The following is an 811,309-nucleotide window of genomic DNA, read 5'->3' as shown; positions in this document are numbered from 1 at the left end:
AGCGAAAATTTAAGAAAATAATTGAATTTTAAATTTAATTACAGCGAAAATTTTTGAAAATAATTGAATTTTGAAAAGATTTCAGATTAAAATCTTTAAAAATTTGATTGCAATTAAATAAAAATTTGAATTTTTCATATTTTTAACTAAAACTTCTCTGTGAAAATAATTTTTTTTTTTTTGAGGAACTTTAATTGCGGATTTTTTTTTTGAAATTATTTACAATTTTTATTTTCTAATATATATATTTAATTGAAGAATTTACGAATAATTGAAATTTTGTAAGATTGAATTTTAAAAAACATTTAATTATTCAATGAATTATTTGTTTGCATTTTCTTTTTATTTAAATAAATTGAATTCTAGTAGAATTTTCTAAAAACAATTGATTTAAAAATTAATTTCAGTGGAAATTTTAGATTATAATTGAATATTAAAAGCAATATAGCGTGAATTTTTGAAAATAACTGAATATTGAAGTTAATTTTTTTGAAAAAGTTTAATTGAATTTTTAAAAATATTATTTTAAGTTTTTATTTTCTAAAATTTATTTAATTTATTGAAGAATTTACGAATAATTGAAATTTCGTAAAATTGTATATTGTAAATAAATGGATTTGAAAATTGTCAAAGAACTTTTTCGAAAATTATTTAAAATAATCGATTTAGAGAAGAAGTTTAGTTAAACGAATTTTTATTTCAAAGAATTTAACGAAATAGAAAAAAATTAAAACTAATTCTAATTTTTTTCCAAAAAATATTAATGAGGGTAGGGTGAAAGAAAGAAAAAACCCCTTTTTTTTAGCTACAAAAGGCACCCATTATAGTATATTTCATAAAGTAATAAAATACAACGGTAGTACAATACTGAAATAATAGTGTTATTCAAATATATAATAATATGTACAATTGACGACGAAGTTGCGATAGATTTTTAAAAAACGTAGAGTTTTCAGGAAAAAGGGGTGTTCATAGGGGGAAGAAGGGGAGGGGGGCTAATAAGATTAGCTACTTAAAAAATAACATTAATAAATATTTTTAAGAAGAATTAGAGATAAAAAATGACTATATCTGTATAATTCGAAAGGTACACTCTGTTCATTGTTTTCTTTTCTTCTTTTTTTGCTTTCTTCTTCATTTTTTTTTCTTCATTTTCAATTATGAATGACAGATAATTAATTAATAATTCGATTATGCTTCAGAAAATTCTCTTTCTCGAAAATAATCAGATTTTACTAAGTGACAAAAATTCGCAGAAAATATAAAACATTTACAATATTCGATTGCTCAGTAAAATATGTATTATTTTCGATTTTTGAGAATTCTGAGAATTTTAAGAATTTAAAAAATTTTAAGAATTGTAAAAATTGAAAAACTGTTTTCCTTTTTTGCGTCGAAAAAAAAGGAAATTGTATAGATCACATTTTTATCGAAATTAAATTTCAAGAATTTGACATTTTTTGTTTAAACGCTAATAAAAAGAATTTAGATCAAAAAAATAAATAAATAGAAAATTAAAAGTAATTTATAAAAGTCATGGTATACAGCAAGTTTTGTGTATAAATTGGGTGCATTAGACTTGGGTGTCAAAAGCTCGCTGCAACTTCTAATTCATCTACGAGACTATATGGATTTTTTTTTCTTTTTTTTTCGTTTTTTTTTCTTTGTTAAAAAGGTACTTGAAAATTAAAACATTTGACTTATTTAAAAAAAAGGGAAAATAATTATCTTCGGTCATTATCCATGAAGATATCGTTCGCAATATCTTGGCAGACCGTGGCTTTTTTTTTTTTTTTTTTTGAAAAAAATGGCTATACGCAAGCAACTTTTCTTTCTTGGAAAAAAGAGGCGATGACTTCTTTTTTTTTTTATTCCCCATCGCTATTTTCCAATTCTTTTTCACAAATTTCACTTAACTTTTTTTACTTTACTGAAATTCGTGAAAAAAATAATGCTGATTTATCGTAAGTTCTCTATTTGTGGTTGTTTTTTTTTCTAACATTTTAAGATTGTCTTTAAAAATATTTGGATTTAGAGAACATTCGAAAATATCATTGCACCCTAAAAATTCATCATCCGTATAAAAAATACATTTATGAAAAATAATTGTATGCGTGTGGAACTTTGCCTTGAGATGAGCTTTGTTTTTTTTTATTCAAGCCCTTCTAAAACGTACCCACATCGCCTTAAAATGTATAATTATAGAAAAACTAATTATTTTCGAGGGACAAATTTTTGCTTACAGGCCAAAAAAATAAGAGATAAAATTGTATTATTTAATATTTTTAGATTACGATTAAAAAAAATGTTTTCTTTTTTTGACTTGACGTAAGAATATATATTGTATAATATTTCATATTTGATATACATATATATATTCTGGAAATTATAATATATATTTATAATATATATGTATAGCAAGTGGTTGTATTATGTTATATAAACCTTTAATAATATTACATTATATTACAAGAATGGTATGTGTGCGTTGATTTTTTGTGACATTCTTGAGAATAGTCCCGATTTTTTCTTGTTTGACTAGGGACGAAAATTTATTTTTAACGCTATTATTCTCAAGAGTGTCAGTTGTTTTTTTTTCGTCAGTAAATCGGTAACCGATGTTTAAAAAGAAAAAATTTTTCTTCAAATTGTTCGATTTCGAGTATGAAAGTATTCTGGAAAATACATTCTTTTTTTTAAAAAGCTTGTGACTTACTACTTTCAATACACGAGGAACAATGAATAAGTTTCTGATTTTTCTTTTCTTTTTTGTATAATTAATATTATTTAATAAATGACTATATTTAAAAAAGTTGACCTTGTTTCTATTTTTGCTTTCTTTTTTTCAGGCTGATTAAACATTACTTTCAAATAGTACCTGATAATGAGAAACGTGGTCTTTTTCTAAATTCGCTTGTTCTCAGAGATTAATGGACATGTCTTGATCGTAGGGAGTGAGATTGGCGTCGGACGATGAAGGTGAGGTAACTGGCGTCGAGGTTGAACTGATGGGCGATTGAAGTGGAGTTGAACTTGATGGCATTTGTGATGTTGGACTCTCGAGTGTTGAATTCCAGTGGCTTCTGTCCGTTCCATCGCCACCGTCGTCCGAGACAATTGAAATGTCCGCGATTATTCCACTTTCTGTAATTTAATTTTCAATTATTTATTTAATTTCAATTATTTTTTATTTTAATTATTTAATTTTGGATAATTTAAATATTAGTTAATTTTAATATTTGATTTTCTTTTGTTGAAGAATTGTTTATTAATGATTATTTTTTAAAAATTGATGACTTACCGACACTACATTGACTATTAAGGGTAGTGCTTCGGTGATGAGGTCTGGGACTCGCGTCGAGACCGAGATTGAGAGTATTTGGTGGACCACTGCTGCCTCCGCTGCTAGATGACGAGCTCACTGATATTACACTGTGAGGTCGTCGACTGTAACGACCGGAATCATCCGACATCGATATTGCAATCGAATTCCTGAACCTTGGAGCTGAAGCGAGAAAATTTATTCAATTAATTAACAATTGAAATTAAATTAAATATTGATCAAAATTTATTAAATTAACGAAACGATTGAAAATTAAATTAACCAGCGCGCGAAACGCGTTATTACATTTATTATTATTTTGTAAATTAAAAAATTGTATATTTACAAGAATAAACATAAATTTTTGAATGATTAGGCAGATTTAAAATTTAAAGAATTTACTTTTAAGTACATAATATTAATATTAAAAATTTTTAATAAAATTTGTCGCAAGAATTTAATTATTCTCATAAATAATAAAATTCTTTAAAGCAATTCAATTATTTGAAAACAATTTTAATAAAATTTCTCGAAAGAATACAATTCATTTCAAAAAATATTAATTAAACTCGATTATATTCAAGAATTTTAAAATAAATTCAGTTATTTTCAACAATTTTTTATGAAATTCTTTTATTTTTAAAATTTATCAATAAAATTCCTTTAAAAAATTCAATTATTTTCAAAAATTCTGATTAAATTCTTCGGAAAAATTCAATTATTTTTATGAATTGTAAAATTCTTGGCATGAATTCAATTATTTTTTTAAATAATAAAATTCTTCTGAGAAACTAAATTATTTTCAATACAATTTTAATTAAATTTATAGGAAAAAATTCAATTATATTCAAGATAATTTTAATAAATTTTCTCTAACAGATTCAATTATTTTTAAAAACTGAAGAAAAATGTTTCTAAACAATTCAATTTCTCAATTATTTTAAAAATTCTCAATTAAAATTATTAAAAAAAAATCCACTATTTTTAAGAAAATTGAAATAAATTCTTTAAAACAAATTCAATTATTTTAAAGAACTTTTAATAAAAATCTTGACAAGAATTTTCAATACAATTTTAATTGCATTTTCTCTAAAGAATTCAATTATTGAAAAAAATGTTGATAAAATTCTTGAAATGAATTCAATTATATTCAAATTTTTCTATAAATACTTCACAGAAATGCAATGATTTTCAGTACCTTAATTTAAAAATTTTAAACATTTAAGAAGAAAAATTATTTGAAAAATTAGGAAACAAAATCAAACGAATTGAATTAACGTTTGAAAATTAAAAAACAAATTAACGATTGAGAAATTAAGTATTAATTTTCGGCAAATAATTAAATAGCAACGAATTGTAATAATTAAATGACAGCTAATTGCGATAATGGAGTTTAAATTACAAAAATCGAATGTAAATTAAAAGTGAAATTCTTACTTTTCGATAACTGAGCGACGCTGATTGATCGATCATTAATTTGATCAGCGCTAGGTCGAATATCCAAACAGGGTTTGTTTCCTATTCCCATACTTGACATTTCCGCCAGGCGCACTTCTGCAAAATTTTTAATTTGACAAATTAGTTAAAAAAAATTCACAAAATTGTATTTTTATATTCTATGATTTTATAACCCTTAAATAATTTTTTTTATCCATAAAAGAATTAATGTTTTAGTTTTCTTCTAAATTTTCTTTCAGTCTTTTTAATTTTCGTTTTAATTTTCTTTCTAGATTTTGTAATTAAAATTTCACCTCTGTTTCGAAGCGCCTGCTTCCAGAGAAGTTTACTAAGTTCCTCGGTCCACGCCTTCTTGATATCCTCACTGGCACATTGCAACGTGTACGTATCACCGGGTTTTCTCTTTCTGAACCAAATTTCAAATTTCGTCGGCGAATCAGCAATAACCGCTGTCAATCCAATGTCCGTCGTTTTGATACTGTGCTTATAAATATAAATATCGAGATTCTGAAAGAAAGAAAGAGCAAAATAATTATTAATTATTTTCCATTATACGAGTCTTTATTATTTTTTTTCTCCGATTTGAATTTTTTTTCTCACCTTTCGATCGGGAAAACGTCTGGCTTTACTAAATAAAATTAAATCCTCGAAGAGGAACACTTGTCGCAGGCATTTTTTACCCTTGCCCTGCCAAACCAGGAATTCATTTTGCCTCAGCAATCTCCCCTGTTCCTTTACATTCACCTAGGAAGACAAAAATCGATATTTTAATTTTAATCAACTTTTTGTAACGATATTTTTTTTTCTGACAATAACTTTCGTTATTATAATAACGAATAAGTAAATAGAGTAAATAAAAATACAGAAAAGAAAAAAAGGTAAAAAGAAATAAAAAATAAAAAGTAAAAGTAAAAAATAAGAATAAATAAGGATAAAAATAAAAGTGAAAAAATAACATTAAAAAAGTGTAAAAGCGAAAGCAAACAACAAAATGAAAGAGTTAAAGTAAGATACAAGATAAAAACGATAAATAAATAAATAAATAAATAAAATAGATAAAATAGAATGAATTGCAGAGAAATATGATAAATAAAGTTGCGCAACTTACGTCGCAATCTCGAAGTGAATCCATTGCAAGAAGATCATTTCCATGTCGAAGTTGAAATCGCACCATTTGTTCGGCTGCTCTTAAATCGGCTTCACCTTCAACCATTGGTTTTGCCTCATCACTGTCGTCTTTTTCATCCTTATCACCATTGATTATCTGATCCGATAGATCAGTACCGGCTTTCACCAATTGCTGAAGAAGCAATGCATATTTTCCCATTCTTTGCACTGGTTTCAAAAGATAACTTGCGAGATCCATTTTATCACCGAGCTCCATTTGTTTTGCTTTAAAAAAATTACTTCCATATTCCGCCATAAGGGAATCTGAATTCGGCTTATTTTTATTGTACAAGGCGTATAGGTAAAACTTCTTTTCCTGAAAAAAAAACAAAATTTTTGAATTTAATTTATATTAAAATATTAATAAATAAAAAATAAATATTGAAAACAAATTTCTTTAATTATAATTAAAAATTTAATAGGAATAGAATTGATCTCTCTTTGATTTAATTATTTCTTTAGTTTTTAAAAATTTAATAGAATATAATTTATATTTCTTAGATTTAATTATTTCTTCAGTTTTGATTTTTCTTTTAATTTTTAATTACGATTTTTCACAGTTTTTCTACTTTTTGAATTTTATTAATTTTAGTTCTTTTTTGTCTTTCATTTTTTTTCCCCTATTTTTCGGAAACATTTTTTCCTGATTGTTGGTGTATTAATTATTTTTTCTGCTAATCTTCATTTGTCATAATCGGCAAGTTACATAAATTTCATTTTTTCCGAGTCTGACGTACGCGATCTATTTTCAGAACATCAATGCAGTTAAGAAATATGCAATTTATGCAATTTGACGTATTATTAAAATATTGCAGATTAGAAAAATAATTGTTTGTGCGATTCGTTTATTATTTAAGTATTTTCGATTATGAAAATAAATTAAACTGGGAAATTTAATTTTTAAATTATAAAATTCAAATATTAATTTTAAAATTCAATTTCAAAATTTTTATCATTTAAAATCAATTTTTAAGATTTGTATTCAAATTCTAAAGTTAAAAATTGATTTTTTTATTTTTCCATTCAATTTCTGATTTGAAATTCAATTTTGTTAATTTTGCTTTTAATTCTTGAATTTAGAAATTCAATTTTTAATTTTTCCATTCAATTTCTGATTTAAATTCAATTTTTTAATTTAGAAATTGAATTTTTGAATTTAGAAATTGAATTTTTTATAACTTTCAATTTTTGAATTTAGAAATTGAATTTTTCATTTATTTTCAGATTTGAAATTCAATTTTTCAATTTAACTTTCGATTTTTAAATAAAAAAATTGATTTTTGAATCTAATAGTTGATTTTTTAATTTTTCCATTCAACTTCTGATTTAAAATTGAATTTTTTTATTTTACTTTCAATTTTCGAGTTTAGAAATTGAATTATATATTTTTCCAATTAATTTCTGATTTAAATTCAATTTTTGAATTTAGAAATTGAATTTTTAATTTTTCCATTCAATTTCTGATTCAGAATTCTATTTTCTAATTTTACTTTCAATTTTTGAATTTAAAAATTGATTTTTTATAATTTTTCTATTCAATTTCTTAATTTTACTTTCAATTTTTGAATTTAGAAATTGAATTATATATTTTTCCAATTAATTTCTTATTTAAATTCAATTTTTGAATTTTACTTTCAATTTTTAAATGTAGAAATTGAATTTTTTATTTGAAATTCAATTTCTGATTTGCAATTCATTTTTTTAATTTAAGTTTCAATTTTTGAATTTAAAAATTGATTTTTTTTATAATTTTTCCATTCAATTTCTTAATTTTACTTTCAATTTTTGAAAAAAAAATTGTTTTTTTAATTTTTCCATTAAATTTCTGATTTGAAATTGAATTTTTTAATTTTACTTTCAATTTTTTATTTTTTCATTCAATTTCTGCTTTGAAATTGAATTTTTTAATTTTACTTTTAATTTTTTAATTTGGAAATTGAATTTTTTATTCTTTCATTCAATTTCTGATTTGAAATTCAATTTCTTAATTTTACTTTCAATTTTTGAATTTAAAAATTATTTAATTGATTTTTTTAATTTTCTTTCAATTTTTTAATTTAGAAATTAAATTTTTTATTCTTTCATTCAATTTCTGATTTAAAATTCAATTTTTGAATTTTACTTTCAATTTCTGAATTTAGAAATTTAATATTTCAATTTTTCTACTAAGAAATAAGTCTACTGAAATAATTCCAAAATTAGAATTAAAAAAATACAAAAATTTTGAAGCAAAAATACCAAGATTTAAATTCAAAAAGTAACAAAATTTGAAATTGAAAATTGAAAATTTCAGTTTAAAATGCAAAATAAATTATTCTTTTTGAAAATTAAATAGAAGAAAATTTATCAATGAAAACTCACATGTCGGAGGAAGCATTGACCAACCATCATCGGTGATTGTTCACATTGTTCCAATTCGCGCAGAAAATGTTGACTATGAAACTCATAGATTTTCTCCACATTACCGAAAATAACATTTCTTTGGCCTCTCAACGATTGTGGAATGTCCTCACGCACCAATTCCGGTATGTAATTCTAAAATAAATACACATTCTATTTGTACTTCTTCTAACTTTGTTTACCAAATTTTATAATTAATTATAGAAAAGATAAAAAATTTTTATTTACAGTTTCTTGCAAAAGTAGGTAATAAAAATATTAAAAGTTAAATTAATAATGAATTTAATATAAAATTTGTTGAAAACTATAAATGTCGTAATTTTTAAATTAAAATCTCTATTATTTTTAATTTCAGTAATAAATGTCGTTATACTTTTTTAAATTAAATTTTCAATTAAATTATTAATCGATTTGATATAAAATTTGTTGAAAATTATAAATGTCGTTCAAAATTTTTATTTTACATTTTTTCGAAAACTAAAATTATTTGTAAACAGTAGAGAATATTTTTAATACGTTAAAATCTTTTGTTATCTACTTTTTATGCGCTGACAATATTTTTTTAATATGAAATTCTTTTCTCTACATTAAATTTTCTTTTTTGTACCTTAAATTTTTTTATACATTAAAATGTACTTTTTACGCATTAAATTTTCTTTTTTAAACATTAAAATTTCTTTTTACATATTGAAACTTATTTTACACGTTAAAACTTTTTTTACACGTTAAAACTTTTTTTATACGTTAAAAAATTACATTAATGATCCACTAAAAGAAAATAAAAAACACGAAACCAATAATACTAAAAAGAGAAGAATTAACTTTTAAAGACTGTCAATTACCTCTATTATGTATTCAAGGGACTTGACGTAGTCGCGTTCAGTCTGTATCATTTCCCTCATTATGAGCAGTATTGTTCTGCAAGAAGAAACATTTCATTATAATAGAGAAGCGCGGCGACAATTATATAACGGTCCGAGAGAATCTTAATTTACTTTAATTCTCCATTATAGAGAACAAAAAAAAAAAATTCCTAAAGATTCTAATAACGGAAATTAAAGTTTAAAACAAAAATTTCTCTCTCGTCCTTTGTTTCTTCGATTTCTCTCTTACTTTTTAGCCTTCATTCCTGGAGCGATGCTGGGAGCACGATGAAGATGTGAATTTACTGGAGGCTTCACCAATCTTCTTGGTGCTGGACTTCGTGGCGGTGTTCTCGGTGGTGAACAATCCAAAAGTTGCTCGGCACTCTCACGAAGTTCCGCAATATTATCTAGAACTGGTCGTCCACCACTTCCGGAACCAATGCTCTCCATTGGTCCAGCGTATGATGCTCCACTGTCACTGTCGTCCCATGAAGTGCCTGCAAAATTATTTTCATTGTTAAAATTACATTTCAGCGTTAATAATAAACGGAAATTTATTAAATTAATTTATCATTTTTATTAATTAAACACTAAATTTATTATACTAAACTTAATTAATTAATTAAACTTATTAATTAATCAACTAAATTTTCTTAATTAACTAAACACATTTTACTTAAGTTGTTATACTTGAAACTAAAATTTCTAATTTTCAAATATAAACTTCAATTTTTGAATAATTTTAGATTCATAATTTAAAAAATTCACTTATTAGTTACATAATTAATTAGGTATTAATGTTTATTATTTTTAAAAATTCAAATAAAATTCTTCGCAAGAATTCAATTATTTTCATCAATAAAAAAAATTCTTCCGAAGAATTCAATTATTTTTATAAACAGCAAAATTCTTCGCAGGAATTGAATGATTTCAATTATTTTCAAAAATTGTAATACAATTTTAAAATCCAATAATCAAATTTTAAATTATAATTATTATTTCTCTTATTATCTTCGAAAATTTTTCAAATATTCAATTATTTTTAATAGAATATAGAATGTTAGAAAATTTCAATCACTTAAAAAATGTCTAATTATTTGCATATATAAGAATTCAATTATCTTTAAAAAGTGGAATTTAAAATTATATTTAAAATAATTGAATTCTTTTAATGAATTTTATAACAATTTTTGAAAATTATAAATTATAATTGAATATTTTAGGTGATTTTTATCACAATTCTTTAAAAATAATTGGATTTTTTTGAATATATTTATTAAAAATGAAAAAAAGTAACAGAATTAAAAAAAATAGTTGAATTTTTTTGTTGAGAAGTTTTATTAAAATTGTATTAAAAATAATTGAACTCCCGCAATGAATTTTTTTATTTATGAAAATAATCTAAAAATTTATTTATGAAAATAAATTTAAAAAGAATTTTAAATCCATTTTCTGAAAATAATTGAATTCATTTGAAGAATTTTATTAAATATTTTGAAATAATTAAATTCTTTTTGGGAATTTTAATAAAATTGTTATTAAAATAATTTAATTTTTATAAAGAATTTGATTACAATTTTTGGAAAATAATTGAATTCTTAAAGAATTTTATTCAAACTTTTAAAAAAATAATACATTTCTTGCGAGAAATTTTATGAAAACTGTATTAAAATTAAAAATAATTGAATTTTTCTCAAAGAAATTTGTTAATTAAAAAAATTGAATTCTTGCCAAGAATTTTATTTAAATTGTCAAAAATAATTGAATTCCTGCAAAAGAATTTTATTATTTTGAAAAAAATTGAATTCTCGAAGAATTTTATTAGAATTTTTTAGAATAATTGAATTCCTTCGAGAAATTTTGTTGAAATTGTTTTGAAAATAATTGAATTTTTAACACATTTGTGTTACTTATAAAAAATAATTGAATTTTTTTCAAGAATTTTATTAAAATATTCAAAAATAATTAAATTCTTTGGATGAATTTTATTCAAACTTTAACAAAAATAATTCAATTCCTGCCAAAAATTTTATTAAAACTTTATTGAAAATAATTGAATTTCTTTCAAAGAAATCTATTATTTAAAAAAAAATGAATTCTGGACAAGAATTTCATAAAAATCTTCAAAAAAAAAATTGAATTGTTTAGAATATTGCTAAAACTTTTGATAATTAAAATTAAAATATTTCTAGGAATATTATTAAAATTGTATTAAAAATAATTAAATTTCTGCAAATAATTTTATTATTTATGAAAATTATTCAATTCTCGAAGAGTTTTTTTTAGAATTTTTTAGAACAAATGAATTCTTTCGAGAAATTTTGTTGAAATTATTTTGAAAATAATTGAATTTTCTTCAAAAGAAATTTGTTACTTACGAAAAATAATTGAATTTTTCTCAAAGATTTTTATTAAAATATTCGAAAATAATTAAATTCTTTGGATGAATTTTATTCAAACTTTAAAAAAAAAAATTCAATTCCTGCGAAAAATTTTATTTTAATTTTATTTAACTTTATTGAAATTAATAAAATTTATTTCAAAGAAATCTATTATTAAAGAAATTAATTCTTGACAAGAATTTCATAAAAATCTCCAAAAAAAAATTGAATTGTTTAGAAGAATATTGTTAAAACTTTTGATAAATTAAAATTAAAATATTTCTAGGAATATAATTAAAATTGTATTGAAAATAATTAAATTTCTGCGAAGAATTTTATTATTTATGAAAATAAATTGAACTCTGGACGAATTTTATTAAAATCTTTTAAAAATTAATTTAATTCTTTCGAGAAATTGTGTTGAAGTTGCATTGAAAATAATTGTCTTGAAACAAAATTTATTATTTATGAAAAATAATTGAATTTTTCTTAAAGAAATTTATTAATTAAAAAAATTGAATTCTTGCCAAGAAATTTATTATTTAAAGAAAAAATGGAATTCTCGAAGAGTTTTATTTGAATTTTTTTTTTAAGAATAATTGAATTATTTCGAGAAATTTTACTAAAATTGTATATTTTCTTGAAAATAATTTAATTCTTGCGAAGAATTTTATTAATATTTTTGACAATAATCAATATAATTAAATTATTTCGAAAAATTTTTAGTAAAATTTTAGAAAATAGAATATAATAATTATTAATTAGTTAATAAGTATGTTAATTAATTAAATAGTAAATTTAATGACTAATTAATTAATTAAATAGTAAATTTAATGACTAATTAATTAATTAAATGGTAAACTAAATGGCTAATTAATTAAACTGTAAATTCTAATAATTATTTAATTAATTAGACATTGTACGTACTATTTAATTAATTATTAAATTTAATGACTATTTAATTAATTAAATACTGGATTTAACGGCTAATTAATGAAATAGTAAATTAATCGCTCGATGAATGGAAATTACGTTTATTTAGAGAATCATCCCAGGAGTTGGCCGAGTCGGACGCGCCATAGGATCGTCTTCGGGCAGGACTTCCGGGCGCGGAACACGCCCTGGTGAATTCGAGTGCCTCGTTGCATTTGCTCTTTGCAATGCGACATTGCTCGAGGAGTATTTCGTTGCCAAGTTTCTCCGCTAATGCCATCATTTCGGTGAAATGTTCGGGAGGTGGCGGCGGTCTTGCCATGAGGAATTGCTGTGCCCGTCGTTCTCCGGCTAATTTCGCCTCTTGGGCCCATTCGTACGCCCTGTCCTGGAGCAAACAGCATCTCGATGTATCCTCAAGATATTCCCTTCTGTCCTCCAATCTCGCGCTAAATCCACGCAAATGATGCTTCAACGATCGAGCGAGCTCGCGAAGTCCACTTGCGCTCGCTGCCTCTGCAAGGTCGCTTCCTTTATCCAAATGTCTCTGCAAAAATTACAAGAGAAAAAAGAAATTAATTTCAAAATTCATTTTCACCTTTATTCAATTATTGTGACAATTCATTTACATTTCTCGGAAAATAGAATTTTAATTAAAAACGCGATTTTGACATTTTCTTTTTCAATTATCTACTTAATTAAACTTTATTTTAGTTTTACAATTAAATTTTTTAATTTTAAAATTCAATTATTAATTTTAAATTCAATTTCTTAGATTTTAATTCCATTTTAATTCAATTTTCTAGATTATAATTCAACTTTAATTGAATTTTGTAATTTAAAAAGTAAATTATTAATTTTATAACATTCAATTATGAATTGTAAAGTTCAATTTTTGGATTTGAATTCAATTTGAATTTAATTATTAATTTGGAAATTCAATTTCCTACATTTTAATTAAATTTTAATACAATTTTCTAGATTTCAATTCAACTATAATTGAATTTTGTAACTTTAAAAGTCAGATATTAAATTTAACATTCAATTATGAATTGTAAAATTCACTTTTCCAGATTTACATTCAATTGCAATTCAATTTTTTTTTACTTTAATTCAACTTTAATTGAATATTTTAAATTTAAAATTCAATTATTAATTTTAACATTCTAATATGAATGGTAAAATTCAATTTTTCAGATTTTCATTCAATTGCAATTCAATTTTTTAGATTTTAATTCAATAATAATTAAATTTTTTAATTTAAAATTCAATTACTAATTTTAACATTCAATTATGAATTGTAAAAATCAATTTTTTAGTTTTAAATTCAATTACATTTCAATTTTTTAGACTTCAATTTAACTTTAATTAAATTTCTTGAATTTGAAATTCAATTATTAAATTTAACATTCAATTGTGAATTGTAAAGTTCAAGTTTTTAGATTTTAATTAAATTATTAATTCTATTATTAATTTTAAATTCAAATTCTTAGATTTTATTTAAATTTCTAGATTGTAATTCAACTTTAATTGAATTTTGTAATTTTAAAAGTCAGTTATTAGTTTTAAAATTCAATTATGAATTGAAAAATTCAAGTTTTTTGATTTTAATTCAATTATTAATTCAATTCGGAATTTTAAAGTCAATTTCTTAGATTTTTTTCAATTTTAATTCAAATTTCTAGATTTTAATTCAACTTTAATTGCATTTTTTCAATTCAAAATTCAATTATTAATTTTAACATTAAATTATAAATTGTAAAATTCAATTTTGCAGATTTTAATTCAATTGCAATTCGATTGTTTAAATTTTAATTAAACTTTAATTGAATTTTTTAAATTCAAAATTCAATTATTAATTTTATCATTCAATTATGAATTGAAAAATTCAAGTTTTTTGATTTTAATTCAATTATTAATTCAATTCGGAATTTTAAAGTCAATTTCTTAGATTTTATTCAATTTTAATTCATTTTTCTAGATTTTAATTCAACTTTAATTGAATTTTGTAAATTTAAATGTTAGTTATTGATTTTAACATTCAATTATGAATGGTAAAATTCAATTTTTTAGATTTTAATTCAATTGCAATTCGATTGTTTAAATTTTAATTAAACTTTAATTGAATTTTTTTAATTCAAAATTCAATTATTAATTTTAACATTCAATTATGAATTGAAAAATTCAAGTTTTTTGATTTTAATTCAATTATTAATTCAATTCGGAATTTTAAAGTCAATTTCTTAGATTTTATTCAATTTTAATTCATTTTTCTAGATTTTAATTCAACTTTAATTGAATTTTGTAAATTTAAATGTTAGTTATTGATTTTAACATTCAATTATGAATGGTAAAATTCAATTTTTTAGATTTTAATTCAATTGCAATTCGATTGTTTAAATTTTAATTAAACTTTAATTGAATTTTTTTAATTCAAAATTCAATTATTAATTTTAACATTCAATTATGAATTGAAAAATTCAAGTTTTTTGATTTTAATTCAATTATTAATTCAATTCGAAATTTTAAAGTCAATTTCTTAGATTTTATTCAATTTTAATTCATTTTTCTAGATTTTAATTCAACTTTAATTGAATTTTGTAAATTTAAATATTAGTTATTGATTTTAACATTCAATTATGAATTATAAAATTTAATGTTTTAGATTTTAATATTGCAATTCGATTGTTTAAATTTTTATTAAACTTTAATTGAATTTTTTTGAATTCAAAATTCAATTATTAATTTTAACATTAAATTATAAATTGTAAAATTCAATTTTGCAGATTTTAATTCAATTGCAATTCGATTGTTTAAATTTTAATATTAAACTTTAATTGAATTTTGTTTTATTCGAAATTCAATTATTAATTTTAAATTCAATTTCTTAGATTTTAATTCCATTTTAAATTCAATTTTCCAGATTATAATTCAACTTTAATTGAATTTTGTAATTTAAAAAGTAAATTATTAATTTTAGCATTCAATTATGAATTGTATTCAATTTTTTACATTTTTATTCAATTTTAATTAAATTTTATTAGATTGAATTATTATAGTAATTATTTATTTATAATGTTAATATTAATTTTTTTGACATTTTTTTTCCTTTTCTTCACGTTTCTTTTCTTTTCTTTTTTTTTTTATTAAAACAATAATAATTAAAAAATGTATGAATTGGAAAAAAGTGTCTCGAATTTCCCCAAAAATATCGCTTAATAGCTTCATTGAGAGGAAGAATAGTCGGCAACACGTGTCAATGAAGAAGGATCCATAAATATCCCTTTGGACTTTGTAATTGACGACGGATCATCCCTTTTAAACACGGAAGGTTACTTAAACTTCAATCAAAAAGCCCAGAGATGGAATATTATCGCCCCCTTTATTCCCACAAACTTCATTAGCCCGCCCCTTCGAAATATTTCCTGGACAAACGAAGGGAGAGTATTAATTAGACTCTTAAATGCTTTTTTCTATAAAAAAAAAGAAAAAAAAATGAATTGAGGAACAAAAAATTCGTAATGGAGCAAAAAGTCCTGCGCTATTACTTACAGTTTTAGTTTCTTAATTGTATTACTAATTGAATTAATATTTAATATATTAATAATAATAATTATACTAATTACTAACAATAATATTACGATAATAATAATTATACTAATAATAATATTACGATAATTAGCAATAATTAGTAATATTTAGTAATAATTAGTAATACAACTAAAAAACTAAAACTGTAGGTAATAGATTCTCGACTAGGTGAATGATACTTATAGTCCATCGATTCTATCTCGCTTTCGAGAGAGTTTTCATGCCCCCTAGGCGGAAATCACCAGAAACTATTGGCGCGAAATTCAAATTCAGGTAATTTACAATTAAGATTTGGGACAACAAAAGTTATTTTTATAAAAATTATTGAATTATTTTAAATTATTATTATTTTTTATTATTATTTTTATTATTATTATTATTATTATTTATTATTTTTTAAAATTATTCTCATAAAATTAACTTTTGTTGTCCCAAATATTAATTGTAAATTACAAATCTGAAGTTTTTACAGAATAGGGAAAATTAATATTACAAATCTCAATTATCATTTAAGAGGAAAAATATAAATTCATGTACCTTCGCTTTGGATTAATCTCTTATATTCGTTCAGGATACTTGTCGATTCGTTATAAGTACAAATTGTGACGAAACGAATTTTTCCGCTTGTATGATCATAAGTAGAACCACGAGTATAGAATAGGGAACATTTTGTATTATATAAAGAACTGGTTCATTTGAGGGAAAAAAAAAATCCTCGGCACGATTATCTTGCACCACCCCATAAATTAAATATATCATCTCTAATGTGACACACGCCACCAAACCATAAACTGACGCATATTAGCTACGCCCATATGGCGATTTATGTTGTGTAGAATACATTTGGGTACATGGGGGAATACATATTTTCAAAACTCTCTCACTCTTCTTAATATAATATATGGGGTTGAAAAAAATTAATGGGAAAACCTGTACAAATATTACTGTCAATATTCATTTCGACCGCAAAAGAAAATTACGAATTTAATCTGTAATCAAATTATTCCTAGACATAGAAATATTATTTATTTAATTAAGTTTATTTTTTGAAAACTAAAAAACTAATTTTTATGGAAAATAACAAAAATTGTTTTATTAATAATAAATAGTTAATTAGAGGTTTATTATGAATATAATAATTATTACTAATAGTCTAATACTACAACAGAATGTATTATTTAATTATTAATTTATTATTAATAAAATTTTTTTGAAATTTAATTATTTTTATTTTTTTCTTTAGTATATGACAATTTTTTTTATTTCTTCTGTTCTTTTTTCTTGTTCGCGCAGTGAATTTTAATGTTCACGCATTAAATGAATTATTTTTATTGTGAAAGAATAAAAATTTGCGCAGAAGAATTCCTGTAGCATCCTGTTACTTTATAAAAGATCTCATTTACATACATGAGACCTTTTCCATGCAAGATTTCTTGCGTAGGAAACTGATGAGTGGAAATGATGTACAACCATATTCATTTTACAGGAAATTATCATTTTTCTATTAAAATTCTTACGAAAGAATATATTGGCGAATTGAGGTCAAAAATGCTTAAGCGACAAATCAATTGGGAGGAAAAGAAAAATAATTTATCGACTAAAAATAAGAATTATTTAATTACAATTTTTCTTTTCTTTTTTTTTTTTGCAACATGAAAGAAGAAAAATTATTTGCAGTATTTTTGAGAAATTTAATTCTTTTTTAATTTTTTTTTCAATTATTCATTTTCTGAATTAAAAAGTTCAATACTTAATTTTCCTTTCAATTTTTAATTTACCTTTCAATTAATGAATTAAAAAATTCAATTATTTATTTTCGTTTTCAATTTTTGAACTAAAAAATTCAATTTTTCAGTTTTCCATTTAAATTTTGAGATGAAAATTCAATTATTCATTTTGTTTTCAATTTCTGAAGTAAAAAATTCGATTATTCATTTTTCCTTTCAATTTTTGAATTAAAAAGTTCAATTTTTAATTTTCCTTTCAATCTCGATTGAAAAATTCAATTATTTATTTTCGCTTTCAATTTTTGAACTAAAAAAATTCAATTTTTCAATTTTCCATTCAAATTTTGAGTTGAAAATTCAATTATTCATTTTCGCTTTAAATTTCTGAAGTAAAAAAATTCAATTATTCATTTTTCCTTTCAATTTCTGAATTAAGAAGTTCAATTTTTAATTTACCTTTCAATTACTGAATTAAAAAATTCAATTATTTATTTTTGCTTTCAATTTTTGAACTAAAAAATTTAATTTTTCAATTTTCCATTCAAATTTTAGGTTGAAAATTCAATTATTCATTTTCGCTTTCAATTTCTGAAGTAAAAAATTCAATTATTTATTTTTCCTTTCAATTTCTGAATTAAAAAGTTCAATTTTTAATTTTCCTTTTAATCTCGATTGAAAAATTCAATTATTTATTTTCGCTTTCAATTTTTGAACTAAAAAATTCAATTTTTCAATTTTCCATTCAAATTTTGAGTTGAAAATTCAATTATTCATTTTGTTTTCAATTTCTGAAGTAAAAAAATTCAATTATTCATTTTTCCTTTCAATTTCTGAATTAAGAAGTTCAATTTTTAATTTACCTTTCAATTACTGAATTAAAAAATTCAATTATTTATTTTCGCTTTCAATTTTTGAACTAAAAAATTTAATTTTTCAATTTTCCATTCAAATTTTAGGTTGAAAATTCAATTATTCAATTTCGCTTTCAATTTTTGAAGTAAAAAATTCAATTATTTTTTTTTCCTTTTAATTTCTGAATTAAAAAGTTCAATTTTTAATTTACCTTTCAATTACTGAATTAAAAAATTCAATTATTTATTTTTGCTTTCAATTTTTGAACTAAAACCTTTAAAAATTCAAGTTAAAACAAAAGAATTGAATTTTAAAATTAAATATTTAATTTCAATAAAGAATTTCAATGAGAAAAGTAAAATATTAAATTTCTAAATTCGAAAAAGAAATTTTTAATTCAGAAATTGAATGCAAAATTATAGATAACAACAATAATAATAATAATAACAATAATAATAATAATAATAATAATAAAAAAGTAAATAAAAAAATTAAAATAAAAAAGAAGAATTCATGAAAATAAGTGACAATTAAATATATAAATTGAAGGGGGAATATTTTTTTGGGAGTGAAAAATGAAATTTGAAATTAAATTATCAACTACTTGATCCAAAGATTCTTTGTAGCCTTTGACACATGTACGAAGATTCCATGAAAGTACCATAAATATTTCAGATTGTAAATTCACGGTTTGTACTCTGGGGATCATATATTTTCATTTCCTCTTCTTTGATCTTTTACAACATGGTGAAACATGAATTCCAAGCGTTCGAAAATTGTTTCTTAATACTTTTTCCAGTTAAACATATATTATCAAAACTTTACTGTCTAAAAATTTTTTAAAAAAATACTGTTTTGTAAATTGCTACAGTTTAAATTAAATAATTATAAAATATTAATTAAATTAAGAAATTAATAAACAAATTAAATTAACTAGTTAATAAAAACCAATTAAATTAAATAGTTAATAAACCAATTAAATTAAATAGTTAATAAACCAATTAAATTAAATAGTTAATAAACCAATTAAATTAAATAGTTAATTAACTAATTAAGTTAGATAATTAATAAACTAATTAAGTTAGATAATTAATAAACTAATTAAGTTAGATAATTAATAAACTAATTAAGTTAAATAATTAATAATCCAATTAAATTAAATAATTAATAAACAAATTAAATTAAATAATTAATAAACTAATTAAATTGAATAAATTTTGATTAATTTAATAAAAAATTATTATCACTTTGTTTCTATTTTCAAAAAAAATTCTATTCTATCCTATCCTCATTATCACTCTGTTATCATAATTATAATTATAAAAATGACAATGAACAAAAAATAATAGAAAGGCAAAAAATAGAGTTTTAAAAATCAAAAGCTTTCTCCCACTTTTACAACTGGTTTTTAATCGAATAATAATCGGAAATTTTTTTATACTCAAATTGTAATAATATTATCGAGCTATGAATTGTTTATGTGGCGTGAAAAATCTGGATTAATTAAATTATTATATTAATTAAGAAAGTAATTAAACTTTCAATTTAAATAATAAAAGTATCAAAATTAGTAAAAATAAATAAAACAATAAAAAAAAACAGTAAATTGAAAAAACTTGAGAAAGAAAATAAACAAATTTTAGAAAACTTGTACATGAGATTTTGAAAAAAAAAATGAAAAAACATTTTCAGTGCAAAGCGCATAAATTATTATTATAATTTATTGGATATTTTGTAAATTTAGATTTGAAGACAATTTTTGCATTTGAAAAAATTACAATTTTCCATTTAATATTTAATGACAAAGTAAAAAATAGCAAAATTCATGAAAATTTTATTCAGTCAGTAAATATTCAATGGATATTTTTATTTTTTTATCGACTAGATAATTTATTGAATATAATTTTCATAGGTAAATAATTTAGTTAAATTAATGGTTAATTTATTTATTTTTTTTTTTGCATTTTTGACATTCTTTATTTAGTATTTTATTACTTTTATTAATTTTTATTAATATTTTTTATTTTGCTGTTTTTATTTTTTATTTATTATTTTGTATTATTATTTATTATTTTTTATTTATTTATTATTAAGTGATAAAAATTTTTTTATTTAATATTTATTATTTTATTAATTGATAAAAGATTTTTTATTAATTATTTTTATTAAATCTATGAATTACAATTCATAACATTAATAACGTTAATTAAATAATTAATTAGCTAGGAGATTAGCTTTAGTTGGGTAAGCTGACTAATTAAATTAACTAATTAGCTAAATATTATTGAATAACGAACCAATTAGCTAATTTATAATTAATTAATAATTAATTAATTAATAAATTAATTAACTAATTAGCTAAATATTATTGAATAACGAACCAATTAGCTAATTTATAATTAATAATTAATTAATAATTAATTAATTAATGATAAATAAATAATAAATTTATTAGTAAATTAGCTAATTTTATAACTTATTCACTAATAATAAAGTAGATAATTAATATATAAATGCATTCTACTACTTAATTGACTAATTTATTTATTATTTAATTTAATTATTTATTAACTCATTAATTTTTTTGAAAAAAGACGTAGTTCAATAACAAATGTACTGTTAATTTTATAATATTTCAAAGAATAATAGAAGAAAATTAAAATTTACACCACACTTTAATAGAAAATAGTAAATTAGTGAGTAATATTGTAAAATATAATAAAATTTTGATTAGAGAAGAAGAGAATGAAAAAAAAAAAAAAATTGCAAATTGACTCTAAAATTGTAATTTTGTTATAATATTAGATGCTTGCACAAGTGATCGGTTAATAAACACGAATTCCTTTCCTATGGGAGATAACTAAGATTATACTTTCTAATTATGGCGATATTGGATCATGGTAATTGGCAGTTTATTTGCAGTGTCGCTACCAAGTTGGAAAGTCGTTAAATGCGCGCTTATGCTCACACATATGTATGTATTTATTTATTTATGTATATTACTTGAAACATGCAAGTTTTTATTTTTTTTTCTCTCCCTCTCTCTCTCTCTCTCTCACCTTCTATACTTTTAAAATGCTGCGAGAAAATTATCGCCATATAATGATATAGAGAGGCTGTGAATTGTTAACAGAAATTACGAAAGAATTCAATTTAGATTTTTAAAAAGGGGGAAAAAAAAGAGTTTTTTTTTTGCAGCAATTTGAAACAATATTAAGGAAATTAAAATGATTTTTAAAGTGCGAACAATTTTTTTCTTTAATTAAAAATGATTTTTTTTTAATAATAAAAATATTCTTTTTACGATTAAAAAAACACTGTTTTTATAATTAAAAACCATTTTTTTTTTAAAGTAAAAACAATTTTTTTTGGAAACAATTTTTTCAAATTTATTAAAAAATAAATGATTAATTTATAATTAATTTATAATTAATTATAATTAATAAAATTAATAAATTAAAATTATTAATTAAATTATTTAGATTGATTATTAAATTATTAATTTAATTATTAATAATCAAAGAGAAAATATGTCTTAATTAATTAATTATTTTAATTAATAATAATTATATTTAGAATAAAAAAAAATAAAAATTAAATTAATTATTAATTAGTTATAAATAATTAATTATTTTAATTAATAATAATTATATTTAGAATAAAAAAAATAAAAATTAAATTAATTATTAATTAATTATAAATAATTAATTAAACATTAAATCCAATTGTGATTTATTTAAATACTATAATAAATAAATAGTTTCGGGAAATTTTAACGAAGGTCAAGAATCAATACAATCGCACATAAATAATGAATAAACGGGATTTAATTTTGAATAATCAAAAAGTATATAAAAGAAGATTAGTGAAGAAAAAGAGGAAGATAAAGAAGAAGAAGAAGAAGAAAATGCGAAATGAATGGTGAATAGCGAAAATTCCCTAGAGGTGTAATTAATTATAATCGAGTCCCGAGAGGGAATTTTCAACGATGTAATGAATTACGCTTTGTTAGCGCCCCTAGCCGGACGAATAAATTGACGCTTCCGTCACGCCTCTTTACGTATAAAACATAAATGTTTTTTTAATCATAGTTTATCCTAATAATAAGGTGAATCTACTTTTCGAGTTTCAAAAATTAATGTAAATTGTAAATTGCATCTCATTTATTTCATTATTATATTTTGAGTATAGATTATTAAATTCAAAGGCAAAAAAAAAAATTAAATGAAAAAGTTTACTGGGAAATTAAGTATAGAGTAAATTACTAGACGATTTAGTAGGTGTTTTACTCGGTAATTTGCTCTGAGAATAAAGTTTTACTTCGTAATTTAGTGAGAATAAATTTTTACTCGACAATTTAGGGAGAATAAATATTTTGTAAGACATTTTGTAAAACATTTTGTAAAATATTTGGTAAATTGAATAGTAAACTAGCAGGTAAAGTAATTAGTAAACAAATAGACAAATTGGTTACTAAATAAATTGGTAAATTAGTTTCTATAAATTATTTGACAAAATGAATGGAAAACTAATAGGCAAATTAATTACCAAATAAACTAGTAAATTACTTAGTAAATTATTTAGTAACCTTTTTTGTAAATTAGTTGCCAAATTATTTAGTAAATTTGTTGATAAATTACTTGGTAAATTAGTTGATAAATTACTTGGTAACTTAGTTAACAAATTAGTTGCCAAATTATTTGGTAAATTAGTTAATAAATTACTTGGTAACTTAGTTGACAAATTAGTTGCCAAATTATTTGGTAAATTAGTTGATGAATTATTTGGTAAATTAGTTGACAAATTATTTGATAAATTAGTTGCCAAATTATTTGGTAAATTAGTTGATAAATTACTTGGTAAATTAGTTGAAAAATTATTTGATAAATTATTCGGTAAATTAATTTATAAATTACTTGGTAAATTACTTGTCAAATTGATTGGTAAATTTATCTATAAATTACTAAGTATATAGTACATAATTTACATGTAATTTAGTGAGTAATTAGTAGATATAATAATAATTAATTAATTAATTGAGTAGATGATTATATTGGTAATTTACTAGATAATTTAGCAGGTAAATGATTCATTAGATACATTAATAGAAAATTTACTAAGTAATTCACCAGTAATTTTAACAGTAATTTACCAGTAATTTACTAGCAGTTTACCACTAATTTACTAGGAAATTTTTTTCGTAATTTAGTAGTCTATTCAGTAGGTAATTTAATAATTTTCTAGATAATTTTTTTATGTAATTTACTTGGTAATTCAGATATTATTGTAAAAGATAATTTACTAAATAATTTGCTAGGTAATTTACTAGGTAATTTACTAGGTAATTTACTAGGTAATTCATTACATTTCTTATATATAATCTAGTGAGTAATTTAGTAAGTTACTTTGAGTAATCTAGTAGGTAATTTACTAGGTAATTTTCTAGATAGTTCAATTAGCAATTTAGTAGGTAATGTAGTTGATAATTTACTAGGTAGTTTACTAGATAATTTATTGCGTTTTTGGAAGACAATATTAATCAGTAATTTAGTCGGTTATTTTTTATATTTTAGTCGATACTTTAATAGATAATTTTCCAGATAATTCAGTAGGTAAGTTAATTGCTAATTCAGTCAGTAATGTAATGATAATTTAGTAGGCAGTTTACTGGGTAATTTAAAAAGTTGTTCACTAGATAATTAAGTAGACAATTTATTAGCTGAAATATAGTAGGTAAATTAGTAGGTAAACCAGTATATAAAATTTACTACGTTTTTCTACTGATAATTTAGTAAGTACTTTAGCAGGTTACTTGTAATTCAGTCAGTAATGTAATTTAGTAGATAATTTACTAGGTAATTTAATATATAGTTTAGTAGGTAATTTACTATATAATTTAGTAGGTAATTTGCTAGATGATTTAGTAGGTAACTTAATAGGTAGTTTAGTAGATAATTTACAAGGTGATTTAGTAGATAATTTAATAGGTAATTTAATAGATAATTTAGTAAGTAATTTACTAGATAATTTAGTAAGTAATTTACTAGATGATTTAGTAGGTAACTTAGTAGGTAATTTACTAGGTGATTCGGTAGATAATTTAATAGATAATTTAGTAGGTAATTTACTATAGGTGATTTAGTAGCTAACTCAATAGGTAATTTAGTAGGCAGTATACTAGGTAATTTAGTAGATAATTTAATAGGTAATTTACTAGATGATTTAGTAGGTAACTTAATAGATAATTTAGTAGATAATTTACTAGGTGATTTAATAGACAATTTAATAGGTAAATTAATAGATAATTTAGTAGGTAATTTACTAGATAATTTAATAGGTTACTTAATAGATTATTTAGTAGGTAGTCTACTAGGTAGTCTACTAGGTAATTGAGTAGGTAAACCAGTAAATAATTTATTTCGTTTTTTGTTAACAATTTAGTAAGTAATTTACTAGCTAATTTACCGTATGAATTATCAAGTAAATTTTTGTCGAATTTACCAGAAAGTTTACCAAGTAAACCACTAGATACTTAAATTAGATTAAAAATTAACAGATACAGTTAAATGTACACATAAATTTCTCTCTCCAAAAAGAGAGAAAAATTCTACACAAAAAAAAACAATTGGAAGAATTCTTTTTTGGGGCAGAAAAAATTTTTCTCTTATTACTTTTATGATGTTCAGTGTATATATATACATACATACATATATGATTTAGAAGAAATGGCAGATGTTGAACGAAGCAATAATTCTCACGAAAGAATTTTTCGTTTATAAGTGTATATATATAAATGGACAAAAAAGAAAAAAAACACTCTAGTACTTTATTTTTAAGTCTGCGAACGAGGGGTTAAAATGTTATTTTTCAAAAAATGGTTATTAGAGTCACGCTATATGGCCATTTCAATGTGGTGAAAATAGAGCCGTTTTGTTTCGCGTTAATTTTTACGCAGTAATTTACTGTTTCCAATAACCAATAATCAACGTTCAAAATCTATAAAAATTATTGTCTGTATATTTATTTCTCTTTTTTTATTACTCTCTCGAGGGATATTTTTCAAACTGTACAAGAGTGACCCTTGTCCATTAGACCCAATGGCTAAATGGACCAAAAAAGAGGGAAAAAAAAAATTCGTCCGAATGTAATTATTTTCTACAGTCTGTTTTTTTTAGGAATATTTTTTTAATTTGGCACTTTTGTTTTTTTAAAATTGACACATAAAATTGGGCAGAAAATTTTTCTTTATTTATTAAATGCTAAAATTAAAAAAAGGGTAAATAATTTGATTGTATAATTATAAACAAGTTTTGCAGATTTTTAAAAGTAATATTTAAAAGAGTACAATAAAAAATTTTAGTTTATAAAAAATAAATAAAAAAAACCTCAAAATTATTATTACCATTTTCTGTATTTATTATACCATTTTTAGTATTTATTATAGGTACACAAAAAAAAATCAAATATTTTTAATTAAAAATAAATTCTTATTTAATTACTTCATTAATTTGCTAATTAAAATTAATTACGTAATTTATTATTAAGGCCTATTATTATTATTAAAAAATCATTATATATTGCAACAATAAATAAATAAATTTATATATTTATAATTTATATATTTATTTTGCATAAATAAATAAACAAATAAAAAAAATTAAATTATTTTTTAAAAATTATTTAAATTATTATTTTTACTTTTATTCTATTTATTTAATTATAAAGCTACATTTTAATACATATTTTATTATTTATATAAATACTTTATTTCAAATACATTAGATTTCTCCAATAATAGAAAGAGAATTGATAAAAGAAAAAAATTTTTTTTTCCACTCATCGCAATTTCTAAACATGTACATAGTTTGTGTCGGAAACATTTGTAGGAACACGCGTCTACTCACTCAATGACGAGAGCGACAGTTTTCACTATAAACTTGCTTTTACAGAAAGCAATTTTTTCCCTCGAATTTAAAAAAAAAAAAAAAAAAACAAGAAAAAGAAAAAAATCTGACAAACTTGCTAGACATTTGCGTGAACGAATGCACTACGTTAGGTTGCTGACCAGAATGGAATGCTGTGGCATAAGAAAGTTGCACCTACGTATATACACAAATACTATATTTTATATATATGTATGACAATGTGCGTAAACACTTTGCAATTTATAACATTGCTCTTGTGTGTGTGTGTGTCAAAATTACAATGCACCTTCATTTAATAATCGTTGTCACTAAAGATCACATACGTAATAGTGAATTTATTTTTTCTTTACAAACTTATAATTTATTTCCCAAAAATCTTTACCTTTTCTTCAATTTTGAAAATTTTTTTTTAAACTCAATTTATTATTTTCTAATTTTTTAAATTTTAATTTGTTTGTGTATTATTTAAACAAATAGAAAACAGAAGAAAAATAAATTACAATCGACTTGGATTTTCTATTATTATTTTCATTTTTTTATCATTTTTTGATTTTATTTTTATTTATTTTTATTTATCCATACTTGTATTATTATCGAAATGATAATTATCATAGTAGTAATAATTATTGCTGTTATTATTATTATTTCTCCTTATAATATTGTTATTATTAATTATTACTTATTGATAAATAAATAAATAAATAAATAAATAACTAAAATAATACTTTTATTATTATAATTAAAACAATATTTTTATTATTATAATCATATAAATAATAATTATTATTATTATTGCTATTTTATTAATATTTTGAATTATTTTGCTTAAAATTGAAAACAAAATTTTTATTAATTTGAATTAGTAGAAATTTTTACTAATTTCAATTATTAGAATCTTTACTACCTAACTTCAGTTAGTAGAATTTTTTTTACAAAATTGAATCAATCGAAATTTCTACTAATTCGTTATTAAAAATTTTATTTATTAATTTTAATTAGTAGGAATTTTTACTGAATTGAATCAGTAGAAACTATTATTAAATTAAAACAGTAGAAATTTTTACTATTTTTTTTATAAAACAAAATTTTTATTACTTTTAATTAGTAGGAATTTTTACTGAATTGAATTAGCAGAATCTATTATTAAATTAAAACAGTAGAAATTTTTACTATTTTTTTTATTAAAAAAAATTTTTATTAATTTTAATTAGTAGGAATTTTTACTACATTTAACTCAGTAGACAATTTAACTAATTTGTTCTTAAAATTAATTTATTAATTTTAATTAGTAGGAAATTTTGTTATTAATGTAAATCTTTACTAATTACAATTAGTAAAATTTTTTATTAATTGAAATAAGTAGGGATTTTTACTTAATTGAATTAGTAAAAACTTTTATTATTTTGAATTAGTAGAAATTTTTGACTAATTTCAATTATTAGAATCTTTACTACCTAACTTTAGTTAGTAGAATTTTTTTTACAAAATTGAATCGATCGAAATTTCTACTAATTCGTTATTAAAAATTTTATTTATTAATTTTAATTAGTAGGAATTTTTACTGAATTGAATCAGTAAAAACTTTTACTAAATTAAATTAGTAGGAATTTACTATTTTTTTATTAAAAAAATTTTTTATTAATTTTAATTAGTAGGAATTTACTATTTTTTTATTAAAAAAATTTTTTATTAATTTTAATTAGTAGGAGTTTTTACTAAATTTAACTCAGTAGACATTTTTACTAATTTGTTCTTAAAATTAATTTATTAATTTTAATTTGTAGGAATTTTTACTTATTTTTGTTCTTAATGTAAATCTTTACTAATTACAATTAGTAAAATTCTTTATTAATTGAAATTAGTAGGAATTTTTACTTAATTGAATTAGTAAAAACTTTTATTAAATTGAATCAGTAGAAATTTTTCCTATTTTCTTTTTTTCTTTTTAAATTTTTATTAATTTTAATTATTCGGAATTATTACTAAATTTAAATCAATAGACATTTTTACTAATTTGTTCTTAAAATTAGTTTATTAATTATTATTTATTATTATTTTTATTATTTATTATTTTTACTAATTTGTTATTAATGGAAATTTTTACTAAATTAGTAAAATTATTCTTTATTAATTGAAATTAGTAGGAATATTTACTGAATTGAATCAGTAGAAACTTTTACTAAATTAAATCAGTAGAAATTTACTAATTTTTATTATTAAAAAAAATTTTCATTAATTTTAATTAGTAGGAATTTTCACTGAATTGAATCAGTAGAAACTTTTACTAGACTAATTCAGTAAAAATTTTTAATAATTTTTTATTAAAAATATTTTTATTAATATTGTAGTTAGAATTTTTACTAAATTTAAATCAGTAGACATTTTTAATAATTTAACTCAGTAGAAATTTTTACTAATTTGTTATTATATTTTGTTTATAATTAAAAATAAAAAAAATCATAAACTTAATTTGTTTTTAATCTTATTAGTTATACTATTTTTAATGTTTTGAATTATTTAATTAATTTCTTTATTTAAGTGGAATAAAAATTAACTAATAATTATAAATATGAAAAATAATAATAATTAAACTTTATAATTATATTGAAGTAAAATACATAAATAATTTCATTGAAATAAAACAAATAAATGTATATTAAATTTAAATAAAAAATAATTAAACAATATACAATAAAAAATAAGAAAAAAACCATAAGATTAATTTGTTTACAATCTAACAAAAATATATATTCAATGTCACAGAAATTTTCATTTCTTTCTAATTTCCGAGTGATGATGAAATTTAAATTTATAATATTCCCCCTCTCATCTCTAATGACTCGAAAAATCTCTTCAGATGATTTCAAGAGAATTTCAAAATGACATAAGTAACCAATTTTTTTTTTCCTCAATTTATATTCAAATAAAATGTCTTAATTTCATTGAAAGTGTTTCCAAATTACATAATGATGATAATGAAGATGATGATGATACTACAGCAAAGAAAGTTGTTTTGAAGAAAAAAAAACTTATATTTAAATTCATTTTCTATATAATATTTACAAAATATAATATTAGTGCGGAAATAATGACATAAATGTTTCCAAGTGAGTAAAAATAAAAATAGAATGCAAATTTTATCTAGACGCAACCTAGTGTGACTAAAAGAGGGTCTTTAAAAGTAATCACACGATAGCTTTATTGTATTCAGTTTTTCAATGAGTTTATTTGTATGTGTGTGTGTCTGTGTTTGTGTTTGTGTAGTACTTTTCTTTCTAGATTCCAAGTAACAAATCACTTGTCGCGATACTTTCTCTCCTTCTTCTTATATACATGTATATTGAAAATGTGATTTTACAATGAAGATGGGTTAATAAAAGAAAAAGTATAAACAAATATCTCCTTTTTCACGTTTGCATAAATAATGTGTGGGGGAATTTTTTTTTTTTTTTTTTGTGAAAATGCCTCACGAAGTTTCGTTTATTTAGTTATTTATTATTTGTTTAGTGCAAATAAATAGTCTTTCACTTCTACTTCTTCTATTTCTATTTAATCTCTACTCTGCTCTTCAATCAGAGGAAAGAGAGAGACAATAAAAATTTTGAATACTTTTAAATACATTTTGTTAGTAAAAATTCAGTAATTTTTTTGTTGAATTTTTTTTCATACTACCACTAATAAAATTATTTTTAAAATTACTACTAATAAAATTATTTTTATTAATTTTTACTAAATAAAATTATTTAGAACACTCCAAATCTGAATTATTAAAAATTAAGCCAATTATTTATTTTAGTAATGTTTTTGACTAAATTTAGTTATTTTTTATACTACTCTCTAAATTTAATTAGTAAAAATGTTTATTAATTTGAATGAACTTTTGCTTTTGAATTAGTAAATTTCACTAATAAATTAATAGAAATTACTATTTTTAGATTATTATTAGTAAACTTAGTATTATTAGTAAATTAGTATTATCAGTAAATTAGTATTATTAGTAAATTTATTTATTAGTAAATTTATTTATTAGTAAATTTGTTTATTAGTAAATTAGTATTATTAGTAAATTTAGTATTATTAGTAAATTCGTATTATTAGTAAATTCGTATTATTAGTAAATTTGTTTATTAGTAAATTAGTATTATTAGTAAATTTAGTATTATTAGTAAATTCGTATTATTAGTAAATTTATTTATTAGTAAATTAGTATTATTAGTAAATTTAGTATTATTAGTAAATTCGTATTATTAGTAAATTTATTTATTAGTAAATTTGTTTATTAGTAAATTAGTATTATTAGTAAATTTATTTATTAGTAAATTAGTATTATTAGTAAATTTATCTATTAGTAAAAATATGTTCTAATTTGAAATAGTGACTGACTTTTTGCTTCTGAATTAGGAAATTATACTAATAAATTAGTAGAAATTATTATTTATTAGTAAAACTATTTGCTATTTACTAATTCAAAAATCAAAAAGCAAAAAGTCAGTCACTAATTCAAATTCATAAACATTTTTACTTATTCAAATTCAGAGAGTACAGAAAAAATAATGAAAAAAGTATTTAAACATTAAAAAAAGTTTATATTAATCAATTTGCAATTTACAATAAATAAATAATTTAAACTTAGCAGAAATGTTTACTAATATGAATTAATACTTTTTACTAATTCCAATCAGTAGAAATAAATAAATTTTTACTAATTTGAATAAATAGAAATTGACAAATTGTTACTAAATTCAATTAGTAAAAATTTATAAATTTAAATTGGTAGAAAATTTTACTGAACTGAAACAGTAGAAATTTGTGCTAATTTTAAATTAGTAGGTAGATATTTTTACTAATTTAGGACTAATAGAAATTTGTAAAATTTCTATTAGAAAAAAATTTTATTAATTCAAAATTATTTAAAATTTTATTAATTTAAATTATAGTAGGAATTTAAAATTTTTTTTTTACTTAAAAATAAATAATACATATAATAAATAAAATACAATTTTTATTAATTTAAATTAGTAGAAATTTTTTTACTACATTAATTCGCTGGGGATTTTTTTTACTAAATTGACTCAGTAGAAAATTTTACTAATTTGTTATCAACAGAAATTTTCACCAATTACTTTAAATACAAGTAGAAATTTTTAACGAAATTGATTTTAGTAGAAGTTTTTACAAAATTGAATAAATACAAATTTTTACTCATTTTTACTAAATTGTCACTCAAAATAAATTTTTGCTAATTTGAATTAATCAAACTTGTTATTATTTTTAATTAAGTAATAATTTTCACACTAATTTGAATCATCAGAAATTTATTATTATTTTTTAATAATTAATTAATTAATTTGTTATGAATAGAAATTTTTGGTTATTTTAATTAAAAAAAAAAAAAATTGATTACGAAATATTGTACTTTGAGTTAGTAAAAATTTCTATTTAATAGAATTTTTTGAAATGTTTACTAATTTGTTATTGTAATAGAAATTAAAACTCATTTTAACTGGTAAAAATTCTTTATTATTTGAGTTAGTAGAAATTTTTGATTAAATTGAATCGGTGGAATTTTCTACAAAATTGAATCAGTAGAAATTTTTACAAAAATTGAACCAGTAGAATTTTTTATTAATTTTTTATTAATAGAAACTTTTACTAATTTTAATTAGTTGGAATTTTTATTAATTTAAATTAGTAGAAGCTTTTAGTAATTTAAACCAGTAACAATTTTTTCTAATTTAAATCAGTAAATGTTCTCCATAATTTTTTTATTTATTTACATTTTTACTAATTTTAATTAGTAAAAATTTCTTCGAATTAAAATTAGTAAAAATTTATATAAATAAAAGATTATGAAGAACATTTACTGATTTAAATTAGAAAAAATTGTTACTGGTTGAAATTACTAAAAACTTCTACTAATTTAAGTTAATAAAAATTCCAACTAATTCAAATTAGTAAAAATTTCTTTTAATAAAAATTAATTTAAAAAAAATTAATAAAAAATTAATAAAAAAAAATTAATACAAAATTAATAAAAAAATTCTACTTGTTCAATTTTAGTAAAAATTTCTACTGATTAAATTTTGTAGAAAATTCCACTGATTCAATTTAGTCAAAAATTTCTACTAACTCAAATAATAAAAAATTTCAATTAGATGAAATTTTTACTAATTTGTTATTAATAGAAATTTTTACTAATTCGAACCAATCAAAATTCTCATTAATTAGAATAAGTAGAAATTTTTAATTTCAATCCATAAAGTTTTTACCAATTTTAATTAATAGAAATTTTTATTATAATCTCTGAGGCGTTGGGGATCGAACCACTGACCCCAACTTCAAACTCACTAATTCACGTGCCTTAACGACCACAACCATCGCCAATTTCAGTAGAAATTTTTATTAATTCGAATAAGTAAATATTTCTACTAATTCAAATTAGTTTACTCTTCACTAATTCAGAGGTAAATTACAGATTTGTTTAGAGATAAATGAAAAAACATTAAAAAAAGAAGAAAATTTCAAAAATAGTGTTAAAAATGATAGAAAAAGAGTGAAAAATTTTTTTTTTGAGAGGCAAATTGGTAAATTACTAATTTATTTAAAGAAAAATGAAAAATTATTAAAAAAAGAAGGAAAAGAAGAAATTTCCAAAAAATAGTGTTAAAAATGGTAGAAAAAGAGTGAAAAATTTTTTTTTTCAGAGGATTTAAAATAACAAGTGCAGTAAGGAAGAAAAAAATTTGTTTTTCATAAACGGTTCACAGACATGAAATATTAAATTGACATGTTACGAAGTTAACAAAGAATTTATCGGTGATGGTTCAAAGTATAGTTAAACGAAAAGATCTTATACACCTGTATAATGCATTTTACATCGAAGCGATAATGACTTTCACTTGGAGCCTTTTATATTGATGAAAGAAGACTCAACTTGCTATTAAGTCTCAAAAAATGAAGATGGTTGTACATTACTCTCACATAAATATATACATATACACAAGCACACTAGAGATCACGTCTATAATCCATAAAATTAGTATGTAAAAGTTTCTTTTATAAAAAAATTATGTACTTTCCCTGTTGCTGTGTGTATCTATATACATATATATATAAATTACGCCAGGCGCATTTAATTTAAAGAGATCAGAGTATAACTTTTGCGCCTTGAACCTTTGTATATTAGAGACTTTTCATTTTACATCAGAGGATATTATATCGACATTTATTATATTTATTCAACACGTATTTTTTTTTATTAAATGGCCATGAATTCTTACGATTTATTATATTACAGTTTATTCGTTTCTTTTTATTAATTCATTTTTTTATTGCACTTTATTCATTTATTATTACACTTTATTCATTTATTTTTACACTTTATTTATTTTTACACTTCATTCATTTTTACACTTTATTTATTTTTACACTTTATTTATTTTTACACTTTATTTATTTTTACACTTCATTCATTTTTACACTTTATTTATTTTTTACACTTTATTTATTTTTACATTTCATTTATTTTTACACTTTATTTATTTTTACACTTTAGTTTTCTATTATTAAACATTATTTTTTAAATGTATTTTCAAACCTTTCCTTCTGAATTGAAGAAAATATTTTTTCTGAATCATCTAAAAAATAGATTTTTTATTAAATTATTAAATATGATTAATTTATTGAATAAATTTTGAATTCTTTTGTTATATTAGAAACGATTTTCATTTCTTGTTTTCTATTGATTAGAAATACTTTTTAATCTTTAAAAATTTTCTCCTAGTTTGCTTTTTTCTTTTTTGAAATTTGAATTTCGCGCTCTTCGAGTTCTGTAAATTGCCGCCTAGAGGGCATAAAAGTTCTCTCACAAACGAGATGCGAGAGAAAACATTAACGATAAATTAAATTGTTTTAGTACCGCAAATAATATTGTTAATAATAGTAATAAAATAAATTAATAACAATAGTAATAAAATAATAATAATAATAATAATAATAATAATAATAATAATAATAATAATAATAATAATAATAATAATAAATAAAAATAATATTAAAAAAAAAAATAAATAATAAAAATAATATTAAAAACAAAAAAAATTAAATAATAAAAATAAAAGCCAAATGTTAACGTTTATTAGAAAAAAATAAATAAGAGGGAGAAATTTACTTGAAAATAGAGTTGAATTAAAAATAAAAATTCATCTTGAACTCTCTCGTTAAGGCGGCATACATGAGAAGAAGGAAATTTCGAAGTCAAATTTTTCTAAATGTATTATTTTTCAGCCACACCTTATAGACCGGCCACTGAACCATATCACAGCAGCCAACCTTTTCAAATATAAACTTTCTAGTTTCTATTTGTGACCCTGTTATATATGTATGTACACTAAATTCACCAAATCTCCCGAACCAGATAATCAGCATCGTTTTTTTTCTCTCACCAATTTCCAAAGTCTTCCGGTAACGATAAACAAGTAAAAAAAAAATTCTACGTGAAATATTTTTAAAATATCAGAATTGGGGTGAGAATTTTTTTTTAATAATTTCTTTTTGGTAAAAAAAATGTTTAATTAATAATAATAAATAATAAATAAATAATGGAAAATAAATAAATAATTAATAATAATTTAATAATAACGATTTTATTAGTAACTAATTTAATAATTAATTTAATAATAAATTTAATAATAAATTTAGTAATTAATTTAATAATACATTTAATAATAAATTTAATAATAAATTTAAAAATAAATTTAATAATAAATTTAATAATTAATTTAATAATAAATTTAATAATTAATTTAATAATGAATTTAATAATTAATTTAATAATAATTTAAATAATAATTATTCATTAATAATAATAAAAATATTAATTAAAATTGCATTCTGTTGATTTATAAAGAAAACACTATAAAAATTAAATCATTCAGTGAAGTATTTTCTGAAATTAATACTGAAATGATTGATTCAGCGTTTGATTGCTTTAAAAATTTCTAACTAGTCGCTGTAGTCTAGTGGTTAAGGTTCGTGACTCGTAATGCAGAATCAAGGGTTCGAAACCATGTAACTTTAGATTTTTTTTCCTGAATTAAAATTATTTGGAATTAAATATATAAGTGAATGTATAAAAATTATTTAAGGGACAACAATTGAATAGGCGTTAAAAATAATCGAAGCACTAATTAACAAATATTAATTAATATAATAAATAAAAATTATAAATAAATAAATATGAATTATAATTAAATAAATATTATGTTAATAAATTGAAATTTCAAATAAATAAATAATTACAGTTAAATAAAAAATACAGTATAAATAAAATAATAAATTAAATAAATACACAAAATGATAAATAAATAAATATAAACAATAATGACTAAAATAATAATTACTGAAAAATGCACAAGAAAAATAATTGAAATAACCGAGTGAAAGGGTAAATTTGAAATATTCATTACTTTCAATTTTATTATTTAAATGTAAAGACAGTGACAAGTGATTGACTTGGCACATGCGAAATTTTTGACATTGATTAAAGCAACTGTTCATATGTCACAGTTGAGATGAACTGCGTGGCTAAGTGTCTCGAAGATTGCATTCCAAGACTGCAAAGGTCAAAATACTCCTTTCCATCTGGCAAGTGCATAAGATGCCTTGCTTCAAAACCGCCTTCTCTCTCTCTCTCTCTTTCTTAATTTTTCTTTTTCTCCTTTACCACTCGATAATAATCGCTTCGATATATAATTTTTGTTCAAAAATTTCCATTAAAAAATTCTCTTATTTTTTTTTTCATTTATTTATTTATTTCTTTTTTGAATTACACGGCAACCGCTCTTTAGAGGGGGAGGGGGGGATTTTAATTACAATTCTTCGATAAAATGAGCAAAAAAAAATGAATTCCACGATCTGAGAATAATTATTCAAAAATAAAAATATTCTGTTAATATTGGGAATTTTGTAATGAAGAAAGAGAAAAATATTATATTCAACAATTAAGTGAATTTATTATTTCATTCACTATTTTATTATTTTGATAATTTTATTATTTTACTATTTTATAGTTTTGATATTTTATTATTTTGCTATTTAATTATTTTGCTATTTTATTATTTTTCTATTTTATTATTTTGCTATTTTATTATTCCACTACTTTATTATTTGGCTATTTTATTATTTTGCTATTTTATTATTTCACTATTTTATTATTTTGCTATTTTATTATTTCACTATTTTATTATTTTGCTATTTTATTATTTCACTATTTTATTATTTTGCTATTTTATTATTTCACTATTTTATTATTTTGCTGTTTTATTATTTTGCTATTTTATTATTTCACTATTTTGCTATTTTATTATTTCACTACTTTATTATTTTGCTATTTTACTATTTTGCTATTTTATTGTTTTATTTATAATTATTATTTCGTCGTATTTTTTAATAATATTATTATTGTTACTTTATTATTAACAAGACGAACATTAGCTCAAGAATTATTTTTACTTAGATCTCTTTTTTCTGTTTTGAAATTTGAATTTCGCGCGGTTTTAATTCTCTAAGTCGCCGCCTAGACGGCGTGAAAACTCTCTCACAACCGAGATGCAATAGTGACGTAATATAAGTATCAGTGGTTCTTCGGACTTTTACCAGGGTTAGTTTTAATTATTACTATTACTAATACTATTATTACTATTATTTCTATTATCATTATTTTTATTATTATTCTTTTGTTATTATTTTTATTATTATTATTTTTTTATTTTTTTTATTATTTTTTATTATTATTATTATTTTTATTCTTACACGAAAAAAATTTATTTGATTCAAATTACCGATATATATATATGTATATACAAAATCCGGTTTTCTCGTGTGTCATTCTTTTTCTCTCTCTCTCTCTTTCTCCTTCTCTCTTTTCTTTCTCTGCCTCCTGGAGAAATGTCTCGACATCAAAAGATATAAATCATGAATTCTAATTCTCTATATGTGAATGTAGCATAGGAAGAAGGAAGAGGAAAATAAGATATAAATAAGGAAGGATAAAAGATGCGAGGTGAATAGAGGGTATAAGTGTACACCCATTTGGCTTTACATAATCGCCTAGAGCCAACTATATGTATTTTTCTTTTCAGTTTGTTTATTTTTTTTTTACTATTCGCTTTATATTGGCCGCGTGTTATACTTATTGCAACTCGTGTCTATACAAATGTTGCATATAGAGAATATTATAAAGCAACAGGTTCAAAACGCTTTCACAAAAGTCGAATATTATTGAAACATATCCCTAAATTTTAAGTCACTTAATTAATTATATTACAATATTAATATTAATTAATTATATTGCAATATTAATATTAATTAATTATATTACAATATTAATATTAATTAATTATATTACAATATTAATATTAATTAATTATATTACAATATTAATATTAATTAATTATATTACAATATTAATATTAATTAATTATAGCATTAGTAATTAATAGTAATTATATTAATAATTAATTAATAAGTCTTTTGGCTTTAAGTGTAAATTTACTAATGATTAAAAAATTCGAAAGCGGAAAAATTTGCAGTCATAGGGATTCGAACCCAGGACCGTACTGTTAGAAATCCAGTAGCTATGCCCCTCAGCCATCGCGCTTGTTAATTTACTGAGAATACAAACAATTATTTAATAAAAATAATAATGAAATTAAATCAAAAATAATTACAAAAACATTTTTAACAACAATAACAGCAAAATAAATTAAACTGAAAATAATTAGAAGGAAATTTTTACAACAATAATTAAAATTAAAAAATTAAAAGAAATTAAAAGAAATTAAATAAAAAATAATTAAAAGAAAATTTTTAAAAACAGTAACAGAAATTAAATCGAAAATAATTAGGATATTTTTACAACTCAATAATAACAGTAATAAGAAAATTTTAACAACAACAATAGTAAAGAAATGAAATCGAAAATAATTAGAAGGAAATTTTGCAGCAAAAAGTAGCGAGAAAAAAAATGAGAATTTTTCTAATGGGTGAAGGGGGCGGGTGAATAATGAACAGCCTGATTATTTGTTTAGGTAAATACATAGTTTCGTGTCCGGTCTTAATGTGTCAAGATTGGGGCAGCTGTAATTTTCACACTAAACGAAAATAATGATGATGATAATAATAATAATAAAAATATCGGATTTGTTGAGGAGAGGAGGGAAAAACTTATGGGCATGACTGCCCCCAGTAGTGTGACTCGATGGCAGATGCGTGACCTTTTGTCCATGCGCTTAAAAACCATTGTGGTAATATTTGTTTCCTCCTGAATAGGAGAAATTACAGGCCGTTTTTGCTACCAAACGAGTCGTGATCATTGTCTCCTGTGTGTACCTTGTTCACTCGTAGGAGGGCAAAAATTGCACATGTCACGTGTGTTCTTTTGCTTATGTCACTCTTTTCTCTTCTCTTAAAATTTCTTTTTTCTTTCTCTCTCGAAAATATAATAATTTTCATTATCACTCTCTCGGAAATTTTTTTTTGTTTTCTTTCATCGTAAATATTTTCCAATTTCTTGAACAAAAATAATTTCCTATTTCTTTATTGAAAATATTTTTTATTTTCTTCATCGAAAATATTTTCCTCTTTTCTTCAATCGAAAATATTTATTTTCTTCATTGAAAATATTTTCCAAAATTTCTTCAATCGAAAATATTTTTTATTTTCTTCATCGAAAATATTTTCCTCTTTTCTTCAATCGAAAATATTTTTTATTTTCTTCATCGAAAGTATTTTCTATTTTCTTCAATCGAGAATATTTTTTTCATTATCTTCTTTGAAAATATTTTTCATTTTCTTTCTGGAAAATATTTAAATATTATTTTCCTTCTTGAAAATATTTTTTTTCTGCAAAATATTTTTTAACTTTCCTTCTTTAGACACATTCTTCATTTTCTCTATTGAAAATATTTTCCACTTTTTTTCACGAAAATACTTTTTTATTTTCATTTTCTTGGAGAGAAAAAAATTCCATTTTTCTATTTAAATAAAATGATTATACTTTACTTGTGGAAAACAATGAATATGGTTTCAAATTAATAAAATTTCAGAGAAATTAAATAATTTTTAATTAAAAAATTTTTAAATTCGAGTGTGAAAAAAAATTTTCTGAATAATCCGACGGGAATCGAAACTAGGACCTAGTGTACTTAACAGACAAACGCACTAACCACTAAGCTATGACACTAGAAAAATTTCCTATGTACCGTAAATTTTCGTTTAGCACTTTATTTATTACTTTATTATTTATTCATTACGATTTAATTATTAATATTTACTTATTATTTATTTATTATTATTTACTTATTATTTATTTATGATTTTTTATTTATTGTCTTATTATTTACAACAATATTAGTTTTGCATTATTATACCTATGACTAATTTTATTCTCTATTTATGATTTTTTATTTATTGTCTTATTATTTACAACAATATTAGTTTTGCATTATTATACCTATGAGTAATTTTATTCTCTATTTATATTTTTAATTTCTATTTTTAATATTTATTTTTTACATTCTCTTTATAAATAGTGCCTAACAAGTCAGAAAAAAAAATTACAATTATTTTACCATAAAAATGAGAAATAAGAAAATGATTTGCACTTAGAGGTGAAATGATGACATAAACGCTCGAAAAGGACAAATTTTCGATTAAAGATCAAATATATGAAGGAAAGAACAAGAAGCCACAAGTCATCATTTTGCATTTTCTGAGGCAAGAAAAGATCATAAATCATATTACAAAGAAAACGAGTTCGTCATTACGAAACAACTATATTTTTTTCCATATTCGAAAAGGCATTGTTTCAACATAAATAAATAAGCAAATAAATAAACATAAATAATAAATAAATATTTATTTATTTCTACTTTATATTTATTTATAATAAATAAATAAATAAAAAAAATAAATAAATATTTACTTATTTATTATTAATTACTTCTAATATTATAACTGCTAATTACTAAAAATATAATTACTATAATTAACTTATTATTATTATTATTAAATTTATTTATTTATTAACATAAAAAATAAAAATAAATAAAAATACAACTATTTATCTATTTTTTAATTATAAGTTATATTTTGTGATATCTATTTTTTATTTCCTTATTTTCCCAGTTATTTATTTTTCCAGTTAATTAATAATTTAAAATTAATAAAAAAATCGAAATAATAAGAAATTAAAAAAACTACCTTCGTTAAACTAAAATATTATTCTGGTATTGTTATTTTATTTTTAATTCTCCAAATTATAATGAAGAAAATAAAAAAGAGAAAAAAAAGCTATCGCAGAGTTTAAAGACGGAAGCAAAAAAGAAAAGGGGGGTCTTTCGTGAGCATTATTTCTTTTTAGAGCGAAACACTAGAGTATATAATTTTTGTAATAAAGAAAATGAAATTTATGATTGATATCAGAGTGAGCGGACGTGAGCTGAATTCGACACTGTGAAATATATTTTTGTGTGGTGTCGTTTACTAAATTCTTTTGATCTCATTAACCAGGTGCAAGTGAAGAAAATAAAAAAATAGAAGGGGGAGGGGGGGTTGAACTGTGACGAAACTTGAGAACAGTCACTCGCTCTCGATTTAAATGGCTCTCGAGGTAAACGAAACGTCCTTTCATCACTGAATTATATAGTATGTTATAAACTCTCTCAATGAACTATTATTACATACCGAAAATCTCCAAAGTGAATATAATGTATTTTGACAGGGCGCAATAATAAAAAAAAAAATAAAAAAAAATAATAATTATAATTATTAGGACTGAGATTTAAAAAAATAAATAAATAATTAACTCTCTTATAATTAATTATATCTAGTTGTTTTATTTTTTTATTTTATTAAAAATATGTATTATTTATTTTATTATTTTATTTTATTATATTTTATTTTATTATATTTTATTTCTTTATAAATTTATTTTTTATTTATTATTTTTTATAATTATAGTTATTTTTATTCATAGAATTTTGTATAAAAAATAGATTTTTTAAGAAATTTATTTATTTATAAATTATTTATTTTTCATTTACTATTTTTTACAATTTTTAGTTATTTTTATTCATAGAATTTTGTATAAAAAAAAGGTTTTTTTGAAAAATTTATTTATTTATAAATTCTTTATTTTTTATTTACTATTTTTTATAATTATAGTAATTTTTATTCATAGCCTTTTTTTATCAAAAATAGAAGATTTTTTATACCAAAAGGCTATGAATAAAAATGACTATTACTATAACTATAATTATAATAAATAATAAATAATAAATAAAAAATAAATAAAAAATAAATTAAATAATAAATAAAAAATAAATAAAAAATAAATTAAATAATAAATAAAAAATAAATAAAATAATAAATAAAAAATGAATTTATAAAGAAATAAAAAAAATATTTTTTAATACAATAAATAAAAAAATAAAACTAGATATAATTAATATAACCATTAATTTAAAAAAAATGTTTAGTTTTTAACAAAAAATAGTATTTCTACAAAAAATAAAACTTATTATTGTATAACTACCATTATATTCCCGCCGCAATAATTATCAATTAAAATTACCTCATTATTGTAAATTGAAACAATTTCCATATTATAACGACACACACGAAAATTTGCATAAAATAAAGGAATTTCTAAGTAGGCTTTTTGATTGAAAATTTTTTTTTTCTCGGAAATAAATTTTTTTTTTTTTTCTAAAAAAAAAAACTCGATTACGAAACAACACTTCCGAGTCGATATTTCTCACATGTCGAATGAGCGGCATTTGTGAGAGAGAATCCACGTGATCGCAAAAGATATGCGCGAATCGTTATGGAATGTAAGGCGACCTTCAAAAATAAATTTCATTGAAACTGTATAGACATTCAGACAGTTAGTGAGAGGTTTCTCATTGTCTGTGATCAGTGTTAACATTCCACAAATATATAATTATAATATGTATATATAAATGAAAATTAATTGAATTTCTATTCAACAATTTTAATTTTAATTTTTTTCTTTTCCAAGTGGAGAACATTTTTCTAGTTTTGAAAACGTAATTATCTTACTTTTAATTACTTGGATAATTATTTAATTTACTTATTTAATTACTTATTTTTTAATAAATAATAAATAAATAATTAATAATTTATTAATAATTAATAAGTAATAAATAATTAACAATTAATAAATAATTAATAATTAATAAATAATTAATAATTTATTAATAATTGTTTATATATTTAAATACACAAATAAATAAATCTTCAATTAATCGAATTAAACTAATTTTTATATAGATGTAACTTTTAATTTTTTTCTCTTAATTTTTTATTTAATAATTTTTTTTATCATTTTCAATTATAATAACTGACGTGTATTGATTATAACGATTTTACAATTTACCAGATTAGAATTATTTCGCATTATCAATTTGATAAATTTACAATATTGCGTCAAATGCAACGAATGAAAATTATTAATTCGTTGAAAATTGATTTAACAAATTTTTACCGACAGTAAAAATATTTTTAATATCTAAACACTCAATGAATGGCTTATTAAGTTTTTAAAAGAAAAATTAAAAATTGAATTGAATATTTTATTTTTAAAATATGAAGATTTTGTTAAATTTTTTATTATTTATAAACTAAAAATATTGTTGCAGCTGTTTTTTATTTTATTTTAATTTTATTCAAAATTTATTTTTTTTATTTCTTTTATTAACATTTTTTTTTCAAATTTGTATACTTTAAAATTTTCAATACAAAAAAATGTAATATATATAGGTACTATAATTATAAACTAAAAAAAAGTTTAACATTTGCCTATATTTGAATGGCTGACATTTAAAAATATATTTATAAGTTTAACATTTTCTTAAATATTTCAGATTCATGTTGAATTACCATTATAATAATTAAATTTCAGTGTGGCATTAATCAACGTTCGTCCGATGAAATAAGATATTCTTGAGCAATTTTGATAAATAGACAAAAAAAAAAAAAAAAAAAATACTGGAAACTGAATTTGAAAATAAAAATTAATTTCAAATATTTTTGTTTACGCCAAATATTGTTATATAGGCAAAAGATGATAAATTTGTTTACGAGAATTAAAATAAATTTAACTGACAATTTTAACCGCAGTGGAAATTATAATTTTGAAAAATATAATTATTTTTCAAAATTATAATTCAAGTCTTTTTATTTTAAATAAAACAGTAGATTATAATTTATTTAATAAAATAAATCAAACCAGAAAAAATAAATATTTGACTCAGAGAGTTCTAAACATTTTTATTTGGTTCGAATAAATTTATTTCGTTCAATTAAATTTATTTGGTTCGAATAAATTTATTTCGTTCAAAAAAACATTTTATTTGGTTCAAATAAATTATTTTTTTGTTCGAATAAATTTATTTGGCTAAAAGAAACATTTTATTTAATTCGAATACATTTATTTGGTATAAATTAAATTTTATTTTGTTCAAATAAATATATTTGGTTTAAAGAAACATTTTATTTGGTTCGAATAAATTTATTTTGTTCAAAGAAATATTTTATTTGGTTCAAATAAAATTTTATTTGGTTCAAATAAAATTTTATTTGGTTCGAATAAATTTATTTGGCTCAAATAAATTTATTTGGTTCAAATAAATTTATTTGGTTCGAAAATATATTTTATTTGGTTCGAATAAATTTATTTGGCTTAAAGAAACATTTTATTTGGTTCAAATAAATATATTTGGTTCAAAAAAACATTTTATTTGGTTAGAATAAATTTATTTGGTTCAAAGAAACATTTTATTTTGTTCTAATAAATATATTTGGTTCAAAGAAACAGTTTATTTGGTTGGAATGAATTTATTTGGTAGAAATAAATTTATTTAGTTCAAATAAATATATTTGGTTTAAAGAAACATTTTATTTGGTTCGAATAAATTTATTTGGTTCAAATTAAATTCTATTTGCTTCAAATAAATTTATTTCGCTCAAAGAAACATTTTATTTGCCTCAAGAAAATGTATTTTGTTCAAAGAAACATTTTATTTTTTTCACAATAAATTTTATTTACTATTTGATTCAAACAAAATTTCATTTGGTTAAAAAAAACATTTCATTTGCGTCGAATAAAATTTTCATTCAAAGCAAACAAATAATTTAATAGCTTCTGTGACTAAAAAAAAATTTGACAGTTACAGAAGTGTCAAATTTTTTTTACCACCACATATTCTGCACTATCATTGGATAAATTATTATTATCGACTACCATAATAATTGTAAGGAACAAATAATTAACGTTAATTTGTTCGAAAAAAAAAATATTTGAAAACTCGAAAATTCCCATCCAAGTGAACAATAAATTCTTACATCTCATGCCGAACGTGAAAAAAAGGCGCACTATTTCTATTCGGGGTTTTTCTCCAATAAAACATATGTCGAAAATTCAATTTATAATCTCTTACAGAAGCAAATGAAATTCTTAATAATAATTAGAACTCAATGCGAGGGAGTGAAGTCAATTGAGGGTTCTAAAATCAATTTCTCTGACATCTGTCTTTATATATATACTACATAAGCTATCAGACAACAAAAGTGTTCTCTAAAAAGATATGGATCCCTTATGCTTGGTCCCCCCCTCCCCCCACAGTGAGAGATGCACATTTAATTCTATCGATCAACAAACGAAACTCATACTTTTTTCTCCTTCTCTTCCGTTCTTTTGATAATCGGAAATTGAAGTTTTTTTTTAAAAAGATAATTTTTTTTCCAAAAAGATAAATTTTTTTTTTAAAAAAGATTATTTTTTTTCCAAAAACGATCATTTTTTTTTGCAAAAAAGATCATTTTTTTCCAAAAAGATAAATTTTTTTTTTGCAAAAAAGATAATTTTTTTCAAAAAATAAAAATTTGTCTCTATGACGAAAAATTGTGCATACGTATATGTAATAATTGTTATTCGAGAGAGGAGCAATTTAGAGAAACGCGCTTGTGATTGGCAATAAAAATACTTTTCTACTTTCTATCATCAAACAGGAAAAGGTGATTTTCACGAGATCGAGAGACGAGAGGGAATGTGTTTATAAGCGCATTTGAACTTTTGTGTATATTTATACATTTATATATTAGACAATTTCAGGAAATTAATGAAATTGTTGATCATTGTGAAGTATGTGTAGAAAATGTCAAATCAATTTATTTCGCGTGAACATTTTTTTTCTAATTCAATAAATAATTTTGTGAAAGAAAAAAAAAATTCGTAATATTTCCGTAGAATTTTTCTTTCATTTTACTTTCTTCTATACTTATTATTTCTTATTATTTATTATAATTGTAAATATTTGAATCAAATAAATTTTTTTCTCGGTGTAATTATTTATAAAATCTATATTTATTCTTATTTTATTAAATAAATCCATTTTTTATTACCTATATTAATTTTTTTTGTATTTGTTGATTATGTTTTTCTTTTCTTATTAAAATATTTATAAAAAATAAGTAATTTAAAAATTTGAGTGAATAATCTTACCGCTATGATGAAGATAATGTAAATTATTGAAGGAATCGTCAAAGAAACTTACCTGAAACAAAGAAGAAAAATATTTGTTATTAAAAATATTGTTTAAGCGCGTTAAGAAAAAGTTATTTATAAACAATAGAAATAATTCTTAATTAATTATTCGATAATTTGCTGAACTAATTAGATAAAATTCATGATATGGAAACTATTTAATTTGCAATTTTATTAAGTAGGATATGAAAATTTAAAATTGATATAAATTTTTTCTTTTATAAATAAATTTTTTACTTATTTTATTTAATAACAATTTTTTTGTAATTGAAAAAATACCTAATATTAACAATAATATAATACTAATTATAATTTTTTCTCTTAATATTTAAGATTAGTAAACATTTTCATTAGAATCTAAATTTGAAATTTGAATTAGCAAAAATGTTTAATAATTTAAATTAGTGACTGACTTTTTGCTTCTGAATTAGTAAATTTTACAAGTAAATTAGTAAAAATTACTAATTATAAAAAAATAAACTAAACTTCTACTAAAATTCACAAATTTTACTAATAAATTAGTAGAAATTACTATTTGTTAGTAAAATTCATTAATTTTCCTAATAAATCGCAATTTAATAAATTAAACAATAAATTTACTAATTAGTAAAAATAATTAGTAATTAGTAAAAAAAATTACTATTTTTATAATTATTTACTGAGTTTACTCTCAAAATTTAAATTAAAGGAAATATTTACTAATCGTAATTAGTAAAAATATTTCCTAAACATAATTAGTAAAAATATTCTCTACTCATAATTAGTAAAAAATTATGGTAAGTAAAATATTTATTAAACACAGTAAAATTTTTTACTAAAAATTATTAAATATTTTTACTAATTTTAGAAATACTTTTACTAAGATTAGTAAATATTTTTACTACCCTCTAAAATTGAATCTAAATTTGAAATTTGAATTAGCAAAAATGATTACTAATTTAAATTAGTGACTGACTTTTTGCTTCTGAATTAGTAAATTTTACTAGTTAATTAGTAAAAATTACTATTTATTAGTAAAATTCACAAATTTTATTAATAAATTAGTAGAAATTACTATTTGGCATTAAAATTCATTAATTTTACTAAAAAATTACAAATTAAATAAAGAAATTAATTAATTTACTAAGTTTACTCTCAAAATTTTAATTTGTAAAAATATTTACTAATTGTAATTAGTGAAAATATTTTCTACTCATAATTAGTAAAAATATTCTCTACTCATAATTAGTAAAAATAATTAGTAATTATGTAGAAAAAAAATTAGTATTTGTATAAATATTTACTAAGTTTACTCTCAAAATTTAAATTAATAAACTTCATTAATTCAAAAGCTGACTAATTAGTGAATTAGTTAGTAACTGACTAATCAGTTAGTAATTCAAATTAGTAAACATTTTTACTAATTTAAATTTTGAGAGTAAGCTTCGTAAATAATTATACAAATAGTAATTTTTTTTACTAATTACTAATTATTTTTACTAATTATGTTTAGAAAATATATTCACTTACGGTTAGTAAATATTTTTACTAATTACGGTTAGTAAATATTTTTACTAAATACGGTTAGTAAATATTTTTACTAAGTACGGTTAGTAAATATTTTTACTAATTACGGTTAGTAAATATTTCTACTAATTACGATTAGAAAAATCAAAACTAATATTTTTTGAGTGTAAAAAATATTCCTTTTTATTTAAACAAAATTCCCAAGATAATTAAATAATTTTCCGGTAAAAAATTCTAAATAAAAAAATAAATAAATAAAATAAAATAAAAAAAAAAAAAAATTAAATTAAAAAAAATTTAAAAAAAAATTAAATTATTAAATTAATTAAATTATTAAATTAAATTAATTTAATTAAATTCTAAATAATTTAATAATTTGCTAATACACATAATATGCTAAATTGCCAATTTGCTAACGAACAATAAAATTGTCTATTAAAGTATTAACACACTTAATTAACAATAAAATAACAATGAAAAATTCATTGAAAAATCAATTCAAATTAAATAAATATGCTAATGAACTGCAAATTATAAGAAAACGAAGATTTTTTTTCGCCTATAAATAATTGCAAATGAAAAATTTTGCCTTTAATCCCCAAGGGAGTTATGCAACAAAAAATAGAATGCGACCAATATATATGTATATATACATATATAAATATATAGAATGAATATTTAGACGTAAGTATACGTACAATAATTTTGCAATACATCAATAGAAAATTTATATACGCTTTCGATTATCCGCGTATGCCTCTCGCTCCTATAGATGGAAGAAAAAAAAATCAACTCCCTGACACAAATGGATGTCTATCACTCTCGTTTTCTTTCGAGTCATTAATCCGTCTCTTTATTCTGTATATTTATATGTGTGTGTATTCCGTCTTTCTATACTCTCTCAGCGGGAGATCTGACGTTTCAGTTGTATTCTGTTTCTCTCTTTTTTTTTTTTTTTTTTTAAACACACGTGACACACTCTGCACGATGTTCAAACCAAGAGGGGTTGTAATTTTCCCGACACATGGGGTGTGAAAAAAAAACAAAAGAACACTAATCTTGTGGCTTTTTAATTTTAGATGCAGCATCATGTGTGATCTATGAGAGAGAGGGAGAGGATCGCCACGTTTTAAAAATTTAGGGAATTAAGGAAAAGTTGAATCTTAATCCTGAATTATTTTTACAAACCTGTAAATTTTATCATTGCAACGTATTGTTACCAAAAAAATGTGGATTATATAAAAAATTATTGATCGAAATTTTTGTCATCAACATGATTCAACTTCAGTATCAATTTGCTTAAGAAAACTGTGATCCGAAAATAGTAAAAATTGCTAAAAAGGGGAAAAGTTTCTCTCAATGTAAATTTTAGTTTGTAAATAGTAAAAGCTACCAGAGTAACTTTTACTATTTACAAACTAAAATTTACTAAAAATACTGAAACTAAAGTATTTTTTTAAGTTACTCTATAGTAACTTTTACTATTTACAAACTAAAATTTACATTGAGAGAAACCGTTGCCCTTTTTGGCACTTTTTACTATTTTTGGATCACAGTTTTCTTGAGTAAATTGATTGCAAAGTATGAATCATGTTGATGAGAAAAATTTGGATCATAATGTTTGATTTGATCCAGATTTTCTGGTAACAATTCGTCGCAATGATAAAAATAGAAGGAATAAAGAAATCTAGAGGGAAAATTATGGAAATGAATCAACTGATCATTGTCATAAAGGAGGACAGAGTTTTTAGAAATAAAGAGGCCACGAATGGGAAATTTAGACCAACATCCGGACAATTTGTTTCTTTTTCTCTTCTCTTCTTTATGTAAATAGGTTAATTTTTGTCGACTATTCAGTTTTTGAACTTAAAATCAAAGCACGTAGTTTATACGGAGAAGTCCTTCCCAATTCGTTCCGTGAATATCAATACATCACATTGGTGTTTTTTTGAATGTTTTCATTTAAGTATTATTGGTATAAAATATAAATTGTGTATGTCATCGTTCATAAATAAAAGAGAGAAGAAAAAAGAGAAAAAATAAAGAGAGAGAGAGAGAGAGAGAGAGAGAGAGAGAGAGAGAGAGAGAGAGAGAAAGGAAAAAAAGAGAGAAATGGAGAAATAAAGAGAGAGAGAAAGAGAGACGTTTAGAATAAAATTTGGGACAAGAGCCAGGGATGAATATAATACTAGAATAACATGTGTTTTACTCGTGGTTAGGTATTCAAGTACCGCTTCAGTTACACTTGAATTTTATGAATAAACCCTCAAAAGAGAATAATGTTCGCACGTCTTCAAAGCAAAAAAAAAATAAAAAATAAAAAATAAAAAAAAACTAAACAACCATAAGTATTAAAATCAACGACATAAACGATTCTTTTTGTAACGGAACGTTGAGCATGTTCGCACAACTACTTTCGGATTATTCAAATTTGTTACTGAATTTTTTTGCTTTATTATCTAATAAATTTATTATTTAATAAAGGCAACAACCATTAATTGCAAACTATCACTAATTGTAGTTGTCGCTAATTGTAACAATCGCAAATTGTAACCATCGTAACAATCACTAATTTTAACTATACTAACATCTGTAACTGCTGCTAATTTTAACAATCATTGAATGGTACTAAAAATTATTGCAACTACCAGTAATTGTAAGTACTGCTAATTGCAACTATAACTATAATTGCAACTGCTGACAATTTTATTTTTAACTACCATTGACACAAAAATTAAATACTAAATTAACCAAAAATATTTCGAACTATACTGGTAATTGGCACTATATAACTAATTGTAACTGCTACTAATTTTAACAACCATTGAATGCTACCAAAAATATTTCGAACTACTGGTAATTGGCACTATAACTATAATTGTAACTGCTACTAACTTTAACAACCATTGAATGCTAGCAAAAATATTTCGAACTACTGGTAATTGACACTATAACTATAATTGTAACTGCTACTAATTTTAACAACCATTGAATGCTACCAAAAATAATTGCAACTATCAGTAGGATGTCTACTATTAAAAGCAATTAATTAAATAGCAAAATTTTTCAGATTTACTAATTTCTTTTGAATATTATTTTAAAAAAAAATTCTTCACAAGAATAAAATTATTTTTATAAATTTCCATAAAATTCCAAAAAACAATACAATTATTTTTAAAAGTAATAAAATTCTTCGCAGAAATTCAATTATGTTTAAACATTTTTTTTTAAATTCTTCTCAAAATTTCAATTATTTCCATAAATAGAAAAATTCTTCATAATTACTAAAATCTTTTGAATATTATTTTTAAAAAAATATTCTTCACAAGAATTCAATTTTTTTTTTTATAAATTTCCATAAAATTCCAAAAAACAATACAATTATTTTCAAAAGTAATAAAATTCTTCGTAGAAATTCAAATAGGTATTTTTAATAATTTTAATAAATTTCTTCGCAAGAATTCAATTATTTTGATTATTAATAAATATCTTCCCAAAAATTAAAATAATTATTTTCATAAATTGAAATTAAATTCTTTCCAGGATTTCAATTATTTTCGTGAATAAATAAATTCTTTTCTGGAATTCAATTATTTTTTATAAATAATTAAATTCTTTCCAGGATTTCAATTATTTTCAAGAAAAATAAATTCTTCTCTGGAATTCAATTTTATTTTTATAAATAATAAAATTCTTCGCACAAATCAATTACCTACTTTTAAAATTTTTTAAAAAACGCTTTTGAAGAATTCAATTATTTTCAAAAATTTTGTTAAAATTCTTCGCTGAAATTCAATAATTATCATAAATAATACAATTCTTTACAGAAATTAAATTATTTTTGGAAAAAATAATAATTATTTTTTGCAGGAATTCAATTAATTATAAAATATTCAATACAATTTTTTTGCAAAAATTCAATTATTTCCATAAATGATTTCTTTACAGAAATTCAATCTCTTCATAAATAATAAAATTTCTTGCAAGAAATCAATTATTTTAAAAAAATTTTAATAAAATTTTTGCAAAGCAATTCAATTATTTTCAAATATAACAAAATTCTTAGCAGAAATTCAATTATTATTCTTCGAAATTTAATTAAAAATCTTTCGCAAGAATTCAATTATTTGCAAAAATAATAAAATTCTTCCTAGAATTTCAATAATTTTCGTGAATAATAAATTTATTTTATTTATTATTTGTTTATTATTCACGAAAATTATTGAAATCCTGAGAAGAATTTTATTATTCACGAAAATTATTAAAATCTTTCGCAAGAATTCAATTATTTGCAAAAAATAATAAAATTCTCTTCCTAGAATTTCAAAAATTTTCGTGAATAATAAAATTCTTCTCAGGAAATAAAATTTTTATTTTTAAAAATTTTGATAAATTACTTCCCACGAACTAGGAATTTTATTTTTAAAAAAATTTAGAAAAACTCTTCTGAAGAATTAAATTATTTTCAAAAATTTTGTTAGAATAGTAAAAATTAAATTATTTTCATAAGTAATATAATTGTTTACAGAAATTCAATTATTTTTGTAAATTATAAATTTCTTAGCAGGAATTTAATAATTGATTTTAAAATGTTGAATAAAATTCTGCCTATAGAAATTCAATTATATGTTTAAAAATAATATTTTAAATTCTCCTGAAAATTTCAATTATTTCCATGAATAATTAAATTGTTCTCCACAATTCAATTATTTTCATAAATATTTAATATTTAGTTGCAAAAGAATGTTATTACATTCTTTTGAAGGATTCAATTACTTTTATAAATTGTAAAATTCTTTGCAAAAATTCAATTAGTATTCAATACATTTTAATAAAATTAAATTAACCAAATTTTCAATCAAAATTAAAAACAGACAAGATTATTTTTAAAAAAATTGAAAAAATTCTTTCTTTAATTCAATTATTTTCAAATTTTTTAAATTAAAATTATTAAAGAAATATTATTATCTAAAAAATTTAAAGAAACTTGTCAAAAGAATTTTATTATTCATTAAAACTGTAATAAAAAATTTGGAAGCCGCATTTGTAGATTTATTTATGTTCGAAATCAAATTAATTTAAATTTGATGAGGAAAAAAACCGGGAAAAATTGTAACTTTATTAATTTTTTAGTATTTTTTATTATTTTGTTTTTATTATTTTTTTTTATTTATTTTTATTATTTTTTTAGTATTTTTTAATTTATTTTAATTTTATTATTAATGTATTAATGAATTAATGAATTAGTGAATTTTAATGAATTTTAATTGAATCTCCACATTTTGAGTTAGAAGTGAAATTAAAAGATTATAAGACTAACAAAGAAATTCACTTGAAAATATTTTGCAGTCAATAATGGAGAAAAAAAACAGTAAATTTCAACAACATCGTCTTCCTCGGCAAATTGAAAACCGTTAGAATTGTATAAGAGGCGAATAAATGAATCTCCATTGTTGATTTTATCGCAAAAGGGAGAAAGTCGCATTTGGCTCGTATAGAGTTTGAGCAAACACAACCCTTTTGAATGATGGGCAAAATTAAATGCTTTCCTGCCAGTATGTATATTCGCCGAGAGTTGCTCTATACAAAAGTAAAGAAAAATATTTTGACTGAATCATCCTTTCTGTATTATGGACCACACATGCAAAATGGGGAGAGAGAGAGAGAGAGAGAAGAATATAAAGATGCGGAAAGTTATATATTTGTGCGTCGATTGAAAATCGTAAAACGGTGCATATAAACACATTCCATACTTTGTGCATAGTATATTCCATCTCATTAGAAATTTAAGTGTTTCAGTATATATATATATATAGAAGTAAAATTTCCTCTATTATTTCTTTCCTCTATTTTTTTTTTCTATTTTTTTCAAAATTCGTGGTTCGTTCTTCGTTACAAAAAAGTTTAATTACACCCAGAGAAATATTTTATTTAAATTAAAGCAAATATAATTTTTTAGAGTCAAATATAATTTTTTAGAATCAAATATAATTTTTTAGAGTCAAATACAATTTTTTAGAGTCAAATATATTTTCATTTGAGTCAAATATATTTTCATTTGAGTCAATGAACTTTTTATTTGTTGCAAAAATGAACAAAATATAATTGTTTTGAGTCAAACAAATTTTTATTTGCGGCAAAAATGAACGATATATAATTACTTTGAGTCAAATAAATTTCTATTTGAGGCAAGTAAAGAAAATATAATTTTTTTTAAGTCAAATATTAATTTTGGTTAAAATCATTTTTATTGTTCGGAAAACATTAAATAGACATTTCAGAAATATTTTCCGACTACAAAAAAAAATTATTCCTCAACAATTGATTTTTTAGCAGACAATAAACTTGAAATAACTCAAAAATAATTATCGGCTAACTTTCGGCTAACTTTTAAAAAGACTTCAGACAGACGTAGTATTTTTTTTTCTTAAAGCAAAATAGAGCAAATTGGCAATAATTTTTGTATAGTGAAAGAAAAAAAAATTGAGTCTGTCAATTTGTATCGAATTTACATTTTAAAATGTATATCTGTATATAGTGCTTATTCACGTAGGTAGTTTTGACACACCCATTTGCGTGCTAAAACGTCATTATATCTCGCGAATTTATATACCTGTATATACTTCCAATGTGGGACGATATACTCGCGAAGAATTTATTCTTATCCAATAAACTTAAAATGAAAATCAAACTTAACTACTTGTTTTATCAAATTGCAAACGCGCTCGTACAATAGAATTTCTTTTTTTTGCATATTTACTTGAAAAATTTTGCAACTGATAGTACTGAAAAGCTTTTTTGATATTTGCCTGATTTTTATCTTGAATTTTAAACCTGATTTAATTTTTTTAAGTCAAGCAAACTTTCATTTGAGGAGAATAAATAAAATATAATTTTTTGAGTCAAATAAATTTTTATTTGAGTCAAATAAATCAAATATAATTTTTTTTTGATTCAAATAAATGTTTACTTAAGTCAAACAAATTTTTATTTGCCTCAAATAAATTTTAATTGAGTCAAACTAATTTTTATTTGCCTCAAATAAATTTTAATTGAGTGAAACTAATTTTTATTTGCCTCAAATAAATTTTAATTGAGTCGAACGAATTTTTTTTTGCCTCAAATAAATTTTAATTGAGTCAAACTAATTTTTATTTGCCTCAAATAAATTTTAATTGAGTCAAAGAAATTTCTTTTTTATTTAAATATTTATTTATTTTAATGTCAGATCTTTGAATTAAATAAATTTTTGTTCATTGTAATATTTTTTATTACAAACAAAAACTGTAGTTAAAAATTTGGTTTATAAATAAAAGGAATAAAATACAAATAAAAAGTGTCAACTATTTTTTTTTAATTTTTTTTTATGCATCTAGACGTTTTCGATTCTTAATTATTGTTAAACGGGAATTTACATTTTGAAAATAACTTTTATCTATTTACGCGATAATTAAATTACAATCCACGTATTCGCAGCTGTTTATATCGCGATTCATGACGTCAAATCAATAAACTCTTGTTTTATATAATCCGAATGAATATTTTTTTTCTATCATTAACCTCAAAAAATTTATTATTCTTTGCTATAAATATTTTTGACAAAAAAATATTTTATACCAATAAGGAGTATTTTAATAAATAATTAAGTAATAAAAATAGCAGTTAATAAATAATTAAGTAATAAAAATAGCAGCAATGATAATTTTTATAACTCTCTAAATAATACTATAATAACATTGCACAACAAGAAACAAATAATTAATTACCGAAAAATACAAATTCTGAATCTTCTGATTTTTCAATTTTCTTAAGTAATGAAATAGAAAGTTAAAATTTGAAATTATTTGAAGAATGCTTTTGTTAAGTTCGTATGGCACAAGTGGAGGCATTTTGGAATTGAAAAATGACCAACAGCAGTGAGAGCAGCAGCATCAGCAGAGCAAGCAGTGAGAGATGCAGAAATGCGAATGGAAGGAATGAACCAAGACCATAAAGGGCGAAACAAGAGGTAAAAAAGATGTGTGGAAGAGCTATAAAGAAAAAGAGGTCCGGCTGAGAGGGATGAAAGGAGAGAAGAGAGAGAGAGAGAATGTTGACTATAGGCTAAATATATATGTGTGTATGCTCTTGGAAAAAGGTGAGGAGAGAGGAATAACACCGCTTTGCTTTTACTTTCGGATTTTGTCAAAATAACTGAAAAGGAATGCACAACGTGTTTGTCTTCTTTCTTTCTTTCTTTCTTTTTTTTCTTGTTATTTCATCATTTCTCTGTTTTACGTGTGCTTTTAATTTCAATTCGAATTTTATTTTTTTATTTATTTAAACAATATATTTATTTTTCCATTTATTTATTCATTTATTTATCCATTTATTTATTAATTTGTAAATTAATTAATTTACTTATTTATTTATTTAAACAATATATTTATCTATTTATTTATTAATTTATTGATTAATTAATTTACTTATTTATTTAAACAATATATTTATCCATTTATTTATTAATTTATTAATTAATTAATTTACTTATTCATTTATTTATTTATATATTCATTCATTTATTTATTTATTTAAACAATGTATTTATTTATTTATTTATCCATTTATTTATTAACTAGCAAAAATTCGCGCGCTAAAGCGCAGGGCTAACTTTTCACTTCATTTTTTAGAATAAAATTAACAATTTTAAAAATAATAGAATTTGAAAATTTTAAATTCAAATTTTTCTTGAAAACACTAAAATAATTCAATTTTGGAGAAATTGCAAATAATTTATTGCAGAAATTCAATTATTTTCAAAAGTAATAAAATTATTCTCATAAAATTCAATTATGTTCAAAATTAAAAAAAAAAAATTTCGTCAAAATCCCAATTATCTTTGTAAATAACAAAATTTTTCCCCAAAGTTCAATTATTTTCAAAAATAACAATAAAATTCTTGTCCTAATTTCAATTATTTTCAATATCTACCATTTTTAATAAAATTTTCCGAATTTAATTATTTTAAAAAAAATTAATAAAATTGTACAAAAACATTTAATTATTTTCAAAAATAATAAAAATTCCACTGGAATTCAATTATTTACAATTCTTTTTTATAAATTTCTTCGCAATAATTCAATTATTTTTGATAAATTTTTAATTATTATAAATTATTATAAAACATAAAGAAATCGATCACTCCGAGTCTTCGACTCGGAGCAATCAATATCTTCATGTTTTATAACAAAATACTTTTATAATTTGTTTAATTTCAAAAAAGATTTGAATTTGGAATTTTTGAATGCCTTAATTCCTGTGGGAAAAATAATAATAATTAAATATTTATTTAATAAATAAATTATTAATTTTTTGAATAATTTTACAATTAAAGAAATTCGTAAAAATGTAACGGAATATTTTTTTTGAGTAAAATTTTTTCCTTTATTTTCTAAAAAATTCAAAAATTTTCATTTTTAATAAAATCGACATTTGATAAAATTTTAATTTAATAATTGAAAAAAATTTAATTTTACAAACAATTTTCCATGAAATCGATTTTTTATAGAATTTTAATTTTATAAATTGAAAAGAAATTGAATTTTTTTAAAGAATTTTCCAAAAAATTGAGTATTGAAACAATTTTAATTTTATAATTGAAAAAAAATTGAATTTTACACACAATTTAACAAAAAATTGAATTTCCAAAGTATTTTAATTGAATAGTTAAGAAAAAATTAAAATTTTCCAAAAATTTTTTCTACAAAATTGATTTTTCAATGAATGTTAATTTAATAATTAAAAAATAATTGAATTTTAGAAGAAAAATGTTCAAAAAATCGACATTTAAAAATATTTTAAATTAATAATTGAAAAAAATTAAATTTTGCAAACAATTTTACATGAAATCGATTTTTTAAAGAATTTTAATTTAATAAATTGAGAAATAATTTAATTTTTAGGGATTTTCCAAAAAATTGAGTTTTGAAAGAATTTTAATTTCATAATTGAAAAATAATTGAATTTAACGAATAATTTTCTTAAAAAATAGATTTTTTTAAGAATTTTAATTTAATAGTTGAGAAATAATTGAAATATTCCAAAAAATTTTTCTGAAAAATTTATTTTTCAAAGAATTTTAATTTAATAATTGAAAAATAATTTAATTTAAAAAAAAAATTCCCAAAAAGTCGATTTTTGTAAACATTTTAATATAATGGTTGAAAAATAATAGAATTTTAGAACAAAATTTTCAATAAAATAGAAATTTCAAAGAATTTTAATTTAATAAATTGAAAAGAAATTGAATTTTTAAAATAATTTTCCAAAACATTGAGAATAATTTTACAATTAAAGAAATTCGTAAAAATGTAACGGAATATTTTTTTTTGAGTAAAATTTTATCCTTTTTTCTAAAAATTCAAAAATTTTCATTTTCAATGAAAATTTGTAATTGACAAATAGAATTTATAAACATTTGTTTCGTTTATTTTTAAAAAAAACTGAATTTTATTAAAACAATTGTAATTAAAAAATTGAAATAAAAATTATTCCCTAATTTACTTTTATTATTTATTTATTTTTATTAATGCGCCCATTTATTTATCTACATCTTTTAATCTATTTACACATTTATTTATCGTTAATTATTATTTGTTTATTTAGAAAATTTTTTATTTATTTAAAAAATAATTTATTTTCCTATTTAATTGTTTCTATTAATTTCTTGTTTACTTATTTCTTTACTTTTTTCAATTATTAATTTATTTACTTATTTGTTAATTTATTTATTTACTTATTTGTTAATTTATTTATTTGCTTACATGTTTATTTATTTATTTACTTATTTGTAGATTTATTCATTTGTTTATTTATATATTCCTTTACAAAAAATGTCATAAATTCGAAGATTTTTTCTGCTTTTTTTTCAGCTGATTAATAAATAAATCAAATAAATAAATAAAAAACATTCGAAGATTTTTCTCTTCTTGTTATAATAAAAAAATTGTTATTAACAGTGCGATGTATATATATGAAATTCCCGCGAGGAATTTCGCGTGAAAAACAAAATGATTGTTTTTTGCGAACGAATATAATTTATAATAATGATTTGCAACTGTTTTGAATGTTTTCTCGCGTAAATATTACAAATGAGTGATTAAGAATTTTTTTCCTCACATCTAAATAAAAATCTCTCAGATTTTTGCAAATATTCCTTGACCTTATCTCTTTCGAATAAGTGGCAACGAAACGAAAAAAAAAATTTAAGAGAATGTCTTTTATCGTTAAACAACTGATAAAATTATTTACGTTCAAGAGCGCATAATTTATGACCAGTGGCTAAGAGATAATGCGAGAAAAGTGAACGTGTATATCTCACTCTATCTAACTTCTAGTTTTTCAGTTAAAATTAAAATTTGTGATTTTTGGAAAAAATATCCAATTGCTACAAAAATTATTTACAAATTTTTTCTATACACAAAAATAATTATTACTAAATTTAGAATTAATTTATAATTAATTATTTATTAATTATTTATTATTACATTTCGACAAATTCCTTATATAAATGAAATAAGTAAACTTTAATTATATAAATATTAATTAAATTACAAAAAAGTCACACATATAACGCACAATTTCTTCCAAAAAGCGTCCTCACGCATTATAATAGCGATGCGTATAAAATTGCAAAAGATAATAAACTTATATTATATGAATATATTATATTGTGGGAAACGAGTGAAAACTGGTTCGTGAATTGAGAGCATTAAATAAATAAAATGAGGTGGCATACTCACGGAAGAAATACCGCGCATAATTACACTATTGATGTGATCATATATGTGCCAATAAATAATTGCGCGAGCTTCTCGCGAGATATTATAGTCGAACCACAATTATTATTCATGCGAACTACATAATTATAAATTAATATCGTTTTACAATTCACACACGCGCATAACTTTTTGTGAAAGTATAAATTTATTATATTAAGAATTTTATATTTAGTCGCGCAAAGTTCTCTAATATAGATAAAAATCGAGAAACATGAAAATTGTTCAAGAGACAATGTAGAAAAGGAAAAGAAAAAAGAAAAGTAAGAGGCGAAAATTAATAAGAATAGACATAGAAAGTAGTGCAAAGAAAATCACGCATTTATAATATAAAAAAATGATAATTTTATTCACATTTTTCTAATTCATTCATTTAATTTAACGTCCATTGTTATTTGTTATTAATTAATTGTTTTCGTTACTGAAAAGAAAAATTATTTTTCCATTTATAATTTCCAATATTATTTAATTGAATTCTTTTTTGAATTTTTTCCAGAATGAAATTTATTAACATTTCTCGACAATAGTTTTCGTTACTGAAAAGTAAAATTATTTTTAATTTATTTTAATTTATAATTTTCAATATTATTTAATTGAATTTTTCCCCGAAAGAAATTTAATTTTTCGACAAATGACAATTTAAAAATTTCGTCAAATTTGTCATATTTTTTTACACAATTGAAATTCTTGAATAATTATTTATTTCCCCTTGTCACTAATATTATATTTTTTTGATCTTTTGTGCGCCAATTAAAATTCTTATCTCAAAAAAGTGAAAATTTAATATATTTTTAGTTTAGATAATTAAAATAATTTAATTAATGAGACTAAATGAGAGTTTCACTTTTTCCAATATCAGTTGTTTTTAGAAAATTGACGCAAGATTTTTATTTTTTTTCTTATAAAAGAGGGGGAAAAACTTGTTTGAAATGATAAGCGCGTGAATTTAATTGTAATTATATGCCGCATGTTGTGTGTGAAAGATTTTCACTCTCTTAAAATTAATAATGAATGTGAATCGGAAATGAAATCTTTTGCTTTTCAAGAAATATTATTATCACTTTCCGCTGAACTTGGGGAGCAAATAAATTCAACATTATCGTTAATATAACTTTAAGTGTCATTTGATTAAAAAAAAAAAAATATTACATCTGTAGTTTTCTTAGGGAAATTTATGAAAAAAAATCAAAAAGAAAAAAAAATACGTGACACACTTTAATTTCTCTTTTGAATCGATTTGAAATGTTCTAAAAGTGGTGAGTGAAATTTTTTTTGTCGTTAAAATAGAAAAATAGTCATCGAAAAAAAATTTACTAGGAGGAAAAAAGTGGAAGAAAAAATAGAGAAAGAGGAAAAATTAAAAAGAGAAAAAGCTAAAAAATGAAAAGAATTAATGAAATAAATAATAAATAAATGATAATAAATAAATAATAATAAATAATAATAAATAATAATAAATAATAATAAATAATAATAAATGAATAATAACATTGTAAATAAATAGAAAATAGAATAATTAAACTAATTATTTAAATAGTTTTTATAATTTCATAAATTAATAAATAAATAATAAATAGTAAATTATAAAATTAATTAAAGAATTAGAAAAAAAAATTAATTAATTAAAAAAATTAAAAATTGAAAAAAAACTAATTAAAAAATTAGTTTTTAATTAAGCTTCGCCCCTCCTGTTTGTATAAATAATTCTATAAATAAATAAATAATAAAAAAATATTTTTTAAATAAATCAGAGAAAGTATCTTTTTTTCTTCTTCTAATGATGCATTTAAAAATTATTTTCACATTAAATTTAAAATAGAAAAAAATCAAAGTGTCAAGTCAAGTGTGTAGACGAAGGAAAACAAAAGCAAAAGAAACGATAAATTGAATGCGAGAAAGTTCACTGTGTATATATATAAATTTATAAGAAAAGAAGTTCTGTCTCTATACATAAAATGTGCGATTCATATATGGAGGAATAGAGTCATTATATAGTTTTATTTCGAAATCCTCATTAAATTGATGTTCGAAAATCGTGGACATTATATTGCTTGAAAGAAAAAAAAATAATGAATGATAATGTGAAACATTGAGTAATAACGGACGTGGACAATCCTTTACCAAACGGGGCATGAACTTCGTCACTCAATTGTAAGAAACTATCAACTATTATTATTATTATTATTATTATTATTATTATTATTATTATTATTATTATTATTATTATTATTATTATTATTATTATTATTATTATTATTATTATTATTATTATTATTGTTATTGTTATTCGGAAATTACTCTGGAGAAAAAGAAAACGTTATTTATTCGAAGATGAGAAATTATTTGATAAATAAGAATAACATATTATAATATTTAATAGTGTTTAATAATTTAGAAAGAAAAAAAAATAGTTAATAAATTTAATAAACAAAAACGAAGATAATAAAATCAGTAGAAAAATAAAAAATAAATAAATTAGTTTATAGAGGAAAAAAATTATTCACTAAAAAGAAATTAAAAAAAGTTAAATTAGTTCATAGGAAAAGAAATTATTTACTAAAAATAAATAAATAAATTAGTTCATACGGAAAGAAAATTGTCCACTAAAAAAAATAAATAAATGAGTTCATAAGGAAAGGAAATTTGTCCACTAAAGAGAAAAAAATATATAAATAAATTCATAGAGGAAAAAAACCCACTAAAAAGAAAGATTATAATTAAAAAAATAGAAAAATTGAAATTATAATTAATTAAAAAAATTAATTCTTAAAAATAAAATTCATTAGCAAAATTTTTATACAAAATAAAAAAAAAAATTTAGCAATAGCAGAAAGGCAATTTTTTTTTTATATTCAAATTTCCACATTCGCGCACAGCAAAATTTCTCAACAATTTACAGTGCAACGAGAGAACCCGGAAATGAACAAATGGTTGATTAATTTATAAAAATGTAATTAAGAGGAATGCGTATTTATTAGAAGGATGCGAAATTCGGAAGAATCTTTATATTACACTGTTACGTATATATGACAATTTAGAATTGTTACGTTAAAACTCTTTTTTTTATGACCATAATCTTTTCCTTATGTGTGTAATTCTCACATTGTTGGTGAAAGAAGAAGAAGAATTCGGTTCTTTTTTTTTCGTCTATTTGAAAGTGAATTATTGCCCGCGGTAAAAATGATGAAAAATTCTTGAGAAACTTCGAAAAAATAATGATAATAATGTTTCTTTTTATAGTTTAACGAAAAATTATTATTTTATATTAATTAATAGCCAGTAAATAATTAAATAAAAAAAATAATAAAAATAAAAAAAAATTATAATTATTTCATAGTTATATTATTTATATTAAATTATTATTATTTTGATAATAACTTATTTTCAAAACAAAATAAATAATATTAAAATAAATAATAAAAATAAAAAAAATAACTTAAAGTAAATATAATAATAAATATATAGTAATAATGTGAAATAGAAATAAAATAAATTAAAAAGTTTTCTTTGTCTGAACAAATTATAAAAAAAAAACTAAAAAAACTAATTAATTATTATTTCTTCTATAAAAAATTTACAATTATTGTCTTCAAGCAAAGAATGCTTGGCCAATTTGAAAAATCAATTTTTACACAACTGCCGCGATTACAAAATATTGAAAATATCAATTTAATCAATCGTTTGAATTTGACTGTAAATATATATATTTCGTCGTGGAAAAAAAAAATTTAATAAATTATTATGTACATAATTTAGAATGATGCAACAAACGTATATATATTTTTACAAAATGACATTTTATTTTAGAGGCAATTTTCAGAAAACTGTTATGTAAAACTTTTTATATAGTATATGTGGAAAAAAAATCAATTGATTTTTTTTTGTTTACTTATTTTCATCATATTTTCTTGTTTCTAATTATCTATATTACGTATTTTAACCGGATTTAAAAAAATATACGTTAGGATACATTCAGGTCAGATGACATAGAGGTGCTAAAGAAGCCTTTTATATTGAAATATCACAAAGGATAATTATATCATATTTGGGAAATTCGGTTTTTATAAGATTTTGATTAAAAAAATTTTTTTTAATTAAATTAATTTAAAGTCGGATTAATTTTTTTTTTTAAATTTAAATGCAAATATCAAGTATTTATTTGTCTTGTTTTAACGGGCCTATGAAAAAAAACGCACTTGCAAAAAATAGAAATAAAAAAACTGTCAGAGTATATTTTATAATAAATATAATATTTTTACAAAAAAAAAATTTTTGAGTTATTTAATTCTATATAAAATTTACTGTGCTGGTTTTTTTTTTGCAAAATTTGTATATAGAGTCAATTTACCGGAATAAATAGGATTTCGACTAAATTTGATCCTCTTAATCGGATAGAAAATGAATTTAAAATTCATAGAAATATTTGTATAGATCATTAAAATTTCTCTTCATGAATAGATCAGATTTACATAAATTACGACCACTTGTGACCGAACGGCAATGAATTCGCGAATACAATTGAAAACATGGGGCGAAAACTAGTCTTAAAAATTTCTATCACTTCCGTTTTGATTTAATTTTCATATTTTGCTTATTATTTATAATAAAAAAATTATTCTTTTCCTCTGTATTTATTTTATTTTTTTTTTTATTTTTTCTATTCTCTTTTTTTGCATTTCATTTTTCGTATTTTATTTTTTCCGCATTTCATTTTTTATTATTATTATTATTATTATTATTATTATTATTATTATTATTATTATTATTATAATTATTATTATTACTATTATTATTACTATTATTATTAATTATTTGCTTTTTGTTGAAAACGTTCAATTATTTTTTAATATAAAAACTGTATTTAGACTTTTTTGTTACAAAATAATTATCAATTATTATTAATTAATATTAAAATTATTTTTTTCCCTTTTGTTACTATTATTATTTTTATTATTCTTCTATTCTTCTATTCTATTATTTATTGTCATGGTTTTTTTTATTATTATTGTCTTTATAATGTTAAATTAAAAAAAAATTTTTTTTTATTATTTTTACCATTGCAAGTATTGTTAATATTTCCATTATTGTTATTTTTATTATTTACATTTATTCCCCAGCAGACCAAAAAATTATTTTCATCAATAATTCACTGAATACATAAACTGTTTTCTATTAAAATAATTGAACATTTATTTACTATTATCATTATTATTATTATTATTATTGAATTTCGCGAAAATGTGAGAATTTTAACCTATCGTTGAAAATTAACTTCTAAACTTTCTTATTTTCTGCGTTATTTTACATGAAAAATAAACGTTAAAAGGAACAATTTTCTCTATTATATTTTTTGCTCAATCATAATATACAGTGTATATTATTTACACGAACAATTTTTATTTTTTCATAGAAATAAATTATATTATTTAGAGAAAATTATAAACTGTGCTAGTTATTGAATAAATGTTTATTCAATTCCAAGTGAAAATTTTATTTTCTTTTACTATTTTCTTTTCACTTGCGAAAAATATATTTTTAATAAAATAATTGAGTATTTTAAATTAAATTTTTGATTCGAAAATAATTATGTAAATAAGCTTTCAATTAGGGGGCGGGGGAATTTTAATTGAAAATAAATAAATTTGAAAAATTTCCTAATTATTATTTCTTAACATATTATTTATTACATGAAGAAAAGTTTTGCCTTAGATTCAATTTATTTATTGATTTTTTTTTATTTTATTAATTTTCATTCATTTATTTATATTTATTTGTTTACTTATTTGTTTATTTATTTTTATTTATTTTTATTAATTTTTATTTATTTATTTTTATTCATTTTTATTTATTTTCATTTATTTTTATTTATTTTCATTTATTTATTTTTATTTATTTTATTTATTTTATTTATTTATTTATTTATTTATTTATTTATTTATTTATTTTATTTATTTTATTTATTTATTTATTTATTTATTTATTTATTTATTTATTTATTTATTTATTTATTTTTATTTTTATTTTATATACTATTTCGTGTACATTTTATTTTGCGCGTCGAAAGATTGGCAAAGTTCGATAATAAATGAAATTGTTTTGCATAAAACATAAAGTTTGTCTATACATAGAAAAAGATATGTTTGAATGTTTCACATGAGAGGAACCGATTTGCATCGTTATAATCGCTCGAATGTCTCAATAATTATTGAAAGGAGAAATTGTCGGTCGTGAATTGTATGCATAATATAATAATATTCTCATATTTGCAGTTAATTGTTTCCGTGACCGATTTATTAGTCATGATACACCTTCTCGTGAGAAATCAGATTCCATTTTTCATCGACATTCATAATAATAACCACAGTAACAATAATAAAAACAATAATAATAATTAATAATAATGATAATAAATAGTATCAAACAATCCTAACAGGCTTCTTTGTAATACAATAAAATGATAATCTTTCATAAAAATAAAAAAACACTATTTAAGTTTTAAATTTTGGTAAACAAAAATTTTTTTCACTATATCATTTTTTTTCCAAAAATTTTCCAATGTTTGTCAATGAATTTTTTCAATGTTTCTCAATGAATTTTTTTTTCAATAAATTTTTCTCAATAATTGTTTTTTTTGAATAAATTTTGGTCAATAAATTTTTCTAATATGTTTCTCAATAAATATTTATAAATAATTTTTTTTCAATAAATTTTTTTTTCGAATCTTTTTGTCAATAAATTTTTCGAAATATATTTTTCTCGAATTTTTTTTGTTAATAAATTTTTTTCGAATCTTTTTGTCAATAAACTTTTTGAAATAAATTTTTCACGAATTTTTTTTGTTAATAAATTTTTTTTCAATAAAAATTGAATTCATTTTTAGAACAAATACAAACATTTTGTACAAAAGAAACAAGAATTTGTTTTTTCAATTAAATAAAATTGGGATAAATGAGAAAAAAAACAATAGACTCCTTATCAGAGATATCTTATCATATGAGAAGAATGCATTTTTTTTTCTCTTTGCTTACGGTAATTTACATAATCTCGAAAATTACCGGTTGTAAAGGGCCTCGGAATTAAAGGTTCCAGGAGCATTTTTTCTGCCTTCCAATTTTTTTTTATTTTTTTTTCATTTTATTTGAAAAAAATATTGTAAGCGATCGCGATCAAACCCCAAAATTTACGATTCCTACTTTTACCCCCAGGGCTTTTGGGAATGGAAAAAAAAACAAAATAACAAAAACAAAAAAAGGAAAGTAAAAATTAACGTACAAAATATTGAAATAAAAATTGCACTCAAATACGGATTTCGTATAAATATAAAAATAAAAGTATTTACGTTCGAGTGTATACCCGAAAATACGAGAGAGAAACGTATTTTCGAGTATAAATAAGAGAGAGAGAGAGAGATATTTTTTTTCGTATATATACACATATAGAAAATTGAGAAGATTCTCTCGAGCAATGCAGCATCCGAGAGCCAGTGAAGAATCGTAAAATGAATTTTCGTAATGATACGCTCTATTCAAAAGTTAAATATATACACGTTGGGGCATCTTTCGTCGAAATGATCATTAAAGGCCAAGACAGGCGAGTTTAAAGCAAAAATTTTAGGAATTACCACGCCATTATTTTGTAATTCAATGGTCGTGTTATGAACGTTCAAAAAATTTCGCCTCTGGCAAAAACGAGATATATTAGGTATACTCTTATTTTCACGATCATCGTGTACATCTAAACTTTTTGTCTCAACAACAATTTTAATTTTCCCGAAATCAGAAAAAAAATTTGCAAAAAAAAAAAATTAATTTATTCAATTTATTAAAAATTTTTAAATAAAGAAATAAGCAAATAAAAGGAAATAAAAAAATAAAACGCTTCCTGTAAAGGAAAAGAGGAAGGAATTTGTTTCTTCATTTGCTTGAAAAAGAAAATTAATTTATTCATTTTTTTAAATAATCAATAAAAAAAAAGATTTCTTGTCAAGAAGCAATGAAAAATTAAAGTAAATAAAATGATTGAATATAAAAATGTTATTATTATTAATTTAATTCATGTTATTATTAATAAATAATACAATATTATTTTTTATTATTCTCGTTTGTCATTATTTCGAATTCCTTGATATTCATGTAAAAAAAAAATTTTTTACATTTCAATATACACGCATATTTATTGCAAATATTTAAAAAAATTTTTTATTTCCTTTACTGGGAGTTTCTTTTTCTGTTTTTTTTTTTTTTTTTTTTTTTTGTAATTTCGTGATGAAATTTTTTGTAAAGAGATTGAAGTGTTCTCTTTTTTTTTGCGCACACAATCCACACGTGAAATGAACTTGTAACTAAAATGATTATTCAGTTTCTCAATCTTGAAGAAACGATATCAAAAGAATAAAAAGAAAACAAAAGGAAAAGAAAAAAAAAATGAGATGATTCACGAAACATGAATATTCGTAACGAATTGATTAAAAATTTTTTTTCTATGAATAAAATAAAATATATAAAGTAATTTTAGAGCGATTATTATTTCATTGAAAAGAAAAAAAATATTGTTATTATTTCATTAAAAAGAAAAAAAATTAGTGTTATTTTTTTCTGTAAAAAAAAAATATTGTACAATATGGAAATAATTCACTATTTGTAGGTACTATTTTACACAATATTTATAGTATAATAAATAATAAATGTTATTTTATATTTTATATTTTTTATATTTTTTATTATTATTTATTTATTGAATGTATTTATTTTTCTTTAAATCATTTTTTTTCAATTTATTTCAATTAAAATAATTTTTACTGAAAATTCCCATTTTGACATTTTAATAATAAGAAAATATTTTTTCAAATATTAATAAATAAAAGGGAAAAATATAGAAATATTAAAATTAATATTATCAGTTATTAATATATAATAATGGAAATAACAATATTTGTTAATATTATTAAAAAAAAAAAAAAAAAAAAAAAAAAAAAGAAATTTTTTTAATTTATTCCTATAATATTATTTATAATTATATTATATAATAATTTTCCTCAATAACAATAATAATACACGAATTAAAAATTGATGCACAAAAAAAATTTTTACCTAGATAAACAATTTTTTATTATTTAATTGACTCCAATAAATATTATTTGATTCAATTAAATATTTAATTGATAATAGTCAATTAATCGGTATTTATATTTAAATGATTTAATAATAATAATTAATTATTCATTAATATTAAAACAATACGATAATAATGATAATAAAAATGATAATAATAATGATAATAATAATGATAATAATAATGATAATAATAATAATAATAAAATATGTAATAAGTAAAATAATAGTGAAAAAATATTTTAATTACGAAAAAAAATTACAAATTTCCTGTTGTTTGCAATTCTCCGACGAAAAACACACTTATTTGTGTTTGTGTAAACAAAAAACAAAAAAATTAATGTTGCAACTATTATTATTTTTTTTTTTAAATGCAATTCTACAAATGTCAATGAACTTTCAAAGATATATAATCATTACATTGAGATAATACTCCTTCGTATGAATCTTGTGATACATATTGTATACATTACACTAAAGGACATTCAATATTTTCAGAGATAACATCTCTCGGGGATTTTTGATTAAATTGGTACAAGAGATGAGTGAGAAATGAAATGAAAAAAAAAGAAGAAGATTCTTTAGAATCCGGAAGCTTATAAAGGACCGGCTATCATTCTTTCCCGTTTTTTTTTCTCTTTCTCTCTCTCTCTCACTTAGAATATGGATTCAAAGTTGTGTAGGCTGTTTGTATAATGTATATAGTCAAAGCTATAATCGTTAAATGATTTTTTCAAAAATTATCGGCTTTTAAATGCAGCGATAAATCACGGAAGCGCGTGTCATGATGTACAGTCACTTTATGTATAGATAATGAAAGTCCGACGATGTTTTTTTTTCTTCTTCTTCTTTCCGACGAAGAATTGTGGAAAACAAAGTGAAATATTGTAAGTTTTGTTTTATTCTTCTATAGAATATATTTTACTGATCTTTTTAATATTATTAACAATAATTTATTAGCGTTATTTTTTTCATTATTAATTAATGAATTAATTTCATCATTAATTCATTACTGTTATTCTTTATTATATTTACTATTTTATTAACTAATAATTAATTATAATTATTTAATTTTTATTATTTTCTTTAATTGTTATTAAATTAGATTAATTTTAATTATTGAATTAAATTCTTTAATAATTATTTACTGATACTTTTATTAAATTGATAATAGGTGATAATTTAATGAAAGTTGATAATAAGTGATAATTTAATAAAAGTTGATAATTAAAAATAGTTGATTTTATTGGTCAATTGAAATATTATTAAAATATACATAATTGAAGAAAACATCAATTGCTTTGCTCCCAATGAAATATAATAAAAATTTTTTTTAATACATATTTTTTATCAATTAATAAAATATTTGATGATTCCTCTGCTAAAGGTGAACAACCTCCATTAACTGTTACATTAAAATTTTTCAATTAATAATTTTTACTGAAAATTCCATTTTGACAATGCGTGATAATAAAAAGACATGTATAACTGTTTACCTAATCATTACTTCAAGTTTTCGATGAAAAATGATTCCACAATTCTTGTCTATTGAGAATAAAGAAAAAAAATAATTCATTTTAAGAGACGATTTGAGAATAGAATTCAATCAAATCTTAAACTATTTCCAAAAGAATTCTCCATCGTCATTTTTTTAATAATTTAAAAATCATCTCACAAACGGGAATGTCTTGGAAAATTTTTTAAATACAACAACGAACTAAATACCGTTTATCGATATAATGAATTTGTTACTTGTTGTCCTAATTATTACAAGGAAAAAAATCATTTTTAAAGTTAAAAGTAATTTTTAATATTAAAAATTACTTTAAACATTAAAATTTACTTTTAATGTTAAAAGTAATTTTTAATATTAAAAGTAAATTTTAATATTAAAAGTAATTTTTAATATGAAAAGTAATTTTTAATATGAAAAGTAATTTTAAATATTTAAAAATAATTTCCAATATCAAAAGTATTTTTTAATATTAGAAAATAATTTTTAATGAAAATAGATCAATATTACTAATAATTAATTAAATTTTGTGATTAATTAAATTATTAAAAAATTTAATCATAAAAGAATATTTTGAGAAAATTTAGAAATAATTTTTATACAGAAGTTTAAAAGAATTTGAGAAACTTTTCTAAATAAACAGAAATATAATCTAGATTCAATGCTATATTATAGATTTAAGAGTATTTTTTGGATTAAAAAATATCTTCTAGATTTAAAAATATAATTTCAGGTTTAAAAGTATTTTTTAAATTGAAAAGTATTTTTAAAGCTTAAAAATTCATTCCCGATTAATCTAGAGTGTATTTTTTATTTTTTATTTTATAATTTTATTCTGGATTAATAAATTCAATATAGATTAAGGAGTCCAATTGAGATTAAAAAATACTTTGTGAATAAGAAATACACTCTACTTTAAGAAAAATACTCTATATTAAAAATACTTTTTACATTAAAAAATACACTCTTGATCAAAAAGTAATTTCTAGATTAAAAAGTATTCTAGATTACAAAATTAAATTACATAAAAATACACTCTAGGTCAAGAAGTATTTTCTAGATTAAAAAGTAAACTCCAGATTAAAAAATACACTTTCGATCGAAATATCAAAAAATACTTTTTGTTTTTAATAGATTAAGGAGAATATTCTAGATCAAAAATACACTCCAGATTAAAAAACATACTTTCTATGGAAAAATCGAAAATAATTTTTGTATTTTCTAGATTAAAGAGTAAATTCTAGTTTAAAAATACTCTAGATTAAAATTAATCTGTAGATCAAAAGGTTTTTTCTCTATTGAGGAGTAAATTCTAGTTTAAAAAATACATTTTTGATCGAAAAATCAAAAATACTTTGTATAATATATAGATTAAGAAGTATATTCTAGATAAAAAATACACTTTCGATCGAAAAATCGAAAACATTTTTTGCATTTTCTAGATTAAAGAGTCAATTCTAGATTAAAAATAGACTATACATAAAATTACTCTAAATTAAAAAATACTTTATAGATCAAAAGGTTTTTCACGATTGAGGAATAAATTCTAGATTAAAAAATACACTTTCGATCGAAAAATCAAAAATACTTTTTGTATTTTATAGATTAAAGAGTATATTCTAGATGAAAAATACACTCCAGATTAAAAAACATACTTTCTATAGAAAAATGGAAAATAATTTTTGCATTTTCTAGATTAAAGAGTCAATTCTAAATTAAAAATAGACTATACATAAAATTACTCTAGATTAAAAAATACTTTATAGATCAAAAAGTTTTTCTCGATTGAGGAATAAATTCTAGATTAAAAATACAGTTTCGATCGAAAAATCAAAAATACTTTTTGTATTTTATAGATTAAGGAGTATATTCTAGATCAAAAAAATACACTCCAGATTAAAAAACATACTTTCGATGGAAAAATGGAAAATAATTTTGGCATTTTCTAGATTAAACAGTAAATTCTAGATTAAAAATACTCTGGATTAAATAATACTTTATAGATCAAAAGGTTTTTCTCTATTGAGTATATTCTGGTTAAAAAAATACACTTTCGATTGAAAAATCAAAAATACTTTTTGTATTTTATAGATTAAGGAGTATATTTTAAATTAAAAAACACTTTTGATCGAAAAAAAATATTTTTTGTATTTTCTAGATTAAGGAGTATATTCTAGATCAAAAAAATACACATTCGATCAAAAAATCGAAAATACTTTTTGCATTTTCTAGATTAAAGAGTCAATTCTAGATTAAAAAATACTTTATAGATCAAAAGATTTTTCTCTATTGAGGAGTAAATTCTAGATTAAAAATACACTTTCGATTGAAAAATCAAAAATATTTTTTGTATTTATATAGATTAAGGAGTATATTCTAGATCAAAAATACACTTTCGATAAAAAAATCGAAAATACTTTTTGCATTTTCTAGATTAAAGTGTCAATTCTAGATTAAAAATACACTATACATAAAAATACTCTAGATTAAAAAATACTCTTTAGATCAAAATGATTTTTCTCGATTGAGGAGTAAATTCCAAATTAAAAAAATACACTTTCGATCGAAAAATCAATAATACTTTTTGTATTTTATAGATTAAGGAGTAGATTCTAGTTTAAAAAATATACTATATTAAAAATACACTCCAGATTAAAAAATAAATTCTAGATCAAGAAGTATTTTCTAGATTAAAGAATACAATCTAGATAAAAAAATTCATTTTGGATCTAATAATTACACTCTAAATTAAAAAGTATTTTTAAAATTAAAAAATTGTTTTCTACAGACCAAAAAGTATTTTCTAGATTAAAAAAATACTTTCTATAGATCAAAAAGTATTTTATGGATTAAGGAGTAATTTCTAGTTATTCAATTTAATTTAACTCCCGAAAAAAAAATAAATAAGGAAATCGAAAATAAAAAAAGGAGAACCAAGAATGAGATAACATTCACGAATTGAAACCGGCAATACCACGTGAACATGATGAAATAAACGAGATATATATTCAATTTGGAAACTCACATTGAGTCTTGGCACAGACACGGATCTGCTATTGATTCTCCTCCGTCTAAGGATTCTGGCTCGTTCTCGATCTCGTCTCGTTGATCTGTCATCCTGTCGCACCAAGCACATTCCATCATGAACAAATTGTTCACTATTATTATTATCCTTCATCTCCATCCTATCCTCCTCATCCTCATCCAATGATCGAACACTCAATAGAACACAACCGTCGTTCTCATCGACACTTGCCACTTCGTCACAATGCATAGCATCAAATTCACGCTGATAATTACTATTCACTTTATACATTCCTGCTTTATAATAATCCTGTGTATTTCCCTCATTTAATCCATAGGTGCCGAATGATGATGATCTCTTTCGAAAATCACGATTTTTACAACGAAATGAATTTAATGAGCGTCTTGCGATTAGTTTCTCGGTTTTTGTTATTGTCTCTTGTTTTGTTGTTGATGATTTTGAATCGATTCTTTGACGGTATCTTATTGGAAATATTTCGTTTGATGATGATGACGATGATGATGATGATAATGATGATGATTTTGATGGTGATGTCGATGATGAAATCGAATCGACCTTGGCAACAACCTCCTCTTTTTTCCTTTCCTTCCAAGTACTTTCCCTTCTTTTCAGCAAGTCAATCGAGTCGCTTGCTCTCAATGGACTTATGATGATCCAAGGCAGGAGACTTCCTTCCAGCTTTTCGCCTTTTCTCCTTTGGTCCTTTTCTTCCTGCTGATTCCTTTCCTCTATTTGTATTTTTTCTTGTTGCTGATTCCTTTCCTCTTTTTGTAGCTTTCGAATTATTTCTTGTTGTTGCTTCTTTTGGTGTTCTTGTATTTTTTGTATCTTTTCTATTATCTCTTGTTGCTGATTCTTTTGCTCTTCCTGTATCTTTTTTATTCTTTGTATCTTTTGTCTCTTGTCTTTTGTCTCTTGATGCTGATCCTTTTGCTCTTCTTCTTTTTGCTTCTTTTCTACTTTCTCTTCTTGCTGATTTTTTTGCTCTTTTTGTACCTTTTGTATTCTCTCTTGTTGTTGATTCCTTTTCTCTTTTTCTATTTTCTCTTGTTGCTCACCACACTGCTGATAACTCCGATCACTTTGTTTATCACTCTGATCGTTTAAAGATTGATCGTTAGTTGAAATCTGATCAGTACGATCTAAAATTCTCCGACACTGAAAATTCTGATCTACTTTTTTACTAAAGGAAGAATTGTTTGTTTGATAACTGTTTTCTTGACGGTTCTTTGCTTGATAACCGTTTTCTTGATGACTGTTTGCTTGATAATTGTCTTCTTGATGATTGTTTGCTTGATAATTGTTTGCTTGATGATTGTTTGCTTGATAATTGTTTGCTTGATGATTGTTTGTTTGATAACTGTTTGTTTGATAACTGTTTGTTTGATGATTGTCTTCTTGACAATTATTTGCTTGACAACTGTTTTCTTGATGAATGTTTGTTTGACAACTGTTTTCTAGAGGACTTTTTGCTTGATAACTATTTGCCTGACAACTGCTTTCTTGATAATAGTTAATGCTTTTCTGAGAACTGTTCTCTTGATAACCCTTTTTTTGATGATCCTTTGCCAAAGGACTTTTTGCTCGATGACTGTCTGCTTGATAATTGTTTGTTAGATAACTGTTTTCTTGATGATTCTTTGCTTGATAACCGTTCTCTTGATTACTCTTTGCTTGATTATTGTTTTCAAGAAGACTCGTTGCTTGATAACCGTCTGCTAAAGAACTTTTTGCTTCATAACCGTTTTCTTGATGACTCTTTGCTTGAAAACCATTTGCTAGAGAACTTTTTGCTTGATATTCGTTTACCGAATGGTTGTTTGCTTGATAACCGTTTTCTCGATGACTATTTGCTTGATAATCCTTTGCTACACAATCTTTTGCCTGACAACCGTCTTCTTGATAAACCGTCTCCTTTTCAAAAACCACATTCACCTCCTCAGTTAATTTAGAACACTCCTGACCTTGCCTACAAGAATTTTGCAAACTTATCGCGTCACCGGGCACAGAGGCGATACTCCTCCTCAACATTGGACTTGAACCCCTGACATAAATTTCTCTACTGGTCCATAAATCTTTGGTGTGATCCTGAAGGTTAACGACTGTGGAGTACCTCATTCGTCCTTGAGAGCATCTCTCGAGGCAAATCAAGTTTCCATTCGAGCCGTGAGATTCCTCAACTTTCGGCTGGGTTAACGACCCTAACAATAATGATGATCTTCTATCATCATCATCATCATTGTTGTTTCCCACCAAAATTTTATCATCATTTGCAGTATCAATCAAATAGCACGTGACATTTGGTAGAATTTTCACTTTTGTTTTTTGTGCCTGCTCTTGTTTAGTGCTACTTGGAGACTTCTCTTGTATTAAGCTGTTTAGAATCCGCTCTTGTTTTAAGCTACTTGGAATTTTGTTTGGAATATTCTGCTCTTTAAAGCTCTTGTTTTGAGAATCTTGCTGTTTTTGCTGCTTCTGCTGTTGATAGTGATGAAGATGATGATCGACAATGATCTTTCGTGTTTGATTAACGTCGTCACACTGACGCACGGAGATGAGACGACATCCGCCGTCGTTCTTCTCTGTGATGAACATCCGAAATAGCTATGTCTCGGAATTCATAATTGCAACACTCACAAATATATACACAACCGACGACACGTACACTTAAAAAAAAATTCCTTCTAAATTTAATCCTCCTGCTCTCAAATTCACATTTTTGGTTCAACTCCTTTTTCTTTTATCCAACCGAATAAATGTCACATTTTGTTTTCGAAATTAAAACTGAAAATTTTCTATAAAGCAAAAAATCAACTACAACTTTTAATTGAAATTAATTTTGAAAATGAAAATTCTTATTCAAATTGAATTTTTCGTAAAATAGAAATCCAATGATAAAAATCACCTTGAATACAATTAATCTTGAATACAAGAATTTTTGCTTTAAATTCTTGGGACAAAATCTTATTTATTGGGACAAAAACAGCCGGTATTCGCGTGGAGAAAAATTTTGTATATTTTCAAACAGAGAGAGAGACGCACAGCTCGCGAGCGCTGTTGGCCTACTGCGGTCTCCTCCTAATACCGTGTGGAGGGAATACAGTACTGCACACACCAAAACGAATACACTCGTCTCGAGAATGTACAGGCTCACACACACACACACACAAGGAGAAAAATTGAAGTGTGCTGAACCCCCTCTGATATACTCGATTCCATTTCATTCCTTATACTATATTCTGTAGCCGGCATGCTGGATTTTACTCTCTCTCTCTCTTGTTCTCTCTCATTTTCTCCCTTTCTCTCTCTCTTTCACGTTTTTTTTCCTATTGGGTTTGAATATACAACACAACACACACGAATACATACACAAGATGTGTAATATAACGTGTAATCACTCCAGTTGTAAATGCTCCAGAGCATTATTGTTATTGTCCAATTTGTGTTACTCGAGTTCTGCACGATTAACATTAAGAAATGTAACTCATACCTTTCCGCATAATTGGAATTTTTTCTCCTCCCCGCAATATAAATTCTCGTTATGTTTTTGTGAAAAAAAATTAGCTTTGCAATTGTTTCAAATTAATAACAATAATAATAATGACAGTATGAACTATATATTGATAATTATAATAATTATCATCAAAAAGGGCATAGTCCGTATTTTATTTATTGATTTAATTTAAACTATATATTTATTAGTCAAGAATTTTAATTATAATAATCGTAACTTTAATTAGAATTTTAATTATAATAATCGTAAGTTTAATTAGAATTTTAATTATAATAATCGTAAGTTTTGTTTCCGTTAGCAAATTCTCTGCATTCATTTATTTGTTTTGAAAATTAATTTTTGTGGGTTATTGTCATTCTTTTTAATGTCTAAAAAAATAAAAAAAAAAAACTCGTTTTATTCACTTTATAAAATTGACAAAATTTCCATTCCATATTTTTTATTTTTCTGACTTTTTCCCAATTTTCATCAAAAATATATTTTCTTCTTTCTTATCCTGCTAATAAATTGAATTCCTGCAACGAATTTTATAATTCATGCTAAAGAATTTCAATATTTATAAAAATAATTTAATTCTTGCGAAGAATTATATAAAAAATTTTAAATACTTTATTTCTTTCGAATAATTTTATGCAAATTCTAATTTAAATAATGAAAATTAAAATTTTTTAAAATTAAAATTAAAAAATTGATGAAAATTTTTATTATTTATGAAAAAAATTGAATTCTTAGGAAAATTTTTACAAACCATTTTTTAAATAATTGAATTCTGTTTGGCAATTTTATGAAAATCGTAGATATTGAAAATCATTGAATTGGGAAAAGTTATTAAAGATAATAAAATTTTACAAAGAATTCTATTTAAAAATTTGGCAATAATTGAATGTCTGGGGCAAATTTTATTAAATTTTTTTTTAAAATAATTGAATTCCTAAATAGCATTTTATTATTTATGAAAATAATTGAATTCTTGCGAACGATTTATTAGAATTCTTTTAAAATAATGGAATTTGCGAGAAGAAATTTATTACTTTTAAAAATAATTGAATTATTGCGATGAATATTGTTATTTATGAAAATAATTGAATTTTGAAGAGAATTTTATTAAAATACCTCAAAATAACTGAATTTTCGGGAGTAATTTTCTTATTTATCTTTAATAATTGAATTCTTTCGAAAAATTATTTGTGTAAATAATTAAATTCTTAGAAAAAATTTTATTATAATCATTTAAAAAATAATATAACTATTTCAAAAATTTTTTATTAAAATTGTATTTAAAACAATTAATTTATTTCGAACAATTTTATTAAATTTTTGAAAATAATTATTCAATCGTTTCAAAAAATATTATAAAAAACATTTTTTTAAATAATTGATTTTTTCGAGGAGTTGAAATTAAGTTTTTAATAATAATGACATTTTTTGAGCAATTCCTGTAAAATTGTATTAAAAATAATTGAAATCCTGCTATGAATTTTTTTATTTATAAAAATAATTGAATAGTTGCTAGGAATTTTATTATAATTCTCAAAAATAATTGAATTACAGAATTCAATTATTATTTTCTACAATTTTTAATTATTTTCTATGAAAATAATTGAATTCCTTAAAAAAAATTTTATTATCTATGAAAATATTTGAATTATTGCAAAGAAATTTATAAAAAAAATTTGTTAATAATTGAATTCCTGTCAAATTTTTATTATTTATGAAAATAATTAAATGTTTGCGTACTATTTTTGGGAATTTGAAATTGATTTGAAAATAATTGAACTTTGGGGAAGAATTTTGTTATTTATAAAGATAATTGGGATTTTGACGAGATTTTTTTTTTAAATTTGAAAGATAATTGAATTTTATGAGAAGAATTTTTATTAAACTCTTGAAAATAATTGAATTTCTGCAATTATTTGTAATTTTTCCAAAATTGGATTTTTTTTAGTGTTTTCAACAAAAATTTGAACTACGAATTTTTAAATTTTATGATTTTTAAAATTACTAATTATTTATATTTCTATATTTACTTACTAAATAAATTCGGCAGGAAAAAAGGTTGTTTAACTCACCTGAAACAAAAAGAATAGAAGACACATTAAAATTTATTTAATTTGAATTAAAATTTAAATAAATTTAATAAATAATTTTATTAAAGTACTTTTGTTTAAAAATTCCAAAAATTTTACTATAATCTGTATTAAAAATTAGTAAAATTTTACTTTGGACATAGTAAAATTTCCTCTAAAAATAGTAAAATTTGTACTTTCAAAAAAAATTTTTTGAAAAGTTTAAAATTTCCATAATACAGTTTTTATTATTATTTCCAAAGAAATTTTTTTTTTTATAAAAATTAGAATGATTTACTTTAGAAGTAGTAAATATTATTTTGCCAATAATATTTAATAACAAATTTTACTGCGTTTGAAGAAAATTAAAATAATTTTTTCAAACAGAAAATTATATTATAGTATAGTGAAAAAATAATACGAAAGATTTTTTAATAGTAAACAAATTAATGATGAAAATTAAAAATACTCAAATAGTTTTAATAAAAAGTAGTAAAAATACTAAAGTAGTAAAAAAATAGTATTAAAAATACTAAAATAGTAAAAAAATAGTATTAAAAATACTGAAATAGTAAAAAAATAGTATTAAAAATACTGAAATAGTAAAAAAATAGTGATAAAAATATTGAACTAGGAAAAAAATATTGAAAAAAATACTAAAATATAGTAAAAATCGTGAAAAAGAATAAAAATCGTAAATTACTTAAATATTATTTAAATAAATTAATAAGATAATAATAAATTAATTAATTTCACATTATAATCCAAGTAAATTCAATATTTTTTTTTACTTGAATATTTTTTTCCAATTTTCTAATTTTGATCTAACGAATTGACCCATTTTATTACAAATTAAGATCTTCTCTATTTTCTTCTTCAATTTCCATTAAATGAGTTTTGAAAAACTAGCTCGACATTGACCTAAAGAATAATTAGTCAATTTTTTTTTCTTTTTGTGTCCCAATTTCACCTGAGTTTATAATCTTAATTCTTAATCATCTTCCAACTAATTATGCCATTAATACAAGATTTAAATATATATATGTATAAAAGACGATTTATCACAAAAGTCTTAAAATTATAAACACTTTTTTTTTTGTTCTCGATGATTTTTACACTTTCATATTATTATATATTGCTTCGGAGAATTATATAGACTGTAATTTCTCGTTTATTATGGTCAGCATTATAATGTTAGTGCTTCTAAAACCGTTAATTCACTTTTATTGTATAATGACTTTCAATTTATTTATTATATTTATATGGTTTATTTTCAACTATAGATATTATACATTTTGTGGGCAGTGACTTTATATAATATATGTGTAACATATTTTTTTATAGAAAATATTTTATTTTATTTTCATTACTTTTTTTTAATAATTAATTCAAAATTTTAATAATTTATTTTTTTTTGCCACTTGTAATATATTTTTTTTCCTTTAACAAAATAATAATATACAAAAAGAGAGTGATTTTAGCAAAATTTTATGATTTGCAAAAATTCAAAAAGGAAAGTGACCCCTATTATTATTGTTATCAAATCACTGCCGCATATTTTAATATAACAATAAATTTATGCGAAGTGCGTAATTTATAAAAAGGAAAAGAAAATCGAGTGTAATATTTGATAACAGATTTGAAATTTCTCGTATAGTATTTTGTTATGCGGGCAATTATTATTAATGAGTTCAACTCCAAATATATAAAGAAAAGAAAAAAACATTTACCAATTTATAATATATTTGATTTCACACTGAAAAAGAAATTTTCTTGTTTGTGCGCGCATAAAATTATAAAAACTATTCATATTATGAATATGAATATTAAAAATTAACGATTTATGATTCTCTAATTATATAATATTTAAAAATGGAATATTTTGTCATTCTGCAATTAAAAATTACGATAAATGAATAGAAAAAAAAAATATTACAATTTGTCGGGATAATTATTAGGAAATTAATTTATTAAAAATAATTGAAAATTCCAAAATAAATGTTAATTATTTAAATTTATTTAAAAATTAATTTTATGAATACTTTTATAAAGCAGCATTTTTATTAATTGTTTAATTAGTTTGTCTATCGACGTGTTTATTTATGTTTCTATTAATTTACTTTTTTATTCATCTATTTGTTTATTTTTTTATTTATCTATTTGTTTATCTGTGTATTTATTTAATTTTCCATTTAATTATTAATTTTTTTCCTTTTTATTTATTCATTAACTTATTTCTCTTATATTTTTATTTGTTTATTTATTTACTTTTCCGTTTAATTATTTATTTTTTGGTTTATTTATTTCTTTGTACATTTATTTGTTTATTTGTTTATTTATTTGTTTATCTGTTTATTTATTTGTTTATTTATTTGTTTATTAATTTGTTTATTAATTTGTTTATTTATTTATTTATTTGTTTATTTATTAATTTATTTATTAGTTTGTTTATTTATTTGTTTATTTACTTGTTTATTTCTTTATTTGTTTACTCATTTTTCGATTTATTTATTTATTTATTAATTAATATGCGAAATTCTCCAATTAAAATTGCGCAAATTTCCGCCGACACGACAGAAAAATATTCACATCGACAAATTATTATTAACGAACTCACTTGTCGTTAAAGAAAAAGGAGGAAGGAAAATGCAAACATAAAACACGCACTATGCACTTGAAAGTGCGAAATTCGAAGTTGCACGTGTCGTTTTTTTTTACGTTAAGCTATTGGTTAACGCACGTGCGCAAGCGGGTTTGATTAATTAAAGACCTCCACACCCTTTTCATTTTGCGATCCTCGCCACGTGAGTTGATTCCGCTCCGTTTATTGAATCAAACTCGCAGTCTCAAATAACAGAAATGATGACCTATTCAAAAACTCGTTTCGATACGTTTTCTTCTCTTGTACCATATCTTCTATATTGTATAATATCATTTCATCAAAAAATAAAAAAAAATTTCCTTTTTTTTTAAAATCACAATAATAATAAAAATTTTGTTCTCTTTTTTCGTTCTTTTTTTTTCTTATGAAAATATTGTAAATCTTAATTTTTTAGTGAAGTTTTGTTTGGTTTATAAAAAAACAGTTTTATTATATTCTTCTATTTATTATATTATTAATGCCCTAGGGCAATAATAGGCACTTTATTGACCTCTGGGCTATAAGGAGGAACTTAAAAATAATTATCACTATAATAATTATATTATTTTAATTATATTAATTTTAATTATATAAATTAATTTTATTTATATTAATTAATTATAATATTATTATAATTATAATAAAATTATAATATAAAAATAATTCTTACGACTGCTTTAAAAAATTATTATTTGAAAAAAAGAAAAAAAAAATTCTTTATAGAGCAAATAACGTGAAGTATAAATGAGAAATTATTTTACAAATTATGGGCGTGGAAATAATTGTAATAAAGTCACTATACACGAGTGTATATATTTTTAATAATAATAATAATAATAATAATATAAGAGAGGCAAAGAAATAATCTGTATATGTATATAAGGATAATCAGCGGTCGCCTTTTAATGCTAATTGCTCTCGTCTAAAAGCGCGGGACGCGATTCAACTTCAAGAACGAACAATTTTAACGCGTGAAAGATCTCTGAAGGTCTTGACTTTAGGTCAAAGGCTATCTCTCTCTCACTCACTCTCTCTCTCTTTTATTCTGAATGCATGTTACGTCTTGATCTCATTCACACAATCAAAATCAATTTCTCTCGAATCACTTTATTTTCATTGAATCATCTCATCATTAAATTTATTATTATTTATTATTTCAAGAAGAGAATGATAATTATTTATTTCTTCTGCTACGAAAAATGTCAATATTCATTTTTTTTCTACACCCATCAAGTTATTATTTTTTAAATTGTATAATCGAAAGTAATTTTTAAAATTCGTTTATAATAATAAATATTGTTTTGTAAATTGTATATTATTTCGATTTTAATGTAAATAATATTTAATATTAATAACAGCAATGTCTAATTAATATTTGTAATTTGATAATAAAAATATATTAGTAGTAATAATATTATTATTTAATAGTAGGTAATAATATAAAAAATAATAATAATAAATAATAAAATAATTATTATTTAATTATTATTATTATTTTTTATATTTCTATTATTGTTATACTAGCAACAATTCACGCGCTAAAGCGCGCGGCTATCTTTTTACTTCATTTTTTAAATAAAATTAGCAATTTCAAAAATAATAGAATTTAAAAATTTTAAATTCAAATTTTTGTTGAAAACACTAAAATAATTCAATTTTGGAGAAATTGCAAATAATTTATTGCAGAAATTCAATTACTTTCAAAAGTAATAAAATTCTTCTCATAAAATTCAATTATGTTTAAAATTAAAAAAAAATTCTCGTCAAAATCCCAATTATCTTTGTAAATAACAAAATTTTTCACCAAAGTTCAATTATTTTCAAAAATGACAATAAAATTCTTGTCCTAATTTCAATTATTTTCAATATCTACTATTTTAATAAAATTTTCCGAATTTAATTATTTAAAAAAAATTAATAAAATTGTACAGAAACATTTAATTATTTTCAAAAATAATAAAAATTCCACTGGAATTCAATTATTTACAATTTTTTAAATAAATTTCTTGGCAATTATTCAATTATTTTCAAAAATTTTTAATTATTATAAATTATTATAAAACATGAAGAAATCGATCACCCCGAGTCTTCGACTCGGAGCAATCAATATCTTTATGTTTTATAGCAAAATACTTTTATAATTTGTTTAATTTTAAAAAAAGTTTGAATTTGGAATTTTTGAATGTCTTAATTCCTGTGGGAAAAATAATAATAATTAAATATATATTTAAAAAAAAAAATTATTGATGTTTTTGAATAATTTTACAATTAAAGAAATTCGTAAAAATGTAACGGAATATTTTTTTTGAGTAAAATTTTTTCCTTTATTTTCTAAAAAATTCAAAAAATTTCATTTTTAATAAAATCGACATTTGATAAAATTTTAATTTAATAATTGAAAAAAATTTAATTTTACAAACAATTTTCCATGAAATCGATTTTTTATAGAATTTTAATTTTATAAATTGAAAAGAAATTGAATTTTTTTAAAGAATTTTCCAAAAAATTGAGTATTGAAACAATTTTAATTTTATAATTGTAAAAAAATTGAATTTTACACACAATTTAACAAAAAATTGAATTTCCAAAGTATTTTAATTGAATAGTTAAGAAAAAATTAAAATTTTTTCTACAAAATTGATTTTTCAATAAATTTTAATAAAAAATTAAAAATTTCCAAAAATTTTTTCTAAAAAATTGATTTTTCAATGAATTTTAATTTAATAATTAAAAAAAATTGAATTCTACAAACAATTGTACATTAAATCGATTTGTTATATAATAGAATTTTAATTTTATAAATTGAAAAGAAATTGAATTTTTTAAAAAAATTTCCAAAAAATTGAGTATTGAAAGAATTTTACTTTTATAATTAAATAAAAAATTGAATATTACACACACAAAAAATTGAATTTCAAAAGTATTTTAATTGAATAGTTAAGAAAAAATTAAAATTTTTCAAAAATTTTTTCTAAAAAATTGATTTTTTAATGAATTTTAATAAAAAATTAAAATTTCCAAAAAACTTTTTCTAAAAAATTGATTTTTAAATAAATTTTAATTTAATAATTGAAAAATAATTGAATTTTAGAAAAAAATCGACTTTTGAAAGCATTTTAATTTAATAATTGAAAAAAATTAAATTTTACAAACAACTTTACATGAAATAGATTTTTTGAAGAATTTTAATTTAATACATTGAAAAATAATTGAATTTTTTAGGGATTTTCCAAAAAATTGAGTTTTGAAAGAATTTTAATTTCATAATTGAAAAAGAATTAAATTTAATAAATAATTTTCTTAAAAAATCAATTTTTTGAAGAATTTTAATTTAATAGTTGAGAAATAATTGAAATTTCCCAAAATTAATTTCAAAAAGGTTTGAATTTGGAATTTTTGAATGTCTTAATTCCTGTGAAAAAATAATAATAATTAAATATTTATTTAAAAAAGAAATTATTGATGTTTTTGAATAATTTTACAATTAAAGAAATTCGTAAAAATGTTTTGGAACATTTTTTTTTTGAGTAAAATTTTTTCCTTTATTTTCTAAAAATTCAAAAATTTTCATTTTCAATGAAAATTTGTAATTGACAAATAGAATTTATAAACATTTGTTTCGTTTATTTAAAAAAAAACTGAATTTTATTGAATCAATTGTAATTAAAAAATTGAAATAAAAATTATTCCCTTATGAAAATTGAAAATTTTCTACAAAAATATTAAGAAACGGGAACACGGAGAGAGAATATATATTAAATTTTGTAAAAATATTTTCAAATTGGGGAAAAAGTGCGACAAAGCGAAATTTTGATATCAAAAAATACTAAACTTTAAAAAAACTTATGTGAAATTTAGTATAATTATATCAAATATCAAGAATATTAATTAAATTCTAATATAACTTTACTAAATTTCACATAAGTTTTTTTAAAGTTTAGTATTTTTTGATATCAAAATTTCGCTTTGTCGCACTTTTTCCCCAATTTGAAAATATTTTTACAAAATTTAATATATATTCTCTCTCCGTGAATATGTAATGTTTTTTTTCCCAAAATAAAAGAATAAGTTTGTGAACAATATCAAATTGTTTTTTCAAAATGTTATTTATTATATTAATCTTTTAAAGCCAAACTAATTATATCGCATGTAATCAGCATAATATTATAATAAAATTAATAATAAAACAGCGTTGATGTTTGTATTTAAAAGCGATTTGAGAAATATTACTTATTGTATAACTTTTAAACTATTATATCATTCTTTCTTTCTTTCTTTCTTTTTTTTTGAATTGAATAAATTTTAACGTTAGATAACAGATTTTATTTGTTTTTCTTTTAGAAGAAAAATGACTTATTATTATCAGCTGATAATTTTTTCGACCACACTGTCAAAATTTAAGAGAAAAATAATGGCAGTGACCTTGAAGCATTTACAGTTTTACACATTCATAATATTCATGAAATTTCAAAATTAATTAAATAAATTTACACTTGCATATTCAAATCGAAAAAAAACTTGAGAAATTAAAAATTTATTAATATTCAAAGAAAAGAGAGAGAGAGAGAGAGAGAGACTCATTTGTAATTATATTTTTCAGCATTTAATCATAAAATAATAAATATTTTTTTGATATTAGATCATAAAAAAAATTTAACAGTTCGATTCGATATTAAAATTTATTAGATAATATATAACTTTAGTTGCAATATTACGAATTTGTTAATTTTATTAAATAAGAAAATTTTCATTTTTATTGACGATATAGTAATATATAGTAAAATAAAATTTTTATGTTATGAACTTAGAACTTACAAAATTTAATTAGGTTCGGTTATTTTTATGCTCTTTATATTTATATTATTATTATAAATGTGGATGAAAAGCGTTTAAAAATAAATAATAAAACTAACAATGATAATAGTAAAAATAAACATAAATAATAAAATTAATAAAATTTATAATAATAATAATAGAAAATAATAATAACAGTATTAATAATAAAAATAATTTAATAAAAATGAATTAAAAATTTGCAAATGAAGGAAAACTGCTTGAAATCGAATGAAATTTTTTTTGTTATTAAAAAAAGGAAAAATTTAATTAAACGAAAATCTAAACGAATTAAATACGAGAAACTTGTTTGATTTAATTTTTCCTCTCGCGAAAGCAATAAAATTCTGACAGTTATAATAAAATGTCAAATTTTCCTGAATAAATATTGCACAGATGGAAGATATGTTGTTTAGACTAGGTTAGTAATTATGCAACTGCACTACCGTTTTATTCATTAACTGTATAAAGTTAGAAGACGCAAAAGTGTGTCTCTCATTAATTAGCATTTCTAAACTTTCACAAAGATATTTTTCTATTTTATTTCATTTTTTTTTCTTTCTTTCTTTATTTAAACGGTCATGATTTTCAATTTTAATGGTCTCAGCGCGCAAAATTATGATTTATATTAATAAAAACAAAAATTGTTATTTCTCTTCTCAAAAAAGTAATAAAAATTTTACAGAAAAGTTACTAGTTACCAGTCGGAAATTTACAAAACTAGCCGAAATTTTTTTTATTTTTAAATTTGTATATTTAAACTATTTTATTATTTTATTTATTTTTATTTATTTATTTTTTTTTTTGGTAAACTTGATAATAATGAAAAGTATTTTTTTTTTGAAATAATTGAGAATTTCTATTTTCACTGTAAATTCTACTTAGTTCTTTCCAAAAATGGGATAAGCGATTAGGTAAACATTCCACAGAGCACGATAGGAGTTTTTAACGTTGTTGAGGAGAAGAAAAAAAAAAGGATCAATATAAAGTCAAGACGTGATAAGAAGACTTAAGTGGGTATCATGGGTCATGAGAAACGTTTCCTATCAGACTGAGGAAATATTTAAACAGCAACCTCATTCCGAAATTTTTCAATTACTACGTATAGAAATTTATAAATTTATAAACACCATTACAGTAGTTTAATCTACTGAATTTACTTTACAGTATTTTTTTTGTAACTTTTCTGGAAAAAAATAAAATTCCTCCCTAAATCTACTATTATTATTACAAATCTTGTTTTTTCTTCAAATTGTACTTAATTGCTAGCTATAAAGTTTAAATATTAAGAAAAAAAATTAACAAAAATCAATTTTAAAGGAAACAATTAAAAAATAAATATATTAAGTTTGTTTTGTAAAATTTACTACTGAAAAGCAAAATGTTCTTTTTGAATTAGTAAATTTTACTAATGAATAGTAATTTCTACTAATTTATTACTAAAATTTACTAATAAATTTTTTGAATAGTAATTTAATTGAATGAATAGTAATTTCTACTAATTTATTAGTAAAATTTACTAATAAATTTTTTTAATAGTATTTTTTACTAATAAATTGTAATTTCTATTAATTTATTAGTAAAATTCACTAATTCAAAAGCAATTTATTTGAATTAGTAAATTTGAATAATAAACCAGTAGAAATAATATTTATCAGTAAAATTTACTAATTCTACATCAAAAAAATAAATCACTAATTTAAATTATTAAACATTTTTACTAATTCAAATTCAGAGAGTGTTGAAATTCTCATGATAAATGGAAATAAATATATAACGACTAATATTGGTTATAGTTTGAAATTCTAAACAAATGAGTGTTTTTAATTCTATAATTGGAAATTGAAATTCTTTCAAATTGAAGTATATGTATGCTCATTATGTGTAATAATCGGCAATCGATTATTGAAATGTACACAGAGTAGGCGTCCACTGAACACTCGAGGAGATTGAGTGCAAAAACAGGTTTACTCCCTTTCTCATTTACATCTAATGCCAAAGGGGTAGAGAGAGAGAGAAGAAAAAAATTGCAAATTTCCAATTTATCAAAATTGAATAAAGTACGGGTACAATTTTTCTTTAGCTTTCAAGGAGAGAATAATTAATTTCCACTTTATGTAAATTCCCATCGAACCAGAAATTGTTATCGGTGTTAATAATAAATGAAAAATCCAAATGACGATTATTTATTTTTAATTAATTTTTTATATCATAATATTTTGGTAGCAATTATTATTAACTGTACCATAATATTTTGGTACCAATTATTATTATTAACGGTACCATAATATTTTGGTACCAATTATTATTAACTGTACCATAATATTTTGGTACCAATTATTATTAATGGTACCATAATATTTTGGTACAAATTATTATTATTAACGGTACCATAATATTTTGGTACCAATTATTATTAACTGTACCATAATATTTTGGTACCAATTATTATTAATGGTACCATAATATTTTGGTACCAATTATTATTATTAACGGTACCATAATATTTTGGTACCAATTATTATTAACTGTACCATAATATTTTGGTAGCAATTCAAATCAAACTATTTTTGTACCAATTAATGTCGAAATCAATCAACTATTATTATTTATTGAAAGGATCAATTATTATTAATGGTACCAATTGTTAACAAAACCAATTATTATTACCAATTGTTATTGGTAACAATTATTAATGGAACCGTTAAATTTATTCTTATGAATAGGACTAATAAATTCTGGTATTATTAATGGTACTAACTTTCAAGCATTAATTGGTTCTATCAATAATTGGTTTCATCTAAAACTGGTGCCATTAATATAATATATTTGTTCCATTTTATAAAACAATATAATTATAGTGGTACCAATTTCTGGTTGTCAAAATTTAATAATAATTAATAGGAGTAATTATTATTGGCACTAATTGTTAACGGAATCAATTATTAATGGTATTATTAACAGAATTACCGAATAATTTTTGTAGCAATAATAGTGGTACCATAATTATTTGGTACCACTGCTAGAAGAAACTAAAATTTACTATTATGGTGCCTAATAGTTGTGGTACCAATTAATAGTGGTGAAAATTAATCCTGGTACCACTTAATAGTGGTATCAATTAATCCTGGTACCAATTAATAGTGGTACCAATTAATCCTGGTACCAATTGTTAACAGAATTAACAAACAATGTTTGTAGCAATAATAATGGTACCACAATTATTTGGTACCACTCCTAGAAGAAACTACAATTTACTGTTATGGTGCCAGATAATTGTGGTACCAATTAATAGTCGTACAAATTATTCCTGGTACCAATTGTTAACAGAATTACCAAATAATTTTTAGAGCAATAATAGTGGTACCACAATAATAGTGGTACTACTCCTAGTAGAATCTACAATTTACTATTATAGTACCAAATAATTGTGGTACCAATTAATAGTGTTAAAATTTAATCCTGACACCAATTTATAATAGTAAAAATTAAACCTGGTACCAATTAATAATGGTAAAAATTATTCCTGGCATTAATGATAGGGAACAAGAAATAGTTATTTTAATTAGAGATGCTTTGAATCAGTGGTGGTACCAATTGATTTTGGACCACTAATTAATGATTAATGATAGTCCCACTTGATGGTAATAATAGTAAATGGTATTTACAATTAGTGCCCATATTAAATGATGGAAGTACCAATTGATTGTGGTATTAATGGTAGTAACAGAAAATTTTAGACTTAATTATTTTTGGTAGAAATAAATAACAGTAAATGTTAATGATAGTATAAGTTGGATCAAGTACTAATTAATGATAGTAAAAGTAAATTATAGTTTTAGTTTGAGGTTTTGAAAATTAATAGTGGTACCAATCAGTGGTGATACCAATTAATAGTGGTACCATTCAGTGGTGATACCAAAAAATAGTGGTACCAATCAGTGGTGATACCAAAAAATAGTGGTACCATTCATTGGTGGTATCAGTGATGGTACCAGTTAATAGTAGTATCATTAATTAGTGGTACCAATTAGAGGTGGTATTAATAGTGGTACCATTCATTGGTGGTATCAGTGATGATACCAGTTAATAGTGGTACCATTTATAGGTGAAATTAAAAAACAGATGTACCATTCAGTGGTGGTACCAAAAATAGTGGTACCAATCAGTGGTAATACCAATTAATAATGGTACCATTCATTGGTGGTATCAGTGATGATACCAGTTAATAGTGGTACCATTTATTGCTGATACCAAAAAAAAGTGGTACCATTCAGTGGTGATATCAAAAATTAGTGGTACCATTCGGTGGTGATACCAAAAAATAGTGGTACCATTCAGTGGTGAAACCAATTAATAGTGGTATCATTAATTAGTAGTACCAATCAGAGGTGGTATTAATAAAGATAAGAATCATTGGTGGTACCAATTAATAGTGGTACTAATTATTTGTGATACAGGTTAATATTGGTATCAATCAGTGGTGATACCAATTAATACCAGTACCAATCATTGCTACTATTAACGTACTCCCTCCTTAAATTTTTTCCCTTTTTATATAAATTCACCACATTCTTAAAACAGCAATTGGAAATGTAATAAATTTTTCCATCAGTTCCCCTTTTTTTTACGTAAACAAAAAAAGTTGCTCTACACTCGAGTGAGAGTCGATAGGAAGTGGAATCAAAACCAGTTGCATGTTCAGAAAAAGGAAACTAATTACAAAGGTAAACGAATGGTTTAGATCATTTTGCACTCAACGATCTTGAAGGATTGATTTCAATTGATCAGATTAGAATGCCAATGTACAAGAATTGTTTACTATATATAACCATACGAGCACAGTTGGTATTTTATTTATATACAATATAAATGTGTATATAAATCCATAAGAGGTGTTGGGGATATAATCACTAAACCGATGTTGGTCCATTAGATCGGAGGAAAATGTAATTTACAATTACTGCGTAATGTGCGTGTAATGCTCTCTTGCTATATATATTTATTCTCACAATGGCATAGTTGCGATGAAAGTGCCGCGTGTAATCTGGGCTAAAGCAAAGTACAAGGATCGTGTTTAATCTCCTCGTTAAAAGACGATTCCCATCTGTATAGACATTTTTTGGCATTATCTTTACACTTTTCTTCTCTAAAAGTATTTTTTTTTTCATTTTGTTTGCTTTGAATCAAGAAAAAATCCTAGGAATTATATCTTTGAGAGATAAATCATCGATGTTTGTTTGTAGTTAGAAATAGTCGAGTAATATATTGGATCTGTTGAAATTATTAAATTTGTTGGGACGAATTTTTATTTTCTGAAGATCTATTGATCTTAAAAATTATTATTTTTCCGAAAAATTCTATTTTAATTATATAGAAAAATATTGTATGGAAAAATTAATTTTCAAAAAACTGATATTTTTTTCTTGTGTTCAATTTTTGAAATGGAGTAATAAATAAATTTTGCTTTAATTAACGAATGCCAAATGGCGATATAAATGTTTGAAAGACATGTATAAATGCTTTCGAGTCGAGTGTAATATATGTAAAATATTTGTGCGTCACTGGTTCATTACCACGCGGCTGCGATTCAGGTTCTTTGGCATGCAGATCTTGTGGTTTCTTGGGGTCGTGTTACATACGCGACAATCATAAAAAGTGAAGTGGGTGACCCAACCACAATCACACCACCCACCGAGAGACCATCGTACACATGCAAACTCTATGTATATGTCACATGTAACTTCAACAAGGTGAGATGATGAAACTACTAATGGAAATTGTAACTATTCTCTTTCTCTCTTTTTTTCTCTTTCTTTCTCTCTCTCCCTATCTTTTCTTCTTTTTTTTCTCTTTTTTTTATTTTTTTCTCTCTCTAAGATCGCTTTTGTTGACGACAAGACTTTCCATTCAAAATATGCGTACACGAAATCAACAATTCATTCAACATTTTCTGACCCGTTTTTATTGAGAAAAAAAATTTGCTACACTTTCTCGATAAAAAGAATTTTCTATTTTCTTTATGTAAATAATAAAATTATTTTATATTAATATTTTAATATTCTGTTTATTAAAATTACAAATTACTGTCACATCACCGTGACGTATTTTTAATAAAGAATAATAAATAATTAACGATAATAATCGTCTTATTCATTCTTTCATTCTGTCCACACCTGAAGTTAGTTTTTGTGCACTCTTTTGTTTTTTTTTCTTTAAAAAAAAATTTGTTTTGACAAATCGAAAATATGCAGGTATTTTTTCATGATTCATAATAAAATAATATTTGAAATTAGAAAATTTTAAAAAAAATTATGATTAACAAATGAAAAATTTACCCATTTTGTTTATCATATGCTTTTTTTATAACAAATTTCGTTTTACTGATCTAAATTATGCAAATTTTTCTCTTCTTTATTTATAAAAAATAGAAAATTTGTTAAAAAATTATGATTAAGAAATAGTAAATAAATACCCATTTTATGCAAAATTGTTATTTCTCAATAACAATATTGTTCACAAACTCATTCTTTCATTTTGGGAAAAAAAACATTACATATTCCCGTTTCTTAATATTTTTGTAGAAAATTTTCAATTTTCATAAAGGAATAATTTTTATTTCAATTTTTTAATTACAATTGTTTTAATAAAATTCAGTTTTCTTTGAAAAATAAACGAAACAAATGTTTATAAATTCTATTTGTCAATTACAAATTTTCATTAAAAATGAAAATTTTTGAATTTTTAGAAAATAAAGGAAAAAATTTTACTCAAAAAAAAATGTTCCGTTACATTTTTACGAATTTCTTTAATTGTAAAATTATTCAAAAACATCAATAATTTCTTTTTTAAATAAATATTTAATTATTATTATTTTTCCCACAGGAATTTAGACATTCAAAAATTCCAAATTCACACCTTTTTGAAATTAATTTTGGGAAATTTCAATTATTTCTCAACTATTAAATTAAAATTCTTCAAAAAATCGATTTTTCAAGAAAATTATTTATTAAATTCAATTATTTTTCAATTATAAAATTAAAATTCTTTAAAAACTCAATGTTTTGGAAAATTATTTAAAAAATTCAATTTCTTTTCAATAATTTATTAAATTAAAATTCTTTACAAAATCGACTTCATGTAAAATTGTTTGTAAAATTCAATTGCTTTCAATTATTAAATTAAAATTCTTTCAAATGTCGATTTTATTGAAAATTTTGTTCTAAAATTCTATTATTTTTCAATCATTATATTAAAATGTTTACAAAAATCGTCTTTTTGGGAATTTTTTTTAAAATTAAATTATATTTCAATTATTAAATTAAAATTCTTTGAAAAAAAAATTTTTCAGAAAAATTTTTTGGAATATTTTAATTATTTCTCAACTATTAAATTAAAATTCTTTAAAAAATCGATTTTTTAAGAAAATTATTCGTTAAATTCAATTATTTTTCAATTATGAAATTAAAATTCTATCAAAACTTAATTTTTTGGAAAATCCCTAAAAAATTTAATTATTTTTCAATTTATTAAATTAAAATTCTTCAAAAAATCTATTTCATGTAAAGTTGTTTGTAAAATTCAATTTTTTTCAATTATTAAATTAAAATGCTTTCAAAAGTCGATTTTATTGAAAAATCAATTTTTTAGAAAAAATTTTTGGAAAATTAAAGTTTTTTCTTAACTATTAAAAAAAAATATAGACATTCAAAAATTGCAACTTCAAAACTTTTTTAAATTTAACAACTTATAAAAATATTTTGCTATAAAACATGAAGATATTGATTGCTCCGAGTCGAAGACTCGGAGTGATCGATTTCTTTATGTTTTATAATAATTTATAATAATTAAAAATTTATCAAAAATAATTGAATTATTGCGAAGAAATTTATATAAAAAATTGTAAATAATTGAATTTCTGTGAAATTTTTAATATTTTTGACAATAATTAAATGATGATTTGTGTATTTATTATTTATTATTTATTTATTATTTTTTTTTATTTATTTATTTATTTTTTTTATTTATTTGTGTATTTTTTAAAAAATTTTTTTTTAAATAATTGAATTTTTCTCGGAAAATTTTATTAAAATAGTAGATATTGAAAATAATTGAAATTAGGACAAGAATTTTATTGTTATTTTTGAAAATAATTGAACTTTGGGGAAAAATTTTGTTATTTACAAAGATAATTGGGATTTTGACGAGAATTTTTTTTTTAATTTTAAACATAATTGAATTTTATGAGAAGAATTTCATTACTTTTGAAAATAATTGAATTTCTGCAATAAATTATTTGCAATTTCTCCAAAATTGAATTATTTTAGTGTTTTTCAACAAAAACTTGAATTTAAAATTTTTAAATTCTATTATTTTTAAAATTGTTAATTTTATTTAAAAAATGAAGAAAAAAGTTAGTTTTTGAATTGTTGCTTGTTGAATTAATAATTGATAATAATAATTTATGATTTAAATAAATTTATTTACTAATTTTTTAACATTTTTCAATTATTTACACTAATAAGCAAGAAAAAAAATATGTCTATAAACAATAAAGAAGTTAATAAATTTAAAGAAAAAGCAAAATAATTAAAATGAAATTAATTATTATTTTGTGTTAAATAATAATTTATAAACCAAATAAATAATTTATTTACTTTACTCTATTCTTTTATTTATTATTTTTATAGATATTTTATTCATTTTCAGTAATAAACTGTAAAAAAAATGTCTAAAATCAACAAAGAAGTAAATAAATCTAAAGAAGAAAGAAAATAATAAAAATTAAATTGAAATTCAATTTCCATTACATTACTAAATAATGATACTAATTAAAAATTTTTTTCTTCCCAAAGAATCAGTTTCTAAATTTAAAAAACAAAGAAGACTAAAAATAAGGAAATTAGCTCACAATGAATAAGTTAAAAAAAACCACACAAAAAAATAACAAAACCTACGTTTATAAAAACAAATATATAAAAAAACTTAATTACAAATTGTAATTAGAAAAAAGAAATAATTACATTCGTACAAATTGGATTCTATTCGTGAAATTAAATCCTTTTCTCCCCCCCCCCCCTTTTTTATGTAATTTTCTCCGTATAAATAAATAATAAATTACTGCATGCAAACAATGTGAATGATATAAATAAATAACGGATATTAGATTTGTTTCTTTTTCTTTTGTGATAATAATTTACAAGAATTTCGAAAGTATACTATTTTTATATATATTTTACGTTTCGTGTATTATTTTTCGTACGATTATCATACTAATTAATTAGTTAATTAATTATCAACGTGTGTCAGAGGGAGAGAGAGAGAGAGAATTATAGTGGCGGGCATTACGCCGTATTTCCGGCACATGCTCGCAGGCATATATGATTTTCGATAAATCTATACCCATGTCCGTGCTGATATAAACACGTGACGTGAATCTAAAATCGAGAAATCATTTCAAAATCGCGATTGCAAAAGTCCGGAATCGGCACAAGGCGGTTATGCTCGTTAGTTTGAACTCTTGTTTCTCTCTCTCTCTCTAATGCGGCAAATAATCCCTTGCAACTTTTCCTTCATATTTATCATCGAGATCCTTTCGATCTACAATTCCCTAAAGCTATGTATATGTATTGTGTCGAAAGAATTGAAAAAGTGTGTTCGGAAAAAAATTTTAATGGAAAAAAAGAAATTATTTTGGGTTTGAATTTTTGAGGGAAAAAAATTTTGACTATGCTATTGATTCTGACTACTATTGATTTTAACTACCACTGTTCCGACTACTATTGATTCTGACTACTATTGATTTTAACTACCATTGTTCCGACTACTATTGATTCTGACTACTATTGATTTTAACTACCATTGTTCCGACTACTATTGATTCTGACTACTATTGATTTTAACTACCACTGTTCCGACTACTATTGATTCCGACTACTATTGATTTTAACTACCACTGTTCCGACTACTATTGATTCTGACTACTATTGTTCCGACTACTATTAATTCTGACTACCATTATTTCGATTACTATTGATTCTGACTATCATTGTTTCGACCACTATTGATTCTGACTACTTTTGATTTTAACTACCATTGTTCCGACTACTATTAATTCTGATAACTATTTTTTCGACTACTATTGATTCTGCCTACTATTAATTTTAACTAGTATTCTTTTGACCACTATTGATTTTAACTACCATTGTTTCGACTACTATTGATTCTGACTACTATTTATTCTGACTACTATTGATTCTGACTACAATTGTTTTACCACTATTGATTCCGACTACTATTGTTTTTAACTACCATTGTTCAGATTACTATTGATTCTGACTACCATTATTTTGACTACTATTGATTTTAACTTTTAACTACCATTGATTCCTATCAATAAAATATAAATAAATATAAAAAATAAGAAATAAACAAATAAAAATTAACTATAAATAAAATAATAAAATTAAGAATAACTGACATTGTTTTTCAATTACCAAATTTCCGACTATTATTTTTTTTAAAATTCTATTCTGTTTAACATTGTCTGTAAAATTGAAAAAGTGTAATTGAACTTTGTGTAACAAAAAAATGTGTCAACTTCTCATGCGAGATAAAAATTAAATTCCTCATTTTTTTTTTCATTTTACTTTTGTCACTATGTGACGGAGTTAATTTTTTTTTACAAGCGTTCCATACATAACCGCAAATGCTTTCACACACTCTTTCGATTGCGCTCTCGATAATATGCATTGCATCATCGCAGAATCCATTCGGATCAGAATTTACTATATAACGGATGAAATCAAATTCAATACATCAATTTCTCAATTTTCCATTTTTTTCTAAGCGTTAACGGAGAGAAATTTCGTAATTTCGGGAAAAATTTATACCACGCACAGTAAATAAAATTTTATTAAGTTTACTTAGAATTCGGTAATTAATTAGGTATTTGATTAAGTTAATTGTTAATTAATTTGCTCATCACTTGACGAATTAATTATTTAACTTAATACTTGATAAAGATGATAATTAATTAGATAACAAATTAATTACTTATTTATAATTAACATTATGATTTAATAATAATTCCTTTATAATTATAATTTACTTTAAATTAAATAATTATTTAGCTAATTAATTATAATAATTATTTATTTTTAAAATCAGTTTTTTTTTCGTAATTACAAAGAACAAAAAAAGAAAAATTTGAAATTATATTCACAAAAATGAAACAATGTTTAAACATTAAAAGATAAAAATTGAAACTCAAAGAAATGTTTTCACAATTTAACATACAGAACAATATTTAAATGTAAAAACAAAACAAAACAAAAAATTTTCTCTGACATCAATAAGTGAACTTTAAAATATGAAATTGCATTTTGTTATTGTAATGTCATTGCACTTTACAAAACGCCTTTTATACTTTAACTCACGTGTATTGCGACATAAATTCACGATAGACGAGAAAGAGAGAGAGAGAGAAGGAGAAGCAGAAAAAAATACACGCGTAGGTGCAAAGAGAAGAAAAAAAAATAAATAAACGTTTCACGTACTCAAGAAAATGTAGGTTAGCGCACGTTTTAAAGTGGAACGAAATAAGGTAGTTAACCAAAGTAGTTATAACCAATAGAAAGGCAACTTGACGATTTAATGGTAACGAGAAATATCAATCAACCTTGGCCAAGCAAAATATGTCTCGCCCTTTTTTTTTCTCTCTCTCTCTTTCTCTCTTTCTCTCTCCCTCTCTCTCTTTCTTTTTCTTTCCTCCATTTCCGCATATCGTAACTATGCTATAATTATTGCATATAAATATAGCCAATAACTTATTATTATACTTATTCACATTCAATTTTTTATTATTTTAAATAAAATTTTTCACTCAGTGATTTTTTTCACTTTTTTTATTTGTTTTTTTTTATTTATTTTGACACTGGCTCTAAATTTAATTAGTAAACAATCTAATTTGAATTAGTAATTGACTTCTTGCTTTTTTACTAATAATTTTATATTAATTATAAGTATTATAATTATAAGTATTAATTATAATTATAAGTATTATAATTATAAGTATTAATTATAAGTATTATAATTATAAGTATTAATTATAAGTATTAATTATAAGTATTATAATTATAAGTATTAATTATAAGTTATAATTTATATATATTATTTTTGTTATCTTTTTTTTTGTAAAATAAGAAAATAATTATAAGTAGTGTTGGTCACTTATAGTCAGACGAAAATCGTTTTTTTTCAGAAGAAAATAGAGGTGAAAATATTAATAAATAATAAAGTGATAAACAATTAAAATCCACTTTTTAAAATAAAAAAATAAGTATAAGTAGTATAGGTCAATTATAGTCAGACAAAAATCGTATTTTCATTTTTAAAAATGTAGAAAAAATAGCGAAAGAAAAATATAGATAGAAACGTAATTTTTATCTAGTTTTTACTTTTTAATGAAAAAATAATTCTTCAGTAGTAGTGGTCGATTATAGTCAGACGTAAAACTTAATTTCAATAAAATAAACCTAGAGGAACAAGAAGCATTAAAAATATAGTTTATTGTATAACAGAATAATAATATTAATTAATAATTTGTTAGTAGAAAACAAGTTTTCAGTAGTAGGAGTCAATTATAGTCAGACAAAAAAATCTGTCAATTTATTCCTTTTAATTTAAGTAATTTCGCAGTAAAAATACAGAAAGAATTATATTCATCGTTACTTTTTATAAGAAATCTTTTATACTTTAATTGCTCGAATTTTCAGTAGTATAGGTCGATTTTAGTCAGACAAATACATTAATTTGCATTAATAAAATTTTATAGAAGAATATTTTCATTTTTTTTCTCAAAAAAAAAAAAATGTGCAAAACTGTGAAATTGGCTATTTTTTGTCAAACTTCAAAGCCAAAAAAACTTCACGAAGACCATGCTAAATTTAAAAATTTTTCCAACTACTTTTTTATGGAAAAAAAAGTTTCTAGTACTACTGGTCAATTAGTAATTAATTATTAATTTAATTATTTAATTATTTAATTATTTTATAATTTTTAATTTTCTAAAATAAATAAGTGCGGAAATAATTGAAATATACTTCTAATAACGAATGTAGAATAATACGAAATATAAAAATAAAATAGAAATAATAAAATAAGAATAATAAAATAAAAAAAAAATAATAAGAATAATAAAATAAAAAAAATAATAAGAATAATAAAATAAAAAAAATAATAAGAATAATAATATTATTAAAAAAAAATAGTAAAATGCCAAATAAATAAAAATAAATTTTTTCATCAATTAACAGCAGTTTTCTATTGTAAATGAAAAAACAGAAAATCTCATTTTCTAAAGCAATTTAATTTTCGTTAATTAAACGTATACTTTATTTGCAATTAGAAATTATTGTTCCACGATTGTCGCAAGAATAGAAAAAGCATGTTTTAGAAATTCATTACACACGACTTTTAAGTAAATTAACAGATTTCTGATAACATTTGGCCGGTTAAGTGTTCAAGTAAAAGTTTATTTTATTATTTCTTTTTTTTGCAAAGCAATTCTTTCGAATTTTTTTTTTATCTCTTTCTTTTTAGTCGTACAAACATCCTTTATAATCAAGTTGAATGGAAGTCAGTAGATTAGTAATCGTTAAGAGAAAACTCGATTCGTTACTTTACCTGACGACGACGATATAGAACTTATCTGCGAGAGAGTACCGTTTTCGTATCAATTCGAAACTTTCAAGAATAATTCCAAACTGTGTCCTCAATTTTTTGTTTTTTTTTATTTTACGCGCCAAGTTTCACTTCACATATCTATCAATTTTTCCAATTTTTTTTTTTGTCTTTTCTTTTTGAAAAAAGCGGAAATAGACATAATATCTATTAACTCGAGTGTAAAATCTTGCACACGGCAAAAAAAATTGAAGGAAAAATATTCTCCGGTTTGGTGAAATTTTATATATGTGAGAAAATTAGAGAGAAAAATATTTTTCTGGTTAAATAAATAATAAACGAATAAATGAAAAAATAAATAAATCAATAAATAACTAAATAAATAAATAAATATGTTAATTAATTAATTTCTGCTCTGTTTGAAAAAATTCCAAATCGACAAAAAAATTAATAAAAATTATTTTTATTCTTTTATTTATTTATTCTTTTGTTTATTTTATTCTTTTGAAGAAATAAATAAACAATTAAAGGAAAAAATAAAGAAGTTAGTTAATAAATTTCTGCTCTATTTAGAAAAATTTCAAATCGACAGATAAATTAATAAAAATTGTTTTTATTCTTTCGTTCAATTTTAATTTATTTAATAAATATACTGATTAATAAATTAAACAATTAATTAACTCAATAATAAATTTAGTTACTAAATATCATTTAATGATTGTAATAATTAATTAGTTATATTTTCGAACTTTATGAAAAAGTGATTACCTATTTAATTTTTATTATTATTTTCTATTATTATTTTCTATTAATTAATTTATAATTTAATTTATTTATGTTTTTGATTATTTAAAATTTTATTATTATTATTTCCATATTACTATCGATTGCAAAAATATTGACAAATATATAAATCGAGATATAAATATTGAATAAATGAATTAAATATTGACAAATAGATTTAACTATATTTTTATTTCTATTTTCACCTATTTTCTATTTTCTTCAAAATCATTTGGTTAATGAAAAATACGCTTTTCGTCTGACTACAATTGACCTATACTACTTATACTTATTTTCTTATTATTTTAAAAAGTCGATAAAAATTGTTTATAAATTTTTGTTCATATTTTCAATATTATTTTCTTCGGCAAAATTTGTTTAATATAAATTCTATTTTCGTCTGAGTATAATTGACCTATACTACTTATAATTATTTTCTTATTTTAAAAACTGAATTAAAATTATTTTTAACTATATTTTTATTGATATTTTCATTCCTAGTTTCTTACGAAAAATGTGTTTAATAAAAAATATTATTTTCGTCTGACTATAATGGACCTATACTACTGAAAATTAAAATAACTAAAAATAAAAATGGATTTTTATTAAAATTTAAAAAAAAATCGATAAATATTGTTATAAACTTTTTCGCTATTGTAATTTTTCAACAAAAAAAAAATTTTTTTTTAATAATAGTTTGTAATTGTCTGACTATAGTTGGCTACAACTACTGAAAATTTCAATTTCGCCTTTTTGCACATTTTACATTTAATTCGAAATTTTCTATTTTATCGTCATGCTAAAAGTTGATAGAAATTATAAAGAGAGAAGATTATAGAGAATTTAAATTTCAACAAAAAATTATTGTCTGATCAAAAATGTCTTTCACTACTTCAAATTTCTTAGTGCCGCTGTCGGTTAAAAAGGATTTCCACGATCAGTTATATACTTTCACTTACTGACTTCAATGCAAGATCGTTTGGCGTCGCCACTAACTTGATATTTGGATAATAATTTTCTACCTTTTTTCAGATAAAAAAAATTTATGTTTAAAATTAAATTAAAGTTAGAAATTTTCTAGAAATTAGTTTCTGATTTAAAAATTATTTTGTATCAAGTGACAAAAATTGTTTTTTAATCGTAGATTTCTGAATTACCAACAGTGTTTTATCGATCTATGTCGGTAAGTAACGATCATTGATAAATTTATCATCGATCTCACACTCTCGTTATCCCCGGTCGGTAAAATCGGAAACTGTATTTTACATTTGAAATCGTTACTGTTAATCGGTAACTAATTACAATTTTCGTCTTTTTTAAAAACAAAAAATAAATTTATTTTTACTTTTAATTTTTATTTTTTATTAGGCTCACTTACTTTTTTTTTATATTTACTTTATTTTTTTCTTTACTTTATTTTTTTCTTTACTTTATTTTTTTCTTTACTTTCTTTATTTTATTTACTTTCTTTATTATCATTATTTTCTTTGTTTTCTTTATTTTCTTTATTTTTTTATTTTCTTTAGTTTCTTTATTTTCCTTATTTTCATTATTTTCTTTATTTTGTTTACTTACTTTATTTCCTTTATTTTCTTTACTTTCTTTATTTTTTAAATTTTCTTTATTTTCCTTATTTTCTTTATTTTATTTACTTTTTTTATTTTCTTTATTCTCTTTATTTTCTTAAATTTCTTTATTTCTATTATTTTCTTTACTTTCTTCATTTTTTATATTTTCATTATTTTCTTTACTGTCTTTACTTTCTTTATTTTTTTACTGTCTTTATTTTCTTTAATTTCTTTATTTCCTTTACTTTCTTTATTTTCCTTATTTTCTTTATTTTATTTACTGTCTTTATTTTCTTTATTTCCTTTATTTTCTTTATTTTCTTTATTTTTATAGTTGATTTATTTTATTATTTTTATTAAATAATTTATTTATTTATTTTGTTATTATTACTTATCTATCATTAATTCTCTCTACTTTTTAAACTAAAACAAAATTCTTTAAGCGATTAATTAAAAATTTGAAACGAAATAAATGTAAATAAATAAGTTAACATTTTTTGAATTCAACTATAATTACATAATTTTTCAAAGTAAAATTAACATTTTTTTTATTAAAAAATTAGACGATTTTCTACCAAACTCAAAATTTTTTAAGCGTTTAATAAAATCGACGAATTTTTTTTAACCGAAAACAATTTTAATATAAAGAAATTTATATTTTTGAACAAAATAAACATTTTCTTTTAACTAAATCAAAAATTTATAAATAATTTAAACGCCTTTAAAACGTTAGCTTTTATAAAAACGTTTTTTATATTCAGTTTATTTTTATCGAAAATAAAGAAAAAATTTATTTTGGAAGAAAAAATCAGGGAATGTTAATTTTTTGTTTAAAAGTTAATTTTAAAAACGTCAAGTTTTTAAAATTAACTTTTAAACAAAAAATTAATATTCCCTGATTTTTTCTTCTAAAATTAAAATTTTTTTTTGAGTTTTTAGTTAATTTTAAAAACGTCAAGTTTTTAAAATTAACTGATTTTTTTCCTGATTTTTTTCTTCCAAAATTAAAATTTTTTTTTGAGTTTTTAGTTAATTTTAAAAACGTCAAGTTTTTAAAATTAACTTTTAAACAAAAAATTAACATTCCCTGATTTTTTCTTCTAAAATTAAAATTTTTTTTTGAGTTTTTAGTTAATTTTAAAAACGTCAAGTTTTTAAAATTAACTGATTTTTTTCCTGATTTTTTTCTTCCAAAATTAAAATTTTTTTTTGAGTTTTTAGTTAATTTTAAAAACGTCAAGTTTTTAAAATTAACTTTTAAACAAAAAATTAACATTCCCTGATTTTTTCTTTCAAAATTAAATTTTTTTTTTTGAATTTCAATAAAAATAAACTGAATATAAAAAATCAAAATAAAAAAAAAAAACGATTTTATATATAATATATATAGAGAGTCATCGTTCACCCCATGAACTTTTAGGAAATATAAATATAGAAATGATTGAAACTAATATGAGAAACCGACCAGTGAAAGTAATCAGCGAATAACAAACGACCAGCTTCTTCTCCATTAATTTCTTATTATTTATTATTGAAAATTCTACAACCTTCCCATGAATATGATACCGAATAGGTAAGGGATCAAAGAGTAATATTAATGACAGTTTATCGGCTACGTCTTCGACGTGTGTGTTTCGAGTGAGAGAAGGAATTTAAATCTATTCGTCTTTAAAATAATAATAACAATGAAAAAAAATAATAATAATAATAATAATAATAATATAAATAAATAATAATAATAATAATAATAATAATAATAATATATGTATAATATGAAGAAGATAAAGGACCTTCAAAGATCAACTACATAATATCTGATCTTTATTTCTCAGTCTCGAGATATCTCTATAATTTATACGAAATCAACTATTCTTTTTTCTTCATTGTTATTATTATGTGATTGTTTGCAAAACTTAAATTTTTGACAAGCTTGACAGATGCTCAATGAGTCGTGAAAAAAAAGAGAAACCCACGAAAGTGTTGACTATATCAGGCGACACATTTCAATTTCTCAAGGGCAATTCCCCTTCCTGCCCCCTCTCACTCACTCTCTTTTTTTTCTCTCTTTAAATTTCGAAAAAAAAAATTTCGGTATTTAATTTTGATAAACTAATTTATATAAATTAATTTATTAGTAATTAATCAAGTTTATAATATTCATATTATAATTTTTCGATTTTTATTAAAAGTATATTTCATTTATTTTATTTTACTACTTTTGCAAATTTATATTAATTATATTAATTATATTAATTATATTTGAATGAAAATGATTAATGTAAAATTAAAAAATAAAAATTCTTGCACTCACCATGGACGTGAAGTAGAACTTTTCGAATTCCCTCTCGTGGTCTCGTGCGATTGTATGTGTCGAAGCCGCGTGTTGAGCGTGTTTCGAAAGAATGTCTTCACCTTTTTTGCAAAGCCAGGACAAAATCTGCAAAACAATAAAAAAAAGAAAATGGTCAGAAATAAATTCTTTCGGATCAAAAAACTCGATTCTTAATTAAAAGTTATTTGTTTTACACACTAAAAATTGTAGTCGTTTTACTTTCATTTAATTTTAATGTAAAAAAATTGATAATTAATTAATTAAATTAATTAATGACAATTTAATAAAAATTAATTATAATTTAATAATTATCAAGTATAATTAAATATTTATTAATTATAATTTGATAAATTGTAATTAAAAATCTATTAATTATTAATTATAATATAATAAATTGTAATTAAATATCTATTGATTATAATTTAAGGAGAAATTAATAATTATTAATTAGAATTTAATGAGAATTTAATAATAATTGTTTATCAATTATTTATCAATAATTTACTCAAACTGAATATAATAGAATTTGAACGCACCACTGATATTTATACTGTGACAATTCTATCTCATTTACGAGAGAGTTTTTTCTCCATCTGAACGGAATTTTTGCGAACTATTTTGGCGCGTAATTCAAATTTAAAGAAAGAAACAAAAAATAATTCAAAAAATTAAATTGAATTCAAACGATAAAATTATTAAAACAAAGCTTCCTCCACTAGGAAGCAAATAGAAAATGAATTGTTTAATAATTATTATTTATAATTTAATGGTAATATGATAATTATTAATTACTAGCAACAATTCTAATTTCTTACTTACTTTTTAAAATAAAATTATCAATTTTAAACATTTTTAATTCAAATTTTTGTTGAAAATACTAAAAACATTCAATTTTTGAGAAATTACAAATAATTGGAAAAATTCAATTATTTATTTATTTTCAAAAAAAAAAATATGGATTATGTTCAAAATTAAAAAAAAAATTCTCGTCAAAATCCCAATAAATTAACTTTAGAATTAATTAAATTCTCCTCTGAAATTCAATTACTTTTAAAAATTTTATTAAAATTCTTGTGAAAATTAAAATTTCAATTAATTTCAAAAATTTTAATAAAACTCTTGTCAAAATTTCAATTATTTTCAAAAATTTTTCGCATTTCAATGATTTTCAGAATTCTACTATTTAAATAAAATTTTTCAAAAAAAAAATTCAATTAATTAAAAAAATTTTTAATAAAATTTTACCCACACAAAGAATTAATTATTTTCATACAACAATAAAAATTTCACATGAATTCAATTATTTATAAAATTTGTTTACAACTTTCTTCGCAATAATTCAATTATTTTCATGAATAACAAAATTTTTTTCATGGAATTCAATTATTTTCATAAATAACAAAATTTTTTTCATAGAATTCAATTATTTTCATAAACAACAAAATTTTTTTCATGGAATTCAATTATTTTCGTAAATAACAAAATTTTTTTCATGGAATTCAATTATTTTCATAAATAACAAAATTTTTTTATAGAATTCAATTATTTTCATAAATAACAAAATTTTTTTTTTATAGAATTGAATTATTTTCATAAATAACAAAATTTTTTTCATGGAATTCAATTATTTTCATAAATAACAAAATTTTTGTTATGGAATTCAATTATTTTCATAAATAACACAATAATTTTTTTGAATTCAATTATTTTCATGAATAAAAAATTTTTTTTATAGAATTCAATTATTTTGATAAATAAAAAATTTTTTTTAATGGAATCCAATTATTTTCATAAAAAATAATTAAAAATTCTAGAAAATAATAATTTTGAAAATTATTAATGATAATAATGAAAATAATTTTGAAGAATTTACAGTAACAATATTATTATGATATAAAATAATTATTTTATTACTCGTTAATTATTAATTATTATAAGTTATTGATGTTTTTGAATAATTTTTCAATTTAAGAAATTCGTAAATAAATGTAACAGAACATTTTTTTAAATAAATTTTTTCTCTTTATTTTCTAAAAATTTAAAATAATTTAATAATTAACAATTTTCTTTAATATTTTTATGAGAATAAAAATGTGAGAAAAATTTTATATAATTTAGATCAGTAAAACGAAATCTGTTATATAAAAAAGCACATAATAAACAAAATTTATTGGTTAATCATAATTTTTTAAAAGTTTTTTATTGATGTCTAATAAATTTTAATTGTTTGTTTAAATTTAAATTTTAATTGATATTGTTTAACTTTTGGCATTTTCTTCAGGACAGGAAAATGAATAAATATAAATGAATAAATGAATATAAATAACATTTAATTAATTGAATTAAAATTGTCAGAATAGATTTGTATGTAAATATTTAAAATAAAAATTGTAATTTTCTTTTAAAAGAACTTAAAGTTAACAAATTGTGAACAAGTATAAAAATTAATAATTTAAGAATAAGTATATTATTTTATAAATTAAATAAATTCTGATGAGGAGAAACCGGTACCGTTTTCGAAACGTTAATTAAATGTTATAAACATTTTCCTAAAAAAATACAAAAAAAAATAATATAATTTTTTTCAAATTTTCTAATTTCAAATATTATTTTATTATAAATGTTATAAATCATGAAAAAATACCTATTTTCGATTTGTCAAACAATATTTTTTAAAGAAAAAAAAAAACAAAAGCATACATAAAAAATAACTTCAAAGTGTGGACAGACATGAAATACGAAGATATATTTAATTATTTAAGGAAAATTTAATAATTATTAATTGTTATTTAATAAGAATTTAATGATAATTATTAACCGGAAAATACCTAAAAATAAACATAACAGACTCTCAACGCATCACTGGTACTTATATTGCAACAATTCTATCTCACTTGTGAGAGAGTTTTGTCGCCATCTGAACGGTAACTTCGAGAACTATTTTGGCGCGTAATTCAAATTTACCGAAACAAAAAAAGACTAATTCGCTTTCTACTATTAATTCAATACTTAAATTCGTCACTTGGCAATTGGTTTCGATATTTACAATACTCTACTCAATATTGGCAAAGCTATTTTAATCCCTAGGGAAAAAATAACCACGTCATGTAGATTATATTTTTTTTTTGGTTTTTTTCTAAAAATTTCCTTTAACAATTTATTTTCAAGAGAAAACTCTCTCGAATGATGATTTGCAGTAAAGAAAATCGCACACACAATCACGTATCGCACAAATTACGAATGCAAAAGTGAAGAAATAAAAAGAAGACGAAGAAAAAATTGCAAGAGGGCGTAACAATTCAGACGCGCGCCCTCAAGGCGTATAATTGCAGAAATTCGGGTCGATTTGCGAGCAAGTGCGCATCTCTCTCTCTCTCTCTCTTTCATATATGTATAGTTGTAACGAGGAAGAACAGAAACCCAAGTGCTTAATTAGATCGCATTTGGCGCTATTAATCATCCGACAGGTTTCGCGATTACACACAAAGAGAAAGAGAGGATGGGAGAAAAAAATCAAGGCGAATAATTAAGGGGCGCGCATCACCAGAGAGTGTGATGAAGAATAAAATAAGAAAAGGCGGAGGAAGATCCAAGAGAGAGAGAGAGAGACAAAGGAGGGAAGTTGTTCTTTTTCGATTCACACAAGACTAAGGGGGAGGTCTTTTGATGATCATGAGTAACGTCTTCGTGAAGCCCGAGGGGCTTTTTTGGCAAAGAGTTTCCTCTCTTTGCATGATTCAATGTATGTGAAGAGACGCCATCTTGCGTGAGAATGAGGGATAAAGATCGGCCAAAAAAAGACCGAAGGCGAAAGAGAGAGGAAGCGAGAGTTCGATTATAAAGTTAACCATTCGGGTTATTCGGGTCACTGGGGCATGTTAAGAATCCCAAGAGTAGTGATCCTCTCTGAACAAGTATGTATATGCATCTCAACATCATCAGTTATAGACTAAGCTATAGATGTATATACTTGGAATCCCTTGCAGCATCCGTGCTGTGCGAATCTGCGAACATGACCTCCTCCCGCGCTATGAGACTCAATCTCGCGCCTTTTTCTCTCTTTTTTCCTTTTTTGCTTGCAAAAAACTTGATCTTCAACATCCCAACGGCACTTTGCAGCCACGCGACTTGTCTACAAGACGATTTTCAATTTCGAATAAAAATAAAAAAACATTAGTTTGGTTTCCCAAACTAATGTTTTTTTATGTAAAATAATAATTAAGAGTTGAATCGTTGACTCTTGAAGTGAGCGAAAAGGTGTGTCGTTAAAGGGAAAAAGTTCGGAGAGAAAGAGATTGAGAAAAGAAAGAAGAGAAGTGACAGAATTTAAGGGAAAAAATTTAGATCCTCACTGTAACGATGCTCAGTGATGAGTGAGACGCTCCACTCCCGGGAGCGTGGTATTTATACTCGTGCTTAGGTGGCGCGCGATTGGTCAGTCAAGCGCCGGCGGGGTCGCGGTAGTGGGGGAGAACGACTCTGATTGGTGCGCGCTCTTCCACTCTCTACGTGGCGCGACTCTTTCTTTTGCTCTTTTTCTTTTTAGAAAGAATTTTTACTCGTTACTTTCCGGAAATGTTTAATAGAAACGAATTGAGGCAATAAAGAAAGCATCGCAGTAACTAGAGTGAAATACAAAAAGAAATAAAAGGAGGGGGAAATGAGAAATTAAAAAAAGTAGAAGAAGTGGGAAAAGAAGATATTAAGTAAGATTACGAAGAATATAAAAAATAAATGGATAACAATAAGAAAATAAATACTTCCTCTATGAGGAAGTAATATAAAAAAATAGATAAATGAATATAAAAAAGTATAAAAGTAAATATAGACAAATAGAAAAATAGAAAAAAGTATATATAAAAACAGAAAAATAAATAAAAGTATAAAAGTAAAGAAACAATAGTAGATAAGTAAAATAAATAAAAATACAAAAGTATTTGTAAAAATAAATAATAAAAACAAAAACTACATGATAGTAGAGAAGTAGAACAAGTGAAAATACAAAAATAAATAAAAGTAAATAAATAAAAATAGAAAAATGAATAAAAATACAAAAGTAAAAAAATAAATAAAAGTAGAGAAGTAGAACAAATAATAATGCAAAAATATAATATATAAAAATACGAAAATAAAGAAATAAATAAAAATACAGAAGGAAAACAAATAAAAAAACGAAAATAAATAAAAATACAGAAGAAAAAGAATAAAAAATACGAAAATAAAGAAATAAATAAAAATAAAGAAGGAAAACAAATAAAAAAAACGAAAGTAAATGAAAATACAGAAGAAAAAGAATAAAAAATACGAAAATAAAGAAATAAATAAAAATACAGAAGGAAAACAAATAAAAAAAACGAAAATAAATAAAAATACAGAAGAAAAACTAAAATAAATAAAAATAGAAAATAAAAAAATACGAAAATAAAGAAATAACTAATAATACAGAAGTAAAACAAATAAAAAAACCAAAATAAAATAGAGAAATAAATAATAATACAGAAGAAAAACAAATAAAAAAACAATAAATAAAAATAGAAAAAGAAAATAAAAAAAGACGAAAATGAAGAAACAAATAAGAATACAAAAAAATAAATTGAAAAAAAAGGGAAACTAAAATAGAGAAATAAATAAAAACAAGAAAAGAATGAACTTGGATTCTAATTGATCTAACGAAACTCGTAAATTCATACATATAATGGATCAATGTGTTGACAAGAGATTTTCTCCGATATGTTGGCACAGTGTAAAAGCGTAACTGATTCAGTGAAACGATTTTCCGGAGTCATAAACATATCTTAAGGTCAGTTAAGTGTTTTCCCTCGTAGCAATTAGAAATCAATTTCATTACGCGCCTAATGTATATTTCAAATATCAATGAAATATTTCTTTCTCTCTCTCTCTCTCACTCTTTCTCTCCACGCGAAAGTAAATATCAAATACGAATTAAAAAAAATGAAGAAAAAAATTTATCGTACAATCGGATCTGTCTTCACTTCGATAATGAAACGATAGTTTAAAACAACAGGTTTTTAATATATACTGGAGTTTAATAAATATTAAATATTACACGAAAAGGAATAAAAAAAACAAGAAGAAGTAAAAAGCAGTAAACAAATGCATTCAAAAATATATTATAATGAATAATTTAATAACTGGTCGATAAATGAATAAAGTAGCTAATAAGTGAGATGAATAGTTGAGAAATTAAGTGAATAAATAACAAATAAGAAATTAGCTGAAAAATGAGATAAATATAAAAAAATGTAAATAAATATAAATAAAAAAATACTGTTTAGTAATTAATAAGAAAATAAATAAACTAGATTACAAAAGAGATGATGAAATAAATTATTAAGAAATTTACTAAAAAATAAATAAACAAATTAAGTGGTAGCAATAAATTAGCAACAATTTATTTAGTTAAATAATTAAATAGTTTGATAATTAATCAACGAATGAATAAACAAATTAGCTGCGAAATGATATTGCTTTGTAACTAATTCAATAACTAAACAAATAGATAAACAAATTAGTAAATAAATCAGGAAATTAAATAAATAATATAACAATTGATTAATAAATAAATAAACAATTTGTTAATAATTAAGTAAATAATTAACAAATAAATAAACAATTTGCTAATAATTTAGTAAATAATTAACAAATAAATAAACAATTTGCTAATAATTTAGTAAATAATTAACAAATTTATAAACAAATTAGTTAAGAAATGAAATAGGAAAATTAATAATTAAATAATCAACAGACAATAAACAAAATAGCCAGTAAATCACAAAATTAAATAAATAATAAACTAATTAATCAACAAGTAAATGAACAATTTGCTAATAAATTAGACAAGTAAATAGTTCAGTAATTAATCAATAAATAAACAAACTAAGCAATAAATTAGATAATTAAATAAATAATTTAGTAGTTAATGTTTTAAATAATCAACAAATAGATAAACAAATTAGTAAATAAATCAGAAAATTAAATAAATAATATGATAATTTATCAACAAATAAATTCAATTTGCTAATAAATTAGCTAAATATTTACATAAATAATTTAGTAAATAATTAACAAATTTATAAACAAGTAAATTAAGAAATAAAATAAGAAAATTAATAATAAAATAATCAACAGACAATAAACAAAATAGCTAGTCAATCACGAAATTAAATAAATAATAAAATAATTATTCAAAAAATAAATAAATAATTTGCTAATAAATTAGACAAATAAATGAATCAGTAATTAATCAACAAATAAATAAACAAATTAGCTAATAATTAAGATAATTATAGAAATATTAAAGTTAGTTAATAAATAATAAATATAGTAAATTAATAAACAAATTAGTTAATAATTAAGAGACTAATTTATGATCTATTTTAAATCGCGGGATCTTACGTTGTAAATAAATAAATAAATAAATAAATAAGCTAATTTGATAATGAATTAGACAAATAAATAATTCAGTAATTAATCAACAAATTAATAAACAAATCGACTAATATATCTGACAACTCGTCTGACAATTAAATAAATAATTCAGGAAATAATCAACAAATAGATAAACAAATTACCTAATAAAGTAGATAACAAAATAAAATCAAACTAAATAATGAATCAAGTAATTCACAAATAATTCATGTTATCAACAAATAATTAAACTAATTAGCCAATAACGCGGTTAATTAAACAATTAACCAAATCAGCAAATGAATCGAAAAATTAAGATTTTTCGCACATCTGAAATATTTTAATGAATTTTTTTTTTTTTTTTTGCAGAACTAAAAGAAGAAAACCAAGTTTCTGTGGTTCAATTTGCGTCTGAAGATGAGGGAACTTGATTGTCTCAAGGAGTGCGGATTCCTCTTTTTTTTCTGTGGCACGCGGATTATTTGCTCTTTCTCTCTCTCTCCCTCTCTTTTTTTATCTTTTTTTCACTCTCTGTTTCTCTTGCGGTCTCTGCAATTTATTCGATCTACGGTATAATATAAACGGAGGGAGGGGAATTTTTCCAACCGATTTGAAAACGATAATATCGCCGGTATACTGTGGCGCGACACGGGTTTGCGTGTCTCAAACGGCAAATCGCGAACTCAGCACAGATTAATGGACCGAGTTATCCCGCTCGTGCGGGTCGCCCACGCGCGATCTAAAGTTCACTATCACTCAACTCTCTGACGCTCTCTTATACGGTATGACGCGACTTTTAGAGGTACATTAGAATCGCACGCGCAATTTGTCACAATCTATAGTTTCGATTCAAAAAAATAAGAGAAAAAAAAACTATTTTATGCATCAACAAACAAAAATTATTTTCATAACAACAATTTTTTTTTCTTTTATAAACATTTTTCTGTTTATAACTTAAGAAATTTTTTTATTAGTAATTTTTAATTTACTATTAATTTTACTTTTATTTTTCAGTATTAATTATTAAATTATTGATTAATTTATCAATAATTTATTATCATACCTACACTACCTGTCAAAATTTTTTATTTATTTTGTTAACTAATTACTGAATTATTAATTTAATTGTCTGATATATTAGTCGATTTGTTCATTAATTACTGAATTATTTATCGAATTTATTATCAAATTAATTTATAATTAGTCTCTCATTTTTTAATTAATTTGTTTATTAATTTATTTTATTTATTATTTATTTACTAACTTTAATATTTATTTAATTCTCTGATTTATTAGCTAATTTGTTTATTTATTTGTTGATTATTTATTACATTATCTATTTAGTTAGCAAATTTATTAGCTAATATATTCAATAAATAATATAATAATATTATATATATAATATAATATTATAAATAATATAATTATATTAATATAATAATATAATAGCTAATTTGTTTATTTATTTGTTGATTATTTATTACATTATCTATTTAGTTAGCAAATTTATTAGCTAATATATTCAATAATTTGTTTATAGCAAATAGCTAGATTATATTTATTTTTTGATTAATTACTGAATTATTTATTTAATCAAATAATTTATTTATTGAATTATTTATTTAATCAAATAATTTATTAATTAGTTGTTTATTTATTTGTTGATAAATTACTATATTATTTATTTAATTGTTAAATTTATTAGCTAATTTGTTTATTTAATTTATTGTTTAATTTGTTCATTAATTTGATGATTATTTATTGAATTATTTATTTAATTGTCTAACTGATTAGTTAATTGCTTATTTATAAATTGATAAATTACTTTATTATTTATTTAATTATTTGATTTATTAGCTAATTTGTTTATTTAATTTATTGTTCAATTTGTTTATTTATTTCCTGATTATTTACTGAATTATCTATTTAATTGTCTAATTTATTAATTAATTGTTTATTTATTTGTTGATAAATTACTTTATTTTATATTTAATTATTTGATTTATTAGCTAATTTATTTATCTTTTTTTTTGGTGATTATTTATTAAATTATTTATTTACTCATCACTTTCACTAACTGAAATATTTAATAATTTTTTTATAACAAACTGCTAGTTTTTCAATTTATTTTTTGATTATTCACTGAACTATTTTTTTAATTATCTTATTTATTTGCTAATTATCTGTAAAATTATTTATTTTGTTATTTCTTAGTAATTTGTTTATAGATTTGTGAATTATTTACTATGTTATTTATGTAAATATATTACTAATTCATTAGCAAATTGTTATATAAATTAATTTCTAATTATTTATATTATTTTATTATTTTATTATTTTATTATTACCTTAATTAGTTTCCAATTTTTTAAATTAATTTATTATTGCCTAAATTAATTTGTCATTAATTTATATTATAGCAAATTATGATGAATTAATTTCTAATTATTTTATTATTATACCTAAATTAGTTTCCAATTATTTAAATTAATTTTTTAATGCCTAAATTAATTTGTCATTAATTTGTTTATATTAATTTATATTATAACAAATTATGATAAATTAACTGCAATTTGTTTAATAATTACAATTTTGTTTAATTAATTAAAATTGTTCGATTACAAAATACTGTAATTGAAATTTAAGAAAACAAAAATATTTTCCACAAAAAATTTCTCTATACATAAATTTGAAAATACATGTAAGAAAAAAAAATTTGGAGAAAATTATCATCATTTGTTTATAAAAAAAAGTCTGAACTTTCATTGAGAAGAACTTTCTGGTTCAATATTTATTTTATATATTTAATCGAGTCAAAACATGGAATCCTTTCGCTTTTCAAATGCTTTTCACACTCGTTGAGGGAATATTCCTCTCTAAAATAAGAATCTCTCCATGAACACAGAGAGGTCTCTTTTCTCATGTGCGTAACACGCTTTTGCTTTTAGTGATAGAAAGAAAAGTGTATATGGCGAACAAATTTTTTTTTTTTGTTTTTTTCGTTGTCAATTAAAAAACAAACACTCATTCCCACGGAATTTGTTTTCTGCGCTTTACAAATTCTCTGCACAAAACTAACACACACACACACACAGAAACACATAAATGAACACAATATCCGAGTTATTAAATCATTTAATTAAAAGGTCAAAAATCTCCAACGCCGCGCTGTAATCAATATGACAAAATAACATTTCCTCTATATTAGATCTTTTTCCAATTTTTTTATTCATTGTAAATATTATCTAAATTTTTTAATATTTATTTGGAATAATATTAACAACGAAATAATAATTTTCTATTTTTATAAATTATATAATTATTTTTGTATTCTTTTGCAAATAAAAATAATAATAATAATAATAATAATAATAATAATAATAATAATAAATAATAACAATAATAATCATTATTAATTATTATTGTTACTTATTATTACTTATTATTATAATAATAAAAATAATAATCATGATAACAAAAATAATAAATAATGTAGTTACGATAAATAATAAAAAATATAGTAATTACTATTATAAAGATATTAACTACGTCCCTTTATGGAGGGGGGGCGTAATGTAACGGCCCCATTGAAAGGGGGCCCTTAAAAAATCCTGACTCATTAACGTCTGATTTATTAATTATTTTTTTATTATTAACGATTATTAATTTTCTTCTATTATTAGTTTTTCAATTAATTTTCTTTTTAAATTAATTTTCCCTCATTATTAATTTCTTTTATTAAAATTCTTTCAGAAAAACGACATTTCTCGAATATAATAGTAAAAAGAACAAACAAACAATAAATCTTTATTGCTGTAATATAAATATGATCTCACGACTGCTTCAAGTTTTTCGCTCCCCCTCATTTCCCCCCTCGCCATGTTCTTTCTAAATCCAAGTGCCCCCCACTCACCCCCTATACCTATATATATATATATATATATATATATATATATAGCTAGAATTATAATTCATGAGCTACCGAAGTATGAGCGCTAATCTTTTTATAATACAACACTAACTGTCCGACACAACCTTTTACGATTTGTATAACTAGCTCGTTTTCTACTTTATAACCGATTAGCACGCTAAATTGATAAATCATAATTCAAAAATTATACAATCAAATGAACACAGACAGCAAGACACAAATATATATATATATATATACATACATAATTTTTCATGATCGATATCATTTTATATATTATTATTTCATTGCAAACAGTTTTATTGCTTGTGGGAAATGAACTTATATATTACTTACGATTTCCTTGAAGTTGATAAATTATCCTAAGTGTTTGAGTTTATAATTATTGTTTTTTTCTATTTTTATTTTAATTATTTTGTATTTTTGAATTTTTGTATTTTTTTTGTATTTTTATCATTTTGTATTTTTGTACTATTGTATTTTTGTCTGTTTGTATTTTTGCCTTCTTGTATTTTTGAATTTTTGTATTTTTGCCTTTTTGTATTTTTATATTTTTGTACTTTTGTATTTTTGAATTTTTATATTTTTGTACTTTTGTATTTTTGTACTTTTGTACTTTCGTATTTTTGTACTTTTGTATTTTTGTATTTTTGTACTATTGTATTTTTGTACTTTTGTACTTTCGTATTTTTGTACTTTTGTATTTTTGTATTTTTGTACTATTGTATTTTTGTATTTTTGTATTTTTGTATTTTTGCATTTTTGTATTTTTGTATTTTTGTACTATTGTATTTTTTATCCTTTTGTATTTTTGAATTATTGTATTTTGTATTTAGATAGATTTTTTCTTTTGTAATTATTGCGATAATAATAATTGTAATAAAAAATAATAAAAAATAAAAAATAAAAAATAAAAATACTAATAAAATATTAAAAATAGTCAAAATACGTAGTAGTAAAAATACATGGTGTCACAAATAAATAGTATCACAAATAAACAACACACAAATAAATAATAATAAGAAAATACTAATAAAAAATAATAAGAAAATATTAATAAAAAATAATTAAATTTAATAATAATAATAGAAAGAATAAAAATAAAGCAATGTTTTTACTCAAATTGTTGCGAGTTTTGGACGTTATTTAATTGAAAAGGGAATTCTTCGTCCTCGTTAAGGGCGAACTCACGCCTCTTGAATGTCTCGGTTATAACCAGAATGCAACTGGTTATACTCATGGAATACTCACGCCAAACATGGTACGGAAGCGAGGTGCTTTTGCTCATAAAATATGACGCGTATTTTCTTATTAGGAGTAAATTGTATCCTCATTATATCCCATGCACTTCTCGCGCAATGCTTTACCATCAAGTCCAACATTCATCGAACAATATATATATATATAGATACCTTTCTCAAAATTTTTTTTTCTCTCCCTTAAATTTTATCTTTCTTGGCACGTGCATTAAAAACATGAAGGAAAAAAAAATTTATATATATAAATATATATTCTCGCTAATCAAGAAAATCTTTTCTTCAGGTCACTTTCTTTCTGTGATCATAAATATTATTATATACAAAAGAAAGTGTTCTGACAATTATTGCGAACTTTAACTTCAAGCGCGATTGGGCGTTTTTCTTCTTCTTCTTCTTTTATTACTTTATTATTATTTTCTGACAGTGTATAAAAAATCATTTCGATTTTTTTTATACGAAAAAAAAACCATAGAATAAAAAACCATTTGGTTTTTTATACAAAAAACAATACAATAAAAAATAATACAATAAAAAACCATTTAGGTTTTAATAAAAAAAAACAATACAATAAAAAATAATACAATAAAAAACCATTTGGTTTTTATACAAAAAAAAACAATACAATAAAAAACGATTTGGTTTTTATACAAAAAAAAACAATACAATAAAAAACCATTTGGTTTTTTGTACAAAAAACCAATACAATAAAAAACCATTTGGTTTTTTATACAAAAAAACAATCCAATAAAAAAATCAAACAATAAAAAACCATTTGGTTTTTTACACAAAAAAACAATACAATAAAAAAAATTAAAAAACATTTGGTTTTTTATACAAGAGAAACAATACAATAAAAAAAATAATACAATAAAAAACCATTTGGTTTTTTATAAAAAAATACAATAAAAAACCATTTGGTTTTTTATAAAAAAATACAATAAAAAACCATTTGGTTTTTTATACAAAAAAAACAATACAATAAAAAACCATTTGGTTTTTTATACAAAAAAACAATACAATAAAAAACCATTTAGTTTTTTATATAATAAAAAACAATACAATAAAAAACCATTTGGTTTTTTGTACAAAAAACCAATACAATAAAAAACCATTTGGTTTTTTATACAAAAAAACAATCCAATAAAAAAATCAAACAATAAAAAACCATTTGGTTTTTTACACAAAAAAACAATACAATAAAAAAAATTAAAAAACATTTGGTTTTTTATACAAGAGAAACAATACAATAAAAAAAATAATACAATAAAAAACCATTTGGTTTTTTATAAAAAAATACAATAAAAAACCATTTGGTTTTTTATAAAAAAATACAATAAAAAACCATTTGGTTTTTTATACAAAAAAAACAATACAATAAAAAACCATTTGGTTTTTTATACAAAAAAACAATACAATAAAAAACCATTTAGTTTTTTATATAATAAAAAACAATACAATAAAACACAATTTTCGTGTATTTTTTATAAAAAAAAACAATTAAAAGATTAAACACATAAAAAGCCAAATGGTTTTTTATTTATTTTTTTTTATTCATAACCAAATGATTTTTTATACTTATTTCTAAAAAAATTTTATAAACTAAATAAAATAAATAATGTCAATATAAAAAAATATTTAATATAAAAAAAAAATGAAAAAAAAATTCCTTTACAACCATTAAAGTTATTTTTTTATATGTACGAAAAGATTTGTCCCGTTTATAAGTAAATTTATTTAAAATTTTAATATTTATTTGATAATAAAGTATAATCAATTATATTTGAATCAAATAAATTTCCTTCAGTGCATGACTTTAAGAAGTGGCATGAGCAAGAAATCATTTTTTTTTCTATAATTACTAACTGTAACGAGTGTTACATTTTTTATAATTAGAAAAATTATCTATAATGAGTTACTAAATAATGACAAATTAAAAAAAAAAAAAAGTAACTTTCCCCAACACTGTTATTTCTATAATATCAAGTATAAATAATGTGGAAAAACTATTTACAATATTAATATTCTAGTTTTTTAAAAAAAAGAAAAGAAAGAAATAATAATTGATACAGTTGGCTCTTGATAACTGTATATTATGAGTGAGTGTATATATAGTTAATAATAGTTATTATATCAATATTGTCGAGAGTTTATTTTTCTCTAACACACCACTCAATTGAAAATGATAATTTAACTCTCGGTAAATACATTCAAACACTCTGTTTTCTATAACTGTAAACTCTTTAAAAATAGTCCTACATTTACATTGCAGTAAACTTTCGATAACTTTATATACAGTTGTTAATCATTCTTTACTTTTGTTTTTTAAGTAACAGCACTTATAAAGCCAAATAAATTTTTTTTCGACGCAAATTCTTTTATTTCCTTTGGGAAATTAATTTAAATTAATTAATTTAATTAATTGAGTATTAATTATTAATTAATTAAGTATTAATTATTAATTAAGTATTAATTATTAATTAATTGAGTATTAATTATTAATTAATTAATTATTAATTATTAATTAAATAAATTAATAAATTAATAAAACTCGTTCTCTAAATTATTTTCCAATAAATAAAAATAATCGAAAAGAAAAGAAAATAATAAAAATAAATATGAATAAAATTAAAAGTGTATAAAATACAAAAATTTAAAAAAACCGATAAGAGAATAGAAGAGCAATGAATGGAAAAATTTGTAGTGGGCAGGTGATGGTAAATTTTTAAATAAATAATTTTTATATATTGCGAGAGCAGATGAATAGTGTAAAAGCAGGTGAGTTAATTTTTGAGTGTAAATTTAAACCTGCATGGGAAGTTTGCATTAAGGTGAAGCAATGAAGACATACATATAATTTCAGAGAACAAGACTCACGGCAAGTTGCTTATCACACATGCTCTGGATAAGATAAGTAAGCGACAGGATGTTATACACACATATGACAAGACAGTAACAGAGTAATATAATGTTAGATCGTTTATAAAGAAAAAAAAGACGATCAAACAAGCGCTTAAATCCAATTTAAAAAAAAAATTTACTCTCTTTTCCAAAAACCCTCATTCAATTTTTGAAACTGACAATCTTAATTGACAAAATGTTCCCCTACCCTCTTATAGCCTTTGTATTATTATTTCTTCTCAAGTTCCATTAATTTTTAATTTATCGTTTTTTTAAAATTTTTTATTTTTTCAATTTTCATTCAATTATTATTTTCTTAATTTATTTTATTTTTTTCAAATTTTTATTTCAATTTCAATATTTTACTCACTTTTTTATGTATTTTTATTTTCTCAATTTTCATTAATTTTTCTTTATTCATTTCTTTTAATTTTTATTTTCTCAATTTTTAATTATTTTCCTCTTGTAAATTTTTCAGCAATTTTTATTTTTCTCTATTTCTAGCAATTATTTATGTAAACGGAGAAAAATATTAAGTAACTTTAAATGTATTTATTTAGTAAAGAACTAAACTGTTTTTTTTAATTTTTTTTTTTAATACTTCCGAATGAGTAAATTTTTACTATATCCAAAGTAAATTTTTAATTTTAATTTTTTATCAATATTTTAAACCAAAAATTTACTTCGAACGTTGTAAAATTAAAAAATTTATTGAATTGTAAATTGCAGTAAAAAAAATTAAAAACAAAGAAGAAAATAATATATTGTGAGACAAAAAGGGCTTTTTGCCCTTTTTGTCTCACAATGTATTATTTTCTCAAAGTTAAAATTTTACCATGATAGTATAATAAAAGATACTTTATTTTTTTTATCATGTATATTTCGATTTATTAAAAATATTTTTAAAAAAAGTTCGAAGAGAAAAATACAAAAAAAATAGTTGTTATAACAATAACATAACAATGATTGTTAAAAAATGATAAATAACAATGGTTGATAAATAAAAAAAATAATAATAATAATAATAATTGTTAAACAATAGTTGATAAATAATAATAATTGGTAAACAATAGTTTTTAAATAACAATAGTTGATAAATAATAAGAATTGATAAACAATAGTTATTAAATAACAATAGTTTATAAATAATAATAATTAATAAACAATAGTTATTAAATAACAATAGTTGATAAATAATAAGAATTAATAAACAATAGTTGATAAATAATAAGAATTATTAAAGAATAGTTATTAAATAACAATAGTTGATAAATAATAATAATAATTGATAAACAATAGTTGATAAACAATAGAGAGGAAACAAAAAAAAAGAGAGAGGGGTAAAAAGAGGAGAGAAAAAAAGAGAGGGGAGAATTTTTTTTCATCATATGTTATCGCGAGTTGATTTAAGTTTTATCGAGAGGGACCTCCTGGCTAAACAAAGGGTTTCATCAGTTAGACGTAAATCACTTTTAAAAGAGACCGTGGGGAGAGGAGGATGTGCCATGCTCAAAGAGACTCTCAAGAGAGGCCGAGAATGGACCACACACAGCAAGATCCCGAAAAATAAGAGTGAGAAGTCCTTCAGGACTTGTCGAACATTTTATGTGGGCGGATATACATATATATGTGTATACATGTTTACCGAACCATCATTCCAGCAAGAAAAAACCAATTTCGAACGAGTTACAAATTTTTTCGAGTCCCCCCCCCCTCTCTCTCTCTCTCATCTCAAAAACTTTATCTCACATTGCCGAGAGCCACTTATTATCGCTTTAATGTATCAATAATTAAAATTCAATTTTTACTCTCACCTTATCGAGGCCCAAGAATTTTTTTTTTTCAATTGAAAATTTGTGAAAAATGTAACATTGTTTGGGAATTTTTTCCTTAAACTTTCATTAAGTCAATAGAATTTTTTAATTACTAATTACTAATTAATTAATTACTTTTTTAATTAATTAATTTATATATTTTTCTATTCAACATAAAGTTTATTTATTTATTTATATTTATTACGTACTATTTGTTTATTTATTTTTATTTGTTTACATATTTATTTATTAACATTTCGATTATATATTTTATTTATTTGTTTATTTTTACATTTATTTATTTTATTTTCTTATTTTTACATTTATTTATTTGTTTCTTTTGACATTTATTTATTTGCTTATTTTTACATTTATTTATTTGTTTATTTGTTTATTTTTACATTTATTTATTTGCTTATTTTTACATTTATTTATTTCTTTATTTTAACATTTATTTATTTGTTTATTTTTACATTTATTTATTTCTTTATTTTAACATTTATTTATTTGTTTATTTTTACATTTATTTATTTATTTATTAACTGTCGACTATTTATTGTACTTATTTATTTTTTATTTGATTTATTACGTTCATTACATTTAACATTTGTTTATTGATTTATTTGTTTATTTACATATTTTTTTATTTATTTGATTTTGTTTAAATTTTTTATTTTTTATTCACATTTCTGCTTCATTTCTCAACTATTTTTAATAATTACAAATGTATTTTTTGTTTACATATTTTTTTATCCATTAATATATTTGTTTATTATTAACTTTGAATTATTTTACTTATTTATTTAGAATTATTTTTGGGGTCCAATTATTTATCTCTTCTCTTACCTACTTTCATTTTTTATTTACTTTATTTATTTAATTTCCATTTACCTATCAGAGAAAAAAATTCCTGGACGCCGGGAATTGATCGCACGACCCTAACATTAGCAAACCGATTACCTAACCACGATCGCACGCTGAGTTATTTTACTTATTACCTTCATTATCATTTATTTTCTTTATTCCCTGAATTTTTATATATTAATTTTTATCACTACATTTAATATTCGTTTATTAGTTTAATTGTTTATTTACAAACTTTTAATTAATATATTATTTACCTCTATTGTTATTTAAATATTATGTTTATTATGTATTTACGACCTCTATTATTATTTATTAAAACTGCGCTTATTATTTTTGATATGTAGTTATTAATTATATTATTAATTACATTATTAATTATATTATTAATTATTTTATTAATTATTTTATTAATTACATTATTAATTATTTTTATGCAATGTTTACTTTTTATATATTTAGTTTGTTTATTACTTATTTGTTTTATTTACAACTTGTTAATTTTTTTTATTAAGTTTCACAGTAATTATTTCAATTACTATTATCTTATTTATTATTAATTCGTTTTGTTATATTTAATGATCGTTTACAGATTTCTTTATTTATTAACTTTTGATTATTTATTTTATTTATTAGTTATTCTGTTTGTTTATTACGTTTATTATTATTTATTCATTATAATTTTATTCCTCTTGTTACATTTAATTTTCTTTAGTTGGTATAATTTAATATTTATTAACTGTTGATTATTAATTTTATTTCTAACTTCTTTATTTTATTTCTAACTTATTTACTTCAATTACTCATTTATTCTTTTTATTGTTTATTTATTCTATTAATTACTTATTTATTCTATTTTTCAGTTATTATATTATTTGTTTGACAATAATAAATAACTCTAATTATTTAATTTAAATCCCCGACTATTTCCATCTCTATTATGAGCAAATAGTGCGCTCGCCACCTGCCGGAAGCGTCCCTGAAACTATTGGCGCGCGAAATTCAAATTGAATACAAGAAAAAATGGAAAACTCCCCAAAATAAATAAGAAATAAATACAAATTTGTAAAATTAACTAAAGAATAAATAAAAATGAGCAAAATGAAACGAAAACTAAATACAAATGAAGAAAAATAAAAATTAGCGAAGATAAAATAAAATTATTTAAATGAGCCAATTGACAATAATTCGGATCATCTTTGGAGAAGAGAAAGAACAGAAATCAAGAGTAAAAAAAACTTGTCAGGGGAGAAAATTTTCCTGCAAGTGAACTACATTGTAAAATACTGGTATTACCTGAGAGTATAGCAGTAAATTTTTTTTGCCCCCTCGCCTCTCAGTATTTTATTGACTCTTCTCTGATAATTAAATAAAATCACAAGTCTACATGTTTATTTTTCTTTTGCAAAAATAATTATCTCACACAAATACACAATGACGATTTCTGAATGAAAATCGTCATGAACACGCGCTCACTGAAAATATTATTATTGAATTTGTCAAAAATAATACGTGAATGCAAAATAATAAAGAAAAGGTGAGTCATTCATTGATGACAGAAATGGTCACATCCCACACGTAATCCGCAGGTTGATTGCAATCATTACACAATTCACTCTCACCCGCGAGATGATAAACTTCTACCGGTTTATTTTTTTTCGAATTTTAATTCCAGTAATTATGATTTTTTTTTTTTTAATTCAAGGTTTTCTTTTCTTTTCTTTTTTGAGTATTTAACTTGTTTTCTTTTGGAAAGGAGTTGAAAGCGTGTTCGGATGCTGCGGGAGAGAAAGAGTTACTGATCCCTGGATCTGATCTCAGGTTAAGGCTTACCCGTAGCGTAACCCCCTTCCCCTCTAACCGGTCGCGACACTGACACTTATTTTCCTGCCGGCTCGATTATCAAAAAACGCCCCTTCATCCGCTCGCTCACCGCTCAAGTCCTGATGAAACTTTAGGATCCTGACATAAAGAATAAAAAAAAAAAAAAAAAAAAAAAAAAAAAATGGAGAAAAAAATAAGAAACGAGAATTGACCCTCGGATATGCAGTCTGCATATTTTTTATTTTTAAATGTCGATAAATCATCGTAGAAATTTCTTCGAGCGTTAAATTAGGGTTTTATTTTAATGATAATGAGTGGACCATTTGTCAAAATTCTAATTTATAATGTCTGATTTGAAAAACACTTGAGAAAATATTTATAATAAATAAAATAATAAATAAATAAAAAAAAATAATAAATGAATAAAATAATAAATAAATAAAATAATAAATAAATAAAATATTAAATAAATAAAAAAATTATGCAGTTAGTAAAACATTTATTTATAATTGAATTTGTCCATTTATTAATTAATCAATGAATTATAAAATCATTAAATCCAATAAATATTTTTTAAATATATTTTTTATATTTTTATATATTTATTTATTTATTACTTATTTACTTTATTTATTTTATTTATCACTTATTTTATTACTTATTTATCAATAATAACTCTAATTATTTAATTTCAATCCCTGATATTAATACCCAGCGATTACGAGTGAAAAGTTAGCTCGCCATCTGTCGGAGGCGTCACTGAAACTATTGGCGCGAAATTCAAATTCAATTATACGAATTAATTGAATAAACATCTTTTAATAAATATCGTGAATAAAAAACAAAAGAAAAATAAAAGAAAAAAATAAATAACCACAATAAACAAATAAAATCAGTAATTTATTAAAAAGGAAATGAAAAAAACATTAAAAAAACATTTTAAAAAACTAAATAAAAACACAAAAGCTAAAAAATGAAGAAAACTAAATAGAAATAGAAAAGTTAAAAAAAAGTGTAAACCTGAATAGAAAAAGTACTAAAAAATATAGAAAAAAAAATAAAAAAAATAAGTAAATAAAAAAAATAAAATAAATAAAAAATACAAAAGGTAAAAGGTGTAAAAAACTAATTAAAAAAAAACAAATGAAGAAACTAAAAATAAAACAAATTAAAAAAAGGATAAAAAATATGAAAAATTAAATAAAAAAGCTAGAAAATTTATAAAACTAAATAAAAAATACAAAAAGCTAAAAATGTAGAAATCTAAATAAAAATAAAAGAAAACTAGAAATTTAGAAAACTAAACAGAAGAAAAATAAAAAACATAGAAAACGAAATAAAAAAAATTTCTTTTTCAAAAAAATACCGAAAACCAAATAAAAAATTTGACTTCGGGGAAAGAGGCTACTGAATAAAAGAATTCATATGACGTATTATAATATAAGATGCTCTTTTAACCACACAAGGTAAATGCCCACGAATTGAGACTTGCATACATGATGTCATGTTACGCAATACTGTTTCCTTTAAAAAAAAAAAAATACACAAGATCTCGAGCAGGGATAGAAAATTTATTCAACATTTTCAGTGGCCATTGCCCCTCACATGACCGAGAAAAAGAAAAAAAAATAACGTTACATCTTCGTAACAGTTTTTCTTTTTGGAAAAATTCAAATTTAAGTTCTTTTTTTTGATGGATTAGTGTGTCTCTTAGATAAAGTCAAATAGAAAAATATATAGTTTTACATTATATGGAGTGACTTTTAAAGAGGCACAACAGTGATACCCTAATCTGTCAAAATTTTTTTTCTCTCTCTCTCATTCGAGAAAATAAAAAAAAAAACTTAAAATACCAAAAGAATTTTTAGAGAATATTTTCAAATTTCCGTTTTTCAACAAAATGTAAGAAAAATAATATTTCAGGAAAAAAAAATATTTCTTTTACTCACTAAACAATAAATATTTTCAGTAAATTATTTTTAATAATTTATTTCTTAATATTAATATTTTATTTCACTAAACAAATATTTTCGTATTTTATATTTATTTACAAAAATAAAACAAAGAAATTACGTTTGTATTTATCAAATAAGTTCAAGTTAATTTTCGAATTTTATTTTCTAAATAAATAAATTTTCATTCAACAAATTTTTTTCTATCAAAAATAGTATTTCAGTTTGAAAATAATATTTTTATTTAATTTATTTAAATTGGTTTCTGTCCTTTCTCAAAATATGTTTTTATAGCAACAAAAAAAAAAAAAAAAAAAAAATTAAACAATAAAATAAAATAGAATAAAATTAAAAAAATTAAATTATATATAAAATTACTTATCGAAAAAGAGAATTGTTTTTTAATTCATTTCCAACAAAAAAAAGAAGAGAAAATTAGAGAAATAATAACAAAGATTTGATTTTTTTTTATTATTTAAAAAATAAAAAAAATGAACAAGTATTTTGTTTATAGAAAAAAAATTTTCCTTCGAAAAACTACTGAAAATTAGTCTAAAAAAAATTTTAAAAAACAAGATAAACAGTTAATTTATCAAAAAAAAGAACTACAAATACCGTTAGTCATTCGTTTTTCCCTTTGAATTTCAAAGTAGCTTAAAATTGTATCTAATAGAAAAAAATATTTAATTTCATTTGAGAAATACAAAAATAAACCAAAAAATAAATGGTTAAATCAAAAGGAAAAAGAAAAAAAAAGAAAATTTACAGTTTTGGATTTTCATATTTCTCTCGTTTTATTTAAATTTCTCAAGAAAGTGTGTGAGTAGAGATTAATTGCAAGTGGCAAATGCAATTTCTGTGCCACCAGAGTCTCATAACGGGAAATTATATATTTTCTGCCTTTCGATTTGCGGGGGAATGAATTAACATGATCATGATCATGATGATGATGATGATGATTCACGAATCTCTTAATTAAATAGATACTTATGTAATTTCACAAGATTACGAAGATTAGCGATCGTTTATATATGCATATATAATATATGTTAGAAAAAATTTATCCGACAATTTCACGACTCTCAATTTATTTATATACTTTAAACTAATTACAAATAAATTCATTATTTGCTGAAAAAAAAAATTGTAAATTGTAATATTTCATATAATACCGTATATTTATTTAATATATCAATCATATTTTTTTGCTAAAAAAAATTTTCTAATCAAAACCAATAATTAATTATAGTTGTAATTAATAACAATTACCAACAATTAATAACAATAATTGTAATTTAGTTCATTAATTTCACTTCATTTCTTCTTTTTTAATTAATTTGTTATTTAATTACTTAATTTGCTGTTATTTATTTAGTTGATAACAATTTAAATTTTTTATTAATTTATATTTTATAATAATAACAATTTAGTTTTTTAATAATTATTTATAATTATAATTATAATAATAATTGTAATAATTACAATAATAATTGTAATAATTACAATAATAATTGTAATAATTACAATAATAATTGTAATAATTATAATAATAATTGTAATAATTATAATAATAATTGTAATAATAATAACAATAATTGATATCACTAATTAATTACAACAATTAATACCAATAGTTAATAATTAATAACTAGAACGAATAATTATTGAAAATAAAAAATATTTCTGTAATTAATTTATATTCAATTGTTGAATATTAATTAATATTTAATATTTATTTTTACTAAAAAGTAATTACACTGCAGTTAAAATTATATTTCCGAGTATTTTTTATCTATCGAGTTATAATTAATATTTCCCATTCATTTCCTGGATTTTAATGCATATTTAAAATTTATTTACTACGAGAATTATAATTATTATAACTATTAACTAACAAATAATTATTATAACGAAATTAGTAAATAATTACCAGTAACAATTAATAAATTAGTAATTACGTAGTTACAACTTTGAATCAAAAAGTAATTTCATTGTTTTTCGCTAATAACAAATTAATAATTAATTACTATTCACTAATAATAAATTTGTAATAAATTATTATTCACTAATAACAAATTAATAATTAATTATTATTCACTAGTAACAAATTAATAATTAATTATTATTTACTAGTAACAAATTAATAATTAATTATTATTCAATAATAACAAATTAGTAATTAATTATCATTCACCATTAATAATTAATTATTAATAATTAGCGAATTTGTTAATATTAATTATTATTTATTTTGTTAAAAATAGAAAAATATTAAAAATAAAAAATTTACAGTTTTGTGATAAATTTCACTATTATAAGTTAATTTTCAATTAATTGTAAATTAATAATAAAAAAAATAGTATCAATAAATAGTAATAACAAAAAAAGCAACATGAATCTCCATGTATGGATTAATGAAAAAGAAACTAATTTAATAGAAACAAAAAGAGAAGATAAGAAGGAAAAAAAGTGATTAATCGCGAGAACCGGGTGTCAGGCGGAACAATGTGAGCGGAGGTAAGAGATCTGGAGGAGCCGTTTAATTATTCATTGACCGTTTAAAGCCGAATGAGTCACACACCATCAAGAGAGATCACACAATGCCTCGCGTGCCGGTCAATCGTTTAATAATGACGATCCACACGATCAGGTCTCTCTTTCGGTTTTTCAAAGTCTGTGCGCTGCGCTGCACACTTATGTAATCGACCACATGCTCTCGCGCACCTTTATATTATTACTATTATTATATTTAGTCGTACTGTAATAAAACAATGTCGCCAACGTTTTAGAACAATAAAAAAAAAAAAGAAAAATAGTAAAGGTACAATATACAATCGAAAATCGTCTGCTATATAATTATCTCAGCAAAATTGCGTTACGCACTTTTTTTTATTTATTTTTCAACTATTTTAAAAGGCAATTGGAATTGATATACGCCGGAAAAGAGTAAATATTTATATGTATTTATTAATAAAAAAAATAATAATAAAAAATTATAATAATAAATCATAATAAAAATTAATAATAAAAAATTATAATAAAAATTAATAATAAAAAATTATAATAAAAAATAATAATAAAAATTAATAATAAAAATAATAATTAAAAATAATAATAGTTATTATATATTAATAGTAGTTAACAAATTAAAAAAATAATCAAAAGTTCATAAATAAGTATATTATTGAACGAATATTAAGTATTATTTTCATAGAGACAACTTTTGGTTTTATTTCATTTGAATTTGGCGCCAATAGCTTCAGTGACGCCTCCGACAGATGGCACTCGTCATGAGACGGCGAGTTACTCGCCATCTGACGGACGCGTCATCAAAACTATTGGCGCTAAATTCAAATTAATAAACGAAAATATTAAATATAATAACAATAATAATAGTAAATAATTATAAATCATAATAAGTGAATTAAACTTAATAATTGTAAATAATAATAAGTAAATTAAAATTTAATAAATAAAATAATGATAAGTGAATTAAACTTTTAATAAATAAAATAAAATAGTAATAAATAAATTAATAAACAAATATTAAATATTTGTTTTCTGCTCGCTATCAACTAGTGTCAAAAAAAAATTGTCAATTTGCGTACAAGCAGATGAATTCGATAAGAATAAAAAATTAGTGGAGCAATTTTGTACAATGGAATCTAAACAACGTTTATTTTTTTTCTCTTTCACTCTCTCTCTTTTCGTCGAATCCTTTGTCCCGTCGTGACACGGACGTGTAACCGATAAGAACGAATCACGAGTCCTGTTAAACAGATATATTTCCTTGACAGTTGATTCTTGTGCAATTCTCTTTGAACCCATATAAATTATCGTCGCGGCAAATATTGCGAAACGCTTTATTCCCGAGGTTCGGGCGCGACTTTATTACGAATGACCTGTTTTAATAGTGCATATATATATATATATATATACAAAATAACTTTTGTATATTAATAATTTAAGAAAAAAAATTTTTTTGAATGGAGAGAAAGAACAAAAGTCTCGGACGATTTAAACTCATTTGTCAAAACATGATTTTGAAATGATTGCCGCATGACTTGATATTTGCGCAAAGGAAGAAGAAGAAAGAGTAAAAAATTTCAGTTTTAAATGCCAGACAAAATCGATTTTATATACTGTGAAGTTTCTTTATATGTGTTCATTGTATGGAAAAGTGGAGTTTCATGTTGAGGGGAAATTTGTTTTTTTGCAAATTGGAAAATACTATTGGCGATTGAGAAGATATTAAATGGACCTGAATGGACAATATTGGGCCAAGGTTGCGGGAAGAGAAACTAAAATTTCTCGTTCATGGAGATTTAATGTTGTTACTCGACATCTAGCGGAGGCGTCATAGAAACTATAGGCGCCAAATTCAAATTGAGTAAAACCAAAATTTAATTAAATTAAGAAAATAATGTTTCTTCGATTCTATTAATTTATATTAATACAAATATTTAAAATAAAAAATATTTCCTATTAATTTATATCAATAAAAATTAATAAAAAATACGTTCTATTAATTTGCATTAAGAATAATATTTTTCTTGATTAAAAAAAGTATTGTTTTCACATCCCTCGTTTTACAAAGTGGGAATAAATAATGTCTAAGCAATTTACTCATCGCCATCTGTCGGAGGCGTCATAGAAACTATCGGCGCCAAATTCAAATTGAATAAAACCAAAAGTTGAGTAATTTAAAAAAATGTTACTTCGATTCTATTAATTTATATTAATACAAATATTTGAAATACAAAATATTCTCTATTAATTTAAATATTTTTTTAAAAGTATTTTTTGAAAGTATTTTCTTAAAATTACTTGAAAAATTACTTTCTATTAATTTATATATTTTGTTTAATAAAAAAAAAACAATATTTTTTTTGTGCACACCCTCGTTTTACAGCGTGGATATAAAGAAAGAAAGTGATGTTCGCCTAAACATTTGAAACGTGACTCGAGAAAATTTCAGAATTAAACGGAACTTGGCATAAATTTTCTTTTATCGGCGTTGTTCCAAGTGGAAGATGCTTTTGAGTGTTATGGCAAGTGCGGTAAGGAGTGTAATAATGTGGTATAGTGGATGGCTCTCGTCTATATATAAGAAGAAGAAGAAGAAGAAGAGAATGGTTACAAGCGATTCAAGAAGCTACCGCGCGCGGCATAATCTAGTCTCACAGTTACGTTGTGGTTACTACCAAACAGCCAGTGTATTACGTGCGCGAGCTATTTTGCAAAGTAAAAAGGAGAAGAAAAAAAAAAATCTCAATTTCACGTGGGCGTAAAAAATAAAAAAATAAAAAATAAACACCAAGCATTGCCGATGGCGCCGCCGCTTATGACACGTTATTCCCAAGGGAATAGAAAACCTATCTATATCGCAATAAGATGAGAAAATTCATATACTCGTTAAAGAGATATAATACACCTTTCTCGTGTTTATAACAGCATCCGCATATAAATCCCAACATCCCCTCCCCCCCTTCTTCTTTTCTCTATGAGAAGTAAAATCCGAAAAGAAAATTACATTCAAAAGTAAGAATTTGACAGTTAATTAAATTATATTCTTGACATTTGCATATAAACACACCTCACGATTTTCGTTTGATTTCGAATTTGAATGTATAGCGGAAATAATATGTATTGTTTTATCGTGACAAAGTTGTACCACTTTGGATGGAATTGATTTCAATTAAAGGTATTTTTTTCTTTGACTTTATAAATCGGTGGGAAATTTGCGATTAGACGAGAAATATTGGAGGAAAACTGTTTGCCAATAATGACCATTTTTTCTAAAAATTTTTTTAAATACTAAGGAAAATAAAATTTTGTTTTAAAATTCCCAAAACATGGGCCTAGTTTGGCCAAATTTTGCCCTTCCAAGATTATGTGTTCAAAGGTAGATTTTATTTTGTTTTATTCAATTTGAATTTGGCGCCAATAGTTTCTATGACGCCTCCGACAGATGGCGATGAGTAAATTGCTTAGAAAATATTTATTTCCATGCTGTGAAAACGAGGGGCGTGAAAAAATACTTTTTTTAGTTATGCAAAACATTATTCTTAATGTAAATTAATATAAGGTATTTTTTATTCACGAAAATATTTTTAATCTTTTAAATAAACAAGGAATTTTTTTATTCTAAATGTTTTTAATAATACAAAGTAATAGAATCGTAGAAATTTCATTATTTTCTTTAATTAATTTAACTTTTGATTTAATTCCATTTGAATTTGGCGCCAATAGTTTCTATGACGCCTCCACCAGATGGCGAGTAAATTACTTGCTTCTAATCGAGAGAGAAAATAGAACAAAATAAAATTTCGTTTTAAAATTCCCAAAACATGGGCCTAGATTGGCCGAATTTTGCCCCTCTAAGACTATTTGTTAAAAACTAAATTTTCTTTTCTTTTTTTAGTGAATAAAAATTGAATAAAATATTAAAATAAAAAAAATCAACAAGTGAATGTCTCTATATGAATATTGAGCTACTAATGCAATTGGAATTTGAATCTTGTGAATTGTGCGCGTGACATGAAACTGGAATCAGGTGACAAGAATAATATAGCGAGGGTAGAGGCCATTAGGTTTTGTTTACCGCATTATCCATCTAATCGTTAACCGACAGAAACCATGTTAAACGGAGCTTGCGGATTGGAGAAGGGTCAAAATAGAGATAAATATCAAGTGTCTCTCGTTCATGCAATCAGAATGAAACCAAAGATTAATGGGATTAACCGCGCTTCATACTGTCGCGGCATTTGTGGTTTCACGGATAACGCAATTTTCATCTCCTTTTTTCCTCAAAAAAACAATAAATCCACCCACAGATTTTGCAAATTAATGTTGATTTTTTCTCTCTATTTTAAACTAAGAAAATTTTGTCTTAGTTTCTAAAACAAACTAACAATAAATAATAAACTGAATAAATGATAAATTAAATAAATAGTAAATAAAATAAAAAAATAACGGAAATAAAATTCTAATTTAAAAAATAAAACCTAGAAAAACACAGGAAATTATTTCTGTGGTAAATTTTCACAAATGAAATCCAGATGCATAATGATTTACATAATGGATCATATATATGGAATCTGATGTTATGAGGAATTTATAATTATTTATAAATCCAAGGGTCGTTTAAAGTATCGCGAACACTTGTTTATACGCGAGTTGGGTGTAAATATTTCTGATGATGCACGGCCAGTGCCTTTCTCTAATCTTAACGCCATATCTTTATATCCAATCTTCTACAAGTTATAATCTATGTTTGATATCGTGCCAAAGCAAAATTGTGTTAACCGTACTGCGAAATAAGATCATTTTCAAAACAAAATTATAATTTTTTGCGCAATAAACAAACGTTTGTGATTGCCCTACAATCTCTTCTTTCGGCTGCTGCTTTCAATTTAACAGTTTTTCTTCTTTTTCTTTTTAATTTCTGTAATTTTTTTTATTTTGTATTTTTATATTTTATATTTTTTATTTCTTATTTTTTATTTCTATTCTATTTTCTATTCTATTCTATTCTATTTTTTAATATTTGAATTAAAATAAATTAATAGAATCGAAGAAACATTATTTTTTGATTTTATTCAATTTGAATTTGGCGCCAATAGTTTCTATGACGCCTCCGACAGATGGCGATGAGTAAATTGCTTAAACAATATTTATTTCCATGCTGTGAAACGAGGGGCGTGAAAAAATTCTTTTTTTTACTCAGAAAAATATTTATCCTAATGTAAATTAATATAAAGTATTTTTTATTCACGAAAATGTTTTTAATCTTATAAATTAATACGAAATACTTTTCTACTCTAAATATTGTTATTAATATAAATTACCAGAATCGAAAAAACTTGATTAATTATTATTAATTATTTATTTTCTTTAATTTATTTAACTTTTGGTTTCCTTTTATTTGAATTTGGCGGCAATAGTTTCTATGACGCCTCCGACAGATGGCGAGTAAATTAATGCTCCTAATCGAGAGACAAAAAAGAACAGAATAAATATTACAATTTAGAAATATTTATATATTTTTACAATAATAAATAAATGATAAATAAATGTTAAATAAATGATAAATAAATGTTAAATAAACAATAATTAAAAAAGAAATCTTGTTTTTTAAAATTGAGAAATTATCAGATTTGCTTTTCAATTTTAATATAATTAAAATTCGGAGAACAAATACTATATATTGAAAATATAATTTAAGAAAAAATCTGCTTCCTTTTTTCCTCCCTTGGGTTCCCTTGCGTTCCCTTGGGTTAAATACGTGAGGGCAGTAAATTTTATCGAGAGAATTAAAAAACGGGAAAATTATTCATATTGACCGAGGGTTGAGGATGAGGACGAAGAGGAGAAGGAGGATGGTAAAGTTGATTGGAGATGATCAAAGTGGATAAGGAATCTTCAAGTACCTACTGCCCGTGAAGGAATTTCTGGACCGGGAGCAGGTGTCGTACTTGAAAAATATAACCAAAGAAGACGTGCAACCTGTTTTTAATACACTAACTTGTTGGGAAAGCGTAAGCAGCCTGCTTGACGCCTTTTCGTCATTACATGCGCATTTTTATTTATACCGTGGGACTATAAATAAATTTTTGTGATACAACAATTTTTAAAAACTCTGTTCCCTCCCTCTGTTTCTCTTTTTCTAAAAATGTAACGATCAAGATATATTCGTATAAAGAAAAAAAAATTCGCATAAAAAAATTCAAAAAACAAAAAAAATCTCTTTGGACGTTTTTGCGGACCGATTAATCGAAGATAAGTGAGATAATCACGTGTAATTAGGGTCGTTGTAATTTCAGTGATTTTCTCATAATGTATAAAATGAGGTCTCATGTCCTGAGAATTTAATGACTTTGTAAAAAAAAATTTTCTTTTTTCTCTTCTTTTCTTTTTTTTGTTTCTTGTAAAATATATTATTGTTGAATTAATTTTACTTTTTAGTAATTATTTTTTTTTTAAATAAAATTTTAGTAGTTCTTATTTGTTATTCACTATTATTCATATTATGTCAAATAGAACTATTTTCATTTCTATTTAGAATAGGAGAAAAAAATTTTTTCCTCGCCATCTGTCGGAGGCGTCATAGAAACTATCGGCGCCAAATTCAAATTGAATAAAACCAAAAGTTGAGTAAATTCAAAAAATGTTTCTTCGATTTTATTAATTTATATTTATAAAAATATTTTTAAAAAATATTCCCTATTAATTTCTATTAATAAAAAATTAATTAATTAGTATAATTAATTAAATAGTAAATTAATACTCTATTAATTTACATTAAGAATAATATTTTTCTGAGTAAAAGAAAAGAATTTTTTCACGCCCTTTGTTTCACCGAGTGGAAATAAATATTGTCTAAGCAATTTACTCATCGCCATCTGTCGGAGGCGTCATAGAAACTATTGGCGCCAAATTCAAAATTGAATAAAACCAAAAATTGAATAAATTCAAAAAATACTGTTTCTTCCAATCTATTAATTTTAATTAGTGATAATATTTAGTATTCTAAATATTATCTAAATATTATAAATATTTTATAATAACATAAAGTTAAATTATATTTGATAAATTCCAAATAATAATTTACTAATCAAGAAATAATTACTGCAGCATTATTCTCTCATAACTTGTATGCTGACTCAAAAGGGAATTTCAACTATTTTCCTATTGCGAAACATTCTACTAGAAGAGAAAAATGAGAAAAAAAAATGAAAAAAAAATTGAAAAGAAATAAAAGGAAATAAAAGAAATTAAAAGGGATTAGAAGAAAAATTAAAAAGAAAATTAATCTCGAAGTAAAATAAAATACATGTGATTTGACACTAATTATTATTAGTGGAGAGATTTTAAATGATAAGAATTAGAAAAGAAAAAAAATCTAAATTGATTAATACAAACAATTCTCGAGAGCGGGGTTTTATAATTTAATTAAAATCAATTTTCTATAATTTTCAATTTTCTCTCTCTGTCTCTCTGTTGCATACAAATAATATTGTTATTTGATCAGTTGATCTTGATATGAGAATCAATAAAACATCATTTAATCGTGTGTGGGCAAAATATGTCGCCATTTTACGGTAGTTAATAAGTAGGAGAGTCATGTATATATATCAACATATTATTTTATAGTTAACAGATTAGTAAAACCTCCTCTCTTGTTCAGCCAACTCACAAACACAGTGGTCAATTATTTCACAATCGTTCGCATTACAAAATCTCAGCAACACGATTTATATTCACAGTGCACAATACACGTGAGATAGGTGCGAAAATTAAAATACCTCTGTGAGTCACGTGAACATAATTTCCCCCCTCAAAATTATTGTTTTTATTATAACTTTTGATTTAATAAAAAAAAAATTCTTTTTTTAAATTTAATTTAAAAAAAAAATTAAATTTAATATTAATAATATAAAAATTGTTTATTTTACTACTATTGCTATTATTGTAGTTTATTATCACTATTTTTATTATACTATTGTTACTATTATAATTAATATTTTTTTAATTTTTATTATTATTATTATTATTATTATTATTATTATTTTATTTTTATTATTATTTTATTTTTATTATTATTTATATAAATTTTTTACTTCTAAATTTTTATTCATATAAATGTGTGTGTGTGTATCAAAATAATTATGTGAAAAATAAAGAAACCCTTTGAACTGTGGCCTTCAAATAATGATTTACGGGCAAAAATAAAATTTCAATACGATCCTTGTTGGTCCTTCCAAAGTGTTCCACAAGTGGTAACATAAATTTATTTTATGGACAAACCATATTTCATGGACGTACTGTTACATATCTCATATACATATATATTATTACTATTCAGGTTCAAGTTCAGCTTCTATTTTTTATTTTTCTTAAAATCTCGTCAATTTAACTTCAAAACTGAATTGACTTTTATTATTTCTATTTTCTGAATGCTGCCCTGGTGAGAGCGAGAAAATTTTTATAACATTTTTTTTTTTTTTTTTAATATATATTACCGCATAAAAATATTTTATTTATTTTATTATTTATTTTATAAATAAAATATTTATTAGATATCAATGTTTATTATTTTACTTATTTCTAAGTGTTTTTGATTTGGTTTTTTTTCTTGGTTTTGTTTTTATTTCTTATCAATAAATTTATAAATAAAAAATAAAAATAAAAAACCAAAAAAAACCCAAAAACAAAAATTTATAAAAAAGAAGTAAAAACAAGACAAAATACAAAACCAGAAAAAAGCAAAAACAAGAAAAAAAGATTTTAAAAAGTAAAAAAATAAAATTCTGGAAAAAAGTTAAAAACACAAAAAGTATAAAAAACGTAAAAGAGATTAAAAAAAATAAAAATACTTTTCTCGACTACGTATTGTAAGTTAGTGTCTGTGTTGTGAGAAGGGGGGAGGGAGGTTTTTTTTTCAAGGGCCAGACTAAACCTTCTTGGAAACGATAAAAGCCTAAAGAATTGCCTCTCTTGTCGTCAACATCGCTACTCGATCTGTTACCGCCAGGAAACGTGTTTTCTACCTATAAAAGGCGTTATGACGCTAAAATGGTTCCTGTGCGCTAATTTGCATAAGCATTACTTCATACAACAATGCTATCAAAGACCGTATATAGAGAAAAAAAAAATACCTAAAGAATCTATTATACAAAAATAATTTTTCCTCTTTCTAAACTAAAGATAAAAAATTTTTTTCCTCCACAGAAAAAAAATTTAGTCAATGATTATTGTACTGAGAAGAAAATAAAGATAGAAAATAATAAATGTAAATTAGGGAGGAAATAAAATTATCATTTCAATTGTAACTGTAATAAAAAGAAATAATATAATTTTCCCTATTGTGCCAATATTAGGCCAAGAATCGACGAAATTTTTTTTTTTTCAAATACTGTACTGTAAGAAATATTGTACCAATCTTGTTGACAATAGGCGGACAAGATTTTCTAAATATTTTTCTAAAATATTTTACCGAATATTACACCGAATATTGTACCGGATATGTTACTGAATATTGCAACAAATATTGTACTAAATATTGTACCGAATAATTTACTGAATACTGTACTAAATATTTGTACCAAATATTTCTTAAATATTGTACCAATTATTTCACCAATCATTTCACCAATTATTTCACAGAATATTGTACTGAATATTTTATTAAATATTGAACCAAATATTGCACAATTTTTTTTTAATATTGTCGTAAAATTTGGCTAAATATTTTACCAAATATTTGATAAATATTGGACCAAATATTACAACAAATATTTTACCGAATATTGTACTAAATATTATACTAAATATTGAACCAAATATTGCACCATTTTATTCTTAATATTGTCGTAAAATTTGGCTAAATATTTTACCAAATATTTGATAAATATTGTACCAAATATTACACCGAATATTGTACTGAATATTATACTAAGTATTGAACCAAATACTTCACAATTTTATTTTTAATATTGCTGTAAAATTTGGCTAAATATTTTACTAAATATTTTATAAATATTGTACAAAATATTGTACCAAATATTTCACCGAATATTATACTGAATATTATGCTAAATATTGAACCAAATATTGCACCATTTTATTCATAATATTGTCGTAAAATTTGGCTAAATATTTTACCAAATATTACACCTATTATATTTTTAAATATTGTACTGAATATTATACTAAATATTGAACCAAATACTATACCATTTTATTTTTAATATTGTTGTAAAATTTGGCTAAATATTTTACTAAATATTATACCAAATATTGAACCAAATATTGCTAAATAATGAACCAAATATTGTACTAAATATTGTACTAAATATTTTTCCAAATATTGTACCAAATATAACACCAAATATTACTCCACCTATTTCCCAAGATTGACCAAAAAATTCTGCAAAAATTCTTTAAAATATTGCTAAAAAATAATGCGACCAAAAAAAAAATCGAATAAAATTGCAATTCATTATACAACTATCATTAAACCATATTATTTCTCACAACTATTATTCGTCTGCAAAAGTGTTAAATTATATAAAATAAAGATGAAACAGATTAATACCATTTTTTTTTCTCTTGTAATGTATAATATTATAAAAGAGAAAACTGTTCCAACATGATTCATTTTTTTTTTAAACTGATGATCGAGTAACCGAAATTCTGATCAGTACATAATGTACACTTTATAAAGTTTATATATCAAAAGAAGCCCGTAGGTTCTTCGCTCTCAATGTGGCCAATACCAGTTAAAGTTTCTTATCCGATAGAAAGAAACCGCTTTTAATCGCGATTTCAGTTCACTAAAGGAAAGTATGTTGCATCAAAAATGCATTTTCTTTTTCCACCGGAGCAATTTTCTACTCATTGAATAATTTATTTATCCTTTTCTCATAAACAAATAGAAATGAAATGAATTTTATTTTCAATTTATTTATTATTAAATTAATTTCAATTTATTATTTATTAAATTAATCTCAATTTAGTAATTATTCAATTAATCTCAATTTATTAATTTCTAAATTAATTTTAATTTATTATTCAATTATTTCTAATTTCTTAATATTTCAATTAATTTCAATTTCATTAATATTTCAATTAATTCTAATTCATTAATTTTTCAATTAATTTCAATTTTATTAAAATTTCAATTAATTTTAAATTATTAATTTTTCAATTAAATTTAATTTATTAATTTTTTAATTGATTTTAATTTATTAATTTTTTAATTGATTTTAATTTATTAATTTTTTAATTGATTTTAATTTATTAATTTTTTAATTAATTTGAATTTATTAATTTTTCAATTAATTTTCCCTTAAAAATAGTAATATAAAATTAATTTTTTCATTGAAGAAATAATTATGTAACTAAAAAAATAATTGTACAAGTAGCAAAATAATTTTTAATTGAAAATTAATTTATAATTGACAGCCAAGTTAATTGTTTAAATAATAATCAACAGAAACTAATATAGACTCATTAATAGTAGTGGACAGTAACTGATAGTAGCTAACTAATGTTGTTTAATACTAAATAGTAGTAAATAGTAAATAATCATAACTAATAGTAGCTAATAGTAGTAATTAATAAAAATTAATTGTAGGTAATAGTAGCTAATAGTATTTAATAGTAGCTAAAAGTAGCTAAAAGTAGCTAATAGTAGCTAATAGTAGCTAATAGTAGCAAATAGTATCAAATAGTAGATAATAGTATTTAATAGTAGCAAATAGTAGCTAATAGTATTTAATAGTAGCAAATAGTAGCTAATAGTATTTAATAGTAGCAACTAGAAGATAATAGTAATTAATAGTAGCAACTAGAAGATAATAGTAATTAATAGAAATTCATTGTAGCTAATAGTAGTTTTCAGTGGTAAATAGTAACTATCAATGGTAAATAGTGGCAAAAAATAACTACCAACAGCAAATAGTACTCAATAGAAATTTGCAGTGGCAAATAGTAGCGAATGACTTCCAATAGCAAATAGTAGTTTTTAGTGCCTAATAATAATTAAAAATAGCAAATAGTACTTAATAGTAGTTTTTAGTGGTAAATAGTAGCTACCAATGGGAATTAATAGTAAATAATAACTACCAACAGCAAATAGTACCCAATAGTAGTTTTCAGTGGAAAATAGTAACTACCAATGGCAAATAGTATCGAATAGTAGTTTTTAGTGGAAAATAGTAATTACCAATGGCAAATAGTAGCGAATAGTAGTTTTTAGTGGCAAATAGTAACTACCAATGGCAACTAATAGTTAATAATAACTGCAAATAGCAAATAGTATCCAATAGTAGTTTTCACTGGGCAAATAGTAACTACTAATTCGAAATAGTACCTAATAGTACTTTTTAGTAGAAAATAGTAACTAATAGTTGCCAATAGTGACTAATAGTGTTTAATACCAACTTTTAGGAACCAAATAATAAAATTAAAAGAACAATAATGAATCTGACGTAAAAAAGGACAAAAAAATTGCGATAAAATTTAGAGTTTATTAATTTTAAGCAAAAAATATTTCTCGAGGAAATAAAAATTGGCGTTGGTATATAAATAATAAATGTAATAATGGAGAGAAGATTTAGTCGATTTGCGGATAAAACTTGGTTATTACGATTGACACGCGCATCTTACCGTGAAATAATGACGTTCACGCTAACGATCTCTCTAATATCCTGTAAAATCAGCGCGTCTCTCCTATCATTACTGGTTTTAATGTTTTTTCAAGTGAATGAAAGGCCTCAGCATTGCTTTTATATAGCACGTGCGGTACTTGTCTTGATGTTTTCTGCCAATTGCAAAATGTCATTAACAATTTTCATGATATATATAAAACTTTCTTTGATCCAAAAGGGACCAAAAAAAAAACAGAGGATATTCTTCTCTCAATTAAATATTATGTAATTTGTTTTTTTATTTTATTCAACTTTTAAATTAGTAAATAAATTAAAAAATAAATTAATAAATAAATAAATAAATAAATAAATAAATAAATAAATAAATAAATAAATAAATAAATAAATAAATAAATAAATAAATAAATAAATAAATAAATAAATAAATAAATAAATTAATTAATTAATTAATTAATTAATTAATAAATTAATAATAATTTTGAACTAAATTAAAATCATTTAAAATTATTATTAAACTACTAAATAATTAATTTATAAATAATTAAAATTGTAAATAAACTGAATTAAATTTATTAAAACAAATTTAATTAAAACTATTTTTTTAATATTCTTCGCACGTGTTTTCTTTTTTACATTTTTTTTTGTTTTTCTTTCTTTTTTTCAAAAATAAATTATATTGAATAACAATTATAGCAAATTTGTTAGCCTAGTTTTTTTTTAATTTTCGAAAATAAATTATACTAAATTACAATCGATCAATGGGTCAATTATTAATTAACAACCGATCAATCACAATGATGAATAAATAGTCAATCAAAATATAATAAACGATCGTTCAATTTATTAATCAATGTGAAAAACGTAAACTAATTATAATTAAACATGAGCTTTCTATGATTAAAATGTTTGAGATTCGCGTATCATTATCAATTTGAAAATGATTAAGCAAACGACAATATAAATTAGTTGAACATTTGTTTAATGACAAAGGGGAAAAAAAAATTTGTAATGTCTTCCTTCGAAAGGAAAAGTTGCTTCTGAATTATTATAAAACATTAGTTTTTCACTTCTCTCTCTCTCTCTTTCTCTCATGCAGATGTTTGGAATTTTTTTTAAAATTATATTCTCGATAAAATAAATTATCGTATTATTTATTTATTATTTACATTATTTATTATTTTTTTTATTATTTTTTTATTATTTTTTATTACTTAATTTTTCAAAATATTAATAAAAATAAATAAATGATAAAATAAATTTCTTTTTTCGCTCTTTTATTTTTTGGTTCAATTTTAAAGTTGAACAAAAGTTCCTTAACGGAAGAGTAAAATTATTATCATTAAGGATTCTAAAAAAGAATTCTCGTTAGAATTTGACATTGGCGCTTCTTGGAAAAATAATTTGCGGAAATTTCAAGTAACCAAAAAATAAGAAGAGACGCGATTTCAGAAATTAGGGGGCAAAAGACTTGTCATTGAAATAATGTTGCGGCAATTCTTAGTTTCATCTTATTTTTTCATGTTTCGGAAGTTATATTATTTTTTTCTTTTTTAGCAAAATTATAACAGAAAATAAAAATTAAAAATTTATTTTACATTTCTTTCAAGATTTTTTCAGTTGAAAAATTTTGTTTTTTAACTGAAATTATCTCGAAATAAATAAATGTTTACTAAAAGAAATTCAAAAAGTTGACTGAAATAAATAATTTGCCATAGAAAAAATTAAATGAAAAATTTAATTTGAAAATATTAATTAAATATTTTATTAATTTTATTAATATTTTTATTAATATTTTTACTAATATTTTTACCCTATTTTTATTTTTAATATATTTTATTAATTAATGCACAATATTTAAAATACTGTTTTGTAAAAAAAAAAAATTTCCATAATTGTATAATTAATAATATTATGGAATCGAGATGTGAAAAAAGAAGAAAAGATAAGAAAAGAAAAGAGAAAAAAAGAAATTGAAATGTTATACATTGAACAGTCGATTTGTAGCGCCGGAATAAATATATATATATATATATATATTGAAGATGAGAAGAAGGTGATAAAAAAAAGGCAATTCGCGATGGTTAAAGTATAATAAGAAGAATCGAAGAAAACGTGGAGATTGTATTTAGTCGGGATGCTGTATAAGTGCGTGATTGTTGGAGCCTTTTGCGTCACGTTCTCACGTGTTTCACGCATTCTCGCATATATTTATTTTCTATATCTTTCTGATGCGATACGATTCACCTGTACTGCGTGCACGTGCAGCTGACACGTACAAGATCACATCCGAGACGATAGAATGATTAATAATAACTGATTCTGAGATATCACGATTCTGAGGCAACCACGATATTAAATCATGTCACTTTTTTTAGTTTAGTTTATTTATTTTATTTATTTAATAATTTTTTTTTCAATTCCTGCATTTAAGACGAATTTTTGTAATTATTCACTAATTCACTCAATCATAAATGGATTTTACTAATTATTTGTTAATTTACTTTATAGTAAATTAATTTTTATTAATCGTTTATTATTTCACTGCGTCATAAATTAATTTTATTAATTTACTTTATTAGAAATTAATTTGTATTAATTGTTTACAAATTCATTGCGTCATAAATTAATTTATTTGTTAATTTACTTTATCATAAATTAATTTTAATTAATTGCTTTAATTAATCGTAAGATTAATTAATTATAACTAATAGTGACTACTTTAATATCAATTAAATTATGTTCAAAATTTTTTTTAAACTATCGTCAAAATTGCAAATATTTTTAAAAATAATTAAATTCTTCTCTGAAATTCAATTATTTTCAAAAATTTTCATAAAATTCTTAGCAAAATTTCAATTATTTTCAAAAATTTCCTTCAAATCAATGATTTTTAATATCTACTATATTTTAATAAAATTTTCCAAAAGAATTCAATTCTTTAAAAATTTTTTAATAAAATTCTACGCAAACCTTTAATTATTTTCATAAAATAATAAAAATTTCATGGGAATTCAATTATTTACAAATTATTTATAAATTTCTTCGCAATCATTCAATTATTTTCATAAAAAATAAAATTTTTACAGGGATTCAATTATTTTCGAAAACAATAAAATTATTCTTAAGAATTCAATTATTTCCAATACAATTCTTCTTAAGAATTCAATTATTTTCACAAATAATACATTTTTTTATGGGAATTCAATTATTTTCAAAAAATTTAATAAAATTCTTATCAAAATTACAATTATTTTAAAAAATGTTCCTTATTTCAATTATTTTTAATAACTACTGTTCTATAATAAAATTTTCCAAAAGAATTCAATTATTTAAACAAAATTCCCACCAATTCAATTATTTTTAATTTTTTAATAAAGTTTCTTGAAAGACTTCAAATATATTCAGAGGATTGAAAAAAAAATTTAAAATAGTTCTGAGAAATTCAATTATTTCGAAAAATTTAAATAAAATTTTTTTAAAAATTCTATTATTTAAAAAAATTATGACAAAATTCTTTACAAGATTTAGTTAATAAAATTTTCCTATTCAATTCAATTATTTTCACTACAATTCTTTTTAAGAATTCAATTATTTTCACAAATAATACATTTTTTCATGGGAATTAAATTATTTGAAAAAAATTTGAATAAAATTCTTCACAAGAAATCAATTATTTTCAAAATAATAAATAATAAAATTTTTCTCGAGAATTCAATTATTTAAAAAGATTTTTATAAAATGCATTATAAATTTGAAAAATTATAATAAAATTGAAAATAGAATACAATTATTTTCGTAAAAAATATAACATTCTTTCTAGGAATACAATCATTGTCAAAATTCATCATCATTGAGAAATTCAATTATTTAAAAAAAGTTTGAATAAAATTCTTCACAAGAAATTAATTAATATCATAAATAATATTTTTTTCCAGAAATTCAATTATTTTCACAAATAAAATTCTTCACAGGAATTTAATTCTTTGAAAAATTTTTTAATAAAATTCGTTGCAAGAATTAAATTATTTTTATATAAAACAAAACTTATCGCAGAATTACAATTACTTTTTGTACAATTTTAAATAAAATTATAGAAAATTGCATTCATTCTTAAATTTTTTTTTAAATTCGCCGAAAGAATTAAATTATTTAGAAAAATGTTTCATAGAATTCTTTATAAAAATTCAATTATTTAATAAATTATTTATCTTTGTATTCACATAAAATTGAATTCTCGAATAATTTACTAATAAAAATTGATTAAAAAATTAATTTCACTTAAAATTTTAAATTATAATTGAATATTAAAAGCATTAGAGCGAATTTTTTTTTTAAATTATTTGAAATTTTTATTTTCTTATATAGATTTAATTGAAGAATTTACAATTTATTAAAATTTTGTAAAATTGAATTGTAATGAAATGAATTTGAAAATTTTCAAAAAACTTTTTTAAAAAATTTTTAAAAATAATACATTTATAGAAGAATTTTAGTTAAAAACACAAAAAAAATTTAATTTTAGAAAAGTTACAAATTATCGCACAAATTCAATTATTTTGAAAAGTAATAATATTTTTCGCAAAAATTAAATATTGTTAAAAAATAATAAAATTCTTCTTAGGGATTCAATTATTCTGCAAATAATAAAACTCAACCCAGAATTTCAATTATTTTTATTACAATTTTAATCGAATTTCTCGAAAAATGTAAATTTATAATAATTAATTTAATTTAACTCTTCAAAATTTTATTAGAATTCGTCGAAAAAATTCGATTATTCAAAAATTTTTTGAAAAAATTCTTTATGGGAATTGAATTTTAAAAATATTTAGTAGCTGGAAGTAAAAAATAGCAGTTACAAATAGCAAAAAAAAAAAAAAATAGCAATTGCAAATAGTAGCTGATAGTAAAAAAAATTAAATTGAATTAAATTAAAAGAAAACCTGATTACTAATAGTAATTACAAATAAAAAAAAATACTGGCACAAATCGTAAGTGGATTTTTTTTTCATTCGACATCCAGCATCATCGTTGAATTTATAAAATAAAAATTGAACAATTAAACAATTGTCATATCGAAGTGACACACTTTTATATTTATTTCGTGATGTCCGAAAATAAATTTTTAACCTATATGTAAAACAAGAGTGACGTTGTTTTGTATACGGTGAATCTTCCTGTGAGAAATCAATTTCTAACGGTACGATATTATTTCTGCATCATCTTTCAATGACTGGAAAGAATTATCAGAGCGTTGGAACAATTTTTATTTTGTTCGCAACAATTTATTATGTCTAATAAAAATCAGGAAATAGCGTGATAAGTATAAATTTTTTATTTGTTCACTTTTGAATTAGTTAATTTTTTTTTTGTTTATTTACTCGATTTGACACTAATTGTCTATTAACTTTCACTAATATTCACTAAGAGTTACCAATTTGGAGCCGTCTTTGAATTCCCTAAAGCTTACTGCCAAGATTGGGCCACTTTAGGTCCAAGAATGACTCTTGGAATATCTAGTCGACTATTTGTTTAAACTAATCGAAATAATTTAAGTAACTAGTCTGGACTAAAGCTAGACTGCCAAGCTTACTACCAAGCTTACTAGCCCTAAAGCCTACTGCCAAGATTGGGCCACTTTAGGTCCAAGAATGACTCTTGGAATATCTAGTCGACTTTTTGTTTAACTAACCAGTCTAGACTAAAGCTAGACTGCCAAGCTTACTACCAAGCTTACTAGCCCTAAAGCCTACTGCCAAGATTGGGCCACTTTAGGTCCAAGAATGACTCTTGGAATATCTAGTCGACTTTTTGTTTAAACTAATCAAAATTATTAAACTAACCAGTCTAGACTAAAGCTGAACTGCCAAGCTTACTGCCAAGCTTACTACCAAGCTTACTAGCCCTAAAGCCTACTGCCAAGATTGGGCCACTTTAGGTCTAAGAATGACTCTTTCCCAAGACTAGATATTCCTATCTAGTCGACTTTTTGTTTAAACTAATCGAAATAATTAAACTAACCAGTCTAGACTAAAGCTAGACTGTCAAGCTTACTGCCAAGCTTACTAGCCCTAAAGCTTACTGCCAAGATTGGGCCACTTTACGTCCAAGAATGACTCTTTTCCAAGACTAGATATTCCTATCTAGTCGACTTTTTGTTTAAACTAATCGAAATGATTAAACTAACCAGTCTAGACTAAAGATAGACTGCCAAGCTTACTGCCAAGATTGGGCCACTTTAGGTCCAAGAATGACTCTTGGAATATCTAGACGACTTTTTGTTTAAATTTAAACTAATCGAAATAATTGAACTAACCAGTCCAGGTAGAGCCAACTTTGAATCTATGGAAACCAATTTAACAATTTTTCGAAAAATTCCATCACCAATTGAAAATGTCTCGACAATTTTGTGCCCCCTCGCCAAAAATAGATAAACATAGATGAGAAGAAATGTCGTTATCACTCTGATTATTTTGTGTCCCATGAAATGTTGAAATACAACTCAATTCCTTGCATGGCTCCCCTTTCTTGCGTCAAGTCGTTAAGTTTCTGAATGGGCAAAAGTTGCGAGTGCGGTGCGGCTTCCTTCACGCACAAAAGCATTCCTTGGTAATTAGATACGTGATGCGTTCCACGTGAGTTTAACTTACTAACGCACACGTGTGTGTGTGTGTGTATGCGAAAATAAATGCGTGTGTCTATATAGAAATAAAACCTCGTTTCTGCCTAGACACACATACACACACATATGATTCTATATAGAAGAGTGAATCGAAACTTGTGATGCAAAAACCTACATTTTACGACTATATACACGATGTGAGTCTATAACTTCATCTCCGGGGCACAACTCACTGCGATTCTCACTGTGCAGTTTATTGAAACTTTCTTAGGAAATCGTGTCTCGGAACTGGAACACAACAGAAACTTGACGACTGCTCTGTTTCTTACAAGCTCTCTAATTTTTTTTTTTTGTTTTACATCTATTACAAGTGGCGAGACATTTTTTTCATGGGATTGGACCATTGTCACTTCTAGTCACTTTTCGCCCTTTTTAGTCACTTTTAGTCACTTTTAGTCACTTTTAGTTCCTTTCAGTCACTTTTAGTCACTTTTAGTCCCTTTTAGTCCCTTTTAGTCACTATTTGTCACCATTAGTACTGCCAGGCTTGGAATGTTTGAATCTACTGTTTAATGCCAGGATTGGACCAGTTTATGTCCACGGATGGCTCTAGGAATATTTTGTCGTATTTAAAATAAATTGAAATGATTAAACGAACCAGTCTAGTTAGAACCTAGTTAGAGCCATGTTTGTATCTATTAAAGGTCACTGCCAAGAATGGAGCACTTGAGACCCAAGAATGACTAGGAATCTCTTATAGATTTTTTGCTTGAACAAATTGAAATGATTAAACAAACCAGTCTTGTTACAGATTAAATGAATCATTATAGTTAGAGCCTAGTTAGAGCCAAGTTCGAACAACGTTTGAATTTATCGAAGGGTATTGGCAGGATTACTACTCTTATTACTAACTACTATTAATTATTATTAATGATATTAATTTTATTCTTGGTTGAAAATTGTTTTTAGTGAACTTGGACCATTCTAGAATGTATACTAAAGAGTAATGCCAGGATTGAACCAGTTTAAGTCTACAATATCAGGTTTACCACAAAAATGTAATTTTGTTTTTTCCTGATTTTTTACACTTTTTTCTGACAGATTTTAACTTTTTCCCTGACCCTGAAGAATATTCTGATTCACTCAAAAAAATATTAGATACTTGAAAAAATATTCTATTACGTTTATTTACGAATTTCTTTAAGTGAAAATTATTCCAAAACATCAATAACTTCTTTTTTTTAAATAAATACTTATTCATTATTATTTTTCTGTAGGAATTAAGATTTTAAAATTCAAACCTTCTGAAATTCAATAACTTATAGTAAATTTAAAATGACAGAGTAATACAATCATTATTTCGTATCATAAGAATATTGTAACTATAAATTCAAATTTTCAAAGATTTTAATTTGAACCCTTTTCAAAATTCATTTATTAAAAATTTTTTTTTAAATAATTTAATTCTTTCGGCGAATTTAAAAAAAAAATTTAAGAATAAATACAATTTTCTATAATTTTATTTAAAATTGTACAAAAAAAAATAATTGAAATTCTCCGATAAGTTTTGTTATTTATAAAAATAATTTAATTCTTGCAACGAATTTTATTAAAAAATTTTCTAAAGAATTGAATTCCTGTGAAGAATTTTATTTTTGAAAGTAATTGAATTCCTGGAAAAAAATATTATTTATGATATTAATTAATTTTTTGTGAAGAATTTTATTAAAAATTTTTTTAAATAATTGAATTCCTCAGAATTTTTTGAAACTTTTTTGAAAATAATTAAATTCCATCGAGAAATTTCAATAAAAAATTGAAAATAATAATTAAAATGTGAAGAATTTTATTAATTTTTTTTTTTAATAATTGAATTCCTGTAAAAAGTTTTATTTTTAAAAAGAATTGAATTTTTGGGAAGAATTTTATTAACATTTTTTAAATAATTGAATTGCTTTGAAGAATTTTATTTTCTACTAAAATAATTCAACTGTTTGGAAGATTTTTACAAATATTTTTGACAATGATTGTCATTCTAGAAAGAATGTTATATTTTTTACGAAAATAATTGTATTCTATTATCAATTTTATTATAATTTTTCTAATTTATAAAGTATTTTATCAAAATTTTTCAAAATAATTGAATTGTATTGAAAATGATGGAATTGAATAGGAAAATTTTATTAAAATTAAAATTGCAATTTTATTAACGAAATCTTGTAAAGAATTTTGTCAAAATTTTTTTAAATAATAGAATTTTTAAAAGAATGATATTCAAATTTTTCGAAATAATTGAATTTTTTGGAACTATTTTTTTCAATTCTTTGAATATATTTAAAATTCTTTCGAGAAAGGAGAAACTTCATTAAAAAATTAAAAATAGTTGAATCGGTGAGAAGAAACTTTCAAAAATTGGTAAATAATTGAATTCTTTTGGAAAATTTTATTAAAATAGTAGATATTGAAAATAATTGGAATGAGGAAAATTTTTGAAAATAATTGTAATTTTGCCAAGATAAAAATTTTTGTTTTATATTTTTAACGTTAGCAACTAAACAAATTTGCTTTTTACTGCAAAATTATTTTTTTATTTTAGAACCTAGAGCCAAGATTGGTCCAAGATGTAAATCAGATATTTTTTTGGTTAAAAAATAGCATTTTGTAGAATCCTGGAGCAAAATTAGTTTAATATTTATATTCAAAGCTAGGGAATAATTTTTACTTTTTCACTCTTGTACCAATCTTGGCAAAAAGAATATTTTTTGATAGAAATTAGTATCTTTTATAATCCTGGAGCAAATTTGGTTCAATATTTATATTTGAAACTATAAGGAATAATTTCTACTTTTACAGTCTTGGGCCAATCTTGGCGATACGAATATTTTTTATAGAATTTGGTGTTTTTTCCAATCCTGGGACAATATCGGTTCAATATTTACATTTGAAACTAAGGAATAATTTCTGCTTTTACAGTCTTGGGCCAATCTTGGCAATACGAATATTTTTTGTAGAACTTGGTGTTTTTTACAATCCTGGGACAAAATCGGTTCAATATTTACATTTGAACCTGAAAAATAGTTTCTACTTTTGCAATCTTTAGCTAACATTGTCATTACAAGTATTCTATTCTGAAATCTAAGGTTTTTTTTTGAATCTTGGTCCAAACTTGGAACAGAATTTAAATTCGAAACCTAGCATAGCTTTTTAGACGTAAAATTGGTTAAATATAGTCAATTGAATCTTGGGCCAATACTGACGATAGTTCACCAAGTTAAAAATCCCTCGTTATCGAAATAATTCCAATCCTGGGCCAATACTGGTTACTTTCTTAAATAAAATAATTCGAAACACGGGCAAATATTGGCAGGGGAAATCCAACGAATATTTATCGCTAAAAAAGGAAATTAATCATTACTAAAAAATAATTCGAAACACGGGCCAATATTGGCAGGGGAAATCGAACGAATATTTATCGCTAAAAGAGGAAATTAATCCCAACTAATTATTTTCAACACTACAAATATATCAGAGGAGGAGAAAAGACCAATAACGTGATTATATCAACTCGAACAAAGTAGCATATCTCAAAAAGTTCTCGAAGGTTTAGGTCAATGACGTGGTTGGATATAAAGGAGGTCGACATCACGAAAGGTCGCTTAAGGCGAGGGGCCGAACGAGGTTATGGATCTTTAAAGTAACGTCGCGGAAAACCATGGGATCCGGATTGACGAAAGGCGGAGTCAAAATGAGAGAGAGAGAGAGAGAAACCCATAGAGATTGATGCGCGAATTATTATGCTGATTCTCACAGAGAAAACGCACTCGAATCTACATACATAATACAATATTACGACGAACATTGAAAATCTCGAGTAAACTTGTCCTCAAGTGTCATTATTGATAGTTTTAACGGTAAACGAGAGTTGAGGCCAAAGAATTTTATTGCCCATCCAATGGGGTAATTTTAGAATTTTTTTTTTTTTTTTTTTTTTTTTGATATACAAGAATAGAAAGATATTTTCTATCTAACGATCATTGATCATAAGGCGCTAACCGATGACTTATGATTAATAAAATATTACACTTTTCTAGGCGAAATATACAGAGAGTGTACAGAGAGACAAATAGAAGAGAGGAAGAAAGGAATATTTTGACATTTATTGCTTCGAGACATATAACGCTCACGCAATGAGTTATTAATTCAGACATTAATGGTGAGAAATTTTTTTTTCACCTTCGCTATTTTGTCATATCTTTTAAAGGAAGGTTTTGGAAAAAAAAACTCTTTTTTGCCCCGTCATCTCGAGATACTGTTATAGGCTTGTTAACTCTAAGTGAATAATCATCATCTATGGAGAAAATATTTCAATAAACCTAGAAAATTTATCACTTGACTGTTTCTTTTTTTTTGCTTTTAGAATTTACCGAGGTTTTTTATAACATTATTATTCAAGTTTTTCTGTATTGCTCTTATTATCGCAGTATTCAAAAAACAATTTTTTTTTGTTTTTCAGTAATAAATTATTTCTAAATTCTATCGAAATTTTTAATTATCACAAATAAGGTGATTAAAAAGTAATTAAAATTTTAATTATGCAGAAAAAAATTAAACTGAATATATAACAATCGGAGTAATTATAAAAATATTAATTGAATTAAAATTTAAATTCAATTGATTTAAGTTAAAATAAATTCAAATTAATTGAATTCAATTCAATTTAATTGAAAATTCATTTAATTAAAATCAAAATTAATCGAATGAAATTGAAAATTTATTCCATTCCAATTAAAATTATTTAAATTGTAATTAAAATTAATTGAATTTAAATTATTACCATAAAAATTAATTGAATTAAAATTAATTCAATTTAAATTATTACAATGAAAATTAATTGAATTGAAATTGATATTAATACTGAACTGAATATAAAAATGGAATTAAAGTTAAAATTAAATTTGAATTGAATATAAAATTAATTGAATTAAAATTAAAATTAATTAAAATTAAAATTATTACGATAAAAATTAATTAAATTGAAATTGAAATTAATTGAATAATTCAAAATTATTTTAATTAAATTAAAATCAAAATTAATGCAATTAATATTAGGAATTTATTTAAAATTAAAATTATTAAAATTAAAATTGATTCGATGAAATTAATTGAATTGAAGTTAAAATTAATTGAATTGAAATTAAAATTAATTCAATTTAAATTATTACGATAAAAATTAATTAAATTGAAATTGAAAGTAATTGAATTGAATTTTAAAATTAATTAAATAATTGAAAATTATATTAATTATATTGAAATCGAAATTAATACATTTAATATTAGAAATTCAATTAAAATTAAAATTATAAAAATTAAAATTGATTCGTTGTAATTAATTGAATTGTAATTAAAATAATTCAATTTAAATTATTACCATAAAAATAAATTGAATTGAAATTGACATTAATTGAATTAAATATAAAATTCATTCAATTTATATTATAACGATAAAAATTAATTGATTCTACATTAAAATAATTTAATTAAAGTTAAAATTAAATATTTTGAATTTAAAATAGTTAAATTAAAATTGATGAAAAGAGAAATTTTTTTCATTTCGTGCGTTTTCACAAATATTTTGTCATCACTTTTTTTTTTTAAATTCAGTTGATCGTGTTTAAATTTTTGCTTCAATTTTAATTCTGAATAATTTCGTCAATTATTTCTCATTCGCGATGAGATTAGTGAAAGTGATAATCTTTTAATATTTGAATAAAATGGAAAGGCAAACTCTTCCTCCCGGAAGAATCTAATATTTAAGGTGAATAAATCGTCAAAGTAATTGAATGTCGCTTAGATTAAAAAAAAATATCAAAAAACTAATAAAAAAGAATAGAAAATAAAATAAATGAAGATAAACAAGAAGAGAAATAAACAAAAAAGTAAAAAAAGCAGTAAGAAAAAATAAAGCAAAAAAAAATTGGAAGTAGCAAAAAAATTGAAAGAAGCAAAAAAATTGAAAGAAGCAAAAAAATTGAAAGAAGTAAAAAAATTGAAAGAAACAAAAAAAAATGAAAAGAAACAAAAGGAAACAAAAAGAAACAAAGGAAAACAAAAAAAGCAAATAACAAAAAAAATAAGAAAGAAAAGGAAAAAAAAATAAAAAGAAAAGAAAACGAAGAGCAAAAAGGAACAAAAAATCGGAACGAAAAATAAAAAAGCAACAGGAAACAAGAAAATAAAAAGAAACAAAAACAAAAAGCAAACAAACTGTAATAAAGTCAAACAATAAATTCTTCGAATTTCAAATACTTTCCAATTCATTGACTCCAAACATTGATTTAAATTCCACTTTATACAGACAATTGCAATGCTATAAAATTACATAAAAAAAAGAACTGTAAAACTTTCGATCTCTTTCCCCCTTATTTTTTTCCAAACTTTTGATTACTATTTCAAAGCAACATAAAATTTAAATCTAAATAAAAAATTTATTTTCAAGTGCAAAATAAATTTTGTTTTCTCTATATATAACGAAAAAAAAATACGTGACAAGATTGATTCACATCTTTATATATATATATAAATAAACTTTCGCTAGAGTAGATTTATTCGTGACAGTAATATTCCAAAGCGATTTTATAGCATTCCATATACATATACATACAATCTTACTTTTATTAATGAAAACAATTTGTTTGTCTCTTCGAAAGATTAGAAAAGCACCCAGTTATTTAATTTACGATAGAAAAAAAACAAGAAAATAACAAGGAAAATAATTGCGCTTAAATTTTCTAATGCAAATTTATCGTACGCAAAAATTATAATCTACTGTCAAATAGTAATAATAAAATAAATTAGTTTCTTCGGTTAGGAGAATAGAAAAAATAAAAGAAAAAAAAAAAAAAAAAAATGACAAAAGACACTTTTGTCAATCGCTATTGGTTATACTAACTATATAGTGTAATAGTAAAAAAGAAAGTTGCCTCGTAATTCATGAGCATGAAATGGCAATGAAAATGAAATAATGAAACGACTAGAGAGTTATATTCGTTGGGTGGAAATTTAGAAGCGTCCCTTGTATGGGAGGCTAAGTACATATATACACATTGGAATAATGAGCACACGTCCTGAAGCGAAGGATCTTTTGGTTCAAGGGCACGGTCATTGTGTATATACACATAAACCATTTCTTTCCCATATGAATCATTTCAAAATGTCTCTTTGCAAATTTTTTTTTTTTTCATTTCTTTTCTTTTCTCTCTATCAAACAGGAATATTATTTCGTGTCGAAGTGGAAAAAGAAAAAAAATTCAATAATAATTATTGAATTATTATTGTCATATTGAAAAAGAAAAAAAAAATTAATTCCACTTACCTCTCGTGCTTGGTCTTCAATACTGCGAAGAACGGCGAGATTTCTGATGGTTGCTCGTCGTGATTCGAATGATGATTCCAATCTCGAGGCGACTGTTCCCACTTCCTCCAATAGTCTCTGCGCTCGCTCCAAAGATAATCTGCAATTTTTTTTGGAAAATTAATTTTTTTTGTTAAATTTGTTTGCAAATTAATTTAAATTACTTTTTTCTTTTATAAAAAATAATTTTTGTTATTTACAAAATTACTGGAAATAAAATTAAAATTACTATAAATAGAATTAAAATTACTGGAAATAAAATTAAAATTAATTAACAGTAATTTAATTACTAACTTTATTGGAAATTTTATTAATTGCTATTTAGAAATTTTATTTCACTGTAAATTCTTTATTCAATTTTTTTATTTATATTTCATTAATTTGCTGTAAGATTTCAATGAATAATAATAGTAACTAATAAAATTAGTAGAATTAATTACCAAGTAATTTAATTTGTTAAATTAAATTTTAATTTATCATAAACAAAATAATTAAAAAATGAATTAAATTACTTACTAAAGTAAATTGAATAAAATAAAATAATAGAATCAATTCAATTCAATAGAAAATAAATTAAAGTAAAGAATTGAAATTAAATAAGAAATTAAATAAAAAATGGAAAAAAAATAAAAAATAAAACAAATTGAAAAAAAAATTTAATAAATTCAATAGTAAAAAATAACTGCAAAGAAATTTAAATTTCAAGAGAAATATTTCCTGAAAATTAAGTGTGAAAATAAGAAAAAATGTAATTAAAAAAAAATTGAATTCTAAATAATTTACCATTTCGATTAAATGAGAAAAATATGCGCACATATTCAAATCTATCACTAAATTCGTCGAAAACGAAAATTAAAAATTTTCTTTCACTATATTTCACTAATTATATATAATTATCATCAAAATTAAAATTTTCAATCACTACTAGTGAACATTCACTTTCTACCAATAATATTTCAAAATCTACAAGTGAAGAAAAAGGAAAAAAAAATTTATAAATTTTCAAACACTAAATTTTTATTCAAAAGAAAAAAACAAACACTTTCTATTCAAAATACTTAAAAAATCATATTTTCACTGTATCACTAAATTTTCCAAAGTACTAATATAAATCATAATAAATTTCTGGGAAATAACTATTTATAAATTTCGGAAGATAAATAATTTTTTTCTGTTTTTTTTTTCAAAAAGAGAGAATTTATTGTGAGACACAGAGAGAAGTTACCTCAACCATGGCAATGGAAAGACTGACAGTGACCTTCAATTTCACAAAGTTCTGCACAATACACGCCAAAAGAAATTTATTTCTGTATTTAAAATTTTCTTATATATATTTATTAACCAATAAAATTCATTTATTAATTTTCCGTAAATATATATTATTTTCTACTGAATCAAAATAATAAGTGATTTCAAAGGTCAAAGTCGAATGGAAAAAAAAATTCAATATTGAGTACCTACCAAAAAAAAATATGGGGGAAATTGTCACACATTGATCGTAAAAGCAAAAAATAAGTAAATATTACTAATTAAATAATAATAATTTAATATTAATTTATACAATGGAAAAATAAATATTAAATACTATTCTGTTATTATTCCTACAAAGAAAATTATAAGAAAAGAGAAAAAAATGGAATAATAAACCAAAAATAAATTTTTTTCGAAAAATTACTAAAATAATTCATTAAAATTAAAAATTGAATATTATTAATTTTTTAAGATTAAAAAACTGAAATTATTAATTTTGTAATACAAAATAATATAGAAATAATAATAATAATAATAATAATAATATTTATTAGTTTCACTATAGTTTTTATTATAATTAAAAATTAAACCTAAGAAATTAATCTCTGGTCAAAACTACAGAAAATCTAAAATAAAAAATTTTAATATTATTATTATTATTATTATTGAAGAGCGATCATAAATATAAAGGAAGGAAAGGTCCTCTATTCTTATTTACATATATCATAAAATGACAATCCATTCTTTAGGGTTAAATGGAACGAGAACTCTCGACTTTTACTTCTTGCCTTTTATATTGAGTCTCTAACAATAAGTACAGTAAAGATTTCTCATTTGTGTTTCGCGAACGACTTTTTAGTTCATCTAAATTCTTTTCTGACGAGAAGAGACAAAGTAAACGATTCACAACTTGAGTTTCCAGGATGTCCTTTTCGAGAAAGTATAACGACTTTGTCGGGTGCTTTTTTTTCATCTCTCAAACACTATGACGACAGTGTATTTCATTATACATGACAATATTAAAAAAAAAGAAAAAAAAAAATTTCAATCTCAATATCATAATGACACCACTAATCATATTATGATTAATGATAATCCAAATGATAACTGTCTTCAATTGTTTTTGATTATAAAAATTATTTAAGAAACTGGACAATAAATAAATGTTTCGTCTTTATTTTACACAAAAATAAAATAAACAATTTGTATTTTTTTATAAAATATAAAATAAACATTTAATATTTTTTATAAAATATAAAATAAACATTTAATATTTTTTTATAAAATATAAAATAAATATTTAAAAATCATAATTATTTCAAATAATTAATTTTTGTTTAAAATAAATTTCCAAATAATGAATTTCGTTTAAAATAAATTTTTAATTAATTAATTTTCAAATAAATATCCAAATAATCAATTTTTTTTACCAAAAAAAAATTTTTTTTCCCTCTCTGCTATTGAATAAAGTAGGATGTTCGAAGAAAAAAAAATCCCCCCTCCTCAAAAAAAAAAGAAGAAACTGGTCGAAAATTAAAATTATTCATCAGAAAAGAAGGTTACGCTTTATGCAAAATGAGAAAAAAAAATAAAAAAGAATTTTAATATTTGGCTCACCTGACGTTGTCCACATGTGATAGTGGAACAGCACGTTCCTCGAGGGAAGTCATCGTCTCATCGGCATCACGGGCTGTTCTTCTCGATGTGGGGTCGGCAAGTAGTCGGCTCAGGGATGTCAGACTTCCGGACAGGTTTGTACATTCCTTGAGTTCAGACATTTCCAGAGCTAACCGTCGTCCTGCAGCCTGCCACTCGGTCATCAGGCTGTCGTACTCCTATGTGTAACATTTAAATCCAGGTCAACAACAAATTCACCCAAAAAAAGAAAGAAAAATAATATATATACAACCAATCATGATCAAAATTTACTCTCAATAATATTTTCACTAAATTTTTTTTTCACAGAAAATTTTTTATTTCACAGAAATAAATAAAATTTATTTCTGTACGAAGAAATAATAAATAATTTATTTGTTTATGAATAAATAATAAAGAATTTATTTATTTATGAATAAATAATAAAGAATTTATTTATTTATGAATAAATAATAAAGAATTATTACTAATTGAACAAATAAATTTTTACTTAGTTGTAAATAAATAAATTATTACTAATTATTGAAAAAATAAATTATTTACCAAACATTAAATAATTTTTTTTATCCAGAAATAATAAATAAATTACTATCAAAAACCGCAATGGACAAATTTCACTTGATCGATTAATTAAAAAATTGAATGCAGCATAAAATGAGATTGTGAGGGAAAAAAGAAGAAGAGGAGGAGGAAGACAGAAATCTGAAATGAAACTGATGAAGGTAGAGAGAAGAGATAATTTTATATCATTAAAATATGGTGTATTGATTGGAATTCGTTTGGACAACTCGCATGTTCCAAACATAAATCATATAAAGCTTGTACATCTCGTTGACTGTCAAATAAGGTTCGATCGTCGACACACGAGACTGGAATGTGGAAGAGACTTACACCTGCCGTCTACCCACTGTCTGTTTTAATACACTCACGTGCGTGTATCACACTTTTCAATTCACTATTATTATAACGCACCAAGAAAAATGTTCAACAAAATTATTTCTATTCCTCTCATTTCTCTACTAAAACTAAATTATTCCATTTCATTAAAATAGCATTTTTTTTAACCATTTCTATTTATTTAACAAAAATTTTTAATTGCTTTCGACTAATTTTGCAAAATTTAACTATTTATTTATTTAACGAAATTTTTATTTGTAACTATTTCTATTTATTCAACACTAATTAAATTTATTTCTATTCATTTATTTAACATTCCTTAAAGAATTCCCTTTATTTCGCAAATTTCTAAATTTTTATCAAGCAAAGTTTTACCAAAAATTCTAGTTATTCAATAAATTAATTACTGGTACTAATTAGAACCTGTAATTAGTGGTACCAAGCATTTATGGTAGCAAAGATTAGAAATAACAAGAATTGCTAGCATTATTAATTAATGGTACCAAAAGGGTACCAACTTAATAAGGGATTATGGAAACAAAGTTTAATAGTACCAAGGATCAATGGTACCAAAGTTAATTGTACCAAAGATCAATGGTACCAACCATTATTTGTACCAAAGATTAGTGGTACCAATCATTAATGGTACCAAAGATTAGTGGTACCAATCATTAATAGAACCAACGATTAATAGTTCCAAAACTTAATGGTACCAAAAATTAGTGGTCTCAAGTATTAATAGTAGCAGTTATTAACTTTATCGAGCATTAATGGTACCAAGAATTAATATTGAAAAAATTTAATAGTACCAAGAATTAATGGTACCAAGGATTAATGGTACAAAGCATTAATGGTATCAAGAATTAATGATACCAAGGATCATTGGTACCAAGCATTAACGGTACCAAGGATCATTAGTACCAAGCATTAATGGTACCAAGGATCATTGGTACCATGCATTAATGGTACCAACGATTATTGGTACCAATCATTAATAGTACCAAAGAACAGTGGTACCAAGGAATAATGGTACCACAGATTAGTGGTACCAAGAATTAATGGTACCAGGGATTAATAATTCCAAAACTTAATGGTACCAAAAATTAGTAATCTTAAGTATTAATAGTAGCAGTTATTAACTATATTGAGCATTAATGGTACTAAGAATTAATGGTAAAAACCATTAATGGTATCAAGAATTAATTATACCAAGGATCATTGGTACCAAGCATTAATGGTACAAAGGATCATTGGTTACAAGCATTAATAGTACCAATAATAATTGGTACCAAGCATTAATAATACCAAGGATCACTGGTACCAAGGGTCATTGGTACCAAGCATTAATAGTACCAATGATTAACAATAACAATTAATGGTACCAAAATCATTTGTACCAATCATTAATGGTACCAAGGATCATTGGTACCAAGCATTAATGATACCAAGAATCACTGGTACCATGGATCATTGGTACCAATCATTAATAGTACCAAGAATTAATGGTACCAGAGGTTAGTAGTAACCAGCATTAGTGGTACCAAAGATTAACAATATCAAAAATTAATGGTACTTAGTATTAATAGTACTAAGTATTAATGATACCAAAATATTAATAGTACGAAATATTGATGGTAACACATATTAATGGTGTTAAATATTAATAGTAGTAAAAATTGTTAGGACCAAATATTAATGGTAACAATTACCAATGGTACTAAATACCGAAAATCAACTCTATTTTCAATCTTGAATTTCTAAAACCTAAATCCTTCGGCAAGAATCTACTATCATTATTTTTTCTAAAAATAACTAACCTATCTAAATTCCCGGCAATAGAAAACGTCGTTTAAATGCAAAATGAGAAGAGAAAAATAAAGACAGAAAAAATACTGTCTAGATCGACAAGAAGGATAAGATTCAAAACAAAATGTAGAAAGAGAAAAAAATTTTTAGAGTTTTTTTCCTTTTTTTTGAGTAAAAGATTGTAGACTTGAACTTGATTCGGAAAACAAAGGAACGGCTCGATTGTTGTACGGAGATTAGATGAAGGGGATTATATTTACCTTGTAAAAGGCTACCCATTGAGCATGACTGTAATTCGTTTCTCGCCTAGGGATGTATTTGTCCAGGGTCGATTGGTCCAGGACGATGGTCTGAAAAAGAGAAAAAAAAGGAAAAATATAGAAAAGAAAATTTAAAAAAATTCAGAAAAGTAGAGATAAAAAACAAAAAGAAACAATGCAAAATAAATAAAAAGGAAAAATAAGCGAATTACATTTCTAGTTCCCTTTCAGTTACAAGAGACGACACATTTAGACGCGACAGGAAATCTAAAGTCGTGAATTAAAATGGCATACACGGAGAGTGACACGCCTATATATGTATACATTCATACAAAATGTATTGTTTGTGTGAATTTAAAAGGGGGAGATATGTTAGAACTCGTGGGGAGAACAAATCGACTTGAATTACCCCGTGTTAAATACCAAATGGGTACTTTATTGCCGTCACAATTGCATTACGTCGAAATGTTTTACAATTGCAAAAAAAGGCCCGAAGCCATAACAAGGAACTCTACTATATAGTCTGATTAAAACAAAAATAGAAAAACAAAAAGGTAATGGTACTTTTGTATTAAACAAAAAAAAACAGAAATGAAACCTTAGCATTGTTCAAGAGTGAAATATTTTTTTCCTCTTACCTTGATTTGACTACGTGGGAAAGGATTGATCGCACCTTCCATTGGTTGCAGAAGGAGGACCTGAGGTACTTTGATTTTGGCCTTTAAACAAAAGAAAAATTTATTTTCACTTTAAGAAATTATTTTTCAATTTTTACTTCTCTTTGTGGTTCAATTTTTACCTGTACTAAAAATAGGGCCCGGTCTAGAAGTTCCACATTTTCATTAAGTTTGCCTAAGAGAAGAATCGTGAAGCCATCTTTTGTTTGGTCGGAGCTGAAATGAAAATAAAATCATTACCCTTTTTTAAAGCAAGTTTAAATTTAGTTATAATTAAAAATTAATTATTTATTGTTGTTAGTTATTATTAACGACAAATATTTTAATATTATTATTATTATTATTTTCTTTTATTATTAACATTAATATTCTTTAATATTTAAAAGATTCTAAATCCCAGAGCAGGAAAAGGATGCGTGCATCTAATAATATATAATATATTGTCGAAGATGCATCTACATTTATATTATAGGAATTCAAAACTAGAACACATAAATCGAATATAATGCAGAATAACACACATACACATACACAAAATATATCTTGAACGATTCCCACGTTTCAGTAGTGGGTTACTATAACTTCTGTCAACTGTGTGTTTATATATAAATGGAGATAAAATCTATATAAGTTGACTTGGCGATGAATCGATGAGATTTGCGATGAGATCTTTAAACAACAACAAAAAGATGAAGAAGAAGAAGAAGAAGAAGAAAAAGGAGGAAAAAAATGTGTAGAATAAACATTGCTGGCATTAGAGTTATGACACGTGGGCGGTTTCACCTATGTGTTCTACGTTTCTCACGCGGCTCCTGTGTCACTACTGAGAGGCCCTCTCACCCCTGCACCTGCAAATCCATAAGTAATCATACTCCAAAACTGATATCCCTCAACGGCGTGTGGAATATTTCACTTCCTACTTTCAAAAACTGTTGTTTTCTTCAATCATTTCTTTTTTCTTCATTTTCTTTTTCATTCTCCATTCATTTTCCTTTCCTTTACGTTTCCCTCTTCTATTTTTTCTCTTCTTTTTCCTTTACTTTTCCCCATTCCTTTATTAACTTTTCCTTTTCATTACCATCTTCTTTTTCTTTCTCCGAATTCTATCGTGGTACCAATAACTAATGGTACCAACGTTTAATGGCACCACAGATTAATGGTAATAGTAGTTAATGATACCAACGACAATGGTACTAATAATTAATGGTACCAATGATCAATGGTACTAATAATTGATGGTACCACAGATTTATGGCAATAGTAGTTAATGATACCAACGACTAATAATTAATACTAATAATTAATTGTACCACAGATGAATGGTACTAATAATTAATGGTACCACAGATTAATGGCACTAACAATTAATGGTACCAATGGATACTAATAATTAATGGTACCATAGATTAATGGTACTAATAATTAATTGTAACAGTAGTTAATGATACCAACGACTAATGGTACTACAGATTAATGGTAATAGTAGTTAATGATACCAACGATTAATGGTACTAATAATTAATGGTACCAATGATCAATGGTACTAATAATTGATGGTACCACAGATTAATGGCAATAGTAGTTAACGATACCAACGACTAATAATTAATACTAATAATTAATTGTACCACAAATGAATGGTACTAATAATTAATGGTACCACACATGAATGGTACTAATAATTAATGGTACCACAGATTAATGGCACTAACAATTAATGGTACCAATGAACACTAATAATTAATGGTACCACAGATTAATGGCACTAACAATTAATGGTACCAATGGATACTAATAATTAATGGTACCACAGATTAATGGTAATAGTAGTTAATTATAGACTCCCCTGATTTCCCCGACCTGTGGCATCCCTGCCATGGTACAAAGAAATTAGTGGTACCGAAACGCAATAGTAATAATAAGAAATGGTACCAAGGATCATTGGTAATAATTGGCATTGATATCAACGAATAATGGTAACTATAATCGATGGCATTAAATATTAATAGTACAATCTTTGTCACTAGAAATTTATGCTACAAAAGAGAAATGGTATCAAAAGTTATAGATAAGAATATTAATGGTAGAAATAATCAGTGGTACCAATCACTTAAAAGTAAAAAAAAATATTGAAACCAAATTTTTTGTAGTGAATAAGTAATAGAAATAAAAAATAGAAACAGAAAATGTTGAAAAAAGGAGATAGAAAATATTAGAAAAATCAGAAATAGAAAATGTTGAAAAAACAGAAATAGATGTTAGAAATAAAAAAAATAGAAATAGAAGATGGTAAAAATAGAAATGCTAAATAAAATGCAAAACCGAAGAAAGCGGTGTTTGAAAAAAGAAAACGAACTTGGAAAATAGAGTCGAATAGAGAATAAAAATGGCAATGTTATTGGTCGTCTAGTATACATAGAAATATATATATATATATACATATAAATAAATACAGTGATAGTTGAGTCAAGAGTGTTTTGTTCAAGTTCATGTGTATACAGTGAGTATATCGCATATGGAAAAGATCCACGTGGTTAGATATATAATTCATGTTCATTATACAAGTGTTGTTACGCCATTGCGTTGGTTATATCGTAGAAACTCATGCATTAAGTAACCTCATTGTAAACCTAGACCTTGCAGTGCCGGTAACATTCGTATCGCAACATCTCCTCGAATACCTTGTTACATTGGATAGTCAGTAGCCTAAGGTACGAATAAGAACTTCCAAGCACCTCTTATAGTCCTCACATTTTCCCTCATACAATTTTTCTTTTCTTTATATTCTCCTCTCTACATTTACCAGCAATAAATGCATTCACCCACCATCCCCTTCTCTCTTTCTTTCTCTCTCTTTCTCTCTTTCAGCTTATCTGATTCCATACAATAAAATCATATAATTTACAATTACCATTTTATCTCACTGGGTCAAAGGTAAATATGCTTCTACGATTGTTTACATCGGTGAATTTATCACGATTTTATTGTTTATTGGTTTTTTTTCTTCTCGATATTTAATATTTAATTAGTGGATTTATTGATGGTGGGGCATTTTTTTAATTGTTCGTACCAGTAATTAATGGTAGAAGGTACCAGGGTACCGATTATTGGTAGAATTGACAATTAATAGTACCAAATAATAATGGTGTCAATTATCACTGGTACCAAATATTAATGTTACTGGTTATGGGCAGAGTTGATAATAAATGGTACCAAAAAAATAATTGTGTCAATTGTCATTGGTAAAAATAATGATAGCAGAAATCGTTGCTACCAGAAGATAAATGATTCTGTTTAGCTTTAGAGTTAATAATAATTAATAGAACCAAGAATATAAGTAGAAATTAGTGTTGGTACCAAGCATTAACGATACCAAGAATTGATGGTACCAAACATTAACAGTACTAAGGATCAATGGTACCACCATTATTGTTATCAAAAATTACTGGTACCAAACATTAAAAGCACCAAGAATCAATGGTACCAAGCATTAATAGTGTCGAGGATGCATGGTACCACACATTATTGTTATCAAGAATCACTGGTACCAAACATTAAAAGCACCAAGAATCATTGGTACCAAACATTAAAAGCACCAAGAATCAATGGTACCAAGCATTAATAGTATGAAAAATTAATGGTACCAGACATTAATATTATGAAAAATTAATGGTACCAATAATTAATATTACAAAAAATAAATGGTAGCAAGGATCATTAGTACAAAGTAATAATGGTACCAAATTATTTAATAGTAGATAATATTAGTGGTGCCAAAGATTAATAGTACCAAAAATTAATGGTACCAAATTTTAATGATACCAAAAATTAATAGTATTAGTGGTACCAATTACCAATGGTACAAAGAATAGCTAGTACCAAATATCCAGGCTAGTAATGATTAATGGTAGCAATTATAAATGTTCCTTAAAATTAATGCTACCAAGAATAAAATAAAAAAGAAGAAAAAATAAAAAATAAAAAAGACCAAAAAATAAAAAAGAAGAAAAAATAAAAAGGAGGAAAAAAAAAAAAAAGTCGAAAAAATAAGAAAAAATAAAAAGGAGGAAAAAAAAAAAAAAGTCGAAAAAATAAGAAAAAATAAAAAGGATGAAAAAATAAAAAAGAAGAAAAAATGAAAAGGATGAAAAATAAAGGCCAAAAATTAAAAACAGAAAAAAATAAGGAAGAGAAAAAAAAATTTGACTCGTGAATAAAGAATGAGTTTACGATTTCACCGCTATTATCCTATAAAGCAAAATTCGCACGCAATGGAGAGAGGATGAGGAGGAAAAAAAAGGAGGGAAACACATTACGAAAGACACACCAAAGTTTATTGGGTGTTATAACTCATCAGAAAATGCGGTCAGGTGCACAACTAGATCAGCGAAAGATCTCCCAAGTGATCCTCTATCGTTGAATCTTCATCGTGACTATGTCTGCACGTTGTCATGATATACGATACATGATGAGGTGCTACGTGAGGCAAAGATATGAACTCGACCGTTACACTCACTGTCCTATAATATTAATTACATTCGCAAAATGCCCTCTCCTTTGAATCAATATTATAGATATCGAGGAGAGATTTTTATATTATAATATTAAATTGTGCAGTCGCTTCGAGCCATATTTGGAACCAACGATTTTTTATAATTTTAATCTTTGGTACCACTAATTCCAGTTACTACTAACCTTTGGCACTATTAATCCTTGACATTATAATTCTACCTACTGTTAATATTTGGTACCATTAATTCCTGGTACCATTAATTTTTTTTTAATATTTAGTATTGGTACCATTTATCATTGATATTGTTTATTTTTCCTGATATTAATATTTGATACCATTTAATTTTGGTACCACTAACTTTTGATACTATTAATCTTTGGTACCACTAAAACTACTTGCTAATAATGTTTGGTACCATTAATAGTAGTAAAAATTAATGGTACCAAGTTTAATGGTACCAAGGATTATTGGTACCAAGGATTATTGGTACCAAGGATTATTGGTACCAAGGATTATTGGTACCAGGTATTAATGGTACCAAGTATTAATGGTACCCAGGATTATTGGTACCAGGTATTAATGGTACCAAGTATTAATGGTACCAGGTATTAATGGTACTAAGTATTAATGGTACCAAGGATTATTGGTACCAAGTATTAATGGTACTAAGTATTAATGGTACCAAGGATTTTTGGTACCAAGTATTAATGGTACCAAGATTAATGGTACCAAGTATTAATGGTACCAGGTATTAATGGTACCAGGTATTAATGGTACTAAGTATTAATGGTACCAAGGATTATTGGTACCAAGTATTAATGGTACTAAGTATTAATGGTACCAAGGATTTTTGGTACCAAGTATTAATGGTACCAAGATTAATGGTACCAAGGATTATTGGTACCAGGTATTAATGGTACCAAGTATTAATGGTACCAGGTATTAATGGTACCAAGATTAATGGTACCAAGGATTATTGGTACCCAGTATTAATATTAAGTAGCATTAGTACTCAGTATTATTAATATTTGGTACCATTAATTAATATTATTAATTTTTTGTATACCATTAGTTTTTAATAGTGTTAATTATTGATAAATTGAATTAAATAACTAAACCCCGAAAAAATACAATAAAACATAAAGATATCATTTGGAGAAATAATAAACAAAGAAAAAAAAGTGACATAAACCAGCTACTAATAGGAAGAAAATTTCTCGCGTTTACTGCAAAGATATGTAGTATACACCAGTGAATGACGATCGTAAAGAAGAGAATTCCAATTCGGTTCGGTATTATTTCTAAATTGGAATTTAATAGCAGCTTGTTAGTATTGACAGCTTCTTTTACTCCACGAAAGACTTAGAGTCTATAAAACATGTATTGAGTGTGTCTTTTTTTCTCTTTTCTTTTAACTATCTAAAAGCATAAGCTGTTCTTTTTTTTACAATATTTTCTTTCTTTTATTTACTGTCTTTAAAGTGGCAAATGCAAATGTAGCATATATATATGTATACGCGAAAAGAAGCTGTGAAAACTAATACAGACATTTTGGCACATTGCTCGTAAATTGTTTTAAAAGCTTTTATTTATGTACTCCATAATTTTGCCTATTAAGTTCTCGCGAGAGCGCGCTCGAGCGCGATTGAATATCAAGAAAGATAAATCAATGGCTATTAATTCGCGCTTTGAAAATATATATATGTATATATGTATACAAAATCAAATGAAGACAGGGAATTTTGCTTGGCATACGAGAGAGCATTTATATACTTTTATGGGCACATTGGAAGTCTAACATCGTTTCTGTTTAGATTTTATGATATCGTTAGGGAGCATATAAAGTGACACGCTGCTAGTCTTATATTTTACTTATTGACAATTTCTTCTAGGCGAATAAGCAACAAAATATTTGCAAATATTAATTCTCTTTTCTTTTTAATTATTAATTTTGTTTTCTTTCTTTGAAAATCAATTCTACTTTTTGCTCTTCATAATAAATTTTGTTTCTTGTTCTTAATAATCAAGAATTAATAAGATCAATCATTAATTGTGTCATTAATTAACGGTATCAATAATTAATGCTATCAAAAGTTAATGGTACCAATAATTAATTGTAAAAATAATTAATGGTACCAACAATTAATTGTAGTAATGATTAATGGTACCAATAATTAATGGTACCAACAATTAATAATACTAATTATTAATGATACCAATAATTATTGGTATCAAAAATTAATGATACCAATAATTATTGGTATCAAAAATTAATGATACTAATAATTAATGGCATCAAAAATTAATTATACCAATATTTAATGGTACCAATAATTAATGGTACCAATATTTAATGGTACCAATAATTAATTGTACCAATATTTAATGGTACCAATAATTAATGGTACCAAAAATTAATTGTACGAATTGTCACTGCTACCAACGATTAAGGGTACCAAGGATTAACAGTAGTAATTATCGACTTCAGCTAAAATTAGTGGTACCAATTATCTCTGCAACTAAAAATTAGTGGTACCAATTGCCTGTGTTACTAAAAATTAATGGTATCAAATACCTGTGATGCAAAAAATTACTGGTACCAACTACCAATTGTACAAAAAATTATCCGCAATAACAATCCAGACTAGCAATTATAAATGGTAGCAATTATTAATGTTATCAAAAATTAATGCTACTAAGAAATAATCGTAGCAAAAATTTACCAAAACAAAAAAAAAAAGATAATAAAAAAGGATAATAAAAAATTTGAAACAAAGATAAAAAAATATTTTTGAAATATTTATGATATAAAGATTAATGGCACCAGTGATTAATGCTACCAATAACAAAAAAGAAATTAATGATAATATTGCTACCAATGATTAATGCTACCAAAGACTAATGCTATCAATTATAAGCGTTAGTGAGGATTAATTGTACCAATAATCGTTGGTAAATCTTCTAATTTTGTTGTCTGACGTGAAGATTGCTTTATAAGCAATTATCGACGCCCACTAATTAGCGTCCCTCTTATAACTTTCTCGAGACATTATATGATCTTTTACTACTCTTTGCAATGCACTCAAGTTAAAATTTACCTTTTTTCCACATTTTATCGTGCGTCTAATATGTGTACATATATACGATTATAGAAAACTCAAAGTTGTATTTCTATTTATATACTTTGTGTACACGTGGAGAAAGTAGAGCTTCCGTGTATATCACATCATTATTTTCGCTTTAACAAACGGACATTAATAGCCGGTATAATAATAAATTATTTATTTATTAATTTGTCCAGAAGAAACAAAAAAAAAATTGCGATAAAAATGGAAAAGAGAAAGAGAAAAATAGGTTTTGTGAAGTGTGCCTTGAAGTGGTAGATTGACTTTAAGTATTCATATCGATATACATTCGTTTATGGTTATAAATTATTTATGTATAATATTTTTTTTCAATTTTATACCCTACTGATAATAATTATGATTCACAGCAACTATGCAAATTCAAGATCCGGTGGCTTTGGATCTATCGTGTTGCATGTTCCGTCGAACTCTAATCATCAGTTCTGCTAAAATTACAGGCAGCCATAATAATCAGCACACTTAAGCAACACTATCCGAAGTGATCCAATGAGGAGAAAAATCGTACACGCTCAATCTTTTATAGAGCACTGAAGTACGTGGCGTTTATCTTTAAGGAATTTTTATTTCTTGAATCACTTCACCAATGCTATTTGGATACATTCTCAAATACATGCATAAATATTTCGAATGATGAAATTATTTTAAAATTAAATTATACAGGTCTGATATTATTAAACTTACATTTAAGAGAAAATTGTTTTTACTAAACAAATGGTACCAAGCATCAATGGTACCAAAGATTAAAAGTATTAATAATAATTAATAGTACAAAAATTTAGTGGTATCGAGTATTAATAGCAGAAAAAATAAATTATATCAATGATAAATGATAATAATTAATATTTTATACAAGAAATTAATTAAAATAATCATTAATAACACCAAGGACCATTGGTACCAAGCATTGAAGATACCAAGAATCACTAGTACCAAGCATTAATGGTACCAAGGATCATTGGTAGCAACCATTAATGGTACCAAGGACCATTGGTACCAAGCATTCATGGTACCAAAGATAATTGGTTCCACACATTAATGGTACCAAGGATCATTGGTACCAATCATTAATAGTTCAAAGGATTATTGGTACCAAGCATTAAAAATACCAAGGATCATTGGTACCAAGCATTAATAATACCAAGGATCATTGGTATCAATCATTAACGATAACAATTAATGATACCAAGTTTAGTGGTACCAAGGATTAATGATAGTAATAGGCAATGGTAACAAAAATTAATGTCCAAAATAAGCAATAGTGTTAAGAATCAATGGAACCACGCATTTCTGATAACAAAAATTAATGGTAGCAACCATTTTCGGTAAAAAAAAATCAATGGTACCAAAGCTTTACGGTAACAATAAGCAATGGTACCAAAAACGTAACAAGAATTGATGGTACCAACGAATAATGGTAATTATAATTTATGGTACCAAGGATTAATGCTACTATTAATGGTAATGCTAGGTATCAATGAATAATGGTAACAATAATCAATGGTACCAAAGATTAATGGTAATAATAAGCAATGGTACCAAGGATTATTGGTAATACTAGCTACCAACGAATAATGGTAACAGTAATCAATAGTGCCAAAGATAAATAATAGGCATGGTATCAATAGAAAAACGCCCAATTATTTTTTGCCATAATTTAAAAATAGTAGAAGAACTTGAAGAAGAATATAGAAAAAAATCCCATTTTTCCAACTCCCCAATATTTATACATATGCACATGAAATATTTTATGGTTTAGAGAGTATGCGAATGCGGTTAAACGAGCGTCGAGGAGGGCGAGTAACGTAATGTCGATGCGGGCGCGCACACACCATACAAAACCATATTTTACGATCCATCTAGGACTTTCGCGAGAGAGAGAGAAGGAAGTCTGAAAATGATCGACCATGTTATACCGTTTCTTCCTTTTGTTGGTTTGCTTCTTTCATCATTTCGTTCTCATTCGCACAATATTTCTTTTTCTTATTCTCATTCTTATTTCTTTCTATTTATTTTGTTGTTGTTGTTGTTGTTTTAGATTTACATGATGTTTTTTTAAGGTTTACATGATTTTTTTTTCTTTCTGTTTGCCTTATTCTTACTGATTTAAAAATGCGCTCTGGTTATATTTGTGTTAATATACAGTAGGAGGAGACGAAGGAAAAAAGAAAAGAAAGAAAAACATCATAAATGGTCAAAAGACGAGACGCCTTTTGTGGTGTACAGTACTTTACGACACTTACCTTGGTAAACGAGTGAGGTAGAGGAGAAAGGACGCCACTTCCCGTGCGGAGAGAGTCTCTGTCCTTTTAACATTACTGTCGAACTCCAGAACTGGTCGCCCTGAAGAATCCGAGTAGCCTGAAATTTAAAAAAATGAGGTAATTTAATTTTCAGGTTATAATATTATTGTGAATTATTTTTTTACAATTTACAATTTTAATAAAACTGAGAATTCATTTGTTTGCCTATTTGTTTACTTATTTGTCTACATGTTTATATGTTTAATTCATTTTCATTTGTTTATTTATTTTATTACTCTTTAATTATTTAAATTGTGTATCTATTTATTTATCTATTTGTTTATTCTTTTATTTATTTGTTTATCTCTTTGTTTTCTTTTATTTGTCTATATATTTATTTGTATTCTTTTATTTACTTTTTTATTTTTTCACTTTTTGTTCTATTTATTTATTCATTTATTTATTTATTCACTTATTTGCACAACTGGAGCAGGCGGAAGAGACAATTTTCGAACGAGAGAAGACACTGTGTTTGAACTAAAATGCATAGAAACTTTGCGCCGTCTAAATATATCTATATAAATAGTCGAACCCTTTATACTGAGAATTTATGATTGGAGTGTATTCAACTATAGTATATTTATATTCAAACACTAGGTTTTCCCATTAAAACGCTGACAATGCCTAAGTATTGTTTAACTCCGGAGAAATATTCTCACCGCGAAGTTGAAACAGCTGGGAAAATCACGTGCGCAAAAGAAGGGAACATGCGTTGATAATACATTGGGTTGCACTCAGATGGCAACGTGTGGGTTTTTGTTGGTACGATAGCCACTGTCTTTGAAAGCCATAATACCTCTAAAAGCGGTATGGAGTTCGCGATGCGTCCTGGAGACAAAGACAGAAAATGTACACATATATAAAATAAAGAGCCACGTGCCGCAACACTGTTCTCAACATTTCTATATAATCATTTCATCTCAAATTCTTTTAAGCATAAATTTTAATTTACATTAATGATTTTATTAGTTTTTACTTATTTACTCGTTCATCTATTTGTTTATCTATTTGTTTATTTATTTATTTATTGATTTAAGAATAACGAAGTTCCTAGGGCTACGAAGCCCTAGTTTATCAATTTGTTTATTTATTCATTAGTCTTTTTGTTTACATATTTGTTTATCTATTTATTTATTTACTGTTTTGTAAGATGGTTTATATATTTGATTATTTATTTATTTGTCTATCTATACATTTATTAGTTCATTAATAAATTTTAATTTAAATAAACAATACTCTGCATTTCTCTTGAAAAAAAATAGATCTATTTATTTATTTTTATCATCTTCGGCATTGAAAGCGATCGTTGACTCTTTAGTAATTTTCTACAGAGAGAGAGATAAAGAGACAGATATGATTGTACATGAAGAAAAAATTGTCATTGATTGTAATTAATACACACGGACTATATATATGCAAGGGGAGAAGAAAAATTAATTGAGGAATGCGATGGCATTTGAAAGTTAAAATAACAAAGTAATGAATTTTTTTTTATTGTTGCTGCTGCTATTATTATTATTATTATTTCAAAAATTCTTATCAAAGTGTCAAGTTTGAAACTGGTCTCTCGAGAGGAATGCTAAACACGTCTTTCGAGATAAGCTTTCAAACGATAAAACACTTGCCGTCTATAAATCTCTCTGCAGTAGAGAAGATTCTATTTCTGTTTTTCTTCGTCCACTGCAAATACTGCCGCGCTTCTAAAGTGGTCAGCTAAATTGCGCTCCAGTTAATCCCTGGTAGCTCTAACTTTAATAATTTCTCAGTAGTGAATTCTATTTTTAATTTCGTTGACGCACTTTAGAAATTTTCGAAAATTGCACTTTTGATCTTCGCACCTCTTTAACTTTTAATTAGCTTAATTGTTAATTCAAGCAGCAGTTGAGTTTTCTGGAGAGTATTTAATTATGATTCTTTTGAAATTTATGGTGCAAATTATAATTAATTCTTTATTTTCATATTTTTGGAATTTTTGTAATCGGTAACTCAATGTGGCAATAGTGGTACCATCAAAATCAGTGGTACCAATATTTACTGGTACCAAAATTAGTGGTACCAATATTTAATGGTACCAAAATTAGTGGTACCAATAGTCAGTGGTACTAATCATTATGGTTACCAACAATCAGTGGTATGAATATTTACTGGTACAAATAATTTGTGGCATCAATAATCACTGGTACCAATAGTCAGTGGTACTAATCGTTATGGTTATCAACAATCAGAGGTACCAATAATTAGTGATACCAACAATCAGTGGTACCAAACATTACTAGTACTAAAATTTGTGGTTCCAAAATTACTGGTAACAAAATTAGTGGTACCAATATTTACTGGTACCAAAATTAGTGGTACCAATATTTAATGGTACCAAAATTAGTGGTACCAATAGTCAGTGGTACTAATTATTATGGTTACCAACAATCAGTGGTACCAAAAATTATTGATATCAACAATTAGTGGTACTAAAAGCTACTAGTACTAAAATTAGTGGTTCCAATAATTACTGGTACCAAATATAAGTTTGCAGCAAGTGGTACCAAGAAATTCGATCATACTAAAAATTAGTAAAACTAATAAATACTGGTACCAACAATCAGTGGTACCAAGCAGAAGTGGAACAAAAATTAGTGGTACCAATAATTACTGATAATTGCTGGTAACATTTCCATTTACCGTTACCACTACTATCGATAATAATCGTCCGTTAATAAAAATACTTTTGTCTTCAACTAAAAATACTAATTAATGTATCCATCTTTCTGATAAATTTAAAGCACGCCATGAGAATGTAAATTTAATTTTTTTCTTCTCTTAATTATTTCAACAATAAAAAAAAATTACCAACCAGTTCCTTCATCTTCCTGGTTGGCAAGTTGTCGTTGTCGTTTCTTGAAGACTTTTCAGCCGATAATCGATCAGTTATGGTAATATATAAGCTTCTGAATCGACTTTTTCGAGAAAAAAAACAGGGGAATCAACTTAAACACGATATTAAAACACGTGCAATTCAATTAGCAATAAGAACGAATATTTCCTGTCCGTTATCGTGTTCGATATCAAAATTTTTCTCTCAATTATGACTTTATTTTATAAAAATTCTAAATGTGATAAATTTTCATTATTTAACACGTTTACTGTAAATTTTGTCATTAGTTTTCTTTTGTACTCTTCCTTAAGATATGAAAAATAATTTTTTATATCAATAAATCAATAATTAAAAGTAAAATCACATTGATAATTACTGGTACCAAGAATTAGTGGTACCAGGAACTGTTGGTAACAATAATTATTGGTATCCCTGATTATTGGTAACAGTACTTATTGGCGCCCAAAATTATTGGTATTACTGAATATTGGTACCAGTAATTATTGGCACCCTAAATTGTTAGTACCAATAATTATTGGTACCAAATGTTAGCGGTACCAATAATTACTGTTATCAACAACCAGTGGTACCAATAATTAATTGTAGCAATTGTTAAGAGTACCAAAAATTAGTGGTACCAATAATTACTGTTACCAAAAATTAGTGGTACCAATAATTACTGTTACCAAAAATTAGTGGTACCAATAATTAGTGGTACCAATAATTACTGTTACCAACATCCAGTGGTGCCAATAATTAATGGTAGCACTTTTTAACAGTACCAAAAATTAGTGGTACCAATAATTACTGTTACCAACAACCAGTGGTACCAATAATATTAATGGTAACAATTGTTAACAGTACCAAAAATTAGTAGTACCAATAATTACTGTTACCAAAAATTAGTGGTACCAACAATATTAATGGTAACAATTGTTAACAGTACCAAAAATTAGTGGTACCAATAATTACTGTTACCAACAACCAGTGGTACCAATAATATTAATGGTAACAATTGTTAACAGTACCAAAAATTAGTGGTACCAATAATTACTGTTACCAACAACCAGTGGTACCAATAATAATTATTACCAACAATCAGTGGTACCAATAATTAATATCAGTAATTGTCAACGGTTCAATAATAAATAAAAGTAACTAAATAAAAAAATTATAAAAAATGAATGAATAGCAAAATAAATAATTTAATTAATTTTTACCAGAAAATAACGATCAGTTAAAAAAGTTATTAAAAAGTTATCTAATAAATTTTTAATTGACTAAATATTAAATTGAAAAAGAAAATCGAAGAAAAAAGTTCATAGAAATTTCCTGAATGAACAACAAGAATGATAGATTAATTTTCTGAATGAGTAAACAAGCAGAAAAAAACAGAAATTTGATTTCAATTAATATGTAAGTGAACGAAAGATATTTGACGATAAAATGCATAATAATGCCTTGAGCATATATAATTACAACTATATAAATGTACAAATATAAACGTAACTCGTGAGAAAGATAGACGATTGGTAGATAGAAACGTCAAATGCGTATGGCCATTTAGCCATTTCATGGGGATTTATCACAATTGTAAAATTGTACGTAATACACATTATCTTTGTATTATGCGCATATAGCATATATAGGTTAGAAAATGCCGTTAATCCTGTGTGTGTGGATTTCTGCGCGATTATATGTTGTGGCTTTTAAAGTCGTAGGTTTTACGAGAATTAATTTTTTCCTTCTTTTTACATTTTTTTTTTTTTTTTTTTTTTATCAAACTTAGAAGAAAAAAAATGGCATTTACAGAGAAATAAATACCAAATAGGAAGTTACGCCTTTTATCACACCAGGGATGTGTATTTATATATATATATTCATCCCATTTAACTGTTGTAATCAAATAAGGCGATAAATTTGCATTTTCATTCGATGATTACATTCATGTTCTTTCACGTTTATTGAGTAATGAAACAAGAAAAATTCTCTTTACGAATATTTATAAGTGCCGAGTTTGATGGCATCTTTTTCTATTTTTATTTATTTAAATTTATAAATTTTATAGTTGTTGCTATTAATATTTTTATTATTATTATTATATGAGAGTGAGAGGGAGGATTTTTATTTTTCTAACAAGTCCGAGTCAAATATGATGGGAACATTTTATATAAAACTAAATTAAAATTTTTAAAACTATAAAACATGAAGAAATCGATAACTCCGAGTCGTCGACTCGGAGTCATCGATTTCTTCATGTTTTATAATAATTACAAATATTAGAAAATAAAGACTTCAAATAATATAAAAAAAATTCAACTAAACTTTAAAAAAAATTACATTTTTAATTTTCAATTTTTAAATAAATAAAAAGAGAAAGAAATAAACAAATACGCGGAAAGAGAATCCTTGACTTTCACGGATTAGAGATTATTAAGAAATAAATAATTTTTTCGTTTTTTGAAAAAAATAACAGAAGAAATTGCATTCATTAATGGCAAATAAATTTCAGCGCCTGTGTCTCACCGTAACTTGATTTTTCTACTTACAAGTGGAAAAGGTCAACCATTCACTTTTACAGAATGGAAGATCTCTTTACCATAAACATATATATATTTATTTATTTCTAGATAATTAAAATTAATAAATAAACGTAAGTAAAGTAAATATAAATAAAATCGCAAAGTAAAAATTTGTTTTTTTTTTTGCGAAACGAATGCAAAATTAATTGAAATGAATAACTAATTAATTATTATTAGATGAAATATTGGACTCTCGTGACTGGAGAATTAAATTTTAATCAGTAACCTTTTTCAAAATTTCTTTTTAATTACATTTAAATTTAATTTAATTAAATTTAATTATTTTAAATAATTAATTTAATTAATTTATTTATTTAATTAATTTTATTTATTTAATTAATTCTGTATTTGAATCAAATATAATTTACTTGATTCAAATAAAATTTAATCGATACAAATAACAAATTTGATAATCGTTGATTAAAATCAAGTACATTTTTTTTAATACACTGCACAAATTTTATTGACTCAAATTAAGGATTAAATAAATAAAAGAATGAAAATGTCATTAAATAAATATTTATTTGAATAGAATTATTTTATTAATAAATTTTCTACAAACAATTGCAATAATTTGGTAATTGTTTTCATATATCTTTCATGTGACACATTTCTATTCGAAATAAACTATAAAATTTAATTAGACACTTAAAACTTACGAGGAAATTAATTTTAAACAATAAAAGAATTTTTTTTTTTTGAAAAAGAAAATAATAGTCTTTAAAATAAGAAAGCGCGCAATTTTATTTTACATTCGCTAATTTAAATAAAAGACACATAGGTGAATATTGTAAAAATGCAAATTTTTTCCACTTGTAATATATTTTCAATTCTTTTTCTTCTTTATTTCTTTATTTCGTTTTTTATTTTTTCAATTCTCCTTTTTCTTCTTTCTTTTTTTTGGCAGTTGTTTTGCTATTCTTTCTTTTTTTCTATTCTCTTTTTTTTTCATTTTTCAGTTCTCTTTTTTTCTATTTGCTTTTTTTAATTCGCTTTTTTTTGTTTTTTTTTTTTTGTTGTTGTTGCTTTGTTTCTTTTACTTTGACATTAAGAAACGGCATAATAGCCATTCATACTAATTATTCCTAACGGACAAAGGAAAATTTTTCGCCTTTAAGAGAGAGAATGTTTAACGAGAAGAGGCCCTAAAGAAATTCATCCTCTTTTCCCTTTCACCGTTAGCGACCGGCAGAAACGTCATTAATTATCGTGTATACCGATCTTTCCTGGATCCTGAAGCGATCCTGCCGCGGGTGAAAAGCAGGCCGACACATTTATATGTATATACACTTATTTTTTTTCATGTACAGACAACAAAAAAAATAATAGAATTGTTGGCAAAATTTAGTTATTTTAAAAAAATTTTAATAAAATTCAAGCCCAAATTTCAATTATTATCAAAAATTTTCCTCAATTCAATGATTTTTTAATATCTATTTTAATAAAATAGAATTCTTTTTCCAAAAGAATTCAATTATTTAAAAAAAAAATTTAATAAAATTCTACGCAAACCTTTAATTATTTCCATAAAATAGTTAAAAATTTCACAGGAATTCCATTATTTACATATTTTTTTTTATAAATTTCTTCGCAATTATTCAATTATTTTTATAAACAATTAAATTGTTACAGGGATTCAATTATTTTCGTAAATAATAAAATTCTTTTCAGGAATTCAATTATTTTCATAAATAATAAAACTCATTTGTTGAATTTCAATTATTTTTAAATTTTTAATACAATTTTAATCAAATTTCATCGAAAAATTATAATTATTCTTCAAAAATTTTATTAAAATTCGTTAAAAGAATTCAATTATTTTTAAAAGTTTTCCTCAATTCAATGATTTTTAATTTCTACTGTTTCAATAAAATTTTCCAAAAGATTTCAATTATTTTCAAAAAAAAAATTTAATAAAATTCTACGCAAACTTTAAATTATTTTCATAAAATAATAAAAATTTTACAGGTATTCAATTATTTACGAATTTTTTTTAAAAAATTTCTTCGCAATCATTCTAGTGACTAGATGCAATCATTCGCAATCATTCTAGTCAAATTCTAAAGTGACTTTTATTATTTATTAAAATAATTGAATTCCTTAAAAGAATTTTATTATTTACGAAAATAATTGAATCCCTGTAAAAATTTAATTGTTTATGAAAATAATTGAATGATTGCGAAGAAATACAATTATTTTCATAAATAATAAAATTTTTACAGGGATTCAATTATTTACGCGTAAATAATAAAATTCTTTACAGGAATTTAATTATTTTCATATTTCAATTATTAACTAAAATTTTTACTAAAAATTCATTTTTAAATAAATTTTTATTGGAATATTCTACGAGAATTCAATTATTTAAATACAAATAAAATGCAAATAAATTATTTATTGAATAATTGAATGTTTCTTAAAATTTAATTTTTATAAAGAATTTTATTGAAAAATTTTTAAATAATTGAATTCTTTTGACGAATTTTAATAAATTTTTTAAGAATAGTTACATTTCTCAAGGATTTTGATTAAAATTGTTATAAAAATAATTGAAATTCTCCGATGAGTTTTATTATTTATGAAAATAATTGAATTAGGTACTAAAAAGGAACTTAAAAAAAATTTGTAAATAATTAATTTCCTGTGGAATTTTTAATATTTATGAAAATAATTAAACGTTTGCGTACAATTAAAAAAAAAATTTTTTTAATAACTGATTTCTTTTGGGTAGTTTTATTAAAATAGTTGAGATATTGAAAATTAATAAATTATCGAAATGTGGGAAATTTTTGAAAATAATTGAAATTTTGACAAGAATTTTATTAAAATTTTTGAATATAAGTGAATTTTGAAGAAAAATTTGATAATTTATAAATTTATAATGATAATTGGGATTTTTATGAGATTTTTTTTCAATTTTGAACATAATAATAATAATAATTTCACAGTTTGTGAGGCGAACAAAAAAGGCCCAAAAATTCAATGCTTTCTTATGAATTCTAAAAATTTAATTTTTTTCAGTACTTTTAGATATTAAAAATATATTCCAATTCATATTTTATATTTATGAAAATACAGAATTAAAAATTTTTAATTCTATTATTTTTAAAATTGCTAATTTTATTTTTAAAAAAGTATGTACCTAAGAAGTTAGCCGTGCGCTCTAGCGCGCGAATTTTTGTTAGTTACTTGTAATTTTACTAATTATTCGCATTTAGTAATTATTTATAATTACTGACTATTCATACATTTAGTAATTACTTGTAATTCCTAAATATTCACATTTAGTAAGAATTATAATTTATAAATTAATACTAAATTAGTAATAATGACTAATTATTTATAATATGAAGAGTAATTGAGAATAAGGAGAGAGTAACCAGTTTTATTATGTCACTGGGGAAAATTGCCTGACACACATACCAATGAAACCTTTCGGACATGTCGGATAACCCTGAGGCGTGGCTCTCTAATGTTGTTTAAACGTCGCACAGTGTGTGAGCATTGCAATATCTCCGTCTCCTTTTCTCTAACTCACCATGTCTCATGAGGTTCAAAAGGGCAAAACAAAGTTTATCGCGGGAGAAACACACCTGGAAGACAGAGACACTAATATCTGAAAGTGGGTAGAACGTGAAAGATTTCGGGTTAATCGAGGTGAAATTTTCAACGGCATTTCACGTAACATCATCTGACGTCATTTCATCGAAAAACCGTTTATTCGCAATTTTTTCTTTCCCAGTACCATAATTATTATCTGTAATAACTACCACACGAAGTTTATCAGCAATAAAACTATGATAATACTATCGGAAAATAGAATTCACCACATTGTTTTTGTTTTCACCACTTTAACAACCATAAAAAAATGTTACCATTGTCTCGAACTGCCAAGGAACCAAATTTACCATTTTTGTGACAGCCATAAATAAAAACCATAAAAAACTAATAAGAAAATGAATAAACCATTTAATAAACCATTTTTTTTGACAACCATAAATAAAACTACCAACGAACTGACTTTACCATTTTTACAACAACCAAAAATAAAAGTTACCATTGTCTCAAACTACAAAAGAACCGAATTTACTATTTTTTGTCAACCATAAGTAGAAGTTACCATTGTTTCTAACTACCAAGGAATTGAATTTACCATTGTTTGAACAATCATAAATAAAAACCATAACAAAAATTACCAAGAAATTAAATTTATCATTTTTTGTGACAAACAAAAATAAAAGCTACCATTGCCTCTAACAATCAACGAATTGAATGACAAATATTACTAAGAAGATGAATTTAAAAAATAATTTGACAACCATAAATAAATGTTACCATTGTTGTCTACTACTAAGGGATCAAGTTTACCACTTTTTATGACAACTATAAATAAAAATAACCATAAAAAACTACCAAGGACTTGAATAAACCGCATTTTTTTGACAACCATAAATAAAACTACCAACCGAACCAAATTTACCATTTTTTCTGACAACCATAAATAAAACTACCAAGAAACTGAATTTACCATTTTTTGCAACAACCAAAAATAAAAGTTACCATTGTCTCGAACTACAAAGGAACCGAATTTATTATTTTTTTGTCAACCATAAGTAGAAGTTACCATTGTTTCTAACTACCAAGGGATTGAATTTACCATTGTTTGAACAATCATAAATAAAAACCATAACAAAAATTACCAAGAAATTAAATTTATCATTTTTTGTGACAAACGAAAATAAAAGCTACCATTGCCTCTAACAATCAACGAATTGAATGACAAATATTACTAAGAAGATGAATTTAAAAAATAATTTGACAACCATAAATAAATGTTACGATTGTTGTCTACTACTAAGGGATCAAGTTTACCATTTTTTATGACAACTATAAATAAAAATAACCATAAAAAACTACCAAGGACTTGAATAAACCGCATTTTTTTGACAACCATAAATAAAACTACCAAGAAACTGAATTTACCATTTTTTGCAACAACCAAAAATAAAAGTTACCATTGACTCAGAATACCACGAGACTGAATTCACAACTTTTTGCAACAACCATAAATACAAATAACCATTAAAAACCATAAACAGAATTGTCAAGAAGCAGCAGGGCTCGATTGCAGAAATTCAAATATTTTCTAAAGAAAAATTCTTGGCAAAATTTAGTAATTTTAAAAAATTTTAATAAAATTCAAGGCAAAGTTCCAATTATTTTCAAAAATTTCCTACAATTCAATGATTTTTAATATTAATTTTAAGAAAAATTTCCAAAATAATCCAATTATTTAAAAAAAAAATTTAATAAAATTCTACGCAAACCTTGAATTATTTTCATATATATATATTAAAAATTTCATAGGAATTCAAATATTTACAAATTTTTTTATAAATTTCTTCGCAATCATTCAATTATTTTCATAAATAATAAAATTTTTAAAGGGATTTAATTATTTTCGTAAATAATAAAATTCTTTTCAGGAATATAATTATTTTCAAAAATAATAAAACTCATTGCGAAATTTCAATTATTTTTAATACAATTTTAATCGAATTTCTTCGAAAAATATAATTATTCTCCAAAATTTTATTAAAATTCTTCAAAAGAATTCAATTATTTTTAAAAGTTTTCCTCAATTCAATGATTTTTAATATTTACTATTTCAATAAAATTTTCCAAAAGAGTTCAATTATTAAAAAAAAAATTTTTTTTTTAATTCTACGCGAACTTTCAATTATTTTCTTGAAATAATTAAAAATTTCACAGGAATACAATTATTTACAAATTTTTTATAAATTTCTTCGCAATTATTCAATTATTTGCATAAATAATTAAATTTTTACAGGAATTCAATTATTTTCAAAAATAATTAAATTCTTTACAGGAATTTAATTATTTTCAAAAATAATAAAACATAGAATTTTAATTATTTTTAATAAAAATTTAATCAAGTTTTATTCAAATTACTCTGAAAATTTTCATTAAAATTCGTCAAAAGAATTCAATTATTTAAAAATTTATTGATAAAATACCTTTCTGAAAATTTAATTTTAAGAAACATGTAATTATTCAATAAATTATTTATTTGCATTTTATTTGTATTTAAATAATTGAATTGTAGTAGAATTTTCTAATTAAAATTGATTTAAAAATAGATTTCAATTAAAATTATTTAATTGAAGAATTTACGAATAATTGAAATTTTGTAAAAAATTGAATTTTGAATTAATGAATTTGAAAATTCTAAAAAAAACTTTTTCACAAATTTTTAAAAATAATGCATTTATAGAATAATTTTAGTTAAGAACACGAAACAAAAATTTGATTTTAGAAAAATTACAAATTATTGCAAAAATTCAATTTTTTTCAAGAGTAATAATATTCTTCGCAAAAATTAAATATTGTTCAAAAATAATAAAATTCTTCTTAGGGATTCAATTATTTTCACAAATAATAAAACTTATCGTAGAATTTCAATTATTTTTAATACAATTTTAATCAAATTTCTCGAAAAATGTAATTATTTTTAAAAATTTTATTAAAATTCGTCAAAAGAATTCAAATATTTAAAAATTTGAATTTTAAGAAATATTCAATGTATTCAATTATTTATTTATTTTTTATTTAAATTATTGAATTCTCGTTGAATTTTCTAATAAAAATTGATTCGAAAAAAATACGAAAAAAACAAAGTTCAGTTAAAATTTTAGAATTGTAAACAAATAGATTTAAAAATTATTGTCAAAGAACTTTTTCGAAAATTATTAAAAAATAATCGATTTAAAGAAGAATTTTAGTTGAAATTAACATTTCACGTAAAATTGAATTGTAAACAAATAGATTTAAAAATTATTGTCAAAGAACTTTTTCGAAAATTATTAAAAAATAATCGATTTAAAGAAGAATTTTAGTTGAAAATTCTTGAAAATAATAATAATAATAATTCAATAATTGATCATGATTTTACTACTGTGATCTTCATGTTTTATAAAGTTATGAAAAATTTATTTGTTTGAAATTTAATTTCTAAAAATAGAAAAGAATTAGCATTAACAATTTTCCCCTCTTCTCTCAGTATTGTCTTTCTCTTTCTCTCTTTCCAGTCTCGATGTAATTTTGAGTACTCAATTGGCAATAGAGAAAAAAAATGAAAACAAAAGAAAAACAAAAAGCTAGAAAATAAAAAAAAAGATGAGTCAGTTCTTGAAGTCGAGCGTACAAGCCCCTGTGGCGTGTCTCACGCCCCCATGCTAACAAATACCTATTACTATATTTACGAGTTGGAAAAGATCTTTTACTGGCCATTCACAGGGCGTTTATTAATCAAGTATATATTGCAGAATGGTGCCATTGCTCGCTGATCTCAACAAAACAATAACGGTCACAACTCAACATCAACAACAGCATAAAACAAAACATAAAAAAGAAACCAAAAATTAGACACAAATAATGAAATTATAATAGTGAGAGTCAATTCATCTTTTCATGCAATAATTTCGCATATTAATTCCATAATTATTCTAGGCATTCATGTCATTTCTCTAATTTCACACTCTCTCAATTGTTATTCATTTATTTGCGCGAAACATTGCTTTGGATGAATTTTGAAATTAATTTTCAGTCGCGAATCACAAATTGGGAAATTACAGAGTTGTGCGTTTATAAATTTCTCTCTTTTCTTCTTTATTTCTCTCTCTCCCTTTCTCTCTTCTTTTCTCTCTCTCTCTCTCTCTCTCTCTCTTTCTTTTTTTTCTCCTCTCTCTTTTTTCTTTTTTTTTGATTGAGAATTTACTTAAACAAATTTTTTTTCACTATTATTATTATTATTATTATTATTATTATTATTATTATTATTATTATTATTATTATTATTATTATTTTCAATATTATTATGATGATACAATATAATTAATTATTATTATTATTTTCAATATTATTATAATAATACAATATAATTAATTATTATTATTATTTTCAATATTATTATAATAATACAGTATAATTAATTATTATTATTATTTTCAATATTATTATAATAATACAATATAATTAATTATTATTATTACTTTCAATATTATTATGATAATACAATATAATTAATTATTATTAAACACTATGAATTTTTTTCAACTTTACAATTATTAACCTCGATAAAAAGATAGAAAAAAAGTAACTAACAATTCTTTCACGAATCATTATTTAAAAAGATAATAATTGAGGTGAAAAATTATTAGATATATTGTTATTAATGGGAAATTTGTAGTTTGCACTTTACGTAAAGGTGGAGTAAGCCACTAAATCTTGGATTATAATTAGTGTCATATTAAAGGTCACTGGAGGCTAGGTTAAAAGGAAATGAAAAGTTCAGTCAGTAGACGCAATGAAATTGTATAGAAACAATATATATATATATATATATATATATATATATATATATATATATATATATATATATATATATATATATATATATATATATATATATATGTATGTAGAGAGAGAAAGAGAGAGAAAGAGAGGTTTTTCCAACATTGAAACGATTCACGGCTCAATCCGCTGCTAAAGAGCTTCAACAAGCGTGACTCGCGTTAATTACCATTCGAGGAGGCGAAACATTTTCGACTCGAAGGTCTCGTGATCTCCCCGCTTATTCTCTCATTAATCAGAGAGAGAGAGAGAGACTGCAATTAACGCCCTGAACACACTTTGTATGTCTCGCTAATATGTATATATAGTCACACAAACTCAACTATAAATCGGTAACCGTGAAATTTAATAATTATCAAGACTCCGCTTTTATACTGTCAATTTTTGACAGTTTCCCATTTTTCTCAATAAAACATTAATTTGTATTTAATTATAGAAATTTTCGTCTTCCAATTAACTTACAATCTTTTTATGCGCGGCGCGTTAAATTACAATTTTCCTTCTTTTCATTTAAATGATTGTGATTTCTTTTTGCCATTACTATAACAAAATAGTTATACTTTCTATATTTTTCAACAAAAAAAAAAATAATAAATAAGTTTCAAACGTATTTTTACACTTCTTTTTAATTTGGGTTGATAAAAAAATTATTTCGTATATTAAAAAATTAATTCTCAACTAAGAAAATTATTACATTTTTCTTTTTCGTCTAGTAATTTTTTAAAGAATATTTCATATATTAAAAAATTAATTCTTAACTAAGAAAACTAGTACATTCTTCTTTTTCGTCTCGAAATTTTTTTTTTCGAATATTTAAAAAGAAAAAATTTTTCTTTATGTTCAAAAGTGGAAAAATAAAAAATTCCAGGGAAAAAGAGAATTTCAGGCTTCGTACTCGATAATTAAATTTAAAAATGTAGCAAAAAGGAGCTTTAAGACAAAAAAAAGTGTTAAAAAAATAGCTATCGAAAAATTAAACTTAACGACTCAACTTTTTTCTAATTTCTTAATTATACATTCAAAAATAAAATAATTTTTTTAAATAAATATTTAAATACCAGTTTATTTTGTCTACAGGAATTAAAAATTTTTAAACGATTTCAATGTAACGCATTTTTTAAATTTAACTGTATTTCTAAAAATTACAAAAGTAATTCTTTCAAAATTCAATCATTTTTTTTTTGTTCAAATTTATAAATAAAATTATTTGAAACTTTAATCATTTTATTCAATTCTAAATCAGTTCTTAATAGAAAGTTCTACGAGAATTAAATTATTTTAATTCAAAAATAAATAATTTATTGAATAGTTAAATATTTTTTAAATTTGAATTCTTATAAAGAACTTTATCGACATTTTTTGAAATTAATTGAATTTTTACGAAGAATTTCATTCAAATTTTTGATAATAATTAAATTCATTTTCAAGAAATGTAATCATTAAAATTCTGAGATGAGTTTTATTATTTATGAAAATAATTGAATTTTTGACACCGAACTTTAATAAAGTTTTTAAAATAATTGAATTCTTGAGAAGAATTTAAAAAAAATCTTTTTAAAGAAATGATTTTTTTCAAAAAATTTTATGCAAATTGTGTTTTAAATAATTGAATTTCTTTGAAAATTGTATATTATTTATCAAAATAATTGAATTTAAAAAAAAATGTATTAAAATTATTGAAATCAATTCAATTATTATAAAGAATTTCATTAAAATTTTTAAGAATAGTTGCATTTTTCACGGAATTCATTTAAAATTTTATTAAAAATAATTGAAATCCTGCAATGAGTTTTAATATATTTATAAAAATAATTGAATTCCTGAGAAGAATTTTATTATTTATAAAAATAATTGAATTCTTGTGAAGAATTTTATAAAAATCTATTTCAAATAAATAATTTTTTTCGAAAAATTACAGAAAAATTCTGTTTCAAATAATTGAATTCCTGTGAAAATTTTTTTATTTATAAAAATAATTGAATTCTTTGAAAAAATTTTATTAAAATTATATTGAAAACAATTCAATTATTATAAAGAATATCATTAAATTATTTTTTAAATAATTGAATTCTTTTAAAGAATTTTATTAAAATTTTTTAAAATGTTGCATTTTTCTGCGCAATTCATTTAAAATTGTATTAAAAACAATTGAAATTCTGCGATTAGTTTTAATGTTTATAAAAATAATTGAATTCCTGAGAAGAATTTTATTATTTATAAAAAATAATTTAATTCTGGCGAAGAATTTTATAAACATTTCTTTTAAATTATTCAATTCTTTGGAAATTTTTTTATTAAAATAGTAGATATTAAAAATCATTGAATTGAAGAAAATTTTTTTTGAAAATAATTGAAATTCTACAATGAGTTTTAAAATAATTTATGAAAATAATTGAATTCCTAAAAAGAATTTTATTATTTACGAAAATAATTGAATCCCTGTAAAAATTTTTATTTTTTATGAAATTTTATTATTTATGAAAATAATTGAATAATTGCGAAAAATTTTTTTAAAAAATTGGTAAATAATTGAATTCTTTTGGCGAATTTTAATAAAATTTCGAAGAATAATTACATTTTCTAAAGGATTAAAATTGTATTGAAAATAATTGAAATTCTACAATGAGTTTTATTATTTATGAAAAAAAATAGAATTCCTGTAAAGAATTTTATTATTCACGTAAATAATAGAATCAACGTAAAAATTTTATTATTTATAAAAATAATTGAATTCTGGCGAAGAATTTTATAAACATTTTTTTTTAAATTTATTCAATTGTTTGGGAAATTTTTTATTAAAATAGTAGATATCTGAAAATCTTTGAATTGAGGAAAATTTTTGAAAATAATTGAAATTTTGCCAAGAATTTTATTAAAATTGTAAATTGTAAAAAAAAATTGTAAAATTTCGTTGATTTAAATATTCGAAACCATAAAAATTACAAAAATTGTAACAAAACTTATAAAAGAAAACAAGAATAATAAATATATTATAAAGAAAGTTAAAAAAAAATTCTAGATTTTTTTTTGTCTTTTCTTTCAATTTATTAATTAATTAAAATTAATTTGTAATTAAATTTACAAAAAAAAAAAAAAAAAATGAAAATTGTTAAAATAAATTATATAATTTTTTGTGAAAAGTGAGAAAATTTGTGAAAAAAAAACTGATAAAAAGATACAGAATTGAGAGAAATAAATAAATACAGATAAAATAGTTTGCACGTGCAAATAAAATCTATTTGTCACAGATTGAAAATTTATTCATCTTAACTCCTTCTAATCTCATGTAATCTGAGACGAGAAATCGCGATTTCCTTTTCCCAGTTTGTGTGAAGAATTGATCGGCATTAAAATTGAAATCGTCGTTTTAAAAGTGTCAGCGAATTGAGTCCCATTGATCACTCTGAGATAAGCTCAATAAATAATTAACGATTGGTCACGGCGAAACTTGACCAGAGCGCCGCGGCTATATTCACAGGTGAATATACACGATCACCTTTCCTGGGATCTAGGTCGCATCCTGAATTCAACTTTTCTGTTTAGAATCTGTCTGTCTTTTTTTTTTCTTCTTCTTTTTTTTTTTTTAAACACGAAGAAGCGGGGAAAAAATTTTATAAACACACATTTGAAAATTCTCTCTCTCTCTCTCTCTTTTTTTTTTTCTCTCTCGCTCGCTTGTGTATATTTGTATTTGTTTTGCGAGTGTATTTTGCGCTCTCTTACAGGATGGAACTTGTCACGCGTTTTATAAGTCTTTATATGCGAGTTGACGCGAAAGTCGAAAATCAGGAAACGTGAGAAAAAATTCCCCTCGCGACATATTGAGAAGTCAATAAATAATTTATTAGACGCGGGTATAAAATTTTCTAAATTCTCTCATTCTGACATACGACTTCTTTCTTTCTCTGTCACTCTCTCACTCTCCTTCTCTCCATCAATCTGTCATGTCTTATTATGTCTCGAACGTTTCAGTTTTATTGCGGCAGTGACATATTCTCGAAATGATTGCAGAAAATGGTACATACGAATAAAAAAAAAAAATTATAAATTAACGACTAAATATAGGTGAAAATAATTAGAAATAAAGAAAAATAATAAATAAATCACTAAATAGGGGAAAATAATTAGAAATAGAGAAAAATAATAAATAAATGACTAAATAGGTGAAAATAATTATGTCCCTAAAGTTTCGAACGTTAAAATGAACGACGTTATTTATTATTATTTTTTTAACGTGAATTTAATTAAAAAATATTGTTTTTTCAAATTAAAAAAATATTGTTTACTGAATAAATAATTTAACTAGAATATTTTTCAATCCAGTTCATTAACTTTTTAAAAATATTAAAACTCAAAAAAATATTTCGTTCATTTGAACGTTCAAATCTTTAGGGAAATAAATAATTAGAAATAAAGAAAGATAATAAATAAAAAATAGAACAATAATTAAAAAATAACATTATTATAATATATCAGTTAATAATAATTAAAATTAGTTAATTAACTATATTAATCTCCGTATTCTTTCACGATTTATAATAAAATAATATTACAAATTAGAAAATTAAAAAAAAAAAATTAATAAAAAATAAACTCATTTTGTTTGTTATATTTTTTCTATAACAAATTTCGTTTGAATGATCTAAATTATTATGCAAAATATTCTCCTTTTTATTTATAGAAAATACTTGAAAATTGTTAATTGTTACAAAATTTTTATTAACAAATAGGAAATATACCCATTTTATGCACAATTTTTATTTCTCAATAACAATATTGTTTACAAATTCATTTTTTTCTTTTGGGAAGAAAAACATTAGATATTTCCGTTTCTTAATATTTTTCTAGAAAATTCTCAATTTTCATAAGGAAATAATTTGCATCAATTCTATTTCTTAATTTCAATTATTGTTTAAAGAAAATTAAGTTTTTTAAAAATAAAGGAAAAAAAATGTTTATAAATTATATTTGTCAATTGGAAAATTTAATTGAAAATAAAACTGAAAATTTTTGAATTTTTAGAAAATAAAGGAAAAAATTTTATTGAAAAAAATGTTCTGTTAAATTTATTTATACGAATATATTTAATTGTAAAATTATTTGAAAACAATAATTTATTTTTTAAATATTTTAAATATTTAATTATTATTATTTTTCCGTAGAAATTAAAATTCTTATCGATTTCTTCATGTTTTATAATAATTGAAGAGGATCGAGTGTTAAAATAATTATTTTATATTATAAAAATTACTCTGTAACTTCTTAAAAATAATTTTCATATTCTATTATTATCTAAAATTTAAACTAAAATTCATTTTCAAATCAATTTTCATTAGAAAATTCTACGAGAATTTTATTATTTAAATAGAAAAGTAAATTATTTATTGAATAATTGAATGTTTCTTGAAATTTAATTCTTATAAAGAATTTTATTAATAAATATTAATAAATTGAAATCTTTGGACGAATTTTATTAAAAATGTTAGAATAGTTACATTTTTCAAGGAATTTAATTAAAATTGTATATTAAAAATAATTGAAATTCTGCGATGAGTTTTATTATTTATGAAAATAGTTGAATAATTGCGAAGAAATTTATAAAAAATTTGTAAATTATTGAATTTTTTGCGAATTTTATTAAAATTTGTAAGAATAATTACATTTTTTGAGAAATTCGATTAAAATTTTATTAAAAATAATTGAAATTCTGCAATGAGTTTTATTATTTATGAAAATAATTGAATTCCTAAACAGAATGTTATTATTTACGTAAATAATTGAATCCTTTGTAAAAAATTTTATTAATTATGAAAATAATTGAATAATGGCGAAGAAATTTGTAAAAAAAAATTTGTAAATAATTGAATTCCTGTGAAATTTTTATTATTTATGAAAATAATTGAATAATTGCGGAGAAATTTATAAAAAAAATTTGTAAATAATTGAATTCCTGTGAAATTTTTATTATTAATTTTATTTTTATTATAAATTTAATTTTTATTATTTTTATGAATAATTGTTTTTAAATAATTGAATTCTTTTGGGTTAATTTTAAAAAAATTCTAGATATTTAAAATCATTGAAATAAGGAAAATTTTTGAAAATAATTGAAATTTTGACAAGAATTTTATGAAAATTTTTGAAAATAATTGAATTTTGAAGAATTTTTTTTATTTATAAAGATAATAATTGGAATTTTGTCCAGATTTTTTTGTAAATTTTTAACATAATTGAATTTTGTGATAAGAATTTTATTACTTTTAAAAATAATTGAATTTCTGCAATAATTTCTAACTTCTTCAAAATTCAATTTTTTTTTTAGTGCGTTTTTAACTAAAATTGTTCTACAAATACATTATTTTTAATAATTAATTAAATATATATTGACAAATTTAACTAATTTTAGAAGATTTTGAATTATTAAAATATTAAAATTTTTCAAAAATCTAAGTTAATTTCATTTTTTAATTAAATTCATTCAACATTGATATTTTATAAAATTTCAAATTGAAAACGTTTAAAGTTCACTTTATTTATGAAACTTGTAAACGCAGCTCTTTCAAAATTGAATTGAATTTGAAATATTTAAGTAAAATTATTCATTAAATAATTTATTTATTTTATAATAGCTGTTCAAGATTTAAGTTATTAAAAAATTTTCGTCAAAAATTTAAAAAATTAAAGATTTTGTATTAGAATTCGTGATAATTAAAGATTTTGTATTAGAATTCGTGATAATTTTATAGTTTATGTGTCAAACAAAAAAGACACAAAAATTCAGAATTTTTTTTATTAAAACCATATATATTCCAATTCATATTTTATTTAAATAAAAAACAATTTGAATTAAAAATTTTTACGTTCTATTTTTAAAATTGCTAATTTCATTTAAAAAAGTAAGTGAAAAGTCAGCCGCGCGCAAATTGTTGCTAATAAATTATTTTCTTTAAATTTATGTTTTTACTGTTAAAATAAAAAATAAAAATACTTTAAAAAACAAAAATGCACTAAAGGTAATTTTCTGAATTAGAAAAAATTTTTCATTTCATCTCGCACGTTAATTTGATTTACTTGACTGATAAAGTTTTCGGAATATGTGTGTAACACTTGACGCGGGCAATTTTCTAAGCTCTCTCTATAGTGTCTAGTATTAAAGAGCCAAGAGAGTGTGCAGAATATAACGATACAGTAAATTTTCTCGGATCTGATTTACGATTTATGTTGGCAGGGCTGTCGAGTGAGGGAAGATCATAGTGTCAGAATATGGAGGGTGGAGTACATCGTTTTTCTTCACTTGTATGAAGAAGAGAAACACGCACGACTAATACAGTGCTTAGACTGGGGCTTAGTCTGCTCTCCGCTCGTATATAGGATTGACCATAGAGGCGAAATGTGTATTATAAGTTTGCCTAAAGGAGAGTTTCTTCAGGAAAAGAAAAAAAAAAAAAATTTCTTGAGAGGGGGCTAGCGATGAGAAGTTTTTCAAGTACTTTACGAGAAGCTAGTTTCGAGATAAAGACGTCCTAAGGTTCTTTTTTATTTTATTTTTTTTTCTTTCGGGTATTTTCCCCCAAGACTTTGTGTGAGCGCCTATCTCTCGTTTGCAGCTTTTTGTTTTCCGCGCACTTTATCTCATTTTCCATCCCCCTTTTATCTTTTGAGATTCTTATAATATAAGAGCTTGACTAACCGCACATTTCAAACTAAGCCACGTTTCGTTTTTCTTTCTTTAATAGATATTTTTCTTTGTCAATTCCTTTTTTTAACAACTATTTCTATTTTTTATGGAATTATTTTTTTGATTACGGTCTCGTTTTTTTTTTTTCATTCAAAACAAAAATGAAACTTTTAAAAATCACTAATAATATTTTTAAAAAATATATTCAGAAAAATATACCTATTTAGAAAAAAAATATATTCAGGAAAAAATGTTTAGAAAAAAATATAATTAGAAAAATTTATTTAGAAAACGTATGTATATATGTTTCGTAAAAAAAATTGATTTTTAGAAATAAATGAATGAATAACAAAGATCAATTAATTCAAAAAGGAAAAAAAAAAGATTGAAACAGAAGTTTATATTGAGAAGAATAAAAATGACCAACTTTTATGCACTGTGAACTAGAATCTAATAGGTCAAATAGATGGATATTAGATACCTATGCTCTCTTGGTTTTAACTTGGCGAAGTGCATTAGAGATATCGATCGCGCGTTCGACTTTGAAGAATTTCTTCACAAGTAAAGATAAACTAGCCATTTAAAATTCACTCTCATGTCAATTGAATATTTGCAAATTAAAAAAATTCTAATAAATATTGCTTTATATATATGTATATACATATCAGTGAGTATATATATAGAGTTCAACATTCACTCGCCATATATACAATCGGAATGTAAAATTGTTTCATTCATGTGGAACAAATAATTTTCGAATATTTGTTCATCCAAGTGCCGCTTTTAAATAATTTACATTTATTCTAATTATTTTTATTATATTTTTTATATTTTATACTCTAAATTATTTTATATTTATTTTATATTATACTAGCAGCAATTTGCGCGCTAAAGCGCGCGGCTAACTTTTAACTTTATTTTTTTAAATAAAATTATCAATTTTAAAAATAATAGAATTTAAAAATTTTAAATTAAAATTTTTGTTGAAAACAATAAAATAATTCAATTTTTGAGAAATTGCAAATAATTTATTGCAGAAATTCAATTATTTTCAAAAGCAATTAAATTCTTCTGATAAAATTCAATTATGTTTAAAATTAAAAAAAAATTCTCGTCAAAATCTTAATTATCTTTGTAAATAACAAAATTTTACCCCAAAGTTCAATTATTTTCAAAAATAGCAATAAAATTCTTGTCCTAATTTCAATTATTTTCAACATCTACTATTTTAATAAAATTTTCCGAATTTAATTATTTATTTAAAAAAAAATTAATAAAATTGTACAGAAACATTTAATTATTTTCAAAAATAATAAAAATTCCACTGGAATTCAATTATTTACAATTTTTTTTATAAATTTCTTCGCAATAATTCAATTATTTTTGATAAATTTTTAATTATTATAAATTATTATAAAACATAAAGAAATCGATCACTCCGAGTCTTCGACTCGAAGCAATCAATGTCTTCATGTTTTATAGCAAAATACTTTTATAAGTTGTCTAATTTCAAAAAGGTTTGAATTTGGAATTTTTGAATGTCTTAATTCCTGTGGAAAAATAATAATAATTAAATATTTATTTTAAAAAGAAATTATTGATGTTTTTGAATAATTTGAATAAATTTTAATTTAATAATTGAAAAAAATTAAATTTTACAAACAATTTTACATGAAATCGATTTTTTATAAAATTCTATTTTTATAAATTGAAAAGAAATTGAATTTTTTAAAGAATTTTCCGAAAAATTGAGTTTCAAAAGAATTTTAATTTCATAATTAAAAAAAAATTGAATTTTACATACAATTTAACAAAAAATTGAATTTCTAAAGTATTTTAATTGAATAGTTAAAAAAAAATTTTAATTTTCCAAAAATTCTTTCTGAAAAATTGATTTTTCAATGAATTTTCATTTAATAATTGAAAAATAATTGAATTTTAGAAAAAAATGTCCAATAAAATCGACTTTTGAAACCATTTTAATTTAATAAAAAATCGATTTTTTAAAGAATTTTAATTTGATAAATTGGAAAATAATTGAATTTTTTAAAGATTTTCCAAAAAAATGAGTTTTGAAAGAATTTTAATTTCATAATTGAAAAATAATTAAATTTAACGAATAATTTTTTTAAAAAATCGATTTTTTGAAGAATTTTAATTTAATAGTTGAGAAATAATTGAAATATTCCAAAAAATTTTTCTGAAAAATTTATTTTTCAAAGAATTTTAATTTAATAATTGAAAAATAATTTAATTTAAAAAAAAAATTCCCAAAAAGTCGATTTTTGTAAACATTTTAATATAATGATTGAAAAATAATAGAATTTTAGAACAAAATTTTCAATAAAATTGACATTTTAAAGAATTTTAATTAAATAATTGAAAACAATTGAATTTTACAAAAAATTTTACATGAAATCGATTTTTTAAAGAATTTGAATTTAATAAATTGAAAAGAAATTAAATTTTTTTAAATAATTTTCCAAAACATTGAGTTTTCAAAGAATTTTAATTTCATATTTGAAAAATAATTGAATTTAATAAATAATTTTCTTAAAAAATCGATTTTTTGAAGAATTTTAATTTAATAGTTGAGAAATAATTGAAATTTCCCAAAATTAATTTCAAAAAGGTTTGAATTTGGAATTTTTGAATGTTTTAATTCGTGTGGAAAAATAATAATAATTAAATATTTATTTAAAAAAGAAATTATTGATGTTTTTAATAATTTTACAATTAAAGAAATTCGTAAAAATGTAACGGAACATTTTTTTTTCCGAGTAAAATTTTTTCCTTTATTTTCCAAAATATTCAAAAATTTTCATTTTCAATGAAAATTTGTAATTGACAAATAGAATTTATAAACATTTGTTTCGTTTATTTAAAAAAAAAATTTTGAATTTTATTAAAGCAATTGTATTTTTTGAAAATTTTCTAATTTCTAATATTATTTTATTATGAATCATGAAAAAATTCAATTTGTCAAAACAAATTTTTTTTAAAGAAAAAAAACAAAAGAATACACAAAAACTAACTTTAGGTCTGGACAGAATGAAAGAATGAATAAGACGATTATTATAATAAAATTCTAATTTATGCTTCTTTTCATAAAAGTTTATTTAGTTTATTTTACTCTTTAATAGTTTTACTTTTGTTTTTCAAAAACTAAAAAAGAAGTAATATTTTGGAAGATTTATTTAATTTTGGTAATAATTATATTTTTTTAAAGGTACCTCGAGTGGTACGATTTGTAATAGAATGTGAACAAAAAAATTAGTGTGTGACGTAGTCACGTGGTTAAGCCAGCAGCTTATGAGGCTCAGGGTCCTGCGTTCAATTCCTGGCGTCTGGGGATTTTTTTCTATAGTAGTTATTTATGAATTGACAAGTTTTCTTTGAAAAAGGAAAAAAAGAATGAAACAGGGGAAGAAAAAAATAAATAAATGCAAAAACGAAAGGAAAGAAAAAAGGGAGACACAAAGTAGAAAAGAAGGGAAATAAAGAATATAAGCAAATAAAGAAAGGAAAAAAGAGACGAAATTAAGAAAAGAGACAAAGAATGAAATAAGAAACAAAGTAAAAAGAAGAAATAGAGACAAAGAAAAAAAAGAAGAGACAAAGAAAAGAAAAAAAGAAATTAACAAAGAAGAAAAAATAAATTAACAGAGGAAAAAAGAAAAAAAAGAAAGCAAAAAAAGAAAAAATAGAGGCAAAGAAAAAGGAAGTGGAGACAAAAAAAGGAAGAGAAGTGATAAAGAAGGAAAAAAGAAAGTAAAAGGAAAAAATAGGTCAAAGAAAATGGAAGTAGAGACAAAGAAAGAAAAAAAGAAAGTAAAAAGAAAAAAAAGGAACAAAGAAAGGAACAAAAGAGATAAAGAAAGAAAAAAGAAAAAATAGAGGCAAAAAAGAAGAGAAAGAAAAAAGAAAGAAAGAAAGAAAGAAAGAAGAAAAAGAAAGTAAAAAGAGAGACGAAGAAGAAAAATGTAAGAAACAAGAACAAAAATAGGGAGAGAAGAAGGTGCGACACACGTAATCGGGAAAAAAAGGGAATCACGCGAAACTTGTGTGTAAATGTGCGTACGCAAATAGAATTTAGTCGCGAGGATGTTTGAGGGCGTGTGAATTGTGTTTTGAAGATTCAACACGTTCTTTGGGTGTGTCCTTGCTTCCGCATACTCCTTCGCGGTCACCACATTATCTCCTACCTACATTAGAAAGATGTTTATATATACACACACACACACACATTTTTTTTCCAAATAACATTCTTCACGCTCTCGACTATTTTTGCCAAAGTGTGTGTGTGTGTGTGTGTGAAAGCATTTTGACGTAGGTGGCAAATACAAGTGAATACAGTAAATACTATTTAGAAGTTATTTTACCGACAGTATATACTGTCCCTTTTCTGATATAACTACACTGGCACCGTTCTATGAAATTCCCTGAGTGACACCTATGTCCATTCGCACAGTTGATTTACTTCGCAAGGTGTTATTGCCATACACCCAAAGAACCGGAATTATGATAAGAATTCTCAATATTAAAAACCTATATTTAATACTGGTTCCAAGTACCATATTCGATATTTATTTTTTATTTCATTTTTTTCTTTTTGACAAAAATTTATTTTAATGTCTTTTGAAAATACTTTTTTTTATTGTTAATTTATTGCTCAAAGTAAGTAATTATCGTTAATAATTTACGAAACTGTGAATGGATAATTATTACCAGTATTATTATTATTAAATAATAAGTGATAAATAAATAATGAATAAAAATAAATTAAATAATAGTAAATAAATTATAAATAAAAATAAATTAAATAATAATAGATAAATAAATTATAAATTGAAGAATAATAAAAAGAAAATAATAAAAAATTAAAAAAATAAAAAGATGATAAAAATAATAATTAAATATAATTTACAAAAATTAAAATTAATTAATTTGTTATTAACAAATTTGGGAACAAATATTAATTAAATAATAATTATTATTTGTATACGAAATAAATAATGAATTGAATAATTACAAACCAACTTTGAAAATTAATATTAATTTATATCAATTAAAAAGAAATTCCTCTTGATTGAACTATTAATTAAATTAATAAATAAAATATACAGTAATTAATAAATAATTAATTTTTCTACTCACCAGGCAGTGTGAGACCACAATTTAAAATATGCTCGGATATATCGTGAATGGTCCTGGGAGGTGAAACGTCTTCTATTTTCTTCTTTGTACCTGCAACAAAAAAATAGAGAACAAAATTAATCAAAAAGTATACAAAATGCTAACACATTCATTAACATCTCGTGTATTAGATTATATCAAAAGATTGGTACAATTAATCAAAAAAAAAATTTCAAAAAAAAAAAAATGAAACATTCATTAATATCTCGATTTAGTTTCACAGTAATAATTATTCTGTCAATTATCTGTCCATTCGGTTTATTGATACCTAAATTACTTTACGATATCATTAAACAATAATAAAATCAGTTCACATACCAATAACGAGCGAGTCAATTATTTTCAATCGTAAGTCATTCGACAACTGAACTATATATATATATATATATATTCTCTGGCACGCTATTAATAGTAATTGTAATTTTAATTAATATAGTGAATTTTTTTCTTTTCAATAAATTATTATTTTTAAATTATATTGAATTATTTATATTAACGGGACTGTTCTGTTAATATTTAAATAAATAAAAAATATTTATTTATAATACTTTTAATTATTTATATTTATAATTATTATTGTTTATAAATATTATTTACAATTTTATAAATAAATAAATAATTATAATTAATTATAATTATAATTATAATTATATTATAATTATAATTTTAATTATAATTATAATTAAATAAAATTATAATTATAATTAGGTATTAAATAATTAATTGATGTAACTGATTAAAAAATAAATAATATTGCTAATTATAATAATTTAATTTTTAATTATTTATTAACAATAATATTGTTCCTTGTGGAAAGAACATAATAATTGTTTATGATACAAAATAAACAATAGAGACTAGAATAAATAAAGGATTATAATAATTTATTAAAAAAAAATATTAAATCTAATTAATTATTAAATTTAAATTAAATTTATTTAAAAACTATTGTTTTTTGTTACAAGAAAATAATAATTGTTTATAATACCAAATAAACAATGATAATTAGAGAAAAATAAATAATTATAATAATTTAATTATTAATTAATTTATTTATTATTAATTAATTTATTTATTAATAATAATATTTTTTCTTGTTGGAAAAAAAAATTGTTTTCAACACCAAAATAAACAATAGAAATTAGAGCAAATAAAGAGAAAAAGAATAATTAAAAAACCATTTTGGCAATATGAAGCCCCACAAAATGAATCGATCAATCAAATCAATCAAATTACATTTCAATGTTTGTGAAACGTGTTATTTTTTTTACGTGTGGATTCAAGAGTAATCGGATCTGACTTGTATGTACGCAAAGGGTTCGGAGTGCAGAACAGCTGAATAAATTGTAGTTTGATTTCATCACAAGTATCGAATAACCGGATTGACAAGCGAGGCTTTGAGAATATATACTCGCAACTGTACTATTAATTTGATTGATGTATTAGTTTAATCTAATGGACGTGTGTATAACTAAAAACACTAGTTTTATGAAATGTGTTGAAATGCAATTAATTTAATTATTAAACTTGTTCTCCACAATTCCAGTTTATTTGTCGTTTCACACTAAAATTCACGCAGTCTACTGTTTTATACTGAAAGTGGAAGGAAAAAAAAAATAAGCTCTCAATATATTCGAGGAATCTTTTCGCTTTTATGCAATATTCTCTTATTGCATAATAAATATTATCATGTAATTAAATATTATTGATTAACAATTAATAATTGACTATTATAATAATTACTAACTTAATTTACTATAATTATAATAATAATTATAATTATAGATTATTAATAAAAAAAACAAAATTAAAATATTAATTTTTTTACTAATTTAGTTAATTAACAATTTTTTTCAACTAAATTAATAAAATAATTAATATTTTAATTTTGTTTTTTCTATTTAATTAAATTAAATACAATTAAATTAAATGTAATTAAACATAAATTTAAATAAGCAATATTCTAATTAAATAGTAACTTAGGAATTCATCTAGATAATCTGACCAATAAGTCAATAAATTATTATTTTAATTAATAATTTTGTCAATTAGTAGGTTTAATAATTTTGTTAATTAGTAGGTTTAAAAATTAATTTGGCTAATAAGTAACTTGAGAATTTAACTAACAAGAAACTTAATTATTTAATCAATTGGTAACTTAAGTAATTATTACTGTAAGTAAGAAACAACCTATTAATTTAATTAATAAGAAACTTAATAATTTAGTTAATTAGTAGTTTAATAATTCAACTAATAAGCAACTTTCTACTTCAACTAAAAAGAAACTTAAAAATTTAATTAGTAACTTAATGTAATTATTATTTTAACTAATAAACTAATAATTAACTAATAAATAAATCAATTTAACTAATCAGACATTTAGTAATTTAATTAATTAATAGTTTACTAATTAATAATTTTTATTTTTTCTTAAATAAATAAATAAATAAATAATTCGACTAACAAGTAACTTGATAAATATAACGAATGAGAAAATTAACTATTTTTATAATTATTAACCGAACTTATTAATAATTTAATTGATTAGTACAATATACCTAATTAATGATTAAACTAATTAGAAATTCAGCAAATTAATAATTTTCCTCACAACTAAATGGTAACCTAATTAATAATATAAAACTGATAAATATTAAATAAACAATAATTGAATTGGTGACTTAATTATTTAATAATAAATTTATTAGTTTTTCTTTTTTAATTTATCCATTATCTTCCAATAATAAAAAAAATTTCTTTTTAAATAAATTTATCCAATTTGATAATTTAATAAAAAAAATAAATAAAAACATAAGTTTTTCAATGATCGAACAAAACTAAAATCGCAAAATTAATAATTTAAAAATTTAGTAAAAAAGTGAATAATTTAATATTTTAAAATAAAATAAAAAAGTTAACATTCTAGGATAAAATTTTGTTTTAGACTCGAGATGTGGATTTTTAAAAATAGTTTTTTTGACTTTCTAGTAAAGAAATGACAGAGAATTTCTAATTAGAAGAAAGTGGAGAGAATTTCTAACAATAATTCAAAAAATTTCCAGAAATAAAATATAAAAACAAAGGTTTGACATTTTATAAAAACTAGAAATTTTATGTGCATAAAATGTAAATTGAGAAATTTCGCAAAGGAATTTGGTCAAATTTTTTTATTTTTTCTTGTCGCGTTGCATTTTTTTGTTCTTATCTATTTTATATATTTTCGTCCTTTTTTGTATTTCTATTCTTTCTATTTATTTTTATACTTTTCGTTTATTTTTTAATTTTTAATTTTTATTCTTTTTTATTTTTTCCAGTTTTTATTTTTCTAATTTTTATATTTTATTCTTCTTGTTTATTTTTTTTATTTTTTATTTTTATACCTACTGTTTGTTTATTTTTCTCATTTTTTATTTTTATCCATTTTGTATATTTTTTCATTTCTTAATTTTGTACTTTTTCTTTATTATTCTCATTTTTTATTATAAAAATTTTTTTATTCTACAATTTTTTTATTACAACAATTTATTATTATACAATTTTTTTATTACAAACATTTTTTATTATACAATTTTTTTATTACAAAAGTTTTTTATTATACAATTTTTTTATTACAATAATTTTATAAAAAATAAAAATTATAAATATAAACAAACAAAACAAAAATGTTTTGTTTCCTTATGTTTCTAATTTTTATTTTTTGTTCATTTTTCGAATTTTTTTATTTTTATCCATTTTGTTTATTTTTTTATTTCTTAATTTTGTACCTTTTGTTTATTATTCTCATTTTTTATTATAAAAAGTTTTTTATTATAAAATTTGCATAAAAAATAAAAATTAGAAACATAAACAAACAAAACAAAAATGTTTTGTTTGTTTATGTTTCTAATTTTTATTTTTTGTTCATTTTTCGAATTTTTTGATTTTTATCCATTTTGTTTATTTTTTTATTTCTTAATTTTGTACCTTTTGTTTATTATTCTCATTTTTTATTATAAAAATTTTTTTATTATAAAATTTGCATAAAAAATAAAAATTAGAAACATAAACAAACAAAACAAAATTTTTTGTTTGTTTATGTTTCTAATTTTTATTTGTTTGTTCATTTTTCGAATTTTTTATTTTTAACCACTTTGTATATTTTATTTCTTAATTTTGTACTTTTTGTTTATTATTTTCATTTTTTATTATAACAATTTTTTTATTATAAAATTTTTTTATTATACAAATTTTTTTATTTGAAAATTTTTTTATCATAAAAATTTTTTTATTATAAAAATGTTATAAAAAATAAAAATTAGGAACATAAACAAAGGAAATATTTTTATTTTTATTGTTTATGTTCCTAATTTTTATTTTTTTGTTCATTTTTCGAATTTTTTATTTTTATTCTTCTGCTTTATTTTTTTTCAATTTTATTCTTTCTATTTATTTTATTTTCTTCTTTATTATTCTTAATAAAAGAATTTTTCTTTTTCTTCCTTTTTATTCATATTTCTTTGAATTTTTTTCGAAAAATTAAAGTGATTTGTATGTCTGTACGTGTAAAAGTTTAGTATGGACAACTTGTTGGACAAAATAAGAATAATGCGTTCATTTAAAGTGAGAGCACGTCCATATACACTATACACCTGAGAATTGGTAAAAGGCCAATTTTATTACCCATTTCATACGCATATATACCTAACGAAAAAGTCAGTAAAAATTTTTAAGGCTATTAAATTATCCACTTGCCAACAGAGAGTATATATTCGTATCGCCAAACTAAAAATCATTTCCAAATAAAGAAGATGCACTTGACACGCTCGCAAAACGGTTATAAGCAATAATGCTTTCTTTTACGTGGAAATTACTCATCGTGCGCTATTCTTTAACGTGTACTTAACGTTTTTTTTCCACTTTTTTTTTGCTTTCTATACAACAGCATCAATGATCCAAATTCAAGACAAACATTAACCTCAATAATCAATGAAGATAATGCCAATTTAAGCTAATAGACTCAGTTTTTCTCTTACGAGCATCGCAGTGTTGAGAAGAAATGAATTTTATTTGCGTGAAATATTTTTATGCTAAAAATATCCACTTTTTTCCATTTAATCAATCAATTTATTTTAATTAATCAATTGAATTGTAAATTAATTATTTAACGTTTATTTAATTTAATGGGAAGTAACTTTTTTATTTAATTACTTTCAATTTTTTTTTATCGCCTTTGCTAGGAAAATTTATTTTCGAATTATTATTATTATTTTCGAATCAAAAGCAAAACTAAAGAATTGAGAAAATAAAAATTTTTTTTTTTTTTTAATTTTAGATATTTTGAGAATTTATTTTTTTTTTGCAATGAGAGAAATTAGTGGGGAAATAATTGCGTAGAGAATTATTTTCTGAGTATTTTCTAAAGTGGTTTTGAAAAAAAGAAATTTTCGCAAAGTGACATTGTGCGACATTTTATCCTTGAAGAAACGGCGGAACTGAGAGGGAAAATTATATACATTATTGTGGCACGCATCGTTGATAACAATGATGTTAGCAACAACAACAAAAAAAAGAAAGAAAAAGAAGAGGTCTACCTTGACATGAATGAATCTTTGAACCGTCTTGATTTATGTTAATTATTAATTATTATTTTTCTTTTTATACTTTGTCGTTTTAATAGACCCTTGAAAGAAAGAGAGAAAGAAGGAAAGAAAAAATTAGAAAATGAATAGAAACACGCAAAGCAACAAAATTAAGTTATGAAATTTAATATAAGAAAATAGATACGAGGGAAAAAAAAATTTAATTTGATAAAATAAGTACAGAAAAATTGTTATTTTTCTGCACTTATTTTATCAAATTAAATTTTTTTATTTGCATTTTTTTTAATTAATTAATTTTAAATTTAAAAAAAAAATTTTTAAGTAACACAACAAAAATAACACAACAAAATTAACACAACAAAATTAACAGAAAAAATTAGCATAAAAATTAACACAACAAAATTAAAATCACGCAATTAAAGAAATAAAATTAATAGAATAAAATTAGAACAAAATTGTCGCAACAAAAATAACAAAATAAAATTAACATAACAAAATTAACAAAAAAAAAAATTAGAAAACAAAATTAGCATAAACAAAACAGAATAAAATTAGCATAATGAAATTAGCAAAAAAATTTAAATTAACAGAATAAAATTAGCGCAATGAAGTTAGCCCCAAAACATTAACGCAACAAAATTATCAGAATAAAATTAGCATAACAAAATTAACAGAATACAATTAGCTCAACGGAATTAACGCAATAAAATTAGAACAAAATTGGCGCAATAAAATTAATACAAAAAATTAACAGAATAACATTAAAAAACAAAATTAACAGAATTAAATTGAAATACAAAATTAGCACAACGAAATTAACCCAAAAAACTTAATTCAACAAAATTAGCGAAATAAAAATTAATACAACAAAATTGGCACAACGGAATTAACCCCAAAAAAGCAACAAATTTAACGAAACAAAATTAATACAACAAAATTAACAGAATAAAATTAGCTCAACAGAATTAGCGCAATAAAATTAGAACAAATTTGGCACAACAAAATTAACAAAAAAAATTAACAGAACAAAATTAAAAAACAAAATTAACAGAATGAAATTGAAAAACAAAATTAACACAACGAAATTAACCCAAAAAAAAATTCCAACAAAGTTAGCGAAACAAAATTAACACAACAAAATTAACAAAATAAAATTAACATAACAAAATTAACAGAATAAAATTAGCTAAATGCAATTAGCGCAATAGAATTAGAACAAAATTGTCGCAATAAAATTAACAAAACAAAATTAAAAAACAAAATTAATAGAATAAAATTAAAAAACAAAGTTAGCACAACGAAATTAACCCAAGAAACTTAATTCAACAAAATTAGCGAAATAAAATTAATACAACAAAATTGGCACAACGGAATTAACCCCAAAAAAGCAACAAATTTAACGAAACAAAATTAATACAACAAAATTAACAGAATAAAATTAGCTCAACAGAATTAGCGCAATAAAATTAGAACAAATTTGGCACAACAAAATTAACAAAAAAAATTAACAGAACAAAATTAAAAAACAAAATTAACAGAATGAAATTGAAAAACAAAATTAACACAACGAAATTAACCCAAAAAAAAAATTCCAACAAAGTTAGCGAAACAAAATTAACAGAATAAAATTAGCTCAATGGAATTAGCGCAATAAAATTAGAACAAAATTGTCGCAACAAAATTAACAAAAAAAATTAAAAAACAAAATTAATAGAATAAAATTGAAAAACAAAATTAGCACAACAAAATTAACACAAAAAAATGAGTGCAACAAAACTAACGTTAAAAAATTTTAATTATTTGAAAAAAATTAAAGATTCATTTTCTTCTCTGAACCTTAATATCTATATTAAAAAATCAAAATTTGTAAATTTTTTGTTCCAGCTCTCACAAAAAAAAAAAAAAATTGTGAATTTGCGCGAGGAAGATTCACCTGTACGAAATATCTTTCTCATTTTATCACCGCACCTCACTCTCTGCATTCTTCAGCAGTAAATGCAAATTTCGTCGTTCAAAAACGAAAACAAGCAACAAAAAAAGAAAAAAAGGAAAATACAGTTTACTAGGAAGGTGAGAAAAAAAATCAAAATACCAAAGATGCCGCCTAAGTTATTTTTCTTTGTCTCTAACATCCCTTGTTTCCTTTATCTTCCTCCCTTGATTTACATGACAAAATAGCCATGAATGGTAGTTATAAATAAAAAATAATCTTGTTTTCCTTTTTATTACACTTGGCCCGCATTTTTTTATATATATAAAAAAAGTAACGAATCGTTCTTGTTGGAAAAAATTAAAGCCAAATGCGACTGAGGTCTAGGTGGGAGAGAAGAAGAAAAAGAAGAAGAACGGGGAAGAGTTAAAACGAACGAATAAATAGTGGGAAAAAATAGAAGAAATAGAAGAAAAAAATAGAGGAAAAAAGTGGAAGACAAAATAGAAGAAATAGTAGAAGAAATAGAAAAAGAAAAAATAGAAGACAGAAAAAGGAAAAATAGAGGAAAATGGAAGAAATAGTAGAAGAAAAAATAAAAGGCGAGAAAATAGAGAAACAAAAATAGAAGAAATAAAAGAAGAAAAATAAAGGAAGAAGAAATAAAAGAAAAAAATAGTAGAAGACAAAATAGAAGAAAAAATAGAGAAAGAAAAATAGAAGGTAGAACAAGAAAAATTAGAGAAAGAAAAAAAGAAGATAGAAGAAGAAAAAGTAGAGACGAACAAATAAATAAAGAAAAATAGAAGAAATAAAAGAAGTAAAATAAAGGAAGAAGAAATAAAAGAAAAAAAATAGAAGACAAAATAGAAGAAGTAAAAGGAAAAAAATAGTAGAAGACAAAATAGAAAAAAAGACGAAAAAATAGAGAAAGAAAAATAAAAGAAATAAAAGAAGAAAAATAGAGGAAGAAGAAATAAAAGAAGAAAAATAGAGGAAGAAGAAATAAAAGAAAAAAAATAGTAGAAGACAAAATAGAAGAAAAAATAGAGAAAGAAAAATAGAAAATAGAAAATAGAAAAAAAGAGACGAAAAAATAAATAAAGAAAAATAGAAGAAGTAAAAAGTGAAAAAATAGTAGAAGACAAAACAGAAAAAAGACGAAAAAATAGAGGAAGAAAAATAGAAGAAATAGCAGAAGAAAAAATAAAAGGCGAGAAAATAGAGAAAGAAAAGTAGAAGAAATAAAAAAAGAAAAAATGGTAGAAGACAAAATACAAAAAAAGACGAAAAAATAGAGGAAGAAAAATAGAAGAAATAGTAGAAGAAAAAAAAAAAAAAGAATAATAATAATAATAATTATTATTATTATTATTATTATTATTTTTTTTTTTTTTTTTTTTTTTTTTTTTAGTAGACAAGAAGAAAAAATAAGAGACGAAAAAAAATGAAGAAAAATAGAAAAAAATTTGAAGAAATAAAAGAAGAAATAGAGGAAGAAATAGAATTGAAAATAGAGGAAAAAATTGAAGAATAAAAAATAGAAGAAAAAGAAAATGGAAGTAGGAGCAGTTTTAGTAGAAGAAGGTGAGAAGAAAGGGTCAGAAGGTGAATTTAGAAAAGCCATATCGGCCCTTGGTCTACGATCGAAGGGGCTCCCTGAACTTCTCTCACCGGAAGAATGCGCCACGACTGTTAGACACATTTACGCACAAAGTGCATTTGCATGCCTCTCAAGAATATATAATTATCCTCACTTATTGCGCTTTCTTGTTATTTATTTGCTTAGATTCACATATAAGCTAAAGATTTTCTCAGATTCAGTCTTTTTTATGACCGATAAACGGTGCTATTTATGTCCATATATATCGGACTTTCCATAGAATTTGCCTTCAAGCCTAAAGAGGGAACACATTTTAACGAATGTCGTAGCTGCAAAAAAAAAAAAAAAAAAAAACAGAAAAAAAATCTATTTCATAATAAATATCGTTCCATTATTGGTGAATTTTTTAAAGCCTGCTCTTAAACATTCAGAATTTATTTTCATAAAATACGAACAATTTTCAGTTTTTTTACGAATACAATTTTTAAATATTATAAGGACTACATATTATTATTTATTTATAATTAGGACTATTTCATTATTATTCTTAACTTCAAAAAATTTTTTCTTAAAATAGAAAAAAATTCTTAAAGTAAAAATATAATTTTCCTGAATTTAGAATATTATTTTTGAGTTAAGAATATTTATTTCTAAACAAAGAAAATTATTTCTAGAACAAAAAATAATTTTTTTTCAATTTAGAATATTCGCAAAATAAATAATACTGCCCAAAAGTTAAAATATTTTTCCCAAAATTAGAAATTCAGAATATTTTTTTTTAAATTCAATTAGAAAATAAATAAAAAATTGAAGAACAAAAAGAATTCTTTCACAAAAATTCGTAACTGTACGCGGGTTCTTAAAAAAAATTTATCTTTCATCGTTTGCAAAAAAAAAAAAAATAAAATAAATCTCCCAACTTTATCTCATTTTATAGTCCGCGTCCTTAAAATTGACCAAAAGAATTATTTCCACATACGAAAATATATACAATAAAATTGTCGCGTCATAAAATGCGTTGCATTGTATTTAAAAAAAAATAAAGAAAAAAAAATATTATTTTCAAATTATATAACATTTTTTCTTGACGAAATCGCCTATATATTATTGTGCCGTAACATTTTCAACCAGAACGTATATATTTAAATAAAAAGAAGAAGAAAAATAAGCGAAACGAATGCTGACAAGCTAACAATAAAATAAGACAGAAAATTGAAACCTCGACCTTATGTATATTTCATTTTGTTTAAGTATCACTTCAATATTTTTTTAAATAACAATAAGGAATTTGTCATAAAATAATAATAAAATCCCTCCAATGTCTCTAAAATTAAATTAATTATTTGTTGTTGATATTTATAAATAAAATTATTCAAAACATTAATCATTTTATTTTATTCAATTCTGTTATCAGAAAAATCTACGAGAATGAAATTATTTAAATATAAAAATTAATAATTTATTGAATAATTAAATAGTTCTTAATTTTCAATTTTTAAAAGAACTTTATCAACTTTATTTTTTTAGATAATTGAATTTTTACGAAGAATTGCATTAAAATTTTTGATAATAATTAAATTCATTCAAGAAATGTAATTTAACATGAATTGAAAATAATTATTACACTTTCAGAAACAAATTACATCAACAAATTACAACAAATTACAAATTAAATTTTTTTTAAATTATTTAATTTTTTCGAAGTATTTTATTAAAATTTTTAAGAATAATTGCGTTTTTAGCGGAATGAATTTAAAATTATATTAATAATAATTTAAATCCTGCTATGAGTTTTATTATTTCGGAAAATAATTGAATTCTTGTCACTGAACTTTAATAAAATTTTTTAAATAATTGTATTCTTGAGAAGAATTTTAAAAAAATCTTTTTAAAGAAATGATTTATTTCAAAAAACTTTATGAAAATTGTGTTTTAAATAATTGAATTTCTTTGAAAATTGTATATTAGTTATGAAAATAAATGAATTCTTTCAAAAAATTTTATTAAAATTATATTAAAAACAATTCAATTATTATAAACAATTTTATTAAAATTTTTTTAAATAATTGAATTCTTTCAAAGAATTTTATTCAAACTTTTAAAAATAATTGAATTTTCAAAAAAAAAATATATTTCTTTTAAAAATAATTAAATTCTTCTGATGAATATTGTTATTTATGAAAATATTTGAATTTTGCAAAGAATTTTATTAAAATGCCTTAAAATAATTGAATTTTCGGGAATAATTTTATTATTTACCGACGTAATTGAATTCTTTCGAAGAATTATTTATGTAAATAATTAAATTCTTGGGAAGAATTTTTTTTTAAATCTAAATGAATAATTGAATTATTTAAAAAAAATTTAATTAAAATTGTATTTAAAATAATTGATTTCTTTCGAACAATTTTATTTAAATATTTAAAAATAATTGAATTCCTGTGAAAAATTCTAATACTTTTGTAAACAATTAAATTCTTCCAAAGAATTAAAAAAAAACATTTTTTTAAATAATTGATTTTTTAGAGGAATTGAAATTAAATTTTTAAGAATAATTACATTTTTTTGAGCAATTCTTGTAAGATTAGGTATATTAAAAATAATTGAAATCCTGCGATGAATTTTATTATTTATGAAAATAATTGAATAGTTGCAGAGAATTTTTATTTATTTATTTATTTTGATTCATAACGGGATTTTATTAAAATTATCAAAAAAAATTGAATTCCTGAAAAGAATTTTATTAATTAAAAAAAAAATTTAATTCTTGGAAAGTTTTTTAATTTTTTTTTAATTAATTAAATTTTTGGGAAGAATTTTTTAAAAACTTCTGAAAATAATTAAATTCTTGCAACGATTATTATAAAAATTGGTTAAAAATAATTGAATTTCTCAGAAGAATTCTATTATTTATGAAAATAATTGAATTTTGGCAAAGAATTTTATTAAATTTTGTAAAAAAAATAATTGAATTCTTGGGAATTTTATTAATTTTTCTTTAATAATTGAATTCTTGGGAAGAATTTCATTATTTTTAAAAATAATTGAATTCATGGGAAATTTTTTAATTTTTTTTAAATTATTGAATTCTTGGGAAGAATTTTATAAAAATTTGTGAAAATAATTGAATTCTTGCAACGATTATTATAAAAATTGTTTAAAAATAATTGAATTTCTGAGAAGAATTTTATTATTTATGAAAATAATTGAATTTTTGCAAAAAATTTTATTAAATTTTGTAAAAAAAATAATTGAATTCTTGGGAAGAATTTTATTATTTTTAAAAATAATTGAATTTTTGGGAAGTTTATTAATATTTTTTTCCAATAATTGAATTCTTGGGAAGAATTTTATAAAAATTTCCGAAAATAATTGAATTTCTGAGAATAATTTTATTATCCGTGAAAATAATTGAATTTTTCCGAAGAATTTCATGAAAATTATTGAAAATAATTAAATTTTTTCAAAGAAACTATAATTAAAAATGAAATTGAAAATAATGATTAAATTCTAATAAACAAATTATATTAAAATCATTTTAAATAATTGCATTTTTCGCGGAATTCTTTTAAAATTGTATTAAAAATAATTGAAATCCTGCGATGAGTTTTAATATTTATAAAAATAATTGAAAAACCTATGGCAATTTTTTTATTCATAAAAATAATTGAATTCTTGCGAAGAATTTTATAAAAAATTTTTTTTTTTAATTATTCAATTCTTTTGGAAAATTTTTTATTAAAATAGTAAATAGTAAAAATTATTGAATTTCAAAAAATTTGTGAAAATAATTGAATCGTTTTAAAGAATTTTATTAAAATTTTTTGAATTTTTTCCAATAACTTCATTATAATTTTTTAAAATAATTTTTTATTTCAACTGTTAAAAAATTTAAAGTATTATAAATAACAAATAAAAATAATAAATAAAAATATAATAATAAAATAATAATAAGTTACAATAATAAAAAATTAATAATAAATAATAATAAAATGTAACAAATAAAAAAAAATATACAATTAGTAACAAATAGTAAAAAAGTAGTAAATAGTAGATTTTAGTAGATGAGTACGAGGCCTGCTATTATTATTTTCATTATTATTGTTATTATTGTTATTACTTTTGTTATTCTTATTTTTATTATTTTTGTTATTATTATTATTATTATTATTATTATTATTATTATTATTATTATTATTATTATTATTTTTAATTTTTTTGTTTTTGGTTTTGGTTTTTTTTTATTATTAAAAAAAATGATTTTACACGAAGGTGTAAAAAGCAGTGCAAGTATGTATATTATTCGTGTTTGTGTATCATTTTATGAATGGTAGTTTGTTACTTTTATGAGCATCGGGCAGCAGTTACGCAAAAACGTACAAGCGATTTCTTGTTAAAGAGAAACGTTAATGCCGCCTCCGTGGCCATTTGCAAAAACTCGTGGGCGTTAATAATTGAAAATTGTTTTACGAGTCCCATATGAACTCAAAAGCATTTCTTTTTCGGCGCGCAAAACTTGAGAGTTTTTTTTTTCTTTTTTAAAAAGGCAATATAAAGAAATGAACTCAAGAATGTATATATGCACTTGAAGAAGCACCTCATATATCACCTTATCCCTCGACTTGTTCAATGTTAACTTATACACTTCTTCGTATTTCACTTTGTAACTTTGTTACAAGAATTTTAATTTTTAATATCTCACTTTTATTGTAAAATATTAAATAAATTTTTAATACCCAAAAAATATTTATTTTTTTGAAATAAAAAATTTATTTTTATTATAAAACATGAAGATATTTATTACTCCGAGTCTTCGACTCGGAGTGATTGATATCTTTATGTTTTATAATAATAAAAATAATTAAAGATGATCGAGTGATAATTATTATCAATTATTATCAAATTAAAAAAAAAATTATTATTTTATATTTATTTCTATTTTTTAGTAAAATTATTAAAGTAAGTTATTGAAAAAATAATGGAATTAATAGAAAATAAAGTCTTCGAAAATTAAATTTAATTAAATTTCTGTAATAAAAAAATAAAAATAGATTTTCTTTTCTCGAAGGAAAAAAAAAAATTTTCCTCTAAAAAAAAAAGAAAAAAACTCAGTTTTCAATTCTTCCATATCATTCAAAGCAAAAACAAAGATTAATGAATTTCAGTCACTGAAAAAAAAGAAAAAAAAATTAATGATTATAATACATTTAAATTTATTATGCACGATGTGAGAAGTCAATTAGAAGTTAATGACCTTTCGCCAACTGTGACAGGGAGAATATTACGCAAGATTATAACGACGAACTAATGCATCGTCGTCAATTATGATGCATATATCTACATAATGTAGTTATGGGAATTCTCGCAGTTTCATTATTATTATTATTATTATTCACGACTACAATGAAAAAATATGAAAACAAAAAAAAAAAGAGAACAGACTATACACTTTATTATAATTTATAACAAAGAAGAAGAAAAAGAATAAGAAGAAGAAAGGATTGCATGAGAGATAAAAGAAAGAGAAATAAATGAAGAAAAAAAATGAAGACAGAATTCGATCAACACTTATCACTCGAGCGTTATACGGTTACTAGGAAACAATTAATCATTTTGATTATTTGCAATTAACAAATGCGAATTGCAAAATTCATTCATTAGAGAAAAAAAGGAGAATTTTTTTTTTCAAGTGATCTACTTACGATGTGCACTCTGTCAATTATTATTATTTTATCGATTTTGTCCTGATTTATGGGCGTAAAATAAATTAAGACGAAATAAATTCCAAAAATATATATATGTATTCACTATTTTTTTGATTTTTATTCTTACTATTCTTCCATTGTTTTAATTATTATTATTATTTGTTATTATTTATTATTAAAATAATAATTATTATTATTTGTTATTATTTATTATTAAAATAATTAATTAATTATTATTAAAAATACTACAATAATTATTATATAAAATTAAAATTATTATTTGTTAATTTGTTAATTATTTGTTAAATAACGTCTCGGACGTTAAAGATTATTTAACTAATTATTATTTGTTAATTATTATTAAAATTACTACAACAATTATTATATAAAATAAAATAGATTCTTACTCTAATTATTGAATTCTTTTATTAAATTTTGTTACTATCATTTTTTAAATAAATGTTTATTAGTTTATTCACTTTATAATTGTAATATTAACGAATTAAAAATTAAAATCATATTTTTCTTAATTTTTATTATTTCTGTATTTTATTACTTTACTAATCTTTGTGATTTTTGTTATTTTTACTAATTTTTATTGTTGGTAATAATAAAAATAATAAAATAGTCAAAAAATAGTAACAAAAGTTCGTAATTTTAGCGAAATTACAAACAATTGCAGAAATTCAATTATTTTCAAAAGTAATACAATTCTTCTCAGGAATTCAATTATGTTCAAAAATTAAAGAAAAATTCTTCTCGAAATTTCAATTATCTTCAGAAATAAATAAATTCTTCTCCGAAATTAAATTATTTTCAAAAAATTTTAATAAAATTCTTCGCGAAATTTCAATTATCTTCAAAAATTTTCCTTATTTCAATGATTTTTTAATATCTACTATTTTAATAAAATTTTCCAAATAATTTAATTATTTAAAATCATTTTTAATAAAATTCTAGGAAAACATTTAATTATTTTGCTAAAATTATTTACAAATTTTTTATAAATTTCTTCGCAATCAGTCAATTATTTTCGCAAATAATAAAATTTTTACAGGAATTCAATTATTTTCATAAATAATAAAATTATTTTTAGAAATTCAATTATTTTCATAAATAATGAAACTCATTGCAAAATTTTAATTATTTTTAATACAATAATTTTAATTGAATAATTTGAAAAAATTCTTAAAAATGTTATTTAAAATTCGTCAAAAGAATTAATTTATTTAAAAATTTATAGATAAAATTCTTTGAGAATTCAATTCTAAGAATCATGCAATTATTTCAATATTTTTTTTTGTATTTAAATAATTGAATTCTAGTAAAATTTTCTCATAAACAATACTTTAAAAATGAATTTCAGTTCAAATTTTAGATTATAATCGAATTTTCAAAGCATTAGTTCGTAAATTTTTAGAAATAATTGAATTTTAAAAAGGTTTCAGATTAAAATCTTTGAAAATTATGAAAAATTTTGGAAAAATGTAATTATCTTCACGAATAATAAAATTATTCGCAGGAATTCAATTAATTTTAGAAATTTTTATAAAATTCTTCGCAAAAATTCAATTATTTTTAAAAATAATAAAATTCTTCTCAGAAATTCAATTACTTTTAAAAATAATAAAATTCTTCTCAGAAATTCAATTATTTTTTACAAAATTTAATAAAATTCTTTGCTAAAATTCAATTATTTTCATAAATAATAAAATTCTTCTGAGAAATTCAATTATTTTTAACAATTTTTATAATAATCGTTGCAAGAATGCAATTATTCTTATAAATAATAAAATTCTTCTCAGGAATTCAATTATTTTTTTAAATTTCAATAATAATCGTTGCAAGAATTCAATTATTTTTATAAATATTAAAACTCATCGCAGGATTTCAATTATTTGAAACAGAATTTTCCTAATATTTTTCAAAAAAAATTAATTATTTAAATAGATTTTTATAAAATTCTTCGCAGAGAATTCAATTATTATTATAAATAATAAAATTTTTTTCAGGAATTCAATTATTTTTAAAAATATTAAAATTCATTGCCGAAATTTAATTTTTTTTAAATGCAATTTGAATCGAGCTCCTCGAAAAATGTTATTATTCTTAAAAATTTTATTAAAATTCATCAAAAGAATTCAATTATTTAAAAATTTATTGATAAAATTCTTTATGAGATTCAATTATTTAAGAAACATTCCATGATTCAATAAATTGTTATTTTTGTATTTAAATTTTCAAATTCTTGTAGAATTTTCTAATAAAAATTGATTTGGAAATGGATTTCAGTTAAAATTTTAGATTATAATTGAAATAAAAAGCTTTAGTGCGTCAATTTTTAGAAATAATTGAATTTTGAAAAGGTTTCAAATTACAATCTTCAAAAATCTGAATGTTTTTATATTTTTTACTAAAAATTCTGTGGAATTAATTTTTTGAGAAAGTTTAATTCTGCATTTTGTTTGAAATTATTTGGTTTTTCTTTTTTTTTATATTTAATTATTAATTGAAAAATTTACGAATAATTGAAATTTTGTAAAATGGAATTGTAAACAAATGAATTTCAAAATTCTCAAAGAACTTTTGTAAAAATTATTAAAAATAATGCATTTATAGAATTTTATTTGAAAAGATGAGGAAAAAATTTAATTTTGGAAAAGTTACAAATTGTTGTAGAAATTCAATTATTTTCAAGAGTAATAATATTCTTCGTAAAAATTAAATATTGTTCAAAAATAATAAAATTCTTCTTAGGGATTTCAATTATTTTCACAAATAATAAAACTCATCGCAGAATTTCAATTATTTTAAATGTTTTAATCAAATTTCTCGAAAAATGTAATTATTCTTTAAAATTTTTAAATTCGAAAAAAGAATTCAGTTCTTTAAAAATTTGTTTACACTTTACGATTATTATATTAAAAAAGTAATTTAAAATTCAAAAAATTAATTTACCTAATAAAAGGTAATTGATAAAAAATAATTATTAAAAAAAAAGGAAGATTATCTTTAAAGAATGAAGTCATAATTACTTTCCTCTACTATGCACCACGGTAGGTTTACTTTACAAGATACACAAGACATTAACTCGCCTAAACTTCCATTACAACAATATAAGCGATCGAGTAAATTGATAATTAATTCCTAAAACACGACAAGCATTGTTAATTAAGTGACTACCATAAACTAATGTCAAAAACACGCTTGAAATTTACTCTTTGACATTTGAAGGCGCATTTGAAGGTGAAGATCGTGAAAATCGAAAGTAAAATTTGTGATGATAATAATAATAATAATAATAATAATAATAATAATAATAATAATAATAATAATAATAATAATAATACAAAACCGTTTTCTATATTATACATACACATGTTTATACATGTAATGACCTGTGTGGTGTATAATAAGCTTTAGGCAATTTTGTCTATCGTAAATCTAGGCGTTTAGTATATTTATACAATATGGGATATATAATAATTTAATAAGGAAATCGATGCGTATCGCAAGATTAATGTGATAATTGCTGTGAATATATCATTAGCGTGAAAAGATCGCTTACTTTGATATCAAAACATATTTACTTCGGACAAAATACTATTTGTGTATTTCTCCACATGTGTTCGTGTGTTGAATAGTCGACGGCGTTTTGAACATTTAGAAAACAATTTCCTCCAGGCGTATAAATGTATAAAAATAATTTTCATATTATACCTAAATCACTAATGTATCGACGTAAATTTTTACAAATTCAAAAAAAATGACAAATTTTTTCTTGAGTGAAACTTTGTAATTTTTTTTAATAATTAGAAAATTCGGAATTTTTTAGAATTTCCGGCCTTGCACTCATCTATACTAAAACCTACTATTTACTACTTTTTTCTACGATTTGCTACTATTTGAATACTTTTTTTATTTGTTACACTAAAAGCTACTTTTTTCCATGTTTGAGAATTTACGCCTACTTTATTGTTAACAGTTGAAATAAAAATATTATTTAACAAATTTTTAATAAAGTTATTGGAAAAAACTCCAAAGATTTTTAATAAAATTCTTTAAAACGATTCAAATTTACAAAAAATTTTCGTAATTCAATAATTTTTATTATCTACTATTTTAATAAAAAATTTCCCAAAAGAATCGAGTAATTTAAAAAAAAACGTTTATAAAATTCTTCGCTAACATTCAATTATTTTTATAAATAAAAAAATTTTCACAGAAATTCAATTATTTAAAATTAAAACAAAATTTTTCTAAAATTTTTCGAAAAAAATCAATTATTGAAAATGGATTTTTCTAAAATTCTTCGCAAAAATACAATTATTTTCTCAGATAATAAATTTATTTGATGGAATTCAATTGGGTACTTATTTGTAGAAATTTCTATCAAATTCTTGGCGAGAATTCAATTATTTTTATAAATAATAAAACTCATTGCAGAATTTCAATTATTTTTAATTAAGTTGTAAATGAATTTCTCGAAAAAAGTAATTATTTGAAATAATTTGTTTATTAGAATTTAATCATTACTTTCAATTTCATTTTTAATTATATTTCTTGAATGAAATTCATTAATTTTAAAAATTTTAATGAAATTTTTCGGAAAAATTCAATTATCTTCACGGATAATAAAATTATTCGCAGGAATTCAATTATTTCCAGAAATTTTTTATGAAATTCTTCGCAAGAATTCAATTATTTTAAAAAAAAAAATTAATAAACTTCCCAAAAATTCAATTATTTTTTAAAATAATAAAATTATTCGTAGGAATTAAATTATTTCTAGAAATTTTCATAAAATTCTTCGCAAGAATTCAATTATTTTTAAAAATAATGAAATTCTTCTAAGAAATTCAATTATTTTTTAAAAAATTTAATAATATTCTTTGCAAAATTTCAATTATTTTCATAAATAATAAAATTCTTCTGTGAAATTCAATTATTTTTAAACAATTTAATAAAATTGTTTGCAAAAATTCAATTATTTTCATAAATAATAAAATTCTTCTGTAAAATTCAATTATTTTTAAACAATTTTTATAATAATCGTTGTAAGAATTCAATTATTTTCATATATAATAAAATATTCTTCTCAAGAATTCAATTATTTTTAAAAATAATAAATGATTAATAAAAATAAAATTTTAAAATTTTAAAAATAATAATAATATTATTAATAAATAATTTTTTAGAGTGATTTCTGTTATTTTTTTAAAAAATTTTAATAAAATTCTTTGCAAAAATTCAATTATTTTCATAAATAATAAAACTCATCACAGGATTTCAATTATTTTGAATATAATTTTGTATTTATTGCGCTAAAAAAGGAATTCTTAAAGATTTGAATAAAATTCTTCGGAAAAATTCAATTATCTTCACGAATAATAAAATTATTCGCAGGAATTCAATTATTTTCAGAAATTTTTATAAAATTCTTTGCAAGAATTCAACTATTTAAAAAAAAATTAATAATCTTCCAAGAATTCAATTATTTTCAAAAATAATAAAATTCTTCTCATAAATTCAATTATTTCTTACAAAATTTAATAAAATTCTTTTCAAAAATTCAATTATTTTTATAAATAATAAAATTCTTCTCAGGAATTCAATTATTTTTTAAAATGTTAATAATAATCGTTGCAAGAATTCAATTATTTTTATAAATATTAAAATTCATAGCAGGATTTAAAAATTATTTTTAATACAATTTTAAATAAATTCCGCGAAAAATGCAACAATTCTAAAAAATTTTAATAAAATTCTTTTGGAAAGAATTCAATTATTTAAAAAAATTTAAATGAAATTGTTTATCATAATTGAATTGATTTTCATATAATTTTAATTCAATTTTTTTTTAAAAATTCAATTATTTTAATAACTAATATAGAATTTTCAAAGAAATTCAATTATTTAAAACACAATTTTCATAAAATTTTTTGAAAAAAATTATTTCTTTAAAAAGATGTTTTTTAAATTCTTCTCAAGAATGTAATTATTTTAAAAACTTTATTAAAGTTCAGTGACAAAAATTCAATTATTTTCATAAATAATAAAAAATTACGCAGAATATCAATTATTGTTAATATAATTTTAAATTAATTCCACTAAAAACACAATTATTCTTAAAAATTTGAATAAAATTCTTCGAAAAAATTCAATTATTTGTAACAATTTAATATAATTTGTTTCTTAGAGTGTAATCATTAATTTTAAATTTATTTTTAATTACATACACGTCTTGTATTTTTATTTCTACAATTTTTGGAGTCGAATATAAAATTTGGCCTTTTTTTTACCAAATCGAAGTTATTTTATTAAAGAAGAGCTTTTTCTGAAACACATAATCAATCGGAACTTTTTTTTTTAGAATTTATTTATGATTCAAATAAAAAAATTGTGTCTTGAAAGACGACGCTGTTCTTAACTATTTTTTTTAAAAATAATTTTTGTAGGCGATTATCAAATTTGGACTTTTTTTTTATCAAATTTGAGCTTTTTTTTAAATCAAAGAACATCTTTTTTCGAAACAGGGTGGTACTCAAAACTTTTTTTTAGAATTTATTTCCGATTCAGAAAATAATATGTATTTTAAAAAACGAAGCTTGCTTTGTAGATTTATTTTTACTATTTTTGGAGTCGAATATCGAATTTGGTCTTTTTTCATCAAATTGGAGCTTTTTTTTTTTATTAAAAAAGAGCTTTTTCGAACTTCTTCATAGAATTTCCGTGGAGATTCTATGGAAATTCTGCAAGTTTTTTTTTTTTTTTTTTTTTATTTCAACTTTTGCAAATAAATTGCAGCAAAGCTTATTATTAGACTCTAATCATAATAGAAATGTTAAAATAAGCTTGTCTAAATTAAGCTTTTTTGCAATTTTTTTTCTTTTGCAAAATGCGTATTTTGTATTTCAATCAACATTTTCGCAAATAAATTGCACTAAAGCTTATTATTAGACTCTAATCATAACAGAAATATTAAAATAATATTAAAATAAAAAACTTGCAGAATTTCCATCAAAATTTCCATAGTGTTTACTTCCGTGGAATTTTTCGACCTGGGAATTATTAGTGCGCGACAGTATTAATTACCGGCTAATCGATTTATAATCTTTCCTCTCCTCCCCCCGAAAAGAGACTTCTTTTTTTTCGCGTATCACTTTTCCATACTGTGAATGGCACAAGTATACGATATTATAATATACAATGGACTATTCATGCGGAGCGAAATCGCGATAGGAATTCCTGCTGAAATGGACAAATGATTTCTGAACACGCTATATGTATATTCTTAGGTATATATATTGAAAACTTGTTCTCGAAATAAATATATATATATGGCGTCGACAAATTGTTAATCTTTATCACACATACGTCTTATAATAAAACCCAATAATTTTATTTAATATTGCCAGTATATATTATTGATTTATTAAATGACTTTTTTTTTCCTCCCTTCTACGCTTTTGTCTTTTGGATTATAAAGCGATGAAATTAAGATTTCTGTCGAGAAATTCCTTGAGAAATGAGGTAAAGGTATATATTTAAAGAAGAAAAAAAGAAAAAAAAATGGAAAACATAAATTATAGACATAATTACATTCGTTCGATTTTGCGGGGATATTTGATCAAAGTATAAAATAACATTGTAATAGAGAGTAAAATGAGAAATTAATTATCCATAATGTAGATACAAATTGAAATACACAATCATGATTGAAAATCTTCTCTGTCTTATTTTCTCTCTTGTTTTCTCTCTCTCTCTCTCTCTCTTTCGTTCTCTACATTACATGTGGAATAAAAGTTTTATTTTATGAAAGGCTATAAGTTCATTTTTTTCTCTTACGCAACTTCCGTTGCCTTTTATAGAAATTTTATCAAAAGTATAATGATCTCTGAAAATAAATTTCTGATTGTAATTGTCAATAATATTTTTGTGTCTTCCCTCTTTTTCGAATACTCGTTCGAATGTGTCGACTTTAACATAATAGAAAAAAAATTATGTTGTTGACATAATAGAAGAAAAAAAAGAAGAAACATGCGATGAGGTGTGGAAAAAATTGTCAAATAGCTGAAAGATGAACTCTTAAACAATTTACAAGATGACAATTTATTATGGTTACCACCTACAGGTATTCAATTGTTATCAATACAGTTAACTTGAAATCAATTTTATCTCCTATCATCATCATCATTATTATTCGTTCCCCGGGACTTATTGTCCAATATTGAAAATACAGTTTTAATAAGACTTTATAGGAGTTTTTCAATTTGATTAATGGTGTTTATTCCCCGAAGATGTGAATTTTTGTCTCTTCTGTTGTCAATTTTTTGAAGAAATAAAATTTTTTCTTTTCTGCTTGATTCATTAATAAAAGTTATTAATAAAATTCTTTTTTCACAAAATCGGGTGTTTCTTTTTGGAATTTGAAATTGAATAGGATTTATTCCAGGGTTGACACAAAAATTTAATTTTCTTTTTCCCTGACTTTTACCTGATTTCCAGAAAAAATTTTCTATTTTTCCCTGACCCTGAAGAATATTTTGAATCACTCTAAAAATAATTAGATACTCAAAATAATGTTCTATTATACATTTATTTACGAATTTCTTTAATTTTCAAAAAAAATTCAAAAAAATTACAATTATTAGTAACTTTTCTAAAATTCAATTATTATCTGACACATTAACTGAAATTAATTTTTAAATAAATTTTTATTAGAAAATTCTACGAGAATTCAATTATTTAAATACAAAAAACAATAATTTAATGAATAATTTAATGTTTCTTAAAATTGAATTTTTATACATAATCTTATCAACAAATTTTAAAATAATTCAGTTCTGTTTGCGAATTTTAATAAAATTTTTAAGTATAATTACATTTTTTGAGGAATTCGATTTAAATTTTATTAAAAATAATTGAAATTCTGAGCAGAAAGTTTTATTATTTATTAAAATAATTGAATTATTGCGAAGAATTTTATAAAAAAAAAGTTTCAAACAAATTAACTTTTTTCAAAAAAATGTATGCAAATTCTTATTTTTAATAATTTAATTCCTGTGAAATTTTCATTATTTTAAAAAATAATTGAATATTCTTGTAGAATTTTCACTAATTTTGTCAAAATTGTTTTTTAAATAATTGAATTTCTTTGGGAAATTTTATTAAAATAATTGATATACAAATTATTGAAATTATTTTGCAATGAATTTTATAAAAAAATTTTTGAAAATAAATAATAATTGAATTTTATTACTTTTGTAAATAATTGAATTCATGTAATGAATGTTGTTATTTATGGAAATAATTGAATTTTGGCAATGAATTTTATTAAAATTTTTAAAAAATAATTGAATACCTGAGAATAATTTTATTATTTTAAAAAATAATTGAATTACTGCGAAGAATTTAATGATAAATTTTACAACATTTGATTTTTTCGAACAAATTTAAGCATAATTCTATCTTAAATAATTGAAGTCCTGTGAAATTATTATTTTTTTTTTGGAAAATAATTGAATGTTCGTGTAGAATATTATCAAAATGTTTGTTTAACAATTGAATTCTTTTGGATAATTTTATTAAAATAGTAGAATATTGAAAATCATTTAAGTAAGAAATTTTTTTTGAAAATAATTAAAATTTTTCCATGAATTCTATTAAAATTTTTAAAAATAATTGAATTTTTGTGATGAATACTATTATTTATGAAAATAATTGAATTTTTCAATGAATTTTATTAAAATCCATGAAAATAATTGAATTTTATCGAAGAATTTTGCTATTTATTTATAAAAATAATTGAAATGTTGACAAATTTTTTCAGATTTTTTGAAAATAATTGAATTTCTGCGAAGAATGTTATTAATTTTGAAAATAATTGAATTCTGATGATGAATACTATTATTTATGAAAATAATTGAATTTTGCAATGAATTTTATTAAAATCCCTGAAAATAATTGAATTTTATGGAAGAATTTTGCTATTTATTTATAAAATTAATTGAAATGTTGACAATTTTGTTTTAGATTTTCTGAAAATAATTGAATTTCTGCGAAGAATATTATTAATTTTGAAAATAATTGAATTCTTGTGATGAATATTGTTTTTTATGAAAATAATTGAATTTTGCAATGAATTTTATTAAAATTGATGAAAATAATTGAATTTTATTGAAAAATTTTGCTATTTATTTATAAAAATAATTGAAATGTTGACAATTCTTTTTAGATTTTTTCAAAATAATTGAAATGTTGACAATTCTTTTTAGATTTTTTTAAAATAATTGAGTTTCTGCGAAGAATGTTATTAATTTTGAAAATAATTAAATTTTTGTGATGAATATTGTTGTTTATGAAAATAATTGAATTTTGCAATGAATTTTATTAAAATTGATGAAAATTGAAAAATTAATAAAATTTGTGATAATTTTCCTCATAGCAAACAAAAAGACACAAAAATTTAGGATTTTCTTATAAATTCTAAGCATTTAATGTTTTTCAATACTTTTAATTTATCCTAGGAACTACCGTTACTCATAACAAAGAATAATTAAAACTACCGTCACTTAAACCAATAAAAAATAAATACTACCGTCACTGCCAACGATCAATTTGCAGAAACTACCGTTAATTATAATAAAAAATAAATACTACCGTCACTGCCAACGATCAATTTGCAGAAACTACCGGTAATTATAATAAAAAAATAAATACTACCGTCACTGCCAACGATCAATTTGCAGAAACTACAGGTAATTATAATAAAAAAATAAATACTACCGTCACTGCCAACGATCAATTTGGAGAAACTACCGTTAATTATAATAATATTAATTTCTTAATTCTTAATTTAATAATAAAGTTAAATAATAATTAATTTCCTTAATTATCGAAATTTTCCCTTATAAAAATTTATTTCTCATTATACTAAAAATAAAATTAAAATTCTTAAAATATCTTCCCTATTGTTGAATTAAAAAAAAAATTTATTTACGCGAGAAGAAACATTGGTGTTAACAAATCACTTCGGTTTGTATGTTGTCTTGATTAAACTGACTCAATCAGAGAGGAATCATTTGGTCGAGCTGTCGAGCACGAGCTTAAATAAGAAGAACCTGTTTCTTGAAACATTCTGAAATCATTAAAATTGCTAGATGAAAATCTCACTCCCTTTCTTTCTTTCTTTCTCTCTCTCTCTCTCTCTCTTTTTCTATATATAGTTCGAATTTTTTTTTCTCTTCTTTAAATGTATAATGAAAAACATACATATAAAATGAAAAAAAAATTTTTAACAGCTTGAAGCAAAAATTCTTGAGTTTGACTCTTCAGTTGAATAAAGATTAAGAGATAGGCAAGTGTTCGATATCATATATAAATATGGTTATTAAAAAATATAAACGCACAGCTTCAATTAAAAAGGTAATGGCAGTAATAAAGAGATGGAAAATATCTCACGTATATACTAATATAAAAGTTATTTGATTCAAAGAGAGAATGCATTCAATCATAATAATATTTAAAACGTGAGATAATTTGTTGATTTAATCGAAATTATCCGTGACTGTTAATTACACTCGTGAGTATAGTTTACTTTCAATTTAATAATGTAAAAAAATTTTAATGCGTCATTAAAATCAATTTTGTATTTTTATTTTTCTTTTCTTTCTAATGTCAATGCTTTTAATTGAATAATTCATATTGATTGTTCTAATAAAGTTATATTGATAGTTCACTTTATTGATAAAAAAAAAGAAAACTTTTAATTCACTTGTTTATTGATTGTCTTTTCTTGTCATTTTTCATTACTATATTAAGTTTACTAATTAATTAAATCAATTTAATTAGAAATTGAATTTTTACTTAATTTTTTTAAATTCTTTTTTATATTAATTATTTTTTTATAGTTAACTCAAATATCTATTTATATCAATAATTTTAATTTGATTATTCAAATAATTTTTAATTCAATAGACGGTAGTTCTACTCCTGGCGGTAGTTTTGCTTCTTGGTATTTACGACTGACGGTAGTTTTAATTCGGGGTCGTTATGGCTGACGGTAGTTTTAATTACTATTACTAACTACTATCGGTAGTTAAAAACTACAGAAGTTGTAATAATTCATAGTTATAATAAACGGTAGTTTTACTCCTTGGTTTTTACTCTTGACGGTAGTTTTAATTCGCGGTCGTTATGACTGGCGGTAGTTTTAATTACCATTACTAACAACTGACGGTAGTTAAAAACTACAGAAGTTGTAATAATTCGTAGTTATAATAAACGGTAGTTTTACTCCTTGGTTTTTACTCCTGACGGTATTTTTGATTCACGGTCATCACAACTGACGGTAGTTTAATTAATTTAAAAAACATTATTTTATAAATTATTTTAATTCTAAATTTTTATAAATCGTTTTAATTCAATTATTAATTTAATTTTCAATTTACTTAATAGTTTAATTGCTTACTTGAATTTATTTATCGATTTTAATTATTAATTTAATTCTCAGTGCAATTTATTTGTATTTAAATTATTATTACCTAATTTAATTACGATCGTGTTTATAGTAAATTGTTTTTTTCCGAAGATTGGATAAATATTGGTGTAAAATAAAATGAGAAGAAATTTGATGAAAAAAAATATTTCTCCTCTTTTATTGTAATTTTCGGGAACATTTTAAATTGCTAATTAAATGTTCATATTACTTTCGATTAAGGTAAATCACAATACATATTATAAAAATATATGGCAACCTTTCTCTCTCTCTCTCACTCTCTCTCTCTCTTCACGATCGTAAATTTAATCTTTGAAGATGTTCTCCATTTTAAATGTATTATTATCTTAAATATTTTCTTAAGAGATTATATTCTCTTTAACTGGATAAAAATTGATGATTTAAGTGAAGAATCGTTTTCAGAATGCGTATATTCTTTTTTTTCCCCCTGCGTTCTTGTTATAAAAGAGACGAATGTAATGCGATGAAATGATGAAAAAAAAATAAACGTTTTTTTTCTTGTTTTTTCATTCTATATCAGATTGAAGCTAATTTTGAGAATATTGCGGTTTAACCCGAATTTCAAAAGTTAAGTGTGTGTGTGAGTAATGTGCCACTGTGGAGGCTTCTTGAAAGATCTATATGTTTCCTCGCACCTTTTTTTTTTTTTTTTTTTTTTTTTTTGATGAATATAAATTGATTCCATTCTCTTTCGAATTAAATTTTAAAAAGAGAAAATTAAGCTGTCTTCGTCAGAAAAAATTTTAATTGACTGCTGGTCTTATTTAAAATTGATTACGTATTTACATGTTTTATAATATTAAAAAACGTTTAAGTTTTTTTGCAAGAATTTTTTTTTATAATTCCAATTTTCGTTTTTTTAATTTATTTCTTTAAACGTTATTTTAACTATCTGTAGTTATTAGTACCGTCAATTATTATTATATAATTATTATTATACTACCTTTAGTTATTACAACCGTCAATTATTATTACCGTCGGTTATAACCTCCATTAGTTATTACTATCGTCAGTTATTATTACCGTCGGTTATAACCTCCATTAGTTATTACTATCGTCAGTTATTATTACCGTCGGTTATAACCTCCATTAGTTATTACTACCGTCAGTTATTATTACCGTCGGTTATAACTTCCATTAGTTATTACTACCGTCGGTCATAACTACCCTTAGTTATTACTACCGTCAGTTATTATTACCATCGGTTATAATTTCTATTCGTTACTACTACCGTCGGTTATAGCTACCTTTAGTTATTACTACCGTCGGTTATAATTTCTATTAGTTACTACTTCCGTCGGTTATAAATACCTTTAGTTATTATTACCGTTGGTTATAACTTCCATTAGTTACTACTACCGTCGGTTATAATCTCTATTAGTTACAACTACCGTCGGTTATAATCTTTATTAGTTACAACTACCGTCGGTTATAAATACCTTTAGTTATTATTACCGTTGGTTATAACTTCCATTAGTTACTAATACCGTCGGTAATAACTACCTTTAATTATTACTACCTTTAGTTATTACTACCGTCAGTTATTATTACCGTCGATTATAACCACCGTCAGTTATAATTACAGCTCATTAAGAATGCAGTCATTTTTAAATCACCTTCGGTAGTACCGTCAGCAGTTTTTGCCGTTAATTAATTAATTATTCCTAGTAAATATAGTAATAAATATTTTCAGTTATATTTATTTTTAGTTCTTTGAATCATAGACATTTATTTTTATTTAAAATGAAATTTCCGGCTGCATGCGATAAAAAGTGAACATCATTAGGAAAGAGGTTTTATTTTTACCCCATGTATATAAATATATATATGTTTTGTAAAGTGAATTTTATCAAAGACCGAAGTTGGTGTCTGCGGTACGAACGTTGATAACAAGCACGTTGCTTGGTCTTTGCGAAGCTTTAGCCCCCTCTAATTTTGCGCCGTTAAGAAGTTGCTTTGCGTGACGCAATCTTATATGACCCGAATAGAGAAACGAGCTGAAAATAGCAACTCGATGCACATCTGTATTGTGCTATGAAACTATTTTTGAATCTCGAGATAAGGTATAACAAAATGCATTCACCTCATTTACGCTGAGAATTCAAAGATAATGGTGACTACTTATCAGTATTATTTTCCGATTCGATTTAATTTCAATTTCAACCGATTCGAACAACCCACGCTTTGAAATTTCTTTTTTAGTTAAAAATTACTTCGCGAGCATTTTTTTTTTCTGTAATAATTGTATGGAAATTGCGATTGACGGTAGTTATAATATCGCTAGCTACAAATACCGTCAATAATAACTGATAATAGTTATTATTACCGTCACTAATAACTGATAATAGTTATTATTACCGTCACTAATAACTGATATTAGTTATTATTACCGTCACTAATAACTGTTATTAGTTATTACTACCGTCAGTTATTATTACCATCGGTTATAACTTCCATTAGTTATTACTACCGTCGGTTATTATTACCGTCAATAATAACTAATATTAGTTATTATTACCATCAATAATAACTGATAGTAGTTATTATTACCGCCAGTTATTACTTTTGTCAGTTTGACTTACAGTCAGTAATTCTTACCGACAGTTAGAATTACAGTTAGTTATTATTACTGTCAGTTATAAATATTCAGTTATTACTACTGTTAGTTAGAAATTCAGTCAGTTATTTCAATGGTCAGTTATAATTACTGTCAGTTATATCACTATATTACTATAGTCAGTTGTCACTACCAGCCGTTATAATTACTGTCGGTTATAGCGAACTGTAGTTGTTACTATCGTCAGTTATCATTTCTCACGGTTATGGCCTCCATTAGTTATTATTACCGTCAGTTGTAAATACAGTCAGTTATTACTAAAGTCGATTATAATTACCATTTGTTATAACCATCGGTTAAAAGTTAAAACCATTGTCAGTTATTATTCCCCATGGTTATGACTACGGTTAGATATTATTACCGCCAGTTTCAAATACAGTAAGTTGTTATTACCGTCGGTTATAATGGCAATTAGTTATTATTAGTCAGTTATAATTGCAATTAGTTATTATTACCGTCGATTATAACTGTTGTTAGTTATTATTACCGGCATTATAAATACATTCAGTTATTACCAGTTATTATTACCGTATTAGTTAAAAATACAGTAAGTTGCTTCTACCGTCAGTTATTATTACTGTCAGTTATAACTCTAGTTAGTTGTCACTACCGTCAGCTACAACTATCGTTGATTATAAAGAACATCAGTTTTTACTACCGTCAGTTATTATTCCCCAGGGTTTCAATTTTTGGTTATTTGGATCGTTAGAAGTGACGGTAGTACTTATTTTTATTGGTATGAGCTACTGTACTGTCAATTATTTGCTGTTAGTGACGGTACTTTCAATTATTTGTTACTAGACAATTGTTTCAATAAATGTTCGTTAGGAACGACGGTAGATTTATTTTTATTGGAATGAGCGACGGTAGTTTTAATTATTTTCGAATATTTCATTTCGAAACGAACAATAAATATTTTGTAAAAACGAAAAAAAATGAATTTTAAAAAGATTTCTTAACAAATTCGTATTGATTACAAAATTCAATATTTCGCTTATGAAAAAAATACTTCACGCAGCAATAATCCTGAGAGAAAATGACCAGTTGGTTATGACTACATAATAATAAAAATGAAAAAGACAATAAACTTAACGGTATAATTATTGTTGTGGAAAATTTACGATTTTTTTTTCATATGATTGTTTTTAGAAAGAAAATGTTTTCATTTACAACTGTAAAATTTTGCAAGTGGGTAAAAAATTTCTTTTATAATATATTTAAACATATATACATGTTGCCCGCAAACATTAGCATAAATCAAACATTCTCATAGGTCGATTGACTCGTAGCCGAAGGTCGATTGGATCTTGGCTTTACGACGTTGTTTTTTTCTCTCTCTCTCTCTTTCTCTCTCTTTTCCTTGCATTTTAAACACATATCTATTTATTCTCAAACGGAACTAGGAAGATGCACATTCTCGCGTGCTAGGACTTTTTCTCTCTTTCTCTCTGAAAATTTTTCTTTGTTTCTGCACACAGTTCAAAGGTTCGTGTGCGAAGAGCATTTGTGAAATTCTCGTAATTCTCAAATGAAAATTTTTATTATTTCATAAACAGTTCAGAAAGAAATCTTAAAGTATTATGAAAATTTTTTTCTTCATTTTCAACTAATATCGATTAATGTGAAATTAAATTATTGTTGGTGAAAAACATTATTAGTTATTATTATTATTAAATATTAATTTTATTAATATTCCTTTAAATTTTGTTGTTTTTTGTTTTGAAGAACTTGGAGATATAGAAAATTGTTTTTCTTTTTTGCTTTCTTGCAAATTTGGAAAAAAATTGTAAATTTGAACGTGAGGTGAATTCTGGGTGGCCTCTTATATATATGACGTGTCGCTTCTCTTTGCGTGTTTTCCGGCCGAGTCGCGAAAGTTCCCAGAAGTCGAGGGAAACTTATTCCACGAGATCCAGCTGACAAAGATGGTTTATAAAAAAAACGGAGAAGAAAAAAAGAGGAAGAAGAAGAAGAAGAAGCTGTCGCATGACCCGCTTAGTAAACTCACGTACAGGCAATTAAAAATTTTCCTTATACAAATCGATTAATCATTATTCTTGAATCGCAACGCGCATTCCATTTGGATTCGCTTTTTGTACCAATTAAAAATTTCTACAAAGCAGATGATGCACTATATCGTGCGTTCCATTAGCATATGATTAACCTGCGCGACATATTTACCGCAATGTGAAAATAAATCAAGAAAAAAAAAGTAAAAAACCGACTACCGTCGGTTATAATTCCTTTAGTTATTACTACCGTCAGTTATTATTACCGTCGGTTATATAATTCCTTTAGTTATTACTACCGTCAGTTATTATTACCGTCGTTTATAGCTTCCATTAGTTACTACTACCATCGGTTATAACTACCTTTAGTTATTACTACCGTCAGTTATTATTACCATCGGTTATAATTTCCATTAGTTACTACTACCATCGGTTATAACTGCCTTTAGATAAAACTACCGTCAGTTATTATTACCGTCGGCTATAATTTCTATTAGTTACTACTACCGTCAGTTATAACTACCTTCAGTTATTACTACCGTCAGTTACTATTACCGTCGATTATGACCACCGTCAGTGATCATAATCTCACAAAAATGTGAGAGAAATACGAGACGAAAAAAGAGGATTTACAAGAGAAACATGTGTTTTCCAAACGTGAAATAAGTATGTCCCTAAGATCAACATTACACACGTATAATGTAAATAAAATGTAAGGAAAAAAGAAAGAAAAAGAAAAGCGAGTTTGACAACTCTGCTTGAAAAGGCGCCATGTATCATCGATCGTTTATATTGCGACAGGGACTTAAACGAAAGACACGGACCTCCTGAAGCGAGTGTGCAATCAGTTCCGTATACGAAAAATCAACGAAACAAAATCCGCAGCTGGAAATCGATATCGATTCTTGGCGCGATCAATCTTCGAATTGAAAGATTAAATCGCATACAACATATATATGTATATAAATAAATGTATAAAGTATTTTCAATATTATATTACAAATTATTTTTTTCTCACACAATTCGCACGGTGTGAGGTATCCGTTAACGAATAATCAGAAATGTGTAATTAAATTTATATCGCAAGTACTGTGGATGTTAATTGAGAGTTATTACAACTACCGTCAGTCCTAATCTGTGAAAAAAGACATTAATTTTAGTTATTACTATTATTTGATACAATTACCGTCTCTAAGAATTAACATTGACGGTAGTTACAAAAAAATACTATAAATAATGACAAATATCGTCAGTTGCAATTGAAATTAACAGTAGTTTGAAATAAATGCACCAAACTACCGTCAGTTACAATTATTGTTCTCACGGTTATGACCACCGTTAGTTATTATTACCGTCATTTATAAATACAATCAGTTATTACTACCGTTGGTTATAACTACCTTTAGTTATTACTACCGTCAGTTATAAATACAATCAGTTATAACTACCGTCGATTATAAATACAATCAGTTATTACTACCGTCGGTTATAACTACCTTTAGTTATTACTACCGTCAGTTATAAATACAATTAGCTTACTACCGTCCGTTATAGCTAACTTTAGTTATAACAACCATTAGTTATTAATACCGTTGGTTAGAACTTTTAGTTCTTAATACCGTAGATTATAAATATCCTTAGTTATTATTACCGTCGATTATAATTGCCATTAGGTATTATTACCGTTAGTAATAATGATATTATGGTCAGTTATAACCTCCATTACTTAGTATTATCGTCGGTTCTAACTATTAGTTCTTAATGCCGTAATTATAAAAACCCTTAGTTATTATTACCGTCGGTTAAAATTACCATTAGTTATTATTACCGCCAGTTTTAAGTACAGTCAGTTATTTATAATAAAAAATCAAATAATAATAATTAAAAAATAATAATAATAATTTATTAAATATTGTCGGTACTTATGACAGTGGTTATAACCGACAGTTATAATAACTGAAGGTAGTTATAATCGACGGTATTAATAACTGACAATAGTAATAATTAAAGTTAGATATAACGGACGGTAGTTGTAAGTAATGGTAGTTATAACCCACGATAATAATAACTGACGGTAGTCGAAACTAAAGGCAGTGATAACCGACGATAATAATAACTGACGGTAGTTATAACCGAGGGTAATAATAACTAACAGTAATATTAACTAAAGATAGTTATATCTGACGGTAGTTGTAACTAATGGTAGTTATAACCCACGATAATAATAACTGACGGTAGTAGAAACTAAAGGCAGTGATAACCAACGGTAGGAACAATAATAACCGACGGTAGTAATATCTACAACCAATTATAATGAATAGAAAAAATAGAAAAACAAAAAATTCTAAACAGAATAGAAATATATGAATAGAAAAAATAAAAAAACTGAAAAATCTACCAGAATATAATAGTAAAACCCTGGAATTTTTTAAAGAATGCAAAAAAGCACGATTCGAAAAATTTTTTATCGTGTAGAACAACATTATCAGACAGAGTAGTGTGGGCTTGCATGCGTTTACAAGCGTCTCCCTTGGTGGTTGTGCTTATGTTTGCCAGTCAGACACAGACGCGAGTGGGTTGCGCAGAACTTACGTGCAGACTATGAATGAAGTGAGGATCGAAAGCGTCAATGGCAATCAAGTGTTAATGAAGCGCGACAGTTGGTGCGAAACAACAACTGCTCGGTTCGTTGTACTCTTCAACTTCGAAAAATAAAGCAAAGAAAAAAAAAGAATTTCACTCACCACTGCAACAGAAGAGAGAACTAAAATCATTTGAATTTAATTCATTCTAAATCGCGAAAAAAAATGCTATCACTTATTTTTTAAATTCAAGACAATTATAATTGGTAAAAAAAAATTTTTTCATTACCGTCGATTATCTTGACTATGAAGTCGTAGTCTACGTAGACTACGACTTCATAGTCAAGATAATCGACGGTAATGAAAAATTTTTTTTAAAATTGAGACAAAAAACGTATATGAAAACGTTGCTTCTCAACTATTTTGATACGTTTTTTGTCTCAATTTCGATATTCTTTGAACGAGAATTAAAACTACCGTCAGGAGTGAAAACCAAGGAGTAGAACTACCGTTTATCATAACTACGAATTGTTACAACTTCTGTAACTTTTAATTACCGTCATTTTTAACGAATGGTATTTCAGACTACCGTCAGTTGTAGCAAATAGTTCAGATTACCGTCAGTTCTAACGACCACGAATTGAAACTACCTCGAGTCAAAAATACCGTCAGTCTTAAATATCAAAATTCTTTTCGATTATGTGACGAATTATTATAACTTCTACAAAATTTATTTACCGTCGGTTCTCTAATATAATTATTAAATCTACCGTCAGTCATAATGCCCGCTAAATAAAACTACCGTCAGGGGTAAAACCCAAGGAGTAAAAATTCGAATTATTCCAAGTTCCGTTAATTTTAATTACCGACAGTCGTTAGAAATAGTAATTGAAACTACCGTTAATTGTAACAAATTAAGACTACCGTCAGTTTTGACGACCACGAAATTAAAAAAAACTACCGTCAGGAGTAAAAACCAAGGAGTATAACTACCGTTTATCATAACTACGAATTATTACAACTTCTGTAAATTTTAATTACTGACAGTTTTAACAAATGGTATTAAAGACTACCGTCGGTTGAAACAAATAATAATTAAAACTACCGTCAGTCGCTACGAGCACGAAATTAAACCTACCGTCAATTATAAATTTTATATTATAAATTTTATTGTAAAAATATAACAACCGTCTATTATAACTACAATTTTTATAACTTCTGTGATTTTTAATTGCCGTCAGTTTTCAGAAATAGTACTTAAAACTACCGTCAAGAATGAAAATCAAGAAGTAAAACTACTGTTACAACCACGAATTATTATAACTTCTGTAAATCATTATTGTCATTTGTTACAAATAGTAATTAAAACTACCGTCAGTCGTAATGACAACGAATTAAAACTACCGTGTAAAAATCAAAGAGATTGGTTGAAAGTAACCAAAATTACCGTTAATTTCTTTCCACCAAAGCTTCGGTAAAATTTTAATAACCACTTTAAAGATATTTAGTAAAATTCTACCAGAAAATTGTTAAAATTTGTAGTAATTTCAATTAATGAACAACTTTTCAATTCTATTTATTCATTTAAAGAGTATTTATTCAAATTGAAAGAGTAATTTTCAAAAGACAAATTTTCTATATAAATAGAAAAGAACATTTGTACAGAAAGAAGGTGTTGTTTTAACACAACGTTTGGTGTTAAAATAACACTTTCTTTTTTTTCCCTCTGCACATTCAAGACAACATTCGAAAAAGGAGAGAATATTTATAAATTCTGCAAAAGAAAAAGAAGAAGAAGAAGGAAAAAAATGGGTAGCTTCTCGCAAGATGCAAATTAAGATGAAAGATAGAAATATTCTCTTGTGGCATAGTGAAAGTGTTTGGAATTATAATTCACTACAATTTATCCTTCACTCATAACAAGTTTTCGCGAGTTAAATAAAAAGCGCACCATGTCTGATACACTTCAAAGGGCAATGTATATATATATGTATATATGAGAAAAATATACATCCAGCTATAATATCCTGTCACTATGGATCGTTATATTTTGCTACTAATGTGAAATGGGAAGCCCGTTCGCGTTCCCTGTCACGTTTCACATATATACACTCTCGGGACAACTTAACTTTTTAAAATGTAGACATAAAGCCAACATGAAAGTCAGAATTGCGATCGAACTGATGATCTTTACGATCATGATGCTTCATATATGTGTGTAATGGCGGTAAATGGAAATTATATACACACCGGTATTAAAATATATAATATATTTAACTTGTTAAATATATAAATATCGCAGAAATTACACACGACTGGTTTTTTAAAAAAAACTTTATATATTTACATTATATTATATTTGTGTGAAGGTTGTTAATTTTAACTAATATATGTAATAGCGAATGTAAGTATATACTTTGAAATGATTAAAAAGCCAAAAAAAAAAAAAATAAAAAACAGTTTAGAATAATTAGCCTCTTCCGTCCATTATAGGGCGAGTTGTTCGCTTTATGCACGCCAATTCACGCGTATTCACGAGTTCGCTTTCCTTCGTCTAAACGACACTCAATAAATTTATTATTAAGAAAAGAAATAAAAAAAAATTTGCCTTCATTTCACTTGGTATTAAATTATAAATTATCGGAATAATGAGATCTATTAATCAATTCAATTATCATTTATGAGATCTTCGTGTATAATTACAAAAATTAACGGAGATTTTTTAACGAACTGATAAATATAAAGGCACTTGGTAAATAATTTCTCGCTTTATGATTTTTTTTTCAATTTAAAATTGTAATTAATTTAAAAAAATTCACGGTATCGTTGTATTTAGTGTTTTTAATTTATTTTTGAAAATTTTAATTGATAATAAACTGAATCATTAGGCATTATTAATTATTAATTATTTATTAATTATTAATAAAGGTAATAATCATTAATTAGCAATTAAGGGAAATTGACAATAATAAAAATAATAGTTATTAATTAGCAATTAATGTAAATAATTGAAATATTAAAAAAATCATTTTTTATTATTAATACAGCATTTCTGGTTAATTGATAATTAATGTTTTTTTTATAATAATTAATTAACAATTAACGAAAATTTAATTAATAACTAATTATTAACTAACCATGAACAGAAATAATATATTATTCAAAATAATTATTAGTAATTGGTACTATTAATAAAAATTATTATAAATACTGGTCATAATAATAATAATAATTTAGTAAAGGTAATAAAAAAATAAATGAAAAACAAGTGAATAAATAAAAGAAGAATTTTTTATTTATGTAAAGAAGTAAATAAATAAATATTTAAAGAAAGAAAGAAAGAAAGAAAGAGAAAATAAATACATAAGAATAGAAATAAATAAAGAAATAAAAATTGAAAAAGTAATAAAGATATAAAACAATTAATTAATTAATTAACAAGTCAATTAATTAGTGAATAACTAAATACTAGAAAATTAGTTTTAAAAAAATATTACTAATTTGAATTACTAAACGAATTCCCATTAATTCAGATTTAGAGAAAAAATTTAATAAAATTAACTATCAGAAAAACATTAAATGAAAAGTAATTACTGAAGTTAATTACAAAAATCTCTAATCTTATTAGCACTGTAATTACTAATTACTATAATAAAATTACCTTAGGAATGAAAGGAATTCAGTACCTTATTGTGAAAAAAGTAGTAAATTATTCAGAAGAAGTAAAAGAGAAAAAAGAGAAACAAGAGAAATCAAAGAGAAAAAGAAGACAAAATACAAAAGAAAAAAACCAATTCTTTTGAATCAGAAAAAAAACAGTAAAATATTCACCATATTTTAGAGCAAAGAGAAGTAAACATAAATTAAAAATTATTAGCAAATTTCACACGATAAAAAAGTTGTAAAGTGAAAAGAGAGAGAGAGAGAGAGAAAGAGAGAAATAGTAATATTCTCGTTTGCAAAAAAAAAAAAAAAAACCATCGCATCGTAAAACCCACATAAAAATATAGTTCGGTCCATTTACACAGCATCAGCTTGACAATCTGGCACATTACCCCATGAAGTTTACTCCACGGAAGCGATTAGGGCCACAAATGGAAACTTGACTCTCTCGGTTGCATTTCGATTTAAAAGGGGGATATATACCTCTTTTATTCTCGCGAATCGATTATAACGACTATTGGCGGTGAATACGAATCGTCTTGTTATCTGCCCCGGAGTCGAGTTTCCAATGTCAACGCGCCGCCATATGTAATTAGTTAAAAACTACTTAGTTAACTAAACTCAAAGTACCTAATTAATTTTGATTATGGCCGATATATATTTAACTCGAGAGAGATACACCTCTCATTCGAACATTTCCCTCTATACAAAGTCACACGCTGCGCGAATATTTTCTCTAATATTCAAAATACTATATTTTAATTAAATTCGGTCGTAAATTTCATTTACAAGTTCTTCTTACTCTTAAACTACTGTCACTTTTCTTTAATTTATTTAATTCTATAATTTATTTATTTAATTACATAATTTATTTCTTTGATTCTATAATTTATTTATTTAATTCTATAATTTATTTATTTAATTCTGTAATTTATTTCTTTAATTTCTTTATATATTTTGTACATTTTATTTATTTTATTATATACTTGTTATAAATTCTGTAACTTTTATTTACCGTCAGTTGAACAAAATAGTAATTAAATCTACCGTCGGTTATTAAAATCGCGAAATAAAACTACCGTCGGTTGTGAAAAATGGTATTTCAGACTACTGGCAGTTGTAACAGGTAATAATTGAAATTACCGTCAGTTTTAACCACCACGATTTGAAACTACCGTCAAGAGAAAAAACAAGGAGTAAAATACCGTTTATTTCAATTGCGAATTATTAGAACTTCTGTCATTTCTACCTACCGTCAGTTGGAACAAATAGTAATTAAAAGTACCGTCAGCTTTAACGATCCCGAATTAAAACTACCGTCAGGTGTAAAAACCAAGAAGCAAAACTACCACCAGGAGAAAAAAAACCAAAGGAGTAAAGTACCGTTTATTATAATTGCAAATTATTACAACTTCTGTAATTTCTACCAACCGTCGGTTGAAACAAATAGTAATTAAAACTACCGTCAGCTATAACGACCTCGAATTAAAACTACCGTCAGCTATAACGACCTCGAATTAAAACTACCGTCAGCTATAACGACCTCGAATTAAAACTACCGTCAGTTGTGACAAATAGTAATTAAAACTACCGTCAGCTATAACGACCTCGAATTAAAACTACTGTCAGTTGTGAAAAATAGTAATTAAAACTACCGTCAGCTATAACGACCCCAAATTAAAACTACCATCAGTTGTAATAAATAGTAATTAAAACTACCGTCAGCTATAACAGTCCAAAATTAAAACTACCGCCAGTCGTAAATACCAAGAAAAACTACCGCCAAGAGTAAAACTAAAAACTACCATCGTTCATAATTAACGGTACCTGACGGTAATTAAAAAGAATTCAAAAAAACGGTTCTATTAATTCGGAGGAATAATAGACTACCGTCTATTATTCCTCCGAATTAATAGAACCGTTTTTTTTTTGAATTTTTTTTACCCCAGGAGAAAATCTCAGGTCAAAAACACTCGGCATGGTAACAGAGACACAAGCGGGTTCTCTTTTTTTTATGCTAATCTAAAAACGTTAGTGGCATAACTTGAAAACTATTATGAGGGCGCGATTGTGAATGAAAATACATGGAATGGACACGTCAATGGGAAACCCTCTCTTGATAATGAAGCACGACTCAAAAGACCGGCTTTGAGGGACATGGTCAATCCCACGTCTCGTCAGGTGTCATTGCTGCCACAGATAAGGGGCCTTGAATAAGCTCTTCAATTCTTGTTTGCCATCTAAAAGATTCGCCCCACTTCTATATGTACATTATATAAATGCTCCTCTTGATTGTGCGTAACTAAATAAACTTTTCTTTATCAGCAAAATTTACAGTACAGCAACTCTACATTTTATCGCATCAGAGAGGACGAGAAAAATTATCACGGTATCGTCATTTCACTTCACTAAACGTCAAGTTCCCCTTGAGGGGAATATTGGTTTTGTTTAAGTGGAAATTACTTGTTGAGAGTTGGAAATTTTACTGATAGTATGCTTTATATTATTAAATAATTAATTAATTTTAATTATTTGCTATTGTGGAAAATCGATATTTCTAAGTACCGTCGCTTTGCTACTGGGAATGTTTGCAACTACCATCAGTCGTGAGTAAAAGATTCTGTCATTTGAGACGAGTGTTAATTTTTCCTACCGTCAGTTGTACTGTTAAATACAACTACCGTCAGTTGCAACAAACATTATTTACAACTACTGTCGGTTATAACGAACTTTAGTTATTACTACCGGCAGTTATTATTGCTCATGGTCATAGCAAACGTTAGTTATAACTACCGGCAGTTATTATTTCCCACGGTTACGACCACCGTTAGTTATTAATACCGGCAGTTATTATTGATTAGAGTTATGACCACCATTAGTTCTTGCTACCGTCAATTATACACAGTCAGTTATAACCGACGGTAGTAAGAACTGACTGTATCTATAACTGACGGTGATAACAACTAACGGTTATTATAACCGTGGAAAATAATAACAGTCGATAGTAATAGCTAAAGACTACTATTAGTTCTTATTACCGTCAGTTATAATTGCCATTAATTATTAGTACCGTCAGTTATTACTACTGTTGGTTAGAAACAACTGCCATTTAAAACGAGCGTTAATTTTTCCTACCGTCAGTTGAAACTACTATTAATTGCAACTACCGTCAGTTGAAATATCCACAAATTACAGCTACCGTCAGTTGTAAAAGTCATCAATTACAACTACCGTCAGTTGCTAACTTGCTACTACCAAAAAACCGAAAAAGAAAATAAAAAATACAGATAAAACAAGAAAAAAAAAGAATCAAATATTGAAAACAAAAAAAAGTAGAAAACAAAACAAGAAAAAAGAATAAAAGAATTACAGAAAGAAGAACCAAAAAAAAAAATTAAACAAAGAAATAACAAAAGAAGGAGAATGCAAAAAAAAAGCAGGAGACATAATTTAAATTCAATTCGCTGTAGGTCTTACTTAAGTCAGTCTTATCCCTTAACACGAAGACTCTTGAAAGGATCTTTTCATTCGCGATTCTTGCGGCATGTACCACAAGGTCTTTCGACTCTAAGTACATCGTAACGGCATGTCGCGACGAGTCTCTTGAATAAATGATAATTCCCGTCTTTTGCACTTGTACGCAACAACTATCGTCGGAAGAGGATATTTTCTAAAAAGCAAACGCACACACCCACTCACACACGCGTATATATATATATATATATATTTATGTATTTATAAAACCTATACGTATATTGTATATGAGGATTAAAAACTATGAAGAATCGAAGCAACAGAAGCGAGGTGAATAGCCTCCCGCACAGTTTCTATGGACGCGCTTTTATCTTTCCAGTTAAGTAGATGATTAAGGGGGCGCCGCACTCTATACAGATGCAACCAATCGAACCAACTAAAGAACGTGTAGTTCACGAACTATTATAACGTTCAATCAACTCTCGTGTTTGCTCTCAACGCAACCAGAAAAGGAATAAAGGCAAGAAAAGAAAGGACACTTTTCGTTTTCTATTTCATTTGCTACTTTTTTTAATTAAAAAAAAATTGTTAATGTTTCTCTTTTTTAGTTTTAACTACCGTTGGTAATAAATACTTAGTGTTGTAACTATTACTAGTCATAACTACCGTCGATTATACCTAATGTCGGTTACAACTACCTTTAGTTATTAATACCGTCAATTATCACCGAAATATCGGTAATAATAACTATACTTACTAATAATAACTATATTTAGTTTAATAGTAACTATAGTTACAAATACCGTCAATAATAACTGATGATAGTTATTATTACCGTCAGTTATTACTACTGTTAATTATTATTACCGTCAGTTATTACTGCTGTTAGTTATTATTACCGTCAGTTAGAATTGCAGTCAGTTATTATTACCGTCATAAATACAGTAAGTTATTTCTACCGCCAGTTATTATTACTGTCAGTTATAACTGTAGTTAGTTGCCACTAACATCAGTTACAACTATCATTGGTTGTCACGAACTTTAGTTTTTACTACCGTCAGTTATTATTCCTCACGATTATGACCTCCGTTAGTTATTATTACCGTCAGTTATAAATACAGTCAGTTATTACTACCGTGGGTTATAACTATGATTAATTATAACCATTTGTTATAACCCCACGGCTATAACCACCGTTAGTTATTATTAGCATCAGTTGTAACTACAGTCAGTTCTTTTTACCGTCAGTTCTATCGACAGTCAGTTATTAGTGCCGACAGTTATGACCACGAATAACATTAGTTACCATCACTCAGAACAGCTATTAATTACAATTAACGTCAGTTGTTATTACTACCGTCAATAGTTATTGTCATAAGTAACTGACTGTATTTATAACTTGTGGTAATAATAAATAATGGAAATTATAACCGACGGTAACAATAACTAAGAGTGGTTGTAACTAACTAGGGTGTTAAGAACAAATAGTTATAATCGACGGTAATTCTAAGTGATGGTAGTTATAACTGAAGGTAATAAGTAATTGTAGTTATAACCGACGATAGTAAAAACTATGTTTACAACTGACGGTAATAATAACTAACAGTTGTTATAACCGTGGGATATAATAACTGCCGGTAGTAAAAACTAAAGTTAGGTATAACCGACGGTAGTAATAACTGACTGAATCTATAACTAACGGTAGTAATAACTGACTGAATTTATAACTGACGGTAGTAATAACTGACTGAATCTATAACTGACGGTAGTAATAACTGAATGAATTTACAACTGACGGTAATAATAACTAACGTTGGTCATAACCGTAGTTCAAATTCTATTGAATGTCAGATAGATACCGTCGATATAATATTTGAACAAAAATTAATCAAATACGACAGTATTTGATTAATTATTGTTCAAATATTATATCGACGGTATCTATCTGACGGTTTACAACAAAAACATCTCTCACGTGACAGAAAATACACGTGGACACTGAGCATCATCATATTTACAATAAAGTGTGCATATCTATATAAATAGGGAGTATGTTGAACCCTATTTATATGAAAGTTAAAAAAAAGAAAGAAAAAAAGAAAGAAGTACTGAAGAGAAGGCGGTGAACATGAGCAAAAACTGCCATGAATCCCTGGCGGGCACGCACAGGGTGTGGCCTCAACGAGTATGTGTGGGCGAAATTGAGCATTTTCTGTAAACCAACTCTTTGAAATTGTGCATTTCCTAATGTGAAACAATGTATTGAGTAGCGAAACAGAAGCGAATTGTAACAGGTTTCTTGTTACAATATCCTTTATTGCAAAACAAAACCATTGTCCTGACAAGCGATTGTTGCTTTTATCGTCAAAATAGTGTCCTTATAATTTTCCTCTAAAGTATTTTCAAGTTGGAAATTTTATTCGCACATTCAAAACTGTCATCCGTTGCAATTTTAATTTTTTATTTACAATTAGCAATCTAAACTGTACAATTGGGAATTATAACTAAACTGCATTTTGAACCAAAGTCAAAAAGAACCAAAACAAAAAAGCAGAACCAAACCAAACGGAATCAGAATTGTTTGATAAATAATATTTCTGGTGGTTAATAATACCAGTGCTAAATATTGCTAACAACAATAAAAAGAATAAACCACGAACAAGAAAGCAAATAACAATGAGCTGCAGGAATAGAGAAATGAAACAGAAATTTCTAAAAACTGAAGAGATTATCTCTCGTAGAAGAGAAACGACCTTGAAAGGGAAGTTGAAGTCTACGAGGAATTTAGAGGAAAGTATGTGGGAGTATAGTGAAAGAAAGGTCCTTGATTAATCACAAGCGATACCATGTACGTCTTTTCGCTTTCTCAACGTTCCTCTTTCTCTTCGTCTGACATTAAATGTACACATCAGTGAAACCTATATGTATGTTTTCCTGACTCAGCTTCTTACTTCACTTTTCAACAACCATCGTCAATGTGACACGCGAATTCATATCAAAACATTATTGCGTCTGGTGCATTGCCACAATTACGCCCTCGCAAAATAATAATGTCGAAAGATGTACTAAAAGATAATAATTTTTTAGTTCTTTTTTAGCTGCTGTTTGCCATACTATCCGTAAAGTAATTATTAATTTTTTCGGTTTCGTCTGTCATACCATCCGTAACGTAATTATTAATTTGTTCTGTTCGGTTTGGTGTACTATCCGTAAAGTAATTATTAATTTTTTCGGTTTGGTTCGTCATACCATCCGTAAAGTAATTATTAATTTGTTCTGTTCGGTTCTGTGTACTATCCGTAAAGGAATTATTATTTTGTTCTTTTCGGTTTGAATTTTCGATTAGGTTTGGAAATAGTTTGGAATAGTTTTCAGAGGGACTTTCAGAAGCAGTAGCATCAGGAACCGATTTTAGTTGTTGTAAATAATGTTTCCTACCGCATGTATGAAAAATACTGGTCAAAATCGGGTGGCGAAAAATTTAGATAAATGATTACAAGTGGTAGAAAGAGCTTTTGGTTACTACTATTGTGGAGGAGATTTAAATTCCTGTGGTTTGTTTGCTTACTTGCTTTCTCAACCGGCACGAGAAGATAACAAGTAAACGGAAGTAGTACATCTGCTACAAGTACATCTGCTATTTTGCCTACAACAGTACAAGGCTGCTTTCAGTTCCAGACAATGTCGAACTGCAGTACTAGAGACAAGCTTTCAACGAACCTACTTCAGATGGAGTCGAACCCTCGCACTAAACAACCAACACTTGTTCTTATTTACAGACCTGACACGACACTTCTAGTATTTTTAGAAACATCTGTAGGGAATTTTTATGCTCCAAATGTACCAATGGGAATAAATTTTATTCCACTTGCTGGAGTATTTGCTTCTTTGACTCTAAACCAAAAGTCAAATCCAAAAATCAAGATCGAAAACTGATTTGAAGTCGGTTGGAGTACAGATTAAAAATTTGTGTTTGGTATAAAACAAAAGTGGTACTCACCGAAACCCATCCGCACTTCCTCCTCGTCATCACTGTCAATATGCTTGATCCCAGCGACCTCGAACGTCCTGGCTTCCTCCTTTTCCGAATTACACTCACAATTATCGTTTCCACAATCACAAGACTCATTACCGCAACGACATCCAAGTAAAGGATCATCAGTGTCAATATTTCTGCACGCAGTACAAGGGAATGTTAAATCATCCAATGAAACTCTCTCAATTTTCCTCTCGACAGTAACAAGAAGCGATTGTATATAAGCCGGAAGTTCATCGTCAGCAATCTGATCGGGATGAATATTCTCCAATCTCTCAACAGCCTCCTGATACCTGGCCGACTCCTTACAAATCAAATTCTCCAAATATGACGGCGTTTTAATATCAACAGCATGAAGTATTCGACATCTCGTCTCACATCGACTTGTCTCCTTCCACTTTTCCATTGTTGATGATGAGACAACTTTGGCGTTCCTCCTAACACGTGATCTTGAATCAATGCTGCTGCCGCTATTATTATTGCTGTTGATAAATTCACTACCACTTGTGAGACTAGATTTATTATTTGTGCCACTGCATCGACTGCTACTTGTTGAACGACGACTTTCGCTATTTCTCAAATCGTCCCTCCACGTGTCAGATACACTTGACGATGATTTTGATTTGACAACAGCAAGATCGTGATGATGGTGATTATGATGATGATGATGATTATTTTCGAGTACACGTGAGCATTCAAGTCTCTCTGATGACCTGCTACTCTCGTGGGGATTATTATCGGCGCTCGTCTCACGTGTTCGCGTACGAGTTTCCTCGCGCGATCTTCGACGTGGTCGCCACTTTGATAGACCCGATGTTGTTTGATTATGATGATGATGATTTGTATTGTGGTGGTGATGTTGATGATGATGTTGGACCACTGTACTCGATGAGGAGGAAATTTTGTTCGTTGTATCGCGCCAATCCATGAACTCGTCCTCCCGGTCCCAGCCGAGGAACCCCGGGGCCCGCATCGACGAGGCTCGCCACACAAGGGCTATCTAAACACAAATAATTTGCAAAAATTAATTAATTTACTGAAATTAAGAAAACTTTTTATCTATCGTTTATAAAAAAAAAATTACCAAAGTTGTTTAATTAATCATAAAAAGAAGTTGTCATTCCTGTTTTTTTTCAGTAATAATTGATGTCGCGCTCTTGCACACTTCCTCGTAAGAGAATTTCAATCTTGATAAATTCGAATCGATTTATCACATTCATTTTATATGGAATTATTTTCTAGTTTAAACTATTCAATTAGGAGAATGAATGTAAAGTTATTAAAGGTGTTATGCTAATTTATGGACACAAGATTTTTTCTTTTGCTTTCATAATCCCCAATAGATATATATTTATTAATGTCGTTGGTTTTGCTATAGGGATAAAATTAACCCACAATTAAGAAAACATTGATTATATTACGGTACATTTTATACACTCAATGATAAAGTGAATAAAACCTGCTTAGCCAGTATAATCCCATTCAAATGGCGTTTAATTTTATTTCTAATTAAAAATTCTCCATGGATGAAGAAAGTAGAGATGAGGGGACAAAATTTAAACATTAATCTCAGACATTTAAAACAGGAACGTTTTTAACAAAATTTTGTCTTGCAAACAAACAAAAATTTGATACGTACAAAACTTTAGTTTTGTTATTAATATTAATTTCCAAATAACTGTTAAGATTATATCAATTCTTTTATATAATAGAAAATATTTTTATCTAACTGTAATTTTCTAGACGAAAAAAAAAGAATTCTTCTTGAAGATTGAAAAGCCTCATTCCTATTTCCCTTTGTTTTCGAAGTGAACAGTAACATATTCTCATTAGGTATTGTCAAGAGATCAGTTATACCAATTTTAGTATAACAGGCATTACAAACGATAGGAATTTAACCGACGTGTTTCAACCGTGCACAGAGCACAACACAACAAACTCTCAGGAAGTAATATCAAAACAAAGTAAACAAGGACAACACTCACACTAAAACACAAATACAACTCTGTGGTCTCATATATAGCGTTTAAAAGCTCGTGAGAAATAAAAAATCCCCACACACACACCAACACACCCTCCTCCTCCTCCACTGTGTACCGCATATCACAAAAGGAAAGTCGTGCTCGCATGTTTAAAACTAGACTCACCTCAACAGTGTTTTCTTCCACGTTTTCAGCGTCTGCTGATGTTGCCGTTGCGGAAGGAGTTTTCGCAGTTGCAACCGCAGCAGCTGCACTCCTGATGCAAAGGTAACATTCCCCAAGACGTAATGATGAAGCCTCAACTTCGCCTAATCGCAGGACAAGACCGCTTCCATTTAAAGTCAAAGGCCAACCCCTAGGAACCACAGATTCATTTCCCTGCAAGCGGACAAAACGAAATGGAAATTAATTTCTTTGTCTTGTTTTTAATTATCAAGTAAAAAGTAAAATAAAGACAGTAAGTATGGATAAAAAAATTAACTCTTTAACGCTAATAGTCGAATAAATAGTAACAGGATACAGTAAATAACACTAGTAGTAAATAAAACTAGGGGTATGTAGTACTAGGGGTAAATAGTATGAGGAACATAAATTTTTAAATAACTGCTTAACAACCGTTGAGAGACGAAAATAGTTTAAAACAACAGTTTAGAAAATGATTGTGGTACTATTTACCCCTAGTATTACTAACCCCTAGTAATATTCAATTCTGGTACTATTCACCCCCAGTATTACTCACTCCTAGTAATATTTATTCCTGGTACGATTTACCACTAGTAATACTAACTCCCTAGTATTAGCAAATAATATTAGTGTCAAATAATGGTGAAAAATTCTACTAGTGGAAAATAATACTCAGGGTAAATATTACTAGGATTAAGTAAAACTAGTGGTACTATCAGTTTTTTCAAAAATTCTCAGAAAAGTTATAATTTTCAGAAGTTAAAAAAACTTTGTACTAATTGTTCATATTATGCAAATAAATAAACAAACATAAATGCATATATAGGGAAAAGTGAATCGTGAATGTTTCATCCTTCACGTTCACTTTCACCGCCAACAACTTTCATATCAAAAGGCCCCGATATCGGCAAAATAGAGCAGCATCGATTAAAGGACTATTGAAATTGCACAATTTAAATCTCGATTCTAATGTTGTTGTTGTTGTTGTTTTTTTTTTCTAATTCATACATGAGTGAAAAAAAAGAAAAATGTTAGCTTTACAATTGTGGTAATACTTATTGAGTGTTAATGATTTAATAAAATACTGGAGAAATCTACGCAATGAATCAAACTTTCATAAGGCTATGAATCACCTTTCAAGCGTGAAGTTTGAAAGCATATATATATATATATATATATATACACATATAAATACATATATGAAGATTTTAAGAACATCACAGAACATTGCACCAGGAAAAGGCCTTTTCAAAAGTTGTAAAGCAATGGGAGTAGTAAAGATAGTAGTAATTATACTGTGATTTATACCATTAAGAAGTCTAATTATGCAATATTTTTACAAAATAAACGCAAAAGCGTGTTAAAGTTATATGTGGGAAATTTGTATTTTTCAGAATTCGGCTATTTATAAATGGTTTTATAATAAGACTTTCAATTAGTCTTTTAGTCTATAGTTTATTGAAAGTGATTAAGTGACTAATTAACGAAATTTTTTTTATTTTTGATGCATAATGTCGTGACAAATATTTAGGAAATTTTTAACTATTTTCCACTAGTAGTGTTATGACACTAGTTTTATTTACCCTTAATAATATTAACACCTAGTATTGTTTTCCACCAGTATTTTACACCATTCGGGTTATTCACCATTCGGGAGATTGGATTCGGGTAATTGACCGGGAATCGTGTTTGCCACTAGTTTTATTTGACCCTAGTAACATTAACACATAGTAGCGTTTGTCACTAGTTTTATTTACCCCTAGTAATATTAACACCTAGTAATATTAACACTTAGTATTATTTTTCACTAGTAGTGTATTCCACTAGTTTTATTTATCCCTAATAATATTAACACCTAGTAGTGTTTGCCACTAGTTTTATTTACCCCCTAGTAATATTAACACCTAGTATTATTTTCCCCTAGTAGTGTTTATCACTAGTTTTATTTACCCCTAGTAATATTAACACCTAGTATTACTGGGGAAAATTAATTTAATAGTAATTTTACTAGGGGCAAATAAAACTAGTGGCAAACACTACTAGTTTTATTTACCCCTAGTAATATTAACACCTAGTATTACTAGGGGTATAGTTAATTTATTAGTAATATTATTAGGGGTAAATAAAACTAGTTTATTTTAATACAAAAAAGGAAAAAAAAATATTTGCGAGTAATTTAAAGAAAATTTCGAAATGTGAGGACATTTATTCGAAAAGTACAAACCACGGGGACTGTCTCAAGCTGAAAAGCGAGCTGAAAAAGACACATTGGAATGCAGTTGGAATTTAATCAGATCGAAATTGTGTCTCGTATGCAGAATGAGTGCTGAGAGTTTATTTTAAAACGAAGAAATTAACGGTCGTATAAAAACAGGAGAATGTATAATATTTATATATAGATATAGATATAGATATATATATGTATATCAATAAGTTGGTAGCACTGGGTGAGGTTTTCTTGCTGGTAACTAGCAAACATGCGAGCACCATGTGACAACTACAGGGTGGTCGTCAAGAAAATATCCGCACAAGATCAAAATCCAAGACTGGTAAGACTCGTTTCAGAAAGAGAGAAAAGTTTAATTTTTTTCCTCTCTCTCTCTCTCTTTCTTTGAAAAAAAGAGGGCATTATCCAAGTTAGCATCCATCTTTATTGCTTTTTGCAATGTCCTTCCGTGTGTATAACCGGATATTTTATATTTTCCCTTAATCATCATTTCAATCGTTAGGAAAAAAAAATTTACACTTGTTTTAACAATTTTATCAAGTTGTTTATTACTTGTCCTTGTGCTTTAATTTTATTTAATGTTACTCGTTTTTTTTATTCATCCGTTGGATTTTAATCTAATTTAGCAGGATATTTGATATGAATAGCAAAAATTTATTCAATTTAGTCAGTTTATTATTCTTTACTTTTCAGAATTTAGTTTATTTAATTTATTAAATAAATTTGTTAAAAATTTATTTAATTTATTTAATTAAATTAATTTATTTAACTTAATTAATTTAATTAATTTTATTAATTTTATTAATTTAATTAATTTTATTAATTTAATTAATTTAATTAACTTAATTTATTAATTTAATTTATTTAGTTTAATTTAATTTAAAAATTAATTCATTATTAGGTAACTATAAACAGTAAATAAAAAATAATATAATAATTACTAACAATTAGATTATCATAAACAATAAATAGCAAATATAAATTATCGTAAACAATTATGAATTATTAGGTAAATATAGACAGCAAATAATTATTATTATTTATTAGTCAATTATAAGCAGTAAAAAAAATTATCATCATTAGGTAATTATAAATAATAGATAACTATTAATTAATTAATTGCAAATAATTATTATAGACGAGATTACTAGAACTAACAAACAATAATTATTAATTATTAGGAAATTATAAACAACAAATAATTTGAAATTAATGAACTACAAATCAATTGTAAATAATGGTAGGTAGGTATCTGGACAAGAAGTCCAAAAAAAAATCCAAACCAAAAAATCCAAAAAAGTAAAAAAAAAATAGTTTCACTTTGAACTTAATTTTTGGATTTTTTGTCCTGGTATTTTTGAAAATCCAATTAAAAAAATTGAGATATAAAAATTTAAATGGCTGCCTTGAATGAAATTTTCTTTTATTTTTTAGCTGAAATTTTTCTAAAAATTTTTTTATTTATGTAAATAATTGAATTTTATTATTTATGTAAATAATTAAAAATCTGCGATTTTAATATTAACATTTTAAATTCCGATTTTATAGCGTAAAAAGTAAAAACGTGGCTTTTTCACATGTTTCACTATTTATATTTTATTTATTTTGAATTTTTTGACTTTGGACATATTTATTTTGGATTTTTTGTACTTCCAACGTTTTTTCTTGGATTTTACGGTCTAAATTTTTTGTATTGGATTTTTTGTCCTGTATAATAATTATTATAATAATTATTATAATAATTATTAATAATAATCAGACTATTATGAACAACAAATAATAATTAAAAAAATAATTCATAATAAATAATTATGAATTTACAAATAATCATTAATAATCAGGCTATTATAAAGTATAAACCACAAATAATAATTAGTAATCAATTAATAATAAATAATTATAAATAATTAGGTTATTGTTTACAAGCAGTAATAATTATAAATCAATTATGTAATTGTAAATAAATATTAATAACCTCATTACCAGAAAGAACAATAATTACCTAATAATAATTATTATTGGTCCCGTTTATTAATAAATAAATTATTATCAATTATTCGCTAATTATAAACAACAAATACTAATTGGAAATTAATTAGTTATAAATAATTACCGCAATTATGAATAATTTTTAATTGTAAATAGTTGTAAATAATGATTAATAATTAAATTAGGCTGTTATAAACAACAAATTATAGTTATAAATAAATTAATCATAAATAAGTATGTTTTATCATTAGGTTGTTATTAACAAATAACAACAAATAATAATTGTAAATTAATTAATCCTAAATAATTATTATTTATATATTTTTTTACTTTTTTGAATTTAGTTAGTTAATTACTTTGTGCTTTCGAAAATTTAGTTAGTTCAATATTTTATTAATTATTAAATATTGCACTGTGAAAAAGGTGTTAATATTTTATTAATTATTAATTATTAAATATTGCACTGTGAAAAAAGTGTTAATATTTTATTAATTATTAATTATTAAATATTGCACTGTGAAAAAAGTGTTAATATTTTATTAATTATTAATTATTAGTTATTAATTATTAAATATCGCCACTGTGAAAAATAGGTGTTAAAACTTAACTTCAAAAGTAGAGTCTAATTAAGTTTTGCAACCTTTTTCGATTTTAGGGAAAATTGAAATTCGAATGTCAAAATTCCAGCTAAATTCCCCAAAAAAATAAAAAAAAAGAGGAAAACCAAAAAAAATTGTGAATGGCATTTCACTGACTACTGTAACAACAACAACTCTGTAAATGTCAATTTAAGAATCTGGTACTGTGGTGAGTTGTGCTCCCACGTTTCTTTGCAGCACATACATAAGCAATTAGGAGGTGTTTCAGGTTACTAAAGTGCATACGTGTAACACACCTCGCCCACGTACTCCAGATATATAAGCAATTAGGCAGCAGTGGATATGACATAATTATTGTTACAGCAAACACATATATACATATATACATATACACAGAATGAGAGAGAGAGAGAGAGAGAGAGAGAGAACTTGATCGTAAATCGCATTGCAATTAGGCACATTCGCTAGTCTGCAAATTAATTACCCTTCGCATGCAAAAGACGCAGTAGACGTCTGCATCTTGGCTCTGATGGTTTAATCTCAAAGCTGACAGATGGGAAACGCCTTCTCATTTCTTTCTTTCGGGAGAAAAATTTTGATTGTTTAAAATAAAACCTGCCTCCCACGCACACATTTTTTTTTGCAGCAAGAATTTTTTAATTATATTATTATTATTATATTATATATTAAATAATATTAATTAATTTATTAATTTATTAACTTATTAATTAATTAACGTATTAATTTATTATTAATTAATTAATTTATTATTAATTAATTAATTTATTTATATTTTATATTTACCTAATTTTAATTACACACCTTCTTATATTTCCATTAATTGATTAGAATTTTTTATTTACTGAAATTGAGTTAATTTAATTCTAAACAAATTTAATTTTAATTATTATTAATCATCATCTAATTAAACGTACCTAATATTTATTCATTAAATTAAATAAAAATTTTTACTGAATATATATTTAAATAATTATATAAATAAAATTATATACATTTTGTTTAAGAAAAAAAACTTCCAACATTGTATATAGATAAAATTATATACCAACATTTTGTTTTAAAAAAAAACTACAAATATTGTATATAAATAAAATTATACACATTTTGTTCAAAAAAAAATTTTTTAATTTAAAAAATACACCTTTACATTTTACTCGAAAAGTCTAAAACTTTCTATAAGATGATTACTTGTTTGCGAATAATAATAATTATTAACTTAAAGAAAACTAAGTTCATTGACAGTGATGATTTTGCAGTTTATATTATTATTTTTAGCCTTCAATCAAGTGTGATATTATTTTTGTTTTTCTGCATTTTTTTTTTTTTTTTTTTTTTTTTTTTTGCTATATGTACATATATTTATATATATAGAAAAAGATATGCAAAAACACAAAAAAAAGGAAAACAACGAAAAATGTAAAAGAAGAAGAAAAAAAGAACTAGTCTAACAAGTTTTCTTGATTAGATTCTGACTTGTAGGTCTAAGGCATATTATTGACTAGATGATAATTTATCGTTGTCATAAATTATAATTTATCAGTTTTCTAAAAGGATTATATTACCGATGAATGTTAATTGACGGCTCTCACTTTCTTTCTATCAAAATGTACAATAAATAAATTGATACCACATATATGTATGTGTTTGTGTGTATTTTAATATAATAATATATACAATTATTACTTCTTAATTTGCGATCATATGTCAGACGCAATAATTATTAAATTATTTTTTTTTATTTAATAATAATTTGAACTTTTCTGGAATTATTCCAGAATTTATTAATAATAAGAATTAAAATAAAAATAAAAATGAATATGAAAATGAAAATGAAAATGAAAATGAAAATGAAAATGAAAATGAAAATGAAAATAAAAATAAAAGAAAAAAAATAAAAATTAAAAAAAAATAATAATAATGATAAAAATAAAAGCAATAATAAAAATAAAAAATAATAATAATAATAATGATAAAAATAAAAACAATAATAAAAATAAAAATAAAAAAATAAATAATAATAATAATAATAATAATAATAATAATAAAAGAATAATAATATCAACATTTTAATTTATTAATACTTCATTAAATTCATTAAAAAAAAATGCTCGTTTATTATGTAGAGACAAAAATATCGACTTGATTGATTTTGATTGAGAATGATTTCGCGTTGAAAAATTATTAAACAATGATTAAACCACGCCTTGAAATGCTTCAATTATACCAATCCTATTTCCTGTAACTATCTCACCATCTACTTATCTGTTTCTCTTTTCCTCTCTTTTCTCTCTCTCTCTCTCTCTCTCTCTCTCTCTCTCTCTCTCTCTCTCTCTCTCTCTCTCTCTCTTTCCCTTTCATCGTATGACATTACAATGGCCAATCTTGCCTTGACCTTAGACTACATTTCTAATTTTTTTTTGCAAAAAATTCCTTCATATTTTAAAGAATTCTTATTGCCAATATTACCCCAAGATTGCCAATCTGAAAATTAAAGTACTACGATTTTAATTATTGACCTGATTTTATCGACAGAATTTGAATCAAGTTTTTTAATTTGATTTTAACATTTGAATTTAAATAACAAAAAAAAAATAAACATTGTTCAACTATAAACATTGCCAGTATTAGCCCAGGTTTCCAAATATAACAAAATTAATTGTTTCAAATATAAAAAATTTGAAAAATGTTAAATTTAAATAAACTTATAGACAAATATTTGCCAAGATTGTAAAAATGATAGGAAATTTGTTTTAATTTTAAATTTTAAATAGATGAAATTCTACTGTCAGTGTTGGCCCAAGCTTGAAAATATGAAGAAAAATCTCCAAATTAAAGTATATTACAACTTTACTTTATTTTTTATCGACATTGCTTTAAAATCGATTTTAAGCTTAGAATTTGAATAATTAACGAAATATTAATTAATATTGTCCATTTGCCAATATTGATACAAGATTGTAAATTGCCAAGTTTAGAATTTACTTTCGACCTTCTAGCTCCATTATTGGCCCAAGTTTCCTATTGTAGAAACCACCTTTAAATCTAAATTGTAATTTTCTTGCTCTAGACTAGTTGAGCCAATCGTTTAAAAAAAAAATTCCCAATCCTGGTGGAATATTGGCCCAAACTTGGCAACAAGTTTCCCAAGAATGGTTCAAACTTGGAACAATCGTATTTTTTCCATTCGAAGAACAATTTACTCCTCTAACTATTGTCAATTCGTTTGGTGGGAAAGGAGAGGGAGGAAGTAATAAAATCTTTTATTTTAATTAAAATTAATAAAATTTTTCCTAGTGACGAAAACAATAAAAATCATTTAACATCATCAAAATCATTGATAACTTCTTATATATATATTAATAAAAATCATTGTTTCGTGTAATGATTTAGCGAAATGAATTTTTTTTCCCGCAAGATTAAAAGGAAAATAAAATATTCTGTGACGATCGAATCGAATGTGTCATTAGAGGACAATGCGTTTCTGTATATAAAATATAAGAAACGTTGTGTATCACGTGAAATGCAAAAGTGCGTTTTGCAAACAAGTCCCCCGCATGGAGAGAACATCAGTAAAATATATATATATCTGATGAAAGTTGCCATAAAGTGTTGATCTTGATCGGCATCTTTTACCGATCACAGAGAGTTGAAAAAAAGAGAGAGAGAGGGAGAGACTTCGTTGTAAGATATCAAATCGACCCGAGATGGAAAAAAAGGCCAAGATACGACATTGGAAACTTTCATGCTCGTGTTTGTACTTGCGATCAAATTAATCGGCATGACACGAGTTACTTCTCTAATGTCATCGCCTTGTAATGTGTTTGCTTTCATTTGGCTTAATTCGAATTTTTCATGTACGCCTAATTGTAATCTGAACTTAATACAATTTTTTTGTCTGTCCTGGTTGGGCCAAGCTTGGCCCAAGCTTGGAACTAAAAATCTGTTTTACTTTCGAGCTTAGTTCAAACTGAAGTCAGTTCTATTTTTTTGTGCTAATTTCTGTGTTTAACACAATTTTTTCGTCTGCCCTGGTTGTTCCAAATTTGGCCCAAGCTTGAAACTAGAAATCTGTTTTACTTTCGAGGTTAGTTCAAACTAAGCTGAAATGGGCACAAAAAATAAAACTGACTCTATAGTCAGTTCTTTTTTTGTGACCATTTCTGTATATAACGAGTTTTCTGTCTGCCTCGGTTGGGCCAAGTTTGTCCCAGGCTTGGCACTGAAAATTTGTTTTACTTTCGAGGTTACTTCAAAATAAGCTGAAATGGGCGCAAAAAAATAACGCGACTCTAGTTTGAGCTAAGTTCGAAAGTGAAACAGTTTTCCAAGCCATGGGCCAAACTTGGCCCAAACCAGGGCAGACAGAAAAATGGTTATATGGGCAAAAAAAGTACTGACTCCATAGAGTGCCCATTTGAACTTACTAAGCTTGAACTAAGCTCGAAAGTAAAACAGATTTTCAGTTCCAAGCCTGGGCCAAACTTGGCCCAAACCAGGACAGACAAAAAAATTGTATTAAGTACAGAAATGGACACCAAAAAAAATAACTGACTCTAGTTTGAGCTGAGTTCGAAAGTGAAACAGTGTTCCAAGCCATGGACCAAACTTGGCCCAAACTAGGTCAGGTACAAAAAGAACAGAAATCGCCGTAGAAAAAACATAATTTATTCATTAATTATAAATACAAAAAAGAGAAGATTGCAAAAAAAAATTAATTGGATGAAAAAAAAGGAAGGTGGATATTTTCATCGCACAGGCGCGAGCGCGCGTGCATGCATGAGAATTTATTGAATCTCTTCCGGGACTTCCTTTGTAAGGAAATTACGGTATCGCCGTATATGTTTAAAGTTAAGGCGATATCGCACAATACACACGGTGAACATCAAGGAGAAGTGCTTTTATAAAGCCGCCGCGTTTACTCTCTCAAACTATATTATGTCTGTGTATGTTTACATGTACACATAATGACAATAGAAAGCGTCGTCGAATGCGCTTGTAAAACCGGCTTTTATAACATATAAGGCACATACAACTTCACTGTCAAGATGAAAACACACCTTCTTCGCTTTTTGCGGAAGTGTGGGTGTCAGGTGGACGACGACGGTAGGCCTTAAGGTCACCGAGTTTTGTCATCTTGCTTCCTTCCTTCCTTTTTTTTGGTTTCATTTTATTTTTTTTTTAATTTAGGACAGTATTTTTGGTTGCGGGCCAGTCTTGGGCTCGAGCTGGCTCTATCAGGGCTTAATAAGGGCCTGATTATAATTAGGCTAAAACGTGAAGAAAAAAAATTTCATTTTATATTTTATTTTCATGACTTTTTCCTAATTTTCATCGAAAATATTTACTTCTTTCTTATCCTATGCCAATAAATTGAAGTCCTGCAACGAATTATATTATTCATGAAAGAATTTTAATATTTATAAAAATAATTTAATTCTTGCGAAAAATTTTATTTTTTAAATAATTCATTTCTTTCGACTAATTTTATGCGAATTCTAATTTAAATAATTGAATTTCTGTGAAATTTTTATTATTCATAAAAAGAATTGAATTCTTACGGAGATTTTTACAAAAATTTTTTTAAATAATTGAATTCTGTTTAGAAATTTTATGAAAATAGTAAATATTGAAAATCGAATTACGAAAAGTTTTTAAAAATAATTCAATTTTATAAAGAATTCAATTAAATTTTGACAATAATTGAATGTCTGTATGGTACTTTGTTAAATTTTTTTTGAAAATAATTGAATTTCTTAAAAGCATTTTATTATTTATGAAAATAATTGAATTTTGCAAAGAATTTTATTAAAATGCCTTAAAATAATTGAATTTTCGGAAATAATTTTGTTATTTATCGACATAATTGAATTCTTTCGAAGAATTTTATTAAAAATTTTTAAAACAATTGAATTTCCAAGAAAAAATTCTCAATTTTGAAAATAATTGAATTTCCAAGAAAAAAATTCTCAATTTTGAAAATAATTGAATTCTTGTGATGAATATTGTTATTTATAAAAATAATAATTGAATTTTGCAAAGAGTTTTATTAAAATGCCTCAAAATAATTGGAAAATGGAAATCCAGGCAAACAAACTCTATTGTTAATAAAGAAAACAGATTAGAAAAAAGTAAATAATAATTCGCCACTTTATTGCAAACAAGAAAGTAATTATCTTTTCGAAAAGAAAAAAAAATATAATTGAATAAGAAATCAATTAATCATGGTAATAATTTTCCCGTGCTGCAAGAGACATTTTGCCACCAGTGAATGATTTAATCCGTCTCGCTTTATTGAATACTAGACTATTATAATACTGTTCTGGATATTATCCATATTGTTGGTATTACGTATTTACGTAAATACGTAACAATAGAAGTATATAACTTTGTATACAGTATATATAATAAATGGCTAATAATAATAGTTGTTTATCGAGTCGTTGTGTCTATAAAAATAGTAAATATAAAAATGGTAATAAATATTAAAATGGTAAAAATAAAAATGGTAACAAATATTAAAATGGTAAAAACAAAAATGGTATTAAATATTAAAATGGAAAAACAAAAAATGGTAAATATTAAAATGGCAAAAATAAAAATGGTAATAAATATTAAAATGGTAAAAACAAAAATGGTAAATATTAAAATGGTAAAAATAAAAATGGTAATAAATATTAAAATGGTAAAAACAAAAATGGTAAATATTAAAATGGTAAAAATAAAAATGGTAATAAATATTAAAATGGTAAGAACAAAAAAGGTAATAAATATTAAAATGGTAAAAAAATAGTATATATTAAAATGGTAAAAATAAAAATGGGTAAAAACAAAAATGGTAAATATTAAAATGGTAAAAATAAAACTAGTAATAAATATTAAAATGGTAAAAACAAAAATGGTAAATATTAAAATGGTAACAACAAAAATGGTAAAAATAAAAATGGTAATAAATATTAAAATGACAAAAATGAAAATGGTAAATATTAAAATGATAAAAATAAAAATGGTAAATATTGAGGTAAATATAAAAACCTGGTAAATCTAAAAATAGTGATTAAAGTTAATAATAATATTTAAACAGTAATGTTTTATGAACGCACGTGTCCCTATGGAGCAATAAACAATTTATAAAATTTCACGCTATTTTAATATATTGTCAGGAGAGGTTAAAAATTTGCACTCACGAGAGAGGGCGAAAGAGGGAGAGAGAGAGACAATAGGGCAATAGTTTCCTTTGTGACACCGAATCATAAATCATTGAATCGATTATTATTATATGCGAGAGCTGGAAAACGGGACTTGTATATGTGGAACTTATTATATTTAACACTCTCTTTGGAACGCAACTTTTGCAGATCGTAATTCACAAAATGCAGACTTGGCTTTTGTGTATTGTATACAAAATGTAATGTTGGTATTTTGTTGTTCACCAGAAGCAAACACATTGTATGTATGTATATGTGTGAAGATGCCACGATAATGAATTGCATTACTCCCATAAATGAGGCTTCTTTACAAGTTACAACTTTTTTTTTTCTCCCCCGCATCCCTTTTTTTTCTTATAATCACAAAATTATTCTACCTGCATTGCTGTACAAGAAATAAATTTTATTCTTTAAAAAAAAAAAAAAAAAAAAAAAAAAAAAAATTCTTTTTCACGGAACACTAAATTCTTTATAGAGTACTTTCATTAGTAATTAATTAATTTGCAGTGAAAAAAAAAGCGGTTGATATAAAAGTGAACTATTAATTTTCGTATTTGTGTGAATAATGATAGTTTTCGTCTTTGCGTGAATAATTAATTAATTATTAATTAATAATTATTTTTTACTTTTTATTATTTAATTTTAATTTTTTAATTTTTATTATTTATAATTAATTTTTTCTATCCACCAAGTAAATGGGATAAATATATATTATGCTAATGAAGTGAACGTTTATCGATTGATGTGGCAATCGATCGATCGCATTATTGACATTACCTAGCTATATTATTATTTTTCATTTTTTTTTTTTTTTTTTTTTTGCAATTTCCTCCCTAACGCCCACCAAACGTTGCAGGAAGCCCGCAATGTTATTGGCAATATTCGAACCAATTAATAAATCGCAATGAAAAAAAAATGCACTTGCACTTTATACACTCACCTGTGCGTCAACGTTTACAATCCATTTCGCTCTATCGCAAATTTTATACACGCGTGGGAAGTCGTTTCAATCGCAGTGTCAATGACAGTGCACGCCGCAAGAAACTTCATTATAAATACTTGACACACTGACAAAAAAAGAATTTTTGTTAACAGAAATAAATTTTTTTTTTACAAAGAATTTTCTTCGTCAAAAATCAATTTTTAATTCAAAAAAATAAATTGTTTCCTAATAATTCAATTTTTTTACTTAAATAAATAATTTTCTTCGACAAAAATCAATTTTTTATTTAAACAAATAATTTTCTTCGTCAAAAATCAAATTTTTATGTAAAATAAATAATTTTCTTCGACAAAATGTAATTTTTTATTTAAACAAATAATTTTCTTCGTCAAAAATCAAATTTTTATGTAGATAAACAATTTTCTTCGTCAAAAATCAATTTTTTATATAAATAAATAATTTTCTGAGTCAAAAATCAAATTTTTATGTAAAATAAATAATTTTCTTCGACAAAAATTAATTTTTTATTTAAACAAATAATTTTCTTCGTCAAAAATCAAATTTTTATGTAGATAAACAATTTTCTTCGTCAAAAATCATTTTTTTATATAAATAAATAATTTTCTGAGTCAAAAATCAAATTTTTATGTAGATAAACAATTTTCTTCGTCAAAAATCAATTTTTTATATAAATAAATAATTTTCTGAGTCAAAAATCAAATTTTTATGTAAAATAAATAATTTTCTTCGACAAAAATTAATTTTTTATTTAAACAAATAATTTTCTTCGTCAAAAATCAAATTTTTATGTAGATAAACAATTTTCTTCGTCAAAAATCAATTTTTTATATAAATAAATAATTTTCTGAGTCAAAAATCAAATTTTTATGTAAAAAAAATAATTTTCTTCGTCAAAAATTAATTTTTAATTCAAAAAAATTAATTGTTTACTAATAATTCAATTTTTTTACTTAAATAATTTTCTTCGCCAAAAATTAATTTTTTATTTAAACAAATAATTTTCTTCGTCAAAAATTAATTTTTAATTCAAAAAAATTAATTGTTTACTAATAATTCAATTTTTTTACTTAAATAATTTTCTTCGCCAAAAATTAATTTTTTATTTAAACAAATAATTTTCTTCGTCAAAAATCAAATTTTTATGTAGATAAACAATTTTCTTCGTCAAAAATCAATTTTTTATATAAATAAATAATTTTCTGCGTTAAAAATCGAATTTTTATGTAAAATAAATAATTTTCTTCGTCAAAAATTAATTTTTAATTTAAATAAATAAATTGTTTACAAATAATTCAATTTTTTTACTCAAATAAATAATTTTCTTCGCCAAAAATCAATTCTCTATTTAAACAATTAAATCTTATTTTAAATTAATTCAGTTTTTTTATATAAATAAACAATTTTCTTCGTCAAAAATCAATTTTTTATATAAATAATTAATTTTCTTCGTCAAAAATCAAATTTTTATGTAGATAAACAATTTTCTTCGTCAAAAATCAATTTTTTATATAAATAAATAATTTTCTGTGTCAAAAATCAAATTTTTATGTAAAATAAATAATTTTCTTCGACAAAAATAAATTTTTTATTTAAATAAATAAATTTTTTTAAATAATTGAAAATTTTAATTTGAATAATATATTAATATTTAAATAGGTAAATTATTGCGAAAAATTTTAATAAAATTTTTAAAAATAATTGAATTTCTGTTAAAAATTTTTGTATTTTTGAAAATAATTATTGAATTCTTTATAAAAGTTTTTTTAAAATGCCACAAAATTATTTAATATTCTGGAATAATTTTGTTATTTATCTTTAATAATTGAATTCTTTCGAAGAATTATTTGTGTAAATAATTAAATTCTTGGGAAGAATTTTATTAAAATTTTCGAAAATAATTGAATTTCTGAGAAGAATTTTATTATTTATGAAAAATTTGGTAATTATTATGAAAATAAGTGAATTATTGCGAAAAATTTTATTAAAATGTTTGAAAATGTTTTAAAAAAAATTGAGTTTTTGTAAAAAATTTTGTTATTTTTGAAAATAATTGAATTCTTTATAAGAATTTTTATATACATTGTTTTAAATAATTAATGAAATATATAATAAATATTATGAAAATTTTATTTTAAATAATTGAATTCTTGTGAATAACTTTATTTATGAAAATAATTATCCTTTTCGATTAATTGATTTAAAATAGTATTTAAAAATAATTGAAATTTTTCGATGAGTTTTATTTGTTTATGAAAAGAATTGAATTCTTGCTTAGAATTTTATCAAAAAATTTTTTTAAAAAATTGAATTTCCATGAATAATGTGAGAGTAATTGATTTATTGTGAAGAATTGCAATACGAATTTTGTTAAAGAATTGATTTTTCGAAATTTTGTTTGAGAATGCTATTCTAAATTATTTGAATTCTTGTGGAAATTTTATTATTTATGAAAATAATTGAATTTAGGATGAAAAATTTAAATTTAAATAAATTAATACCTATATTTAAAATTTAAATAGATAAATCGATTTTTGTATTGTAATTTCTCTTTTTTTTCAAACTTTTCACTTAAATAATTAAATAAGTTAGTTATTTAAATAAATGAAATTTTTGAAGAAAACAAATATAATTTTTAGAAATGAAAATAATTATTTAACTTAAAAATGTGCCGATAACACTTCTGTGTGCCCGATTATAAAACCGATGCACGTGATCAAGTGATAATAAATTATTGCCTTATTGCATTAATTACTTTCGCAGTATAACATCGTGGGAACGATTTCTATGTATAACCCCAAGACGTGAAAAACTTTTCATTGACATTGAATTATAACACTGTTTGCCAGAGGTAAACATCATTTTACACTACACTATTTTATTCAGTGCGAAAAAAGGAAAAAACTCCTGTCGTGTTAATTGGGATGTTTAATTTTATATTACATTCTCCAACAATAAGAAAAAAATTTATAAATAAAAAATTAGAAAGAAACAATTTTTATTTATCAATATTTATAATTTATTTTTAATTTATCCCTATTCGTTTTTACTTCTTATCAATTATTTAACGCTTGAGAGGATTCGAACCTAGGACTGAAAATCTTAAATCCAATGCGCTATCCACTAACCTACGACACTTACACTATTTTTTATTCATTATTATTGTTATTATTAATTATTATTACTATTTATATTATTATTTTTAATTTACCTATTATTATTATTATTTTTTATTTATTATTAATAATTATTAATTTATTATTAATTTATTATTAATTTATTATTATTAAGTATATTCGATCAATAAATAATAACTAATAATTGTTTATAATTATTTATTATTAATTTAATGTCGAATTTCATAAAAATGACTAAATATTATTATTAAAATAATAAATTAAGAAATTTAGTTTAATTTAATCGATAGTATCGATAAAGTTATACAAAGAAAATGAGAGAAAGAGAGAGAGGGAGAGAGGACTCAAGTAAAGTACATCATCGCTTAATTATGCGACTGTCAATCATTATATATTATCGGCTTCTTCGTTAACGAGCCAGACTCCCTCAGATAAGAGCATCCTGTTTCTGATTGGTTCCTTGTTATTCTGAGCAATAAACATACCTATATATACACATTCGAGATTCTTCAATCTGGACACAAAAAAGAATTTTTTTTATTCCTAGAAATTCTAAACAATTCTTTTTTAAGTGTCAAATTTTGCCGAAAAAAATTTAATGAAAAAAAAAATATTTTTTGGCATAAAGAAACAAATTAAAAGAAAACATATTATTTTTTGCAAAAATTGTCTATAATTATTAGTGAATGTGATATTCAATTTATTATTAATATTGTTATTATGCAAATTACAAAATTTTTTATTTTCAAATATGAATTTTTGAATAATTTCAGATTCAAACTTTAAAAAAATGCAATTATTAGTTAATTTTCTAATTAATTCTTCTTGTTTATTAATTTCGAAATTTTTAATAAAATTCTTCGTAAAAATTCAATTATTTTCATAAATAATAATATAAATTCATCGTAAGAATTCAATTATTTTTATAAATAGTAACATTTTTTGCAGAAATAAAATTTTTTAAAGAAAAATTTTATAAAAAAATTTTCTCAAGAATTCAATTCTTTTCACAGATAATAAAGTTTTTAACTGGAATTCAATTATTTTCAAAAATTTTAAGAAATTCTTCGCAAAAATTCAATTATTTCCATAAACAATTATTGTTACTGGTTTTATAAAATTCTTTGTAAGATTTCTTCACTTATTTTCCCAGAAGTTCTTCACTGGAATTCAATTATTTTCAAAAAAAAAATTCACAAAAGAATTTAATTTCTTTTATAATTCATTATATAATTTTTCGAAAAAATTCAATTATTTTCTAAAATAATTCAATTCAATTATTTTCAAAAAAAATTCACAAAAGAATTAAATTTCTTTTTATAATTCATTATATAATTTTTCGAAAAAATTCAATTATTTTCTAAAATTTTAATACATTCTTCGAAAAAATTCAATAATATTTTTAATAGTAAAATTCTTTGGAAAAATTCAATTTTTTTTTAAATACAATTTTTATAATATTTCATGAAAGAATTCAATTGTTTTTTTAATTTTTAATAATACTATTCGAAAAATTCAATTATTTTTTAAATATTTTAATAAATCCTTCGAAAAAATTCAATTATTTTCTAAAATTTTAATACATTCTTCGAAAAAATTCAATTATATTTATGAATAGTAAAATTCTTTGCAAAAATTCAATTATTTTTAAAATAATTTTAATAAAATTCTTCTTCATAAAATTCAATTGGTTTCAAAATTTTCAATTAAAATTATTAAACAAACTCCATTAGTTTAAAAAAAAATTTAAAGAAATTCTTTAAAAGAATTTAATTAGGATTTTCTAAAATTTTAATATATTCTTTAAAAAAATTCAATTATATTTATGAATAGTAAATCTTTTTGCATAAATTCAATTATTTTTAATAACATTTCATGAAAGAATTCAATTGTTTTTTTCAATTTTTAATATTATTTTTCGAAAAATTCAATTATTTTTAAAAAATTTTAATAAATCTTTAAAAAAAATTCAATTATATTTATAAATAATATAATTCATTGCAAAAATTCAATTATTTTCAAAAAAATTTCAAGTTAGAATTTAATTTTTTTCTTAATTCGTTATAAATTTTTTTTAAAGAATTCAATTATTTTTTAAAGTTTGAATAAAATTCAATAATGAAATGTTCAATTTCAATTATTAAAAAACACGATTATTTTAAAGATTTAAAAGAAATTGTTCATAAAATCCATTTATTTTCAAAATGTTTAATTAAAATTATTTTTAAATCAAAATAAGAATTTAATTGGAATTTTTACAGATTTTAACAAAATTCTTCGCGAGATATCAATTATTTTCCTAAATAATAAAATTCTTCGAAGGAATTTTATTATTATCAAATTTTTTGATAAAATTCGTAACAACAGTTCGATGATTTTAAATACAATAATTTTTAAATTGAAAATATTTGAAAAGTAAAATTATTATAAAAAAGTTAAGAAACAAAAAAGCAAACAACTAACTTCAAACTGCGAACAGATTACAAGAATACAACGATTTATTAATATAGATTTTGATTATATGAAATTTAAATTATAATTAATTCCAAAAAAAAAAAATTATAGAGTAACCTTTTCGGTTGGAAATCATAAGAAAATTATTTTAAAAAATTCTTTAAAGAAATTTAAAAAAATTTTCCAGTATTATGATTAACAGTCAATTGGTAGAGTTAATTTATTATTTATATATTATAAATTCAAGAAAGTTTTAAATTATTTTTTAAAATTAATTAAGTGTCTAATGAGCAAAAATTTTTCCCTCATCGCACACCTTTCTTATCGTGTCGAATAATGTTATATAATTGAAAATATTATATGCGATAATGATGGTATAAAATGCTCGTCGCGCAAAAGTGAAACTTTCTCAGGTTAATTACTTTTGCTGATATTTTTCTTTTTTTTTAATCTCATCGTTCAATAAATTTTACCATGATATTGTATATGATATAAAATAACAAAAAAAAAGAAAAGAAAATAAAGCAATATTAAAAAAATTACGAAAGGAAGATTTTGCGATGATCCGGAAAATCATGGCGTGTCTTTTATGTTTTTGACCTCATACTCGACCTCATCCGAGTCAAAAAGATAACAAATAGTGATAATTATAAGGTTAATTATAACTCCCGCGTATAAAGTGTCACGTGCAGCTATATACATTATATTCTCTCTTTCGAAATTTACAGCTCGAGGCGTGTCATACAATTTTCACCTGAAATGTCATATCAGATAATGTGTCAAGTATTGCGACATTAAGAAAGAAAAAAAAATGGAGGAAGGAGAAAAAAAAATTAGTTTTTTAAAAAGACACGCGCGTGACCTGTTGCTTGAAGGGAGTTCAAAAAAAATAAAAATAAAATAAAAAGTAGAGGGTGACTTTTAGTTTAAAATCATTTATTGTATATATGAATGTCCGGTGAATGACCCGCGAAGATTAACGACTTTGGGCGGTTTCATATTTCATCCCATGTTCGAAAACGAAAGTGTCTTTTCCTGACAACTCGTTAGTCCTTTTCAAGAACAAAATAATAATCTCTTTCTTTTTTTTTTCTTCACTTCATATATATAGGTATATACATTCATCATTTCTTTTCATCTTCCACGTATTATGTCGTTCGATGAACGAAATTGAAAAAAAAGAATATCTTCAAACAATTTTTTCCCGGAAATTGATTTAAATAAAGGGAGAAAATTTTAGGTATTCAGAAAAAAAATTATTATAAATTATTATTATTATACTAACTAAAATAATTCGCTAAAGAGCATTAGAAATTTTAAGGGTTACTTAGGTTTTTAAAAATTTTAATAATTCAAATTCTTCTGCAATTTGTAAAATTTTTTAATATATATTTAATTAATTATTAAAAATAGTGGATTTATAGAAAAAATTTTACTCAAAAACACTAAAAAAAACTGAATTTTGGAAAAATTATAAATGATTGCTGGAAATTAATAATAAATTATTGCATAAATTCAATTATTTTAGAAAATAATCAAATTTTTTTTCAAACTTCAATTATTTTAAAAATTTTTTAATGAAATTCTTTTTTTTTCAATTATTTTAAAAAATAATCAAATTCTTTTCCAAAATTTAATTATTTTAAACAATAATCAAATTCTTTTCCAAAATTCAATTATTTTAAAAATTGTTAATAAAATTCTTTCCCAAAATTCAATTATTTTAAAAACTAATAAAATTCTTTTCCAAAATTCAATTATTTTAAAAAATAGTCAAATTCTTTCCCAAAATTCAATTATTTTAAAAAATAATCAAATTCTTTCCGAAAATTCAATTATTTTAAAAAATAGTCAAATTCTTTCCCAAAATTCAATTATTTTAAAAAATAATAAAATTCTTTCCCAAAATTCAATTATTTTAAAAATAATCAAATTCTTTCCCAAAATTCAATTATTTTAAAAAATAATCAAATTCTTTCCGAAAATTCAATTATTTTAAAAAATAGTCAAATTCTTTCCCAAAATTCAATTATTTTAAAAAATAATAAAATTCTTTCCCAAAATTCAATTATTTTAAAAATAATCAAATTCTTTCCCAAAATTCAATTATTTTAAAAAATAATCACATTCTTTCCCATAATTCAATGATTTTAAAAAATAATAAAATTCTTTCCCAAAATTCAATTATTTAAAAAAATTTTAATAAAATTCTTTCCACAAAATTCAATTATTTTAAAAAATAATCAAATTCTTTTCCAGAATTCAATTATTTGAAAAATTTTTAATAAAATTAAAAAATTTTTTATAAAATTTGTTCGCAATAATTCAATTATTTTCAATAAATAATTAAATTTTTTATAGGGATTGAATTATTTTCATAAATAATAAAATTCATCGCAGGATTTCAATCATTTTTAATAAAATTTAAATCAAATTTCTCGAAAAATGTAATATTGTTCTTAGCAATTTTATTAAAAATCGTCAAAAGAAATCAATTATTTAAAAATTTTTATATAAATAATTTTTTTCGTCAAAAGTTAATTTTTTTTATTAAATAAATAATATTTTTCGTCAAAAATTAATTTTCTAAGTAAATAAATAATTTTCTTCGTCAAAAATTAAATTTTTATGTAAAATAAATCATTTTCTTCGTCAAAAATTAATTTTTTACTAAAATAAATAATTTTCATCGCCAAAAATAGAAAATTTTAAGAATTCAAATTCTTCTGAAATTTGTAATATTTTTTAATATATATTTCACTAACTAACAAAAACACTAAAAAAAATTGAATTTCGGAAAAATTATAAATGATTGCATAAATTTAATTATTTTAAAAATTTTTTTAATTAAATTCTTGACAAAATTCAATTTTTTAAAAATTTTTGGCAAAATTTCAATTATTTTCAAAAGTTTTCCTCAATTTCATTATTTCATATGAATTCTATTATTTACAAATTTTTTATAAATTTCTTCGCAATAATTTAATAATTTTCAATAAATAATAAAATTGTTTACAGGAACTGAATTGTTTTCATAAAAAAAAAATAAAATTCTTTATGAGAATTCAATTTTAAGAAATAATCAATATTGTTTATTTAATTATTTATTCTTGTAATTAAATAATTGAAATTTTTCACATATTTCTGACCAGAATTGATTTAATAATTAATAAATGAATATCAGTTAAAGTTTTACATGATAATTGAATATTAGAAGCGCCATAATATGAAAAAAATTTTATTAAACTTCTGAGAAGCAATTCAACAAATTTTTCATAAAATTCTTTAAAACAATTCAATTCTTTTCAAAAATTTGCAACTAAAATTCAATTATTTTTAAAAATTAATAAAATTTTTAACATAAATAAAAAATTATTATTAAAAAAAATATTATTTAAAAAAATTGTTTTAAATTCCACGCAAATATTTAATTATTTTCATAGAATAATAAAACTTTCACAGGAATTCAATTATTTAAAAATTAATTTAAAGTTTTAAATAATAAATTAATTATTTAAAAATTTAATGATGAAATTCTTTATATGAGAATTCAATTTTAAGAAACATGCAATTATTTAATAAATTTTTTTTTTATTTAGGTACATAATTGAATTCAAGTAGAATTTTCTAATAAAAATTGATTTTTAAAAAATGAATTTCAGTTAGAAATTTATATTTGAATATTTATTATTCAAATTATTGAAATAATATTTGAATATTAAAAGCATTATTGCATGAATTTTAAGAAATAATTGAATTTTGAAAATACGTTTTGAAATTAAATTCTTTGAAAATCTTAATTTTTCACACTTATTACCAACAATTCTGTAGAATTAATTATTTTGATAAAGTTTAATTGAATTTTTTTCTGAAATTATTTAAAGTGTTTATTTTTTAATATGTATTCAATTGGAGAATTTTCGAATAATCGATGAAATTTCAGAAAATTGAATTGTAAACAAATGGATTTGAAAATTCTCAAAGAACTTTTTCAAAAATTATTAAAGATAATTGATTTAAAGAAGAATTTTATTTAAAAATTCTAGAAAATAATAATTGAATTAAAATGATGGAAATAATTTTGAAAAAATTACATTAAAAATAAAATATTAAAATACATATTAAAAATATTAAAATAAATATTAAAAATAAAATATTACATTAAAAATATTTCTATTATATAAAATAATGATTTTATCACTCGGATATCTTTAATTTATTATAAAACATGAAGAAATTGATTATTCCGAGTCTTCGACTCGGAGTAATCAATTTCTTCATGTTTTATAATAAATATTCTGAAAACATTTTTGATTTATTTCAAAAATAAAAATAATATTATTAAATTAAAAAATAGTAAAAAAAAAATGTAAATAAATTTAATATTTACTTGTATATTATTTTTCCGATTAAAATAAATAAATAAATATTATATAAATAATAATCCTCCGCATGCGGAATGAGAATTGAAAGAGGAAGAAGTAAGAGGAGAGAATGTGAAGAGAGAGGAAAAAAAAGAGTAGTCGGGAAAAGAAAAAGAGGCCAACTGGGTGGTATCTCTTTTTTGGGCCCCGAAGGTGTTCTCCAGGTGCACGCAGATAGACTTAGGTCCCCAACGGCGGATCTCTATATAGTCATTACAGTAATTTTTTTATTTCCCCTTTTCCCTCTCTTCTTTTTTCATCTTTTCTTCTTGTTTTTATTTTTTTCTTTTTTTTTGCTCTTTTTTCTTGTTTATTTCTTTTTTTTTTCGTGTAAGTCTATCGCGTGCTGGAAACTGCGTCCAAGCATGACCACAAATTGCTCAAAGACTCTTGTACACTTGAGATTATTATGCAGCCTCACTGTGCGCGCCTCACAAACGGGGAGAGGAAGCTATATTGGACTTACCACTAGTCTCGCGTGCTACGTGTTCCGGGTTTGATTGTCCGTTTACTTCGAGGCGATCAACTCTTGCTTCTGGCTATATAAAGCAACAAAGTCTCTACTATACGCGAGAGAATCTAATGCATATACTGTGGGGGACCATTTCTCGTGAATGTCTCCCTGATAAGCGACTTTATTTTTTTCTGCAATTTTTTTTTCTTCTTTTTTTGGCAATTTTTATTTATTTTCTAGGGGGGGAATAATTGTAAATATTTTCTATTTTTGTTAATTTTGTTTTATATTTATTATTGTTTAATTATTAGTTAATTATTAGTTAATTATTAGTTAATTATTGTATTAATTAATTAATATTAAGCTCATCTACTGAAACCTACTATTTACTACTTTTTTTTACGATTTGCTACCATTTGGATACTTTTTTTTATTTCTTACAATAAAAACACTTTTTTCCATATTTCTCCTTTTTTTCATGTTTGAAAATTTACGTTACTTTTAATTTGTTAAAAGTTGAAATCAAAAAAATTATTTTAAAAAATGTTAATATTTCAAAAAATTTTTTTAAAATTCTTTAAAACGATTCAATTATTTTCACAAATTTTTCGTGATTCAATGATTTTTAATATTTACTATTTTAATAAAAAATGTCCCAAAAGAATTGAATAATTAAAAAAAAATGTTATAAAATTCTTCGCAAACATTCAATTATTTTCATAAATAAAAAAAACTTCACAGGAATTCAATTATTTAAAATAGAAGTTTCCTAATATTTTTCGAAAAAATTCAATTATTTAAATAGATTTTTATAATATTGTTCGCAAGAATTCAATTATTTTTTTTAAATAATGAAATTCTTCTCAAGAATTCAATTATTTTTATCAATAATAAAATTCTTCTCAGGAATTCAATTATTTTTTTTGAAATTTTAATAAATAATCATTGCAAGAATACAATTATTTTCATAAATAATAAAATTCTTGCCAGGAATTCAATTATTTTTGAAAATTTTAATAAACTTCTTTGCAACTATTCAATTATTTTCATAAATAATAAAATTCATCGCGAGGCTTCAATTATTTCTAAAAAATAATAAATTCTTCGCAAGAATTTAATTATTATCAATAATGAAATTCTTCTCTGGAATTCAATTGTTTTTTTTAAATTTTAATAATAATCGTTGAAAGAATTCAATTATTTTCATAAATAATAAAATTCTTCTCAGGAATTCAAATATTTTTGAAAATTTCAATAAAATTCTTTGCAACTTTCAACTTTCAACTGCAATTTTCATGAATTTTATTGGAATTGCTTAAAAACTGTAATTATTCATAAAAATTTAATTTCAATTTCTAGAAAAAATCAATTATTTGAAAAAACGTTTTTTTCAATTCTTCAGAAGAATTTTATTATTTACAAAAATAATAATAGAATTTTCACAGGAATTCAATTATTTTCAAATATTTTAATAAAATTGTTCGAAAGAAATCAATTATTTTAAAAACAATTTTAATTAAATTTTTTTTTAAATAATTCAATTATTATTTTAGAGTTTAATAAAATTCTTCCCAAGAATTCAATTATTTACATAAATAATTCTTCGAAAGAATTCAATTATTAAAGATAAATAACAAAATTATTCCCGAAAATTCAATTATTTTAAGGCATTTTTATAAAATTCTATGCAAAATTCAATTATTTTCATAATTGTAACAATATTCATCACAAGAATTCAATTATTTTCAAAATTAAGAATTTTTTTCCTGGAAATTCAATTATTTTCAAAATTTTTAATAAAATTCTTGGAAAGAATTCAATTATGTCGATAAATAACAAAATTATTCCCGAAAATTCAATTATTTTAAGGCATTTTATAAAAAAATTTCTTGCAAAATTCAATTATTTTCATAAATAACAATATTTATCACAAGAATTCAATTATTTTTAAAAATTTTAATAAAATTCTTCGAAAGAATTCAATTATGTTGATAAATAACAAAATTATTCCCGTAAATTCAATTATTTTAAGGCATTTTAATAATATTCTATGCAAAATTCAATTATTTTCATAAATAACAATATTCATCACAAGAATTCAATTATTTTCAAAATTAATAATTTTTTTCTTGAAAATTCAATTATTTAAAAAAATTTTAATAAAATTCTTTAAAAGAATTCAATTATTTAAAAAAAATTTAATAAAATTCTTTAGAATAATTGAATTGTTTTCAATATAATTTTAATAACATTTTTTGAAAGAATTCAATTATTTTCATAACTAATATACAATTTTCAAAGAAATTCAATTATTTCAAACACAATTTTCATAACTTTTTTGAAAAAAATTATTTTTCGAAAAAGATTTTTTTTTAAATTCTTCTCAAGAATGCAATTATTTAAAAAAAAATCAATTTAACTAACTTGTTACTTACTTTTTAAAATAAAATTTGCAATTTTAAAAATAATACAATTTAAAAATTTTTAATTCAAAATTTTGTTGAAAGTACTAAAAACATTCAATTTTAGGGAAAATTACAAATAATTGCAAAAATTCAATTATTAAAAAAAAAATTACCATTTGAAATTCAACTACTATTTTACGTTTTGCAATTATTTTTGTTACAATTATTTTTGTAAATAATTGAAATCATGTGAAATTCTTATTGTTTATGAAAATAATTAAATGTTTGTGTAGGTACAATTTCTTCTCCAAAATTCAATTATTTTCAAAAATTTTAATAAAATTCTTGTCAAAATTTCAATTATTTTTCAAAAATTTTTCTCATTTTAATGATTTTCAAATACCAAAAATTCAATTATGTTCAAAATTTTAAAAAAATTCTCGTCAAAATTCCAATTAATTATCTTTTGAAATAATTAAATTCTTCTCTAAAATTCAATTATTTTCAAAAATTTTAATAAAATTCTTGTCAAAATTTCAATTACTTTTCAAAAATTTTTCTCATTTCAATGATTTTCAATATCTATAATATTTTCCAAGAAGAATTCAATTACTTAAAAAAATGTTTAATAAAATTATACCTACACAAACATTTAATTATTTTCATAAACAATAAAAATTTCACATGAATTCAATTATTTACAAAAATAATTGTAACAAAAATAATTGCAAAACGTAAAATAGTGGTTAATTAATTAACTGTTATTATTAATACAAAATAAAACAAAATAAAATAATAATTTAAAAATACGAATAAAAAATGCAAAAATAATAGTTGTAGTACTTAATTAATTAATTAATTAGCTGTCGTTATTAATAAAAAATAAAAGAAAATAATAATTGAAAAATACGAACAAGAAATGCAGAAATAGAAAAAAAGAGGGAAAAATGCAAACAGAAATCGAATGACGAAATACTAATTGGAATGCGCCGAGTTTTTAAGCAAATTAATCATATAAATTGTGTGTGACTCGATTATTATTATCGCGAAAAAGAACAAAGTGGAATTTCCTCAGTAAATCAATGACCGATCATGTATATATAAAGTGCCCCAAGTACCGTATAGTTGTGAAGGCGACAGAATTTGCGGTTAAAGTCACCTCCAATCAGGCATGAGGCTAATTTATTGTTATTTAAATGCGCACCCAGTGTCAAGAGAAGGTTTTCCTTTACATCGGTTAATCTCCTTAGGGCGATAAACGTAAACTAGATGCTTTAGTCTTCCTCTGATACCAATACATTTATATTTAAATATATATATGTATACGAGAACGTGTCTCAGATTCTGTTACAGTTAAAGTGTTCACTGGCACAAGTGGATCACACAATTTCAAATGGGCATGAGAAATATTGAATTATTACTTTCTGCGGGCAAGTAGCTTTCGCATATACATATATATATACACTTTTAGTTATGAGACGAAATCGTTTCAGGCAATTCCAACAAGTTCGCAATATTGATTAATGGCCGCTGTGCTAAAGAATAATTTTACCGTATATACTTTTCGAATCAACCGTTACGATTCTTTGTCAATTTCCTTCAATCGCCGAAAAAATATATATGTTTATTTGCATAAATCTCTTTTTGTAATATGCGAAAAATTACTTTCGTTTCTTTATTTTTCGTTTGGGTGTTTTTATTTTAAGTGCGAGTTAATAACGTTCGATTTTTTTTTCGAAAGTTGGCAAAAAGAGAGATGAAAAATTTTAATTCGAAATTAAAAACTCGAACTAAAAATTTTATTTAGTTAAAATTAAAAGTCATCCACTAATTAAAATTAGTAACAAATTTTTACTAATTAATAGTTAAAATTCATTACTTTATTCAGCATTCGGTTTTTTAATTTATTAATATTAATAAATAATAATAAATAATAATAAATAATAATAAATAATAATAAATAATAATAAATAATAATAAAAAATAACAAAAAAAGTAAATGATAATAAATAATTGTAAAATAATAAATAATAAATTAGTAGAATTTATTAGTAACATTTACTAATGTAAAAGCAAAAAGTCAGTCACTAATTAAAATTAGTATCAAATTTTACTAATTATTAGTAAAATTAGTACAATTTTATTATCTTATTTAGTAGCAAAGAAAATTTTATTTTTAATTAAAATTTTATTTTTAATTTAGTTGTTAGAAAATTTACTATTCTCTAAATATTTTTGTTGTAAACACGAGGGGAAATCACTAAAAACATTTAATTTTGTAGAAATTACAAATAATTGCAGAAATTCAATTATTTTCCAAAAAAAAAATTCAATTATGTTCAAATTTAAAAAAAATTCTCGTAACAAACCCAATTAATTATCTTTATCCATTAAATAAATCTGGAAAAAATTTCCCTGCCTCGATTTTTATAATTTATGGAAAATTGTTTATAATAAATAAGATTAGAAAAAAAATTCATTTTTTTTTGTTACAATTCTTTTGAAAGTGTGTGAAAAAAAGTGATTTCAACAGTCAATATTGCAAACTTATGGACAGTTTGTGTCGACAGGAAGTTAATAATTTAGAAAACTGCACACACAACGTTTGATAATGCCGAGTTTACGCATTCTAACTCGTATTTAATTTCACTGAAATGTCAGCGCAATAAACGATCATTTATACTCGTGTCTGTGTGTGTGACTTTAAATGATTACGACATTCAATGTCAAGTTTAATTTTTTTCAATTTTTTTTGTTCACTTCGATTTTTTTTAATCCATCAATAATATTTTACACTCATATTTTTATTATTAGTATTTTAATCTTTCTATTATTTTTATTATTAGTATTTTAATATTTTTACTATTTTTATTATTAGTATTTTAATATTTCTACAATTTTTTATTACTTTTAAGTATTATTGGTTCTCTCTAAAGTGGAGTTAGTAAAAATTACTAATTTTACAAGTGACTGAATTTTTTGCTTTTAAATTAGTAGATTTTACAAATAAATTACAATTAAAAAATGTTTATTTAATTCAAATAACCGATTAATTGACTATTATCTTAATTAAATATTTACTTCAATCAAATAATATTTATTGGAGTCAATTAAATGGTATTTGCTTCAAATACTGAAATTATTGGTTCAAATACCATTTAATTGACTGCAATAAATATTATTTGATTCAATTAAATATTTAATTGATAATCGTCAAGTAATCGGCTACTTGAATCAAATAAATTTTTTTCAGTGTAATAGAAATGACTATTAGCAAAATTTACTAATTCAAAATTTTTTAACATTAAATTAATTGTTATTATTATACAATTATTATTATCATTATTATTGTTGTTGTTCATGTTGTTAGCAGACCTATTATTTGGAAAATAATAACAATAATAATAAAAGAGAAAATAAATAAATACCACTGGTATAACCAAAATTCGAGAATTTTAATTATTATATTTTTTTTTTCAAAGGATCGAGTCAATTTTAATATATGCAAAAATTTCGAGAAGAGGAAAAAACATTTTTTAAAAAAAAAATTGCCTTCTTATACAGAATGAACACACTGAGAAGCGTAATTAAAGCTTTCGTTCCATCGCAGAATCACGCAAGTTATCCAAGGACAAGCAATATTATATCTAGAACTAATTCAAGAGAGAAAGAGAGAGCACTCGTTGTCATAATTATCCAGTAGACTGCATAATGAACACGAGAATCGAAGCTCATTTAATATTCATTCCAAGTTTCAATGTGCAATGACCCTTAATTCCTTCATTTTCCTTAAAAAAAAAAAAAAAAATACAAAAACTCATTTTGTCATTTTCTTTTCTCTTAATCGAGCAATTTTTATGCACTTTCTTTTTTTTAATGTTTTTATTTCACTTCTCGTACTAAACAAGTTCTGTAATTTAAATTGTTTTTTATCTAATAGGAAAAATTGTGGTTGTATAAATTTCTGTTACTGTTACTAATTAACTATTACTGGCAATTAATAAATACTGTTACTAATTAACAATTACTGTTGCTAATTAGTTATTATAAGCAATTAATTATTACTAGCAAATAATTAACAATTAGTAAAAATTAATAAAGTATAATTGCTTTGAAATGAGGAGTAAAATGCAGTAAAATTGTAGTAACTACAAACACTAGGGACTAAAAGGACAACTTTAAACCCTAGGGACTAAAAGAACAACTTTAAACCCTGGGGACTAAAGGGACAACTTTAAACCCTAGGGACCGAAAGAACAGCTTTAAACCCTAGGAGCAAAAATTGACGACTTTAAACCCCCGGGACTAAAATCCTCGCTTTGAACACGAGGCATAAATTTCAAAAGTACCTTTTTGTCCTACCTGCACGAAAAGTATGTCATTTCGGGCACTTAAAGTGGGCGCAAAGTAACTTATTCTCGCCCGGGGCCAGGGAAGCGGTCGCAAAAGTTCTTTTACGCCCGCTGACGTCACACAAGCGGGCGCAAAAGTACTTTTGCGCCCGCTTCATCTAGCCCGAGCGGGCGCAAAAGTACTTTTACGCCCGCTTGCTGTACTTTTGCGCCCGCTTCGCTCGTGCCCTCGATGCCATACTTTTCATGCAGTTAGGACAAAAAATTATGTTCGCAACATGGGCGCAAAGGAGATTACGACTTTGGCGAGATTTTGGGACCTCAGGGACACTTTCGCACCCTCGGCTTCGCCTCGGGCGCGAAAATGTCCCCTCGGTCCCTTCATCTCGCCATCGCCGCAATCACCTATTTTGCGCCCTTGATACGATAATAACTATTTGTATATATTTTCAAACGACACTCAAAAATTCACTAAAATCTAAAGGCATTTATAAAAAATAAAAAATCTCATTAAATACATCACCTGTCGATATAAATAATGAAGAAAATTACCGAGACACGTTTTATCTTCAGTTATTTATTCCTTTTTTTTCGTCGATTATTTTTTGTACGTACAGTGAAACAAGTCTATAAGCATAATATTATTATCGAACACTAAACGCGCGCAGCTGTTTTATTCTCAATAATAGCGTACAAAGATTTTTTTTTTTATTAACGCACAATGATGCAATATAGCGAATTTGCATGGATAATATTTAACCGAGTCTCTTGTGGGACACCTTGCTTGCCGATCAGTAACGGTCAAACACGTGCCCAGCCAGGTGTGTTACCATGCAGAAAAAAAAATTAAATTGCATTAAAATAATAGGTATTCTAAATTCTCAATTCTCTCAATTTTCTCCTTTTTTTCTCCATTTTCTCCACTTTAATAATAAAAGAAATTTTTTTCTAATTAATTTAATTTTTTCGTTAAATAGTAGAATGTGGAGAATGCTTTTTTTTTCATTTAGAATTAATTAAGAAGAGACGTGAGAAATTTGTCGTTAATTGGAATAGTGAAATAATTCTTATAGAAAAAAAAAATTGTTGCGGTTAATTATTTTTGAGAAAGGAAAGAAGAAGATGTATTAAAGAAGGGAAAAAAAAAGTTGCGAAAAGAGTGTCGCGATGTTTGATTGCGTGTTTTACATTGCGGATAGGAAGAAAATCAGCGGCAACGAGTTTCGCTTTATGCCACTACTTTACACTGTGAGCACAAGATTAACAGTGAAAGAAAAAAAAAATTAGGACGCTCTCCCTCTGTGATAAAATGGAACACGTTGCTCATTATCGCGTTTTTATTGAGAATAAAGTTTTGTACATGAACTTTTATAAATAACACATGTGCGGGCATTCCGATAAGTCACAGGAATTCTCTCTTCTCCTCAATGTTAATATATGTATTTAAATATTTCTGCGAATATTTTTTTTCTTTTATTTATTTCAATTTTTAAATAATATATTTTTTTACTTCTTTACATTTTATTCCTAAAGTCCTTTCTTCTTCTTTTCTCTTTTCTACTTATTTCTTTTCTTTCTTCTTCTTTTTCTTTTTTTATTTTGTTATTTCTTTAACCGTAATTAATAATAATTACTTCCTCATTAAGGAAGTATTTTGTTAAGTAAACAGTTGAACATTTTTGTTCTGTATTTAAAAATAGAAACAATTTTTCATAAATATAAAACATGAAAATATCGATAAATCCGAGTCTTGGACAAAATTAGAATAAAAATTCCATTAATTTATTAAATATAAATTATGCTAATAAAAAGAACCCGATAATCGGCATTTTCGAATCGTTTTAAAACAGAAAATAAGAAAATAAATTTCCCCAACGCAGAGTTGAAATTATCAAAAGAGTAAATCGTTTTTGTAAACTTTCTTTCCCTTGAACGTCGAAAACTATGCTCATATATTTATAAATACATTATTATGCATGAAAAAGTATTTTTTTTTCTCCTGCGACTATACTTTTTCTTGTGTAAATGGGAAAATATGAAAAGTGTCTACATATATAAAGATATAAAGGGAGAGTCTCTTATTTCATCGAGTCATATAGTGTCCTGGGGCTTGCCAACATCACATCATGCGATTTGCTCACCTGGCACTTTCTGTATCGTTAGAAACGAGTCAAGTACCTCGTTGATTGGTGCATGCGCATAATGACTATCACAACAAACGAGGATTATGGTCCCACATGTATTTTGTCTTGAACCGCGCCTCGAACTTGTATGTCAGTACTAAGTGGCGATTTCATCTCTCTTATAATCTCCTTTTTTTCTCCTCTCTTTCTCTCTCTTTCTCTCTGACTCTTTTGGTCCATGCTTGTAATTTGTCCTCTCAAACCACCTTGACTTTCATTCTGAACATTTCCAGGAAACAAAAGTGATATTGAAAGCGAAAGTTTCGTTAAGGAAAAACGATTCTTGTTGGTTTTAAAACGGTAATTCACTAAATTGGACATTTTTTTTCTTTTTTATTTCAAGCAATCTTGTCAAGATTAATTCATTCTTTACCTTTCGTTCAAGTATTTTGTGAATATCGACGCAAAATACTCCCTTTGACATGAACTTGTTTCAATTGTCAAAATAATAAAATCGGTTTTGGAGCTCAGTTCAATATGATCTCTATTCAATTGTCAATTAATTATTTTTATTATAATAATCAAAATAATTATAATTATAATAATTATAATAATTATTATAATTATTATATTATAATAATTCATTCTTTCATTCTGTCCACACCTGAAGTTAGTTTTTGTGTATTCTTTTGTTTTTTTCTTTAAAAAAAATTTGTTTTGACAAATCGAAAATATGCAGGTATTTTTTCATAATTCTTAATAAAATAATATTAGAAATTAGAAAATTTAAAAAAAAATTATGATTAACAAATGAAAAATTTACCTATTTTGTTTATTATATGCTTTTTTTATAACAAATTTCGTTTGACTGATCTAAATTATGCAAATTTTTCTCTTCTTTATTTAAAAAAAATAAAAAATTTGTTAAAAAATTATGATTAAGAAATAGTAAATAAATATTCATTTTATGCATAATTTTTATTTCTCAATAACAATATTGTTCACAAACTCATTCTTTTATTTTGGGAAAAGAAAACATTACATATTCCCGTTTCTTAATATTTTTGTAGAAAATTTTCAATTTTCATAAGGGAATAATTTTTATTTCAATTTTTTAATTACAATTGTTTTAATAAAATTCAAAGTTTTTTTAAAAAATAGACGAATGAAATGTTTATAAATTCTATTTGTCAATTACAAATTTTCATTGAAAATGAAAATTTTTGAATTTTTAGAAAATAAAGGAAAAAATTTTACTCAAAAAAAATGTTCCGTTACATTTTTACGAATTTCTTTAATTGTAAAATTATTCAAAAACATCAATAATTTCATTTTTAAATAATTATTTAATTATTATTATTTTTCCACAGGAATTAAGACATTCAAAAATTCCAAATTCAAACCTTTTTGAAATTAATTTTGGGAAATTTCAATTATTTCTCAACTATTAAATTAAAATTCTTCAAAAAATCGATTTTTTAAGAAAATTATTTATTAAATTCAATTATTTTTGAATTATGAAATTAAAATTCTTTAAAAACTCAATGTTTTGGAAAATTATTTTAAAAATTCAATTTCTTTTCAATTTATTAAATTAAAATTCTTAAAAAAATCAATTTCATGTAAAATTTGTTGCAAAATTCAAGTGTTTTCAATTATTAAATTAAAATTCTGTTAAATGTGAATTTTATTGAAAATTTTGTTCAAAAATTCTATTATTTTTCAATCATTACATTAAAATGTTTACAAAATTCGACTTTTTGGGAATTTTCTTTTTAAATTAAATTATTTTTCAATTATAAATTCAAATTCTTTAAAAAATAAATTTTTCAGAAAAATTTTTTGGAATATTTCAATTATTTCTCAACTATTAAATTAAAATTCTTCAAAAAATCGATTTTTTACGAAAATTATTCGTTAAATTTAATTATTTTTCAATTATGAAATTGAAAATCTTTCAAGACTCAATTTTTTGGAAAATCCTTAAAAAATTCAATTATTTTTCAAATTTATTAAATTAAAATTCTATAAAAAATCGATTTTATGTAAAGTTGTTTGTAAAATTCAATTTTTTTTAATTATTAAATTAAAATGCTTTCAAAAGTCGATTTTATTGAATATTTTTTTCTAAAATTTAATTATTTTTCAATTGTTAAATTAAAATTCATTGAAAAATCAATTTTTCAGAAAAAAAGTTTTGGAAAATTTTAATTTAATTAAAATACTTTGAAAATTCAATTTTTTGTTAAATTGGATGTAAAATTCAATTATTTTTCAATTATAAAATTAAAATTCTTTCGATTTTGTAAAATTCAATTTTTTTCAATTCAATTTTTTTCAATTATTAAATTAAAAGTCTTTCAAATGTCGATTTTATTAAAATTGAAAATTTTTGAATTTTTAAAAAATAAAGGAAAAAATTCTACTAAAAGAAAAAATGTTCCGTTACATTTTTACGAATTTCTTTAATTGTAAAATTATTCAAAAACATTAATAATTTCTTTTTTAAATAAATATTTAATTATTATTATTTTTCCACAGGAATTAAGACATTCAAAAATTCCAAATTCAAACCTTTTTGAAATTAAACAACTTATAAAAGTATTTTGCTATAAAACATGAAGATATTGATTGCTCCGAGTCGAAGACTCGGAGTGATCGATTTCTTCATGTTTTATAATAATTTATAATAATTAAAAATTTATCAAAAATAATTGAATTATTGCGAAGAGATTTATAAAAAAATTGTAAATAATTGAATTCCAGTGGAATTTTTATTATTTTTGAAAATAATTAAATGTTTCTGTACAATTTTATTAATTTTTTTTTTAAATAATTAAATTCGGAAAATTTTATTAAAATAGTAGATATTGAAAATAATTGAAATTAGGACAAGAATGTTATTGTCATTTTTGAAAATAATTGAAATTTGGTGAAAAATTTTGTTATTTACAAAGATAATTGTGATTTTGAAGAGAATTTTTTTTTTTAATTTTAAACATAATTGACTTTTATGAGAAGAATTTCATTACTTTTGAAAATAATTAAATTTCTGCAATAAATTATTTGCAATTTTTACAAAATTGAATTATTTTAGTGTTTTCAACGAAAATTTTAATTTAAAATTTTAAAATTGATAATTTTATTTAAAAAACGAAGTGAAAAGTTAGCCGCGCGCTTTAGCTCGGGAATTGTTGCTTATTAACTAATAAATGAAAGATGACCGAGAGATAAAATCATTATTTTATATTATAAGAATATTGTTACTGTAACTTCCTCAAAATTATTTTCATCATTTTAATTCAATTATTATTTTCTGGAATTTTAAATTATTTTTGATGAAAATAATAATTGAATTCTTTTTAAAAAATTTATTATTTATGAAAATAATTAAATTTGTGTGCAATTTTTTATTATTTATGAATATAATTAAATGTTTGCATACAGTTTTATTAAACAAATTTTGAAAATAATTGAATTCTTTTGGGTAAATTTTAATAAAATAATAGATATTGAAAATCATTGAAATCAGAAAAATGCATTTTATTTTTGAAAATAATTGAAATTGGGACAAGAATTTTATTGACATTTTTGAAAATAAACTTTAGGGAAAAATTTTGTTATTTACAAAGATAATTGGGATTTTGACGAGTATTTTTTCAAATTTTAAACATAGTTGAATTTTATAAGAAGAATTTCAATTTTTTTTAAATAATTGTATTTCTGCAATTATTTGCAATTTTTCCAAAATTGAATTATTTTAGTGTTTTCAAAAAAAATTTGAATTTAAAATTTTTAAATTCTATTATTTTTAATATTGCTAATTTTATTTAAAAAAAGGTAGTAAGAAGTTAGCCGCGCGCTTTAACTCGCGAATTGTTGAATTTTCATGAATTTTCAAATTCAAAAAGGTTTGAATTTGAATGTTTTAAAGAATTTTAATTTTAACGGAAAAATAATAATGATTAAATATTTATTTAAAAGCGAAGTTATTGATGATTTTGAATAATTTTGAATAATTTTGAAGAAATTTGTAATTAAATTGTGACGTAGAAATTAACTGATGAATCGAATTAATATATTTAAATATTCAACCCGAAACATTTGCATCGAATCCCGTCCAAGAACACACTCTGCTACTCGCAACTCTCCAGCTTCCGCAAAACACAAAATCTCATCGGGGAATTCTTCCAAGACGATGCCGTGATGCAAACCGGTCAACTGAACAACGAACAACCAACGAACTATTCAAACTCGACCGTTGAGACGCTACCAATTTTCTCTACTCTTTGGCACTCTCCTCCGGTCCACAATGAACGCAAAACACATTAAAACACAGAATTAACAAACAATAACTATTTATTAATAAAACTCAAAACTCGAAATTAACAAAATTACAAAATTAATAAATCATATTCTCAACTATAACTCTCGTCTCTGACACTCGTCAAAACCGCGTCACGACTTCTCGGAAACCCGCAAGTAAGTGTCGAACCATCTGATTGTCCCCAAAGGCTTTTCCGCTATCGAAATCGTTTCCTTGTTTTTCCTTCGCAATTTTCGGAAGAACCCTTCTTCTTATCCCCACGGAACGGCACCTAGAAGAAACCTGGAAAGGGTCGCTGACCATGTGACGTACGCTGACAGTTAATCATGCGCAAAATCATTTAAATTCTGATTTCACGAAAACCACAGCTCCTCACACGCTGATACGAAAGGAATACACAAGAGACTTGACAACAAACGAGACAGACCTCTGATAAGAAAGAGACAAACAAACGATTCTCTAAACTCTGAAAATACCTTTTCTACACATTGTAAATTAGGCCGAGTAAGTAACGAAACACTTCGTTACAAAATGTAATAGAACATTGTTTTCAAGTATCTAATTATTTTTATAGTGAATCAGAATATTCTTTAGGTTTAGGGAAAAAGTGAAAATTTTGTCTGAAAATAAGGGAAAAAGAAAAAATAATAACACTGGTAGTAATGATACTGCCTAATGGTAGCATTACCAAAAATTACAGTCAGTAATAAAAAAAAAAAGAAAAAAAAAGAAAAAGAGACTGATTGATTGACTGATTGATCGATCGACATCGTGTTATCGACGGTACTTATCGGGGTCATTTGAAATGCTCATATTCTCCAAGATTACCGGTCTAACGATCGTTTATAGCGCGCTCTCGACACCATTCAATTTTACACGGGACCGAGAAATCTCGAGTTCCCACGCGCGTTTTACCGACATTAGTTTCCTAGAGTGTGGTCCCCGCAGGAAGAATATCTCTCTCTTTTCCTCACGTTCTTGGATTAAGCACAAAGTATCACTAGGTTAGCCGCACAATAATTGTCGTCATTTGCAATAATAAATGTCTCCTCTTCTTCTTCTTCTTCATTTCTATTTTTATTATTAAAAAAAAAAAAAACAATTTTAATTTCACACGTACGTATATATATATATATTTATTCTACGAATGATGAACTCTCAAATAACGTTAATTCTTCATCTTAAAGTCACGATTTAACGTGTGATGCGCGGCGATATAAGACTCTTGTTACGTGAATATTGTAATACAAATCTCATCCATAAAATGTCAGAAGTTCTCAAATTCACACTTTTCCAAAGAGCAATTTGTAAATGCGCATTTTATGCAATTATTGAATTTTATGCTGAATTTTGTACGTGTGTATTTACATATATGTATGGATGTAAAATAAATGATATTTTCGAGTAAATGTCATGAAGGTGAAGTTTACTGTAATTTCAAATGCAATTTAGGTTTTTTTCTTCTGCTAATATTCACGATATTGAGAATATTATTTCTTCAAGTGCAATTTGTTTATGGAATTGTTGAAAGGGAATTGAAAATGTAAAATATTAGATAATATTTATATTATTTTATTTTTCTCCAACAAATTTTATTTCGTTGAAACAGATTTTATTTTCGTCAAATAAATTTTATGATCCACAAGTTTTGATTATGTTCAAATGAACGAAATATTTTTCAAAGATAATTTTGGAAATTAGATAATTTCAGATAGAAATTAATTATTAGATAGAAAAATAAATTGAAAAATAAATATATAAAGAATAATATATTAATATTTATAATTAATATAAATTAATTATAATGAATTATAATTTATAAGAGGGAAATAATTTTTTGCAGTAATAAAAAATTGTCGTTCGCACAATCATGTGGTATATACATAGACTGCATATTTAAACAATGAGTGAAATCTGCAAACACTTTCGTGGAAATTTCAGAACATGGCAAAACTCAAGACTCTTCGAGAAACACTTGAGAGTATTTTTCAAGATTCTAGAAAATATTTTAAGTATCATTGGAGAAAATTCATACAATCTTTGTACGACATTTTTTTCTGAATGTGTTAAATTTTTACCGCACTCGGGATTATTTCGCCAAGAAGAGTTAGAAAATACTTGAAAAAAAAGAAAAAAAAAATACTTACAACAAAATAAAAAGAAAAAAAAATACTTGAAATAAAAAAATAACTTCAAACAAAAGTAACGAAATAAAAATTAATTCATTGATAAATATAATAAATATATTTTTTATTTAATTCTACATTTAATTATTTTTATAAAATAATAAATTTTACAAAAATTCAATAATTTACAAATTTTTTTTTACAAATTTCTTCGCAATATAATTCAAATATTTTTCTACATAATAACATTTTTACGCGGATTCAATTATTTTTCTAAATAATAAAATTCTTTATAGGAATTCAATTATTTTCATAAATAGTAAAACTCAACGGTTGAATTTAAATTATTTTTAAATTAAATTTTAATCGAATTCCTCGATAAATGTAATTATTATTCAAAATTTCATTAAAATTCGTCAAACGAATTCATTTATTTCAAAAATTTGTTTTGACAAATTTCTTTATGAGAATTGAATTTTAAGAAACATTCAAATATTCAATACATTATTCGTTTTCTATTTAAATAATTGAATTCTTGTAGAATCTTTTACTAAAAATTAATTTAAAAATGAATTTTAGTTAAAAACAAATGAATTTGAAAATTCTCAAAAAACTATTTTAAAAATTATTAAAAATAATGGATTTATAAAAAAATTTAAATTAACACTAAAAAAAATTTAATTATGTTCAAAAATAGTAAAATTCTTCTTAGGAATTCAATTATTTAAAAATATGTTGATAAAATTCTTTATGAGATTTGAATTTTAAGAAAGATTCAAATATTAAATGAATTATTTTTCTATATTTAAATAATTAAATTCTAATAGAGATTTCTAATAAAAATTAATTTGAAATTGAATATTCGTGTTCATTTAATAAAATAAAGAAATTTCGTAAAATTAATAAAATTAATAAAATTTATAAAATTGAATAAAATTGAATAAAATTGAATAAAATTTAATAAAATTTAATAAAATAAATAGAACAGAAATTCGAAGATTCATACAAATAAATAAAGTGAAATTCATCGAAATAGAGAACAAACATTTACAATAATAATAATAATAATAATAATAATAATAATAATAATAATAATAATAGTAATAATAATAATAATAATAATAATAATAATAATAATAATAATAATAATAATAATAATAATAATAATAATAATAATAATAATAATAATAATAATAATAAAATGAACATGATATCCTCAATACAAATTCGATGTTCACACGCGCATTTATTTAGCGAAAACCTTTGCTCTCGATCTATCATTTTGTTTATAGAGTGTATAAAACATTTCGTGACAACAAACGAAGATGGATTTCATATAATATATATTTATACGCATTTGTGTGTTGCTTTGAGAAGTGAAAAATAATTTACAGCAATCTAGAGCCTTTCAACTCTTCAATAAATCATGCAATCGATTGTAAATCTCTCTTTATTTCTTGCTCTGTTGCCTCTTGCTTGAAAATTTATTATTTATTTATAAACGAACATATAATACATACATGTATATAAATATGCATATACATATGTCTGTAATTGGTCTCTTGGGCCAAAAGTGGTTGAATATTTAAATAAGTTTAAAAATTCTTTGGCTAAAATTTTACCAAAAAAATCATCATTTCTTTCGTTAAAATTTCACCCAAAAAAATCATCATTTCTTTGGTTCAAATTTTAACAAAAAAATCACCATTTCTTTGGTTCAAATTTTAACAAAAAAATAATTTATTTTGTTCAAATTTTACCAAAAATATCATCATTTCTTTGGTTCAAATTTTACCAAAAAAATCATCATTTCTTTGGTTCAAATTTTAACAAAAAAATCACCATTTCTTTGGTTCAAATTTTAACAAAAAAATAATTTATTTTGTTCAAATTTTACCAAAAATATCATCATTTCTTTGGTTCAAATTTTACCAAAAAAATCATCATTTCTTTGGGTAAACATTTTACCAAAAAAATCATAATTTCTTTGGTTAAAATTTTACCTAAAAAATTGTGGTATTTAGAAAATTATTATTATGAATGGAACCGAATTTTATTCTCGGGATTTTTTTTTTATAATTTCTCACATGTTGTCAACTTCCGATTGTTTGGTTATAAATCAGTCTTTCGATATTAACAAAAAAAGAAAAAAAAAAAAAAAGAAGAAAAAAAATTCTTTCCCGTTTCTTGACAATTACTATAGACTCGTTCGAATAGAAATGACTCATAATTTGTATGTTGCGTTGGGTGCGTATAGGAAAAATAAGCCAAGTTGTTGGTCGGGGGGAGGGAGAGGAGGGCAAAATTGCAAAGGACCACACACGTTGCATAAGCATTCTTAGGAGAAATAAACCTTCAAATACGAATACGGCCGCGACGTGACTGCGAGAATTTACCTCGTCGTTGCATCGACTCTCTCTCTCTCTCTCTCTCGAACCCTTGAATTGCTCGTTTAGGATGAAAAGGATCAGTGGCTGCTTTGACGAAGCCTAACTTTTCTCTCTCTCTCTCTCTCTCTCTCTCTCTCTCTCTCTCTCCTGATTTTTGTTCTCTCTCTGAATTTTTTTCTCCTTTTTTCTCTTGTTTTCTTTTTTCTTTTTTTTCTCTCTCTTAAGTAGAAAGAGGAAAAAAATCGTGAGAAAAGAAAACAAGAGAGAGAGAGAGAGAGAGAGAGAGAGAGAGAGAGAGAGAGAGAGAGTAAAAAATCGAGAGAGAAAGAGGGAGAGAGAGAGAGAAAGTAAAAAATCGAGAGTGGAAGGAGAGAATAATAATTGATAGAGAAAAAAAATCAAGAGATAAGGAAGAGAGAAAGATTCGGAGAAAGAGAGAAAAAGAAGGATTCACGTGGGTGGCTGGACCTCAAGAGCCGGAAGGATCTCACTGAGGCTAAGAATCTGAAAGATTATGCGTCTACATAGAATATTCTCTCCCTGATGTTGATCCTGCTGCACTCACTCGGACTATAAAAAATTTCAAATCACACTTTTCCTAACGGGAATCCATTATATTGGTGTCATTTACAAGTAGCGTATAAAGTACCATTTCTCCCTTTTATTATCCTCCTCCTTTTATCAATATTCTATTATCAACATTCCCATCTCTCTCTCACTCTCTCTCTTTTCTTTCAAAGCTTCAAAAAATTTTTACTCAAAGCGTTTATATTTTCCAAAAAAAAAAAATAAAAATTCTTCTCACAAAAATACATTCTGTTCATTGAGTCTAGAAATTATATTAAAATGCAAGTAGACTGAACGTTTAAAATAATCTGCGCAGATAAAAATTTATCCACAAACTACTGCGCAGTAGAAAATGAACCTGCGCAGAAAAAATTAAACTTTACATTACTGCGCATCGTGAGTGTAAAACATGCGGAGGATTTTATTTTATTCAAATATTTTGATTTAGTGCGAAAAATACTTTGTCCCTCGATTTGAAAATTAAAATAATGAAAAAAACAACGGAAAATTTAAATTAAAAAAGAAAAAAATATAGAAAACAATTTTTATTCTTATTCATTTTTATTGTCATTATTATGTAAAATATTAAGTGCAAAATAAAATAGAAGAAATAACGTCGACATTCACGCGACTATAATAATATATAAATAATAATTTAAGAGCTCGTTATAAATCATTTAACCATTGTTTATTGTACAATAAAAATTTTTTATCACTCACTAAACATATAGAAATTTAGTATTTCAAATTTATATTTTTTTCCATATAAATATATATATATATATATATATATATATATATATATATATATATATATATATATATATATATATATATATATATATATATAAGTAACATGTACACTAAATGTACTTTAAATTTGCAGTTATATAGAGTCATAAGACGTTCAATTTCATTATTCTCTTTCTCTCTTATGGACAAAACGTTTTAGGAATTGAATTATACAAGCGGAAAGAAAAGAAAAGAGAGAGAGAGAGAGGGAGAGAGAAAAAAAACAATAATTTATAGTCAAGTAATGATTTCATGAATATTTTATTTTATGATCCATTCCCATAGGCAAAACAAGTCGAAACATGTGAATTTTATATTTTCATTATTATCCATTTATCACCAATATATTCTTTCTTTATTGTCAATCTTATTCGTTTATCATCTGTATAATAGACGTTGGAAAGCTCGTCACGTTTTTTCCTCTTAACAATTTAACTTGAAAATATATAATAATAATAAAAATAATTTGTCATTTATTTCGCGAATGATTTATAATAAATACTTTGATTATTAGCAGTAAATATTATATTTATATATGTAATTATGTAATTTTTTTACTTTCTTTTTTTCTTACTTTAATTGTACGTATTATATACCATTATTGCAATTGTTATTATTCTAAAATTATCAAATTTATTATTGTTATTATTTTTATTACTACTACGATTGTTATTTTTCTATTATTACTTTAATTATTATTTTTCACATTATTATTATTAATTTTTTATTACTGCGATTTTATTTATTTTTTTATTTGAATAGTACACTGGACAATGTTATTATTATTATTATTATTATTATTTTATTATTACTATAATTAACATTTTCAATATTATTTTATTGTTAATTCTTAATACATTAATAAAGGCCAATTAATTATTATATTATTAATTAATTATTTAACATTGTTACTAATGAATATTTTTTTTCAAATAACTTCCTCGAAAAAAAATAATTTTTTATGTAAATAAATAATTTTCTTTGTCAAAAATAAATTTTTTGTGAAAATAAATAATTTTCTTCGTCAAAAATCAATTTTTTTATTTAAATAAGTAAACTTTTTTAATAAATCAATTATTTATGGAAATAAATAATTTTCTTCGTCAAAAATTAATTTTTTATGCTAATAAATAATTTTTTTCGTCAAAAATCAATTTTTTTATTTAAATAAGTAAACTTTTTTAATAAATCAATTATTTATGGAAATAAATAATTTTCTTCGTCAAAAATTAATTTTTTATGCAAATAAATAATTTTCTTCGTCAAAAATCAAGTTTTTATGAAAATAAATAATTTTCTTCGTCAAAAATCAATTTTTTTATGAAAATAAATAATTTTCTTCGTCAAAAATCAATTTTTTTATTTAAATAAGTAAACTTTTTTAATAAACCAATTATTTATGAAAATAAATAATTTTTTTCGTCAAAAATCAATTTTTTTATTTAAATAAGTAAACTTTTTTAATAAATCAATTATTTATGGAAATAAATAATTTTCTTCGTCAAAAATTAATTTTTTATGCAAATAAATAATTTTCTTCGTCAAAAATCAATTTTTTATGCAAATAAACAATTTTCTTCGTCAAAAATCAAGTTTTTATGAAAATAAATAATTTTCTTCGTCAAAAATCAATTTTTCTATGTAAATAAATAATTTTTTTCGTCAAAAATCAATTTTTTTTATTTAAATAAGTAAACTTTTTTAATAAACCAATTATTTATGAAAATAAATAATTTTCTTCGTCAAAAATCAATTTTTTTATTTAAATAAGTAAACTTTTTTAATAAATCAATTATTTATGGAAATAAATAATTTTCTTCGTCAAAAATCAATTTTTTATGCAAATAAACAATTTTCTTCGTCAAAAATCAAGTTTTTATGAAAATAAATAATTTTCTTCGTCAAAAATCAATTTTTTTATGTAAATAAATAATTTTTTTTCTTCAAAAAACAATTTTTTTAATTAAATAAGTAAACTTTTTTAATAAATCAATTATTTATGAAAATAAATAATTTTCTTCGTCAAAAATCATTTTTTTATGAAAATGAATAATTTTCTTCGACAAAAATTAATTTTTTATTTAAACAATTAAATTTTATTTTAAATTAATTCAGTTTCTTCATGTGAATAAATAATCTTCTTCGCTAAAAATTAATTTTTTATTTAAATAAATAAACTGTTTTTCAATAAATAAATTTTTTTATTCAAAATTAATATTTTTCTTCGTCACAAATCAACTCTTAATTTAAATAAATAACTTTTTTTTAAATAAATTCAGTTTTTTCATGTAACTAAATAATTATTTCGACAAAAATAAATTTTTATATTTCAATAAACAAATTGTTTTTTAATAAATCAATTCTTTATTTAAATAAATAAAATGTTTTTTAATAAATTAATCTTTTTATCACAGTAAATAATTTTCTTCGCCAAAAATCAATTTTTTATTTAAATGAATAAATTTTTTTTAATTTATTAAAAATTTAAATAAATTAATATTTAAATTAATAATTAATATTAATATTAATATTAATTAATTAGGAAAGGACAACTTATTCTTAGAAAAGAAATAAATCAATTTTTTATTTAAATGAATAATTTTTTTTTTAAATTATTAAAAATTTAAATAAATTAATATTTAAATTAATAATTAATATTAATATTAATATTAATTAATTAGGAAAGGAAAACTTATTCTTAGAAAAGAATTCAAGAAACATTGAATTGGAAAGTAAGAAATTTCTTTGGCATTTTTTCTATTTCTTTTTTTATATTTTTTTGTATTTTTAAAAATTTTTTTTGCATTCTTTATTTGTAAGTCGAGCACCAAAAAAAAAAATTGCATTTCGTGGCCACGCGACGACCCACAACGAATGTGTATAACTACACTTTGAACGCGTGTGAAAGCATTGCAGTGGCCGGCTTTTTTTTTTCCTTACAGATATCTTTGCCTGATTAATCGTCCCTCTCGAAAATGCAATTTACCCAGGCGCAAGATTTCTCCTTCGTATACGAATTTGAAGAGAGAGAGAGAGAGAGAGAGAGACACGAAGGGACGAGAGGAGGAAAAAAATTGCACAGCGATTCAATGTGATTACTTGCAAAAAAAAAGAAAAAAAAAGAAATTCTTGTTCACAAGAAAAAAATTACTCGCAAAGCAAGTTTCATTTCAAAGATGGCACACAAGTGATTAAGTAAAAGATTTGTTCTTGTATTTTAGATATATCAAAACTGTTCGGAATGTGGAATATTTTATTAAATTTTTTTGTTTTCGGAAAATTTGAATTCTCTCAATAAAAATTCAAATGTAATTTTAAATAATTTATTTTTATTTATGTAATTAAATTCCTTTGAATTTAATTTTACTTTCTACGAATTTTGACTCTAATTTATTCGAATCAGGTATCAAAATTTTGAAATTTGATTTTAATTCCTACGAATTTGATTTTAATATCTTCGAATTTGAATTTACATTTTTTCGAATTTGATTTTAATTTCTTCGAATTTGAATTTACATTTTTTCGAATTTAATTTTAATTTCTTCGAATTTGAATTCACATTTTTTCGAATTTACTTTTTAACTTTTTCAACTTTGATTTTATAACTTTTCGTTACGAATGCAAAAATTCTAATCGATTACGCGAAAGAAAATAAAAATGTCAATAATCACAAGTTTGAAATTGAAATTACGGTAATTACTCAATTCAACGGTTATATATATATGTTGTGCTTATACAGTTCTAGGGAAAATTTTCTCGCGAAAAGTGAATTTTGATTGCAATGCCCGCAATCCTAATGACTTAGCTATTAGATTCGCATTAAAGAATACGAAAAGAAAAATTAGAACTATTCCTTCCATTATATCAAAGGTATTACGAAACTTGATAATTTACTCGAAAAGTAAAAAAAATAAGCCAGGGAATAATTTAAAAAAATAATAATTAAATTATTAAATTTCAATTTTTATTTCCAAGTATTTGCGAATTTATTTTAATTCTCCGAATATTATTTATTAAATAAATAATTTGAAAATAAATAATTTATTCCATCTGTCAATGATTTTTTAATTTTTTTATGGACAATTTTAATCCATAGCTAAAGTTTAGAAAATTCCTAATATTTTTTAATATTCTCGAGTTAATAATATTAACTTTATTGTAAACACTCACCCACCAAAAAAAAATGTAGACTTACTTTTTTTTTAGAGAAAAAGTAAAAGAAAACGAAGAAACTTTCAAGAAACTCACCTGAAACAGAAGAAAAAACATTTGGTTAAAATCTTTGTAAATTTTACTTTTATGTACGTAAATTTTACTTATAGATAAGATTATAATAAAATAAAATTAATTTAGACTAATTAAGACTAATTAAGACAATTTTAATTTTTTATCATTTAGATTAAAAAGTGAAAAAAGGGATTAAGAAAATTATCAAATACAACAGTTTGAAATTTAAAAGTAAATTAAAAGAAAATCAAATGGCAAACAAAATTCCAAATTAAATAATGAAATTAAAAAATAAAAAAGGATCATAAAAGTTTCAAATTTACATGTAAATTAAAAAATAAAAAAGAAGGTACAACAAAGATTCGAAATTAAAAATTAAATTAAAAAATAAATACAAAGCAAAAAGAAATTTTCGAATTAAAAAATTAATCAATTTTAATTTTGAAAACCTCTTGCTCCATAAATTTCATCTTGAGAGACTATATGAGATTCCAATAAGAAATTTTGCAGATTATATGACGTTAATCATGGTTCATGGTATAATAATTAACGAAGGACAGCGAAAAGCTCCCTTTTACAGTTGAACGATCATAAGTTATAAAGTGACGAGGGATTACTTTGGTGTTTCAAGGTCGCCGCGAACATTCGCAGAAGATTTGCATAAATCAAGTACACGATATATTTTCTACACCTGCATATATATATATATAGGATATATAAACACGTTCACTTAGAGTCTTCATTAATTCCTTAAATATTATCGACGAATGAGATTATCAAGAGTCGCGCAATTCAAAAATAAAATAAATCTGTATTTTTTTCAAGCGAACAGGAATTTTAATTTTTAACTCACCAGATTCATTCGAAATTTTTTAATTATCGAAAATATCGTAAATATTATGAATATTATAAATATTTTAATTATCAAAATTAAGAACAAGAGAAAATTCTATATTTGTTCGTTAAAAATAATTTTTCAACGAAGTTTTGTTTTTTTTTTATTTTTTTTATTGTTTATTTTATTATTGTTTTTTTTTATTTAATTGTAAACTATTATTATAAGTATATTTATGTATAAATATTAACAAATTATAATCATATTTATAAAATAAATATATGAATATAAACAAATAATAATTATAGATATTATAAATAATTATAAATAAATAATAAAATAAGAAAAATTCATTTTTAATTTTATTTAAAACTTAAACATTTTCCTTAAGAATTAGTAAATAATTAGTTAATAATAAATTAATTAGTAATTAGTTCTTAGTAGAAAATTGTTGAAAGTTTCAGAATAAAAAAATAAATTTTACATTTAAATAATAAAAAATAAAATAAAAACAAATAAAAAAAATGAAAATAGAAAAAATAAATCGAGAAAATAGAAAATAAAAAACAATAAAAATTAAATACGAAAAAAAGAAAATAAAACAATAAATTTATGATAAAAGAAGAAAACTAATAAAATTCTACTAAATAATATTGTCGATGGCCGTAGTCGCTAAGGCACGTGAATTAATGAGTAGAACTTTTAGGGGCAGTGGTTCGATCCCCAACGCCCGGAGGTAAAAAATATTACAAAATAAGAAAGTGAAAACAAAGCTTTAAATATTTCTAAATTAATAAATGAAATAAATAAATTATTTATAATTCTTTTAATAAAATTCAAAGTTTTTTTTAAAATAAACTAAACAAATGTTTATAAATTCTATTTGTCAATTACAAATTTTCATTGAAAATTCTATTATTTTTCAATCATTATATTAAAATGTTTACAAAATTCGACTTTCTGGTAATTTTTTTTTAAATTAAATTATTTTTCAATTATTAAATTAAAATTCTTTGAAAAATAAATTTTTCAGAAAAATTTTTTGGAATATTTCAATTATTTCTCAACTATAAAATTAAAATTCTTCAAAAAATCGATTTTTTAAGAAAATTATTCGTTAAATTTAATAATTTTTCAATTATGAAATTAAAATTCTTTAAAAACTCAATTTTTTAGAAAATCCTTAAAAAAATTCAATTATTTTTAAAATTTATTAAATTAAAATTCTTTAAAAAATCGATTTTATGTAAAGTTGTTTGTAAAATTCAATTTCTTTCAATTATTAAATTAAAATGCTTTCAAAAGTCGATGTTATTGAAAATTTTGTTCTGAAATTCAATTTTTCAATTATTAAATTAAAATTCATTGAAAAACCAATTATTCAGAAAAAATTGTTGGAAAATTTAAATTTTTTCTTAACTATTCAATTAAAATACTTTGGAAATTAAATTTTTTGTTAAATTGTATGTAAAATTCAATTATTTTTCAATTACGAAATTAAAATTCTTTCGAAACTCAATTTTTTGTAAAATTCTTTAAAAAATTCAATTTCTTTTGAATTTATAAAAATAAAATTCTGTAAAAAATCGATTTCATGTAAAATTGTTTGTAAAATTCAATTTTTTTCAATTATTAAATTAAAATTCTTTCAAATGTCGATTATATTGAAAATGAAAATTTTTGAATTTTTAGAAAATAAAGGAAAAAATTTTACTCAAAAAAAATGTTCCGTTACATTTTTACGAATTTCTTTAATTGTAAAATTATTCAAAAACATCAATAATTCCTTTTTTAAATAAATATTTAATTATTATTATTTTTACACACGAATTAAGACATTCAAAAATTCCAAATTCAAATCTTTTTTAAAATTAAACAAATTATAAAAGTATTTTGCTATAAAACATGAAGATATTGATTGCTCCGAGTCGAAGACTCGGAATGATCGATTTCTTCATGTTTTATAATAATTTATAATAATTAAAAATTTATCAAAAATAATTGAATTATTGCGAAGAAATTTATAAAAAAGAATTGTAAATAATTGAATTCCAGTGGAATTTTTATTATTTTTGAAAATAATTAAATGTTTCTGTACAATTTTATTAATTTTTTTTTTAAATAATTAAATTCGGAAAATTTTATTAAAATAGTAGATATTGAAAATAATTGAAATTAGGACAAGAATTTTATTGTCATTTTTGAAAATAATTGAACTTTGGGGAAAAATTTTGTTATTTACAAAGATAATTGGGATTTTGACGAGAATTTTTTTAAAATTTTAAACACAATTGAATTTTATGAGAAGAATTTTATTACTTTTGAAAATAATTGAATTTCTGTAATAAATTATTTGCAATTTCTCCAAAATCGAATTATTTTAGTGCTGTCAACGAAAATTTGAATTTAACATTTTTAAATTCTATTATTTTTAAAATTGATAATTTTATTTAAAAATTGAAGTAAAAAGTTAGCCGCGCGCTTTAGCGAGCAAATTGTTGCTAGTAAGTAAATATTTTATTAATACAATATAAAATAAATTAAGAAAATAAAAACTTATTAAAAAAAAATAAAAACTAATTTAATAAAATAAAAATTAATTTAATAAAAAAAAGAATTTAATAAGAAAAAAATTAATTAATAACGAAAATTAATAATCTTCCAAAGTACAATATTTATCACATTATATTTAACCATGTTTCAAAGCGCATATCTAATTTACTTGATTCTAAGGTTTATAATTATTTAATTATCATTCGACAATTTTCACGATGTATTTCCTTTTTTTTATTCTCTCTATGATCGTTAATACGTGTGTGAAATTAGAAACAAACTGTATCCACATATATACCTATATATTTACTATGGTATTTACACTCAGCCATATAGTTATTATCTATATACATATATGTAAGATATAAAACAAGTTTCCTCTCGTTACAACTAAACTAATCGAGCAGATAATCAGGATGCGATCGAGTCAGAAGCTAATGAAGAACGCGTCTATAAAAAAATTTTTTATACGATTTATGTTAATTTCGGTGATTTGCAGTGAAAAAAAAAATATGTGTTATTTTTTTTTAATCATTTAACTGATGGAATTTATTGCTGACCAGAGTGTTAAAACGCCTACGTGATTTTTTTCATTGAAAATAAAATTTAAAAACTAAGTATAGTTTTTGAATTTTATTTTTAAAGAAAGAATTTTTGAGAGAAGAGAAAAATTGTGAATTTAATTAATTTTGATAATTATTCATTAAAACGTAATTATTAGTGTCTGAAATAATTCATTAAAACGTATAAGCATTAATCAGTAATAATTATTATATTGATTATAGCTTAATTATTAATTTTAATTTCTAATCTTCTTGGAGAAAAAAAAGAACAAGGAATTACATGAAAATCTTCGTTGATAGTATTAAGGAATTTGTTGTTAAAATTATTCACACGTTGAAATTTGAATTATTACAATTATCGTCTGATAAGATATAAAATGTTGGTAAAAGTGATTACAAAAAGGAATAAATATACATGTTTAATCACTAATCAGATAACAGTGGTAATTGAAACAATTAAAGAACACCAGCGAACTTTAATATTTAATTTCCGTGTTTATCAAAAATTGTTTACATTCTTTAGCAGTCGAATAATAAAAATTACATACTTTCCCTACCAAAATCAAAAAATACTTTTCTAATAATAAATCTATTTCAAAATTAATTTGACAGTTGCAAAAAAAAAAATTTAGCAACATAATATTTTGTAAAAAAAAAATTGTTGCGATTGAAGGGAAAATACTTTTTTCACTTTGAAATAATAAAAATAAACCCCAAATATACTTCAAAAATATATAAATAAATTATTAAAAATTGGAAATTGCGATCAATTTCGGAAAATTTTCCGACAGAATTAAAAATGAAAATAAAAAAATAAAAATCACAAATTAGAAATTACCGTTTAAATTTGTCGTCTGGTGCGGTGTGAGGCTTAATGTCGAGAATGAGAATAATTCGCCTTGGATAGTAAGTTAAGAGGTAACAAACGATCGTTAGGGGATTAAACAGAGGCGTATAAAGTCGGCAAACGGCAATTGAATATATACATCTAAACGGCGAAGGAGAGCTCGGGAGTCGACTCGAGGCGATGATAAATCTATGAGAAACGCCATAAGGAAAAAGGAAGGTAGCACAGAATCCACTGGCCTTCCTCCCCCCAACAACAAAAACAACAACAGCAACAAAACTGTCTATAGAATCAAAAGAAAGGGAAAGGAATATTTTATTATTATTATTTTTATTCTTTTTATTATTATTATTATTATTATTATTATTATTATTACTATTATTTATCGTTTACTATTTTTCTCAACGCGAACACCATTTATCACTCCCCTAATTAATCTCGTTATCAATAATCTCTTGCAAAATTACACTTATTAGCTTAACAATGCTCCAATAAAATCTCACTATATTAGTTCGATACGATCTCTATTTCACTCAATTTAATATTATCATCATTACTAATTTGACTCGAATAATAATAATGATAATAATAATAACAACAATAATATTAATTTTCAATAATTTAATTTTAATTTATTTGTTACTAGTACTTTTTATTTATTTATTTATTTATTTATTACTAGTACTATTTAATAATTTATTATTATTACTATTTATTTATTTCTTTTGGTAGGAATTATTATTATTATAATGTGAAAAAAAAAATTTTTCGTTCCAACCGCAAAAGATTTTTTTTTACAAAATATTATTTGTTACCGAATTTTTTTTTGCAACTGTCAATTAAATTTTGAAATTGATTTATTATTAGAAAAGTATTTCTCGATTTTGGTAGAAAATAATTTTTTATTATTCGACTGTTAAAAGTATTTTTGTTGATTGACTTTTAATAGTCGAATGACAAAAAATTATTTTCTACCAAAAAAATTTAAAAGTATTTTTGTTGATTGACTTTAAAAGTCCTATCAACAAAAATACTTTTAACAGTCGAATAATAAAAAATTACTTTCTACCAAAAGTCGAAAAATACTTTTCTACTGTTGATAAAAATATTACAAAATTACTTCGAAACTTTCAATAATGAATAAAACGAATTAAATTAAATTTATAAAAAATATTTAGAAATACCCTTTTTCTTAATTATCGGAGTAATTTTTGTCAAACATCTATTTTAGTACGAAAGTATTTTTTCGTATTTGGACGTAAAAAATTAATTTTTATTATTCGACTGTTAAAAGTATTTTTATTGAGTGACTATTATTTATTACTATTCATAAAAAATAGTAATTAACTAATTACTATTTTTTATAGGTAACAAATAAAAATACTTTTAATAGTCGAATAATAAAAATTAATATTTTATGTCCAAAAACGAAAAAAATACTGTTTCTTTAATAAATCGATAACAAAATTACTTCGACAGTTACAACAACAAATAAAATATAAAAGATTAATTAATAAATTTTACTAAAAATACTAAAAAAAATACTTTTTTCACTAACTGTCAAAGTAATTTTATAATTGATTTGTCATTAAAAAAATATTTTTTTTGTTTTTGGACGTAAGAAAGTAATTTTTATTATTCGATTGCCAGAAAAATTTTTATTGTTTGACTATCAAATTATTATTTACTATTTTTTTATAGTTAATAAATTAGAAATTACTTTTACCAAAAAAAAATTAAAACGTACTTTAACAGAAAAAAATTTTAAAAAATACTTTGACTCAACTAAGAAATGTAAATTTGCCATAAATAATAAAAATACTATTGAAAAAATAATTTCATAAGAACAAAAGAGGAAAAATACTCCGATAGACAAAAAATAAAAATACTTTTTTAGCAAAAAATAAAGAAAAAAATACTTTTTTTGCAAAAAATAAAGAAAAAAATACTTCCATAGGAACAAAAGAGTAAAATATACCCCGACAGTTAAAAAATAAAAATATTTTTTTTGCAAAAAATAAAGAAAAAAAATACTTCCATAAGAACAAAAGAGTAAAAAATTAAAAATACCCCGACAGTCATAAAATAAAAATACTTTTTTAGCAAAAAATAAAGAAAAAAAATACGTCCATAAGAACAAAAGAGTAAAAAATACCCTGACAGACAAAAAATAAAAATACTTTTTTAGCAAAAAATAAAGAAAAAATACTTTTTTATAAGAAATTTTTTTCGCACGCAAAAAGAAAAGAGGTAAAAACAACACCTTTTCTTAAAAAAAAAAAAAAAAAAAAAAAAAAAAAAACTGAAAACTGAAAACTGAAAACAGTCGTTTTCTGAGAAATCTCGTGATTCTTTGACCCACACACCTGTGTACACGAAGACAGTGTATAAAAAATGCGCAGGTGAAACGAGTATAGTGGTCGTTTTTAACTACACATATAGCACCTCGTTGTCTTCCGTACTTGGATTTGTCTTTAGAGGCGAACTTTGAACCACAAGTCAACTAACATATAGGAAAGTAACTGTATTCTACAAAATACAAGTAACAAATATTCCAAAAAATAAGGACATTCAAAATTTAACCCAAAAATTATTTAAAATTTTATTTTTTATTTTTTTATTTTCTTTTTTTTGTTATAAAAGAAAATGATTTTCAATAAAAATGACTCAAATAAAAAATATATTTTTTCCCCTTTGAAACACTTTCTTATTCACTGAAAAAAATTGTTGATTCAACTAACCGATTACTTGTCTATTATCGAATAAATATTTATTTGAATTAAATAAATTTTATATAAATCAAATAAATTATATTTTGCATCAATAATTTGATTCGAATACCATTTAATTGATTTAAATGTAGATTTATTTAATTCAAGTGATGCAAGTATTTGATGCAAGTAAATATTTATTTGATTCAAGTAAATGTTCATTTAATTCAAGTAAATGTTTATTTGATTCAAGTAAATGTTTATTTGATTCAAGTAAATATTTATTTGATAATAGAAAATTTCTTCGAAACAAATAATTTTTTTTCAGTGCAAAAGAAATTTTTTATTTATATTTAGAAACACGTACTGGATTTTTTTATTGTTTCTATTTATTATTAATTTTTCTCTACTATTTTTTTATTTATTATTATAAAAGAATAAAAATAAGTTAAAAAAATTTATTTTGATGAAAACTAGAAAACTTTTTTATTGTTTTTATTTATTACTTTTTTATTTTTTTTTATTTACTTTTTTTTTATTTTTTTTTATTTATTTATTTTTTTTTATTTAAAAGAATAAAAATAACCGAAACAAAAAAATTCATTTTTCTGAAAACTAGAAAACTTTTCTATTGTTTATTGTTAATTTTTATTTATTATTTTTCTATTTACTAATTATAAAAGAATTATAAAACAAAAAAAAATTTAATTTTGCTGAAAACTAGAAATAAATATAAATTTTATAGTTCAGGGAATGTTCCGTGGTTATATTTTTTTTTTTTTCTCCCGTTTTTTCTAGCAATTTCTTTTTTTTTTCAGTGATATTTTCTTGATTTAACAAGGTGATATTCTTTTGTCGATAAGGATAACGAGCACAGGTATATGTGTGTGTGTGTATTTTTGTGTCTATGTGTAGGTGAGTAGGCACGAAGTCATGCTTAATAAATCACGTTTTCCCAGGAACGATAATCGGCAAGATCATCGATACTGTCTCTGTATAATATTATATGGAATTCATTTCCCCCACTGCTTTTTACTAGTTGTCGGTCCTAAACTTAATTTCACATTATTCTAATTGCTTTTATATTCCATACATTTAATTTCTACTCGCGATCACTTTGAGAAAATTTCTAGTATACATTTTTATATACAAAAATATTCAATTATAACTGTTTCAGAAAATTCTGCACGTGTTTCTAAAAATAAATTAATTAAAAAATAAATATGTTAACAAATAAGTAAATGAACAAATAAATAAATAATTAAAAAAAGTAAATACAAGAAAATTAAATAAATAAAAAAGTAAATCGATTTATTTATAACATTTTTTTATTTTTTTATTTATTTTATTATTCTTTATTTATTTTTTTTTATTTCGTTTATTTATTTTATTTTTCTACATTTTTATTTTACTACCTAGTGTTTAAAGCGGTCTCTTTGGTCTTCAGTGTCGAAAGTGTTTATTTTACTCCCTAGTGTTGAAAGTAGTCCCATTAGTGCTCAGTGTTAAAAGTGGTTACTTTTCTCCCTAGTATTTAAAGCACTTATTTTACTCCCTAGTGTTTAAAGTACTTATTTTACTCCTCAATATTTAAAGTCGTCAGTTACTCTTTTATTTTACAATTTATTTTATTTACTATTTTATTTTTCACTTATTTGTTTTATCTTTTAAATTATTTATTTTATTTTTTAATTTTTTTTTTTTTCTATTTTATTTTTCAACTCATTTGTTTTATTTTCTATTTTATTTTTCAAATCATTTGTTTGATTTTCTATTTTATTTTTTAACATATTAATTTTATTTTTTTTACAACTTACTTGTTTGAATTTTTAACATTTTTCATTTGCTTTATAATAATACTGATTGATTTATTTACTAATTTAAATTTACATACAAGTGATAAATATGAATTTTTCATTTCTTTTTTTTTCATTATAATTTTAATTAAATGTATATGATCGTATACATATAATACGTAACATGGAGACTAAATCTTAACGAGATTTCCTTGTAGACATAATAAGACTATTATTATAATTTATTGTCCACCCACCTAATATAAACGAAAGCTTTAATTTGATTCATTTTAGAAAGCGCTATTGCGCTTGCTACTGATTTTCAATTCAATTTCTTTATAAGGTTCTACTCTCACAATCACTATATGTGGCACATATATATGTATGAAAACTGACAATTTCAGAACGATACATTATTTGTCAATTATTTATTATCGACACTTAGGATTCAAATGAGAAACAATAAATCGAAGAAGAAAAAAATTGAAAGTTTAATTAATCGTCAAAATTGTACTGAATAGTTAACTAATTTCCTTTGGCATTTAATTTCTCCAATTATTTACCAATAATTACTTGAGAAAAATTTAATTGACAAGACGAACGATTTTTTGTTGCTTCTTTCAAAAAATTTTTTTTATTAGAAAAATAAATTAATAAATAAGGAAAAAAAATAATAAAAATTATAAAAAAGACAATGAAAATAAAAGAAAAAATAATTAAAATAATGAAAAGAAAATAAAGAAGAAAATGAGAATAAAAGAAATAATAACAAAAATAATAAGAATAATGAAAATAAAATAAAGAAGAAAATAAAAATAAAAGAAATAATAACAAAAATAATAAGAATAATGAAAAGAAAATAAAGAAGAAAATGAAAATAAAAGAAAAAATAATAAAATGAGAAATAATAATAAAAAGAGAAAAAAATAGAATGAATGAAAAATAAAGAAAAAAGTGAAAATAAAAGAGAAAATTATAAATAAATAAAATAAAAACTTGAGAAAAAAAATATTCTCCGTAATTTATTACGGAAAATATTTTTTTTTCTCAAGTTTTTATTTTTCATTAATTTAATTCAATTTCATTTTCCCTAATAAATGAAATTTCGTTCATTACGTTTGCAATTTATATTCAAAGAAGAAGAGAGAGAGAGAGGAAGAGAAATGTACATGTAATACATGAACTTTTGCGAAAGCATTTACAACCGAAATTGAATTTGGACTGACGTAAGTGAATTTCATCACGTCCTACAAGTCAAGACTGATTTACAAGACGGCATTTGAGGGAAAAAAAAAGAAAAAAGAAAGAAAAAAAAAGAAAATAATAATATGAGGTATCTTGTGGAACCGTTCGTGAAATGTTAATCGCATCTGTGGAAACCTGTTATTAGTATTATAGCACGTGGGTCATAAGCTAATAAGTTTGTACCTCCCCCCACCCTAAAGGAGCAATACCGAATGTAACCGCGAGAATTATTATTCAAAGTGCGCTCGTTTTTCATAAAAAAAAAAAAAAAAAAAAAAAAATTTCTCATCGTGATGATTTGTATTAATAAAAAAGGAAAGGAAAATAATAATATGTTAATATCTTTCTTTTCTTTTTGAAATATAGGAAATATTATAGTAACAGAAAAGAAAATGTTAATAGAAAGAAAATAATAACAAAAAGAAAATAAAGAAGAAAGAAGAAGAAAGAAATGAAAATAAGAGGGAGAAACAAATAAAATAAAAAATAAAAATGAAAGAGAAAATAAAAGAAAATAAAATAAAAAAGAAAAAAAGAAAATAAAACAAAAAAGGAAAAAAGAAAATAATAATAAAAAAAGAGAAAAAGAAGAAAATAAAAGAGAAGAAAATAATGAAAAATAATAAAATTAAAATAGAAGAGAAAATAAAAGGAAACTAGTAATAAAAATAAAAGAAAATAAAAGAGAAAAAAATAGTAAAAAGAAAATAAAAGAAAATAAAAGAAAGTAAAAATAAAAGAGAAAAAAAATTTAAAATACAAAGTAAAAGTAAAGAAAGTAAAAAACAAAAGTACAACAAAAAAACTAAAAATTACCTAACGTAGCATTTTAAATTATTACTATGTCAAATTAATACATAATTGATGATAATTTATTACTTTCATTTTGATCAACTGTTAATTAGTTACTTCATCGATTACTCATTTTTAATTTTTTTTTTTTTTACTTTTTTTTCATGTCTGACAAATACATTAGTCTCAATTATATCTCCATTAATTATTACGTATGTAATTTTATATGTTAGTGGCAAATAACATTGAATAACAGTTACAAATAAAAATAATTATAACAAATAATGAGAATAAATAAAAATTACAAATAATAATAACAAATAATAAATGACTGTGCAATTTTGAATCAGTAAAAAATCACTAATTATTATTAAAATTTTTACTAAAATTATTAAAATTATTAAAATTTTATTTTTGTCTCAACAATTAGTAAAAAATAATTTAATTATTATTAAACTCTTGGCTAAATTTTTGCTTCAATAGTTAGTAAAAAAAATAACTAATTAAAATTAACTAATTATATTAAACTCTTTGCTGACCTTTTGCTTCAACAATTAGTAAAAAATAATTTATTATCAGTAAATTTTTGGCTGACAATTTTTTTCAACAATTAGTAAAAAAATAACTAATAAAAATTAATTAATTAATTAATTAATTGTTTAAATAATTAAATTTTTAAGCAGAATTTTATTACAATTTTATAAATAATTGAATTCCAGTGAAAAATTTTATTATTTGTGAAAATAATTGAATTCTTGCGAAATGTTTTCTAAAAACTTTTGAAAATAATTTATTAAAAATTAATTTAGAAAAATTTTTGTAAATAATTAATTTCATGCAAAAAATTTTAAGAAAATTGTATTCTAATTTAAAATAATTGAATATCAATAAAAATATTATTTATGAAAATAATTGATGATTTTTTCCTTCCACAATTAGAAAAAATAACTAATTATTGTCAATAACAAATTTAACTAATTATTAGTAGAAAAATCACTAAAGAGTCGTTAAATTTGACTTGGAAAAAAAGAAAAGAGGAAAAAAGAAAGTAAACTGAAAAAAGAAAATATAAATAAAAAAAACAGAAAGAAAAAAAAGTCAGAAAGAAAATTTTTTCAAAAATTTAATTTTTTCGTATTATTTACCTTAGAAAAAGAATTTCAGTTATTTAGATCAACAACTTTCATTCTCACTATGTTTCTCTCGATAGGACTTTGAAGTATTCAGAAAATTTACATATCGCACCGATGCTAAATTTATAATCAGATTGTAATTCTTGTAAATGTTTAATCAATTTACCCATGCGAAATATTCAGATAATTTTAAAAGTGCTAAAAAAATTATCAAAGTTGAATTGAAATTTTATTTCCTTCCTATATTGTATATATAATATATATTTATCTTGAAACGTAGCTATATTTTAATAAATCCCGAAACTGTCGCAACTTTCACGCATATTTGCGACGCCGACAACGACGACGCCTCTAGATATATAAATTACAAAACTTTAAAGCAATTGAAAACTATTCAATCTGATTACATATGCTTGTCTTTTTCCCTCGTAAATTTCTTTCTTTTTGAATAAAGAAAGAAAAAAGAAAATAAAAAAGATTCTTTTTTTCTCTATTTTTTCTTCGTTCTGTCTTTTTTTCTTTTCTCTCTGTATTTATATACTTTCTGTATTTTTTCCCCTTCTTAAATTATTTATTTTAGGAATTTTTTCTCAGGATATCTAATTAAGACAAAAAATCGAATCAAAATATTGCTTCGCAACACTTTTGATTCGTTTTTTGTCTCAATTTGATATCCTTAAATTTCGAAATAAAATCAGCAATTAAACTTTAGAAAAAATTAGTTCCACAGAATTTTTAGTATTTTGTTGTAAAATTATTTTTTATATTAAAAAAAATTTATTTATATAAGGGTAGGAAATTTTTTTTTTATTTTTTAAATTCTGTTTTTTTTTTTAGGCAAATGGACCAGTTTTGGAAAAAGAAAATTATCAAATAAGACAGTTGAAAGAAAGACAAGTTTCTCGAAACTGTTATTTTACAGTAATAACTGAATTGAGTGATCAATATTAACAACATTATTTGTCACTTTGATAAGGAAAAGTGCTTTTTATTAAATAGAGAGAATGTCACTGGTGTAACGGGTCCTTGTTTATAAAGTCCAAGTACTTGAATAAATGATAAATATCCTTTAGGAAGTGCTGCGAACAGAATCATTTATTATTTTCACGCACACTTCATGAAATGAAATGCTATTTTCACACAATATTTATCAAAAGTTTCTTTTTTCAATTACTTACAGTCATTTTTCTCAGTATTATAATAATTATTTTAAAGTTTTCTATATATTAATTAATTAATTTATTTATTATTCTTAATATTATTAATTAATACTTTTATGTTAACAAACGAGCAAAAAAATATTTCTACAGTCTAAATAGTTTTCGTAATGGTAATAATTATCATTACATTATATAATTATTTGTTTGAAATAAATTTTATTATATTTATTATTTTTATTTTTTTTTTCTTCGAATAAATTCTATTTATAGTTCGAATAAGAATATGAATGAAATTAATTAATGAGTAATTTGATTAATTGGTCGAAAAACAAAAATATTAATTCTATTGAATACAATTTTTATTTATTAAATATATTTTATTTATTAAATAAATAATTTAGTAGGCGAAAAAAATAAAGAAAGGAGAAAAACTATAGAAAGGAGAAAAAATAGAGAAAAAAGAAAAATACAGAGAAAAGAAAAACTACTGAAAGGAGAAAAAATACAGAAAGAAGAAAAATACAGAGAAAAGAAAAACTACAGAAAGGAGAAAAAATACAGAAAGAAGAAAAATACAGAGAAAAGAAAAACTACAGAAAGGAGAAAAAATATAGAATGAAGAAAAATACAGAGAAAAGAAAAAGACAGAAAGAAGACAAAAACAGAAGGAAAAAAATGTTGAAAGAAAAAGAAATATAGAAAAGAGAAAAAGAAAATCATTTGTTTCGTCCACCACAAGATTCATTGCAAAAATAATGAAGAGGGTATTTTTTTCCCCCTCGAAAAACAGAGTCAATTCTTTCAAACCGAAAAAAATAATAAATTTATTACTCAAGAAAATTGTGAATTAAGTTCCCATTCAAAGAAAAGGTAAAACTATTTTTGAGAATAAAAATCTAGTTTTTCATTATTCAATGTCGAGAGTTTGTCTTTTTAAAGAAAAAAAAACTCTAAGTGTGTGTATACAATGAGAGAAGACTTATTACAATTTTTTCCACCCTCTTTTTTATTATTATTCTTACGAAACACACAGCGCTCGAAAAATGTTTGCCAAAAGGCTGAATGAGAAATTTAGACAAGTATTTGTTTGCATTTTCTATACGCGTAAATAAAATATAAATATATCTTTCACCTTTATTTTCAGAGTCCCCACAAGTGCCCACATAATATAAAACCCACACGTAGTATGATGACTGCAATATAACCGAGTGTCATCGACGGTTCTCTCTTTCTCTGTATATCCAGCTGCCGGGATTTTATTTTCTATAACCAATATATGCAGCTGGCAAATCTTGCATTCGATTATTCATACCAAAGAGAGGGGGGGGGGAGTTTATAGTCTTAGGTCAAGTTTTGCGGCGGGAAAAAGTAATTTAGCGGTTTTGTGCACTGCAATCATTCAGTGAAATCTTCTCTTTGGAAAGAAAAAAGGAAAAAGAAAAAAAGGAAAAGAGAGAGAGAAAGAAACAAAGAGAGAGAGAGAGAAAGAAAGAAAGAAAGAGAAAAAGAGAGAGAAAGAGAGAATAAGAGAGAAAAAGAAAAAAAGAGAAAAAGAGAGAGAAAGAGAGAATAAGAGAGAGAAAGAAAGAGAAAAAGAGAGAGAAGCAAAACGTCTATTAGATGATTTCTACCGAGCCACTGATTTTTTTGTTTTATTGTTTTTTTCTTTTTAATAATTTATGATACCCTCTTTGATGTTTACTGCTTGCTACGTAAATTTACCCTGACCTTCGTGTCTGTAATTTACGGATCCTTCCTACCCCTTACCGAACCTTACCGAAGCAACGGTGTAAAATAGAGTACAATACGGTGAAGAAAATAAGTACGTACGCGCGTTGATGTATTTATTACGCGAACCAAATATATCAAGTCGAAAAGTTTTAAGCAACTGCCATTTTCCTTCCTTGCTTTCTTCTCTTTTTTCCCTTTTTCATTTTGTCAAAAAAAAAAAAAAAAAAAAAAATTGCAAGTCTTTGGAATTTTGATACATTTTTCAAAAAAATAATATAAAAAAAAAATTCTCGTCAAAATTTCAATTATCTTTAGAAATAATTTAATTCTTCTTTAAAATTCAAAAATTTTAATAAAATTCTTGTCAAAATTTCAATTAGTTTCAAAAATTTTCCTCAATTCAATGATTTATAATATCTACTATTTTCATAAAAATTCCTAAAAGAATTTATTTAGTTGAAACAATTTTTACTAATAATTCTACGCAAACATTTAATTATTTTCATAAATAATAAAAATTTCACAGGAATTCAATTATTTACAAATTATTTATAAGTTTCTTTTCAATACCCAATTCAATTATTTTCATAAATAATAAAATTTTTTTCAGGAATTCAATTATTTAAAACAGAATCTTCCTAACATTTTTTGAAATATATAATTTCTGAAAAAAGATTTGGTTAAAATTCTTTGCAAGAATTCAATTATTTACACAAATAATAAAATTCTTCATAGAAAAATTCAATTATTTAAAAAAATTTTTAATAAAATTCATTGCAAAAATTCAATTATTTTAATAAATAATAAAATTCTTGGTAAACATTCAATTATTTTTTATACAATCGAAAATAAATCCATCAAAAATTCAATTATTCTTCAAAATGTTATCAAAATTCTTCACAAAAATTTAATTAAGAAATTATTGATGTTTTTGAATAATTTTACAATTAAAGAAATTCGTAAAAATGTAACGGAACATTTTTTTTTGAGTAAAATTTTTTCCTTTATTTTATAAAAATTCAAAAATTTTCATTTTTAATAAAATCGACATTTGAAAGAATTTTAATTTAATAATTGAAAAAAAATTGAATTTTACAAACAATTTTACATGAAATCGATTTCTTAAAGAATTTTATTTTTATAAATTGAAAAGAAATTGAATTTTTTTAAGAATTTTACAAAAAATAGAGTTTTGAAAGAATTTTAATTTCATAATTGAACAATAATGGAATTTTACATACAATTTAACAAAAAATTTAATTTCCAAAGTATTTTAATTGAATAGTTGAGAAAAAATTAAAATTTTCCAAAAATTTTTTCTGAAAAATTGGTTTTTCAATGAATTTTAATTTAATAATTGAAAAATTGAATTTCAGAACAAAATTTTCAAAAACATCGATTTTTAAAAGCATTTTAATTTAATAATTGAAAAAAATTGAATTTTACAAACAACTTTACATAAAAATGATTTTTTAAAGAATTTTAATTTAATAAATTTGAAAAATAATAGAATTTTTTAAGAATTTTCCAAAAAATTGAGTTTTTAATGAATTTTAATTTCATAATTGAAAAATTATTAAATTTAACAAATAATTTTCTTAAAAAATCGATTTTTTGAAGAATTTTAATTTAATAGTTGAGAAATAATTGAAATATTCGAAAAAATTTTTCTGAAAAATTTATTTTTCAAAGAATTTGAATTTAATAATTGAAAAATAATTTAATTTAAAAAAAAAATTCCAAAAAGTCGGTTTTTGTAAACACTTTAATATAATGATTGAAAAATAATAGAATTTTAGAACAAAATTTCCAATAAAATTGACATTTAAAAGAATTTTAATTTAATAATTGAAAACAATTGAATTTTACAACAAATTTTACATGAAATCGATTTTTTAAAGAATTTTAATTTAATAAATTGAAAAGAAATTGAATTTTTAAAATAATTTTCCAAAACATTGAGTTTTTAAAGAATTTTAATTTCATATTTGAAAAATAATTGAATTTTATAAATAATTTTCTTAAAAAATCGATTTTTTGAAGAATTTTAATTTAATAGTTGAGAAATAATTGAAATTTCCCAAAATTAATTTCAAAAAAGTTTGAATTTGGAATTTTTGAATGTCTTAATTCCTGTGGAAAAATAATAATAATTAAATATTTATTTAAAAAAGAAATTATTGATGTTTTTAAATAATTTTACAATTAGAAAAATTCGTAGCAATGTAACGGAACATTTTTTTCTTGAGCAAAATTTTTTCCTTTATTTTCTAAAAATTCAAAAATTTTCATTTTCAATGAAAATTTGTAATTGACAAATAGAATTTACAAACATTTGATTCGTCTATTTTTAAAAAAACTTTGAATTTTATTAAAACAATTGTAATTAAAAAATTGAAATAAAAATTATTCCCTTATGAAAATTGAAAATTTTCTACAAAAATATTAAGAAACGGGAATATGTAATGTTTTTTTTCCCAAAATAAAAGAATGAGTTTGTGAACAATATTGTTATTGAGAAACAAAAATTATGCATAGAGTGGGTATTTATTTACTATTTCTTAATCATAATTTTTTAACAAATTTTCTATTTTTTATAAATAAAGAAGAGAAAAATTTGCATAATTGAGATCAGTCAAACGAAATTTGTTATAAAAAAAGCATATAATAAACAAAATGGGTAAATTTTTCATTTGTTAATCATCATTTTTTTTTAAATTTTCTAATTTCAAATATTATTTTATTATGAATCATGAAAAAATACCTGCATATTTTCGATTTGTCAAAACAAATTTTTTTTAAAGAAAAAAAACAAAAGAATACACTAAAATTAACTGCAGGTGTGGACAAAATGAAAGAATGAATAAGACGATTATTATAGATAACAGTTAATTAATTAATTAACTAATTAATTAATTAATTAATTAATTAATTGACAATTGAATAGAGATCCTATTGAAATGAGCTCAAAAACGATTTTATTATTTTAACAATTGAAACAAGTTCATATCAACGGGCGTTGATTTGTTCTTAAGAATTTTTAAGAATTTAGCTGACATCAAAGGTATTTATAAAGTCGAAGCCATAAATTAAAGAAAGAGAAATAGAAAGACAAAGAAAATAGGAAAGGATTTTCGAAAAAAGGAAAAAAGAAAAAGGGAAAAAAAGGAAGAAAAAGAAGAGACTCTGAAATTTGATGAAATCTAACGCCAATTGTACTTTTAGCACTGGATACATTCTCGATAAGAGTAAATTTAATTGACTCGAGGGGAATTTTTTCTTCTAATTTTTTTCTTTTTAGTATACGTGCCACAATGTTGACAATCTATACAACAAGTCTCTCGATGGTTAATGGACACTTGGAGCGGAGAAAACATTTCTAGTGTAGGTGATTAACTAGATATATACATACATAATGCATACGTGTTTGTTTTCCAATATAGACCATCTAGCACAACAACTATATAGTACTACTACTGTATAGATTTTTTTTTATTTTTATATATAACGAATATTGTATACATATAGTACTACTATACTATATGGTACTACTATGTACTATATATATATTCGTCTACATATAAATACACGTGTGTATATATAGGACCCAATAAGATTTCTTGAGACTCCAAGAGCATCACGTTTATCCACGCGTACCGCGTGCACTTTCGCCTAATTAGCCTTGCACACTGGTACGACTTAATTACCAGCACGATCTATCTTTTGCTACTTTACTCTGGTTAGAGTTCATAGCACTGATCACGAAATCCCATTCGTGTCAAGTTACGAAAAAGAAAAATGCCAATTTATTTCCAACCAATATAGGCCAACGAGGTATACATATATATACTGGTTAAACACCACATTTAACATATTGACGTTCTAATATTCTCAATTATTTTTATCCTCAACATTGACTTGAGAATTTGTTTTCCATACAACAAACTGAAAATGCGGAAAATATCCCCATTTATTTCAGAAGAGAAAAATTAAAAACAATTTCCGTGTTCGATAAATGTTACACATTAAAAAAAATTCTCCCTTTTTATATTTACCCCTGATGACAATTTACCTCGGTTACTTCGAAGAAATTTTATTTCAAAAAACCGTCAATTGACGGTTTTTTGAAATAAAATTTTTTTTTCCCATTCTTTTGGGTTAAAATATTCGAAGTTAATTTTTTAATTTTTTTTTTTTTAAAGAATGGAAAAATTTGAATAAAGAAAAAGTTCTTTATAAATTGTAACATGTGAGATTGAAAAAGAAAAAAAATGTTTGAGAGAGAAGGAACTTTTACTTTGAAGAAAAAGAGAAAAATTTTGTTTTCTTTCTTTTCATTTTTTTTTCTTTCACTTAAAAGACATGTGTGTGCTTAATCCGATTACGAAGACTCAAGAGATTATCGTGTTATTTAACCTCTCAAAGAGACTCTATATACCTGAATGGATATCAAGTTTCGGAAATGTTCGAAGAAATTGTGTCTTTTCGAATTTTCTACATTTCACGCGCACTTAATTTACGATCCGAAGGAAGATTAATTGTTTCAGAAAGAAAATTTTCTACAAACAAATCCACGTTTTCAATTTTTATATAATTTCAAATGCGATGAACAAATTTCTTTACACTAGAAAATTGAAAAAAAAAAATTCATTTGTCATTGTTGTTAATAAATTTATGTAATAAAAGAATATAATTAAATTAGACAAAAAAGAAAGAAATAAAAATTATAGAGAAGTTCAAAAAAGAAAGGAAAATTTGTAGAAATAAAAAATTTAAAAAAAAATTTAGAAAAAACAAAAAAATCAATTTTTATTAGAAAGTTTTACGAGAATGAAATTATTTAAATACAAAAATAAATAATTTATTGAATTAAATTAATTATTAAATTTCTTAAATTTAAAATCTTATAAAGAACTTTATCAACATTTTTTAAATTAATTGAAATTTTACGAAGAATTTCATTAAAATTTTTAATAATAATTAAATTTATTTTCAAGAATTTTCAAAAATAAAGTTATTGTAAATAATTTAATTTTATCAAGAATTTTATTCAAATTTTTAAGAATAATTTCGTTATTAGCGAAATTTAGTTAAAATTATATTAAAAATAATTAAAATCCTATCATAAGTTTTAAAATTTATAAAAATAATTGAATTTTTGCGAAGAATTTTATTAAATTTTGTAAAAAATAATTTAATTGTTAAGAAGAATTTTATTATTTCTAAAAATAATTGAATTCTTGGGAAGTTTATTATTTTTTTTAATCATTGAATTCTTCCGAAGAATTTTATAAAAAATTTTGGAAAATAATTGAATTCCTCATGAGAAGAATTTTATTATTTATAAAAATAATTGAATTTTTGCAAATGAATATTATTAAACTTTGTAAAAAATAAATTTGAATTCTTGAGAAGAATTTTATTTTTTTTAAATAAAATTGAATTCTTGAGAAGAATTTTATTTTTTTTAAATAATTGAATTCTTGGCAAGCTAATTATTTTTTTTTTAAATAATTGAGTTCTTCAGAAGAATTTTATAAAAATTTTTGAAAATAATTGAATTGCTGAGAAGAATTTTATTATTTTGTAAAAATAATTGAATTTGTGCAAATGAATATTATTAAATTTTGTAAAAAATAATTGAATTCCTGAGAAGAATTTTATTATTTATAAAAATAATTGAATTTTTGCAAATGAATATTATTAAACTTTGTAAAAAATAAAATTGAATTCTTGAGAAGAATTTTATTTTTCTTAAAATAATTGAATTGTTAGCAAGTTTATTTTTTTTTATAAATAATTGAGTTCTTCAGAAGAATGTTATAAAAACGTCTGAAAATAATTGAATTCCTGAGAAGAATTTTATTATTTATAAAAATAATTGAATTTTTGCAAAGAATTTTTTCAAATTTTGTAAAAAATAATTGAATTCTGGGGAAGTTTATTATTTTTTTTTAGATAACTGAATTCTTGCGAAGAATTTTATAAAAATTTCTGAATATAATTAAAATCCTGCGAATAATTTTATTATCCGTGAAAATAATTGAATTTTTCGAAGAATTACATTAAAATTTTTGAAAATAATTCAATTCTTGCAAGAAATATAATTAAAAATGAAATTGCATTTTTTGCGGAATTAATTTAAAATTGTAATAAAATAATTGAAATTCTGCGATGAGTTTTAAAATTTATAAAAATATTTGAATTCTTGCCTTGATTATTATTAAAATTCCAAAAAATAATTGAATTCCTGAGAAGAATTTTATTATTTCTAAAAGCAATTGAATTCTTGGAAAGTTTATTAATTTAAAAAAAAAATTAAGTTCTTGGGAAAGATTTTTATTAAAATTTTTAGAAGATAATTGAATTCCTGAGAAGAATTTTATTATTTATAAAAATAATTGTATTCTTGGGAAGTTTATTAATATTTTTTTTTTAATTTGAATTCTTGCGAAGAATTTTATTAAAATTTTTAGAAAATAATTGAATTTTTGAGAAGAATTTTATTATTTTTAAAAATAATTGAATTCTTGCGAAGAATTTTTTAAAAATCTATTTAACTAATTGATTTTTTTTTTAAATATTAGGAAAATTCTGCTTTAAATAATTGAATTCCAAGACAAAATGTATTTACAAAGAACAAAATTTAATTTTCATAAAAATTTCATTATCTCCCTTCGTTTAAAATGAAGTAAGAAAAAAAAACCTTTTTCACATTAATTAATAACATATCCAAACGATATAGAAGCAGATGATGAAAAAGTGTAACATATCGAGAAATTCTTTGGAAGAAATAAATTTCTAGGAAGGGGGATCCTTGATATGGAAGGAAGCAACGTGAGGACACAAAGTTTCATGTTAAAAAAAGAAACTGAAATGAAATAAAAGAATGACAAGAGAGAGAGAGAAAGAGAGAGAGAGGAGAGAGAAGAAAAGGTGCACACAGTGGATAAACGTGTCCTGTAGGTAGCAAGTCGCGTGGCCTTCGACGTGCATTGCATGTGATGTATGTTTCAAATCGAGGCTTTCAAGAGAAGTCTCAGTTGAAAAATAAAAAGAAGCAACTTTCTACTGTTATAAAAGCCTATATCGAGTTAGATTCAAAAAAAAAAGAAAGATCCAACTCTGTAAATTCTCAGCAATTTCTTTCAATTAATTCTCCACGTGTGTTTTTAAAAATCCCGTAAATCAGTAATTCTCGAAAAATAGTTTTCTTTCTTCTTCAAATTTTTTTTTTCAAATTATATTTTATCGTAGAATTTTATCGAAAAAATTTGAAGAAGGAAAAAAAATAATTTTAGGGAAAAATTTAATATATTTATTATTATTATTTTATTATTAGTGTTATTAATTGTAGTAACCATATAAAATCAAAGTTATGTTCAATTAATGTTCAATTAAATTTGAAGCATATGAATCTTGAATTAAATTGAAGCAAATAGAAACGACCTGTAAATACCAATTACCAATATTACTATAGTAATATTTTGTAATCACGGGAAAATTTATTATCACCCCTAACTAAGGATTTAAAGAAGCTTCTTTGTAAATTAGTGACTCGTTCGTTTAACACTGGTTCACACATGAGACATTTATTTTCAATATATAAAATAAAAAAAAGAAAATTGATATAATTTAGAGTTATTTCGTTTGAAGAATGATAAGGGGCGAAGAAAAAGAAGAAAGGAGAAGAAGATAAAGAATAAGAAGAAGTTAGTATCATGAATCAATACTTCCTGCTGATCTATCCCAAGTATCATGGGGATCATGCAATATTTATTGATTTCTGAGTCTAGTCGCGAGGACGCGCCGTTGTCGCGGCTTATAGTATAACGAACCGTGGAAATGCGGCTTTCAATACTTCTTTTTTTGCCCCTAGATCGGCAACTCGAGCGACTATAATGCTTTTTTCTTTGCGGCTAAAGCTTTATTCATCTTCGATATATACAACCTGTTTACAAATTGATCGCGACAGTAAATAAGTAAATAATTACGTAAATAACTAAACTAATAAGAAAAAGAGATATTTAATAAGTAGGTAAATAATTAACTTCATCGAATAAGTGAATAAATAATTGGGCAGTTAGGTAAATGAATAAGCGAGAAAATAAGTTAATAAATAATTGAGAAAATAAGTAAATAAAGTTAGTGACAAATAAATAAAAATAAGAGAAAAATAGATAAACAAGTATATAATTCAATAAGTGAATAAATAAACAGGTAAACAAATTAATAAACAAATAAATAGGCAAGTGAAATAATCAATAAACAAATTGATAAACAAATAAAAAAATTAAATGAAAAGAAAGAAATAAGTAAATAAATAATTAACTATAATAATCGTCTTATTCATTCTTTCATTCTGTCCACACCTGAAGTTAATTTTTGTGTATTCTTTTGTTTTTTTTTCTTTAAAAAAAATTTGTTTTGACAAATCGAAAATATGCAGGTATTTTTTCATGATTCATAATAAAATACTATTAGAAATTAGAAAATTTAAAAAAAATAATGATTAACAAATGAAAAACTTACCCATTTTGTTTATTATATGCTTTTTTTTATAACAAATTTCGTTTGACTGATCTCAATTATGCAAATTTTTCTCTTCTTTATTTATAAAAAATAGAAAATTTGTTAAAAAATTATGATTAAGAAATAGTAAATAAATACCCATTTCATGCATAATTTTTATTTCTCAATAACAATATTGTTCACAAACTCATTCTTTTATTTTGGGAAAAAAACATAACATATTCCCGTTTCTTAATATTTTTGTAGAAAATTTTCAATTTTCATAAGGGAATAATTTTTATTTCAATTTTTTAATTACAATTGTTTTAATAAAATTCAGTTTTCTTTTAAAAATAAACGAAACAAATGTTTATAAATTCTATTTGTCAATTACAAATTTTCATTGAAAATGAAAATTTTTGAATTTTTAGAAAATAAAGGAAAAAATTTTACTCAAAAAAAAAAATGTTCCGATACATTTTTACGAATTTTTTTAATTGTAAAATTATTCAAAAACATCAATAATTTATTTTTTAAATAAATATAGAATTATTATTATTTTTCCACAGAAATTAAGACATTCAAAAATTCCAAATTCAAACTTTTTTGAAATTAATTTTGGGAAATTTCAATTATTTCTCAACTATTAAATTAAAATTCTTCAAAAAATCGATTTTTTAAGAAAATTATTTATAAAATTCAATTATTTTTCAAATATGAAATTAAAAATCTTTCAAGACTCAATTTTTTGGAAAATTATTTAAAAAATTCAATTTCTTTTCAATTTATTAAATTAAAATTCTTTAAAAAATCGATTTCACGTAAAATTTGTTGTAAAATTTAATTGTTTTCAATTATAAAATTAAAATTCTTTTAAATGTCAATTTTATTGAAAATTTTGTTTTAAAATTCTATTATTTTTCAATCATTATATTAAAATGTTTACAAAAGCCGACTTTTTGGAATTTTTTTTTTAAATTTAAATTTTTTCTTAAAAATTATTTAAAAATTATTTAATTATTTATTTATTCAATTAAAATACTTTGTAAATTAAATTTTTTGTTAAATTGTATGTAAAATTCAATTATTTTTCAATTATGAAATTAAAATTCTTTCGAAACTCAATGTTTTGTAAAATTCTTAAAAAAATTCAATTTCTTTTCAATTTATAAAAATAAAATTCTATAAAAAATCGATTTCATGTAAAATTGCTTGTAAAATTCAATTTTTTTCAATTATTAAATTAAAATTCTTTCAAATGTCGATGTTATTGATAATGAAAATTTTTGAATTTTTAGAAAATAAAGGAAAAAATTTTACTCAAAAAAAAGTTCCGTAACATTTTTACGAATTTTTTTAATTGTAAAATTATCCAAAAACATCAATAATTTTTTTTTTAAATAAATATTTAATTATTTTTTTTCACAGGAATTAAGACATTCAAAAATTACAAATTCAAACCTTTTTGAAATTAAACAACTTATAAAAGTATTTTTTGCTATAAAACATGAAGATATTGATTGCTCTGAGTCAAAGACTCGGAGTGATCGATTACTTCATGTTTTATAATAATTTATAATAATTAAAAATTTATGAAAATAATTGAATTATTGCAAAGAATTTTATTAAATTTTGTAAAAAATAATTAAATTCTTGGGAAGTTTATTAATTTTTTTTTAAATAATTGTATTCTTGCAAAGAATTTTATACAAATTTCTGAAAATAATTGAATTCCGGCGATGAGTTTAAAATTTTGTCAAAAATAATTGAATTCCTGTGAAGAATTTTATTAGTTTTAAAAATAATTGAATTCTTCAGAAGAATCTTATTTAATTTTGTAAAAAATAATTGAATTCCTGAGAAGAATTTTATTATTTTTAAAAATAATTGAATTTTTGGGAAGTTTATTATTTCTTTTTAGATGACTAAATTCTTGCGAAGAATTTTATAAAAATTTCTGAATATAATATTAAATTCCTGCAAATAATTTTATTATCCGTGCGAAGATAATTGAATTTTTCAAAGAATTTCATTAAAATTTTTGAAAATAATTTAATTCTTTCAAAAAATTGAATTTTTTTGTTGAATTTAAAAAAAAAATTTATGAATAATTACATTTTTCGAGAAATTCCTTTAAAATTGTAATAAAAATAATTGAAATTCTACGATGAGTTTTATTATTTATGAAAATAATTGAATTATTGCGAAGAAATTTATAAGGATTTTGTAAATAATAGAATTCCTGTGAAATAACAAATAAATAATTGAATAATTAAACAATTGGATAAACAAATTGATGAATAATTGAAAAAATGTAATAAGTTAATAAATAAATAAGTACAGAATTCAATAGACAAAAAAATTAACTAAATAAGTTTGTAAATAAATAATTAAACAAAATAAAAAATAAGTAAACAATTAAATAATTAAATAAGTGTATAAAGTAAGTAAGGAAACAATTAATTAAAAGGTTGAAATCGAGTTTACATTATACCCACATTAGCAGTATGATGACCTTCGATTCGTGAACAATAATTTTCGCGCGCACCAAAAGAAGAAATAACCACCTTTTGATCTATTAGAATTTTGCACGAATAATAATCATTGTGTATAGTGTAGATATAAATGTATATTCACACAAAAAGGAAAAAATAGACGTAATTTAAAGCATAAATCGACTTGCACTTTACTCCATTATTTGAATCGCATTATCGTTTATTATTGTCGACAGAGATAATGCAATTCTCACAAGTCTTCCCAAACTTTTTCTTTCTCCATTTTTTTTATTTTTTTTTTTTATTTTTTTTTTTTTTGTGTGTAAAAATATATCAACGCAAATTATATCGTTTAAGTCGTTATTGTTCGATTTATGATCGTTTTGCCTTTGGTATTTTATTGGATATCAAATTCCACTTCGGGGATTATTCTCAACCTTGAGTAGTATAAAGCACACGATACGAAAAATTTGAAAAAAAAACGTAAAGAAAAAAAAAGGAAAAGAAACCAAAAAATTAGTGTTAAAATTTGCCACAAATAAAAGGGTATAAGAAAAAATTATTATGTACAAAAATAAAGAAATAAAAAATCTATTTTTGTACAAAATAAAGAAATAAAATTTATACACAATAAAGAAATAAAAAAATTTATTTCGTACAAAATAAAGAATTTCATGGCAATGAAATTGAATTTTCCACGCGACTATTAATCGTGTAGTTTCTTTGTGTGTGGGAGGGGGAGAGTGCAGGTTACTTTCTACACGATTCCATGGGTCGCGCATCTTCATTGGGGGACACAAACACTCGAGTCTTAGGTGCTTATAGACTTGGACGTTAACTACAATGTATAATGGTTGTAGTTTAGATTAAGACTTATCCCCGATCGAGTGCGCTGTCCCCTTCCTTATTTCACAGGTTATATGCGGGCAACATGGCAAAAGAAAAACCGCCGCGATCGCGAAGAAGAGCTTCCGTATCCGTCACGATTCTCATTTACTTATTCAAGGTCTCCATATATACTTTCCCAAATGGCTTTCTTCATTCTTGAATTAATTTCTGGGTTTTTTTTCCTACTATTTTATTTAGTATTTTTTTACTATTTTTTTTACTATTTTTTTTACTATTTTTACTCTTTTTTCTATTCTTTTACTATTTTTTTTACTATTTTGTTACTATTTTTTTTACTATTTTTTACTATTCTTTCACTGTTCTTTTACTATTTTGTTACTATTCTGTTACTATTTTTTTACTATTATTATTCTTTTACTATTTTTGTTACTATTCTTTTACTATTTTTTACTCTTTTTTTCTATTCTTTTACTATTTTTGCTACTATTTTTTGTTACTATTTTTTACTATTCTTTCACTGTTCTTTTACTATCTTGTTAGTATTCTGTTACTATTTTTTTACTATTATTATTCTTTTACTATTTTTGTTACTATTCTTTTACTATTTTTTACTATTTTTTACTATTCTTTTACTATTTTTGTTACTATTCTTTTACTATTTTCTTACTATTCGTTTACTATTTTTGTTACTATTCTTTTACTATTTTTTATAATTCATAGAATTGAGAAAAAACGAAAAACCATGAAATAAAAAAAAATAATGCACGAGGGGAATCGAACCTAGGACAGACGATCTTAAATCCAACGCGCTAACCACTAAGCTACGACACTTGCGCAACGTTTGAAATTTTGAAAAAAAAAATTCGGCACGTTTCTTGTAACAATCTTAACAATATTGGAATAATTTTGCACTTATTCAACAATTTTAAAATAGAAATACTATAAAAAACATTGAATTTTCAGTAAATAAAGAGCAAAATGAAAAAAAAAGTTTGAAAAGGCAAAAAGGAACAAATTCAAAGGGGTGAAAAAACTCTGAAGTGATCGGTCAGTGAGGATGGTGGAGTTACAGAGAATCCTTTTCTCTCTTTTCCATCGGAAGTCGAGGAAGGTCAAAGGACGAAAGGAACCACCACCGTGGGATCCACGGTGAGATAACTACAGGTCATGAGACTCGAGAGGAAGGAAACAAGTGCGAGAACCTCTTCCCAAGCTTCAACTCGATTCGACAGAAAATCAACATAAATACATTATTACGCAACAAAAAAGCGCATGCTATGCTACTTTCACTCTTATAAATCAAAAAGAAAAAAAGAAAAAGAAAAATAAACGAAGCAGAAAAGAAAAAATTTCTTTTTCCATCCTTTTTTTCTTTTCTACTTCGTTTATTTTTCTTTCAATTTTTCTTTTTATTTTCTTTTTTTTCAGCAAAGTTAAAAAAGAATAGAATAAAAAGAGAAAAAATATGAAAAAAGAAGAAACAGAAAAATAGGAAAATAAACTAAACAGAAAAGAAATAAAAAAGACAGAAAGGAGAGAAAAAGAAAAAAAATAGGAACGAAAAAGAAAAGAGACGAAAGAAGCAAAGAAAATGGAGAGAAACAGAAGAGAAAAAAGAAAATAAAATCAAAATAAAAGAAGCAAGTTTTTTTTCCGTTTGGTAATTTTTTTTTTTTTGTCAATTTGTCAACAATTTTTTTTTTATTGGTTTTAAAGTTAATTGTAAAATTGTCTCGTGTGTCCCCCCCCCTTTGTGCTTTGCGATAATGTGTCGCGTTAACTTTCATTTCGATCCAATTTCTCGATAGTTATCAATACAACAGTCTACTTGGTATACTGTTTTTCCACGTGGTTCTCACGAGCGATGACACCGTACGCCAAATGGACACGAAATAGATCGAAATCGGTCAGGGAAATTGGAACAACATTGTAGCTGTATAGCTGCAATACAGTAGAGCACGCCAGTTTTGCAACTATGTTTATACTTAGGGAAAAAAATAATAAACAAAAAAAAATATAAAATAAAGTAAAATAAATAAAAAGAAAAAAATAAAAGAAAAGAAAAAAACAAAAAATAGTATAAAATAAAAAGTACTATAAAGTACTATAAACCCTACAAAATACTATAAATAGAAGAAAAATAAAACAAAAATACAAGAAAAGAAAGACAAGACAAATAAAATAAATACCATAAAAAATATTTTTTAAAAATGCAATAAAAAAATAAAATGTAGTATAAAATAAAAAGTACTATAAAATACTATAACCTAAAAAAATACTATATGGAGAAAAAATATAGAAATAGAAAAAATAAAACAAAATAGAGAATAAAAATATAAAATAAAAATAAAAGAAAAAAATAAATGATAGTATAAAATAAAAAGTACTATAAAATACTATAACCTAAAAAATACTATATAGAAAAAAAATATAGAAATAGAAAAAATAAAACAAATTCCAACAAAATAAAAAATAAAAAAAAAATAGAGAATAAAAATATAAAAGAAAAATAAAAGAAAAAATAAATAATAGTAAAAAATAAAAAGTACTATGAAATACTATATACCCTAAAAAATACTATAAATAGAAGGGAAATAAAACAAAAATACAAGAAAGAAAAATAAAACAAAAATTAAATAAATACAATAAAAAATAAAAAAAAATGTAATAAAAAATAAAATATAGTATAAAATAAAAAGTACTATAAAATAAAATATAGTATAAAATAAAAAGTACTATAAAATACTATAACCTACAAAATGCTATATAGAGAAAAAATATAGAAATAGAAAAAATAAAACAAAATACAAAAAAAAATGAAATAAGTGCAAGAAAAAAATAAAAGAAGTAAGTTAAATAAGTAAAAAGAATTAAATAAAAATAAATAAAAGACGTAAAATAAATCAAAAGAATTAAATAAATAAAAGACGTGAAATAAATAAAAAAAAATTGTAGTAGAAAAAAATACCATGAAATACTATAGTACTATAGTATTTAAATATTTTATACCCTATAAAATATTTATAAATAAAATCATTTCTTTATAAAATTTCACATGAATAAAAAATCATTCTCATTTTGTTATCCTTCATGTCACGAAAATTTAAATATTTTAATGAAGATTGCATCTAATCGTATCGACAATTCGCAATAATATAGTTTCCCTCCACGATAACTATATATAAATATATGCGAGTATACAATTGAAGAAAAAAATTTAATTGCGCCAATTTCTTAAAGGGACAAATAATAATAGACTTGTAGATTTCTTTTTCTTTTTTTTGTTATCTGAAAATTACATTCACGAATGCTACAATTTTCTACCAGTTTCTTTTTTTCTTTTTTTTTTTTGTTTGTTATTTTACATTCTATGACAATAGAAAGAATGGGAGGGAAAATTACTTTCAAACTTGTGTATATCATTCTGTTAATTTCACTTTCTTTACTCTTCATATAAAATGACAATTTAAATTAGTTTAAATTAGTTGGACTTTTGAGTTTATGAAATCACGACAGAACATTCAACGAGCATTGCAAACATAGAAAATTGAGTTGCTTCGAAATAAGAAAATTTATTTTAATATTTCATAATTTATTTATTTATCTATTTATTTATTCATTTTTCTATTTTTCTATTTATCTATTTATCTATTTATCTATTTTTCTATTTTTCTATTTTTCTATTTTTCTATTTTTCTATTTATCTATTTTTCTATTTTTCTATTTTTCTATTTATCTATTTTTCTATTTTTCTATTTTTCTATTTTTCTTTTTTTCTATTTTTCTATTTTTTAATTAATTAGTTTATTTATTTATTTAGATTTATTTGTAAAAATACGAAAATGTAATTACTTTAAATATTGTTTCCATTGAAATAAGTATTTATTTAAAACAAATAATTTTTATTTAAATCAAATAAATTCTATTCGAATCAATAATTTTACTATTTTTGTTTTTAAAGCAAATAGAATTTAATTATAACTAGAGTAAAAAAATATTCGATGCAAATAAATATTTATTTGCAAATTTATTTATTTTTATTGTTCCAGCAAATTAAATTTAATTAATATGAATAAAAATTGTCCGTTGCAAATAAATATTTATTTGCAAATTTATTATTATTTTCATTGTTCCAGAAAATTAAATTTAATTAATATGAATAAAAATTTTTCGAAGCAAATAAATATTTATTTGATAAAAATAAAAGTTTATTTGATGCGAATTAAATATTTATTTGACAAATATAAATGTTTCTTCGATGCAAATAAATTTTTATTCGACAAAAATAAATGTTTATTCGGTAGAAAAAAAATATCAATTGGTTGAAAATAAATATTTGTCCATTTATACATTTATTGATAATAAAAAAATATTTATCCGCACTAAATAATAAATATTAATTATAAAAATAAATTATAAATATAAATATTTATAAATATAAATATTTATTAATAATAAATATTTATTTAATAATACACAGGTATAATCAATTATTTTGAATCAAATAAACTTTTTTCCCAGCGTATGTAGAATAAGAGATAGAAGATAAATATAACAATAAAATCGTATAAATCGAAAAGAAACAGTGGATTTGAAAGAATAAGGGAAAAAGAGACACTAATAGGCTAAAAATAATTTAATAGATATGGACAATGATAAAACCGTATTATCCAGAAAAAAATCCAGATTCATTATTTCTGCATTTAAATTCATCTCCAATGTCCTTGAGTTTATTTATATAAAATTGCAAAGAAAAAACAAAAATAAAAAATAATTTTTTTCGCGTCGTCGGAGGAATAAAATTTTCCAAACAAAATAAAAGTGAATTAGCATTTATAAAATTTTCTTTTTTCTACTATATGCTTGCATTGGAAATTTTCTGCTAAATTAAAACATGCCACGAACCTGTTTCTTATTTTATATACGACAATATATATATATGTGTATACACTAAACGGATGTTCTAGTTGGTAAAATTATCGATTGTGAATCGCGACTTTGAATATAATACGTATCGAACACGGCATCTTGTTAAACGAATGAAACTGGAGCATGTTTGATTCTTTATTTAATCAAGGCGCACTTTATACTATAAACACGATTCCTGTAATCATGTCCTCTCTCTCTCTCTCTACCACTAAATTTTTTTACTAATTTAAAATTCACGAAATATGTTACATCGATGAATGATAAATTGATAATTGCACTTTATCGTTTTGTTTCACAAAAATATTTTCAATATTTAAATTTATTGCGGCAATCTGATTTTATAAACAAAGTGTGCTGGAAATATTTATGTTTTGATTTCCTATCAGTAGAGAAGGTAAAATTTTTTTCACATTTTTTTTACTAATTTTACTAATTATTTAATAATAATAATAATAATAAATAATAATGAAAAAATTTTCTTATTGTCGAAAAGAATCAAGAGTAAAATTTTTTTAGGCATCGTACTCGATAATTAATTTTAAAAAAGTAGTTTAAAGACAGAAAAAAAGTAGTAAAAACGTAGCTATCGAAAAATTTGAACTTAACGATTTAATTTTTTTATAATTTCTTAATTACATTCAAAAATTAAATAATTTTTTCAAATAAATATTTAAATACCTATTTATTTATTTATTTATTTATTTGTCTACAGGAATTAAAACATTTCAAATGATTTCAATGAAACGCATTTTTGAATTTTAACTATTTCTAAAAAATTAAAAAATTAATTCTTTCAAAATTCAATCATTTTTTTTTTTTTTTGAAATTTATAAATAAAATTATTCAAAACTTTAATCATTTTATTTTATTCAATTCTAAATAAATTCTTATTACAAATTTACGAGAATGAAATTATTTAAATACAAAAATAAATAATTTATTGAAGAATTAAATTTTTACGAAGAATTGCATTAAAATTTTTGATAATAATTATATTCATTTTCAAGAAATGTAATTAAAAATTAATTGAAAATAATTATTAAACTCTAAAAAACAAATTACAGCAAACTTTTTTAAATAATTGAATTTTTTCCAAGAATTTTATTAAAAATTTTTAAGAATTGCGTTTTTAGCGGAATTAATATAAAATTATATTAAAAATAATTGAAATCCTGTTATGAGTTTTAATATTTATAAAAATAATTGAATTCTTGCAAGGATTATTATTAAAATTTCTGAAAATAATTGAATGTCTGAGAAGAATTTTATTATTTATAAAAATAATTGAATTTTTGAAAAGAATTTTATCAAATTTTGTAAGAAATAATTGAATTCATGAGAAGAATTTTATTATTTTTGAAAATAATTGAATTCTTGGAAGATTATTAATTTTTTTTTTAAATAGTTGAATTCTTGCAAAGAATTTTATAGAAATTGCTGAAAATAATTGAATTTCTGCGAATAATTTTATTATTCGTGAAGATAATTGAATTTTTCCGAAGAATTTTATTCAAATCTTTAAGAATTCCTTTTTTAGCGGAATAAATATATAAAATTATTTTTAAAATAATTGAAATCCTGTGATGAGTTTTATTACTTATGAAAATAATTAAATTTTTGTCGCCGAACTTCAATAAAGTTTTTAAAATATGTAATTGCATTCTTGAGAAGAATTTAAAAAAATATTTTTAAAAAAATGATTTTTTTGAAAAAATTTTATGAAAATTGTGTTTTAAATCATTGAAATTCTTTGAAAATTGTACATTAGTTATTAAAATAAATGAATTCTTTCAAAAAATTTTTTTAAAATTATATTAAAAACAATTCAATTATTATAAAGAATGTCATTAAAATTTTTAAAAATAATTGAATTCTTTGAAAGAATTTTATTAAAATTTTTAAGAATAGTTGCATTTTTCGCGGAATTAATTTAAAATTGTTATAAAAATAATTGAAATCCTGCGATGAGTTATAACATTTATAAAAATAATTGAATTCCCAAGAAGAATTTTATTATTTATGGAAATAATTGAATTTTTGCAAAGAATTTTATTATTTATGAAAATAATTGAATTCTTGCAATGATTATTATTAAAATTTTAAAAAATAATTGAATTCCTGAGAAGAATTTTTTTATTTAAAAAATAACTGAATTTTTGGGAAGTTTATTAATATTTTTTTTAAATTGAATTCTTGCGAAGAATTTTATAAAATTTTTTAGAAAATAATTGAATTCCTGAGAAAAATTTTATTATTTTTAAAAATAGGTAATTGAATTCTTGGAAAGTTTATTAATTTAAAAAATAATTGAATTCTTGAAAAGTTTATTAATTTAAAAAAAAATTAAATTCTTGCGAAGAATTTTATTAAAATTTTTAGAAAATAATTGAATTTTTGAGAAGAATTTTATTATTTATAAAAATAATTAAATTCTTGCGAAGAATTTTATAAAAAATCTATTTAAATAATTGATTTTTTTCGAAAAATTTTAGGAAAATTCCTTTTTTTAATAATAGAATTCCTGTGAAAATTTTCTTATTTATGAAAATAATTGAATGTTTACATTTTTCTGGAAATTCTCGAGGGAAATTAATAAAGAAACAACTTTGAGCTCGATGAAAGGTGAAAGAAAATAATGAATACATTGGGAAGAGAAGACAAGTTTAAAGGCAAAAAAAAAGAAAAAAAAAAAATGATTCGATCTTGTTTTCAGGTTTGTCAAGTAGAAGTGCCTTCGCGAATCGATCCTCTTTTGTTTCAGTACTTAGTGTCGCCTCACGCAAGAAACTGGTCCACGTGATTTACGTGATACTGAGAAACGATAACGGCTACCTGTGCCGGAAACCAAGAAACTTAAAGAACGAAATGATTGCCCGACTGGTTTTAGTGGTCACGAACGCACTTTTATTCCACAATCCACTTGAAACATGTTCATTTCAAATGAAATCGACCAAATGAAGTTATCAACATTTTTCTTCCCTTATTCTCTTTAATTTTAAAACTATAGTCTATTAAAGTATATTAACTCTATTTATCGAAAATTTAAAATAATGTGCAATTTTTATTTCTAAACAAAATTTTTACTAACAATTGATTTTACTAACAATTATTTTTACTAACAATTCTTTTTACTAACAATTCCTTTTACTAACAATTATTTTTGCTAACAACTGTTTTTACTAACAATTTCTTTTACTAACAATTATTTTTGCTAACAACTGTTTTTACTAACAATTATTTTTGCTAACAACTGTTTTTACTAACAATTATTTTTGCTAACAATTGTTTTTACTAACAATTTCTTTTATTAACAATTGTTTTTACTAACAATTTCTTTTACTAACAATTATTTTTGCTAACAACTGTTTTTACTAACAATTGTTTTTACTAACAATTTCTTTTACTAACAATTATTTTTGCTAACAACTGTTTTTACTAACAATTATTTTTGCTAACAACTGTTTTTACTAACAATTATTTTTGCTAACAATTGTTTTTACTAACAATTATTTTTGGTAACAACTGTTTTTACTAACAATTATTTTTACTAACAATTATTTTTGCTAACAACTGTTTTTAATAACAATTATTTTTGCTAACAATTGTTTTTACTAACAATTTCTTTTATTAACAATTGTTTTTACTAACAATTCCTTTTACTAACAATTATTTTTGCTAACAATTTCTTTTACTAACAATTGTTTTTACTAACAATTCCTTTTACTAACAATTATTTTTGCTAACAATTGTTTTTACTAACAATTTCTTTTATTAACAATTGTTTTTACTAACAATTCCTTTTACTAACAATTATTTTTGCTAACAATTTCTTTTACTAACAATTGTTTTTACTAACAATTCCTTTTACTAACAATTATTTTTGCTAACAATTGTTTTTACTAACAATTTCTTTTACTAACAATTATTTTTGCTAACAATTATTTTTGCTAACAACTGTTTTTACTAACAATTATTTTTGGTAACAACTGTTTTTACTAACAATTATTTTTACTAACAATTATTTTTGCTAACAACTGTTTTTACTAACAATTATTTTTACTAACAATTGTTTTTACTAACAACGTTTACTAAATAAATTAGTAACCTTATCAAATAAATTAGTAGTTTTCTACTGCAAATTAGTAGAAGTTATTTCGAGTTTTTTTTCTGAATTTTGTGACTGTGAATGAACTGATACAAAAAATAAATCTGAGAATTTTTCCCTAAATATCGTTTAGTACAAGAATGAATGTTAAGAGAATTAAAATCCGCCCCTCCCCTCCTCACAGCAGATTTGATAACAAAAAGGATATATTAAGTGTTGGAAGTGAAGAAAGGTGTTGAATGATAAGATGCCGATTAGGATTTTTTTTTGCGGCAGAAGTCAAATAACAAGAACGTTATTTATAAGGAGACATTTGTGTCTGTATATATATGTATGAAAGTTGCTGTTGTCTATATACATACAAAATGGTAATTTCCGCTTTATACAAACTATATATAGGTAATAGACAAATATTGCCTGAAATGCATTGAGATATTCTTTTGAAAATTCCATCGATACACTTTCAACGAGAATCGAATGCTTTTATTTTAATTCTGTGTATATGTGTTTGTGAGTTTGAGATTTTCTAGATTTTAATCATTCTGATTTAAATAACATTATCAACAATAATTTACATTCAACAAAACGAGAAGAAAAATCGAGGAATTCGATTTCACTTTTCAAATTCACATTTCACTTTTAGATGGTGAATTTTTTAAAAAATTTAGACAATTTTTTAAACTTGGAGCTATTTTTTTAAATCGTTTTCTTATTATACTCTGAACACGGAAACCATTAGTTACAGCTATTGTCAGTTGTGACAAGTGATAAAATTATTATCAATTCAATTATTATTATCAAGAATTTTTGAACTAAAATTCTTCTTTAAATCGATTATTTTTAATAATTTTCGAAGAAGTTTTTTGACAATTTTCAAATCCATTTGTTTACAATTCAATTTTATAAATTTTCTATTATTTGTAAATTCTTCAATTAATTATATTATATATATTAGAAAATAAAAACTTCAAATAATTTTTAAAAACTAATCAGCAATTAAACTTTCTCAAAAAAATTAATTCCACAGAATTTCTAGTTAAAACGATGAAAATTTTTGATTTACGAAGATTTTAATTTGCAACCATTTCAAAATTCAATAATTTTTAAAAGAATTTTTAAAATTTTCTAGTAGACTAGAATTCAATTATTTAAATACAACAAAACAATTTATTGAATACTTGCATGTTTCTTAAAATTATATTCTCATAAAGAATTTTATCAACAAATTTTTAAATAATTGAATTCTTCGAAAGAGTATTATTAAAAATCTTATATATAATTGAATTCATGGGAAGAATTTTATTAAAATTTTATAAATAATTGAATTTTTGGGAAGAATTTATAAAAATTTTATAAAAATAATTGAATCCCAGTTAAAAAAATATTGTTCAAATAATTGAATTATTATGAAGAATTTTATTGCAATTTTATAAATAATTGAATTCCAGTAAAAAATTTTATTATTTGTGAAAATAATTGAATTCTTGCGAAATGTTTTCTAAAAACTTTTAAAAATAATAGATTTCTTACGAAGAATTTCAGAAAAATTTTTTTAAATAATTAATTTTATTCAAAAAATTTTATGAAAATTGTATTTAAAATAATTGAATATCGATAAAAATGTTATTATTTATGAAAATAATTGAATTTTAGGGGGGGAATTATATTAGTTTTTTTTAAATAATTGACTTATTTTGTGAAATCTTATTAAATTAGTAGATATTGAAAATAATTCAATTCTTGTGAAGAACTTTGATAAAATTTTTAAGAATAATTGAATTTTTCGATGGATTTGTTTCAAATTCTATAGAAAATAATTCAATTTTTACTAAGAATTTTATTTTTTATCAAAATAAAACTATAAAAAATTCAGATTTTCAAAGATTTTAATTTTATACCTTTTCAAAATTCAATTATTTTTAAAAATTCACGCTACATGCTTTTTTAATATTCAATTCTAATCTAAAATTTTAACTGAAATCCATTTTTAAATCAATTTTTATTAGAAAATTTTACTAGAATTCAATTATTTAAATATTTATTATTAATGAAAATAATTGAATTCCTGAAAATAATTTTATTTATTTACGAAAATAATTGAATCTCCGTTAAAATTTTATTATTTATGAAAATAATTGAATCGTTGTGAAGATATTTATAAAAAAATTTGTAAATAATTGAATTTCTGTGAAATTTATATTATTTTATGAAAATAATTAAAGATTTGCGTAGAATTTTTATTAAATAATTGAATTCTTTTGGAAAAATTTTTGAAAATAGTAGATATTAAAAATTATTGAATTGAGGAAAATTTTTGAAAATAATTAAAATTTTGCCAAGAATTCTATTAAAATTCAAATTTATTTTTGAAAATAATTGAATTTCGAAGAAGAATTCAATTATTTCTAATGATAATTGAAATTTTGACGAGAATTTTTTAAAGAAATTTGAATATAATTGAATTTTTGCAAAGAATTTTAGTACTTTTGAAAATAATTGAAGTTCTGCTATCATTTGCAATTTCTCTAAAATTCCCCAAAATTTTATCGTACAATTTACGGAATTTCTGCAAATATTCCACGTTGTATATTTTTGTAGAGTTTTCGATAACTTTTAAGAACTGTTAAAAACTGTTACCAACTTCAATTAGAGTTGGTAACAGTTTTTATATTTTTTTAATATTATTTCCTTAGTATATTTTTTAAATTTTTCATTCCTTTTTTATTATTTCTACACGGAAGAAAATCCTTAGCTGATAAAAAATTGTTAAACTATTACCAACTCGAATTGGAGTTGGTAACAATTATTTATACGTTTTAATATTTTCTTATTATTACATTTTTTTAATTTTTAATTTTTTTTAATTAATTTTACACGGAAAAAATCCTCAGCTGATAAAAAACTGTTAAGCAGTTACCAAATTCAACTGAAGTTGGTAGCATTTGTCTTTTTTTAACAGTTTTTTAAAAGTTATCGAAAACTCTAAAAAAATGTACAATATTTGCAGAAATTCCGTACGGAAATTCTTTACGGAATTTCACACAAAATTTCCGTAGATCGGTTTCTGTAGAATCGTTTCACGTGGGCTTACGAGATTTACAGACCCAGTTCAAGCCCTGTCAAATTGAAACGAATGAAAATAATTGACCGGCTTTTCTCTAGTCGTCAAGGAATTATTATCGGCTTAAATTTGAATTTACGATACGAGGGGAAAAAACTACCGTCTACCAGACTGGAACTATACGCCAAGCCAAATCTGCTGAATAACCCAGTGAAATGAATGACAAAACTGAAAACTCAGTAAATTATTCCCTCGAAATGCAAATGAAAGGATATGGATAAAATGGATAAAATGGATAAAATGGATAAAATTGAAAAGTGAATTCGAAAGTGCAAATTATGTAAAACGAAATGGTCACGGTGTGAACATTGAACAATGACCTTTAATGAGAATAAAGTTAAAAGCACATTGGCGCTTTGCGTCGATTCCCATGAAACTGTATGCATCAGCATCAGAAGCAGTAGCAATAGCAGCAAACAGCAGCAGTAACGTAATTAGATCGTTCATCCCTATGGTAACTGTTTTCTGTCGAGTCATGCACATATTTGTATAGTCCAATTAGTCCTTCTATCAGTTCTCAATGCATTGCCCAGGCGCACCAGTTGGTTTTACAAACTCGACTTATCCATTTCAAGTATAATACTCGTCTATCTTTTTTTCCCTCCACCAGTCACTTGACTCTCGACCAAAGCAACATTCAATCCCATTTAAACGAGATGAAAACAAAAAGAAGAATCACACATGAGAAGCAAGTGAACACTATTATACACTATCACTTTCCGACTTTTGTCCCTCGTGACATAAACCAACGGTGGTTTTCTAAACAAACAGTTTTACAAACATTGAATATCAAATATATGCAAAAACCCCCGAGAGTGCGCATTTTTTGATGATAATTGATGATGGAAGAAAAAAAAGCTCTCTAATGTTAAAACAGCGCGAAAACCTGTTTAGAGAGAGGAAACGAAACGTCGTCATGCCGTTGATGGTAATTACTCGTTACAAAACAGAGACACGACGTCGATGACCCTTCGTGTGACCCGTTTCCCTCTCCCCTAAGATTACGCTAAGCGATCACGAGGAACCTCTTTTGTTTTGTGTCCGTGTGTGTGTTTTGTAAACATGGATATATGTGAAAAAGGATCGTCGAGGTCGAATTTCGATTTCGACGAAGATCAAGATCTCCGGGGGCTTAATTAGAGAGAGGAAGCAAAACAACGATATACGGAATTCGCGCAGTCTTTCTTGCTTATAAAAGACCATCTGGAGTCAGGAGAGTACACGTTGCTAATGTTTTTTTTTTTTGCTTCAGTCCACGATAGTAACGAGTTTGTGTGTATGTTTTCCAACAGCTGATTACGCGATTTCAACGCGAAAGTATTCTAGTTCCTGAAAATGGTTTGACAATATTTTCTACTGTGCTACTTTTTTTACTACTAATTCTTTACTATTTATTGTTTACTACTTCTTGTTTGCCACTAATTTTTTTACTATTTATTGTTTACTATTGTCTACTATTTATTCTTTACTATTGTTTATTTAATGTTAACTATTGTTTACTACCGTCGATTGCGATTATCATTAATTGCAATTACCGTTGGTCATGATTCCTATTACTTACAATTACCGTTAGTTGTGACTTCCATTAATTATTGCAATTATGATTAATTCTGACCATCGTCGATTGAAAAAACTATTCATTGCAATTACCGTCAGTTATGACTCCCATTAATTACAATTACCGACGGTTGTGACTACCATTATTTGTAATTACCGTCGATTGTAACTCCCATTCATTGAAATTATGATAAATTTGACTACCGTCGATTAAAATTACTATTAATTGCAATTACCGTCAGTTGTGTCTAACATTCTTTGTAATTACCGTCGGTTGTAAATATGATTAATTGTGAGTAGCATCGACAGAAAATACAATTCAATACAATTACCGACGATTGACTCCACAATTAATTACAATTACCGTCGATTGAAACTACTATTAATTGACATTACCGTCGATTGAAACTACTATTAATTGCAATTATCGTCAATTGTGACTAACATTGTTTGTAATTACCGTTAGTTGTAAATATTATTAATTGCGACCAGCATCGACTAAAATTAGTATTCATTACAATTACCGACAACAGAAACTACTATTAATTGTAATTACCGTCGATTGCAACTACTATTAAATGCAATTACCATCAGTTGTGACTCTCATTCATTCTAATTACCGTCAATTGCAAATATGATTAATTGTGAATAACTTGAATTGAAATTTTTATTCATTACAATTAACGACGATTGATTCTACTATAAATTACAATTACCGTCGATTTAAACTAATATTTATTGCAATTACCGTCAGTTACGACTACCATTATTTGTAATTACCGTCGATTGTAACTCCCATTCATTGCAGTTATGATTAATTTGACTACCGTCGATTAAAACTACTATTAATTGCAATTACCGTCAGTTGTTACTAACCGTCGATTGTAACTCCCATTCATTGCAATTATGATTAATTTGACTACCGTCGATTAAAATTACTATTAATTGCAATTGTCAGTTGTTACTAATATTTTTTTGTAATTACCGTCGGTTGTAAATATCAATTATTGTGACTAACATCGACTAAAATTACCATTCATTACAATTACCGACAATTGAAACTACTATTAATTGTAATTACCGTCGATTGAAAGTACTACTAATTGCAATTACCGTCAGTTGTGACTCTAATTCTTTGTAATTACCGTTAGTTGCAAATATGATTAATTGGTAATATCATCAATTGAAGTTACTATTCATTACAATTACCGACGATTGACTCTACTATTAATTACAATTACCGTCGATTGAAACTATTATTCATTGCAATTACCGTTACCGCTTTTGATTCCTAATAATTGCAGTTACCATCGGTTATGACTACCATTAATTACAATCACCGTTGGTTGTGAATTCCATTAATTGTAATTATAATTCATTGTAAACACCGTAGATTGAAAATACAATTACAATTACCGTCAGTTGATCTCTAAATAATTACAATTACCGTTAGTTGTGACTGTCATTGTTTGTAATTACCTTCGGTTGAAAATATTAATTGTTACTCAAATTACTAATCATTACAATTACCGACGATTAAAACTACTCTTAATTGTGACTACCGTCGATTGAAACTACTATTCATTGCAATTACCGTCTGGTGTGACTACTATTTTATGTAATTACCATCTCTTGTGACTATGATTAATTATGACTACTGTCGATTGAAACTACTTATAATTGCAATTACCGCCTGTTGTGACTTTTGCAAAATTACCGTCAGTTGTATTTACAGTTACTTCTAGTTACCTTTAGTGTAAACCAATATTAACGCAAACTGTTGTCTATATAACTGCTATATATAGGAATTTAAATCTAAATATTGTAACTACAGTCGTTTATAACTACCGTCAGTTGTTTTTGTCACTAATAGGATTTACCTTTAGTTGTATTTACTATTAATTATAACTACCGTCGACTGCTCCTACCATTGCAGACGAAATAATTTAGATCTACCAAGAAATTTTAATTAATTATAATTAAAAAATGAAAATACAATCGCAATTATAGTAACCAGTTGTGTAATCTTTAAACGAAAACTACCATTATTTGTAACTACCGTCAGCTGTATTAATTAAAAGTGGTACCCAGAATTGTTATTACCACTTATAACTAGTTATCCGTATGTATATATCAAAATAAGTTGTTTTTTTACTATTAATAGAAACAAATAACGCTTGTAATTATTGCTACTGGTAAGTACCGTTAGTCAATATCGATTAATATTGTCTCTATTACCGGTTCGAACTATCAATAACGAAAAAAGTACCGTTCTTTGTAACCAGCATGGATTGTAGCTGCTGTTAATTATGAGAATTGTTTAACATTAATTGAAACTACCGTCGATTGTGCCTACTGTTAATTGTAATTACCGTCGAGTGTGACTACTATTAATTGTAAATACCATCGACTGTGGCTACAATTAATTCTAATCACTACCGACTATGGCTACTATTAATTGTAATTACCGTCGACTATGACTACTATTAATTTTAACTACCGTCTACACTGATTATTGTTAATTTCAGCTACCGTAAATAGTTTAAATACCGTCGGTTGTGTCTACCATTAATTATTACTTCTATCAATTGTGTCCACCATTAATTGTTAACACCGTCTGTTGTAAATACTATCTATTGTAACTACCGTCGACTAGGACTGTCATAAATTAAAATTACCGTCAGTAGTGTCTACGATTCATTGTAACTACTGTCAAGGGTAAGTACTGTTAACTTTAACTATCGCAAACGGTAACTACTGTTAATGTAAACTATCGTCAACGGTAACTATTGTTAATGTTAACTACCGTCAACGGTAACTTCCGAGTAATGTCAACTACCGTTAAAGTTATGTTGTTCAGTGGTCACGTGACTTATAGTAAAGTATATGGGGCACGTGACCAGTGAATAACATGACCTTAACGGTAACAACTGTTAATGTCAAATACAGTCAACGGTAACTACTGTTAATTTTAACTACCGTCAACGGTAACTACTATTAATTTAAACTACCGTAAACGGTAACTAATATTAATCTTAACCGTAAATATTTTGCAAATACCATCATAAATTAAAATTACTTCAGTGTGCAAAAAAACAGACGGTAGAAAATATAATACAATAATTCCATACACAGTTTTTCTAAGGATATCAAATTGAGACGAAAAAACGTATCAAAACGTTGTTGCGAAGCAACTTTTTGATACATTTTTTCGTCTCAATTTGATATCCTTAGAAAAATTGTGATACTTGAGAGTGGAAAAAAATAGACGGTAGAAAATATAATATAATCTTTCCTTATTTCAGTGTAGAAAAAAATTGAACGGTACAAAATTAGAATCAAACTTCTTTTGCAACAAAGAAAAACAGATCATATGACTACTTCCATAATACCAAATAACATTCAATATCCAATTTAGAAACCGAAAGAAAACATTATAATGACACACGGGCGCAGGTGATTGCTCGCCTTTTGTTTCATTTGCAAAAATAGTTTCACGACTGAGTCACAATTTAGTCATTAGATTCGTGAATAAAAAGCAGTTCCTGGTAACGATTGTCAATAAAAAAACAAAGAGGAAAAAAAAGATTCAGGCAAATCTCATTTCCATGAGGCAAATGATGATTCCATCGCATTTGAGAAAGTGAAGATCATAGTGAAATGGTTCAGGCATAATGCACAAGGAAGAGTAAAAAAGAAAATAAATAAAGTTGATGTATAAAAGACACGAGATAATGAAAGAAGAAATTGAAGGTGAAAGGAACAAAACAAATATCTAATATATAAATACAATTCAATCGTTTTTTCTTTCCACGAACTTCTAAAAGTCCATACTTTCGTCCGTCATGATTTTCAAAAGAGTCTCTCTTATAAATCTAACGAGATGTTCTCTATGAATTCAATTATGCTAACGATCGATACATATTCATGACTGAATTTATTTTCTGGGAACCTTCAGGGTAACTACATCTCATCACCTTGGTCCAATTTTCTTCTGATTCTTCCTGCTATATCAATTACAAACTCATATTTATTCCAGAAAAAAAACCAGGGAAGCAATTCTCTGTAAATTCTAGTATAATTTTTGCATAATTGAATATCAAGGAAATTTGAAAAAAAAATATATTCTATGAATAATTTTATTCGCGATTTAATTAGAGAAATTTTGATCATTTTTTAATTTCGTTTTCTTTTCATTTTTTCTAGACTCAATTGGCAATTATTTCTTGATCATCAACAAATTATTTATGTTGAGGATAGTAATTAGATTTTAATAAATGTTAATTTCTATTTAATAATTAATAATTAATAATTAATAATTAATAATTAATAATTAATAATTAATAATTAATAATTTTTAAAGATAATTTTATTAGTGATTATTAATTGCTTATAATTATTATTGTCAAGCTAGTTATTTAAAAGTCAAATAAAATTATTAATTTTTATTATTAATATTTTATTATTTTTTAATATTTTAGTATTTTTAATATTTTCAATATTTTAATTTTTTAATATTTTAATTTTTTAATATTTTAATTTTTTAATATTTTAATAATAATTTAATATTTTTAATATTTTTAATATTTTCAATATTTTTAAATATTTTTCTAAATAACTTTTTTGAAAATTTAAAGCAAACTAATAAATTTGAAAGCTGGATTATAATTTTCTTTTTTTTCCCCAACTTTCTAAAAAATGCTTCAAATTTCAGGGAAAGTGGTATATGGACATGTAAAATTATGGATTTCAAAATATTATGAAAAATATTGATTATGAGTTTAACGAAATGAAAAGTGAGTCTTTGGGTGGGACTGATGGTTAAATTATACGCAAGATAATAGGAGTCATCGATCAAACTAATAGAACACACATCAGTTGACGATAGTTTAATATATAAATAATTCATAAATCCTTTCTTGAAAACCTATTACTTTAAAATCACTTACCAATTACACGGAACGGACAATTATGTATAGTATACGTTGACACTCACCTGGAACAGAAAATAATGGAATTCATTTAAAAAAATTCTTGTGGTTAGAATTCAAAAATAAATTTTTAATTTTTATAATTTTAAATTAATCATTTTTTGTCAAATTTTTATTTGTATTGATTATTTATTTGTAAATTTTTTAATTTGAATTTCTTGAAAATTTGTCATTTTTATTTGTAAATTTGTAAATATGTAAATTTCAAAATTGTAAATTTGTAAAAAAAAACAAACAAAAAAAAAATCAAAATAAAAAAAAAACAAACAACACTTTTTCTTCTCTTTTTGCAAAAAAAGAAATTTTGGAGAAAATATTGAATAAATTTCGAGAGAGAATAATGAAAAAAAAAGGATTTTTGATATTTCTATTTAAAATTCAACTGGAATATTCGAATTTGGTCAATTGGTTTTTGATCTTCTGCCGATTGGAGGGAATTATTTACGACCTCCAATTAATCCTGACACGCAACTGAGCATAAACGACTGTCACTTCAATCGGATATAACTAAATGGATGGCAATAATTTGTTCGTTCCTTTCTTTTTTCTTCCCTACCATTCCCTCTCACTCTTTTTTTTCATTTCTTTATTTTTTTTCGAACGAGAGACCGCCTACGTTGGACAAAACATATTCAAATCAATTCCAAAAAAGAATATCCCCCATCATTATATGAATTTTTTTCATCAATAAATTTTTTTAACTATCTAAAATTTCTAATTTCAAATTATTAAATATTATTTTCATTTAGTTTCTAATCTTACTGGACATTTTTAATTTGTACCAAAAAAATATTGGGAGTTATTTTTTTTTACTTCTCGATCACGAATTTTTTGCAGAAAAAACCGGGGCTCGAATTTTATTTATATAAATTAAATTTTTCACTTGTATAAAACATGAAGAAATCGATAACTCCGAGTCTTCGACTCAGAGTGATCGATTTCTTCATTTTTTATAATATAAATAAAAAATTTATTAAAGATGACCGAATGATAAAATTATTAAAAATTCAATTATTATTATCATCAAGAATTTTTTAACTAAAATTCTTTTTTAAATCAATTATTTTTAATAATTTTCGAAAAAGTTCTTTGACAATTTTTAAATCTATTTGTTTACAATATTCAATTTTACGAAATTTTAATTATTAAGAAATTCTTCAGTTGAAAGTATATTAGAAAATAAAAACTTCAAATAATATAAAAAAAAATTCAATTAAACTTTTTCAACAAAATTAATTTCAAAATTCAATTATTTCTAAAAATTCAAGCTATACTGCTTTTAATATTCAATTATTGTCTAAGATTTTAACTGAAATTCATTTTTATGAAATGAAAATCAATTTCTATTAGAAAAATCCAACAAGAATTCAATTATTTAAATAAAAAAAAAATTTATTGAATAAATTGAATGTTTCTTAAAATTCAATTCCAATAAAGAATTTTATGAACAAATTTTTAAAAAATTGAATTCTTTCGACAAATTTTAATAAATTTTTTTTTTTCTTGTTTTTAACTAAAATTGTTCTATAAATGCATTATTTTTAATAATTTTTAAAAAATTTCTTTGAGAATTTTCAAATTCATTTCTTTACAATTCAATTTTAAAAAATTTCAATTGTTCGTAAATTCTTCAATTAAATATATATTAGAAAATAAAAACTTTAAATAATTTTATTAAAAAAATCAGCAATTAAACTTTCTTGAAAAAATTAATTCCACAGAATTGTTAGTTAAAATTATGAAAAATTCAGATTTTCAAAGATTTTAATTTGAAACCTTTTCAAAATTCAATTATTTCTAAAAATTCACGCAATATTGATTTTAATATTCAATTACAATCTAAAATTTTTACTGAAATTCATTTTTAAATCAATTTTTATTAGAAAATTCAACGAGAATTCAATTATTTAAATACAAAAAAAAATTATTTATTGAATAATTAAATGTTTCTTAAAAAGTTAAAATTCAATTTTCATAAAGAATTTTATCAACAAATTTTTAAATAATTGAATTCTTCGTAACAGTTTTATTAAAAATTTATATATAATTGAATTCTTGGGAAGAATTTTATTAAAATTTTATAAATAATTGAATTTTTGGGAAGAATTTATTAAAATTTTATAAATAATTGAATCCAAGTTAAAAAATTATTGTTCAAATAATTGAATATTTACGAAGAATTTTATTACAATTTTATGAATAATTGAATTCTAGTGAAAAATTTTATTATTTGTGAAAATAATTGAATTCATGCGAAAAGTTTTCTAAAAACTTTTAAAAATAATTGACATCTTATTAAGAATTACAAAAAAATTTAAATAATTAATTTCATTCAAAAAATTTTATGAAAATTGTATTTAAAATTTTAAAATAATTGAATATCTGTAAAAATTTTATTATTTATGAAAATAATTGAATTTTGGGGAAAAATTATATTTTTTTAATACTTGAATCCTTTTTGTGAAATCTTATTAAATTAGTAGATATTGAAAATAATTAAATTCTTGTGAAGAATTTTGATAAAATTTTTAAGAATAATTAAATTTTTCGATAGATTTATTTGAAATTGAATAAAAAATAATTGAATTTTTGCTAAGAAGTTAAAAAATTATGAATTTTATTTATCAAAATAATTGAATTTTAATTCAATTATTACTTGACTTTCATTAAAAATTTTTTTTTAAATAATTGAATTTCTATGAAAAATTTTATTATTTGTGAAAATAATTAAATTCTTTTGGCGAATTTTAAAAAAATTTTTTAAGAATAATCACTTTTTTTCATGAATTTGATTAAAATTGTATTAAAAATAATTGAAATGCTGCAATGAGTTTTATTATTTATGAAAAGAATTGAATTTCTAAAAAGAATTTTATTATTTACGAAAATAATTGAATCTCTGTTAAAATTGTATTATTTATGAAAATAATTGAATGATTGCGAAGAAATTTATAAAAAAATTTGTAAATAATTGAATTCCTGTGAAATTTTTATTATTTCATGACAATAATTAAAGGTTTGCGTAGAATTTTTATTAAATTTTTTTCAAATAATTGAATTCTTTTGGAAAATTTTGTTAAAATAGATATTAATAAAAATCATTGAATTAAGGAAAATTTTTGAAAAATAATTAAAATTTCGACTTGAATTTTATTAAAATTTTCTGAAAATAATTGAATTTCAGAGAAGAATTTAATTATTTCTAAAGATAATTGAAATTTTGACGAGAGTTTAAAAAATTTTTTTAATATAATTGAATTTCTGCGGGAAAATTTCCTTACTTTTGAAAATAATTGACTAACTTTTTAATTGACTGACTTTTGCGGACTTCAAGCAAATTTCCAGACCTTTGCGGGATTTACGGACCTAGTTCATGCCCTGCACTTTTTTTTCTTATCAAACTAACTGCAATCTTAATTCAAATCTAAATAAATTTTTCATTTAAAGAAAAAATTTTTATCTTTTTGGGTTAAAAATGAGACGATACCTTCGGGTATTTTGAAACTAAACACTGTTAACAAAACACTCTTAGAAACAGAAAGTTCTCCTCTACAATGTTGTGCATATTTCAGAAAACTATAAAATTCTATGGGATTCGAGACCAGGGAGTATAATAGAGAAAGAAAACGAGAGGGAAAAGGATGAGAATGAAAGAAAGAAAGAAAGAAAGAGGGAGGGAATAAGAAAAGACTAGAGGTAGAGGAGAGATCGGAGGATCGCTAGAAATTTTTTAAAAAAATTGAGACTCGTGCGAGGAGCACGAGAGTACGATTAACATACAATACGAACATAATTCTCTGGTTGCCTCTCTTGAAATTCTGCAGTCTACCTTATGGACTATGTAGCGGTGCGAGGCTGCCCTTGTTGGCCCTTTTCATTTTGCCCTACTAGAAAATCCTACCAACTTCTCTATATACACCACTTCTCCAAACAAAGGGCTCTCATATTCTCCATCATCTCCTCTTGATTAAATCAATCACAATTTTTATTCATTCACGGGAACAAAAAATTTCACTCTATTTTTACTATATTTGGAAAATTTTTAGTTGTTTCCCTTAAAAATTCAGTTGGTCCAGAGAAATTGATCACTTCAATAAATTTTTAGTTGCTTCAGTTAAAAGTTAAGCAAAAAAAAAAATTTAATTATTATTTCTCTCTAAATTTGAATTAGTAAAAATGTTGATTATTGTTTTACTAGTGACTGACTTTTGCTTTAGAATTAGTAAATTTTGCCAATAAATAGTATAGTAATTTTCACTAATTAGTAAAATTTTTTTTATTAGTGAAATTGACTAATTCAAAAGCAGTCAAGTCATTCATTCAGTCAAACACTATAATTTAAATTAGCAAACATTTTTATTAATTCAAATTTAGAAAGCAGCAAAAATCGTAACAAAATTTTGCCAATAATATTAATTCATATTTGTCAGAATAAAAAAAAAAAAAAATAAATCTTGATAATATTTCGAGTTGAAAGAAAAATGTCCACACTGCTATTGACCTTTTATTTATCAAATAAACGAGCCTTTTGACATATTCAATAAATGAGTGAGCAATAATCGCGAAACTGTCATTAAACGCGACGTGTGCGCCAATTTCTCAAAAGTTACTATCGTCAGTCATCATTGTTGTTGTTGTTATTATTATTATAATAATAATAAAGAAGGCGGTAAAACTCGATCATAACGCGGAACATGAACTCGAGCAATCTGATAAAGTCCTGAAATTTATTGAGAGCATTCGATTGAAATCAAAGGACGAACTTTCGAATAAAAAAAACATATAAATATAACGCGAGAGACTATTTTAAAATAACACTTTCGATTAATATGCAATTCACCAAATGAAAGTCTTTGCCAAATATTAATTGCTGTTTTTTATCAGTGAAAGTATTGTTCCCTTCGATTTTTACTTTTTGTTATGTTAAATATTTAATTTTTATTTTTTTATTCAGATGGTGATTTAAAATGCTTAATTTTTATTACTTAGGGAAAAGGAATTGTTAATTTTTTATCATTTAACGGAAAAAATTGTTAATTTTTATCATTTAACGAAAAAAATTGTTAATTTTCATCATTTAGCGAAAAAAATTGTTAATTTTAATTATTTAACGAAAAAAAAATAATTTTTACTATTAAAGGAAAAAAGAATTGTTAATTGTTATTATTTAACGAAAACATTGATTTTTACAAGTTTTTTGGTATTAAATATTAATAGTAAAAATAAATTATTTATTTTCTGTTATCCCACATGGAAATTTATTGGTTGATTTTTATTATTTAAAGGCAAAAAAATTTCAGAACGAAAATTATCGAATTAAAAAATTAGAAAACCAAAGAAACCAAACGAAGCAAATTAAAAAACTAAAGTAACTAAATAATTAAACAGTCAAAATAATTGAAGAACCAAAAAGCTCGAAATTAGGAAACGAACAAAATTGCAAATAATTAAAAAATCAAAATTACAATAACAGAAAACCAAAAAAATAAAAAATTTAAAAAACCATAAACTAGAAATTATTAGAATCAAAATTATAAAAAAAGAAAATCAAAGAAAACAAATAATTAGAAAACCACAAAATGGAAAATAATTTTAAAAAACCCAAAATTATGAAAACAGAAAACCAAAGAAGAAACCAAAAATTAAAAAAAAAACATAAATCAAAATTGTAAAATTAGAAAATTTCGAACAAGAAAATCAAAGTAACCAAATAATAAAAACCCTTATAGAATCAAAATTATCAAATTCGAAAATCAAATTAACAAAATGATTGAAAAACCAAAATTGCAAAATTATAAAATCAAAGTAACTTAAAAATCAAAAAAAAAATTAAATAATATAAGAACCAAAATAACAAAATTAAAAAAACAAATAATTAAATAATCATAAACCAAAAATAATTAAATAATCATAAACCAAAAACAATTAAAGAACCAGAAATTAAGAAAATAGAAAATCAAAGAAACCAAATACTTAAAAAAACAAAATTACGAATATAAAAAACCAAATAAAATTAAAAAATTAAAAAACCATAAACTAGAAATTATTAAAGAACCAAAATTATGAAAATAGAAAATCAAAGAAAACAAATAATAAAATAATCACAAAACGGAAAATAATTAAAGAACTAAAAAATATGAAAATAGGAAACCAAAGAAGAAACCAAAAACTTGAAAAAACATAATTTAAAATTGCAAAATTAGACAATTTCAAACAAGAAAATCAAAGTAACCAAATAATGAAAACCCAAAATATTTATAGAATCAAAATTATCAAATTAACAAAGTAATTGAAAAACCAAAATAATATAAGAAGCAAAATTGCAAAATTATAAAATCAAAGTAACTTAATAATAAAAAAAACCAAAATAATATAGAAACCAAAATAAAAAATTAAAAAAACCAATATAATACCTATAGAAACCAAAATAAAAAAATTTTAAAACCCAAAATAATATAGAAACCAAAATAAAAAATTAAAAAACCAAAAATTATAAAAATAGAAAATCAAATAAACCAAATACTTAAAAAAACAAAATTACGAAAATAAGAAATCAAAGAAATTAAAAATCCATAAAACGGAAAATTATTAATGAACCCAAAATTGCAAAATTAAAAGTAACTTAATAATTAAAAAATTAAAAATAATATAAGAACCAAAATAAAAAAATAAAAAACCAATAATTAAATAATCATAAACCGAAAACAATTAAAGAACTAAAAATTAAGAAAATAGAAAATCAATGAAATGCAAATACTTAAAAAAAACAAAATTACGTAAATAAAAAACCAAAGAAATTAAAAAATTAAAAAACTGTAAACTGAAAATAATTAAAAAATCAAAATTATAAAAACAGAAAACTAAAGAAACCAAATAATTAAAAATACCATAAACAAAAATTGTAAAATTAGAAAATTTCGAAAAAGAATATCAAAATATACAGAAAAATAAAAAACCCAAAATAAATAAAGAATCAAAAGTATAAAAATTAAAAAATCATACTAACCAAATAATTAAAAAACTAGAACAATTAGAAAACCAAAATAATGCAACAGCTAAAATTACAAAATTAGAAAATCAAAGTAACCAAATATAAAATGAAAAAAATAATAAGAACAAAAATTGGAAAATCAAACTGAAACCAATTAATTACAAAACTCAAACTATAATTAAAATTTCGAAATTATAGAAGAACCAAAATTGCAAATTTAAAAAATCACAGAAACCAATTAATTAAAAAAATCAAAATAATATAAGAGACCAAATTGGAAAATAAAAAAAAAACTTATTTTCGAACCAAATTTTCGAAATTAGAAAATAAAAAACCAAAATAATTACAGAACCAAAAGTCCAAAAATAAAAAGTAAAAAACCAAAATAATAACAGAACCAAAAGTCCAAAAAAAAAAATAAAATTCTGAAATTATAAAATAAAAAACCAAAATAATTACAGAACCAAAAGTCCAAAAATAAAAAGTAAAAAAACCAAAATTCTGAAATTGGAAAAAAAACCAAAATAATAACAGAACCAAATTGACGAATAAAAAAAACAAAAATACCAAATATTTTTGGTTTCAAAAATTGCGAAAGTGGCAAAAAATGTAAACCATTGCAAAATACAATTCAAAGACGACAGAATTGCAAAAGAATACACAAAAAAATTACAGAAACGTAAAATTACAAAATAGTTATTATCACATATTAGAAAAAGTGGGTAAAGTAAAGAAAAAAAAGAAAATAAAGTTGTATGAAATGGGATTAAATTTGTACATTGCAATGTGAAACACGTACGCGGTGGCTAAATACATATTCATTGTGAGTAGGCAAGCCAGCAGCCGGGGTAATATCAAATATTCTCGGAAGTTCCATTGCATAATATATATATATGTATACATATATATATAAGAAAAATGGCGAATGACTTGTGGAACCAAGAGAAGTTATGCGACAAATATCCAAGTGTAGAACTTGGAGACAGTGCCTTGTCGGGAGTGTTGGCGCCGATAGAAAACTGGTATAATATTGAAACAGGTTAGAAAACAGGTAGTCCATCTGCGTCATATTCAGTCAACACGCAATATTCTTCTCCCTCTAATCATTCACATCTATAGCAATAATCTTTTTTCCCTTTCTCCTTTTTTTTCTATTTTTCATTTTAAACGAAATTGACAAATTCGTAGAATTTCTTTCTCTCGATTCTCTCTAAATTTGGATATAATCAATTTTCCTTTGGAAATCTCTCTTTCATGGCAATTAAAAAAAAACTTTTAGAAAAAACGGTTGCATTAAAAAAAAAGTAAATTTAAAAAAAAGTGGTAATTAAGAAAGTAATTATTTCGAAACAAAATTTTTCTGGTTTCGAAATAAATTTTTTCAACGATAAGGGAATTAATTTGCTTGGCTAAAGTCGTTTTGGTCAGTTTTCCTTCGGTCTAAACAAATAGCTCAGTGGGTAAAGTGCTCGACTGGAAGTAAAAGAGGCAAGCGTTCGATTCCTGGCGTGGGTGAAATTTTTCTCAATTAAAGAAAATAGGAAAATATTTAAATTGAAACAATATAAATGAAATAATTTAGCAAAAGGTAGAGAAAATAAAGAGAAACGGAAAAAATATTCAAATAGGGAAAATATAAATCGAATCCGAATTTCATAAATAATAGAATAAAATAAAATAAGAAAGTAGGAAATAAAAATTTATGTAATTAATAATTTAATAATAAATATTCGACTAAATAAATATTTATTCAAAATAAATATTCGACTAAATAAATATGTATTCGAAATAAATATTCGAGTAAATAAATATTTATTCGAAATAAATATTCGACTAAATAAATATTTATTCGAAATAAATATTCGACTAAAAAAATATTTATTAAAAATCAATATTCGACTAAATAAATATTTATTCGAAATAAACATTCGACTAAATAAATATTTATTCGAAATGTAAAAATTTGACTAAATAAATATTCGACTAAAAAATTATTTAAATAAATAAATACGTAAATATTATAAACATAAACAAATATAATTCAATAAACAAATTTTCCTACGTCGAAAAAAATTAAATTCTCCTTTAAAATTCCAGAACGATCGTGGACCAAAAAAAAACACCCAGTGAAAGTGTATAAATTCGTTTAGAAATTTAAAAAAAACTTTCCCCTCAGCGAAAATTTAATAAATGGAGAAAAGGACAAAAAGAAAAGAAGGCAAAAAAAATAAAGAATAAAGAAGAAAAGACGGCTATTTACTGTAACGAAGAATTTATGCGACACCTTTTCTTCAACTATATAATCTCATACTAAAAGGGACATTAGAATAAAAATAATGAAGGCGAGACTAAATTCATTTGCATAAAATATGCGTGAGACGAAAACATATCGCAAGACACGCGACATTTCGGTATATAGTTGCCAGCGGATCTATAAATATACACACACACACAGACGTTGTCGCGTAATATAGGAAAGATATATCTCGATATCATATATTTCGGTTTTGCGCTGGTCAAGAATCTCGCGTACATCTCATTTTTATTGTTTAAATTTGGTGAAATTATTTAAAAATAATTTTTTTTTTGAAAAAGGAAAAAAATATATTTTTTTACTAAAGTTGCAAAAAAGTTATACATATTTTTATTTATTGGAATATTTTTTACTCGATTATTTATTTATTTGAATATTTGTTTACTCAAATATTTTTTACTCGAATATTTATTTATTTCTTTTTATTTTAATCGGAAATAAATATTCGACTAAATAAATATTTATTCGAAAAAACATTTATTCGAAAAAAAAATATTCGGCTAAATAAGTATTTATTCGAAAAAAATGTGACTAAATAAATATTTATTCGAAATAAATATTTGGCTAAATAAATATTCGACTAAAAAAATATTTATTCGAAATAAATATTCGGCTTAATAAATATTCGACTAAATAAATATTTATTTGAAAAACATTTATTCGAAATAAATATTCGGCTAAATAAATATTCGACTAAAAAAGTATTTATTCGAAAAAAAATTTGACTAAAAAAGTATTTATTCGAAAAAAAATTTGACTAAATAAATATTTATTCCTAAAAAAATTTAACTGAATAAATATTTGTTCGGCTAAATAAATATTCGAATAAATAAATATTTATTCGAAAAAAAATTTGACTAAATAAATATTCGACTAAATAAATATTTATTCGAAAAACATTTATTCGAAAAAAAAATTTAAATAAATATTTGTTCGGCTAAATAAATATTCGACTAACTAAATATTCGAATAAATAAATATTTATTCGAAAAAAAATTTGACTAAATAAATATTTATTCTAAATAAATATTCGTCTGAATAATTATTTTTATCGAAAAAAGAATTTTTCAAAAAAAGTATTAAATTTAACAACAATCTTATGTTCTCCCTTTTCCCATAAAGAATCCCCTAATTCTAAAATTAAAATAAAAAACTACTTTCTCTCAAAAAATATTTTTCCATACAATAAAATACAAGCAATTCACAAAAAAAAAATTAAAAAAGAGAAACGAAAAGTACATAAAACGATAAATTTAAAAAAAAAACTAAATTCCCAATAAATATTATTTGCTGTCAATAAATTTAATATTTTCTCAATAATTTTCATATAAATATATAGTAATAATAACATAGAAATATCATTAACATACAAGATGTTTTAATACCAATATTAAACTCGTTACACTTTCACTAATAATAATAAAAAAAAGAACATAATTTGTATACAAATTACGAAAAAAAAATCATAAGTCCATCAACTTTTTTTTTCTAAATCAGTAAATCCTCTTCAAATAATCATAAAATACGTTCCAATAAAAATAGTCATAAAAACTTGACAACTTTACATATTTTGAATTTTGGATATTGTAATTTTTTTTTTCTTCTTTTTTTTATGTTTTTTTGTGTGGGTGGTTTAAATTTTGACTCGCCGCACACGGAAATGGGCTGTACTTATATTATATTCAAGCGCATGGTTCCTAAATTCGTTCCGCGGTGCATCAATAAGAATATATTCTCGAGAAAAAAGAAGACTCACGTATCGACCAAACATCCATATAAATATAAAAGAAAAAAGAAAAATATCACATATAAATTTTTTTTTTTTTTTTAATATTGATTATGATTTTGGCACTTGGGGCAATATAGACGTTCAAAAGAGAGAAAGAGATTTTTTTTTCAAACAATATAAAACTACGCTTGAATTTTTTACGCTTCCATCTGAATATTATAATTTTCGAATTTCACCATTAATTTAATGCGGTCTCGCTTTTTATTTTATAAAATCCCTTTTCAATTTTTTTACATTTATTTTTTCTTTTATTAATAATAATAATATGTTTTTTTCATTCGCTATTGTGTAGAATAACGTATCTTTTATCGATCATACTTTATTGAAATTTGAAAAAAGTATAAATATTAGTTATAAATTAATTATTTAATTTAAATTATTTAAAATTTCAATTAGATTATTTTTATATGTTTATTTATAAATATTTGCTTTTACTTTGATATTTGTTATAATAATTATTATTATTATTAGTATTATTATTATTATTATTATTATTATTATTATTATTATTATTATTATTTTTTTTTTTTTTTTTTTTTTTTTTTTTTGTTATAAAGCAAGTTTAGGAGAGGAAAAAATTATTATTATTATTATTATTATTATTATTATACTTAATTAAATAATTATTTTTTGTTTTTATTTTTTTAATAACTAGATATTATAAATTTATATATAAAAATAATTAATTCAGTAACAACATTATGGAAACATAAATAATTTTTATCTTAACAGGAGAAATTCCTGAGCTATTGAAAATAATTTTTTTTTCCCATTCTAATCATAGTGTATAATTAGCATTATTTACATTTTATAATTACTTCATAAATTATATTATTAAATAATCGAGTCAGGTTCAAATATTTATGTCTCATCAAATCACACACGAACATCGAGATGTATATATTTTATTCCAGGAATAATTAATTTTCCCGTAATTAATTAGGGGGGAAAAAAATTTTTACAACTACAAGTCTCACGATAAATTGACTTTATTAGTTCAATAATTAGAATTTATTTTTATTATATAATTAATGAACAAGTGTAATAATAAAATTAATAAATTATCGTTGTTTTTTTGTAATCTCGTTTATAAGATAGAAAAATATTTTATTTTTATTAAAAATAAAAAATAATTAATTAATAATTAGGTGCCTATATTAATAATTAGTATAAATAATATTATTAATAATATTTTTATTAAATTTTTAATATTCACACTGCTTATATCTTTTAAAAATATTTGTAAAATTCTTACCGCTAGCGGGATCGAACACCTCAACCTGACGCTCAATCTGACCTCAACCTAACACTCTGACCACTCGGCTACGCTGACTTACATTACTTATTATAAAAATACCGATAAAAATAATAATTAAAAAATTTTTTATTGCTTTAATTTTTATTATTATCGTTAATAATAATATTTCTACTCACTGTTTTTCCAAGGATATCAAATCGAGACAAAAAACGAATTTTTGTCTCAATTTGATATCCTTAGAAAAATAGTAATAATAATAAAAATAATAATAGTGATAATTATAGTATTATGTATATAAGCTGAAATGCAATTCTTTTTCGGAATTACAAATAAAAAATGCGAATGCACATTTCTGTTAACGTTCATATAATTAGTGCGTTATATACACTATGTACAGCTGTAGACATTGAAAATTATTTCGACCTCACATGCAAGTAACGTCATTCTCGTAATAATGTGTGTCTATTACTCGCGTGTTGCGCGAGACTATAATGGTGTCGGGCATGAATCAACTGAATGCCAACATTGTAAATGTTTGATACCCGCAACTACATTTATACATCTCTGCATAAAAACACACATACACATAAATATAAATGAATTTGTATTACCTATATCCATGCGGCGAATAATGATTTCGCGAGACCTAAATCATCAGACTAATAAACGTGTTACGCTCATTTGCATTCGAAGAAAATATTTTCTCGCTACTCAACCTTTTTCATATAATGAGAGAGTTCAAGAACAAATTGGAAAATTTTTCAATTTTCTCACCGTACAATTCTCTGTGTACATACAGTTTAAAGATACTATTGTTCTTTTTTTAGAAAAATTATAATTGGTATTAATTGTGATTTGTAATTATTTGTCCTTGCTGGGAGGAAAGGGATTCCTGAATGTGATTATGTATGTGTATTTATTTTTGCTATCTAAAAAAAAAAAAAATTGTTGTAAATAGTATTAGATTTTTGCTAACATTGACAGGAACTACCATTGATTTTTCTTGCCACTAATTAGAATTACAATTTTTTTGCTACCACCAGGACCCGAAAAGGGTCCAAATCTCGTAAAGGTCCGTAAATTTGCTTAAAGTCCGTAAAAGTCTGTTTTTTTAAAAGGTCCGTAAAGTTCGTAATTCGATTGAGAAAAGACGAAACATTGGTAAATTGTACGATATAATTTGGAGAATTTTAGAGAAATTACAAATGATTACAGAAATTCAATTATTTTCTAAAGTAATAAAATTCTTCGCAGAAATTCAATTATGTTCAATAATTTTTTTAAATTCTAGTCAAAATTTCAATTATCTTTAGAAATAATAAAATTCTTCTCTGAAATTCAATTATTTTCAAAAATTTTTATAAAATTCTTGGCAAAAATTCAATTATTTACTAAAATTTTCCTCAATTCAAAGATTTTTAATATCTATTTTCATAAAATTTTCCAAAAGAATTCAATTATTAAAAAAAAAATTAAATAAAATTCTACGCAAACCTTTAATTGTTTTCATAAAATAATACAAATTTCGCACGGGAATTCAATTATTTACAAATTTTTCTTAATCATTCAATTATTTTCATAAATAATAAAATTTTTACAGGGATTCAATTATTTTCGTAAATAATAAAATTCTTTTTAGGAATTCAATTATTTAAAAAAATTTTTTAAGAAAATTCGTTGCAAAAATTCAATTATTTTTTATACAATTTGAGACAAATCCATCGAAAAATTCAATTATTCTAGAATAATAAATTTTTAAATATTTTAAATATTAAATTTTTTACAAACATTTAATTATTTTCAATATCTACTAATTTAATAAGATTTCACAAAAGGATTCAAATATTTAAAAAAAATCTAATATAATTTTCCCCCAAAATTCAATTATTTTCATAAATAATAACATTTTTACAGATATTCAATTATTTTAAATACAATTTTCATAAAATTTTTTCAATGAAATTAATTATTTAAAACAATTTTTTTTAATTCTTTGTAAGAAGTCAATTATTATTAAAACTTTTTTGAAAACTTGTCACATTAATTAAATTCTTTATAAAATTGTAATCAAATTCTTCGTAAAAATTCAATTATTGGAAAAATAATTTTTTAACTTGAATTCAATTATTTATAAAATTTTAATAACTACTTCCAAAAAATTCCAATTATTCATAAAATTTTAATAAAATCCTACTAAGAATTCAATTATATATAAAATTTTAATAAAACCCTTCCGAAAAATTTAATTATTTAAAAATTTGTTGATCAAATTCTTTATGAGAATTCAATTTTAAGAAACATGGAATTATTAAATAAATTGTTTTATTTGTATTTAAATAATTGAATTTTAGTAGAATTTTCTAATAAAAATTTACTTAAAAATAAATGTCAGTTAAAATTTTAGAATATAATTGAATACTAAAACCTTTAGAGCGTGAATTTTCAGACATTATTGAATTTTGAAAAGGTTTCGAATTAAAATCTTTGAAAATTTGAACTTTTCATACTTTTAATTAAGAATTCTGTAGAATTATTTTTTTTTAAAAAGTTTAATTGGATTTTTTTTTTTAATTATTTGAAGTTTTTAATTTCTAATATATATTTAATTGAAGAATTTACGAATAATTTAAATTTTGTAAAATTGAATTGTAAACAAATGAATTTGAAAATTCTCAAAGAATATTAGTTAAAAACACGAGAAAAAATTTAATTTTGGAAAAGAAACAAATTATTAATTAAATATTAAAGTTACAAAAAATCAATTATTTTCAAGTCTAATAATATTCTTCGCAAAAATGAAATTTTGTTAAAAAGTAATAAAATTCTTCTTAGGAATTCAATTATTTTTACAAATAATGAAACTCATCGCAGAATTTCAATTATTTTTAATACAATTTTAATCAAATTTATCGAAAAATGTACTTGTTCTTAAAAATTTTATTTGAATTCGTCGAAAGAATTCAATTATTTTTAAATTTGTTGATAAAATTCTTTATGGGATTTGAATTTTAAGAAACATTCAATTATTCAATAAATTATTTATTTTTGTATTCAAATAATTGAATTCTAGTAGAATTTTCTAACAAAAACAGATTTAAAAATGAATTTTAGTTAAAATCTGAGATAATAATAATTGAATATTAAAAGCAATATAGCCTGAATTTTTAGAAATAATTGAATTTTGAAATTAATTTTTTTGAAAAAGTTTAATTGAATTTTTTTTAATATTATTTGAAGTTTTTATTTTCTAATATATATTTAATTGAAGGATTTACGAATAAGTGAAATTTCATAAAATTGAATATTGTAAACAAATAGATTTGAAAATTGTCAAAGAACTTTTTCGAAAATTATTAAAAATTAATACATCATCACTTAATATTTTTTAACTCAAAATTTAATTTTTGTTTTAATAATTTTTGTCCACTTTCCCCACACATTAATTTTAATAAAACAAAAAAATTAAAGGAGAGAAAAAAAGAGAGAGAAAAGTCATACAAAGAATTGAAAATTAGCATTAAAGTGTACGGCAAAGCAGATGTAAGTAACATTTCTGCATACGTACATGGTTTTGCACATGAGTTGTACATGCACTTATATGTTGTTCATGGAGAACAGAGCATTTCATTGTTTCAGCGACACTCGGATGAAACGTATGTAACAATCCGGTTTGCAACTTCGAAACTAGACCTTTGGCTTATTATACGTATATATGTATACTTGACTTCTAGATTCACTGCGCTAATAAATTTCGTATCATTTTTTTCTTCTTCCTCCTCCCATTCATCAAAAAGCGTTTATCAAGAAACTAATCAGAAATTTGTATACAATTAATTTTCTATAAATTTCTATACAATTAATTTTCTGTAAATTTCTATAAATTTATAGTTCCATCTGTATACTATAAGAATCAAATCGTAAAATTAGTACTTCTGTTTTTTTCCAGAGGAAGCAAAAAATTTTTTCCTTCTGTATTAATAAATAATAATATCAGACTGTGAAATTAATAACTCTGTTTTTTCATCAGAGGAAGCAAAAATAACTTTCTGCCCACTTAAAAAATTCATCTGTGAAAATAAAGTAGAAATACTTTATTTTCCCAGATGAATTTTTCATTATTCCTTTCGTGCAGTATCTAAATTTTTCCAATTCTAAATTTCTCTAATTTTATCACACGGTTATCAACTGTATATACTATTAACGAATTCCCTTTTTTCAGTACAATTATTATTAGCCTCGAAACTAATTATTATTTCCAGGGTAGATGAGATAATTATAATTATCCAACGTTAAAGGGAATTTTTACTTTAGTGAATTAAAAATGTGCACGTTATGTATGTTTAAAGAGCATACCCTCACTGACCCAAATACCTTTCTTCTAAACTCTTTACTTTACTTTACTCTTCAAACAGTACTCGTTTTATAGTATAATATAGTTTACAAATATAGTATATTTAGTATATTATATATTTAGGACAAAATAAATTTACTATGTAATAGCATAATATATTTTTAGTATGTAATATATAGCACACAATATATTTAGTATCTAATACATATAGCACACAATATATTTAGTATATAATATACATTGTTATATATAAATATATAGCAAACAGTGTACAATATGTATAACAAGGTCTAAAAATACTCGACCAGTCATTCAAAAGACTATATAAATTCAATAACTCTTCCTATGTCTATGAATTATTACTTTTTAAACATAGAAGGTAAAAAAAGCAAAATAAGCGCTAAAAGGTTATCCATAATCGAGTCTAATGATTTACGAGGCAATAAAAAAAAAGAAATTCATAAAAGCAATAATGATACAGTGCAATGAGTGCAAGTGGACGTAATTATACATTTCACATGTATAAGAAAAATGTTACAAAACCTTTTTTCTATTCTTTTAATACCTCATCTCATGTATACCACAGGTAGTAAATACAATATGCTTTTTTTCAAAAAAACGAACATGTGGGAACATTGTTTTTGAAGAGTGTTTCTGAAAACACTCTGTTAGTTTTTTAAAGTACGCACTCCACTTCAATAATTATTAAAATAAAAAAAAGCGAAGCTCTATTTTTTTCTTTTTTTATTGAAGGAGAGGGAAATTGTGCCGAGACAAAAGAAAAATGTTGAGATGACACAAAAGAGTTTACTCTTTTAAAAGAAAGAATGTTAGTTGTATCATGTTACACTGATGTATCCAGAATGATATGTGGATTTATCGGATGCATTTCTTCTAGGAAGAAAAAAATTCATCACGAAAAAAATTCATCACAATCTTTTAGTAAATTTTAACGAGAAAATAAAGTATAAACTGTGAAGCTTAGTGAGTAAAATGACTGCTTCTTAAAATGTAATCTAAAACAAATTCTAACTGTATTCCAAGTGGAAATTTATTATGATGAAAAAAGTTTCTTTCTATTTCTTAAAGAACTAAATTTATTTTTTCGTCTTTACTTGAGTTGTGAATTGAGCTTAGCTAACTATTGGGTTTTAATTAATTTCTAATCACTAAATTTCTAAATTTTAATCACTAATTTACTGAGAAAAAAAAATCTATTTTTTACTTAACGAATTTTTTTATAATTTAACGCCCTGATACTTGGAATAAAGAATGTTTCTAGAAATATAATAAGATGATAGTATTACCAACTCGAGAATTGCATTGCGTTTACTGTCATCAATTGGCAATTGTTATATTCTTCATTACTGTTGTGATGATAAGATCTCGAAAGAAAAGAAGTTAGTGATGACTTCTCCTTATTGGCTGCCTCTTGACTTCATCCACGAATGAATTCTCAAAGACTTTGATAATTTATTGAGAAAACGATCGATTACAATATTTATTTGTAGAAAATGAAAATGAATACACGTGAATCTTATTTATATTCTATAGAAGACTTGATCGCGTCTCGTTACGCGCTTATTCAACCCAAACAATAATAACATTACGTCATCGTATCTTGATCACGATTCACTTTATATTTACGATATTACCTATTTTCGCGATCTTGATTTTCACACTTTTATATTATATGTATATAAAGAGAGAAAGAGAGAGAGAGAGAGAGAAAACAGAACGAGAATCGAGCGCACGGAGAATTTACTTTCATTATTTCGAGGGTGAAGGCCACAATTACTGCTGTTGTTTTTATTATCACTACTATTATTATTATTAATAATTAATAAATAATATAATAATAATTAATAAATAAATTCAATTCTTATTTTCAAGAAATTTTAACTAAAATTCTTCTTTAAATCGATTATTTTTAATAAAATTATTCGTAAATTCTTCAATTAAATATATATTGTAGAAAATAAAAACTTAAAATAACATAAAAAGAATTCAATTAAACTCTTTCAAAAAAATTAATTTCAAAATTCAATTATTTCTAAAAATTCACGCTATATTGCTCTTAATATTCAATTATTATTATCTAAAATTTTAAAATAAATTCATTATTAGATCAATTTTTATTAGAAAATTCCACGAGAATTCAATTATTTAAATACAAAAATAAAAATATTATTAAATATTTAAATAAATTGTATTAAAAATAATAGAAATTCTGCGTTAATTTTTATTATTTGTGAAAATAATTGAATCCCTAAGAAGAATTTTATTATTTTTGAACAATATTTAATTTTTCCGAAGAATATTATTACTCTTGAAAATAATTGAATTTTTGCAATAATTTGTAAATTTTACAAAATTAAATTTTTTTTTGTGTTTTCAACTAAAATTTTTCTACAAATGAATTATTTTTAATAATTTTTGAAAAAGTTCTTGGAGAATTTTTAAATTCATTTGTTTACAATTGAATTTTACAAAATTTCCATTATTTCTAAATTCTTCAATTAAAAAATATTAGGAAATAAAAACTTCAAATAATTTTAAAACAATGCGCAATTAAACTTTCTCAAAAAAATTAATTCCACGGAATTTTTAGTTAAAAATAAGAAAAAATTCCGTTTTTCAAAGATTTTAATTTCTAACCTATTCAAAATTCAATTATATTTCTAAAAATTCACGTTCTATGCTTTTAATATTCAATTATAATCTAAAATTTTAACTAAAATTCATTTTTAAATAAATTTTTATGAGAAAATTCCACGAGAATTCAATTATTTAAATACAAAAAAAAAATTTATTGAATAATTGAATGTTTCTTAAAATTCAATTTTCATAAAGAATTTTATAAATAAATTTTTAAATAATTGAATTCTTTCGAGGAATTTGATTAAAATTGTATTAAAAATAATTGAAATTCTGCGCAATAAGTTTTATTATTTATAAAAATAATTGAATTATTGGAAAGAATTTCATAAAAAAGTTTCAAACAATTGGCATTTTTTAAAACAAAATTTATGCAAATTTTTATTTAATAATTGAATTCCCGCGAAATTACAATTATTTTAGAAAATAATTGAATATTCGTGTAGAATTTTGTCAAAATTTTTTTTAAATAATTGAATTTCTTTAGGAATTTTCATTAAAATAATTGATAAACACATTATTGAATTAAGAAAATTTTTTGAAAATAATTAAAATTTTGCAATGGATTTTTTTAAAATTTTGAAAATAATTGAATTTTATTACTTTTGAAAATAATTGAATTCTTATGAAGAATAGGTATTATTATTTATGAAAATAATTGACATCCTCATAATGATTTTATTATTTATGAAAATAATTAAATCCTCGAAAGGAATTTAAAAATTTATAAAAATATAATTGAATTACTGCGAAGAATTTCATGCCAAATTTTTAAAACATTTGATTTTTTTTTTGAAAGAAAATTATGCAAATTCTATTTTAAATAATTGAATTCCTGTGAGAATTTTTATATTTTTGGAAAATAATTGAATTTTCGTGTAGAATTTTATCAAAATTTTTGTTTTAATAATTGAATTCTTTTGAGAAATTTGATTCAAGTTGTAGAATATTGAAATTCATTAAATTAAGAAAAATTTTTAAAAATATTAAAAATTTTGTAATGAATTTTATTAAAATTTTTTTAAATAATTGAATTTTTGTAATGAATACTATTATTTATGAAAATAATTAAATTTTACAATGAATTTTATATTAATATTCCTAAAAATAATTGAATTTTGTCAAAGAATTTTGCTATTCATTTATATAAAGATAATGTTGAGGACAATTCTTTTTAGATTTTTTTGAAAATAATTAAATTTCTGCGAAGAATGTTATTAATTTTGAAAATAATTGAATTCTTGTGATGAATATTGTCATTTATGAAAATAATTGAATTTTGCAATGAATCTTATTCAAATTCCTGAAAATTGAAAAATTAATAAAATTCGTGTTAATTTCATTGTCATAAAAAAAAAATTTCATAAAATTGTAGTAGTACAGTAGCAGTTAGCACTAGTATAGTACGAGTATATTACTAGTATAGTAATAATTAGTAATAGTATAGTAATAATTAGTACTAGTATAGTAATAGTTAATAATAGTATAGTAATAATTAGTAATAGTATAGTAATAATTAGTACTAGTATAGTAATAATTAGTAATAGTATAGTAATAATTAGTAATAATACAGTAATAATTAGTACTAGTATAGTAATAATTAATAATAGTATAGTAATAATTAGTACTAGTATAGTAATAATTAGTAATAGTATAGTAATAATTAGTACTAGTATAGTAATAATTAATAATAGTATAGTAATAATTAGTACTAGTATAGTAATAATTAGTAATAGTATAGTAATAATTAGTAATAATACAGTAATAATTAGTACTAGTATAGTAATAATTATAGTACTAGTATAGTAATAATTAGTACTAGTGTAGTAGCAGTATAATAGTAGTAGTAGTAGTCAGTACATGTACAGAGCAGAAATATTGCTTATTACCAAAAGAATTGCAATAATTGTCAATAGACTTTTCCGCACGACTGCCTTTGTTTATGAAAAACCGAAGATAATTTGATATGCGCATATAATGCACAAGAGAGAATTCGATTGAGTGAATAGAAAAGATAATTGAGCACACATGTTGTGCGCAACTGAAGCAGTCAGTCTTCGGCAGTCAATTCAGTATCTGTCTCTACTCTACTCTACTATACTCTACCATACACATTCATATGGATGTGATGGTAATTTACTTGCATGGCTGAAATGAAGCATAGAGTGCACAGTGGAGAGAAAGAGTTCGTGGCCATAACGAAAATAGAGTGAGAGATAAAGGCAATACACTATGGAATGGAATTGGAGGGCGGAGTGGAGAGACAATGCTTGTTATGCATTGTTCAACGGGGCGTGTATGTGTTTGTGTTTTCCTCTATATATATGTAGTGCTAGGCTCCTCGTTGGTATGTACATGCGTCGTCGTAGTCGTCGTAGTCGTCGTCGTCGGTGCGATTGTTGCACTGTAAGCATTTGAATTGTAACGAACGGTACTCTCCCGGTATTGTTCAATTTCTTTGTCGCTTCTTCTTATTCGCCTCTTTCTTTTTATTCTTATTTTTCTACTTCTTCTTTTGCTTCTTTCTTTCTTTCTTTCTTTCTTCTTTTTATTCTCCTCTTTCTTTTCCTCCTGCTTCTTCGTTTCTTTCTCCTTCTTGTTATTCGTCTCTTTCTTCTTCTTCTTCTTCTTCTTCTTCTTCTTCTTCTTCTTCTTCTTCTTCTTCTTCTTCTTCTTCTTCTTCTTCTTCTTCTTCTTCTTCTTCTTCTTCTTCTTCTTCTTCTTCTTCTTCTTCTTCTTCTTCTTCTTCTTCTTCTTCTTCTTCTTCTTCTTCTTCTTCTTCTTCTTCTCCTTCTTCTTCTTATTCGCCTATTTCCTCTATTTTTCCCCTTCTTCTCCTGCTTCTTGTTGTTTTGCCTCTTTCTTCTTCTTCTGCTTCTTTTATTTCTCCTTCTTTTCTTATTCGCCTCTCCCTTCTACTTTTCCTCCTTCTCCTGCTTCTATTTTTATTTTCTTATTATTATTCTTCTTCTTATTCATCTCATTCTTTTTATTCTACTTTTTTCCTTCTTGTTATTTACCTCTTTGTTCTTCTCCTTAATCGATTCTTTCTTATTTTTCTTCATCTCACAAATGAGTGCGGAAATTCAATTATTTTCAAAAGTAATCAAATCCTTCGCAGAAATTCAATTGTGTTCAAAAATTTTTTAAATTCTCGTCGAAATTTCAATTATCTTTAGAAATAATTAAATTCTTCTCGAAAATTAAATTATTTTTAAAAATTCTCATCGAAATTTCAATTGAGGGGACGGCTTCTAAAAGGGGATACGCGTGGATTCTCGCGTTTAAGTTTTGTCCACTTGGTCAATTTTTGAAAGTATTACAAATTGCAATTTGAATTACCGAAGTTTGTGGAAAATGGAAAGGCGCATCTTTTTTCTTTAAGAAATAAATTTATATCTTTTTTAGTTTATGAAATAATGAGAAAAAACTAAATTTTTGAAAACCAAAAAATTTAAATGTTTTACGTCTTTAACTCGTGCTGGTGTTTTTGATTTTTTATATTTTGTAATCAAACAAAAACAAACTCACAGATTAAGGTTTCCTGAATCCAACTATATTTTTAAAACTTCAAAATCTTAATTAATAAAAAGGTTATTAATTTTTTCGAAAGGCATTGCAAAAAATGTTTTTTTTCAACTTTCAACGCTTCGTTTATCTAGGAAATTTCAAGGTACGAAAAACTTTCAGTGAGAAAGTTTTTTATTACGATACGGACAAGTTTTCTCTAAAATTTTATTAAAATGATATGGATATTTACAAAGTTATTAATGTTTAAAGCGTATGGTGCGTCAGATTTCTTGCGCCTGGAACGCATTGAGTACCGAATTGTTCATTTGCATGGAACATATTAAGACTATTTTAGTTTATTCATTTGTTTACTTAAAAGAAATACAATTTTTAGTAAAGTCACTAATAAATTTTTGCAATAGCAATTTAGTTAAAAACGATTAATTATTATTAAAAAGTAACCAATAATAATTAGCCAAAATCGGCTGGAAATAGTTAAAATTTACTGACATACAAATAATTAGTACACAGTTATTTTGACATAAATGTAATGTTAATTTAACTAATAAAAGTTTATTAAGAATAGTAAAAATATTATTATTTTAATTTTTGACTGGTTTTTTAATATCAAAGTAATTATTTTTAAATAATATTTAACTATGGATTATGACGATTCATCTAACTTTATATAACAGTAGCATCAGTTTATTTATTCTAACATGTATTGTACGTAAAGATATATGAAATTATTTTTAAAAAAATATTGCAGAATTATTCGCAAAATAAATTGTACAATAATTCCATATTGTATTTAATAATTGAAGTTAAAACATATTTTATTTCATTTATATCTATATTTTGGCAAACATTTTCATACAATAGATTTTTTTTGTTATCATGTACACTTTTCAAGGAAGTAACCCTTTTTTATATGCTATTTTTCCCAAAGTTGTCATTTGTTTTCACTCTACGGAAAAATATGGTGTCCAGATGAGTCGCGGTTGCCGCGACCGTTGACTGCAAAAAAAAGGGTTCGGTAAAACCCAATACAATTTTCCCAGGATTTCGAGATTTTTTTATCACAATTAAGGAAATCGATATCTTTCTCCAAACGGACAGGAGTTTTTTAATAATTATTTTAAAAACATTAAATGTAGTAAACGAGATCATTTTGACGAAGAGTGGAAACCTTGAACTAAATGAAACAAGAAACTTAAAAATAAGAAATATTATTTTAGTTGACTTTTGTACATATAACAAAATAAAATATTTAGGTTAAAAATAAATTTCAATAAATTTTATTATATATATTGACAAAATATTTTTAACGCGTTGCAAACGAACAATTTGGGACTCAATGCGTTTCAGGCGCGAGAAATCTGACGTACCATATGCTTTAAACATTAATAACTTTGTAAATATCCATATCATTTTAATAAAATTTTAGAGAAAACTTGTCCGTATCGTAATAAAAAACTTTCTCACTGAAAGTTTTTCGTACCTTGAAATTTCCTAGATAAACGAAGCGTTGAAAGTTGAAAAAAAAACATTTTTTGCAATGTCTTTCGAAAAAATTAATAAACTTTTTATTAATTAAGATTTTGAAGTTTTAAAAATATAGTTGGTTTCAGGAAACCTTAATCTGTGAGTTTGTTTTTGTTTGATTACAAAATATCAAAAATCAAAAACACCAGCACGAGTTAAGGTCGTAAAACATTTAAATTTTTTGGTTTTCAAAAATTTAGTTTTTTCTCATTATTTCATAAACTAAAAAAGATATAAATTTATTTCTTAAAGAAAAAAGATGCGCATTTTTATTGTGTATAAATTTATTTCATTGAATTTGAAAATTGAAAATGTTTTAAAATCACACTATTCGTCAATACTTATACGTGAGAATCCACGCGTATCCCCTTTTAGAAGCCGTCCCCTCAATTATTTTTAGAAATAATTAAATTCTTCTCGAAAATTAAATTATTTTCAAAAGAAAATTTGAATTTTAATAAAATTCTTGGCAATGTTTCAATTATTTTCAAAAGTAATCAAATTCTTCGCAGAAATTCAATTATGTTCAACCTTTTTTTTCAAATTCTCGTCGAAATTTCAATTATCTTTAGAAATAATTAAATTCTTCTCCAAAAATTCAATTATTATCAAAAATTTTAATAAAATTCTTGTCAAAAATTCAATTATTTTCAAAAATTTTCCTCAATTCAATGATTTTTAATATCTATTTTAATGAAATTTTCCAAAAGAATTCAATTATTTAAAAATTTTTTTAAAAAATTCTACGCAAACCTTTAATTGTTTTCATATAATAATAAAAATTTCACTGGAATTCCTCAAAAAATGTAAATGTTCTTAAAAATTTTATTAAAATTCGTCAAAAGAATTCAATTATTTTTACAAATAATAAAATTCTTCATAGAAATTCAATTATTCTTAGAAATTTTATCGAAATTCTCCAAAGGATTTAAGTATTAATTTAAATATCTACTAATTTAATAAGATTTCATAAAAGGATTCAAGTATTTAAAAAAAAAATTTAATATAATTTTCCAAAAAAATTCTATTATTTTTATAAATAACAACATTTTTACAGATATCAATTTATCTTAAATACAATTATCATAAGAATTTTTGAATGAAATTAATTAGAAAAAATTTTTTTTTAATTCTTAATAAGACTTTTCGTAAAACTTTTCGCATGAATTCAATTATTTTCACAAATAATAAAATTTTTACTAAAATTCAATTATTTATAAAATTGTAATCAAATTCTTCGTAAAAAGGAAATTATATGATAATTAATTCTTTAACTTGGATTCAATTATTTACAAAATTTTCATAAATTCTTCCCAAAAATTAAATTATTTATAAAATTTTAATAAAATTCTTCCCGACAATTCAATTATATATAAAATTTAAATAAAACTCTTACTAAGAATTCAATTATTTAAAAATTTATTCATAAAATTCTTTATGAAAATTGAATTTTAAGAAACATTCAATTATTCAATAAATTTTTTTTTTGTATTTAAATAATTGAATTCTCGTGGAATTTTCTAATAAAAATTTATTTAAAAATGAATTTCAGTTAAAATTTTAGATTATAATTGAATATTAAAAGCATAGAACGTAAATTTTTAGGAATAGAATTGAATTTTGAATAGGTTAGAAATTAAAATCTTTGAAAAACGGAATTTTTTCTTATTTTTAACTAAAAATTCCGTGGAATTAATTTTTTTGAGAAAGTTTAATTGCGCATTGTTTTAAAATTATTTGAAGTTTTTATTTCCTAATATTTTTAATTGAAAAATTTACGAATAATTGAAATTTTGTAAAATTAAATTGTAAACATATATGAATTTAAAAATTCTCAAAGAACACGAAAAACAAATTTAATTTTTGAAAAAGTTAGAAATTATTGCAGAAATTCAATTATTTTTAATAGTTATAATATTCTTCGCGAAAATTAAATATTGTTCGTTAATAATAAAATTCTTCTTAGGGATTCAATTATTGTCATAAATAATAAAACTCATTGCAGAATTTCATTTATTTTTAATACAATTGTAATCCGAATTCCTCGAAAAATGTAATTATTTTGAAAAAAATTTTATTAAAATTCGTCAAAAGAATTTCAATTATTTGAAAATTTGTTGACAAAATTCTTTATGGGAAATTGAATTTTAAGAAACATTTAATTATTCAATAAATTATTTTTTTTTTTATTTAAATAATTGAATCCTAGTAGAATTTTCTAATAAAAATTTACTTAAGAATGAATTTCAGTAAAAATTTTAGATTATAATTGAATATTAAAAAAGCAATATTGCGTGAATTTTTAGAAATAATTGAATTTTGAAATTAATTTTGAAAAATGTAATTAATAATTATTCTTTAAAATTTTATTTAAAGTTTAAACTCGCCGAAAGAATTCAATTATTATTTAAAAATTTATTGATAGAATTTTTTATGAGAAATTGAATTTTAAGATAAACATTCAATTAAATTATAATAATTATTCATGGAATTATTTGAAGAATTTTAATTCTTACGGAAAAATAATTATTAAATATATTAAACAAAATTAAATTTTTGTCGCAACCCTGAATAAGGAATAAAGAATAAGTAAAAAGAATAAGGAAAAGGAATAAAGAAAAGAAAAAGGAATACGGAAATGAAATAAGGAAAATGGACATGAATCGCTGTCGTCAAAGGAGTAAATGCAGGTGAGCTACTTTGATTGTAGTTGCAGCTGCGTGCACTTATTTAATGCACCGAGAGCGGTTCATTGTACAAATATATATATATATATATATATATATATATATATATATATATATATATATATATATATACATTTACGTGTAAACACCGCAGTGTGTAAACAAGAGCGAGTCAGTAAAGCACCAGGCAAATGTTAGCCATTATCTCTGCTCGTGTGCTCCAATTGGATATATAGAATGCAGTGTGCAGTATATACCTCCTCTCGACGCAATTTCTGTTAACTTTCTTCCAAAACAAGAATCGATTCAACAACTGCTACAATTATTGTCGAATCAGGCAAATTAAACTTTTGCATAATAAGCGCCAGATGCCTCGCATTATTCCACTTAGTGAAATTTCACTTTCACTGATAGTTACAGTTACGCAATCAATGTGCATACGATCTTCATAATTATCGACAAATTTTTCTTCTTGCCAAAAATGGTTTTACTCTCTAATTTAAATTAGCAGATAATTAGTATAGCCTTCTAGCTAATTAGTTGCTTTTCCTATAATAAATTGTATAGATTTCTAGCTAATTAGTAGCTTTCTAGTTAATTAGTCGCTTTTACTAATAAATTGTATAGATTTCTAGCTAATTAGTTGCTTTTACTAATAAATTGTATAGATTTCTAGCTAATTAGTAGCTTTCTAGTTAATTAGTCGCTTTTACTAATAAATTGTATAGATTTCTAGCTAATTAGTCGCTTTTACTAATAAATTGTATAGATTTCTAGCTAATTAGTCGCTTTTACTAATAAATTGTATAGATTTCTAGCTAATTAGTTGCTTTTACGAATAAATTGTAGATTTCTAGCTAATTAGTTGCTTTTACTAATAATTTGCAGATTTCTAACTAATTAGCCGCTTTCTAGCTAAATAGTTGCTTTCCAGCATTAGTTGCTTTAACAAACCATTTTTTTTAATAATAAACAATTTATTATATGTTATTTCATTATTTGTTTACGAACTCCAAATTAATTACAATAATAAATACCTTATTTTCAGCTTCGCGTCAATTGCCACTAGGTAAGAAAATTTTGATAAGTTTCACTCACCTGTAACAAAAAAATAGAACTTGATTAGAGATCATATATTCAAATAATTAAAAAAAATATATTTTTAAACATCGAAACTAACAGATTTTGATACATTCACCAACCATCGCAATTCGCAACAACAAATAATATAATATAGAAATTTTCAAATAAAACATTCACCGACTTCTCTTACCTGAAGTCAAGGTGAGTCCCTAATACATTAAATAATAATAGAAATAATATAATTTCACTCTGCAATGATTCATAATTGAGAAACTTTCGACAAAAATCCATTGGTCTTATATGGCGAGCGGGACAAATTGTTATTGAATTACTAACTTCCAGACAAGACACATATATACATTACATACACCACTGACCTAATTAGCATTTGCTGATAAGTTAATTAGGTGTTTGAGCAATCAGTCTATATGTAGTGAAGTAGTAGTGAAGTGAACTTTTGATGATTTATTACATGTTAGTTTGATGAATAAGCTGTTTGGTAATAAACGGGATATTTGCAGTTTTAATTTATCAATTATATACGTGTTATTTTTTGTGTATTTGTGTGCGAAAGTGTATTATTTTTTGTATGTGTCCGTGTGTGTGTGTGTGTGTATAATTAATGATTTTTCAAACGTAAACGTTTACATTTTATAATCACGAAACTTTGTTTCTTTTTTTTCTCTCTCTCTCTCTTTATGTTTCCACCATGTCTCGGGACATTTCTCGCTCGTGACTCATTAATGGAAAACCTGGTATAAAATGTAATGCAGTAGAATTTATGACTTTTTGTGAATTTATATATATAAATGTATATTCACCTGTGACTTAATACTTTCCTGTTGATTTGAAAGAAGAAGAAAAAACGGTAACTTTATTCTTTGCGGTATTTTTACTATCGCAGTTTTTCTAAGACTATCAAATCGAGAGGAAATTAATTTATAAACTTCGTTAATAATTTATAACAAAACTATTGTTTCTGGTTTTGAAAAAAGTTTGTTGATAATTTTTACCGAAAGTATTATTAAGTTTGTTAATAATGTTTACCGAAAGTATTATTAAGTTTGTTAATAATTTCTACCAAAAGTATTATTAACTATTTGCCTGATGCTCAAAAATTAGGTTTTCTACTCAATTTCAATTTTTCTTGCTCAAAAATTACATTATCTACTTTATTGGAATTTTGTCTGATCAGAAATTACTTTTTTTTACTGAGCTTAAATTTTGTCTCAACTAAACGGAATTTTTCAACTTGTTTTCAATTTTTTCTGATCAAAAAATTAATTTTTTCTACTTGAAAATTACTTTTTCTACTTCATTGGATTATTGACTGTTCAAAAATATTTTTTTTTCTACTTAATTTGAATTTTGACTGTTTAGAATTTACTTTTTCTACTTCATTTATATTTAGTCTGCTCAAAAATTACTTTTTCTACTGAATTTAAAGTTTGTCTGAAAAAAATTACTTTTACTATATAATTTCTATTTGCCTGCTCAAAAATTATTTTCTCTACTCAATTTAAATCTTATCTGCTCAAAAATTAGGTTTTCTACTCAAATTCAATTTTTCTTGCACAAAAATTACATTATCTACTTTATGGAAATTTTGTCTGCTCAGAAATAACTTTTTTTTACTGAGCTTAAGTGTCATCTGAACTAATCGGAATTTTTCTATTTATTTTCAATTTTTTTCTGATCAAAAAATGACTTTTCCGACTTCAGTTGAATGTTGCCTATTTCAAAAATACTTTTTCTACTTCATTGGATTATTGACTGTTTAAAATTACGTTTTTGCCTAATTTAAATTTTGTCTTAGCAAGAAATAACTTTTTCGACTTAATTATAAATTTTGACAGCTTCAAAAATTACTTTTCTAATTAATTTAAAATTAAAATGTTGCCTGCTTCGAAATTACTTTTTTGCTTAATTTGAATTTTGTCTGTTCAAAATGACTTTTTCTACTTAATTCATATTTTGTCTGCTCAAAAATACTTTTTCTACTAAATTTAAATTTTATCTGTTCAAAACTTACTTTTTCTACTTAATTTAAATTTTGTCTGCCAAAAAATTACTTTTACTATTTAATTTCTATTTGCCTGCTCAAAAATTATTTTTTCTACTCAGTTTGAATCTTATCTGCTCAAAAATTAGGTTTTCTACCTAATTAAAATTTTTCTTTCTCAAAAATTACATTCTCTACTTTATTCGAATTTTTTCTGCTCAGAAATTACTTTTTTTACTCAGCTTAAATTTCGTCTGAACTAAACGGAATTTTTCTACTTATTTTTAATTTTTATCTGTTCAAAAAATAACTTTTTCTACTTCAGTTGAATGTTGCCTATTTTAAAATTATTTTTTCTACTTCATTAAATTATTGATTGTTCAATAATAATTTTTTTCTACTTAATTTGAATTTTTTTTTTGCTTAGAATTTACATTTTTCTACTTAATTTATATTTTTACTCATCAAAAATTACTTTTCCTACTTAATTTAAATGTTGTCTGCTCAAAAATAATTTTCCTACTAAATTTAAATTTTGACTGTTTAAAATTTTCTTTTATTACTTAATTTGAATTTTTTCTATTGTAATATTCCCTTTTTTACCTATTTTTAATTTTGTCTGTTCAAAACTTACTTTTTCTACTTAATTTGAATTTTGTCTAATCAAAAATTATTTTTTCTACTATATTTAAATGTTGTCTGTTTAAAATTTTCTTTTACTACATAACTTGAATATTTTCTATTGAAATATTAATTTTTTTTACCTCTTTTGGATTTTGTTTGTTCAAAACTTACTTTTTCTACTTAATTTGAATTTTGTCTGTTTAAAAATTGCATTTTCTACTTCAATTGATTTTTAAATGCTCAAAAATTACTTTTTCTACTAAATTTAAATATTGTCTGTTTAAAATTTTTTTTTTACTTACTTAACTTGAATTTTGTCTGTTCAAAACTTACTTTTTCTACTTAATTTAAATTTTGTCTGCTTAATAATTACTTTTTCTACTAAATTTAAATTTTGTCTGTTGAAAATTTTCTTTTACTACTTAACTTGAATTTTTTTTTATTGAAAGATTCCTCTTTTTTTACCTACTTTGAATGTTGTCTGTTCAAAACTTACTTTATCTACTTAATTTAAATTTTGTCCGTTTAAAAATTGCTCCACTGATTAAAAATGAAATATTTCACAAATATTGTCAACAATAATTAATCAATATTTTTGGAAATAGTGGAAATCAAAAAACCATTGATTATTTAATTCTAAAATCAGTCAATTATCAGTAAATATTTTTCAATATTCCCTTAGCGGAAACGGAAGTCAAATGGGTGTTAAGAGAAAAAAATCGCCAACACACGTGTGCAAATTGTTGAATTCAGGAAAAATAAAAAATTTCCGATTTCTTCCTTTATTTCCCACAAGTGCACATAAATATACAGTTAATCAACTCTAATTATATAGAATAGCAAATCGAAAGAGTATACATAAAGCAATAAATAAATGTCACAAAACAACTAAACGTGAATACCGGCGTTATAATCGCTTATATACATATACATATAAATGGTAGTTTTCTCGATGTAACCGTAATTTTCCCTTGAATTCGTATCGCAAGTAGTCAAGGATCTCTTTATCCGTTCTCAATTCATGCAATAATCTCGTCGTGCATGTTAAGCATATATGCGCGGCGCGTAATCATTACTCAGAGTTGTAGGACGTTTTCCGGATTGTTTTTCACCTCACCTTAAAGCTCTCCTTCGACTATATACATATATACAATATACACACGTTCTCACGCGAGAGAACTAACCTTTTTCGTATGGTCAGTGAAAGCCCTTGTTCTGTGTGTGTGTGTGTGTGTGCAAAATACGTGAAATACTATCGAGAAGTCGATGATTTCCCTCAGGTCTTCTCTCTCTCGGTTCAAGGTGTTTATATACATTTATTTATTTATATAGTCTAGAAAGTAAATCGATGCGATACCGAAAACATTAAACAGTGTTAGCTTGTGGTCTTGTTTGACTTTGTCCCGCGATACGAAACCGTTATCAGTTTTAGAGTCGATATTTACACGCATGTGAACTCGATAGAAGAAATTTAGTCGAGTTTCCTCAATCTTTCTCGATACACATATAAATTCCCTTTCCTTGCAAAGCTTTATTATCGTAGGTGAGGGAAAGTTATATTGGATCATTTTTTTGAGGGAGTGTGATTATTGCTGTCTAAATCTGAATTAGTATAATAATAGTTTAACTACTTAATAATTTTTTTGTTTTAATTTCTTCTTATTAGTTTATTACTATTAGAAAAAAAAAAATTTATTCGTAAGTCAGAAATCAATTTAAGGAGAAAATGCAATTTTTAAACAGACAACATTTAAATTAAGTAGAAAAAGTATGTTTTGAACAGACAAAATTCAAAGTTGGTAAAGAAAAAAGAATATTTTAATAGAAAAAAATTAAGATAAGTAGTAAAAAAAATTATAAACAGACAATATTCAAAATTTAGTACAAAAAGTTATTTTAGAGCAGGCAAAATTTATAATTAAGTAGAAAAAATAAATTCAGAACAGACAAAATTCAAATTAAGCAAAAAAAGTCATTTTGAAGCAGGCAACATTTAAATTAATTAGAAAAGTAATTTTTGAAGCTGTCAAAATTTATAATTAAGTCGGAAAAGTTATTTCTTGTTAAGACAAAATTTAAATTAAGTAGAAAAAGTAAGTTTTGAACAGACAAAATTCAAAGTAGGTAACAAAAATTAATATTTCAATAGAAAATATTCAAGTTAGGTAGTAAAAGAAAATTTTAAACAGACAATATTTAAATTTAGTAGAAAAAGTAATTTTTGAGCAGAGAATATTTTAATTTAGTAGAAAAAGAAATTTTTGAGCTGTTAAAATTAATAATTAAGTCAAAAAAGTTATTTTTTGATAAGACAAAATTTTAATTAAGCAAAAATGTAATTCTTAACAGTCAGTATTCCAATGAAGTAGAAGTCATTTTTGAGCAGAAAAAATTCCAATAAAGTAAATAATGTAATTTTTTTAACAAGAAAAATTGAAATTGAGTACAAAACCCAATTTTCGATCAGGTAAAATTCAAATTGAGTAGAAAAAATAATTTTTGAGCAGGAAAATATAGAAATTAAGTAAAAAAAGTAATTTTTTAGCAGACAAAATTTAAATTTAGTAGAAAAAGTAATTTTTCATCAGTAAAAATATAAATTAAGTGGAAAATGTAAATTCTAAGCAAAAAAAAATTCAAATTAAGTAGAAAAAAATTATTATTGAACAATCAATAATTTAATGAAGTAGAAAAAATAATTTTAAAATAAGCAACATTCAACTGAAGTAGAAAAAGTTATTTTTTGAACGGAAAAAAATTAAAAATAAGTAGAAAAATTCCGTTTAGTTCAGACGAAACTTAAGCTGAGTAAAAAAAAGTAATTTCTGAACAGACAAAATTCGAATAAAGTAGAGAATGTAATTTTTGAGAAAGAAAAATTTTCATTGAGTAGAAAACCTCATTTTTGAGCAGAAAAAATTTAAATTGAGTAGAGAAAATAATTTTTGAGCAGGCAAATAGAAATTAAATAGTAAAAGTAATTTTTTGTCAGACAAAATTTAAATTCAGTGGAAAAAGTAATTTTTGAGCAGACTAAATATAAATGAAGTAGAAAAAGTAAATTCTGAACAGTCAAAATTCAAATTGAGTAGAAAAAAAAATTATTTTTGAACAGTCAGTAATCCAATGAAGTAGAAAAAGTTATTTTCAAGTAGAAAAAGTTATTTTTTGATCAGAAAAAATTGAAAACAAGTTGAAAAATTTCCTTTTAGTTGAGACAAAATTTAAGCTCAGTAAAAAAAATAATTTCTGATGAGACAAAATTCCAATATTGTAGATAATGTAATTTTTGAGCAAGAAAAATTGAAATTGAGTAGAAAAAGTAATTTTTGAGCTGTCAAAATTTAAATTCAGTAGAAAAAGTTCAGTTTCAGGCAGACAAAATTGCGTTCAAGTAGATAAAGTATTTTTTGATCTGAAAAAATTTTAACAAAGTGGAAAGGAGAGGACAAAGAATTAGACTATCTCGTCAAGATAATTTATTTTATGATATAATTTAAATTGTAATTATTAATAAAATTAGAAGAAAGTTTAATTAATAACGCAGTTAACAGTCGTTTCAGTAAAAATTATTGACGAAGTTAATAATGGTTTCTGTAAAATTATTAACAAAGTTAATAATACATTCGGTGAAAATTATTAACCCAGTTAATAATACTTTTGGTAAATATTATTAACAAACTGAATAATACTTTCTGTAAAAATTATCAACAAACTTTTTTCAAAATCAGAAACAATTATAGTTTTGGTATAAATTATTAACGAAGTTAATAATACTTTCAGTAAAAATTATTAACAAACTTTTTCAAAAACATAATTCACTACAATTAAGAAAACAAACGAATTTGTTTATAATTATTAAAAAAAAACAAATTTTGTTCATAATCATTAGAAAAACAATCGATTTTTGTTTTGAATTATCAGAGAAATAATCAAAATTGTTTATGATTATCAGGAGAAAAGAAAATAATTTGTTTACGATTATCAGGAAAAAAGAAAATAATTTGTTTACGATAATTAAGAAAAGAAAAATAAATTGATTTTAATTGAAATTTCTTCGAAAGATATATGTATAGAATTAATGCTGAGAGTATAGAGACGGTGTTTTGCATTTTACACGTAGTCAACAAGTTATTATATATGCGCAGTCAGGGGGGCTGGCTTTAGACGCATTTTCCACCCTGCGATTGTTTTTTGTTTTACACTCTATTGCAGCGGCTTATCAGTTCTTGACGCGGAAGCACTCGCAACGGTAAAATCTTGTATTCACGCGCGAAACGTAATCTGCTTTCAATAACCTGAAGGCTTATAAGCTTAGCTTGTGTTCTCGTTTATCATACTCTGCACATACACTCACACATTTATGCATACATACAACTTTGATATTCGTCTAGTATTTCAATGTTCATTAATATAATTGTTTAATGCAAATTGTCTATACACTATAGGTACAGCAAAAAAAAATTCCTTGTTTTTAATTATGTCTCTATTAGTTAATTTTATATTTTAACTAAATATAATACAATTATTAATAATTAATTAATTTTATTAGATATTTCCCGGAATTATTTATTATTAATTAATAATTATTAATAATTAATTAATTATATTAAATATTTTCCGGAATTATTCATTATTAATTGATAATTATATAGTTTTATAAACAAATAAATTTTTGTCCCCTTTTTGAGGAAAAAAAATTCACCTTTTTTCCACAAAAAAGGTAAAAAGGTGAATTTTTTTTCCTCAAAAAGGGGACAAAAATTTATTTGTTTATAAAACTATTATAATTCAAATTTTTTATCATATTGCTTCTATAAAATTTTTTACAAATGATTTGATTTTAATCAGACTTGTCACAAAAATTTAATTTTGTTTTTTTCCTCACTTTTCCCCTAAAGAATATTCTGCGATTCACTCTAAAAATGATTAGATACTCAAAAAAATGTTCTATTACATTTATTTACGAATTTCTTTAACTGTAAAATTATTCGAAAACAGTAATAACTTCTTTTTTAAAAATATATTTAATAATTATTATTTTTCCATGGAAATAAGGATTTTCAAAACATTCAAATTCAAATATTTTCGAAATTCAACAATTTATGAGAATATTATTATAAAACATGAAGAATCATGTGATTCTTTATCACATAAATTAAAATCTTAGGAAAATAGTTGAATTATGTATAATTCATGTTAAGAGTATTATTAATATTTTTGATAATCATAAAATTTCTGCAAAGAATTTTATTAGTTTTAAGTTAATTGAATTTTTGGGAAGAATGTTATGAAATTTTTTGAAAATAATTGAATTAAACATTTTATTAAAATTTCTGAAAATAATTGAATTATTTAGAATTTATGCCAAGAGTTTAATTAATATTTTTGATAATAATTCAATTTCTATAAAGAATTTTATTAATTTAAAGATAATTGAATTCTTGGGATAAATTTTATGAAATTTTTTGAAAATAATTAAATCTTGTTGAGAATTGCACTAAAATTATACAAAATAATTAAATTGTTTCGAAAAATTTTATGGAAATTTTTGAAAATAATTGAAATTTTGTAAAGAAATTTATTAAAATTTTTGATAATAATTGAATTTTGAGTGACAAGATCATTATTTTCTACTGTAAGAAATATTTTTACTGTAACTTCTTCAAAATTATTTTCATCATTTCAATTCAATTATTATTTTCTAGAATTTTTTAACAAAAAATCTTCTTTAAAAATCAATTATATAGAATAATTTAAAAAAAAATTCTGAGAATTTTCAAATGTATTTGTTTACAATTGAATTTTAACGAAATTTTTAAATAATTAAATTCTTTCGACGAATTTAAATAAAATTTTTAAAAATAATTATTTTCGAGGTGTTTGATTCAAAATTGTACTAAAAATAATTGAAATTATTCGATGAGTTTGAATATTTCAAATATTTGTGAAAATAATGGAATTATTGCGAAGAAATTTATAAAAAATTTATAAATAATAGAATTCCTGTGAAATTATTTTATTATTTATGAAAATAATTAAACGTTTGAGTAGAATTTTAATAAAAAATTTTTTAAATAATTGAATTCTTTTGGAGAATTTTATTAAAATAGTAAATATTAAATATCATTGAAATTAGGAAAATTTTTTTGCAAATAATTGAAATTTTGTCAAGAATTTTATTAAAATTTTTGAAAATAATTGAATTTTGAAGAAGAATTTTATTATTTATAAAGAAAATTGAAATTTTGACAAGAATTACTTTAAGTTTTTAAATATAATTGAATTTCAGCGAAGAATTTGATTACTTTTGAAAATAATTGAATTTTTGCAATCATTTGAAACTTCTCCAAAATTCAAAATTTTTTTAAGTGTTTTTAACTTAATTTCCTTGTTAATTTCTTTACTTTTAATAATTAATTAAATATACATACAATATTAAAAAATTGAACTAATTTCAGAATAATTTAAATTTTGAGAATTTTTGCAAAAATTTATATTCTTTAGAATTTCTAAATGAAATTCATTCAAAATTGAAATTTCATAAAATTTGAAATTAAAATGTTTTTAAGTTCTTCTATTTATGAAAATTGTAAACGCAAATATTTAGAAATTTAATTAATTTTAAAATGTACCTAATAAATAAAATTATTCATTAGATAATTTCTAAGATATAATTTTATGATAGTTTTTTCAAGAATTAAGTTATTTAAAAAAAAAAATTATTGTCAGAAATGGAAAAAAATTGCAGGTTTTGTATTAGAATTTTTGTTTTTCTATGAAAAAACTATTAATAATAATATTTTAATTATTTGAATGTTAATTAATTATTTTTCCAAAGGTCTGCATTCTGTTGAATGAACCACCTTATAATTTATAAAATTCTTTACGATATCTATATTATTTAATAATCATTAACATAAAAAAACATATTTATATTATGTTTTGGTGTTAATAATCTAAATCAAAAATAAAAATCACTGTATTCTATAACATTGAGTCTAAATTTTATGATTACACTTTGAAAAAGATTTCAAAAAAAGAAAAACTTATTTATCTTTGATTAAAAAAAGGTGAAAAAGGGGACAAATCATCAAAGAAAGGGGGAAAAAGGTGACAAATCGTCAAAAAAGGTTTTAATTTTTATTTCACAGTAATCCAAGCATGTGTATCAAGTACGAAAATTAAAATTTTATTCAATCCATCAATGATAAAAGTCTGCTAAATATTATCTTGACAACTTTTTTTTTTATCAAATCCGAAAAAAATGCAATTGTTCAGATAAAAAGTCAAGAGACTACCTCACTCGGTTTTTTATTAACGAAAAATGAAGAATATTTTGCAAATAATTTTCCTTCTCTTTGGAACAACATTTGGTGAGTAATTTAATTAACTATTTAGTTATTTTTCTATTATTTATTCATTTTTTGTTTTGTTTATTTAATTATTGAGGAAAAAATGAAAATTAAAAAAATACATTTTGCTTGATTAATTTGGACTATATTGTAGAGAAGAAATATTTATTTGCTGACAAAATTTAAGAATAATAAATAAAAAAAAAAATTTCAGTAAAATCTGACGTGGTGCAGGATTTATCAGAGAATGCAAATCGGGAAAGAGAAATTGATTATGAAAAATTATGGCGTCCGGACGAAAATGAGAAAGAACTTATCGACAATGAGGAAATTAATTCAATATCAAGAATTAAAAATTTGGATAAAAAGATAACTTTTCGACTCTATACGAGAGAAACAGGAAGTAATTATGAACTATTGAAGACCAATGATATCGATAGATTAAAAGCGAGCCATTTTAATCCTAGAAGACCCACGAGATTTTTCTCACACGGCTGGAGGACTGAGATAAGTAAAAGAAATAACTTAAGAGATATGATTCGTGAAGGTAAATATTTTTAACTACTTTCCACAAAGTAAACAACTTATTCACTAATAAAAATAAAAATAAAAAAATATAAATAAAAATAAAAATAAAAGTAAAAATAAAAATAAAAATAAAAGTAAAAATAAAAGTAAAAATAAAAATAAAAGTAAAAATAAAAATAAAAGTAAAAATAAAAATAAAAATAAAAATAAAAGTAAAAATAAAAATAAAAATAAAAGTAAAATAATAATAATAATAATAATAATAATAATAATAATAATAATAATAAAAATAAAAATAACAGAACAATACTTTTTAAAAGAATAGAATATTTTTTGCAACAATTTTTTTTCTCTTGCAGCATTTTTGGAAAATGAAAATAGTAATCTAATAATGATAACCTGGTATAAATTGTCCTTCAAACCGTATTTTATACTAAGAAAGAACATTGACAAAATGGGTAAATTTATTGCTGAATTTATTAATTTTTTGGAAACGGAGGGAATGAATCTAAATAATACAACTCTCGTTGGTCTCTCGCTTGGCTCACATGTCGTTGGAGTAACGGGTTATCATACAAAACGAAAAGTGAAAAATATTATCGGTATGTTTATCAATAATTATCCATATTATTATAATTGTAAACACAGTAATGAATTTCAATTTTTTTTTTTTTTTTTATCAAAAAGTTAATTAATTTCCAACAAAACTAATTTCATGACAATGAAAATTGTGATTGTATAACAAATTCGTTTCTGACAAATTTAATTAATTTCAATTAATTACATACATGACAATTAACGAAATGTATTTTTCGTTTTATTAATTATTTTTCTTTTATTTCTAATTTTTTTTTAATTATTTTTTTAACTGTATTTTTTTGATTATTCTTTTTTTATTTATCCTTTTTTAATTATTCTTTAATTATTACTCTTTTTTTATTTATCCTTTTTTTAATTATTCTTTAATTATTCTTTTAATTATTCTTTTAGAAATAAAATAATTTCCATACATTAAATTGATATTCTTTTTTTTATTAAATTTTATTGAATTTACTTTTTTCGAATTAATATTTTCATCAAATAAATAAAATTTATTTTATTTGATAAAAATATTAATTTATTAATTGAAGAAAATAAATTAAATTCCGCACTTTTAAACTAGGTTTGGATCCCGCTTGGTTTCTGTACGACTCCTGCGGTACGAGATGTCGAATTTCAACGGAATCGGGCAAAAATGTGGAGATTCTGCACACAAATGATAGAATAATAGGAAATCCAAATCAACTGGGACATTTGGATTTCTATCCAAATGGCGGAAGAAAGCAGCCGGGTTGTATTTTTGATATATTTGGACTTTGCTCACATCATAGAGCACTTCTCTACTATTTAGAATCTCTAACAACGAAACGTGGTTTTTATGGAATGCAATGCAATTCCTATAAACACTTTCAGTCGGGCGAATGTAAAGGACAAACGGAAATTATGGGCGGCGTTGAACTTTCATTCAAGAAACGGGGCTCTTACTATTTGACGACAAATTCACGAAAGCCCTATGCCAAAGGGGAGATAAATAAGAAGAATTTAAATTAATTTAAAAATAAATTCACCTTCCAATTATCAAATAATATAAATATTTATCATTAATTTATACCGACAAAAATTATTCATTAAATATCTATGACAGAAATATATTAATTTATCATAATTTATAATAATAATATTTAAAATATTTAAATTCATGAATAATTATGTAATAATTAATGATCTATTAATTAATTTCCTAACGCAGATGTAACATATTTTATTTATCCAACTAAATTGGAAACTATCGAGAGAAATAAAAAAAAAAGTAAATTAAAGTGATGAGTAAATTATTCGCAAAATTCGAACTGGAAAAATCGATAAAACTTTCAAGGATGTCCTCAATTTACTTTGCCAATTACGATTCCAATTTGAATTGTTCCGCACAATTTAAATTCGGTTATGTTCATTTCTTCTTTTTTTCAATGTTGTGTACATATGTTTATATACACAGTATCGATTAGATTAATTTATGTTTCGGTATTGATCAAATTCTGTGGACAATTAAGTGAAAGGAAATTTATTCATGCCGATATCCTGTGACTTTTGTTGTAAAAAAAGAAATTGCGGTTAATTAAAAAAAAAAAAATTTGCCAAATTTAATCTTATGAAAAAAATTTCTTTACATTTTTGATAAAAACAAAAGAAAAAATAATAGTTGAAAAAAAGGGAAAAAAAACCAGACTGAATTTATATTCTTGTTATTATTATCGAAATATTGAATTTTAATTCTGTAATTGTGTATAATTAATTCAATTAATTAAAATATAATTGTAAAATATTAATTAAACTCAATAAGAATAATAATTATAATTTAAATATCAAAAATAATTTATTTATTATACTGATTATTAATTTAATAAAAATATCATTGCATCCTTGCGGATAATGAGTTTATTTTAAAGAGGAAAAAAACAACACTTGGAGAAATAAAGTCATAAAGGGAAAAAAATAAAAATATTTTTCACTCGATCTCGCGCCGTCTTTCCATTAATACCGTAATCGTGCTGACAATTAATTATTCTGTCGAATCGAACGAGAACAGAGAGATAAGTTTGGGAAAGAAAACTTTTGCAAATATGATCGTATAATAACGAGTCTGTCAATTAATAATGTACAATCATCGTGTATACCAAGAAGTGTATTGCGCTATCAATTCCAGTCTGCTCTGAGAATTTTGTCAGTAATAATAAAGCATCGCTATTTTTTTTTTTTTATTTAAATGTAAAACGGGACAAAAAAATGAGATCAGATAATTGAAAAAAAGTTGCAAGAAAAAAATTTGCTTATATTTTATAAACGATGAGATAATTAATAATATAATTAATTAATACAATTAATTATTATAATTTATGACTATAATTTATTAATTATTATAATTTATGACTATAATTTATTAATTATTATAATTTATTACTATAATTTATGATTATAATTTATAAAAATAAATTTAAATATAAATTTAAAAATTCGATTATAATTTTTAATAATAATTTATAATTGCAATTTTTATTTTTGTAAATATAATTTAAAATTACAGTTGTATTTTTAATTATTATTTTTTAATTATTATTTTACTATAATCGTTTAATTATAATAATTAATAATTAATTAACTGACAACTTTATTAAAAATTACAATTTAAATTATTATTAACTATAATAATCGTCTTATTCATTCTTTCATTCTGTCCGCACCTGAAGTTAGTTTTTGTGTATTCTTTTGTTTTTTTTTTCTTTAAAAAAAATTTGTTTTGACAAATCGAAAATATGCAGGTATTCTTTTATGATTCATAATAAAATAATATTAGAAATTAGAAAATTTAAAAAACAAATGATGATTAACAAATGAAAAATTTACCCATTTTGTTTATTATATGCTTTTTTTATAACAAATTTCGTTTGACTGATCTAAATTATGCAAATTTTTCTCTTGTTTATTTATAAAAAAATAGAAAAGTTAAAAAATTATGATTAAGAAATAGTAAATAAATACCCATTTCATGCATAATTTTTATTTTTAATAACAATATTGTTCACAAACTCATTCTTTTATTTTGGGTGAAAAAAAACATTACTATTATTTTTCAATTATTATATTAAAATGTTAACAAAATTCGACTTTTTGGGAATTTTTTTTTAAATTAAATTATTTTTCAATTATTAAATTAAAATTCTTTGAAAAATAATTTTTTCAGAGAAATTTTTTTAAATATTTCAATTATTTATCAACTATTAAATTAAAATTCTTCAAAAAATCGATTTTTTAAGAAAATTATTCGTTAAATTTAATAATTTTTCAATTATGAAATTAAAATTCTTTAAAAACTCAATTTTTTGGAAAATCCTTAAAAAATTCAATTATTTTTCAATTTATTAAATTAAAATTCTTTAGAAACTCAATTTTTTAGAAAATCCTTTAAAAAATTCAATTATTCTTCAATTTATTAAATTAAAATTCTTTAAAAAATCGATTTTATGTAAAGTTGTTTGTAAAATTCAATTTTTTTCAATTATTAAATTAAATTGCTTTCAAAAGTCGATGTTATTGAAAATTTTGTACTGAAATTCAATTTTTCAATTATTAAATTAAAATTCATTGAAAAATCAATTTTTCAGAAAAAATTTTTGGAAAATTTTAATTTTTTCTTAACTATTCAATTAAAGTACTTTGAAAATTCAATTTTTTTGTTAAATTGGATGTAAAATTCAATTATTTTTCAATTATGAAATTAAAATTCTTTCAAAACTCAATTTTTTGTAAAATTCTTTAAAAAATTCAATTTCTTTTCAATTTATAAAAATAAAATTCTGTAAAAAATCGATTTCATTTAAATTTGTTTGTAAAATTCAATTTGTTTTCAAATATTAAATTAAAATTCTTTCAAATGTCGATTTTATTGAAAATGAAAATTTTTGAATTTTTAGAAAATAAAGGAAAAAATTTTACTCAAAAAAAAATGTTCCGTTACATTTTTACGAATTTCTTTAATTGTAAAATTATTTAAAAACATCAATAATTTCTTTTTTAAATAAATATTTAATTATTATTATTTTTCCACAGGAATTAAGACATTCAAAAATTTCAAATTCAAACCTTTTTGAAATTAAACAACTTATAAAAGTATTTTGCTATAAAACATGAAGATATTGATTGCTCCGAGTCGAAGACTCGGAGTGATCGATTTCTTCATGTTTTATAATAATTTATAATAATTAAAAATTTATCAAAAATAATTGAATTATTGCGAAGAAATTTATAAAAAAAAATTGTAAATAATTGAATTCCAGTGGAATTTTTATTATTTTTGAAAATAATTAAATGTTTCTGTACAATTTTATTAATTTTTTTTAAATAATTAAATTCGGAAAATTTTATTGAAATAGTAGATATTGAAAATAATTGAAATTAGGACAAAAATTTTATTGTCATTTTTGAAAATAATTGAACTTTGGGGAAAAATTTTGTTATTTACAAAGATAATTGGGAATTTTTACGAGTATTTTTTTTTTTAATTTTAAACATGATTGAATATTATGAGAAGAATTTTATTACTTTTGAAAATAATTGAATTTCTGCAATGAATTATTTGCAATTTCTCAAAAATTGAATTATTTTTGTGTTTTCAACAAAAATTTGAATTTAAAATTTTTAAATTCTATTATTTTTAAAATTGATAATTTTATTTTAAAAATGAAGTAAAAAGTTAGGCGCGCGCTTTAGCGCGCGAATTTTTGCTAGTTATATCGTAAAATAGAAAATCTCGACGAGACAGTCTAATTTTTTACCCCCTCCACTGGTCTTCTCGCCACCTATCGTCGACCGTTAGAAAAATTACGTTGGCGGGAAAATTCAAATTAAAATAAAGCAAACTCACGATTGGTCCAGTATTATTTTTTTCTTTTCGTTTCAAGTGCCTATAATTCCCACGGAAGTGACACTGAGAGAGAAATATTCGAAATGAAAGATTGAAACATGAAACAATTTGAAGTAACAATAGAGGAACAAACAATATGTTCGCTTCCAGGCTCGTGACTATGATGCAGTTACATGGCAAATAAAGGTTACTAGCCTCTCTCATCAATAACTCTCATACCCCTGTCTTCGTATATATATATATACAATCGTCTTACGTCATTCGGATCATGATTTGTTTTGTTTTTCTGTCACAGAGAGAAACTGTGTTCGCGCGGGGACCACCATGCTCGCATTCAATACGCCCTCGAGAGTTCATTTCAAAATTGTTGCATTACCTATTTCATAAATTTCATAATATTCCTCCATTTCCGGTATTCCTTATATTCTCTTTTTTATTTTCAAGTCAAGAAACTATCCCGTACCTTAGACTTGATGAAATCTGTCTTATAATTTATCAATAATAATAATAATAATAATAATAATTTTTATATTAATTTATAACTTGTATCTTTATTTATTTTTTTTTCTATATTTATTTATAATTTTTGAATGCGATAAAATTTCACTTTTGGGAAAATTGAGGGAGAAAAAAAAAACGTTTGAGTGGTGTCAATTAAAAAATAGGCGATATAATTTGACGAGCGTTTGACATTGTAATGGAACGTGATCTCTTTGCGGTTGAGTCGTTTTAGCTATTACCGCATGTTTTTGCACTTTATCGAGATCTATAATATATATATTTCACGAGTCTTTTACACACAAACATTCCTGGTGCAACCCTGTCGTTTCTAATTTAGGTCACTTTCACTGAAATTCTCTTCGACAAAACTAATTTTTTTTTCCTTTTTTTTAGTTCCAAGATGCTAACAACCTTGCTTCTACAAATTGCGCGAATTAAATTGGCGAAAGGATATATTATGTGGAAAAATGGGATCAAACCTACCATCATAAAAAGTTTCACCACCAAATTGCGATGAGGTGCTTCGATTTTTTTTTCTCTTTCTTTTTTTTCTTTAAGGAGCGTTGCGTCAGTTCCTTCTCCTTGAACTTGCAATTTAATATAGTAATAATGAAGAGAAAAAAAAAATGTTTTTCAAGAAGCAAAAAAGAAACGGAAACGAGTGGAACCTCCTTCCAACTTCCGGACTACTTGGAACTCGAATTTACTTTATCCAAACTGCATCGCTACTATAGCAGAGGATTATTGTTTCAAAATTTTTTTTCCTTTTTGCTTTATTTAGCGGGGAAAAAAATTTACTGCTTGGCTAAAGTTCACAGTTTTTGGATTTATTTCGGAAATTTAGTTATGGTAAAATTTACTACCATAATTCGGAGTAATTTAAATTATCATAACATTTTTTTAAAAAAAGTTAATTATTTACAAAAATCCTAATAAAATCCTTCGTCAGAATTCAATTATTTTTACAAGTAGTAAAATTTTTCAAAAAAATTCAATTATTTTTAAAAAATGTAATAAAATTCGTTGCAAGAATTTAATTAGTTACAAAAATCCTAATAAAATCCTCCGTCAGAATTCAATTATTTTTACAAGTAGTAAAATTTTTCAAAAAAATTCAATTATTTAAAAAAATGTAATAAAATTCGTTGCAAGGATTCAATTATTTTCATAAATAATAAATCGAGTATTCGGTAATTCATTTTTAAATCAATTTTAATTAGAAAATTCTAGAAGAATTCAATTATTTAAATTAAAAAATAAATAATTTATTGAATAATTGAATGTTTGTTAAAATTGAATTTCTGTAAAGAAGTTTATTATTTCTACAAATAATTCAATTCTTGCAACGAATTTTATTCAAGTTTATAAAAATAATTGAATTTTGATGAATAATTTTATTATTTATAAAAATAATTGAAATTTTGACAAGAATTTTTTTTTAATTCTTAAACATAATTGAAATTCTGCGAAGAATTTTTATAACTTGTGAAAATAATTGAATTATTTCAAAGAAATTGAATAAACATTTTTGTAAATAATAAAATTCTTGTGAAATTTTTCCAAGAATTTTATTAAAATTTTTAAAAATAATTGAATTTTCTTACTTTTGAAACTAATTGAAATTGAATATTCTTGTGATGAATATTATTATTTATGAAAATAATTGACTTCCTCCGAATGATTTTATTTTTTATGTAATGATGAAAATAATTAAATCCGGGAAAGGAATTTTTAAATCTATGAAAATAATTGACTTTAATGAATTTAATACCAAATTTTTAAAACATTTGATTTTTTCGAAAAAATTTATGCAAATTCAAGTTTAAATAATTGAATTCCTGTGAAATTTTTATTTTTTTGAAAATAATGGAATTTTTCTCTAGAATTGTATGAAAATATTTGTTTAATAATGAATTTCTTTTGAAAAATTTTATTAAAATAGTAGAATATAGAAAATTATTGAATTAAGAAAATTTTTTGAAAATAATTGAAATTTTGCAAATGAATTTTATTAAAATTTTTGAAAATAATTGAGTTTTTGTAATAAATAGTATTGTTTATAAAAATAATTGAATTCTTGAAAAAAACTTTGTTAAATTTTTTTAAAATAATTGTATTCTTGTAAATGAATTTTATAAAAATCTTTTTAAATAATTAATATTTTTCAAAAAAATTGTACGAAATTTTGTATTTTAAATAATTGAATTCCTGTGAAGATTTTATTACTTATGAAAATAATTGAATTATTTCGAAGAAATTTATTAAAAAAGTTTGTAAATAATTAAATTCTTGTGAAATTTTGCCAATAATTTTATTAAAATTTTTGAAAATGATTGAATTTTGAAGAATTTTTTTTTATTTATAAAGATAATAATTGCGATTTTAACAAGAATTTAAAAAAATTTAACTATGTTGCGATATTGTAGAAAAAAGGGATTATATCGATTGAGAGAATAAAAAAGTTAGAATAGAAATATGTAGAAAAAAATAAAAAATAGAATAAAAATATAAAAAAAATACAATAAAATTTTATTAAAATAAAATAAAATAAAAGAATAGGAAATCATCAATTTGGATTAGAAAGAAAACAGCAGAGTTGATTTTGAAAAAAAAAACAACAGTAAAGGGTTCCGATGTTTATTTAAGGGTGTGTGTGAGTGCAGTTGCATTATATACCTACCGCCGCAAAGCGATATCAATGATATGAATTATCTAATGATGTGGGCGTTGTTGACTGCCTACCAAACAACCATAAGATGCTCGTGCGCTCAACAGCAATGATAAAGACGACTTTCGTGATTCCTTTTTTTTTTTTTTTTTTAATTTCTTCCTGATCGTTTGCATTTATATTTTGCGGGCAAATGCGCGAGCGCGCGCGTGGTATTAGGGACAACGATAAAATACACACATGCGCACGCACGTGCACCATAACTGGCATTCCAAACTGCCCACAGTCTCGCGGCAGGTAGTGAAATGCTACCTGAAATGCATATGCAGCTCGCATGCAATATCGCAAGCTTTTATATAGCAGAAAGAAAATTTATTTTATACATATATATTTTTTTTGCTATACAACTTTTCTTTTTTCTTTGCTATTCGATATATACATTTTTCTACGCCAAACATAAACCTTATGTATATTTGCGAATCCAGCGGATATTTTAATGTTTTCGGAGCACTCTCACAAAATTACTTGAAAATTGCGGGAATATTGTAATTATTACTATACTTCGAAAAAATCGACTTTTTGTATTTTATCTTTTACAATATCCCTAAAGTTTTGAACGTTCAAATAAAAGGCCAAAGTTTTTTTTATTTTTTTAATTTGTATATTTTATTATTTTATAAACAAAATTATTTTGTTTATTAAAAATGGTACAATGATCATTCGGTAAAATGATCGGGAACCAATTTCTTCAAAAGTAAAATTATTCAAAATCATTAATAACTTCTCTTTTAAATAAATATTTAATCATTATTATTTCTCCGTACGAATTAAAATTCTTCAAAACATTCAAATTCTAATCTTTTTTTAAATTCAACAACTTTGGAGAATATTTTAATTATAAAACATGAAGATATCGAAATCTTCATGCATGTTTTATAATAATTATAAAGATGACTGAGTAAAAATATAATTATTTTATACTATAAGAATTGAAGGGCTACATAAAATAAGGGGACGAACGCGTGGTTGAAAGGGATAATACCAGTCAGGTAGCAGTGAGCGGCTCAAGGCTTGTCACTGCTACCCGACTGGTAATATCCCTTCCAAGCCTCGCGTTCGTCCCCTTATTTTATGTAGCCCTTCAATTTTATATTATAAAAATTTAGATTTTCAGAGATTTTAGTTTGAAACCTTTGCAAAATTCAATTATTTTAAAAATTGCAATTATTGGTAACATCTCCAAAAGTCAATTATTATCTAAAACTTTTTAACTAAAATTAATTTTTAAATCAATTTTTATTAGAAAATTCTACTAGAATTCAAATTATTCAAATATAAAAATAAATAATTTATTGAATAATTCAATAAATTCTTAAAATTAAATTCTTATACATAATTTAATCAATAAATTTTTAAATAATCGAATTCTTTCGGCGAATTTTAATAAAATTTTAGGCTTCGTACGACTCGATAATTAATTTTTAAAAAAATCTTTCAAAATACAATCATTTTTTTTGTTGAAATTTATAAATAAAATTATTCAAAACTTTAATCATTTTATTTTATTCAATTCTTAATAGAAAGTTCTACGAGAATTCAATTATTTAAATACAAAAATAAATAATTTATTGAATAATTGAATATTTCTTGAATTTTAATTCTTATAAAGAACTTTATCAACATTTTTTTAAAATAATTGAATTTTTACCAAGAATTGCATTAAAATTTTTGATAATAATTAAATTCATTCAAGAAATGTAATTAAAAATGAATTGAAAATAATTCATACATTGTGAGAAACAAATTTATTTTCAAATTCAATTATTTAACAAAATTTTATATAATTATATCCAATTTTTTTTTTAAATAGAATTCTTTTGAAGAATTTTATTCAAATTCTTAAGAATAATTGTGTTTTTAGCGTAATTAATTTAAAATTATAATAAAATCAATTGAAATCCTACGATGAGATTTATTATTTAAGAAAATAATTGAATTGTATCAAAAAATTGTATTAAAATTACATTGAAAACAATTCAATTATTATAAAGAATTTCATTAAAATTTTTTTAAATAATTGAATTTTTTTGAAGAATTTTATTCAAATTTTTAAGAATAATTAAAAATAATTGAAATTTTACAATAAGTTTCATTAGGTTTATGAAAATATGTGAATTATTTAGAAGATATTTTATAAAAAAAGTTTCAAACAATTTTTCCAAAAAAAAATTTATGCAAATTCTATTTTTAAAAAATTAAATTCCTGTGAAATTTTCATTATTTTAGAAAATAATTGAATATTCTTGTAGAATCTAGTCAAAATTTTTTTAAATAATTGAATTCATTTGGGAAATTTTATTAAAATAATTAATATACAAATAATAGAATTAAGAAAAATTTTTTTACAGTAATTGAAATTTTGCAATTAATTTTATTAAAATTTTTGTTAATAATTGAATTTTATTACTTTTGAAAAATTGAAATTAAATACTTGTGAATTGAATTATTTCGAAGAAACATATTCAAAAATTTTGTAAATAATTGAATTCTTGTGAAACTTTGCCAAGAATTTTATTAAAATTTTTAAAAATAATTGAATTTTATTACTTTTGAAACTAATTAAAATTGAATATTCTTGTGATGAATATTATTATTTATGAAAATAATTGATTTCCTCCGAATGATTTTATTATTTATGAAATGATGAAAATAATTAAATCCCTGAAAGGAATTTTTAAATTTATGAAAATAATTGAATTGCCGCGAAAAATTTAATGCCAAATTTTTTATACAAATTCTATTTTAAATAATTGAATTCCTGTGAAATTTTCAGTTTCTTTTAATAAATAATGAAATTTTTGTGTAGAATTATAATGAAAATTTTTGTTTAATAATGGAATTCTTTTGAGAAATTTTATTAAAATACTAGAATATTGAAAATCATTGAATTAAGAAATTTTTTTGTAAATAATTGAAATTTTGCAAATGAATTTTATTAAAATTTTTGAAAATAATTGAATTTTCGTAATAAATATAAATAGTAGAGAATTTTGCCATTCATTTATAAAGATAATTGAAATGTTGAGGACAATTTTTTTAAAAGATTTTTTGAAAATAATTGAATTTCTGCGAAGAATTTTATTAATTTTGAAAATAATTGAATTCTTGTGATGAATATATTGTTATTTATGAAAATAATTGAATTTTGCAATGAATTTTATTAAAATTTCTGAAAATGGAAAAATTAATAAAATTCGTGGTAATTTCATAGTTTATGAGGCAAACAAAAAGACAAAAAAGTTGAGAATTTTCTTATAAATTCTAAACATTTAATTTTTTCTACTACTAAATATTTTTAAGGCACATTTTTTTATCTTAAACTTAAAAAAAATTGTTTTATTTATTTTTATTTTATTTTCGCTAAAAAAATCAATTTTCCGAAACTTGATCCGAATAAAAGCAATTTTCAAGTAATTCAGTGAGGGGTGCTCCGAAAAAATGAAAATATCTCCTGGCGAGTCGCACACACATATAGATTTATTTCCTTGCCGTATATATGTGCATAAAGACACAAGACCAGATTAATATGGTTCATAATCGTGCAAAATATGCGTAGGCGATATGAGAAACTATAAATATACAGATACATAAGAAATCATTTTCATTCTCGGGCATATAAAGTTTTGATATTGAATGGCTGTAATGAAAACTGATGAAAGGAATTGCTGAGATTTGTTGCTTTATCGTTTTCCTTTGGCAAGGTGCCATTTCGTTATGCGATTTAAATTTTTCCACTTCTTTTTTTTTTTATTCTGCACATTCAGTCCGTAATTTCCCATTGCGTTCCGAAGTACTGTGTAAATATATTCCTAATGTTAAAATGACCATAAATCTTAATTATTGCGTGGTCAATTTTTCAAAACGGAAATTGGTTTGTTTTATAACTATATATATATTGAAATAGTAAAATAGTTCGTGTTTTGCAATTATGCATAAAAATTTTTTTTTGAAATGAATAAATTTTATTTCGTTCGAAGGTAACTGTTTTTTAATAATCAGTCCAAGGTGTATATTTTTGTCATACTTTATTCTTCTGATCATAAAAATAATATATAAAAATTTATTTTTATTTTTGTAAAAGTTCTTTGAGAATTTTCAAATTCTTTTGTTTACAATTTAATTTTAGATAAATTTCGATTATTCTGATATTTTTCAAATTAAATATATTAGAAATTAAAATCTTCAAATAATTAAAAGAATTCAATTAAACTTTTTAAAAAAAATTAATTCTACGGAATTCTTAATTAAAAGTATGAAAAGTTCAAATTTTCAAAGATTTTAATTCGAAACCTTTTTAAAATTCAATAATGTTTAAAAATTCACGATATGCTTTCAATATTCAATTATAATCTGAAATTTTAATTGAAATTCATTTTTAAATCAATATTTATTAGAAAATTCTACGAGAATTCAATTATTATTTAAATACAAAAATAAACAATTTATTGAATAATGGAATGTTTGTTAAAATTGTATTTTCATAGAGAATTTAATCAACAAATTTTTAAATAATTGAATTCTCTTGACAAATTTGAATAAAATTTTTAAGAATAATTTTATTTTTTGAGAAGTTTGATGACAATTGTATTAAAAATAATTAAAATTTTGACAAGATTTTATTAAAATTTTTGAAAATAATTTAATTCTTTGACGAAACTTAATTAAAAAAGTATTGAAAATATAGGCTAAGGTTTTTAAATAATTAAATTCTCTAGACAAATTTTAATAAAATTTTTTAAAATAATTTCCTTTTTCGAGAAATTTAATAAAAATTGTGTTAAAAATAATTGAAATTCTGCCAAGAATTTTATTAAAGTTTTTCAAAATAATTGAATTTCGGAGAAAAATTTTATTATTTATTAAAATAATTGAAATTCTGACAAGAATTTTATTTAAATTTTTTGAAAATAATTGAATTTCGGAGAAAATTTTTATTATTTATAAAGATAATTGAAATTTTGACGAGAATTTTGTTAAAATTTTTGAAAATAATTGAATTTTGGAGAATTTTTTTGCGAAAAATTATATATTACTATTGAAAATAATTGAATTCTTGAGACGATTTTTATTAAAATTTCTTTTTAAATATAATAATAACTTATTATAAATTATAATAATTTTGACAAATTTTTGAAATTATTTAAATTTCTACAAACAATTTTATTAAAATTATTTTGAGAAAATTGAATTATTACAAAGAAATTTATCTAAATTTTTGAAATTAATTTAATTCTTTGAAACAATTTAATTAAAAATGTATTAAAAGTATAGGCAAAGATTTAAAAATTTTTTTTTAAATAATTGCATTTTTTTGATAAATTTTAATAAAATTTTTAAGAATAATTACATTTTTCAAGGAATTCCATTAAAATTGTATTGAAAAAGTAATTGAAAGTCTGCGATGAGTTTTATTATATTTATGAAAATAGTTGAATCACTGTAAAAAATGTTATTTTTGAAAATAATGGAATGTTTGCGTAGAATTTTATTAAAAATTTTTTAAACTAATTTTTTTTTTTTTTTTTTTTTTTTTTTTATTTGCATGATTAACAAGCCCACGGTAAAAACCATCAAAGGGCACTACAGAGAAACAAAATTACAAAAGTTGTAATGGTTACATAAGTATAGTAATACTAATTGAATTCTTTTAGGAATTTTTATTAATTTTATTTTTGAAAATAATTGAATTTCTGAGAAGAATTTTACTACTTTTGAAAATAATTGAATTTCTACAATCCTTGTATATTCAAAATATTTAACTAAGTTCAAAAGAATTTTAGTTATTAAAATTTTTTTAAAATCTAAAATTTTAAAAATTTCTAATTAAATTCATTTAAAATTGAAATTTTACAAAATTTCTAATTAAATTCATTTAAAATTGAAATTTTACAAAATGTCTAATTAAGTTCATTTAAAATTGTAATTTTGTCAAATTTCTAATTAAATTCATTTAAAATTAAAATTTTACAAAATGTCTAATTAAGTTCATTTAAAATTAAAATTTTACAAAATTTCTAATTAAATTCATTTAAGTTCATCATGAAAATTGTAAACGCAATTCTTTTAAAATTAATTTAATTTTGAAATCCTTAAGTAAAATTACTTTTTAAAAATAAATACTATAACTTTAGAATAACTTTAGAATTTTTCAGGATTTCGATCAAAATTCCCTGACTTTTCAAGGTTTTTAAAATTCCCTAACATTTCCAGGTTTTAAGATTTTCGATTCTAGGATATCCTTACAAAAAATGTGAATAAGCGACAACTGTCATATCTAAAAATCTAGAGTTTTCTGTTAACAAAAAGAAAAAAAACTAGAAAATATAGTAAAAATTTATTTTTTTATTTTTCGCTGAAATGCGTATAGAATGAAATAGTTCAGGATTTTTTTTTCCTACGGATACAAAATTACTTTTTATATATACTTTTTTTCCTCATGTAAATTAAAACCACATTTCCGTTCAGTATTTCCTCTCAATTTTTCATTTTACCTCAAAAGCACGCATATACGTGATTCTAGTTGAGAGTTAATTTTTTTTTTTGTCTTCTTTCTCTTAAACTTGTATAAATCGCTCGCCGGCATAATAACCCTATGTTTTAGTCGTCAGTGTAGGTCCAGTCGAATGAGCGTTTAAGAAATTAACCCCCTTAAGACGAGCGCGCACTCAACCTTAAAATCGCCCTCACGAAGAATAGGTCATGCCGCACAGGAATACATTTATACCAACGTTACGCCTCATACTTTAAGACAAGAGGATGAGGCTCTTTCTTTTTTTCTCTCTCTTTCTCTCTCTCTCCCTCTCTCTCTCTCTCTTTCTTTATTTTTTTATTTCCCCCCTCTCTCTCTCATTCTTTCTTTTTTTCTTTCCCTCTCTCTTTCCTTTCTGAAAAGAGAAAAAAAGAAAAAAAATAGAAAGAGAGAGAAAAAGGAGAAAAAATAGAGAAAAAGAGAGAGAGAGTGAGAGAGAAGGAGAGAGAAAATCCGAACATGTAAACGCTGATCCTTGAGTGGAATAACGCCATACAAGTTGGAATTTTTTTTTTTTTTTTTTTTTTTTTTTTTTTTGTAAAAAGAGCGACTCTCTGACAACCGGACTTTAGGGCTCATAAAAATAAAAAGGAATCGCGACGAGAACTTTGTGGCAGCTGACGGACCAATCACTATAATTTCCATGACGTAAAAACGCCATTTCTGCCAAAATCTTTCAAAGCTAAGGACTACTAGCAAAACCGCTCAAATGAAAATTACCCAGAAGCAAGTCAATTTTTTTTGTTCTTAAGAAAAGAGAAAAAAATTCCTCCCCCCCCCCCCCCCCCCCTTCTGAACAGAAATATTCCAAAGTTATAAAATTTAAATTCATATTTGAAATTCGTCTGAGCGTTTGAATTTTTTTCTTTTCCAAACTATACAAAATTTTTATGAAGAGAAAATTTTTCTTTTTTTTTTTTTTATAGTATGGGTGATAAACTTATGAGGCAATTTCAAAATTCCCATTTGCTCTTTTGAGTCGCGGTTAAAAAATTTTCGTTTCTTTTAACCGCCTTCACAGCACAATATGTATGTATAAAATAATGCGTGTATAAAGTTTTAAAGCTATTTCGATATATATTGCTTATTTTACGTTCGGGGAAAAAAAAGTAAAATCACCGACGTTTAAAAATGCATTTTGAATAGTGATCATAAGTATTTTACGACTTAATCGGCGAGCTTTTGTGTTTTTTGATGAATCGAGCCGCGTGCGCTCGTGAAGGGAAAGTGAGGAAAAAAGTGAAAATGGAAAATAATACTTGGGAGTAAAAAATAATTATAAAAAAATAAAAAAAAATAAATACTGTTTAAACAAAAAAAAGAAGTTTTCTTTATAAATAAAAAAAATTGTTCCACTAAATTATTTGTTTCAATTTCTTTGGTTCAAAAATAAAAATCGTATTTGTTACATAAATAAAAATTTTATTTGCTTCAAATAAATTTTATTTCGTTCAAAAAAAATTTTTTTTAATTAGAAAAATTTTCCATTACTTTCCAGTAACTAAAAAAAATATTTATTTGGATTTATTAAAAAATTATAATTTTTAATAAATCCAAATAAATATTTTTTTTAGTTACTTTTTTCTATTTTCAAAAATAAAACTATGAATTTTATATAAATAATTATAAAGTTTTCATATATATATCCGGTTACGTAATTACATTTTATAATTGTGAGAAAGAATTCGAAAAAAGGGGAGAAAATTATCACAACGAATATTAAATTATATAATTTAAGAGCGCGCATATAAATCGAACCAATAAATTCTCATTTTAAAATGAAAGAAGAAATAATATTTTAATTGCTCATTATGAAAGTTTTCGTTTTCTTTTTTAAGAGAAATAATAATATAATTATCTAAAATTATGACTTGTGAAGAAACTTGATGGAAAAAAGAATAAAATCGAACGCACATTTATTTAACATTTGGGAAAAGAGAAAATTTGTGTTTTAATTAAATACTATATAATTAAAGCGACAACGAATGAAATGATATCAGAAAAAAGTGAAATTCATATTATGAGCATCAAAATGTGAAAAATAACAAAATAGTAAATAAAAAAATAGATTTGAATTTAATTTCAATTATGTGATAATTAAATATTTAAATAGTAAAAATAATAATAATTGAATATTGAATAAGTGAATAACAAGTAATTTAATCATTACTAAGTACAATAAATCAATAAAATTGGAAAAATAAATCTTCCCTAACGTCTCGTAAACTTTTTCTTCAATTTGTTTAAATAAACAATTTAACCTTTATTTCTCATCTTGAGAAATTGGAAAAGTAAAAAAAAATTCAGTGTAATTACATTTGAAAATCTCTGTTTAAAAAAAAAATTGTTGCACGATTTCTGCTAAATAGAGGAGGAGTACCTTTATATTATAAATATATTGTTTCGCAAGTTTAGAAAATTTTTATTTGTAAAATATAAAATATATTTTATACCGAGGCCTTCAACTGAAAGAAAAGGCTATCTATCGGTTTAATTGAAAGTTTCCATGAAATGCCTTGTCAACTTTCCATGAAATGCGTCAGAATTTATGTCAGATTATTAATCGCATTGCCTATCGCAAAGAGAGTTCTTATAAATACATTATATGAATACATTTATATTACGATTAAAAGAGTTCAATGAGAGGGAAAAATATTAAAATATTGCTCAAGGGAATACAATTTCCAATGAAGCAATTGAAATAAATTAATTTTCCCTGCAATGATAGCAAAAAAGTGGAAATTTTTTTTTCTTCTTTTTTCATTAATATAATGAGTCCTTGCAAAATGTTGTTTGGCCTTTTCATTTGTTATTAAGCCTTTTTTTATGGTTATGATTAAAATTGTTAATAATAATGATAATAAAAAACAAATGATAATATTTGCTATTTTGGAAAAATCGATTTTTTAAAATTATTTCGTAATAAAAATAATAATAATTGCTTTTGTTAAACAAAAATCACAAAATAACTTGTTTTTTAAAAAAATATTTAATAATTATTATTTTTCCATAGGAATTAGAATTTGTAAAACATTCAAATTCAAATCTTTTTGAAATTCAACAATTTATGAGAATATTATTATAAAACATGAAGAATCATGTGATTTTTTATCACATAGATTAAAATTTTAGGAAAATAGTTGAATTCTTTATAATTTATGTTAAGAGTATTATTAATATTTTTGATAATCATAAAATTTCTGCAAAGAATTTTATTAGTTTTAAGTTAATTGAATTTTTGGGAAAAATATTATGAAATTTTTTGAAAATAATTGAATTAAACATTTTATTAAAATTTCTGAAAATAATTGAATTATTTAGAATTTATGCCAAGAGTTTAATTAATATTTTTTTGATAATAATTCAATTTCTACAAAGAATTTTATTAATTTAAAGATAATTGAATTCTTGGGATAAATTTTATGAAATTTTTTGAAAATAATTAAATCTTGTTGAGAATTGCACAAAAATTATACAAAATAATTAAATTGTTTCGAAAAATTTTATGGAAATTTTTGAAAATAATTGAAATTTTGTAAAGAATTTTATTAAAATTTTTGATAATTGGATTTTGAGTGATAAGATCATTTTTTTTACTGTAAGAAATATCTTTACTGTAACTTCTTCAAAATTATTTTCATAATTTCAATTCAATTATTATTTTCTAGAATTTTTTAACTAAAATTCTTCTTTAAATCAATTATTTACAATAATTTAAAAAAAAATTCTGCGAATTTTCAAATGTATTTGTTTACAATTAAATTTTACGAAATTTTTAAATAATTAACTTCTTTCGATGAATTTAAATAAAATTTTTAAAAATAATATTTTTCAAGGTATTCGAAATAAAATTGTACTAAAAATAATTGAAATTCTGCGATGAGTTTGAATATTTATGAAAATAATGGAATTATTGCGAAGAAATTTATAAAAAATTTCGTAAATAATAGAATTCCTGTGAAATTATTTTATTATTTATGAAAATAATTAAACGTTTGCGAAGAATTTTAATAAAATTTTTTTTAAGTAATTGAATTCTTTTGTAAAATTTTTTTAAAATAGTAGATATAGTAAATAGTAGATATCATTGTATTTAGGAAAATTTTTGCAAAATAATTGAAATTTTGTCAAGAATTTTATTAAAATTTTTGAAAATAATTGAATTTTGAAGAAAAATTCAATTTTGTAGAATTTTATTATTTATAAACAGAATTGAAATTTTGTCGAGAATTACTTTAAATTTTTGAATATAATTGAATTTCTGCGAGAAATTTTATTACTTTTGAAAATAATAGAATTTCTGCAATTATTTGAAACTTCTCCAAAATTCAAAATTGTTTTTAGTGTTTTTAACTAAATTTCCTTGTTAATTTCTTTATTTTTAATAATTAATTAAATATACAAATATTATAAAATTGAACTAATTTCAGAATAATTTAAATTTTGAGAATTTTTGCAAAAATTTCAATTCTTTAGAATTTCTAAATAAAATTCTTTCAAAATTGAAATTTCATAAAATTTGAAATTAAAATGTTTTGAAAAGTTCATCTATTTATGAAAATTGTAAACGCAACTATTTAAAAATTTAATTAATTTTAAAATGTATAAATAAAATTATTCGTTAGATAATTTCTAAGATATAATTTTATGATAGTTTTTTCAAGAATTGAGTTATTTAAAAAAAAAATTATTGTCAAAAATGGAAAAAAATTGCAGGTTTTGTATTAGAATTTTTGTTTTTTTATGAAAAAACTATTAATAGTAATATTTTAATTATTTGAATGTTAATTAATTATTTTTCTAACGTTCTGAATTCTGATGAAATTGAAATAAGGGGACAAAAGGAGATTTATTTATTATTATTAGAAGAAAAAAACAAAAATAGAGAAAATAGTATAAAAATAGAGAAAATAGTATAAAAATAGAGAAAATAGTTTAACCCGTCAGCACTCGCGCTATAGAGAAAAAGTCTCACTCTAATTTTAATATTTAAAAATTTTAAGGTTAAAATTTATATATATTGCCGAGGTTTTTTCTATCTTCATAAAACGTATTCTATTTTCATACAAAAATAATAAAAATAATTCAGAGAATACCGTTTATTAAAAAAAAATTGTTTATTTTATACTTGTCAATTTGATCCATGAGATTTTTTCTCTACACGATACTAAAGTAAGCTGGGAGAGTGGGACTTCGGCAATTGTCGGGAGGTGTTCGGCAAAACTCGTTCGCCTATGGATATTCTAGTGAAATAGAACTATACTGAAAACTGTCATGGCGTCGACGTGCAAATTGTAAACAAACTGTGGTAAGTTGCTCTGATAATTTTAACGTTAAAAATAATTTTATTATTATTTATTCATAAAAGAGTTTTACGTTGTGTTATATTATATCATATACAAAGTATATTTACATTCATATTGTTTAATTTACACTTTTTTTTTACACATATATGCATATTATTATTTTGACGTTTTTAGGTTATTTCGAATGTTTTCTAATCATGAGTAGAAACAAGGAAAAAGATTTCGATTGGTATTCAAAAGAAAATGTATCTGACCAGGAAGATTTCGAGCTTTCTGGAGAAAGCGACGATAATATCGAACAAGTTTCGAATGACAGTTCCACTGAACAATCAGGTTCCGAGAGTGAGGACATTAGCTGCAATGATACTAGTGAAAAGTTTTTCATAGGCAAAGATAAAACGACAAAATGGTTTTCTTCTCCTGAAAATAAAAAAGTAAAAACCAGAAAGCATAATATTGTCATCAGGTTGCCAGGAGTTAAAACTGCTGCCAAAAATGCTCAAAGTATTCTCGAGTGTTGGGAATTATTTTTTACTAAAAATATGATTGAAAAAATAGTTAATTTCACAAATATTCAACTTGATAAGCTTCGAAGAAATTATAAAAACGCAAAAGATGTTCGTCCGACTTCTGAAATTGAAATTAGAGCCGTTCTTGGTTTGTTGTATATGATTGGTGTAAAAAAAGGCAATCATGTGAATTTAAAAGAATTTTGGGCTTCAGACGGAACAGCACCGGATTTTTTTCGAGCTTCAATGAATCTTCAGCGGTTTTATGTTTTGATTAATGCATTGCGTTTTGACAATATTCATACTCGAGATGAAAGAACGAAATTGGATAAATTAGCGGCAATACGAGAGATCTTTGATATGTTTAACGATAAATGTAAAGAATGCTATACACCTGGTCAATATTTAACAATTGATGAAATGCTGGAAAGTTTTCGAGGGAGGTGCAGTTTCCGTCAATATATGCCAAAGAAACCAGCAAAATATGGTCTAAAAATGTGGGCTTTGGTGGATTCTCGTTTATTTTACACCTCCAATATTGAAATTTACGGAGGAAAACAACCGAATGGACCTTTTAATATTTCTAATTCCGTAGATCAAGTTGTTAAACGTATTTCCGCTCCAATTTTAGGCACAGGTAGAAACATTACGATGGATAACTATTTTGCATCTATACCATTGGCTGTTGATTTATTAGATCACCACAGAACAACTGTTGTAACAACTTTGCGCAAGAATAAAAGAGAAATACCTCCTCAATTTCTTCAGACCAAAGGAAAGGCTGTGAACTCTAGTATGTTTGGTTTTACTGAAAAATGTACTTTAGTTTCATATGTTTCAAAAAAAAAACAAAAATGTGCTGATGTTGTCTTCCCTGCACAATTCTGGTGATATCGATAAGGATAGTGGACAAAGAAAAAAACCTGAGATAATTACCTTTTATAATTTAACGAAAGGAGCTGTAGACGTTGTCGATGAATTAAAAGGTACCTACAGTGTAAGTCGAGAAACTCGTCGCTGGCCTATGGTAATATTTTATGCCTTATTAAATATTGGTGGAATAAATTCCCAAATAATTTATCGAGAAAACACTGAAAACAAAATAACTCGTCGCTCTTTCTTGAGCCAGTTAGCAAAAGATCTTGTTATTCCTTTTTTAAAAGTCCGAGTAATGGAGCCTTCATTAAATCTTGAATTACGATCACTAATTAAACGAATAGGAAACATTAGAATTGAAGAAGCAGTCAAGACATCCCAAGGATTTTGTGAATTTTGTCCTCGAAAACTGAACAAGAAAACAAAAAAACGATGTGTTACTTGCTCTCAATTTATATGCCCATCACACACTTTGCTGTACTGTGATGATTGTTATAATGTTTGATTTAATAGAGTAATACGAATAATAAGATTTTAAATCTATTCTTTTGCTTTAAAAATTTATATTTGTTTAAAATGTAAATGTTTACAATTTCGTAAAAACGATGTAAAATACTATTTAATAAATTCTGAATCTTCTTAAATTTGCATTAATTAATGTTTCATACAAATTCTTTAATATTTTTTAAAATAATACATAAACCATGTATAAATATAAATTAATAATTGTAAAATTATTCTAATTAAATTACAACTGTTTAATTTTATAAATAAAATGATTAATAATAGTAATATATTATATAAATCATTAATAATAAATACTTAAATCGTTATTAATTAATGTAATAAATGGTAATAAGTAATTTTATACTTTTGCAAATAAGAATAATATGTTTATAGTAAAGAAAGGTAATTTGAATATAGCCGCCAAAAAAGTTACTAGACGCATGCGCATAACAGTGAGAAAATCTCTCAACACGCGAGTAAAGAAAGTTGTTAAATTAGCGCGAGTGCTGACGGGTTAAAAATAGAGAAAATAAATAATATAACAAAAATACGAAAAACGGAGAAAATAGAAAAAATAAAAATCGAAAAAAATAGTTTATCGAATAAAAATAAAAGTAGGGGAACATAGTCTAGGTCGGCCACCTTTTTGACTTTTGTTTATAACTTTTTTTTAAAAATGAATTTGGACAATTGAAGTATATGGTTGGAAAGTCCTGTTTAATAGGAACATTTTTTCTGTACAAAGTAAATTGACAGGTTTAAAAATGAAAAAGTTATAAAGATTTAAAAAAAAAAAAATTTGTAGTCCAGGTTGGCCATTACAGTCAAGGTCGGCCATGTTTAAAATTCAAAGGGCATTAATCGTTAAAAAATAAAATAACATGTTTGGAGTTACGGAAAATTGATTCTTTATTGTTTACAGTTTGTAACTTAATGAAATAACAAAATAATAACAATAAACAATATAAAAAAATAAATATAAATAAAAAAAAGTTTTGCACTAAAATATTAATAAAATTAAATAAAAATATTAATAAGATGATCAATTATATTATGAGTTATACAGAATTGCAGTTTTTGCAAATGAAGTAGCTCGTCCTCAACTTTGCGCATTTTAAACACATAGTGGCCGACCTTGACAGTAAGTAACATTACCGAATTGTTGTAACCATAAAGAAATACGTTTCGGGATTCAATTTTTTACTTTGTTTTCCTTTCAACCATGAGTCCCACAAATTTTCTGCATACTTGCCTTGACGATTCAATTTGTTTTTTATCTTTTATTAATGGTTTTTCACATTATGCACAAAACTTTTTTTCAGCTTTTTTTGTACCGACGTCACAGAAAACACAATTTTCGATTTTCCGAAAATGTAATTGAACAAAAAGTTAGGTTTCACTAAGACAAGCTTCGACAAAAATGCGCGTAGGTGGCGCTAGTGAACTTGACAAAAAAACGCGAGTGGCCTACCTAGACAGTAAGCCAACCTTGACTACATTCCCCTACAAATTGCTAATAAAAAAAAGCACTGAATCAGAATGAAAGGAATCTTCTCACACTGATTGAGAAAAATTTTTCCCTCAACAAACATGAGAACCTATAATGCCGCATCACAAAGAAATGTAACAATTAACTGAAATAATTATTTCTTATCGATACAGTAAATTTCAAAGTTGTACGGTAATCGCGCCTAAAGGTGATCACAGAAAGAAAGAAAAGAGAGAGAGAACGATAAACGAAGGCTTCCGGCAAATTTGTTTTACACTTTTTCTTTTTCCTAGTAAAAGAGAAGCACACACATAGAAGGACGAAAACGACGACGACCTGTTTCGTTAACAATATATGTACACCACACACAACATTGCTGGTAATTATGCTCTCTCGACGACGAGTTACTTGCCAAACTCGTTCTCGCGTAACTTCACGTTAGGATTGCTTGTGACAACTGTCTTTCGTATATCAGCAGAGAAGAGCAGAAACGAGAGAATATATATTTACTTCAAATGGGAATAAGTTTTAAAGATAAGAAGATGAGAACTATTTTTTTACATTAGGGGAAATTTCAGAAAATATTTTGTTTTTAGTTGTTTCTACTAATTTACTAATTTGTATTTTTTTTTGCTAATTTTACGAAAAAGGATTTTTTTTATTAATTTTGCTGACTATTGTATTTTTCTACTACTTTCACAAACTTGTAATTTATACTAATTTTGCTGACTACTAGTTTTTTTTTCCTTCACTGACTAAAAGTTATTTACTAATTTTACTAACTAGTTTTTTTTACTAATATTTCTAAATACTAGATATTTTACTAACTTAGTTTACTATTAGTTATACTATCTAGTAATTTCCTATTAATTTTATTAACTAGTAGTTTTTTGCTAACTTTACTATCTAGTTATTTTTTAATGATTTTACTATCTAGTAGTTTTCTATTACTACTACTATCTACTAATTTTACTATCTAGAATTTTTCTATTAATTTTACTAATAGTAGTTTTCTACTAATTTTACTAATAGTAGTTTTCTACTAATTTTACTAATACTAGTTTTCTACTAATTTTAGTATTTAGTAGTTTTCTATTATTTTACTAACCATCAGTTGTTTTCTATTAATTTTACTAACTAGTCGTTTTCTACCACCAGGCTTCGTACTCGATAATTAATTTTTTAAAAAAAGTAGGTAAAAGCCAGAAAAAGTAGTAAAAAAGTAGCTAACGAAAAATTAAACTTGACGACTCAATTTTTTTATAATTTCTTAATTATATTCAAAAATAGAATAATGATATAAAATAAATAAATATTTAAATACCTATTTATTTTGTCGACAGGAATTGAAATATTTTTTTTTTTTTTGAAATTTATAAATAAAATTATTTAAAACTTTAATCATTTTATTTTCTTCAATTTTAAATCAATTCTTATCAGAAAGTTCAACGAGAATAAAATTATTTAAATACAAAAATAAATAATTTATTGAATAATTGAATATTTCTTAAATTTGGATTCCTACAAAGAACTTTATCAACATTTTTTTAAAATAATTGAATTTTTACCAAGAATTGTATTCGCAAATTTTTGATAATAATTAAAAGTCATTTTCAAGAAATGTAATTACAAATGAATTGAAAATAATTATTACACTCTAAGAAACAAATTATATCAAATTTTTTTAAATAATTGAATTTTTTTTGAAGAATTTTATTCAAATTTTCAAGAATTGCGTTTTTGGCGGAATTAATTTAAAATTACATTAAAAATAATTGAAATCCAGCGAAAAGTTTTATTATTAATGAAAATAATGGAAGTTTTGTCACTAAACTGTAAGAAAAGTTTTCAAAATAATTGCATTCTTGAGAAGAATTAAAAAAAAATCTTTTTAAAGAAATGATTTTTTTCAAAAAATTTAATGAAAATTGTGTTTTAAATAATTGAATTTCTTTGAAAATTGTTTATTATTTATGAAAATAATTGAATTCTTTTAAAAAAATTTTTCAAAAATATATTGAAATCAATTCAACTATTATTTTAAGAATTTCATTGAAATTTTTAAAAATAATTGAATTCTTTTAAAGAATTTTAATAAAATTTTTAAAAATAATTGAATTTTCAAGAAAAAATTTATTACTTTTTAAAATAATTCAATTCTTGTGATGAATATTGTTATTTATAAAAATAATTCAATTTTGCAAAGAATTTTATTAAAATGCCTTAAAATAATAATTAATAATAAAATATTCAGGAATAATTTTGTTATTTATCTTTAATAATTGAATTATTTCGAAAAATTATTTATGTAAATAATTGAATTCTTGGAAAGAATTTTATTAAAATCTAAATGAATAATTGAATTATTTCAAAAAAAAATTTATTAAAATTGTTACTGAAATAATTGATTTCTTTTAAACAATTTTATTAAAATATTTGAAAATAATTGAATTCTTGTGAAAAATTCTAATATTTTTGTTAATAATTAAATTCTTCTAAAGAATTTTAAAAAAACATTTTTTTTTAAATAATTGATTTTTCCGAGGAATTGAAATTAAATTTTTAAAAATAATTAAAAGTTTTTGAGCAATTCCTGTAAAATTGTATTAAAAACAATTGAAATCCTGCGATGAATTTTATTATTTATGAAAATAATTGAATAGTTGCAAAGAATTTTATAAAAATTTTGAAAAATAATTGAATTCCTGAGAAGAATTTTATTATTTACAAAAATAATTGAATTCCAGAGAAGAATTTTATTATTCATAAAAATAATTGAATTCTTGCGAAGAATTTTATAAAAAAATCTATTTAAATAATTAATTACTTTCGAAAAATATTAGAATAATTTTGTTTTAAATAATTGAATTTCTGTGAAAATTTTTCTATTCACGAAAATAATTGAATGTTTGCGAAGAATTTTATAAAAATTTTTTTTTAATTATTCAATTCTTTTGATAAATTTTTTATTAAAATAATAAATATTAGAAATCATTGAAAATTTACTAATTCAAAGTCTACAGTATTTTTTGCAAAATTTTTTGTCTTTTTGCAAAAAAATAATTTTATAATTAATGGCGCAATGAAATTGTAACCGAATTGAGAGGTCGGAGACATTTATATATGCATATATTATTTACAGCAGGAGCTTCCTGACGATTTTAATGAGACCATGAGAGAGAGAGAGATAGAGAATATTATAAATGAGGCGTGTAACACGCCTCGTTATGTAATATATAGCCAGGCAAGATAATTTGATCATTAATATTTTTGTCTCGTTATCTATATCCAATTAATCGAAAAAAGAAAAAAAAAAATTTCTACACCTTTTGCTCCTGGTGAAAAGTGACAAATCATTTCTCATTTCAGAAACAAAAATCAAATAAAGGGACTTATTAGAAAACTACCAGATTATCGTTGTTTTTTACGGTCAAGATTTTCGTTAGAATTAAATTCAAGTAAAAATTAATCTAAATTAGTAAAAAAATAATTATTAACGAAAATAAATAATTAATAATTTTTAATTAGTGACAAAATAATTATTAACGAAAATAATAAAAAATATTAACTAATAGTAAGTAATAATTATAAAATGATAATTATAATAAGTAATAAAAATGCTTTTTGGATATTCGAAACGAAATTTGATCGCTTTATTTTTCAGAGCGATAATTTTCGAGAGCACAAGTATACTTGAGTAATGATTGCCATTTGCTTTTTGGCAATAAAATGCAATTACGTTTATCACTAATATATGGCAATTCACACCTTTTTGAATAGCGATACGAGAAAAACTTTCATTTTAAAGGGCAGATATATAAAAACGACGGAAATGGAGATGAACTTTCGCCAATCGATCTTATGGATATACTTATATTTTCATGTTTTTTCTCCTTTTTTTTCTTTTCTGCTAAAAAATGATATTATAACTTTTTCCTTTATTATCTTTATTTTTCAGTACACTTCGTGACGATATAATTTCATTAAATTAGGAATTATAAATTTTAATTTAAAAATTAAAAGAAAATTTAAAAAAAATTAAAGTTAAATAAAATTAACTTGAATAAACATTTAAATTAAATTAATTAAAAATTGAATAAAAATTGAAAATTACCAAATCACTTTAGTATTTTTCTCATTCGAGAAAATCCCAGAAGAGTTTAAGGTACTTTTACAAATGAAAATCTTTTAGTTATTTTTTTTTCAAATTCATTCAAAAAAATTGACAAAAACGTTAAGGTACATTTACAATTACTTTAAATTTACATTTACTTTCGACATTTTTATTCAAAAAAATATTTCTTTCCAATTCGTTCGAGAAAATTCTAAAGAGTTTAAGGTACTTTTACAAAGGAAAACTTTTCAATTATTTTTCACCAAATTTGTTCGAGAAACTTCTCAAAAAATTTAAGGTACTTTTACAAGAAAAACTTTACAGCTATATTTTTCTTCAAACTCGTTTCAAGAAAATTCAAGAATTTTTTATTCGATATTTTCCTTAAATAATTATTTGCAAAAAACAAGTATTTCTTTAAATTCGTTCGAGAAACTTTCAAAAATGTTTAAGGTACTTTTACAAGAAACACTTTTTAGCTATTTTTCTTTAAACTCGTTCATGAAAATTCCAAAAATTACAATTTACTTTTACAAATTTAAAAATTTAAAATAATTTAAATTTATTTTATATATATTTTTTTAAATTATTTTTCTTCAAGTTCATTCGAAAATTTCCAAAAACTTTAATGTACATTTACAAGTAATTTAAATTTAAATTTACTTTCTATATTTTTGATATTCTTCCCAAGTCGTTCGAGAAAATCTCAAAGAGTTTAAAGGTGCTTTTCCAAAGGAAAAATTTTCAACTATTTTTCACCAAATTTGTTCGAGAAACTTTTTAAAAAATTTAAGGTACTTTTACAAGAAAAACTTTATAGCTATTTCTTTTCAAATTCGTTTTAAGAAACAAGAATATCTAACCTGATATTTTTCCAGTAGTAAAAAATTGCAAAAAAAAGGCACTTTGCCAAAAAAAGTTAAGGTACTTTTACAAGAAAAACTCTTTTGATATTTTTTCCGCAAAAACGATTCTTTAAAGTTCAAACTCATTTGAGAAACTTTAAAAAAAAGGTACTTTTGCTAGGGGAACTTTTTAGCTATTTTTCTTCAAATTCGTTCGGGAATTCCCAAAATTTTAAGGTACTTTTACAATGATATAGATAAATATCTATAAAATTGATAACTTTTTTTCGCTCTTATTCATAAATATAAAAAAAATCTAACCTGATAATGTTCCAATGGTAAAAAATCCCAATAAAGGCACTTTGACAAAACACAACAGTGAATTTCCAAAAAGGCACCAAAGATTCCAAATTTATTAAGACACTATTATTTCACAGTACAAAACGAGTAGTCACACACTTTTTTCTTCCTTTTATTATTAATCACAAAAAAAGGCACGTTAGTCACGAAAAAAAAATCTTTCAAAACAGTCACTGATAATTTTTTTACTTTTCCTTAACTTTTCTTTTTCACTTTGTTTCCTCTCGTTTTTCCCAAAACTTCAAAACTTGTCAAATCACACACACACCACACGACAAATGAAGGTCAGGGTCCAATTATTGATATATCCAAAAAAATTCTCCCGCAAATTATAATCGATTGAATCGCCACGTAAAAGGTCAATGTCGACACGCACCTCCCCGTGTGTCTTGCTGGGACAAATGCCGGCGGCGCTACCGCGTTACAAGAGAGTCACGCCGGTAAATATATATACTTGTCTGTATATGTATATATATTTGCCTTTAATCGACGATGGCCTCGCCTCGAGAAAACTGACCTACGACGAATCGTTCACCTCGTTCTTGTGGCGTGCTAGTGCGAATGACCCTTCATTCACGACATGCACGAGAAGAGGAACTCACACCAAAAAAAAAACAAAAAACAAAACAAAAAGACACAAGGGAACAAAAGTAAACAAAAACAAAAACACTTGTCACGATCAACACGAGCGATTCTCAGTTTCGTTCCGTATCATCATGTAAACACTAATTTTCCAAAAAAAAAAAAAATCTCAGTATTTTTTTCCCCAAGGAAAGAAATAAGGGGAAAAAAATTTTTCTTCTCCCCGAGATTATAAATCCAAAAGGCACGTGGTTAATCTCAAGGGAAAATTATAAAAACGATACTGTAAAGATAAGTGACAGAGAGAGAATTGAAAATAGTGAACGTGCAGTCGTGCGGTTGCGACGGCAATGCCCCCGCGTGTCGGTTTGGTTTTGAGCGCCGCGGTCGGAAACCCCGAGATTCCCCTTCTCCTATAAGGACTCTATGGTTAGCAGTTTGCTCTCTTCTCCCCACCACTATTTTTCGAAGAACAACACACACAAACGGAACGTGCGGCGCGCCATCTTCAACGGCACGGAACCGGTACCCACAAACACACACACACACATACACTCTCTTTCTTTGAAAATATAGGAAAACCACTGTGTGTTGTTTGAAGGGAGGATCGAAACCGTTCTCCACAGTCTGGTGGAGACCAGTCGCCGCCGGATGTTGCGCTGGACCACACTCGATCTTTTCCTCCAACATAATCGATATCTCTACAAAAGCGAATTAGGAGGGAAAAGAGGAAACCGCAATATTGTAATTTACCACATGGCAGTGTGGTTCTCTTTTGTTTTTGTTCTCGTCGCATTGGGATTATTGATTTTTAATTAATATTTAGTGAAAATTAATATTTAATATATGTAGTAAATTAAAAAATTAATATTTATTAAATGCGATGTATTAAAAATTAATATTTATTAAATATTAAATATTATGAAAAGAAAAATTAAATATTAAATTGCTTACTCTCTAAATCTGAATTAGGACTAATTCCACCAACCTCAATTAAAAGTTAATCAATGATTAAAGCCAATTTAAAGGCTTATGATTGGTTGATTGAGGATTTAATCATTGATTAACTTTTAATCGGTATTGGTGAAAATGGACCTTAGTAGTTTTGCGACTAATTTTTAGTAAAAAAAAAACTACTAATTGATAGTAGGAAACTACTAATTCAATAGCAAGTCGTATTTTTTACAATTTCGTAAGGCTTACAATTAGTAAGCCGACTAACTAAATGAATTAGTAGATTTCTACTAGAAATTAATAGAAAACTAGTCTCTAAATCTAAATTAGTGGGGATTCGTCTACCAATTTGAATTATTAACATTTTTTACTAATTTTTAGTAGTTTTCTACTAATTGCTAGTAGAAAATTTTTAGTTTATTAGTTTGACTAATAAACTATTACAACTATCTTGTAGGGTATTTAAAAATACATTGATTGACCCAAAAAAGTTAATTGAAATTTTTAAACGCTTTTAAATATTAGTAACCACAGCCGGAAACCAGCAGAAGATCAAAATTGGCATAAAGAAAAGTTTAAGTTAAATTCTTTACAATTTTCAAAATTTTTTATGGTTCTTTAACAACCTAGATTAATGCTAAGATATTGCTGAACAACACCCTGAAGCATAAAAAATGTTATGGGAACTTTTAAACCCATTTTCAATATATGTAACCACAGCCGGAAACAAGCAGAAGATCAAAATTGTGATAAAGAGAAGTTTAAGTTAAATTCTTTTTAATTTTATTTAATTTTATGGTTTGTTAACAACCTAGATTAATGCTAAGATATTGCTGAACAACACCCTGAAGTATAAAAAATTTTATGAAAACTTTTAAACCCTTTTTAAATATTAGTAACCACAGCCGGAATCCGCGGTTTTATTTTTGTATTTAAATAATTGAATTCTAGTAGAATTTTTTAGTAAAAATTGATTTAAAAATGAATTCCAGTTAGAATATAAGATAATATTTGGATATTAAAAGCAACATATCGAGAATTTTTAAAAATAATTGATTTTTGAAATTACTTTTTTTGAAAAAGTTTAATTGAATTTATTTATATTATTTTAAGTTTATAGTAATAATAATAATAATTATTATTATTTAATAATAATAATAATATTAATAATATTAATTTAATAATAATAATATTTTAATAATTATTAGTAGAGAAATTAACTAATTTTCTATTTCAAAAGCAAAAAGATAAATTTAAATATAGTAATATCTACTAATTTATTAGTAAAATATAAAATTTACTAATTCAAAGGCAAAAAACCACTAATTCAAATAATTAGTAAACATTCTCAATTATTTTGCCTCTATTTTTTGTATTTTTGATTTCAACATTTATTTCTCGCTTTTTTTTAAATATATAGTTTTAAAAAAAAAATTACAATTGATTAGCAGTCACTATACATGACAAATCAATGATGTCATAAAAGTATGCAGCCAATTATCTGAATTGAATTACTGAAGTTAATTGAACTCGCATATTAATGCAATTGGCGGCAATGAGCTATGCTCGCAAGTCTTGATAAGACTATTAATTTGTTGAAATCTGGCTCAATTATTCTTGTCGTTTATATATATATATATATATAGAGAGAGAGAGAGTCAAACACATGGTCACGGTTTCAATTTATTGTTATCAATAGGACAATCACTTCTTCTTTCGCGTGACGTCATTTTCGTCGACTAGCAAATTTTACATGCATTGATGAATTTTTGACAAAAAATAAATTATTTAAAAAGAAAACCGACATTTTTTTCTGTGTACATTTTTTTTCGTCCGTTCGGACCAAAGACTTTCTATTCACTAAATTCTAATTAGTTGAAAAAAATTTAACTAATAATTTTTGGTGAATAAATGACTAAAAAAACACAAAATGAATTTAATTAATAATTATTAGTGAATAAATGACTAAAAAAATACAAAATGAATTTAACTAATAATTATTAGTGAATAAATGACTAAAAAAAATACAAAATAAATTTGACTAATAATTTTTAGTGAATAAATGTCAAAAAAACACAAAATGAATTTAACTAATAATTATTAGTTAATAATGACTAATTGGTAATTATTTGATTACTAAAAATATTTTTCATTGAATTACTGACTAGATTTTTACTATTTATTTATTTTTACCTAATTAAAATTTAGAGAGTAGTCTTTCCGGTATTAAAAAGAAGAAATGGACCCGCAAAAAAATAAATAAAGAATTGAACAATAGAAATAAAAAAAATATAAATTCAAATAGAACTAGTATAAAAATATAAAAGTGTAGTCCAAACGACTTTATGTAAATTTGAAACTAAAAAATCTAAATCACTTTCAAAAATAATTTCAAGTTTGCGAAACCTTTTCATCTCGAGTGGCGATGAAAATATTTCGAAATCAATTATTATATTAAATTTTATTACACAATAATTAATTTTATTTTAAAACTTACGAAAAGTCCATAGTTGATTAGTACATATTCCACTCACCTGAAACAAGAAAGAAAAATATTTTTATTACATATAATCAAAACTGGATTTTATTTTTTTAATGTCTTTTTTTTCTGTATAGAATTAAAAAATTAATTTTTAGAAAGTTCCCAGTACTTTTATTCTAATTCAGATTAATTAGTACCTATTTATATATTAATTTAATTTTTATATAATTAGCAAAAAAAAATCAGAATATAATAAAAATTTAAGTAAATAAACAAATAATAACTTAGGAGCATTTTCTATTTTTTATATAACAAAAAAATAAATTTATATACAAGTCGAAAATATTTATAATTCAAGAGACGCCCTAAGCCAACAAGAAATCTCCATTTAATATTCCATAATATTTTCAGAGAAATTATGTCATTCTTATTCTCTTTTTTTTCCTTTCTTCAAAGACACATTAGATAAAAATCTTTCAACACAGGTCAACGATCGCCCCCGGAAAAGAAGGAAAAAAATTACATCAAGACTCGTGTCGCTGCACCGGTGTGTTTTTTGTGTATATACATGGTCCACACAGACAATTCTCCAATAATACCAAGATGAGATGCGGTCTCATTCCTCTCGCAAACGACGAAATGTAATATGTATCAAGGTAAAGTAAGAAAGAAAGAAAGAAAATCCGAAAAAGAAGAAAAAAAAGTGAGAAAAGGGAAACAAGAGAAAGAAAATGTAAAAAATGAAAGAAAAGGAAAAAATGAGAAAAGAGATAAAATAGAGGAAAGGAAAAAAAGAGAAAAAAGGAGAAAAGGAAAGAAAAGATAAAAGCAAGCTTTGTACTAGATAATTATTATTTAAAAAAGTATCAAAAAGATACTTTTTGCTAATGAAAAAAAGGATATAAAAGTATCTATCAAAAAATTAAATTTCACACCTAAAAAGATTCATTTTAATCGATTCGTGAAAATTTAATTCTATATTTCCCTGACCTTTTTTATAAAATACAATCACAGAAAAATTTCCACATATATTCTTATCTAACTTCCATTCTAATTTTAAAATTTTTCTAAAATTCAATTATTTTCTAAACTTTTGGTTCCAACTCTTCAAAAATACGATTATATTAAAAAAATAATTTTTCAAAGTAAAAAAAAATAAGATTCTTTAAAATTTAAATTTATCACAATAAAATTTGAAGAGATTTCTAATTAATTAGAAATTTAATTCAATCTTTTTAAATTATTCTCTAATTATTTTCAAAAAGAAAACTTTAGTTACAATTTTTCAAAAGACTAATTCTTTTAATAATTTTTAAATTAAACTATATTCAAAACTTGAATAATTTATGTTAAATAAATATTTGAATTAATAATTTAACTAACTTTACAAAATAAATATTTAAATATTATTAGCTTTACAACAATTAAAATTTTCAAAGAACTTCAAATATTGAAAATCTTTTAAAATTTCAAATATTTCTAAACATGTAAATACTATAACGCTTCTAATATTTATAATAATTATCTAAAATTTTAACTAAAATTCCTTTTAAAATCAATTCTAGTCCGAAAGTTCTAAGAGAATTTAATTATTTAAATACAAAAATAAATAATTCAATTTTTTATTATTTCTTAAAATTGAATTCTCATAAAGAAATTTATCAAAAATTTTAGAAATAATAAAATTCTTTTGAAGAATCTTAATAAAATTTTTATCAATAATTGCATTTTTCGAGAAATTTGTTACAAATTGTATTAAAAAATAATTCAAGTCCTACGAAAAATTTTATTAGTTATAAAAATAATCGAATTCTTGGAAAGAAATTTTATTAAAAATTTTTTTAAACAATTGAATGTCTTTGAAAAAATTTATTATTTTTGAGAAAATAATTGAATTCTTGCAAAGAATTTTATTTTATTGGGAAAATAATTGAATTATTGGGAAGAATTTTATTAAATATATTTTTTGTTAAATAATTCAATTTTTTTGTAAAATCCTTTTAATAATTGAATTCATGCAAAATATTTTTTTGAAAATAATTGAATTGTTACAAACAAATCTTCATTTTTTAAAAAATATAATTTTTCTAACAGTTTTTCTTTAAATTTAATTATTGAAGATATTTTTAACAGCAACTTGAATATTTTTTATTAAATAATTGAACTTTCCAGGTGGTACTCGAGTACCACTGAAACTATTCTGATAATAAGTAAATTCTAAATTTTTTCAAAATTCAATTATTTTCCAAATTTTTAATTAGAATTCTTCGAAAATACGATTATATTTCAAAATAATTTTTAAAAGTAAACAAATAAAATTCATTAAAATATTAAATTTATTTCAATGAAATTTGACAAAATTTTCAATTGTTTCAACTTTTTAAAATTATTTTTAGAAATAAAATTAATTTTAAAAAATTTTCATTACAATTTTTCAAGAAACAAATTTTTTCGGAATTTTTAAATTAAAATATTCAATAATTTTTGTTAAAAAAAATAATAAAAACTTATTCTTATTTATTTTTTCACAGGAATTAAAATTTCAAATAATTTCAATGAAAAATCTCATGAAATTTAATTATTTCTAAAAATTGCAAACTGTAAATCTTTCAAAACTCAATTATTCTTTTAGAATTTTTCAGTAAAATTATTGAAAAACTTTAAGAATTTTAAAGAAAAATAATGTAGTTAATAATTTTTTAAAACAAAAGATTTTAATGTTTTTAAACTTTTGCTTTCCTTACATTTTTAAAGAATTTATTTTTTAATTTTTTTAAAATTTAATTAACTCCTAAAATTTCTATATTATAACGCTTTAAATATTCAATTATTTTCTAAAATTTTAACTCTAATTTTTTTAAATCAATTCCTGCCAGAATTCAACTACGAGAATTGAATTATTTAAAAAGAATAATTTTTGTAAATTCATAAAATAATGTATTTTCAAAAATACAATTATATTTATAGATAATTTTTAAAGATGAAAAAATAAAATTCTTTAAAATATAAAGTTTTATAAAATTTCCAATTGTTTCAATTTTTAAAAATAATTTTTCTGAATTCAAAAATAACTTTAAAAAGTTCCAATTACTATTTTTCAAAAACATAATTTTTTTCAGAATTTCCAAAATAAATCTTTAAAATTTCAATCATTTTTGTAAAATAAATATTTAAATACTTATTGTTTTTATTTATTTGCTTAAATTTTCGAAATACAATGTAAAACCATTGGAAATTTTTTTTATGAAAATTTGAACTGCAAGTCTTCCACAATTCAATTATTTTAGAATTTTTGAATAATATTATTCAGAACTTTTAATTTTTAATTAAGCTAACAAATTAATTTTATGTCCACAGATTAAAAACATTCCGTCTGACATAAAAATTTTTTACTACTGAGAAAAGTATCAATTAACAATTTTTCTCGAATATTTTAGTGTTGCATGTCGAACAGTTTTGAGTCTTGATCAGTTTTGTCTGACTATAAAATACCTGTACTACTTAAAACTAAAGTAGTTAAGAATTTTAAAACAACGTATTTTATGTCTGACTAAAAATGACATGTACTACTAATTTGCAAATACAAAGCGGAAAAAAAGCAAATCCGGCCTAAAAACTCACAGAGCAGTTTTGAACAAAATAATTTCCGGTCTAAAAAATTATTTTACTCTCTAAAGTTTAAAATATTATAGAATAAAAATGCCTGTCTGACTATGATGTTGACATCTACTACTTATTTTCTAATTAAAAGAGATAAAAATCTTCAGTCTGTCTTAAAAAAAAAAAATTTACTAAAAATTTAGTAAAAATGCCTATTTATTAGTAAAATTTACTAATTTAAAAACAAAAACTCAGTCACTAATTCAAATTAGTAAACATTTTTACTAATTCAAATTTTAGAGCGTAAGTAAATTGTAATCAGACTTTTTCAGTCATTTTTATCAGTGATTTTTGCACTTATTAGCCAATTAAAAAATTTCTGTCACGAATATTGAAAATTTCAGTTATTATTTAATTGGCTATTTTATAGTAATTATTTTTTATTGTTATTTTTTTGTGAAAAATGACTGAAATTTCAATCATTTTTTATAGATCGTCAATGAAATGTCACTGATTCAACTCGCGAGAAGAGAATCACTGATAATCAGTCAAATTTCACTGATTCAGTTGAAGAAAGGGACATTGTCCCGTTTTTTCCTGCGATAAAAGTACAAAATAATTTTTTGAAATTTTTTATTTTCTCTTTAAGAGTCAGAGAAAAAGCGAAGGATTAAAAAAAACGTTACGTCATTACCCCCCCCCCCCCTATGTCATCTATTTTGTACCATTTATTACGCGTAAAATATGTAAAAAATAATTTAAAAATTTTTCGAAAATTTTATTTTTGAAATTATAAGAGAGAAAAATGTGTAAATTTTGAAGCAATTAAAAACTCATTAATAATCAATTAATGGTAATTAACGGTAATGGTTAACGACAGGACAGACATTTCTTCAGTTATTAATGAACCTCGGGCCGTGTAACACGTCGCTGTCGGATTATTTTCGGGCCGTTTGGATAAGTTTGGATAATCTGGATATTTCTGGATATCTTTGGTGATATGTTTGGATACGTTTGAAAAGTTTGGAAACGCTGGAAATTTTTGTACAAATTTAAATATATTGGACGTTTTTCGATAAATTTGGATGTTTTTGGATATTTTCCCAAGAAAAGTGCATTTTATCAAAAACCTTGGAAAGTGTCTGGGGCAGAAACAACGTTATCAAGTTCGAAGAAATTAAAATTTTTGTTTTTTTATGAGTGTTAGCTTGGAAAGTGCGTCATCGAACGAGAGCAGCTCCAGGGATCGCAGTAAGTTAAAAAAAAGATTTTTCTATTTTTTTAAATTGAAATTTATAATTTTAAATGGTTTTTTTTAAAATTCTCAGTGATTTAATTTTTTCAAATGTTAAATTATTTGTATTTTAATTGACTTTATTTTTTCCAACTTTAAATAATTTTATTTTAATTTTTGCAAATTCAAAATAATTTTATTTACATTTTTCCAAAATTTAAATAATTTTATTTACATTTTTCTAAAACTTAAATAATTTTATTCACATTTTTCCAAAATTTAAATAATTTTATGTACATTTTTCTAAAACTTAAATAATTTTATTTACATTTTTCCAAAATTTAAATAATTTTTATCTCATTTTTCCAAAATTTAAATAATTTTTTTACATTTTTTTGTCCCGTTTATAAAAAAACAAAAATTAAAATTTTTGAAAATTTGACTAAAAAGTGAATTTGAAAAATTTTTTTTTCTCCATAAGTGTAAGAGAGAAAGAAAAGAAAAATATTTACAAGAAATGTGACGTCACTAACTCCTCTACGTCATTTTCATTGTCCTTTATATTTCCTGCGAAAAGTAGAAATAATTTTTAGAATATTTTTGAAATTTTTTATTTTCTCTTTAAGAGTCAGAGAAAAGGCGAAGGATTAAAAAAAAACGTTACGTCATTACCCCCCCCCCCCTATGTCATCTATTTTGTACTATTTATTACGCGTAAAATATGTAAAAAATCATTTAAAAATTTTCGAAAATTTTATTTTTGAAAATATGAGAGAGAAAAATGTGTAAATTTTGAAGCAATTAAAAACTCATTAAAAATCAATTAATGGTAATTAACGGTAATGGTTAACGACAGGACAGCCATTTCTTCAGTTATTAGTGAACCTCGGGCCGTGCAACACCTCGCTGACGGATTATTTTGGGGCCGTTTGGATACGTTTGGATAATCTGGATATTTCTGGATATTTTTGGTGATATTTTTGGATACGTTGGAAAAGTTTGGAAACACTGGAAATATTTGAATAAATTTCAATCTATTGGACGTTATTGGATGAATTTTGATGTTTTTGGATATCTTCCAAAAAGAAGTGCATTTTTTCAAAAACAGTGGAAAGTGTCGCTGACACTTTTTTTGTGAGTGCTAACTTGGGAAGTGCGTCATCGAACGAGAGCAGTTTCAGGGATAATCTGGAGAATGGGCTGAGACATCGCAGTGAGTTAAAAAAAATTTTGTTTATTTCTTTAAATTGAAATTTATAATTTTTGAATGGTTTTTTAAAAATTCTTAGTGATTTAATTTTTTCAAATGTTAAATTATTTATATTTTAATTAACTTTATTTTTTCCAACTTTAAATAATTTTATGTTAATTTTTGCAAATTTTAAATAATTTTATTTACATTTTTTCTAAATTTAAATAATTTTAATTTTTGCAAAGCTTAAATAATTTTATTCACATTTTTCCAAAATTATTTTCTGGAAAATTTAAAAAAAATAGTAACATTTGAGAAATTTTTTTTTCTCCATTAGTGTGAGAGAGAAAGAAAAAGAAAAAATTTACAAGAAATGTGACGTCACTAACTCCTCTACGTCATTTTCATTGTCCTTTTTATTTCCGGCAAAAGTGGAAATAATTTTTCAAATATTTTTGAAAAATTTTATTTTATCAATAAGAGTGAGAGAGAGAGACGGAGTAAATTAAAAAAAATTTAAGTCATTACCCTCTCTACGTCATCTCTTTTGTCCCTTTTCTTACACGCGAAAATTTTGAAAATTTTTTTTTTTTCTCATAAGTGTGAGAAATGACTAAATTTCCAAGAAATTTAAAAGTCATTAACAATCAATTAACGGTAATTGATAACGAAGTGAAAGACATTTCTTCAGTTGTGAATGAACCTTGGGCCGAGTAACACCTCGCCGTTTGGAAATTGTGGTTGGGGCTGAAACCACGTGAGATAGTGTTTTTTAGTGCCCAAAGATGACATCAACAAGTACCACTCCAGTATAAAGGTCAGATATAGAGTGTGATAGTCCGCAGTAAGTGTGAAAAGATTTTTTTATTTTTTTAATTATTCTACAATCATTATTTTACATTGTGAAAAAATTTTATAAACTTTAAATAATATTATTTTTTCAAAATGACGTCATAATCTCCTCAACGTCATTGCTATTGTCTTGTATATTACCTGGGACTTTTCTCCCTTTTATTACTTGCGAAAGATCTAAATAATTATTTAAAACTTTTCAAAAATTTTATTTTAATTTTTTCAAATTAATTCATTTTATTATAATTATTATAATTTTTTCAAATTTTGAATATTTTTATTTTCATTTCTCAAAAATTTATTTTTTTTTCTTTTTTAAATTTATTTATTTTTTTAAAAGTTTAGTTAATTTTTTTTCAAGTTACAATTTTAATTTATTTTTTCAAATATTAATTAAATTTATTTTTAAATATTTTAATTATTTTACTTTCATAATTTTACATTTTGAAAAAAATTCATAAACTTTAAATAAATAATTTTATGTCAATTTTTGCAAATTTTTTTTTTTCTAAAATGACGTCATAATCTCTTCAAAGTCATTGCTATTGTCCTGTACATTTCCTGGGACCTTTTCTCCCTTTTATTACCTGCGAAAGATCTTAATAATTATTTAAAACTTTTCGAAAATTTTATTTTAATTTTTAAATTTTAATTCATTTTATTTTCATTTTTTCAAATTTAAATAATTTTATTTTCATTTCTCAAGAATTAAAAATTTTTAAATTTACAATTAATTAATTTTATTTTTAAAAATTTTAATTATTTTACTTTTCATTACCTTTACATTTTAAAAAAAATTTTATAAACTTTAAATAATATTATTTTTCCAAATTTAAATAATTTTTTTTGAATTTTATCAAATTTTCAATAATTATACTTTTATTTATCCAAATTTTATTTAATTTTTTGTTCATTTATTTAAATTTTAATTAATTTTATTTTGATTTGTGTAAATTTTAATTCATTTTATTTTTATTTGTTTAAATTTTAATTCATTTTCTTTTTTCAAATTTTAATTAATTATATTTTTTAAAATTTTTAATTATTTTAGCTTCATTTTTTTAATTTAAAAAAAAATTTATAAACTTTAAATAATTTTATTATTATTTTTATTTTATTAAATTTTAAATAACTATACTTTTTTCTTAAATTTTAAATATTTTTTTTCCATTCCTTCAAATGTTGAATAATTTTATTTTCATTTCTCAAAATTTAAATATTTTTACTGTCTAAAGAATGTTCGAAAATTTTTATAATTTCGTAGTTTTTTAACACGATTTTAAAACAAAATTACAGTTTTAAGAACATTGTAATGTTTTATTTTATTATTAATTTTATTCTATGAAGAATTAAAGAACAATGGGCACATGTGCTTTAAAGCGCATATCTAGTGCTAAATTATAAAAATTGAAAAAATATTCCAGTTAGAAGAAGTTTTGTTTTTAAAATAAAAATTATATTCACACTAAGAAAATAATGAGAAATATTGTTGCAGAGCGCGAACGTTCATAAGAAACTATATTTGTCTTTGCTAAGGACCAAAAATACGTTATAGCATGTAAACCATCGAAGGCGATATACAGGTCATATTGGCATGTAACCCTTGCAGAAGTAGTTTGTGCTAGAAATTGGTTTTAAGCAAATGACTTTTTTCTTTCTTTGTTGTTTTTTGTTGCCTAAAAAACATTTGTGCAAAATTTAATATTTAGTCTCAGTCTCCCCTACTATTAAGCATTAGAATATTGATAAAAAATAGTTTCCAATGACAAGAAAAAAGAAGTATAATATTTATAACCAACAATGCATTGGTTTTATTATCTTATATCTACAAACTTTATTATATTCATACATTATATGTAAATATACATTTATTTTAAAATTGCGCTTAACAAAAGATTGATAAAAAATAAACGGCATTTTTCCTGGTCAAAAGAATGATTTCCGAAAAAAGGAAAAAGCGGACTCTGCGTGGCTAGGTCTAGCCACCCCAGGGGGTCTCACGCAATGCCATACGTTTGGTGATGATTGTTTGACATTCTTCATCTAATGATATTCTTGTTAACTTGTGTACGTCAATTCATTTGTTAACAAAATGTCTAAAACAAAAAATGACAAAATGAGCCTTTTGACGGTGATGCACTGCAAAGATGTGAAGCGATGGTATCAATTCACATTCGGTAGAGAATAGTATACACTGACGAGTACTTGAAGAGGTTACGTTCTTTTGACAAGAATTAATGTCGTTTTTTGTAAACTAATTCCGGTTGACTCTCTTATCTTCTTTCTCTTGAGAAAGAAATTTTTTAATAAGAAGCAGAGAAAAAAATAATCATCTACTGCTACTTAACTTTCTATTTATTCATATTTGTATATTTTACATTTTTGTCTTGAAAATAACAATAGTGAAATTTCAACACGCTTGTGATTACTTATTCTTGTTAGAAACAAGTTCTATTTTTTGAAATTAAAAATTGTATTCATACTAAGAAAAATACTTTCAATATTTATATCTTACTTTTTTCTTTTTACTTGTCAATGTAAACTTTTTTCATTAATGTTTTATTACTTAATAGTAGATATGCTTACAAAGTTGCCTCTATGCTTGTCAGTAGCATACAAAATCATTTTTTCAAAATTCAAATAAAACTAGAAAAAATACTATAAAAGTATAAATAATTTTGATAAACAAGTATATACTGTTTACATTAATTTTTACATTATTACTGAGACTGAAATTATCAATGTTTATGATTATATAAAAAAGTAAATTTTTCGAAAGTATAGAATAACTGCAACATTTTCGATCAAATTGTTATTCGATGTTTTGTAATTCAATTAAAATAAGCATTCGATGTTCTTAAAATTCGTTTAAATTAACATTCGACGTTTTGAAAATTCGTACAAATAATAATTTGATGTTTTAAAAGATTATCATATAAATTATTCAATATTTTTAGATTCAATCTAATAATTTTTTGACCGTTTAAAACTTTAGAAAATTTCATACAACCGTAAATTTAATTAAATGTTTATATTACTTTCAAATTTCACGCATTTTTATACCTAAGTTTACAAAAGTAATGTCCTTAAATAAAATTTTTTTTTGCTTTATTAAACGCGAAAAATAATGTAACTTCTTTTAGAAAAAAAAATTTCTTCTTTTAAAAGAAATTAAAATGAATTAAAATAAAATGAATTAAAATTCAATTACTTTCAAATTTCGCGCTTTTTTATACCTAAGTTCACAGAAGGAATGTCCTTAAAAAAAATTTTTTTGCTTCATTAAACGCAAAGGATTATTTAACTTTTTTTTATCTCTTAAAAGAATTAAAATTAAAATTAATTAAAATTCAAATGATTTAAAATTGAAATGAATTAAAATTAAAATTAATTAAAATTAAATTTGACAAAAACATTGATTGTCCCTTAAAAGTCAATCCGATACCTGCTTTTAGTGAAAATTTCATGTTAGTTTCAAATCAATATTCGCAAATTCCATTTTTTTCTCTGAGGTATACAATTTTTTTATTTCCAATTTTTTCACTGTTTTCTAATTAAAGTATGCTTTCTGTTGTAGGTAAACGCTTTTCAGTTGCTGTTTAACATACTTATTTCTTTTTTGTGTAAAATTTTCTTTTCATGTTTTTTTGATAAATTTTGTTTCTTCTATTTTTGATTAATGTGTTTTTTTAGTCTATTTAATGTTTGTTTTTTCTCCGTTTTATTTTTTATTTCAGGTTGCAAGATGTTGCAAACAATTTAGAAAAATTATTTATATACTTTACTATTTTAAAATAATTTTCTTATGTTTGTGAAAATATTTGTTTCTGTTTCAGGTCAACATGTTTCTTTTATGTTTTGTCAAGAAAATATTTTTGATTAATGTTTTTTTTATTCTGTTTAATATTTATTTTTCTGTATTAAGTTTTTTCTTCGTTTTCTTGTTTTATTTGATGTTTTATTTCATGTTGCAAATAAATTTAAAAAATAAACATATACTTTTCCATCTTAAAATCTTTTTCTTATGTTTGACAAAATATTTGTTTTGTTTTAGGTCAACATAATTATTTGTTCTGTTTAATGATTATTTTTTTGTATTACGTTTTTTCTTCGTTTTATGTATTATTTCATGTTGCAATATATTGTAAACACTTTAGAAATGAAACAATATATTTTTACATTTTAAAATCTTTTTCTTATGTTTGACGAAAAATTTGTTCTATTTCAGGTTAAAACATAATTTATTTGTTCTGTTTTAGGTCAACATGTTTCTTTTACGTTTTGTTAAGAAAGTATTTTTGATTAATATGTTTTCTTATTCTGTTAAATGTTTATTTTTTCGCATAAAGCAATGTTCTTAAATAAAAATTTTATTTGTCCCTTTGACCTAATATTAAGGGTATGTTTTTTGCCCTCTTCCCTTCGACCTAATATTAAGAATATGTTTGCCCACTACCCTTTGACCTAATTTTGATGTTATGTTTGCCCTCTGCCCTTTGACCTAATATTGTGGATATTATTGAGGATGTGTTTGCCCACTACCCTAATTTTTTTTACCTAATTTTGATGTTACGTTTGCCCTTTTCCCTTTGACCTAATTTTGACGTTATGTTTGCCCTCTGCCCTTTGACCTAATATTGAGGATATGTTTGCCCACTACCCTTTGACCTAATTTTGATGTTATGTTTGCCCTCTGCCCTTTGACCTAATATTGTGGATATTATTGAGGATGTTTGCCCACTACCCTAATTTTGTTACCTAATTTTGATGTTACGTTTGCCCTTTTCCCTTTGACCTAATTTTGATGTTATGTTTGCCCTCTGCCCTTTGACCTAATATTGTAGATATTATTGAGGATGTGTTTGCCCACTACCCTAATTTTTTTACCTAATTTTGATGTTACGTTTGCCCTTTTCCCTTTGACCTAATTTTGACGTTATGTTTGCCCTCTGCCCTTTGACCTAATATTGAGGATATGTTTGCCCACTACCCTTTGACCTAATTTTGATGTTATGTTTGCCCTCTGCCCTTTGACCTAATATTGTGGATATTATTGAGGATGTTTGCCCACTACCCTAATTTTGTTACCTAATTTTGATGTTACGTTTGCCCTTTTCCCTTTGACCTAATTTTGATGTTATGTTTGCCCTCTGCCCTTTGACCTAATATTGAGGATGTTTGCCCACTACCCTTTGACCTAATTTTGATGTTATGTTTGCCCTCTGCCCTTTGACCTAATATTAAGGATATGTTTGCTCTCTAACCTATCATCCTGTTCTAATTTTGAGGTTATGTTTGCTTTGTGACCTATTATTTTGAGGTTATGTTCGATTCTTAAAATAGCGGCGACAGCTGCTATGTTTTTTGAATATAGTCAGATATATATTGAATAATAATTTTGAGGAATTGCTGGATAATCATATTTAATTGAATAATTTATCACTCACGACGATGTTTTTCATCTAAACGTCGTGAGTGACGAATTATTCAAATAAATATATGATTATCCAGTAATTCCTGAAAATTATTATTCAATACATATAAATTATTATATTTCCTTCGTAACACAATATATTTCTGTCAATGTTATTAATATTGTCGCAAATAAATTGTGCTCCACATTAAAAACAAAGTCTCAAAAAAAGTTTTATTTTTCGAACACGAAAAAAATTAGAATTTGTACTAATTTTAATTTAATAATACCAAAAATCTGCAAATAATCTGTAAGTGTAAATTTGTAATTATTTACATCATAGATTCAAACTCAATTGAATTTTAAAGACTTTGCTTTTATTGTGTTCAATCTGAGAAAAAACATATTTTATCAAAGTTTTCAATATTTATTTTATAAACATAAATATTGAATTACTAAGACAAATATTTATTTTTATTTGATTCAAAGAAATTATTCTTGATTGAAATAAAAACTTTTCTCTCGTTTGAAGGGAGGAGTGGATTAGGCCTATGACACATTAGCCCAATTTACAAATTCAAATGCGTTAAAATTGTAAACGTGTTTTGCTATAAATTTTGTAATTGGAAGAACTGTGTGTAATGGGGAAACCATACAAAAGCGCGTCTGATGTTCAACCTCTTGGGTGACGCGGAATAGAACATAAAATTTTATAGTTTTTTTGAAAAATAATTACAGTAGTGCATTTTTTGCTTTTTAAAGTCTAAGTAGTACAAGTCAATGTCAAATAGAAAAAGAGTCAAGAAGACAGAAAGAGTCAAAAATAGAGAAAGAGACAAAAATAGAAAAAGAGTCAAAAAGACAGAAAGAGTCAAAAATAGAGAAAGAGACAAAAATAGAAAAAGAGTCAATTCAGTGGTCCAGTTTACTTTCATAAATCAGTGGAATTTAATTGACAATTACAGTGGTTTTTACTGATTCTCAGTGAACTTCCATTGATAAATTAAATAAAAACTAGGCCACTGAATTGAAATCAGTGAAATTTTCATTGATTCAGATTTAGAGTGCTTGCTTTCCTTTTTCCCTGTTTTGTAAAATTTGTTCGTCTTGTATTTCGCGCCGGTTTCAATGAACTTTCGTCGTCTTCGTTGTCGTCGTCGTCGTAGTCTTATGTATGTACAACCCCGAGTTAGGTGGTGCTAGGTACTGCCTTGCCTGACCTACCACTAGGAGAAGTAAAATATGCAAACACAGGAAACATTGAAAAATATGTAAATAACCGGGTTCATCCATTATCCGACACGAAGTCGTGCTACATGGGACTATGCGCTTTTTGTTCTATACACTGCCTTTCGCAGAAGCTGATACTGCGCGTCTGCCTTTAAATACCCTCGAGACGAATATCCTTGCGAAGAAAAGAGAAAATAGAAAAAAAAACAGAGAAAGAGGAAAAAATGTTCCTTTTTTAATAATAATAATAATCGTTCGTATTATAATTAAAAATTATAAGTTCGTATTATTATAATTATCATCGTCAAAAATTAATAATAGTTCCCCCCTCGAGTAACAGGGCTCGGATCGTCTTTAAGACTCAAAAAAAGTCGCTTTAGTCGCATAAATTTACAACAAAAGTCACGAAAAGTCGCATAAAATTTCCAAAAAAGTCGGAAAAAAGTCGCATGAAATTTTAGAAAAAACGAAAAAAAACACGAAATTGTCAAAATTGTAAAAAAAATCACATTTCTCGACAACAGATACATTAATATCACACAATCAGGAACAAAATTTTAAAAAATTAAATAAAATTCATGTAGCAAAATTTTAATTAGGTATTTTTAACATTTTTTTAAAAAAAATTCTCTTTAAGATGTCAATTATTTTTATAAATAATAAAATTCTTCTCCGAAATTCAATTATTTAACAAAAAACTTAATAAAATTCTTGTCAAAATTTCAATTATCTTTATAAATTATAAAATTCTTCTCTGAAATTCAATTATTTTCAAAAGTAATGAAAATTCTTCACAGAAATTCAATTATCTTCAAAAGTAATGAAAATTCTTCGCAAAAATTAAATTATTTTCACAAATTTTGAAATAAAATTCTTCTTATGAATTCAATTATTTTCAAATATTAATAAAAATATTTGCAATAATTCAATTATTTTTAAAATGTTTAAAAAAAAATTTTACGCAGAAATTCAATCCTTTGCCAAAAATTAATAAAATTATTCACAGGAATTCAATTATTTTTTTAAAATTAATAAAATTCTTTACAATAATTCAATTATTTTTTAAAAACTTGAAAATTCTTGACAGTAATTTTTTTTTTGTAAATTAATAAAATTCTTCAAAGGAATTCGAAAATTCATCAAATTTATCGTAAGAATTCAATTATTTTCAATTATTACTAAAATTCTTCTCAAGAAATTCAATTATTTTGAAAAATTTTGATTAAATTAATGATAAGAATTGAATTGTTTTCAATAAAAAATTTTCTTCGCGGAAGTTGAATTATTTTATTAAGGAATTTTAATAAAATTCTTCGCAAAAATTCAATTATTTTCAAAATTCAATTGAATTTTTTACGATAAATAAATTTTTTTTTCAAATATTAGTAAAAATCTTTGCAAGAATTCAATTACTTTCATATAACTTTTAATAAAATTCTCCACAGAAATTTAATTATTTGCCAAAATTAATAAAATTATTCACAGGAATTCAATTATTTTCAAATAATTAAGTTTCAATAAAATTCTTCTCTGAAATTCAATTATTTGCAAAGGATTTTAATAAAATTCTTGTCAAATTTTCAATTATCTTTATAAATAATAAAATTTATCCTAGAAATTCAATTATTTTCAAAAGTAATAAAAATTCTTCGCAGAAATTAAATTATTTTCAATTTTTTTTTTTAAATTTCTCGTTAAGATTTTTATTATCTTCATAAATAATAAAATTCATCCCGGAAATTTAATTTTTTTCAAAAGTTTTGATAAATTTTTTTTGCAAAATTTAATTATCTTCAAAAGTAAAAAAATTCATCACAGAAATTAAATTATAAATTAAATTTTCAAAATTTTTTTTAAATTCTCTTCAAAATTTCAATTCTCTTTGTAAATATCAACATTCTTCGGCAAAATTCAGTTACTAACTAATGTTTTATAAATTTGTTCCCAATAATTAAATTATTTTCAGAAAAAATAATTAAAAAAATTTTTTTTTTATAAAATCTTATAATATAAAATAATGATTTTATCACTCGGTCATCTTTAATTATTATAAAGCATGAAGACATCGATTGCTCCAAGTCGAAGATTCGGAGTGATCGATGTCTTCATGTTTTATAACAATTATATTTTATTTTTCATAACTTGTTTAATTTCAAAAAGGTTTGAATTTGAATCTTTTAAAGAATTTTAATTACTGTGGAAAAATAATTAAATATTTATTTAAAAAAAAAGTTATTGATGTTTTCAAAAAATTCGAAAGAAATTTGTAAATAAATGTAACAAAACATTTTTTTGATTCAAACTTTTTCCTTTAAATTAAAAAGAAAAATTTTAATTTCATTCGCATTTTACTAAAAAAAAGTCAAAAAAGTCGATTAGTCGCATTTTTTCCCAAAAAAGTATTAAAAAGTCACATTTCGAAAAAGTCGCACAATCCGAGCCCTGAAGTAACAAAAAAGGCACAAAAATTCTGAATTTTTTAATGAATTTTAAGAATTTAATTTTTTTTTAGTATACTTTTAATAAAAATTGCTGCCTTTTTTCCTGAATTCCTCATGTCAGAATATATGATTATTATAATTATAATATCATTAAAACCTATATATTCCAAGCCATATTTTATTTTTAGAAAAAATAATTTGAATTCAAATTTTTTACGTTCTATTATTTTTAGAATTGCTAATTTTGAATAATAGTTATACTGACGACTTTAAATTTTCGAATTTAGACTATAAGCGAAAAGAGTGTAATGAAATTCTTATAATTAAGTGGAAATTAATTCAATTGCATGCGTCGAAGTATGCGCTGTATTTCAAGTCTCATGTATGCGAAAAAGGAGAAAGAGACTTAATTAGGGTACTTAATCTTAAGCCCGTCCCCAATTTCCAACCCCTTTGACAGTTTTCGCCATTTTCAAGCCCTTGCACTGAATTCGCGTTGGCTCACAGTTTGTGGCAACCCACCCACCCACTGCACCGGAAACCATGTAATCCAAGATGGCGCAAACAGAAGCTAAGCGTAGTCCCAAACGAGAAACGAGAAGTCTGCGAAATTCGCTATCTATATTGCAGAAGGGGTGGAAAATTGTCTCTGACTCGAGGAGATAGCTTTAGAGAGTTTCGACTCTCAGCTTCTTGGGTTCTTTTCTTATTCTTCTTCTTTTTTTTTAGAGAAAGTTTCAGATAACTGGAAATTGCGCAGCGCGACAGTGAGAAAATACTTCTTTTTTGTCTCTAGAATTTTTTCCTCTTTTTTTCTCTTTTCTTTTTTATCTCTTTTTTCCCTTTTCCTATTTTCTGTTTTCTCTCTTTCTCCATTTTTCTCTTTGTTTCCCTTTTTCTTTTTTATCCCTTTTCCAGAATTCACACTCATCTAGTAAAAAAAAGAGTGAAAAGAGATAAATGAGAGAAAGAAAAAGGAGAAGAAACGGCAGAATAAAAAGAGAGACAGAGAAAGAACAAAGAGAGAAAGAGTCAAAAAGAGTGAAAAAGTCAAAAATAGGGAAAAAAGACTCAAAAATGGAGAAAGAGACAAAAAGAGAGACAGAGTCAAAAATAGAGAAAGAGTCAAGAAGAGAGAAAGAGTCAAAAAATAGAGAAGAAGTCAAAAATAAAGAAAATGTCAAAAAATAGAGAAAGAGTCAAAAATAGATAAGGAGCCAAGAAGACAGAAAAGGTCAAAAAATAAAAAAAAGAGTCAAAAAATAGAGAAAGAGTCAAAAATAGATAAAGAGTCAAGAAGACAGAAAAAGTCAAAAAAGAGTCAAGTAGCCAGAAAGAGTCAAAAAATAGAGAAAGAGTCGAAAATAAAGAAAGAGACAAAAATAGAAAAGGAGTCGAGAAGACAGAAAAAGTCAAAAAATAAAAAAAGAGTCAAGTAGCCAGAAAGAGTCAAAAAATAGAGAAAGAGTCGAAAATAGAGAAAGAGACAAAAATAGAAAAAGAGTCAAGAAGACAGAAAGAGTCAAAAATAGAGAAAGAGACAAAAATAGAAAAAGAGTTAAGAAGACAGAAAGAGTCAAAAATAGAGAAAGAGACAAAAATAGAAAAAGAGTCAAGAAAACAGAAAAAGTCAAAAAATAAAGAAAAAGTCGAAAATAGAGAAAAAGACAAAAATAGAAAAAGAGTCAAAAATAGATAAAGAGTCAAGAAGACAGAAAAAGTCAAAAAAAAGAGTCAAGTAGCCAGAAAGACGCAAAAAATAGAGAAAGAGTCGAAAATAGAGAAAGAGACAAAAATAGAAAAGGAGTCAAAAATAGAGAAAGAGACAAAAATAGATAAAGAGTCAAAAATAGATAAAGAGTCAAAAATAGATAAAGAGTCAAGAAGACAGAAAAAGTCAAAAAAAGAGTCAAGTAGCCAGAAAGACGCAAAAAATAGAGAAAGAGTCGAAAATAAAGAAAGAGACAAAAATAGAAAAAGAGTCAAGAAAACAGAAAAAGTCAAAAAAATAAAGAAAGAGTCAAAAATAGAGAAAGAGAGAAAGAGACAAAAAAGAGAAAATCAAAAGGAGAGGAAAAACAAAAAGAGAAAAAGAGACAAAAAGGGAGAAAGAAACAAAAAGAGAGAAAGAGAGAGGGAAGAAGTCATTGAACGAGAGAATTGCCGCAACCATCCGGAGAAATCCCATGTGGCTTATATATATACTCGAAACAGAGCAGGAAATTATATTTCGGGATTATCTCTTATGGAAAACAGAACTCGAACTTTAATCGGTTTGCTCCCGATAATAACCTATTAATATGCAGCAATAATTACTCGTATTAATCAGTTTTTAATTAATTTTCGTGTATATATATATAAGCGGGCAATTCTTATACACATTGATTCTTTTGTCGAATTTAATTAACGTGCGCCTTTTGGTAATTAATTTTTGTATGAAATTGCGATGCAATATTTTTTCCACTGCACTCACACACAGGCAAAAAATCGAAAAATAAAATTTCGGCACTAAAAGTATATATTTTATTATTTCCGAATAAGTTCATTGGAGTTAGTTGTTTTTTAATTACAAAGAGGACTCTCTAAATTTAAATTAGTAAAAGTGTTTACTTATTTTGAGTTAGTAAATTAGTAGAAATTACTCTTTAACTTTATTAGTTAAATTAACTATTCCCATGTAGAAATTTCCCTACTTGTCCCTACCAAATGTTGGATTCTGATTAGAACCATCCTAGAAAATCTACTCTAGAAAAATCTGTCTAGAACCTCGCTAGATTCTGACTAGAATCTCTAGTCTACAAAAACTAATCGGTTTCCAATCAAATTCTAGTTAAAGAATTATTATTACTAATTTTGTATTATAAAGAATTATTATTAATTGACATTATTATTTATTATTTTAATAATTTAAATAATTTAATAACTTTATAATTTTTTAATTTAAATTATTATTAGATTATAAAGAATTATTATTAATTGAAATTATTAGATAATTCAGACTAGAAAAACTCACTAGGACCTTATTGATTTCCAACTAGCGACAAACTAGTGTACAAGTAATATACATAAATTGTCTTTCTATAAATAAATATTTTTATGAATTGTCAAAAACATTTTAAAGTATAATTGCACTTACATATATTTTTAAATAATTATTTTTACGGATAATATTACAATATTTAGGTAATAAAAATTAATTATACTCACATAATTAATATTTATTTGTGTCTTATTCTTTTAATTTACTTATTAAATAAAAGATTTTTATTTAATAAAATTGTTTTATTGGAATTTTATGTAAGAATGTTCTACAATATTAAAAATTGGGTTTCAAATATGTTAAAAAATGAAATAATTAAATAATATGCAAAATTTTTTAAAAAATAATGCTGGTAAAAATTATTTAACTAGAATTTGATTGGAACCCGACTAGTTTTTCTAGACTAGAGATTCTAGTTAGAATCTAGCGAGAGCCCTACTAGAGATAGGGGCAAATGGTGAATTGCTGCACGGGATGTTATTTAAGCGGAGGTGCTTCCAAGCTATCACGGCCGGGAGGTATGTGTATCCGACTGGAGTCCCCAAGGTCCAAGGTTCGATCCCCCATGGGCACGAGATTTTTCAACTCAAGTTTCAGGTTTTTCGTGTACAACATTCATTAATAATGTTAATATGAATGAAGAATTTAATTATAAATAGGTTAAGTTGAAAAATAATAATTTTTAAAAGTCAACTAGAAAATTCTAGTCGGGGCCCTATCAACACACAGCTAGTTTTAATACTAGTTCCCGACTAGATATTCTAGTCTATACCCCATCTGCCGACCGTTATGAAAGTAGTTGGGTTCTAACGATTTTCTCTAATCAGTTCCCCACTACAGATAGGGAATTCTGGCTAGGACCCCATAAAATTCCAATCTCAATTTCTGCATGGGTTAATTAATTCATTAATTAACTGTTAATTCATTAATTAACTGTTAATTAATTCATTAACTATAATAATTTGAATGTTCTTACATTCATTCACTTTTTCTGTCCCTCACACTCTGAAGCGAGCTCTGAAGTTGTCTTTTGTTTATACTTTTGTTTTTTGATAACTTTAGATATAGATTGTATATTATATTATTAGGTTACAATTATTTTTATTTTATAATTAATTCAAAATTGTAATGACAAATAGAAATTATCAGAATTTTTTGCCACTTCTTTTCATTAAAGGATTAAAATTTTGTTAAATTTTATGTTTTGTCAAATTGGAATTATGCAGATTTTTATTCTTTACTTCTAAACAAAAATAGAAAATTGTTAAACAACTTTGGTTAAGAAATAGAAAATTTATTTATTTTTCTTTATGAATCACAATTTTTTTAACAAAATTAATATTTTGTTTTAGAAAAAGAAGAAAAATATTTGCACAATTGAAATTCAATTATGCTCAAAAATTAAGAAAAAAGAAAATACTAATTTGAATTAGTAAATTTTACTAATAAAATTAAAGACTAACTTCTAATATTTTACTAACTCAAATTAGTAAACACTAGCAACTTCTTCCTACCTTTTTTTTAAATAAAATAAGCAATATTAAAAATAATAGAATTTAAAAATTTTCTATGTAATTTAAATTTTTATTGAAAACACTAAAAAAATTCAATTTTGGAAAAATTACAAATAATTACAGAAATTCAATTATTTAAAAAAAAATTAAAATTCTTCTTATAAAAATCAACTATGTTTAAAATTTGAAAAAAATTCTCGTAAAAATCCCAATTATTTAAATTATAAAAAACAAAAATCTTCTTCAAAGTTCAATTATTTTCATAAATGTCAAAAAAAATTTTGTCCTAATTTCAATTATTTTCAAAAATAAAATGCATCTTTCTAATTTCAATGATTTTCAATATCTACTATTTTAATAAAATTTCCCAAAAAGAATTCAATTATTTAAAAACTTTTTCGATAAAATTGTATGCAAACATTTAATTATGTTCATAAATAATGAATTTTTTTTAAAGAATTCAATAATTAAAGAATTCAAATTTAAAAAAATTTTGGAATATAATTGAATTTCTGTGAAAAATTTTGTTATTTTTGAAAATAATTGAATTCTTTAGAAAAATGTTATGAATATTGTTTTAAATAATTAATTTTTTCGAAATTAAATAAATATTATGAAAATTTTATTTAAAATAATTGAATTCTTGTGGAAAACTTTATTTGTGAAAATAATTGAATTTTTCGAGTAATTGATTTAAAATAGTATTAAAAGCAATCTTTTTACAATGCAAAATCTAATAATTATTTTTAGTAAAAATTGAATTATTTTCAGTAAAAATAAAAAAAAAATTTAGTTCAAATAATCATTTTTAGTAAAAATCTAATAATTTTGATTAAGAAACTAATTTTTTTTTTTAGTAAAAATCAACTAATTTTTGCAATAAATCTAGCACGAGTCAATAATTATTCATAAAATCTTTTATATGCGCATATATGAAAATTATTATTTCATATAAAATATAAAATTATTCACAATTAATTAGCGTGAAATTTTCTACATTTATGAGAATAATTTTCTTTATGTATATTTAATAACCAGTTTAGAAATATATGTATATTGAACTTGTACGTCAAAACGTCATCAATAATAATAATTAACGTATATATAAACGTGTTTTCTGTATATATATATATATATATGTATGTATTTGAAAAATTTCTCTAAACTTCAACGTCTCGATGCGAGAATTTAATGACGAGAAATTTATGCAGTCACTTGCATTCAAGTTAGGGTTAAAAGGACAGGTTCCTGCCCTCTCAAATATCACGCTCTCATAATCTCGAATCTAATTTCCAAAGTGAAAATGCATATTTCAAGTTGCCGCTGAGAAAAAGCACTTTCTTTGCAAAATGAAAAAGGGAAAATCGAGAAAAAGAAAAACACGAGCAGAAGAAGCTGGAAACCAAGAAATAGGAGAAAGAAAAAAGGGAAACAAAAACAAAAGAAAAAAAAGGGAAACAAAAACAAGAGAAAAAAAGGGAAACAAAAACAAGAGAAAAAAAAAGAAACAAAAACAAAAGAAAAAAAAGGGAAACAAAAACAAAAGAAAAAAAAGGAAAACAAAACCAAAGGAAAGAAAAATGTGAAAAAAACCAAAAGAAAACAAAAAAGGATAAACAAATAACAAAAGAAAAAAATAAGGCAAAAAAGGACAAAAGAAAAAAAAAGGAAACAAAAATTAAGAACAGAAGAAACAGAAAGAAACAAAAATAAAAAGCAGAGGAAAGAATAAATAAAAAGAGAAACAATAAAAAACGTAACAAAAATAAAAAACAATGAAAATAAAAATAGAAAGAATTAATAAAAAATGGAAGAAGAAAAAAAACAAAGGTGTCAAAAAAAGAAGAAGAAAAAAACTAAGAACAGAAGAAACCGAAACAAAAATAAAAAAATAAACAGTGAATAAAAACAGAAGAAACAAAGACAAAAAACAAAAAATAATAGCAGAGAAAAACAAACAAAATAAAAGAAGAAAAACAAAAATAAAAAACATGAGAACCAAAAAGTAGACATAGAAGAAATAAAACCCCAAAAGAAGCAAAGAAACGAAAGAAACAAAAATAATAGAAAAAACAAAAAACAGACAAAAGTAAAAAATAGAAAATGTAAACAAATATTACAGGGTCGCCACAAAAATTTAATTTTCTGTTTCCCTATTTTTGTTTTTCTGATGGGAAAATAGAATACTAACACTATTATTAAAATCGAGAAGAAATAACGTAAAAAGAGAGAAAGAGAGAGAGAAAATACAACTAGACAAGAAATTAGACGACTTGAAGGCGACTTATTATAAAAGACAATTTCATATATCGACTCTCTCCTTTCTCGAGACTTTGAGAGAATATTGAAATCATTGGTTGTACCCACACCCGGACAAGATATTCTAATCGGCGTGACGACGTGATACGCAATTAATCCATCGTACGTCAAGTCGTCACGGTGAATAATGCATATCGGCGCCACGATGCATTTCCCTACGATTCGAGCATTAATAAATAAATAAATATATATATTGAATACATGTAAATATTCCAAGTGTATTTCCATGGCTCTATGATTAATGACACCGCTATCGGTGCATGAACGTTGCAAATAGTATTACAAGAGGACCTTGTAAATTCTTATAATTTATAGAAACTGTTCTTTTCATCCCGTGTGGAAATTTTGACTTGGCCCTATTTAACACCAGGTCGGACCATGTCTCTGATTTTTTTTTTTATTAAAATATTTTCAGGCATCGTACTCGATAATTAATTTTAAAAAAAAGTAGAAAAAAGTAGAAAAATTAGTTATCGAAAAATTAAACTTGACGACTCAATTTTTTTATAATTTAATTTTTTTAATTTTAATTCAAAAAAAGAATAATTTTTTAAAATAAATATTTAAATACCTATTTATTTTGTCTACAGGAATTAAAATATTTCAAATGATTTCAATGTAACGCATTTTTGAAATTTAAAACTATTTCTAAAAATTACAAAAGTAATTCTTTCCAAATTCAATCATTTTTTTTTTGTTGAAATTTATAAATAAAATTATTCAAAACTTTAATCATTTTATTTTATTCAATTTCTAAATCAATTCTTATCAGAATGTTCTACGAGAATTCAATTATTTAAATACAAAAATAAATTTATTGAATAATTGCGAACATTTCTTAAAATTGAATTCTTATAAAGAACTTTATCATTTTTTGAAATAATTGATTTTTTACGAAGAATTACATTAAAATTTTTAATAATTATATTCATTCAAGAAATTTAATTAAAAATTGAATTGAAAATAATTATTACACTCTAAGAAACAAATTATATCAAATTTTTCAAAGTTATTGAATTTTTACGAAGAATTTTATTCAAATTTTTCAAAATAATTGCGTTTTTAGAGAAATTAATTTAAAATTACAGCAAAAGTAATTGAAATCCTGCGATAAATTTTATTATTTATGAAAATAATTGAATTTTTTCCCCGAATTTTAATAATGTTTTTAAAAGAATTGCATTCTTGAGAAGAATTTAAAAGAAATCTTTTTAAAAATATGTTTTTTTTCAAAAAATTTTTATAAAATTTGTGTTTTAAATAATTGAATTTCTTTGAAAACTATATATTAGTTATGAAAATAATTGAATTCTTTCAAAAAAGTTTATTAAAATTATATTGAAAACAATTCAATTATTATAAAAGATTTCAATACAATTTTTTTAAATAATTGAATTCTTTCGAAGAATTTTATTAAAATTTTTAAAAATAATTGAATTTTTAAGAAAAAATTTATTACTTTTAAAAATAATTGCATTGTTGTGATGAATATTGTTATTTATGAAAATAATTGAATTTTGCAAAGAATTTTATTAAAATTTTTAAAAAATAATTGAATTCCTGCGAAGAATTATTTGATTATTTCTAAAAATAATTGAATTCTTGGTAGTTTATTAATCTTTTTTTAAATTGAATTTTTGCAACGAATTTTATTAAAATTTTTAGAAAATAATTGAATTCCTGGGAAGAATTTTATTATTTCTAAAAACAATTTAATTCTTAGGAAGTTTATTAATTTTTTTTTAAATTGAATTTTTGAGAAGAATTTTATTAAAAGGTTAAAAAATAATTTAATTCCTGAGAAGAATTTTATTATTTTTAAAAATAATTGAATTCATGGAAAGTTAATAATTTTTCTTTTTTAAATTAAATTCTTGAGAAGAATTTCATTAAAATTTTTGAAAATAATTAAATTCTTTCAAGAAATATAATTAAAAATAAAATTGAAAATAATGATTAAATTCTAATAAACAAATTATATCAAGATTATTTTAAATAATTGCATTTTTCACAGAGTTCATTTAAAATTGTATTGAAAATAATTGAAATCCTGCGTCGAATTTTAATATTTACAAAAATAATTGAATTCATTCAACGATTATTATTAAAATTTTAAAAAATAATTGAATTCCTCAGAAGAATTTTATTATTTATAAAAATAATTGAATTCTTGCAACGATTATTATTAAAATTTTTAAAAATAATTGAATTCCTGAGAAGAATTTTATGATTTATAAAAATAATTGAATTCCTGAGAAGAATTTTATAATTTATAAAAATAATTGAATTCCTGAGAAGAATTTTATTATTTATAAAAATAATTGAATTCTTGCAAAGAATTTTATAAAAATCTATTTAAATAATTGATTTTTTTCGAAAAATATTAGGAAAATTCTGTTTTAAATAATTGAATTCCTGTGAACATTTTTTTATTTATAAAAATAATTGAATGTTTGCGAAGAATTTTTTATAAACATTTTTTTAAAATTATTGAATTTTTTTGAGAAATTTTTTATTAAAATGTAAGATATTGAAAATCATTGATTTACGAAAAATTTGTGAAAATAATTGAATAATTTTAAAGAATTTTATTAAAATCTTTTGAATTTTTTCCAATAACTTTATTAAAATTTTTAAAATAATTTTTTTATTTTAACTGCGTTAACAAATTTAAAGTAGTGTAAATTTTCAAACATGGAAAAAGTAGCTTTTGGTGTAACAAATAAAAAAAAAAGTATCCAAATAGTAGTAAATCATATTAAATAATAATGATAATTATTGTTATTCTTGTTTTAATTTAGAACCGTTGTGTTTAATTGTTTAATTAATTTGAAAAATTAAACAATAATTATCGAGGCCTTCTCATTACTCAACAAATTAATTAATACGGTCAAACAAAAACAAAAATTACAAAATAATTATTATTATAAATAAATAATAATTAATAATATTTTTATATTTCTTTTTATTAATATGAATTTACTATTAATTATAACATAATAAATTAATATTAAGAAGTTATAATTAGTAATTTTCTCCTCCCAAATGGAAATTCGATTCTGTAACAGCAATTTCTTATTGCGAAATAGCAGTTAAAGAAAAAAAAAAAAGTATATATATAATAAATTTTGATTCACGAGCTACAATTTTTTAACACCTACGATGCAAATATTTCCGTAATATTTGCTTTGCAAAGTCCTCATTGTTACGCAAACTATATTTCTTACATATTCAATTAGCCTAAATAGGAAGTTGAACTGAAAAACTTTTCGGAGAGAATATTCAAATATTTCTGTTACATAAAAAAAATTCAATTTCTCAATTTTTAATCCCACGTACATGAAACAAAATTTTTTGATGATAATAATTAAATTTGACAATCTATTATTTTTCTTCATGCCAAGAAAAGAAATTTTATTTTCTTTAAACTAAATTCATTATTATGATTAAAGATCTTTTATTATTATTTTAAGAAAATTTATCCAACTGTGACTATTGAGAAAAAGTCGGAGATAGAGAAAAAAAAATTTTAGACGCGACAGTTTCTTGAATTTATTGCGACATTTAAATCAGATCATTGGCAATTCTACTTTCACTGTACCATTTGTCAGATTTGAAATCATCTAATCGTAGCATCGTTTATTATGCATTATGCGTCATCATAAATTATGTATTATCGATCTTTATTTCTATTGTGTCAATATTTTACACACACATAAAAAAAAAAATAATAAAAAAAACCAGGTGGGTGGTTCTTTTATGAAATGTAAAACTATATTATATAACGTTACGCAGGAAGTTGAAAAACGTTTTCGGGAATATTTTACGGAAATAATGAAAAATATTGTCTACGATTCTTCCTATTCTTCCTATTCTTCCTATTCGAAAACTATTCAATTATTATCTAAAATTTTAACTGAAATTCATTTTAAAATCAATTCTGGTCCGAAATTTCTAAGAGAATTTAATTATTTAAATACAAAAATAAATAATTCAAATTTTTTATTATTTCTTAGAATTGAATTCTCATAAAGAAATTTATCAAAAATTTTAGAAATAATAAAATTCTTTTCAAGAATCATAATGAAATTTTTATCAATAATTGCATTTTTCAAGAAATTTGTTACAAATTGTATTAAAAATAATTCAAGTCCTGCGAAAAAATAATTGAATTCTTGCAAAGAATTTTATTTTATTGTGAAAATAATTGAATTATTGTGAAGAATTTTATTAAATATATTTTTTGTTAAATAATTCGATTTTTTTGTAAAATCCTTTTAATAATTGAATTCATGCAAAATATTTTTTTGATAATAATTGAATTGTTACTATTTTTCAAAAACCTAATTTTTTTCAGAATTTCCAAATTATATCTGTCAAATTTCAATCATTTTTGTAAAATAAATATTTAAATACCTATTTTTTTATTTATTTGCAGAAATTCAATTATTTTCAAAAGTAATAAAATTTTTCTCATAAAATTCAATTGTTTTTAAAATTAAAAAAAGATTGTCGTCAAAATCCCAATTATCTTTTTAAATAACAAAATTTTTCCCCAAAGTTCAATTATTTTTAAAAATGACAATATAATTCTTGCCCTACTTTCAATTATTTTCAATATCTACTATTTTAATAAAATTTTACGAATTTAATTATTAAAAAAAAAAGTTAATAAAATTGTACAGAAACATTTAATTATTTTCAAAAATAATAAAAATTCCACTGGAATTCAATTATTTACAATTCTTTTTTATAAATTTCTTCGCAATAATTCAATTATTTTCATAAATTTTGAATTATTATAAATTATTATAAAACATAAAGAAATCGATCATAAAGAAATCAAGCAATCAATATCTTCATGTTTTATAGCAAAATACTTTTATAAGTTGTTTAATTTCAAAAAGGTTTAAATTTGAAATTTTTGAATGTCTAAATTCCTGTGGAAAAATAATAATAATTAAATATTTATTTAAAAAAGAAATTATTGATGTTTTTGGATAATTTTACAATTAAAAAAAATTCGTAAAAATGTAACGGAACATTTTTTTTTGAGTAAAATTTTTTCCTTTATTTTCTAAAAATTCAAAAAATTTCATTTTCAATAAAATCGACATTTGAAAGAATTTTAATTTAATAATTGAAAAAAATTGAATTTTACAAACAATTGTACATAAAATCGATTTTTTATATAATAGAATTTTAAATTTCAAAATTTCTGACATAATATAAAATTTCTCATTTCTTGACCAAAGACCACAACATAAAAAACCTCCAATTTATTTATAAATAGAATTTTAATTTTATAAATTGAAAAGAAATTTTATTTTTTAAAGAATTTTCCAAAATATTAAGTTTTGAAAAAATTTTAATTTCATAATTGAAAAATAATTGAATTTTACATACAATTTAACAAAAAATTGAATTTCCAAAGTATTTTAATTGAATAGTTAAGAAAAAATTAAAATATTCCAAAAATTTTTTCTGAAAAATTGATTTTTCAATGAATTTTAATTTAATAATTGAAAAATAATTGAATTTTAGAAAAAAATGTTTAATAAAATCGACTTTTGAAACCATTTTAATTTAATAATTAAAAGAAATTGAATTTTACAAACAACTTTACATAAAATCGATTTTTTAAAGAATTTTAATTTAATAGATTGAAGAATAATTGAATTTTTTAAGGATTTTCCCAAAAAAATTGAGTTTTTAAAGAATTTTAATTTAATAAATTGAAAAATAATTGAATTTTTTAAGGATTTTCCCAAAAAAATTGAGTTTTTAAAGAATTTTAATTTAATAAATTGAAAAATAATTTAATTTTTTTAAAGATTTTCCAAAAAATTGAGTTTTGAAAGAATTTTAATTTTATAATTGAAAAATAATTAAATTTAACGAATAATTTTCTTAAAAAATCGATTTTTTGCAGAATTTTAATTTAATAGTTGAGAAATAATTAAAAATATTCCAAAAAATTTTTCTGAAAAATTTATTTTTCAAAGAATTTAAATTTAAAAATTGAAAAATAATTTAATTTAAAAAAAAATTCCCAAAAAGTAGATTTTTCTAAACATTTTAATATGATTGAAAAATAATAGAATTTTAGAACAAAATTTTCAATAAAATTAACATTTTAAAGAATTTTAATTTATTAATTGAAAATAATTGAATTTTACAACAAATTATACATGAAATCGATTTTTTAAAGAATTTTAATTTAATAAATTAAATAGAAATTGAATGTTTTAAATAATTTTCCAAAACATTGAGTTTTCAAAGAATTTTAATTTCATAATTAAAAAATAATTGAATTTAATAAATAATTTTCTTAAAAAATCGATTTTTTTAAGAATTTTAATTTAATAGTTGAGAAATTATTGAATTTTCCCAAAATTAATTTCAAAAAGGTTTGAATTGAGAATTTTTGAATTTCTTAATTCCTGTGGAAAAATAATAATAATTAAATATTTATTTAAAAAAGAAATTCTTGATGTTTTTGGATAATTTTACAATTAAAAAAATTCGTAAAAATGTAACGGAACATTTTTTTTGAGTAAAATTTTTTCCTTTATTTTCTAAAAATTCAAAAATTTTCATTTTCAATGAAAATTTGTAATTGACAAATAGAATTTATAAACATTTGTTTCGTTTATTTTTAAAAAAAACTTTGAATTTTATTAAAAACAACTGTAATTAAAAAATTAAAATAATGTAAATTATTCCCTTATGAAAATGGAAAATTTTCTACAAAAATATTAAGATTAATTTTTTTAAAATAGAATTTTGGAGAAAAATTTTAAATCAGATTTTAGTAAAAATTTCAAGTTTAGAATAGAATTAATTATTTTTCACTGATCGACTCGATGAAAGTGTCGATTTTTGTTAGAAAGTATTTATAATGTGCAAAAAAAAAGAGTTTATATGGTGGATTGCGTGCAAATTTCTTCTTTTATTTCACGGTGAGTTTTTCCAAAAGTTTTTTTCCCCATTTTTTTTCTCTCTCTCTTTCTCGCACACTCTTTTCTTTCTCTGACTCTCTGGTCGATTTTATAACACTCTTTTACACCACGATAAAAAGTTGGTGAAAGGGTGGTTGGTCCGTGCGAAGGTGCCTTTAATTATTGCTCAAAATACTCTTTTCGTTGAGGAAGCCACAGCAAAAGAGTTTTTGGTTTTCGAAGTTTTCGAAAGTCAGAGTGTGTGTGTTCAAAATACCCCCCACACCGTTTCCATATACTACGAGAGAACCTTATCTCTGTTTTTCACGTGAGCTTTTGTGCGCGCCTTTAAATCACGAGTGTAATTAAAAGTACGCCGTCGTCTCCACGCCCTTATGTCTCCGTTTACGCTAATCACATTCAAAGCGCGCAATTGTAAAAAAAAAGTGCCCGAGAAAAAGTTTCATCAAAAAAAAAAAGAAAAGAAAAGAAAAAAAATCTCCTAGGGCAAGTATTTATATAAGTTTTATGCGGACAATCGACCGAGAGCGCCCTTTAACTTCTTTAGGATAGAAAAAAAGGAAAAAAAGGAAAAAAAGTCCCTTTTCTTTCCTGACCTTTGTTTTTTTTACTGCCCTTGGGCAATTAGAAAAACTTGAAAAAGTCCGATCAATTTCAGTTTTATTCAATTTATTTTCCTTCTTAATTATTTTATTTGTTGATTATTTTTATTATTTTCAATGACAATTAGTTTGCTAATCAATATTAAATTATTTGTTTAGTAATTATTAAAACATTATAAATATTAAAATATTGTAAATATTAAAATATCGTAAATATTAAAATATTGCAAATATTAATTTATTAAAATTCACAATAAATTTTAATACTAAAGCTATAATTGAATGGATCATATGCAGAAGGGAAATAATAATTTTGCCGATTGGGGAATTTTTAAAGTGCTTTTTGAAAGTTATAAACGTAAAGCTGCGCGTGCACAAATATGGTCCTATTGAGAAAACGGAAATTGTACGCTCTATCGATTCTATAAACTCTGACCCTTAAAGTCATTATGTATATTATGTGCGTTTATGAAAGGAACATATGCGCAAACATAACTGAACCCACTTGTTTGCAATCGGATCAAAAATACCCGGAAAACTCATAAAAATTGTTCACTTTTACTGTGTCGAATCAATATATTTATTGCAACCATCGAGATTGCTCCAAATAGAAAACAATAAAATCTAGAAATTATTTCATTATGTTCGTAATTCGTTATATTTTATCTTTCAAACATTAAAATGAAATTTTTATTGCTAATTGTTTATCATTTTACTTTGCATTTCTTTATCATTTTTATTTCCATTTGTCTATCATTTTTACTATTTTATTATTTTATTTTATTTACCTTTTTTATTATTGTATTTCTATTATTTTATTTTAAATAAATTTTTTTAGTAAACAATTATTATTTTATTTTTTAATAAATAAATAAATAAATAAAATAAGGATAACAAACAAAATAAATTCAATTAATAAAATGAATAAAATGAATAAAATGAATATAATAATTTATTATAAATTAGTAAATAAATAAATAAATTAAATTAAATTAAAAGCAGAGTAAGCAATAAAAATTCAAGTGTCACAAAAAAATTCATAAAACATAAAAAGAATAAAATAAATGAAAAAAAGAAAATTAAAGCAAAAGTTTCTCGCTTTCTACGAACGGAATTTTTCCTCTCATCTCCTTCTCTCTCTCGCATTATCGCATCGCAACAACATGATGTAAAATTATCGCGAGAATTTGTATTTATTTAATAAGTGTTTTTAATTAAAAAAGAAAAATTCTCGAAAAAAAATATAATACACCAATTACTTTTGTGAAAAACCCTCATCAAAAAAGAGTGGGAGGTCATAAATCACGTCAGGTGCTTTAATTACGCGAACAATCGACGTTATGTACTTGACGTTGAAAGCATTTTTACAATTCCAAAGATCGAGGATCGATAACCTAATTACTAATTACACTCGAAACCGTTACAAAAGTAAGTAAGAAACGACCGCAAGCGCTTGAGGATGTTCATTTATACAAAGAGCGCCACATCCTTCTCCCATTTTTCTTGCTCGACCTACAGTCGCAAAATATACGTTTGATTCTCTCTCTCTCTCTCTCGAAAAAAAAGAAAAAAAAAAAGGAAAAAAAATTAACGAAAAAAACCGAAAACAACGAAAAATTAACGAAAAAAGAGCGAAAAATGAACAAAAAAAAACAAACGAATGATGATTGCAGAAATTCAATTATATTCAAAAGTAATAAAATTCTTCGCAGAAATTCAATTTTGTTGAAAAATTTAAAAAAATTCTCGTCAAAATTTCAATTATATTCAAAAGTAAAAAAATTCTTCTCCGATTATTTTCAAAAATTTTAATAAAATTCAAAGCAAAATTTTAATTATTTTTCCAAAAATTTCCTCAATTCAATGATTTTTAATATCTACTATTTTAATAAAATTTTCTAGAATTCAATAATTTAAAAAAAAATTTAATAAAATTGTACGCAAACCTTTAATTATTTCCAAAAAATAATAAAAATTTCACAGGAATTCTTTATTTTATAAATTTTTTTTATAAATTTCTTCGTAATCGTTCAATTATTTTCAATAAATAATAAAAATTTTACAGTGATTCAATTATTTTCGTAAATAATAAAATTCTTTTCAGGAATTCAATTATTTTCCTAAATAATAAAACAGAATTAAATTATTATTGAATTGCAGAATTTTAATTATTATTTTTAATACAATTTTAATCGAATTCCTCGAAAAATTTAATTATTCTTTAAAATTTTATTAAAATTCGTCAAAAGAATGCAATTATTTAAAAATTGATTGCAAACTCTTTAGGAGAATTCAATTCTAAGAAACATTCATGAATTCAATAAATTTTTTATTTTTGTATTTAAATAATTGAATTCTAGTAGAATTTTCTAATAAAAATTGATTTAAAAATGAATTTGAGTTAAAATTTTAGATAATTGAATATTAAAAGCAATGTAGAGTGAATTTTTTAGAAATAATTGAATTTTGAAATTAATTTTTTTGGAAAAAGTTTAATTGAATTTTTTTTATATTATTTTAAGTTTTTATATGAAGAATAAAAGAATTGACGAATTTACGAATAATATTAAAATTTTGTAAAATTAAATATTGTAAGCCAATGGATTTGAAAATTGTCAAAGAACTTTTTTGAAAATTATTAAAAATATTATTAAAAATAATCGATTTAAAGAAGAATTTTAGTTAAAAATTCTTGAAAATAATAATTAAATTGATGATTTCGTAGATAATAGAATTCTTTTTAGGAATTAAATTATTTTCATAAATAATAACTATTTTTACAGATATTCAATTATTTTAAATACAATTTTCATAAAATTTTTTAAATGAAATTAATTATTTAAATTTTTTTTTAAATTCTTAGTAAGAAATCAATTCCACAAATAATAAAAATTTTCACTGGAATTCAATTGTTTATAAAATTGTAATAAAATTCTTCGTAAAAATTCATTTATTTAACTAATAATTTTTTAACTGAGATTCATTTATTTATAAAATTTTAATAAAATTCGCCAAAAGAATTCAATTATTTTCACAAATAAAAATATTCTTCATAGAAATTCAATTATTTAAAAAAAATTTGTTAATAAAATTCGTTGCATAAATTCAATTATTTTGATAAACAATAAAATTCTTAGCAAAAATCCAATTATTTTTCATACAATTTAAAATAAATCTATCAAAAAATTCAATTATTCTTAAAAATTTTATCAAAATTCTTCACAAGAATTTAATTATTTTCAATATCTACTATTTTAATAAAATTTTCCAAATGAATTAAATTATTCAAAAAAAAAAATTTAATATAATTCTTCCCAAGAATTCAATTATTTTCATAAATAAAATTTTTTTCAGGGATTCAATTATTTCTATAAATAATAAAATTCTTTTATAAGGAATTCAATTATTTTTACTACAATTTGAAAGAAATTCGTGGAATTTCAGTTAAAATTTTAGACAAAATTGAATATTAAGAGCATTAGAACGTGAATTTTTAGAAATAATTGAATTTTGAAAAGGTTTCAAATTAAAATCTTTGAAAATCTGAATTTTTCTTATTTTTAACTAACAATTGTGTGAAATCAATTTTTTTGAAAAAGTTTAAATTGCGGATTTTTTTTTAAAATTATATTTAAAGTTTTAACAAGTAGAAAAAAATTAATTTTATGAAAAGTTACAAATTATTGCAGAAATTCAATTATTTTCAAGAGTAATAATATTCTTCGCAAAAATTAAATATTGTTCAAAAATAATAAAATTCTTCTTAGGGATTCAATTATTTTCACAAATAATAAAACTCATCGTAGAATTTCAATTATTTTTAATACAATTTTAATCAAATTTCTCGAAAAATGTAATTATTCATAAAAATTTTATTAAAAATCGTCAAAAGAATTTAATTATTTAAAAATTTGTTTGGAATTGAATTTTAAGAAGCATGCAATTATTCAATAAATTATTTATTTTTGTACATATTTAAATAATTGAATTTTGGTAAAATTTTCTCATAAACATTGATTTAAAAATAGATTTCAGTTAAAATCTTAGATTAGAATAATTGAATTCTTTCGAAGAATTTCATTAAAATTTTAAAAATAATTGAATTTTATTGAGACATTTTTTTAAAATTGTCTTTAAAATAATTGAATTTCTACCAAAAAAAGTATTATCAAAACATTTTGAAATGTTTGAATTTCTGCTAAAATTCTGATATTTTTGAAAATAATTGAATTCTTGCGAAGAATTTTATTAAGACTTTGGAAAATAATTTAATTTGGAAAATGAATTTCAGTTAAAATTTTAGATAATAATTGACTATTAATATAGCAATATAGCGTGAATTTAAAAAAAATAATTGAAGTTTGTATTTAATTTTTTTTTTTTTTAAAGTTTAATTGAGTATTTTTAATATTATTTTTAGTTTTTATTTTCTAGTATTTATTTAATTAAAGAATTTACGAATAATTGAAATTTCGTAAAATTGAATATTGTAAAGTAATGAATTTGAAAATTGTCAAAGAACTTTTTCGAAAATTATTAAAAAATAATATAGATAATCGACTTAAAGAAGAATTTTAGTGAAAATTTTTTGATAATAATAATTGAATTGATAATTATTTTATCTCTCGGTCATCTTTAAGAAATTATTATAAAACAATTTAATTCATAGTTTTAAGTAAAATGTTCTCTTATTGGACTTGGAAAATATATAATATATTATATATTTTTGTCCGTAATTTTTTATTTTTTGGCCATAAAATCCGTATTTTTAAATACTTTCACTGGTTCGAGCCCTGAAAAGTAAGTGAATGAAAAAAATCGCATTTTTTAATAAATCTTGAAATTATAATTTTTTTAATGAACATTTTAACAATCGGTGGACATGATACGACCGTAAGAGAAGGGAGGGGAGTGTGAGGGGCGTTTTTTTACACACATAATACTAATTTGAGAATATAAGCACAGAAGTGTAATCACCCGCATGTACAATAAAAAATAACTGTAAAACTACATTTATAACGAAGTCAAGAGAGGGGGGATGGAGATTATATTCGAATTACGACTGGTATACATATAGATGAATAAAGGGACCAAAATCCAACAACTCATATATGTATTAATTAAATTGCTCTTTCTCTCTCTCTCTCTCTCTCTCTCTCTCTCTTTCTCCTATATACCAAAGCCGCTATATAATCTCAATTGACGAGAATCACATAAATAAAATTTTTATAACGAACCAAGCGCGTCATCTTCGTCGGAAATCATCTCGTATACATATAGAGAAAGATATATATATATGTATATATATAAAAGGGGCACAAAATGTAAGATGGAAAAGTCAAATAAGTTTTTACGAGCACTTGGAAATTTCAGTGAAATTTAAAGCAGCTACAAAACCAACATGTCAATTGCACGTTGACATGAGTGCAAGGAGAAAAAAAACACAGAGGGAGAGAGAAAGAGAGAGAGAGAAGTTTATGTATCCGCTAAGAAATCTTTAAACATTTTCTTTGACATTGAAAAATATTTTATTTGAAAATATTTTTATTAGCCATAATAATATTATTGTCATTATTTTTAATAACTAATTTCTGTATTATTTTTAATTTGGTTTTTATTAAGAGCAGGAATTTCAAATTAATGGGGAATAATTATTTATTTGTTCATAACAAATATTTAATGTGTTCATAATAATGATTGAAACAATTATTCGAGTAATTAATTAATTAACTAATCAATTAAAATAATTTATAGACTAATTATTTAACTAATTTATTGACTAGTTAATTAACTAATATATCAACTAGTTAATTAACTAATATATCAACTATAGTTAATTAACTATTTTATTGGCTAGTTAATTAAAAAATTTATTGAATAATTAATTAATTTAGTGACTAATTAATTGACTAATTAATTAAGTACTAATTAAAATAATAATTATTTAATTAAATTATTATTATTAATGGAAAAGAATTGTACTTTTCATTGATATTATACAATTGTTTTAATAATTATTAGTATTATAATTACTAAAAAATGACGCCAAATATTAAAATTATTAATTAATAACAATTCTTATTATTGTAATTTTACTAATTAATAATTTCAAATGTTAGTTATTAATTATTAATTGTTAATTGATAATTGAAAATTGAAAATTGAAAATTTCAATTATTTTTAATCATTAAAATATTTATTATATTATTAAGTATGAATATTAATTATTAATAAAATAATAAATGTTAATTTTTAATTGCTGTCAAAGAAAATCAGTAATTAATAATTAATTTTATTAAATTTTCTAATTAATATTTACTGTTTCAAAAAATTTATAATAATTATACATTCATGTCATTAAAATTACTAATTAAGCATAAAAGTAGAATTGTTAAATAAAAAAAAAATAAAAATTTGTATAGTATGTATTTTTGAATATTACACTATGTAATTTGGTTTGCAATTTTCACTAATTTTTTTATTACCAATTATGTACGCCTTTTGATTAAAGATATAATTTTTTTAATTAAAAACGTAATTTTTGTATTAAAAATTTAATTAAAAAAAAAATTAAAAACGTCATTCTTGTATTGAAAATGTTATTTTTTTATTAAAATAATAATTTTTTTAATTAAAAACGTAATTTCTGTATGTTAAAAACTTAAAAACATAATTTTTTGATTAAAAGTATAATTTTTTTAATTCAAAACATAATTTTTGTATTAAAAACATAACTTTTTTAATTCAAAATGTAAATTTTGTATTAGAAATATTATTTTTGTATTAAAAATGTAATTTTTGTATTAAACATATAATTTTTAAATTAAAAACTTAATTTTTGTATTAAAAACCAATTTTTTTTAATTAAAAATGTAATTTTTGTATTGAAAACATAATTTTTTAAATTAAAAATGCAATTTTTTTAATTAAAAACGTAATTTTTGTATTAAAAAATAAGTTTTGTAAAAAAAAACAATTTTTTTAATTAAAAATATAATTTTTGTATTGAAAACATAATTTTTTTAATTAAAAATGCAATTTTTGTATTATAAATTACATTTTTTGATTAAAAACATAATTTTTGTATTAAAAAATATTTTTTGTATTAAAGACATAATTTTTTAATTAAAAACGTAATTTTTGTATTAAAAAATAAGTTTGGTATTAAAAATATAATTTTTTTGATAAAAACGTAATTTTTGTATTAAATTGCTAATTAATAATTAAAATTACTAAATTATTGATTAAAATTATTAAATACTAATTACTGTTTAAAAATTAAATTGCTAATTAACAATTACTTTTAAAAAAATTAATAATGATGAATAATTTCTATTATTGTAATTTGCCTATTATATTATTTAATAATTAAAATTGTTAATTAATATTTACTGTCAAAGGAAAATTAGTAATAATTGTAATTTGTAATAATTGGTGTTAGAAAAATTGTCATAAATAATTCCTGTTATTAACATCGTTAATTAATAATTATTGAATTTTAAAGAAAATTAATAACGTTTAATTACTCATTTTATAAAAATTGTTAATTAATAGTTACTGTTAATATTAATTTTTTTAAGAATATCTTAAAACATATTTAATAAAATTTTAATTAATTTTGTAAATTGTTATATTCTTGTTTCGTTATTTTTTTATTTACCTAAAAAAAATTTGTATTCAAGTTAAATAAACTTCCCTCATAAACGATGAAATTGCTTCTAAAAAATTTGAATTTCTTAAAATAATATTAATTTAGTAATTTTTTATTAACTTATAATAAATTTTTGGTACTTAATTTATTGAATTAAATATATTTAACTAAAAAATCCCAGGATTATTTATCTATCGATTTTGAAACACTGATAAAATCTTTTATGTCAAGAATAAATAAATAAATAAATAAATCAATCAATCAATAGATAATAAATTGAATTATAATTGCTAATTCTATTACTAATTATAAAAATAAATTAAAACAGTAAATGAAAGTAAAGTAAAAAACAGAATAAAGAAAGTAGAAATAAAGAAAAACGAAAATAAAAAAGACATGAAGGAACTAAAGAGTAAATAATGTAAATATTATAAATAAAAATAATAATTAGTCGTAAAAAAATAATAGTAAATGATATAAAATAATATTAATAATATTAATTAATAATTCTATTTATGTTATTAATTAATACTGTTAATTATACTAATATTTAAGAAAAGATTATTAAGAAAGTAAAATCAATAATCAAAGTTGAAGAAATAGTGAAAATAAATCAAATAATAATTATTATCATAATTATAGTTAAATAATAATTAAAATTATTGTTTCTATAATAATTGAATAAATTACTATTTATACAATAATTAAATAAATTGTTTATTTCAACTATTATTTTATTATTTATGTAATAATTCATTCAAGTTAGTAATTAAATAAATTGTTCATTTTAATTATCATTTACATAATAATTGAATAATTATAATTATAATAATTATTCGTTTGAATTATTATTTTAATACAATAATTTCTAAACTGAAAAAAAAATTTAATTTTTTGAATAAATTATCAACCCCCGTAAGGGTTTTCAAAAATTGCCGTAGCCGATGATATTTCACATCGTCTTGGCGGGGTATTGGTAAAAGTTTTCAACTAGCAATAATCGCACCTCGGTAGAACCTCATTGGTTACGATATCGCCACTGCGCAAAGCTGACGAGTCTGTTGAGACGAGGTGCTTATATACCCTACGTGGAGCAGGTTCAATTGCGAGTGAACGAAATCCCAACCATCTGACGTGACGTTCAGGAACTAACTTTCCCCAATGCTGCGCGCACAGAACAAATGAAAACTCAACCGGCTATGTCGATCGACAGCGCTCTGCAGGTATACGTGTTGTACACACGAACGCACGAGAGCATTCATTTCGAGAGAGGCGCCAAGATTCACATCAACATTCCGTACATCTTTCACTCCTTTACTCTCGTGTGTCCTGTGTTTATAATCACGTATAACTGTAACAGTGCGCGTAATATAAAACCTGTAATGATTGATAATGTTTCCTTCCTTGACGAATCATTTTCTTTTTCTTTTTTCTTTTTTTTGATTTAATCGCGACATTAAGTCTTATGCATTTGCTTCTTTTATATTTACAGCTTTTATGTATTTCCTTCTTTTTTTAAAATTACTTCTTTTTCTGAATTTACTTTTTTTTACAATTACTTCTTTTATATATTTACTTCTTTTTAGTTTACTTCTATTTTTATATTTACTTCTTTTTAGTTTACTTCTATTTTTATATTTACTTCTATTTTTATAATTATTTCCTTTTAGTATTTACATATTTTTTCTATTTACTTCTTTTCTACATTCACTTCTTTTTAATATTTACTTATTTATTCTATTTACTTCTTTTCTGCGTTTACTTATTTTTTTAATTAATTTTTTTCTTTATTTACTTCATTCTTTCAATTTACTTCTATTTTATATTTACTTCTTTTTAACATTTACTTATTTTTTATATAATTACTTCTTTTTTGCATTTACTTCTTTTTACATTTCCTTTTTCTACGTTTATTAATAATTTAATTTAATTTTTTATTTATTATTATTTATTTTTTTTTATAAATAATTATATAAATATTATTAGCTTTACAATAATTATTAAAATTTTACTAACAAAAATTTTATAAATAATTGAATTTTTTCCACGAATTTCTTTCAAATTGTATTAAAAATAATTCAATTTCTTAAAAGAATTTTATTATTTATAGAAATAATTTAATCCCTGAGAAGAATTTTATTATTTATGAAAATAATTGAATTCTTGGGAAGAATTTGATTAAAATTTTATAAATAATTAAATTCTTGGGACGAATTTTTTTAAAATTTTATAAATAATTGAATCCCACTTAAAAAATTATTGTTTGTGGAAATAATTGAATTCTTACGAAGAATTTTATTAGTATTTTATAAATAATTGAATTTTCAATTTTATAAATAATTGAATTTCAGTGAAAAATTGTATTATTTGTGAAAATAATTGAATATTTGGGAAAAATTATATTAAATTTTTTTTTAATTGTTGAATCCTTTTCGGAAATTTTGTTAAATTAGCAAATATTGAAAATAATTTAATTCTTGTGAAAGAATTTTGAGAAAATTTTTAAGAATAATTAAATTTTTCGATGGATTTATTTCAAATTGTATAAAAAATAATTGAATTTTTGCTAAGAATTATATTATTTATCAAAATAAATGAATTATTGCAACGAATTTTATGGAAAATTTTTTCTTAAAATGTTTTCTTAAAAATTTTATTAAAATTCATCAAAGAAATTCAATTATTTTCAAAAGTTATAAAATTTTTCGCAAAGATTCAATTATGGTCAAAAGTTTAAAAAATTTATCGTCAAAATTTTCAATTATCTTTATAAATATTTAAATATTTTTCTCTAAAATTCAATTATTTTTCAAAAAATTTTAATGAAATTCTTTTTAACAAATTCAATTTTTTGTCAAAAATTCTCCTCCAGTCAATGATTTTCAATATCTACTATTTTTAAAAAAAATTTCTAAAAGAAATCAATTTTTTTATAAATTTCTTCGCAATAATTCTATTATTTTCAAAAATATTAAATTTATGTTTACAGAGATTCAAGTATTTTTATAAATATGTAATACAATTTTTTACAGGGATTCAATTATTATTTTCATTAATAATAAAACTCATTGCAGAATTTCCATTATTTTTTATACAATTTTAATCGAATTCCTCGAAAAATGTAATTACATTTCATATTCTTAAAATTTTATTAAAATTCGTCAAAAGAATTCAATTATTTAAAAATTTGTTAATAAAATTCTTTATGAGAATTCTATTTTGAGAAACATTCAATTATTCAATAAATTATTTATTTTTGTATTAAAAATAATTAGGTATTTAAAAAGAAATATTATTAAAAAATTCGTCTCAAGAATTCAATTATTTTCAAAATTAATAAAATTCTTAGCAGAAATTCAATTATGGCTAAAAGTTTAATAAAAGTTATAGTCAAAATTTTAATTAATTTTATAAATATTAAAATTTTTCCCTAAAATTCAATTATTTTCAAAAATTTTAATAAAATTCTTGGCAATATTTCAATTATTGAAAAAAATGTTAATAAAATTCTTGACAAAATTTCAATTAATTTACTTTTCTCAATTCAATGAAATTTTTTTACAGAGATTCAATTATTTTTAATACATTTTTAATCTAATTTCTCGAAAAATTAAATTGTTCTTAAAAATTTTATTGAAATTCGTCAAAAGAATTTTAATTACCTATTTAAAAATTTGTTGATAAAATTCTTTAAATGAGAGTTGAATTTTAAAAACATTCAATTCTTCACTAATTATTTTTTTTTGTATTTAAATAATTGAATTGTCGTAGAATTTTCTAATAATTGATTGAAATATGAATTTCATTTAAAACTTTATAGATAATAATTGAGTTTTGAAAAGGTTTCAAATTATAATCTTTGAATGTTTGATTTTTTTATACTTTTAACTTAAAATTGTGTAGATTTAATTTTTTTGTAAAAGTTGAATTGAATTTTTTTGAAGTTATTTCAAGTTTTTATTTTCTAATATATATTTGATTGAAGAATTTCCGAATACCTGAATAATCGATGAAATTTCGTAAAATTGAATTGTAAACAAAAGGATTTGAAAATGTTGAAAGAAATTTTTCAGAAATTATTAATAATAATTAATTTACACTTTATAAAGAAGAATTTTAGTTGAAAATTCTGGAAAACAATAATTGAATTAAAATAATGAAAGTAATTTTGAATAAGTTACAGTAACAATATTCTTATGATAGGTATAAAATGATGATTTTATCAGTCCAACATTTTTAATTATTATAAAACTTGAAGACATCGATTGCTCCGAGTCGAAGACTCGGAGTGATTGATATTTTCATGTTTTATAACAATTTTTTTATAAGTTGTTTTATTTCAAAAAGTTTAGAATTAAAAATTTTGTAAAATATAAATGTAGTTTTAAAAACCTGGAAAACCTGGAAAAGTCGGGGAATTTGAAATGAGCAAAAGCATGGCAACCATGATAATTTAATTTCTGTGAAATGTATATTATTTTATGAAAATAATTAAAGCTTTGCGTAGAATTTTATTAGGATTTTTGAAAATAATTGAAGCTTTGCGTAGAATTTTATTAGAATTTTTGAAAATAATTAAATTTCAGATTTATGGTTTCAGTGTAGTAGTGATTAGTAGTAGTACTGGTAATAGTAGTGATAGTAGTAGTAGTAACAGTGATGGTCATTTAACGACAACGGTTCGATTTCGAATTTTAAAAAATTTTATAAGCATACATAAACAGTGTACACATATAAATAGTGGGAAGTGTACGTAGAAGGGAAAAAGAAAAGAAATAAAAAAGAATAAAAAAAAATGTGACTGTTCCGTTGGAACAAGCTTTCACACGAGTCAAGTCATTAATGAATCGTCCTGTACCCTGTTACTGCTGACAACACGAGTATCTTACATACCTAAGAGTCGACACCAAACCAGGGAGGGTCTCCTAGATGGCTCACCCACGACCGTCCTGTTTCTATAACGGGTTTAGTCGCGCCGCGTTATAATTACTAACGCCCGTACAAAACATCTTTATACGCCTGCCCCGTAAATTAACTCATTACGAGGAATCGGAATCGGTGGAATCGTTAATTAGCATGGTTAACCGCAGGGGCTTTTATATGCATTTGCCATCTCGCCATTGACTGTATCGAAAAGTTTTCTATGGCGCGCGGCAACACACGTGCAGAGCTATATTCACTTCCTTGATCACCACTTCCACTGTGAGGAAAAAGACTGTACGATTAGAATAAATTAACATATATCAAAGACCTCATTGGTATATAAAGGTGGTAAAGCCGAGCACCTCTATCTCAACTTTGAAAAAAGGAGAAGAAAATAAATATATAATTAATGAAAAAGGAAAATATTGGAAATCTGATTGCCATCAAGGGTTTTGCGATTAAGAAACGGGTGATTATTTTTTTTTTTTTTTTTTTGTTTTGTGTTCATTGATTATATTTGAATTTACATGTAGAGATAAATGAGCTTGTTTATAACGCCTATAAGTCACTTAATGTGTCAATTAAACACGAGTTCATTGACGTACATTACGTAATTTTATGCACATTAGTAGAATTGCTCGCTGATGTTTAATGTGTCTTTATTTCATTTGAATTGAGAGCAGTGTAAATTAAATTTGTTTTCATTTCTTTTTAACGTTTTGTTTGTATTATTAGAAAATGTCTTTTAGTCCATAAATCCGAATTAGTTAAATATAATTAATATGGAAATTATTGATTCAAATATAATCTACTTGATTCAAATACAGAATCAAACATTAGATTCTGTAAAAAAGGAGAAATTTGAAGTTGAAGTTGAAAAGAAATTTTCCAAAATTCTAAATTTTAAGGCATTGAAGAGTCAGTAGAATTATAAATTCAAATCCCTAATCTATTTAGGAATCATATAAACGACTTTTTGAAAAGAAGTTAAAACGAAGAAAACAGTGTGATTAAATAATTGAAAAGAAATGACACACACGACTCATTCATATGCGGGATTCAGTGAGACTAATGTCACTAACCTATGCCACCTACTCTTTTCAATAACTCGAAGGTTCATGAAGTACAAACAATGACTGGCAGAGGCTTTTATTCTTAAACTGGTTTTCTTAGCTCGCGACAGCAGGATGCCAACTATGCCATCATAACTCTAATTGTACAACTAAAGCCTACACTTAATATTACTCTTTCTCTCCCTCTCCCTCTCTCTTTCTCTCTCTCTTTCTCACTCACTCTTCATCTTTAGTCCCTATGAAAAATTCTGATTTATGTGAGAAATATATCATTCCAGAAAATATTCAACTCTTCAGATTGTAATGGAGATACTTTAGAGTGTTTGATTCATTCATTTTGCGAGAGGAGAAAAATGAATGAAAAATTCTCCTTTTAATATATTCGTCAAGACGTAAAAATGCCATTGACAATTAAAAATGTCACATGTTGTCTGTTCTCACGCTTTTTATTGGGGGAAAGATTTATTTCTGAACTTTTTTTTTGCTACGGAAGATGCTGTACAGTAACAGAAAGTACAAGCTAAACTGAATCAAACACAAAAATTTAAAGCTAAAGAGAAATAGAAATTCTTTTTTAGAAAAAAATTCTTTCTGTTTTAGAAAAAACAGAAAGAAAAGTAATAAACAAAAAATCCCTTAGAATTATCTGAAGTAATTATGCAACAATTGCAACTATTTCAAAAACCATCTAAAAATAAAAACCATTAACAATTTCCATTACTAACATGCACTCGAGTATTACAAACCAGGAAAATACGAATTACAAGGTAATTTGATTAATTAATATTACAACTAAACAAACCGTGACTTTGCAAAAAAAAGGGGAAAAAAATCTTAAATTCTTTAAAGTCTGATTAATTACTAAAAGGAGGAAACACTGTTGACAAATTAATCAGCAAACTACCATTAGCTAAACAAGATTATTCTTCATAGTTGCCCGCTCGCGCGCACATATAATGTGACAAACCGCAGGCAATTAAAATATTAGCCATCTTCCGGGGTCTAGAATCTCTAGCGATCATTATCATCTGATTAAGTATGCAGAGAGAGAAGGAGAGAGAGAGAGAGGTGAATTTTCACAATTTCTCCTTTGTAAATATATAGACACATACCTCGTTGACTATAAATGTGAATAAAAGGAATGACTCTGAATACTTATAGATGGTACATACAATCAAATACGAAGTCTCTCAACAGGCGAGAACAGCACGCACCTTGTTACCTGTTGGTTGTCTTGACACACCTACCACCAACGAGCGTGGGATAATACGACCTTCGCAAAGGTAAGCTAATATAAAACGAGCAGATGCAGGCAACTGGGTCGACGATGCCAGAGCCAATTAAGAAGGATTCTGCAAAGGAAAATGATTCCGTGGACCTAAGTCGTATACACCAAAGCAATCCAGAAACGTGATTCGAGAATCGCGATTGGAACCCCGCTAACTCCAGCGACGAACTACGACCTCTTGTCTCTTTCTCCTATATGCCCATCCCCTATACTCAATAATACTTGTTCTATTCCGCTTCAAAATTCTACTTTTTCTCTGAATCAACAGTTTTGAAAATTTTTTGCTTTTCCGGTACAAGGGAAACAGTAATTAGAGGATCAAACTAAACAGAAGAGAAAGTGATAAACTGAATGTAGAATAGAAAATTAGATTCTAAACACAAATGGTAATTTTAAGCTAATGCTGAAAAGGAACAAAAAATTAGGTGCTGTGCAGAAATTACCAGCTAAAGTGAATCAGGCGCAAGAATTTAAAGCTAAACAAAAGCAAAAGTTTCAAATTACAAGCTAAACTGAATCAGACACAACAATTTAAAGCTAAACAAAAACAAAAGTTTTAAGCTAAACATATTTAAAGTAACAAACTAAATTCAGAATTAAAAATCTGATTATAAGCACAAATATTAATTTTAAGCTATGCTAAACAGAAACAAAATATTAGATGCTGTGCAGTAACAAAATGTACAAAGTAAACTGAGCCAGACGCACAAAAATTTAAAAATATACAGAAACCATAATTTTAAGTTGAAGCCAAACTGAAATAAAAGTAACAAACTAAATCCAGAATTAAAAATCTGATTCTAAACAGAAGTAGAAATTTAGAGTTAATGCTAAACAGAAACAAAAAATTAGATGATATACTGTATCAAAAATTACAAGCTAAACTGAAACAGTTAAAAAAATTTAAAGCTGAACAGAAACAGAAATTTTTATTTAATGCTAAACTAAAACAAAACATTAGATACCGTGCAGCATGAGAAATATCCTCTTCTCCAAAAACAATACAATTTTTCAAAAAGCAATCCTCTAAGATAAAAATATAAAAATTTCCAGATAAAAGCGTATAAAAATTCACGAGGTCGAAGTTGATTTCGTTTCTTGAATAACGGTACAAGTTTGACCTTCGGCCCTATGAAGGAAGGAAGTTTGTTGACATCTCTTACGGTTTTGTGTATATGTACCCAGCGAGAGGGAAGAGAAGAAAGAAGAAAAAGAAGAAGAAGTAGAAGAAAGACTCTACCTAGTGAGTCGTTGATGGGCACATAAAATACCTTATACGCACACTGCCACCGATTGGAGATTCCTGATAAGATTATAATCAATGCCGGTTGTCATCGGAAAGTATCGTGAAGTTCGGTAGCACATTGAAAATCTCGCTTGCTGATTTCAACTATCCTTTACTTTCGCGAATACAACTTCGTGCTGGGAGAGTGTTTCCCTATTTTTTTGATGCTGTTTTTTTTAATTTGTATATATATATATACCTACACCCGAAGAAAAGCGCGAGTGACTTTTTTTTTGCGCGCACATTGTATACACGAGAAGAAAGGAGTATATAAATGAATCTTGAAATCATGTGGCAAAAAAGAGGCATAATTTCTCCTCGTTTACTTGAAATTTATTTAATCCGAGGGGGATTTTTTTGCTGGTATATGGGAATTTATAACTGTGTACTGTCTGCATTGTCATTGACACTGAATAATTAGCTGTAAAATTTATTAACTCAAAATTTCTACTTCTGCTTGGAATCAGATTTTTAATTATGCTTCTAATTTTGTTACTTTTCTTTCTTTTTAGCTTTGGTTTAAAATTTCTGATTATGGTTTATAAACTTTTGAGCCTGGTTCTGTTTAGCTTGTAATTTCTGTTAGTGCGCAGCATCTAATTTCTTGTTTCTGTTTAGCATTAACTCTAAATTTCTGCTGATGTTTAGCTTTAGAATCAGATTTTTAATTCTGCATTTAGTTTGTTACTTTTAATTTATGTTTTATTAATCAATAGAGAAATAAGACAATAGTTACTGAATTAACAAAGCATTTAATTTGTTTAATTTCTTTTTCTCAGAGTAATTTATGTCGACAATGTTTAATTTATCTGTCTCAACTAAAGAAGGAATATTTCCGGCAGCATTTTGAGCATTTGTGCGGGTACCGGCATTGATTATTAATTGAATGATTGGCACCCTCGGTCATTTATTAAACGCACTTTAATTTCGCTCTCTTCCTACACGCTCTCGTATATGAAAACGTCTCGTGGAAGCCCCATTATGATTATAATAAGCACCTACGGATTATTTGTACCAAGCACTTGAATAAGAGTTTCAATATCGACTCATCTTTCGGAAAGGCGGCAGTATTGGCTCTGCCAGCGAGTTTTTAATTTTTAAACAGTCGTTGCCCTACCTTTATTCATGACCTTTTCGAATAAAGCATCAATCGCGATATTAAAAATGTTCACTTAAGAAAAAATGCAGTTTAGCTTTAGTGTAATTAAAATCCAATTGCAAATGTTCAATTTGGACTATTCAGCAATTCTTGTAATTTAAGATGCTGTTAGAAAAACATAACATTAATTCTAATGCACCGAGTAATTTGGAAAGAGAAAATAAATCTTGTCTGACTGGATGGGATATTTGAAATGTTTATGTGAAGACGCTAGAGAGGCGCACTGTACAAATATTTCATCACATATGCGCCATACCTTAAAACTGAGACACGTGGTTATCAGTCGAATGAAAATAGACATTCGAAGTCAAATAGAAACAGAAATTGAAAAGCCAAATAGAAATACAAAATGAAAAGTTAAATTGAAATACAAAATGAAAAGCTAAGAAACACAACGTGAAAAGCTAAATAGTAACATAAATTTCAAGCTAAAGTTAAACAGAAATAAAAGTAGCAAAGTAAATCCAGAATTAAAAATTAGAAACTGAATTTTATACTAATGCTAAAAAATTAAATTAATCCAAAAAATTAAAAGTTTAGAAATTAGAAGCCAAACAAGAATTAGAACCTAATTCTAAATTGCCAATTTCGAACAAAATAATTCATCTAATATAGAAAATTCCAAAGATAAAAAAAAGACAATCCTTTCTCTTTTGCTTATAATTTTCATCGGCCACAACAGAAAGAGAAAGAAATAAACAAAAGAAAGAGAAAGAATGAAACATTTTACTCTCACACTCGCGGGAATTGTTCTTTGAGACCTTGCAGGTTTCAATCATTGTCAATCAATTCGTACGAGGCACCGTTACTACCATCAGACTTTGTTGATCAGCTTATGTATTTTCTGCGCCTAATACACCATTCTTTAACAACATTCCTCAGCTTCTCATATGAACCATGTCCCGTTTTTCCACAATGCCACTTTTGTACCAATCTTTAAAATAAAAAAAAAATATACTGCCGCCGTATATACAAAAAAAATCTGACCGTCATTCAAAGCAACACATTTTATAAATTCAACAACTTCATTTTAACAATCCTTCTCATCATCATCGAAACAAAATAAACCTTCTCATGTTTCCAGCTAAACTCGATGAAATCAGGTCAAAAATTTACTCGATCGAAATTTTTTCTTTTATCATCATTTAATTGTTATTTGGGATGTGTAGTGTAGCATTGAGTTTTAATTGTTTAAATAATTCAGAATTGGAAATTTTAGTTTGGGTTCAAGTTAAAATTATTGTTTCTGTTTAGCTTTAAATTTTTGTGTCTGATTTAGTTTAGCTTGTACATTCTGTTAATGCCCAGCATCTAATTTTTTGCTTCTGTTTAGCATTAGCTTAAAATTACTATTTCTGTTCAGCTCTAAATTTTTGTATCTAATTCAGTTTAGCTTATAATTTCTGATACTGCACAGCATATTAATTTACTTTTTTGCTTCAACTCCAAAGTGGTGCTGCGACTATTATGAAATCCGATTAGGAATTAAAATCTAACTCCCTTTTTTTACAGAGCAGGCACACTAACCAATATTATGCATATTTTTGTCTTTCACCTAATATATCAGGAAGTAAAGTGTTTTGTCCCTTTCAAATGGAATATGCGCAAGAGAAGAGAAAATTGAACCTCGACCATGACCCATGGAGACCACCAACTGGTTGCATTGACCAGAATGGCAAATGAAGAAGGAGGAAAGATATTTATTCTTGGCAAATAGACTTTACGTTTTCACTGTAACGACTCTCGTAACAGTAACCTCACTTGGCTGCTGTCTCCGTGACACCTTTTCTTTCATATATGTAATGACGATCGCTGTGCAGGCATATTACGAGAAGAAGAAAAAGATAAATAAATGCAAAACACCGAGAAGAAGTTTAACTGCCGTTAACAACACACGCTCTTTTATCTGTATGTATATATATGATTCGAAACTGCAAAAGTAGAATATGTCAAATGATTTTATGGAAAATAGTGTGGTCAACAACTGAATTAAAAAAAAATACAAGAAAAAAAAGACATTTCTTTGAGGATTATAATAACAAAGGATTATTCACATTATTATTAATTCTTTCTAAGGATAAATTGAGACAAAAAAAACGGATCATATTTGATTCGCTTTTTTTGTCTCAATTTATCCTTAGAAGAACTGTGTTTGAAAAAACTTCCTCAACACTATAATAAACCTATTACCCAACCGCAATTTAAAAAAAGGGGGGGGGGAATTATTAAGAGCCAACGAACGAATATAATTGACAGGAGAGGAAAATGAAATAAATAGGAATCAAGAGAGTGCGAAGAAATGCCATTTTTAATCTGCTTTTTCCCCCTTTTCCTTTTTTCTTCCATTCCATTTGACAAAATTGCTCCGAGTGAGCAATAATTGCCAATATAAAGTGTCCACGAGTTGATCGTTTGAAAAAGGGAATTTACGGCAATGTAGAAAATGAAACGACACACTACATGTGTATATGTGACAAGAAGCGCGCTGGAGAAAATAAAGAGAGAGAGAGAGAGAGGAGAGTTGCTTGAAAGCAGACCGCGGCCACAACTCTCCATAAAGACAACAGTATACAGCAAGTCAAGTTCGAGATCAATCTACGCTTGGCATTATTGCAAGAGAAATTATTGTCATTATGCCATACACGCGTAATCTCGTTAGTGACACTAAATTAATCTTTCTCCGTATATGTATAATGTTCAATTATTTATATTTATAAATTATATAAATTATCTGTATTATCTGTATAATTAACTATATTATCTGTATCTGTATTGTCTGTATTATATCTATATTATATTTATAATATCTGTATTGTAATATAATTATAATATAATTCTCTAAATTTTAATTACAGTCTTCGTACTCGATAATTAATTTTAAAAAAAAATTGCAAAAAGTAGTAATCGAAAAATTAAATTTGAAGACTAAAAAATTCATTTTAGTCGACTGTAAAAAATAAATCTTACTTTCAGTCACTTTTTAACTAAACCCGTCTACATTAGAAACAATTTTATTTTTAACTAAGTCTCCGCCTTGAGAGTATTATTTTAAGTCGTAAAATGCACTTAATCTATAGTTTTCAGCTTTAAAATTTTGTTATTTTTCCATCATTTTGGTTTTAAGATGTAAATCGATTAAGACTTTATTTTTTCTGTGTCGATTCACAAAAATTTGATTAGCTGTATTTCCCTAATTTTCATAAAAAAAATATTCACTTTTTTTTCATCTATAATATTCCAATTCTAAAAGGTTTCTAAAATTCAAATATTTTCCAATTTTTTGCTTCAAATATTTTTCCAAAATACAATTATTATATTTAAAAATCATTTTTGAAAGTAAAAAAAAAAATTAAAATACAAGAACAAAAACATTTTTTTTGAGGATTATAATAACAAAGGAATATTAATTCACATTATTATTAATTCTTTTAAAAAAAATTCTTATATATTAAAAAAATAAAATTCTTCAAAATATAAAATTGATTTGAATAAAATTTTACAAAATTTCCATTTATTTCAATTTTTATTTAATCTTTTTCAATATTATTCACTGGAAATTGAAAATTTTCAAAAAGTTTTAGTTACAATTTTTCAAACGACTAATTTTTTCATAATTTCTAAATTAAACTAGGTATTTGAAAATTGAATAACTTTTGCTAAACAAATACTTAAATTAATAATTTAATAATTTTTAAAAATAAATATTTAAATATTATGAGTTTTACAATAATTAAAAGTTTCAAAGACTTCAATTTAAAAAAATTGTTTAAAATTCAATTATTTCTTGAAATTTTTATTGAATTTCTCAGAAGAATTTTATTCTCTTTGAAAATAATTGAATTCTTGTGAAAAATTTTCTAAAAATTTTTGAAACTAATTGATTTTTTTTCGGAAAATTTTAAAAATAATGTCATTTCTCGAAGAATTTCTTTCGAATTGTATTAAAAATAATTGAATCCATGAAAAGAATTTTATTATTTATAAAAATAATTGAATTGTTGGGAAGAATTTTATAAATAAATAAATCCCAGTGAAAAAATTTATTATTTGTTAAAATAATTAAATTCTTGCCAAAGATTTTCTTAAAATTTTATAAATAATTGAATTCCAGTGAAAAATTTTATTATTTGTAAAAAATAATTGAATTCTTGTGAAAGATTTTCTAAAAAATTTTGCAAATAATTGATTTCTTTCGGAGAATTTTTAAAATAATGTCAAATTTTCGAAGAATTTTTTCAAATTTTATTAAAAATAATTGAATTTTTTTCAAAGATATGCATAAAATAATTGAATTCACGAAAAGAAATCAATTATTTATAAAAATAATTTAATTCTCAGGAAGAATTTTATAAATAATTGAATCCCAGTAAAAAAATTTTTTTTATTTGTTAAAATAAAATGAATTCTTGCCAAAGATTTTCTTAAAATTCTCTAAATAATTGAATTCTAGTGAAAAATGTTTATATTTGTAAAAAATAATTGAATTTTTGTGAAGGATTTTTAAAAAATTTTTGCACATAATTGATTTTTTACCGAAGAATTTTACACAATTTTTTTTTTTTAAATAATTAATTTCATTCAAAAAATTATATGAAAATTATTATATACATTTTAAGTAATGAAATTTCTGTGAAAATTGTTAAAATTCTTTGAAAATAATTGATTTTTTTTCGGATAATTTTATAAAAAAAATTGTAAATAATTAATTTATTTCAACAAAATTTATGAAAATTATTTTTTAAATAATTGAATTTATCTAAAAATCTTATTTATAAAAATAATTGAATTTTTAGAAGCGGAATTTTATTAAATTTTTTTTTAAATATTTAAATATTTCTTTATGTTTTATAAGAAGATTATTATCTTATAAGTTGTTGAATTTCAAAAAGGTTTGAATTTGAATGTCTTCAAGAATTTTAATTCCTACAGAAAAATAATAATGACTATAAATATTTATTTAAAAGAGAATTTATTGATGATTTTGAATAATTTCACTTTTGAAGAAATTTGTAAATTTGAACGTTTATAAATTTTACATTTGTAAAAATGTAACAGAACATTGTTCTGTTACAAAGGGGCCCTTCAAAAAATACGTAACGCTTTTTGTGGGGAGGGGGGTCAAGCTATTTGTTACGGTCAGCAGAAAAAATGGCGCTAATGTATACAACATTGCGTTACATGGGGGAGGGGTGGGGGGGGTCCAAATTTCCGAAAAATAGCGTTACGTATTTTTTGAACGGCCCCAAATGTACAGAATAATATTGTTAAATGTATAAATCTAATTTGTAAATAAATGTAACAGTACAACATTTTTTTTAGTATAACTAATAATTTTTAGAGTGAATCAGAATATATTCTTTAGGGTCAGGGAAAAAATAAAAATTTTATCTATGGAAATAAGAGAAAGACAAAATTAAATTTTTGTGTCAACCCTCTGATGCGTTAAAGCTCATTCGGTTAAAAGTTATCAACAATAATATCTGCGCCTTATGCTCACAGAAGGGTTAAATTAAAAAAAAAATTTTCCGTTATCCTGACACACGGAACAATACTCATAACTGTATTTAAATTAATAAAGTTTTCATCCTCAGATCACAATATATATACGTGTATACAAATACATATATGAGTGCAGTTATTAAGCCCCTCTGGTTATCTCCGCGCATTTCCCGTTTGGCTGAATATAATTTGGACTCGATCCTAACATTCTAACGTTGTTGAACTATTCTATTTTGCATTGCTATGCATGTATATATGCGAGAGGTCTCATTTCAGTATTATATTCGTATACATGAGAGAAGAAAGACGGTAGAGGGCCTTCGATTTATCATATCCCCGCAGCGACGTTCGATTAAAACGTTTCCTGGCGAGACGAACTTGTGTGCGGGGGTGTGAGAACCCCTTCGCGAAACATAATAATCTCTTCTTGTGGTTAACCTTATATATATATATGTATATATATTCTCCCCTCCCCCCCTTCAAAGTCGAGTTTGTTGGCGTATTGAGAGCACGTGGCACTTGAAGTGTTAATCCAGTTTGTGAGAGTTTGTCAAAAGGGGTGAGTATGTATGTGTGTGTGTGTGTGTGATGTTACTATTTGTTCAAGAGTATACAAAGTACGGAATTAACTTCCGACAGAAATTCAATTTTCAAAAGTATGCTCGACTAAACTCAGATTTAAGTATGAAGACGGTTATCTCTGGTATTTAAGTTTACTTAATCAATTGGAGAAATTCTGCGGCAGTGGAACTTTTTGCATTTGTTTTTGTCAAACCCTAATATCTCTTGATAGAATGGACCGAAATGAGTGATCCTTGGACCAAAATAAAGCTAGATAAATACAAAATAAGAAAAAATTATGGAGAAGTTTTTTTCTAATTTTTCTGGTCCAGGAAATATTCGCTGTCGTAGGTACAATTTTTTTCTGCTATCTTATCACTATAAAAAAAGGTTCTAAATTAGAGCTGATTTCAGTACTAAAATACACGGAGAAAAATTTATTCGTACTGATTACAATAGTCTATATTACTGCTCGGATATGTGACCACTTTTTGTTATGATTACTATAGCTGTTGTAAGGAGTACAAACGTGAAGGTATCCCTTACAACAGCTATAGTAATCGTTCCTACTAAATTCTTAACACATTACATAGTCTTCGTAATCATTCCAAAAAGTGGTCACATATCCGAGCTGTAATGTAGACTATTGTAATCATTAAAAATAATTTTTCTCCGTGTAGAACCAAATTACGATTTAGTACCACTTTTGGTACTAAATTAGTACCTTTCTTTTTACAGTGTAATGCGATACACTTAATGTAGTATTCTCGAAAAATTAATTACGTTGTACATACCCTAATAAAGGTGGAAAAATTTTTCGCAACCATATAAAATATTTGAGAGGAAAAAAGTCTTTCATGTCAAGAGAATGGTTTGCGTAATGGGTTTTAAGGCGATTACGGTCAGTTACAACGAGCATTTTCCCATTTCAATGGGTCATCGAGCTTTGGCATTTTTTTTTTTTTTTTGTCCTCTTAGTAAATCGAGTTAATTTCCTGTGTTGGAATTCAATTAAAGGCGAGCACACTTCGTCAAAGTCTTAAGGGAACTGCACGTGGACTATATTAGGTTAGGTCTACCTACCTACTTTCAGAAATCCTGCGCTAACGAGCATATATACGAACTTTATAAGTGTATATGTGTATATGTGCACATGTATTCACATATACACATATAAGCAGATGTATATTTTGTATATATAGATATATACGTATATAAATATATTTTTGTGTATATATATAGTGTACATGTGAATATGTGTATATTTATATATGTATATGTGTATATTTATATGTGTATATGTGCATATGTGTATGTCTATATGTGAATATTTCTATATGTGCTCCCTGACTTTTCCAGGTTTTCCAGGTTAAAAAACAAAATTTTTCCAGATTTTTAAAACTATTTATATTTTACAAAATTTTTAATTCTAACCTTTTTGAAATAAAACAACTTATAAAAAAATTGTTATAAAACATGAAAATATCGATCACTCCGAGTCTTCGACTCGGAGCAATCGATATCTTTATGTTTTATAATAATTAAAAATGTTGGACTGATGAAATCATTATTTTATACCTATCATAAGAATATTGTTACTGTAACTTATTCAAAATTACTTTCATTATTTTAATTCAATTATTGTTTTCCAGAATTTTCCACTAAAATTCTTCTTCATAAAGTGGAAATTAATTATTATTAATAATTTCTGAAAAATTTCTTTCAACATTTTCAAATCCTTTTGTTTACAATTCAATTTTACGAAATTTCATCGATTATTCAGGTATTCGGAAATTCTTCAATCAAATATATATTAGAAAATAAAAACTTGAAATAACTTCAAAAAAATTCAATTCAACTTTTACAAAAAAATTAAATCTACACAATTTTAAGTTAAAAGTATAAAAAAATCAAACATTCAAAGATTATAATTTGAAACCTTTTCAAAACTCAATTATTATCTATATAAAGTTTTAACTGAAATTCATATTTCAATCAATTATTAGAAAATTCTACGACAATTCAATTATTTAAATACAAAAAAAAAATAATTAGTGAAGAATTGAATGTTCTTTAAAATTCAACTCTCATTTAAAGAATTTTATCAACAAATTTTTAAATAGGTAATTAAAATTCTTTTAACGAATTTCAATAAAATTTTTAAGAACAATTTAATTTTTCGAGAAATTAGGTTAAAAATGTATTAAAAATAATTGAATCTCTGTAAAAGAATTTCATTGAATTGAGAAAAGTAAAATAATTGAAATTTTGTCAAGAATTTTATTAAAATTTTTTTCAATAATTGAAATATTGCCAAGAATTTTATTAAAATTTTTAAAAATAATTGAATTTTAGAGAAAAATTTTAATATTTATAAAAATAATTGAAATTTTGACTATAACTTTTATTAAACTTTTAACCATAATTGAATTTCTGCTAAGAATTTTAGTACTTTTGAAAATAATTGAATTCTTGAGAAGAATTTTTTAATAATATTTCTTTTTAAATACCTAATTATTTTTAATACAAAAATAAATAATTTATTGAATAATTGAATGTTTCTCAAAATTGAATTCTCATAAAGAATTTTATTAACAAATTTTTAAATAATTGAATTCTTTTGACGAATTTTAATAAAATTTGAAGTATAATTACATTTTTCGAGGAATTCGATTAAAATTGTATCAAAAATAATTGAAATTCTGCAATGAGTTTTATTATCAATGAAAATAATAATTGAATCCCTGTAAAAAATTGTATTACATATTTATAAAAATAATTGAATCTCTGTTTAAACATAAATTTAATACTTTTGCAAATAATAGAATTATTGCGAAGAAATTTATAAAAAAATTCTTTTTTTTGGGAAATTTTTTTTTAAAATAGATATTGAAAATCATTGACTGGAGGAGAATTTTTGAAATAAAATTGAATTCGTTAAAAAGAATTTCATTAAAATTTTTTGGAAAATAATTGAATTTTGGAGAAAAATTTTAATATCTATAACGATAATTGGAAATTTTGACGATAAATTTTTTTAACTTTTGACCATAATTGAATCTTTGCGAAGAATTTTATTACTTTTGAAAATAATTGAATTTCTTTGATGAATTGTAATAAAATTTTTAAGAATAATTATACATTTTTCGAGAAATTCCATTAAAATTGTATTAAAAATAATTGAAATTTTGCGATGAGTTTTATTATTTATGAAAATAATTGAATTATTGCGAAGAAAAATTGTAAAGGAAACTCTTTTAAAATTGAATTAAGAGAATTTTATTAAAATTTATGAAAATAATTGAATTCTTTCAAAAAATTTTATTAAAATTATATAGAAAATAATTCAATTATTATAAAAAATGTCAATAACATTTTTTAAAATAATTAATAACATTTTTTAAAATAATTAAATTCTTTTAAAGAATTTAATTAAAATTTTTCAGAATAGTTTCATTTTTCGCGGAATTCATTTAAAATTGTATCAAAAATAATTGAAATCCTGCGATGAGTTTGAATATTTATTTAAAAATAATTGAATTCTTGCGAAGAATTTTATAAAAAATCTATTTAAATAATTGATTTTTTTTGGAAAATATTAGGAAAATTCTGTTTTAAATAATTGAATTCCTCTGAAATTTTTTTAATTTATGAAAATAATTGAATGTTTGCGAAGAATTTTACAAAAATTTTTTTAAAATTATTGAATTCTATTGGTAAATTTTTAATTAAAACAGTAAGTTTTAAATATCATTTAATAACGAAAAATTTGTGAAAATAATTAAATTTTTGAAGAGAATTTTATTAAAATTTTTAAGAACTAATTGAATTCCTGCGAAGAATTTTATTATTTCTAAAAATAATTGAATTCTTGGGAAGTTTATTAATTTTTTTTCAAAAATTGAATTATTGTGGAGAATTTTTTTTAAAAAATTTAAAAAATAATTGAATTTCTGCAAAGAATTTTATTACTTTTGAAAATAATTAAATGTTTGCGTAGAATTTTATTAAATATTTTTTTTAAATACTTGAATTCTTTTGTGAAATTTTATTGAAATATTAGATATTGAAAATAATTGAATTTTGATAAATTATAGAAATTAATGAAATTTCTACGAAGAATTAAATTAAAATTATTTTGAAAAAAATTTTATTGTTACAAAGAATTGAATTATTTATGAAAATAATTCAATTTTTTTGAAGAAATTCAATTTAAAAATGTATTGAAAATAAGACTTATATTCTAATAAATAAATTATAGGAAGGATTTTTAAAATAATTGAATTTCTTAGATGAATTTTAATAAAATTTTTAAGAATTATACATTTTTCGAGAAATTCCATAAAAATTGTATTAAAAATAATTGAAATTTTGCGATGAATTTTATTATTTATGTAAATAATTGTAAATCTATAAATTTTTTTATTATTTATGAAAATAATTGAATTTCTGTATAAAAATTTGATTATTTATGAAAATAATTGAATCTCTGTGAAAAATTTGATTATTTATGAAAATAATTGAATCTCTGTAAAAAAATTTGATTATTTTTGAAAATAGTTGAATTATTGCGAAGAAAAATTGTAAAGGCAACTCTTTTAAAATTGAATTAAGAAAATCTATATGTGCATATATCTACATGTGTATATTTCTACATGTGCACATGTCTATATGCGAAATACACATATAAATATAAAACGAATGCTGCAATGTGTGTGTGTGTGTGCTCCGCTTTCCATCGAAGATGTCGCGCTCAGTGCCCTATATCTGCCAAAATGTCGCGAATGCGCGGCATGACGCGTATATAAGTATTTCGCATTGCCTTTTTCGAGGCACATCAAGATTTATTACCCTTGTGGGTGGATGGGTGGTTCTCCTTCGCTTTTAATCGCGACAAGAATTGTCCCGACTGAAGTTTCAGTTTGACAAAGAAAAAAACAAACACAAACATAAAAAAAAAAAATTGAAAGAAAGAAAAAGGAAGACACAAACAATCGAAAGTTGAGACTTTTCTTTTTTTTTTGCTCATTTATTTTTTTTCCCCCCCTTTACTTTCATTGTCAGATGAATCAAGTGCTAACTGTTTGTATAAAACAGGAGAAAGGGTCCTACAAAGAGAAAAAGGGGGAGTAGAATTCAAAAAAAGGAAAAAGTCTTTTCCCTCTCTTGATGAAATGGAAAAATATTTTTACAAGCGTGACTTAAAACTGTTTGAGAAATATGAAATATGAAAATGCGAATAGACAATATTCTCTCTTCCTACTTTCTTTACACTTTTCACAAGACGAGAAAGTAAAAAATGACGACAAGAAGAAAAAAAATAAAAATAAATTAGAATAGTGGCAATATATCTTCCCTCTTCCTATATGACACGCCTCTTTTGTAAAAGCCGTGACTCTTAAATACGTTTACCTATCAGTTCCATCTACACTTCTAACAATTCCGAGGCGCATTAAGCGCGTATGTTCAGGTTGTGGATTTTCTGTTATATGCGCTCACAAACCAAAACAGAATCACTAAATGAAATGAAATAAAAAAAAAAAAAAAGAAAAACTTTGCAAATCACTTAACCTTTTGTGCCTTAAAGCGTAACGCATACGCTTTTCCCGTACCGTGACCACACACACATACACAAATAATAAAAGTCACTTGTATTTTTTCAATATATTATACGATTTCTTTGTTCCCTTCCATTTATTATTGTGTTTTTGTCCCATTAGGCTTTCATTGTAAGACAGAAAGGGGCACAAATGAAATAAGTACTTTTTATCTTTATTAACTTTCATTAACTTCATTAACTAATTATCTGGTCGGAAATTGGAAGAATTGTATGGGATTTGCTGAATATTGAAGCGAATTGTATTTGCCAATATTGCGCCAAGCTTGGAAATATGATTGAAACTTAGTCAAGAATTTTATTAAAATTTTTGAAAATAATTGAATTTCGGAGAAGAGTTTTATTATTTTTAAACAATATTGGGCCTAGATTACGAATGTAAAAATTAATTTCCTTTTGATACTATTTTTCCCTCTCGATCACATTTTCATTCCTGGGCCAAAATTGGCGCCCAAAAAAATCCAAGCATTGCCACGCAAAATTCTTATTAAAAAATTAAAAATACAATATTTTTTCCACAGTGACGAATTTTTGTCTCCTTTTCATTTTTTTATTTTGTTTTTGTAAATTTGATTTTTAATTATATTGCCTTTACTCACCCTTTCGGCTGCAATCCGCTTCACTTCCTCGAGTAGATTGGCTGCAGGTGACAGGTAACTCTTGACAAAGTTCTCGAGATTTCCATGATATGCACACACCAAAATATCCCGAGCTTGTCTCGTTAAAAGGTCGAGCACATCTTCACCGTAAATTGGACCCAGATAAATGCGCACCAATGAGGCGGCGTCTCCCCGAGTCTGAAACATATATTTATCAATTATTTTTCTGTTTTTTTTTGTTTTTTTTTTGTTTTTTTTTGTGTTTATAAGTGAAAGCGCATAATATCAGTTTTGTAAAAAAGAAAATATTTCACGTTTGATGCGACCGTGTATAATTTCATTTTTGCTTTAATGTTATTTATGGATTGTTAATGTGTATTTATACTTTCAGTTATTGCATTATATACGTTTTCGAAAGGATAATAGTAGAACAAAGAAATACAATTAAAAAAAAAAATGGGACAGACACACAGGAACTGAAACGAAATGTAAAAAACGGTAAAACAAATTAAACAAATTGAAACACAATTAAAACATAATAAAACAGAATAATAAAAAAATGGCAACAAAAATAAAACAAAGTGAAACAAAAATGAAAGAAACCAAACAAATTGAAACAACAACAAAACAAATTGTAACAAAAATAAAACACAAAAACAAAACAACATGGAACAAGAATGAAATATAAACAAAACAAATTGGAACCAAAATAAAACAAAATTGAAACAAACAAAACAAATTGGAACAAAATTAAAACAAAATACAATAAAAATAAAACAAAAAAAGTAAATTGAAACAAAAAAATATAATAAAATGTTACAAAAATAAAACAAAAATTGAAACAAAATAAAACCAATTTGCAACAAAGATAAAACAAAACAAAATGGATCAAAATTAAAACAAAATAAAACAAATAAAACAAATTAAAACAAAAATAAAACAAAATTGAAACAAAGTAAAACAAACAAATACAAAAAAATGTAATAAAAATATAACAATATGGATGGAGAATGAAATAAAATGGAACATCAATAAAATAAACGAAACAAATTGAAACAACAACAAAACAAATTGCAACAAAAATAAATTAATTAATTATTTAATAAATTATTAAATTAATAAAAGGAACAAAAATGAAATAAACAAAACAAATTATAATCAAAATAAAACAAAATTGAAACAAACAAAACAAATTGGAAGAAAATTAAAACAAAATACAATAAAAATAAAACAAAAAAAAGTAAATTGGAACAAAATTCAAACTTTTGAAATTAATTTTGGGAAATTTCAATTATTTCTCAACTATTAAATTAAAATTCTTCAAAAAATCGATTTTTTCAGAAAATTATTTATTAAATTCAATTATTTTTCAATTATGAAATTAAAATTCTTTCAAATATTGATTTTATTGAAAATTTTGTTCTAAAATTCTATTATTTTTCAATCATTATATTAAAATGTTTACAAAAATCGACTTTTTGTGAATTTTTTTTTTAAATTAAATTATTTTTTAATTATTTAATTAAAATTCATTAAAAAATAAATTTTTCAGAAAAATTTTTTGGAATATTTCAATTATTTCTTAACTATTAAATTAAAATTCTTCAAAAAATCGAGTTTTTAAGAAAATTATTCGTTAAATTCAATTATTTTTCAATTATGAAATTGAAAATCTTTCAAGACTCAATTTTTTGGAAAATCCTTAAAAAATTCAATTATTTTTTAAATTTATTAAATTAAAATTCTATAAAAAATCGATTTTATGTAAAGTTGTTTGTAAAATTCAATTTTTTTCAATTATTAGATTAAAATGCTTTCAAAAGTCGATTTTATTGAACATTTTTTTCTAAAATTCAATTATTTCTCAATTGTTAAATTAAAATTCATTGAAAAATCAATTTTTCAGAAAAAAAGTTTTTGGAAATTTTAATACAATTAAAATACTTTGAAAATTCAATTTTTTAAGAAAATTATTCGTTAAATTCAATTATTTTTCAATTATGAAATTAAAATTCTTTTAAAACTCAATTTTTTGGAAAATTCTTTAAAAAATTCAATTTCTTTTCAATTTATAAAATTAAAATTCTAAAAATAATCGATTTCATGTAAAATTGTTTGTAAAATTCAATTTTTTTCAATTATTAAATTAAAATTCTTTCATATGTCGATTTTATTGAAATTGAAAATTTTTGAATTTTTAGAAAGTAAAGGGAAAAATTTTACTCAAAAAAAATGTTCCGTTAAATTTTTACGAATTTCTTTAATTGTAAAATTATTCAAAAACATCAATAATTTATTTTTCAAATAAATATTTACTGATTATTATTTTTCCACACGAATTAAGATATTCAAAAATTCCCAATTCAAACCTTTTTGAAATTAAACAACTTATAAAAGTATTTTGCTATAAAACATGAAGACTGATTGCTCCGAGTCGAAGACTCGGAGTGATCGATTTCTTTATTTTTTATAATAATTTATAATAATTAAAAATTTATCAAAAATAATTGAATTATTGCAAAGAAATTTATAAAAAATTGTAAATAATTGAATTCCTGTGGAATTTTTATTATTTTTGAAAATAATTAAATGTTTCTGTACAATTTTATTAATTTTTTTTTTAAATAATTAAATTCGGAAAATTTTATTAAAATAGTAGATATTGACAATAATTGAAATTAGGACAAGAATTTTACTGTCATTTTTGAAAATAATTGAACTTTGGGGAAAAATTTTGTTATTTACAAAGATAATTGGGATTTTGACGAGAATTTTTTTTTAATTTTAAACATAATTGAATTTTATGGGAAGAATTTTATTACTTTTGAAAATAATTGAATTTCTGCAATAAATTATTTGCAATTTCTCCAAAATTGAATTATTTTAGTATTTTCAACAAAAAATTGAATTTAAAATTTTTAAATTCTATTATTTTTAAAATTGATAATTTTATTTAAAAAATTAAGTAAAAAGTTAGCCGCGCGCTAAAGCGCGCAAATTGTTGATAAAATGTTACAAAAGTAAAACAAAAATTGAAACAAAATATAACCAATTTGCATTAAAGATAAAACAAAATGGATCAAAATTGCAAAAATAAAACAGAATGAAAAAAAATGAAACAATTATAAAAGATAAATAAAACAGTCAAAACAAAAAGGGAGAAAAATAAATTAGAAAAGACATTTTGAAATAACAAAAAAAACTGAAAGTACAAAATTTAAATAAAATTTCCAGTATGTAATAATAAAATAACAGAGGGTTTTAAATTTAGATGAAGAGGAAAATTGAGCGAAAGGTTGAAATGTCATAAACGTCACGTGTTAGTGACACGAGAACGGAAACCGGAAGATGGAGAAACGGTTAAGTTAAATCGAGGGGTCACCGCACTTACCTAGAGTCGTTTATGGCGGTGATTTAATAAGTACATTGTGGTGACGAATTATTGTGAGCGATTAATTTTTTTTTTCCTTTTTCTCTTAATACATTATCACATTTTAAACTGTCGCAAATTATCATAAATAGCAATAAAGACTCATATTATGACCATAGTAAATTGACATTATGGATAAATGGCAATTTTCATTTTCTATTAACATACATAATTATGTTTTCGAGATTATCAATTAGAGTCCAATTTAATTTTCTCCAAGTAGATAAATTCTTCCTTGAAAAATATTTCAGTAAAAATTTAACTTTAATTATGAACTTATTAAACCAAATTTACTGTTTTATTAATATTATATTTATTTTTTTATTTTATTTATTTTTTTATTTTATTTATTTATTTTATTTTATTTTATTTTATTTTTTTATTTTATTTATTATTTATTTATATTATTATATTTATTCAGTTTTTCTAAGGATATCAAATTCTGTTTTAAATAATTGAATTCCTGTGAACATTTTTTTATTTTTAAAAATAATTAAATTCTTTTGGAAAATTTTTTATTAAAATAGTAAATATTATATTATCATTGAATTACGAAAAATTTGTGAAAAGAATTGAATTGTTTTAAAGAATTTCATTTAAAATTTTTTCTAGAAACTTTATTAAAATTTTTGAAAATCGTAAAAAAAGTAGTAAATAGGTTTTAGTAGATGAGTGCGAGGCCTGCTTTTTTTCATAAGGGATTTTCACTTGAAAATTAGGGTAGAAAAGAAATCACAAACTATAAAGTCACCTTGTGAGTACAAATCCTAATGAAAAAAGTACAATTTTTTTTTTTTGACTCAAAACGCGAGTATTTATGTAGACATTCCAACATTGCTCGGCACTTGGCCTTATCTCTCTCCAGTTATCTATAAAGTGAATGGATTCATCTAAAACCTAATTTCTCTATAAGGTCATAAAAAAAAGATTGTTTTCCTACTTTCCCCATATCATTGCGCACTAGTGCAGAGATGCGTACACGGTTGAAAAAAAAGGAGGAAAAAAAAAAAGTTGATGAGACGAGTTTCGCACATCGTGTGTGTATGCCCAGACTCTCTTATATGTCTCATGTTATGGTCAAACTCGCAGTACACGCAACCATGAGGGCGGAAATACACGTGGGCGAAAGAGAGTAAGAGAGAGAGAGAGAGAGAGACTTCAACGAGCAGACAAAACTCGCACGAATATAATAGTTACATCGGAGAAGCGGTCTCTCCAATCTGCCACACTAAAACCACGATGTTTATGCACTTTATGCTCGCCAATCGATACACAATACACCCACATGGAAAATGTATTATGCGTATAAATGTACACTTGTGATTCAGAATGCGAATTTTTTTTTTATCCCTATTTCCCTTCATTCTCTCTGAATAATAAGAGAAAAAGAGAGTAAACGAGATTTTTCTCTTTCTTTCCTCAAAAACCGAATAAACTTTTTTATTTTTTGCTCCAAAAAGAAATTTGCTCCAAAGTTCAATAATTTTCATAAATGTCAACAAAAAAATTCTTTTCCTAATTTCAATTATTGTCAAAAATAAAATGCATTTTTCTAATTTCAATGATTTTCAATATCTACTATTTTAATAAAATTTCCCAAAAGGAATTCAATTCTTTTATAAAAATTTTAATAAAATTGTAAACATTTCACACAAATTCAATTATTTTCATAAATAATAAAACTCTTCGAAGAATTTCAATTATTTTTATTACTATTTTAAATGAATTCCGCGAAAAATGAAAATATTCTTAAAAATTTTAATTAAATTCTTTAAAACAATTCAATTATTTTAAAAAATGTTATTGACATTTTTTATAATAATTGAATTATTTTCTATATAATTTTAATACAATTTTTTGAAAGAATTCAATTATTTTCATAAATTTTAATAAAATTCTCTTAATTCAATTTTAAAAGAGTTTCCTTTACAATTTTTCTTCGCAATAATTCAATTATTTTCATAAATAATAAAACTCACCGCAAAATTTCAATTATTTTTAATAGAATTTTAATGGAATTTCTCGAAAAATATATAATTATTCTTAAAAATTTTATTAAAATTCATCAAAGAATTTTAATTATTTTCAAAAGTATAATAAAATTCTTCGCAAAGATTCAATTATGGTCAAAAGCTTAAAAAATTTATCGTCAAAATTTCAATTATCTTTATAAATATTAAAATTTTTCTCCAAAATTCAATTATTTTCCAAAAAATTTTAATGAAATTCTATTTAACAAATTCAATTTTTTTTTCAAAAATTCTCCTCCAGTCAATGATTTTCAATATCTACTATTTTTAAAAAAAATTTCCAAAAAAAAGAATTTTTTTTATAAATTTCTTCGCAATAATTCAATTATTTGCAAAAATATTAAATTTATGTTTAAACAGAGATTCAATTATTTTTTTAAATATGTAATACAATTTTTTACAGGGATTCAATTCTTTTTAAACATTTTAATAAACTTTTCCGCAATAATTCAATTATTTTCAAAAATAATAAAATTCTTCTCTGCAATTCAATTATTTATTAAAATTATAATAAAATTCCTAGCAACTATTCAATTATCTTCATAAATAAAAAAATTTTCAAAGGAATTTAATTATTTAAAAACAAATTTTCCTAATATTTTTGGAAAAAAAATTATTTAAATAGATTTTTATAAAATTCTTCAGAAGAATTCAATTATTTTTATAAATATAAAAATTCTTCTCAGAAATTCAATTATTTTTATAAATAATAAAATTCTTCTCGGGAATTCAATTAATTTTTAAAATTTTAATAATAATCATTGCAAGAATTCAATTATTTTTATAAATATTAAAAAACTCACAGGATGACTTCAATTATTTTTAAAAACAATTTTAAATTAACTCCGCGAAAAGTGTAATTATTTGAAATAATTTTGATGTAATTTGTTTATTAGAATTTAAACATTATTTTCAATTTTATTTTTAATTATATTTCTTGAAAGAACTTAATTATTTTTAAAAATTTGAATGAAATTCTTCGCAAGAATTCAATTATCTTCATGGATAATAAAATTTTTCGCAGGAATTCAATTATTTTAAAAAAATTTTAATAAAATTCTTTGCAATAATTCAATTATATTCAAAAATAAGAGAATTCTTCTCTGTAATTCAATTATTTTTGAGAATTATATAATAAAATTCCTAGCAACTATTCAATTATTTTCATAAATAATAAAAATAATTCATAGCAGAATTTTAATTATTTTTAATACAATTTTACAGGAATTGATCAAAAAATGTAATTATTCTTAAAAACTTAATTTCAATTTCTTGAAAAAATCAATTATTTAAAAAAATGTTTCTTTAATATTTTTTGGAAGGATTGAATAATTATTTTCAAAAAATTAATAAAATTGTTCGAAAGAAATTAATTGTTTTAAATACAATATTAATTAAATTTTTTTGGAATAATTCAATTATTTTTTTAAATTTAAATAAAATTTTTTCTAAGAATTCAATTATTTATATAAATAATTTTTCGAAAGAATTTAATTATTAAAGATAAATAAGAAAATTACTTCCGAAAATTCAATTATTTTGAGGTATTTTAATAAAATTCTTTTCAAAATTCAATTATTTTCATAAATAACAATATTCATAGCAATAATTTAATTATTTTTAAAAGTAATAAATTTGTTCTTGGAAATTCCATTAGTTTAAAAAAATTCTAATAAATCGTTAGCAAGAATTCAATTTTTTTCATAAATATTTCCCACAGACATTCAATTATTGACAAATTTTTAAATAGAATTCTTTGTAAAATTTAATTATCTTTAAAAACTTTTCGCAATTAAATGATTTTCAATATTTACTATTTTCATAAAATTTTCAAACAGAATTAAATTATTTAAAAAATGGTTTGTAAAAATTTTCGTAAGAATTCAATTCTTTTCATGAATAATAAAAATTTTCATCAATTCAATTAATTTAAATTAGAATTTGCAAAATTATTCGAAAGAAATGAATTATTTAAAAATTTTTTAATAAAATTCTTCGCAATAATTAAATTATTTTTTATAAATATATTTTAAATTCTTTCTGGAATAATAAAATTCGTAGCAGGAATTCAATTAATTAGCATCAGGATATTTAGAAATTTAGTAATTAGTAAATATTTTTGATGAAAATTAGGAAAAAGTCAGGAAAATAAAAAATATTGAATGGAATTTTTGTCAATTTTGTAAAGTGTATAAAACGAGTTATTTTTCATTTTTATTGACATTAAAAAAAATTTCAATAACCCACAAAAATTAATTTTCAAAACAAACTAATAAATGCAGAGAATTTGCCAACGGAAAGGGAAACTTACGATTATTATAATGTATATTTTTGAATTCTTTCTGAGAATTTTATTAAGTAATATTTTTGAGAATAATTTTTTTTTTTCAACTTTAGAGGAGTTAAAGAAGTGTCAATTTTCAAAAAGAAGAAAAAAGTAGCTTTTAATGTCACGAATCTAAAAAAAATTATCCCCAAATACAATAGCAAATCGTAAAAAAGTAGTGAACAGTAAGTTTTAGGAATTGAGCGCGAAGCGAATAAGATTTTTCTTGTTCGCCTAAAAGAGAAGAAAAAGATTGAGATTTTTCTCTTTTCTCCCATCCAAAAAAGTGCAAGAGAGCAATAGCTGTATCATTTGAGGAGAGAGCAAATATGCCAATAACAAATACCTGTAAAACGAGTATATATACAACATTACCCAACGATCGGAGGGATTAGGCCAATATGTTAGGAAATGAAATAGCAACTAGTTCAAATATAAGAGAGAGAAACGACGACGACGACGATGCTGCTCGAATGTTGTTATAAGATCGTGTTTTCAGAGAGTTGCCAGGGAAAATTAACATTCTTCGTTGATCATCGAACGCCCATAAAGATCACAGATGAAGTAATCTTTTGCTTTTGGTTTGTGTTAACGGAATTTTCAGAGATATCCATCGATAAAATTTGTGCGACTATTCGTATATATATAAGTGTGTAAGGCGAAATTAGATTTTATATTGTTGTTTTGTATATATTAAATATTTATATACACGTGACCTCTTGTTCAAAATTAACATAATCGTATTTTAGCCATATGAGATTCTTGAAAATTTGTGCCAATTTGATTTTATCTTGTTTTATCGGAATTAAAAAAAAATCCTAGTCCCATGAAATTGGATCTGGTAATTTGAATTTTACAAATTGAATATAACGTTTTCGTATGATCAGTGACCCAGAAAACCCCCCCGAGGAGCCATTTTCAAACGGTTTTAAATTAAACAATTTTCTTAATGTTCATAATTATAACACTTAATAAATGTACTTTGAACTTCTTCGATTTTGGATCCGCCAATTAAAATTTTGAAACTCATCACTGTCCGAATCAAATTTTTACCAAAATCTTAATAGAAAAGTTACTAATAGGAATTAGTAATATGAACTTTTACTGTAATTTAAACTATTTAGACTTTTCATTCATTCAGATTTTGAAGAGCAGAGTAAATTTTATTAATTTTTGTGTAAAACTGTAAATTAGTAAAATTTACTTTATTCAAAATAGTTAAAAAAAAATAGATTCTCAGAAATTCGATAGATTATTATCGAAATTACCCAAAAAAAAAATTTTTGAATAAAGTTTTAATGTGTATCAACATTCTTTTTTCCACCAAAAAAAAAAAAGTATTGAATTTCACTCTCGATATTTCGTGTTTTCTCCAAGAATGTAGTAATGTTGTGTATGGGGAAAAAAGAGTAGAGAAGGATAATATTAAAAAGAGCATTGGGATAATGGTGGGCGCCATGTGTGTTGGCGTAAGGATGCGTTAGCGGGCCGTGAAGATTCAAAAGGTGTGCTCGAGGGTGTAACCGGATACAAGTGACGAATAATAGAAGCGACTGACGACCTTGTCCGATAAAACGTCACATTTACCTATACCATGCGCGTGTCGTTACAAAGAAAAAAACTAATTTTTTAATTCTAAACTGTAAATATAAAAATAAAATTAATGCTAATAATGATCTTATACAACTAATTTCACTTCTTCTAATTTTTGATAATTGTTGATCAAATTTTGACCGGAAATGGGGCCAATTGTTTATAGAAATTGGGCACAATCGGGACTCTACTTAGGCTCTAGTGTAATTACTAAATACAGACTTCGTAATTAATTTTAAAAAAGAAACAAAAAGTAGCTTAAAGACATAAAAAAGTAGAAAAAAAGTACCTATCGAAAAATTAAACTTCACGACTCAATTTTTTTTATAATTTCTTAATTACATTCAAAAATAGAATAATTTTTTTAAATAAATATATAAATACCTATTTATTTTGTCTACAGGAATTAAAATATTTTAAATGATTTCAACGTAACGCATTTTTCAAATTTAACTATTTCTAAAAATTACAAAAGTAATTCTTTCAAAATTCAATCATTTTTTTTTTGGTTTAAATTTATAAATAAAATTATTCAAACCTTTAATCATTTTATTTTATTCAATTCTAAATCAATTCTTATTAGAATGTTCTAAGAGAATTCAATTCTTTAAATTAAATACAAATAAAATGCAAATAAATAATTTATTAAATAATTGAATATTTCATAAATTTGAATTCCTATAAAGCACTTTATCAACATTTTTTAAAATAATTAAATTTTTACAAAGAATTGCATTAAAGTTTTTGATAACAATTAAATTAATTTCATTTTATTCAAATTTTTAAGAATGACTGCATTTTTAGCGGAATTAATTTAAAATTATATTAAAAATAATTGAAATCCTGCGATGAGTTTTATTATTTCAGAAAATAATTGGATTTTTGTCACCGAACTTTAATAAAGTTTTTTTAAATAATTGTATTCTTGAGAAGAATTTAAAATAAATCTTTTTAAAGAAATGATTTTTTTCAAAAAATGTTATAAAATTTGTCTTTGAAATAATTGAATTTCTTTGAAAATTGTATATTAATTAAGAAAATAATTGAATTCTTTCAAAAAATTTTATTAAAATTATATTGAAAACAATTATTCAACTATTATAACGAATTTCATTAAATTTTTTTAAAATAATTGAATACTTCTAAAGCATTTTATTAGAATTTTTAAGAATAGTTGCATTTGTCGCGGAATTCATTTAAAATTTGTATTAAAAATAATTGAAATCCTGTGATGAGTGTTTAGTATTTATAAAAATAATTGAATTCTTGCAACGATTATTATTAAAAAATTTTTAAATAATTAAATTCCTGTGTTGAATTTTTATAATATTTATAAAAATAATTTAATTTTTGCGAAGAATTTTATAAAAAGGTTCTCAAAATAATTGAATTCCTGCGAGCAATTTTATTATCCGTGAGGATAATTAAATTTTTCCGAAGAATTTTATTAAAATTTTTAAAAAATAATTGAATTCTTGGGAAGTTCATTAATTTTTCTAAAAAAATTAAATTCTTGCGAAGACTTTTATAAAATATTTTGAAAATAATTTAATTCCTGCGAAGAATTTTATTATTTTTAAAAATAACTGAATTCATGGCAAGTTTATTAAAGTTTTTTTAAATTGAATTCATGCGAAGAATTTAATAAAACTTTCTGAAAATAATTGAATTCATGCAAATAATTTTTTTTTCTGTAATAATAATTGAATTTTTCCGAAGAATTTCATTAAAATTTTTATAAAATAATTAAAAATTGAATTCCTGTGAAGAATTTTATTATTTCTAATAATAATTGAATTTTTGCGAAGATTATTAAAATTTCTAAAAAATAATTCAATTCCTGAGAAGAGATTTATTATTTTGAAAAATAATTGAATTCTTGGGAAGTTTATTAATTTCTTTTTAAAAATTGAATTCTTGCGAATAATTTTATTATCCGTGAAAATAATTGAATTTTTCCGAAGAATTTTATTATTTTTTCAAAATAATTAAATTATTGCGAAGAATTTTATTATTTTTAAAAATAATTGAATTCTTGAGAAGTTAATTAACTGTTTTTTCAAAAATTAAATTCTTGCGATGAGTTTTAATATTAATAAAAATAATTGAATTCTTGCAACGATTATTATTAAAATTTCAAAAAATAATTGAATTCCTGAGAAGAATTTTATTGTTTATATAAATAATTGAATTCGTGCAAAGGATTTTTTAAAAATCTATTTAAATAATTGATTTTTTCGAAAAATATTAGGTAAATTCTGTTTTAAATAATTCAATTCCTGTGAAAATTTTTTTATTTATGAAAATAATTGAATGTTTGCGAAGAATTTTATAAACATTTTTTTAATTATCAATTCTTTTGAGAAATTTTTTATTAAAATAGTAAATATTAAAAATCATTGAATTACGAAAAATTTGTGAAAATAATTGATTCGTTTTAAAGAATTTTATTAGAATTTTTTGAATTTTTTTCAATAACTTTATTAAAAATTTTTTAAATAGTAGCAAATCATAAAAAAAGTAGTAAATATTAGGTTTTATTAGATGCGTGCAAGGCCTGTAGATAATTAAATAATAAACAAATTTCTATTCACTCATACAAATAAAAAATTCGACACTACAAAGCCAAACAGTATTTTACAATACTCATTGGCTTTGTAGTGTCGAATTTTTTTTTGTTTGTTGAAAAAAGTCACCCCTTTATTTTAAAGAACTTCGAATTCATAGATCTCCCTAGAGCACTATTATTATATGCACTTCAAATAAAAACCGAGCAAATAAGCAAACATCAATATTTGTTCACGGATATTTATGTTTTCAATGGGAGGTAAAAAAGAAAGGGGGAAATTTTAAGTAGCAAAACAAAAAAAGCAGGAAAACATTTCGACTGATGAAAGAAGCAAAAAAGAAAAAAAAAGCGTTTGGTCAAAGGGTGCGCGCTTATTTAACCCCATTGTGTGTGTGTCTTATTATGGGGTAGCATGTAATGCTTAACTAGAGAATACTCATAAATTAAGTGTTCGCGATTCACGAAGACAATTTTAATCGACCGCCTTATGGGCAGGCGTTTGTTTATTAATGCGTTTTCGCCGTGCGTCGACCTTGATTTATGGCACCCTCTCACGTATGTGTACGCACATATGGGAACGGGTGCTAATGTATGGTGATTTATATGCGACTGGTAAGGAGCAAACTTTTCTGATGGTCTTTAAGTCCAGTTACATTTGCATCGAATATCGTTGGGAATTTCTCTATTGTTTAATCAATAGATTGTCTGTGGAATTCAAATTTATTTGGGAAATTTTATTTATTTAATGTCAAAAAAATAACTGAAATTTTTTGTAACAAGTTTAATTATAGTTGAACTTGACTATTTTCTTAGTTACTCATTAAATAATAATAATTGATTAATTTCTACTTAAAATTAAAAATACTTTATAATAATCTTAAGTTTTCTTTCCGTTACCAAATTCTCTGCATTCATTTGTTTGTTTTAAAAATTAATTTTTGTGGTTTATTGTTTTTTTTTAATGTCAAAAAAAAAACCAAAAAAACTCGTTTTATACACTTCACAAAATTGACAAAAATTCCATTCCATATTTTTTATTTTCCTGTCTTTTTCCTAATTTTCATCAAAAATATTTACTTTTTTCTTATCCTGCTAATAAATTGAATTCCTGCTACGAATTTTATTATTCATGTGAAAGAATTTAAAATATATAAAAATAATTTAATTCCAGCGAAGAATTTTATAAAAATGTTTAAATAATTCATTTCTTTCGAATAATTTTATGCAAATTCTATAATTTAAATATCAATTATTATTTTCTACAATTTTTTATTATTTTTTATGAAAATAATTGAATTCCTTAAAAAAAAATTTATTATTTATGAAAATAGTTGAATTATTGAGAGGGAATTTATTAAAAAATTTGTAAATAATTGAATTCTTGAGAAACTTTTATTAATTATTAAAATAATTGAATGTTTGCGTACTATTTTTGGGAATTTTAAATTGATTTGAAAATAATTGAACTTTGGGGAAGAATTTTGTTATTTTTTATTTATAAAGATAATTGTGATTTTGACGAGAATTTTTTTTTTTTGAAATTTGAAAGAAAATTGAATTTTATGAGAAGAATTTTATCACTCTTGAAAATAATTGATTTTTTGCAATTATTTGTAATTTTTCCAAAATTGGATTTTTCTAGTGTTTTCAACAATAATTTGAATTACAAATTTTTAAATTCGTTTATTTTTAAAATTGCTAATTTTATCCTAAAAAGTTAATTTTTTTAGCGCGAACTGTTGCTAGTCTTTAAATAATAATTAGTTATTTTCTATCAATAATTAGTTTCTTTTTACTTTAGCAATTTTTTTTAATTCTAAATAAGTTTCTTTCTACTATTAATTAGCCGTTTTTTTACTACTAATTAGCTATTTTTTTGCTATTTAATTAGTTTCTTTCTACTACTAATTAGCTATTTTCTACTAAATTCTTTTAAAATCCAAATTCAGATTGAAAAAAATCCATCAAAAAGATTCTTTAAGGAAAAAAACTATAATTTTTAAAAAAAAGAAAATCTCGTCTGGATATTTTTTTTAGAGAAAGAAAAATCTTTTGAAAATATTCTCTAGAGAAAAAAGTCTGTTTTAAAAATTAGTTAGAAAGTGAATCGAGAAATTGAAATTCAATTAAATCGTACATACAAGAGTATATAAATGAATAAATATATATAGATTGACGTTGTAAATTATTGAAATAAATTCAATTATTTTTTTTTGTTCCTGTAAATACATATATGAAATAATAATTAAATTAATCCACGATGGTGGTAGTAGCTTGATAATTCAAAGTTGTCCTGACAGAGGCCCTCAGGCGTCGGTTTCACTATGAAGGGAGAAAATCAATGAGGTTACTGACAGAATGGAGATTTATGTTCAAGTCTACAAAAGTTCATCTTCGCACAAGTATCAAAAGAAGCAACGAGGGAATTTTTTTTCCCCCTTCATTTCTTTTTTTTTTTTTTTTTTTGCACATTCGACACTTGATAGTCAATAAATTTTCCCCTTCAACTGAAGAATTACTTTTGACATGAATTTCAAAAAGGAAAGAACAAAAAGTAAAAAAAAGAAAATACCGATCGACAGATATTTGTGAAATTTTTCATCGAATGTATAAAAATAACGGTTGGAAATTTTTTCTACTTTTAGGAAATATTGAAAAGATTTTAAAAAAAATTCTTACACTCGTAGGAAAAAATTATATTCGAAATTTTAATTTATTTGATTGATTCAACAAAAATTTGTTTATTTCAAATAAAATTATTTTATTGTTTCAAACCAACTTCTCTCTGAGTACAAAAAAAGTACAAAAAAAGCACAAAAAAAGTACAAAAGAATCTTGAAAAGATTACAAAAAGATCTGTAAAATAAATCGCAAAACGATCTTAAAAAGAAGAACAAAACGATCTTTAAAAAAATACAAAAAAAATCTCAAAGGAAAAAACCTTTCAAAAAAACTGTAGATTTGAAATTAAACTGTCTGCACTTGACGATTTTTTATTTGTCTCCTCTTATGGTATAATTATATTCACGAAATTACAAGTTAGATTGCTAATTAAAAATGTTGGCAAGCGAGGAGCGTTAATAATTAAGCGAGAAAGGAAGCGAATTAAGAAAAGGTAAAAAGTTCTTTGCCCTTTGAAACATTTTTTTTTTTTTTACATAAAACACAAAATGAAACCAAAAAAAAGTGGAAGTTTCTACAATTCAATTTTAATGTCAAATTGCATTAGGGGCGAGATTGAATAGAAATTCACGAAAAAAAAGAAAAGGGTGAATGAATCACCACAAACGGATTTGACAAAATTCAATTACAATTTAATACACGTTTGATGTTCCCGCGAAAGGAGACGGATTTTATTCAACGTCGATTATTTTCCATTTCCCTTCGTTTTCTTTTTTGTGGTTTCAAATTGGAAATCTCATATTTACATGTAAATCAATTTTTCAATTTAGAATAAAATATTCTCTTATATTCGGGTGCAATTGCTTCAGTAATTAGTAGAAATAACTTAATTATTAGAAGAAAATAACTAATTATTATTTCAATAAAATATTTCAACTAACAATTAGTTTTACTAATTCTGGAGAATTTTATCGCTGATCCAAGTAAAACAGGGTGGCCACTTTTTTCATAAAAAAAATTCACTGTCATTTTCCGGTCAAGAATTATTTTCAATTTAAATAATTGAATTGATGAAATTTTTTTATTACTCACGATAAGAATTGAACTATTTAACTATTTGTTAGTAAAATTAATACTAAATCATTTGGTGGAAGACTTTTCGTCATTTCATTAGTAACTTTCTACTAATTCAAATTTAGAGAGTGTAAAACTTTTTACTAGTGAATTATTTTAATTTTACTAATAATTATTGAATATTATTACTAATGTCAATTACACTGAAAAAATATTCTACTTAATTCAAACATATTTTCTGTTTTGCTTTAAAAAAACAAGTTGTTCATTTAATGATCATTTAGCTTCCTCAAAATAATATATACGAATATACGACCATAATACAACAAAAAATTTTATCAAAATCCATCAACAGATGATTAGAATCATTAAATTCAGAAGAAATAAATTTTCAATTACTTTTCCACAAAATTTTGATTGTCTGATGGCGTTCGGGTGAAGGTGCTACTACTTAAAAATTGGAATAAAATTTTTTATTCTTCATGATTGGGTAGGGCTCAGTCCCTACTAGAACTCAGGTAATTTTCAGATGATTAGAATACCTAAATTTGGAAGAAATAAATTTTTATTTTCGTTTTTACCAAATTTTGATTGTCTGATGGCATTCGGGTGGACCTGCTACTACTTAAAAATTGAAATAAAATTTTTTATTCTTTAAGATTGGATAGGGCTCAGTCCCTACTAGAATTCTGGTGATTTTCAGATGATTAGAATACTTAAATTTGGAAGAAATAAATTTTTATTTTAGTTTTTACGAAATTTTCATTGTCTGATGGCGTACGGGTGGACCTGCTACTACTTAAAAATTAAAATAAAATCCTCTAATCTTTAAGATTGGGTAGGGCTCAGTCCCTACTAGAACTCAGGTAATTTTCAGATGATTAGAATACTTAAATTTGAAAGAAATAAATTTTTATTTTCGTTTTTACCAAATTTTGATTGTCTGATGGCATTCGGGTGAAGGTGCTACTACTTAAAAATTGGAATAAAATTTTTTATTCTTCATGATTGGGTAGGGCTCAGTCCCTACTAGAACTCAGATAATTTTCAGATGATTAGAATACTTAAATTTGGAAAAAATAAATTTTTATTTTCGTTTTTACCAAATTTTGATTGTCTGATGGCATTCGGGTGAAGGTGCTACTACTTAAAAATTGGAATAAAATTTTTTATTCTTCATGATTGGGTAGGGCTCAGTCCCTACTAGAACTCAGGTAATTTTCAGATGATTAGAATACTTAAATTTGGAAGAAATAAATTCTTATTTTCGTTTTTACCAAATTTTGATTGTCTGATGGCATTCGGGTGAAGGTGCTACTACTTAAAAATTGGAATAAAATTTTTTATTCTTCATGATTGAGTAGGGCTCAGACCCCACTAGAACTCAGGTAATTTTTAGATGATTAGAATACTTAAATTTGGAAGAAATAAATTTTTATTTTCGTTTTTACGAAATTTTCATTGTCTGATGGCGTACGGGTGGACCTGCTACTACTTAAAAATTAAAATAAAATCCTCTAATCTTTAAGATTGGGTAGGGCTCAGTCCCTACTAGAACTCAGGTAATTTTCAGATGATTAGAATACCTAAATTTGGAAGAAATAAATTTTTATTTTCGTTTTTACCAAATTTTGATTGTCTGCTAGCATTCGGGTGAAGGTGCTACTACTTAAAAATTGGTATAAAATTTTTTATTCTTCATGATTGGGTAGGGCTCAGTCCCTACTAGAACTCAGGTAATTTTCAGATGATTAGAATACTTAAATTTGGAAGAAATAAATTTTTATTTTCGTTTTTACCAAATTTTGATTGTCTGATGGCGTACGGGTGGACCTGCTACTACTTAAAAATTGGAATAAAATTTTTTATTCTTCATGATTGGGTAGGGCTCAGTCCCTACTAGAACTCAGGTAATTTTCAGATGATTAGAATACTTACATTTAAAAGAAATAAATTTTTATTTTCGTTTTTACCAAATTTTGATTGTCTGATGGCGTACGGGTGGACCTGCTACTACTTAAAAATTAAAATAAAATCCTCTAATCTTTAAGATTGGGTAGGGCTCAGTCCCTACTAGAACTCAGGTAATTTTCAGATGATTAGAATACTTAAATTTGGAAGAAATAAATTTTTATTTTCGTTTTTAATAAATTTTCATTGTCTGATGGCAATCGGGTGAAGGTGCTACTACTTAAAAATTAAAATAAAATCCTCTAATCTTTAAGATTGGGTAGGGCTCAGTCCCTACTAGAACTCAGGTAATTTTCAGATGATTAGAATACTTAAATTTGGAAGAAATAAATTTTTATTTTCGATTTTACCAAATTTTGATTGTCTGATGGCATTCGGGTGAAGGTGCTACTACTTAAAAATTGGAATAAAATTTTTTATTCTTCATGATTGGGTAGGGCTCGGTCCCTACTAGAACTCTGGTGATTTTCAGATGATTATAATTATTAAATTTGGAAGAAATAAATTTTTATTTTCGTTTTTAATAAATTTTCATTGTCTGATGGCGTACGGGTGGACCTGCTACTATTTAAAAATTAAAATAAAATCCTCTAATCTTTAAGATTGGGTAGGGCTCAGTCCCTACTAGAAATCAGGTAATTTTCAGATGATTAGAATACTTAAATTTGGAAGAAATAAATTTTTATTTTCGTTTTTACCAAATTTTGATTGTCTGATGGCATTCGGGTGGACCTGCTACTACTTAAAAATTGAAATAAAATTTTTTATTCTTTAAGATTGGATAGGGCTCAGTCCCTACTAGAATTCTGGTGATTTTCAGATGATTAGAATACTTAAATTTGGAAGAAATAAATTTTTATTTTCGTTTTTACCAAATTTTGATTGTCTGATGGCATTCGGGTGAAGGTGCTACTACTTAAAAATTGGAATAAAATTTTTTATTCTTCATGATTGGGTAGGGCTCAGTCCCTACTAGAACTCAGGTAATTTTCAGATGATTAGAATACTTAAATTTGGAAGAAATAAATTTTTATTTTCGTTTTTAATAAATTTTCATTGTCTGATGGCGTACGGGTGGACCTGCTACTACTTAAAAATTAAAATAAAATCCTCTAATCTTTAAGATTGGGTAGGGCTCAGTCCCTACTAGAACTCAGGTAATTTTCAGATAATTAGAATACTTAAATTTGGAAGAAATAAATTTTTATTTTCGATTTTACCAAATTTTGATTGTCTGATGGCATTCGGGTGAAGGTGCTACTACTTAAAAATTGGAATAAAATTTTTTATTCTTCATGATTGGGTAGGGCTCAGTCCCTACTAGAACTCAGGTAATTTTCAGATGATTAGAATACTTAAATTTGGAAGAAATAAATTTTTATTTTCGTTTTTACCAAATTTTCATTGTCTGATGGCGTACGGGTGGACCTGCTACTACTTAAAAATTAAAATAAAATCCTCTAATCTTTAAGATTAGGTAGGGCTCAGTCCCTACTAGAACTCAGGTAATTTTCAGATGATTAGAATACTTAAATTTGGAAGAAATAAATTTTTATTTTCGTTTTTACCAAATTTTGATTGTCTGATGGCATTCGGGTGAAGGTGCTACTACTTAAAAATTGGAATAAAATTTTTTATTCTTCATGATTGGGTAGGGCTCAGTCCCTACTAGAACTCAGGTAATTTTCAGATGATTAGAATACTTAAATTTGGAAGAAATAAATTTTTATTTTCGTTTTTAATAAATTTTCATTGTCTAATGGCATTCGGGTGAAGGTGCTACTACTTAAAAATTGGAATAAAATTTTTTATTCTTCATGATTGGGTAGGGCTTAGTCCCTACTAGAACTCAGGTAATTTTCAGATGATTAGAATACTTAAATTTGGAAGAAATAAATTTTTATTTTCGTTTTTACCAAATTTTGATTGTCTGATGGCATTCGGGTGAAGGTGCTACTACTTAAAAATTGGAATAAAATTTTTTATTCTTCATGATTGAGTAGGGCTCAGTCCCTACTAGAACTCAGGTAATTTTCAGATGATTAGAATACTTAAATTTGGAAGAAATAAATTTTTATTTTCGTTTTTAATAAATTTTCATTGTCTGATGGCGTACGGGTGGACCTGCTACTACTTAAAAATTGGAATAAAATTTTTTATTCTTCATGATTGGGTAGGGCTTAGTCCCTACTAGAACTCAGGTAATTTTCAGATGATTAGAATACTTAAATTTGGAAGAAATAAATTTTTATTTTCGTTTTTACCAAATTTTGATTGTCTGATGGCATTCGGGTGAAGGTGCTACTACTTAAAAATTGGAATAAAATTTTTTATTCTTCATGATTGAGTAGTGCTCAGTCCCTACTAGAACTCAGGTAATTTTCAGATGATTAGAATACTTAAATTTGGAAGAAATAAATTTTTATTTTCGTTTTTACCAAATTTTGATTGTCTGATGGCATTCGGGTGAAGGTGCTACTACTTAAAAATTCGAATAAAATTTTTTATTCTTCATGATTGGGTAGGGCTCAGTCCCTACTAGAACTCAGGTAATTTTCAGATGATTAGAATACTTAAATTTGGAAGAAATAAATTTTTATTTTCGTTTTTACCAAATTTTGATTGTCTGATGGCGTACGGGTGGACCTGCTACTACTTAAAAATTAAAATAAAATCCTCTAATCTTTAAGATTGGGTAGGGCTCAGTCCCTACTAGAACTCAGGTAATTTTCAGATGATTAGAATACTTAAATTTGGAAGAAATAAATTTTTATTTTCGTTTTTACCAAATTTTGATTGTCTGATGGCATTCGGGTGGACCTGCTACTACTTAAAAATTGAAATAAAATTTTTTATTCTTTAAGATTGGATAGGGCTCAGTCCCTACTAGAACTCAGGTAATTTTCAGATGATTAGAATACTTAAATTTGGAAGAAATAAATTTTTATTTTCGTTTTTACGAAATTTTCATTGTCTGATGGCGTACGGGTGGACCTGCTACTATTTAAAAACTAAAATAAAATCCTCTAATCTTTAAGATTGGGTAGGGCTTAGTCCCTACTAGAACTCAGGTAATTTTTAGATGATTAGAATACTTAAATTTGGAAGAAATAAATTTTTATTTTCGTTTTTAATAAATTTTCATTGTCTGATGGCGTACGGGTGGACCTGCTACTACTTAAAAATTAAAATAAAATCCTCTAATCTTTAAGAATGGGTAGGGCTCAGTCCCTACTAGAACTCAGGTAATTTTCAGATGATTAGAATACTTAAATTTGCAAGAAATAAATTTTTATTTTCGTTTTTACCAAATTTTGATTGTCTGATGGCATTCGGGTGAAGGTGCTACTACTTAAAAATTGGAATAAAATTTTTTATTCTTCATGATTGGGTAGGGCTCAGTCCCTACTAGAACTCAGGTAATTTTCAGATGATTAGAATACTTAAATTTGGAAGAAATAAATTTTTATTTCCGTTTTTACGAAATTTTCATTGTCTGATGGCGTACGGGTGGACCTGCTACTACTTAAAAATTAAAATAAAATCCTCTAATCTTTAAGATTGGGTAGGGCTCAGTCCCTACTAGAACTCAGGTAATTTTCAGATGATTATAATTATTAAATTTGGAAGAAATGAATTTTTATTTTCGTTTTTAATAAATTTTCATTGTCTGATGGCAATCGGGTGAAGGTGCTACTACTTAAAAATTGGAATAAAATTTTTTATTCTTCATGATTGGGTAGGGCTCAGTCCCTACTAGAATTCTGGTGATTTTCAGATGATTAGAATACTTAAATTTGGAAGAAATAAATTTTTATTTTCGTTTTTACGAAATTTTCATTGTCTGATGGCGTACGGGTGGACCTGCTACTATTTAAAAATTAAAATAAAATCCTCTAATCTTTAAGATTGGGTAGGGCTCAGTCCCTACTAGAACTCAGGTAATTTTCAAATGATTATAATTATTAAATTTGGAAGAAATGAATTTTTATTTTCGTTTTTAATAAATTTTCATTGTCTGATGGCGTACGGGTGGACCTGCTACTACTTAAAAATTGGAATAAAATTTTTTATTCTTCATGATTGGGTAGGGCTCAGTCCCTACTAGAACTCTGGTGATTTTCAGATGATTATAATTATTAAATTTGGAAGAAATAAATTTTTATTTTCGTTTTTAATAAATTTTCATTGTCTGATGGCAATCGGGTGAAGGTGCTACTACTTAAAAATTGGAATAAAATTTTTTATTCTTCATGATTGGGTAGGGCTCAGTCCCTACTAGAATTCTGGTGATTTTCAGATGATTAGAATACTTAAATTTGGAAGAAATAAATTTTTATTTTCGTTTTTACGAAATTTTCATTGTCTGATGGCGTACGGGTGGACCTGCTACTACTTAAAAATTAAAATAAAATCCTCTAATCTTTAAGATTGGGTAGGGCTAAGTCCCTACTAGAACTCAGGTAATTTTCAGATGATTAGAATACTTAAATTTGGAAGAAATAAATTTTTATTTTCGTTTTTACCAAATTTTGATTGTCTGATGGCATTCGGGTGAAGGTGCTACTACTTAAAAATTGGAATAAAATTTTTTATTCTTCATGATTGAGTAGGGCTCAGTCCCTACTAGAACTCAGGTAATTTTCAGATGATTAGAATACTTAAATTTGGAAGAAATAAATTTTTATTTTCGTTTTTAATAAATTTTCATTGTCTGATGGCAATCGGGTGAAGGTGCTACTACTTAAAAATTGGAATAAAATTTTTTATTCTTCATGATTGGGTAGGGCTCAGTCCCTACTAGAATTCTGGTGATTTTCAGATGATTAGAATACTTAAATTTGGAAGAAATAAATTTTTATTTTCGTTTTTACGAAATTTTCATTGTCTGATGGCGTACGGGTGGACCTGCTACTATTTAAAAATTAAAATAAAATCCTCTAATCTTTAAGATTGGGTAGGGCTCAGTCCCTACTAGAACTCAGGTAATTTTCAAATGATTATAATTATTAAATTTGGAAGAAATGAATTTTTATTTTCGTTTTTAATAAATTTTCATTGTCTGATGGCGTACGGGTGGACCTGCTACTACTTAAAAATTGGAATAAAATTTTTTATTCTTCATGATTGGGTAGGGCTCAGTCCCTACTAGAACTCTGGTGATTTTCAGATGATTATAATTATTAAATTTGGAAGAAATAAATTTTTATTTTCGTTTTTAATAAATTTTCATTGTCTGATGGCAATCGGGTGAAGGTGCTACTACTTAAAAATTGGAATAAAATTTTTTATTCTTCATGATTGGGTAGGGCTCAGTCCCTACTAGAATTCTGGTGATTTTCAGATGATTAGAATACTTAAATTTGGAAGAAATAAATTTTTATTTTCGTTTTTACGAAATTTTCATTGTCTGATGGCGTACGGGTGGACCTGCTACTACTTAAAAATTAAAATAAAATCCTCTAATCTTTAAGATTGGGTAGGGCTAAGTCCCTACTAGAACTCAGGTAATTTTCAGATGATTAGAATACTTAAATTTGGAAGAAATAAATTTTTATTTTCGTTTTTACCAAATTTTGATTGTCTGATGGCATTCGGGTAAAGGTGCTACTACTTAAAAATTGAAAAAAAAATTTTTATTCTTCATGATTGGGTAGGGCTCAGTCCCTACTAGAACTCAGGTAATTTTCAGATGATTAGCATACTTAAATTTGGAAGAAATAAATTTTTATTTTCGTTTTTACGAAATTTTCATTGTCTGATGGCGTACGGGTGGACCTGCTACTATTTAAAAATTAAAATAAAATCCTCTAATCTTTAAGATTGGGTAGGGCTCAGTCCCTACTAGAACTCAGGTAATTTTCAGATGATTATAATTATTAAATTTGGAAGAAATAAATTTTTATTTTCGTTTTTACGAAATTTTCATTGTCTGATGGCGTACGGGTGGACCTGCTACTACTTAAAAATTAAAATAAAATCCTCTAATCTTTAAGATTGGGTAGGGCTAAGTCCCTACTAGAACTCAGGTAATTTTCAGATGATTAGAATACTTAAATTTGGAAGAAATAAATTTTTATTTTCGTTTTTACCAAATTTTGATTGTCTGATGGCATTCGGGTAAAGGTGCTACTACTTAAAAATTGAAAAAAATTTTTTTATTCTTCATGATTGGGTAGGGCTCAGTCCCTACTAGAACTCAGGTAATTTTCAGATGATTAGCATACTTAAATTTGGAAGAAATAAATTTTTATTTTCGTTTTTACGAAATTTTCATTGTCTGATGGCGTACGGGTGGACCTGCTACTATTTAAAAATTAAAATAAAATCCTCTAATCTTTAAGATTGGGTAGGGCTCAGTCCCTACTAGAACTCAGGTAATTTTCAGATGATTATAATTATTAAATTTGGAAGAAATGAATTTTTATTTTCGTTTTTAATAAATTTTCATTGTCTGATGGCGTACGGGTGGAACTGCTACTACTTAAAAATTAAAATAAAATCCTCTAATCTTTAAGATTGGGTAGGGCTCAGTCCCTACTAGAACTCAAGTAATTTTCAGATGATTAGAATACTTAAATTTGGAAGAAATAAATTTTTATTTTCGTTTTTACCAAATTTTGATTGTCTGATGGCATTCGGGTGAAGGTGCTACTACTTAAAAATTGGAATAAAATTTTTTATTCTTCATGATTGGGTAGGGCTCAGTCCCTACTAGAACTCAGGTAATTTTCAGATGATTAGAATACTTAAATTTGGAAGAAATAAATTTTTATTTTCGTTTTTAATAAATTTTCATTGTCTGATGGCGTACGGGTGGACCTGCTACTACTTAAAAATTAAAATAAAATCCTCTAATCTTTAAGATTGGGTAGGGCTCAGTCCCTACTAGAACTCAGGTAATTTTCAGATGATTAGAATACTTAAATTTGGAAGAAATAAATTTTTATTTTCGTTTTTGCTAAATTTTCATTGTCTGATGGCATTCGGGTGAAGGTGCTACTACTTAAAAATTGGAATAAAATTTTTTATTCTTCATGATTGGGTAGGGCTTAGTCCCTACTAGAACTCAGGTAATTTTCAGATGATTAGAATACTTAAATTTGGAAGAAATAAATTTTTATTTTCGTTTTTAATAAATTTTCATTGTCTGATGGCGTACGGGTGGACCTGCTACTACTTAAAAATTAAAATAAAATCCTCTAATCTTTAAGATTGGGTAGGGCTCAGTCCCTACTAGAACTCAGGTAATTTTCAGATGATTAGAATACTTAAATTTGGAAGAAATAAATTTTTATTTTCGTTTTTGCTAAATTTTCATTGTCTGATGGCATTCGGGTGAAGGTGCTACTACTTAAAAATTGGAATAAAATTTTTTATTCTTCATGATTGGGTAGGGCTTAGTCCCTACTAGAACTCAGGTAATTTTCAGATGATTAGAATACTTAAATTTAGAAGAAATAAATTTTTAGTTTTGTTTTTACCAAATTTTGATTGTCTGATGGCATTCGGGTGAAGGTGCTACTACTTAAAAATTGGAATAAAATTTTTTATTCTTCATGATTGGGTAGGGCTCAGTCCCTAATAGAACTCAGGTAATTTTCAGATGATTAGAATACTTAAATTTGGAAGAAATAAATTTTTATTTTCGTTTTTGCTAAATTTTCATTGTCTGATGGCGTACGGGTGGACCTGCTACTACTTAAAAATTAAAATAAAATCCTCTAATCTTTAAGATTGGGTAGGGCTCAGTCCCTACTAGAACTCAGGTAATTTTCAGATGATTAGAATACTTAAATTTAGAAGAAATAAATTTTTAGTTTTGTTTTTACCAAATTTTGATTGTCTGATGGCATTCGGGTGAAGGTGCTACTACTTAAAAATTGGAATAAAATTTTTTATTCTTCATGATTGGGTAGGGCTCAGTCCCTAATAGAACTCAGGTAATTTTCAGATGATTAGAATACTTAAATTTGGAAGAAATAAATTTTTATTTCCGTTTTTACGAAATTTTCATTGTCTGATGGCGTACGGGTGGACCTGCTACTACTTAAAAATTAAAATAAAATCCTCTAATCTTTAAGATTAGGTAGGGCTCAGTCCCTACTAGAACTCAGGTAATTTTCAGATGATTAGAATACTTAAATTTAGAAGAAATAAATTTTTAGTTTTGTTTTTACCAAATTTTGATTGTCTGATGGCATTCGGGTGAAGGTGCTACTACTTAAAAATTGGAATAAAATTTTTTATTCTTCATGATTGGGTAGGGCTCAGTCCCTAATAGAACTCAGGTAATTTTCAGATGATTAGAATACTTAAATTTGGAAGAAATAAATTTTTATTTTCGTTTTTACCAAATTTTGATTGTCTGCTGGCGTATGGGTGGACCTGCTACTATTTAAAAATTGAAATAAAATTCTCTATTCTTCAGGATGGTTTACGGCCAAATCCCTACTAGAACTCTGGTGAATTTGAGATGATTTTATTTATTTTATTGATTCAAACTTAGTCGATTATAAATAATTTGCAATCAACCACAACTTATGTTTTGAATTAAATACATTACTTTTTTAAATGTTGAAAAATATGTTTCAATTAAACTTGAATTTGACTGTATAGCAAAAATATTTTAAAATATAAAGAAAATTTGTTTGAATCAAATCATTTCCTCAGTAATAGCTCATATTTTTGACTATATTTCAGATTCAAAGGAATTAAATTAGCAATTCCATCAGATAAACACAATACTCGACAAACGCATTTGTCATAAAATTTCCCCTGCTCCAGAGAACAAGAAATAATTGCACAGTCTGATTGAATAAGACTAAAGAACAAAATGCGTTTGTATCCCCCTCAAGGCTTTATAGCGGATTAAGAAGCGATAAAACATTTTTTTTTCTCTCTCGAAAAGAATAGAGAAAAATATTTCCAACATACACAAATCCTACTTGTTACAAAACAATTATATAAGATATGAAATGGGGTATACAGTTAATTGGATTATGGGTAGTTTTGCATAGAGGATATAACGGCGGATATACAAACAACATACAGTTAATATCATAAAGCGAGGAAACTGTTGGGGAGTTACACAATATACAAACACAGAAATGCCACAGGAAGGACTTTACTGGCATTATCCATCAATGCTTTTGCGATTCGGTTAAGGATAATATGGTGGACCACCGCGGGGGCAAAACAGTATAAGAGAGAGAGTTTAACCGAGAGACACGATGAAAACGCGCATTAATCAGAGGTCCCAACGTCGAAACCGTGTGTATATAAACGTGCCTTAGATGAACTGCCAGCTTCTCTTTGCCAGCTCACGAGAAATCGTTTTCTTCATTATATACATATAGTTCTCTCTATAGCGATGAAATTTTAATTTCCTCAGAGAAGAATGAATTATGAATTTAAATTCTTAAAATGACTGTCGATGACTCTATTTCTGTTTATCTGTTTGGAAAAATATAATCATCTTTCAAAAGGGGAATATTATTATAAAACGCAGTTCACTTGCTCGCATATTACTCAATCTGTATGATTGTCGATGAGAAATTTCAAAAGATTTATTATTATTAGTTTATTCATTTTTCATGTTAGGAACAAACTTGATGTACCTTGAGAGTTCAAGTACTATATGGTTTTGATGAATTGAAAATGTTTTAGTACTCTGTAATATATCATGCGAGCGAATAGATATAAACAATATGCAATAGTATTCGAAAGACGTTTTTGTTGTCTTTTATACATTCCAATTCCATTTATATTTTACCAAATTTTATTTTTAATTTTTAATTTTATTTTTAATTTTGAAACTCCCTGATTTCCAGACAAAACGAATTGTTGAATTTTTCCCTGTTCTATTACATTTATTTACGAATTTCTTTAATTGTAAAATTATTCGAAAACATCAATAACATCGTTTTTAAATGAATACTTAATCATTATTTTTTTTACAGAACAATACCAACAATAGTAAGGACCTATCACAAAAATTATGGAACCATCACGGACAAATAGTACGGAACTAGCACCTAAAAATAGTCCTGAACCAGTACCAAAAAACTTCCAAATTTTCATCCCCTAAAAATACAACTTAAATTTAGTAGTAATTTTTTAATTTATTTTCAACCAAAAAAAAAACCAATTCGCTAAAAAGGAGAAAAATAGCCAAACTACATAAGACAAGAGATTACTGTTTGAACAAGAAAGATAGTTTAGCGATTGATCGGGATAGTGTTCAGTAATCAGAGTTGAAAACTTTCGGTTTCTCTTTTCGTAGGTATATAGTACCCAGTGGAGCGCATGCATTTTCCGGCAAATGAAATTGATTTCACGTGAGAGAGTGAATGTGTGGGTGTATCGCGGCGCGCGCTTGCAATTTAACCGCAAAAGGATGACGACCTGATAGTTAACGGCGATAAAACCGGTCGCATGTCGATCTACAGGTCACGGCTATGTGACACTCTGTTTTATATAGGGCGATGACGTCATTTCAGGTTACCTACGAGAAAACGAGCATATAAAATGCATCCGGTGGGTGTGTCGCTCCCATACCCTTTTGTGACTCTCTGCTTGGCGCTAGGAGCGACGAACGAGGTCCATTACAAACGCCAATGTCGATGTGTGTGTGTGTGTGTGTTTCAAACAACTTATGCAGTAAACAGACGTGCGCGCACGAAAGGGAAGGTAATCGTGCCGAGGTTAATATCCGATTCATATAATATTTATTTTTGACCAATCTATACATGTTGATTAGTCAAAATTAATTTTCCAGTGCGAAAGTAATTTGGATCGTTTGTTTTTCTGGTTCTGACTATAGTCTAGATTCAATATGTCGATTAGTAGATGTTTTACTAACAAATTAGTAGCATTTCCCTAAAATAGTATACGAAGAAAAATATAAAGTAACTTTTACTACTTTTATAGTAAAAAATTTCCGGTAAAGCATTTCTGGTAATTTTTACTAATTTTGAAGTAAATTTTCCTACGTTGTACGTTCGAAGTAAATTTTACTAATTTTTATTACAAATATGTACTTTCGAACGCGAACGTAGCAAAATTTACTCCGAAAGTAGTAAAAATTACCAGAAATGCTTTACTATAAAAGTAGTAAAAGTTACTTTATATTTTTCTCCGTGATAGTTAAAATTAAGTAAGTTTAGTTAAAAATTTAGTTATTTTTAGTTTAAAATTAAATAAGTAAAAGTAGTTTTTTGCTATAAATTGACAAGTTTTCTACTATCAAATTGTTGCTTTATACTAAATATTAGTCGTCATTTTACTATTAAACCAGCAACAATTCGGCCACTAAAGCGCGCGACTAATTTTTTAGAAATTAGCAATTTTAAAAATAAACGAATTAAAAAAATTTGTAATTCAAATTTTTGTTGAAAACACTAAAAAAAATTCAATTTTGGAAAAATTACAAATAATAATTGCAGAAAATCAATTATTTTCAAGAGTGATAAAATTCTTCTCATAAAATTCAATTATCTTTCAAATTTAAGAAAAAAATTCTCGTCAAAATCCCAATTATCTTTATAAATAACAAAATTCTTCCCCAAAGTTCAATTATTTTCAAATCAATTTCAAATTCCCAAAAATAGTACGCAAACAATTAATTATTTTCATAAATAATAAAAATTCCACAGGAATTCAATTATTTACAAATTTTTTAATAAATTTCTTCGCAATAATTCAATTATTTTTATAAATAATAAAATTTTTTTTTAAAGAATTCAATTATTTTCAAAAGTAATAAAATTCTTCTTATAAAATTCAATTACAGTTCAAAATTAAAAAAAAAAAATCTCATCAAAATTTCAATTATCTTTATAAATAACAAAATTCTTCCCCAAAGTTTAATTTTATTTTCAAAAATGTCAATAAAATTCTTGTCCTAATTTTAATTATTTAAAAAAATTTTTTTTATTTCAATGAATTTTCAATATCTATTATTTTAATAAAATTTTCCGAAAAGAATTCAACTATTTAAAAAAAATTTAATAAACAATAACATTGTACACAAAAATTTCATTATTTTCAAAAATAATAAAAATTCCACAGAAATTCAATTATTTACAAATTTTTTATTAACTTTCTTCGCAATAATTCAATTATTTTAATATTTTTTATAAATAATAAAATTTTTTTTAAAGAATTCAATTATTTTAATAATTAATAAAATTTTTATACAGAATTCAATTATTTTAATAAATAATAAAATTTTTTAAACAATTCAATTATTTTAATAATTAATAAAATTGTTTTAAAGAATTCAATTATTTTCAAAAATAATATCATTCTTTTCATAAAATTCAATTATCTTTCATATTAAAAAAAAATTCTCATCAAAATCCTAATTATAAAAATTCCACAGGAATTCAATTATTTACAAATTTTTTATAACTTTCTTAGCAATAATTCAACTATTTTAATAAATAATAAAATTTTTTTAAAGAATTCAATTATTTTAATAAATAATAAATTTTTTTTAAAGAATTCAATTATTTTATTAAATAATAAAATTTCTTTTAAAGAATTCAATTATTTTAATAAATAATCAAACTTATTTTAAGAAATTCAATTATTTTCATAAAAAATAATTAAAAATTGTAAAAAATAATAATTAGTTTGAAATGATGAGATTTTATAAAAATATTCTTATAAGTTATTAAAAAAAAAAAAAAAAAAATTAGGTTTCTTCTATAAAATTAGTAGCCTTCGACTGAAAGATTTCCTAGCTTTTTTTTACTATAAAATTAGTTGCTTTTTTCTAAGAATCAATAATTTTCTACTATTAAATTAGTAGCTTTCTACTAAAAAAAATGACTAATTTTCAACTATTAAATTGATTGTTTTCTTCTAAGAATTAGTAATTTTTTACTATTTACTAGTATTTTTTTCTATTAAACTAGAAGTTTTCTGCGAAAAAAAATTACTATAGCTTTCTACAATTAAATTAGTAGTTTTCTTCTAATAAATAGCAATTTTCTACTATTTAATTAGGAGCTTTCTACTTAAAATTATAATTCTACTATTAAATTAAATTTTTTTAGTAGTAGGAGTTTTTTATTAAAAATTTATTTTTCACTATTAAATTACCTATTTTCTACTATTAAATTAGTTGATTTGCACTACAAAGTTAGATTTTTACTATTGAATTAGTAGCATTGCACTAAAAAAATGACTAATTTTCTACTATTAAATTGTTTTTTATTATGAATTATCAATTTTTACTGTTTACTAGTAGTTTTCTTCTATTAAAATAATAGCATTCTACGATAAAAAATTACTAGCTTTTTACAATTCAATTAGTAGCTTTCTGCAAAGAATTAGTAATTTTCTACTATTTAATTAGGAGCGCTCTACTATTAAATTAATTTTTCCAGTAGTAGGAGCTTTCTACTAAAAAATTATTTTTAACTATTAATTACTTGGTTTCTACTGAGAATTAGTAATTTCCTACTATTAGTTTAGTAGCTTTCTATTAAAAAGTCAGACTTCTACCTACTATTTTCATTTATCAATTAAATAGTAAATATTCTATTAATTTTAATCCAAATAATAATTTTTATTAATAATTTTTAGTAATACTAATTTTTAGTAGAAAACTACTACATAGTAGTCGTTAGTAAAATTAGTATTTAGTCGAAAAATTAGAAATAAATCTAAGAAATAATAAATAAATGCAAATAGCAAGTAAATAATAAAGTGAAATTAAAAGTAATGAAATAGTAATAAAAAATAAATAAATAGTATTTAGTAGAAAACATTTGGTCAATTTTCCTACAGTATTAGATTAAAGGCTAAAAATTCCCAATCCTGGCCCAACACTGGCAACAAGAAAAAAAATTCCCCACAAACGTAAATATTGTCATTTCTGGAAGTTTCACGATAAAAACTATATCGAGAAACTAAAAAAACTAAAAAAAAAAAAAAAAAGTAGATATTAGGTGTGAGTTTCTGATTAGTCCGATTGCATTACTGTCAAGCTTTTCTACATACACAATTTAAACATGTTTCTATTATGTAAGAGAGACAAGAATAAAGATGTAAATAGTTCCACATGCCTGTCTGCTAACTCCTGTCGTGTAAACGCAATACCTTGCAAATTGCCTGTAATATCGCGTCCATTATTTACTGAATAAACCCAATCAGAACGACTATTCATTGTTTTCCTATTGCACGAGTGTGCATATATGTGTATACTCTCATTTCACATATACATTTATGTTTAATACAATAAATAAAATGTGTATTTTATATCTCATTGCACGTGTGCACGTTTTATTTCGCTACTGTTCGAACGTTTAATTAATTATAAAATGAGAGAGAGAAAAAAAAAAGAATCGAAGAGAACCGTTATAGAGGCAAGTCAATCAGATGCATTACCTAATCCGTGACTTGACTATATGCACTCAACCCAACGATGCGAGGGAGAAATGTTTTTGTTAATTGAAAATTTCGATTAAATCAAAGCGATATACCTGTTAATAATTCAATCATATATACTACTCGTTTCTTTCAATCTAAATTGTTCTGTTTTTTTTTCTTTTGTGAAAATTTTATCTTTATCTTTTATTCTTTTGAGAAAATTATTATCTAATACGATACATTTCTTCTATGCTTTTCTTTGAATTCGATTTTTATTTATAGAAAAAATAACATCCCGTTTACATTATTCAAAATTGCCACAAATATTTAATTTTATTTTCCCCTGACTTTTCCCTGATTCCCAGACAAAATTTTCACTGTTTAAAGAATATTCTGATTCACTCAAAAAAAAATTACACTCAAAAAAATGTTCCACTACATTCATTTACGAATAAAATAATAAGATATCGATCACTAGGAGTGATCAATAACTTCTTTTTTAAATAAATATTTAATCATTATTATTTCTCTGTACGAATTCATATTCTTCAAAACATTCAAATTCAAACCCTTTTTGAAATTCAACAATTTATAAGAAGATAATAATCTACTTATAAAACATAAAGAAATATTTAAATATTTTTAAAAAAATTAATAAAATCCCTTCTAAAAATTCAATAAGTTATTTTCATAAATAATAAATTTTTTACAGAAATTCAATTATTTAAAATACAATTTTCAGAAATTTTTTTGAAATAAATTAATTATTTACAATTTTTATAAAATTATCCAAAAGAAATCAATTATTTTTAAGGATTTCAACAATTTTCATAGAAATTCCATTACTTGAAATACAATTTTCATAGAATTTTTTTAATGAAATTAATTATTATTTAAAAAAAAGTGTAAAATTCTCCGTAAGAAATCAATTATTTTCAAAAATTTTTTTTAAATCTTTCACAAGAATTCAATTATTTTAACAAATAATAAATTCACTCTAAAAATTATTAGATACTCAAAAAAATGTTCTATTACATTTATTAATAAATTTATTTAATTGTAATATTATTCAAAAACATCAATAACTTCAATTTTAAATAAATATTTAATCATTATTATTTTTTCAAAGGAATTAAAATTTTCAAATCAATATTTAATTTAATTAGGTATTTAAAAAAAAATGTAATACACTGAGAGAAATGGATAGTCAGATTTTGATGTTAAAAAGATGATGTTACACGATACTATCATTATGCTACTGCCAACCATCACAGAGGCTAAAAAAAATATAGTTATGCTACCCCGTACTACCAAGATGTTACTCCTGATGATATTGATGGTAACGGTGACTATCTAGATAGCTGTCTGTATACGTAGCATTAAAGATGGTCACCCTAACAACAATTAAGTTACCCACTACTATAAATTTCTCTCCGTGTAAAATTCGTTATTGCAATAATTCAATTATTTTCATAAACAATAAATCGATTATTCAGTAATTAATTTTTAAATCAATTTTTGTTAAAAAAAATTCTACCAGAATTCAATTATTTAAATAGAAAAATAAATAATTTATTAAATAATTGAATGTTTTTTAAAATTAAATTCTCATAAATAATTTTATCGACAAATTTTTAAAAAACTGAATTCTTTTCAATTGAATTTTGAAAAAATGAAATTATTCTTAAAAATTTTGTTAAAATTGTTTTAAAAAATTTTTAAGAATAATTACAATTTTTCGAACAATTCGATTAAAATGAGTTTTATTGTTTATGAAAATAATTAAAATTTTCCCAAGAATTTTATTAAAATCTTTCAAAAAAATTGAAATTTCGGTGTTAATAATTGAATCCTTGCGACGAATTTCATAAAAAATCTTTTTAAATAATTGATATTTTTCGAAAAAATTAATGAAATTTTGTATTTTAAATAATTTAAATCCTGTGAAATTTTAACAAGAATTTTATTCAAGTTTTTAAAAATAATTGAATTTTGATGAAGAATTTTATTATTTATAAAGATAATTGAAATTTTCACGAGAATTTTTTAAAAGATTTTGAACAAATAATTGAATAATTGAATTTATGGAATCATTTGTAACTTTTTCCCAAAATTCAATTATTTTCATAAATCTTAAAAATTTTTCTAGAAATTCAATTATTTTTAAAGATTTTAATAAAATTTGTTTAGAATAATTCAAATATTTGTAATGCAATTGTGACAATATTTATAACATTTTTTAAAAATTTTTTTACAAGAATTCAATTTTAAGAAATCAATTATTTATTCATTCCATTTAGTTATTTTTCATTCAATTATTCATTTTTGTATTTAAATATTTCAATTTCTTGGAATTTTTTTACCAGAATTGATTTTAACATAATTCCACAGTTAAAATTTTAGAAATAATTAAATTTCTTAAGATTTTTAAATTGAAGAATTGTAAGAATTTTAATTATTGTATAATTAAGAATATTTAATTATTCATTTTAAAAACATTAAATTATTAATTTAAGTATTTATTTAACAAAAATTATTCAAGTGTTGAATAGAATAATTTAGAAATTGTGAAAATAATTAGTCTTTTGAAAAAATATAATTATAACTAAAAGTTTTGGAAAATGAGTTGTTGAAAATTGAAAATAAAATATTGTTTATTAATTTTTCTTTATTTATATAAATATTTCTTTATTTATCATTATTAATTAATCATTATTATTAATTTAGTTAATAAATTATTTAATAGATTATTTAATAGATTATTTAATAGATTATATAATAGATAAAAAGATTAATTAAATATAGATAAATAGAATAATAAGATTATTTAATAAACAATGTTTCGAAAATAACAAAAGGAAATAAACAATAACAACAGTGAGAACAATTTTCTCGAGGAAAAAAAAATTATTAAAAAAGCTGCCTTCATTTTTTTTTCTTTTTGAAGAATATAACCCTTAATTGTTAAAACTCCATTAAGAAAATAATCAATTCTCAAGTCTTTGCCGACAGGACTTTCTCTGAATCCTTTAGGGTTCAAAACCCTCTCTCAGGCAATTTTACTAAAGTGGGTTTCCTTCCGCTTTACAATTCAGTTTCATTCCACCCAAGAGTCGTGAACTTTCTTTCTTTTCAATTTTTTTTTCTTCATTCTTATACTACACGTATATTTTTCTTCTCCTCCCCCCCCCCTTTCTCAAACTTCTCTTTTTCCTTCTATTGAGTTCTCAATTTTTACTGCACTTCGTTCTTAATATATACAAAGTATAAAATAAAATAGCAAGTCTAAAATATTTTTCTTTTAAACGCAAACTTGCAAGCATTCAAAGAAATAAAAAAAAAAAAAAAAAATGTCGAGAGTTTATCGAGAAACCACGTCATATTAGTAATTAGTTAATAATATGTATACTTAATTTGTCCTGAACGCGACAATATTCGCGTGACTATTGTATCAAAGCGCATGGGGTGCATTTAATTTAAGCTAGTTACATTCTTAATTTTTATGTTATAGCGATAAATCAAGGAGCATGCGAATTTATTCTTAGAAATTAAAAGCAAAAATTTCCAACAAATACAAAGATATTTATTTATTATATACTTTTTTTCGTTTTTATTTATTACTTATTATTGTTCACTACTAACTTTTTTTCTTTTCTTTACACTGGAAAAAAAATTTATTTGATTCAAATAACTGATTAATTGACTATTATCAATTAAATATTTACTTGAATCAAATAATATTTATTGGAGTCAATAATTTTAATTATTGACTCAAATAATATTTATTGGAGTCAATAATTTTAATTATTGACTCAAATAATATTTATTGGAGTCAATAATTTTAATCATTGACTTATTATTAATAATTTTAATTTTCTAATTGAACCACAAATTTCAGTATTTGAAGCAAATATGAATTTAACCATTTAATTGCCATTAATAAATATTTTTTCATTAAATTAAATATTTAATTGATAATAGTCAGTTATTTGAATCAAATAATTTTTTTTTTTAGTTTTAAATGAGTGCGAGTCTTGGAAATAGAAAATTTTGATATGGAAAAGAAAGAAAATAGTTCTAATTAGGGAAAATTGGGGTCGGAAAAAACGTAGACTCCTATATATATTTGGTCTCACGGACAATTAGTGAGAGGAAGTTACGCTTAGATAATTTCGAAGGTCAAGTGCAGGGGATATTATGTTTCACCGTTTTTGTATATGTATATATATACGTTTCACGAATAACCCTCAAGGGACTTCAGGGATTCATTATTGAAATTATCTACTGGCCACTTAAGAGGTCACGCGATCCATTGACAATGTGCCGCGCTGCTGACTTCAACTATCTATAATGCAGAGCGAGAGAGAGAGAGAGAGATAGAGAGACAAGCCTTTTGCTTTAGCTGCTGACTCATCAAACCATAGACTCGCAAACAATTTTTTTTTTCTTCTTCATTTTCTTCTTATTTGCCGAGCTTTCTTTCATTCCCTCATTAAAATTAATGTGAAAGTGAAGACTTACTGTTATATTCCATTTTTCTTCCTTAATCTCATTCTAAATCTGAATTAAAGTAATTACTAATTTTTAGCAGGATAATTTTTTTTGTTCTTGATAATTTTTGCTTTGGCAAAAATTATCAAGAACAAAAAAAATTATCCTTCTAAAAATTAGTAAAAAAATTATTCTAAAAATCAACTACAACAAAAAATTTGGCAAAATTGTGTCATTCTGGTAAAAATGATTCACGTATAGATATTTGTACTTAAATTATTATTAGTCACGTAGTCCATTAGTTGAAACAAGGAAATTTATTTTTTTTTATCGCCTAAAGTTCTTTGAAAATCAAAAGTTTTTTTTTTCTCTCAATTAATAATTCCCATTCTTTCAATGTCCGACTTTTCAATAAATTGTTTCTTGTTTTCAGAGAGAAGAATGAAAGAAAGAAAGAAAAAATATGTTGAAATTATATCTTTTATATATTTCTTTGAAAATTAAATAATAGAGAAATCATTTATTGGCAAAAATTGCTTTGATGAGAAAGTTTTGCCAAACGCAATTTTCTCGACACGAAACTCAGTTATACTTTGCACTTCCGCACGTTGAGAGTATAATATTTATTTTTAATAATAATAATAATAATAATAATAATAATAATAATAATAATAATAATAAAAATATAGTTTATAATAATCGTAAGTTTCCTTTCCGTTAGCAAATTTTCTGCATTCATTTGTTTGTTTTGAAAATTAATTTTTGTGGGTTATTTTAATTTTTTTTAATGTCAAAAAAACCCCCAAAAAAAACTCGTTTTATTTACTTTACAAAATTGACAAAAATTCCATTTCATACTTTTTATTTTCCTGACTTTTTCCTAATTTTCATCAAAAATATTTATTTTTTTTCTATCCTGCTAATGAATTGAATTCCTGCTACGAATTTTATTATTCATGAAAGAATTTAAATTATATTTATAAAAAATAATTTCATTCTTGCGAAGAATTTTATAAAAATTTTTCAATAATTCATTCATTTTAATAATTACTTTCATTATTTTAATTCAATTATTATTTTCCAGAATTTAAAACTAAAATTCTTCTTTATAAAGTGTAAATTAATTATTATTAATAATTTCTAAAAAATTTTTTTCAACATTTTCAAATCCTTTTGTTTACAATTCAATTTTACGAAATTTCATCGATTATTCCGATATTCGGAAATTCTTCAATCAAATATATATTAGAAAATAAAAACTTGAAATAACTTCAAAAAAATTCAATTCAACTTTTACAAAAAAATTAAATCTACACAATTTTAAGTTAAAAGTATAAAAAAATCAAACATTCAAAGATTATAATTTGAAACCTTTTCAAAACTCAATTATTATCTATATAAAGTTTTAACTGAAATTCATATTTCAATCAATTATTAGAAAATTCTACGACAATTCAATTATTTAAATACAAAAAAAATAATTTATTGAAGAATTGAATGTTTTTTAAAATTCAACTCTCATTTAAAGAATTTTATCAACAAATTTTTAAATAGGTAATTAAAATTCTTTTGACGAATTTCAATAAAATTTTTAAGAATACAATTTAATTTTTGAGAAATTAGATTAAAAATGTATTAAAGATAATTGAATCTACAGAAAAGTTGATTGAATTGAGAAAAGTTTTTGAAAATAATTGAAATTTTGTCAAAGAATTTTATTAAAATTTTTTTAAATAATTGAAATATTGCCAAGAATTTTATTAAAATTTTCGAAAATAATTGAATTTCAGAGAAAAATTTTAATATTTATAAAAATAATTGAAATTTTGACTATAACTTTTATTAAACTTTTAACCATAATTGAATTTCTGCTAAGAATTTTATTAATTTTGAAAATAATTGAATTCTTGAGACAAATTTTTTAACAATATTTCTTTTTAAATACCTAATTATTTTTAATACAAAAATAAATAATTTATTGAATAATTGAATGTTTCTCAAAATTGAATTCTCATAAAGAATTTTATTAACAAATTTTTAAATAATTGAATTCTTTTGACGAATTTTAATAAAATTTTAAGAATATAAAATGTAATTACATTTTTCGAGGAATTCGATTTAAATTGTATCAAAAATAATTGAAATTCTGAAATGAGATTTATTATCAATGAAAATAATAATTGAATCTCTGTAAAAAATTGTATTACATATTTATAAAAATAATTGAATCTCTGTTTAAACATAAATTTAATATTTTTGAAAATAATAGAATTATTGCGAAGAAATTTATAAAAAAAATTCTTTTTTTTGGAAATTTTTTTTAAAAATAGATATTGAAAATCATTGACTGGAGGAGAATTTTTGACAAAAAATTGAATTTGTTAAAAAGAATTTCATTAAAATATTTGGAAAATAATTTGAATTTTGGAGAAAAATATTTTGATATTTATAAAGACAATTGAAATTTTGACGATAAATTTTTTAAACTTTTCACCATAATTGAATCTTTGCGAAGAATTTTATTACTTTTGAAAATAATTGAATTTCTCTGATGAATTTTAAATTTTAATAAAATTTTTAAAATTATATATTTTTCGAGAAATTCCATTAAAATTGTATTAAAAATAATTGAAATTTTGCGATGAGTTTTATTATTTATGAAAATAATTGAATTATTGCGAAGAAAAATTGTAAAGGAAACTCTTTTAAAATTGAATTAAGAAAATTGAATTAAAGAAAAATTAAATTTCAAGAATAAGCACAATAACTTTAGAAAACAATAATTTTTCAGGATTCCAATCAAAATTCCCTGACTTTTCCAGGTTTTTTCAATAGTTTATAAAAATTCCCTGACATTTCCAGGTTTTCCAGGTTGCGTGGAAACCCTGAATAAGCCATTTATTTCCAAAAATATTTATTTTCAAAATATACGAAACGATGACAAAAAAAACATATAAAAAAGAAGATGATAGTTCTGGAACTAAATAGTAGTATTAGAAGAATAATATGAGATTTTTTATTTACTGAATTGCTGGGGGAGATTTCTCGTTGTATTTGTTTTCAAGTTGAATGTCAATACACTCGAGAAGTTAAATGAAAATATTTCCGTGTTCAGCACATACTGAAGTCTGTGCAGCGCACTCGAAACTGCGTGTTCTTCCCTCTTCGTCAAATAACTATATTTCTGCATGCAGCAATGGATTTCAATAATAAAACTACCAATTGTTTCACAAATGCTGAATTCCGATCTAAGAATTTAAATTTTTGAAAAAATATTCTTTACAGCGGTATTTTTGATAATTTAATTGTAAGATTACTACTTAATTAGTAGATTACAATCCAATTAGTAAATCAAACTAATTGAATTAGCTACCGAAAATTTCGGTTATTTTGCCAAAACTAAAAATATTCAGATTATTATTATTGTCTTTACGGAACAAAGACTTTAAAAAAAAAATCTCCTTTCAATTCCCATGTTCGACACACGGGCAAAGCAACGTGTCAGTTTTGCCATTGGGATTTATCATGGTTTTGCGCTGGCACGATCTGCTCCAGTATATACACAATAAATATGTGTAGACAATATATATGTATATATATAAAGTCCCGAGGATGTTGATTAATATCCTTGGCTAAAGACACGCGCTGATAGGTGCGCTAGGAACTCGAGACACGCTGCCTGGGTGGTGCCTATATGGTGCCGCTTAATTATTCGCGCGATAGACTTGGCATACTCACTGCACTGGCACGTCGCGTCGTTATCCGTTCGCCGCTTGTAAAATAAACCACTCAACCTATATAAACTGGCCGTTTTCCCCTATTTTTTTTTTTCTTTTCTTTTTTGCTCTTTCATCTCGCACTAGATTTACGCATATAATACGCCTCCGCAGGCCTATATAAGAACTATTCCACTCCAGAGAGTTTACATTATACAGCTATGTCTATTAAAATTCCGAATCCATCAAAAATTCAAGTGGTTTGACTGTGTGCTTATATTTATTTTATGAAACAGTTGCTAATTAGTTGAATAATAAAGTTGACGAGTTTTCATTTTGCGACGGATAATATGAAATTGTGATTGCTAATCACTGAGGAAGTATACCTGTAAAATTATACTGTAAAAAAAGGGAGTTAAATTTTAACTCCCCAGGGGATTCTATAAAAGTCGCACCCACTTGGGTGCGAAGTGGGTGCGACTTTTGAGTAAAGGCGAAGGGAGTTAAAATTTACACACTAAAAATAAGAATCAACTTCAAAACGGATACTAATCTAACGAAAAAGGGTAAAAAATTATTAGAAGAAAAAATACCCCAAACTAAATTCAATTGAGAACAAAACACACGATTTAAAGTAATGGTACTAATTTAGTACCAATTTTGGTACTAAATCGTAATTTCGTTCTATTTTAATACCGAAATCAGCATTTATTTATTTAGAACCTTTTTTTTTACCGTGTAACCGAAAAATTAATAAGAACAGGAAAGGAAGGAACTTTCCTTTCCTACGGATTGATTTTTCGGGGATGCTTACAACATCCGTTGCGTGTAGGTGGAAAAAGTAATGCGCGTAGCACCCAAAAGGCGGAAGAGCAAGTTCAATAACGGAATGGTAATGGTGGTAAAGGTACATAGCAGCAAAATGCGATATGCCCCTAGGCCTTGGTTATATGTGAGGCCAGGAGAGAAGAGATTAGTGATAAAAACCTTAAGCCGTGTGTATGCATTGTGCATCGGACGACAGCACAGTAAACCGCTGTTGCTGTTGCTGCTGCTGATGCTGATTCTGCCATTTGCCGGCCGGCGTTTAGAGCCTACAGGCGGTGCCTTTTAAAACAGACGTATCTGCATATCGTGTGCGTGGGTGGATTCTCATGGTTTCCGAGTATCACCTCCACTTCTTTTTTTTTTGCTTTTCTTTCCTCAACTTCCCTTTTATTACCGAGATGGGGTCGGTGTGTCTTACGCACGCACGAATGTATAATAATCGCTCACATTTTTCGAAATTATTATCGAACAAACTGAAAACAGACCGAAAACTGAAAAATTAGGTCAGGGCTCGAACCAGTGATAGTATTCAAAAATATACGGACTTTATGGACCAAAAATCAAAAATACTGACTTTACGGATCAAAAATTGCGGACCATTTACGGTTCGAGCTCTGCATATTTTCTATTAAAAATCTTGGCTGAATGTTACACTTACGGCTCTAAATTTTTACCAAAGAAAATTTTCTTCGAAAATAGAAAAATTATTCAGTTTTTTTGTTTGATAATAAAGGACTGATTAGCTCTTTGATAATAGAAGAATTATTAAGTTTTTAGTTCGAAAATAAGAAAAAAACTATTGGATAATTGTAATTGTGTAATTATTAATAGTCGACGTAATTGCTACTATATTTATATACGACTATTGCGAAAGACTTGGATTTTCATTGGCGATGGTAAATCAATAGAAGACAGGTACATGTCTCGGGGGATATATTCATGGAAAGTTAACTTGACATCAGAAACTGACGATGTGTTCCTGAACCCTTGTGTGTTGGAATTGGAAATCATTGTAAATATATTATATACACTTTAGTAACGCTTGTATTCCGTCAGTGCATAAGACAGTGAATGTCTCACTTTATTAAAGTTCCTCGTAAGATTTTTCTTTTTCAACTGTTTCTTAAATGTTCAATTTTAGACAATTTAATCCGGTTTCAAGAGAGCCGAGGTTTCTTCTTATGCTTCTTCTTTAAACAACCAGAACCAAAAGTCGTGCAGGTCATAGCATTGAAATTAAAAGAAATATCACTCTCACTCGTATTCGTGTTTTTGTAGAAAATATCAAAGAAATTTTTCCTAGTAGACTATAGTCTTTTCTAATTACTTACGGTTAAATGTTAATTAGTCAATTTAATGCTTACGGAGAGGTGAAAATTTTGACTTTTGAGAATTAACTTTCTGGATATTAATCCCAGTAGACTTCAATTTATTATAATTATAATTGTAATTATAATTGTAATTGTAATTATAATTGTAATTGTAATTGTAATTGTAATTATAATTATAATAAATTAATTATCTGAATAGAATAAAATTAAGAGTAATTTCACATTCTAAAGAGAACCAGTTTGAAAAATAAGCCACATCAATTGTCTCAAACAATTTGCCAACGAGTAAAAAACAAGTTGTCATATTTCTTTAACGAGAGTGAGGATTTAATTTCTTCTGATTTACAGACGTAGTAGGTTTACATGAATTTCACAAGGTGCAAAAATTAACCGCGCGCGAAAAAAAAATAAACATCTGTCGTGTTTTCGTACCAGAAAAAAAAGCCCAACACTTTCATCAACCTGTCACTAATTAACTTCCAACTTTACAATTAGTTAAAAGTGACACATGAACTTTTTCCTTTGAATAAATAATTTGCTATCTTATTTCATCCTTTACGATGATGAAGAAGAAAAAGAAGATAAGAAAGTTTCCTAGTCGGCTGTAAAATTGACATCTCACATATAAAGATATAATGATCGCGTGGCATTTATTTTTTATCCTCTTAATCATCTGCGCGAACCTTGAGAATTTCGTTCATAATTAACTTTTAATAAAGTTGACAACGATGCGAAAAATAACCGATCATTTTGTAAGGTTATCTGCTTCCGCAGGAGTATATTTTAACGACTCGTCACATCATGGCACACTTCTCTCTCTCTTTCTCTTTCTTTTTCTCTCTCTCTTGTGAGTTGGAGTTCGTTTTGCGCGTGAAGATTCCGTTATGAAAACTTTCATTTTCATTTTTCCACTCAGGCATTTTGCAAAAGTTTTTAATGTTTCTTTTGCGCGCATTTGTGTGTGTATGTGCTTTCAACTGTCATCGTAAAAACGTTTACAACACAAGACATCGTGAGAGTAAGAAATAAACAATATATACAAGAAAGTATACATATATAAACACCTAAATACATTATTATATTTGTCTGTAAATTTGTGAAAAATACGGAAATTGCACTCTGCAATGAAATTGCCTTGTCACGTGTGTGGTAGGAAATATTTAATGATTTCAGAACACACAAACCTTTTATACAAATAACGGTTCTCTTATTCAAATATATAATACACGTTAAAGAACAGTTCAGCAACAAAATGATATGCATATTGCACTTGGAAGAATATTTATTTGATTCAATTAAACTTGTCTAATTGTCAAATAAATAATTATTAGTATCAACGCATTTTTATTTAACTCAATTAAATTTTAAAGGTTTTTGGAAAAAGTTAATAATTAAAGGTGGAATTTTATATTTGATTTAACTACTGGAATTTGGTTCAAAAAATTTAAAAAAAATTCTCATCAAAATTTGAATTATTCTTAGAAATAATAAAATTCTTATACGAAATTCAATTATTTTCAAAAATTTTAATAAAATTCTTGACAAACCTTTAATTATTTTCATAAAATAATAAAAATTTCACAGGAATTCAATTATTTAGAAATTTTCTATAAATTTCTTCGCAAGAATTCAATATTACTAAAAAAAAAAAATTAATAAACTTCCCAAAAATTCAATTTATTTTTAAAATAATAAAATTCTTCTCAGGAATTCAATTATTTTATACAAATTTTAACAAAATTCAATTATTTTCATTAGTAATAAAATTCATCGCAGGAATTTGATTATTTTTTTAAATTTAAATAATAATCGTTGCAAGAATTCAATTATTTTTATAACTAATATACAAATTTCAAATAAATTCAATTATTTAAATTTAAAACACAAATTTCATAAAATTTTTTGAAAAAAATAATTTCTTTATAAAATTTTTTTTTAAAATTCTTTTCAAGAATGTAATTATTTTAAAAACTTTATTAAAGTTCGGTGACGAAAATTCAATTATTTTTATAAATATTAAAACTCATCGCAGGATTTCAATTATATTTTTGATACAATTTTTAATGAATTCCGCGAAAAATGCAATTATTTAAAATGAAATTGATATAATTTTTTTATTAGAATTTTATCATTATTTTCAATTTCATTTTTAATTATATTTCTTCAAAGAATTTAATTATTTTCAAAAATCTTAATGAAAGTCTTCGGACAAATTCAATTATCCACACGGATAATAAAATTCTTCGCAAGAATTCAATTATTTTGAGAAATTTGTGTAAAATTCTTCACAAGAATTTAATTACTAAAAAAAAATTAATAAACTTCCCAAGAATTCAATTGTTTTAAATAATAAAATTCTTCTCAGGAATTCAATTATTTTTTACAAATTTTAACAAAATTCTTTGCAAAATTTCAATTATTTTCATAAATAATAAAATTCTTCTGACAAATTCAAGTATTTCAAAAAATAATAAAATTCTTGTAAAGAATTTAATTATTTTTATAAAAAAGTAAATTTTTTAGGGGATTTCAATTTTTTTTTTATAAATAATTGAATTTTTTAGGGGAATTCAATTATGTTTTAAAATTTTAACAAAATTCTTCATAAAAATTCAATTATTTTCATTAGTAAGAAAATTCTTGTGAGGATTTCAATTATTTCAAAGATTTTAATCAATTTTTTTGAAAAGAATTCAATTAATTTCATAAAAATAATAAAATTCTTCTGAGAAATTAAATTACTTTCAAAAATAATAAAATTGGTTGCAAAATTTGAATGATTTAAAAAATTTTAATCAATTTTTGGGGCAAGAATTCAATTAATTTTCTAAATAATAACATTTTTCTTGAGAATTTAATTTTTTTTTTCAATTAAAATCGATACAAAAATTCAATATTATTTCTATAAATAATATAAATATTGAAACTCATCGCAGGATTTCAATTATTTTTTACACAATTTTTTATGAATTCCGCGAAAAATTCAATTATTTAAAATGAGTTTGATATAATTTGTTTATTAGAATTTTATCATTATTTTCAATTTCATTTTTAATTATTATTTCTTCAAAGAATTTACTTATTTTCAAAAATCTTAATGAAAGTCTTCGGACAAATTCAATTATCCACACTGATAATAAAATTCTTCGCAAGAATTCAAGTATTTTAAGAAATTTTTGTAAAACTCTTCACAAGAGTTTAATTACTAAAAAAAAATTAATAAACTTCACAAGAATTCAATTTTTTTTAAATAATAAAATTCTTCTCAGAAATTCAATTAATTTGTACAAATTTTAACAAAATTCTTTGCAAAATTTCAATTACTTTCATAAATAATAAAACTTTTTACAGGGATTCAATTATTTTCGTAAATAATAAAATTCTTTTTAGGAATTCAATTATTTTCATAAATAGTAGAACTTATTGCAGATTTTCAATTATTTTTAATACAATTTTAATCACTCGAAAAATGTAATTATTCTTAAATATTTTATTAAAATTCGTTAAAAGAATTAAATTATTTACAAATTTTTTTTATAACATTATTAATGAGATTTAAATTTATATATTTGAAATTTGGCCAAGAATTTTATTAAAATTTTCGAAAATAATTGAATTTCGGAGAAGAATTTAATTATGTCTAAAAATAATTAAAATTTTGACGAGAATTTAAAAAAAAATTTTGAACCTAATTGAATTTCTGCGAAAAATTTTATTAGTACTTTTTGAATATAATTGAATTTCTGCAATCGTTTACGGACCTTTTTTTAAAAAAAACTGACTTTTACAGACTTGAAGCAAATTTACGGACCTTTACAGGATTTACGGACCTAGTTCGAGTCCTGAACTCTCTAAATCTGAATTAATAGAAAGTTACTAATGAAATGACGAAAAGTCATCCACCAAATGATTTAGTAATAATTTGACTAACAAATAGTGGAATTTTACTAATTATTAGTAGATTTTACTAATTTAATTCTTTGATTTTTGCTTAATACAGTAATGTGAAGGTATTTTGAATAGATTTACACACACAGGGTGTTGTGTGGAAAATTTATATATCTAGTATTATATAGACTAATCTTGAGTGATGAAATGAACTTTCTAGATTTTGTTCGAACGCGCGAGAGAGTAATTTTCAAATCTGGAGTGAGTTGGGTTCGTTTTTGCGGATATTCGTTTAGTTATCGGGTGACATTATCTGCCTTAGATATAGGTGACCAGTTACGAAGCCTGTTGTACTTTGGTAAATACCATCGAGGGTATATGTGCTTGGTACCTCTTTTTGCATCATTCACAAGAATCACTAGAGGCTTATCGTCTCGTTTCTCCTATACCAGTAGACAGTCTCTCTTCAACAAATTTTCCCATCAGACTGCTTTCATTCCCTACAGAATTTCCCCTATTATCTAATCTGATGTTTGTTGACCAAAAAAAAACTTACACTTTAAACTAATTCTAAAATTACGTCGATTTTTTTAAACTACTTCTTTATTTTTTTACTATTCGTGTATAATTTTTAAAAAATTCAATTTTTTTAAGACTTTTTGAATAAAATTCGTTTATAAATCCACTATTTTGAATAATTAATGAAATATACATTAACAAATTTAACAAATTTTTCATATGTGTTCATTTAAAACCTTTTTTTGCTTATAATAATTTTTACTTTTATTTTCAAAATATAATTTAATATGAAAATGAAAAAGTGTTTTTAAGTATGTTCCGATCAATAATAAAAATAATAATAAACAGCACCATCTATTAAAAGAATTTCTAAAAAAGAAAAAATAAATTTCTTGTCGAATGAGTGACAGAATTTTTTTTTTCCTTCTTTTCGAAGATGACGACTAGGAAAACATTTGTAATTCTCATGGTCATAATAATAATCGAAGACGTGACAGACTCTCGTGGGATATGGGTCAGTTCAATGGGTGTGATGTCTCTTCCCTGTGCGGAAGATGCAACAAACTTTCGTGGTTGTTTTGTCGAATGAGAGTGGGAGGATCACGAACCCTGAGGACACTCACGTCATGAAAATAATAACCATCCATTATCTTAACCGTGCTTAGAAACTAGTGATTTTCAAACGCGTATGGACACTTTACTATTAATACGGGACTGTCATTCGCGGCACGCGGTCTCGTTACGAGCGGAGGAGACCCGACCTTTTTCACCTCTCTATATCAAAACAAAAAAAAAATTTACTTCATTTCTGAATTTCTTTTCAGAACTATGCAAAAAAATTTTTTTTTCTAGCTAATTCTAAAAATTTCCTGTATTTACTATTTATCTGTTATATTTTCTATTTTTGTTTAGAAGTAAAAAACAAAAATTTGCATAATTTCAATTTGTCAAAACATAAAATTTATCAAAATTTTAATCTTTTAATGAAAAGAAGAGACAAAAAATTCTGATGATTTCTATTTGTCATTACAATTTTGAATTAATTAAAATAAAATTAATTAAAATTAAAATAAAATAAAAATATTTGTAACAATAATATAATATACAATCTATCTAAAAATAACATAAAACAAAAGTATAAACAAAAGACAACTTCAGAGTGTGAGGAACAGAAAAAGTGAAAGAATGAAAGAAAATTCAAATTATTATAGTTAAGTAGCAACAATTCGCGCGCCAAAGCTTCTTACTCCCTTTTTTAAATATAATTAGTAATTTTAAAAATAATAAACTTTAAAAATTTTCTAATTTAAATTTAAATTTAAAACAATTTAATTATTAAAAAAAAAATGTTAAAAAATTCCTCTCAAACATTCAATTAATATAAAAAATATTAAAATTTTTCGTAAGAATTCAATTATTTCAAAAAATAATAAAATTCATTACAAAATTTCAATTATTTCAAAGATTTTAATCAAAATTTTTGTAAAGACTTCAATTTTTTTTTATAAATAATTCAATTTTTCAGGAGAATTCAATTATTTTTCAAAAAATCTAACAAAATTCTTCAAAAAAATTCAATTATTTTCATAAATAACAAAATTCTTCTGACAAATTCAAGTATTTCAAAAAATAATAAAATTCTTGTAAAGAATTCAATTATTTTTATAAATAAGTAAATTTTTTAGGGGATTTCAATTTTTTTTATAAATAATTAAATTTTTTAGGGGAATTCAATTATTTTTCAAAAAATTTAACAAAATTCTTCAAAAAAATTCAATTATTTTCATAAATAACAAAATTCTTCTGACAAATTCAAGTATTTCAAAAAATAATAAAATTCTTGTAAAGAATTCAATTATTTTTATAAATAAGTAAATTTTTTAGGGGATTTCAATTTTTTTTTATAAATAATTAAATTTTTTATGGGAATTCAATTATATTTTAAAATTTTAACAAAATTCTTCATAAAAATTCAATTATTTTCATAAGTAAGAAAATTCTTGTGAGGATTTCAATTATTTCAAAGATTTTAATCAAATGGATTTTTTTCGAAAAAATTTTTAAATAAAATAATAGAATTTTCAAATAATTGCAAAAATTCAATAATTTGAAGAAAAAATAAAATTCTTCTTATAAAATTCAACTATGTTCAAAATTTCAAAAAAAAATTCTCGTTAAAATTTCAATTATCTTTATAAGTAACAAAATTTTTCTCCTTTCAATAATTTTCAAAAAATTTTCTAATTTTAATGATTTTCAATATCTACAATTTTAATAAAATTTCCCAAAAAGAGTTCAATTATTTAAAAAAAAAGTTTAATAAAATTTTATGCAAACATTTAATTATTTTTATAAATAATAAAAATTTCACACAAATTCAATTATTTTCATGAAAAATTTTTTTTCAAGGAATTCAATTATTATTTTCATAAAAAATAATTTTAATTCTAGAAAATAATAATTGAATTAAAATGATGAAAATAATTTTGATGAAGTTACAGTAACAATATTCTTATAATATAAAATAATCATTTTATCTCTCGATCATCTTTAATTATTAGAAAACATGAAGAAATCGATCTCTCCGAGTCTTCGACTCGGAGCAATCGGTGTCTTCATGTTTTATAAAAAATATATTTATAAGTTGTTTCATTTAAAAAAAGGTTAGAATTTGAAATTTTTGAATTTCTTAATTCTTGTGGAAAATCTTGTTCCAAAAATAAGATTAAAAATAGGAATATTGTGCACATATTTTTCTTCTTTTTCTAAAACAAAATATTAATTTTGTTAAAAAAATTGTGATTCATAAACAAAAATACAAAATAAATCAATTTTCTATTTCTTAATCTTTAAGAATTTTCTAATTTTCTTTAGAAGTAAAGAACAAAAATAATTTCAATTTGACAAAACATAATATTTAAGAAAATTTTAGTCTTTTAATGAAAAGAAGTGAAAAAAATTCTGATGATTTCTATTTTTCAGTACAATTTTGAATTAATTATAAAATAAAAATAATTATAACATAATAATAAAATATACAATCTATCTAAAGTTAACAAAAAACAAAAGCATAAACAAAAGACAACTTCAGAGCTCGCTTCAGAGTGTGAGGGACAGAAAAAGTGAATGAACGAATGAAAGAATTAGTGACTGACTTTTTGTTTCTGAATTAGTGAATTTTACTAATAAATTAGTAGAAAATACTATTTATTAGTAAAATTTACTGATTTAAAAGCAAAAAGTCAGTCACTAATTCAAATTAGTAAAGATTTTTATACTAATTCAAATTTAGAGAGTAGTTAATCTTCATAATTATTGAATTTTTATTCCAACTTATTTTTCTGAAACACTCCTACCTCCCTGATTTCTAACAAAGTATATATACAATATTTGGACCGAAAAATACCAACCAAAAAAAAAAATTATATCCCATAGTTGAATTCCCTGTAGACGAGTGCATTTTTGATAAGAATTATCTTGAGTAATCACTCTCTCTCTCTCTCTCTCTCTCTACTCTAACAATGTCTCGACTTGCATATACATGTTGACAGTCCCAATCTGTTCTCAAGACCCGTATTGTACTCATACCTTTTTCTTATCTTAAAAGCGATACCATTAAGTGTCATAATTGCCGTCAGTGTAACGTCACTTTAAATCGCAGGATGTCAAGTTAAATATATAACTCACCAACTTCATAAAACATTCGTTTATATTGATAAAAAAAAAAGACGAAAACATATTTCCGGTGTGGGAAAATTATGACGTAATAGATAGCAGAAAAAAGGGGGGGAGGTGGTATCAAATCGAATTTCTAGTAATGTCACATTTCCCTTATAAGTGACCCAATAAATTATCGATTAGGAAATCAGCCTTAGGTACACAACAATGTTGTTTTGAATTCAGCTAATAAATCAGGGAATATTGTTTGATGTCTCTCATGAACTCTTATTTTCTTTTGGTTCCATGGATATTCAGGAAGAGGAGGATCGGATATGCAGGAGAAAGTGATAGTGTTTATATATATAGAGAGAGAGAAAGACTCTTTGTAAGGAACCATTGGGCTGGGGTCCTTTTGTGATTTCGTGATGATCGTGATTTGCGAAAATCCTTTCTTTACTGTCTTCGGATGACATTAAGTCACGGACTTTTAATTAATGTCCCAAGTCACATTCGGTTGCGTTTTAATGGTTTTTCATTTGTCTCTTGTATTTCTGCGCGAGCACAATTTTTTTTATGTTCTGATGGTAATTTTTCTCACTGAGAAAATTGAAAAAAAAAATTTTTTCTCCTATTTTTTGATAGAATTATTCAGGGTGTCTACTAATCGCAAATCCAATTACTTCTTAAAATTTAAATTATAACTTTGCTATTAATCTAAAATCGTAGCTAAAATTCATTTTTAAATCTACTCTGGTCAGAATGTTTTAAGATAATTCAATTATTTAACTACAACAAAAAATAATTATATGAACAATTGATCATTTCTTATAAAGAATTTTAATGCAATTCTTTTAATAATTGAATTTCTGGGAAGAAATACATTATTTATGAAAGTAATTGAGTTGCTGCAAAGAATTTTATTAAATTTTTTTTTTTAAATAATTGAATCTCTGTGATGAGTTTTATTATTTGTAAAAATAATTGAATTCATGCAGAGAATTTTATTGACATTTTTTTAAAATAATTGTATTTCTGTGCAGAATTTTATTATTTGGGAAAATAATTGAAATTTTGCAAGGAATTCTATTAAAATTTTTTCTAAAAATTCAATTACAATTTTATTAAAAATACATGTATTCTTATAATCAAATTTTATGAAAATCCTTAAAAACAATTGACTTCTTTCGGAGAATTTTACAAAAATTGTTTTAAGTAATTAATTTCTTTGAAAAAAAATTTTAAAAATTTATGAAAATTTTATTTTAATTTTTAAATAATTGAATTTCCTTTAAAAAATTTCAATTTAAATTTCAAATTTTCAAAATAATTGAACTTTTGGGAAGAATTTAATATTTTTTTTTATAATATTTGAATGTTTGCAAAAAAGTATATTAAAATTTGTTCAATGAATTTAGTCACAATATTGTATTAAAAATATTTAAATTCTTATAAACGAATTTTATTAAAATCCTTAAATATAATTGAATTTTTATCTATAAATTCTTTTATTTATGAAAATAATTAAATTTTAGAAAAGAATTTTATTAAATATTTTCATTAAATAATTGAATTCTTTTGTGAAATCTTATTAAAATAGTAGATATTCAAAATAAGTGGATTCTTGCAAAAAATTTTCTTGAAACTTTTTGAGAATAATTTAATTTTTTCAAACAGTTTTATTAACATTTTTTTCAAAGAAGAAAAAAGAAAGAAGTATAATAAATAATTGTTAAACAACTGTGATTAAGAAATAGAAAATTCATTTATTTTGCATTATTTTTGTTTATGAATCACAATTTTTTTTAACAAAATTAATATTTTGTTTTAGAAAAAGAAGAAAAATATTTGAAAAATTCCTATTTTTAATTTTATTTTTGAAACAGGTTTTTCCCACAGAAATTAAGACATTCAAAAATTTTTAATTCAAACCTTTTTTAAATTAAACAACTTATAATAGTTAAAGATGACCGAGAGATAAAATCATTATTTTTTATTATAATAATATATTGTTACTGTGACTTCATCAAAATTATTTTCATCATTTTAATTCAATTATTATTTTCTAGAATTTTAAATTATTTTTTATGAAAATGATAATTGAATTCCTTAAAAAAAATATCTTATTTATGAAAATAATTGAAATTAGGACAATAATTTTTTTTGACATTTATAAAAATAATTGAACTTTGAACAAGAATTTTGTTATTTATAAAAATAATTGGGATTTTTTAGAGAATTTTTTTCAAATTTTAAACATAGTCGAATTTTATAAGAAGAATTTTAATTTTTTTGAAAATGATTGAATTCTTGTGAAATTTTTATTATTTTTGAAAATAATTAAATGTTTTCATACAATTTTATTAAAATAATAGAATTCTTTTTGGTAAATTTTATTATAATATTAGATAATGAAAATCTTTGAAATTAGAAAAATGCATTTTATTTTTGAAAATAATTAAAATTTACCAAGAATTTTTTTGCCATTTATGAAAATAATTGAACTTTGGAGAAGAATTTTGTTATTTATAAAGATAATTGCGATATTTACGAGAATTTTTTTCAAATTTTAAACATAGTTGAATTTTATAAGAAGAATTTTAATTTTCTTTTTAAATAATTGTATTTCTGCAATTATTTCCAATTTCTCCAAAATTGAATTTTTTTTAGTGTTTTCAACAAAAATTTAAAGTAGAAAACTTTTTAATTCCATTATTTTTAATTTTGCTAATTTTATTTAAAAAAAAGGTAAGAATTTAAGTAAGAATTGTTGCTAGTTACTAACTACAATTTTCAAATTTTGCAAAAATATTTTTTCTCTGGCTCAAAATATTAATTCAGAGAAAATAGGTAAAGTGGCAATTTTTCCTTTTTGATATTAAACTAAATACCAAAAACTAATTTTTAAGTTTACCTACTTAATATAAAGTTTCAAATTAAAAAATAACAATCAGTACTCACAGAAATAGTTTTCGAAGGAGAAAAAGCATCAAAATTGTTGTAGAAGGTACTCACCTGAAACAAAGAAAAAGAAATTTCTATATAAATCAGGAAAGCATGTAAAGTACAATAATTGTATAACACAGTAAAGAATAGTAACCATCACTGTATTTAAAATTCAACCACTAATTATTATAATTATTATATTATACACCATAATGTCAAAAATATTCTACTCTTACTGTACATACACCAATTACAACTATATATTGTTATATATTGTTGCCATTTGCCAACGATATTCTATAATTATCCCACAAATATTATATATTATTACATTGTCAAAGAAGCAATTATATTTATTCCAATAATTATCATCGTCACACACACAATTATATAAATAAGTTTGTATGCACATTTATATACACATTTTTAATTTTTAATATACTACTTTTGTTTATAGCTATTCATTTATAATTGACCTTATGTAATCTACAACATCGTAATGTAGTTTTCGAAAAAGATTTTTTTCCCTCAAGTTAAGACTGACAGCGTGCAGGAAATATAAAATCTTCCCCATTTTCTATACGTATATATTTATATGACGTGAAGAGAATCATCACAAAGATAGCGATCACGGATTCTGTATGCTACTTGAAGTTCATCACTTTCTCCCTAAGAATTCACAATATTCATCTGCGGAAGGGCAAAAGGCCATTTCTCCCTGATTGGCACACTCATAATTAAAAAATCTCACGAAAATAAATTCTAATTAATATATTAAATTAAAGACCTCCCGGAAAATAAAACACTTTCCCCGACAAAGAAAAAATAATTTCTTCTCGCTCGGGATAAGGATCAAGGAGAAATTAATTTTGAGCAAAAAAAAAAAAAATTTCAAATCCTCCCATATTTCCAAAATTCAGTCAAATTTATAAATTTTTGTAAAGAAATTTGTTTTCGGATTTTTGGAAGATGAGGGAAAAAATTAAAAACGAAAAATAATTATCTTTTTTATTATAAGACGACGTGGCGAACCAAACCTCCGAAACGTCGTCTTATATTAAGAAAGACATTTTTCTTTTTTAATTTTTTCCATCATCTTACAAAAATCGAAAAAAATGTCTTTATAAAAAAATGGAAGGAAAAACTATTTATAAATTTTTAATTAAGTCAATTTTAATTTACATTTTCGTTTGGTAAATATCGATTTTAATTGGTAGTTGCTTCAAATACGGAAATTATTAGTACAATTTCTTTGACTTCACTAAGGAAAAAATTGGGTTTGAATCAAATAATTGTTAATAGTTAAAATAAAAAAATTATTCATAACAATTTGAAAAAAAAATTCTTCGAAAAAATTCAAAAACTTTTAATAAAATTTTTTAAAACAATTCAATTATTTTCACAAATTTTTCGTAATTCAATGATTTTTTATATTTTCTATTTTAATAAAAAATTTCCCAAAAAATTGAGTAATTTAAAGAAATTTTTATGAAATTCTTCGCAAATATTCAATTATTTTCAAAAATAAAAAAATTTTCACAGGAATTCAATTATTTAAAACAGAATTTTTCTAATATTTTTCGAAAAAAATCAATTATTTAAATAGATTTTTATAAAATTCTTCGCAAGAATTTAATTATTTTTATTAATAATAAAATTCTTCTCAGGAATTCAATTATTTTTTTAAATTTAAAATGAGTTTTAATGAAATTCTTCGGACAAATTCAATTATCTACACGAATAATAAAATTATTCGCAGGAATTCAATTATTTAAAGAAATTTTTGTAAAATTCTTAGCAAAAATTCAATTTCTACAAAAAATTAATAAACTTCCCAAGAATACAATTTTTTTTAAATAATAAAATTCTTCGCAGGAATTCAATTATTTTTTACAAGTTTTAACAAAATTCTTTGCAAAAATTCAATTATTTTTAAAAATTTTAAAACTCATCGCAGGATTTCAATTATTTTTAATACAAATTTAAACGAATTCATCGAAAAATGCAATTATTCTTAAAAATTTTAATAAAATCCTTTGAAAGAATTCAATTATTTTGAACAATTTTAAAGAAATTCTTTATAATATTTGAATTGTGTTTAATATAATTTTAATAAATTTTTTAAAAATGAATTCTGCGAAAAACGCAACTATTCTTAAAAATATTAATAAAATTCTTTAATAGAATTCAATTATTTAAAAAAATTTTAGTGACATTCTTTATAGTAATTGAATTGTTTCCAATATAATTTTAATAACATTTTTTGAAAGAATTCAATTATTTTCATAACTAACATACAATTTTTAAAGAAATTCAATTATTTAAAACACAATTTTCATAAAATATTTTGAAAAAAATTATTTCTTTAAAAATTTTTTTTTTAAACTCTCAAGAATGCAGTAATTTTGAAAACTTTATTAAAGTTCGGTGACAAAAATTCAATTATTGGCATAAATAATAAAACTCTTCGCAGGAGTTCAATTATTTAAAAAAATTCAATATATTTTGCTTCTTAGTGTAATAATTATTTTCAATTCAATTTTAATTACATTTCTTGAATGAATTTAATTATTATCAAAAATTTGAATGCAATTCTTCTTGTAAATTCAATTATTTTAAAAACTGTTGATTAAGTTCTTTGTAGAAATTTAAATTTAAAAAATATTCAATTATTTAATAAATTATTTATTTTTGTATTTAAATAATTTCATTTTCGTAGAACATTCCAATCAGAATTGATTTAGACTTGAATAAAATAAAATGATTAGAGTTTAGAATAATTTTATTTATAAATTGCAAGAAAAAATGATTGAATTTTGAAAGAATTACTTTTGTAATTTTTAGAAATAGTTTAATTTCAAAAATGCGTTACATTAAAATCATTTGAAATATTTTAATTCCTAAATAAATAATAAAAAAAACCGGACAAGTGCGAGTAGAACTCGTACTAAAACCGAGGGTTCCATACCCACGTTTAAAACTTCTTTTTTGCTAAAAAATATAAAGATCAACTCTAATATTTTGCGCTGTATTTTATCTGTAATATACAGGCGAAAATAAATAAATAACCAATTTTCATCTCTTCAGATAAAAAACTGTGATCGCTATAGGGTAAAAAACACGCATTTTTGACAAAATTTTTAAAAACTTTGAGTTTTTCGCTAAAAAAAATATATGAAGATCCAATCCAATCATGTTCGCTATATTTTTCCTGAAATCTACACACGAAATAGAGTCGTCAAGTTTAATCTTATCGATAGCTACTTTTTTCTGTCTTTAAGTTACTTTTTGCTACTTTTTCAAAATTTTTTATCGACTACAAAGTATGCATTTGGTTTAGTTTAATAAATAAGTTCGAAGAATGAATTTTGTTACTAATAATACTTTTGTATTATATTACATTATTTTGTATACAAAAGTAATTTGATTCAAATAAATTTTTACCATATTCTACATAGAATTTAAGAAGTAACTTGTAAATATTTCAGCTTTCAAATTTTCATAATGTTATTAATTATAATACAGAGAAAGTGTCTAAAGAATAAATAACTGACATTATGTGATCTTTATTATCAGTGCATACAGGCGCAAAGAGTTGAAGAGGAAAAAAAAAATTATGAGCTTTCTAGTTTATTGGATCAATTTGGTTTATATGAAATTGCATTAAATCATCGAATAAAGTGGCGCTTGTCACGAAACCCAACTGATTAGATTGAACGCGTATGTTTCCGTATTTATATCATAAGTGTTTGTCTGTGCGTGAAGGTGGCGTGGCTCTCACAGCATCAAATTTAATTCGCAACTCGTGCATGAATATGTGGTCGCAGAATATGGTGAATGCACTGCAGTGCACCATGTACGTAGCAAGAAAAAAAAAAAAAAGAAAAGAAAAAAGAAAGAAAGAAAAGCCCTGTATGTGGCTTTACCACACGTGGCGTTTAATACGCACGTATATTAGAATTGATTATAATCCTAAACCGAGTCGTCTGTAGATCGTTTCTTTCCACATGTGTGTTGCTTTCGATCAGCAACCTGTGGAGTTAACGTAATTATTATCCTTTACCTTACGCTCTATATCTTGAAATATTCTTGTTCTTTAACCTTTAGAGGGCCGGTAAATTTGCACAAATTTTTTTTCTTTTGAGTAGTTTTTTTTTATTAAAAAAAATTAAATAAGAAGTCAATTCGATAAAAAGAATCGTCAAAATAAATAGTGGCCACCATGGCCAAAAAAAAGTCGCTTTAGTCGCATAAATTTACAACAAAAGTCACGAAAAGTCGCATAAAATTTCCAAAAAAAGTCGGAAAAAAGTCGCATGAAATTTTAGAAAAAACGAAAAAAAACACGAAATTGTCAAAATTGTAAAAAAAATCACATTTCTCGACAACAGATACATTATAATATCACACAATCAGGAACAAAATTTTAAAAAATTAAATGAAATTCATGTAGCAAAATTTTAATTAGGTATTTTTAACATTTTTTTAAAAAATTCTCTTTAAAATGTCAATTATTTTTATAAATAATAAAATTCTTCTCCGAAATTCAATTATTTAACAAAAATTTTAATAAAATTCTTGTCAAAATTTCAATTATCTTTATAAATTATAAAATTCTTCTCTGAAATTCAATTATTTTCAAAAGTAATGAAAATTCTTCGCAGAAATTCAATTATCTTCAAAAGTAATGAAAATTCTTCGCAAAAATTCAATTATTTTCACAAATTTTGAAATAAAATTCTTCTTATGAATTCAATTATTTTCAAAATATTAATAAAAATATTTGCAATAATACAATTATTTTCAAAACGTTTAAAAAAATTTCACGCAGAAATTCAATTCTTTGCCAAAAATTAATAAAATTATTAATTTTTTTTTTATAAATTAATAAAATTCTTCAAAGGAATTCGAAAATTCATCAAATTTATCGTAAGAATTCAAATTATTTTCAATTATTACTAAAATTCTTCTCAAGAAATTCAATTATTTTGAAAATTTTTAATTAAATTAATGATAAGAATTGAATTGTTTTCAAAAAAAAATTTTCTTCGCGGAAGTTGAATTATTTTATTAAGGAATTTTAATAAAATTCTTCGCAAAAATTCAATTATTTTCAAAATTCAATTGAATTTTTTTTTTTTTTTTTCTTTATAAATTATAAAATTCTTCTCTGAAATTCAATTATTTTCAAAAGTAATGAAAATTCTTCGCAGAAATTCAATTATGTTCAAAAGTAATAAAATTCTTCGCAAAAATTCAATTATTTTCACAAATTTGAAATAAAATTCTTCTTATGAATTCAATTATTTTCAAATATTAATAAAAATATTTGCAATAATTCAATTATTTTCAAAACGTTTAAAAAAATTTCACGCAGAAATTCAATTCTTTGCCAAAAATTAATAAAATTATTCCACAGGAATTCAATTATGTTTTAAAATTAATAAAATTCTTTACAATAATTCAATTATTTTTAAAAACTTGAAAATTCTTGACAGTAATTTTCTTTTTATATAAATTAATAAAATTCTTTAAAGGATTTCGAAAATTCATCAAATTTATCGTAAGAATTCAATTATTTTCAATTATTACTAAAATTCTTCTCAAGAAATTCAATTATTTTGAAAAATTTTGATTAAATTAATGATAAGAATTGAATTGTTTTCAATACAAAATTTTCTTCACGGAAGTTGAATTATTTTATTAAGGAATTTTAATAAAATTCTTCGCAAAAATTCAATTATTTTCAAAATTCTATTGAATTTTTTACGATAAATAAATTTTTTTTCAAATATTAATAAAAATCTTTGCAAGAATTCAATTACTTTCACAACTTTTAATAAAATTCTCCACAGAAATTTAATTATTCGCCAAAATTAATAAAATTATTCACAGGAATTCAATTATTTTCAAAAGTAATAAAATTCTTCTCTGAAATTCAATTATTTGCAAAGAGTTTTAATAAAATTCTTGTCAAATTTTCAATTATCTTTATAAATAATAAAATTTATCCTAGAAATTCAATTATTTTCAAAAGTAATAAAATTCTTCGCAGAAATTAAATTATTTTCAAATTTTTTTTTTAAATTTCTCCTAAAAATTTTTATTATCTTCATAAATAATAAAATTCATCCTGGAAATTTTATTATTTACAAAAGTTCTGATAAATTTTTTTGCAAAATTCGATTATCTTCAAAAGTAAAAAAATTCTTCATACAGAAATTAAATAATTGAAAATTTGATTAATTCAATTTTATTAAAAAGTATCACACTAATTGAATTTCTGCAAAGAATTTTATTACTTTTGAAAATAATTGAATTGTTTTTTTTAGAATTTTATGGAAATTTATGAAAATAATTAAATACTTAAAAAAATTTTTTAAAAATAATTTTTAAAGAAATTAATGAATTTTTTTTAAAAATAATATTCAAAAGATTCTAAAGAATTTTGCTATTTATCAAAATAATTGAATTCTTGAAAAGAATTTTCTTACAGTTTCTAGAAATAATTGAAATCTTTCGACGAATTTTAATAAAATTTTTAAGAATAATTACATTTTTCAAGGAATTCGATTAAAATTGAATTAAAAATAATTGAAATTCTGCAATGAGTTTTACTATTTATGAAAATAATTGAATATAGTGCAAAGAAATTTTTTAAAATTGAATGATTATTTTTGAAAAAAGAATTATTTTTAAAATTAATTATTTTTAATTGAATGTAAAGAAATTTCAATTATTACAAAAATTTTCAATTATTTGTTTATAAAAATTCAATTATCTTGAAACAATAGAATTGAAAAATTTCAAAAATCTTATTTTTTAGAATTTTCAAAAAAAAAAAAACTTTGCAAAAATTCAATTTTATTAAAAATAATGGATTTATAGAAGAATTTTAGTTAAAAACACTAAAACAAATTGAATTTCGAAGCAATTACAAATGATTGCAGAAATTCAATTATTCTCAAAACTAGTAAAATTCTTCTCAAAAATTCAATTATTTTCAAAAATTTTTAATAAAATTCTTGGCAAAATTTTAATTACTTTCAAAAACTTTCCTCAATTTAATGATTTTGAATATCTACTACTTTTAATAAAAATTCCTAAAAGAAATCAATATTAGTTAAAATAAAAATTATAAGGTATTTTTTTTCAGTGTCGAGTACGAAGCCTAAAATTTTTACACGGGATTAGAAAAAAAAATTTCCCACACATTTAAAATATCCGCAAATAGGGTCAATTTCTGAAAAAGGTTCACGAGAGAGAGAGAGAGAGATGAAGAAAACGTAACCCGATGAGTAAACCGTTACCATTTCTCTTCAAGTCTTGTCGTAGGTGGGCGCGTGTTTGTACTCTGAAAAAAAATATGTTAACCACCCCCACCAACATTCTCGTGTCGTACACGCGTTACCATCGATTTTTTTCCCCATTCTTTTTTTTTTTTGGTTTTGTTAAATTTTTTCAAGATTCTTTTTTTTTTTTTTTATTGTATATAGATATAATACTGGACGATGATTTTGATTCTCGATCTGGAATATAACCCGAGCTGCTCACACACAGTCCTCCATTCATCCCTGCGAAAGAAAATCCCGTTAGTGTATATGTATCCTTGGGTTCGAGACCTCGGAAGGGTTATACACGATTTCTTGAGATATTTTATGAGATGAGGAAGGATGTCGTACTGCTGTGTCCCGGTATACACGATGCAGAAACAGGAAGGATTAGAATTTATTTTGAGAAATTTATTACAATAACGATTCGTGTTTTACCGTGAAGATGAAGTGCGCTCTGCACTAAATTTCATTTGGAACGGCACATACACGTTGGTTCTTAAATCAAAACTCTATGGTTATAAATAATCTATAAAATATATAAATTTATACAAAATATATAAATATATATTAAATATATAAATATCAGGTCGCCTCGGATAGTTTTGACCGTTTGGATTTTTTTTCCGACTATTTTCAAAAAAAGGTCAAATAATTTTTTTGATTTTAAAATAAATTTTTTATTTAAAATTTTAAATAATAATTGAATATTAAAAGTATTAGAGCGTTGTAGAATTTCAATTATTTTTGATACAATATTTTAATCGAATTCTTCGAAAAATGTAACTATTCTAAAAAATTTTATTAAAATTCGTCAAAAGAATTCAATTATTTAAAAATTTGTTAAAAAAATTCTTTATAAGAATTAAATTTTAAGAAACATGCGCAATTATTCAATAAATAATTTATTTTTGTATTTAAACTAATTGAATTTATCCGAAGAATTTCTCATTAAAATTTTTGAAAATAATTAAAAATGAAATTGAAAATTAAATTACAATAAACAAAATTATATCAAGCTCATTTTAAATCATTGAATTTTTCGCGGAATTCATTTAAAATTGTATTAAAAATAATTGAAATCCGCCGATAAGTTTTAATATTTACAAAAATAATTGAATTCTTGCAACAATTATTATTAAAATTTAAAGAAATAATTAAATTCCTGAAAAAAATTTTATTATTTATAAAAATAATTGAATTCTTGCGTAGAATTTTATAAAAATCCATTTAAATTATTAATGTTTTTCGAAACATATTAGGAAAATTCTTTTTTAAATAATTCAATTTCTGTGAAAATTTTTTACTTATGAAATTAATTGTATGTTTGTGAAGAATTTTATAATAAAAAATTTTTTTTAAATTATTTAATTCTTTTGGGAAATTTTTTTTTTAAAATAGTATATTTCAGCACTGTTTTACATTTTTTTTTACTCGTTGATTCGAAATTTGTCGTTATGAAGTAAACTTATTAGAGAAATTTTTTTAGCGACTTAACGTTTGACTTCAATTAATTTAAAATTCAATTTGTTCAATTAATAGTTCATAGAAACTAGAATTTATTCAAATTACAATTTATCGAAAGTAGAATTTGATCAATCAGAATTTATTCAAATTAAAATTAATCCAAATTACAATTCATCGAAAATAAAATTTATCAAAATTAAAATTTATCAAAATTAAAATTTATCGAAATTAAAATTTATCGAAATTAAAATTTATAAAAATTAAAATTTATTAAAATTTTACAATTTAATCCTTTAATTTTACTCGATTCAAATTTTAATCCTTTCAAATTTTAATTTTCTCCCATTCTCACTCACTAGAAAAATTCGAAAAAAAACATTCGAGTGGCCCACATTTCAATACCTAAGGAATTAATTTTTTTTTCCATACCAAAGGGAAGTGAATCGCGTGCGATGGTAATGCGACACCATGAGCCAAGCAATGTGGGTTTTACATTTGACGTCTCTCGCTGTTCTTTATAGTCAACCGCCTTCTTTGGCAATTCGGAATTGCGACTCTTCACCTGCAACGAGCTGGCAAAAATGTGCCGCTGACTTATAATACACACAAAATCCGAGTGAACCAGAAAAAAAACTATATTTTTCTTCATTCTACAGACACATTTATTGCCCCTCGTGCGCGAGTTTTATCCTTCACTTATATCTTCTCTAGATTTTACTTTCTGGTTTCTCGATGTGCATTCCATGAAAGATTTCAGTTATATTCTCCTTTTTCTACTTTGTCATAAATATAAACATTTTTGAGAAAAAATTCTAAATTTAAAAATATAAATAAATTTTTCGTACTTTTTTTCTATCTAACTTCAATTCTAATATCAAACCCTTCAATTTTTTCTATTTTTGACAATAATATTTCTTTTTAAATAACTTCGCATAAATTCAATTATGTTCAAAAATTTTTAAACATTCTCGTCAAAATTTCAATTATCTTTATAAATAAAATTTTTGAATAAATTTTTTCTCCAAAATTAAATTATTATTGAAAAAATTTAATAAAATTCATGGCAAAATTTCAATTATTTTCAAAAATAAAATGCATTTTCCTCATTTCAATTATTTTTTATATCTACTATTTCAATAAAATTTTCCAAAAGAATTCTGTTATTTAAACAAAATTTTAATAAAAATTTAACAGGAATTCAATTACTTACCAATTTCTTTTATAAATTTCTTCACATCAATTCAACTATTTTAAATTTTTTAATGAAGCTTCACTAGCTTCTCGAAAGAATTAAAATATACCTATAAAGAAAATTGAAAAAAAATAGTCAGAGAAATTCCATTTCGAAAAATTTAAATAAAATTCTTTTAATAATTCTATTATTTAAAAAAATGTTGACAAAATTCTTTACAAGATATAGTTCATTAAATTGCAATTTTAATAAAATTTTCCTATACAATTCAATTGTTTTCAATACATTTCTTCTTAAGAATTCAATTATTTTCACAAATAACTTTTTTATAGAAATTCAATTATTTAAAAGAATTCGAATAAAATTCTTCGCTAGAAATCAATTATTTTCTTTCTTGAGAATTCAATTATTTTGAAAAATTTTGATAAAATACTTTATAAATTTGAAAAATTATAATAAAATCGGTCATAGAATACAATTATTATTTTCGTAAAATACAACATTTTTTCTAGAAATACAATTATTGTCAAAAATGTTTGTAAAACTCTTCGAAATTCAATTATTTTCGTAAAAAATAAAATTCTTCTAAGCAATTCAATTATTTAAGAAATTTTAATAAAATTCTTCCCAAGAAATCAATTTTTTTCAAGAAAATAAACATTTTCACAGGAATTCAATTATTTAAAGAAAAATTTTTTTTAATTCTTTGTCAGATTTCAATTATTTTCAATTTTTTATTGAAATTTCTAGATGGAATTAAAAATAAAAAGTTTTTAAAAATTCTGAAAAATTCAATTATTTAAAAAAAATTTGAATAAAATTCTTCACAAGAAATTAATTATTTTCATAAATAATAATATTTTTCTCTGGAATTCAATTATATTTACAAATAAGATTATTCACAGGAATTTAATTCTTTAAAAAAAATTTTTAATAAAATTCGTTGCAAGAATTCAATTATTTTCATAAATAACCAAACTTATCGCAGAATTTCAATTATTTTTATAAAATTTTTAATAAAATGAGAGAAAATTGCATTTATTTTTACAATTTTTTTTTAAATTCGCCGAAAGAATTCAATTGTTATTAAAAATTTTGATAAAATTCTTCATAAAAATTCAATTTTAAAAAACATGCAATTACTGAATAAATCATTTATTTTTATATTTAAATAATTGAATTCTCCGGAAATTTTCTAATAAAAATTGATTAAAAAATGAATTTCACTGAAAATTTTAAATTACAATTGAATATTAAAAACATTATAGCGTGAATTTTTTTTAGAAATAATTGAATTTTGAAAAGGGTTAAAATTAAAATCTTTGTAAATTTGAATTTTTAGTTACAATATTCTTTTGAAATAAAATAATGATTTTATTACTTTGTAATCTTAAATTTATTATAAGTTATTGAATTTGAGAATATTAATTCTTATAGAAAAATTATAATAATTAAATATTTATTTAAAAAAGAAGAATTTTATAGAAAAATAATAATGATTAAATGTTTATTTAAAAACGATATTTTATAATAAAAAGAGTTAAAAATCAATATTGTAGATACCAGTTTCTTTAATCAAATGACAAATTGAAATTATTTTTTGATGAATCAAAAAATTATTTTTTTTAAATTTGAGTAAAATTTTTAAATTATTGAATGTTGAAAAGTAAAATATGGAAAATTCAAGGACAAAAGTACCAAATTCAAGACATTTAAGGACATTTCAGGACATTTTTTTCAAATTCCAAGACTTCAAGAACTATCTAACTTCAATTCTAATTTTTTCTAAAATTGCAGGAAAATTCATAAAAAAGTTGCACACTTTTAGAAATGATTTTCAAGTCACTTCTATATTCATATATTATATGAGAGTAAGTTTCATATGCCCGCATTTAGAAAATAATTTAAATTCAAATGAATCAATGCTTTTGATCTGTCAGTGTTTATATTGCGGATTAAAACAAAGGTGAAAGTAAGGCATATAATAAAATGATTCAAAAGAAAATAGAAAAATTCAAGTTTTATTTCCCTTCTTGTTTTTTTTTCTTTAGTTTCGAGATATTTTCTATCTAACAATGTCACGTGATATCCGTACAAATCGGATATTCAGTAAGATTACATTGTCTGCACTAATAAAGTTTCTATTTATCTATCTATTCATCTACATATTATTGAACAACCATTCAGTATTCGATGTTCCTCAGAACAATTTCCCATCTTGCATTTCTATAATACTCTTTTATGTCCAATGATAAAGTTATCTTTCATTTTCAAACTGCGGACGTGCTACTCTTAAAGTCATAATAAAATTTTAATTAAACTTCACAATTATTACTAAATAATTGTAAATATATTGTAAATATATTGTAAATATATTGTAAATATATTATAAATATATTGTAAATATATTATAAATATATTGTAAATATATTATAAATATATTATAAATAATTAAAATTTTACAATTAGTGAGTAATTATGAAATTTTATATAAAATTCTCCATCAGATACGAATTTTTAATTCCTTCTTTTTTCCCGTTTTTGACACGCATTTAGTGTCAAAAACGGGAAAAACAGTCATTTGACTTCACCTTGAACTTCAAATAAAAACTTCATTCACCGACATAGAGAAGTTTCAATTTATTTAACTTCTTTAAATTTCTCAACTCCCTAAACATTCAAAAACGTTTCCTAATTAATATTTATAGACTTTTATCAAAAAAGGAACCTACCATATCTTATAAAAATAATGATATTTTGAACGAAATTTATTTTATTTAATGAATAACACAACGACAAAGGTGATAAGAAAACATCAACGTTATTTTTCTGTAAATTATCAAGAATCTCAAACAACTTGTTAAGAATTCAAAATGTCTCTAAAATCTTTTGAGGTCGATGTTTCAATTTCAACTTGAAATAAATAAACGTGGCCTTTTAAAGAGTCTCAAGAAAATTATCCTTTAGCTTCTATTTCAGCAAAATATTTTCAACATTAATGTTTAAGTTTAATTTAAGTTTAATTTCAGGAAAATTGAAAATTATTTTTTTTTATTTAGTTTGACTATCCAGTTTTCTCAGTGTAAATAAAATTCTTAGAAATAATTCAAAAAATTGAAATAAAATTCTTTAAAGCAATTCAATTATTTTCAGAAATATGAAGAAAATTTTTCGTGAGAATTAAATTCTTTTCAATATTCTCCTATTTTAATGAGATATAACAAAAGAATTCAATTATTTAAAAAAATTTAATAAATCCCTATGCAATAATTCTTCACAGATATTCAATTATTTTTTAAAAAAAATGTTTTTAACAAAATTGGTTACAAGAATTCAATTATTTTCATAAAAAATAAAATCCTTCGCAGAACTTCAATTATTTTTAATATGTAATTTGAAATAAATTCTTCGAAAAGTGCAATTATTCTTAAAAATTTTATTACAATTCTTCGTAAGAATTCAATTATTTCCACAAATAACAAAAATCTTGGAAATAATTCAATTATATAAAATTTTTGACAAAATTCTACGTAAGAATTCAATTATTTTCACAAATAACAAAAATCTTCGAAAGAATTCAATTACAAAACTTTTTTGACAAAATTCTACGTAAGAATTCAATTATTTTCATAAATAACAAAAATCTTCGAAAGAATTCAATTATATAAAATTTTTGACAAAATTCTTTATAAGAATTCAATTTTAAATGATCCACAAGTTTTGAACGTTCAAATGAACGAAACACTTTTTATTAGAAATATTTTTATAAATAACTGTTCGCAATAAAAATTAAAAACTTAAATTTTACACTTAAAAACTTTATAATTCATTTTTTTATACCGACAAAAAATTATTGTAATAAATATTTAAATTAAAGAAGAAAATAAATAAATTTCGTTCATTTGAACGTTCAGAACTTTAGGATCATAATTTTAAGAAATAATCAATTATTCAATAAATTAATTATCTTTTTATATAAATAATGGAATTCTCTTAAAACTTTCTGACCAGAATTGATTTTGAAATGAATTTCAGTTCAAATTTTAGATAACTCAATATTAGAAGTGTTATAGTACAAAAAAAATGTTAATAAAATTCTTAAAAGACAATTCAAAAAATTTAAATAAAATTCTTTGAAACAGTTCAATTATTTTTAGAAATTTAAAGGAAATGTTTCATGAAAATTCAATTATTTTCAATATTTTCCTATTTTAATAATACTCTTTTCAATAATTCAATTATTGTAAAAAAAAGTTTCAAAAAAAATTGTTGCAAGAATTCAATTATCTTCATTATTAATAAAATTCTTCGCAGATCTTCAATTATTTTTAATACCATTTTAAAATAAACTCTTTGAAAAATGCAATTATTCCTAAAATTTTTTATTAAAATTGTTCGTAAGAATTCAATTATTTTCACAAATAATAAAATTCTGCGTAAGAATTCAATTATTTTCATAAATAACAAATTCAATTATTTTCTCAAATAATAAAATTCTTTGAAAAATGCAATTATTCTTTAAAAAATTTGATTACAATTCTTTGTAAGAATTCAATTATTTTCAGAAATAATAAAAATCCTTGTAAGAATTCAATTATTTATAAAATTTTTGACAAAATTCTGCGTAAGAATTCGCAATTTTAGAAAAAATCAATTAATCGTCAAATTATTTATTTTTGTGTTTACTTTTATTGTAGCAAGATTTAAATTTGAACTTCAAAATTAATTTTCTTTCAAGATTATTTTTTTTAATATGGAAAAAAATAGGATGACAATAACGATTACATGACCTTTCTTCATATATTACGTTTTAATGACAGTTTCATCGTTTTTGTTATTTATTTTTTTAATTTCATTGACAGTTTCATCGTCTCTATACTTTTTTAAAAGAAAAAATGTTTTATTTTCAAAAATTTCAATGACAGTTTATTTCTCCTCATTCTCAACGTTATATGGCAGTTGTCGGATTTTATTAATGCAATATGTTGTTTGGACAATTAACGTCAGATCCGTTTCACACGCGCATATAAGTGTTAAATGTAAATAATCTTTAGGGACGATAAAACAATGAAATCGCGCGAAAAGTGGATATAAATTTTGCGTCTCGGTGAAGTACGTGCGCGATGGCATAACGACGTTTTCATATAAATATATATAGATATATATTTATATACATTACGCTGACTTGATTTTCATGGCCTGTGGGCCTTCACGAGTCTCTTGGATGGGATTCGCCACGATGCGAATAGCGTATATATAAGCTTTATATTGCACGAGCTTGGACCCGGAAACTGTTTGATACCGATATCCCGTGTAGGATATACCTTGTACCTAACGTTGACACCTTATTATCCTTGGCCGCCGGCTATAGTTGTGTGACCGCTGCGCTGCGCTGCGTCTTTTCCGCCGCCATGGCTCAGCGAAAGTCCAAACAAAGGAACAAATAAAATCCATCGTGATACGAAAGTTTAAATTAATTCTCTTCTTCCCTTTATGTATACATATTATTAAAGTATTCGCTTTTTTCGAGAATTCGGTTTTTTTAATTCTTTGGGAAAAAGACACCTTTTGGTATTTTCCATTTATTTTTATTTAAAAGTACATGACGAATTAAGTTATTTAAAATAAATTCAATTTCATCAATTTTTTTTCCATTCTAGAAATTTAATATTTTTTCAGGGTGTCTACTCAAATTGAATTTTTACAAAGTTTTTTTTGAAAATTCTGAAAAATAAGATTTTTGAAATTTTTCAATTCTATTGTTTCAAGATAATTGAATTTTTATAAACAAATAATTGAAATTTCTTTACATTCTATTAAAAATAATTAAATTAATTTAAACAATTTTATTTAAATTTTTCGAAAATAATCAAGGGAAGTTTGTCACCGTAGTTATAATATTATTTTTAAAAATTTCTTCGCAATATATTCAATTATTTTATCAAAATAGTAAAACACATTGCAGTATTTAAATTATTTTTAATACAATTTTAAACGAATTCCTCGAAAAATGCAATTATTCTTAATAATTTTATTAAAATTCTTCGAAAAAATTCAAAAATTTGCAAAAAATTGTTCGCAAGAATGCAATTATTTAAAGGAATTTAATACAATTAAGAAGTCAATTTTTTTTCATAAACATTACAATTTTTACAAGAGTTCAATTACCTGTTTAAAATACAACTTTCATAATTTTTTTTTGAAAAGAAATGAATTATTTCAAATAATTTTTTTAAAATTCTCCGAAAGAAGTCAATTATTTTTAAGGATTTTAATAAAATTTGTTTATAAGAATTTATCTATTTTTTATACAATTACATTCCTTGAAAAAATTTTAATAAAAATCTTTGCAAGAATTCAATTATTTTCGCAAATAATAAAATACATAACTGAAATTCAATTATTTTTACAAATTAATAAAATTCTTAACAGAAATTCGATTATTTGAAAAAATTTTATTAAAATTCCACGCAAAGATTTAATTATTTTCATAAATAATAAAAATTTCATAGGAATTCAATTATATAAAAGTGAAATTAAAGTTTTATAAAATAAAATAAATAAATAAATAATAAAATCCGTCGCAAGAATTCAATTATTTTTAAAAAGTAGTAAATTTTCTCAAAAAAATTGTATTTGAAAAAATTGTAATAAAATTCGTTGCAATAATTCAATTATTTTCATAAATAAATAAATCGATTATTAGGTAATTCATTTATTAATCAATTTTTATTAGAAAATTCTAGAAGAATTTAATTATTTAAATTAAAAAATAAATAATTTATTGAATAAATTGAATGTTTGTTAAAATTTATTTCTCATAAAGAATTTTATCAACAAATTTTTAAATAATTCAATTATTTTGACAAATTTTAATGAAATTTTGAAGAATAATTAAATTTATCGAGGAATTTGATTAGAATATTGTATCAAAAATTAATTAAAATCCTGCAATGAGTTTTATTACTTATGAAAGTAATTAAAAATTTTCCCAAAAATGTTATTACAATTTTTCTAAAATAATTGAATTTCTGTGACGAATTTTATTATCTATGAAAATAATTGAATTATTTCAAAGAAATTTATTAAAAAATTTTATAAATTATTGAATTCCTGTGAAATTTTAATAAGAATTTTATTCAAGTTTTTAAAAATAATTGAAATTTTGACAAGAATTTTTTTTTAATTTTTGAACATAATTGAATTTCTACGAAGAGTTTTATTACTTTTGAAAATAATTTAATTCTTCCAACGAATTTTATTCAAGTTTATAAAAATAATTGAATTTCTGTGAAGAATTTTACTATTTCTAAAAATAATTGAATTCTTGAAAAGAACTTTGTTAAATTTTTTATAAATAATTGAATTTCTGGAATTATTTGTAACTTTTCCAAAATTCAATTTTTTTAGTATTTTTAACTAAAATTCTTTTATCAATCTAGTATTAATGAACATTATAAAAATGATTCATTAAATAATTTATAAGTCATAATTTTATGATAGTTCTTGTAAAAATTAAGTTATTTAAAAAGAAATTATTGTCTGAAATAGAAAAAAATTAAGGTTTTGTAGTAAAATTCGTGATAATTTCATAGTTTAGGAGGCAAACAAAAAAAACATCAAAATTCAGAGTTTTTTCTTGAATTTTTAAAATTCAATTTTTTTTACTACTTTTACTAAAAATCCCTGACTTTTCCCTGACTTCCCTGACCTGTGGCAACGCTGAAAATTAAATTTTTGTGATATCCCTGTTTTAATAAAAAAAAAATTGTACGCTAAATTTACGCTAAATTAGAAATAGATTAAAATAAAGAAAAAATACAAAAATATAAAAAAATAGTAGTAAAATTTAAAAATTAAAACTAGTGTCTAAACGAAGCACTATCAGTGAAATAAATTGTAAAATCCCTTTGACTTGTAAAAAGAAGGATTTATTGCATCGCAATCTAAAATAAATAACATCGTCCCCATATTTGTCCGATTAAGCATTAATGAATATTGAAAAATTCACCCATAACGGTTAATACAAAGTGAATTTTTACCCGAAGAAAAAAGAACAGAAAAACAATATTTCCGAACAATTTATTATTTTTTTTCATCTAAATTCAAAAGATAATCATTGATTTCCTGTTAAACTGAAATCAGCACCGTTAACCTTTCTCTTCTCCCTAATATTCTTCCATTTAAGTAGGCGGACTTGATTACCGGGAAAAACTCGAAACTTCATTTCGTAATTTTTGATGTCACTTCGGCTGTACGTACAGTCTCATGAAAATTACAGTTTTTTTCCCCCGTCAATTATTTTCGAAACGTATCTATATGTACACGAATTGTGTAAGAAAAGTGGCAATTTCCTACAAACTAACAAATGTTGGATAATTCTTTTTTTTCCCTCGACTCTCGCCAATTAGATCGCAAGTTTGTTGCACGTCCAATGTAATATATAGAAAATGCGTCTGCTTATTATTTTATTGCTGAAAATGGATCGCTCGCGCGTAATTCGCATTTAAAGCCAGCCCACACGAGGCATATAACATTAAACTATCATTATTCATCGGACATGCTCAGACCTCACGCGACGCGCTTTCGTTTCACTCGGCACTGCACTCGAGATTAATTGCATGGAGACAACGCATTATGTCCAGATTGCTGGAAAAGAAAAGGTATGCATCTTCATGCGAATTGAAATGCGAGGCTCGTCGCGCATCTCTCAAAGTTAAAGGAAAGATAATGCTTTAAGATACACATAGATATGTTTATATATATATTTATATACCCTCCAGGAGTGCCAACACACCGCGTGTTCTGTAAATTCTCAAGGTCCTTTCACTTTTTACTTTTTTGTCCCCCATCATCCGAAGTGATACGTGTATTGATAATTTATAGATTACTCATTTACTCATCTCTCTCCCTCTCTAAATCTAAATTAATAGAATTTTAAAAAAAAATTTTAATAAATTTCTTTCCGAAAATTCAATTATATTCATAAATAATTCAATTTTTACAGAAATTCAATTATATTCATAAATAATACAATTTTTACAGAAATTCAATTATATTCATAAATAATTCAATTTTTACAGAAATTCAATTATTTCAAATAAAATTTTTATTAATTTTGTTGAAAGAAATTAATAACTCAGAATCATTTTTATAAAATTCCCCGAATTAAGTCAATTATATTTTTGAGGATTTTAATAAAATTTGATTATAAAAATTCATATATATTTAATACAATTGTAATTAAATTCTTTTAGAATATTTTAATAAAATTTTTGGTAATAATTGAATTATTAGCGCAAATAATAAAAAATTCTTCACAAAAATTCAATTATTTTAAAAGAAAATTTTAATAAAATTCTTTGTATTAATTCAATTATTTTCAAATATAATTAAATTCTTCATATAAATTCAATTATGTAAAACCAATTTAATAAAATTCTTCCCAAAAATTAAATTATTTTCACGTATAATAAAGTCCTTATCACAGAAATTCAATTATTAAAAAAGAAAAATTTAATTAAATTCGTTTGCAAGAATTCTATTATTTTCATAAATAATAAAATTTTTCGTATAATAAATAAAATCCTCGAAAAATTATAAAAAAAAAATTACCAGAATTCCATTTTAAGAAATAATTAATTCTACATTCAATTATTTATTTTTACATTCAAATAATTGAATTCTCTTAGAACTTTCTAACCAGAATTTAATTATTTACGTAAATAATTCAATTCTTGCAACGAGTTTTATTATATCTATTAAATAATTGAATTACTGTTAGAAATTTTATTAATAATTTAGATAATTTAAATAATTAAATTCACAGAAATTAAAAAATTCACAGAATTATTTTAAAAAAAAATTTAACAAAATTCTTTGCAAGAATTCAATTATCTTCATAAATAATAAAATTCTTCGTTGGACCTTAATTATTTTTAATACAATTTGAAATAAATTAAAAAATTTATTCGTTTTCAATTATTTTCAAAAATTTGAAGATTCTGTTTCTTGACAATTCAATTATTTTCAATATATTTCTATTTTAGAAAGATTTCACAAAAGAATTCAATTATTTAAAAAAAAATTTTTTACTGCAACTCGTTGCGAAAATTCAATTATTTTCATAAAAATAAAATTTTTCGCAGAACTTCAATTATTTCTAATACAATTTGAAATAAATCCTTCGAATTTTAGAAATAATTGAATTTTGAAAAGGTTTCAAATTAAAATCTTCGATAATCTGAATCTTTCATACTTTTAAATAACAATTCTGTATACCATCTTGTACTTTTTGTTGAGAACACTGAAAAAATTCAATTTTGGAGAAATTACAAATAATTGCAGAAATTGAATTATTTTCAACAAAAAAATAAAATTCTTCTTATAAAATTCAAGTATGTTCAAAATTTCTAATTATATTTATAAATAACCAAATTCTTCTCCAAAAATCAATTATTTTCATAAATGTCAAAAAATTTCTTCATGTTTTATGAAAATACTTTTATAAGTTGCTTAATTTAAAAAAGGGTTATTTTGAATTAATTATAAAATAAAAATAATTATAACATAATAATAATAATAATATACAATTAAATTTCTGCGAATAATTTTATTACTTTCAAAAACAATTGAAATTTTGCCAAAAATTTTATTAAATATTTTGAAAATAATTGAATTTTTGGAGAATAATTTTCTTATTTATAAAGATAATTGAAATTTTGACGAGAGTCACTAAAATTTAGAATTTTCTTATGAATTCCAGTGCTTTTAATAAAAATCCCTGAATTTTTGCAGATTTCCCTGGGCAATTCTACTTTCCCTGAATTTTCTCTGACTTTTGCGGCATCACTGTAAAATTTACTTATTTGAAAATAGTGTGAATGCACTATTTTTATTTTACTACTGTCCAAATTTGAATTAGTTTATTAAATAAGTTTATTAAATTAGTTTATTAAATTAGTTTATAAAATTAGTTTATTAAATTAGTTTATTAAATTACTAATTTAAAATAAAAAAGTAGAAGCAACAAATTTTTTTGCTCAACTTATTATAGTCTTGACAGAATTCTATCTTTTTAAAAAGCATCAAATCTTCATCTACTATCTTTTTATAATAATCTAAAAAATTTCAACTTCCATTAAATTTATCTCCGCACACATTCCACCTCCTATTTACCAGAAGTTCAGAAAAAGCCAAAGCATAACACAAATCATCTATTTCATCCAATTTTAAATATTTCCAAATCTTTTTATACATTTTACTAACTCGTCGTTTAACTCTAACGAATGTTTATTGCTAAAAGAAATAATAATCAAGGAATTTTCACACATCCTTTCAAGAATTGAATAAATCATAGACAGTTAGTTATCAATTTCTATTTCTATCTTGTGTCCCTTAATATATAGTTTAGCAACGAGTCTCTAAAGGTTAAGACTACGAACCGAATAATTTTTGGTATTCACCTAACACCATATATATACACACACTCAGAAACGCAGACTATTTAAATTGTGCAGAGTCGTAATCCTATCATGTTATGAGAAGATTTAAACTTAAAATTATACCCTCTGACCAAATGGGGTTTTACTTTCTGAAACTAACGCTTATAATCTATGTTGGGTTCGCGCGATTATCTTTATCTGACTCGTGGACCTCGGGGTGTCTGACCTGTCATAAAAAAAGTGTGAGAACCTACTATAAACGCAAAAGAGAATTTACTCACTGATAACTCAGAAATCATCATAATCATAATCAATAGATGTATATCTAGAGAGAGAAAAAACAGCAATAATTCAATAATTTTCAAAACAAAAATTAGTATACCATCTATCTATAATATTTTTCTTCCAAACAAAAGGCGTAATGGTAATAACAAATTTTTTTCCCCCTTTTCAGTTAAAAAATTCGTCTTACAATCGAATAATAACATCGCATGAATTCTTTGAAAAGTATAGTAACGGTTCCTATGAAATTTTACTCTCAAACTGAATTACAGTGGTTGCCAACAACGAGTGCTAAACTTTTATCTCCTCCTGTATGATATATGACTAAACGTCACTAGATTCTCAGCTCTTGCACTGCGCAAAAACAAGTCGTGCGCGTTATGGTCAAATATACACGTGTTGACCAGGTAACGATGAGTCGAGGTACTGTCATCAACAAAAGTTTCTCGACTCAAAAAAACAAGAAAACCATTTTTCAAAAGAAATTAAAAAAAGCCAAACAAGTCTTTTTTTGTTCTACTTCGTTTGCTATCACTTTTTAAAAATAATTGAAATTCTGCGATGAGTTTTAATATTTGTGAAAATAATTGAATTCCAATTAAGAAGAATTTTATTATGTTTGAGCAATATTTTCAATTTCTGCGAAGAAAATTATTACTCTTGAAAATAATTGAATTTATATACAATAATTTGTGAATTTTCCAAAATTAAATTTTTTTTCGTGTTTTTAAGTAAAATTTTTCTAAAATATTAATTTTAGAAAAATTTTACTTTCTCCAAGAAATTAATTCCACATAATTGTTAGTTAATTCCTACACAGGATTTCAATTATTTAAAAAAAAAGTGAAATAAAAATTCGTTGCAAGAATTCAATCGTTGATAAATAATAAAATTCTTCGCATGATTTCATTAATTTTTAATATACTTTGAAGTAAATTCTTTAAAAAATGTAATTATTTTCAAAAATTTTATTAAAATTCTTCAAAACAATACAATTATTAATTAACAATTATTTTTGATAATTTTTACAAAAAATTCTATTAGAATTTTCAAATCCATTTGTTTACTAATCAATTTTACGAAATTTCGATTATTCGGAAATTCTTCAATTAAATATTATTTTAGAAAATAAAAATTTGAAGTAATTTAGAAAAAAAATTCATTTAAACTTTCTCAAAAAAATAAATTCCACAGAATTGTTAGTTAAAAATATGAAAAATTCTGATTTTCAAAAATTTTAATTTCAAACCTTTTCAAAATTCAATTATTTCTCAAAATTCATCCTCTAATGATTTTAATATTCAATTATAATCTAAAATTTTAAGTGAAATCCATTTTCAAATCAATGTTCATGAGAAAATTCTACTAAAATTCAATTATTTGAATACAAAAATAAATAATTTATTGAATTATTGCATGTTTCTTAAAATTGAATTCTCATAAAGAATTTTATCAAAAATTTTATAAACAACTGAATTTTTAGAAGAATTTTATTATTTATGAAAATAATTGAATTCTTGGAACGAATATTATTAAAAAATTTTTTATATTAATTGAATTTCTGCGAAGAATTTTATTATTTATAAAAATAATTGAATTCTTGCAAAAAATTTTATTAAATTTTTTTTTAAATAAATAATAATTGAATTTCTGTAAAAAAATTTATTATTTGTGAAAATAATTAAATCTTTGTGAAGAATTTTATTAATTTTTTTTTTTTTTTAATAATTGAACTCTTTTGTGCAATCTTCTTAAAGTAATAAAACATTGAAAATAATTGAATTTTACAAAACATTTTCTTCAAATTTCTGAAAATAATTGAATTGTTTTAAATAATTTTGTTTAAATTTTTTGAATTGTTTCTAAGAATTTTTTCGAGGAATTCGATTAAAATTGTATTAAAAATAATTGAAATTCTACAATAAATTTTATTATTTATAAAAATAATTGAATTTCCAAAACGAATTTTAATATTTACGAAAATAATTGAAACCCCGTGAAAATATTATTATTTTTGAAAATAAGATTGTAATTAAATTCCTTGAAAAACTTAATAAAACTCTGCTGAAAAATTTAATTATTTTCACAAATAATAAAATTCTTCATAGAAATTAAATTATTTAAAAAAAAATTTAATAAAATTCTTTGCAAGAATTCAATTATCTTCATAAATAATAAAATTCTTCGTCGGACTTCAATTATTTTTAATACAATTCGAAATAAATTCCTCAAAAAATTATAGGAAAAAATTATAAGAATTTCACTTTAAGAAATAATCAATTGTTCATTCAATTATCTATTTTTGCATTTAAATAATTGAATTCTCTTAGAACTTTCTGACCAGAATTGATTAGAAAATGAATTTCGTTTAAAATTTTAGATAATTTAATATCAGAACTATTGTAGACTATAGTATTTTTTCTTTAAATGCTAAAACTTTTATAAATATTAATTTTTTCATTCAGCAATTTTTTTATGGATACAAAAACATATTTTCTACAAAATTACGTGTGGATTTTAAAATCTATCAATTTTTAGAAAAAATAAAAGTCAAAATATTTTCTGACCAATTTTTTTTTACAACCATTGAATTCCTCTCAAAAAATTACTATAGAAATAATTTTATTAAATATTTTCTTCATATAGTTGAAAATATAGGTTTACCCTCCCCTTAAATTTTTCGATATTTACTTTTTACTATTTTTTTCAGACTTAAAGATATTTTTTGCTACTTTTTTAATATTAATTATCGAGTGCGAAGCCTATTTTTTATACTTCGAAGTTTCGTCTTACAGTGACGCCACAGCTTCATAGCTAAAACTGCTACCACTTAATTTTTGGGTAATTAAATTCCAAAGTACATTTTATTTTCCAATTCCTGATTTTTTTTCGACCCTAAGAAAGAGAAATTTCAAAAAAAAATTCAGAATCATTGAACAAAGTTTAAACTCTTGAATAGCCGCATGGAAAGTTTCTTTGAGGGTTAAAATGTGTATCGATATCAGCAGTGTATATATATATATATTTATGGAGTCTATTGTGCTGGCGTTTACTTATTGTATGCACAAAAAAATTTTTTCCTTTTGTTTTTTATTATATGCCACTGTCGCCATTGTTACCTCGATTTTGTTCCTTGGGTTAAGGTAAGGTTATATTAGCAAACTAACCTCGTCGCTTGGAGAATCTAGGTACTTGTTAGGGTGAAGCCCATGAGCTAAGAGGTGTGTATGGGAATTGCAGGTCGTGCTCATTAATTATATCGCACGTGATCTATCTGGACCACGTTGTATGGTTTAAGAGTCACCGACTTATAAACCACAAACCCAGTGAATTGGATACGAATCCCCCTCAAGTATGCGAGGACAATTGAAGTTTCTTGTATTATATATACGTATATATACTCTCAGCTTACAATTCAAGTTTTACTTTTACTTTGGGTTCGATAACGATGAAGTTCACTTTCGAGATTTCAGCGCATTTCAATGAAAGTTCTGTTACAGTTTCTCACTTGTTCCTTTACTTCTTTTTTTTGCCTCTCACTATTTTTTTTTTATTTTAAAAATTTTCTTCTTTACTTTGGCGAATATTAAATTTGCTTTTACTTTGAATTAATTATTCTCGAATAATTAATAATTATTCTTCCTAAGAAGAATTAAATTAAAAATTTAATTTAATTTAATTTCTTTGAAAGAATAATTCGATTAGGCGGAACATCTTTGCAGATTTATTAATTTATGTTAAATTCTAATTGGCGAAAGGGGAAAACAAAAGGATGAGATTTACTGCAGATGAAATATAACGTATGGAGGATTTTCAACTTTGAAGTTAAAATATACCATGAATAAAATTAAGTACCGTTCGGCAACTGTTATTTTGCCGCACACGGTGTGCAATGTCAGAGGCGAGAAAATCGGTTGAGATGCGTTGGCTTTTCCGTATACAAAACCATTGTTGCTTTAGTGGAAGGGTTGCGGGTGAGAATATATATTCAACTTCCTGGAAGAGTTCGTTTACACGCTAAATTAAACACAATAGTCCTCCGATCTTTCTGATTTTAGGTTCACTAGTTCCGATTAGTTGCCACATCATTCGAAACGAATCTTGTGCCGGGAGTTCAATGCTTAATTAAATATTTCGTCTGGTGCTTGATTCTTTAGTTAATTTAATACTTCATTCGCTGCTTAATGCAATAATTCACTACTTAACTCAATAATTGAATAATTAAATCTATTACTTAATTATTTCATCCACTACTTAGTTAAATACTTCATCCACTACTTAATTAAATATTTTATCCACAACATAATCCACTACAAAATTAAATACTTTGTTGGTTACATAATCCACTACATAATTAAATATTATGTCTTCATCCATTACTAAATTAAAGATTTTATTTTACTTTATCCACTATTTAAACATCACGGTTGCCACCATAAATTAATTTTGATTTTCCCTGATTTCCAGACAAAATTTTTACTTTTTCCTTGACCCTAAAGAATATTCCGATTCACTCTAAAAATTATTATAAATACTTTAAAAAAAATGTTCTATTACATTTATTTACAAATTTCCCCAATTTGTAAAATTATTCGAAAAAATCAATAATTTTATTTAAAATAAATATTTAATAACCATTATTATTTTTCCATAGGAATTAAAATTTTCAAATTTAAACCTATTTACATTCAATAATTTCAATTTCCATAAAATTTAAAAAAAAATTAAATTATTTACAAAAAATGTAATAAAATTCGTTGCTTAAAAATATTCTTTAAAAGATTTCAATTATTTTTAATACAATTTTTAAATGAATTCCTCGAAAAATGTAATTATTTTCAGAAATTTTTCTCAATTTAATTAAATTTCACAAATAATGAAATTCTTTGCTCAAATTCAATTATTTTCAATAACTACTATTTTTAAGATCTCACAAAATAATTCAATTACCTACTTAAAAAAAAATTGAATGAAATTCTTCCCAAAAATTCAATTATTTAAAAAAATATATAATACAATTTTTACAGAAATTCAATTATTTAAAATACAATTTTCATAAATTTTTTTTAAAGAAATTAATTATTTAAAACAATTTTTAAAAACTTACCCGAAAGAAGTAAATGATTTTTGAGAATTTTAATAAAATTTGTTTACAAGAATTCATATATTTTTACTACAATTATAATTAAATTCATTGAAAAGATTTTAGTAAAATTCTTTGCAAGAATTCAATTACATTTAAAACAAAATGAAATTTTTTCTAAAAATTCAAATATTTTCATAAATAATAAAATTCTTCGCAGAAATTCAATTATTTTTTTAAAAATTAAAGAAGAATTCAATTGTTTTTACAAATATAATACATTTCTTTTTAAAGAAATTCAATTATTTAAAAAAAAAATTTAATAAAATTCGTTGCAAAAATTCAATTATTTTCCAAAATAATAAAATTCTTCACGGGATTTCAATTATATTTAATACAATTTTCAGTAAATTCTTCGAAAAATGTAATTAATTTCAAAAATTTTATTAAATTCATTTCTTTGAAAAATTTTATTATTAAATTCTTCGAAAGAAATAAATTAACAATTATTCTTCAATTAAATATTTGGAAAATAAAAACTTGAAATAATTTTTCAAAAAAATTTAATTAACCTTTTTCAAAATTCATGCTACAATGTTTTTAATATTCAACTATTATCTAAAATTCAAACTGAAATTCAATTTCAAATCAATGTTCACTACCGAAAATTCTACGAGAATTCAATTATTTAAATACAAAAATAAATAATAATTTATTAAATAAATGAATGTTTTTCAAAATTGAATTCTCATAAAGAATTTGTTTAAAATAATTTTAATTAAATTTTTTGAATTGTTTCTAAGAATTTTAATAAAATTTTTAGGAATTTTTTCGAGAAATTCGATTAAAATTGTATTAAAAATAATTGAAATTCTACAATGAATTTTATTATATATGAAAATAATTGAATTCCTAAAACGAATTTTATTATTTACGAAAATAATTGAATCCCTGTAATTATTTCCAAAGTTAATTGCAATTTTGGTGAGAATTTTTAAAAATTTTGAACATAATTGAATTTGCGTAGAATTTTAAACAAATTTTTGAAAATAATTGAATTTTGAAGAAGAATTTTATTATTTTTAAAGATGATTAAAATTTTGACGAGAATTTTTTTTTTTTGAACATAATTGAATAAAACTAATTTCAGAAGAATTTTGATTATTAAAAAATATTTCAAAAAAATCCAAGTGTTTTAAATTTTTTTTATTAAATTCATTAAAAATTGAAATTAAAACTTTTTGAAATTCATTTATTTAAGAAAATTATAAACCCAACTCTTTTGAAATTGAATTAATTTTGAAATATTTAAATACAATTATTCACTAAATAATTTATAAGTAGGTAATAATTTTGTATAATAGAAGTAATTAAGTTCTTAAAGAATTAAGTTATTTACAAAGAAATTATTGTCAAAAATATAATAATTGAAGGTTTTTAATTAGAATTTGTGAAAAAAAAATTAGAATTTGTGGTAATTTCATAGCTTATGAGTGAAACAAAAAAAAACGCCGAAATTCGTAATTTTCTTATGAATTCTAAAAATTTAATTTTTTCCAGTACTTTTAATCAAAATTCCTGACTTTTTCCTGATTTCCCTGACCAATTCTACTTTCCCTGACTGTTCCCTAAATTCCCTGATTTTCCTGAACTGTGACAACCCTGAATATTTAATGCACTGCAAAGTGCCATACTTAATTAAATATTTCATCCACTACTTAATCCTTCATTTAATTAAATATTGACTCTACTACTTCCTCTAAAATTTTTCTTTTTCATCTTTAAATTCTTATTTTTGAAAATTCAAAATTTGTTTTAGAAACAAATTTTTTTTTGTGGATTTTCATGGAAAAGAATTCGAAGAAAAAAAAAGAAAGAAAGTAAAAGGAAGAAAAAAGATTCCGTTAGGAAGTATCCAGAGAGAAACTGCAATAATTAACAACGAGGAAAAGGAAAATAAAAAATAGTATTTAAAAAGAACCCCTTGATTTTAATAACAGACGACACGGTCTTAATGATTAATATATATAAATCAATTAGGATATTTATAATCGAGCCCTAGGGGACATTTTTCCTCACTCTGACTTTCAGTGAAGCGCACACGGCATATAATTCTCGATTGCAATCATTCAACGGCGCAATTTTGCCCATCTGCAATAAAGTTTGTTTATAGAACAATAATTAGTCGTCGCATTTATATATATGAAAGGTATGCTCTATGTACGCTCATTGCTGAAACGATACATAAGTTTCTCGTAGTGTTTATAGAGAGCTGTGCAGAGATGACTCGGAGACGATACCCAAAGGCGAATCACGTACACATTGGGTGGCGTAAATCTAATCCACTCGACAGCGGACGATCGACTCGCTACCCGATCATCAGTCTCGTGAAAGTGTATCCACAACTTTTCACGATCTTCATAATTTTTTTTTTCTTTTTTTGCATTTGCTATAGCGCGCGCGAATCATAGATTAAGCCGCGCCTCCACATCACTAGTAGGAAAACGATAAACAGAAACAGCGCAAATGGGATTTATTGTAATTGGTGGGTAATGATGGTTTTAGTTGGCACGGCTCAGCACCTTATATGCGGCGCGCGATGACGTCGATCATAAGTCATGGGACATATAAAATGTGTTAAAATGCAAAAGCAGAGGTGTGCGTAATGATATGTATTTTTTATTTTCATTACATCCACTGAGTGTATACGAGTCAATTCAGATATATAGTACATCCGGCTTGATTAGAATCGAGAATCACTCTAATGATCATTCTTGGTGGTGTGAAAATATACTTTTGACGAGGCATTTTATAGTTTTGAAAAGTAACAGATTCATGGAAATTGTTATTATCCGCCTCAAGGGGGATAGCGTATCAATTTTCTTCGTCTATTATTTATCTCACTAATTTAGATTAAATTTCTACTTTCTTTTCTTACCCTTGTCGTCGTGGTTTAGCATTTAGTGAGCCTTTAATTTACTTTTTTTTCTTTTTGTTCTCTAAAGCGAAAAAATTATTAGTTAATAATAATTTGACTGTCCCTCAAAAATGAAAGGATGAAATATTTAATTTGGTTGTGCGGATGTAAAATTAAGAAGTGGATTAAGAAGCGGATAAAAGATTTAATTAAGTAGTAGATAAAGTAGCAGAAAAAGTGTTTAAAGAAGTGCATCATTAAGTAGCAGATGAAACATTTAATAAAATATTTGATGAAGTATTTGATTACGTATAGCATTGAGTACTAGTAGTATAGCAGATGAAACAATTAAATATTGGATGAAGCATTTCATTAGGTATTAGTAGCAATAATAATAATAATGAATAAATAATAAATGAATAATAAAAGGTCCTCTTATTTCTGTTACTCGGGGGCATCATCGTCGATCGTGCGAACCTTCCGTATAGTTTTGTTCGGGAACTGAAAGTAAAAACCGATTTGTCAGTGGAGGCAAATCTTCGCCAAGCACTTTGGTCTCACTTTCACGCGCGCGCTTTAACAAACAAAGTAACAAATCCCTCTCCTTACATTTATTTTCTTTATTACGCTTCTCTCTTTCTCTCTTTCACTCTCGTCGACAACAACTCAAGATACATTGCTCTCTTTTCATTTACTCGCGCGCTTCCTCTCAGAGATTCATATTATATGAAATTCAGCACTCTGCTTTGCGCGGGTGCAATAAATCAAGACGAATTGTATATGTAGTCGCACTCGTTTTCAAATGAATGCACACTGCAGTAAACTTTATGTACGTGTATTTTCCTGCGGATGTGTAATGTGTTTCCCTAGAATTTTTTTTTTTTTGCTTTCAGACTCTAGACGAGAATTTTCAATTAATTAAACATTAGGTCAACTTTCATTTCGATCAGGTTTAAATAGAAAATTAGAGTTTAATTCACGAGGTTGATATGCAGTAGAACCTAAATTACGATGCTTCATTATCCGAAAATTTAAAAAGTGGCTTTTAGTGCCATAAAAAAGTATCCGAATAGTATACTATTCAGATACTACTGCTACTACTACTACTACTACTATTTGCTATAGCAAATATAGTAGGTGCGAAAAGCCTGTCCTCTTGATAAAAAAATAATAAACTCACCCCAAAGTTGATCGCAGTTGGCAGCTCCATCACTTCCTCACTTCCATCAGTATCCAAATGATTTTTGCTGGAAATTTCAATTTCCGATTGTAAACTCGAAGAAACTTCCACCACAATATCTGTTGTTGTTGTTGTCGTCGTCGTCGTCGAAACTTCCGGCACATTCACTATCAATATATCGCTGGAATCACACTTGCTCATAATATTATCCTGAATCTTCGTTTCCTTCTTGGTTTCCTTCTGGGTTCCTTTCTCGGTTCCCTTCACGGTTCCCTTCACGGTTTCCTTCTCGATTTCCTCCTCGGTTGCTGGACCTTCGACAAGGTTATCAGGATCCCTCGTCGTCTTCGTCGTCGTCGTGGTCTTTTCAAGAACGCCAATGTCGCTTGCATCTTCGTACAGTGAACCTTTACTGCCCTTATCGAAATCATTCCCTGATTCATCGAGTCCTTTCTCTAAATTCTCCGAATCATGAATATCGTGCTTGTTTATTTCTGATGCATCGACGGATGAGATTGCTTCCTCAAGGTCGTCATCAGTTGTAACCAATTCGGAAATATCTGGTTTGCTGCTATTTGAATCCTTCAAATACCAGGAACTACAATTCTCCCTTTTTCTCTCAACCGAATTGTCCTCGCTTTTCGACAGGGCGCCCTTACACTTCTTCAGATAACTCTTCACTCTTCTCGCTTTACTTTTCCTTGTTTCGTGACCTCTTGTTATTGTCTCGCCGTCATTTGGAGGCTTTTCATCATTTGACTTCTGCGACTGTTTCTCGACATCTTTCGATTCTTGATCTTTGGTGTCTGCAGTCGATGTAGAAGAGGAGTCGTCGTTTTCCTTAGCTAGGGTCCAGGTCTCGTCCTTTTCGGATGCTCGACGCTCCACTGGGATCACCTGCAACAAAAATTTTTAGGTTCGTAATTAGTAGAGTTCGCATTAGAATTGAGTTCTTAAAATAAAGCATTAAATATTATGTAATATATTTGAAAAATATTTTGCATAAGTAGAGCACTACGTCTATTGATATTTATCATTGTTTCTGAAGAGTTCTTGGTAGTAGTCAACTTAGTTTACTTAATTATCGGGGAGGATTCTTCAGGAACGGCTTTTCCCCGATCGAATGGGTGACAATTTTATGCTAACCACCAAAAATCCAAAATAAAAAGTTGTAGTTGATGCTAAAGATTAATAAACCCAAATAAAAAGTTGCAGATGATGCTAAATATTAATAAACCCAAATAATAAAAAGTTGCGAATGATGCTAAGGATTAATCTTTAGCATCATCTGCAACTTTTTATTTGGGTTTTTTGGTGGTATTCTTTCTTGTATCCTGATCTAGTTCGGTGGAACTGTTCAGGAACGGCTTTTCACCGAACGAGTGGGTGACAAAGTTATGCTAACAATAAAAAGAAACCAAATAAATATCATCTATTTGCTCGACATGCAGTACTACGAAAAATTGGTTTGCAAATCGGCAAGAGAATCAAACTGAAGTTCAGATAGATGGATTCAAACTTTTGATCGTTTTTTCTTTTTTCTTTTAACAAGAAAAAAAAATGTCATTTCTTCTAATCAAAGGACAAGAAAGTCTCACACAGCAACTCAGCGGTAGTTACACAACTCCCGGTAAGTGAACATGTGTAACATGCTACAAGAGAGGAGAGAAACGAGCTCGTCTTGAATCGTTTGTTTCATGCCGGAAATGGCGCTCGGCATTAAAAGGATCCTGGTGGGGCTCTCTCTCTCTTTCTCTCTCTCAGATATATAAACAAAACATATACATATATACAAAACGTCTAAAGAAAGGAAGGTTTAGGGGGATGTCTCCGAAGTCTAGTGTGCTTGATCGACAGCTAAGCAAGCTGAGCAATACAACAACAGCAAAAGACTTTCATCGTTTGAGAGAGAACGGCCCCCTCACAAGAGGAGATTGAATCTTAGTACGATGGAAGCGAGATAACCGAGAGGCGTGGGAGCGAATACGGCTAATCTTTCGAGCGAGTAGCTCATTCAAATCCCGAGCGTGTCTCCTTCTCCACCTTCACCGTCACCTTTTACGATATAAACCGCAATACAACTACATCTAATGACCATAGTGCCACCATGTCATTGACTTGAAAAGAGGGAAAGTTCGACAAGCTACTTCATAAAGTCTCTTCACTTCTCGTTCTTTTTTTTTCGAAAAGAAAGGAGGGGACCAAAAATAATGGCACGCTAACATCTTCGCCAAAGAATTTTCGACCACTTTTTTCCAGCAGTCTTTTGGTTCTTATTAATTTTTACCAAAAGGACAGTATTCTTTCAAGAGTTCCTAAAAGTATCGTCGACCCTCAGTTTTTTGTTCAAAAACTATTATCTGGTATTTTTAGGACTCTTTTCAATTCCTTTCGCTCAACGTCGACGCTAACTTCGAGGACCTAGACAATTTTTCGAAATTGACCAATTTTTATATTTTCTTAAACAAGCCACTTGACATTCAAAAGAGCAGGGGGAATATTGTAATGATAAAAGGATAGAAAACGTGTTTTTCAAACTCATTACCATTTATTTATATAACGATATCGTTTAATAAGGATCAATACTAATCGATAGGTGAGATTTCCGATAGGTGTTTTAGTTTTTTGTATTCTTTAAAAAGAGAAGAGAAAGAGAGAGGGGGAAAAATTATAACAGAGTGAAAACTAATGAATATTGCTTTGACAACATCCTGGTGCTTAAGTTAACACTCTATTCAGTGTAAATTAAATAGACTTGTTGCCTCTATATAATTCGCTTTTTCACCTTCTGTTCAATAACAAATTGTTTCCTGTTTTCGATTTTCCAAACACGTAAGTTCACTATCAATATTTTCCTTCCCCACGTCATTAATTTTTCTGTTCTCTCTCTCTTTCTCTCTCTGCTATATTTTATTGATATTATTATTTTCATTATCATCGTTATTATTATTACTATTACTCTTATTATTACTATTACTAATATTATTACTATTATTATTACTAATATTATTACTATTATTACTAATATTATTACTATTATTACTAATAGTATTACTATAGTTTTTATTATTTTTACTGTTCATTAATATTACTATTGTTTTTACAATTATCGTTTATACTATTCTTACTGTTTATTATTATTATTATTACTATTTTTTTTATTATTTCACTTCCAAATAAAATAAAAAAACAACTAATTCTCATGTGAGATGATAATTAGTTTTTTACTCAAGTTTCAATAATTTAAATCTTTTAGGAATACTTTTATGCGAAACTAAAAGGAGAAGAAAAATAGAATTCACGCTCTAATTAATTTACAGTCAATAAACAAATTATAGAATATCTTTTAAAGTCTCAACTCGCAAAAATCACTACGCTTTCGTATTTCGCGAAATCTTGAATCAATTATGAGATGCACATGGTTTTTTTTTTACTCTCCATTGAACCATGAAACGAAGTTAGAATTGGAATGCGAAAAAAGAGAATCTGCGTATAATTAAAAACAGCGAATTTCAATCTGTAAATAAAAGAAAATTCTACCGCTTCTTTCCCTCTCGTTAAAAAGCGATACAAGTTTTCTAAACACAACCGAATATTTAATAGTTTTTAATTGAAAAAATAATAATAATAATAGTTTTTTCATTTGTGAAAACAATTGAAATTCAAATATAAAAAATTTATTGAATTCATGAATGTTTCTTAGATATAAATTCTCATAAAGAATATTACCAATAAATTTTTAAATAATTGAATTCTTTTGACGAATTTTAATAAAATTTTTAAAAATAATTGAATTTTTCGAGGAATTCGATTAAAATTGTATTAAAAATAATTGAAACTCTGCAATGAGTTTTATTATTTATTAAAAGTAATTGAATTCGTGAGAAGAATTTTATTATTTACGAAAATAATTGAATCCATGGAAAAATTTTATTATTTATGAAAATAATTGAATGATTGCGAAGAAATTTAAAAAAAAAAATTTGTAAATAATTGAATTCCTGTGAAATTTTTATTATTTTTTCAAAATAATTAAAGCTTTGCGTAGAGTTTTATTCAATTTTTTTTTTAAATAATTGAATTCTGGAAAATTTTATTAAAATAGTAGATATTAAAAATCATTCAATTAAGGAAAATTTTTTAAAATAATTGAAATTTTGCCAAGAATTTTATTATTTATAAAAATAATTGAAATTTTGAAGAGAATTTTTTTAAACTTTTGACGCATAATTGAATTTCTGCGAAGAATTTTATTACTTTTAAAAATAATTGAATTTCTGCAATCATTTGCAACTTTAATACAATTTTTAAGAACAATTACATTTTTCGAAGAATTTGATCAAAATTGTATTTAAAAAAAAGGAAATTATACTATGAGTTTTATTATTTATGAAAATAATTGAATTTCTAAAAAGAATTTTATTATTTATGAAAATATTAATTGAATCTCTGTAAAATTTTTTATTATTTATGAAAGTAATAAAATTATTGCAGAAGAAATTTATAAAAAAATTTGTAAATACTTGAATTTCTGTTTTAAATTTTGATAATTAATGAAAATAATTAAATGTTTGCGTAAAATTTTATCAAATTTTTTTTAACTAATTGAATTCTTTTGAAAAATTTTATAAAATCAGTAGATAATTAGAAATCATTGAATTGGGGAAAACTTTTAAAAAGAATTGAAATTTTGCCAAGAATTTTATTATTTATAAAAATAATTGAAATTTTTCAGAGAATTTTTTTAAACTTTTGATCATAATTGAATTTCTGCGAAGAATTTTATTACTTTTGAAAATAATTGAATTCTTATTGAGATGAATTTTAATTTTTCTTTTTAAATAATTGAATTCTTATTAAAACGAATTTTAATATTTCTTTTTAAATAATTGAATTATGTTGTGAAATTTTATTGAAATAGTAGAGATTGAAAATAATTGAATTCTGATAAATTATTAAAATTAATTAAATTTCTACGAAGAATTTTATTAAAATTATTTTGAAAATAATTGAATTTTGGAGAAAAATTTTATTATTTCTAAAGATAATTGAAGTTTTGACGAGAATTTTTACAAATTTTTGAATATAATTGAATTTCTACGAAGAATTTTATTAAAATTATTTTGAAAATAATTGAATTTTTGTGTAATTTTTATTATTTATGAAAATAATTGAATTTTGAAGAAAAATTTAATTATTTCTAAAGATAATTGAAATTTTGACGAGAATTTTTACAAATTTTTGAATATAATTGAATTTCTACGAAGAATTTTATTAAAATTATTTTGAAAATAATTGAATTCTTGTTTAATTTTTATTATTTATGAAAATAATATAATTTTTTAGAAAAATTTAATTATTTCTAAAGATAATTGAAATTTTGTCGAGAATTTTTACAAATTTTTGAATATAATTGAATTTCTACGAAGAATTTTATTAAAATTATTTTGAAAATAATTGAATTCTTGTGTAATTTTTATTATTTATGAAAATAATTGAATTCATGTGTAATTTTTATTATTTATGAAAATAATTGAATTTTGAAGAAAAATTTAATTATTTCTTAAGATAATTGAAATTTTGACGAGAATTTTTACAAATTTTTGAATATAATTGAATTTCTACGAAGAATTTTATTAAAATTATTTTGAAAATAATTGAATTCTTGTGTAATTTTTATTATTTATGAAAATATTTGAGCATTAAAAATATTGTTCAAGAGTATTTCAAGTCATGATGAAAAAAATTCCCTGACTTTCGAAAAAATTCCCCAACATTTCTCTGTTTTCCAGGTGTTCTATAGACATTCTGATTAAACAAAAATTCAGAGAGTAAAAGAAATGTTTAAATAATAATCATCTGTGAAAATAGTAAATATACCGTAATCGACATATTAAAAAAGAATTCCACTTCTTTTTTAATCGCAAAATCTCATCGCTATTTGTTAATTCGCTCTCTCCTTATTTGTTCACAAGATTTGGTCTATATAAGAAGGAATCGAAATCAGTTAGTAAAACATGTACAAGCCACATATTGTTATTTGCGTTTTCTTATCTATCTCTCTTTGCGAGCACGCGCGATATAATCGACATAACCTTATTTCCGCGATCGAGATCGTGAGCGACGTCTCGATGAACAAACTTGGGTGAAATTTTAAGCTCAAATTTCACAGAAAGTACATCACGCTTGAGCTGCTTTTGCAGCATCTTGTTTTTAATTTTTTATTAGTTCCCTTAATATAACAAAATTCATCCTTTCTCCTAAGAAGAAAATTCTAAAGTCACAGGCATAGTGTCGTCTGGGTGAAAAAACAGTTTCGTTTTATGCATTTTATGGACTCTTGGGTGTTTACCGTTTTTTTTCTTTCTATTTTTTTTCTGTTTTTGTTGAACTGATTTGTATAGTGTTGTAAAGCAACAATGTTGTAAAGGCTCTACCTTGTGTTTTTAGTACTTCCTCTTGATCTTATCCATTTGCGTAAAATTCCGGGTCATAAGTTTAACGCCCCATTTTCTGAAATTGTGTAAAGGAAAATAAATATCGAGGATCGGTAAGTCAGACCATATAGAATAGTTTAAGTACGGAAATATCGAATGCGCCAATCTTTCTCTCTCTTTCTTTCATGTCTTTATATACTTGCACGCACTTACTAAAGTGTCAAGTGCTTGAGTTACTAGATTCCAAAGTACCAGTGTGAGGGAACGTGGTGGCGTGAATCAGGGATCGATAAATCGTCGAGTTACTTAGGTTTCTTTGGAATAAAGATAGGCAAGTGGACATCCGGAGCAACATGCTTCGTTGAGCACATTTAGTTTTACATCTCCCTCTCTCTTTCCCCCTCACTCCTTTCCCTTGTCTTTTTAAATTCATTTAAATCGACGAAAATTTATTTTAAAAAATCAAATTTTGCGTGAATTAACGAAAATTTGTTAGAAACAATCAAATTTTGGTTTTGACTAATTCTTTTGTAAAAACTACAGTCAGAACAAAATTTGTTTATTAAATATCCAAATCTGTTGTTATGAATTAATAAAAAATTGTTTATGAAACAATTTGGTTGAATCAAGGAAAATTTCATTGAAACAATAACCCAAATTTATTTCAAACAGATTTTGGTTGAATCAATGAAAATTTTGTTGAAACCGACAGATTTTGGTTGAATCAACGAAAATTTATTTGAAACATCCAGATTTTAGTTGAATCAACAAAAATTAATTTGAAACAATCAAATTTTGGGTGAATTAATGAAAATTTGTTCGAAACAATATCAAATTTTGGTTTTGATTAATTCTTTTGTAAAAACTACACTCAGAACAAAATTTGTTTATTAAATATCCAAATTTTGTGTTCTGAATTAATAAAAATTGTTTATGCAACAACCAAATTTTTGGTTAAATCAAAAAAAATTTCATTGAAACAATATTCAAAATTTATTTAAAAGAAATTCTGGTTGAATCAATGAAAATTCTATTGAAACCAACAGATTTTGGTTAAATCAACGAAAATTTATTTAAAACAGCCAGATTTACGTTGAATCAACGAAAATTCATTTGAAACAATCAAATTTTGAGTGAATTAATAAAAATTTGTTCGAAACAATCAAATTTTCATTTTGACTAATTCTTTTGTAAAAACTACACTCAGAACAAAATTTGTTTATTAAATATCCAAATTTTTTGTTCTGAATTAATAAAAATTGTTTATGAAACAACAAAATTTTTGGTTGAACCAAGAAAAATTCTATTGAAACAATATTCCAAATTTATTCAAAACAGATTTTGGTTGAATCAATAAAAATTTGATTGAAACCAACAGATTTTGGTTAAATCAACGAAAATTTATTTTAAACAGCCAGATTTACGTTGAATCAAGGAAAATTCATTTGAAACAATCAAATTTTGGGTGAATTATTGAAAATTTGTTCGATACAATCAAATTTTAGTTGAATTTCAAATCTATTTGAAGTTTATTTGAATATATAATTATTTAACATTTTTCGAGATGAGGGTAAAAAATTTTCCAGAGTTCATTTGTAACGTAAACAATTTGAAGAGATTATTAGGTATAATTACAGGCTTTCTACTCAATAATGTTTAATTAATTTTTGAAAAATGTTTAAAAAGGATCTGTAAGACTGAAAAAAGTAATAAAAAGTAGCTATCGAAAAATTAAATTTTATATGATTAAAAAAATCCATTTCAGTCGATTCACAAAAATTTGATTCTGTACTTCCCTGATTTTCATAAAAAATGTTCACACTTTTTCTTATCTTACTTCAATTCTAAGTTTTTCTAAAATTCAATCATTTTCCAAATTTTTTGTTAGAATTCTTCAAAAATACAATTATTTTTAAATTTTAAAAATAATTTTTAAAAGTAAAAAAAAAACAAAATTTTTTGAAATATAAAATTTATTTCAATAAAATTTGACAAAAAAAAATTTGTATTTTGAAAAACGACGCTGGTCTTGACAATTTTTTTAAACAATTTTTGGAATTGAATATTAAATTTGAACTTTTTTCATCAAATTGGAGCTTTTTTTTTATTAAAAAAAGAGCTTTTTTCGAAACAAGGAAGTACTCAGTACTTGTTTTGGAATTTATTTTCGATTCAGAAAAAATTTGTGTTTTAAAAAACGACACTATTCTTTACAATTTTTTTAAACAATTTTTGAAGGCGATTATCAAATTTGGGCTTTTTTTCATCAAATTGGTGCTTTTTGATTAAAGAAAAAATTTTTTCGAAACACGGAGGTACTCAAAAAGAACTTTTTTAGAATTTATTTTCGATTCAGAAAAAATTTTGTTTGTTTTAACAATTTTCAAAGTGGAATATCAAATTTGAGCTTTTTTATCAAATTGGAGCTTTTTCCAAAAAATTAAATAAATATAATTAATGATTAATAATTAATACCCACATTGAAAAATTCCATGGAAGTACCCCCTGGAAATTCTGCAAGTTTTTTATTCTAAAAATATTTTAACATTTACATTAATTTCAAGAAGAATATAATTTTTTTACAAAGATCAAATTATTTTTATGAATAATAAAACTCATCGTAGAATTTCAATTATTTTTAATATAATTTTAATCGAATTCCTCGAAAAAATGTAATTATTCTTGAAAATTTGATTAAAATTCGTCAAAAAAAATTGAATTATTTAAAAATTTGTTGATTAAATTCTTGATGAGGATTCAATTTTGAAAAACATTCATTTATTCAAAAAATTATTTATTTTTCTATTTAAATAATTGAATTCATTTAAGAAATTCTATTAAAATAGTAGATTTTCGAAATATTTAAATTTCAACGAAGAATTTCATTATTTGTGAAATGTAATTGAAATTCTTGCAAAAAAACTTTTGAAAATAATTAAATTTTTTGAAGAAATTTATTTAAAATTGCATTAACAATAATTGAAATCCAATGAAAAATTTTATTATTTATGATAATAATTGAATTCATGTGAAAAATTTTATTACTTGTAAAAATAATTGAATTCTCAGGAAGGATTTTACTAAAATTTTTTGTAATATACATATATAGAGTTCAATTATTTTAATTCAAAAATAAAAAATTTATTAAATTCATAAATGTTTCTTAGAAATGAATTCTCATAAAGAATTTTACTAATAAATTTTTAAACAATTGAATTCTTTTGACGAATTTTAATAAAATTTTTTTAAATAATTAAATTTTTCGAGGAATTCGATTAAAATTGTATTAAAAATAATTGAAAGTCTGCAATGAGTTTTATTATTTATTAAAAGAAATTGAATTCATGAAAAGAATTTTATTATTTACGAAAATAATTGAATTCATGGAAATATTTTATTATTTATGAAAATAATTGAATGATTGCGAAAAAATTTATAAAAAATTTCATAAATAATAGAATTCCTGTGAATTTTTTATTATTCTATGAAAATAATATTAAAGGTTTGCGTAGAATTTTATTAAATTTTTTTAAATAATTGAATTCTGGAAAATTTTATTAAAATAGATATTAAAAATCATTGAATTGAGGAAAATTTTTGAAAATAATTGAAATTTTGAAGAGAATTTTTTTAAGCTTTTGATCATAATTGAATTTCTGCGAAGAATTTTATTAATTTTGAAAATCCTAATTCCTATTAAATAATAATTAAATATTTATTTAAAATAAAATTTATTGGTCTTTTGGAATAATTTTACATTTTGTATTATGATTAGAATCTAATAATAAATTGTTGTTGAAATCTTTTTTGCAAAATGCGTATTTCATTCAAGTTTTGAAAAAAAAAACTTACAACAAAGCTTATTATTAGACTCTATAATCATAATAGAAATGTTAAAATATTATTAAAATAAAAAATTTACAGAATTTCCATGGCGTACTCTTATGGAATTTTTCGACGTGGGTAATTACTTTTTAATATCATTGCAAAATTAAAAACCACCGAAAAAACAAAATTAACACAAAACTTTACTCGTCTCGTCAAGAATCTTGTCTTCTCTCTAGAAGAAGACAAGATAAAAAAGAAACACTTGATTACTGATTAATCCCCTCTCATATATTTATACAGCCATAAATTACTCGACTTTTAAAGAATGGAATTCGATGAGTGAGAGAGAGAGAGAAAAATAAAAAAAATTGCAAAAGAAACCAGTTGAAGACGGTTACGACAGCTAGTGTATACATATATCTGAAATGCAGATATATATAGTCTACTGTAATAATAGTGAAGAGAGTGATAGTATTTCATCGGGTAGACTGAACAGAATCCGGAGGATGTCTGTGTGCTGAACGTCGCGATATGAGGTTGGGTGGTTAGGGGATGAGTGCGAGGCCAGTGCCTCCGCTTCTCGTTGTCTACTCTCTCGTGTATATATATATATATATATGTGTGAGAGGGGAGGGGGGGGGGCAAAATCGATCGCACCCTCAGGGGGTCGAGGCACCCCCCGTGGGCTCAGCCAGACGTCGAGCAGTCTCCGTATAACACCACTACCACTACCACCACCACCATCACTACTCCTCTCTTCCTCTAAAGTACTTTTTTTCTTTTACTTTTTTAAACTTTAAAAGCATCGCCGCTTTGTATGCCTGTTCATGGACTCGCCTTGCCCTTGGGCTGCCTTGCATTTCACTAACCTAACATAATCTGAGCACGCAAAGAGACTACACATCGAATTATGCTACTCCCGATCCAATCTCGTCCCAAGATGATTGGACGATGCGTGTTACGGGCACAAACTGCAAAAGAAAAAAAAAATGAAAAATAGACTTGCCATGTAGATTGAAGGGGAAAACAAGTGGCGTTTATCTCTTTATATAAGAAAAGGAAGCGCTGAAAGCGCCTTGATACTTTGTAATCACCTGTCGTTTCATTTAGCAGAATACGTTTTTTTTTAACTTTTCTTTCATGTACTTATAAAAGTGGAACCTGTCGATTTTACCTTACCTTATTTTTAAATCTTTTTAAAAATCAAATTAAAACTAGCAAAAACTAAAAAGTAGTTTTCAAGTTTTCTTTATAGTTGTAAAGTTGTACAAAACCTGTCGATTCATTTAGCAGAAAAATTTGTTTTCAACTTTTCAAGTTTACTTTACTTGTAAAGTGTAATAAAGTTGAGAGTTTACTTGAAAAGTAAACTAGTTGGAAGTAGTCTACTGGCTAACTTTATCAAACTGGATTTACTAGGTTAGATTTCGAAAAAAAGAGTTGCCACAAAAATTTAATTTTCTTTTTCCCTGATTTCCAGACAAAATTTTGATTTTTCCCCGAACTTTAAAGAATATTCTGATTCACTCTTGTTCTATTACAATAATTTACGAATTTCTTCAATTGTGAAATTATTATTTTCTACGATTTTTAACTAAAAATCTTATTCTTTAAATCAATTATTTTTAATTTTTGAAAAAGTTGTTTGAGAATTTTCAAATCCATTTGCTCACCAATTCAATTTTACAAAATTTCAATTATTCGTAAATTCTTCAATTCTTATACATTAGAAAATAAAAACTTTAAATATAATTTAAAAAAAAAAATTCGCAAATAAACTTTCTGAAAAAAATTAATTCCACAGATTTCTTAGTTAAAAATATGAAAAATTCAGATTTTCAAAGATTTTAATTTGAAACCTTTTTAAAATTCAATTATTTCTAAAAATTCATGAAATAATTCTTTTAATATTCAAATGTTATTTGAATATTTGAATAATTTGAATAATAAATATTCAAATCTAAAATTTTAACTAAAATTCATATTTAAATCAATTTTTATTAAAAAATTCAACGACAATTCGATTATTTTAATACAGAAATAAATAATAATATTGAATGTTGAATAATTGAATAATTGAATGTTTCTTAAAATTGAATACTCATAAAGAATTTTATTAACAAATTATTAAATAATTGAATTCTTTCGACAAATTTAATAAAAATTTTTTTTAGGAATAATTATATTCTTCAAGGAATTCAATTAAAATTGTATTAAAAATAATTGAAATTCTGCAATAAGTTTTATTATTTATAAAAATAATTGAATTCCTACGTAGCATTTTATTATTTATGAAAATAATTGAATCTCTGTAAAAAAATTTATTATTCATCAAAATAATGGAATTGAAAATAATTGTAATTTTACTAAAAATTTTATTGTAATTTTTGAAAATAATTCCTGTAAAAAATTTCATTATTTATAAAAATAATGAAATTTTTGCATAAGAAATTTAAAAAAAAAATGTATAAATAATTGAATTCTTGTAAAGAAATTTATAAAAAATTTATAAACAATTGAAATCCTGTTAAAATTTTTATTATTATATTTATGAAAATAATGAAATTATTGCATAAAAAATGTATGAAAAATTTGTAAATAATTGAATTCTTGTAAAAAAATTTATAAAAAATTTGTAAACAATTAAATTTCTGTGGAATTTTTATTATTTATGAAAATAATAAAAAAATGAAATGCTTTGCGTAGAATTTAAAAAAAATATTTTTTACATAATTGAATTAGTTTGGAAAATTTTAGTAAAAAAATGTAAAATTATCAAAAACTATCAAAAATTCGAAAAACCGAATTTCTTAAAATTCAACATTTTTACTTCTCTTTTATGGCATTTTACTTTATTATTTTTGGGCTCTTCAAAAACACTTCACTTAATTAATAGTCTTCACCCTTTGGTTAAAAATTTAAAATTATTGAAAATTATCAAAAATTCGAAAAACCAAATTTCTCAAAATTCAACATTTTTTCTTCTCTTTTAGGGCAATTAGCTTTATTATTTTTGTGCTTTTAAAAAATAGTTTACTTATTTAATAGTCTCCACCCTTTGGTAAAAAATCAAAAATTATTAAAAATTATCAAAAATTCGAAAAACCAAATTTCTCAAAATTCAACATTTTTTCTTCTCTTTTATGGCAGTTAGCTTTATTATTTTTGTGCTTTTAAAAGATAGTTTACTTATTTAATAGTCTCCACCCTTTGGTAAAAAATCAAAAATTATCAAAAATTCGAAAAACCAAATTTCTCAAAATTCAACATTTTTTCTTCTCTTTTATGGCATTTAGCTTCATTATTTTTGGGCTCTTCAAAAACACTTTACTTATTTAATAGTCTCCATTCTTTGGTAAAAAATTTAAAATTATCAAAAATTACGAAAAACCAAATTTCTGTAATTTGTTTTCAGAACCGCATTGTAATTTAAATAAAAATTTTAATCTTTAACTACAATTGAAAGCAGTTTTTTCTGTTTTTTTGTTTTTTCAAAACAGTTCTGCAAATAGCATCAAAAATATATTTGTAATTTCTGCAATATTCAGAAAAGTTTTGCAGCTAGTATTCCTAAAATTTCAGAACAGTTCTAGAACTAAAATTTGAAGCAGTTTTTTAACTAGAAATTCAGAACAGTTCTGTAACTAAAATTCAAAAACAGTTCTGTAACTACATTCGAAAACATTTTAATAACTAATATTTGGAACAGTTCCTAACAATCCTAACAATTCTCTATCTGATCTGTAACAATTTACTAAAAATTTTCTACTGCAAATATTTAAAAACAAAAGAATATTCTCCACAGTATGAAAACAGAATTTACTTCTTTTCTACAAATAGAACAAATAAAAATCCAAACATAAAAAAATATATACAAGGATACTAAGAATACACAATGAATACTTTTCTAAAACGGCATAAACATTCAAGAACAGATTCAAATTCACCTCTCTAATACATTTTAAAAATTATGAGGGTAGTTTTTTAGCATCGCATAGTATTCAAAGGGAGATTTATGAACAACGATAAAATATTCATGATACTTTTTTACAGCGCACGAAAAAAAAAATAAAACAGGTTAACGCTAACTAGAAAGGCAAAAAACGACCCTAGAAAAATATTACAACTAAATATATATATAATACAAAGAAGCAAAAACAAAAAAAAAAAAATGTTTCACTAATAAAAGTGATTATCTCGAACCAATAAATTTTCAGGTAGAGAGAGAGAGGCTCGTACCGCATAAATTTCAATCTAAATAGGAATCTCAAATACTCGTTTTATTTCTTAAGAATATGTGTGTATGTGTGTGTGTGTGTGTCACATCAGCGAAAAAGAAAGGAGGAAAAACTACCTTTGCATTTCGCGAGAGTCCGCACAAAAAGGCGAAGAAAAGACAGATCTCTTGTCTCTCGAATGCACAAAAGGGTTGTCGTTTACTGTTGGCATTCGTAAATGCGAGTATATGTGGGCGTTGCATATACTCGTAAAAAAAAAATGTGTTGACAGTGCCATTAAGACGACGCGGTGCTCATATTTACCGAGATATTTACTGTGGTCCGTAAAACTTGGAATTTGTCAATGACCTTATCTTGCAAGCACCTCATTCTTCTCGAAAAAAAATTTTTTTCTTTTAAACTCGTTGGTCGTGAAAATTTTTCATAATCGCGCGCATTTTCACCTGACACGCGCTTTTTCACGTCTTCTTTTTTTTTGCAAAAAATATTCTAAATTATTAAAAATTTCCATAGTATTAAATTTTTTAACTAAAATTTATGGAATTAATTAATTAATTAAATAATTGATTAATTAAATAATTAAATAATTAATTAATTACTTAATTAATTAAATAATTGATTAATTAAGTAATTAAATAATTACTTAATTACTTAATTAATTAAATAATTGATTAATTAAATAATTAATTAATTAATTTACATAAAATTTAATTGATAACTTATTTAATTAAATTACTTTTTATAAAATTACTTTAAATGTTTAAATTAATATAACTTTACATAAGATTATATTATTGTTAAGCAAATTACAAAACTTTTTATTTTTAACTATCAACTTGAACCTTTGAATAATTTCAGATTCAAAATTTTTAAAAATTCTTTTATTAATTAATTAATGATTATTTATTATTTTTTAACATTTTAATCAAATTCTTCGCAAGAATTCCAACTAGTTTTGTATAAATAATAAAACCCTTCACAAGAATTCAATTATTTTTTTTATAAATAATATAATTCATCGCAGGAATTAAATTATTTTTTTATAGGGGAATGTAGTCAAGGTTGGCCTACTGTCTAGGTAGGCCACTCGCGTTTTTTTGTCAAGTTCACTAGCGCCACCTACGCGCATTTTTGTCGAAGCTTGTCTTAGTGAAACCTAACTTTTTGTTCAATTACATTTTCGGAAAATCGAAAATTGTGTTTTCTGTGACGTCGGTACAAAAAAAGCTCAAAAAAAGTTTTGTGCATAATGTGAAAAACCATTAATAAAAGATAAAAAACAAATTGAATCGTCAAGGCAAGTATGCAGAAAATTTGTGGGACTCATGGTTGAAAGGAAAACAAAGTAAAAAATCGAATCCCGAAACGTATTTCTTTATGGTTACAACAATTCGGTAATGTTACTTACTGTCAAGGTCGGCCACTATGTGTTTAAAATGCGCAAAGTTGAGGACGAGCTACTTCATTTGCAAAAACTGCAATTCTGTATAACTCATAATATAATTGATCATCTTATTAATATTTTTATTTAATTTTATTAATATTTTAGTGCAAAACTTTTTTTTATTTATATTTATTTTTTTATATTGTTTATTGTTATTATTTTGTTATTTCATTAAGTTACAAACTGTAAACAATAAAGAATCAATTTTCCGTAACTCCAAACATGTTATTTTAGTTTTTAACGATTAATGCCCTTTGAATTTTAAACATGGCCGACCTTGACTGTAATGGCCAACCTGGACTACAAATTTTTTTTTTTTTAAATCTTTATAACTTTTTCATTTTTAAACCTGTCAATTTACTTTGTACAGAAAAAATGTTCCTATTAAACAGGACTTTCCAACCATATACTTCAATTGTCCAAATTCATTTTTAAAAAAAAGTTATAAACAAAAGTCAAAAAGGTGGCCGACCTAGACTATGTTCCCCTATATAATAAAATTCCTCGCAAGAATTCAATTATTTTTTATAATCAATAAAACTCATCGCAGAAATTCAATTATTTTCAGCACAATTTTAATAAAATTTTTCATTTCGGTATTTTTCGAAAGAATTTAATTATTAATTAAAAGTTTTAAATTTTTTATAAAATTTTTTATAAGAATTCAATTATTTTTAAAACGTTTAACAAAATTCTTCACAATAATCATGAAATTTCTCGAAAAGATTCAATTATTTTGAAAAATTTTTAAAAAGTTTTTCGAAAGAATTCAATTATTTCTAGAAAATTTTTAATAAAATTCTACGCAAGAATTCAAATATTTTCAACAAACTTTTAATATTTTTCGAAGGAATTAAATTATTTATAAAAATTTTAATAAAATTCTCAGCAAGAATTCAATTATTTTTTGTAAATAATTAAATTTATCGCTGAAATTAAATTATTTTTTGCACAATTTTAATAAAATTTTTCAAAAGAATTCAATTATTTTTAAAACATTGAACAAAATTCTTCACAAGAATTGAATTAAATTTTATAAATAACAAAATTCTTCATGCGAATTCAATTATTCTCTACACAATTTTCATAAAATTTCACGAAAAGATTCAATTATTCTGAAAATTTTAATAAAATTCTACGCAAGAATTCAAATATTTTCAACATACTTTTTAATATTTTTCGAAAGAATTCAATAGAATTTTAATGAAATTTCACGAAAAAATTCAATTACTTTGAATAAAATTTTAATAAAATTCTCCGCAAGAATTCAATTATTTTTTGCAAATAATAATCGCAGGAATTAAATTATTTTTAGCACAATTTTAATAAAAATTTTTAAAGAATTCAATTATTACTTCAAAAGTTTTGAATTTTTAATAAAATTTTTTATAAGAATTCAAATATTTCTAAAACATTGAACAAAATTATTCACAAGAATTGAATTATTTTTTATAAATAACGAAATTCTTCATGCGAATTCAATTATTTTCTATACAATTTTCATAAACATTTTTTCGAAAAGATTCAATTATTTTTAAAAAATTTTAAAAAAGTTTTTCGAAAGAATTCAATTGTTTCTAAAAAAAATTTTAATAAAATTCTGCGCAAGAATTCAATTATTTTCAAGATAATTTAAATATTTTTTGAAAGAATTCAATATAATTTTAATGAAATTTCTCGAAAAAATTCAATTATTTTGACAAAAATTTTAATAAAGTTTTTCGAAAGAATTAAATTATTTATAAAAATGTTAATAATAAAATTCTCCGCAAGAATTGAATTATTTTTACTACAATTCTTGTACAATTTCATCAGACTGTCAGAGAATTCAAATATTTTCAATACAAATTTTAATAAAATTCTCCACAATAATTCAATTATTCTTATTACAATTTTTGTACAATTTCTTCAAAGAATAAAAATATTTTTAATGAAAATTTTAATAAAATATCTCGATAGAATTTAATTATTTCCAAAAAAAAGTTTTTGACAAACAATTTTTATTTATTAAGTTTATTAAGTCAATTAAATTGTATTTGAAACAAATACAATTTAATTGATTTAAATAAAAAATTATTTGACTTAAATATTTATTTGTAGACAAGTAATCGGTTATTTGAATCTAATAAAAATTTTTTTCAATGTATAAAATTGTACTAAAGTTTACAACGTCAAATCTGACGATTTTCCAAGTAACAATCTTGAAATTGTAAACTTTGGTTCAATTGTACGAAATTATTTTTTAATTTTTTAATTCATTACAGCTACTTCATAATTTATTTTGAAATTTTTCAATTACTGATATAAATTTTCTTTTTATGAACGCTTTTTTTCCAGTTTATGGAAATGAATATTTCTCGTTAATTATAAAAGATCTAATTTACATAAATATAATATAAATATGATAAGGAAAAAAAAAATTTGTTTTGCAAAAAAATAGTAGGTGAACCATATTATAAATAGTTCGTTTCGTGATATAACTATCGATTTTCACTCTCCATGTTGTACAATGGCGGTATCAGTTGGCCTACATAAAGTTCATACTGACATAAAAATAATTCAAGAATACCGACAGGAAATCAACCCCCAAGCCTTGAAACACGCGAATCTTTCCGTTAGTAATGTGTTATAAGATTTAATGCGGAATCAAATCTAAGGAAGAATTCCCTGATAGACATGCAACGAATTATGTCATTCAACGTGTGCACTGCATTGCATATGTTCAAAAAATGAAAATTAATTTTCAAACATAGCAAAAATTTTGTCTTATTATTATTAATTAATTAATTAATTAATTAATTAATCTTATTCTTATTATTATGAATATTTAATTTTTATTTGTTTTATTTTTTTATATCTTTAATATTTTTTTATATTTTCTTAATTAATTAATTAATTAACATTTAATTTCTATTTTATTTTTATAATTTTGTTATTCAATTTATTATTTTAATTACTATATTGTTATTATATAATTTAAAAGCAAGTTGCATTAAAATTATTGCATGTAAAATAATAATTTATTTTTAAATTTCAGAATTTTTTTTTCAACTCTACATACGTAATAAAAAAAGGACCTTATTTTCAGTGAAAACTGATACACCGACAATGTTCGTTTCGTACTAAAAATAATAAGTACTGAATTTTTAAGGAGAACGTGCTTAGACCGTTAAATAAAGGAGAAACAATCGCCGAAAAGCGTGAGACAAATTTTTTTTCTTTCTTTTTTTTGCGATCTTTCACATATTTTCGACTTATTCTTTCAACAAAAATCGTATTTTACATTTTAAGTGCCTACTTCTTTAATAGAATTTAAAAGAGTTTCTAATTTTTTACAAGAAATTGAAGCAAAATTTATGTAACAAAAAATTCTCTTTTTTTATTTGCATTTATTATCTTCTATTCTATTATTTTTATTTTTATTATTATATTATTATTCATTTCAATTGTTTCATAATATTAATATAGAACATTTTATATTTTTATTTATAACGATGAAAAAAATATATTTCATTTAAATAATCGATATTAATAATAATAAATAATAATAATAATAATAATAATAATAATGATAAAAATAATAATAAATAATAATATTTATTTTACAGAAGACAAGTGTCTATTATAAAATAAATATTTACTTGAATCAAATAAATTTTATTTAAGTCAAATAAATTTTCTTTCAGTGTAAATTAAATTTTTGCAATTATTCAATTACAAAAAAATAAATATAATAAAAAAATATTTATCAATAAACCAATATTTGAAAAAAGTATATTTTAACAGTGAATAATATATAATAATAAAAAGTAAAAAAAATAATAAAAATAAACAATAATAATAATGTAATAACAAACCAAAAGACAAAAATTTATAAATAAACTATAAAATGTGAACCAAATGTAAAATTTTATTAGCATAAACGAGCTAATTTTATTCATTAAGATTAGATTCAAATCGAAGGAATAAATACTTGTTTTGTATTTATATGATTCTAATATGGGTCTCGAGACTTAAATTACGACTTTTTATGTTAATTATTTGCCTGTCGACATTTGCCCCGTTATTTTACAATAAAAACTGTATTTTTTTCTCTAACTGCGAGTAACACAACTCTAATGGTAAAACAAATTTTTATTAGAATAATAAACGAAAGATAATAAATATTAAAATCTTTCTAAAGAAAATTGAAACAAAAAAAAAGTAGAATAATAATAATAAAAATCTCTGTTTTTTTGTTTTCTCTTCTCTTTCTTTTATATATTCAAAAACCGCAATAAAGTGTCCTGATCGAAAAATATTTTAAATTATTGCGTCTATATTTATTTGCGTATATAAATAGGAGGCAAATGCAATTTCTAAAAACTTATTTATGCGCGAAAAAGAAAATTTACTCAAGGGAGATGATGACGCCTGTTAATTAAGCACTTAGAAATATTTCCATCTCATTTACATTTCAATAGTTTTTTTTTTTTTTTTTTTTGACTCACAAACAAAAATATAATCACTTTTCGCTATTAGTTCACAGTATTCTTTTTCTGAGAATATTAATTATTCCTTTTTTTTCATTCTTTCTATAAAAAATGTATTCGTATTGATTTTTTAATTATTTCATTAAAAATTTATATTTGTTATGAGAATAATATAATAATAATTATAAATTAATATTTATAATATTTATAATATTTATTCTCGTCAAAATTTAAATTATCATTAGAAATAATCGAATATTCTTCTCCGAAATTCCATTATTTTCAAACATTTTCCTCAATTTAATGAATTTTTTAATCTATTACTTAAATAAAATTTTCTAAAAGAATTCAATTATTTAAAAATTTTTTTAATGAAATTCTACGCAAACATTTAATTATTTTCATAAATAATAAAATTTCACAGGAATTCAATTATTTGCAAATTTTTTTTATAAATTTCTACGCAATCATTCAATTATTTACATAAATAATAAAAAATTTTACAGGAATTCAATTATTTTCATAAATAATAAAATATTTTTTAGAAATCCAATAATTATTTTTATAAATAATAAAACTCATAGCATAATTTCAATTATTTTTAATACAATAAATTTTGATCAAATTCTTCGAAAAATGTCATTATTTTTAAAAAGTGTTATTAAAAATTAAAATACTTCAAAAAAATTCAATTTTTTAAAAATTTGTCAATAAAATTCTACGCAGAAGTTCAATTATTTTCAAAAGTATTAAACTTCTTCGCAAAAATTCAATTACGTGCAAAAATTTTATTCAATTCTCGTCAAAATTTCAATTATCTTTACAAATAATTAAATTCCTCTCCGAAATCCAATTATTTTCAAAACTTTTCCTCAATTTGATTTTTTTATTTACTATTTAAAAAAATTTTTTTAAAAGAATTCAATTATTTAAACATTTTTTTAATAAAATACTGAGCAAACATTTAATTATTTTCATAAATAACATAATTTCACAGGAATTCAATTATTTGCAATTTTTTTTTTATAAATTTCTTCGCAATAATTCACTAATTTTCAAAAATTTTTATAACAATCTTGTCGAAATATCAATTATTTTCAAAAATTGTTCTCAATTCAATTATTTTTAATATCTACTATTTAAATAAATTTTTCCAAATGTATTCAATTATTTACAAAATATTTATAATTTTCTTCGCAATATTTCAATTATTTTTATAAATAATAAAACTCATTACAGAATTTCAATTATTTTTCATAGAATTTTTAAAAAATGTTATTAAAATATGTCAAAAGAATTCAATTACTAAAAAATTTGTTGATAAAATTCTACGCAGAAATTCCATTATTTTCAAAAGTATTAAACTTCTTCGCAGAAATTCAATTATGTTAAAAATTTTTTTAAATTCTCGTCAAAATTTCAATTATCTTTAGAAACAATTAAATTCCTCTCCGAAATCCAATTATTTTCAAAACTTTTCTTCAATTTCATTTTTTTTATTTACTATTTAAATAAAATTTTTTAAAAGAATTCAAATATTTAAAAAAAATTTTTTATAAATTTCTTCGCAATAATTCAATTATTTTCATAAATAATAAAATTTCACAAGAATTCAATTATTTGCATATTTTTTTTTATAAATTTCTTCGCAATAATTCAATTATTTTCATAAATAATAAAATTTCACAAGAATTCAATTATTTGCATATTTTTTTTTTTTATAAATTTCTTCGCAATAATTCAATTATTTTCATAAATAATAAAAAATTTTACAGGGATTCAATTATATTTTCATAAATAATGAAATTCTTTATGAGAATTCAATTTTAAGAAACATGCAATTATTCAATAAATTGTTTTTTCTATACTTAAATAATTGAATTCTCGTATAGAATTTTTTTTATTAAAAATGTATTTAAAAATGAGTTTTAGTGAAAATTTCAGATATTAATATTTTAACCAATAATTTCAAAAATTTAAACCTAAAAATTATTTTGTCCAAGTAAATATTTCCATGATAATAAACAATAATAGTTTATAATTTTATTCGAAAGATATTTTTGTCTTTGTATAATTCAATATTAATAATAAAAAAAATCTTTCTGGAATATTTCTAACTCAAAATTGTTCATTCCGTTTAGAGAAAGAACAATTACACTTTAAAATGAGCACAAAAATTCCAAACACACAAAAATGAGTAAAAATGAGTTTCTTCTCGCAGTTGAAAAAAAAAAATTGACAGTTCTAACGGTTTCGAAAAAAAGTCAAATAAAATTCATTGTTTACTTTACGAAATAAAATACTATACGCGAATGACACTAAACAGAAAGCAATCATCGTTTTCTGGAATAATTTTACGGGGACAATTTTTATTTTTGCAAAAAATGACAAAATGTTTATGCAAAACATTTAGAGGAATGACGATTTACCTTCTTCCGGCGCAGCAGCTTCCAGTCAAAGTGACTCATCCTTAGCTCGTTAACCTTTCTTTCTTCCCTCGCACTTTTTTTTACACCTTCCCAATATCGTTATTTATTTGACTTTTTCTCGCCCTCTCTCTCTCTCTCTCTCTCTCTCTCTCTTTCCTTTTCTTGTACGAGTCAAATCAAAAAAATTGAAATTCGATTTAAACCTTTCTCTCTTTTTCTTTTTTTCTCTCTCCCTCTCTCTTTCTTTTTTCTCTTTCTCTATTTCTCTCTTTTCTTTTCTCTCTCACTATTTCTCTCCTTTTCTTTTTTCTCTCTCTCTCACTATTTCTCTCCTTTTCTTTTTTTTCTCTCTCTCTCTCACTATTTCTCTCCTTTTCTTTTTCTCTCTCTTTTTCTTTTTTTCTCTCTCTCTCTCTCTATTCCGCTGGTCAATATATTCTGCTCACTTCATTGCATATATCTCCTCGCGTGTATTTGAACAGCACGTCAAAAATTCGTGGTTCAAAGTGAGGGACATTGTCCACTTGAAAAATATCAACGTCATCGCGACAAGGATGCGTCTGACCGGGGCCGTGTATTGAAAAATTCATTGTTCTTCATTCTCAACACTGAGAGATGCAAAACTCAAGTTCATTTTCAAAATAACATATATGAGATTGAGAAAAAAGGGTACACAACAACTCTCTCAGAATTCTCTTCCGGTTTTTTTCTCCTCCTTTTTTTCCCTCTGCCTCAACAGTACTAATTTTATGCAATCACGAAAATGATTTTGCAGAAAAATATTTTGTTATTCTTCAAAAAGGGGGGGGGGGGTATGATGACGTTACATAACTCAAAAAAATAATAAGTCTCCATCAAATTCCACGGCGAAAAAACACTGCACACAAATTTTCATCTTCAATATCTTCAATATTGAAAATATTAACAAACAAAAAATTATTTCTATCAATAAATTTAGAATTTATTTTCGATATTGAATTTTTCTCTCAAATTTTCTTCTCGAAATCCTGTCTCCGTACAGTATCGACATTTTCCAAAAAATAAATTCCAAGTTCGTGTCACAGTCACATTTTGCCAAATAATTTTTTTTTTCCTTTAAATAGAGAAAAATGGGCAAGATTTCAATTTATCGAATTTAAGTATCACAGAATTCTGTCCCACCGCCATAATAGGACTCACACACCCACGCGTCTAATTCCGGAAACCACCCTTGAGAAAATTCCGGTTCTCTTAAATCCACCACTGGGAAATATTTTCCAAAAATTCAATCCTCAAGAATAATCGAAAAAAGAACACTTTTTCACAACCGCACAACTTTTTTCACAAACGTAATATTTTCCACACACAAAAATCCTAAACTTATTTATTCTCTCTATTATTAATAAATATCAAAAGAAAATCATGACAAATAATAAATAAACGTAATCACTTTCACGAGATGCGAGCGTGTGTTCGGAATGTACCGGCATTGTTGCATTATCGACTGACCCCGTTCAAAGCGCGACGAACGAGAGAGAGAGAAGAAGACACCCCCTTGCAATTTATGGACGTGAATTTTTTTTCTTTTTATGTACAACACACAACATTTATAATTTGATTAATGAGTGTGTCAATAAACGGAGGAATATTAAAGGAACGATCGTTTTCAGGTGCAATTGATGAGTGAATATATACGCTTACTATAGGGTGCAGGGCGGCGTACTGTCAAAATATCGGAGGAGACGAAGCGCCACTCGAGGGATGGGTGGGTGGTTGGGTGTAAAAGCGAGAGGGATAATAGAGAAAGAGGAAATCAGCGAGTAAGTGCTACTGAGCATGCGTCATTATTATATACATATATATACAAAATACTATGTGTGTATACTCGACAGACGCTTTTATCAAAAAGTACCATGTACACTTTTTTTATTCTTTTAAATTTTATACACATGTGATTTAATGTCATGAACGACAATTATTTTAACTGGTCTATTATTCTTTTTTTCAATGGAAATAATTAAATGAAATAAATTTCATATGGAAAATAATTAAAAAAGCGTTACCTTTTTTAATAATAAAATAAATAAATTTTCTATTTTATTATTATTATTATTATTATTATTATTATTATTATTATTATTATTATTATTTTATTATTTAATTATTATTATATTGTGTTTCTATTTTTTTATGAAATATAAATTTTTAAAATAATTTTAATAAATCCTTCTAAATAATTCAATTATTTTTATAAATAGTAAAATTCTTCGCAAAAATTCAATTATTTTCAAAACAAGTTTAATTGAAATCCTCGGAAGAATTCAATTTTTAAGAAAAATTTTAACACATTTCGAAAAAATCCAATTTTTTTCTAAAATTTTAATAAATCCTTTGAGAAAATTCAATTATTTTTATAAATAGTAAAATTCTTTGCAAGAATTTAATTAATTTTATAAATAGTAAAATTCTTTGCAGAATTCAATTAAATTTTCAAAACAATTTTAATTGAATTCTTTACAGAAATTAAATTATTTTTAATCCAATTTAAATAAAATTACACGAAAGTATATTTGCATTATTTTCAAAAATTTCCATAAAATTCAATTTCAACAAGAATTTAAAATTCTCTAAAAATACTTCAATTATTCTCTAATATTTTTAAAAAATTCTATATAAAAATTAAATTACTTTCAATGCCATTTTTAAATATATTCGTCAAAAAAATTGAAAGAATTCAATTATTTTCAAAAAATAATAAAATTCTTATGATAAATTCAATTATTTTGAATATACTTAATTTTAATAAAATTCTTTAAAGAAATACAATTATTTTCGAAACAATTTTAATTGAAATCCTCGGAAGAATTCAATTTTTAAGAAAAATTTTAACACATTTCGAAAAAATCCAATTTTTTTCTAAAATTTTAATAAATCCTTTGAGAAAATTCAATTATTTTTATAAATAGTAAAATTCTTTGCAAGAATTTAATTAATTTTATAAATAGTAAAATCCTTTGCAGAAATTCAATTCTTTTCAAAACAATTTTAATAGAATTCCTCGAAAGAATTTAAATTTTCAAATATTAACATTAGTTAAAAGTATAAAAAATTTAGATTTTTAAGGATTTAAATTTGAAACTTTTTAAAAATTCAATTATTGTTAAAAATTCATACTATAATGCTTTTAATATCTAAAATATTAACTAAAATTTATTTTTAAATCAATTTTTATTAGAAATTTCTACGAGAATTCAATTATTTAAATACAAAAAAATTATTGAATAATTGAATGTTTCTTAAAATTGAATTCTCATAAAGAATTTTATCAACAAATTTTTAAATAATTGAATTCTTTTGACGAATTTTAATAAAATTTTTTTAAATAATGACATTTTTCGAAGAATTCGATCAAAATTGTATTAAAAATAATTGAAATTATGCTATGAGTTTTATTATTTATGAAAATAATAGACTTTCTGAAAAGAATTTTACTATTTATGAAAATAATTGAATGCCTGTAACAAATTTTATTATTTATGAAAATAACTGAATTATTGCGTAGAAATTTATAAAAAAAAAATTGTAAATAATTGAATTCCTGTAAAAATTTTTATTATTTATGAAAATAATTAAATGTTTGCATACAATTTTTTAAAAAAATTTTTTAAATAATTGAATTATTTTAGATAATTTTATTTAAATAGTACGTAGATAAAAAAAATCATTGAATTGAGGAAAATTTTTGAAAATGATTATTAATTTTCGGAGAAGAATCTTGATTTATATTTACAGAAATAAATGAATTCCAACTACAATTCTTTTTTAAATCAATTTTAATTAGAAAATTCTACGAGAATTCCACTATTTAAATACAAAAAAAAATTATTAAATAATTAAATGCATATTAGAATTGAATTCTCATGAAGAATTTTATCAATAAATTTTTAAATAATTGAATTCTTTTCAAGTATTTTAATAAAATTAAGAATAATTACATTTTTTCAGGAATTCGATTTAAATTGTATTTAAAATTTTAAAATAATTGAAATTCAGCGATGATTATATTATTTATGAAAATAATTGAATTATTGCGAAGAAATTTATAAAAAATTTGCAAATAATTGAATTCCTGTGAAATTTTTATTATTTATGAAAATAATTAAATGTTTACGTAGAATTTTACCTAATTTTTTTTTTTTAAATAATTGAATAGTTTTTGAAAAATTTATTTAACAAGTAGATATTGAAAATCATTGAATTGAGAACAATTTTCAAAATAATTGAAATTTTTACAAGAATGTTATTAAAATTTTTGAAAATAGGTAATTTGTTTTTGCGAAAGAATTTTATTATTTATAAAGATAAATGAAATTTATCATTAAATAAATAAATAAATTTCCAGTACTTTTGATAAAAATCCCCTGACTTTTCCCTCACGGAAAAAAAATTTTATCTGGAACAGCGAAATTTTATCTCTAAAATAGCGAAAGTCTTAACTCAAACAACTAAAAATTTGTCTATTCTAGAGAAATTTTTAGCCTTTCCAGATTAATTTTTTTTTTCGTGATAAATTAAATTACTAAAATTATTTTTTAAAATATACCAAAAAAATTAAATAAATGAAAATTTTAGTATATTTATACAACAATTATTTATATAAATACAAAAATTTTAGTATGGCAATCTTTTTTCATTTTAGAAAGAAAAAAAAACATAATTCGTTCTAATAACAAAAGGAAAAATATAATTGCGTTCGCAACATAAAATTGCACCTCGCACCTTTATAACTGACTATATATCACGAACGTTCAAACAACCGGTGTTTGAAACAGTTGGCTCGCATATATACACTCTCATATACTCTACTCTTATGTGTACAGACCATTTTAATACTAAACGAACGGCACTGTTTATCAATTTCAAATAAATCATATGGGGGAACGGAAACACCCTCGCGCATATATAAGTGAGGGTACACACTGCGTACGTGCATTAGTGAATGATTATCATAGCGAAATTATCGATTTAACTTTGCGCATATTTAAATAATCCCCCACCAACAAACAGTATCACAAATATTCAAATTGCAGATCAATTGCATTAATTCGATTATTATTCCACGCACCGGAAAAAAGGAGAACCAAAGTTATTTTTCGACTCGTTTTTCGATAAAGAACTTTATTAGAGAAAATGCACGAATTAATTAGGAATAAATTAAGAAAAAAATTAATAGTAATAATAACAATTATTGTTGTTACAATAATAATTAAAAATTAAAAAATGTTAATAAATCCTTCTAAATAATTCAACTATTTTTTTAAGTAGTAAAATCTCCACACAAATTCAATTATTTTCAAAACAATTTTAATTAAATTCCTCGGAAGAATTTAAATTTTCAAATATTAACATAAAATTCAATTATTTTCTAAAACTTTAATAAACTCTTCGGAACAATTCAATTATTTTTATAAATAATAAAATTCTTCGCAAAAATTCAATTATTTTCAAAAACAATTTGTAATTAAATTCCTCGAAAGAATTCAATTTTTTAAAAAATTTAACACATTTCGACAAAATTTAATTTTTTTCTAAAATTTTAATAAATATCCTTCAAAAAAATTCAATTATTTTTATAAATAGTAAAATTCTTCGCAAAAATTCAATTATTTTCAAAACAATTTGTAATTAAATTCCTCGAAAGAATTCAATTTTTTAAAAAATTTAACACATTTCGTAAAAATTTAATTTTTTTCTAAAATTTTAATAAATCCTTCAAAAAAATTCAATTATTTTTATAAATAATAAAATTCTTCGCAAAAGTTCAATTATTTTATAAATAATAAAATTTTTTGCAGGAATTTAATTATTTTCAAAACAATTTTAATTGAATTCCTCGGATGAATTCAAATATTTTTTAATATTTCCATAAATTTCAATTATTTTTTAAACTTTTAATAAATTCTTCGAAACAATTCAACTATTTTTATAAATACTAAAATTCTTTGCAGGAATTAAATAATTTTTAATCCAATTTTAAAAAAATTACACGAAAGAATTTAATTATTTTCAAAAATTTCCATAAAATTCAATTTCAACAAGAATTTAAAATTCTCTAAAAATAATTCAATTATTCTCAAAATATTTTTAAAAAATTCTATATAAAAATTAAATTACTTTAAATGCAATTTTTCAATATATTCGTCAAAAAAATTTGAAAAAATTAAATTATTTTCAAAAAATAATAAAATTCTTGTGATGAATTCAATTATTTTGAATATACTTAATTTTAATCAAATTCTTTAAAGAAATTCAATTATTTTCAAAATAACTTAAATTGAATTTCTCGAAAAAATTTCATTATTTCTAAATATTTCTATAAAATTCTTCATGGCAATTGAATTATTTAAAATATTCTGTGGACATTTTTAACATAGCAAATAAAAATTTAAAAAACGTTTAAATTAAATATATTTATCACAAAAATTAATTAATTATTTAATAATAATATTTTAATAAAACATTAATTTTTTATTTAATTTTAGTTTATTTAGTTTTTTAAATTTTTATTATTACTTAGTTTTGTATAATTTTACAATTATTTTATTTGTCATTCTCTTTTTTATTTTATTTAATAATTATTAAAAATTAAATATTTATTAAAAAGTATGAAATAATTTTACGAACGAATTAATATTTTATAGTTAATAATTTATTATTTTTTTATAATTTATATCATTTTTTATTTATAAACCTTTTTTTAAAATTCAATTATTTCTAAAAATTCACACTCTAATGCTTTCAATATTCAATTATCATGTAAAATTTGAAATAAAATCTATTTTTAAATTAATTTTTTTTAGAAAATTCCACTAGAATTCAATTATTTAAATACAAAAAATACAATTTATTGAATAATTTCGCATGTTTCAAAAAACAATAAATTCTAAAATGTTTTCTGATGTCTTTAAAAGAGAAAACTTTATTCTCCAGTGTAGGAGACAAAAAGAATAAACGCGCAAAAAATAAAAGAGGAAATATGCTTTCAACGACATATATTTCTATTAGTCATGGGAAATTTTAGATGCTGTATACAGTAGAATAGTTACGTCTTTACTCATTTCGTTACTGTAATTCAATTCGAGAATATGTAGGCCAGTGAAGTAGCTTCCATATTAGTAATAACAGAGAACAAATGAATCTTGCGAATAACAATACTCACTCATCGTGTATAATATTCATAACTACATTCTATACAATTAAAATTCTTTTCATTTTTTTCCATTTCCTATAATATAAAGAAAAATCAAAAATCATAATAAGATTCGTGTTAGATATTATTTTCTTATATCCCAAGAGAAATTCAATTTTTGATAGAGAGAGGGAAATAAAAATATTTTACAAGATGCGATCAGGAGAAATTAATTTACATTATCCGTATTTGCTATATTTATTTGAATTTATTACATATACACAATTTGAAATTAACTATCCGAATATTTAATTTTCATATATCGTAATATATACACACACGAATTGCTCTTTTACGTAAGATTATTTATGATGAAACGAGAGTTTACTTTACAAATGTAAAGATCTCATTCAATTAGTTGCAATTTGCGATTAACCAGTTAATCGTGAAATTATCTATGTTTGAGAGAAATTTTTTAATCTTGATGATTCAAAATCATCTCGCGCTTTCTTATGTAATCCCGCACCGCGTATACAACTGAATCGAATCTCTAAGAAAAAAAAACTTGAATCTCACATAATTGGTGAAAACTCGTATTCAATTTTAATTTTGTTGTTGAAATTTTAATTAAATTCAAATTATAATAGAAAGTTTTAATTGTAGCTTTTAATAACGAGAGACATTTGATTTACTAATTCGTAGAAAATTTCATAATAAAGGAAAAATTTTAGGAGAAAGTGAACCTTATTTAAATAAAATTAGCAATTTTAAAAATAATAGAATTTAAAAATTTACTAATTAAAATTTTTGTTGAAAACACTAGAAAAAAATTCAATTTTGGAGAAATTACAAATAATTGCAGAAATTCAATTATTTTCAAAGAAAAAAAAAGAAAATTCTTCTTATAAAATTCAACTATGTTCAAAATTTGATGATCCACAAGTTTTGAACGTTCAAATGAACGAAATATTTTATATTAAAAATATTTTCATAAATTACTGATTCGAATAAAAATTTAAAACTTAGATTCTACGTTTAAAAACTTTAAAAATTAATTTTTTTAATAGTGACTCAAAATTATTGTAATAAAAATTGAATTTAAAGAAGAAATAAATTAATTTCGTTCATTTGAACGTTCAAAACTTTAGGATCATAAAATTTGAAAAAAATTCTCGTAAAAATCTAATTTCAATTATTTTCAAAATCTACTATTTTAATAAAATTTCCCAAAAAGAATTCAATTATTTTAAAAAAATTTTAATAAAATTGTATACAATACAAACATTTAATTATTTTCATAAATAATGAAAATTTCACAGGAATTCAATTATTTTCATAAATAATGAAATTTTTTTTAAGGAATTATTCAATTATTTTCATAAAAAATAATTTGAAATTCGAGAAAATAATAATTGAATTAAAATGATAAAAATAATTTTGATGAAGTTAAGTAACAATATTCTGACAAAAAAATAAATAAATTTTCTATTTCTTAATCACAGTTGTTTAAACAATTTTCTAATTTTGTTTAGAAGTAAAGAACAAAAATTTGCATAATTTCAATTTGACAAAACATATAATATTTAACATAATTTTAGTCTTTTAATGAAAAGAAGTAAAAAAAATTCTGATGATTTCTATTTGTCATTACAATTTTGAATTAATTATAAAATAAAAATAATTATAACTCATTAATTAATAATAATAAAGTACATATTCCGATAATCTGTTCGCAGTTCGAAGTTAGTTGTTGTTTGAATTTTTGTTTCTTAACTTTTTTATAATTTTTCATTTCAAATATTTTCAATTTTAAAATTTAATTCATTGAAAATCATCAAATTGTTGCAAAGAATTTTATCAAAAAATTTGATGATAATAGAATTTCTTCAGGGAATTTTATTATTTAGGAAAATAACTGAATTCTCACGAAGAATTTTATTAAAATTTTTAAAAATCCTAATTAAATTCTTTTGAATAATTTCTTTGAATTTTTTTTAAACTAATGGAGTTTTTGTAATAATTTTAATTACAAATTTTGAAAGCAATTGAATTTTATGAAGAAGAATTTTATTAAAGTTGTATCGAAAAGAATTGAATTCTTGCGAAGAATTTTACTATTTATAAAAATAATTGAATTGTTCTGGAAAATTTATTAAAATTCTAGAACTTAAATGAATTTTATGTTAATATTTGAAAATTTAAATTCTTTCGAATTTTATTAAAATTGTTTTGAAAAGAATTGAATTTCTGCAAAGGATTTTACTATTTATAAAAATAAATGAAATTATTGCAAAGAATTTTACTATTTATAAAAATAATTGAAATGTTTCGAAGAATTTATTAAAATTTTAAGAATATACATAATAATTTTATTCATTTTTATTAGAATATAATCTTTTTGATAAAATTTTTTTTTAAATAATTATTTATACATTAAAAAATAGAAAAATAAATAAAGAAAATTAGAAATAAAAATAATGTGAATAATAAAAAATAAGTATTGTTGTATAAATAAAATATTTAATCTACAAGAATACTAAAATTAATCAAATAAATCAAATAAATTTAAAATAAAAATCACCAAAATAAAATATAATTAAAACGTAACAAAATAAAAATTAATTAATTGATAAATATAATAAATATTTTTTAAAAATTATTTAAAATAATGCATTTATACAAGAATTTTAGTTGAAAACACGAAAAACAATTTTAATTTTGGAAAAGTTACAAATTATTGCAGAAATTCAATTATTTTCAAAAGTAATAATATTTTTCGCAAAAAATTAAATATTGTTAAAAAAATAATAAAATTCTTCTTAGGGATTCAATTATTTTCACAAATAATAAAACTCATCGCAGAATTTCAATTATTTTTAATACAATTTTATTCAAATTTCTCGAAAAATGTAATTATTATTAAAAATTGTATTAAAATTCGTCAAAAGAATTCAATTATTTAAAAATTTGTTGATAAAATTCTTTATAGGAATTGAATTTTACGAAACATTCAATTATTCAATAAATAATTTTCTTTTGTATTTAAATAATTGAATTCTCGTAAAAATTTCAATTTCTTTAAAAAAAATTAAATTCTTCTTCGAAATTCAATTATTTTCAAAATATTTCCTCAATTCAATGATTTTGTTTCATCTACTATTTAAATAAAATTTTTTAAAAGAATTCAATTATTTAACAAAATTTTAATAAAATTCTGCGCAAACATTTAATTATTTTTATAAATAATAAAAATTTCACAGGAATTCAATTAGTTGCTAATTTTTTTTTATAAATTACTTCCCAATAAGTCAATTATTTTCGTAAATAATAAAATTTTTTACAGGAATTCAATTATTTTCGTAAATAATGAAATTCTTTGTGAGCAATTCAATTTTAAAAAATATTCAATTATTCAATAATTTTTGTTGTTATACTAAAATAATTGAATTTGTATAGAATTTTCGAATAAAAATTGATTTAAAATTGAATTTTAGTTAAAACATTTTAAATATTAATTGGTTACCTATTCAAAGCATTGTAGCATGAATTTTGAAAAATAATTGAACGTTTAAAAAGTTTCAAATTAAAATCTTTGAAAATCAAAATTTGTTATACTTTACTTTTGTTAGTTAATAATTGTGTAGAATTAATTTTTTAGAAAAAGTTTGAAGTTTTTTTTTCTAAAATATATTTAATTGAAGAATTTACGAATAATTGAAATTTCGTAAAATTGAATATTGTAAACAAATGGATTTTGAAAATTGTCAAAGAACTTTTTCGAAAATTAATTGCTTTAAAGAAGAATTTTAGTTAAGGATCTTACTAACTAAACGTTTAATTATTAATTACAATATTTTTCAATTCAGTCTTTCAATTTTTTAAAATATTGAAACACGACAAAATCGAAATATTTTCAAAAAATTTTGTGTTGTATTAATTAAAAAAATTATTATTTTATGTATAAATTAAATATAGGTATTCAAAAATTTCTTAAATAAATTTTAACCCAAAATAAAAAAAAAATTTTAATTTTTCCAAAACCGGAAATTGAGGGAAAGAAGTGTTTTTCGCGCACGTAGAGACATCTACTCGCGGAGGCTTAAACCCTCTCTAGAAAATACCTTTTACCATCGAAAGAATTGAATGAGTATAAATAAATTTTTTTTTTTAAATTTTAATTCGCACACAATACATTTCGTGTATTGTTTGATAATTGACATATTCATTATTATGTGACTTTAATTCAAATCTACGAATGAGGCTTTCTCATTATTTCGCAGAATAGACCGCACCACATTAAAAGAAATGGAAAGTGGCCTTCGTGCCTCTCGAGAATGGTTCCTTCTATTGTCATCTCATGACATTAGAATTTTTTTCTTTTTTTCGTTTAAGACGTTCTTAATAACCGATCTTTACTATATAAGGATTAGCAATAAATTCGCAATGAAAAAAAAGAAATCGATCTCACTGTCATATTTCTATGATAATAATAATTTAATTTACTCTCCAAATCTGAATTAGGTAAAAATAACTGTTGGTTAATTTTTTTAGTTAATTAATATTAAATTGTCATTTCTATTTTCTTAATTTGCTTTTTTGCTTTCGATATTAATTATCAAAATTTACTAATTTAACAAAGTTTTTTTAATTTTGGAATTTTTATTTCAATTTTTAATTTTGTAATTTTTATTTTAATGTTTAAGTCTGCAATTTTTATTTTTTAATCAGTAAAAAATAACTGTTATTATTATTTGAAAAAACTACTTTTTAGTAATTTGAAAACAAAGTAATTTTGAAAATTTTTTTGAAAGTAATTTGAAAATGTAAGGCCTCGAAATTTTTTTAAAAACCAAAAGAAATGTCAAACAATAAATACTGAAATTATAATAAAATAAAAAATTTACTTATCGAAAAAAGTTTAATTGTCTCTGAGACAAAATTACATGAAAAAAAAAGTGCCCACGATTATTCTAATCGTCATTATATAAAAATACTCGCTTTCTTTGACCGAAATTAAAAGTTTAATGAGTTAAATTTCTTTTCTTCTTCATGCGACCACTGATCTATTTTCCCTCTTTCTAAAAGAGAATTCAAGATAAAAAAAAAAAAAAAATAACCGCGATCTAAAACGATAGAATCATCATTAGAAATACCTGATTGCAATCTATCGAACCTCGAGACTCTATAAAGTTTTGTATTTTTGCCAGCCTTCAACTTTGCTTCACTTCAAGGAGCTATCGGGAATCATCTAGAGAGTCTTTCGAATTAACACTACGATAATTACGATTCTAATTAAGCATCGTTGTGCACGCTTGTTAATATACATTCGGCCGTTATATACTCTCGTGTCGAGCAACAATTCAACATAAAATTTTCTTTTCTTTTCTTTTTTCTCTATGAATTTATCGCCAACTTCAATTTCTTTACTGTGTGTGTGTGCGTAAATTCTAAATTATTATATATACGTGTACGCATCGTAACAATGTAATACTAATTCCATTATGTAATATATCCCAGTTGTTGTGCAATTTAATTGTCATTAAGCGTATAAGTATCATACACGTAACAATTTCCTAGTTCAAAATTTATAACAGTTTTCTTTTTCTTGTTTCTTTTTTTTTTTTTAATTAATTAGTTTTAATTTTTATCTAAATCTTAAAAATTTTGTCGCATTGGAAACTAATAACAAATTACAAATAGAATATATAAATATAAATTTATTTAAATATAATATCAAAAATATTATTTATTATTAAAGATTATTAAAAAAGGATTTTTTTAAAAAAGGGATTTTTCCAAAAGGGTTTTTTACTTAGAAAGTGAATTCATCGCTGAATTAGAAAATATATTTTTACCTTAAAAGAAGAAAATAGTCTTGACCTTTTTCTTCGTGAATTAAGAAAAAAAACTGACCATTTACGAATAAAAATATAACCAGTCCAAGCCAAATAAGAGAATATTTTACTTAAAACTATAAATTAAATTTTTCATAACTATAAAACATGAAAAGATTATCGGTAACATATTTTTTTCAAGAATTTTTAATTAAAATTCTTCTTTAAATCGATTATTTTTAATAATTTTCGAAAAAGTTCTATGACAATTTTCAAATTTGTTTACAATATTCAATTTTACGAAATTTCAATTAAATATATATAAGAAAACAAAAACTTCAAATAATATAAAAAAAATTCAATTAAACTTTTTCAAAAAAAAAACTAACTTCAAAATTTAATTATTTCTAAAAATTCAAGCTCTAATGTTTTTAATATTCAATTATAATCTAAAATGTTAACTGAAATCCATTTTTAAATCAATTTTTTTAAGAAAATTCTACTAGTATTCAATTATTTAAATACAAAAATAAATAATTTAACGAATAATTGAATGCTTATTAAAATTCAATTCCCATAAAGAATTTATGAACAATTAAACTTTCTCAAAAAAATTAAAAGCCACAGAATTGCTAGTTAAAAATATGAAAAATTCAGATTTTCAAAGATTTAATTTGAAACCTGTTCAAAATTCAATTATTTCTCAAAATAAACGCTATATTGCTTTTAATATTTGATTATTATCTAAAATTTTAACTGAAATCCATTTATAAAAAATTTTTATTAGAAAATTCTACTAGAATTCAATTATTTGAATATAAAAAAAATTTATTAAATAATTGCATCTTTCATAAAATTGAATTCTAATAAAGAATTTTATCAATACATTTTTAAAGAATTGAATTCTTTTGATGAATATTAATAAAATTTTTTAAAATAATTACATTTTTCGAAGAATTTAATTAAGATTGTATTACAAATAATTGAAATTCTGCCAAGAATTTTATTATTTATAAAAATAATTGAATTTCTAAAAAAAATTTTATTATATAGGAAAATAAATGAATCATTGCGAAAAAAATTTTTTAAAAATTTCTAAATAATTGAATTCCTATGAAATTTTTACATATTATTTTATGAAAATAATTAAAGGTTTACGTAGAATTTTATAAATTTTTTTTTAAATAATTAAATTCTTTTAGAAAATTTTATTAAAATGGTAGATATTAAAAATCGTTGAATTGAGGAAATTTGCAAAAATAATTAATATTTTTACAAGAATTTTCTTAAAATTTTTGAAAATAATTGAATTTTCCAGAAGAATTTAATTATTTCTAAAGATATTTGAAATTTGGACGAGAATTTAAAAAAAATGTTGATCATAACTGAATTTCTGCAAAGAATTTTATTATTTTTGAAAATTTCTAAAGGTAATTGAAATTTTGACGAGAATTTAAAAAGAATTTTGAACTTAATTGAATTTCTGCGAAGAATTTTATTATTTTTGAAAATAATTGGAATTTTGCCAAGAATTTTATTTAAATTTTTGAAAATAATTGAATTTCTCAGAAGAATTTAAGTATTTCTAAAAAAATTGAAATTTTGACGAGAATTTAAAAAGAATTTTGAACTTAATTAAATTTTTGCGAAGAAGTTTATTATTTTTGAAAATAATTGAAATATTGCCAAGAATTTTATTTAAATTTTTGAATATAATTGAATTTCTAAAAATTTAATTATTTCTAAAGATAATTGAAATTTTGACAAGAAACTTATTAAAATTTTTGAAAATAATTGAATTTCTCAGAAGAATTTAAGTATTTCTAAAAGAATTGAAATTTTGACGAGAATTTAAAAAAATTTTGAACTTAATTGAATTTCTGAGAAGAATTTTATTATTTTTGAAGATAATTAAAATTCTGCCAAGAATTTTTTGAAATTTTTTAAAATAATTGAATTTCGGAGAAGAATTTAATTATTTCTATAATGAAATATTTTCTAAATTGAAATTTTGACAAGAATTTTAAAAAAATTTTGTAAATAATTGAATTTCTACGAAGAATTTTATAATTTTTGAAAATAATTGAATTTATGCAATCTTTTGTAATTTCTCGAAAATTTTCCAAATTCTATCATAAAAATTTACCAACTTTTCTCAATTTAATTTTACAGAATTTACGGCTTTTTTTAAATCAGACTTTTACTGGACTTCAAGCACATTTAAGGACCTGGTTCGAGCCCTGTACTTAGAGTTAAGTTCAAAACTCAACTCTGAATCAGAAAATGTTTTTATATTGAAAAACGAAAATGGTCCTGACCATTGTTTTCACCAATTAAGTTAAGGAAAAAACCGGAAAATATTTTAAATTGTCAAATAAGGGCATTTTTTAAAGAATGGTATTTTTTTCGAAAAGGTTTTTTATGGTATTTTCTTGGTATTTAGTAACTGTTTAGAAAGAAAACAAAAACGACATATAGAAGAAAATTGAAAACGTTCAATTAAATAGAAATCACAGCCCCTATCTCAAACTAAAATTGAAAAATCTATAAAATCCATCTAGTATATAATTTTGTCACGATATATGAGAAGATAACGAAGCAAGTGCTTTGTGAAATTTAATTCGGTAAGTAGTGTATATACATAATACTCTCTCGATATATACTGAGGTGAACAATCGACCTTAAGAACAACGGTCCACACACACACACATACACACACCTACAGTTCGTGCCTGCCTATCTTCTCAAAAGAAAAAATCACTCTTTGTATCTAGCCAATTAATGTCGACTAACTAATAATACATGAATATATGAACGTATATATAATTATTTCATGATTTAAATAGGAGAGGACAAAACTACTCTATATATATAATACACAACTGTATATATATATGCGCGTATTACACTGTAAACCGTGGGTATCAATTTTCTATGTAAAATACTTTACAAGATAAGCAGATCATAATTGGTAGTTTGCCTCCGGTTTACAAGAGAGAAAAGAGAGACAGAGAGAGAGAAAGAGAGATATCTCGATAGACCACAAGAACCGAACTGTTTTCCCGCTGAGAGAGATTATCCATCGTTTCGTACATATGCAATTCTACTAATTGTTGAGATTGTGCAATAAACGGAAGAAGCGTATGAACTTTTGCCGATGGCATTTTTCTCACATGTGTCTACATATTTTCCTAGAAAACAATAATAAAAATTTACTCCAACTACAAAAACAAAGAAACCACAAATAAAAAAAAATAAAAAAAAAACCACATTTTTATTACAATAATATTAATTAATTTTTTTATTATAATTTTAACTAATTTTTTTTACTAATATTTTTAATTTTAATACACTGAAAGAAAATTTATTCGATTCAAATAATAATCGATTACTTGTCTATTATCAAATACAGGGTTGCCACGCTTTTTCTCATCTCAAATTCCCTGACTTTTCCAGGCTAAAAAAGAAATTTTTCCTGATTTTTAAAACTACATGTGTTGCCATCAACAAAAATTTTATTTTCTTTTTTCCTAACTTTCCCTTGAATTCCAAACAAAATTCTCACTTATTGACACTAAAGAATATTCTCATTCAGTTTAAAAATTATTACTCAGAAAAATTTTCTATTGCTTCTTTTTTAAATAAATATTTAAACATTATTATTTTTTCATAAGAATTAAAATTTTTCAAAACATTCAAATTCAAACCTTTTTGAAATTAAACAATTTAAAAAAAAACTTCATAAAAATTATTTTCATTTCAATTCAATTATTTTGTAAAATTTAAAACTAAAATTCTTCTTTTAATTAATTATTTTTGAAAAATTTTTGAAAAATTTTCAAATTCTTTTGTTTACAATTTAATTTTACGAAATTTTATTGATTATTGAGAAATTCGTCAATCAAATATATTTTTCGAGGAATTTGATTAAAATTGTATTAAAATTAATTGAATCTCTGTAAAAAAAATTTGATTGAATTGAGAAAAATGTTTTTGAAAATAATTAAAATTTTGCCAAGAATTTTATTAAAATTTTTGAAAATAATTGAATTTTGAAGAAGAATTTTATTATTTATAAAGATAATTGAAATTTTGACGAAAATTTTTATTAATTTTTAGACATAATTGAATTTTTGCGAAGAATTTTATTACTTTTGAAAATAATTGAATTTCTGCAATAATTTGTCATTTTTCTTCAAAATTCAATTATTTTTAATAAAAATTTTCATGGAATTTCTCGAAAAATGTAATTATTCTTAAAAATATTATTTAAATTTGTTAAAGAAATTCAATTTTTCTAGAAACCTGTGCTACAATTTATTTATTAGAATTTAAGTATTATTTTCAATACATTTTTAATTACGTTTCTTCAAAAAATTAAATTATTTTCAAAAATTTCAATGAAATTCTTTTTAATAATTTATTTTATTTTTCAAAATAATTTTAATAAAATTCTTCGTAGAAATTTAATTAATTTCAAAAATCTTGTCAAACTACAATTATTTTCAATGTCTACTATTTCAATAAAATTTCACAAAAGAATTCAATTATTTAAAAAGAAATTTTAACGAAATTTGTCTTTTGAATTCAATTTTCTTCAAAAGTAATATAATGCTTCTCAAAAATACAATTATGTTCAAAAATTTACCAAAATTCTCATAAAAATTTCAATTATCTTTATAAATAATAAAATTTTTCTCCGAAATTTAATTATTTTCCAAAATTTTAATAAAATTCAGGGCAGAATTTCAATTATTTTTACTACAATTTTTATCAAATTTCTCGAAAAATAAATTTATTTTTAAACATTTTATTTAAAATTTGTCAAGAGAACTCAATTATTTAAAAATTTGTTAATAAAATTCTTTATGAATTATTTATTGAATGAATTATGAATTATGAAAATTTTTAAATAATTAAAAATCTTTTGACGAATTTTAATAAAAATTTTAAGAATAATTTCATTTTTCCAGGAATTTGATTAAAATTATATTAAAATTAATTGAATCTCTGTAAAAAAATTGATTCAATTGAGAAAAATGTTTTTGAAAATAATTGAAATTTTACCAAGAATTTTATTAAAATTTTTGAAAATAATTAAATTTCTCAGAAGAATTTTATTATTTATGAAGATAATTGAATTTCTGCGATGAATTTTATTACTTTTAAAAATAATTGAATTCTTTGGACGAATTTTAATAATATATTTCTTTTTAAATAATTGAAGTTTTTTGTGAAATTTTATTGAAATTGTAGATAATTAAAAATAATTGAATTTTGATAAATTATTGAAATTAATTAAATCTCTACGAAGAATTCTATTAAAATTATTTTGAAAAAAAAATTGAATTTATTGTTAAAATAAATTTCATTAAAATTTTTGAAAATAATTGAATTTCTTTGATGAATTTTAATAAAATTTTTAAGAATAATGACATTTTTCGAGAAATTTCATTAAAATAATTAAAAACCTATATATAGAATTTTATTATTAAATGAATATAATTGAATTCCTGGTAAAAATGTTATTCTTCATGAAAATAATTAATAATTGAATTATTGCGTAGAAATTTATAAAAAATCTGTAAATAATAGAATTCCTTTGAAATTTGTATTATTTAATTCATTCATTGAAAATTGGAATTTTCCAAAATTTAAAATTAAAACTTTTTCAAGTTGATGTATTTATGAAAATTGTAAACGCAACACTTTTAAAATTGAATTAATTTTAAAATATTTAAGTAAAATTAGATTTCAAGAATAAGCATAACAACTTTAGAAAACAGTAATTTTCCAGGACTCCAATTAAAACCTGACTTTTCCAGGTTTTGTGTAAAATATATATGACAACTATTAATATGAAATCCTATTAAATTAAATATTATTTAATTAACAATTTAAATATTCTTATTAAAATGAAATATAAACTATTAGTTTAATATTAAAAAAAATACTAATATTCAAATTAAATATGAAATATTACATAAATATTATCATTTATTTCTAATAACACTAGGAAGATTTGCATTATTATTGGAAATAAAGAACAAAAATAAAAATGATGCATTCAATTTGTAATATTTCATTAAAAATGTTTCTTGAGCAAAAAACGGATATTCTGAAAAACGTATAAATCATTCTTTTTTTTTAAGCGAGCAAAACATAAAAGTAAATTATTATACAATGTTAATTCAGGGTTTAAATTACAAACACGTGCTGCTTACATTGCTATTACATATATAGTTGAATGTACGTCAATTATCTCCAATTATGTTTGAATTTAAAATGGTTGGTTGTCATATAATTTTACCTTGTTTATTGAATAGTGCATTTTGCAAAATTTTTTCGCGATACCCGTCATGTACAAAATTTAACAAACAAAAAAATTCACCACGCAAATTTAATCCTAATAATTGACACCCAAAAAATTTTTTTCTTTAAGCAAATAAAATAAACTTAATACAAAATTTTGAAATAATACCCGGTCTTCTTTGACTTTTCTTTGAAGTTTCTTTCAAGTTTCTTTGAAGTTTCTTTGAAGTTTCTTTGAAACATTGAAGTTTGAGAAATTAGCGTAAATAGAAATATAATTTCTAGAAAAATATACCTTATATAGAAATGATTATCAAATCTATCGTCGTAATTATAAATAATAAAAAACGAGAAAAAGTGGAAAAAATTCGAAAGAAACAATAAAGGGAATTAAAAATACCCCGCATTGTATATGCGAGAAAGAGAATATCAGGGTCAGAATTTAAATTTTTATGAATGAAAAGATGGAATGCAAGGAATTTAGAAATTGGGGAAGCCGCGTGAGACTGACAGCAGCAGCAAAAAGAGAGTTTTTTTTTTGTTATAAAAACAATGCACTGTAATTAGGCGGCTCGATCGTATATCAGTTTAAAAGGTTCAATATTGTTAACGTAAAACAGTGCGGCTTAAACACAGAGAGGCACCTATATAACCAACTACGGGAGTGAAGTGTTACAATTTATTGCCTTATGCCGTAAACCATCTCTCATATACGCAACACGTAAATACACAAACACGAGCGCGCACTTACTCTAATAACATAATGAACAAAAATTCAAAATGGTGAATCCAATATGCAGGCTTCACAGTGCCCCTATAAAAAGTATTTTAGGGGAAATAGGGGACTGAAAATTAAAAAATAGGGGAATTTTAGGGGACCATAAAAATTGGTTAAATAAAGATAAAAATATAATTTATTTATACAGAGTTACCACAAAAATTTAACTTCATTTTTCCCTGATTTCCAAAAACATAACTTTGACCTTTTCCCTGACCCTAATATTCTGATTCACTCTAAAAATTATTAGATACTCAAAAAAATGTTCTACTAAATTTATTTACAAATTTCTTTAAAAGTAAAATTATTCGAAAACATCAATAGTTTTATTTAAAATAAATATTTAATCATTTCTTTTTCATTGGAATTAAGATGTTCAAAAATTTCAAATTCAAACCTTTTCAAATTAAACAATACTGAAAAATTAAATTAATTATTAAATTAACCGACTGACAAAATCATTATTTTATTATTATAGGAATATTGTTACTGTAATTTTTTTCAAAACTATTTGTACCATTTCAATTCAATTAACATTTTCTAAAATTTTTAAATTGTATTTAAATACAAAAATAAATAATATTGAATGTTTCTTAAAATTTAATTTTTACGAAGAATTGTATTAACAACTTTTGAAAATATTTAATTTCTTTTAAGGAATTTAATTAAAATTTTAATGAAATTTATTATATTAAAGAATTTTATAACAATTTTTGAAAATAATTGAAAACTTTTTGAAGAATTTTATTAAATTTTTCAAAAATAATTGAATTCCTGAGAAGAATTAAAATAATAATTTTTGAAAACAATTGAATTCATGAGAAGAATTTTATTAATATTTTTGAAAATAATTGACTTCTTGAGAAGAATTTTTAAAAAAATTTTGACAATAATTTAATTCTTGACGAGAATTTAAAAAAAAATATTAATTTCTGCAAAGTATTTAATTACTTTTCAAAAGAATTGCATTCTTCTGATGAATTTTTAAAAATTTATCAAAATAATTGAATTTTGGAAAAGAATTTTATTAAAATTCCTTAGAATAATTTATTTTATGGGAAGAATTATGAAAATAATTGAATTTTCACATAGAATTTTATCAAAATTTCTAAAAATAATTGAATTTCTAAGAGGAATTATAATAAAATTTTTAAAACTAATTGAATTTCTGAGATTTTTAGAATTTGTAAAAATAATTGAATTCTTAAGAATATTTTGATAAAAACTTTTTAAATAATTGAATTCCTTTAAAACTTTTATTATTTATGAAAATAATTGAATTTTGAAAACGAATTTTATTAAAACTTTTCAAAATAATTGAATTCTTGTAAAAATTTAATTATTTATTAAAGTAATTGAATTCTTACATCAAATTTTATCAAAATTTTTAAAAACAATTGAATTTCTGAGAAGAATTTTATTAAATTCTTTTAAAATAATTGAATTTCTGAGAAGATTTTAAAAAAAATTTTGAAAATAATTTAATTTCTGCAAAGTATTTAATTACTTTTCAAAAGAATTGAATTCTTCCGATGAATTTTGATATTTATCAAAATAATTGAATTTTGGAAAAGAATTTTATTAAAATTTTTAAAAATAATTGAATTTCTAAGAGGAATTATAATAAAATTTTTAAAACTAATTGAATTTCTGAGATTTTTAGAATTTGTAAAAATAATTGAATTCTTAAGAATATTTTGATAAAAACTTTTTAAATAATTGAATTCCTTTAAAACTTTTATTATTTATGAAAATAATTGAATTTTTAAAACGAATTTTATTAAAACTTTTCAACATAATTGAATTCCTGTAAAAATTTAATTATTTATGAAAGTAATTGAATTCTTACATCAAATTTTATCAAAATTTTAAAAAATAATTGATTTTCTGCGACGAATTAAATGTTATTTATGAAAATATTTGAATTATTGCAACGAATTTTATTGTTTTATTTGAATAATTGAATGCTTCTTAAAATTTAATTCTTTCCTCAAGTTTTAATAAAATTTTTAATAATAATTGCATTTTTCAAGGAATTTATGTAAAATTGTATTAATAGTATTTGAAATTCTGCGATGAAAATAATTGAATTTGTAAATAAAATTTTATTATTTATGATAATAATTGAATTTTTTCGTAGAATTGTATCAACAAATTTTTTCTATAATTAAATATGTTGATAAATTTGATGAAAATAGTAAATATTGAAAATTATTGAATTGCAAAAAACTTTTGAAAGTAATTTTGAACTTTTGCAAAGATTTTTATAAATTTTTTCTAAAATAATTGAATTCTTGGCATAAATATTGTAACTTATGAAAATAATTGAATTTTTTAAAGAATTTTATTAAAATTCCTAAAAATTATTGAATTCCTGTGAAGAATTTTGTTATTTATCAAGATAATTGCATTAAAACTTTTGTAATAATTAAATAATATTAAAAAATTCATTCTTGTCAGAAATAAAAAAAATTTTTAAAGGTTTTGTATTAGAATTAGTGGCAGTTTCAAGCTAAATTTTGTGTGAATTCATCATTAAAAGATAAAAGAAAAAAATAGGGGGAATTTAGGGGAAATTTTCAAAATAGGGTACGTTTAGGGGCCAAAATTAAAAAAAGGGGACTTTTAGGGAAATAGGGGACAGACTGTGAAGCCTGAATATGGCCTTTTAAAATTTTTTTTCCCAAAAAATTTTTTGCTTTTTGAAATTCAGGTCAAAAGTTACTTTGACAGAAAAAAACGTATGAAGCAACATTTAATTTATTAAGGTTCCTAAAATTAGCGTCGACGCTAATTTAAAAAAAAACATTTATTCGACGCTGAAAATAATGTTTTGCACACAATTTTTTCTCCTCTAAACAGACACCAGAAAGATATTTCTTTTCTTTCTTTCTTTTTTTTGAAAGAGGGAATAATATCGGAAATTTCGTAAAACTGTGTCGAATGTCAAGTTGGATAAAAGACGGAATAACGAACTTGGTGAAACGCAGGAAATGTCTCACGCCTTTCCTTCGTGACAGGACGCATTTGGCGAAAAAGAATTGAAATCAATCAACGTCTACGGACCCCGTGCATGCAGCATTATTGTCGTATGCAAATTCGGCGCGTCACCCGCATCCATAAATTACTGTTTTATCAAGTAGACAAAGCATACACCATAAAGGAACAGAAATGAAAAAGAAAAATTAAATTAAATAAAATACATTGAGGAGAAAGCTCTCAATTTCATTATATCGTATGTACAGATACATACATATAGTATATGAAAAATGATATTTATCAAAAATCTCCTTTTTTTCAGTTGACACACAATACAGGAGGGCGCGCACGTGTTTCAATAATTTCTTTGCCCAAAAAGTTTCTTTTTTTCATAAAAAGTTATTATCTCATTTTTAAAAAATAAAAGATACTAAATATTTTCTATTTTTAATTTTTTAATTTATACTTTTTATTTTTTACATTTATTTATTTAAAAATTTTTTTTCTAAATTGAATGATTCTAAATAGTTATCAGAGTTCAAATGCAGACTTCGTACTCAATAATTAATTTTAACAAAGTAGCTATCGAAAAATTAAACTCGACGATCCAATTTCTTTTATAATTTCTTAATTACATTCAAAAATAGAATAATTTTTTAAAATAAATATTTAAATACTTATTTATTTTATCTACAGGAATTAAAATATTTCAAATGATTTCAGTGTAACGCATTTTTGAAATTTAACCATTTCTAAAAATTACAAAAGTAATTATTCCAAATTCAGTCATTTTTTGTTGTTGAAATTAATAAATAAAATTATTCAAAATTGTAATCATTTTATTTTATTCAATTCCAAATCAATTCTTAATAGAAAGTTCTACGAGAATGCAATTATTTAAATACAAAAATAAATAATTTATTGAATAATTAAATATTTCTTAACTTTGAATTCTTATAAAGAACTTTATTAACATTTTTTAAAATAATTGAATTTTTACGAAGAATTGCATTAAAATTTTTTATAATAATTAAATTCTTTCAAGAAATGTAATTAAAAATGAATTGAAAATAATTATCACACTCTAAAAAACAAATTACAGCAAATTTTTTTAAATAATTGGATTTTTTCCAAGAATTTTATTCAAATTTTTAAGAATAATTACGTTTTTAGCGGAATTAAATTAAAATTATATTAAAAATAATTGAAATCCTGCGATGAGTTTTATTATTTATGCAAATAATTTAATTTTTGTCACCGAACTTTAATAAAGTTTTAAAAATAATTGAATTCTTGAGAAGAATTTAAAAAAAATCTTTTTAAAGAAATGATTTTTTTCAAAAAATGTTATGAACATTGCATTTGAAATAATTGAATTTCTTTGAAAATTGTATATTATAGTTATGAAAATAATTGAATTCTTTTAAAGAATTTTATTGCAAATTTTAAAAATAATTGAATTTTTTCAAAGAATTTTATTACAAATTTTAAAAATAATTGAATTTCCAAGAAAAAAAATATTAATTTTGAAAATAATTGAATTCTTGTGATGAATATTATTATTTATGAAAATAATTGAATTTTTGCAAAGAATTTTATTAATAATTTTAAATTTTATTAAAATGCCTCAAAATAATTGAATTTTCGGGAATAATTTTGTTATTTTATCGACATAATTGAATTCCTTCGAAAAATTATTTATGTAAATAATTGAATTCTTGGGAAGAATTTTATTAAAATTCAAATGAATAATTGAATTATTTCATAAAACTTTAATTAAAATTGTATTTAAAATAATTGATTTCTTTCGAACAATTTTATTAAAAAATTTGAAAATAATTGAATTTCTGTGAAAATTCTAATATTTTTGTAAATAACTAAATTCTTCCAAAGAATAAAAAAAACACTTTTTTTAAATAATTAATTTTTTTGAGAAAATGAAATTAAAATTTTTAAGAATAATTACATTTTTTAAGCAATTCCTATAAAATTGTATTAAAAATAATTGAAATCTTACGATGAATATTATTATTTATGAAAATAATTCAATAGTTGCAAAGAATTTTATTAGAATTTTCAAAAATATTTGAATTCCTGAGAAAAATTTTCTTATTTATGAAAATAATTGAGTTCTTGCAACGATTACATATTATTAAAATTTTAAAAAACAATTGAATTCCTAAGAAGAATTTTATTATTTATAAAAATAATTGAATTCTTGCGAAGAATTTTATTATTTATATAAAAATAAAAATAATTGAATTCTTGTGAAGAATTTTATAAAAATCTATTTTAATAATTGATTTTTTCGAAAAATATTAGAAAAATTCTGTTTTAAATAATTGAATTCCTGTAAAAAATTTTTTATTTTATAATTAATTCAAAATTGTAATGACAAATAGAAATTATCAGAATTTTTTGTCACTTCTTTTCATTAAAAGATTAAAATTTTGTTAAATTTTATGTTTTGTCAAATTGAAATTATGCAGATTTTTGTTCTTTACTTCTAAACAAAATTAGAAAATTGTTAAACAACTGTGATTAAGAAATAGAAAATTGATTTATTTTCCATTATTTTTGTTTATGAATCACAATTTTTTTAACAAAATTAATATTTTGTTTTAGAAAAAGAAGAAAAATATTTGCGCAATTCCTATTTTTAATCTTATTTTTAGAACAGGATTTTCCACAGGAATTAAGACATTCAAAAAAATTATTATTTATGAAAATAATTGAATTCGTGTGAAATTTTTATTATTTATGAAAATAATAAAATGTTTGCATACAATTTTATTAAAATTTTTTTTAAATAATTGAATTCTTTTTGAGAAATTTTATTAAAATAGTAGATATTGAAAATCATTGAAATTGGAAAAATGCATTTAATTTTTGAAAATAATTGAAATTAGGACAAGAATTTTTTTGACATTAATGAAAATATTTGAACTTTGGAGAAGAATTTTGTTATTTATAAAGATAATTGGGATTTTTACGAAATTTTTTTTCAAATTTTAAACATAGTTGAATTTTATAAGAAGAATTTTAATGTTTTTTTGAAAATACATAATTGAATTTCTGCAATTATTTGTAATTTCTCCAAAATTGAATTTTTTTTAGTATTTTTAACAAAAATTAAAATTAGTATATTTTCAAATTCTATTATTTTTAATATTGCTAATTTTAATTGTAGTAGTAGATATTAAAAATCATTGAATTACGAAAAATTGGAAGAAATTGGAGAAAATTGTAGAAAATGGAAAATTGGGGAAAATCCTTCATAAAACAAAATGAGCTATTATTTAAAAAAATTAATTTTGATTCTCGTTTTATTTTTACGTTAAAAATCACTTTTTATTTTGAAATTATATGAATGAGTTGAATATCATTATCCTCAAGGGATAAAAAAAATATTAAGAAACAAAGAAATATTAAGGGCCAAAAAATAAGATTAAGGGATAAAAAAATGAGATTAAGAGATAAAGAAAGAAGATTAAGGGAGAAAAAAACGTTAACGAAACATATTATGAAGAACAATAATAAGCTTTTCTCATGACAGAAAGTAGCGGAAGCACAAAACAATTAAAATTCAACGAGTCATTTAGTTCCAAGCGCGTCTCAAGGTTACATTAAATTCTCTGAAAGTGACACCCCTATTTCCTGCCTTATGACTTCTAATCTAATCGTCATCTGATTCCAAACTTTAACTACCAAATAACACAAGACTTTGAAAACTCTCTAACCAGATTTATGATATATATATTATATTCAAGTTAAATTTAATTATGTTCTCCCATTCTAATGATATTTAAATTTTCCAAAAGCGCTACGCTTTATGGCAATTAAACAAATTCAACGATCCAAGATTAATTTTCATGGTTTTTGAATTCAGAACTTTCACTCGCGTCTAATATTACTTCCCCTATGCGCTAAATGAGTAATTTTTCTTTTAAATTCAACGCGATATGATACACAAGGAGCAAAAGTAATAACAATGTTTCACGTATTTAACGAAGCGTTATCTAATTTATTTTATACGGAACTTTTAGAATTTAGAGAAAAAAATGTGTCGACAGAGAAAAAAATGCAAAAGGAAAAGAATATATATTTACATTATTTCGTTCTTGGTATAAGTTGAAACTTAGTGAAAAAAGAAAATTGAAAATTAAAATTAAAAATTCTTTCAAATATTTTAATCAATTGTAAATTTAGTAGTATTTATTAAGTAATTAATTTAATTAATTTAATTTAGTAGTATTTATTATTATAAAAATTACACAAAAATTAGTAAAAATTAGCGAAAAGTTCTTATTTTTCGCTAATTTTTGTGTAATTTTTTAGGTTTTTAAATTTTAAATTTAATAAATAAAAAATTTTATAACAACAAGACGCGATGAAATAAATATAATGAAACATTGATTAATTTGGCCTGCGATGAAATGATATTTAGATGCGGAATAATTTTACGGTCTGCGCATAATTTCGCGATTCTTATTAATTACTGATGGCAAATTCAGCAGGACAAATTGGACGTCAATTGTTCTCCTACATGTCGTCAGGAACGTGATGGAACTAATGATAGATATATTATAGAATAATTGTATTCAAATAGTGTACACCAAGTGAGCATATAAACAAAGGAATCTTTGTTTTATCATTAGAGGAATTGGTGCCTATATATATATATTGTATGAATTGCACGTGCAATCGCAGCCAATGTTTATTTTTTGTCTCTCTTTCCACGCACACTCCCTGTATATATATCGAGACTTTTGCACTGCTATTATTTTAAAATACCGATTTTTATCTTTCCCGTGTAGTTTTAATTCAAATTGGTATTTTTTTGAATGAATTTATCTATAAAAACTTTTAAACACAAACTTTTGAAGAATTATTATTTTATTAAAAATTTTATCTCAAAATAATAATCTTTTTTTGTGGTTATATTTCATAGAATTCAAACAAATTAAATAACTCCCTGATTTCCAAACAAAATTTTGACTTTTTCCCTGACCCTAACGAATATTTTGATTCACTCTAAACATTATTATATACACAAAAAAATGTACAATTATTTACGAATTTCTTTAATTGGGAAATTATTCGAAAACATCAATAACTTCATTTTTAAATAAATATTTAATCATTATTATCTTTCTGCAGAAATTAAAATTCTTCAAAACATTCAAATTCAATATATAATAATTAAAACTTGCTACTTTGTTACTGTAACTTCTTCAAAGATTATTTTCATTCATTTTGATTATTCAATTCTAGAATTTTCAACTAAAATTCTTCTTTAAGTCAAATTTTTTTTAATGATATTTGAAAGACTTCTTTGAGAACTTTCAAATCTTTCTGTTTGCAATTTAATTTTACGAAATTTCGATTATTCTGACATTCTTCAATTAAATATATTAGAAATTAAAAACTTCAAAAAATTAAAAATAAATAACATTAAACTTTTAGAAAAAAAATTAATTCTACAGAATTCTTAATTAAAAGTATGAAAAATTCAAATTCTCAAAGATTTTAATATGAAATCTTCTGAAAATACAATTATTTCTAAAAATCCAAGCTATAATGCTTTCAATATTCAATTATAATGTAAAATTTTAACTGAAATATTCATTTTTAAATAAATATTTATTAGAATATTCTACAAAAATTCAATTATTTAAATACAAAAATAAATATTTTATTAAATAATTGAATTTTCATAAAGAATTTTATCAACAAATTTTTAAATAATTAAATTCTCTTGACGAATTTGAAAAAAAATTTTTAAAAATAATTTCATTTTTCGAGAAATTTGATGAAAATTGTGGTAAAAATAATTAAAATTCTGCCCTGAATTTTATTAAAACTTTTGAAAATAATTGAATTTCGGAGAAAAATTTTATTATTCATAAAGATAATTGAAATTTTGACGAGAATTTTTGTAAATTTTTTAACATAATTGAATTTTTGCGAAGCATTATATTACTTTTAAAAATAATTGAATTCTAAAGACAAATTTTATTAACATTTTTTTTTAAATAATTGAATTCTTTTGTGAAATTTTATTGAAATAGTAGACATTGAAAATAATTGAATTTTGATAAATTCTTGAAATTAATTAAATTTCTACGAAGAATTTTATTAACATTATTTAAAAAAAAATGGAATTGTTACAAAGAATTTCATTAAGATTTTTGAAAATAATTTAATTTCTGAGAAAAATTTTACTACTTTTGAAAATAATTGAATTTTGAAGAAAAATGACAAATTATTGCAGAAATTTAATTATTTTCAAAAGTAATAAAATTCTTTGCGATAATTCAATTATATTCACAAAATTTAAAAAATTCTCGTCAAAATTTCAATTTTCTTTATAAATAATAAAATTCTTCTCGAAAATTCAATTATTTTCAAAAATTTTAATAACATTCTTGGCAAAATATCAATTATTTTCAAAAATTGTTCTCAATTAAATGATTTTTATTATATCTACTATTTAAATAAATTTTCCCAAAAGTATTCAATTATTTACAAAACAATTATAAATTTCTTCGCAATAATTCAATTATTTTCATAAATAATAAAACTCATCGCATAATTTCAAAAATTTTTTATACAATTTTGATCGAATTCTTCGAAAAATATCATTGTTCTTAAAAAATATTAATTAATTTTTTTTACGAATTTACGTCAAAAGAATTCAATTATTTAAAAATTTATTGATAAAATTCTACGCAAAAATTCAATTATTTTCAAAAATATATTAAACCTCTTCGCAGAAATCCAATTATGTTCAAAAATTTTTGAAAATTCTCATCAAAATTTCAATTATCTTTAGAAATAATTAAATTCTTCTCCGACAATTCAATTATTTTCGAAACTTTTGCTCAATTCAATGATTTTCTTTATTTACTATTTAAATAAATTTTTTTAAAAAAATTTTTAATAAAATTCTGCGCAAATATTTAATTATTTTCATAAATAATAAAAATTTCACAGGAATTAAATTATTTGCTAATATTTTTATAAATTTCTTCGCAATAATTCAATTATTTTCATACATAGTAAAAAATTTTACAGGGATTCAATTATTTTATTTATTTTACTTATTAACATTTTTTTCAAAGCTAGGTTTTTTAAATTTTTTAATTTAATCCATTCAAAAATTGAAATTTTTACAAAATTTAAAATGAAAATCTTTTAAAGTTCATCTACTTATGAAAATTGTAAACCCCTTTTTTTAAAATTGAATTAATTTTGAAATATTTAAGTAAAATAATTACATTTCAAGAATAAACACAATAACTTTAGGGAACAACAATTTTCCTGAATTTCTATCCAGGTTGCGTGGCAATCCTGTAAAAATAACTCTCGAGTTATTATGATAATTTACTAATTATCAAAGTGTACGCAATAATACTAATAAATTTCAATCTAAAACAAGAAAGGGAAGAAGAAGAAAAAGAAGCAGGAAAAGAAAAAAGAAGAATTAGACTTCATAGAGAAGAAAAACAAAATCAGGAGTCACGAACCATTTTGCAAAACTAATTCTCGAAATTAGCATTCTCTCGCCTATCTGTTAATTAAAGTCCAAGATTACATTAACGACCCTAGAAGACTTGTTTACAAAAAGCGCCCAAGATTGCAATTGTATAAGATAAATGGGAGGGAAAAAAGGGATTATTATTGATTATTCTATATTTATCCTTTCTCCCTGCGCGAGTAACACCGTTTTCATTGATAGGACATTGCACTAGGATGACGCCATCCTTTCGGAGTAAAGTATGCAGGAAGTAAGTAAAGCAAGTCTCTCTTTCTCTCCCGCGCGCGTAATGGAAGTCAAAGTATTTATCACACACTGCACCGAGAGAGAGAGAGAGAGAGAAAGAGAGAGAAGGAGACTAGGCAGGTAAAGAGAGCTTCTATGCGCACAATACCGATAACATAACATATATGCCATAAAGAGTAAGAAACCGTATGTGCAAAGCGAATGTGGCCAAGAAGGTAGATTTATGGGGTAGGGGGAGGAGAGAGAAAGAGAGAGAGAGAGACAGAACCCTATGTTTGTGTCGCAGGTCAGACCAGGTTCACGGTCACGGGGACCAAACCGATCGCCCATAGTCTGACCACCTAACATAACCCGACCACCGCATAAGCTAAATTACACCCTCTCACTAGTGAGAGAGTTGGTATAGCATTAAATTTATTAAGACCGCAAGAAAATTTGTTTTCAATTCTCTTCAAATACACAATTGTTTATACATCTCTCTTTCTCTCTCTCTCTATATATATATAAACATGATTCTTACATCTATATATATATTCTCTTTTATATAAAACAAAAGTTAATATTTTCACGATTTCACTTATTCTCGCGTGTGTAAAATTACAATCAAGAAAGTCAAAGAAGAAATTTATAATTTTAGCCAACAAAGCGAGCAAAGAGGGGAAAAAAATATTGTAATATATTTTTATATAATTTAATTTTAATTTTCAAACACCGCAATATACAATATGGAAACACTATACGGTATGAAGATGAGCAGAGAGAGAGAGAGACAATATAAATAAAGACTCACGCTGTGACGACGACAATTATTTTAATTAAAGAGCTCGACTCCATATTGAAATAAAAGAAATGTAAAAGTTAAATTATCTTATTCAATTTTATAATTAAACAATTCTCATTATTATTTTTACCATTCTCTTCCTATATCTCTCTTTTGGTATTAATTCAAATTTCACACTTTATATTATAACAAATTAGTGTGGAATTTAGCACACATTTTATACAGTAATAAAATAATAATAAGAATAATAAGAGTAATAATAAAAATAAAAAAATACTACTAAAAGAATAAAGTATTTATGTTACTAAATAAAGTTTGTTAGTAATAATACTAATATTATTATTAATATAATATTTTTTAATAAAATAAATCAATTTTTAAAATAATAGTATATAAAAATTTTCTAATTTAATTTTTTTTTGAAAACACTAAAAGAAATTCAATTTTGGAGAAATTACAAATAATTCCAGAAATTCAATTATTTTCAAAAAAAAATTAAAATTCAACTATGTTTAAAATTTAAAAAAAATTCTCGTAAAAATCCCAATTATCTTTATAAATAACAAAATTTTTCTCCAAAGTTCAATTATTTTCATAAATGTCAAAAATATTCTTGTCCTAATTTCAATTATTTTCAAAAATAAAATGCATTTTTCTAACTTCAAAGATTTTCATTATATCTACTATTATAATAAAATTTCCCAAAAATAATTCAATTATTTAAAAAATTTTTTTAAAAAAATTGTATGCAAACACTTTATTATTTTTATAAATAATAAAAATTTCCCAAGAATTAAATTATTTTCGAAAAAATTATAATTCTTCTTAGAAAATTCAACTATGTTCAAAGTTTGAAAAAAATTCTCGTAAAAATCCCAATTATCTTCATAAATAACAAAATTATTTTTAAAAATTCATGCTAATAATGCTTTTAATATTCAATTATTATTTAAAATTCTAACTAAAATTAATTTTTAAAAGATAATGTTTATCAGAAAATTCCTACAAGAATTCAAATTATATAAATACAAAAATAAAAAATTTATAAAATAATTGAATGTTTCTTAAAACTGAATTCACATAATGATTTTTTTCAACAAATTTTTAAATAATTGAATTCTTTTGACGAATTTAAATAAATTTTTTAAGAATAATTATTACATTTCTCGAGGAATTCGATTCAAAATTATATTAAAAATAATTTAAATTATGCGATAATTTTTATTATATTAATAAAAATAATTAAATTTCTAAAAAATTATTGTTTATTTTTAATTATAAAAATAATTAAAATTCTGACACTTTTTTATTAAAATTTTTAAAAATAATTAAATTTCATAGAAGAATTTTATTATTTATAAAAATAATTGAAATGTTTCGAAGAATTGTATTAAATTTTTTGAAAATAATTGAATTACAAAGAATTTCATTGTTTATTTTTAATTATAAAGATAATTGAAATTTTTCCAAGAATTTTACTAAAATATTTAAGAATAATTGAAATTTATTAAAAAATTTTTTTTTAATTTTTGAAAATAATTGAATTACGAAAAAGAAATTTATTGTTTATTTTTAATCATAAAAGATAATTGAAATTTTTCCAAGAATTTTATTAAAATTTTTGAAAATAATTAAATCTCCGAGAAGAATTTTATTATTAAAAAAATAATTGAAATTTCTCCAAGAATTTTATTAAAATTTTTGAAAATAATTGAATTCGAAGAAGAATTTTATTATTTATAAAGATAATTGAAATTTCGCCAAGAATTTTATTGAAGTTTTTGAAAATAATTGAATTACGGAAAATAATTTTATTGTTTATTTTTAATCATAAAGATAATTGAAATTTTTCAAAGGATTTTATTAAAATTTTTGAAAATAATTAAATTTCAAAGAACAATTTTATTATTAAAAAAATAATTGAAATATCGCCAAGAATTTTATTGAAGTTTTTGAAAAGAATTGAATTTTAGAGAAGAATTTTACTATTTTTAAAGATAATTGAAAATTTAAAAGAATTTTCAAAATTTTTGGACATAATTGAATTTCAAAGAGGAATTTTATTACTCTCGACAATAATTAAATTTGACCAATTAATATTCATAACTTCTCGAAAATTAAATTTTTTAAGTGTTTTTAGCAAAAATTCTTCTATAAATCCATTATTTTCAATAATATTTAATCAAATTCATATTAAAAAATTTAACTATAATTTCAGAAAAATTTTAAAAATTATTACAATTTTTCAAAAATCAATTTCTATAAAATTTCTAATTTAATTCATTCAAAATTAAAATTTCATAAAATTTAAAATGAAAACCTTTCGAACACTTTTAAAAAAATGAAAATAAATTTTTAGCCCTAAGTGCTTGACGCAGGTAAATATTTGTTTAAATCTAACTCTAAATTGTGTCTCTATTTACAGAGAAGAAAAAACGATAAGGAATTTTAAGACCCACTTTTCTCGGCCCCTCTACATTGTCAAAGTGATGTAATATGTTTTTCATATTTATGAAACACTAAAACTAATAAAATTAATAAAATAAAAAATAATAATAAAATGTAGAATAATAAAATAAAAAATAATAATAAAATAATAGATAAAATAATGATATAAAACCTGAATAATATAATAAAATAATATAATAAAGTAATGAAATAAAAATAGATTGAAATAATAAAACAAAATAATTAAGTAATTACAAAATATATAAAAAAAATCATCAAATGAAAAAAAATGACTAGCACATAACTTTTTTTGCAAAATATTTTAGTTATGGAAGATAAATGTTCTCCAGACTGAGATATTAGATTCTAAATGATCAATTTTCAAGACACCTCTTCTCACAACACGAAGAAAATGAAACACGTTTAGGAGAGAAAGGGGAAACTTATATACTTTTCTATTACGGAGCAATTATCCAATTACCGCGTTTACATTGAAGACTAAATATAATTACACTACTATAACTATATGTATATATTTGAATGCGAAAGAAATTATTGACCTTCAACTAAAAAATACCTTCGCCGACATTATATGCAGAATATTGCACTCCCTGGACCACACATGTGGATCTAGAAAAATTATTGCTCAAGACGCATTTCAGTCTTGTCGCAGTTTAACCGCAAAAAGGAACTTAAGTTTCTTCTTCACGCGAGTCAATCTTTTTTTCTATTCTTGACAGGAAATATTAAAATTCGTTGCATTAAGAATATAATAGATAACATCGTGAATAAATTATTATTGAAAACGGAAAAAAATATTTGTATCAATCAATTACTTATGACGATTATCAAAAAAAATATTTAAATTTAAATTATTAATACAAAACAATTTTTTAAAATTAATAAAAATGAAACAAAAAGAAATTAGTTAAATCAACTTTTGAATGCAACGTATTTTAATTCGAATTTTCGTAAAAATTAAAAATCGTAAAATAATTGTTTCGAAGAACTTTGATTAAATATAGTTTAACAAAATTTATTTATTCGTTAAACATTAGGAAATGAAACTGCGGGACTTCCTCTAGAATCCCCTTTCCGAGTTTAAAGATTGAATGATTTATATGACGAGCTGTGACGTTACAAATCGCTCCCCCTTTTCAGCACTTACAAGATAAGATATTAAAATCAATTCCAAAGTTTTCAAACTTTAAATTTAAGCCAACTTATTGTCAGAATTATACACAGACGAACCCTATTTTTTCATTTTCACGCCATTTCATTTAAAAATCAGTTTAAAATTGACATTAAATGACATTTCATTTTATTGATAATTAAAAAAAAATTTTTTAAATGTCAATAGAATATTTAACTTTATCCGTTATTTTTTATTTTTCCAAAATCATCTTTTCTGTTTTTATTTATTTCCATAATCATCTTTTTTGTTATTATTTTCAATTAAAAATAAATTTAAATAGAAAACAAAAAAAAATAAATTGAAAAATTAACCTTAAAGAAATTACGTTGAACAAGAATAAAAAATCCCCGTGAATTAAGGAGAACAATAGCGCTCTTAAGATTCAATCCCTTCCCGTCGAAAAAGGAGAGACAAAACTTCCCTCCGATACCGAAAAAAAACCACGAAAGGAGACGGATCAAATTTCTCTCGCAGCGAAAAAAAAATTGCTGACATTTAATAAAAAAAAAAATAAATATCAAAAACTCACCGGCAAACTTCTTATTCCCAGACGAACTTTCGAGTACTTCCTCATAAAAACTCGCCAAAGAACGTAAGCCATCTTTCTTCTTCTGATGATAAAATTGATAATATTCTCCGATGATATCCGTCAGATCGTCACCTTGAATCCTCAAGCACTGTCAAAGCGTCTCTTTCAAATGCTGACATCACGATTCACAACATCTGACATAGATCAGTCTTGACCACTGACGACTATCGTATTTCATTTCCTCTCGTGCCATAATTCTTCCCGTTTCACTTCTAAACTCGATTTTCAATTATTCCACTCATTACTCTTCTATTTCATCGTTTCACATCAGTATTTTCACTTTTCAAAAAAGAGTCCTTTATAACCTCAAAAATAATGCACTATTCGCAAAAAAAATTCACTAAAATATTTCCACACACACGTATGTCAAGGTCATTAAAACACTCCCGATTACCCGCATAGATTAGACTCGAAAAAAGTCAAATAATTGTCACTATTATCTCGAAAAATTTATCTCTTCATCGTCCTCTAAATCACGATTACGTACATCGAATAACCTTGCAATTTGTTCTGCAGTTTTCGCACGTTCAATACCAGTTTTATTACATAAACAAACCGCAAGCAATGAAGCATGGATCCAATTCATGAAAATCAAAAAGAAAAATTCTAATTGCGACACTGAACTTCAATTCCATTGTTTGTTCATAGGTTATGTTTCAATAATTATTTATCCAAATTAGTCGATTAGTTCGCTGGAATTCTAATTCTTAGAACAAAATTAGAAAAATCAAGGGCGAAATTTCGAGGGTAAAAAATATGGCGAACGAATTGTTTCTTTAACTTGCAAATTTTTTTAAGTAACGATTGTCGATAACCGCTTCCGCACACATAACTCGAGAAAAATAAACTGCCCTCGACTTGCGTAATATAATAATTACAAGAAGCAGGCATCACGAGGAAACAATGTAAACGCTCCTCCTCACTATTCACAACTTGCAATTTTCTTTGATTTACAATCCGACAAAAAACACATTCTTCAATGTTAATACATAAATAATTTCATTAATAAACATTACGACGATATCGCGATGACTCGAGAACACTATTAAAATACACGACACACGAGTTTTTCACACGACGATTTAACTAACACTGCGCGAAAAATGTTCATCTTGACAAAACGACCGTTAAAAAACTGCCAATTTCAAAAAACAAAATGGCGGAATGGAGGGAAAATTTTTTCCCGGAAAACTCATTTTTTTCTCCCCACTATTCAAATCACTCACGATAGATGTCACTAATCGTTTTTCCACACTATTCATACCATTTTTCTTTTGGTAATTTAGAAAGAAAATATTGGAAAATGGGGAAAATTTGTTCGCGCGCTTTTCTCCGCAAACATTAACCTCAAAAATCGATTTTTTTGATTAATGACATTAATGACAATTATTGAAAAAGAAATATTTCCTTGACAATTAAAACACTGACTTTTATTTCTAAATAACGTGAAACGATAAAGAAAATAAATGTAAAGAACGATGAAAACACTCACAGTTGACTGCAGCACTGCCGGGAAATAACTGACAATACAACACACGCAACCGGCTGTCCTCGCGGGTTCCGCGCGCCGTTCATCGAAACAAGGGGAACACGAACAGGAGCATGTTCAAAATCTGCAAAAAAAAAAGGAACATTGTAATTAAAAAATGGAACAGTTGAACCAAAGGGATTATTTAAATTATTCAATTATTATTTTTTGTTAATTTATAATTATAATTATTATAAATAATATATTAATATAGAAATTTAACTATAATTTAGACAAGAAATTTAAGTATAATTTACACATTAATTTAAATATAATTTACACATTAAATTCAAATTAAAAAATATAATTATTTAATAGAAATTATTAAATTATAGGTAGAAAATAATTGAATTTTAATTAATAATAAAAATAATAATTTTCGTTCCATTTTGTCAAATATTTCCAATATAATCTTATATATTAATAAATATATAAATAAATAAATTATTAATAAATTATAATTAATAAATAAATAATAATTAATAAATAATTATTAATAAGTTTACTATTATAAAATATAATTATAATAAATATTATAAATTAATATTAATAAATAAATAATAAATTAATAAAATAAAAATAATAATAATAATAATAATAAAATAAATTAATAATATTAATAATAAAAATAATAATTTTGATTCCTTTCTGTCAAATATTTGCAATATCTTTTCCTTTGCTTTTTTCTATAGAAAATAATTATCAACATTAAAATTACACAATAAAATTAATTAAAAAACATCAATGAACAAATTAATTAAGAGAAGAAGTTAATTAGGAAAATAATTGTAAATATTATTTGATAATAATATCAAAAATTATTATTTTAATTAAAATTATAATAATTATAAAAAGTATACTTTTTTTGAAAATGATTAATTCCATCGAATCTTTAAAATTCAAGCTTATAAATATTTATGCAAATAGAAACATTTCTTTTATTATTAAAATAAATTGAATGAATATTGAATTTCATGAAATCTAATAGTGAACATCAAAATGAGTTTCAATTAATATTGTAACTGCAAATTCAGTGCGATATATAGACTAATGAGGTATTTCTCAAGACCTCCTCAAATGGAACAATATAATTAATCCGTTATATATGTAGAGCATAATGAATAAGACATTAACTTACTAATTATTCAATGCAAAGAAAATTTTTCATATCTAAAATTAGTCGCGTAAATTAATAATTTAATTGAGTGAATATTTTAAACAACCGCTGCCAACAATAAAATTTCTATTCTAAATAAAAAAACCAGAAAATAAAAATTTAATTTTGCAAATATTCAAAATTATTTTTGCTTTTGATTTAATATTTCGAATTTTCGAATTTTATAAAAAAAAACAAATTAAATTTTAAATTCTTTTTTGTGGAAGCGCAAAGAATTTAGTTTCTAACATTTTAAACTATTAAAAGTTGCTTTTGAATAATAATTACAATTTTCAGTCAATAAAAAAACATTTATAATCTAAAACTTATTTTATTAACCAAAATGAATTTAAAATCTGTCTTTTTCTTTTAAAATACAAAATTGTAACAAAAGACTAACTTTTTTTTTATTGTCCGTCAAATTATTTCCTTAATGTTGAAAAAATAATTTTAAATTTAACAGTAAGAAAATAATTTAAAATTTAATATTAAGACAATAATAATTTAAATTCAATAGCAAGACAATAATTTTAAATTTAATAGCAAGACAATAAATTAAAATTTAATAATAAGACAATAATTTTAAATTCAATAGCAAAACAATAATTTTAAATTCAATAGCAAAACAATAATTAAAAATTTAATATTAAGACAATAATTTAAAATTCAAAAGCAGAACAATAATTTTAAATTCAATAGCAAAAAATAAATTAAAATTTAATATTAAGACAATAATTTGAATTTCAAAAGCAGAACAATAATTTAAAATTGAACTTCGAGTTAAAAATGAAAAAAATAAAGTTAAAATGAAATTTGAATAAAAATCAGCTCGAGAAATAAAATTGAAGAAAGGAAAAGAATAAACTCTTCTTTTCATACTCTGCATCGGCTACTTGAAAATACAATAGCCAATTGCGTGGGCGATTTACATTCAGAATTTTGCAGCTAGAGTACGATAACAAAGCATGTCTTCTCTCTTTTTGCCCCAAAAAAGAAAAATGCAATCCTATGCGCTTCTTTCACTAACGGTTGATATAACGAGATAATAATTCTTCGACAACTCAAACGTATATACATACTATATATATATACAAAAAATATATATATTTATTATCACCTCGAATCTTAAGTATGCGTGAAGATGTCTCTCATTTTGCCGCGTCACCTCTTTTGCAATACACAAGTATATAAATATATTTCTATTTGATTCAAGCGAATCTTTTTACAGAGCTAATAAAGACATTTCTTTCCCATATCCATTATCTATGTCTTTCTCTCTCTCTCTCTCTCTGTTTTCTAACGAGGATCGCGCATTATCAGCGTATTTATAAAAGACCCAAAAGAAAGCTCACCAGTTCATCAGGTGGAAGAAGATGAAGAAGAAAAAGGAGAAGTGAATGCTTGTCTTTCATGATTAACATCGTTGTCGTCGTCGTTGCTGTGATCCTCGAGATCTAAAAATTCTTTCTCCCTCTCTCTTGACTTCCTTTTCTTATTTTTCCTTAATTTGCGTCCTCTAAATTTATTTTTCCTTAATTTGTCCTCTAAATTCCTTTTTTTATTTGTCCTCTGAATTCCTTTTCTATTTTTCCTTGAATTGTCCTCTAAATTCTCCTTTATTTTGACCCTTGTCTTCTAAGTTCCATAGTGAATGACGATGAAAATCAATTCTGCAACAAAAAATTATTTTCAAATAACAGAATTTTTAATTATTTATGGTTTTAACAAATTAATTCTTACTACTTTATTTACTACACTAATTTTTTTATTATTTATTCAGAGTTGTCACAAATATTTAATTTTATTTTTCCCTGATTTCCAGACAAAATTTTGACATTTTCCCTGACCCTAAAGAATATTCTGATTCACTCCAAAAATTATTAGATACTTTAATTATTATTATTTTTAATTATTCTCCCACTGTCAAAAATAATCCCACTATTTTTATTATACGAATTATAAATGAATAAAGTTTAAACTTTACACGAATTTTACTAATTTCAAATTTTATTATTTTTTCTCATTTCATTCAGTTCGGCCTGACTAATAAAATTGAACAATAGGAACAAAACACTGAAAGAAAATTGTAAAGATTACAAAATATTTCCTCCGGTGTGTATTTTCTCTCTCGAATAAAAGAGAATAAAAGAAACGATTCAGAAACGAAAATAAATAAAAAAAAAAAAACAGAAAAACAGAAAAAAAAAGAAAAAAACACAGAAAAAAAGTGCATTTCAAAAGACCCTATTGGTCAGCCAACCCTCTTTCATTCCATATAGTATCAATGGTATATCTACACGCAGGTTGCGGATACATTCACATTTACATTTTCTTGAACGTACACACAAAATGCTAATACCATAAGAGACAATAGGCGTACCTTTATCACGTGACCAACACGTGAGTACCCTCAAAAAAAAAGAAGACCCTCAACTTGAAACTCACTCTCTCTCTCTTTTTCTCTCCTCATTCATATCGTGGTTCGCTCATTCTATAGATGACACGAAGACGTTTTTTTTCTAAATGAAGAGCCATGAAAAAAATCAGCAAGTGCTTTGATACAGAAAAAAATATCACGTTCAAGCAAAAAGCATGTTTCATTGATTTTTTTTCCCAATTGTTTTCTTTTTATCTATTTTTATTTTCTCAATCGTTTCCTTTTCTCCCTCGTCGAGTGCACATAAGACTTATGAAATTATCCAGTCAAGGTCAATCTTTAATGGAATCACAACACTGTAGAGAGAGTGTAATTGAATAATTTTCTTATTTGATACATTGTTGTACTGACCGTAGAATTGATTTTGATTCCTAGCGTAATTTAAAAGTTACTTTTTATTACAGGCGGAGAAATAAAATTTTATCGGCTAGTTTTTGTCTGCAAAAGAAAATTTATATTTTTGGGTAAGACTCCGTCAGAAAAAAAGCGATTTGCAAGTGGTCTTCCAATTTCTTTGAAAGCTTGGGAAATAGAAGTCTTATATGAGTTAAATTAAACCCTAAAAGGATTTTGAAAAATTTTCAAAATGGCGGCCGCTACGCCATATTGAAAATGAGTGTTGCGTTTTTTTCAAAAATTAATAACTCTGAAACTTTTTGATCGATTTTAATAAAATTTACAGGCGGTATAGTTAAAAATACGTAGTTTAATTTTACATTATGACCAAAAAAAAATTTCCAAAATTTGTCAAAAAAAAAGTCAAAAAAATTTTTTGAATTAGTTTTTAGTTCAGTTGGCCTAATTTTTGAATTTTCTAATAAGTAGATATCGATTCCTTGTAATTTCACCTTTCATTTCATAAAAAAAAATTTATGGAGACTCTAATAGTTCTCGAGATATTGCGACTTTAGTGGGAGCGCGTACCGCGGAATTAAACTACGTAGCGAGGCGGAATATGAAGCGAGCGTACAAACGTGCACAATAGGGTATCCGTAACAATGCGACTTTCGAATTTTGTTTACGCCACCCCCCAGTTTCGTTCCAATAAAATAAAAAAAAATTTCCTAAAATTTGAAGCCGATTGATTAATATTAACACGTGCCAGTGATCGATCGAAATTTTCAATTAAAAATACACAGGAAAACTGCACTTTTTAAAAAAAATTCATAAGTTTTTTAATTCTCATGCAAAAAATTCTCCAGGTCACATTTGCCTTCATTTTTAGCTGCACTATAAGATAGCACTTTGCCAAAAATTCAATTTTCAAAAAAATTTTAAATGGCGGATGTTTAAAGTGGGTCATAAAAATGCACCACAATATATCCAAGGTTTTAACACATAAGTGTTGTCAAAAATTCAAAAAAATTTCTTACTCGGGGCTATTTTCGATCGTTTATCATGAATCTGATATCAGAAATTAATTTTTCAAAATTTTCGATCCAATATGGCGGGTTTAAAATTTTGATTTTCTACATTTTTGAAGTAAATATTCTACAACAACGTCAAGGGCGATTTTTGGATGTGCTATCTACGAATCTAATGTTAAAATTTTATTTTTTAAATTATCCGATCCAATATGTCGGATTCAAAATTATGATTTTCTACATTTTTGAAGTAAATAGTCTAAATATTAATTTATAGATTAATAGTTACAAAAAATAATTATTGGGATGTTTTAGAAACTCTTTTTTAGAAATTTAACTTTTTATACCTCTGCTTTTAAAATCGATTATTAAAGGAATATTTTAAAAAAAATTTGAATCCACCTTGCCATATTAGATCGGGTAATTTAGAAAATAAAATTTTAACATTAGATTCGTAGATAGCGCTTCCAAAAATCGCCCTTGACGTTGTTTTAGAATATTTACTTCAAAAATGTAGAAAATAAAAATTTTAAACCCGCCATATTGGATCGAAAATTTTCAAAAATTAATTTCTGATATCAGATTCATGATAAACGATCGTAAATAGCTCCGAGTGAGAAATTTTTTGAATTTTTGACAACAATTATGTGTTAAAACCTTGGATATATTGTGGTGCATTTTTATGACCCACTTTAAACATCCGCCATTTAAAAATTTTTTGAAAATTGAATTTTTGGCAAAGTGCTATCTTATAGTGCAGCTAAAAATGAAGGCAAATGTGACCTGGAGAATTTTTTGCATGAGAATTAAAAAACTTATGAATTTTTTTTAAAAAGTGCAGTTTTCCTGTGTATTTTTAATTGAAAATTTCGATCGATCACTGGCACGTGTTAATATTAATCAATCGACTTCAAATTTTGGGAAACTTTTTTTTATTTTATTGGAACGAAACTGGGGGGTGGCGTAAACAAAATTCGAAAGTCGCATTGTTACGGACACCCTATTGTGCACGTTTGTACGCTCGCTTCATATTCTGCCTCGCTACGGAGTTTAATTCCGCGGTACGCGCTCCCACTAAAATCGCAATATCTCGAGAACTATTAGAGTCTCCATAAATTTTTTTTTATGAAATGAAAGGTGAAATTACAAGGAATCGATATCTACTTATTAAAAAATTCAAAAATTAGGCCAACTGAACTAAAAACTAATTCAAAAAATTTTTTTGACTTTTTTTTTGACAAATTTTGGAAATTTTTTTTTGGTCATAATATAAAATTAAACTACGTATTTTTAACTATATCGCCTGTAAATTTTATTAAAATCGATCAAAAAGTTTCAGAGTTATTAATTTTTGAAAAAAGCGCAACACTCATTTTCAATATGGCGTAGCGGCCGCCATTTTAAAAATTTTTCAAAATCCTTTTAGGGTTAAATTTAACTCATATAAGACTTCTATTTCCCAAGCTTTCAAAGAAATCGGAAGACCACTTGCAAATCGCTTTTTTTCTGACGGAGTCTTACCCTTTTATCAAATAAATTATTAAATCAGGGTTGCCACAAATATTTAATTTTATTTTTCCCTGATTTCCAGACAAAATTCTGACTTTTTCCTTGACCCTAAAAAATATTCTGATTCACTCTAAAAACTATTAGAAACTCAAAAAAATGTTCTATTACATTTATTTACAAATTTTCATTAATTGTAAAATTATTCAAAAAACATCAATAATTTCTTTTTTAAATAAATACCTATTTAATCATTATTATTTTTTCGTAGGAATTAAAATTCTTCAATACATTTACAAAAATCCTAATAAAATCCTTCGCAAGAATTCAATTATTTTTAAAAAGTAGTAAATTTTCTCAAAAAAATTCAATTATTTGAAAAAATTGTACATAATAAAATTCGTTGCAATAATTCAATTATTTTCATAAATAATAAATCGATTATTAGGTAATTCATTTTTAAATCAATTTTTATTAGAAAATTCTAGAAGAATTCAATTATTTAAATTAAAAAATAAATAATTTATTGAATAAATTATATGATTGTTAAAATTGAATTCTCATAAAGAATTTTATCAACAAATTTTTAAATAATTCAATTATTTTGACAAATTTTAATGAAATTTTTAAGAATAATTACATTTATCGAAGAATTTGATTAGAATATTGTATCAAAAATTAATTAAAATCCTGCGATGAGTTTTATTATTTATGAAAATAATAAAAAATTTACCCAAAAATGTTATTAAAATTTTTCTAAAATAATTGAATTTCGGTGAAGAATTTTATTATTTATAAAAGTAATTGAATTCTTGAAAAGAACTTTGTTAAATTTTTTTTAAATAATTGAATTCATGCGACGAATTTTATAAAACTCTTTTTAAATAATTGAATTTCTGTGACAAATTTTATTATTTATGAAAATAATTGAATTATTTCAAAGAAATTTATTAAAAATGTTATAAATTATTGAATTTCTGTGAAATTTTAACAAGAATTTTATTCAAGTTTTTAAAAATAATTGAATTTTAAAGAAGAATTTTATTATTTATAACAATAATTGAAATTTTGACGAGAATTTAAAAAAAAATTTTAATTGAATATTAAAGAATTTTATTATTTATAAAGAAAATTGAAATTTTGACTAGAATTTTTTTTAAATTTTTGAACATAATTGAATTTCTGCGAAGAATTTTATTACTTTTGAAAATAATTTAATTCTTCCAACGAATTTTATTTATAAAAACAATTGAATTTCGGTGAAGAATTTTACTATTTCTAAAAATAATATTGAATTCTTGAAAAGAACTTTGTTAAATTTTTTTTAAATAATTGAATTCCTGCGACGAATTTTATAAAATTCTTTTTAAATAATTGATATTTTTTTTTTAATTTTTTAAAATTTTTTATATTAAATAATTGAATTCCTGTGAAAATTTTATTATTTATGAAAATAATTGATTTATTTCGAAGAAATTTATTAAAAATCTTGTATATTATTGTATTTCTGTGAAATCTTGCCAAGAATTTTACTAAAGTTTTTAAAAATAATTGAATTTCGAAAAAGAATTTTATTATTTATAAAGATAATTGAAATTTTGACGAGAATTTTTAAAAAATTTTTGAACATAATTGAATTTTGGAGAAGAATTTTATTATTTTTAAAGATATAATTAAATTTTGAAAGATTATTTGTAACTTTTCCAAAATTCAATTTTTTTTTTAGTATTTTTAACTAAAATTCTTTTATCAATCTAATATTTATGAAAATTGTAAAAATGATTCTCTAAATAATTTCTAAATAATAATTTTCTGGTAGTTTTTCAAGAATTAAGTTATTTAAAAAGAAATTATTGTCTGAAATAGAAAAAATTCAAGGTTTTGTATTGAAATTCGTGGTAATTTCATAGTTTACGAGGCAAACAAAAAAAACATAAAAATTCAGAGTTTTTTCATGAATTTTTAAAATTCTATTTTTTCCAGTACTTTTACTAAAAATCCCTGACTTTTCCCTGACTTCCCTGACCAATTTTACTTTGCCTGACTTTTCCCTGAATTCCTTGACCTGTGGCAACCCTGTAAATTAAATTAATTTTCAAAATTTTTCTCTTTAGTAAATTAATATCAATTAATAAATCTTGTTTACTTAATAAATATTTATTTACTATACAGCAAGAAAAAAATGATACAGGAAAAAGAAAATAGAGGAATAAGAATAGATTTCAGTGCAAAAGAAAAGAATGGAAAAAACAAATTTTCGCGAAACTGGAAGAAAATCCCTAGTTCTCCTCTAAAAAAATAATTTCAAATATTATTTTCTAAAATAAAATTTATAAAAAATTAAATAAAAATTAAATTAAAAATAAATTACAATCCGCAAATATTTATTTACCCACACGAATAGAGAAAAATTTAATTTCCCAAAAGAAACGAATCGTATATAAAATTTCGAATTAACACGCAGGAGAAATATAAAATATCAGTGCGCGGAAAAAGTGCAACGACCCTCTCGCATCATATATATATATTTTTTTTTTGCCCTTTTTCTCCGAATAAATCATAATTACATTGATGGATTTAAAATCGATTGTCGGGTTCTGGTAAGAGGCGAGTCGAGTATATACATATATGATGTATACTCAAGACACTCCCCTTTGTGGTTTTAATGTCTTTGGAACGCCGGGAGCACGTGTTACAGTTCACAATGAACGTGTAACAGTCGTGGCTACTCTCAAAGCGTGTATATATTCTCTTCGTTTCAGAGTCACGCATTTACACATACAGATACATACAATACAATACATTAACATTTGCAAATGATCTCCTATACGTTTTATGTTCCGGATGTTTGCACGCAACTCGCGACCTAGGTTATTCCGTAATGTATATTATATACAATAAACAATTTTTCTTTTTCCATTTCCTCCCAATTTCACAGAATTTAATAATTTTAAATTTTAAATAAAGCTAAAGATTAAAGAGACTAAATCATTAAATTCGCCTAGGCGAATTTTATTTATTTGCTTCAGTCAATAAAATTAGTTTCAAAATTAGAAAAACAATTTTATAAATTATTATATAAATAATAAAATAAAATAAACAAATAAAAATACTAAATTCGAATAATCAAAGTTCGAACTAGGTTCATAAATTTGCTTGAAGTCCGTAAAAGTCATTTTTTTTTTAAAAAAAGGCCCATAAGGTCCGTAATTTGATTAAGAAACGATGAAAGGTTGGTAAATTGTACGATATAATTTGGAGAATTTTAGAGAAATTACAAATGATTGCAGAAATTCAATTATTTTTAAAAGTAAACAAATTCTTAGCCTAAATTCAATTTATTTTCAAAAGTAAACAAATTCTTCGCAGAAATTCAATTATTTTCAAAAGTAAAAAAATTCTTCGCAGAAATTCAATTATGTTAAAACATTTTAATAAAATTCTTGGCAAAATTTCAATAATTATTTTCAAAACTTTTCCTCAATTCAATGATTTTTAATATATACTATTTTAATAAAATTTTTCAAAAGAATTCAATTAATTAAAAAAAAAATTAAATAAAATTCTACGCAAACATTTAATTATTTTCATAAAACAATAAAAATTTCACAGGAATTAAATTCATTTACAAATATTTTATAAATTTTTCGCAATCAATCGATTATTTTCATAAATAATAAAATTTTCACAGAGATTCAATTATTTTCGTAAATAAATAAATTCTTTTTAGGAATTCAATTATTTTCAAAAATAATAAAACTCTTTGCAGAATTTTAATTATTTTTAATTCAATTTTAATCAAATTTCTCGGAAAGTGTAATTATTCTTAAAATTTTTATTAAAATTCGTCAATTATTTAAAAATTTATTCAAAAAATTCGCAGTAATTCAATTATTTTCATAAATTTTAAAATTCTTTTTAGGGATTAAATTATTTTCATAAATAATAAAATTATTATTTTCAAAAATAATACAATTCATTGCAAAATTTCAATTATTTTCAAAAATTTTTCTTAATTCAATAATTTAAAAATTTGTTGATAAAATTATATACAAGAATTCAATATTAAGAAACATTCAATTATTATAATGTAAACAATTGAATTCTCGTAGAATTTTCTAATACAAATTTCAATTATGTTCAAAAGTTTAAAAAAATTTCAATTATTTAAAATACAAAATTTCATCAAATTTTTGAAAAATATCAATTATTAAGAAAAATGTAACAAATTTCTTTTCAAGAATTCAATTATTTTTATAAAAAATTAAATTCTTCACTGAAATTCAATTATTTTTATAAAAAAAAAAAATTCTTCATCAAAATTCAATATTCTTTTTATAAATTTGAATAAAATTCATTGCAAAAATTCAATTATTTATATAAATAATAAATTTCTTCACATAAATTCAATTATTTTTATAAACTTGAGTAAAATTCGTTGGAAGAATTAAATTATTTTCAAAAATAATAAAATTATTTGCAGAAATTCAATTATTAAGTTTAAAAAATAAAAAAAAATTATTGTCACTATTTCAAGTAATTTTATAAATAATAAAATTCTTCTCCGAATTTCAATTATTTTAACAAAATTTTAATAAAATTCTTGGGGAAATTTTAATTATTTTCATAAATAATAAAACTCATCGCAGGATTTTAATTATTTTTGATACAATATTTCAATCAAATTCCTCGAAAACTGTAATTATTCCTAAAAATTTTATTAAAATACGTTAAAAGAATTCAATTATTTAAAAATTTGTTGATAAAATTCTTTATGGAACTTGAATTTTAAGAAACATTCAATTATTAAATAAATTATTTATTTTTGTATATAAATAATTGAATTCTCGTTGAATTTTTTAATAAAAATTGATTTAAAAATGAATTTCAGTTAAAGTTTTAGATAATTATTGAATATTAAAAGCAGCGTGAATTTTTAGAAATAATTGAATTTTAAAATTAATTTTTTTGAAAAAGTTTAATTGAATTTTTTTTATATTATTTGAAGTTTTTATTTTCTAATATAAATTTAATTGAAGAATTTACGAATAATTGAAATTTCATAAAATTGAATATTGTAAACAAATATATTTAAAAATTGTCAAAGAACTTTTTCGAAAATTATTACGAATAATCGATTTAAAGAAGAATTTTAGTTTAAAATTCTTGAAAATAATAATTGAATTCATAATGATTTTATCACTCGGTCAACTTTAATTATTATAAAAATGAAGAAACCGATCACTCCGAGTCGAAGACTCGGAGTTATCGATATCTTCATATTTTATTGTTATAACAAATTTAATTTATAGTTCTAAAAAAAAATTATTCACTCCATATTTATATTTACTCAGATTGATAGAAAATTATTAAACAAATGCAAGAGTAAGAAAAAAAATTGTATAGAGATAAAATAAAATTAATATGAGAATAGAATAATAAAGAGCTATATAAACGTTTCTTTATTCGGACATGGGATTGAAACAAATTAGGAAGATAAATCGAAGAGACACGCGCGCTGTGCGGGGCAAAACGCGATTCATGAATCATTGTTGTTGAGCAACAACTGTCAAGAAACGCCTCTCACTAACAACTAACAATAGATAATACAATACGATCCCATTTTATCACGATTCACCGGTATAACGCGGGTTATCTGGATTAATCAAAGTATCAAATATAATATAATGAATGACAATAGCGAATATTATAGCAACAATACGACCGAGTTCTTCCTTCTGATTCCAATTATTATTATCCACGCGACACTTCAATATAATAACTTTCTTAAATTCCGACACTCAATTGCGAAATTAGTTTTCATTTTTTTTTTTTTTTTTTTTTTTTTGCCTTCATAATTATATTCATAACTTTTATTTACTTTTGAAAAATATGCTCCGATATTTATGTGAAAATAATTGAATTTTCGGAAAGAATTTTTTTTAAACAATTAAATTCGTTTGTGAAATCTTATTAAAATTGTGCATATTGAAAATAATTTAATTCTTGCGAAAAATTTTCTTCGAAATTTTGAAAATAAATAAATAATAATTGAATTATTTCCAAGAATTTTATTACAATTTTTTTTATTGTTTCTAAGAATTTGATTAAAAATTGTGGAATATTGTTTCTAAGAAGTTTCTTAAAATTTATTTAATCGTTTTTAAGAATTTTATTAAAATTTTCGAGAATGATTTTTTATTTCAACTATTAGGGGATTTTTTCAAAAAGAAGAAAAAAATAGATTTTATAGTATCACAAATAAAAAAAAAGTATCCAAATAGTAGCAAATTGTAAAAAAAAAGTTATAGATAGTAAATTTCAAAAGTTGAGTGCAAAGCCTGGCAAAAAGAAAAATCACACCAAAAAGTGAAAATATCGAAACAAGTTTGTAGGATTAAAAATGAATTTTCTTTAAGCGCGGTGCTTTGTCTAAAGTGCGCGGCTTTAAGGATATATTTGCATCCCTTATTGGTGAACGAGTTCCGCAGGATAATTCTTGAACGAGATTACACGCTTTGAATTCTCATGATGGCAATAACGATTTCTTCGCGCAAAGAAAAAAAAGGAGTAACGACGAGGCAGAGAAGTGAAGAAAGCGGGAGAAAAAGGGTTAAAGAGAAGAAAGAAAGAAAAAAATGGAGAAAAAAAACTCACCTATACACTATGGACAGAGAAGCAATATAGATGATTCATCTTTACCGCGAAAAGAGAAGAATCTAGTCTCGACTTTAATGTCCTCCTCCTCCTCCTTATCCTCTTTTGTAAAATATATTTTACGTTTGGAAAATTTTCTTCGCCTCTTTTCATTTTCTCTTCCATCCCCTCAACACAAAAGTCAATCTGTAAAATAGCAAAAGAATTACCAAACAAAAGAATTAAAATTAAAATTAAAATTAAAATTAAAATTAAAATTAAAATTAAAATTAAAATTAAAATTAAAATTAAAATTAAAATTAAAATTAAAATTAAAAATTAAAATTAAAATTAAAACTTAATTCCAAGAATAATTATTTCCAAACAACAAATTTTCTCTCAAATAAAATAAATTCAAAACAAAATATTACCAATTTTCATATATAAAAACTAACTCTTCATTTTTTGCGAAACTTTTGAGTAATTATTTTTGATTCGTCCATCGTGTTTTCTAGAACTAGAAAGTGTGACATCTATGACAGCTGGAATGGATATATTATCTTCCTGAAGAAATACGATTCCCTTTGCACGATGATCCTCAGGAACTGGCTCCGTGTGAAACATTACCTCATGCGCTCTAGTCTCTTTTGTCAAAAACCATCAGCCAAATACTCTTCCATCATCATTTAACAGTATACAATAGCACATAAGATACAGTAGCCGCTTGATTTTTTCAAGATGGGGAAAAATTTCTTCCCTCTGATATATGTATCTATAAAAAAAAAAGAAATTAGTTCAAGTGGCGAAATTCACTAAAGTTGCGCTACTTCATTTTGCCTCGCACTCTCGTTCCACTTCTGTTGACAGTCGGAAATGAATAATTATACTCTATAAAAATATTCGTCTTACAAAATCTCTTTACGAATATTCTCCTTTTATTATTAAACATATTTTGTTGCTAATTTACTATTTATGTCAAATTAAAACTGCATTAAAGAAATATTAAGACATTTATTTACCTAATATTTTATTCATTTTTTTGAATGAATTTTAATTTTATTTTTTTCATTTACAGAGTTGCCACAAAAATTTAATTTTGTTTTTCCCTTATTTCCAGACAAAATTTTGACTCTCTTCCAATATTATTATAAAAAAAGAAGAAATGGATCACTCCGAGCCTTCGACTCGGAGTGATCCATTTCTTCTTTTTTTTATAATAATTAAGGGAGACCGAATGATAAAATCATTATTTTATATTATAATAAAAGAAAATTGTTACTCTAACTTCTTTAAAATTATTTTCATCATTATCAATTAAATTATTATTTTCTACAATTTTTAAAGAAAATTTTTCTTCAAATCAATTATTTTTAAAAATTTTTAAAAAAAGTTCTTTGAGAATTTTCATATCCATTTGTTTACAATATTTAATTTTTTTTTGAAATTTCGATTATTCGGAAATTCTTCAATTAAATATACATTAGAAAATAAAAACTTGAAATAATTTTTTAAAATTTCGATTAAGTTTTTTGAAAAAAAAATTAGTTCTATAGAATTTTTAATTAAAAGTATGAAAAATTCAGATTTTCAAAAAGTTTTTAATTTGAAACCTCTACAAAATTTAAATATTTATAAAAATTGAAATTAAAATTGTAACTTCTCAAAAATTCAATTCTTATCAAAAACTTTAACTGAAATTAATTTCTAAATCAATTTTTATTAAAAAATTCTATACGAGAATTCAATTATTTACATAAAAACATAGATAATTTATTGAATAATTGAATGTTTCTTAAAATTGAATTCTTGTACATAATTTTATCAACAAATTTTTAAATTATTGACAAATTAATGAATTAAGAAAATTTTTTGAAAATAATTGAAATTTTGCCATGAATTTTATTAAAATTTTTGAAAATAATTGAATTCTTGTGATGAAAATTGTTATTTATGAAAATAATTGACTTCTTCCGAATGATTTTATTATTTATGAAAATAATTAAATCCCTGAAAAGTATTTCAAAATTTATAAAGATAATTGAATTACTGCCAAGAATTTAATACCAAATTTTAAAACTTTTAATTTTTTCGAAAAAAATTTATGCAAATTCTATTTTAAATAATTGAACTTCTGTGGAATTTTTATTTTTTTGACAATAATTGCATGTTCGTGTAGAATATTATCAAAATTTTTGTTTAACAATTGAATTCTTTTGGATAATTTTATTAAAATAGTAGAATATTGAAAAGCATTGAATTAAGAAAAATTTTTAAAAATAATAATTGAAATTTTACCATGAATTTTATTAAAATTTTGGATAATAATTGAATTTTATTTTGAAAATAATTGAATAATTCTTGTGATGAATACTATTATTTATGAGAATAATTGAATTTTGCAATGAATTTCATTTAAAATTGCAGAAAATTTTTTTTAGATTTTTTTCATAATGATTGAATTTCTGGGAAGAATTTTAATATTTTGGAAAAAATTGAATTCTTGTGATGAATACTATTATTTATGAAAATAATTGAATTTTGCAATGAATTTAATTTAAAATCCCTGAACAATTTTTTTTTTGCTTTTTTGAAAATAATTGAATTTCTGGAAAGAATTTTAATATTTTCGAAAATATTTAATTCTTGTGATGAATATTTTTTTTTTTTATTACAATAATTGAATTTTACAATGAATGTTATAAAAAAAGCTCCTGAATATAATTGAATTTCGGCGAAGAATTTTGCACTATATATAAAGATAATTGAAATGTTGGGGAGAATTTTTAAAAAAATTTTTGAAAATAATTGAATGTTCGTGTAAAATGTTATCAAAATTTTCGTTTAATAATTGAATTCTTCTGGGAAATTTTATTGAAATAGTAGAATATTGAAAAGCATTAAATTAAGAAAAATTTTTGATAATAATTAAAATTTTACCATGAATTTTATTCAAATTTTTGATAATAATTGAATTTTATTTTGAAAACAATTGAATAATTCTTGTCATGAATACTATTATTTATGAAAATAATTAAATTTTGCAATGAATTTCATTTAAAATTCCAGAAAATTGTTTTTTAGATTTTTTGAAAATAATTGAATTTTTGTGAAGAATTTTAATATTTTGGAAAAAATTGAATTCTTGTGATGAATAATATTATTTATGAAAATAATTGAATTTCACAATAAGTTTTATAAAAATTCCTCAATATAATTGAATTTCGGCGAAGAATTTTGCACTATTTATAAAGATAATTGAAAGATAATTGACGAGAATGTTTTAAAATAATGTTTGAAAATAATTGAATTTCTGGAAATAATTTATTTTAATAATTATTAAAAAAGTTGAATTCTTTTAAATAATTGCGTTAAAATTTTAAAAATTAAAACTAATTTCAACAGAATTGAAATTAAAATCTTTGAAAAAATACTTCATTAAATGATACATAAGTAATTACTTTATGGCAGTTCTTTATTTTTTATCTATATTATTTTCTTTATTTTTATTTATTTTTTACTTATTTTGTATTTATAATTTAGAATTTATTTAGAATTTAGAATTTATTTAATTTATTTATAATTTACAATTCTATTTTCCCTTTAATTAATAATTATAAATATTGTAGATATCGTTTCTCGAAAACAAGAAACTTCAACCCCCTGGGAAAATACAGTACAAGTGGCTATTAAACTAATTAAAAAGTAAAAAAAAAGTATGCAAGAAGAAAGAGAAAATATTTTCTCGCGCTTGGTTGAAATGAAATACCCTTAGAGAAGGTTAAGGGGAATTTTGCTTAGAAAAGATGGTTCATACATAAATTCACGCCACTGTTTGCTGCAAGCAACTAGAGTTCCTTAAGAGGCTTAACGTGAGACTTACCAGTAGACGGGCAATGTTCTTCATTCTTTGTTCTCCGCATGGTTCTCCGGGCAGAAGAGATGAGGCCGTGGGAGGCTGCACACGGGTACTTGAAGTATTGTCGCGTGGGCCCTGCATATGTCCTACGAGCCAAGTCCATTTGTCCCTGCATTCGTTTGTCGTTGTCTTCGTCGTCGTCGTCGTCCGGTTCGAATACTATGCACGAGTCGTGTTCACTTGGAGATCCACTTTAATCTCCAAAGCGATTAACAATGGTACCGCGACCACAGACAAGCTATTCCCTCCTTTATGAGATTAAGATCTCTATATGCAACAGAAACTCCTGTAAACATCACATTAACCCTTTTTTCAGGCGTATATCCAATTTATTCTCTCTCAACTATAAAATCATTTTTATGCATTTCTCCGAGAATTATTTTCCCATATTTCATATTTTTTCCCCTATTCTGATATTTACTTCTCCATTTTCTCTAATTATTTTTGTTAATTTTTTATGTGTGGACAATGTTGTATAAATTCCGCAAGTTCCGCAGTACTTAATGTGCGGAAAGATTTTGTAACATAACCTTACTTTTCCGCCCCCACCCTAAAGAAAATTTTTACTTTTCTCCCTTTTTTCTTTAATTACACTTGACAATTAATATTTTGAAAGATTTTTAATTGTTTACCTTTTTTAAATGCGACGAGTGCGACATAACATTACTTTTTCAGAATCCCAGAGAGGACATGGACGTACAAAGAATAATATCAAAAATCTTGCCAAAATGGAAATTCTGTACCATTGTTGAGATTATTTACTCATTATCGCTACAATTAGGATGATTAATTATTTAGGATTAGCCAGATTATTAGAGGATTATTGTCTTACCACTTCTTTCTTCATTAGAACCAGGAGAACTTACTGCTGGGTTCACACCGCACAACACTTATCACATTAATGCGTCACTTGAGTTGAACACTATGGCCACAGTGGCGCTGCATGTACCTGGGACAATTAAAAGATAGAAAAGAATTAAAAAGACAAAACTTTAATTTTTACTTATTAAAATTTACTAAATAGTATTTATTCTTAGAGAACATTTATCCGAAAATGTTTAAACTTTTTAAACAAAAGGAATATTCATTTTAAAAGAATATAGGAGATATAAAAACTTCTTCGTAAAAATCAACTTAATATCTAGCGGGAAATTCAAATTGAAATTTAATCATTTTTATTATAATTATTTTTCTAGTAAAATTTATATTAATAACTAGCAAATGTTACGCTCGCTAGCGCGCGGAACAAGATATTCAATTTATTATTGTTATGCAAATTACCAAATTTTTTACTTTCAAAAATAAATTTTTTTACTAATTTCATAATCAAAATTTTAAAAATTCACTTATTAAGTACAAAATTAATTATTACTGTTCATATTTTCAAAAATTTTAATAAAATTTCACGAAAGAATTCAATTATTTTCTCAAATTTTAATAAATCCTTCTAAGCAATTGAATTATTTTTTTAAATAGTAAAATCTTTACAAAAATTCAATTATTTTCAAAACAGTTTTAATTGAATTCCTCAAAAGAATTCAATTTTCAAAAGAGTTTTTAACACATTTCGAAAAAATTCATTTTTTTTCTAAAATTTTAAAAAATCCTTAAAAAAAATTCAATTATTTTTATAAATAGTAAAATTCTTCACAAGAATTCAATTAATTTTATAAATATAGTAAAATTCTTTACAGAAATTCAATTATTTTCAAAACAATTTTAATTAAATTTCTTCAATGAATTCAAATATTTTTAAATATTTCCATAAATTTCAATTATATTCTAAAATTTTAATAAATCCGTCTAAACAATTCAATTATTTTTATAAATAGTAAAATTCTTCGCAAGAATTCAATTAATTTTATAAATAGACAAATTCTTTGCAGGAATTCAATTATTTTCAAAATAATTTTAATTGAATTTCTTCAATAAATTGAAATATTTTTAAATATTTCCATAAATTTCAATTCTTTTCTAAAAATTTAATAAATTTTTCAAAACAATAATTCAACTATTTTTATAAATACTAAAATTCTTTGCAGGAATTAAATACTTTTTAATCCAATTTAAATAAAATTATACGAAAGAATTTAATTGTTTTCAAAAATTTCCATAAAATTCAATTTCAACAAGAATTTAAAATTCTCTAAAAATAATTCAATTATTCTCAAAATATTTTTAAAAAATTCTATATAAAAATTAAATTACTTTCAATGCAATTTTTAAATATTTTCGTCAAAAAAATTGGAAGAATTCAATTTTTTCAAAAAATAATAAAATTCTTGTGATGAATTCACAAGAATTTGATGAATTTACATGTGATGAATTCACATGTATTTTTAATACATTTAATTTTAATAAAATTCTTTTAAGAAATTCAATTATTTTCGAAACAACTTCAATTGAATTTCTCGAAAAAATTTCATTATTTCTAAATATTTCTATAAAATTCTTCATAACAATTTAATTATTTCTATAAATAGTAAAATTCTTCGCAATAATTCAATTATTTTTATAAAAATAATTTTACTATTGAATAATGATAATTTTCATTCTAAATAAAATATTTCATACTACTTTCTATAATTATTAGAAAAATATTATTTTAAATTTCTTTATTAATATTGTACGTAAAATAATATGAAATTTTAATGAGTAAAAATTAAATTTTCATAAATTATTCTCTAGGTACTTTTAATTAATAATCAGAATATTAATAAATAAATTAAATGATTAATAAAAAATTGTTTGTAATATTACTCGTCTACTATTAATTAAAAAGTTACTTTAATCGAATAATTTTTCCTTAATCAAAATAAATTTTATTTTTACCCGTAATTTTTGTATTTGAAGCAAATATAATTTATTTGATTTAAATACAAATTATTTGATACAAATAATTATTTATTTGATTCAAATACAAATTATTTGATAAATATAAGTATTTATTTGATTCAAATACAAATTATTTGATAAAAATAAATATTTATTTGATTCAAATACAAATTATTTAATACAAATACAAATTGTTTGATACAAATACAAATTATTTGATACAAATAAATATTTATTTGACAATAGACAATTAATCGTTTATTTAAAAATCAAATAAATTTTTCTTCCATATTAGATGGGAGACATTTTTTAGAATTTTTCATTTAATATATTAATTAATTATTTAATTTACTAATTAATTATCTAATTTATTGTTTTTTATCTATAAAAATAAGAAAATAAAAAATTTCAATTAAATAGCAAAAATATTAAAAACAAAAATACTAAATAACAAGAATAATAAAAACGAAAATAATAAATAACAAGAATAATAAAAATAAAAAATGATAAATAAAAAAATATTAAGAAGAAAAATAATAAATAAAAATACAATAAAAACAAAAGTAATAAATAACAAGAACAATAAAAAACAAAAATACTAAATAACAAGAATAATAAATGACAAGAATAATGAATGAAAAGAAAAAAAAGAAAATAAAATAAATTGATGATTAAATAAGTAATAATTGAACGAAAGATAAATTTACTTTTGATAATATGGAATGTGGTAATCTCGTGAGCCTCAAAATGAGAGGAAGTTAGAGCTGATTTCTTCAGGGAACAAGGCGTTTTAAGTATTATTCTCCTGGCACTTTCGTCGCACTCCCTTGCGTATATTCTTTTCACTTCCTACTGGCACGATGTGGGCAGCACAGTTATTAGACATTTTTATTTGCAAAACTCTTGCGTGTACACGTGAGAGACCATTGTTTCGCAATTCAGTCTCCGAGTGTTTTTTGATAAAAAAAAAAGAATAAAATAACAAAGAGGGAAGAAAAAAATACGAATTGCCATTTTTCCCTCCTAATTCAAAGAAAATTTTCCTTGATCCGTTTTTGAAACATTTTCTTTCTTTCTTTCTTTCTTTCTTTCTTTCTTTCTTCCTTTCTTTTTTTCTTTTTTTCTTTCTTCCTTTCTTTCTTTTTTTCTTCCTTCCTTTTTTCTTTCTTTCGAATTCACTTTTCCAGAGTAAAGATGAAAAAAAATCTCTGCACAATTTTTGCAGAAAATTCTCGACAAAAAGATAGAATTAAAATCATCATCATCTCGAATTAACTCACCAGAGTAATGCACTTCTGATTTTATTTATTTTGTCCTCTCATCCCGTTGTTTTGCAATTATCCGAGTGATTATTTTATACCCAACGCGGGCACTTTCATTTGAAATTCACTCACTGAAGAATGTCATTATGTCCTGTCTCTCCTTCTCTCTCTCAGATGAACACTCGACGAATATAAATGAGTATACTCTGGCGATATTATAATAAAAGCCCACAGCAGTCATCCGAAAAAGCAAGTGTCAAACTGGTTTACATGTCGAAAGAATATTCTACTTCCAAGGATGCAATCATTCAAACGGATGCTTAATGTATAATTTAATGACATTTTGATTTAAGATCACTTTCCTTTCTTCCGGCAATAATTCACAGGTATAATGAGAAATCCGTCTGTATAGCGCCCTTCAAAAAAGAAAAAAAAAAGAAAATTATCTTCTGCAAGTAAAATAAATTATTTCATTCTTTTTTCAATTTTTCTCCATAAATTAAAAAATTGAGATAATTTTAAATCTCCTTTTAGTAACTTAATAAATTTTCAGTGTCTTCTTACCGAGGGTATATTCATAATAATTATATGAGAGAATTTGAAGAAACGAAAAATGCATCTAATTTTTGGGAGAAAAACGGTAATAATCTCATTATAATCCTCTTGGAAAAAAAATCACTGACTTTCGGTTCTTATTACTGTTATAAATTAAAGTGAATGCGCCTTTTATCATGAATTATGTTCCTCTGTTACGTGCACACTGATCCTACGCACATCCTCATTCCAATTGCCCTTATGAAGATAGAATCTGGCTCAATTCCTCTAAAAAGAAAAAAGGAATAATTTTAAGAAACGTACAAGAAAAGATAAGAGACGAAAAATTCAAAAAGAATCAAAAAATTTTATAGTTTACCTTTTATAATTTAGGAAAGGTATTCCAAATTAGGGAACTTTTACCAAATTAGCGAAGTATTTTTCTTGAAACCTGCGAAAAGTTCTAATAATCAAAGAAAAATAAACTTCAAACTCGATAATTAAAAAGATAATTTTAAAAGAAGTATTTTTAAGACTGAAAAAAGTAGTAAAAATTAGCTATCGAAAAATTAAATTTGACGCCTAAAAAAATTATTAATTGATAAAAATTTGATTAGCTGTATTTCTCTGACTTTTTCCTAATATTCCATAGAAAATATTCGCCTTTTCATTATCTAACTTCAATTCTCAATTTTTCTGAAATTCAATTATTTTCCAAATTTTTGTTTGAAATTCTACAAAAATACGATTATATTTTAAAAACGATTTTTAAAAGTAAAAAAAAAATTAAATTCTTCAAAATATAAAATTTATTTCAATAAAATTTGACACAATTTTCAATTAATTGGAAAATTTTGTTTCATAATTTTTAAATTAAACTATTTAAAACTTAAATAATTTTTGTTAAATAAATATTTTAATTAATAAGTTGATAATTTTTTAAAATAAATATTTATATTAATAATTAAATAATTTTTTAAAATAAATTAATAATTTAATGATTTCTTTAAATAAATATTTAAAGATTATTAGTTTCACAACAATTAAAATTTTCAAAGACTTCAATTTAAAAATCTATTGAGATTTAATGATTTCTAAAAATTTATTCTTATCACGCTTCTAATATTCAATATTAGCATCTAAAATCTTAACTGAAATTAATTTTTAAATCAATTTTGTTTAAAAAGTTCAATGAAAGTTCAATTATTTAAACACAGAAATAAATAATTGAATAAGCAATTGTTTTTTCTGTGAAAAAATTTATTATATTTGTAAAAATAATTGAATTTTTGGAACGAATTTTATCATTTATGAAAATAATTGAATTTATGTGAAACATTTTTTTATTTGTGAAAATAATTGAATTCTATAGAAAATTTTTTTAAAATAATTAAAGTCCTGCGAAGAATTTTATTATTTATGAAAATAATTGAATTTCCGTGAAGAATTTTTTTATTTGTAAAAATAATTGAATTCTATAGAAAAAATTTTTAAAATAATATTAAAGTTCTGCGAAGAATTTTATTATTTATAAAAATAATAAAATTATAAAATAATAATTATAAAATAATTGAATTTTTGGGACGAATTTTATCATTTATGAAAATAATTGAATTTCCATGAAGAATATCTAAATTTGTAAAAATAATTGAATTCTACCGAAAAATTTTTAAATAATTGAAATCCTGCGAAAAATTTTATTATTTATGAAAATAATTGAATTCTTGCAACGAATTTTATTAAATTTTTGTTTAAATAATTGAATTTTTGTGGAAAAATTTATTATATTTGTAAAAATAATTGAATTTTTGGGACGAATTTTATGATTTATGAAAATAATTGAATTTCCATGAAGAATTTCTAAATTTGTAAAAATAAATTGAATTCTACCGAAAATTTTTTTAAATAATTGAATTTTTGCAGCGAATTTTATTAAATTTTTTTTTAAATAATTAAATTTATGTGAAAAAATTTATTATATTTGAAAGAATAATTGAATTCTTTTGAAATTTTCAAAAGTAATTGAATTTTTGGGACGAATTTTATCATTTATGAAAATAATTGAATTCCTGCAAAGAATTTAATTAAAAATTTTTCAAGCAATTTAATTAAAATTGTATTAAAAGTATATGAATTCTTGTAAACAAATTTTATTAAAATTCTCAAAAATAATTTATTTCTTACGGAGAATTTTTTAAAAATTGTTTTAAATAATTTCTTTCGAAAAAAAAAATTATGAAAATTGTTTTTTAAATAATTGAATTTCTGTCAAAATTGTATTATTTTTTTAAATAATTCAATTTTTGGAGAAGAATGTCATTCAATTTTTTTAAGTAATTGAATTATTTTGTGAGGTTTAATTAAAATAGTACCTACATATTGAAAATAATTGCTTTCTTGGCGAAAAATTTTCTTCAAATTTTTGAAAATAATTGAATTGTTTCAAAGAATTTTATTAACATTTTATGAATTGTTTCATAGAATTAAAAAAAAAAAATTTTAATTATTTCTAAGAATTTTATTAAAATTTTTTTAATCGTTTTCAAAAATTTTATTAAAATTGTTTAATTGTTCTCAAGAATTTTATTAAAATTTTTGAGAATAATTTTTTTATTTCAACTATTAACGAATTTAAAGTAGTGGAATTTCTCCAAAAAAAGGAACTTTTAATAACACAAATGAATTGTTTAAATAATAGATAAATAAGAAATAAATAAATAAATTTTAATAAGTTAATAATAATAAATAAATCAAACTTAATAAATAAATAAATAATTTCAATAAATAATTTTTAAAAAAAGTATCGAAATAGTATAAAATCGTAAAAAAGTAGTAAATACTAGGTTTTAGAGTAGAATCTTTTTTTCGAATTTTTTTCAGACAATTTTCAAATAATTGTTTTTGGATTAATTAGGGAAGCTAATGATGTAAATATGGAGGAAAAAAAATAATGTTCAAAGTACCTATCGCATGTTCTATAAATACATATAGACATCCAGACGAGTTGGTAGGAGGATGGTTAGTTTCATGGGGTTGATGACCAAGGGTTGTATAAGTGGGTGCGGCTCTTCTGATAATAGCACCAAGGGTCTTAACGAACTCTCCTGACCATTCAGTCGATTTACAAATTGCAAGACTGAAAACTAATCTATCAATGATAACGTCACTCCAGCATCGCTCACACAGTCATTCTCTCTTTTTTCTCTTCTTCTTTCTCGCTAAACAAACAAACACATTCCAAATTAGTTTCAAATTTGTCGATAAACAATAAAATTCCAAATAATTCCAATTTATAATTATATAATTTATATAATTCATATAATTATAATAATTTCAATTTTTATTCAATAAAATAATATTCAAAATAATTTCAACTCTTTATCAGTAAATAATAAAAAAATAATTTCCAATTTTGTCAATCACATTCAAACTAATTTCCACATTCATTAAATATTTTTTATTCGTTATCAATGGTAAATATTTTCTGCATAAATTTTTCTGAAATGAAAGTATCACTTTATAAATCAGAAAAAGAATTAAATTACTTTCGGTAAACTTGAATATTAGAAAAATTAAAACAAAAACGTAAAAAATAGAATTTAGAGTAAAATTAATTTTCAATTAGTCAGAGTTTGTCATTTAATGATGTAGTGTTTATTACAGAGAAAACGTTACACATTTTTTTTTTCTTCTTCTTCATCTTTGGAATAATGTAAGAAAGTGCATAAATTTTAACAGCATGCGAAGGACTATTGACTATACTTTTTTTTTTCTTTCAATACCTACATTATAAATTACAATTTTACAATTGGCATGTAAAAAATTGTACATATTTTTGTACACTTTCGTATTAAGCGCCGTCTCGCCCAAAGTTCTTATTTTTTTTGTTGTTTTTTTTTAATAAAGCTTTTTTCGAATTTTATAATAATTAAATAAGTGCATAATAAAAAAATCTTAGCGAAAAAATGGTACAGATATTAATTATGCAATCAAGAAAATACAACCTAGAAAGTCGTAGATTACTTTCAAAAAAATCAAGAGAAAAAATAATAATATAATTCATACCATTTTTTCTCGTATTGCTATTACAATATTATTTTGCTTTCTTTTTAAACTCAAAAAATATTACACTCAATTCTTGAGAAAAGGAAATGTTATCAATTTTTTAAAAGAAATAAATTAAAGAAAAGAAAAATTTTTCCATTATTCAAAAATTATTTTTACTTTTCCTTTTCTCTTTTTTTTTTTGTTATTAATAAACCATAAACTTAATGGTTTGTTACTTGTTACTAATTCACATTTCATTTCTATTTTTTTATCAATTTCCAATTTGTAAAAACTGAAATATATTAAAACAAACAATTTACTCACATTTTTCTTTTTTTCTTGGGCATAAAATAAAATGAAATGTGCTTCACAAAAGAATTAATTGCTGAAGTTGATATCCTCGTTTCATTCATTCATTAACACACGTCGCTCATCTAAAATCATAAAAAGAAAAAAAAAATTTCTCTCAATATAAACTTGATTAAACTTATTACAATCTTTCCCCTTTTCTTAAACTTCAGGCAATTATTTACGACACAAGTTCCTTTTCGCCACTGAAAGATTCTAAATAATCCATTCAAAATCGTTGAGACAAGACAACAATGTAATGTATCGTAAATTTGATTAGTTTTTTCAGCTACAATTACCCTTTTTTTTCGAACAAATATTTATAATATATAATATATTTATATGTATGGAAAAGCTGCTATTTACATCCAGAATGTTGAGGTAACACATTAGGCTCTTTTTCTCTAAGCAACACTAAAAACAAATTCTTTTTTTTATTCACCCGGTGAAAATTTTTAAATTTTTCTACGATTTAACGAAGATTGTTTTAATATTAAATGATTTGTAATAATTATAACTATCTACCATTTAATATTAATATTAATACTTCAGTTAAATTCCATTATAACTGTTTTTTCTTGTTATTAAAGTGAAATTGACGCTTTTCTAAACTATTGATATATTTACTAATAAACATTTTGAAAAAAGTATCTTTCAGTTAAAGTGCAGAATTAAATTCCTAATTTCTAGCGATTGTTTTTTTTTTTTCATTTGATGGATTTACATTTTCTTAAAACTATCAACTAACATGTTACGCCCATAAATTAGTTTAATAGTACCTACAAATGTATACAGTTTCCACAGTCTCTCAATATTTCACCATTTAATATTTTATACACTGATACTGGATGAGAAATATACTTAACTATTTTTGAGTACATCCTTTACTCACTATGACGGACATTACGATATGGTATCTAATAACTGCATCTCACTGTTTGCATCCTCATCTTCCTCTTCCTGTAATAGAAAAAAATTGTAAATTCGGAGTTTTATTCTCTTTTCGTTTTTTTATGAATAAAAAAGAATTTAACTAACCTCATCGAAGCCAAAGCAATTTTCCATGTCTTTGCGCAATTTCGGATCGTGTTGCGAAGACTGTGATTCAGATTTGTTTCTCGTAAGTTGTGGTTGCAATTTCAAATCGCCTAACGAAGTGTCTTCCTCCTCGGCATCTAATTCGCCAGAGACGTCGGCGACAATGCTGTTGTCTTGACTGAGAGGATCCTCCATTACAATATCGCCGTCCTCGTTGGCCACGACAGCCATTTGCTAAAAGAAATCCAAATGTTTAATTCTATTTTTGTAAAAAAAATAAATATTACAATTCTTCCTCTGTGAGGAAGCAATAATAATGAAACTAAATTCAGTTTAAATTCCCTATACAATAAATTTAATTTATAACAAATATTATAATCGATAAAAAATTATTAATAAATTTAACTGATGTTAATAAGCAATGTAATTAAAATTCGATGATATTAAATTATATTAAATTATATTAAATGATGTTAAAGTGATATCAAACTGATAATAAACAAAAACTACAATAAAAACAAAATAACTTGAAAAAAGTGCGAAATTCCCTTTAAAAATTACCTGATCTGTTCCTTGATTATCGGCAAGTTGAATAACTTCTAGAACAACGTATTGCTGACCGTCTGTTCCTTCAACGGCCATCATTTCCTCATCTTCCAATTCCTCCTCCTCTTCTTCCTCTTCCTCTTCGTCATCGTCTTCATACCCTCTTAATTTAGAAGCCAAATCACCTATTTTTTTTTACAAATAAAACAAAAGTAAATTAATTAAATTCGCAAGAATTTCAAATTTATAATAACAGGGTTACTACAAATATTTAATTTTATTTTTCCCTGACTTTTCCCTGATTTCTAGACAAAATACTCACTTTTTCCCTGACCTTAAAAAATATTCTGATTCACTCTAAAAACTATTAGAAACTCAAAAAAATGTTCTATTACATTTATTTACAAATTTCATTAATTGTAAAATTATTCAAAAAACATCAATAATTTCTTTTTTAAATAAATATTTAATCATTATTATTTTGCCGTAGGAATTAAAATTCTTCAATACATTCAAATTCAAACCTTTTTGAAATTCAACAATTTATAAGAATATTATAACAAAACATAAAGAAGGCGATCACTCCGAGTCGAAGACTCGGAGTGATCGCCTTCTTTGTGTTTTGTTATAATTAAAATTACCATAAAATTTTTCAAAAAAAATTTTATTATTTACAAAAATCCTAATAAAATCCTTCGCAAGAATTCAATTATTTTTAAAAAGTAATAAATTTTCTCAAAAAATTCAATTATTTGAAAAAATTGTAATAAAATTCGTTGCAATAATTCAATTACTTTCATAAGTAATAAATCGATTATTCGGTAATTAATTTTTTAATCAATTTTTATTAGAAAATTCTGGAAGAATTCAATTATTTAAATTAAAAAATAAATAATTTATTAAATAATTAAATGTTTGTTAAAATTGAATTCTCATAAAGAATTGAATTTAAAAATTTAAACAAATTTTTAAATAATTCAATTATTTTGACAAATTTTAATGAAATTTTTAAGAATAATTACATTTATCGAGGAATTTGATTAGAATATTGTATCAAAAATTAATTAAAATCCTGCGATGAGTTTTATTATTTATGAAAATAATAAAAAATTTACCCAAAAATATTATTAAAATTTTTCTAAAATAATTGAATTTCGGTGAAGAATTTTATTATTTATAAAAATAATTGAATTCTTGAAAAGAACTTTGTTAAATTTTTTTTAAATAGTTGAATTCCTGCGAAGAATTTTATAAAATTCTTTTTAAATAATTGATATTTTTCGAAAAATTCTTTGAAATTTTTTATATTAAATAATTGAATTCCTGTGAAAATTCTATTATTTATGGAAATAAATGATCGATTTATTTCGAAGAAATTTATTAAAAATCTTGTAAATTATTGAATTCCTGTGAAATTTTGCCAAGAATTTTATTAAAGTTTATAAAAATAATTGAATTAATTTCTAGAATTATTAACTAAAATTCTTCTCTGAATTAATTATCATCAAAATTGTTTTCAAAATTTTAATTCAATTATTTTCTAGAATTATTAAACAAAATTCTTCTCTAAATTAATTATCACCAAAATTATTTTAAAGATTTCAATTTAATTATTTTCTAGAATTCTTAACTAAAATTATTCTCTAAATCAATTATTTTAAAAGATTTTTGAGAAAGTTCTTTGAAAACTCAATAATTCAAAGAAAAAAAAAGAAAATTCACCTAAAATACTTCTGAAATCCTCTTGTTTAATTTTACTAAATTGCATTCAAATTAAAAATTTAATTAAATTTTAATTTAAATAAAAAATAAATTTAATTTCATAAATTATTAAAATTTCGAATTAGATTGAAATATACACGCAAATAAAAATTTCTATCAAAATAAAAATTACTGAATTTCAATCAAATAAAATTTTATCTCGACTGTTATTAAAAATGGTTAAAAACAGAAAGAATTGAAAATTTGAATAAATAGATTTGAACCTAAGATTAGAATAATCGAAAATTTAGTAGGTGATTTGAAATAATAGATAAAAAGTAATAATTCATAAAAGAAATAGATAACAATTTAATTGAATATGAGATAAATATTATTTTACAGAAGAAAGTAAAAGACGAACCTGTCATAACTTCAACTCGTTGACCGTCAATAATTTGAATCTTCTTTTGCCTTCCCATTTTCAAGGCCTGTTGTTTCTCCTGTAATGATGACTCAGGATCATGCACAGCCATATGGCGAATAAGATTACCTTTATGCCTATAAACAAAGTTCATTTAAATAAATAAAATAAACCCAGTATTTTCATCAAACATTGAATCAAAAATAATGTTTTCCAGTTTGAAAATTTCAAGTTTTTTTTTTAGTAATAAACAAGTAAACAAAGTCTAAAGATCCTCCAATTTTTCAGTTTAACTCTAAATAAAAAATAATTTCAAATTCAATTCAATCTAATTATTATTGAAAATAGCCGCTCAGTGTCGAAAACTATTATTTACGGCTTTTAGAGTTAAAAATGTCGACGCTTAATTTAGGAACCTTATCAAAGTAAAATTTAAATAAATAATAAACAAAATCTAAATAGTTTTCAATTTTTCTCCTTGACTTGAAATAAAATAAATTCAATTCTAATTCATTCTAATTAAATTATTATTGAGTTAGAACTTCAGGGACTTTATCAAAAATAAAATTTAAATAAACAGAGTCTAAATAGTTTCCAAATAAAATAATTTCAATTCTAATTCATTCTATAATTAAATTATTATTTAATCAGAATGAATTAGAATTGAAATTTTTATATGAAAAAATGAATATTGATATAAATATTAACATTTAAAATTTTAAATATTAAATAGGCAAATAATTAAATATAAATATTTTGCTGTGAAAAATAAAATCTAAATTGCTTAGAAATTAAAATTTACTTTAAGCTCATTCTTTTAATCGATAGAATTCTCCTCTTTTTTCTTAACTATTTGTATCAATAATAATCACTAAGCAAATGCTCTACTTTTTCCCCCTCGTTTACAGTTGAATTAATTTTTGAAATTACCTGAATGGTCTCTCGCATTCTGGGCACTGATGCGTTTTCTCCTGCGGTGGCGGAGGAATATAAGAAGGATTGTGATATAAATTGCAATGTCGTTTCAAGAGTTGCTTTTGCCTGAATGACTGATAACAATGATCGCATTGATATGGCTTTTGATCTGTATGAATAAGCATATGGCTCTCCAAGTGACGCGCTGATATTGATGCATAAGGACAGAGATCACATTTATAGCATTTCTCGCCCTCGTGTGTTTTACTGTGAAGCTTGTAACTATACCTGAAAAATGCAAATGAAAAAAATTAGTATAAATTAAAAAGAAAACATCAAAATGTCCTCTTTTATCTTTAAATTAAATGAACTCAATATTTCAAGATACAAATTAATTAAATTGTATATTTCTATTAATTAATAGTTAAATATTTGAATTTGAATTAACGAAATTAAATTCCACCTTTACATTAAGGAAATTAAATAATTAATACATTTTTATTAATTATTAATTTCTCCGTCTCACCTGTCGGGGAATGTTTTTCCACAGCGTTTACATTTTAACGGTTTGTCCGAAGTGTGTAATTTTTGCACGTGAATACGAAGATCCGTTTTACGTCCGCACGTTGTCGGACAAAGCTCACACTGAAAAACCGGCTTGTCACCAACTGTTCAAGAAAAAGAGAGAAAGAGAGAAAAAAAGGAAATATATAATTAAAAGTTAACAATGGAGTATAAAATGTGGAAGAAAAAATATATACATACCATTATGAACCAATTTGTGGGCTTTCAAACTATTAGACTGTGTGAATCTCGCCTGACAAATATCACACTCGTATGGCTTCTCACCAGTGTGAATTCGTAAATGACGCTTCAATTTGAAAGTATCGGGACTCGCGTAAGTACAATGTGGACACTGCGGAAGAAATTATTATCAATTTCAAGTTTACAAAATCAATTTGAATATTAAAGAAATTATTACTTTTAATTACAATTTTAGAGTAGCTTTTTTTTAAATTGTAATGTAAAAAATTGTAAAATAATGTAAAAAAACGTAAATAATAAAAGAATGAATTATGAAAAAATTTATTATGAAAAAAATACGAAAAAAAGAAAAATTTGAGAAAAAGGAAAAACATGAGAAAAAAAGAAAAATTGTATTGTAAAATATCGTCGAGGATATAAAGAAGAAAAAGTAAATATTTTAATAGACAAATAAAGAAAAACCTCGTATGGACGTTCTCCTGTATGAATGCGCATGTGATTGCGTAATTTATTCTTTTCCACACTGGCATAATTGCAAATTGTGCATTTATGAGGTTTTTCATTCGTATGTTTGTATCGCGTGTGACGCACCAATTCACCTAAATATGAAAATAAAATAAGATTTAAACGTACCTGATAAGGTCGTTCTCCAGTATGACAACGAATGTGTCGCTTTAGTTTCGACAGTTCAACAGAAGCGTAATCACACTCGTGACATTTGTGCGGCTTTTCATGAGTGTGTCTGTACCGAACATGTCTTACAAGTTCACCTGTAACCAATAATCGTCAAATTGTTTTTTTTTCCTCCGAACAAAATATTTGTTTACCAAACAAAATCAGATTCAAATATCAGGATGGTCACAAGTTTTAGTTTATCAATTTCCCTGACATTTCCCTGATAATTTACTGACAATTAAAATTATTTTCCTTGGCAAAATGCTTTTCACAGGAAAATATGAAAGTTTACGGAAAATGTGTAAAATTTATGAAACTTAATAATTTCTAAAAATTACAATTGTAATCCTTCCTGAATTCAATTATTTTCTCCAATTTCCAACTAAACTTCATCTCTAAATCAATTATTTTAAATAATTTTCCAAAAGTTTCTGTAATATTTAAAAAAAACTAATTAATTTCCAGGCCTCGGATCGACTTTAACGAACAAAAAAAGTCGCTTTAGTCGATTAAAAATAGAAAAAAAGTCGATTATTTAATTTAGTGTTGTCACAAATATTTTATTTTCTATTTCCCTGATTCTTTACTGATTTCTAAATTCAATTAATCAAAACTTGTATAATTTTGCTAAATAAAATATTTAAATACTTCTTATTTCTTTTTTCACCAGGAAATAAAATTTAAAAAATTTCAAATTCTGAAATTTAATAATTTCTAAAAATTAAAACTATAACCCTTACAAGAATTCAATTATTTTCTATAATTTTTAACAAAACTTCATTTCTAAATCAATTGTCTATATTACTTTTTAATATTTTTCCGAAAGTTCTTCAGGAATTCAATTATTTAAATACAAAAATTCAATTTTTATAATAATTGAAACCGTTCATTTTTCTTTTTAAAGAATATTAAGGTAGAATATATTCAAAAAATTTTAATAAATAAATTCGTAAAATTAACTTTTTAAAAATATTTCTAAATAATTTTTGAAAGACGCAATAGTTTTACAATTACATAACAATTAAAAATTTTTTTTTAAAAATTGAAATTTGGTAAAATCTTTTTAAAAAATAATTTAAATTTAGTAAAATCTTTGAAAAATAATTAAAATTTGCAATTAATTTTAATTAAATTCCTTAAAATAATTAAATTTGGCAAAAGTTTTAATAAAATTTCTGAAAATAATTGAATTTTGCAAAGAGTTTTATTAAAATTATAGATGTATTTGAATTTTAATAAAATTACAGAAAAAATTGAATTTTGTAAAGAGTTTTAATAAAATTCATGAAAACAATTGAATTTTTCAATAAATTTTTTAAAAAAATCCTGAAAATTGAATTTAGACAAAAATTATTATTAAAATTCCTGAAAATAATTGAATTTTGCAATAAATTTTTTAAAAATTCTAAAAATGGAATTTAGACATAAATTTTATTAAAATTCATGAAAATAATTAAATTTTGCAACGAATTTTAATCAAATTCCCTAAAATAATTAAATTTTGCAAAAAAAATTTATTAAGCGAATAAATAATTGAGTTTTTAAAAAATATTTTTAAAATAATCAAATTTATGATGAATTTTAATTATAAATAATTTCTCAAAAATTCGAAAATAGTAAATTTCAAAAAAATTTAAATTACTTTGTCATAGAATTACTTTTTTCAAAACTATTTTAATATTTTCATTTTTTTATCGAAATTTACACTTGAAGATTATTCATTAAAATTTTTAAAAATTCAATTAATTCCAAAATTTTCAATAAAAATTCTATAATAGCTAATTTTCAAAAATTATAATAAAATACTTGAGAAAAAGGATTTATTTTCAATTAATTTTACTAAATTTTATTTATTCAAAATCTTTTTAATTGTATATTTCAAAAATTTAATTAGAACAAATTTTCAAAAATAATTTTCGAAAAATTTTTCTACAGCTATTTTTTATACTGTGCGTAAAAATAAAAAAAAAGTTGCAGCATTTTATACTAAAAATATAGTATTTTGTCCCATGGAAGAAAAGTCTAAAAAGTCGCAATTTTAATTTTTAAATTTACGTTTAAAGATTTTTCATTAAAATTATTGATAATTCAATTATTTTGAAAATTTACAATTAAAATTCTTCAAAAGTTGATTTTTAAAAATTCTACCAAAATACTTTTAAAAAAATTAAATATTTTCAACTAAATTTTACAAAATTTCAATTATTCAAAATCTTCTTAATTGTATTCGAGAATTTAAGTAGAAAAATAATTCAAAAATTATTTTTGAAAGATTTGTTTATAGTTATTTTTCGCACTATAAAAATCGAAATGAGTTACATTTAATAGTAAAAAATATTATTATTTTGTTGTAATATTAGAAAGAAAAGTCGAGATAGTCGCAATTTTTTAAAAATAAGTGGAAAAAATCTCAATTTTCTAAATTTCCCTGAAAAACATTTTTTTCCTGACATTTCCCTGACTTTACTGACATGTGGCCACCCTGAAATATATATTTTTTCAAAAAAAAAAAAAAAAAAAATGGAAAATATTGTTCTCCAAACAAAATTATATTCAAAAAATATTTTTACTTAATTCAAAGACGAAACAAAAGAAAACAAAAAAATCGTGACGTGCACAAAAATTGAAAATAAGTTTTATATTGTATTTTTCTTCATACACACATACGACAAAAATAATTTTCGCAAAGACATAAAAATATTTCAAGCAAAACATGTCGGTAGACACAGTTCATGCAAAAAAGGAAACAAAAGAAAGCAAAGCAAAGGTGAAATAAAAAGTTTATACAAAACACCTCGTTGTGTTTGCAAATGATTTGACTTAATTTAATGAAGCATTCCATTTATGCATGCATAACAAATTTTTATCGAGAAGAAGAAAATGATCGAATTTTTGAAAAATAATAAAATTCACTCACCGGACGTTGTAAATGCACTGTCACAAAATTTGCAATGATGCGGTTTGGTCCCGGTATGTGTATTAACGTGATTTTGAAGTGATGCCAAAGTCTTGAAACCTCTTTCGCACACACTACATTTATGTGGTCTTTCCTCTGAATGAGATTTCATATGTCGAGATAAAAGATATCTAAAATCCAAGAATTTATTATTTTAACTTTCTCTTCAATTGTAATCTAATAATAATTTTATTTTTTTTTTATTGTAATTTAATAAAAATAATTTTAACTTTTGTTTATTTTAGTTTAATAACATAGAAATAGAAAATTACCTCTTAGGACTTGTGTAATTGCAATAATTACACATGTGTGCTTGTGTAACAGTTTGTGACTTTCTGGGAATGTATTTGACTATTTTAGTTTTATCATCCTCTGTTTCGGATTCAACTGCGGCGTCATTGTCCTCATTATCCTCGAAATCATAAACAGTGAGGTCCTGTTCACCATCGCCCTCCTCGCCCTCTCCTGCCTCATTATCGCATTTTGGTTTCTCATCAGTCTCGGGTTGCTGAACTATGAGGACATAGCTCACTTCACCTGGATTAGTGTCCGAGGGAACAATTGTCACCGTTTGATATGCATCGTTTGAATTCAATACGACTTGATTGTTCGTTGCATTAACCGCTTGTCCCTAAATTTAAACCATAAAATTAGACAAATAAATAAAAATAAAATTAGACAAATAAATTGAAATAAAATTAGACAAATAATTTGAAATAAAATTAGACAAATAAATTGAAATAAAATAAAATTAGTAAATCAACACTTGTAAAAAAAACAGTAAAAAAATAAATAACCGGAGAAAATAAGAATAAATTACAAAAGTAATTAATTGCCAATTCAACAATAAAACAAAAGAATATAAAGTAAATGAATTACATTTTCGCCTTCGACTTGTTCTAATTCTTCGAGTTCTTGATATTGTTCATCTGGTGCAGTGTCGCCTTCAGTTTGTCCCTCAGTATCCTCGACTTCCTGTATTTGAACTTGGGTCATTACAGGTGTGTCATCACCGCTGGCTTGATAATAATATTGTCCTGACTGATCAACGAAGTACGTTCCACCTTCTTCGCCACCAGAAAGACCTTCGACTTGTTGTACTGCAAATTAATTAAAATATTCAATATTTTTCGTTCTTTCGAAATTTTCTTTTTTGGAAATAAAGAAAATAGAGAGTAAAAAAATATAGAAATAACAGCAAAATCAGTGTTGCCACAAAAATTTAATTTTGTTTTTCCCTGATTTCAGGACAAAATTTTAATTTTTCCCTCTAATTCAACATAAAAATTATTAGATTCTGAAAAAAATGTTTAATTACATTTATTTACGAATTTCTTTAAATGTAAAATTATTCGAAAACATTAATAATTTTATTTAAAACAATTATTTTAATAATAATTATTTATTCATAGGAATTAAGATTTTAAAAAATTTCAAATTCAAACGTTTTGAAATTCAATGACTTATAGAATATTATTATTATTATTATTATTATTATTATTATTATTATTATTATTATTATTATTATTATTATTATTATTATTATAAAACACGAAGATAAAAAAAACACGAGTCTTCGACTCGGAGTGATCGATTTCTTCATATTTTATAATAATTAAAATTATTTTCATCATTTCAATTCACTTATTTTCTAGAACTAAAATTCTTCTTCAAATCAATTATTTTTAATAATTTTTGAAAAAGTTCTTTGAGATTTTCAAAAATTTTAATCTAAAACCTTCTCAAAATTCAATTATTTCTAAAAATTCCCGCTCTAGTGCTTTTAATATTCAATTATTATCCAAAATTTTAACTGAAAAATTGATTTAAGAATGAATTCTTAAATTCATTTTTATTAGAAAATTCAACGAGAATTCAATTATTTAAATACAAAAATAAATAATTTATTGAATAATTGAATTATTATTTATGCAAATAATGGAATTCCTCGGATTTTTATTATTTATAAAAATAATGGAATTATTGAGAAGAAATTTATAAAAAATTTAATTAAAATATTGTAAATAATATAATTTCTGAAAAATTTTCATTATTTATGAAAATAATTAAATATTTGCGTAGAATTTTACCAAATTTTTTTTCAAATAATTAAATTCTTATGTAAAATTTTATTAAAATAGTTGATATTGACAATCAGTAAATTTTTTAAAATAATTGAAATTTTACTAAGAATTTTATTAAAATTTTTGAAAATAATTGAATTTCGGAGAAAAATTTTAATAATTAATTTAATAATTTTTCGACGAATTTTAATCAAACTTTTAAGAATAATTACCTTTTTCAAAGAATTCGATTCAAATTGGATTAAAAAAGATTGAACTCTGATGAGTTTTATTATTTATGAAAATAATTGAATTATTGCGAAGAAATTTATAAAAAATTTAATTAAATTATTGTAAATAATAGAATTCCTGTAGAATTTTCATTATTTATGAAAATAATTAAATATTTACGTAGAATTATGTCAAAATTTTTTTTAAATAATTGAATTCTTTCGGAAAATTTTATTAAAATAGTAGACATTGACAATCATTGAATTGAGGAAAATTTTTGAAAATAATTAAAACTTTGCCAAGAATTTTATTAAATTTTTTTAAAATAATTGAATTTCGGTGAAGAATTTTATTATTTATAAATATAATTGAAATTTTGATTAGAATTATATTTAATTCTTTAATATAATTGAATTTTAGCGAAGAATTTGATTGAAATCTTTATAAATAATTTAATTTCTGCAATTATTTGTAACTTCTCCAAAATTAAATTTTTTTTAGTGTTTTTAACTAAAATTCTTCTATAAATCTATTACTTTTAATAATTTATTAAATATGTACATCAAAAAATTTAACTAATTTAAGAAAAATTTGAATTATTAAAATTTTTTTCAAAAATCCAAGTTCTTTAAATTTACTAATTAAATTCATTTCGAATTGAAATTCTGTAAAATTTCGAATTGAAACCTATCAAAGTTAATCTATTTATTAAAATTTTAAAAGCAACTGAATTAATATAATTAAAATTATATTAATTTTGAAATATTGAAATAAAATTATTCAATAAATAATTTATAAGTAATCATTTTATGAAAGTTCTCCAAGAATTAAGTTGTTTATAAAGAAATCATTGTCAGAAATTGAAAAAAATGAACGTTTTGTATTAGAGTTCGTGGTAATTTCACAGTTTATGAGGCAACAAAAAAGACACAAAAATTCATTATTTTTTTATGAATTCTAAACATTAAATTTTTTCCAATATTTTCAATAAAAAATCCCAGACTTTTCCCTGATTCTCCTGACCAATAAAATTCTACTTTCCCCGCCTTCCCTGACCTGAGACAACCCTGAAAATATAAAAAATAAAAACTTACACTGGACATGTTGAAATTGTTCACCCTGGCCACCTTCTATTTCCTTGTTGAAGGTTTCCAGGTAAGTTTGTATTTCCGTTACGGTTTCCTGATTACCCTCCAATTTTATAGTAGTCACGTTAGTTGTCATCTTTGCGTGACTCAATCATGAAACTTTTAGAATAAAAAAAAGTTGTAACTGAAATTCAAAACAAACAAAAATTAATTAATTTTATTACATAATAAAAAGTAAGATATAATCGAACAATCAAAGTAAATTTACAAGAAAAAACAATGTAACAAGAAAGAAAAGAAAAACAAGAACACTATATTATTTGTCCTCTTTTCAATTGTTTTTTTCCAACAATATTAAATATAATCACAAATTATAATATATTATACAAAATCCGATAATTAATTTCGTTCCTTTTTTAAAAAATCCAGGCAAAGTGAGCCAATTACCTTGATTGTACTTTATACAAGAAAACTAAGGCCAAAGTAGAGTCGAAAGAAAATCAATAGCTCAAGAAAATGATATATGAATATAAACCCGGAAGTGTCACTAAATTCGCGTGACGATGGGTCCCTGTCCAGGAGACGATCATCGTCGAAGCAATCATCTTCACGTAGCGGATAATTAAAAACAAAAAACTAAACAAACAAGGAGAGCACGTTAATGATTTTGATCATAATATGAAATGTATGAAATACGAGAGGGGAAGAAAGCGAAGCGGTGGAAAGACGCCATGGTTCGATTAATGTTGACCTGTTCAAAGGCGGAATCATGCCGAGGTCGACAAGGAGTTCGCGAACGGCAACTAGGATATTCGGTCCCCAGGATTAATTCATAGGCATTGGGTTGGTGTTGTCCTAGAAGCCGCGCATTCTGTCGGGAAGCTTTTAAGACAACGTGGGTGCTTTCGACTTCAGGACACAGGGGGCATTAACGACAAAAATTTCAGAAAATTATCACTGTCGGCGCTGTCATCAATATGGAGGGCGCAGCTCAAAAGGATGCAGTCGCTCAAAGTTTACAATGTCTACTACTCACCAACTTTTTCACACACCGTACGGCTTTCACACTATTGTAATTCCACTAAAAACACTCTAATACAATTTTTCACACTACTATCCGTTATTATTTCAAGTTTGGAACACGCCCAATATTCGATAATTGGAAATTATTATCGTTTTACCTCGTAACTCTGAATTGTTCGCTTGAGGGCGTTGTGTAAGAAGTAATGACAATATGGCTGACGTACTGCGAAAGTTTGAATGCTGCGCAGTTGCTTTTGCGCATTGAGGCTAAACGTCGTCTTGTCACGTGACCTATGCACGAGAATTGCCAACATAACTACTACTTCCGGTTTTAAAACAAATATTCTTTAGGTACTAAATCCTACCAAATTATTGTTAATTTTCTGGATTTTCTGTTTGAAAAAGTATCTCTTATATACATTTATCATTCCTTTCTTTTTTCTTGAAGGAAAAATAAAAAGTGGAAAGTAATCACTTTTCTACAGTTGGTAATTCTACTTTTTATTTCTATCACTTCCGGTCTGGACGCGCGTCAAAGAATTTTTATTTCAATAACTCTGTTATCAAACCAAGCAAAAATTGCTTTTTTGAAAAGAAATCTATAGTCTACCCTCGAATCAATGATTTTAAATAACAATTGTATCAAAGTTGTTTATTGTTTACAACTGTTACGTAAAGTGACGAAAATTGCGTTAGGTTTTTACACCCCTTTTAACGGTATTTACAGTCTTTTCCGTTTTTTTAAAATTTAATCAATGTTGCAGTAAAAAAATTACTTATAGCTTTATTTTCAATGACAATCGTCTATTTACTTTAGTTTCCATTTCTTTTTCAAATTCTTAATTTTCTTCTCTTGAAATACGGAAAAAAACAGTTTAAAGTAAGGTTAGGTATGACATATATGATCCATATGATCAAAGTGAGGTTATGTTACCTGAATTTCAAAACAAAACATCAAAATGTTTAAAATGGATTAAAAATTTGTTTCTCACAGTGAGAAATTTGTAAAAAGTAAAATATCCCTCGCCTACTATACGAAGAAAATGTTAATGTCAAAATTTATATTTCGAACACTGTTGAAAACGAATAATTTGAAGTGTAATCTTCGAAAAATTGAGAATTCATTTCTCTTTCATACGAGACGAAGATTATTTTCAACTGTTTCTGAATCGGAAGATCTTGTCTGCAATGTAGGAACAATAGGACACGTCGATCATGGGAAAACAACATTAACTGCCGCAATTACCAAGTATTTATCAGAAATCAACAAGGATTGTAAATATGTCTCTTATGATGAAATTGACAAGGCACCGGAGGAGAAAGCACGAGGAATTACAATTAATATTGCCCACGTTGGCTATTCGACGGAAAAAAGACGATATGCACATACAGATTGTCCGGGACATGCGGATTTTATTAAAAATATGATTAGCGGAGCATCGCAAATGGATGGAGCGATTCTTATTGTCGCCGCTGACGATGGACCAATGCCACAAACAAAGGAACATCTTCTGCTTGCTAAACAAATTGGAATCAAGTATATTGTTGTGTATGTAAACAAGGTATGTATTTATTTATTTTGTATATTTATTTATAATAAATAATAAAATAATATTATTTATTGGTTGCTACACAACCTGGAGAATCTGGAAATGTCAGGGAATTTTATAAACATTGAAAACACCTGGAAAAGTCAGGGAATTTTGATTGGAATCCTGGAAAATTATTGTTTTCTAAAGTTATTGTGCCTATTCTTGAAATCTAATTATTTTTAAATATTTCAATTTTAATAGAGCTGGGTTTACAATTTTTCTTCGCAATAATTCAATTTTCTAAAAGAATTCAATTATTAAACAAAATTTGAATAAAATTCTACGCAAACATTAAATTATTTTCATAAATAATAAAAATTTCACAGGAATTCTATTATTTACAAATTCCTTATAAATTTCTTCGCAATAATTCAATTATTTTCATAAATAATCAAATTTTTTTAAAGAGATTCAATTGTTTTCATAAATAATAAAAGTTATCGCAGAATTTCAATTATTTTTAATTTTTAATACAATTTTAATGAAATTCCTCAAAAAATGTAATTATTCTTAAAAATTTTATTAAAATTCATCAGAGAAATTCAATAATTTTAAAAAGCCTTCCTATAATTTATTTATTAGAATTTAATTATTATTGTCAATACATTATTAATTAAATTTCTCGAAAGAATTAAATTATTTTTAAAAATTTTAATGTAATTTTAAACAATTCAATTCTTTTTTCAAAATAATTTAAATAAAATTCTTCGTGGAAATTTAATTAATTTCAATAATTTAGCAAAATTCAATTATTTTCAATATCTACTATTTCAATTAAATTTTACAATAGAATTCAATTAGGTATTTAAAAAAAATATTATTAAAAAATTTATCTGCAGAATTCAATTATTTCAATTATCTTTATAAATAATAAACTTTTTCTCCAAAATTCAATTATTTTCAAAAATTTTAATTAAATTCTTGGGAAAATATCAATTATTTTCAAAAACTTTTCTTTTAATTCAATCAAATTTTTTTTACAGAGATTCAATTATTTTTAATACAATTTAAATTTAATTTTTTTTTAAAAGTTTAATTGAATTTTTTTATGTTATTTAAAGTTTTTATTTTCTAATATATTTTTAACTGACGAATTTTCGAATAATCGAAATTTCATAAAATTTAATTGTAAACAAATAGATATGAAAATTCTCAAAAAACTTTTTTAAAAATTATTAAAAATAATTAATTTAAAGAAAAGTTTTAGTTAAAAATTATGGAAAACATTATGAAGACATCGATTGCTCCGAGTCGAAGACTCGGAGTGATCGATTTCTTCATGTTTTATAATAATTTTTTATAAGCTGTTTAATTTTAAAAAGGTTTGACTTTGAAATTTTTTTTTTCAAGAAAAAATTTTTATAGAGAATATTATTGAAAATTGAATTGTGATCGAATTAACTTTTTTAATAGGCAGATGTGTCAGACGATGAAATGATGGACCTGGTGGAAATAGAAGTTAGAGAATTATTATCAAATTACGGATTCGATAGTGATAATACTCCGTTTATTCGAGGTTCTGCTTTGCTGGCCTTAAAAGGTGATACTTCCGAATATGGAGTTCCGTCTGTAAAAAATCTCCTAAATGCCATGGACGATTATCTTCCAAATCCTACCCGAGATTATACGTCTCCATTTGTTTTGCCTGTTGATAATTTCTTCAATGTACCTGGTCGAGGAACCGTTGTCGTTGGAACAATAAAACAGGGAATAATGCAAAAGAACATGCATTGTCATTTACTTGGCTTCGATGAAAAAATTAAAACATCAGTTGCTGACATTCAGGAAAGATTAATTTTTCATACTCGAAAAGTATTTTTGTTTTCTTTCGCAATTTCGCAATTTGAAAATATTCTCTTCAATTACAGGTTTTTCAAAAAAGTATCCCTATGGCAAAAGCTGGAGAAAATGTGGGCGTTTTGATAAGAGGAGTAAAGCACAATGCTGTTCGAAAAGGAATGATTCTTTGTCTAATTAATACCCTCACGATTAGTAATCATTACGAAGCCCAAATGTATTTAATGTCAACTCAAGAAGGTGGAAGAACGAAACCTATTCCCGTGAGTACAAAATTTCTTCCCAATTAAATAAGAATTCAAATTAATACAGTTAATTTACATTTAGAATTTAGAATTTACATTCTAATAAATATTTTATTTTTTTAGTTTAAAAATATTTAAAAAAAACATTTTTGAATCAATTTCCAGGTGAATGGATTCTGCACACAAGTTTACTGTTCAACGTGGTCTATTTATGGAAGATTCGATCTCATTCTTCCCGGAGGTTCACAAATCCTAATGCCTGGTGAACACGCAACGACGAGAATAACATTTCTCGATAAAATGCCAGTAATGGTCGGTCAAAATTTCACGGTCAGAGAGCAAAAAAGAACAATAGCAACTGGACGAATAACAAAAGTAATGGACTCCCTTCACGTTGATAAAAAGAAAATAAATCGAGTCATAATTCCTGGAGTATGTGAAACTGCTCTTGACGAAAGAAAAAAAGATGTAGCATCCTAAAGGTAAATAGCAACCAATTTTGTTATCAATATTTAAAATCAACCCCCCCCCCCTTGATTATTAAAGGAAATATAAAATCAAATTTTTCAAACTAAGAAAAATTGTTATCTATTTTATATTTATTTTATGCTCGAATTCGTGCATTGTTTTTGTGAAATGATTATAGATGCGATATTTAAATACAATTTACATATTTTTAAACTGAAAAATAGAAATAATAAAATAACAATGTTGTCTTCTTTTTATTTCAAAAAAAAGAAAAAGAAAACAGTAAAAGACAGAGAAGATGTTTATACACGAAATCGAATATTTTTAATTCTTTTTTATTAAAGAACCAACTGTTAACGTATCAATAATATGTTGGACTATTGTGTTGTGTTTTCTTTGTATCGTTCGTAAATGGAATTGCTTTTGAATGACATCTTTTTTTGGGAGTATAAACATGACGCGTTTATTGCGAATGAACATCATTCGGGTAATTTTTTTTTTCTTTTAAGTGCGTCACTTTATACTTGAATCTTCAATAACGCGGATTCTTCGACTCTCGATAACTTGATCTAAAGACGCCTCTGGCCTTAAAGCGAGTGATTTTCTTATGCATTGAATCCCGCCAAGAAGTCAGTGACGAGTTTCTTCATTTTTGCGTCTGATGATTCACTGATTGTATTCTCCTTTGCGATCGTTGCCAAGAGGTCTTTTTGCGTCGACCTAAAATTATCGTAAAATTAAGAGATAATATATATTTTTAATTAATCTATATTAAAAAAAAATATATATATATACGTTATAATAACTGTATTTAAATTTTAATTTTCGAGGATAGAAAAAATTTACCTAATGTGGGCGAGGAATTCTTTCTCGAAGGCGGTAATTTTAGCGGGATCCATTTTGTCGAGGTAGCCGCGGACACCGCAGTAGATAACAGTGACTTGTTCTTCAATGGCCATGGGCACTGGGGAAAAATAATTTTTGAAATTTAATATTAAATTTAGCATTTACAACGCTTAGTAAATAAGTAAATAAATAAATTTACCATATTGTCCCTGTTTCAAAAGTTCAGTGAGTCGAACACCACGATTCAAAAGTTGTTGTGTTGCGGCGTCCAAATCGGAACCGAACTGGGCGAAGGCGGCGACCTCACGATATTGGGCCAACTCCAATTTCATGGAACCGGCGACCTAATTTTGGGAGAAAAGAAATTAGAAACAGTGCAAAATTCTAAACTAGAAATTAACAGGCCTCGGATCGACTTTAACGAACAAAAAAAGTCGCTTTAGTCGATTAAAAATAGAAAAAAAGTCGATTATTTAAGTTAGTATTGTCATAAATATTTTATTTTCTATTTCCCTGATTCTTCACTGATTTCAAAATTCAATTAATCAAAACTTGTATAATTTTGCTATATAAAATATTTAAATACTTCTTATTTCTTTTTTCACCAGGAAATAAAATTTAAAAAATTTCAAATTCTGAAATTTAATAATTTCTAAAAATTAAAACTATAACTTTTACAAGAATTCAATTATTTTCTACAATTTTTAACTAAACTTCATTTCTAAATCAATTATCTATAATACTTTATAATATTTTTACGAAATTTCTTCAAGAATTCAATTATTAAAGTACAAAAATACAATTTTTATAATAATTGAAACCGTTTATTTTTCTTTTTAAAGATATTGAGGTAGAATATATATTCAAAAAATTTTAATACATAAATAAATTCGTAAAATTAACTTTATAAAAATATTTCTAATAATTTTTGAAAGATGCAATAGTTTTACAATTACATAACAATTTAAAATTTTTTTAAAAAATTGAAATTTAGTAAAATCTTTTTAAAAAATAATTTAAATTTAGTAAAATCTTTGAAAAATAATTAAAATTTGCAATGAATTTTAATTAAATTCCTTAAAATAATTAAATCTGGCAAAAGTTTTAATAAAATTTCTGAAAATAATTGAATTTTGCAAAGAGTTTTTTTTATTAAAATTCATGAAAATAATTGAATTTTTCAATAAATTTTTAAAAAATCCTGAAAATTGAATTTAGACAAACATTTTTATTATAATTCCTGAAAATAATTGAATTTTGCAATAAATTTTTTTAAAATTTCTAAAAAATTGAATTTAGACATAAATTTTATTAAAATTCATGAAAATAATTGAATTTTGCAACGAATTTTAATAAAATTCCCTAAAATAATTAAATTTTTGCAAAAAAATTTAATAAGCATATAAATAATTGAGTTTTGAAAAAATATTTTAAAAAATAATCAAATTTTTAATGAATTTTAATTATAAATAATTTCTCAAAAATTCTAAAATAGTAAATTTTAAAAAATTTTAAATTACTTTGTCAGAGAATTACTTTTTTCAAAACTATTTTAATATTTTTATTTTCTATCGAATTTACACTTGAAGATTATTCATTAAAATTTTTAAAAATTCAATTATTTCCAAAATTTTCAATGAAAATTCTATTTAGTTAATTTTCAAAAATTATAATAAAATACTTAAAAAAAAGGATTTATTTTTCAACATATCTACAGCTATTTTTTATACTGCGCGTAAAAATCGAAAAAAGTTGCAGCATTTTATACTAAAAATATGGTATTTTGTCGCAAAATTTGGAAGAAAAGTCGAAAAAGTCGCAATTTTTTAATATAAGTCGATAAAAGTCGAAAAAATCATAATATCCGAGGCCTGGAAATAGATAAACTTAGAAGAAAAAGAAATTAGAAACATTGCAAAATTCTAAATTAGAAATAAATAAACTCTGGGGAAAATAAAAAGGGAGAAATAAAAGAAGGAAAAAAGGGGAAAAGAAAGAAATAAAGGAGAAAAGAAAGAAAGAAGGAAAAAAAGGAGAAAAGAAAGAAAAAAGGAAAAAAAGAAAGAAAAATGAAAAAAAGGAACTTTAGTGAAAAATGGAACGAACCTGCTTCATGGCCTTGGTCTGGGCAGCAGATCCTACACGGGAGACAGACAAACCGACGTTGATGGCAGGTCGGATACCCTTGTAGAACAATTCAGTTTCCAAGAAGATTTGTCCGTCAGTGATGGAAATGACATTGGTGGGAATGTAAGCAGACACATCACCGGCTTGTGTTTCAATGACTGGCAAGGCGGTCAACGAACCACCACCAAGTGACTCGTTCATTTTAGCCGCTCTCTCAAGGAGACGCGAGTGAAGATAGAACACATCTCCTGGATAGGCCTCACGACCTGGGGGTCGTCTCAGTAACAAAGACATTTGACGATAAGCCACAGCCTGTTTCGACAAATCGTCATAGATGATCAAAGCGTGCTTTCCATTATCTCTGCAAAAATAAAAGTTCCAAATTCAATTATAAGAAAATACTTTTCTTATTTTTCAATTAAATTCAATTATTAAAAAGGAAAATTCTTTTCAATTCAATTCAATTCTTAAAAAGGAAAATTCTTTTCAATTCAAGAGAATTTTGAGAAGAAAAAAAAACGTAATTATGAAATAAGAAACGAATTTTAAAAAGAAAATACAATTATGAAAAAAGAAAGGATGAAAAGGGGAAAATACCTGAAGAATTCTCCCATGGCACAGCCGGAGTATGGCGCCAAGTACTGCAGAGGAGCGGCATCGGAAGCTGTTGCCGATACAATAATAGTGTAACCAATGGCTCCACTGTCGGTCAAACGTTTCACAATTTGTGCAACGGTTGATCTTTTCTGACCGATGGCGACGTATATACAGTACAATTTTTTCTTCTCCTCGCCACCGTCATTGAAACGCTTCTGATTGATAATTGTATCAATGGCAAGAGCAGTCTTTCCAGTTTGCCTGTCGCCAATGATCAACTCACGCTGACCACGACCAATTGGCACCAAAGAGTCGACAGCCTTGATACCGGTTTGCATAGGCTCCCTGACAGACACCCTAGAAAAATACACAAATCAAATAAGTAATGAAAAATATCACAAACTTCACGAAAAGCTAATTCAAGAGTTGCCACAAAAATTTAATTTTCCATTTCCCTGATTTCCAGACAATTTAATTATGGAATTATTCGAAAACATCAATATCTTCTGTTTTCGATAATCTAAGTTCTTTAAAATTTTTAATTAAATTCATTGAAAATTGAAATTTCCTAAAATTTCAAATTGAAATTCATCTATTTATGAAAATTGCAAACGCAATTCTTTTAAAATTCAATTATTTTTCAAATATTTAAATAAAATTCTTCATTAAATAATTTCTAAGTAATAATTTTATAATTGTTGTTCAGTTTTTTAAAAAGACATTATTGTCAGAAATAGAAAAAATTGAAGGTTTTGTATTAGAATTTGTGGTAATTTCATAGTTTATGAGGCAAACAAAAGACACCAAAATTAAGTATTTTACGAATTTTCTTATGAATTTTAAAAATTCTTTTTTTCCCAGTAATTTTAATAAAAATCCCCGACTTTTCCTTAATTTCCCTAACTTTCTTGACCTGTGGCAACCCTGTAATTTTCCCAAACTGAAATAATTTCCAAATAAATAAATTCAAAATAACATTTACCAACTGAATTAATTCCCAAATAATTAATTTGAAAACTAGGTAAATTAATTGTGAAATCTGAAATGATTGCAAAATAATTTCCACCAACTAAAAATACTATCAGAATTGAGAAAAAAATTTACCTAGGAATGATACCAGGGGCCTTGGTACCAATACGGAAACGAAGTTTATTGTTAAGTGGTCCCTTGCCGTCAATGGGATTACCCAGGGCATCGACAACACGTCCCAATAATTGTTCACCAACTGGCACATCGACAATTGCTCCGGTACGTTTGACAATATCTCCTTCCTTAATGTGCCTATCATTACCGAATACGACAACACCAACATTATCGGGTTCCAAATTCAAGGCCATTCCCTTTAATCCAGAACTGAATTCCACCATCTCGTCGGCCTGAATATTCTTAAGACCGTAAACACGAGCGATACCATCTCCAATACTCAAGACACGTCCAGTTTCTTCCAAGTTTGCCTACAACGAAAAAAAAACATTCATCTTCTTTACCCTCAAAAATTATTTCCTCTTTCAAGTAAAATTCTTTTCTAAACTTAAAATTCTTCTCAAATTTTAAAATTCGATTTTTAAACGTTTTTAAAACTCACCTTTGGTGCAGAACCAAGAATACGTTCCTCCAAAATTGCAGAAATTTCAGCAGATCTTCTACTGCATGAGACATGATATTTACGTGAAGCAATTCCAGTCGCTGGATATTTAATCTAAATGAAAAAATTGAATTCCTAGTGAAAACAATCATTTTTTCCCCATCACCAAAATACTTATTACATAACGTCTCATTTATGTAATAGAGGGACTATTATCGAGGGCGGTATTTTTATTTTAGAGCAAAATAACAATTTTACTGAATGAAAACACTTTGTTCAAAACTGAAGATAAAGAATTGAGAAGAAAAGAAAATCGAGATTTAAATATTAAAAATATGACCGGTGGCACTTATGGAAAATGTCGGCGCACACTCTCAAGGCATTCATATAACACTTGCAAAATTTGCTCCGAATTATGTTGTTACTGTGTGAAAAATTTTGTGGAATTTACCTGTACAGTGGCGTTTGGCAGTTGTCTTGCCACAGAGGCAGCCAGACGAAGGGACAATAGGGCCATTTTTTATACTTTTTTGTCCGTCGACCGGACTACGATGTCAAAGTAGGATGAAGAACGTTCAAGACACGAACGAGCAGAAGAACGTCTCGTTTAACCCCACCTCTTAACGTCCACGCTGCCTTCGCACAGGAAACTGGCATAAATCGATCCATTTTCTACACTCGAACCCAAAGTACCACCAGTTTCCTTCTCCCACAAATATTTACCATTTTCGGCTATTTTTTAATGGAATTTATACGAATTTCGTTAATTTAAAAATACTTTCCATTCATTTAATTTATTATTCCTCTTTATTTTAGCCCCAATTGGAAAAAACCGAAAAAATAACAATTGATAATCGTGACGCTATTTCCGGTTTTGAGGTTATGTTTGAATGAAGCAACAATGGGAGGGAAATTTAAATAATCCGAAAATTGTTTTGTTTGTAAAGTTTAATTAATTAACTTTGAGTGTTAAAAATGTATAGCTGAACATTATTTTAATATTCAATTATTATCTAAAATTTTACCTGAAATTCATTTTTTAATAAATTTTTATTAGAAACTTTTTCGAGAATTCAATTATTTACATTCAAAAATAAATAATTTATTTAATAATTGAATATTTCTTAAAATTGAATTTTTATGAAAAATTTTATCAACAGTTTTAAAAATAATTGAATTCTCAAGAAAAATTTTATTATTTTTGAAAATAATTGATTTCTAACGAAGAATTTTATTCAAATGTTATAATTGAATTCTCAAGATGAATTGTATTGGAAATAATTGAATTTCTCAGAACTATTTAAAATCTTTTTTTAATTCTCTGAATATATTTGGATTCTTTGGAGATTAAATTCAATTCTGAATATAAAAGAAAAATTTTAATTACTAATTACTAAAATAGAACTAGTAAAATATAAATTTACAAAAGTTTTACTTTTATTCAGTTATCAAAGTATTGTTCCTTTACAAAAATGACTTTTGCCAATTACGTTGCTTATTTACTAAGTATAAATATCACCATAAACGATGACAACAATTCATACAGAAAAAAAAAAATTGAAAGTCAAATTTAACAAAATAAAAAAAACCCAACTCAACATAAAAATACGAAATTTTCAAATTAATTCTCGACAATTATATTGCTTATAAAAATACTAACAAAATATTATTTACTAATTTTTCTATTTCACTTTGAAAAGAAAGAGATTATTTAAAAACAAAAAAAAAAACGTGCAAAATTTGTTTTTCTATCTTAGTCAAGTTATTGGCACACATTTTTTTTAACTGTTTGAAAAAATTATTGTTGACTTTTAAAATTATAAACGTATAAATTAATAAATTGTGAACATTGAAGAAGAAAATTATCTAATATTGTGTAGACATTGAGAAGTAAAAAAAAGAGGAGATATTTACAAGAAATTTTCACGGAAAAATAGATCATTCTTTTTTTTTGATAAATCATTTTCTTTTGTGCCAGTGAAAATCAGTCGTTTATTACGGAAATCGATTGAAATCTGAAAATAAAAAAGAATATTTCTATTAGAATATAAATAATTGTTTTTTTTAAATTTAATCCTTTATTTAAAATTTGAAATTACTTACTTGTTAAGAAAGTGTTCTGTATTGTATCATATCAACTGACACGCGTTTTACAATTTCGATATAATCTTCCAAAGTGTCCTTCAAATCATCGTAGGTCTAAAAATTTAAATTTATTATTAGAAAAATAACGTTTTTTCTGATTTAATTATTATTACTATTATTTTATTGTTTTTAAATAATTTGCAAAATGAATGTTTACCTCGATATAACTTTTATCTTCATTACTTGCGTGTTCTAATTCCAATAATAAAAGTTCGACAGTATTTAATGGTAACCAAACGGGAGGTTTTGTTGCCACGAGAGGTGATTCAAAATCAAAGTGTTCCATTCCTTTGCCCAAAATTGCTCTTATAAAATCAATCGCAAGTTCACTTGCCTCGAGTATTCGACCCATGTTCAATAAAAGTCGTAGCAATTCAGCGGCATTTCGTTTCTAAAACATAACAAAAAATTTTGAAAATAAGAATAAAAAATTCCTCCAAAAAGCCAATAGAAAAAAATTCCTTCAATTAAATTACCTTATAGGAAGACATAAGCCAAGCTGGAATAAATGCTCCATGATGAAGAAGTTTTTTGGCAACTCCTTTATGTAATTCACTTTGATTCTCCTTCTCATGCGTCAATGTTAAATGCTCCAATAATTTCCAAGCAATATTCGCCACATTTGATGCTGATAATGTAATATCTATAATAAAATATAGAAAATTGAGAAAGAATTTTTTTTTTGGAATAATTAGAGAGGTTTATTTTACGTAGGATTTTTCTAATTAATTTTAGGTGGGACAATTGGGATTTTAATTTGATTAATTAGAATTAAAATTAAGATTAAAATTAGAAATAGAAATAGAAAAAAAATAATTAAGATTTTAATTAGTATTCTTAGGATTCAAAGTAGAATAATAATTTTAGTTATAATCGTTTACCAAAGACATCATTGAGAATAAGCCAATCCCAAGCTTTTGGATCATCTTGTTGACTCAATCTCACGCACTGTGAAGCTAAACTTTCAAGTACGGAGCCTTTTCCAATTCCGAATTGTTCACATAAATGCAAAGCCGTCACGTACAATCCAACGCTCGACAAAATAGCTATCAACTCATCAGGTCCTACGTTTACACAAATAAAATAGAAAAATTGGAATATTATTGATAAAAATAATAAATTTCTTTTTATAACTAAGAAAACTAGAAAAATAAATTAAGAACAAAAAGATAAATTGAGAACAGAATGAACAACTAAGAACAAAAAACAAACTAAAAAGAAAAAAGAACTAGGGTGGTCCCAAGTTTCAGTTTATCAATTTCCCTGACAATTTACTGACATTAAAATTATTATTTTCCCTGACAAAATTCTTTTTACAGGAAAATATGAATTTTTACGGAAAATGAGTAAAATTTATGAATTTTAATAATTTCTAAAAATTACAATTATAAAACTTCCTGAATTCAATTATTTTCTACAATTTTCAACTAAACTTCATCTTTAAATCAATTATTTTAAATAATTTTCCGAAAATTCTTCGAGAATTAAATTAATTAAATACGAAAATTCAATTTTTTATAATAATTGTAACTGTTCATGTTTTTTTCTTAAGTTATTTTTAAATAATTTTTGAAAGATAATTAGTTTTTCAATTTTGAAAAATTTCCAAACAATTAAAATTTGCTAAAATCTTTTAAAAATAATTGAATTTTTGAAAAATATAAATAAAAATTTTTGTATGTATTTGAATTTTTGGAAATATGTAATTGAAAATATTAAATTTCAAAAAAATTAGAAACTAATTTTCATTAATTTTCATTTTTAAATTTACCTTTAAAGTTTTTTCATCAAAATTTTTGATATTTCAATTATATTTTCAAAATTTGAAATTAAAATTCTTCAAAAATTGTAAAAAAATACTTGAAATAAATTATTTTCAATTAGGTATATTTTACAAAATTTCAACTATTGAAAAAGATTTCTATTATAGATGTATTTGAATAAACAGGCCCATGATTTCTCAAAAATTTTTTATAAGTCCAAAAAGTAAATTTTCATAAATTTTTGTTTACTTTGTTTGAAGATAATTGAATCTTAAAAAATTATGAGAAAAGAATTTTAAGAATTAGTTTTTAAAAATATTTTAATGTAATTTTTCGAAATTAATTGAATTTCTTAAAAGAATTTTTGTACAATTTCGAAAAACTAATTAATTTTTCGAAGAATTTTAATTATAACTTTTGAACAAGATTGTTTTCTCCAAAATGTTAAAAATAATTCTAAAATGTTATTATTGTTGTATGTATTTAAATTTTTGGAAATATGTAATTGAAAATACTGAAAATATTGAATTTTAAAAAATTAGAAGCTAATGTTAATTAATTTTCATTTTTAAATTTACCTTTAAAGATTTTTCACTAAAATTTTTGATAATTCAAATATTTTCAAAAATTTGCAATTAAAATTCTTCAAAAATTGAATTTTAAAAATTGTAAATAAATACTTGAAATAAATTAATTTCAATTAAATTTAATTCAATTTCAATTAGTTAAAATTTTACAAAATTTTAACTATTTAAAAAGATTTTTATTATAAATATATTTGAAAAATTTAATGATGTTAACAAATGATTAAAAAACAATTTTTGAGAGATTTGCTTATAGTTATTTTTCGTATTATAAGAATAAAAATAAGTTGCATTTTTTTTTTACTAAAAAATTGTTGTATTTTGTTGCAATGTTTGGAAGAAAAGTCGAAAAAGTCGCAATTTTTGAAAATAAATCGATAAAAGTCTTAATTTTCTTAATTCTTCTGACAACATTTTTTTTCCTGACATTTCCCTGACTTTACTGACTTTACTGACATGTGGCCACCCTGAAGAACAAACTGAGAACAAAAAAGAAGCAACAATGCTGACAAATTAAAATTTACTTACCGACTTGTGCGACAACAAGCAATTCGGAATTGAGTTTCGATAGTTTCAATCTTGCCTCAACGATGTAATATTCCTTCTTGATATCCTTCAATTCAACAACTTCCACTTGTCTCTTCACCTTATAATGAAGCACTTCCTTTCCATCGATACTTCGTTTCGTCTTTGGATTTTTTTCTTCATAAAAAGATTGATCAACAACAGGCCTGACGATCCAACGATATTTTTCATTAACCAAACTCAAACAATTTATACAAGCCAAGAGGCATTGCGCCTGTTTCGAAATAATCGGCGCCGAATGCGATTCCTGTCCCAAACGCATCGCTTGCTCATACATTACCGATCCAGCTAAAAAAATAATCAGAAAAATCGTAAATTAATTAATTTGGAAACTTTGTAACTATTTAGTCTAGTCAATTTAAAATTTAAGAAAATGCTTAAATTACCTTTCCGGAAATTTCCCTTATTAACATGGAAACTGTACAAGAAATTATAATAATTATTCTCCATTAAATCGACACTCCTCGCTCGGCCCTCAACAATTCTCTCCAAATCTTCATACATATCGACATATGGAAACGAAACAAGATCAACGAGTTTCTTTCTTTCGAAAAGTGTGACAACAAGTTGTCTTAAACAATCAACACGTCTCGCTGAATCGGGATTTGAATTCAAACAATGATAAGCCTCAACGTGATGCCCCAAATTGAGATGTTGAGCAAAAACAATGGAATGTAATGTCGGTAAATTTGGATCATTTCTATCAGCAATTGCAATTGCCGTCTCGGCCAATTCAATAACACAATCCGACGCATTATGCTGATCGAAAAGTTCAATAACTTTTAAATAATAATTGACGAGAGCATTATTCTCCGTTATTGATGTTGGTTCCAGAAATTTGTCAGCAATAAACTGATCCGTTAATACACCATTTGACGAGCGAAGAAATTGATCGCACGCCTTTTGCGGTTCGCCCATTTCCAAAAGTGAAACGGCTAGAATAAATTTCCTCGAGGCACTGTTCCATTCACACCAATTACTTAGGAGACGAACGTACTCCTGAACAAGGAGAAATTGACAGCTCGACAGGAGCCATTTTGGAAAAATGAAATTTCCCGATCTTGGCCAACTAAATTGTTCGTTAAGGATTCAATAACGTTTGACAATCACATTCTCATTACAAATGAGAAATAAATAAATATATATAAAAACAAGTCCACTTCCGGGCCAAAAGGCTAAAATTACAATAAATTATTATATAAAAAATAAATAATATAAATAAATATAAATATTTATATACATTCTCAAAATTGAAAGTATTTTATTTAATAATTAATTCACCATAATTACGAATAAAAGATTTACTTTGAAAAAGAAAAATTTGAATCAGGGTTGCCACAAAAATTTGATTTTGTCTTTTTCTGAATTTTTCTGATTTCCAGATAGAATTTTAATTCCTATAATAAAAAAATTCAAATTTTTTCCTATCATAAAACAAATATTCAAGGGAAATTAAATTATAAAAAAATCAAAAAAGGATAATTTTTAGAAGCCAAAAATTAAAATACAACTTTAAGAGTTTCGATTTAAAAAATAAAATTAGTTATACTGTGGCAAATTTCCCTCCATTATTTTCAAAAATTACAGTGAAATCTGGTGAAATTATTAAAGAATTCAATTATTTTTACTCGAATTCTTGTAAATGTTAATTACTTATTTTAAAAATTTTCAATTACTTGTTTAAAATAATTCAATTATCTTTAGAAAATTGAACCGAAAAATTTTAAAAAACTAATTTTTTAGAATTTTACAATTTTTTAAAACTTTAATTCCTAGAAAAAGAATTATAAATTTAAATTGTTTTAAAATTAACTCATTGACAAAAATTTTAATTAAAATTCGTTGAAAATTCGATTTTCTATAAATCTCTGGTGAAGTTCTTTAAAAAATTTAATTATTTCTAATTCAATTTTACAAAATTTCAATTATATAATTTAATTTTCTCCAATAAATTTTCTTAATTTTCTTTTATATAAAAATATTTTAAAAATTTAAGTATATTTAAAGAATTAAATTAAAATTGCCTAAAACTTAAATAATTTTTTAAATAAATATTTAATTTTTATTACTTTCTTCACGAGAATTGAAATTTTGAAAAGTTTTATTTTAAAACCTTCTAAAATTCAGTTATTTTCAAAAATTGCAACAATTTTTTAACTAATATCTTTTCTAATGTAATATTTTCATTTCAAACAATTCATAACGTCTTTAAAAAAGTTATTCTAGAATTATTATTCAAAATAAATTTAATTAATTACCGAAATAAGAAAAATCAGGGTAATATTTTTAAATTTTTAGTGAATAAATATTTAATTTTTATTATTTTCTTCATGAGAATGAAAATTTTGAAAATATTTATTTTAAAACTTTCTGAAATTCAATTATTTCTAAAAATTGTAACATTTTTTTAACTAACATCCTTTCTAATTTAATATTTTCGTTTTAAACAATTCATAATGTCTTTAAAAAAGTTATTCTAGAATTTAATTATTCGAAATAAATTTAATTATTTACCGAAATAAAAAAAATCAGGGTAATATTTTTAAATTTATTTCTATTAAAATATTATTATTTTTTTATTATTATTATTATTATTTATTATTATTATTATTATTATTATTATTATTATTATTATTTATTATTTTTTTATTATTATTATTATTTTTATTATTTATTATTATTCTTTATTATTATTATTTTTTCTATTATTTTTATTTAAATGATTTTAAGGTGATTAAAATTAAAGAAGAATTCAAGGTTTTTAAGTCTTATAAAAGTGTTTTTTACACTAAAAACTAGAATTTTTCAATTAATTCTGAAACTTTGATATTTTTGATAAAATTCCCTGACATTGCAGTCCCGAATTAATAATTATTATTTAATAATTAATTAAATATTTTCCTGTGAAAAATAATTATGATAAAAAGGATACACAAGTTGTGCGATGAGAGTAGAATGCGTCAGCATTCCATAGTGCCATAAAATTAAAGCTGATGGTTCCGGTAATGTATTTGCCAACAATTTTTGAGCGTGTTTTGCACCTCCACTTTGAATGAATAATTCCAATAGAGACAGCGATCTCTGCTGTCGTTGTATTACATTCACTTTTGAATCCGTTAATTTTAATAACGACAATCTCTGCACACTTGTTTCCCTATCAAATTAATTTTCATTAAAATCTACTCTTTTAATTTGTTTTATTCTAGTCATTAATTAGTTTAAAAAAATGTAATTAATTAGTTAATAGTTCAATTATTAGTTTATTTGTCAAAATTTACTTACAGTAGAGCTGGAGAAAGATTAGAAGTGGCATTAGAGCCGCAAATCCAAATGACAACAAAATAGGCTTGAATAAGTTCAACAGTTCTCGGTGCTAAAGTCGATCTGATTGCGTGTAACGATGAGGAATTGAATAATTCCGGTCTCGTCAAAATAATCTGCTGGAGGATCAACAAATCGCGACAAATCGAAAATCTAAGGAGAGTAATTTGCGACACAGACTCGGCAATTGTCGAAATTCCCAATTGACTGCCAAATAAATGACTGACGTTCATTAAAGCTCGCGACGCTTCCTGATTATCTTGAAGATCCAATTTACTCGGCTGTCCCAAATCGTAAGTCAACGCCTCCAATAGCATCGCCATCGCTTTCGAAACATCTCTCACATTCTTCAGTCTATGATTCAACTCCGTTTGAAAATCGTAGTCCAAAAGCTGAAAAAGTTCAATAAAACAAAAATAATTAAAGAGAAACAAAAATACTTACAAATAAAATTTCAGTTTACAGATAAAATTGTAATAAAATAAAAAAATCACATACCGGATCATCAGTTTCTAAAATAAGTTTCGAGAGCATATCCTCAACGATAATATCCGGACTCTTAAGATTATACAATTCCCGTTCAATATTAGCTTTCAATTCCTCGGAAATCTGATCCTCGAGCATGACAAGTGACGACATCAGCATTATCAAATCCTGACAAATACCATCATCCTGAGATAATACGGGCGTTGTTTTAAATCTCGACACATAACTCCTCTCATTCGAGAGCATTAAATGCTCCAGTGCCTCCATTGGTCGTAAAAGTGAGAAGGACGATTTCTTCAATAAAGCAACACCGTAAACATTTTGCAACAATAATAAACCAACAGGTCGCGAACCATTCACGTGATATTGCACCACGCACGAATAGAATTTCGACCAACAACGATTCGCTATTTCCAAATAGTCCTCATCCATTAATTCATAGTCCATAACTTCTGCTTGTATATCAGCCTCAACTGCCATGCAAACACGTTCCTTGAGTACTGCCGGCGATAAACTTATGTCCGCAATAAGATTCGAACGTCGATAAATACTAAGAGCTCGTGTTATGTCAGCCAATGAAAATTGTCCCGGATGGAAGATAAAATTAACATAAGCTTGCCGTGGATCCGTTCCCGGATCACTTACAATATAATCCCTGTCAGGTGGTTGTTCCAGAATTGCCGTCTCCCATTCGGAACTGATTTGTGCTCCGTTCAATGGCAATTGTGCGTGTGTCACTGCCACCGTGTCGTTGTCCGTTGTCCTCCAAACGGCCCACAGTCTCGTCGTTGTGAACGAAAAGTCCACCAAGTGTTGCTGCAAGAAAAATAACAATAAAAAAAATATTAATTACAACTAAGAAATTAAACGAAAAGAATAATATATAATAATTAATTCCCTAACATTTCCAGGTTGCGTGGCAACCCTCTTATAAAAATAAGATCAAAGAAGTACTCACATCAGGAGCAAAGAGTGTACAAACGCGAATAAATTTAAAAACCCCAGCGTCCTGGATCGGTTTTAAAATACTGAATTCGCAACCATTTCCAAATTTGAGATAAGTTCCAAGATAGAGTTCATTTTCGGAGCTGACAGCCTTTCGGAGGACGTGACCTTGCGCACCTTGTGAGGCGACTTTATTGTCAATGGCAACATCCGTGACGGCGATGCACTGCGCCTTATTTGATGACCACATGCGAACATTTCCCTCGCGACACAGAGCAAATAAATAAGTGTCATTGCCGCATGTGTGGATTTCAAGTGCCATTGGAACTTGACCCTCGGAACTGCGACCACGAAAAGCAGTCGCTATTCCACTCAGGAAACGCGGTACTATCGAATCCTGTTTTAATTCGTGACTGTGCACAAGACCCGTCATTGTGTCCAAGCGTAACATAAGTATTGTACCCGAACTGTACGCCAAAGCGTAAAGAGCCTCCTCCTGCGGTAATGTTAGCCATGATGCCGCCGCGTGTGGAACCGGCGAATCTAAAAAGAAATATTTTTCTTTTTTAGAAACTATTTTTCTTTTTTCAAATTCCAATTTAATAAAACAAAAAAAATTACTTGTAGTTCCAGCTGTTGGAATAACGTGAAAAGTGTGAGGATCCCTTGCAGTTTGCACTGATGCTTCACTGAGAATCGATTGAATACTTAGATCCGGATGCGAGCCGAGCAAAGGTTCCTGAAATCAGTTTTGATGTAATTTTTACCATCTATTAACTAATTGAATGATTCAGGATTACCACAAATTTTAATTTTGTTTTTTCCTCACTTTTCATTGATTTTCAGACAAAATTTTGATTTTTTCCCTGACCCTAAAGAATATTATTATTCACTCTAAAAATTATTAGATATTAAACAAAATGTTCTATGACATTTATTTACGAATTTCCTTAATTGTAAAATTATTCTCAAAAACACCAATAACTTCAGTTTTAAATAAATATTTAATCATTATTATTTTTCCAAAGGAATTAAAATTTTCAAAACATTCAAATTCAGACCCTGAAATTCTTCTATAAATCCATTATTTTTAATAATTAATTAGATATTAAAAATTTTAATTAATTTCAAAAGAATTTTAATTATTAAAATTTTTTAAAAATCGAAGTTCATTAAAATTTCTAATTAATGTAATTCAAAATTGAAGTTTTATAAAATTACAAATTAAAACCTTTTGAAGTTCATCTATTTATGAAAATTGTAAACGCAACTCTTTTAGAATTTAATTATTTTTGATAAATTTAAGTAAAATTAATTTTTAAATTAATTTAATTAATTAATTTTTAAATTAAAATTACGATAGTTATTGAAGAATTAAGTTATTTAAAAAGAAATTATTGATTAGTAATTAGCCTAATTTTCAATATCAATTAAGTAATCGATTGATTAACTATTAATTGATTAATCTTAATAACAAAAAATCCTTTTACCTGTCTGTGGATTTTGTCCGGATGGGGGAAACTCAATTTATGAATACTAGACACTGTGGCAATTAGAATAATAACTGAATTCGCTGTTTCGTGAATTGAAATACCATCCAAAATTGGTGTATCCGTGAACTTGTAACGCACTCGACAATTCGCTAAATTAACATCCAAACTGTGCTCAACTAATTCAAGAATATCATGACATATTCTCCAATAAATGAAACGATTACGAGTGAAATATTTCGAGCAATCCTTGTACGAATAACCACCCGCTCTTTCCGGTACTTTAATGTCCTGTAACGTACTTTGACTTCCACCTGTAAAAATAAATATTACCATTAATCATACTCTTCGTACCAGAAACAAATGATAACTCAAAAATGATTCAAACAAATTAACGAATACAAACAAACAACTGAAAACAATCAGTTTCTATTCTTTGTTAAATGTTTGTTAAAAAGAAATTTGTAAAATAAACTGAAGGTTAAGTCACGTCGAAACAAGAAAATATTCTCTTTCAACACACATTACCAGGGTATGAAACAATCCAAAATAAAAATTAAGCACCATAATTATTAATCTACCCCCCAAAAATAATAATTTTTCAACAAGATAAATAAAAAATTGATTTGAAGGTTAGGTTAAACAAACCGGTATTCAGGGTGATTTCCTTCCACTTCTCAGGTACAGTTTGGTCTGGAATGACTTCCCTGTAACCGAGGGGAAACTCCATTATCTCTTATCACTATTACTAACACCTTTTAATTAAGTTTTCATTTAAATAAGCACAAAAAAGGAAATATTTTGCAACGTCTACAACCGTTGAGCGCGCCAAGCACATTTGTTATAAAGCTTCACTAAAAAACCACTAGAGGCGCTAAAAAAAATTCCAGTGTGCCAAGCGCCAACAAAAAAACAAAAATAACAACAAATTTTCAAACAATTAATTTGAAAATTTCCAAAATTCTAGTCACTCTGTATATACTTAAATGAGATTAATTTAATACCAAATAATATAGTAATTAACATGAATTACCATCAGGAAGTGTTTAATAATTTTTATTGCTGTATAAAATATAATTCAAATTTCAATTCCTAACCTAAGAGTTTGTGACATTTCAAAACAATAATACAATTATTATTGATAAAATAAAAGAAGAAAGCAATAATCATGAGTAGAAAACTATTGACAACTTGTTACTTAATATTAAATGTCTTCTTTTCGATAATTATTGTCCTTTTGAATAAATGGCTTTACGTACAAATTGAATTTCCAAACATGACACTTTCTATGATACATTTTGTAATAACATTCTTGGGTTTAATAATTTGCGAACAATTCGATGTGTTTTGCATTAAAAATGTTCCCCTTAAGGAAATGATCCTTATTGCAATGTCATTCTGTGGTTTTGTCGTTCTGACAAATTTGAGTTTAGCCCACAATACTGTTGGAACTTATCAGGTTGCCAAAATGTTGACAACACCATGCGTTATTTTTATGCAAATAATTTTTTACAAAAAATCATTCTCGATAACTGTCATGTTGACATTAATACCAATAATATTAGGTGTCATTCTCAATTTTTATTACGATATTCAGTTCAATATTTTGGGAACTGTTTACGCTGGTTTAGGAGTTATTGTCACTTCTCTATATCAAGTTGTAAGAATTTTTTCAATTTCTATTTTTTAATTAATATTTAAAATAGTATATTTTTGTAGATATAGAAATAGATATTTATAGAATTTTAGAAAATTTGTTATTGATTGTTCTCTTTCTTTTCAGCTGGTCAATAAAAAACAGAAGCAATTTCAAATGGATCCGATGCAACTTTTGTATTATCAGGCACCATTATCGGCAATAATGTTGTGGGTTGTTATTCCCTTTTTCGAACCTGTAGGAAAAACGTTTACTTTCGAATGGACTTTGTTCGATTTAGTAAGAATGGATTCAATTTTTTTTTTATTTTTAAATTAGATTTTAATTCTTTAAATCGATATTGATAGTATTAATTTTTGTATTGTTTTCCAGACAATGGTTCTTCTGTCAGGTATCATTGCATTTTTCGTGAATCTCACGTCCTATTGGATTATCGGTTACACATCGCCTCTAACGTATCCTTTTAAAGAATTGAATTATTTTTATAAATAATAAAATTCATCGCAAGAATTCTACTTTGAATATAATTTCAATTATATTCAAATTATATTATATTTTCAATTATTATGAAATAATTCAATTATTTTCTAAAATTTTGATAAAATTGTTTAGAAAAATTCAATTATTTTCAATTGGATTTTATTAAAATTCCCTTGATAGAATTTAAATTTTCTTTGAAACAATAAATTGAATTTGTATTTTTACAGTTTATTATTTTTTCATTATTTTTATAAATAATAAAGTGGTTCGCAGGAATTCAATTATTTTCAATACAATTTTAATAAAATTTTTATTTATAATTTAATTATTTTTAATTAAATTTCTTTAAAGAATTCAATTATTTTCAAAAATTTGAATGAAATTCTTCAAAACAATTCAATTATTTTAAAAAATTTGAATAATACTCGCTGTGAAAATTGAATTACATTTTTTCATCGGTTGTAAAATTCTTCGTAGGAATTAAATTATTTTCAAAAATTTTGATAATTACTTAAATAGCTTGAAACAATTCAATTATTTATCAAAATTTTAATTAACTTCCTCAAAACAATTCACTTATTTTTAAAAATTTGAATAAAATTTGTCGCAAGAATTGAATTACGTATTTTCATAAGTTATAAAATTCTTCAGAGTTAATCAATTATTTTCATTACAATTTTAAGAAAAATTGTTGATAGCATTCAATTATTTTTAAAAATTTCAATGAAAATCTTCAAAACAATTCAATTATTTTCAAATTTTCAAACATTTGTATAAAATTCTTCGGTGGAATTAAAGTATTTTTAAAAATTTTGATAATTAATTAAATTTCTTGAAAAAAATAAATAATTTTCAAATTTTTTAATAAAAATTCCTTCAGAAAAATTCAATTATTTTCTAAAGCACGGAAATTTTTTCTCAGTAATTCAAATATTAAGAAAAAATAATATAATTCTTTGTGACAATTCAATGATTTTTATTAATAATAAAATTCTTCACAGGATTTCAATTATTTTCCATACAAATTTATTTTTATTCATGGAAACTTTCAATTATTTTTAAAAACTTTGATAAAATTCAATTTTAGAAATCTTTAATTATTCTATCAATTTTTTTTGTTTTTGTATTTAAATAATTAAATTCTCAAATAATTTTTTAATAAGAATTGATTAAAAAATAAATTCAATTTTACAATTGAAATCAATTGGCAATTTTGTTTAATTTCATTGAAATAAAATTTATATTTTAAAGAATTTTACTTTCTTTTAAAAATTATTTTTAAAAGAAAATATTATTATTATTATTATTATTATTATTAAATTTTTTAATTATTTTTAAAAGTTCGGAAATTAATTCCATTTTAGAAAAATTCAGAAATCAAATTATTACCAGGATAAGAGAAAAAGTTAATATTTTTTATAGAAATCAGAAAATACATAATAAATTGTTTTTTTAATCATCAAATTTAATTTTTTTGCTACTTTAAAAAAAATAATAATTATCAAGTGCGAAGCCTGTAATGATTATACAAGTTTAGTTTTTACTTTAGACAAGTAGTTTAGATACTTCATTTTCACAATATATATATTTCTTAACTAAACAAATAGATATAATATGGTCGGACATTCCAAATTTTGTTTGCTGCTTTTAGGAGGATCACTAATATTCCATGAATCCCTAGCCATCAATCAATTAATGGGAATTACATTGACACTCGTTGGTATTATTTTATACGCTCACGTTAAGGTCAGTAAAAAAAATAATTCGACGAGATTATTAAGTTAATTAATTAATTTGATGTTTAACTTATTAATTAGATATTCAATTAATTAATTTGATGATTAATGTCATCATCTATTTAATTATCAACGAAATACTAATATTTAAATTTACAGATGAAAGATAACAAGACTTTGCTGCCGCAATCTTCAACTGAAGAACGAATGTCTTTACACAAAAAAAAGCAATTGCCATATTTTACACAATCTGTAAAAGATTGATTTAAATATATAATTTTTTAAGTAACTCTTTAGTGAATTTTTAAAGTTTATTCATAGAATAATTATTAATCATTGAAATAATAATTCCAAATCTTTTTAAATTTTAATCTATTGACAAATTTCAACTGTTGATTTTTTTCACCGTACTTCTATTTTTGAGTTTTATTAAATTTGTTTATAATTTTTATATATTTAAATTTATATTTATAATTTTTATATTTTCCAAATCTTTATCATTTTTATATTCTTTTTTGATTTTTCGTTTTTACAAACGTTGCGGACTTCAGCCTCATTTTAATTTAATTGTAACATGAATTTAAAAATATAAAAATTGTAAATATTGAAAAATATAAAAAATATAATATTTCGTTTTATATTATAATTAAAAGAATTTTTAATTCATTAATTAAAAAAAAATCATCGTTCGCGGGAGCAAAAGGTCAAAGTCACACCTAGGGCAGGGACTGTTGATTTACAACCGAAGTAGAATAGCTTATTTGTGATTCAAACATATCATGGCTCATATCATAGCTTTTTTCCCAGGTGCATCGGACCCTGTTGAATGAAACTCCGCATCGCTCTTATATATCACACGTCTCGTTTTTTCAGCGCTTATGAGTAAGAATTCTCCTCGCGCTATCCTCGTGAGACATCTTTTGATTTCTAAAAAAAACCTCATTATTCTCAGCACACAGTAAGCACAAGAAAGTACCAATCGGCAAGTGAAGCAATCTCTTAACTGTATCCCTTCCGCTGGTAAAACACTGACTTAGCAACTATTGATCGTGAGCGACACGCATGTGCCTCCCGTCGCGCAAAGACCGCGAGAATTTCAAACAATACACTCTTTTTTCAATACTTTATTCCCTTCTTTAAAAGAATTACATACTCAATTCTATTTTTATTTTAATCATTTCCAAAAAGTAAAAAAGGTCGAATTTTGATAAACGATTCTCTTCAGAAAAAATCAATTTGCAAAAAAAAAAGAATTACGATAATTATTGTATTTCTTTAAATTGAAAATTCTATTTTAAAGAAGAAAGTAAAATATTCAAAGACCACTGTAATTTACTCTAAAATCCACTATTGATGTTTTATTTTTAACTTCCATTTCATACAAGATTCTAATGTTAGAAAACATACATATATTTCGACATTAGTCTACAATTCTTCTTAAGTTCTGAAAATCTGGTGAATCCGGAAAAATCGACAAAACTGTAAATAGAATCAAATTCTAAAAAAATAATTTCCAACGTAATTCATTGCCAATTGAAAATCAAGTTTCATAAAATATCAGAAATCAAAAATTTCCAAATTATTATTTCAAAAAACTTGACGTCAAATTTGCAAATGAATCAAGCATAAATTCTCCTGTAACTAGAAAAAAATCCACAATGCAATATTTGATTTTCGCATTTTTTCTAAATATACAAGTAAAATATTTCATACATTTCATATAAAAGAATATTATGGTGAGCCAGACCGCGAGCGTGATCCACTTTTGGATCTTGAACGTGATCGACTTTTCCTCGAGCCAGATCTTGAACGAGATCCACTCTTTCTCGAGCCAGATCTTGAACGTGATCGACTCTTTCTCGAGCCTGATCGTGAACGTGATCCACTCTTCCTCGAGCCAGATCTTGATCGAGATCCACTTTTCCTCGAGCCCGATCTTGAGCGGGAACGACTCTTTCTCGATCCTGATCGCGATCGTGAACGAGAAACGGATCGACTCTTTGATCTTGATTTAGATCGTGAGTGCGATCTGGAACGTGAACGTGAGGCGGATTTCGATCTTGATTTTCTCGAACCAGATCTTGATCGTGAGCGTGATTTTCGTGAACCAGATGGCGAACGTGATTTTCTTGAACCGCTCTTTGATCTTGATGATGATCTTGATCTTGATCGAGAACTCTTTCGCGATCCGGATCGTGATCTTGAACGAGAGCCAGATTTTCGTGAACCCGATCGTGATCTTGAACTCGATCGCGATTTACTCTTGGCTGATCGTGAACGGGAGCGTGAACGTGATCGTGATCCATCCGAGTCGGAGACGATTCTTCGCTTTCCACTTGGTCCCTCTTTCTCGCTGTCGTCTCTGCTTGAAATAAATAAATAAATAAATGAACAAATGAATAAATAAGAAAGAAAAATAATAGAAGAGATAAATGAAAATAAATAAAAAAAATAATAATAAATAAATAATACAAGTGATGAATAGAAAATTGGAATTGTTCTCACCCGCGGGAGGCTTTACGACGATTATCGTCACTGTCTGACTCACTCGTTGATATTGTTTCCTTAGAAATGATTCGTCCCTTTTTGGGAGTCTCGACTTGGAATTTCTTCGATTTCTTCGAACTTCCCAGTTTCTTTCCTCGTTTCGCTTTCGGTCTATCGCTCTCTGAACCTGGTTTTTTGAAAAAAATATTTACGTTTGGAATTTTATAAAAAAAACTTTTGAAAATAATTGAATTTTGGAGAATAATTTTATTATTTTTAAATATAATTGAAATTTTGAAGAGAATTTTAAAAAAATTTTGAACATGATTGAATTTCGGCAAACATTTGTAACTTCTCTAAAATTCAAATTTTTTAGTGTTTCTAACTAAAATTCTTCTATAAATGCATGATTTTTAATAATTAATTAAATATATATTAAAAAATTAAATAAAACTTATTTCAGAAGAATTTTGGATTATTAAAATATTTCAAAAATTTAAGTTCTTTGAAATTTCTAATTAAATTCATTTAAAATTGAAATTTTACAAAATTACAGTTTGAAATCTTTCGAAGTTCATCTAATATTTATGAAAAGTGTAATCGCGACTCTTAAAATTCAATTAATTTTGAAATACTTGAATATAATTATTCGTTAAATAATTTCAAAGTAATAATTTTATGATAGTTGTTCAAGAATTAAGTTGTTTAAAAAGAAATTATTGTCAGAAATAGAAAAAATTAAAGGTTTTGTATTAGAATTGGTGGTAATTTCATAGTTTATGAGGCAAACAAAAACGACACCGAAATTCAGAATTTTCTTACGAATTCTAAAAGACTTAATTTTTCCATTACTTTTGATAAAAATCCATAACTTTTCCCTGAATTCTCTGATTTTCCTGACCTGTGACAACCCTGAATTTCCCTCTTGTTGAGAGTAAATAAAAAAATTACCTCCAGCGCTGTCACCACTACCAACTCTCCTCTTTCTTCCTTTGCCCTTCGGCTTCCTCTCGGTACTCGATTTTCTTTTGCGTTTCTTCTCCCGTGGCACATCTTCCCTACGATCACCACCCTCCGAACCACTGTCACTGACGTACTGATCAGTTCTGACCTTCTTTCCTTTTTTCTTCTCCGACGGCATATCCGAAAATAATAGCACATTTTTCGTTTTCTCCCTGTACTCGTGACGCTTCTGCAACATCTCCTCTTCCTTCTGTTTTCGCATTTCCGCCATTTTTTGCTGCTCCTCCGTTTGACGAAGCTTGAAAGCTTGCCTATTTGACAAAACGACAAAAACAATTAATAATTTAGAAATGAAAAAAATAATACAACCGTTCAAATGTTCCAAAGTTTTACCGTTCTTCTTCCTGCTTTTTGCGAAGTAGTTTCTCCTCCTCGTCCAATCGTCGAGCTCTCGCCACATGATATTGCGCTTGAGACAATAAATCTTGACAACGTCGTGATTCAGTTTCAGCCAATGTTTCCATTCGATCTCCATGTGAGGCTAAATATTGGAAGTACTTATTTGACAGTCCAAGTTCATGAACAGCTTGCAATACAGTGGTGAGAGTTGATTTCTCGTCTTTTAAAATTGAAGTCGCGAGTCTCTGCAGAACGAGAGCAATATTGTAAAGCAGAACCGTATCTTGAGGCGCCACTTTACGAGCCTGCGAAACAAATCATCAAAAAATGTAAATTAAAACGAAAAAATTATAACTTTTATAATAGAAAATTATTAATTTCATATTTTCTATAATAAAAAATTGTAAATTAAAAACTTCTATATTTTATTTATAAGGTAGCAATGTCTACAATTTACCTTCAACAGTGTCATTTTAGCTTCATGAAGTTTTCCCGCTTTGAAGTAAGCTCGTCCGAGATATTGCAACACTTCCACGTGATGATATTTGTAAAATTTCCTCAAACAATTTTCGTACTGTGTAAAAAAAAAGGAAATGAAAATTGAAATTATTTCAAGAATATTTTTTAATCTTACCATTTGAATAGCGCTGACGTATTGCTTCTGCTCAACGTAGATATGAGCGATATTTAACCAAACGTCACAAAAATCTGCAGTCGCTTCTCGCACCTGAGCGAAAATGTCTCGCGCCTCATTAATGCATCCCTTGTGTGCCAACACCGCACCAATTCCATTTGCAGCCCAAATATTCTTCGGATCAGTTCTCAACACCTGAAAAATCATACAATAAACAAAAAATTCGACAAGAAAATTATAGATATTTTTTTAGATATTTTTTTTTATTATAGATATTTGTTAATATTGATTCAATCTTTTAGAATTAAAAAATAATAAAATAATTTCTACCTGTTTATACATGGCCAAGGCCCGATCTTGATGCCTCTTCTCACGATCCTTATCCTTTCCACTCTGATGCAACGTCTGCAGCCAAATATTGCCCAAAGCAATCAACGAATAGGCGTCGGTGCTTGTTGTCGGATTTTTTAAAATTCTCTCAAATTTCTTTTGTCCCGGTCCCCATTCCATTTTTGCCAAATGAAGATTACCCAACAGTGACCATGCGTCAGGATGTTCGTTATTAATTCTCAATGCGTCCTTAAACCAATCGGAAGCCTCGTAAATTTGTCCCTTATCACGTGCCATGCAGCCAAGTCGTAAATAACAATCAACATAATTTGGATGCTCCTTTAAAATGTCTTTGTACAATTTTTCCGCCTTGTCAAATGTGCACAAGGCCTCGTTCAATCGCGCTAAATTATATGTCGTCGTCACTGATATTGAATTATAATAACCCGGATCGTGTTCTGCCTCTTGATTCGAGCGCGACAATGATTCCTCCAAATCTTTTCTCGCCTCCTCCAAATTGCCGAGACTGTAAACAAAATGTTTGTAAAAAAAATTCGCCATTCAGCAAAAGAAATGAGAATAAAAACGAAGACATTCAGCATTTTATTTTGAGTTCAAAAATTTAATTCTAGTACTTTTAATAAAAATCTCTGTCTTTTCCCTGAATTCCCATGACAAATGGCAATCCTGAGTTTCAAAAAAAAAAAATTAACTTTACCGATAGTGTAAAGAGCCGACGTTATTGAGAATTTCCGGTGGAATATCAACTCCGACTTTGTCCTTGAGAATTTTTGTTGCAATTCCATAAGCATTGAGAGCTCCATTTAAATCGGATTGTTCTAGAATTTGTGCCAATTCAATCCAGGCTTCCACATCATCCGGAAGTTGTTCAGTGACTTTTTTCAAATGATTCTTGGCAATGTCTCGCTTCGATTGAGAAGTTGAATTTGCATAAAGAGAGCCTAGAATCTTCATTGTCTCATAATTTCCCGGTTGAGCCTTGAGTACTTTCTCGAAACATTGAGCCGCCTAAGAAGTAAAAATAAAGTTAAAAAAACACATTACAATTTTTTCTTCTTCGAAAATTATTATCGATATTTAACTCACATTTTCAGAATCTCCTCGATAGATGTACATTTGTCCTAAACCAAAATGCGGAAGCACAAAAACAGGCGGTGCAAATTGTGTCGCTTGATAGTAGTATTGAAAAGCCTGATCGTAATCGCCCTTTGAAAAAAAATCGATTTTTAATTTATTTCATAAATTATTATTTTTTAATTATTAATTTTTGCTTCCTCATAGAGAAGAGCAATCTAACAATTTTTAAATTTCAAATAATTTCGTTACCTGGACATGGAAAGCTCTGGCTAATTGATAACAACTTTCAGCTCGCATCGCTTCATTTTCTGTATTGTGAAAAGCATGAAGTGCGAGATGTTGAACTTTATTGTAATCTTTTTTGAAGAAAAAATGATTCGCCAAATGATTGAGAACCATGGGATTTGTTGAGTCAATTGTGTACGCCTTGGAGAGCATTTGAACACCCGATTTTATACTATCTGGCAATTGTTGATTTAATTTCAATATTGAAAGTCCAACGAGAGCGCCAACACACTGACTATCCAATTCCAAAGCCCTCTCGAAAGCCAAACGAGCCTTCTCCGGATTATTCATTTTCATAAAACAATGTCCCATTCCCAATCTCACGGCCGCTGGACATTTTGGATTCGTTCTCAATGCCTTCTTATAAAATGCCAATGCGCCACGATAATCCTTTTTATTGAAAGCAATACAAGCTTTTCCCAACAATGATGGAATATTATTTGGCGATTGATTCAAAACGAAATTAAATTGCGCGTCTGCTTGATCCATTTTATCGCCTTCCAGAAGGCAAAAATAGGCACGTCCCAATAAATGATTCTATCGAACGAAAATAATTTTTGTAAATTAAAAATTAATAAATATATTCATATTCCGGAGCGAATCTAAAAGAATAAAAATCCCACCTGATCATACATGATGATTTTGTCAGCAGTTGTATAAAGTAAAGTGGCCTTCGTGAAGAGATCACGTTTTTTATCCTTATTTTTCTCGCGATTCGCCTCCTGGACATAATATGCAGCCAACATGTCAAGAGCTCGCATCTGATCTTTCTCAAAGTCTCGATAATTTGTATTTGCATCGAGACGCGATGACTCCAGTATTTTAATGAAATCATCAATTTTCGATTGCTTGTAATATTCAAGCTAAAAGTAGAAAACAAAAATAAATTAGAATATTTATATATAAAAATTTCTTTAAATTAATTAATAGTTAAAATAATAAAATACTCACGGCCAAGCTGACCCAGATGTGAAGGCTTGCATTTTCCTGCCGTAGAATTCCGAGAACTTCATCACCATCAGGAAGTTGATCGGGATACAACTCGATCACCTAATTTTTGTCGAAGAAAAAAAAACAAAAAATGCAAATTAGTAAATAACAACAATTGGAAAATATATTTATCGCAATAACGTACCTCATCCGTATCACGAAGCGGTATCTCAATGGCCGCCATCGCAATTAGCGATTTAGACCGCACTCTTTCTACAAAACAAAATAAACATCTTAGTTCTCTTCATTAAAAAAACTTATTTACAATGAAAAATAAGTCATAATAATAATTGCAAACATGTTATGATAAAAATCATAATAATTAAATAATAATTATATCATAATAATTAAAATCAAAATAGTTACAATAAAAATAAAACAGTTACAAACAAATGAAAATAATAGAACAAGAATTTCTATAAGATTACCAAAAATAATCGGTAAATTAATTTTCAAACAGAATTCCGACAATTATTTAAATATTCCATATGTTGGTCAACTGTTTAGAAAATAAATTAATTATATATATAGTTATACCTTACATACGAGTTTTCAACTATAAACAATTCATACACTTAGTGTCAATTTTTTTTGTCATTGGAATTGTTTCTTTTAATAAAAAAGACCCATTTTCAAACCTAGTATGTAAATAATTTAAATATCGTTGAGATAAAACAAGATAATAAATTCAACAATCACGGGATTGACAACTTTTTATTTTTTATCACTTCTGAACCGGTTTTAAACTTTAAAACATGGTTTCAATCACTTTTTTGCTAGCGAATAAACGTTCATTATTATAATAAACTCACCTTTATTTATTTAATCGCCAGATTTTACAATTTATGAAAATAAACCGGTTTGAAAATCCATAATCTCACAAAATAACCTCACTTTTGCGAATTATTTTATTGAAAAATGACGACAGCGTCCATCGTCCTTCCGTTCGCCATGACAGATTTATGACGACGTTTTTTATGACGACGCTTTCAATTGGTTCATTTTCCCGCCGCCAATTTAAATCGTCCTCTGAAAAAGTTAAAATAAATATAAATTTACAAGAAATCGTGTAAACAAATTTTTTCTAATCTTTCCTTCTGCAAACCATAAACAAAAACAACTACTCAACAAAATTGTTGTGTAAATTGAACTATAAATAATAATGAAATACAAAAAGTTGACGACAGTGTTGCCAATAACGTCTTCTTGAATTTTTTTCAGATTTCATTTTTCTTCGGATATAATATTAAAACGTTAATCAGTTTAAATATTATATAGTTAAATTATTAAAAATAAAACGGATTGTGTATTTTTAAATTTAAGCAATTTAAGAAACAATTTGAATAAATATTTCGGCGGGAAAATTGAAAACAAATAAATCTGGCAACACTGCTTTTTGCGATTCAGAAATTTCGATCAAACATTCAAGCGACAAAAGCGCAGGCAAAAATAGTTATAAACAAAGAAAATAATAATATTAAATCATGAAAATCGAGGAAGTTAAAAGTGCTGCTAAAACGCAGAGAATTTCTGCTCATACGCATATAAAAGGTTTGGGATTAGACGAAAATGGAATAGCAAATCCAGTGGCAGCGGGACTTGTTGGTCAAGAAATGGCCAGAGAGGTTAGAAGGAGTATTTCCACTCCAATATTAAATATTTAATTCACTGCTCCGTATTTTCTTCCTATTAATCTACTTTTAAGAAAATTAACTATTCCCTAGCTATTGACAAAGAATACCCAGTTTTTAATGTTTTAATTTTGCATCAACATAACCTCAAAAAAGCATGCCGGCGTTTTCATGCTCGAAAAAAAAACATTTTTTCAAATTCACTCTTGTTTACATAAATTCATTTGAATTATTTTGAAATAAATAGAATTTAATTCTATTCTAGGCTGCCGGAATCGTTGTAGACATGATAAGATCGAAAAAAATGGCAGGACGAGCAGTTCTACTGGCAGGTCCTCCAGGTACTGGAAAAACGGCAATTGCCCTCGCGATAGCGCAAGAATTAGGAAATAAAGTGCCCTTCTGTCCAATGGTCGGCTCCGAGGTCTTCAGTTCGGAAATTAAAAAGACCGAAGTTTTGATGGAGAATTTCCGTCGGGCAATTGGACTTCGAATCAAGGAGACAAAAGAGGTTTATGAGGGCGAAGTCACTGAATTGACACCGATCGAAACTGAAAATCCAATGGGTGGTTATGGAAAAACAGTGTCGCATGTTATTGTTGGACTCAAGACGGCAAAAGGAACGAAACAATTGAAATTGGATCCATCCATATACGAATCCCTGCAAAAGGAGAAAGTGGAGACGGGCGATGTTATTTACATTGAGGCGAATAGTGGTGCTGTCAAAAGACAAGGGAGAAGTGACAATTTTGCCACTGAATTTGATCTAGAAGCCGAGGAGTACGTTCCCTTGCCCAAGGGTGACGTTCATAAAAAGAAGGAGGTTATTCAGGATGTTACTTTACACGATTTGGACGTTGCCAACTCGAGACCTCAGGGCGGTCAGGATATTATGTCCATGATGGGACAGTTGATGAAACCAAAGAAAACGGAAATTACAGGTTTCGTATAAGATTTTTCTAATTACTATTTTATTCTTTCCTATAATTTCCTAATAGTTTGTTATTATTTTTACAATTTCCTACTTATATTCCTAATTGAAATAATTTATATATTAAAGATTCTCTTTTCTTTCAAAGGTTCTCTTTCAGGCCTCGGATAGTACTTTTTAGAATTTTTCTGACTATTTGCAAACAACTTTTTTCAATTAATGATTTCTCTGTCTCTCTTCTCCTTTCTTCTTTCTAACCTTTTCCTAAAATTTCAGACAAATTAAGAAAAGAGATAAACCAAGTGGTAAACAAATACATCGATCAAGGAATCGCAGAATTAGTCCCCGGTGTTTTGTTCATAGACGAAGTTCACATGCTGGACATTGAAACGTTCACTTATTTGCATCGTGCACTAGAGAGTGCAATAGCTCCAATTGTAATTTTCGCCACAAATCGTGGACAATGTATAATTCGTGGAACAGAAGATATTGTCTCATCGCACGGTATTCCACTGGATCTGCTGGATCGTCTTTTAATAATTAAAACTTTGCCGTATGCGAAAAATGAAATTGAACAAATTGTCAAATTGAGAGCGACAACTGAGGGTCTACAGATTGACGATGAGGCGCTTACAATTCTCGGCGATATTGGAACAAAGACAACACTTCGTTATGTGGTGCAACTTCTCACACCGTCAGCTTTAATTGCCAAAGTCAATGGTCGGACGAATATAAAGAAAGAGGATGTCGATGAGGTTGAAAGTCTTTTCCTCGACGCAAAATCATCGGCTAAAATTCTCACTCAACATGCTGGCAAATATATGAAATAGTTTTTTTTATTTCGCAAGAAGTGACAATTTACGAAAAATATTACAAATTTTTAGAGACTAAACAATTTTTTCTCTTTTCAGAAAAAAGTGTTTCAAAAATAGTTTGAGAATTTAAGAAATATTTCTTTATCAGAGTATTTATAAGAGTTAAATTAGATTTTTTTTTGGAATGACAAATTAAACGACGTAAAAAAATGTTATAATTTCTAAGCTAGTTTCTTAAGAAAATGACTATTTTTTTAATTTCTTTGAATACACTCCAAGAATCTAGTTCTTCAATTTCAATAAAATAGTTTAATTTATTTCAATCGATCTTTTTTTTAAATAAAACTTGACACAATTGTTTAAACAATTTAATTCGTAATAATCCTAATTTTCTCATTCAATTATTCGATTATAATTTTTTAAAAATGTTTTAAAAAAAGGGAAAGGAATTAATGCCGCATTTTTTAAATGAAAAATATTTTCAGCAAAAAGGAAAAATTTTAAAGAGAAACAATTGTTATTCGATTGAAGGAAAAATAAAAATTCGAAAAATGGAGTTTTAGCATAAAGAAAAGGAGAGTTGACAAATAGTAAAAATAATTTTTCTGCGTGCCAGGGTTAGAAAAGTTCAAATTGTAATCAGCGAATTGTGACATCAATGAGTGATAAGTCTACACGTGAGTATAAAATCTGAGATCAACTTTTTTTAATGTCCCGCTAAGTTGTACAATGTGCTTATAAATTTAGTATCACTTGGAACTTTCAGTGATTGGTTTAAATAAAATTACATTTCACGAAACTCATAATAATGCACTTTACTCTTCGATTGTCAGGTTGCAGGAAATTTTTACGTGTTCAAGAAAACGTGAAGATACAATCGCGAGGATTTAAATTAAATTATGTACAAGCTTCAAGATTTGAGAAATATTTCCCTCCGAGGGAAGAATTTGAGACGCGCCACATTGGACCTAGAATTCAGCATCAGGATGAGATGCTCAATCTATTGGGATTTAAGGCAATTTATCAAATTATTAATCAATTTATTTATCCAATTCAAAATTTTAAAACTAACATTTTTTGCGAATACTTTTTGAAAATTGTTTCTATTACAATAAGAAATTATTTATTTATTTTTTATAGTCCCTTGACGAGTTAACTTCAACAGCTGTGCCGGATAATATTCGTTGCAAAAATGATTTAGATATTGAAAAGCCCGTTAGTGAGTATAATTAATTTTTCTACTCGATAAATTTAATGTCAAGAATTTGAAACGTGACTATTCACGAGACTTTTCAGTTTAAATGAGATCAATTTTTTTTCTTAATTATCTACTATTGACAAAGAGGTCAATGCAAGTGAAGTTAAAACAAGAAATATTAAATAACAATTGTTTACCAAACTGATTAAATTTACATCTTCGCTTGAAAACAATTTTCAATTTTTTAAATTGAAATGAAACAAACTTTGTTTATTTAATTGACAAAAAAAATATTTTTCACCTTATTAAATAATTTTTTTAATTTCCTTTGGAGAACTAATTTAAATGATTTAATTTAATGGCAAAGAACTAATTTTTAAATATCTTCGAGAATAAGTCTGATAATCGTTGTCGTGAAAACAAATTATTCCCATTGATTACAAGTTAAAGTTCAGATATTATATACATATATCACAAGAAGTCACAGGTCAAGCTCGTGTTTCAAAACGATTCACGTGATTTTTTTTTGTACTAATGCCAAGAAATAAAATTTTCAAGAATAAAAATTACTATTCTTGTTTTTTTACAGACGAGTATGATTTGCTAAAAAGAATCACCGAAGTTTCCGAGAAGAATGAAATTTGGAAATCATATATCGGAATGGGTTATTATAATTGTTGTGTTCCCCACACAATAATGAGAAATATTTTCGAAAATCCCGGATGGTGAGAATTTTTCACAACTATTTATTAAAATAATTTTAAATTAAAATTTAAGCAAAAAAAAAATAAATAAAATAATAATCAACTCAGGCCTCGGGTAGTATAACTTTTTTGATTTTTTTCAATTATTTACGAAGAAAGTTTTTTGAAAATCAAATCTTGAAGAATTTCAATTCCAAATTTTGAAAATAATTAAATTTCCAAAAAATTGTAATGAAACCTTTTTCAAATGAAAATTAATAAAAAATTATCTTCAATTTAATTGTTTAAAAAATTAATTCTTAAAATTAGTTATGTTGATTGAAAATAATATTCCTGTGGAAAAATGAATAACAAGTATTTAAATATTTATTTAACCAAATTATTAAACTTTTAATTAACACTGAAGAAAATAAACAACATTTTTGTATTTTTAATTCACTGAAGCGACTTTTTTGACCCTTAAAGTTGATCCGAGGCCTGTAGATTGTAAATTATTCACTAAAAATACTTTGTTAAAAAATGAAAAATTATTTTTAAATTGAGACAATGTATTTACTTACTACTTAACTACTACTTACTGCAATTACAAACAATTGCAGAAATTTAATTACTTATTTTCAAAACTTTTAATAAAATTCTTGGCAAAATTTCAATTATCTACTTTCAAAAATTTTCCTAAATTCAATGATTTTTAATATCTATACTAAAATTTTTACACAATTTTCCGAAAGAATTTAATCATTTAAAAAAAATTTAATATAATTCTACCTGAACTTTTAATTATTTTAATAAAACAACATTTTTCACAGAAATTCAATTCTTTTCAAATATTTTAATAAAATTTTTCACAATAATTCTATTATTTTCATAAATAATAAAATTCTTCTCAGGAATTCAATTATTTTTGAAAACTTAAATAAAATTCTTTGCAACTATTCAATTATTTTCACATATAAAGTTTTTGATAAGAATTCAATTACTTAAAATAAAATTTTCATAACATTTACAATATTTCGAAAAAATTAATTACTTAAAACAATATTTATAAAATTTTTATGAAGAATTCAATTATTTTCATAAATAATAAAATTCTCGGGAATTTAATTATTTTTAATACAATTTTAATTGAATTTCTCGAAAAATATTCTTAACTATTCTTAAAAATTTTATTAAATTTATTTATAAAATTCTTATGAAGAATTCAATTATTTTCATAAATAATAAAATTCTTCTCGGGAATTCAATTATTTTTAATACAATTTTAATTGAATTTCTCGAAAAATATTCTTAACTATTCTTAAAAATTTTATTAAAATTCGTTGAAAGAATTCAATTATTTAAAAATTTGTTGATAAAATTCTTTATGAATTTTTAGAAATAATTGAATTTTGAAATTAATTTTTTTGAAAAAGTTTAGTTGAATTTTTTAAATGTTATTTTAAGTTTTTATTTTCTAATATTTATTTAATTGTAGAATTTACGAATAATTGAAATTTCGTAAAATTCAATATTGCAAACAAATGGATTTGAAACTTTTTCGAAAATTATTGAAAATAATCGATTTAAAGAAGATATATCTTCATGTTTTATAGTTATAAAAAATTTAATTTATAATTTTTAAGTAAAATGTTCTCTTATTTGGCTCGGACTGGTTATATTTTTGTTTGTAAATGGTCCGTAATTTTTCATTTTTCGTTCATAAAGTCCGTATTTTTAAATACTCTCACTGGTTCGAGCCCCGAATTATTCTTTATTTGAATTCGAATTCTAAAACTAAAATGATGACTTAAAAATGTAAAAATTCATCAGGACTACACAGTACACGCCGTATCAGCCAGAAATCGCTCAAGGAAGATTAGAAGGATTATTGAATTATCAGACATTGATTTGCGACATGACCGGAATGGAAGTTGCGAATGCCTCGCTTTTAGATGAAGGAACTGCGGCCGCTGAAGCACTGGCACTCGCCTACAGGCACAACAAGAGGAAAAAACTCTTTGTCTCCAACATTGTTCATCCCCAAACAATTAGTGTCATTGCAACACGAGCCACATCATTGGGATTAGATCTTGAAGTCGGCGATGTTTTTAAAGTTGACACCAGCGACAAAAATTACGCCGGAATACTTCTACAGTATCCAGACACTCGCGGTTCAATTCATAATTTTACAGGCGTCATCAAAAAGGCCCAGGAGAATGGGGTAAGAAAATTAATCAAAGTTTTCTCATCGAGGAAAACATTCAGTTGAAATCGAAAACATTCAGTAAAAGCAAGAGAAAAATGCAATAGAAAAAACAATAATTATAGAAATAGAAAAACAAAATTTACAAATGGAAAAAATAGGAGTAAAGTGAATAATTTTTCTTTTCAGACATTAGTGTGTGCTGCGGTTGATCTCCTGGCACTGGCGATTCTCCAGCCTCCTCATGAATTCGATATTGATATTTGTGTGGGAACAAGTCAGCGATTTGGTGTTCCTCTAGGATATGGAGGACCGCACGCTGGTTTCTTCGCTTGTCGTCAAAAACTAGTGAGATTGATGCCAGGTCGAATGGTTGGAGTGACACACGACACGAATGGAAAAGATGCCTTTCGTTTGGCTCTTCAAACGCGAGAGCAACACATCAGACGTGACAAGGCGACAAGCAATATTTGCACCGCTCAAGCTCTTTTAGCTAACATGTCAGCCATGTACGCCGTCTATCATGGACCACAAGGAATCAAAGACATTGCCAATAGAGTTCACTATTTGACCGTTGCTCTCGCTCTAGGTCTTTCCGATGCTGGAAATACCATTGAGAACGATTACTTCTTCGATACAATTACTATTTTACCTAAAACTTCTTTGGAAACTGTCAAGGAGAAGGCTCATCAGGCTAAAGTTAATTTAAGGTATGAAGAAAATTGGAGAGAAAAATTGATAGTAAATTATTATTGATAGGAAAGAATTGATATAGAGAATAATTACTGATAGAAAAAAATTGATATAGAAAATAATTACTGATAGAATTAATTATTTTCTATCAATTAATTATTACTGAAAAAGAATAATTGATAGAAAATCATCACTGCTAAAAGGTGCTAGAAAATAATGACCGACAGAAAATAATCACACTGATAGAAAGTAATCACCAATAAAAAAGATTAATTAAAAATAATTACTGATAGAAAATAATGAATATTTCAGATACAATGAAGACGGAACGATAGGAGTTTCACTTGATGAGACGACAACAATTGATGATGTGAATGAGTTGCTGAAAATATTCAACGTAACCAAGAAAGTTGATGAAATCGTAGAAAAAGAATCTTTTGTAAAAAACGATCTGAATGTCTCGCCGTTTAGAAGGACCAGCAATTATCTCACACATCCAGTTTTTAATTCACATCATTCAGAAACAAGGATCGTTCGCTATATGAAATCTTTAGAAAATAAGGACGTTTCACTAGTGCACAGTATGATTCCCCTGGTAAGAATTAGTTTTTCAAATAACAGACTTTGCACTCGATAATTAATTTTAAAAAAGTAGCAAAAAGTAGCTTTCAAACTAAAAAAAAGTAACCATCGAAAAATTAAACTTGACGACCAAAAAAACTCATTTTAGAAACTTCACAAAACTGCCAAAAATTCCATTTTATATTGATTTTTTTCGACTAATTTTATCCAAATTCTAATTTAAATAATTAAATTCCTGAAAATTTTTATTTTTATATGAAAAGAATTGAATGCTTACGAAGATTTTTACAAAAATTTTTTTAAATAATTGAGTTCTATTTGGAAATTTTATGAAAATAGTAAATATTGAAAATCATTCAATTGCGAAAAGTTTTTAAAACTAATAAAATTTTAAAAAGAATTCTATTAAAATTTTTGAGAATAATCGCATGTCTGTGTGGCATTTTATAAATTTTCTTTGAAAATAATTGTATTCCTAAAAAGCATTTTATTATTTACGAAAATAATGAAATTAAATTCTTGCTAACGATTTTATTACAATTTTTGAAAATAATTGACTTTCCAAGAAGAAATTTATTACTTTTGAAAATAATTGAATTCTTGTGATGAATATTGTTAATTATGAAAATACTTGAATATTGGCCAAGAATTTTATTAAAATGCCTCAAAATAATTGAATTTTCAGGAATAATTTTTATAATTATCGACATAATTGAATTCTTGGAAAGAATTTTATCTAAAAGAATAATTGAATTATTTCAAAAAAAATGTAATTAAAATTGTATTTAAAATAATTGAATTCTTTCGAACAATTTTATTAAAATATTTGAAAATAATTGAATTTCTGTGGAAAATTCTAATATTTTTGCAAATAATTGAATTCTTCCAAAGAATTTTAAAAAAACATATTTTTAAAATAATTGATTTTTTCGAGAAATTAAAATTTAATTTTTACGAACAATTACATTTTTTGAGCAATTCCTGTAAAATTGTATTAAAAATAATTGAAATCCTGCGATGAATTTTATTATTTGTAAAAATAATTAAATAGTTGCAAAGAATTTAATTCAAATTTCCAAAAATAATTGAATTCCTGAGAAGAATTTTATTATTTATGAAAATAATTTAATTAATGCGAAAAATTTTATTATATGTTTAAAAAGAATTAAATTTCTGTGAAAAATTTGGTTATTTTTTAAAATTATTGAATTCTTCATAAGAATTTTATAAATATTGTTTTAAATAATTAATTTTTTCGAAATATTATAAATATTATGAAAAGTTTATTTTAAATAATTGAATTCTTGTCGAAAACTTTATTTGTGAAAATAATTGAATTTTTCGATTAATTAATTTAAAATAGTATTATAAATTAATTGGATTCCTTGAAATTTAATTATTTTTGAAAATAATTGAATTTTAGATGAATTTTATTAATTTTTATTTAAATAATTGAATTAATTTGCAAAATTTTATAAAAATACTAGATATTGAAAATAATTGAGTGTCGGATAGTTTTTGAAAATAATTAAGTTTCGAATATTTTTTGAAAATAATTGAATCGTTTTAAAGAGTTTGATTATAAATTTTGAGAATGTTCAAAACCTCGAAAATTCAAATTCTTGAAAGTTCAATTCCCTGAATATTCAAAATCTAGAAAATTCAACTCCCCGAATGCTCAAAACTTCAAAAATTCAAATCCTCGAAAGTTCAACTTCTTGAATTAATTTTCAATTATAAATGAATTATTAATTACTAATTTAATTTCCAGGGCTCCTGTACAATGAAACTGAATTCAACAACCGAAATGATGCCCTGCAGTCTGCCGGGCTTCAAGGACATCCATCCATTCGCCCCATCAGATCAGACGAAAGGCTATCAGGAATTATTTTCCGAATTGGAAAAAGACTTGTGTGCAATAACGGGCTACGATAGAATAAGTTTTCAACCGAATAGTGGAGCTCAAGGGGAATACGCTGGCCTGCGTGCAATTCAATGTTATCACGAATCGAAGGGCAATGGAGATCGACAAGTGTGTTTGATTCCAGTTTCCGCTCATGGGACAAATCCAGCTTCGGCCCAAATGGCCGGAATGCAAGTGGAACCAATTTACGTCCTCAAGGACGGTTCGGTTGATATCGAACACCTCAAGGCTATGATTGACAAATTTCAGAAGCAATTATCCTGTCTTATGATCACTTATCCTTCGACAAATGGCGTCTTCGAGGAGACAATCGGCGATGTTTGTAATTTGGTTCACAAAGCCGGTGGTCAAGTTTATCTCGACGGTGCCAATATGAATGCACAGGTCGGACTCTGCCGCCCCGGAGACTATGGAAGCGATGTATCGCATTTGAATCTTCACAAGACATTTTGTATTCCACATGGAGGCGGTGGACCTGGCATGGGACCAATTGGAGTGTACGTTTATTTTTTCTTTATATTCTAAGATTTTACTGTAATATTAAAAGTGAATATTTTGTTTTCCACTTTTCAGAAAACAACACCTAGCGCCATTTTTGCCCGGTCATCCGGTGATTGATATAGAAACCGGCACGATAAAGACAACCGAAGGTTTAGGAGCGGTTTCGGCCGCTCCCTACGGATCGTCGGCAATTTTGCCGATTTCTTGGGCCTACATTAAAATGATGGGACCCAAGGGTCTTCGAAAAGCGACTCAGGTGGCAATTCTAAATGCCAATTACATGAGTAAACGACTCGAGCACCATTACAAAACTCTCTATAAAGGAAAAACTAATTTGGTCGCTCACGAATTTATTCTTGATATTCGGGATTTGAAAAAATCGGCAAATATCGAGGCCGTTGATATTGCCAAGCGCTTAATGGATTATGGCTTTCATGCGCCGACAATGAGTTGGCCAGTTGCCGGAACTCTGATGATAGAGCCCACCGAGTCGGAAGATAAGGTCGAACTGGACAGATTTTGCAACGCTCTGATTTGTAAGTTAGACACAACTTTTTCAGGGTTGCCACAGGTCAGGGAAATCAGGGAATTCAGGGAAAAGACAGGAATTTTTATTTAAAGTAATGGAAAAATTATATTTTAGGGTCAGGGAAAAAGTCAAAAGTTTGCCTGGAAATCAGGGAAAAACAAAATTAATTTTTTGTGGCAACTCTGTTTTTCTTTCTTTTCATCTAGTTTCTAAGCCTTTTCATTACCAAAAAAAAATTCCATTAATCAATTATCTAATGTTTAGAATTAAGTTATCAAAACGGAACTAAAATATTTTCTCTATGAAGAAACAAATCCAATTTTTTTCAGCAATAAGAAAAGAAATCGAGAACATCGAGAATGGAAAGTTCGATAAAAGTATTAATCCACTAAAAATGGCCCCTCACACACAAGAAGAAGTAATCAGCTCAAAATGGGATCGTCCTTATTCACGTGAAGTCGCAGCTTTTCCAGCGGTAAAATTTTTTAATTTCACTAATTTACCACTAAAAAGATCACTTAAAATGGTAATTTACGAATTATGTTACTAATTATTAATTAATAACTGTACCGAAGTTATTGGATCATAATTATTATTTTTCATTACAGTCCTTTGTGAGAAGCGGAACAAAAATCTGGCCCAGTGTTGGAAGAATAGACGAAATTTTCGGAGACAAACATCTATTTTGCACGTGTCCACCAGTTATTACTCACCAATAAATTCAAAAAATCTCTCCTTTTACCATAATCTTTTAGTACTTAAGTATTTATTGCCTCTGATTCGGTGAAAGAAACCATAAATCACCTCTTTTTTTTAAACTAGTAGAAGATATATTTATATATATAATATATATACTTTTTTTTTGACGACATACTTTTGCAATATTCACGTATTCACAGATTCACATCTAACATAAACTTGTACATAAATTGAGTTTAAAATAAAAAAGAGAAAAAAAAATGAGAAGAAAAAACTGTACAACTATTGCAAATAATTTTCCTTAAATTCTGAATTATCTTTACGAATTATTACACCTCACTACATATTATAAAACGAAAAAAAAAGTACTTTTATAGAAAGAGAAAAAAGTTTTTGTTTTCATTTGTACATTTTTGTTAGAGACCAGGCATTATATATGCGACGTTATCTAACATTTTTGATAGAATTTGCGGTCTCGCGCCATTAGCACCAGGAACCTGTTGTGTTAGACAAATCAATGGGCCAAGTGCACAGAGTAATGAATCTAATAAAACTGATAGACTACCAGAGACGGCAATTTGACCCTCGTGTTCTTTCAGTCGTTCGCCAATTATCGTTAAACTTTCGCCAAGTAATTTTAAATGTGCCGCAACGTCCACTGGTTGTGTGCCGACAATTTTATACATTCCTGTTCCAATTACTGGCTCATTAACTAAATCCTTGTTATTACGATTCGAAGTTGGTGACAGGGATAAATTCCCCACCATCGACGGAACGCCCAATTGTATCATTTTCTTCGACGATGAGGGTTTCGTTTCCTTTCCGCCACCTGTAAATCAAGATTTTACTATGTTTTTTCTATTATATTCTGTAGGCAAAAGTCCTTTTGTAAAAGAAAAAAAATTACAAAATAAAAAAGGGATTTTTTCAATTAAAATTTCTTAATCTTTCTTTTACTTTCATGCCCCCAAAGTTCTGAACGATCAAATGAACTAAATTTAATTATTTCTTTTTAAAATTCAAATTTTTTTTAACAATATTAGTTTGCAAATTAAAAATTAAATCCATAAGATTTCTAAATATTTATGTTACTGATTTTATTTCGATTCAATAATTTTTGAAAATATGTAAATGAAAAAAATATGTTCAGAATTTTTCGAACATTTCATAAAGAAATTAACGGTTTTGAAAATGAAATTTTAATTGAAAAAATATTTACGAAAAGAAATTTTAGAAATTGCGCTGCACTACTTTTAGTAGACTTAATACTTTTGTTAATAAATTTCTTGCGTGATGCTGGTGGTGGCATTTTCCACGTAGCTTCATCCTTACTTGTTGGTGAACTACTTGGTTTTGCAGCTAGTCTTTTTGCCCGTCTGCGCCAATTGTATTTCTCGAGATTAGGTACAGTTGCCCATAATTCTCCAAGTCGCTTCGAAATTGCAGCAAAGTCTGCAATTTATAAATAAATTATTAATACTAATTAATACAACTACTTAATATTCGTAATTTATCAAAAAAAAATAACTATTTCTTTTTGCATTTTTTTAACGTACCCATATATGGACACTGCTCTAATAATTCTTGTCTAATTTCTTTCGCCCAAAGCATGTACGCAGTGAATCTTGTTTTCTGGAAAGAATTAATTTTTAGAATAATTTATCGTATTAAAATTAAATTTTACAGAGTTGCCACAAAAATTTAATAAGTAAAGTGTTCTTGAAAAGCCCAAAAATAATGAAACTAAATGCAGTAAAAGAGAAGAAAAAATGTTAAATTTTGAGAAATTTGGTTTTTCGAATTTTTGATAATTTTTATTAATTTTTGATTTTTTACCAAAGGGTGGAGATTATTAAATTATTAAACTATTTTTGAAAAGCATAAAAATAATAAAGCTAATTGCCATACAAGAGAAGAAAGAATGTAGAATTTTGAGAAATTTGGTTTTTCGAATTTTTGATAATTCTTAATAATTTTTGATTTTTTACCAAAGGGTGGAGATAATTAAATTATTAAACTATTTTTGAAAAGCACAAAAATAATAAAGCTAATTGCCATACAAGAGAAGAAAAAATCTTAAATTTTGAGAAATGTGGTTTTTCGAATTTTTGATAATTCTTAATAATTTTTTATTTTTTACCAAAGGGTGGAGATAATTAAATTATTAAACTATTTTTGAAAAGCACAAAAATAATAAAGCTAATTGCCATACAAGAAAAAAAAAAAATCTTAAATTTTGAGAAATTTGGTTTTTCGAATTTTTGATAATACATTATAATAATCGTAAGTTCCTTTCCGTTAGCAAATTATCTGCATTCATTTGTTTGTTTTGAAAATTAAATTTTGTGGGTTAAGTATTGGCATTTTTTATTTTTTAATGTCAAACTTTTTAATGTGGAAAATACTTTACTTATTAAATTGTCTCGACCCTTTGGTAAAAAATCTAAAATTATCAAAAATTCGAAAAAATTCAAAAATCCGATTTTCTTAAAATTCAATATTTTTTCCTCTCTTTTATAAGATTTAGCTTCATTATTTTTGTGCTTTGGAAAATACTTTACTTATTTAATAGTCTCGACTCTTTGGTAAAAAATCTAAAATTATCGAAAATTATCAAAAATTCAAAAATTCGATTTTCTTAAAACTCAACATTTTTTCTTCTCTTTTATGGGATTAAGCTTCATTATTTTTGTGCTTTTGGAAAATACTTTACTTATTTAATTGTCTCGACTCTTTGGTAAAAAATCTAAAATTATCAAAAATTCGAAAAAATTCAAAAATCCGATTTTTTTAAAATTCAACATTTTTTCTTCTCTTTTATGGGATTAAGCTTCATTATTTTTGTGCTTTTGGAAAATACTTTACTTATTTAATAGTCTCGACTCTTTGGTAAAAAATCTAAAATTATCGAAAATTATCAAAAATTCAAAAATTCGATTTTCTTAAAATTCAATATTTTTTCCTCTCTTTTATAAGATTTAGCTTCATTATTTTTGTGCTTTGGAAAATACTTTACTTATTTAATAGTCTCGACTCTTTGGTAAAAAATCTAAAATTATCAAAAATTCGAAAAAATTCAAAAATCCGATTTTTTTAAAATTCAACATTTTTTCTTCTCTTTTATGGGATTAAGCTTCATTATTTTTGTGCTTTTGGAAAATACTTTACTTATTAAATTGTCTCGACCCTTTGGTAAAAAATCTAAAATTATCAAAAATTCGAAAAAATTCAAAAATCCGATTTTCTTAAAATTCAATATTTTTTCCTCTCTTTTATAAGATTTAGCTTCATTATTTTTGTGCTTTGGAAAATACTTTACTTATTTAATAGTCTCGACTCTTTGGTAAAAAATCTAAAATTATCGAAAATTATCAAAAATTCAAAAATTCGATTTTCTTAAAACTCAACATTTTTTCTTCTCTTTTATGGGATTAAGCTTCATTATTTTTGTGCTTTTGGAAAATACTTTACTTATTTAATTGTCTCGACTCTTTGGTAAAAAATCTAAAATTATCAAAAATTCGAAAAAATTCAAAAATCCGATTTTTTTAAAATTCAACATTTTTTCTTCTCTTTTATGGGATTAAGCTTCATTATTTTTGTGCTTTTGGAAAATACTTTACTTATTTAATAGTCTCGACTCTTTGGTAAAAAATCTAAAATTATCAAAAATTCGAAAAAATTCAATAATCCAAATTTCTTAAAATTCAACATTTTTTCTTCTCTTTTATGGGATTTAGCTTAATTATTTTTGTGCTTTTGGAAAATACTTTACTTATTTAATAGTCTCGACTCTTTGGTAAAAAATCTAAAATTATCAAAAATTCGAAAAAATTCAAAAATCCGATTTTCTTAAAATTCAACATTTTTTCTTCTCTTTTATGGGATTAAGCTTCATTATTTTTGTGCTTTTGGAAAATACTTTACTTATTTAATAGTCTCGACTCTTTGGTAAAAAATCTAAAATTATCAAAAATTCGAAAAAATTCAAAAATCCAAATTTCTTAAAATTCAACATTTTTTCTTCTCTTTTATGGGATTAAGCTTTATTGTTTTTGTGCTTTTGGAAAATACTTTACTTACTTAATAGTCTCGACTCTTTGGTAAAAAATCTAAAATTATCAAAAATTCGAAAAAATTCAATAATCCAAATTTCTTAAAATTCAACATTTTTTCTTCTCTTTTATGGGATTTAGCTTAATTATTTTTGTGCTTTTGGAAAATACTTTACTTATTTTATAGTCTCGACTCTTTGGTAAAAAATCTAAAATTATCAAAAATTCGAAAAAATTCAAAAATCCGATTTTCTTAAAATTCAACATTTTTTCTTCTCTTTTATGGGATTAAGCTTCATTATTTTTGTGCTTTTGGAAAATACTTTACTTATTTAATAGTCTCGACTCTTTGGTAAAAAATCTAAAATTATCAAAAATTCGAAAAAATTCAAAAATCCAAATTTCTTAAAATTCAACATTTTTTCTTCTCTTTTATGGGATTAAGCTTTATTATTTTTGTGCTTTTGGAAAATACTTTACTTACTTAATAGTCTCGACTCTTTGGTAAAAAATCTAAAATTATCAAAAATTCGAAAAAATTCAATAATCCAAATTTCTTAAAATTCAACATTTTTTCTTCTCTTTTATGGGATTTAGCTTCATTATTTTTGTGCTTTTGGAAAATACTTTACTTATTTAATAGTCTCGACTCTTTGGTAAAAAATCTAAAATTATCAAAAATTCGAAAAAATTCAAAAATCCGATTTTCTTAAAATTTAACATTTTTTCTTCTCTTTTATGGGATTAAGCTTCATTATTTTTGTGCTTTTGGAAAATACTTTACTTATTTAATAGTCTCGACTCTTTGGTAAAAAATCTAAAATTATCAAAAATTCGAAAAAATTCAAAAATTCGATTTTCTTAAAATTCAACATTTTTTCTTCTCTTTTATGGGATTTAGCTTCATTATTTTTGTGCTTTTGGAAAATACTTTACTTATTTAATAGTCTCGACTCTTTGGTAAAAAATCTAAAATTATCAAAAATTCGAAAAAATTCAAAAATCCGAATTTCTTAAAATTCAACATTTCTTCCTCTCTTTTATGGGATTTAGCTTCATTATTTTTGTGCTTTTGGAAAATACTTTACTTATTTAATAGTCTCGACTCTTTGGTAAAAAATCTAAAATTATCAAAAATTCGAAAAAATTCAAAAATCCAAATTTCTTAAAATTCAACATTTTTTCTTCTCTTTTATGGGATTTAGCTTCATTATTTTTGTGCTTTTGGAAAATACTTTACTTATTTAATAGTCTCGACTCTTTGGTAAAAAATCTAAAATTATCGAAAATTATCAAAATTCAAAAATCCGTTTTTCTTAAAATTCAACATTTTTTCTTCTCTTTTATGGGATTAAGCTTCATTATTTTTGTGCTTTTGGAAAATACTTTACTTATTTAATAGTCTCGACTCTTTGGTAAAAAATCTAAAATTATCAAAAATTCGAAAAAATTCAAAAATCCAAATTTCTTAAAATTCAACATTTTTTCTTCTCTTTTATGGGATTTAGCTTCATTATTTTTGTGCTTTTGGAAAATACTTTACTTATTTAATAGTCTCGACTCTTTGGTAAAAAATCTAAAATTATCAAAAATTCGAAAAAATTCAAAAATCCGTTTTTCTTAAAATTCAACATTTTTTCCTCTCTTTTATGGGATTTAGCTTCATTATTTTTGTGCTTTTGGAAAATACTTTACTTATTTAATAGTCTCGACTCTTTGGTAAAAAATCTAAAATTATCGAATATTATCAAAATTCAAAAATCCGAATTTCTTAAAATTCAACATTTCTTCCTCTCTTTTATGGGATTTAGCTTCATTATTTTTGTGCTTTTGGAAAATACTTTACTTATTTAATAGTCTCGACTCTTTGGTAAAAAATCTAAAATTATCAAAAATTCGAAAAAATTCAATAATCCAAATTTCTTAAAATTCAACATTTTTTCTTCTCTTTTATGGGATTTAGCTTCATTATTTTTGTGCTTTTGGAAAATACTTTACTTATTTAATAGTCTCGACTCTTTGGTAAAAAATCTAAAATTATCGAAAATTATGAAAAATTCAAAAATTCGATTTTCTTAAAACTCAACATTTTTTCTTCTCTTTTATGGGATTAAGCTTCATTTTTTTTGTGCTTTTGGAAAATGCTTTACTTATTTAATTGTCTCGACTCTTTGGTAAAAAATCTGAAATTATCAAAAATTCGAAAAAATTCAAAAATCCAAATTTCTTAAAATTCAACATTTTTTCTTCTCTTTTATGGGATTAAGCTTCATTATTTTTGTGCTTTTGAAAAATACTTTACTTATTTAATAGTCTCGACTCTTTGGTAAAAAATCTAAAATTATCGAGAATTATCAAAAATTCAAAAATCCGAATTTCTTAAAATTCAACATTTTTTCTTCTCTTTTATGGGATTTAGCTTCATTATTTTTGTGCTTTTAAAAATTACTTTACTTATTTAATAGTCTCGACTCTTTGGTAAAAAATCTAAAATTATCGAGAATTATCAAAAATTCAAAAATCTGTTTTTCTTAAAATTCAACATTTTTTCTTCTCTTTTATGGGATTAAGCTTCATTATTTTTGTGCTTTTGGAAAATACTTTACTTATTTAATAGTCTCGACTCTTTGGTAAAAAATCTAAAATTATCGAAAATTATCAAAAATTCAAAAATCCGAATTTCTTAAAATTCAACATTTTTTCCTCTCTTTTATGGGATTTAGCTTCATTATTTTTGTGCTTTTGGAAAATACTTTACTTATTTAATAGTCTCGACTCTTTGGTAAAAAATCTAAAATTATCAAAAATTCGAAAAAATTCAAAAATCCAAATTTCTTAAAATTCAACATTTTTTCTTCTCTTTTATGGGATTTAGCTTCATTATTTTTGTGCTTTTGGAAAATACTTTACTTATTAAATAGTCTCGACTCTTTGGTAAAAAATCTAAAATTATCAAAAATTCGAAAAAATTCAAAAATCCGAATTTCTTAAAATTCAACATTTTTTCTTCTCTTTTATGGGATTTAGCTTCATTATTTTTGTGCTTTTAAAAATTACTTTACTTCTTTAATAGTCTCGACTCTTTGGTAAAAAATCTAAAATTATCAAAAATTCGAAAAAATTCAAAAATCCAAATTACTTAAAATTCAACATTTTTTCTTCTCTTTTATGGGATTTAGCTTCATTATTTTTGTGCTTTTGGAAAATACTTTACTTATTTAATAGTCTCGACTCTTTGGTAAAAAATCTAAAATTATCGAAAATTATCAAAAATTCAAAAATCCGAATTTCTTAAAATTCAACATTTTTTCCTCTCTTTTATGGGATTTAGCTTCATTATTTTTGTGCTTTTAGAAAATACTTTACTTATTAAATTGTCTCGACTCTTTGGTAAAAAATCTAAAATTATCAAAAATTCGAAAAAATTCAAAAATCCAAATTTCTTAAAATTCAACATTTTTTCTTCTCTTTTATGGGATTTAGCTTCATTATTTTTGTGCTTTTGGAAAATACTTTACTTATTAAATAGTCTCGACTCTTTGGTAAAAAATCTAAAATTATCAAAAATTCGAAAAAATTCAAAAATCCGTTTTTCTTAAAATTCAACATTTTTTCCTCTCTTTTATGGGATTTAGCTTCATTATTTTTGTGCTTTTAGAAAATACTTTACTTATTTAATAGTCGCGACTCTTTGGTAAAAAATCTAAAATTATCAAAAATTCGAAAAAATTCAAAAATCCGTTTTTCTTAAAATTCAACATTTTTTCCTCTCTTTTATGGGATTTAGCTTCATTATTTTTGTGCTTTTAGAAAATACTTTACTTATTTAATAGTCGCGACTCTTTGGTAAAAAATCTAAAATTATCAAAAATTCAAAAAAATTCAAAAATCCAAATTTCTTAAAATTCAACATTTTTTCTTCTCTTTTATGGGATTTAGCTTCATTATTTTTGTGCTTTTGAAAAATACTTTACTTCTTTAATAGTCTCGACTCTTTGGTAAAAAATCTAAAATTATCAAAAATTCGAAAAAATTCAAAAATCCGTTTTTCTTAAAATTCAACATTTTTTCCTCTCTTTTATGGGATTTAGCTTCATTATTTTTGTGCTTTTGGAAAATACTTTACTTATTTAATAGTCTCGACTCTTTGGTAAAAAATCTAAAATTATCAAAAATTCGAAAAAATTCTAAAATCCAAATTACTTAAAATTCAACATTTTTTCTTCTCTTTTATGGGATTTAGCTTCATTATTTTTGTGCTTTTGGAAAATACTTTACTTATTTAATAGTCTCGACTCTTTGGTAAAAAATCTAAAATTATCGAAAATTATCAAAAATTCAAAAATCCGAATTTCTTAAAATTCAACATTTTTTCCTCTCTTTTATGGGATTTAGCTTCATTATTTTTGTGCTTTTAGAAAATACTTTACTTATTAAATTGTCTCGACTCTTTGGTAAAAAATCTAAAATTATCAAAAATTCGAAAAAATTAAAAAATCCGTTTTTCTTAAAATTCAACATTTTTTCCTCTCTTTTATGGGATTTAGCTTCATTATTTTTGTGCTTTTGGAAAATACTTTACTTATTTAATAGTCTCGACTCTTTGGTAAAAAATCTAAAATTATCAAAAATTCGAAAAAATTCAAAAATTCGATTTTCTTAAAATTCAACATTTTTTCTTCTCTTTTATGGGATTAAGCTTCATTATTTTTGTGCTTTTGGAAAATACTTTACTTATTTAATTGTCTCGACTCTTTGGTAAAAAATCTAAAATTATTAAAAATTCGATAAAATTCAAAAATCCAAATTTCTTAAAATTCAACATTTTTTCTTTTTTTTTATGGGATTTAGCTTCATTATTTTTGTGCTTTTGGAAAATAGTTTACTTATTAAATTGTCTCGACTCTTTGGTAAAAAATCTAAAATTATCGAAAATTATCAAAAATTCAAAAATCCGAATTTCTTAAAATTCAACATTTTTTCTTCTCTTTTATGGGATTTAGTTTCATTATTTTTGTGCTTTTGGAAAATACTCTACTTATTCAATTGTCTCGAATCATTGGTAAAAAATCTAAAATTATCAAAAATTCAAAAAAATTCAAAAATCCGTTTTTCTTAAAATTCAACATTTTTTCCTCTCTTTTATGGGATTTAGCTTCATTATTTTTGTGCTTTTGGAAAATACTTTACTTATTAAATTGTCTCGACTCTTTGGTAAAAAATCAAAAATTATTAAAAATTATCAAAAATCCGAAAAATCGAATTGCTTAAAATTCAACATTTTTTTTTGTCTTTTATGCCATTTAGCTTTATTATTATTTGAATTTTTATTCAAGAGAAAAAATGGAAAACTTAAAAAATTTAGAAACTTTTAAAAATTCCAGGCCTTTTCCATGATTTCCCTGATTTCCAGAAGCCTTTTAAAAATTCCATACCATTTTCATGATTTTACAGATTCTGTAGGAACCCTGCTTTTGTCTGACTTTCTTCTAAATTATCGAATTCAGTGATTTCTGTGGTGAATTTGGTTAAGTTGTAAAATGATTAATTTCTATTTGAATTCGTTTTTTTTTTAATGTAGAAAATCTGATGTTAATTTAATTCTTTTTTCGTTATGCACGGCAAAAAATATTTAGCTGGATGAACTACAGATTTCACTTTAGTAGCGAAATTTTTCAGTGCTTCAATTAATACTTTCGTTATTCTAGAGAAACTTATCGCTATTTCAAGTAAAACTTTTTTTATTGTGTAATAATTATTATTTCTTTGAAAAGTATTTAATTTAAAATGGCTTTATAAAATAAGCAATGCAAAAGATGACCCAGATACTAATTGTAATTGTTCTAGCCATAGTTTAAGTCTAGTAATGTAAATTCTATTTAAATTGAGACCATTAAGTGAAATTATTTAAATTTTAGTTAGTTAAATCTTTTTGTTAGGTTATAATAATTATTTCTTTAAAATTTTTTAAATTGTTTAAAATAAGCAGCCCCATATAACATTCCCGCGCGCTTGCGCGCGGATAGTTTGGCTAGTTTTTAATAATTTTTGATTTTTTACCAAAGGGTGGAGATTATTAAGTTATTAAACTATTTTTGAAAAGCACAAAAATAATAAAGCTAATTGCCATACAAGAGAAGAAAAAATGTTGAATTTTAAGAAATTCGGTTTTTTGAATTTTCGATAATTTTTAATAATTTTAAATTTTTAACCAAAGGGTGAAGACTATTAATTAAGTAAAGTGTTTTTGAAGAGCCCAAAAATATTGAATTAATTTTTAAATATTTAAGTAAAATTACTCATTAAATAATTAATACTTAATAATTTTATAATAGTTTTTGAAGAATTAAATTATTTAAAAAGAAATTATTATCAGAAATAGAAAAAATTGATGGTTTTCTATTAGAATTCGTGGTAATTTCATAGTTTGTGAGGCAAACAAAAAAGACACCAAAATTGAGAATTTTCTTAAGAATTCTAAAAATTTAATTGTTTTCAGTATTTTTATTAAAAATCTCTGACTTTTTTTGATTTCTCTGACCATTTCTATTTTCCTTGACTTTTCCCTGAATTCCTTGATTTTCCTGACATGTGACAACTCTGTTATATTGAATTTTTATTAAAATTGTATTGAATTACATTGATATTGTTTTAAATTGCATTAAATTATATTATAATTATATTAAATTGTATTAAAATTCTATAAAAATCGATAATAAAAAAAACTTACGCCCTTGTCCTTCCTCTGAGCTTTCATTCTACCGATAATTTTTCCATCTTTAATGATAAGTTTCTTTTTACATTTTTCGAGCATGTACAAACTATTTGCCTGTGAGGGAGCTTCCTGACCAGGAGGTTCCAATCTCCTGAAGCCAGTCTCCTTATCGTCAATCATAAGTGGATCTACATCATCATCCGTTGCCGATTCCATGCTAAATCTTTCCTCGTCATTCATCTCCACACCATCTTCGGAATCGGATCCTGAAGAATGTGCCTCATTATCAGATAATGGTTCATTTTTAATTCTATTCGATTTATGGGAATTTTTCCTCGGCCTCGTCGGTGTATTTCCCTGATGAACCGGACTCTGTTGCTCTGATACTGATTGCTGTTCATATCTATCAATTAATTGTTGTACTTGAAGTTGTGCCTTTTGTCGTTTATATTTCTGATCCAAATCATCAGGTGACTCAAAGTCCATAAGTTTTGAAGACTTTTTTCTCACACGACCACTCCGCGATATTCCAGTGACTTCTAAATCTGTAAATTACAGCAGACTGCATCTTGCCAAGACAAGGAGAGGATCCAATATGCATTGCACTATTTTCTAGCTACTTTTTTTTGTTTATCAAAAAATCAATTCTACAATAAACAATCTATACTCTACTAATAAAAAGATCATTTCTACTCTCTACTATTTTCAAAGTCTATTTACTTTATAAATTATAATACAATTAATTAAAATAATTATAACTAATCAAATCTATAAAAACTACAAATCCTTCAAATCCAATAAATAATTAAAATAAAAATAAATAACTAAAACTAAATAATTTAAATAATTATAAATAATTAAAACAATCATAAATAGTTAGGATATATAATAATTAAAAAGTAGAAAAAATAATAAGAAACGAATTAGAAATAAAAATTAAAATACTAAAGATCCTAAAAATTTTTGATTTTTGCAAATAAAAATGAATCATAACCTCAAAAATTTTTCCAAACAAGAAATTTTGAGTTTTTTTAAAAACAATATGAAAAATAAATAATAAATAAAACTAGTGGAAATAATTTTTAAAAAATCATTACAATACAAATCAGTTTAAACGATATTTTAACAGATTTAACAAATAAATATATTGTATAAATAAAAATAATGTAAAAATCGATTAAAATATTTTTATAGTTATAACATAAAATTTTACTGACACGTGAAATAGAAGGTAAATGAATAAAACTAATCAAATGGACATAAAAATATTCAACATTTGACAAATCGTTTCTTTAAAAAAACTGAAAATTCAATTTGAATTTTAGAATTTGTGTAAAAATACAACAAACACGCCATGTTTGTTCGTGAAATTGCCACTAGCGAAATCAGCGCTATTCACACACAACTTGGGAGTAATATGTCACGAAAAGTGATGTAATTTTCCCATGAAAATAATGATATTTCATGCAAATAATTAAAGCATTATTGAAAAAAACGTTTACCACGTGCCTGAGCTATAAAATGCATTTGGAAATTATTAAAAAAAACCATTCTCACCGTCGGTTTTTTGACGTTTCGGTGACACGAACAAGTCCATTGCGCCGCTTGGCAACTTATTCTTGCGCCGCGGTGTCTTCTCGGATTTCGCGGGCTTATGAATTTCACTTTGCATGACCCGCTATTTTATTATGTTCACAAACTTTTAATTTCACCTTCTCACTTTTATGTAGAACATTATGCATGCGGGAAACATAAATACGAATGTTATTTATTTACCCAAAGACGTGTTTAAAAACAACTGACTTGCAAAGAAAACCATAATGCACTGCGCATGGACGCAGCGTAATCGAGCGGGAAATTTAAATATAATAACAAGTTGAGTGTTTGGTAATTATATTTTAAAATAATTATTTATATATAATGTACGATAAGTTATTTTCACTTAAGTTTTTACTTAAAAAAAGACTTTACAAAATTATTTACTTTTTCTCCAGTATTTTTCTCCTTGAACTGTTTTCTGTAATTTATAATAGAATATTTCCTGTTATCACTAGAATATTTTCTATATTTAACAAATTTTTTGAAAAATTGAACTTACTTTCATATTAGGCTTCATCTTGATTGTTTTTTCGTTCTCCTGAAAGAATCTTTTTCATTTTTTTCAAGGTGACTTTTATAAAAATCTGCAAGTTTCGTGGGTTTTGAAATTACTCTTCCCTTTCTTGATATTTTTTTATCCTCTTCAAATTCGACAGGAGGTGATATTGTTTTCACGGTTTTCACTACATCTTTTTTTCCTGAAAATAATTATAATTAGTTTTATCACCTTTTCTTAATTATAAACATAATTTAATTTTTTAATCGAATTTAATAAATTCAATTTTTATGAATTATTTCTATAATAAACAAAATTCAAACAAAAAAATCGAAAAAATTGGTGAAATTTTCCAGAAAAGAAAACAGTAAAAAATATTTCAATTATAATTACCTTGATTAGTTCTAATCATTTTATCATTCACTTCCTTTGCACGAACACGATATTGAAATTTTTCGTGTGGTGGTACTTTTTTCCATTTTTGATCTAAGATAATCGAGATTTCTCTAAAAGCTTTTAATGAAAAGAAAAAGCCAATATTTAAAAAATTATCGACGAAAAAATATTTCAGGGTTGACACGCTTTTACTCTTTTTATTATTTTTTATTAATTAATTATTTTCTATTGTATTTATTATTTATGAAAATATTTACCTAAATATTTGCGTAGAATTTTATTAAAATTTTTCTTAACTAATTGAATTCTTTTAGGAATTTTTATTAAAGTAGTAGTTATTTAAAATCATTGAATTTTGAAATAATTGAAAGTTTTTGAAAATAATTAAAATTTTTGAAAATAATTGAATTTCTGAGAAGAAATTTTCCAGGTTTTTTCAAGGTTTATAAAATTCCCTGAAATTTCCAGGTTTTCAGTTTACGTAGCAACCCTGTATTTTATAAACACTATAAAAATTAAATACTCACTCTTATCTGAATTAACCTTTTGTAAATCAATTCGCGTTTCCTTGCGCCATAAAGTATAACCCGTGTACTTTTTTCTTCCGTTATTTACTATTGATTGAATTTTTTTAGAAGACTCCGAAGAATTCTACAAAAAAATAGAAATTTATTATTCAGTTGAAATAAAAATTAAAGTAAATAAAAATCATAAAAAAATAAATAATTAAATACTTAAATACAAAAATAATAAAAATCATTTGGATGTTTTTGATAAATCGACTCCTAGACTTACATTCAATTTTTTCTCCACTGATCCATTATTACAAGCTTTCTTATTAGAAACAGTTCCCTTTCTTTTTTTCGGCTCTGTAAAAATGAATTTAAAATTAAATTTCTTACTAAAAATAAGATAAAGTAATAATATCAAATTTAATTATTTTGCAAACTGGAAAATTTACTTTGTTCCGTATCAGTCGTCACCAATTCATTCCTTCGATTGGCAATCAATAGTACAACTCTTTTTAATTTGTTATCCTGTAAAATTTCAATATTATTATAGTGTTCATAATATATATTTCTACATTAATATAATTTTTATTTTTTTTATATTAAAACCAGTAAAAAATGTCTACGAAGAATTAAATAAACCTTTGACTAGTAACAAATTATAACCGAGAAAAATATTTTCTAAAAGTAGAGTGAAAATGTAAAGTAACAAAATAAAAATGTAAAGTAACAAAGTAAAAAAGTAAAGTAACAAGTATAATAACTTACAGTCTCTAAATTACTTATATCAGGTTTAATATCATCGATTTTCAGTGGATCTTCCTCTTCCTCTTCTTTCTTAATCTTTGGTTGCATACAATCAAATTCCATTTCCTTTTCTTCCTGATCGTCATCATCTTCTTGTGACTTATTATTAAAAATTGCTGGATTTAATTCGATTTCTGGCCTTCTTGTGCCTTGTATTATTTTATTATCTCCAAAATGATACGTTACTGATTCACTTGGGTTAAACTTTTGCTGTTTAAAAATTGGTCTCTCCATTCTTGTAAAATTTAATCCATAATTTGAACTCTATCATTCAATTCAATAATAGACGAGAATTTTATTATTTTAGGAGTGATGTATGCAGAATTGTAAACAATACAAACAGTTTCTGAAACACAAAAGATTATTGCACATTAAAACTATTAGATCTATTTTTTTAGAGGCTTTTGAAGAAAATACCTAATTTAAACTAGTGATATTCACAATTAACGTTGAATTTTAATTGTTTTTCATTTGTTTGTAATATAATGTTTATGGAAGGAAAGCAAAATTTGTGTATATGACTTTTGACAGATTTGACAGATGCAAGTACTTTTCGAGGTTATGTTTAAGTGTTTTTATCAATGCACGTTGCTCCTTTTGGAAAGTAAACTAAAATTGATTATTCAATTTTTAGTTGTAAGAAACGTTGAAAATATACACTTTTATTTTTTTTCCAAATTATGAAAAATAATATTTAACTATAAAATATTAGATTATAATAATCGAATTCCTAAAATTCAAATTTAAGCGCCAATTATAAGTTGTCAAAGTGTTCACCAATGACAAACGTCTACCTCGTCTACCTTATCGAAAACATTTATTTAAATTAAGTTTCTAATAAATAAATAAAATATTCATGTGTATAATGGTACAAAATATTCCAACTTTGCATATTATATTCAAATCTTATCGTCGTTAATACATATTTATAGTTATTTTTTACAAATAACAAGTAAAAATTTCTCCAATCAAAAACTTTGAATATGCGCTTGCGCATTGCGAATTAAAGTCCTCGTGTTTTTTTTAGATTTTTTAAACTTTACTTTCTATTACTTTTAAATAAATTTATTACGTTTACAGAGAATAGAGAAATAAAATTACTCATTTAAAAGCAGCAAAAATTTCGCATATTAAAATTTGAATATTTCATCGAATTTTGTCTTTTCGCGGTAATTATAACCTATCCACTCCCATTGTATAATCTATGCCGGATATACAACATTAGTATAAATAAAGTCTGTAATAACAATTTTTATTTTCAAGTTACTATCAATCTGACTGATAATAATGAGGAAATACTTCCAGTATTTTTAATTTCTTCCCTCAATGAAGAATTACGTCTTTTACAAACGATAAGAAGGAAATAATGTTTTCAAAATTGGTTGTTTTACCGGATATGACTTCACATACCGGTGGAAATTTGTTCTAGAAGCTTCTAGAAGGTTCTGGAAGCATCTACCACTACTAATTCATTCTGTGAGTTATATTACTGTGTGTTCATTCGAGATACTTCACATTCAATAATTCTCTGCGAAGACCGCAGCACGTTCCGCTGTTCGCTTTAATCTAAGGATATTCATTAGTTTAACTTCTAAATTACACAAAAAAAGGTAAGATAATTTATAATTTATTATTAAATTTCATTGTTTGTTATTATTTAATCTATTTTTATTGAAAAAATTAATTTTTTTTAACTTGAAAACCACTTTGCACTCTAGCGTTCTGCAAAATCATGATTATAGATTTTTTTCCATTCAAAGGCATTTTATTTTATTTAAAGGCATTATTTAATATTATATTTTAATTATTAATTAATACCGTGTATTTGTACCGTGTAATTGTTGACAAATTCTAAAAAATTATTATTAGTTGAATTTTTTCAAAATTTGATTTTTTTTCAAACACGTGCTCGTAGATTGCGTATAATGATAAAGATTAAGAAGCTTTTTTTTATTTGCAAGAAGCATTACTTAACAAATTTCTATTTATGTTAAAAGCCTTGTAATCAGCATATTTTTTTTATCGATTAATTAATGGTAATTTTAATTTTACCTTGGGAATTAGAACAATAAGAGGAATATGATGCCTCGTGACTCATCATTTGAATTTGTTACTATTCGTGACTTCTTTGGATAATTTGTTGAAAATTTGGTTTTAAATATTAATATTAATAAATTATTATTTTCAGTCATGTTTTTTTGTAATTTAGTTAATTTTGTTACTAGTTCTGCTAATTCATTATTGTAAACGAAGAGATTGTTTTAATTTAAAACTTAAAAGCGTCTTTCGGAAAATAATTTTATTCTAATAAATTTATTCCTAATTTAAAATTATAGTTCAAAATTTAATGAATTTATAGTATTTGCTCGATTTCTAATTTGTATTTTTTTCGTTTTTTTAAAAAACATTTTTCCTTAGCTTGAATTTTTAATAGATTAATTAACGATGTTAGAAATTTATTTTCTTTGGTAAAATATAACCGACTTGTTCTTGTAATTTAATTTCACCACTAATAAGGTAAACAAATATGTGACTTTTCTTTTTCTTGTATTTATTTGTTGTTGGAATTTAGTTCAACAATTCCAGTTTAAAATTTACTGAATTTATAGTCCTTGGTCTATTTTAAAAAATATTTTTTTCTTTTTTTAATATATTTTCCTTTTTTTTAATATATTTTTCCTTTTTTTATATATATTTTCCCTTATTTTTAAATACATTTTTCCTTAGTTTTAATAAATGAATTAGTGATAGAAATTTATTTTCTTCAGTAAAATATAATCGATTTATTCTTTCAATTTAATTTCACCTCTAATAAGATAAACACGACTTTTATTTTCCTTATTATTTTGTTTACTGTTAGGATTTATTTCAAAAGTGTTTGTTTTGTATTAGAGGACAAATTAAGTATTTTTCATAAACTTGAAATAATGAAAATAATTTTGATTGCTTTTAAAATATATTTGAATAAATTGAAATTTAATTATAGATTTTGCTTCATCGAGAAATTGTTTTTTGAAATTAGTGCAAATTGATAGCTTTTTATTAATTATATATTTCTAGTTTTAATATTCATTAAAAATATAGTAAAATTTTTAAAATTAATAAAAATAAAACAAAATTTTCAAATTAATTAAAATAAATCTAAATTTTCAAAATTAATTAAAATTAAACTTAATTTTCAAAATTAATTAAAATCAAACTTAATTTTTAAAGTTCATTCAAATCTAAATTTTTTAAAATCAAATTAAACTATATTTTCAAAATTAATTAAAATAAAACTAAATTTTTCAAATCAATTAAAATAAAACTCCATTTTTAAAGTTTATTAAAGTCTAAATTTTTAAAATTTAAATTGATCTAAATTTTCAAAAAATTATACTCAATTTTTAAAGTGTATTAAAATCTAAATTTTTAAAATTCAAATTTAATTATATTTTCAAAATTAATTAAAATAAAACTAAATTTTTAAAATCAATTAAAATAAAACTAAATTTTTAAAGTTTATTAAAATCTAAATTTTTTAAATTCAAATTGTTCTAAATTTTCAAAATTAATTAAAATTAAACTCAATTTTTAAAGTAGGATTAAAATCTAAATTTTTTAAATTCAAATTAAACTATATTTTCAAAATTAATATAAAATAAAATAAATTTTTCAAATCAATTATAACAAAACTCAATTTTTAATTTTTAAAGTTTATTAAAATCTAAATTTTTAAAATTAAAATTGATCTAAATTTTCAAAATTAATAATTATAATTGGAATATATTTTCAAAATTAATTAAATTTGAACTAAAGTTTCAGAAAATGAATTAAAATTAATCTGCTAATTTTTAAAGGAATAATTATAAAATTTAAAATATTTACTAAAGCATTTGGTGTTTTCTGTTATTATATGAGAATTTTTTTCGCAGATGCCTGAAAAAATGGAAACTGCCGCTGGAGAGGTCGAGACCTTCGCCTTCCAGGCTGAAATTGCTCAACTGATGTCTCTGATCATCAACACTTTCTACTCCAACAAGGAAATCTTTCTTCGAGAATTGATCTCCAACTCCAGTGATGCACTTGACAAGATTCGCTACGAGTCGCTGACTGATCCGACGAAATTGGATTCAGGCAAGGAGCTCTACATTAAACTTATTCCAAATAAAAATGATCGCACCTTGACAATTATTGACACCGGTATCGGTATGACAAAGTCCGATTTGGTCAACAATTTGGGAACAATCGCTAAATCAGGAACCAAAGCGTTCATGGAGGCTCTGCAGGCCGGAGCTGACATCTCGATGATTGGTCAATTTGGCGTTGGTTTCTATTCTGCCTATTTGATCGCCGACAAGGTCACCGTCATCTCAAAGAACAACGACGACGAGCAGTATCTTTGGGAATCAAGCGCCGGAGGATCATTCACAGTTCGTTCAGATCCAGGCGAGCCACTTGGACGCGGTACAAAAATTGTTCTCCACGTCAAGGAGGATCAAGCTGAATATCTCGAGGAAAGCAAAATCAAGGAAATTGTCAAGAAGCACTCGCAATTCATCGGCTATCCGATTAAATTGGTCGTGCAAAAGGAACGTGAGAAGGAATTGAGTGACGACGAAGCTGAAGACGAACCCGAGGAGAAGAAGGAGGATGAGGACGGAAAACCAAAGGTTGAAGACGTTGGCGAGGATGAGGATGAGGAGAATAAGGAGAAGGAAAAGAAGAAGAAGAAGACAATCAAGGAGAAGTACGAGGAAGACGAGGAACTCAATAAGACAAAACCCATCTGGACCCGCAGCCCCGATCAAATCACCCAAGAAGAATACGGTGAATTCTACAAATCACTCACCAACGATTGGGAAGATCATTTGGCAGTGAAACACTTCTCTGTCGAGGGTCAACTTGAATTCCGCGCACTTCTCTTCATCCCCCGTCGCATGCCATTCGATTTATTCGAAAACAAGAAGCGCAAGAACAACATCAAACTCTACGTTCGTCGCGTCTTCATCATGGACAACTGCGAGGAGCTCATCCCCGAATATTTGAACTTCATGAAGGGTGTTGTCGACAGTGAGGATCTTCCCCTCAACATCTCCCGTGAAATGCTTCAGCAAAATAAAATTCTCAAAGTAATCCGCAAAAATCTAGTCAAAAAGTGCCTGGAACTATTCGAGGAACTCACCGAGGACAAGGAGAACTACAAGAAATTCTACGAGCAATTCAGCAAGAACATCAAACTTGGAATTCACGAGGACAGTTCCAATCGTTCGAAACTCGCCGAATTATTGAGATTCCATACATCAGCATCCGGCGATGAGATGTGCTCGATGAAGGACTACGTTGGACGCATGAAGGACAATCAAAAGCACATTTACTTCATCACTGGCGAGAGCAAGGATCAGGTTGCCAACAGCTCCTTCGTTGAGCGTGTCAAGAAACGTGGATTCGAAGTTGTCTACATGACCGAGCCAATTGACGAGTACGTTGTTCAGCAACTCAAGGAATTCGACGGCAAGCAATTGGTGTCCGTTACCAAAGAGGGCTTGGAGCTTCCCGAGGACGATGAGGAGAAGAAGAAGCGCGAGGAAGACAAGGCCAAATTCGAGGAATTGTGCAAAGTCATGAAGACAATTCTCGACACGAAAGTTGAGAAGGTCGTGGTCTCAAATCGTTTGGTCGATTCACCGTGTTGCATCGTCACCTCCCAATATGGATGGACCGCCAACATGGAGAGGATCATGAAGGCTCAAGCATTGAGGGACACGTCAACGATGGGCTACATGGCGGCGAAGAAACACCTCGAGGTCAATCCCGATCATCCTGTGATTGAGACCCTCCGTCAGAAGGCCGAAGCTGACAAGAACGACAAAGCTGTCAAGGACCTCGTAGTTTTACTCTTCGAGACTTCTCTCCTTTCGTCCGGATTCACGTTGGATGAACCACAAGTTCATGCAGCTCGCATCTACAGAATGATCAAACTCGGCTTGGGAATCGACGAGGAGGAACCAGTCGTCGAGGAACAAAAGCCCGACGATGATGTCCCACCACTAGAAGGTGAATCCGAGGAAGCATCGCGAATGGAGGAAGTCGATTAAGTGTAAATTTGCAAAAGTTAAAATGATGAAAGTTCTCTTTTTTTGAGTTTCCGTGATGTTTAGTGCAAAAAATACTGTTTTTTCTTTTTTATCGAGTGTGACTGCGTTTTAAGTAGTCCCCCTGGTAAAAATTCTTTTTTTTATTTTTATGAACACGTTTCACAAAATACTTGTAAAGATCTGCAATGAAGTTTGTTCTCACCATAAAATAATGAGTTTGTCGTCTTCAGCGTTTAAACGTTCGCGTAAATCGAAAATAACAATTTCTTAGAAATAATAACGCAAAAAATACCAAGCTTTAATAATTATATTCGAATAAAAAGGCTGATAAGACTGTACTAATATTCTTAAGAGAAAATTACGTAAAAAAAAACGAAGTATTGACAGTATTTGAGAGTACGTTCCAGTTACTGGTTAATTTTGGAATTTTAATGTATTCACACGAAATTTGATTTCAACTTTTAAAATAAATTCCTTTTTTAATGAATTTTCTGTGTTCTTCTTGACTTTTAACCAATTTTGAATCATTAAATTTGTATTTTGCATAAATTTAAAATTTTAATTCTTCAAAATAATTTAATTTTTATTTAAATTAACTTAATTAAATTTTTCGATTCTTTTCCATTGTTATTTTTAAAACTTACAAAATTTTTTGATTCTACTTAAAGACAAAATTAAATCACTTTATATTTTTGCATTTTTAATTTAGGAATATTTTTTTGTTTAGAAATTTTTAAATTATGTTTATTTTTATCCAAAAATTTAATTTGATACTTTGACATTTTTAAAATTACATTTCAAATTTAGAATTTACTGCTAGCAAGTTGTAATTAATATTACAAGTAAATTTACAGTAAATGTATTTTAGAAATATTTTCTTAAGAAACTATAAAAATAACTTTTTAAAATAAATTTTCATTTTTTTAAATAAACAAAATAAAATGAATAAAAAATTTTAAACAACTTAAGTTTTATATATTTTTAAAATTAACTTTAATTAATTAATAACAAATAATTGTTTTATTAAATTTAAATTACAATCTTTCAAATGAAAAAAAATAAACAAAATTTAGAGCGATTAATATACAAAATATTAATTTAACTTTTACTTTATAAGTTTAATTCATTTTTAAAAGAAAAGTTTTTCTAAAGTTAAAAAAATTTTATTTATTTATGCACTTTTAATTAATTTTATTAAAATCACTAGATTTTTATTTGAATTTTTATATTTTTAAATTCAAAATGAATCTAATTAATTTTATTACAATTACTTGATTACAATTTTTGTTCTTAATATTCAAATTCAAAATAGTGTAATTTATAAATTAATTTTATTTGAATTACTTTATAAGTGTAATTCATTTTTAAAAGAAAGATTTTTCTACAGCTAAGAAAATTTAATTTATTTATGCACTTTTAATTAATTTTATTAAAATCACTAGATTTTTATTTTTATTTGAATTTTTATATTTTCAAATTCAAAATGTAATTAATTTTATTATAATTACTTGATTAATTTTATTTCAAATACCTGAATATAATTTTTATTTTAATTATTTTTTATTTATTATAATTTTAAAATTTCTTTTTGAATATTTTCAAATTCAAATGCAATTTTATTAATTTTATTACGATTGCTAAATTGTTATTTTTGTTTTTATTATTATTATTTTTAATATTTCCAAATTAAAATGCAATTTAATTAATTTTATAATAATTAATACATTATTTTTATAATTTTGTTTTTAATATTTTCAAATTCAAATTTTAGATCTTTGATTGTCGCCACGCAAATTTTCCGTAATTAAAAAAATTTCAAAAATCTGCTTAATTGCACTGCGCAAGCGCTAATATCAAAAATCCTAATTGGCTATTTTAAATATACGCGGGGTTAAGTAGCCAATAAACATATCGTTTGCAAAAATTAATCAAATTTGAAAATACGCCTTTATTCCCCAATAAGAAACAGATCATAGCGCCATCTACTCTTTTATTCGAAAAAATAGAAACTAACTTTCAAAAATTATTAACACCTTCTATTAAAATTAATTAGTTCATGATTATCTATTGGCGGGTAAAGCGTGTAAACGTGTTAAGAACACAAATGTCAAACAGTCAAGTTTTTATCGCAAAAACTAATTAATTTTACAAACTTATATATATTTTTAAATATTTATTAAAAACAGTCTATTATTCTGTTACTAGAAAACAAAGAATTTGAATTTTTAAATTCCAAATAAGGTAAGAAATTAATATTTATCATTTCTTTTTATGTTGTCAAAAGTAAAATAATGAAAGAGTAATAATGATCATTATATGAAAAATTATTTCATAATGCACAAAAGTATATAATTTATTGTGAAACAATTTGTTCGTTTATAAACCAACTTTATTTTATTCAATTGAAAATCACTGTGTTTGAATACAACCTCCAAATTGTTATGAAATATAAATATTTTACAGCAGAAATTTTTTTAAAGAAAATTCTCGTTCTTTATAGAAATTTTTCTAATTTTCATAATCATTAATAATTTTATAATTTCATAATTATTCTTTTTATCGAAATATTAGTCTAATTTTTTAAAGTAATGAATTATTAAACTAAATTTTATTTTCAGTCATGGACAACGACGATGATTCAGATTTAGGAGATATGTTAAATGATCTTCTAAATGAAGAAGCTGAATGTGAACCAAAAAATCCAGAAAATTCCTTAAAAGAATTAAATTTTAACTTTCTGGATTCGATTTCAAATTCGACTGAAGAAGCAAAGAAAAGTACAAAGTCAATTTACAATGAAAATCTTGATTCTTCTGATGATGAGGAAAAACGATATTTTGAATTAAGTAGATATTCAGAGGGTGGTCGAGAAATAAAGGATATTCTCAAAAAAGAGGAATTCGAGAAGAAGGACAGACTCATCACCAGGGAAGTATTACAAGAAAGTAAAAAATCCTTCGACATTAATAGTCTCTCTCCAAGTATTGCTCAATCAAGTAATATAAATACAGCCAATAAATCGAGATTTCATATTGATTTATCCGCAGTTTCGACAAAAGTTCCAGAAAAAAGTGACGTTTACAGTGATCCAATATTTGGACTTCGAATAGTAAAACCTCTAGTGTCATCAACGGAATTAAAGGAACGAATGCTCGGTCGTACTCCAGTTACAGTTTCAAAAGTGAAATCACATTTAGCCACTGCAAATCTCCAAGAAGACTGGGTAATCGCCGGAGTTGTTATAAATAAATCACCAATTTTAAAATCACAAAAAGGAAGTCAATATTGCATCTGGAAAATCAGCGATCTCTCCTTCGATATGAATATCGTTTCCCTTTTTCTCTTTAGTGGAGCGTACAAAAACTTATGGAAAACCGAAACTGGCGTTGTCATTGGCATTCTAAATCCAAATGTTCTTGAGAATAAAGACGACAAGGATCAAGCGACACTGTCAGTTGATAATGCTCAAAAAGTGATGATCCTCGGCACTTCCAAGGACATGGGACTGTGCAAGTCAACGACAAAAAGCGGCAAACCCTGCTCATCAGTTGTGAATCGAAACCGATGTGAATATTGCGTCTATCACGTTCAAAAGGAATACAAACAATGCTCCCGTCGCGCTGATCTTCAATCCAGCGCAAACGGAAGAGGCCTAGGACAACCTTCAAACTTTGGCAAAGCTTTCGGACAAAAGAAAATTCAAGCCGCAATAACACAAGGTCAGCCACAAAATTTTCACGGAATTCCCGCCAAACGAAATAAAAAACTCTTCGAAAAAGATCAAGAACGTTTAGCTCTACTCACCGGTTCTAAAAAATTCGAAAAAAAAGAATCTACCGAAAAAATTAAAAATTTACCCGTCGAAACTAAATCACAAGTTAAAAAACAAATGGTCGAGTTAACGAGCAATCAGTCAAAGAAAGATTTCGAAAGACTTAGTAAATTGAAAAATTTCTCGAAAAACGACAAAGAAAGTAAAAAACCTAAAGATTTGGAAATAACTTTTGAAATTCCCATCGTGGCATCGACACCACAAAAGAAAGAAAAAAATGTCCAGGAAATTAATGAAAGTCCATCATCGATACCAAAAAAGAAAGACGGTTTCACTTTGTCAAAATTACAGGAAATAAATTCCGAGGATAGTTATTTATCAAAAACTCCCGGTTTCAGTCGAAGCAAACTACAAGAATGGACAATGAAGCAAAATTTTGCAACTCCCACCGATTCTTCACCGTTCGATCTAAGCCGCCTTTCAAAATCAACAAAATCTACAACATCTCCAAAAACTTCCAAACCAATTTCAAAATTAAACTCCCTTATGACACCCAAACAATCTTCCCCCGGACTCTCCGATACAAAACCAACATTTTCATTTCCCCAACTTGGCAGTGGAATAACATCAGGTAGCATCGATCTATCAGAGTCAATCACAAACAAACAAAAGGCCTCCGCAAAGCAAAATGCCCTGAAATTCGTCCGAGAAAATGGAAAATTCAAAAAATCAAATCCAAACCACATTCTCGAGAGCAAAGAAAAGAAAGAGCAATCCCTAAAACGAAAACGTGAAATCGACCACGAAGAGGAGAAAAAAAAGAAGAAATTGAAAGAAACAAAAAATTTTTCCGCCAAATTCAAAGAAATGCTAGAAACCAGCTCATCGCACGTTAATCTCATTGAAAAATCCGAGGAAGAGGAGAAGGAAAAATATTTCGGAAAACTCGAGATAAAGGAAAAAATGGAAGAGAAAATGATGTCAACATTTAAGGTTCCCTGTAAGGCAGTAATTTGTCCAATGTGCAAATACACGGCATTCTCGAGATCAGATTTATGCAAGGAATTGGCACATTCCGTTAAAGTTATTGACGCCGTGAAGAGATTTTTCAAATGTGGCGATTGCGGTAATAGAACAGTGACATTGGACGTTGTGCCAACAGCGAGTTGTAAAAAATGCAATGGCTCAAATTGGAAACGTGCTGCCATGATGGACGAGAAGAAGGTGAAAATTCCCGGTACAGCATTATCAATCAGAGGAGGCGAAGAGAAATTCATTGGTTCTGATATTTCAAACTCAAATCTCAATCTCCTCGTTCCGGAATAATCTAATTAATTTTCCACTTGTAAATAATCACCACTAAATGGAAAATTGACCATCAATGTCAGAATTGTGCCTAGAAAATATTTTTTTCTCTCAAAAGAGAAAATGTACTATAAATAAAATATATAATAAATTACCGCAAATATTTTAAACAACAATACTTTCATTTTTCTCAATTTTATACTTTTTATCAATTAAAAATATTCCAATTTTTTATTGAATCGATTAACACGTAAATTTTTTTGTAACTGAAATTAATTTATTAATAATACCAGCAAATTTTACTCTTTTTATTATTATTATTTTCCAACTTGGAAATTTTTTTATTTTCAAGTATCAACTTTAATTTTTGAATGATTTCAGATTCAAAATTCAAAAAAAATTCATTTAACTAATTATTTATATTTTTTCTAAATAAACAAATTTTTTGAAACAATTCAATTATTTTCATAAGTAATAAAATTCTTCGCAAGAATTCAATTATTTTCCTAAATAATAAAATTCATTGCAAAAATTCAATTATTTCCATAATTAATATAATTCTTTGCAGAAATTAATTTATTTTTAACAATTTTTATAAAAATTTTTGCAAAAATTCAATTATTTTCAAAAATAATAACATTTTTTGCAAAAATTTATTTATTTTTAAGAATACTAAAATCTCTATAGAATTTAATTATTTTCAAATATTTGTATAAATTTCTTTCGAAAAATTCAAATAATTTTAGTAAAATTTTAAATAAACTCCTTGTATAGAATTTAATTATTTTCAAAAGTTTTGAATAAATTTCTTCCAAACAATTAAAAAATTTTCAAAAATTATAATAAAATTCTATGCAAGAGTTAAATTATTTACAGTTTTGTAATTATGAAAGTTTAAAAGACTTAAAATAACATCTTTTTAAATCAAAACTATCGTCTTTAAAAATTTTTTAAAAATCCACTTATTAACGCAAAATTATGGAAAATAATATAATTTCTAGTTTCACTGCAAAAAAATATAGATTAATTAATGTAATATAATTAAGAAAATAACTTCCGTACCTTCGATTTTTCGATTCTTTCCGAGCGAATCCATTTGAAATTATTTACCAAAAAAAATATCAATCATCCAGTCAAAAAATATTGCATCTGAAAAAAAAATTCCAGTGACTATTTTTTATCGATAATATAAAAACAAATAAAATCTCATGAAAATTTTCATATTTATGAGAAAACAATACGTAACAAAGTATACATTGAAAAGAAAATAAAAATTCGTTGAGCCGAACATGCAGGTTCTTAAATAAATGCAAATGCAAAAAGTTTAAAAGTTATAAATGACAATTTAATCCTTAATTCGAGGGCCGAGTCTGATAATCTGTAACCTTTTGTTTTTATGTATTTCATCGAATGAAGGATGATACCCGCTATCCTTGTTTTTTTTTAGTAATATAAAAATTTATTCTCTATGTTAAACCAATTTCAATTTCATATCTAAAGTCACCATTTTCACAGTTTCTTCCGCCCGGATAAACATAGTTTTTTTTTTCTTTTTTCTTTTTTAGCAGCACTACAATCAACTAGTAACAATTACATACCATTTGATACCCATTGAATCATTCAACATACATAAATATTGCATTGCATTGTACATACACCAGGCATGAGGCTTAATTTATAACTATTTCATAATTTTCAGAAGAGAAAAAAAGTTTAAAAAAAAAAGAATTCTAAAGTGTGTGTTGCAGTGCTTACATCGTTGCATTTTTCAAAATCAATACAAAGCATCGCTTGCCTGATTCACTTACGAAAAAAACAAAACAAAGAAGAAATAAAATCAAAATTAATTTCCTTGAATTTTAAAATAAAAATCATTGTCACTTTGCGTAAACTAAGTACATTGTAAAACAAAAAACAAAAAAAAGATCAAAAAGTAAAATGAAAAGAAAAATACTTTTCTTTTACTTCTCTAAATATCATGTGGATCTCTTCAATAATGAGAATTGTTATCAAAACAAGAGTGACAAACTTCTCAAAAAGAGATGGCAATAAATAATCTAGCTATCTACTCCAAAAAAAAAATTAAACATTCACGTCCACCTTTTGCTTATCAAATCAAATCAGAGATTGGAAAAAAACTCTTGAGCAATTTTTCAAATTTTTCCCTTTTTTTATAAACAATCGATTAAAAAGCTAAAAATTTCTCTTAAAACTGAAATTTATTTCTATTACCAATCTCTGATAAGAAACAAGTGAACGATAATTCGTTGTTCACAATAAAAAATGACGAGACGTATTTAAATTTCTGCCTGATTTTCATTTTTCTCTAAAAATTGATTAAAAATAAATTCCGGACTTGAATCTCAATCTCTACGATCTACAATATAGATAAAAATGACATATTCGATTAATAACTGGTGCATTTTGTTTGCAATATTTATAATACTTCGGTTAATATCGTATCTTTTTTTCAATTTCATTTTTTTTATTACAAAGGCATCATGATGAGAAAGCAAGTAAAAAGTAACAACACTAGGATCGTTTCTTAATTAGTTTTTAATAATTCGTTTCACTCAAGAATTGTTTTTTTTTTTGCTTTTATTCGCGAAAAATTGATGGAAAAGCATTGAGATTTTGATTTTTCAAAGTTGTTCAAAAACCAACTTGACTCGAAAATCTTACGCTATTGTGTAAATTTTATTATTTTTTTTATCTCTTTTCGCTGACAACTAAGAAAGATATCGTACAAAACTATGACACGCTTAAGGCAAAATTTTTTCACATACAATTTTTTGTTTCTTCTTCTTTCATGTATATTTATATTGTCGTAGAGACGGATGTGACCAGTTGAATTCCCAAATATCTATCCTTTCATTTTTTTTAAGAAAAATACAAATTGAAAATAATTTGAAGTCTGAAAAATTTGTGCAATGCTTTCATTATTCATATGAATTTTACGAAATGCACGATGTAGGCTAAATGATATATCTAAAATTCAATTTATTACAATATAACTCTTTCTCTCTCTGTCTCTCTCTCCATGATGATAATTATTCTTTGAGCCGATAACATTTAGAAAAAAAGGAGCAAAAGGCGATTTTACAAAAATTTATCGTTTCCGATATTTCGTAGCACTATACAAATAGTTTTGTTTTGTCTTTTTTCATATTGCTAAGATTATTTGAAAATGATTAAACAAATCCATGTGAATAATCAAAGAATTATAAAATATCGTTTAATTCTGAAATGTTTTGCGTGAATTATTACTATTATTATTAATATTATTATTTTAAAGATGGTAGGCAGGTATCAAGCTGGCTTTATTAAGTGTCACAGTCTTCGTGTTGCTCTTTCCCGTGCACATCATCAATCTAAGCGACAAACTGGAGATTTCTCTCATCGCGTAATGCTTGATAAAAATTGAAACGATTCACTAATTTTATAAATTTTATAAATTGCCTCTTGTTGGAATTTTTTTCTTTTTCAAAAAGTGCTTCTCATTAAAATACTACGCGATTGAGAAAACACGCAGTGCGTTTTTTTCTGTTTTTTTTTTTTTTTTTAATTATTTTTCTCATAAGCATTGAGAACCGAGTAGTCTGTGTAAATTCAACTGCTTTAATAATCGTCCAGATCGAAATTATCGAGTTCATCTTCTTCCAATTGCATACTTTGAAAGTCGACTTTGTAGCGCAATATTCCTGCAATAAAAAAAGACAATTTTTATTATTATTGTTATAATTTTGTAATTAATTCCTAGTTGTATTTTTCCAAAATTTTTACGAATTTTCTTTATGTATTTTTTCAAATTAAAATTACTTATTTTCTTGTTTTTTTTAAAGACAAAAAAACGTTGTTTCTTAAAAATGTTAATTTACGAAAGAAAGATTTCTAAAAATGTTAATTTATAGAATTAGAAAAATGTTAATTTATAAAAAACGATTTTTAAAAATGTTAATTTATGTAAATAAAAATGTGTAGTCAATTCCCAGAGTGTAAAACTGTTTTTCAAGTGAACCGATAATTTACTTAGAAGAATATTAAGGTTTCTAGAAAAATACACTAGCTTGTTTTTATTGATTTTCAAAGTACAGGGAGACTAACTTAGCCATAATTGTTTTAAAATACTCAAAGGATTGTAAGACTCATGATTTTATTTCTTTCAAAAACCAGTATTCTAAAATTAGCGAATTTTACAGAAATTATTATTAAGGGAATACTCTATAGTATTGTTTGATTCTTTTTTTTTTGTAAATTGGGAATTTTATATTAAAAAGCATGTACTATACCTTTCCCGATATGCGAGCTAATAAAAACGAAAAGGTATATTAGTACATTACCCTCTAAAATCGTAATCAAAATTTGTTAGTAAAAAAAAAAATTGATTAAAAAAGTCTTTTTGAATTTTAATCAAAACATTTATTAAAATATCAAATGTTAACGTGCAAATTTAATAATTCAAAAGAAAAGTAACTACATTTAAAAACAATTGCCAATTTTTATCACGTTTTCAAAAAATTATAAATAAATAACAGCAATTTTTGAAAATTACATCAATATTTTAGAATTAGCTACAGATACAATATTCATTTACTTTCGGGTACTGAACAACAAAGCATGCACAATTTGAAGAAAGTGTTTCCTCAATATTTAAACAAAGTACATTTTAAACTTAAGGAAAAGTTTTCACAGCCGGGTTAAAATTTACATTTTAATTATCAATTAATTAATTAGAGTATATTAGTAAAATCTACCGTTAGTAATTTTAATAAAGTAAAAGAAGGTAAATATTCAACAATTACTGCCAGAATAGCGAAAGGAATATTAAAAATATATTTACAATTTAATTTCCTATTTAAAATGCTTGTGAAGTATCGTTAAAAATAATCTTTAGTTAAAATAATTTTGAACAGCACTAGGTAAAATAAAAATCTACAGAAATTCCATCTAATTCATCTAAAAGAAGGAAGAAAAACTACAAAAGCTTTTGTCATGCAATTAATAAAAGAGAAAAGATGTAGAATCAGCAATAAAAAGATAATTTCGAGCACAATATTATTTAGTATTTATGAAATTGTTACTTAATTATGAATGTAGTTTTTGCAAATGTAAAGATAATAAATTGATCATTTGAAATTACGTAATTATTGATTTAGAAATACTATGTGTTTTCCATTAAATAGAGGAATAAAAATGTTCAATTCCAAAAAATTTTTTTCCATCCCTAAAAACCAAATGTTTTTCTTTTTAATTTTTTTTTCCACGAATTCATTCTTTTAAAACTAAATTTTGTCCATAAACAATTTCCTTCAATATATAGTTAAAAAACAAATTTCCTTCAGTTCGATTAAAAACCAAATTTTCTCCATAAACAATTTCTTTCCTTTTTTTTTTTGAAAAGAAAAAATAAAACTCCAAATTATACTGTTTTGAAATTGTAATAAATGTGCAGTGCATATGCATGACATGAAGAAACAAACATATTTTATGAATTCAGCGTTTGAAATAATATATAGGACTATTCTAATCAGTGAAAACTCAATGAAGAAATTATAGCAGTTTGTCGATATACATTTTTACTACGATTCTCAAACATTAAATGAACGCACTTTTTCAATTTAATTACTTCACTGAATAAAATAAAATAGAAAAAAATAAAAATTACTCAAACATTATAACATTAAAAAAAAGAATATACAAAAAGAGAAAATATTATTTTTATCTAGAAAAATAGCAAAAAGAAAAGAAAATTTGTCAAAATAGTTGAGAAGAAAGAAGTGTGTTCATTTAAAGTTTAGTGAGACGACTCGACAAATCCATCGAATTATTTATCAAGAATGAGAAATTCTACGAAACACGAAATATGAATGAATTCACTCAAAACAGATAAACTTCTACCTGGTAGACTCTTGAGTATTTCACGGATGAAATTAGTAATCATCGAGGTCAACGTCATCAAGAGGCTCATCAGCCTGCAGTGACTGGAAATCAACTTTGTAGCGGAGGATTCCTAAATTCGAACATATGCTCTACAGTTATTATTAACTATCGAACACGATTTCTCAAAAAGCTAAAAATCTCTTCTCATATCTTCAAAAATTTTTTCCACATTTTAGTGGCAAAAAAAACATGCATTATCAGGTGAAAATTTGATTAGTATTTTTCTTCTTAAATCTAGTTAAAGGAGATTACATCTCCTAAAACCTATTCTAAATTTTCATTTTCTTTTTTTCTTTAGTCAAATCTCAATTATCGAAGGAACTTGTCGATGTTCGTGGAACCACAATTTTTCGAATTAAACTAATCGGAGCGGTTAATTTTTTTTTAATATATAAATTATTATTGAGAAAAACTCACCGCCAATTCCACCAAAGCCTCTGACAAATTGTGAACCTTCTTGGGACTTGTCCGTTATAATTTCTAATGTTGCTCCAAAACTCTTGTAATTATTCGCCAGCCATTCGAGTAGCGGTTGGCATTCTACCAATTCCAATTCTACACCACTCTGATAATTTAAAAAAAGGAAAGTATTTTTATCAATAAAATAACGAGTATGTGTGTGTGTGTTAAAAACTAGTGTGTGTTCTAAAGAATAATTTACCTCTTTATCAGTAAAGTGTGTTTTGTCTTTTTCCTGTTCAGGCGTTAGGTGCAATACTTTTTCCTCACCGTTCGTGTGATTCTTCAGAACGTATCGTTGAATATCTAAATTCTCCCAACAAATTAAAGTCTCTACGCTACCTAATTCCAAGGCTCTCAACGTATCTTCAACGCCGAAACAGTATTTTCCTGTGTCTTGGGAAATCTCATCGAAATAGCGACCTTGAATTCAAAAATTTTGTCTTAAACACGATTTCAAGAAATAAAAATCAAGGGATGACAAAAGAACCAAAAGAAATTAAAATTATGTCCCTGAAGGTAACTTCAGGGACATAATTTTAATTTCTTTTGGTTCTTTTGTATCCGTACATCGACGCTCATTGTCGAAAACTATCATTTAAGGTTTCGACGCTCAGGGTCGACGCCAACTTCAGTTTAAAAAAATTTTACTTTAAAATTCATATTAAAAAAAATTATTCTACGTAAAAAAAATTTTTTACTACGTAAAAAAAATTATAAAGAACAATAAATTTGAAGAATAAATAATTTACCAATAAGTTTCTTCTCCTGAATGAATTTCACATTCTGCAAGGATTCAGCTGCCAATTCAATGGCTTGATTAAAACCATTTTCTCCTCCATACGAAACATCAACTAGTTTTATAACTTTAGCTTGCAATCTCTGAAAATAATTTCTTCATTTACAAAAACCTCACAACAGATTTTTAGTACCGAATTTTTCAAAAGTTAATAAATTTCTAAAAAAAAATGTCTGTACAGTAAAACCTGTCGGAATGTAACTCGATTTTTCAAATTTTATTGCAGTAAACAATCCTTAAAAAATTGTTTTATAATTTAAGTTTGTAATAATTTTACAATATTCCGGAACTAAGTGAAATTAATTCTTGTTGGACATTTTATAATATAAAAAAAAAATTCTTAAAATAGTGTTGCATTCCGACAGGCTCGTAGGGTGTCTACTATTTTCGTTCAACAAAATTCCCGGCTTTGTCCTAATTTTTCCCGTTTTCTTTCTCATCAAATTTAAATTTATTTGATTTCGAAAATAAATTAAAATTTATTAAAATTTTTGAAAATAATTGAATTGTGGAGAACAATTTAATTATTTATAAAAGTAATTGAAATTTTGAGGAGAAATTTAAAAAATGTTTAAACATAATTGAATTTCTGGGAAGAAATTTATATTATGGAAATTTGTGAAAATAATTGAATTCTTGTGAAGAATTTTTTTTTAAAATAATATTCAAAATAATTTAGTAAATCTAAAGAATTTTGCTATTTATATAAATAATTGAATTCTTGAGAAGAATTTTTTTACAGTTTCTAGAAATAATTGAATTCTTTTGACGAAATTTAATAAAATTTTTAAGAATAATTAATTACATTTTTCGAGGAATTTGATTAAAATTGTATTAAAAATAATTGAAATTCTGCAATGAGTTTTACTATTTATGAAAATAATTGAATATATTGCGAAGAAATTTTTAAAAATAAAATTATAATTACGGTGGCAAACTTCCCTTGATTATTTTCGAAAAATTTAAATAAAATTCTTTAATAGTATTTAATTATTTTTAATACAATTTAAAGAAATTTCAATTATTTCAAAAATTTTCAATTATTTGTTTATAAAAATTCTATTATCTTGAAACAATAGAATTAAAACATTCCAAAAATCTTATTTTTCAGAATTTTTAAAAAAACTTTGCGAAAATTCAATTTTATTAAATAATTTTAAGTGTGTATATTTTTTTTGAATTAACTAATAAAAATTTTAATTATTAATCTTCGCACTAAGAAACATGAAAACATTAGAACGTGACTCTTTATAAAATTCAATTATTTATCAATTATTAAATTAAAATACTTTGAAAATTCGATTTGTTAAAAAATTTTTTATGAAATTCTTTAACAAATTTAATTATTTTCAGTTGAATTTTACAAAATTTCTATTAATTCGATAATTTTTTTAAAATTTATTTACTAACTATATTTGAATCAGTGACTGATTTTTTATTATCAAATTAATTATTTTTAACTAATTGAAATTTTAGAGAACAGTGTAAATATCTATAAAAATTGAAATAAAGAACGATTTTTTAAAAGCAAATTAAAATAATAAAACTTTTTTTAATTTGATAAAAAAAATTCCCGATTTAGCATAAAATTCCTGGCTTATTCCCGGTTTTCCCAGTCAAATTAAATTCCCGGCTATTTCCCGGATTTCCTGGTTAGTAGACACCCTGGGCTCGACTGTATTTAAACAAATATTTCCATATTTTTCCATCAAGAAAGAAAGAAAAAAAGAAAAAATAGAAAGAAAAGAAAGAAACGAAACGAAAAAACATAGAAAGAATAATAAAAAAAGGAAGAAAGAAAAATGAGAAAAACGTTAGAAATTAATTGCGTGGAAGTGATTAATATATTATGTAACTTACAGGATCAAACATATCAGACTGACTCAGCTCTGTTTTAAAGTCAGCACTACCAGCCAAAATAAGACCCGCAATGTTAGGCTTATCATTAGTAATATAAAGCTGAGTCGCTACTTCAGCAACTTTACGGACGTAGTTGTGTCTCTTTTCCATACGTAATCGGGCAAAACGAAGAGCAGACTGTCCTCCTCTGCCTGTAATTAGATTACTGTTTCTTAAAACATATCTTTCTTCTCTTCTCTTTTACATAATTGTTAAAATTATTTTTGAAATATAAAACAATTTATTATTATAAAACAATTTTTCTCTTTACAAACAATGTTTTAGTATATTCAAATTTTTTTGTACAATTTTCTTTGCTCAAACAATTTTTTCTATACCAAAAAAATCTTTATTAACAATAATTAGAGTGATACTGTTAAGCAAATGAGAAATACTAGAAATAAAACTTACAGAAAGAGAAAAAATACAAAAAAGTAAGAATAAAAAAGTACTTTTACAATCTTTGCAAAAAATACAAAGTTGAGGTCCACAACGTTGATCAACGAAAAAAAAATTGTTCACTTAGTAAATTAATTAAAAATGACGCAGCAATATTGAAACAAAAATATTTAGAAAAAAGATTGATGTTTATATTTTGATAATTATTTTACAATTATTAAATTAAAAATAATACTTGAATGCATTAAATACGTTTTTTTCGTTGATAAACGTTGTGGACTTCAACTTCGTCAAAAAAATTGCACTGAAAGCGAATGTTATTCGAATTAGTAACACATTATATCAGATTAATTTCCAAATATACGAACCGTGCTTTTTGGGAAGGTCCACCGTAAATTTATGTAAGACTTCACGTGTGTTTCCTTGTAGTGTACCAAAAAGCGCTCCATTACCGTCCATAACAATAAAACCAAACTTGTTATCGTCTGCAAGCAGCGCAGTAAGCGCTTCAGTATGAAACTAGAAGAAAATAATTAAATTATCAATACAAAAATCTGTTAAAAATTTTACGAAAAGTTTATAAAAAAAAAAATTCAAATCTCTCAATAATAAACTAAGTTTAAAAAAAAGTACGTCTAAAGAAATTAGATTACATAATTCATATTAAGCAAACTTGGCACAGTTTAAATTGTTTTGACTGTTGTTAATTAATACCTTATTATCACACAAGTAAAGAGAAGTATTAATAGGCTTAAAGGGTTCGAAATCGATGTTGACTTTCTTTTCTTTCCCTTCTTCTGTTACAATGGTTCCACAGTAAATAACCAGGCCATTTGGAGGTACTGAAATAAAAAGATAATTACTCTTCTAATTACTATAAGTAATAAATTACTCTTTGAAATTATAATTAACTAATTACTCTTTACTCTTCATACTATTAATTCTCTTTATACTTTTTTTAAGTTTCTAAATACACAATTTTTTATGTACTTTATGTATTTTTTTTATGTGAAATTCCAATTACCTTTGGTGTATAACTTTAGCCTATGCTGTACCGATGTGATGGCACCAAGAACTGATAATCTATTTACACGAGATTTGATGTTAGATGCAGTTCCAAATTCATCGGCCAACATTTTGCTTACTCTTGATATTTGATCCTTTGGAGGTATTATCAACGAAATCATACTTGTGCCATTCCTAAAAGACAAAAATTAAAATTAATTACAGTCAATGCGCAATCAAAACTCATTCCAATTATTTTCATTAAAAATCAATAACATTTTTTCAAATAACATATTGCTTTAAAAAAATATGGCAAAGAAAAGAAAATTGCTTTCAACAACTTGCATAATGTTAATTATGCTCCGAATGGTGAATATTAACCTACATGTTGACAATTAACTGTCTGAAATAGAAATCAGTGAATTCAAAGTAGAAAATAAATAGCTAAACAAACTTTCCGGACATCCTGGAGAAAATATAATACGTGGATGGCTGACTTTAATTTGCAATTAATGCACAAGTATGGGAACATATGTTGTTTCAATTAAGGAAAGTTTTAGGTAATAATATTCGAAAATAACATACCCTCTAGCCATTTCAAGGCTTTTAATGAGTTTCTTGATCTTCCAGATTTCGACATTACGATCGGCGGATGTCTCCTCGTTGGACATTGCTGTGTGCTGGAAGTCGCGTGGTTCCTATACTTAATGATTCTTTACCTAGTTCCTGGATGGGGTTTCCCCTGGGGGTTAATTAAAACTGAAAAGTAGCACTTCTCTTTTCGTTAAAGCCGTTCTGCACAATTTCTGAAATGAACGGCCAGTCCATTTATCTTAAAGAACCTGCCGAAATCCAGTTCAAACCGGATTATGTCAGGTCGAACGTGCACGACATAACGTTCGAACGGTACACTTGTGGGTTTGACACGATGCACACTCACTTTGTGATATTCTTTAAGAGAATTTTAATTTTCTTGAACCCTTTTTAAACACAATTTATTTTTTTTTTTAATAAAGACACCTGTAAAATAACGAGGGACACCACGCGAACAAAAACTCAGGAATGCACACGTCGGCCATGCGAATAGCAAAGCACACAACCACAACGAAACGTCAGTAATTTTCTCAAACGTTCCACACGGTACAAATTGGGAAGCAAAAAGACTGTCGCGACGCTAGGTCACTCGTCCTATCAAATGATTTCATTGGCTGTACTGTGGTTTATGCGGAAAATTTCGACAATATTGGAGAACATAACCTAAAAACAAATACAAATTTTTCCTTAAATAAGTAATTAGAAAATTAATCAGTATTTTCCACTTGGGTATTTTTTCAATTTAATCTATAATATTTAACTATTTTGTAAATAATAAACACATTATAAGACTTATAACATTTGAGAAGAAATCGAAAAAACGTGTCAAGGGTTTTAAGACCTATCTATCACTTACTTTTCTTTCTATTAGGTAAATAAGGGGAAATTAAAGAATTTTCCCGATTGGATGTTTCTTCTTTCGTTGAATTCTAATTGGTCAGTTTATAACGATTAATGGCCAATTAGAAACAATGTTTGAGAGCAGAGAACTTGTCCACTACAGCCGATCCAATCAGAATTGATATAACTTACTCCGCTATATAGCGCGCGTAAATTTAAAAATTGTTGAAAACTAAAGAAAAATTTTTCAATTATAATTTATATTTTATTTATCTAATATACGTGACTTCATAAAATTATAGTTTATTGATCTCTATTCTCTATAAAATCAGAAATACGTTACGTGAACAAGAACTATATACAATATAGTAGAAATAGAAAAACAATAATCCTGAACAATCCGCATGTCTATCCTTGGTTTCCTTTTAGGATAATTGGTGTTGAATACCTGTAAACAATTAAATTAGAATTACAATTTTATTACAAGAAGATTAATTATTATCAATTAAGAAAAATTAAAAACAAACAATCAAGTGAACAAAGAAGAAAAATAAATAAGTAAATAAACAAGAAAATTGATAAATAAATAGATAAGAAAATAAATAAGTAGACAAATATGTAAAAAAGTAAATAAAGAAGAAATTAAATGAATAAATAAACAAGAAAATAATAATTAAATTAACAAGAAAATAAAAAAGTAAAAAAAAATAAATAAATGAATAAGTCAATAAACCAGGGTGGCCGCAAGTTTTAGACATTACAATTATTTTCCCTGAAAAAATTCTTTTTACAGATAAACAAGTCAATAAATAATTACGAAAATAAATGAATAAACAAGATAATGAACAAAAAAATAATAAGTAAATAAACAAGATAATTAAAATAAAAGTAAATAAAGAAGAAAATAAATAAGTAAAGAAACAAGAATTAATAATAACTAAATCAACCAGAAAATAAGCAAACAAGTAAATAAATAAATGAATAAGTGAGTAATCAAGAAAATGAATAATTAAATAAACAAGAAAATAAGTAAGTAAATAAACAAGAAAATAAATCAATTAATAAATAATAGGAAGGTTAAATTAAAAATAATTAATTTACCTGAATTTATATCCAAAACAATCGGATTTTATAAATCGACATTATTCAAATTGGCAGCTGATCCAGACGGCAAATCGGACGAAACAAATTTACCAATTGGTTGCATGGCTTTTCGTTGTTCAGCCAATTTCTTCATTTCTTGCTTCAATTTCCCTAAAATCGCATGATTCGGCTGATTGACTGTTGCTTTGCCCTGCAGTAAAGTAATTTCCTGTTCCAATTGTTTTTTCTCCTTAAATGTTTTAACACTCCGTGAACCATAGAGCCTGAGTAATGATCCCCACGAATGAATATGTGGATGTAATCTCTGTAAAATTTCCTGCGCCGCTCGTTGTTTTCCATCTTTTTTATTTCGACAAACAACAGTGACTTCATGCTTACCCACACGCATTGTAAATTCATTTCTCTGATGTTTCAATGTATTCACTGAATAATCAATTTGCATATCGCCCTGTCCAAAATTTCTCTGCAGGCAAGTAATTAAAATTGCGTGCGGCGATGGTTCAGTTGTTTTTGCACAAAATTCAGCGACACGTGGATCGGTGATTGAAATCTCATCGAAGAATGAAAGATCAGCGTCTGAATCGCCCTTGGCTGCTTTTATTGCCCAGCCGGCATTCGATGAAACACCGTCTGTATTTGAATCACCCGATATTTTATCCTTCATCTGTGGTATTAGAATTTCCAATGTTTTACGCGCTGCATTTGCTTTCGCCTGTTTTTTACTACTTCCAAAACCATAACCGTATTCCATTTCGTTGATACAAACAACCGCCGAGTAGGGAGTTGCGGCATTTTCCAATTCCTTGAATCTGTAAGTTGGTTGCTTTTTAAGGGCATGCTGAACGTATTCGTGTAAAATACAAACATAACTTTTACCCGATGGATTCATAATCCAGTGTTTAGGGGGACGTGCACCACCGCTGCAATCCTGTTCATTAGAATCATTCATTCCCGATGTTGTTGAACTCGCAATTGGGAAAGTAATTAATTTCGTTCCATCGGGCAGTGTAGGCCTCTCCAATTGTTTCCTATGTTTTTTACTCTTCGTGAATTTTCTCCTCGCCGACCACGATTGAAATCTCATGACTTTTATTGATTTAAATCGAAACATGGTGAGACAATATTTTCTCAATTGTTCACTGTCTAAAGAATGAGCTGCACGATTTTCTTGAACTGTTTCAATTTTTGCACTTGGTAGATTGCAACCATCGGAAGTTGAAGATTGTTCCTTCTCCTTCTCCCTCTCCTTCTCTGCCTGCTCCTCTTGAAGTGCTCTTCGATATTGCAAACAAGGAACTGCACTCACTGGTACCTCGTGTTTTCTCACACTACCTGCGCCTAGAAAATACGGTTTTGAAAGTGTACAAACACGAGAATGTTTATGTAAATAAAGTGGCATTCCACTGTTATGTGTTACTTGTACCCAGCCTTCGGGGAGAACGTCAAAATGATTGTGTCCAATTTCATCTAATACAAGTTTTTCCTTCTCCTCATACGGAACAAAGTCCTTGCAACCTTTTCTCTTCTTTCGAAATTCCTCGGGAAGACTCTCTTCCAACATTGCCTCGATCTCTTCATCTGGAACATCAGAATCACTACTTTCATTGGCATAAGTATCGGAATCAGTTGTACTTTCCTCACGATGACGATCTAAATCGTCGAGAACGTCAAATTGTCTTAATTCATCTTCCACGGGCATATTTTCACTTAAAGAAATATCTTGATTATCATTCATACACACATCCTTGGTAAAATCGTCATTCATATCGATATCGTCAGAATTATTTTCGATGTTTGAAATAAATTGTACCTTAGTACAATTTTTTGTACTAACTTTTTGTTTTTTTTGTTTTTCTAAATTGTCACTAGTAATTAATTCTTGGATATTATCACTCTCAGAATTATGAATATTTTGTTTACAACTTTTTTTACAAGGAATATCGTCTAAATTACTTTCCTCGACAGACGTTCTATTTGAGATGGTTTCCACATTGGGATTTTCTTCCTCTATTTCCATTTTAATTAAACTTGTTATTAATTTTCACTTAAAAAATAAAATATTTCACCTACACTTAAAGTGAAACTCGTGGATTTTTTAAATAGTTTTTAGGTTAGTTTTCGAATGCGGTTTCCAAGAAAAGTGACGTCACTTGTTGTCAAGTAAATGAGCAAGCGCGAAGCAGACGACGCAGAGTGTAAACGTCAAAATCCGTCATGTGCTCATCGCTCATCGAAACTGTAAAATAAATAATCGAATATTGTTAAATGCACGGAAAAAATATTCAATAGTATTTTAATTACAAGCAAAACGAATATTCAAAGAACTTGTAAATTTCATTATTGCAGGTATTCTGCTCTTAATGGGGCAATTTTTTTTTACTTAACCTATAATTTCAGTAGTTTCTTTTCGTTTTTTTTATTAAATGGTATTTGTTATTTAATTCTTAGTATTTATAGTACAAAGTATTTTTCTTTTTAGAAATGTCTGATACAGAGGAATCTGTACCAAAAATAGTATTTAAGAAAAAATCTCGCAAACCTCTTAGGAGACGAGAAAGTTCAAACGAAGAAGAGGGTGATGACGATGATGGTAACACTTTAAGGTATTATTTTCCATTATCATTCAATTATTTTACTGTTTACATTTAGTAAAAAATGATTGTAATATTTGAATATTTCTATATTAAACTTTTTATATCATTTAGAGAGAAACTAGAGGAATTGAAAACAATTCAGAAACTTCGACAAAGAAGTAACGGTGTGAAAATCGATGGAGATTATTCAGGAGAAAAAATAACAACAGAAGATTCAGGGGTGAGTATTATTATACCTCTATATTAATTAACAAGAATTTTAATCTAAAAATTTCGTAAAATTTAATTGTAAACAAATACATTTGAAAATTCACAGAATTTTTTTTTAAAAAGAAGTTATTACTATTTTCGAATAATTTTTTTACCTTTTTTGAGGAAAAAAGGTACTGTGATGCCTGCTATTATAATTTACTAATTATAATAAAATTTCTATTTGCAGTCAGACCCATTTAATGTTAAAGCCGGAGGAATGGTGAACATGGCAGCTTTGAAAAATGCAAAAATAAAACAAAACGACGCTTATGAAACAGGAATAGGAACACAATTTAACGCCGAGACAAATAAACGCGACGAGGACGAAGAGATGTTAGTTATTTTTTATTTAATTAATTATTTAATTAATTATTTAATTAATTATTTAATTATTTAATTAATTAAAACTTAATTTTCTTTGTACTGAAAAATTAATTTATTTCTGAAATTGACAGGGTGAAATATATAGAAGAGCACCTATCTAAAAGAAAACGAATCAACAAGGAAGAATCAGAAACAAATACAGTAAACGAAGGAGCTTATTGTTCACCAGAAGATGCAGCTCTTCAAGCAGTTCCTGATCATTTAAGACAAAGTTCCACATACAGGAGCGAAGAGATGCTTTCAAATCAAATGCTCTCCGGAATTCCCGAAGTTGATCTCGGCATTGAGTGAGTAATTTTCTATGTCAATAAAATAAAAACCCTAAAAAATTAGAATTGAGAATTAAATTCATAAATTTCTACTAATTCGATAAAATAAACTTCTAAAAATTAAAATTTAATTAATAAACTTCTATTAATCCAGAGCTAAAATAAAGAACATTGAAGCGACAGAGGAGGCAAAATTAAAACTCCTTTGGGATCGTCATAGAAAAAAAGATGGACCGTCACAATTTGTGCCTACAAATATGGCTGTTAATTTTGTGCAACACAATAGATGTAAGTAATATTTATTTTATTACTTAATTTTTATTTTCCAAATATTTATTCTCAATACATAATTAGTATTAACATTTATTTCTCTCCATTCAAAAAGAAGCTAAAAATTCAATTTCTTTTATAATAAAATATCTTTTCCTTTCCAGTCAATATCGAAGTATCCGATGTTCAAAAAAGCAAAAATAATGCACGAGAACAGAGGCAGGCGAATTCATCGACAATGAGCTCAAAAGAAAAGAGAAAAGAAGCCGAAGATAAAGCAACCGATGATTATCATTACGAAAGATTTAAAAAGCAATTCCGAAGATTCTAATTAATTTTCATGGAATTGATTAATATAAGCTTTCACCTTCGTCAACAATTTGTAAATAGAAAAATGTCATTTTATTTAAATTTTTCTACATGTACGACGCATAATTGAAAACTGATTTAATAAAAAAAGTTTTATAATTAAAATTTCTAAATGTGTATACAAGCGATTGTAGGACGAAAGCTTAACTTAATTTGCAAACCGCTATTGATGCAAATTTTCTCAAATACAGAAGCCCTAAAAAGACAAGCAGATAAATCCATCAAGAAGAACTTTATAAACTTTTCGTCCTACTTTATTTTCCTAAAAATTAATCTTTAAACCCGTTCCTTAAATTCTCTCACTAAAATAACTTTTCTATTAATTGCATTGAAATTTTCTTAAAAGAACAAAAAATTAATTAATTTTAATTAAATTAAAAAATAATTAAATCACCCATTTAATAAATTAATTCCTTAATTTTTTAATTAATAAATTCTCCAAACAACATTAGGGAAAATTAATTAAAAATAACTTAAAAATGTCGTTTTAAAAAATTAATATTTAAAAAAACTGAATAAATTTCTTTTTCAAAAGAAAAAAAGCAAATTATAAAACTCATTTTGAAGTGTTTTGAAGATTTTAATCAATTACATAATAATAAATGTATAATGAATTGTGAACTTCCCATAATCAATGACGTGATATTTTTCTATGGTGCCCTTTAAAATTCTTTCAAAAATAATAATGACTTTTAAAAAGAAAAAATGAAAAAAACTTCATAGACTTTGAAGATAAAAAATAGAAAACAAAAGTAAACCAATTTCAATAAACACATTAATTAAGAAATTAATTTTGAGAATAATTTTTTCCTTATGGAATTAGCTTTGAATTTATAACACGTTCCTGACCATACTACGACGCCCATGTTTGACAGCGAGCGACTCTGGCGCTGATGTGTAAACGACCAAACACAACTAAATAACAGCTCATCTGTATTATATCGCTTACATAGAATTTCCAACTATTAGTCATATTCAATATTGACAATTAGACAAATTGTGAAAGAGTGTGCAACAGTGTTAAAAAATATTTTACTATTAAATCGTCAATATTGTTTTCGTTTTAGCAATGGATACTTGTGGATTTGTTACCTGCGGTCCAAATGAAGCTCTCGTTGTTTCAGGTAATTTTTTTTCTATGCACTTCTATATACAAATGTAAAACCGGCTTTGTCAATTGTATAAAAACATGTTTCTCCATCGAACTTCTATTATGACGTAAAGATAATCTTTGGGAGGAGCATCTCTGTAAAAAAACAAAGAAAAATCCAATGTTAATATTAATAATCCAAATGCAATGTTAACCCAAATTAACATTTTACAAATGTTAATAACCCAAATCGAATATTAATAATCCAAATCGAATGTTAATAACCCAAATTCAATTAAATTTCATTCAATAATCATACTTTTACTATAAAATCAAAAAGAATAAATCTAATTTCTAATCTAGTTTCGTAATTTTTCATTTTTATACAAGATATCAGAAAATGTTTTGACATTCACTTCAGAGTAGAAATAGAATCTTTTGAACTTCTGCTGTGAATGTAATTTCAACTTTGGTTTAAATTAATCTTTATAATAATATTTGATGCATGTTTTCGAAGTTCTGAAACACAATCAAACCTAATTTGAACAAATTTTTAGTGAATTACTCACTTTTTTGTAAAATCAAAAAAATGTCTCTTAAAAGAAATAAAACGTTCTCATAAAAAGTTGAAAATTTAAATGAATTTCTAGGATGCTGTTATGGGAAACCACTGTTAGTTCCTGGAGGACGAGTCTTTGTTTGGCCCATTGTTCAACAAGTTCAAAAGTGCGTTCAATATTGTAACTTAATAATTGATTCGTTTTATTCTATTAAATAGAATTCTATTAAATAAATTTCTATTAAATAGAATTCTATTAAATAAATTTCTATTAAATAGAATTCTTTTAAATAAATTTCTAATAAATAGAATTCTATTACATAAATTTCTATTAAATAGAATTCTATTAAATAAATTTCTATTAAATAAATTTCTACTAAATAAAACAAATTTTATTTCTAATGGATTAATAACTCATTATTTTAATTTTAGGATTTCACTAAATACAATGACACTACAGGTAGAAAGTCCCACTGTTTATACCTGTCAAGGAGTACCAATTTCAGTAACTGGTATAGCACAGGTAAGAAAATTGAAAAAATATCAATTTTCGCAAACTTTTTTAATTAATTAAATTTTTTATTACACCATTTTAATATTTTCTATTTTTATTTGTACTAAACATTTTTATTGTCGCATTTTAGTATTTTTTAATTGTAATTACACTAGATTTTTTGATTATAGCATTTTAGTCTTATTTTCTATTTTTATTTGTCTTTACACTAATTTTTTTATTGTTGTATTTTAATATTTCCTATTCTTATTTGCAATCTTTGTAGGTAAAGATTCAAGGACAAAATGAAGAAATGTTATCAACAGCTTGTGAACAATTTTTGGGAAAATCTCAAGATGAAATTCACAATATTGCATTGGTAACATTAGAGGGACATCAAAGAGCAATAATGGGAAGCATGACAGTGGAGGTAATAAATTCTGACAATTTTTCACTGATAAAACTTGAATAATAAAACAGGGTTGCCATAGGTCAGGGACATCAGGAAAATCAGGGAAAAGTCAGGAATTTTTATTAAAGTACTGACGAAAAAATTTAATTTTGGAGAAATTACAAATGATTGCAGAAATTCAATTATTTTCAAAAGTAATAAAATTCTTCGCAAAAATTCAATTATGTTCAAAAATTAAAAAACAATTCTCGTCCAAATTTTCAATTATCTTTAATTAAAAATAATAAAATTCTTCTCTAAAATTTAATTATTTACAAAAATTTTAATAAAATTCTTTGCAAAAATTCAATCATTTTCAAAAATTTTACTCAATTCAATGATTTGCAATATCTACTATTTTAATCAAATTTTTCAAAAGAATTCAAGTATTTAAAAAAGTGTTAATAAAATTCTAAGCAAACATTAAATTATTTTCATAAATAATAAAAGTTTCACAGGAATTCAACTATTTACAAATTTTTTTTATAAATTTCTTCGCAATAATTCAATTAATTGCATAAATAATAAAAATTCTTCTCAGAAATTTAATTATTTTTGAAAATTTTAATATAATTCTAAGCAACTATTTAATTATTTTCATAAATAATAAAATTCATCGCAGGGTTTTAATTATTTTTAATACCTACAATTTTAATCAAATTCCTCAAAAAATGTGAAAATTTTATTAAAATTCGTCTAAATAATTCAATTATTTAAAATTTTTTTGATAAAATTCAATAATAAAATAAATTATTTATTTTTGTATTTAAATAATTGAATTCTCGTAGAATTTTCAAATAGAAATTTATTTAAAAATGAATTTCAGTTAAAATTTTAGATAATAATTGAATATTAAAAGCATTGTAGCATGAATTTTAAAAAATTATTTATACTTTTAACTGATAATTCTGTAAAATTATTTTTTTTGAAAAAGTTTAATTGAATTTTTTTTTTTAAATTATTTCAAGTTTTTATTTTCTAAATATTTAATTGAAGAAATTTTTCGAAGAATTCACTTAAAATTTTTTTAAAAACAATTGAAATCCTGTGAAGAATTATATTATTCAGGAGAATAATTGAATTTTTGCAACGAATTTTCATTCCATTTTTTTTTAAAAATTGAAATCCTGTGAAGAATTTTATTATTTATGAGAATAATTGAATTCTTGCAACGAATTTTTATTAAATTTTTTTAAAAATAATTGACATTTTGTGAAGAATTATATTATTCAGGAGAATAATTGAATTCTTGCAACGAATTTTCATTCCGTTTTTTTTAAATAATTGAAATACTGTGAAGAATTTTATTATTTATGAGAATAATTGAATTGTTGCAACGAATTTTATTAAATTTTTTTTAAATAATTGAAATTCTGTAAAGAATTGTATTATTTATAAAAATAATTTAATTTTTACAACGAATTGTGTTACATTTTTTAAAATAAGTGAAGTCTTTTGAGAAATTTTATTAAAATAGTAGATTTTGAAAATATTTAAATTTTAGCGAAGAATTTAATTTTAATTGTATTAAAATTTAAAAATAATTGAAATCCTATTTAGGGCCAGAAAAAATTTAAAAATTTTTTCTGGAAACCAGGGAAAAATTAGTGGAAAACAAAATTAATTTTTGTGGCAATCCTGTAAAATAAAAATAAAATGAAAACAAAATAAGAATAAAATAAAAAAATTGGAATAAAATAACAAGATAATAAGTAATTAATTAATAAAAAATTTTCCAGGAAATTTACAAAGACAGGAAGAAATTTAGCAAGGAAGTGTTTGAAGTTGCAAGCAGTGATCTTGTTAATATGGGAATAACAGTGGTTTCGTATACACTGAAAGATATTCGAGACGAGGAAGTATGTTAATTTATTATATTTCTATTCAACAAAATTGCTTGCTTGCATCAAGAATTGGAATTGAAAATTTATTCTTTAAATAGAATATAGTCAACCTTTAGATAGAAAAATTTATACTTTTTTCTTTTCTAGATAAAATTATTATTTACCATTTTTTTTTCTTTTCAAAATTTCACTACAAGCATTATTCATTTTATTTTTAATGATGAAACACAGTTTTATAATAATTATACAATTGAGATTTGTTTTGCTACTTGCAGGGTTCGAAGGTACGTTCACTTATTTTCTTTTTAATAGCAGTACTTCCTGCCCTGCCAAAAACTCCTATTGAGAAGAAATATCTCTAGACTATTAAAAAAAACCAAGGACATTTTATAAAAAACAAAGGAAACATTTTTCAAACTGGTTTTATCTTTTTTTGTAGTGCAGCACTATTTTTGCACGTTTGCGCACTTCTTTTTATTGAAAAAACAATAAAAAGAAAAAAAAACAAGAAACTGCTTTACGTGAAATTAGATTTTGCCGAAAAATTTCAAATTGATAAATTGTTTTTTTGTATTTTGCAATATTTAATTTTGTGGTTCTTTTTTCTAAATTAGAAATTATTTTTTAGCAGTACACTCTGTCACGAATTTTTTTGCACGATAATATTGATGTATAATAATTTTTATAATTAATTTTAGGAAGATTATTTGAATCTAATTTTAAGTCTCTATAGATGTTTACATACAACCTGATCCTGTACTTCCTATTCTATTATTTTTTGGGGAAAAAAATTGAATATTTATTCAAAATTTTAAATACGTTTTAGGGTTATTTGAAAGCCCTCGGAATGGCTCGAACAGCTGAAGTTAAAAGAGACGCAAGAATTGGAGAAGCAGAAGCTCGTCGAGATGCACAAATTCGAGAGGCAATTGCAGAAGAGCAGAGGATGGCTGCTCGTTTTCTCAATGATACAGAAATTGCGAAAGCTCAACGTGATTTTGAATTGAAGAAAGCCGCTTATGATGTCGAAGTGCAAACAAAAGTAAGACAACACCAAAAAATTCTGAACTCATTTCCCTTTTACATAAATTTTTATTATCGAAATTTCCTTCTAGAAAGCAGAGGCAGAAATGGCTTTTGAACTTCAGGCAGCCAAGACGAAGCAGAGAATTATGGAAGAGCAAATGCAAGTTAAAGTTGTGGAGCGTAGTCAGGAAATTGCTGTCGCCGAGCAGGAAATGCTGAGACGTATTAAAGAATTGGACGCAACTGTGCGACGTCCAGCGGATGCTGAAAAATACCGGTAAAAATTCCTAAGTTTATTTTTTAGCACAAATTCGTTTCTAAAATTCTAAATGATCTAAAATCTAAAACTTTCCTGTTAATTAACGATGAAGATTAGAGAAACTTGCTGAAGCTAATAGACTTCGACAAGTGATGGAGGCAGAAGCCGAGGCCGAGGCTATCAAAATTCGAGGAGACGCAGAAGCTTCTGCCATCGAGGCGAAAGCAAAGGCTGAAGCCGAACAAATGGCAAAGAAAGCTGCTGCAATGAGCGAATACAAGAGTGCCGCTATGATTGACATGTTACTTGAAACTTTACCAAAGGTACTCGTTCGATTTTCCTCTCTTCTTCTTTCTCAAACTTTCAAAAGTAGAAAGAAATTATCCCGAATATTCTTAAATTCTCCATCAATTATTACTTTATTTTTAACAGACTTTGCACTCGATAATTAATTTTAAAAAATTAGCAAAAAGTATCTTTCAAATTAAAAAAAGTAGTAAAAAAGTAGCTATCGAAAAATTAAACTTGATGACCAAAAAAACTGTTTACAAAACAATTTACAAAAACTTTAGTACACTTAACAAAACTAACAAAAATTCCATTCTATATTTTATTTTCCTGACTTTTTTCTAATTTTTATCAAAAATATTTACTTCTTTCTTAACCTGCCAATAAATTAAATTCCTGCAACGAATTTTATTATTCATGAAAGAATTTAAATATTTATAAAAAATTAAATATTAAATATTTATAAAAAAAATTCTTGCGAAGACTTTTATAAAAATTTTTAAATAATTGATTTCTTTCGATTAATTTTATGCAAATTCTAATTTAAATAATTGAATTCCTGAAAAACTTTTATTTTATTCATGAAAAGAATTAAATTCTTACGAAGATTTTTATAAAAAATTTTTAAATAATTGAATTCTATTTGGAAATTTTATGAAAATAACAGATATTGAAATTCATTAAATTGCGAAAAGTTTTTAAAAATAATTAAATTTTACAAATAATCCAATTAAAATTTTATTAAAATAATTAAATTCTTCCACAAAATTTTTAAAAAAAAAACATTTTTTTAAATAATTAATTTTTACGAAGAACAAAAAATAAATTTTTAACAATAATTAGATTTTTTGAGCAATTCTTGTAAAATTGTATTAAAAATAATTGAAATCCTGCGATGAATTTTATTATTTATAAAAAAATTAAATAGTTGCTTAGAATTATATTACAATTTTCAAAAATAATTAAATTTCTGAGAAGAATTTTATTATTTATGAAAATAATTGAATTATTGCGAAAAATTTTATTAAAATGTTTAAAAATAATTGAATTTCTGTGAACGATTATATTAGAATTTTTTTAAATAATTGAATTTCTAAGAAGAAATCTATTACCTTTAAAAATAATTGAATTCTTGTAATAAATATTTTTATTTATGAAAATAATTGAATTTTGCAAAGAATTTTATTAAAATGCCTCAAAATAATTGAATTTCCGGGAATAATTTTGTTATTTATGTAAATAATTGAATTCTTGGGAAGAATTTTATTAAAGTCTAAAAGAATAATTGAATTATTTAAAAAAATTTAATTAAAACTGTATTTAAAATAATTGAATTCTTCCACAGAATTAAAAAAAAACATTTTTTTAAATAATTAATTTTTTCGAAGAACAAAAAATAAATTTTTAAGAATAATTAGATTTTTTGTGCAATTCTTGTAAAATTGTATTAAAAATAATTGAAATCCTGCGAAGAATTTAATTATTCATGAAAATAATTAAATAGTTGCTTAGAATTATATTAAAATTTTCAAAAATAATTAAATTTCTGAGAATAATTTTATTATTTATGAAAATAATTGAATTATTGCGAAAAATTTCATTAAAATGTTTAAAAGGGATCGAATTTCTGTGAAAAATTTTGTCATTTTTAAAAATAATTGAATTCTTTTTAAGAATTTTATAAACATTGTTTTAAATAATTTATTTTTTCGAAATATAAGAAATATTATGAAAATTTTATTTTAAATAATTGAATTCTTGTGGAAAACTTTATTTGTGAAAATAATTGAATTTTTTTCGATTAATTAATTTACAATAGTATTAAAAATAATTGAAATTCTTTGATGAGTTTTATTATTTACAAAAATAATAAGTGAAGTCTTGCTTAGAATTTTATCAAAAAAATTTTTTAAAAATTGAATTTTCATGAAAAATATTATTAGTGAAAGTATTTGAATTATTGTGAAAAAGAATTTTATAAAAATTTTATTAAATAATTGATTTTTTCGACATTTTTTCGAAAATGCTTTTCTAAATTAATTGAATACATGTGGAAATTTTATTATTTATGAAAATAATTGAATTTTTGATGAATTTCATCAATTTTTTTTTAAATAATTGAATTCTTTTGAAAAATTTTATGAAAATATTAGATATTGAAAATAATTGCATTTTGAATATTTTTTGAAAATAATTGAACCTTTTTAAAAAATATGATTATAATTTTTGTGAATAATTTTTTGATTTCTAGTATTAGCAAATTTAAATTAATAGAAAAGTAGTAAATAGTAGGTTTTAGTAGATGAGTGCGAAGCCTGTTTTAATTAATAATTTAATTATTCTACTTTTCTACTCTAATTTCAGGTTGCTGCTGAAGTCGCAGCTCCACTTTCGCAGGCGAAGAAAATAACAATGGTTTCAAGTGGCAATGGTGCAATTGGTGCTGAGAAATTAACCGAGGAGGTTTTGAATATCGTAAACCGTGTTCCGGCATTGGTTAAAAATTTGACCGGTGTTGACATCGCGAAAGTATGTTCAACAAAAGTTCATTGAGCTTTGCTGACTAACAAAAAGAGAAATGGCTTTTAACCAAAAAAAAAAAAAAAAAAAAAAAAAATTGGAGCATCTAAAGAAATTTGCTAAAGCATCACACGTTTTTAATAACCTTTTTTTATATTTCTATCTGCAATTTTCTTTTTCAGTCCGTTCATGCAGCGTAAATGGGAATGGAAGAAACTTTCCTGGAAAATATTTCCAAAAACTGCAGAATCTCTGTTAATGATGCTTAAAAAAATCATCTGTCTCTAAAAAATCTTCTTTTATACTAGAAAATAAGTTACGTGACTTTTTGCTACTTTTTCTCAACACTTTTACTGCCATTCAACATTTTTTATCATTTTTTCGAGACAATATATACTCTTTTCTTTTTATCTCTATAGATGTTAAACTTGGTCGTTAGATTTAGAAAAATTCTTTCGCACAATAATGAATTTAATTCAATTTTTTTATGTATATTTACTCTATGGCAGTGACTGTGAATTCGTCCATCTATTGCAATCGACAATTTAGAAAAACAAAATTGTATCGTCTTTTTTTATTTTTAAGAAACAAATTTGGTTATTGTATCATTCTTCATTTAATTAATTAAATTAATTAAATTAATTCATTTGATTAATGAATAATAATGAATAATTAATGAACAATGATACTATTCCTTTGATTTAATTCTAAGGGAAAGTTGGAGGAAAAAAATATTTACATTTCCACAAATGTAAATTTTGTCAATGAAAAAAATGATTAATATTGAGAGAAAAAAACGGAATGAATAAGTTGGACCCTAAGAAATTTATGAAAGAATTTTTTGATTAAAATTCTTTAGAAACAGTTTGATCTGACAAGAAAAAAAAAATAACTTATGCCACGATGTGCCGAATGACATTCCTCTGAGTATTCTGTGACACTGTGTACCTTCTTAATGTTAAAACCTCTACTAATTAAGTGTTTAGAGATGAAAGTACCAAATCACTTTGTGTCAGTGTCCAAAATACGTATCTAGTCTCCAAAAATCGTATGTACCTTCGGTTATATTTTTTCTATTTGAAAAATGAACTACATATTGTATTTTCCCTTATAATAGAATATAATATGCAAAAAAAAAAAAAAAATGCCGATAAAATTCTCTAGATATAGTTAGTCTGCTAAACATAATTTTGAACTTATGAATAGTCGTAAGACCATGTGCAAAGCCTTACAATATAGCAAAGAAAAGTTCAAGTTTGAAAAAAATAAAAGCTACTAATAAAATGAACAAAAACTGTATTTTTTTATCGTTTAAAATTTAATTTTATTAATTTAATGTAATTTATCTAGAATTTAGTTTAATTAATTTAATGTAATTTATCTAAAATTTGATTTAATTAATTTAACAGGGTTGCCACAAAAATTTAATTTTGTGTTTTTCTATACGAATTAAGATTTTCAAAAATTTCAAATTCAAACCTTTTTGAAATAAAACAAATTTAAAAAAATTGTTATAAAACATGAAGAGAGCGATTACTCCGAGTCTTCGACTCGGAGCAATCGATTTCTTCATGTTTTATAATAAATTTAAGATGAGAAAATAATTGAATTCTTGCAACAAATTTTATTAAAAATTTGTTTAAAGAATTGAATTTCTATGAAAAATTTATTTGCGAAAATAATTGAATTCTAGAGAAAAATATTATTATTCATGAAAATAATTAATTTCTTGTGAAGAATTTTACTCAAATTTTCTAAAATAATTGAATTTCTCAGAATTTTTAAAAACTTTTTGAAAATAATTAAAATCCATTTAGAAATTTCATTAAAAAATTGAAAATAATTGAAATCTGACGTAGAATTAAAAAAAACTTTTTTAAAGAATTGAATTCCTATGAAAAAACTTTTTTGTGAAAATAATTGAATTCTGGAGAAAAATATTATTATTTACGAAAATAATTCATTTCTTGTGAACAACTTTATTCAAATTTTTTAAAATAATTGAATTTCTCAGAATTTTTAAAAAACTTTTTGAAAATAATTAAATTCCACCGAGAAATTTCATTAAAAAATTGAAAATAATTGAAATGTGACAAAGAATTAAAAAAAAAATTTTTTAATAATTGAATTCCTTTGAAAATGCTTATTTTTGAAAAGAATTGAATTTTTGGGAAGAATTTTATTAAAATTTCATAAATAATTGACCTTTGAAGTTCATTTATTTATGAAGATTATAAACGCAACTCTCTTTTGAAATGCAATTAATTTTGAAATTTTTAAGTAAAATTATTCATTAAATAATTTATAAATATTAATTTTATGATAGTTTTTCAAGAATTAAGTTATTTAATAGTTAATTAAGTTATTGAAAAAGAAATTATTGTCATAAAAGTAGAAAAAATTGAAGGTTTTGAATTATAATTCTTGAAAATTTCATAGTTTATGAGGTAAACAAAAAAGACTCAAAAATTTAATTTAATTAAATAATATAATTTAATTTTTTCCAGTACTTTTAATAAAATTCCCTGACTTTTCCCTGATTTCCCTGACCAATAATTCTAATTTCCCTGACTTTTCCCTGAATTCCCTGACCTGTGGCAACCCTGTTTAATGTAATTTATCTAAAATTTATTTTAATAATTAAATTTGATTTAAAAATTAAAAAAAAAATTAATTTCATTTAAAATTAAATTAGAATAAACTTCTATTAAGTTTTTATTTTCAGAATAACAATTGAATGACTTTCGGTTCACTTCACATAATTATTTTTCATAGAAATTGATAGAAATAAAATTAGTATACATCATTTTTCATAATGATATTGTCAAATAGTGTCAATTTCTATGTTATCCTAACGGTACTTTTTTCCTCTTTGTTAAGAAAATGATTTCAATTTTGAAATTGTCAAAAAGCACTAATTATCAGGTGTTCAATACAAATTTGAAGAAGGAAGTAAATAGCAATCTATTTTTAAAGAAACATGGACGAGTACAAATCGTTTTTGGTCGACTTTTTAGCTGGAGGAATTTCTGCTGCAATTTCAAAAACTGCAGTCGCTCCAATTGAGCGGGTGAAAATTCTCCTACAAGTACAAGAAACTTCTCAGCACATTAAAGCTGAACAACGATATAAAGGTACGTAAAATTAATATTCCTAAAGTTTCGATATTTTCTTTACTTCTTTTAATTTAAATTCTATTTAAAAAATATTTTTTAAAAAATATATTTTTTTCAAATTAAAAAAAATAATACTAAAAATAAAAATAGGGCTTCTTGACGTGCTAATTCGAGTCCCTAAAGAAACAGGATTCTTCAGTCTTTGGAGAGGGAATTTAGCAAACGTGATACGATATTTTCCCACTCAAGCTCTAAATTTTGCCTTTAAGGACAAATTCAAAAAAATCTTTTTGGACGGTGTGCCGAAAGATGATTTTTGGAAACAATTCGGTGGAAGTTTGGCAGCCGGAGGAGCAGCAGGAGGCTCTTCCTTAATTTTTGTCTATCCTCTCGATTATGCACGAACACGGTATTTAAATTCTCCCAAAAAAAAAAATTTAAATATAACGTATCGAAAAATAAATTTGTTTTCACAGATTAGCAGCAGACATTGGAAAGGAGAAGAATAGAGAATATTCCGGAATGATAGATTGCATGAAGAAAACTTTCAAGTCCGATGGACCAATTGGACTCTACAGAGGATTTTTCGTCAGCGTTCAAGGAATCGTAATTTACAGAGCAACATATTTTGGATTCTACGACACACTAAAGAGCCAATTGCCAAATCCTAAAGAGTCGCCATTAATTATAAATTTCTTTATCGCCGAGGTACGAAACTATTTTTTCTAATTAATAATTAAAGTTAATTACACCTGGAAAAATGAATAAATTTTGCATATTAGATGGTGACAACATTCGCGGGTATTATTTCCTATCCGTTCGATACAGTGAGAAGAAGAATGATGATGCAATCGAATAGAGCAAAGTCTGATATGATGTATCAAAGTACAATAGACTGTTGGGTAAAAACATTCAAAACAGAAGGACCAAAAGCTTTTTTCAAGGGAGCTTTCTCGAATATTCTACGCGGAACAGGTGGAGCTCTCGTATTAATTTTCTACGACGTGGCAAAAGATTTAATTGAAAAATCAATAATCAATTAACTTTCGATGATTCACAAAATGTTTTTCGTTACATTGCCAGTTTCCCGTTACATTTGAAAGAAAAGAAAAAATGTTTTTCGTTAAAGAAAAGAAAAAATTTTTTTCGATAAAGAAAAGAAAAAAAAGGCTAACAAAAAAAGAGAACGATAATACTCTATAGACATATACATTTATTTTCAATAATTATTACCTTAAAAAATATATTTATTTATACATTTACGAACTAAATTAACGGACTTAAATATTTGAGTATGTATACATATATATATTATATATATATATAAATGAGACAAGTCAGAAGACAGGAAATGCTTTGTACCTGCGAGATGTTCATTGCAGTCTGTAAAAATTAATTAATTTAGCATTGTATGCCGATCGTAAATATTACGTCTCTGCTCTCGGACTTGTCGTTTCCATTTATCTTGTTGATGTCCAACACGATTTAAAACATTGCCCCTAACACCCATCGGATGTGACATTCCGGGTGCTGATGATGTATCGTCCTATAAAAAATTCAAGACAGTTTAATTTTCCTTTCAATTTAAATTCAATTGATTTTGCTTTCAATTTCAATTCAATTGATTTTTCTTTCAATTCAAATTCAATTGATTTTGCTTTCAATTTCAATTCAATAGATTTTTGCTTTCAATTCAAATTCAATTAATTTTTCTTTCAATTCAAATTCAATTGATTTTGCTTTCAATTTCATGTCAATTGATTTTTCTTTCAATTCAAATTAAATTAATTTTGCTTTCAATTTGAATTCAAATTCAATTGATTTTGCTTTCAATTTAAATTCAAATTCAATTAATTTTTCTTCCAATTAAAATTAAATTGATTTTTCTTTCAATTTCAATTTAATTGATTTTTGCTTCCAATTCAAATTCAATTGATTTTTCTTCCAATTAAAATTAAATTAATTTTGCTTTCAATTTAAATTCAAATTCAATTGATTTTTCTTCCAATTCAAATTCAATTGATTTTTCTTCCAATTCAAATTCAATACATTTTGCTTTCAATTTCAAGTTAATTGATTTTTCTTCCAATTCAAATTAAATTGATTTTGCTTTCAATTTCAATTTAATTGATTTTTCTTCCAATTCAAATTCAATAGATTTTTCTTCCAATTAAAATAAAATTGATTTTGCTTTCAATTTCAATTTAATTGATTTTTGCTTCCAATTCAAATTAAATTAATTTTGCTTTCAATTCAAATTCAATTGATTTTGCTTTCAATTTCAATGCAAATAATTTTGTTATTTTCAGTTTAAAAAAAAAGAAACAAACTAAATAACAGGTATTTTAATTCTACGACTAAAACTAGAAATAAATTACTGATAACGAATGTGTGTTGATTAAAAATACCTCTTCGTTGTTATGCTCCTGATAACCAGCCCCGGCTTTTGGTAATCTCTTATTAAGTAGAGGATCCAAGCATATTAAAAACAGCATATAAATTACTAATAATGATATCACCCATATTACAATGATTACTACAATCTGAAAAATAAATTTTATTCTGTTTCGTAATTTTTTCTAATCGTTAATTGTTACAGTAAAACAAAGTAAAATGCGTGTTATTACAACACTAAAATTGTCAATTGTTCCTTAGAATAAATAACTTACTTTAATAATAGTTGTATTTCTATTTTCATATTTACAATCACACCTAGGACAGACTAATTGCTCCTTTCCTTTAATTTTATCGCCAAGATGATTTAAAACTGCATCCTTACAATTACTACAACAAAAAGAAGTAATTAATAATTTCGAGAAAAATAGTAATTAAAAATTATTTTACCGAAAAACTTAATAACTTCGAGAATAGTAATTAAAAATTTCACAGAAAATTTATTCCATTCTTTATGAAATAGAATGAAATAGAATGAAATAGAATTTTAAATTTACGATGAAACAAAATATAAATACCAATGATTTGGCGTTACGTTCGAAATAAAATTCGAACGTATTTTTGAAGAATCTGTAATATTAAGGACTGCTGCAAGATTTGGACAGATGCATTTACATCTTTTATCATCGTAAGATTGGGCCTGAAATTTATCATAAACGAACTAATTAATAATTGTTCAATTAAGACACAATGTTATTGTTGATAATTACAAAAATTAGAAATAATCTTTAAAAGGTAATTTTCTACTTACCTCGCTCTGTGATATAAATATTAAAAGTAGCGGCACTATAAAAAGCAAATTTTTCCACATTTTTCGAAAAACTTAATACTGAATATATTCACTTGCTTCAAATCGAAATATTTTCTTAACACTGTTTACAACTTTTTAAAGTGATTTAAGAGTTTGCAAATGACAGCATCCACACTACAAGCAGCCATATTTTTTAACAGATGTTTTTGTCAGTCAGAATGACAGCTATGTAGAGGGCAGTAAACATCATTACCACCAGGAACGTAACAAGAATTTTCTTCTCAGAATTATTAATTAAGTATAGCAAATTATAGATGCGTACCAGTAAATCATAGTTGCTAATAATGATAAATAATCAAATTTCTTGTAATTAAATACTGAAAATTATATTCTGGACAGTATATTCAAACTACTGCAAACTATTAAAGTATCTTTAAAGTACAGAAAATATTTTTGTCTCCAGTTCTTCTCATCTAGCTACGATCCTGAAGGAAGGTCCCTAGAGATAAAATCGACCATTATTTAGAAGACTTAGAATACCGTTTAATTACAATCTCTAAAAGAGGAAAAGTATTCTTTGAAAGAATATTACTTTGAACTAATCCAGAAACCAGTTTATGTTGACCAGCTCAATTACCGATTTTAAATAATTAAAAACAACTTTTGATTTTAGGCGCCTATTTCATCGAAATTTACTAGAAATGTCACTAGTGGCAAAAGAAAAACAATAGCAAATGTCAGATTGCCGCCGCGCCTTCACAAGGACGGTTCTTTGTTGAATATTTATCTTTACTGTTAATTTTAATTTGTTGTTAATTTTGAAAATACAATTTTCCAGGAATTAAAAATTTGCAAATCTTTTATGGAGAAAGATTACTTTTACCTTGGTGTGTAACTTTTGGAAACTTGTTAAAGAACTTGTTTACTTCGTTGTTTGTTGACAGTTAAAATTTACGTCTTGACAAGAAAAAAAAGCATATTTTCATTAAAATAAAGTAAGTATTTTACTGCAACAAAATAATATCTTACTAAAATTACAAATAATAATCGAAAAACTTTATTTTCTTTATGATTTTATACTTTTTCTCTAAAAAAGAAAAGTATTGTTTTCTTTCTCAGGTTTTTAAGAAAAGATTTTTTTAACAATATTTTACGCTTTTGTTTTTCAATTTAAGAACGAAATATTACTTATAGTATTATATATGACAAACAAAAAAATTTCCCTAAACAAATCGAGTGATAAATTTCTAAATTAACACTAAGTTGAAGTCCACAACGTTGATCAACGAAAAAAAATTGTCCACTTAGTAAAATAATTAAAAATGACGCATAAATATTGACACAAAAATATTTGGAAAAAAAAGATTGATGTTTATATTTTGATAATAATTATTTTACAATTAAAAATTAAATTAAAAATAATACGTAAATGCATTAAATTAATTTTTTTTCGTTGATAAACATTGTGAACTTAAACTTCGTAAATTAACTGAAAAAATTCCTCACTTCAAATACTTCAATCTTTTAATCACTCTCTTGTAATTTTGAATGTTTAAATAGTCATCTCTTTTCTAAACTTTAAAACTATTTTTAACATCTTTTTTTTTAATTTTAAATACGACATAGATAGTGACCAAAGTTGGTGATGGCTTCAGGCTATCATCATTTCTGAGATGTCCTATTTTTTCCATATCACAAGGAATAGAAAATAAAAAGCTTTTTAAAAAGAAAAAAAAGTTCAAAATGGGAAAAATTCATAAAGTTAAAAAAAGAATTACTCTTGTTTATATTAGGCCAGTGAAAAAAAAAAATTAAAGAAGCTTTCTAGAAACTATAAAAATTAAATTATCGATAATTAATTTACGCGAAAGCTCTTTGAAAATTTTGCACATAAATATTAAATTACAAGTGACCTAGATTAAAATAATAATGAAAACTGACCATGAATGATCAATGTGCATTTTATAGCGCGTGTGTTCTTTGATGCAGAATCAATAAATCCGATAGACTCAGAATAAAAACCATGGCAACGTAATTAAAAAATTATCTCATTGGAAATTTATTCTTTAATATCTCCTTTTCTTTTTGTACTTTTCTCCGATATTCTCAAGCAGCATTTCATATTTTATTTTATTTCTTATTTTATTTTTTACTTTACTTTATATTTATTCTATTTTTTATTTTATTTCTTATTTATTTTATTTATTTATTATTCTATTTATTTGATTTTATTTACCAGTTCTGTTTCTTTCACAGGAAAACCAGAACAAGTATTGAAGAAATTGGAAAGAATTTTCAAATAATCAAAATAAAATTCAAAACATGTTGGTAAATTATTTTCGAAGATCGACTGGCGCTCCAAATAAAAAGGAGGTAATTAAATAATGAATGATTTGATTAGAAATTCCTTTTTCCTCGTCCACTGAGAAGGAATGGAATAAGTATCTAATTATAGGCTTATAAAGTGTCAAAGATGAACTTAACATCTACTTATTCTACTTATAAAAGTTAGAAAGACGAGTTTCAAGTTAAAAGAACTTTTTAACTCGATTTACATAATGTAAACATCAGCCAGCCTTCAGTAACCTAAAGCAATAATTTTAAGTTTTCATCTCATTTAAATGATGAATCAAAACTGTTTAAAATTTCTTTACAGGTAATGGGATATAAGGTAACAAACGCCAGTCGCACAAGAAAAGTTGGAGTTGCCTGTCGGACTTTTGAGGAGCTCAAAGAAAAGGCTTGCTGTAAATTAAAAGTAAGCTAACATCGTTTTTTTTCTTTTAGTTTCTCAATTTAACTCTAATATTCTAAAAAGCTTCTTTTTCGCAAGTAAATAAAAAAAAAAGTTTTTTACCTACTTCCATTATGTAATTTTAATTTTCGATTTGTTATTATGAATTCATTTCTTAATTTATGTTTCGTTTTTCTTTTATTATTATTTTTTTATTTTTTTACGTTTTTTTTATTTTGTTACGTATTTTTCTATTTTGTTACGTATTTTTTTATTTTGTTACGTATTTCTTTATTTTGTCATGTATTTTCTTATTTTGTTACGTATTTTTTTTTACTTTGTTACGTATTTTTTTATTTTGTTATATATTTTCTATTTCTACGATATATTATACTTTTTTTTTATGATGAAAGTTATTTTTAGTGATAGTGTTCACTGGAGGGAAAATTGACTTGAATCTCATTTAAAAGTGACATTCGCACGCTGAATCTGACCTTGGAGCAGGATTATTTTGGCCTTCAGCTAGCTTTATTGAACGCTGGCTGGGTTGCTTTGCCGCGTGCGAGGCCAGGGACATTGGCATTTCTTTTTCAATGTCACGGTCACAGGATCTCGTGAGGTCAAAGCCACATTTCAATAACATCGTTCTTTACATTCAATTTTCTCTTTCATTAAGTTATTAATAACTTTTACTCACAAACTGAGATAACCGAATTGTAAAAAAGTCTATTAAAAAAATTCCAATTTACCAAAAATTTCAAATATTCAAATTAAAAACCAATTTTAAACAAAAAGAAAAAAAAATAGTAAACAAATGAATAAAAACTTTGTGAATAGAAAATAATAACTGTAAATGAATATTAATATTATTTTATTATTACTATTCTTATTCTCATTATCAATTAGCAACGAATAAATTTTAATTATTAATTACTAATTAATAATTAATAATTACAATACATATTCATTTATAAATTGAAAATAATTTCCTTTCATTTCTCAATATATTATTAAATATTAAGCCAGCCAGCTTTCAATAAAGTAAAATTAATTATGTACATAATTAAAAATTTTTACTTGTTGAAAATTCGAATAGTGGAACAAAAAATTATAACTGGATTTCTCAATCAGATTACCGGGAAATTGGAAGAAATCAGCGTTTTTCTTTTGGATGGATCGGAAATAGACGAGGAATATTTTTCAACATTAAAAGCGCAGACGACATTGATTATTCAGAGACCGGGGGAAAAAATAATGACAGGTTTGAAGAATTAAAATTCGAAAAATTACATTGTGAGAAATACGAATAAAACATATATATAATTACGAATATAAAATTATTTTCAGACGCTGATTTACTCTACGAGACACTAAAGAGAGTGAACATTGATTATTTAATGGCCGGTGATGAAATTTCAAAGTTCCTGTCAGAAAATCTTAAAGCAAAGATTTCTATTTTAAATAGTATTTTAAATAGCGACGATTCAAAGACTCATTTTAGTTCGCGAATTGATCATGGAGATTGGTTTCGAGGACTCGACACAACTTACACGTGTAAAGTAAGAATACAATATTAAATATTACAATACAATTTAATTATTATTATTATTATTAATAATTGTTGTAATATTTTTTTTACTGAAGGAGGCTTTCATGCACAGAAGATGTCAAGACAGAATACGAGGGTACTTAACAAAAGCAGTGGAACAAATAAAATCGTCAAATATTTTTACAACCGATCGACGAGCGAGAAAGCATTTATTACGAGCAATTGCATTTTTTCGATTACAACTTAAAGAAGATCATTATTATGGTCATTATTTTGATAGAAGCAAAATTTCCACGAGTGAATCAAATGAAATTAAAAACAAAACCAATAATGACAATGATAATAATGGAAATGCTTCGAGAGAAGAAGTTGATAGTGGTTTTCAATGTTACGAACACTGTCCGTGCAAATTGAGAAACTTTGATTATTTAAGCCTCTTTGAATTAGAATCAGATCAAATAGATGCGAGAAGAATGCAGCAAACCGAAGAAGAAGACGACGATGAAATCCAATCGTTCTATAAAGTGACTCCTGGTAAAGAAAGAAAATTGATTACTCTCTGCGATCATAAAGGAGAATTTAAATGTGATGGAGTATGGAATAAGGATAAATGTACATATGATGGAAAGCACAAAATCAATCCTTATCGATCTAAAGAAGAACTCATTCTTTTCTCAACATGGAATCTCGATCACAGGTAAAATATATTTTATAAATCGATTTATTATCAATTTAATCCCTATTTAAATATTATTTAATCCTTATTCAATAATTATTTAATCCTTATTCAATTATTTAATCCTAACATTTAATTATTCTTCAACTATTAATTAATTCTTGAATTTAATCCCTTCTTTACTTTATATTAACAAAAAATGAAAATATTTCAGAATCGAGAGATCGAGAACTTTAATTCCACAATTACTGCAATTATCTCAAGAGGAACAGTTGAGTCAGGAGGACGTTGTAGAAATTTACGACAATCTTTTCACGATAAAAAATTTAAGGCTAGTGCATATCGTCTGTCACGATAAGGGTGCACATAAATAATTCTGTTAAAGACTCGATAAGATCAAAAATCGAACACGATTTTTTCGAAAGCAAATCGAAACGAACTGGCAGTTAAAAAATGGCAAAATGTTAAATTGTCAAATTGTCAAATATGAGGCAAATTTTACTTATTTCATATGATTTAACTAAGAATCATAAAGAAAAATTCCCTTTATTGGGATTGAATAGCTTTTTAGAATATTTAAAAATTATCCTCAGATATAGAGTAGATAAAAGTGAATATATTTCCATCCAAAAATTATAGTTAATTGTGAAATAGTTGATCTAGTATGTATCATATGAAAGCCAAAGATCATGTCTTCCATTTTTATCAATTTATAGAAGCTAGTAATTATTTAAAATTTAACAGATAAATATTAACAAAGTTAATCTTAATCTTTTTCAATTTTAATAATTAATCGTAATTATTTTCAATTTTAATCATTAATCGCAATTATTTTCTATTTTAATAATTATTCATAATTATTTTCTATTTTAATAATGAATCTTAATTATTTTCTATTTTAATAATTAATCTTAATTATTTTCTATTTTAATAATTAATCTCAATTATTTTCTATTTTAATAATTAATCTCAATTATTTTCTATTTTTATAATTAATCTTAATTATCTTCAGTTTTAATAATATTAATCTTTTTTTTTTTTGTAATTACAATAATGAATCTTAATCATTTTCAAATTTACACTTAATTTCCATAAATTATTTTAATTCAAAACAATTCTTTTTGAAAATATACACAAGTAACAGAAAAAAGTATATATTTTTTTGTTCGTAAAAGCAAAAATACTCCCTCTATGAGGAAGCAATTTAGAATCAAATAAAAATTTAATTAAAAATCTACAGTTGAACTTTCGCTTTGATATGGAATGTCTATAAATATAAAATTAGTTTTCAAGTTGTATACAAAAAAAATGTATAAAAATAAAATGTTAAATAGAGTTTAAAAGTTTAACATTTAAAATTACAGTTGGAAATATTTATTTATGTAAAGAGAAAAAGTATTCAAAAATAATTTTAGTCACTTTGTTACTAAAAAAAAAAAAATCTAACAACTCTACACTTTCGTAAAAGGTTGTCAAATATATAAAATAGAAAATTATTTAAATAAATAAAAATATACTTTTGAGAAAAAGTTGTTTAGAAAATGTTTAGAAAACTAAAAAAGTAGAAAAAAAATTTAAATAATAGTGAAATATAAATAAAAAGTAGAGACTATATTAAAATAAGATGCAATATGAAATAAATTAAAAATGTCATAAAATGAAATATAAAATGAAATTTAAAAAGAAAATATAAAATAAAATATGAAATAAATATATAAAAGAAAATATAAAATAAAATATAAAATAAATATATAAAATAAAATATAAAATGAAAATAAAAATGAAAAAGTAAAAAATAGAAAAATTACCATAAAAGAATGAAACAAAGTTAGAACTTTAAAAAAAGTGATTTAAAAATAGAAGAAAAAATTAGATTTATAAATATATAGAAGTAGAGAACTAAAGTTCTGATATACACTTCAATTATCATACGCGACTTTTTATTTTTTGCGTAAAAAGTAACAAGTGTACTTAAATTGAACAATATTAATGACGAGTTAGCAGGAAATTTTTATAAGAATAATTTGATAATTATTTACGATTTTAAAAAAACTTTCTTTTTTACAAAAATTTGGATTTTATTCATTAAAAAAAAAACTATTGACTTTATAAAAATTTTCTCAATGAAGAATAATTGTATATTTTTACCAGTCAATCAATATTAAATTTTTACTTTCTAATTACGTATAAAGATTCTTATTTTCAAACAATATTCACTTAGACTGTGTTAACAAAACAGGGTTGTAATAAAATTTAAGATTATAAAAGTGACCAAAAAGCATCTTATTCTTGAAAAAAAATGTCTTCTTTACAGAAAAAAATTTTAACTTCAACTGCAATTAAAAATTTATATACAGATAAATATTGTAAATACCTATATAAAAATATACTCAAAATAAATTTTTAAATAAACAAAACTATGTAGTATCTGAAGCTCAAATTGATAAATAGAGAAAATAATAAAAAAAAATCTCAAACTTTCCCGAAAATTAAATTTTTCTTCAATTTTTCAATTAAGATGAAAAAAAAAAGAAATGATTTCCCAAAGAAAGCTGATTGAAAAAATATTTCTCATTTAAATATAAAATTCTTTAGAAAAAGTTAAAATTTTTTAATAAAAAATTTTTTTTACAATTAAAATTTTAAAAAAGAAAAAAAGAAACGATTTTACAAAGAAAACTGATTGAAAAAAATATTTGTCATTTAAATAATAATTCTCAAGATGCCCTAATGTGAAAGACCCTCTCTCTTAATTGACACGAGTTAAATCGCTGTTGTATTATATCCTTTGTGCATATTTTTAACCAGCACTTGTGAAAAGACTCTACATATGAATATGAACAACTTAATAGGCCACTTAACTTTAATAACGTTTAGGTAGTTCACATAAATGTTCGCAGCTTGAGAAATTGCTATATTTTATGGCTTGACAAAGTTATTTAATTAACAAAGTTGCAGAGGAAAAAAAAGCGAATAATGCTTATTATCACGAAAATTATATATAATAGATTTAGACTCATTATAAAATATAGAGTCGAAAATTATTTTTAAAAAAATTATATCAAAAATAATTTAGAATTATATTTCCAAATTTTTATTGACGATGTTATTTTTAATTTAAGAATTTATAAAATAATTTCTCCTATAAAATGTAGAACCATAAATTTTTCTACGCAGAAAAGAAAACTCAGGTTCTTATATATATTATTGAGAGAAATTTTAATATGTACATAGAGAAAGACATTTATTTGTAAACAATTTATAAGATTTTTCGTTTTTAATCAATGAAAGTTGTAAAGCGATAGGATTATAAAGAAGAACGGTATAAAAAATATATGTAAAAATATGTTATTTACATATAAAGTTACAAAAATATATATTTTAGATGGTAATACGGATTTTCTTTTTCAAAAATCCCTTCTAACCAATTTATAGAAATAATTCCACTTTTGTAAATTGAATCAACATTTTTCTTGTTTCAAAGAAAAATTGAAGAAAATCTGTATATAGCGATTGGAATTCGAGACATAAATTTCTGCCCAATGAGAGGAAATCGACAACAAAAAATTATCTCCCTCTTAATTATGCATTTGATAGACTTTAAAATTCTTTTTGCAAATATCTAATTGCAATTTATGAATATTCTCCATGAAATAACTAAAAATATCCATAAGATAATTATAATTTTAATTTCTTCAAAAGGGAAAAAAATTCAATTTAAAAATCACTATTGATAAGCAGATTACAAAAAACCATTAAAATTATAATAATATAAAAATTTTACAATTTCCCATTTAAGAATATAATTACATTACGTCAAATCGTTTTTGTACTTTAATTAAAAATACAATATCGTTGGGAATGCACACATTAAGTAAAATAAGTTTCATGTAATTAAACATCATGTTTTAAATCTGATAATAATTTTGAATTCCAAAAGTTTGATTTAATTAAACATCACATTTTAAATCTCTGTAAATATAATTTTCAGTTCTAAAATCAGAAAAAGAAGAATTGATTGGCGTTGAAAATTTAATTATATTCTTGTTCTGTTATATATAATTTATTTGCTTTTATTATATGTACTATATAGATGGTATGATAATATTATATATATTTATTTACTCTCCCTGCAATATCAGGGTTCGAGGATCCATATACATTGTTCTTATAGCTAAATACATTAACGCTTAAACTATAATACAAAACCTTACAAACTATTCAAGAACGCAAAAACAAAAACGCAAAAATTTTCTCTCTCTCTCTCCAGTGCCTGGGCTTCCGTTTCCTGTTTTTATTGTGCCCATTGTGGCTTTATCGTTTTAATTAAAAATCGAGCTATACGAAACCCACCCCATTTATTCCCCTCTTTAAACCACATACATTTCTCTTTTCTCATCCAGTTCTTTCATCCATCTCACCCCCTGTCCACTTTCATCCAAAATCCATTTTATTATCTGCCCAGTCCCCCATTCTTCCCCCCAATCATTCACGCCTCTTCCACACCTCTCCAACACATGACCCCAATCTTCCACCTCATATCCACATACCCTACACATTTTCTCTTCATTCCCCATCCAGTATCTGCATTCTCTCACTCCCTCCCCCATCCTATATCTTATTACCCTACTCCACTTTGTCCCCCTTCTTCCGCTGGTTAGATATTTTGGCACCCCCACCCCCTTCACCATTCCGTACCACTTATTGTACCTTGACTTACCTATCTTTTCCCACCTATCTTCCCAATCTTTTCCCTTCCATCCCTCTTCCATTTCATACCATCCTTTTCCTTCTCTACTCGCCTCCTTCATTACCCCTTTTCTTTCAACCTCCCATTTCGACATCTCTTTCGCCCCCCTTTCCTCCCTTATTACAATAAGCTCCCTGCACCGTTGAGTCCACTGATTTCCCCTGCCCTGCTTTAATTTCTCTTCCAATCCCCACGCCCTCCTCCTCTGTCTTACCAACATTTTTTCCCTACCTAATTCTTCCCTGAGCATATACCCCGGACAACTTCTGCTTACCCCCATTGTCCATCTCAGATACCTCTCACTCATACTCTCCACTTTCTTTCTTTCTTTCCACCCCCATATTTCTACCCCATAACATATTACCGACCATACTAACACATCAAACAACCATACTCTCTTTCTCCAATCATTCTTAAACCTTCTTTTCCCAATCCCCCACACTTGACCCAAAATCTTGCCCGCTTTTTCCAGTCTTCTACTCACATGCAGCTCTAAACTTCCATTCGATTTAAACCAAAAACCCAAATAACAAAATTCATCCACTTCCTCTACATTCTTTCCATTCAACTTCCAAACCTCAACCTCTCCACTCTTCCTATTCCTAAATCTCATAACCTTTGTTTTCTCTACATTCACCCACAGATCCTTTCCCCTTACATACTTTTCGAACTCTCTCATCAACAATCTCATTCCACTTTCACACTCTGCCAACAACACTATGTCGTCGGCGTACGCCATCGAATAAATTCTCCCCTTTCCCAAAACCACCCCTCCCTTCCCTCTTTCGCTCATTTTCTCCTCCAAATCCGCCATCAATAGACTAAAGAGAATTGGACTATGATATGATACTATGATACTATGATGATAATATTAAAAGCAAATGTTCTACATACGGATAATCAATATATTGCATATTTTAATTACAATGTTTCAGTTTTAAAAGCCCATTTAATTCTTTAATAATTCAACGTATATATCCTGACACATCTTTCGCTACTGCGAGTTTACATGTATTTTTGAAACTTTATAAGAAAATTTGATAAATTTCACCTGAGACGAAAAATTCAAGCTATCCTATAATTATTCCAATGAAAGTTTATTTACAAAAAAAGTCCGAATTGAAAAGAACAGAATTATTACAAAAATTATATGTTTTTCACGATTTCCAAAAAGAATTTCGACTTTTTGGACCAAAAAAAGCATAATTTTTATAGTAATTCTAGAAATTTCAGAATTTTCTACCACTTTTTGATAAAATTCTTCGACATTTTCCTAATTTCCTGACCAATTTGATTTTTTCTGATTTTCCTGACCTGTGGCAAGTTTGAAAAAAATGGTACAAAAATTTGAATTAATAATTTCACAACAACATTCAAGAAAGCTTTTTCTAAATATTCTATAGTGAAAGGTTTACTTCAAAAAAACTTGCAAATTAAAAAAACAGGTTTGCCACAAAAAATTTGGTTTTTTCCCTGACTTTTCCCTGATTTTCAAAAATAATTTCGACTTTTTTCCTAATTTTCTATAATTAAAAAATAATTCGAAGGGAGTTCAATAATTATAGAGAAATATAATTTTTACAAGCAAAAACTTGATTTTAAAACCTTAAGGTTGTCTCATTATTTAAAAAATAAAGTTAGCATAAAAATTTCGTTTATTATTTTCTAAAATTTCAATAAAATTATTAAAAAATTCAATTATTTTTAATATAATTTGAGGAAATTTCCATTATTTAAAAAAATACAATTACTTGCTTATAGTCAAATATAAAATAGAACCAAAATATTAAAAAACAAATTTTTCAGAATTAAATAAAATTTTTCGATAAATACTTCAATTATAAAAAAATGAATTTAAATAATTTTAAGATTAACTAATTAATAAACATTTTAATATTGTAACGCAGGGTTGCCACGCTTTTGCTCCTTTCAAATTTCCTGACTTTTTCAGGTTTAAAAACGGAATTTTTCCAGGTTTTTAAAAGTTAAAAATTTTTTTTTTAAATTAAAGAATTTATAAAAAATTGTTATAAAACATGAAGAAATCGATCACTCCGAGTCTTCGACTCGGAGCAATCAATATCTTCATGTTTTATAATAATTAAAAATTACCTACTGATAAAACCATTTATTTTCTCTCTAAATTTGAATTAGTAAAAATGTTTACTAATTGAAATTAGTCACTGACTTTTTGCTTTTGAATTAGTAAATTTTTCTATTAGATTAGTAGAAACGACTATTTATTAGTAAAATTTGCTAATTCAAAAGCAAAAAGTCAATCACTAATTCAAATTAGAAACCATTTTTACTGATTCAAATTTAGAGAGTTTAATATTCAATTATTATCTAAAATTTTAACTTAAATTCATATTTCAATCAGTAATTAGAAAATTCTACGAAAATTCAATTAGTTAAATACAAAAATAAATAATTTATTGAAGAATTGAATGTTCATTAAAATTGAACTCTCATAAAGAATTTTATCAACAAATTTCTAATAGTTAATTAAAATTCTTTTGGCCAATAATTTTAATTTTCGAGAAATTATATTAAAATTGGATTAAAAATAATTGAATCTCTGTAAAAAATTTGATTGAATTGAGAAAAGTTTTTGAAAATAATTGAAATTTTGCCAAGAATTTTATTAAAATTAAAATTTATTTTGGAAAATAATTGAATTTTGGAGAAAAATTTTATTATTTATAAAGATAATTGAAATTTTGAAGAGAATTTTTTTAAACTTTTGAACATAATTGAATTTCTGCGAAGAATTTGATTACTTTTGAAAATAATTGAATTCTTGAGACGAATTTTATTAAAATTTCCTTTTAAACAATTGAATTTTTTCGTAAAATTTTATTGAAATAGTAGAGATTGAAAATAATTGAATTTTGATAAATTATTGAAATCAATTAAATTTCTACGTAGAATTTTATTAAAATTCTTTTGAAAAAAAATTGAATTGTTAAAAAGAATTTCATTAAAATTTTTAAAAATAATTTAATTCTTTCAAGAAATTCAATTTCTTTGTTGAATTTTAATAAAATTTTTTAAAATAATTACATTTTTCGAGAAATTCCTTTAAAAATTGTATTAAAAATAATTGAAATTCTCCGATGAGTTTTATTATTTATGAAACAATTGGATTAAAATTTCTTAGCAACTTAATTTTTTCAAAAAAGCGCGTTTTAAACACAAAAATCAGAATTTTTGCAGTAATTTTCAAAATTTGATAATTTTTCAGTACTTTTGATAAAATTCGTTGACATTTCCCTGATTTCCCGACCATTTTTATTTTCCCTGACCTGTGACAACTCTGGTACAAAATTTTTAATTTATTTTTTTACTGCAGTCTTCAGGGGAAATACAAAAAATTCCAAATTATTCGGAGAAGGTTAAAAAAATTTCACAGTTGAAAAAAAAGGTTTAAGATTTTGAACTCATACTTTCACTGCAATATTCAAGAAAACTACCTCTAAATATTTAAGTATAGATGGTTTAATTTGCAAAATTCCAAATTAGAAGAAATGGTACAAAATTTTGAATTCACACTTCCACTGCAGCATTCAGAGAAACTTCCCCAAATATTCCAGTGGAAGCTTAGAAGACCCTCAAATTTAACTCTGCTTTTTTGTTTAATTTCTAATTTTTCGTTCCTTCTCTCTGGACCGCAGCATCCCAACCATCAATTACAATTCACTATCTTACAAAAAAAAAAAGAAAAAATAAAAACTTTGAAGATAAATTACATTTTTATCAAAAAACAGCTCTAATGGAATATCGAATATATATTTACTCCTTGAAAAATAAATTCTCCCCGCATATCTTCTTCTCAATAAATAATAAACCGAAAGTGATTAAAAACACATTTGCAACAAGAAATTTTAACTCCGCTCGCTTCACTCCCCTAGATCCAATATTTTCTCATTTTTTTTTTTTTGACAAGAATATAAAAAAAATCCATAAATACAAACACGAAATATTCTAATAATCGAATTTTCCATAATAGGATTTTTAGAAGAACATACATTATCACTCGTACTCCAATAAATAAAAATTGATTATCCTATCGCAATATACATACACGCCTTTTGGAAAAAGATCTCTTGATCTCATAGATCTAACCTTGAGCCTCCCCAATGCGAAATGACCGAAATTTATTTCTACTCCAAAGAGATTACAGCGAACGCACATGTTATGTACACACATAAATATGTGTATATATGTACTTGAGACGAGCCCGAAATTCAAGGATATATACATCTATATGCACTTGCACGTAAATGTGAACATGAATGAGTATACGTATATACATATATACAACTTGCAGATCCCAGCATCCACATCGTAGGGGTGCGATGAGTGGATATACATATACGATGTTCGTGCGAGGGTTACGAATGGTGAAAAGAGAGAAAGGAGAGAAAGAGAGCGAGAGAGAGTGGAGAGAGTAGACGGAACGGCACAATGAGAAATAATATACGTCCTTTCTATTAGAACCATTTTTCAGAAAGACCTTCTACCTGGCACACACCACACCTCGACGCCAAAAAATATATATATGAAAAGAACTCCTATCTCGGGTTCGACGACATTCGAGACTCGTCGCGGTTCGAGCTTTTCAAAAAAAAAAAATTGCCATACATGCTTTTATATTATTTTCTTTTTTTTTATTATTATTCTATAATACGAGTTTTTCATAACCATTTTTCTCTCTATATGTATAAAGTATCATATCGTTTGTCTATTAATTCTGTCTCTCCTTTTTTTTTGATGCATTTCCTTTGTTAAAAAACCAATGTTTGATATGTGATATAAATTCTTTTCATATTGAAAAGAATTTGAATCTTTTGAACCGGAAGTCTTTCAATTGTTATATTATTAAATTATCAAAGTGAATTAAATTTTAATTGCTTTTCTCACTGAACTGACCAGTAAAAAGAAGTAAAGAGGAAAATTTTCAATATTCTGCGTTATTGACGATACGTCCAGTTTTTATTTCATATTTTTTTTTTTTTCTAATTTAGATATTCATGAATATTTTGTTTTTAAAACTGTACTCAAATTTTTAATTAACAAAGTTTTAATGGTAAATATTAAATTAAATTTGCAATAAAGTAAATATTTTTGTAGAGTTATTTACCTCGAATTCCAGTATAGTTTTTCCTTTGCCAAATGGATTAATATGACGAGGCTGTCGTTTTTTTTCCAGTAATGTTTTCTTCGCCAAATGGATTAATCTAATGAGCTTGCTGCTTTCTTTCTAGTAATTTTTTCTTCACCAAATAAATTAACTTGACGGGACGACTGCCATTTTTTTCAGTAATTTTCTATTCGCCAAACAAAATTTCCGTTTTTTATCCATAAATTTTTCCTTCTCCCCAATGAATTAATTTGACAAGACTGCTGCTTTTTTCCAGTAATATTTTTTTTCCAAAATTGATTAAATTAAAGACTGTCGTTCTTCCAGTAATTTTTTCTCCACCAAATGGATTAATTTGACGAGATTGAAATTTTCTTTCCAGTAAATAATGTTGTCATCCCAAAATGGATTAATTCGAAAAGACTGTCGCTTTCTTTCCAGAACAAGAAGAGGCCGAACTCTCCGCAAATCCGCTCATCTGAAATATATTGATACCTAATCAATAAAAAATCGAAAATAGAAATAAAAAATGTCATTGCTACTGACAATGACTCAGCAGAACAGTAAAAAAAATAAAAAAAGTTCAAAATATTTTACACAATTATTCACAAATAAATGCGAAATAAAAATTTGAATAAGTGAAAAGATAAAAATAAAATAAAATAAAATTGTAAGAAAAGTATATTTTTGGTAGCACTCCAACATCCAGTAATGTTTCCGCCTCCAAATGGATTAATTTGAAAAGACTGCCGTTTTCTTTCCATTAATTTTTCTTCCACCAAATAAATTAATTTGACGAGACTGTCATTTCCTTTCCAATAATTTTTCTTCACTAAATGGATAGTCATGACGAGATTGCCCTTTTATTTCCAGTAGTGTTGTCTTCCCCAAAGTTGATTAATTTGAAGACTGCCGCTTTTCTTCCGGAACAAGAAGAAGTCACACTCTCCGCAAATTAGCTCATCTGAAATATATCGATAATCAATATTAATAAGCAAATCAAATTCGATAAAATATTATAAATAATACAGTGAAGAAACATTAAATACTAAAATTTACCAAATTACAAAAAAAGTATCATTGCTTACAACAATGAATCAATACACAAGTAAAAAACAACAAAACATACAAAATATTTTACAAAATTCAAAAATATAGGGAAAATTTAGAAAAATATAAAGAAAAACAGTCATTGCTTACAACAATGGCTTAAGTAAAAAACAACAAAACATACAAAATATTTTACAAAATTCAAAAATATAGGAAAAATTTAGAAAAATATAAAGAAAAACAGTCATTGCTTACAACAATGACTCAAGTAAAAAACAAGAAAACAAATAAAATATACAAAATGCAAAAATATGGAAAAGTATGAAATGAGAAAATTTGAACAACGTAGTGACGAATAGATAAAAATTGTAAGAAAAATATACTTTTGAAGCGTCACTCCAGTGACACACACAGGTGACGTGTGTAGAAAATTTTTCCCCGTAATTGCAAGCACTCAAAAAAAAAACCCGATTTTCCCTACCTGAACCTATATTTAACGGGGAAAAAACCGATTTTCCCTACCTAAACCTATATTTAACGGGGGGAAAAAAATTACCACTCTCATATCAAAAAGCAACTAATCCTACCTGCCCGATTTCTTTCCGCTATACGGACTAATTTAATTGTAAACCTAATTTTAATCACACTCACAATCAGCACTCCTCGTTTTTCAGTCATGCCGCCCAGGTGCAGAAAAAACCTACTCCTAGGGATAAGAAGAAACCATATTCACTTTTGTGGAATAGGGAATCTCCTACGTGGGCCTTTAGGCCCCTACGTCCCGGGACGCATCCGACACCCGAGCTCAAAATTGAGGTCACAGATGGCACAACCAAAGCTGTTTATCTCTATAAACACAGCGTTGTTTATATTATCCTGACTCACAATTCCACATTCAAAACACACGAAATACAATACAAAATAATAATATAATAATAATAATACAAAAAACTTTCAATCTGTCCCAAAATTTAACAAATATTTAAACAAAAACTTTCAAAATTAAACTTTTAATCTATCTCAAAATTATAGCAAAAAATGAAAAAAATTGTCAAGAAATATTGACAATATTGAGAAAAAAATATTAATTAAAATATTTCAATCTTTTCAAAATTAACAAAATTTTTTTAAAAATTGTCAAGAAGTATTGACATTTGACATTAAATATCGTTGTCAAGAAAATAAAATTTAAACATAATTTTCAAAAATGTTAATTTTAGTTAAACAATTAGATTCGAAAAAGAATTCCAAAAAAGAATATTTAAAAACTATAATCAAAATATATTAAAATACACTTCAAAAAAATAAAATATTTAAAAAATTACTCTTGAATGAGACAAATTGAAAACAAATACATATATATAAATAAAGAAATAACATTGACAAAAAATATTAATTTTCGTAAAGTAATATAAAAATTACAACAGGAAAATAATTTCGTTTGCCAATGGTGTCACTACGTTGTTCGGGTTCCTTCCCTGTTTTGAGAGAATTTTTAATTCCAAATATGAATTTGGAAAAAAAAATTTCGAAAAAAGGACAAAATACACAAGTTCAAATATCTTGTGAATTAATGTTGCATTTATGACAAAAATTTTAATTTAAATTAAAATTTTAAATTGAAACTGACTGAATTTATACGAAAAAGAATTAGTTTAAAAACTGTCAAACAAGGAAGGATATAATGTATTAAAATTTAATGATAATGAAAAATCCAAATAATCAATAAACCATGACTCAATATTCGTTGTGATCAATTAATTGATCGGTTAATTCCCACGTTGTGACGATGGGATCCTCCACTACATCATCACTTCTGGGCCACCCTCAAAGATCCCTGACTTTTGCTCGCACTTCTGCGTCAGATTGAGGGCCACACGGAACCGTTAGGAAATTATTACAGAGAAAGAGAGAAAGAAGAAACTTGAATCGTTAATTTTTTCATTACTAAACAAATGTTTAGTAACTAACAACAAAATATTTACTAAAAATTATTTATACTAAAATACTAGGTATAATTTAATATAATATTAAATAAAATATTATATTATAAATATTAAATAAAAAACTCTCCGTATATAATTTCCTTAGAAAAAAAAAATAAAAAAAAGAACGGCAGTGTGCTGGGACCACTTTTCTTCTCCACATCCTTCATGTATATTTAAGAATATCTTGACTCACTGAAAGAAGGAAAATTCGTTAATCGAATTGAAACCTGAATTTCGAAAATCACTCAACTCTGAAGACCGTAATAGTTATTTTCACTATAAATTATTATACGTGAAAATGACTTTTGCGGTGAGCCCATTTCGAAATTCAAAATCTATTTATAGTCTACAATTAATAACTTTTCGAAAACTTCGTTCTATTATTATTCATTATTATTACTTACAACTTTTATCAGATGCTGCAACAAACAGATTTTGAATGAGTTCCGCATTTTTATTTTATAATAAATGATTATTTAGAATTTAATTATAATTAATAATTAAATTAATGATTATCAATTAAATTTATTTTACAAAATTCTTTTAAATTCAATTCAATTATATATAGTTAAAAAAATAAAAACAATTTTTAATTTAATTTTTGAATTTGTATTAAATTAACTATTTAAAAAAGACTTACCTATAGCGGATTTCCTCGTTGCGAAAGAAATACGATGACAGCATATCCTTCCTTTAAACCGGCGAAACTTCCTTCTCGTAGACCAGCTGCCTGGAATTTTAAAAAAAGAAGATGTAATTAATTATGTTGTAAAGTAAAAAAAGAATTAAAAAACCTAAACTTTTTAAAATACTTTGTTCTAATTATTTATTAATTAACCTATTAAATGAGTATCTAATTAGCTATTATTGTAATTAAACTGTTGAGTATGAATTTTAAATACTAATGTTTAGTACTGTATTGTCAGTTATAAAGAATAGAATAAATAATTTGTTTCGTGTTCCGTAGAACGGCTCCTAAGAAGTAAATTATTTTAAGGTTATGTTTGTCTATTATCTTAATTACCTAAATGTTTAATTGTGTAAAACTAAAATCAGATTTTAATTAATTTAGATGTAGTAAACATTTCAATTCTTCATTACATTTAAAATAATTGTCATCAATCGTTTATTTTGAGTTTTTCCCCTTATTTGCATTCCAAAAATTACAAACATAACCTAACTAAAACTTTTTGTTTCTTAGGTACACCATTCTTCAGAGCGCGTCACATTTACTTTCCTTTTTAATAATTATAATTAACTATAGTTGATAATCAGTTATTTTTACCTGTAAAGTCATAACTGAAGAAATAACCTTAAGTTTTCAACAAGCTTCAATGTTATTTTATAACCAAGCGTAAAAATTTTACTTATCGTAGTGAAATAACATTGTAGGTTATGTTTTCTGGATAAAACCATGTTTCTTCCAAAAACGTTTTTACAACGTTTTACGTCGGGCAAATAATGTTTCAAATATTTTACGAACAAGAATGTTCAAAAAATGTTCTAGAACATTATTTGGAGGACGTGAAACGTTCTAAAAACGCTTTAGGAACGAACATGCGTTGCGTTTTGTCTTTTTTATGCAAAAGCTTACGATTTACGATTAGAGGCTTCATTCTAGTGTACCTGCACTTAGAGCTTTAATTTCTTTTAGTTACTTGTAGGATAGAAACATCTTTTGTCTTTTTCTCTTTTATGTAAAAACTTACGATTTACGATTAGAGGCTTCATTCTGTTTAGTCCTAATATCGCCACACATGGCAGCACTAACGAAACGTCGAAACAAATGACAAACATAACCTACACTTGAGAAAGAGAAACTTGATGCAACGGCAAATTCCACTTGGATTAACGTAAGTGACACCTTTAGCTACATACGTTGATTTAACGTCGAAATCGATCGATTTAGCATGATTTCGGTCTTAAATCAATAAACTTTTACTTACCGAAGTTCGCTTTCGTTGATCCAACGGAAATTTTCCGTTGCATTAATATTTCTCTTTTTACAGTTTATATTTCAGTGGCACTTCAAACTTTAAGGATCAAAGCAGAATAAAATCGCAAGACAATTGCAAGAGAGTCGCGAACCCAAACGGGAAGTTAACACTTCCCGTTTGGGTTCGCGACTCTCTTGCAATTGTCTTGCGATTCTTCCACTTCGGCCTAAAGTCGACTACAGATTTTAACCAGAATCGCCTAATTAACAAAAAAAAAAGATTATATCTATGAAAATGAATTTACTCTAAATACAACTTACCAAAAGCACATCTTCAAGAAGAAAGGAAAAACGGTTTATCATCCAGACCACTAAATTGTAATATTTCCATCTCGATCAGGTCCACTCAGCAAGATGAAGAATCTGTAAAATAAAATTTGAGGATTAAATAATCAACATGATTATACTTTCAAAATTCCGAAATAGAAATTCGATAATTCCAGTAATAAGTTAAATGTATAATATCTGCATAGTGCAAAAAGAAGAAGGCCACCAAAATTTCGCAGAGATCAATCTTTCCCTTTTTTTCATTTTCTTCTTCTTTTTTTTACCACGTTTCCCCTTTTCTTGCATGTTCGTTGAACCGACAACACCAATATATTATATTACGTATTCCGGATATCTACCGAACGAAGTAACGTTCTTGTCTCGTGCCGCACTAAATTACTGATTAGAGTTGCCTAAACTCCCTTTAACCCCGTTCCATCAACCTTCCTCTTTGCACCAACATTTCGCACCGAGTGCCGGTGTGTGTTATATATATCTATGCCCGTAACGACGATTTAGCGCCGAACATTGGCTGGCATTAAACCTCGCGAATAATTCAAAAGCAATTTCCAACGCTTTTCGTTTCATTTCATTTCTCCGGCATTTAATTTCGGCGCATCGTTTAATTCCATTTGTGCGTCAATGAATTAAAAGCTACTCTGTATAATCATCAGTTGCATCCGCGTTATGTTATGTTTTTCGAGAAAGACATTTTGTGTGTTATATTCCGATATTAATGTATTTATAAAAAGTATTTCATACTATGCGCACAAGTACGCACAGGAGAAATAATAGTTAAAAAAAAAGAATCCCAATTGGATTATAAGCTGAATATTCTGATAATAAAACTTATGCGCGTTTATATACATTAACTACCGACATTTTCTCGGATCGGATCCATTTTTGTTTTTATCATACCGCAAAAGGTCGAAGGCACATATTAAATCTAAATTAATCTTCCACTACCATCGTTAATGACTGTCCATTTATCAAAAAAGTTCACCACCGCGCGCTTTTCCTCACACAGAAAACCTTATTCGCGAACGAGAAGCGTCAGAAGGGATTTTATCTCGAGCAACACAAATTGGTATTTATTTCGATAGATACGATTTTTTACTCCTTCGAAATATAAACTTTCACCTTTAGCAGAAATTCATCTTTAAAATCAAAAAACTTTCAATCTAGTTAATTTTATGATAACTGCTGCTGTCACATTTTATGAAATCGTGAAAAAAAGAAGAATTTTAACTCGATTAACTATTCATTTTTTAATTATAAAAAGGTCCAAATAAGGTTATCCCAAAAATGAAAGCGTCAGGCCGTCCCTTCTTCTTTCTGTCTTTAGAAACGCATGCGCACGACTGTCACCAGAAGCAACTGCGCTTGCGCCAATGAAAACGAATCAGCGCGCATGCGTTAAGAAACAAAAACAAAAGAGGGGACGTTAAGTACACTAGCTGACTCTTTCTATCAACCTGATGCTCTTTCAGACCTTTCGCGTTTTCTACTCTTATATCTCTATGGCAATTTTACTTCTATCCTGAATCTAAAATTCTATCCTAAACCTATTAAAATTTTTTCTTTAAATAACAAAACTATTAAAACTACAAATACCATTTTCCCCTTTTTTCACCTAACGATTCAAATTATCAATTTTTTCGTTATTGTTTCCCTTATGCATATACATACATATATGCAGAAGAGAAATCAAACTAGATTAACCAGAAATAACAAATTAATTCCTTTAGCATACAAAATCGTGCAATTTTGAAAGCGAGTATTTTGCTAGCCAGAGCACATATGTTTCATCTTCTCGGGATGCAGGTTTACGTTATTGTTTTTCTCCAACGAGAGAAATTGTATTTTAGAGAAAATCAGGTTAGCGCAACCCGCCAAAAGCGAACGAGATAATAAATAGCGGGATAGAACATAGAATGTGTATATATATATATGTGTGTGAACGTGTCTGTGTATGAGTTGAGCAATTATAAATTGAAACGCTCTTGTGTTATTTATCATTTTATAGCGAATGGACCAAACGACACGACAACGAAGCAATAGCGTATGTGTCACGATAGTACTATTGTTTTTGCATCATTATACTAACAAATGCACTGAATGTAATGCGAGCTTGTAAAGAAAAATAAAAATTCCCTTCCTGCTTTTAAATTAAGCTTATTTATGTTAATATAATGCACATTTTTTCAAAATTAATTTCAACCGATATATATACTCTTTGATCTCAAGTTGAAATATTATTTTCTATTTTTTATTTCATTTTCTACTTCAAAAAAAAAAAAGCTTTTCGCATTCTCGCGTTAATCTTGTAGCATCATTATTATTATAACATGATTCGATTTATCTCACTCATTTCTTTTTTTAAAATTATTTTTCTTAATGAATTTATTTTTCGACACTTGAAAGTATTACACTATTTAATGCCGAAAAACATATATGTGACACTTAACGTTAAAAAACAGTTTGAAATAGCGACAAGAAATTTAAGGTTATGTTAATTTTTAGAAAATCCAAATACGTTAAAAAACTTATTGCGCAGACTCGAAAAGAATCAAATACTTCGAGTCTGCGCAATAAGTTCTATTGTATTTGGAGGTTATGTTAAAATTTCCATTTTTGTTAAAATATCAAAATCTAAAATATTCTATACTTTCGGTTTCAAAAATATAAAACTTACTTATCGGAGGAAAACGATCATAAACCTAAAATTTTTTGCCACCGTGGAGCTTGACAGATCACATACTATCGAACACACGAAATATATAAATTATGAAAAACTAATTAACAAAATAATAAATGAGCAAATTTAGTCATTAATAAGTTTCCCGATCAAAATATCACTGAATAATTCTTTATAGACTACGTATATAATATTCGCAGAAATAATCCAATTAACAGTTTTCTCGTTATGAATTTAAAATATCGAAAATTTAATTTTTAACGCGACCCATTAAACTTTTAACGGGTGTATATAAATTTAATACAGACACAGTTCTATACTCTATATATATATATAGTTTTGAAACAATAAACTTTCATCGTGAATTTAATTTCCAAAATGCGAAAAACTTGAGGGAAAAATTAAAATATAACTCTGTCAAAAATAGAGAAAAATATTTCTTTTACCGCATATGTAAAATTTATGTTTAGAGAAAATATAAAATAACCAAAGTTATACGTATATACATATAACATCAACTGCCAATAAATTTTGGTTGAATGTTTCGATTTTGGGACGGCACTGGCATGAATCAGATATGATCTCAAATGCAAATCGTGTTTCGGATGTAAAGTGAATGTTAAGTGCATGTACTCGAATTCATGTAAATTATTCCACTTAACCGTAAACTGTCATAAGCCAAGTGTCAAATAAATGCTTCTAAGCTATTGATTTTGATGTTATAATAATCAAAATTGTTTTTTACACTCATAATGTGTATTTTTTTTGTTTATTTTGATATTTTATTCTTTTAAAGCGTATGTGACGCTTCGTGGTGAAAGAAACCTATCGTGGCAAGAAATTTAAGGTTATGTTTACGGTCGTTTGGATCGTTTTGGATTAAACTTTTTTCTTCATTTAGTTAACTGTTTTCTGCAATGCAGCCATCTTTATAACTGCACTGTGTGCTTCTACGTTTAAATTTGACATTAATTTTGCACCAGACACATCTTTTTTCTCTAAAATAACATGAGAAAAAGGCATATACGTTCGAACACATGTTGACAGTAACCGGACCGAAACTTTTAAAATTCGTGAAATTCGAATTGAAATGAAAAGGTCTATTTTTTCTGTCAATAAACCTCCGTAAGGAAAGGGACTTAAGTAAGAAAAGAAATGTAGGTTATGTTTGACAGTTTTACCCCAATTGAAGATTCCTTTGCTTCTATACGAATGAATTTTTTTTCGGGAAGTCTGCTAACGCTTTCTGATGATAATTTTTGTAACCAGTAATAGTTGGATATGTAATAGTAGGGACTGTAACAGATCGAGTTATAGAATTGGCAGGTTCAATTGTCCAATTTCCACCAATCAGAAAAGCTTCTAACTATGGTGGCGAAAAATGAAACTACTTTTCGTAAAATCTAGCAGACATCCCACTGACTCAGCCTTTTTAGCATCCTCCGGAATTTTTCATTCTTCATACCCCTAAATTTGAAACAAAAGAGTATTTTATTAAATTTTGTTTTAAACAAAGAAATAAAATTAATATTTTAATAAAGAAACAAAGAATGGGAATTAATATTTTAATAAAGAAACAAAGAATGAAAATTATATTTGTTTACATAATATAGAAACGCTCTACCAATAACCACCGTTGAATTATTAAATTCGAATATTAGATCGTTACATTAACTGTAAGTTATAATCTGTTGTATTTACAATTTCTTATATGTATGTACATAATCGATAGACGAATAAAATCTTGTCCATATATGAGTATTAACATTATCCCTCAATAGCTCCATAAGTTTTCTACATTATCTTATACACGTTCAATATAGATAAGTCAATATTATTTTGTGGTAATATTATTGACTATTCCCCTTAAGCTTGTAAATTATAAATTCGAGTGTACTTTCCAGAATGAAAAAAAGAACCCCGGAAAGAAACTTTGCGTGCGTAGAGTTTACTTTTCCTCGAACGGATATTGAATACTTAAAAAAAAAGAGAAAAAAGAAAAGAAAGAAACTTTCAGATATATTTGACACTAGACTTCACTAGAGTGAAGAAAGACGACATGCAAGCGAATATAACACGTTATGTTCATTATAGTAACTAACCATTTTTAATGTCTAATTCACTTCATGAAGAATATTTTTTATCCTAATGAGGATTTAAATTAATTTAATTTGATCCTCTTTTGTATATTTCCACTAAACTCTAAAGTCCTAGATTCGCACTGACGGCACTGACTTCAAAAAACTACAAACATAACCTAAAATTTCTTGCTTCTAAAGTCTCTTTCTTCTCTTCCTTTTCTTCAAAACAGCATCTAAAAAATTCACGTCTGACATTTTCGAAACAAGAAAAATTCACTCCTAAAATAAATCTAATAAATATATATAATGTGCAATATTTTTTGAAGAAAGAGGAGAAGTTTCTTTCATGTGTTTTTAGTAAGTACCTTTCTTCCTTGACAAAAATTGCAAGATCGTGTGCTTTTTCGCATATGTAAACATTGCGCAATATCTTTTTATCCCTTTCAGCGTGGCTGCAACTCGACGAGTAAAATTTCGACCCTCATTTGCTGTCCAATGGCATGTATATAGGGATATATTGGACAAAAACTTTCCTGCACGTGCTCAAGGATTGATGAAAGTGCACAAGAGAAACAGAGAAGGAGTGAGAGAGAGAGATTTTCGAGTACCTCATCTTTCCTAAGAGGGTATGTATATGGTCTGTATTCTCCAAAATACAGTGTCATATAATTGGACTTGGACTTTCCTAAATTATACTAACACTCAAAAAGTAACAAGTATGAAATTCGAATCTTATTTATAAATGAAAATTTCACACTCAAATCCAAAAATATAAAGAAAGCCTGCAATCCTAGAAGTAAAATTCAAAAATTCATCTACTAATTCAGTTTTTTGTTGATGACTGTAACTACAGGCCTCGGATCGACTTTAACGAACAAAAAAAAGTCGCTTTAGTCGATTAAAAATAGAAAAAAAGTCGATTATTTAAGTTAATATTGTCATAAATATTTTATTTTCTATTTCCCTGATTTTTCACTGATTTCAAAATTCAATTAATCAAAACTTGTATAATTTTGCTATATAAAATATTTAAATACTTCTTATTTCTTTTTTCACCAGGAAATAAAATTTTAAAAATTTCAAATTCTGAAATTTAATAATTTCTCAAAATTAAAACTATAACCCTTACAAAAATTTCATTTATTTTCTACAATTTTTAACTAAACTTCATTTCTAAATCAATTATCTATATTACTGTTAAATATTTTTCCGAAAGTTCTTCAAGAATTCAATTATTTAAATACAAAAATTGAATTTTTTATAATAATTGAAACCGTTCATTTTTTTTTTAAAGATATTAAGGTAGAATATATTCAAAAATTTTAATAAATAAATTCGTAATATTAACTTTTTAAAAATATTTCTAAATAATTTCTGAAAGACGCAAAAGTTTTACAATTAGATAACAATTAAAAAATTTTTTTAAAAAATTGAAATTTGGTAAAATCTTTTTAAATAATAATTTAAGAGTCATTCCATTATATTTCGACTAAAGTCGTTGCCGACTAATTTTAAAAAATTGTAATATTTTGCAGGAATGATTTTAAAGATATTAGGATCACCGAACAAAAAGAATTTTTTAAATATTTTTTATATTTATTGTAAAATAAGCATCTAAAGTATATGAAGTCGTAAAAACTGACACTTTTTCATCTAATAGAAAATATTAAAGAAAACACATAATTTACTATAAAAACGTAAAAAAATTATTAGAATTTATTAAGAATGAATTATTTTATTATTATAAATTGATAGAAACAATTATTAATAAGAAATATTAAATAAAAAATAATTTTAAAGTTTACATGGAAAATAACCTATTTTTGCAAATTTCATTCACTAAATATGAGAAAGAGAAATCATTAAATTGGATAAAACCTTATGAAATATAAAGTACCTGTGATTAACTTTTAGTTTTTCTTATCACTTTCTTCCTGTTTTCTTCACAAATATTAAAAAATAAGCAATTAAAACTGGCACTTTGCTTATTTTCACGATTTTAAAATGCAAATAACTTCTGCCCAGAAAAATGAAAAATTACGAAAATTGGGCAATAATTATTTGATCACTAGATACACTTACTGGAAAAAGATTTTCTTTGGTCCCGAAGCTATTTCTCGAATTAATTAACTTTAAACTTTTTACTATTTTTATCAGGTTAATACATGTGTTTTTTAAAGGACGAAGTTAGCTCTTCTTGTTTAATCGTTTTGAACCAACTTCAGTTTTAAAGAAATCACATGTATTAACCTGATAAAAATAGTAAAAAGTTTAAAGTTAATTAATTCGAGAAATAGCTTCGGGACCAAAGAAAATCTTTTTCCAGTAAGTGTATCTAGTGATCAAATAATTATTGCCCAATTTTCGTAATTTTTCATTTTTCTGGGCAGAAGTTATTTGCATTTTAAAATCGTGAAAATAAGCAAAGTGCCAGTTTTAATTGCTTATTTTTTAATATTTGTGAAGAAAACAGGAAGAAAGTGATAAGAAAAACTAAAAGTTAATCACAGGTACTTTATATTTCATAAGGTTTTATCCAATTTAATGATTTCTCTTTCTCATATTTAGTGAATGAAATTTGCAAAAATAGGTTATTTTCCATGTAAACTTTAAAATTATTTTTTATTTAATATTTCTTATTAATAATTGTTTCTATCAATTTATAATAATAAAATAATTCATTCTTAATAAATTCTAATAATTTTTTTACGTTTTTATAGTAAATTATGTGTTTTCTTTAATATTTTCTATTAGATGAAAAAGTGTCAGTTTTTACGACTTCATATACTTTAGATGCTTATTTTACAATAAATATAAAAAATATTTAAAAAATTCTTTTTGTTCGGTGATCCTAATATCTTTAAAATCATTCCTGCAAAATATTACAATTTTTTAAAATTAGTCGGCAACGACTTTAGTCGAAATATAATGGAATGACTCTTAAATTCAGTAAAATCTTTAAAAAATAATTAAAATTTGCAATAAATTTTAATTAAATTCATTAAAATAATTAAATTTGGCAAAAGTTTTAATAAAATTTCTGAAAATAATTGAATTTTGCAAAGAGTTTTATTTAAATTCATGAAAATAATTGAATTTTGCAATAAATTTTTTAAAAACCCTGAAAATTGAATTTAGACAAAATTTTTTATTAAAATTCCTGAAAATAATTGAATTTTGCAATAAATTTTTTAAAAATTCCTGAAAATTGGATTTAGACAACAATTTTATTAAAATTCATAAAAATAATTGAATTTTGCAAACGAATTTTAATAAAATTCCTAAAAATTAAATTTAGACAAAATTTTTTTTTTTAATTTCTGAAAATAATTGAATTTTGCAAAAAGTTTTATTAAAATTATAGATGAATTAGAATTTTATTAAAATTATACAGTAAAAAATTGAATTTTGCAAAGAGTTTTATTTAAATTCATGAAAATAATTGAATTTTGCAATAAATTTTTTAAAAATTCCTGAAAATTGAATTTAGACAAAAATTTTTATTAAAATTCCTGAAAATAATTGAATTTTGAAATAAATTTTTTAAAAATTCCTGAAAATTGGATTTAGACAACAATTTTATTAAAATTCATAAAAATAATTGAATTTTGCAAACGAATTTTAATAAAATTCCTGAAAATTAAAATTTAGACAAAAATTTTTTTAAAATTTCTGAAAATAATTGAATTTTGCAGAAAGTTTTATTAAAATTATAGATGAATTAGAATTTTATTAAAATTACAGTAAAAAATTGAATTTTGCAAAGAGTTTTATTTAAATTCATGAAAATAATTGAATTTTGCAATAAATTTTTTAAAAATTCCTGAAAATTGAATTTAGACAAAAATTTTTATTAAAATTCCTGAAAATAATTGAATTTTGCAATAAATTTTTTAAAAATTCCTTAAAAAAATGGAAGTTAGACAAAAATTTTATTAAAATTCATGAAAATAATTGAATTTTGCAACGAATTTTAATAAAATTCCCTAAAATAATTAAATTTTGCAAAAAAAAATTATTAAACAAATAAATAATTGAGTTTTTAATAAATACTTAAAAAATACTCAAATTTTTGATGAATTTTAATTATAAATAATTTCTCAAAAATTCTACAATAGTAAATTTTTAAAAATTTTAAATTACTTTCTCAGAGAATTAGTTTTTTCAAAACTATTTTAATATTTTCATTTTTTATCGAATTTACACTTGAAGATTATTCATTAAAATTTTTAAAAATTCAATTATTTCCAAAATTTATTCAATAAAAATTCTATAATAGTTAATTTTTAAAAATTATAATAAAACACTTGAAAAAAAGGATTTATTTTCAATTAATTTTACTAAATTTCAATTATTCAAAATCTTTTTAATTGTATATTTCAAAAATTTAATTAGAAAAAATTTTCAAAAATAATTTTTGAAAGATTTATCTACAGCTATTTTTTATACTGCGCGTAAAAATCGAAAAAAGTTGCAGCATTTTATACTAAAAATATGGTATTTTGTCGCAAAATTTGGAAGAAAAGTCGAAAAAGTCGCATTATTTGAAAATAGTCGAAAAAATCATAATATCCGAGGCCTGTAACTATTTCGAAAAAATATTGACAATATTGTTATTAGAAATACCTATATTTGAAAATTAAGAAACGAAATGGAAAGTGAAGTTTCCTTAAAAGAGAAGAACAAGAGGAAACAAGAGAAGGTCTATATATAATGTTCAACTCAATGGGAAAGAAAGGGGGTGTTAGTGCTATTTAATTGCGAGCACATTTCCCTCTTCCAGCACTTAATGCTTAAATTATCAATGGTAAAGATCTTCTCATGAAACGGATTTAATTTAATTAAAGTTTAGAAGGATAAAAAATTTTTATATCCTCGAGATAAATTAATTTGTCTCCATCAAAGTAATTTGTAGGTTCAGAAAATATTAAGCTTTATAATTTTGACATAATCTACAATATTTTCAGAGTTCAGTCTTCACAGTTACAATTACTATAATATAATAATTATAACAATAATTATAAATCTTAATAATTCACAAGATATAAAAATTTTCTTGCCCTTTATTTAATTGTCGCGTAATAGAATTTAATTTGATGTCAAAATGCTTCTTCACTTTCAACAAAATAAATTTCACAATCCTCACAATAGTTGTTCAAGGTACCTGGGAATAATTACAGAGAATTAAATTACTTATTCAAAATTGAAACTCGCTCCTTATTCACGAAGAAACTCCAATTTCTCTACTCGATAATCTTTTGACCCGGACATAATTTATATTATATATATGTATAGAGATAAAAAGAAATTCAATTTTTCACGCAAAATCTCTGAATTGGAATAAATTTTTTTTTTCGTATTTGAATAAAAAAAAATGTAAATTGAAAATAGAGAGACGATTGCTAAAAACTGTGTGTATATATGTATATCTTGGACGGTTATCTTCATTGTAAAGGCAAAGAGAAAGTCAGTGTCGGTCTTTTCTCCTCTTGTTTGAGAACAATGCAAACGGAGGGTAAGATCTTTAATAAAAACGAAAACGGACTCACCCTTCGTGGGTTATTTCAAAGAAATGAACATTGGTACGAGAGGAAGCTGTTGCATCAGGAAATAAATCGAAACTTTTATAATAATGCCAAGTGTCTATAATGGTAAGTATAATTGATGTTTTTGCCTCCCTAGTCTATATATATATTGAGGGCGAATTTATAGATGAATTGCTTTTTTTCAATCTTTCATGTATATATATATATTCAAAAATTTGAAATTGAAAATAAAAATTGTTGAAATTGCATTTTTTTGTTTCAAATTAGATTAGACTGTATAAATTCCTTGAAAATTACAAAAACTCTAGAAGTTCAAATTTGAACAATTTTCAAAAATTATTATTTGATATTTGTGAAAAAAGAGCCCTGGTGGTTTTTTTTTATTCCCAAAATGAATGAAAAAGTGACATTTTCATCTCTAAATTAAAATTTTTGAAACATAAATTATACTTTTTGGTACGTAATTAAATATTCTAATAAAATTTCAATTAGAGAAAAAAATAAACAAATTTCTTTCAGTTGAACATTTGAAAAATTTTAGGAACAGAAAAAAATAAAGACGCAGGGTGGTCACAAGTTTCAGATTAATAATTTCCCTGTCAATTTACTGACATTAAAATTATTTCCCCTGAGAAAATACTTTTTACATGAAAATATGAAATTTTATGGAAAATGAGTAAAATTTATGAATTTTAATAATTTCTAAAAATTATAATTATAACCATTTTTGAATTCAATTATTTTCTACAATTTACAACTAAACTTCATCTCTTCATCAAAACATCAATTATTTAAAATAATTTTTCGAAAGTTCTATTAGAATTCAATTATTTAAATACAAGAACTCAATTTTTTAAAATAATTGTAATTGTCCATGTTTTTTATCCTAATTTATTAAAGTATAATATTCTCAAAAAATTATAATAAAGAAAATCTTACAATTAATTTTTTAAAAATATTCTTAAATAATTTTTGAAATATAATAGTTTTTTAATTATATTCACTTAAAAAATTTCCAAGTAATTGAAATTTGGTAAAATTTTTTTAAAAATAATTCAAGTTTTGAAAAATATAAATAAAAATAATGGAATTTCTGAAGAATTTTATTTATAAAAATATTACCACGATTTCTTCAAAATTTTAAAAAATGTAAAAAAGTACGTAAATTTATATGAATTTTTATAAATTTATATCAATTTTTATTTACTCTGTTCGAAAGTAATTGAAACTTAAAAAATTATGATAAAACAATTCGAAGAATTATAGTTTTAAAATTATTTTAATGTAATTTTTCGAAAATAATTGAATTTCTTAAAATAATTTTTATATAATTTTAAAAAACTAGTTAATTTCTTGAGCAATTCTAATAAAAAATTTTGAAACATGATTTTTTTCTCTAAAATGTTGAAAATAATATTCTAAAATAATATTTTTTGTATGTCTTGAATTTTCAGAAATATATAATTGAAAATACTGAAAATATTGAATTTCAAAAAATTATAGAAGCTAATTTTCATTAATTTTCATTTTTAAATTTACATTTAAAGAATTTTCAATCAAATTTTTGATAATTCAATTATTATCCAAATTTTGAATTAAAACTCTTCGAAAGTTGATTTTTAAAAATTGGAACAAAATGCTTGAAAAAAATGAATTATTTTCGATTAAATTTTACAAAATTTCAATTATTTAAAACGATTTTTATTATAGATAAATATTTGAAAAATTTAATTATCTTAAAAAATGAATCAAAAATAATTTTTGAAAGATTTGTTTACAGTTATTTTTCGAACCATAAAAATCGAAATAATTTGCATTTTTATAATTTTCAATAATTTAAATAATTTTTACTAAAAAATGTGGTATTTTGTTGCAATATTTGGGAAAAAAATAGAAAAAGTTGCAATTTTTGAAAATAAATCGAAAAAAGGCTCAATTTTCCTAATTTTTCTGACAAAAAAGTTTCTTTTTGTCATTTCCCCGATTTTATTGACATGTAGCCATCCTGATAGAGTAACTTTTATTATATTTACAAAGTAAAACCTAAATTTTCTGTTAATTCACGGCATTTGGCAAATTTTACTATTTTCGTAGTGAAAGTTGCTATAGAAATGCGCAGAAGTTCCTGAAAGTTTCTAGTTTTTGGCTATGAAACAACAGCAAAAGTTATACTTTATTAATTTTTTCCCTTTAATAATTTATAATTTAAATATTTAAAAACTAAAAAAATAATACTCTTATATTTTATTCGAATATTAATGGAAATTGAAAAGAAATTATTAAATGGTCGCAAAAGTAGCTTTTAACTCAATGGGAATTGTAAATCTACAAAAGATTGTAAACCTAACAATAATTAGGAGCCATAGGGGGGAGGGGCGTGCCTAATTGATAGACTTTACCCAATTTATTATACAAAATGAATCATTTTTTTTGTAAGTAACAAAAAGGAAATACTCACCAATTTTCAAACACGTTCGTAGAATGAATTTTGAGGTTATGGTGACGTATTTTTCTCGGATTTACGCAATTTCACTTCGAGTTACTCTTTCCCGTGATGTATTGTTGTAAAATTTCGAAAACAATCTCTTCCTCTACTGTTTTTGCTCATGTTATTATATTACACTGTAGAAATGGTAGAAATTGTAGAAATTTTGGGAATAGTTGATTTGCAATGCCGCAATGCAACCGCAAAGGCTGAAAAAAAGACAAAATTTAGTGAAATAATTCATCTATTCAGAGAAATTATTTCAATAAGTTATATATGAATAGCAAAATAGTGTTTAGAATTTGATAATTTCTGTATAATTATACTTTAGGAAACAAAAGAACACCTTGATGCGCACTGACGATTCGACGAGTGACGACAAAAGAAAAGAAGCGACGCCATTTTGTGTATAGGTTAATGAACTCAACCTAACCTCAAATCACAGTTGATCTCGAGTTGTCAACAGATCGTATCTCGTTGATGAAAGCAACTAAAAATACTTCTTTCTATCAATTTACGAGATTATAACCAAATATCATCCGATTAATATTTACAAAGGACAGGATTAGCAATGATTCGAAAGAAGAAAACTGGCAAATTACGAGAGAAGGAAAATTGTTCCCGAAAAAAAATTTGGCGTATTTTTCGGAACCATCGTTTCAAGAAAAACACTTCTTTTTTTTTAAGGTTAGTCAATATTTATCTCTCTCGAGTCACGCTATAAATTTTATTACACTATCAAGAATTACGTCTCATCTCAACAAGGGAAATTCTGCCATTTAACTGTTTTCCTAGCGTCACACATACAGACATTATTTTGCAGTATTATAATCTCTTCTATTTCCAATTTAATTCTATACTCGCGAAATATACAATGAAATCTTCATCTCAAAATATTTTCCCCATTTTCCCTCTAAAACACGTCAAAGAGAGATTGTGAAAGAGAGAAGCGAGAGAGAGAGAGAGAGGGGAGAATTAGGCTACACTATTTGTTTTGAAAACCCCCCTCATGCTCACATATAATTAATGTCTTGTGCGAACATAAAAGGCGTAAAGGGAGAAGCTGGCATTCCCCAGAGGTAAACTCCTTCGTCGAAGGAAAGGTCCAACTGGGAATTAGTATCTCGTTAACAAAGTTTACCGGCTGCTTTTGTACTGTGGCTTGAGAAGTCTGACTGGTTATATTTATAGCAGGACACAATGTTAAGCTTTTCACGCAAGAGGAAAAGATCGGTGGTTTTAGATGCGCAATATATGTTGAATTTTCCATTCTGTAAATAGATACGCGAAAAGCAAAATTGTTGGATAAACGTTGAAAATACGTGTGTTTAGGTATAAGAGCTTCGTATACACTAAGCACCCTATGTTTCTGTGCTCGGTCGTTAACACCTGCTCCATCTCGTAAAGGACTTCGGGGACCATGTATTGTTGCCCTAAAACAGCCTATAACCCCCCGAAATTGAGTGTGTGTATATAGATATATACAGGAAGGCAATAATTCGGTGCGGTGCCTACCGTGAAACACGATCTACTTCGATGTACGCAATTTCAAATGGACATTCATTTCAGATCTATCTCTCACACACTATGTAGAAATAGAATTTATTATCAGGATGTAATTGTTTGATATGAAAAATCCAATATTTGTTTTCTCCACACACAATTTCTATTGTATACATTTTCTCACACTATAAAACATATCTATCGATTATTACCAATATTCACTTTATTCTTTTATGATTTGATTTTAGTCTTTATTTATTTATTCTCTCTTTCTCTAAAAAAAACAGAGTTGCCACAAAAATTTGATTATTCTCTTTTAGCGTATTTTTAGAATTTCAGGGTTGCCACGCAACCTGGAAAACCTGGAAATGTCAGGGAATTTTATCCTGGAAAAGTCAGGGAATTTTGATCGGAATACTGGAAAATTATTGTTTTCTAATTATTGTGCTTATTCCTGAAATCTAATTTTTAATTTCTAATTCTTTTAACTTAATATTTCAAAATTAATTTAATTTTAAAAGAATTGTGTTTACAATTTTCATAAGTGCCCACATAGCACAATAGTATGAGGTAAGGTTATGTTGAGTACTAATCGTAAGGCACATAAGGTTACACAATATTGCTGCGGTAGACCTGAGGTGAACTAAAAACTTCCGCCATGGAGGTAAGGTTACGTGTTAGGGTGTGGTGAGTATATATGATAAGGCCATGGTAACCTTACACGTTAAGGTTAAGGTAACCTTACACGTTAAGGTTGATGTAACCTTACACGTTAAGGTTGAGGTAACGTTACATGTTAAGGTTGAGGTAAGGTTACATGTCAAGGTTGAGGTAAGGTAATTATTAAGTTGTAAGGTTGAGGTAAGGTTAAGGTAAGGTTGTGATAAATTTACCAGTTATGGAAAATATTGAAAAAATAATTAATAAATAAATATTCAATTAAAAAGTTAGTTTGTTGCTCCTCTCTATTTTGGAAACCTGACATGAAGCAGAAAATTTTGAAAACAAATTTGGGGGGACTGGGATTTGAACCCGGGATCGACGCGCATAAACCGATCATTCTAACTAACTGAGCTAAGTAGAGAACTGGTAGAAGGAAAATTAATATTGCCTTTAAGGAGTTAATCATCTTCTTGGTTCACCTTAAAGGCAACATTAATTTTCCTTCTGCCAGTTCTCTACTTAGCTCAGTTAGTTAGAATGATAGGTTTATGCGCGTCGATCCCGGGTTCGAATCCCAGTCCCCCCAAATTTGTTTTCAAAATTTTCTGCTTCATGTCAGGTTTCCAAAATAGAGAGGAGCAACAAACTAACTTTTTAATTGAATATTTATTTATTAATTATTTTTTCAATATTTTCCATAACTGGTAAATTTATCACAACCTTACCTTAACCTTACCTCAACCTTACAACTTAATAATTACCTTACCTCAACCTTGACATGTAACCTTACCTCAACCTTAACATGTAACGTTACCTCAACCTTAACGTGTAAGGTTACATCAACCTTAACGTGTAAGGTTACCATGGCCTTATCATATATACTCACCACACCCTAACATGTAACCTTACCTCCATGGCGGAAGTTTTTAGTTCACCTCAGGTCTACCGCAGCAATATTGTGTAACCTTATGTGCCTTACGATTAGTACTCAACATAACCTTACCTCATACTATGGTGCTATGTGGGTGGATGAACTTTAAAAGATTTTAATTTAAAATTTTGTAAAATTTCAATTTCGAATGAATTTAATTAGAAATATAAAAAAAACCTAGATTTAGAAAAAATATTTAAAACTAAAATCCTTCTGAAATTAGTTAAGATTTTTAATATATATTTAACTAGTTTTATTAAAAATAATGGATTTATAGAAGAATTTTAGTTAAAAACACTTAAAGCAAATTGAATTTTGAAGCAGTTACCTATAAATGATTGCAGAAATTCAATTATTTTCAAAAGTAGTAAAATTCTTCTCAGAAATTAAATTATTTTTAAAAATTTTAATAAAATTCTTGGCAAAATTTTAATTATTTTCAAAAACTTTTCTCAATTCAATGATTTTTAATATCTACTACTCTAATAAGAATTAATAAGAATAAGAATTATTTTCATAAATAATAACATTTTTTACAGGGATTCAATTATTTTTAAAAATAATAAAACTCAATGCTGAATTTCAATTATTTTTAATACAATTTTAATGGAATTCCTCGAAAAAAATTATTATTCTTAAAAATTTTATTAAAATTTATCAAATAAATTTAATTATTTTAATAACCCTTGCAAAAATTTATTTATTAGAATTTAAGTATTATTTTCAATAAATTTTTAATTAAATTTCTTTAAAAGAATAAAATTATTTTCAAGAATTTTAATACAATTCTTTGAGTGATAATTCAATTTTTTTCAAAATAATTTTAATAAAATTCTTCGTAGAAATCAAATTATGTTTAAAAATTTACAAATATTCTCGTAAAAATTTCAATTATCTTTATGAATAATAAAATTTTTCTCAGAAAAATTTCAATTTTTAGTGAATTAATTAAATAATAAAAATTTCACAGGAATTCTATTATATTTACAAAATCTTTATAAATTTCTTCGCAATAATTGAATTATTTTCGATAAATAATCAAATTTTTAAAAGAGATTCAATTATTTTCATAAATAATAAAACTCATCGCAGAATTTCAATTATTTTTAATATAATTTTTAAAGGAATTTCTGGAAAAATGTAATTATTCTTAAAAAATTTATTAAAATTCAACAAAAAAATTGAATTTCTTGAAAGAATTAAATTATTTTCAAAAGCTTTAATGAAATTCTTAACAATTGAATTTTTTTCAAAATAATTTTAGTAAAATTCTACGTAGAAATTTAATTAATTTCAATAATTTATCAAAATTCAATTATTTTCAATCTCTACTATTTCAATAAAAATTTCACAAAAGAATTCAATTGTTTAAAAAGAGATTTTAATAAAATTCGTCTCAAGAATTCAATTATTTTCCAAAAGTAATAAATTTCTTCGCAAAAATTCAATTATGGTCAAAAGTTTAAAAAAAATTCTCTTTCAAATTTCAATTATCTTTATAAATAATAAAATTTTTCTTCAAAATTCAATTATTTTCCAAAATAAATTTTAATTTTAATAAAATTCTTGGCAAAATTTCAATTATTTTTAAAAACTTTTCTCAATTCAATCAAATTTTGTTTACAGAGATTCAATTATTTTTAATACAATTTTAATATAATTTCTCAAAAATTAAAATTATTGGTCAAAAGATTTTTAATTACCTGTTTAAAAATTTGTTGATAAAATTCTTTATAAGAGTTCAATTTTAAAAAAAATTAAATTCTTCAATAAATTATTTATTTTTGTACTTAAATAACTGAATTCTCGTAGAATTTTCTAATAATAATTGATTCAAATATGAATTTCAGTTAAAATTTGAGATAATAATTGAATATTATATTCTATAAATTTGAATTAGTGAAAATTTTTTCTAATTTGAATTAATGACTGACTTTTTGGTTTTGAATTAGCAGATTTTACTAATAAATAGTCGTTTCTACTAATTTAATAGTAAAATTTACTAATTCAAAAGCAAGAAGTCAGTGACTAATTCCAATTAGTAAACATTTTTACTAATTAAAATTTTGAAAAATTTCTATTTAAAACCTTTTGAAATTCAGTTATGCAATTATAAAAATTGCAATTGCAATTCTTCTATAATTAATTTCTTTTTGAGTATTTTCAGGAAATAATATTCGTTAAATTGTTTATAAATAATTTAATTTTTACAGAAAAATTTCTTTGTGAATTAAATTATTTAAAACCTTATTTTGAAATTAATGTAGATTTAAAAGTTTTCGAGACAAACAAAAAAGTTCAAAAGAAAATAAATGGTTTTTATACGTTCAAAGTTAATTTGATATCTATAACCATAATTTTTTCAGTAATTTTAGAATTTGCTATTTTTCCAGTACTTTCTATATATGAATTCCTGACTTTCTCCTGTCGAATTTGTCTTTTCCTGACTTTCCTGACCTGTGGCAACTCTGAAAAACGGCAAAATAAAATTATAACCAAAGAATAAATTGAAAAATTACCATTCATTCAAATTTGCTTCTTTTGATAATAATCGAACATATGTCAAGTACTCGAATTATAATTTCATATTTAATTATTTCCGAAATAGAAATGCTCTTAAATATTCAAATAACTATAAGTAATTCCCTCAAATATTCAAATATTCGAAAGCAAATCAATACAAAAGTGTTTTAATATTCACCACGAGTATTGATGAATATTTAAAAAATTCTATTGAATATTAAAAAAAGTAAAATTGATTTAATCGAGATTAACAAAAAAATATTGATTTATTTTTGTTAAAAATGTGTGTGTCTTTTAAAAAATGGTTGCCTTTTAGAGAAAAAAAAATTGTAATGAATATTTAAAAGCGTGGATTTAGTAGGGGCGCATTATTATTTACTATGCGTTATTCATTTAAACGAATTTCCATAGTGCAAAATTTTTTCATAATCATTATTTGATTATTATAATTATTATAAATTATTTGACAGAATTTACATTACGTCGAATTTTTCATTTGCTAGAATTTTTATTGAACAGAATGAATTTTAAATAGACAAAAAAAATTAGAAAGAATTCATTCATAGACAAATTTTTATTTCTCCGAAATATTATTTTACAGCAATTTAATTTGAGAAATTTTCTATATTAGATAAAATTGATTTTACTAGAATTTAATTGGACCAAATTTCTATTAAAGAAAATTTCTATTTGTCAGAATGGTTCATATGCTGGAAATTTTCTTTAATAAAAATTTTGTTGAATTAAATTCTAGTGATGTGAAATTTATGTAATATCGAAAATTGCTCAAATGGAATTTCTGTTAAATAGATAAATCGAATTATGTTAAAAAATTTACAAAAATTCTCGTAAAAATTTTAATTATCTTTATAGATAATAAAAATTTTCTCCAAAATTCAATTATTTTCAAAAATTTTAATAAAATTCTTGGTAGAATTTCAATTACCTATTTTTAATACATAATTTTCATCAAATTTTTCGAAAAATGAAATTATTCTTAAGAATTTTATTAAAATTTGTCAAGAGAATTCAATTATTTAAAAATTTGTTAATAAAATTCTTTATGAAAATTCAATTTTAAGAAACATTTAATTATTTAACAGAATATTTTTTTTGCACTTAAATCATTTAATTTTCGTAGAATTTTCTAATAAATATTAATTTAAAAATGAATTTCAGTAATTTTAAATTATAATTAAATATTGAAAGCATTTTAGCGTCGATTTTTAGAAATAATCGAATTTTCAAAACTTAAATTAGAATCTTTGAAAATTTAAACTTTTCATAATTTTAATTAAGAATTCTGTAGAATTAATTATTTTGATCAAAAAGTTTAATGGAATTTCTTTTGAAATTATTCGAAGTTTTTAATTTTTAATATATTTAATTGAGGAATGTCAGAATTTTTGAAATTTTGTAAAATTAAATTGTAAACAAAAGAATTTGGAAATTCTTAAAGTACTTTTTCAAAAATTATTAAAAAAAATTGACTTAATGAAGAATTTCAGTTGAAAATTATTATAAATGAATAATCGTAATGATGAAAATTAATTTTGAAGAAGTTACAGTAACAAAGTAGCAAATTTTAATTATTATAAATCATGATGAATTCAGAATTTTCTTATGAATTCTAGAAATTTAATTTTTTTCCACTACTTTTAATAAAAATCCTAGACTTTTCCCTGACTAATTCTACTTTCTCTGATTTTTCTCTAAATCCCCTGACCTGTGGCAATCCTGTAAAATTTTGATTATGACAAAATTTTGTACTATGAAAATTCGTTTAAATAAAAATCGTATAGTGAATAAAAATTTAGAAAAAAAAATTTCGGTTAAAGAAAATTTCTGATATAAAAAATTATTGTGTCTTTCAAAAATGATTGAAAAATTGCTTCATGGAATAATAATGCGTCCTGAATTAGTATATTACTATAGGGAAAATGTACGTGGACATCAGATGCCACTTAGGTGAAGAGGATCATAGTTTACATATATACACATACTTTAGCGAAGAGAGAGAGAGAGAGAGAGGATCTTCTCATTTCTATTACACCCCAACAAGGGACCATTATGGGTCGCGGTACTTAATGTATGATTCTGACCCCCCTTCCATATGCCGTTATGGTAACTTGAATTCATATTTGGATATATAGGTATGCGAGCCATACTGTGAAGGAGACATTTAGAGGACGCACTTTGGCGTACATATATGTATAGAAGGGTCGCCGTTTAGAACCGATAATCGAGGACCGATACTAGAAGGCATTACATACGAAAGCACGAGGGCCATTTTCCGATTTACCACCACGATGTTCTAACACACCAAGAGAGAGAGTGAGAGAGAGGCGTTCTCGTGTACACTTATCGCGTTGTTATCGATCTCAGCTGAATTACGATGGACGCGTGCCACTTGCCGATCCACGTGCTCTTAGTAACCTATCCTCTACCTTATATACATCCTGGGAAATAGAAATTTTATGGTCTTCCGAGGATGTTCACTCCAGTTCATTTTCTATAATCCAACGATCCCTACAAATAAGCATACACTTTTATTCTAAAATTTAAAACTTTTCCTGAGTACATTTTTCTTTCCTTTCATTTTCTTTATTGAATTTTTCCATTATAAAGACGAGAATTATTTTTCTTATTGTTTGCTTATTATGCGTTCTGAACGTTCAAATGAATGGAATTTATTTATTCCTTCATGAATTTAAATTTTAATTACAATAATTTTGTGTCGCTATAAAAAAAATTTATTATAAAGTATAACGTTATTAATTATAAAGTTTCTAAGTGTAAAAATTAAATTTTTCATTTTTATTGCGAATATTAATTTATAAAAATATTTCTAATAAATAATGTTTCGTTCATTTGAACGTTCAAAATTTGTCGATCATTGCTTATTTTGTAATTCGATAACAAGGTTGTCACAAGTCAGGAAAAATATACAAATTCTTAAAATTAGAATTTATAAAAAAATCTTTAAAAAAAAAAAAAATCTTTTTTTACTTTGAAAATATTAAAAAGATTTAATTCCTCTTGAATTTATTTTTATTCGGTTTATAAATTTTGCAATCACCACGAATTTTAAATACAAAACCTTCCAATTTTATTTTATTTTTAACAATAATTGAATTTGAGAGAATCTACAATTGACTTTCTTTTAAATAATTTAATTCTCGATGAACTTTCTTAAAATTATTCTTTATAAATAATATAGTGAATAAATTTTTACTTGGAAATTCACAAAAATAATTAAAATTTGAAAGAGTTGCAAAATTGCAGTTTTTAAAAATAGTTGATCTCTTTCTATTTCTAAAAATAATTTACCATTTTTGACATTCAGTAAATTTTCAAAATATTAAAAACATTTATTTTCCTTTTGAACTTGTCAAAAAAAATTTGGAATTATTCTTATTCCTTCATCTATAATTTGAATTATTCAATTTAAAAACTTTTAATTCGCGACGAATCTAAAATAATAAAATCTTAATATTTTTCTATTTCTGACAATAATTGTTTCAATTCTTGGAAAATATTCTTTAAATTATTATTTTTTTGATTAGCGAATAATTTTTCTTGAAAATTTCCAAAAAGGATTGAATTTTTGAACATTAGTAATTGCAGTTCAATTATTTTCAAAAATTAAAATAAAATTCTTTGAAAAATTATATTATTTAAAAAAATGTTGACAAAATTCTTTAAAAGATTTTGTTAATAAAATTGTAATTTTTTATAAAATTTTCCTATACAATTGAATTATTTTCACAAATAATACATTTTTTTATAGGACTTCAATTATATTTAAAAAAATTTTGAACACAATTATTTTCGTAAAATATAACATTCTTCCTTAGAATGCAATTATTATCAAAAATTTTTGTAAAAATCTTCAAAACAATTCAATTATTTTCGCAAAAAGTAAAATTCTTCGAAGCAATTCAATTATTAAAGAAATTTGAATAAAATTCTTCCCAAGAATTCAATTCTTTTCAATAATAAAATTTTTTACAGAAATTCAATTATTTAAAAAGAAATGTAATAAAATTCTTCGTCAGATTTCAATTATTTTCAATTTTTGAATGAAATTTAATTATTTTCAAAATGTTTTAAAAAATTCTGAGAAAAACAATTATTTAAAAAAATTTTTAATAAAATTCTTCAGAAGAAATTAAATATTTTCATAAATAATAATATTTGTCTCCGGAATTCAATTATTTTCGCAAATAAAATTCTTCACAAGAATTCAATTCTTTAAAAAAAAAATTTTTTTAATAAAATTCGTTGCAAGAATTCAATTATTTTCATAAATAACAAAACTTATCGCAGAATTTCAATTATTTTTTATACAATTTTAAATAAAATGATAGAAAGTTGCTATCTTTATTAAAATTTTTTTTAAATTCACCGAAAAAATTCAATTATTTTTAAAAATTTTGATAAAACTCTTCATAAAAATGCAATTTTGAGAAATATTCAATTATTTAATAAATTATTTATTTTTGTAATTAAATAATTGAATTCTCGAAAAATTTTCTACGAAAAATTGCTTAAAAAACGAATTTCACTTAAAGTTTTATATTATAATTGAATATTAAAAGCATTATAACGTGCATTTTTAGAAATAATTGAATTTTGAAGAGGGTTCAAATTAAAATGGTCGAAAATTTAAATTTATAGTTTCAATTAATGTCAAAAATGTTTGTAAAAATCTTCGAAACAATTCAATTATTTTCGTAAAAAATAAAATTCTTCGAAGCAATTCAAATATTTAAGAAATTTTAATAAAATTCTTCCCAAGAATTCAATTCTTTTCAATAATAACATTTTTCACAGAAACTCAATTATTTAAAAAAAAATTTAATAAAATTCTTCGTGAGATTTTAATTATTTTCAATTTTTTAATGAAATTTCTCGATGGAATTTAATTATTTTCAAAAAGTTTTTAAAAATTCTGAAAAATTCAATTATTTTTAAAAATTTTGATAAAATTCTTCATAAAAATTCAATTTTAAGAAATATTTAATTATTTAATAAAAATTATTTATTTTTGTATTTAAACAATTGAATTCTCGAAAAGTTTTTTACTGAAAATTGATTAAAAAATGAATTTCATTTAAAATTTTATATTATAATTGAATATAAAAAGGATTATAACGCGAATTTTTTTTTAGAAATAATTGAATTCGTAAATAAATGTAATACAACATTTTCTTTGAGTATCTAATAATTTTTGTTGTGAATAATATGCAGAGTCAGGGAAAAAGTTAAAATTTTGTATGGAAGTTTGGAACAAAATTAAATTTTTGTGACAACCCTGAAATAAAATTTCAGTTTTAAAATTTCATAGAATTAAATATACTAGAAATTAATTTCTTCTATATTCAATCGAAGAAGAAAAATTTCGATCGAAAGAAACAAAAAAAAAAGAGGAAAGAAAATGTCGCAAACTGCTTATTTTCACAAGTAATAAAACAGTCGTATAATTATTGCTCAACCCTGTACAAATTTCAACTACAATGATTACAATTAGATTTAATACTCCAAGAGGGTTTAATTCCAAACGAAAGGGTTTAGAGACCCTCTAAACCGCAAAGCTTTAGGGAACCTAATTTCAATTTCGAATTCACCGGGGGATTTACGAGACCGAGTCTTAAAGTACAGGGAATTGAAAATTCGAAGAGACCTGCTCACCCATAGTGAAGGATTGAAAAGTGAGATGCGGTGTAAATATATATCAAAATTCTCAACATGTCCACGTGCAATGGAATCTAGAACGACGACGACGACAAAAAAAAAGAAAAATAAATAAATGTTGTTGAGGTCAAAAAAAGGAAACTAAAGGAAATACAAATTCGCGAAAATTACAATAGATTGGGTGGAAAATGGTTGAAAAGTTTGTTCAAAAACAGGAAAACAGGAAGGAAGGAAGGAAGAGTCCAAAGGAAAAAGGAAATAATATTATTTATCAATCTTGAAGTGCGGGGGGTGGAGAAGAAGCCAATACGATCCCTTTTTGGTCTCGAAATAGGGAAAGGGAGGGGCAGAGGGGGGGCACACATGTATAATGCATCCCTCGGGAAGGATCTCTAGCCTTCGATGTACACAGGTACAACATTCTAGGAGTTGTATATCCGTAGAAGGCACAGGTGCAACCGGTGTGTGCGGGTGTACAAACCAATACGTGATGTGTATATCGATGTAGGGATGCGGTTTGACTCTCCCACTCGCTGGCTCTCTACTGGGATGCCGCGTGTTATTATCCGAACCCGTGTACTGCGGTTCCAGGAGCAAGCGCGTAAAGTCTTTGGTTGCCATTCAGTTTTGGTTTAGAATCGAAAATCCAAAGCCTTTTGCTAGTCGTTTGATTTCTATTCCTTCTATCCTTGGTTTCAATTCGATGTCGCGCATGCATTCCAAATGCAAGAGACTTCTATATATATATATAGACGAGAAAAAGATAAAGAAAACGATACGCTTCAGGTCCAATGGCGGAAAATAGCGAATTCTCTAAAATTGAGCTAATAGAGAGTTGCGTTTTCAAAAGTTTAGAGGAAAAATCCTTTTTCCCCTCTTTTAAAAGAAAGACTATGTGGAGACTATGTGCAGACACAATTCAAAGAAATTCGAGAATTGAAACTCTCCTCTCTTTCAAATTCTATTGAAAATACACAGACTATTATTAGTTCGACGAAGTGTTTTTGTTTTTTGGAGATGGAAAAATCTCGTATTTTTAACAAATGAATCATATTTAGAAAGAAAAGTAATAATAGAAGCAAATTTTTCATGAGAATAATAAAATGGGACAATAAAATATTGTACCATTTATTAGTAAAGTAAATAGAGAAATTAAAATAATTATAAAAAAATATAAAAAATTAAAATAATTTCTGTATTTACTTTTTGTGTTTCTAATCAATTTTCTTATTCATGATGCTTAAAATAAAACATTTTTCTCAATTTTAGTTTTAAAAAATTGAAGTATTTTTGAACAACTCGATTTTATTCTAAAACTCCTTTTTATAAAAGAGTAAATTACTAAATTGCGTCACGTATTAAAAAAATAAATTGATTCTAAATGTTTCAGTTTTTTTTATAATGGTCAGTAATTTATTTAGATATAATTGAAAAATAATTTATCATTAAATTCTTTTCGAGAAGCTTTATTAAAATTCAATTGAAAATAATTGAATTCCCGCGAGAACAAATTTAGTTACAATTGCATTGAAAATAATTGAATTTTAATCAAAATTGTGTCGAAATTTATGCAAATGATTCAATTCTTTCGACAAACTTTATAAAAAATAAAAAAAATAATGTAATTCTTGCAAAAAAATATCATTTAAAATGTATTGAAAATAATTAACATTCTGCGAAGAATTATATTATTTATAAAAGTAATTGAATTTTTGTTGTGCAAAATTTCTTTGATTTTTTGAAAATAATGCAGTTTCTTTTTAAAATTTTAATTGCAAATTCTGAAAGTAATTGAATTTCGAGTTTTCAAAATAATCATGTTTGTTAATAATTAAAAATTTTTATTACTGAATTTTATTAAATTTTTTTTTGAAATAATTGAAACCTTCCCAGAATTTTATTAAAATTTATGATAATAATTGAATTTTTGCGATAATTTGAAAAAAAAAATTCTATTAAAAATAATTGAATTCATGCGAAAAAATTGATTATTTATGAAAATAATTATATTCTTATAAAACGTTTTATCAAAACTTTTAAGGATAATTGAATTGTTTTGAAAAATTTTATTAACAATTTTTATAAATAATTGAATAATTTCGAGAAATTTTTTTAAAATTGTATATTGAAAATAATAGAATTTCTCAGAAGAATTCTTTTTTATTTATAAAAATAATCAAATTCTTGCGAAAAATTTTATAAAAATTTCTGAATAATGTTTATACGAGTAATTTATTTCAAGTTTTCAAAATAATCATGTTTGTTAATAACAATTAAAATTTTGATTATTACTGAATTTTATTAAATATTTTTGAAAATAATTGAATTCAAGCAAAAAAAATGTATTATTTGTGAAAATCATTGAATTCTTATAAAACATTTTATGAAAAATTTTAAGGATAATTGAATTGTTTCGAAAAATGCTATTAACAAGTTTTATAAATAATTGAATTCTTTCGGGAAGTTTTTTTTAAAATTGTATTGAAAATAATAGAATTTCTCAGAAGAATTTTTTTTTTATTTATAAAAATAATCGAATTTTTGCGAAGAATTTTATAAAAATTTCTAAATAATGCAATTAAATTGTTTTGCAAAATTTCTTTGAATTTTTTAAAAATAATGCAGTTTGTTTTTAATAATTTCAATTGCAAATTCTGAACGTAATTTAATTTTATGAAGTATTTATTTCAAATTCTCGAAATAATCGTGTTCGTTAATAATTATAATTAGAAATTTGTTTATTGAATTTTATTAAATTTTTTTTCAAATTATTGACTTCTTTCCAGAATATTATTACAATTTTTGAAAATAATTGAAATCTTATGAGAAATTTTATAAAAATTGTACTGAAAATAATTTAATTCATGCGAAAAAATTTATTATTTAAGAAAATAATTGAATTCTTATAAAACATTCTATGTATACTTTTGAAAATAATTCAATTCTTTCGGAAAATGTTATTAAGACTTTTTATAAATAATTAAATCATTTCGAGAAAATGTTTTAAAATTATATTGAAAATAATTGAATTCCTCAGAAGAATTTTTTTATTTACAAAAATAATTGAATTCTTCCGAAGAATTTTATAAAAATTTCTAAATAAGGCAATAAAATTGTTTTGCAAAATTTCTTTGAATTTTTTGAAAATAATGCAGTTTGTTTTAATAATTTTAATTGCAAATTCTGAAAATAATTGAATTTTGCGAAGTATTTCTTTCAAGTTTTCAAAATAATTGTGTTTGCTAATAATAATTAAAAATTAAAAATTTGATTACTGAATTTTATTAAATTTTTTTGGAAATAATTAAATTCTTTCCTGAATTTCATTAAAGTTGTTGATAATAATTGAATTTTTACGATAATTTAAAAAAAATTCTATTGAAAATAATTGAATTCACGCGAAAAAATTTATTATCTATGAAAATAATTGAATTCTTATAAAACGTTTTATAAAAAATTTTAAGGATAATTGTATTGTTTCAAAAAATGCTATTAACAAGTTTTATAAATAATTGAATTCTTTCAAAAAATTTTTTTAAAATTGTGTTGCAAGTAATTGAATTCCTGTGAAGAATTTTATTATTTATAAGAATAGTTGAATTCTTGCGAAGAATTTTATTAATACTTTTGAAAATAATAAATAGTAATTATAATTAATTAGTTAAAAGCTATTTTTATGAAAATTATAATAAAATTGTTTATATATTGGACCCAAGGCCACAATATAAACAATTTTATTTGACAAAAATTAAGGTCCTGAAAACACTCTACGTTTGAAAATTATAATAGAAACTTTACATCAGAAATGAAAAAATAAATGCATCACTCTCATAATTTCGTTGCATATATTTTTACATTTCCGAAGAATTTTTTGTCTTAACGTTCTGATATTTATAAGTGACGATTTATTTTTATTTTGAAAACTTAATTATTTTTGTACTTTGTCTTAATTTAATAATTTACCTTTTCATGAAAAGACACTTAAGTATCGAGTTTTTAAAAGTCACTTTAATTATATATAAAGTTATAATTGAGAAAAATGTTTTATATCAGATTTAAAAATATAAACTTAAAAAATTAAATTATTAAAAATAAGTTATATGCGATAATATTACGTTTCATTAAAAATAAGTTAATAATTCTCACCTGTCATCTCCATGTTGATCGATGACATCTTTCCTCATCCAGAAATATAAAATTACTCTCAATTCCTAGGGCTTTGGATTTTTTTTTATCATCGCCATTATTTTCCTTTGCTTATCCAGAAATCGAAAATCAATGCCAATTCCTTGAGAGTAGAATTTTAATACGTCCAACGTTGTTATTTTATTTCTCATCCAGAAATGAAAAAATTAGCGTCAACTTTTCCAGCGAGTAGAATTATTATTCCGAACATTATTTTTTTGCTCATCAAAAAATGGAAAATTAGTCTCAATTCCTCTGCGAGTATAAGTTTAAAAAGTCCAACGTCAAAATTTTATTCCACATCCAGAAATCGAAGATTAGTGTCAATTTTTTCAGCGAGTAGAATTATTATCCCGAACATTTTCTTTTGCTCATCCAGAAACGAAAAAATTAGTCTCAATTCCTTGCGAGTAGAATTTTAACAAGTCCAACGTAATTATTTTTCTTCTCATCCAGAAATCGAAAATTAGTGTCAATTTTCCCAGCGAACCTGAAAAAAAGATACTTTTATAATCTTCTGTAAAAAAAAATTATAACGAAATTATATCTTTTTTAAATACTAGTTCTTTATCTCTTTCTCTCTCATATATACAGTTTGAATTTTTCTCAAGTTCTCCAATTTTAAGTATAAAGTTTCTTTTTTTTCAATTTGCAAGCATTGAATAACTCAGACAGGAGTTTCGAGCTGAAAATTTACGGAGAGATATTTTGAAATTCTGCACTGGTCGGACTTTGCCGAGTGTTCCTTACGAGAGGTTTTGAGAAATATTTCGCAAAATACATGGCACGTGCGTGCTCGCGGGGTCGAATTGAAGAACCAGGGAAAATCGTGAAAAATATCGTTTCTATTCGTTCTTGGGAAAAATGCAAGATACTATAGAAATTCGAATGCATAAAAAGGTGAAAATAGCTTTGGATATAATTCTCTCTCTCTCTCTTTTTTTCTTTTTTTTTTTGAAAGATAAAAAGAAGGATAAATCCATTATAAATATTCGCCGGGCACAGTAAAATGATTTTTCATAATCCTTTTATACATTACAAGAGTTGATTGAATTTATATCATCCGCAATGATTTAGATTATATAATAAAAAAAGATCGCTAAGAGATTGAATTATCAAACGATCGCTATGATTAAATTACTAATCTTGGAACTCATTTGTTTTTGATTGCAACGTCTAATGAGTTTAGCCTGTTCTTATGAGATTCGAAGAGCCAGGGTGTTTGGAGTAATTCTCTTTCGATTTGAACGACCATACTCCCTGGGGTGAAACTATCGCCCAGACTTTCAAAGAATCGAGGGATGGAATCGCTTAAAGCGATTTCAGCGGGTTTAAAGTTCTCTCGCGGTTTACCCCCTTCAATGTCTTGGGAGTCAAGAGTCTCGAAGCTATCCAACAGTTCCAACCATCCATTGTCATATTTTTCTTCCAAAAGACAATGCCTATAAAATTGTAAGTCAATTAAATTAATCTTCCACATTAGAGACAAATTGGTACTTTTTATCTTTTAAAACTAGGGATTTAAATTGAAAAACTAAACTATTAAAATTGAAAACTGAAATTCAAATTAAAATTAACTAAAATTGAAATTAATTAAAACTAAAATTGGAATTAATTGAAATTAAAATTAACTAAAAAATTGAAATTAATTAAAATTAAAAAAAATTGAAATTAACTAAAATAAAAATTAATTAAAATTAAATTAACTAGTAATTAAATTATTGTATTTACATAAATTAAATTGAAAATTTAAATTAACTAACATAATTAATTAATTATAATAAATTTTCCTAAGATTTTGAACGAAACATTTTTTTTGTGTTAAAATTATTAAAAATTGCCAGAGTGAAATGAAAAATATTTGTAATTCATTTAGTTACAAAATGTTATTAAAATTATATTGCAAATAATTCAATTCTGGAGATGAATCTTATTATTTATAAAAATAATTGAACTCTTAAGAAAAATTTTTCAAAATGTTTTGAAAATATGCAACTAAATTGTTTTACAGATTTTTTTTTGAATTTTTCCAATACAACGTTTTTATTTAATAATTTTAATTGTCAATTCTGAAACTAATTGAATTTTACGAGGTATTTATTTAATTTTTTAAGTTAATCATGTTTGTTAATAATTGTAATTAAAAAATTTGATTCTTGAATTTTATTAAAATTTTTTTTAGAAATAATTGAATTTTTGAGAGAAATTTTATAAAAATTGCATTGAAATTAATTGAATTCAAGCGAAAAAAATGTTTATTTGTGAAAACAATTGATTTCTTATAAAACATTCTATCGAAACTTTTGAAAATAATTGAATTCTTGCGAAAAATTTTGTTAACAATTTTTATAAATATTGAATCCTTCCGAGAAATGTTAAATAATTTTTGCAAATAATTGAATTCTTGAGAAAAATTTTATTATTTATAAAAATAATTGAATTCTTACGAAGAAAATCTTTTGGAAGAATTTTATTAACACTTTTTATAAATAATTGAATCATTTCGAGAAAATGTTTTAAAATTGTATCGAAAATAATTGAATTCCTGAGAAGAATTTTTTTAATTATAAAAAAATCGAATTTTTGCGAAGAATTGTATTAAAATTTTTTAAAATAAATACTAATTAGATTATTATAGTTAAAAGCTAATTTACAATGAAAATTATGAAAGAAACTTCGCATCATAAATGGAAAAATAAAAGCAATTACTTATTAATAATTGTATTTGCATTTATTCTTACATTTCGGATGAACTTTTTTTTTTAATGTTCTGATATTTATAAGTGACGATTTCTTTTTATTTTAAAACAAAAATTATTTTTGTACTTTGTCTTAATTTAATAATTTACCTTTTCATGAGAAGACCCTTAATTAGTATTGAGTTTTTAAAAGTCACTTTAATTACCCACATAGCACAATAGTATGAGGTAAGGTTATGTTGAGTACTAATCGTAAGGCACATAAGGTTACACAATATTGCTGCGGTAGACCTGAGGTGAACTAAAAACTTCCGCCATGGAGGTAAGGTTACATGTTAGGGTGTGGTGAGTATATATGATAAGGCCATGGTAACCTTACACGTTAAGGTTAAGGTAACCTTACACGTTAATGTTGATGTAACCTTACACGTTAAGGTTGAGGTAACGTTACATGTTAAGGTTGAGGTAAGGTTACATGTCAAGGTTGAGGTAAGGTAATTATTAAGTTGTAAGGTTGAGGTAAGGCTAAGGTAAGGTTGTGATAAATTTACCAGTTATGGAAAATATTGAAAAAATAATTAATAAATAAATATTCAATTAAAAAGTTAGTTTGTTGCTCCTCTCTATTTTGGAAACCTGACATGAAGCAGAAAATTTTGAAAACAAATTTGGGGGGACTGGGATTTGAACCCGGGATCGACGCGCATAAACCTATCATTCTAACTAACTGAGCTAAGTAGAGAACTGGTAGAAGGAAAATTAATATTGCCTTTAAGGAGTTAATCATCTTCTTGGTTCACCTTAAAGGCAACATTAATTTTCCTTCTGCCAGTTCTCTACTTAGCTCAGTTAGTTAGAATGATAGGTTTATGCGCGTCGATCCCGGGTTCGAATCCCAGTCCCCCCAAATTTGTTTTCAAAATTTTCTGCTTCATGTCAGGTTTCCAAAATAGAGAAGAGCAACAAACTAACTTTTTAATTGAATATTTATTTATTAATTATTTTTTTAATATTTTCCATAACTGGTAAATTTATCACAACCTTACCTTAACCTTACCTCAACCTTACAACTTAATAATTACCTTACCTCAACCTTGACATGTAACCTTACCTCAACCTTAACATGTAACGTTACCTCAACCTTAACGTGTAAGGTTACATCAACCTTAACGTGTAAGGTTACCTTAACCTTAACGTGTAAGGTTACCATGGCCTTATCATATATACTCACCACACCCTAACATGTAACCTTACCTCCATGGCGGAAGTTTTTAGTTCACCTCAGGTCTACCGCAGCAATATTGTGTAACCTTATGTGCCTTACGATTAGTACTCAACATAACCTTACCTCATACTATGGTGCTATGTGGGTATATTTAAAGTTAAAACTGAGAAAAATGTTTTATACCAAATTTAAAAATATAAACTTAAATGAACTAAAATTGAAATTAATTAAAATTAAAATTAACTAAAATTAAAATTAATCAAAATTGAAGTTAACTAAAATTAATATTACATTAAATTAACTAGTCATTAAATTATTGTATTTAAATTAATTAAATTGAAAATTGAAATTAACTAAAATTAATTAAAATTAAGATTACATTAAATTAACTAGTCATTAAATTATTGTATTTAAATTGAATAACTGGTAATTTAAATATAAAAAAAGTAATCTGCGAAAAAAATTTGAATACAGGAGCACAATTTATATTTTTAAAGAGTAATTGCAATAATTTTATCTCTCGAAAGCGTTTGCAATTTTAATTTGAATACACGAAAATAAATATCAAAAAGCGACCAAGGTTATTATGAAAAAAGCAAGAGCTTTTTCGTGTTATAAATGGCAAATTTTTAACGAAATTGCGTGACAATTTAAAAAATTCGAATTTATTAAAAAATAATTATTCACCTGTAAAATTATTAACTTTCCTGCTAACCTTTTCATTCAATGCATTCGATTCTTCAAATATGTATAGAAATTTCGTCCGTATTTTCCAAAAACAAAAGAACGAAGTCCTTGACAGCAAACATAACCTAAAAAAAAAATAAAAATTTGCAATTCCAATTTTTATTAATTTCTTCGATTTCTTCTTAATTACTAAATGTAATATTAGTTTTCTATTCAACTGTCTACTGTTATTGTTAAAGTTAAAAATTTGTTTAATTATTGTCGATTGTTAAGGAAAAAGGAAAAAAAGTCCGGTGCAAATGTTCGGCGCTGCGGCAAACATAACCTAAAAAAGTAAAATACTATTCCTATTGCTTGCATCGTAAATATATACATTTGTTTGACGAAAATATTTGTATCAAAGTTTAATTTAATATTCAAAAATGTGCTGTGTCAACTGTAAATAGTGACAAGAACCCTTATCTTATGACCGCAATCGCCCTCTGAAAGAAATTGTAAACAAAGAGTTCTTCGGGTAGTGAGAAAACAAAAGATGTATTTTCTCAACGGAATTTGGAAAGTTTCCAAAAATGTTTTTTCCACTTCCTCAATAATAATTTAAAGTGATAAAAATTATCAAAAAATTAAAAAATTAAAAAGTGAAATTCTTTATACTCACACACTTTTTTTTAATACACAGTTCCATGTAGAAATTCTCCCCTGCGAACGACTTCCACGACCAATGACTGAACTCTCCTCCCGTCGCGTCGACTCGACTCGATTCGCCTCGCCTCGGATGCTCCTAGTCAGTTTC

General features: G+C 23.7%; 23 protein-coding genes, 1 long non-coding RNA gene and 1 other non-coding gene across 35 annotated transcripts; 13 read left to right on the top strand and 12 right to left on the bottom strand.

Annotated features, from left to right (window-relative positions):
• Positions 1-1,667: 1,667 nt before the first annotated feature.
• On the bottom strand, positions 1,668-616,252 carry LOC122507149. 2 transcript variants are annotated; one of them, XM_043619714.1, is made up of 23 exons: positions 614,607-616,252; positions 555,949-556,845; positions 471,680-471,877; positions 246,969-247,181; positions 244,786-245,821; positions 199,065-199,154; positions 172,286-172,403; positions 162,509-162,602; positions 162,348-162,428; positions 161,710-161,799; positions 158,708-158,925; positions 155,801-155,939; positions 104,640-104,765; positions 12,627-13,074; positions 9,461-9,710; positions 9,190-9,265; positions 8,309-8,482; positions 5,889-6,263; positions 5,381-5,524; positions 5,074-5,287; positions 4,760-4,876; positions 3,302-3,505; positions 1,668-3,144 (listed from the first exon to the last, which is right to left on the bottom strand). In XM_043619714.1, exons 1-23 carry the CDS (start codon positions 614,676-614,678, stop codon positions 2,921-2,923), a joined length of 5,598 nt encoding a protein of 1,865 aa, XP_043475649.1. In that variant the 5' UTR covers positions 614,679-616,252; the 3' UTR covers positions 1,668-2,920. The 2 variants fall into 2 exon arrangements, with proteins under 2 accessions (XP_043475649.1, XP_043475650.1); XM_043619715.1 differs by lacking the exons at positions 104,640-104,765; positions 155,801-155,939; positions 158,708-158,925; ... (8 more) ...; positions 555,949-556,845; positions 614,607-616,252 and adding an exon at positions 73,220-76,329.
• On the top strand, positions 377,689-380,244 carry LOC122507151 (pancreatic lipase-related protein 2-like). The gene is made up of 4 exons (XM_043619717.1): positions 377,689-377,878; positions 378,072-378,404; positions 378,745-378,987; positions 379,548-380,244. Exons 1-4 carry the CDS (start codon positions 377,830-377,832, stop codon positions 379,973-379,975), a joined length of 1,053 nt encoding a protein of 350 aa, XP_043475652.1. The 5' UTR covers positions 377,689-377,829; the 3' UTR covers positions 379,976-380,244.
• Positions 398,564-400,572, top strand: LOC122507150 (piggyBac transposable element-derived protein 4-like). The gene is made up of 2 exons (XM_043619716.1): positions 398,564-398,909; positions 399,082-400,572. The coding sequence occupies exon 2, from the start codon at positions 399,105-399,107 to the stop codon at positions 400,305-400,307; it is 1,203 nt and encodes a 400-aa protein (XP_043475651.1). The 5' UTR covers positions 398,564-398,909; positions 399,082-399,104; the 3' UTR covers positions 400,308-400,572.
• Positions 450,586-450,726, bottom strand: LOC122507231. Its single transcript, XR_006302098.1, has one exon. It is a non-coding gene; the product is annotated as a U4 spliceosomal RNA (small nuclear RNA).
• Positions 616,253-637,885: 21,633 nt separating the features above from the next.
• Positions 637,886-641,052, bottom strand: LOC122507148. Its single transcript, XR_006302093.1, has 3 exons — positions 640,804-641,052; positions 638,220-638,291; positions 637,886-638,128 (listed from the first exon to the last, which is right to left on the bottom strand). It is a non-coding gene; the product is annotated as an uncharacterized LOC122507148 (long non-coding RNA).
• Positions 641,053-641,471: 419 nt separating this feature from the next.
• Positions 641,472-655,886, bottom strand: LOC122507131 (transcriptional repressor CTCFL). Of its 3 annotated transcripts, none has more exons than XM_043619691.1 (13): positions 655,816-655,886; positions 654,641-654,818; positions 652,132-652,352; positions 651,525-651,883; positions 651,214-651,383; positions 648,255-648,391; positions 647,622-647,772; positions 647,383-647,524; positions 646,872-647,144; positions 645,942-646,078; positions 643,835-644,004; positions 643,274-643,507; positions 641,472-643,195 (listed from the first exon to the last, which is right to left on the bottom strand). In XM_043619691.1, the coding sequence occupies exons 2-13, from the start codon at positions 654,768-654,770 to the stop codon at positions 643,139-643,141; spliced, it is 2,181 nt and encodes a 726-aa protein (XP_043475626.1). In that variant the 5' UTR covers positions 654,771-654,818; positions 655,816-655,886; the 3' UTR covers positions 641,472-643,138. The 3 variants fall into 3 exon arrangements, with proteins under 3 accessions (XP_043475626.1, XP_043475625.1, XP_043475627.1); XM_043619690.1 differs by having other exon boundaries at positions 655,671-655,882; XM_043619692.1 differs by lacking the exon at positions 655,816-655,886 and adding an exon at positions 655,082-655,431.
• Positions 655,887-656,404: 518 nt separating this feature from the next.
• Positions 656,405-660,000, top strand: LOC122507228 (elongation factor Tu-like). Its single transcript, XM_043619838.1, has 4 exons — positions 656,405-657,219; positions 658,663-659,034; positions 659,118-659,309; positions 659,457-660,000. The coding sequence occupies exons 1-4, from the start codon at positions 656,701-656,703 to the stop codon at positions 659,769-659,771; spliced, it is 1,398 nt and encodes a 465-aa protein (XP_043475773.1). The 5' UTR covers positions 656,405-656,700; the 3' UTR covers positions 659,772-660,000.
• Positions 660,001-660,078: 78 nt separating this feature from the next.
• LOC122507227 (ATP synthase subunit alpha, mitochondrial) lies at positions 660,079-665,557 on the bottom strand. Its single transcript, XM_043619837.1, has 8 exons — positions 665,366-665,557; positions 664,915-665,028; positions 664,434-664,783; positions 663,330-663,686; positions 662,712-663,093; positions 660,805-660,949; positions 660,606-660,723; positions 660,079-660,479 (listed from the first exon to the last, which is right to left on the bottom strand). Exons 1-8 carry the CDS (start codon positions 665,429-665,431, stop codon positions 660,365-660,367), a joined length of 1,647 nt encoding a protein of 548 aa, XP_043475772.1. The 5' UTR covers positions 665,432-665,557; the 3' UTR covers positions 660,079-660,364.
• Positions 665,558-666,329: 772 nt separating this feature from the next.
• Positions 666,330-677,089, bottom strand: LOC122507225 (nuclear pore complex protein Nup160 homolog). 2 transcript variants are annotated; one of them, XM_043619835.1, is made up of 14 exons: positions 676,882-677,089; positions 676,234-676,547; positions 675,365-675,482; positions 674,757-675,286; positions 673,811-674,614; positions 673,274-673,704; positions 672,924-673,145; positions 670,378-671,060; positions 669,935-670,279; positions 667,941-668,123; positions 667,536-667,702; positions 667,217-667,450; positions 667,018-667,113; positions 666,330-666,951 (listed from the first exon to the last, which is right to left on the bottom strand). In XM_043619835.1, exons 1-13 carry the CDS (start codon positions 676,961-676,963, stop codon positions 667,021-667,023), a joined length of 4,206 nt encoding a protein of 1,401 aa, XP_043475770.1. In that variant the 5' UTR covers positions 676,964-677,089; the 3' UTR covers positions 666,330-666,951; positions 667,018-667,020. The 2 variants fall into 2 exon arrangements, with proteins under 2 accessions (XP_043475770.1, XP_043475769.1); XM_043619834.1 differs by having other exon boundaries at positions 666,330-666,929.
• Positions 677,090-677,127: 38 nt separating this feature from the next.
• LOC122507226 (solute carrier family 35 member E3-like) lies at positions 677,128-680,395 on the top strand. The gene is made up of 5 exons (XM_043619836.1): positions 677,128-677,893; positions 678,017-678,169; positions 678,263-678,345; positions 679,978-680,116; positions 680,266-680,395. The coding sequence occupies exons 1-5, from the start codon at positions 677,402-677,404 to the stop codon at positions 680,368-680,370; spliced, it is 972 nt and encodes a 323-aa protein (XP_043475771.1). The 5' UTR covers positions 677,128-677,401; the 3' UTR covers positions 680,371-680,395.
• Positions 680,396-680,804: 409 nt separating this feature from the next.
• LOC122507224 (RNA polymerase-associated protein CTR9 homolog) lies at positions 680,805-688,246 on the bottom strand. Its single transcript, XM_043619833.1, has 14 exons — positions 688,105-688,246; positions 687,438-687,505; positions 687,254-687,352; positions 686,926-687,165; positions 686,267-686,839; positions 686,027-686,146; positions 685,638-685,948; positions 684,920-685,445; positions 684,590-684,784; positions 684,413-684,529; positions 683,950-684,260; positions 683,545-683,867; positions 682,612-682,780; positions 680,805-682,468 (listed from the first exon to the last, which is right to left on the bottom strand). Exons 2-14 carry the CDS (start codon positions 687,474-687,476, stop codon positions 681,838-681,840), a joined length of 3,654 nt encoding a protein of 1,217 aa, XP_043475768.1. The 5' UTR covers positions 687,477-687,505; positions 688,105-688,246; the 3' UTR covers positions 680,805-681,837.
• Positions 688,247-688,677: 431 nt separating this feature from the next.
• On the top strand, positions 688,678-690,986 carry LOC122507108 (ruvB-like 1). Its single transcript, XM_043619649.1, has 3 exons — positions 688,678-688,917; positions 689,189-689,864; positions 690,131-690,986. The coding sequence occupies exons 1-3, from the start codon at positions 688,777-688,779 to the stop codon at positions 690,682-690,684; spliced, it is 1,371 nt and encodes a 456-aa protein (XP_043475584.1). The 5' UTR covers positions 688,678-688,776; the 3' UTR covers positions 690,685-690,986.
• A 143-nt stretch (positions 690,987-691,129) lies between these two features.
• LOC122507107 (glycine dehydrogenase (decarboxylating), mitochondrial) lies at positions 691,130-699,960 on the top strand. Of its 2 annotated transcripts, XM_043619647.1 has the most exons (11): positions 691,130-691,346; positions 691,503-691,684; positions 691,810-691,888; positions 692,457-692,592; positions 694,381-694,771; positions 694,943-695,463; positions 695,759-696,041; positions 697,800-698,449; positions 698,526-698,989; positions 699,312-699,457; positions 699,591-699,960. In XM_043619647.1, the coding sequence occupies exons 1-11, from the start codon at positions 691,328-691,330 to the stop codon at positions 699,699-699,701; spliced, it is 2,982 nt and encodes a 993-aa protein (XP_043475582.1). In that variant the 5' UTR covers positions 691,130-691,327; the 3' UTR covers positions 699,702-699,960. The 2 variants fall into 2 exon arrangements, with proteins under 2 accessions (XP_043475582.1, XP_043475581.1); XM_043619646.1 differs by lacking the exon at positions 691,130-691,346 and having other exon boundaries at positions 691,375-691,684.
• LOC122507109 (HMG box-containing protein 4) lies at positions 699,819-712,279 on the bottom strand. 3 transcript variants are annotated; one of them, XM_043619652.1, is made up of 5 exons: positions 712,009-712,279; positions 710,467-710,996; positions 701,238-701,313; positions 701,014-701,133; positions 699,819-700,510 (listed from the first exon to the last, which is right to left on the bottom strand). In XM_043619652.1, the coding sequence occupies exons 1-5, from the start codon at positions 712,121-712,123 to the stop codon at positions 700,098-700,100; spliced, it is 1,254 nt and encodes a 417-aa protein (XP_043475587.1). In that variant the 5' UTR covers positions 712,124-712,279; the 3' UTR covers positions 699,819-700,097. The 3 variants fall into 3 exon arrangements, with proteins under 3 accessions (XP_043475587.1, XP_043475585.1, XP_043475586.1); XM_043619650.1 differs by having other exon boundaries at positions 699,838-700,510; positions 700,951-701,133; positions 712,009-712,277; XM_043619651.1 differs by having other exon boundaries at positions 699,841-700,510; positions 700,951-701,133; positions 710,467-710,990; positions 712,009-712,277.
• Positions 712,280-712,549: 270 nt separating this feature from the next.
• On the bottom strand, positions 712,550-714,816 carry LOC122507110 (FACT complex subunit SSRP1-like). 2 transcript variants are annotated; one of them, XM_043619654.1, is made up of 7 exons: positions 714,700-714,816; positions 714,220-714,604; positions 713,904-713,979; positions 713,738-713,811; positions 713,470-713,593; positions 712,940-713,059; positions 712,550-712,748 (listed from the first exon to the last, which is right to left on the bottom strand). In XM_043619654.1, the coding sequence occupies exons 2-7, from the start codon at positions 714,490-714,492 to the stop codon at positions 712,564-712,566; spliced, it is 852 nt and encodes a 283-aa protein (XP_043475589.1). In that variant the 5' UTR covers positions 714,493-714,604; positions 714,700-714,816; the 3' UTR covers positions 712,550-712,563. The 2 variants fall into 2 exon arrangements, with proteins under 2 accessions (XP_043475589.1, XP_043475588.1); XM_043619653.1 differs by having other exon boundaries at positions 714,676-714,815.
• Positions 714,817-715,711: 895 nt separating this feature from the next.
• On the top strand, positions 715,712-720,822 carry LOC122507105 (heat shock protein 83). Its single transcript, XM_043619644.1, has 2 exons — positions 715,712-715,868; positions 718,173-720,822. Exon 2 carries the CDS (start codon positions 718,173-718,175, stop codon positions 720,333-720,335), a length of 2,163 nt encoding a protein of 720 aa, XP_043475579.1. The 5' UTR covers positions 715,712-715,868; the 3' UTR covers positions 720,336-720,822.
• Positions 720,823-722,382: 1,560 nt separating this feature from the next.
• LOC122507141 (protein MCM10 homolog) lies at positions 722,383-725,585 on the top strand. The gene is made up of 2 exons (XM_043619703.1): positions 722,383-722,576; positions 722,954-725,585. The coding sequence occupies exon 2, from the start codon at positions 722,956-722,958 to the stop codon at positions 725,431-725,433; it is 2,478 nt and encodes an 825-aa protein (XP_043475638.1). The 5' UTR covers positions 722,383-722,576; positions 722,954-722,955; the 3' UTR covers positions 725,434-725,585.
• Positions 725,586-727,876: 2,291 nt separating this feature from the next.
• Positions 727,877-737,042, bottom strand: LOC122507192 (eukaryotic peptide chain release factor subunit 1). Of its 2 annotated transcripts, none has more exons than XM_043619786.1 (9): positions 736,499-737,040; positions 735,933-736,108; positions 735,623-735,750; positions 735,277-735,427; positions 734,471-734,661; positions 732,564-732,693; positions 732,014-732,234; positions 731,770-731,917; positions 727,877-729,113 (listed from the first exon to the last, which is right to left on the bottom strand). In XM_043619786.1, the coding sequence occupies exons 1-9, from the start codon at positions 736,582-736,584 to the stop codon at positions 729,031-729,033; spliced, it is 1,314 nt and encodes a 437-aa protein (XP_043475721.1). In that variant the 5' UTR covers positions 736,585-737,040; the 3' UTR covers positions 727,877-729,030. The 2 variants fall into 2 exon arrangements, with proteins under 2 accessions (XP_043475721.1, XP_043475722.1); XM_043619787.1 differs by lacking the exon at positions 727,877-729,113 and adding an exon at positions 731,328-731,422 and having other exon boundaries at positions 736,499-737,042.
• LOC122507191 (microprocessor complex subunit DGCR8) lies at positions 736,908-740,617 on the bottom strand. Its single transcript, XM_043619785.1, has 3 exons — positions 738,449-740,617; positions 737,364-737,795; positions 736,908-737,170 (listed from the first exon to the last, which is right to left on the bottom strand). The coding sequence occupies exon 1, from the start codon at positions 740,466-740,468 to the stop codon at positions 738,477-738,479; it is 1,992 nt and encodes a 663-aa protein (XP_043475720.1). The 5' UTR covers positions 740,469-740,617; the 3' UTR covers positions 736,908-737,170; positions 737,364-737,795; positions 738,449-738,476.
• A 23-nt stretch (positions 740,618-740,640) lies between these two features.
• On the top strand, positions 740,641-742,694 carry LOC122507202 (telomere length and silencing protein 1 homolog). The gene is made up of 7 exons (XM_043619806.1): positions 740,641-740,797; positions 740,931-741,054; positions 741,157-741,265; positions 741,485-741,630; positions 741,753-741,968; positions 742,105-742,238; positions 742,385-742,694. Exons 2-7 carry the CDS (start codon positions 740,933-740,935, stop codon positions 742,549-742,551), a joined length of 894 nt encoding a protein of 297 aa, XP_043475741.1. The 5' UTR covers positions 740,641-740,797; positions 740,931-740,932; the 3' UTR covers positions 742,552-742,694.
• A 769-nt stretch (positions 742,695-743,463) lies between these two features.
• LOC122507194 (flotillin-1) lies at positions 743,464-752,407 on the top strand. 2 transcript variants are annotated; one of them, XM_043619788.1, is made up of 11 exons: positions 743,464-743,713; positions 744,330-744,405; positions 744,671-744,761; positions 745,018-745,161; positions 746,922-747,041; positions 747,302-747,310; positions 747,853-748,068; positions 748,142-748,329; positions 748,424-748,634; positions 750,964-751,128; positions 751,302-752,407. In XM_043619788.1, the coding sequence occupies exons 1-11, from the start codon at positions 743,659-743,661 to the stop codon at positions 751,317-751,319; spliced, it is 1,293 nt and encodes a 430-aa protein (XP_043475723.1). In that variant the 5' UTR covers positions 743,464-743,658; the 3' UTR covers positions 751,320-752,407. The 2 variants fall into 2 exon arrangements, with proteins under 2 accessions (XP_043475723.1, XP_043475724.1); XM_043619789.1 differs by lacking the exon at positions 747,302-747,310 and having other exon boundaries at positions 743,465-743,713.
• A 1,692-nt stretch (positions 752,408-754,099) lies between these two features.
• LOC122507213 (ADP/ATP translocase 1-like) lies at positions 754,100-754,964 on the top strand. Its single transcript, XM_043619822.1, has 3 exons — positions 754,100-754,253; positions 754,386-754,644; positions 754,712-754,964. The coding sequence occupies exons 1-3, from the start codon at positions 754,100-754,102 to the stop codon at positions 754,962-754,964; spliced, it is 666 nt and encodes a 221-aa protein (XP_043475757.1).
• Positions 754,965-755,017: 53 nt separating this feature from the next.
• LOC122507205 (ADP,ATP carrier protein 1-like) lies at positions 755,018-755,317 on the top strand. The gene has a single exon (XM_043619810.1). The coding sequence runs from the start codon at positions 755,018-755,020 to the stop codon at positions 755,276-755,278; it is 261 nt and encodes an 86-aa protein (XP_043475745.1). The 3' UTR covers positions 755,279-755,317.
• A 111-nt stretch (positions 755,318-755,428) lies between these two features.
• LOC122507203 (uncharacterized protein CG1161) lies at positions 755,429-757,660 on the bottom strand. Its single transcript, XM_043619807.1, has 5 exons — positions 757,441-757,660; positions 757,208-757,329; positions 756,905-757,019; positions 756,644-756,778; positions 755,429-755,781 (listed from the first exon to the last, which is right to left on the bottom strand). Exons 1-5 carry the CDS (start codon positions 757,498-757,500, stop codon positions 755,632-755,634), a joined length of 582 nt encoding a protein of 193 aa, XP_043475742.1. The 5' UTR covers positions 757,501-757,660; the 3' UTR covers positions 755,429-755,631.
• A 479-nt stretch (positions 757,661-758,139) lies between these two features.
• On the top strand, positions 758,140-763,220 carry LOC122507195 (DNA fragmentation factor subunit beta). The gene is made up of 7 exons (XM_043619790.1): positions 758,140-758,435; positions 759,697-759,813; positions 760,097-760,198; positions 761,306-761,435; positions 761,522-761,733; positions 761,819-762,420; positions 762,614-763,220. The coding sequence occupies exons 2-7, from the start codon at positions 759,763-759,765 to the stop codon at positions 762,771-762,773; spliced, it is 1,257 nt and encodes a 418-aa protein (XP_043475725.1). The 5' UTR covers positions 758,140-758,435; positions 759,697-759,762; the 3' UTR covers positions 762,774-763,220.
• The last annotated feature ends 48,089 nt before the right edge of the window (positions 763,221-811,309 follow it).

This window comes from Leptopilina heterotoma, unplaced genomic scaffold (genome assembly GCF_015476425.1).
Source record: "Leptopilina heterotoma isolate Lh14 unplaced genomic scaffold, ASM1547642v1 Lhet_45, whole genome shotgun sequence".
NCBI classification, from domain to species: Eukaryota; Metazoa; Arthropoda; class Insecta; order Hymenoptera; family Figitidae; genus Leptopilina; species Leptopilina heterotoma.
The sequence above is the reverse complement of the archived record's forward strand: the minus strand, read 5'-3'. Positions and strand labels throughout refer to the sequence as shown.

Coding starts and splice junctions, on each gene's coding strand:
- LOC122507151 (XM_043619717.1), top strand. CDS start 377,830: ATGAAGAATATTTTGCAAATAATTTTCCTTCTCTTTGGAACAACATTT. Junction 377,879..378,071: donor TCTCTTTGGAACAACATTTG/GTGAGTAATTTA, acceptor AAAAAATTTCAG/TAAAATCTGACGTGGTGCAG. Junction 378,988..379,547: donor AAAAGTGAAAAATATTATCG/GTATGTTTATCA, acceptor CTTTTAAACTAG/GTTTGGATCCCGCTTGGTTT.
- LOC122507150 (XM_043619716.1), top strand. CDS start 399,105: ATGAGTAGAAACAAGGAAAAAGATTTCGATTGGTATTCAAAAGAAAAT.
- LOC122507149 (XM_043619714.1), bottom strand. CDS start 614,678: ATGGCTTACGTTCTTTGGCGAGTTTTTATGAGGAAGTACTCGAAAGTT. Junction 199,155..244,785: donor GGAAGTGCGGATGGGTTTCG/GTGAGTACCACT, acceptor TTTTTGTTGCAG/GTACAAAGAAGAAAATAGAA. Junction 161,800..162,347: donor TCCCACGTAGTCAAATCAAG/GTAAGAGGAAAA, acceptor TCTCTTTTTCAG/ACCATCGTCCTGGACCAATC.
- LOC122507131 (XM_043619691.1), bottom strand. CDS start 654,770: ATGACAACTAACGTGACTACTATAAAATTGGAGGGTAATCAGGAAACC. Junction 651,384..651,524: donor AATTACACAAGTCCTAAGAG/GTAATTTTCTAT, acceptor CTTGGATTTTAG/ATATCTTTTATCTCGACATA. Junction 644,005..645,941: donor ACGAGTTGAAGTTATGACAG/GTTCGTCTTTTA, acceptor AAAAAAAAATAG/GTGATTTGGCTTCTAAATTA.
- LOC122507228 (XM_043619838.1), top strand. CDS start 656,701: ATGTTAATGTCAAAATTTATATTTCGAACACTGTTGAAAACGAATAAT. Junction 659,035..659,117: donor CATCAGTTGCTGACATTCAG/GAAAGATTAATT, acceptor CTTCAATTACAG/GTTTTTCAAAAAAGTATCCC. Junction 659,310..659,456: donor GAAGAACGAAACCTATTCCC/GTGAGTACAAAA, acceptor ATCAATTTCCAG/GTGAATGGATTCTGCACACA.
- LOC122507227 (XM_043619837.1), bottom strand. CDS start 665,431: ATGGCCCTATTGTCCCTTCGTCTGGCTGCCTCTGTGGCAAGACAACTG. Junction 663,094..663,329: donor GCCATGGGAGAATTCTTCAG/GTATTTTCCCCT, acceptor TTATTTTTGCAG/AGATAATGGAAAGCACGCTT. Junction 660,480..660,605: donor GAATTCCTCGCCCACATTAG/GTAAATTTTTTC, acceptor CGATAATTTTAG/GTCGACGCAAAAAGACCTCT.
- LOC122507225 (XM_043619835.1), bottom strand. CDS start 676,963: ATGGAGTTTCCCCTCGGTTACAGGGAAGTCATTCCAGACCAAACTGTA. Junction 673,146..673,273: donor AATCTTTCTCCAGCTCTACT/GTAAGTAAATTT, acceptor TTAATTTGATAG/GGAAACAAGTGTGCAGAGAT. Junction 668,124..669,934: donor GCTTGTTGTCGCACAAGTCG/GTAAGTAAATTT, acceptor GTGTAAACGTAG/GACCTGATGAGTTGATAGCT.
- LOC122507226 (XM_043619836.1), top strand. CDS start 677,402: ATGAGTAGAAAACTATTGACAACTTGTTACTTAATATTAAATGTCTTC. Junction 678,170..678,262: donor AATGGACTTTGTTCGATTTA/GTAAGAATGGAT, acceptor ATTGTTTTCCAG/ACAATGGTTCTTCTGTCAGG. Junction 678,346..679,977: donor GGTTACACATCGCCTCTAAC/GTATCCTTTTAA, acceptor CTAAACAAATAG/ATATAATATGGTCGGACATT.
- LOC122507224 (XM_043619833.1), bottom strand. CDS start 687,476: ATGGCGGCCATTGAGATACCGCTTCGTGATACGGATGAG. Junction 686,147..686,266: donor CCAGAGCTTTCCATGTCCAG/GTAACGAAATTA, acceptor TTTTTTTCAAAG/GGCGATTACGATCAGGCTTT. Junction 684,261..684,412: donor CTAAAATGACACTGTTGAAG/GTAAATTGTAGA, acceptor TTTGTTTCGCAG/GCTCGTAAAGTGGCGCCTCA.
- LOC122507108 (XM_043619649.1), top strand. CDS start 688,777: ATGAAAATCGAGGAAGTTAAAAGTGCTGCTAAAACGCAGAGAATTTCT. Junction 688,918..689,188: donor GTCAAGAAATGGCCAGAGAG/GTTAGAAGGAGT, acceptor ATTCTATTCTAG/GCTGCCGGAATCGTTGTAGA. Junction 689,865..690,130: donor AAAGAAAACGGAAATTACAG/GTTTCGTATAAG, acceptor CTAAAATTTCAG/ACAAATTAAGAAAAGAGATA.
- LOC122507107 (XM_043619646.1), top strand. CDS start 691,478: ATGCACTTTACTCTTCGATTGTCAGGTTGCAGGAAATTTTTACGTGTT. Junction 692,593..694,380: donor ATTTTCGAAAATCCCGGATG/GTGAGAATTTTT, acceptor AAAATTCATCAG/GACTACACAGTACACGCCGT. Junction 699,458..699,590: donor AAGTCGCAGCTTTTCCAGCG/GTAAAATTTTTT, acceptor TTTTCATTACAG/TCCTTTGTGAGAAGCGGAAC.
- LOC122507109 (XM_043619650.1), bottom strand. CDS start 712,123: ATGCAAAGTGAAATTCATAAGCCCGCGAAATCCGAGAAGACACCGCGG. Junction 701,314..710,466: donor CTCAGAGGAAGGACAAGGGC/GTAAGTTTTTTT, acceptor AATTCTTTCCAG/AAAACAAGATTCACTGCGTA. Junction 700,511..700,950: donor CAAGAAATTTATTAACAAAA/GTATTAAGTCTA, acceptor CTTGATTTACAG/GTGGCGGAAAGGAAACGAAA.
- LOC122507110 (XM_043619654.1), bottom strand. CDS start 714,492: ATGGAGAGACCAATTTTTAAACAGCAAAAGTTTAACCCAAGTGAATCA. Junction 713,060..713,469: donor AAAGGTTAATTCAGATAAGA/GTGAGTATTTAA, acceptor TTTCATTAAAAG/CTTTTAGAGAAATCTCGATT. Junction 712,749..712,939: donor AATGATTAGAACTAATCAAG/GTAATTATAATT, acceptor AATTATTTTCAG/GAAAAAAAGATGTAGTGAAA.
- LOC122507105 (XM_043619644.1), top strand. CDS start 718,173: ATGCCTGAAAAAATGGAAACTGCCGCTGGAGAGGTCGAGACCTTCGCC.
- LOC122507141 (XM_043619703.1), top strand. CDS start 722,956: ATGGACAACGACGATGATTCAGATTTAGGAGATATGTTAAATGATCTT.
- LOC122507192 (XM_043619786.1), bottom strand. CDS start 736,584: ATGTCCAACGAGGAGACATCCGCCGATCGTAATGTCGAAATCTGGAAG. Junction 735,428..735,622: donor TTTACTTGTGTGATAATAAG/GTATTAATTAAC, acceptor ATTTTCTTCTAG/TTTCATACTGAAGCGCTTAC. Junction 734,662..735,276: donor GGACCTTCCCAAAAAGCACG/GTTCGTATATTT, acceptor ATCTAATTACAG/GCAGAGGAGGACAGTCTGCT.
- LOC122507191 (XM_043619785.1), bottom strand. CDS start 740,468: ATGGAAATAGAGGAAGAAAATCCCAATGTGGAAACCATCTCAAATAGA.
- LOC122507202 (XM_043619806.1), top strand. CDS start 740,933: ATGTCTGATACAGAGGAATCTGTACCAAAAATAGTATTTAAGAAAAAA. Junction 741,055..741,156: donor GATGATGGTAACACTTTAAG/GTATTATTTTCC, acceptor TATATCATTTAG/AGAGAAACTAGAGGAATTGA. Junction 741,631..741,752: donor CGCGACGAGGACGAAGAGAT/GTTAGTTATTTT, acceptor TGAAATTGACAG/GGTGAAATATATAGAAGAGC.
- LOC122507194 (XM_043619788.1), top strand. CDS start 743,659: ATGGATACTTGTGGATTTGTTACCTGCGGTCCAAATGAAGCTCTCGTT. Junction 748,069..748,141: donor ATGTCGAAGTGCAAACAAAA/GTAAGACAACAC, acceptor ATTTCCTTCTAG/AAAGCAGAGGCAGAAATGGC. Junction 748,635..750,963: donor TACTTGAAACTTTACCAAAG/GTACTCGTTCGA, acceptor CTCTAATTTCAG/GTTGCTGCTGAAGTCGCAGC.
- LOC122507213 (XM_043619822.1), top strand. CDS start 754,100: ATGGACGAGTACAAATCGTTTTTGGTCGACTTTTTAGCTGGAGGAATT. Junction 754,254..754,385: donor AGCTGAACAACGATATAAAG/GTACGTAAAATT, acceptor AAATAAAAATAG/GGCTTCTTGACGTGCTAATT. Junction 754,645..754,711: donor CTCGATTATGCACGAACACG/GTATTTAAATTC, acceptor TTGTTTTCACAG/ATTAGCAGCAGACATTGGAA.
- LOC122507205 (XM_043619810.1), top strand. CDS start 755,018: ATGGTGACAACATTCGCGGGTATTATTTCCTATCCGTTCGATACAGTG.
- LOC122507203 (XM_043619807.1), bottom strand. CDS start 757,500: ATGTGGAAAAATTTGCTTTTTATAGTGCCGCTACTTTTAATATTTATA. Junction 757,020..757,207: donor AACGTAACGCCAAATCATTG/GTATTTATATTT, acceptor TTTTTGTTGTAG/TAATTGTAAGGATGCAGTTT. Junction 756,779..756,904: donor GAAATACAACTATTATTAAA/GTAAGTTATTTA, acceptor TTTATTTTTCAG/ATTGTAGTAATCATTGTAAT.
- LOC122507195 (XM_043619790.1), top strand. CDS start 759,763: ATGTTGGTAAATTATTTTCGAAGATCGACTGGCGCTCCAAATAAAAAG. Junction 759,814..760,096: donor GCGCTCCAAATAAAAAGGAG/GTAATTAAATAA, acceptor ATTTCTTTACAG/GTAATGGGATATAAGGTAAC. Junction 761,436..761,521: donor GGGGGAAAAAATAATGACAG/GTTTGAAGAATT, acceptor AATTATTTTCAG/ACGCTGATTTACTCTACGAG.